This window comes from Rhamphochromis longiceps, linkage group LG20, assembly GCF_057381845.1.
Source record: "Rhamphochromis longiceps isolate RC_006_pf linkage group LG20, R_longiceps_female_GT1.1, whole genome shotgun sequence".
In the NCBI taxonomy this organism is placed as follows: Eukaryota; Metazoa; Chordata; class Actinopteri; order Cichliformes; family Cichlidae; genus Rhamphochromis; species Rhamphochromis longiceps.
The window spans coordinates 21887049-23035588 of NC_140576.1; the positions used below are offsets into that span (position 1 = coordinate 21887049).

The window sequence follows — 1148540 nt, forward strand, 5'->3', positions numbered from 1 at the left end:
TGTATTTTTTCTGCATCAGAATTAACAGAACCGTTGATTTGATTTTACAGCGGGGACTGAGAAACCCTCCTAAACTCTCCTAAACCAGGGTCACTCCATATATTAGACCTCCACCTGCACTTCCAAGTCCTGCCGAGGGATGACGCTAGAATCAAAAAGACAAAAATCATAATTGGGGGGTCTCCAGCTCTGCCTGTGTCACATGGAAGCACAGTAGCTGAGTCGAGGGGATGCGAGCAGAGATGGAGGGGGCTTGAGGAACTGTGGAGGAAAAACCTGGCCCTTGGAGATAATAGTGGAGATACAGCCGCGGCAGCAGAAAGGCAGGTTAACACTTCCCAGCCTCCCTTCTGGCTGGGGAGCAGAGGAGCACGGACAGGGCGCACGAGGGGGTCAGCGGGCGCTCGAAGGATGCCACATGCAATATGGTGCATTCCTGTTTTGTGAAGCCCAGGAAAGCCAAGTTATCGCCTTTGATTGATTATGCTCGCGGGGAGCGGCCGGTCCGAGGGGAAGCAGACACTGAAGGAAGCGACCGGGGTTGACGCTGCGCCTCCCAAAATCTCTGAGCTGAGTGAGTACAGGGATGCTATAGCGCAATGCTCTGTGCCCGTGGCTGTGTGACAGGCTGGAGGGAGGAGGGAGAGAGTGAACGGAGGGGGTCATTGATATGTGACTATACATTCAGCTCGATAAGCTGCACACGTACTCAACATCCTTAATTCATCCAGGGTCTGTAGCCTGTGCAGCTTTTCTTGTTTTTCTTTGTGCCCGACCTGCCGTTTCTTCATTTCCCCTGGTCATACATTTAACACAGAGACACGTGTGCACCCACCTCAGCGTTACTGCGCTGTCTTGCGTGATTTAAACCCCGAAATTAAGGGATTCATCAGAGAACTTAGTAGTGATTTGACGAGAGAGGGGCACAGGAAACCTCCGATCACGCGTTTTTCTCTGACTGTAAAGCGTAAAAGATCATTAACGTTAGACCTGCCCTTAACATTTGCAGCCCCCCCCCGTCTCCCTCCCTTCTAGCACTCATAAATTGGGGAGCAGGGGGTTGGGGTGGTTGTGGTGGTGGGGACAGGCTTTGTCGTGTAAGTTACCACCTGACCTCAGGGACACAACATCCTTTACCATCCTCACTTTGATCTGGAATTAATCGGAAACGCTTTGATGATTAGAGGAGAAGAAAAGGGAGGGAAAAATGAGCTACAGGCTTAATGAAACCACGATAAAAGCACACTGCATCAGCCTGACATTTTTCATTTTCTATAACCGCCTATAGCATCTACCTGCACGGGCATCTTTTCCTTTCTTTTTTTTTTTAACCCCCTCCTCCACCTCTCCTCCCACCCTAAATAATCCCCGTTCACACCCTGCATGGTTTTCGGTCTCAGGCGGCTTCATTTGAGTCGTGGTCTGTAACCTGTTGTCACCAGCATCACTGCAGTTTGCCAGAGCCGGAGGCGCGGCGAGCCGGGCAGCCAGCAGCCGAACCGTAACCCAGTGTGTGATTGATGCCTGCTGAGTGGGTGCCATCATGAGCCACATACATACAACCTCCCCTGAGACACGCACGCACGCAAGCCCTTCGTGGAGGGCTATCATTGAGTGTGAACACACCATTTCTCCAGCATCTCACTTCGGATAGGATGGCAATCATATGATCTCAAGAAATTATATTTATTCTGATTTGATTTAGATAGGAAAGTGTCACATGGTGTCAGAGGCAGGGGTAGCCACGGATAAAGACGGAGCCTCTTCCACACGGGCTTCAGCGTTCTTCCTCACAGGGGCATGGTTAGTCGTTGTTGCAAGCAAACATTTGACCTAATTCACATTCTCACACAATAGCAGACTCCTCTCCCTCCCTCTCTCACACACACACACACACTGCTGTTATTTGTGTCACACAGAGGGTGAGGTTTTTTGTTTTTTTTTTGCTCCACATGAACTCCCAGGTGGTTTATCAAAACCTGAGCAGATTGGTGGAGAGGCCACTGTTGGCTGGCTGGGCTTGTTTGAAAGGAGCTCCAGGATTATTAATAATGAACAAACATGTGAATGCAGTGCATGTGCATGTGTGACACCGGAGCGGAAAGGCTGATTATGTTTCCAAGATGGTTTGTGTTTTTTAAAAGGAAGGAAACCTTCCTCAAAGCGGGCAGAGCAGTGGAGCCGCCGAGGGAAAAGCACACAATTTAAACTGTAAGATTAAAAATATAATTTATTATGTTTAAATAGTTAAAAATATAAAATGAATTAAAACAACCTTGGCCAAGGGAAGACACAATAAAAATCAATAACACACAACATTAAAAGTCCAGTGGAATCCACCACGGCCTAAAAGTCACAGAAAACTAAGAGGTCCAGCGTAGTATTAAAAGAGGGAAACCCAGCGGAGTCCTTGCCTTCCTCCCCGCATTCCACGTCCTGGTGCACTGAAGAAAGGGAGGGAGCGGCAGTCACTATTCCTTTGGCAGTTTACTTTATAAAAAGGATAAGTCAAAGACTTACCCGGGTGGGCAGAGCTCTCAACTCCGCCCGCCGCTTCCTTAAACTGGAATCGGTACCGCTGTCTCACTGCTTCTGTTCTCCCGCAGTGCACAAGCTGGCTCTTGTCGTTATTGCCACTTGACTGCCGCTACGCGTCCCTAGTCACTGGTAATCTCTTTTCCTCCCCAGTCGCTGGTCATCTCTCGCTCTCCAGTCGCTGGTCATCTGCTTCATCTGATCATCTCTACTCTCTGATCGTCTCTCGCTCTCCCCTCTGATCGTCTGTGTCTTTCCTCTGTCTGTCTCGCATTCTTCGTGTTGCATCCTCCGTTGAACACCGGCTCCAACCCTTTTATGTGTCATTGAGCACTCTGTAAATTACCTTTCCTTTCCTCTTCAGGTGTGTCCAATTAGTCAAAACGGGGAAAAGGGCGGAGTCTCTCCAGGACAATTTGACGATAACTAAAACATGCAAACTAAATAAAACACTGCACAAAATATAACCAATACATGCAATATAAAAAATAATAAGTACACTTCACATTAAAATACAGCACAGCAAAACAACATCCGTCCTTCCCTGGATGACACATGTTCCTAGAAAATTAAAGGCCTACTAGTATGACTTGCTTCTAGCGTTAAATGTATTCCTGAAGATGCATTTCTGTGGGTTTTACACCATAATTCTGTATTTTATCCCCATGGGCTTGTTTTATGCCACACATAGAGAAAATGAGCATGTTATTTTTTGAAATCATGTACATGTTAAAAAAAAGGGTGAAATTTTATGGTTACAGAGTATGAGTCCACATCAGTCCTGTAAACCATCCCTCTTCTTCTGCAGCCATTCCAATCAGGTCCAAGTCAACAGGTGACCTGCAGCTATCGACCGCTTTTCTGATTCACGCTGTGGTCCGTAAAACATCGGAGATCAGTGCAAAATCTCCTGTTTTCTCAAATATTTTTGCGTCATCTGATAAACACTCTAAATTTTTGCCAACCAGTTTATCATAAGGTGGAAATTACAGGAATGCAATAAAAACACAGCAAAATATTTCACTATTTTTATTAAAACATGCCATCAGTTTGACTCACCAGAGTCACCGCTTCATGACTCCTCATAGTGGTGCTTATCAAATGAATGAAGGTGAAGCTGAAGTCAGCTTGTGGTGAAAAGAAGAAACTGTTTTAGATATACTGTTACATAATGAGGTCAGTGCATTTCTAATCCCTGTGAGATGAAAGTTCAAACGGTTCTACACACTGTTTCAAACAGTTTTTTTCTACTCTTGACTCTGGATGATGTCACTGAGAGCAGATATTCCTGATAGGGTAATCACAGGCACAGATCTGGCTGTGAGAACAGAAGCTCCATCCACATGCTGTTTAAACTTTCTGCATATGAGGGGCAGCCAATCAGAAGACAGTTACCTGAAAGAGGGAGCTAAAACAGCTTGTTTCAGATACATGATGAGTTGAGCCCCAGAGGAAGAGAAACAGGGTTTGTTTTGAAAGGGGAACCATGCAAAGTTTGCCAATTAGACTCCAAGAATAAAAATATGGAAATGAAAATGAGCATAATGAGTCAGCTTTAAGTAATATGTGGAGTTTAGCTTTTTTTTAAGCAAAAAATACAATATTTTCTTCTTTATTTACACAGTAATTGTAATGCATCACAGATGAATAGCTTGCATGTGTTGTAGAATTGCTGTATTGTGATGCCATCATTATTGTGGTGAATGTATGATATTGCATTGTAGTAATATCGCACTGTCACTTTTACTCTTTCCTTAGACCAAACATAACAAATCCTCTCTGTGAAAATTCAACTCTTAGTCAGTCATCAAATCAGTTTTCTGTGAGTCAGTTAACTGAATAATCGCTGCATTCCCACAGTCAATGCGTTATGACCATGTGATCAATTCATGTTTTAAAAATATTTTGAACAAAACAGGCTATTTATTGACATCAACGAAACGGTGTCAGATATTTTTAACTGTTTTTTGTCTTTATCGACTGACTGCTGCGGCGCTTGCAGCCTTTTCTCCCCTGATGCGTGCAGAGATGAAGATATACAAAATATGAAGACAAAACTGGATCCAAAACCTTACGCTCTAGCCTTGGGAGCTTTTAACCACATCAATAGCGTTTTGTTACTCCCAAAAGTCAAAATCGCGCTCCCATGTGATATTTTGAATCATCAAAGAACCACATTTGTCAAAACCAATACTGATCAATGATGTTCCAGTTTCCTGGTCACATACGGTCTCATCTCATTTGTGATAAACAGTCAGGGCAACACCTGGCAAATCCACACCTGCAGGTATTGAAGGATAGAGCCCGTGGTTTGTAATGAGCACACTAAGCATCACAGACAGGAGGGAGGGTGGGCTTTGTGTAGCATAAAGGCAGCCAGTGGATGGCCATTTCTTGCTCTGAGCACTACGTTCAATTGGTTGGCTCATACGAAGCAGCTCTAGGGCCAGAGATTACACTGCAGTGCTGAGGCGTCACTCTGGCTCAACACCGCAGGCGAAGGCAAGGGGATAGAGAGAAAGAAGAATGGCCAGAGAGGTGTGGACACACTCACTGACACAGAGGAGCAAGAGGGAAGGAAGGAAGGCTGGGAAACCTTGTTAGGAAATGTGACAGCCTCTTTTCATCATCTGCTTTCAGTGTTTTCAAAAACACCTGCCACAAGACTCCCACACATGTCTTCCTCCCTCCTCTCTCTCCTTTCTATTCCTCCACACCTACATCTTTTCCCTTTCTTTTCTCTAATTATCTTCTCCCGCTCCATATCCACTCCTCTGCTCTGTTGTCAAATCTGCACACATATAATTACTCTATGAATTAACTGGTCATTGCCTCCTACACTGTAAAAAAAAACGTGCTGTTTTTACAGGAAAACCCTGGCAGCTGGGGTTACCAGGGACTTCCTGTAAAAACGCTTTACAGATGCAACTTGTAAATTGATTTACAGTGAATGAATCTCAGATTAAAACTGTTAAATCTACAGGAAAAAGAAGTTAATTTCACACATAGATGTGATATATAAATACACTATTTCCTGTATCTTTTACAAGTAATAAATGCTTTTTGTGGATCCATAAACTGCAAAATTAACAGGGAAATATCGTACAAAGAACTAATTTAAAATGGTAGAACTACAGTGAAACTGTGCATATTAAATGGAGCTGCTCTGTAAATTATACATAAAATCTATGCTGAATATTATATGTTTTAATGTAAAATTTTAACCATAACCCAGCAAATTTCTTACTGCTACGCCTACACCCAAACATGCAAAAATACACATGAGAAAACACAAGAGAGGAAAATATCACTTTTGGGAAATTTATTTTGCAGCCACATTAGCAAAATGACAGCAAATGGATCCATTTTTCCAACTAACACAATATGCAAGGCACACAGCAACTACACAATTCAATCAAAATATAGGCTATAAAAGCTGTGGAACATTCCTGCAAAGCAAGAACCATGTTCATGAAACAAGCATTTGTTAGACCCTCCACCAGAAAAAGTTAAATAACCTGTTAAGACTTTAAAACAAAAAACACATATTGTGCCAAAAATGATCATAATCACCGTGCAACGCAACACGCACCCTGCTGTCACCACAACCATGGCCCTGGTCAGAAAACATCAGCAAAACCACGTGGTGAAACAAACCTACACATGTGGTCTAGAAACACTGCAGTAGCAGCATGTTGTTTTTTTTCTTTTCTTATGTAAATAAAGAACATTCCTACAAAGAAAGAACATCTTCATGAATTGGCTTCATGCATTCGACCAGTAAAAGGTTCCAGTACACATTGTGGAACAAAATTAACAAAGTAAAACTAACAGTCCACAGAGAGTCAAGATTTAGGCTTAGCGCCACTCGTGGTCGGCGAGATCCTAAATCAGGGTGAGGACTCGAGGGTTCACACTGAGACGACGCTTTGAGTTTTTGTTCTCTACTTTGGTTCCTTTTTCTGGGTTTATGGAGAAGAAACACCTGTAAAATAACAATCATATAAAAGTTTATTAAGCATTTTTATAATTGATCAGTTAAAATACACATACAAAGTAAGTAAAAATTAAGTATATACACATATATATACAGTCATGGCCATGACCACGTTCAAGACAAAGTATAACCAAAATGCTGTGGGGAAGTGAACAATGCATGGTCAAAAGTATTGGCACCCTTCACGAGTGTCTTCTGCAGTGATATGTCACACTTTAGCATTGTTAAAATCCAAAGCAAAGGTTATAGGTAGTCAGACGTCAGTTGACGCTTGGTCTAGCCCTGAGTCTCGGCCAGGCTTGGACCCAGATTCAGACTGTTAATGTATTTTAAAAAACCAAACAAACAAAAAAAACAACAACAAAAAACAGAAAAAACAACTGAAACCGGCTCCAAAGCCGACCGAGACTCAGAGCCAGACCTGGACTCGAACCACATCAAAGCCAGACTCCAGATCCCAGAGTCTCAGTTATGAGAAATAACAAAGCCATATTTGTTCACCTCTGAAGAAACTCTAAAGTGGAAGCCAGCTCAGATGGATAATGGATGTTGAAATTGTAGTAGCTCCCGAACATGAGGCACAGTGCAGAAATGAAGGAGGATATGTTTGTGCTGACGAGGTGCCGATCAACACTCAGCATGTATCTTCTTGAGGAATAGCAGGACTGTCCTGTGAAGAAATTATTTAACAGGTTATATCAATAAACACGGCAGTCACATGACATTCTATAAAAAATGCACTTAAAAAAAAAAGAGAGAGAGAGAGCTATGAAACAGACTTACCACACATGATAATAGTGGGTGTCAGAGGCACTTGCTCCAGTTGTACCTCATCTGCCAGACATGTATCTTCAACACAGAGAAGCATGGACTCCTCCTTCTCTTCAAAGTAGCTGAGTAGCTGTTTAAGGTAAAAGAGACACATGTTTCTGAGATAAGAATGACTATCCTTCTCTGGCATATCACTGGCTGAACTAGCAGATGCCATGGTTTCATGTGTGTTTTCTGAATATTCTGTACTGTCATTTGGGGGCTGAGGACGAGATTCCTTGTACATGTCATCAATACCATCTGGGGAACAAGCTTTATGCTTCCTACACATGTGAGAAGTAAATGATGACTTTTTTGTAAACATATGCTTACAACCACTTACTGGACATGACACAGACCTGCCCCCTGCAATATGATCATTTAAGTGAGACACTAGCTCTTTCACTGTTTGAAAATGGCGGGCACATAATGAAACTGCACATTTTAAATCTGCAACAAGAGCTTTAGGAGTAGCTTGAAGTGCAGGTGCATTGTGCACACGATAAAAATGCCCCTTGAAAGCAGAGTACGTGGTGAATGTTTGGCTGCAATTGGCGCCAACACATTTAAAAATACAACAAGGCTCATTCTTATGCACTCTGCAATGTAGTACATAGCCTCTTAATGTGACCAATACCTTTTTACAAAAGACGCAGATGATCATTTTTAGTATTTCTAAAGTTTGCCTGTGCTTTTCAGCTGAACTAGCATGCTAGCGCTAGGTTATGAGCCTTGGTCTAAATATCAACTGGTGCTTTTATCTCGAAAAAACGTCGCCAAGATATTGAACTTACCGTGCAGACTTTCTGACGAACAAACACAGATCCTCAAAAAACACTTGAAATCGTATGTTTGTAATTTGTCCTAACAACGTAGTTGCTGAAAGTTCGATGTTTTCTTCTCCCGTCTTCTCTCTCCTGCTGGCTCGTTAGCTATAGTCGTGAACTAGGCGCTCTTCTCCTCCCGCCCTCACGTCATTATCCAATCAGAGACGAGCTTCAGATGCACATTCAAAATTAGGCGCGCTCAGTGCAACTGTGAGTGGCCTGAAGTAGCTTACAGCTCTGTGGAGATGAGGCACCATAGAGATCCTATGGGAGGCACTGTAAGTTTGTTTAGCCTTTAATAATGAGACATTGCTGACCTAACCCAAAAAAGTATTCTAGTCTAAGTATCACATTGCAATTAAAAGAAACATAAAGAATACAAGCATTATGACAGAAGCATTACTTAGTCGTTAAATAATAATTTCTTATTGGTTACCCTACAATAGGCTGCAAATGATTTAAGAAAAAAACATGATGTAAACAATTTTAATTGTATATTTTTATATAGCCTATAAATGGAGAGGCAACCTCTCAGGTTCACAATGACATCTTCTGTGAAAACATTTTTATTAGTCCAATCCATGACTTTGCATCATTTCATGAATCATGTTAAAAGTAGGCCCAGTACATCCATGCAGTTGTAAAGTGACTTACATATACGTCATGTGTTTTTAAGAAAAACTGACTAAAACTGTGATTTTTACAGTATTTGCATGTCAAATTAACATGATTGTTTGGTTATGAGTATTACGGTGTTTCACTGTTTTTATTCACAGTATTTGTAGTTTTAACCAATAAATTTGATTATAATCACACATTCATGTTGTAAATATAACAGGAACATTCTGTTTAAAGGTTTACAATAATTCACTGTGATCGAAACAGGAAAGTTGTGTTTTGGGGTTTACTATACATTTCTGTAGGGGTTTTACATGGTTTTTATGTCAATTTCACTGCCCTTTTTTACAGTGTAGGTGACTATGGTTCTTTAAATCCAACATGATGTTTCAGACTACTTGCTCTGGAAGTTGTTCAGCTAAGGCGTAGCACCGGTAGATGATTAAGAGGCATTAAAAGCAGGTCACAGCCAGAATAGTTTTGTCAGATGTGCTGTGAAACCAGATTCCTGAGACACACTCAGAGAATTTAAAAATTGCATTTTACCCACTGTGGGAAAATGTGACATGGATCTTACTAATAACAATCACTGAAGAAAACAAAGCTCGTTAGTGTAGCGCTCTGGTTAGATCACACTGAACTTGCAATAGAAAAATTAACCAGAGCGCATAAAAACCGATCAACACGACCGTGTAGGAAGTTTTGTGCAAATTAGATTTGATGGTGGGAACAGTTGAGTTCATCTCTGGATTTCTACTGGAACAAATGCAAACTAGCAAAAGTCTGCAAAACTCCTACAATACCATAGAGACATTCAAAAATGCCATATGTTTGTACTTTATGTGATTAACTGAGTTAAACAATATGTTCTGAGCAACCGATTGGAGGAAAGACTAAGAAAGCAGGAACTAAAATAAATGTTAAAAGCCCCTTTCTGACATTATGTCTGCCTTTAAAACTTGGGTCACTTTTATTTAAATGTTCTTCATAGCTTCAAATGTACATTCCCCCAACATGGAGACACATGCTCATGCTTTGTTAAGGGCTGTGGGAGAGATGAAGGTACATCAGATAACATGAAATGTGAGAGATTAGACTTGTTTTCTTGTTAACTTGGGATAAATGTTAGCATGAGCCACGGGAATCAATAATAGTCATTGTAATCAAATATTGTGGGTTTACTGCAGCGACCATTGATATAAAAGCGAGAAGAATCCCACCATTCTCTGAGTTGTGCAAAGTTTCTCAGGCAACTTTAGAAACATTTGACTGTTTTTTGTTTTAAACTCAACACTTCACGCAGCTTTTTTTCATGTGGCTAATACTCAGTCAACATTTCCTTCACAGTACAACTCCACTGGAGAACAACAAAGACTTTTATTGTGAAGAGGCCACAGCAGAGTTTTTTTTAATTGAAAATAAATATCTGATAGAGACAGCCATCAAATTTGGTAAGATTTTCATAATATTCCCAAAGTATACATTTTACTGGTGATTCCCTCAATTTTTTATTCATTATTGAGTAAAACAGATCAATATTGGCTGAAACCTGGTTTATGTTTAAAGTTTTTAGTTTCCACTTATTACAGTATATAGCCGCACTCAATGGATGTATTGCCATAAAATTTGGTAGTGGTAATTATAATTCCCGTAAGGCAAATTTTGTCTGGTGATTCTCCTGTAGGGCCATCAGAAGGTCAAAGTTTTCATCATCAAGTGAAATCTACCAACATTTAACAAAAGATTTGACAAACCATTTCAGGTTCTCATTTAGGGTTTTAAACAAAATCTTCATCCCCAGTCAGAATGAATTGGAATAACTGTTTGTTTATAGGGATCTATCCATCCGTGTTCTTTCATTTATCCAATTCAGGATCACAGGGAGCTGGAGCCTAGCCCAGGTGCCATGAGGCAAGAGGCACACCGTGGACAGGTTGCCAGTCAGAGAGACATGCAACCATTCACACTCACATTCACACCTTTGGGCAATTTAGTCTCACCAATTAACCTAGCCCCACTAGATGCAAATCTTTTGGCTGTGGGAGTAATCTGGAGTACCCAAGAAGACACAGGGAGAACATACAAACTCCGCACAGAAAGGCCTTAGCCAGATGGTGAATTCAAACACAGCACTTTCTTGCTGGGAGGCAAGAGCAACCTTCCCACAGGGAGACACAGGAGACCAAAATTCAGAACTTTTAACTGGTTATATACAGGTGTTTAGTTGGAGAGCGGAAACAAATCTATCAAGATAGGCAAATGCTCAAAAAAAGCATAAATTACAAATAAAACAAACAAAAACATTCATAAGTCGCCAAAACAGGGGACAGTAAGAAATGGCATGAAATCCTGAATGGTGATAACAAATTGGGCAATCAGTCAACTTGGAGGAGTTATGTAGGAGTTGTGGCATGAAAAGGCGGGTAAAGAAAGGAGTAACTGATGTTCATAACAAACATAGATTTCAAAACAAAACAGGAAGTGACTAAACAGTAACTCGACGTCATGAGAACTGTTATTATTAATTAGCTGCCTGCCTCCACTATCCTGGACTGAAGATGATGATGGTAGTCCTCCTTCTGTTCTGAGATCTGTCGTAAGCTGGACTGGCCTCTAAAAGCTGAACCTGTGGCAGGTGGATAACTGGTTCTGGTTCATGCACAGTGATCCTAACAAGGAACAAGGACTGTAGTCTAAGACTTGATGAGCTGGATGAGAGACTAATTAGTAATTTATTTGTTACCAGGTACTTGGTACATAAAATATTTGTGGACAGAATCACCAGAAATACAGTTCAAATCTATGACTGTCCCAAAGAAAAATGAACCCCAAACTGTATTCAACCAAATCACAAGGTGACAGTGAATGTGCACAGGTACAAGGAAGAATGAAGAAGAGTATAACAGCAATTCACACTTGATCTGAATCCTTATTTGGCCTCACACTCAGAATGCAGTGCGAGGGCTGAATTACCGGAGCCGCTTCAGGCTGATGTGTTTGTTTCTGAAAAGCCCAGTGGTAATGTGGTAGTTCCTCCTAAAAACAGCCCGAAGGTGTTCAAGGCTTTAGTTAACCTTCAGAGAGGATACATGTTGCTCACAAGACTCCAGACAAATTGGTAAAGTAATTCAGTCTGTGGTGATTAAATCTTGAATAGAAGGAAATTGTCTGCGTGGAATCCAAAACTAAATTACGTTGTTTAAAGAGGATGCCCATACGCAAACCTTACAAAGAGTCTGTCTAAAAGGACACAGTCCAATAGATTGTGTTGCTTAAAAAGAAATCTGTAGCTTTAAACTGAATAAACAGATAAGAATCAGATACATGCAACTTCAGTATGTTTCCTGCAGTCTGCAGCGTTTTTGCTGATAGACAAGTGACAAACACGCATTAACACACATGAAAAGATGTTGTCATAGTAGACAGATGGCATAATTTGACAGAGATTAGGCTTGTTTGTTTGGTCTTTTTGTTATAGCTCCGTGTTTTTTATTGTTTACTTGAAACATATTATGCTGCCAAATGTGAAAATTGTCTGCCAAGCACCAAGCAGCAGAGAGGAAGAGGGAGAGATGTGTGTGTCTGCTCGCTCCGCTTTCACACTTGTCTCCTTCGGTGTTTCAGGTCACTCTGCATGCTGGCATGTTCGGCTTTACTGTGACTCATTGTACCTCCTCAATATGGAAGTTTGTTCATGGCAGAACAAGCAAAACAGGGAAATTTACATTAACCATTTAAAACAACCTGAAAAATAGCACGGTGTCTCACAAAACTGCTCAGATTTTTTTTTTTTAGTTAGAACAGTGTATTCAGTGACAGGGGGGCCTATTATGTTTGTTTCAAACTTTATGTTTGCATTCTTGGACTTTTCTAGAGTAGTTTTGTATAATTCATGGTTCTAAAGAGTTTATCTTATTCTGGGTCTTCTTGCAGTCTGTCAGTTCATAGACTTTCTTAAAAAAAGGCTTCCTTCTCCTTCCTTTTATAACATCCTTCTAATTGGCTGGCCCTCACAATTTAAAGATTAAAACAGCAAGTGTGTGCACATTTAGTGCTAACAGCCATAAGTGTTTGGGCTGAGATGGCCATGTTAAGGATATCTGCTCTGTTTTTTTTCCATCATGCAGAGTCAAGAGCAGAAAACAAGTGTTTGAAATTGAGTGTTCAGAGAAGTGTGTAGCCTGAGATTTGCCGACTCAAGTACTGCAATCTTTTTGAAAATCTGGCTATACATCCTTTTTCTGCTGTGTATCCAAGTCTGGGTGACCAGAGCAGCAGTCTAAAGCTGAGATACCCAGACCTCCCTCTCCCCAGCTACCTGCTCCAGCTCTTCAAGAAGAGAACACTTATTCATTCCCAAGCCAGCCAAGACACATAATCTCTCCAACGTGACCTGGGTCTTCCCCGGGGTTTCCTCCCAGTTGGACAGTGGAGGCACCCAGTAGGCATCCCAATCAGATGATCGAACTACCTCAACTTTCTCCTTTGGTGCAGTAAAGGAGAGACTCTCTCTGCCAGAAGTCCTCCCACATTGCCAAATACTCTTCATCTTACCCTTTTGGCTGAGCCCCGATACCCTTTGATGGAAGCTCACTTTTGCCGCTCATATCCACCATCTTGTTCTTACAATCACTACTCACAGATCTTGGGCAATGACTGAAAGGTAGCAGCTGAAGGCAGGAGCTTGTTGTTCTGTTCCTTGGCTGCTCAAATTGGTTTAGGGACAACTTTGGTTGAGTTTTATATGTACTCACTGCTGAAAAGGGAAAAAAACGTAAAAAAAATTGTAGGTCCCGTTTAAATGTATTGTTGGATCGATGCGGTAATGTTTAGACATAGATGCTATGCTGCCGAGCAGGTATGCTGTTGATGTCTATGTAGGTGTGACACAAAGCTCGGTAATCCCTCAAACAAGGTAAAGCAGCAGCACATGCCTGAGGCGTAATGTCTGTTCACTTCAGTGCTTCATCCTGGATGGGAATTCACTCTCTCTTCAAACTGCTGCTCTCCTTCTGCACCGTGAATATAATATTTTGGCTCCGCTGCTTTGTTAACGTACTTAATGTTTCGTAAAGGTTAGATCACTTTGTAATTAAGCACCGCTCTGTGCCTTCTCCCTGCAGATCCCAGTGAGACCGTGGCACTTCCCGGCGTGCATGAGTGTAAGGGTGTGAGTGTGAGTGTGTGTGAGAGCAAGTGAGCGCCAGCGCTCCCACATGGCCTCCATGCAGGACGGGCTGAACTTCACGGCTCCTCCCTACGGCAAGGTCCTGCTGCTGGGTGCTATCGCTGCTGCCTCAGCCTTTGTAGTTACGATCCTTATTGTGGTGCTCTGCGTGGGCTGCCAGAGGTGAGCACTATGCACGCATGAATGACCGTACACACATGTTCAGAATCAGGATGTTCATTTTTAAGATCTGTATATTGGTTGCTCTTGGCCTTTTTGAATGATATTGGTATATTGGTGGATGAGTTTAGATTTATGGATGCCAGTTACTCATATTTGTCAGTTATCGCAGCTAAAGATTGTGTGATACGAGCAGAAAGACTTTAAAACAAGTCAGATATTGCTTTAGAAAGATTACTTTATTTTGCTAGAATCAAAGAAGAATTAAACAACAAAAACAAAATATAAAGACTAAAAACAAATTGGTATTGGCAGCATCTTTAGACCAAATTATGATTCCCTGCGAGTCACAATCAATGAATCCCTATTTCAAACCTTTTAAATAAGCTTCAGCAGAAGTGCCAGTAAAATAAAGTAGAAGCTCTATTCCACTGGCAAAATCCAAGCTGGAACTACTTTTACCTACTTGAGTGGTTTAATCCTGTGGTTTCAAGCATAAGTATTAGGCCCCCTGCAAAGGGTCAAAAGGCAGAAGTGAGGGTTCATAACACGATTAATAACAAAAAAAAAAGGTTTTAAACTTTGAATTTCTTCTAATCTTTATTTTTGATGCAAAACTGATTTGAAGAGGAAAAAAGCAAAAAGGTTGACATGCCCGGTTTAAAGTTTAACAACTTGCTGTTTAAAAAAATGCATATTAATCTGAAATCTGGTTAAATGTGGTCGAAGGGCTCTTGTAATCTAGTAGAGAACATCAAACCTGCACTACAGTGCTCGAGTGCTCAGTAATCCTCCACCACTGGTATGCACATGTGCAAATGTACTTTGAATGTCTCTCTCACATATGCACAGTCATAGGATGACTCAGCCGCACACAAACAAGGCTCACACACACACACAGTGTTGAATCGTGTATGACAGAGTGGTTGTGTTTGTCACAGGAAGGGGAAGACACACAATGTCCCCGGCGAGGGTGGAAAACACCGCCTCATGGACATGGTAGGTATCAGACAACATGCTCCTCAGTGTTTTGTTTGTATTGCAGCAGAGGTAGCTGAATAAACTCAATCCAGCAGGGCGCACTATCATTCAGAGGGCACCTCTTCAGTCTTAATTAGTGTTTAACTGGCCCCTGTGTTTGTCTGTTTGTGTGCGTTTGTGTTGTCAGGGTATACTCAGGCAGTCGAAGCTGCGGTCCATCAGTAAATCAGACACTGAGATGAACAAGATGAACTGCAATGGCAAAAGTGAGTGCATCTTTTACGTACTAATCCTGACCTGGGCTTTTTATATGGTACGCCGCTGGTGTCAGACGAAAACCTTGCATCGCCATGATATCAGCTCTTTAGGAGCCGACCAGCTGCATGACAAAGCACTTTTGATATTATGCAGGGGGGTTTGGAGGGAATTTTCAGAGGGATGGGGTATTTCATTTTTTCCTTAGACACATTAGAAGCTTGTAATTGTTTTGTTAATTTAAATCCGTGTCAGTCACCAAAGCTGGAGATACACTAGAGCGAGAACAAATTTGTGCATGAAATGGTAAAACAGAAAATAATTTGAAAAATGTAACAGCCAATTAACAGCATAACAAGTAGAAGTACTATAAATAAAATGTAACCACTATCTGTTCTGTTTTGGCTTGTTTAACTTTATAGTTATTATTTATACATTTATACAAATATCCAGTTTTGTAATCATGTATTGGAAAACTGCTGGACACAAGTCTGGGTCAACTCCAAAAGTCAGTCAGATTTTAAGAAATCTTCAAAAGCGAAACACTTGAAAGGACTTTAATGGATTTTTTTTTATACATATATTTATCTGTTTACTCATTTTGTCCTCATTTTCAGCCTCCAGGTCACAGTCTGACTCAAACAGTCATCTGAGACTGAAAATTCCCTCCCTCCTGAGACTTGTTTGTGATATTGTTTTGAGGTCATCACGATGACATCTCCAGATTTTTTCTTATTTCAATCTGAAATGTATTTGTGAAGCTATGATGTGAAAATGTCCAATTTTGCCCTATCTGGTAAAGAATCCTCCCAAACTTCCTGGATGAAGAGCTGGATCTGGATTGACTTCAAAAGTTAATCATCTCTGGTAAAATTTCATGCACATCCATCCGTAACCTTTAGAGTAATCCTGCTAACGAACCAACAAAGTAAAAATTAAAAGAAAAGAAAGAAAGGAAAAAAAAGAATTAAACCAATCACATAACTTCCTTGGCGGTGATAAAAAAAATTAATGTAAATATTGCAAATAAGTGCAACATTTTTTCTCCACATCCGTACTATCCGATCTGGCCCTAAATCCACAAATCTTCTTTTCTGAAAAGATTTGAGGACATATTTGCGGAGAAATTTACCCTGAAACAGAATTCACATTACATTTACAACTCAGCCTTATTCCACTAGACGGTTCAGTCTTGATTTATGAACGTGCATCTCTCTCTCGCTCTCAAAGACACAAATCACAGTGCCAAGATAAATCCTGGAGCTACATCGCTGACAGTCAACAGGGGAACTGTGTTTGTGGGCACTGTGACAGTAGCCTCAGAGAGTTTGAAGAAATATAAGCATATGTCCTGCTTCATACTTGTCCTGCTTCCACTGCAGTGGAATGAAGCCCATTTGGATGCATATTCTCAAACATCTATGTCAGTTCCCAGTTTACTGTCAGCTTCAGATTTCCTCTTACCAGTGAGAGATTTATTCATGTTCACAAATGTTTGCTGAACCTTCCGGTAAAAGAGGAGCATAGTTTGTGAGTTCTGCTCCCTAGGGGGGTATCAGCTGCACGGACGGTAGAACAGCAGGCTGTATGTGCCTTGCAGAGGCATCTAAAAAGAAAAGGCTAGCCAGCACGGACCTTCTGCTGCTGCCCAGCCGCCGGTCTAACTCTGACCTTCGTTCTCAAGGCAGGCAGCTTCCCCAGATCCCCTCTGGGACTGGAGAGGACGGCGAGCACACTTACTCTGAAGTGGGCCGGCGCTCCTCCACTTCACGTACTGATGATGCCCTCTACGCCATGGTAGGCAGGGCCGGGCAGACAGACACTCCGGCCCCTCCGGCCGTCCCTGCCAACACCCCGGCGCCCCCAGACCCAGACGGCGATGTGGAAGGAGGGCTCCCCGAACCTGAGGCCCAGGTCATGACACCCCCTCACCCTCCGGAGACGGCCGAGTACGCCTGCGTCAGGAAGCTGAGGAAAGCAGATAAGGCGCCTCAAAAGAGGGACAGCGGGACGGATATGGGAGAACCACCGGCACCGCCTCCAAGACATGCCCCGCCTTCACATCCAGCTCCTCCTCCACCACACCCTCACAGCACCAAGTTGCCCCGTAGAAACGTCGAGGCCTTCAATGTCCCGTCCTTCCCAAAGGTTGGTAGGGTTAAATGTTTTGCATGCTGAAAACCTAATCTTTATGATCTGATAGGAAGAGTTTGACATTTTAGATTTGAAGTTACCGTGTTTGGATCAGAAGTTGGAGTAATCAGCTGGTTAGTAAGATGCATTTGTAGACTGTATGAAGCCAAGTTGCAACAAACCTCAAAAAAAGATTGATGCAGCAGAAATGGGTAGCTATAACAAATAAGTCATAGAGAATAATTACAAGTATACTTTCCATGAAGGAGGAAATTTGCTAGATTGACCTAACCCATATTTTTTTGTAACTATGCTGTGTAAAAATGGGCATTTTAACATTAAACTCTAAGCTTATTGACTCACTTTTGAATTCGGCTTTAAATGACCAAAAGAGGAACTGCAGTTTTTTGGCATTTCTACGCTGAGATTGCCTTTATTTAGACTTTAGACTTTATTTCATTCCCATTAAACTTCCTCCAGAGGTAAAAGAGAAAATATACAACAAACAAAACATAGGGTTATATAATACATATCATCAATAATCATCGTTAACAAAAAAGAAAAAAGAAAACTGTCAACAAATCACCCACATCCAAATACAGATACAATTTCTTTACTAATTTTTGCAAGTTTAGGCAGTAAACTATCCTAAGTATTAAACAACTATTCCAAACCTTTGGTCTCAACCTAAAATACACAGGCAGATATTTTTGACTGCATTCAAATAATGACACTCATCTCCAAGTTTTTCCAAGCTACAAAGGTCACATAAATGTTTAATATGTTCAACTCCGTAAAATCTGCCCATATCTACTGGGAAACCACTAACATGCTAAATAACACCGACTAGAATGATCTAAACTACACAAATAACTTTCCAGTTGGAGCTCTCGCTTAAATATTCTCTAATTTCTACAAAGACTATTATTAAACATTTCAGAATTGTTTGTCTCACAATATCAGATATCCTCATCTCAATTACTGCTTTTATATACCTGTCGTTCACCACTCAGGTATGTTCCCATATATAAGAAAGGCTTGCTTTAACGCCAATCTTCACCACAACTTAAAAACACCTTTATTATATTGATTTTTCAAAAAACTAAACATGAGAAATGATCATAAATAATGATTAATAATAATTTGCTTTAATAAACCTTCAGTTGTTTTTAAAGTCAAACCGAACTCCACTTATGAGAAAATAAATCAGCTGAACAGTTTCAAAAAGCACATTGCTTCTTCCTGCAGGTCAGGATAAAAACCAAGCCATAAAGTTTAAGTAACTTTGTAGACTTCCATGATAAAAATGTGGTGAAGTATAGATCAACACCATTTCTAAAGCTTCGAGTGCCCCCAGGAGTACAGTGGATTCAATAATTTTGAGAAGGAGGAAGTTTTTGCCACTAAAATCAGCCAGAACGAATGGGATCAGCTGTCCAAATCCAGGTGTACAAAGCCTTCAGAGACTAACCTAAGACGATTCAATGCTCTAAAGGATGCCAGAGGGGCTTTAAAAAGCATTGAACTGAGGGTCAGAACACTTTTATAAATAAGCTTTCAATTTTTGATCTCAATAAGTTTGCAACAAAAATCCAAAGATCTATTTTCACTTTATAATTTTTCCCTTTCAAATGGAATCTACAACACAATAATAATGGATTGCATTTATACAGCGCTTTTCGAGACCCTCAAAGCGCTCTACAATTCCACTATTCATTCACTCTCACATTCACACACTGGTGGAGGCGAGCTACAGTTGTAGCCTCAGCTGCCCTGGGGCAGACTGACAGAAGCGAGGCTGCCATATCGCGCCATCGGCCCCTCTGGCCAACACCAGTTGGGTGGTAGGTGAAGTGTCTTGCCCAAGGACACAACGACCAAGACAGACAGAGCTGGGGATTAAATCGGCAACCTTCCGGTTACAAGATGAGCTTCCCAACCCCTAATAAGATGCGCAAACAGCTTTTGAGTACTTTCTGAGGTTATTACACATTCAAGTTTAGAAAAATAAAACTTTCTCAGGCACATTATAAAAATACTAACACCTGAACAGCTGGTGTTTGCACCTGGAACTAGAGAACTGATTTGAAAAAGAGCAATTTACAACAGAAGGAAAGAAATAGAAATAAAACCATTCTTTTTCTCCTGCTGTTCAGTTTTATCAGTTTTAAGTGGGAATTTATCAAATTAGATCAAACAAATTAATTAGTGAGCCCTGATAATAGGATATTGTTACTTGTGGACAGAGCTAAGCTTCAGATTTCCGTTAGAGACATGAAAGCAGCAGAAATCTTATCATCTAACTCTTAGCATGAAAATAAGCACGGGTTGTTTCCCCAGATGTTAAACTATTCTTTTAAAACTTGTCACAGGTGTGATTTATACTTGATGCTGACTCCACATGACTTTTAGACGTGGTTTTTATACAACACTCAAGTGATCATTTTAATGAAAAGAGGGAGAGATACTTTAAAAATTCAATTTAATCAAGATAATTCTTAAAAATAACTTCTCAGGTACAGTGTAGTAAAATTTGCGCCCTTCTGATTTCTTATTTTTTCATGTTTTATATTATATAAATATATATTAGACAAATTCTAATATTAGTCAAAGATAATCCAAGTAAATAAAAGAAGCAGTTTTTAAACGATGATTTCATTCTTTAAGGGAATAAAGTCATCCAAACCTATCTGACCCTGTGTGAAAAAGTAATTGCCTCCTAAACCAAATAGCTTGTGCCACACGGCAACGAGAACTGCAAGTTTTTTTAGGGGCATTCAGAGGTGGACTCAATGATGTGGTTTGGATCATTATCCTGCTGCATAGTCCAAGTGTGCTTGAACTTCTGGGCATGAACTGATAACCAGTGGTAATACACGAGCGGTAAAGGAACACAGACTTTCCAAAAAGTTCAGCTTTTGTCTCATCAATCCACAGAATATGTCCCCAATAGTCTTGTGGGTCATCAAGGTATTTTTGGCAAATGTGGGACGAGCATTTGTGTTCTTTTCACTCATCTGTGTTTATTTTTCTCCTTCGAACTCGCTCATGATGCCATTTTAGCCCAGTCTCTTTCTAATTGTTGAAACATGAACCCTGACCTTAACTGAAGCAAGCGGGGCCTGCCGCTCTTTAGATGTTGTTCTGGGTTCTTTTCCGACCTGGATGAATCATTGATGCGCTCTTGGTGTAATTTTGGTAGTCCAGCCACTTCTGGGAAGGTTTCATCACTGTTCCAAGTTTTCTCCATTTGTAGATAATGGCTCTCACTGTGGTTCACTGCGGTCTCAAAGCCTTAGAAATGGCTTTATAATGCTCTCCAGACTGATGGATGTCCATGACTTTGTGTCTCAGTAGTTCTTGATTTTCTTTAGACTGTGGCACGGTGTTGTTTTTCTAAATATTTTAAATCATTTTATCCAAAAGGATCTGTTTGAGTAATTTCTCGATTCAACAGGTCTGGCAATAATCAGGCCTTAGCGTGGCTCGTGAAATTATACTTAGCTTGCCAAAACATGCAGTTAATTACCTTTTCTCATATGATAGCATTGTCACATTTTGCAGCTGGGTGGCAAAACTTAGCAGCACTTTGCTGAGATGCACACAAGAAATGAGAGGACAAAGACTGACGGATATGCCTCTCTACAAATCATCACGATACTTAGGAAAACATGTAATATTTATCATTTAAGCAATAAATGCAAAGTGATTCCTAAATAAATAAAACCCAAAGTAATGTTGATGCCTGACAGCTACATATTTCTGTGCAATAAGCCACAGAAACACAGCATCACCTTAAGTGGTCGGTTTTATGAACTGAAGGAAGTTAAGGAGGATGTCTAGAGGGAGAGAAAAAATTATCTGCTGAGTTTTTAGTGTCTTGTGCAGATCAGCCTTGGATTTTTTTCCACTCCTTACACTGGAGCTTGGTGCAGTATCTCAGGTCATCCACTTTCTAAAACAAGCAGTTTTAGTCCCTCCTCCTTTAACCCCCTTTCTTCTGATTGGCTATTGCTCTAAACCAGAAGGTTAGGCCAAGATGTGGGTGGGGTTTCTGTGCTCACAGCCAAAGCTGTGTGCCTGAGATGTCCACATTAGTGATATCTAATCTCTGACACTGAACAGAGCCATGAGAAAAAAAATCAACTGTCTGAAACTGATCGCTTAGAGCAGTGTGAAGCCATGTATGAGCAACCGCTATTGTACATATAGACATGACAGAAGCCAAGTAAACGGATAACAAGTTTCCATAGAACATGGGGCCATCAGTTTCTGTTTGGACAGAAATGTCAGAAATGTCACTGTGATCATTATTTCATTCTGTTATTCTCTGTCAGCAGCAGTACGACGCATTAATATGCAGTTTGTGGTGCTGTGATCAGGATCTGCAGAGTATTTCTTTCACAGTTCCTGTTGATACTGCAGAGGATCTGCTCGGTTGTAATTGTGCCAGTGTTGCAGTTTCCAGAGCACTTGGCTACATCATGCATGGTGCTGTGATATGTTAGAATTTCTTTGAAGTCTAGGCGCTGAGCGGTGTTTATTTGTCGAAGAGTTTTTGGTGATAGTGGGGTATTTCTGCTCTCAGCAGTGTCACCTCCTCCATATGTTCGCAGCAGCAGGAGTGTAGGCAGACTGTCTGCTATTACTGTGGCTGTAAGGCTTTGTGCACCCCTCCAGGTAACAGTGGGAAACCATTTGCTGCCCCGCGTGAGGTCAGGGGGGTCACTCTATCTGCTGTGACCTGAGTTCAACAGCACGCACAGTTCACAGGCTTACATGTGTAAGCAGTTTGCTCACAGGCCTGTTCACTGCTGATTTTCCCGTGGATGACGCAAGGTGTTGAAATTGAGTCATCCAGAATATAAGCAGGCTCCACCTTCCAGGGAAAATCTATTCACCCCTGTATGAAATCCATCCAGTATGTTTTTATGTGCCGCAGGATTCTTAAGAGGGGTTAATTTGCCATGCATCCGCCCTGTTGCGTCTGTTTAGTAAAATCCGCTTTTTAAATTCATGAATGCTCATTTCTTTCAGTGCAGATTCACGCATGACCATGTGACCAGCTCTGCCCCAAATGTGATTTGTTGTTCTGTTGACAGGAAGTGATGTTTATGGGCAACGGAGAGCAGTACATCTGGAAGCCTCCAGAGGATGATGACATGCTCATGCTCCAAAATAAAGCCCTGGGCCCGCTGAGTGCTCACACAGTGGAGAATATACAGCCGTCTGCTGCTGCGGTAAGCTGGGGGTTTCTATTTTTTCCGTCTATGGATCATCCCATTTAGAGCTCCCCATTCCCTCTTAAATGAATGCTTAACAAGATGTTTCACGCACATTATTTAATTGATTTAATCATTTAAAAACTGGGTTTTCCTTAGAAGTTAGGGAGGATGATCTCCTCCTATATGGGTTACTAGGTCTGGCCTTGGAAAAAAAGAGTTGTCAAACCTCGCATTTAATGACCTATACTGAGGTTTCAAAACTCATCATTAAGGGTATAGGGGAGGTTGTCTTTATGGGGTAAAGAGGTAAAGGAGCCATGGCTTTCTTACCAAGGGTTACGAGAGACTACCTCATATCTGCAGGACCCAGGAGACACATAACTGAGCATAAATGACAGGAAGCAGCTTGCCTGGATCTGTGTGCATCCTGACTCCCCCAGTGTACAGATAAGAAACTTAATTGATTAGTCTGTTGGAAAATAAAACTGTGTATGCTGCTGTATGACCAGGACTACTTCTTGTCTGGGAGCAGTGATTTTTTAAAACCCAAAACTCTTACTTTTTTCTTTGGGTTTCTGTAAGGTTTAATAAATGATGTAAAAGAAAATTGGTGAGCTTTAGACGTACTAATTCCCTACCTGTAGTGGCTCTAGCATATGGGCTGTTTTTCCTTTATCCATTACTAAACATTGTCCTGTTGAAACACCCAATTCTGTCCAAGTTTCCACCATGTAGCTGTTAATTTGAGGTGATACTGGACCGGCAGTAAAATAACCCAAGAGCATGATGCTATCACCACCATGCTTGACAGCTGGTACAGTGTTCTTAGGTTTGAAAGCCTCACCTGAACTGCTCCAAACATACATCTTGTCACTGTGGCCAAACAGCTCCATCTTTGTCTGACTGTAAAATATTTCTCCAGAAGGCATTTGGTTTGGCCATGAGGGCAACTTCAAATTTCAGTGGAGCCTTAAGGTGTCAGATTTGTTGCAGTGGCTTTTTACTTGGTCAGCACCCTCTTAGTCCATGATGATGTAAAACTCATTTCACTGTGGACAGTGATGCTGGTGTTCCAGAAATTTCCACTTCATGGCAGGCTTGAGCCTTGATGGTTCCTGAATATCCTTACCAATTTTCTCTCATCTGAGAGTGACAGCTTGGCTCTTGAAGGTCTTGAAAAAGTGGTTACACATCTTAATAATGTGTATTTATCACAATATTTTGAAATGATGATGTTGGATTTCGCAGTTTTTTATAAGTGGCTCCAAGAGACCTTCTCAAGTTGTGAAAATCTACAGTTCTCCTTCTTGGAGCTTCACTGAATTCCTTGGACTTCCTCACTGTTCCAAATATTAATCCAACAAGTGCTCTCAAACAAATCCTGCTGGCAAAGAGTGCTGTAGTCACTCGTGATCACTAATGACAAGTTATTAGGCCTTGGCCCTATCAAGACAATGTAGAAGTGCTAACAAAGAATTTCAGTTATCAAAACTAAAAAACTAATGTGTTTGACAGGCTCTACCACTCAGAAAAGCACATTACTTATTGTGGGGCGATCATGGCTCAAGAGTTGGGAGTTCGCCTTGTAATCGGAAGGTTGCTGGTTCGAGCCCTCGGTCGTTGTGTCCTTGGGTGAGACACTTCACCTGTTGCCTACTGGTGGTGTGTGCGTGAATGGGTGGATGACTGGTTGTAAAACGCTTTGGGGTCCTTAGGGACTAGTAAAGCGCTATACAAATACAGACCATTTATCAGATGACTGCAGATTAAAAGCTTCCAAAGGTCAACAATATGTGTGAGAAGTACAAATGCAGGGACTCAAATTGGTAAAGGTGAAGTCTTGCAGAGATTATAAGGTTTTGGGTGCTTCTTGCTGGCTTTATTCTTCAGCTCTGGAGGTTTACGCAGCTTGCCTAACACAACTTTTAGCTATAGTGTGAATAAAATGGCAGGTTGAGTGGGTTATTTAAAGTCCTTTTTACAGAAGATAATCTCTGAACTTGTTTGATTGCAGGTGGCCGAGATGTACTCTAAGGTGTGTAAACCAGGAAAGAAGAAGAGAGCTGTGCCGGGGTCTCCCCCAGCCAACCCCGGCTTCCGGACCTTGGGTCGAGGTGACCGGGACCGAGACCGGGATGGGGGGTTTAGTGTAGTGGTCAAACCCCAGACGTGGGCACCTCAAGAGGGCAAAGCAGTTGGCGGGCCCCTTGACGACCACTGCTACGAGTCCATTGGGACAGAGGAGTGTGATCTGGCCTATGAGAACATGGAAGGCGGAGGCGCCTGGAAGCGAGAGAGACCCCCTAACATGTGTGCCACCCTGCGGCCAAGGAGGAAGAAAGCCCAGCAGCCCTTGCAGCAGCAGCAGCCCCCTCCACCGCCACCAACGCAGCAGACACCCAAGTTACAGCACCTGCCTGCCAAAGCCCTTCTGCTGCCGGGGGAGAACCTGTACGAGAGCATCGGCGACCTGAAGCAGGGCTCTGCCACCTCCAGCACCACCACCATCTTCACCTTCAACGATGGCATGGAGATGTACGTAACAGGGCTCTGAGGCAGCGGCTGCACTGTGACCCCCTATCCTTCCAACACAAGGAGCTGAGCTAATGCCACAAGGAGTGACGGCTGAGCCCCTGTCATGCTCACCCACACATACTGTTTACATTCAAGTCATAACGTCAAGCCTTTCACGGGCTCCAGAGGCCTTGAGGTAGTAAAGTTGCTCTGTTATGACCTGGGCTGAATAAAAAGTCCAATTTATTATCCTTATAAGGAATCCAAAGGTAGTGAAAAATAAATGAGCACAAAACCATTGCAGAGCAATCTGTAGGTAACAGTAGCACTTCTATTTTACTGATACATATGTGCAAAGCACAATAAAGTAAAAAGCCTAAATTCTTCCTCAATTCTAACGGGTAAAAAAAGTCGCATATAGTAGGACTCCTATTTGGGGGAAAAAGGCAAAGCATTGTGTGAAATATTTTGGTAGCACTCAGTCTGTTGTGAACAGACCTTCCCTGTAGTTGGTCAAGACGTGATTCAGGACGGAATTTAAAGGATATAAATGAACGAATTACTAATCAAAATACTTGAAAGCTCAGGGACCAAGAGAAACAATTATGAGAGTATTATAAATTAAATAAAAAATTTGCACATATTTTGCATTCCTCCTAAAAGCTTTGACTAATTTCGACCGTTTTCACATTTTAAAAAGCCGACCAGATTCTTCCCCTCCGTCATGTTGTTTCATTATACATGGACTGAACACTGTCTCCACTGCCGTCTGTAAATGAAGTGTTTTACTTTGTTGATCCTGTTTCTGCACTTTGCCTGCTACAAGTTGCATGCTAAAAAAAAAAAAACCATGAAAAAAAATTAAGCACTGTCATGTGGTACCTCTATATGAATGTTTTTTTTTTCTATTGTCGTTGGTTGTTTATTTTTTGTTAGAGTGTTGCTTTATTTCTCTGTAGAGCTCAAAGCCAGATAGATTAAGGATGTCTTTGGCTCAGTGGGACTCTGTGCAGCAGAGGGGAGGATTATTTTTCTCTCCTGTACCTGAAAGAGACACAGTACAGATGTAACAAGACTGAGGAGAACTGCTCGAGTCCTAAAGGTGGAGACAGTCCACTCAACCCCACCCCACACATACGCACACAGAAACACATACACACAATCCTCCCGTCTGTTCAGTCCTCACTCATATCTGTGGACTGTTCATCTACATAGTACCCTCCTCGTGGTCATACGAGTCTGCTTTGGTTTCATCATAGTGCAGTATGGAAAGCTCCACTAGAACTGATGTGTATTAGCAAAACGTCATGTCTCATCATCACCCCATCGACGAACTCTCTCTCTCTCTCTCTCTCTCTCTCCGTTATCAGTGTTAAAAATATTGCAGAAATGTGAAGCAAATGGTTGGCTAAGCAGCATCACCCCGAGGACACCGCACAGAAATTGCATACAAAGCCTGGACAGTAATGACAAATTCATTTGACCAAATATCCCCAGCAAACAATGTGATTATACTGTATGTTGATGCAATGTGTATGTACATGACAAAAGAGAAAGAATAATAAATATATCATCAGTGTCAAGAAATCTATCTTTTTCTATTATGTTCAGTTGTGTTTTTGGAATGACTTTATCTTGTGACACAAACTGCAAAAACAGCTGCAATGTAAATTTCAGTGTATTCTGTTTGTTGTTTTTTCGAAGCCGTGGAGCTACGGTGTGTTCTTGGAAAGCCCTGCTAAGTTAAATGTGGCAGCTAATGTTGTGTGTTTGCTATTCAGACTACAGGGTCTTGTACTCAAAAGCGTGTAATTAAGTGCTAAGTGCAAAAGATTGTAATGTTTTATATCAAGATTACTATTCATGAAATGTCAGTCAAGTTTATACTTTTGTAATAAAGTGGCACTTTAAAAAAAAAAAGCTTTATCTCATAGTCTCGGTTATTAAAACGGACAGAAAGCAGAATTTGCCAAGCACTGCTGATGATGATGGATTTCTCTAACAGTTGCCATCTTGTGATCTTAAAAGCTGCCTGTAGATTCAAGTATTTAGGCCTAGGAAGGAAAGAAGAAATATCTCTAGAAATGCATCCCAATAATTGTAATGGCCCTTTAGGGAAATGATTTATAAACACATAATGTTTTCCCACTGATTTAAATCTAAAGCTGTGCATTTTGTCCTTTGCTTCTTCTGTGCACAACCTTGCAGACCTCATTGAGGAGCATGTATGTGCATGTGTGTGAGTAGCATTCCCATCAGTGTGCATGTCTGTGCGCACGTGCACATGTGCCAGAGTAGCGGGGTCTGCGTCTGAGTGGCTGTGAAGTGTTGGGGAGGGAGGGGGAGGGAAAAAAAATAGGTCACCCCTTAAAACAAAAAGCTTGCAGTCAACAGCGCAACCGTCTGCTGAATTTTCATTGGTGGGCTTGTCTCCATGGTAACAGGTTAACCTTGAGGCAGTAGTCACATGGCTGAGCGAGTCTTCTGCTGTCTTGGAGAATACAGCGTGCGTCGTATGACATCCGTGATCACAGTGTCACCCACTCGGCGAAGAGCTATCACAGGAAGGAAAAAAGGAAAACAGCCCAAAACAAACGAGTAGGAGATTCTGTAGGTGTGAAGATGATACCACGTTCACAGCTTATGTGATGTGATAATCTCGCTGTGAGGAGCATGAATGACTGAATAAACATGAATGAATGAGGCCGTCAGACGCAGTCAAAGTGCATGATGGTGAAAAAACAGAGGATCAGAGAGAGACAGAGGAGAGATAACACTCAGCATAAGGTCACAAAGTGGCTGGGGAGTCCGTTTTTTCTCCAGAAGGATCAAGAGACGCGAACACGACAGGAAGGTGATCTTTTACTGCTCATTTTTAGCCCTGAAACATTATTATTTACATGTTCACAAGTGAGCATTAACACACCGCACCCAGCAACAGATCAGTCAGTTAAACTGAGAAGCACAAGGATGTTTCCAGCTGCTCACCTCAAACCTCTAAATTGTGATTCAGGTGAGTCCGTGTGCATTTCCTGTGCTGTAAAATTACACATTTCTCAAAGGTAATAAACACACTATAAATCATACTGGAAGAAGCTTAATGTGAGCTATACTGACCCCTTCAGGCCTTAAAGTGCATTGCAGAGAGGAGCAAGGCGGCCTGTGCATGAACCCTGAGAGGAGCTTTTAAAGTATTCAAGCATGAGCATGTGACCGTCCGTGACCCAGCACCTTACAGACACACAATGTCAAACTCCAGCAGTAACTTGGAGTGGTGGATGTGAGGGACGAAAACTGAATCTGTATCAAAATCTCATGTTTTTCATACCCTGAATCCAAGATTTATATGTTTTACATTTAAATCCTTATCTAATCCCTCCTCTTATGTGACTTTACTATAAATTAAAACAACAGCTCTGCTTCAGACATAAGTTTATCCCATTTCATACAGAAAAATCCTTCTAGAGCAGTGTGAAAGTGTGAAAGTTCACTGAACACTTTCTTGTTGCACCAGCTATTCATAAACTCAGACTTGTTTCCTTTGTAACTATGTATTTACAGTAAATTTTAATGCTTTAATTTGATTTATAAGACACAATAAACCCTACTGGATAAAAAGTGCTCACCTTTTTTACTTTTTGCTCTTTTTTATGTCGAGGACAAAAGAGAACTCTTTTCAGTTGAAAAACAGTAGTGATCTACAACAATGTTATTTCCAATATTTAATTGGTTTAATTGGCATTGGTTCAAATTCACTGCCCGACTGGAACCCTTCCTCTGCCTGCGTGGGGTCCCTCCAGCACCCACGGCTTCCTCTCACAATCCAAAGACTTGCATGTTAGGTTCTGCATTGGCTGTAGATGGTTGTCTGTGTCTCTTAGCCTGTGAAAGACTGGTGACTTGCCAGGGTGTATCCCACCTCTCACTCCATGACAACTGAAATAGGCCGCAGCCCCTCTATGATCCTATGAATTGGATATGTGGAAGAAAGGGGATCAAATGCTGTGTAAGTGTAATTACACTGTGTTTATGCCATTACTTTTATATGTTCCCAGTTCCTTTATCCATATTTCTCTCTTAATGCTGTTTTTACCTTCCATGTTTTACCTCTGTTTTGTTAATCCACCTGCCTGAACTGGAAAGCACTTTGGGTCCAAGCCAGTTGTTTTTAAATGTGCTATAAAAATACAAGTGACTCAACAACTACGTGCAAATGAACATATCCCCAATTTATAACAGGCTTCACCACACTAACTTTTATAGCCTGTAAATCCTATACATCACTGCTGCGTTCTATGTGAACCAAATACCCAGAATATAATATTAGCCTGAGCCGTTCAGATGAGTGCAAAAGAGTTAATTGGTTTTAGTTTGCTGCTATCAAGATATGGTTGAATTACATTATAACAGTAAAGGTCTAAAATTATGCTCACAAAATGGTCAAACTAATGACCAAACACGTGACCTATAATGGTGGTAGGGTTCATGCAATCAGACGTTTCACACTCAATCTAAATTGTGTGAAATGTCTTTCTTCTTAAAAACACACATTTCTCCAATGGAGCATAGTCAGAGCTACGTTTAGACACAACTGGTTTTATCGATAGAGATCAGTTCATCTGCGACTTCAAGAATCACACAAATACCTTCAAAATTGTCTGTTGTGCTGTTCACCCCCAAAAAGAAGCACCTCTAACTTTTCATCTAGCACCACCATGAGGATGAAATTTATGGGGTTTTTTTAAATGTGAAACTTCCAAACAATTATAAGATGAATTACATGTATTCATTAATGTCCATTAATGAAGAAAAATTAAATTATTTAACCACTTCTACAGCCACAGACAAGTTCACCAATCACCAGTTAACCTGACAAACGTGTCTTAGAACTGTGAAAGGAAACTGGAGGAAAGCCCACATGTCTGCAGGCTCTCAGTCATCCAGGTCATGGTAGTCTTAAGAGCTTCAAAAGAAGGCGACTGGACTTCAAGCTCGTAAGAGGAAAGCCACCACACGCACAGGGAGACAGCCTAGCAATCAGCAGAAATCGAGCCTAGAAACTTCTTACTGTTGGTGATCTCCTAATTTTTATTCAAATAATATCATATGTGAGCTTTTCTTTGGTCCAATCTGCTGTACTTTGGCTTGGTAATATGTAAAACTGAGACTGTGAACAAGGCAAACATTACCTGCTACTGTGGGCATGTTTCCATACTGATGCTGCCTCACGGTGCTGCTGTATTGAACTGGAACTCCCTATATGCATGACAGATTTACACATTACTACAGTCAAAACTACTGAAGACATTCACTATATTTTAATTGCCCAACTAAATTTAGTACATTACTCTTTGAACTTACTCCTTTACTCTTTGGCTCTTACTAAGTTCTGGATTTAATAACAGCTGGTGCAACCTGGACCCATTTAATAACGTTATTGGATTATTGTTTTACTGCACCTCAAAGGCAATGGCACTGCTTTACTGTTCAGTATTAAAATATTTAAGATGAGCAGAACAAAATATCCCTCATGCACAAACCTGGACTCAGACATCATCTTCAGAGGAGTAAAAAAAATAAAATTTTACAGTACACAAAAGTAAATATAACAATTTTTTTTTGCTAGTCTACACCTGAAGAGGAGGATGCACAACAGTTTTCAAGTAGTTTGTGTTTTCTTTCACAGAGTCTCACAAATGTTTGAGTCAGTGTGGCAGCTGCTCCTGGTCCTCTTCATCACTCCAGCTGTCGAAGCCATCAGTCCCAAAGTAACGGTCCCCAAAGTCCCCTAAAAAAACACACAGCAGTGCACTCAGAGCAGAGCAGACATCGCCCCCGAAGCCAGGCAAGAGAAATATGTAACGATAAGACACACTGAAAAACACAGTGTGAAGAGATAGTAAAGCTAAATAGCTGTCAGGCGGCGGCTGTGTGAAGGCAAGAGAGGACCCAAATGCACGGCTCTAGACACACGGGGATGAACTCAAAGGCCGGTCTTTATTAACAGGAACATAAGAAGTCATATAAAACTATACTGGGAGCAACTAAAAGCTGAGGCGCTGGGAAGACACGGAAAATGCACACAACCTAGAGGGACGACGCAACACAGAACAAAGGGACACTCTGACATAAATACACAGAAGGTAACGAGGGAAGTGGGAACACACGGGGAACACAGCTGAAGACAATTACTCATGGCCGAGCAGGGAGGACACGAAACTGATGATACTGACACCAAGATGTGGACCTTAAACACAACACAGTATACAGAGATGAGCACGGAGAGAGAGAGGCAGAGAGAGAGGCAGAGAAGAAGGATGAATACGAGGGGATGAGGAGAACACAGAACACATAGGATGGGAACACGGTACCAGAGCAAACACCACAATAAAAACATGGACACAGGGGGAATCCAAATACCAAACCAAACAATCCAATGGACATAAGAAACAAAATACAAAACTACAGAAAAACTAAGAACACTGGGTCAAAATGACCCAGGACCATGACAATAGCAGCAAAGGTTGAATGAAAGTTTAAACTGAATTTCTGCTTTTCATATAGATCTCTCTCTTTTTTCTTTTTTTTTTTACAAGCAATGGCTCAATAAGAGAAAGCTATTTTTCCACTGGTATTTTTCAAGGACGTTAAATTGATTTTATGTTCACTTTTCACTTTCTAATTAAACTCGACTCGCTTCCTACCTGCTTGAATCTAAACAACAACTGCTTGGACGGACATCAGTTTACACACACAACACTCAAACATTCAGGAGACTCTCGACTTCCACATATGTGCTCGGTTACAGTGATCAAATGAAGAATTTCTGGTAAAAAATCTGTGCTTCTACAGATATTCTGTTATCAGTTAGATGAATAATAAATCTTCCAACAATACACAAATGCTACAGAATAGCACCTCATTAAAGCATCTTGTTGTTTTAATTTTATGACCTTAACATCTAATTTATATCCACAAATGTTGAATTACACGTGATATATTATGACACCATCATGCTGCCTAGTAACCGCCTACCCACGGGCTTTAATGACCCATTTTGAGCATATAAAAACATCAACTACCCCTATTTTTTGTCTCAGTGTGATTAAAAATATCAGTTTGCATAAACACACAGACACAATACTCTATGTATATAAATACATATGAAGTTGCACTATTTGATTGAACCTTATTATGCAGCCCCAAGACTTGCTTCTTTCAAACTATACACATTTGACCCATAGTTCATAACGAGTCTAAATTGATAGGTAGAGATTTATGTTACATCTGCAGATTTGACTGAATGTTCACAACTACTAGCCTGCACAAGACTATCTGTTTTTTCCCCGGTAACTATAACATTTATAAACTTGTGCATTTCCCTGTTTGCATTTTCTTGCATGTGCTTTGACCTTAGAGGCCGCCATATGTTTTAATTCTTGTTCTTTCTCATTGAAAGAAAAAGTGCAGACCAAATTGTTCTTTAACTTCCCTTTTTTATTTAACAGCTAAACAATATCACCTCTGCAACTCTTTTGGACTCACTGCAGTCCTCGGCAAAGCTGAACCGAGACACTCCTGATTTTGGCTAAGCTGAATGGTGGGATCTCCAATATGTCCACATTCGGCACTGCTGTCCCTAACTGCATTTTCACACATGAACTTCAAATAGCATTGCTACGATCAGGCTGTGATCAGGTTTCCACAGCTATCTTTTCTGATGTGCATGCTTCAGGAAATAGTCAGCTTCAAACACACTGTCACTACTAGAAATACTCTGTGTGGATTAGGTGGGGTGCTGCCAGGATGGCGCAACTGGAGGCAGGACAAAGGATGACCACTCATTAGCAGCAAATGTACTAGACGATTAGCTACACCATTCACACATTGGTGCAATCTGATACCAAATGGATCCTGTACTAGGGAGCAGGCAGATTAAAGACCGGCTAAAATGCAATGTGAGTGCATCGGACATTTGTGTTAACACTTGTCCCTTTATCAGGTAAGTGTGAGAAAAGTTCAGGACTGCAATGCCTTTAAGCAAATGAGTTTTATGAGATTTCAGGTGTAATCTTATACTTCCTATACCTGCAAAAAATTTTGTGCCATCACGTCTAGTACACCTCAAAAAACAGCTGCAGTATTTTCACTTGTATTCTCTGTAGGACAAGTTACATAATCACATGTAAGTATTTCTGTTTGTAAAGCTACGAGTGGGCCATCTGATGTTCACGTTGCTCACTCACTCAGTAGTGACAGAAAGAGAGGTTTGCTTCAAATCTAACATGACACAATCATAATATTACAAACTGCTGGTACAAGAAATTAAATTTGTCAACTAGAGAAACAGATGCTTATTATCTTTTTGTCTGCTGCTTTTTATTTCCTGCACAAAGCTAAAATCATGAACCCAACACCTGCACGCTGAAGGCGGTGTGGTAAGCTAATGAAGATTTATGAACTTGCATTAAATTTTTATTTTTATACGTCAGCTATAATTCAAAAGTTTTCTCCTGCTGACTCCAAACTGTAAAAAAAAAATACTTCAGGTAAAATGTGTGCACAGGTAGGAACACAGGCCATCTGAATTTACAAGACAGTACGTGAAAGAATGAAAAGATGCATGGAAGTGCTTACCGATACCAGGAATTACATGTAAAAAATCATCCAGGCCCTTGTCCACAGCAGTGGTGATGATTTTGACCTTTGGGAAGGCATAGGCCACAGAGTGCACCCCGAGCTCTGCCATCAGCAGCGACACCAACATGATCTTATTCTCCTGCACCTCATGATCCTGCTCAGTCACACACATCACAGCAACAACAGTTAGTGGCTTCTTGATCACTTTAAGAAGCTCAGTAAGTGGAAAGGATACATTTGAGGTTTTCCTTGCAGGAATAATACAACTCAAACTGCACCAGAGAAAAAGAATAACATCTACTCAATGCCCACACAGATGGGTAATAAAACACATGTGACTGCCCAAGAGGAGAGGGTCCCTACTGCTGCCTTATTGCAGGGTAATGATGCTAATTTCCACCCACCAATAGGACTCGAACTGCCATCATGGCAGCAGCGCCGGTGGAGACTGTGCTGTCCATTAGGATGACATGATCTTCACTGATGTCTTTGGGCAGACGCAGGTAATGCAGCTGGTGAGGCCAGAGAGGAGGAGACCAGTTACCATGGTTACAAAAGCAGGAAGGGTAGTTACCACGGAGACACACATCATGTGGAAGGGAAAAAAAATAAAAAAACAATCAAAACATTTTCATCTTTTGTTTGATGTGATTTTTGAGACACACCCAGGAGCGCGTGAAGTCTGGAAAGCAAAGCACGCACATGGATTTGATGGTAAATGACTCATATTTTTCTACCTCTGGCTCGCCTGAGTCGAGGTTGGTCTGGATGAGGATCTTGCCGATGCGGACGTCCTTGCACACGGCCCTCAGGGCGGGCTCCATGGTCTCTCCTGCACGCAGGATCGACACACCGGTGATCTGAGGAGACGAGGCAGCAGAGCGAGCATGATGACAGAAACCCTGAGGTCATATTCGACTGGAAGCTAGCAAGACCTTGTAAAACAAGAACATCACTTACCCCTTTACCGTTGTAACTGCAGCCCTCGTAATCATGGCCCTGTGGGGTCTGAACTGAACACGGCTGCAAAGGCAGAAGAAGAAATGATGTTTTATTACACACCAAACACCCCACAAACAAACACACCGACATAAAAAAGTGGCACTAAAGAAAAAATACACAAATATAAACCTGATCTTTAACACAAACACTACATTTGCACAAGAGTTCTCAGATTTATTTATTTATTTATTTTTTGCTGTAATGAGTATCATAGTGACGTATTTAGTTTCTTTTTCAGTAGGTAATCCCTATGAATCAAAATCTCAAGCTTCACACACTCAGTGTAAGGCAGTTTTCTTTTTTTTTCGTCACTCTGTGTGATGGCAGTGAAAACAGAAATCCCTGACATGGTCATCTCATGCACACAGCTCTAACTAGCAAGAAGCTTTGGTCCGCCCAGAAGCCACGCCCACCTGATATAAAAGATTTTGTTCACAAGGGGCAGCCAAGAGAGAGTAGCTTTGAAGATTTAAGCTGCACCTAGGCTCTTCAATCCCCTAAAAAAAGTTTATTTTTAAAATGTGAATTATGCAAAGCTACTCCTCAGAAATCCAAATATAAAAACCTGGAGGTGCAAATGGGCATAATGGGGCCACTTCAAGTTCTATCATATTTCTGTGTTGCTTTCCTTGCCAAAAAAAAGAAAAAAGGAAAAAAAAAAGAAAATCCCCAGTGAAATTAATTGTTACTGTTTTATGTGACTGAGGAGAAGCTAATAATATCAGCTCATTATGCAGAAAGGTAAAGTCAGCAGATTTAGAATGTGAAGTATGAAACATGCCCTCTGGATAATATGACTAACATGCATGAGCTAACTGTGAAGGGGGCTCTAATGAGGTGCTTTACTCAGTAAGCCTAACAAGTTTTATTACAAGAGATCGCATCAAAAAGGGCAGCTTTTCATTCCTCAATTCAACATTAATAGTGTTCACTTAGCTTTAACACAAGTACATTTTCAGAGAAATACAGAGAAATAATTATATGTTCTGTTAAGTGGTTTTGGTTGTTAACCGCTAGGCAAACAGTAGAAGGTATGAGGATGAAAAAAGTGAAAACAGGGTTGTCTGCAGTTCAGTGAATCAAAGATGTAATAAAAAAAAAATCTTAAGAAAGAAAAATAATCGCAAAAAGCTTTACAGCTGTTTTGTCATGATAGAATATGAAGATGAAGTGGTTTTCATACACAGTATGTGGAACATAACGCTATAGTTACAGACAAAACTTCTTATTTGCATGACAGTGACAGGCATCACTGAAATTTGGGAGCCGACAGGGTTCACCATGGCTTACTTTACTTTTTTAATTGATACAGCCGACTTACGAAACATGAAATGTAAAATTCAGATTATGTTTTAATAACATACTTAGTTTGACTATTTAAAGGAACACATGTATTGCACTTTCATACATCCAGCAGGCACATTGCAACTTTGTTGTTGTTGCTGTGTTTGTGTCCATTGAGGGGTGCAAAAAACTGCAGTTCCTTTAGTGACCACTTGAGGCTGGGTGCAAAAACGAGTAAATCCCCATACACTCCCATTTTAAAATGTCCAACTTTACAGCTTTAAAAAAAGCTTTTTGGGCTCTACGGATAGTTTTGACTCTTCCAAAAACTCTGAGACAGGTGAGTTTTTTATAAGTCACCCACCAGGATGATTGAGTAAAAGATGTGGCTGCGCTGATTTACAGGCAGCCAAACGGTACCTGTCAGACTCATCACAACACTTCGCTTCACTGTGTGTGCCGTTGGTGACTTTTGGAGCATTTTGATTGATAACCTGACTAATGTTATGGCTTGCTGTGTAGTCAAGAACATCCCAGTAGTTTGTTATTCAGGTTTGGTGAGTGTATTTAGGATTAATTATCTGGTATGTTGTTTCTCAAGCCCTTTTATCCATGCAAGGTAACTTGTGGCTCTAAAAAAAAACCAACACGGTGGGGGCCAAAACGCTAATGTTAAAGCTTCAAAATGCAGTCAGCTTGAAACCAAAACTATGAATTAAAATATGAGAAACTCAAGAGATTTGGAGGGAATTAATTACTGTTTTTTTGTTTGTTTTGTTTGTTTTAATCACTATGAGCAACTCTTTTCATGCAAGGGTAATCATATTAATAAAAAGTAATGATTCTAGATATTCAAACCAAGATTACTCACCTGAGATGGTAGAAATGTTAGAGCATGCTCTATGAGAAGCCGCATTAACCTCTTTGAGTAGAAGATAAACTCGTCTCGGCTGGTTTCTTTGTTCCTGCGGCGGAGGGAATCAAAACGTTTTTAAATTTCAAATTATAGGACTGCAGGAAGGACATCATGATCACATGTCACTACCTGATGATGGTGTGCAGGCCCCTGACCTGCGGCGTACTCTCGAGGACACTGAGCGTCTGGGGCAACGGCTGCGTCTGCTGGGCAGAGGCCAGGAGTGCCCTGAGACAAAGCAGATCAGATCAAAAGGTTTAACTTTGTTAGTCCGACACACTATCAGAGAAAAGAGATTCTGAGGCGGCAGGGAGTTTTCAGAGAGGGCAGATGGGGCACAGTGTGGAAGCCATAGAGGACACAGTTTGAATATAAAATTTCCAATTACAATAAGCCGGCCAAAGTCACAGAAGTGAAAATATGTATCAGCATACCTGACACTGAGTTCACGCTGCATAAAGGGAGGACAGAGAGAGACGATAAATGAAAATAATAGTAGAGGAAAAAATAATGTTTCAGAAGATAAGGATGGTGATGCTGTTTTTCCTATTTAAAAAAAAAAACCTTTTAATATCCTGCCCTGACACTACTAATGCAGCAAAAGCACACTTGGATAGAAAAACCAAAATGAAACACTTTCAGTCCTGGATCGGCCTCCCCACAGCCGGGACCTCAACACTACCGAAGCAGTGTGGAATCATCTTGACACAGAACAAAACAAAAGGCTGCCAAAATCCAATGAAGAGTTTTGAACGTCCCTCAAGAAGCTTGGAAAACTATTCCTAAAGAAAAAGCTTCAGGAGTTCAGGCTGTGCTCAAGAATAAAGGTGGTCACACCAAATATTTTGCACGTGCATGCATTAGAACTGTACAAACTCTATTTCTGCCTTATATACTGTATGTTTGCATGTTTCAATAAATCACTGCAGCTCTTTCGCATTTAAACACAAAAAAGATGAGGGACGGCTCAAGACTTTGGCAGAGTCCTGTATGATTTTAGTTGGTTTCCTTCTGTCTTTGCATTTTGATAACTAAAATCGACATTCACATCTAGTCTTTGTTTTTCGTTTTAGTTACTGAGTACATTTCTTCCTAATTATTTTTTTAATTGAATAGATAATTTATTAAAACAGCAGGGCACTGAGGATTTTATCATATGTGACTCAAACACATATACTGCTTTTACTGGTTTCAGAATGAGCCACATTCGACTGATTCAGCATGTTCATCACAATAAAGGAACATGTCATCCACTACAACTGCAGGACTTTTCACTGGCTTTTGAACAACAGTAGAGGTCACATGGCTACACACATAACACTTGTAAAATCAACAAATCTCAGGTTTTGTGTTTTTAATTCAGTTTGCTGGCAATATTTTTCAAAGTTAAAGGGTTAAAAATGTGAAAGCTTGCTCGATGTATTTTCTTCTGATGCCACTTATCCCACAAAGAATTGGAAGTCTGCATGTTTCAGCCTTCAGACACATGGTGGCACCATGCTCTCAAGTATACGGAGCGATTTGGTGACTCACCTCCTCCAGCTGGCTGTGAACATGCTGGACAATCAGATCAATGGCCACCATATTCCCACCACCTTGGAGGGAACAAAAAGCCGAGAACAGCCAGTGTTAACAAATATGTCCAAACATTTTAGTTTAGGTGGTCTTTAGGAAAGACGAGGTCTGTCTGACTCACCTCTTGGTACAACAATATCTGCCAGCCTCATGGTGGGTTCGATGTACTGCTCAAAGGCTGGTTTCACAAACTTGTTGTATTGCTTGATTACGCCTTCAATGTCCCGTCCACGCACTGTGATGTCTCTGCGGAGCCGGCGGACGAGCCGAATGTCTGAGTCTGCGTCCACAAAGATTTTCATATCCAGGAGCTGCAGGTGCGAAGAGCCAACAGTTCAATAATGTTCATTTCAGCCAAGCAGCTGCACAAACAATTCCTGGTGATGATTAGTCTGCTTCACTCAAGAATTCTTCAAAAGAAAGGAAATAAAAGAATGCACTGTCTTACCTGAAGAAGCTCTTTGTCTGCAAAGGACATAATTCCTTCAAAAATGATCACACTGGCACCGTACACATTTTTCTGCAAGAAGAGGAGGGAAAGTCGAGTCTTTAAAGAAGAAAGCAGTCGTTTGAGCTTTTATAAGATTAAAGGTGCAGTGTGTCACTTTGACACATAGTTTTTAAAAATTTAAATTTCATTTAAGTTTAATACATTTTCAGCTTTGAATGCTGCCTCAACACTGGGGTTCTTTCTGGTCCATCTCATCTTTGGCATAATCAACACTGAGGTTCCTTTAAAGCAATAAAAACCAAACTCACCCAGTCTTTATGTCTCATGTGTGTGGTGAAATCATACACCGGGATCTTCACACTCTTGCCCTGCTTCAGTTTTCTCAGGGTGGAAACCAGCAGCTCAAAGTCAAATGCTCCCGGGTGGTCAAAGTTGTAGTCGTTCTTTGCGGCCAGAGCCTGCTCCTCGGGGGATAAAACCTGAAAGACACAAAATAAAGATGAATTTCAGAGGATCTTCCTCATTAACTTGATTAACTATTTAAAGATTTTAAATGAGGGTTTATTTTATCATTTAGATCAGCTTATTACCACAAATATGAACCATTAAACTCCTGGGCTGAAAATGCAGTTTTATTATAATGCTAACAACTGCACTTCTTCTAATGGCCAATGACTTCTTTAGGCTCTGCAAACAAGTCAGTCCTCATAGACTCCAAAGTTAAAATACGGAACTTGACAGAATTCAAATAATGTTTTAACTCTGGCACAAAACACAGCTTTGATGTTTTAAGTTAATGTACCCATTTGTGACAAGTGTAGTGAGGGTGAATTTTTCAAAAACTGACCCGTTTATCCTTTGCTAACGCCTAAAGTTAGGAACGTGGACCATCTGACTGAGACTTCATTTCAGCTCAGCCAGTCACTGAGATGGACGTCTCAATTGCATTGGTGCCTTCTTATTAATGCAATTATCTGACAAAAACTACAGATTGCTGTGTTGTTAATTGTAACAGCAGATTTTCTTCTGTGAAGTTGTGTTATTACTTTTAGATTATATTATTAATTAGCTGATACCTTTGTCTGTGAATGCAGAAGAGAGAAGTAAGACTTCAGCATACCTGATTTTGTCTTAATTTACTGATCCCACTAAACATTGGACGTCGGATAGACGTTCAGATCTATATTGGGTCCGTTGGTCAACAACTAGTTCTGGACAACTACACACAACCAAACTAGGTCTACAATTTGGACGTCCAACCATGACCCAGCTTGGACGTCAACATTTGAACTTTGGACTTCATCTGGACGTCTATGATAGGTGCAGGAAATTTATATGATTAATAAATGTAAAGGTAATAATAAAGGTGTAAACAAAAATCAACTGGTAGCCTATCCTCCTGACTACCAGCAATGCAAATTTGTCCTCTGTAGAGCACCTTTCTAAACCTGAATATCTCCCATGCACTGCATACTACAGAATTGCCTCCTTTTGGTATCTACAGAGGACATTTAGGGCTTTCCAATGATACCAAATGTGAAGGGGTGGAGCTTTGGGAACTTTAGTTTTTTCATTAAGGAACATGGCGGCCATCGCTGCAAGCACATTTTATGGGAAGAAGAAAAGTAAGTGCATAAAACTTCTTATTGAGCAATTTTTAGCTATAAATGTTGTTAACATATTTTAAATAAGTCTCTTAATAACACGTTAAAACATAGTATGCTTAATTCTAACTTCATTTTAGTATAGTATTGAAGTGTTTAAAAAATGTCCACAAGATGGTCTAAGAAAAACAAAAGGTTTGTCCATGTGCCAAGTCCACTGGCAATTGCTGAGTACACTACCAACATAGGTGACGTGGACCTTGTTGCCGAATGTTGAGTTTCTACAGGATGGTCTCTCACACTCAGAAATTGACAGTATGTGCAGTTCTCTACTTTTTGATCTGGCAATCACCAACTCATGGCTTCAGTATAGCAATGACTTGCAGTTTTGGGGGAAGAAACCACTACAGTTCCTTGAGTTCAAACTTCTCCTTGGTGAAGAGTTGAAGCAAATATTTGCCATCAAAGTTCATTTTTACATGTTTTGCCTTCCAATGTCCTCTGCAGTGGACATGTGATATCTAAAAAATGTAAACTTTTTTTTCCCCAAAAAATTATTTCAGTCTTCTAATTACCTTACAAACATTGGGGGATTTAAAAAAATTTTTTGATTGGACAACATTTTTTTTCCTGGTAGTCAGGAGGCTATAGAAAACATGTCCTCCACCCTCTGGACACACGGGACTAAAAAGCCTTAAGATGCAACGAAAAAAAAATGGCGTGTAAAATGTGTCTAAGTTTGACGTTGAAAAGTGGTCCACAATGACCACATCGGGACTACAAATAGACTGTACACGAAGGTCCTATGGACATCAACACTACATGTTCAGTAGATGTAGAAAAAAAAGACGTTGCCTGTCATTACAAAACAACTCCTTCAGTGGCCCAAAATTTGACATCCAAAATTGACACATAAAAGACGTCACTCTGATGTCACTTTGTATAGTGGGAAGATTTGATGATGTTGATGAGATGAGATAGCCTTTATTTGCCCACAACTGAGATGACAGACCTTGCCGACCGTGGCATAAAGACGGGAATATTATTTACTGGGCTCAAAAATCCAAATTTAATAATCAATGGCACTGATTTAATGCTGGATGGCAGGGGTGGTGGATTAGCTCAATTACCATTTGGAAAGTTAGTGGTAATTAACATTTTCTATGTATTTTATTTACGAAATAAACTAACTACAATTTTTCTTTTACTGATCTTTTAAACTCTACAAGACAACAAACATTTGCAGTTTCTAAAATGTTGGACTCTATCAACAAAAGATGAAATTATACTTTTGATACATCTTCTTGGCTAAACCACATTTTAAGATGTTAAACCTGATAACAGTTTATGTGATTTATTCAAAATGATTGGTTCGTGTCTCTGTGATGGTGATGAATATTTTTTTTATTATGTGGTTCTGAACACTGGGACAGAAAACATAAATATTAACATTTCTCTTTGTAATTTACTAACTTAAGATTTATTTATGTGACAAATTTAATTGAGATCAAGAGTTCCTTTGCAGCAGAGCAAATAGTTACACTCTTTCACTCAAAAAAACACCCACAATGCACAAAAATAATTGGAAACATGAGCAAGATTTAAAGTCTTATAGAGGACTGAACATCTCTGCTTATGAGTGTGCGGCTTACAAGAAAAAAGTTGGTCTGAGGAACTTGTTATGACTCTCTATCTGTAATGATTATGTTTTCCCAACTGATCTCAACTAAAGAAGTTGAGTCTATGAAAACAAACACAGATCACAGATCAGTGGGTGCTTTCTGGACTGTTGACTGTGTAACTCACAGCTGGTGAGAGCCGTAGCTGTCTGCAGTAATGAATAGCACGTGACGCTGTGGTAGAGCGCATCCAGTGGTTTATAGCATTAGCGACAGCATGAACCTACAGGATAGGTCCATAATCCTGTGTAGACAGTATGGTGGATCGTATAATGACTTGTTTTGGCTTGAGCATCAAATGGGAACTTTCTGTGTTTGAACAAGATGGAGGACAATCTACTGTCTAAACAAAATATGCAATGTTTCTGCACTGTATCAGTTACATGCCAGTTTAGAGCATGGATGGAAATTTTCAATTAATCTGACATCTTTTCTGAAGATTTAACAAACAGCCTAATATGTTGGTTTCCTGCTGGGACTCAAATTGATTACCTCTACCAAGAAAGTTATGCGATTGGCTCTGTTTGTTGTCAGGATTACACAAAAAGTTCTAAAACAAATTTACATGAAAATTTTATTAGTGGTGTAGCTTAGTTTCACCTAGAAATATGGATTCAGGGTTTTGTTAATGAGACTTCTTTACACATATTAAAATAAAAAGTGAGAGATATACTTTTGGATCCAGAAATTCAATTCACAAAGGCTGTGGAGGGAATCTTTAGTCTTGGTGGAAACCTCAAACTCTTTCTTGTTTAGTATACACTGGGTGATTTAAATGAAGTTTAATTGATGTTCTTACAGTGCATTTTGTTCCAGGTTCCGCCTAAACAGAAATATGTTACTCCATTGTTCTCTGTTCCTTTTCCCCTGCAGGTCTCTGTAGGTTCATTTTCACTGCTGCGGCACATGAATAGTCTGTCATTCGAAGGCTGTAATTTTAAGGCAAAACCACAACCTCTTATTAAATCAAGTGACAGCAGTACAGTGATTACTTCGAGTCTGTGATGGAAAAGCTCCTAAGATTACCGAAAGATTTTCTCTGCACATAGATCATTTCTTCCTTTAACAAGCCAACAGATAATCTGTAATAATTACCAAATCGATAAAGACAAAAAACACAAACAGGCATCACCTTGTAGAAAGAATCCATCGACAGTAGCACAACCCACGGCACATCCAGGGCCTCAATGATCTTATTGGCTACGGTGGTCTTCCCTGAGGCACTGCCCCCACACAGCCCTGCAGATCCACACAGCATTTCAAAGGCCCATTATTTGTGTTTTTCAGAGTGTGTCTAATGCTGTCTGCTGGTATGCATGTGTGATAGCACTAAAATGTTTATGGGTATAATATGAGAGAATAGGACATTAAGGACAGCTTCTGCAGCTCAAAGCCACGACTTGGCAGTCTGGAGGACCAACAACATCATCAGTGAGTGTCGTACCAATGACAAAGGCCTCTTTTGACTGAGCGCCGTGCTCGTCATACCAGGGCGGGCGGCCAGCGGTGTAGATGGTGCGTGTGCCTGTGCGGAGCAGAGGAGGCTCTGTTTTACTCAGCGAGGTAGCGCTCTTCCTGCGAGGGGCCCCAGCCGAGGGCAGGAGGCGGTCCAACGAGTCCTCCCCGCTCCCACTGCAAAAACAGCAAACAGCAGGGCAGGTCACAGCCTGAACAAACGATCCATGGAAGGAACAGGAAGGAAACTGTCACAGCTAGGCCTATGGAGTTATTATAGCAAATGATGTCGTCTGCATTCTCTGATTTCTAATGCAAATGTATATTTATTTTGAAAATACTTACTGGGCTTTTCTGCATGATGCAGCTAATTTACAGTCACACACAGTGCTAACACTAACATCACTAACACGTATTTTTTTGTGCTTATGGTCTTAAGAGTTAAAGGTTAGCTAAAACTTATGGCGTCTTCAATAGAGATAGATGGATTGAATTGATTTGGTCTGTATCTTTTGACTTATTTAAGCTAGCTTACTAAGTCTTAATGTAGTAAATAGAGGACATCTTGGGCTTTCCATGATATCTCATGTTTTTGGGTGGCCTCTCTTAGCTCCAAAGAGGAAGGAAATCACAAAAAAAGTTAAAGTTCCTCAGTTCTCAGGAGGATATTTTAACTAATTGTACAGAAGCAACTCAAATTTATGCTTGAATAGAAATGCAACTGGCCCATATACACATACATTGTACATTCATACCTACGCATTCATAGGAATACAAACAAACACAAATTAAATTATACATTTATACATATTAAAGTTAATTAGTTCTTTTCTTCCAATAATTCTGAATTTAGAAAGCATTAAATCTGTACCATAGCCAACCATCCTTAAACATCCTGTTTAAATATTTTACTAAAAATGTGGAGCTCATGGTCAAAAACAACAACAGAAAGACACAATTTCTAGAATGCCAACACCTGCTGTGCAAGCAGAAAAGAGTTTTGTCCCTTTACGCAAACACATTACTGTTTATGAGCTCTGCTGTTGATCACAGAGGATGTAAAATCTCATATCCACATCCAGTTTTTCTGTAATAGCAGTTTAAGGACATCTGCTGCACTTTTGACTGCATGACATTTTGGCACAACTTTAAAAAAAAATACAACTTTCATTACAATACAAATCAAGAACATTTAAAAATGTAACCCAGAACTTTTCTGTCTATCTGAGCACTCTAAGCACTTCATACAACATGCCTCATTCACCCGTTCTTTTGTATGTAAGTGCTTTCTATCTAACGTTCTCACACATTCATACTCAGGCTGATCAGAGAGGAACTTGGGGTTAGTATCTTGCCCAAGGACTGGAGGAGAGTGGATTCTCACATTGCAAGAAATCACAGCTTTTCTTTGTATACGGTTACAGTAAATGTGAAGTTTAGACTATTCCTCATATATAACAAGACATATTAAAGTGAGAGGGTCTTGTGGCTCTGGGGTGTTTTGCTGGTAGGTTTTTTAGGTTTGCTTTGACTAAAATTTCACTGTTGTGACTGCTCACCTTTATTCTTTGAGGAAAATCTCTATCCTGATGAGAAGGAGCTCTTTCAGTACTAAGATGATATAAATCATATGCTCTGAGATTTACAGGAACCACATTTAAACATAAGTGAGCGTTTCTGGGAGACTTTACACTGACAGTTTGTGCCACCATAATTAAGAAGAATGGCGTTTCATCCCTCCAGTGAAGTTCTGAGTCTTCAGGAATTACACATATGAATTACTGGAGCTTTTCTAGCATGGTGGTATGAGAACACTTTATTAACATAAAGAGATAGTGGTTTATAGTAATGTATACTTTATTGATCCCCGTGGGGAAATTCTTCTCTGCATCTAACCCATTCTCTCAGTGAAGCAGTGGGCAGCCATTGGGCACCCGGTGAGTAGTGTGTAGGGACGGTACCTTGCTCAGGGGTACCTCAGGGTAGCCAGATTCGAACCCCAACCTTCCAATAATGGGGCCAACACTCTACCTACTGAGCTATCCCTGTCCCTACATAGGATGGAAATTTGCTACTACTGTTGTGCATTTTACAAATACAGAAATAAACATGCTTCAAGAAAGTATACAGCCGATTAATCCACAGTGAATACTGTTCTGGCTCCACCTCAGCAAGCTGAGAGTTTGAAAAGCTAACGTCACTGTACGCTCAAGATAGTGAATGCCAAGTTGATCCATAGGCATTTGTGCACATAGATAAAAAAGTGTGCGTGAGGGTGACTGCAGCTTGTAGTATAAAGGCATTGTGAGAGCTCAGTAGGAGTGGAGCTGTATTATTGTTATCGTAACAATGCTATAAACACATGCTGTGATTCTTTCTCTTCACTATTTTAAGTTCTGATACTGTAGCCACAAAACAAAAGCTTTAAGTTACATTGTCATTTCTTTTACGGTTATGGTGCAGTACTGGCATAAAGAATATGAATACTGCTTTACCTATAGTGTAGTAGTAAGACTGTAAGGTAATTTATTAGGTACACGGCAGCTTAGATTACAGTGATTTAGATTAGGCTCACATCACCGTTAACTATGGAACATGGAAAAGTCAGCTTAGCTTTTGCGTCATGCTCTCTGGGGACTCTTTCTGGACTTATACACTCCCACAGGCAATAATTAGAAACTAAATCGGTACCCTGCTTGTTTTGGATGTGATGCACTACTACAGCGCATGCATACTAAATGGGACAAATCTTGAATGGAAGTGAAGACTAATGAGTGTTTTGCATATTCGAGGTCATTATAAATGTGCAGTAATGACACATTTCAAGCAACCCAAATAAACCCAGCTCTCACACCAAATCACTGCAAACTAATCCGGATACGGCACTCCCTCTGACCTGTCAACAACCCCTGGTTGCAGACTATTTATAGCACTCACACATGTATCCACAGTGTGTATGTGAGCTTTGTTGGGGGAAAACCAGCAGGGTGTCTGTGTTGAGAGAAAACAACAGCAGCAACACTGCAGTCAGCCACATCTTACCTGCGGTCAGACCTCAACGACCAGCAGCCGGAGATTCTGGCTCCTGTGCAGTCCAGCAGAGTCATATCTGCTTCGGACGACAACCTGTTACCCTCCAGCTCACCCGTCACTGTGGCAACCTCCCCAAAAACAACAGCAAGCGGCCCTCAGCACTGACCGAGGCCGTGAACGTGTTAAATACAGGTCTATTTCTAGTCTGTTTTCACTTTGTGCATTCACACGTCTGTGAAGCCTTAATCATCTGAAAAATCTGCTCTTCTCTCCGTGTCCTGCTTTCTCTCTCTCTGCGAGAGAGTGAGTGACAGCGTCTAAGAGGATCACTGTAACACTGACAGCAAAGAGCTGCTTGGCTGGTATTAATAGAGCCACCTCTAAATAAAAAGAAGCCATGATGGATGTCTTCTGTTGATCCTTCCTTTCAGTTCACCGACCTGATCAACAGAAACACTAGAAAACCAAGTGGGGCAAAATGATTTCTTATGATACACGTCATGTGAGAAAACAGCGAAAACTGTCAGTCTCAGCCCTTACAGAGGGAGTTCGGCTGACCAACAACCCAAAGGACAAAGACAGAAGACAGACAGAAAACTGAAAACTGTAAAAATCATTCGTTATCATTCGTTATCTTCAATATCGCTTCACCATTCTAATGCTTATGGTGTCTGACCACTGGGTTGAGTTTTGAGTTCTTTAATATTCGTCTTTACGATGAATCTTGTGACACTGAGTCTTTGTTGGCTGTTGTTATTTGATCGTTATTCTTGTTTTTTTTTTGCGTTTTAATTTTTATTCTGTCCATTATCATGTCACGTGTCCCGTCACAAAGCTCAAATCACCTCAAACTTGTTTCATGAACATGACCATGAGTTCACTGTACTCACAGTCACCAGATCTCAATCTAATAGGGCACCTCTGAGATGTGCTGGGACAGGAGATTTGCATCATGGATGTGCAGCTGACAAATCTGCAACAACTGTCTGGCGTGTAGTACTCTGATTACATTCATAACAGGCTAAAATAAGTTTAACGAGCGCCACCTCAAACTTCTCCAACAGAAAAAATGATTAAGGTATTACTTCCTTGCTAATGTTTGTAATAAAGCTTGAAATGCAGAGGTTTATTTATGATCACAGATTGAACTCGTGACTTCAGAGACTGTGACGCACGACTGTGTCAGCATGCAGCTCACCTATTTCTGAAGCGCATTTGATGCACCTTCATCCCCCATCGTGATGATACTGATCAGTTAATAACTAACTAACAGAGACAGGGTTTAACGGAATGGTGTGTAAACATCTGTTTATAGGGCGTGAAGGAAGGAGGAGGAGAGGAGAAGGGGCGTCAGTGTGGTTAGCGTTATACAGGACGAAGCTGCTGCGGACTATAAAAATGTGAATAAAATAAAATAAAATAAAACTGCATTAATTATTTCAGGATTCAAAAAAATTCAAACACAGGTAAAAATACTGATAGCATCGTGTACCTGTCCGAGCGGGACGTCATTATTTTTACCGCACTTCGCCTCCGCTGGGATCCTGAGACCTCGGAGCCGGTAGCGGCTGGTTAGAGCCATGGATAGTTTCTTCGTAGCTGTGCGGAGGGATTGTGGGTAATGTAGTATCTTACCCAGGCAAAGGAACTACACACCACTCAGCTCAACAGAGCCTAACGACTCACTTGCAAAAAAACGACTAAATTTTAATATTTGTATTTATTAATTTGTTTTTCTGACATTAAAAAACGTTTCAAAGAGAAGAATGAGAGGAAGAGACGGTAAGAGAGGAACAGTAAATTAATAATTAATCACAGGCGGCAATAAATTGATAAATGGATTGTCATGATGCTTTTTCATCACAGTTCATTGTCAGTCTGTAAAGATGATATCAGTTTATCGTGCAGACAGGGAATGAAAAGCTGCCAACTTCCAGTTAACAGCTTTATTCTGGAGACCACAGCTCGCTGGATGCACATATCCTACAGATCTGATTCACATTTCATGTTACGTGATTATATGTTCTCTGACTCCGGTGTTTCCATCATCCAGCTAGGATATTCTTCCAAAGGACCCTGCAAAACACAGAACGATGAACACTTTTCAGATATTTTTTTTACTTTTAATAGCAAGTTTTTTAAACTTTTTTTTTTTTACAGGTGCAATAATAAGCTTTCACCGCTCGATCTCACAGATAAGTATAGACAAAGATTTTGTGTTGGTCCCTGCTGGTTATTGGAACAATACATCACTGCTGCCACCATATTGTTCAGTGGGAGCTGGACCATGTAATCCGTACATATCCCAAACCCTCTGAATTTACAAGTGATTAAACTGTTCTGGTTAGCTATAAATGTCAGAACTGTACAAAAGGCTTATATTCTGTTGATAACTGTAATATTTCCACAACATAATTATAAAACACAATAATAACTCAATATTACAGCTCTCTGCAGATGCTTTTTCGACCAACAGGAATACTCCCATACTTGTCATGTCTTGAGTCTGTTATCTTCAGTGCTGTGGTTCATGAATGGCTTTTAACTTTATCTTTTGGGAATCTGCAGACAAAACAAGTCCATCTGAACAACACTGTGGAGGTCTGACGGTTTCTGTAGATACAAATCAGGAATATATGTCAGTTAGCTGTTACTGAGCTGTTAGTACCATGAAAAATACTTAACAGTCAGATAATTTAGGACAACTTAACACAGTAACACAAACTGTGACAAATACCATTTTGTGTCAGGATAGTCCATGCAAATTAAGTCAGTTTTAAAAACAGACTGCTTATTATGACTATTGCTTTTCTTTCACTAGAGCATAAAAGATCAGCACAAACATTTATGTTCAGTCTAAAGAGACACATGTCACAAGGCCTGATATAGCATGTGTCTAAGGGATATCATCAGAAGATACCAATTCATATCAAAATTCTCAAAATATGACAATAATTGTTTAATGTTTGTTTTTAAACCTTTCTTTTCTACAAGCTTCAGCAAGCAGAATCATGGTCTGAATGCACTGATGTGCCAAACATATTTGATTTGCCAAGAGGATCTATAAACTATCAACTCTGTATAGGCTCCTTTTGCTAGCCAATTTCTTTTTATTTAATTATTTTTATACATGTATGGTGTAATAATGCCTGAGCCGACAGCTGGAAGTAAAGAGAATACAAAAGAAAATAGAAAAGGGGACAAACAGGAGAAAAGATAAGATCACAGGTCAAAGCACAAAGAAAGCAAAAGGACACACTGTCGCTGAAAGAGAAGAAAAACAAAAAAACAGATACACAAACAAACACACACCCATCCACGTCAAGTTTGTTTTGTCCTTTTATTACATCTACCATAGACAGCATCTGTACCGAGGCTGCAGGTCTGGAAGTGACAGAGGCACCATAATTTTAAATACAAGGAACATTCAGTTTGTTTGTTTGCTCGCTTTTTTGTAACTATGTTATCTAATTGGGTATCAACAATCATATAACTAACACTGATATTAGTACTGACTACTACATTTCTACTATCATAACATCCCTAACGCGTCTATATCTACATTAGACGACAACCAGCCGTTGGCATAAAGTAGCTTAACATAAAGACAGGAATCACCTGAAAGCAGCTAGCAAAAGAAGCACCTACCAGCACTTCTAACACATAACACTGTTTAAATGTAACACCAACAATCTGCTGTTAATTAAAAGGGTGCTGTGAGTCAAACTCTTTCTTCAGGCATCCATCCATTCCACCTAAACCCCCACAAAAACAAATAACTGGGACTTTCTATACTTTAGCTTTTACTTCCTTTTTTTAAATGGCCAAAGACTGAAAAGGCACAGCCAGCCAAGAGTTTCTGATAAGTTGTTTAACTGATTGATTTTCATTTGTTCTGCCAATCATGTACAGCTAAGATGCAACCACTTCTACTGGGCTCTCATGTTTCTAATTAGGAGAGTTTTATGAGCTGTAAGCAGCGACTTTGTGCAGGCAGAGGAAACTAATGTCTGTTGTTTAGCTTTGGGACTTCAGCCTTACTGTCTTACTTTGCTGCCTAATACAAGCATGGTAGAAAATCCTCTCTGCTATCTCTCTTAGCTCTAGTTTGAACAGAATTTTGACTAAAAATGTCACTGCATGATTTAAAGACATCGAATCTTTTCCATTAATCTTAAAGCCAAGTTACGTCAAACTCCACTGTTGGCTTATAACAACTGCTAGCATTCAATTATTTTCAATGAGAAGTCGCAGTGCTTTTAGTGTAGTTCACAGACATGTGAACAAAAAATTGGTTTAAGAAACAAAGAAAACCACATCTTTTACTGAACCCGTGTGAAGGGCTGACCCATGCACTGCTTGCAGGCTCCATCTGGCCAGTCACCATGGGCCACCAGGTGCTCTACCCCGAGTACCCCACAGGGTGGGGCCCCCGTCACAGTGTTGCTTTGTATATTAAAACCACAGTAGTCTCATCTGAATAAAGTGAATGGGAATACATAGAAAACAGACCCGCTTATTGTGTAAGTGTTGTTTGTTTACATTGCTGTTCTCATATTTACATCACAGAGAGCCATAACACTTCCCTGACCCCAGACAGATGCAGGGCTGGTGGCGGTGGACACACAGCAGAATGCCTCCCATGTGAAAAGCCCCTTTGTTTTGGAACTACACCCGCCAACATTTTTCCAACGTTATTCAACCAAGAAGTGAAATGTATCCTTGGCACAGATACGCATAATTACAGCAGCAGGTTTTACAAGGACAGGAGAAAACAGAGTGGAGAAATCTCACACAAGCATAGAGAGCATGCAAGTTTTAACTTGCCTGCCTGCCTGCCTGGGTTTGAACCTGGACCCTCCTGCTGTGGGACGGCAGCACAAACTATGGAGCCATCGTCAATATTTTTTTTCCAGCTATCTTCATCATAAAACATGTAATTTTAGTGCTAAGCTAAACCACTGCTAGCTAAAGATTAATTTTTAATTGACAGGAATAGGAGTCAGAAATTTTAATGTGAAAAATGTCAAACTGTGTCTTCAAAGTCAAGGACTGGGAAGACTGAAAACACACACACTCTCACCTCTGCTGAGCAGCTGCAGGTTGCGTCCCTCCTCCTGCACCTGGAGCTGCAGCACTTGTTGCAGCAGCTCCTGTCGAAGTGTCTCCTGCACTAAACCCATGCGCTCCAGCTTCTCCCCATTCAGGCGCAGTAACGCTCGGCCTTTAAGGTGATGACAAAGTAATTTTTTACAATTAAACTGTAATTCATGAATTCACTAGTGGAACTGTTTTTCTACTATCTCAGACCTGTGATGGCGTGGTGGGAGAACGCTTCCACATAGGTCAGGTAGTTGTGTGGACAGTGTTTCTTCAGCCACTTGCACACATCTTGTTGAGACCAAAGAACAACAGGACGGATCAGGCTGGGCTGTGTTGGGCTTGTGTGATATATCCCATAATTGTCACTGGAGCGGTACTGTAGATAAGAAGGCAGACAGGAAAACATACAGATAAATGGAGAGGGTTAGTGATATAAGGGGACATTTAATGCTTTTTTCCCCCTTATGTCTGTCATATGTGTACCATTGGAGTAGAGGACATTCACATCAAACTTGGGTAAAGCTGCACATATTGAGGTCAGAGTATGTGCAAATTAATAATAATAATAATAATAATACTAATAATGGATTGCATTTATATAGCGCTTTTCAAGGAACCTAAAGCGCTCTACAATTCCACTATTCATTCACTCTCACATTCACACACTGGTGGAGGCAGCTACAGTTGTAGCCTCAGCTGCCCTGGGGCAGACTGACAGAAGCGAGGGTGCCATATCGCGCCATCGGCCCCTCTGGCCAACACCAGTAGGTGGCAGGTGAAGTGTCTTGCCCAAAGACACAACAACCAAGACAGACAGAGCTGGGGATCGAACCAGCAACCTTCCGGTTCACAACCCCCTGAGCCATGGTGAGTGAAACCAAAATCTCAGGTTTAAAATGGCACTAACTACACAACTTCAGAAAGTTTTTCTACTCTTGGATCCAAATGATGTCAAACAGAGTGCATATACCTAATATTGTTATTACCAGGACACACACTGGCTTTGAGCACAGAAAACCATCCACCACCTTTTAAAATCATGTGTTTCTGAGGGGCAGCCAATCAGAACAGGGGCAGGTAGCTGAAGTAGCTTAACAGAAGAAGAACACAGAGGCTACAGCAATGCTCAGTCTTAGATAAAAAAGGATTATTTTGAACTTTAAATCTTGAAATCTACAGGCACCAACCACAGAAGACGTAGCTGTAGCTCAGGCGGTAGAGCAGGTCATAGGTTAATTGGCAGGATGGTGGTTTGATCCCTGGCTGCTCCACTCTGCATGCCAAATATCCCTAGGAAAGATACTAACCCCAAGTTTTTCTCTGATGAATGTGTGTGATTGATAGACAGAAAGCACTCAAGCACAGAAAAAAAGTGTTTGCGTGGGTGAATCAGGCTCCTTGGTTTGCAGCCATCTCCCTTGTTGCTGTGTTTAAAAATGCCAGGTTGATTCTTGTGAAGGAGTTTAACCTGGTACGAGGTACTGCCACCAAATGCAAAACCCCCAAAATGGACTTGAATCAAGCTGAGCATGTGCTAGTGAAAAAGAGGCTTAAGGAGATTTTTCAAATAGAGAGATACTAAGATAAGTAAACAGACAGCATTTTTCAGAGGTGAGATCTGTTCAATGACTCAAAGTCCTTTGCACTATTACTACACCAATGTAAAGAGCTTGGAAATATAAGCAACTGAACTTCTTCAAGTCTCTTGAAGACATTTCTCCTCTTATCCGAGAAGCTTCCTCAGTTCAACTGAAAAGGTAAAATGTCTTCAAGAAACATAACAAAGTGCAGTTGCTTTTCTTTCCACGCTCCATAGTTGACAATGACCTGGATGCCTGAGAACCTACACAGATATACTACTACACTACTTCCACTTCTTTGGGTTCAGTATTTAGGTCTAAGACATGCCAACAGGAGGAGCCAGGGATTGAGTTAGTGAATCATCCTTCAATTAGCTGAAGGCCAGTTCTACCTCCCTTGTGCACACTAGAGACTTGTATCCCTTAATTTATCTTTTAAAAAAGAAAGTCTTAAACTTCACACTAACATGTTCCCGCAGGGGACATACTGTACTGATGTGCTTTGTGCTGAGATAGATAACCTACCACAGGCATATCTCTCATTAACTGCCAAAGATATTCAGTTATCGGTGGCATTTGACTGCTAGGAGATGTCTCCCATGAAAATATATCCAGAGGAACGGCACAAAATTCAGACTCCATTTAAAACCTGAATGAACCTTAAAGCTCTTTTAATCTTTTCGCCTGCTGTTGCCGCTGTGCATCCATACAACCCACATCTATCATGCGCTGTGTACAAATCTGCACACTGTCTTTTATTCGCTGTACATAACATGTGCACACAGCCAATTAAGTGAGCATCTGCTGGGAGGATTATAAGATGAATATTGAGTATCACATTTCATTTCACATGCCTTATATACATCAAAAGATGACAAGTTTGGGCCTCTACAGGGCTAGAACATGTTTCAGCCTCATTAAAGAACACAGGGGCGATCGTTGCCATATCGTTAGCTTCATAGCATAAGTGCCTAAGTCATTGACTTAGTCAAATGACTTAGGCAATTATGCTATGAAGCTAACGATATGTATAGGCAGTGTAGGCACATCTGTGTAGCTGTGAAGTTCCCTAGAAGAGTGGCGAACAAGCAGCAGCAACAGCAGCAGAAAAAGCACACAAAGACATGCATGTAGGCCAGTGTCATGTTGAGATTCAGCTCTTTTATCTTATAGATGTACAGGATGCAAAACTGGAGTTGTAATCAAGCTGCGCCTTTGATCAGCCAATCACTTTTTAAAAATGTAGCAAGTTCAGCAGTTCATTTGCAAGATAAAAAATATCACATCTGGCTGATGTGCAAGAGTCAGTGGAGCAAATGTTTTGCAGGAGGGTCTGCCTGATATGTCAGGATGCAGTGGTGTTAAAAACATTCTTATTCTCAAAATAGAACCAAAAATGGTGAGTTTGATATATTTTTTTAAGCATGTTCATCACTTCACCAACAATTTTTTGATCCATAGGATGTCAGTAATGATTCATTTCATTAAAATATAATATTAGTAATAATATGAATAATAGCAAGAAGAATGAAAGTATTCAACTCCTTTTTTTTCTTTTTAGCCATCAGAATTACTGTCTGAAGGCCAAGAAAGATGCCCAACGGATTTACTTTACCAAGTGGATCATCACGGCCTTGCCGTAGTGGTCCATTTGATTGACCTTTATTATTATTTATTTATTTATGTATTTTTATTTTCAGTTGTTACAGACGGGACAGTATTCCACTCCTGCATGAATCACAGACTCTGGAGATTTTCCATAACACAATGGTGATCTGCACTAAAAATCGAAGTAACTAAAAAAGAAGTAGTTTGCTTGCTTTTGGTTTTAACACCGGAGTGTAGTGCAATCATACAGATACTGAAAGTATATCAACAATATCCATCCATTCTCCTCCTTATCAGGAAGCCGGAGTACACATGCAAACACAGAGAAAACATGCAAACTACACTCGGCCAGATGGAGGATTTGAACTCAGGACCTTCAGTAGTGCTAACCACCACACCACCATGCCACCCTGCTTATTTTTAAGTCTCCTTTATTGTGATCAGCAATTAATTTGTGATGAAATATACAAATGCCTTTGACCTGTTCACAAAACTGATACATAATATTTATTTTTGAGGAGAATGAATGACATTGGGCTTCGAGCTGTGAGCTGAAACAAACAAAACATTAATGTTTTGCGAGACGTTTTTAATCAATAATCACTTTTGGGTTGTTTAATGTAATCTAATATATAATGTTACACAATTTTTAAAGACATAGAGGAGTTTTAACTGTGCACGATGTCCTGTGTGGTTTACTCGCACACAGGGCGACATTTACAGTCTTTCTGTCACGACATTGTAGTCCTCAGTGTGAGCCTCACCTGGTGAGAGTTTTCAGATTATGGTAATTATGGTTTTTAGCTGGAATATGCTCTTCACCAACAATAAATAAGAAGCCAGTTATTCTGTTTGTTTTTGTATTTGGCATAGCTGAACACTCAATAGAGGATTTGGGGTTTGGAGCCGAGTGCACTCAGTTTGTTTTCCCCCCCTGTGTAAATTTTGTTTAACACAAAGAACAATAATTTGTCTTGAAGTTTTCACACAATAAATCAAGCAGCTAATGATATTAAACTTTTATTTCTCCAAAAACATGCCATGCTGATCAAGAAAGTGACCTATTCTGCTTCACTTCAGAGTGTTTACTGCTTTCTGATTACAGTTTTGTCTCACTGGGAGGTTTACTGCCGAGTCTTTTTGTGAACGGGCATGTTGGACGTGATGTGCATCATTTTCACTGACATGCTGCAGATACTGTTGCTGTGGCAATGCAGTTAATGGGGATCTAAATAACAAAGAAAGACACATTCAGAGTTTGAATCAAGTATTTTTCTGGCTCTGACTGACTTCTAATGCACCATGAATACTTTTATGGTGAGCTTTTATCTTTAGACTTCCTTCTCACCCTCTGGATTTCCTTTCATCACTTCCATTTATGCAGCAAACAGTTTTTCCTAACTTCACACCCTACCGTTGTAAAAACCTGAGCCCTCATGTTTGGCTTGTATATGAATAAATGTGGTTGGAGTGATCGCACAAAGGATTTCTACTTATTGGTATTTTTTAAACATTGTTTGATTAGGAGTGAACATTTCCCTTAATTCATTAAAAATAAAATGAGTCAGATGTCCTTCAATATGCAAAACAATCCCCCCAAATCCCAAAAAGCTCCATTTCTAATTTGGCTGCAGGTTATGATTTTTCATTATTAATTGTTTTGTGAATAAAACGACTGTTTGCCCAGTAAAATGTCAGAATATGTGAAAATTGACCACAGTCATGTAAAGTAGGAGTTGTAAAACTTTTTGAGGCCAGAGATCCCTTAGAGGCAGAACAAGAACCATCGCAAAATCCTAGCAATGATTTAGTTGGATAAGGGTCACTTGAGGACTAATTTAAATACACTCACTGACCACTCTGTTAGGTATGCATCTTCAACTGCTCGTTAATGCAGATATCTAATCAGCCAATCACATGGCAGCAACTTGACCTCAACGACCTGCTGAAATTCCAACTTAAAGCATGACGTGGCTGTTGGTGCCAGACAGGCTGGTCTGAATATTTCAGGTCAGAGGAGAATGCCCAAACTGCTTCAGAGAACCAGTCGTTAAAACCAAGGTTTGCAGATGAGCATCTCTGAATGCACAACATCTTGAAAGCACATATGCTACAGCAGCAGAAGACCACACCAGGTACCACTCCTGTCAGCTAAGAACTGCAGCTGACAGGTTTAAATAGGTGAGTTTTGATACCTACGTATTGTTACTGACCATCCCCATCCCTTTACAATATACCCATCTTCCGATGGGTATAACGCACCATGTCACAAAGCTCAAATAATCTCAAATGCTTTCATGAGCATGAGTTCATTCTACTCAGATGACCTCCGCAGTCACCAGATCTCAATCCAATAGAGCACTTTTGGGATGTGGTGCAGCAGCAGATTCACATCATTGATGTACAGCTGACATATCTGCAGCAGCTGTGTGATGCTATCACGTCAATATGGACCAAAAGTTATGTATTTATATGTATAGCTATGTATATTTTCATATTATTTATATTCTAAATTGTGTTTTAAGCTCTGGTTTCTTATTGTTTAATTTTTAGTGTAGTGAAGCCTTTATTGCAGTAGTAGTTTAATATTTTAAAACCTCAAATATGGGCCTATTTCTCATGGGCAAAACTTAAGAAGTATATCTCAGTAAACACATGCACCAAAGCCTCTTCTCACTGGTTCTATTAATAAATCTAAACAGGTTGAGGAATACTAACTCTAAAGACCTTTTATTAAGGCATATTAAGCGCACGCATTGAGCGTTTAGAATCAGAAGTTAATATATAGTTTATATTCTCACTAAAAATTCTCACTAACCCACACACATAAATTATGAAGTCATTACCAAAAACATTCCAAATAATTTTCCTTTCAGCGGTTACTATATGTATTTTGCTGCTCTGAGTCCACAGCTGTGAAGTATAAAAACACTATAGAGACCATAATGAGTGTTTGGATGCCTGTGAGAGGTGGCAGAGATGCATACTGACAGAGTGAATACGAGAACAGCATGCCAAAACAAAAGTAAGTGGAAAAACTTAACAATGGAGGAAGTGAAAATACTGTAAACACATTACAATGCAGCACAGACACACAACACCGATTAAGTTCATGTGCGTCGAGACAAAAATAAACAGACCACTACTTTATGTGCATCCAAGAGGATTGAAGCAAAGACATAATGCATTGCATACAACTATGTTATCAGCCCAGCCCAGTTCTATGTTTGCAGCTTTAGCTTCAGCTTGTAACAGCCTTTTAAAGAGCCTTTCATGGGGTGAAGACAAAGGCATGGGCTCTCTGACTTGTAACCAAGAGCTTTAAATGAGGCCAGCTTACAGTATAAATGGATTGTCTCTGCTGCCCAAACTGGCTGTGTGAAGAGACAATGCTGTATCAGATAACAAAAAACTATTAATTTATACCGGAACAGAATGACTAGTGGAAGTAGATATGAGGACGTTTTCACGCGAGAAGATCTATAGAAATGGCTAACTGTTTATTATCCTGAAACAACAGGCACAGGCTGGATACTATCAGGCAGTTAGGATCAAAATAAATTCAACTTTTCTCTGCTCTCAGTCAACAAGCACAGTGGTGGTGCAGCATAGTGTGAGCATAGGAAGACCTGTGCTATTTAAAGCTAAAAGGCTGTTAGAGCTCACCAACCCGCTGGGGAGAGGGCAACTTTCATTCTCTACTAACAAAGTGTCCATTTACAACAATAGATGATGACCGGCTGCATTTGTCAGACTATGAGGTTTTTTTTATATTTCAGACTTTTCCGTGGAGAAATCTGAGAGGAGAGCTGCCAAACGGCAGCAGGGGTTTTTGCATGTGCTCATATATTGCTAATGCAACAAACACAGCAGTTTCTTGTATGAGCAGTGCAACTTTTTCATATCTGCATGCAAGAAGTCAGTGGAATGGAAAATAAAAAATAAAACCAGAAACACATAACACCACTAATTTCTTGATATCGCCATTGGTGCAGTTTACATAAATCACAGTAGTTATTTTTAGTGAAATACAACAGTGCTTAATAGCCATGGAAACTGAATGGCTATAAATGGTTATTATACTGACAAGTTATGTAGATGTGGATTACCCTCAATTTATTAAACATATTGATGCATTAGTAATTTGAAAAATCTCCCAGGCACAGGCACTGGCTCAGGTCCAGGAATTATGTCTTTTAGTAAATATCAAACAGTGTGTAGAATGTGCAGAAAACAACCAGCAGAGAGTACACACTCCAGCGTGTTCACTGCAAGGCGAGGACATGACGTTGTAAACAAGTTTAAGTATCTTGGACTCAAAATGAACTCTATTTAACCTTTAAAAGTCCTTCTACTAAGTAATCTAACATCATAAAATGCAACGTTAAAAGATTTTGCTACCTGGCCACTAACAGGTGGAACAACACTTTATTCAGTGCAAACATATTTCAAAAAAGCCACTAAAAGCTTTGATTTTCAAAAAAGTAATTTTCATTTCATCCTGGTAGCATCAAATAACAACAACAATATTTTGATCTTAGTGGATTTTTAAAAATGTATATGCTTAAAAACATAGGTGACTGTGAAGTAGCTCATGTCAGTAAAAAGAACTAAATATTTCCATTGCTTATTAATTGTAATAAAGCAGAATTCCTACTTTTAATCCACATTTCAAACAGCACATTGTGGCAAACCAGTTCTATAGTCGTTTTTAACTTTGGATGATGCAGGACTTGGATTATTCTTTTGACTTTGTGTGTCTTTGTGTGCTTTTGAATGCAAGCTACCCAGGGGATGCGGATCTAAATTAATCCAGCATAATTACTTAAATAAACGATCTTATATTTTCCTGCTAATGTTCATTAACATGCACTGTCTCTGTTACATAAACATATAAAGTAAGGCTTTCTGTCATGAATCGCTGTGCGGCAGGCAGGAGTTGGACCCAAAATGCAGGACTCACAGACTCGGGGAGGTGAACTCAAAACACAGCTTTATTTGCTGGTAGAACAAACATACAAACTAGACTAAACTGGGAAACCATAAACTAAGAACTCACAGGGAGACACAGGGAGATCCACACACAGCATGAGGGACGACGTCACGCCGAACAGAGGGAGACGCAGACAGAAATACACAGAGGGTTAATGAGGAAAGTGGGAACAAACGGGGAACACAGGTGACACTGATAATCGTAACGAGACAGGGCGGGGTGAACTGAACATGACATGTACGGGCGTGAGAGTCACAAAGTAAACAGGAAGTGCACAGAGGTTCAGACAGGAGGAGAGAGAGCACGGGGAAAACACAGACATAACGGGCTGGGGAAACATGAAACAACCACAAAGGGAGACGAGGGCTCATAAATACACAGAGGGGCACACAGGGGGGGGAGAGAGAGCACGGGGAGAACTTGGACATAATGGGCAGGGGAAACATGGAATAAAACATAAGGAGAGATGAGGGCTCACAGATACACAGAGGGGCACACAGGGGGTAAAAGCCATGAAGGGAAAACACTTAGGGAACAACACAACAGGGCAACTCAGAAAACATGGCCTAAATAAGGAACAAAATACAAACATACAAGAAAACTAAGAACACTGGGCCAACATGGCCCAGGACCATGACAGTACCCCCCCTCAAGGGCTGGCTCCCGACAGCTCAAACCCGAAAAAACAAAAACAGAAAACAACCCACCCAGGGCGGGAGGCGGGGGACCAGGACGGAGGGACCAGAACGGGAAACAAAAACAAACAACAGAAAACACAGGAGCACATGACTATAGTCCAAATAAGGTTCAGGGGGCCGACCCAGAGCCCACAGGCACAAGAGTTCACGGGCCACACGGTCGGGGGGCCGACCAGGCGGGTGGCACAGGCGACAGAGCCGGTCCGGAGGCCGGCCGTGCGGAAGGCAGCGGCGATGGCGAAGGGGGGGACGACGACGGAGCAGTTCAGGGGGCCGACCGCGCGGAAGGCAGCGGCGGCGGCGAAGGAGACGACGGAGCAGTTCAGGGGGCCGACCGCGCGGAAGGCAGCGGCGGCGGCGAAGGAGACGACGGGGCAGCGGCGGCCCTCCAGTCTCAGGCGTGCTGGCCATGGCCTGGTGGGCACAGGACCAGTCGAGGCAGGACCAGACGAGGCAGGACCAGACGAGGCAGGACCAGACGGTGGCGATGCGGGGGCCGGACCAGACGAGGTTGCAGAGGCTGAGGCTGGACCAGGCGGAGCTGCAGAGGCTGAGGCTGGACCAGGGGGAGCACAGGCTGAAGCCGAAGCTGGGCCAGGCGGAGCAGAAGCAGAAGCCAAAGCTGGACCAGAAGCAGAGGCTGAGACCGGACCAGGCGTAGCAGAAGCAGAGGCAGAGGCTGGCCCAGGCGTAGCAGAAGCACAGGCAGATGCAGCCGGACCAGGCGACGACGAGGCGGTCGCAGGTGGCGGCTGGACAGGCTCCTCGGACCCTCCAGCTGATGCGGCGTGAGGCTGAACGGGCCCCTCGGACCCTCCAGCGGAGACAGGAGGCTGAACGGGCCCCTCGGACCCTCCAGCGGAGACAGGAGGCTGAACGGGCCCCTCGGACCCTCCAGTTGACGAGGCGTGAGGCTGGACGGGCCCCTCGGACCCTCCAGCGGAGACAGGAGGCTGAACGGGCCCCTCGGACCCTCCAGCTGACGAGGCGCGAGGCTGGACGAGCCCCTCGGACCCTCCAGCGGAGACAGGAGGCTGGACGGGCCCCTCGGACCCTCCAGCGGAGACAGGAGGCTGAACGGGCCCCTCGGACCCTCCAGCTGACGAGGCGCGAGGCTGGACGGGCCCCTCGGACCCTCCAGCGGAGACAGGAGGCTGGACGGGCCCCTCGGACCCTCCAGCGGAGACAGGAGGCTGGACGGGCCCCTCGGACCCTCCAGCGGAGACAGGTGGCTGAACGGGCCCCTCGGACCCTCGGACCCTCCAGCGGAGACAGGAGGCTGGACGGGCCCCTCTGACCCTCCAGCGGAGACAGGAGGCTGAACGGGCCCCTCAGACCCTCCAGCGGAGACGGGCGGCTGAACGGGCCCCTCGGACCCTCCAGCGGAGACGGGCGGCTGAACGGGCCCCTCGGACCCTCCAGCGGAGATGAGGAGGTGCTGGCTGGGCTCACTGGAACCCCCAGCGGACGAGGTAGATGGCGACACGGGAGCCGCGGAGTGCTGGATGAGCTCATCCGAGCTTCCAGCAGGAGCCGATGTAGAGCCAGAGAGAATTGGGACCCCGGGCTCAACGTTAAGCTGGCTAGAAAACTGCACTGCTACGGGGAACTGGGCCAAAGGTTCAGGTGCGAGCTGAGCTGCTGGACACACGGGGACCTGAGCTGCTGGACACACGGGGACCTGAGCTGCTGGACACACGGGGACCTGAGCTGCTGGACACACGGGGACCTGAGCTGCTGGACACACGGGGACCTGAGCTGCTAACGGTGGAGAAGTAAATGACTGCACAGGGGACTGAACTGATGTCTGTAGTAACGGTGGTGGTGAGAGTGGAGTAGGTGGTGGAGTTAATGACTTCACAGGGGAATGAACTAGAGGTAGTGACGGTTGTGGTGCTGGTGGTTGAGTGGGTGACTGTGCTAAAGGAGGCTGCACTGGGGACACTGGAGACTGCACTGGGGAAAGCAGGGCTGCAGGAGGCTGCACTGGGGACACTGGAGACTGCACTGGGGACACTGGAGACTGCACTGGGGACACTGGAGACTGCACTGGGGACACTGGAGACTGCACTGGGGAAAGCAGAGCTGCAGGAGACTGCGCTAGAGACTGCAGTGATGGTTGTAGTGGAGGTGTGACGGGTGGAGGAGTGGCTGAAGTGGCTGCGGGTCGGGCGGCTAGTGGCTCAGCTACAGAGCATATTAACGGCAGGGCTATGGGTTGAATGTCTGACTGAGTAGCAGCCTGAATGGCTGGGTGTAGTGATGGTGGTGGTGGAAGGGAAACAGGTGGTAGTGTGGATGACGGAACTAAGGGCGACTGAGTGGCAGACCGAACTGATGACTGAAGCGATGGTAGAGGTGAAAATGGAGCGTGTGGTGGAGTTAATGGCTGTGCTAGCGGGGACACAGGAGACGCAGCTTGTAGCTGGGCAGCTAAGAGAGCTTCAGGAGGCTGGGCAGCTGATAAACTGTTCACATTACCGTCCGTAGCACAAAACACAGCCCCTGAACGAATAGTTCCACGGTTCGACACAAAAAAAGAGTCCTTACTCACCACAGCCGGCGATGTACAAGTCTGAATGTCCGGCTGTGGGGTGGCGCGCTGGCGGCGTGGTCGTCGTTTCTTTTTAGATGATGGCTCTGACGGGCCGAGCGGCTCCACATCCGGCCCTTCAGGCAGGTGGGCAGTAGCAGCTGGGGGATGAAGGTGGAGCTCATTTTGGATTAAATCCTGTTCGAGTGGGTGGAGTGCACTGAGTAGCCAGGGAAGACCAGAGATTAAACGCTGTAGTTTGGTTTCCACAGCACAGCGAAATTCCTTCCCCTCATGTTCGAGCCACAGATGCAGGAGTCTTTCCAAGGAGTAGATTATGTCCAGACGCAGTTCTTCTGGTGGGTTGAGTGCTGCTGGGTCCATATCTGGTGACGTCGTACTGTCATGAATCGCTGTGCGGAAGGCGGGAGTTGGACCCAAAATGCAGGACTCACAGACTCGAGGGAATGAACTCAAAACACAGCTTTACTTGCCGGTAGAACAAACATACAAACTAGACTAAACTGGGAAGCCACAAACTAAGAACTCACAGCGAGACACAGGGAGATCCACACACAGCATGAGGGACGACGTCACGCCGAACAGAGGGAGACGCAGACAGAAATACACAGAGGGTTAACGAGGAAAGTGGGAACACACGGGGAACACAGGTGACACTGATAATCGTAACGAGACAGGGCGGGGTGAACTGAACATGACATGTACGGGCGTGAGAGTCACAAAGTAAACAGGAAGTGCACAGAGGTTCAGACAGGAGGAGAGAGAGCACGGGGAAAACACAGACATAACGGGCTGGGGAAACATGAAACAACCACAAAGGGAGACGAGGGCTCATAAATACACAGGGCACACAGGGGGGGGAGAGAGAGCACGGGGAGAACTTGGACATAATGGGCAGGGGAAACATGGAATAAAACATAAGGAGAGACGAGGGCTCACAGATACACAGAGGGGCACACAGGGGGTAAAAGCCATGAAGGGAAAACACTTAGGGAACAACACAACAGGGCAACTCAGAAAACATGGCCTAAATAAGGAACAAAATACAAACATACAAGAAAACTAAGAACACTGGGCCAACATGGCCCAGGACCATGACACTTTCATATTGGTCTTCTCTGAGTCCTTGTGGATGTTACATGTTATTACAACACCTGTAAGTCATCCACGGTACGTTGAGGTGGTTATCTCCATGTAGTGAACTGTGTTACAAAAATCAATGCATTTGGAATGAGATACAGAGAGAAGTGTATATATCCACACACATTTATTTTGATGCCTTCAACACAGATCAGCAAAGCCACTGGGACAAATAGGATTGTAACATCATAGACATAGTGTATGGCCTACAAGAAGCTCTACATCTATGTCCAGATAGAGTCTGTTTATTTGGCTAAAGGTGCTTAAATGCTTGATTTTCTGACTGGCCCTCTTGTTTACATTTCACCACAGTCACATCTGTGACCATTAGTTTAAGCAGTCATGCCTGCAACCAGCTAATCATGCCCAGATAGGTGGCCGTGTTTTCAGATAGGCATATACAGTAGTTCACGTGAAAAACTTTAGTCGGAAACTTGTCATTATTTTTCTCTGCAGTATCAGAAAAACCTCTAAAATGAGTGAAAGAGTAAAGGTTTCAATGTCTGACCTGAGAAACTATCGGCACAGGACCTTTCTCCTTTTCTTTGATTAGGTTTGCATTCTTACATTTCTTGTTAATTTTTTTAGCAATTAAATTAATCTTTAACATATTAGAATTCCAAAGTAAATATATATGGTTTTCCTAACTCTGGATTTGTGGCAAACATCATCAAGCTTAATTAGGCAGAAAGAAACATATCACCCTGAGCTGCAAGAATAAAGAAAACCTAAGGGGATTATGACAACATGCACCAGGTGCGCTTTTCGACATGCTGAAGTCATGTAGGTGCTCAGTACCTGCAGGGCCTCGGTCCCCGGCTGCTGTAGCAGCTTCACTGTTCTGCCTCCCGCTGTTTTCTGTCCACGGCCGTCATGCCAGGTCAGGTTCCCACCTGTCCGTCGACTCAGCTGGTGCTTAAAGTCCTCAGGCAGAGCCCTGTACTCCACAGCTGGCCTGCAGAAACTGAAACTGGATGCAGCTGGAGAGATAAAGGGAGGGGGTATAATGATTAGACAGGCAGACCTGCTGACAGTGTAAAAACAGCATGGGACTACTTCCCTACTCCCTTGCTCTGCATGACTTGGAAACAAAAGGCAGGATTGAAACCATATGGATAACCTGCCATTCAGGAATGGTCTCCTTAGCAAATTTCTGCAAATCTGCTCTATTGACACAAACCAGGCTTGAGTTAGTTATCTGAGCCTTGATAAAATCGTAGATGAATCCTGGAAGTCAGCGTTCAGGTACCACAATTACTTTGTGAAAAGCTTGTAGAGTTGTGAGACATGCCACTTTCTCATCATTAGGATGAGGCCTGCAGGCAGATATCCAAACTGACTCAACAGCAGGTGGCTTCCCAACATCCAGTAATTAAAGAGTGTGCAACTACAGTAAACACGCTGTTACTGGCACAGATTCTGGCAGAAAGCCACGGGTCATTACACATTCATGTGCCAGATTGGAAGGATTTTCTTACCACGTTTGAAGCTCCGTGTGCAGCTTGTGTTTGCGTGTGCGCTAATGTGCATTTTCAATATCTTAAGTTGACTAAGAGAATTTGAAAAGAGGACAGAACGAGAGAGGCTGTCAGGGGGAAACGAGGTTTTGAGGAGATGAAAGAGTGCCTTCGTTTCTCCTGCTTTGTGCTTCTCTTTTCTGTCATTCACCATCTCCCACCGAGAGCGGAGCCATTCTGCGTCCTGCAATCATCAAGGCAAACCAGCACTATCAGGTTATTACGAATAAAACTTGGTGTGCGATTTTTGGTTTCTTTGAGGTTTTACTCGAGGCATGTACGAACCCTCCTTCAGAGTGTTACTCACCCAGGCTGCCACTGTAAACACAAATGTGCCCCTTTCATGGATGTAGTATGCATAATTAAGACTATTTGTCAGAGCCTTTTCCCTTCAAATGGAGAAAAAAAACCCTTCTCTTTAAAAAGTGCCAGTACTGGAAAGGAAACACTTTCATGATCAAAATCCTTACTAAACAAATTATGAAGTATCTGGCCTGCCTGCAATATCTTTAATCCTGTATTTTGGATGAATATAGTTAAATTAAAGCTCTTATTTGGGGTATTTAAAATTTTGACTTGGCACACATCTTTACCTATCAGAAATATGCACATCAGGACTTCAGAAGCTGGGAGTAAATTCAATTAAGAGCAAGCCAAGGCAGAAAAGTGACCACAGCAACAGATGATGGTGGCGATGCTGGATGCGCTGTCCATTTCAGCACCGTGTCACTGACCATCAGCGACCCCCTTCTGTTCCTTTCTTATGCATAATATTCTTATAATGTCTGAATGCATGTATATGACAGAGTCTGTTTTTAATAGATTTAATGTGGCAGCGTTTAGCTGCACTTTATTTCAGAGAGCTCTTTCCAGCTGAGGCCACTTACGTAACAGATAAACTGGTTTAGCAAGTAATTAGTTAAAGTAATGGAATCAGCGTGCTTTAGATTTCGGCGGAATGCGAGTCGGACTATTTAGAAAAGAGTTACTGATTATTATTATTAATAATATTGAAGTGTAACCTTCCTACCGTCTACAGCCATGATGTTTTCTCGGAGACAGCCTAGTGGAAGTCTCCCATCTTCTCCGGTGACCGACACACGGGCTGCGGGTCCAGCTCTTCCCCTCTGTGTGCGTTTCACTGAGGTCTGGCAGGAGCAGCGACGCTCCACATCCTCTGACCTGAGCTTCTGGGCTAAGTGGGGATTTAAAAAATAAACAAACAACCACGTCTTAAAACCAGCTCACGTCGTCCTCAGTGTCACTGGCTGCTGCTGTCTGTGAAGCCGAAGTTGCAGAAGAGTGGACAAGAATGTCCCCGAGCAGCTGGCTGACTGGTTCCGCGGGCTCAGGCGGGCGCGAGCATGTGCGCGCGCGTGCGTATTTGTGTGTGGTTTTCGTCCATGTCGTGAGAATCAGATGCGCGGCTTTTTCTCAAGAGCATGCATGAGCACAGCGAGCTCAAAGTGCAGCCCCGGGCCCTGTAATTAACGCAGCCAGTGGAGACTCTGAAAAACAGCCGGATGAAAAGGCTTCTCATAGCTGCAGCATCCACCATAAGGAATTCCCCTTTGCCTTTTCTTAAAGAAAGGGAGCTCTGTGCGCGCCCGTGGGCACTGCGCCCTCCCTGTGATGGACCCTCTATGTCGGGTCTGTGCAGAAGAGCTGCAGGACGGTGACTGTTCCTGCTCACACCTGCCCTTGCACTCACTTTATTGGCCACATTTGGCCGCAGAGTAAAAGAGAGACCTCCGTAGGAGCAAAAGAGCACAAAACTTTAAGCATCCAACATAACTCAAAATACAATCAAAGCCATGGAAAAGACTATCTGTCTTTCTTTCTTATTTCTCTCACTCAAAACAAAAGGAATACGAACAAGATTCAACAGTGTGGTCTGTACAGACATGACAGCATCACTCTTGTTACACCATCACCAGCCTGAAGACTGACAGAAGGCAGAGTTGCTCCTTGCTTTCATGCTGTTTACACCAGCCATTTGAATATCGAACAACAGAAAAAATACACCATAGAAAAAACCCAGATTACTGCTGCTCACTGGATATTTTTCTCTTTTTTAGATTAGTACCTGAGTGGGATGCTTGTGTTTGAAAATCTCAATACATCCTAATTTCTGAAATATTCAGACCAACCTGTTCGTCAGTAACAACATGCTTCATTCAAAATCACTTAAATGACCTTTCGTTTTCATTCTGATGCTCAGTATGAACTTCAGCAGGTCATATTGGCCTGAACACATTGAGTTACTGCCATGTGATTAGTTCATGATCATTCAGTCACAAAAAAGAGAGAGAGAAAAAAAAAGAAAGTTCAGGTGAGAGAGCCCACAGAAGAGGCGTCATTAACCACAATCAGAAACAGCAGGGTGGAGGTGGGTTGCAAAGTAGCAACCATAGGCCGTCTAAAGCACCTTAACCAGTGCATGCTGTGTGAGATTTGCAGATAGGATGTGTAGAAGTGTTCCAGCTTAGCCATCATCTCATATAGGCTGGCACTGAGATCAACCTATCAGCCAAAATTGCAGATGAACCTGCCTCTGTGACCTGCCCAAGAGAAAACAAAAAGCCGTACCAAAAGCACCTTTAAACATATTCGTGACCCTCCTGAATCCCTTCACAAAATGAATGCACACATGTTGATTTCTCTTTAATGTATGCACATGCTGAGGATAGATGATACAACAGCACAAAGGTTCACTTACTCTAAATTTAAGTGCACGAAAAATCTTTTATTTTGTATTTTTAACTCATCCCTCTTAATGTTAAAGACTGTAAAATATCACATTCTCATCAGGGTTTGGTTAATAATTGTGTTTAGCCTCCCTGTTGTTTGAGGATATGATGTTTGGGTTAGTTGTCAGAGTTTTAGTTTTCATCTTATCTTTTGTTTTAGTTTGCGTCTTTTATCAATGTTAATGGTATTAGTGTTTCCCTAAAGTGTCATGTCTGTGTTAATCTCTTTAGTTTTTCTTCCCAGTTTTACTTTGAAGGTTTGTTTTCTTTTATGTCCTGTGTCAGTTTTGTTTTTTTCCAGTTCTAATTGTTTTCACCTCCTTCACTTCTCTCCTGCTTCATTCAAGTATTTATAGTCCTTTGTCCTTTTATAGGTGTTGTGTTGTTTGTGTTGCCTTGCTGCCTTCTAGGTGAAATTCCCTGGTGTTTTTGGTCCCCATTGTTCTTTTTGCGTCTAGCTGTTTTGGATTTATGTTTTGGACTTTGACGTGCCCTTCAGTATTAAAAACTTGTTTTTTGTATAAACTCTGCCTTTTGCATCCTACACTTTGGGTCTTCTTCACCTCCACAATCACCACAGAGCCACCAAGCTGTGACACAATCAGTCCATCAATCAATCAATCAATCAATCAATCAATCAACCAACCAACCAATCAATCAATCAATCAATCAATCAATCATCCATCCATCCATCCATCCACCAATGCATCCATTTTATTTCATATTCTAACCTCAACTCAATGTATTGCAGTTCCAGACTGTGGTGTTTTCTCATAAAATATTTACATAACCCCCCAAAAGGAACTAAAAACATGAGGATAAAGTGAATCTTCTTATGCTCTGCCTTACTAGAGCTTCAGGAGATAGCTGAGGGATTGCCCCCGAAGGTCTCGACTAGAATTTCTTTTGGTTCTCATTTGTATATTTATAAATATTTCATGCTTTTATATCAGGCTGCTCTGGTTTTATAACGGTTTGGCTGAACTCTACAGAACATCAGGAAACAACCCACTCAAATCATGACACTGTACTCATTTGACAGCACAAACAAATACAAATGAGTGCTATCAACTTACAAAAGCACAGATTAAACTGAGTTTTTTTTTTTAAATCCTCTATCATAAAACATGATTGTCCTGCTGTTTCAGTGCTGTAGGTGTGTTAATGAAAGCAGATTAGAGAGATCAAGGTAGCACAGGGGTGTCCATGGTGCTTGATCAGTGAAATATATACCAGGTATTTATCACTGGATAATCTGCATAATTAATTAACTTTAAAAAGATCAGATAATATGGCATTTTTAACCTCAAAATGTTTCAAAAAGGAGAAAAAATGGGAAAATGTGACAGAAATAATAAAGAAAATCTAATCCTAGAATCTGCACACATAAAAACAAATCATTTGAGTAAGTAAAAAACTAAATAATGAAAGAAATATTGATTCCACAACAAAAAATGTGTCCTCATTAAAAAATCGAGAACAGAGACATATTTTTAGTCTGGTTTAAAAGGAGAATGTTGAGCAGATGTAAGTTTGTGGAGAATTCAGACAATCAAGGAGTGCTCCATGAGCTGGTTTTGAATTCTACAGCAAGCAGACAATTAAATGATGACCCAACTGATCTCTAGACTTATATTTTTAAAGTAAAAGATGCTGTAACACAGTCATTTCCTAACTTTGGGGATAAATAAAGTGCTTTGTCTTATTGTTGTTCTAAAGATTTGGATTCTGTACTTTTACTCCATGTGTCTTACACATTATCAAACACCATTTCAATTCAATTTTACTTATATTGCACCAAAATTTGAAAGCAGAGATCTCAAGTAATATTAATATATATATAATGACAAAAGTTGGATGGACACATAAAATATGCTACAATTCTTTCTACCTGAGATTAAATTCAAAGAATGTCTTTAAAATAAAAATAAAGTTTGACATTTTGGATTTTGAGAACAAAGTTTACTCTCTTTATAGAGAGAGTGATTTCACTGCCTCCATCTCACTCTATCACAATCCCTTACCATATCCTCTTTCATTACATCCATGAATCTTTTCTGTTCTTCTTCGTTGCCTCCTGCCTGACAGCTCCATATTCAGCATTCTTTGTCCAGTATATCCTCTATCCCTCCTCTGTGACTGTGTCTCCAAAATGCTAAATCTGAGCTGTCTGATGTACTCATCCTGGTCACTCCAAGTTGAAACCATAACATCTTAAACTGTGCCTCCTCCAGCTCTGCCTCCATCAACACCTCAAAGTGTCAAAATATTGTAGTGATGTTAATGAGTTAAGTCCTACATGGACAAAAACAAATTCTCAGTTAATGCTGTCAGTTTTTATAAGGTCATGTGATATTAATTAGGACTATTATCAGGAGACTTCTTATTCATGTTTGGTAGTTTAATCAGTATGTCTTTTTTTAATCCGTGGTTTTTATTTGACAGAGATTCTTAAAGAGCTCAAAGGTCTAATCCATTGAATGCATGTGTTGGTGCAGAGAGCTTTCATTTCCCAATTATAGCTTCCAAAAAACGGTAGCCGTGTAGAAGGCTTTCTTCTCTGATATGTAGTGAAGTAGGGGTATTAGACTGTAAAATCTGATAAGCTGGCTTTGCTTAAAACATTATGCAAACTCGTTGCCTGAGAAAATAAGTAACATCAGCTTAAAAGGGGTGATTTATAATAATGTGTTTACTTTGAGCATGCAGTATTGGAGAAGGATAAGTCATATAAAGTTTTTATGGTACAACAAAGCAATGAATCTCTTTAATATTATGTTAAATGCATTCTATACAACCTCAGTTTAGCATTTTTTTTATTAGACAGGAAAAAAGAAAGCTGGTCTTCTTCACATTTAAACACAAACCCTGAACATGAACATTGACTGCGAGTCACCGGTTGCTACTAATATAAAATGTTGTTGCACAAGAATTAAGGACTAAACAATGCATGACTGAAATAATGATCAACTCTATTAAAGATTTAAAGTCAAACATTAACAGCTGCATGTGCAGAAGTGTTCTAGACTGAGAAAATGCGCTTTAAACATGTATATTATGGCATTATTGTGACATCGTAGAGCGTCATATTAAAAAAATTAAAGTATGTTGTACAGCTCTCTACATTCTCTTTCAGATGCTTTATTACTCCATATGTTTCTTTTTTCAAGTTCAACTGTGACCTTGGGTGCTAACAATAAAGGTCTAGGTCAAATGTTTAACCAGCCTAGGTATTTATGCCTTTATGCCGAAGGTCTCTTTCTGTTAAATGGAAACTTTTTTCCTTCGCCCTTCATTGGGGTTCTGTCTATACTATTCCAGGGTCTTTCTATTATATTATAAAGCACCATAAAGTGCTTTGAAAAGCTGCACTGTAAAAGTAATTAAAGGGCACCAAGCAACCCAGCTAAAATGAATTTAACATTTTGAAACTCCCTTGCTTATTCAGTCAGTCAGTAAGTCTGACAGAGACACGTTGTGCTTTACTTGGTGAGTTTAACAGGTGCAGCCAGCACCCGTCACGTAGTTTCCACAGTTTCTGGTCTTTAAGCTAAGTTGCAATTTTTAATCATTGCCAAAATAAAATTTTAACAGTGTTTCTTTAAAGGCAGGTGTGTCAAACACAAGGCCCGGCTCCAGAATCGACTGATCAAGGTCTCTACACTGGGAATAAAATTTTTGTTTGGCAGCTTTTCCTATTGATGAAGAGCTCTCCCAATGCTAGTAATACTAGCAAAGTACTTAAGTGATAAATAAACAATTATATGACACAACATTTCCCATTTTTTCACCACCTACAATAAAAATGTCTATTTTCTTTTACAATGCGTAGTTCATATGTAGTTAAACTTTCTTAGAATGATGGATTGGAGAGCTTCTTTGGTATGGCACACTTAAGATCAAAGTGAGGTGTGTACTGTGCATGTGGCCCACAATGCAAAATGAGTTTAACATCTATTCTTTAAGGCATGGCAAAAGACATACAAGCATTTCACGTTGCATATCAAAACTGAGGATGGTTGCTTAAGGACCCAGAGGTCCCTTCAGTATATAGGGCCCTTTATTCCTAGCTACACAGTTGTTCACAGTGACAGCTGCTCACAGTGATAACACGCTCTCTCTGGGTTTATTAGAATCAAAAGATGCCAAGGATGTATGTAAGGAGGAGCCCCCTGCTGTTTTGTTTGCTGTTGCATCATGTGGTTGATGTTTATTTGAAATGATTGCACGCTAGATGACAACATCTGCCAGACATCCTCCCACTATCAACACAGTGTTCTTCAAATTCACTGCTGATGATCGCTGCCTGGCCTGATTTTTCAAAACCCCGGTCCAAAGGAATGGCATTGTAATTTATCTAGACTATAAAACCCAGCTGACTGGTTTGAGTTTAATTGGCAGGGTGTGGACATGAGTCGTTTCTGCAAAATCTTCTGAGGAAACAGACTGCAGCATCAGTGCTCCTTTTAAACTTTAAGCATTGGCACATTTGGCCTGGTTAGAGCTCTAAAAGATGAAAGGAACTGTTTGAATTAATAGTTTCCACAGGAGAGAACATCAAAGAGCCTCAAATATTAATAATAGACATTTGAGGCTTACACTCAGCAGCCCGGCTTTGTTTTAATGTTTGATTGAGGAATTAGATTTTTTGGTCAGTCCAAAAAAAAAAAAACCACCCAAAAAACCCCACTGGGCTCAGTTTGTTTAAATAAATATCAGACTGTAACAGTAAGAGATGCAGCCAGAGCCAAAGTTTCTTGTATTGTGATCATATTCCAAATTTTTTTTATCAGTTGATTGCGAAAACAGAAAATTAGAAGAAAAAGGGAGACACTGGAGTGAGGTGTAGTTAACACAAGGGGGCAGTCTTAGTTTGATAACGGTGAGACATTGTGCGTAGGTTGATTTTGTGAAACATGGGACAGGATTATATGAAATGTGCAATGTGAACAACACAACACACAGCAGAAATCCAACTGAGGCCACAAAATACTTAATTACCATCATTATTATTAAATTATTCACATTGTTTAGTCTACATCAAAATGGACTGATTCTACTGACTTTAGCTCCATGTTTTTATTCATGGACTCTACTAAAGCTACTCTGCGTGATCCACATTTAAAAATAGTTGGAAAATGAACCCTTTTTATCCCACTCATCTCTGGAACTGCTTCTCATTAAAACCTGTTTTCTTCTGATTGGCTGTCCTTCCCAAACACAAGGTCTGGACTTCTGGTAGGTGGGACTTCTGTGCTCACAGTCAGACCTGTATGTCTGAGATGATCATACTGTGGATATTCACACTCTTTGAGATTCAAAAGTAGACAAAAACGGTCTGAAATTGAGCATTTAGAGCAGTTTGATGGACTCACAGGGATCACTCACACATACACTGACCTCTTTAGTCAGTTTGCATGTTTTCCTCGTGTTTGCATGGGTTCTCCCCAGGCACTCAGGCTTCCTTCGACAGTTCAAAGACAGTTAGTTGGAAACAATAAATTGCCCATAGGTGTGGATGTCCGAGTGAATGTGAGCGTGAATGGTTGTCTCTGTCTCTGTGTTAGCCCTGCGACAGACTGGCGACCTGTCCAGGGTTGCCCTAAGACAGCTGGGATAGGCTCCAGCGCCCCCCACGACCCTGAAAAGGATAAGCAGAACCGAATGGTTGGATGGATGGATGTGTCACATTATATAGAATGAAAAAAATCATAATGGCTCCTGTTTAAAACTATCTAAAGCATTCAAATAAATTAAAAATAGCTGAAAATTGACTTATCAGCTGTTTGTCTTTGAAATATCATTAATCTGTAAAATCCAGCATGTTAATACAAAATAAATGACACTTTTTGCCCATCTTTCTTCTGCGTGTTGCTTTTCTAATCTGTTGAGAAGGATTGCAAAATAATACGGTTTTTTTTCAGTCAATCTGTTGAATAAATTTTCGATCAACAATCCAAATACATTCTTAACCTTAGCGAGACTGAAATCATCAGAAATTTGCTGATCAGTGGGTTAAATTTCTGTCAACAAGCTAACATCAGTTAACCCACTAATGCCTTTAGCTCTAGGGCTAAGAGACAATAATGGAAGAGATGGCATCTCTTCTGTTTGAATCAAATCAACGAAGAAATCTGCAGAGTGCTAAAGGATCCCCAAAGGCCGTCCAAACAGGCATTTAATTATCCAGCTGTCTATATGTGAGTCTGTAAATATAATGAAAATATACACCGTGGAAAGAATCCAGGAAATCTCAGGATTTTCTCTGTTGTTCAGATAGTGAAATGCTGAGTCAGGACTCCAGCTGAAACCTGTCTGTTTCTTTTTGCTGCATTAAAGTCTTATATAATTAACTAAAAGTTAACTTAAGAGTTTTGGACAATTCAGCACCTATTGCATGTTTCATGAGATTTTTAAGTTGAACTGTTGAGCTGTTTTGTAAAAATGGCTTTGGTGCAACCATTTAACCAGAGTGCTGCCAGTGCCTGAATGATTTGCCCCAACAACTATACTCTTTTTTGATACATACATAAACACAGGTTAATAATCACTCTCTGTGGTTTGTTATTAGTATGCAGGCTGCTGAAATGTCATCTTACGGTTTTTGATTGAGCGACAAAATACTTATGAATACAAACTCATGAATTAAACAAAGGAAAAGGGTACAGAATGCAATGTATTTAAAAAAAAACAGTCAGTATTGTAGAATGTTTTTCAGCAATGGTAAAAAAACAAAACAAAACTGTTCCACACACAAACAGAAAACGTAAGACTTTTTATCAGCAAGACAACAGAAAGCAGGAAGGATCACAGTGGAAAAAAAACGAGAGCTTTCTAAGCCAATTTGTGGCAAAACAGTTTTTGCATCCGTATGGAAATGTGTGTGTGTGTGTGTGTGTGTGTGTGTGTAGGTGTGTGTGTGTGTGTGTCTCCAGATGTGTACACAATGCTATGAGTCTGGCACCGACAAACACACTAAACCTCTTAACAAACCTGTGAAGTGCGCCGTGACCCCTGGCTCCACATGTGGCCACTAAATTAGGTTTGCTCAGGCCAACATTTGTCTTATTTATTGACTAAATCTTTTGAGAAGGTGAGAAGAAGGGCTCACAATCAATTCAGCATCCCAATTAAACAACTAAAACACTAAAACACTGACTTAAAAATATGCCAACATGGATTCACCAAAAGCCGACGGATTTGACATGAAGAGATTTAAGAAAGCACATAAAAGTGGACACACAAGCGCAGGAAACAAGCTCCAAGTTTGCAAGGCGCTGTTTGTTCTTTCACACAGCTGTGAATAAACAATAGTGGATTAAGACCACTCTAAGAAACAAAAAAAGGGCCACAAATAAAGAGGAAGCTGTAACATTTGCTACAGTTATCATGATGAATAAGTGCTGCACTGACTTTGTAGCTGTTGCTATATCATCATATAGCAGAAAGAAACAAACAGGCTGCTGAGGATTTGAAGCCAGACTCGACTCACAACACTAAGTTTACTTCACTGCAAAAAGAAACTATAAATAATATATAGATCTTTTATACACTTTGGATTGTGCTTCAACTCAATAGTGATTTAATTTGCAAATATTATATGAGTCAGCACTGTTGGGAAAGTGCTGCAAAAGCCCCACAGTCCTGCAACACAGACTTAGCTGAAAACTTAAGGCACACACAAAGAGATTTACAGGCCAGTTCAGAATTTGGACGGTTGGTGTTAAAATTAAATAAGCACAAAAAAACAAAGAAAGGAGAAACAACAATGCAGCTCCCCATATGCTGCAAAGTTATATGGTGCTCAGTTATTCACAGGCATGCAGGACTAACCCTGCGTCCACCAACAGCTCAAGTCTGACATAAGCATTATGACGGGCAGGTGAGTGGAGGCTAAAACACTTGTAACTGTGTGATGCCATTCAGGGAAACTTCAGGGTGGAGCTGAATAGAGAAGAAAGCTGCACTTGTTTTACAGGAGCAGAGCTCTGCAACATGTTTCACGTGATACAATGAGAGCTTGTTTACAAATCAAGAGGGTTAAAGTGCTGATGGATAATATTAAAGAACACACATGCTGCTGTGTATCTGTGCTGATCCGGTGTTTCCAGGTAAAAGAGGTGGGACCTGGTATAAACAGGAAACAGGAAATGGGTCTGCTTCTAAAACAAGTAAATCAAAAGATCTCGGCAAAGTAATGGATATAATGTGAGTTTTGTTCAAAATTAGGTCGAATGTCACATTTTTCAGAGCCTACGGTGCAATGGTAGCATGTACATATAGACATCAGCAGGAGGAAAATAAGAAACTCCAGATCAAATAAGTCTGTCAGTATACGCCAGGTGATCATTGTAAAATATTAAAATTAAAAATCATATTCTGCACTCATGTGCAACACATAGGACACGATGAGGTTATTAAGGAAGCAGGATTTTACTTTTGTACAACATATGGCCCCTGAGGGGCTGAAACATGAAGTGCCAAAAACCAAAGTTCCTCTAATGGGAGCTTGCGTCTGGCTCCAAAAGCGAGTCTGTCCCCATAGACACCCATGTTAAAATGCTCAGCTTTACAGCAGAAATAAACATGTTTACATCCTGGGAAAAAAAAACTTTGATTCTATAATTTCCCAAAACTGTGACAACTGGGAAAAAAAGATTTATTCACTATTATATTGCAATATTTTGTGTAGTGATACTGTATCGATACAGGGACAGGGATTTTATTAAATAAATTAAAATACTCATGATGGGAGATAACCACTCTGCAATCATCCGCAGTCTGACTTGGACTGACTGCAATCACTCAGAGAGCGTGCTATCTAATTTATAAATGCAGACATGTTGCCATCAGTCTGAATGAGTCTTCTTCCATGCATGCAGGTCATGGGAACTCAACTCAGCTGGCCGCCAGCTGATTTAATTCTGGTTAGGCTTCTAAGTGCAAATGTAACAGTTAACTGTGGACTTCCATTAAATGTGAATTCCTGTTTATGTAAACAGCAACATGTGAGTTTTACTGATTTATCAAATTTAATTAGTGTATTATCCGAAATAGATTGCATGTAATTGCCAACCTGACCCCATATGATCACAGACTGACTCTGTTTTATTAAAACATCTATGTTAGGGACGGTGTCAGCCTCCTCAACAATCTCATTTTGCAGCAAAAATCAAGTGTCTGAAGTGAGATAACTTTATCAAAGTTTAACTTTCAGGACATAATTTGCAGTTTAAAATGGTGATAAATCGTTACATTAAATGTTAAACAACTGGATAATTTCAGTTTTTCCACACACATCCATTCCTGATCTGGCTGTTCTAACTTTACAGTTACTATAATTTCAATCCAAGACTTGAAGAGTTTTACAAGTACCTGTAGATTCAGTCTTTACGAATCGCACTCAGCATCTCACACAATGTTAAAATCACAATTGTGTGTTGTCTGGTGATTCACACCTCTACCAAATATGTTTAAAAAAATGAACTTGACAAAGAAATTGATGACATCATTGTTGCTGCATCTTTTACATACAGTCTATGTGTAGAGTTAACTTTACCAACATTAAATAAGCAATTTAGCCTCCACTGAAGGGTTAAAGATGAATGACAGGGAGACTTCTGCTTCACAGTTTTCTTTGTTGATGCTTCCTTAAATCTTTTTTTGTATATACTTTTGTATAGTATATATATTAGACCCATAAAAGCTATTTAAATAAATCTATCTGCAAAGTTTATTTTCAAGAAATAAAAAATAAAAGCTGGGTCTGAGCCAGGAAACCAACCAATTTAAATGAATTCTAAAATTTTCTGCCCAGAACAGTGGTCAAATATTCAGCCAGAATTATGCCAGAAGCTTGTCAATGGCCTCCAAAAGTGTCTGGTTGAGATGCAACTTGCTAAGCAACATTTAACCAAATATAGAGCCTGTATGTACACTTTTAACTCCATGTGCATTATAAAAATATAAAATAAAATCAAACTTGGGAACCCAATTCTTGCTTTTTAAGTCATTAAAGATGTGTGCTGCACAGTTAATTCACTCTGAAAAACAAAATTCCCAGATCAAATAAATCATTAAAAGATTCATGCCCATGAAGAGTGTATGTATACTTTTGACCACAACTGTAACAAAAGTAGCACTCAAAGACGCATCATCTGCCAACAACACCACGGTTTTAAAAATAGATGAATCCTGAATCACGACCAGAACTTAATGAGGTCATGTTTTGCCCATGACTCATCTTTTCATTCATGTTATGAAAGTCATCCTGGTAGTTCTTGTATAATTTTGCCAACAAACAGCAGTAAAAACATAAGAAAAAGTTAAATTTTTTTCTTTGTAAATGAATGAGGTATGAAGCTAATACTGCAAAGTGGCAGAACTGAAATATGAGCCTAAAAAAATACTTAGTTTACCTCCAATGTTTGTACAATACTTTCCATGTTATATGGCTTTATGCAACTAAAATGTTGCTTCATATAACCAGAAAGTGGAAAGTGTCCTAGCTGTGGTGCAATGGAGCTCCCGGGCGTGTTTCTGTACCCAGGGCGGTGAACTTAAACTGGACAAGAGCCGTGTTGTGCATGAATGTGTGGAATTGTGGGGCTCAGCACTCAGTCATGGGTGTGTACTGTCAAAGCCTTTAACACAGGGCATTTGTTTCTGTTTGTTCCCCTTTCTGGAGGTTTGCTGTTAAATGAAGGCTCAGACCGTGTCAACGTGTATGTGTGAAGTCAGGGAGGCCAAGATGTGTCACCTCATATACTGTCAGGTCGTCACATAACCTCAACACTATCATCACAGCTCGGCTGTTCTAGTGAGAAAATGTGTGTGCCATCCCATTTGGGGCTCATAAAATATTGATAGCACATATTTAAGATTAATTTTTTATGTTAGCATCAAGCTAAAAGGTCAAACATTTCCTGGTTTCAGCCTCTGAATGTGAGAATTTTCTACTTCATTACTTCTACTTCATGTTACACTGTGTTATATATTATGACAAATTACTAGCTAACTGGATTTACTTGAATGTTTTCATATTATCTAACATTGCTGTATGCTGGATGCAAAGACTATATCTGATATATTCTTCACATAGCATTCACTGGTGTTGTCAGCTCATATCAGGCTATTGGCAAATAGGATGACATTTACTGATATCAGAAGCTGATTTTTTTATTTTTGTGTCACATCAATTTTACACTGGCTAAAAGAGCAAAGAAAATGAAAGAAAGGGCTATCTCTCTGGGGTGATGTAAACAAATAACTGGAAAAAAAATTGGATAAAAAATGGCAGCTATGAACACATGATATACAATCAAATTTTACATTTATTAAAAATCTATAAATCAAATCTATAGCAATAGTTACACATCAAATCAAATCCATTTGAAGACCTTCTAAACATTAATATTAGAATAAGCAGTAAGTCTGTCTCTTGACTGCTTCTTACTTACAGCAGTGAAGGCATGTTTTCTTATTTAGTTTTTATATTAAAACAAGGCTTTTACCCTGAACATGATGTTCTTGTTTTGTTTTTTCTATATATAATGTTTATGCATGTCTTTCTTACTTTATATTCTAAAGGGTGAATAAATAACCTTCCCATTTTGGGACAAAGCTGGGTACTATACTCGTTGGAGGTGATGCAGCGTTTCCTCTCTGGTTTGCCGTGATGTCACTAAAGGAAAAAAGCTACTGAGAGCTCAGCTGCTGTTCTGGTTGGTGAAAGCAGCTTCCAGAATTCTCATATATTAAAATTATATAGATGACAACCACAAAAGAGTCACAGGTGGGACATTAACCGGGGAGATGATGGGTTTTTCCCTCCTGTGTTGTCAATAGGGTGTTACTTTGAGGAGGCTGAGTGGGAGGAGATATGCAGATGGAGCCGGTGGAGCCTTTTTAGTGGCGTCTGTAGTCCCCCCCCCCCCAAACTCACAGTGGACTTTTGTCACGGGAGTCCACTACAACCACAGCCAGCATCAGCACTCACAGGGTGGCATTTTGCTGTATAACCTAGAAATTCAAGTCTTTTTACAAGCAAGTGGAGAATATTTGAATATTTGTGGCCTCTGCTGTCCCTTGATAAAGGAATACTTTTTTCTGTTTTCAGTTTGAAGAGTTTTTTCACTCAACTTTTCACTGGACACGTGAATGCTCAGGATGCTTTTCTCAGGCGTTTTGAGCCTTTTTGTCTTCATGGCCCTATTTTCATCACTTGTTGAAACCAAGATCTACAGACCATTTGAATTTCACCAGTATAAACCTGGGCTTGGTCAACACTACAGCCAAGGAAAACCCACCAGCAGGCACAAGTAAGTGCTGTTTCTCTCCATCTCTGTCATACACATCACCACGTCAGATAATTCAGTGACAAATCTTGTAATTTTTTAAAAATTGTATCTAAGCAAGTTTTTTTCTTTCCTCTTTGATTTCCACTCTGAAAGGAACCACTGTGCCTACGTCACTGAAAAGACAGTGCCCTTCACCATACAGGATGGAGCAGCACCGTATGTAAAAGCCGAGTACAACAAGTGTTCACTGGGCCGCAAATGCCCAGCTCTTTTGTGAGTAAACGCTACTCGTGTGATAGATTTTAATTCAGGTTGCTTCACAGTAAAAAACACTGAATTTATGTTTTTAACCCATTACTGCTGCTCCCTGCAGGTATCGCCTGATGTACAAGCCACTTTACAAGGTGGCACATAAAACCGTCACAGAGCTGGAGTGGCGTTGTTGCCCTGGGTACTCTGGTTATGGATGTATGGAGGGACATCCAGTTTATCAACACCCTATGAAAATGATGCCACCATTCAAGGGCCCACCAATGAGAGAGTCCCAGTTTAAGGGCCCCCCTAGCAAAGTCCCGATGTTCAAGGGCCCACATGTTAACACTGCTGTGAAAGCCAGCCCATGGAGTCATCCCAAAGGCCCTCCTACTGGCAGTTTTAACCCCTTCCCAATGCATCCCTTTGGGCCTTCAAGGTCCTCCTCCTACCCAGACTTCCCCTTCCAGCCTTATCCATCAGAATCAGAGCCAGCTCCAGAGCATGAAGAGCCACATTACACAGAGACCAACCATGAACATGAACATGAGAATAGCCAAGCACCTGAGGAATTTATACCTGAAGAAATCCCCTCTCCTCCCCCCTCTGGTGGTGAACAGCCTGTGGGAGAGACCACAGGTATGTCCCCATTTTTGAACTGTCCAATAAAGCTAACTGGGTTTTAAAAGTGATGTACCTGAATTTACTTTCTTTTTTTTTTAAGTAAAAGAACAACAAATTCTTAACAAGTTCTTAAAATGAACTAGATTCAAAATGCAGTCACATCAAAGCATAGTGTTTGGGATTTCTTTACTGTGTTTGTCCCCCTTTTAATAGCATCTCTTTATCTCTTCAGGCCATGCTCTTGACAGCGAGACGGAGGAGCGAATATATCATATGGAAGAGGATGTGCGGCGTCTAAATCAGGGTCTGGAGACTTTGAGGGTAACTGTGAATGGGCTAGAGGAAAGCCTGCGAACCTCACTCAGAGAGGATGCTAACAGGATGCTGTCAGCTCTGCTCTCTGCTCCCCCTGGTACTGGTCCTGGTCCTGTTCCTGTTCCCCCTCCAGATGTAGCCTCTCATCCATCCTCCTTTGGGTTTGTAGAAATTCCTGGGGGAGACCTTGACACAGGAGATCTAGATGGTAGACATGTTGTTCCAGACCTCGCAGAACTGAATGAAAGGGTTGAAGAGCTTAGAAATGAGGTGCAAGCCAAGACAGCTGAGATTCAGGAAGTCAAAGTGACAGTGATGAGGCATGATGAAGCACTGAAGAAGATTTCTAATAGAACAGGTATTAGAAATCTTTTGGTATCAAACTCCAATGGCAAGCTTGGAAGAGCTATGGAGAAACTGATGGATGCTAAATTAAGCACAGCCAGAACAGAAATTCTTGGCGGATTTGAGAAGCGTGTGGAGAGCGCAGAGGACCGATGCAAGGAGAAAGCTGGGGATGTGCACCGTCAGTGCCAGAAGCAGCAAAGTGAGCGGCAGGAGCAGATGGAGGATGCTCTACAGGAAAGCACCATCAACCTAAGAACAGAGCTGAGAAAGCTCCAAGCACAGATCAATGGTTGTAATGGTACTGAGAGCTGCTGTGGTAGGATGAGTGGACTTACAGAAAGGGTGCAGCTGCTGGAAAGGTCAATGGCAAGCCTCAACCAGTCCCAGGAGCATCTGAGAGTGGAGCTGGGTGGACACAAAGACCACATAGAAGGAATGCTGGAGGGGCGTCTGGCATATGTAGAGGCCAAGCTCAACCTGACTGGGGAGATCAAAAGTGAAGAATCTGGAAGGACAAGTGGTGTCCCAGACAGAGATGCGACTGGACATGCTTTGGAGGCCAAAATGGAGGTTAAGTTGAAGAATCTGGAGTGTCGTTTACTAACAGCTTTGGAGGAGCTGGGTAATGCAACTGCTCTGGAGGATCACATTGTTCCCACTCTGGAGACAGAGCTGGAGTCACTCCGAGGCAGACTGGAGGTGGATGTGGACAGAATGCAAAAGCACCTCAACAATTTGGAAATGCTCTGCACCACTTCATGTCCCTCACCTCAAACAGTTACCATCCAAGGAGACTCTGCTGTGCCAAGTGAAAACCTGGCTTTGGAGCAGAATGTGAAGGAGGTACTGGATATGCAAGGCGACCAGTTGAACACACTCAATGTTACACTGCAGAACATGCTAAAGCGTCTGACCCTCAGGGAGCAGCAGGAACAAGCAGAGCAAGATTCTTCCATCCAGGGTGAGCTAACAATCCTCAAATTCAATGTGCGCTCAGTTAACCACACCCTGAGAGGACTCCAGGATTCCCTGGGGACAGTGGTCCACCAGGTTGGTGAAGCCAACAGTTCTTGGCATCAAAGAGAGACTCGTCTGGCCCAGCAGATAAAGGGCGTGGTGCAGCTGGTTGGACATCAGGCTTCCATGCTTGGGGCAGGTGAGCGCAGACTGACCCGGCTTAAAGGTGAGCTGCAGGAGATGAAGAGACGGCTAGCTGAAGAGGTACGGGGGTGCCGAAGATCAGCTATGGTGGTCCAGAAGGAGGTAACTGAGGTTGGTGGGCGGGTTGCCAGCGTAGAGGACCAGTGTAAGGGCTTAAACTACTTGGCAGACGACCTGGAGAGAATCAGGGAGGAGCTGGAGAGACAGTCAAATGGTCTCCTACTGCAAGTCAGTGGGACTCTCTCTAGCCATGCACAGCAGCTGTCTGAGCTGAAAGGTGAACTGAAAAACTGCACCTCCAAGGCAGAGCCAACAGAGCAGAGTTTAGAGGCTGCAGAGACACGAGGGGATACCTTCGCTCTGAATTAGTTTACTTCATATGAACAATGAATTATAAAACGGCGAAGAGTAAATATTTTGCAGGCGTAAAGGGGTTCCACTAAGCCCATTATTATACAGTTTTTACAATGCAAAGGTTTCGAATGTGCACTGAAATAATGATGTTTTGTCAGCTTACAAAAGGAGAAAACCAAAAGGCAGCTAACTTCAACCGCACTCACAACTGAATCTTGAAATCTAATCATGGTGGTGCTAAGAATAATCAGAGCCTGAGTGATTGAGTGAGAGATAAACAACTGCACCTGTGTTACTCTAAAGCTTTTAAGAAATCATAAATGAACAGTCATTTAATAATGTTTACATGATGAAGTTTTTGTATTGTTTTTTCTTATATTTAGTGTAGATGTAATGTTTTTATATGGCTCTGGCTTTTGAGCATTAGTCTATATTCTTACTGCAGTCCTGCATGAAATGTTTAAAGTATGTAAAGTTTAATTTTTAAGTTTTTCAATACAGACAATTCAATAAAAAATGATTTGATCTTCCTGTTCTCTTTTCTATGTTAACTTAGCAGTCAAAGGACTTTTTACTACAAGTCAAATTCACTCATTCCTGCACACAATATAAACGTATATAGCACTTAAATATATATGCTTTTAAGCATTTTCTAACTATCACACCCACACACACACACGCAGATTCACTCAGGGGCAATGTTGTGTTTGGTATTTTACCCAGGGACACTTCAGCATAGAAACAAGAGGAACACTGGAGAAACCAAAAGTAAGCGTGAAAAACAAACAAATAGTTAATTAACTAAAATTAGAGCTAATTAGAACTTGATCAGTTTCAACAAACATGCACCAAGTACTTTTGTATTGTACTACTGTACAAATATAATCTATCCATCCATCAAAATACTTTATTTCATATCTAAGTCTAGCCCCATATAATGCAAATGTAACACTGTGGTGTGTGCTCCAAAATATTTACACAACTCCCTAAAAGGAACTAAAAATTAGGATGAATTGAATCTTATTATGATTTCCCTTGCTAGTGTTCCATCCATCCATCCTTCCATTCATTCTTTTCCAATTATACACTTCATAAGCATGTTTGGACTGTGGGAGAAAGCCTGATTACCCTGAGGCAAAGGGTGAACCCGCACAGTCCACACAGAAAGGTCCCAGTCTTCAAACTCGAAACCCTCCCTCCTGCTGCCACCGAAGGCAAGCTGTAACTCTGCTATAGTTCTGTAGTCATGTTTCACTCTGGAAGTGAAAAGTGTTGGTGCAGAGGAGTGAGGACACCACAAGAGGGCAATAGAGAAGCATTAATAGACTCAACTGAAAAGTGCAGGGAGCATTGAAGTATGAGTGTAAATGATGTCTCCCTTCCAAAAAATTAAGTTCGCAGGGACAGGCCGTGCTTGCCAGAGGAAAATTACAAATTTGCATTATAGCCAAGGTGATGGAGAAAGACAGCCAAAGAGCCCTTCAGTGCAGCAGAAGCAGCCTACATCTCATTCTCTCTCTAGGCTACAAATTTACCAGCCCAGTTTTCTGAGCGCAGTCCTCATTGGGCAGTTACAATGGGGCGAAAGGTGACCTTGCTAATAACCTTCCCCTGTTAGTTCCTGTTTCCCCATCGAACAAACAACCATTAAAATGACAGGTACGTGGGAGATGAACCCACTGCTGTGAGAAAACTTTTTAGCCCGAGACACGTGGTGAATAATAATGATGGAAAATGCCACGGAGGGAAGGAGGGCAGACGGAAGAGATAGACACCAAATTTATGTCTGCTGAGAAGATGAGCGATGGAGCAATCTCAAGACCAATATACACCTCGATAATAATGATGCAGGTCTGCACATGCATATTGAGGAAGTGAGGGGGAGAGATGTCCACGGCTTACAGAAGCAACTGCTGCATATAACTGCCCAAAAACCATAAAAAAAGTATTAAACTATTCTGTCTCTGCTAGACTACAAATCCCACATTATCTTTTCTTAGTTTGAGTGTACGTATTTTTATTATTCTTGCAGTGCCTCCACGTTCATACAAACCCAGACAACAACACATTAATCATGTTTGTTTCCAACTAGACACTTGGACAGAAAGGGCAGCCAGGACTCTGGCGAATTTGTCCCCTCTGACTCTCTTCACTGCTCACTCATGGATCCGATTCAGAATTACATTTCCTGCACAACTCACAAACAGCGCCTGGCCAAAGGAAGCTCCAAAATCACAAAAGGCAAAGCTTTGGCACAGACACAGAGGACAAAGGATACAGAGTAAAAAGGGGGGCACACTGGAGGAAAATGTGAATCATCTGATGAAATGTCCTCTGTAGAAGTTTAAGGTGAGAGGAGAGATTTTGTCCCCATTATAGTGATGGCCAGAGAACAGACAGGGTTGATTACAGCTGGCTCAGAAGCAAGGAAGCCCAGGAGAGGCTTACCTTAAATCAAGGTCTCAGGGCTACTTAGTAATAAGCTTCAGGATTTGGCATTCTCCAGGAAGCACTACTGGGTGTTTTGGGGTGTATAGCTGAAAAGTTATTGGTGAAAAGTTTTACTATCATAAAAATCAGGTTAAACAACAATAGATCCAAGTTGTTTGTACTTGGTTTCTGACCAGTTGCATACAATTAAAATAAAATTAACCATCATTAGTTTTGAAAATGCAAAATGAGGTCAAACTTTCTACCAGGAGGAATAACATATATATTGAGAGACAAACTTTAAATTACAAGAGTGGCAATGTGAAACGTTTGCAATGACACTAGAGAAACCTGCTCTCCCTAAGGAGTCCCACCTGACGCCAGTGACTCCCATTACAAATACCCTGCGTGATTCCAATTAAACAAATTGAATGACAACAGTAAAAGCCACTCAAGGAAAGTGAAGAAGGTTTATCATTCTGGAAAAAGAAAAAGAGGAAGTGAGGGGAAAAAAGCAGGACAGGGGTGAGCAGATAATAACATTTAAATCTAAATATAATTAAATATAAATAAAAAATAATCTATTAGTCTAGGCTTAACTATGGGGGAGAAATTGCATAACGTTATATCTTTTCCTTACTTGACATTTAACATTAATGAACTGGTAAAGCACCCTGGTGTGTCCAGCTCGATGTGATCGAGTCAAGTGCGACTCCAGGGGTCTACAGCAGTCAAGTTACTGAGTAACAATCAGACTGAAGAAATGTGGAAGCCCACCAGGATCAGTGAGTCGTTACATTAATAACACATCGTAAACAGTCATCTCTGTCTTGGGCATGGTTACCAAAATAAAAATGGTTTTTGGAATGGAATTTTTGCTTAGGCCCTCAACTGACTCACCAGTATCTCCATTGGGGACGACAACAAATTTTGAAATCAAAATGTGGGGACAATGTTTAAACTTTAAATTCTGGCTATAAAAAGTCAGTCAGAATAACTGTTTGATGTACTTTTTGAATTGACACATGGATTAAAATTGACACAGGAAAAGGATAGCAGAAGGTAAATGAATTCGTACCTGTGGAGTGCAGATCATTCCATAAACATGAAGATTTAATGAGGAAGAAGTGCATAAAGGTCTTCCACATATGAATTATAGATCGTGAGATTTAATAATTTATGGAATGTGCACCGGAGGTCAGGAGCATCAAGGTCGCACAAAACTAAACTCTATACATTTAAAGACCTCTTTTATTCAACACATGGTATTTTATGGTTCCCTGACATATATCCTTCAGTCCTGGATTTAATTTGGATATTATTTTTGTTCATGAAGTACTAAAATTGGTTTTAGCTTCATTACACCAATGTCACGTAAAATCAGTATTCAGTTTAATAATTACATTAATAAAAAAAAAATAGGGGGCAGAAATGTTCTTCAAAAAGTTACTTTTACTTTCTTACTTTGAGTACATTTCTGAGGTTGTACTTTTTCACTTTCACTTGAGTAAAAAAGTTGTTTCAGTACTTCAACTTATAAAGGAGTATTTTTAACACTAGTATCTGTACTTCTACCTAAGTACAGCCCTGATCATACATTAGAACTGTGATGCTCATATTAAACATTACCAAAGTTTCAACAAAAGTAAGTCAAAACTGCTCTAAATGCTCTACAAATCTGAAGAAAGTTGGCTTAAAGGTTGAGGAACTCAATGCATGAGCTGAAGGGTTGCAGCAAGGTTACAATATCTTAGAGTGGCATGAACTATGTCAGGATGTGATCTGTGGCTTAATCAAAGCTACAATACTTTAGTCCAAGATAAATATATAAAGCTGGAATTGAGGACAAGAGGTTCCTACCATCCTGCAGTGCAGTTGTTAGCACTGTTGGCTCATAGCAAGAAGGTCTTCAAATCTATTCCAATCCACTGGCCAGCTGGGGCTTTTCTGTGTGGAGTGCATGGTCTTCCTGTGTCTGCATGTTTTTTCTCTGAGTACTCCGGCTTCCTCCCACAGTCCAGAAATCCATGTTAGATTAATTGACATTTCTAAATTATCTGTAGGTGTGAATGTGAATGGTTGTCTGCTTCTGTGTTAGCAACAGATTGGTCATCTGCCCTTGGTGTACCCCACCTCTTGCCCTGTGATAGCTGAGATAAGCTCCAGCCCATCTGTGACCCTGAATTAAATGAGTGAAAGAAGATGGATGGATTTTATAAGTAGCAATTATATTTTTTTAATGATAAGAATCGGGCCTATCTATAACCATAATGGACCGAAAGGCATTTCACATTTTTTCAACAACATTTACCTTCCCGGTCAGTCATGTACAGTTTAATCTTCCTTGAGATCACAATGAACAGAACCATTTAAACAGGGATTTCCAATTTAAATGAGAATGTTGGTACTAAGATGATGTGTTTACTTCAGTCAGTATAGTATAGGCTCCTTAAGTGAGTGGAAAAACTGAATGAGAAGACCTTTGTATGTGCAACCCATCAATTTTCACATTTTTATTATATCAGATTTAGCTGATGTTTTTTCCTTCTGTAAAACACATTAAAATCAATCAGTCTCTTACAAATGGGGGCGGGGCTTGTATTTAGAGCTGCTGGACAATTAGGATTCACTATGTAGACACATTATGTGCCATTAGGCAAGCAACGATAACAGCTATCAAACATCAACGTTATTTTTGCGTTGCTTGTTATGCTCAGTTTGCACTTAGCGTTCATCTCCTGCATATTTATTGAGATCAATATGTTTCCTCTTCTTAAGAACCTCCATTACCATCAAAACAAAATTTTTTGCAAGGGTCATGATAAAAATCTAGAATCACTGATGTTTCTCTCACATCTATTATTGTATTTAATAATAGACTTATTTAACAGAAACTTAATGTCAAGTGAAATGTTTATTTTTAACAAACATGTAAAAACATAATGAAACAAAACTGATGAAAGTTTGTATTAGTTAAATGAATTGTGTCATTCATGCACCCACCTAAAGACTGAAGCATTTGTACCAACGGTAGCCCACCTATTCTGGTGAATGCTGTGCCTGCACACCCGTGATCTGTCTTTTATGCACAGTACCTCATTCCTAACTAAATGCTGTTTCCTCTCTTGAGATGCTCTGCCAAGACTTTGCAGTTACACTCATTTGTTTGTGGGTATTTCTGCATTTAGTTTTTATTTAATACTTGAAAACTCACTAACTTGGTCACTTATTACCATTTGATCTCTTTGCATTAAGAAACTCGAGTTTCTGTTGCAGTATACTTTGGGTCTTAATCCATTTGCACTGTGAAGCAGTGTCCACTCAGTTTTGCAGCATTTGGCTGAATCTGAGCAGAGACTACAGCTCTGTGCACTTCAGAGTCCTTCCTGCTATTTCTAGCAGAAGTCACATCATCAATAAACACCAGTGACCCGGTTCCACTGGCAGCCATACATGCCCATGCCATAACATTGCCTCCAGCGTGTTTGACAGATAATGTGACAGATAGCATGGTATGCTTCAGAACATGAGCTGTTTCTCTTCTTCTTCATACTTTTCTCTTTCCAGCTGATACAAGAACATCTTGAATTAATTGGTCAGAAGATTTTTTTAGAACCTTCTTGTTCTTAAGTGTAACCAGTGGTTTGTAGTTTGTTGTAAATTCACTTGATTGCAGACCTTAATAATGATACTCCTACCTTAACAAGACTATTCTTGACTTAGATGTTACAAAGGTTTTTTTTTTCTTAACAATAGAAACAATTCTGCAATCATTCCCTTTGTCATATGTGGTCTTTTTAGAGCTTTTAGTGTTGCTGAGCTGAGCAGAGCTGAGCAGTGCTTCTTCATCAACAGTATACCACGTTGTTGATTCGGCCACTACTGGTTTTGTCGTCTATCTGATAGTTTTGTTTTGTTTCTTCAGCCTAGTCATGGCCTCCACCACTTGCATCAACATCTCTTCACAGTAAATCATCATCATCATGCTGCAGTCTCAAAGTGACGCCTGAAAAGTGATAAACAAATAAACATTGCATGTTTACTTGTATTCTGGTATCGATTACAGACCGTTTCATCTTATCCTTTACTTCTTCCTGTCAGGTTGAAGTTATTTAACATGTCAGTGCTGTTTTGCAGCTCAAAATAAATGCCTCAGAGTGCATCAAATGTTCTCTTCTGACTCAGGCTGCTGTGACCAGGACAATGTGGTCTCAGCATTCTCTGTCTCGCTGTCCCTCAGGCAGGTAGAAATGACCCTAAAGCTGCAATTTAATCCTCAACACGAAAACAGACACATGATTGAAAATCAACTAAAGCACCAGCTTATGCTTATGGCATTGTTAGTAATAGAGTAGGATCCAACATGGCTATGAATGGGTATTAAACATACTTATTTGCTTTTTTGTTTTTATCTCTTTCCAAGGTCGTTGCTTTGGAACGAAAAGCAGTCCTCTAGTAGATATTGGGGAATCATCTGTTATGTAATTTATTCTTTCATTTCTTTTTTTCTGGCAATAAAATTAAATCATTTGATACTCTTATTATTTTCTCTTTTTCGAGAACATCTCAGTCTAGAATGAAGCATCCAATAATCAGACTGACAGCTATGTGAAAAGGAAGAAAAAGGGACTTTTTTTTATATGTAAAAGCTGTTTGCTTCCCTTCGTTCAAATTATTTATTGGTAAAAAGCAGACCAATTTCCTGCAGCACCAATTAATCACATTGTAGGGCTTTATCAGATAATTCTGTACCCTGAAGCTTTCTAATCCATGCTCTTAAAAGGGCTGCAGGTTGGCCTCTGCTCTCAGTCAACTGCCACTGCTAACAAGAGCTGGAAGATTTAAGCATCTTCCAGGAAGAGAAACGTATGAAAAACAAATGATTTGTAGCCACTTTTAAGCAATATTGTCAGAGTAGTAAATTGATATTTATTTCATGTGTCAGATTTACCGGTAATGTTGGTTACGTCTTTTCTGACTTTGGTGGGTAACTTTTACTTTTAAAAAACAAATGGAAATAAGAATTCCTTTGTTGATCGCTGTAGGAAAACTCATCCCCTGCATTAACCGATGCTAGACATTAGAAGGAGTAGGGCCTGGGGAGCAACTCCAGCTGTAAGGCAGTGCCTTGTTCAAGGGCACAGTGATGTGAGTATTTACTCAGCATGCTTTGATGCTGGAAGGAAACACAAGCACAAACATATCATGAAAATGCCACACATAACCACTGAGCCACCACACTGCTAAATATGTGATAAAATACAGTTGGAACTTGAGCCGCTCACCAAAGACAAAGTTCAATTTAACAGCTATCTTCTTATGTAATAAACAACAACCTTCCAAAAAAACGTTTCATTAAAAAAGTTTTTTTAAGTGAGTTAAGATGTCATATAAAAGGATATTTCTCTGACCTACATGGAAATAAATGGTGAAGTATCACTTTCCCACATCACAGCAATACATTTCATTTCAGCGGTCAAGGTCATTTTAATAGGCTTAATGTTGACTTTCCTGAAGCAATACCGATGTGTCTCCTTGGAGGATAAGTCAGAGTCAATCTAGGAACCCATCGGCTATCGTTTGCAGACTCAGCCTCAGGGAACAATCACCGATTTTTTTTTTTTTTTTTTAGCTGTCAGTGTAGGAAGTGGATGTCCCAGCCAAAACTTTCTGTTTTGGCTAAATCAAATAAAAAGCAAACTCATCATCAGAGAATATTGCATGTTTTGGAGACTGCAGTTTGACAAACAAAGTTCCTCATTTTCTCTTCATGTAAACTGTTTACTAGGAGTAAACAAAGTCGTCTCAAACATCACAGGTTAAAAGAACACGGAGTACAAACTGAGACCACGTAGGCTTTCCAGTACCAAAAATTTTGTTTCTTATCTATATTCCTAATCATACACAGAAATTTAGTAATTGAGATTAACTCTGTCCAAGAAAGGTCTGTCAATTTCAGTTATGGTCTGCTATGTGCGTCCAACCAACTATTTTCTTCCTATTATCCAAAGTCTGGTAATGCTGGCAGCAGTCGGGGAAGGATATTCCAGAACTCCTTTCCTCCAGCTTTTCCAGTTTTTCTTGAGGGATTCTGAGGGATTCCCAGACCTGATGCTTCCAACACCTTCTCAGCCTAGCCTGGAGTCTCCTCCCAACTGATAGTGTCCAATTAAACCTCCAAGGGGAGCTGCTCAGGACAAATCCTGATGAGACACCAAAACTACCTCCTTTTGATGCAAAGGAGCAGAAGTTCTACTTCTTGATGTCAGTGCTCCTCAATCTATCTCTAAAGGAGAGGCCAGCCACCTTACATTGGAAACTAATTTTAACTATTTGTAAAACAACCTCATTTTTTTGGCTCACTTTCTAGCTCAGATATATTTTTACATTCTGGTACAACACCTTACAGGCTGCAATGCAGGGTGGAGTAATCCACCATTTTTCAGCAGAGGACCATTGACTCAGACTCTCATTCCACACATTCGCCTGAGAACCCACTCAGAGCGTGCTGAAAGTCATGTTTTGATGGACCCAATCAAACCTCATCATCTGCAAAAAGCACAGATGTAATTCTGAGATTCCAAAAAAAAACAGTACCCATTTTGCTTTCCCAGTAGTACTATTCAGGAGGATTTAATGAGAATTTAATAGAATAAATTCTCAGTGTTCATGTTGTTCAGAAGAACAATTTCAGAATATATGTGAGAGACTCCAAAACTCTGTTAACAGTCCTGTGGAGCCTTTCAGTGGTTGAAGTATAATTCATTAAATTAAAGTGCTATTGCTACGTCCCTTATTGTTGACTGTTTTTTTAACCACTTTGGAACAGTAAAGAAATAAGTTGTGAACACAGTTCTGGCACATTACAGTAAACATGTTGGTGAATATTTATGGTGCATGTTGTGCTCTTTCCAGGCTAATATTAGTATCATTAATACAATGAAATAATTATAGTCAAGGTGTTTTTTCTCTCCATATTTTGTTAAATTAAATAAATTAAATTAAATTCAAAAATTGTATAAGGCAAAGTGTCTGTTGACTGCATATATAGGTTTGGGGTTTTATCTTTTTATTTGAGTATTATATTATTTTATCATGCTGATATTTCTCTTCTGATCTCAGCTTTGGACCACCTAACACATGAAAACATGATCTAGCATTGTTTAAAACTAAGTGACTTGACATTCGCGCTGTCTTCAGGTCCAGAAGGAAAGTGACTGTGCTCACTTTCAACATGATCTCTAATAATTTCCACTTGCTCTGATCACTTCCTGCCATGTCCAATATTACACTAAAGGGACATCATACTACTGCAGCCACTGGCTGTGACACTAAGTTCATCTAAACGTGTCTGAGCGAGCAGCCTGAGAAGGACCAGAACCCTGTGCTGAGGTATTAATATGACAGCCCAGCTCTTTACAGCTTTGACAGCCCTGCAGCCTCGGCACAGCTCAGCGAGTGAGCCCACGCTCCCTTAAGCAGCTTTCCATGACTGCCAGTCTGGGAGTGGTGCTGCTACAAGCAAACTGCATTGGTGGGTATGATAAAGTGGGATGACACAGCGCTTCAGGTGGAGTTCAGCTGCTCCCTACCAGGACTGGATTTACTGTGTGACCGAGGATGACACTTTATTTTCTAAAGTGGCTGTCACATTCATTTTAGACTTAAATTACAGAGAGCCACCTACAAAATTCATTTTTAGTCACAAATTACACATCAAATTCCAGATGCCAGTAGCACAGCAGCAGACATACATTGATCAGCACCATAAGCCATTGTTGCTACTTCCATTCTTTGCTTTGAACTGGGACCATGACATGAGACCATTATAAGCCAAAATGATGAAACTGTGGCGGACCACCAGGTGGCTCCACTCACACACAAGTTGAAGGGAAGTGTGGGGGTGGAGATTTTGGCGCTGACTTTATGTGAAGTTCTGTCAGTTAATAAAGTTGTTGGAGTGAGACACTGAGACCTCTCCTGTCGTTGTTACATACCTCCACAATTGGTGACCCCGACGTGATCATGCTAAGGCTCGACGACGAAGCCAGCTCTGGCCTGGAAGCATCGGCGGCCGCCGGACCTTCACCTCCTCCGATGGCTGCGTTTGCTGTGGCGCTTAAATTGCCGGATTTTTGGCTTCACGATCCTCCTTCATGGTTCATGCACGTAGAAGCTCAGTTTGCTCTTCGTGGAGTTTCAGCCGACGACACTAAATACCACCATGTGGTGGCCTCACTTGACCCGCTGTCAACCCGCCGTGTGATGACTCTCCTCCGGGATCCCCCAGCCCAGGGCAAGTACGCCGCCCTCAAGGGGCTGCTGCTGCGGCGTTACTCCCTCTCTGATGCTGAGCGGGCCGAGAAACTCCTTTCCATCGCGGGCCTGGGCGACGGCACCGCCCTCGAGCTCATGGAGAGCATGCTGTCCTTGCTGGGCGCGGAGGACGGAGGATTTCTCTTCACCCACCTCTTTCTTCGACAGCTGCCGGCTCCAGTGCGCGCTGGCCTTGCCAACTCCCCGCTATTGGCCACGAAGGATTACCGCTCCCTTGCGGAAGAGGCGGATCGCATCCTCCTGGCTACCAGGACTTTCGGCGTCCAGACGGTTATTCAGGACCCACCAGCGTTTTCCCCCTCCCCCTCACCGATGCTCCACGGGCCCTCCGACTCGTCCACTGTGGCCGGAATCGCTGCACGGCGGCACCGCGGAAAGGGGCTTTGTTTTTATCACCAGCGTTTTGGAGCGAAGGCACGGCGCTGCCTCCCGCCTTGCAGTTTCCAGACCCAGGGAAACGGGCATGTCAGCGCTCTGTAGCAGCCGCGACCGCTGGCAACGAGGAAAGGCTGCTTTTCTTAGAGGACTCACGCTCGGGGAGGCGTTTCCTGGTGGACTCCGGCTCACAGAAGAGCCTTCTTCCCCCGGCTGGCTCGGACAGGTTAGCTGAGGGTTGCGGGCCATTGCTAACAGCGGCTAATGGCTCTCCCATCAAAACCTTCGGTGAAAGGTTGGTGACTGTTTGCTTTCACGACCGTGACTTTCAGTGGAACTTTGTTGTTGCTGCTAGCTCTGTGCCTATAATAGGCGCTGATTTTCTTTGTGCTCACGGACTACTGGTTGATGTGGCTAACAGACGTTTAATTGATGCTGTGTCCTTTTCCTCATTACCCTGTTTGACTCGGGGTGCTCAGCCCGTGGTGCATGCTAACTCAGTAGATTCGGGTGACGTTTTTCAGTGTTTGCTTTCTGAGTTTCCCTCACTCACTGTCCCCACTTTTTCGAGCACGGTGACGAAGCATGGGGTAGAGCATTACATAACTACAGTAGGGCCCCCGGTGTTCGCGCGCGCGCGCCGCCTCGACCCCGCCAAACTGGCTGTCGCTAGGGAAGAATTTGCCACCATGGAGCGTCTGGGCATCGTGCAGCGTTCGAACAGTGCCTGGGCTTCTCCGTTACACATGGTGCCTAAATCTGATGGTCGGTGGCGACCTTGTGGGGATTTCCGCCGTCTTAATAATGTCACGGAGAACGATCGTTATCCCATTCCCCACATCCAAGATTTTTCCGCCCATCTTGCGGGGACCTCGGTTTTTTCTAAGATCGATTTGGTACGGGGATATCACCAGGTTCCCGTGCGCGCGGAGGATGTCCCCAAAACCGCCGTAATTACACCTTTCGGCCTTTTCGAGTTTCTGCGCATGCCGTTTGGCCTGAAAGGTGCCGCCCAAACCTTCCAGCGGTTGATGGACTCGGTCTTGCGCGGGCTGCCCTTTGTTTTTGTATATCTTGATGATATACTGGTGGCCAGCAGCTCGAAGGAGCAGCACATGTTCCATCTGCGTCAGGTTTTTCAGCGTTTGGCGGAGCATGGACTGATTATTAATCCGTCTAAATGCCAGTTTGGGTTGCCCGTTCTCGATTTCCTTGGGCACCGTGTTTCCGCCGAGGGCGCGGTTCCGTTGCCTGACAAAGTCCGAGCTGTTTCGGAATTTCCGCGTCCCACGACTGTTAAGGCACTGCAGGAATTTTTGGGGATGGTGAATTTTTACAACCGTTTTCTCCCCAGAGCGGCACATCTGCTGAAGCCCCTTTATGGGGCGTTAAAGGGTAAAAAAGCTAATGACCCCGTTGACTGGTTTCCGGACAGCATCCAAGCGTTTTCTGATGCTAAGTCAGCGTTAGCTAATGCTGCCCTTCTGGCCCACCCATCCCCCTCAGCGCCGATTGCGTTGACCACTGATGCGTCGGACATAGCCGTGGTTGCGGTGCTGGAACAGCGAATCTCGGGTGTCTGGCAACCGCTCGCCTTTTTCAGCCGTACGCTACGTGACAGCGAACGCAATTACAGCGTTTTTGACAGGGAGCTACTGGCGCTCCACCTGGCGTCTCGTCATTTCCGGTTTTTTCTCGAGGGTCGTCACTTTACCGCATACGTGGACCACAAACCCTTGACGTTTGCCATGTCCAAGGTTTCCGATCCATGGAGTGCACGCCAGCAGCGCCAGTTGGCAGCCATTTCTGAGTTTACCACGGACATTCGGCACGTGGCTGGTAAATCCAATCATGTGGCTGACTGTTTGTCCCGTGCGCTGGTTTCTCCCGTCTTTCTCGGCATAGACTACTCCGCTATGGCTGCCGATCAGAGCGGTGACCCTGACATCCTCGCGCTTAAATCCACCCAGACGGGCCTCATACTGGAGGACAGACCCGTGCAGGACGGTGGTCCCCTCCTCGTCTGTGACGTTTCCACCGGCCGCCCTCGCCCTGTGGTTCCCGCTTCCTGGCGTCGTCAAGTTTTTGACTCGGTACATGCTCTCTCTCATCCAGGGGTCCGGGCCTCTGTTAAACTGGTCAGCTCTAAATTTGTTTGGCCAGGCCTTCGCAAATCTGTTAAGGAATGGGCGTCGGCGTGCATTCCCTGCCAGCGTGCGAAGGTTCATAAACACACCAAGGCGCCCCTGGAGCCGTTCTTCATACCCGGCAAACGTTTCGATCATGTGCATGTCGATCTGGTGGGTCCCTTGCCGCAGTCACAAGGTTTTACGCACCTTTTGACTGTTGTTGACCGGACCACCAGGTGGCCGGAGGCGGTCCCCCTGGCGTCCACTACCGCAGCAGTGGTGGCCAAGGCGTTTTTGTCGACCTGGGTCTCGCGTTTCGGCCCACCCGCGGACATTACGTCAGACAGAGGCCCCCAGTTCATTTCCGAGCTTTGGTCGGCCATGGCTGATGGACTGGGGGCTAAAGTCCACCGCACAACCGCATACAACCCGCAGGCTAATGGGATGTGTGAACGGTTCCACCGGTCGCTGAAGGCTGCCTTTCGCGCCTCCTTAAAGGATGGCAATTGGGTTGACCGCCTCCCGTGGGTTTTGCTTGGGCTACGCTCTGCGGTTAAGGAGGATCTCGGCGCTTCCCCAGCTGAGCTAGTGTTTGGTCAGCCCCTCCGCGTGCCTGGAGAATTCTTGCCTGAAAATCCTCCTCCCTGCTTCGATCCATCGGTGCTCTCTCTCACCCCGCTTTTGCACTCGCTTCGGGTTCCTGGTCCGGTGCACCATTGCGTGCCTGACACCTTTGTTCCAAAGACTTTAGAGACTGCTAAGTTTGTTTTTGTCAGGCACGATGCCCACAGGACACCGCTGCGGCCGCTGTATGACGGCCCGTTCAGGGTTATTGAACCGGGCCAGAAACATTTTGTTTTGGATTTTGGGGGTCGAAGGGAGACTGTGTGTGTTGACAGACTTAAACCAGCACATGTTCTTCCGGACAGTGATGTAGTGCCGGCCCAGGCCCCTCGCCGTGGCCGACCTCCTGCGCTGGGGTTGACAGTCTCTGGTTTTCCCCCCAGGACTACCCCCGGACCACCAACGTTTGAGCCTCCTCCTGCCTTTCCTGCTCACCTTCACCAGCCTCGTTCACAGGATGGACCTTCCTCTGCCTGTTCTCTCCCTCCCAGGTTCAGTCGTGCGGGTCGTTTGCTTAGACCCAGGGTCCTGGACTGAATGGAGACCTGACTGTGTGTTCAAGGGGGGGTATGTGTGGCGGACCACCAGGTGGCTCCACTCACACACAAGTTGAAGGGAAGTGTGGGGGTGGAGATTTTGGCGCTGACTTTATGTGAAGTTCTGTCAGTTAATAAAGTTGTTGGAGTGAGACACTGAGACCTCTCCTGTTGTTGTTACATACCTCCACAAAACCGTGATTGAATTCAAAATCGAATGAAAATACATCAAAACACCATTGCCTTCATTCCTATAAATTTATAATCAATTGCTGCTTTTCTCTCCTGCTGGCTACCAACCTCAAGATTCATTAATTAAGCGATTTGATACCAGCAGCTCACAGCAGCATGTGAGTCAGCTGTGGAGACTGATTTGGGAAAACCCACCTTACACACTTGAATCGCATGCACGATTCATTCATGCAAAGTGAGAGGATAATCCAAAGTGTAGGGTATGTGGGGAAAAAGTAGTGGTAGTAAGAGTGGGCAGAGGAAATGGGGAGGGGAGCGGTACTTTGAGTCATCAGTGACACTCGGATCTTACCAGTATTATGCTGATCCGTCTCTCTCTCTCTCTCCCGTTATTCTCTCTCTGGCCTGCCGTCACTGTGGGCTTTTCGTTCTCCATCAGTTGAATGCCAACAATAATGATCAGCGCACATGCTGTAAGATGCAGCGAGCATGTGTCCACCTGGCCAGCTGCATGCAAGTGTATGTCACTGAAGGGGAGGAGGATACCTTAACCGGACTCTTCAGTGTGAGGCTGAAATAGAACCAGTGCTCCCCTCTCTCTATCCTTCCCCCCCACCTCTCTCTTTTTCCTCCACTCTCTGTCTCCTTCTCGGTGGCTGGCCAAGCTCCTCTCCTCTGTGTCCTGCTCTCCACCTGGCCTCCATGAGTTTAATTGAGGACAAGCCATTCGTCCCTGGAAGGTAAGCAGCGTAGCCGCGGGGTGTCAATTTTCAGAGCAATACAAAGAGATTAGACAATAACAGAAAAAAAGAGGGGGGGATCAACAATGATGTCGCATTTATGTGACTCCCGAAATTTTGCTTGGTTTTTTTTTTTAGTGTTTACTACCAGTGAACAGCGAGATAGGCGCTGACATAGATCAATATATATATACATATACATATATATATTTATGTTTTGTTTTATTCTTTTAGATCTGCTTTTTTTTCCTGTGAAAATGTCTGACTTGCAATTCTTCCTCTAACATGACAACATCTGGATATGTTAAAAGGTTATTTAGTGAAGGGCATTCATTTAAGGTTCAGATACTAAATCAAGGGAGCGAAAATGAATTGTGCAAGCTGTAATAATGATGAAGATGAAGGCTCAGACCTCACAGCGGACTCGTGGGACCTCCGGCAGGATTAGTGACGAGATCCTGATTATCCCACTCTGTAACAAACGAGTGCTTTTCTTTATCTGGTGGTCCAAGTTGAAGCCGTCACAACACTGACCATTTGCAAGACAGCCTGCCTTGATCCTGAGCCGCTTGCTGCACGTTGTTTATCTGGATGGGTTTGCCTGCATGCATGAACTGTTTCCTGTTGTTTTCGTTGTTGCTTGTGCAGACATATGTGATTGTGGCTCACTCAAAGCTCTCTTCGCAGAAAATCATTAAGTGTGAAGTCCTTCTGTTGGATACAACATAATTTAACAAAGTGACTGAGCTCCAACTGCAGATGAGAATCAAAGGCAAATAGGAAATGAAAACAGCTGTTTGAGGGCATGACACTGACCTAATCAAAAGTTTCTTTTTCTATACTAATCAGAGATTAATCACACAATAGTTTGTGTGATATAGACTGATGAAGATGGTGATGTGCACATAGCCACAGAGGTCCATCTGAATATTATAAAACAACTTAAAATTATAAAGCTATTTTATAGCATTGTATATTAAAAAATATTTATGCCAAGTTAATCCAATTAGGATGAGCGACACGTCACATGACCAAAAGTTTGTAATTGCCTGCTTGCATCAGACCATTTATGATTAATTGCCTCAGTTGCAATCAGCTAAATGGCAATCTGTCCTCTATGTTACCACAACTGCAGAAGGTCTATGCTACAATCAAATCATGCGCCATCTCCCTTTGCTTAATTTATTTACCCGTATAATTCTGCTGACAACTGATTCACAGTTACATTAATATGATGCAGTGCTTGACTTCTTAAACACATCATGTGAACGCAGATTGCATCATATGTTAATTCTCCAGGTTACATAAGATATGTCGTATGCCCAGCAATGTTTGAAGGAGTTGCCTCCAACCATGCTGTCATGCCGCTAAAACTTGCTGTAAATAGTGTACTGTGATGGCACTCGCTTGTCACTGTCAGTCACTCTCAGATGAGGTGGCAGTTCCACACAGCGACAGTGACAGTTGACTTTAATCTCACAAAGGTCTCACTAGGTTGTCGTGGCACGTACCACACAACACACTGGACATCATATTTGCTGCTTTGATTTTAAATACTGCTCAACTCAAAGGGCTTTACCACCGATTTCCAGCATCTAGTGTGGTAGAGTGCTGCTGGGTGAGGCTGTCGGTGGTATAATTATGTTGCCCTGAACTAGAACACAAGAGTTTGAGTTGTATGCACCATATCTTGCTTTCTTTTTTTTTTCCTTTTTTCTTTTTTTTGTTGACTGGTTAGGCACCAGTCAAACAGGCCTAAAGACTGGTCAGCGGTCCTTGACAACCACCAGTTGCTAGGGAAAAAATGTGTATTCGTCAACCAATTGGCAAGTGGTTGCTGGAGGCTATGGGCCATCTGTGAAACTAGCTGCTAGAGCCACCATCACAGAGGCCTAGACACCAGTAGGAGGCGCCCGGGCACCCACCAGTCAACAGGGAAAATATATCAATTCCTCGTCTGGTTGGTAAATGGTTGCTGGAGGCTGAAAGTGGTCACAAACAGACATTTGGTGCTGCACAAAAAAAAACCTCCTTGCAATTGCTTTGGTCACTAGTCAGTTGGTACAGTTGCCATAGTTTATATGGAAGATGCTGACTTGCCTGTAAACACTCGCCTAATGGTAGTGAAACTGTCTAGTGCTATGCTGTCTATTTGACTTCAGTGAAAATAAGCTGTGGATCACACATTTGTGATAAGTGTTTCACATCGCTGGGGAGGAATGTTGGCCCACTCTTCTTTCCAGAATTGTTTTAGTAATTCAGTCAAATTGAAGGCATGAAAAGAATTTCAATATGATTTAAGTTTTTTTGGTTGAATTGTTGTTGTGTTTCAGATCATTGTCCATAACCCAAGTCCTCTTTAGCTTTATGGTACAAACTGATAGCTGGATATTATCCTTCAGGATTTTCTGGTGGAGAGTAGAATTCATGGTTTTAGTGTATTAGTTTTACACCAGCTATCTGAAAATGTAACTTTTGTTTGTTCAGCCAACAGAATATTTGCCCAAAGTCTTGGGTAGACGAGCCTTTGGGTTCTTTTTGGTCAGCATTGTTTTTTCCCCCATGCCATTTTTGCCCAGTTTGTTTAGTACTGTTGTATCATGAACACTCCCCATAAAAGGAGACAAGGGAGGCCTGAAGTTCTTTAGATGTTTTTCGGGGTTCTTTTGTGACCTCCTGGATGAGTTGATGACGTGTGCTTGGAGTGATTTTGGTAGAACATCCACTCCTGGAAGGTTCACTAGTGTTCAACTTATCTCCATTTGTGGATAATGGTTCTCATCATAGTTCACTGGAGTCCAAAGGAATTAAAAGGATCTTTCACTGTAGACCGTGGTATGATGGGTTGCTTTTAGAGATCTTTTAATTCTATTCAATTCAATTCAAATTTAGCTATACAGTGCCAAACAGTTGCCTCAAGGCCCTTTTAGCCTACTTCACTTTGTCAGGCAGGTCCTATTTACATGAAGTATTGATTCAGCAGCTCTGCCAGGTAAAAAAAAAAAAAAAAAAGCTACATTTTTTATTTACTCTGGTTACATTTGTCTAGTGTTAAAATTAGTTTGATGTTCTGAAGCATCCTACTTTTAGAAATACTAAAAAAACAGAAAGGAAAAGGAAAGGGTCAAATACTTTTTTATGGCACTGTACACTTCTGTTTCACTCTAATAAGGATGATAATTTATAAACTAAACATAATGTTAAACCTGAAATTAGTGAGTGACACTATAAACCCCCCAGGAATTCATTTACAGAGGTCATTTCCCCATAGACGTCTATACAACCAGATATTTTTTCCCAATCAGAGGAGACGTGCCTGCTGGCTATTAGAGGGAATACAGGCTTAAGGCACTTCCACACTGGTTTCACTTTTCAGGTTATTTTTTTCAAGCATATTTGTAACACAAAAAGGCATAAATAAGTAAAAACTGCTCAATACTGCTTTGAAATGTACATATATAAACAGTGTAAATGCTCAAGGGACAGGGCTGGTAAATCAAGCCAAGCATGCAAAATTAAATGTGACACTTTGCATTCAGTTCACATTCGATCACAAACATTTTCTGATTCATAATGTCAATGCACATACACTGAGAGCCATTATAATGGAAAAGAGGGTAATTTACTTTAGATAAAAATACGAATCCTGTTGGTAACATTTTCTGAAGGAAAGAAAATGCTGGGTAACAGATTAACATTTAAACACAAATCAAAAATTGAGACTGGCTGGAAACCATGCAGATACACAACCATTGCCCTTGAGCATGTGGTCTCTTTGCTCTTTCACTCGCTGACATGCCTGTCAGCCTTTAAATGGCTGCTCATCTCTGCTGACTACAGACATTTAATGGTTATGAGTGACAGTTCTACTTTCAGTGGCACCGCAAATCTCACAGTTTGATAGCCTGCCTCAGGCAAACTTGTTGCAAACTTAATAGATAACTTGTCATGCTGACAACAGCAGTAAAACTGCAGAAAGATTATTTTAAATATCCTCTGCAAACCACATGATTCTACAGGGTCAGAGAAGGAAAGGATAGAGTGCACATGTGCTTGAAAAATAAAAAAGTAAGCAGGTGATATAAGGTACATTTCTCACGTCATCATCTGGAGGTCAAAGTCCTCGTGTCCCTGTATCAAAGGCGTCCAATTATTAGTTATTCAGGCAAGCTCAGAGACATGACAGTTGTGTCATAGCCCACTCAGCTTCAAAATACTCAATCTATCACAGCAGACCAATGACAGAGTTTATCTTTCCATAACAGCTCCCTTTTCATTTCCACACTCGCTATGCTGATCCGAGTATTTCATAAACTGCTGATCTGCTGGGATTTTTCCCACACAGCCATGTCTAGTGTTTACAGAGAAAACCTCCAGTACATGGCAGCCCTCTGGGTGAAAGCACCTCGTTGATGCTAGATGTCAGTGGATAATAACCAGACTGCCTTGAGCTGATACGAAGGCACCTCTGAATGCAAAACCTGTTAAACCTTGAAGCAGCAGAAAACTCGTCAGCAAATCTGCAACAACTATGTGACGCTATGATGTCAAAATGGGCCAAATGGGCCATGTCCACACTAATACATTTTCATTTGAAATTGCATCCTTTTCTCTCCATTTTTGTCACGGTCTGGAGGGCAGACCGTGGGGGATGTAGGAGAAAGGACCCAAAACGCAGACTTAATGGAATGAACAGTGGGTTTATTTACAGTGAGGTAATTGTACACCACACATTAAATCTCCAAAAGTGCTCCCTCGACTCCCGTGACGTGTCTTCTCCCAAGTGCTGGTATCCCGTGCTCTCTGCCCCTGTGCCTTCACACACCCCGTGTGTCTTGCAGTCCTGTGTTCCGCTGTCCTCCTGGGGAAAAACACAGACACAGCCGTTATGGCACCAACTCCGGCAGGCATACACTTTAACAACACTAGAAACACTGACATGGAGTCTAACTCAACGATCCTGCGCCGGAGGAAGCTCCATCGCTCTGTTAAGTAGCTCCCCCGACGATCCTGATCAGAAGCAGGTGTGTGGTAAGCTAGGCGTGACCAGCAGCTGGCAGGGCCACACCCATCAGGCCTGCAGGTGGCTGTCCTTCATCCTCCAGCCTCACACACACACGCACACACCAGCATGGAACACAAGAGCACAGTGCAGAAAACATACATCCAATACACTAATAACAATAAAGGTCCACACTGTTCACGAACCCCGAGTCCCCGGAACCGGGTCCGTGACAATTTTGGCCTTCCGTCCACACTGAGACGGCGTTTTCAGTCAAGGAAAACGCAGTGTTTTGAAAACGCTTTCTAAAGCGGATACATTTGAAAACGCCGTTTGGACAGCGAACCCGGAGCCTTTTCGAAAACGATGACACATTTTTTCTATGCTCCGCTGCTTTTATATATAATTAAGAATGGATGTCTCTAATATATCTCAGACACAGTTTAAAGAAGTTGTACCCACCTGAAAACGTATTTATGAAGGGCAACCCATCAGACAAAAGTTGGCATAAAGGGACAGGAGCTTAAATGTCTTTTAGCGTCAAACAGAGGAGCTACACATAAACCCAATATAACATAAATAAGGATCATATTTTGAAATTTGAACTGTGCAAAGCTGCTTTTGTTTTATTATGGAGCTAATACAAAAATAAGCATATTATGATCCAATTAAAAGGAAGATGCACGCTTTCTCAGTTACAGAGCCAATTTTAAAAAAAAAAGAAAAAGCTCAGTCAGTGCTTGGTGAGAGTGCTTGAGCTTAAAAACCAGCACACTTGAGAGAGAAGCATGTGCACATTCAGATCTGTGCAAAGGATGTTTATGATTAATATCAGCTTTAAATCTTCCAAAACCTGACAGTTTCCCCTCCCAAGAGATCTCATGAGATGAAAACATGTTTTGCACAGATCTGAGTGAACACACATTTTATCAGAACACATGCTCTCACAAACTGTATCTATCCCAGCAATAACAGGGCTGATCATTAATGTGGTAACAGTGTTGCTTTTAATCAATGCTGGAGATTAGATGCGGAAAGAAATACAAAGAATTGTTTCTTCAAGGTAATTAATTTGGGGAAGAAAAGGCTTTGGAATGATAGTAAACGTGTGCTACGCCAGTTCCATCACTGATTCCTAAAACACCTGAAGGGAAATTTACTTGATTGAGAATCCATTATTGTGCTGACACAAGAATGAAGTTCATGGAGTTGAGTGGTACTAAAATGGGTCACAGCTTTGTACTCCGCTGAGTCTCCTCCACTCAGACTGACTGGACATTTCGTCATTGACTGGCGTGCTGACTTGCATAGTAATGAAGCTTCATCCCTGTGATTGCCTAAGTCCTTGAACATCAATATTGCCTCTACATCATCTCTGGTAGCTATCCAACTCTTGCTCCGCATTTCGTCCCTGCACCATCCTTTCCTTCCCAATTTCCATTGTATTTTTCATTTTCTATCAAGCAAAGTGATGCACTGAATAGCAATCATTATCTTGGTTGCAAATAGCTGGGTAAGAAGAAGCCGACTGGCTAAAGAATATGAGAAGCATGAATGCCTCTGACAGTTTTCAAGTGATGGCGAGAAGACTCCATTAAGAATCTTCCAACAATGTGTTAGAAATCCTGGAGAGCCTGTCAACTCTGTTTCATGGCAGGGAAAAAAAGAATCACACTCTCACCTCGGCCCATTATGTATCTCTTCGATCACTTCGGTGTCTGGATTGCAATTGCATGTGTGCTTGGTGAATCATGCTTAGACTGCAATTTCACAAGCTTTTTATTCCCAGAAAATCTGAGCACATTTGGTCTTAATCATAATTGTTTTGTTCCCTCAACCGCTTGTACCCCTGTTGTAAATCCTAAAAATGGCACCGTGCTTTAATTTTTTCCATCTGTCAATGCTTTTTAGATATTTGTATTTAATATGAACAGTCCTCAGCTTTTGCAGAGGATTATTTTTCTTCAAAACGGCTTTTTTAATTTATTTCTACATCTGATCCTGTAGGCTGCAGATATTTCTTGCAATAACAGCAGTAGGACAGCTTGTAGTGCACTACAGACAGTGTGCAGTGTTTGAAATGCTTCAGAAACAAAACAGTTTGCATTGATTTGATTTTACATAGTGACTACATATACTTCCTTTTTGCATGTTTTCATTTTTTTAGGATCCTAAGTTGAGTATTGACTTTTGTAAATTCCTGGATTATTTTCAGCTTTATTGACCATGAATTAATTCGAGTGGTGACATTTCAGATGGGAAATGCTTCAGACACGTCTGCTGTGTTTACCTCCACCATCTCCAAGGAGCATGACATCTTCATGGGTTCAGTCTACAGCTTATTCTGTGAGTCCACACAACATTTTTTTTATGCTTTATCCATCTTTAGCACAACTCAATCTCCTTTTCTTTCACAGGTGTACTGTCCATCATAGGCAACTCCACACTGCTACTTGTTGCTTATCACAAGCGGTCAACCTTGAAACCAGCAGAGTTCTTCATCATCAATCTCTCCATCAGTGACCTTGGGATGACACTCACTTTACTTCCACTGGCCATACCATCGGCGTTTTCACACAGGTATCGTAAAAGCTCCTTCTATATTTTTATTTCATTTCAACTTCAAATTCATTTATCAGTAATCATTAAAAAATTTTCTCTATTCACTATAAATAGCTACATGTTATAGCAAAAAAATGGAGATTGATAAACATTTTGTGTAGTTGTGGGCCTTAACTATATTTTCAATCTAGCCCCATGTGGAAGGGCCTCCACATTTAGTGCCATTCCTAACAAACTGATGTGAATTCACCAATTTCCTTCTGCATCAGGACCAGACTGTGGAGGCCTTTTACAGTGAACTCGTTGTCACATTCAAGAAATCAGTTTGATTCGTTTTGTGACATGAAATAGAACCAAGATGGATCCATGCTTTCATATGTCACAGCAGAAACTGAGACTCATTAACATTTTTCCAATTTTCCTATTATCTAAATTTGGTAAACCAGTGTGAACTGCAGCCTCAGTTTCCTGTTGTCAGCAGACAGAATTGTCACCTCTTCTGCTGCTTTAGCCCTTCTACTTGAAGGTTCAATGTGCTGTGTTTTTAGAGATGCTCTTACCTTGGTTGTAACAAGTGGTTATTTGACATCATCATTCTCCTCAGACATCTGGCTTCACTCAAAGAACTGCTGCTCGCTGGATATTTTCTTTTCAGCTCGCGCTTGGTAAACCCTAGAGATGGTTGTGTGGGAAAATCCCAGTAGATCAGCAATTTATGAAATACTCAGACAAGTCTATTCAGCAATCCAGCTTTAATGAGCAGTTTAAACAGTTATACCAAATGAAATGCCCAGTGAGTATATGTTACAACATGTCTAACCTAAAAATCTATAAAAAAATGACTTTTAACAGATTTCCTGTTAAAGTTTGTGCAGTTCCTTTTTTTCTGTCACTCTGTCTAAATACCTACTTACATTTTCATCATTGACCTCAAACTCCAACTCTTGCTGGGAAAATCAACAGTGCAAAACTCTGAATGAAAACATCTTCAGTGGAGGACACTGCAGTTTCCAAGCCTGACGAAGACGTGTTACGTCACGAGCATTACCAGGTGTTTGCTTTCGGCTTTGTTTTTTGTTTTTGTCTTCACACTCACAGAGTTTTGCACTGTCAGTTTGCCCTGAGTTCAACAGCTACATCCCAAGAGAGGGCATCTGGCAAAACTGCGGTACATGTCATGAAAATGTCACCATTTCGGTAAACAAAAATAAATCTGTGGTCTCTGTCACTCACCACCATTCTTAGTTGCCAGATTTAGCTGCCTGTGAGTTGCTCTTCCCAGAAACTCATATTCAAATTAAGGGTCTCTGCTGTTACAAGGTGGAGGAGATCTAGTATGCATTTCATACGTGAAAAAGTGATCATAATCTGACTTGCAAAGAGCAATTCCAGCACTGCAGGAGAGCTTCAGTGCTCACAAAGAAACATTAAGGTGGAGCACATTTACGTGAGGTCTCTTGTCCTTGTTTTTTATTGACACAATATCCAGAGGTCCTTTGGTGCAATTAGCTTAGCAAACAGTCAGAAAATAGTCATCTATCAACCAAAAATATACTTTTTAAAAACAAAATAATGCGAACACTTTTGCAGACACAAGATACATGACGGCCTCCAGTAATAATAATGTACCTGATTTAAAATGTATTGTTCTAAATTAGCTTAACTGAACCTCTGGTTTTGAACAGGGGCTTATTGTTGTTAGAAGAGATTAATAATAACCAAGAAAGAATGAGAATGAGGAAAAGTGAGAACATTTTGGAAAGTGGTTTATTTCATCCTAAATGCCTGAATGCAACTGAAATGGATCATGTTCCAGCAGGTACTCTTAATACTGTATCAGATTGCAGAATAAATATAAACAAATTATATTGGAAATCTATGTTCGGGATGGAGAGGGCTTCCCAAAGCTTGTTATTATACTTCTATCCTCACACTCAATAAAAAGACCCTCCAAAGCTGTGACTGAAACTCTACAGTTACACTCAAACAGGGAGCAGTTTTCTGGGCCCTAGCCTCTATTACATTTTTTTTACTCATTGTCTGTGTGTACAGGTGGCTGTTTGGAGAAATCATCTGCCAGGTGTATGCTATGTGTGGAGTGCTGTTTGGTCTCTGCAGCTTGACAAACCTCACAGTGCTTTCCTTAGTGTGCTGCCTTAAAGTCTGTGTCCCCAACCACGGTGAGGGTGGAATAAATTGATAAGCATGATGTTGTCAAAGCTACAGAAAGTTTACCAGCAGCAGGAGTAAAACGAGCATAATAACTTCAAGGCACCTTTTTCTATTTCCTCTCTTATCAGGTAACAACTTCTCCTCGTCACATGCCCACCTCCTGGTGGCTGGAGTTTGGTGTTACGCGTCTGTGTTTGCTCTGGGGCCACTGGCACACTGGGGACATTACAGTCTTGAGCCTTATGGGACAGCGTGCTGCATTGACTGGCATGCACCCAACTATGAGCTTTCAGCTTTGTCTTATATTATCTGCCTTTTCTTCTTTTGCTATGTAGTCCCCTGCACTATCATCTTCCTCTCCTACACTTTCATTCTGCTGACCGTGCGGGGCTCACGTCAGGCCGTCCAGCAGCATGTGTCACCACAGGCCAAGAGCACCAATGCACACGCTCTCATTGTCAAGGTCAGAGGTTATGGCTGTGTCGCTTCAGCACCACTGACTATAGCTTTTATAGCTAACAGGATCTGAGTAGGATATGAAAACATAAATAATTAGAAGGTTATAAATTAAATTGATTACTTTCTTTATCTCTGTACAGTCTTCTGATGCATATGTAGACTTCTGAGTGGATAGATTCAAAACTAAAGTTATAATACTTAAGATATATGTTTTCATACAAATTTGCCACTAACATGAAACTAAATTCTGCATGTCATGTTTTTTGTTCAATGTTGTTTGAATATCTGCATGCATATGTGTGAATGCTCCTTCTCCACAGCTGTCTGTAGCAGTGTGCATAGGCTTCCTGGCTGCTTGGTCTCCATATGCTGTCGTGGCCATGTGGGCTGCTTTTGGGGATGCCACGCAAGTTCCTCCTGCTGCTTTTGCCCTTGCTGCAGTGTTTGCCAAGTCTTCTACCATCTACAACCCTATGGTCTACCTCCTGTGTAAGCCCAACTTTCGCGAGTGTTTATACAGAGACACTTCGATGTTACGACAGATGATCTACAGGGGCAGTCCGCAGTCCGAGCCGAAAGAACGATTCGGATCCACATCACAGCGCAACAAGGACATGAGCGTCTCCACGCGCTTTTCAAATGGACAGCAGGAGAGCTACGGGGCGTGTCTGCACTGCACTGACAATGCAGCTCTGTGTCATGTGACACCCCAAAGGACTGCCTGCATCCTGACTGGATCCACCTACACAGAGGTGACAGTCGGCCAACTCTCAGCCAAACCACAGGCCGAGTTCCTCTAGTGGAACAGCCTGATTCTTTCATAAAGCAAACAAAGGACGACACGTGATCAAAAAGACAAAGAGGTTACTGAACAATAAAGTCTCAATGAGACTTCACCACCTTTGCAAGGACCTTTCATGTCATCCTTTCTGAGTGACTCTTTCATTGTGAAATGAAAACATGATACAAAAACTTCTCGGAAGATTTGCCACAAAAAAGTATACTTGCAATGTCTTGACGTCTACTTCTGTGTCAGCTTGTTTCCTGTTTCATTTAAATGTGCAGTAATTTAACAGGATTCCAAGAGAGCAGAAAATGAGACAGCAGAACCCCCTCCAGCTTAAAGGTTAATTAGGAAAATGTGTACCTCAGTGTGCATCATGAGGATAAACTATGTTTAATATTCCACCAGCGCCAACTGAGTATATTATAAGGCAAGGCAAGGCAAGGCAAGGCAAGGCAAGTTTATTTGTATAGCACAATTCAACAACAAGGTGATTCAAAGTGCTTTACAGAGACATTAGAAACAAGAACAAATAAAAAGCATGATTTAAAATTGATTAAAACAAGCAAATAAACTAACTAACTAATTAACAAACAAACAAACAAACAAACAAACAAACAAAACAGTATATAAAATCAAAACAGATAAAATCAGAACAGTAGATAAAATCAGTAGTTAAATGTAAGTTTTGAAATTTAAGCTTAAAGTGTGGATTTGGTGCTTTATTCAAATGCAGCTGAGAACAGGTGAGTCTTCAACCTGGATTTAAATAAACTGAGTGTTTCAGCTGATCTGAGGCTTTCTGGGAGTTTGTTCCAGATATAAGAAGCATAAAAGCTGAATGCAGCTTCTCCGTGTCTGGTTCTGACTCTGGGAACTGATAAAAGACCGGATCCAGATGACCTGAGGGATCTGGAAGGTTCATACTGGGTCAGGAGGTCATTGATGTATTTTGGTCCTAAACCATTCAGAGCTTTATAGGCCAGCATCAGAACTTTAAAGTCTATCCTCTGACGGACAGGCAGCCAGTGTAAGGACCTCAGAGCTGGACTGATGTGGTCCACTTTTTTGGTCTTAGTGAGGACTCGAGCAGCAGAGTTCTGAATGAGCTGTAGTTGTCTGACTGATTTTTTAGGTAGACCTGTAAAGATGCTGTTACAGTAATCAAGCCTACTAAAGATGAATGCATGGACTAGTTTTTCCAGGTCCTGTTGAGACATCAGATCTTTTATCCTTGATATATTCTTGAGGTGATAGTAAGCTGACTTTGTTATTGTCTTAATGTGTTTTTCTAAGTTTAGGTCTGCATCCATCACTACACCCAAATTTCTCGCCTGGTTTGTGGTTTTTAGATGTATAGATTGAAGTTCTCTGGTGACCTGTAATCGTTTTTCTTTGGCGCCAAAGACTATTACCTCAGTTTTGTTTTTGTTTAGCTGGAGAAAATTGTGGCACAACCAGTCATTGATTTCCTCAATGCATTTACCAAGAGCCTGTACAGGGCCTCGGTCTCCTGGTGACATTGTGATATATATTTGTGTGTCATCTGCATAGCTGTGATAGTTTATTTTGTTGTTGTTTATAATCTGTGCCAGTGGGAGCATGTAGATGTTAAACAGAAGGGGTCCCAAGATGGAACAAACAAACACTTGTCTGCTCAGATGTGAAGTTACCTATTGATACAAAGTATTTCCTGTTTTCTAAGTATGTTTTGAACCAGTTTAGTACAGTTCCTGAAAGACCTGTCCAGTTCTCCAGTCGTTTGAGTAATATGTTGTGGTCAACTGTATCAAATGCTGCACTGAGATCCAGTAAAACTAGGACTGACATTTTTCCACTGTCTGTATTCAGACATATGTCATTAAACACTTTGGTCAGAGCAGTTTCAGTGCTGTGGTTCTGTCTAAAACCTGACTGGAAGGCATCGTAGCAATTATTCTGTTTTAAGAAGTAACTGAGCTGTTGAGAAACTGCTTTTTCAATGATCTTACTTAAAAACGGGAGATTTGAGATCGGCCTGTAGTTGTTCATTTGTGTCTTGTCAAGATTGTCCTTTTTCAGTATAGGTTTGATTACAGCAGTTTTTAGTGATTCTGGAAACACACCTGATAATAAAGAAAAGTTGACGATCTGTAACAGGTCTGACTCTAAAGTCTTTGAGACCTTTTTGAAAAAACTTGTTGGCAGGACATCTAAACAGCAGGAGGAGGAGTTCAGTTGACCTAAGATGTCCTCCAGGTCTTTGCTGTTAATAGGTTGAAACTGTTTCATGGTGTTTAAACAGTTTTTTGGTGGACACAGTACATATCCTGGATCTGCTGTTGATGTACCAATTGCTTGTCTAATTTTTTGGATTTTTTCAGTGAAGAATTTGGCAAAGTCATTGCAGGCCATGGTCGAATGAAGTTCAGCTGCCACTGACACAGGAGGGTTTGTTAGCCTGTCAACTGTAGAAAATAAGACCCAAGCATTATGGCTGTTTTTAGTGATGATGTCAGAGAAGTAGGACCTTCTTGCATTCCTCAGTTGTAAATTATAATTGTGAAGTTTCTCTTTATAAATGTCATAATGAACCTGGAGGTTTGTTTTTCTCCATCTGCGCTCAGCTTTCCTACACTCTCTTTTTTCTTTTTTCACCAGTGTGGAGTTTCTCCATGGAGACTTTTTCCTTCCAGAGATAACCTTCACCTTAATGGGAGCAATAGTGTCCATTACATTTAACATGTTAGCATTGAAGCTATTGACGAGCTCATTGACTGACCCTCTGGGCAGGTCAGGTGTTAATGGGAAGACCTGGTTAAAAATTGCACTACTGTGTTCAGTTATACACCGTTTTGTGATCACTGTTGTTGATATATTTGTGTGGGCTGAGATTTTACTTTCAAAGAAAACACAGTAATGATCAGACAGGCCCACATCAGACACAGTAACCTTTGAAATGCTCAGGCCTTTGGAGATCAGTAGGTCAAGAGTGTGTCCTCTATTATGTGTGGCCTCTGTTACATGCTGAGTCAGCCCAAAGTTGCCCAGAGTGTTACTCAGGTCTTTAGTCCCTTTGTCCTGAGGGTTGTCCACATGAATGTTAAAATCCCCAACAATAATTACACAGTCAAAATCAACACAGATCACAGACAGCAGTTCACTGAGGTCATTAAAAAAGTCTGTGCAGTATTTGGGAGGCCTGTAAACATTAAGAAACACAACTTTGGATGGGGCCTTCAGCTGTAAAGCCACATATTCAAAAGACTGAAAACTTCCAGGAGATAGCTGCTTACATTGAAATGATTCATTAAATAAGAACGTATTGCAGTCAAGGACTGTGAAAAAGATTGTTTAGGTTTCTTTACATTGAGGACCGTGATACTGTACGTAAAGGGGTATTCAACCTAAAATGATCAAGTATTCACCGCCTGTAGGAGTGAATGTCTGATCTAATGTTTTGTCCTTGTCAATAGTGGGATGTACTGTAACTGAGACATAAAATCAAACTGGCAGCTGCAGTTTTCTGAGATGAACAACACAACCAAATTTCCCCACTTCGTCCAGCCTGCAGGGTCTTTGAGAGGTTTAATGTTAGAGAGAGTGCTGTAAGCAGAAGATCACTTCAGTCAAGAGGCCTGTACTTGCAGGGCTCCAGTGCAGCATGTAACCTGCAGTCATTTTCTAAACAGAGACTGTAGAACAAAATAGTTCCACATTAATTTGTACATAAGTTTAGATTTTTATTTCATAAAAAGCACTGCATGTGACTCCCTTTGGTTTACAGAAACTCCCATTTCAGTTGTGGGGCCTCGCTTCTCTTCTTATTTGGATCTTAGCAAACCAATATTAAAGGGAACCCACGCTATTAAGAAAACTTAATAACCTGTCATTTCAAATCATTCTATTTAAACAATCGACTGATTAGGAATCAAGGAAAATCAGTTTCAGCAATATTTTACATCAGTACAAAGAGAAAGATTTCCAAAGTAGGCCATGGTTAAGACTGAAGGTCCTTGAGAATTATTTTGCTTTACAGAGATTTTGTCTTGCAGTTTATTTTCTGCTAAAAATATGCATTTACATCCATTAGTTAAAAAAGCAATTCCTTTACAGCAACGATGATGTCTTTTCATCCATGTCAATGCAAAAATACAAAGAACTATGTTAGATTTAATTTTAGTTTCTTTTATAATGTGGTCCTGTGCTGTGTGACATCATGTGTATGTATATATGTTTAAAAAGTATCATGTATGTATTTATTTCATTATAAAAAAAAGTTCTTGTTTAGTATTATTTACTAAAAACACAAAAACAAACGGATCATTGCATTGTTTTGGGGGCACAGAAAGTTGCATCATCTGACAGAAAGTGAGATTTCAGAAAGATTGAAATAATTTCAAATTATTCATAAAAACACTTTAAAACATGAGGGGAAATTGTAAACACAAATTTTACTGAAAACGATCGTAGAACAGAGATTATAATGGAATGTTTAAAATCAGCTCTTATTTTCTGTGAATGAGGCAATCTTAAATTTTTTTTTTCCGAGCACTTTAATTATCTGTGAGGAAGCTGCTTTGCTGGGTGTTCATTAACTTGGGAGCACAGCAGGTTCAAATTTACTGCCAATGCAATTTTCCATAAAGCAGTTTATTGACATTATAGGAGACACCTCTGTTTAAAATTCCACGGATGGTGTGCGTTGAGCATGAAATTTGCTCTCAGTTTTTAGAGAACTGCATTAGCGTTTTTGTGAAGAAGCTGGATTTGAAAAATGAAGCCAAATCATCCAAATGTCCTGCTTGTCCTGCAGTGGATATGGCATTTCTGGAAGGGAAAAAGGCATAAATAAATGAATAAATATTGGTCTGAATGAGGATAACCTTGGACAGCTTTGGTTTTAGGACTTGAGAAACAACCATCTTTGTGTGCCACACACAACATTTCAGGAGAAATCTTTCTGAGAAGGCTAATCAAAAATCAAAATTCACATTGATAGCAAAGCTGCAACTGTGAGGTTGCCTTTCCTATGACGATTACATGCATGTGCGTTTTAAAACATATAGGAAGCCCCATCTCTGTAATGAAAAGTAAAATCTATAGGGCATATGACCTAAAGTGATGTACTTGTATTTTTGCTAAACTGAGCTGAAATGAAAATCTTAACCGCAATCCCAACAGGGAGCACAAGAAAATATGCATGAAGGATCAACTTAGATGCAAAGTAATTTATTTTCCCCCAGTTTGAAAAAAAAAAAGTGCCTGTAGGATAAGCTTTCACTGGCAACCAATATAGGGAAGCAATGAGATACAGCCAGAGGAGGAATTAAAAGAAAAATAACTGATATGGCACATCGCATTAAGAGAAACTGGCAGTATAGTCCTACTTGGGTGCATACTGTAGCTGGGTGCATTTTTGAAACTGTGTATAAAAACAATTATTTACCTTTTTGATTACTGAGACTAATCATGTGAGATTCTTCATTCTGGTCCGTGCAGTCTGTTTGTAGAGCCAGATGGAAATTGATCGGTAAACATGATTGAGATTATTACTGAGTACACAGTTTTACCATTAAAGACTAAGTTTACCCAGCACAGCACTCAATTATGAAATAAAGCTTCAATTCAACAGCCACTTTAGAAATAATCGCTGCTTCTCTTATCTTCATGTGAATTTCCTCTTTTCAGTCCCAATCTCCATCACCAACTCTCTTATCCTCAGTTTGTCTGTTCCTCTTAAAAGCCCAGACTATGACTTCCCATACCAACTGTTCTTGTGCACTCAGACAACTCAAGACATCATTTTAGTGCAAAACACAATTTATTTTGGCGGGTTTAATTCTCTGCTAGTCGTCACTGCCTTGAAGGTCACTAGAAGAAGGATTTTTGCTCTTAAACATGGATATGTGAGAGAAAGGCAGGTCTATGAGAGACAAAGGAGAGAGATTAAAAACTCCTCTATGAGTTTAGGCTCTTTCATCTTACCTCTGGTCGAGGAAAACCACAGTCATACCTGGCAGAATCACCCTGATGTCAGGCTGTGACCTCCTGTGTAAATTAAAATGTATCTGGTTATCATAGTGCACTGAATCACATATTTTACTAACACTGAACTAATTTTTCAGTCAATTAGTTGATTAATCAGTCTATCAGCTAAGATTTCTGTTGGATCAATGAATTGCTTAATATGGAGCCTATTTTCTTTCTTGGCTCTATATGATGTTAGGGAGAGCAAATATCCATAACACGGTCATCCAGGAGAATATCTCTGACTATGACTGCAGCGGTTCCACCCAGCTGTTATTCACACTTCCTCTTTATGAGCAGCATCCAATCAGATAATAATTTAATTTGGAGGAGCTAAAATTGCTTCATGCAAAACAAGGATGAACTTTATAAGATAAATACTCATTATTTTGAACCGTAACACATGCACAGTGACTAAAGATTTGGTGCTGGAAATGAGCAGAAAAGGTCCATTTTATTTAATTAATTTATTTTTAAAAATTTTAAGTAGAATTTTAAATCAGTTAAAATCTTGGAAAATGAGGTCAAAATTTAGCACTCTATGATACACATACAAAGTATTTACGGTAACTCTCTAAGTAAATTAGTGTTTAAGATCCAGGACGTGATGTTAAAAAGCTGACATAAAATACGTTTATTAAACACAGTATGTTTTTATTAGAATAATGAAAAGAAATATAAAGAAAACAAATGACCTGAAAATGATTATTCAGCAGAAAAACCAGACATGAAAGTTAGTGTTAGGTGCAACACTACATCTCAGCAAGATTTAACATTACAACTAAGGTCTGCAATAGACTGTGAGTAATTACTGTGCACTTCTTGTAAGGTTTCACTATATTTAATCTTCAACAGAGGGTGAAAGTTACATTCTAACCCAAACTTTGACACCGTGGCTCTGCTTGGTTTTTCCCAGCATGCTGGTGCCCTCTAGTGCATACAAACAGAAAGACAGTGGAAAGACAATAAGCCTTCATTTAGTTATATGTAAACAGATATTGTAGAAAGGTGTATGATTATTATTATAAATTTTGGGGGGAAATAATACATTTTCACATATCAAAGGGGGGAAAAAACAAGGAAGAAAATAAAAAACTGAACCACAAAGAGCAGAGGAACAAATGTGCTGTCTATTGATTAATGGAATATACACACTTTCTGGCCACTTCATTAGATGCACATTGATAGTACCTGGTTGGACCTTATTTTGCCTTATTTCAAAACTGCCCTAATTCTTCATGGTATAGAAATGCTGGGAAGATTCCTCACCGATTTTGGTCCATATTGAGATGATAGCATCAGTTGCTGCAGGTTTGTCAGCTGCACATCCATGATGCTAATCTCCCCTTCCACCACATCCCAAAAGTGGATTGAAACTGGCATGTTATCCTGCTGGAAGCAGCCATCAGATGATCTGTACACTGTTCATAAAGTGATGGATATGGTCAGCAACAACACTCAGGAAGGCTGTGACATTTAAATGATGCTCAGCTGGTACACCATTAAACCACCACCACCAGTTTGAATCAAGTCTTTCAAGCTTTCATGTTGTTTACATCAAATTCTGCCCATTTTGTAGTGAAACTGATACTCATCATACATGGCAACACTTTTCCAGTCTTCTGTTGTCCAAATTTGGTCAACTTTTGCGAAGTGTAGTCTTCGTTTCCTGTTTTTAGTTGACAGGAGGGGCACCCAGTGTGGTCTTCTGCAGCCAATCCCATCTGTTTCAAAGTTTGACATGCTGTGGGTTCAGAGAAGCTCCCCGGTATACATTGGCTGTAATGAGCAGTTGTTTGACTTCAAAGTGGTTGTGCGGAACATGCCAATAGATCAGCAATTTTTAAAATGCTCAGCCCCCCATCTGGCTCCAACAGTCTAGTATCTTTCGTCCTCATTCTGATGCTCACTCTGAACTTTAGCAGGTTGTCTTCACTATGCTTACATGCCTAAATGCAGTGATTTACTGCCATGTGATTGGCTGACTAGATATTTGTGTTATCTGTGTTATATCTTTATCTCTGACCAACGCCCGGTCGAAGATAAACATATCAGGTCAATGCTGATGCTGATGGACATCTGAAACAGGCAGTTCATGCTTGAATTTGTTGAACAGAACAAGGGAACAGAAAACCTTAAGGACAAAGTGGCAAATAAAGACTAACACCTCCTTCAACCTCCTATATATTGGAATAACATTAAGCTGCATAATCTTTATTTTTCCAATACCCATAATTCCATAAAATTCATCTTTATGTATCCTGTAGCTATAAATAAGTGGTGGATAAAATTACTTTTAAACTTATTACTGCATTAACACATCCCAAGCAGATACTGGATGTCTGCAGACACTGTCCATTGCCTGGGGATGAGCTCCAACTGAAACAGGTGATCAAACCTTCATCCCGCATGTGTTTGAAGGAGAAACTGGGGAAAACATACACGATAACAGGTAGCACATGCAAACTCCACAGATAAGACCGCTGCCTGAGCATGAACTCTGCTGTGAGCACTAAAAACTGAGCCACAATGTTACTGTGGCAAAAGAGTCAGTACGTCAGTACGTTCCAAAACTGGTATTTAGGTTTACATTTTAAGATGTGCTTCTGCATACTGGCGCTTTTTGCAGAATGCAAGCCAGCATGTTTTTGAGGGTTTTTTTGTCTGTGTCAGCTACACATAATGCATGACTGTCAAAGTACAAAGTGCCGTTATGATGGAGTATATCCCAGTTGTACGCATTCTGCATGCAGCAATACATATTTTGTAAGAGCAGCTGTGGTATGCATTAAAGGGAAAAAATATTCAGTTTGGGATGCAGCCCAGAAAATTAAAAACACCTGTGTGTGTCTGTGCACTCCTAAATAAGATACAGTATGACAACCTTGTGCTGCACCCTCGTGCTTTTCCTTCACATGTCCACTGGTCATTAGGACCAAAAATATATTAAATCATTTTGAGGATTTAAACACAAGTAGAAGAAGTAGAAACACCAAACATCAGATTACCACATGAGAATCATTTATGATGGACTGCTTTAAGAATCCACACCTGATCATGTGTGAAATGAAACTTGTCAGACTTTACAGCAGTAATCGCAGTAATTTGTTACTTTTTCTTTCAATACAACATCTGTCAGTGAGAGAAATTATATAATCACATAGGTTTTTAAATGACTTTCCTTTTTTTACATGAATAAGTTAAGAGTCTGAGGACAAACCAGTTTGACTCACTGAATTTAAGCCCACTGGGGCATGAAGCCTCTGAAAAGCATTGCTTGTGAGCTGTTTTCTTTAAGACATAAAACATTAGCTAATGTGTAAAAAAAAAATTAAAAAAAATTGAATTGTTACATGATTCTGAGTGTGCTTTAGTTTTAAGAAACATCAGTTTAACAGAAACATAAAACAGTTATTTAGTGCTTTTCTTGCACAAATGGACAACCTAAAACTAAAAAGGAGTCATGCTGTCAAATGTGACAAACAGTAGGCCAATTATATCTTTTTTTATATCAATACAATTGCATTTTTTTACTTTGTGATTTTCTCCCATTAATATCTCTTTCTTCAGATCTAAATGTATAAGGTCTTCATCTTAAGCAGATGTCACTCAGATATGCACAAAATATGAAGTAGCTTATCTTAACTGCATCCATAAACTGTGCCCCCTCAATCATTAGCAAATAAATTAAGCATAGAATAGAATAGTTTAGATTTTAGTGTAGAAGTTGGAAGCAGTATAACATAGCATTACCTAAAGTCTAAGTAAAACCAGGGCCATCACTGCCTTCTGGTTGGCGCCTCAGGTCAATCTGGTCCCACACCTCCAGACTCACAAACAGCTTCTTCCCCTGGGCCATTCGGACTGTCAATAAACACTATCCCCCCACGCCCCACGCACACGCACCTCACCAATCTGAGCCAATGTTTGAGTAACCTTATCACTCAGGCCACTCACACACGGACTCTATTCAGACCAAGTCTTTTCTTTGCACTACCTCCAAGCACTCTGTGACTATTTTGTTCTCCAGTGTGTGACTTTCTATTATTTATATATATTCCCTTGTTTTGTATATATATCCCTCTTGATTGATTCCTGTTTGCTATTTATCCCTGCTGTCTACTATTTATATTTTATTCTGGCACAGTTGGTGTGCAGTACCCACAATTTTGTTGTACATGTACAGTGACAATAAAGGACTATTCTATTCTATTCTATGTAGATTAAAGCTCTCCTTGAGGAAAGTACTTACATATAACAAATTAAGAGTTGTTTCCATGCTGTTATCATACATTATCAAACATTATATTGTATATTAAATAGTACTCTCAACTGGGACTGGTGGAAAAGTTGAGAATTGGGAGTGGGCAGTTTTATGGAGTACTTGCATATATGTATGTCTTGGTAACTTTATTGTAGTGGTGATTGGGGCATAAGAGTACTTTAGGTACTTAACATATGGGATCTCCATGGAGTATGACGTTTGCAGATGACAATGTGAACTATGGTGAGAGTAGGGAGCAACTGGCAAACAGCCTGGAGGGAAGAAGAATAAATGTCAGTAGACATAAGACAAAATACATGTGTGCAAATGACAGGGAGAGATGTGTCAGAGTGAAGCTGCAAGGAGTAGAGGTAGTTAAGGTAGATTAGTTTACCTGGGAGAGAAGGATGTTAGGTTAGGGTGAGATGGATTCAGATGATCTGTGGCGACTATTAAAGGGAGCAGCGAAAAAGGAAAAAGAAAATAAGCCATATTTTCTGGATAGATGGATGGAATTCAAAATCCTGCTCCTCACATACAAGGTCTTAAATAATCAGGCCCCATCTTATCTTAATGACCTTGTAGTACCATATCACCCTATTAGAGCACTTCGCTCTCGCTCTGCAGGCCTACTTGTTGTTCCTAGAGTATTTAAAAGTAGAATGGGAGGCAGAGCCTTCAGATTTCAGGCCCCTCTTCTGTGGAACCAGCTTCCAGTTTGGATTCGGGAGACAGACACTATCTCTACTTTCAAGATTAGGCTTAAAACTTTCCTTTTTGCTAAAGCATATAGTTAGGGCTGGACCAGGTGACCCTGAATCCTCCCTTAGTTATGCTGCAATAGACGTAGGCTGCCGGGGGATTCCCATGATGCATTGAGTTTTTCCTTTCCAGTCACCTTTCTCACTCACTATGTATTAACAGACCTCTCTGCATTGAATCATATCTGTTATTAACCTCTGTCTCTCTTCCACAGCATGCCTTTTATCCTGTCTTCCTTCTCTCACCCCAACCGGTCGCAGCAGATGGCCGCCCCTCCCTGAGCCTGGTTCTGCCGGAGGTTTCTTCCTGTTAAAAGGGAGTTTTTCCTTCCCACTGTCGCCAAAGTGCTTGCTCATAGGGGGTCATATGATTGTTGGGTTTTTCTCTGTATCTATGAAGCGCCTTGAGGCGACTTTTGTTGTGATTTGACGCTATATAAATAAAATTGAAATTGAAATTGTGTTGCACTTTGCAAAAGTCCTTGAGCACTACTTAGACAGCTAGAGACCAGTATTGTTAGAGGAAGACTAACTTTAATGACAATGAACATAACTAATGGAAAGCACTCTTTTGCTGTTCTAATAAGTATTCTTATGAATAATTGATTAAAAATTATTTAAATATCTGAATTTCTTTTCAACTTAAGCTTGAATAGTGAAATGTGTGATTTCTTGTTTTTTTTAATACCACAGGTACTTTTATAATGTTAGTAGTTTTTAAAAAAAAAAAAAATATTTGTGGCCATTTATATCAACTGGCTGTTGTTGTTTGTTTTTTAATTGACGTAAATGGCGCCAGAATAACCCCTGGCGGTGTTATGCTGTTCAATGTCAAAAGGCGGCACTTTCAAAGTTAAGGTAGGCGGCTGTGTTTGTATCGGGCCTTTACTGCGCTTGTGTAAAATTAATTATTATAACCCCTTTATGCTTTTAGCGTCACTGATAACAGTAGAAGTTAAACTCACTTGAAAAAATTCTGATAGGCTTACAGCTTCGTAGCTAACTCTTAGCTAACTTCGTTAGAGGACATTGACAGTAGAAGTCAGGCTTAGTTAGCGGTCAAGGAAACACCTATTTTCTAAACTTAGCTAAATCAGCATGAGAAAATTCAGCCGAGACGTGAAACATAATTAAACAAACATTGATATTTCCCTCACAGGTGACAGCTAACTTACCAACACGATGTTCTACACACAACTCTTCACTTCTAAGCGCGGATCACTAGCCAAAATCTGGCTAGCAGCCCACTGGGAAAAGAAGCTAACAAAGGCCCATGTTTTTGAATGCAACCTGGAAACAACTATCAGAGAAATAATTTCACCAAAGGTAAACGTTTTCAAAGCGCATATCCATAACCACATATTATGGGATAACTTAAGCCAGTTATTATAGTTTTATGTTGACATTAGCTTTATGATTTTTCGTTGTGCTTGAGCAATGACAATAAAGGACCATTCTATTCTATTTGAACTGTTTTCATTTCCGTTTAGTTTCAGTCAGTTCCTAAAGTGGATTTGCTTGGTTCATTTCGGTTTTTATGTTATTTTTAGTTTGGGGTTTGTTTGTTTTTTTTGTTTTGTTTTTTGTCTTTTTAATTATTAGAGTATAGGAGGTATTTTCCCATGGGCAAGTAGATAGCACAATATGAACGTGAAACTTTACAGTGAAGGCAGCTGACACACAACACAATCAGACATCCCAGTCTTATTAAACAAATAGTTTTCTTAACAAATTTAACCACAGTGATAAAGACTATTGCTTTCCCTTTTCTGGGTTTATACAGAGCACAGGCAGGGTGGAGATGAGTGTCAGGTGTCTACTTTTTTAAGTTTAAATAAACACACTTTTTTTTAGTCTTTGAGTTAAATAATCATGATTTCATCCCTGAAATAACTAAAACGCTTTTTAATGGCTAGTTTTAGTTAATCTTTTATATTAACTATATAAAGAGTGAGTCTGAGACGTCAGTTTGTGTGTTCTTTGTAGGTGAGAATTGGTTTGCGGACATCTGGTCATCTGCTCCTTGGTGTGGTTCGAATCTACTCCAGAAAAGCAAAGTATCTCCTTGCAGACTGCAGCGATGCCCTGATTAAGATTAAAACAGCTTTTAGGCCAGGTAACCCCGCCTTGTTGAAGTTTGTGTGTGTGCGCGTGTGTGTCTGTGTGTGCGTTAAATAATTTAAATTCTTTCAGAATAACATTGTAAAATATTTTTAATCGGAGCAACTATTGTTGTACAGTTTATGTGACAGTTCCTCGTAAATAAATAAAGCTAAAACCTGAATTTTAGCAGAACCAAAACTTATTTCACAATCTGATCAGAATCAGAAAGACTTTATTTATCCCCAAGGGGCAATTAAGATACAACAGAGCAGCGTGATGTTGAAGATGAGGACAGGGCATAAACAGGCAATAGGAGTGAGATAATAAATACACAGAATATACAGTATATACACAGTTTTAAAATTAAAGTGACTAAAAGGTAAATAAATAACTGTAAGTGACTAAAAGTGAGTAAAGTGTTGGCAATATAAAAAGAGTGTAGAGTAGTTTATGTTTATGGGTGTGGGAAATGGTCTTACCGGCTGATAATAAGGAAAGGATGGTTTTCAGAAATTGATTAACTGCCATGTAAAAAAATTTTCATTCAGATTTTAATACGATTAATCCAGTCTAACAATCCTACAATTAATCCTGGGTTTATTAAAGTTACAGTGTATGGTACATAAGACTGTGTGTGTTTGTTTTGTTTGTTTTTGAACCAACCATGTAATCATTTATTTTATATTAGCCATTTATTTGTAATGCAGCAAAAAGCTTCAACAAAAATGGCACATTGCAATATTCATGAAAGGAGTATTTATGAAAACATGCTCTATGTGTTAGAATGCATTAGTTTCACTTATATGTATCTAAAGTGGTAACAGACCGTATCCCATTTATGACATAAGTGCTTAACCAACATATTTTAAGAAGGAACGTTTTCAACCCCAAGAACTTGAGCTGATTTGTGGTTTTCTCATGTACACGATCACAGCAAACAGTCTTTCATCAAACCTATGGTGTGAAAACTTAATTTACCTGCATGCTCTTTCTCTCATAATACACCAGGTCAGACAGATCTGCCGGTGGAGGGGCTTGAGGCCACAATAAAAGCGATTACCTTGGTCGAAGATTTCACTACCTTTGATCCCCAGCTTCCAGACCCCAGGCACTGTTTTCCTCACTTCTCCAACACGTCTAACCTGTCATTTATAGAATAGATTTTTATGACATGCTTGTCAATATAAAAGGATATGAATAAAAGGATTGCTCATATAAAATATATAAAAAAATATAAGGCTGATTGTGGACTTACCTATTTTCTAAGTTATAATTCTGTGTTGACTTCCTAAAGTAAGGCTGCCCTGCAATCATACATAATTTAATTACTTGTTATTTATTTAAACCTGATGAATAAGTATTCTGTTTGTGTCCACACACCAGTGACATAGATGTTGTGGACCACTTTTCACTGAACCAGTGTCGATTGGAGGAAATCACTCTGAAAGAGGACTTTGGAAATAACTTTCTAAACTTTGCAGACATTGGTAAGAGCTGAGTTGTTTTCTTGCTTAAGTTGAGTTGTCATTGTTTTTGTTTCTGTTGAGCCTGATTTCATTCTGTCATAGAATATTATTAATTTCTTCCCTTACTTGTCGTTGATTGTAGGAGATGAGCGCCAAAGTTATCATAATGTATTGATGGATGTGAGCTTCCAGAGCTTGGCTCAACATGGAGATGCATTCGGGGATGAGGACCGAGGATTTGACTTACTCGGTATTCCATCCATCCATTTTCTTCCACTTATCCGGGGCCGGGTCGCGGGGGCAGCAGCCCAAGCAGAGAAGCCCAGACCTCCCTCTCCCCAGCCACCTCCTCCAGCTTATCCGGGGGAACACCAAAGCGTTCCCAGGCCAGCCGAGAGATATAATTTCTCCAGGGTGTCCTGGATCTGCCCCGGGGCCTCCTCCCGGTGGGACATGCCCGGAAAACCTCGCCCAGGGGGCATCCTTGTCAGATGCCTGAACCACCTCAGCTGGCTCCTTTCGATGTGGAGCAGCAGCTGCTCTACTCTGAGCCCCTCCCGGATGGCTGAACTTCTCACCCTATCTCTAAGGGAGAGGCCAGCCACCCTTCGGAGAAAGCCCATTTCCGCCGCTTGTATTCGCAATCTCGTTCTTTCGGTCACTACCACTCGTGACCATAGGTGAGGTTAGGGACGTAGACCGACCGGTAAATTGAGAGCTTCACTTTTACACTCAGCTCTCTCTTCACCACAACAGACCGGTACAGCGTCCGCATCACTGCAGCCGCTGCACCAATCCGTCTGTCGATCTCCCGCTCCCTTCTCCCATCACTCGTGAACAAGACCCCGAGATACTTAAACTCCTCAGATTTGGAGGTGCTGATTACTCGGTAGTCTTACGTGAATTGATGAGGATCAGTTTACAGTCAGTTTTTAGCCAGAAGAACATTTAAAAACAGATCCCTCTCTGGGATACTGACTGACTCTAGTGTTACCTTTACTGTAAAGTTGTGATGCCAGAAAATATTCTTTCAAATATATCAGTATTCAGCAGGCCATTAAAAATTGGTGTTTTGTCACCAAATGCATACAGATCAAAAAAGGAGTATAAACCATTCTTGCAGTAGGTGATTGAGTAAAATGTCACAGGATATGCTATAAACTCAATCAAAGCTCTCCTTTTTCCAGTGGTGTTTGCAATCCTTGTCCTGGTTATAAACGGAAATGTTTGACCTGGATTGCTCACATCTGCTATTAGCTTTGGTGTTTGTGAGAGGAGACGGTCTGTCTGGGCCTTCAGGTCCTTGACAGGACTCATGTTCCTGTATTCTCTCAGGGATCCAACATCTGAACTGTAACACAAAGAATAAATAGCCTTTGAGACACGGCATGGCTCCTATCTGCTTTTTAGTTTTTAATAATGAATGGTTGTATGGTTGCAGATGGTCTCTTTTTTTGCTTTTTCACATATCAGAATTAAAATGGAACATATTAACTATATGTTTTATTTTTTCCTCCACTGACTTTGTAGATTTTCTGGCGCAGTCCAGTGATAATGCTGAGGCCACAGAATTCATCCAGGAGAATCCACAAAATGAAAACCTGCCGAGCTCGCCTTTATATGATCAGCAAGGTGATATTTCATTGTGACTGTATTTTACATTAGCTATTTAAATCACATTTTCAATTTAATTTAAACAGCTGCAAGTGATATGCGCTTGATTGTACAGCAGCGCAAGGGAATTGTGTTGTTCATTAAGAGAGTAAAGAGCTGTGTTTGCTCTGAACAGAGCCCATATGTTTGGCAGATGCTAACAGAACGGATTCCATGGAAGTAGAGACCCCGATGGCGAATCAGACCACCCTGCTCGCTAATGAGGAGGCCTTTGCTCTCGAACCTGTGCCCATCACTCGTAAGCACCAAGCATGCCAATCAAAAGCCACTCACATCAGAACAGCTGAAATGCCACTCTTTTTCTCACATAAACTCTTGTATGGTTAACTGTTTTTCTTCAGCAAACTCTGAGAGGAAGAAGGGGAAGAGGAAACGCAAGTTGGTGGTGGATCAGACTAAAGAGCTGAGCAACGAATGCATCAGAAAGCAGCTTTCTGACTTTTCAGATCTGGTCACTCCTTTGGACATGGCCCCGCCCACTGTGCAGCTAATGCAGTGGAAAGAGAGCGGAGGTGCAGATAAACTCTTTGCACAGCCGTGTTCCACTGTTTTATCGCTCCAGATAAAGGAGGTGAAACCCTGCTACATTCTCAACAATATTAATCCCACAATAATATCACCACTATTGTCTGTTTTTTCTGGGAGTCACATAAATGATTTTCGCCTTCAAAAACCTTTTCTGGTCCACTTCCAGACAGCTTCCAGCGCTGCTATTTAAGCTGAGCACTCTGCAATTTCACGACAAGCTTTAAACGTATTTACAGAGGAATCATTCATTTGTCTTTTAAACTAATGTAACTTTTGGTAATGATAGTGAATTCGATCGCTAAAACTAGTTTTCAGGTAAAGCCCGAAAGACCAAAAGCATCACGAGTGGGACCGGCAACATGCTTGTTGCTTTAGCTTGTGTTGGGTTTTCTGGTGATTGTCTTCATCTGAAAATCGCTGAGTTATCTGAGGGAGGGCATACGGTGGAAACGCTGTAATGATTACTGCAAATACACGGTTTGATCCAAACGCAAGAGACTTTTGGCTACACTGAAGCAATCATAACTTGTCACTTGCCAAATTTGCTTCCCTGTGAGTTGCTTCACTTGCACAAAATGTAGAATCAGTTAAAGGATTCTCATTTTGACACGCTGCAGGAGATCCAGCATTCATTGCTGATGTATATAGTGCGAGAGGACACAATGAGACTTCCACCAAGTGGTCTCAAAATAGCAGCCGTGCTCGAGGCGTTCTGGAGGTGCATGGGAAGATAATAGATAAGCCAGTTTAAATCAAGTAAAGGCTTTTTGATTTTACGAGGTGATTTTGATTAAACTTTGCATTTTGGCGCATAGACAAAGGTGAATCCCTGCTATTAATGTTATGTCACATTTTACATTTCCAGCTTTTTGCTAGGAGTTTTTTCCAAGTGAAGCGCCGTGGTGTACGTGAGGATGTTGAGGAGATGCGCCACGAAGAGCATAAAGGTATTTTATGTTTGTTTATTCATTTCTATGGTGTTGTTTCTGTTATTACAGTACATGTGTAATATAACAAAGTTAAAGCTGAGAGGCAGAAGGGTAAAAAGACAAAAGAATGGTGGAGAAAGTAGGAAAGATTATAATAAAATGATCTTTCCTCTGAGCTTGTTTCTGCCAGAGGCTTCTTCTTGTTGAAATTGAGTTTTTCCTTCCCACTGCTTTCAAGTGCTTGCTCATAGATTTCTTTTGTTGTTGTTGTTTCTGTATTATTGTAGGGTCTTTACCTTACAGTATAAAGCGCCTTGAGGTGACAGTTGTTGTGATTTGGTGCTATATTGTTTTTAATGTATGTGCTTTGTCCTGCTCCTTAGCTCAGAGGGAACGAAGTGCCCTCACTACAGAAGTCAGTGTCATGGATTTATCAGCTGATCCTGAAAAAACACACAACACTGAGCTGACTGAACACGATCACGTCAACGACAGCCAGCGTGAGAGCTACTCACAGCTCACACAAGTAAGTATTAACATGTTATGTAAAAAAAATATATATATATATTTATTATAGTTCCCCTGCTTTCACTGTTTTTCATTGTCCATAGCTCATAATCTGTGCTCTTTCTACCAGGATGAAAACAGGTCAGAGCTTACTCATCCATCACTTCCATCTGAAGACTCCATATTTGTCCACCCGCCTTACTTGGAGCACAGCACGCAGTCAACTTCCCTCCACACTCAGGTGCTTGCAGACACAAACAGTTACAAATAGAAGCAGGGCAGGAAACTGTCCTCTGCCAACCTCTGCTTCTCACCGACCTTAACTGTGGAATGAAAGTGAACTAATAATGGATGATTGTGTGTGAAAATAGCTAATACAGTAGATGAGCTCCAATCTATTAACACTTGACAGATGGCGGGTGTTCATTTCCCACCCTGCCTTGGCGATGTGCCCAGCATCACTGACTGAAATATGGTGCCTTTCTTACCTCCAGTCTATGCTGAATAGCCAGGACTTTGAGGAGAGGAGGATAACCAGGCGAGCACAGAAGCTTCTGAACGCTCTAAAAGTAAGACTCTAAAAATAAATGGTTGGACATTAGAATTAAAGTCGCACCAGCTACTCCATCTTGGATGTAACTGGAATTAAAATAGATGGGAAGAATGCATGTTCAGGACACAGGAGTGTTGTTTGTCCCATGGGGTCTACTTAATTTCAGTTTGGATGTTACATAAGCTGACTTAACATTAGTACTTGGTTCCTGAAAAACGCATGATCGAGACAAAATTCAGACCTGACTGTTATGGTATAGATATGATAACAACATCCTGATTACTCTGCAAACATTTCAGTGTTGAGTAAATGACAGCTAACAGTCTTGGCTTGACATCTGCGATCCTGCTACTGAGGGTCTAAATAGGGCACATCTGATTGTTCAAAATCAGTCACGTGGAGGTTTTGAGTGTGGCGTCCTCTTTGCGACCAATTTTATCTAGCGAGTGTGAGCAGCCTCCCACAACCACTCGAAACTATGTGAAGAAAACACATTTTTCCCTAGCAACCTTTGGTTGCCAGGAAATCACTAACCAGTTTCCAGGTTTAGGAAAGGGTTTGGGGGTTTTTTGAATACTGGTTCCAAGATGAAAGTTGTCCCAATGTCAATAACATAACCTCACCACCTTCTGGATATCATTGTTGGCCTTAGGGAGATGTTGTATTCAAGAATTGTTTAACGGTATCCTTTTACTAATTAGAATAAAACTGAACAAATCTTCTTGACCTAAAGGAGAGTAGCAAAGTCCAGAAAAAGCTTAGCATACCGGGGTCATCTCTGTTTCTCTTTCTGAAACTTATTTGAGTTGTTACTATCCAGAAATGTAACTTCACCATGCATTAAAAAGAGAAAATTAACATATACATAAATGTAAAGGGATTAAGTTTTGTTTATACTTACCAAAAAGAAAGGACCTGCTGGTCTGTTGGTTAGCACATCTGATCGCAGCCATTTAGTAACAAAATTAGTTGACAATCAAATTTTACTTAATAAGTTTATTTTAAATGTGGACACCCTGTACTGTGTTTTTCTGCACCATGCCCTACTTAACCCTGAATATCAGAAACTGTAGTCAGCGTGGACAGGAATTTAACAATGAGAGGGATGGGAGAGGATTAGGGGTGATGTACAGGAAATTAAACTCTTGTCTGTGTGTGTTTGTGTTTGCAGCAGAGCCAGTATGACAGCAAAGACCCCACGTTCAGCCTGCAGGGAATTTGTGAAGGAAGCAGTCGCTGGCAAGCTGCAACCACCTTCTTCTGTTTCCTCGTCCTGAAAAAACAAGAAGTCCTCCGCCTGTGTCAGACCGCTCCCTATGAGGACATCTCTGCCACACCTGGACCCAAATTCTACAATTAGTAAAAAGCAGAAGTCAGTCTTCTAACATGCCAGCTTGGGTTTGTAAATGACGCAGAATCACTGTGTCTGTTTAACTCTGATAAGATTATATTAAAGTTACTGAAATAAGCTTCTGGAATAAATAGTATAAACTGCATTAAATGAACACATATTACTCTGTTTATATGTTTGCTTGTTCTGGGTTTCAGTGAAGGAACACGTTTCCTAAAATGCTTGGCCAGACTGTTTTATCAGGTCTCTGATTTTACATATTCAATTCTCTATATGTTTTAGTCTGCTTTCTGCTTTTTCTGTCGTGTATATTTATTCCAGACACAAGATCTCAGAAGTTATTTCTGTGACCAGTTACACAAAAAAAATGTCACATAGCTCTTTGTTGTTTTATCTGAAATGTTGCTGTTCTTCATTCTTCAAAACTTTCTTTAACAAAGTATTTAACGTGACTCTTTAGCAGGTAGAAATATGTTGTTAAAGTTAATTATTTAAGTAGTGAAAATTTAGAAGTTTCTCTATTCGTGCTGTGTCTTGTATTGGCTGAAGCATTGTGGATTGCATTAAAGTAAATGCATATATCAAAGCACAGACTTGTATTTATTTCTGTTCTATGCAAACAAACTTTGCTTTATCTGTGAATTGGAGCATGATTTTCTTTCTGCAAGTCCGTCCATCAGCTGGGTTGTTGAACAGGGAGCTCAGCAGCCTGCTTGTCTTTATTAGAATAAAGGATTCACCTGTCAGAAAACGGAGACATGCGGGTACATCCTGCCGGATGAGGCTTTATGATTCCCTGCTGTCACTTTAAGAAGCAGCGATGCAGCAGACGCAGTCGCCTCATTAATCTGCGGGCTTCATGGCTGCAGGATGGACCCTCATCAGCACCACCAGCATCTTTTCTTCTTGCTGCCACCGGGGACCGTTAAGTCAGGCAGAAACCGAGGCTTTTCCGCGATGCACAGCTGCCACCTGCCCAAATGGTACCGCTTCACATGCAGGTTGTTGTCGGTCTTTTGTGTCTGCAGGGAACGTTTGTTTTGAGCTTCAGAGACATGGTGATATACCCTTGTTTAGTAACCGTATCATACGGTTACTCAACATGATCGTATGTAGGACACAGCTGGGGCGAAATGTGCTTGTCAGCGGTTTCGATTAGAAGCGTTGTCTTCGGTAGAAAGTACCTGCTGGGGTGTTGGGTGTCCTATTTAGGGACTCGCTTGCAGTCAGTTGGCCATGCGAAAGTGATGAGACTTCTTTAACTGCTTATCTAACAGCGTCTTATTTTAGGCGACAGATGTTGAAAATCATGTGATTCAATACCGTAATGATGACTCAAGGACAAAGCGCACCGTCCCCATCTCTCCTTGTGATATTTATCCGGAAACATTCCCGGCATCCCCCACCTCCTGGATCCTCTGCAGAGTGCCTAAATGCTGCTTTGAGTACAGTTTTATGCACCGGCTGTTTGATGCTGCTCGCCTACACAGTGAACACCGAAACTCACACTTACGTAAGATGATTGCGTATTTCTCGCCAGCTCTTAGCACTTGTTGCGCAGACGTAGGAGAGGGAGGTGAGATTTCCCGCCTCGTCGTCCTAGAAATTAAATATAGGGCACAATGAGACTCTTCCGGCTCGCTGGGTGCGCTTTTCATTAGCGGCAGTGTTACAGGTCTGTTGTGTCTGCAGCTGCCTGAATTGCTGGTACATTTTGAGCGTGGATCAGCAGGTTTCCTTAAGCTTTACGCAGAGCTGTGAGACTTCTGAAAACAGATGAGAACATTTTGTCCTCATCTTGGATTTTTTTTTGCTGGTTGGGCTGAACAGAAATGGGCTGTAGCTACCATTAGATCACCTTGATTATACAAGTGATTTATCTGCGAAAAAACAATATTTTTACCTATGGGATAATTAAATTCAGGGAATGTATATGTATTTAGATTCTTTTTCATTATCAACATGTATCAAACTGCTTAAATTAGTAAATACTTAGCCTGATTTACAATCACAGTTAGGGAAGATGCAGTTATGAAATATCTGATAATAATAAACCGAACAAGTCTAAATTCTGAAAAAGTCAATACGCAATATTTGCTTTCAATCCAATATACACTCACCGGCTACTTTGTTAGGTAACCTGTTCATCTACTCTTGAACTCCGATATCTCATCACCAAACCACAAGCCAGGATCTCGGTGCATTTAGGAATGTAGACATGGCCAAAACAACTTACTGAAGTTTAAACTGAGCATTAGAATGAGGAGGGAAGGCAGATTTAAGTGATTTTAAACTCAAGTTGTTGGTTTCTAAAACTGAGGATCTACTGGGATTTTCCCACATGATCATCTCTATGGTTTACAGAGAATTAATGAAAAAAGAGAAAATATCCAGTGAGCAGGAGATATCTGGGTGGATATTTCTTGTTGATCAGAGGAGAATCAGATCGGAGAAGAATGGCCAGACTGCTTCAAGCTGAGAGGAAGGCAACTGTAACTCAAATAACCACTCATTATATTATAATATATACAGAAGAGCAGCTCTGAAAACACAAAATGTTGAACCTTGAAGCAGACAGGTTAGGGCAGCGGAAGACCACAGCAAGTGCCACTCCTGTCAGCCTTTTTGCTTTCTACTCTTTTGTAAAGTGTCCTTGGGTATCTTGAAAATGCTATACACATCAAAGTTCTTCTTCTTATTATTATTATTATTAGCCAAGGAGAGGTAACTGAGGCTAGTATTCACACAAACTCACTAAAATCGGATATTAGCAGATTGAAATAATTCTGTCTCGTATTAATGGTTCATGCCGGTGTATGTGCAATGATGTGGGTGATATTTTCTTGGAACACTTACTGTTGCTAACTACATCCATCCCTTTATGACCACAGTGTATTGAGTTTCTGATGGCTACTTGCTGCAGGATAGCACGCCATGTGAAATAATCTCAAACTGGTTTCTTGAACATGGCAGTGAGTTCACTGTACTCAAGTGCCCTGCACATTCATCAGATCTCAGTCCAATAGAACGCCTTTTGGATGTTAGGGTGGAACAGTAGATTCTCATCAGGAATGTCCTGCTAACAAATCTGCAGCAGCTGCATCTCCGAGAAGTGTTTCCAGCACCTTACTGAAAGATGGAAGGAAAGCAAGGAATAAGTCAGTTCTGAGGGCAAAAGGTGGGCCAGCCCAGTATTTCAGTCAGTAGTCAGGTTGTTTTGAGTTTTAATACCACGGCTGACATTAACATTTTAAACCTGCTGTTGTGAAGAAGGGATTCAAACTGATTCAAACCTTCATGTTGGAGAAGACAGGAATGAAATATATTAAATTAAATATAGAGATTAACACAGTTGAAATTACAATAGTACAAACACATGCAGGAACCATCTCTGTTCCACTATTTAAGTATTTGTGAACAGTTGATAACCTCAGTGACTGTTGACTCTGCCAGCCACCAAAAGTGAGGCTTTGTCTCTGTTTTATAGCTTTTTATAGCAGTTAATGTGAAGTTTCATCATGTTTGCCTGCAGCTCTGCAGACAGGGAGGACACAACGTAGAGAGAGGCAGCTGCGCTGATTGTAGACTTACTGTGTCGCCTTTGTGTCAGCAGAGAAAGGAGGCTTTATCTGCTGCTGCCTAGACTATTTATTTTACAAGTGTTAGCGTTAGACTTTTGTCACTGCCTTCCAGCCTAGAGCCACATAATGGCCGCACACAAGACACAGTGTTTTAGAAGCAAAACACGCTCCTTGTCAGGTTTTGGGATTCAGTTTTCTTCATGCTGGTTTTACCTGTGATATGTTTGTGTCTGTAACGGTGATTACAGCGCAGCTCTGAGGGCTCCTAGTGTCCCTCTCTAGAGAGAGCCGTGGAGACGTTGGACATTCCTTTGCACATCGATGTCTCTAACTCCGAGTCGAAAGCCCTCCTCAGGTCAGCGCAGGTACTGTTTCTTCTCATTTTTCTCTCTTTTTTTTTTTCAGCCAAATGGCAAAAAATATTACGTATTGAGTGTAGCATTAGTTCAAGCTCAGCTGTCACCCCAGCAAATCAGCACCTACCAGCTCAGCAGCTATCTTTCTACACATCAAATTGGCTCATATAGGGCATGCTATTTAAGCTGCTTCAGCCTGCTTACAGTTGCTGCATATCTGCAAGCTGCTTTGCGACCCACTTCCACCCCAGCTCTTTCTTGAATGTGCGTCTCGACTCTTGTATCTGTTGCCATTGATGTTTGCTTTTTTAAATTTTCTCCAGTTATAAATTTTTGCACATCGAAATAAAAATCCTCTTACGATTATAGTTGTGCTGATTGAAATCTGATTTTTGTCATTATTAATAATAATATTATTAAGTAATAATTTGATCTCCCAACAAGGCGCTCGGTGGGAACTAGTGGCGGCAGCGGGCGATATTCCCACAGCGACACATCAAGTACTCACACCTACCCTGGTCGAGTTAGGCCACCAGAGGGCAGTCCTACAGCCCGGACTTATCCCAGTACCCCCAGGTAACATGCAACTTACACTCCTGTAGTCTAACAGTCGGAAAATAAGACACCAAAATGTTACTAAAATTACCCCAGATCTTTTTATACTCAGTCATCTTCTCATAAAACATTCAAGTTCAATGGACTGCACACGGAATTGCCCAAAGCCATGGATGTAACTGACTGTCTGAATGTGTTAGTCTTGTGTCGGACTGGCACGCTCTTACAGGGGATTTGCCAGCTGAGACTTCAGGACCCCTCGGCTTCTGCAATAACTGTTGAACTGAATTACCAGTGCTGACACAATGTCAGCAAAAACTGGCTGATATTAATCTAGAGTAAGGGTTTATTGGAAGGTTGTTGGATTGGTTTGTGTTTTATTTTATATCACCAGATTTCTGTTTAATGCTACTATACTTTACTACTCACTGTCAGTCAGCTATCAATTTATACTCATCATATGTGATTAAATCCAACCTTTTTCATTCACGTGTGATTCAGACGTCAGGTGAAGCACACAGCTTGCAGCGACAACCATGGGATCAGGCCCCCGACCCCAGAGCAGTACCTTACACCCCTTCAACAGAAGGAGGTGTGTATACGACACCTGCGAGCCAGACTGAGGGAAAATGTGGAAAGGCTACAGCACAGGTTAGTCTTTTTCTCTATACGCCTACTTTCCTTGTTGTGGTTGCAGTTGTTGTTGTATGAATGCTATTTCATTTTCTGCACTTCCCTAGTGCTTCCCTACACTGTGTCTGTGTATGAGTGACTCTGCAAAAATAACTGCTATTCAAAAATCTTTACTTCCTCATCAGGGACTGTGAAATAGATGAGTTAAGGGCACAGCTGTACAGGATGCAGGAAGACTGGATAGAAGAGGAATGCCACCGTGTCGAGGCCCAGTTAGCCCTAAAAGAGGCCCGCAAGGAGATCCAGCATCTCCAGGAGGTGGTTGAGTCGGTAAGGTCCAACCTGGGTGTACGGCAACAAGACTCCCATGACCACAAGCCATTCTCAGGGTTGCAGGGAGGTCGGCCAGGTGGGAAGTCTCGCTCCTGTGGATGTTCCCCAGCCAGCACTTTAACCCGCAGCGCCGCCCACTCCAGACTGAGCAGCGAGGCTCTGCAGCTGGAGCGCGGCTCAAGTGCTCCCGAGCCAAGCGGAGCATCGCAAACAGCAGGACAAACTCACCTGCTCCTGGAGGCGGCCCTGCTGTCAGAGCAGCTGCCGGCACAGAGCCACATCCGAGGCCCCCCAGCTGTGCCACGCTCTTCCACCTATGAAAGGTTGTGCAGCGGTGGGGCTGTGTTGCCAATCTCACACTCCTGCCACACTCTCAGTAGCAGCTGCAGGTGCAGTGGACACACCTACCTCCCCCACCATCACTTGTTTCTGCACTTACCTCAGGAGGAGGCCCCAGTTACAGCTGCTGCAGTCCCGGTTACGGCTGCTGCAGTCCCGGTTACGGCTGCTGCAGTCTCTGCTACTGAGTCTAACCCCATTCCTGTTCCTGCAGCAGAGAAGAAACCAGAGGTCCGCTCCCAGGCCTGCAGCCCCACCATGACCTGGCTTTGTGAAGAAAGCAGTGCAGAAGGCCCAAGTGTAATTTCTTTAGTCTCAGCAGACATAACCCCATCAGAACAACAACGATTTCCATCATCTTTACCTCCTCTATCCCTTCCTCAGTATATTTACAATGCAGAGCCATCAGAACCGGACAAACCAGCGGGACCTCAGACCTGCCAGCCCCACCCTATAGCTCCACTACCAGTTAAGCAGGAAGCTACAGTAGTGGAGATAGAAGAAGACAATAAGGATGAAAATGGAGGAGCTGGTGAAGAAGGTCATTCCGCTCAGCGGTGCCACTGGAGCCGGTACTTCCTAGTAGATCTCTTGGCTTTGGCAGTGCCGGTGGTTCCAACCATGGCATGGCTATGCCGAGGAGCACCACAGGAGGTCATGCCGGTGTACCACATCGGGTCCTTGCTGAGAGGTTGCTGTGCTGTGGCTCTCCATTCACTTCGACGTCAGGGTGCAGGCAGGGGCCGCAGACCCGCCAGCATGAACGGAACAACATCAATCTGAAACTTTCAGCCACGTTTGGCATTAAGAAAAGACTCCAAACCTCTCCAGGCACAACACTGACTTTACTTTATAACATTTCAGTCTCAACCTCGCATTGGATATCAAAACTTATAAGATTTTTAGAGTCTGTGATCATGCTTTGCCTTAGAGAACAAAAGATTAGTTGTACATCAAATACTTTCCTTACTGATATAGTCTGTATTTACTGCTACTGCCTGCACTTTAAGTGGTTTTCTCTTTATTGCGGTTTGCATGTAACCCACAGTTTGTTTGGACTCTTGCTTGCATTAAAAAGCCCCTTCAGTATGAGATGCCTTCAGAGCAACAATGTACACATTATGAAAATAAGAGAAATAGTGTGTGACTGAATGCTTCTCTAATTTCTTCATCACATTTTCTAAATTGTTCACAGAGAATGTGAGAGTCACAGTCATGAAATTCCTTTGGCATCACTGATGCCTCACCAAAGCAGAAAAGTACGTTAGAGTCAGCTCTTTTGTGACGTGTTCAGAAGCAGTTAATAAACAGAGCACACAGGGTGTGGGTGCAAAAGAGAGGAAAAGCATTCGTTTTTGTATCACAAACAAGGAAAAAAGGTTTTGGACTTTCTGAGAAGCAAAGATGTGAACTGACTCTAGTGAGAGTGAAACAGACAGATGGATGATTTTTTTAAATTCCTACAACATAAGGAAAACTGTATAGTAGGGGTGGGTTTTTATAATCGATTCATCGATTAAAATCGATTCTGGCTTGGATAACGTAAAATCGATTCATTAAAATCCTGAATCGATTTTTTAATATAAATTTATTTTGCCCGAAATGCCAGAATCTCTGGTGACATCTCACAAAATTTCAAGAACCACCAAACAGCTAAGACAGTAAATGAGAGCAGGTACACGGATTCTGCACAAAGACAAAACCCGCAGATCAGAATCAGTGAGATGTCGCCTTTCTCACGCTCGGGGCTGAAAGCCGACAGCTCGCTGATTCTGATCTGTCGGCGGTCCGCGCTTTGTGTTCACGCCCTTTATGCGCCGATTCTAAAGCTGTTAGTTTGATGTCTCTCCAAACAATATTGACCGAACCAGCAGCAAAAGAAGATCCAAACTACGCTTCACATAAACATCGTCATGAATTCACTCTGACTTTTCCTGTTTTGCTTCCACCGCGATGCACAGCTCTCTCTCTCTCTCTCTCCCTCCCTCTCTCTGTCTCTCTCTGTCTGTCTGTTTTCTGCATTATTCGCTTGCTTGTTACGCACAAGTCTACTGTTGTTTACAGCGCTGTCGGCCGCTGTTTTTTTCCCTTTTACTTACTTCCGAAAAGAAAACCTAATTTCTGCTGTTCAATACTGAACAAATTTAAACTTTTTAAAATTATTCAAAATGCAAAACGCTTAGCCGTGTCTCTAATAAAACCGCTGTAACTTCAGAGGTAATGTTCATATGTTGATTAATGGTTTTCTTTCGTTTTTGATGTACTGCAGAATATTTTTATAAAATCCCAGGCCAGGAAAATCACCTTCATGTTTTTCTGTGTTTTATCTTCAGCTACTTTGACACAAAGGCATCTGCTGTGATGCTCACACCTGTGATAAAGTCTTGCGTGTGTCAGCTTCCTTTTTATTGATACAAAAATATGTAAATGTACTGATCTGAATTATAATATTTCTGACTGTCAAAATTTCCCAGATTTAAATCGAATCGAATCGTGGATCGAATCGATTCGGGACCTTGTGAATCGGAATTGAATCGATTCTAGAAATCAGTGACGATACCCAGCCCTACTGTATAGACTCCATTTCAATCCTGCTGGGACACATGAATAAGGAAGAGCATCCGTGACCAAGGATAGAGAAGCAGAAATCTGCAGCTTAATACAAGGTTATTTTACATAATGGAGATAATGTAAAGGTCTAAATTGTGAAAAATACTTTTATAAGGACAACATTTATTACATTTTGGATCTTAAAGATAACTAGCGTAGTGTGTGTGCGCGTGTGTGTGAAAGAGAGAGAGTCTGATTTGCTCCATCCTTTAACGCACACTCAGATCATTTATCTACATTGTATCTTAAGGAGATAAAGAGGGAAAGTTGGAGATTTAGTCACCGGTGATCCACACAGATGAATGGCGTGAGTCGCGAGAGCACTTTAGTGAATTTGTAAAGAGATAACAGTTTGATACAGGTATATATTTTCTGATTTTACATGAAGAAAAAAAAAAAAGAAAAGATGTCTGCACAGCTGCTAGAAAGAATTAACATAATTATTTTTGGCATCAACTGTGGCTTCTTTCACTGTACTGCAGTCAAGCCTAATGCAGTGTATCAGTGTTTGAGCATTAATATTATAATGTATCTATTTCAAGTGGCCCTTTGATGTGACTCAATTGTAATCACAAACTATGACGTGCTGTAAATGTAGTTACCGATTTCAGCCTTATTATGCAAAAAGAACAAAGGTTTGGCTTTCAGGGATCCTTCCAGTGAGGTTTTTGAGAAGTTTAATCAGAGGTTCAGCGTGAGGAAGAAGCAGACGATTTTACTGTATAATAAAGTCTGTTGCAGCAGCGCACAATGTTGTCTTCAAATTTCACGCTATTCATTTTTGTTTGACTTTTGTTCCGAAGCAACAGTATTTCCTTTATGTATTTGTATTTGCTCAGTGTCACTTCAGTCATTAGAAACAGCCAAATATTGCAAAAAATACTGTTTCCTTTGTTCTTGGAAATAAAACATGCTTCTGTTTTCTATTTTCTTTTGTTAGTGAGACATAATAATGTGAATTATTAAGGCGAGACATTACAGGCAGAAACACTTTTTGCTCCATTGCATTATCTATGCAAATGAATGCATATTAGATAATACATCAGCTCATCTGCATATTTAAATATAAAATTTCGGGAAATGTGCAATGCCAAACCTTTTTTATGTCAATAATTATTAGGGGAACTTTCATAGTAACTTACCTCTTAAGGTTTTACAAGAACATTTTTACAATGTATATCTTTAAAGGTTGCTTTGATTTTTTTTCTCACATATTCTGAGCCTGATGCATTCACCTAACAGGTGAAAAAATCCCCAATCAGTCCTGGGAGGACACAGAAATCCCTTTGTAGTTGCAGCATTAAAGGGCACCCGGCATAAAAACTGCCAAACCAAACGTGGAGCTACCTGCTGTGGCGACCCCTTGTGAATAAGGGAACAGCCCAAAGTAGCTTCTGTATTCTGAGCCTAGAAATCTCCATTTAAGTAGCACTTACATTCTTTAAAATCCCCAGCTCGATTCTGTGTTATATTATTGAAGTTTCTAAAGATTTATAAATATATCAATCTGATTCCTGAAAACATGGTGAAAAGGTCATTTTTTCTGTCTGGAGAAACAAGAAAATATATCAAAAATATGCTGTGTAAAGAATCTTTTGATTAATTTGTCAATAAAATGAAACAAGAATATTCCAACAACCACAAAAACAATGGAAACAAAAAAAATTGATGCCACATTAGAAAGAGAATGAAACTAACTCAAAGTTTGGAATACAGAAAAAACAATAATTTTATTTTTTTAAGACCATTACAAAAACCAACAAACACAAATATAGCTCTGTAAAAAGCAGCCATCAAAAACTGAGAAAAAGTGAATATTTTAATAAAACTAAGACTTAGAAAGTATTACACTCAATATTCCTTACTTAAGATTAATTGGGGGAAATAACACGGTGGTATTTTATACCCTGTTCACCTGTAGAGTCTCACCTTATTCATGCATCAGTGCAAAGCCCCAGTAACAGGCCTAGAAGCCAGTTGACAAATTAAAGAATCCTGCAGCATCCATTGAAAAGCTGAATTTAACATTTTTATACCCTACGTGGTTGCATCAGAGAATGCACATTTTCCCTAACAACTGCTGGTTGCCAGGGTCACTGGGCCTGTTTGACTGTGGCTTAAAATGACAAAAAAAGGGCTATGAAGTGACACAGAATAACTCTGAGGAGAAATAAACATCATTTTACTTAAAAATCACTCTTTAATGTATTCGAATAAGCCATTCCTAGAGGAAAATTTTTCCCCTTTAGCTGCGGATATTAAAGCAAGCAGGTATATTTGGCTCATAAATTAAGACCATCTTCCAGGTCCTCTAACGCTCTTCAGGAAAACGTTTGATTTTTGATCCCCTGATTATGACATGCTCTGGGCATTTTTGTATTTTAGAGTACATAACAAAAGTAATTCATAAAAATATTGTGTCAAACAATTTATTCTTATTTTGAATCAAGACAATTCATTACCCGCAATCAATACGATTTTATTGTAAAGGCCACAAAGCCACAGGAATGAGACTCATTCAGTATTTATGACACTTAAAACATGGTCCTGGTGGCAGACGCATTTAGTCAGTCAAACAGCGGCAATAAAGTCAATTTGAAGTCAAAAAAAATAATATGACCATAAAAATACAAAGCAGTATATGACAAAATACATGTGATAAGATGGCCTATGACTTATTACTGTCTGGAATCTAAAGTATAATATAAGGGATAACATTTTAAAGCAAGTGACAAAACAGAACTTGTATATAAATGTAAAGGAGAGTGAAATAGTGTAACAACAGACATAGGTCCTATGCAGGAATCAAGAGCAGGAATCATCTGTTAACCTTTTTCCTCCATGTTCCCGAGATAGGAGTCAACCTGCAGTGAGGGGGAAGAGGAAAAAAAAAAGCTCAGAGCTGTGATTAAGGAGAGGAAGAGTGGATTACTGACACTAAAGCTTGTTATATCCATACTATTTAATCTCTGGACATAAGCAATAAAAGATAACTGTATAGTCACTGTAAGCATGTGGGGAGCGATAGTAATGTGTTTCCCTAATTGCGCCGGGTGTTACAAATCTAATCATGTTGAATATTCACATTATTAAACACGTCTCACCCTGAAAATCTGAGTGGAATTAAAGTTGAGTGCACAAGTTTCAGGCCTCCAGACCAATCAGCTCCACATCAAAGGTGAGAGTGGCATTTGGTGGGATGATCCCTGGGTGACCTTTGCTGCCGTAGGCGTAGTCTGGTGAGCAAATAAGCTTTGCCCGCTGACCCACACTCATCTGTGGAGAAGATGGAAATCAAACACTACTGCTGCAATCGAACTAAGTAATAGATTTATTTAAAGGCCTCTTAATAGTACAGGCTCTGTTTATCTTAAACTAATGCAGTTAAATGCAACGGCAATCCAATAAACTCGTCTTCATAATGTTAGTCTGTGGTGATGCTGAACTGCATTTTTCAAAGGCATTATTAGTAAGGATGGGCAAGCGCGCGGGAAGAAACAAAACTGAATTATGTAACCATGTGTGCCTGGAGTTAATTCTTTCAGATTTAACAGCAGCTGGGAGGATGTTGTGCTTTACTACTGCCAGAAGGTGGCAGTAACGAGCCGTTTTCCAACCACCATTGAAAAACAAAATTAGACAAAGAACACTTATGGGAGCGACATTTAAGACGCTGAGAGTAGATGGCGCACAAACAGGAGTAACCTGCAAATCCACAGATTAGCAAAGCTTTAAATAAGCCATGTTTAGCCCTTCTTTGAGTAAGGAAATGAAAACAAGGCTCAGCGTTAGCTTGGCCAGGGAAAGCTAGCATGTCACAATCATAAGAGAGCAGTTTAATGGTAGTGTGCAGTGATCATGTTTCCTCTTATTTTCTGTCAGATATGTACAGTTACAGCGGTGGATAATGTTTATTATGAGGTCAGCGCACAAACAAACAATGTGAGGCAAAAGCTCCGGCACAGTATAATCACAGTAGCATGTTTAAATAAATAAATAAATAATTTAATTAATTAAATTACAAAGATCTATTTCACTTCATGTTTCTGAGATGATTGCACCTCACATTATGAAAATCACTGCTTTAAAGTGAGAGGACATAAAACAGCTTGTTTCAGATGGAGGATGAAATGAGTGGCTGCACCAAGGGTCAGTATATGATAAACAAGGGTTATCTTGAATGGAGAATCTGCAGTAACAGAGTTAACAGAGATAATTTTTATATGATATAAAATTTGTCATATACCTATATCATTGCTATAGTAACACCATGCGTTTATGGGCATGTCTGGGAGTAGGCATGGGTACCGGTATCCGGTGCCATGATGGCACTGGTTGTGACATAAACGGTAGTAACCAGACCGAAAAGCAGTGCACATTTCGGTGCTTTATTTCGGTGCTTTTTTTTCCTGAGATGTCATACACTTTGAATTCTAGCCAATCATTTTACGTTTCCGAGGATAGTAGGCGGGTCCAGGTACGTACGTTCTTTTAGAGCAGAGCTACAGATTAAAAATGCCCAAGGCGAAGCGGTCAAAAGTCTGGCTGTACTTCACAGCAAACTATGCAAACTCAGCAGCCTGCAGCAAGTGCTTTAAGCTGATACTGTGATACTGTGAAAGGAGGTAACACCTCAAACCCGATGAAACACCTGGCGACGCATAGCGTTGTTTTTTTTTAAAGCCGAAAAATGCGCCGTATTTGATAGCTTGCTGCGAGACCTCACACCGAGCACATCTACTGCGGGTGGGTTGCCTGTTATCGGACCCGGAGTTAGCAACATCCCCCAAAAACCCGAAGAGTAGAGTCCTGGCCCCTAGCCCTGTCAGTGTAGCAGAAATGATGACGGATGATGATGGCAGCAGCAGCCGTTCTTCTCTGCGTCAGTAGCTTAATGTTGTTCGTGTGTAATTTACGTTGAGTAGGCTAACCACGTTATTACATTAATGCATGTAAGGTGAACTAGCAAACACCGTTGTAGTTACATGCAGCTGTCTTCTTGTTTGATGGCAGATACTCCCTTCACCCTGGCCAAAAAGGCTAAAATGACCAAAGAAAAAGTGGAAAACAGTTAAACATGAGAGGTTTTTGGACAAAGTTTGTGTTTTTTCCATTGTTTAAGCACTGCTTCCAGCCAAGAGTGATACCATATATGCCCTATAGCTGCAGAAAAGGCTAACATTGTTATCTTTTTTAAAAAAACAAACAAAAAAACAGCTGAACATGAGAGGTTTTTGGACCAATTTTGTGTTCTCCATTCTTTAAGCACCGGTTTGAGCACCGTTTAAGCACCGGCACCGTTTCAAAAGTATCGGTTTGGCACCGGTATCGGATAAAACCTAAACGATAAGCATCCCTATCTGGGAGCGACAGCCATGGGTCATCCTCCAATAACGATTTAGCACCTAAAAACTTTAATAACCTCCAACAGAACACAGTGTTTTACAAAATATGCAAGAAAACTATTCATGCTGCGGGTGAAAACAACAAACTTGTTTCACCACTTGTGGCAAAAACAGACAACCAAGTGCAACCAGGCTACAAAGAAGCAGATACTAACATCTCATGATGTGCAACCCAAATGTCCACAGATCACTTCAACAAGCATCGCTGGCTAGCCTCACACCACATGACTGGAAGCACAAGCAGTGGATAGAAATTACTGACATGGTTACGTGGTGGAAAACCAGGACTTTAAGCAGAAGGATAAAAAGCTTGACCAAAGACACAACATCCTGTGCAGCTTCAGAGCAGTTATGAGACTGAGTTAATTCAGTTATTGTTAAACTAAAATACTGAGCAGTTCTTTTATACTTTTACTTAAATTTTCTAGGGAAGAACAAGTGCCTAGGCTACTTTTGTGCTTGCATTTGATTTATGCTGTGTCACTGGACATAATGCTGCTGCTGCTGGCAACTTGTTTCAGTACATTCACACTTGAAATTAGGAAGTGTGCCATCAACGACAGTAACTTACTAGAGAAGAAACATAGAAAATTCACTTCATTTACTTTCACTTATAAAAACTGCTGCCTGCAAGCATCACTGAAACATTTTTCCAGCATCGCAGTTCTTGTTATTGCAATTTTTTGTGAAAAACTGTAATATAATTTTAAGGCTATATCACCCACCCCTTGTAATCCTATAATAGCTACTTTAGTAGAACCCATGAATAAAAATATAGAGACTAAATTGGGCATAATAGGTCTTTTGTTCACCCATCTGATCGTGCAAAATCCCCAAAAATCTTACATGGTTCAATAAAACACAAGTGGGAAACAACAGAACAAACATCACAGCATTATATCATTAAATATAAATCATTTCTAACAGTAATAATTGCAAAATTACACTGGGTTAATGGTGGCAAAGTATCATAACAGCGTGTTAACAGCTGGAACAGGCTCTGTGCCACTTAAAGCAACAGGAAAGGCAGATAGAGGATGAAGAAAAGAGAGCAGAGATGCTCCAGCATCACTTGAAACCACTAAAAGAGCTGTGAGTGCTATTTGGATGCATTTAGTTCTAATAAAAGAGGCTAAAAAAGGCCCACTTATGCAAAAATAATACCATCAATCTGGAGTAACACAAATTTATTTCCATACTCGTCACTACTGACAGATGTTACAGCTGAGATTGGGCTAAATACCTCCCAATATAAGCAACGCAGTTAAACGTAACTATAAAAGCATTTCATGCCCCCCAAGAGAGAAAGATCACAATCGTTACTTTTAGCCGTTGTAAGGAAAACATAGCTAGTTAAGTAATACCTGCATAAAGGTATTCATTGCGAAAATCTTGCTCACCTGGGCTACTCCTTCTTCCCATCCCCGAATCACCTCCTGGTGTCCGATCTTAAATTTGAACGGCTTGCCCCGGGACCTCGAAGAGTCAAACACTTTACCGTCTGCCAGTGTGCCTGGAGATGAAATAAGAGTCCGAAGGCTGGTTAGACGTGTCTGAATATCTAACTCGACACAGAGCTCGGCTTGTTGATAACTAATCCCACTTTTCTGCACCCTTCTCCAACATGAGCTAACTGTTTAGCCGTGATGCTAGCGTTAGCATAACGGGTTCCCGGATAGTTTACGTTAGGAGGCTTCAGCTCAACGAACTTAACTACTCTTCGTTCCCTCAATTAAAGACAATTCTGGCCGGTTTAAAAGACCGGGGGTATAATAAAAGTATGCGAGCATCAGAATAGCTGATGATAGCCCAACAGTCAAAATAGTCAGTCTGTTAACAGAAGCTAGCTACAATGCTAACCAGCAGAAGAAGCAATGGACACTCGGGTACTGTTAGATGAAACTAACTTGGCTCACAATTCACCCAATCAGACACCTTTCACCCAGGTAGGGGCTAGAGGAAACATTCAAAACGTTAAAGAGCATCCAAATCTCGGAGCTCCAGCCTCCGCACTCACCAACATAGTGCACCACGACGCGCTGCCCCTTCTTCGGAAAAGTCCGCCCTGGAAACAGGAAAACAGAGAGAAAAGTGGCAGAATAATGAAGCGAACACTCTCGGGATAAAAACAATATTAGGCTGTTTAACAAGTCACATAATTCTCACCGTCACCCGGAGTTATAGTCTGAATTTCTACTCCCATTTTCGCTCCGCTGTATCCTTCTTCTGGACCACCCTACAATGCGAGCGGAAGCTGGAGACATGGGCGGCCTCCTGACGAGCGAGTGGGCACGGATGGAGGAAAAATCCACCAATGAAGCAATATTATAACAATTTTATAAGAATATCCAACTTGGAAACAAGGCCCAAGTAAGCGTTTTACGTTTTACGATTGCGTGTGTACTAAGACGAGCATTTAAGTCAGATGATTGGTCATCATCCATATATATATATATATATATATATATATATATATATATATATATATATATATATATATATATATATATATATATATATATATATATATATATGTGTGTTGGGGGGGTTTTTTTGGGGGGGGGCTCTGCATGATTTAAGTTTTAAGGTCTTACCCCCGGGACATATCCCAATTAGGAAAGGTCTCATTTGAGATGACCATGCGGGATTTGGATTATTAAAAAATCAATCTAAAGTAGTATTAGGTTATCTTGGAGGGGTCATGTTACTTGAACACTTTTCAGTATAAATGTATAGGCTCGTGCAGAGATCAGATCTTGGAGGAAATGCGTTGCAAGAACTGACACAGTGAAAAATCAAATCACTTTTAAGAGTGGATTCTTTGCATTTCAGGCCCCTTCGTGCATTGTATTTTATAACAGCTAATCAAAACTCAGATGAAATTAATCAGACATATTGCAGTTGAAACTTGCATACCTCTACATTTTCTACAATAAGGGAACTGATACTGGCACTGGTATCAAAAACTCTTGTTAATATCCACCCATCTAAGTAACTGCTGTCACTTATTGCAACTCTGAACCTTTTTTTTCAGCTTTTACATCTATTTCACATCTATTTTATATCTATTGTGTTCCTACAAATTTGGAAACGATTATCATACACAGAGCAGCAAAGTCAAAAACAACTAGGTTCAGTATTGAAACTGTAAATCTGTGGTTGGGATAGGTGTTTACAGCCTGCATGACACTGTTTGTAATCTGGAACATTGTTAAAAACTTGAATGACTGTTTCATTTCCCATGTTCCGCACCCCACCTGACTTCTTTGTTGTTTCTTTATCGTGATGGGATGAGCTACAGAATGCCTGCACATATGCACCATGTTTCGCAACAAAGTGAACGCAACACTGTTACATGTTCAACACATGAACCTACTGACATTAGCACCGTAACATCCTGTTATTTCAGATGAGGATGGAAAATGAATTGATGTGACTTTTATTTGTGATGGCTGAGGATTTGCAGTATTGTTTTGTTTTTGTTTTTTACTATATGGAAGCAAAAGAACTGGTTCTCCAGGCTCTCCAGGCTCTCCAGGCTGCCATGTCACTCATTTTCAATCCAGTCCTGAGCATTTTTTGTTTGTTTGTTTTGTTTTGTTTTGTTAAGCCTATTAACACTGACCTATGAATCATATAAGCATAAAAATACACCTAAGTCAAGGGATGAAACAGTCTTTTGTCTACACATAACAGGCAACATTAAATTGTATATTTAGGGACTTTGTTACTAGCAATCTGTTGCAAAAACACATAATTACTAGTTATTTCCTCAGTTAAATGTATGAAAAATGCCAACGATAACACAGTTTGACAGGTATAAAATAATTTTTTTGCACCACTAAAGTGATTCCCAAAGCGTTATTAGCCAAAATCTTGGCATATCTGGACAACATGTACAGTGTCCTCAAAGTGGAGGATAAATAAAGAAGTGTCAGGTCTAAGAAACTATCCACAACAGATGAACAGTATCTGAAAGTCATGTTTCTAGAGAAAAACCTCCTCGCAACTGCTTTGATCACTAGCAGATTGCTGTGGTCAGCCACAGTTTGCATAGAACACTCTGGCTTGACTGCAAACACTCGTCAAATTTAATAAATGATGGCACAAATAAGTGATTATGGACATAATGTATTTATATGAAATTCAGGAACAGGAAATCTGCTGACCTTGGTCCAACTTAAAGAACAGACACTGACAACATGAGTATACTATCACAACTTTACAGATTTATATTATGACCTGTAGAAATTTTTTTATTTAGTTTTAAATTGTGAACTGTTGTCTATTACTGCACTGTTTTTTTTTATTGCGCTTCATAAAGTGTTGAAAACTGTGTATAAGACATAAAAAAGCTCTAACTCTCACCTTCTCTCTGCTCATCACAGCAGTGTCCTGCAGGATATTTCACATACATTACAGCTTAACACTATATATACTTTGAATTCAATTAACCAAGTGTCATGCTTCTTATATACATCACATCACAGTTGCTGAAAGAACTTCCTCTAAGGTTATACCTGTGCATCCTTGCACGTCCGCTGACCCTTTTCTATTCTCGTACTCTCTACTGAATATTTATTTTTGGAGATGAGAAATCTTTCATGATGCTTCACTGAGAATGACTTTTAGGTCACAGGCAGGAGGACAGAGGGGAGATGAAATGAGGTGGCACAAAGTAGAAAATTAAAGAAACCTATATATGACCTTTGCCTGTACTTTTCCTTTACGTAAGTTATGTGTAATCATTTTTAGCTCTATATAATATTTTAATATTTTTTGTGTTTACACTCACTCTTTCAAATAGATGCAAGTAAAACACAGCAGAAAATAAATAAAATCAAAGACTAGCGGTCCTTTTGCTCTATTTTCACCTATAAAGCAGGAGTAGGGCAGGCGGAGGTTTACCCTGGTGCAGGTGTGCCGCGGCGGTCAGTGGAAGAATCCGCGAGTTTCTCTGTGAATTTCCCATTACGTCTTTGCGCACTCGGTGCTTGCTTGGAAGTTTAGGGTTTTTTTCGCTGTAAAAAGAAGTTTTCTTCCCACGCACACCGGACGCTAATGTTTTTGACACTTTTTATGGAATCAAACTTAAAGTAAGGTCAGTACTTCCATGCTTTAAACGCTGCACGCTCATACTCTCTCCCGCACTCGATATAATATCCACTGTTGATCTGCAGACAGCTGTTGTCACAAACGTAGCACTTGCTTATGTCACTGTCATGAGACATTCTCGCAAAAAAAAATCACGGTTTTAGTAACGCTGTAACGCAGCGTTCCTACAGGAAAGTAACGGTAATCTAATTACCGTTTTTGCAATAGTAATCCCTTACTTTACTCGTTACTTGAAAAAAGTAATCGGATTACAGTAACGTGTTACTGCCCATCTCTGGTTAGGCGTGATGGCACCATAACACTAATGCCATAACCTGATTTGTGTGACACATTTCTGCTAAAGAACATCTGCTGCCTAACTGAGACTAACTATTGTCTCACAATAGTTGAAATGTGCAATTCCCTGGTATTCCTATTCCTATTTATCGCTATTATATACTCTGTGTTTATATGTGTCTCTGTATTTATATATGTGTATATGTGTATATATGGTATATTTCTATTTCTGCTTACATTCTTTTGCAGCTTCTGTTGGTGCTGTGCTACTGGAAACAGAATTTCCAGGAGGAACCGAACCGAGGGATTAATAAAGCTTTATCTAATCTAATCTAACCTAATGCTATTTGTCTATGCTAAATATAATGCTAAAACAGGTCAGATTGATACCCTAACATAAAGACATGACCTGTTAAAACAATTTTTCCACTCAGTGTGTGCAAAGAGTTTGCAGGGACTAAGCTTGTGTTCTGCAAAGATTTCTTGGCTGGGTCTTCTGTAACTCTCTATTAGTTTCTTAGCTATGCATTTTCTAGATTATGCCGATCCAATGATATGCTAAGATAAGTGAACCAACTCCCTGCTGAAGCATCAAATTACAAAGTACAGACATGAAGGCTGTATCATGTTTAAAACAGGCTAAAACAGTTGCTGTGGGATGTACTCCTCAAACCCATGACACCTTGGCTCTCACATGCGACCTGTTAGAGGCAGACTCGCAATGATTCTCAGGAACATTTATGCCCAGTTTGGCCCATCCTGAGCACTGGTGAGGGCTTTGTTCATGACATCGAGGACTTACAATTAACCGATCTGCTTTATGCCTGCTGCCATTTCCAAAAGATCTGTTGGAAACATTTGAACAAACAGACTTGACTGAATTTTTTTTCTCCTGACTGTAACAGTGTGGTAAGTTCTCAAATTTTAATGTGTTTGAGTCATAATGTGATGTTGATGTGACTCCAGCGTGGGCCTGCTGCAGGATTGTTGGCAGCTCTGTGTTTTCTCTTCGCTCTGAAGATGATGATGTAACTTCTGAGCTGGATAAAGAATAAAAAATACAAAATAAATAATAAATGTATTATCATTAATATCCATCTTTCATTTTAAAAGTGGTATGTTTAAGTCCTGCAAGGACTATTGTAAGGCTATCTGTTAAAGCATGTAGCAAATGATTCTATTCTGCTGCAGAGAATGATCTCCTTTGATTTACTTTTGCTCACTATGTTGAAGGTTTATGGAAAACTTTTTTGGAACAATGACATCTGGGCATACTCATGGAAAAAGAGCTGGAAGTAAATATGGAATAATGACTCCAGCAAGATGCCCATACACTTTAGAGGTGCTGTTGGGCACGCTTGGGTCAGATTACTTTGTGTTCCGTGGCTACTTTGTAACCAGTTAATGAACACAAGTTGCCTGACATTTTAATGAGCGATGTAATCCCTGGCGTTACAAAAACCATTTAAACAAATCTGATAAATAAAGATAATAATACCACACCTTATACTGCAGATGGGTGAACAAAATGTGTTCTTACAATGTAATCACATAATCTCCAACAATTTAACTAAAATCTCATTTCACATCTTTCTAAATGTAATCCCGTTCAACTGTTTGTTAACACAACTCAACTCACATGGCAGATTTCTGTTGTTATTCATTCTAGTATGTTGTTGGCCACCTTTTTTCACTATTTTGTAGCTCAAGTTTTAAGCTTTAATCCACAAACAAAACCAGACCTTCACTCTTATTCTTTTATGTTCAAAATCCATATTGATCCAAGTCTGTGTGACAATGCTATTTACATTCAAAGAGTTTATAAATTTGCTTACACATTCTTTGATATTGTAGATGCTGACATATTGAGCAGCTGAAGTGAATAACTGAGAATTTACAATCTGTCTTGATAGTTTACTGAACTCTTCATCCATATAATAATAGCAAGCATGATGACGCTGTTAAAAAGATCATTTGGGGGTCAGTTGTATGTTTATAAATTTTACATTTATTGTGCAAAAATATTTAGCTTTACTATTACTAAAGACTACTTAAAGAAATAATGAGAAAAGGTTCAGGCCATCTTGACAAAGGTGGTCATACCAAGCATAGTCTTTTGAGCTTGTTAGAGTTGTACAAATACCATATTGTACTTGCACACATTTCAATAATTCACTCTAGCTATTTCCAGTTCTCTAAGCAACATATAGAGAGTTCAACAATCCCTTGAATTAAATATTGAATTTGCCTGTCCTTCTGGCCAATCCATATGGGCAGAGTCTCAATGCTTTATATTAAAATGAACTCTCTTTAGTGATTTCACTCAACAAAGTCAGTTTATTGCGTTATACTTTTTAAAATTACAATTATCCTTTGAGATTTTATCTTTTTGTGTTTTTCATAAATCCCAAACTTTTTGTTTGTTTGAAGCTTAGCATATCAGTTTCCCTGTTTCTGGTCTTTGTGCTATTCTGAGCACAGCGACTCCCTCTGTACCATCTCGTGCTCAGAGAGTAACCTGTTAAAAATCTTCTCAAGAAACTCTTTGGAAAATAACTTAACTTATAACTTATTAACACCAAGACTTGACTTGATCTTAAATCTGTGAGTGTGAACTTGCTGTGAACATGCTATAACAGACAACTATGAACTCAGTATTTAAGGTTTTACCTCAACCTTAATGGCTAAAAGTCTATTTTTCTCTCTTTTCTTTTTGATATCTCTTTTGCAGCTAAATTATTTCACGTTTCTAACTTTTTGCTGGGATTTCATTTTTTACCTTTAATTTTTTTAATGTATTTGTTCATTATATTGTACATGAAGTGGCTGAAAATTATTTACATCTAAATATGTATATATGTAATGAGGTTGATCATGTGTCTGGCTAAACATTTATGATTTTATCAGCTATGTTGGGTATCTAAGTTGATTGTTCTACTTGTCAAATATACGTCAAAAATAATATTGCCTGATGAAGAAAAAAGGGATCTTTCCAAGTTAAACTGTGTGGGAGTCTGTTTGCAATGCTGGATCTGTTTGTCCTTCTCCTACGCATCTGTCTTACAAAATAGATGTGCGAAGAGTCTTTTTTTCCTGAGATTTCTGCCATGAAATCAGTTAAGATGTTGTGATACAATGAGCTGAAACTAAAGCTTCAAAGGTTCATCAAAATGAGCAACTGTGAACTGTATATAAAAGCCAATGAAGAAGTGCCTTAAGCATATGCAGTTGTATGGTGTGGTGTTGCTTGTTTCTTAAACAGTCACTCTTCACATCTGGTTTAAAAAACACCAAAAAAAACCCCACAAAACTAAACAGTGGTGGACTTCACAAACCAGCAGTTGATATCTCAGTGGTTTGGTCCATCTTGTATAACAAATTCCAGTATTGCAAACAACTTGAAACATCTCCAGTCATTTACTTGGGATGTTATTTAGAAGCATTAAAATTAATTTAATTAAATAATCTTTAATTTTAATGGTCATCACAACATAAACAATGTCATGGTCTTGGGTTTTGAACCCAGAGGTTTCAGTTTGTGAACTTTGAATGTTTGCATATTATTTTAATGTTCTATTTGGTTCTTAGTTTGTTCTTGTCCAAATTCTTGAGCCTTAGTTCCTTGTTTCAGCCGAGTTTTGCTATCAATATCCCTTTTAGGGTTTATTCTGTTTAGTCTTTGGTTATTTGTGTAGTTGCCCATTTGTGTCTCATTGTGTCAAGTTTGTCTCTGTTTAGTTACTTTGTGCTATGATTTCATAGTCATTTGACTTCGGTGTCGTGTTTTAGTTTAATTCTCTCATGTCTTGTTATTTTGATTTAGTTCAGCTGTGTCTTCCAGCTGTTTCCTCTCCTCCTCACCCCCTGTCTGTCTTCTTTGTCCCTTGTTACATTGACCTTCAGTGCTGTGTGTTATCCTGCTCTGTGTTCCTCGTGGTTTCTGTATATCTTGATCGTATTCCCTGGTTGGTGCTTTGTTATTTAGAATAGCCGACATTAAAGGCTCACTTTAGGATTGACCCCTGTGTACCCCGTGCATCTGGGTCTGCAATCTGCCTCCTACACAGCTAATCCTGACAAATGTCAAATCACTAGTCAAACGTGATTTTGCCCAACAATTACATTTTAGAAAGATTTTTGTCCTCTGAAAGTTATATTTCTACCGCCATCTTTGCTGTTGTAGGGTTCTCCCATGATTTCAGTTTTACTCCTCTCTGTGTGTCTTGTGCATAGTGCTTCTGTTTATAGGCAATCTATGTGAGCAACTCTTTTAATGCTGTTGTTTTCACTTCTTAATTTGATGCTTTTTCTAATGATATAAATCTCCATTGTAGCTGTTTCAAAGATGACATGTCTGAGCCTCTTACTGGATTTGTTCCCGGAGCTGCAAGCTTTGCCTCTCGTTAATTGGGTAGAAGTGAAAAAACACCATCCCTATCAGCAAAAGTGTGATGGGAACTGGCGAGAACAGTACGATCAGAGCAGTCGCCACTCTGTCACCATGGTTACAAGCACCTGCTTCATAGCCCACAAACCTGCAGACGAGGAGAGCACATAATGTGACAGACCAAGTGATGTACCCACGTAACAAAACACAAGAAGTGAGTGGACTGGAGTCTGACTCACTGTAATGTCATGGTTGAGAGTCCAGCAGACAGCCCTCCTGTCAGTTTACTGCAGAAGGCATAGCAGGAAAAAAACAGAGGCTCTAGGTCCTTACAGGACGGGTGTCTCACAGCAAAGTCATCCACCACGTCTGGGAGCATTGACCTGCAGCACACACACAACAAGTTGACATATCACATGTCAAAACCACATGTCAGTTTTAATGGAGAGTTCTGGCTGGTCAGCAAAGCACATCGTTTCTGGAATAGTCATCACTGGCCAGGGTTGAGTACAGACTATGAATGATTCATGTGCACCGCATTCATCTCTGACACTGATTAGATCTGACAGGGGGCCTTGGAAAGGACCTCAAACTTTGTGTTCAGGCTGGGAGCTGACTCACCAGGGTAGCAGGAATATGGTTGCCACACTGAATCCCATCAGAACGCACATACTCATGAAGACCAGCAGGTTACTGGGAACACAGGCAACTATAATCACTGCTGGGATGAAGAGCTGGGAGAGACAAAAACGAGGATTCAAGGTGTGGAACATTTCTCTTATCATCAAGTTTCAGAGGTCTTACCGACAATCCGATGAAAACGGTGGACTTTTTCCCAATTCTCAGAAGAATTATTTGCCACACAGGAACTGCTACAGAGGCAGAAACCTGTGGAAATGTTGACTGAATTTCTATTTTGAACTCAAATCATATCTAAACTGGCCAGAAAGCTACTGAACCATGCAGCAGAGCAGGGTGTGAAAGAGTCTGTTAAGTTAGCTGCACCTTACCAGTAAAACCAGCAGGAGGTGCTGGAACTGGGCTCCCAGCCCAGCAGCATGACTGCAAAACAGCGCAAAGTTACCCAAGGACATCTGAGATCAAAACAGATGGTAAGAAAAAAAAGGACAAATTGTTTCACATGTGACTTTGAAGTGAATAAAAACAGAATTAAGAAGGAGAAACCATATGCAGAAATGATTACAAGTTGAACCTGAAAGGCAAATGTACTAAACACAAAGCCCAGCACCAGCCTTTGGTAAGGAACGTGGCACGTGAGCATCTTCAGCGAGCTCAAATAGGAAGGTCGTACTTTATCTTCAGAGCAGCGAGAGGCTGGGAATATAACATATGAGAGAAAAGAGTGAAATATCAGACTCGTGATTTTACTCTGTTTGTGGAGTAAAATCTTTGGCTAATTTTACATTTTGATTAAGTCCTCAGCTACACCTGTCCATGCCATGCATATATCAAACTAAATCACTTTGACTCAGCATAATTATGTTTTCATTTAACAAAAAAATGTTCACTTCAGAGGTTCAAAGGTTTGTCTATACGTATAGTTTAAGCTTTGACAAGTTTATTATTCTGTTCACAAACGGTGCCGAAGCAAAAGAAAATGAAAACATTTTTTTTATCCTACTCGACAAATAAAGGTTTGAAATATTTGTTACCAGATCCTCATGATAACATGATCGCCTCTGCAAAGCTGTTCAACAAGAACAAAAAAACTTTTATTTATTGTGTTTGAACGCTGACTGTCTCTGAATGACTCACCCTGCTTCTCCTTCACCCCGAGGAACAAAATCAGGCTGCAGAGGAAAAACAAGGCACCCATGATCATAGCTGAGGTCAGGAAAGCCTTTTGCTGGGGGGCAAAATGCACACATGAAATCATAACTTTTAAACAAAGCATGTTATTCTGTCTACAAAGTCTAGAGGCTTAAAAACAGAAGTTTTTCCACTGTAAATAATTGTTTTATAGCATTATAAATAAACACAAAAAGCGCAATGGTGTTTCTACAGGGAGCACGTGAAATACACAAATCAGCTTGCGGCTGTAGATGTCGATCTCATTCACATAAAATCCAAAAAAAAAAAAGCAAACTACGTAAAGATATAGACTCACTGGCTTTTGTTAGGGACACCTGCTCAACGTCTTATTAATGCAAATAATCAGCTGGCATTTACATGGCAGAAGCTCAGTATATTAAGGAATGTAGACACGATCAAGACGCCCTGCTGAAGTTAAAACTGAGCATCAGAATTGAGAAGAACAATGAATTTAAGTGACTCAAATATGTTATGGTTATTAGTGCCAGACAGGCTTGTCTGAGTATTTCAGAAACTGATTTGGATTTTTCCACACAATCATCTATAGGTTTTTCTGAAGAATTATCCAAAAAGAGAAAATATTCAGTTAGCAGCAGTTCTCCAGGTGAAATGACCTTGTTGATGTCAGAGGACAGGGAAAATGGCCAGACTGTTTTCACCTAACAGGAAGGCAACGGTAATTTAAGAAACCACTTGTTTCAACCAATGCGTAATAGCATCTCTGAACACACAGCATGTCGAATCATGAAACAGAAGACTTACATTTAAATTTAATTTAATCAATTTTCCAAAAACTTACTCTAACCATTAATCAAGATGTCACTCTACATGTAATGGATTCAGTTATGAGGATTTGCAATGAAAGTGAGCACCCACAATGTGCCCATATATCTCCATAATATCAAATCAAATCACCAAATCACTTTTTATTGTCACATCACATGTGCAGGCACACTGGCACAGCACATGCGAGTGAAATTCTTGTGTGCGAGCCCCACAAGCAACAGAGATGTGCAAACACAACAACACAAACGAGCAAAATACAAGAATGGCCAACCTGAAACTAATAAATATATGTACAATATATAATAGTGTATGCATTTCTGGATGTGTATACATAATATGAGTAATGTGAGTTCACCTCAGACACACAGAAACCCCACAACAATGGTGTATACATCAAGCAAAGAGCAGTAAATTACAGGGTAACAAGATATCCCTGAAACTATGTGAGCACAAAAAGAAAAAAAGCTTCTGCTCTACTAATGAAATGTGAGTCCTATGAAAGGGTGAACAATTTTTATTTTACATTAAAGGGGACCTAATATGCTCATTTACAGCTATATATTTTATTCTATATATTTTATTTTATTCTTACTGAGCTAGACTGTATATACTGGATGGGTGTGGCCACCATGACACCATCAGCTGTTTTGCTAAGTCTCATTTTTGAAACCTCAAGCTGGGAGTTTCTTCTGTTGCTGATGCACATCTAACTGACACTGCGGGGTTTTTAGGTTAACGACTTATCAATGAAAAGTTCTGACATCCACACTGCTTCATGACTCTTTGGGACACTACCAAAAGCAATCATTTACAAAATTAGCATCACATTGTATTCGCTAAGCCTTAAAACCAGCAACTGAGATAGCTTTAAGGCTTTCCTAAGTAAATTCACCAGGAAAGAGTTTACTGATGTCACAGTTAAAGAATCCTTTGCCTTTTTTTTTTTTTTTTTTTTTTTTTTACAGTTTTATAAAATCAAACTTTTTATATCTGGCAAGCGGCACCTTATGACAGACTTGACATCAAATGGACAACTGTCAGCTTGCTGTCACAAGCTGACAGTTGTCCACCTTTTTTTGTAACCTGGTACGTTGTGCTGCTGCTGGATTGGAGACACGAGTGTACGATTATTTCAGTGTTTACTGGTATTTCAGTGATAATCAGTACAGAAGCTCAGAGAGTTGCAGGTAATAAAGAGGATGACGCAACAGTTTGAAAAGATGAGACATTGTGGAAAAAACTTTGCTTCCAGGTTAGCTTCTTCTCCTCCTATACCAACACCTATTGTTCAGGAATACCGTAGCACCGAGAATGCTGCGCCATAACGGCAATCGTGAGAGGAGGCTGTGTGATGATGACATAATCAGATTGGCTAGTTTGTAAAGATCGGTCAGCAAATGGGAGGGGCTTCCTCAGTGACATCACACAGAGCTAAAAGTAGAAAAAACTGGTGTAGATAAAACAGTTGGTGTCTAGATCAATCTGAAGCCTGAACGTGCTTTTATATATGCTTGGCCATGTTTAATATGAAAATCCAAATATAACAGGAAATAAAGAAGAGTGTATTTGCCCCCCCCCCCCCCCCGAGAGTAGCATACTGTCTGTTGAAAGGAAGCAGTCTGTGGTGAAGACGTGCTTTGAGGTGTTTCATGGTCCTGGCAGGCCTCCTGCTTCTCTGTATTGTACACAGCCACAACTTGTCCCTGAATTACTGATGCCAGCAGCATTGCCACCATCTCCACACTCATTCCTGGCCAAATAAGTAAAGAAACTCAAAACACTTTGCATTTAGTTTGGGGTCTGATGAGGTTTCTGAATGTAAATGAGTCAATATTCTTACTGTAGGCTGTGGCAGAGTCCCTGTCTCTCTGATCTCCTCCCAGAAACATATTCAGTGATAGGTAGGGGACGTTGTAGCACTGTTGACAGGAAGAAAAATGTGATGCCAAATGACACTTCACCATTGGTGTGAAACTCAGTAGCCATGGTGACATTGCTTGGAGCAAAAATAACAGTAGGATCAGAGTACTATGAATTTCAGTCACCAGAAAGATGACCAAAGAGCTAACAAGCGTTCTGAGCTAAAATTCAGAATTCTCTTTTATTTTTTTGCCTGCGTGTTATCCCACCTAATGTTTATCTTGCTTGAGCTGCTAAGCGCTAACAAGAGGACTCTAATTAGCTAGTCCAAATGTCTTTTCAAACTTTATGCCGTCCAACGTATCTGTGTGCGATTTAAAAAAGGGTATTGTATCTTGTCAGACTGTGCCATGTTGTCTGAGTCGGCCCAAATAAAAACAACAAAAAAAACAAAAAAATTATGTTTCATTTGACTAAATTCCTGTTACCCCGACACCTTCCTCCTCCTCTTTCTTGCCTCTTTTGCCTGCATATCTGGTGGGAGGGACTAAGATGTGAGAAGAGGAATCCAGGATGTGCAATATCAAAAATGAGAAGGGGGAAAGGCGTGGTATCATGACCTCACTAATCATACAGTCTATGCTATAGGTGTTGTTTGGTAACGAGTATATCGTGTTCTTTTTATGTAGGATCTTGATTTTCAAACAACAAGCTGAACTTTTACCTATGAAATGTGACAAATGAAAGTGATTGTGCCTGCGAACATCCAACAACTTACAGTCATGAGGGACTCGAATAGGCAAGCCGCTGTGAGGAACCACAACACGCTGACAGACATCGAGCCTCGTGGCACAAACCACAGAAGCAGATAGGACAAGATGCCAAATGGAGTGGAAATAACCATCCTGTGAGATAAAGATTGATGGCTAAGCACAGTGCTGCACCAGGAATCTAAATTCAAAGTGAAATGCGTGTTAAATGTGTGGCTCAACCAACCATGGAGTGAGTTTGCCAATGGGCGTCCAGTTACTGCGGCTCACAAGATATCCAACCAGAGGGTCAGTCACAGCATCCCAGGCCCGACTCACAAATAAAATCATGGAAACATAGAAGGCCTCCATCTGTGATATTTTACCCACTTAAAATTAGAAGCAGTATAGAACATTATATTGTGGAAAGTACTGAACTTTTACCTTTACAACATCCAGAAGGAAAATTTGCAAGGAAATACCAATAGCTACTGAAGTAATCAGATGTGGGACCCCACCCACAGCATAACACAGCTTGCAGGCCAGAGGAATACCACCTGAGTCCTGTGAAAACCAGAGAGAGGATGGAGGAAAATCCTGAATGTGGTTAGTTCAAATAGTTCATTTGGCTCATGTACAGTCTCTCCTTCACGGAGGGAGTGTCAAACAAAACTAAAATAAATTCAGAAATATCAGTTGTCTTATTTTCAGTTATTAATTAGATTATAATCCATGTAACGTAACAAAAGCACTATTTAACAAGGGTGCTAGTTTGTTACATTTTTGACTCATGCAAGGGTTCATTTTTTTTTATGAAAACAAGAATATTTTGAAGCACCTTGTGTAATTTTTTTGTGTTTTCTTGTATCCGTGTTTGTTTTATTTTTCTTCAATTTCTTAAAAATGTTGTTGAAAAAAATAAAAATAGAGTAGGAAACACAAAGTTTACTTTGACACCGGTGTTGAAAGTAATACAGTAGCTAGCTGCCACTGATTTCAAGTGAAAGCTTGTTTGAGAGGACAAAACTAACATATTTAATTGAGAACAAGCTTCTGCAGCAAACATTAAATCACAATATTCAAGGGAAAATTGTAATGCTATCACTATTACAGATAATTTAAAAAAAAAGAGAAAGAAATGAAGGGTTTGAATGTGAATGTAAACTCTACGAATAAAGAGAAATGGTCCTTACCCCCTGCTGATCTTTCCTGCACGAGTTCCTGCTTGTGTTTTGCTTGAATAAAATCCTTTTAAATGTCTGGAAGTGCTCTGAAAAACTTTTAAGGCAATTCATTGTTAACACTTGAGTATCACTGGACATGTAATGCTTTCCCTGCACACACAGGTGAATGCCACCCGTTTGAAACCAGATTCTGGTTCAACAACTCTTTTGTGTTTTGAAGAGGGGTATTCTTATTCAGTACAGCTGCTCAGACTTAACAATAAATGAGGTGGCTCAACAGTAAAGCATAAGAACTACCAGTGCTGCAGATCTGTTTGAAACAGCAAACTTGTGGAACACGTTTTAAAAATATTAAAATTAAAATGACAGAACTGTATTTCCACAGCTGCAGTGAGAGTTTCTCTGACTCTGGAAAAAGGCCACCGCTTTCACCACATTGTCAGTAACTGCAGTATACTTCTGTACTGATGTGCTGTATTGGAGTGAGGTAGTGTGGGTGGCTGTGACCTCTTGTGGAGCTTCAGTGAAATGCAGGTAAGATTGTAAATATGGGTATCAACGTAAAACCCATATTTACAATCTTAGTCAGGTCAGGTGGTTTATATCACTGGAAAAGAAATTTACCACAATAAGGCAAAATTTCAAACTAATTCTCATCATTTTTTATTTATTTTTTCATTAGTTTGAGTTAGTAAGCCAACATTTTGAGATATTAATCAGAAATTTTGAGATTATAACCCCCAAATTTGACTTGTCAAAATCTGTTTTACAATAGTGGAAACAAATGTCTATATTGGTCTGCACCAAATGTGGTTATTGTTATTGATTCCTCCACAGAGATGAGTCCTAACATTTGTCTCGGTTCAGTGGAAAATCAGCAAATATAATTTTTTCTTCTTCCAGTACTAGTCAGAGTTCTTCAGATCTTTCTTGTGAAAATTTGTTTTGGCAACTGAAAGAAACATTTTTTTTTTACCATCCATAAGTCAAAGTTTGGGGTTTTGATGTCACAATTTTGATTCACTAAACTTGGGAGAAAATAAGTAGAAATTGAGAAAACACCCTTAAATTATGAATTATGATGTCAAAATTTTAAATAACCTGAATTTTTTTTTTTTATTTATTCATGGCAGAAAAAAAGAGGTTTCAGTGGTGGAAACAAGCTTCAAGCCAAAACTTGCCGCAGAACAGACACAAATGTGAAATAATCTCAGGAAAGAAATCAATACCACTCATGTATTGGTGCAGAGTAATGACATTTTTGTAGAAGATAGTTTTTAATGCCTTTTGTTTATTCACACAACTGCGAATTCTACATATCAAAATACCTTTGGGTAGGAATTGCTTTGAAATCAGAGATGGAAGATTCAAACCTTTTAAACTGAAGGGCTTTTGCATCAGAGGAGTTTTCAGAGGTGGTGGACAACCATGCCAAAGGTCTGCTAAATGGTTGTCTGCCAAGGGAGGGCAATACTAGTGTTAGAAGCCAACTGTGCACCAATTGTTTGAAATCTCACTTTTTTCCATTAAATTATTGTTCATACATCACCTGCAGATGTGTATCTGCATTGCATTCTCTACATAACAGGGAGAACTAAACAACTTTCATGCAGCATTTTCTCTTTAATGGCAGCCATTTACAGCACAAAGTGATTTTTTTTAAATGAAAATGTCACATCTTTGCCAGACAGCCTGGCTGTGACACACAAAAGTAATACAGCATTGAAAAGTCAAAATAGCACAAGAAAAACCTTCAGAACAAAGATTGTGGCTCACATTTTCTAAGTATGGTGAAAAAGAAGAGATATAACAAACTCACTATACTTTCCCATTAATAAACACTCTTCAGTGTAATAACAGGTTAGTAATGGAGCTCCATCAGTCAATGTCTTATCCAAGTTAGTTCTTAAAAAATATTAAAGTTGGCATTTTTATTTTTAATACAAAGCTTATAAATGACTTGAACCAGCCTATAAATTGGTGCTCTTTGTCGAGTTGTCCTTTGCCTGCTTGATTCCATAGAGCCACTTGATCACTCGTGCATTTCTCTCAATGACAGAAACACCGTAGGGAACACGATTTGCAGCTTTGCCAGCCTCCTCCTCATCCTCCTCATCCTCGTCTTCTCTGCCAGAGGCCGCGCACTCGGACCCTGGAGCGCTCGCGCTGCGAAAACGAGCCATGGAAACAATGTCAGAGCTAGAACCAGTCAGCTCCTGCACATCTGCGGGGTCCAAGCCGCACAGGTTGAAGAAGCGCTCCAGCTCTGTCCCAGCTCGGGAGTACCTGTCGCTCATGTCCGACTTAGACCGGGTTAGAGAAGGGCGTTTCCTGGAGCTGGTGGAAGACAAACGGGTAATTGCTGGGGAAGGAGGAGGTATAACAGGGTAGCTTGGTGTAGGTGTGGCAGGAACTGGGGTCTCGGCTGGAGAAGTAGAAGAGGTATCAGGTTTTGACTGAGCAATAACAGGTTTCAGAGGAGAATGACCTGGTGTTGTTCTAGGGAGAAAGAGATGCAGGTTTGAAGCAGTTGGGCCGGGTCGAAACTGAGACTGTAGAGATATTGGCTGAAGGGGCTGTCGAATTAACTGAGGTCGTCTGCCTGCTGTCCTCACAGGGCTGGCCTGAGGCATGACATCCACTCTCCGTACCGTCGCTGCAGCTGGAGGCCCAGGAGAGCTCGTGCTCTCTACGTTGGCAGGGTCAGATGCTTTTAATCTTACTTTAGCTGCAACTAACCTATCAGGACGTGGAGGCGGACACGGCTTCTCCTTTTTCTGCTGTGCCCCTGCAGGAGTAGGACGGTGAAAATTGTGTACAGCTGCAGCACAGTAAGGAGGTTTACTGTCGTTTGGCTTTGCAGTTGCACCGGACCGTGGCGCTTCATTCACTCCACTGATGAGGTTACTCAGGTGCTCCATGTCCAGCTGTAATCCTTCCTGCTTTGTCTTTGCTGGGTCTGCGGTCTTTCTGGTGGGCCACAGGGCAGAGCTGGGGCTGCGTAGAGGCTTACGCACTTCAGGAGGCCTGACTGGCTGCTGCTTGGTAAGAGCTACCTGACTCTTGACATATTTAGCCTTGTCTGCCTCCAGCCTTTCCACAGCACTCTGCTTTGGTCTGCTCGCAGCTTTTTGGTACTTCTGGTAGAAATCTAGCCCCACTGGCCCCTTGGGTCGCAACCGTGGGGGTGTAGGAGCAACAGCAGTCTTTGTTGGTTGCCTCACGGAGTGTTGAAGCGTTTCCACAGGCATTTTGTGGCCAGGCAGTCGTACCTTGTCCACTTCCCGAGCCACCTTGGAATTCAATCTGTTTAGTCCTCACTGTTATCCTCTGTTTATGTGGCCGTATGGTTCTCTCATGATCACCTTAATGGCATATTTGAAGTGACTCAACCTCGGTAAGTCAGCTGATCTCTAGCTCCTTGACATTTGGACTTCCTGCGAAAAAACAGTGTCAGTCAAATTAGAAGAAAAGCAGCTTAACAAAATAAAAGACCAGTGAATAGAAAACATTTACCTTCAAACACAAGCAGAAACTTGTGTGGAGCTACAAAACTTCACAAAGACTCTACAACCACAAACCCTCCCACTTATTTCAAACTGCAGCCAATCGCTCTCCTGAAGCCCCATGCTTCTAACAAGTTCATTGGCTGCCATCTCAGAGAGATCCGAACAATTACTCGCAGTCATCCATCTCTCCGCAGACAAACACACAATAAAACCTCATTTTCAGTCAGTAGAAAGGCTGTGAAAAGAGTGATACAAGTGTGTGTGTGTGAGGGGTGATGGGGAGGTGGATCAGGACAGCTGTCAACAAGCTATTGTCTGAAGGGAATACAGAGCAGATCACACACACCAACAGCTGCTAGGGGAACAATGACTCTTCATCTTTAAATATAGCAGCCTGTTGCCAACTACAAGCTTCTGTGGAGTAATTAATGTTGGGGAAAAAAAGGAGCCTACTATTTTAAGTCCATAAATAGTGAAGGTCAGACTTCTTCTGTGCATACTTAAGATCCTGTAGGTGCATATGGACTATGCTGCTTGAACAGTCTGCATCCAACAGTCAAATTCTCTACATATTTGCCATTCCAGCCTAAGCCGGGCTAAACTCCTGCTGACATAGTTATGAAAGTTTTAGTAGAGCTCCAGGCTTAACTGTTTTTACGTCTCGTTCCCCCCAAAATGATCCTCAAATTATCTACAGTATCTCATTAAAACAACCGGCCGGCTTACAAACACAATGGGAATTGCAGGAGTTTAGTCAGACAAGCAGAATTAGATCCTCTAATTTGATGTTTCCGAGTCAAGTGCTGGCACGTTCGTCTGACAAAGGGAGTGAAGCAGGAAGCCAAGCACAGACACCCGGGAAGGGCAGGTAAACAAAATGGCTTACACACTAGTCTTGCCCTGCCAAACTCACACCCAGCCTTTCTGAAGGTACAAGTTAGTAAAGAAAGCTTTTCTTTCTATCAAGAGGAAACTCACCTTCACAGGTTGCCTTGAGTTCCTCAGTCTCACCTGGGTTTCTCCTTCGTGTGTTCGTGTATTTCAAATCACACAGGACAAACCTGTTTGACAACTCATGTGTGCTGCTCCTGAGGCCACCCCCTTCTTTTGATTTGTCCAATCAGTCTCTTACAAGGAAAAACACAGGCTTGCTTTTTTTGGTCATGTGACCCTATCATTGTCATCTGCTCTCAACAAAGTGATAAGCACCGTTTCCCAGAATCCAAGAGTGGAGCAAGGAAACTGCAAGCAAAGCACCAATACGTACTGAAACTGTTACAAAGGTTAAGTCGAAAGTTGCTTAAAAAAATAAATTAAAAAAGTAAGTATTTCTCACTAGTAGTTGAAAAACACAAAACATGTACTTTTCCAATCCCTCCATGATTCCTCTACATTATATCCAGACAGTTCCTGCTGTTCAAAGGTCGGTGCTGAGACTGTACACACATTTAGGCAAGCAAGTTAAACAAATTTACTCATATATGCAGCATACAGTCAGAGAAACACAAGGGTGTTACAGACTCTTGCTTTTGCCCCAAATAAAACCAGCAACAACAGTGACCTACACCAAGCATAGAAAAATAAATGACACTCCAATGACGAGTGAGTACAGACTTTAAGAACGTTTACAGATTTTGCAGCGTTTCATTTGAACTATACAAAAAAAAAAGATAAGCGACCTCCAAAAACTCACACAAATTACACTTTTGATTTTCAAAGTCTGAAACAACCACAGTTTGCTGAAGTCATTAAACGTCACCTCCAAACTACTGGGCTATTCAGTGTAAGTATAACTGTAGTATTTTACAGCCACATACAGATTGCACATAAGAGCACAGGAAAGTGGTTACAGTAAGTCAGACATAAAAATATATTCTTTTTACAAAATGTGCTGGAGCCAGTTTAACAGATATTTTTGCCTGGTCTGCAGTCTTTGTCCCATCTTAACTTTGCTCTTAAGTCAGTTGGATATAACTTAGATGCAGCCTCCAGGAGTGAGAGGGCTCAGGAGACAGACACCCTCTCTACATTTATAATTAAGGCTGAACTGGTTAATCCAGAACCATACATCAGGACTTCCCTCAGGGACTTTACATGAGCATTACCATTTCTTCTCCACTCCCCTCATGTTTATAAGCCATTGTCGCATGTCATTAACTTTTAACTGCGCTCTGTTTGTGTTTTCTATTGTTTTTTTGGTCTTCACCTCTCTACAACCCTCTTTTTCCTCTTCTCTTTCATCTCACACCTCAAACTGGTTGCACCACACAACTGCTCCACCCTGATCCTGGTTATGATTTCTTCCTCCTCGCTGTTGTCAAGTGCCTGCTCATATGGGAACCTTACTCTAATATTGTGGGTTCTTCAAAACAGAAAACACAGCGAGTTGATGGTTGCATCCTGAGCTTGACTTGTGTGTTGTATTTAAAGTAATCATCCTTTGTATCTTCCATTTTTTCCGGAAGAGAAAATGCTTTCTGCAGTTACCTGTGCAGTTTGAGATGGCCCCTCAGCTTTATACATCAGCCCGACTTTAATTTACACTGTATCATTTAGGCACATTTAAACAACAGTGAGAGCTTGTCTGTAAAACTGGCCCCAGGTTACATGTATTACTGTGTGTTATGGTAGTGTTTAAAAGTTCAGTTCAAACAAGTATGAGCAAACTTACAAAGGTGTGTAACAAATAATGACTCCACATTGCTCCATTCATCACTGCCTGCATGACTCATTCACCTCAAAATGAGGCGTCAACGGGAGGCAGTGACTTCTCTCAGGTTTATTTTGCTTCCCTTTGCTAAGTCAGGAACTTTGGCTGTGGTTCACCCTTGGATAAGTCTAAACATGTCATCTCGATCTGACATTACATCGCTGTCACAAAGCCGATAAACATCAGAATGATGATGGTCATTCGTTTTTCCTTTGCACCATAATCTAAAAAAATAACATGCTGTGTTTTTAACGTGGTTAGCTGTTTGTGGTTAGGAAATAGCACAGTTTTTATCTTTGTCCTTTGCACCCAGGCTGTGAGCTCTTCTCCGCCTTATGCTGCCCCTCAGGCCAAAGTCCCTCTGCCCCTCCTTCCCCTCCTCTCCGCCTACGTCTTTGCCCTCCTCGGGCGGCTGCTTTCGAAGTTGCGGGGGTAGAGGAATGGGCTGTCCCAGGAAGTAGCCCTCTTCCTCTGAGTCTGAGGATGAAGAGCAGGTAGAACAGCAGTCTTCGTGTTTGTATTGTCCCGGATGGAGAGTCAGAGAAGAGCCATCGGAGCCGCCTCGGCTGTCTCTGTCTTTCTCGCCTCTCCAGTCTAGGGAGTCCAACCTGGGCCTGTCGGATTGCGAGCGTCGAGATCGCCTCTCTGACCCCTGGTGTAGAGCAGGGTCTGAAGGGATGTGGGAACGACCCCAACCTCGCCTTAAATGGCGTTGCTGGTACGAGGATCCATCTGGAATAAAAAGAATGAGTAACTATGAGAAACACACACAAAAGAAAACTTCATTTGAATGAGTTAATATTCAAAGTGCCTGAAGACATACCCAGCAGATCCATGTGTGGGGGGACGCCTTTCTTCAGATGTAACCTGCTTCCGAAACCTCCCTCCCCCTCATCTTCATCCTCCTGGTTTTCCTCACCCTCTTGCAGCCCCTCCTTATTCTCATCTTCATCCTCATCCTCGTCCATAGAGTAGCTGCTGCTGATTGGCTCTCTGAAGCTGACTCTGGCTGTGTTGCTGCGAGTCAGCGGGGGTGGAGAGTCACAGGGTCTGTCCTCTGGTTGCTGGAGTTTTGGTGAAGGTAAATCCCGGGGCAACAAGTCACGAGACTTCACGGGCAGGGGAGGTGGGAGGACCGAGGGGTTGTCCAGAGGAAGAGGAGGCGAGTCAGGTGAAATGAGTTTGTTCACATGAGAGTTCTTTTGAGGAGGATTTGCTGAAGAGAGAAAAATAGAAGACATATTGTAGTTAAGAGACAATGAAAAAAGGGTTATAAGAAGCATATAATAGTCATGCCAGTATCAGTGGTTTCTGATACCTTGCATAACTTTATTTGTCTTTTCCACCCAAGTTCTACAGTCAATTTCAGTAGAGGTTCCTCTTGAATTAAGACCACTTAGTCCAGTACTTCCATTTAGCTCTCCTTCGGGCTGGGGACTACTGCCTGGAAGTTTGATAGCACAGTTCCCTGGAAGTAAACTGTAATGTGGAATGTCACTGGGCCAAGAAGGACCTAAGCCATTCCCTAAATGAATGTGTGGAAGAGGTGAGTACGAGCCTCTTTGACGAGGATGATGACTGGGTGAAGGAACTCCATTCTGAACTGGAGCCGTGCAGTGGACACCTGAGAGAAGCAGAGAAAATAAATGTGTTACAATAAGCACAAAAACATAATCCATGTGAACTCACTGCACAACAGCTCCACCGTTATTCACCTCTGGTTTCCACTGCAGTATGAATGCAGTCTTTTGCAGGAGCTATAATGGGGTTGATGCCCTCTAGTGGCTGCAGTGGAGAACCACACTGTAGCTTGTGGTGTTTCTCTGCTGTCCCATACTGTCTGTTATGGTGAGGCGATCTAGTCTGCAGAGCAGAGTCGCAGGAATCCGAGTTATTGGGGTCTTCTCCCAGAGAGCAGGACCTGGAACAGAAAATAAGGCCCCTGCGAGGGAGGAAGGGACGCCCCAGGAGAGGTAGCTGACAGCGGGCGCAGCAGAAACACGAGTCCACAGCGTGCCAGTGCTGACCGTCGTATGTCATTTGACCCTGGTCGATACCTGAGGAAATATTTGTGTGTCAGCTGTGGAATTTTAAAATCAATCTTTATTACCTCAGAACACATTTAAAAGCAATGCATAACACTTTATACTATTGGTCAGTAGTTACTTGTTAGAACTCTGACATTAGTGATGCGAGTGATGTGCCCTTAGAGAACAAATATGGTGTATTACAGGCTTCTTTGTAAGAATATACCATCATCAGAATATCTGCTTACGGGATACATGTAAAAGTTTGCTTAAAGTATCACGACGTGTCTTTGCTTCATCACAGCTAACACCTTTCTCACTCAGCACTACATCCTACATGAAAAAGACAAAGGGTCTCTTTAGCATACAGGAGATCACATTACAATGATGCAGAGCTGTTATTAAAATGATTCACAATTTAAAAAAGGCAGACATCATCTTCATGCTCTCAGGCAAGTATTGCAAACTAATCCAGATCCAGATTTTTAAAATTAATTCATGCATGCTGATTTTTTAATTTTCAGGCATGGTGGAGGTGTGCAGTCTCTAGCTGCTCTTCTTGATATATTAGTAAATTATTATAAGTCCTTTTGTAGGCTCTGATGATGAATAACAACATGCTAAAACTATGCAATATTATAAAAAAGTGACGTCAAAAAGATGGAATGATTAAAGACAAATAAACACTTACATTGCTGGTATATACAAATTAGGCTGGTAATGTGAAAACATGGCTTCACTATAAACTTAATTCATTAAACTTAGTTCAGTACCTATGTGTTCTCCACAGGTATCACAGTACTCTGCGTACAGCGACTCGTAGCAGGAGCAGCAGTACGGTCGACTCTCTCTCATGATGTAACGCTGGCCGCCCAGAGCAGCCTCACATTCAAAACAGCAGAAGTGCTTCATGTGCCAATATCTTCCTTCAGCCTCCGTACACTCATCTGCTAGAATAATCTAGGTTTAAAAGAAAGTGAGAGACAGAGAGGTAATTTCACAGGTACAGAAGTAAGTAAACTTTAGAAGACAGAAGAACTAGGTTAACAAAACAGAGTACAAAATATCCAATCAGTGCCGTTCTGTTTGTAGGCTTAGCCACTCCCTGGGTCTAACCGCCAGTTGTAGGTCAGTTGCGGTAGATCCATTTGTCAACTATCTCAACTAATCCCTTAAGTCACAGCGATGAGCTATTCAAAACCAGAAGACACCAACAGAAAATTCTACAAATAGCATGCACTGGTTCTGGGAAACGCTAAAATACAACAATAGCCAATCTGGGAATGGCTACATGAGAAAGGAAAGATATTTGAACTGGATATTCTGAAGTCATGCACACTTATGTCCCTTATTATTTAATGACAAATGAAGCAGACATAATATCTGAAGCTGATTCAAAGTCTTGAATTTGTACTTTAGCTTTTCACTATAAATTTACTTATGAGGCCCAAAGAGATGTCAATGCAAGTGAGGAAGGCCATCATAACGAGTGGCCAAATCAACAACCTGCTCCACCACAGAAGACAACTAAACTGCATAATGACTTATGAGAATTATTTCCATGGTTAAGAAAAACACCTGCATAACATCCAGCCAAGCAAATCAAGGACATGGGTACATCAAAGTCTACAATTAAGAGAAACCTTTATGAATGGAAATACAGAGTTTCCAAAACAATGGTAACCATCAAGAACAAGAAGGCCAGATTAGATGTTGCAAGAAAGCATTTAAAAAAAAAAGATTCTGGGGGAAAAAAAAATGGACACATGAAATCAAGTCACCTGATGCCAGCCCAACAGACCATGATTTTCAGTTATTAAATACAAAACTAAATTCAGAGACCCACAAATAAGCAGCAACTGAAGGCAGCAGCAGTAAAGGCCTGCCAGTGAATCTAAAAGCAGGAAACAGAATTTGGTATGTCCATTGATTCCCCTAAGGCAGTCATTTTTTACACTTTATCCAAGTATAGAAACAAATATTCATATTTAAAATTAAAATTAATGTTGAGCCTCTGAAAGTGGGGAGTATGTAAAAAATGTGTGCGATTCCAAAAAAAGTTAACATAAATTTCTTTGTTAAACCCCTTTAATTAAAGCTGAACGTCTGCACTTAAATCACATACTAACTGTTTTATTTACAATCCACTGTGGTGGTGTACAGATGAGAAAAAATACAAAAATTGTGTTCTGTCCAAAAAAATTAAGAACATAACTATATGTTTTTCTCTCCTACTGTAGTTTACTTCCACAAACCTGCAAAAAAACATCAACAAACTATTTTGTGTAACTTCCCAGTTGTACTAATAGCCTCCCAAGTGCATTTAGCAACTTGGCATTTTTTATTTGTGTTAGAGAACAATGCCACCTGTGACTAATTGACTAATGCCCTCACTATGAAAATTCAGTCACTGCTAACTCTAACTAACTCACTAATGTTTCACCCATTCACGTCATGTTTTATGACATTATGCTGACTTGCTGGCTCATTCTCATTCAGCTGCCTGGGGATGGACTCAAACTCCACCATCTTGGGCTGCAGCTGTTACTGTAGCTCTTGTTCTCCTCTATAGATTCGCTGCTAGCTAGCAGGCCACTCTAACCAGAAGTAGCAGCAGGTGGTGCACCGACACTGAGCTCACGCAGGCTTTGGACACGAACAAAGACTATCATCACCAACTTCTCTCCAGGATGATAGAGCTGGCGTGTGGCCGTGGAGAGGCAGTTATTGTTTGTTAAAGTAAGTCTACTCTTCCTTGTACACCTCATATATATAATTCTTTAATAACACAAGTGTGCACACTCCCCCTTTTGCATGCACTCATGTATACAAATAAAATACATTACTGTGGGAAACATTTAAAAACATTTAATACTGTTGTTGCTGAGATTTTATATTAAAACAAAAAAAAAAAAAGCAAGAGGATTTTGGGGAGACAATCACCTCATCGCAGGCCTGGCAGCGGGGCTTAAGCCTTTCAGCGTGGTGCCGACCGCAGTATATCTGTCCATCCTGGTAGAAGTAGATCAGATCGACCAGCAGTTCGCTGCAGGAGGCACACTGGAAACACTGAGGATGCCAACAGCTGCCGTGTCCTGCCCGACTCGCAAACACGGCTATATCACCCCCGCAGATCTGTCTGCCACACTGGAAAAATAGATGGGTGTGGGGTGGTGCAGAGGGAAGCAAGTTAGGTGGTATATCCTTTGACAAAATGGTAAATGCTCCAGGTTGCACAGCAATTTACTTCCACAGCCCTGTAATCATGTGGCCCCTGAGCTGTGCCTGTATCTACTTGCACCTACACTGACTTCATTCTTCATGACTTGGACGTGCTCTTTTTATGCTTTCATATGTGAGGTTTATAACTTTATGTCGGCCTCAACAGGAAAAAAAATCTCTACCTGCTGGCAGATTGCTCCAGTCATAGTTACTGGGAAAAGTCTTACAACACCCCGGCCCAGGTTTTCTCTTTTTCTCTGCTGACTGAACAGACACAGCTCCTTTTTCTCCTCCTCATCCAGAGAATTACAGTACTGGGGCTGAAAAAGACACAGAAACTCACATCAGCATTCAAACAACTAGACCTAAAGTATGTATGTATGAAGACTGTCATTAACAATTTATCTGTCAATTATTTTAATGACAGTAAAGTGTAAAACTCTCATCCCAAACCAAAAGATAGCAAGTAAGAGTCTGCGTTATCCATGTCCCCTGTATTTATTTTCAAGAAATATCTTTCTCTGTTAAAGCTGACATTCATGTGTTGCAGCTGTGAAACCTTTTCATTCTTTTCTTTAATATATTTGTTGTATAATTGAAGCAGAAAGGACCATTATTAAGGATTAACAGACTATTTTATTGTAAAACTGGCTTTAAAAATGACTATAGGAAGAGATTAAAATATAATTTATTTTTTCCAAAAGTTGTGAATTTCCTCTTTACCTACCAATCACCCAAAAAAGAAAAATTAAAAGAAAGAAGCTTAATAAAAAGAAATAAGGCTGGTTGTTGATTTTCTTTGTTGCTTTTTTAAACTAAAAAAGGCACATCACCCCTATATTCAAGTCTAAAGCATCCAAAGTCAGAGTCGCAGAGATGTTACCTCACTGTCGTGGGCTGGAAGCTGGTGCAGCAGCTGTTTGATTCGGTATCTCTCTCCTGGACTGTTCACATAAGGCACCCTGTCCTCTGGTAAGCAGCTAAAATATTGGTAAACCTGAATGACAAGACAATTATGCTCATATAGAGAATATAAACACCCACTTATCCAAATATAGAGCAATTTAATTTACAACCAGTCTATGCACGAACATGTCCAAGTAAATGAGCATCACGTAGGCCTGCACAGCATTAATTTATGTCTCGACTTCTCTTGTGCACCCTGATTGTTACCTGTTCAGGCTTGAGCCCAGGTGGAACCCATGCATACTCCTCGGAGGCGCAGCCTGAGTCGTCATCAGAGATGGAGTGTCTCTGGAAGTCAGATACTAGCTTTGTCATCATCTTTTCCAGCTGCCCTGGCACCGGGCGCACAGCATGCTCTTCTCGTACACACTTGCAGTGCACACAAATCTTCCTGTGGAGACAGAGGAGTTCCCGAGGCAAAACTGAACTAATGTCAAAAATCTTGGTAAACACAACTCCAAGTGTTCTCCTGGATCTTCGAGTGGCCAGGTGTAAAATACAAAGTTTTTAACCTGATTTCAGATGTATCCGTAAGATTTTTTTCACTGTGACCATTAAAACATATTAAACATTTATTTAAGCCAGACTTTTATTAGGATTAGGCCACATTAATGCAGACACTTCCACTGTGCATAACCATATTATTTATGAACACACGCTGCGTTGGAAACATTACGTCACAAACCGGCCCACACACTCTGCGAGACTCCCTGCCGTCACAAATTACTAATACAGCAGTTGTCACAATCTGATTAGGGGCTACGCAATCTACAGATCACTATCTCAGACCAGTTCATGCCCTCATTACACCAAGATCTTACAGGATCTGCATCAGCGCCAGCACATCCAGAGTATTTTTCTACCAAACAAGCAGGAAATCAGGTCATTGGCATAAGCTTAGCTGTCAATCCGGGGCAGTTAGGACTGGGAGGTGAAGACGGGAGCAATAATCTCCCTCAGCCTCGTATTACAACCTATCTTGTCCTCAGACTGTTACAATCAATCTGGTGGTGGGTGTGCCTGTGTGTGGGACCAGTAGAGTCAGAATAAAGTGCCCTGGGCTAACAGTGAGGCGTGGGTGTCACGTTTTTTGTTGTTGTTTTCTGGAGATTGAACAATATGTCCATAAGCAGCATGTATTGCATGTGTACATCTCTGTTGCGATTGCATAACAGTCTGCCAGCTGGCACTTGTGGCTCAAGTTCACAAGGCACAAAGCTGCTTTATATCAGCGCCCAACCCCCACACGACCAAAAAGCCCACACACACCATCACACAACTGCTTGTAAAATGCATGAGCACTCCACCTCTAATCAATTGCCTCATAAAAATCATCCAGGTGACAGCCAGTAATCACTGCATGTCTTTACCCAACACAAGGTAATTCTTGAATAGTTGACAAAACAGAGATGAGAAGTACTTCTATGGGATTCCAGTTCCTTTTCTCAGGCCCAGAACTGCACATTCAGTATATGCAGCTGTCTTGCATTGGCATGTTCTATGCACATGGCTGCCAAGCAGTTAGCACCAATATAAATAATTATAAACACAGCAAGAGAGCTTAAGCTAAGCTACAGTGGCACAAATCTGTTTCCCAGCTGTATTTATGTGGATTCCTATGCAAATAAAAGGTTAGGGGAATGAAGATGCTCAGCAGGTGACCTGGCACTATGGGACACAGATGGTAGATTCTCCACCCTCTCACCCCACCAGTACCACCAGCAGTCTGCGCACCACGAAAGCATTAGCAAGTGCTTTAATTACAAGCAGGTGCCAACTCTCACATGCAACCTACAGTTACCGAGACAAGAGCCAATTTGGAAGTATGTGGGGTATACAGGTATTACAGGAAAATCTCAAATTATGCCTCTCTGTGCAAATGCCTCTGCAGGTATTTTACCAAATTAGGGTCCCTGTTTGAACAGATGCACATGCCAAATTATTGACATATGCTACACTTTGATAAAACACGTTCCGTCTGATATTAGCCCTGTTTTGTCTTTTATTTACACACATTGTCACAGATCATTGAAATATCCATTTGTTTACATTTATAAACTAATTTAAAGGGTGATTTTTTTTTTAGCAAGATTTCTGTTCTGGTGGATGAAACTGTATGACTGAAATCAAGAACAGGCTACAGAAATGTGATAGTAGTGTCTAGTAGTGCCTTTCTTCTTTTATACAAAGATGGGGTACACGCACATGTTCCAAATGCCCTGTAAATATACAACCATAAATCTAAAGGCAGTAACCCCAGTATATGGTTATCTGCAGTTATCGTACAGAAACTCAGGAAGCTTTTCTAAAACATTCCCATTTTATGGCTCTTTTGCAAGTAGCTGTTTGATCATGACTTTAGAAACACACAAACAGAGGGCTATTTCAGCAGTGCCATTTACCAAGCTGTGCGGTGCTGAGCCTAGTCCTGTTCTATTACTTCATTCACAAGCCTCTGATGTAACACATCTGCGCTCTGTCCCCTCTGGATATGTGCAGCGCCACGTTGAGCACTGATGAGTCAAAAACTCTACCAAGAACGACCAAAAGAGACAACATCCAGTCAAAAAATACTTGCATGACATTTTTAGAGCAGGTTCTGCTGAGAGTTGCAATGGTCCCTGTCGGCTGCTATTTTGCAAATGGCAAAAAGCACTGAGGGTTTTTGATTGGGTTACATATCGTGAGTGGTGCCTTACTTAACAGAAGTCTGCCGCTTAAATAAATTTTAAGATTGATTCAATGATACCACTTAAACTGGTTAAAAATCCTGGTGATAAAAAAAAAAAAAAATGTAGTGCTGTGCCCAAACTTTTTAAATGCAAGAAAAATGCAGCATTAATCCAAGTGCAACTACTGCATGCAAACAAGAAACACACCACTCAACAGTTTGTAACAAAAGAAGCCAATGTGCAGTTTTTTAGTGGGTTTTTCTTACATGTGTAAGAAAAAGTTAGTTTGTTTTTATTAAGACATGGCAGATGACGCTTTCACACTCTGCCTCTAAGCTTGCTTTAGCCAACCAAATCACAATCACCGATACGTCCGGTAAAACTGATTCTGTTATTGTTAATGGTGTATCTTTTGTTTGTATTACTGGCTATAGCAACTGAATAATACTAAATGAACTTAATAGTCTGACTGAAAACATACAGATAAGAAGTGTGTGTTTTTCCACCGACAGAATGATTAAATGGAAAGATAAAAAAAACGAAACTAATGATTTACAATTTCTTCCCTTTGGTTACTGGGCTAGCCAGTAAAACTTTACCCTGCACTATCACTGATTTCTAAGTCTTTAAATAAAGCCGCCCTTCTATTATGTTACCATGTCCTCAAAAGGTAATGCGCGATATATAATAAGCCAGTTGTGTACAAGGAGGGATTGAGTAACAGCAGTATCAGTACATGACCTCATATTGCACACTATACAGATAATTTTACAAAGTGTACAAAACAACATAAAGTCAGACTAAGGAACAATAATCATCTAAAAGCATTTTCCTTCACATCTCCCAACTTAATTATTATTTGAGTTTCTTTTCTGTCTAATCCTAACAGTAAAATCTGGTTTCTCCATTACCTGTTGTAACCATGACAAATTAGTCCGGCTTGGCCTGTTGATGGAGTCCCATGCAGACTTGTTCTGTTCTTGCATCCAGTAGGTTCCTACTGCCTTGCCGTCTGTCTGTCAGTGAGAGCAGGATATTCTTTGGCAGGTCCTTTCCATCTGATAATTTCTCTGTCTGAGCAGCTCTTTTCAATGTCCCCCTATAGCCCCCACTCCCACGCTCCTCCGCCCCGATAGTAGGTGCAAACAAAAGGCTCTGAACGGAACCATACACTACACAAAATGCAAACACAGATCTCAAAGTACACACAAGCCCTGTGACTTTTAAATCTGCCCACAAAGATAAGCTAAAGTGTACATGCCATGAACGTTTCAATTAAGCCTCTCAATTTACTCACGCTGCCTTTGAAGATATGAAACATCAAGTGACAATCACGATGCATAAAGTCACTGCGTCTTTCCTCCCCTGACCAGACTGCTGTAACTGATTCATAACAGATGGACTATCTGTAGCTTGTATGCAGTTATTAATCATAAGCGGAGCAGATTTTGATCCTGTGAGCAATGCTGTGCTGTAGAGTGGAGTATTTATAATGTTATGTGATCAAGATGGCCATGCATGAGTACAAAGTGTCTCTAGTGATATATCAAACCGACAGCATGGCTCATGGTCTCTGTGAAGTCACGACACATCTCCGAAGTCATAGCGGCTCATCCGACTTTGGTGAAGATGAATGATGAATGATGAATGAATACCAGGAAAAACATGATTGCTCAAAAAGACGCAGCGTGATTACAATCTTTTAATAGAATGATCTGTTTTCTCTTTTTTTTCAGGATCAGCATCCGAGTCATCAGAGGTGCTTCAACAAACAGTAGATTATCCCTTTAGTCTACTGACAACAAATCAATCTGCAGCTATTTTTGACCTCACTGTTGCTTCTTAAATCTAAACACTTGGTGCTCATAATATAGTCCAGAGATTATGTTTTCATTTTGATGGTTACACAGACAAAGAAATGAAAACAAAAATTTACTTTACTACTGCTTTACCTGTTTCTTTTGCACTTTAATGGCAATATGATTGATCAGGAAGATAATCAGAAGACTAATCAATACTGACAAATTTGCCCCACTACAACTAACTTCAAGCAGCCTATCTAGCAAATTATAGTTAACTAAAATAAATAGAAAAAAAACATGTGTGGAAAAACACATTTTATTAAACTGAAAAACAATACCCCATCAGCCTTTTACGGCTGAGAGGTACGATTTGTCAACGTGTTTGTATTTTTGTATTATATTATTTTTTAGTAGTTAACAACAATCCAAAAAGTAACAACCATATCATAATAACAAACGTAAAGTAAAACTGAACATTTTTGAAGATAAAAACAATGAAATGAAATGAGGAAACCTACTGGAAACTAACTTAAAACAGTTGTAAACAAAAAGATAAAAACTGGTGAAAAAATAAATAATTCTAATCCAGACTGTGAGTGAACCTATAAATCAGCATATATTATTAAAACTGGTGAGGGGTCTAGTATAGCAGCCATATGATAACTCTTTAAAATGCTGCTGCTGGTGTGATAATCTATACCTGCAGCAGGGAACTGTGAACTCTCCACAGATCTGGTTCTAAGAAGCAGATGGGCCTCCTCCCATAACTCCCTGCCACTAATTAGTGACAGAGTAATTGCCGCATGGCCACCCAGACTAATAGCAATGGCGACTTTGAACACTTCTGAAGCGTGTTGGGGACCTGTGGGTCAAAAGTAACTCAATTCACTTGCTGCTGGGCAGCGGAAGCACCATCTGCCCCCACCTCAGTTTAAGCTGTGCCTGATAAAGCTCAGGATGAAGATGGATCACTTCCCTCTCACCGAGCATCAGCAGCTGAGCCTGTGGTCACTTGGAAGATCTTCTCCATCAGCAAAGGTGTGAGTTTAAATTGGTTATTTAGACAGATGCAATTAGTGCCAGACTCCGAGGTCTTAAAGTCTGACCCCTATAAATCTCAATCATTTAATCACTTTCATGTTTTCAGTCTTCTGGATCGCCTAAGAGACTTACAACGTCTAAACAAGACATTTATCCTTGTCAGCTCACCCAATGTCATTTCGGATCTGCCCATCAGCCAAACGAGTAATGAAAAAACGTAAACAATGAACTACAGCATTTTGTTAATGCTACACAGATTAAATGCACTGTAAACAGATCAACGTGCATGGTAGAGTGCGGCACACGTGTTTCAGATTCCGTGCTAACTTCTAAGCTTTTATCTTGACCCGAATAGAGAGAAAACTGAAAAAGGAAAAAGATAAAATTACAGGCTTTTGGCTTTATGAAGTACACATTCCTGCCTTTTGTTTTATTCTCTCATCACGAGGCCAGTTTGTCTCAACCATGTAGTACACATTAGGGGTTATAAATGCAGCCTTCATTATCAGGAATAAATCTTGTGTGTCAGTGTCAAACCCTGTGATCATCCTCAAGAGTTTCTGGGTCTGTAAGCACCAAACACAGCACAATGTAGTTGAATCACCTAGTTTCCTTCTAAGTGACTCATTCTTTAATCTTTAACCTCTGAAATAATGTGAACAACAAGCAGTAACCCTTAGCTTTGTAGTATTTGTCGAGCTGGAGCAGCCTCTGTTTTTATTCCATACATTAAAGCGTAATGAAACACAGAAGTCCCATCTGAAAAAGGAAAAGTGCACTGAAAAGCAGAAACTGGAGAGACAGAGGGGGGTTTGAAGTGGTTGAGAGGGTTGCTATCACAGCAGTAAGGCCTAATCTTATTAGCAAGATTGACAGGATTAGACTAACCAGAGACCCCACCAGCTGGATATACACTAAAGGACTAAAAGAGAGAGGACAAGGAAAGACGGGCTCAAAAGAAAGCACACAAAAACAGACCTGACAGAGGAGGTTGAATTGTTCATCAGGAGGGACTTTGGTAGTGTTTAACTCTGAACAAATAAGTAAAAGAGGTATACAGCAGTTTAAAAAGTACGAATAAGACAAATTAAACTCTCTGAACACAATGTGGACATGGTATGAAAACATTTATCCCCAATTTTTGGGTCAGCAAAAAAAGAAAAAAGATAAGAAAAATTTAACTCGCCATTTATCAATTTAAGTATTTTTTGCCCATTAAAAAACATTCAACTTAAGACTCATTCCACGAAATTATATAAAAAACAAATTAAGGTGCAATATAGGGCAGTGCAGGGCTTTGTATCTACCACTGCTGTGATATAATGAGCAGTCATGGTCATGTAGCTTTCCATTGCCCTTGAGGTCCACCCATCTGCAGTTCAGCCATAACGTTACACTTTTTCTGCTCATACATGCTTGGAACGATCTTGTCACTGAAGTGGATGTAATAGCAACGGGATATAATAGCGTGGCTCAAGCACGTTCATCATATGTTTAAGCCGCTTGTTTTGCACAAAGGAATACGGCCTCATGCCAGCAGCTATAAAAACCCCAATAGCTTTTGTAATAGCTTTAGCCCGGTGGGATCGGGCAGCAAAGGGCTGCTAAAATGCCGCAAACTCCTCTGCTCCTCCACTTGGACCACTAGCGCTGACCATGACTATCACTTGACAAACTGACCACATACTTTTTTTCCTTTTTAATGCATACATGTTTTTTGTTTGCAAAACAATTAAATAGCTAAGGGGTCGTGTTTCTATAAATCACGTTTCCAGCTAAAGTGGCATAAAAAAAAAAAAAACAGCCATAAAATCATTGCTTTTATACTTTGTTTTGCTTCTGAAGTCCAGCAGGGCAAAATGACTCTACGGTATGAAACAAACATTTCCTGCAAAGCTCACAGGCACCGCTGTCAGTGTTTAAGAGTCCTACAGTTCATACCTCCAGCCATGGACACGGAAGCCGGGGCACTGGTCTCCGCAGCGCATACAGGGTTGGCCTCTGTCTGGATCCTCTTCCTCCTGCTGAATAAAAACACAAATCACTTTAGCTCACGTAATTTCTGACTGGAACATGATTCAATTGTGCCTTTTGGCAAAAGACACAAAAGAATAAGGATATAGAGTGTTTGCTAGACATGAAGGAAAAGCATCAACGCCGGAGTGAGCTAACGAGTCCACCTAAGCCTCAAGCAGAATGTGCTTAAATTCAATCACTTCAGTCTTTAGTTTAGCATGTTTGTGGGGGGAGCGTGGGCTGTCATTACTCGTCTTAACCAGTTTATTAATACCCCCCATCCTATTATACCAAAACCTTACCGAATACTGCAAGCTTGGAGTGGCAGAGATAGACATAATATCCATGTGTTATGTCAGTGCAGATAAAGCAGCAAACAAAACGGCCAGGTATAAAAATGGTTTGGGCACTATGAATTAGGGGTGAGTTTCAAGACTGCTTTCTATATTAACGAGAAATCCCTAATATGGACAGTTTTGATTTTCAAAGTTTAGGTGAAAATGTTGATTTTGCTATGGCTGTGGCTGTCTATGTATCATGTCAGGTAAATGAGCCATAAACCAGACCTTTCAACCATGTTTGTAGAAGTTATTTCAGACTAATTAGCAGATACTGATGTCTGTGTTGCCCTTGAATAGCCTATGTTCTATTCTAGTTAACATTAGTTGATAGCTTAGCACGCCACCCTTTCACCAAAATATAGTCATTTCTGACTCAAAGAAACCAACATGGCAGCAGCCAAAGTGTTAATACTGAGGTTTTGAAATGTTTGGTCAAAGAAATCACTGGGCCACATCCTACTGGCTACATTTATACCATCTATGACTTACATGTTAATACTTCCAACTTAAAAGCAATAAAAAGCAGGTTTAGAGCCTGGTTAAAGAACTGTCTTGGGCTCTGTGGATTCAGCTTGCTAAATGAGCTTGCTTCCTTTACCCAACAACTGCATTCTACCCACTCGCCTAAATATGGTCACTATTCTCCAGCCCATCTATCTTTTATATACAGTCAGTGATGTGTACTTAACACTGTATTTGTACTAACACTGTACTTAAGGCACATAAACCTAACATCACTGATAGTTTGAGTAGATACTGTGTGCTCCGGTACGCCATGCCTGTACATAATAAAGTATTCTTATAGCTGTTTGTGTTTTTAATCAATGCAGCAGTGGGTGTTTAATTTTCTAGGTTACAAAATACACACACACACAATGGTAAGTGATACCCATAATTTGGCATAACGATCCCCTTACAAAACCTGTTTACTTGAGCTCAGCTCAGCCACACAGTTACATATTAAACTCAACAGTGAGTTCAAGCAAAGCTCTTTGTTTTGCAGAAATATATGGAGGAATACATGACAGGTAGTTAAATCCCAAATATTCCTCCTGCCAAATATGCTGACTGAGCATTGCTGAAGGCAACTCCGCAGCTTAGCACTAAATCAGCCGCTTCATATCTCAGTTCTATTGCTGCAGCTTTACTGCATACACAAAGCTCTTTTTAGAGATGGGAGGAAGGAAGCAGACACAGGATGAGAGCTGCACCCTTTCCCTCTCAGTATAGTTACTCTGTCTCTACCTTTTTTTCTCTAGTCCTTTAATATACACAACCTCTATCTTATTTGAGAAGAACTTACTGTTGACAGAGGGGAAAGCTTACAGTTCTTCCCAGGTTGGTAAACAAAAAGGAAGCTACTTAAGTGTTTTTCCCTCTGCTGAGATTCTAACTTTTTTTGGCCACAACTGGTTTGAAATTCTACATTAAAAAACAACAACAACACCACTGAGTTTAACAAGCGAAGTAATAAAATGCAGATATGTGATACAACACGGTACCTGTGCGTGCCTGTTCACCTGTCTTTATTTTTCAGGCCACACTAACCACATAATCATTGTTGTTCACGTTAAGCCTGTTTTCCCAAGCTGAGATATTTATGAGCCATCTCAGAAACTGCAGCACATTACTTTGACTAGTAATCAGGATACTTCGCTTATCTAACAGACATCTGAGGGCTGAAAGTATATTATTAGTGGAGTAAGAAACCACAGAGGCTTAAACTAAAAAAAAAGTTGCTTCAATTTTAAAAAATTTGATGGTTTGAGGAGTTATGTAGCTGTTTTTAGGGTTGATATATTGAGGTATTTTCACTAATGACAGCACAGAGCTTCGTGGGAACTAGTTAATCCAGAACTACTGTATGAGTTATAATTTGCATGCCTTTTTTAAAGCTTTGCCATTTAAAAAGAACACGATGACACACACTGGGATCAGTTTTACTCCACGCTGCCTTGCTAATTTGGCTTGGACTGCTGTTAGCAAAGCCAGGTATGAAAAGTGACAAGACGGGTTAAATGAAGCGTTCAGATGATTTCTGGGTGACTGAACCTTTCAGTTGTTATTTCCTTTGGAAGGAACGGCTGAGATGTCGCACTGACAAAGTGACAGACCGAGCCCTGGAGGCACACACTAAAAAAAAAGGTCTGTACATCTAACACAGCCCTACATATTGCATTTATTAAGGTTTCAGCGAATGAAAGTGAATAGCTGCAGGATAAAAATGCTTTTGGAAATTGTAGCTGACCTGATATGATTACACTTCAGGATACTACAGGGTGTTACTACTTTTCAATTCAAAGAGTTAAGAAATTAAATGACACTTTATATGTTTATGCTTTCGCTGTAATTTCTCTCCATTCAGACACCCTTTTGATATTTTAAGCAAAGCAGAAATTGATTAACAAAGTTTCTTGTGCCGGTGCACAAAAAAAAACTGCTTAGCTGGCCAATTTTAAGAAGTGACATCAACATCACAGAGGAAAAGAAAACAGATTTAAAAATGTTTTCTTGCTCCTTACTGGATTTCACTTTTCGTAAGAGAAACCAGTGAAACCGATGCTTGACGTTTGTTGCACTTGTCTGAAGGTGTAACACAAGTAATTTGACAAACATTATAGTCTCTCAGCCCCAATAACAACAGACATGGAGAGCCAACACTACAAAATTGGACAGAGATTTTGTACTCTAAGTCTACGTAACTTTCAAGAACAATGCAGATGTGAATGAAACCCATAGTCTGTTTACTGGGCAGCACTGGGTGACTGGTTGCAAAAACATGTGCAGTTGCATGAATGTGTATATAAAAGCGTGCCTCTCCAACTTTGATCTGTGACCTCAGTAAACACTTTTCCGATGACCTTATGTCTTAAATATTCAGTTTTAAGTCTTACTGAGAAATTGTGAAAAAAAAAAACAACGACAACAAAACGATTAACCAGAATATGCTTTAGGAAGGGTCTGACTTATGATTGAAGAGTTGCTATCCTATATTGTCGTGCCCAGTTTAATAACACTAAAAAAAATGGTTAAGTCGCTCAGCTCCATAACCTGCTAATGGATGATACCAAGGTGATTACATCCTCCAATCAGTTTATGGATTGTTTATATAAAGCCACAGAGTGTGAACATTTGTCTCTTTTTGTTTATAAACAAAATATTTGGGGGTTTTATTTTATCAAAAGTTTTGATAACCCGCCCCATCTCTTAGTTATGCTGCTATAGGTTGCTGGGAGACGTTCCATGAACCAATGAACATTTCTTCTTCTCTCTCTCAACTTTTCAAATTTTCATGTCATGAACGTTTGTCTTCTTTCTCCTATAGTTTATTTTTTGTCCTTGTCTCTCTACACACTCTTTCCTTTCTTCTATTTCAACTTACTCCCCAATCAGTTGTGGCAGAACGAGTCTCCAGGAGGGCACAGCAATCTGCCACAACTAATTGCAGATTGCTTGATTCAAACACTCACATGCTTTGTGAGTGTTTGACTCAAGACCCATTACACATGATTTAAACTTTATTGAGACTTGAGATGTTGACACGACTGTTTGTGAACTGCCTTCACAAAGTTCTGTAATACACACATTATACCATTTGGAACTTTCTTTTTTCATTCAAACAAATAAAAACAAAAACTTACGATTTTAACTAATACAAATTAGGTGATCATATCCACTCTGGAAACTAACTGAAACATATCAAAGTGGCCACCCTAGGCAGTGAAATTTATCAACTGATTTACTGGAACTATACAAAACAGATTAGAGGGTCAACATTAAAGCATAACTATTCACTCACTTAAGTGCAGACAGTAATGAAGAGCTAAGCATTGCCTCAATGGTGACGTAATAAAGAAAGAAGGATTAGGAATCCTGAGAAAAGCTTAAAATGACCTAAAAATGAGCCAAAAGAAGAACATGGAATCATATCTGTCAGTTCTATATTGTCTTATCAAGGCTACACAGACCTGAAGGTTTTGTGTGTGTTTTCTTTCAGGCTTCCACCACAGATAAAGTGTCAAGTTTGCATCCTGACAAAGAGGTTTTCCTTTTGTGTTGTGAGTGAAGGATGTGATGGGAGTGGTGATAGGAAGTTTCTTCTAAACCGAGTGTGGGTAAAGTAAATAATACATTCACAAGTCCGGGGGGGTGCGGATCATGTGTTCACACTTTGAGCGGCGTCAAGACTTTTCATATCAGGTCCTTTGTTTTCACTAAGTAGGTATAAAGTTTAATCACGTGGCATGTAACCAGGTAATGGACAAACTGAAAGACTGCCAGCTTTGTTATCTGGCATCAGCATGCAACAGCACTGGCTAACCAGGGGTTACATGCAATAATTTAAAGGAAAGGATAAATAATACATCTGAATGATATCATGTGGCCCATACTGAGGCTGAGTGAGGTAGTGGAAAAAAAATGGCTCCCCACATAAGAGAGAATGACTAAGTGTTGGTTTTGGACCTCAACGCTGAGGTGTTGGATGGATTAAGCATCAACAGGAAAGGTCACAGGTTGGGGGCCTTTGTGGTCTTAGCACGCTAAGTGGACGCTCCTCTCTTCAAACATTCTACATTTTCAGTGTCCAACATAACACCTTCCCACATTGGTCCCCTGGGACCTGCGGATCTGAGTTTTAATTGCATGAATATACTTATAGTTGTAAATGTGAGTGAGTGTGTAAGTCCTGCAGCACCATTGTCACTTTTCTGCTACGTTTACCGTATTTTCCGCACTATAAGGCACACTTAAAATCCTTTAATATTCTTTAAAAAAAAATCGACAATGCGCCTTATAATCCGGTGTGCCTTATATATGAATTCTGGTTGTGCTTGCCGACCTCGAACTGATTTTATGATGTACACGGGGCTCAAAATTCTGTCAAAAAATGTTCTAGTATGACTTTGGTAAGCTACGAAGCCACACCGCTTGATGGATTGTCTGAGCATTACGGCTACCGTAGTCAGGAGCCTCGTGGAGTAATCTGGGTCCAAAACTCCGTCCCCTTCAGGTCCCAAAGTCAAACGAACACCACAGCATCACTGAGAGGTAAAAACTGGCTAAATTATTTCATCTTCAATAAAATGATCAGTGTTGCTGCTTTACCAGGTGTAACAATTAAGTTTAACATCCAGGCATCCATGAAAACAGAATTTCTTTAATTTAACGGAGTTAGAAGTTAGCAGGAAGTTAGCTCGCTAGTTTCCACCTAGCGAGCTAACCACCTGGCTACCTGTGACAGTAACAAACCCCGCTTTCCTTTCCTCTTACATTTACTTTAATTATAAACTTTTAGCAAATCAAGGCATTGCTTCACAGGTACAACTATAATTGGTGAAAACACAGTCACTGGCCAGAACAGGCCACTGAAATTGCCCGACATACTATTTTACTTGGCCCAAGCTGGGTTATGTTGAACCCTGATTTTGCAGTCACAGTAGAAAAAGCACATGTGTTACTAATACCATGAATTAAGTGACTGCACCAAGACTCAAACCAAGGCAGCTAAAGGGATTTCTAGTTGTGACACTTCCCCTTTTCCCTCTGTTATGTTTCAATATTTTTTAGTAAAATGAAATTCAGCTATAGCCACATCTACATCTTTATTGCTAGAAAAAGTAGGCAAGTTCAGTACACATTATCTTATGACAGCAGCTTCTCAGATCCCAAATAATTGTAGCATAAGAAAGCATACAGTCAAATTTGTCAAGCTGTCATTTGGGAAGGAGTTGAGAGCACAATTAAATTGGTTATATCTTAGCAGATAAAATTGCAGATTCATTATATCAATAATAGGGAAAGTAAGAGATCGCCATCTTGAACGACAGAGTAGGGTTTTTTTCCTTTACATATTACATCTACTTGAGAGCCATATGGGAAATATTTGAATCTAATGAGGCTAATCTATCACTTCAGCACTTGAGTGCTTCAGTAAATATATTATTTGAGACACTGTGGCAAGGAAATCATGAGTTTCAAATCGCTGCTGAGGGCCTTGTTTACTTACTGTGTACACAGTCTCTATTCTCAAATCATGTACACTAATTAAATTTGTAATCCAGCCTAAATCAAAAGGCTTTTGTTCAAATATGTGTTCAAAGCTGCACTGTGGGAGAGCAAAGTCTACAGTCTATGACTTATTTATCACATTTCAATGTCGATTACACCACATTTACGCAGAAGATTTCTTGAAGAATATTTACAAGAAAAACAACAGAACATAAATTAAGATGTCTGTGTAGTGCTGTTAAATTACATGACAATTTATGACTAAAATGTATTTCAATTGCCAAGAAAAGGAAGACGTTTAATTTTCCATCAATTTTCTTAACCGCTTAACCAGCTCAATGTCGTAAAGGCTGCTAACCCAGCTGAAACAGGTTGGGAATGGGGTATGCCTCGATCCATCAGAGGGTTAAATCAACCAATTTAGAATTACCAGTTAACCCAGAGGAAACCCATGCCACTAAAGGGGGAATATGAATAACCATTTAACCACATTTAATTAAACTGCAGATCATTTCTAATCTCACATCCTGGCATGAATTACAAAGCCAGTTCATCCCTACTGAGCCTCACATAGGTCTAAAAATTGTTTAAGTTAGACGATAAGGATTTTTCATGGCTTAACAGGTCTTTGGGCCAGTGACTAACTGCATAACCATGACTGGTCTGCGTGTAGTTAAGAAAAGTCTTTGATACCTTATTTAACAGAAGTATGTCTTCTTCTGTTATTTGCAGTAATTTTGCAAACAAACTGTACTTTAGTAAGAGTAAACTGAACTCCTTTTTGAAAAATGGTTAAAAATAATTATATTGGGCTGGCTGGTTGTCCTTTAGTGGAAGACCAAAATCTCTTTGGTCACCAACACTGTTTCCTGTAGATGCAGGAAAAACCCCAAAGATATATACATAGGTGTTTAACACTGGTGCTGTAAGATGAGTTAAACCTCACTTTTCTAATGCTGGTGTAATGAGAGTGTTGCATTAAATATTCATGATATTCATTAATTCTTAAGGACTGTTATTACATGCACAGGTAGGAACAGGTGTGTGCTTTGTGTTACGATGGAGTATTTATACAAATTAACATGAAATACTATACTTTTTTTTATGTTAATTTCAATGTATAGGTTAGTTATAATAGTAGCTGGATCTACAGTCACTGAACTCACCTGGACGTTGACGTAGTCCAGGTGAGATGCGGAGCCAGATGTTCCGTGTCAAAACAGACGTAGGTGTTCTCTCGTCACTAAACTCCTGACTATTTAGGCTGCTTTATAAAGCAGCATTCCAACCACAACATAATTGAATACACAGCATGAAAGCTTGACAAAGGTAATAAACACGTCCAGGTAACAGCTACCCCATCCTAACCTGTACAGGTACAAAGATGACGCACAGTCACCCTTCTGACTACACCTGAGGCACTCGACATGATCCAAGAAACAAAGAATGTGGGACTCTGTGGCAGATAGATGATTCTATTTTTTGTTGTCCTATTTCGAGCGTAGGAAAAAAAATGTTGGAGGGAAACAAAAGCCAGGTGAAGGTGGGACGAAGTTCCGCTTGGGCTGCTTTCTGCGTTGGATTTCAATGTACTAAAAGTTCATTTCACGCCTGCTTTTACAATGAAAATGCTTCGGAAGCTTTAAATCACTCCAAACGCTACCTTGTGCTGAAAGATGATGATATTCAAAATGACCTTGAAAGTTATTAAGGTATAAATGTACGGGAAAAACAAAAAATAAAATAGGCACCTACCGAGCGGTTGGACCGTCGCTTTTTAGATCCGCGCAGGAACATGATGTTGGCTGGACGTTAAAAGCAGTTTTCCGGTGAAGAAGCAGAGCAAAGCAACGGCGAGCGACAAAAACTGTAAGTAACACGCTTGGTGTAAACTACATGCCGTTTCTTGCAGACTACCCCCGGATTCTTCTTTCCGTCTTTGCTAACTAACTAAGGAAGGAGTTTTGGCATTCGAACTGATAAACTAGCTTAAGTGTAAAATACAACCTCCGGCGGAGACTTCAAAATAAAAGAGGTACTGAAGTATATTCTTCTCGATTCTTGAGCAGAGTCAAAATTTAAGCAACGTTAACAAATAAACTTTAACTAAATATTCATTAACATTTTTACTTATTCAATTTATCACTTTGAAACCCATTGTTCAATCAAATTGATGCCGTGCCTTTTTTTATTTTGACTGTGTGGACACGGATCTGCCGCAACCTGTAACCTTGGTGAACCTCCAACTTTACCTGTCCTGCTCAACAGAGACTAGCCGACTGTCCCAAAGTTTTGGCCCGTACTTCACCTTGGCTACAAGGAAGTTGACATGGATATATGCAAAGTTTTGTAAAGTCTACCAAGACATTTTGTTTTATAAAATACGCACATTCAGAGCACAAGAGAAGTCAGCCACGTTGGCTTTAGCTTCAAATTAAATATTCCTAATGGGGCGACAAAATATGCACACAGATGGGGTTAGGGTGGGGGGTTAATATTACTCTCGAGTTCCAGTGGGAAATAGTTTGATAACATCCATCATGACCCCAAACAACGGATTATCATTGCACTGCAGGTCTTTAAAATAACACGGGTCATAAATGGTTATTGCAATTCGAAGGCAGCAGCATCAAAGCTCAAAACAAAGTAGGAAAGGATTTACATAAACACACTGTAATCTCAGAACGAAGAGTAGGGGCAGCATGTACAAACTGCAAAAATAATAATATTTAGGGGAGAGAGAAAAAAAAACTCAGACGAGATTACAGATCACAGATGTTTGCTGTACAAGGTCATTCAGATCCGGGCAGGAATTGTGTCAAATCATAGTAATTTCCGATCGTATCTGAATATTGCCCTGCTGATAAGGGGCACCAGCATAACTTTGTTGATATTAGATGGTTTTACACTTTCGTAGTGGCTTATAAGGAAAAACAGTTCACAATAGAAGAGTTGCAGACTGCTTCCATCTAGTGGCAGTGAAATATAAAACAGTTTAGAGTACAAATACACAGTATCTAAAATGTAGTTATGGTAAAAAGAAAGTGCATCCTCCTCCTCGTTCAAGATTTTACATTTCATGTCCTAATGAAAAGAATCTGGTCCTTTGTAGGTCTTAAAATTAAATGAATACAAGACAAGCAGCCCATCAATTTTGATGGGTTGATCTCTGATGACCTTTCCTTGATTGCCAACAGTTTGAAAAGAGTTATAAGACCATTTCAAAACAATTTGAAATATATCATTCCGAAGTGAAAACTATTATTTACAAGTGGAAAATATTCAAGACAATTGCCAATCTTTCCAGGAGTGGATGCCCAACTAATACATCTCAGACTCAGTTAGTCTCAGTTAAATGTTGAAGTTCATGACAGTGCAATTAGGAAAAAGATTTATAAATGTTGCTTGTTTGGAAGGGTTGCAGGGAGAAAGCCTCTTCTGTCAAAAAAAAAAAAAAAAAAAAAAAAAAAAAGAACATGACAGGATGACTTAGATTTGCAAAGTTGCAGCTGAACAAACCACATGACCTCTGGAAGTCCTTTCAACAGATGTGTCCAGAGTGGAGATGTTTGGCCATAACACACAGTGCCACAATATGCAAAAAGTAAGCACGGCACAAAATCATTTGGACACAAACACCTCATACCAATTGCGCTGTAGAAGTGTTGATTTGAGCTGGTCTAGATCAGCTTGTTGGCTACAAAACCTGGATACATTAGAGTCAATGACTTGACTATGAACTCTGCTGTATAAGTAATATCTAGAGTTAAATTTTAGGCCATCTGTCCAGCTAAGGCTTTGCTCAAATTAGGTCATGCTACAGAAAAATTGCTTGAAGTACACCAGCAAATCTACAAGAGAATAGAAAAGAATGAAGGTGTCGCAATGGCCCAGTAAAAGTCCTGACGTCAATCTGACTGAAATGCTGTGGTGGGACCTTAAGAGAGCCGCTCATCAACGAATACCTGCAAACCTCGATGAACTGAAGCAATAGTGTAAAGAAGGGCGGGACAGAATTCCTCCACAGCAACGAGGGAAACTCATAAAGTCATGCGGAAAATGATTACGTCAAGTTATTGCTAGTAAAGGTCATTCCATGACTGAATCATGGGAGCGTATTTAGTTTTTCTCAGGATTGCTTCTGTATATATCACGTCATCTTTTTGTTTATCTCGTGCTGTATTTACCCAATTTTTATAGACCTGACAAGGACCAGGTGTCCTGATATGCAATACCTTTGAACAGATAGTGTACTTTTTACCATGACTGTATACACTTGTAAATGAAGCACTTTAAGATAATTTAGCAGGACACATGAGTGTACAGAGCAAGCCAGAAAACTCATTTTCTTTGTGGTAAAATGGCTTTTATTTCCCTTTGAACTTTTAAATTACAGACTCTTGTAAAGCATATTAAGATGGAAAAAAACAAACAAAAAAAAAAACACCAAAGGGGTTGAGGAAACACTCGCAGTACATATCCTAATGTTAACATAGCATGTTCAAAAAATGGACTGTGCTACTGAGCAGTATACAGTCTACAGAAAAATATTGTAGCACCTTAAAACAATGTGTTACAAACGTAAGAAAAATGCATAACCTGAGCAGGAATCCAAGAGCTGTAGGCAAAACTTGAGGATGACGATGTAATTTTAAATAATAAGTGAGGTTGTTTAGTTAATGGGCTATCTATGGGTCCTAAATTCCAAAATTCTAGAAGAAAAACGACCAAAGACTGCTGATTAATAAAAATGAAATCAAATGTTTTAGTACTTAGAAACAAAAGATGAAACGGAAGAAGGTGAGGGAACTGGTTACTCTGAATGAGACTTTTAAGGCACTGTAAAACACACAGAACACTATTAAATAACAGAAAAGCAAAGGTGTAACCAGCTGAGAAAGTACAAAAAAAAGTCCCCCAAGAAGACATTTATAATATTAAACGATTCAAAAAGCACCACCTCTGTGTCAGTTGCTTCTGAAGCCCAAATAACACAGTTACTATTTACTACAGCAGTCCAACAGTGAACAGTAGACAAGTGTATTAGACAAGTTGCATGATGACGTCATCCAAAGTCCTCCTAGAAGCAAGTCTGGCCATTTGGCATCTTGATAAGACCATTGGGCACTTATATGGGGAGATATTTTAAAGGATTATGAAAATGAACTCTTATTTCAGTGATTAAGGGGACACCTGAAAAAAAAGAGTGCTTTATGAGTTTGCTGCCCCCAAAATAATATTTTAAAAAGCTTTTTATCACCCAGGAGGTTATACTTCACCAGCGTCTTTGCTGTTATGGAATTATCTCAGAAGCATCGGTTGAGGATTCTGTGAGTGCTAGGTCGCTCTTTCATAATCTCTCTGCATTAATCAAAGTGTTCCCTATTATTGGCAGCTTTCCCCTTTTAGTCTGGTTGGAATAAAAGTTTGAGAGGGGAATCCCTCATGGAGTAGACATACAGACAGATGCCAGCACCCCTTATTAAGGCTATGTCATCTTCTTTTCTGTTTCTTATCTGTTCAGGCCCTGCAGCAGCATTTATTAAACTGTGACTTGCTCATTTTACTGTCCATCCTCCTCTCTGACCCGCTCCTCTGTTAACCTTTGCCCAAATGACTGCTTTTGGTTCTTCTGTGTTCTTGACAGAAGTATTTCTGTGTGAGAACATTTAAACTCTGTCATCTGTTAAAAACAAAAACAGTCAAGACATTAGAGAAAATTGCACATATCAAATAAAGCCAAGAACGCGTTTTGAATGCATTAACAAAAACTGTTTTTCTCACCAGTTGGAGCTGCTGAGTGCTGTCTGTTACTTTTGACTTGGAGGAAGATTGTGTAGGTGTCGTATGCAAATATCAGCCCAGCGATCAAGCCAAACACCTAAGAAGCAAGAACTGACAATCAGAATCACAACTAACACAAATACAATCTAAATAAATTATCAGTATTTTGTTAAAGTTAAGTGCCAGAAGACTTTGTGCTCTTCACACTATTGGACACTTTGGTTCATGAAGAAGCCAATGTGGGGACAGGCCTGTGCCTGATATACAGCTGCAAAGCACATGTTTGGAGCTATACACGTGATTAATACAAAAGACTATGTGTAGACATAGCATACCACGAGGATGGTTGTGGTGGGGAAATGAGATGTGAAATTTATCTTTAACATACAGAAAATCTACTGTCATTAGGAGCATAACAAGCCCACTTAGTTCATTTTTTAAAAAGTAAACTGATAAATAGTAAACAAAATCTTTCAAAAACCGACAAAATAATATTTAATGTCCTCTGATTCAGTGTAAAAGGAAACAGAGATTGTGATGCAGTTACAGGCTCAGTCTTACCATTTTGTTCATGCATTATTTTTAGTTTTCCAGTAAGAAATTAACTGTATTAACACTTCCACATACTATAAGCTGCACTGCCCTTTCCATCTCATCAAAGTGTTTTCTGAGATCATCCATATAGCCTGATATCTCTGTAACCAAAAAGAATTGCCACCTGCTGGTCATTACAAAGAATGCAGGTTTGAGACACTTCTGCTTTGGCTTGCAAAGTTTTTAAAGGTTACAGGTGTATCCTGCTCAAAGGCAAAAACTAATGATAAAGCAACTTTAAAATGGGGTTGTTGGTTTTTTCTGCTTAAAAAAAAACAAACAACCTTTGTTACACCAGGCATTCAGTTTTCACATGTATAACTGGCAGCACCGAAATTAGTCAGTGGTAACAGCCATCAGTTGTCAAAATAAACAGAAATAAATATGAGCGGATGCAGTATGCAGCTAAGAACTCAGGCTGAGTCATTCTGGCTTAACGAACCGCGCCTGCGATACGAGCTCCATCCCCAGATCCTCCAATGAAATTGACCAGAGAGGTGATGATGTAGAGGACGGCACCAATCCCAGCACGGAACAGATCCTGCACAAAAGAGGGACGCAAAAGATGAAGTATTATGCAATTTAGCACAGAAATGTGTCATGTGCATGCAGTTATGTGTGTGCGGACTCACAGTCCAGACCCAGTTGATCACTAGGATCTGCTTGTCCAGGTCCATCATGAAGATGCCGAAGAAGATCATGGAGAAGATCATCTCACATATGCCCAACGCAGAGTAGCCTCCAGACACGGAAGAAGCATAGCAGATGATGACGATAAAACTGACAAGCTAAGATAGAGATGAGAGAAATTAGAAGATAAGACTTGATATGAGTGTAAATTTCACAGGAAACTAACACCCACACTGCGTAAATTCCTCTACCCTGTTAGAATTTCCAGGTATAAAAAAATCAGCTGCAATTTCTCTGAGATGCTGCACATTTTTGTAGCGTCACACAGCAACAGAAAATAATCTGTCTATAGAGCTGTCACGTCCAGCTGGACAGTAAATGACTCCAACAAAGCCATCATTATTCTGCTTACAGCAGCCACTTGACTACTTCCAAGTCAACATTCACATGACAACAGCTATTCATGCTAACAAATTATTTTCTAGACAAAATACTATTAGAGTGAGACAACTGAACCGAGCATAATGCACAGTGTCTGCCTATCAGAAGCTGCTTTCATCTTAGATTTACAGCCAGTGATTGTTTCATCATATTTTTCCATATAAGGGGGGAAAAAAAAGTCAGCGTGCATTCTTCTCGCTCCAATGAAACGCGGCCAGTGTGGAGAAACCATAAACTCAGGCAGCCTACAGCTCACTATCAGTCTGTTTTTCAATATCGCTATTGTTGCCGCTGTCAAACTGTGTGGGCAGATGCTTTCACACAAAGTTATATAACAGCCGTAAAGGAGAGCAAACTTCAAAGGTTCAAAAGTATAACAACTATATTTGCTAAAACACACTAACTGGCATTCATTTTATTTGATTTGTGACAACATTCAGGGAATCCTTTTCCTGCACAGTTGTCTTTAAACCTCACAGCAGGGTTTGTGCCACTTACACACGTGCCAAAAAACAAGACTGCATATATAGGAAAAGGGGAAATTACATTAAAACCCACTGAAAACATTAGATTTATGGTGCATAGGAATGAAAAATGATATTCCTTCTTTTAACTAATGAATTTACTAATTAATCACTACAGGTCTTAAACACGTAAGCATCCTAACACTAGAAAAAAAATATATATACTTACTTTTTTACCCTAAATCTTATATTAGGTATGATTCTTTTTTGACCCAGAGCCTTTTAAAGAAAGCACATCACATCATAATCTATGGTTACATTCATCATAGTCGTGTAATACTTACTAAATAAAAATCACACTCTTAACTCTGACATGCATCTAAAAAAGGCAGTTGCACTCAATGCAATGTTTTATTCTCAGACACAGACGACTCAGGAGACAGTGTCAAATCACAGCAGTCTATATGATACACGCATGATTTAACTGACTTGACACCAGCCCCTACATCTGTCACTACAGCCTCCCCTCCCCACACACGAACAGCCAGCCAGCAACTCTGATGCATCAGTAGTTCGTGTGTTCCTGAGACTGGCACAGGCTGCCTCTGTAGTGCAGTCAGGAGGCTGAGGCCAAGGCCCTACACAAAAGAAGCTCTATTCGGGCTCGAGGCGGCTGCTCTGAGAGCAGTGGCTACTGAGGAGGCCGTCGCACAGAGAAACACCCACTACACAAGAGTCCCTCTGAACAAGAAAGTCTCTGAGTTGTTGACACCTTTATGTTTTGCACACAGCAGTAGATCTGTTTGCACCAGGCAGCTTTAAAAGATCCCAGGCAGGATCTTTTCAAATCAGAAAAATAAGCTGCTCTCGTTGAATTGACTGGGAGGGAAACTGTTGTGAACGGCTGGCTATTTATAGTCAGCAGCAACATGAGGGCAAAGACGTAGTACACAGTGCAGAGCCATTCCAAACAGCAACAGTTGCTAGGGAAGTCAATGAATGTGTGCAAGAGCAAGAAGGGAAAGTCCTATTTCATCTCTCGTCTTACTTAAAATTACTCATTTGTACCCATTATACACGTTGCATTCCCCACCCACCCCCAAAAAACCTGAATCACTAAAAACGGATTTCCACTCTTCAATCACTGAACTAGTTCACATTCTTAATATTATAAACAAGGTCATTAATTAGCTCATCACAACTCATTGCCAAAGACTTAACTGTGCCATGTGAAACATGCGCTACATGGGTGTGACTGCGACCTGCTCTGCAAATACAAACATGTTCATGCATGGTCATGCTTCTTACAGGCAGAAAATAAAAATAGGTCTAAACCTAATTTGGTGATGCACTGAAACCTTGAGGCTAAAATACTGTGCGTGAAGTCAGGAAGTTTATTCCTTCACATTTTTGGTTTAACAACTGGCATGCTTCTGCATCCCTGCCTGCTGGGATGAGATACCCCCTTTTCCTATTAAAATGGAAACACCCATAATAAGCACTAATCACATTTGCCTTCCTGTTTGCTCCCACGGTCCTTCTCCCTACACTCCAAAGCATTTCAGATATCCACCATCAGATGACTTCCGTCTGAGTTTATCAGTCTCCAGTAAAGTAATGAGTAGGAGAGGAAACAAACTATGAAGGGTGTTCAGTGAAGCATAAAGCAAACCTATCCTTGAATGGCAGACCAGAGATGTGTGCGCTAAACATTTCATGCATTCTTTGTTCCCAGGGTAAAACTTCACACCAGCTTGGAATTTCCATTATCTGGCAAAGCGGATTTTTATTTTTTTTTTTTTTTTGGGGGGGGGGGGGGTTTACAGTGGGCAGACTACTGACCACCAGCATCTGAGGGGCTGCTTTATAATGAGCTTGTCGAGCTATGAGAGCAAGAAGTTTGATCGGCGGAAAAAAAGCGCATTCTCCGTTTTACTCAGTGGAACGCATTAATTCATTTTGTTTTGGATATTAATGCTGACCCGTTTTATTTGTTTTTCCTTTTGTCTTTGCAATTTACTATGTTCAGTTTATCCTTTATCGGGTGGATGAATGCTATTAAATATTTGGGATCTATGTTAACAGTGAACCTATTAGAGCAGAAACATACAGGAAATATCTGGCAATTTGTACAGTTTAATGTTTGGTTGTGTTAACACAAGTCATTTCCCTCGACTCATGTAGGGTGATCTGATAAAACTTCGACTCAAGAGCTTAATGTGAAGCTGACAAACACTTTAAAAGGTATTCATTCTCTGCCTGAAGGAAACATAAATCAACTACAAGTAAAAGTCCTATATTCCAAAGCTTCTGTAATCATATTACTCAATCCATACTGTTGTCCTTTTACTATGCATATGGAATTTATTATGAGTCTCCAAGTGGTGCTGATTGTTTTGCATTCTCATACATTGCGTTATATTTCACCAGCTGACTGGAATCTATAACAAAAATCTTAGTTTGTAAATTGCAACACAGAAAAAAAAAGCAGTGGAAGTGCAATGACATCAAGTACAGTACTTAAGTAAATTTACTTAGATACTGATCCACTGACAATACGGAACTTATGCAAAGTATTTAAACTTAAAGTGACTCATGTGTTAAGAGATCACACCGCTGTGAAATGCAAACAAAGGCGTTCATGTGAAAATAGTGGTCAAGGACAGTAAAGTACAACAGTATTCCCAGACAGGAAGTCATTTTAATTTGCCACTAAGACAGTTTATTATTAGGAGCTGGTGGTTGTTTGCATTTATACTTCTATTCCTGCCTTTGCGGGGTGCATGCAGTCCTGTTAACCAGAGCCAGATGTGCAAACCTATAATGTGGGATGGAAAATCCTTTTATGAGCCTTTATACTACCAATAATGTGATATACTTTGCATTTTGCTACTCTGGCTACAGACAATATCCAGCCTGTAAGCGAGCACGTGAGACGGTGGGCTGAGTTAACCTATGTGACCTTTAATGATCAGCATTTCAGCTCCTTGGTGCAAAAAGCAAAAACAGTGGAGCAGCAGTGACAGGTGGAATCCCTTCAACTCTGAGAAAGCACATACTTTTCATTCCTTATACAGACTAGAGTGAGAAATGTGAATAAGAAAATAGAAGAAAACCGAGCAAAGGGAAAATGACACATTAGTGATTAAAAAAATCAATAGATACAGAACACAAATCCACTTAGCCATCTATAAATTATTGATTAGTTACAAGTGAGCTTTACACGCAGCATATTAAAGCCATATCTGTGAGTCGTTAAACGTGGATCATCACAGCAGAGCGGCACACAAATATCACAGTGAGAACAAACTTACTATTTCTGCTGCCAGGATGAACCCTTTCTGGGTCTTCACGTAGCTTTTCAGCCTCTCCACGCAGCTGGGAGAGCCGGACGCACTTGTATCAGCCATTCTGTACTTTATCAAAGTTCACTAAACAGACAGTGTGTATTCGACCCCTAACTACGAGCAGATTAAACAAATGTTCTTCTTTCTTTCTTTAGTGGAGGAAAGTTTAGAGAGTGCTGCCCTGGTGCGGTTTATCGTTGCTCTTGCTTAAATTGGCGAGTCGTTATTTTCCCCTCAGGCGGATGAATCAACTTCTCCGAGCAGAGGTCTTGATGAAATGCGGTTATTGGACTCCAGCACGACCACAGAAGCTCTGCGGAAACTCTACAAGAGGGAGGGACTAGGAACCAGCGTAGGAGTTCACTGCCGGGCGTTGGCTCGCTACCGCTTTCCTCAAGGGGAGCTGTTTCTCTGCAATTACCCGAAGTTATTTTAATGTTTTGTTATGTCATTTTAGGTTGTTTACATTTGCTTTATACCGTGGCGCTACCGGGGATTATTTAACTGCAAATAATTGTTATGATTGTTATGCTGGTGCTTGTGCTTTATTATTTGCACAGAGCGCTAAAATCCCTAAAAACTATATGTAGGACGAAGAGAATGGGTTACTAGAGAGCAAAGAAACCATGCAAGTTACAAGTTTACTTACAAATATGTTGCTTTATTACATACTTTCCCCGTCTCCCTTAATAAGTGAAAACAAGAAGGCTGACAGGAAGCTAAACAAAAGACTAGAGCTTCAGTCCAACTTTGTTCTTTTCATTGTTTTCCTTGCATCATATTCGCTGACATATGCATAATTTGTGACTTTGAGCACACGCAGAGCAAAAAAAGAAAAAAAAAGTGCGACATGCCAGCTTGCACGTGAACAGGGGCGTTTCCAGGTTTTTTTCTATTGGGGTGGCAAATGGCATGGAGCGACGACGAGCACGAGGCGTGAGGAGTGCAGGGTATTTGATCAGAAATAAACCCAATGTAGAAAACGGGTGTGCAAAACATTTTCAGCCTTGTGTGGAGTCTTGATGCAGATGGTATTATGAGAAATGGGAAAACTTGTTTTGTGGTTAGTAGTAGGGGCGTGTTTTGGTTATTGATTTAAATCGATTCTAGCTTGGATAACGTGATATCAATTAAAATCCTGAATCGATTTTTTTTATATAAATTAATTTTGCCGGAAATGCCAGAATCTCAGGTTAAACCGCACACAATTTCAACAACCACCAAACAGCTAAAACAGTAAATGAGAGCAGGAACACGGATTCTGCACAAAGTGGCCTTTCTCACCTGACGGGGCTCAAAGCCGACAGCTCGCTGATTCTGATGTTTCGGCGGGTCCCTGCTTTGTGTTTACGTCTTTTTTGCGCTAGACAAACAATATGACTGAACCAGCAGCAAAAGAAGATCCAAACTACGCTTCACATAAACATCGTCAAATTCAAATTTTATTTGTCAAATTTGAATTTGACATCGTCATGAAATACCTCTGACTTTTGCTGTTTTGCCTCCACCACGATAAAATCACACTTCATGGACATCTCTCTCTCTCTTCAAGAAAAGTTCCCCGTCTAAAAATCTGTTCTCTTCATTATTCGCTTGCTTGTTGCGCACAAGTCTACGGTTTTTTTTACAGCGCTGTCGGCCGCTGTCTTTTCCTTTTACCTATACTTCCGAAAATAAAACCTAATTTCTGCTGAATTCTGAATTGTAACTTGAATAAATGCTTTTAAAAACTGAATTTGAATTAGTCTAATTTGAAATTCAATTTATTGGTTTGAAAATGATCATCACTAAATTGAATTTTATATTTTGACATTGAATTCCTTTGCTTTGAAACTGTATTTTATCCTTTAAAAATTTAGCTCTCGAATAATTTCAGGTTGTCTTTTTGTTTATCTCGTGAAAATGATTACGTCAAGTTATTGCTAGTAAAGGTCATTCCATGACTGAATCATGGGAGCGTATTTAGTTTTTCTCAGGATTGCTTCTGTATATATCACGTCATCTTTTTGTTTATCTCGTGCTGTATTTACCCAATTTTTATAGACCTGACAAGGACCAGGTGTCCTGATATGCAATACCTTTGAACAGATAGTGTACTTTTTACCATGACTGTATACACTTGTAAATGAAGCACTTTAAGATAATTTAGCAGGACACATGAGTGTACAGAGCAAGCCAGAAAACTGATCTTCTTTGTGGTAAAATGGCTTTTGTTTCCCTTTGAACTTTTAAATTACAGACTTTTGTAAAGCATATTAAAATGAAATTTTAAAAAAAGCAAAAACACCAAAGGGGTTGAGGAAACACTCGCAGTACATATCCTAATGTTAACATAGCATGTTCAAAAAATGGACTGTGCTACTGAGCAGTATAAAATGTCTACAGAAAAATATTGTACCACCTTAAAAATGTGTTATAAATGTAAGAAAAATGCATAACCGGAGCAAGAATCCAAGAGCTGTAGGCATGATGTAATTTTAAATAATAAAAGTGTGGTTGTTTAGTTAATGGGCTGTCTATGGGTCCTAAATTCCAAAACTCTCGAAGGAAAACGGCCAAAGATTGATTTCATTTTTATTAATCAGCAAATGTTTTAGTACTTAGAAACAAAAGATGAAACGGAAGAAGGTGAGGGAACTGGTTACTCTGAATGAGACTTTTAAGGCACTGTAAAACACACAGAACACTATTAACCCTCTCAGGCTCAAATTAAGTTTTTGTTGCTAATGCACAAAAGAATACCTGCAGTGGTACTTCTCAGTAAAAAATCCTCATAAAATATGTATGTGGGTTAATCAGGTTGTTAGCTTTTACTTGTTGCAAATCTGCAACGCCTGCCTTCAGAGGGTTAAATAACAGAAAAGCAAAGGTGTAACCAGCTGAGAAAGTACAAAAAAAGTCCCCCAAGAAGACATTTATAATATTAAACGATTCAAAAAGCACCACCTCTGTGTCAGTTGCTTCTGAAGCCCAAATAACACAGTTACTATTTACTACAGCAGTCCATTAACAGTAGACAGGTGTATTAGACAATTTGCATGATGACGTCATCCAAAGTCCTCCTAGAAGCAAGTCTGGCCATTTGGCATCTTGATAAGACCATTGGGCACTTATATGGGGAGATATTTTAAAGGATTATGAAAATGAACTCTTATTTCAGTGATTAAGGGGACACCTGGAAAAAAAAGAGTGCTTTATGAGTTTGCTGCCCCCAAAATAATGCTTTAAAAAGCTTTTTATCCCCCGGGAGGTTACACTTTACCAGCGTCTTTGCTGTTATGGAATTATCTCAGAAGCATCGGTTGAGGATTCTGTGAGTGCTAGGTCGCTCTTTCATAATCTTTCCCGTTTTACTCTGGTTGGAATAAAAGTTTGAGAGGGGAATCCCTCATGGAGTAGACATACAGACAGATGCCAGCACCCCTTATTAAGGCTATGTCATCTTCTTTTCTGGCTTCATTCTTTAAGATACATTTCATCTGTTCAGGCCATGCAGCAGCATTTATTAAACTGTGACTTGCTCATTTTACTGTCCATCCTCCTCTCTGACCCGCTCCTCTGTTAACCTTTGCCCAAATGACTGCTTTTGGTTCTTCTGTGTTCTTGACAGAAGTATTTCTGTGTGAGAACATTTAAACTCTGCCATCTGTTAAAAACAAAAACAGTCAAGATATTAGAGAAAATTGCACATATCAAATAAAACCAAGAACGCGTTTTGAATGCATTAACAAAAACTGTTTTTCTCACCAGTTGGAGCTGCTGAGTGCTGTCTGTTACTTTGGATTTGGAGGAAGATTGTGTAGGTGTCGTATGCAAATATCAGCCCAGCGAACAACCCTAACACCTAAGAAGCAAGAACTGACAATCAGAATCACAACTAACACAAATACAATCTAAATAAATTATCAGTATTTTGTTAAAGTTAAGTGCCAGAAGACTTTGTGCTCTTCACACTATTAGACACTTTGGTTCATGAAGAAGCCAATGTGGGGACAGACTTGTGCCTGATATACAGCTGCAAAGCACATGTTTGGGACTAAACACGTGATTAATACAAAAGACTACGTGTAGACATAGCATACCACGAGGATGGTTGTGGTGGGGAAATGAGATGTGAAATTTATCTTTAACATACAGAAAATCTGTCATTAGGAGCATGATCAACTTCTCTCACTCAAAGGGACTTGTCAAAATTGCTCATTGTTCATCTGAGGATTTGTGAATCTGCACTGAGTGTTTTCAGTGAGAGCAGCAGTATGTTCAGTCAGACCTCATGACCAAAGTAATACAGTGACAGTTGTCAGTACATCCAGTAGTATATGTCAAAAAACTACATTAACTCCCATCTTTTTAAAGGTTTATCAAATTCAGGGTCCCTGGTCCCGGCTGGGAAATCAGTCTGAAACTGATTTCCGGTCATCACCGTGTCCTGTTTTTGGCAACAATAAACTAACATTCAAACTAAATGACACATGGATTCAGTGTTATATCTGGGGTTTTTTTGTCTTAGAAATTTTTGAATGAGCTAAAGTAAGGTGATAAGTCACAGTCTACAGTTGTAGTCAAAAAGGAAGGAAGTATTGCAGTATGAACATTACTCAATGTTGAGTGCCTGCTTTTTCAGAAAGTCTGAGTGTTTCATATTGAACACAAAAAAGTGACAAAAACACCAGGCATTCAGTTTTCACATGTATAACTGGCAGCACCGAAATTAGTCAGTGGTAACAGCCATCAGTTGTCAAGATAAACAGAGAAATAAATATGAGCGGATTCAGTATGCAGCTAAGAACTCAGGCTGAGTCATTCTGGCTTAACTAACCGCGCCTGCCATACAAGCTCCATCCCTAGATCCTCCAATGAGATTGACCAGAGAGGTGATGATGTAGAAGGCGGCACCAACTGCAGCACGGAACAGATCCTGCACAAAGGGAAGCAAAAGATGAAGCATTATGCAATTTAGCACAGAAATGTGTCAGAGTGTGTGCATGTAGTTATGTGTGTGCGGACTCACACTCCAGACCCAGTTGATCCCTAAGAACTGCTTGTCCAGGTCCATCATGAAGACGCCGAAGAAGATCATGGAGAAGGTCATCTCACATATGGGCACCGTAGTGTAGCCTCCACACCAGGAAGAAGCATAGCAGATGATGACGATAAAACTGACAAGCTAAGATAGAGATGAGAGAAAAGAGGAGATAAGACTTGATATCAGTGTAAATTTCACAGGAAACTAACACCCACACTGCGTAAATTCCTCTACCCTGTTAGAATTTCCAGGTATAAAAATCAGCTGCAATTTCTCTGAGATAGGACTGCACATTTTTGTAGCGTCACACAGCAACAGAAAATAATCTGTCTATAGAGCTGTCACGTCCAGCTGGACAGTAAATGAATAAAATCATCCATCCATCCATCCATCCATCCATCGTCATCCGCTTTGTCCGGGGTCGGGTCGCGGGGGCAGCAGCCTAAGCAAAGAGGCCCAGACCTCCCTCTCCCCAGCCACCTCCTCCAGCTTGTCCGGGGGAATACCAAGGCGTTCCCAGGCCAGCCGAGAGATATAATCTCTCCAGCGTGTCCTGGGTCTGCCCCGGGGCCTCCTCCTGGTGGGACATGCCTGGAACACCTCACCCAGGAGGCGCCCAGGGGGCATCCTTGTCAGATGCCCGAACCACCTCAGCTGGCTCCTTTCGATGTGGAGCAGCAGCTGCTCTACTCTGAGCCCCTCCCGGATGGCCGAACTTCTCACCCTATCTCTAAGGGAGAGGCCAGCCACCCTTCGGAGGAAGCTCATTTCTGCCGCTTGTATCCGCGATCTCGTTCTTTCGGTCACTACCCACAGCTCGTGGCCATAGGTGAGGGTAGGGACGTAGATCGACCGGTAAATTGAGAGCTTCGCTTTTACACTCAGCTCCCTCTTCACCACGACGGACCGGTGCAACGTCCGCATTACTGCAGCTGCAGCCCCAATCCGTCTGTCGATCTCCGGCTCCCTTCTCCCATCACTCGCGAACAAGACCCCGAGATACTTGAACTCCTCCACTTGGGGCAGGAACTCATCCCCGACCCGGAGTGGGCACTCCACCCTTTTCCGGCTGAGAACCATGGCCTCAGATTTGGAGGTGCTGATCCTCATTCCCGCTGCTTCACACTTGGCTGCGAACCGTTCCAGTGCGAGCTGGAGGCCTTCACCCGATGAAGCCAACAGAACCACATCATCTGCAAAAATCAGAGATGAGATTCTGAGGCCACCAAAGCGAAAGCCCTCCGCCACTTGGCTGCGCCTAGAAATCCTGTCCATAAAAATTATGAACAGAACCGGAGACAAAGGGCAGCCCTGGCGAAGCCCATCACCCACCGGGAACGAGTCCGACTTATTGCCGGCAATGCGAACCAAGCTCTTGCAACGGTTGTATAGGGATCGAATGGCCCGTAGCAATGGGCCAGACACCCCATATTCCCGCAACACCTCCCACAGGACACCCCGAGGGACACGGTCGAATGCCTTCTCCAAGTCCACAAAACACATGTAGACTGGTTGGGCAAACTCCCATGCCCCCTCAAGTATCCTGGAGAGGATAAAGAGCTGGTCCAGTGTTCCGCGACCAGGACGAAAACCGCATTGTTCCTCCTGTATCCGAGGTTCGACTAACGGACGAACTCTCCTTTCCAGCACCCTGGCATAGACTTTCCCAGGGAGGCTGAGGAGTGTGATCCCCCTGTAATTGGAACACACCCTCCGGTCCCCTTTCTTAAAGATGGGGACCACCACCCCGGTCTGCCAGTCCACAGGTACTGCCCCTGATCTCCACGCAACATTGCAGAGGCGTGTCAACCAGGACAGCCCTACAACGTCCAGAGCCTTCAGGAACTCGGGGCGGACCTCATCAACACCAGGGGCTCTGCCACCAAGGAGTTGTTTAACTGCCTCAGTGACCTCGCCCCCGGAAATTGGCGGGTCATTCCCCTCATCCCCAGACTCTGCTTCCTCCTCGGAAGACGTGTCAGTGGGATTAAGGAGGTCCTTGAAGTATTCCTTCCACCGCCTGACAATTTTCTCAGTCGACGTCAGCAGCGCTCCGCCAGCACTATACACAGTGCAGGTAGAGCACCGCTTTCCCCTCCTGAGACGTCTGACGGTTTGCCAGAATCTCTTCGAGGCAGTCCGAAAGTCTTTTTCCATGGCCTCGCCGAACTCCTCCCACACCCGAGTTTTTGTTTCAGCCACTGCCCGAGCCGCATTCCGCTTGGCCTGTCGATACCTGTCGGCCGCCTCCGGAGTCCCACAGGCTAACCAAGCCCGATAGGACTCCTTCTTCAGCCTGGTGGCTCCCTTCACCTCTGGTGTCCACCATTTGGTTCGGGGATTACCACCACGGCAGGCACCCACCACCTTGCGGCCGCAGCTCAATGCAGCAGCTTCGGCAATGGAGACGCTGAACATGGTCCATTCGGACTCAATGTCTCCAGTCTCCCTCGGAATGCTGTTGAAGCTCTGCCGGAGGTGTGCGTTGAAGATCTCGCGGACTGGGGCCTCTGCTAGACGTTCCCAGCACACCCTCACTACGCGTTTAGGTGCACCAGGTCTGTCCAGCGTCCTCCCCCGCCACCTGATCCAACTCACCACCAGGTGGTGATCAGTTGACAGCTCAGCCCCTCTCTTTACCCGAGTGTCCAGAACATATGGTCGCAGGTCTGCTGATACGATTACAAAATCGATCATCGACCTACGGCCTAGAGCGTCCTGGTGCCACGTGCACTTATGGACACTCTTATGTTCGAACAGGGTGTTCGTTATGGCCAAGCTGTGGTTAGCACAGAAGTCCAATAACAGAGCACCGCTCGGGTTCAGATCAGGGAGGCCGTTCCTCCCAATCACGCCCCTTCCAGGTCTCGCTGTCGTTACCCACGTGAGCATTGAAGTCTCCCAGCAGGACAACAGAGTCTCCAGGTGGAGCACCCTCCAGCACCCCCCCCCCCCCCCCCCCAGGGACTCTAAGAAGGCTGGGTACTCTGAACTGCCACTCGGCGCATAAGCGCAGATGACAGTCAGGACCCGTTCCCCGACCCTAAGGCGCAGGGAACAAACCCTCTCGTCCACCGGGAAAAACCCCAACGTACCGGCAGCAAGCCGAGGGGATATTAGGATACCCACCCCAGCCCGCCGCCTCTCACCAGGGGCAACTCCAGACTGAGACAGAGTCCAGCCCCTCTCCAGGAGACTGGTTCCAGAGCCCAAGCCATGTGTAGAGGTGAGCCCGACTATATCTAGCCGGTACCTCTCAACCTCACGCACTAACTCAGGCTCCTTCCCCACCAGAGAGGTGACATTCCATGTCCCTATTGCCAGTCTTGGCAGCCGGGGGTCAGTCCGCCAGGGCCTCCGCTCCTGGCCGCCACCCGACACACAATGCACCCGACCCCTATGGCGCCTCCTGCGGGTGGTGGGCCTGCGGGAGGATGGGCCCATGTCTCCTCTTCGGGCTGTGCCCGGCCAGGCCCCATGGACTAAGGCCCGGCCACCAGACGCTCGCCCTCGGGCACCCTCCCCGGGCCTGGCTCCAGGGCAGGGCCCCGGTGACCCTATCCCGGGCAGGGTAAACTGTTCCCTCGGTGTCCTTTTCATAAGGGTCTTATGAATCAATTTATTTATATAGCACTTTTCACAGGATAAAAACCACAAAGTGCTTCATAGTAATATAAAAGAAATACATAAAATACATTATTAATAGGGCTGTTCGACATAACGATATATATCGGATGATGATATAAAAACGTCTATCGTTTCATTTTACGCTATCGTTTGTTTCGTGGTGTCGCAAAATAAACTGTTTACGACAATATTTTTTCATCGTTTTGATGGTCACTGTAGTGGCTATATTGATTTATTAAAGTTCTCTCTTTCTCATATTTAATATAACCACTACGGACGGACAGGCGCCTGTTTTTATGTGTTGTGGTTAGCAACAACGACGGTAACAGCATTGCGTGTCCGCTTGTTTATGTTCCACATAAACCTTTCACAATAAAGCTCAAGATCCTGTTGAGACTTTTCAAAATAAACAATCACGTGAAAGAGCAGATTGTTTACGGATGAGAATTAAAAAAGAGCCGACAGGTGCTAAAAAAATAAACCTTAGACTCAAACGTTAGAACAGGCTTTTCCCCGCAGCACGCTGTGTAATAAATACTCAAAGAAAACGGCAGCCTTTACAACTTATGTCTAAAAATGTATAGTTTCATGCATCGGTTAAAACACTCGACTCCAGCAACATGACGCGCAGCTGGAAACACTTCCCGCAAGACGAGCTGCCCGAGATTCACAGAATTTGCAGAAAATGTTACATTTTTGTGATTTATATAGTTATCGGACGATAGAATTCTTATATTGGGATATGAGATTTTGGTCATATCGCACAGCCCTAAATAATAATCAAACATACAGCAGAAATCTAAAAGCCAATCTAAATTGCCAATCCAGTTGGCACCTTTATTTTTCTGAGTGTATGCCATCATTATTCTGTTTACAGTAAATACTAAATACTGAATATTATTGTGCAGCACGTAAGATCGACAGCGCACAGTGTGCTTTGAGGTAGGAGCCAAAAAGGGTGTAGTTTGTGTGTGTGAGCACCCGTGTGTACACCTGTGAGCATGAGCGTGCTTGTATTTAAACAGGTTCCTCAAGTAATGATCTGCTAGAGGGCACACACAGATACTCCTCCCAGTCCCCCCACCCCAACAGGCAACAGAGAACGGGGGTGTGTGAAGACTCCAAACCTCCCTCCGCCCGCTCATATGTAGTGTTGATGCATGTGTGCACTAAGGTGCATTTAAAACTCAGGAGGGCATGGAGCTACCTGTCAGAGAGCAGCAGGTAAGCACATAGCCCCTCCTGATAGCCCTCAATGTCTAGGCCCATCCGGACCGGGGCCCAGTTCAGCAGCGCCACCCGGCCCCACAGAGCCCGGGACAGCCCACCCAACCCCACCACAGAGAAAACTGCACCCACCCTGTCATCCAATTCAATTCAATTTTATTTATATAGCGCCAAATCACAACAAAAGTCGCCTCAAGTAGATCCACTTATCTTCCAGACTACACAAGACAATAGACAAATATCTGGCAATTTGTACATGTTTGGTTGTTTTAACACAAGTCATTTCCCTCGAGTCATGTAGGGTGATGTGGTAAAACTTCGACTCAAGAGCTTAATGTGAAGCTGACAAACATTTTAAAAAGGTATTCATTCTCTGCCTGAAGGAAACATAAATCAACTACAAGTAAAAGTCCTATATTCCAAAGCTTCTGTAATCATATTACTCAATCCGTACTGTAGGGCTGCCACGATTTGTCGACTAGTCACGATTACGTCGACTATCAAAATCATCGACGACTGATTTACCGTATTTCCCGGACTACAAAGCGCACCTAAATATTAGCCGCACAAGCTAAAATCAGGGGAAAATCCTGTTTTGTACATACATTAGCCGCACCTGACCAAAAGCCGCAGGTGTTTCAATGTTGACTTATCATATGTAAGAGAATATGCACAAAGGGAATTGTCAGGAAAGAGATGGCTGTTTGGAGACATCACTTTTATTAATATTTTGAAAAACAAGTTATGGGTACATATTTGCACATGTAGTACATAACAATAACCTACAGCACACCAGAAAAATAGATTCGGACTACCTTTTAGGCTCAGGTGCAGTGACACAGCTTTAACAAGAAGAAAAGTCAGTCATTCACCACCATCTTTCTCTTCTTCCTACGCACTAAAACCACCAAAGTCCTCTTCTCCAGTGTCGGATACAAACAGGCTCATGATGGCTTCGTCATCCACTCTTCTTCTCTCCTTCGTTGTCACTTTCAAAACCAAAGAAATCCTCATTGTCAGTGTCAGAGTCGAACACCCTCAGAAGGGCCGTGGCGGTGTCCTCCTCTCCATCATGCAGCAGTCCAGCCCTTCAAAATCCGTTGGTGATCGTGGATGTTTTCACACTTTTCCACGCTGTCAGAATCCACCGGTGGAGTTGGGCATAACTTGCTTTTTGGGCATAACTTGCAAGTTTATCGCCGCTCATCATCCACGCCTCCCGCTGAATGCGTAGCGCTACTTTGAAGTTTGTTTTTCGCGCTACTTCGTACGGCACTACGTTGCCTGGCGGACGGACATGTGACTAACATACCACTCTTGAACCCCGATCCTTCCGCCAGGCAACGTAGTGCCGTACAACAGCGGAACACACAAAACAAATCGTCTTACGATATGACAAAAATCACGGACAATCCACAGAAAAGCCGCACCTGACTAAAAGCCGCAGGGTTCAAAGCTTGTGCAAAAAGTAGCGGCTTATAGCCCGACATTTACGGTAATAGTCGACGCGTCGTTTGAAGCTTTGTAAGATCACAAAAGACGCAGGAATAAGTGGCAGGATTTAAGAGTGTAATAACGGACTGAAACAGAAGATGGCAGCATTGCATGTACAAGGATGTCAGCTACCGCTAAACCCCGAAGAAGAAGAAGAAGAAGAAGAAGAAGAAGAAGGAGCAGCTGTGTCCCAGAATTCATAGCGCGGCCCAGCGCAGTTTCCAACAATGGCGGCAGCTAGTTAGTTTTAATGTTACTCTTATTATTCTTTCTGGGTCACAAAATAAACGTTTAACATATTTTCAGGCGAGAATGTAGCTGTGTAAACCTCAAATATCTGCTCAGTTTATCAGGACACCACATATTTTCAAAAGCGCTCCGACGTTTTCGGAGACATCTGTTACCCACTAGCTCGTTAGCGAGCCGGGGGCTAGGCTCACTAGCGCCGTGAGAACACCGGACTCCCCGCAAATCGTTTTCAAACCCACCGCCGTCTTTCGCTACTCAGGTTAAATATATATGATTTCACTTAGATAACTTAAAATGTTATTGTTTGGATTTTTTTTTTTTGTATTTTATTTGTTCCTGAGTAAATCAGTTTGTCTGAGATTAAAGTTATAGTTTTTACACAGCTGAATAAACGTCAAGCAGACAACTGATTATCAGAAGTGTGAGATGCTCCAGAATATACTCCAGTGTCCTGTTATATTTTAGATAGCAAGGAGTTTATTAAACTTCACCGAAACAATCTGCAAATTTCATTAAAATTTAATAAACTATCATCTTGTCTTTATTTTTAGTTAGCACAGACCTTAAACACTTAAAGCTGTAAGCTAATGATAGTTATGTAAGAGCAGATGCTGCTGGTGCAATAAGCTGTAGTTTTACGTCCAATGGATGATGATCTGATTAGTCGACTAATCGCAAAAATAATCGGTGACTAGTCGACTATCAAAATAATCGTTTGTGGCAGCCCTACCGTACTGTTGTCTTATTACTATGCATTAGGGCTGCCACGATTAGTCGAATAGTCACGATTATGTCGACTATCAAAATCGTCGACGACTGATTTAATAGTCGACGCGTCATTTGAAGCTTTGTAAGATCACAAAAGACGCAGGAATAAGTAGTAATATTTAAGAGTGTAAAATGGTAAATGGCCTGCATTTGTATAGTCCATAGGACCCCAAAGCGCTTTACACTACATTCAGTCATTCACCCATTCACACACACATTCACACACTGGCGATAGCAAGCTACATTGTAGCCACAGCTGCCCTGGGGCGCACTGACAGAGGCGAGGCTGCCGGACCGGGCCCTCTGACCACCACCAGTAGGCAAACATGGGGTTAGTATCTTGCCCAAGGATATTTGGCATGCAGCCAGGATGCAGCCTGGGATCGAACCACCAACCTTCTGATTAGTGGCTGACCTGCTCTGCCACTTGAGCTACAGCCACCCCCTGTAATAACAGACTGAAACAGAAGATGGCCGCACTCCATGTACAAGGATGCCAGCTGCCGTTAAACCCCGAAGAAGAGGTAGCTCTGTCCCAGAATTCATAGCGCAGCCCAGCTCAGTTTCCAATAATGGCGGCAGCTAGTTAGTTTTAATATTACTCTTATTACTCTTTCTGGGTCACAAAATAAACATTTAACATATTTTCAGGCGAGAATGTATCTGTGTAAACCTCAAATATCTGCTCAGTTTATCAAGACACCACATATTTTCAAAAGTGCTCCGACGTTTTCGGAGACGTCTGTTACCCACTAGCTCGATAGCTAGCCGGGAGCAAGGCTCACTAGAGCCCGTGAGAACACCGGACTCCCGGCAAATCGTTTTCAAACCCACCGCTGTCTTTTGCTACTCAGGTTAAACATGATATAGGAGTCACTTAGATAACTTAAAAATGTTATTGTTTGGATTTTTTTAGTATTTTATTTGTTCCTGAGTAAATCGGTTTGGCTGAGATTAAAGTTATAGTTTTTACACCGCTGAATAAACGTCAAGCAGACAACTGATTATCAGAAGTGTGAGATGCTTGAGAATATACTCCAGTGTCCTGTTATATTTTAGATAGCAATGAGTTTATTAAACTTCACCGAAACAATCTGCAAATTCCATTAAAATTTAATAAACTATCATCTTGTCTTTATTTTTAGTTAGCACATACCTTAAACACTTAAAGCTGTGATAGTTATATAAGAGCAGACGCATGCTAGTGCAATAAGCTGTACGTTTTACGTCCAATGGATGCATGATCTGATTAGTCGACTAATCGCAAAAATAATCGGTGACTAGTCGACTATCAAAATAATCGTTTGTGGCTACTATGCATATGGAATTTATTATGAGTCTCCAAGTGGTGCTGATTGTTTTGCATTCTCATACATTGCGTTATATTTCACCAGCTGACTAGATCTATAACAAAAATCTTAGTTTGTAAATTGCAACATATAGAAGAAAAGCAGTGGAGGTGCAATGACATCAAGTACAGTACTTAAGTAAATGTACTTAGATACTGATCCACTGACAATACAGAACTTATGCAAAGTATTTAAACTTAAAGTGACTCATGTGTTAAGAGATCACACCGCTGTGAAATGCAAACAAAGGCGTTCATGTGAAAATAGAGATTGAAGATGTGACGTCATTTCCGGGGTAAAACCAGTCGCATGACAGCCACGGGAAGGCGACGGGTAAAGAGATCGTTTTTTTATTGGATTACGTCGTGGAAGAGAAATTGTTCAAGCCATGTTTCTGAAATAACAAAGAGCCGACGAATGGCCTGGATTGCAGCCATTCGAAGACCAAATATAACTTTCCAGAACACTCCAGTTCACAAGTTAGTCTGCTCCAAGCATTTCCACCCAGTCTTCTGTTGTAGTTATTACGTTTATCATAACATAATTGTTGATGTAGGTTACAAATAAGTCTTATATTGATTTGAATTGAATTCGATGCGCTTTGCTGCTTTGTTCACTGTGGCTTTGTGGGCTAATGTTCGTTGTGTTTTGTAGGAAAACCAGCCTACAAAATGCAGGAATACGATCCAGACTGGGCACCCTCTATCAACCTGGGTCATACCGAGTTTAAAGCTGCTACCACAGTGCGATTTTATTGGTTAAGAGAGAAAGCGATATCAAAACAGCCACGAAAAGTCACGCATATATGTGCCCAAATGGTGAATAACTGTTTTCCAGTATGTTGTTTTGTAGTGCGTGGGTTTTTTTTGTTTGTTTTTTTGCATTGTTGAAGCAGCTAATAAAGCATGATGGAATACAATTTTGCTTCTTTCTTGTAAGATTCTATAATAGAATGAAACAATAATGCCAGTTATAAATAAAAACAAATTGAATGGATTACAAAACACTTATTTTATTTCTATTAGATGTAAAAATGTTGTGTAATACTACAACCTGAAATGACAAATAGATTATTTCCTGTACAGGCCAACGCAAAGGGAAAAAAATGTAACAACAGCTGTCAAATGGAATAGTCCAAATCACCAAAGTAAACTGGACCTGGGCTTGTTGCAGGGATCTGAAGTTACTAAACATTTTGTGAGTGTATGCACTCACACTTAGGACCATATAATAATAAATATGTGCGTGATGAAAGCTGGGCAGCACGCTAATGTCCTTACTCCACTCTGTATGCTCGTATGGGTCTAACCCTTTCACTCCTTTGATTTTTTCCTTGTACTTTTTTTACTTTTTGCCTTTTCGTTAAGTCTGTCTTCGTACAGACCTGCCGTGTTCTGCTGTTTTTGAGGCAAATAAAATTCAAGTAGGGATTAAAACCGCAGAATTAATGATTACCGGTGCTGGAAATGCTAGCGCTTGATGCAGTGTTTTGAATTTGTTGCCACTTGTACCCACAATGCAATGCCTGAAAGTCACGTGTTCTGTCAATCTCTATAGTGGTCAAGGACAGTAAAGTACAACAGTATTCCCAGACAGGAAGTCATTTTAATTTGCCACTACGACAGTTTATGTTTAGGAGCTGTAGGTTGTTTGCATTTATACTTCTATTCCTGCCTTTGCAGGGTGCATGCAGTCCTGTTAACCAGAGCCAGATGTGCAAACCTATAATGTGGGATGGAAAATCCTTTTATGAGCCTTTATACTACCAATAATGTGATATACGTTGCATTTTGCTACTCTGGCTACAGACAATATCCAGCCTATAAGTGAGCACATGAGAGAGTGGGCTGAGTTAACCTATGTGACCTTTAATAATCAGCATCTTAGCTCCTTGATGCCAAAAGCAAGAACAGTGGAGCAGCAGTGACAGGTGGAATCCCTTAACCTCTGATAAAGCACATACAGTGGAACCCCGACTTACGAATATCCCATTTAACGAAAAATTTAAGTTACGAAGGCGCTGAACAGCAATATTTCTGCCCGTGTTACAGCAAAATGCCTGTGTAACGAAATCCGCTGGCTCTGATTGGCTGAGCCTACAATGCCCACAATGCCTTACGAATCATGTGACAACCCCTTGACTTTCGTAATGGACTCTGTCACTACCCAATCCGTACCGGAAACCTGATCGGTACCCCGCATGCGCGAAGGTGTCTACTTCCGGTCGAAGTGTTTTACGATAGTTACAGGTCAGAGTATCTGTTAAGATGTTAAGAATAATAAGAATCTCTTAAAATGTTTCCAATAATGAAATCTTTCAATATAATATAGACAAAAACAAAAAATAAAAAGATAGTTACGGATTAGAACTCCCCGATCCTTACTGCGCATATGCAAAGTTGGACCGTACAAATCGGGTCTGCCCGATCCGTACCGCGCATGTGCAGATGTTTTCTTCTTCTTCTGTTCGTTTAATGGCAGTTTATTCCTCAGTGTACGAGGATACTGCCACCTGCTGACCGAGCGAATGAAGCCTATTGAAAACTGAATTAGCATCATTACAAAACGTGTTAAATTTGATTTAGTGATAGTCGAGTGTGTTTATGCTTGTCTGTGTGGAGAGGATTGATTGGAATAGTGATGATGATGTCCGCTATCACTGTCAATTGTCAGTAAACACTTCATCTGGCTGATGAATCTTCACATGACATATTACAAAGTCTGTATTATTAACTCTGTAATTAGGCACCATTGTTCTTATTTTACGGCGCTGTTGTTCAATCAGGGAACGCTCTCTGTTGAGGAGAAAAACATTTGTATACGGATTATCCATAGTTTAAATGTCCCGGTAGTCGAAAAGGAGGCAGAGCTGTTGAGAAATGCTAGGAGCTAATTGGGCGCTAACCGTATCATTCAAATATATTGAATGTCGCAATGTTGGCAAAGAGAGGAAGTGACATAAGATTTGCGCATGCGGGGTACCGATCGGGTTTCCGGTACGGATCGGGTAGTGACAGACTCTGTGCACGAGAAAATGCTAACTTCCTGGTTTGAGACTGGATGTATGGTTGTACATTTCCGGTGGCTTTACTTTGCGGTGAATCGCTAATGTGAAGATATACTCCAAAATCATGTCCAAAACACGGAAAGATCGCGTTAAGTTACAAAGAGCAGAAGGTGGGAAAACTCACCACTGTTGTGTCATAAAAAAAAAAAATCTAATGATCAATTTTGACGTTTAAAGCATTTAGATCAGTTGTTTACTGTGGAACGCCAGGACTGCCATAATGAATTAATTAAATACACCATTAAATAATTAATTAAATGTGGCAATAATTAATTAAAATTGGAATTAATTAATTAATTAAATAAATAGTTATGACACATGTAATTAATTAATTATTGACACATTTAATTAATTATTTATGTATTTCACATTTTAATTAATTATTGACACATTTAATTAATTAATTATTGACACATTTAATTAATTATTTATGTATTTCACATTTTAATTAATTATTGACACATTTAATTAATTATTGACACATTTAATTAATTATTGACACATTTAATTAATTATTTAATGATATATTTATTTATTTCATTTTGGCAGTCCTGGCGCCTGGCTCTCATCATGAAATAATTTTATCTGTCAGCCTCACCCATCAAACTCAGGGGGCGGGGCTAACGCTGATCGAGTCAAAACCATTGCTTTGGCCTGGTGGCCATTGTTTCTAGCACACAACAACCGGCATGTGGAAGCTAACAGAACTGAGCTTTGAAAAACCCTGTTTGTGTGTCACCAAATACCGTTTTAATATTTTTTTAGCCGAGAATGTAGTGGTTTAATCTTCATGTGTCTGGTCGGTTTGTCAAGATACAGCCTCTTTGCAAAAGTGCTTCGATGATTTCGGAGATGTCTGCCCAGTCTCACGGCAAAGCGTGGGATAGACCCGCTCGCTTCGCAAGCAATCCCACCGACAAAGCGCAGGCCCCGGTACACAGCTGTAGTAACCCCCGCTGACTTCTTTTACTGAGGTTATATTTATCGGTGTTTTATTTCCTGATGTTCTTATGTGTCCTACGTGTTTCAGTCGCCAATTCTGAATTATAACTAACATTAAAAACATGTTTAAGGAGGCGAGAGAGCAAATAAATCTGTTTAACATCTGATCTTTGGGTTTTTGTTCAGTAATCAGCGTGACCTGTGTATAAACGCATAAAAGAGATAACGTTGGTGTTTCCGTCATGTAGTAACTGCTGGCTTTAACTGTACAAAGGTTGTTCGACACTATGAAACACATACAGACTTCATGATGTTCGGCTAATATTTTTATTGTGAATAATCATGCTGACCTCGCTCTGTACACCACGCAGCGAGGTCAGCATATCCACGATATCCACGATATCCTCAGCTCCATGAGTTAACACAAAGTTTCCCAGCTGACTATCTAACTTCCAACTATTCCAATGACGTGAAAATATACAGCATAAAGAAAAGTGTAAGAGACTCGGCAGCAGATTAGAATAACAGTTATACATTTAATAAATCACCAAATGAATCCAAGAAACGAGCAAACCTGTTCCGACAATTTGAGTTTGTATTCCCTCAGCTGCAGACTCGCTGCTGTTTAAATGTTTGAAAAGGAAGATTAGATATAAACAAACGTCAAACATAGATTCAGTCTGCCTTCACATTTGATATGAGGCCAGCACGTATAGTGGCTGTGTCCTGTTTTAAGATCATACATGTAAAATTGTTGTCTGACCTCCGTCGATCCAGCCGCTCAGAGTCCGTGGTTACCATGGTTACTGCATAAGCAGCTATAATGTTAACAGCTGGCACTGAGGAAACCTACCGGCAGCATGGGTGTTTATGTTTGTCATTGCAAAAGAACTGTCTGAATGGTTAACTGAAGTTAACTTGGATAAATTATAGTTAAGGAGTATCACAGATAACGCCTACGTGAGCTGTGCGACTGTTCACCACTACACTGAAATCAGCAGGCTATTACTGAAATACACGTGCTATATCATAAACTATGATATAAATAGGGAGGTCCTATTAACATGTTTAGTTTTAAAGGACACCTTCCTGCCTTTAGTCTCCTTCATGAGCAGTATTAGTTTTCTTCTAACATCCAGAAGTCTGCACGATGTGTTTCATAGTTTGTAACAAGCCTTTGACAGGTAAACATAACATGACCGAAAAAGCAAAAAAAAAAAAAATGAGAGAGAGAGTGTTGACATAAGAAGAGAAAATGCTCTCAATTATGGAGACAGGCAAATGGTTCATTTATGTTTGATGTGTGTTTATTCCTCCCTAAATATCGTCGGTAAAAATGCGCAGGAAAATCTGACGTGCATGGCAAACCATGCACGTCAGATTTTCCTGCGCATTTTTATACGTCTGCCAACAGAGAGAGAAAAAAAATCACATTCTAACAGACAGCTGGTGCTTAGAATACAGTTGAATAACTATTAAAAAACAGATGATATTTAGATGATAGTTCAGTCTAACACATGTGCCAGTGAACCATTAAACGTCTGTGAAACTATGCAGTTATGAAACGTAACTTTAACTTCAGCCAAACCGATTTGCTCAGTTGTAAATAAAACAGCGAAGTAAACGTGACCCGACAGACAGAACCTGAGTGAATGAAGTCCAGCGTTTAACCACTGAGAGCTAAAACTCTGCTAAGCTGTGTGCCGGTGATTGGACATCAGCCGCTGATAAAGCTGTTCGCCTATAAAGTGCTCTGTAAGGAAACAAGCTCCAGCAGCTCTGCGCTCGGGGAAAACACTATATTTACTTATCTTGTGCATAAAAATGCGCTGACATTGCTTTATATCGAGCACCGGCTGCCCAGTTAAACTGTGACTATCACCAGGTAACGTAGGCGTGTTTCTTGAATTAGCAGCAGGTGTTAAACAGCTGACAGATGAGGAGGAGGATGCATGCAGGTAAACTGAGGGTCTGTTGAGCTGATCGCTGGTTTCGTGAGAAAAATGTCAGCTCGTTCTTTATGTTACAGAAGCACAGAGACACAAGACCAGGCGGAAAGAGACGATCGTTCGGTGAAAATGAGAATCTGCGAATGCAACATGTGGAACACGGAGAGTGGAATATGTAAACAAACCGGTTAACGTAACCCCCTCGGTGCACTCTGCATGCTAATTGTTAGCAGAGGTAGTGAAATCTCTAAAAACATCTGAGCACTTTTGCAAACATGTTCTATGTTGACAACCTGACCAGACATACGGCGCGACATTCGCCGCTAAAACACTGTTAAAAGTGTAGCTGGTGACAGAAAAACGGGGTATTTTAAAACTACACCACCACCATTGCTGCCTGTGATTTGATCTGCATTCTGGGATACCTGGCTGCCCCAAGTCTACACAAGCAATCGATTATCTAGGATCGACCTGTTTTGACTTACTTTGCACGGCAACCAATCAAATGTTAGAGAAGCTGCATGGGCAGCGTTAACCCCGCCCCCTGAGTTTGATGGGTGAGGCTGAAATTATTTCATGATGAGAGCCAGGCGCCAGGACTGCCAAAATGAAATAAATAAATATATCATTAAATAATTAATTAAATGTGTCAATAATTAATTAAATGTGTCAATAATTAATTAAAATGTGAAATACATAAATAATTAATTAAATGTGTCAATAATTAATTAATTAAATGTGTCAATAATTAATTAATTACATGTGTCATAACTATTTTTTTTAATTAATTAATTCCAATTTTAATTAATTATTGCCACATTTAATTAATTATTTAATGGTGTATTTAATTAATTCATTATGGCAGTCCTGGCGTTCCATAGTTTACATCACTCAACACAAGCAGAACTGCATTACAAAATCAGAAGACACATCGTCCACATTCAGAAGCACATCTCTGTATAGTAACAGTTCTTATGGTTTAAACAGGCAAATGTTCAGCATTCAAACTACAGGTATATAATAGTCAAAGCCAGATGTTTCCCGTTATGTTGATATCAGCTAGTCAAGTACACACCTACACAGCATGTCAACAAACCGTGGGAAAAAGCCACACAAAAAAAATGAATGATTGCTAGTAAGGGTTTCTATTGTGTGACTTACTTTCAAAATTACAGTGGTCCCTCGCTATAACGCGGTTCACCTTTCACCTTGCTGTTTCGCAAATTTTTTAGTGCAAGTTTGCATTTTTTTTTTTACATCACATTGTCCTGATCGGCTGCCGACGATCTACTCCGTGCCAGTACAGTACTGAATCGCTGCATCGATCGCTAGCAGTGTGACTCTAAAGTGCAGTAGGGGGGGCCGCTGTTTGCAAATACTGAGAAACATAGAATTTGAATCCTTTCTCTGTTTTGCTCTGAGGCGCAGGGAAAAATATCGACAGGTCAATGAACAGCATCTACATATATATTCCGTAAATGCCCGAGACAAATCGAGAAATCTAAATCGCCCCTTGATTCATCCATTTGGTCGACTTGTTTTGGAAAAGCCTCAGCAAGGAACGAATATCACACCGGAAACGAAGCGCCCTACAGGAGTTTCGCACCGGAAGTAGCATATGCTAAGTCGCACATGTCCTGTAGGGCGCTTCGTTTCCGCTCTGATATATATGGACAGACTAGAGTGAGAAATGTGAATAACAAAACAGAAGAAAACCGAGCAAAGGGAAAATGACACATTAGTGATTAAAAAATCAATAGATACAGAACATAAATCCACGTAACCATCTATAAATTATTGATTAGTTACAAGTGAGCTTTACACGCAGCATATTAAAGCCATATCTGTGAGTCGTTAAACGTGGATCATCACAGCAGAGCGGCACACAAATATCACAGTGAAAACAAACTTACTATTTCTGCTGCCAGGATGAACCCTTTCTGGGTATTCACGTAGCTTTTCAGCCTCTCCGCGCAGCTGGGAGAGCCGGACGCACTTGTATCAGCCATTCTGTACTTTATCAAAGTTCACTAAACAGACAGTGTGCTGCGTGTGTTCGACCCCTAACTACGAGCAGATTAAACAAATGTTCTTCTTTCTTTCTTTAGTGGAGGAAAGTTTAGAGAGTGCTGCCCTGGTGCGGTTTACCGTTACTCTTGCTTAAACTGGCAAGTCGCTATTTCCCCTCAGGCGGATGAATCACCTTGATGAAATGCGCTGATTGGCTTCCAGACAGCACGACCACAGAAGCTCTGCGGAAACATGAGAGAGGAACAAGGAACCGGCGTAGGAGTTCACTGCCGGGCTTTGGCTCGCTACTGCTTTCCTTAAGGGGAGCTGTTTCTCTGTAATTACCTGAAGTTATTTTAATGTTTTGTTATGTCATTTTAGGTTGTTTACATTTGCTTTATACCGTGACGCTGCCGGGGATTATTTAACTGCAAATAAACAACTGGATTGTTGTGCTGGTGCTTGTGCTTTATTAATATTTGCACAGATCCCTAAAATCCCTAAAAACTATATGTAGGACGAAGAGAATGGGTTGCTAGAGAGCAAAGAAACCATGCAAGTTACAAGTTTACTTATTTTGCTTTATTACATACTTTCCCCGTCTCCCTTAATAAGTGAAAACAAGAAGGCTGACAGGAAGCTAAACAAAAGACTAGAGCTTCAGTCCAACTTTTTTCTTTTCATTGTTTTCCTTGCATCATATTCGCTGACATATGCATAATTTGTGACTTTGAGCACACGCAGAGCAAAAAAAGAAAAAAAAGTGCGACATGCCAGCTTGCACGTGAACAGGGGCGTTTCCAGGTTTTTGGAGCAACGATGAGCACGAGGCATGAGGAGTGCAGGGTATTTGATCAGAAATAAACCCAATGTAGAAAACGGGTGTGCAAAACATTTTCAGCCGTGTGTGGAGTCTTGATGCTGTGGAAGCCCGTTTCCGCCACTAAAAAAAAAAGGATCCATAACTCAAAATTTCGAGTTATTTTCTCAAAATTCCGAGTTACTTTCTCGAAATTTCAACATATTAACTCGAAATTTCTATTTATTAACTCAAAATTTTGAGAAAAGTAACTCGAAATTTCGAGTTAGCGCTGCCAATCAGTAATCTACGTGAATGACGTCATTTCCTCGTTACCCGGAAGCTGAAGCCCTCAGCTACAAATGCTACAGCTAAGCAACCGGTATTACATCCAGTCGTGGATGCACACATTGCTGAGTGTTTTCAGCCTTGCTTCACAAATGATGAAATCCCTGTGTTATTAGCTGAATCACATGGTGTTACTATCAGCAAGCGCCAATTTGTTTGTTTGTTTTTTGGGTTTGCAGCCTTTTTTTTTTCTTTTTTTTTTAAACTTTATCACATTTTAGACATACAGTCAAGTAAAACAGGGATCACATAAAAGATGACATTGTGGTAGTACAATGAAGAACAGAAAGAGTGACAAGGACAGTGAGACAAAAGTGAGTACAAAAAATAAAATAAATTAAGGGGAACATAAATAAACAAAAGTTTGCAAGAGCCAAAATCAAGTTAGCAGTTTCAATCGGTTATAGATGTTAACAGTCTTGAGAGCCTTAGTGATTTTTGATGAGGAGATTGTCCTTATATATTGTGCAAGTTCCATTTTTAATACAAGAAGTTCAGGCTTTCTGCCGAGGACTTTGCTTTTGTGTATATGAAATTTTGCCAAAAATAAAACCAAATTTATAAAGAAGAAAGCATCATTGTCCTTGTCTTTAAAATTATAATAGCCAAAGATAACATCCTTATAGTATAGTCGAAGATTAGGGAGAACAAAGTCAGCAATAAACTTGTGGAAATCCTTCCAGAATTTACACGTAAATTTACATGACCAAAACAGATGAGAAACTGTTTCAGGTTGCTCTTGACAGAAAGTACAATTTACATTTATTTCAGCCATAAATTTGGACAAATATTGTTTGGTAGGGTAAAACCTATGAATCAACTTAAAGGAAATCTCTTTAATTTTGTTTGTCAAGAAAAACCTTTAAAGTCCAAACTTTTTTCCATTCAATATCTGTTACAAAATTGGCCCAATAAAATATGGCTGATGGAACAGAGACCATTGCATCCTGAAAGAGAGATCTTATTTTGGTATTTATAGACTTATGAGAGGAAAAGCAAACATTGCCAAGAGAAGAATGTAACACATCCGGGGGAGTGACCTGTAGTGGAGCACTGTGGGAGCATCTGTGTAACATGGACAGACCAGATGGGATGGCATCGAACACTATTGAGAATTCTTTAGGCGTTATCGGTACATTGTATCTCCTGAGGAACTCAGAGTAATTATAAAAGAGTCCATCTTCTCTATACTAACCAAGATTATTCCATTATTAAACCAGTTATTTTAAAAAAGAGTTTTATTTTTATAAATAATATTGCAGTTATTCCAAATAAAACAGTTTTGTGGAGAGAAATTGTGTTTGTAAATCAGGGCCCATGCCAAAAGAATTTGTTGATGAAAGTGAGAAAGTTTCAGTGGTATTTTTGGAATACTGTAATTGCAGAGCAGTAGGAAGTTAAGGCCGCCTAAATTAGAGAACACATGATGTGAGATAAAGTTCCAGATAGAAGTGGGATTTTTTAAATACTTTTTAATCCAGTTTATTTTAAAGGTGTTGTTAAGAGCACCGAAATCAATAAAATTTTTACCTCCTTTATCATATGAATTTAAAGCTACTGATTTACGCAAGTAGTGAGTTTTATTTTTCCATAAAAAATTATATAATAATTTGTTAATTGACTTACAGGTTGTATTATCAACATGTAGTGACTGGGCAGCATAGGTTAGACGGGAGATACCTTCAGCCTTCGATAGCAGAACTCTACCCTTCAATGACAGGTCTCGCTGTAGCCAATGATTAAAGATTTTTTGGGATTTATCTATAATAGGAATGAAGTTTGTGGAGCATCTGGATTGCTCATTTTTTATTATTTGAATTCCAAGGTATTTTACAGAGCTTCTTACAGGTATTCCATGAATTGAAGTTGCTAAACAACTTTTAACTGGTAAAAGTTCACATTTATGCAGGTTGAGTGAAAGTCCGGAGGCTTTAGAGAATGGCTGTATATTGTTAATGGCCACTGAAACTTGCGAGGCGTCTCTGAGGAAGAGAGCTGTATCGTCTGGCAGCTGACTTATGAGTATTTCTCTGTTAGCAATGACCAGGCCTTTTAAAGAACTGAGTTCAATGTGCGAATTAAGGAGTTGCACAGAAAGAAGGAATAAATATACGGATAGGGGGCAACCCTGCCTCACTCCACGCTTTAGAGAGAATCTTGGGGAAGTACCAGTGGCAAGCTTTATGGAGCTGTTACTATTGGAATACAGTGTCCGAACGGCATTACAGAAGGACTGACCAAACCCAAATTTATTTAAAGCAGTAAAAATAAACTCATGCTCTAAGGAGTTGAACGCCTTGTAGAAATCTAGCAAGCGCCAATTTGTTGGGATCCGTTTTTGAATGCGCGTTCCTCTGCGCCATATGCTTCCGGGTAACAAGAAAGCGACCTCATTCACGTATATTTTTGATTGGCAGAGCTAACTCGAAATTTTGAGAAAAGTAACTCGGAATTTTGAGTTATATTTCTCGAAATTTCGAGTTATGGATACTAGCTGTTTTGTTTTTATTTAGTGGCGGAAACGGGCTTCCATATGATGCAGATGGTATTATGAGAAATGGGAAAACTTGTTTTGTGGTTAGTGGAAAGTGGAAAGTAGTGATCCATTAGGAAATAAAGGAGCAACAAAAAGGAAGTATTTAAGTTGCACCTGGAGATGATTTTTATTACTGTGCAACATTATCAAAATATATAGTGTGTGGCATAAAGTACAATATTTGCATTCAGAGTATGTTGCACTATTAAAAAGCAACAAAATAGAGTAAAATTAAACACTTCAGTAAAACACTCCACTCCAAGTTACTTCCACCACTACAATACCTGTCCATGTTCTTATCCAGTGGGCAGTGGGAATTTAAGTCATTTGTTGAGGGGTGTCACTGTGGGTCGATCATACTCCCACCCCAAATCGAACTCTTTGGACATTACCTAGATGATTATACGTCCCCTTCTTTCTTTATGAATACACCAGATAAAGAAAAGAAGTGTCGAACTGTTTACTTTCAGTATTAATGTAGGATGTTGTCTCAAATTATGATATGGGGGCAAAAGGGATGAAAATGCTATTTTGGGCATTTCTTTTACTTATCTGAAAAGTTGCAAACAACGTTAGCTCTTAAAGGTAAAGAAAAGTTTTTGTCTGTTGAATTCCAGCACTGCTCACTTTTTCTGTCATCCTGAATATTTTGAAAAGTATACCTAAATTAGCTTTAATTTTCAAAGGTAACCATGACATAAAAAGCCCTCAAATGCTTAAAATGCTTGCTAGCTTTCTCACAGAAAGTTTATCTTCTGTACATTTCAGCTGGAATATAAAAATATGCTTTCCAGCACTCACAAACACTGTATAGCCTCTATACTTTCAACACCCTAAAATATTTCACAAGCTAATGATATCTTTGAAGACTGCATAAGGCATGAGTCATTTTAAACGGAAAGGAAGAAGTTTAACATTTTTTTTTGTTATGACCACAGGCAAGCTGATAAGATCTGTGCGCCAATGCAAGATGCTTTTATCTCTGTGTGTGCAGAGGTTACCGTAAACAAGGGGAGTGTTACTTTGAGTTTTAACGTGTAATTGTATTCCTTTATGCTTTTATCATGTAGTTAAAAAAATGCTGTGTTTTGTACAAAATTCAAAAGATTACCTGTAGTTTACACTTACATCATCGCCAAACAATAAAAGGAAATAATAAAAAAAATGAACTTAAAGATCAGTTTTCACTTCTGTCATTTGTACACTGCATTTTGTATTATACTCCTGGTATTCAGACTTCAGCCTTTCTAATTTGTGCAAGTTTCCAGGTTAGTATGACTGTGCTTAATGTAGGCCTATTTCAAGAAACATATGCCATCTATAGAGCCATCTACCTGAGCATGATTAGCATTTTAGAAGCCATATGAAACTGTACAGGCGTTAAAATAGATCAAGCTTTCTCTGTTTGTCCATCTTGAAACTTCAGAACATTTTCAGTGGCATGTCACTTTTTATGTTCTCATGTAAATTATATTAACAATTTGAAAGCACACAAACCACATATGAACAGAAAAACACCTTTTAACCTTCAACAGAATAATTTCAATTTTATTTCATTTCGTTTCACATGGATCCCATATAATAAGAATACAGCAGAATTCTGGAGCGTCTCGGTTATTTTGTTTTTTCTCTGACTTATCATTATCATAAATACTAATAGGAATACATCATACACAATAAACACAGCACTATCCAAAGGCTTAGAGAGTATCACAAGACATCATTCACCACTAACAACAGAGTATATTTCATTTCAGCATATTTATAAGAGCTACAGTGAAAGAGAAAGAAAGAGGGAAACAACCGAGGTGGGAGACTAGAGGAGGAGATAAAGCAAGGTGCTTCTACACTGCCTGAATCAAAGAACCCTGAATTTATATATTTATCTATGTATTTGTGTTCACTTTTTTTCAAAAAACAAAACAAAAAAACATCTGGATGAATACGAGGCTGTACAATGGACCAGTATACTGAAGATGAACAATTTATTGTGACAAAGCTGGTGGAAGCAAAACTACCAATCGAGACGCATCTCCTACCATTCGGCAAAGACGATCTAGAATGTCCAGTCGGAGGACTGGCAATCAAAAAGTGTGTTGATATCTGGAAATAAATAATTATTGCAACACTTACTTTGTGCTTTGAGTAGAATATAGCAGAGCTGCTGTTCAGTTTGTGTCGTGTGCAGTAACCTCTACGATGGATTGAACGTACCACGACATTTACTGTGTAGCCTAATGCTTTCCTGCAGCCGTGAGCCTCAGCCTCTGGAATATGTTTAAGGATGCTTTGAGATATAGGAAGTAGGATGCATGCAGTAAACTGGTTCGCCACCAGAAAGAGAAGAGCTTAAGAACGACTGAAGATGCAGACGGATTATTGACATATTGTTTAAAATGCTTCATAATATTACGTGGTTATTCCATGGCATGAGCGAGGTCTTTAAAATTTTATACACTTTATTCTCATTTCTCTACAGTTAATGTTAATGTATGTATGCCACTGATTACAGTGTGATAGAAACACCATTTAAAAAACTATATAACTCTGTCTTACAACTTTCAGGACCACATAAAAGGCGACTGAAAACAGGATGTGGTTCATTGACAAAATGAGTTTGATGCCCTTACATAAAACCAACGAATAAACACACACACGTTGCTAAGGCAGCTGCTCACTGCCACAATTGCCATTTTCTTCTCCCTATGCACTTTTTATTTTAGATGTCAGGATTTAAAATATTCAGAGCGTCACAAGAATTCATCCTCTCTTGACGGTGACATTTGATGGGAAAAATATATTTTAATGGACATAAAGTTGAAGCAACTCACTGTTACCACTGCTGTTCACATCTCACTACGTCTCACTTTCTTAGCTCATTTCATATATATGTGTGTATTTGCTTTCAATATTTACCATCACATCAACCCTAATTCTTAAATCTTGCCTATAATGCTGATCAAATACATTAGAAAAAAAGTCATAATGCGAACATAAAAAAATGCCCAGATTCTGAGATGAGAAAATAAGAAGATGATGTTGGTATTAATAGTTCATGGAAACTTAAGGGCAAAGGCTAAACTATGTGAGCTCCTAAACAGAACCAAAGTAAATGCAATTGAATAACTCTGTGCTCAACATTTGTTGTATAACAACTAATATGGAGTGCACAATTATTCAACTGTGTACATATAATCATATATATCAGTATGTTGATATTTACACAGCACAGACAAATACATTCTCCCAAGTTAAATGTTACTACAATGTGTTTTTTTTTTCTTTTTCCGTAAATGTCTTTTCCATTACAAGATTTCTCATAAATGTTCATCAACGAATGTTTTGGTATTTGTATTCAAGTTTTTCTCGTATAACCAAACAGACAATCCTCTGTTGTCTTCTACAGTAAATACATCACGAGAATAAACATCATGTTACAGCAAAGATCCATTTTCCCTCTTTTTTTTCCTTCCCACCCCGACCCACAGTGATGATCTCCTCCCCCAGCCCCACTGGTGTCTCCCCTCCAGGCCTCCCTCCCTCTGCCTGTCAACTCACAGATACACAAACAGACAAACAGAGGAGTGTGGAAATGAAAGTGGTGGTCGGTGGAGAGCCACACTCCAAAATCACAAGGTCAACCTGGGCAAAGGAGACAAGCAAAGACGAGAGGGAAAGAAAATGTTAAATAAACAGCAAACACATCATTGGATAAATTACACATACATACAACTAACTCAACAAATCATGGCTTTTTAAACGCTTACAATGATACTATTTATTCACAGTAACACCAAGAAATGACAGTATGATGTGATGTATATTTCACTATAGGATAAGGAGCTGGGCAATTACTCAAATTGAAATCATGTTTTTTTGCTTCTATGAATAAATAAACCAAGATCGTCTTTATGAACTCACTGTGCATCTTTCTATTTTGTAGTGATGCTGTGTGGCAGCCTTCCAGTTCAATTCCAGGAGGAGACACAAATCCCTTTGGGGTTGTGTCAAGAAGAGCATCTGGTATATATTGTTAGTGGGATTATAACAAAAAAAAACAATTTGGAACAACAGTAACAGTAACTCAGGCACAAAGTGGTAGGCCACATAAAATCACAAAGTGGGCTCAATGGCTGCTGAGGCGCATATTGTGAAGAGGTCGCTAACTTTCTGCAGAGCTACAGACCTCCAAACTTCATGTAACCATCAGAACAGTGTATAGAGAGCTTCATGGAATCAGTTTCCCTGGCTGAGCAGCTGCATCCAAGCCTTACATCACCGAGTGCAATGCAAAACATCGGATGTAGCCATGTAAAAAATGCTGCCACTAGAATCTAGAGCAGTGGAGACGTGTTGTCTGCGGTGACTTCTCACGCTTCTCTGTGGGGTAATCAAATGGACGCGTCTGGGTTTGGTGGTTGCCAGGAGAATGCTACTTGTCTGACTGCACAAGTGCACAAAGCAAGGTCCATAAAGACATGGATGATCGGGTTTGGTGTGAAAGAACTTGACTGGCCTGCACAGAGTCCTAATCTCGGCCTCATAAAACACCTTTGGGATGAATTAGAGCAGAGAATGCGAGCCAGGCCTTCTCATTCGACGTAGTGTCTGACATCACAAATGTATTTCTAGAAAAATGATCAAAACTTCCCATAAACACACTCCTAAACCTCGTGGAAAGCTTTCCCAGAAGAATTGAAGCTGTTATAGCTACACAGCGTGGGCCACCATCATAGTAAACCATATGGATTAAGAGTGGGAAGCCACTCAAGTTCATATGTGTGTGAATGCAGTAGCTGTTGTTTTTACGCCTCCACTTTCCTTTACCTTTGCCTCTCTGTAAAAGTCTAAATCCATCCTCTGCAAGGTTGTGGCACTTTTTTCTTTTTACTTCACATGTATCTGTTATTTAATTAATTTTTTTCAGCTGAATTATAATTAATTCAAATAAATTAGGGCAGAACGGTGGCACGGTGGTTAGCACTGTTGCCGCACAGCAAGAAGGTCCTGAGTTCAATTCCATCATTTCTGTGTGGAGGTTGCATGTATTCCCCCATGTTTAATCAATTAACCTATCCCCCACTAACAGTCCAAAGACATGCAGTTAGTGGGGATAGGTTAATTGATTAATCTAAATTGCCTATGGGAATGAATACATGTATGTGAGAGTGAATGTTCGTCTGTGTCTCTATGTGTTAGCCTGGCGACCTGTCCAGGGTGTACCCCGCCTCTCGCCCTATGACAGCTGGGATAGGCTCCAGCACCCCCCGTGGCCCTGAAAAGGATAAGTGGATGCGAATGGATGGATAAAAGAAATCAGCTGGCAGAGTAGTGTCCTGTGTTCTTCCTGTGCTTTTGTGGGTTCCCTCTGGGTACTCTGGCGTCTTAACATACACGAGGAATGCATAGATAGGTGAAAGGTAGTTAAGAAAATGAATGTGTGGTTAAAGGAAATTCACTTTCTGTGCTAAACTGGTGACATGTCCTGTGGACTCTACCTCTAATGTTATGAAGTAGTTAAGAAAATGAATGGATGGATATTGACTTAATGAAAAATATAGTATGATTGATATGAAACAATACTTTGCTCTTTTGATCTAAGTATAGCATTCGGTTTGCAAATCAAAGAGCCAGAAAATCTGTCTAAAATATATTGAGGTTACATCCTTTTTAACTGTGGAGTAACTTTCTCTATTTGCTGAAATTTGATTGGTCAATAGCAAAAGTGACATTCTTGTTTACCTGCTGAACTTGCTGCTCAAATTTAAGCAAATTATTTTGCGATTGTTTGAGTACATTGATGAGTATATTTTTGGGACTTTAAAACATTTTTGACCAAACAGGGAAAACAAATCATTGAAGAAGATGAGCCAAAGTGCAGGTTTTAAATCCAAGAATACAAGGCAATGGCTTCTGAGTACTCTAAACCACGTTTCTAAGTGCTCTGTGTGGCAGACATTTCACATCTTTTAATACTAAGTGCAGTTTTAGCTGTCAGTGTAGTCTACAGCCTTGGAGCAAAAAGCTCTCTCACCATAGTTATAAGACCTCTGGAGGGTAGTGGAACTCAAAGGCCAAAGAGAGCTGGTAAATGTATGTACTGTAGCTGGCTCAAAAGCTCCTTTGCAAGTCAGATGTTTGTACACAATTGGTCCTTATCGAATGACTAGATCTTTCTCCTGCAACCTTCACTACTGAACATTAACAATAATGCTGTTTCAGTAAATGTCGAAAGATACCGACTGAATCTGGCATACTCTTAATTATAAAGCCTTGACCTTCATCCTCCAGATTTTACCTTGGAGTCACAATAGGCCTGATCTCTTTGAAGCCTGTGAGAACATTAGTTGTGGATGTTTTTGTTTTCTCCTTTCAAAATGGAGTTGAGAGGGTAAGAATACTTCTGTTTGTGCTGTAGCTAACTAACTATTTAATTAACAATGAAAGTTCAAACTTTTCTTTTTATCACCTGCTGCATAAGATATCGAGCAGATGACGAAAATACAAAAAAGAGGACATCTTCAAACTTCACCTTTCTCAGGTTATTAGGCTATTACAAGTGGATACATTGTAAACAGATACATATAAACTGACTACAGACTTACTTGTTGTTTCTAGAGTATTTAAAAGTAAAATGGGAGACAGAGCCTTCAACTTTCAGGCCCCTCCTCTGTGGAACCAGCTTTCAGTTTGGATTCGGGAGATGGACACTGTCTCTATTTTTAAGATTAGGCTTAAAACTTTCCTTTGAGCTAAAGCATATAGTTAGGGCTGGATCAGGTGATCCTGAATCCTCCCTTAGTTATGCTGCAATAGGTGTAGCCTGCTGGGGGACTCCCATGATGCATGGAGTATTTCTTCCTTAGTCATTTTTCTCACTCTCTACATGTTTATACACCTTTCTGCATTGAATCATATGTGTTATTAATCTCTGTCTCTCCTCCACAGCATGTCTTTTGTCCTGTCTTACTTCTCTTGGCCCACCCGGTAGTGGCAGATGGCCGCCCCTCCCTGAGCCTGGTTCTGCCAGAGGTTTCTTCCTGTTAAAAGGGAGTTTTTTCTTCCAACTGTCGCCCATGAATTTGCTCATTATTGTAGGGTCTGTTGTTGTGATTTGGTGCTGCGTAAATAAAACTGAATTTAATTAAATTGTTTTATTTTACTTTAGTTATTAATAAGCCAGCATAACTTTTTATTTTAAGCACTTTTATGTTTTCCAAAAAATAAGTGTGATCTATAAAAGATGGATTTATGGATTTATTCACTGTGATGCCACCCATAGATTTGTAGATTCTTGTTTTGAAATCTTGCCTCAAGCAGCACCATCTTGCACCCCCCCCCCCCCCCCCCCCCCCCCTCCCAGAGAGACTGAGTACATTGGGCACTCACAGTAAGCCCACACCCTAAAGCACACCCTGATTTACTTTCTGTTTTACTCAAACTATGACAGTCATTTACAAAATAAACATTGTGTTGTAAGACTTGAAAACCATAAATATACCAGGATGTGTGTTTTTCTGAGGTCATAGATGAAGGAAGTGTTGGATCATTCTCTCATAACGTTTGTTTTGTAACCATTAGAGAAAATACAAGTTTAAGGTCGCTCTCTGAAGCAGTTGCATGCTGGATTTCAGAAAATCTTAACATTACTGATGAAATCTAATGCGCTCCAGGAAACTTCTCCATGTCATTTTCATAGTACTTGTCATTTTAGCCAAGAGGCAATGTGAAAAAAGACTCAAAAAGTGGACCATAGAAAGCATTTGTGCATTCAACCCTTTATTTGTGCTTAAAATATAATATCACATTGAATAATGGATATCTATGTCATTCTATGTCATCAGATTTTCTACTCATATTTGCACTCACCATTCTGCAGCTGTAGTGTTTCAGGACAGGCTCACATCTGATTAGAGTAAGAGGTAGGCTGCTGGTCATAGCCCTGGTTATAACCTCCATCCTCATTGTAGCCTCCCTGCTGGCCGTAATCGGGCTGGTAACCTCCCTGGGAGCCGGCATAGGGGTCCTGCTGTCCGTAGCCTTCCTGGGCATAGGAATCTGGGGCGGGCTGCTTCTCCTGTGATGGGACATACGTACCAGCAAAAGCGGCCTTCCAACCGGTCTCTTTGAAGACAAACCAGAGGTTTCCAATCCACAGGATAAGGTTGATGAAACCAAAAGCCTGTGGAGGAAAAAAGAGACAAACGTTTGTTCTTATCGTTATTCTAGTATCATCTCTTTACATTGTGTCGCTAACAGAAGCATTTTAAGCCTACCACAGAGGTGTTGAGGCCGGAGACCTTGGGGTCATGGATCTCACGGCACTTATTTTCTCGTTCTTCACAGGCTTGGATGAGAGTGATGACCCGCTCTGGATCAGTGGCTGTTTTCACATCTGAGAGGCCTTTAGCCCAAGCACAAGAAGATACCAGCCACATGAAGGCAAATACCGCCGTCACAACAAAATCCTGGAAATCAGCAACACAAGGTTATTGTTTTTTCCTATCATTAATTGAGAAGTATTACATTTAAGACAAGATGTACTTTTTATGTGCTTCAAGGTAACAAACTCACAATCTGGGCCCCTTTATTGTTTTCACGGTACTTCTCTAAGATGAAACAGTATACAGCGAGCGCTGCCATAGAGTAGAGGAAGGAAAAGACACCAATGGTGACGAAGAACTCGGCTGAAGAGGAGTAGTCCCCGACCAGGAACAGACGCTCCTTGTCTCCTCCCTTACAAGTGGGTGCATCAAAGTAAACCTGATGGAGCCTGGGGGCAGGAACACAAAAAAAGGGATAGACACAGATGAGAAGGTGTAAGAGCTGCAAAAATACAGCAGATGATTCTAAAGTTGTAAATCTGAAACATGCTGTAGCTGAATTTTAATTTATTCAAAACTGGGTGAATTGAATTCTCAGAGACTTTTATGCAACCAGAGGAGTCTTCTCCTGCTGGCCATTACACAGAAGGCAGATTTAAGGGACTTCCACATTAGGTTTATTTTTCAAAAGCAGAAACTGCATACTTTTCTTTATGTACAGTTTATTACTGCAACAAGCAGAATTTGTTCAGTTAGCTAGAGCTTCTAAAATAGTAAACTTCTCTGAGCTTCTTTGCTACAGAACAACAAGCATATCTAAAATAAAAATAAGTCTTTCGTGACAAAAATTGCCCCCCCAAAAGGACATATTTATTTATTTATGAATGCTGTTAAACTTAATCTAATGTAGAAGGCTGTCAAACTGTAAGTTCAATTAAATGTTAAAAGTTCAGTTATGTGATGATATAATCCATACCTGAATGGATATTCAAACTCTACTTCTACGCCTAGATCACTTTCCGAGCGGTTGCTGCACTCCACACTCATCTTGAACATGCCAGAGTAACTTCCACATGTCGAGAAAGCGAAGATTGCAAAGATCTGTGGGAGAAGGAGCAGGAATACGCCAAATTACTTGATTTGTATCCAGAAGGTAAGAGTTACACTAAAAAGGAACAAACATTGTTTGAATTCTGGCTTCCCCACAAAGTATAAAATACATATTAGAGGATAAAGTTGGACAACCATGTTTGTTTCTTTGAGAATGTGGACTTCTTTATGTTACATATGAGGAGCAGAATTTTTTGTGTTAGGAGTTTTCTTGTTGTTTATTTGTTTACTTGTTTGCATGATTACAATGAATGAATAAAAATAAATACATGCATGCCTTAATAAAATATGTACTGAATTTAAAACCCCATCCATGTGATCATTGACACATTCTAGACAACCATGACTATGCTTCCCAACCTTTGCAGTTTCAAGCAGACTTATCAAGATCAACCAATCAGAGCGAGGTGCTAATAAATTCCCACAGAGTGCAAATAAATACAGCATTATCAGCAGGTTACAGAGCACTGACTGCACCTGTTGCCCACGGTACATTTAAATTGGTTTTGTACTGTTGTTTATGTGTGTGCATGTGTGATTGTGCATTCGTTTACAGGGTGCCTCATTATTACTGTAGGTGCACTTAGCTCAGTCTTATTTTTCACCTCTTACCTGCAGTCACATAAACAGCACAGACAAATATGAGTGGAGATAAACTTGCAGCCTCTCGCTCTTCACACACACACAAACAGCAGATTAGACAAGTCGGACTATTTTTACCACACCCTCCCTACTCTGCAGACCAGATCCGATTGGATAGAATATCCAGCTATTAATCTGACGGAGGTGCTCCACCATCTGTTACCAAATACTCAGCTTCCAGCTACTGTACAGTCAGTCACAACACATGCATACATACACACACTGGCACACCCCCACACGTGAGTGCATATGCACACACACCAGCTCACGTCACTTCCTCTAGCCTCATAGTATGACCTACGTGCAGAAGGCATAAACACACTAAACTAATTACAGTAATCTTTCAGCTAATGTGAGTACGGAGGCTCGTTTGTTGGATTTGCACAGAGTGAGTGACTAAATTGAGCCCTATTGTTTTAATTTTGTTCTTCCCTGTTCCTTTAGGGCTGTGTTTAAGTTTAAAGTGTCCTCTGCCAAAGCCCAAAGGCTTATTAACAGGTTTTAATAATCGATGCAAATGACTGTAGATGTGAAAGAGGCGGCATTATGTGTGAAAGGAGAGACAAGAGCACTCGTAAGCAACACAGTCATCTCTCTTTCTCTCTCTCTATTAAATTTAAAGCAAAGAAAAAAAAACCATTTGCCATCTGCAGTGTAGCTCTGGTGCAAAAATCCAGTTGGAGCTTTGGAAATTGACCAGATCTAACCCAGAATGTTTGAGAGATCTAAATGCACCCTAAAAGTGAGAAAATCTGTCCATCCGTGTTATGTTCTTCATGGGCAAGCAATTAATCCTTAACACTGAGCAAATCACCATTTATATCAATAATAAATAGGGGTGTTATATTTGTTTAAACTCCAAACCAACAGCATAACAGAATCAAATGCTGAAGTAACTGTGCAATTAATCAATATCTACAACCTGGGCAGTAACTGCAGTGTAAGCACAATCCTTAACACAGCCTGCAGTGTTATGCTATAAATGTGTACCACCCATGCTGTTACTATTAACTGTTCATTATTTTCAAAACAATTAGAGGTTAAAATTTCTTGAGTGAGCTCAGTATGGAGACTATTTGGTGCCTCAGCTGTGTGTTGTTCTTACAGATCAAATGAAAACACACCTTTAAACATAAAATATGTAACGAGCCCGATTTTGATGTGGTGCAACATGATGATGTAGCTAAATATTAATACAGTATATTAACATATGCAAGAATTCATAGTTTGTTTGTTTTTTACAGAGTCCTTAAAAACAACAAAGCATAGCAGATTATTAAAGTCAGGAAGGTGCTCATACAGTACTCATGATAAGAGTCTTAGGTGCTTTTTATTTCTTTCTTGGCAACAGAGCAGAGACTAATATTTATTTAGGTAACAGCTTGATATTGATAGCACAATGAGATGTTTCCAGGTGGATCCTGAAAAATACTTTTTGAAGTATCAGCAATGGGTAATACCACTTTTTAAATGCTCTGCTTCCATACAGTCAGCATAAAGTGTTATGTGTTAGTTTATGCCTTAAATTCGCCTGTTGCTAATGTTGCTTTGATCACCAAGATCTTTCAAAACAGCCAGTGCAGACGTGCTGTCGGACAGTTTTTATGTAAATTTTGGCATGCCTGTTATCAGATCATCACTGGTTTTGCACGGACTGGATTTGAGAGTACGCTGATCAAAAGTGAATTGCTGGGTTATGGGCCTAATGTTTGAAACCCCTGTTGTAGTGCTATATGCTATATGTTTCTCACATGATGGCGAACAACTTATGAATTTTGATCTGATAACAGATCTTGATGATCAAAGCATCGTTACACACACAGGTGAAGGTAAGGCCAGAAAATCGCCTATGAGACAGCTAACAGTTGGGAGTGAAAAATACATATTCTCCAACTGGTTGGCGAGTGGTTCCCACAAATTGCTAGCAGTTGCTAGCTGAAATAAGTTATAAAGAGGTTTAATGGTGCTCCACCAGTTACTTGATCCTTAGCAGATTGCCACTGTTGCGTGTAGTGTGCAAAGGTTGTGCCTCATTACCGCAGCCAGCCTGCTGACCCTTCAAAAAGTCTACCTTAGTTTGAAGCCAAATGTTATCCATTTCTGGTTTATGTTGCCCTTCTAACAGTTTCACTACTGCTTGAAGAGTAGCTGGTGAGTGTTTGCAGACAAGTTGGTTAACTCCATGCAAACCCAGGCGACCACTGTAATCTGCAAGCAACCAAAGGAACTGCATAAATTACCATCAACCTCTTATTAAGTGTTAGTTGATGCCTTACGTTCTCCTGTGTATGTAGTGATGCTTACATAGATATACATACACAGGTGGAGGAATACACATTTTTAACAGGGGTGTCACTGACTGGTCTATAGGCCTGTGTGGCTGGGCTTTAGTAATCGATTTCACAGACATTGATGTTAACCAAACCACTCAGCAACTGGTTGGGGATTACACATTATTCTCTTACATTCTGTGGTTGCCAGATCATCACTGTCTCTAGGCCTATGACTATGGCCTTTTTCACGTGATCCTTCACTGTCCAGCCTATGTCACATGGTTAGTCTATTATGATTTTATTAAAGTTTAAAGTTAGGGATGTGGCTGCTTTGAGATACCTGGGCCTGTACTTGTCTGCCTCAGCTCGGTTAATTCCAGTTATTGAACTGGAGCTGCTGTTTATGCCTTATGGACACACATTAAACCCTTCCATATAACTGGTCTTCTTTCCACAATGACAGGAGTCGTCCCCTGCTGGCCATTAGAAATAATGCAGATTGCATTCCCATCAATATATATAAAGCAAAGTACCAGCACTGACGGAAAAGTCAGGGGATAGTCAGTTTCTTGTCTCCCAGGACTGTAAACTTTTTGTGGAAACATTCCTGTGATCATTTTAGAGCTTGGATAAAAATCTGTGGTCAGCAAATAGAATCTAAATGGAAGGCGCCTTTGGACAATTAAGCACTGCACTTTTATGGTGATAAATGAGTAGAGGGAGGCGTTGTGGAGAGGAAGGAGCGGGACAGCCAGACTGAGTAAAGAGATGGTGGCACACTGAGTGCTAGGTGCCATGGTAACACTGCTGGCAGCATCACACAGCGAGGAGGCAGAGGCTGGTTTCTACCCCTCCTGGTATGCTGAATGGTTGTCAGCAGAAGATATACAATTCTTCACACTCAGACACAAATGATCTGCTGTTCTCACACTCCCTGTCTGACTTAGTTTGCCTCCATCTCCGAAATTATTGATCCAGACATGGATAGAAGTAGCAATTGTAAATAACAGAGCATGTAGATGTTGTAGTTTTGGGACTATCCTAGTTCTAACGAAAGCAAAGGCATCTTTAACGTGTCAAAACTTGTCATTTAGTATGCAATCTATAAACTGACCCATATATGTGTAGAAAAAATACACACCAAAAGCAAAATAAACACAAGCTGTCTAAGCCTCCACCAGAGGCCCTGGAGTAATAACCACCAAGAGTGTCTGCACAGCAACCCCCCCCCCCCCCCCCCCCCCGCCCCGAGCTACAACAAAATCAACAGCCTTTATTACACATTAGAGACCATGCCAAAGTGAAAAAGGCTGTTACTTCATGTTCTCACAGCCTTTATAAGCCTACTGAGAATGAGTCAGAGCAGAAATCTGAATACAGATTAAATTCAACATCGCAGTGGCTTCATGTAGCAGCTGAGAACAGTTCCTGGGGTTCAGCTCTACATCAGCTGTATTCTGGAACTCAATGTCTTCTAACATCCATCAAATCTAGGCTGTGTCAGCACTATTCCCCAGAGACAGGGAGAGAGAGAGGATGGGGTGAGGTGGGCAAATCCACATTAGTCACACATACAGTATGCTGTTTTAATGTCACTCATGCAACAAGAATAGTGCTCACTTGCTTCTGCATGACCACAAATCCTCAACCCATATACAGGACTGTCCATTTCTAACTACTCTCATCTCTCCAGTTCAAAAATGGGAATACTGATATGTACACAGCTGGTAAACTGCTGCTATTTCATTGATGCATGAACTGTGCTCTATAAAAGCACAAAAAAATGTTTCGTTCGGCTATACAAATATACATCTTCCTGATTTCTGTTTCCAGCAAAACCTCCACTAGAATCTGGAAAAATACTTCTCATGGGTGGATCCTCTATCCCCTCTCCTAAAAAACACGGTGTTACTGGTTAGGCATGCCCATATTAATCCACAAAGAGGAGTAGATCCAGGAGCTCCTCCTCTAGCCCTGACGCTGAGGCACGCAGGCCCACTGACAGATTATTCATGGGCCTTGGCCTCCTGAGCGGGCTACTGATTGGTGGTTGGCTCGCACTGACCCAGGGAGGCAGTGATGAGGTGCTGGCACACTCACACAGCTCCAGGGAAGGACTTCAGAGTCATGCAGCACACTCACGGCTCTGACTATTCTCGAGCATATCTGCAGAGCCCATTACAATGTGGAACTCTTTCAGCACTGCTCTGGCACACGCGTTCTCATCTGGGTTGTTTTAGCTGTGCTCTCAGGCTGAGGAGCAGAGGACAGGCCAGGGATTACTGCACCCATCCAAGGAGGGGCACGCCCTGCACCCTCCCAAAAATGCATTCTGACATTTCATTATGTAGGAGGAATTGAAACATTAGAGCTACATAACCTTTGGGTCATTTGTGAGCTAAGTCCTATTTTTAGATGTGCTGTTGTGATATTTTTAATCATTAAATGTTCCCTAACATTAATTTATTGATTTTCTTCCTTTGCATTTTTTGTTGTTGTTGCAAGAATTGGTGTGGTAAGGATAATGGAAAGTGGTGTGTGTGTGTGTGTGTGTGTGTGTGTGTGTGTGTGTGTGTGTGTGTGTGTGTGTGTGTGTGTGTGAGAGAGAGAGAGAGAGAGAGAGAGAGAGAGAGAGTGAGTGTGTGTGTGCAATGCAATCTTCCACTTCTAATCAGTATATTGCAACATAATTCAGTGAATTGTGGCTAACAGTAGCAAGATTTACTACTTAAGGCAGGTAGTTACTGCCCTAAGTGATGATGAAAACAGCTCGACCTACAGAGATACATCAACTTAATAAAAATAATTAAAAACCATCAGTTACTACATTATAACTGTGGCAATAAATAATATTACTTGGTCATTTCAGCTGTAAAAGTGGCATCTGCAATCACTGCTAACTGATTGGTCAAGTTATTGACCAAAACAAAACAAACCCTAAATGAAACAAATATACAAGTGAAGTAAGTTTTCAGTTCAGGATATTCATAAATGCAATGATGAATAGGTGCTATGACTATCAGCAACCCAAGGTTTAATTATTGCTTCTAGATACCTTAATATATGTCAAAAGGAAAAGCATGCTTTTTTAAATGACTATAGTAATTATTGTATTATTATTATATTACAAACATGTCAATCTGATTATTATTGCAGAGAATATTTTAGTCACTTTCGAGATCGCAGTCTGCTACAATTATGACAGCAAACCAGATGCGGCCACGGTCAGTTAGTAGCATAACCATAAGTAGTGCCTCTGTTTCCGTCACTGAAATGCCCCCCAGCTGTGGACACAAAGGAAAACAGAAAGAAAGCGAAAAATGCAATGTAGCTGCACCACTCTCCACCCTGCAGCCTCTTCACTATGCTGCTGATGATGATGGAGGACAAACACTGTGAAAAACAACACATAACGAGAGAATGTCTGTGACTGTGTGAGCTAAAAACATTTCCAGTTAAGAGGGAAACTGTTGCCATGATGCAACATTTTCTGCCTAAAAGCTGACTTGAAGGGTTGAGCACCTGATGGAACTACAAAGAAAATCTAAAAAGATGTCTGGCTATTTGTGAGTACAACACAGTGTGTGAGGTGTCCCATATTCCACCAGCATAAACAAATAAAGGCAAATCCTTGCAATCCTCGGGTTTTCTCCCTGCATCGATGAATTAATGAATGAGTAGCTTGGTTGGAACAGGCTGCACATAAAAAATGGGTACTAAATTGCACTAGCATGAGGGCACATCCTCTGAGATGGATTTAACAAATTGTCATTATATTCCTCAGTGAATTGACACAGTGTTACTACAGAGTGATGTAATACAGCCTGCTGGTATCTCCCACTCAGGGCTGCTGGGGCAAGTATTACCATAACCATAAAGAAACATAAGACTCCACAGTTTCAATTTGGAGTCTCAATGCATTACTTAATCATGTGCAATTCAGTAATTAAGAGGCCTTAGGATAAGTTTTAGGAGAAATCATTTAAAAAAAAGTCAGACCTCCATGTAGGCCTTGGTTTTGTTGCAGTCTTCCACTCCTAATCAGTATATTGCCAAACAATTCACTGAATTATGGCTAACAGTAGCAAGAGGTACTCAGTAATGCAGATAGTTAATGCCTAAATGACCATGAAAACAGTTCAACTTACAGAGATGTATCAATTGAACTCCTTTTGGTGATTTCAGTCATTAAAGTGGCTTGGTTCATGTTTCAGGAACAATAATAAAAGAAAATACAATTAAAAAAACGTCTGACCTCTGAGTCTTTTCCCCAAGACTCGACATGCATAGCCATCATAATGTACCATGCAGCTTTATGGCCTCTGTGTGACAGAAGGTCACAAATATGGCATCAAGGGACATGCAGGCATTATGTATCACACAAAACCATAGAAAAGCTTCAGGATTTCTTCTTTTGTAATATGATTTTATTACAATTTGTATTAAAATATTCCCTCGTTGGTGCTGTATATCATGATCACTGCCACCAATAAATGTGTAACAACAGAAAACTTACCCATTGTAGAGCTTTTATAAATCCCAGAGGTTGTTTGATTATCGTGAACTGCCCTTGGGCCACCAGCTGTCAAGACAAAAACAGCAGAAAGAAGCACTTAATTTTAAAAACATCACGTTTTGGACTTTACTCTAGTTTTATGAACTCTGTGCCTCTCAGTCGAGCAGGCACGATGAGGCTGATTAAAAACACAAACCTCATTACTTCAGTCTCATTGCCCACAAGCCTGGCCTGCTCCTGGCACCTGCAGGTGTTTGTTATACTACGGCAACAATCTGGCAGTGAATACAGTGAGTCACCTGCCAGAGCTCACATCTTTGTGGACTTATGAGGTGATGTAGTGTAGTAATTTGTAGTATAGACTTCAAAGGCTGTGGTGTATCTGTATGTGTAAGAATGAGGCACAGAGCTGCTCCTGCAGCTTTACAATTACACAAAGCTGATTAGCGGTCTGCCGCTCGGCTCCCGTGCTGCACACTCCTCAGCAATTCTTTGACTTATTTATGAGGAAATCCCGTTTTTTAATTGACGATCGAGGCAAAAGAGGGGCTGGCGTGCAGGTGAATGCGACAAAGCAAAGAAGGCGGTGTGTCCCCGTGTGCATCAATAAATGGCCGCACCGGAATAAGCAGCAGTGATGATTTTCTCACAGGCTGCGGGGCCACTTTTATCCTCATTGTTTCTGCACAAAGCCAAACATCCATATTAAGCAGATGACGCAGGTACTGACAAAATTCCTGCTCAGAGGAGCCTGACAGCCTGATATCCGCTCGTCTCCCCGGGAAGACTTGATGGCTTTGACACAAACCATTCAGCAGTCTGAGAGATGAGCTGTTCGGGACCAGCGAAAGAGAGATGCAGGAGCCTGTGCTCCTCTTTGGCCTACTGCGGTTATACGAATACAGCGAGGGCCTTGGAAATTAATCAGGTTGTCGTTTGTTATCGTGGCAACAGCGGGCTAATTGAGACGTGGGCAAACTAAATCAATTAGGTGAATCCCCTGAGATAATAGGTATCATCGTCTCCTTCCGTAGCTAAATGTCATTGCTGCAGAAATCTCTGGACATCCTACTCATTTTTGGAAACTCAGCGGGCCACTTTAAAACACACACTGCAGCATCAGCTGTGGAGAAATCTCTCATTGGATTGGACCCTTTCGTGTCCCTATAAAACTGCATTTTAAAGATTAATTCCCAAATTCACATTTCGAGTCCAAGGACTCCAAAACGCATTCGATGTCTACATTTAGAATAAAATATCGCCATTAAAACGGGCGACAAAATGAAACGAGTATTAATAAATGAAACAATCGTTACCACACGAAACAATAATGAAATAGATGATTTCCCCATCAAAGCCTTACCTGGTTTACAACATCCATCTTGGCCGCTTACTCGCTGATAAGAGGATCAGAGGGGCGGGGGGAGGGAGGCGTCTCATCCGGAACAGCCCAGGGGAGGAAGACGCCCAGAAGGAAGAGCTGGAATGCGTCACGAGCTGGACGAGCGTCGTGACGTCAAAATAATTACGAGGATGTGGAGTAGCGACGAGCCGGCACTCTATCCAATCGCGTCGTTGCTTTTATTCCGAGGGAGCAGAAACTACCCCGGGGGTGATGATGGAGAGAGGAGCGCATGGAGACTGTTCACGCTTTAGTGGAAGGAGTGGTTTAGAGGAGAACATCAAAAGGTCAATGAAGGTTTGTGAACAGATGCTAGTCATTAACAGTCAGCACGATCACCTGACATTATCAAAACAGCTGTTTGCTTGTTTTTTAATGTATATTTTCCCTTTAGAAGTCCCCGTAGCCAAAACCTGCGAGGGAAGTTGGGGAAAGTTCACCGAGAGTTCTGGAAGATGAGGATGGAATCATAAATAGAGTGCTAGTGAGGCCAGGTGGGTTTGGCTCCTTGTTTTCACCAGAAATGTCTCTGAGCATTTTATTGCCAAACATCGGGAGCTGCAACTGTAGTTGCTGCTCCTGTATAATGATAATGACCTATCGTCGTTATGCAAAGTAACTGTGAAATAACCGAAATGAGATGCAAAATATTAAGATCAATATGACATCCAAAAAAGCCTTTAATCACAAAAGCAGACAAACAGTGCCTTCACAAAGTCACTGCAATTTTTGTGAAAAAAAGCAAACGTTTCCCTGTTGTCTAAAACTGTGCATTAAAATGCACACTGAAAAAGTAAACGTTAGGACATGTAGAGGGTTGGCGTGACAGAAGAAGAGGCTCGAGACAGGATGAGATGGAGATGAATGATCCGATTTGCGACCCCTAAAGGGAACAGATAGAGAAAGAGAAAGCTCAAAAGCAAAAGTCTGTAGGTGCTTATAATTCACACTTGTTTAAAAATATTTTTGGTCACATTCACATCAAACGGTGAAGTAAACAGCACACGGAAAATCCATTTTCACATCTTTATGTTTGAATGACTAGATGGGAAGAGGAAGTGTATGAAAGTGCTGCAAATGCAAATTCAAACCCCTTCTTTTTATTAAAAAAAATGTGATGTACTGCTGGCATGTCCAAGTTGTACTTACTTCCCACCATGTGACACCTGGGGTAGATTAAAGAGGGCCTTATTCTCTGACATATATAGTATAATACTATAACTGTGGATGCTATAACTGTGGATGCTCATATTAAAAATGTTAAGCATAGAAACGAGTAATCCCTGCTACATATCCTCCTTAGACAGCTTTCTTCTTTGTATGGTGTTAATGAGAGGAGATGTCATTAATCCAGTCATCTGGCCACCTGCACCACACTCTTGTTTATATCAGTAATACACACGATCATCACCTTCTCAGTGCTGTAGAGATAAAACTTGGCTTATGTTAGTACCATTTTAAAAGGCCACCAAAATAACATGGCCCGTTGCACCAGGCGTTCTTTGTAATTCTGGTCAGTGAATTTTTGTATTTTATTCTCCTCTTAATTTGCACTGACTTGCAGATATCTGTGTCTGTGCTTTGCACTTATATAATTTATGGATGCAGCTTTCTAATGAAGCTTGCATAACTCTCATCCGAATATGGTCACTGCTTACTCCAAAAACAGAACATAGCATTTACCAAAAGGCTAACATTCAGACTGCCAAAACCAGGGGTGAATATGATGGTGGCTGCATCCATCTTTAATGTACAATACAATCTATTGGATGACACTGACAACAGTTAAGGCATGTCTTGAAACACATTCTGAGCATATTTTTTCAATTCAAAGACAGCTTAAGTTTTTGTATGTGGGCCAGTACTACTGTATGTCATGGTCCTGGGTACTTTGACCCAGTGTTTTGAGTTTTCCTGTGTTTTTTTGCCATTTTTGTTTAAGCTCACTTCTTGTTTTAAAGGTTAATTCTATGTTGCATAGGGTGTTCTGTTAAGTTTTGTTTATTAGATCCCCCCGTTGTTTCTTTTCCCTCTGTCTCCCTCAGTGTATCTGTTTATTTAATTGTGAGTTCTTGTGTCCCCGTGTGTTCCCACATCCCTTATCTTTCTGTGTATTTATGCATCTCCCTCAGTTCCATGGCTGTGTTCCTCTCCCTGTGTTTCATGTTATCATTAGTATTTTCCCAGTATAGTTTTGTCTTGTTTACACTTTAAAGTTCTGATGCTGGTCTATAAAGCTCTGAATGGTTTAGGACCAAAATACATCAGTGACCTCCTGACCCAGTATGAACCTTCCAGATCCCTCAGGTCATCTGGATCCGTTTTTATTATCAGTTCCCAGAGTCAGAACCAGACACGGAGAAGCTGCATTCAGCTTTTATGCTCCTTATATCTGGAACAAACTCCCAGAAAGCCTCAGATCAGCTGAAACACTCAGTTTATTTAAATCCAGGTTGAAGACTCACCTATTCTCAGCTGTATTTGAATAAAGCACCAAATCCGCACTGTTTTACTTTTAAGCTTACATTTCAAAACTTAAAATTTTAACTACTGATTTTATCTATTGTTCCCTTTTTTTCTTTTTCTTTTTAAATCATGCTTTTTAATTGTTTCTGTTTTTTAATGTCTCTGTAAAGCACTTTGAATCACCTTGCTGTTGAATTGTGTTATATAAATAAACTTGCCTTGTTTTTGCATTCAGCAAATAAAGCTGGTTTTTGAGTCCTGTTTCCGAGATTTTGCGTTTGGGTCCTTCTCCTGCCTGCACACAGCCGTTTCATGACACATGTAGTCTGAGATCAAAGAGCTCTATTGAGATAATACGAGGTCTTCAAGATGTGATGGATCCTGATGATTCAAGATCTTATGTAGGAGGAGAAAATTTTTAAATTCAATTCTGGATTTAACAGAGCCAGTGAAAAGAATGTCATATGGGAGAATTATGATCAGTGTTAGTGCTGTTTAACAACTCTTCTGGAAATTTTGGAAATAAAAGCAAGGTTGGAAAGGGTGCTGGATCAAGTAAAACCTTTTAAAGTATTGTCCTATTGCAGAAACCTTAAAACTGAAACGGAAAATTTACCGTGAGAATTCGTCACGATGAAGGTATCATTCCCGCTGTGATTCAAAGCCTTTAATAAGGAATACTTAACCATCGTTACATGGAGAAACCTTTGGAATACAAGCGCGCTGATCCACACAGGTATGCACACGGGTGTTCACTGCTCGTAGACCCAAATTACACCTTTCTTGGCTGCTACTTCGAAGCACATCTGTCCTGCGTGCTGCACAACAACATTGAATATTTAGTATTTACTGCTGTTTACACTTAGCTAGATTAATGCGATGGTGTTGTGTTTAGTATGTTGCTTTGTTTGGCTGTGGCCCCCCCACACCCTCTAGCAGATTATTACATGAAGGAACCTTTTAAAAAAACAAAAAACAAGCGCGTCCATGCTCACAGGTGTACACACGGGTGATCACACCCACAAACTACACCCTTTTTGGCTCCTACCTCAAAGCACACTGTGTTCTGTTGATCTTATGTGCTGCACAATAATGTTTAACATTTAGTATTTACTGTCATATTCCCATATATCATTGTGATGTTGTTTATTCTATTACTCTTGTTCTCTTCTGCTTGCTTTCTTTTTTCTTTCTCAGCAGGTGATCCAGGTGATCGATATATGCATTTTTTTTCCTGCCCATTCTGTTGGTTTTTGTCTTTTGCCCTTCTCCCCCGTCCCTCTTCTCAGCTGTTTCTCTTTCCCTCTTTCTTTCTCCCCTTCTTTCCCCCAGTCAAGTCTGTCCCGTATTCATTAAGTGAAAATAAAATAAACAATAAAAGGTGAATCAAATGGACCATTACGGCAAGGCTGGGATGGTCAGTTTGGTAAAGTAAATCCGTTGGGCATCTTTCTTTGCCTTTAGACAACAATTCTGATGGCAAAAGAGCCAAAAGGGACAGGCAAAAAAACAAAAAACAAACAAAAAAAAAAAAGTATGTTGCTTTGTTTTTTGTTTTGTCTTTTTTTGCTTGTTTTCTATTCTTCTCTCAACAGGTGATCCAGGAGATTTTTATTTTTTTTCTCCCCCCCTTTCTCACTGTCCCTCTCCCCTTCTGTTTTTCCTTTCCTTCCTCCCTTTCCTATCTCTCACTCATGTCTGTCCCGTCTGTAACATCTGAAAATAAAATATAATAAATAATAAAAACAAAGATCGACCAAATGGACCAATACGGCAATGCCACGATGATCCATTTGGCAAAGTAAATCCATTGGGTATCCTTGTTGGTCTTCAGACAACAATTCTGATGGCTAAAGAACCAAATGGGACAGGCGAAAAAAAAAAAAGAAAAAAGAAAAAAGGAATACTTAACCAACCTTAACGCATCCTGTAGTTACATTGCTATAAGCCTTGGATACAAAAAAACCCCTCCCATGACATGCCAAGCTCCTGTCTTCTCCTTGCTTTCACTCTCTGTGTATTTCATAGACACTGTGACTCTCTGTGACATAGACTCTCTCAGGGTTTTGCTTTTTTCGTAATCCAATCTATATATTTTTATTTCCCGTCCCTTTCCAAATACTAGCAGCTAACCTGAATAAAACAGTAGCGCAGGCTCTGATCAAGAGCACAGACAGAAAAAGGAAATGTAAAACGGTAAAGCTGTACCTAAACAAACCAAAGTAAAAGCTTTCTACTTAACACAAAATGGATTTTACACAGATACTTGATGTGCTACTACAATAGCACCGAATAACAAGCATCCATGGCTCATAGCTTTGCATGTTTCTTTTCTTTAAAAGGGGAAGTGAAACCCAGATGTTACCCATCTGCCGGTCCATTAATGTCTGATTATATAATTCGCTGCTTTAATTTTGTTGTGGGTTTTCAGTATGTGCTTTTAAACAAATACAAAGAGCCTTTGAGACCGTGTGCAACGTTTGGAACGATATCCCATCTGCAAAACAAAAATTAACGAATGTTTGAGAAAACATTTTATTTTATTTGTGCACAGTGGATAGCCACGCAACCGTTCAGTCACAATGAATCCAAAACATAATTTGGACATTTCCGCCACAAGTTTGCATTGTGCATCTTAGAGGATATTCATTATATTTAAATATTTCTCTAAAGAAGCTAATGCTGTTGGAAACTCACAGTCTTACTCAGTTGTATCAAGAGTAAAGAAAAGTATTTGATCTACATGTGTAGATTTAAAACATTCTTATTTCAGAGTCTAGTTTCCCTGATTGTAGCTGAACACACGTGTATAAGGTGACCACAGTTCAAGTAGGGTACAAAACGAGAGCACAATGCAGAAAATGAACTTGCGTCCTGCTGACTCTTCTGCTGCAATCAAAATTTTTGTCACAAATTGACACGTACACTTAAAATCAAAGTGTGTTTTTGGCATTCACAAACAAAAGCACATCATACCCAACATGATAGAAATCTCATATGTGGGATGTTTCTTTTTGTTTTCAAAAGAGATTCAAACACACAAGATTTTCTTCTCCCTTTTTTTTTTTTTAAGAAAAAACAAACTTCACATCTCAGTTTCTCACACATTTCTCTTACAGTTCAGCTGATCTCAGTAAGAAATCACACAGTTCATTTCATCAGCCAGCTCTTCCTCAAATCGAGAAATCGACTGAGTGGCTCCACGCACTATCAAGTCAGCAGCTGCGCTCTCCATTTCATCCAGGCTCATGCGGCAAGCTTCAGCAATCTCCCGCTTAGCAAAGTTCACAAACTTCGGGTCCCTTGCATAGACACCGAGACCCTCAGAGATCAAGATCTGTGGTTGGTGACAGAAAGAGTATAGAAGCAATCATTTAAGACAGGTTCGTGCTGTCAGCTGCTCACGTCCAATCTAGAGTTGAGCAAATATTCAAATAAATGAGCAGGATTACATTTCAGGGAGGCGATAGTGCAAAGAGTTGCTTTAGTCATTCATCCTGTTCATGGTTAGATCTGTTCCTAAAAGGATTTTTAATATGATGGATAACAGTTTTGCCATCCTTTTTACTGGGCAAGAATATCCCCATGAGGTTTCAAAAGTTCCAATCAGTCAAAACAGGTGAATATCAGCCTTAAAGTCTCACTAAATCAAGTTCCAAAGGGTCACGGGAATTTAAAATACACCAAGTTCTACATAATAGTGGGTGTAGGAGGTTTCACCTTTACGAAAATCTCAAAAACTACTTACCGACTCCACCAGACTGTCCGCGCTGCCTTTGCTTATGAAGCCCTGGTTCACAGGGGGTGGCATTCTTACACTGGTGAACGTCCTGGTTTGACCGGGGTTCCAGCCGGGGCGCCTTCCTGCAGGAAGGCTGGCAGAACCGTCATTCCACAGCGGTTGACTGCTACCTGTGGCTTCATCCATCAAGATCATAGGAGTGTAGATGAGCTTGCCCTTGCGTGCCGATGGGGCAATTATTCCTGGAACAGGAGTGGCACCAGCTGCTGCCGTGTTCGCCCAGGAGGTGGACAACATGGAGGACACACTGCTGGGCCGGGACTCCAGGCTGTGCTGGTTCTGACAGAGGAGAGCAAAAGTAGAGCCAGTAAATCCAGATCAGAGAGGCTGCTCTCTTGTCATTTATTCATATCATTATGAGTTTAAGCTAGAAATGAGTAGGAAAACTAGCAGGCTGAGTGTGTATGCGTGTCACTGTTTTACCTGCAAACGTGATCTAGTTGGAGATGTGTGGCCTTGATAGATTCCTGGGATGGGGAGGTTATCTACGCTGCTCTGTGGTCTCAGACACTGGAAATTAAAGGCGGGTTTATGACCTGAAACAGAAAGCAGGAAGATATTAGAAAAATGACCTGAGTGCAAGACTAGCACCGTGTGTGGAGAGAGTTTGTATTAGCAGGCATCAGTTATAGTTCACATGCCCAATAAAACCCCTCAGAAAAGTTCAGTGTATAAAGTAAAATAAGAGTAATATTTGATAAATTCACTTGACAGATTATTTAAACACCAAAAACATTATCATTATATTTGAATTTTAAATTTCTTCTGATTGGCAACGTCCAAAAATATACAACCACCTCTGTCTATCAGTACTCTTGAAGAATGGAAGAGAAGGAGGAAAACCTTTTGGAATAGCAGGAAGTAACCTTCTCCTAACAAACTGGGCACCGCTGTTCTCATTGGTAGTGTAGCCGTTTCCAGTGTAATCGATGCTGCTGCCGTTTTCATGGCCGCCGCTCATTGTGCTTCCGTTCCCGTTGGCGGTCATGATGCCGTTTCCATTCTCACTGTATCTTGGATATCCATTCTCATTATATTCATTTGTGGTGTAGGGAGTGGGACTCGTGGCAGCACTCCCTCCATTCATGTTGATGTCAGTGTAATCATTGCTGACGAAGCCACTGGTACCATTAGAGTCATACGGTATTTCGCCAAGGCTGCTGCCTCTTTCCAGACTCTGGCCATTGTAGCCTGCATCAGTTGGTACTGGGGAAACAGCCTCTGGATACATATACCTGCACGACCAAAGAGTAAAAGTGCTAATTAGTGAGCTCTAGAGGTGCTGGTGGGTTGAATCCTCTACCCCAGTCTTGTTTCCAGTCTTAATGCTAGGCTGTTCAATCTTGTCTTCAGTTGTTTGGTTTTTTTAATCCATCTATTTCCCAAATTTTTTTTTTAATGAATAACCTAATAAACCTACATCTATCGCTTGACCTTCTTGATTATTCCTTACCGGTCTACTGATGCCAGACTTGCAGCATCTCCTTCACTCAAGTACACCTGCTCGGATACTTCCTCTGTAGCTTTGACTTCTTCAACTAAAATCTCAGGTGGAGGTGGAGGAGGAAGAGACGATTCACTGATGGAGTCCGCCCTGTTTGTTAAGAGTACAAGTAAGTTAGAAAACTCCTTGGTATAAAATAGAAGGAATACGTGTGAGTACCAATGTGAGAATTCACGTATGACGCAGTAACGTACCTCACTGGGAGGTGTTCTGACCTCACAGGCTGCTCTGTTACCACGCTGACACCTGCCAGCTCTGATCCCGGCCTCTGGTGTTCCTTCAAGCCCGTCACCTGCTCCGTGATCACACCTCCGTTGGAGATCTTGGGCTCTGGTTCCATGATCAAAGTCGTCTGCTCTACCAGCGTGTCCAGAGGCGGCATCGGTGTGCTGGAGGGAGTGGGGGTTGCTGACGTTTCAGGCCCACTCTCGAATATGTCATCGCCTCCACCTTCCTCGTCCTCCAGATCAGAAGCCATTGCCAGACGCATCTCTGGAGCCAGATCCTGCAGTGTCCGCAGCCCTTGCTAGAAACATATCCATAAACTGAAGTCAGCCTACATTCAAAAATGAGTTTAATGCAAAGTTAAGCACCTGAAGATGGATGAAAAGATTTTTTATTTTTATAATTATTAATTTTTTATTATAAAAAAGTATATTTGATCGTAAGTTGAACTTAACCTTTCAAATCTCAGTTTAAGACTCGCATGAAAAAGATGATTTTTAACTCGGAAAGCAAACATGGTTCAAGATGCAATTAAAATGTATGTGCATGAGTTTTTGTATTTTACATTTTTTCATTCTTTTACTTTGAGCATTTAGGTTATTTCCTTTTATTTTCTGTCAGTTGCCTGTTGGACTTCTGCCTCACTGAAATAAAGATTTGTTTTGTTTATTACTCCTCTTTTAGGTCAGCATTTGGGTCCACATTCACACACAGACATGACCGTATGATTTTATTTTGCATCGAGTCAATGACAAAGTTGTGTCAAACATGGGATCTTTGAGTTGGATAGTTTATGTTACCTGTAGAGAAGCTGCTTTGTCCTTCCTTTTGGATTTCCTCTCCCTTTCTTTTCTTTTCCGGAATTTTTTAAAGTAGTCTTGAATCAAGAAGCTGGCATAAACCTTTCCACAAGTCACCTCATCTCCTGAAAGAAGGTAATGTTACACAAACATTACTTTGGATTATAAGACTTATATGAATAAATGTACATATTTGGCATCATCAGGTACACAATATGAAAGAAAAGAGGCTTGATTTAATATTCAGTGTGTTTTAGGTTTTCTTTACTTTTCATTATGTTGGAAAGCAGTGCAATTTTGTGGTATACCTCTAGGGGGAGGAATGACTTCATCAATGAGTTTGGGTTTAGTGCGCTTCCAGAGCTTCTTGATAATCACCTTCAGCTCTTCATTCTGCTGGTCGATGGGACCTGAGTGGGACACAAACAACAGATCCTTTAATATAAACAGCACTATCATTAAAAGAGTGAGGTAATCTCATACACAAATAATGAGCTTCTGTGTTTTTGTTTATATGCAGCAGGTCAAACCTTCAGTCTTGATCTTCAGTGAGGTTCGCACGAGAGCAAACAGAGTAGCGTTGAAGGTGACTGTGCCATCAGGATGCAGGGGAACATTCATGGCAACCAGTCTCTGCAAAGACAAGTTGAGGCAGAAGGAGTCAGATGCGTGTCTTTAGTTTGTTCATGAAATCCGCAGGAGCAAATGTGTTTTTGCTCACTTTGCAAGCAACACGATGAGGACATAATTTTCCGAAACCAAGAGGCGGCTGAATCCTGCGCAGCATAGTGACGACATCGATGTGTTTTATACGACCGCTGTAGGAGAGAGATGGACGCAGAGCTGGTGAGACAGATGTAAGACAAAGTATGCAAGGACAGAAAAAATGCACAAGTTGTGGAGAATGATACTAAAAAGATTCTCACGTGGCCTCTGGATCATAGTCAGACCAAACTCTCTTAAACTCGTCCAGATGGTGAGTGCCGAGTACGGTCCAGTCTCTTGTCAGATATTCAAAGTTGTCCATGATGACAGCAATGAACAAGTTGATAATCTGAGAGAGAAAGATATGACTATAACAGCATGTGTTTTACATAAATAAATCTATTATTGAAAAAAGTTAGAATAGGGATCCAGAAAGTCCAGTATAATATAATCCGGTAGTATAGTGTAAAAATGATAAAAGAAAATTTAGGAAACATTTTAAGTAAATTTAGCAAATAAAAGTAGTGAGATTACATTTTGAATTATTGTTGCTTCTAAATTTTGTATAAAGTCACAACAGGCAAGTCAGGCCACTACAGTTCTGTGAACATATTAAAAAACCCAACAGCACACAGAGGTCCTGGGCCCGTATCCCTAAAGATTCTGAGAATCCTCTCAGAGAGCTCCTAACTTAACCTAAAAATTCCTTGCCAGGAGTTTTAGCTTAGAAGTGATTCCAGAACATTTTCAGTGAACTCTGAGCAAGGAATGGATGGAAAATCCTATCTTAGTGAGGAGGTGTGGTTGACCCCGTTGCTAGGTATGAGTCATCATTTCAAAAGCCGTGATTGGTTGATCCTACAAGTTTGATGGAAATGAGCTTTTGGTGATAATGAGCAAAGGATGTACCCTCAAATCAATAAACATATTATATACTCTAATCTTATGCTGACTGTAATTGTAAATAATATTTCACATTCAAGAAAATATCTGGAAAATGAATAGTAAGCTGTAGGGGTTATAGCCTAACATTAGAATCTAAAATATGTGAAAACTTAAACTCATTACACCCTGTTCAAATAATGATTTGTGTCTTATTTGCTCATATTAATATCCTAGCTGACATATTTTATACTTTCACTCCCATATGGACCCTGTTGAAAACAAGATGGCCTATCTCAAGGGGCTGTCCTTAATGAAGTAGAAATCACAACGTTACAAGTCCAGTGTGGTCTTAACGAGGGTAACACGGCTCAGCTTTTAGCAATGTCTGTGATTGCAGACCCAAGTCATCACTGCTGCATTGTTGCATTTTCCCGGTTGCCAAATACCTCAGGGTTGTGATTACTTTCGTCTCTGGTGTAATAGTGTTGTGGCGTCGAGTTGGTGAAGTAATTGCATCTCTAAGGAGATCCACCACAAACATGATTCCTGCACGATCCAATCTGTAGCGTCTCAATAATTCCCTGTCATCCAGTGTTTGCAGGACATCTCTCCTGCCTCTTCTGTTGGCCATTTTGTGCAGCTGCTTAGGGGAACTCCTAAGCCACTAAAAGTCCTCTTCCCTGCTCTTAGCAGATCTTGCCTTAGGAGCCCTTTTAAGCGTTAGGAATCTTGAGGAATAGCTTTTATATTAACTGGGATTGTCGTGTCACTTTTAGGGGAAATTCTAAGAAAACGTCATGACTCTGAGAATTTTCTTAGAATTTGGCCGCTAGGAGCCACTTTTTGCACAAAGATTCTTTAGGGATACGGGCCCTGATCTACATTAGCTGCCAGGAGGGTCTTTGTGGGTTTCTGCTAGAGGCCGAAAACCACATACGGATTGATTTTTGTCAGCTGTCCACAAAGGAAGAAAACATAAAGAAGGACAAATGAACAGGAAAAACTGTAACCCTGCTATAAATCAAACCGCCTAAACCAGGGGCAGGGGAACTCCAGGCCACAAGGGCCAGTGTCCTGCAGGTTTTAGATGTTTCCTTGATCCAACACAGCTGATTAATATGGCTAAATTACCTCCTCCACATGCCTTGACATTTTCCAGAGGCCTGGTAATGAAATAATCATTTGATTCAGGTGTGTTGACCCAGGGTGAGATCTAAAACCTGCAGGACACCAGCCTTCGAGGCCTGGGCCTGTATCCCTAAAGAATCTTTGTGCAAAAAGTGGCTCCTAGCGGCCAAATTCTAAGAAAATTCTCAGAGTCATGACGTTTTCTTAGAATTTCCCCTAAAAGTGACACGACAATCCCAGTTAATATAAAAGCTATTCCTCAAGATTCCTAGCGCTTAAAAGGGCTCCTAAGGCGAGATCTGCTAAGAGCAGGGAAGAGGACTTTTAGTGGCTTAGGAGTTCCCCTAAGCAGCTGCACAAAATGGCCAACAGAAGAGGCAGGAGAGATGTCCTGCAAACACTGGATGACAGGGAATTATTGAGACGCTACAGATTGGATCGTGCAGGAATCATGTTTGTGGTGGATCTCCTTAGAGATGCAATTACTTCACCAACTCGACGCCACAACACTATTACACCGGAGACGAAAGTAATCACAACCCTGAGGTATTTGGCATCCGGGAAAATGCAACAATGCAGCAGTGATGACTTGGGTCTGCAATCACAGACATTGCTAAAAGCTGAGCTGTGTTACCCTCGTTAAGACCACACTGGACTTGTAACGTTGTGATTTCTACTTCATTAAGGACAGCCCCTTGAGATAGGCCATCTTGTTTTCAACAGGGTCCATATGGGAGTGAAAGTACAAAATATGTCAGCTAGGATATTAATATGAGCAAATAAGACACAAATCATTATTTGAACAGGGTGTAATGAGTTTAAGTTTTCACATATTTTAGATTCTAATGTTAGGCTATAACCCCTACAGCTTACTATTCATTTTCCAGATATTTTCTTGAATGTGAAATATTATTTACAATTACAGTCAGCATAAGATTAGAGTGTATAATTATGTTTATTGATTTGAGGGTACATCCTTTGCTCATTATCACCAAAAGCTCATTTCCATCAAACTTGTAGGATCAACCAATCACGGCTTTTGAAATGATGTCTCATACCTAGCAACGGGGTCAACCACACCTCCTCACTAAGATAGGATTTTCCATCCATTCCTTGCTCAGAGTTCACTGAAAATGTTCTGGAATCACTTCTAAGCTAAAACTCCTGGCAAGGAATTTTTAGGTTAAGTTAGGAGCTCTCTGAGAGGATTCTCAGAATCTTTAGGGATACGGGCCCTGGAGTTGGACACCCCTGGCCTAAACTGAGAAAACTGTCCATGGAACAGTGGAAGAGATTAAAGGCCAACGTCTGTCATAGGTAAATATTATAAATCGCATGGATTACATTGGGTTCCATAGCAAGATTGAAATTGTCTATGTATTGGATGATTACTTTTGATATTGTAACATTTCAGTGAAAGTTCCTGGTGGACTAGGGTTATATTTTAGGTCAGGGGTAGGAAACTCTAGGCCTCAAGAGTCGGTGTCCTGCAGGTTTTAGATATCATCCTGGGTCAACACACCTGAATCAAATGATTAGTTCATTACCAGACCTCTGGAAAATGTCAAGGCATGTGGAGGAGGTAATTTAGCCATTTTAAATCAACTGTGTTGGATCAAGGACACATCTAAAACCTGCAGGACACTGGCTCTCGAGGCCTGGAGTTCCCTGCCCCTGTCTGAATCATATATGATACTGCTGATAATTCTAAGCAGGTAATCTGGAACAGATTATACTCTGCTGTATTTTCTGCGGTTTTTACCATTTCCACTGCAGGAACGCAGCAACTTGATAGAGTATGAGATCCTACGTGGACCCTCCTCTGCCTGCTCTCTAGGGCAAACGCCACCTTCTTTCGACACATTTAATGTTTTAAAATAGCACTATGGTCAAAGTACTGTTACCAAAATATTTGTGCCCTTTTAAATCGGGATTTTGTGGTTTGAGTGTGCTGCCTGGATTAATAAAATCCGTGGATGCGAGTTGTCTGATGAGCTGGGAATTGGAGAAGACAGGGTAAGCTTTTAAACCTGCTAGTATGCTGCAGCTGTAATACTATGCTGTCTGCTTTCATCTAACTTTGATTCCTCCTGACCTGATATTCTATAAAACACGAGTTAGAATTAATTATACCTACATTTCTTTTAGAGACAAGAGGTAGAGTGTTTAGTTATATCAAAAGAAAGGACATGTTTTACCACAAACAAGATGAACGAAGGGATTTTTAAAAAATGATCCCTAATTTTCGGTGGCTTTGCTTACCAGGTAAGCACATAGCATGAAGAAGCTGATGAAGTAAAGGTAGGCCAAGTTGCTACCGCAGGTGAACTCTTCACCAGGTTCAACGTCAGCTTCTGGGTCACAGCGTCTGCCAGGCAAAGCTGCCAACATGATCTCTTGCCACTGCTCTCCAGTGGCACACCTACAAGGAAAAACAGCAGCATTATCACTGTTCCTTTACACTGTTTTAGACCTTCTAGATGTTAGAAAAGATGCATGAAAGTTTCACACTAGAAGTACTTTTTGTTTGAGGAAAAAGTCATGTTAATGCAGCACAGTAACTTCTGATTCTAAGTAAGACTATAATAAAGAAATGTATTATCAGAAGAGAGAAGAAAGCCATGGACTGTAGATAAACGATGGACATAGCTTACATGCCATCACCAGTTGTTTCTTAGACTGTGCATTTTGAAGCTTCGGCATTTATGTTTTGTCTGCAAAAACAAAGATATAAAATACGGATGACTCAGCTTTCAGGTCTGAAAAGTAAAGTTGTCTTTGAAGTGCGTTAAATGTGCATTCTTGCTAATGAGCAGCAGGGAGCGATACCTCTGGTTGCACAAAGAAACTGCCCCGTATTAGTTAGAAAACAGGATGTTCATCATGTAAATTATGATCCTCATTAAAGTCAAAAAGAAAGATAAAGTAAGACACATTGTGTCACATTTTTATTTTTTATTTAAAGTGCTCCAGAAGGCACCTATACAACAAGCAGTGCTGAGAGGTTCAGTCCACCGATCCAGTGGTTACTGAAGGTGGTAAGCCTTAACACAAAACACTTTTTAAGAGGCCCCCTTAAGAGTCTTTATGAAGGAGGACATTAGTTTCATTGCCAAAAACAGTTTTCATTACAAGGCTGTAACTATTAACATTAATTTAATATCTCTGGTAGCCAGCCTCCAGTGGCCATTGGATGAAGTAAAGCTTCATTTTTCAACAATTCAGCTTTGTCCCTTTAATTTTGCCCCTTCCTGGGGGCTAAAAAGACTCACCTAAAAAGTACCAGAACAGCCATAAAGAAAGTCTGGAAGTTGCAGTTTCTGTTGATGTGTGTGTCCTCATCAACAGCCACCTTCCCAAACATCTACAAGAGAAAAAAAAAACCAGTCATTAAAACCAGAGACTTTTTATTATTATAGACTTATAAACTGGGATGCAGCCCGTATGATGTAATGGTAATGTTTTGTTTATCATCGGATACCTGTTTGATTAATTGCAATGAGTGGAACAGCCAAAATTTAAACCTACGTTCATAACAAAGACTCACCTGCATGCCGATCACAGCATAGATAAAGAAGATCATGGCAATGAGGAGGCCAACGTAAGGTAAAGCCTGAGCAGATAAAAGTCGAGAGCAAAGTTACATAAAAGTTGTCTACAGGTGTCACAAGAAATTGTTTAATCCTTTTGTTATTTCTGTGCTGCTACTGACCTGGAGGGACTTGACAAAAGTCCAGAGAAGAGTCCGAATGCCTTCTCCTTTACTGAGGAGTTTGACCAACCTCAAGACTCGGAAAAGACGGAAAAATGTGATGGACACTTTTCCACTTTCACCTTTCCCGGGACCCTAGAAAGAATAACGGCAGACAGAAATAGTTAAATATCTGAGACTGAAAAAGCAAATATGTCATCAGGAGTGTGAAACGTGGCTTAAATCAAAATTTTGCATTGTGGATCTGATTGAAAAGAATTTATTTTGCATTGTCACACAATGAAATATGAACCTTAGATGTCTAATATTTCTTAGTCTTGTTTGTTTGTTTTTTTTTTTTTATTGTTGTTATCGTTAACTCTTTCCCTGGGTCTTTTCCCGTTTGTTATGAATAAATCTTCTTTTTTTGGTAAAAAAAAAAAAAATAAAATAAAAAAAAAAGGAGTGTGAAACGTGTCCTGAAGGCCAGGACGGTTTATGTAAACGGTTAATTCTGGCCTGCTTGAAGCGCTTGTCAAGTGTAAAGACTGAAGATAAGAGCACCGTTTTTGGACTTTTCACAAGCCATTTGGATTGGAAATCCTTAAGGTGAATGTTCAAACTATTGATTTCCTCCAATCCAGAAGAGTTTCAAGGCTTTCTTCCTGACAAAGGCGTTACCCAAACCCTGAGATATCACAGAGAAATGCGGCCAAGGAGCACCACAGAAGTGTTTAAGTTATGAGTAGAAAAGCTGAGACATGTTGTTCAAGTTGCACTTATTTTTCTCAAGGTTATTAGCTTTTGTCCACCCAAAGTGTATTGCAGAAGAATTAAAGGGAGTACTTCAGAATTCAGCTCTTACCTCACCATGACCGCCTCCGCCCTGCATCGTTTTGCATGTGGTGAACAACAGGCAGGCGATACCATGCAGGAGAAAAGAAATTAAAGCACAAATGATTTCATTTTCAGAGTAATACATATTTCAAGCCATGTAGAATTTCTTCCTCAAAAAATTGTAGAAAGGTTTATTTTATTATTTTTCATCGTGTAGTTCTTAATCATTTGTTTAGTTTATTGTTCACAAAAGTGCAGCTGACAATCCTGATGGCAGTAGTAGTTTTCCTTCTCGCATCTGAATTATCTTCTGATTGTATTCCTACATAATAGCACCATAATAACCGACACCAAGCTGCTGAGATCCCTTTTAGCTCCTGCAGATAAATACCAGCAAATCTTCAGGATATTAAAAGGAAAGTTTCATCAAAATTGCACAGAAAATACTGGGACTGGCGTCACCCAGTGTGTTAACTGCTCACCTCGCCCGAATTGAGGTGAGCGATTGCTCACTGGATATTTTTTCTGTTTTAGATCATTCTCTGTAAACCTAGAGATGTTTGTGTGGGGAAATCCCAGTTCTCCACCAACAACCATGCCTTGTTCAAAGTCATTTAAATCACCTTTCTACCCCAATCTGATGCTCTTTCTGAATTTCAACAGGTTATCTTGACTATCTCGAAATGCCTAATTTGACTCACTTATTGCATGACTAATTGTTGGCGTGTGATTGGCTGATTAGATATTTGGGTAGATAAGGAAGGTAGCTGGTGATATTTTGTTGCTGTGTGAACAAACTTACGCTGAATTCAGAGACTGCAATGTCCAACACACTTCCCACGACGATAAGTGCATCAAATGAATTCCAAGGATCGATGAAATAGTGCTGCAGAGATTAAACAAGCAAAGTGAGAGTCATCGAGACAGCAGACAGTGAGTGGAGTTGTGCCAAATATCATTTTCTGATGAAAAAGAGTGAAACCTTACATGTGCCCGCAGAGCCATTAGCTTGATAATCATCTCTATAGTGAAAACCACAGTGAAGATCATGTTGAGGATGTCCATAATGGAGGTGAATAGTTTTGACTGCTCATAATGCTGAGAGGAAAAACAACACAAAAATTCACATCACAGCCCTGAATCAATATTTTAGTATTTTATCTGAGTGAAAACTGACTGACATTGTACCTGAACAGCCAGAGTAAGGGTGTTTCCCAGAATCAGTACAAACATGACGTACTCAAACTGGCTGGAGTTGATGATTTTCCAGAATTTGAGCTGGGATGGGTTTTTGGGAATGTAAATCTTAATTGGTTGAGCTTTCAATGCATAATACACGCACTGACGCTGTGAGGAGGGAGAGGATAGAAATGATTGCGTCTGAAAGAATGCTATTACACTGAAGTCAAAACTACAGTTTTTAATGATAACTAACCTGATTTTTATTGAGTTCGCAGTTTTTGAACTCAGCCTCTCCTTGCTCTCGAAATGTAATGATGACAAAACCCACAAATATGTTCATCATGAAGAAGGCGATGATGATGATGTAGATGATGAAAAAGATGGAGATTTCTACTCTGTAGTTGTAAACGGGGCCTCGATTTATGGCGTTGGCATCGACGGCCCGGTACAGAAGCCTTTAGGCAAAAATAAAATAAAAGAGACAAAGCAAGTGACACACAGGATTCCTGATACATTGAGTCATTTAATCATTGATATAAGATTCCTAAACTTATGTTATTATTTGGAAATTCCATTAAAAAAGCCATGAAAAGGTGATATAGTTTCATGTATGTATTTCCTCTCTGTGCCGTCACAAAAGAGCATGTCATTTCAGTAGCAATATCTTTACATAAGTAATAAAGAATAATCTCATAAGGCAGGCTGTAAAACAACGGTCCCAGTGATGTTGTAGCGTAGCCCTCAGACACACAAGAAACACAGTATTTCTGTTGTCTGCTTAAAATGGGGCAGTTCAAGCTTTGGCATAGCCACGCAATCATAAAATGTCAATTCAAATTCTATATTCATCATTATTTGTGTGATGTGTAAACAATTTATGAAACAAATAATTGCTTGGTGAATATTTGGATGGATATATTTAGAGAACAATGAAATCAGGTCTACAGTCACAATGACAAGTTTTTGGCAGCGACACAGTTTGTGTTTCATATACTTTCCTATTTTAACTTTGATTATTTTTTATTGTTGAGCACAGATGTTTGATGTGATTAAGATATGGACATTTTAATTTAATGATCTTTGAGCCTCTTACGTCTCATTTTTGCCTTGTGAAAAGTGCTATATCATGCTGGAAATTTAACAGATTGTCACCAAACTGCTTCTGGATCATTAAAAGCTGGTCTTTGAGTACATGTTAAGTATGGGCAGTGCTTAAAAAGCAGAGAGACAAACAGAACCCCAAAAACTATGATCAATTTTGAGCACTTTTAAGGCAGGACTGGATTTTGATTAGTCTAAATATTGAGTCTTTGCATGGCTTTAATTTATTGACCAATAAAAGTCTTGATGTCATGATGGTTCTTCACTGTTTCATGGAAACATGTCTTGGAGCAGCTGTGACCATATAATTCTCTCTGGGGTTAATAAAATATTCTTATTCCGATTCTAAAAATAATCTAAACAAAAAGTGAAGCAGCAAAGTGTATGAAACATAAACATTTGTGCCACTGATAAAACTTTAAGCCACGACTGTAGTGCTCTGAAGGCCGTTTTCACTTAATCTTCAGCTAAAAATAGTCCCTACAACTGCTCTGTTACTTCCTGTTTTAGCAATATTTTCCAAAATAAAGAAAATAACAAAATGGTAAGTTGTTCAATAAGCTTCTAAGAAATAAACTGAAGCTCCCAAGGAATGACACAGATAGTTTAGAGAGGTAATGGACTTAAAATGTAGAATTAATACTCACTGCGGCCAACCTTCAAATGTTGACACAGTGAATAAAGCCAACATTCCCATTAGCACATTATCAAAGTTGAAATCGCTGTTCTCCCAGATGCGTTCCCTGACCATGGGGTGATTCATATCTCCATCCTTATACACCACAAATGTGCCTCTAAAATTAGATGCATGCACATCTTTTAATAAACAGCGTGATAAGAAATTGTCAAGAGCTTTATGTCGTGTGAAAAAAAACCCACTGACTTGCACTCATCTGGAGTGTGTCTGGCTTCGTCAGTGCAGCTGTAGAATCTGCCCTATAACAGCAAACACAGAGAAGTTACACTGTTACAAACACTCACTCGACACACTCTATATATCTGCTGAGGGTGTTAAAATCTTATCATGCTGAAAGTGTGAACATGAACCTTGAAAAGCTGCACTCCAATACACGCAAACATGAACTGGAGGAGGGTTGTGACAATTAAGATGTTACCGATGGTGCGGATCGCCACAAACACGCACTGCACCACATTCTGTGAACATATAAACAGCAAAAACGATGTGACTAAAAGGCACCATGTTACACTTTTGTATGTACACTGAATAAATTGTACAGTACAAACAACAATATTGTCACAGTTGCTGCAGATTTGTCAGCTGCACATCCAAAGGTGCTCTGTTAGACTGAGAGCTGTTGACTGTGGAGGCCATTTGAGTTCAGTGAACTCATTGGCACGCTCAAGAAACCAGCTTGGCAATTCGAGCTTTGTGACATGGTGTGTTATCCTGCTCGAATTAGCCACTAGAAGACAGAAGACCACACTGTGGTCATAAAGGGATGGACATGATCAGAAACAAAATGCTGGTAGGCTGTGGCGTTTAAAGGATCCTCAGTTGCTACAAAGGGACCAAAAAGAAGATCCCCCACACCTATACATCACCACCAGCAGCCTGAACCGTTGACACAAGAGACAATGGATCTATGCTTTCATGTTGTTTACACCTAATTCTGACCCCACCACTCAAAAGTCACAATCTTACAATCTTCTGTTATCCATTTTCGATGAGTTTGTGTGAACTATAATCTCAGTTTCCTGTTCTTAGCTGGCAGGAGTGGTAGCTCTGCTGCTGTAGCCCATCTGCTTCAAGGCTTGATGTGCTGACATGATCTTCTGCATACCTTGTTTGTAACAAGTGGTTATTTGAATTTCCTGTTGTCTTCCTATTAGCTGGAAGCTGTCTGGCCATTCTCCTCTGACCTCTGACATCAACAAGACATTTTCAGCCAAAGAACTGCTACTCACTGGCCCCGTATTTTGGACCATCCTCACTGAACCCCAGAGATGAATCCCAGTCTATGAGCACCTTCTGAAATACTCAGACCAGCCTGTCTAACACCAACAATCATGTCATGTTCAAAGTAAATTCAATTTCCTTTCTTCTTCTGATGCTTAGTTGGAACTTTGGCAGTTTCTCTTCACCATGTCTACACTCCTAAATTAGTGTTTGCCATGTGAATGGCTGATTAGATATTTGTGTTAAGTGATCAGCGAGTTTACATGACACTGATTAAGTGTGACATGACATGAAAAGGAGGAGCTGAGGTGCAAGCGGCTTGCAGATGCAGCAGGCTGAACGGTGCACCCTTTATGAGATTTGCTAATTGGATACATAGAAGGGTATCAGCTGAGCCATCAGCCAATGTAGGTAGGCAGCTGTTATCAGCTTGGAGACCAAGCTTTACTTGGTGCGCTGTCTGAAATAATGCTTAAATGAATATAGGAATAAAACTAGATAGAATATAGCTGTTTACCTTTAATCCCTTGGCTCTGTTAATGGCTCGAAGAGGCCTGAGCACTCGAAGCACTCGGAGAATCTTCACCACAGAGATGGCACTTGAGCTGGAAGAAACAAGGAAAAGAGATTAGAAAAGAAAAGTTTGAGCTCATAAATTAAAAAAAGTTATCCTCAAATCTCTTCTCTTTGCTACAACTGCTCCTGATCTTTCTGCCAGAACCCAACAGAAGAACCACAGCTTGCGTTTCACGTGCATCTACTCACTGCAGAAAGAAGGACGTGAGTGACACACTGACAACCAGCAGGTCAAGAAGGTTGAAGGCATTTCTACAGAAGGAGCCAGTGTGCAGAAAAGCTCCATAAACAGTCATCTAAACATGAGTGAGAGGGTGAAGAAACAAAGTCAGAAACTCATTGCACTGCCATGTACTTCTGAGGTTTACTAGTGCATAATTTTCTATTAGATTTGGTTCTTTACAGCCACTGCAGCTGTTACCTTAAGTACGATCTCCACAGTGAAAACTGAAGTGAATACATAATCAGCATATCCCAGCACCTGAGGAAGACAGAAGCTAAATCAGTTCTCAGTCTAATGAAGATAATATTATGAGTCAGTAAACATGTAGGGAATATGACAGGAAAAGCGAGTGAAGCTTGGCCTTACAGTGTTCCTGAATGAGTGGGATTTAATGGGATCCTCAGCAGCCAGTGAAATACTACTGAGGATGATGAAGATGAGGATGAAGTTGGTGAAGTAGGGGTGATGGATGAGGTTGTGGCAGGCGACTCGTAAACTGAAGAATGGAAAATGGGAAGGAAATCACGTGCACTGCACTGGTATTAGATTGTATCCCTTCAATCATTTCTCGGGTTCATGATTATTTAAAATTACCAGTTTTTCTTTCCGAGAATGAAGAAGGAGCTTCCATCGGGTATTGGTACAATCTTTTCTTTGGGTCCGGAGAAATCGGGCTTCAGAGGAGCCACTCCTACAATAAAGACACACTTATAATCACTGTTGGTCAAGATAGTTAATATCTCTCTGTTGGGTGTAATGTCGATCAAACTCACCCTCCAGGCCTTCGATGACTCTCAGCTCCTCATTTTCCTGCCAGTCGTCATCTTCGTTCTGCTCCCGAGACAAAATATCAGCGGTTACTTCGCTTTCTATAAACATTCAATATAATATATAAAAAGATTTCAAAGTTCCTTGCCCCTGCATCTTCATCCTCTTTCTCTTCATCTTCATCCCACTCTTCTTCATCTTCCTTTTTCTCTCTGAATAAATAAATGTTCATACACTACTGTTATGCTTCAAATAACATTTTATATTGAATACACTGACGCGTAAATGCAGCAGAAATTAAAAGAACGTGTCGCCGTTTCCTTAAGCATATCGAACCAAGCTGCAACCTACACAGCTGACCTAAACTCGGTGTGGGAGGGACAAAAACTGGGATGGGGGATGGTATGTGATAATGATACAAAAATGCATTATGACCAAACATCTACACTTTGGTCATGTCTGTTTAAAGGGTATTGTTCCCAAAGTCATGGGATTTGCTCAGATGCAAATCTAAGCCATGCTGCCATGTTGTTTTTAGAGAGAAGAAGCTTTCTCACAGCTTTCTGTATGTATTAACGCAGATCTGAACGCTCCAGACCAGGGGTAGGGAGCTTTAGTCCTCGAGAGCCGGTGTCCTGCAGGTTTCAGATATCACCCTGGGTCACCACACCTGACTCAAATGATTAGTTCATTACCAGGCCTCTGGAGAACTCCAAAAAATGTTGAGGAGGTAATTTAGCCATTTAAATCAGCTGTGTTGGATCAAGGACACATCTAAACCCTGCAGGACACCGGCTCTTGAGGCCTGGAGTTCCCTGCCCCTGCTCCAGACCAAACTACTAAGCTTTTTTAAAGAGGTGATGAGATTCGCTGATGCTGAGTTTCTTGAATCAGTTCCATCTGATTAACTTGTTGCTACTTATCCTCTTAATTGCTATGGAAGGAGTAGGGAAGAGCTGTGAAATATTTGTGTATATAGTCCCAGAGAGGGACATAATGCTGAGTTCACAAATTTGGGTGACTGTAGCTACAGTGGGGCAAAAAAGTATTTAGTCAGCCACCGATTGTGCAAGTTCCCCCACTTAAAATGATGACAGAGGTCAGTAATTTGCACCAGAGGTACACTTCAACTGTGAGAGACAGAATGTGAAAAAAAAATCCATGAATCCACATGGTAGGATTTGTAAAGAATTTATTCGTAAATTAGGGTGGAAAATAAGTATTTGGTCACCTCAAACAAGGAAAATCTCTGGCTCTCACAGACCTGTAACGTCTTCTGTAAGAAGCTTTTCTGTCCCCCACTCGTTACCTGTATGAATGGCACCTGTTTGAACTCATCATCTGTATAAAAGACACCTGTCCACAGCCTCAAACAGTCAGACTCCAAACTCCGCCATGGCCAAGACCAAAGAGCTTTCGAAGGACACCAGGAAAAGTATTGTAGACCTGCACCAGACTGGGAAGAGTGAATCTACAATAGGCAAGCAGCTTGGTGTGAAAAAATCAACTGTGGGAGCAATCATCAGAAAATTGAAGACATACAAGACCACTGATAATCTCCCTCGATCTGGGGCTCCACGCAAGATCTCATCCCGTGGGGTCAAAATGATCATGAGAACGGTGAGCAAAGATCCCAGAACCACACGGGGGGACCTGGTGAATGACCTGCAGAGAGCTGGGGCCAAAGTAACAAAGGTCACCATCAGTAACACACTACAACGGCAGGGAATCAAATCCCGCAGTGCCAGACGTGTCCCGCTGCTGAAGCCAGTGCATGTCCAGGCCCGTCTGAAGTTTGCCAGAGAGCACATGGATGATACAGCAGAGGATTGGGAGAATGTCATGTGGTCAGATGAAACCAAAGTAGAACTTTTTGGTATAAACTCAACTCGTCGTGTTTGGAGGAAGAAGAATACTGAGTTGCATCCCAAGAACACCATACCTACTGTGAAGCATGGGGGTGGAAACATCATGCTATGGGGCTGTTTTTCTGCCAAGGGGACAGAACGACTGATCCGTGTTAAGGACAGAATGAATGGGGCCATGTATCGTGAGATTTTGAGCCAAAACCTCCTTCCATCAGTGAGAACTTTGAAGATGAAACGAGTCTGGGTCTTCCAACATGACAATGATCCAAAACAGGCTTAGGGCGTCGGGGGGTTCCCCGGAGGCATCTTCCTTGGGGGGCTCAACCCGGGGTAGCGGTCACGTCCGGTTGAGGGCTCTGTTGGCTCTCAGGTGACTGTTTCCTCGCGGCTGCGTGCAGCGGGGCTAGGGGAGGGTCTGTGCTGACGGACGTGGGTTACTGACCTGGCAACCTGGCTGCCCCTGGGTGGGTCCGGGATGGGCGTGAGGTTTTGGGGGCGCTCCGTCTCTGGGCTGGGGCCCGGGCCGGGCCTCGGGGGCTCGGGTCCTGGTTGGTGTGTTGCCGGGGTTGTGGGCGGGTGGGTGCATGGGGGCCCGGCCCTGGAGCAGGGTGCCGCCGGTGCATCGAGCCGCCTGGGGGGCTCTTCAACTGGTGGGGGGGATGGTCACATCTTGCAGGAGCTTTCTTCTCTCAGGAACTCTCTGCAGGAGGGGGAGATACAGGAGAGGTGGAGGAAGATCTCAGCCTGGGCGTTTACCGTCTTATGTAGTCTGGAAGATGTGTGGTTGGTGGGGTGGGTGCAGTTTTCTCTGTGGTGGGGTTGGGTGGACTGTCCAGGGCTCTGTGGAGCCGGGGGGCGCTACTGCACTGGGCCCCGGTCTGATGGGCCTGGGCCCCCCTTCCCTGGCGGGTCGCGGAGGGTGGGAGTGCCTACTGGGGTCAGCGGGGGAGCTGGCCCCAGGGAGGGGTTACCTGCCCCTCCCTTCCTTCCCTCCCCATCTCCAGCTGCCTCCCTCTTCCCGCTCCTCCACAACCACCCACACATGCAGGGCCTTGGAGTGGGGGTATGTCACCAGGGTGCAGAGGAGGCTACCCCCCCCCCCCCGTCCCCTTCTGGCTGCCTCTGCCTCAATTTTATCCCACAACTTAGACATTCACATTATTCACACTCTCATTACACATACATATAGGATCTTGGGGGTGGGCACAGTCACGGAGTCCAAATCACCATCAGGGTGTATACATCACCCCTGACGTCGTTGCCCACCTCTCAATTTTAAATACACTTAGTCATTGAGGGTTAGCAGGAGGGACTATGCGCTTACCTGCTGCTCCTTGGCAGGTAGCTCCATGCCCTCCTGGGTTTTAATTGCACCTTAGAACACATATGCATCAACACTACAATGAGCGGGTGGAGGGAGGTTTGGAGTCTTCTCCCACCCCCATTCTCTGCGGCCTGCTGGAGCGGGAGGGCTAGTAGGAGGAGTTGGCCGTCCGACTGCGGTCTGGGGTGTGGGGCCTCCCTGCTGCTGCGGAGTCGGGGTGGTCTGCCTCTCCCCACCGCAGGGAAAAGGGTAACACCACCTGGGTCTGGGTGCAATTCCCCCCTCCAGGGGCAAGGGTACCTAGACCCGGTTTGTAGAGTACGCTTGGGGAGTGTGATTGTGTGTACAGCGTCTCTTTATGTCTGTCTCCACGTTGGTTGAGTGTGGAGTGAGTGCATATGAGAGCATGAGGGTGGGAATGGATGTTTGTGTCTGTGTGTGCCTGTATGTCTGTGTCTATATGTCAGGTTGGGTATCAGACGCCACCTCTCTGGGGACACCTCAGGCCCTCCAAGGTTTGGAGGCCTATCTCCACCCACCACCACTTCCCCTGCCGGTGGCGGACTCCCTCAGGTGTCGGTGTGTTGGTGGTTCTTTGTGTCTGGGGGTGGGCGTCCGGGTGCACACCGGCTCACTCCTTGGCGGCCGCTTGTCGGGGCCTGGGGCCTGGGGCTCGCTCGGGCCCCTTTGGAGGTGGGGTGCCCCCGGCCTCTCGGCCTAGGGCTCGGTCACTCAGGCGCAGCTGGGGGCCGGCGGAGCTCACGGGCGCGTCACTGCAACTCCCCCTGACTTCTGCTCCGCGGCTGCTGGGCGAGCCCTCATCTGGGACTCTCCTCAGCTCTTACTGGGACAGTGGCGCGGCTGCCCCTCTGTTGGTCTTCCATGGTCTCTTGTGTTCTGGGGGCCTCTGGATGTCTGGAGTTTTGATCTCCTCCATACCCGCTTCACACCCTGGAGGACGGGGCTGTGGCCCCCCCCACACTCCCTAGCAGATCATTACATGGAGAAACCTTTGGAATGCAAGCATGCTGATCCACACAGGTATGCACACATGGGTATTCACAGACGCGGACTAAAGCTTTCTTGGCTGCTGCCTCAAAGCACACTGTGCGCTGTCTATCTTGCGTGCTGCACAATATCGTTTATTACTTAGTAAATACTGATATCTATGACTAGCTAGTTTATTGTGATGGTGCTTTGTTTTCTCTATTATTATGTTGCTCTTTGTTGTTTGCTGTCTCCTCTGTTTGTTTTTGTTTGTTTGTTTGTTTTTTTGTTTTTTTTCTCCATACAGGTGACCCAGGAGTTTTTTTTTTTTTTCTCTCTCTTCCCCCCCCTTCTCACCGTCTCTTCTCCCCTTTGGTTTTCTTTCTTTCTCTCCCCCTCTCTCTCTCATTCATTCCCCCTGTCCTATTTATTAAAAAAAAAAAAAAAAAATGACAAAGGATGAACTGAAGCTCTGCCATCACGTAATGTCGCATACTGCTGTTTCTGATGTCATTTAAGAAAAAAAAAAAAAAAAAAAAAAAAAAAAAGACAATGATCCAAAACACACCGCCCGGGCAACAAAGGAGTGGCTCCGTAAGAAGCATTTGAAAGTCCTGAAGTGGCCTAGCCAGTCTCCAGACCTCAACCCCATAGAAAATCTGTGGCGGGAGTTGAAAGTCCATGTTGCTCGGCGACAGCCCCAAAACATCACTGCTCTCGAGAAGATCTGCATGGAGGAATGGGCCAAAATACCAGCTACTGTGTGTGCAAACCTGGTAAAGACCTATAGTAAACGTTTGACCTCTGTTATTGCCAACAAAGGTTATGTTACAAAGTATTGAGTTGTATTTTTGTTATTGACCAAATACTTATTTTCCACCCTGATTTACGAATAAATTCTTTACAAATCCTACCATGTGGATTCATGGATTTTTTTTTTTTCACATTCTGTCTCTCACAGTTGAAGTGTACCTCTGGTGCAAATTACTGACCTCTGTCATCATTTTAAGTGGGGGAACTTGCACAATCGGTGGCTGACTAAATACTTTTTTGCCCCACTGTACATCCATCTGCAGTCTATATATCAAACTTACTCGACTTTTTTCTTCCCACCACCTCCTGCCAAGTTGTCCACAGCGATAGCCAAGAAGACATTAAGCAGGATGTCTGATCACAAAATTAAGGAATTGCTGTTTATTCCTTTTGAAATGAAAGACCAAATTTAATATTTAGACTGTTCTAGCTGATATCATTGCTGATAATCATTTGTTGAAAAGGATACAGTTACCACAGACAAAGAGGATGACAAAGTAAATGCACACCACCATGTTAGGGAATATTGGCCCTCCGTATGCCATAATGCCATCGTACATCACAGCGTTCCAGTCCTCTCCAGTGAGGATCTATAACAAAAGTCCATCCGAGATGAACAAGAAGGAATTCAACAGACAGAGGGAACGAGATCTAATCAATACCATAAAAAGAAATGCTAAGCAGTGAGCATAAGAGAGAGATGTTTGGAGATGTAAATCACCTGGAAACATGTGAGCAGCGCCTGAGGGAATGAGTCAAAGGTGCTTCTTTTCATCTGAGTCTCATCAAAGTTGAATTTGCCTCCAAACAACTGCATACCCAGCAGGGCGAAGATGATGAGGAAGAGGAAGAGCAGAAGCAGAAGGGAGCAGATAGCTTTCATAGAGTTGAGCAGTGAAGTGACCAGATCAGACAAGGCAGCCCAGTGCCTAAAAATGACAGGACATCATGACCACACATCAGGATGGGCAGATAGGGCATGGAAATTTGTAGTTCCCTTCTCACGTAAGGTTTAATCACTAATTACCGAGTCATCTTAAATATCCGGAGCAGTCGGATGCAGCGTAGCACCGATATGCCAATGGGCGGGATGACTTCGAATTCTACGAGGAGTGTCTCGAGAATACCGCCACACACAACAAAGCAATCAAAGCGATTGAACAGCGCCATAAAGTAGATCTGCAGACCAAAGGCGTACATCTTCATCAACATCTCCAGAGTGAAGAGCAGCAGCAGGATCTTATTGGCTCGCTCTGAGGGACAAAAAAAGTAACATTTGTTCTTATATCACTGACTCATTCAGAATCAAAGCATAGAGATGGTTGGGATCACAGGTTAGAATAAAAATGGGCGGGGCTATTTATTACCTTGCATTTCTGTGAGCCATTTCGGCTGCCCGTAATGCTCTGAAGCGCTGGCCACAGTGTTGAGAAACACCAACAGAAGCACCAACCAGTAGAAGTTAGTGGTCTTTACTGCAACGCGGCAGTTCTTCCTGAGAGTGTGATTCAGCTGGCACAGCTGGTCACTAAAGAAAGTGTAGAATGAACATCTTTACTGCACGCATACTAGACATGTACAGTCAAAAAATATTAATATGACATAGCACAATCCCACCACTGGCCTCAGTACTGAGTGATCCCACTCTGGTCTACAAGTTCTAACCACTTACAGAATATTTAGGAGGGAAGAAATTTCGCAAGCTGATTTGTTTCATTGGTGTCATCCTTCTATAGTTTGAGCGTGGGCTCAAATTCAGTGAGCTCTTTAAAATGATCAATTTTTCAGTAAGTTTGTAAAGGCACACTGCATCATTAGTTGATTGATTTTATACACCTGTCATAATGGGACTGAAAACGCCTTAATTCAAAGATTTATAGTTTTTGTAGACTGCACCCATAAATTAATTTATCTGGTTTGAGTTTTCTTTATTTCCAATTTGTGTTATTTTCACATCCTGTGTATAGTACTTTATGTTACCAGCTCTCATTTAGCCAAAATTTGTGTTTAGCATTTAGCGTGCAAGCAGGAAAACCGCTTGTGCCTGCCTGAGCTGTGATAAAATCATGATATCATATTTATTTTTCATAATTATTTTACCATTAACTTGAAAAGAAAGTCCTCTTTGTTTCAGGTGTGAAAAAATGCATCATTTATTTAAACCCACTGAGCCTAAAGTTATGCATAATTCAGTGAGAAATATATCTTCTTGTAGCGTAGTACGTCTTCTCTTATTCTTACCAGAAACTATTGGCCATCATCTTTGCCCTGTGAAAGAAATCAAACAAGAGAGGAACATTAATAAAATGACACCATCTCCTCCACAGAAAAAATGATTTAAAACAACGTTGACCTTTTTGTTTCCTTACATGAGAGACGCACAGAAGCCACTATCATCATCCAGGTATGCTATATCATCATCAGAGTCTGACTCTGCTGAATGCACACACACATACTGGCTGTTAGAGATTATCACGTAAAATGAAAAATAATAACAGCAACAAGCAGCAGCTATCATACCTCCTCCATCCTCACTGTGCTTATACCAGCCAAACTTCTTCATCATCTTTTTCTTTGCAATTGCAGCACCTTCAAAGACACATAGAGGCAGATTAGTATGTACAAATGTAAGGATTTGAGAGTTTATATTTGAATGTAAATGTTCTCCTAACTAACGTTTGTTTCCTTCTTCGTCCACATCCTCGGCCTCTATGAGCCAATCCATGTATCCTATCATGTCCTCCTCCATCTGCTTGCTCTCCTGCGCCTTCTGCAGCTCACCACGAGCGACGGCCTTCTCTCTTTCTTTAGAGAACTCTCTGTGCTCATAAATACAAGTACAAGCTTAATAACAACAGGAAAACCATTAGGGACATATGCGGTAGATTCGTTTTAAAGTATCGCCTTTGTTTCTCATTGCACAATTCACGCAAAGGAAGTTGAAACCTGCAGTGCAGGGACTACCCACCCGCTCAACACACCCAATACAAGGTTGATAATGAAAAATGATCCAAAGATGACCAGAGAAACAAAGTAAATCCATGGGATCTCATAGCCAATAGCATCATTCATCTGCACAGAGACAAAGGCATAAAGAATTGATAAGTATTGTCAATCAACAAAAGAAAACAAAAGAAAAAATGGAGCTTGAAAACTGTGATCTAGCAATATGTATGTGTACCCAGTAGAGTACATCTGTCCAACCCTCCATAGTGATGCACTGGAAAACTGTCAGCATGGCAAAGAAGATATTGTCAAAGTTTGTGATCCCTCCGTTGGGGCCCTCCCACTTGCCCCTGCACTCAGTCCCATTAGTGACACAGAAGCGGCCGTTCCCAGCAAACGCACAAGGTGTTGGATCATCCTCCACCATCAGACCTGGAACAGGAAACAGCAAGAGACCAAAAGGCTTTGAGTCTAGAAATAAATGACATATGGAAACTCCACAGAATGACACAGACCTGTGCTCATGAGGTAGCACGTCTTGTGCATCCTCCCAATGAAAAGCTCTAAGCCGATGATGGCGTAGATTATGATGACAAACATGACCAGCATACCAATGTGGAGCAGGGGCACCATGGCTTTCATGATGGAGTTCAACACAATTTGTAAACCTGACAAGACAAACACCAACGTTAACCACAAAAAGGCAGAAAAAGAGGAGGAAGTTTAAATAACAAAATTAAATTTGACCTTTTAAGATTAAAATGAATTTTTGCTTTGATGAAGAATTTGTATAGATGTGAACAATAAAACAAAAAAAGTTAAGAATACAATTAAAATATATCTAAAAAGAACAAAATGTTGAAAATAATAAATAATAATAATAATACTAAAAATAAATAATCTGCTTTGTCTTTTCCCCCCCTCAGTGCAAACCTTCACTTCATACTAATATCCCAACAAAACTAATTGTAGTTGACGCACTTGGCACTCCAGACACAAGTCGAAGTGGTCGTAACACTCTGAACGCTCGGAGAGCTTTGACATCCAGGCCTCCAGGTTTTCCTGCAGCATGATGGGCCTCACCGGGCTTGTGATCTGTCATTGCTTCTGCCATCACACTGAACAACCTGCAGAGTCAGAAAATAGCCGCTGCATTTGACTTTTCGTACTAACAATACAACATTCGTGGATGCAAAATGTGACTTTATAAAGTACACAAAATACCCAACAATGACGATAATGAAATCAAGCAAGTTCCATCCGCTGCGTATGTAGGCGCTCGGGTGCATGACTAAGCCGTAGGCAAGAATTTTAGTGAAGGTCTCAATGGTGAAGATGACGAGAAAGACGTACTCAACTTGTTCCTGAGAACAAAAGAAAAGGTAACACGGGGATGGTTAAGTAAAATTGGAAAGACCTTTTACAGACGGAATGTGAAAAAAATGGACGAAAACTAAAGAAAATGTCAAGTTATTGTTAGGGCTGACATTTAGAGGCTGTTATTTCTTTTTATCACACATTGCAACTGGTTTTTACTCCTGCCTAATGCGAAAAACAACCTGTGCAGTCATTAAGAGCTGATACTGTTGGCTTTCTAACCTCTTAACCCACTGTCTAACACACGCATAAGTCTGCCAACAGATCCCTTTTCTGTAACCTTCAGCTTAAAGCTTCTAATCAGTGTCACTGTCACTGGGACTTTACCTCATGCTGACACTATAATCCAGGAACGAAGTGCTTTAATCTAAGAAGATGGAGCTTGGAAAATCTGTAACCTCCCCCAAAATCTGATCCAAAAGTTATGATGATAACGGATATAGTTAAGTCTCCAATGAAGAATATCTTCAACTGTCCGCTCTGTGAAATCTAACAAAGAGATCTACTATCGTCTATCCTGCTGCGACTGTGTGTCCACTACACATTTGACTAAACGGGTCTGAGCTCAAACTCAAATACCGAATCAGCTGTTATCTGTCTGCAAACAATGTCAGGATTAGGTCAAACAAAGCAAAATTATTGCATGACTTATTTTATAAATGTATTAAGTTATTATTTAGTCATAGGAATCTTTCATGATTAATAGAACTTGCTTACAATGTGACAACAATATGACATTTTATTCACTGGAAAAAGAGATCAGAAAAAAAAACAGAGTGCTGGAAGGAAAGAAGAGGCAGATGGTTGGTGTTTAGGTAAGTCATGATCCCAGATAGATGTCACGCCAATGAGGTTGTGGCACAACTTTTTCCACGCTAACGCATCACCATCCACCAGAGCACCAGACATACTGACTGAACTAATAAAATGATGACTGATAATACATATCAGGCATGTGTGTCTCAGATAGATAATGGTCACGCTCACTGCACTACCACCAATATGGATGAATGAATGGAATCAGTCACTTATATTCGATCCAACAATGAAAATGATTCCAGGAAGGCAAAGGGAAATCTTCTTACTGAGAGTAAAGCTGTAGAAACCAGGAACAGAAAAGCATAAAAATTGTAAAAGAAGATCAGAAATGTCATCACATGACAATACAAAGTGTTAACCTTGTTATATTTCCAAGGCTCAAGCCTCCTTTCTGAAGTCTGATGAAGGCAGCTCTATATGATCAAAGCACCAGCGTCTCTTTGACGTTTATAGATAACAAGACTTCCTCCATGTAAGATCTTTCATCAAACATTTTTTCCTCTTCACACGTCCTCCAACGATATGATCTCTTCGTCTATTTGACTTTCTGACACCACTGCCAAGTATCCACAGATGTGTCTCAAAAATGAATAAATCTGTCATGTATCCTGCAAATTAAGAAGTAAAGGTGAGGCACTGTTAAAGATGTAAATTCACTTTCCTTCCTTCCCTTCTGTGTAGTGTTACAGACCTTCTCCTTTCTACACTAAGTTGGGTTTCCCTTTGCAGGAGTCAGGATGCCTGAAGTATAGTCCTCCACACAGAGGTTAAATAACGAGCTATGCATTGTCTACCATTCCTCTTGCATGCCTTGCCCCTGCTTAAATGTCTAAATAAATACTTTCTCTGCAGACTAAGTCTAAATTGTGCACTTGTTGGAGTCTTCATTTAATAGTAAGGTTTTAGACTTCTGCATGGCTACATCTCTTTAAAGGCTCTCACCAGTTGCCCACAAAACTAATATGTCCTCGGGGACCTGTTTTCCTGGCCACTAAAGTAAAAACCTAGCAACTCAACAAGTGTCAGCGTGTGGGAAATGCTGTGAACCAGAGTGGCTGGTGTCTGTGTTTGACGAGCAGGATTATTTGGTTAGGTAACAGGGTAGGCATTTGGACAAAAGCAGTTAGAGCTGGGCATACCGGCCCATAATAATGACCTTCAGGAGTAGAGACTTGGACCCTTTAGACAGCGAGCTGGTCCAGCCTCTTCATCACTGGCTTTTACCTTAATGTTTCTAGATTAGAGATGCCATCAAAACAACTAAATAAAAAAGTGTGCCAGTTTGTATCACATACAGAAGGTGTTCAGTAAGTTATTCACTATCAAGCTGTTTTATTCATATCCATCCATCCATCCATCCATCCATCCATCCATCCATCTTCATCCGCTTTATCCGAGGCCGGGTCACGGGGGCAGCAGCCTAAGCAAAGAGGCCCAGACCTCCCTCTCCCCAGCCACCTCCTCCAGCTTATCCAAGGCGTTCCCAGGCCAGCCGAGAGATATAATCTCTCCAGCGTGTCCTGGGTCTGCCCCGGGGCCTCCTCCCGGTGGGACATGCCTGGAACACCTCACCCAGGAGGCGCCCAGGGGGCATCCTTTTCAGATGCCCGAACCACCTCAACTGGCTCCTTTCGATGTGGAGCAGCAGCGGCTCTACTCTGAGCCCCTCCCGGATGTCCGAACTTCTCACCCTATCTCTAAGGGAGAGGCCAGCCACCCTTCGGAGGAAGCTCATTTCTGCCACTTGTATCCGCGATCATATCCATGTGTCCAAAAACATATCTTTGACCCACACTATCATCTGTGATCTGGCATATAATGTACAGGGTGGGCCATTTATATGGATACACCGTAATAACATGGGAATGGTTGGTGATATTAAAGTCCTGTTTGTGGCACATTAGTATATGTGAGGGGGCAAACTCCTCAAGATGGGTGGTGACCATGGTGGCCATTTAGAAGTCGGCCATCTTGGATACAACTTTTGTTTTTTCAATAGGAAGAGGGCCATGTGACACATCAAACTTATTGGTAATGTCACAAGAAAACCAATGGTGTGCTTGGTTTCAATGTAACTTTATTCTTTCATGAGTTATTTACAAGTTTCTGACCACTCATAAAATGTGTTCAATGTGCTGCCCATTGTGTTGGATTGTCAATGGAACCCTCTTCTCCTGCTCTTCACACACTGATAGCAACACCGCAGGAGAAATGCCAACACAGGCATCCAGTATCCAACCATTCCCATTTTATTACAGTGTATCCATATAAATGGCCCAACCTGTATATTTTTGGTGGCTTTGTTAAATTATTTTATATTTGTTCACTGAACACTTACTAGTTTGTGGTTGGTAGGGTTGGAATCATCATCTGGAAACGGCTTGGTGACACCCATGGCCACACAGTTGGCAAAAATGGCAAGAAGAATGAAAATGTCAAAGGGCTTGCAGACTCTAGTTAAGGCAAGAGCGGGCCTTGTGAATGTATCTCTCCAGGAAAAATAGATGAAACAAATGATTATTAATGAATGTGCATCATATGCAGGATTAAACATACACAAACCAAAACACAGTACATGTGCAGAGACAAACACAGCAACTCTCTCAGAGAAAAGGATATTTCCACTCCACCAGGGCCAGTGCAGCCATCCGGATGGGGTTGCTAAGGGTGAGGCAGCAAAGAGCTCGGGGGGCCCTGAGGGCAGACTTGTTTGCCTGCATCGCCTTCTTGGCGCCCCCTCCTCTTTTCCTGACCGAGCCAGTTGACCCGAGGGTGTCTGATTTGCCTGCATCGTCCCCAGGGAGGGCATCTGAAAATAAATAAGTCAATATATACATAAAGATTAAAAAGGCAGGGTGAAAATGCGCATTTTCACACACAGTGAATGTTAGCTCTGTTGGGCATGGGTTGAGTTGTTTTATTGTAAGTAAGGATATATACATGCAAGGTAATTGTTTCTTTTATTTTGGGGAATAGATTCAGTGTAAAAAAAAAAAAATTAAAAAAAAAAAAGCAAGTTAAACAATGTTTTGTCCAGTTCCAGTGTGCATTTGCACACAGTTTCAAGTCATGTTACTCTAGCATTGCTTATGTGAGCTCAGATTTTATTATCTAACACAATTAGGAAAGGATTTGACATGTGGCTGTGGCAACAGGGAGGTATTCTGTCCCGGAGGCCTCATATTATAAGACCAGATGTGACCTACTTCTTTAGTGGGAGCAGCGTGGCACTTAGCCCGGCCCTATCCCCAAGTAGACCCACGAACACCTGTTGACAAGGCACTGCACAGAGAATAAGCCTGAGGGTACTTTTATCATCCCATCCGTGAACAAACTAAACGAGCAGCCAAGACATAAACTGTCTGCCCTAGTAAGAAAACGTGAAAATATGAGACCAGCTGTGCATTTTCTGGTTATTATAAAAGCCCTTTTTTATTTTACTAGTTAGGTTTTGTTACTTTTCAGAAAAGCGTCATGACAAAAATGTTTATGCTCATCTTACGTTTGTCTGTTCCCACTCAGAATAGCTTTACAGTGCAATAAAACATAGCAAATGTTACGCGTGGAGGTATACTATACACATTCCTGAAAGGCTGACAGACCATACCTTTCTTTGCCGGGTCCATTTTCACAGGTTAACGCCACGAAATCACTGAAGAAAACGCACCATCAACTCCTCACAAAATCTGTGATGCGTAATGGATCACAGATTTGAATTTGGCCCCCAAAGAGAGAAGGGAAAAAATAAGGACCATCTGTAGCCTGTCATTTCATATCCACATGCAGAAAGCCGGTGCAGCTCAGAGGCTGCGGGCCATTCTGCTCACCGCCAGTTTGTAGCCCATAAATCCAATTAAAGCCGCTTTCTGGTCATTTCTTGCGGTGTGTAAATGAAGACTGCAATTAAGTTTATCTATGCGGGCACACAACGGTGAGGAGTATTAAAACAAACGCGTGCATATATTCGCGGCGGCCAGCCGTCAGGATTAAAGTAGCTGAGCCGTTTAAAAGGATGACAAGGGAAATCTTTCAAGGGGAAGGTGGAGGTGGAGAAACTCTCCGGCTCTGTGGGAGTTTGCTGCGATGTTTTAGTTTTGAGAGAGAATAATATTAAGAAAATAGTCCATCAAGATGAAGAAAGCATTTGCAAGTTGGGACCCCAATATTTCAGGACCTTGGAGAGAAACAGCCACTGTATGCAGTACCGAAAGGCCGGCGACGGGGGGCGCCAGTCAGCAGTAAATCACAAGACTGCAAAAATATTCATCACATTACCTGAAAAAGAAGTCACAAACAAACAATCGATCACATTTTTAAAGATCATCTGAAGCTTTATTATTTTTAGGAACATTGTTCACAGTACGTTTACTACAATAGATATTTGCTGACAGTTTGTAACCAGATCGATTTGATAGAATTTTTTGTGGATGGTGCTAATTTCAGGAAATGAGAGACTTTCAGGTTTTTAAAAAGTGCTTTGTTGCTTTATGCGGCAATTAAAGTGACAAATGGTGCACAGATAACAGACTAGACAAACACTTATAATCAACAAAAACTATTTTTAAAAAAAGGGTTTGCTGAGTTTCAACAAAAAAAAAACCCTCAAATGTCCTTTGAACTGACTTTAACACCTCACAGGTAAATAAATATTAACGTTAATATTCGAATAAATATCTTTCTAATGCAAACCTTTAAAGATGTGCAGTTTTCTTACTTTAACTTTCTGCCTTTCAGTCATTAAAATACATAATCGGCCCAAGTATAAAATCTTTGGAAGCATAAAGCAGTTTTTGGATAAAACTTATTTGGTTCCTTGAGCATTGTCCCCAACTCTCAGCAAGAATATAAATGAGCTGAAAATTATTTATTTTAATAGATACGTGTTGCTATAATAACTAATTTAATTTACTATGTGGTTTTGAGAACTACACATTGAACAAAATAACCATAAATATTGAAAACGTTGATTTTTCAGGTGGTGCAAACATGAGGAAATTATTATCATTTACTCATAAATAACTGAAACAGTAATTTGTCCCTGAGGTATCTATTAGCATCCAGTAGGGACCAGTATCTCCACCTCTTGGTCATCCTGGTAGATGCTGTTCATGTGCTGGCATTCCTGTTATGCTTTTGGTTGTCCACAGCTGGCTTCAGTCCTGAACCTTCTCTACTGAAACTGCCCCCTTTGCCCCTGATGTTGATGATCTCCATCCTTTGGTGGTAACTGACTAGGGTCGTCTGCAAAGGGAATTGCTGGAGAAATCAAGGAAGAAGACACAACAAAGTCAGTTTTTCATGCTTCACTGGCATGTAATCAATATATAACCCATGTTTCCCTCAGAAATATTTATATGAATATTACTACTGTCTAGGTCTGCTGTGCTTTCAGGCTTTTTGGTTTCGTAGCCTTTCCTCAGCTCATCACTGTCAAGGACCTGGATCTGAGCTACCTAGGGTCCCTGAGCAGTTATGGACTTGTTTTATATTATATGTGTTTTTGGTGTTGCTGTCCCTCGTTCTCCCTGCTTGCAGGTATACGTGTGTGTGTGTGGATGCAGGTGTATCTGGGAGCACCTGTTTACAGGCACCTTCAGGCCTAATGGGTGTGCCAGGTGGTTGGCCCCACCTGAAGACCTTCACACACCTGCAGCTGATCAAGCCTCGTCAGAGGAGCTGCTTAAGAGTGTGATGGAGCTCTATCCGACGCTGGATCATTGCGTGACTTCACATTAGTCTCTCGGCCAGTTAGTATGGTTAGTCCGCATTGTGTGTGTCTTACGGCTGCCTCTTTGCTATTTCCGCAGGAGAAGCGTGGAGACGAGAGGGAAGCGAGCACGGGGTGCTCAGACACTGAGGAGCGGAGACAAGGAACACTAGCACTGGGAAGAGGACATGTCACGGGAGTCAGGAACGCACTGAGGATTTATTGTTATTGTCCATTCACTGTAAATAAACGCACTGCTTGCATTCAGAGCTCCGCGCCTAGGTCCTCCTTTTCCTCACATCCCCACGGTTGGCCAGCATCAACCGTGACAATCTCATCCAAAATAAGACATGTCTCAGCAGGAAATCTAACTTGAGCTGTGCTGGAGGCAACCTGATGTTCATACATTTGTCTGGTTATTCATAGCAACACTAAGAAAAAAAACCAAACGATTTTAATAGTCTCACATCCTTCAAAATGTTTTATAAGTTGTTATATCATTAACATTGTGAGAAATTGTGTTGTTGGGAAAAACGAATCAAACAGGAAACACAAATTAAACTGCACAAGAACTTTGAGAGAGTGGACGATTTTCCTCAGGTTCTTTAAAACATTTTGATAGAAACAAAAAAATGCTACGAGTGTGATGAGGGTGAGTAAAAATGGGACCAGTGAGATGAAAAATGTTGCTCTATGCCGAAGTCCAGCCATAATTCTGTCAAACTGAGGAGTGGACACCAGTACAGGGGTATAAAACCACTCACACATTTAATCATGTGACATTTTGCTAAACTACTGATAAATCATTGGTTCTGCCCAGTTTAAATATCATTTCTGAAACATAATTATCTTCACTCACGGTTCTGAAACTGCTGCGCTGTGTATCTGGTTAGGAGAATCCCAAAACCCTCAATGAGAGCGAGCAAAATTCCCCCCATCATTGCAGAGCCCATCATTGTTAGAGGTCCACCTGGAGAAAAATGCAATATTCAGCGAGTCACGCTAATTATCCCAATGTAGAAACCCAATTCCAAAAAATTTTTGTTTACATTTTACACAGCATGCCAACTTTTTCAGAATTGGGGCTGTATTTACTGACACAGAGAGACACAGTGGTGTATTGTTTCTTTTGAGCTAATGAGCTCCTTACTGCGTGCTGCTAGGATGGCTCCAGTCAGCGCACCACTGGTTATAGAGTTCCAAGGATCCTCTTTCCCTCTCAGACGAACCAAACCACAGTCAATTGTGGAAAAGAGCCCTCCCCAAACAGCAAAGCTACCTGCAACATAAGAAGTAACCAGACTTCAGCTACTTTTATGAAGCTAACTGTACCTAAACAATTTAATCTACACAAAAAATGATACATTACTAACTAACTGCCATGTGTAACAAAAAACAGGAACTGCTCACCTCCAATCTGTGGAGCTCTAACTCTCACTGCTTTTGCACTCCCTTTCAGCCTGTGTCCAACACCCTGAAATATTAGAGCTCAGTTGAATTCTGCCTTTAACAACCTGACGAGCCAAAGAACAAACAAAAACCTGTGTTTTGAACTCACAGCAGGGGCATTTCGAAAGCCCTTGACCGCCTGGAACACCCCTCCTCCAATTGCACCCATTGTGAAAGCACCTCCACAGTCATCCACTATCCTCCAGGGGCTGCGTTAAGAGAGAAATGGATTTCTATGTGATAGGAAAACTGACAATGGAGATATATCTGACAACTAACATCCAGTTCATATACAAAATGCAGAAGTTATCAATCGCGGTCTGGATGAAGCCGAAGACAATATGGGCACAGTTCTGGCTGAGAAATGTATATTACCCTTGGATGAAGAACTAGTTCCTTAAAGCCACACAAATAACTAAATGCTCACCTCTGAGTTATGTTTGTGTTATAAAACATATCAAACATCATAAATGAATATGTCAAACAGTAGTGAAAGAACTAATGAGGTGTGGAGAAGGGAAGTGACAATTTAGTATTCTCCTGCCATAGCCCAGCTGCTTTGAGGGTTGATATGTTGTCCATTCAGAGATGCTATACTGCACACTTCAGTTGTAAGGAGTGGTTATTTGAGTTACTGCTGCCTTCAGTTCAAAGCAGTCTGCCACTCTCATCTGATCTCTGACATCAACAAGGCTTTTTCAACCATATGACTGTTGCTCACTGGATATTTTCTCTTTTTCACGCTGTTCTCTGTAAAACCCTAGAAATTATTTTGTGGGGAAAAGGCTGTAGTTAAACAGTTTCGGAAATATTGAAAAGATCGGCCATTCTGTCAAAAGCAATCATGTGATGTTCAAAATCAATAAAAATAAGCTGTTTGAACTTCTCCAGCCTGAACTTCAGCAATGCGTCATGACCATGTCCAGATGCCTAAATGCACTATGTTGTTGCCAAGTGACAGAATGTAGGTTTACATTAATCAGTAGGTGGACAGGTATGCCTAATGAAGTGGCTGATATCTGGATTCTTTATCCCGTTCCTTTGAACTATCATTAAAGTTTGACTTGTAGGGGATCAACCTTGGCTCGAGGTGTGTCTTAACTTGATAAATAAATAAATGAAGCTTCGTGTACTGCCTGTTTGGAACCATATTTTGAAATTAATCCACCCTGAACTATTTTTAATTTCTATCCTAACTCCAGTTGTCACTTAAAAACAGCGACATTTTCAGATAAAGGTGACTCTACCAGCTTATTGTGTGTGCAGAGGGCGCCTCCATATAACATCTTTATGTTTTTTATATGCCTTTAATAAGCAGGCCGCAACAACCGCAGAGCCTTTCTGCTCACTCTCACGTCAAAGCTGAGTATGAAATTTAAGAAAGTCAACACTTGACTCCAACTTAATTAGTTCTAAAATACAAACAAACGCTTAAAATCTAATCTTACCAGGGCTCTCGGGCATACTCCTCCATGTCTGTTTACGTCGTCTTCGTCGAGAAGACGTGATTACGTCATCATTAAGCGCGCCGTGTATGCTGTTTTGGAAAGAGGTATCGTTAGCTTGACGATAAAAAAAGGGCCACCTTTTTTTTTAAGAAAAGGTAAGAATTTAACTATTTCTTGTTGTTCAGTCTTTTGAAGTAAAGGGTAACGTTTGTGTTTGTGTGGTGTGGATGCTTTTTGGAGACGCATAGTTTTGTTTATTGCGTTAATCTTACATCTGCAGCCGCGGATGCACCGCAAGCGTGTTAGTTTCTTGTTAAAGGAAACAGTTCGTATTGTACATGGTACAAATAATCACAAAGAAAAAATATATAGGTATGTGTATATATGTAAATACATATATGCACATGCACATAAAATAAGGAGCTAGTAAAGTTTTACCTGGGATTCGCGTACGATGGCCATATAACCTAGGAAACTGATTTCTTTATTAGGATTATGGAGTTACTTTAATTTTTATGAGCAGATTACTTTAAATGATGACAGGACACATAACAGTTCAGGAGTTCAGTCATTCTCAGACCTGCCAGGATACATGCTTTAAACTACAATTCAGGAATATCATTGTGATATCGACATCAAAACAGCCAGCAGTAATTTATTGCAGGAAATACTTGTCTACAGATGTGACAAGTCTGCTGCAAAAATGTGGTTCTGGGCAGTGTTAAAGCTGCTTTTGATAGAATTATTACAGTAAAGGCTTAATCTCCGCTTATCAGAAAACAAGAAATGTCCCAGAAAAAAATGGACAAAACAAAATAATGATAATAAGAAGAAGAAGATGAAGAATAAAAAACAGGTAAATATGGGAACTGTTTCAAAACCAAGTGCTCAGTAAAGTGTGAAATGAATGGTGGACCAAAAATATTAAACATAATGATGATAAAAATATATAAAATATCCCATGAAAGTAATGAAACTGTTACAAAATGTGCTTATATTAAAGATCACTAAACTATATAATGGTGGTAATCATGTGCATTTTACTTTATGGCCACATGTGACTTAGTGGTTTGTGTGTAAATGATGAGTTTCTATATGTCCTAATTAATCAAAGGGTACATATTATTGAAAGTAAATGATATGTATTATATTATCTGATATAAGACTATTTTAATACTGTGTAATAATGTGTTATGAGCATTTGTTCTGCAACTGTTATTTTGGTACCCCAAGTGAATTTCAGCCATAATATGAACAGAGTTTCACATGGACTCCGTCTTTCAGGATGCCTTTACCTCCAGCACTGCTGGCCCGATTGGCCAAGAGAGGGATTGTTAAACCAACAGAGCAAGGTAGTGGAACAGATTTCATATTCGGGTCTCTACCCTTTGTGAATTTCTCCTTATGTTTTGTGCTTTTTTTTCCATGCCTTTTTAAAAACCTTTTCCCCTTCAATTAATCCAGGGGCAGATGAGGAGATTATTGCTGAAGATTATGATGACAACAATGTAGATTATGAAGCCACCAGAGTGGAGAATCTACCACCAAACTGGTACAAAGTGTTTGACTCTGCTTGGTATGTACACTTGATATACTATAATTTAATATAATAAGAATTTTATACTTTTAATTCAAAATGATTGTTATAAACTTCACAATCAGAATGCGCTTTTTACTTTTTCTTTCTTGTTTCTCATTTTATTCTTGAGAAGTCCTTGAACATTATAACTACTGTCATGGAGAGCTAAAGTGTATTTTTAAACTGTTAAGTAAGTTTTATTTAATTTTGTGGTTGCAATATTAATCGCTAATGTTTTCTATTCCTTAAACAGTGGTCTTCCTTATTACTGGAATGTCGAGACAGATATGGTTGCCTGGTTATCCCCAAATGACCCATCTGCAGTAATAACAAAACCTGCCAAGAAAATAAGAGGTATGCTTTTATTCAGCCTCTATAATGTAATGTTTTCAAGAAGCACTAGTGATCACAAATTTCAGTTCTGTTACAGTTGACGTGTGCTACTTTGAATGTACAACCTCAGAATACAGTTTGCTTTTGACAGATTTCAGCCATGGCTAATCTTGTGATCCTTGCCTTAACTTGTGTTTTTAGTAGAAGGAGGAGATGAAAAAGGCGAGAAGCAAGTTGAGAAACCAGACAGGGACAGAGAACGACACAGAGACCGGGATCGGGAAAGGGATCGAGATCGGGAAAGGGACAGGGAAAGGGACCGGGACAGAGAACGTGACGATGGGAGGGACAGAGACAGAAGAAAGCAGAGAAGAGATGAGGCAGCACCATACAGTCGAAGCAAAAAAGGTAATGTTTACATCTGATTCATTACATGTTTACACATCAGCAACTTTCACATGATTGAATATTGAACACTTAATATTTTTTACAGGTAGAAAAGATGATGAGATGGACCCCATGGATCCAAGTGCTTACTCTGATGCTCCAAGGTACAGTACAGATGGTCACCTCGATATAAGCTATATACAGGTCGTTCTCTGGTATTCTGATTTTGCCAGAATCATTGTGTTGCACTTGTTGAAAAATAGTTATGAGAGACAGACCAAATCAATTCCCATCATGCATTTTTATCTTAGACGTAAGAACTAAACCCTCACACAGCACAGGTACAATTTTTGAGTGTGTCCTCTCAAAATTCAAAATGGTAATCAGCATAGCTGATATCCCTGGTTTAGGGAGCTCACATAAATCTACATTTCATGCAAGGCACCACACCTCAACAAGAGGCAGATTTTATTCCAGTAGCATAATGTTCATAGTGAACTGGATTAGTTTTCCTCCCATTTTCAAAAAAGTTACTCTTAATATTTGACCAAATTTGACCAGCTTTTATCACAACTCACTTATTCCCTTGAGCATAAAATAAAGACTTGCAGAAAGGCCTCGTATCCTTATGAGCTCTGAGCCCTCAGAGCAGGAACGTGTGAACGCTGGGAAGGGGCCATACACTTTTTTTTAAACAGCATTTTGACTTGGCATGTCAGAGAAAGCACAGGTATAAAAACAACTTAAATGGCTCCATACTACTTCAGCACGCTAGTTTCATTATCCTTGTATGTGCAGTCAGTCTTATTGTAGCTGTAAATGCAACATACTGTAGTCGTCATTAACCAAATTTACCTCATTGCAGTTTTCCTGCCACCATGAGCCAAATTGTCTGCTGTGGAAATGTCTAAGATCTAAACCTGCAGGGTTTCTGTTTAAAATATTCCTAAGACCAAACTGAGATTGTCATTGCAATTTGATCAAGGTCGTTTTCTCAGGCTTGACAAAACCCCTTTTCAGACACAGAAGACATTGTAGTGCTGATTACAAATGCAGTGAACACAAACGTATTCATTTTTGCAGGGGGTCGTGGTCAAGTGGGCTGCCCAAACGTAATGAAGCAAAAACGGGTGCAGACACCACAGCAGCGGGGCCTCTCTTCCAGCAGCGTCCGTACCCGAGTCCAGGAGCTGTTCTTCGGGCTAACGCAGCAAACCAACTACCCAAGGAGTAAAAGCAGATACTACGAAGACAGCAACTTAAAACCCACAACTCTACAGTTGGTCTTCATTATGCTCACATGCTAAACATCATAGTTTGACAGGCTTTTCTTTTCATTGTGAAATGTGTACATGTCAGAAATGAAGGGCTGAACTTTTTGGACAGCTTCTCTATTCATACTCCTGCCGTGTAGAGCATTTGTAAATATGTTTTTATATGACCCAAAGGTTCACTTCTCGTTGTCACTAGACCCATCAGTGAACCTGATAATAAACTTAAGACTACTGTGAAAATTATCTGTTGCAGCTTTTTCTCAATTGTTGCATTGCCATATGTACAAGGGGAAAAAAAATCGACAAGTTTTTATTACAAAGTTGCAATCTTTTAAAATCCATAATACTTGAATAATAACTAAAAAAACAAAACAAAAAAAACAGCTGGGAAGAAGTCGATGGAAAAAGGACAGTGAATATTACAGTAAACATCAGAAATCAGTGGTCTGCTGCTGCCCCAACATAGTGACAAATGGTGTCATAGTCCAATGTGAAAACTTTATCCTCGTATCTGTAGAGCTGGACCATCGCTCTGCACTTGTTCTTGTCCCGCTGAAGAATACGGCCAACCTGAATCAGGTGGGAATATAGTGATCAGTATTAGCTAATCAGATTTAAACAAATTATCTATCTATAAATAAAAAGCAGAGAGGTTACTTTGCTCACCTTTCCCTTGTGCTCACCCAGTACCACCATTACAGAATCATATTCACTTTTTGGGACAATAGTTTCCAGCATGTCCTGCTTCACATCTGCCACAGGAAAAGAAAAAAAGAAACGCTACGTCATTCATTGAAGAATTTCTGCAGTAATACCAACTAGGCAGCACTCAGAGCCAGCAGATTCTGACATTTACAGTGGCTTGCAAAAGTATTCGGCCCCCTTGAACTTTTCCACATTTTGTCACATTACAGCCACAAACATGAATCAATTTTATTGGAATTCCACGTGAAAGACCAACACAAAGTGGTGAACACGTGAGAAGTGGAACGGAAATCATACATGATTCCAAACATTTTTTTACAAATAAATAACTGCAAAGTGGGGTGTGCGTAATTATTCAGCCCCCTGAGTCAATACTTTGTAGAACCACCTTTTGCTGCAATTACACCTGCCAGTCTTTTAGGGTTAGTCTCTACCAGCTTTGCACATCTACAGACTGAAATCCTTGCCCATTCTTCTTTGCAAAACAGCTCCAGCTCAGTCAGATTAGATGGACAGCGTTTGTGAACAGCAGTTTTCAGATCTTGCCACAGATTCTCGATTGGATTTAGATCTGGACTTTGACTGGGCCATTCTAACACATGGATACGTTTTGTTTTAAACCATTCCATTGTTGCCCTGGCTTTATGTTTAGGGTCGTTGTCCTGCTGGAAGGTGAACCTCCGCCCTAGTCTCAAGTATTTTGCAGACTCCAAGAGGTTTTCTTCCAAGATTGCCCTGTATTTGGCTCCATCCATCCTCCCATCAACTCTGACCAGCTTCCCTGTCCCTGCTGAAGAGAAGCACCCCCAGAGCATGATGCTGCCACCACCATATTTGACAGTGGGGATGGTGTGTTCAGAGTGATGTGCAGTGTTAAGTTTTCCGCCACACATAGCGTTTTGCATTTTGGCCAAAAAGTTCCATTTTGGTCTCATCTGACCAGAGCACCTTCTTCCACATGTTTGCCGTGTCCCCCACATGGCTTGGTGCAAACTGCAAACAGGACTTCTTGTGGTTTTTTTGTTAACAATGGCTTTCTTCTTGCCACTCTTCCATAAAGGCCAATTTTGTGCAGTGCACGACTAATAGTTGTCCTATGGACAGATTCCCCCACCTGAGCTGTAGATCTCTGCAGCTCGTCCAGAGTCACCATGGGCCTCTCGGCTGCATTTCTGATCAGTGCACTCCTTGTTCGGCCTGTGAGTTTAGGTGGACGGCCTTGTCTTGGTAGGTTTACAGTTGTGCCATACTCCTTCCATTTCTGAATGATCGCTTGAACAGTGCTCCGTGGGATGCTGACCTGTCTGGTGTGTTCTTTGGACTTCATGGTGTTGTTGCTCCCAATATTCTCTTAGACAACCTCTGAGGCCGTCACAGAGCAGCTGTATTTGTACTGACATTAGATTACACACAGGTGCACTCTATTTAGTCATTAGCACTCATCAGGCAATGTCTATGGGCAACTGACTGCACTCAGACCAAAGGGGTTGAATAATTACGCACACCCCACTTTGCAGTTATTTATTTGTAACAAATGTTTGGGATCATGTATGATTTCGGTTCCACTTCTCACGTGTACACCACTTTGTATTGGTCTTTCACGTGGAATTCCAATGAAGTTGGTTCATGTTTGTGGCTGTAATGTGACAAAATGTGGGAAATTTCAAGGGGGCCAAATACTTTTGCAAGCCACTGTATGTTTGCTAATAACCAATAAGGAAAAAGAATCAAATTAATCCCCAATCTGGGAAGTCTGGTTGCCAGATTTAAATCAGCAGACCGACCTCTCAGAACAATAACCAATGCTTCCACCATAGCCAGCAGATATCCGTGGTAAGAAGTCATGTTATTATTTTTGCAACAAATACATTTTAAAGAACAAATAAAATGTAAAAATATTATTCTAACTCAAGGTTATATTTTGGCAATAACAATAATCAGTAATCCCTCCCCTTGCTCTTCAACAGGACCATTTACCTGTAAGTAATCTGCAAACAGATTCTTGTCCTGCGCCTAAAGATTCTGAACACTTTTATGCTGACATGATTTTAAAGTGACTGATTTGACATGATAGCATTGTGTAAAGTTAGCTGTTAAAAAGCACAACTGCAGCCAGGACAATATGAAGTTCATTTTAAACAAAACACAGAAACAAAACTTATCATGACAGAAGAGATCTGAGTATAATCCTAACAGATTAAAACTGTACATATCTCTCAAATTAACTAACTGTAAACAGTATAGAAGACTGGTTATTCTGGAGATTCAGTCGTGCCAAAAGGGATAGTTCAACCATTTTTTAAAAATCCATATTTGCTTTGCATTGTTGAAAGTTAGCTGCGAGGACCTATACACCTTTATATTTAAATATGCAAAGGTGCAGACCTGGGAAACTTAACCTGAGGGAAAAGAAAATGAGCATTACAAGTTAATCTACTGGTCAACAATTATAACTTATTCATCATTATGTGCAAAGAAATGGAAAAAAAGAGATTTAACAAACCTTCAAAAACAAATAAAGCCATACATTTCCTTCAAATTCTAACAAAAAAAGTCACATCTGTCTATTCCTTAAACACCTCACAATAACAGTGATTAATTTTTTTCATGCAACTTATGAGCAGCTAAAAACACCTTAACTTGTTAGATGAATAAGGAATTCAACAGAGACAGTGACAGCACACATTTTACACATTTCCTGACAAGCTCCAATTAGGCAACAGAAAACACGAACGCCACAGACTGAGAAAAATAACACCGAGCAAGCCCGAGATCACACTAATAACTCACCGTCTAACAGTCTTCCCTCTTCAGTTCGGCACACACAGGTAGACGGCGTCAGGACATCCTCCACTTGCATCTGCACAAAAACGAGACTTATTTTAAGAGCTCTGACGGAAACTGAAGTTTGAAATTATCACAGCAACATTCTGTGGCTTTTCTGTGAATGCCGATACTTTGGTTTAAAACTAACTACAACTAATGTCTGACTCTCAAAAAAGTGAACACACTTGAAAAATAAAGTAGTTTCTGACATGCTACATGATGATAACAAAGCAGTGATTCGTCTATTTCAGCTGCTTAGGATTAAAAGTTTTCTATATAGAGTGTGAAACTAAAAAAGGCAATTAAAAAGGGCTTTCTAGTCCTTTATTTTCACATCTAATAAAGCCATCTCTAATGCAAACTGGCACACCGCTAACAAGTTAAAGGAAAATCCTGAGTCCCTAACCTAACAATGAGGGTATATCCAGCTTGTTTATGCTGTGAGGGCTATTTTTCTGTTCCTGTTGGGGTTACTGCACTTAATGCAAAGTTGTTCTGGGGGATTAACATTTCTATCGCAGTGGGAGTGGGCTCTTCCTGGATGATAATGGCCCCATCACTGGTAAACAAGTAGCCACACTTCGATGTGTCACCAAATCTTAAACCAACTACTCATGTCATATTAGTACTCTCTAAAACCATCATCAAAGCATCAAATGGGAGAATTTCTTTTCACAAGAATGATTTATGGCCTCGGTAGAATTTCAAAGACTTAGAGAGTCAGTGCAAAGTAGGCTTGAGCTGAACTGTAGGGTATTTAGAAATTCTGACAGCAGGATTTTCAATACTGTCCATCCATCCATCCATCCTCATCCGCTTTGTCCGGGGCCGGGTTGCGGGGGCAGCAGCCTAAGCAAAGAGGCCCAGACCTCCCTCTCCCCAGCCACCTCCTCCAGCTTATCCGGGGGAATACCAAGGCGTTCCCAGGCCAGCCGAGAGATATAATCTCTCCAGCGTGTCCTGGGTCTGCCCCGGGGCCTCCTCCCGGTGGGACATGCCTGGAACACCTCACCCAGGAGGCGCCCAGGGGGCATCCTTGTCAGATGCCCGAACCACCTCAGCTGGCTCCTTTCGATGTGGAGCAGCAGCTGCTCTACTCTGAGCCCCTCCCGGATGGCCGAACTTCTCACCCTATCTCTAAGGGAGAGGCCAGCCACCCTTCGGAGGAAGCTCATTTCTGCCGCTTGTATCCGCGATCTCGTTCTTTCGGTCACTACCCACAGCTCGTGGCCATAGGTGAGGGTAGGGACGTAGATCGACCGGTAAATTGAGAGCTTCGCTTTTACACTCAGCTCCCTCTTCACCACGACGGACCGGTGCAGCGTCCGCATTACTGCAGCTGCAGCCCCAATCCGTCTGTCGATCTCCGGCTCCCTTCTCCCATCACTCGCGAACAAGACCCCGAGATACTTGAACTCCTCCACTTGGGGCAGGAACTCATCCATTCAATACTGTCACAGAAAAAAAAACCCCAAAACTAGACCATCTATTTCTACAAAGCTATCTATCATGGCATGCTGCCCAGAAACCAGAAACACCACCAGAGGGCAGTCTCTACCAGCAGTGGCAACTGAGCTCAGTGAGCTGTGAACAATGACAACTTCAAGTAGTAAATGGAGCAAGTCCTGAAACTCCACCTTATTGATCAGTGGTTCTTAACCTTGTTGGAGGTACCGAACCCCACCAGCTTCATATGCGCATTCACTGAACCCCTCTTTAGTGAAAAATAAAATGTGATTTTTTTTTACTGGTGCACAAAATGAGCCATGCATGTCATGGCGGAGGCTCTGCCGAACCCCTGAGACTGAGTCACTGAACCCCTAGGGTTCGATCGAACCCAGGTTAAGAACCACTGTTATTGATGCAGGTGAGCAACCTAACAAAACAGAGACCACTTAGTTCGACAAAGTGTGTCGTATTGTCCCCAGCCCAGTTTTCTAGATTAAATTACTTCCCAACTAAGTTCACGTCACAAGATGGTGTTTGTTTTATTTTCCATCCATCCATTCTGTGCCGTTTATCCTTTTCAGGGTCGCGGGGGGGCTGGAGCCTATCCCAGCTGTCTTACGGCGAGAGGCAGGGTGCTGCCTGGACAGGTCGCCAGTCTGTCGCAAGGCTAACACAATGTTTTATTTTCCTCCTTTCTTATTTGTGAATTCCAATAACAGGGAGAATGGAGAAATCAGGAATGCAGTGCCACATAGACTGCAACAGTGAGACGTGCGGGCTGTAGTACATTCATGAAATGAATAATTATTTCAATAAATTTGTATTTCTGATGTTATTTAGGAATTGTTTAGTTCGTTATACCGTATAAGCCTGCTATTGTCAGAAAAGTTAAAAACCCCATCAAAATCTAATGAAGGCACAATAAAGCTGTGGTGGTATGTAATTCCCTATCAGCTTGCCCTTTCCTTTAATTTTTTTTATCTGCCTGTAGCTTCAACACATTAAAATCTGTTAATTCAAAGCTGTTAATAACTGACATAGAAAGGTGTAATAAAGCTGGAGTACCTTTGAATTGTAGTACCTGCCCCCTTTGAACGCTTTGTCTATAAAGCGAACTTTCAGGTCTCTCTGGAGCCAGGACGGGGGAGCTGGTGGTCGCCTTGCTTCTTTCACTGGAGGCTTATCTCTACGAAACAAACAGAAGATGAACACATGTAAGCAGAGAACATGCTGTTAAAATGATAAAGTAAAAAACCATCAGATAATTCACTTTAAAATGCTCATTATTAAAATATTACATCTCTTAGTGAAAATGTACCTGTCTTGACTTGATTCTCTGTGTTTCCTCTTCTTCTCGTCTTTTTCTCGATCTCTTTCTGAGGACTTGTGTTTTACTTTGTCGCCGTTACTACTCCTCTCGTTCTCCTCCCGCCTCTGACGCTCTCTCTCTTGATCCTTTCCCTTCTCTTTCTCCCTTTCCTTGTCTTTGTGGGCTTTACTGAGGCGACCTAATTGTTGGGGGAAAAGCAGTATTAGATGGCATTAAAAAAATGTTTTTTGCAAACACAGACAACAGTACTGAAAGAGTTATTCTTCATGGCCTTTTCATTCTAGGAAAAACACTGCTGGCTAACGTAAATACAGGCTGTGGCTAAATCTCTGTTCAGTGAAATGTCACTGAAAAGGATAAGTCTGATTCCCAGAACACTGCATAACAGCAGGATCCCTTAGATATTTAATTAAAAAATAAATCTGTATTATATGTACCTACAATAGCAATACAAGTCTTTTACAAAACAGAATTTTGGTATTTAATGAAATGTCACCATATTTTAAGTGAGATTTCTTCTAATTCGTTATGCAGGAAAAAAATAAAGGTCACTTTTTTAAAAGTCAGAGTTACTCACTGAGATCTTTGCTGTATTTCTCATATTCCTTGCGCTCCACCAGTTTAATGGCGTATTGGCTAATCGTCACAACCTTGCTGCCAATAGCCAACTTCACCATGACTCGAGCATTGTCTGGATCAACACCTTCTATCTACCTCAGGCAAAGAAAAACACATAGTCAGAAGTGGGTAGTACAAAACAAATGGCTAACTTCAGTTACATTTCTTTAACATTAGAACCTGGTGTATGTCTAAGTGTCTGCACGCCTGTACATGTATGCACCTGTGTGTGATAGCCAAGAACTTTATAACAAATAACTGAACAATATAAACAGCTGCCTCCCACAGTGAGTGGCCACTGGACAGACTCCAGCTCCACGCCTTGACTGCAGATGGGAACGATAGTCCTTGTTCTGCTCTGTGTACCGAAGCATGAACCAGTTCTCCATCTGCTGCTGGTTCTGGTTTGGTGGGGGCTTCTGCTCCAGCTTGCAGCAGATCGACAGAGCTGAACAAGGACTATATCACTACTCTAGTCCAAGATGGTGAAACTAGAGTCCTTTCAACCATGGCACACATGACTAACAAGTGAACCAGTTTTCAAACATCAAGCGCTCAACTCCACTCCAGCCCCTACACGCTGACACTGTCTGTGCATCTGTATTAGGGTGCACACTACATGACAAGCAGTTCCAAACTGACTAGCCTTTAATCGAAATGTGTTGCGCAGCCCTCCTCAGTGAGTCTGCAGAAATACCATCTTACTATAACCGCACAAAAATGAGTTACATGAGATCATTTCATAAATACAACCCATGATTTATACATGGTTTTGTGAAATGTCTCATAATTATTTATTTATTTTTCTTCATATGATAAAATACAAATATGGCGGTAATGAAAAAGAAGACAGAGTGTGGGATTTCAGAAAATGAAATAAAATAGGTACCTGTTATAACAGGTGAAGAAGATCTCAATAATCTGACAGCAGAATAAATTGCCAAAGATATTCGTTACAAGTCCCTGTCTCCGGTGCAGGAAGGTGAGGAAGACTCAAAGGTTGCTGTTGTATTTCTACTCTACCCCTAATTAGAATCTCTTACATTTGCTATGGAGTGAAAGGGCGTAGGGGGCGGACTTGTTAGCAGACTGAACTTGCAAAATAATTGTGAGAATCATACACTTGTATAGTTAAAATAAATAAATAAAAATACCCAAATGAGTCACTGAATATACTTGGCTAGCATGTCTAATACAGTCCTTGTGTGGGAAATGCTGACTTTGTTCCACACAGATTCTAGATCAACTCTACCTTGCCATAGAGATCTTTATGTGGCCCCGACTGTACCAGCACACAACCCCCGGGACCCATCACTAGCTCCTCCTCCTTTCCCCGCTCCTCGCCTGGCTTTGGGGGACGCTGATGTTTGCTGGGCTCCAGGTCCTTTACTGCCGAACGATCTGCTCCAAGACCCAATCCTTTCGGACGCAGCTGGTGCTCAATTGGCTTCACATCTCTATAGCAGTTAGGCAGGCACAGGAATAAATCAATAGACATGAATAGACATGTTCAGGTTGTAAAACAGGCTAAAGATTTAAATGCTTTACTTTTATGTAGGTGAAGAATAATGCACAGTTACTAGTTATTTTTAGTTTTATAGTCTGTGCCACTGTTGTAGGTTAATAAGAAAATCCACAGGAATTAATCAGTTATACAGCAATTATAACAGCTGCCAATTAATTGTTTGCCAGTTGACTTGCTGTTTCAGTATACATTTGAACACCACTGTGTTAAAACGTCAGTGTAGCAGAACTATCAATTTGTTACTTACTGTTTAAAGGTACGTCCAATGCCTTCCTCCTTCTTCCAACCCATCCCTTTAAGCATTGCAAGTCCATAAGCCTCAACAGGAACACGCTCATAATCTGCCTCTGTTGACTGACAAATAAATACTGCAAAATTATTTTGGAAATTAAAGCATATTACATTCAAAAATTCAGACATCACAGTCTGCATTAAAAATTCCCAACAGGCTAAACAAGGTGCTTATGTAATCTTTGACGTATAAAGCACAAAAAAAAAAAAGTTTGTTGCAGCTGACAGAGAGAAACAGCTTGTCATGCCGGTCTTACTCAGCCTTTTGGCCACAGGCTGTCAGACTCGGTCCCGGCTGACTCAGAGTCAACAGGCCGCAGCTACAGCAGCAGTAGCCCTGCTCATCTCTCTCCACTGAAGGTCTTCCTCTAAAGGGAGCTGGGAGCCCTCGCAGAGGATGCTGCATGAAAATGAGCTCAGGGGCACCGTGAGCAAATTTTCCCTGACTCTCGTGTTTTGCTAGTCACATCCACAGTGACAGAGCAGATATGGGATGACAGTGAGAAGACATGTGAGGCCTTTACATGAAAAGAAACAGAGAGAGACCCAATTGGTTGCCTTTATGTCTCTGGGAGACTGATGCTCGCCTGCTATCAAAGTCTTACTGTAATGACAAAGTGTGTGTCGCTGTGTATGTATGCAGGGGTGTCTCCCAGTCCAGAGTCAGCACTTTCCCACACTCAAATTTCAGTCTGAGTCAAAGCAGCCAGTCTACCAGACAGTTTGCACTGTCGGGCTTTTTTTATTTGCTCACTGCTTTCTAATAGATTCTATTGTAGATTATACACATTTGATACAGTCATAATAGTTTCCCTTTTTTTTTTAGCATTTCATTCAACATTTTTTTGTTTTAAATTCAGTTTATTTTAAAAATGTTTAAAAATCTTTATGTTTTTATTGGTTTCAGTGTTAGTTTTGCTTTACTTTTTTTTGTTTTTGTTGTTTTAAAACAATGCAGGGTTAACTGTAAGGGCAATATAATAGGTATTTGAATATGCCTATTATATCTCAACAGTGTTGAGATATAATAGGATGTGGATATAATAGGATATGGACTCATGTCCATACAGAAATCTAAGTGGGGACCAAAATTTCCACAGGTATGTTATCAGGACCAATTTGACTAATTTAAGACAATTTATGTATATAATTTTCAACATGCATGGGCTATATCCCAAAACAAACAACAGAATTCATTTTGTAAGTGCAATATTGTTCCAGTTAATTGTCATATTAGAGTCAAATTTTTAACTTTTGAGACAACTAAAGTTGTTTGTTTTTGTTTTGTTTTTTACACCTACTTTAAATTTAATACAAGAGTTATGTATCAGTTCCTTAAATTGTCATTTCTATGGTATCCTTTCATTTCAGACTTTTCCCTGAGCAAAGACTGAAATTCAACATCTAATAAGAAGCTGTCTTTTAGGATATATCATCAGGTTTTTCATGTTCAACCCCTTTAATGCTGTCACAATCAGGTATTAGTTCTTTGTAGTTCCAAATATACTGTGTGGCTACAGAACTGAATGTTCATTTTGATGGGTTTTTTTTTTAATTCCATACTGCATGTTATTTGTTTATGTATTTTTTTTATTTATTTGCATTAATTCCATTTTCACCATTTTTTCTAAATATAAAAATTTGTTTAAATATATTGCAAAAAAAGTGATTTCTAGAAAATTATCATCAAAACAAATAATTCTATTCCATATTTCTACACATTTACTTATTTCATCATTTATTTTCTTAACTGTCATAGGCTGAGAGGTGGGAAACATCCTGAACATAACCTCAACTAAGCTTACACACATCTTTGAAAAGTAGCTAAAATAACCAAGAACACAGAGAACATGCAAAGTCCATACAATCCCAGTTAATTGTCAGGTTCAGACCCAGGACCCCTTGGTGTGAGGAAACCATTGTGCTGCCCAAATCACTCTGGAATTTTCACGTTTCTTAGTCAGTACAGTTCAGCTGTAGTAGAAACAGCTGGATATGAATAAAAACAGGCATGTCTAAAAAAGTAGTTCATTGGACTTCATTCACCCTTTTCTCTGGCATCCTCTTCCGTCACACAAACCCTTATTCTTGTTCTCTAGTGTGTGCCTTTCTATTGTTTTTGTATATATTCCTCTTGATTGTATACATTTCTCTTGTTTGCCATTATTCCTGCTGTCTTGTATTTACATTTTATTCCAGCAGTTGGAGTGGCGCGCCCACAATTTCTTTGTACATATACCATGACAATAAAGGGCTATTCTATTCTATTCTATTCTTTACATCTCCTCCTTCAGTACATCCATGAACGTGGTCTTCCTCTTCACCTCCTGTATGGCAGCTCCTTAATTAAAATTCAGCCATCCCAACCTATTTTTAACTTTGTCTCCAAAGCGGTCAACCTGAGCTCTCCCTCTGATATACTAATTTCTAATCTTCTTCATTCTGGCCCCTTACAATGAAACGCTTAACATCTCCAGCTCTGCTTCCTGTCTTTTTGTCAGTACTAACATCTCCAAACCATACCTGATAGCAGGTCGCACTACCATCTTGTAAACTTCTACTCTTGCTGCTATGCTTCTGTCAGAAATGACCCCTGACACCCATCTCCACCATGTCTATACTTTCTCCCTCACCTCTCTTGTGCACTGTCCCTTGCTTTAGATGGTGACCCCAGGTAGTTAACTCCTTTACCTTTACTACCTCTACTTCTTACAGCATCACTGTTACACTTGTCCCCTCTCATTGACACACTTGTATTCGGTCTTGTTCACGCCTTTGTGACCTCTAGGCTGGATTACTGCAACTCCCTTTATTTCAGTCTTCATTCTGACCTTCTTCGTTGACTGCAAACTGTCCAAAATGCGGCGGCACGCCTTCTGACCGGAACTGGGAGGTTTGCCTCTGTTACCTCTGTTGTAGTTGACCTGCACTGGCTACCCATTAAATACCACATCCAATTTGAAATACTGCTGCTTACCTTTAAAATTATCAACAGCACAGCCCCGAGCTACCTTATTGAACTCCTTAGATCGTAAATTCCCGCTCGAGCACTAAGATCATCTACTCAGTTACTCCTCGTGCAGCCAAGATCTCGTCGAACCTTGCCTTTCCTGCTCGTTAATGCCTGTATCTGATCCCTAGGCTTACTCTATTTTACCTTTTATACGTGTGCTTTTAACATGTTTTACTTGATATACATTTTATGCTATTCCTGTGTATTAGTGACACTGACCTATTAGAGTACTTGGAACTTTGTTAAGGTCCTATAATATTTACTAATATTTAATATTTATAATATTTATGTCTTATTTTCTGTCTTTTATGTGAAGCACTTTGGTATACCGTTGGGTTTTAAATGTGCTCTATAAATAAAGTTGTATTGTATGTTGTACTGACTTTCATTCCTGCCTGACGTTACCCGTCATCCTGCCCATCACCATCACAAGCACACCTCACCACTATCTCACGGTTCTCATCCATGTCCTGCACCACCCTCACATAGACAAGACATAGTGCAGCTTCTTGACTACACTTCTAAACTTTGTATAAAAATAAAATTAATATTATACCCTTCAAGCAGTGTATATGGACAAGATAAGACTGAACTGCACAGCAAATAGAATAGAATTTATGTCCTTATGTTGCTCTCCATACTTACAGATTCAGGCCTCAGGTCCACCTTTACTTGGTCTCCATCCTCAAAGCCTTCTGGCACTTTGTTTTGCATTAACAGGGGGATGGAGAGGTTTATGTTTTCTGACTTAGGGCCATTTTGCCACAGATCAAGCTGCCTCCGCGAATCTATGAACGTAAAGAGAAGTTTTAGGCGATTTGTGTTATCTAATGGTACTCGCAGCCCTGCTTCCTACACATACACAAACCTTCAATGAGCTCCTTAACAGCTTGAGACTCCACAGAGTCATTGTCTTGGGCTGTGTTTTCTATTTTGCCTCCATTTTCTGAGTTCTGGCCCACTTGGTCCGGCTTGTGCCAGCGGTTCTTCTGGATCAGAGGGATGATGAGCTCCTTGGGTTTCTCACTTGGCTTTGAACTGCACCAAAATACAAAATTAGAGCGCTGTCAGGCGGGGCCGTTTCAAAATAACACTTTGCGTTGCTAACTGTGTCCATATAACAATTATACATAGTTATTCATTGTCAAAAAGCACAGTAATTACAATGACTAGCTAAGATGAGAAACGTAACCGGTAAATGACACCGAAACGTTATGTTAGCATTAGCAGAAAAAGCCGACCTTTGCAGCTCATTTCCATGAATTCCTGTCAGGTAATCTCTGTCATCTTTCTTGGCCTGAGCGTCGCTCGTCAACGGTTTAAATTTACTGGCTGTTTTGGTGAAACCAAACGACACGGCCGCTGGTTTTCTCTCTCCCTGCTGCTCCTCCGCAGACGCTATGGGCTTGGAGGAACCCGCATCTGCTCCGTGCGACGCCATTGTTGTTTGTGAAAAAGAAAAAAATGACGTACGCGGAAAGACTTGTGGTAGTTGTAGTTTATTTCCGGCACAAGAACGTTTTCTAGCCAGTTGAAGATTACTACATCTTCCGTCATGCGACATAATTAAAGGTACAGAGTAGTTTTGACGGCGATGCTGTCCCTGTTTTGTGATTTTCAAAATCCACAGGGAAGAGGGAACAAATTAGACAGGAAACAAATGTTCACAGTTCACGAATATAGTTCTCATATTTACAGATGAAAAATATATTATAATAACACGTGTCCCTGATAATGCTCAGTGCCGTGAAATTGTTTGCGTTTAATTAAAAAACAATAAGGACCGAGTAGTCATTCTAATTTGAAATATTGGGGGAATATTTAGGTAAATTTTAAGAACATATAATATTTCCAGTCGGTATTCTTGAAACTGTAAAGTTTATAAGACTATTTCTGCATTATTTTCATAATTTTACAAGCATTTGAAATCAGTTTTCATTCGTGTTTCGAAAAGCAGTAGCCAGCGGTGTATCCGGGCTCCCATACGTCCCAAAACATACTTGCAACATCCCTGAAGGACAACCTAGATTCTCACCTTCACTAACCTCACATTTATGGTTTTATTACGAAACCACGCTTGCCAGCGCTGGATTAAATAACCTGCAGCGCAATTGTGGCTTAGAAAGTCTCCTGTTTAAATCTTGCTTTCACGCCTTTAACTCGTAAGCGAAAAGTGATGCTGCTACTGCTGCTGCTGCTGCAGGTACAAAGAGACCTAACAGGGGCGGTACTTTTAACTCTTTTATTCCCTCCCCTCCGTGCTCCTTAACTTCTCAAGATAACCTTCTCACTTGCCATTTATGCTTTCACTGTTTCTATCGCTGCAAAAGTCCATTTTAGTTGCACCAGCTGCAGCCTATACCCGCACTTTCAACCGGACAGTAAAGCCTAATCTAATTTTGTCTTTCTCACTTACGCCCCGGGAGCACCGCGCCTGCAGTTCAATGACACCTCTACCCGGTCAAATCGATAGTACCGATGTTGGTCTTTTTGTTAGCTGCTGCAGTTGCATCGATCAAATAACTATGCATCCGTAAACAATTAACCTGGACCATCTCGCAAACAAGGAAGGGAGGATTTGAAGCGAGTAAGGCGGACATGGAGGTAAGTCTAGCCATTATTATTGACACTTATTGCACAAGTTAAACATTTGTAACCACGTCTTTCATCCATCCTCCACGCTGGTTTGCCCACAGCAGTGCAGCAGCTGTTACAAATTATGAGCGGCCGCTGTCACATTTGGCCGACAGTGTGTGTGTGTGTGTTATTTTCCCTCTCTCTCCTCTCCCCTCTCTCCCTCTCTCTCTCTCTCTCTAAGATCAGCACAGCTCTCAGAGCATCACTAGTGTCCAAATATATCCCGTCAGCCGCGCACATCGTATCTGACTTTGTCTGGGATACAGTGGCAGCATCTACACATCACTGCATTCCCACACCTTTTAAAAAAAAAAAATTATACACCGGACTGCTGCTGCTACTGTTACTGCCGTTGCTTTTTAACAAAGCAACTCATTTTAATTAAGTATACTGGCTTGTCATTTAACCTCAGTCGGGTCAATGTATATAGACGCGTTCAAACGGATCCTCTTTGAAAGGCTGAACTGCTTGAAGAGGATGTGTGTGTGTCAGCGGCAAGGCAGGTTAGTATTTCCCTAAATATGGGAAATCTGAGAATTTGTTGTGTGTAAGCCAAGTGTGTGTGAGGTGAGATGAGGGGGGAGGTAGAGGGTGGACTGAGAGGAGAGAGAGAGAGAGTGTGTGTATGCATGTAAACTAGTCAGCCTGCGTGTGTGTGAGAGAGAGAGTGTGAAGAATGTGGGTTTGTGATTAGGGTGGCAGATCTTTTGGATAACAATGTCAGTTTTAACAGATGTAGCAGCTGTTAATCACGTGCGCATGCTTGGTTGTGTGTGTATCTGTGTGTATCTGTGTGCACATGAACCCTTGAATGGCTTTCGAAAGTTTGTTGAGCCCCGTTTCATAAATCCATTCGCCCGTGTGTGTTTTTTCTCTCCACTTTTCAATCCCCTGCTCCAGAAATGGTCTTAATGAAATGCTCGATGCACCTGCACCCATTTTGCCCTCAGAAATAGACTGACTTGCAAAATGCACTCTATAGTTCACAGCCAGGTGTGTGCATGCATGTGAACAAGTGCCTGGCAGCTCTCTGTACATGCTTGCGTGTGTGAGTGTCTTTGTTGCAGTTCGTTTAGGGTGTGTCCTGGTTCGATAAAGGCATCTTGTATTAAATTGATGGATGTGTAACCCTGAGTTAATAGCGTGCATTGCCCTGGGTTTAGAAAGCAGTCAAGATTATGCTGTTAATATAAATCTTTAATTTGTTAGTAGAGCAACATACATGGTGTGTTAGGTAGTCCACACACTGAGAGCTCCTTCTGCTCTGGTACTCACACTGTTTGTTTTGCCTTAGCTTCACCTATGCATCCAGCACCTGTTTTGCACATAAATAAGGAGAGCCTTTTATTCTGCATTTGTCCCCCTTTTGTTTCCAGTTATCCAGCTCAAGTTTTAACCACCAGTAAGTGGAAATGCATGTCAACTCCCCTTTCACCGCTAATAAGAGGGGAGGATGAAGTGAGGTGCATTTCTCCTCTGTCGTAGTAATGCATGTCATCTGGGAGTTGGTGATTGTCTAATTATGTACCTCCTGTGTCCTTCGGCATCATGAATATTCATGCATCTGTTTTAAGGTGTGGTGAAAACAAAGTATGTGTGTGTGTGTTTCAAGGCAGTTTACCCTTGACAGGGCAGGGCTACGCAGGCACATTCTCCCATCTGTGGTCCAAACCTTTGCTCCCAGCCACTGCTTTTGAATTCTACAGTTGTAGCTTGCTCTATTCTTAGTTCTCGGCAGTTTGTGTGCAGTCTGATATGAAATTTCAACAACAACAAAAGCATGCCCATGCTGGAACTACCTCTCGTGGCCATACCTGCACACACACTGAAATTCAGTTTGGATCGGCGAAGCTGCCTTTAAGTGGTTTACTCTGACTTAGGTAGAAAATCAATAACTAATCAATGCTAGTGTGTGGAGTTACAATTTACACAGTTCCATATTTGAAATGTCAAGAAGGCAATGAATCCATGTATCCTTGAGTCAGATCTGAGTTGGACAACTGGGATCAATATCAGGTGGTGAGACTGGCAGCAGGAGCAAGCGCGAGGGTCACCTTCACCCATCCCTACTGAATCAGCAGTATCTCTCTTCCACACACACAACTGAAGGCACACACAGACACATATACTTGAGGGCCTGCTTAGGTTACCAAACTGCGACCTCACAAAAATGCTCATTATAGTGAACTGAACCTTCCCTCCCATTTCCTTTTGAATTATTCATTTTGTTATTATGATTTCAGCCATTCTTTCATAAGGTTACCGCACCCTTCTCTGTTTGGATTCTGTTTCCTTCCAGGCTTCCACTGATTCCCCCTTTTTTATTTTTTCCATCCGCTTTGAATTTTCCTAATTTCTTTCTGCTTTTCCCTTTTGGTCTCTCTTATCCATCATCACTGTTGAGGAGCTGATCTGCTGTGTTTAATTAAACTGCTCCGTCTTCCTGATGAGAGCTAATCTGGGATCGCAGCGAGGGGTGCACCACTTTTGCGTAAAAGGGGACCTGTTGTCACAGAGCTGGTCCTCAGAGGAGCCGAGAGTCTGCACAACATAAAGTGACCCACTAACATGCCTCCTGCCTTGACCTTGATCCCGTGACTCTAAATATACAGTTTGCCCAAGGCGAGCATCATTGAGCTGGTGTTATCCTTTCAGGTGTGTGTGTTTGTGTTTGTGTGTTTATCTGGGTGTTGCTCCAAAGCTCAACAATTTTTGGATCTCGCACTAAATCCCCTTTTGTCGTCAACACCCAAGCAGCTTAGTAATAGTTCAATAAAAACATGAACTCATTTTTGGATTTGTTGATGCCGTGCAGAGAATTTTTTTTTTCATTCCTTCTATTCTTATCAGCTATTCATTGTGCTAAGTTTATATTGATTGTGCAAGAGTGGAAAATGCTTTAGTGCATGTGTATGCCACTGTGCATGGCATTTTGAACCCACAAGCATTTAATCTTATATTTATAAATCTGCCACTGCTGTTTGTTTTATGTTGAGCACTCCCATGCCCTAGATTTGAGAGAGAGTGAGCATCAGGGAGGTTTAGTACACCCGGTGTTGCTTGTGCAGTTTGGTGTAAATGTTCGGAGCGAGAGGTCAGGGCATGGGTAAGCGATAAGGCGACAAAGTCGGAGCTGGGAGAATTTTCCTGTGCATTTTCCATCTGTCTGCCACTCCACCAGTCTCATGAATTTAAGGTCACTGGTTATTTAAGATGCTTTACTTGGCTGACCTCCAACACCTCCTGGGAGGATGCTGCAAGACTAAGAGCAGTGTGCCTCACCACTCTTTTCATTTAGAACATAAATGATTAGGTGAGTAATCAATAAGTCAATCAGGAGAAAGGTAATCAGAAACTATGCAGAGTAGGGTCACTCGGTCAAGGAAAACCTTGAACTCCTGACCCACAGTGAGAGGATCTGGCTCTGTTATGCAATGGGATGTATAATAATACTTGGATGGTTTGGGTTCACATGTACGTCTAGTGGAAGGGCCAGTACAAATCAATATATATCCGTAAAAAGGCACAAGGGGTCACTGAGGGACTTAATGATTATGAAAATGATGTGGATCAATCAATGCTATGGCCTTCGCTGTCACCAGATCTTAACCCGAGTGAACACCTGTGGAAAAATTTGAACTGATGTGTCCCTCCGTCACCACCATCAAAACACCAATGAGGAAATATTTTTTGGAAGAATGATTCACAAATACTTTCATTTACATCTCCTGAAGAATCAGTCGAGGGAGTTCTGAAGCTGTTCTGGTGCTGCTTGAAGGCCAAATACCTCATACCTCACACATTATATTGGGTTTTATTTGTCACCCTTTTGTATAGAGTAGTGATGCATAGCTACAAATGTTACACGTCTTCCTTTAACATGTCAGTGCTACTGTTTTGACTCCAGAATCCACCTGTAGCAAAGAGTCTTACTTCATTTGTTCTTTTCCTCACTCATCCACTCCTCACCTCCCTTACCTCACTTCCTGTCCTGGTTTCCTCACTACTGATTGGCTCCCGTGTTCCTTTGTTGCTCAACTGAATTCACCTGCTCACATTATATAAGGTCTGCACTCACTCTTTTCACTCCCATATGTGACGGCAGCTTAGGTGAGTTAATTTTGTTCTTCTTCTGAGTAGAATTATTTTTAAGTCTGTCATTTAGTGTAACCTTATTTTATCTCGTCAGAACGAATCAGTCAATGTGTCTCAATCACTCGTTTAGTTAAAATACTTTAGATATAAAGAAAAATAAATCTAAAACACATGGACAATCATGGCTGTGTTCTTTGCATTCTGATAACAGTTTCCTTTTAACCTGCTAATTAACTCTCTAACGTGTAGTCTCCAGGATGAGGAATGCTGGCAACGTTCCTCAGAGATTTTGGCTCTTATTGACATGATAGCATCACACAGTTGCCAGCTGCACATCCATGATTATACTGTAATCTCCCATTTCACCACATCCCAAAGGTGGTCTATTGGATTGAGATCTGGTGACTGTGGACGCCATTTGAGTAAAGGGGACTCATTGTCATGTTCAAGAAATAAGTTATAGATCATCTGAGATTTGTGACACGTGTCTTGTTATCCTACTGGACACAGCTGTCAGAAGGCACTTTCTCCATAAGGGATGAACATGTCCAGTATTAGTACTCAGGTGGGCTGTGGCATTTAAATGTTGCTCAACTGGTACTAAGGGCCCAGAGTGTGCCAAAAAATAATCTCCTACAATATTCTACAACCAAAATCCTGAAAAACTGATAGAAATCAGGATGCTTTTATGCTATTTATAACAAATCTTTACCCCATCATCTGAATGTCACACCATAAAGTGAGGCTGATCAGATCTGGCAACATTTGCCCAATCTTTTTTTGTACAATTTTCTGTGAGCCCATATGAACTGTAGTCTTAGTTTCCACCTCGTAGCTCGCAGGAGTTGCACCTGATGTGGTCTAATGCCCCTTTAGCCCATCTGCTTCACAGTTTGACGTGTGTTCAGCGATGTCTTCTGCATACCTTGGTTTTACTGAGTGGTTACTGTTGCCTATCAGCTTGAGGCAGTCTGGCCATTGTCCTCTAACCTCTGACATAAACAAGGCATTTTCACCCACAGAACTGCTGCTTACTGGATATTTCCTCTTTTTTAAAAATCCCAGAAATTGATGTGTGGAAAAAATCCCAGTAGAGCCGCAATTGCTGAAATACCTAGAACAGCCCCTCTGGCAACGACCACACCACTTTTAAGTCCTTTAAATCTTCCTCACTCTGATGCGCAGTTTGAACTTCATAACATTATTAGGTCTGCCTAAGTGCACTCAGTTGATGCCTTGTTATTAGCTAATTCATTCATTTGATACTACAAGTATACCTAATAAAGTGGCAGTGAGTGTATTATGAAGTGCTGAGCTTGGAGCTTTGATGTTGAACACTAACTAGAGCTGCCATCTGACTGAAATGTCTTTTGGTTTAGGCCTTTTAAAGACATCATGCTGGGCCTTTGTTGTTGTTTTTACATTTTACAGATTTAGAAGTTGATGCAATATTTGGAAAAATAAGCAGGAGATTAAATGATTATGAAAATAATTAATGTAACACTTCATGCAATTTAAAGTCATGAGAAATAAATTAGCAGGAAATCCTAACACTTATGAAACAAGGATCAAAAATTATTTGACTTTGTTCCTTTTTCATCTGTTTACCGTACCTTCTCTGGATGATCTAATCAGCAATAGTAAAAACACTGTTTCTGCTTCAGTGTCACGCAGTGTCATGAATGTCAGTGGACATTTATTATAGCCGTTTCAAAGGTTTGATGTGGAGCAATAGTGTTGTTGGTCAGTAATTATTTTGTAATGCACAGTCATGCTGACTGGCTTATGCAGCGTTGTATAAAAACAAACAAACCCTCTCTTATTGTTTTGTTGTTTTGTTCTGTTTATTCATTGCCAGCATTTGCAGAGAGACCAACAAATGGAGCGCTTAGGCATGCTGGTCACATTCTAGCTGACAAAACACAAAGTCAGTTCATCAATATCCACCAGAATTTACATTTAGGAAAGACAACTGTTCGTCGCCTTGCATTTCAGCGAGCATGCATGAAATACAAAATAAGCTTACATAAATTCAAAGAGCATCATAGCTGAGCTAATTGCCCAGGCTAATTTCATTACCGGAGGCTCCATTTAGAGCTGCAACAAAATGTGGACAGCAGAGCAAGCGTGACTCCACCAAGTCAAAGCAACCAAGAAGCTTTTATGAGCACATACTAGTTCTGCTGCTTCGTGAAGCAGCAGGACAACAATTAATGACGTGAAGATTTAAAATGAGATGATTAAACTGGGGAGAGCGGCGTTTGATTAGAGCAACAACTCAGAGGCAAAACGCTGATTGCGTTAAAAGTTTCTCATCTTTGGAAGAAGTTGAACAAACTCTGCTTTTGTCAAAGCTGATTATGTCAGAGAGTGATCTACAAGCTGAGAGACGGCTTTGATGGGGATGAGGGCCGGCATCTAGATAGACATCAGGAACATGTGGAGAATCACGAGAGCTGACAGTCGCTGCTTTCCCCATAAAGCTGGACCTCTATTATCGATACAGGCAGACTTTGAGAATAGGTGTTAAGGTGCCAAAACGAAGGTTAAATTCATTGCTAACAGCTGTATGGTCAATAAAACAGTTTTAAGTGCTGCTTTGAATGGAAGTCTGTGCACCTTGGCTTCGCCCTGCTGGATAAATCTGTCACGACAAGATGTTCTTGTTTTGCTGGCCTCACCAGAGACACTTTTTACCGAGCAATTCAATTATTCACCCGTCTTAACTGATGTGTTTTGCTTACACCTGGGGGGGGGGTTTCTTCTTGAAGGTCTTTCAAGACATCGTCCGGTCCAATGTCAAGTGCTATTCCCTCTTGTCCTTGCTTCGTTGCTTCAAGTTGACTTTGAATTATTGAGCTCCGTGGCAAAACTCATCTCTGTAACTTTAATAAATTAACACCCTCGAGATCCAACCTGAAATAACCGCTAAGTTAATTTGTCGTGTAATAAAAATATTCTGATCATGACTATGAACTGCCAGGGGTAAAATGGCCTTTTAGACTAATCACTGTAAAGGATTTTGTTACCTATAAATGCAGCTTTTTGCACTGCTGTTTCAGAAGGTGTTATTATATTGTGTTGAGGCTTAAAGTGCACTTTCACTTTCTTTTATTGGAAAAATAACTATTGTGGTTAATTAGCTAAGAACGACATGTTCTGTGGATAATGAGTGCTCATGTAGTTCAGGGCAAAAAGACATTTTCATACAGAAATCTGTGAGGCACAGCTGTTTGTGTTATACACTGACTCGTAGCCTGTAGCACATGCACTGTAGTTTCTGAATAAACAGATATGATGAGGAACAAAATGGGCACTAAGAATAGACTAAATCAAGGAGTTGTGTGTTTTGCCCCTGACAGATCACTGTGGGGGTTGAAATTACACTGAAAGGCAGAGGTTGCAAACTGTAGAGATCCTCACTGGTGCAGAGGAAGTCAGTGAAACAGGATATGTATTGGTCAGCTCTTTTCTGACCTAAAGGTCAGGAATCTCTATAGAGCATTCTTTTTATAGGCTTAGATATCTGTGACCCTGCATATTGTTCAGTCTATGTAATTCATGCTCTCAGAATGGCTTTACTTATAGCAGTGCTAGTGGGGCAATTACTTTGGTCCATATTAAGCTCATAACTGTGTAATGAATTGCTATTAAATTATGTACAGGCAATTACAGCCCCCAGTGGATGAATCCTACTGTCTTCCATGTCACTATTTAATGTGTTTCATAGTGGAAAGATACTATATTGACAAAAGCTTTGGACCACACCTCTTTATCTTTTAATTCAGGTATTTTTAGTTCCATTGTATAAAAATAAAATGTATAAAATCAAGTATAAATCAAAATCAAACACCTAGCCATACAGTCTGCCTTCACAAAAATTTGTCACTGATTATTTTAAAGAATGTCGCCGCTGCAACCAATTTGTGAAATTTCTTCCCTCATAGATAGTCAATGAGTTACTAAGTGGTGTTATTGCAAAGTCGAAGTGTGAGTCTTGAAGTTGCAGAGCTTTGACGTCATAGAATTCCAAACTTCTTCTGACATTAACATCAGCACAAAAACTGCGCACTGGGTGCTTCATAACATAGGTTTCTATGTTCAAGCAGCTCCAGTAGGTGTAACGTGAAGGTAACTTGGTTCATGTTTCCTTATAGTGTACCTCTTGATTGATTTGGCATTAAGTACACAGATTTATGTTTCCACAGGATCAGCTTCATTAGTCTTACAACTTTAGTGATACATGTCTGACATGCCTGTGCAGGTTCTCAGTCATCCAGCTCATGGTAGTCTAAGGAGCTTGGAAAGAAAACGGCTGGACTTCTTTAAGTTTCGTTCAAGCAACTTAATGAAGTCCAGTCACTCTCTTTCCAAGCTCCTTAGACTTTAGTGATTCACTTTTTTATTTGTCGACATCTTAAAACTAATATTTAATAATTTAATATTTCAATTAGTCCTGTGTTTATGGTTTGGGCCCAAATCCTTGCAAAACTGCTGGGATCCCTTTTACTGCTCTTTATTTGATAAGATGGTTGATAAGATCAAGAACAAGGTAGAAACTACAGCTGTTATCTCTCAGCATGTTGCCATGCTTATTGGGAACATGTGGCTGACTTTAGCTTAAAAGACAGTCACATTGCTTCTAGCATAGCTGCATATTTTTAGGTTTGCTTTGAATCAGCATGAGAGGATGATTAAGAGCTCATCATTTTCATCTCATAATCAGTTCAAGCAGTCACGTTTTGCGATTTTGATCAAAGGAAATTTCATATGACACAAAATCTAATTAGTATTTCAGAAAATTCATTCATGTTTTCATGCAATAGGCTAAAGGCAATATCACCTTTTGGGTTATGTTCTCCTTTTGAAGCCTATTTTGTAGCATTATGGCCATTGCCATCTTGGATTTTTGGAACCAAAAATAAATATATGTGAATCAGAAAGTGGAATACTAAGTTACTGGTTAATGCTTGGCAACTGCTATCTGTTAATTAATGCTAAACAGCATACATGTAAACTGCTAGAATTTAACACACTAAAACTGAAGAAACAGCTTCCTGGATGTTGCTGAGGTGGCACTGCAGACTATTTAAAACATGGACAAAGTTGCATTGATAACATCTATTGGTTTGTAAAGTCCTATTTTGCCAGCGCATGCTCATATAGTAGTCACTTGCCAATCAAATCCATCAAAATGAGCATCATAGCGTACTATGCCAAACTCATTAGGAAAGTGATTACTGGGCTGAGGGCAATTTTCCATAGGAGTCTATGCATGCAGACTTCTTTGTGCAACTAGTGGTCATCAGAGATAATCCAGGTTTAAAAGACTTCCACACTGATTTCACACAAGAAATCAGTCATTACAGTTGACATAAAGGTGGAAAATTAGCTATGGAGACTAAATGAAATTTCTGCTGTGTAGTTTGTTTTAACATGGAAGTCCATGTAGATTGGTTCTTTCTTCCTCTTTCAGTTTTTAAAAACGTGCCATTCAAGGAATTGCAATTCATGCCACTCCTGTATTTGCTTAATTTTCAGCTATGTGGAGTAACTGATTTATACAGATATGGTCCGATACAGGTAAGATCATCATATTCAAAATTATATTAAATGCAAACAAATGATTTCTTAGTAATCTATTAAATCTAACATGATAAGATCACTGCGTAGAGTCAGTAGCCCTTGCTCCTCCCCAGCCTTGATGACAATGTGTTTTTAATGAACATGGTAAGATGAGCGTGCAGGGCCAGTTTGTAGTGTCAACACCAACAGCAGGGAGAGAGAGAGAGTGTCAGAGTGTGTGTCTGCAGCAGGACGAGTCAGGCTTCAACAACCTGACAGGCTGTGGCTCATTAAACCCCCATCAGACGCAGGAGGTCAAGACAACAACTACATCTCAGGCAACACACGTTAAGCAGAAACACAATGCGACTGTGTAGTTCCAACAGAATACTGCTTTATACCTATGAGTGGTTTTATTTTAAGCTTTTTAATCTTTACTGTTGAGACGTTCCCAGAAATCTTTAGATAAATCATGAAAAGACCAACGGCTTATAGACTTATTATTCAGGGACGGTGCAGATGTTGTGTACAATATGATTAAATGGAAAAAGTTGCTTTTGTTTGTATTCTGGCCTCACGCCACCCTTAATGCACGCTGTATTGCTGTGTTTTCTGTGTGGGCGGATGGCTGGCTGACTTCGGAGAAGCAGGTCGACAGTGTAGCTGCAGAAGGTTTCACAGTGGGGTAGAGAGAGGGACTGGGGGCACTGTTTGGCAAGACTGAAGCGATAAGCATAATTTCAGGCTGAAATATGCCGGCGTAAACAACGCTACTTGTTTGATTGTGTTTAATTCAAGTGTGCTTGAACAACAGTGACAGGCTGTTGTTCTAGAAAGAAATGTGTGTTTTGGGGTTCAACTATTTCTCTAGTTTTGACTCATGTCGCCTGAGCTGAAGTCCTGCAAGGTCAAATAAGTGAGTCCTACGCCAACCCTCAGGCAGGGTGGCGCCTCTCGATCTCCATCTGACCTCTGCTTTTCCCTTTTTCTCTCCTCTCCTGTTACTCACTGAGTGCACTGCAAAAACACAAACAACCCATCTGTATTTCTGGGTTTCATGGTTCTGTTTTTTATAATTCAATCTTATAAAAACACACACACACACCAGGGACCTCCCTTCTTTAACTGAGCAGCAGCAGAGGATGGAAGAGGATCTCTGTCAGATCTGCAAGTCGATTTGCCAGTCAGCTGGAAAGGATTAGAAATATCCTGTCCTTCTCTCACTCTTTGAAGCAGACTTATTAGGTCTGTTGGGTCAGAGGACCCTAGGGCCTCCCTACTAGCTCCGGGTCTGGTGCTGTGCATGTTAACCCTGCCTAGCCAGGGGTCACCACAGCCTTTTAAGAGGATTGCATCTTGGTGAAGTGAAGTGTAATGGCTTATTTCCTGGCCACACTGGAAGGGGAAATCAGTAGTATCCATTTGGGATATTGTATTTAAGCAAAATTGACTTAGTGGAGGTGTTCCAAAGTAAGTAAGAAATATGCTTAATTGTGTTTGATGAGAAGATTGATATCACCATCATGTTGCTATGGTAATTATGAAGCCTGAGCCGGGGGGGTAGGTAGCTTAACTTAGCATAAAGACTGGAAACTGAGGGCAAAAGCCCGCCAAACGCTGCCCAAAGGAAATTAAATCTGCCTGCCTGACTTCTAAAGCTTTTAGTCCACACATTGTGTTTGTCTTTTTGATTGTGATATAGTGCCTTGTGTGGCTCCGTCTTACCGTGTGTTAAGGTGACAATGCTGCTCTGATAATGTCAGAGGAACATTGTCTGTTCTCTGGCAGTGCAGCTGTCACATCAGGGACGACTCAAACAAATCTTCACCGTGCCAGCTACATCCTCCTGCACCCTCCCACCCCACCCCAACACACAGCTGCTCTCCAGGAAATGTGTTTTAACAAAAAAGCAACAACCCAAAACTGTATTTCAGTACAGCTTTGGGTTGTTGTTTCTCTTCTTTACCGTAAGCAGCTGCCATTAGTGGACAAAACATCACCCTAGCAGAGCGTAGGAGAATCTATCCATGGGAAAATAAATGGCGTGGTTATTGATGATCTAGAAAACGTATGGATAAAGACAAGTATGTGAAAATGGATTCTCATACCTCCATCAAACTCACACTCGATTTTCCCATGTGACTGTGGCTGTGCACTCATGGCCGTGCTGCTTGTTTACACATAAATAAAACGTCAGCCAAGAGAACAGTGAGCATGAGGGAAAGTTTCTCTCAGTCTTTTGGCTGGACAGTCATTTGGCTGTTGTGTTGTTGTATGTTTGCATAAAACAGACACATTTTCCATGTTGTCTTGTTCTTGACTTTTAAGCTGCCATCCTAACCTGTGACGCTAGAATTATTCATGACTCTCTGATGTGAAACGCAGCAACTCCACAGGCAGTGGGCATCTGCAAACTGACAAAGGTTAAATAACATGAAGTCACAGGTTCTTTCTCTTCCTTGTTATGTAACCGACACTTTTTCCCCTCCTTTTTTTATTTCCTGACGCCTTCTGCTCGCTCTCTAAACACCCGTTTCCTTTTCTCAACAGTTCATTTGCCATGTCTAAGTCGGCGGTGAAGAAGCTGCACTGGCGTTCAAAGGTGCTAGACAGCTTTGTACCTCTACAAGGTTCGTCGGGTGAGCTGGGGATCGCCATCGGGGGAGGAGCAGATTATGGAGAGTTTCCCTTTGTCACGTCAGCCCCGGGTGGTGGCCTCACTGTGGGTGACATCATCCTAGAGATTGGGGGAACACCAGTTTTAGGGATGACATTAGGAGATGTCCGTGGTATCCTCAACTCTTGCCCCCATCCTATCCGCATCAAAACTGTGTCACCAGGTATGACTCAGCACCCAAAACAGCCAACACATTAGTCTGCAACTCATTTAAATAGATGAGCAAATTATGGGCACAAAGGCGATGAAATGTGTGAACACAGGTCTGCTTTGTTTCAGGTAAGGCCCTTCACATATCTTAATTCTTAATCTGAAATTCCCACACTCTTACTGTAGACAGTTTACAGTGACTTATCACTGTTTATCTTGCACGCCATTGCACTTGTTTCATCTGTCTACACCCAAACAATCTGCTACACTTGCTTCCAAGCTGTCATCCATGATATTCCTGCACAATAACAGCCTCCCTCCCCCGAGCTCTCACACTCCAAATCGTCGGTCTGTAGTGTTCTGCTCTGCTGATTTGTGCTTGTCAATTATGTCGGGAGGACTGGTTAACATGGGTAGGAGTTCAAAATGTTTGATGACGCATGACAAGAGTGTGGCAATCGAGTTGCCTGTCACTCGCAGTGGGGCCTTGATGTTTAGAACAGGGGGCTGGGGGAACGGATGTCTTTGTCGGCTGCGGACAGAACGATATGTCACCAAAGTGTCACCTGACTGCACCTCCCGATGGCCTTGCTCGCTAGATTGATGGCCGATTTGGCCACAGGGGCGTAAATGGGGACCTTTGCTCCTGGTCGCTCTGCTACCGGTAGATCCATTATCATTTCTGAAGTCTGCCTGGTCCTCTCTGTGCAGCTTGACTGCATGTGGTGTGGACATTGATAGATGATCTGATGCTTTGGGTTTCTGTACCACACCTCCTCTGCTACTCCTACTACTACAACTCCCTCTGCTCCTGCTTCGGAATACTGACATCAGGCTACAGTCCCGAGAGGAAGCAAGCATTAATGCTGCAGAGAGGAAAAAAAGAGCAGTGATGCCACACAAATCAAAAATACCCAAATTTAAAATTTCATTCTCTGGTTTTGATGACAGCAAAGCTCCAGAAAATCTTTTTTGCATTGCTGTTATTCCTGGCTTCAGACATATGCTTAAACATTGTCAGTTCATTCAGTTCAGATTTGAATTTTGCTCTTCAGCAGACTAGAAAATAGCAGCTGTTTCGTAACATCACGAACAAAGCCGCCATTTCTCCCAAAGGGCGGCAGGCTAGATTCATTTCCCTTTACAGACAGCAGCCATATGTGACCAGTCATATGTACATGCTGCCTCCACTAATAAAGTTATATCACTGATCCTTTTTTTTTAAATAGCCCTTTGTAAATTCTGCCTGCTCCTGGGCAGAACCACTGTAACAGCCAGCATGGATAGGGGGTGACAGGAGTGTGGATGGCTCGGCGACAGCCTTCAGGGGAGGCACTGACAGAATGGTCGTCTGTCAGAGTGACAAACAGGAGACACGCTCAGTCCATCCATAACAGCACGCGGCCTGCCATCAAAGGCCGTAAAGCACGCGAGACGATATTAAGAGATCAGAGAGGAAACAAAGCCCCGCTGTGTTGAGCGGCTCTGCCTCCTCTGGTGACAGCCTCTACCGTTGTGTCTGGAACAATTAACCTCAGTAGGCTGTTGTAGGTATATGCACGAGGAACTTGGACAGGCACGTTTAATTCTCAGGAGCTACTATGAAGTGATATAGAGACATCAGCAGGCTGTAAAGTACTGGTGTTAAATCCAGCTTGTCAGGAGTAAAAGTTAGCGCTTTAGATACATTTAAGCATGCATCATCCGACTGTTTATGCTTACTGAGCTGATTTATTTCCTTATCTCTCTCCTTCCTCATCTCTATGCCAAACTTGTTTTATGTGCCCTTCTCTCAGGCCCCACATTGTGTAAGGACCTCAGGTTGTATCTGAGTAAGTGCTTCACACCCGGATCAGTGGACAGCCAACTTCAGCAGGTCATCAGAGAGAACCTCTACCTCCGTGCTGTACCTTGTAAGTCCTCTCCTGGGTTTCACTTCTTATCTTTATATCCAGTATTCCTGTATTTATCTTGCCTTTGTATATCTTATCTTGTCTACTGCAGTTTCATCCTGATGCTACCATGTGGCATGCCCTAATAGCAAATGTATTGTCTCCAGGTGTAATTCAGTTCATTTCAATGAAATTGTACTGAATTGAATGAAAATACTGATTTATAAGGGCATGTCTCTTTTATTAGTTGGTAATATTTTGTTTTTACACCAGTCTCATTGCTCCTGCCATGTAAACACGATGGTGTTAATTAGCATTTGAGCCGGCAGAATTGTTTTGATCACTTTCTTGTGTCAGTGTATATTTGTATGGAGTTATTTTTTTATGAAATATTAAATGTTGGCATATGAGAAATACGTATATTTTAAATCAGCTTTTGGTAAAGCTGACTGAACTGTAACAGCCACCATTTGTATTGTCACAACACTGAGCCTTTTCCTGAGTGGTAGTCTCATATTTACAATCCACATCCATAAGCTGTTTGACCGTTTGTTTGGTGGGATATCTAATTCTATTCATGCTTAACAAGTTTTTTCTTTTGTCCTGGTGTTTGCATCATGTCCTGAAAATCAAGCCTGTGGTCTGCAAACGCCGTTTCATTTTGATGCCTATGACTAAAATCAAGCACAATGGCAGCCAAAGGCAGCTAGTTGTAGTGCATCTGTTGCTATCTTAATCCTCTGTAATATGACGTCACTGGAAACAGCCAGAGGATATAACAGCTGAGTAGAGTTTTATCAGAGAAGCTTTGTGTTTTGTTGTATTTTCCTGGCTTTCTTTAATAATATCTTTTGTTGTTGTTGTTGTTGTTGTTGTTGTTGCTGGGGGGCTTTTTTTCCCTTATTTTCTTCAGGTGGTAGTGTTAAATATACAACCCACCTCGTGTGTCAGTATTGTTAACCTTGTCGTGGCAGTGTGGAGTTTTGTTGCTAATCTCTCCTTTAGTCCATGAAGTAGGTCATGTGGGACAATCTGCCCCCGCACCACATGACGCACTCGCTGACAGAACAAGGAGCGGTTGAGAAGTGTGTAAAAGAGTTTAAACTGCATCTCTCAGTATACCGCATGCATATTGTCATTACAGTGTAATTGCAATTTTAGCCACACTCCCTCATTACGTAGCCATGCATCTACACAAGCAACTGCTCAGGGACTGAATCGACCAAATTAACATTAAGTCTTTCAGTTGTTTTGTAATGAGAATGGTATCAATAAGGGGGGGATCTTTACACAATAAATGGTTGTTAAATGATTTCACACGTTAGTTTGAGAAAACAGAGGATTCATATATGTATACCTATACATCCATATTGATTAGATATTGATTTATCACTTGAAACAGTGCAGAGGATCCAAACTTGGCAAACTACCTCCCATCCCTAGGTGCTTTATTTTAGTAAGAGTGACAATAAAGCAGACTCAGCCCCTGCAAGTGCAATCCCCTGACCTGCTGAAGATGACACCACAAAGATGCTGTTCATCTCATGCTTATAGCAGCACAAGCATCTCCGAACCGATCACATTTCAAATTTGATCACTTGTAGATATGTAGAAGCTGAATTTTCTTCCTTTTTGTTGTTTTTGTACAAGTAGGCAGCTGTGTTTAACAGGAACTTAAAGCTGAAGAGTTTTCATCAGTGGCTCATTGTGGCCCCCTTCAGGATCATGTGCGTGCTCCTACTGCTCCCTCCAACACCTCGTTGAATTCTCTAATACAATGAGTAATTAGCCTCAGTTCAGGTTTTAAAAACGTGTTTGCCATAGGGAAGCAAAGATGGTACGAGAAGACCTCAGTTTTGATTCGCTTTTTTATGTGTAGATAGTTCTTCCCTGGAAACTGTGCTCAGTACCAATGAGCTATTTCAGTCCTTAAACCCTTTTGATGAGACAATGTTCTCTGATATTCAAGCTGGCACTGATGTAAGAAATAACATTACAAAGGCTCAGTCAAGTGAATTGCAGAACTAAGTAAATGCAGGCTACTGTATCAATAATTCTGAGGTGGAATTAAATTAAAAGCAAATGTCTATCAGTGCCAAAGTGGAGGAGGGGACGGCTGCGGTCTAATAGCCCTGTGTGTGCAGAGAGGATGATCGCTGTGTAGCTTTGGAGAACATGTACATGCTCAATAAACAATCCTGCACCCTGTGTTCTGTTCTTTTATACAGATTGTTCTTTTTTGTCTTTTCATTCCCGTTATTTTGTTCTGTATTCAAGCTTTGCAGAATTTACATGACCCTCTTCAACTTTCCCATCCATAGTTCTATAATCGCATTTGCACATGTGCCCTTGGATGATTCAGAACCAATGTCACGGTATCAAGGCTGGCTGTTTCTCTTTCTCCTCCATAAAAGACTTTTATAATTGTCTTCTGAGTGAGTCGGAGATAAGAAACATCATCATTTAGTTATTCTAATATGCTTGCTCCAGCATGTCACCCAGACTCTCTGTGCCCTTTTCAACTGCAGGATTTATTGTTGGCTATTTGTGTGCAGTGATCTTGACAGACAGCTCTCTCTGGGTGTTGATACAGAGTTCTGTGTAATTACCTCTTCAATCCCTCCCTCGCCCCGTCCCCCGAGGATCAGAGCGCCGCTTATACGGGGACAGGCGGGAAAGAAGATGTCAATAATCCATCCTGTCTCCCCGCTGACATGTCATATATGTCTCTGAGGAGGGTGCATAGATAATGAATCTGTGACTCTCACCATATCAGCTGGAGTGATGCTGTGTGTCCTGAGGGGAGGAGAAGAATCATAGACATGTCAGATGCCATCATGAGATTTGCAATCAAATCTTTAATTAGTAAAAGAAACTGCTATTTTTTTTTTTTTTTTTTTAAAGAAAAGCATCTAAGAATAGGGTTTTTGTTTTTTTTTCTGTTGCCATTTTTGGAAACCGGAGGTGCAAGACCCACCCTGATCTGATACAGATAATGCATCACATCAGCCCTTCTCATCTACTTTAAACGTGGTCAACAGTTTCCTAATAAGCTGGGACTGGAGCGTCAGACATCACTGGAGAAAATGTCCATCTCAAGCCATCCTAGACAGTAAGCCACATACTGGAAAACTCAACATGTGGAAGTATAACACAAAAAAAGAGGTTAGCCCAACAGGCATGAAACCAAACCGATATAGAAATGCATAAGTGATTTGAGCATATACTGTTCATTAAAGGGGACCTATTGTGCCAATTTCCAACTCCATCTTGTAATTTTTGCACTACATGACAGTAGCTTTGCATGGCTCACAGTTAGAAATAATCCTTATATTTATCTTATACTTGCCTTTGCTCATCCTCAGTTAGAAACAAGCTGTTCTAGCTAGTCTGCTTGTAAACCAGCTTCTAGGAAAGATGGAAAAAGAAAAGATGTAGGGGAATGTAAAAAAAAAAAAAAAAAATCCAAATCACAGTGATGCTGATTCACACTGGACTAATATTATCTTGGAACCTCAGTGGCTGACAAAGTATAGTAGGTAATTTGTGGCTGAAATTTGACTTTTGACTCTGGGTAATTCTGGTCCTTTGTGATTGTGGCTTCAGAAGAGAAGATCAGTAACACAGATTTATCACGTCTGTGGGGCAGTTTAAAAATAAATCCTGTTTAAAAGTTTTTTTTGTTTTTTTTGTGGGCAAACCTCCTGATTTGTTTTTGTCTCTCTCCAGCTTAACCTGAGCTCACATCCTACCAAGCTAACTCTTAAGTTGACTTATGACTTACGCTGAGTTTAATAATAACTATAGCAGTGAGGTAGGTGATGTTTTCAGTACGAGCTACAATGACTGTCTGACTGTTGACTGTTTGCCAGTAGCCTTTATGCTACAGTTGACCTGTTCTGCATATTATTGTTTTTGTACTATATTACAGCAGCTTTGCATGCACAGTTAAAAAAAAAAATCAGTTTTCATGTGATACTGTGCTTTGGTTCAGCCTCTCATTTCATCCCTTGTCTTGATTAGCTCCCCTGCCTTTAAGCCCCCCTCCCTTTAAGGCAGGCTTTCTTCTGATTGGTTGCCCCTGGAAACAGAAGATGGATGGGTGGGGCTGATGTTTTAATGTCTGATGATCAAATTAAAATTATTAACCTTGAATATGTCTAAAGCCAAGTGCTTAGAGCGGTCTGAAACCCAGGATTTCTTATACATACTTGGAACTCATAATTTTTTAACATTTTCCATGTTTGGTATGAGAGCCTGCCAGTGTAACAGTAGTTATGTGACAGTAAATGATGAGGAGCATCATAGGTTACTTTTAGATACATTTTATGCTTCAGAAAGAGCAGGTCAGGCTGATGGAGATTCCTCATGCTCTCTAATGTGTGGTGCCTCTGTGACTACATGGGTGAATTGGCTGCAGAGTGTGTGAGGGCTCATTGTGGGGCTTTGTGTGCACTTGTGTGCATAAAGTCCTGTATGTGTCATTGTGGCTGCGAGAGCTGCTCCCAGGACAGCAGTGCATTAATCATGGGTTTTATAGGGTAGCTGGGTATGACTCCCTCCTGCTGGATCCACAGACATCATATGTGGTCCTCTAGGAGAAGGACAGAGATTTGTCCTTAGTTTGGCTTTGGGGGATTTTTTTGTTTGGGTTTTTCTTTTTTCTTTTTTGTCTTGGGAAATGAATTAATTGTTTCAAGGTCAGTATGGGTGCCACAGTGTTCAATTTGCAAATTAAAATTACACCACTGGATTTGCGAAAGATAATTTTGTGGTGTGTGGTGTGATATTTTTCACACCACATGTCTGTACTTGTGTTTAATTGGTTGGAGATTTGGCATTGGGGTTAAAATACAGCACGCACAGAGCGTTACCTGAGTGATCCCACAACGACACAGGATGCTTTTACTGCCATGGCTTGGACTCACCGTTCTCTTCCAGGCCAAGGTCAATGTGAATCAATTATGATGACAGACCATTGATCATCTGAGTGCTCCATCTTCACAATCGTGATAGAGCGGCTTTAAGACTTTCTCAGTGCCTCATTAATGTTTAATTCGGTTCTTATTGATCTGTTTATAATAAAGAGGCCTTGGTAAATGCCTTTTGTCATCATTGTGCTTTTCATGCCGAAGGGTAAATTTTGGTTTGTGGAGGCTTCACCTTGGGCTGCTTTTACAACAACATGGAAATCCTTTTATTAAAGAAAAAAACAAAACAAAAGAATAGCCGACTTGGTTATTTCTCTGCCAAGGAGAGAGCCAGCGTACAGGTTGTTTGTGTATTTGTTTCCTAACAAGAGAAATCCACCCTGCCAAATTTCACGAAACTTAGTGGTGAATTAGAAGCGGTGTTACATTTTGCTGCAGAGCTGCATCAGTGCAAATTTGCATTGATTTGCAATCAGCAAACGTCCGTCTGGTTGTAATTATCAATGCATGTTGTAGTTTCTCTCCATTTCTACTTTTTAGACAATTTTTGACACTGCTCTGAATTAACCAGTAAAATTAATCTTGTATAGAGCGATAGGGTTGTTTCATATTTCATCTATTTTGTCAAACTTATGTACTTATGTAATCCTAAGCTATTTATAACCTGCTGATTTGCAACTTTTTTTCAACACTGAACTCAGATTGATGACCCCTGATGAGAGGAAAGGGTCTTGATTAACTGATACATCATCCATGTCAGAACTGATGGTGTATTGAGCCCTGTGATGCTGATGTATGACATAATAATTTGGGTTTTTTCTTCTCTCCTAGGTACAACCAGACAGCCCAGAGAGGGGGAAATCTCAGGGGTAGACTACAACTTTGTCTCTATTGAGGAGTTTTTCTCTTTGGACGAATCAGGAGCGCTGCTCGAGAGTGGAAAGTTCAAAGGTAAACACTTCAGCTAACTGCCTGTGCATTCACAGACTGCAAGATGGTGTTTCATTATGCAGGGTACATTACATTCTGGTTAAAAAGTGAGAGATGAAAAGCTTTCTTTACAGCATCTCTGGATTCTGATCGGACAACCCAACATACATCAGACAATGAGAAATAACCCCTTGATGAACACAATTTACATATAGATATCGATATACATATATAAATAGCATAAATTGGTGTTTATATGTCAGAGGATTGCTGGTTAGATTATTATTCCTGAAAAGATAAAATTTCTACTTTTCACTTTTGAATGAACTTAAAAATTTAAAGCAAAGTCCAACCAGATTCAGCTCAGAAAGCAGCGGTGTGTTGTTATTGTTACCCTAGAGGTTTTGTCCTTTTTTTAGCCTTTTAAGGTTAGCCTTCTTAGACTGAGATTTCTATCAGCAATGGGGGACATTTAAAAGTTGATGTGTACAGTAAACCAACGCACATGGATCAGTATTTAACGTTTGACCGTCATTATCCACTGGAGCAAAAACTAGGTGTGATTAGGACACTTCAACACACAGCGAACACCATCCCCACAGAAAAAATGGCCAGAGAAGCAGAAGAACATCATATCAAGAAGGCCCTCTTGTAAGTGTGGTTATCCCAGGTGGACTTTTGTCAAAGCCCCAGGTGATCTAAGAGAGAAGATCAACTGCTGCCTAAGCGAAAACCCTTAGTGATGCTTTATGTGTCAGGAGCATCGGGACATGCTCTCTAAACACTGCATCTCTGTGGCTTTCAGACCCCAAAAAACACTGGGCCAAAAATTGGTCCACTCCAAGAGCCCGGTCCCCCAGCACAAAGAGAGTAATATAGTGTATGCTTGTTCCCTCCTGGAGAACACGGCGGGTCTGGGCCCAGCGCTGGAAAAATAGCTGCAGGGCAGGATGGCTGCTGTGTTTGCTTGGGATTACTCCTCACCCCCTACCCACCCCAGTTGCTTGTCACGTGCTTCATAATATTGTGCTGTGGACATTTATGTGCTTCTGTGCAGAGGAGTTTTTCTGTATTATCCTTTTGTGTTACACATTTCGATGTTTTTTTCCCCCTTGCTACCTAGCCTGACCTGTAGGTACACTGACGGCGATCATGGCTCAAGAGTTGGCAGTTCGTCTTGCAATCGGAAGGTTGCCGGTTCGAGCCCCGGCTCGGACAGTCTCGGTCGTTGTGTCCTTGGGCAAGATATTTCATCTACCGCCTACTGGTGTTGGCCAGAGGGGCCGATGGCGCAATATGGCAGCCTTGCTTCTGTCAGTCTGCCCCAGGGCAGCTGTGGCTACAACTGTAGCTTGCCTCCACCAGTGTGTGAATGTGAGAGTGAATGAATAGTGGAATTGTAAAGCGCTTTGAGGGTCTCGAAAAGCGCTATATAAATGCAATCTGTTATTATTATTATTATTACCTATCTTCTGATCATTGGTCAATGGTCATGACAATCTCCATATAAATGATCCAGAAACTGACCTCACAGCCCATTGTTTGCCAGTGATGCTAGTTTTAGTCATTGTGCAAATGTACTGTTTATAAGGTTGCTAAGACTGAAGAAGTCAACTGGATGAATGACGAAATGTTTCACCAACTGAAAACTTTACGTCCAGATTAACAGAATCAACTTTTTGGGACATGGTATACATTCACTGGCTGCTTTCTTGTATACACCTGTTCAACTGCTCATTGATGCAAATGTCTAATCAGCCAATTAGACTGCAGCAACACTTCCAGTGCATTTAGTCATGTAGACATAATCAAGATGACCTGCTGAATTTCAAACTGAGCATCAGAATGGGGGAGAAAGGGGATTTTTGTGACTTTGAACGTGGCATGGTTGTTGATGGCAGACACACCAGTCTGCTCAAAAGCTGCTGATCAGCTGGGATTTTCCCATATGTCCTTCTCTAGGGTTTACAGAGAGTGGTCTGAAAAACAGAAAATATCCAGTGAATGGCAGTTCTCTGGGGCAAAATGCCTCGATGAGGAGAAACAGTTTCAGCTGACTGCTGACTATTTCCATCCCTTTACAACTACAGTGTACTCATCTTCTGATGGCTACTTCCAGCTTGATAACACCATGTTACAAAGCTCCCATCATCTCAAACTGGTTTTTGGCCTCAACAGTCACCAGATCTCAGTCCAGTAGAGCAACTGTGGGATGTGGTGGAGTGGGATATCGTGGATGTGCAGCCAGTAAATCTGCAGGAACTGTGGGATACTATAATGCCAATATGGACCTAAATTGCTCCTTGAATCTATGATATGAAGAATTAAAGTGATTCCTGTACAGGGGTCTTTGCTCAGTCTTTTTGTAAGGGTGAATGACGAATACATGTACAGATTCACGCATGTTTCATCTGAGCCTTCGTCTGGAAATGGTCCCTCTCCTTTGGAAGACTTTCTGGTGTGGGTCCAGTGCCAAAAACCGTGCACCCCAGGAAGCCTAATCATTTTCAGACCTGTGTTGTTAACTTCCTGCCTGATGTAGACCCTGGAAAAGATCTTCCTCACCCACCTGGTGAGCACAATACTTGACCCTCTACAGTTTGCCTACTGTCCTGGGTGGTGAAGGTCATCACTGACTTTGTCATCTGGTGTGAATTCAACCACCTGCATATCAACACCAGTAAGATGGAGGAGATGGTAGTTGTGTTCCAGAGAAAACCAACTCCTGGGTGTTCACCTTAACAGTAAACTGGACTGGTCAGAAAACACTCATGCTCTACACAAGGACCAAAGTCGGCTCCATCTGCCCGGCAGGCTGAGTACTTTGGGGTGTGCAGGTCTTTACTGAGGACCTTTTATGACACAGTGATGGTCTCTGCAATCTTTTATGCAGTAGTCTGCCGGGGAGATGGCAGCATGGAAAGGGGCCGGAGCCAACTAAATAGACAGGTGAAGAGGGCCAGCTCTGTCCTGGCCAGTCCACTCGACTTTATAGAGGAGGTGGGTGAGTGGAGGATGCTATCCAAGCTAACGTCCATTATGGACAATACCTCATATCCCCTGAGCAGCTTGTTTAGCTGTTCCAGCCATGTTGTAGGACGGAGCACTCATCCCGACAGTAGTCAGGCTGGGCAAAACACACATACAATAGATACCTGCTAAAATATATGTGTAGGTATAATCACTCCCACTGCTCTTTGTGTGCAAATGAAAAAATCTCAAAGTGTATTTTACTGTATTTACCAACCACTTATAAATAGTACAAATTACTCTTGTATATATTTTTTACTTTTTTATTTTGTACAATATTTTTTCTTATTTATTTATTATTTATTTTTCTAAAATATCTCTAATTCACATTTTCTTGTAACATGTGAATTTCCCCAGTGTGGGGTTAATCAAGTCTATGTCTATGTCTAAAACCACAATTTTGTACCAGTGCAGGAGTCAAAGAAGGCAGACAGGCAGGTAGTGAAACAAAGGTAACTTTAATCAGACTAAAAGAAGAAGCATCAAAAGGTGCCGCACAAGTGAAAGCTGCATGAATCCAAAAAAGGAAACAACGTGACCAGAGATCAAGTAAAAGAGCCAAAAGTTAAACAGTTAACAGAAAAAAACACCATGAGACAACTTGTCATCTTTACATTTTACCTTCTGTCCATGTTGCACAACTGAGATTTTTCTTGTAAATTTATAGGTGCTCTGATTTGTTGCTTAAGTTCTGTTTTTTTGACATGAGCCTATTTCCATTCTTTATGCTTAGCTCAGCTAAATGTCTCCTGGCTCACATTAAGTGTGCATTTATCAAACCCATGTCATATCGGTCTTCACATTTACTTCTCAGCAAGAAAACACTGGAAGACTTTTGTCACCCTCTTCCCTTATTGTGCCTCTAACAGTGGCGATGTGTAAGGTAAATACAAGGAGGCTTCAAAGGCTAATTCTTGGTGCTTATTCATGAAAGCTGGTGATACTCAGCTTGTATCTTCCCCACAGACTCCTCCTTTTGTAAGGGTCAGAGTGCTGCCTCTGATTAAAAAGCCTCCATACATTAACATCCATAATTTATAAGAGTTTAATGGGCGCAATAAATGCCATCCTCACCTGCCTTGCATGTGACATTGACGGACATATTGCTACAGCAAAGCAGTCTGGAGTGTCGGCAGCGTTGTTCGTCCAATCGCCTGCAGAAAGCGCAGTAAACGGTGACGGCTGGTGACCTTGCTGCTGAGTTCACTAATCTAATGTTTCCCTCAGCCCATTTGGATCTCCACGAGCCGAATGGAGGGGTGGAGGTAATTTCATTTCTGCTTTAGGAGCTGGAGCAGATGGCTCATTCTAAGAATGTAGTTTATGATCTCAGGGGATACATAACAAAGGTGTGTACATGCATATGTCGTATGAGGTATATATGTGCATAATCGTGCAATTTATTTATCTCATGAATTCATATCATGTTTGAACTGTTCATATAGGCTTTGTGAAATTAATGATCTTCAAATTAATGCCAGTGGATTTGAATGGGCCCATAATGTACATTAATCCCAATATCTCAGTTTATTTCATTATAACATTTAACTTTTTCATTGCATCTCAATTGATTAAGAAAGGGTGTCTCTCTTCTGCTTTTCTCCGTCGCAGGGAATTACTACGGCACACCTCGGCCCGTTCACGTTAGTGCAGAGAGCCCCCCCATCACCTACCAGGAACACCGCAACCTGCTCAGAAACTTCCGCACACGCAGCAAATCGCTCAGCAACTTGGAAAAGGCTGCACCAGAAGGCATACACAACGAGGGAGACTCGGGCAAGTGTCGCTGAGCTAAACTATGGCCGGTGCTGGCAGAGCAATAAATGTTCGTCTGCATCTAAGTAATCATAAATGAAGCATTGAAGTTATCAGTTATATTGAGTTATTTATATAGCATATCAGCAGTGGGAAAATGTATCTTCTCAGAACTGCAAAGTATTCAGCAGCTTAATACTGCGTCGTCTCTCTATCAATAGCTCCAGTCTCCAATGCCCAAATTAATCAATCATTAGCATGATTAGTATGCTCTAAAATCTCAGTTGGGCTGTGGCCTCATCGATTGCTGGATCACCTCCAAGGGAAGGTCAAGCTGCCTTGGGTCAAGCAGGCAAAGAGGGAAGCAGACAAGTGTGCACACACAGAGGTGAGGGACGAAAACTAGCAAATCATGCGACAAGAAAGCAGCATTGTTCGACTCGAGTCATTGGGCTCCCCAAACATACGGTCATTGTAGGTTTTTGTGGCAGTTGTGACCAAAATACTATCTCGTTTAAAGAGAAGGCTTAAAAGGCTCATTAATCACCAGTGAGAGAAAAGACTAATGCAAAGAGCTTACTTTCAAAAACATATTTAAATAAAAGCATCATCAGCGAAATGCACTTAAAGTAGAAGCAGCTTGTTACTAATAATGCTTCGACTTGTGAGGTACTCCTTTTTTTTTTTGAGTCCTAGTGCAGATATCCTTTACCTGGGACTCAGTGTGGGTATTAGATCATAAAAATACAAGAATATTTATTCAGTTGTTATGAAGATGCCTCCAAATTTGTAGTGGTTAACACATTCGCTTGGAAAATAAAAGGGCACTGGTTCGAGTCCAGATGGGGACGCAAATTCTCTTTGGTTTTCTGCCAAATCAAAAACATCTGGAGCTACCTGCTGTGGCGACCCCTTGTGGCGAGAGAACATTTGGAAGTAGTTCTCATTCAGACCATGGGTGATTTTTCATATGGACCTACATTTACTGAGCCAACCTGGGAGGCACGAAGAGCCCGAACACTCAGAGGTTTCTGTGCTCTATTATATATTCCAGAGAGACTAGAATAGCTTCCAAAAAAGTCTAGGAATAATGAGAAATAAATGTAAATGACCATAAAGACACGCAGTGACCATAAGAGATGCAAAATAACCACAAGTTGAAGCAAAAATGTGCAAAAGCTTTGCAAGATACAGCGATCAAGACAGGAAATGATCACATATACAGATATTTTTGTGCTTTCATGATTAAAAGGAAATGACAAGGGCCTCCAGCCATACACCTTCAAATGATAACAAGCTACAAAGAGTAAAAAATATAAATTATAAACAATATTACCCTTTGAATTGTGGTGAATAAGCGTGAGTGAAATACAAATACTGCAAAATTATATACTTGAATAGACTGCAGGCACAAAGAAGTGAAGGCAACATGAAACTAGTACACAGGAGCTGAACAGAAGGTGAGTGTAAGATTAAATATTAGAGAAAGGGAGCACGGCAGCAGCGTAGGGGGTGGAGGTGGCAGGTAGGGTGGCTGAGTGTTAAGAAGGGTGAAGGCAGGGAGCCAGAATGGGACAGAAGATAAGAGAGAGGCAGGCAGTGTGGGAGGTGAGAAAATCAGGCAGACAGCTATCCAGAAACGTGCTCCAAGCAGTCAGGTATTGCAGCAGGCAGTCCGGACCGGTGCAGGATGCAGGCAGGTTGGAGTTTGAGAGAGCCGTCCAACACCCTGACCTCTGCTGAGTCATCTTTTGAAGTGACGATGCGTGGGTGGATGGGTCCAGCATCACTTGTCGCGTGCAGCAGGACTCCCAGTGTTAGGGCTGACGTCTCTTAAATCCATGCTGGAGCTCAGAACTGAAGGACAGCTACAAGGACAGCTAGGAAAGAAAATATGCTTATTTTTCATCTACTGCTAGTGTGGCATGCATAGTCACATATTCTTCCTCCTTAGAGAAAGGACAAAGACAGCTGAGATGCTGACCTCAGGTCTTTTTGCCTGACAGCCCCCAGTGGAAATGCCAGAATAAGGTCATTACAGCTTGCAGGAGAAACTTTTTACCTGCCACATCCGTTCAATAATATATCAGTGTTAAGTATTTCTTCTCTGTCATAAAAAAAAAAATCCTGCATGTGCACGTGACAATAAAAGTGATTCTGACTGTAATTACAGGAGGCTCTGCGGGTGTTAGCAGCAGCATCCCTCTTGGTCACCGGTCTCCCGGTCGCACACGAGCATCCAGTAGCGGAGGCGATGGTCACGTCATAGAAAACGGCATCATCAGCAGCAGGAGTGGTGCCAGAGTGAGAGGCGTGATGCCCGATCACTGGGAGCAGGCCTTCAGTGACCCAGGAGAGTCAGTTTACATAGAGTAAGTGTTGCCATAAATCTATTAAATGAATAGTCCAACATTTCAGGGAACAGGCTTATTCACGTTCTGAGATTTAACTTCTATTCACATGGGATTATTATTCAAAGGGGATCTTGTGATTTAGAAATTACCCGCCCCCCACGTCTGTATTTTGTGCAGCACGTTCGCACAGGATCAGTGAAGTCTGTGTTTTACTTGAATTTACTGACATCTGTGGTCAGCAGCTACAGGACTAAGATTAATAATAATAGGCTGCCACATAATAACAGCCAAGTCTGTTGAAAGACAGCAAAATGTTCATTACCGATTCCTGTCATTGCGGTTATCCATCTCATCATCATCCTTGTTCTTCTGCAAGAGGATATAAAATTTCTATCGGTCTTTATGCTGTATAGTGACACTAACCCTCCTTAATTTGTAACAGTCACAACTCTGACAGCAGAGATGCACAAGCAAGGTGTGGAGAACAGAAAAGTCTTTCCAAATAGGCAGAAGTTAAAGATAATTTCATACAAATAAAATATAAATAACACCACAGCACCTCTGGGATTCACCATAAAAAGGTTATCTGTGGTACAAATATTAACTTTTCAAATTATGGATCCTGTAGATTTGTATGAGATTTTGATCTCAGACTTCTTGAACAATTATTACAAATGACTAGAGGTCTTCAGATAATAAGTCCTGTGTGAATAAGGCTTTAGACAAGAAGATCAATAACACCATTCTATCTGCCAGCTTATTATGAAGCTAAAGCCAGGAAATACAGAACAACAGCAAGGCTGGCTTCTTTTTTTAAACCCCAGCAATAGCTGGGTTGCATGCACTTACCAGCTTAACATGGACGAACCCCACCCATCTACTCCTAATCCGAACCTAATCACTGACGTAGAAATATTTAATTAATTCAACATGTACGTTATTTTTATTAATGAGATTTACTGTCTGGCTGTATTTCCTTGCTGGTCTTCTCTATGATAATTCTTTTGATTCTTGGACTCTGTTACAGTGGCTTTTGCACAATTCCTAATTCAGATCAATCAAGTCATTCTCTATTCGATTATTGATTGGCTGCCCCTCGTAAAAAGATCTGAACAATAGGAGGTCAAGGCTTCCATATTCACAGCAAAAATGCTGCACCTGAGATAACAATAGAAGAGATATCTACTCTTATAAATAGACTAAAGTTTTTTAAAATAAATATATTATGCATATTTTTAATATATGCACATTAAAAATATGCATTTAAAAAAGTCAGAAACCTGAGTCTGTCTGTCTATCATTTTCATTTCATTCTAAAAAGTGAATATGTGATTTTCTCAATTTGCTCAATGCCTCCTTTTAGCACGCTGGAAAAAGATGGCAGAGAAAGTTGCATTGTTTGCAGAGGCAGGCGTTTCTACCCATACGGAAAAGAAATAGTAAAAACTTATATGTGATTACTCATGAAAGTGGCCACTTTCATGAGTAAATCATATAAGGCTTACATGATTTACTCATGAAAGTGGCCACTTTCGCATTACTTTCATACATTGTTTTAGTAAGTATCCAAAACATACAAGTTTCATTATATAATTTTTCAAGGGATCTTATATCTGTTTTCACTCTTGTATGCTTTTCATACAAGTTTCACACAAGACAGATACAAACTTTATAAGATTTATATATATCTTTTCCATATGGGTATTGTTCAACAAAAGTCTAATAAATTCCAGCACTGTCATATTGTATCCAATGCTGTTATGTTTCTAAAGAGGGTGGCTTTCATTTCTTTTCCAACTTTGTCTCTCCAAGACGCAACCCAAAGAGGACCAGCTGGCAGAGTCATCGAGCCTCAAGCAGGGAAAACCTCTACAAAAACGACTGTGAGCGTCTTTCGTTTGCATTCGTCTCTTTCTCTCTACGTTTCACTCGAATTCCGTGTAATTATTAAAACACTGGCAAGCGATTTAACTGTTGAACAGTCTAAATGAAGCTATATATTTGTCAAAAAGGGAAGAAACAGACACAGCCAGCTTGTTAGAGCCAAATGAGATGGAATGAGCTTTTAGCTGAACTGAGACGTGTAAGTGATTAAGGCCTAAAGCTCAGAGCTGCTGGCGAAGAGCCAGACTCGCTGCTGGGACTGGCAGGGTTGACACGTGTATGACATGTGACTGGCAACTTGATTTCATGATTTGGCCACATCATTTGTTGTTTAGAGGCGTAATCTAGTTGCAGATGGCTGTTTGTCATGATTGGAAACGCTCTGTTGCCACACTGTGACTTGACAAAGTGCAGTACACTTTTCTCACCAGCAGAAGGTGATATAATATTCATTATGATCAGAGGTACCTGATAGGATTTCTGCACAATCTGGTACAAACATTTACATGTTTACAGCTGGAAATGATTGCTGCTTCTGTCCCCACAATTAGGGCAGGATTGAATTAAGAACAAACATGAAAGGAAAGGCGCAGTCTGTAATAGCACAGATTTCTTGATGCAACAGTAAATAGTAAATAAAGACCTGGATTACTGTAGAGAGCTGGGTCGACCTAATGGATTATGTTTCCATTTTAAGGTGGTCGTCTGTAATGGATTCTGCTTTTAATGCAATCGTCCAACCATATGCTTTGGTTTGTGTAGCATTTTGTTAAAAGCCCATCTGCTGATTGGTTTGCAGTGTTACAGCTCTCTCTCTTTTGCCTTATTCGTAAGACCTGTCAGTTCTAAGCACTGAATTGTATGTAAACATGCAGGACGGTGTTCAGTCTCTTCTATGATTCCACCCTGTTGGCATATTTTTTAATTTCTTTCCTTAAGGACTATTATGACTTTTTCTTGGAGGTAAGCATCGTTATTAACCCATCCTCTCTTTTCCGCCTTTATCGCTAACTCGCAGGGTTCACGGACGAGCCTGGGGACCTCAGGGGTTTCCCTGTGCACACACACTTGATCAAAGGCCCCAGAGGGTTTGGTTTCAATATTGTGGGGGGAAGCAGGCCGAGAGAGTTTCTGCAGGTGTACAGTGTGACAGAAAGTGGACCCTCCACTCTTAAGACAGGTAAAAGATTATATGTATCATGGTCATGACTGCTACAGTTTTGCAGTTGGTAGTGTGTAAGTGTCTTTTTCTTATTTTTGTTCTTTCTGTCAGAATTTCTGTGGGTTTCACTATAAAATATTCCACAGAAAGTGAGTGATCAGTTCTTAATCTTCAGGGCTAGCACACTCTAATCTGGCCGTCATGTATAAACACCACTGCACATGCTGGTTGCAGACACACTCATGCAAATGCACTAGGCATGGTATTTGCACTCTAGAAAGCCGGGGCACAGGCTGTCTCTGCAGGGACTGATCTAGTTCATATCTGTTAATAGGCTGGTTTAGGAGGATTATGTGGTCGGATTAGTCTACACACATACAAAATACACAGTGTGTATTCCATTTACAAACGCTCCACACTTAAGCATATGAAACTAGTAAGAAGGGTTAACCCTTACATACTGCTCGGGTCAAATTTGACCCATTCTGACATTTTTCAGCTGCAAAAATAACCTAAATTTTGCTTAGTTAGACTGCAATATGAATATTTTTATACTGTTGTACGGGTGATAAAAATTTTTGTACACTGCGGTTGTTTGGTGTCACATTTAACCCATAACTACTGATAAAGATTTTTAGATTTAAAGATTTTTAGGTCCAGCAGTGTCGGTCAAATCAAGTAAAATGGTGGTTTGAGGGAATCGTGACAGACATGTCATGTCTGCGTGTATTTTTCACGGGACAGTGGTGACAGAGTTCATCAGCACACTGTCATGAGAACTGCCTGTGTTCACATGCATTCACCCAGCGTCCCGCAGGGACACAAAACCGCTGGTCCTTGCAGGGTCACGGGAGAATCTCAAAAGAGCGTAATAGTAAAACAGTGTAGATATGATCATATATGGTCCGCATAAGGAACAGAGGTCATACAGAGGTCAGAAGGTGCCTTGAGAGATGGTGCCTTGACACAGACACGGGATGTGAAACAGTGTGGTTGTAGTGGGATGAGCCGCACTGTTGCCTCACATCAAGATGGTTCATGGTTTAATTCTGTGCAGAGTTTGCATGTTTAATCCACTCCAGAGTACTTGCAGTGGGTTTTCTCCACACATTTTGAGTTAACTGGTGATTGAAGTGCATAGAAAACAGTTATTGTGTGACTTGTAGTTCAAAGGGCTTTGAGGAGTCAGTAAAACTAGAAAAGTGCCAAATAAATATGAGTACATTAGCTATGTGTGTTTGTGCTTTGCATCTGCAAGCACAAACACACACAATTTCAGAAAACAATGCAACAATCAACAAATTATAATCTGTTAGTTTTGAATTATTTGAGATTAAAACAGATCAAAAGAGTGCTTTGAATGCACAGACTAGTTGATAATAAGCAATTTTCTAATTAATATTGAATTAACATTTGGATGGTAGTTTGGTAGCTGGATTTTTCAAAAAATATAACAGAAGTGAGAACAGTTTAACAGAAAGAATCTGTTGTTAAGTTAAGAAATTTGTGATAATTATTTTTGTATCCCTGTCCTTTTGTTTGTGGTTTATTAGCGGACATCCTGGTGTACATCAATGACGTCTGTGTGTTGGGAATGTCTCACAAAGAGGTTGTAGAGATGCTCAAGGTGGTGTCTGTAGGCCACAGCGTGGATGTAGAAGTTAGAAGAGGGTATCCAATGCTCTACAACCCGGATGGTTATCCAAAGCACTCGAGGTTACTGGACAGTGTGGACCCCATCCTACCACCCACCACCACCCAACCTCAATCTCTTCACCAACTACCTCGCCTACCAGCACCCTCACCCCACACGCAGCACTTTAATGGGGTTCACGGTGATGGGAGGTACATGGAGCCTGGCGTGACTCTGGACACAAATGGAAATGCCATGTCTGTCACCTCCAGACACCTGCCCCCTTACAGACGCTCCAGTGTGAGCAATGCCGTCTCTTTGTCCCCTGTTCGCCCACCTCGCTCCCACAGAAGTTTAGCCAGGCTGCAGTTACTCGACCCAACAATGGCAAGCCAAAGTGACAGTGAAGTTGTTTCTGCGATTGGTTCACACAGGTAATAACTTAAATGCAAAAATAAATGCATACCTAGAGATATTAAATGATTAATTCTCTTTTAATTTGTGTAATTTGAGTATAATTTGATCTATCTATGAGCTCATTGGGGAAGTCCTTCCAGTTTTTCTTGTAGCCCCTTGGGAAATTTAACTGTCCACCGCTGTGTGGGCGTAGCTAGCTCAGCAAGTTCACCATCAGTCTGGAGTCAAGGTGCCAACCATAAATCAAATTTTCCCCTTTATGATTCATGGAGTACAGTTTTATGGGTTATCTTGACATATACGCCTACAGGCCACTTTATTAGATACACATGTTCAACTGGCCATTATCTGATCAGCAAATAAGCGCATTTAGGCATATAGACATGGCCAAGAATACCTGTTTAAACTGACACCGTGATTCAGAATGGAAAGGTGATTTAAGTGACTTTGAACATGGCATGGCTATTTATGCCAGACGGGCTTGTCTGAGTATTTCAGAAACTGCTAATCTACACACAACCATCGGTTGGGGTTACAGAGAATACTCTGAGAAAAAAAAAGAAAGGAAAATATCCGTTGTCCCAGTAGTTCTCTGGGAGAAAATGCCTTGTTGACTTGAGAGGAGAATGGCCACACTGCAACAGTAACTCAAATAACCAATTATTACAATCAAAGTATGCAGAAGAGCATCTCTGAACCCACAGTATGTCAAACCTTGAAATAGATGACAACCACATGGGGTTCCTACCAGCTAAAAACAGGATACTGAGGCTATAATTAGCCTCAGTGCAACAAAATTTTCAGTGATCAGTCAGGTAATCATCTTGCCAGTCGAAAAAAGGAAGCATTTTAGATCAAGCTTCACTGCGATTTGCGGAGTTGTTAATCTATCTGCCATGTTGTGATGAGCGAAAATTGGATTTCAGAGATGGACATTATTTCTAAAAACTAAATGGCAGATACTGCATCCCTACATGTTTTAGTATGATACTGTCTCTGAACACAGAGGCATTTAGTATTGATTTTAACTCTCCTTTCTCTTCTTCATCAGGGCATCAATGATCCGTAATCACAACAATAACTCACTCGCGACACCTCGTCATCCTTTACTTTATGGAACATCCAAGTCGTCTGAGAGTGACCTGTCCACCCTGTCGGGGTCCCGGCTACCCCTGCCTCAGTCCCCAGGAAGGCCCTCCTCTTCCCCCGGTGGTCCCCGCAGCACTCATCCCCACCTATTCAGACCACAGACCTCCCATCTCAGACCTCCAACCCCAGACAGCCCGCAACACCGTGGCTTTAATGGTTTCCAGGGCAACACCAGCCCCACTGCAAGTCCCAGCAGCATGTCCTCACCTGGGGCAATGAGTGTAGGCAGTGGACTTGGAGCTTTCAGTGGAGGGGAGCTGGTGCCAGTGGCCTTGGGCCAGACTGAAGGAGACAGAGGCCTGGGCTTCAGCATGACGGCTGGCGGTCCAGGAGGCACTATTGCTTTAGTAAATCGAGTTTGGGACAGGAAGCAGTGCAACTCCCTGCAGCCAGGGGACGCTGTTGTCAAAATCAACGGAGCTGACGTCCAGAGCCTTAGCTTTACACAGGTAAAGGAGAAAAAGTGGAAAGAAAACCAGGGAGATGAAACATAAACCGATGAAGATAATACAGTGCGTAAAAAGAGTGGTTTCCAACATTTTAGCTTATTTTTTCCTCACACCCCTTAAGTTTGAATCATCAGAAATGACTTTGCATGATTAAAAATTTTGAAACAATTTCAGAACTTAATACTTTTAATGTTTGTTCTCAGGTACAAACAATTATCCAGGAGCACGCCAAACGGGGAGAAGTCATCTTACTGGTTTACAGAGGAGGTAAATAATTCACAATCATTTGATATTCAGTGATTTTTTTTTAATAAGGTTGAGCTCTCCTGCAACCCTGACTTGCATAAGAACTAGAACCAAAAAACTGCTTTGCCAGCTTAGTAATGTGCATACATAATGTGCATGTTCGTTGCAGTAGAATAAAAGATGGGAACTTTTTAAAGTTCCACCTTTGCATCTGACCAACCAATTAAAATGTTTGTTGGTTTTGTGGAATTCAGATTGAGCAGCTGTTGTTCTGATGTTTACTTTGCAATCTGCTCTATCAGCGGTTCTCAGCCTCTCCCTCCTGACATTCCTCTGTAGCTCTGTCAGGTCTCAAGAACGTTCATTTTTACCACCTGGCATGTTCAAAAGTTTTACTTTAACTCACCATTTATGATTTATAGTTATAAGACAGTTGTCTTATAACTATAAATTCCACTTGTCCTGTTAATATCTGCTTTAACCATTTATGCATTCACTTTTTCCGTCCATTTTCACTGCTTACCCAAATTTTCTGTTCAGACCTGCAGGTAGACTCGGTTTTTTAGATTAGATCATTTCCCCACAATAGTTGTTTCATTCTTTTTCCAATACCCTACATACTGTTGAAATGAAATAACTCAATTGTACCAGTGGAATAGTTGGGAATAATTGCCTCTCTACTGGCAAATTAGCTGCCTATTTGCTAACAGACATGATGAACATGAATGACACGATCATTTGTCAGGAACAAGCTTATTTTGAAGTCATACTGACGAGGAAATTATTTGCTGATTAATGTGTAGATTTTCCTTTATTCCCTAAAATGCCTACTCAGCAGCGATACTACTCTGTAACATTTGCTGCATCACATTGAGCATAACGGTGGTGTTTCAGTGCACTTTGCTGGACAAACTATCCTCTAGGGCTATTAAAAAATTTTAAAAAGCCCCTTTTTTGTTATATGTGGTGTCTCCAGTAATTAATAAAATAAGAAGCTCTACTTTTTAGTGAATCGTTAACAAAATGTATTCTCTTTGTTTTTATTTGTTTCGGTTTTATTCTCTCACTCTCCTTATCAGGAGTCTATCATTCAGCTGTCTCCCCTGGAACTATCCGGAGACTCCCTCCACCTCTGCTCCGTCCCCCTCCTCCACCTGACAATTCCTCTGTGCTCCCAGAAGCACTGCAAGTGCCCCGGACCTCTGTCGGCACACCTCCCTCTCCAGCACGTTCCTCACTAATCCAGAGCACGAGTTTCTTGGAGTCCATTCCAGTAACCCTCACTATGGAGCCCAAAGACTGGATTAACACGGGCCTGGAGGATGAAGCTGCCGGCGTTCCAGTGCTGGAGAAGCAGAGCGGTGAACGAACTCGGCGGCATCGAGGGATTGAAGTGGAGCTGAGGAGAAAGCCAGGAGAAGGCTTTGGCTTTGTGATTGCCTCACAGGACGTGGAGAATGGGAAAGGTAAGATTCAACTTGTGACTTATCATGACACTTTCATCAGGTTAAATCTTTTAGAGATAGTAAAGCTTTTAACTTGTTTTGATGAGCGACACAGTATTTTTTTAAATCCAAAGAAACAGAATTGGATGGACATTATGCAACATTAGTTGAACTTTTCTGGCTGGGTAAAGCGATTTGGTGAGATGCCCACTAAAACGGGTCTAATTTGGACGCCCTTGTGGACAGGAAGACCATTAGGTAATTACAGATTAAAAAGTGGTCACCGTGGCCACATGCCACTGGATGAGTCATGATGCACAATGAACCTTTCTCTTTTAAAGGCTTCCAGGTTGGTTTTATTTGGGTTGTAAAGAAAACTGGTTTTGACCTCCTCTATTTTCAAGTGACTGCTTCATCATGAAGTGCACTTTTGGCTTGGAAGCAGGAAGTTGCTTACCATTTGTCAGGTGCACAGCTGTGCTTTAGATTCATTCACTCATTTGGGTTTTTTATTTTAAATGTTTAAATGTTTATCTAGGGTTCTGGGCTAGCAACTCATTATTCCCGTTGCAGGACCACCCTAAGGCATAGCCTAATTTATCCTTTCTTTCATACTATTTGACAAAATGAACTCAATATTTTTATTTTTTTATTTTGTGAGAGTTGAAACAAGTAATTGTATATAATCTTAAATGTTTCAATCTACTATCCCATCTCACACTGGACTCCTTGGACAGGTTGTTTCTTGCACTTTCTTGGACTGTGGGATGAATTTACCAGAGAAGGAATCACATTCCTTTTATTTATTGGAAAGTGCATGTCCTGTTTATTTATTTATTTTAATTGGAAACTATCTTGTATAGATTTGTAGGCATAAACCCCCTCAGCCAGTCAACAAAAATTTAAAAAATATAGACAACCATACAGCTAACTCACAAAAGCCTGTTGTACAGGCCTGAACATAACCACTGTGTGGTAACATAAACAGCAAGGAAGGTGAGAAGTGGACAGCATCAGCATACTAGTCAAGTTTCTTTTAAGTGTACTTTATTTCTGGCATCTCCATTCTACCATAAAACAACCATCCTGGTAGGCAAAAATCCCATTTGCTGTATATAGGACTTTACACACACCTGAACCTCATTAGTCTCTACCATTGAGAAAAAAATAGGTCAGACCGAACAATACGAGTCTAAACAAAGAACAGGAATAAGATTACGCATGAAACTGACAAACTCATTTACTCTGCTAAATGGTTTGAAAAGTAAAACACTGCATACAGTACAACTCAAAAGGCTACTTTAAAGAAAATAAACAATGCTATACAAATTAAAAAACCTTCACTTGGTTACACCCAGTGATCCAATCAATGACCTCGTGACCCTATATAAACAGGAAGTACTGGGGCGGCCCTTCCCACACACCTGGTTTAAATATAGGACCTGAATAAATGGACAAACATGGTAAGTATAACCAAAGCAACATAAAAAAAACATCATTTACCAGACATTTGCCTGTGAACAGGAGAAAATTCAAATGACCTGATGGTTAATAGTATTTGCTTTAAAAAACATGGATGCATGCATGGATGTGATGGATGTAACTACTGCTACCACAAACAAACCCGGGATAGTATGTTAAGCAAAGTTACACTAGCAATGTCTAAATTAAAGCATTATGGTTGACTGTAAAATAACAAGGAATAAATTATCAATGTGGTTAAGGGACAAGTGGTAAATGAGTTCATGCCTGACCACTTTGTCACAGGGAAATGTAATTTTAGAAAAGAAATGGTCGTGTAGTTTACATAATGTCATACAGCAAAGCAAGCGAGTGAAACAGGTTGCACAGAAAAATGTAATAATTTCATGTCCATTTTGAGGACAAACTATACTTTTACAAAACAGAGATTGCATTCTTGCAGATGAAATTGTTTAAGTTGTTAAGCTGGCATATCACAGCTAGAGCTGCATGGGCCAAAATTAATTGAGTCTAACCTGGTTTGCCAGCCACAGATTTTTTTCTACAGGCCTCGAGTTTGACACATGTGCTGTTAGCTGACCGTGCAAACCACCAGCATACAGTGCATTTTATATTGTTAATGGATCGTATCCTTTTATCCTCTAAAAAATACTGTAAGTTCAAACTGCTTGAACTGCTTTGCTAAAAGATCACAAAGTTTATGTGGCAGCCCCATCTTTCATTCATTTCCAAAAATGATTTAAGAATAGATTTTTTTTTTTTTTTTTTTTTTTACGTCTGCAATCTTTTGAATTGAATATTCAAGCTTGAATTAAGAAAAGTAGTCTCGTATCTTTGATCTTACGGGACAATGCTGCATCGTTTCAGTTCTGTCTGGGAAGTGAACACATCCTGCCCCTTATTAGCTTTTAGTGTATTGCTTATGAATAGCAGGTTAGCCGCAGCATCCCAGTGATGTATTACCCTCTCACCTTTACATGTCTTGCATTAGCTGCTCTGTTCCACTTTGATGCAGTTCAATTTGCTTTATGGCCCAAGCGAGCACACATTTGTGTTTTCATGGTGAGATTAAGGTTGTAGGTGCACCTGTCCCTGCAGTACAAAGTCTGTCCACTCTTGTAAGCCTCCATCTCCATCATGTCCTCATTCTCCCCTTCATTTCACCCTTGTCATGCCACTCCTGTCTCTCTTTTCCTCTTTTTTTTTTTTCTTAATAATTTTCTATTCCCATCTCTGGCTTTCTCTTCCTCTCTCACTCTCACTCATAAGCTCCTGCCCACTCTCCCCCTCTCTCTCACACCCCTTTTGCTCTGCAGTAAAAGCGTCCAGTCGGGTTTTTCAAAAGATTAAAACTCTCTCTCCGTCTCTCTGTATCTATCGCTCCGTACCTCCCGCTCTCTCCATCACTCTACAAATGCTACACTGAATGTTTCCCTCGCCGAGGAGCTACAGAAGCGACAGCAAACCTGTGTTTTCACTCCTGTCGACCGCTGCATGTGAATCTGCTTGACACAGATTTTTTTTTTCTTTTATCCTTTTGTTTGTTTTCCTGTGCATGCGAATCAGAGAGCCATGCTGGAGAGACTACAGTCTGCTTTGAGAACTGTGAAGGAGTCCAAACGTAATTATTTGCTCCACTTCTTCTTGTGTGTTTGGTGCAGTGTTTCACATTCAGCTTTGTAGGTGAGGTAGTAGTGTTAAATACTGCGTTCTGTTCTCTAAAGTTTGCTCAGCCAGATGTGTTGACGGTGTGAAAGTTCGAACCACATGCTCACACGTTCGAGGTGTCAGATGCTTGATCAAAAGGATGCTGCAAGAGATGCGTTGTATGGTTGATTTTGCAGTTATGATGATGCAGCCTTTGTGATTGAAGCAACAGCTGATGAAAGGAAATCTTGTTGTTATTTTAAGCCCAGTCAGGTGTAAAACGGCACAAGACATAATGAGCATTTGTGGGAAAAGGCGATTAGTCCCAGCTCTAATGGTAGTTCGATTGTAGCGGTGATGTTCAGCATTAACTAACTGGCAGAGACACTACCATGTGAGTGATCCTGCTGAAAGCCAGCACTCCTCTCTCCCCCCGGTGTACAACATGTAGTATACATCCGCAGGCTGCTGTAGCGATGTCCACGCTCGCCGCCTCATCTGGGGTCCAGAGAGGGTTTTTTACGGAAGAGGGGGGCTGCTCGACTCCTGAGCGGTAATCAGTGCAGCACGTCAGAGGTTGGCTGGCTGCTGGGCATACCGCAGTGGGATTACTGTGGACAGGAGAACATGGAGAGCCAGAGGAAAAGACACTACGATATAATGCAGTCCGTTCAGATGCATGTGTGTGTAGCTTGTGTGTCTGTTTGTGCATTTGTGGCTGAGTGCATCTGTCCTCATCTTTTTGCATGTGAGTCACTGTGTGTCTGTGTGTGTGTGTGAGATTCTTAACATGTGTCTGTGCATTTCTACAATGCTGCCGTGTGCGTGTGAGCATCGCTGTTGCATGTGTATTCATGTGTTTAGCCACTGTTGATGTATTATGCATGATAAGAAGACTATTTGCAAAGCTGCCTTGGCTTTGATTTGACCTGATTGCTGTTTCCGCCTGGGTCACCCAGATTAGGCCCAGATTGGACTCGTGTCTCTGGGCTCTGATTTATAGGCTGAACCTTGTAACTGAATCATGATTCCAATGTGACATGCTCCTCATCTCATACGACATACTCCTACCCCCAAGAATACAATTTTAATCTGTTAACGAAGCATTTCATTTTGCTCTTTAAATCACTCTAAACATGCTATTTCGGTACCAGAGGGACATGGGCAGAATTGAGCGTCATGTACCTCAGCTGAATAACAGTTTCAAAATGTTTATGCTGCCTGATGGGTTACATAAGGCCACTGGCAAGACTCTAGAAGGGCCAGCTGCCACTAAAGCTCCGCATTCCCTCAAAGTGGGGTCAGGGAAAGCCTAATAGGGAGTTTATTAAAACACAAAAAGAGAAATAAGAGATACAGCAGACAGAAACAGCTGTCCAGCTAAAAATATTTAAGCTTTTTAGTTGGTGCAGGAGATTAAAGGAAGCAAATTTATTGTTAGGCTGCTGAATATTTTTCTCATCAGCCTCAGATTCTGACCATTTTAGCTTAATTGCACGTGATCTCTTCATACAGACAATAAGACAAATGGAGTTCATTATACATGAAGCTAACGGTCCGGTCCTCGCCTTCCACAACACACTTGTGTATTATCTGTAACCTCAGTTTCACACTGTGTCTTATAGCTGATGAGGGTGAGAAGAGTCGTTTTCCCACATCGAGGAGAAAAATATTCGATGGTGCTTGCACGAAAAATAAAAGTACTGCTGTGTGTGTTATCTAAGCCGGTGGCATACTAATGCACACAAGCTACAGTTTGAGGGGGATCTTAGATGTGCTGAGCATAAGAATCACTGGTGCTGGGTAAACAGATATCTAAAGATCTAAAGTTTGTTGTTATGTGCGGTTTAACAGATTAGGGTTGGAAAAAAGTATTGCCGGAAAGATTGCGTTCCATGACAGTTTATTCTTGAGGGGGAAGATGCATTGTTGGACAGCTGAAAAACTGTTTGCGGCGTGTCAGTGGTTAGAGAGGTAGGTTGATAGATGGGAATATGAGGGAGAAGAGGAGAGTGTTTCAAGGAGATAGTGGGGAAAGGAGCGACTAGGTAGGCTCCTTTGAGGAAGTAATTCATAAAATAGCCTGTCAAGAATGATCCAAAGCTAAATTATAGCTTGTTTTAGGATTTCTGGCACATGCGCTGATGAGCTAAAGCTTCCTGTTTTTATAATTATCTACTTATGACTCCACTTATTACTCTCAGCCTTCAGTTAAGAGGAAACTTTTTAGGCCTGATGGAATCTCGTGTTCCAGCCTCATCTACTTTAATGCGCTAATAACTGTTTTATTCTGTCCTATTTCAGCTGCTTCTCTTCTGCCCCACCGGTTTGTGACGGTCCGTCGTGGCAGTCCTGCGGCAAAGAGCGGTCAGATCCGGCCCGGGGATCGTTTAGAGGCTGTAGAGGGACGCTCGGTGGTGACTCTGCCTCATCGGGAGCTCGCTCAGATACTTCGCCGGGCAGGAAATACTCTACGTCTTACCATTGTCCCGCGTTCCAGCACCTGTAGGCATTCACATAAGCATCCAAACATACACATATGCCACAGTGCAAAGCTTGGCTTTTATTTCACAATCAGACCTTAATCACTATCATTTGCAGACTCTGCAAACCTTCCAGAAACTGCTGACTATGACTCTGGTCACAGAAACCGAAAGGGACAGAGGTCACGTCCAAAGGTGAGGGAAGCACATTCAATCACGTGTACCTAACAGGCACTGAAATTCCTACATCGATTGTGGCTGTTATTAACTGCCAGTGTATAATATTAACCTAAACTTCTTTATCTGTGTGTCCCAGCGGGACTCCAGGTATTACAGTGTGGATCTGGATCGCGGCCCCTCAGGATTCGGCTTCAGCCTCCGAGGAGGAAGTGAGTACAACATGGGCCTCTACGTTCTGGGACTGATGGAGGGAGGGCCTGCATCACGGAGCCAAAAAATGCAGGTGAGTCTGTTTCCTATGTGCATTTCAGCTTGTTTACACAATATATAATGAATGCATTGAAGTTCTTTGAGTTTTGCTTTTATTTTTTTCAGCAAAATCTACAGAGTTGTGTAGTCGGGGTTGTGGTTTAATAATCCACGTCGAAACACTCTTCCCTGACCTCAAGGTCAAGGAAAAATGTGAAGGGGAATTCACATTTTTCATATTTTTCCTAAGTGAGAAATTAGTAAAAGACAACCATAGTGCTTAAAGAATCAGTTTTTACTTATAAAAGGCTGCTAAATTAGCCCAAACTGAACATTGTTGATTTGAGTCTCCTATGTTGAAAAAGAGCCACGTTTTTCCTCACCCTTCTCTGTGTCATGTCTGACGCACTACATGGCAAAAGCAGTGTAAACATGTGTATTTTTCTTCCTCTACTCCCCCACAGTTTTGTTGGAGTCTCTGTCCTCATACCGCACATAACGAAAATGGTCTCTGTGGTCTTCTCTGGCTACTAAACAATAAAACACCTTCTTGCATATTTCCATTGATGGCTATGGTATCTTTTTGAAACCTCTGAAAAACATCCAACAAAATGTTCAAATCTAGTCCCTTCCCTTCCTCCAAGGGTGGTGCCAGTTCAACTTTGCCATTCTCTCAAACACTGAGCAACAACAGGTATCTGTGCTCACAGTCATTTCTCTTTTCTTCACTGTCAAAAGCAATATGCTTCCTGAAAAGAATTACACAGATGTTTGCTAAATCCAATTTGGGGCTACACTGGGTGGCATCAAATACTGAAGAGCTAATAGAAGCCTTTCAGATGCTAAAATCCAACTTGAACTCCCAGCCCTGGGTCCAGAACCACAGAGGCTCAATTAGGCTCTGCTTTGAGCTATTCTCAAACTAGAGGAAGCTCTGCAATGCTTCAGCCAGGCTGATTCATGTCAGCATCATTAAGGAAAATTCTCACAGTGCAAAATGCAGAGGCTGGAAATGTTTCAAACAGATGTCAACCACAACTGAGCTCTCGCAAGAAAGTTGTGATTATTCCATCTGTGTAACATGTCTTTAAAGAGTTCAGACATCTCGAGGAGGGAAAGATGTTTAACAAGCAAAGCCTGTTCAAGAAGCAAAATCCTTCGCATTTCGTGTATCGTTTGCAGACCTCTCAAGTGAACATACTCTGATCGTCCCACACATCACAATGCCACACTGCTTGTGAGATTCTATTATGACAAAGTATCTCAGTAAGGAGGCAGCAGTCCAAGCAGCTGGATGCTGGGTTTTTGGCAGAAATGTCCTCTGTTATTCGCAAGTCTGTCATTTGTCGCAAGTTACGTGGGAGAAGACTAGAGGATGGCATCAATGTGTTTAAATCCTGGACAATTATTAATGTACATGTTCTCCGAGAGGTGGGAGTGCTGACAGCAAGCATTGGACAGTACTCGTTACCTAGATGTCAACCAGAGCTGTGCACATCGAGCTGATTGAATTAATCAGCTCAGCGGTCATCAAAACGCTGTCACGCAACGACCAACATTTTTGCAAAGTGAAGGTGAAGATTATAAAGAAAAGAACTTTCAGGTTATTTTTTTTATTTAATTGTAGGACAGAATTATCTGTTTTTCTTTCAGAAAGGATGATCCAGTGTATCCTGTGCTAGAAGATGAAATAAATTAAGCAACTTTGCTTTGCTAGTACAGCAGCCATTCCCAAGTAAACATTGCAAAGACTGTGGCCAATTTCCAGATCTGCAAACCTGTAATCAAACCTGTAATAACACAAGCCTGCGATGAAAGATTTTCTCACTCAGTCTTGTTGAGATTTATTCTCCATTGACAGTCAATTTTGTAAACTGTAATTCTGTACATTCGAAAATTGAAAAATGAAGGTTCTTTGTTTGTTTTTAAAATTTTGAGCTACTTATTGTGTTTCCATAGTGTAGTAACTCTCAGATTCGCCTAAAAATGTGAAAAGCTCTCCTGGTTCAAAAGCTCAGGGAGGCTTGTGGTGTAAAATCTGTAAAAGGTAAATATGTGGCAAAACTAAAGAGAGAAGAGAAGCAGCCAAAAGTACCTGCCTGCCTGCCACTCCTATTCATAACAGCCTCACAGATACTTCCAGCCCATATCACTCAGAACCAGTTAAACTATTATTCCTACTACATACTTCTAAATAGAAACCATATAAAACATGTGCGTGTAATCTTTTCTGTTAGCTAAAATGTGTTTGGATGATATTTCCTGAGAAGTCTGAAGGGGAAGCCTTGACATTAAAGTCTATATGACTAAAAGAGTTTGCATGTTCTCCCCATGTCTGGGTGGGTTCTCTCTGGATACTCTGGCTTCTTCCCGCAGTCCAAAGACATGCAGTGTGTACCCCACCTCTCATCCTATGGTAGGTGGGTTAGGCTCCATCCCCCCGGCGACTGTAATGAAGATAAGTGGAAAAGAATGGATGGATGACTTTTAAGTATTTATCAATGGAATTACGAAATTATTATATGAGAAACATTTAACATTAACATTTAATAGTTGCAAATAAAGGCTAAAAATTTCAGACTCTGGTGATTAAAATGATTGAGCTCCAGTTTGTAAAGCGGTGAAATGATGTGTGTGGCTACAGGTGAGCGATCAGCTTGTGGAGATAAACGGGAACAGTACAGCCGGGATGACCCACAGCCAGGCTGTCGAGCAGATCCGCAGAGGAGGCCACCGCATCCACCTGGTCCTCAAGAGAGGAAATGGCTATGTGCCTGATTATGGTAAGGCAGCTGGGAACATTTTAATTTTAAGAGTGGCAATACATGATAGCAAAAGAGAAATTTGAGAGTGAAACATGGGCAACCTCATAGCTTTTGCATGTTATATGTCTGCTATGGGTGTGTTTCCTGTTTTTCTATGGGACTGATTCTAACTAAAATGCTCTCTACTTTTTTAACATTTTCTCTTCTGGTGTTTCCCACCTTTTAACCCATCACATCTGTGTTTCATTTGACCTTGTTTGCTTTTAACACTCCCACACCACATTTCTCATTTGTCTGTGTTGGTTTTTCTTCCAAACACTGCTCTTCTTTCTGCTCCACTCCTTTGTTTCCTTTCCATGCCCTTTCTCTCTCTTTCTCTCAGTGGAGCTCTCCAGCTTGTCTCTATGCATGACCAACTCCAAGCTAGGCGAGCCTTGCTTCTATGTCATTGGACGGACAGAGAATACGCGGTTGGTAATGGTTCCTGTTAGTTCTCCCATTTTCTGTCTCTCTACATCTCTCTACCAAACCAGCATCGCTGTCTTCATTAAGTAAACGACAGTACTTGGACTTGATTAGCAATTAACATTGTAGCAGAGTACAACATTATGCTTTATGTCTCTCAAACCTATGCTGAAGCAGTAATTGGACAGCTTGTAATCTGTCCATACACTGAACAGTTAAACAAAGAAAATGACCTGATTGCATAACCATAGTGTGTTGTATTGCTAATGAAAGTTTCACTAAAATAGAAAAGCAGCTGTTATTACACAAGCTGACCTAAGGCACCTTTCTGGATTTCAGAAGTCTTTAATAACAGATTACATAATTCTCTTTACCATAGATGCTGTCATTCCTCTTTAACTGCCTGCTCAGTCTATATCTTTTGTCTCTGCCCACCACCCTAACCCTACACAATGTCTGTCCAGGCCATGAGCACCAAATCACCTCCTCCCCCCTCCTGCATCACCCCAAGAAGCAGGGTTTGGCTGCAGTAAACTCCACCGGACGGAGGGGGCGCAGTTCACAAGAGAAGAGGAGAAGCAGGTCAAGGGGAGGCGAGAGGGATAAAGGGACGGGAAGGAGAAGTAGAAGGAGAAGAAGACATGTCTCAGGTGAAGGACAACGCTTGCGTTTACAAAGCCCCATGTCTGATCAGACAGAGAGGTTGAGGAGAGCCAGGGACAGGAGGAGGAGAGAAAAAGCTTCTCAGAGTTTACCTAGAGATGCCCTAAGGAACTATGATGATAGTGACACGGAAACGAGGGCAGAGAGGGGAAGGAAAAGAGGAAAAGGCAGGAGCAGAGAGAGGAAAAGCAGGAGCGAAGAGAGGGAGAGGATGTTAGAGAGAGAAGAGTTTATGAATCGGGACAAGCTGATGAGGGTGGGAGAAAGGAGGAAGGAGGTGGTGGAAACGTTTGAAAGTGAGAGCGAAGACGGTGACAGGGAAGTCATTTTACCAATTCCAAGTCTTACCCAAAGGCTTCCCAGGCCCAAAGAAATCTGGGAGGAGGAGAGCGATGACGACTGGGGTATGGCAGCAGAGTACAGAGAACTGAGGAAAGAAGAGAAGCCAGAGACTGAGTGGGAGAGGTCCTGGGGTGATGACAGCAGAAAAAGTAAAGACACGGGGCTGAATCGGTGTGAAAAAGAGGACAATGATGAACAGAGCAGCAGTGTCAAGCGGCCTTTACGAAGCGTGGGTGTGATTGATCCGGAGTCACAGAGAAAGCCCTTCTCCTTCCTCGCTTCCACACTGTCCATAGATCAGTTGGGGGATGATGAGTCAGACTCTGAAGGCAGCCACTCTGACGGAAGTGTGTCCGCTGCCAGTATCTCAACTCTTTCTTTGGTCACAACACAGCCAGGTCCTTGGTTCATGCCCAGCCAGCAGAGACTGACTCAGGTCATGAAGGAGAACAGGCAGGCGGACAGGGTGTGGGGGAAGAAGAAATGATTTCTCTTGACTTTTAACAGGAAACTGAGCAACCATTGTAACAGATTCTGTCAGATTCACACTGTTAGACCTCTACTTGTTTTCTGCAGCTACCCCCACTACCAACTTTTTTTCCTCTGAGTCACTTTGATATTTAAAGTAGTATGAAGTCATATTCTTTGTGCCTTTTTACAGCTGGTCTCTGGCTGTTAATATTTTAACTTGTAAATGACACCAACAAAACAAGATTATCCCTCTCCCAACAGTGTCATTGTCTTTTTTTTCCCTCCCCTTCGGCACTGTTGCCCTACTTAAGTTGCACTTTCGTCTTTTCTCACCTACCAGTGATTCGCACTACATTAGCAGTGTCCTCTCTCAAAGGGACAGTTCACCCTAAAATCAATTTTGGTATTTATTTCCTCCGGTTTGTAGTGCTTTTTGTCCATCTAGATTATTTTAGTGATATCTATTTCTGGTTGGTCTTCTTTCAAATGTATATATAGAACTAAATGGCACTCGTGTTTTTGAAAAACTCAGCAGCAGGGTCTCTTTTGAGAAATCGATACCCAGCTACTAAGAAAGAAAATGTTGGTGTAAGCAGTTTTCATGTAGGAAATGTTTTCTTTCTACAGTGCTGCACTAACCAACCATATCACTGTGTAGAAGGAGCGAGCATCTACCTGTAACAAGAAGCTTGTCCATGTGACAGAGTGCAAATGTTAAATTGTATCCCCCTTCACTTGAGTTTTAGTGTTAGGTAGCTACATTTTTCTTTTGCATGGTAGATGTAGTTCAGTAGAAGAAAAGTAGTTTCAAATTCTTGAATAATCAGGCTTAAAAACCTCTTAGTATCATTTTATTCCAACAAAGCACTACGCTGTTAGATTGCAGGATTACTTGTGGTTCTTCTAAAAGTAGAATGGGAGGCACTTTTTCACTTCTTTCCACCATCACCAGCTGCTTGCTCATAGAGGATCACCAGATTTCTTTCTTAGTATTGTGAGCATCTCAGCTTACAGCGCCTTGAGGCATTTGTTGTTATGGATTCTGGAAACAGACACTGCTGCTGATTTATCAGCATAAATAGCACTGCAGGCCAGAGGAAAAACAATACATTTGATATTCAGTCAAGCTGTCCCTTTAAGTATCCCCTACTGTTTAAACACAACATAGAAATTCACTTATACCTCATGAAGATATTGAGCAATAATAATGCAATCAGTAATCCATATCCACTGCGCCGCATCTATCTGGCCTGAGAGGAGTCAGTGTTTGTACAGCATCCTCTTTGTGTTGCCTCAACTTGTAATCTTGTTCTATATTTGATTGTGATAATGCAAATCCCTTTTAAAAGCCAACGGTATATTCTGTAAATATCTGTAGACAACAGAAAGCACTGTAAATACTATACTAAATGGAACTGGATTTATATTGAAATATATATATATATTATAATATGTCTAAACATTTGAATATATGCAGTATATATCTAGATATTACAAACAACAGCTAACTATTCATATTATTTATTATTGTGTGATGACAAATAATGTGAGAACTAGCTTTTGTGAAGGCTAAAAATGTAAACAGACTAAGAACTATATTGTAGCCGTCCTATTTATACATGAATGTTTTGTATTATGCTGCTTGGGTGTGGATTAGAATGCTCTGTGTCGTACCCTACTTCAGAAGTCAGCAAAAGATGCCAAAATATGCATCAGGTGCGTGCATATTTCAAGTACTGTTAAATATTGTGTATGTGGGGTCAGTACAAAACCACTATCTAGATTCTAAAGAGTGCTGTGCCCATCGTGCCACGTACAGTTGCCTTGGTAACATAAACCACTTTATCCTAACCACTGATTTTTCTTACTGTGAAAACCTTTGCTCTGAGGTCTCTCATACTAAAAGTGTGTGGGCTGTTTAGTAATTTAAGTCATGCCAAAAAAAGGCCCCACAAAAATATATTTAAAAAAAAATAAATCTGCAGAATCTGAGCTCGGTGTTGCATCTGAGGTGACAAATTAGCACATCGTTTTCTTTTGCTCTCTTTCTTTTTTTAAAATATTCTGTTGAAGGGGAAAAAACAGAAGCCAAGTTGAATGGATACTGTGAGATGTTATTTTTCTATGAAATTATCTTTTTTGATATACTCAGGTTTTCTTGATAAGCCATTAGGAGGAAAAGCTACAGTCACTTCACGCCATTTTCGTAAACACACACAATGGATTAATGTTATTTAAATGTTAAAGCAATATTACGTTGGTTCTCTACGGTGGCATTTGGAGACACAGACTGTTACAGCTGTTATTTGTTAGCACTCCATAATCATTTAAAGGTTGATGCCATAAGTGACGTCATTCCTCAATTTGTACCCAGAGGAACAAAGCAGAGAAATAAAAAGCGTGGTGTTCCCTGTCTGTTTGCAGAAAGACATTACAGCAGCCAAACGAACATACTGTATTCTCCATCCAACGGCCATACAGTGTTGCTAGGTAGCCTATATATAAGACCTTTTTATATATATATATATATATATATATATATAAATGTTTGCCAATATTCTTTTTTTTTTTTTTCTTAATTTCCTAAGTATGGCTGAACTGTAAACACACTAATAAAAGTGCAAATAAACTGCTGAACCAATTTCCTCTGTGGTCATGATGGTGTTCCTTTCCTCGGTCCACATAATGGACAGCAGATGGCAGCAAAAACATAGACAGCAGTATATTTATGTGAAGTGGGATTTCACAAGATGAAGGTGTGTGTGTGAATGAGAGAAGGGGAAATGCAGCCTGATACTCAGATGCAATATGTGGGTGAGATGTCTGTTAATAAATCAGATGTAAGCTCTTTAACTAGTGGTGAATGAGAGCCACGAAGAGGCTGAAATCTCAGCATTTCCAGATCAATCATTCATCTAGCCTTGCTAGAGCATGCATTTTGCATACAGCCTCACTCCTCAGTGGAGTATTAACTGTACAGTGAGGCAACCTCACCTGTCCAAGCTGCTGTGCAGGGAGAGAAGCGGGTGAATTTACAGAGTCTTAGCGTAGATATGAGCACTTAAGCACTGACACTAAAAATAACAGCGCTCTGAGGCCTGTCTTTCTCTCGTGTTGTCCTAAGCCGCATCCTTCTGTTCAAATCAGCTCAGATGCAAAATGGAAAAAAGAAAAGAAAAAACGACAGTAATAACAGCGCTGCTTTCACTTCAGCTGCAGGAGATTGTCTTATAGAAGTGGATTAAATCACGACTTCAAATATAGCAATTTCAATGTTATAACAGGGAGTTATTTGACACGACAGGGGCAATGTTTCACCTGCAATGTGTTGCAGTGCACTGTATTGTTTTCGTACCTGAACACCACGGATTCAGGCGCTCGTCAGGGTTCCTGGAATGCGTAAAGCTACAAAGACAGAAAATGAGATTCTCGCAGTATTTTCAATATAAAATGTCTTCTTTGCGCTCCTTTGTTGAAAGCTGCATTCCTAAATTCACTATCTGACAAATGTAATAGGACCTGTGAGATCTGAGGAAAAAATTGAATGCCGTTTTCTTTGTGCTGCACAGTGTGGAGGTATGAATAAAGGTGTCACTTTTGGATGAAATGGGTCGTTAATATGCTGAAATATCCTGGTTTAGAGGTAATTAATTAGCTCTTAAGTTGCGCGCGTTTGTCTCAGAAGACTGTGAAATAATGACCAAGAATGACAGACGTATTATTTACCAGCTAGGCTAGTCATTCAGATTCCTGCAGAAAACTATTAACCGACCCAAAGAAAATGTCTTTCTCTGTCAACTGCAAAGAAAGAAAACCTTTTTGAAGGCATGTGCATAATAGAAATTTGAAAGCAGCGCTCAATCATTACAGTATAACATGGTGCTGGTCTGTGTGAAGGATGTCAGATTCTCATGTCACCCTCGTAAAATTGCTTTTTACAGTTTGATCGGAAACAAACACGGATGTCATTTTATAGGCCACCGGCAGTGCTCCTCCTCATTTTCCTCAACCAAAGGAGCAGATACTGGTCCTTCTGCTGCGTTGAAGTCCTTCTACGTCCAGCTCTCCTTATAGAATCAGAGAATTCCTGATTATCTCTTCCACAGTCTTGAGACTTAACTTAAGCTCTCCTAAGAGTGATAGCTGAAATCAGTCTTGTCCAGTAATTTAAAGTATTTTTTTGTATTTTTTTTCTGTATTTATTTATTTCTATATTTATTTTGTATGTATTTTGTGCAACTTTGTTTTGTCTCATTTATACCTAAAATATTGTCTTTGTTTTCTTAGAAGACACAATAAACAGTTTTAATGTGTTTTTGTGGATATTTTGTTGACTCCATTTACATATAGGAGATTTTCACATTCACAGTCAAATCCGTCAGGAGGGACGAAGAGAGAGGAATGTGCTGTGACCACCGCAAAATCTTTTCGTTTTTTGGGGGTTTGGCCTCAGCAGTGCACCTCTGGCACTTTCATTTCCATTACGGCAGGTGAAATGGACCCATAATATACTTCATAAGTGGACAGTTTGAAATCCATCAAGTTTAACTGACTGTGTGATGCGTTAATTTTTCTTTTATATTTTTTAAGCAAAAGATAAACTTTCAGTTTACACTGTTTGGTAGCTTAACCTTTAATATATTTTTAATCAGTGCTCATTAGTTGTGGAAGTTGTGGAAATATTTAGCCATTGCACCGACTGTGGCATTTGTTTGTAGTGATCTTGTATGAAAATCATCGCTCTGTAGCTTATACACTCAGGACACCTTAATTTATTAATTTGCGCCTTTTTTAATAATTCGTGTTTGTTTTTGCCCACAAATCAACTGACTTTCACCCCAAGTCAGTACTTTATTCTCGACAGTTCGTCCTTTATTTTGAAAACTTTGCCCGGAAGTTACTTCCTTATTTTTGCCTGCTTGTCTGTGATGCGCTCCAGAGGAAAAGGCGCACGCAACGCTGCGGTTCAGACGCTCAAGGAGCGAAATCCTCTCCGTTTCTGCGCCACCTCACAGGAGACTCAGCGCTACTCTCCTGCATGGATTACCGACCTGCTGCCACTGAGAGTCAGATAAGTAGGAAAGGACGCTCCCTGTTCTTTTCGACCAATTTCAGATTTTTTTTTACGCCAGCGGCAAAAACAAAAGTACAGTTTTAAGATTAGAAACAGTCATTAAGACTTTAGGACCTCAGAATCTTGCGGTTAGGTTTTAGCCTTTAAGAGGTGACAAGTTTTATCTTGAAGATCAGTATTTATGAGTGCATGACGAGGAGGTAAAGTGCATTTTTCTTGGATGAAAAGGCGAGACAGATACTGGGATCTAGTTTGATTTTTTGTTTTGTTTTGTTGTGTTTTTTGTTTTGTTTCGTTTTTTAATAACGGGATGTAGTTTTGGCGAACCAAAGAGGAGGATTCGGACTTCAAGAATGAACTTCATAAACCACCTCTACTCACTCTCTGTGCTTTAAAGACACATCAAATCATGGGTTGAAAGCGACGATGACAGACTGCGGGGATATTCAACGTGGGAAGGAGCAGATTTTTCTGTGTTAAATAATGATTGACAGCGCCTGATAATTAGTGGTAGATCAAAACTAGCGTATCCCCCCTCTCCCCCACCCCCTTTCCCCCTGTATATCGATGAAAACATAAAGTGTTTTTTTTTTTTTAATTAACCAAAAGCTGGTGCCAGAGCTTTTAAAGTTAACGAGCAGTGTATGTCACAGGTCAGTGGATAAATTCATATTCTACTTATTCTTTTTCTCTATCAATCATCGAAGCAAGTTCATTATCCAACTCTGAAAAGCTTAAATTACACCAGACTTATGTGTGTCACTCTCTCCGCCTGGAAGTCTGTTTTTAAACATTTTATTTAGTAAATTAACATTAATCATGACACCCCAAACTCTTTACCTGCTACGTGTCGATTTCAAAATGCCTGGGACTTCACGAACTCAGACACTCAACAGTGCCATGAACTTCTTTTTTAGCTTTAAATTCTCTTCTTGGCTTTGTGACGTTTTCAATGGCTACTAAGATGTTATAATGGTAAATTTTGCCCTCATGTTTGGGGATATGTAGTCGCTATGACATTCTCAATATCTTAATTTCTGTGAGTTCCTGTTTCTGAACATCTGAAGCCTATAGTTAATCTTCACCACAGCCTTTCTTGGTCCCTCCCTCCCCCCAACTCATCAGGGCTGGTGGGGAGGGTGGATCTCAGCCCCACGGGGTAGAACCTGTGGCTGGTGGTGGTCGTACCCTGAGAGGAAGGGCTCCCACCATGGATACCAGCCCAGAGAGCCCAAACCGGGCAGTGGAGTACCTCCTGGAGCTCAACAACATCATTGAGAGCCAGGCCAAGCTCCTGGAGACGCAGCGCAGGCGCATCGAGGAACTGGAGGGCCAGCTAGACCGGGTCAGCCAAGAGAACCAGGACCTGAGGCAGGAACGCAGCCCGCGTACCCCTGGAACGGACACCCCCGAGCAAAACTACAACCACAACCAGCCCCTGTCCCTGCCCATCCATCATGGCAGCGGTGCTGGTGGCAGCGGTGGCAGCGGGAATGGTAGCACCTCAACAACTCAGGTGATATCCGGATCAGCTACAACTCCAGCGCCCGGCAGGGAGAGGAGGACCCACACCAGGCTGACGCGAGGTCTCTCCTGCGGCTCCTCCACCACAGACCGGCTTGAACGCACTGACAGCACAGACACCAACACCAGTTCCACCTTGCGCCGAAAGTAAGTTCACCTCGAATACACGGGCCTCTTCTGCTGGCTTTATCTTCCGTCTGTAATGAATGTCAATAATCTTGTCCAAGTGGCTCTAAATTATAGTAATGACCACAGTCTGCATGATAGCTACGTGTGGCAGAACATTCATAGGCCAACATGATGACAGGCTGTACGAAGCATCAGATAATCCTCGCAGTAATGGGACTGAACCTAAGATGAAATGTGTTAATACACCACCATGAGGAAATATGCTAAGTGCTGGAGGATTATGAGTGGAGTGATAAGTGGTCAAGGTGTGTATTTCATCATGCTGTGTATGATTCTGCCTGCAGAGAGGATGATTTGTGCACTGATCTCCGTCTTAAATGTGAATCCTGTAGGAGTTGCATAGTAGTATGCTGAGGAAAACATGGGCCCAGACAGGAGAGTCTTATTTTTTCATAAAGATCTGAACTTTCTAGGCAAGAGAAGCATTTCTGGATGAAAATCTACCCACTGTTTGCTCAAAGTGTGTTTTTCTTTTCTTCCTCGCTCTGAACTGTCGGCTGCTTGGTCTCGAAGAGAGTTCCCCCCCCCCCAAACTCAAGGCTGACCTGAAGTTAGAGTGCTCCAAAACACAGCTTTGGCAAACAGCAAGTGCATCTGTCCTTGCTTTTACTTAACCACGCACACACCCGCACGCACACACATGCAGATAGAGTCAGCTTTTGTTCTGGAAGCATTAAGCTTTGTGAGTAGGCAGCAATTCATGTGAAAAAGCTCACTGTGAAATAAATTGTTGCAGTCTTGGTAACAGAAGCCGTTTGTTCTTGTGCATATGTATTTCTCAACACGCAATCATCTTAGCAGTTATTACTGGATTTCGCTCACTGTCTGAGTTGTTATGGTCCCAATCCTCTTATCAATGACTGACTCAGATTTGACTAAATCCCTTATCGATTAGAGTTGTCTCTGGTCCCTTCTCCTCATCCCTAGGGGCGACTTAGTCATTAGACAGAAGCACATATTAGTTATTTATGTGGGTGTTAAATGCAGTGATGAATTGCAAATGTAGATCTTGCTGATTCTCCCTTGTTAATTGCCTGTAGCCATTGTAGCTGACTTTGGATCCAGGATCAGACAAGCGTATCATATGAAGTGCCACATTTAATAAATAGTTACCCGCACAGCAGAGCCATATTGTGCTTGTCTGGCTGTGACTCAGTCTAGCCCAAAACTGGCCTATTAGCTTAGGTCAGCGACAATACGCTCTGCTCTGATAGTGGATCAGATACAAACATGAATTTCTCTATCGTCAGTGCTTGTGACACGCTAAATATGGCTCGGATCAGAGGGAGAGACAGAAGGAAGATGTGGGAGAGGAAGGGGGAGAGGAAAAGGGATGACAAGGGGGAGGAAAGTGACTGAGCGACCTTACTCAGCATGCCTCAGTCTAAAAGAGAAAAAGGTGGAACACACACACTGATTTGCCATCTGTCAACGGGAGTGTGTATAAGAGGGAGGGAGAGATGAAAAGGGGAGTCTGGGCAAGGGAAGGCAAGGCTCTGAGAGCTGCCTTTGTTTATGTCCAATTAGTTTTTGGTCCTCCAGCAGGAGCCCTCCTCTCTTCCCTGTGTCTCTGTGTGGGTCACATAACCCACAATTTTGATCTCAGACAAAGAAACTGAATAAACTAATCCCCCACCCGCCTCCACTTCTATTAGCCATGCGTGCAAGAATTGCATCAAAACAAAGTCCTCTCCTCTTCTTCCTCCTAGCGGCACATCATAAACAGCTGTCCCAAATGCAACCCTGTTTCATCCTTTTCCTGCTGTTAATGGCAGTGTGAACAATGTGAGTCTGAGGCCTTGGGGTGAAATGATGTTTGACGTGAAGTCCCTTCTCCAAGAAGGGTTGAGGGCACTGCCACAGCTCGCTGTGCGGCGGTTATTTTGGGAGACTTCTGCAAATGTATTTCGTATTACCCTCCGCATGTATGTGTATGCGAACAAGTGCATGTTTATACAGTACACGTGCTAGTGTAAGTGCACAAAAATGTGTGAAAGAGGGAGGAAGACAGACAATTAGTGTGACTGGAGTATAATTACCACTGGCCCAGAGGTGACAACTGCTGCTGTGCATGTGTGTGTCTCCTCGGTGTGTCTTTCCTGCGAGTGTGTATGCCCGCTTTGCAGGACATCACCTGGGATGTCCTTTATTATAAAGCTGATGCGACCCTGGTGCTGACAATAGAGCCTGTCATGTCGTGAAGATGTGGCAGTTCATTGTGTGGGTGAGAGATTGTGTCCTTGTTTATGTGCTACATGGATGTAAGTTTGCTCAAACAGCTCATAGGATGACAGGCAGGAGGTTTTGGTGACAACCCCAGTAGTGCTCATACTCAGAGCAGTTTTATTATGTAATGGCAAAAAAAAAAAAGAAAAGATCTGCGCTATCTTTCTTCTCTTCACTCCACTTTGACTGTCACACTGGGAGAATTCAGAAGCTCCAAAGAGCCCCGTGAAGGTGCTCGAGTCTCCGTTCGTCTCTTTATTCCATCATCCCTCCATCTATCTCCCCTCTCCACACATGCCATCGACGGCATGTTCACTACTCCCTCGGAAATTGACATTAATTCCTCTGAGAGAATATGGAGAACGATAATGGCCTTTCATTTCAGAAGGAGCTCAATTTTGCTAATTTTACGTAGCTCTACTACACATAAGCCATCCCCTTTTCACAACCCCCACTCCACCCCTTCTCTCACTCTTCGTTTCTAACTCTCTCTCTCTCACATACCCACGTACATACACTCACTCTCTCCCCCTCGCTGTTTCTGTTTCCCACTGCTGCAGATATGACTCAGAGAAGCAGCAGAAATTACTTTTGTGCTGTTCTCCTTCTCTTCCCCTCTGTGCTCATCTGCCTTTTTTCCCTTGCCTTTAACTGAAGCACAGTTATTGTTCCTGATTGAATTTTCATTCTTGAGGCTAAAATCAAGCTCATAATGTGTATTCATTTTAGCCTTTTGGCTTAAATTTTACATCCTATGATAACAAAGATAGCACAGATACAACTGGCCCCGGGCAAATGTGTGGGTAAGCTCGGCTGAGCCTGTACTGACCTTCTCGAAACATGCTGTGTGAAGTGATGGGAGGTAATCTATTCTCTCTGGATCTGGCATGACTTTCTAGAAAAATAATACAGTGAAGCTGCAGCTGTTTATGCTGTTTATCTCACAAGAACCCAATCGTAGACCTGTTAATATTTTTGGTTTCGGGACTGAATAATGTTGCCGGGAATTAAAATATCGTAATGGTGCTAATGATTACAGTGATGGAGTTTAGCTTGATGTAAATTTAAATGATGGATGTGTGTGTGTGTGCGTGTGTATGTGGGAGGCAACTGTATGTGGGTGGTGTTTGTTGCCTTCTACTTGCCATTTCTGAGTGCAGTGAGTGTTCATGGCTGCATACATGCACGCGAAGAAAAAGTCATAGTTTTGTTCATTTATATTTAGCTATGCATGAGTCTGGATTCATGAAAATGCATGTTTTGTTTTAAATATCACCAGACCAATTAGAAACACGCACCTGTGCTTCATCTCTGGTGTAGACTGACTGCTGAACCTGCCTCTTTCTGCATATATTCTATATAATTAAGATGAAACACACAGATTTAGCTTCTGTTTTTGTTATCGGGGTAGAGATTATATGGAAACGCTGATGGATTCACAGGTTTGATGAGGCAGTTATCTTCACATGTTATAGATAGGCAAAATGAAAATGATAAAATTATAGCTGTAATATGTTAAAGTTAATTGTCTCAAGTAGTATGTTGTTGTGCTTCTAGGCACAAACCCATGCCGCTTTCATTCAAACAACATCCCTTCCCAGTTTCATTCCTCTTATAGCTGCATGTATCATCAGACCCGACTTTCTTGAAATGGCGAGGAGACAAATAAGCAGCTGTGATATAAAGATTTCCACAGGAAGTGAAATGTGCATGCGAGTTGCTGTGGAAACTGTAAAGCTGTCCTCAAGACAGTTGCGATATTGCATTCCTATCCCTCCCTCCCTCCTGCTCCCCTCACCTGTATCTTGATCCTGACATACCCTCCTCCCTTTTCCGTCCTCGTGTGTTTGGAGCAGCCACCATTGCTTTGTTTACTGAGGGCAGCTGTGTGCAGATTGCATCTTAACAGCATCAAGTGTACTGTAAATTAGCGCAGAGATTATGGGTCTTGCTTGGTCATTAGTGAGGAGGACAGAGTGCTAAGCTGCTGTCCAGTCATCACTGGGGATCTAATTATGAACCCCTCGCTATAGTATCAAGAGTTTTGCTCATCATCACTCTTTCTATCATTTAAACTGGAGCTTGTTTCGCTAAGATTAATTAGACTGGAAGTTAGAAAGTTTTACAAAAATGAAGACTTAACTCATTTTAAGACAAAAAACAATTTGATCCTTACCTCCCATTTTTGCCATTGTAACAATAAGCAATGCCTCCATTTAACAGTAGCATTTAAAATAATAAAGGAGAGAAAAGAACGTGGCTCATAGTTTGCTAAGAATAAGAATAATAAACATTGAAAGCACTAGTTTATTATGAAGCCAGTGTCATACAGAGATTAGTCAACTTTGATTGGATTGATTGATTTTGATTTAGGACTTCAGCTGAATCCACTGGGAAAGAGATTGAATTATAAGGTCTTCCCATGTTTTCCGCCTGTTTCTCCCAGGGTCACTCAGTTGGACATTTTATTTATTTATTTATTTATTTATTTAACTTTATTTACTCATAATTCCCTGTGCCATGCTGCTACTTGAGGTAGTCAAGGTCTGAAGTGCTTTGTGCAGTGGAGGAATTCAGACATTTATCCTAAGTCGACCTATTTGATCTAATCTGTAGTCAAAATCGCCTCCAATCTGCGCGTACTGCCCCCGGACTCAGCATCTGACCAACAGAGGCATGATTCCCAAGTCTTTTCTCAGCCACGACTTTAAGCATTGTCTTCCCCCTCGTTCAGATGCAGATAAGGGGCACTTTTGAGGAGGGATGTTTGTCAAACACTCATGCACACGTTCTGCGGAGCCGAATAAGGGAGACTGGTTACCGTGGGAACGCTGTGAGCTCTTCTGTGAAGAACTCTGTGGGCGAGAGACACAGAATAGAGAGAGATACAGAGAAGTGAAGAGAGGGTAGGAGTGGGAGCAGGAGCAGGGCGAAAGACAGAAGCGGGATTGAATGACGACTTGATGGAGATGCGGGAGACATATTGAAGACAGATGAGTGCCGCCACACGTTTTCATCGCGCGGTGCATGTTGTTTCACTGGAAAGTTGGGATGCGGTTTCTTTGGATACTCTGGATAATAAGAATATCCCTTTCGGTGATCTGCTGTGATATCAGTTTCTTGAATTACTCCTTCTCCGTCTCCCACATCACATTCAAATGAAGCCTAATTTTTCTTCATTTGGATGAATCATATCCAGTTATAATCAAGAGCGTGCGCGCACACACACACAGACACAGACACCTGTGCACAAGTGCTCACACGTGCACTCAGACTCACAGGGTACAGCAGGTGCCTGGTATGTGTATTTGAATCATAACTGTAACTATGCCCCTCCTTGTCAGTGCTTTTGCTTGGCACTTAACGCCAGACGCCCACACAGGCAGTCCGCCCTGTTGCCAAGCAGCAGGAGACTCAAGCTCGCGGTGGAAAACCGGGGGGGGGGGGGGGGGGTTGGTTGTGGAAGAACTGGTGGAAGATGGTGGTGGTGGTGGGGATAAAAACACACTCTACTTGAAGCTACATCAAAAATCTCTGTTTGTCAGCAGGAGTGAGCCAGGTCAGGCTGGAGGTGGGATGACGCAGTACGCTCCCACACGCTTATTTCATAGACAATGGTGAAGAAAAAGAAGGAAAAAAAAAAGGTGAAAGCACAGTTTGAAGTGGCTCGCACCATTAAATCAGGCGAATGGATTTTCACATTAAAACTCTGGAAAGCCACACAGATGTAAATGGTAGTGCTCTCTGACCTGTGGGCTGCTTTGTAAGATGTGCGCTGTGGTATGTAAACCTGCCACAAAGATGAAGCTGAATGTCTTCCTGTGACTGCCGCATGTGAGCCTCGCTCCCACTCTGCTCACTCGTCTATACATAGACACTCACCTACACGCTGACACCCCCAAGCCCAGCACAGGTTTGAGGAAATATTGAATCCAGCACTATCACTCCACATCATGTCCCCCCCCCCCCCCCCCCCCCCCCACCCCCCATCTCCATCCTTTTTACCTTCATTCTTTCTCTCTTGATTATTTTCACCCTTGCCCTCCTCTGTATTCAACCTCTCCCACTCTCGCGTAGCTCTTTCTCCTCCCACTCTTCTTCCTACCTCGAGCCTCTGTCAACTCACAGCTTTAAATACACGCCACCTCATCCGTTCTCCCAACGTACCACTTTTTCTTCTAGCCTGTACTTCCTGTTCCTCTCTGTTTTTACTAATATCTTTTGACTTGTGTTGATTCATATCTTATTCTCCTCTCCCTATTGTCTTGCTATTGTGTGTGGGTCTGCTAATAATAGAACAAGAGATGTACATACTATGTGTGGGTAGTATGTGTGTTTTGTGTTTCTATGGAAGAAGGAGGAGGATGATTGTGTGTGTGTCTGTTTTTATGGCGCTCAGGGATTCAGGCGTAACTGCTCATGAAGCAGAAATCAGATTCTAGATTAGCCTGTCAACACTTGCCTCACTGGGGGGATACTCTTAACAGGAGGCATTAGTTACCGCTGGTAAAATACAAATCTTGGCAGTGTAAAACCACACAGTGTGTACAAGCATGGCTCAGACTTACGTAACAGCACCTCTGCTTCTCTCAACATCTCCATCTGAAGATGAACAGGTCAACGGGTTTATTTTTTCCGAATGTTTAATTTCTTTCAGACGTAACATCTTGTCAGAATGTTCAACAATAGAACATCTGTGCTTGTAAGTTACGCCTAAACTTTTCATTTTAATGCGCTGAAGTATAAGTTATAAAGACAGGAATGAAAAAGGTGGTCTTCTTTGATAATATGGTGCTAAAATAGCCACTGACAGTTTTTTGCTACCCTAATTGGAACTTTTTATTCATCTGCACTAAGCAAACGAGCGCTCCACCTACGTGATTGTATCTTTAAACGCTCTAATTTCGACCACTCTCGTAGTTCTTAAAGTGCTCTTAAAATTAAAGCAATGGGATGTGAATCGCTGCTTAGTGTGGTAGATCTGTGTCTTCTTTGACTGAGCCAGTATTAAAAAGGGCAGAGTCAGAGTGAAATCCTGTCAAACATCTATTAGGTTATATGTAAACGTTATGTCATCAGGAGGATTAAGGGATAAAACTGAGTATGCCTTTTGTCATTGTCAACTAAGCCCATGAAGTATTTGCAGAACCACAACCATGACTTCACCCCAAGTAGTTTCATTTTAAAGCTTTAGTTCCTTCACGTTTTGCATATAAATTGCATCACTTTGGATCAAGCTACCCAACAATAAGATCAGTCAATGGCTGCAACAGTGATATACAGTACTATGCAAAAGTTGTGAGCCGTTTTTGCACCAGCAAGATGATTTTCAAAGAAAAAAAATACAGTGAAGACTTGAAGGATCCATCTGGTCCTTCAGCTGATTCGTCTGCTATTTGCCAAAGCCTCATAAGAAATGCTGTCAGTGGAACCTGGCTGTCAGGAAGCCATTCTTAAAGAAGGAAAACGGGGAGAAAAGATTGAGGTATGTCAAAACACAAGGACTGGATTGAAAATTAGTGGCAACAGATCTTATGGAGTGACTAACCAAATTTGACCATTTTGATTAGAGTCATCAGTAAGTGTGTAAAACACATGAAGGCTCTGACATGATTTGCCAATGCATTTCAGGCAACAGTGATGGGTATGTTGTCAAAATTCATGGAATTATTGCAGAAAAGTATCATAAATGTGTTAGTACTGTTTAAGCTCTGTTTCTGCTTTATATACTATATATGAGATTTAGATACATTTTCTGAGGGTGGCATGGAAATCAGATGGGGTGGGAAAATCATATCCATTTCTTTACACATATGCAGGTGTTACATTCTGTAATATGTACTGTATATGGTAAAACACATCAAATGCTACAAGTATATACACAAATAATTAAACATTTGAGTTACATTTGATGTTATGTACTGTATAGCCTGTATAATAAATAATCATGCCGCCTAATAAGTATAAAATCCAGAATGCTACACAACATGAGGTGGATCAGTTAGAAAGTCTCAAGTTTCACACGCTCTCAATTATAGATCTGAGTTGCTACTGAAAATAAGAAATAAAGCGTTTCAACACTGTGGGCTGAACCATTTTTTAATGGTCAAACGCAGTATGTTCAGTTTTATAATTCATATTCAATGCTAATTGTAGCTATTGTCATATGCAAAATGGAAAGAGATTATTTTAGGGTAGCACAACCCATCCTGTTCCACATCAGTAGATCTGCCTCTTGCACATTTCACTAAATCACTGCACCTATTTCCCATTTTCCTAATGAAATATAAAGAATTGGGGGTAACTCAAAGTGTTTGCCCAGTACTTTACGCATCAATGAATTAGATATTATAATTCAATATGTATAGGAAAATTGGTCATTTTAGCCTGTTGCTAAGCAACGTGATGGTGTCATAATATATCATGCATAATTCAAGTTTTGTGGGTACAAATGAGATCTTATTGTTACGACATTAAAATGATAGGATGCTTTTATAAGGAGTTATAGGTACATACATTTTAAAAACGGGTCATTTTACCCATGGCTAAATGGTTGCTAGGCAACATGATGATGCCTTATTATCATGTACTGCTAAGAACCTTCAGGGGCCTGAGATGTACCTACGTGCCAAGTTCGGTTGCTCAAGTCCTGATCGTGTGGGCGGAGTTTGTGGACAAAGAAACAAACAGACAGACTGAGATTTTGTGTATTATAGTAAGATATGAAACATTTGCAATTATTTGCTAACGTGAGCTAAAAAGAATAGACAAAAATGAAATTGTTAAAAGTGGTTAGTAGTTGAAATGGTAATAAATTGCTGTAAATAGAGATAAAAAATGGAAAAATGAGAAGAAAGACATAAAGGAATGCTCGAGTCTGAGTCTGGCTTGCTAGCAGATACAGGGGAGGATCGTCATTTAATCTATTATACAATATTCACTCTTTTTTTAGTTCTGTTGTTTGTCTCTGTTAATTCCTGAGGAAAATATCTGGCTCATTAGCTGCTAAATATTCCACTGTTCCCCAAAAACCTAAAGCTCTATTAAGCTAAGGGGAGCTGCAGATTTGGGTTTATTACTGTTTTCATAGAAAGTCACAATAATGTATATTCAGTAAAAGATGCTTGGTAATTGTAACAGTGTAGTGGCATTTACTGCTACTCAAACAGCAGTAAATACCATATTTGCCGGGGACTATTTTCAGCCGTGGATTTGGTGTTCTAGTGAGTATTTACGGAAGCTGGAGGGTGTATGTGGGCTTGACTGAGAATAAACTACAGTGCCCATGTTCGTAGTAGTGACGGAGCATGTCACTCAGTGCAAGAGTGTGCCTCACTGTTATGTCTTCTAGTCCTTGTGTTCTCTGGCACAAAACATAAACCATGTCAGGCTTTGGCTGCACATGCTGTACTTAAAATGAAAAAGGGAGAAACCTTCAAGAATAGATGCTATGAAAAAGATTAAAATATGTCAATGATGTATGTATTAAAACTTCAAAAAGGGCAATATAAGATCACTCTTGGGTGCAGTGTAATTTTCTGTAACAGTGTAGTGAAAAGCTACACTGTACAGTATAAATAAACAGCTGAGACCAAAACAAAACCCATCCATCCATCCATCCATCTTCATCCGCTTTATCCGAGGCCGGGTCGCGGGGGCAGCAGCCTAAGCAAAGAGGCCCAGACCTCCCTCTCCCCAGCCACCTCCTCCAGCTTATCCGGGGGAACACCAAGGCGTTCCCAGGCCAGCCAAGAGATATAATCTCTCCAGCGTGTCCTGGGTCTGCCCCAGGGCCTCCTCCCGGTGGGACATGCCTGGAACACCTCACCCAGGAGGCGCCCAGGGGGCATCCTTGTCAGATGCCCGAACCAACTCAGCTGGCTCCTTTCGATGTGGAGCAGCAGCTGCTCTACTCTGAGCCCCTCCCGGATGGCCAAACTTCTCACCCTATCTCTAAGGGAGAGGCCAGCCACCCTTCGGAGGAAGCTCATTTCCGCCGCTTGTATCCGCGATCTCGTTCTTTCGGTCACTACCCACAGCTCGTGGCCATAGGTGAGGGTAGGGACGGACAAAACAAAACCCTGAAAATTTAAAAGTATAATTTAAAAAAGGGGATTTGAAAGACACTGTAGTTCACAAGGCAGGTATTTCCATAACCCTTGTGGTGAACAGTCAAGTGGAAACAGTCAGCAGGTTCCTATCTGAAAATCTCAGGGTGTAAATGGGTTAGTAGGGGGACAGCAATTAAATGGGTAGCCAGTGTTGGATAATTAAAAGTGGAGTATTGTGTTCTCTTGTGTTTTGTGGTAAGCCTTACAGCTCTGTGTTTCGCAGCTTATTAATCGATTTCTCTTTTTTTGACAGCAACATTACAATACTCCTGCTGTTTGACAATAGTCCAGCCTGTAAATAGAATGAAGTCTTTGTTGGTTTAGTCTTTTCATTGGATTTGTTGATAGTGGAAAAAATATTAAATACAGTCTATCTTTAACAAGAGATTGCTTCTCATTGTTTTTCCCTAAAATTCGGTTTGGCTGCCTCGTCCTTGCACCGCTCTCCATAAAACAAGCTGGGAAACTACAATGAATTGCAAAAGTATTGCATTATCTTATTTCCTCTTACTCTCTTTGCTGCATTCGTGCCTCCCTCTCTCTGTGCTTTTCCCCCCCCAGTGTTTCCATGCTAAAATGACAGGGACTGCATGTCCTTGACAGCAGCTGGCCCCAGCGAGAAACCAGCCATTTACATGCTAATCTCAACCACTGCTCCCTCTTCCACCGTTCACTCGCAGTCTGCAGATGGAACATCTCTGATTTCTGCCAGCGTAGAGAGGCTTTTGTGTTATATGTGCACTTTTGCATGCATTACAGAAAGTGGTTTCCCATTTTCATACAGGATGACCCACTGAAGAACTCGTATCGAGCTTTATATAATCCATTAGAGTGGTTGGAGTTTCACTAATAAAACATATTTAACAACTTTAGCGAAGGGACATTTTTCCCCATTTTACTTGTTTTTCTTAAATTGCTTTTGTTGCTCTTTAATACACTTGTAACTTATCTGTCAGAACTCAAAACTTGTGTAGTTGGTGGGGGCGTATGCCTTGATGATGTCAGTCATCTTACTGTTATTACACTTTGTTAGCTGTCGCACATCTGCATTACATTCCTCCTCTTAAATGTCCCATTCTTTGTACTACCATTGCTATGATTTGTCACTATCAATGTGCAGCTTCAATTGCTTCCTTTGCCTGTCGCTTTTTCTGCTTTGGTGCTGACTGTATGTGTCTGTCTTTCTCTGGTTTCTCCATCTCTGTATGTGTGTGTGTGTGTGTGTGTGTTTGTGCGTGCGTGTGTGTGTGTTGTCCATCTCTGGTCCTTCCTGTCAGTGTCCGGCCGCCATCTATCTCAGGGCAGCCCACCTCGGCTCCCTCCACTCCTACGGCAGTGAGCAGTGCTGCCACTCTGTTTCCCACCAGTCTGACTGTTCACAGCTTCGTCAGTCTTCATCAGTACTGCTGCCCTTCTACTGACCAAAGCTTACAGCAGGAGGACAGGTAAGGGCTGCCTTCATGGGGCCTAATTACAGTGAGTACAAGATAAATAAATAAAACCCCTTAAACCCCATTAGAAACATTGCGATGCCAAAACCTGGCAACCACCTGAAGATCTCTCCCTCACGCTGTGGCCAGTCCATTTGTCACCATCATTGTCTGCCAGTTACCTGCTTCTCTCAAGAGCCTGTGTTTCAGTCTCCTACCACTCCCAGGTGTGACTAATAGCTAGGCAATTCTACCAGCCTGAAAAACACACAGCTTCTTTTAAAGAGTGAGAGGAAGCACTCGTCCTCAGAAAGCTTTGGGACTGAGATGAACTGAATCACAAGTGAACCTGGTGAATTCTCCCCCTCTGTCCTCTCCTTATTTCATTTATCCTTTAACTGAGTCACAGACACATGTGCGCATGATGGTCCAACACTGCCATCTAGTGGTATTAGAAGGCCGTGGCTGCTTAAACTGTGTATAGAAAGCATATTTTTTAATAAAGATCCCTTCATGTCCCAGATTTAACTTAAAATTGCCACCCAGTCTCCGTCTGTTTGCTTTCTGCTTTTTCTGCTTTTGTGTCTCATACTGTTGTGTTTTTTTCACTCTCCGTCCTCCTCTTTCTCTTTCTCCCTGTCTGCTCTGTCTGCCTCCTGTCCTGTGTTTCTTCACGTGCTTTGGCTTGTCCCATGTTGCTTTCCAAGAGAGGAGGGTGAGGATGAGCGTGCCCATCAGTTCTGTTGTTCTGCCTCGGGCTGCAGTAGCCCCTCCTCTCGCTGAGCTGAGGTGTGACTGACCGCACGACGACTCGCTCGCACATTTACCTGTGAAAAGGATATCGCAGCTTATGCTGCCAGAAAACCGAGACCTCGCTGTGTACCAAAAATACTGAGTCTTGCTGCATCGGAGCAAGAAAAATAGAAATGCATGCCGTATTTGTTTTTATGTATGCTGTCACTGATTTAGCCAGGTATCATTTTTGTGTGCTAATTTAGACTTTATGGAATCTCGATGTTGTGTTCTCTCTGTATACTTTGCTGTTTTTTTTTTCTTTACTTGCAGCCATATCAGGCTGTCAGATCACATCACTAGCTCCTGCTCATTACTGTCACACTCATGTTTATCTTAGATCCACTAGCTGAGTCATGTCATTTTGGATGTGCACAGTAGTCACTATTTGTTATCTGTGCAAAGCGCTCTACACCTCTGTCTCCAGCGATTATGTATTGTCAGAGAAACTAGCATATGATGATATAAAAACATTGTTGTTTAGCCTGTTAATTTATTTGTTCCATCTGATAAATATCCACCTGTTTATTATCATTTTTATTCATGACTTCAAAGTCAAGTCTTGTTGATTTCATCTTCATCTTCAATAAAAGACTCCAAGCTCCCGAAGACAAGGATTTCTCTCCTGTATAAATGTCTGAAGATGACGCTTGTGCTTCTTTAATTGCTAATTGTGTTTGAGTCATGCACCAATGTTGCTCATACATATCTGCCACCTCATGTATCTACACCTTAAGCCCATTGTATTCGCAGGAAGTCATACTAGTAATTCTAGTTAAGCGTTATATTGACTCTGTGCTCTGCATTGGCCTTCCATGGTAACCTTTCACTGCAGAACACACAGGAAATGCATAGTTATCTATGACATGTTGTTATAGTTTGGTTAAAGTGTTATTTCCAACCAACTGGCTTTCTTGACTCAAATTGTATTTAATTTATTTTTAGCACATGTAGCTGTTTTTACAATCTCTATAAAAGTGTTGGGACAGTGTTTAAAATGTAAACAACAGCTATGCAATTTATACTTTGTAAATAGGTTAAAAAAATTATATTAAATGTTGAAACAGGTCTTTCTTTTGTTTTCTAAAAACCCAAGCCCATTTTGAATTTTATTCCAGCAGCACATTTCAAAAAATGCAGGACAGGATAAACAGGTTTCGAAGATGCTGACATCTTCATGACGTCTATACAGGAAAGGCTTTGCCTAACACATTTTGCATGTATATTAATAGCATCACAGTGAAAGATGAGTTCTAAAATGGGCTTGTTGCAGTTTAGACATGTTGAAAACATTTAGAGCATTCAGAAATGTAAAAACACGACAGAGGAAGAGTTGAACCACGGAGTGGCTGAAATGAAGAAAGAATGGGGACCCGTGTTGCTTTATTAAAAGAAATGGTGATGCATCACAGTGTGAAACATGCTGCTGCTCTTTCTGTCGTTGGCCTCAAATTCAAAAGCATGGATTTTTCAAAAAGCAATAAACATTTTTAGCAGTCTATTTGTTTACTGTGTACAATTTTCGTGATTTACAAGTCCTTGTATTCCATCACTATTTACTTTTATCCAGCGTCCCAACTTTTTCGGAAAAGGGTTCTTTTATAAAAGTATATTAAGGAGAATTATTATTTTGTAGTATCGTGCTATAGAAGATTACATTTTAAAATGTGTCATTGTTTGCCTCCCGCTCTATTTTTTACTAATATTGTGGCATATAACTCTCCATCCATCCATTTTCTTAACCACTTATCCAATTCGGGGTCACGACGTGGCTGGAGCCGGAGTTGGCTCCAGCTGGATTACACTGCGGACAGATAGACAGTTTTATCACTGGGCTAACACAAAGAGACAGGCATTCACATTCACACCCAATGCCAGTTTAATCAGTGATTAAACTAACATGCATGTCTTTTGTTATGTTGCCCATATTCATTTCAACACACAGCCCATGTGTCTTTCATTTTCACTTGCTTCTCATAGACTTGTAAAAACCTATAAAAATACAAAAGCACAAGATGAAACGGCACTCATTATGTTTTTTTTTTTTTTTAATTTATCCTCTTGTTCTTCAATAAATGAATGCACTTCTCTGTGTCTCTATTTCCTGTGTTTTGATGTGTTTTATTTGGTTGGTTTGCTCGTGTGGAGTACAAGTGATTGTGAGCGTGTGAGTGATCTGGCAGAGGAGGGTGGAGATGAAAAAGCTGGGCAGGGAGAGGGAAGTTCATAGCTGTCGAAGGATCGTCAAGAATGTAGCCTGTACTGCTCTGCGGGGTGAGCAGGAGCCATGTGTGTATGCAGAGAGAGAGCGAGAGAGGGTGTGTTTATTATTACGGTGTTCCGGTTAGTGTGGGACTTTCTCTGACAGTAGCAGCATGGTAAGAACTCAGCTTTTTCACTTTTCTTTTACGTGTAAAACTACCCCAAAAAGACTTTATTTTGGCATCTGTATGAGACAACTTGTAACACCGGTGTGTGCTTTTGGCGGCCTACAATGCAGTGGTGCAAATTCATGACACGGCTTGTACAGTGGATTAACTGCTGTGTGTACAGACGGTGATATTTAACCATCACAGACAGACGGCAGCGGGAACTGATAATAAATGGGGGTCTGTTTTCAGTAGATGCAATTTTATTGAAGGAAACTCAATTTGATAAACTGAAAAATGGAAAGGAAAGGATATAAATGGGCTCTGACGGGTAATTGTGTGACAGAGTGTAAATGCCAGTCAGCTGACAGATCACATACTTTTAGAAGTCTTGGTAATCTGCCACTGTTATGAGTGCTGCTCTTGAGGAACTGCAAAGAAAGCATATAACCATGTGCCAGATGGGGTCTGTTTGAAATAAATGACTTTAAGTAAATTAGTTAAAACACCCTTGCAAATGTTTGGCATGTTAGTTTGAATGCCTGGTAGCAGGAGTTGTCAGCACTTTGCGGCACTTTGAAGTGTGTTCACAAGATGCTAAATGCCAAATCAGCTGTACCCAACCTGAAAGTGAATCAGTAGAGCTTGACAGTAAAAGGAAGTTTCAAAAACAGATGTCAAGCTCAGAAAAACTGCAAGTGTAATAAGAGACGAGAAAACGAAGTCAGTTTCCAATAAAAGTTTACACTATCTTGTCACCCTGTCTCTTTATACAACACTTATCTCTTCATTCTTTTTTGCTTTAGTGCCAGAGATTATCTGATGAGTTAAGGTTTAAGAAATGCTGCCAATTCTGAGCCTTCCAAACAAGTTGTACAACATTTTCATCCAGTACCTCTTTATTGGGCTTTGAACTGGAGGCTTCAGGTAGTAGGAAGAAAGTGTAAAGTGTTCATGTGTGCGATGGGAAGCTCATGGGTTGAGATGGTGAAATGGCTGGAGAGTGTTGGCGGTGCAGGAATGCTCCGATTTGACCCATGAATGATTTTATTGTTTCCTTTCGGTTTGGCCATGAAAGAGAATACTGACTGCTCCGGCTGAGGATTCATTTCTGTGGTTTCTGATCTCTTTAAGTCCTGAAATTAATGGCAAATATTATCACATCACATCTCCAAAGTAATTAGCTTGGATCTTGTTGAAGGTCTGCGCTGCACTTTTTATCCTTCATTGTCCACGTTCAGCTTGGCAGGGTTATACTGGGTAATAAGCTCGGAGACAAATGGAAAAATTAACACAAAAACTCAGAGATGAAGAGATTAGAAAGGATATGAGATAACTGCGCTGAGTTTATGCTCAGGTGGAAATGAGTCAACGTTCAGATCGATGCAATTATTGGCATCTCATTGCAGACAGCGGAGAGGCTAATCCCTCAGCCTCCATGTCCCGCTGGGGGTTCGATAACACAGTCGGACCTACTGCTGTTCTCTCATAAGCGCATAGGCAAACACACATACACACACCGTCAGCACATCAATATTATATGATGAAGGGAAAAAAGTCAGGGGATTGCATGAAGTTGGCATTGTCCTTTACAGCGCATGCTCCCATACACTTTCTCTCATCTGCCCTGTTATCAATTTCACTTCTATAACCCACTTCTGTAATTTTTTTAAACACCATCAGCAATCTCTTTCCTGTTTATGACATTCCAGCCATCTGTCCCATCTCCAATTAAATGATAGGAGGTAGTAAAACCCTGGGCTGGTCTTTATGCGGAAGCCTCTAGAGAGAGCCTCTCTGTGTAACAGGAATACAGTGTTTCTTACATAAATAATGAGATTCAGATGCCAGCTGCGATATGGCCACACTCATGTTTTATACAACAAACTTTTTACTCAGATATCATGGTCTAGTCTCTTACCGCATATTACTGGCTGGCTCCTACTGCAGGGAACTCTAAATTAAACGCTTTCCCCCTGGGGAGGTCCCTGCACCAGCAGGCAGTAACTGTAAAACATAACCAGCTGTCATTTTTTTGTTTTTTGAAAGTTGCACATTCAGTAAAGAGGCTGCCTAAGTGTAGCATTTCTATAGGGCCTGCTGTGCTTCATTTCTGTTGCATAAACTTTGTTGAGGTTGCATTTCAGTTCAGTTTGAGAACAGGTTTGATAGCATCAGTGTCTGCTTTAGTGACATATTCTGAGGATTTTATTTAGGCTATTTGTGAAGTAAGAAAAAACCAATTACTGAAGGGTTTAAAACATTATTGTGATCTGATGAGGGCAAAAAGAAATTGCATTATGTATTTCAAAAGTCTCCCAAATATCGCTCGCATATTTGAGCCGAAGCTTGTGCAGTTTGGCTTTATCGTTTTGTAGCTGTTATTGACTGAATCTGAGAGAAATTTTTTTTTTTTTCAGGTGAAAATAAAAATAGCCAGAGTTTTAAGGGAGCATTGCATGCACAGTTGGACGTGGGTTGCACTGCACCTAGATAGGAGAATTTTTTAAAAATGTTTTCTTTAATATTTCACCAACCTGGATATTTTACAGTGTGACAAATGTTCTCCCCACGCTCAAAGAAAGAAACATAAATCTGTGATATTTGCACCCGTCTTATAGCATACAGTCTGTGCAAATGAATAACACAGTTATATGGTCACATAATCCATATAGTTGATCTCTTATTTGGTGGCAGTGGAGAAATTGTCACCTTTACATTTGGTTTGCATTTTTAGATTTTCCTTTTTAATGAGTTTAAAAGAGCTTAAAAGCTCAAATCTGGGGATCAGCTATGCCTTTTCAGAGACAGGTATATGGAACTGGACTTGTAGCTCTCTAATATTCCTTTTCAGTTCATATTTTAGGTACGCTGTTGAATGAAAGTAGCATTTGTTCCAAGTGACGTGCACGGCTGAAAATCATACAGTAGTCTACCTGTTGATGCTATGCAGAGGCACTTGTGTGCCCAGTTTCCTTAAAAGAAGCCAACTGAAGCCGCTTTGAATTAGACAGAATTTCATATTCCTACAGGTTATGCAAGACAATGTGTAAATAGCCAACATAAATATAGTAACGATTCATCCAAAGATTGATCTATCGAAAATAGCTAGTTTAGACCATACAGTAATTTCATGATTCACTCTTTACAAATATCTTACTTTTAGTGTTTTCGTAAAAAGGCAAGTATTACGTAGACCGTCATTCACAACCTGTGGAGCATCTTCAACACCCACCGAAATGGTGATAACAGTCAATACATTGTCATGGCAACCACGCTTCTCTTCCTAACAACCGCCTCACCGCCCACAAAGGTCCCACAGCAACCGTCACCAAGCAACCCCCTCCCGCTTCTCAGTTTCTCTATTTAAGGAGCAGAGGAGGAGGAATGATAAATGATTTTGCACAGAGAAAGAGGAGATATACGCAAAAACTTGTTGAAAATGAAAGCAAAGCATAGCTTGGTATTGTGATGAATGAGCACGGTGTAATTATAATATATTATTACACATTCACAATATAATATATGTGGATCCTGTCTTAACTGTGGTAATATGGGCTATCCTGTAGATGTCAGAATTGCTTCTTTAAAACTGTGTTTCAACATGACTCTTGTGTTATGCAACATATTAAAGCTTTTCTTAGAGTTGTTGTTAGACTCAACAATAAATTAGCTTGGTCATGTTTTGCTTGAAGGTACTGGATGTCCTTCTTAAAAACCCTGCCCTGTATTTTCCCCTTCTGGCGACAGCAACGACTCTAAGTCTGTCGAACTGCGGGGCTTGAATTTCAACAGTATCGCTTACAACATCAAAACCAAAACAAATTAAAATAGTTTCCTTGTTGCCCGTGAAGACTTTTCCTTGTCTTGTTTTTACCAACTAAACTCTAACAACAGGAAGTCTCTTTGATCCAATGGAACAGCTACAGCTCAGGGAGGGAGGGAGGAGGACACTGAATGACCCACTCAAACCTAAAATGGTCAAAAGAGTCATTTTTCAGTCATGTTTCTGTCATGTGAATTACTGTGTGATGCAGAGCTTAAACAATACTGAAGGTTAACACTATACAACCAGTCTTTTACTGCCAAAATCTGTTTCACTTGCTGACTCTAATGCTCCCACACATCCTTGACCCTTACTGCACACTCTGTGCCTTGTTGCGGGACAGGACACAACTTTCTGGAGGGGGTGCGGCTAACACAAGAAGGAAATGTAGGCAGGGACATGTGACAGCAGTTGTTCTCCCAAACACACACTGAGTGATTGACTCGGGTGGATTTTGTCTCATCAAATCTGGATAACAGGACACTGAAGGACTTCTGGGACTAACTGATATCTGAGAGGTTTTGTTGTTATTGCTATCCTGACTGGAAATAGGATTCAGTTGGATTACGATGGTACTCTTAACTGCTTGCATTTACAGCCGCATAATGGACTGAGTGAGTGAGTTTGGAAGGAATTGCGTGCGTTTAATTCCAGTATTTAAGCTGATGGTGCCTGTCGTACAGCTAGCGCTAACCTGGTTTTTCCTGTCAGTATGGTGCTGCTGGTATTTGGCACTTATTTGGTTACTGTTATGTTTGTCAAACAAGGAGAGTGCAAAAGTGCATACTAACCTTGGAAACGCTTGGTAGTACATTAACTACTCCTCTGGACTCTTAAGAAAGACGATACATGACAGAGACCTTTTATATCTGTTGGATTACCTATTTATTCTCCAGGCAAGCAATACTGTCAGGTCTCGGGACTGGCACTGCTTGAAAGTAACCAGAATATTGCTTTTCTATAAGTTCATCATGAGCTCCACTAAGAGATGGTTAGTTCTGCACCGCTCAAAAGTTTACACGTAAGTCCTTGTTAGTATGTTTTTAAGTCTATCCTACAGAATTTTTCATTCAGTCTCCATTTAAGACTTAACACACTTCAAAGTCTTTTTTTTTTGGAATATTTAGTGAAGCTGCTTGTGAGTCATTCTTATAGCTTCTACTCCTTTTTTCTTCTGCAGTGTGGAAGGGGAATCCCAGTGTCCAGAAACGGGCACCCACAAAGACACCTCGTTCAGCCAGGCGCCTTACCTTCGAGGCTCAGAGCGCTACAGTGACAGCAGCAGCAACGCGCCCTCCGGTTCCAGGGGCCCTTCATGCGTTACAGCTTCCAGCTCAGCCAGCTTGGCCTGGGCGTTGCGAACACGCCACCAACCTGCAAGTTTGGCTCTTCGCAAGCAAGAAGAAGAGGAGAACAAGAGATGCAAGGCTCTTTCGGACAGCTATGAACTATCAACAGATCTGCAGGATAAGAAGGTATCAGTCGCAAGAATATATTTGTAAATGTGTTCTTTGAAAGCAGTAAGCCGTAGGAAACATATTTTCACTGGAGCAGTATGGGTGCAAAGCATTCAGACTGTGATTTCGTCCTTTACCTTGTGTTTTTTTAACCTTCCCCTATTTCAGGTGGAGATGTTGGAGAGAAAATATGGTGGCTCCTTTGTAAGTCGCAGAGCAGCAAAGACCATTCAGACAGCCTTCAGACAGTATCGCATGAACAAAAATTTTGAGCGCCTCAGAAGCTCAGCTTCAGAGAGCCGCATGACGCGCCGCATCATCCTGTCCAACATGAGACTGCAGTATTCGTTTGATGACCGACAGCCTCAGCAGCAGGCCCAGACACAAACGAACTTCACCCACAGTGTGGCCGTGGGGCCTCCTCACTCTCCTGATCCAGGCCGCACAGGAGACTACACCCACTTAGAGGACTCCTTCTCCAAGCAGGTAAGAGTGTTGTTTCTTTCAGTAGTCATCGTCAAGTTCATTTAATGCTAAGTTTTATATAATATGAAGGTAGTCACAGAGACAGAAAGTAACAAAGAAACATTATAATGAACCAAACTTGACCAGCGTCCCCTGTATTGTCAAACTTAGACCTTACAAGCAAACTACTGATAAATCATTTCATGTTTAGACAATTTCCTCTTTTCTTTTAGATGTGTGAAAACTGTGCGATCATAACAGCTCACCCTCTGTTCCCTCTAGGTTAAATCCTTAGCTGACTCCATAGATGATGCCCTTACCTGCCGTGCAGGTCGCGATGACTCCCAGGAGGGCAGCAAGGAGGGTGGAGGGATTAGTGAAGACTTTGGGGAGTGTGTGTGGAGCAGCAGCAGCAACCCATCTTCCCAAAGAGGTTTGGGAGAAAGAGGCAGGGGTGCTGGAGGAGGACTCAGTATGCATGGTGACAGTACAGCTACTTCGTACAGTGATGTCACCCTTTATATGGACGATGGTATGCCATCCTCCCCTCTGTCCCTTGACCGGGCACCTAGCAGCACAGATACAGAGTACTGGGGTCCTGGTGGCGGTGTGGGAGGGCGAGAGGACAGTAGGGACACTGAGGGAGGCGGCAGCAGTAACAGTCGGCGAAGCACCCCATGTACAGAGTGTAGAGACTATCGTCTCAGAGGTGCACACCTGCCTCTCCTCACTATTGAGCCGCCCAGCGACAGCTCAGTGGACATGAGTGATCGTTCAGACCGAGGCTCTCTGAGCAGAACGCTGGTCTTTGAGCAGGAGCCAGGTGTGGGTGCAGGTTCCCCTCAGGGAACCCTCAAACACTCCCCCAACACAGGTACTCGAACCACCTCCACAGCAGCTGCGCAGGGCCAGACTCGAGCTCCTGGCAGACCCATACCCACACATATCCCGCACCAGGTGGCAGCCCACCACCACCATCACCACCACCCTATACACCACCATCAGTACCCTGACACACCTTCATCATCCTCGTCCCCACAGCAGCCTCCTACCACCCCTCTGTCGTCGTCCTCCTCTACAGCTCTGCCCCCTGGGGGCCTGGAGCAGCCGTGCTGCTCCGATGGAGACAATGATTCACTCAACTCCACGACCAACTCTAATGAGACAGTCAACTGCAGCTCAGGCTCCTCATCTCAGGACAGCCTGCGGGAGCCTCTGCCTCCTCTGGGCAAGCAGACATACCAGAGGGAGAGCCGCCATAGCTGGGACTCGCCCCCCTTCAACAGTGACGTGGTGCAGAGACGCCAGTACCGTATTGGTCTTAATCTGTTTAACAAGTAAGATGTACTAAGAAACACAACACAAGTAGCTGTTTTACTGAGAAAAATATATCGAATGTCGTAATACTGGAGCAAAAAGAAAAGTCCTTGGTGGGTTTTCTTCAACAGGAAACCAGAGAAGGGGATCCAGTACCTGATAGAAAGAGGTTTTGTGTCTGACACTCCTGTTGGCATTGCTCGCTTCATTCTGGAGAGAAAGGGTCTCAGCAGGCAGATGATTGGAGAATTTCTGGGAAACCGACAGAAACAATTCAACAAAGATGTTTTAGAGTGAGTATTTGAGACAGACGGCTGTAATATATTAAAACATGTCAGACACAGATGTCTGAATGATCCAAATCCATCTACATTTGTAACTTCAGAAAGTTTGCCCAAAAATATGTCTGTGTATACGCACACTCCATCTCACATATTTCATGCCAAGTCTAAATTGATGCAATCTTGAAGCAGCTTTAATCTCCTGCCCATATATAGGATTAATTTTTCTTAATATCCAAGTTGGAGGGTAGAGACGTGTCATCTGTAACTTCTGACGTGTGTGTTTCAGCTGTGTGGTGGATGAGATGGACTTCTCAGGCATGGACATCGATGATGCTCTGAGGAAGTTCCAGGCACAGATTAAAGTTCAAGGAGAAGCCCAAAAAGTAGAGCGGCTTATAGAGGCATTCAGGTTTGTTATAGATCACTAAAGGAATTCATTTCAGTCGCTTGGATGCTGCATCAAAATGAAAATAATCTTTTTGTTTTATTTTTTCACACAAAATTTGTTTCTGTCTTCAGTCAGAGATACTGTGTGTGTAATCCGACCCTGGTTCGACAGTTCCAGAATCCCGACACCATCTTCATCTTGGCCTTCGCCATAATCCTCCTCAACACAGATATGTACAGTCCCAATGTCAAACCTGAGAGGAAAATGAAACTAGAGGATTTCATCAAGAATTTGAGAGGTGCTGCTGGACAGAAAAGATCAAATTACCCTCTACATGAGCTCATCAAACACATATTGCAACTTTTAAAATATGGCTAAAGTTATACGTTTTCTGTGTGACAACTCTAAAATAGCTTTCTTTGGTTCCACTCAAGGTGTAGACAATGGCCAGGACATACCTAGAGACCTGCTGGTTGGGATCTACCAGAGAATACAGAAATGGGAGCTAAGGACCAATGATGACCACGTGTCCCAAGTGCAGGCAGTGGAAAGAGTCATTGTGGGCAAGAAGCCTGTGAGTTTATCCTGTAATACAAAGCTCTTTAATATATTGTTCTATTTAGCTAAAAGTTGTCATTTATTTGTGCTGTGTTTGTCTATGTAGGTGCTGTCCCTTCCCCATCGTAGACTGGTGTGTTGCTGCCAGCTCTATGAGGTGCCTGACCCTAACAGACCTCAGAGGACAGGAGTGCACCAGCGGGAGGTCTTTCTCTTTAATGACCTGCTCGTGGTAAGATTTACATTATCATTTTTTTTATCATGTGGCAGATAAGAGGTCAGTTTTTCCTAAAGTACCTGTTAAAAAAAAATCATTATACTATTTCTGTTGTGTACTAGGTGACAAAAATCTTCCAGAAGAAGAAAACCTCAGTGACTTATAGTTTCAGACAATCTTTCCCTTTGGTTGAAATGCAAGTGCACATGTTCCAGAACTCATGTAAGAAGCAATCTCTGTTTTGCACCTTCTAACTGTTCTTAAGTGCATTTTGTGATGACAAGAGTATTTATTTCTGCTCCCCCCCCCCCCATCTAGACTACCCTCATGGCATCCGTCTGACCTCAGCGGTCCTGGGTGGAGAGAGGAAGGTTCTTATTGTGTTTATGGCACCCAGTCAGCAAGACCGCACCCGCTTTGTTAGCGACCTCAGGGAGAGTATTGCTGAAGTGCAAGAAATGGAGAAATACAGAGTTGAATGTAAGTAGCCCCATCTGCTGGCCTTTCCTGTAAACCATAATGTTACTTTTTGGTCAGTCAAAATGTTTCGTTTTCTTCACATCCTTTCTGGTCATTCTTCTCTGTGCTAAACCTCAATTTTATTTCAAATCCCCCTGTGCCCTGTGTGTAAATGTGTAGCGGAACTGGAGAAACAGAAAGGTGTGATGCGGCCCAGCTTGCTAACTGGAGGTGTGGTTGGAGGAGGCGTAGGTGTGAAGAGCGATGTTGTGAATGGCACCTTGGGAAGAACAAGTTTTGATGACAATTGCTCAGTTGGTGAGGGTCTCAAACGCACAGCGCTCAGCTCTTCTCTCAGGGACCTATCGGATACAGGTGAGACATTGCCTTATCGGAGACAGGTTCAGCTTGATTACATTACTACCAGCTGGGATGAATTTGGTTGCATGATTTTGGTCTCTGTTTCTATTGCTACCGCCTGTTTCTCTTTCTTGCTGACAGTCAGACACAGCTTATGCAACTCTTGCCTTTTTTTGCAAAAAATATTCCAATCTTTCATGCTTTGCTAACCTGGTTCTTCCTGGTGGGGTACAGGGAAACGTGGTCGCAGGAACAGTGTTGGTTCTCTGGACAGTACAATGGAAGTAAGTCTTTATGTAAGACTAGAATTAGACCTATAACCTTCACTAGATTTGCATTTTCCCCCATTGGTTCTTTATCCTCCCGAGCAAGTACTGTATGTACATGGTGTGTGCGTGTACATGCATGTGTGTGTCCTGGACTGACACCTGTTGCATGACTATGTGCGTATATACTTACCCTAGCATGTTTTCCACCTCCAGATACAGTTATTTCCTGTGTGTGATAATAAGCGGGAACCGGGATGTATTGCAAGACTCTAGTGTTTATTCTAAAACTCGATGATACTTTATCTTCTAGGGCTCCATCATTAGCAGCCCACAGCCTCACCAGCGCTATCCACTGCCAGGTGTGCTTCCTGGTTGCTATGGAACAGAAGACTTCCGGCCTCATCGCCCCATCCTGAGCCCCGGGACGGGGGTGGGGGGTGGGCCGGGGCAGCAACATACCACTGCTGGGACAGGAGCTGGGGGAGTCTCCAGCAGTGCAGAGAGAGCAGGAGCGGGGAGCGGCCCTGGGGGGAGCAGCAACAACAACAGCGGTTCCTTCCTGGGTTCCCTATTCGGCAGCAAACGCGCCAAACCACCAGGGCCCCTTATTCCACCGGGGCCACCCTACCCCGCACCTGTCCCCCCACCGACTACGGGAGGGCCCCCTCCTCACTCCCCTTCATCTCTATGCCAATTGGAAGGGGGGGCTTCCAAGCTCCAGGCACTTCACGCACAGTACTGTCACGCGGGCACCGTGCAGCCGCCACCACCTTACTACCATCACCATCGCTACCATGTCCAAACTGTCCCTCCTCCTTTGCCAGGAGTGCCCCCTCATACTATACAGAGAGGCCCTCTACCCTGTCGTCCACCGCTTGGCCCACCGCACGCCCAGCACCCGCAGCTGGCCCATCTCTCCCAGCTCTCCCAGCATGGGCTTCCGGGTCGTTACGCCAACATGGTGGTGGGATGTCCCCCCCCCCTTTCTCCTCTCTCCCAACATTCCCAGAACCAACAGTTCGCCCTCTACCACGTGCAGCCCACACACTCTGTCAGAGGGGCCGGCGGCCCTGGTACCAAACCTCCACTAACCTTGTCATTCTCCCACCCCCACGCACACTCCCAAACCCACCCAGGACACGCGCACACACCACACCCAGTGAGCCACAGCACCCACCAAACACACTTCATATTCGGCACTCTGCCCCACAATCTACCATCCGCTACCGTCAATGCGCATCACGCAGCCTCCGCCGGCCCGTATCTGCCCCAGTACCCTCCTCTTTCTTCTATCCCCCCTCCCCCACCACACTCCCCTTTACCCCCCCCTTCGTCCCCCCTTACCCCTCTTACACCTCTCTCCCCTCACCCCCCCCAGCACCCCGGGCAGCCTCAGCAGGGGCCGCAGGTGACAGGGGCTGGAGCGACCGGTACAGGGGGCAGCTCCAAATCCAAGCCTATCAACCGGATAAGTACCGTAGTGTGAGCAGGATGTGGGGCTCCAGAGTTCAAAGGTCAGATGATAGATTGGAGGAGATGGGCAGAGCTAGGCCTAGAACCAAATCTGCCAGGACAGAAAGTAACAGCAGCAGCGCTACTGAGAAGAGGAAACGAAGTTTGCTCCGTCTCTGTTACTTTCACCTCCGTTTTCCACATATGTAGACGGAGACAGAAAGCACCATTAGAGTTAAACGGCACGGCCTGTGGACGCATCCTTGATCCTGAACCGGCACCACAGAAACACACACACGTGCAACATTACACAAAAACACACTCCACACATTTCCCACACACAATCAGAGAAGTCTATAGCCATATATTTAAGATGAAACTAAATCTATATCTAGCTATATTGCCTCAGTTTTAATTGTTTGGAGTCTAGTTGAGTCTGTATGAGACTATTTACATGTACAGTACAAAGATGTGATAATGCGGCACTGGGAAACTGGAGACCATAGGTATCCACCTGCTTACGTGGGCATGTAAATAAGGACTGAACCACCAAATGTATTCCAGCGGAGTTTGGCATTAAAAACTGCCCCTTGACTTTGCAATAATTTACTTGGCTTCATGATGTCTCTGTTCATTTTTGCAGGTTACGCTTTGCTGACAGGCATCTTTTTTTTTCTAAAAGAAGACCTCAGATATGTTGCTTTGTCTAAAACTTCTAAAACCAGTGCACAGTTTTCTGACAGTCTTTTGCTTATTGGTCTTTCACATGTCAACAGATGTCACCGGGCTTTCTAATGCAACATGGGGTATGGGAATCAATGAGACAAATAATAATATATTTTGAATGTTTATGAAGCTTCTTGCTGTTTTATAGATATTATAATATACCTGCCATGAGTATGATGAATATTGTCCAATAATTGTTTTGATCAGTGAGTAATTATATCAGCAGATGTTTGTACATGGTTTTAGAGAGTATATTCACATACAGATTCCCTCACTTTGCCATATCCAGTTGAGGGTATTCAGTTATGTGAAGTGTGAGTTCTTTTCATAGTACCATGGTTTTATTCAGTTCATCTTTTAACGATTAGTATTATTGACTGTTCAGGATAAAGAAGGAGGTTTAGTTTTTGTTCAAATCGATTTGAACATTTACAACATTCCTCTTTTTTTTCTGTTCTGTTTGCAAACAGGGGCACAACCTCTTGAATGGTGTGACTTGACAAAAACTTGAATCTACAGAATGAATCTCAGTTAGCGTTTCCTTTTTTTTTCTTTTCTTATGACTCTCCCAGTATTTTAAAAGGCTTAATTATGATCGTAAAAATTGGTGAATTTTTCATACAGGGTGCATATGCAGTGCCCCATATCACGGTCATCAAATTTATTCATTGTGTGTTTTTTTGTTTTGAAACAAGCACGCTTTTACATGAAGTTTTGTGGTTTTTGCACACGTGATGTCTTAAGTCAGAAATGGCCTTCTTCTAATCCTCCCTCTCCTGCTACTTTCAGAAATCTCTGCTACCGTTTTCTGATGCCTTGGCATCTTGCTGAGGGCTTCTTGTTAGAAACCATAACAAGAGTCAAGAATGTAAAATAGCCTACAGGTGCATACTGTATTTCCTGTTCTTTTTTTTTCTTCTCTGTGGGCCTCGTGTTAGTGTCATTCCTTTTGCTACTGCAGATTTTGAAGTAAAAATTGAGCACTGATGTAGATTACCTTCAGTGCCACTGATTACAAAGGAAAAACTGCGCGTATAATCGGATTCAGACGTGAATATTTGAGCAAGGGAAGTATAAAAATGCAGGTGATGTAAGCTACAGGAAGAATATGCCAAATTTCTGGATGATCTGAATCATCAAAAGTAGGTTTTAAGAAGTTTTGGAGAGAGTCAGGAGTATTAAATGAAGAATTTTATAAGTATGTGTTGGCTACTTTTTTCTTTATGGTGTCCTTTTTGACTCTATTTGCATGAATATATCTGCACTTATTGAATAGATTGTACTGTATAAACCTGAATGTACATATTATAATATACATAGGCTTCTTATCTTAACTATGGGATGAACTGCTCCCATTCTGTATTCAGGTGCGTGCATGTGAGTGCCACTAAGTATGTACATAAAAAACAGGGATATGAGATGTTGGCCAAAGGGAACATCAACTTCTTTTTCTTTTCTTATCATTTCAGACTAAGGGTGAGAGAATGAGTTAACATGACTTAAATTAAAGCCTAAAAAAAGTTTATATGTCAGTACACTTATGGATATTATTTTAAGCAAACAATTTTGTTTTTTTCTGTGTATGTACTATGTGTACTGAAAGAATAGAGAATTGAGATGTGAATATTTATTGCTTCTGATACATTAAAGTGTCCTTGCAGTGATGTGATGTGTGTTTGTGTGTATTTTGTACGTGCATTAAAACAGACCTCGCCTCTAAATATTCAACATAAGCAGCATTGTTGTTCCTAGATAAAGAGGAATATACGTAATAATGAAAGTCAAAGGGGAAAAGTTTACGTTCCACGTTTCAGTTCTCAAGTCAACCCAAATGCAGCTACAAAAACATGATGTAAAACAAGAAGTGAGTGCTATCACAAATCTGATAATAAAAGTCCATAATGCAACAAAATGTGAGGGGAGAAAAAACTCCACAGAAACAAAAACTAACAAAGAACATGGGAAACTCATGACAAACAACAGATGATCTGACAAAACAGAGCAAGGCAGAACTACCTGCACACAGGGGCCTGATTGGGGAAGTGGAAACAGCAGAAACAAAACATGACAGCCTCTCAGCATAAAATAGGAATTATGAAAATCAGACTAAATGCAAAGACAAGAAAGCTCACACAAACGAGATTCAAGGGGGAATTAAAGAGGTTAGAAACCAGAAAAGCTCCAAATCTGCAGTCACTGTGGGACGCTATCATCGTCTTTAATCTATGTGAGAAAAGAATTAAGGCAGTTCTTAAGACAAATTGTACTTAATAAACTGACCAATGAGGGTAAGTGCAATAACAGAGAATATCAATTAGAAATCAAAAATCATACCTAGGAGTAATACATTAAAAAAAAAAGAAAGACTTAAGAGAATAAGAAGAACAGTGAAACTGGCAAGACCAAAACTCTAAAGCAACACAAACACCCTGAGACCAAACCAGACCAAATGACAATAAGTGATTTTTACAGGTATATTAACAATGAATGATGTTACAGTCAGTTCAGATAGTTTTAATATATAAAAGTTTTGATGGCCATTTACTAAAACCATATAGAGCCTTCAAAAGAAAGTTTTCACGTGATTCATTCCATATAAATTAGGAGGGCATGTAGCATCCAGGTGGGTGGCACGGTGGTTAGCACTGTTGCTGCACAGCAAGAAGGTTCTGAGTTTAATTCCACCGTCAGGCTGGGGTCTTTCTGTGTGGAGTTTGCATGTTCTCCCCGTGTTTGTGTGGGTTCTCCCTGGGTACTCGGCTTCCTCCCACAGTCCAAAAACATGCAGTAGTGGGGATAGGTTAATTGATCAATCTAAATTGCCCATAGGTGTGAATCTGTGAGTGAATGTGAGTGTGAATGGTTGTCTTCTGTCTCTGTGTGTTAGCCCTGCGACAGACTGGTGACCTGTCCAGGGTGTACCCCGTCTCTCGTTATGACAGCTGGGATAGCGATAGTGACCCTGGAAAGAATAAGCGGAAGCGAATGGATGAATGTAGCATCCAGGTGCTGCTAATCAAAAGCACTTAATCAACTGATGATCAGAAAGTGTTGGCAATTTGTCGATCTGGGACATTCAGATGTATCTTAACACAATGCCAAGAAGGAAAAGCATCAGTAATGACCTTAGAGAAGCAATTGTTGCTACACATCAGTCTGGAAAAGGTTATAAGGTCATTCCATAATTCTTCAGTGAGAAAGATTATTCACAAGTGGAAAACATTCAAGACATTCTTCCCAGAAGTGGACATCCCAGCAAATTCCCTCCAAGGTCAGAAAATGGTCAGAGAATTTGGAAAAGAAACAAAGAAACAGGCCACAGTTAGCACATTACATGTTAATATTCATGACAGTACAACTACAAGAAAAAATAAAAGACTGGCTTGTTTAGAAAGGCTGACAGAAGAAAGCCTATTCTCTCTAAAATGAAGATTTACATTAAAGGTGCATTAAAACAAAATTTCTCTGAGTCACCATCTGAATGCCAAAGTATTTTAGACTCAAATGTGAGACCATCTGTCTGAAATCTGATTGTGAAAGAGGACAATCCCAAGCACACCAACAAATCTACAACAGAATCCCCGAGAAAGAAAAGAAACAAAAAGTTGCAATCAGTCCGGTCTAGACCTCAACCCAACCTAAAAATGGTGCAGCAGGACCTTAAGAGAGCTGTTTGTTTTCTGAGTCTTACAGAAAACAATTACTTGCAGATCTTCCCCATCCCTGATTTACAGGTACAGATAGATCTCCAGATCTACCTGTACCTGTAAATCTACCTGCTAAAGGTAGGCCTACAAGCTACTCAATCATAGGGTGTACTTTGTTTTTCATAGGACTACATAGAGCCTTATCTCACATGGCTGTGGCTCAGTAGGTAGCCTGAGTTGTCTACCACTCAGGTCGATGATTCAGTTGTTGAGTCCTGCCTAAATTCATCCTACAGAGTGTCTGTGTGTGTATATAAATGTAGTAAGTGTGTAAATGAAGGGATGTACGAGGCTTGTAGTATGAAAGCACTTGAGAGCTTAAAGTGCCAGGAAAGTGCTTTATAAGTACAGCCTATTTACCATAACTTTCTTTTTCACAACAAAAGGGTGTTGCCTGATGATAAACTTTCAGGAAGATCTGCACGGCAATAAATAACCAGGAACCAACCTGGTGAAAGTCTGATACTGTTATTGATTTGTTTGTTTATTTTTTTCATTATCAAGCTTGTCATTTTTCTGCTAACATTTAATGTTTCGTATTCCTTCCGAAATTCTGGAAGAGAACGGAAGAGCACTATCGTGCTGATCATTATCAGTGACTTGTTAATGTGCTGCGGAAGCGCAGGCGTCACAGATGTGAACTTTTTTTTCTTTTTTCCTCCCTTAAATACACAGTGGAACCTCACTTCTTCTGACCTACTTCTTCCCCAACTGGTCGCGCAGCAATTACATGCTTTGTGTTTTGCCTACGTGGGTACTACTTTCAGGGAGTAAACGTGAGAGACGTGAGAGATTTGAGGTTGTACTTCGGTCGTGAGAAAAAAGCTAAGATGGCGTCTCGTCAAGAAAGATAGGATGGCCTGAGGAGAGTAATGATGTTGATCGGAAAATGACTGATAACGACATAATTGACAAAGTTTGAGAACCTCGTTTAGTATTAAACGAACATCAGCAATCCATGTTTTGAGCCCGTATGCTTGACAGACCGGAGTATATGGAGCGCTGAAGCTAAAAAAAAACGGTCAACTTTGCTAGCAGCGGTAGCTAGCCAACTGGACCGAGCACAGCTGGCCATCGTTAGCTAAGCCACCAGTCATCACAACAACAGAGGAAGGAGAGCGGCCACAATCCCTATCATACCCCGGGACATCGAGGTGTCTTCGGGTCAGTCACGGGAATGCAGCGAGATGTTGTAGTGTAATCAGATCAACAGATAACTGCATATCAACTTGCATATATACGATTAATGTTCACTAGCTGCGTGTTGGCGTCGACTTCAGCGACATTATGTAGGTTAGCTGGTCTGCGGCTGTAGTATTGACTTAGTTTTTTCAGCCGCCCAGTTAGCTAACTAAGGCTAGTTACCTACCACTGTGGGTGGCGATGGGACGGAGCTGAGAAAAAAAGTGCAGGCCTCGGTGCTAGCGTTTAGCCACAAGCTGCGTTATCGCCTCTGATAGCCGGACAATAGACACAAATAGAGTTCCTAGGTGACAGAAGACGAGAAATGAATGACACATAGCTAACCCACTATAAATAACGGAACTGGAGGCATTTTCTGATAATTTATTTCTGTCGTTACGCTTCTGGTTGAAGGTAAGGTTCGTTTAAACGGCAGTTATGTTAAGTTTAGTTGGTAGAAGCTAACAGTTGTAACCTAATAGTTACATGTGTTATTTAATAGTGGTGTTTAGATGTTACTCTTTGGCTTCTGTAAAGAGGTTATTGTATTTGTCATATTTAGTAATCTAATCCAGCCCACTCATGAGTGGTGATAGCTGCAAGGCCTTCTGTATCTGAGGGTTCATGGCCTCCACGCCATTGTTTGGGATTAGATGGATGTGAAATATGTTACTGAAGTCCCAGCTTCAAGTTCCTTTTCTATTTTTATTTTAATAAAATAAATTTTTTTTTATTTTAATAAAATAAAAATAGAAACGTTGAAAAGCTAAGGCACTAGATTGACACTTTTTGCAGGCTGGTACAGATATTTAATGTACACATTGACAACAGTGCTTCTTGATCATTTTCATATAGAAATTACTCGTGTGTTTTATCAAATTTAATTATTCTTGTGTAGCCCAAATGATAAAGAAGAACTTAAAACCTTAGCCCCTTCCAACACTGGGCCTTTAGACCTACCAGACCATGGCATTTGTTTTGTTGTCTGATGATGGGGGAGGGGTTTTTAACAAGGAGCACTTCAAGGGTAAAAAACAAATCATAGTCCTGGGATTTCCCAGCATGATATATGTTATTATTAAGAAATGTGTAAACTGTTGTGAATACTAGAAACAGTGTTTTCAACATGATCATCACACATCTGTATATATGTAAACCTGAGAGCAGAATAAGGAAGTGATGATTTGGCAAGACTAAGCAAATAGGCTATTTGTGCACGTATGGGTCTTTTTTTCTGATGTGCAAGTACAATTTACATATCAAAGATTTAACCTGAAAGGGGGGAAGTTGACATTCCTGAATACCTTTGCAAAAATTGACGTCACCAGCCCGCCCACTTGTTCTTATTTTCTGTCAGTGAGAACATTTAATGAAGTATTCAACATGTATGTAAATATGATGATGACACTGAGTTATAGTTTTGTGAGTATTCTTGACTCTGGAGTGTCCTGTAGTATCTATAAAAGGTCATTAGGTCATGAATTGGGTCCGGGGGTATTCAAATTGCTGTGTGTACACTAACAGACTCATGTACATAAAATATTTTTCACATTCCGTATTATTGCTGCCATGCACATTACTAAGTGGGCTAGAGTTTATTAACTTGTATGAATTGACAATTTCCCTATTGTCAGGGCGATGGAAGGGGAAGAATTTGTGCCTCCTCCGGAGTGTCCAGTATTTGAGCCGTCATGGGAGGAGTTTCAGGATCCCCTAGGCTACATCGCCAAGATACGTCCGATTGCAGAGAAATCTGGGATCTGTAAAATTCGTCCTCCACCAGTAAATACTTGCTTATACTTGGTTTATGTTGTATTTATGTATTTAATTATTTTTCTTCAATTTTATTGTCGTTTTTAAATTCCATGACTCTGGAATTTAAAAACGACAATGTACAGTATTAATTAAAATGTCTATGTATGTTGGTCCTGAAGGAGGATTACACTTGCGTTTAGTTGTGTATATGTCCACTAAATCTAATTAGCTTTTTTCATTCATATTTAGGGCTTGGTCAAAAGTTATGCAAATAGGAGCTATTATAAGTGCTAGTCAAATTACCTGCAGTGGTGTTTTTTTTTTTTGTTTGTTTGTTTTTTAATCTGTATTATAATTTCTTCAGAATTGATAAGAGCAGATAGGCCTATTATTGTGGACAGCTTGAGCTTCACTTACTCTTAAGTGAAAGACCTTAACCATCCTTTCTGGTTAAAGCTGTGCCAAGTTCTTGAGCCCAAAAGCCATTAAACCCAAATAAGTCCAAAATAGGCTCAGTGTTCCCTTTCTCCCATGCTCTTTTATTCTTTTTCTTACCTCTCTGAATAGTCTGTTGCAAGATATAGCACAAGTTTGATTTAGCACATAGGCACACATGTTCTAATTGAATGTCTTTCCTACTAAATAGGACTGGCAGCCTCCATTTTCAGTGGAGCTGGATAGTTTTCACTTCACACCTCGTATTCAGAGGCTTAATGAATTAGAGGTGAGTCCCCCCCTCCCCTCCCCCTTTTTAAATTTCTTTATTTGTCAGTAATTTATTTGGGTGGAAAAGGCTATAGTAATTGTGGTGTTTTCCCCATACATCGGTTTTTAGGCGGAGACAAGAGTGAAGCTTAATTATTTGGACCGCATCGCCAGATTTTGGGAGATCCAGGGATCTTCTTTGAAAATTCCACATATTGAAAGGCGCATTCTTGATCTTTTCAGCCTGTCAAAGGTGAGTATAAATAAAAAAATTTTTTAACTCAAAATATATACTATATATATATATATATATATATATATATATATATATTTATTTATATTTTTTTTAAATTGTTCAGTTTGTAAAAAGTATGGGTAAAAATATATTTCTGCCAAAGATTGTGACGGATGAAGGAGGTTTTGAGATGGTCTGTAAGGAGCGGCGCTGGGCTCGCATTGCGCAGAGGCTTGGCTACCCTCCGGGCAAGAACATCGGTTCTCTGCTGCGCTCACACTATGAGAGGATTGTCTACCCCTATGAAATGTTCCAATCTGGTACCAGCTTGCAGGTAATGCTCTACATTCTGGTCTCTTGGTACATGGGGTGATCAGTTAATAGACAGCCTTCAAATTGAGTTTATCTGTGAATATTATTAATAATTTTTTTTTCTTTCCTTAAAAAAACCAAACACTTACCAGCACTGTAAGCCGAAGCACTATGATGGGGAAGATGTGGACAAAGAGTACAAGCCTCACTCCATTCCCCTACGACAGTCAGTGCAGCCACCCAAAATCAGCAGTTACGGACGCAGAGCAAACCGCTGCCAGCCTGATGTGAGTGAGACTATCAGTCCTTAATGCTCTTTGAGTATATTTGCATACCTCTGTGACCAATGACTCTGTTGATGTGTATTTTGGTTACATAAATGGCATTTGTTGAATCACATTTCCAAATAGGCTTGCTGCCTCAAAAAGAAACTGTCCACCACAGAAAAAGTTGTTTGTAAAGCAATGCAAAACTCGTGTTGGTTTGGTTAATCTAGTCTGTTTCAGCAGCAGTGTGGTTTTAATGTAGTCCAATTTAACCTGTGTGTGTGTGTGACCACCTGGTATTCATGTAGTTTTCAGGCAGCCTGATTGGGCTTATTTATAATTATAGAAGGGAAGAAAATGTGACTGTTGTGACTTAAAAAACTTCTTATGTAGAAAGTGTTGTGGTCAAAATAAACAGCAGTACAATCAGCACTGGTTACATTTACTGGAAAGATGCATAAAATTAGCAAGTGCAAACCTAAGAAACTTTTCTAGGAGGACTTAAATTATGCAACTAAATTAGATGTTTACTTTGATTTTTCTATCTTGCATTACAACATTTTAAATCTAAGTGTAACATAGTTATCTGCACATTTTTATTGTTCAATCTAGAAGTAACAGTGAATTCAGAAGCCTGTTCCGTCATGCTTAAATTTTAGTGTCATTTAACAGTTCACTTTCTACTTCTGTGATAATTTTGCATAGAAATAACAGTGCTTCCATCACTGCAGGCACACCATTTACACTGCAAGTGTTTGAAAATCTTATTGAGTGGACCATGCCGTCATGCTACTGTTTCCAAGTCCTTTATGTACCCATGTGAATCAGTTGTATCTGGAAAATGAGAGTGCACCCAGAGCGCATCATAGTTTGCTTATTCTCCATCCTGTCGCGCTGCTTTGCTTTCCTCTGCTGTCGCTCCTCTTTGCACTATTATGTTGTTCTCTGATCTGTTTCTTGCACTTTCTCCAGTCACTCAAGTAAATGCACAGTATATTTTTATTTATTTATCTTTAATAATTTTTACTAATCTGCAACCCAACTTTTGGACAAACCTACATTCACATCTGCTTCTACTTAGATGCAGCATGGCTGCCTGTAGATTTTAATTTTCTTTATTTTTTTATGTGCATTTTTATTTTGCACATTTAAGTTTGAGAACAAACAATTTCGAAAATTAATGTGTGCAGTTGTGACGAGTTAACTGACGGTGATTACTGCCTAAGAATGTCCTTTATATCCTATTCAATGCATGGTTTTCTTTCAGCTTTTATACAGCACTATACTGGGATTTGAACACGTCCAGTTTTGAGCACATGTTCAGACTTGGGCTGGGTAATTTGTCCCCAAAAATCATATATTAAATATTTATACTAAAAGTGATATATGCCTCACAATATTCTTCAGAAGCAACAGGGGGGATGTCAAAAGCATTTTTATCACCAGGTTGCTCAACAAAAAATGTAATAATATTAATTTCATGGGTCCTATTTAAAAGCAGTTTGTTTCTCTGCCACAGTTTACTACAATTTCCAGGAAACTCTGCACTTATTTTAGAGACCCAAAACAGTTTTCACTTAGAGTTCAGTGTGTGTGTGTGTGTGTGTGTGTGTGTGTGTGTGTGTCAGAGCTATAATTGATATTACCTTCAGTCGATATACAAAAGCAGGCAAGAACACCCAACTGAAGTCATTTGTGGCTATGGACGAGGTTGATGGCATCATGAATTTTAGCCATCTATAAGAAATCGATATCAGTGTAAGTGTCTTCACCACTTTACCTGCTGTCAGACAAATCTTTCTGACAAGAAAGGGAAGCTGTGACTCCACCAGACTTCACTGACAACAGCAATTTCAAAAAGGTCACACAGAGTAACCTGCTACTCTTTGTTTTATACTTTAAAAAAATCACTGCCTACCAGTCTGCACTGTATACTAAATGCAGACTGATAGTTTTGAAGTTGGTGACTGACTCTTAACATTGCTTATACAAGTCATCATACTTGGTTGACTTTTGCGACATGGACCTTAAGTCCAGGCGCTTCCTTCCAAGCCCCTTAGACTATGCTGAACTTGATGACTACAAACTGCATAGACATAAACCTTCAAATTTTCCCTCCATGTGGTAGGTGAACTTTGAGAATGAGCATGAGTTGGAGGGTTCACAAGCACAGCTTTATTTAAAAAAAAGTCTCTGTGTAAAATAATTGATATCGCGCTATGTCAATATAAACAATATTGTTTAATTCTGTATTTACAAATATCTCTATCTCTCTAGAAAAGCTAATCTAGAAAAACTTCATTTTTCTAGACTGCATTCCAAGTGTCGTGCAATAAAACAAACCTCAGCTAAAATGGCAATCCTCAGCAGCTCCTATTAGATCTAAAATTTTACATCCTACATAAGATGTGATCCTGGACTCATAATGTCCCACTGGGTTTTTTTTTTTTTCCTCTACAACTACTGGCTGTTCTCTCCAGGCTCTCTCCCTTCCTCTTTCATCTCCTGTTTTCCTCTTGTCTTAGTTTATTGTTGCTGTTATTGTCTCCCTTTGCAGGGTCCAGAGGATCTGGCCCCCCATCCTCTCACCACTGGCTCTCAACTCATCTCTGCGGTACTGCCTCTTGAGCATATGAGCTCCCTTTATGTCCCCACTCTTTTCCTAGACCACCATACCCCCTTTGAAGTTGTCTAAATGTTTGATTTTTTTTTGTTTTGTTTTTATAATTAACCACTAAAACATTTTCATTAACATGCAATCATCCCTTCTCAGTGTGGGGGTGCCAGCCCATAATATGGTCACAGAACTGTTGCCATAAAAAAACCTTCTCTTGTTAAATCTCCATATTGATTTACACTGAATGCAGAGAAACTTCCCTGACTTCTTTTCTTCTTATTTAAGCCCTTTGGTCTTTTTCTTAAAATTGCTCTAGGACTATGAGACCGTGTAGTCTCATCTTGGACGGAAGTGTTTTATAATGCTATCGATGTGTTTCTAGACATTATCTTATTTTAAAAATTCAAGGGGATTGGACTTTGAATACAAGAATGACACTGCTGTTGAGAACCATTCTTCCAAGGCCCTAACCAAATAGGTTCATTATAGACAATATTGACAAACAAATTTTTCTAGTCTCGTTTTTGGGCTGTTGTGCTCTCTAGTCTTCTCTATTTCACTCATGCTATTTCTGTGTGGTAGTAATTGGCTTGTGATGCTTTGTTGCTGGGATGTCTGTGTGCCTTTTCACTTGCGCTGTGTTGGCTTGCTCCCTCATTACAGCAGTTAACAGTGTGACTGCATGTGTTCTTTTTTTGAGTGCACTCACACTGAAGAACCAGCTAGGTTTAATTTAATAGGGTTTTACTTACCAAGCACTATATTTTGACAGCAGACAGCGAAATATTGGATTCTTAATGCACTCAAGCACTAAAATAAATAAGCGCCAATCTGAACATATTGTTGTCGTCTAGGTGGTTTTACCCATTTGAGATCAGGGGGCCTGTACTATGAAGCAAGTGAGGCATATCCAGTATGTCTGTTCTTTATTTGGCTTCACTTGCCCTATCTGCAGTCGCACTAAATCACACGAAGGTGTCTGTCAACTCAATAAGGCAACCCGGTGTTTTTCTGTCTAGTGTTTACAGCATATGTGATTACAAAGATTAACAGGTGCAGTGTTTAAAAAAAAAAAAAAAAAAAAAAAAAACTTAAAAAACAAACAAAAAAACAACAACAAAAAAACCAAAACAAAACAAAAAATCTAGAAATATATTTGCTCTAAAGGCTATTTCTTAATGCTCCTCATGAATCAGAATCAGAATCAGAATGGGTTTATTGCCAGATGTTGAGGTTTACAACATTAGGAAATTGCTGCGGTGCTTCAGTGCAGACAATAAGAATTAAAGTGCTATGTAGAAAGAAAGATATGTGCATGAGATATACATGAGATATATACATGAGAATAAGAATTATGAGTGCTACGTAGAAAGATATATACATGAGTGCAGGTGGTGATCAGTGCCAAACATGAAATGATGCAGTGACACAGCGTAGGGTCATGTGTTAGTGGCGGGGACAATCATGTGGTTATTGTTCATGTGTCCAACAGCAGAGGGGAAGAAACTGTTCTTGTGGCGAGAGGTTCTGGTGGGAAATGGACCGGAGCCTCCTGCCTGAGGGGAGCAGGTCAAACAGACTGTGTCCAGGGTGAGAAGGGTCAGCTGAGATCCGGGCTGCACGCCGCAGTGTCCTGGAGGTGTACAGGTCCTGCAGAGATGGGAGTCTGCAGCCAATCACCTTCTCAGCAGAGCGCACAACACGCTGCAGTCTCTGTTTGTCCCTGATAGTGGCTCCAGCGTACCACACGGTGATGGAGGAGGTGAGGATGGACTCGATGATTGCAGTGTAGAATTGCATCATCGTCCGTGTTGGCAGGTTGAATTTCTTCAGCTGCCTCAGGAAGTACATCCTCTGCTGGGCTTTCTTGATGACTGAGGTGATGGTGGGCTCCCACTTCAGGTCCTGGGTGATGGTGGTACCCAGGAAGCGGAATGAGTCCACAGAGGTGATGGGGGTGTCAGTCAGGATGATGGGGGGGAGTGGGGCTGTGTGCTTCCTGAAGTCCACAATAATCTCCACTGTCTTCTGGGCATTCAGCACCAGGTTGTTGTGGCTGCACCAAGACACCAGACGTTCAACCTCTCTCCTGTAGGCAGACTCGTCCCCGTCCGAGATGAGCCCAATGACGGTGGTGTCATCTGCGAACTTGATTAGCTTGACAGACTGGTGGGTGGAGGTGCAGCAGTTGGTGTACAGGGAGAAGAGCAGAGGAGAAAGAACACAGCCCTGAGGGGAGCCGGTGCTGATGGTCCGGGAGTCCGAGACATTCTTTCCCAGCCTCACGTGCTGCTTCCTGTCCGTCAGGAAGTCGGTGATCCACCGGCAGATGGGATCAGGCACATTCATCTGGGAAAGCTTGCCTCGGAGATGGTCTGGAAGGATGGTGTTGAAGGCAGAGCTGAAGTCCACAAACAGGATCCTGGCGTAGGTTCCTGGGGAGTCCAGATGCTGCAGGATGAAGTGTAGGGCCATGTTGATGGCGTCGTCTACAGACCTGTTGGCTCTATATGCAAACTGCAGGGGGTCCAGGAGGGGGGCCGTGAGGGTCTTGAGATGGGAGAGAACTAGGCGCTCAAATGACTTCATGACCACAGATGTCAGAGCCACGGGTCTGTAGTCATTTAGTCCAGTGATCCTAGGTTTCTTGGGGACAGGGATTATGGTAGAGGACTTGAAGCAGGCAGGCACATGACATGCCTGCAGTGAGGAGTTGAAGATGCCAGAAAACACTGGGGCCAGCTCGTTTGCACAGTGTCTGAGGGTGGCAGGAGACACACCGTCTGGGCCGGGAGCTTTCCGAGCATTCAGACTCCTAAACTGCTTCCTCACATCTGCTTCATGAATATGAAGAGTTGTGGTCGGAGGAGGTGGTGTGAAATCCTCTTTTGTGTGGGGTGAGGGGGCGGGTGTTGCAGGTGAACAGTTTGAAGGTGGTGATGGCTCTATGGAGGGGGGAGAGGTGGGGGAATGAGTGTCCAAAGTGCCTCTATTGTTGGGGTCGGGAGGAAGGAAAGACTTTAGATAATTCTTTAAATTATAGATGCTTTCACAACATGCACTATATTTGACAGAATTGATTAGTCACTAGCTGGTGGTGTTTGTTGATGTTCAACTCTTATTCCCAAACATGACCTGCTCTGTTAGAGGTAGCTTACCATGGCATTAGAAACGCACTATTGGGGAAATTATGTTTCAGCAGTGGTAGCGTGTGGGAAGTCCATTGGCAGCTTTGGACTGCTTGTCTACCTGCAGAGAGCATCTGTTGTTAGATGGGGCAGTAACAAAAATATGCGGTGCAACCGGTCCGAGGGCTACTCTTGCTTGTGTTCTGTTGTTGGTCTATGAGCCAGCCGTGGAGATGAGTAAAAGTTGTAACATACAAAGAGCTGAAGTGAAAAAGTATTAAAAAACAATGAAGTGCTCACTGTAGCCACTGTCTGTATTTTATTACTTGTGATTACTTTCTGATCTTATTCTTTTTGTCGCACTCCTCTCATTCCTGATGAGCCCTCAGTGTCACTCACTTCTCTGGCCCACTTCTCAATCTCAATCAGATTTCGACCAATACGCAAAGTTATCCACATTGAGCAGCATGTAGTTGGGATTTTGAAGGACTGCATGGGAGTACTTTTGTGCTGGTTGAAAATCCTTCTCTATAGTCAAATACTTCTGCAAACAGACACAACCGTGGTAGCGTAAATTAAGCATAAGCGGTGAATAAGCTCAAAGACTTTAGCTCCATAGTTGAACCTGAAGCCCAAACTTTGCTTTGTAGTACAGGCCTCAGATCAAAGAGTGATAGCTCCACAACCTCAAGCCCTTTTCATCTGCTTTGATATCTATTGCGTTCAGTCCACAGGGTTTGGCTGACTGAAAAAGGTGCTTGCATTGTGCACAAGGACAATATAGGTAATGTTTTAGGTGGCCAAAGCTACATTTGTCAGTTAAAGGGAGTACAACTGCACACAGGTGGCAAATATTTTGAATCCTTTTTGATTAAATTTCTAACTTTTTTTCCTTGTAATGTCTTGAATGTCTAAAGAAATTTTGAGTCTTTGGTATTGTTTATTTACAGTTTTTGTGCTGTGATTGGCAATAGTATTGGTATGATATGCAAACATGAACTGTCTTGTTGGAAGACAGGTTGTGGTTTGAATGTGGTTTACTGGATTCTTAGTGCACACCTGTGTGCAAAAAGTGGGGGTTGAGCAAGTTTTCACCAAATCCTTTCATGATTGGGACTGACTGAGGAAACCTCTTAAATGGATGTTATGCGAAGACGTTATGTTTGTTTGGAATGGCTGTTCTAAACAAGAAATGCTTTTGTGTCTTTCCTTTTAAAAACAATAATTCTATTTAATTGTGACATTACGGCCTGTTATGGTTTTGTCAGCGTTGCTGATCATGCATGTGTTTTGTGCAGACTGAAAATCTGATCACTGTCCTAAAATATTCACCCCCCCCCCCCCCCCCCCCCCCCATTAATATTATGTGCAGGTAGTATTTTGATTAAATTGGATTTCTCCATGTTCTAAACCTCCCAGATGCAATATAGTCCAGAATGTGGCTACACTAATTTGTAGTTTTCATGTTTTGCTGTAATGTGATGTCATTTTTCTGCAGTTTTTCTGAAGTTTAAATCATCCAATAGGAATGGAAAACTAAATAATATCTGTTTTTGGGATGTTTTAGTACAGCTTTAGATGCTAAAATGGCTTATCTTTGTTATATGAGCATGAAACTTTGTGTCTGAGATGCATTCCTGCCTTTGACATTGCTTTTCAAAATCCATTTACCCTTTTAAAAAATAATTGTGAATGGCAGCCCTAATCTACTCTGTATGTCTGCTATTGATTTATTTTTGTGTTCTCACCCGACTCGTAAAACCAATAATCAACCTGAGTTGACTAAATAGATGACATAACTTAAAATCCTTACCAGTGCCCTCCACTTAAATGAATGGTTGCATCTGCTGTTGTGTGTGATGGTGATGGGTCTTAACCTTTAAGCTTCACTGTGATGTAGGTTAACTTTTCCTTACTTTCTAACCTAGAATAATCCCTTCTTGTGATGCATTGCTACGCTCTCATGTTTTTAACTGTGTGTTCTGCTTGCTCTTTGTGCTTTGAGGAGTAGCTGCTGTCTGTTTCTTGCTTTCTGATTTGTAAAAGACTTCTTCTTTCCACAGCCTGAACCAACAGAGGAAGACATAGAGAAGAACCCAGAATTGAAGAAGTTACAGATTTATGGTGCAGGACCTAAGATGATGGGACTTGGACTGGTGGCAAGGGACAAGGGCATCAGAAAGAAAGGTATCATTACTATAACTTTATTAAACAGCTTTTTTAAATTTTTGTATTGAATTTTGGCTTTTATATCTTGGCACTAGTAATTCGAGGGGGGGGAATGGCGTGGCACCAGTCAATAATTGGACAGTTGAATAAATGGACATATTGTGAAGCTTGTTTTTTGTGTGCTATAATCATCCAGTCATCTCACACAATATAAATTTTACTTGTCTTGTGATAAATGACCACATCTGACTCTGAGCGATTCTTCCTCCTGTTTTTAGATGAGTTGCCTCAAACTGTTACTGTCAAGGACAACATGCCACCTCCTTTGAGTGACACCTCAATCAAATCAGAGCCCCTGGACCCTCAAGAGAGACAGAGTGATGGGAGCTCATCAGGCCCACAGCTTCCTCCTCCTAGTGTTACAGTAAAGATGGCAGTGAAGAAAGAAGAACCAGCGGAAGAGAATGGGAAAGGACATAAAGAGGAGGAAGATGATACACCTTGCACCAAAATGACAATGCGCCTTAGACGCAATCTCAACAATCCTCAGTGTGTAAGTAGAGTTAGTGATTACTCCATTGTGGCAGTTAAAATTGTGATAAATGTGATATCTAATTACATTATAGCATAAATGATTATTCAGCCCTGTAAACAAGGTAGATGGTATTCTTTAGAACTTTTGCGAGAATCACTGCTTTGGTTCCCAGGAACCTGTTTTGCAGATGTTCGGTTCAAAGTTGGCATCATTTGGCTCCAAGCCTTGTGATTAATGTTATTTTAATCACCGACTTTCAAAGGTGGATTCTTTTGTGTGTCGGATGTGTGGTCGGGGAGACGATGACGAGAAACTAATGCTATGTGACGGCTGTGATGACAACTACCACACTTACTGTCTACTACCCCCACTTGCCGATCCTCCCAAGGGCAACTGGCGATGCCCTAAGTGTGTGGCAGAAGTACGTAAGAATGTTTAAAAGCATGTGTTTGCCTTTTAATCTGCAAGACTCTTAGATGTTTTGATTTTCTTTATGTGTCATCTTGTTTTGTTTTTTGAATTAATGTTTTTAGGAGTGTAAAAAACCCACAGAAGCCTTTGGCTTTGAACAAGCGACACGGGAGTACACACTGCAGAGTTTTGGGGAAATGGCAGATACTTTCAAAGCAGATTACTTCAACATGCCTGTCCATGTGAGTGTATCATTTGCTTTTCATTATGAATCATGATTCCCCCTTCAGCGATTAAAATGGAGAGAGGCTAATCTCTAGCGTTTATATTTTTTGCCTGTATAGATGGTCCCCACTGAGCTCGTAGAGAGAGAATTCTGGCGATTAGTAAGTAGTATTGAGGAAGACGTGACTGTTGAATACGGAGCAGACATACACTCCAAAGAGTTTGGTAGTGGCTTCCCAATGAACAATGGCAAGAGGAAGCTCACAAAGGAAGAGGAGGTACGTGCATTGTTTTTCTTATTTTCTAAGCTCAGTTTTTCATTGGCAGTCTTTGTTTGAGTGATGATTGCAGTATCCGGCTTTAGATTAACTGTTGAAAATCTTGTCAACTGAAAAAGCCGGAAAGTAGTTAGTGTATCCACAAAACACCACTGTAGAATGGATTTTGGGTGAAACTAATCCCCACCTAATTCAGAGTTAAGATGATAAAGGTGGAAAAAAAAAATCACAAACATCCTTTAAAATGTTTCAAAAGTAAAACTGCAGCTACATCATAAAACGTTTTTGTGCTAAATGTACTACAACAGACGCTTAAATGAAAATTGCTGGTAACCTACAGTGAAGACACATCAAAGCTGCTGCTGCACATGCTGTGCGTTCCATGTAATTCTACAGTGTGACGTTTATTTACATTTTCGACTGATTTACTTTCTTTATAATAATTTTTGTCAAAGAAGTCAATTATAATTTGTCGCAGTTCAAGATTATTTAAGTAAATTACTTCTTTTGATTTTACCTTTGGTCCAAAGTACAACAAATGTTTTTAAATATAAATATTTATCAGTATTTAATTGACCAAATGTTTTAATTGAGAAGGAAATGCTGCAGTTTATTCCATTTGGAGAGACAGACACCAGTGTATCTTTGCCATTTTTGCTTTAAAATACTAAATGTTGCCAATCTCTAATCATTAAAGTTGTTCATAACCATGTTTTTTGTTTGTTTTTGCTTTCTTTTTGGTCAGGAATATGCCCGCTGTGGGTGGAACTTGAATGTGATGCCTGTGCTAGAGCAGTCACTCCTGTGCCATATTAATGGAGACATCTCTGGGATGAAGGTGCCATGGCTCTACGTGGGCATGGTGTTCTCAGCTTTCTGCTGGCACATTGAGGATCACTGGAGCTACTCCATCAACTACCTGCACTGGTACAGCATGCTCAATGCATTTGTTCAGGAAGCTTTTAAGTGCAGAGACAGTATGTCATTTGTACGTGTACTTTAGAGAAAGACTAACTTTGCACTCTCTCCCCTTCACTCCCCATGTATCTTCCATCTCTAGGGGTGAACCCAAGACTTGGTATGGGGTTCCCTCTATGGCAGCTGAGCGACTTGAGGAGGTTATGAAGAAGCTAACACCAGAGCTGTTTGAGTTCCAGCCTGACCTCCTGCATCAGCTGGTCACCATCATGAACCCAAATATTCTCATGGCTCATGGTGTCCCGGTCAGTGTCACATCAAATCACATACACCAGTGTTTCCTACACATGGAGTTTACTTTAGTAGGCCTCAGAGGCATTTAAATGCCCCCCACCCTGTCTGAAAAAACATCACCATCCACGATTAGACAATCAGTTTGTTTTTATTTTGAAAGTTCAGTCACTGCTAGACATCTCACACAGGCTGACTCAGACATGATCACAAATATTGAATGTGTATTTAAAAGACATTTTAAACTGAATTCAATGTTAAATGAGGCTAAAACAAGTGGTGGTTTGCATCATACAAAACATTGCGCACACCCAATGTCATATTATCAGTTTGCCAAGTGTGGGTAACGTTGACATTGTTAGCAGAAGCGGATTAACGTCCTCACACCCATGCAAAATGTGGTTATGTATTGCTCTGGTTGAATGGTTACAGCGGGCATACAGCTGCACATTTTCTACTTCAAAGTACAGACAAGCAGCAGTAGTTAGTGCAGCTGTTTTCCACCTTGCCTGTTTACAGCTTCCTGTCACACAGCAAAGATTCCCCTGACAATCTCTGTATGGGGGTGCTGTGGTGGGTGGCATCCTCACATCTCAGAATCAGCAGTACAAATGTTGTTGTGCATTAGTAACATATCAGTTGTTTAACATACTATTGTCATACCGTAGTCATTGATAATCTTCTGCTCTGTTAATTGGCTGGGCACTCTAACCACACTTTGTAGCTTGTTTATGTGCCACTGATCTCACACTGGCTACACTGGAGAAGCACTGATTGTACTGTCCAAGTATTTGTCAGCAACTTGCAGAGTAGGGCTGTTTGATATAACGATATATATCTGATGACGATATGAAAACGTCTATCGTTTCATATTACGCTATCGTTTGTTTCGGGGTGACGCAAAATAAACTGTTTACGGCAACAGACGCACAAGTGACTGTTTTTATGCGTTGTCGTTAGCAACAACAATGGTAAAACCATCGTGTGGCTCCGCCCTCCATCCATCCATCCATTCGCTTCCGCTTATCCTTTTCAGGGTCGCGGGGGGCGCTGGAGCCTATCCGCTTGTTTATTTTTCACATGAACCTTTCAAAATAAATCTGAAGATCCTGTTGAGATTTTTCAAAATAAGCTGAATCACATAAAATAGTATGCAGGGTGTTTACGGATGATAAGCTAAAAAGAGTCGTCAGGTGCTAAAAAATAAACTTAAGAACAGGCTTTTCCTCGCAGCACGCCATGTAATAAATACTCACAAAGGAAAATTGCGGCCATTTGAACTTGCATAACACTCGACTCCAGGTACATGACGCCCAGCTGAAAGCACTTCACACAAGTTGAGTTGACTGAGATTCACAGAATTTACTGAAAATGTAATTTTTGTGTAATATATATCGTTGTCGGACGATAAATGTCTTCTATTGGGATATCAGATTTTGGTCATATCGCACAGCCCTATTGCAGAGTAAAAACATGTAATTTTTGATTGTTAAATGTCTTTGTGGTGCACAAATAAACAATTGCTCATATATGCATATTATATACTGCCCAAGCATCCATCTGGGAAACAATGTACACACGTTAGAAAGATTTATGTTTTTAAATTGATTGCTGTGCTTCTGATTGGCAGGTTGTCCGTACCAATCAGTGTGCTGGGGAGTTTGTCATTACCTTCCCCAGAGCCTACCATAGTGGCTTCAATCAGGGATATAACTTTGCAGAAGCTGTCAATTTCTGCACTGCAGATTGGGTATGTGTGTTTACGCTGTCCCAACTTATCATTTCACATTGCTCCTTCAATATTGCACGATCAGTATCACTTTTCTCTGTCTCTTTCAGCTGCCTGCTGGTCGTTCCTGTATTGAGCACTACAGACGTCTTAGGAGATATTGTGTATTCTCCCATGAGGAGCTCACCTGTAAAATGGCTGCTAGCCCAGAGAAGCTAGACCTTAATCTGGCTGCAGCTACACATCGGGAAATGTTTATCATTGTTCAGGAGGAGCGGAAGCTCCGAAAGAGTCTGATGGAAAGGGTGAGACACAGAAGCAAACTTTATTTTACTCACATATAAGTAAATAATGCCTCAGTTGAATAATATTTATGTATTGATGATTATTTATTGTTCATTTAAGAATATGGGAAACTTCGTTTCTTGCAGGGCATTACCGAAGCAGAGCGTGAGGCTTTTGAGCTGCTGCCTGATGATGAGAGACAGTGTGATAAATGTAAGACCACATGCTTCCTTTCTGCCCTGGCCTGCTCAAACTGTCCCGAGCGCCTGGTCTGTCTCTATCACACTCAGGATCTGTGCAACTGCCCCACTGAAAAACTCTACCTCAGGTATTTGTCAGTTGTTGTTGTTGTTGTTTTTTGCTTGCACGTGTAAATACAATTGCCATAAAATAAATACAGTGGTATTTTTCTTTTCTAATACATCTACCATCTGTGTTATTTTCTGTTATCTCTTCACTCTGCAGGTACAGGTACACCCTGGATGAGTTATTAGCCATGTTACATCGATTAAAAGTTCGGTCGGAGTCCTTTGATTCTTGGGCCAACAGAGTAAAAGAGGCACTTGAACAGGAAGAAGGAAACAAAATAGGTGAGGAATCAGCATTAATTACATAAAGCCTTGAAATTTCAGTAAAACATAATCATTTCAAAAGACGATACTAACACCAAAGGCCTGTTGAACTGCAGAAATTGACTACTTGGAGATGCTGAAGATGGAAGCAGCAGAGAAAAAGTTTCCTGACAATGAGCTCCTCAGAAAACTCAACACTGTTCTTAAAGATATAGCACACTGCCAAGAGAAAAGTACAGAGCTCCTTAGCAATTCAACAACTAGGTAAGATAGAATCCAAGCTTAAGTTTTGCACAAAGCGTTAGGTTGTATGCACTGACATAGTTCTGTTTTTTTAGTGAAAACAGGATGACTCTGGACGAGCTGAAGTCCTTGGTTGAGACGATACAAAACCTGCCCTGTGTAATAAACCAGTTGGAGGGGGTCACGGTGAGAATTCAGAATTATTAAGAAGTTAACGTAACATTTCACACAAAACAAATAATCTTCTGGGGTTTTTTTTCTTTTTCATATTTATGTAATTTACAATTAAAACCTCATTCACAAAGGCTTCAGCCCTTGTGATTGTGAATAACTATCTGACAACCGCCATTCATAAGGGAAAAACCTGTATTCCCGGAACAGTTGCAAGTGGTTGCTAGCTAGCTGTCACTATGTGAAAGTGGTATACTACTCCCCAAGCAGTATTGAAACTTAAAGTGTGAGTCAAACTAGAAATTGATAATGATCGCTGTTAAAATAAAAGTTGCAAATTACTACTTGGAAAGTAAATGCCTAGTGTCTTCATGCAAACTACAGGCGACCTCTATTGACTAAAGCAGTTAGCAGTAACGACGTTTGGGCAGCACCCTCTTTGTGACCAGTTTGATCCAGCAACTTGCCAGTCTGGTGGGGAATACACATTTTTTTCTAGTTATCTGTGCTTTTTCAGGGGCTCACAGACTGGTTTTTGTAGCTGTGTGACTGAGATCTAAAGAAAAAAATCTTGTGATGAGTCTCTGTTTAAAAGTGTGAGTGATGTTAGCCTGACCTCGGTACTCTCTCATTCTTCAGACGGTTCTACGGGCAATGGAGGATTTCCAAAGCCGAGCTCAAGTATTGATCAATGACAAAGATTGGAGGAAGGACTCGCCACCCCCTGAGCAGTTGCAAACCTTGTTGGAGGAAGGGGCCAAGCTGCCTGTTTTGGTTCCAGAGTGTAATTTACTCCAGGGGCTAAAGGAACAGGGCCATTGGTTGGCCAAGGTGAGGTGCACCCTTGGGACAGAAGAAGGTGAGAGGCAGGAAGTGACGCTGGATGTGTTGAGGACCCTGATGGAAGCAGGCTGCAATGTGCCCCAAAGTGTGTCTGTGGAGACCGCCATGGCAGAGCTTCAGGAGCTACTCACGATTGCAGAACGTTGGGAAGAGAAGGCACAGATCTGCCTCGAACAAAGGTGAGACGGGCGAATCAGGCCAGAGAATTTACATTCCCTGCCATAGTGAGTGTTATTGTTTTACAAGTGTTTCTGTCTATTCTATCAATGAATTTTTTGGGTTCTGATCTTCCAGGCAAAAGCACCCTCTCTCCACCCTGGAGGCAATAGTAAATGAGGCCCAACTTATCCCAGTCACGTTGCCCAACATTTTGGCTCTACAGGGGTGCCTTACTCGAGCTCGGGCATGGGTAACAGATTTGGAGGAAATTCAGGTGAGGAAAAAAAATATCTATGTTCTTTTAGCTTACCTCCCACTTTAATGGTTTGACTTATACTTGAAATACCTGCAATTATTAAATAATGTTTGTGTTGTTGTAGAATGGGGAGCATTACCCATGTATGGATGATTTGGAGGGCCTGGTAGCTATTGGCAGAGACCTACCAGTCTTCATGGAAGAGCTGAGGCAGCTGGAACTCCAGGTGACCAGCGCACACTCGTGGAGGGACAAGGCCAGCAAGACTTTCCTGAAGAAGAGCAGTCAGCACAGTCTACTAGAGGTCATTTAGAGCTGTCCTATACTGTTTTGTTTTGTTTTTTTTTTTTGTTTTTTTTTTTGGCATTTATTGTTGAATCGATAAAATAGATGTCTGAATCCCAAAATTGAAAGCAGAATACTTACTAAACAAATAATTATCTGAATAAATTCTTGTGTGTTGAGGTTGTACTAGTTAATTTAATTTTGGTTTGTACAGCGCTGTGACCTCCATGAAATCATTAATTAAACTTGGCGTTCGCCCCCTGCAGGTATTATGTCCATGTGCAAAAAGGAGAGAGAGGCGGGATCAGGCAGGGCCGCCGGATGATCCTTTGGATGACTCTGATACCAACACTCTGGGACTCTCTGCTCAGGACTTGAGGGACCCTGCAGCTATTGTGAGTATTCAGAATATGATTTTGTTTTTTGTTTTTTTGTTTGTTTGTTTTTTGTTTTGTTTTTTTGTTTTTTTTTGGGGGGGGGGGGGGTGTTGTTTTTTTTTTTTTCAGTGTTTAAGTTCCATCATTATTAATGCTTTTTTATGCTAAACTGGTAAATCTATTTCCATGCCCTGTTTGTAGGTGATGGCTTTCAAAGAAGGGGAACACCAGGAAAAGGATGCGCTATTAAGGTTACAGAAGGTGAACATGCGTAAATCTGGACTTAGCATTGCAGGTTGTAAGGAGGACAAGGAGAATGGGAGCTGGGATGATCCCATGGAGACGGACACATGCGGTCTCTCCAAGAACTCTGTAAAAGAGAATGGTAACAGAAACCACACCCCTTCCCAGTCAGTCTGCGTGTGCTCTGGGCAGCCTCGTGCGCCTCAGTTACGCTGCCATCTCTGTAAGGACTGGTTTCATGGTGGCTGTGTTCCTTTCCCCTCCCTACTACCCTCTTCTGGACCACCAATAAACCCCCTTTGCTGGTGGGACTGGGACTCGCGCTTCTTGTGTCCTCGGTGCCAACGGTCACGGCGCCCGCGCCTAGAAACTATCCTGGCATTACTTGTAGCCCTGCAGAGGCTGCCCGTGCGTCTGCCTGAAGGTGAAGCACTGCAGTGTCTCACGGAGAGGGCCATCACTTGGCAGGGCCGAGCTAAGGAAGCACTGGAGACACCTGAGGTGCAGCAGGTACTTCACAGGCTGCAAGAACTCAAAGAAACTCTTCATCGTGAACCAGAAAAGGAGAAGAGCGTGGAGAAGGAGACAGAAGGGAGTTCGGTTATTGTTTTATCCGACTCGGAGGGAGGTGAAGGAGACGACGGTGTCATTGATTTAACCGAGGAGAATTCACCTAAAAAGAACACAAAGGAAAGCAATGGCACACAGGTAAATTCCTCATATCAACTTCTTGTGTATTTTTATATTAAACCAAATCTGAGCTGTCCAGTAGGGCAAAATCTTTAATATGTTTATGTGCCCGTTTGACAGGGTGGATGTGAAAATGGCATCAAAAAGAAGTCAAATGTTACAGGTGAGGTGGCATGTTAATTTTAATTTAACCAAAAGTCAAGTTGTGCACTGTACTGACTGTGTATCTGCCTTCCTTTCAGGTGTAGGGTCTCTGCTGGCCCTGCTGCCCTTGCTAAAAGGTCAGGTAGTGGAACTTTCCCCTGACACCAGGGTCCGGCTGGAGGAGCTGCAGCTAGAAGGAGATCTGCTGGAGGTTTCCCTAGATCAGATGCATACCATCCACAGAGTCCTGCTAGCTGCCTCTGATCCACCCAGAGAAACACTACACACACTCATACAGGTACTGGAAAATAAAGTGACTGTATAGTTCAATTTTAATCTTCCAAAACTCATTTGGTTTCGATGTGCAACTAGAACCAGGACCAAAGCACAAAAAGACTAACATCATGTATCTCTGGCCCCAAAGAATGTGTGGTGTTGGTCTTCTTTGTGCAATTCCTTATTTGAAATGCATTAAGAAAAGAGTCAAATCTTAGAGTTTGAAACCCTGTAAATTGTCAGGTGTTAAAGTTAATACAGTTTTACAGGCAAAGGTTCAGTTCTGGCTAATCCAAAATATTACATCACTGTATTTACTTGAACTTGTGCTTCCATGTACTTCAAGGGCTTTTGGGATAGACGGGAAAGGCAGGAACATTCAGTCCAGGTCTCTGCATTAGCCTTAATACATCTAGGTCAAATGCTTAACCCCAAATTGGTCGCACTCTAGATGCGACCACATTTTTCAGTGGTGCGACTATTAAAAAATAAATAAATAAAAAAATAAATAAATAAAAAAATTGGTCGTGTGTGACCAACTGTTCGGGTAACAAAAAAAATAAATAAATCTCTGCAACTCTCCGTGTGGTCAACAACAGACACACATTATGCCCCTATTGTGGACTAAACCAATCAGAGATAGTCAGGGGCGGGACCTCTCTGATTGGCCGTGGTCCAGTTGAAAGTGCAGGTGGAAGAGAGAGGTGAGTAGCTTGAATAAAGCGATATCAATTCATTAACGGATTCCACTCAAAGACGTAAACACAGAGCGGACCCGACACATCAGAATCAGCTTTGTCTTTCTCGGCTTTCTCACCCGACGGCCCGTAGACGGATACGCTGTCGGAGCTTAGCGATTCTGATGCGTCAGGTCCACTCTGTGTTTACGTCTTTTTTGCACTGATTCTGAGCTGCAGGTTTTGCCTCTCTCCAACCAAAATTCGCAGAGCCAGCAGCAAAAGAAGCAGCAAACTGCGCTTCACATTTGATCAATGTCGTCATAAATTCCCTCTGACTTTTGTGGTTTTGCTTCCACCACGATAAAAATTACACTTCATACACAGCTCTCTCTCTCTCTGTACTTCAGGAACAGTTTCCCGTCTCAAATCTGTTTTCTGCATTATTCATTCGCTTATTACCCACCAGTCTAACGTTGTTGTCTTTTTCTTTTTTCACTTAAATGACCTTGGACAAGAAAGCCTAATTTTTGCTGTTCAATACTGAAGAAATGTAAACTTCTTAAAATTATGCAAAATTGCAGAATATTGTAGAATATTTTTAAGGTTATCTGCTATAAAAAGCCAGACCAGGAAAATCTCCTTCATGTTTTTCTGTGTTTTATTCTCAGTTACTTTCACACAAAGGCATGTGCTGTGATGTTCACAATTCTGATGAAGTCTCACATGTATCAGTACTGATAAATGATCAGAATTATATTTCTGACTGTCTGAGGCTAAATTGAATTGAATCAGGACTTTGAGAACCGGAATCGAATGGATTATAGAAATCAGTGATGATACCCAGCCCTAGTGAGCAGCCTACACCCGACAGAAGTGGATGTAGCTGTGGGTAATGAGAAAAGATGAAAAGAACGATTGATAACTTTTTTGTTAAGTTAAGGCCTGATCCATCTGAAATTCATAGCCAGTGCTCTGACACAGTGCCATCAATCTTTGAATGCTGAAAAAGCACAGTGTATCCAGAAAACGCATTATATGCTGCAATAAATGCAGTGCCCAAGTGTCCCCTCTCCCCAGTGCCTTTCAGCAACAGACAGCAGCAAACAGATTGTCAGAGGAGGCCAAGATGATGATTAAGCTTAAAATTTTCTACAATATTGACAAAGCACGTTAAGCACAAGTTTGTTAGTTAATCATTTAGAAATGAATATTATCTGTATGGACTCCCCCCCCCCCCCCCCAAAAGAAAGTGCACATGTAAAACTGCAGTGATAAGCGATGCGGTTGAAAAATTTGAGTGCGCCTAACTTTTGTGCCGGTACGCCTACATTTTTAAAGTTAGGCGTACCGGTGCACCCGTGTCAAAAAGTTAGTCTAGAGCCCTGATGATTATTATTATTATTATTATTATTATTTATTTATTTATTTTTTTACATTTCTTTCATCATCTCTCAGATTGAGCTTGAAGAGCAGAGACGAGCAGGCCGTGGGCGAACCAAGGACTCCAAAAGGAAGAGGAAGAGCCACAGAGGGGGCAGTGGGGACGGAGGACAAAGGTCACTGGATGCCTCGGAGACAAAGAAAACCTGCCCCTTCAGACACACCCCCTCCCCTGTCCAGACCCATCCTGAGGTATCATATCCCCTTTCTAGATTTTTCTTTTTACCTTGAAATGCATAAAGTATCTTAGTGTTAACCTTTATTTATTTTTTTGATAGATTTTGTGATGCAGTCATCGTTGGAGCTTCGTTACAGTCAGTTAGCCTGAAAAACTGAAGGGACAGGGGCTTTCTGTGCCAGAAGACTGTATCAAGTTACAGAGAGATACAGGACCTCCCCTGTGCTCTGCTTTCCTTCTCACCCCTCATTTATGCATTCAGACACTAAGAGTGGTGACTCTTCTACACTCCAGTATCATCCATAACACCGCAGTATCTCATTTGTCCGGATTTTTTATTATTATTATTTTTTTCTTTTTTGTTGTTGTTGTTGTTCAGACTCTCAGTCTTACCCAAACTTTATTCTCCACCTTCCCTGGACGAATTCTTCCTGTGAACATAATAAGACTGTGCTTGACAGATGTGAGACTTGCCGTAATAGGAGTGTCTTTGGTCTAGAGTTGTCTCTGAGGTCTTTCAGTATGCTATGTTATCCCAACTGTGTTAAAAGCTAGTTTAAGCGAAGCCTGTCACGAGGACCGGCATTTGCAGTTTCTCTTCACTTGAGTCACTTGTTGAAGTTGGATAAGCTATGGGTTTATTTTAGACTGTTGTTTGGGCATGACTCCTGAAGCTGTGCTGCAGTAGAGGATTTTGACTACTGATCTGAGACAACGGCGCCATGGATACACTTTTTTTTTCTTTTCTTTTTTTTTTTTGTAGTTGTTTCAAATCTCGTGTTTGATGCTGTTTTGAGGGGACATGCATTCTAAATAAGTAAATTTTGGGAAGTGTTAAAAACAGGCATTAATGTTTTTGGTGCTACTTTCCCAAAATGTACCTCCACACCTCCTGGCTTCCTCCCTCTCTTCTTCCCTTCTATGCTCTATGCTTTTTTTTTTTTCCTCCCATCCTTTTGACTCCCGGTTTTATTCCTCCCTCTGTCATTCTCTCCCTCTTTGCAAGTTAAGGTTAACTTCACTGTAACTCACTTTATCCCAATATATTTTGTTTCCTTTTGTTCAGATGATTATTATTATATTATTATTATTATTATTATTATTATTGATATTGCAGACACACAGATGTCGTGAGTTTGTGTATAAACTTTTCATTTTACTGTTGCCTTTTGTTTCTTTTCACTCTTGTTAGAAAAATAAAAGGTTTAGAATTGTTTAGGAAACATGGACTGATTTTTCACCTTGTCCTTCTATAGTCATAAAAGCGCTATATATAGAGATGGTATTTTGTTTTTGGGAAAAGATTTACACATAAGTGCCGACCAACAACATTTTCAGTTCTATCTGGAGAGAATTAAGCCTGTTTATTATTATTATTATTATTATTATTATTATTATTATTATTATTATTTTGTAGCTGTAACATATAGATTTCCTATAAATGTAGTTAAACACACTGATTAAGTTATTATTATGGAAGAACTGCTGTAAGGATTCACATTCACTACATGTGTTTTTGTGCTTGTTCAGAAATGTCTGCGAATGAACAAATTATTAGGAGATTGAACCCAGCAGTCATGGGAAGAGAGGCAGGTAACAGAGGAGAAAGACAGATGCTCACATGCACATCTATTGCTAATTAACCATTAACACTAACTGGAGTATCTGGAGAGAGCCTGTGCAGATCTGGGTAGACCATGCAAGTGCCCCGTTTTCAGAAAGGACCCAGGTGGCTGGATTTGAACCTAGAATCTTCTTGCTGTGTGGCAGAGCTGACTACTGCACCACAGTCAGTATATAACACTGACTATTTCTAACTTTCCTTTTGTGAAAACCAATTTGAGTCGAAGACCTTCAGAATGAGCGATGGCTCTGATGGTTTTTCCACTCATACTGTGTTACAGCAGCAGGATAAAGAATAAAAATAGTACATATGCAGTACTGCCACCACTGCATAGTGAGTGCATTATAGTATGAGAAATTTAATATTCAAATTGAAACTTTTCTTTGAAGTGGATCTTCATTGTTATTGCCATTACTAATTGGATCTCCTGAAGGGAGCCCGTCCCCTCCCCTGGTCCTGTCTGATGTTTCTTACTCTTCAAAGTGAGTTTATTCATCCCACTATCACCAGGTGCTTGCTCATGGGAGGTTATGTGACGGGGTTTTTCTAATTCAGCAACAACAGTTTCCTCAAGCCACTTTATGTAAATGCCATAGAATCATCATGTAATATCATTAACCAAAGCACAAACTTGTTTGGTTGAACTGAATGTTATTGAATGTCTTCATATCATATTTGCTCCATATAAGTCTTGTTTCTTCCATAAGAAACAAAGCAAAAATCAAACCTTTAATGGCACCAAATAATTTTGAAATCTCACTCCTCTTCGTGCGTCCCTTTATTGGCTTCCAGTGAAATTTTGAATGCATTTTCAAATGTTATAAATTAACCTCCTAGGACCTGGCATCCACATATGTGGACATCACATTTTGCATTAATAAGACCAAAATACTCAATTTTGCTCTACAAGGGCCTGATATCCACTTACGAGGACATTATACCGTTACTGTTCTATCAAAATTTTAAACAAATATCCTCATATGTGGCTGAGTTTTCTTACAAACAAAAATTGTGTAGAAAACAAAAAAATCTATCGATCATCCGAATCAGCCCAAATATCAAAGGGAAATTAAAAATGCATGCCGTGGAAGACTTCGGGTCTTCCACGGCAAAATATAAAACTCTACTTGGCCACACTCCTGTGTGTAGCAGAGCAACTGAGACCTTATTATAGCTTATTCCTTCTCTCCGATCATCTGGTCCGGGTCTATTAACCATGCTTTTCAGGCTTTGTCACCTGAACTTTGGAGCAGGCTTCCTCACTTCATCATTAGTTCATTTAAACAACTGCTAAATACAAATTTTTATAGGTTAGCGTGTCATTATTCATTTACCCTTTATTTTTGCCTATAGTTCAAACATGTGAACTACATACTGCCATATATGTGTGGAAGGGTCCATACTTGAGATGAGTAATATAAGAAAAGGGTCCAGTTTTGAACTACTGAATTAAAACATGAACAGTATGCTGACTATGCTAAAACACATGAGAAAGTTTCGCCTTAATGCTCTAGTTCCATTAACACAATGCTTTGTATTATTATTATTATTATTATATTCATTTTAATTTATTTATTGGATGAAAGGTTGTTTAGATGAGGATAAGGATGGACAGACTTCTCAAATGATTAGTAAGATGATCACAGCATTTATTTAGAAAAGCTTTCACTGTAAAATGACAGACACTGGATTTCACAATATTGAACAGACGAGTACACCATGTTTTCTTTTTTCTATGCTAGGATTTTGAGCAAAGTCATAGAAAGACACATCCACAATTACATTATGTTAAAGGCCTTCAATTTTAAAGAACATGAAAAAAAGAACATTTCTGTCTTAATATCAAACATGCATATAAGCCAGATGAAAAATTAGCTTTAGTTTACATAAGTTAGGAAATTAGTCGTCCCATCCTTGGCTATGATTGCAATTCAAGTAGACCAAATTAACAGGAATTTTTTTCAACTTTATTTTGCATTGCAATAGCCTTGATCACAGTCAGCATTAAGATAAACTATACTGCATACTAACCAAAATGTATTGGTCTAGTTTTGCATGAAACGCTATCAAATGATTAATGTGCTTGTATGATACAGTGTTTCTTTTTGGAAAAACGGTAATTAGGCTGCTTTGTGCATCACCGTTTATTTTTTTCCTCTAGATTTTTATTTTTTTTTTGTATCATTGAAAAATGTGCTATATACAGTCAAGTCTGCCCGAAAGGAAGGCACCGCTCAGCTCCTCATGACCAAGAAGCATCTGTGATCAGCTGAAGATGTTGGCTTTCTTATGACAAAAACAAAGAGGCATTTGTACATGAACACTTCAAGAATGTAGGAAATTGTAACGACATAAACTGGCACAAAATGTTCTTTTGAAGGTGTGCTTAATGAGAAGTCCTCTGTGGACACTAAATGTTCAGTTTTATGGCACAGAAGTGACTTTAACTCATCTTATTTCACAGCTGCATGGCTCTTGGCTTCACTTTTGATTTTTCTGCATTCTTTCGATCATAAAATAGTTTCTAGTTGTTAAACAGCAGGTGGTTCAATCCCTGACAGCAGACATCGTTTTGTTTACTTAATTCTGTGTCTTTTAGGTCTATAGGTCTGCTACAGTGTATTTAAAATGCATTGCATTTGTGGTCTTCGAGTTCATTTCTTCAATGAATGATCATTTCGACAACATTTTTACTGCGTGTTTTTCTAGACACAGAATGTGACAGTTTTCCTTTTGGATTTTGAACTCAGGTGTAAGGTTTTGTAATCATTACAGTCATTTACCATCATGAATTTGTGTTGCTGCATCTCTGCAGATTAACATTTGTGCCATGGTTTACTGAAGCTGCTCATCCTGAAAGTAAAACACTTTGGCACTTTCTTATATTCCTAACTCTCTGCCCTCACTCTCTGATCATTTCTTTCCTCAGACTGTGGTGACAGACAGCAGGGGGTTATAGACTTTCTTCCCATCCGCAGACCTGGTTCCATGAGCCAGTAGCTCCTGTATAGTGATCCAATTGTCCAGGATTTTGCGACTCCGCTTCTTCATGCTCCTGCGGTGACACAACTCCAGGATTGAAGTTGGTTCTTGCTGTTGTTCGGTTCCCTGCTGTCCTCCTCCGCTGCTTCCCTGCTCCCTCTCACGCTCTCTCAGACAGTCGAGGCGGCTCTGCATCATGAACTCTCTGCGCCGCCGCTGCTCTCGGGCCTTCAGCAGCTGCTGCTTGCGTTCTTCTTTGCTCCAATAACGTCCCATTTTCATTTCGCTTACAGCGTCGTCGTCTGTTGTCATGCCGCTGCGCTCTTCTCTGATCTTCATGGCGCGTGCCTTCAGGAGGCGATCCCTCACAGGCCGCTTGGCCACGTAGCGCGTGCCATCGCTGCGAATCTTCACCTTCCACTCCATTCGAGGGGAGGCAGGCAGCAGTGGAGGAGACAGGGGTAAGGATGCAGCACCTGGGGCCTGGGTAACATCTTTGCATGTGCTACCCAAGCTCATTGGGCTTGCATCGCCTCCATTATCTATGATGCCCTCTTTGGGAGCATTTCTTAGTCCACCCAGCTGCTCAGAGGTGGAGGGGGACCTCAGCTGCATGCAGCTCAGGTAGCGTTGAGGCGGCTGTGTTTCAGTCTGACGGCGAGACAAATAAGGGCTGTTTTCTGCACTGCGTCCACCACCCCTGTCAGCCATTCCGTTAGCTTTGGGATTACGTCTCACTCCTCCATCTGAGCCCCTCCTGGTTCCCCCATCTCTGGACAGGGACCTAACCTTTGCACCAGGGCTGGAAGTCTTTGCTTCAGCCCCTCGCCTGTGAGCGTGGGGAGAATAGGGTTGGTTTAAGTTTTCTTGTATTCCGTCCCCTCTGGTTCCTCTCTCTCTCTGCCGAGTGGACGCTGGAGTCTGCATACCTGCTGAGTGAAGACACTCTCCTCCCTCCAGACTCTGTGTGGAATGTGAAGGGTACTGTTCATTGGCAAGAGGGGTACTCCTGCAACTTTCCCCTCCAGTGTTGTAGGCACTCGTGCTATCTTTGTCTGAGCGCTCCCTCTCGGGAAGCTCGTTGATATCTGAAAGAGCATGGTGACAGGATTCCTCGCTGACCAAAGTACCATTAATGTCCAAGCGTCCAGCTCCTGCTCCAGCCCCTACACTTGCCCCATTCTTTTCCTCTAGAGGCCAAGCCTTCAGGCATCGCTCCCTTAGCTGCTGCATTTTCTGTGCCCTCAGGATGTTGCGACACTTGAATTCCAAGTGGCGCAGTTCCTCTTCTAGGAGAGCCATCTCATGCTGTGTCAGACTTTCATTCCTGTTCACATCCAGTGAGACACCCCCTTCCTCTTGTGCTGGCCCCTGACCTCCCAGTAACGTTAGAGCATTACTGTTCTTTTCATAGTAACACTTGATTTCCAGCAGCTCTTTGTACCTCTCACACTCCTCCTCAGTCAGCCCAGGCATCATCATCCTCACAGGATCTGCCTTGTAGGGCCTTTCCAAACGTTCCCCCTGTTCCAAGCCGCCTCCATTAACAGATTCCAGACCTAAAAGGGAGTCCGTGCTAAACTGGAGGTCCTGGGAATGCAGCAAGGGTGGAGTTTCCCCTCGGCTGGAGAAAAATTTGCGCATGCTGCCTGGTGTGTTGGTTGCATTCGTATTGGAGGCACTAGTGTGGTCGTCTCCCAGAAGGTCATGCTCTGAAGACTCCTCATAGCGTGTGCTTTCATCTGTACGACCCACCCCACTGTCTAGCTCCTGGCTATTGCTCAGCACTGTCTGAAGCAAACTGGGGGAATCCCTGTTCAGTGAATGACTGTGGCTGGGTAGAACACCTGCAAAACCTCCAGGTCCTGCACCCAGAACAGAAGGGCTGTTCTTCACACTATGACAGCTGGCCAGGTGGACAGCATTGTCTAATGGCTCCAGCTCCAGCTCATCTGGATCCAGCTGGTTGTCATTCTAACAGGTAAAAGGTGTATCCAGCACCAGTTGATGATGGCAGTTGTTCGTTGTTGAAGAGACAAAAAACACAGGAAAATTATTCATTTGGAAGTTGGTCAAATCAAAGAATGGGTATCGTAAAAGTCAATGGTAAGTTTTTACATACAATATGAAATTCAGCAGGTATACGGTCATAATATGTTCATATTTCTTGATGGCAGTTAAAATCTGGGCAATGCCGTTCTGAATCACCTGGTGACTCGGTGACATGAGATCTGACTAAAGAGTATTCCACTAATCAAGTCAGGAAAAAAATGCAGCCTTGTGGAAATCATTAATGGACAAAAATGATATAATGACTGTATAATGGTTTTTACTTGAGCATCAACACAGACCTGTCAAAAATCCCTCCCAGGTTACAAGTAGACAGCTTTACATTTTTGAGACAGAACTGTGGAAATGTTTAGATCAATCACTAATAAATCAAATGTATCATTATTTAACTTCAGAGGGTTTTGAGACAAGCCAGCATTTAACGTTTAATATTAACTATGTCAACTGTATAGTTGAGGTGGGTGATGGTATGGTTATGAACGATCTGACTAAGACAAAGCATGTGTAAAGGAAAGGAATGTCACAATTAAAATGGCATCGATGTAATACAGTAAAAAACAAAGAAAGAAACCCGACTCATGTCTACAAAAGAAAAATAATTTCCGTTTCGGCTGAGACATGTTTTCAGTATTTAAATAACCCAAAAGTCTGATAATAACAGTCTGATCAATGATTTAAGTTTAAATACTGGCCTAAATAAAGCTTACATAACGTCCTGACCAGTTTAGTTTCAGTCCCTTGATCTTAGAAAGAATAACCTTTTGAGAATAGCAAGGGTGTCGATTTGTGTGTATTTTACACAGACAGTGTAAGGTGAGTTTAAAGCAGCTTAACAACATCAAAGGTAGTAGACTGTGAAGGAGGCAGTTGCTTATTTATACGGGTAACAGACACAGGAAAACAAGATCCGTGACTCCAGTTCAGACTTACTCTCCTTTTAATCTGGCCTCCAACCAAAGGTGTACTTCAGCGGCTAAACTTTACTGCCTTTATGAACTTGCTGTTGAATTATTAGCCTTAAAATAGTGTTTTAGAGTTGAAAATACATGAAAAAAAAAAAGAACCTTGAAAATTTGTGGAATTTTTGTGGAAATTTGGACCAATTTTTATCTTAGCAGTACTGATAAAAGCAGCTTTAATTTCGACTACAGTGGATGTCTGAACTGAGTCCTTTTGTGTCACTAGATGGAGCCAGTGGTCTGTAAGATTTTTACACTCAAAAATACATTTGATTTCCATTTACCAATATGTCTCTACAGAAAACAACAAACAAAAAATCTGAGAGGACTAGGTGCCAAAAAGAAAATAAAAGTGATTTGATGATATGTAAGTATCAGCATTAGTGGATGAGAGTGATCCAGTCTTTAGAAATTAATGAGAATTTAAATTCATAAAGAGGTGTTGTCTTTTCTAATCTGTTTAATTTGCAGACTTGATTGGCACCCCCTCAAAAGCTAATTAGTTATATTTCAAATACTTGGTCTCAAATTAGTAAACAATTCACTCCTCCTCCTCTTTGCCTAATTGGTTTGATTTGAATGTGAACTGCATGCAGACCGTGAGGCGAGCTATTGATTAGGTTCGTTTTCATTCTCATTCTTTGGCAAACCCCTTCAGTTCTCCTTCTTTCTCCCACAGGGCAACAGATCTCTTTAATCTCTGCTTGTGCATTTCCCTCTGATGATTCTCCCTCTCTCACTTGAATCCTAATGTGGGACAATGCCTTAGCAATATAAATCTTGTCAGCCTTTCACAGCCAGTGCTTGTGCTCTAAGACAAGGACGCATTTAAACAGAGGACAGGCTGTTTGTGTGTGTGTTTGGCTTAAACCATTTTAATGAGTGCCTTTTAAATCTGCACTAAAACTCAGACCGCATACAAATTTTTTGCTTTCTCACATATTTTGCCTGCCTCCATATGAAGCGCGTTCTTGTGAAGCTTTGCAATGAAAAATCCATTTGAGCGGGTCGACACGTGTTGTGGTTTTACAAGTAATTTGGCAGAGGTATGTTATTCAGGGCCGTCTGATGTGTGTTACAGTGCCCCCATATCTGCTGGAAGAGTGACCTTGAGTGAAACAAAGTGGTGCCACGTTAGCACTGCGAGTACAAGCACTATTTGTCTTTGTCTCTCCCTTCATGTTATCTGTGTTCTCATCGTGTTTTTGCACCCCTTTGCTTTTCTGCCTCCTGAAACACTAAAGCACAACGCCAAGTTATTCCTTTTGTTTTCTATCTCTTCTTTTATTTGTTCTTGTGTCTAAATTACCTTTCATTTTTGTAACTAAATGTTAATGTAATGTCTGTAGTATCACCTATATCCAAGCAAACAAATTTGCTGCTGCTCAAAAAGGGAGATAAAGGGAGAACAGTGCATTTTTCCGCTGGGTATTTTGACTGAATTTTGTAGCATTTTCCCCTAAAAACTGCATCTCCAATTTCCTCACCTCTATCTCGGGTCGTGCGAGAAGCAGGGATACATTAGTGCTGTCCTCTCTGGTGAGAATAGCTACCGCCTCCTCTCTGTTCTGGATGTCCACTCCATTTATCTGACAGTGAAAGGAGAGAATAATGTCAGATAATGTAAGAGCCTTAATACCAATGTTAGATTGAATTAAAGTGCACAGTTCAGGAAAATGGGTTTCTTTATTAAGCTACTGAAAAAACCTCTCTGTAGTTTAATAGCATAGGAAATAATATTCAAGAAGAATTCATCTTAAATGTGGCGCTATTAGCAAATTCTTTTGAAATGAGGCACACAGGATGTGGTCCAGGGGGTTATCTAAGACTTCAGATTTAGGCATTAATATTACATAAAGTAATGGCATAGAAAAGGAACCTTAGCTTAGAAAACCTCTACCTGTAGTATTCGATCCCCTTTGCGGATACGACCATCCATTGCAGCTATACTGTTGGGGTTCACCTAAAACGATAACGGCTGGAATTATGAACAAATGGGAACTACTTTTTTGAACTACTGATAAAGTTTTAACATTCATGATACTGTCTTCACCTCGCCTACATAGATCCCAAGGTCCTCCTCCTCATCAGTTCTGTAACACACTGTCAGACCCAGTTTATCCTGCTGTCGAGACTTGTGCAACTCCACCTCCTGATGTAGTTAGAAGAAAGTTAACGAATGTCAGACAGGAAGTGGGGATCAGCTTTCTGTACTAGAGTTTTGAGGTAGCTAATAGGCTCTCACCTCATATTCCAGCTCATCCTGCCTGTCCACTTCATGCTGGTTGATGTCGAAGTAGTCTGTGGGGTCATAGTATACAGGCTCTATAAAGCTGAGGATGAGAAAATTCATGAAATATTTGAGTAATTGGGGCAGCTACCGACTTCAAATGTGTGAACAGAATGGCATGGGATAGCACAGCAGGTGAGTTCTGGTCTGATGGTTGGACATGCTGCAGAATCCAATTAAACTGCTCCCACTCACAGTTCATTGAGTAGATATGGTTCCAGGAGTGGAGGCAGAGGAGGGGATGGTGGCGGGTCGGGTGGGGGTGGAGCTCCACAGGGATGCTGGCTGCTCTTGCCCAGAGTCAACATATGCTGGAAGCTGATGTCTGTTTGGGTGCAGCTGTCCACACAGTCGGCCATGCCCATGGTCACTGGCACTTGGCCTCCAGGAGCTCCTGCTAAGCCCGCCCGTCTGCGGGCCCCCCTCCTCAGTATGCTGGATAGCACAGGGTCCCGTATGTCCAGGGTGGGATCCCCCGACAGACGTGTCAACTCCTTCCCATTCACCTGAAAAAAAACAACAACAACAAACATCACAATTCAATAGTGGAAGAGCAAAATGAGAGGAGGAAGAGGAATAAAATAAAATAATTCCAGGAAGAAGAAATAAGCTGTAGATTTTCCACAGCTGCAAAAAATAAACAGCAAGCAGAAATGACCAGAGACGGAATTTTAGTAAAAACCAAACCATAAAGATGCTGATATGAATGACAAGAAGTGGAGGAGAGGAAGATAGCAACTCATATCAGCAGTTAGATTAAATGGGCAAGGTTAGTTCACAGACGGAAATGAAGGAGGGGAAACTACAGCTACAGATACCTAAAATAAAGCAAAACTGACACTAAGTTAGTGAACAGAAAACTCAAAACATACACTTGAGTGTCACAAAGCTAGTAGACTTCATACAGGGACATAGAAGCGTAAAAACAAGTTATATAAAAGGCTTCGACACATCACACCAAGCAACAGAGCAAAAAGCCGAATACTGAGACCTTCAATCGACCATCAGCGTCAAAAGAGCACAGCATGTTGCTTATGTGACCCTTCTGTGGAGAGAAAGAAAGCCATCAGGAAAATGGTGAAGTTAGAAAGTAATTACAACTGTGAATAGATGGAAAATGGAAAGGGGTCACTGAGAACTTTTTTTTTCTTATAATGGAGCGGACCAAAGGTAATGGCAGAGAAAAATCGCATATTAAGCTTCAACATTGACAAATATCAAATGGAGTTTCCACAGTACGTTAGTCATTCTGGTCTGCAAAACACTTTTATCTTTCGCCTGTGCAAAATAAAGGTGATTCCTCTCTGCATAAATCTTTCAATCTGGAAAACATAGTTTCATTTTCCTTCTTTTTACAGAAGAGTGGGAAATGAAACTGAAAACCTTCGTAACATAATTTTTTGCCAGCAAATTACACTTTCAGAATTTTGATCGGGAAAACATTTATATCTATGTTTCATAGGTATTTCAGATATTTTATTAAGCATACTTTTATGTTCTTAAACAGACCCAAATATACGCCACAGTATACTGCTCCTGCTTGTGTATGTTTTGATTCACTTGTGCTGTTTTAATATCCTTTGGCTTTTGAAACTTCTCCTTTCTGTCCATGTACTGTTCGAACAGCAAAGCGGAGAGAGGGCATTAAAAATGTAAGATTATTGAAAATACAACTGGAGAAAAAATGAAACAGTACAAGGATTTTGCCTTCAAGGTGACTTAAAGCAAAACAATCCTTATCATACCAAGCAGTGCTTTGCACAAACCTAAGGGAGAAAGATTCATTCAGTATTCAGGCTAAACTGGCTTGACTACCACCACAGAATGAAATGTTATGTATTTTATACATTCAGCTTTCCCACAACATGTGATTTCAGTACTCTTTTATTATAACAATAGCCCTAATTTCTTCAATATTTTAGTTGACGAACAACTAATTATAGGTAACATTATACTCAGTGGTTTATTTCTAATTTGCAATTATAGTACTGTGCAAAATTCTTGAGTCACTCCTCATTTCTTTGTTTGGTAGGAAAATTGAAATAGCTGCAGGATTTATTGGAAGATGCTTGTATTAAAATACAGTATATGAGGAAAAACATAATTTGCACAATTCTTTTTTTTTTTTTTTTTCTTCAAAATAATTTGCACAATTCTAATGAGACTGAAAGCCACCATTTAGTCTGACCACTTTTATTCTTCAACACAGACTTAACTCTCTTAAGCAATATTTCATGTATATCTGAGTAAATGTAAGTAGTCTTCAGCAATAGTTCTCCATGCTTCTTCAAAGAGATTCGTTGGATGGAATGCCGTAGTCGTACTCCTTCAGTAATTTTGAGATCCAAGGATAGTGTCCCATTGTGTTTTTCTATCTAAGTGTGCTTTTATTGGTTGGCATTGTGTTTGGGATCATTATCATGATGAAATGATCAATTTAACAAAAATAAACTACAAGAAACTCTGGATCTTTACAAGATAAATATAAATAAAGGTGGCATGGCTCTAGACGTTTGCATGGTATTGCATGCTAGCATGGAAGCTAACAATAGCTTTAAGCTAACTAGCTATTGAAAATTATGTATAAAATATATATTGTATATAAAAGATGGATATAGCTTCAGACTATACTACCGTGAAGTGCATTTCTGCAAGTACTTTAGCTTTACTGTATACTTCTAATATCTAGTAATCTTTTGAAAATGATTAAAAAAACAACAAGGGAGTGTGTCATGTTACCAATTACCAGAATGCTAGCAATTTATAATGAAAAACCATTTTCCCTGTGAGAAAAACTAAAAGACATAAGTGTATTTCAGTTCTGGCATATTATTACTAGTGCATTTGTGAAAACTAAAAACTACAGGCCCTTTGGTCCAGAAGCAGGACTGAATAATTGTTTTAGGTGTTTAGCTTCATTTTCAGTTTGTGGTCATGATTGCTATTTTTAAGTCTGAATACAGTGATTTTGGTTTTATATATTATGGCCTCAATTAGAGTCAAATGGGAGACTAAAGCTGGGTTTCTGATGAACCTATACTAATTAAGCTAAACAGCAAGCCTCCGCTGGCACTAATAGATTGCTGGTTTATCAGTCAGATCACCCCCTTGCTCATTATGTCGCATTTCAAGACACTCCAAGATGACAAACACAGGATGCTGTAACAGTGGATTTGTTCATCTTTTTTATGCAGTCCGTTAAGGATAAGGATCAGAATATTATCATTGCTTCAACAACTGGGGCCTCATAGAGCCAATGCGTCACACGTTTGTAAATTTCAATCTAAAATACCATTAATTTAAAGACATTTACATCACATGTAGATGAATTTAATTTTCTTGGTGTCATTCCGTATGAGAGACAGCAAAATGAAGATGTGTGCATACCAATGTTACTGAGCCAGACAGCCTTGGTATAATTTCATTCTTGTTGTACACAGTCACTGACCTTGGCTGTCTGCGACTCGCCACATCTTTACCACTCTGCTTCATGTGCCCACTCCCTCTTTCAAATCTTGTCCCCTTCCAGTAATTGCATGTCAAATCAATGTTCCCCTGTGCAGCCAAGCACAAAAACTTTCTTGCCGCACTGGGCTCCTGTTCCCCACACTTTTTTTCTTCCCCACATTGGTTCTCCCACATACTCCTACAGCAACTGCATCTCCATCCCTTGGGGTCTACCTTTCGTGTTTTTCCATAGCATCAAATTCCTTTCTGTTCTCTGCATCTAAAGCCATGTCCTCTCCTGCTTCTTCTCTCTCCAGTTTTCTCCAGGCTCTGCATTTATTTTGCCATGCTGCCTCAGCAGTTCTGTCTGCTCTGTCCCTTCCCTCGAGATAGCAATTCGCACTCCTCTATTTCCATCTATTTCTGCTGGTACACCTTCCTCTCACTAATGTTCCTCCATAAATCTTGCTGCCTTTCTTAATGAGGTTCTTCACTACAAATAAGACACTTCCTCCCTGCATGACCGACTAGTGATGAAGGAATTAACAATCTACAATTTGTGTGTTTTGTATTATGTTTGTTGCAACACTCAACTCATTATCTATTTTTCACTGTAGGACATTTCTATTGTTCCTGTGCTGTATGCCCTTCACGATCAGAGAGAGGCTATTAGAAGTCAGCTCCATGGTCATGAGTGACAGGTATGAATACTGATAGAAGGGGTAAAAGGGGGCTTTCTCATTTATTATCAATGAGAGGTGCTGAGATTGCTTTTAAGATGACTTCATGCGGGGTAAACGTTGTTGTGTGTTAGGCAGCTTTTCAGATCCGACTTGATGGACAATCCATTACACTCTTTCCAAATGCTGTACTCTATTTTCTCTGGGTTACTGGGTCATTATGTACATTTGCGGTTTAGAAGCTAAACTATGCATTCACAAAAAAATAAAATGTAAAAAACAAAAGCTGCTGTTGCTCACCCATCCCCAGGCTCCTTGTGTAGTTTATTTACATTTAAAATTATATTAAAATTCAGAAAAAACAGTCTCCGAGATTCACAGCAGGGGGCTGGCAGTGGTGGTATCTACGGTGGCTGTGAAGTGGAGGGTGGGGATGTTGTGGATAGAGATGAAAGAGAGGCTGAGTTCAAAGTGTAGACGGAGAAAGCAAAGCATACGAGACATAAGGAGCGGAAAGGAGGTGAAGAGAGGTGTAATGATGATGGAGAGATGTAGAAAACAAGCTTTCAAGAATTGGCCGGGTAAATGTAAACAGAGAGAGAGCCTGACACTGCGATCGAGACTTGCATGTAAACACACACACACAATGGAGCTTACGGGGAATTACTAAGTGGTTGATGCATAATTAGTTTTTATCCGAGAGCCCTTTAAAGAGCAAATTAATCCCATGTGCGGTACAACAGGCTGAGATGAAAAAGAAGGGGGAAGGCAATGACTCACTACACAATAATGCACATTATCTCACACATAGTCTTCATTGTAGGTTAAAAAACCCCTACACAAATAAGATCAATCTTAATCTAAAGTGCAGCCTTTAAGCTTTTCTTCTCAGCATCAACAAATGTTTTTCCAAGCTTGTGTTCATTTGCATTTCCATAGTGTTTATGCAGGAGCATGCATGAACGATACCTGCACCAACCACCCCCGACTTATTGAATTCTGACTTGTTTGGTAATTGATTTTTCTCATCCTCCCATGCTTTGAAAGCTGCACCAGTCACCTCAGAAAATCAATTAATCTGGAGACAGAGCTGACCTACTCCAGATATAACCCCGATTGTTTGATATCACCGAGCTAATTTAAGTAGACAAGCCTGGAGTGGTTGTCTTATTATAAAGTGATAACACTGAGAAGATATCGATTTGACAAAGTATTCACACATTGATCATCGCAAGGATAAGCAGAAGAGAATGGATGGATTCACAAATTGCTTTAAATGCTTAGGTAGATACATAGATTGGGCATAGACAAACACACCTTTGGCATTACAGACAGCTGACACTTGAGAAGGTAACAAACAGTCTGTCAGGCAGTCTATTTAACTCCTTTAAATTACCTGTTTGTCTTTTCCTTTTTGCTCCAGTTGATGCTTCAATTATTTCTAACACACTGTTAGGGTTACATAGAAACACAGTCATACTGATGCCAAGAAGGTTATGTGATCGTTCGGTTTATCTGTTAGTTTGCACAATTACTCATGAAAATCTTATCACAGCTGGGACCCAACTTAGAAGTGATTAACTTTTGGAAATGATCCATATCCGAATCTGGATTTGGATTGCCACTGTGAGATAGGCCAAATTGGACATTTTCCACACACCAGTTTCATGATTACTAATACAGAAAATGTGTAACTGTGATATTTAAAAGCTGAAATGCCATCTAATAAATAAATAACATGGAAATGATTCCAGTCATTCATCTATTATTCTGATATTATTCTAAATAACTGAGTGACTGTATGGGTATTGTTAAAGACTGTCTCCTGCAATTGTATTTTGTGTTTAATTGACCAGAAAACACCAGAATTTGACTGATATCATTATTTTCTTTTCTTTCGACATTGCCGTAACATCATTATCACGGTCACTGAACTGATACTGATATTGTCAATCATCGCAGTCCTCATTTCTTGTCATTTTTTCACAAATACATATCAAATTAAAATAAGAAAAATCGAGACACATCATTTTGATTATCTTAAGAAAAAATGACAGGCTTAGAGGGATCCAGTTATTCTTGTTGATCCAGGGACTAAACCCATTCGTGGGAAGGAGGGAACTGACAGTCTTGGCAGAAAAATGCACTCTCCATCTGCTCATTTTGATGTACTTGTCAATATCTTTAGCTCTTCCTGTGAACAGGATGTTGGTGTATAAACATATAACGAATGGCTATATGAGACAACTGAGTTTAAATTGTTTAGGTAGGATTTATAGAAGCAGCACTTCACCTTATATTTGACTACTTTATAATGTGCTGTAAACAATTTCTCGCCAGTTTTAAGATGTTAGATAGAATAAAATAGTATTTTAACCAATTCAATTAAAGTATTTATAGGAAAAGGTGTAAATAAAGAAAAATTATATAATCGGTGAATGATATCATAACTCCAATATGATAGCACTGCAGTACAGCATGCTGTTGAAATACTTCTGTAGTAAATCATGTTACAGTATACTGTCAGATGTGTCTTTATTCTGTCCACATGTGCCAGCATGCGGCTGCCTTTGTCATTCACACACACCGGGGTGCACCGGCTGGGTGTGATTGCCTCTGTGCACTTATCCAGCTTTATCAGCTGGTCATTGGTATGTATCGATTCTGATGTGTTTGCTTCTTGCCAGTGTCAGCATGTTTCTTCTTGTCACCGTGAATGAAAGCACATCAGGTCCGTTTAATGACGCGGGTTGCCATGGAAACAGCCTCCTGCTTTACAGTGACGGGAGAGGAAAAGAAGGGAGCGGCTGAAGGGCTCAGAGGGGAGGAATAGGTTTGCTGAGTGTGTGGATCAGGTACTCTGTAAAATGTATGTAAAATAAAATGCTGCTTAAAAAATGGTTGGTAATATTCATATCTGCCTGCAGCTCTGCGATTCATCAAGTGAACCGAAATATTTCTTCTTACTTGTGGCTGTAGGACGCAGTATTGATTAGAAACATGCCAATGGGTGTGTACCAACCACCAGTATGCAGCGTATGTGTAGCAGAGGCCCAATGTATAATGCATGAGTTTTATTCCTTTGGCAAGAGAAGCAAGTGTTTTGATATAGTCAGATTTAACAGGCTGGTTTTAGAGCGCGATGTAGCTGTAAGCTGTTTAACGCTGTATTTATTGTCTAAAGACAGACTCAGTTACTCAGTAGACTGCATCTAATTTGAAGGTATAATTATACATGTTAGTTAAGGAAAACAGCTCAAAGCCGCTTCCCTCTAAAGGGAAAATGAATAGCGTGGAAAGCCAGGAAATGTGGGGTGCAAGTGTAATTATGTTTCTCTTTTATGATTTTTTTTTAATGATTAAGTGCCGTGTACCTCAATTTTTTGCTTGGCGTGATCTTTGGATTATTCAGCCATCTGCACAGCAAGATTTGCTTTTTCAGTTATCGTTACCGTAAAATAACCTTGATTGAATTTTGTGTAGAGAAGCAGGTTTCTGATCACCTTCCTGTTGCTTTTTTTTGCTTCTTAAGTGTTTTACTTTTTTTTTTTTTTTTTTAGCAGTTTAGCACAAACCAGCTCGTGCTTCTTTTATGAGACTTCTAGTGTTCATAATATTCTGATTGCACTTGTAGCGATCAGCCTCTCTAAGCCAAGGGCTTTGGCTCCGCTTTGATACCCCATCTGCGTTCGCTCTCTTGTCTCATACTTGTTTTTCATGTTTAATAGACCACACTGTATGTAGTCTTGCTGTCTCACCACCTCAATACTTTTGGGTGCAGAGAAAGCATCTTTCTCTGCAACATGACAAGTCTTCTGCCTGCTCCAAATCATACACCCTATTTTCACGGCTGTCACTCTTCACTCCACTCCTCACCACACCCGTCTGGAAGGCACGTGCAGGTGTCTGATCAAGCTGAATGGACTCTGGGATGACAAACCTTGACAGATGCCTATGTCTGACACAACCCTCGAGTACAGTTGACTTCACAATCACCCGATTAATGAAATTATGTGTTTTCTACTTGCCACAATGCTGACCTGCATGCAGTCAGTGTCGTTATTGCTGACTCTTGTTAGGTAAGGTCACTGATTGTGGAATGATCCACCCATGCTCTGAATTTATGATCACATACCAAACTGTGCACGCTACCTCATCACCCCTCACCCTCCACCCTGGGGATTTGTGAAGTCACTCAAACCTCTATATTCGCCCCTGCTCCCTGAAGTGTTCAAATCAATTACTTTTGACATCTAAGGACAAGCAGCGGGGAGAAAAGACAGTCAGGCTTTCCCAGACGCTTTCATTCACATGCTTGGACTCCCTCTTTGACACATAACTATGCTTCTGTTTGGGCTCTCTTCCTGTTTTCCTCTCTCTTGGCATTGCCTTTGGCACCAGATGCAACTCAGTTAACTGGCTTACACCCCGACTTCAGCAGGCAATAGAGTTTCAGCTGAGGCTTCTGGTGCCACAGATACTACAAGTGTTGCACTCCATAGCTATGTGTGCCGAGCATTTTTCATGCTTAGTAAGCATGGGACCTCTTTTCGGTCACCGCATGCATCACGGCGTTGCGGAGCAGCAGCTTCTTTTAGGCACTGCACAGCCAGATGAGCTTACTCACATTCAGTCTGTGGTCCCAGTTGGCAGGTGGTGCTGAAGCTGTAACCGTGGCAACCCCTCTCTCTCACAACACTTTAGCCCAGTTTAACAACCCATCCATCCTCATGCCTCTGTGGCTCTGCACCACAAGGCTACTTTGTCTGTGCCAGCCTATCTCTCCATCTCATGCAGTGGTACCCTGTTCTCTCAGATCATATCATCGTAATCACTGTGAAGTACCATTATCATAATTATCAGTATTATTGTCACTAGATGACTATTCCAATACATCAATTAGCAGGCTTGTTCAAGAGGTACTAGGCTAATTTATACATGTATAAAAATCCATAAAACGGAGGAGAGAAGAAAAAGCAGGTTATGACTTTGAGTTTGCATCAGTCGGGCTGATTCACGTAATTAACTTTATTTATTGATGTTTATTTGCAACTAGTTTTATTCATTTCTTTATTTGTCAAGGACAAATAGCCTTTTATAGCACATACCATGACTTACAGTGTAACTTCACAACTGTTATCTTGTAATTTTCCTGCATTCAGCTTATCATTTCCAGCACTGAAAAAACTTACAAGTAGGTAAATGAGAAAAGGAGGGTAACAGTTGAAGGTTTTAAACAAATTCTATTTAGAAGTAATGAGTATAATCAGACAATTTTTAAAGAACGTGGGAAAACATATGAGGAAGATACAAATTATACTGCAGGAGGAAAAAAAACTATTTATTAAATACGAGCTGATTTTCATCTGCAGTACCTGGACAGGTAAACACACTTTTTTGGAAAGTTATTAAATAAAAATGCATAGATACAAATCTGTGTAGCTGTATTTTATAACAATTAATTTGAATATACTTACATAGCCTAAAAAGCCCGAATAGGCTCCTGATCTTTCCCCACTCAGAAACACAGAGACATTGTAAGATCTTAATATATTAGGTACACACACACCCTATATTCATTAATCACATTATGACCCGATCAATATAACCAATATAAATCAGGTTGGTGAAGGAAGAAATGGTGATGTGGTGCTAACGTTGTGTTTTGATTTACTAATTAGAGATATTTATTATCCTTTACATTTGCTTCAGTTTAAATAACTGTGGCCAACATGTCATTAACATCTTTCTATGCACATAATTTAGAGCTAATGTCATGAGCTGACTCTATGGATTTTATTTTTGTTGTTTTAATCAGCGTGGCTCATTTATGCAAAATTTATTTGGGATTCAAAACAGTTTTTTGTGTTGTTTTTTTGGGTGTGTAAATGGTTTAGTTAAATTGTTGGCAAGAAATGTTGAGCGTCTGCTGATTTCTGAGAAAGGTGGTTGTGACCTGTGCAGCAGCTTCACTGTAAGGAAAATAACAAGTTGGGAGAGAATAACAAAGAATACTTTGGGGACACACGCAAACACTTCCGCTTGAAGACTCACGAAGAAAGAAATTCAAGAAAGTCAAAGGACAAAGAGAGGAGAGGAGACAGACAGCTCACCTGGAACATGACCCTGTATTGTTCCTCAGGTTTTTGGACCACACACATGTTGCACCCCATCGTGGCTGTGCGGGTCCCACAACTGCCCCAGATGACCAACGCTCACACCAGGATTTTTTGTGCGGTCTTTGTCTATGGCAGTGGGAGAGCCCCACCCTCATTCGCAGGGTTGTCCTCAGAGTAACACACAACACATCCCTGGCTGGGAAGAACACAGTTTAATTGGCTGTGTCACTGTTCGCTTCTCTTCCGTGCTGTTTGCAGCTCAAGTGTTGTAATCCAGAGTAAATTTAAACGTGGAGATAGTTTCAGAGCAGCGAGCCCACGTGTTAGTTTCTGTTTCCATGGCAAGCAGAAATGTGTCTTGTTTAAGTTTGTGTGCTTGTTGTAGATCAGGAAGGATTTTTGGCTGGATCTGTGGAAAAGATGTGCTTCAAGAGTCCTGCTGGTTTGTGTGTCATTCAGTAGATCAGGCATAAAATGTTGTGCTTATCCAGTAACTTTTCAAAAACGATCACACGGAAAGCTTGCTGTAAATTGCTACAGTGGCTTTTTAGTTTGAAAAACTGCACTAAAAGATAAAGTTTTCCCAGAAGAACTCTCGCTGAACTCTCCCACGCTGTTCCTGAGTCTTTTTCACTCAAAGAACTAAACTTCCAAAAAGCACATTTTCAAAAATGCTCTTTGAGCCCGTTAGATGCAAACAATGCAGCTATCAAAGAATTTGCCTCAGTTTTGTTTTTTCCTTCTGCTATCATCGCTGCCACTTGGAGCTTCCCATCTACTACACTCTTTCTCTCTTTCCAGGACTGCTGAGTGTGGCTGCTGAGATAATTTAGCCTCCTCAGTGTCTTTTTAGAACCCTCTTTACCTATTCTGATCCTCCACTTAACGATCAATGCGTGTTTAAAGTAATTTCATAATTTAAATCTATTGAAATGCACAGAGTAGGGAGGTGGGGCAGGTTGGGTGGTGCCCGTTATGCCAGTAGCCTGGATCTCTAAGCCCTTGCTGTGCAGCTAAGATAAGCTGCATGCCACAGACAACAACCTAAAGACAAGCACACCTACAGACACATCAAGACAGGAAACAAGACACGATTCTTTCAACTACAAGCTTTACTGCACGGAGGGAGTGCCAATTTTCCTGTAACTATCAGCAAAACTGTCATTTTTCAGAAAGCTTCTCCAAACAATACAAACAAATAAAACATACAGAAACTGTAAAGTTTGCAGATTGTTACAGCAAATTGCAGCATTTATCTGATCTGTTGTCAGAAGTCATGACCAGTTATTAACCACTCATATTCAGCTAAACCATACTCAGGACTATACCTAACTGCTCATGGGTTGGACCCACTGATTGATTATAATTACTGACACCTCCTATCCAGTCTGTGTTGGGAAATCAATACAAAACTGATTCATTGATCAGCTGGATTTTGTGCTGGGTGGGTTGTTGTTGAGCTCAAGGTTCTTTATGACAAGTACCACCAATGTTCATCCTACATATCCAATTAATTCATTTAGAAAGGCACCTTATTTCTTAGGAATTTGCAGACATGCTCTGCACTGTTACTAATTCTGATGCTTTACTTTTAACTCTTCAAATAAAGCTGTTGTAAACTGTCTCACTGAATTTAAATATGAATTGAAATTCCCGTTTGCTTTAGGATTAGCCTCAGTCTGCCTCCTTCAAAGAAAACTAGAATTAGAATATGCCATATTCCTGTCTCCTCCTTTGCCCTTTAAGTGTCATCATATTACTCAGAGCATTATCATTAATCCTCCAGCAAGAGGTCATAGTTTGAAAGTCTTGTCTCAAAGTACCATCGCGCTGTCTGCTGCCAGTGACAAGGTGTTACAGCTGCTAATCTTTATTCAAGGTCTGCTACACCTGTATTCTTTCCAGAGGCTGTGTAATCCCAAACTCCACACACACACACACCAAGTGGCATCCTCACTCACACAAGCACAGAGGAAAGCTAAATACACTCAATGAACCGCATGATAACTTGGGAGAAACAACCTGATAGTCGAACTCTCGAGATCAGACGGCCAATCAACCTATAGTGAAGTGCTAGACAGGCTCAGCAGGCAAGCCAGTTCCAACTGTCACCCAGTCTTTCCACCTCCTGCTCAGCATCATCATCTACCTCTACCTGAGTGTCAGTCCTACATGATTGTTGCAGTTGAGTGTTTAGGATGTTTCCCAGCCTGCCATGCTTTCAGAATAAAATATGGCATGGCACGCTGTGACAAACGCAGCCTTTCTGTTAGAGTGGTGGGTGTAAAAATATATGTCCTGTGCTTGTGTCAAAGTTAGTCCATCTTCAGTGTGCTGCAGGAAATTCAAGAACATCAGTCAGTAAGTCCATTTTAATCCTTCTTTTGTCCACTGGTCTTTCCCTTTGAAACATCCACTGGAGGATATTTATTTGTAAGAAAAGAAATAAAAACCATGGCGAGTATTCCGGGTGGTTAGAGTGTTGTGCAGAGTGCAGCGCTAGTCTCAGGTCAGTGATACATCACCGTCAGCAGCCTCACAAGATGAGAGAAATCATTAAAGGCTGATTGGAGGATACTTCTTGGCGTCTCCCCCTGGGCAAGACGATAAATGCACCCCCCCACTGCAGTGGAGGGGGAGAAACAAAAGGCGGTTGTTCCCCAGCGGTGAAGGAGCTTACTGATCTGCACGTCGCACTACTACTAAAACTGCATCTTCTGGTTTTACACTGTATAATCTCTTTCTTCCTCTGTCTCTCCCCCACCCTCTTTCTCTCCATATCCAGGGCTGGGCCACTGCTCTCTTTTCCAGTCCCCCATAATTTTTACCCACACCTCATTTGCTACCCTCTCCCTCCTCCTTACACTCTCCTCTCCCCTGCCTCTCTTGGTCTGCTTGTCTGCAGGCAAGAGAGCAAGCACTAGAAAGTCTATGCGCTCTGTTTCGGCAGGACAGGACAAGATAACGAGCAACGCCACATAAAAGTGAATGAAATATCAAGATTTTCATGCACTGTACTACCAAGATGTGCAAGAAAAGTGTGGAATCGGTTCATTTAAGCAATTCAGTGTCAACCCTTGTTGAGATGTATCAGAAAGAAAAAGGATGATTGCACTTTTTCATTCCAATAAAAATGCCCAGAGCAGGTAGAGAGCTGATGACTGGCTGTGCATTTAGATGAGGTTCTGTGCTGCCACAAAGAAGGAGGGAAGCGAAACAGGGGGGTGGAAAAGAAGAAAAACAAGTGAATAACAGGTGTGACAGGATAAATCGAAAGATATGGAAGAAAGCCAAGATAGAAAATGCAAATGACTGTGTGGGAGATCACTGGTGAAGTGGAGAAGGGGTGGAAACAAGGGGTTTCTGCAGTAATCAAAATGACCTGCTGAGGGGAGGGTGAGGCGGAGGCATATGGAGATGTTTCATTTTAACTATCTGCACAGCCTGGGAGATATTTGTGGGTACAATTCCTTCTCCCTAGTTTTCCCTGTGGAGTTCTGTGCTCACACTCAGAACACCACTTATTTTCTATTTAGAAAGGCTTTAGTGGCACCTTTGCTGCAGCGCCAATGCCAAGTACCACAAGGCTGGAAAAGTGAGACGCTCCATGGGACAAGAATGACATGCTGCCATACTCAGATTAGCCTTTTAATTTTCTGCCTGCCACTTTTCTGTTTTTCCATCTTTATATGTGTGAATCCTCTCTAATACATCACACATAGACCCTTATTAACTGCCATTTAATTAAGACCACCCTTTTGTCAACATCTAGTCCTGTGCCACTTAGTTTGTTTTTATCTGCTGCTCTCTCTCTCCCTCTTTGTGTCTCTCTCACACACATTCAGCCTCCCCTTTGTGTGTGTTATTCGCTGTAAGCCAGTCTGAAACAGGATTTCATGGTGGCTGTGTCTGGTTCAACAGGCTTACATGTATTTTGCTGCATAGCCAGTAATACCGAATGCACCCCACACACTTAGCAGTACTCACAGGAAACACACACACACGCCGATCTCGTCGTCTTGTTATCTGTTGCGCTCATGTGCATCATTCAGCCCCAATCTGTCCGCTTTAGATCTTCATCTCAATACAAAATGTCAGAGTGTTATCTTATTATCCTCTGAAATATCAACTGTCCGTTCCACAAGGAAGAGAAAAGTAGAGAGCATCGCATTTAAACGGACAGATCTGGCTCGCATTATGATCTGTCTCCAGCTTAAATACCAGTGGTTGTCATTTCACATTACCCACCACTGCTTCTTTCATTCCCACCTGAACAAAGGGGACGTAGCCTGCAGGTCGCCGCCCTTCTCTATCTCCACTCAACTTCACCTTTGTCCTGACATTTTTTTAAAAAGGGCATTTTTAAATGGAAAAGCTTAAAAGCATTTAAATCCTTTTTGGTAGTCCTCTATGGGAGCTGCGTTGGCGTAATTTATCAGCATTTAGCATGTAATTCTTTTCCTTTTAAGTTGTCATTTCAATACATAAAAAACTTGGTGGTTCTTAAAGGTGCGGTGAGACAAGATAATGACAATTACTGGTTTAAAAGAAAGGAAAAAAATATACTGCTAAAAGTATTTTTAAATAATGAGTACCTTTGGAGAAATTTAAAAGAAAGGAGATGCAAATTATTTTCTAATGTGAAGTGCTTCACTTTTTTTCTTTTTTGTGTGTTTCTGGCACATTCCGCATTGCTAAAATGAACAAGAGAGATGAATTGGGAGCTTTTGTTTTGCAAAAATGTTAATGGCAAACACTCAGGAATAGCAAGGTAACAACAGCAGTGAATTTCAGACGCAGCAAAGAAGTTTTTTTAAGGGAGAACGAGACATAAAAGAGTAGAGAAAAGGGAATAATCGCAGGGAGATAAAAGAAGAGGGGAACAGAAATATGTAAAAATGAAAGAAAAAAGAGAAATTGCATTCCCACTGAGGCCTTCCTTTTCTTTATCGTGAGGCAAAAGGCAGCAGAGCAATGGAATACTGGCAGAATTTTAACCGTGTTCTCATTATTTATTTACTGCTCTGAGGAGCACAGCACCAGTACACAAGCTGCAAAAGAACCACAGTTTAAGGGTCTTTTGTTTGGGTTTTTGCACATATATATTATATACATATATATATATGTATACGTGTATGTGTGTGTGTGTGTGTGTGTGCACATGCATATGTGTTTATGACTCCGCTGTCACATCATAGGACTGTGATTGGTAGGTAGTAAAAAATGACCCTTGCAGCAGCTTCATTCACATTCCACAGAGGTTACTGAGTGTGAAAGCTATTTCACAGAGGAAGCAGTGAGGGCCAGGTGCCACAAAGAAGCACTGCGATGGCATGAGATGGGGGCTTAGATAGACTGTGAGGAGACAGAGAAATGAAAGAATGATGGAAAGGGAAAATGAAAGAAGAGGCTCTGTGTCTAATCTTATTTGAGTGAACGAAACTTTGGCCTTCAGAAACACAGAGAAAGCCATATATACCAGAAACTTTCAGCTCTGCATGTTGTGATTTGAGTTTTACGCTGGATGCCCTTCCTGATATGCAATCCTAAAGGGGATTTGTGTTTATGGCTGGAATCAAACCGGCCACTTTTCAATTGCCAAACAAATATGTTAGGACTGGAGGTGCACTGAGAAAACTATATTGAAAAGCAAAAGAAAACAACCCGCGCCGCCCCTCAAATTCAGGTACGTCAAGAAAATAAATATTATTCATCATATGCGTTTGCTTTTGTTTTTAGTTGTTGTGAATGATATTCTCAATCACAGACTGCATATTTTTTTAAATACTGGCAGCTGCCAATGCTACCCCTCAGACTCCCAGTAGATGGTATGAATTTAAAAATCCTAGGTGATTTTCAGAAAATTTGACCTCTGACCTTGAGGTCAAGGTCACTGATATTCAAACTTGAGCGAGATTTTTTGTTGCTGCACCTGTGGTATGAATTTGAAAATCCTAGGTGACTTCCTTCTTATATTAGTTATCCTATTCACAAGATTTTCAGAAGACTTGACCTCTGACCTTGACTCTGAGGTTGAGGTCACTGGGATTTGAACTCATCCAAGATTTTAACGAGCTACACCTAGGATACCACCTTTCTATGTTCATGTTTATGTCGATATCGGCTACACCTCAAGGCAGGGTTTCTCTCTAATGATGATCTCTGTTCGACCTTTAGACCTTGTTTACAATTTCATTTCTCCAAAGAGAGAAAGCTTTGATGTTTCTATGCAATTCATCATCTTCAGTGAAACTCTAGTGGATAATATAGTATTTGCGAATTTGGCTAGTGTTAAATTTGAAACTTCAAACTGACTAGAGATTTTCTGAATCCTTGTGCTGTCCTTGTGCTATTATTGACTCACTGGTCACCATTTTTCACAGTACCTTTTTAATTCAGTTCAATTTGCCCCAAGTTGCCCCAAGGCACTTTATATTGTAAAGTAAAGACCCTACAATAAAAGAGAGAAAACCCCAACAATCAAACAACTCCTTTTGAGCAAACATTTGATGACAGTGGGAAGGAAAAACTCCCTTTTAACAGGAAGAAACCTCCGGGAGAACCAGGCACAAAGAGGGGCGGCAATCTGCCGCAACCAGTTAAGGGTGAGAGAAGGAAGACGGGACAAAAAGGGATGTGTACCTTTCAGATTGTTACTCAAGAATTTGTTGCTGACATTCAGAAAGTCTCAGTATTCCAGTTTTCATAGTTATCAAGCATCAGAGTTGATGAGATATTTAACAGAGAGTGTCGCTTGAATTAAACAGTTATGATACTGCTGTTTAAGTTAGCCGTAAAAGCTGAGGAACACAGATTTAGAGCATGCCAATACTGGAATAAACTGCAAAACCGTGGTGCAGATGTACGCTATGGGGATTCTAATTCCAACAAAATATTTTTTCATGTCATCTTCAACTGATGAAATAAAAAGGTTGATCAAGTATTTTGTAATTGTTAATTAAAATCATAAGATATGAATGTGTGGCTTCACTGTTTAAATGTGACTGTTTAGAGGCAACAGCCACAGAGAAAATGTTAAACAAATAATATGAGTTTGTAAAATTAGTAAGTAATACCAGTTCTGAAAGCATGTGTATAGTCAACTCTCAGGTTTCACCATTGGTCGTGTGTGTGTAGTGCCAGCACCAACAAGCCTGGGTACGCCTCACGTCATCCCCTGGTATCTGTTTTTGTTGGCAGACTGGATGGACACTACCACCACTGACATCACCTATTAGGTTGTGAAGTCCAGTGTGAAACCTTGTGAAACCTTGTCTCTTTCGCTTTCTTGGTGTTTTGAAACATTTTGTTGTATTCAGAAAGATATGAAACTGCAACTAAAGAAGTTGATCTTTGCCAGCCTTTGGAAAGGAAGCAGGTTTAGAGCATGCTAGCTTTGCAAATATGATCTCAATTTAAATGAAACTTCTTGACAAAAATCAAGGTTAACAAATAATAAATGCAAAAAACTGGAAGTCTTTCAGTGAGGACTTAGCCTTAAGGCTAAAACATTTAAAACTGAGATTCAGCTAAAAAGAGAGATGTAGTAAAACCTAATAAAAATGATGTTTTTTTATGAAAGAGCAGAGGGGCGAGACGGAGACAAGCAGACACACTTGTTCAGCTTTATAAGGAATTAAATTATCTGCCTATCACAAGGGGCTGGCAATCATGTGGGGCATGTAAGTCCTCTTACACAAATGAATGGCTTTTTGTGGTAGTCAGGGTAACAGGGGCTTATTCCCTAATGTCAACCTTTTCTCAAATCCTCACTCATCGCTACTCCATACCCTCTATTCCCAATTCTCACAGGCTTTGCTATCATGTCACAACAGACTGATTAGGGATGGAGGAGAGGGCAGTAAAGTGGAAGGTAAGGCTGAAGGAAAGAGGAAAGGACTGCAACACTTTAATGTAAAGCTGAGAATACAGTGTATATAATCTGCTTCTGGATCACGTTCCTAAGGTGCAAAGTGCTGCTTGTTGCATGCAGTAACAGAGAGATGAAAGAAAGGAGAAACTGTGAGGGGGTTTGGAGCTGGAGGGAGTGGAGTGAGGGTGTAGGGAGCTTGAGAGTTAGTTTTGTAGAAGTGGAGAAAATAGCCACTAAAGTAGTAGGTGAAGAAACGAGTATTTGAGAGATTTAAGCGAGGAAAAGACAAGAAGAAGTGCAGTAGACATCGACTTGAATTTTCCAAAGAAAAAAGTGATTATCGCGGTCCAAAGGGAGGAAGGAAGGCTTACTCAGAATGGTCTAATTAATTTGAGCGCTAATACAAAGAACACAATATGAAGTCTCCAACTCTTCTCTCCGGATGACTGCTCATGCCAACCACTGTCTCAGCCAGTATTGCAGATAATTTCACATGCAACAGCAGGAGCAGGAATCTGGTATAACATAAGAACAACAGGGAGGAACTGTCGCAGCAGCCAGGTAAGAAATCAAATTAACAAACTGCCAGTGTGGCAATGAATTTCCTAAATTAATGTATTATCTCTTAAATTTTACACCCACTGCCGTCTGTGTGGCCGTTCCAACAGTGAGACTCTTCCCAGAGCATGTTTCTTATTATCATAATCTCTCAATTGACTCTTAGAATCAATAAAGAGCGAGCCATCCATCTAGAAGAGATGTATTTATATTTAATAATCAATATCAGCATCTGTCTTCTGCTTTGGCCAAAGGGGCATGAGTGCATGGGCACATGAACACCAAATTGATGAGAGGAAGATGTAGAAAAAGCCATTAATTTCACCTTCATCCCTCCACTTAGTCCCCCCACTCTTGGGGATCTCACCTAATACGATCCCCAGTGACAGCCCACCATCTAAGTGCTTGCCTTCATAGCCAGAAGATACCATTCTGTTCCAGCTCAGCGATCTTGCTGACATCTATGCTTCCGTTATTCCTGAGTTATTACCCATTTAAAATGTACTTAAAATTTCTCGTTAGGTGCAAGCGCTATATGTATAAACTGTGTTTTATGCCTAAAGATGTTTACAAACTGTGCTTCTGTTCCCCCCAGTATAAGCATGCAATAAACAAAGCGTATCCCACTCAGGTGTTTTAAGACATCTGCAAGCTGTGACTCTTCTCCTCCTCCCACATACTCCTACATATTTGCCCCGGGCCCAGCCAAATCAATATATCATTAGCCAGTCTCTCCACTCACCCCCTGTTTTCCCTCCAGAAAACCTTACCTTCCTCCCACTCCACTCTTACTCTGTCCTCCCCTCACATTTCACACTATTTCATGCTGTTTTTCTCCAAGTGCCTCGCCTTTCATTTTTATTCTTTTGGCCTCCAAACCCCACAATCTCTCTGCAGTTCTGCTTGAGTCCTATGTGTATTTCTCTGCTGATGTGAAGCAAACCGTGAAAGAGGGGTAAAAATGAGAGGGGTGGGGGGTTAAAGGTGCAATGGGTGGAAATTTTGAGCCACATCATGTAGCGATGGAGACGGTGGGCGTCGGCAGAGAGAAAGAGCAAAGCAGGGAAGAAATGGGGAGCACGAGGGGGAGGGGAGCTTGGCTGCTTGACTGTGCGGGTGAAATGAATGTGTAATTGAGTTGTTGTGGCTCAACCCTTGAACAACTGAGTGATGGAGGGAGCGGCAGCCACAAGATCCCCCGGAGAAGGTAGCTGAGCCCGTAGCTGCTGCATTGTCGGCTAAACACAGGGAGTCGTCAGTAGCAGTGTAAAGGTGCCAACAGCACCAGGTAGCAACATGTCCATCGCTCACTGCAAAGTGTCAAAAGCATGGCGTGTGGAATTTATGAGCGTGATTAAGTCAGGAAAGCATGAAGAAAGCATGAAAACTGGTCACTGGATTGATGCAAGGAACCACAAATTCAGCTTCCTCCTCTCTATTTGATGCCCTCTCCTCCATCTTTCCCCATGACAGACCACCCATTCCTATTTACATTTTTAAACATTCGCATCAATCTCCTCTTTATTTTGCCTTCCCCTTCCTCCTTCCAATCACTTAGAGCAAACCGAGCAGGGGTGAAGTAGAGGGTAATTAAAATGGGAGTGCTGTGCGTTGAAATGAAGCCAGTACAAAGACACACCTCAACCCTAAAACAGCAAGCCGTGGAGATGAAGACATGAATGGAATAGGAAGGACTGTGTGTGTCATCAGGAACTATGTTAACAATATATATATTCAGATGTTGTTTTAATCAAACATTTCTTTCATAGAGACTAGACTAGCCTTCTTTGATGACCCACGTACACACCTCTCCCTCGCACACACACACACAGACACACACGCACACAGAGATCAGGAGCAACGCTGCAGAGCTTTGATTGATGTGCTTAGTTCATTGAAACAGGTGAGATGGTGACAGCTCAGAAAAACAAGAGGGGAATCAGATCCTGGTTACTATACCACAGTTACTGCAGAGAGAGGTATTGGCAAGACCAGGGAGGGTGCAGATGGAGGAGTCACCTTGAGGGAAAGGCGGAGGGAAGTGACACAGTGGGAATGCCAATTTATTTATTTTCAGGTCACAAGCTTGTAGATATTGAAGAACACACCTGAGAAGCAATGGATTTGTATGCTCGGCCTGAATAATACAAAAAGGTTATAATATATGGCAACAACATGAGCAAATCCTGAAATCTCTCCAAGTGTTAGCTGTTGGTTCTTGTCTGTTTGTGGTACAAGCAGGTTCAGCAGTGACTAAACGCTGGCTTCAGTGGAACTCTGCTCCCCCCTCTCTCAGTGGAAGTTTGAGTGGAAGTGAAATAATATTGATTTAACTCTCAGGCGCAGCTTTATAGATTGATTGTCATACCAAGCAGCCTTTATCCACAATAGTACTGCCCTCAGGCAGCCTAGATTTTCCGTTTATCACAGCAACAGATTCAGGTTTGAAATCCACAGTGAAATGTTTTAGAATGACTCAGCCAGGACATTGGGGAGGATTGATTATAATGTTAGTTACACATCACTGAGTACGAAGTGAAATGGCGGAATATATTCAAATTATATTTAATAAATATATCGGGCATGGCTGCTGTTTTGGTGCTATTTTAAAATCTCCCCAAAACTGGGCAGGACACAAGTGTGCCACATTACACCACAGTGACATCTATTGGTGAAATGCTGATATTCACCCAGAGAGTGAGACGGGTGGCAGGAGCAAATCCTTTTATTCCAAAGTGCCATGGAGGTTCACTGATATCAGAAGACAATTTATTATCTGTAGCCCTGCCCTATTCCATAAACACACTTGTAAATCCACCAGTGAAAACAGTGCGACAGTTTTTCTTAGGTGAACTTCTTTTAGAGCATTACTGGCTTTTCAATACTGAGAGAAGCATAATCTTTTATCACAAAGCAAAGCAAAGAAACTAGCACGTTTACCACTTCATTTTTCTCCACTCACCACAGGACTGTTTCACAGATGACATTTAGGCGTTTCTTAGTAGAACAGGTGTTACCAATAGTAACATGGCACCATTCTATGTCCCAACAAGCATCATTAATTTAATTAGCACTCATTTAATTATGCTTTTCCTAATTTGTCATTTGATTTCATCATTTCATCTTCATATTCACATAAAGTATATGTATCTAAAAAGCAAATACACCTTATTGGTCACACTTTGCTAATACCAGGTTTGACCCATTTTACCTTTAAAACTACTTTAGTTATTCATAGTGCCACACATTCAATAAGATGCTGGAAACATTCTTCATAGATGGGTTTGTTGGGTGCACATCTGTGATGTGAATCTCCATTCTGTCACGTCCCCAAGGTGCTCTACTGGAATGAGCCCTTGTGACGGTGGAGGCCATTTGAGTACAGTGAAGTCACTGCCATGTTCAAGAAACCAGGTTGAGATTATTTGAGTTTTGTGATAATGGTGCTTTGTTCTGCTAAAAGCAGTCATCAGAAGATGGATACACTATGGTTATTGATTTGTAATTTCTTCATAATGTCTCCTGTAATTTCTTCTTTTAAAATCCGTTTCTGGGAAGCACTTTGTAACACTGGTTTTAAGTAGTGCCATACAAATAAACATTATTATTATTATTATTATTTATAACAGGATGGACATGGCCAGTAATGACGCTTCGGTAGGCTGTGGCATTTAAATGATGCTCAGTTAATACTAAATAGCTCAAAGTGTCAGAATTACAACACCCCCACCAGCCTGGACTGTTGATACAAGGCAGGATAGAGCCATGCTTTAATGTTTTTTATGATATATTTTGACGCCAAAATCAGAATTTTGCAGCAGACGTTGAGACTCATCAGCGCAGGCGACATTTTTCCAATGTTCTACTGTCCAGTTTTGATGACCTGGTACAAAATTATAGCCTCAGTTTCCTATTCTTGGCTGACAGGTGGCCAACTGCTGCTGTAGCCCATCTATTTTAAGGTTTAATGTGTTGTACGTTCAGAAATGCTCTTCTGCATATCTTGGATTTAACCAGTGGTTATCTGAGTTACTGTTGTCTTCCTATCAGCTTGAAATAGTCTGGCGCTTCTCCTCTGACCTCTGACAGTTACTCAGAGCGACTCATTTCACACCAATAATCATGCCACATTCAAATCACCTGTCTTCTTCTCTCTGATGCTCAGTTTGAACTTCAGCAGGGCGTCTTGACCATATCTACACGACTAAATGCACTGAGCTGCTACCATGTGATTAGATGATTAGATATTTCAATTAACAAGCAGTTGACCAGATGTACCTTATAAATAGTTCACCAATTAATTCCTTGTTTACGCTATTTTAGCAGATGAATACTCCGGAATATGTATACATTGGTGTTACCATTAGAAGAGAAAATACAAAGCCGGCTACCTTAAAATCTGCAGATGAAAATAGTGCCAGACGGCACTCTGTTCTGAGTAACAGTCAGGAAAACACTTGAGCCTACTTGTGTTTTCAGTAAGTGGCAACAATAAGGGGAAGTTGAAAAAAAAGAGACACATTTTTTTAAAACAAAACCAAGGACAAGTCAAATGAGTTTTAGGGGAGATTAATTTTGTTCTTCTGACTGATAATGGGAACGAAATAGCTGAATACAAATGTGTCCTTTGTTCATAGTTACGGGAGCGGAAAGTGGTCGGGAAAGTGCATTAGGCGTGGCACTGTCGGGGAAACGCTAGCCCTTAATTAAATAAATATGTTTTGAAGTGTCCTTGATTGTACGTTAGCGAAACCTTTGTTTAAAGGATCAAGGACCCTCTGCCTCTTCAGTGGTGAAAATTATGCATGTTTTGGGATGTGTATTCTAATGCAGATAACAATTTCAGGTTAAAACCTGTTAGACTGTTTGTCTCATGCCTGCTTTATACCTTCTAATACTACTGAGCACAAAGGATTATGTTTTTAAAAACTGGACAAAGCAGTGGTGTTCTTCTTACAGCTCAGCTGAATCTAAAATAACACTTAACCATTGAAATAGCAAAATGTATCGATTTTTTTAGTGTGAATTTTTTTGTTATTTAATAGAAATCATTGGTAGTTACCAATATTTTTTTCAGTGTAGATGTGGCCAGGTTAAAAACAAACAAACAAAGAAACCTTCTTTTGGTTTCTTCCTTTAGAGGTCACCAAAGGGAACCCTCTGCTTCCATCTCACCTTATCCCTAACATCCTCTGCATGGCCTCCTTCACTACATCCATGAATCTTTTCTGTGGTCTTACTCTTTTCTGTCCAATATATACACTGACGCTCCTCTCCACATGCCCAAGCCATCTCAGCCTCGCCTCTCTAACTTTGTCTCCAAACCTCTCAACCTGAGCTGTCCCTCTGATGTACTCATCTCCACACCTGTCCATTCTGGTCACTCCCAGTGAAAATCATAATGTTTTCCTCCTCCTAACCTTGTATTTTTATTAGAGTCCCAGTCTCCAAACCACACATTATAACAGGTCTCACTGCCATCTTCAATTTCACTCAAGATTAAAATAATAATATCAATAAAATAATAATATACCAATTTATTTATCCTACATTAGTAGAACATAATAAATAAGACTTAGTCACATATATACAAAATTATAGACGAATTGTTTTTATAGAAATTTTCTAGCAACCGAGTAAAGTCGCTTTTTTTCCAATTAAATTTCCGATTAAATTTATTTAATTTCGAGGAACCATTTCAGCTGACAGGCTAATCAGGCTCACAGATATGAGTGCGGACAGCAGGGGTCCCCAGTTCACTGCTTGCTCGCGGTGTACTCCCTGCCTCGGTAAAACTCTCCTTTTAGTCAGCAGTCTGCCAAAATCGATGCTGGATCAAAACATTAACATAAAACAGAAAAATGTAGGGATTGTTATTTGATGTTTACCTAACATTAACGTAAAACGAGCTGCCCGGCCACCGTAACATCCTCAACAGGGTTGCGCGCGCCTCTTTGCAGCGGAAGTTGACTTTAGTTGTTTCTGATAACTTCCGTAACCCGTGCTAACCACAAAACTCAAACAGTTTTAAAGCAAAAATGATAGTTTGCTGCGTGTCTGGTTGTGAAAAGCGGTATATCCGCAGCAAAAAATTGAAATTTTACAAAATACCGTCTCGGGGCCACCGGAGGCGTTTGTGGCTGCGAGCAATACAAGAAGCGAACGGCAGCACTGCGAGACTCACGGAAGATGATCGCGTTTGTGGCGCTCATTTCATATCAGGTAAGCTAAGATTGGAGCTATGCTAGCACTGTAGACATACTGTAAGAGAAACAAGCGGTTTGTTGATTAAAATTGTCGGATTTAGCACAAAGCTCCCTACATATTTTTATTTTTGTTTTTGTTTTATAGGAGAAGCATCTATGGAGCGTGATAAGCCGGACTTTGTGCCTTCTGTTTTTACCTGCACCAAAAAAAATCAAAGCCCCAAGAAAAAAGTGAGATGGTAAGACATGTAAAGTAGTGTTGGGTCAGGATAAAATCTGTGAGGATCAAAGTTGTTGGATAGCTTTGTGTTTCTCTAATAATATTTTTTTCAATTTTTTAAATTAACTTATTATGTTTTAAATTTAATTGTAATATACTTTTTTGTTACTTATTCTGGTCTGTATTGTCATTAGTTTAAAAAAACGCTTAAAAATTAATTAAGGTAAGGGTGTTTTCTGATAGTTTTGCAGCTTCATTGTTTTAAGTGTCCTCTTTAAAATTATATAAAATTAATTTAACTAGGTCCTTACATTTTGATGCTAAACATCTGATAACATGGCTTAATGAATATGGACTGGAGTGTAGCTAAGCTAAGGTCATATAACATGATGGATGCTTGAAGGTTCCAACAGCAGAGTTCACAAATTGCAAGTCGTGCAGGTAAAGGATTGATCTTATTTATAGCACCTCATCTATAGGACACATACTGCCCTTTAAAGCAGTCAAAATTATTCAAATATTTTTACAGATTTTAAAGCTTGAAATTAAAGTTAAGTGCAATATTCCCCAGGTATTACACCATGTACCAAATCCAAATAATTCATATCCAAAATTTGTGATGGTATTCTGTCCCGTTTTTGGTTTCTCAAAGGTTACTTATTTATTTTCAAAGTTTTAAGTAGGGATTTAAAGTTTGCACAATTTTTCTGAAGAACGGTATTTTTCCCAGCAAAATCTGTGGTGGTCATTTGAGAAGTCTTCATGTGATGAGTTTAGATGGACAGAACCTTTAGTGAATTATGTTAATCATGGTGAGGACATACTTTTAATTGTCATCATCAGTTTCAAGTGAATGCATACAATGTGATGTTCATTTTATAAATTATGGTCCTCAGATTGAGGCTTCCCAACAGGAGCACAATAACCTATGGGTGATGTCCCAATGGGCATGTCTATGTAGGCTGCATGCAACAAGGCCTAAATAAAGACTGTTTTGAACTCTAAATCATGCAAATCAGCTCTAGTCCAAGATTAAATGCACGGACTTGGAAATGACAATAGGTTCCTTTTAACCAGTGGAGCGACATTATAAAAGTAAAAGCTACTATAACAGATAAAACCCTACGAGAACCTGTTCATTCAATTAATAGAAGGTTGCAGATGTACATAAATGAAGCCTTTATGGCTCAATGTTACAGGTTTTTATAATGCCCATCACTATAAACATAACATTAACAACATATTGACCCGGTGTGTGATATTTAATGTGTGTGCTGTAGTCAGTGCTCTGCGCTGGGTTCATAGTTGTCACGTCTCTTTGTTTCTGAGCTCTGTGTGTTTGAACAGTGCGAGGACAGAGGGTTGTCTCAAAGCTTGTGGTACTTTAAACAGTACTGGTGTTTTCCGTTCCATTTTTCTTCTCTGACTGATCAAAAGCATTAAAAAACCCATATCATTTTCACTGAGTGGGCGAGAAGCACATTCAGGTCTACTCTGGCCTATAGCTATAGCCAGCCCAGGTCAGGGTTACAAAGGTCATCCCTTGGTATCAGTTTCCATAATAGAACAGGCACAGTAACTGGTAATGAATTAGAAAGGGTGATAAACATTCAGTAAATAAGCTGCATAGTTATCTCCCATCGTATGTGTTCTGTGTACATATTGGGTCACAGACTCTGAACTGTTGAAAATTTGTGCAGCTTTACAGTGTATGACAAAAACAAGGTGTTAATACTAACATTTTCTTTTACACTTTTACTGTAGATATGAGACCCACTTTTATAGATCACTTCATATGTTTGTTTGTGGGGTTTTTTGTGTTTTTTTTAAAGGATTTATGGTCGTAGAAAAAGGCATCGCCGGAAGGCAAGAGGCAGAAGAGAGGAAAATGCAGCTCCACTTCAAGCTGATTCTTCTGTGAATCCCGAGCCGTCTGTTTTGATGCGAACTGAAAGTGAACTTTCAGAAGAAATGCAGACGCCAGCAACCCCCTCAGTGCCAAAGGTAGCAGCCACAACTTGCTCTTTCTGTATATCTTTTCTACTTGGACATTATGCAAAATAGCTATGTTTTTGTTTGTTGTAAAGTAGTTGTTTTGTAAGACACGAGTTGCAAGATTGTCATAAGTATTTTTATTTTCTTCTAATGATAAATTCTTTACAATTCTTTAAATTGTTTTCCTCTGTTTGTGTATTTATGTTTTTCAGGAAGGAGAAACGGTGGCAAAAGTGTCTGAGACTGAAGCAGAAACCCAAATTATCCAGTCTCAAACAATGCTCGACTTAAATAAGACATCACCACCCTTCAAAGGACTACCAGACACCCTAAAACTAGATAAGAGAAGGCCAGTTGTGCTCCTGAAACCTTTAGTTGCATCAGAAGGTGGTTATCGGTGTGAACTGTGCAGTCAGACCTTCACTGATATACCACAGCTGGTAAAACACAAACGGCTGCACGAAGAACAAAGGTCCTTTGTCTGTGAAAATTGTGGAAAAAGCTTCATAACTCAGGCAGATTTCAGTGAGCACCATGCTGTGCACAGGGATGAGCCCCTCTTTCCGTGCAACATGTGTGATCGATCTTTCACCACGATTCACCAACTGAAGCGTCATAAACTGCTCCATGTTAAAGATGGCAGGAAGTGCCTCAGGTGTGGCACGCTGTTCTGTCAGCGTCACAACCACATTTTATTCCTTCCGCAGACAGAGTTTAAAACAGAGTCTGAGCCTGAGGACAGTTCCTCCAGGAGTGAGACAGAAAATGAACTGGAACCAAGCCAGATGACTGAAATACCTGGCAACACTCAGAGCTCAAGGACCGTTACACCTCCACTGTCTACTTCTGCTCCAACTGCTGCTCCTACACCCCCAAATCCTGGATTTCTATCCAAGCCCCCACCTTTGGCTTCATTCAATATATTACCAGAAATCCCCCCACCGGTGTTGCTGAGACCGTGTCCTGTGCCTCGTCGACTCTATCCAGAAGCGAGACACTCAGAAAACCCGGGTTCCTCATTTCACCATGACTTGTTCACCCGAAATACAGAACTTCCATCTTCACTGAAGATCTTTTCACCTCAGTACCTCACCTCAGCCTTCCTAGAGGTTAAAAGAAATTATGAATATATTTTAAGCAAGCCGAAAAAGTGTAGGGTTAAGAATCTGGTGAAGAAGGAACAAAGTGAGGCACCAATAATTTCACCAGAAGAACACACTAAGCCAGAAAAAAAGGAGAGAATAGCTTATGACCTGGAGATTATGCTCTGATCTCAATAATGGATTAGAATGACCTGTTTACTTACCTGACCTTTTTGCCTTACTTAAGATGTTCAACATTAGTGCTCCTATCCTATTAGTGTTTCTGTTCTTTGAGTTAAAAGGCATTTTAACAAAAGCAAGGCTGTGTTCAGTATTAAACCCGTAGTGTTTGGCTTATACTTGCACCACTTTTGCCTCTCTTAGCACACTGATATATTTGTAAGTACTGTGATGCTGTTATAATTTTTTTTTAGTTCTGTAGTTAAAATCTTTCACTTCTTAATCAGTGATGAGGTGCAATTGTTTTTTTTCGACTGCTGTTTGAACTGACCTGTGTTGTAAAACTGCACCAGGTGGGATTTGGGCTTCAGGCTATATTCTGTACTTGGCAATTTGTGCCGTAATAATCACTTTAGTCTGTGGAAAAATGCACCGTGTGCTACAAACGGCATCAATAATATGATCAATCATCTCTAATAACAATTGCCACACAATTTAGTTTTCACATCTGCCTCAGCTAACTGGAAACAGATAGTGGTTGCAGCTTTATATTACACACATAAACCAATCAGCCGTAACCTTGAAACCGTGAATAACCTTGATTGCACTATTACAATGCTGGCAAACCTTGAGCTCCCAGGAATTCGTGTGGGTGTTACTTTTACGTGCAGCACACGCCTACAAACGGAAAGGCTCGAGGAGCACGACAAAGAGTCCAAGGTGTTGACAGGGCCTCTAAACTCTCAGATCTCAATCCAGAAAAACGGCTGATCCACAGAGGCGGCTACAGCAGAAGACAGCGGTTGCTCCTGGCCACATGCCGAAGAGGACAAATCCAGAGGGTCCAGTATGCGTGCCCTGAGGGATTACAGTTATTTTGTCAGATATCAGGTGCTTTTTATGTTGCTGATCATATGCAGTGTATATGATCAACAACATATGTATGTATGATGTAGCTACAGTTACGTCAACCATTTGTTACATTTTGTGCATTTTTTTTTTTAGTTGTCCTCTTTGTTTTGTTTGTTTTTTAATCTGTATATGAGAAGTGGATCTGACTGTGAAACCAATGCTGTTTGTTTTCTAAAATAAATTATGTTTATGGTTAGAGTAAACAACTGCCAGCTTAAAAATGCCTCCATCAAGTGTTTGTCGAATTTTTAAAGTGAACGGTAAAATTCTTTGAGAGCAGAATTAACTACCAACACTCCTTCATTAACTACAATCAATTAAGTTTAGTTTAGAGACTGTTCATAAAAGATGTACATTGGTCACAGGGATGTCATCCATTGATTGCTAATCTCCTTTTTTTTTTTTAACTCATAAAGGCTCATTTTTCCTCACGATCATATTGGTTACATAAAACCCAATGTGGTCATCCCACATCACTTCTTAGCTGGCTTTTAGTCACTAGTGGATCTTCCACACTGCCGTTGTGTAGCAGAGCCGTTTAATGTATTCATGAACATCTCATATCAATTAACAGTATGTTTTGATCCCATGCTTGACTCCAAAAGTGCCCACGTTCCATCGCTCAGGGTTATGTCACCTGCTGTTTCTACAAGTTGCTGAATTTAATTAACGTTTTGTGGTCTCTTATATGGATTAAGGCACCTTCGGCTTCGCTTTTCTGACTTGTAAGCTATGATATTTGCACTGTTTGCACACAATATGGAGTTTTAATTTCCCATTTGTAAAAAACAACTTTGGACTGATTACGTTTTATTTTTGCTTGTTTGTTTTGTTCTCCTTCAGCTGACCTGTATGTATATGTACTCAAATGTAGAAATGGCAGAAAATATGGACAAATGGAAAGATTGAACTACCATGTACCCATTTCCCCCACACCAAGAAGCACCTAACCAGCTATATGTCCAAATGACACATTCTTGGAATAGCATTATCTGTTAAAATAGCTAAAGCTATTTCTCAGCTGGTGATTTGCAGCTGTCTACTGTGTGCCCATTAGATTTGCTCTCACGTGGACACAGGAACAAGAGAAAAAAAATAAGCTGTATGAAGTGAAATATGCTCTTTACATAATGTAATAAAATTAAATTGCTGTATTATATTTTTTTGACTTTTGTTCGTGCGTAGATTTCACAGAGTTGTAACAGTTTTGAAGGAAAGTTCAAGGTTGTCAGACCAAGTAGTCTCTGTCCTGATGGTGGCTCTAGAGGGATTGTTAAAATGACCCAAAAATGTCTGTCTAACTTTCTTGGACAGTCTTCCTGTCAGTGTGTCACACTGCATTAAAACCACCTGCTTGTTCTGTGAGCTGACTGCACAGAAAAACCCCCGCAGTACAGCAACAATAAGGTGTGTACTAGTTTTCATTGCTTGGAACTTTTCTTGCTATGCAGCTGAATTTTCCAAGGAGGATTTTTACTTTAACTGCTGCATGGATGTGAAGTAAATAAAAAAAAAAAAAGGACCCCATTGCTCTATAATCCAACCTGCCAACCACAGTAAAAGTCCTATTTGGCCATACAGATGTTTTCAGTTAACATTGCGGTTATAAAGCCTTTATGTTATCAACTTCTGGGTCATTAGGTTCAGCTGTATCGATCTGGTGAATGTTTTCGCACTGTCTGCAATTGAGCCGTGACAAATATTTTAATAATTAATCATAATGTGAAAATGCAGACTTGACTCGACTGTTCCGGAGAAAGCTGGCTCCAATGTATAGTGCCCTTGAGCATGAGACTGACAAAGTGTTACATTTTTTAAGATGAAAAACTACTACTTTATATTAAAAAAAAATGTTTATACATTGACAAGTAAACCAGTGAAAAAACAAGTAAAAATTATCTCTAGTAGTGCCTATTAGTATGTTATCTAATTTTCTATTTAATTGACTTCTTTTGTGTGTTTGTCCCCCCCTGTTTAGCTATTTTGTTTTTCATACCTTAATTTATAAGTTTTGTTTTATGTTTTTGCTGCTGGAGGAATTTATTATGTGCTCACTAACACTTATAACTACAAAGCAGCTTGCATTATTAGGAAGCAGAAAACCTATCAATCTTAATAAAAGTAAACAACAACAAAACATTTGATTGATTTATCATCTTTTGAAAGCACAATTTTCAAATTGCTTTGACAGGTAAAAGTAGAATACTTTAAATAAATTGCCAGGCGTTATGGCCACAAATCAAAGAGAATAAAATTAAAAGGAAGTTAAGGCCCAGGAAAATATCGCATAAAAGTGGATGCAGGGGACTTTTTAAATTATTATTTAAAAGCAAAATCCATTAATCCCCATTACATGAGGAAATACAACAGTCAAATGGCCTTTTTGTTGATCGTGTTCTTCTTTTAAACCCAGTATTATGGGTGACTAAATAGAAAGTGAAACAAATATTAAGCATAAACCTACGTTGAAATTATGGAAAAGGACACAGCATATGCGTAAATACGCATGAACACTGTTTGTTTTTAGCCTTTAAATCATCATCAGCTTTATATTTTAGGGTTGCACATCGGTGAGGGATCACTCAAACTAACCACTGTCTTTAAGTTTGCATTTATGAATTACTTTAGACGAAGAAAATGTAGGTTATGTTTAAAATATTTATTTCATGCACAATGGTAACATTAAATTAAAACTGACTTTCTGATTGAATTTGCATATTATCGATGAACTAAATGAATAAAAGATCACGTAGATTAAGGGTACATTGGATTTTTTTGCATACGTTCAGAGAGGGCATTCCTCCGCATCCACAACAGTCCCGTCTTCAGTCCATCTGTACGCTGTCCACGTCTCATTGGTTCGGATGCGCGGGGTTATGCAGGGCGACGATTCTGTTTGGACCTTCCTGCTGTCACATTAGGGTGACGAAAGCGAGGATTGGCTGAGATCCGTTCAGCAGCGGTTTAGATTGGCCGATGTGTCGTCGCGTGGCTTCATAGATGGCAGGTTAGTGGTGCTGATGCTGTGACAATGGGAGTCATCCAGATATGCATCATCTGGCCCGAGTGTGCCTGAAAGACAGCAGCAGGACCCAGGCTTGTTGTTATTTTAAAGGGACGGAAAAGTAGCAGCAGAGACACGAGGATCATCCTGCTGCTCTGAGAGGGTGAGTTTTACGCACGGAAAACAAACTGGCATGCTGGGGGCGGGGGGCCTCATAGCTGTTTTTGGTGTGAAGTGGGGGGGTAGCTCTGAAGTAGGTTGTTAGCAGGACCGCTCACTGCAAGGATCAGTAGCTCCTGCCGGATTTCTCGCATCCATTTACGATGCGTTTGCCTCTCCCTGGACGCACAGCGCTGAGCACGCTGAGGCACTGTTAATGCAGCGGCTGAAGGAAGGCAGCTGTGAGTCAACTCATCCCCTTGGCCGACTGCATTGCGGAGAGAGCATGTCTTGCAGAATAGCATATGTCAAATATTCTCCACATACCCGAGACCCAGGTCATGGTGTTATTGTGATGAAGTCTTCATATTGTTTTACATCCTGGGATGTATTTCATTGTATCCAGTCTGATGCAACTAAAAATATGTTAAATTACAAGAAGAGCTCTCATCATCTTTAGTGAAACTCTGAACAGCAGCTGTGCTGCATGTGCACTGATCTGTAGTGAATTGCGTTGCATGCTGGGATTTGAAGTTTAATGAAGAGTATTTAGCTATAAGTCACCACTGTTAACACAAATGTTATTTTTATTGCTGTAAAAATGCATTTTGGCTTCTCTTTGTTTTCTAAGTCTAGTGATGGGAGTGTTCAGCCGACAGAAGTTTTTCCAAGAGCTCGCTCATGGCTGCCTTCTGCCCACAGCTCAGCAGGGCCTGGAGCAGGTATGGCAGCTGCTGGTTATCTGCCTGCTATGTCGACTTATCTGGATGTTCGGTGAGTACAGAGCTTTTGCACCCCAGCCAGTGTTATCAGACCTTCACTTTAATCTCTAATCACATACATTATTCTTTATTTTTATCTGGCTATGTCAGGTCTTCCTTCTTTTGTGAAACACCTGGTCACAGTGGCAGGAGGTTTCTACACGCTCTACCTGTTCTTTGAGCTGCACATGATCTGGGTGGTCCTTCTCAGCCTTCTCTGCTACCTCTTCCTCTTCCTGTGTCGCCATTCTACCATCCGAGGCACCTTTCTCTCCATCACTGTGCTCATTTACCTGCTCCTGGGGTAAGAGAGTCCTCTTGTGTTACTTGACAGTTCAGTATTACACATTAGGTGTAATACTGAACCAAAGAGCTTCTTTAATAATTCATTTTCCCAATGGGGCCACATGAGAAGCTGGAAGTGTTGTGGGGGTTACATAAATAAGCTGAACTCAATCTAAACTGCTATAAGCAATGAAAATGTGAAACCGGCAAAGTGAAAAAAGCCCAAATTTTGTCAAATCACAAAGCTGGTCTTGACAGCTCCATCTCTGGATGTGTAAAGCTTGGTAAGGAAAAAAGTCCTTGTTGCTTTTGCAGCTTCGCTAGCAAAGCTTTAGATGTCCATTTTCAGTCTGCATCAGTCAACTTCTTGTATTTCTCTGTGTGTTTAGTCTCGTAATGATGATTCAAACTGTAATCCTCAAACACAACAATCTGCTCTCTGTAAACTAAGCACAGTTCTATAGATGACTCCAGTAAATAAAAGCTCAGAAGTCAATGTCTTCTTAAAAACTCTGCATTCTACATCAAGATTTCTTTTTTAACGTGAGCTGACATCTGTCAGGGCTAGCAAACACATCTGTCATAAACACTGGTTCCAACACGTTACAACGTGCTTTCACACTGGTTCATATGTACGCATGTAAAACATTTTTAAAAAGCACCTGAATTCAAAATAAAAGCAACAAAGTTTATTGTGATTTCCCCCAATATTTCTTTAAATGTATGATGTATACTTATTCACGCCTAAATCCTAATTTCCAATTGACTTTAAGCTTGTGAATTCGGGAATTTGGCCGATTTGGGAAAACTCAAGGAATGGTCTTTTCTTTTCATTACGACTACCTTTCCTTTTCATTTCATCAGGGAGCTACATATGATGGATACCACTAACTGGCACAAGATGAGAGGTAAGACAGCCATCATTTGTCTCTTAAATGTGATTGCTGTCTGTATACTTTAATATTCCCATTAGTAATGTCTAATTTTGGAATACAACAATCATTTAAATGCTGCTGCTGTCATCCAGGTTCTCAGATGGTGGTTGCAATGAAAGCCATTTCTTTGGCCTTTGATTTGGATAGAGGTGTTGTGACCAGTGTGCCCTCACCCATTGAGTTCATGGGTTATATCTACTTTGTGGGCACAGTCATCTTTGGTCCCTGGATCAGCTTCAACAGCTACAAAGAAGCTTTAGAAGGCCGTAAGCTGGTAGGTGCGATACTATATCTTTTAGATCTGAGTGAGGATTAATTAAAAAAAAAGTGAAAGAACAGCTGATGTTTCCTTCTTCTCCTTAGAGCCTTTCGTGGCTTTTAAAAGTGTCTGTTAGCTGGGTGAAGAGCCAGGTCTGCCTTGTTATTTCCAACTGTGTGGCACCCTACCTCTTCCCTTATTTCATACCCGTTTATGGAGACAAGCTGCTACGAAGGTGAGGAGAACACACACATTCATACTGTAAACAAATGCCTGTGTATTCTTGACTTGGTTTGTGGCTTGCTGTTCTGTTAAGATAATGTGTCTGTCACCTGCTTTGTTTACAGCAAAAAGAGGAGGAAGATCAGGTAATTAATTGCCCACCTCAGTGACTCTGAATAAACCAAACACTGTAGGCATGCATTCCTCATAATCACCATTTGTCCAAAACCTTTGCTTGCATGTATCTACCCACTTCATCCTCCTCCTCCTCTCTGTGCAGTTATATATGTACCAGGAGACCCCTCTCACCCTCTCATTTACCACAACACTTTCACCAGCTTGATGAAGCATAAATCATCACAAGGCAAGTCAATAAACCTTTTTTTGTCACTAACATTGCTCTCTTTATCCTAATGCTACTCAGGGCTACACCAGCTAAGTATGTTTTTTACTCATCTGTAGTAGCCACTCAGTAAAGTCGGACGTTATTTGAAGCTGGATTGTGATATTCATCTATTTCTTCCCATTTTGGTGTCCCTGCATTAGGTGGCTACTGGCGTATGAGAACACACTGTCTTTCCACTTTAGCAATTATTTTGTTGGCTATTTGAGTGAAACTACCACTACTCTGGCTGGGGCAGGCTTCACCGAGGAGAAAGACAACCTCAAATGGTTAGAACTGCAAGCGCACCTGCTAACCTTGAGTGTGTTTCTCTTTATTCACATTTATAACAGGCCACCGCCCATTTACCTTTTACTTTGCAGGGATATGACCGTATCCAAGCCGCTTAATATAGAGTTTCCTCGGTCAATGGTGGAGGTGGTAACATCGTGGAATCTGCCCATGTCTCGCTTTCTGCACACCTGTGAGTTCAAGACAGGCGGCAGCTGTTTTTGCTTTAGTTTGCCATTGTGAGTGTAATGATTATGGCTCATTTAAATAGAAATTCTTATACCAGCTCACAGATGTTTTTGCTCTAATTTCACAGATGTTTTTAAGAGTGTACTGAAATTTGGGACATTCTCTGCTATAATGGTGACATATACAGCCAGTGCCCTTTTGCATGTGAGTCCTATGCAGACTTTTCCTACAATTACTTTTTTAAATGCATTTTTTTTTGTATCAGTAACTGGATTATTTTGACTGAAGCTCTTTTACCTCACAGGGTTTGAGTTTTCATCTAGGTGCAGTCCTAATATCTTTGGGATTCATCACTTATGTTGAGCATGGTAAGCAGAGTTTTGTGGGGGGTTTTCTCTTTTCCACATTAGAACCTTTCCATTTGGAGAAGGTGCTTAGGTTTGCACTAATGGCTAATTGCACTCACTGTGAAACACTGTTTCTGTTTACTGCAGTGCTTGTAATTTTCCTCTTATGCTGGAAAAAACTCATCTATTTGTTTTGTTTTAATGCACTGGTCTTGTTTCGTGTTTTAGTGTTGCGGAAGAGGCTTGCAGCTATTTTTAATGCCTGTATACTGTCAAAGAAATGCCTGCCAAACTGCACTCACCAGAACAAAAAGGTAAAATGCAGCTCCCTCGTATATTTGTTCTTCTTCTTCAAACAAAAAACCTTTCAATTATCAACCGTTCAATTATTATTATTTTTATTAAAAAGAATTGAGTAAGTTGAGTAAATATGATCATTTCATATTTGAAACAGGGACAAGATTGATAGCCTTCATATAGATGCTCATTTTAAGGAAGGAGATTTTTTACAGTGGGACTGAGCAAAAGTTCTCCAGGCTTTCTGAAGGTCATTTTCTATTTTTCACTTATTTTCAGAACAGTTCACATTCCTGTGAAAATGCTTAATACTGACCTGTGAGTCATTCAAGGGTAAAAAAAAAAGACAGATTTTTAAGCATGACAGTGTTGCCACACACACTTCCAATGTAGTAAAAACAGAGAAGAGCTTTATAGAGTGGAACACTATCAGTCATGGATTGACCTTCCCAGAACCCTGGACCTCAACATTAATGAAGCTGTCTGGGGTCATTTAGACAGAAAACTGAACAAAAGGCAGCCATCCAGCCTGGAGTACACTTCCTGAAAACTGCAACAAAGCTTGCATAAGACTGTTTAGCTGTTTGAAGATTAAAGGTGGTCATACTAAATATTGACTTTCAATCTTAGCATGTTTCAATAAATCACCTTTTTGTTTCTAGCAAATTATGAAGAAATGAAGGGTGGCTTAAGACTTTTACTTAGCACCATATATATATATATATATATATATATATATATATATATATATATATATATATATATATATATATATATATATATATATATATATATATATATATATATATATATATATATATATATATATATATATATATATGTGTGTGTGTGTGTGTGTGTGTGTGTGTGTGTGTAGGCAGACCTACATATAAAACGCTCATGTAGACTTTTCTTTGTGTACAGGCTGACCTGTGCTCCAGCTGAGATGCATTGCTCTGTGTGGATTTAACAAGATTTATCATGTAGCAATAAAATGTTATATGATGCATCATGGTGGATTTCCAAACGCTACACAGTATGAAGTTAGTATAAAAAGTAGAATTCATTGAGTGAATATAATCAGTATAACCATCATAAATTAAAATTAATGTCAGCTGCTCTGGATTTAACCTGATTTTGACCAGAAAACCACAGCACACTCTGTACCAGTCCATGACAGTTCATTACAGTAATCTTCACCATAATACTACAAAATAATCACTTTATCCTGCTGTAAACCGCCTGGTATTTTTATGCAACCTTTGAATTATATACAGGAGTTATACTTCAAATTATTCAGTAAGAAATTTCTCATTTTGTGGGGGAAATAGCTTCCTTTCATGAAAAAGGAACACTTCATGTATAGATCCAGTATCTGATTAAAGACTAAAAATGAATTACAACATCACAGGTTAGCTCTAAATTTCCAGTTAATCAAATTTCTCTCGCTGAACAATCCTCACATATCTCCTGTTTTTATTTCCGTCTTTCACCATCTCTATGAGTGTTACACTTAAATATTCCCACTTGTGTTTGGGGATATTTGCTAACCTGTTTGGAAAGCTGCATTTGAATTTACCTCCCACTTACAAACATTCCCCCTTATTTATGTTCACCCCACTTCAGCAGGACAAGTTAGATGCTAAGATAGTGTGACCACAACTTTATTAACTTCTGCACAATTAACAGCTTACACGGCTAATAAGGGGGGGAAAGGGATGTGTTGAGGATGTCATTCATTTTCCTGCTGCTTAATAAATATCTCCATGCCATCAACTGGAAACAAAAACTCAAATGCATCACCTCAATGAAATTTTGCAAAACAAAAAAAAAGCATACAATGAGAATGAAGTGATGACATTTTTGATATTGAAAAGGACAAATGTCTGAGCAGACTTGCAACTAGATTTGTTGGCATTAGAGTTGCAAACAGCTGCAAAGACTGCTTTTCTTCCAGCTGTTTTATTTGTGAAAATTCTCATTGCACAGACATATATGTGACACTTGAGCAGGAGATGCTCTAAATGGACCTACTTTAGCTCCATACAGCACCAGCTATTTTTCCCTGTTTGTTTTCCCCTCAGAGGAATAAAATTATAACAATTTTATTCCTCATCATCTTACATTTTGATTTACTGTAGCCTTCTTTCATTTCTAACAGGATAACAGGATAAGTCATTATGGTGGAAGACACAAGATTATTTACTTAATGTATTACTAAAGAAGTGTGGACATCAGGTTTTATTGCCATCGCATCTGCTGCGGTTATATTAAAGCAGTCCCGAGGGACTGTCTTGTGCCTTAATTTGACACAATTTGAGAGTTTGCTGACAGGATGCCCAGCAAAAATCCCTTTTTAACACACAGCAGAGCACCGGGAAGGGGAACGTAATCATTTATGCCAAGGAAAAACAGCTTGCATAAACCATAGTACATAATTGGGACATTATTACATTGAAGCCCTGAAATCGTGCTTTTAAATCTTAAGTATTTTGCCATGTTATTAAGTGAAATTGGCTAAAAGAAGGCATTAGTTTTTAAGAGTGTAATAAACATTCTTTGATAATCTTCTTCAACAAATCTGTGTAAGGTTCTCAGGACCCTAATATGAAAATCTTGCAGAGGTTACAGATTTGGGGTAGTAATATTGAGTAAGGAACTTGTTTATTCTTACATTATACCTTCTTCCTCCACAGGGGTTATGGGTGTATATGATAAACATAGCATTCAGTGCTTTGGCAATACTGCACTTGACATACCTCGGCTCAGTGTTCAACTCCAGTGTGGACTTTATGGAGGAGGATGAGGTAAGACATGATAAGAGTATGCTAAGCCCCAGAGGAAAGCGCACATTTTGCAGGATAGAACCAGAGAAGAGATTGGAAAAAGAACATTTTAAAATACAGTAAAATGTGAAATCAAGTTAATGGTATTCAAAAGCTTTAGATATTATCGTTGTGTATATGACTAGTTAGGCCAAATGCACGAGTTGTTTTTGAGGAACCTTTACAAATTCAGGATATGTATAGAAGGCTAGCAGTGTGCTATTGACGTAGCATTGTGACATACTGAAGTCCCAGCATGTTTAGAAGATTAAAGGTGTCTATATTTATATGCCCTGCTATAAAAATGTGGAGCTCACTGTGACATATGAACGTGTGAATTGCTGCATAGGAATGTAACCTTAGTTGTGATATTTATTATCAACAGTTAAAGTAATTTATGGTTTTGCTGGATGAAAGGCCTTAGATGAAATTATTTTCAGTCAGTAATGACAAAAAAAAATCACATTTTGTAAAGATCTTTCAGGAAAAGGTTTAAATGATACTATACACTATACTACTACACATTACTGGACTCACTATGTACATCCCCTTACAGGATAATATCACCCATCATACCATTCAGAAGTGGTCAGAGCTGAGCTGGAACAGCCACTGGGTCACATTTGGATGCTGGATATTATACCGCCTTATTCTCTAATAATAAGAAATGAAGAAAGAGTGAAGGAAGTAATAATGAGAGATGGAAAACTGGTTCTGCACTTCTGCACTGTGACTTTATCCTGCATCAGACCGAAGAGAACAGAATCATCCTGTATACAACAACGAACCAACATTCAGTGTTCAGGTTGCACCACAAGTTGGCTGGGTAATCTATTATTCTAACCTGCTGGGGACTAGTTTTGATATCCATGAAATGATAGCTCGCTCCTCATTTCTTTTCTCTGCGTCGCTCCCTTTTTATCTGAGCCGCAGTTATCGAGCCCTCATGTTGTGACAGCGGTTACCGATGTCTCACTGTGAGTCACAATCAATACCTATCAGCATGGTGGATATTGGCCGCTTGTTTCTGTGGACACACAATAAAGCCCATTATCTAGGTTTCAGCGTCGACTGCGGCAGATGGCCTCAGTCGACGTTTCTCTTCCCTTTTTATGTTATAAAATCGTTTCAGTTTAAAGGGTAGGGGTGGCAGTCATCAATGTCTTCTTATAGTGAATAATTTCTATGAAATGACCTAAATCAATAGTGCAATTGTAGATCTCTCAGTATTTTACAGCTTCCTCCAACTGTCTGTGCGTAGTACTCAGCCCTTTCTAAAAAAAATAAAATAAAAAATGCTCAAAAGAATATGAAACAGCTGAGACTGTAATTTTCAGTGAATGTCACTCAAAAAGAAACGACGAGTACATTTGTGAAAATGTATCTCTGCAGTCCACACAGTCGGCATTCCTCTGTCAAAGCTGGTGTTCATCAACCATCATTAACATCGAAGGCTCCACTCTGCACTGGTGCTATGCAGAGCTTTGCAGGTGCACGCCTACTTGATATAGCTATCTCCTGCCACTTGGGGGTAGTATCAAGAACAACTGGAAATGTGGGTTACTTTTTGTGTTTGCTTTGCTGTTGGTCCTTTGCCTTTATCCACAGAGACTGTATATGAAAGACGGCCACCTCAGCCTCCTCTATTGATTTGTGAAGTCCCATTTTAAGCCTCTAATTTAGCTTAATGGCTGAAACCATCTTTTTGTTACTTTGTTTTTTACTCAGAGGGCACCGTATTTTCCTGAGGAGGTGTATTGCTACATTGTGAGCTAGTGCTAGCTTGGTTAGCAGTCTGCATTCATCAAATGCATTCAACAAAAATGCTATAAAATACAACCAATACTTTAGTAATTAGTGCTAAGTGCTTTTAAAATAAACGAATACAGTTTCACTCACTCACACCGCAAATCTTAATTTAGACAAGCTAACTTAGACAGCTAGCATCCTAATCAACACCCACCAGCGATAGAGGCCACAGCTGCTTATTTGTTGGACATTTTAATATTAAGCCAGTGGGGATTGTTTCATCATGGCCATTTGAAGTATCTGGCACCTTTTCCTCTTTATGTGAACGCTGCTGTGGTTGTTCACTTTTTGGTTCAACCAATCAGCATTCAGACTATTCACCGGTATAGGAGCAATGCACCTCTGACCTGTTGGAGGAGAGCATGCAAACATGTCTCCTTAGCACCTTCTTTTGGTTGTGTTTTCCTCATTCTGTCCTCTGGGTAAACACATAGAGCTACACCAGCAGCGGACAATAAATCAGCTTTGACCCAACCACATCAGACATTTTTTAATTGCCTCCTTTGATTGAGGAATTGCCGTTGGTCTTACGCAGAGACCTACTCTTGCCTATTTTCAGTTTATTGTAGTTAACAGCAGAGACAAAACTTTCCTATAGTTTAGTTAGGGTGTTAGCTTTGGTCTTTTCATGGAATTACTATAAGAAAAAAACTGAAAATGACGAGTCTCGTTCTTTAATAGAGCTTGTCTCTTGAGCATGTGTAAGACAATGAGGAATTAATTTTGAATGAAAAGAGCACAGATTATGGTTACAAGGCAGCAATTTTATTGTCAACAGTAATGATTTCCCTTTTAGTGAATTTTAGATAAAGACAAATATTCAGTAAGTCCATGAATTAAAGTTTGTGGTGGAGTTTCCTGGTGTTTGTATTTAGCTTTGTGTTAATTTGTTAATTTCATTTGAACTGAATTATTTCCTCTTGCTTAGAATAGGTTGTATTAGTATTTTTAAAACTCTGTTATTCCTCAGTGCAGAAAAAAAAAAGGTTTAGAATCAGGGTAATTTAAAATGTGATTACACGATATTAAATATTCAATCTTAACTACAGATTTTTAATACACGGCTGCTTTTAATGACACATTTATGTAATTAATGATGATCTGATAAAATAATACAAGTGTCCAGTCTGTCTTTCCTTAATCTAAACTGTCAAAGGAATTGCTTCTTGCCTAGCATGTCGTGTTAGATTAGAGCCTGAATGTTCGTCTCTGCCCAAGAACAAGTGCTCAGTCTTTGCAGACCTAACATCACTCAGTATTTTAAAACCTGTTCTGATATTTACTTTAGGTCAATGTTTTTTCCCTGTAAATGTGAAGGCACTGGTACACCTGTGATATTTTTATAAAATTTGTAATGAAACCTGGAATGTTGTCTTTGTTTGATTCAGTGTCGACATTTCAGAGATTTTGTTTTCTTTTTAAAAAAACAAATGCCATAAAAACATGGACTGCTGTAATAAATAACTGTTTATTTTAGTGATTTACAAAAATAATGTATCAACTGTTACAAAGTCAATCATGGCATTAGGGTGAGTTGAGAAGGACTGCATGATTTTTTTGATTTTATTTTTTGATCTTTAAGCAAAGATCTGGTCAAACCTGGAGTCTATTTCTGAGCATCCAATAAGCTAAAGAGGACAATGTCAGGAAGGTGACAGAAAAAGGTTGAACGACAGATGGTGATGGATGGAGATCAGGTTAAATTTTTTTTTTTTTGCCACTGCCAGGGGTGAGCATATGCTGTATTGCCAGGCCACACAACAGCACAGTCTGCAGGCTCTGGGGAAAAGAGCAAAATGGAGGGAAGGGGAGGTGCGCTCAGCCCTGTCTGCCCCGAGGACCCCCATGTTTACGACGGCAAGACCCAAGCAGTGTCTCCAAAGCCATCTTCACAAATGCCTGGAAGTTATTGCTTCTCTCCCTTCGGCTGTCCTGCGAGGGGGTAAAACACAGACAGATACCTTCACTGGGGACACAGCACTTCATTTCACCCCTATGTGCCACATGTAGGGGATTTCATATGCTGCTCCAATCTGTCAAAATCAAGTCTGCACAAAATAAATGTCTTTTCTAATTATTATTAATATTTTTCTTTAAATAATATAGTTAATATAAATGCTTACCTCCTTGCTTCTTGTTATCATCTCCTTTCTGATCACCTTTCTTCGGCTGCTCTTTAGGACTCTGAGGTTGCTGTGAAATTAAAGTAAAACGAATAAACTCAAGCAGCACAAAATGCAGATTGAGACAAGAGTTAGAATAATAATGACATTCCTACCTTGGTAGTTGACTTCTTGTCCGACTTATTACCTGAAAATGGCACAAATATTCAGATTAGTTTTAAACATTTGGCAGCAAGGCCAACTTTTCTGTAGCTTTTGCTGATTTTATTGGACATGGAGCTCTGGTATGCAAATAAATTAAAATATATTTTTGTATTATTAGGGTTTTTTTGTTGCATGCTACTAACCTTTTGTTCCTGGCATTTTGGCTATCCTCCAGAGTCGATGGTGGGGTTTTTTTGAGAATGCAGTGCTTAATGTGGTGTTCAGCTCGGTCATTTATTGCCCGTGCTTGTGAATGGCTCTGTCACTGGGGCCCCTTCGAGAAAGAGCACCATGAACAAGCAAAGAGCCCCGTCAGCTTAGCAGCACGCCCTACAGCTCTGCAGGTCTTTGCTGAGCCAGGCGAAACCTCGGAGCTGACCTTGTAATACTGCCATTGTGAACCCACTGGAACCATGTGTTCACCTATTGTGCATGGCAAGAAAGTATTTTCATCATATTACAGGCAAAGTGATCATGTTTTTTTTTTTTATTATTGTTGTTATTTTTCGGCTAAGTCATGGATCACACTTCCTCCCACATTGATAGAAGGTAACACTTTGTCCTTAGAAATTTAAATGTTTCTGCTACATATTGTTACACTGAATTGGCCTCCAGCCTTGTCAGCACTTTAGGAGTGGATGGTTTTGGCAGGGATCATTAAGTTATACTCAGATTTGCAATGCTTTGCATTTTCTGTGTGGACTAGTAAAATATTGCTGATATTAATCAATTGATTATTTTGCTTCTCAGCGGGTCAAAGTGATCACCATAATGCAACCAAACCATGCATAGTTTTTTCCTATAAGTAAACAAATATAAAGCCCTAATATTTTATTGATTTCTGAATAAAAAAAAACCTATAGCCGTGTACTTAATGAGTTAATGGACTGTTAGATCTTTTGCACCTCAGTCGATCCATGGTCGGTTAATTATTTTGAATGTAACGTTAAATGTAAACGCTGTGAATCATCATCCGGATTCAGCAGCTCCACATCAGTGACTGGGCTGGTTACAGTGTGTCACGTGATTTGACAGAAAAAGCAGCGATGGAGAAAAGCTAAGGAAGGTGAGCGATTTCTAGCCGTATTTTACTGAGTTTCTTTGCTCTGTGATCACCAGTCATGTCTTATACGCTGTATTAAATTGTTAGCTCCTAGACTGTGTGTCTAAGCTGAAAATTGAACGGGAAAGTGTTTTTTATGAGCAGTAGTCGCATATGATGTTGTGGCTAACTTGCTAAATGACAGGCTAGCGCTAGTTTAGCTCGTCTGCTTACATTGTTTCGAGAAAATAAAAGCGGAAACCGTTCAGCAGATTATGTCGGTTCTCCTTACGGATTGTTTTCTAGTGTCAAACTCGCATTGCATAACATTTCAGTAACACAACCATTCATTTGCCATTAGAATTTGAATCATTGCTACCTTTGACGCTGAGGATGTGATGGTGGGGGTAATATTTCAGTTTTATCAGCGCATCATTAATACTAGCTTGTCTTTTTTCGACCTCATACAGTTGGTACATGCTATTTTTTTTTCCGTTAAAGTTGCTAATAATGTGAATTTTGTGTTGTGTCTTGTGACAGGTATCTGCCCTGGTAGTGGCTTCCTTTTTACCCAGAGTGCTTGTGGAATGGCAGCAGTTTGGCAGCAGGTGTTGGCAGTGGACGCAAGGTGAGACTCAGTCAGGCAGCTGGCTTTAATAGTCCAAACTGATGACGAAGCCATTCAGACGTGTAATTGTATATGGATCATTTGTGAGTTATTGCCTGTGCTGTGTCATTTCTTTCCCCTTTTCCAGGTACAATGCTTACCGCACGCCTACCTTCCCACAGTTCCGAACTCAGTACATCCGCCGACGCAGCCAGCTGCTCAGAGAGAACGCCAAGTGTGGCTTTGAGCCAGGGCTGCGCAGGCAGTACCTGAAGCTGCGCAGTCAGCTGCTGGCCCTGCGCTACGGGCCCCTGTCTGAGCAGAGCAGCTTCAGGGCCAGCAGTGTGCGCAGCTCCCGCACCACACTGGACCGAATGGAGGTCAGACCCAAAGAAATAGAAAGGGCAGGAAAAGTAGAACAGGCGAGAGAGTAGGCGGGTGTGGTTGCACTAATTTGGGGGGAAAAGATTTTAAAATAACTTAAAGCTGGAAAGGAAGTTTAGGATATAAGAGCCATCTGGAAGGCTTAATGTGAGTTTTGATCAGTGAGCAACATAGCCAAGCAACACTTTGGTTGCCCGTTCATATTAAACTGAGCAGCTTGGTTGAAATTGCTGGCATTGCCCATGTAAGTGGGCAGTATCAGTAACTTGAAAATGCATGGTAATTTCAACAAGTTTTCAACATTTCGTGGTTGTTTTTGTTTCATGATTGTTTGAGGTCTTGAGTTCTTGCACTCACTCCTTTGAGGTTCTTTCTCTCTCTGCGGCCCCTTCTGCTCTCTGTCAGGACTTTGAGGAGGACCCCCGTGCCCAAGGGGCTCGTGGTCATCGCCGGTCTGTCAGTAGAGGCTCGTACCAGCTACAGGCCCAGATGAACAGAGCCGTCTACGATGAGAGGTACCCAGAAGAGTGCACTCAGAGACCAGCTCACATCCAGCATTTTGTCTCATTGCTTTAAGCAATTAAATTCATTTTTGATTTACTTCTGCTATGAGTAGATGCGTTAGTTTAGATTTACTGGCCGTAATTCTAGTTATGTGGCACTGAGTAATGACTGGATCTCTTATATTGAGTGGTCAGCTGTAGGCAAGGGTTGTGAGGTGTGTTTTATTGATTATGTGCTTACGTGACAGTTTTTATTTGTGACCTCAGGCCTCCGGGCAGTTTGGTGCCCACCTCAGTGGCAGAGGCCAGTCGTGCCATGGCAGGAGACACAACATTGAGTGAAAATTATGCTTTTGCTGGCATGCACCACATATTTGATCAACATGTCGACTCTGCTGGTAGGTAAATGGTTTTGAATTCATTATAATCAATGTGTATACACTGAAAATCTCCATGTATTCCACGCTTCTGTCCTCTTTTTGTTCTTTAAGTTCCACGTTTGCAGTTTGCCAATGATGACAAGCACCTCCTTGCTTGCTGCTCACTGGATGGCACTCTGTCCATTATGACACTCTCACCACCTCCTCCCAGTGTGAAGGTGACCCTAAAAGGTCATGGAGGTCCAGTTACAGACTTTGCCTGGTCTCTGAGCAATGACATCATTGTGTCGACATCGCTGGACGGGACACTCCGTATTTGGAATACAGAGGATGGCCGGTGCATCCGAGAGGTCAGAGACCCAGAATCCAGCGAGTTGCTCTGCTGCACCTTCCAACCCATGAATAATAACCTTACTGTGGTGAGTCCCATATTACATGTGATATAAAAAGATAATACCACAAAACAAAGAAAGTTGAACTGAAATAAAAGTTACTTTTGAAAATCACCTTGAATGAAAGACTAAAATGTGAAAGATGACTAAATAACCGAGGCTAATTGAGTACAGTGAACTCATTATCGTGTTCAAGAAGCCAGTTTGAGAGGATTTGAGTTTTTTAACATGGCGTGTTATCATCAGCTATCAGAAGACGGGTACACTGTTCATAAATGGATGGACATGGTCATCTACAATACTCAGGCTGTGGTGTTTAAACGAAGCTTAACCCTTTAGAACCTACCATAGAACCAAGTCCGCCAGAGCTTATTTTTATATTTTTACATGCTGTAGGGAGCAGTTCAAGTTGCTATACATCAATACAACCATTATAGCCCAAATTTTAATAATATCTATGCATTAAGTCCATAGTAACTACATAAATTGCAAATAAGTGCAATAAACTACAAAAAAAATTGAAAATCATTTTTTTACACATATTTCTAGTTAGAGAAATTTCTAGTTTCTAGTTATATACTGCAGGGAAAACGAAAAAATAAATATTATCATGCAAATTTGCAAAAAAAACAGCATGTGCATTATTATAAACTATTTCCAGCAGTACAATTTGAGTTTTAAGCATCCCAGAAACGATACAGAAAAGCATGAAGTCAAACATAAAAAACACCAGTGTAGGCTTATAAGGCCCTGAAGGTAAAAAAACTAAATTTTCACAAAATTGATGCCACTTCCGGTTTCGGGCAGGTATTGGCGGATGTGTGATAGTTCGCGCTGACGTCTATTCCCACGTAGGAAGTGTTATGAACAGCTGATTGGATCAGCAAAGCCTGTTTCTGGAATATTATATTGTTGTTGCTGCAAGTGCTTTTTATGCAATCTTTGCAAAGCTATATGTGGAAGGAAACCTAGGACAAACTGATGGCATAAGTTGTAAGTACAACTCCTCCGGTTTCAAATGCAAAAAAAATTATTGCGCTAGCTTACGTGGTTCCAGTTCATTTAAAAATAGTTACGCAAAATGGAGCATGCCTGCTCCGATTGGTTTTAAAGGGTTAATTGGTGCTAAGTGGATCCAGTGTGGTGCTTCCATAGTTTAGCCTTTCTGATGCTTGGTTTGAACTTTAGCAGGTTGTCTTGACCAAGTCTGTATGCCTAAATACATTGAACTGATGCCATGTGATTTGTCTTAGCAAACAGTTGAAAAAGTGTGCCTAATAAAGTGGTTGCTGAGCATATATCCTTGGTTGCAGAGGATATAATTGATGTATTTTATTTTGCATTATTTTTCTTTAATGTGTTTTGCTTGAAAGGATTAAAGGGATTAGTTGCTGAAAATATTACAATAAATGATGGCTTTCTTTGAAATTCCTAAAGGATCTTAAAGCAAGGTGGATGAATGACAGTCAATAATGTGTGAGTGTGTAGACTGGATGCATGTTCTCTTATTGGGTGATAAATATAACATTTAAAATTGAAATTCAAAATTTCAGGGGCTCGGACTTTAGTTGCAGGCTTCACATTGAATGTGCGTGCTAGTTTTTAGTTGTTGTTAAGATATGTTAAGACGAGACACTAGTTAAACCTGAACAATAACTGTGTAGTCCGTCACCAGATGTCTGCTTACACCTTTACTGTTTTCCGCATGCTTAAAGTCACACTTCAGTTATCCGACACTTTTGGTAAAGGCTGAAAGAAATTACCTTTCTGAGTAACCTCAAGGCACATTTACAGCTTTTATTTCCTTCAAACTTCATAGCGCGCTCTGAAATTAATTCATTGTCACATTTATTCCAGATGTTTCCCCTTTTGTGAGTAAAGTCTAAATTAAGCCTTTCATGCTGAGGCAATAACCTCCAAAGAGAACCCTTTTATCCCAGTCTCAATAACTAAATGAATACTTCCACTGTGCAGACATTGATTAAAATTTTAGAATGAAATGTCAGCCTTTGTGAAGTGGTAAATGTGACGGATAATTTGGATTTCACTTAGCTGTTTGATGACAAATACTTTAACGGATGTACAGAATGTAAGCTGAAAGACGTGTTGTCACAGCAGTGTCCATTTATGCCTCATTAAATATAACATGAGAAAGATAAATTTGGGTTTCGCAGGTTAAATTACAACAGAAAGAAATGGTGCACACTGTCAGTTTCTCCGTGTAGCGCTGTGGAATTATTAAAGGTCTTCATTCCCGGATCTGTGTTCCAGGTGGGAAACAGCAAGCACCACCTGCAGGTGGTGAACATCTCCACTGGGAAGAAGGTGAAGGGGGGCTCCAGTAAGCTGACAGGCCGCGTGCTGTCTCTCTCCTTTGATGCTCCAGGGAAGATCCTTTGGGCCGGTGATGACAGGGGGAGCATCTTCTCTTTCCTCTTTGACATGGCCACAGGTACACCTACCACATTTACATTTGGAAAAGGGCCACATTAGAAATTATAATGAGTTTTTCTCTGAAGAGTATGTCTGCTCTGGAGGGTCAGCAGCTGATCTGTTTCTGTCGGTCTTTGCTGGTTTTGTTCCTCCCGACCCAACCACAGGGAAGCTTACTAAAGCCAAGCGTCTGGTGGTGAGTGAAGGCAGCTCTATCTGCAGCATATCCGCTCGTTCCTGGATTAGCCGAGAGGCCAGAGACCCCTCGCTGCTGGTTAACGCCTGTGTCAATAAGCTTCTGCTGTACAGGTCAGTCTGCAAGATCAAGTCACTGTTAATTAATAAGCAGCTTTGTTTCCACTGTGCAGATTTTAAAGCTGTAACATGTTTACTTGTAATATCTGTTTGTGATTATGCTGTTACGCTGAATTTGACCAGTTATGACACCTTCACATTGGCAGGGTGGTAGACAACGAGGGAACACTACAGCTGAAGAGAAGCTTCCCCATCCAGCATGGATCCCAGCTCGTTCATAGCATCTTCTGCCCCCTCATGTCTTTCAGACAGGGGGCCTGTGTGGGTAAGAAGTCTCCCAGTGTTCCTGCTGTAATATTTGAATACAAAATTAGACCATAGTTTATATCCTGCTGCAGGCAATTCAGTGTAAAACACTGACCAAAATAGCATACCACTGCCTCTGGAATAAAACAACAAAAAAAAAAAGACAATTTTTGAGAGAGAGAGTACTTTTCCTATGAAGTAAATTGCTAACATGAGACCAGCACGGTTGCAGTGAACCTGTTATGCTTTTATTTATTTTCTTAATTTTCCTTAATTTTAGATTTATGGAAGTTTATAGCAAAAATGAGCCGAGTTTAAAATATGCATGTCCAACCTCTGAAAGCCAGAAGCTCAGGCTATTTCATGTCTTAAAATAGATACTTTCACACATTTATTTAGAAGGTGCTTGCCAGCATTTAAGAGTTCAGTAGAATTTACCCATAAAATATGTGACAACATGAAAGAACTATCTGTGTTTTTGCTGTTTTTCCTGTTTTCAAGAAAAGCATGCAAAACACAGATAGTTCTGTAAATAAATGAAAATGAGTTCTAGTGCTAATCCTCCAGGGAAGTTGGTTTGTCAAGTCATTTGAGATTAGAATCAAAGGTATAATCAGTATTCAAGGAATATTCCAATATTTCCCTTGTGATGATCAACTAATATTTCTGCTCATCCTCACTCAGGCTTCATACTGCTCTAAATGCTTGGTTTAGTCAGGAGAAGAGCTCAAATGGCCTCAGAAAGTGGATGAACTGAGATTATTTTAAACTGTGACTCATCTAAAGCTACTCTGGTCATGTAAAGTCCAAGGACAGAAATATGGAGCCTGTGTGTGGATCCCCTTTTATAAACTATAATGCTGCTCAACCTCAAAGTCTGTCCTTGCTAGATTTAATGGTTTATTTTCTATCTATCAATCATTTTTAAGACTTGTTTTTATTATTAGGTTTGTGTCTCCAGGCAAACTACTGTTAGTTAACCTAATGATTCTTATTGGCCTGTTATTCTTATTATTTGTTGTTGTATATAGAAAAAGAAGATGGAAAGTATAAAGAGACTCTTAAAGATATAAAAGAAATGTTTGAATAAGTTCAGTTAAAATCAGTTGTGTTTATATAGCACCAAATGAGAGAACAGAGAAAACATCAACCATCAGACAATTCCCTTTGAGCAAGCACTTGGTGACAGTGGGAAGGAAAAACTCCCTTTTAACAGGAAGGAACCTCCAGCAGAACAAGGCTCAGGGAGTATAATTTTATTTTCAGGTGGTCATGCAACATCTGTCTGTTTAAATCTGTCAGCAAGCTAAGTCATCAACATTTATGAATAAGCTCAACCTTCATTAAGCGCTCTCCTTCGTGTATAGCCTGTGTTACTTTCTCTTCATGCTGGAAGTGGAAAATAAACAAGCTGTGTGTCTCCGTCCTCTTGTCAGGCGCAGTGTGTGACCACCTGTGCATTTCTGATTTCGCCAAGTATGCATTAGAGTGTGCAGATAATTCTGTGTTGATTCTACTTTCTGCTGGAAAGAGAAAAAAATATATAATATACATCCTGTTGTTGTCACAGTAATTAGTGTGCACCTTGCCTAGAGACAATCCCAAATTAAATCTTCTCAAGCTGTCCTTGTAATGTCTCCACGCCATTTCTTTTTGTGTTTCTCCCTCTGCTGCAGTGACTGGCAGCGAGGATGGCTGCGTCTACTTCTTCGATGTCGAGCGCAACACCAAGGCGATAGTAAACAAGCTGCAGGGTCATGGGGGTCCAGTGTTGGATGTCAGCTTCAACTGCGACGAGAGTTTACTTGCATCTGCTGATTCCACCGGCATGGTCATCATCTGGAGGCGTGAGCAAAAGTGACTGATCCACTAATGAAAAAAACCATGTTAAAAATTAAAAAAAGCTTCCATCCACTGCATATAAAAAGCCTGCTGCTCCTTAACCGTCCAATAACAAGTCTTTAGATTTTCACTGGAATGTAACAGGCTGCGTCAAATGTTTAATGTAATGATACTCAAGTGCAATCAGAATGCCATGCTGTGTAGGTAGGGATGTCTTAGAAATTCATGGTGTGGGAGGTGGGCTGTGTGTGTCAGTGCTCCTACAGCTGCAGCTGAGAAATGGCTTTTTCTTTTTTTTTCTTTGGTTTGTAAAGAATGAACGAGCACTAATACCATGCATGTGTCATGGCTGACCTCAAGTTGGGTGGATACGACCTACTTCATGTGAAGAGAACACATAATTTTCCAAAAAAAACAAAACAAAAAACACTTTATATCACACTGACAGTCCCTCTGGCATAGATCTAGTTCACTATTTATGTAACTGTTATTCAATCAGTGTAATCAAGTGTAGTAAAATGGCCTTATTTGCTTTCAGTTGCTGTTTTGCATTTGAGACCATGTGCATGAAACTGAAATCCGGATCAGGCATATCAAATCATGACAAAAAAGATTAAAGGGTGTTTGTACTTAACCTGTATGTGTGTGCGTGTATACTCGGGTCAAGCTGGTTGCTGATTCATTTAATTTATTTCACAAATCCACAATAAACTATTGTAAATGTCAGTTGCCTTTGCTGCCTTTTTCATGGCATACATGGATCTCGGTATAATTGGAAACGGAAATGTGCATACCAGAGGTGCTCAGAGTAGTAAAGTGGTCAAACCTACAGTGTAGGAGAATATTAGTCATAGTGTGGGTCTTCAAGATCTACACTGGAACAGTCATTTCTGGTGTTCAGAGATGGTTTATTGTATATGGAGAGTAGGGCTGCCACGATTAGTCGACTAGTCACGATTACGTCGACTATCAAAATCGTCGACGACTGATTTAATAGTCGACGCGTCTTTTGAAGCTTTGTAAGATCCTGAAAAACGCAGGAATAAGTAGCAGGATTTAAGAGTGTAATAACGGACTGAAACAGAAGATGGCAGCACTGCATGTACAAGGATACCAGCTGCCGTTAAACCCCGAAGAAGAAGAAGCAGCGTCCCAGAATTCATAGCGCAGCCCAGCGCAGTTTTCAACAATGGTGGCAGCTAGTTAGTTTTAATATTGCTCTTATTATTCTTTCTGGGTCACAAAATAAACATTTAACATATTTTCAGGCGAGAATGTAGCTGTGTAAACCTCAAATATCTGCTCAGTTTATCAAGACACCGCATATTTTCAAAAGCGCTCCGACGTTTTCGGAGACGTCTGTTACCCACTAGCTCGATAGCTAGCCGGGGGCTAGGCTAACTAGAGCCGTGAGAACACCGGACTCCCGGCAAATCTTTTTCAAACCCACCGCCGTCTTTCGCTACTCAGGTTAAACATGATATATGAGTCACTTAGATAACTTAAAAATGTAATTGTTTGGCTTTTTTTAGTATTTCATTTGTTCCTGAGTAAATCGGTTTGGCTGAGATTAAAGTTATAGTTTTTACACAGCTGAATAAACGTCAAGCAGACAGCTGATCATCAGAAGTGTGAGATGCTCTAGAATTTACTCCGGTGTCCTGTTATATTTTAGATAGCAAGGAGTTTATTAAACTTCACCGAAACAATCTGCAAATTTCATTAAAATTTAATAAACTATCATCTTGTCTTTATTTTTAGTTAGCACATACCTTAAACAGTTAAAGCTGTAAGCTAATGATAGTTATATAAGAGCAGATGCTGCTGGTGCAATAAGCTGTACGTTTTACCTCCAATGGATGGTGATCTGATTAGTCGACTAATCGCAAAAATAATCAGTGACTAGTTGACTATCAAAATAACCGTTTGTGGCAGCCCTAATGGAGAGCGGTAAATTCTTCTCTGGGTATAAAGGTCATCCTACCAACATGGTCTTAAAGACTAAAATATAACATAGTTCATCAATCTGGTGGCAAAATGCACTGGATAGATTGCTATTCAGTAAAAAGGACTAGATGTTACAGTCCCTGATAATGCATGGGGACTGTAACATCTAGTCCTTTTTACTGAATAGCAATCTATCCAGTGATCTTGACTTTTCTGATCTTGGTTGATTTTGCATTCTGCCTTAATGCTGAGTGAAATCGATCCCAGCAGGTGGCTGTCCCTCCCTGAGGGACGGCTGGTTCTGCCAGAGGTTTCTTCCTGTTAAAAGGGATTTTTTTCCCTTCTCACTGTCGCCAAGTGCTTGCTCCAACGGTGTTCTTTTCATTGTTGGGGTTTTCTGTTTTCTTTGTATTATTGTGGGGACTGTACTTTACAATATGAAGTGCCTTGAGGCGACTGGTGTTGTGATTTGACACAAATAAAACTGGATATTGAATTGAAATATCTCAAAAATCTCTATACCTTAAATATTTTGTATCACTTGTGGATGACTTTCACTTTGGTGATTGCCCTCTTTCTTTTGCTAATCTAATAAGAAATGTAATCAGATTCTTGATAACCATGGTTCCATATTTATAAGCCAATCCATTACATACACCTGGGCAACTAATTGTTAATGCAAATCTCTAACCAGCCAATCACAGGGCAGTAACACTTAGACACAGTCAAGCTGACATGCTGAAGTTCAAAACGTGTAACAAAATGGGGAAGAAAGATGATTCAAGCGACTTTGGACGTAATGTGGTTTTTTGTCCCAGATGGGTTGGTCTGGGTATTTCAGAAACTGCTGATCTGCTGGGTTTTTCCCACACAGCCATCTTTTATAGACAATCATGTGAGAAAGAGAAAATATCCAGTGAATGGCAGTTCTCTGGGTGAAAAAACCTGCTTTGAGTTGATAAAGGCAACAGTAACTCAAATAACAACACGTTACAACTGAGGTATGTAGAAGAGCACTGCTGAACACACACTACTTCTAACCTTGAAGTAGATGGCCTAGATAGCAGAAGACCACCCTGGGTGGCACTCCTGTCAGCTCAGAATGGGAAACTGAGGCTACAATTTGCATAGCATTAACAAAATTGAGTAACAGAAGATTGCTAAAACATTGCCTGGTCTGATGAATCTCAATTGCTGTTGCAACTGGGCTCAGAACTGGGTGTAAACGGCATGAAAACATGGATCCACCCTGCCTTGTGTCAGTGGTTCAGGCTGCTGCAGGTGGTGGTCTGGTGTGGGGAATATTTTCTTGGCACACTTTGGGCCTCTTAGCAACAACTGAGCATTGTTTAAACAACACAGCGTGACAACACCGAGTTTTGCTGCTGTACTCATCTTCTGACGACTGCTTCCAGCAGCATAAAGCGCCATGTCACGAAGCTCAAACTGTCATAAACTGGTTTCACAGTCACCAGATCTCAATCCAATAGAGGACATCTGCCATGTAGTGGAACAGGAGATTCACACCATGGATGCACAGCTGACAAATCTACACTGTGATGCTATCATGTCAACGTGGACCAAAGTCTCTGAGGAAAGCTTCCAGCATCTCGTTGAATCTGTGCTACAAAGAATTAAGGCAGTTCTATAAGCAAACAAGTGGCCAGTGAGTGTATCTTGTTCCAGTTTGGCATCAAATTAAACACTAGAACTGCTGTCACTTTTTAATCTGATCACCATGTTAGCATGTTGATATTAGCAGTGAATTTGAAGCACTGCTGAGTACTGTTATTAGGGAAGTTCCTTTATGTAAGTTGTCACAAATTGCTCACATTATCAATATAGTGCTTTTGTCAATACTTCCTCTTTCTTTCTGATCCTTTAACTGATGTTATTCTTCTGAGCATCCTGTGAAACATTTATCACACTGATCTGTATCCCAAATACTTTTTTTTTAGTCACTCACTCACGACGGCTATATTTGGTGTGGGACATAATTATTTGATCCCCTGATGAATTTGTAAATTTGCTCACTTACAAAGAAATGAACTCCAGTTTTCATGGTAGCTTGATTTTGATTTTGATTTTTGGGGGGAGTCACAAGAAATCAACCAAAAATCCTCATTACGGAAAAAGTTCTAAACTGAATTTTTGGTTGATGTTCTGTTTCACTCCATTAAAATGAAACAACCATATAATTAGAGTCTGTTCATTTCTTTGTAAGTGAGCAAACTTACAAATTCAACACGAGATTAAATAATAATTTCCCCCTCTTTAGATGTACAACTTGAAGACTCATAATATTTAAGCTCCACTGAAAACAGTGTTTAGTGGAGTTAACTCGTCTTTTCTGAGGAAGTGTAGCAACACTTACAGGCCTTTGTTGGTTGTGTGAGGTCAGAGGACTGGTTAGAATGGCCTCACTGGCCATGGTGGTGTCACGCTTGTTGATTATTTTTGTGTGGCTAGTTTAACTAAACATTAGTTGCTTTTATTTTAATTTAGATAATGTTTCTAAAATTTAAATGGGTGAAAATATTATAGAATTTGCAGTAAAAAGAACTATTAGAAAAAATAATATTAAAATGACTGCACACCCCTGCATTGGAAATCACTGCGCTCACAAATTGTGACTGCAGTTTGCATTGCAGTCTCTACACAGTGCAGAGAAAAGAAAGAAATTACCAAGTGAAAAAGAGATTGAATTAAAGTAATTGAAAAGCACAGCGTTCAAAGGAACCTGTAGTTTCAAAATTTCCAGCACAGCACTTTCACACGATTACATTCTTCTCAAGGTTGGTAAGGAGTTTGCGACATGCAAGTTTGGATACACTGCAAGGAAGGAACGCCGGCTTTGTTTGAAGCAGCCATGATAGGTGCTGATCAAAAACAAACAAACAAAAAAAAAGAGAATTGTCTATGAGGTCAACACAAAACTTCACCCGCGTGACCACATGTTTTCTGATAGGACAGTGCAACAAGGCCTATGCAGCACTCTGCATCCTCAGAACGTACAGCGGGCGGGGGTGAGCTTTCACAAATGAGTAATACCGCCTATGTTGTTGTGAATCTTGGAGAGAAGTGGGAATAAAACTAAAAATAAGCGCTTAGATGAATCTTCAGCATCAGTTCTGGGGAGACAGAGAGGCACAGTTGGATGCAACCTGTTAAACCTGGACTATTTAGAGGGCGTTCACACAATTGATGCTGCTCACTATAGAACCATCCTTTTCATCAGCTTGAGCACAGCAATTAAGACAAAGGAAATTATCTCTCATTCAAATTTAAAATATAGGCTAATTGTTTATCAAGACATTACATAACCACACAGTGACTGGATTTCAATCATGTCCTAATTACAACAATGAAGTATTTTTCTTCCAAGCCATCCATTTTCTTTTAACGTGTCAGAAGCACTTCTGTTGCATAAGGCTTGCTGTACATGTGGAATCTGTATGAGCTGGGGGTTTTTTTACACTACATTGATGTTTCTTATCCTGCAGAGGAGTTAACCATAAAGTATATCCAAAATTATTTTCTATGATCGTATGTCTACTATTCGTTTAGGATCCTGATACTTGTAGAGATATTGATCCAAATATCTTAACATGAGCACTAATTCTGCCTATTTTAAAATATAAAATCTTTTGAGGGATTAGATACCCCTTAAAACCCTTTCTGCAGTTTGCACAAAAGATTCAACAGCTGCCACTTGAAAACGGTAGGTGAAAGAAAAAGCTACTTTTAATTTACATAATTTATACAGCGGCCGTTTTTTCAGTTTTCTGCTGTATTAATTGTTATCTCTTAGAATACACCATACAATCTAACCAATACAGAAATACTAATGATTATGAAATTACTGCAACCCATCATATCCAGAGGTTACTCCTGTGCATGACCATTAGTATAAAAGAAAATAACACAGTATTCCACTTTCAAATGGATCCATTTCATTCATTCAGTTGAGTACACTTTGAACCTTAAAGATTAGCTTCGTCTGGTATAAACAATAGTTTATTGTGACCTTATGAACATCCTAGAGTTGCATAACGTGACCTTTGGTTTTATTGCAGGAATGTTTCATTATATTCAAAAAGGCCAGTTAGGTTTTTCCTTATTTTCTGCATTTATGCACTGTTACAATAGAAGACGCTCATATTAGCGTCAAGGATAGGGGTAGCATATTTGCAAGTAATGTCTGTGATCCAAAAGCTCAGGCTTCAACTGATCTAAATGCTCTCTTTCTTACATTTCTGCTACCTTTGGCTCTCTGTGATGTCACCAAGATGATGAACCAAGTATAAGATAAATAGGGATTATTTCTAACACTAAATCATTCAAAGCTTCTCCAGAAGCGGCTTTGAATAAACATATGGAGGTGGAAATGAGCATTTAAGCTGCCTTTTTATGAAGCATCATCCACATCATCATTCACTGATGCACTTTATGGGCCTATCAGGTGTTTTCAGTCCCATTTTGAGTTACAAACCCTCTCTGGCATTAAAACTGTGCACCAGGAGCTTCATGGTTTTTGGTTTTCGTGGCTGAGAAGCTCCTGCAGGTGTGACGTGTAGGTGGGCTGGTACTTTTGTCCATATATTTTATGTTTTCAGTTCTTTTTTTTGTGTGACACCTGTCTCCACAGGTCTGAAATGCTACTGGAGAAGAAAATCACAAATTTTTTTGACTGTATAGTGATTGTTGATCAGTGCTCAGTGGAGGGGATGACTTTTTCATTTCATCCAGTGAAGTGTACAATGATAGACCGATGTGTCATAAATTCAGCTTTTTTGTATGTGTTCGAGAACAACAATGGACACAGGGTGCAATTTGTGCTGCACAAACTGTTAAGTGGCCTATTTTGTGTAAAGTGCTGTCCACTGGGCCCGTGTCGCAATCGAGACAGGTCATAAATCAGAATGCATCAAAAGTAGAGTCTTTATTGATGAGTGGGCAAAAGAACCAACTCAGTTAAACTGTACAGTTACAGAATATCATCTCGCGAGGGAATGCCAGACGTAAAAATTATGGACCTCTGTTCACTTTTCACTTTTTCTTTCCATAACAACATCTGTACAAGTTGTAATCCCCAGTTTTGAATCTATGAAATGCAGTGGAATGCATGCTTAGTACAGTATGCTGTGCAAGTGTCCACATTTAAAAAAAATTGACTGCACGTGTATATCTATGCCTAACATATCGTAGGTCAGACATTTGTGTCACATGAATTGTAATTTGGAGAGACAATTCATTGTATTCATTGCCAGTTTTCATACACCACACAGATTGGGGGTCGTATACAACCTGAAGATGTTTGGATTTTGAACATACTGTGATCCAGACACTCAAGTGCTGGCTTTAATGTTCGGGGGTGGGGGGGGATATAAGATGGCACGGTAACATTCAAGTTTCATTCAAATTAAGTGCCACTTCATTTTCTCTTTTTTTTTGTATTCTGGTGAGAGCAAAACAGCACTTTAAAACATTCCCAAGATCGTCATTTGCAAATAAATGTACACTTCCTAATGGTTTTTTTTTTTTTTTCCAAATAACGTAATATACATCATCATTCAAGTCATTAAATCCTGTGGCCTGTTTTCAATGTACAACTGTTGTTTTCTAATTATTCTGTCTCCCTTTTTTTCATTATCCATCTGTATTTCACAATTGCTTGCACATTAGCATTAAAAATCCAGCTTAAAAATCCATTTGAAGGATAAATTTCCATATGATGAGATTGCTCAATTTTCCATGATTTTGAGACCACAAGATGAGGCTGCTTTCATATTGACTCAGTGTTACTGGAACCTTTTCTATCATCATTATTTCTTTCTGTCTCCTTCCACTTCCCTCTGCATTTTTTTTTCTTTCTGCCTTTTTTTTTTTCTTTTTCACACACATACACACAAATGCTCTATAAAAACACACAAACAGGAATATAGATTCCTGTACGGTCTATACAATATGAAATCAAGTCATATTTCAAAATAGTGTCATCTGCTTAACATGTATTGTTTACAAATAAAGGAAAACAGGCAATTTTTTTTTTTTATGATACAAAGAAACCTGACACGCCCTAAATCAAGTCCAAAAAAATCAAGCATGTTAGGGGCTTCTGGGATCACAACAGCTATTTAAATGTATCCAAGGTTATTGAGTCCACTTGATATTCTGCAGTCTCTTTTTGAAATACATGAAAAGGCGTCCAGGGTGGTCTATCAATCCATTTAGACCCTTTGAGTTCCTTGATGTGTTTCAGAGTTAGTAACGCTCTGATCAACACTTTCTATTCACAGTCCACGGCACATTTCTTCAAGGATTTCAAGCCTCTCTGTGTCTGTTTTGTGCCTTATGTGACACAGAAACGCATTCTCAGCTGAAAGCTCTGGGGCGTGTCCCTCTGAAATAAGGCAACGTTATTTTAAAATGGCATCTGACACACTTAGCTGGAGCGGTGATTGTTGTGATCTTTCCAATTTATTAATTATATAGTCCGTCATCAGCGGTGCACACCCTTAAAGTGTTACCAGGGCGTTTCTACTGCCCTATCCAAACCTTTGCAACTCACACATTTTTTCACATATAAACATTCTTCAGATATCGGCACTGTGCCTGCATTTGTTAGCAAAATTTGGATTTTGTTGTGCAAAACAACAAAACAGACACTGACACTTAAGCAAGGTGCATTGCAACCCTTCTGCTCTCCAAATTCCCCCTTAAAACGTGAAACATCCCCCTCTTTAGGCTCATTTTTAATCTCACATGATGCAGTAGGCCTCATCCTGGGGCAGGTGTTGTTTAGTCCTCCAGTAAGTAGGCAGATGAGCTCTCAGCACTTTCCTCAGGTCCTCGTTCAGCAGGAGGCAGAAGATGGGGTTCACTCCGGCCTGGGCGAAGCTCATCCACACTGTGATGGAAAGGTACCTATGAGGGATGGTGCAGGACTTTACGAACACCCTCCAGAAGCACGCCACGATGTACGGTGCCCAGAGGACCAGAAAGAGCAGGGTGATGGTGTAGAACATCCTGCCCAGCCTCCTCTCTGATCGCACCTCCTCCATCCCGAGCAGCCGCCGGTGCTGATTGTGTAAATTTTGCCTGATGCCCAACAGAGTAGGTGGCATGGGACCACGACCGAACCCTGCGATCCAGTTAGCTGCAGCTTGACCTGTGGCCCCGGGACCGTGGAAGGTCCAGTTCTGGCTGATAGCGGGCACCAGCTGGACAGGTTTCATCTTGCGGTGCCTGTATTCAAACAGCAGCAGCTTGGCGTAGAAGCCATGAGTAGCCAGGACCACCACAGCCAGCATGAGCATGAAACCCAGGGTGTCGTTGGTCTTCAGGTAGCGGTGTTCAAAAATGCACTGATCCTCATCACGAATGAACTTATAAGTCCCCACGTCAAAGACGGGTGGGAACGCCATGGCGACTGCCAGAGTCCACACCATGCATATGATGGCGGCACAGGTCCAGATGGTCATGCGTTTGGCGTAAAATCGGTGGTGGGCAATGGCAAGGTAGCGAGTGACAGCCACACAAAACAGCATGAAGGCAGCGTGAAAGCAAAACAGCACAGCCATAAAAGCCACAACTTTACAACTCAAGGCACTGTAAGTCCAGGCCGAGCTGTTGTGGACGGAAACCAGCACAAAGGGGAAGCAGGCAGCAGAGCGAACTGCATCGGCCAGGCACAGGTCCAGAAGAAAGAAATAGGGAGCCTTGTGAAGCGTCCTGTCTCGCAGGACCAGCAGGGAGACCAAGAGGTTGCCTACAAGACTGACACAGATGATCAACCCCAAGAAGACCAGCTTAAAGTAGGCAGACACATCTGTGGCAGAGATTCCTCCATTGTTGTTGCTGCTGTCACTGCTGCTGCCGCCCCTTGCTAGTCCACTCTGAGAGGCCAGCACAGCCAGCAAACTGCCAGGGCCGTCGATGGCAAAGCTCTGGTTAGCCATTCTTTCCCCTTCCACAAGAGCCTGCCTGGTTTGGGCCCCTTTAAAAACAGTACAGATCCTCCTACAGCCGTCGTCTCCCACGGCTCTCTCGTCTTTACAAGGAGAGGCCGAAAGGATCTTTTCTACAAGACAGAATCATCTTTCCTCTTTGTCCACAACCTCGCCACCTGCGAACAGAGACACACACACATTTTGAGGAACGAAAAACAGCACGTCTGACCTGCTCGTTAGGTCGAACACGCTCGCCACTAAATTGAAGCAAAGCTTACATTTAAACACAGTGAATATAGAAGTGCTGTGTTGGGCAACACAGTGGAAATATCTGCCTTCCTGTTTCTCTAAGGCTGGGATCAGATCAGCAGCTCTACAGCATGCCAGCTCCTTGGCTCTCTCAGTAATTACCTTGCTCGTTGCTAAGATACAACAGCTCACATACTTTGTGCAAGTGTGGGTGTTTGAGTGAATGCATGGGGGTGTACGGTGGGGGGTGGGCTGGAGCAGACACAGTACAACCGACACTGGGCATGTCCAACAAACAGGGATGTTGTAAATGAGCAAAGAACATTTTCTGCTTTCTCTCTGCATGCGTGTATGCGTGACAGTCGGTTAAAGAGCAGAGGGTGTAATCAGTATCATTCAAAGCACATAACAAATATAATGGCAGAGCACGGAGCCATTTGGGTTTTTACCGAAGGCCTGTGTGTGTGTGTGTGTGTGTGTGTGTGTGTGTGTGTGTGTGTGTGTGTGTGTGTGTGTGTGTGTGTGTGTGTGTGAAATGTGTTATGTTACTCAACAGGGTGATAAAACCACTGTTGCCATCACCACGGGCAGACATCAGTGTTGAAGCAAGGAAACGTAAACCTTATTCTGGGAATGAAAAATCAAATATAAACCAAATCTGAGACCTGCAAACTCATTTGTGGGTAGAGGATGATAACAATACTCAGTCGTGCTGCTTGTATGGGTGGGCCTTGTCTATGTAGGCCATGACACCCAATACGATTTGCCATAACTGTAAGCTTGTTTTCTTTTCTTTATTCTTTTTTCAATCATAGCAGCTCTCTGCCACCTTGACAAATATCATTTCACCTCATTAAATGGCTGCCATGGCAGCTAGGCCTGAAACACAGGGTGGAGTGAAAAACACATGAACAGGTGTCAAAATCACCATCATTTTTTTTTTATTGTGTGTGTGTGGGTGTATGTGTGTGTGTGACTGAGAGAGAGAGAGCGATAAAGAGATGGAAAGAGAGGGGGAGAGAGATAATAACCTACCTTTCATCCCTTCATTTTTGCATCCTTTCTTTCCTCACGGTAAAAAAAAAAAAAAAAAAAAAAAAAAAAAAGGGATCCCAGTCGCTTTGCTTCAGTGTTCGTTAAATGGAGAGAAAAGCACATAATAAAGCTGCATGGTCTTGCTGTGTGATCTCAGGCTCAAACAACACCTGTTATGCATAAATCCATCGCGAGGAAAGCGAACTGAGCAACATTTAATAAACATAAGACGGGCAGAGGCTACCTAATAATCAACAGCTGATCAAAAAAAAAAAAATCCAGGATGAGGACTGATGTAAAGCCACATTTAAAAGATATGCATACAAAAAACACTCTCTCACACACACACAAAAAAAATCCACCGCCACCCTTTTACATTTTCATGGAGAAGAAGGTGCTCATTTGGTGTCTGAATATCATCCGAGAAAACAGATTTTATGTTGCATCACGTCGAGGATGGGTTTCCAGAAGCCTAGAAACACACGCGGTGGAAAAATAACATATCTTGCTCTGTTCATATATCCAAATGATGTCAGATTTTCAATGCTTATAATAACCCACCCACAAACGTTAGAGAGGAAAAAAAGATCGCGCATCCCCTAAATGAATCGTCTTGGCGTTTATATTGACTAGTGGCACCAGGACAATTAGTCCACACAGACAACAGCCGCGATACGTCTCTTTTCCCCATCTTTCGGCGTAAAAGGCGATGTATTTACCCTGAACTGTTATTATGCAGTCTTTGTTTTGCTGTCCAGCGAAGGTGGACTACATCTTAATGGTCCAAAATAAAAGCCTCCGTGGCAGAACAAATACATGATTTTTGGACAAATCCAGCGACGGCACAGAGGGCTTCACATCGCAGACGCTGCCGAAATCAAATGAAAAAAAAAATAGGAAAAACAAAAACAAAAACAGCACGGCTGGATTAGGCGAATTATTCCTGAATAATCCCAATTATGGCTGCTTGCAAGGAGGCAGCTCGCACATTCGCGGAAACCGTCGGTTTTATTCGGAGAGAGAGAGAGAGCGGGAGGGAGAGAGAGAGAGGGGGAGGGAGGCAGGGAGGGAAGGAGGGAGGGAGACAGAGGCGGACCTGTGCAGTACTGTGGGCCCAATAACTTGAAAGTGATGTTCTCTGAATGACGTGCCAGTTTTGTCCAGTATGGGTGCACTGAGGAGCTCCACCTGTCAACTAGCTACGTCTTACACTGGTGCTCCTGTCCTCGGTGACAAACTGGGTTGACTGGAACACATGGGCCTGACGGGGTCCAAGGAATTCTGGGGGCTCTGGAAGAATATTGGGCCTCCTTTTTGAAAGTGGAAAAACATCTCATTTAAAGTTCTGCAAGAACCTAAAAACATCACCAGAACGAGCACACACAATTGATTCGAGGTGCCTTATATTTTAAGGCAAAAATCCTACAATAATACAAAATAAACAGATGAAACTCCAGCAATCATATGACCCCCTTTGAGCAAGCACTTTGGCGACAGTGGGAAGGAAAAACTCCCTTTTAATAAGAAGAAACCTCCAGCAGAACGAGACTCAGGGAGGGACAGCCATCTGCCATCTGGGGTGAAAACAATGGACACCAGGGGCATAATTTCCAGGGGGGTTAGGGGGGTTATGATCCCCCCAATAATCAGACCCAATCAAAATAAGCCCCCCCCCCCCCCCACCCCCACCCCCCCATGAAATTATGAATTATTCTGCATAAATAGGCTGTTGATTTTCTTTACTCATTTCAGGTATTACCAGCAAAATAGTTTCATGTTTAATCATCTGGGAATTTACCCAGATTTATTTATTTATTTAGACAGAGATCTTGACCCCCCCCCAATGTTCAGCACAAAGTTACGCTGATGCTGGTAGGTGTACAATATGTGAATGAACAAGACTGTGTTATGTGACCCATGATGCTGCACAAGACTGTAAATATAATTTTGTGTTTGATAATTTCTTTTATCAAAGTGGGGGGAAAAGACTTTAGACTTTTTATTAAATAAATGCTGCAATCCTACTTAAGTAGGTTATAGCGTGCAAGCTTTTTAATCAAAATATATATATATTCTAAATACTGAGTAGGCTAAAGTAAGCATACTCACTATGATCACTATTATTGATCCATGTATGTGTGTACATATATTTCTCTTTAATGTTCCAGCTGTTGATTATTTTCAATACTTATATATTGCAGGGTAGGTTGATCTATAATAATGCAGTTAATCTGCAGAATAATTCTAAACTAAAGATTTAATACTTTACATTAAACCTACACCTTAGTAAAGTACTTGAGGAAATGAATTTAGTTACATTTCTACTGTTCCTATCCATGCGCTCATCCAGTGGTGATGTAAGATTAGCAGTAACTAGTACTATGTTTCAAGGCAAATTATATTTCAGCTCATCCACCCCATGCTCCCGCCCCTCACATATCTGTTAACTAATAATAATAATAATAGATTGGATTTATATAGCGCTTTTCAAGGCACCCAAAGCGCTTTACAATGCCACTATTCATTCACACACTGGTGGAGGCAAGCTATGGTTGTAGCCACAGCTGCCCTGGGGCAGACTGACAGAAACGAGGCTGCCATATCGCGCCATTGGCCCCTCTGGCCCACACCAGTAGGCAGCAGGGTAAAGTGTCTTGCCCAAGAACACAACGACCAGGGCAGAGAGCCTGGGATCGAACCGGCAACCTTCCGGTTACAGATACGCTTCCCAAACCCCTGAGCCACAGTCGCCCCTGTTTAGTAATTAAAGCCATTTTAATGCATTTTCCTCCATTTACAATGGACCAAAAGTAATTAGACAAATTATCATAATTTTAAATACAAGGACTGTTTTAATAATTGATGGAAAATAATTTCCAGTCAAGAACTGTCTGAAGTACAGAATCCATGAATATCACCTAATGCATCATATCCTCCTGGATCTGCCAGGCTTTTACTGCGGTTTCTGGTTGTTTGCGCTCCTAGTTTTATTTTTAGGAGCTGAAAATCATGCTCTATTGTATGGAAGCTTGAAATTGCCACTCATGAGTTAAAATTTTGGCTGTTATGTCAAAATTTTGAGTCAGGTATTGCAAAAGTTCAACTTACTAACTCAAATGTCTGAGAAAGGTTTTAAACTGAAGTTTCAGTCATAGCTGGTGCCACCCCATACCCCCTTCTGGATACACCTCTGTTTACGAAATATCTGCAGTTAAAAATATATGCTCAACTACGGCTGGGAAAAAACACGTTTCACCATTATTTATTTATTTTTTATTATTAACAAGAGTTCTCACTCTGGGATGCACAGTTTAACATGTTAGTTAGTTTTACTAATGTATATTCTGCTTTTTTGTTTCTACATCATTCATGGTAATGATGAGCTACTTAGGTTTAAGTTTTAAAAAAAGAGTTTTACATGTTACTGCATGAAATCTAATTATCTGTCTTTAGGACCTTGTTAGCATTACTGTTTGAATATAAATATACAAATAAATAATTTGATTATCATTAATACAACAATTTGAGTTTTTAGCCTCACAATGAGTGTCCCAGATTTTATTGTGAAATCAGCTGCCCTTTGAAAATGGTAACACGCTAACCAGCCAAACTATGTAAGCTGATTATACTAAATGTGAAATACATGTCAAATATTTTTGACATAAAACCTTTAATTTATATTACTTTATTTAGTTGTATTACAAAACAAACAAAATCAACAGGTTAAAACCATGTGAAATACCCCAGTGTTTAAAGAAAAGTGCATCAGCTAAAACAAAATAGGAATTAAATTATGAAGGCAAAGCTAGCTAATATTATAATGAGCTTTAATCTAACGCAGCATGTAGATGAATGTAATCAGAAGCTTCAGTTTGTCATTTCAAACATATAAACAGAACTAAATGTTCACCAGGCACAAACAGTGCTTAGTTGAACATTGACAGCAGCGCAATGCTGAGGTTAGATATTTAACATTAAACATTAAGGCCACCTGAAGGTCACAAAAGGCCTTCTGTTTCTTTCTGGCAATGGCAGATGCCATAAGATGCCATCATCTGTTACAGAATAAAGTTCTGGGTCTTTGAACACCAGTGTACAAGTAAACCAAAGCAGAATGAAAATGATAAATTAGAATTTTTGTATCCATTTAATGAGGCTTATTAACTTTCTTTGATATTAAACAGAGGTGACATGAAATACAGTTATTATAAGTGTTAGGATCATGGATCCTTTGGTTGAAAAGAAGCTCAAATGTTTTCACAACACTGATGCATGATATTAAAAAGCCTTCTGAAGGACAACAGTCAATAATAATGACAACTATATATTAGAGGCTCACAGCTTTAGGCGTACAGCCTAAAAATAAGTGCACAATACTGAACATCGAAGCATTTCTTTTCATTTGTTTTTATCCTCCATTTAATAAATGTTTTGAGGGGGTTTAACGAAATCTGTGGATCTGGGAAATGGAAACGTCTGAACAAAAAAAATTAAAAAAGGACTAAACGGGCAAATATGTGTGAAATGATAACTGTGATGGACCTGATAAAACCAATAAACATTCACAGGCCACGCTTGGAGGAGTACAATGACAAGTTAAAGGAGGGGTATTATGGAAAATCCGATTTGTCTTGTCTTGGAGGATTTCACTGTCACAGACAATATTTAAATAAAAGCTGGTACTCCTGCTGTTGCAATTGCTTCTCGTGATGAAATACCTCTGTTCAAACAAGCTGAGGGTGACGCCACACCCTGGGTGGAAAACGATGCCCTTCTATCTGCTGTTTCTTAATATTGCCACAGCGCTCGCAGATCTCCTTTTGAAATCACTGCTTAACATGGACTACCTGAAAAAAACAGTAATTATTCCAAAGGGTGGGTCTTATAAAATTCACACCAGTTATCCTGCTTGGGACAGCTTTCAGATTGCCTAAATTTTTAATGTTTGACCACCACACAAATTAGTCACTCCTGCTATTTTCCCTGCAAAAGTCTGCAAAATACAAATGTGCTTGGATGAATACGTCAGTTTTAAGGCTAATGCGTAATCTGCATATAATCCACAGAGTGCCTAACATCCAAGGATCAAAAGTTTAAAGTTATTAAAGCTTTATTTGGCCAAAAATGAAGATAAAATATTAAGACTAAGTCCTAAATATAAGAAGAGGTAGACCTGACGAGAGGTGCCGTCTTATCGTATAACATCCGAGGAGATTTCCAGAGAATTTTCAGCCTTCAAACACTGAGCTCATCTTACAGTGGCCAGTGTATACTATAAGCTGCCATGACTTCAGTGCAATGCCTGACCTTTGGCTTCTATCCGCAGCTCATGTTGCTGTCTATGTATTTCCACTTCAAGCAAAGCTGAACACGCTCGAGTTGTGGAGGCGCTGAAGGCTCTGATGTTATTTTAAAGGTGTGTCAGTGCCTTCAATGCGATCTGTTCTGCACCGCAGTGTCATTACTGTGCATAAAGCTGTCGTGTTGTTCGTGTTTGTTCTGCAGACTGCATGAAAAGAAAAACACAGATAAGCAAAGACACAAAGTGGTACAGGATATGAGACCATGTTTAATGGCAATACACTGCAAAAACTTTCACCACTCCAAACGTATCAATCAGTGCCTCCGTCTGTCTGTGAGATTGTCTATTATGTTACGAGCTGAGTGCTGCGCTACAACAAGAATAATATGCATTTACGAGCAAGAAGGAAGACCTGTGAAATGAAAAGTGCCACGGTGAGGTGAACAGTTTTCCACTTGTTTTGCTGTCGCTCAAGCGGCTACCATTTCCGTCTTGTTTTCACTAAGTATTAAGGCAAAAACACACACACATGACCATGTTTTTCTTTTGCATTTTGTAAACAAAATCCCATTTTTATAGTAAGTCTCTTATATTTACCACTAGGGTAATCTTTCTGTTGTTCTTTTGTTTCGTTTTTGAAGCGATAACGACTTGAAATTCACAAAAGTCAAAGTCCTTAAACAACAGGCTTTGCTACATTGACAACAGTGAAAGTGCATTGTGATAGTGACTAAATAAACTAGAACATAACACCACAGAGACTCTCCACATGACAAGAAAAGGTTAGTGATTAGTGATCACTTACAAAACAGCTCTAATACTACACTGTGCTTTAATACTAGGTTCACAATGTTGTACAAATGGGGTGATTATTATTATATCTATAGAAAACACAATGTGTACGAAAATATCGCCATAATTACTTTCTCCTTCTATTTGACTTTGCATAAAATAAGCATAACTTCAAGAGGACTTTGTGTGCATGTTGCTTAGCTTGATGGCTTATTTTAAAACCATGAAAAGGCACTTAGCTTGACAGAAGATTTGGGGCAAAATCACAAACGGCACAAAACGAAAATTAGTCCAATTAGGAAGAGGGCAGTGGGTTCCTGCAACACTATCGAGAGGGAGACAACTCCACTCAGAAATATGACAGATGGCAGAAGATTCCTGTTTCTGTTATGCTCAGACTGGGGCTCGGAAAACTCTGACGCTGTGCTTGGTTCATTCTCTAATGACGTATCGGGGGAAATATGTGCAGCTTCTTCCTTCTCTTCCAAGGCTGAGACAGACTGAGTTACGTTTTCACTCACCTCAGTGACACCTGTACTCACTGAGGTGTTCTCTGGAAGCTCGGGTGATGGTAGAGCTTCACCTTCTGCTTTCAGAGATGTCTGAGTCTCAGCCACGGGAGACAAAAGTGCAAGCGTACTGGCTTCATGATTTGCTGCAGACCTGCTGGAACTTTCTGATAATCCTTCAACAGGTTCGCTCATTCCCACAGCAACGTCTCGCTCAAAGCCCTGTGTCACACTGGGAGTACAGGCACGCTCAGCAGGCAGTTCAAGGCAAGGATGACTGGCTGGTTTTTCTCCAGCTCCATCCTCTCCTGTTGTTGTCTCTGTGGCAGGAAGACACATGCAAGATGCTTCTAAAGGGATTTCCTCTCTGCCAGTCTGGGAGATGTCTGATCTGGGTTTGGAGTCTCGTTGCAGAAAAGGATGTGAGGCAGGCGGCGGCGTAGAGGGACTACTGTCTACGCGCTCCTCAGACGTCTGGTTGCCTAATTCACAGTGGAGTCTGGGTAAAGGCTGTGACTTATTTGGCTGGACTGATTCGCTGGCACAGAGTACAAAGGATGAATTAGTTTGATGTGTGGTTTGGGAAGACATAGAAGGAAACTGTTCACCTGGGAATACAGTGTGAGCGGACAGCGTGCCATCGTCAGATGGAAGCTCTTGGTTGGGTGGGACAAAGGGACCAGACGGGTGAGCTGCGATCTGCTGAAGTAAAACAGCAAGACAACAGTGATAGCTAGGAGACAAAGGAGGAACATTTGTATTCCACATTAACATTGCACGCTGAGGGAAGAAAAGCATTATACTGCATACTAATGCTTTTCTGTGAAAAGGAACTCATGCTGAAGTTTTAGCTGTGAGGAAATGCAAACAATTCATGAGCAGTATGAAGAGGTGGACAGGAATCTTTTTTTAAAATTATGGGGGAAAAAATCTCCTTCCTTCAAATTTCCCTCCCAGGAGGGCAAAACAACGAATGTAGTTTAAATATTCCTTCCTTTAAGTGAACTCGACACGGCACAAGTGAATCCAAAGGAGAAGAAAATTGGATCGGTGCAATTTTCTTAATTATTTTCTCCTCAAGTTTTCCCACGTTTACACATACTGAAGTGAGGGTGGCTGTTTGAACAGCAGGGACTGGACCAAATGTAATGCCTAAAAATACTTATTTACATTTTAACAGGATTTTATTCAAAAAAGGAAAATAGCCATTAGCAAATAATGGAAAAGGAGTTTTCCCTGCTATGAGGCTGCCCTGACAAACATTCAAGGTCATATTGAGATGAAATCATTGCAATATAAAACCAAAAGACAGACAAGAAAAACAGCACCAAGAAGAACATATGCAAAAGCTGGACACATAAAATATGAAAACGGTAACAGCTGAGATAGGGCAGGTGGGTTTTAGTCAGCAGAAAGTAGCTAGATTCTTCTATTTCACAAAAATCATATAATTGTGTATAATGCAATATTTGTTCAGTTAATCCAAAAAATGGATTCTACTTTCCAAGAAGGTTTTTAATTTGACTTAAAAGAATTTTATTGTTGATTTTTTGTAAAATGTGCAGCTGAATCATTTAAGATCACTTTGTAGACCAACAATCTATGACTAAAAAGCTTCAGGGAAACCATCAATTCAAATAAAGGAGTGCTAATGAGATCAGTGTTTTAATGCCTTTGTGTAACTTTAATGTATTATACAAAAATTGGGGTATGAGTTTGTTGGGAATTATAAAGCCCAGATTCTCAAAACCTACGGAATGATACAAGGAATGATGGGAAATGATGTTCACCTTTATTTATTTGTGGGGTTTTTTTAATGTTCTGCTAAAAGGAAAAAGCATGCATGTGATCACTGAGGTGAAACGTGAGAATGAGCCAGGACAGCGTAACAGACACTTTTGTAGTATTGTGAGATATTAATATCAGATCACACGTTATCATGTTATTCTGTTAGGAGGTGGAGTGTGAGAATTTTTTTATCAGGGCTCTAGACTAACTTTTTGACATGGGCGCACCGGTACGCCTAACTTTAAAAATTTAGGCGTACCGGCACAAAAGTTAGGCGCACTCAAATTTTTCAACCGCATCGCTTAACACCGCAGTTTTACATGTGCACTTTCTTTGGGGGGGGAAGTCCATACAGACAATATTAATTTCTAAATTATTAACTAACAAACTTGTGCTTAAAGTGCTTTGTCAATATTGTAGAAAATGTTAAAAACTTAATCATCATCTTGGCCTCCTCTGACGACCTGTTTGCTGCTGTCTGCTGCTGAAAGGCCGTGGGGAGAGGGGACACTTGGGCAGTGCATTTACTGCAGCATATAATGTGTTTTCTGGATACACTGTGCTTTTTCAGCATTCAAATATTGATGGCACCGTGTCAGAGCACTGGCTATGAATTTCAGACAGATCAGGCCTTAACTTAACAAAAAAGTTATCAATAGTTCTTTTCATCTTTTCTTATTACCCACAGCTACAGTACATCCACTTCTCTCAGGCCTAGGCTGCTCACTAGGGCTGAGTATCATCACTGATTTCTATAATCCATTCAATTCCGGTTCTCAAAGTCCTGATTTGATTCAATTTAGCCTCAGACAGTCAGAAATATTATAATTCTGATCATTTATCAGTACTGATACACATGAGACTTCATCAGAATTGTGAAAATCACAACAGATGCCTTTGTGTGAAAGTAACTGAGAATAAAACACAGGAAAACATGAAGGAGATTTTCCTGGTCTGGCTTTTTATAGCAGATAACCTTAAAAATATTCTGCAATTTTGCATAATTTTAAGAAATTTAAATTTCTTCAGTATTGAACAGCAGAAATTAGGCTTTCTTGTCCGAGGTCATTTAAGTGAAAAAAGAAAAAGCGCTGTAAACAACGCTAGACTGGTGGGTAATAAGCGAATGAATAATGCAGAAAACAGATTTGAGACGGGAAACTGTTCCTGAAGTACAGAGAGAGAGAGAGAGAGCTGTGCAGGAAGTGTGATTTTTATCGTGGTGGAAGCAAAACAGCAAAAGTCAGAGGGAATTCATGACGACATTGATCAAATGTGAAGCGCAGTTTGCTGCTTCTTTTGCTGCAGGCTCGGTGAATTTTGGTTGGAGAGAGGCAAAACCTGCAGCTCAGAATCAGCGCAAAAAGACGTAAACACAGCGCGGACCCGAAGAATCGCTAAGCTCCGACAGCGTGTCCGTGTTCAGGCCGTCGGGTGAGAAAGCCGAGAAAGACGAAGCTGATTCTGATGTGTTGGGTCCGCTCCGTGTTTAGGTCTTTATGTGGAATCCGTTAATGAATTGATATCGCTTTATTCAAGCTACTCACCTCTCTCTTCCACCTGCACTTTCAACTGGACCACGGCCAATCAGAGAGGTCCCGCCCCTGACTATCTCTGATTGGTTTAGTCCACGATAGGGGCATAATGTGTGTCTGTTGTTGACCACACGGAGAGTTACAGAGATTTTTTTTTTGTTACCGGAACAGTTGGTCGCACCTGTGCGACCAAATATTTATTTTTAGTCGCACCACTGAAAAATTTGGTCGCATTTGCGACCAAATTGGTCGCACTCTAGAGCCCTGTTTATGTTATGCAGAACTAATTAAACTTTCCCTTCTAAAATACACAGTTATTATGGAAGCTGGTATATCGATTTCCACAGAAGCATTTTTGCTCCATTGCCATGTTTTCAGTCTTCATGCTAATTGTGCAGCAAGTCAGATGAATATATACCCACTGACCACTTTATTAGGTATACCTCCTTTTGCCTTTAGAACTACCCTAATTCTTCATGCCATATATTCAAAAAGGTGCTGGAAACATTCCTCGGAAATTTTCATCCATATTGACACGATAGCATCACAGATCCATTACATGAATCTTGCTGTTCCACCACATCCCAAAGGTGCTCTGCTGGACTGTTGACTATTACAGTACAGTGAACTCGTTGTTGTGTTCAAGAAACCAGTTGTGGCTGTGGTGTAGAAAAGATGCATAATTGGTGTCAAAGGACCCAAGACAATGTTCCCCACAACACTGCAGGACCATCACCACCAGCTGAGCTGATGATACAGGGCAGGATGCTTTCATGTTGTTTATGGCACATTTTGGCATAAACAACAACAGTAGACCTGACAACATTTGTCCAGGTTTCTCTCAGTTTCCTGTTTCTGTCATTGTTAGCTGACATATGCGGCACCTGGTGCGGTCTTCTGCTGCTGTAGACCATCTGCTTCAAGATTCAATGCACTGTCCATTCAGGTGTTTTGTGCATGCCTTGGTTGTAAAGAGTGGTTATTTGCATTATCACTGGATAGTTTCTCTTTTTCTGATCAATCTCTAAAATCCCTAGAAATGGTTATGTTGGAAAATCCATGAAAATCAGCAGTTCTCTGAAATACCATCAACAACCATGCTACATTCAGAGTGGCTCCCCCCTCCCCATTCTGATGCTTAAGCAGAACATCTTGACCATCTTGTGTACATGCCTAAGTTGTGTTGCTGCTATGTGATTAACTGATTAGATATTTGCAGAAAGTATACCTCATAAAGCGGGTTTTAATGATAAGATACTTGAAGATTTCATGAACATGTTTAAAAACTCCAAGCAATGAAATAAAACACATTTTTGTATCATCCATATTGGTTCCGTATTCAGACTTAAAGGCACAGGAGCACTACAATCTCAGAAGAATGACTTCCCACTGGGGGAAATCTTTTTTATTATTATTATCCCACATGAATGCGCAATATACACAATATGCTTTTCTTTATATTCCTGAATTTTCTTTATTTTATTTTATTTTTTAATCGCTTCCTTTGAAGATATCAGCATGGTTACAGTGGTTCAGTTTTCAGTGGTTCAGTTTTCCTTTTTTGTGCACCACTGTGTGCAATCTAGCACAAATATTAGCACCATTTCCACATAAAGAAAGCTAACAATACATCGCAGCACAACAGTGGACATCAGTACTGTTTCAAACAATGGAAGCATAGAAGATATTAGATGTGATCACATGTGGGTAAAAAAAATATTAGTGTCCTGAGTTACGTAAAAGTACAAGAGATGTGAATTCAAATTAAAGTGTGCACAAACTTGAACAGCATGCGTCATGAATGTGATGAGAAACTGAAAAAGAGACATACAGCAGTAAGAAGCGAGACGTTACCTAAGTTGTTGCTGAAGCTTCAATGAGCTGTGAACAACACAAATAACCAAGCCAATGGTGATAAGGTTCAAAAGTTGATCAAACATGTTTGTTATGTTTTATTAGATACATGGCTTGTCTAGAGGGATAAAGCACTTAGCCTGGTAACCTGTTAAATGTGAATTTGTCAAAAATTGCATGCAGATAAAGATCATTTTAACCAGTCCAACAAGTAATTTACTGAATGTGTGTCCTCTCTTGGCAGGTGAGCCAACATAGGAGCAAGTTCCAATCAAAACGGATTGTTTTAAACTTTTGAAGGATGAATCAGTACTCCTCCTGGTGGCTTACAATCCCCATTCTTTTACTTTACTCTTACCTCTACATCAATCTCCGGCTTTACAATGATGGGACACACAGGCGTAGGCCGCAGAAGTCCCGGACGAGCCTCAGAGGTCCCTGCTTCTTCTGTAATTGTAAACCAGATGAAGAAGTTATGAGAATGTGTTTAGTAAGTTATGTTAATCAAAAAATAAAATATGTATTTTTTTAGCCTGGGTAAATACCTCTGTGACTCTTGGGTAAGTCTACCTGGCGGTAGGAATATTTACCTAATAATGATATATGTTGCCACTGAGCTGGATTGTGGCAAATGTGACTTTTTCCTCTGCTCTCTAGTGCAATTTATATTATAGTGTGCCCACTTATATAATCAATAATCTAAGGGAATTAAATGAAACTCATCTTCAGAACGTTATGTGTGAAAATCACAATAGAAGGGTCTGTTTCTGAATCTTCCTCCCCTCACACCCAACCAGTCATAGCAGATGGCTGCCCCTCACCGAGCCTGGTTCATTCAGTTTCGTTCTGTTTAAAGGGGAGGTTTTCCTTCCCACTGCCGCCAAATATTTGCACATAGGGAGTCATCTGATTGTTGGTGCTTTCTCTGTATTATTGCGGGGCTTTAACCTTACAATAATAAGTGCCGTGAGGCAACTGTTGTTGGGATTTGGCACAATAAAAATAATAACTGAACTGAACTGAACAGTCTCATGCTTGTGACAGCATGGAAACATTGATGGTGTCCCAAGTGTTAACTAGCTGCACACTTCTATTGATTGGTGGATTTAGACTGTTGAAAGAAAATATTTCTGGCATGAAACTGCTCACAAAAGGTTTGTGGATTCAATTTCATTTTTTTGTAGCAGAAAGCATTTTCCCTTTAGTCCTATTTTATCTAAGAGAAGGTAAACATTTTATCAACCCATATCTCCAAATGTGGGCAATAACTGCCAAAGCAATCTATATAAATAAACAGTTCAAATCTGAGCTGGAGTGAACTTGTGATATCCCCACTATGAAACAGGATAGTCTTATATCCATTTTAACCCATTTTAATAGTCCTTGCGCCCTTCTGTACCTTCTTCCTTTTCCAGTTCATCCTCTGAATCATTGTTCATACTGAAAGAGATGAGAGAAATTTGGGTTATAAGAAATACATGAAGATGTGACAAAACCATTGAGTAGTGCACACTTTAGATGCAAATGTAAATGTGTTTATTATTGTATACACGCACAAAGCGACACTGCACAGAGGCTTTGTCTGCCAAGACACAAACAACGTAATTGTACATAGTAAAAATATGTAGTGTAAGAAGGAGTATGCAGTCATTTTTATTCTGACTGAAGCCTGAGTAGATTCCATATGGTGGGTCAGGACTTACTATTTTTGTGTTATTAATATTTAAAGATCATTTTGAAAAAAACAAAAAAAAACAAAAACAAAAAACAGTGTTATGAGCAAAAATAAGGAAAATATTTCCCTTTAATCTTTCCATTATCCCTTTTCAAGATTTGAGAAGTAACTCTGAGAGATTCATCTGGCCCAAGAAGACACCTCAGTCACGTGTCTAGTCCAAACCCCGATCTTAACCTAACAGAATAAATAGTGCTTGATCTTTTTGTGTGGGTAGGTGTTGTACATTAAAGACTTATGTAGATAAAGTAATAGAGCTGATTCTGTTAGCACTACTTAAGGGCCGATCTTCAGATATGACATTTTTTGACTCGGGTCAAGACGAAAGCTCGACTAATTCAGCCCCAAAACTCAAGTAAAACTCGAGCAAAACTCAGCAACTCGTAGTGCTCAAGGCAGATGACACTGAATCAAAAGGACATCACTACTCCACACAGGTGTTTAATATTTGATATCTGTTACTTCAAGTGGAAATGTTTTGGCTAAATGTAGTTAATTTCAATAGTATGTAATAAATTTGCATGTCTAGACTTGTTTTATCCCATAATAACCTTTCATCTTACTGGCTGCCTTGTTAATATGTTAAAAATCCAATTATCAGCTGACTTCAAAGCACTTAATCAACCTGTAGTGGCTGTTATGGTGGGAGATTGATACAGATTCTGCTCCCAAACCAACTTCTTTTCAATCAGTGACTCATCCATCCCTAACAACCCATCTGGTGCCTTCCTTCCTCCCTCCAAACAGCTGCAGTGGATACCTACATGACAACTACATCACTTTATATTCAGCTTACTGCTTTTACACGTCCTCACAAGCTTGGGCAACACAAGCTTGTGCTGCCCAAGCTTGAACATTGTGAGATTTATCACAAACTTTCATGTTGATATTACAGTAAATCAGGGGATTAGCTGAGTTTAATGGAGTAGCGAATGAAGCAAAAAGGGTCTGTGTGCCAGCCTTTAATTACAAAAAGGAGAGGAGCCAATCCGTTCCTTTGAAATGGTTTTGCTCCCCTGATGACTCCAATAGAAAAGGTCAGAGGTAAATTTTAGTGCAGGGAAACGCCACGGCTGAAAACGACACCTGCCCTTTTCCTATTCTGAATGCCTCAGACACCGCTGGGTGATTGATACACTGAGCAGGGAGTGTTCTTCCAAAAATCTCTTCCTGTACCTTGCTACAGGCTGTAATTGTAAAAGGTAAAACTAGTAATGGGAAAACTTTGTGAACTCATCTAGGTAGCTTTCCTGTTGTCCTTGTACTTTGATTATGCAACAGACCGAACCACTTTTCTTATGAACAGCCTGCTCTGTTTGAGTTCTTTCTGGGCTAGATGCACTCTCTGGGCAGAACCACTACATTGAGCTGAATACTCATTCCAGGCATAAACCTCTCAGTGAATTAGTAAGCAGGTATAGTTTTGTAGCTGTTGCACAGCCCCTACCTTTGTGGCATCCGTATCTCTTTTTATAATTACATAACTAATATAGAAATTATCCCTTTTTTTCAGTAAAACCTTTTTGGTCTATGAGCCTCCGCATTTCTCTTCTGATTAATAGGATGGACAGCTTTTGAGGACCTTAAACTGACTGAGGCTTGATGGTGACCTTATAATTCTGTGGATGTTTCGGATAAAAGGCATGGGAGGCAGAGACTGGGCAAAATATTACACAAATACCCTTCTAAGTCTTTGTCCTCTGGGGTGTCTAACTGACAAGTGTGACAGGAAATGTACCTGTAAGCTTTTGGAGGTTTCAGGATACTTTTTATTTCCTGTGTGTTGATGTTTGTATGAGCTGAATCATCTTCATAGGTCAGGAGCAGAGTCACCACATAGTTCATAGAGGAGTTATTAGCCCAGTAATCACCATCAGAGGTTTCATAGCGTACAACGAACTCAATGCGAGAGCCATGTGTGGTATAAGGTGGCGCAAAAGACAGCTTGAAGGAGAACTTGTCAGTTTCTCCATCGTGAGATCCCGGGACATACTCTGCTGGGTGATCAAAGTAAGTGGCCCAATTGTCCATTGTCGATCTGACATAAACTGCTTTGTGGAAGGAAATGTTCAGCACTCGTATTACCCCTGTGAAGGCGAGAGGATCGTTCTCAGCTGGAGACATCTGCTCAACCTCCACTTTATTGGTGCGCACAGCCTGCAGCAGAGCATTACCGGTGGGTGCATGAAACTCTGGGAGCACATGATAGATCGGCTCTAGCTCAGGCTTCCGATACTTTGCCTCCTCTTCGTCCCACTTTGCAATAGAGTCTTCATCGTCCGAATCAAAGGCAACAAATTCCTTCACATCCACCAAATCCCCACCTGTTGTGTCGGCAAATGACACTCTCTTCCCGGCGGACAGCGCCAAGTGGATCCGCATATACTCAGCGGTCTCATCGAAAATTGACGCACCTCGCTTTCTGGGCACCGGGGAGCATCTTGGGATGAAGCGGACGTCCTCGGTGTCATCATCATCATCGTCGTCATCATTCTGGTTATCTTCGGCGTCCATTGGTGACCTACTATCTGCGTCCTCGCCTGATTTGCCTGTTTTTATCGTTTTAAAAAGACCCTCTTGGCTTGGTATAGTCAAAAAAGACATTTTTTTTTAATTATTTTTACAGACGTAAAAACTCAAAGGAGCCGAAGACTACATATGGCGTCTCTAAAGAGCTACCAAACACTCATGATTTGCGCAGCTGTGGTCAGTGATGATCCAGCGCTGTCGCTGCGTAACGCACAGTGCCTCTTCAGTCAACGTGTGGCGTTAAATGTCACCCATGGAAACCTTGTCTTTACTGCCAGCCCTTGTGATAGTGTATCCCCTGGTTTTACATGACTTTATGCACGGCAGTTTGACTGCTGTCGTTGAAGCACCAGCCCCTAATTTTAGCACTGACCTACCGGGTTTCCATGCCCTAAATTTGTTGATAAGTTGGTATAATCCTGCGGCTCCCCCTTGTTCTATTTGGTTCGGCCTGGCTCTGCGCCTGCTGCTGGAAATAGCATATTAATGTCATAAATGCCAGCGTTGGAAAGACAGGCTGCATGCGTATTTATTGAAACATCTTTAGAGACAATCAGGTGGGAATTATTATTTCAAGATGGCGTCTCCAAATTCCCTCTCTCCAAGCCTGAATTCATCGAAGACTCAGTCTGTGATACATTATGTTCGTTAGAGTTTAGGCCATTTTAATTCCACCACACTGGGGAAAGTTTTGCCATTCAGTATGAACAGCTGTCAGTGTAATTTAATACCAGTCCAGTTGTAGCAGTGGTTGAGATGGTAAGAAAATCTAAAGTATAACCCATTGTGATAAAAATATGAAATTATGCAAAGATTATTGATTGGACTTCATAATACCGCCCGTATTTTATTGTACAGGCCGTGAAATACGGAGCCTAAGTAAGTAAGATTTGAGAGCTTGCCAAGAACAAAATTCTCAAAGTGCAAGGGTATCTAGGGGGGTGATATATTTACCTAGGAACACTTTGTAGTTGATACAATTCAGGTTTTCACAGGAAAAAAATTACACTGCCAATAATTTTAAGAAATGTATTATTTCCAGGTATTTTAGCAGAAAAACACTAATTTTCCAGCTTACACTCTAAAATCACTGCACTTTTTGTGGCTTAACTTGGTAATGCAAGGTATAAATTTCAATTATACCTTGTATTGGCGTGCATATAGCAGAAACAACAAACACCAGCACGCAATGCAGACTATGGCCTCTGTAATGATAAGACCGTATGGACCTGTGCCCTGTGATATTTGCCGGTGTAGCAAAGGGAGAACAGTCCTTATCACATTTTATATATAATACAAATGGAGAACTCAATAGTGGAGCATCCATGATGAACATTATGGCATGCTATATTTATAGTGTAAGATGGGAAACTTTGGGGGGGGGGGGGGGGGGGGGGGGGGGGGGTTCTGCTATAATACCTGGAAGCTGAGCATTACTTAATATTACTTTTAATTGCTTCTTCTCTGTAAAAACTTGAATTGTTACCTCCTTATTTTAATACATCTACTGCCAAGTATTGCTAGGTAATTGTAATTACATTGTAATTCAGATAAAATACATAGCAATCTCATTTAATTCTAGTGTAATCACACCGTTAGTTGTGGGCTGCATTATGAAATGCTACAAGATAATCTTATAATTCCGAATCTTTTTTTGCGGGGGGTTGCCCTGGCTGTAGATGACTCTTGCTTGGATTTGATTATCTTGGATCAGATGACCTCTGGTTTGTGATTCTTCTGTATAACCTTCAGCAACTTGACGAGGGGGAGAAGCTACGCAACCTATATACAGAATAGGCTATGATGCATGGCTATATGTGTGAAATCGTCTCTTGGAATAGGCCCAAGCTGCATCCGTTCTGCAATACTCAGTTAACCACCACACAAGCCACTGTGGGCACCGCAGATGATTTCATATGCAAACAAAGCCAAGTCCTTGCTTACATCTGGCGGGTTTTTTGTGGGCTAATATGCATATTTTCATTTTAACATAATTTGTTCAGCGTGGTGTAAAGTGTCTCTTTTTACTGCTGTCGTGTAAACACTTAAATATGTTTCCCAGTATTGTCGCAATGATTTTCGAGACCCTGCGCTTGCTGCGCAGTAAACCCGCGGCGGCTCCGCTACAGATTACCGTGTAAACACACCCTTGTATGTGATTGGTCGAGACATTTTAGCGCGACGTACCACAGCCAATCACAGGATTGTTTTTCTATCACGTCGGTGCACGGATAGTAAGCTAAAGGATAATGCAAAAGCAAACTATTATAAAGAAGGCGGATTGCGGCTTAACGGCGATATAGCGTGGCAGGGCTTGATTATCTGGAACGAGTGTTTCTTGTTAGGATTTTATTTGTGAGCATGTGGTACGGCCGTGACTGCGAGGACGCAAGAATTGGGTAAGCCGAGCTAACCAGCTTTAGCAGCAGCGTGCTAATTTTCAGCGTTCCGCAAGGCCGCAGAGAAATACGAGCACTGCTTCCTGTTGTTGCTTTATTGAGAATGTAGGCTGAGCTACGATCACAACGTCAACCCCAAAAGTGTTATCTCGGAAACGAGCGCAGTCGTGCAGTTATTTGCACTTCAGTTTATTTTATACGAGCTTGCGAGCTACCTAGCTTGTTAGCTAGCTAGCATGAGTGAAGTGATGGACTGCAAACAGTCCGCTGACTCTGCATCGAGGAAACGGTGTCCATCACCCGATAAGGATGAAGGCAGCCTGATTCCCAGCAAGTCCGCAAAACTTAGTGACCAGCCAGATGAAACGAGGGTTAGTTCTGAAAGTTGCAAAGACAGTGAAGCCGAGAGTAAAGAAGCAGCCGGGAGCGAAGGCCAGTCGAAAGATGGCAAAGAGGAACAAGCCGCTGTGAAAGCAGATCAGGGTTCAGAGGGCGCTGGTGGCACCAGTTCACAGCCTGTCAACAGCTCCAGCGCTGACAGCCACCACACCAGCAGTAGCACCGACAAGCCGCAGTCCTCGGATCAGCAGGAGTCGGCTCATGCAAAAGACAAAGCAGAGAAAACAGTAGAAACAGAGCGGCGTCCCACAGCTCCTCTGGACAAATCCGACTCAGCTGCCATAGCAGCTGCTGAAGCGCTGGCCAGTCTCACAGGGGGGGACGGAGAAGACAGCCAAGAGACTCCTTGTTCATCTGAAAAGGCCAAGCAGGTGAAACAAGGGAGTAAATTTAAACAGCGCGGGGGACACCAGTCCTCAAAAGTTGGCTCCAAAACACAAGCAGCGGCAGCAGATAGCTCCACATCTGTGCATAGCACTGACAGAGAGGATACAGATGATGTGCCTGAAGCAGATGAGGGCGATGAATCGGTATCTGGCTCTTCCTCCACACCGAGCTCCTCTTTCCCATCAGAGAATGAGGAAAACGATGATGGCGAATGTGCCATTGTGTCTGTAAAGATGGCTCCAGAGTTGAGGCAGTCGGTGGCTCTCCTGGCACAAGTACAGATGAGGCTGGAAGCCCTTGAGAAGAAAAGTGCCCGGCTTCACCAGAGGCTGGAGTTGAAGATTAGTCGTCAGCGGCGCCCGCATCTGGATCAGAGAAGTTCTATCACGAAAACGATCCCTGGGTTTTGGGTGACAGCTGTATCCTTAAAATATGAAAGTGTAACGCTCGACCGATTGCCATGCTGTGTTTGAGTATTTAAAGTGAATTTGTCATGTTGTTTTTTCGTAACTTCGATGTGCCAGCTGTTGAACCATCCTCATCTCTCAGCTCACATTGATGAGACCGATGAAGACGCTCTTAGTTACATGACTGATCTTGAGGTAGGACATTTTATTCTCACAATCTCAGCTGATGCATATTTGTAGAATGGAAGAAAACACGTTTTCCTACCTTTTTCCTCAGATTGAGTCTTTCAAGAATAACAAATTGGGCTACAGAATTCGCTTCCACTTCAGACGAAACCCTTACTTTCAGAACAACATCATCATGAAAGAGCTGCACCTCGGAATGGGAGGTAAAAAATAAACATGTGATTATAAAATCAAGTGATATTAGGTAAAGCATAGTGTAGCCTCAAAATTATATCAGTCTTTTGGAGAATACAGTAATACGATTTTTGACAGTGCACAAAAAAACACAAAACATTTTTTTAGTGGTTGCTGCTTGCAGGCTGCAGCATTTATTAGTGTGATCAAAATGAAGGGCATTTTTCATCCCACATAAGTCAAATGTTTTCTCCAAAAAAGCATAAAATAACTGCCACACTTTAGTTGGACAGCTACTACTTAACCATATGCACAGTATTGTCACATAATAAAATATAATTAAAACACATTTTCAACCTGGGATGTTGTATATTGGGTCGACCTTTTTAACCGACTGCTTAAAGCCCTCTTTTTACCACCGTGCAACTACATGAGTAATTTTGCATCCACCATTTGATTTTCCTATCACATAGGAACTTATGATAGGAAAGGGTTACTCCCTAGTTGCATTATGTGCAGCTAGGAAGTGCTCCTGCAGTGCTTACGTGAGGCATTTGTTTACTTTAGGTCACACATCACCAGCTCCTAGTATCTCCTCCTCATGTGCCTTAATAGCCTGTTTGTGTAGAACGGTGTGTTTTTGCGTCAACTGGTGGAACAAGTTTGTCGTTTCCACCTTTACTGGGATCAATTTTCTTGCATGTTTTGGAAAGCACTGTGCTTTGTCGGAGCTTGATATGGTAGCTCCCTTATTAGGTACAAAGTGGTTAATGGAGGCTAACATGCAGTTCTTGCTCTCAGATGTGTCTGGGCTTGAGTCATTGTAGTGTGTGCTAAGGAAAGTAAATGCATGCCATTGGTGTGTCAATAATATATTGATATGACATTTTAATATCATTTAAAAATTTACACTGGTATTGTGAAAAATGAGGTTCAGTACAGCCCTAGCATATAAGGATAATCTTAAAAAGTAGAGTTATCAATTTTGCTTTTTTCCCCCCCAATTCGGTCATATTTTGGAAGGGAAAATGACAACTAAATGGGAAATTTTCATTAACAGCTGCCTAGGGCTGTTCGATATAACGATATATATCGGATGATGATATAAAAACATCTATCGTTTCATTTTACGCTATCGTTTGTTTCGTGGTGTCGCAAAATAAACTGTTTACGGCAATATTTTTTTGATCGTTTTGATGGTCCCTGTAGTGGCTATATTAATTTCTTAAAGTTCTCTCTTTCTCTTATATTTAATATAACCACACTATGGACAGACAAGCGACTGTTTTTATGCATTGTCGTTAGCAACAACGACGGTAAAATCATCGCGTGTCTGCTTGTTTATTTTCCACATAAACCTTTCACGATAAAGCTCAAGATCCTGTTGAAACTTTTCAAAATAAACTGAATCGCATGAAAGAGTGTGCAGTATTTACGGATGAGAAGCAAAAAAGAGCCGCCAGGTGCTAAAAAAAAATACACCTTAGACTCAAACATTAGAACAGGCTTTTCCCCGCAGCACGCCGTGTAATAAATACTCACAAAGAAAACGGCGGCCGTGACAACTTATGTCTAAAAATGTATCGTTTCATGCATCTGTTAAAACACTCGACTCCAGGTACACGACGCCCAGCTGGAAACGCTTCCCGCAATTCGAGCTGCCCGAGATTCACAGAATTTACAGAAAATGTTACATTTTTGTGATTTATATCGTTATTGGGATGATAGAATTCTTATATCGGGATATGAGGTTTTGGTCATATCGCACAGCCCTACAGCTGCCTATAAAATATATGGGAATGAGAAGTTGCAAGTAAACCAAACAACTTGACAAATTTGTCAGTGTCACATTGTGAAGCATTATTATTATATTATTGTTTATTTATCCAGGTGAAAGTCTCATTGAGATTTAAATCTCATTTCCAGGAGCGACCTGGCCAAAAGGGCAGCAGTGATTCTGTACATTCAGGTTTTATGTTTTTAAATTGAAAGTTAATTTAAATCAGTGGTTTTCAAACTATAGGATACAGGTTCACTGCAGGTGAGCCAGGTGGAATAAACTAAATGAAACTAAGGTCAATGTTTGTTAATGTTTTTCTTCCTAACTTTGGGATAAGTAAAGTATTGTGTTTCTTATCTTTATGGTTTGCTGATGTTATTGCACCTTTAAGTAATACATTTCAGTTTGGGTTCCTTTTTACTGTTTGATTTAAAAAAAAAAAAAAAAGGAATGCGAGAGTGAACTTCAGCTTCTGGGGCACTCAAGATAAAGTGAGGACCACTGATTTAGGGGACTCATGTAAATAAAAGCCCAGTTACAATACGGCTGGTGAGTGGCGAAACTTGCTTTTAGAAGGGCACACACCGTATTCAGACAGCACAGTTGCATTATGAAATGGAGGATTGGCTGAGATTACTTTAACTGTTTTACTCTTTGTCGTCATGCACATGAATAGAAAGAATCATTTGTGATGTCAAGCAGGAAGCTTATATCCTCAGTATCATGTTCTAATCCTGGCTGCTCATGTTTTCAGGATCTCCCATGTCGTTCTCCAACCCCATTCTATGGCATCGTGGACACAACCTGACAGCCCACAGTGAACCCAGGAAGTCTTCACGTGGTGTTTATGAGACGTTTTTCAGTTGGTTCAGTGACCACAGCAGCCCAGGACAAGATGATGTAGCACAGGTACAAAAGAGTACACCCACATATTGGATTGTAGCGAAAATAAATCGATAAGTATAATTTTATTTATTTGTTTATAAGGACAACACATTGATCAACATTTGTGTGAGTATGGCAGCGTTAGTCAGCTGGCTAATTTTCAAGTGCAGTTCTTTGGCAAGATGTTTTTAAAAATGATTCAAATAATAGAATAAACACAATAATTGGACAGACAATTACACTCACTATTCAAGACAAGAGGAAAGAGCAAAAAATGTACTCCTAATATAATATAAAGACAAGCGGCAGCCACCACAAACATTTAATACAATAATACAACAGAAACAGTAAGCAGCAACAAATAATAGAAACAGTAACCTTGCCTGGTAAAGAATTTCAGGCAGGTTAGATCGAAACAGAAAAATAAAAACAGATTTACTAGAATTTACTGTGCAGATTTTAACATGTTTGTGTCTGATCAACCTGGATCAAGATCTGGAGACTTAGTAACGGTGTTGTAGGAGCTCCAGTTTCTGTTTTCACTTGGTAAAACATTTTCTATTTGAAGCTTTGATTAACAGGATCTCCTGGTTTTAAATGTGTGTTGCTGTATTCGAAAGCTTTCAGACCCACTAGGCTGCAACAGTTTCAGAGGTATTTTGTTAACCTATTATTAGATTTTGCTAGACAATCATTATTTGCAAGCATGGTGTGCCAGCTGTGTGCTGAAAGGGTCAGAGTTCAAATGCTTGAAGCAATTATGTCACATTTAGTTAACATGATTACAGTCAGACTTTGGAAAAATGGCGACTTTATTACCCTTTAAAAATAGAAGAAATTCCTCTTTCAGTTACCGTAATTGCATTTTTGAACTAGATAAATGTGAAGTGAACTGAAGCTTCCACAGTCTGGTTGAGAGTAAAGTTGGACTTTAAGGATGGAGCACAAGTAAAGAAAAGAGAGGGGTAAAATGAGAATGTGACACAGTTTAATCTTGATTTCCAAAATTGAGGTTGAAAATAAATGTTAAATAATTGCGCAGCCCCAATAAGGACACTTCCTTTTTTGTTTTGGTTTGTTTTTAACAGATATAAAAATCAGGGTGTCTATCAAGTGGACCACCACTGGGCAAATGTGTGCGTTCATTTATTTATTTATTTTTATACAAAAGCTTCAATGGTAAATTAACAGTTTAAAAAGACTATAAAGACATTTTAAAAATAAATAAAGAGCCAACCCATACGTTATAGCTAAATACTCTTTTACCTGTTTAGTTGATGAGGTCACTAAAGCCCCTTTTCCATTAATACCTACTCTGGTCGGCTTGCCACGGTTTTCAGGGTTTTCCATCAAGGGGTTCCAAGCAACCCAAGGTAATTTCAACAGACTGCATGCCACCGATTGGCTGGTAAGTGGCATCAATCAATGAGCTATGAGAGGGTCTCGTTCGCGAAAATCAAACCAACATTTTTAAAACCCCGAAAACAAGGAAATGGCTACAAAAACAACACGGTGGTCTCAGAGTCTGATGAAAAGCCTCAGACCGCTCGACGTCCACCTTGATTGTAGCGTTCATGTCGCATACTAATTACATCGCTGGAAGTTCAGCCACGTTGCTATGACAACGATCTCGCACATTGGGTGGTACTCAATTGTAACAGAAAACCCGTCGATCCAAGTAGGTACTAATGGAAAGGGGCCTTATGGGCACAGTGGGCCATCTACAAATCTGAAGCTCTGTGGTTTGATTCCCACCATGTCAAAGTGTCCTTGAGCAACCCCAAATTTAATCTGAAGCATCAATCAGCTTGTGAGTGTGACAGATTAAGCTTCTTTTGGCTGCTCCGTTATTCACATGGGGTCGCCACAGCGGATGGCGCCAGGATATTTGCCAGATTTTGAAGCCGGATGCCTTGTATCTCCTCTCGGTCTTAAACACCGGCTTTTTCACATGTTCTACAAATGTATAAGCCACTGTAAGTATGGAGCAGAAGCGGATCAATATATTGATCTGCCATTACTGGCGATTTGAGGGTTTTTAACTATTGAGAGATGAACGATTATTAATAAATGTTTTGCATGCCAAGCACAACTGGCAGCTGATCCGATCCAAGTGACGTGTTGTGAAAAAGTGCTTTCAGAGCTCAGTAAGAGTAGAAATCACTGTAAAAATACCAGTCGATTTACCATTTCTAAGTCCATATTTGTTCACTTATGGCTGGCTCAGGCTTTGCCCTTTGTTAGTGATGTGCTTCAGTGGGCTTTCACTGGTATAAGCTGTAAATTGGGAAATGAATGCCCTGTTGTTTTTCTCTCTCTCTCATCACCCGCTGTGTGTGCAGGGACGCATTGAGGCCCAAATGCTGCTCCCTCTTCAGTTAATAGTTAATGCGTTTTTTTTCTCTGCCTCAAAAGATTGAATTAATAGTTCCATATTAATTGAGCGCGACATTAAATTGCCCACCTGACCAAAGCCGCCAGGGTTACATTTTCTGATGGAAGCCCTATAATAGGAAAATTCTTAAACAATGCCATCAGGAAAACGTGTTTGTGTGTGTCTGTGGGGGTGCATTGTGTGTTTTCTATTCAAACATTTGCCTCTGGCAGGAATGCACATGGTGTGTGAAACTGAACATGTGCATCTCAACATATTGAAATGTACTGAAATGAAATTTGTGCTGTTCTTCAGATTCTTAAGGACGACCTGTACCGAGACCCTCTGAGATACTACCTCACTCCTCTCTGGGAACCGAGGGAGAACGGCAGGTAAAATAAACTTACAGATCCTACCAACTAACAGTCAGTGGGAGAAACACACATCGTAAGCCGTAAAATACAGAAGTATTCTCAGTAGCTGAGTGGGCTGCACATCAAAACAAAGAGCGTGTTTACTGTTAATGTGAAGGTTTATTTTTTTTAATTTTGCAGTAGTGGCACGGGGGCTAGAACGGCTGACAACGGCAACGGAGACGACTGTGTTGTGATCTCTGACTCGGATGATGAACCCGGTGAGGAGGCTGGTGAAGCTGAACAAGGCAACAGTAGGGATGAGGAAGAGGAGGAGGAGGAGGAAGGCGAAGAAGAGGAGGAAAGAGGGCAAAGTGCAGGTCAGTGCCAAGACGGGATGGATAAAACGGTTCAAATCCCGCATTATACAGAAGCTCATTCTCACTTCTAGCTTATTTTGAAAATGGATGTCTGCGTCCATTTAGTGTTGAGCTCGCTGGGCTGTGTTGTAGCTGAAATTTAAATGTATGAGTAATGCGGGTTAAACTGAATAGACAAGAAATATCTCCTCCTCAGATGAGAGCCCAGGGGAGGAGGAGGATGGTGGAGAGATTGTGATCGACGGTAAGACATCACTCTTAACAGCAGCGCTACAAATTCACCATTGTCACAAATAATCAGTGGGAGGCTGTTGAATCTGCGGGTGGCATTTCAGTCTGCGTATCCTTCATTCTTTGATTTATTTAAGCTGAATCAGAAAAGCAACGAAAACATCTTGTTTTATTTGAGTTTTTAAACCATGACTGAAAAAAATTTGTATTTACTTTGTTATAGTGTTATAATGAAAATAAGAGCGCAATTTCAACACAATTCAGTTTTTCTCAGTTTTTTTCCACTGTAACTTTCATCTCAAGGCACTTTATATTGTGATGTCAAGACTCTACAGTAATATGATGTGAGCAAGGACGGTGACAGTGGGGAGGATGAACTCCCTTTTAGTCTCCAGCAAAACCAGGCTCAGGAAGAGTGCAGGCATCCACAGATGGAGAAGATAGAAAAGAGGAGCATAGGGATATGATGAACAGCAGGTGGTACAAGAAACTACAGGACACATTATTGACTTGAGTAGTGGGTTACATGGGGAGTGGAGAATTTGGGAAGTCCCCCAACAGCCTGAGCCTATAGGAGAATAACTAAGGGAAAATTCAGGGTCCTCTGATCCAGCCGTAACTGTAAGTTTTATCAAACCGCAACAGTTTAAGCCTTATCTAGAAAGCAGGAAGGGTGTCTGTCTCCTAAACCCAAACTGGGAGCTGGATCCACAGGAAAGGGGCCTGAGAGCTGAAGGCTCTGTCTCCCATCCTACTTTTGGAAACCACAAGCGATGGGATAATAAGGCAATATAAGGTCTATTTCAGTGTTATAAAACATTCTTGAGCCATACCAGCTGTGATTTTCTTAAGTGCTTTCCCAATTTTAAAAGGCTCATTAATACATTTCTCATAGGATTTAATTAGAGCCATAATTACTACAGCAAAACTAAATCTTTTTCACTGCATGCTTACCTGCGGTTTTTTTTTTTTGTTTTTTTTTTTTAAGTAAAAATAAAAAAACATCACTATTTCTTTCCTTTCAATTTAGGTTTCAAAACAGAAAAGAAACAAAATAAGAAAATTCATTTTCCCCAAATCTATATTTAAAACCAAACACAAATAAATCAAAGAATGAACAATACATGGATTCAATTCATAATCTTTTTCCTCTTTCCTACTCTTTTAAATTATGGTATTTTTTTTATTTTTATTCACCTTTTTTATTTTAAAGTTTGCTTTGTGGGATAATTAAAGTGACCCATTGAAACGATAGACGTCTGATTTTTGTCCTGTAGGCTCCGATGACAGCGATCAGGAGGAAGAAGAGGAAGAGGGAGCATAAGAAGAAGAAGACGTGAGCTTGAAGGAGTCACCGCAGGGACCAGAGACCGAGAGGATGAAGAGAATGCTTGGTTTGTGAAGACTAACAGCAAACATTAAACCCTTCTTCCTGATGTTAGTCATTTTTATGCACAGAATATCCAGTTTTGTTTTGTTTTTTATAACAAATAAACACACAGAAGCATTTTAAATCAGGTTTAACTGTAACAACAAAGCCAAGGCAGCGCGTTTCCCCTCTGTTTTATACAGTTGGTACTGTGTCTTCTGATGTACTCTGATACACTTTTTGCAGTTGTTTTTTTTTTTTTTTTCTAAGCAGATTCTTGGGCATATTATGCCTCCTGGTTCTTCTACTGTTTTTCGATTTAAAGAGCATTGTACTACAACCTGTACGCGTGTAGGTGAGTTTTCTGATTGCCCCTATTTGGTGGCATAAAACTTTGCATTGCATATTCTTCAAATAACAGTGAAGCCTTCAGAGGCTTTATTAGCAATCTTGTCACATTTGGGCTTTTCTTTTGTTTGTTTGTTTTCTGGGCTTTTTAGGAATCGACATGTGACAAAGCAAATATGTCACAGTTTAAATTTGATATAGTTACAGTACATTTTAGATGCACTGAGTACTGAACCAAAATTTGTTCTCAGGGATGATCATGGCGGTAGTCGCGTTGAAAGAACCGTGCTGACTTTTCAGACATTTACACACTCTGGTTATTGTCGGTTGTGTATAAAGAAACGTGTACTCTACTGTAGTAAGTAGGAACAATTATTGTTTTAATAGACTACCTGTGTTTTGTTTCGGGTTTTTCTTTCTCCCCTACTCTACGTGTCCTGTCTTGCTACACACCAGCCTCCATCAGCAGTCTGTAAACCATCTCTGGTGTTTAAAATCATTGCGTAGTTTGACGTTTTTGTGGATTTTTGTAAAGCACTCCTTGAGTAAGAAGAGTTTTGATATTTGATTTTCTTTTAGATTTTAACTTAATTTGAAATTTACTTTCTAAATCATTGAAGGTTTAATCTAATGTAACGTGTTTAAGGTTTGTGTTATCTGCTTAAAATGATGGTATTTATTACTTTGTTTTTCTACAAATCCAAATTATGGCATGCCTGTGAGCACGAAATATAAGATGAAGTGATTATATTCCTTACAAGGCCGTGTGGGGGGGGAGTAATTTTCTGCGCACAGTGTTAGTAAATGTTAAATTCACAGCAACAGATGGGGTGCACTGTAACAAAGCTAGTATTTGTATTGCTTACTTTTCTTAGCAAGGAACCTGTAAATAATACTTCTGCGTTGTCTTTTGGATAAGGCAAAACATGTTTAATCCATGGATAAATTTATCAAATAATCTGGAGGGTTTTTCATAAACATGATCAGAAGGTTATATTTTGTGTGCTGTGTTTTATAGAACACTGTAGTTACAGATACCTACTTGTTTGTTGTTTTGGGTAATTTTTTTTCTTTTTTTGTTTTAAAGATAAATGTCAAGTTTTTGCTCAGACCTAATAAAATAGACAGTTGTTTCACTTTGTCTGTGTGGTTGACATATGCTAGATCCCCAGTCCCCAACACCTGGGCCACGGACCAGTACCGATGTGTGAGTCGTTTGGTACCGGGCCGCGAGAGTTGAGGCTCGGGTGTGACATGGATGGTTTTCAGGGGTTTTATTGGTTTTTATCGTTATTTTTCATTGTTTTTATCATTAACTCTGTTTCCCTGGGTCTTTTTCCGTGTGTTATGAATAAATCATCTTTTTTTTTTGGTACCGGTACCGGTTTTATTTTGTTGTATTTTCCTGCAACACCTTAAAGCAGGTGTCTCCAACTCCAGGCCTCGAGGGCCGATGTCCTGCAGGTTTTAGATTTGTCCTTGATCCAACACAGCTGATTCAAATGGCTAAATTACCTCCTCAATATGTCTTGTAGTTCTCCAGAGGCCTGGTAATGAACTAATCATTTGATTCAGGTGTGTTGACCCAGGGTGATATCTAAAATCTTCAGGACACCGGCCCTCGAGGCCTGGAGTTGGAGATCCCTGCCTTAAAGGAAAGTCTGTGAAAATATTGTCGGACATAAACCGGTCCGTGGCGCAAAAACGGTTGGGGACCGCTGTGCTAGAGAAAATTTTTGTTATCTATTGTGGAGTTTATGCCCAAATATACACTCACTGGCCACTTCTTTAGGTATACCTGGTTAGTACCCGGTTTTACCCCTGTTTGCATTAAAAGCTGGCTTAATTCTTCATGCACAGATTCAATAAGGTGCAGGAAAGATTTCCCAGAGGTTTTGATTTGTATCGACACGATAGCATCACACGGTTGCTGTGGATTTATCGGCTGCACATCGTGATCTGAATCTGCCGTTCCACCACATTCCATAGGTGCTCTTTATGGCTTCAGATCTGTCGACTCTGGAGGACGTTTGAGTACATTGAGCTCTTTATCGTGTTCAAGATCCCAGTTTGAGATCTTTTTACTTGGTGCGACTCATCAGAAGATGGGTACACTTTGGTCAAAATGGGATGGACTTTTTCAGCAAAAATATCCTGGTATGCTGTGGTGTTTACACAGTATTCGGTTGTTACTAAGGGGCTCAAAGTCTGGCAAGAAAACACCCCTCACATCATGACACTACCACCACTAGCCTGAGCCTCTGATATAAGGTGGGGTGAATGTTGTTTACTCCAAATTTTGACCCCACCGTCCAAATGTTGCAGCAGAAATTGAGGCTCATGAGACCAGGCAACATTTTCTAGTCTTCTATTCAGCAATTTATGGTGAACCTCTGTGTGAATTGTAGCACTTGTAGCACCCACTTCTCTGTTTCTGCTGACAGGAGTTGCACTTATCTCAAATTAGTTTAGCCATTCTTGTCTGACCAGTTTTTCACCAGTGGAAGATGCCACTCACTGGATCGTTTCTCTTTTTCAGACCATTCTTTGTAAACCCTAGAGATGGTTGTGTGGGAAACTCCCAGTTGATGTGCAATTTCAGATATCAGACCAGCCCATCTGCCACTAACAACTCACTTGAATCACTTAACCCTTGTGTGGTGTTCGTATTTTTGTTACTCAGCCAGTGTTCATGGGTCTGGTGGACCCGCTAGAGTTTTGGCTTTCCAAATTAACACTATCAAACAATTTTATGTTAAATTACTCAACAGATGTTTACTTCATCCCAATTACAAGACATATGAACAGCAAACATGGTTAATTTTTTCCCTTTACCTTTGTTAGATCACATTTATGAATTAATGTGCTTCTCGTTTTTCTTTTATATAAAATGTTATAAATAAATCAGTTATAATCAAGTGGAGTGAGTGGAAAGACACAACACATTTACACGTGAAAAAATAATTAATTGTTTGATTTTTCTTTTGAAGAAAAATGAACACGGGTCTCACAGACCCGAACACCATACAAGGGTTAAATCACCATTCTGATCCTCGTCTTGATCATATCTATATACCTAAATGTATTTAATTGCTGCTATGTGTTTGGCTTCTTAAATATTTTCTTACCCCTCACTTACCTGTTCCTCTTCACTGCCCCACTACGCAATAAAAAAAATCTTAAAAACATAAATATGTAATATTTACAACATCTAGTCACTGGATATCTCTCTTCCTCTTATTCACATCGAGCCTGGAACATCTGGGTTCAGATCCTCTGATGCATACAAATGCACTCAGTGACACACTTGCACCTGCTTTTAATTCTGACCATGTATAATGTGTTTCTTTGTGTTTGTGTGCCTGTATTGTTGTGCAAGTACACTTCTGAGAAAAAGATTTAAATTGCCCTCTTTGCATTTTGCCAAGAAAATGTGCAAATGTACATGCAAATACAGTACAAAAAGGAAAATTCTCCCAAAGCTCTTCCTTGGATGTTAGCTGGCTTGTCTTTTGTTTTCAGTCTGATTCCACACTATTTCGATACTGGCTCTAGGGAGGCCAATCCACGACTGAAGCCACTGACACTTTCCCAATAAGTACTTTTCTGTATTTATAATTCCATCAAGTTTGAAGAGATCCTCAACACTACTGGCTGAAATGCAGCCCCAAACCATGACGGAGCCTCCACCATGTTTACAGATTGATGGAGACATTCACTGTTGTTTCTCCCTCTTGATCTCTTCTGTACATAGTGAACCAAAAATATCTCATTTGGATTCATCATTGATTTGATCGCTTGTCCAGTTTCCTCAAGTGTTCAGCTAACAGCTCTTTGAGAAACACCTTGGTGGTGCAAAATACTATTAAAGAAAAACTGTGAGAGACCTTCAGAAATTGTGGTGTTATTGCTCAAGGCCAACTTAGAAATGACAAGCACGCCTGGCTGCTTAGAAACAAAGTGTAAAGAAATGATGAGTGGTCCAAAACTTTTGCACATTACTGAGGTTATTGTATATCAGTCTGCCTTTAAAAAAAGGTTCCAGATCTCAATAAGACTGTTTAGCTCTTCTTTCCATAAAGACAACATTTGATCACCTCTCCTGTACCTTTAAAGATGAGCTTTTACAACTCAGTATTCATTAATAAAAAAGTGGTTTTATAACCATTAGAATAGGTTCTGGGTTTTTCCAAGAGTAGTCCCAATAAACTGCATAGACAGGGATCACCCTCACTACCTTCTGATGCACACTCAGCCTCTTTGTTCTTTAAGTAGCATTAAAACAAGACAGAAATCACTCAGTTCATAGAAACAAGGCTTGCCCTCTAGTAAGTTTCCAAGGTGGAAAGAGTTAAACAAAGGATTTCATAATGATAATAAAATAGCCACAAGATGGCAGTGTGGTTAAGCCAATCTATTGTTAGAATAGCTGTCAATTTTTTTGTTTTTAATGAGTGAATCTAATATCTCATAAACAGCCAAATTTGACAGCAGCATTTAGGCTATTAGGTGTGTAGAAATGAGAAATGATTAAGTCTTCCCTCAGCTGTCTCACACGAACACGAACCGCTTCTAATAAGTTATAGATGTGTGACTTATTAAAGTGATCTCAGATATGTTTGGCTGCAGCACTTGCATCTTGACGGGAAGAATCAAAGAAGACCCGCTGAGATACAGCTGTTCTTTATTGTATTCCAACTTTGATTTGACATTTCAAATGTAGCACTGCAAATAGCCACGGGCAAGACATTTTTGGACAGGCCCAGACAAAGGACCAGCAGTGCTGTTGCAATGGTACACTTAAACCCCTGATTCCACTTTTAATGCACAGCTATAAATATTCCACTAGCGAAAACCTGTCCTGTTGTAGCAGCACCCGGGGTATGCGGTCTAGGATGGGCCTATACTATTAATACTGATGATGAAACACATTATGGCCACATGAAGTGATCCCATGTGAAACAGTGTTTGTCTCATCTTTGAAGTAGTTTTTTTTGGCCTATCTCAGAGCACCACATGTTTTCATGACTATGAATTAATAATGAGGTTGGTTCCTACAATATTGATTGTGACAAACTAAGTACAGATTGCTGGGAGGGTAAAACCATCCTCAGGCTGCTTTGTGGTCTGAGGGTAGTCTGTGAAGCCTTTGTTATGTGTGGGGTGGCAAAATCCTAAATGGATTCTCCGGCGTAAACTACACTACCCTGGGTTGAGCTCTTGTTGATACTGTACACAAATCATCTTGTCATGCTGCTTCATGTTCTTCGCTTTTTTTTTCAGTGCATCTTAAGAATCTCAGGCCGATTAACGGTGACAAAAAAAATGAAAGAACAACACACGGGAGCTAATTCCTCATCTGTGATTAAAGTGGGGGAGGTTATTTTTTCTCCTGCAATGTGTACAAAAAAGGGGCATGAGCTGCTCTCTGAGGCTCATCAATAGTGGATAATCTGACGGTGTGAGATAGGCCTCCTTGAATAACAACTACCTGTGTGTGAGTGTGTGTCTGCGAATGTAGGTCTTGTAGTGCTGTTTGCGAAGCTTGCGTTCGATGTGCACGCTTCGGGGTGCACGCACGCTTGCAGGAGCCGCGCGTCACATAAACACGCCTTCGGGTTTTTAACGCGAGCGGGATCCACTGCTCGTCAGATAATCAAGATGAAGCACAGCATTTCAGTAGTGCAGCAGAGAGAACAGCTAAAATGAGAAGAGAATGGAGTGAGTATGACTGAGGGAAATGGATGAGTGCAGTGATAAGCAGGGCTGCCCGGGCCCTGACAGATACACACAGCAGATGGATGACTCTTATCTGGGAGATCACAGAGTGCATACTCACGCCTAGGCCCAGTTACAGAGCCACGATCACACCAGACAGATGAATAGGCCTATCCCCAACCAATCACACTGCACGTACTGTAGACACACACACACAAGTGCACGCGCACACCTACACACACACACAACTTCTTGACAGAATGAACAGATTGCAGCTTCTGCGTTACCTTTTGTGTCTTTGACATTGAAATTCACCTGGAGTCTGGTGTCTCAAGGATATGTGCGAAGAGAGCAGGGAGCAAGGGTGTGGACGGAGATAAGAGAAATCAATTTAATTTCAATTCGAGCAGCAGACGCGAACGCGCGCGAGTTTGTGTCTCCGTGCCGACATGCACACACTGTATGCATGTGCGCCGGCATACAAATTTATCTGTCAAAGAAAGACCCGCATGCACTGTATTCTCACTTTGTTCAGCTTGCCACATTTTTCACTAATTCTCTTAGCGCAAACAATGTCTGTGGCACAGGTTAAGATAGAGCTCGAGTCATAAATACTCAAAACAAATAACATTTTGAACTGTTTTTCTCCCACTGGGACACTTAACCATTAACCAGCTATTACCAAAGACTTTTCAAAGAGTGCTGACAGGTCTACCTTTTAAGACACGGGGACTGTGCTTGCACTCATCTGCTTACATCCTCACTATCCTCTTTTGAAATACAGCTACCCTCCCTGCCAACCACACACGCACGCACGCACGCACATACCCCTTGTTATTTGGAAAGAGCTCTTCTTCAGCAGCTGTTGAATCTCCCAGCTGCGTTTTATTACAAGGGAAAGTGCCAGTCTTGTCTTCAAGGCAGATGGCGGGCTGGCTGGCCCTGTAGACACGTGGCATGTTGGACGACTGCAGACGGTGCTCCATCTCAAAGAAGCCGAAGCTACATTATGTTTGTAGAGTGTTTGCACTAAAAGTCTGCACTCACCTCATTCCCAATCCGCTGTGTGGTGAGCAGGCTGTGTCTGGAATGTGCGCCACGTATGCACCCTTCATGTCAAAGATGTTTTCCAAAGTTGTTCTCCTTTGATAATCACTGGTGTGTGAAGTTCGTGAGTGTCGCACAGCACCTGCTCTCTTTTCATCCATTGTGATGTTTACATTTTTTCGGACCTGTAAGATAATAATTGCAAGGCTTGTTAATCTGCGTGGAAAGCTTTGTCACTGAACACAGGGCAAACAATTCTTGTGAATGTCTTATAGTCTTATTTTCTCTACCCTATAATTTCTTCTTAAGGTGATTTCATGTAATGGTGATGCCCTGGACATGCCCCAGAGCCGCTGGCATGTTCAGACACTCTTCAGTTCATCAATACACTGCATGAAAACCCATCAGGGGGTTAAAATAATAGGTTGTCTTTCCTTGCGGGGACAATACCCTGGCTCTGGAAATGATTGATGGGTCTGAGGTCCCAGGATTCACCAGGAGTTTTTGGTTGGCCTACAGGGATCAATGTCTACCTCACATTTCACATTACCTATCCATTAGGGAAGAAGAGCCACTTGAGGGGGGGCTTTTTGTGGACCAGAAAACCAGCCAATGTTGTTTCCTAATCCTACAGTCTGTCTCCAACAAAATCATCCATCATGCTGGAGTTAACAGGGATAGACTCACGTACACAGAGCAAAAATACCAACCGCAACACTCAGTGAGGGGCTGTTGCTATGACTTTAGCAAGTTGAGGCAGCAGTGTATGAATGCTGGGGAGATAAGAACACAGGATGATGCAGTGAAAGATACTGTACAAATGACGTTAATGAGTGCTTGTGAAGGGTGGAGCTGGTCAGTTTATTGGTGTCCATGGCCAAAGTTGAGAGCACATGGAAACTTGAACCCGGCACACAGTCATGAGTCATTTCCGCAACTGGAAACAGAAGGATGCCTCCAGTGGGGCAGGAAACAAAGGCGCTCTCCTGGATACATTTTGACACACTTTGCCGCCTGTAGATCACATGTGGCTGATACCCAGCTTCTGATAAGGTCAGTGATTTCACATACTCTGCTGGTGTGATGAGGAATCAAACCAGAAAACGTGCATTAAAGATAGATTTAAGCGTTGAAGATTAGAGTGTTCTGAGGCTTTGCCAAGAACTGCCCCCACCATGTGACCTTTTACACACTGGCACACCACATCACCTCATGGGTTTATTTTATTTTACTGTCTTACAGGGCTGTTGCTCAGAATACACTCACTGTCTGCTTTTGTGTCTTTAGTGCGCCACATTGCATCAGCACTCTCCACAAAGCCGGCAATGATGAGAGGCGCCCTAAAAGCTGTTTTAATTTCAAGCTCAAGGCTCCGTTAAAAGGATGGATGTCCTTTACATTCAGTCCTCCCCCCCTTTCTGGTTGCTTTGTCACTGTTGTCATGAGCGCTGGAGCCAGCCAGAGAGGAATCCCTGGAATCTTTTTTGGCTGACCTGGCTCTGAAAAGTAATGGTGACATTGTCCTAGTAGCAGACCCGACTCCTAGATGCTTAATAGTAAATTTCAGTCCCTGCATCATGTGTAAGAATAGTCTGTGGCCCTTCTGGTGCCTCAAAGAAACTAAAAATGAAAAAGAAAAAAACATTCAACAGTGACTGTATGCCCTTCACAGTTTCCATAAAATACGCAATAATTTAAGCATTCTAAAATAATTAGACTGATATAGATTAGTTGCAGTTTACAGCAGAGTGGAGCAGTGAGTTTAACTCAGCAGCAGTGATAGGGTTAACATACCCATATGGTGTACCAAGAGGTTTGGTCCAATGCTGCTGTGGGCCAACAGGAGAGCGAAGGCTGGGTGGGGAAAGAACAGAAGGGAGAGGACAGCGGGGCATACACTCTCCCAACACCTGCACCTGGTCACTTGAATCTCACTCAGTCACCTCCAAACTCACTTTTACGGATCAGCGGACCAACATCTCGATCACATCACGGTGATGGTTGTTGCCATCCAGGTTTAAACTTTTTTCTCTCTCTCTCTCTTTTTTTTTTTTTTTTTTTTTGGAAAGAGTGGAAAAGGCGTTAAAGGATTAGTTGTTTCCCCCTCCTCCTTCTCCTCCTCCTTTTTTAAAAAAATATGTTGAGTGAATGCCTTTGGTCAATGGCGACCGATTAGCCTTCGGTTTTTCCTCAGAAGAGGAATTAGCAAACCTATCGGATTGTTTTATGCCTGCGCAGAGCTGCTGACAGAGATTTTCCAGCTCAGCTCCGAGGCGCAAAACGCGAGGAGTGCAGCGGTAACATCCCGCAAGTTTGGGATCTGAAAGCCCGGTATCAAAGGTAGGACATTTAACTTCTCTCTGGTTTAACTTTTAACTCAGGTTTGGTTACTCTGTAGCGTGGTCTGGATGGCAGATGACTGGAGTGCACGCATTTGTAGCCCACGGCTCCTATTTCTGGATGTTGAGTTCACAGGTAAGCGCGCACTCCTCCCGAAAAAAGAACAAGGTTATAGAAATCCTGTAATTATTATTATTTTTCTTTAAATGGAAACCATATAATAACACAGCAGAACTTTAATCTCTACTGCTGATCCCACCCAAGCACAGAAAACCAGCAGGAGTGCCGCCACTTGTACAAATACCACGAAAATCAGGCCATCTCGAACATGTAGTCCCTCGGGCTCAATATAATGGTTTAGTAACACCCACTAATTGCATTTGTAACGATATTTTTAAGGCATTTCAAGTAGACTCACCCTTTAATTATTTTTTCCATCTTCATCTAAATATTGGTAGGTTAAATGTAGCCTTCAGAGTCAGCAGGTCATAGCCATTATGTATTCAAATTAGGGTCAAATATGTTTTCTAATTATTTGTCAGTATCAGTTTATTATTAATATTTTGTATATCATGTTTTTATTTATAAAGTCATAATGTTAATGTTACATGGGCTGACTACAAAAAAAAATCTCACACCATTGTATTTTCATTGGTCTCTACCTCATTTCAAATATCTCACGGTGCATGACGGGTTATTAGCAAGTAATATACGAGGTTTGATAAAAGCGAATAGGAATCAAGCTCCCATGGTGCGTAAATATAGCAATTGTGTGAATATGCCAAGAAGACTGTGAGGTATTCCCAGCAGCTTCTGTTTTAAATTTCTAAATTCTTACCATGTCAGTCATTTCAGTTTCATCAGCTTTTTTATGGCTGCATATTTTTTTGTATTATGTGTGTCAGATAAATGAGTGGCTTATTGTGAAAAAAAAAACAACAAAACCTTTTGTGAAATCCCACCCCATTTTTGACCATGAATAACTCATTTCCAGGCTTGTACCATGTGCACTGGAGGCCTCGGCTACACATATGTCATAAGGAGGGGGTGAAAAAGCCCGAGGGATAGCTTATAGCCCGAGCAAGGCACACCTTCAGGGAGACAATTTAATGGATGTTATGGACTCAGCTTTTAGTATTCATAATTTATATGGGATCCTCTCAAAGCAAAGTGCAGATGCATAATAAATGTCTGAGTTAAGGTCTAACAGTTAGGCTACGTTTCAACACCCCTAAACTGTCAGAAATTGTTTCGGCCAGGACTACCTGTGTCTTTGAACTGTCATATATTTCATTTCTCAGCTCCTGAAAGTACACTGACATGCTTTGTTGAAAAGACTGAGGGAAAACCAGAGGGACTCATTGATGGGCATCTTCATCATCTTTTTGATACAGTTTTCTAAAAGAAACATGGGCAAAATTTATGCAAAACAAACTGTAATGTGTACAAGATGAAGACCACAAGGCATTAGTCTTCTTTTTCCAACTGACTGTATACTTACAAGTATTATTATACAGTCTTGACACATAACTCACTACGCTTACACTTTAAATAAATAATAGGCCTGTCATATTTTCCAGCGCAGGTGCGAAGATTTGGACGTTGTTCTCTCCTGCCAAACGAGACGTCTTGCCTTGGAAGGCTGCAGGCCAAACTTCTGATCAGAGAGATCAGAGAAAGTGAGAGAGACTAGCTTGCCTGTCCTCCCTTCTTTCTTTTTATGTCTCCCATTTCTCATGGGGCACTCTATAATAATAGTTCATTCGTCTTTCTTCTTTTCGTCCAGATTTAGATCTCTGTGGGCTACCTGCGTGACTGTTACCATGACAGCATCTGGAGCCCAGCTCCTCCTTTTGGCCCTCTGTGTTTGCAGAAGCTTGGGCGTGCAGCAGTCTGCTCCTCGGGTTCGCCTCTCCTTTAAAGGTGAGTTCGTTCAGATTAACTAGAACTCTTCTGTCAGCGGGGATTATCGTAATAGTTTATTGTACTTTTTTGGTTTCTCCCGCAAAGCCACTCGCTTGCGCAAAAACTCACCCATACACCCACGCGCGCATCCGAACTAGTGGTTCTATTTCCTTTTCATGCATATGTAAAGAACGTATTTCCTGCCACACGTCAAACTGTGCAACGCTGAAAACAAAAGGTGGATATTACGTGTGGATACTGGTAGTGCCCTTCAACAATTTGTCCCCACACCCTGAAATCCACACGCACTACAGTGTGGCCTGTCAGTTCTTTGTTTTTTGACGTCTGACGGTCTGACACAAGAAGGAAACAGCTGAAATTTGATCATGACCTTTTTGAAAGCCAGAGTAGATTTGAGATGGGGCAGATAGTGTTTTCTTTGAAGCTTTTTTTCGCAGGTGTTTGGGATTTTCCCGTGTTGTCTGTTCCCTGTCGTCATTAACTATAATAGCAGAGATTCGTGTTACAAATATGTGGAAGACACCTTTGATCCAAACAATGTCGGATGATTACAGGTATTTTCTGCATCCCTATCATGTTGTCACTTAAACTCGCAGAAAGACACACAAACACACACATGCGGGCATCACACCTGAACTTCGTGTAAGTGAGAATTAGAGGTGTGAGTGAGATTTATAACGTTCCCGAGCGCTTTCATGTGGAGTTGAGTCAGAACCTTCTGTTTGCAGGTCAGGTCTAGGCAGTGCTGACATGCTTGCTTCATTACGTTCTTCTAGTGCAGCGATTTAATGGGAAACATTTATGATTTGGTACAATTTCAAGAAAAGCCACCTGAGGCAGATTAGAGGTGAACTAATCACGGGATCTGTGCTTTATAGCCAGTGCTGTTTTGAATTCAGCTGATTTTGTAACACCAAAGACACGCTGTTGACAGCTCTTGCATACGGAGACACTTTCCATTTGGGGCTCGAGAAAGTAATTGCTGTGCATTTTTGCGTGACTTTTAACGCTAATCCCCTTTTGGTAAACAGCTTATACATACCAGTGAGTTTTTGCAGCAGTTTGAACAAAGTAGAAGTCTGACCAGTTGCGCAAGCTCGGTCTTGAACTTGATCGTGTTCCTCTCAGAAAAAGGAATTCACATCTGTCAGGAGCTGTCCTTGACAATTTCACTTTCAGGAGGATGTTTGTAGGAGCTGAAAGGTGAACGCTAGATTGTTCGTAAGAGTACGTTCGCAGACTTAAGTCACCCTTCCCCCTAATACCAAACAAAAAAAGGAAAAGAAAAAAGTTGGATTTACTCTGCAATTCTTTTCTGCGACTCCAAGGATTTATTGTTCATTGTTTGTGACAGCGAGTCTCTTTGTTCCCTTGAGGCGCCTGTGGAGGAGGTTTTTGAGGAGGCTGGAGGACATGTGACTCTTCTGAACGAATGAGCCGGGCTGAGTGACACTCTGGGGGTACAGGAGGCCTGGAGAGGAAAGGAACACTACACTGACTTCCCTGCTGCTGGGAAGTTGTATCAGTCATAAGCGCCGAAATGGGAATAACTGTAAATCGGTTGAATTAGTGTTGCTAGAGAGCAGAATCGGCAGTGTAACTGAAGCCATGTTTTAGAATCTTATGCCCTCGCAGTGCTGTCAGCAGTTAGCTAATACTCGAGAGACGTCTGGGACTACAGTAAATGGCAGCAGTCATTAGTGCCTTAGTGACAATATGTTGTCAAGCTGTAACACGAGAGCTCATAGTGGCCCAGCTGTGGCTTCATACTTGAATTGTGTGTCCTTCCCAGTGTTTCCCTGTCAGTGTCAGAATGTTGTCAGGGGGTAAGTGTTTGCTGAATGTTTACCAGATGATGGCAGTACATTGTTTGCTATTTTTGGAGAATGGAGACATGTATAGGGGTGTGGTGTTTCTACATTTAGCCTGTTCAGTGAATCCACTATGACCCAGTGATGTGGCGCTTGTCCAGAAGCTTGTTATCCTGTGTTCACCTCTTGGGAACAGAACCAGACCTCATCCCACCTCTGAGACTCCATCCCATGTTGCCTGGAGATCCGATTGCATAGCTTATTTTTGTTGCACCTTGACTGCATCCTGTTAACACGGGCCTCAAAAGGAAAATGGAAGGTGCTTTGATGTAAATAGAGATTGTGCTTCCTCTTGATTCCCTGTAAGCCCACTTCTAAGGGTCTCTGTGAACATTTGTCAATATATAATCCTGCTGTCTTTACCATGAGTGTGCCATGTCACAGTGTGCACATATGGTGGTCAGAATTTTGCACATGACACAGATGTATGAGCGAGTCTTACTTTGTATGTGTTTAAACTAGTTGTTAGATGAAAGAATGGAAACTTTCAGAAGTAAAGTCCTCCACAGTAGAGTCCATTTGTCTTGCAGCAGATGAAAATAGCCTAATCGGGGTTTTCAGGAGAACAAAAAAGGGGGAAACATTTTTCACTGCATGTCTTAACAGGTTACGCTCTGCTGAACACAAATCTGATCTTAAGAATTAGCCGTGAGTTCCACTGACCGTGTTTCCTAAGGGACTCGCTTTTTCGTCTAACTCCACAGGGCACGCGGTGCCTTAAACTCAATCAGACAGCCAGGACGCATAAAATATTAAGATCTTAAAAGCGAAAATGTTTCCTAAAATGCTCTAAGTTGAGTTATATTTAATCTGTGACACACATTTTCCTGCACACAAGTGAGAAGTATGCTGTTTAAGGGACCATAAGTTCATCCAAGTCTGTAATGAAACATGGTAAAAGCATAAAAGGAATAATATGACTGGATTTTCTCCACATGACGCTGGTTTTTCCGAGTGGCGAAGTTGTAATTATTTTTTAACAAACTGGCAACACTTTCCAAACAGAACTGATGGACACAAGAGCGGCACGACCCTTCAGCTTCACCTTCAATACCAGCGATTACCGTGTACTTCTGATGGATCAGGACCAGGGACGTCTGTACTTGGGCAGCCGGGAGTACCTGGTGGCTCTGGACATGCACAATGTTAACAAGGAGCCACTCATAGTGTGTATAAATTCCTTTCTTCCTAAATCCGCTCTGCCATTTGGTATGTGGTATTTAGTCTCAGAGTGCATTGATCCTTAATAATTCACTGTTTGGGGCTATTTGTGCTTTTGGAACAACAGATCCACTGGCCAGCATCTGCTAAGAGAAAGGGAGAATGTCAGATGACAGGAAAGGGAAAACAGGTAGCGTCAAGTATTTACATCCTGTTCTTTCAAAAAAGTTGGAGGCTCCTGCTTTCAAGATACAGTGTTTGGATTCCATTTGTCTTACTCTCCTTTGTCAGGGTGAATGTGCCAACTTTGTGCGGTTGATAGAGCCGTGGAACCGCACCCACCTCTACACTTGTGGAACAGGAGCGTACCAACCCATCTGCACATTCATCAACAGAGGCTGGAGGGCAGAGGTGAACAAGACGATTACCGTTCCCTTAGAGGCATTTACAGCAAAACCCCTCCAGCTTTGTCCTCGCTAAATATTTCACAGCTACCACCCGGGGCGCTGATTTGTTTATGATTTCCCATGCTCCCTTGTGATGTCTTAGCGGTCTATTTTCATGCATACTGACTATCTAATCTGCCTCTGCAGGACTACCTGTTTAGGCTGGTCCCTGGGTATGTGGATTCGGGGAAGGGAAAATGTTCCTATGATCCCAAACAGGAGAATGTTGCAGTTTTGATCAGTAAGACATGACTGATTTATAGCCAGAAAAAAACCCACTAAATTCCTTCTCAAACTCCTTAAGCTACTGTTTTACCACCCTGTTTTTTTACTGTCCCACCTGTGCAGATGGTAATCTATATGCAGGGGTACATATCGACTTCATGAGTACAGATGCTGCTGTGTTTAGGACCATGGGAGGAAGAACGGCAATCAGGACAGAGCAGTATGACTCCAGATGGCTCAACGGTGAGTAAGTGTGGGTCTGAGTAGGTAAATATTACTGATTACAGGTTATTGTTCCGTTCATTTTTTTGACAACCACTTGCCTCAATCCTCTCTCTGCTTATCTGTTTTTATCCTCCAGAGCCTGTGTTTATTCGAATCCAGCAGATCCCTGACAGTGCAGAAAAGAATGACGACAAACTGTACTTCTTTTTCCGAGAGAAGAGTCTAGACTCCAGCGGCGGGGCGAGTCCCACTGTTTTAGCCAGGGTGGGAAGAGTGTGTCTGGTGAGCCAAAGCACACTGCGCAAGTTGTGAAACTATAAGCAGCTCACCTTTTTAATATAAAATGCATTGACCTAATTTCTTTCCTGTCTAGAATGACGAAGGAGGACAGAAGTCCCTGGTGAACCGCTGGACGACGTTCCTGAAGGCTCGTCTTATCTGTTCGGTGATAGGAGAAGACGGAGTGGAGACACGATTTGACGAACTACGTAAAGTCATAATAAAATAAGCACTGTGTTTAAACTGGTTGCATTATAACTTGCCTATAGCGTTATTGATTTGCATGTCATTCTTTTAATAGGGGATGTGTTTATACAGCCAACGCAGGATGAACGAAACCCTATGGTGTACGTTCTCTTCACTACAGCAGGGTGAGACATATTTGGAGACTCGCCCAATGAATTCACTTCTCATTCAATCTCATTAACTCAGTTTTTATTTTCACACATTTTTGTGGACATAACTTAATTTCATGGGTAGGGTGCAAGCTGTCTCCTACCTCTACTTATTACCTTAATTGTCTGTTTGTGCTCAAGCTCTGTGTTCAAGGGATCAGCAGTCTGTGTTTACTCGATGGCTGATATCCGCAACGTATTCAACGGACCGTTTGCCCACAAACATGGCCATAATTATCAATGGACAGAGTACACTGGCAAGATTCCCTACCCAAGGCCTGGAACGGTAGGTTTCTGTCACGTAATGTCCAAAATGACACAATGGAATAAAACCCAGATGCTGAAATTTAAATCAAAAGGAAGTCACCAGATGATGCACACGAAATCTCCCCTCCTTTTTTTTTCCACCCAGTGTCCGGGAGGAACCTTCACTCCTGGTATCCGATCCTCAAAGAACTTTTCAGATGAGGCTGTGAATTTCATCAGAGCCCATCCCCTCATGTTTCATTCAGTTTACCCTATCCATCGCCGCCCCCTGGTGGTGAGAACTGGTGTGGACTATAGGTACACTGCCCTGGTGGTGGATCAGGTGGATGCTGTTGATGGGCGCTATGAAGTGCTCTTCCTGGGGACAGGTGAGACAACTTCAGGGATGATTGCACATGCTCGGTTGAAGTTGATTTCTTTCTTTTTTTTCATGCAAATGTTGTTTTTGATCATAATTCATTCATACTTCTAGATCGAGGCACTGTGCAAAAGGTAATAGTTTTGCCTAAGGACCCAACAAGCATGGAGGAGTTGACACTAGAGGAAGTGGAGGTTTTTCGGGTATGTCTAAATGTGTGGTCCTAAAAAGTACACAGTGCAGTGTGTTCTAAGAAAAGGGGTCATTTATTTTTACATTTTTCTTTTTTTAATACGTTTTTAGACCAGAGCACCAGTCAAGACTATGAAAATATCATCTAAAAGAGTAAGACAAATCTAACCTGGTCATATACATTTCTTTGCATGTATTAAAACAAATGCCCCACAGACACTTGCTGAGTTTTTTGTTTGTTTTTTTTGCTTGTGTTGCCACAGCAACAGCTGTACGTGTCATCAGACGCAGGGCTGACCCAAGTGTCGCTTCACCGCTGCGGGGTGTACGGCAGGGCCTGCTCTGACTGCTGTCTGGCTCGGGACCCCTACTGTGCCTGGGATGGAGAGAGTTGCTCTGCTTTCACGCCATCAACCAAAAGGTTAGGGACGTCTCACAAACCTCTATACTATAAAGTAAGGATGTGACAATATAACGTCAAATTTCAATGAATTTGAATTTGAATTCTGTCTCAGGAGAAGCAGAAGACAGGACGTTAAACACGGCGACCCGCTGAGGCAGTGCAGAGGCTTTAACGCCAAAGGTGTGGCAATTTTATGTGTTTTTAAAATGATGTAAACTTCAAAATTTAGCATTTTTTTTAACTTAATTTTTTTTTACCATTTAAATGTCCAGTTGAGAAACGTCTGAGAGAGACAGTGCAGTTTGGAGTAGAGGGCAGCAGCACCTTCTTGGAGTGTCAGCCTCGTTCTCCCCAGGCCACAGTAAAGTGGCTCTTCCAGAGAGAAGGAAAGAGGAAAGTGGTGAGGAAGAGCAATCTTTTTTCTTTTTCCTTTTTTTTTTAAAGATGCAAAAGGAATCACTTCACTTTTTGGTAACTATCTTTATTGCTTTTATTGCTGAGAGTTTATTTTTTTCCAGTAAGTATCGAGGTTTGTGATCACTGGCAACAAAGAAAAAAAGTCCCTTCTTCCAGCTTAGAAATAGCCACACAATGCTGTAAGCAACAGCAGACCCTGTGTATATAAAGCAAAATAATTTTACATATTAAAATAAGAACACGTGCATTTTGCTACCTTTTATATAAGAGGCTGTTTCTGTGTTTCCACAGGACAATTATTTGCCCTATTATTTAAAATTATTATTTAAACTTGTTCCCTTTCTTTGACTTATCTGCTGTTTCACCCTTTTTCCTTCAGCTCAACCGTGCCGGAGGGGTTGTTAAGACCAACCACGGCATCCTTCTGAAGTCTCTCAACCAAACAGACGCTGGGCTCTACCACTGCCTCGCCACTGAAAACAACTTTAAACACACGGTGACCCGCATTGCGCTGCGCATCCTTGACCGAGACATCGTTTTAGCTCTCACCGCTCAAGACGAGGACGAAGAGCCAAAAACCCATCAGACACGGCCATACTCGCAGTCCTCCCTCGCCTCTACACCATTCCCGCCTGAGATTAGACTGATCAACCAGTACTGTCAGTCCTACTGGGAACAAATCAGTCCCAAACAGCAGCAGCAGCATAAGCGCACCAGCCGCAGGCACACAGAAAGCCAGGACCAAGGGCTCGGCTAGGAGACGGGACCAACACTGTCCGGCACTGGCCTGTATAGACTTTATGGTGGACTTTCATTTGACACATCTTTGGGTGTCACTTCTATTCATTAGGCAGGCGATGCTGTCTTTCTGTCCTTAACGTGTATTGGTGGTTTTGCAAACGCCAGCCCAGTAAATACATATGAAATATATTTTACACTACTGATGACCACATTCTAAGTTGTAGCATACATTTCTATTCTCCAAAACACAGCTGTATTACCAATGTGGTTAAAAAAAATGAATGAATAACAGACTGCACATTGGGGTTGATCACATATTTCACACACACTTTGGTGTTGATTTGGACAAAGAATGACTGTGATGTAAAGTATATGTAAGATATAGCTAACGGGCTCCAACACGCAAAAACACAAGTATGTTCTCTTTTAAGTATCTTGAAACAGAAATGTAATATATTGATTGTGAATATAATATATAAGGTCGTGATGCAGTCATTGGATTGCTCTTGCATAACGATGACAAGAATGCATATTTTGCATGCGTACTGTTGTTGTTTGTTGCAAGTTGTACATTTAACTGTTCTGTTTTCTGGTGTGTTACGATGTTTGTAAGGTGTATTGTTTTATGTTAAGCTAATTCCATTGGATTTTGTCATACAATGACTCCCTTACTGTCCTGTGCATTAGTGACCTACAGTATGTGAGTATTGAGGCTATGTATAGCGTACAGTGTTCTTCCAGTCATGCACTTTGTAGGTGGTGGTATTTGAGGGAACTGGGGATTTTTGCACAGATGTTTGAGAATATGATACAGGAACCTACTTTTTTTTTATGTATAGTATGTTATAAAAATGGGAACGAAACTGGCTCAGATTTAGTATTGTTGGTGTTCTGTCATAAGCTGTAGTCACAGGTTGGTTTTTGGGTTTGTGTCTTTTTTAAATGGCTCTTTAAGCATATTTTCCACTCGGAGCCGCTTTTCACCTCTGCTATGTGTTGTGATGCTGATGAATCCTACACTGGAAGTGTTAGAAAAAAATATAAGCATTTCAGAATTCTCATCAATTTGTTCCTTTCAATCTTTCATATTGAAATATTTCTTTCATTTTATTTCATTTTTTTTACGAATCCCCTACAAACAGTACTTTATCACATATCCAAGCTATACTCCAGTTTGCAGTTAACAAATCTGTAACAGATCATCGCATGTAACAGTTCATGGGGTTAAAACAAACATCAGAACTCAAGCAAGTGGAAAATTCACAAAAAACAAGAACAGCTAGATCAGTCATCCCATTCATCGTCATCATCATCGTCATCCCCACCGTCATCTTCACTTTCATCTGAAAGACAGAACAAATATAAAGTGTTTGTAGCTCTGATGGTTTAACTCATGCATGCATACACTCACGCACCACTTTATTAGGTACACCTAGCTCGCACTGGTTTGGACCCCCTTTTTCCTTCAGAACTGCTTTAGTTTTTCAGCAAGTTACTGGAAAGATTTCACAGAGATTTTGATCCATATTTGCATGATAGCATCATACAGTTCCTGCAGATTTGTCAGCTTCACATCCATGACGCAAATCTCCTGTTCCACCACATTACAAAGGTGAGCTATTGGAATGAGATCAGAGCTTGGGAAGTGACGCCTAGTGTGGTCTTCTGCTGCTGCAGCTCATCTTCTTCAAGATTGGAGTTTGGATGTGTTCAGAGATGCTCCTACCTTGATTGCAGCTAGTGAGTATTTCTGTTACTGCTGCCTTCCTAACAGCTCAAAGCAGTCTGGCCATTCTCCTCTAACTTTAACGAGACATGTTTGCCCCAGAGGTTTGCTCCTGCTACCCAGCAGTTCATCCAAATAACTTCCTGATATTTTGTACGTGAACCAGAGATGATTGTGCAGGAAAACATCAGTATATCAGCGGTTTATGCAACACTCTGACCAGCCCATTCGGCACCAACACCAAAACATGTCATATCCGCTTACTTAAATCACCTTTCTTCATTATCCTGATGCTCAGTTTGAGCTTCAGTAGGTGGTCTTGCCTACATGCCTAAATGTACTGATTTAGTGCTATGAGATTGGATGATTAGATATTTGCATTAATAAGCAGCTGAACAGGTGTACCTAATAAAGAGACCAGAGTGTACATAAAAAGATGTTACTGGTAGTGTAATATTTACCAGAGGAATGGATGACTTTGCTTCTCTTCTGCATGACCATCATGAGAGCACCGACAATGCCTTCACCTGACTCTGCTGATGCAGGTGGAGCTGGATTAGGGTCGTCTGTTACCTGTAATACACAACACCACAGGAGGACAAAATGTAAACGTCAGTACGCTCTACAAATATCTCGGCATGTTGCAGCATGAAAATCAAGACGTTTGACTTATGTAACAGATGTTCTTGAGAAAGCCGAGTTTCTTTACATTTCTCAGTTTTTTCCCGAGTCGGATCTGATCCAGCAAAGCTCCTCTGCTGTCTCCTCCACCAATGGAAGCGGAAGTAGGTCGTGGTGCACCGCCAGATATGGGAGGAGGAGGAGGGAAATCTGAAGAAACTGAAGTTTGGGGAGGTGGCGGTGGTGGTGGTGGAGGAGGAGGAGGTGGGCCCCCTCCCCCTCCTCCTCCTCCTCCTCCTCCTCCTCCTCCTCCACCACCACCAACCCCTCTGCTGGGTGTAGACGGGACAGGAGGAGGTGGAAAACCTGCGGAGCGCTGGCTTGGTGGTGGAGGAGGAGGAGCGCCGTGGGAAGACATGGGAGGTGGGGCATGAGGAGACCTTGAAGATGGAGGAGGTGGAGCATGTGATGGCGGGGGTGGCGGAGGGCCGCTTCGGCTTGATGGAGGAGGGGGTGGTAAAGATCCACGAGAAGGAGGTGGCTGGGGAGGCGGGCCTGCTCGCTGTGAATGACCTGGAATGGGAGGCAGGGGGCCAGAACGGCCTCGCTGGGGTGGAGGGGTTGGAGCAGAGGGGCTAGAGCCTGGTAGCGGAGGGAGGGGCCCCTGTCTGCCAGGTGGAGGAGGTGGAGGTCCTGTAGCTATACAATTGAGTGGAAGAAGGTATAAACATATATTACAACTCATCCACGGTTTAACAACGAGATCAGCCTGTTTGGAACAGTGAGATAGTTAACTGAGTCAAAAACGAGGCAGTGAGAGTCTAACCTGATCTGTTCACCTCCCTTTTGACTGCCTCCATCCCTCCTGACTGTTCAATTACATTATAGATGAGCTGAGAGGTTCTTTCATCCCTCATTTCAGCTTCACTAATGCCAGCTTGAGACAGCAGCCGCATCAGGTCAGGGTCCAGGTTGTTAGGGTCCCACCCCACATGACTTACATGCCTGACGGAAGGAAAGAAGAAGGAAACAGTTTATTGAAGTTAAATTTAAACAACAAAATATGAACATTGCTCTAAAACCTCTGATAAAACTTCATTTTCAGCGAGTCATACACTTACTTAAATCCACTAGGTGCTCCTATGTCTGCTTTGGAGAGCTTGGGGCCTTTTTTCTGCTTCTTCTTCTTGTCCTTCTTTCCTTTGCCTGTCGCAGCAGAGGCAGCAGCAGGTGTAGGCACCGAGCGATAGCGTGAAGACTGGATATCTGGGTTTTGAATGTCCACTGTGGCCATGTGAAAAGAAGGAGGGCCACTAGGTCCTGTTTTTGGAAGACGTCCAGATTAGCACACTGGTTAATATGTTCCTAGTATGTTTCATTTTATGTATCAATAGTAAAAGTACACAGCAAAGACAGCAGTTGCACACCTTTTTCAGGTGGGAGTGGAGGCAGGGAACTTCTGTCTGCAGTGAAAGAAAACAGAAAATTATATGTAGCACTACAGTTTGCCACGTTTACACAGCATACTGTTTTGAAGTTTTTGCCATCTTACCACTAGTGTGCGGGGGGCGCTGTTTCTTATCTGTGAGAGAGGTGAGAGAAACCATTTTGCATAAACCCCACACACAGCCGTTGAAACAAATGAACGACTTGTTGTTTCATATATAACCACGTATCAGCCTGGAAGCGATTTTTTTCTAAGAGTACTAGAATAGGGTACTTGATAAAAAAAAAAAAAAAAAACTTCCTCATTTAGTGTAATTTTAATGTTTGTTTGTTTTTCCCCCACAGTGCTTTCTCAAACATATATATTAATCTCAAACCATCTATACACAAATAAATTGTGAGTAAGTGGTAACCATAATATTTCAAATGTATTCTTTGCTTTCCCATTCTAAAATGAGACATCAAAGCAGTGAAAGGCTGTGGCCTCACTGACCTTGACGGGTGTTTCTTTGGTTGATTTTTTCCTGAACAGCAGTTTGGAATATGTCTGCTTCCTGCAGATCACAGAAGTTCAGTCCGACCTGGCAGTCCTACAGTGTATAACAAACGCACACAGAATCAAGATTGATGATTTTTGACCCATAGTGATGATTACACCAGAAGTAATTGCACCACATCACATCATAATTACAGCTTTAAGATGAGCTAAAACAAGGGGTGTGCTTACATCAGCAGGAAAGGTATGAAAGAATGGCTTTGGGGCTGAGTACACAATTTGGTTGTAGAGCTCCTGCTCCCAAACCACACTCCCGACCTGTAAAAAGAGTGAATTAATATGTCGGTCTTGTGAGATTAGAAACTTAATCTAAGCTATCTAATACGGGACCCATTATGTAGGGGGTTACCTTTAAATCAAACATCCGTATGAAATAGGAGCGCTGAGGGTTGTCTTTGACGAAACAGGCCACCCCAGTGTGCTGCAAGCTCCACATGGATGAACTGTTAGGTAGAGCCATGAACAGCTGTGCGACTGCGGTGGCCATGGACTGAACACATAGACAAGACAGACAATGAAAAGAGCTCAGAGCTGATAGGAAACTTGAGAGCTCTTTATTACATTTCATATGTAAATTTGCAGCTTTGCAGTGAGAATAAACTTCCTCATCTGCTTTCATTTGTTCAGATAAGGCTTAAAGTTTGTGATGCTCCTAGTTTTTCAATGCAGCCTTCTACGTAATTAAAATGTGTAGCTTGTGCACATCTAGTGTTTTGTTATTATGGCGGGGTCACAACTGTAAACGCTATTGTTTACCTCAGAGGCCAAAAGCAAGAACTGAACAAGGCCAAAGCTGAGCATAGTGACTAATTCTGACAGCAGAGGAAGAATTGGTTCAGCCACCATTTCCTGTTACAGCTACCTACTTTTTGATGACCTAATGTCAGCAAATAATGCTTGAATTCACAAAAACTATCAATAGATTTCAAAAATATAGAGTAAAATAAGACAGGCCTTCAAATGGACCAAAAATAAAGCGACTAAAAGCATTAAGAAAATAATCTGCCAAAAGAGAGTTGAGAAAATGATGGTACAACAATGCTGTGTTAAAAGTATAACAGTCCCCAACCCATTGTTAAACTGTGCATCAATTAGAATGATGTGTACTCCAGTGTACGCCGCCTTCTTTTAAGGTAAACGCTTTTAACGAAAAGGATACAAGTCAAGACAGATAAAGCAGAGCGACATTCTTTCAGTTGGTAATCCCCTCCCGGGTCAGCTAAGAACTTACAGCACACCTTCTGCCCAGCAGCTCCTCCAGCTTGTCATTCTCCTGTGGGCTCAGCAGAAAGCTTTGAGTGCTCTCTGTTTTAGTTTTAGATCCACGACTCATAGTCCTGTGATAAAACCGGTTATCCTAAACTACTGTATGCACGGCATTTGAACAAGCGCCCTTGCAACAGAATACTCTCTATAGTTAGCTCTACAATCAAGGAAGTTTCTCTTCTCCCTTCTTTGCACACATCAACTCAAAGCCGGAAATGAACGACCACATTTTTTCTTCTCTCGCTCAGACCCAGAGCACAAACGTGTTACTTCCATTTTCAGAAGGAGGAAGTGCAATGTTATATCTCTCCTCCTCAAGTAACGTTCTTTTAGATACGCTGAGTTTATGCGACCTCTTATACACATTTTTAAAAAAAGAGACGATTATGTACAAATAAAACACATTTTATTGACAGTTAACAACATTCAAATTAATTTAAAAATGTACAGGATGAATTACAATGTTAACAGGTCTCTTAGTCACATTTTAAAAACAAAAAAAGGACTTCACTAATTCTTGCTTAAAGAGGACCCACTGTGCTTCGTATTTTGAGTATTTCAGTCTATTAGAACAGCTTTGCATGCTTCATTTGAAATAATGCTTAGTGGACTTTACTGCAAGCCCTCAGATGGTCCAGAGCACCCAAAGTCCTTTCAACAGACTTCTTTCTGACCAACTGTCCTTTGCAAACAGAGGTTTTGAACAGCAGATGGTTCAAACAGCAAATAAAGATCTTATGCAGCAGCAGCAGCTAAAAACTGTCACAAATAAGGAAATGAGCATTTAGAGCAGTCTGAAGTCTGAGCTTTCTGCTCTCAGGATTACTTGGACTTGCTAACCTCAGTACTTCAAACTTGTTTAAGATGAGCACACCCCTTGTAAGAGTTATGTATATGACTGAGATAAAAACAGTGAAAGCATAACAGGTCCACTTTGAAGCCATTATTGAACACAATGAAAAGTTTCTGGTACTGATTAAACATACGCAGCATTTATAACACTGGATGAATTCATGTACAACTTTAACTGGTCTTTGCCAAGCATGTTAAAAAAAAGAAAGAAAAAGAAACACTTTCACAATGTGACATAAATAGATTCTTTGGTTTTCAATTATGGATGTTCAGGCTCACATAAAAACTTTGTTTCGGTTTTCACAAACCTCTCACACATGACTGTCTGTTTGACCTTCATGAACAGCAGCAAAAAACAAAAAAAGAAATCCCATAAATTGCACCGTATTTTGCCAGGTCACTGGGAAACTTCACGATGACCATAATTGTGACAGTAATTTTTTTTTAAATGGATGAAATATCACATTAAACGCATTGATTAGAATCCATGTTAAATTCACTGAAAACATTTTTGATCATAAGCAGTTGTTTGTGTGGAACTGCAGACTAACCCTCGAAGGCCATAATTAGCTGAAACGGTAAAGTTTGGGGAAATGGCAGATTTGTCAGTCATAAAAGTAAAAGTAAACCATAGCTGACAAATGTCTCAGGCAAAGAAAATATTGCCTTACAAAACTAATACATGTAAGTTCTGTAAAATCTGACATGGTAGGGAAGTAGATTTGTGAAATGTAGACATTGACTGAGCAATTCCAAGGAACTGTCCACATCCAAAAACGGAATTTCCACTTTTTTTCCTCATTCAAAGCATTTGCTGCAAATCTATATATGACCCCAAACAAAATCCTTAGTTTGAGCTGTGACAGGACTGATCGAGGCAGAACACTTTGCTTTGTATTTTCATACATTTGTGTTCTCTCCTCCGGTACAGGACATATCGCCTGCTCCATCACATGTAAAAACACTTTCCTGTTTTTTTTGATGTAGGCGAAGGCTCTTCACGTTATCCTTCATCTTGTGTAGTCAAACTTTCTAGTTTGGCTTTGGATGAGAAGATGGGGCTAATTTAATGAAAAAGAGGGCTTTGGTTGACGTTCTGTGTGCAGTACCTCTGTTCAGTTATAGCAGCTAGTGCCCACCTACACTTTGACTCTCTCCAGTCACCCAGTCAATGATAATAAATGACAAACTCATGACCATGAAGACAAATCCCAATGCAGCGAAGCATATGGCCTGCAGTAATAAAGGATAAGAAAACAACATGTGTATTAAGAACAGATAAAAGCTAATATATGGAGATTAACATGACCAAGAACAGTTAATACCATCTTTGATAGAGGAAGGATATACCTGAATCTTAGATCTTGACCGCAGGGGTTCCTGGTCTTCAGGAACAATTCGGATATAGAAAATTGCGGGTAGGATGAAAATGAGGCTGGGGGCAGATGTGGCTCCTGTAGATGATAGCACAGAATAAATAAGTGAGTTTATTTATTACACAGCAAAATCTCCAGTGTTAAATTAACACTAGAGAGTGTCTATATGGGTCCACACCTCTGAGTGTTAAATACAACACTGTTTTAAATTAACACTTTTGACAGTGTTATATGTTTAAAAGTAACCTAGTCAGTTTTGAAGATTAACAAAGACTAACACTCAGCAGTGCTGATTTTCTAACACTGGAATATTTCTAACATTTTGAGTTATTTTCCAGTGTTAGAAAATCAGCACTGCTCAGTGTTAGACTTTGTTAATCTTCAAAACTGACTAGGTTACTTTTAAACATATAACACTGTCAAAAGTGTTAATTTAACACTCAACAGTGTTGTATTTAACACTCAGAGGTGTGGACCCATATAGACACTCTCCAGTGTTAATTTAACACTGGAGATTTTGCTGTGTAGAAATAATTCATAGCATGATTTACAGATGATCTAGTCAGTATAATAAAAATATTTTACTAAACCTTTTTATACTCAACCATAAAACACATTTTTGTTCATAAAACAGCCAAGAATAAAAGGAAAATGACATCTGTTACAGTTATATGAAAAAGTCAGTTTGAATGTAGACTATGAAGTCCTGTAAAAAAAAAAATTATACTCTATGTACACTATGTTGTTTAATTTCACTGAGGTTAGTAGGCATTTATTTATGCATCCATATTTTAGATGGGTTGAGGTCTGCATTTTGACTGGGCCATTTTAGTTATTTCGGCTGTAGATTTCCTGGTGTGTTTGGAATCACTGTCGTGTTGCATGAGCCAATTTGGGCCAAGCCTTATTTGTCAGACAGATGGCCTCATATTTGATTCCAGAATTCTCTGGCATACAGAGAAGTTCATGGTTGGCCCAAATCATCACCCCTCCACCACCATGCTTGATAGTTGGTATGAGGTATTTGTGCTAATATGCTGTGTTTTTTTTTTGTTTTTCAAATACGGCACTGTGCATTATGGCCAGATAGCTCCATTTTAATCTCATCCATCCAAAGGACATTGTTCCAGGAGTCATTTGTTCCGACGCATGTCATGTTGTTATGTTCTTTAGAAAGAAGAAGCTTTCTTCTCGCAATTCTTCCAAATGATCAATATATACATATTTTTTCTATTTGTACTATCATGAACTTAGAGATTTATGATTTTAACCGAAGCTTGTAAAAAAAATCCCATATAGAGTCAAGAATAGCCCCAATTTCGGAACTGAGCAGCTGCATTTTTGCTGTGTAAACATACCAATAATGCCAAAGATGTCACGGATGGAGGGCACCAGGATAACAAGAAGATTGACCACGACCAGGAGACAAAAGGCAATGCCAATGTGTCTAACCCAGTGGAAAGGCTTGTCAGCGAAGAAGATCTGAAGCACGGCCTTGCGGATCTGCAGACAGTAAGAAAATGAAGAATAAGATCAGATGACAAATATTAAGACTGATAATCTTTTAAACCTGATTTAGGTTCATTGCTTTAAGTAGTATTAAATGAACAGCTATTAAGAAGCTGTTGGGTAAAGTCAACTTTATCCAAATCTTTTAATGGGTGTTTTCTCACATTTGCTAAAAAAAATAGTTTATTATGTTGAAAATCGAGACCTTAACATAGTTTAAAGTTTCAGGTTAAAGAGGGACATTCAGAAGTATTTTTCTACCTCTTTAACAAATAGTTAAAGGGTGGGTGAAATATGCTCAGCTGGATACTACTTTCATATTTGTATATTTAGTATTAAGCTAGCTTAACCTTTAAACTAGAACCAGCTAGCATGTTTTTGTGAAAAAACTTGGCATTACCTTTAGAGCTCACAACAAAAGCAGGCTCGTTGGTCACAGTAGTTCCCTGTTTAAACCACAACTTATCATTTTTGCAGTATGGTTTTTACGTAGTTAAGAAATAATAATACAACGTGTTAACTAGCAAGCTGTAGCTGTACAGTAGCTGATCCTGGTCACAATCCTTAAGCAAAGGCTTCAAAGATGTCACCCTCCCTTCATTTAGCTCGCTACTATGTCAGTCTCTATAATTTAACTCTAAAGGGCTTAGACTGCGCATTCTTAAAATTCCTACTAAAATGTTTTATTCCATTAAAAAATTGTCTGTCAAACAGTCAACTATTAATACTTCTTAAATTAGTTAAAGAAGGTTAAGTTAAAAAAAAGTCCTTATAGTCAATACACTCCTGAAAGTGAAAGAGTTGTTTTGGGTTTCATCGTTCTACTGTGGCACAGCACTGAAAGAGTCAAACTTTTTCAGTACATTAATTATTTTCATTTGGCAGAGCCAGTTATGTGATGCAGAGTCCACATTAGCAGTTATTGATTTGTGATGTTAGGATTTTATGGCTGAGATAGGAACACTGTTAGGAAGCATTACAGAAGTTGGGACTATAGACTGCTTAATGCTATGTGTCCTTGTGTTTACTATGAACTTGCAGCATAATTCTAACCTGTGTGAACCTGGGTAAAAATTGTCCAAAAATATTAAAGTTTTCTCAGGCCTATCTAACAGATAAGTTTAAAAATGAAATTCTTCAAAATAACTGTTGCCTTGGAGTGCCACTGGGCTCAATACTGGGCCCAGTATATTCAGGTCAGTATAATTTACTCACACAAGGAATCATGAATCACTTCTGCCTCACTCACATGATGCCAGTTATAACTGTTACATAGACAACAGACTTGAAAACCGATTTAATAAATAGCTACAGTATCTTTAGGTTCGTTCAGATGTCAAGGGTGATTATGTTTGTTGTTTGTTTTTACTTAGCCAATGGTCTGTATATTTCTTTAACAATTAACTAATGTAGAAAATAGTCAATTACCAGACTAATTGCTACCCTTCTGTTAGTTTTATTCAATTTTTTAAAATCTATATTACTGCATTTTTCTTTGTATAATACACAAAAACTCAAAAACTATCTCTCTGTGTGTGCATGTGCATATGTCTGTGTTTTTTTGGTCACCACCTAATCTGACACGATCAAGAGCTGAACAGCCAAACCTGACTTACAGGTAAAACTTATCATGTTACCTAGCAACTACCTAGCCACATATATAGATAGTATAAAATACGGATGTAGCTTCTAGGATAAAAAAAAGAAGCATATTTTGCAGAAGTGCATTAAGCCAATTTCTGATCTGAATGCCACCAGATGGCGATATATGTGGCTGCAAAAGACTTAGTCCTATAGTAGTCTATGGGAAAACTTCTATCTTGACCTGTGTAAAAACTTCCTGGTTCACTTTTTGGGCTCAGTCACTCATTATGGTCATATTGAATTTAAAAAAAAGTAAATCTTATTCAGACAGGGTTTCAAAATGGAGGATTATCTATTTATCTGTGAAGTTGTACAATCATTGGCTAAAAATTTGTCAATCATGCCATTACACATTTTTATATGTGGACCCACAGTCACACCCACTTTAATGTCCCTATAGCATCATATGAAAGCATATGGAAAGAATATGGAAAGTTAAGCCTTTTGCTCTCATAGTACATGTGCCCTTAAACAACATCTTGTATAAACATTCTTCTTCTCTTTTATGCAATTATTATCTTAAACTAATATCACTGATGTCTTACCGGGAAGAGAACCACAGGAACAGTCAGAGTTACAGCTACAAGCACAGCCAGGCGTACACAGAGGATCAAGACATCCAGTGGGTCCACGCGAATATAGGTGTGTAACAGCTCTGACTCCACAGCGCCTAGACACAGAGAAGCAGACAGCCTTTTATATACAGTATCTTGCGTGGTTTCCTTCTTTCACAATACTGTAAGTTAAATCTCACAACACTTCAAAGCAGAATAACAAAGTGACCATTCACTTGTATAGCCATGAAAGGTCACATCTTACCATAAAAAGTGAGGTAACCAAAAAGAGCTGTCAGCAGATACATGACAAACATGGCCAGGATGGAGATGTTAGCAACATTCTGCATGCGTTTCTTGGTGGCACTAGAGTAAAGCAAAACCGATAAATTACAATAATTTGTCTTGAAAACTTACAGTGTGAAGCAATAAAAAAATAAAAAATAAAAACTTACTTTCGGAGCTCAGTGTAGATTGGTAGCACTTCTGGGTGGCAGACAAAGGCAAAAGCCAAAATTGGGATGGTGTATGCCGTCTACAGCCAAAACACAGCAAAGGTCAGTAACACAGTTATGGTTGCTATATTCTTAACGCTGCTGTTGACATAACACACCTTAGTTTCGTTGACTTAATACACTCCGGTGCAAAAAATATAACGTGCTGTGCAAATCATTAAATAAAAATACACATGACACAGCAGGAAACTAGGCACAGGCACCGTGAAAATGTTTGTTCACTAACCTGTGGGTTCATGGTAAATAGCTTGGAATCACAGAAGCCATCTGCTGTAGAATCAACACTGTAATGCTCAGCAGCAGTTTTGTTATGATGATCATCTGCCAGTGGACATGGGATGTTGAATTTCTTGTATATCACCTGGGGAGACATGCTCATAGCTTAATCAAAGATAAATATTTAACAGAAGCGCGGTGGGTTATATTGTATGTATCTTTAATGTCTCACCGAAATGAGAAAAAACACCATACAGGAGAGCGAGAAACCGCTGGTATAGCCAAGGTAACCTGGATCGCAATAACAGCACAATGTTAACGTTATTCATGGTCTTAGACAGTAGAGAGAGAAAAGGAGGCAATAATGTCACTTTAATTTAATTAATGCAGGATATGAAAACAAGGCAGAACAAAGGATAGTGTAAACATGATGCAAGTAGGGGAAGATGAGTAGTAATACTAATAATTGCAAAAAAAGAAAAAGAAAATGTGCAACAGAATGAAAAACATACCAAGGTGTTTCATGAGTGCTAGAGGAAAGATGATGAGAACACTAACTATGATGATCAAGTAGTTTCCATTCAAGAACCACTCTCTAAGAGACAGCCAAAAGAACAGATGTCAAAAAAAAAATTAGTGTGTTCCTAAACAAAAATGAAACTGATTTATGTGACTCTAAGTTAGAAAATTGCTTTCACACTCACCCCGTGTTCTCCTGTTTACCGAAGAAAGCTTGAATAACCAGTGGGAGCTCAGACTTTACGATGAAGAGATAGCTTGACATAGCTGAAAAGAAACCAAAACAAACGTATTTTGCGTTCATATTTATATTTACCGGTATATATAGTTTTATGACCGGCGTCAGAGGTAAAGGAAATGGAAGGAAAATTTACGACATTACCTCCAATGTTATGTACTGTTATGATGACAGCAGCCAGCATTTTCCCTGGATGGCCAAAAGCCCGATTTCCAAGCTGCTCATAAGCCCGGATGCCTGAAAACACATAAACTCTGTGTATGCGTTCAAGCTATCAACATACAAATTGCTCTGTGGCTACATGCTTGGTAATTCTCTGCCTTACCCACAACTCCAGCACTTTTTAGCAGAAGATGAATTGAATATGCGGACAGAAGAGCAATGCAGACCAACAGGATTCTGAAACACATAAGACATTTACATTCTTTTAAAAAAAACATATTCACAAAACTATTCTGTTACTCTGAAGTTCTTGTGATTGTTGTCATTTTGTTTTTTAGTTGTTGTTTTTTCCCACTCACACAAGAGAGTTTGGCTTTGAGAGACTGACTCTCCAGTCAGCCGTTACCTCCCTTCCCCCTGCCACATAGCACAGGTCTGATCCAACCAGGCGTGTCTTGGATCTGATCAGTGGGGTCTATATTTAACCACTCAAGTCTGATTTAGAGAAGCCGCATGTGCATGAGCTCTAATGTACAATCTGACAGATCACAGTTTGCACATTAGAAGTTGTATGTAGCTGTTGATGTACACCGATAGGTCACGGACAGAAACATCAGTTATCCCCTTGCCATCACACAAACCTGCCCAAACACAAATAAACACAAAGAACAAGATGATACACACTGGTGAGGCTCTACTTCTGGCCTTATAAGGACCCTCTATTAAATATATCCCATCTGTATCTACTATTGCAAACTGTGACCTTACAGTGAAAGACAAACACAGTTTAAATAGAAAACAAAGAAACCATTCTCTAGAGAAAAGGAACAAAAATGATCTTTAAAATAAGAGAAAAGCAAAGACCGTTAGCTTCTAAGAAAAACTATTAACTCTCAGTCCTAAACAAAACGACTTCAGTTTGCAGAAACCTTAGCTGTGTCAGTCTATAGTTTATATGCCCAAATGCTCACATGATAAACAGCCCTGCTGTAGCCTCTAGGAGAGCACACATTCTACTTTACCCAGTTACTAAATATAAATCACAAGAAGCTGAAATCAATCTGCTGTAATTCAGTTTGCAAAAAAAAAAAGACACAATTTCAGCACATCAGTGTGAGCAAATACATTCTCCTATATGAGTGGAAACATACACACACACACACACACACACACACACACACACACACACACACGCACACACACGCACACACACGCACGCACGCGCGCGCGCGCATGCATAGTGACAAAGGGCACAAAGTTCAGCGAAAACTGGGGTTTTCTGTTTGGCTTGGAGACTCACATAAAAAGCAAGATCCCTGTGTTGGACATTGCATAAGCCAGTCCCAGGATCCCACTGCCCATTATGGCATTACTGAGGTTAAAGATGGACATGCCAAACGAAGTCTTTCCCTCGAACTGCAGCAAGAGGACAACAGAGGATGCCATTTGAGTTCACAGACAGAAATTACATAGTATTTACTGTATTTCAGTTTACTAAAACAAAGAAGCACTCACATCTGTAAAGTGGGTTTCTTTCTTTGCACCAGGTTTATGTGGGAGAAACTCCTCCTGCTCGGCCAAGGCATCGATTGGGTCAAACCTGCAACCAAAGATTAAAAGTGAGCTAAAACTAGGAAGTAGAATGAGCTTAAAAAGCTGTAAAACACTCACATTTGGTAGACGAAATTTAGAACGTCCCTGAGTTTAATTTTGACCCGATTGGTGTGATAAGATACACCCAATCAGTCCCTAAGTCTTACCCATCGTCTTTGCTGTGTCCGTTCATCTTCTGAAGCTCCATTTTGGTTGGGTTGGTTGATGTAATTGCTGAAATAAAAAAAGAGCAGTTTTCAGACTTTTAAATAGACATATTCACATAAAAAGTATTTGCCTAAATTTGGAAATATTCATGCTAGCAGAGGGTATGATGACAACTCTAGTTGTTTTTACTCTGCATACATAACATTCCAACATGGTCCATGCACCAGGCTTCTCAACTTTCCATTATTTATGAAAAAACAAAAATGTGCAGGTTGACCTCGTCGTGTGCTTTTGTACATTGCGCCTTATACATTTTCTATGATATATGTTGAAGTTGTTAGATTTAATTCTGGCTTCCTAAAGCAGACTTTGTTGGTGTTGTTTAATTGTATGGTCGTTTTCTGGAGGGAAGATATGGTTCCTTAAAAAAACCCCCAAAAAACCCCAAAAATAACTGAGAATGAAGGAGTTGCTTGGGAATGTACTTTTAAAGAGAAACGACTAGATTGTTGTTCTTGCAAAGGACAAGAAAAACTTAACAAAAATCCTTGTAAACTCTTAATTTGAAGTTCTCCTTCCTACATAATATATATAGATAAAGATAAATAAATGACAGCTAAGTTGATTCACAAAATAAAATTCCCGGGAATCTGGCGGTTTCACGTAGGGCGCCATTCAATTTTATCCTTGTGTGTAATTAAAGGCTTTAAATAACAAATGTTGTTGTAGGACTTATGTTGCTCTAATCTGCCATGAGCCACACAAAGCTGGCATGGAGACACTGCACTGGAAATTAGCGTAGGTCTGTGCTCCTGCCACAGGGTCATGAGATACTTCTCCTCTCTTTCAGCCAAACTGCCCTCAGGGTTTTCACATCTGACCCCTAAGGTCAGTCTTGCGCTACATTTTGCCATTCCTTAAGAGTTTCACACAAAACTGGAATTTCACATGTCCTACGCTCTGCACTGAAAAGGCCTGTAAACGTGTAATAAACCATACACCTCTGAGCTTGATAGCAGTGGGCAACTGAGATAAACAAAGGACTGCTGTGTAAATGGCGCTTTTTAGTCTAAATACAGAGTAGCTCTTTCCCTGCTCATTGGCCTCAAGTCAGCTTTGGTTTGAGCAACTTTCTTTAGCCACATACCCACTAACTTTCCCATGGCCCATAGCCAACACACACAACCAACAAACCAACGACTAAATGTCAGGGACAGGCTTTCAAATGGTGGGGGAAACCAGCTGTTCAATTTCTGGTATCTTCCCTTAACAAAAATTTGTCTAAATTAGTTCATGACTTACCACAAAAATACATTTTTAACTCAAAATTTAAAGACTTTTTTTTTTAAGTTGCAACAAGCCTTGTTGCAAAAGAGTGTGTGAAACCCAGCGCACCAGCTGCTTGTTCAACATTTTAGTTTTCACTGGCCCTCAGAGCAGCTTTTCCACAGAGTGGGGAAAAAGCTTATAACAAGAAAAAAATACTTCTGAGTTTTTTGTCCTAATTTTTATTTTACACCCAAGCTTCTCCTCTGCAGGGAGTTCATCTTTTAGTAATTACTAAATATGTTTAACTGATACATGAACCCATCTATGGACAACCTTTATGATGAGAAAAATCAAAACATATCAGGTTAAACATGATCATACATATATATTACTGTATCTTAGTATCCAGCAGTGCTACCACATGGCTTTTGTCTGATGCAAGACCAGCTCACTATTGACAGTTAGCCCTTCCCTTCTGTACAAGGAACTCACTTAAAGGACACGCATTTGTGCTCCAACTCACCCTTGCGATTCCCACAGAAAGCTAGGTTTCTTTTCTGAATATTAACAGAATAAATCCTTGTGTAGATTCATTCAATTTTCAGACTTCTAGTGGTTCTATGTAGCTTTGTTCTTAGGAGTCTCACCAAATCTTCTTGATAGTAAGGAGAGGAGAGAGTGAGAGAGATTAGTCAGGCTGGGAGGGAGAGCTGCAGGAAATGGGAACACCCATACTTAACCCTTTGTTAAACCAGCAACACAGGTACTGCTGACGTTGGAGAGGCTTTGTAGGGATCCTCTCACCAGGTGGTTGCAGTGGAAAGGTGTGAACAATAGTGGGTATAGCAAGGCAATAAATCACATGTGAATTTCACAGAAAGTCAGTACTTCAAACCTTCCACTAATCCCACATACTCATTATTCAGAAGGGCTTCTGGTCTTTAAACAAAAGCTCAGCCGTGTTATTGCAGAGTATGCAAGCAGAAAGGTGGGTGTCATCTCTGATGGGTTTTATTATAGCTTTAATAGATATTCACTAACAGTTTTCCTCCCCTCTGGAAGTCATGCAGATTGTAATTAGCTTAGGAGATAAGTGCTTATTTAAGACTGATCACATGTGGCGGTGCTTAAGAGTGGATTTGTTGTGTGTGCGCTTGATTGAAAACAAACCCTGAGACCTGAATTCAAGCGTTACCGGAAAAGAGCACGTCATTAAAACATGACACATTTACAGATCTTTCAAAGGTTCTCACACACTTCAAACACCTCAGAACGGCGAATATTTTCATTTTGATCAATAACAGAAGACATCCCTGTCATTTATACATGTATGCAGTGATCAGCAAATTTACTGGATCACCACCAAATGGAAGGTTCATAAGAAAGCTAACCTAAACTAAAACGTAAAGACAAATGTGTTTCTGTAATGTGTTAATCCACCTGTATGCACAAGCTCTAAGATCTAAATCATATATTTAATGCTAAAATTCCATTATTGCTGTTATTAGTGAATTTTCAAGCTGAAAAGTAGTATGCTTTTTTTTGTTGATTTTTATTTTTTATTTTAGTAAAAATGCCAAACTGCAGTTATTTATTCACATTCCCGAAGAGATAAAATTATGTGGTTTAATATTGCTTGCTTGGTTGATTAAGTTCAGACTTTTCAGAGAAGTCCAATGTGCCGGCTCAAATTTGGGTATAAAAATGTGAATTCAGTTTGTTATATTCTTGATAAATAGCACTATAACTTCTTAGTTTTAAGGAGATTTTTGAGAGATTTCTAAAAAATGTTTTTATGACAGGCGGTCTAATACATTTGTTAAGCACTCTATGTCACCTAAATGAAGTAATGTAAACATATTTTGAATGTGGTCTAGGTGTTAGAAATGTCATCTCCTAAGAACTGTTTCAGTTGGTTGATAAGATTCAATGTAACTGGCATATAAGCTTTACACAAAGAAACACCCACATTTCTTTATCTCACCATGACACACACATGTTGGAACATATCTGTTATATAAGTTCATATCTTCTGATGATGCACACTGCTTTGTTTTAACATCTCTGAATGACTTGTTTTTTGCATATTAAGAAAGCTGGATAAAACAGACAAGGTCACTACTTTTTAGAGTAAAGAGCGGGTTAGAAGATCAGAACAGTAAACGAAAGCAATGAATTTGCGTACAAATACAGTGAGTGTTATCTTTGTAGTGAACAGAGCAACTACTATATTTGATGTAGAAAATGCTCCGTGAGGTGACATTCTGTGCTGGTAAAATCATGCCCTGACCATTTAACTTTGTTTCTTGGGACAAAAAGTCAAGCAAGCATCTGCAGCCGAGATGATCTCTCATTTCATCTAGTCATTTAAATTTCCTCTGTGCTGTGACAACGACCAACATGTGCGCAGATGACAATAGAGATACAACCTATAAGGGTTAAAGCAGAAATGTGCAAATGTTATTTGTTTTCTTGTTTCTGTAATGAATACTAATAGTCACCAGTAGCTATAACAGCAATTTGCTAGACATCTTTTGCCGTCTTGGAATGGGAAGTCGTGCAGCTCACGTCTCCAGTCTTTGTACTCACCTAATTACAGTTAGAAGGAAGATGAATGTATTCTGTCCAGAAAAAAGTAACAGGATAAAAGTTCAAACTTCCTTGGTTCAAGTCCAAAAGCAGCTTTTCACAAGGTCATGAGCTCCTCTTTGGCTCTAAGAGCAGAGGGGGGAAAAAATGGGGGAAGGAGCAACATTGCAAATGCGCGCGTAAAGAAATTTCCTCTTCTCAGGAGCCAAGGCACTCCCACACTGATCAGGGTATGTGCTGTTACTTTATGGAGCATTTGGACATTGATACTTTCTGTTCTACTTCTTTTTTTTTTTTTAAACCTAGAAGTAATATTTCTACTGTGAACCCTAAAACTGATTGGTAAAAATACATCTGATACCAATTTAAACACTCCACTTCCTGGCCTGCATAACAGTTGTTGTAATACGGTCATGCAGCTGGTAGTGTGAATAACACGTGCTTCTGTGGAAAGTTACATTTCATTTCAGCAATGCATCTACTCACTACTGTTGCCATCTAGTGGGTAAAAACATATTTTTTAATGTTAGGAGAGTCAAGAGTCAGGGGAAAGTAAAGAGATCTGGAGAACATGCAAACTTCACACAGAAGAAATTTGAATCCAGGACCTTCTTGCTGTGAGGTAACAGTGCTAACCACCAACCTAAGTGCACAAAAAAATTATAACTAACATCTTAAAAACGCATACATATTATGTGACACAGAAACTAAAATGGTGTTTATACACAGGCCTGTCGGACTACGACTTTCATCTTTCATTAATTAATACAAAAAGGTAAAAGGTCCTTTAGCCCAAAGGTAATGTGCTCTAATAGTTTGTTTGGTGCAACAAACTGTAAAAAACAAAAAAACAAAACAAAAAGCAGTAGCAGAACTATTTTTGTAATAATATATAAAGAAGGAAAGTTAATAATCCTGAAATTGTTGAAGCTGAAGCTTAAAAAAAAGCAACAAACCCAGCAATGAGAAGCCATAAGCCAGAGTCAGCACACCCATCGTGCCAGTCCCAAGCCTGGATAAGTGGGAAGGGCTGCGTCAGGAAGGGCATCCAGCGTAAGAGTTTTGCCATACCCAAGATGTGGATCATCAATAAGACTTCCACAACATTACCATAACAGTGCTGTTGACCAGCGGGTGCCAATGGCCAAAGATAGAAGAGTGTGGGGGAAGGAGTGTTCAGAGATAGCAAGAGAGACATAGGACTGTGGTGTTAGAAGAGCTTGTTAGGAATAGGGTGAGATGGAGGCAAAAGACCCAGCCTAAAAGGAAGAAAACATCTAATTACCCCAAATGTTTCACTAACCAAGTGAATGTGAATAAGCAGAACCTTTAATCAACAAATCTAATCTGCTCACTTATTTCAGCGTTTAGAACAAATGGAACCAAATTCAAAGTAATATAAAACTACTGTGTTTTATTATTTTGATATGAAAAAGAAAAATACAACAACTACAACATACAACTATGACAAATGTTAAAACAATTGTTGCTGAAACTGATGGACCTTAATGTAAACATGTCACTTTGCTTTGTCAACCCATGCAAAGAAATTGCATCGAGCCTCAGGGTTGGACGCATGTCCCTGAGGACGTGCACACACAAAAAACTGTTTGCCCATGTTTGGCCCCTCCTTTTTTACAGTACGAAGAACACATGGTTCTTCGTGGACCTTACAGCACGGTGGGGCAGGTGGTCCACGAAGCACCGACTTCCAAAACACTGACGATGTCCCTTTCTTTGCATCTGACTGCGTAACAGTGGGCTGAGGGATTGAATGTTCTGTGTTCATATGTTGGTCAGTATCAGCTGTGGAGCACTGCTGTGATGAACCGTCAGAGATAAGCTCAGGACCTTCAGATTTGGTGTCTGCGACAGAGAACACTTCTTCAGTTATGGGTGGTTTGGCAGCTTCATCCAGATTTAGTGGTTTTTCACACTGGTTAACGTTTTTGGTTTTAAAAAAGGCAAGGAGGTTGCCCTTAGGCTTTGAAGAAGCATTTACCGTCTTAGTCTTTTTTCCCTTTGGGGCAACCAAGTCAGATGTCAATGAACGTTTTTTAACAGAGATGTTTGCAGCTCCAGAAGGATTTAAATTTTCTCTCCTTTCCTCCTCTTCTTGAGAACCAGGCAAAGTATTTTTCTGCTCAGATTGGGCTGATTTTTGGTCCACCTTAACGAGGAAGCGTGAGAGTTTCTGCTGTTTACCTGCAAACTCTGGCAGGTAGCGAGTACAGAAGGGGGGAGGCTTTGGGCTAGAAATGAGTGAACAGCTCAGCTGCCCCCAGACAGGGCAGTGGTCTGAACCCTCCACCTCTGGCATGATGTCGGCTCCCACGAACTGCTCCTTGGCAAGCTGGCAGTCAGCAAATATGTAGTCAATGCGTGTTCCATAGTTGGTCTGCCGAGCTCCAGTGAGAGTAGACCAGCATGTAAAGGCGTTGATGCGAGTTGGGTGGAAAAAGCGAAAGGTATCCACAAATTTCCCACCGTGGAGTGGATCTGTTTCTTCGCATTCTTTGTCATGTTCCTCCTCATCGCTCCCTTCTTCCTGTTTGTCACTGTACAAAAAGCCATTCAGCCATTTCCTCCCAGGGTTTTCGCCAAAATCATCCTAAATAATGAAAGTTTCATTATTATGGATAATAATGTAGGAACATCTGTCATTTTATGTAATATTATTTCAATCCTCTACATTAAGGTCACTTGTTGATCATTGCTTTCTTGCTGAGACAGATTCCACTCCTGTGTCTGTTCATTAAATAGGAAGCTGTAGGTAGAAGTCATTTTTCATGTAGCATATAAGGTTTGGGGGAGGGGTTTCCCCACTTCCTGTTTTTGTGTAATTTAATACATTAATGAAAATGTAAACCCCATGAAATAATAGCAACAGAACCACCTTTGGCAGCAGTAACTTGAAATAATCCTTTCATGTATGGCTTTATTAGTCTCTCACATTGCTGTAGAGGAATTTTGGCCCACTCATATTTACAGTATTGCTTTAATTCATTGAGGTTTGTGCGGATTCATTCATGCAGAGCTGTGTTAAAAATCACACCACAGCAATTAAATTAGGTTGAGATCTGGACTTTGGGCCACTGAAATGGCTCAATTTTCTTTCTTTTTCAGCCATTATGTTGTAAATTTGTTGCTATGCTTGGGATCACAGCCCTGTTACATGCCCCAATTTCTGCCAAGCTTTCGCTGTCAGATGTGTGGCCTTGCATTTGACTCTGGCATACACTGGTATAGAGGGGAGTTCATGGCAACTCAATGACAGGTGCACAGATTCTATGGCTGCTAAAAAGCCCAAATCATCACCCCTCCACCACCACACTGATGACAGCTGGCGTGAGGTGTTTTTGCTGATATGCTGTATTTGGTTTTCTCCACATATGGTGCTGAAGGACACGTTTCAGAAGCCTTATACTTTGTTCAGAACTATTACATAAACCCATGTTATGCTGTTAAGTTGTTTTTTTTAGAGAGAGAATAGGATTTCTCTTGTAAACTCTTCCAAAAAAGACACACTTGTTCAGTCTTCTTCTAATTCTATTGTCAAGAATTTTAACAACCCAACTAAAGCCTGTAGAGTGTCGCTCATGGGTTTTTACAAATTCTTTGAGCTTTACAAGCGATTGAATTTACTGGAATGGCCATTCCTGGGAAACCTGAGCCATTGTGTAAACACCTGAAGGCCCCAGACGAAACAATTTTCCACAATATGTGCTTTGATAGAGCAGGACGAACCTTCTGATTAATCATTGTTCAAGAAGCTGGCTGCTATTCCCCCTCTTAAATCCTATGGAAGCAGTAAGGCTGTTCTTAGTTTTTCACAGGATTCTAGATATTTAAAAAGTCTATATACTACTATATACATGTATGTAGAGTGTGCGGTGTCGCTCATATATACATATACACATATTATATGTGTGTGTATGTATATATATATATATATATATATATATATATATATATATATATATATATATATACATACACACACATATTATATGTGTGTGTATGTATATATATATATATATATACACATACACACACATATAATATGTGTGTGTATGTATATATATATATATATATATATATATATATATATATATATATATATACATACACACACATATTATATGTGTGTGTATATATATATATATATATATATATATATATATATATATATATATATATATATATATATATATATATATACACACACACACACACATATAATATGTGTGTATATATATATATATATACACACACACATATAATATGTGTGTATATATATATATACACACACACACACACACACACACAATATGTATGTATATACATACATACATATATGTATATACATACACACACACACACACATATATATACACACACACACACACACATATATATATATACATACACACACACACACACACACACACACACACATATATATATATACACACACACACACACATATATACATATATATATATATATATATATAATGGATTGGATTTATATAGCGCTTTTTAAGGCACCCAAAGCGCTTTACAATTCCACTATTCATTCACTCTCACATTCACACACTGGTGGAGGCAGCTACAGTTGTAGCCACAGCTGCCCTGGGGCAGACTGACAGAAGCGAGGCTGCCATATCGCGCCATCATATCGCGACCAGTAGGCGGGAGGGTAAAGTGTCTTGCCCAAGGACACAACGACCAGGACAGAGAGCCCGGGATTGAACCGGCGACCTTCCGGTTACAGATGCGCCCTCTGAGCCCCGGTCGCCCCGCCGAAAATATACATATTATATGTGTATATATATATATATATATATATATATATATATATACACATATACACACACACATACATATATACACACACATATCTATACACACACACACACACACACACACACACATACATACATATACACACGCACATATATATACATACATATACACACGCACATATATATACACATACACATATATGTTATATTGGTATTTTACTTACAATTTCACTAGGGTCACAGTGATCTATTGGTCTATGAGATGTATTTATGTCTCCTAAAACAATCACATGGCTGGAAAACAGAACATAAAAAAGCTTAACTCATTATCTATATACATTTGTAGAATTTAAAGAACAATTTTAAATAATTTCTCAAATGTGTGATAAATAAAATATTTCTCATCATCATCATTGCTGTCCAAGAATTGAGATTTTATCAGAATATATATAAATGTTATTAAATTAAAGCTATGTAACCATGAACACAGAAGCAGCTATTTTCTAATATACTGTTTTATTTATACTAACTTACAATTCAATAAAATTGTAAACACCAGATAGTGTTTAGCCTCATTTTACATACAGCAAAACATGTGGCCCACTGCCAAAACTCAAAGACGTAATGATTTACTGGAAGAGCTGCGTTGTTCAAAATTAGCACAGTGCCTTAGAAAAACATCTGTGGCGAAACCAGGATACACCTGCATCTCTTGTAACGACAATGTTTTGCTCAGCCAGTGAAACATTATGAATTTCTCACCTTCCATCTTTCAGCACAGCTTCAGCTCGACTCTGAAGTAAGTTGTAGAACTGTAGTTTGAACCGCTTTCGCTCTGGCTTTTCTGGGTCAGCCCTCGGACAGTATACGTTAATAACAGTAAGGGTTTTCTCTTTATCCTGACATCTGTTGGGATAAAATAAAACTCAGTCAATAAAAGGCAAGCACAAAGTGGGATTCCCCCACTAACTGAGAAGAATTGAGAATTTTGAGGAGAGAAACATAAAAATTGCTGATTATTTGTTTTCAAGTGCCACATGTAAACAGATAAATATGCCATGCAGCACACTTAAAACAGGAGCCTTAACATATGATATTTCCTCTCACTTTATTTTGTGTTGTGTGATTACAGCACGGCCTTCATTGTCCAACAGCTGCAACTCCTCACTTGAAAACTCAGTATGGTCACCATAGCATCCAACAGCATCTTTGTGGTTGACCAGCAGACCTGTGAGGCCCTCCTCAGCAGCAAATGGAGTGGCCCTGTCCTTACAGTAGGTGGCAACACCTGTGCACAGCGGCAATGTGAGGTGAATTGGGTGTAATGCAGTTTTACGAGGAAATTTTTCAGTAAAGTATAAATGTGGCATTATATTTTAGAAGACTGCACTTTCTTGAATGTTGGCACTTAATATAACTGGATGATAATACACGAAAAAAAACAAACACTTTCAAGGCTCACAGACGCAAAATGAACTGTTATATAACTTTGTATTGAACCTGAGTAGCCACTGCGCCCTCGGCTGTAGCTGAAATAGGAGTTGTATCCGTCAACAATAGCAATCCTTTCATCTAGCAAGTCTCCTGTGGAGGAGAAAGTAGGGGTTAACGTTTTTATTTTCATACAGTTTCATTCTAACTGTGGCGCCTTGCACGATGACAGCTCCCGCGTTTTCAAACCAGCTATTGCTAATCACTTACGCGTCACTTTTGTCTCCTGAATACAAATAACATCTGCGTCCAGGGAATCAAGAGCCTTTTTTATGCCGCCTCTGAAGGCCCTAATGCCGTTTATGTTCCAAGTAACGACCTTCATTTTGTAGCACTGCAACTGGCTGGAGCGGACACACCGCTCCAAACAGCCACAATAATGTGCACATCCGGAAGAAAAGCGGAAGGCAAGAACGGTACGACCGGAAGTGTTTTCACTCACTGATTTTTCTTTTTTTAATTAATTAATTAATTTACATTTTTTTTAATTTCAGGGTTTAATGTTTAACTCACACGCCCTGTTAGAAACAACTGGCCCAAACTAGCCATATAATAAAAAATAAGGTTCTTAGTGAGGTTGTATTGCCTCGTTGCTAAGCTAGAGGGGGTCCTCGTGCCTTGGCGGTTTCGGCGCGCGTTTGACACCCGACCTCGGGAGGAGAAACGGGTGGAGGAACTGGTGGGAGGAAGGGAAACTGCTGCTGCCGCCGCTGTTGGTATCCTTGGCTGTTGTTTCGTAATTAGCAACCGTTGCTTTTAAGAGAGACAGCTCCATTTGGACGTGCAAGGCTAACGTTTGCGAGCAGCCACCGAGTGCCATCTTTGGGATAAAGCCATAGGGTGAGTATGTAGGTAGGCTAATGATGGCTGTCCGGCTAATTAGCTTGCCTGATAGGATCCGGCTCTTGTTACAACAGTGTTCAAGCCCCGTTAGTTAGTTAATCGGTTAGACTGTTGGCGTCCGTTCGGTTAAGGCTATGTAGGAAGGTGAAATTGCAAAGCTAAGAAGCTATCTAGCTAGCGAAAGTCCGTTTCGCTATCTGCATCAGCGTTAGATTAAACCTGGTGCTGCTAGCTGTCTCTAGTTGTGTCATATTTCCACGTTACTCCACTGTGGTCTTTGACTACTGTCAATATGTGTTTTATCTGATTAATAGCCTCTTGCTTTTAAACATAGCGAATATTCTCAATTGCAAGCTCTTAGTGCATGTTCACGGAGAACCGGTTTCTTGGCGTAGAGGAAGCAGATGCTTGTTTCATGACTAACTCGCAGCTACATCCTTTGGCACGGGACGACCAGCGGCTGGTGTTTCCATCTTCGGTCAGACAAGAGGACACGAGGAAATCGTGGGAATCTGCCCCACCCAGGCCGGTCGAAGTAAACATATGTTGTTTCCGCGCCTTGGTCGTGTAGCAGCTGTTTCAAGTGTTTAGCAGTAATTTGCGTAGTGTGAAAGATGAAGACTGGTCGATGCTACTCTTATAGCATCAGCATCCTCTTGCATTTAAGTTTAAGCCTGTTTTTGTTAATTATGGGGATGTGAGGAAACCTCAGTAATCAATTTGTTTGTTTTAGGTCTAAATCATTTCTTAGACGGTGAAAAACGGTTTCTTGATTTATGTTTTTGCATATTTGTCAGACTTATATGTTTCAGATCAAACACATTTTAGTATTAGACCCCCCCCCCCCCCCCCCCCAAAAAAAAAAAAAAAAAAAAATCTGAGCAAATGTAAAGTGGAGTTCTTAAATGATGATTTAGCTTATTAAGGACCAGTAGCTATGAAAAGCTATCCAAACCTATCTGTCCCTGTGTGAAAAAGTAATTGCCCCCTAAACCTAATAACTGGTTGTGCCACACTTAGCAGCAAGAACTGCAATCAGGCATTTGCAGTAACTGGCAATGAGTCTTTCACATCATTGTGGAGGGATTTTGGGTCATTCTTCTTTGCAGAAATCGTTTAATTCAGCTACAATGAGTAATTTTCAAGCATGAGTGGCCTGTTTAAAGTTATGCCAAAACATCTTAATCAGATTTAAGACTGGACTTTGGCCACTCAAAAACCTTCCCATACTTAAGTGGACTATTATGAACTAATGGTCAGATATTGTCCTTCAGAATTTTATGGTAGTAAGCAGAATTCATGGTTCGATCAAATTGAAAATGAACCATTGTGTTCTTTTTAGTCAGTGATGGGTTTTTTTTTTTTATCCTGGAACCCTCCTGTGGATGCCAGTTTTGCCCAGCCTCTTTCTTATTGTTGAAAACTGCCCCCCCCCCCCTCCAGACCTGCTGTTCTTCAGATGTTGTTCTTGATGCACTCTTGGAGTAATTTTGGTAGGATGACCACTCCTGGGGGAAGGTTCACCAGATCTCTTTTCCTAATTCACTTTGTCAGACATGTTCTGTTCAAGTGATTATTTTATGTATTATTATTTTAATAATAATACATATGATTTACCAAAAGGGGCATTTTATTTTTATTGTGTTATCTTTCTTAGTATTAGAAACTGATGATCTGAAACATCACGTGTGACAATCATGCAAAAAAATAAAATAAAAATCAGAAAGCACTCTAGCTGATAATGCAGCCCTTTCAGCACTAGATCTTAATTTAATCTCTTAGATTTTTCTCCTGGTCTTTAAAGCTTTAGTAAAACTTTTATCCCATTAAACTAATCCCAAAGTTAAACCTTACAGTTTACTCCATTAGTGTCACACTACAATTTATGCAAAAACCTCTATCTCCAAGTATTTTATGTAACCATGTTCTTTGTCTTTTGCCGTAGTGGTGTGGCGTAATGAAAGCAGAGGAGTGAAGGAGGCAATTGTCTCAGTAAAACATTTGCAGACAAGCAGGAGACTAAGTAAGGATGCTGGAGGCGGGTGCAGACCCAGCAGGTGCAATGGCCGAGGGAGAAGAGGAAGCGGAGATGGGGAGCAGGGATTTGAAGGCTGAAGTGATGCGGCTGACTCTCGAGCTTCAAGAGGCCACAGAGGAAAAGCTACAGGCAGCCCGCTACGGTCTGGTGGTGCTGGAGGAAAGTGCTGCCCTCAAGATGAAACACACACAGCTGGAAGAAGAGCATGAATCTCTCAAACTGGAGCTACAACAGCTCAAAGAGGTAGGAGCACCTAAGGCATATGTTATTTTTTTAGATTGTTTATTTATATATTTGGGGTGGCTGTAGGTCAGGATGTAGAGCAGGTCACGTACTAATTGGAAGGTTGGTGGTTCGATCCTCATCTTCTCTAGTCTGCATGCCAAATATCCTTGGGCAAGATACTAACTCCAACTCGCTCTCTGATGCATTCATCAGAGTATGAATCTGTGTGAACGTTAGATAGAAAGCACTTACATAGGGAAAGCATAGAAAAAAGTGCTTGTGTGATTGGGAAAAGCACTAAAAAAACACCAGTCCATTTACCATATTTACCTTGTAAGCTTGTGAGGTCATCATTCCACTGGTTTCCAGGTAGTTTTCCTATATCACATACTTGCTGTGTGATCTTTTGTTTATATAATAAAATGTGCGCAATGAAATGCATTTCCCGTTGTAAGCTTTCACAGTAATGGTCTAATAAACAGAACTCTTGTATTTTGCAGGGTATTAAAATCATGAAACAATGGACACCATACAAAAATTGTATTTTATAATTATCAGGTTTAACGGGTTTACATTATTGGTAGGCATAATTTAAATGCCATCAACACCATAATTGCTGCTATTATATATAAGCACAATCTCTCTAAGTTTATTCATTTTATAGTTCATAGTTGAGGAGTTGCCTTGCGGTCTTGCAGTCCTATAAAGATACCATGGTTGAGGGGTTTTTTTGTTTTGTTTTTTTTACACGTGCCAGTGGACTATGTCATGAATTTGCCTGTTCATTCCGTCATTGTCTTTTTGTAGCTCTCACTTTCTGATAAAACAATAACAGCTCTGTTACAGTTGTGACCTAATATTATACTTTGAATGTCTTGTCTTGTGATCATGTTGAGTCAGGTTTGCCTCACATGTCATTTGATGTTGGCAGGAGAAGAGTGTTAACTGATTATGACGTTTTTGCATCCAGTTAGTCAGCATGTTGCTATTAACATATGTTAATTTGGATGTCTAAATTTAGCTGATTTTGATTCGTTATGTTAAAGCATTAAGGATTTAATATGGTCAGAGCAGGATATTCAAGATAAAAGATCAGGCCAATACAGCAAAGCTCTGATTATGTTTAAACCATGCCTTTCATAGATACATTGAAATAATGCATAGGCTTTTCATATTATAAACAATGCACTTTCCACCATTGTGGGGGGGGGGGGGTTAAGTAAATAACCATTGTATAGTAACACTGACTTGACCATATTTACTAGATCGTTTGAATCTCAATTTTAAAGGTACAAAAACTGTATTAGACTCCGTTTTCATATTGCCACTGAATTTCTGCTAAAATAACTGATTAATGCAGTGTTGTTTCCATGCAGAAAACTGAAGAATAATTAGCACATTAAGAATGTTTTAACAAGTGTTTCCTAATGTAAATTTTGTCACAAATACTTATAGACCCACAAAGGTATTTGGTATTACTGGAACAGGTTTTTAAATACTGATTTATGTAAGAAATTAATCCTATAAAACTAAGTCCGGTCATGTGGGCAGATTTCTGATTTTGCAGTTATTCCATCTGCCTGTTCAAATTAAAAGGGGAGAAATTAAAAAAAAAAAAATCCTTCTTACGGGTAGTTACTGATATTAATCAATTTATCTGTAAGAATAACAGTAAAAGTGGTCAGCTGGGATGCTTTATAATGCCATATAAATTTAAGTGCTGTACTGTTTCTGATTTCAGCTATTTTTAAAATCAGTGTAAACCTCCTTTTTTATTTTTGGCTATTTACCCATTTAGGTTTTGGCAGGGTTGAGCTCCTGTGCTGGTCATTATGTAACCATATTATTAGTGATCATTTAGGCATGTTTAGTAGCTTGTTTGTTTCATTAAAACCCTTATGTGATCTTTCTTTCATTAGCACTTATTGGTGCATAGTGTGTGTCAAGGTCTGTGGTTGTGGCACGCTGTGAAAAAATGCATGTTATTGCTAGATAACTGTAATCTATTAGGGTCATAGTATAAGGCAAGACAAACAGAACTGCAAAAATGATGTGGAAATTGCTGTTAAGGTCCAAGGTTACAGAACCATATCAGCTATTTCCTCATTGCAGTCAGGTCTCAGGTGATTAATGTCCACTGAAAACTGACAGAGAAGTGCAATTTCCTCTCCTTTGTTTACATTGTTTACATTTCTTATCTTTATAATGATATGGGTCAAATGTTATTGTTTCCCCCCTTATGTGTAACACAATAGTGTGTCAAATAGTGTTTTAGAGCTGTCCTTATCAGTTTTTGTTTGTGTTAAGGCATTTGCAGATTCTGTGAGCAGCCAGAAACGTGCAGCTGCTGATGGAGAGTGCCGGGAGGAGAGCCTGCTACAGGAGACTGCCAGTAAAGAGGCTGCCATGGCAACGCGCATAGAGGAAGTTCAGACAGAGCTGAAGCAAGCACGCCTTGCTCTGGGCAATGCCCACGCAGAGATTGATAGACTTGGGGGGCTCTCCACCCAGCTGAAGAAGGTATGGTGTACTCATTCAGTACTCCCTCTTCTCGTGATAAATGCAAATAAAAATTAAATCCCTTTGGAGAAAATATTAGTTCTCTACCCTAGAATTAACAGTATATGATATGTAATTGACAGTTAAGCATGTTAAGCTGTGCTTTGTACTGATTTTACTGTGGATTTTCTTCCACAGGAGTGTGAGTGTCTTGAGGCAGAGAAAGGCCACCTGAGGGATGAAATAAAGGAATATAAAGTGCGTGAGCTGCGCCAGTTGCAAGACAATGGGGAGCTAGAGGAAGAGAACATATCTCTGCAAAAGCAGGTGTCTGTGCTCAAGGAAAACCAGGTCAGTTGTCACCTTCCTTCACACAATCATTTTTGTATAACATTATATTTATTGATTTTATTATTGAAAGAATATGAAATAAATCGATAAACAACCCCCATCTCCACTCTATATGTCCTGAGTCCCATCTGCTGCATAAATTTGAAACATTTTTTTAAAAAATTGGCAAGGGGCAGGAAGGGGCTGACGAGGAGACATGGATGTGTGAAACAGTAGTGTTCAGAATTTCTAGGGCCAGAGAGCATGGTGACACAGAAAAGCAGGTTACCTTTGTTACAGAGTTTCTGAATTACCTGAAGTAGACTAGTGTGGTGGGGTAACTGCGAGGGTTTTAGCTAAACCTGATAATGCCCAAAGCCAGAGCTCGCTTGCTCTGCCCATCTCTCTCCTCTATCAATAACCCTAATCTCCAACCGTATGGAGAAATGAAGAGAAATAATTCAGTAAGGTTTTGTTCCTCCACCTTCACACATGAGGAGGAAGGTAAACAAATACACTATACCACACAACATGTTTGTTGTCAAAACTTCAAAGGACGGTAACAAAAAAGCTGCTGGTGAACAGACTGGACAGTCTAGTTGCCGGGTGAATAGTGTTGTTCTTTTCACCAAATGAAGCAGCTCCCACAGCAGAGGACATGCTATTCATCTCATAACTACCTGTGTTTTTCATTAGACAGTATATTCCCATAAAACCTGCTTCCACTGAAAGCCGAATACCAAAGCCAGTTTAACATTTGTAATGCAGTGTGATTGAAAGTGTGTAATTATAGCTGTGTGTTGCACCATGGCAACCATGTTTCAGTGTAACTATTTCATGTTTCTCAAGATATTTCGGGATGTTGTGTTTTTTATTTATTTTTTCACATTCTAGAGGACATTATGTGCTCTGAGAATTTAGATATTTTTGTTTTAATAATTTTATGTGAGAATATTTTGTAAATATAAGCACAGCTTTGGAAAATGCTCCATAGACACTGTACTTATATGTAAATTTTTCATGTTGGTTGTTGTATTAAGCAGTTATTCCAAGTCTGCTTGATGTGCATACACATCTCTGTCAGTACTAGATTTGGGAAAAATGTATGTGACCTGTGAGTTGACTTTGAAAGAAAATATTTTGTCATCTGTATCTCTCTGTCTGGAATATAATTTTTAAATGAAACCACATTCATTTTCATTTGAGGGACACACTGGAAAATGAGAATCACATGAAGGGACAGATGGACATGTTTTGAGTCCAAAATGTATGTCTCATTTGGCCTTTTCACACATAATGTGGTCCACATAAAAGCTAGCCAATTATTAGTCTTACTATTGTAGTAAGCTACCATATAGCCAAATAAGTACCTTTTTTAACAGCCTGAACTTGAGAACTAGTGTTAGCTTGGCTTTTAATAATTCATTTTAATTCAAACATTAGTGCAATGCTGCAAATTATGTTTTTTCTCAAGAGACATAAAATGTCTCTTGAGAAAGATACACTGGCCTTTCTTTACACTTGGTAAAAGCATAAGCTGTCCAGTTTCTTGCTTTGGTTGAAATTGTCTGCCCTCAGTATAAACTTTTCTTTTTTTTTTCTTCTTTCATTTTGTTGCATTCTGTGTTAGCAAGCTTTTAACCTGCAGAGACCACAGCTACAGCCTGGCAGACCAGAATTTCTCAATAACCTAAAATGATATCCATGCCAGACTAAAAATTGTCCATGACTGTACAGATTTGGCCCTTTGATGTTAACACATGTACCCTAACTGATCTTTAGCCTGTCAATCACAGAAGGACAATTTCAATGTTATATTATAGCTATTTATAAGAAACATGCATTATTTTATGTGTACTTTATGTCAGAATCAGAAAGAATCAGAATCAGAAAGGGTTTTATTGCCAAATGTTGAGCGGGTTTACAACATTAGGTAATTGCTGTGGTGCTTCAGTGCAAACATACTGTTATAAATACTGTTATAAATTAAGCTTAAGTTAAGCTTCTAAAAGCTACTGTGTTTCTAGCAAGAGCCCAGCAAACATTGTTATTAGAATTCCTAAATGGATACATTTTTATCCACTTTATTTTGACTGTTCATTTATGAATCAGAATCAGAATCAGAAAGGGGTTTATTGCCAAATGTTGAGCAGGTTTACAACATTAGGAAATTGCTGCGGTGCTTCAGTGCAAACATAGTGTCATAAATAGCACTTAAATAGACATGAAAAAAAATAAAAGTAGGGATAAGAATTAAAAGTGCTACATAGAAAGATATGTGCATGAGCTATACATGAGATATATACATGAGAATAAGAATTAAGAGTGCTACGTTGAAAGATATATACATGAGTGCAGGTGGTGATCAGTGCCAAACATGGAATGATGCAGTGAACACAGCGTAGGGTCATGTGTTAGTAGCGGGAACAGTCATATGGTTATTGTTCATGTGTCCAACAGCAGAGGGGAAGAAACTATGCTATAGCAATAATAAAATTATTGGTTTGGGTGACTATGAAGTCAGACAGTGTAGTTTTCATTTGCCTACTGAAGCTGTCTGGTTGTGAGTGTAACTTTGCTAAATGCAGTGATAAGTGTATTTGCATGTTAGGGATACAATTTCCATTCATACTAAATGAGCTGAATAAAGTAACAAAGAAAGTCTTCTTGTCCTGCTTCTAATCTTATTTCAGGTTGAGTTTGAATCAATTAAGCTGGAGCTGACCCAGAAGAACGAGGAGCAGGAGGAGCTGCGAGGACAGCTGGAGGAAGCTGGAAGACTGAGGGAGATTGCAGAGAGGCAGCTGGATGAGGCCCTTGAAGCACTGAAGGAGGAAAGGGAGCAGAAAAACAGTCTGCGGCGGGAGCTCTCTGCCTTGACCCTTAACCCCTTTGATTCTGTGGGGAACCTGGAGCTCCACTTGGAGCAGCTGGATGACAGCCAGGAAGAGGGCCAGGGTGGAGAGGGTGAAGGGGAGGATGGGGATGAGAATCAGGACAGCGGTTTTAATAACGGTCCTGGATCTTCTTCCAGTTCTGCTAACCCTCCTCACTTGGGTGGCTCCAAAAGTAACGGCCTCATCCATCGCTACTCCACCCCACGCCACAGTGATGTACTTCGTGCTCCTGCTTCTGGACTGGTCGCAGACCTGCTGAGTGAGCTACACTTTTCAGACAGTCAGAAACTAAAGCAGCAGCTCCTACAGGTGAGCAACAGAAAAACACTTACCTTTTTTTCAAATGCTTCTTTGTGGTATCCCACTGAGGACAAATGATTAAAAGGAACTTAAAAAAAAGTAACTTCAATCCTACATGTTATTAAGAGAATGAAGTCATTTTATGGATTGTGTACAGAGGTAACGAGAATTTGCAAACGTTTGGGTATGGAAGTATCATTAGTTTAGTGTGGTAATTCTATAGCCATCACAGTCAGTTTCAAGTATCACTAAAAGTAGAATTAGGGTTTAGGGTATCATTGTTTCTCAGATGCTTGGGTGCCCATTAATAGTCTTAACAGAGTTAAGAAAAATAACACACAATAATTTGATAATTACTTAAGCATTTACCCTATGTTGCTTTCTTATGACCTTTTATATATGAATTTAAAAGCCTTTAAAAGGTTTAGACAGTTTATTTACTGTAGATATGTAAAATAGAAAGCTGTTATCTGGCTTGGCTAAGTAAGGAGGATATACAATTTAGTCTGTGCGCTAAGCTGTTAGCAGGGCTCTCTGCCACTTCCTGCTCTAGACCACATCCGTTTTGTGATGGAGGAGGAGCATTAATATATATTGTGTATTCCATCAAGCACTTTCTCCAGCTCCCACCTGATAAAGCTTCATAAACCAAAGGGTACTTCAGGAAATGAAGAATGTCTTGAGCTGTCATTGCTCTCTATGTAATGTAAATATATTATTCATGGTGCACTTAAATCAAGAGGCTGGGTTTGAAAGTTCCTACTGAACAGATGTCGCTATTTGACATTAAAAATTTATAATGAGTAAAGGTGGTGGGGGAGAAATGTGTGTCACAGACATTTATAACCTCCCTTTTTGTTTTGAAATTAATCAACATTCAGTATTGTTCTTGTTCTGTGAACTGATGTTAATAATTACAGACTTCTCATGTTATGTTTGTGTGTACATCCAGGCAGAGCGAGAGAAGTCCAGCTTGACTAGCAAGGTGGAGGAACTGCAGATGCAGCTGGTAATGTCCAGACAGGCACTCAGTCAGCAAGAAGACAAGGTTGGCTCTCTCACCCAGCAGCTGGAAGCTGTGCAGAGTAGTCGACAACAAAGCCAAGAGGTGGATGACAAAGGAGATAATGAGACAGAAAAAGATGGTGGCAATGCTGTATTTGACTATGAGGTAGACACCAAGAGCAAGGAGGTGCTGGAAGCGCGTATGCGCGCGGCTAGCGAAGAGCTTCTAAAGCTGCGAGATGAACTGTCTCAGGCAGGAACACGTTATAACACCCTGGAGCAGAGATACAAGCAAGAGAAGGAGCGTTGGAGGGCTGAGGCCCAGGAGCTGGCTGACAAAATCCGTCAGTGTATCAAGTCCAGCAAGCAAGATCAAGAGCGCATCAGTGAGCTGGAGAAGGAGATTGGAGCAACACGGAAAGTGGCAAGTGATTCTGAAGGGCACTTAAGTGTTGCTCAGGAAGAGCTGCTGGCCTTCTCTGAGGAGCTGTCCAACCTGTATCACCACATCTGTGTATGCAACAACCTTACTCCCAAACGGGTCACCCTGGACTATTATCGTGATGGTGCCAGGTCAGGAGGCAGCGCCAGAAGATCACACCTCTATTCCCAGCACAGCGTCCAAAAGAAGACTCGAGCCAATGACATGTTCATTTCGAAAGCTGCAGCGTTGCAGTTTATGGGAGAAGTTGACAGTGCTGTAACCAGTGGAGACTCTCCTACCTGCCCTGGATCCCCCACCCTAGATTTCAGGGACCCTTCCAATGTTCGCAACTTAGTAGCAGTCATCCGTTGCCAGATAAAACATCTTCGGGTAAGACAAAAAGTGTAGTTCTTGTGACATTTATTAATGTAGTACTCCAACACTACTTAGTTCTTTGTGAACTAAAACTTGTAACCAGTGCAAATTCTCAAACTTTTTTGCTGTAACCCTAATGCAAACTTTTATTCTGGGTAAAATCCTTAACTCCTTTACAAATGTTTCACTGAACCTAATAATCTGCTCAGCCTGTTAACAGAGTTCAGCTGGTCCCATGTCTGCACAAATCCAGTGCCTGGCATGGGCTACAGTGACACGTGTGGGCGTGAATGTAGCGGCTTATCAGGGGTCAGAGTAGAACTGTAACCTCCATTACACCGAAAGAAAAGACAGGGTGGTAACAAGTTCATTAACTAGAGAAGTGCATATTCTCAAACAAAAAATAAATCCTCTTTTACATGTTTGAAGATTTATTCCTGCCACTTCAGTGTTATTGTTAAGAAATGTGATCATTTCGTGATAAAGATTTTTTATTATTTATTTTTTTTTAAATCAAAATGTTGTTCCCGTTATATAAGAAATGTTATTTGCCAGACTAACTGTGCTAACCCTTATAAATATCTGTCTCTGTTCTCTCAGGTGGCAGTGGACCTTTGTCGTCAGAGGGGTACAGTGCCCTACTCAGGGCTAAGCAGCAGTGGAGAGGCAGAGCGGGACAATGAAAACCTCTTGGAGGAAGTGTTAAAACTCAAGTCTCTTCTGAGTACCAAGAGAGAACAGATTGCTACCCTCAGGACTGTTCTCAAGGCTAACAAACAGGTAGGTCACAGTAAGCAAGTATCTGTGTTGTAATGTTTGTCTTTATCTTCAGTGAAGGGAAGTATAGTGTTACTTCAGAAGGAGCTGAAGTTGTGAGTGTATCGGCTGTTTGGCACCAGCCCTTTGCTACAGTCTTTACAATTACTGCCCCATTCATATATATGTAGATGGTGTTATGTCACCAGTCATGTTTATTCTCATGTACAGCATTGACATAACTTCCACACTTACCACTGTTACTCTGACAAACCTGTTTTTACAAACACCATGCCAAATATTGAAAAACTTTGTCTTTAAATCTACACAAATGCCATTTGTATAAGCATTTTCTTTCTGTTTTTTTGCCTTCATCTCATCCTCCCTGTGTATGTCAGGTTGTTGATACATGTTAAAAGAAATAATTTAAATAATTTATTTGTTTAACAGAAGAAAAACTCATTTAGCAGGATTGTCACCACTGACAGTTATACTAACCTCACCTGTAAAGCACCTTGATATACACCGTAGCTCATTCACTGTCCGAAACAAGTCGTATGTCCCATTTATGAATAAGTAATGGCCCCTATCAGTTAGTACCTATTCGGGTTGATTGTCACGGCTTGATGCAGTTTTTAGGGTTTTCCATTAGGTCATAGTAAGTGTTTCCAGGGACTTTTTTTTACTATCTACTTGGCTGGGGTTCCAAGCGATCAGAGTCATTTCTAAAATGTGACGTCAACAGACTGCATGCCACCAATTTGTTAGTCAGTGGCATCACAGGACATTGGCTATGTTGGTATAATGACCCCACACATATTAGGTGGTACTCGATTGTAATGAAAACAAATCAAGCCAAGTTGAGCCGATCCAAGTAAGTACTAAAGGAAAAAGGGCTTAAAGGTCTCTTGGAATGTGCCTTGTTTAGAATTGAGGCCAACTAATGTCATTTGATCTTTAATTCTTTTGTGTCTAAGGTCAGTGTTTGTAGTTTTGCTGCTTTATATTAAAATCAAGCTTTCCTATACTTTCCCACTTTCACTCATAGAAGGCAGGCTTCATTGTTTTTGTTTTGTTATATGAACATAATTTTGAGAATAGCTACCTTGGTTTACACAGATTGTCTGAAAATTAACCTTGCTAATATTTAACCATTAGTCTGTGTTAGATATAAGTTATAAGATAAAAGAGTTGTCATCTCTTGTTAGGGGTAATTTATGGTACAACTAGTTATGTGTCTGAGAGTTGCTTTCGCCACAAGCAAGAGAAGTGTGAGAGGACAAAAAATTTGTGATCAACAAATTCAGCTCAAGAATCAGAGACAGTGACTGCAGTGGACACATTTTTTTGTTTTTGTTTGTTTTTTTAACACTTTGTTTTGCTTCAACTCTTTATATTTTATAAATTCACTTAGTTGTTTCTGACACTGCCCCCTGGTGACAGTAAAGAGTTACGACATGTAGGGCTTGGTCTGCACAGCTGTCCTAATGCTGTGTTCTGTTTATCTCAGAAGTCAGTCGTCAAAGCTGGGGATGACGTAACTCCTTAGTCAAGTGTGTTCCAGTAATACTCGGTGTTTCTCATTGCTTTGCTGAATTTGTTTTGCTTCTTAGCAAGATCGAGTCATTCATACATCACTAACTTTTTTTTTTCTTTGCGCTGTGCTGTGTCAGAGCTATGCATATGGCTTCATTAGCAAGTCATGAATACACAGCAGTGACAGAACAAATTGCAAGTTATACAATTTTACCTTTTAACTTTACATTTATTGCTGTCATCTTGGATTGTTCAGTCAAGCTTGGTGGGGATGCTCAGACTTTGAAAAATTGTGACTGGGAACTCAGGAATTCAGATTTCTGACTTCAACTGGAAATTCTGGAATGCAATTATACGTTATGTGTAGGATCACCATAGAAGTATGTTGGAGCCCTTAATAGGCCTCTAGTCAACCAATGAAAATCTTGAGTGAAATTTTATCTGCTTTTCAACAAATCCTTAGATTAACTAAAACTGGCCACAGTCCACAGAGTGCATTCTGCTTAGCCTTATTATAATAAGCAGGGATTGGTACCGGAGACTGGCAGTAAATCCCAATAACCGTACCAGACACACCATCACTTAAGTATCAGTAAGCAGCCAGACAAGCATTGCTGCTATCATTGATTATGCAAAATAAATTCATTCTAACACACCATTTTCTTATTATGACAAAGCTGCTGGTTTTGTGTTTACTGTCACCAGCAACTTCAAAGTTGCTGGTGACAGTAAACATGACAGTAAACATGACACTTAAAGTAAAAGTTTGCTGTGAAAAGATTTCAGTGTTGAGTTGATTGCTGAGCTTTGATGTGCAAGCTGCTTTTTGCAAAGTTCATGCGCACTATTTTTATCCTCGTTTATAATAACACACAGCCGCAGTAACTATTGCTTTTACTTTTGTCTGTTACTTTGGTGCCAACTCCAAGTAAATTTAAAGCAAACATAACATTAAAAAATGTTTGACATAGCACTTCCTGTTAGGTTGAGTAAGTAAAAAAGTTGGGAAAACAATTGCTATTCACAGATACAGCCAACAATAATAAAATAATCCTGTAACTATATTGATGTTGTGCATTTCCCCATATAAAAGTACTTCAGGAAATTGTCTGCTCACTGAGAATTAGGTCAAGTGAGAGAGCATGTTGCTGAAAGCACTGACCAGTCCAACTGGAGACGCCAAACGTGCTTGTTATATAACTCACTTTGCAGGAGTATTATCCATCCATAATCTCACATAAGCAGTATGGGTGACCTGTCTCATCAATGTCTTGTCTAGACAGTCCCCTGGACCCACATGATTGTGCACCTTGAGTACATCAGCCTCTCCTCTGATGTGACATAGCACAAAGGGAAGAGGGAAAGAGAGTTCAACCTCTCCTCTGATGTGCTATGTTCAGCATTGCATGACCTGTTTCTGTCATTACCTGAACAGTCAGTCCTGTATACACATACGCACACTTAAGGTAATCTGTTTGATGGGCCAGTGGTCACTGACAATAGTTTTCCTTCTCAAGTCTGTTGACGTTAGCTGTCCACTGGTGCCTCTGATGTAATCAAACCATTTACACATGAGATTGTTACACTGATATTTGTATTTGGAGAACGGATAAGTAAAAAGCAATCCCATTAGTGGGGCAAACGTGATTTAGAACAAACTATTTGCTTAAGATACAGCGTGTTTAAACTATAGAGTCATATTGTTGATTTTGTGCCTTCTTCATAATAGTGATTTTTCTTTTCATTGATCTTTAAAACTCTGACCGAGATTGCTGTTTAACAGGAAATTTTGTAGTCACATAAGACAGGAACAGTTGAGCTGTCACTGAAGCTACTCAAATCTAAGGAATTTGACCCTAAATTCTTGGCCGGCATTTATTATCGCATGCAAGTGTCTCCAGAGTATTCCTAGTTTTGAAAGAAGTGCATAATTTTAAATAATGTGTTTTCATACCAGCAACAGATCATAATGTGTTTTTAAAACCCCATTTTGATACTAAATAATATTTTTGTTATTGCAGACTGCAGAGTTGGCCTTATCCAATTTGAAAACAAAGTATGAGACGGAGAAGAGTATGGTGTCAGAGACCATGATGAAGCTCCGAAATGAGCTCAAAGCCCTGAAGGAGGACGCTGCCACCTTCTCTTCTCTTCGAGTCATGTTCGCCAGCCGGTAAGCTTTCATTTCATGTGATTTGAAGCAAAACATATTACTGACTCAGGGAGGACAAATATAACACAATCATATATTTAATAAAGTTAGAAGAAACAAACATTTAAAAAACTGCTTTAAAATGTCTTAAAACTGGATTGTATTTGGCTCTGTACTAGTAGTTTTAAGGCTTATTAGTTGTGCTCTTGCTAAGGTACAGCTTTTGCTTTCACTCGTGTAATGAGCTTACCATGCTTATTACACCTATGGGCAATCCACTAGTTCACGTGAAGATTACAAACCACATGCTTTGCCCTGTGCTGATGGGTGATCAAGCAAGGTCACCTTTAAGAAAGACTTTTAACGTTTGTAGGACATGGGTTTGACTATAAACACCACCATGCTATCAAGGGGAAGATGTTAAGAGTTAAACATACAGATCATAACACTTGACTCACTAACCTCTTCTTTGCGGTGTTTTTATTTGGGATTTGTATGAGTGCACTAATGATTATTTTTCTGTTTTTGGTGATTGTGTTATGTGTTGCCAAAGTGCCCTGAGAAGGTTCTTGGCCATGTATTAGACCGTCTAGGCCCTTTCCAGACAGTTGTTATCCCTAAGAAGGATTGAAGAAGAGCCAGTAATGAAGGGCTGCTACTGTCTGTTCCAATAGGATAGAGATTACAGCTTTATAAAAAGATATTTGCTTAGAATCAGGTTCAGTGGAGCCATCATGTGGATAGCTAGTATGAGTGCATCTCTACAATATATGAAAATAAGGGTGTATTACCGTACTCATTTTAAACATATTTTTACTTACATTTTCCAGTTAGCATCGTTCCCGGTTGCCAGTGAATGAATGAATTGAAGCTTTTCCAACATTATTTATCTCAGTTTGATATCAATGTTAATTTATTTATTTTAACTACAAAAAAATAATCCGTGGGAAAAAAGTTTTGCTTTTGTAACTTGTGATAGCTTGTGATATTTTTAATGATTTGTTAGCCTGTAAAATTAACCAATAATAACAATAATCTTCAGTTGCAATCCCTGCTGGTGTTTGATGTTTGCATTTAACACACTATAAGTCGTGTGAAGTAGGACTGCTCAATTAATCGAATTTTAATCACGATTACGATCTGGGCTTTCAACGATCATTAAAAATGACTGAGCCGATTATTAGCCCCTCCCTCATTTATCCGCGACACCTTAAAGGCCGGTCCGTGAAAATATTGTCGGGCATAAACCGTCCGTGGCGCAAAAAAGGTTGGAGACCGCTGATTAAGAGGACCCGAGGGAAGCTCGGAAAGCTAAGCAGAAGTTATTTGGAGAGTGACTGCCGTTGGTTGAAAAGAGAGTTTAAAAAAAAAAAAAAAACTTCAGTGGTGTTGCACACTATTTTATATTATTTTTTAAAAGTCATTGTTAACCCTTTAAAGCCGGTCAGAGCAGCACGCTCCGTTTTGCGTAACTATTTTTAAATCCCTGTAGAACCTGAACCATGTAAGCTAGCGCAATAATTTGTTTTGCATATGAAACCGGAGGAGTTGTACTTACATCTGATGCCATCAGCTTGTCCTCGGTCACGGTTTCGTTCCACATATAGCTTTGCAAAAATTGCATAAAAAGCGCTTGCAGGAACAAAAACATAATATTCCAGAAACACGCTTCGCCGTTCCTATCAGCTGTTCGTAACACTTCCCACAGTGAAATGATGCACCTGCTGTTTTCTTTGCAAATTTGCATCATAGGATTGTTTTTTGTTTTTCCTGCAGTATATAAAAATTGCTGTATCTCCAAAATAAAACTATGAAGACACTCAAAATAAATTTCCTGTGGTGGGAAACTATTTTTTGCAACTTTATTGTATTTAAAGTTTTGAGGGATAAACCTCTTAAATTTCTCCAAGTAGAAATATATGTAAACAAAACAAAAGCAATTTTCAATTTTTTTTGTAGTTTATTGCACTTTTTTGCAATTTATGTAATTACTATGGACTTAATGCATACATATTATTAAAATATGGGCTATAACAGTTGTATTGATGTATAGCAACTTGAAATGCTCCCACAAATGGCACTACAGCATGTAAAAAAAATAATATAAGCTCTGGTGGACTTGGTTCTATAGTAGGTCTTAAAGGGTTAAATAAATATCGTCAAATAATCGTGATCTCAATTTCAGTGAAAATAATCGTGATTATCATTTTTGCCATAATCGAGCAGCCCTAGTGTGAAGCATGTATTTCTATGCCTCTGTCTTTATTTCTTGCTGCATGTTGCATCTCTCAGGTGTGATCAGTATGTGACCCAGCTGGATGAGATGCAGAGGCAGCTAGCTGCTGCTGAGGATGAGAAGAAGACACTGAATTCTCTTCTGCGTATGGCCATCCAGCAGAAGCTGGCTCTTACTCAACGTTTGGAGGACCTGGAGGCCCCTATGTCTCCACACAGCTTAAACAGCAGCCCCCGTCGCTCTCGGGCCAAAGAGCTTGCTATCAAGTCAGGCCGTGCCCCTCGGAGCCCCAGAAGCAGTCCCGCCCGGCCTCCATTGAGGAGCAGTCCACGGTCTAGCCCCGTTCCTGCTACTCACCACCTGCGATCTCTAACTAGAAGCCTCCACACAAGCCCTGTAAGAACCCCTCTTTCTCTTTATCCTGACAACTCCAGCCAAACCAGCAGCCGCTCACGCGGAAGCAAGGGTCTCCAAAGAGATGCCACTTTTATTAGAAGTCATAGTGTCAGTGATGTTTGTAACACAGAGTTGAATCGTGGTTTTTCCCTGACCTATAAAGGCTCCACCAGTTCTGTGAACAGTGATTTAAGCTCTAAAATGTATCCTGTAAGTGAATCAAAAAAGGGAGCATCAGTCCGGAGAGCTTCTGTCCCTTTACGTCAGGACACTTTCATCACAACTCGCGTTGTACCTGCCTCTTCTGCCAGACTGAAGTCTTCTTTGTTTTCTTCTTCTATAGATAAACTAACCTCTTCTAAAACGGTGTGTGTGTATGCTAACACCAGTGAAGCATGGGGTGAAAGCCAACAAAATCATGCTCTAAACCCTAAATCAGATGTTTCTGTGAGGAGAAAGCAGTCAGGTCGCAGGTCTAATTCTGTACAAGCAGCAGCAGCATGCCATAACACGTATCTGTCAGACTCTGCACAGTTCAATTCAAGTCCGTCAAGGGCCCAGGCAGTCACATCACACTCTGTTAACAATTCAGCAAGTAGAACCAGGATGACCGGAATCTGTAGAGAGTCTAGACAAAGATCATTTACATCTACAAGTAGAAACACAGAGGAGTTGTACACTAATGCCAGTAAGAGCTCTGGTAATAAAGCTACATCTTCTAGGGCTCGGAGCTCACACTCTAAATCATCAAGGAGACAATAAAAAAATAAACGTAAATTAGCCAGCAGATCTAAGCTATCGAACTGGTTTACACACTATATTGACAAAAGTATTGGACCCACACTGAATTCAGGTGTTTTCAGTCCCATTGCCACAGGAGTGTAAATTCCAGCCCAACCATGCAGTCTGCCTTTTCAAACATTTGAGAAACTGTGATGAGTTGCTACTGTTGGAACAAGTGAGTTCATGGAATTTCCTTTCTCCTAAATATTCCACAATTAGCTGTAAGTGGTATTTTTGCAAAGTGGAAGTTTTTAGGAACCAAAGCAACTCAGTCACAAAGTGGTTGACCACGTAAATGTGGTGTCACTGAGTGCTGAGCAGCACAGCATACAAAAGTCACCAATGCTCTGTTGACTCAGTAACTGACGAGCTCCAAACCTCTTCTGGCATTAACCTCAGCAAAATAACTGTGTACTGGGATCATCATGCCAATGGTTTCCATTACTGAGCAGCTCCTGTAAGTCCAGTGTGTGCAGAGCCCAGTTCTTTTGTCCATATAGTGTTTCTCTATAACAAGTTTTAAATAAGAGACTAATAAACTATCATTGATATCAATGAAATGGTAAATGGCCTGTATTTATATAGCGCTTTACTAGTCCCTAAGGACCCCAAAGCGCTTTACATATCCAGTCATCCACCCATTCACACACACATTCACACACTGGTGATGGCAAGCTACATTGTAGCCACAGCCACCCTGGGGCGCACTGACAGTGCTAGTAATGAACTAGAGGGCACTGAAAGAACACATGCTTCAACGTTAGCAGTTTTTAAAAAGGCTTTTCCAAAATTGAAAGCGTACTTACAGTGCCAAGACTTCATCTTCATATTTCCTAACATGTGAATTGTTATGCTGTTTGCATAACAGACCAAACAAACAACTTTGATCAAATACCTTCTCAGTGCTTGCTTTTATCTTGAACAGTCTTGTTTTTGCACAGCTTTAGTTTAGGGTTAGTGTTTAGTTTGGTTAAGATTTTTGCTTATTTTAACTGATCACCCCTAAATTGCTAACCTTTTGTGCTCTATGTTGTATTGATCTGTTTATCCTTATAATTTACCCTTACCATTTTCCACTAAACTTTTTAAAGTTCTTAAGTCAGACTAAATATTTTTTTCCTTTTTGTCTCTGTCTCACCTTGTCTTTGTAGCGCTGAAACACTCCTCCCATTACTCCAAAACCCTTCTTCTCCATAAGGACCTGTCTTCATGTTGACTCCTTGGCTCCCTCCTCCTTCCCTGACCTGAGACATCCTGTCCATCCCAGATATGATGCTACATTCCCCACTCTACCTACCAGAACCATGGACAGGAAAAAAAAGTATTTAAAAAAAAAAAAACAAAAAAAAAAAAACTCTCATCCCACCCTTTTGGTCTTCTCTGCTTGGAGTGGAGAAGCCTGCATGCAGCCCGAAGAAGGATGAAGAGACAAATGTGCTGCTCATTTCTTTGTGAAGTCATTACCTGTGTTGTCCAAAGTGGTTCCAACTTCCATCTGGTCCTGTTCAAGGCTTTGTGTTGTACTGAACCATTGGCAGTATTTATTTCAGAGACTCTCCTTGTACAATATTTACTGTCCTCAGACTTTGATTCAAGGCTATGATCTGTTCTCTGAAGGCTCTATGTCTTACATTCTTGCCTTTAGTCTGGCTTGATGTATCAGGCCCATCTGGCGTCTTTAGTGTTGGTAAACCATTAGATGATCTGTGGTAGCTCTCCCAGGTAGTTTTTTATAGAACACTGCAGCCTTACCTTAAAAGTAGAGCTTATTGTTGTCTTGAGATTCTTCCTTTTACTGGTGGTGCAGTTACATGCTCTTTCTATTACGCCATTTCTGGTTCTTAGATTTCAGGCACACCCTTTAAAGAGAGGTCAGTAAACATGACATTTCATATGGAAAATATCAGCCATACATTCATCACCTCAGTTCAGACACTGAGTGGTGAGATGCATGATTTGGGAAATCTGTAATGTGCATCTTCGCAAACTATGCAGACCAAGTCAGGACAGTGCCTGTATACAATCTACTGTTTAAGGCTTTGGGCTTTGAAACCTAGCCTCATTTTCCGTTACCAATGGCTGGCTGCAGCTATTTTACAACAGATATTTGCATCTCTTAATATAAGAAGATTTTGGAAGTCACTGTCTTACATCATTAGAACAAAGTGGCCTGGTTTCCCCTAAACCTTTTAGTAAAATCCTCCATTGTCATTTCTCTTCATTACTGTGACAACATTTTCCATTCGATATCTGCTTTCTCTTTGCTCCTTTGAACAGCTAATCAACAATATTCGTGTTTTGTATTTCATAGCATAATGTCATCATGCTTTTTGTGCCACCAAAATAAATGAATAGTAATAACCTAGTATCATCCACAGCAAGCAGGCTGCTTCTCTACAGCATGTGTTGTTTTCAGTTTGAAATGCTAATACCAGGTATTGCTGGGGTTGCTGCTTATAGAAAGTAGAAATAAATACTGATACCCGAAGCATTACATTGAAGTTTGCATCTATTTGCACATTATGGCTTAGAATCAAGAATAAATAAATCTGAAAAAGCTGCTTCATTTAAAGTGTGTGGGAACTCAGACATGACACTGCTTTGCTAAAGGTTTGCAATGAAGAATAGCATGTAAATGTACATGTGTCACTTGATACCTCTAAAGGGACTGCTTAAAGAGCAGTATGATATATGGACTTTGACTTGAAGACAGCATTGCACAGGTTGACATTGGCACTGTAACCTCACCTTTTTTTTTCACTGAAGGCAACTTACAATGTATTAAACTGACTTAACACGACCAATCGTGGTCCTTTCAATTGCATTTGGGAAAAGCTGTTTGAAAACGGAGAAATTAATACTAGAAAATGTTGACACTTACTAAAACTCAACTTTCCTCTTTACTAGAAGAAGCCGCATCCTGCTGATGAGGTTTTATTTTTGGTTAGCTGGTGTTTTGTTTTGGTTTTTTGTGCCTTGATTTTGGTCTTGTCTGCTGTTTCAGAAAGTCACATTTTCTAAATAGAGGCTAAAGTTCAACACTGTAGTTGTATTTTTTTTTTTAATGTTTTAATTATTTTAAATAAACTCACTGAGCAGTGTTAGTACTGAAAAAAGTGATATCTCATTTTGGTAAAATATTTTCACTTTTTAGCTGGCATGCCTTGTATTTATTAATCATGTTACGTCATTAAGGATTAAGTAATAACTTAAATGAATCAAAATTAGCTGATTGATATTTTAGACAACTGTTACAACTACTGAACTTTCTTTTAATATTCTGAATACATTTGGACCTAATGTATCAAAGATTGTAGACTGCCGGGTTAGCTCCTCCATTTATTTATTGAAGTTATGTCCACACACTCTGGCTAAAAAGTGAAAATACTTTAACATAATGTCATTTTCACACTGAAGGTTGTACATTGATTTAAGTCACTCTGTGCAGATGTGTGTATAATTTAATTGCCACTCTTGTATAATATTTTAACTGTATTTATGTGGTCTGCATTCTGTGTAAATTGTTGACAAGCACACACTCCACATAACACATTTGAGGTCCTCAACTTTTTGTGTATGCAAAGTTGACCTTTCATTGACCTTCTATCCACTTTTGTCATGAAGAATAAAAACAAGCCAACACCGTATAGTGCTCGTGGTTTTGAGTGAGTGACTTTGGTATTTTTCTTATACTGCACTTATGGGGAAAAGGAGTCTGTGCAGTCCTGTGAAAAACGAAGTACACCCCACAATTCAATAGTTTGTAGTTGAATTGTGAATTGACACTACCATGTCATGGTATGAGATGTTTGTGCTGATATGTGATGCTGGGCATTGTGGCCAGATGTCTCCATTTTGGTGTCCATCTACAGTAGATTGCTCCAAAAGTCTTGTTTTTTTCAGATGTAACTTTACAAACCTAACCCATACTGCTTTGTTCTAATTAGAGAGAAGATGCATTCTTTTGGCAGTCCTTCCAAACAAGTCATACCTGTTCAGTCTTTCCCTAATTAAGCTGTCATGCAGTAAGTCATTGCTAACACTCTGTAGGGTCAAAGCTGTCGCTCTTGGGGTTTTTTTGCAGTTTCTCTGAGAAGTGCACAGTCTGATGATCTGTGTAATGCTCAGTCCTGCAAACTGCCATAACTTCTGCTTTTATAGAGATGGTCACACTTGTTGGTGATTAATTGTGTGTATCTCATTAACAGTGCCTTGCAGCTGTTTTCAATTCTTTCTTTTAATTCAAGTCTTTCAATTCCTATGGAAACAGGAGCATGCCCCACATAGCTTTTCACAGGACTTTCCATAGTCTTGTAAAAGTGTTCTTTTTCACATGCCTGCATGCACGTATATCCTGTCAGTTTATTACATTGTAAATACAGCAGGATACTGGTTTGTGGTTAATTTTTGTGGTTTTGTAGGTGGTATTCCCAGTAAGTTCTCATTTGAAAATCTAAGCCTAGACAGCTGAATAATGCAGCATGCTGCGCAATAAAGTTTGGTCATAGAGTCACAAAGCTCTTCTGGCTAGTTTGACTAGAAAGGAGGGGGTGGTGGGATTGGTCTGGACATGATTCTTTTGTGCAGATTTTTTCTGCAGCTTGTTCAGAAACTCCACAGTACAAACACACCAACTTCATGAAAACACAAACTAATAAAAATAGCAAGATATTAGAGTGAAAGCCATCTTCAAGAAAAGAGCAATTAAAAAAACACAATAGTACATAAATTATATTAAAACTAAAGCAAAGAATTAAAATGTACACATTTAACTTAATATATCTCACCCACAGCTATTGTAGCTATTTTTCTATAGGTTTGATTATCTAGTGGTTTGCACGGTTTCCTCACAGAGAGAAAGCCGTGAGTTTCAATCCATCGGCAAGCTTTGCATATATGAGGTACCTTCATGTGTGGAGTTTGCGTGTTCTCCGTGTACCTGCACCTGGAGAGAGCCCATCCCTTCAGGTACTCAGGATTTCTCCACAGACATGAGGACATGCATGTTAGATTAATTGGTGATTCTTCAGTAGGTGTAAATGATTGCCTTTCTGTGTTAGCCCTGCGACAGACTGGTGATTTGTTCACTCTGTGCCTACCCTTCCTCTCACCCTGTGAGATCTACGATAGGCTCCAGCGCCCCTTAGACTGTAAAGTAGATAAGTAAGTGTGGGGGGGGATCATAATATATAGGGTAAGATTTAAGAGGTTCTGAAGAGAAATTACAGCACAAATATATTTGTCATATTGACAAATTTGACCAAACTGAAAAAGACAAAACCTAAACACATTTTCCATTTATGCTTCCATTATATTTTGATTAGTTTTGTAAGTATACAATGTTGTTTCTTCTCCTCAAGTTAGTTTTAGTTAACTATATGTATCTTGGACTCGAATAACCTGTAGTCCTGTAGTTACGTAAGTCAGATTTAAATCTAGAACTCATCAGAACTAATTAGAAACAACAGACAATTAAGTTTCCTAATCTCTTACAGATGATTTCCTCAAGGATGGAGATGCATATTTGGCAGCAGACTTTCCAGTATTTTCAGCTGGAGTGTGTATTCAAGGCCCACCCACAGAACAAGTTTCCAGAACTCTGTGTGAGAAGTTAGGACAAATAAAGAGGCTGTTTATATAGAAAATCTATACAGGAAAGCAGGCAGCGCATGTGTTCTGAGAGAGAAATAAGACAAATAAATATAGAGATTAAATGATAAACAGGGTCCAGGATGTCAGTACTTAAGCTCACACACAGAGGTTATGTAATAGAGGAATGAGAGAACGCAAATTTAATCCTGTCACTTTCTGCACTTGCTTAATCCAAGTGCTTCCCAAGATTTCTCTTGTTGTCAAAATGGCTTTTGCTTCTCTTCATTTTTGTGGCCCTTTTTTGAAATTCCTCTGGTTTTGGAACAACAGTGTCTTTAAACTACACATGAACTGTTTTTTGGGTTGCGTTCTGGTTTTTGTGGTGTTCAGTTACCATTTTGCATTAAAGTAAAAAGTAATGAGCACAGTAAATCAGCTTATGTGTGAACAGTGTGCCGTTTTTATCTGGATGGAATGCAGAAGTCTTTAGAAAGTGTATGTTAAGGTGGGAGTGGAAAACAGCAATCCTTCCTGTTTGCCTCGGGGTCCTGGGCGCTCACAGGTCAAGCAGCGGTGGCAGATTGCAGCCTATCACCTTCTCAACACAGCCAAGGATATGCAGGTCTCCAGTTACACCCTGATCCAGATGTCAGGGTGTAGTCTTGTGATCTTTGTTTTTTGGGGATTGGGGTTGATAGTAGAGGCCTTGCGCTGGTGAGGTATTGCACATGACTCTACACCGTAGTGTTCAGGTCAACATAAGCTGGAGGCAGAGACTGCTTGTCTCTTTATGGTATTTACAGGGGTTCTAACCTTTTGAACTGGCTCTTGTCACTCATAAGAATGAAGAAAGTCTTTATTGTGATAGGGGAGGAAGGGCCTCTGAGTTGCGCAGATTAACGGCAGCCGGGCTTGAGAGAATGGTGGGTGTCACAGAGGGTGGTGCCAAGACTGCCTTTTTGGTTTTTCAAACTAATAACAGAACACATTAAGGTCATTTGGCAAGTTGTCAGTGTACTTGAGGTCTTTATGTTTGAAGTTGATGACAGAAGCTGTCATCTACATTCACTAAACCTCTCTCGCTATCTCGCTAAACCTGTAATTTTCCTTAAGGCTCCTCACCAACCTTTTTTCTTTTTTCTTTTCCGGCTTAGCTCTGAACCATCTGCATCAGCTCTGCATCACTGTTTAACTCACGTTTGTGCCTTTTGGTCTACAGCACTCTTTACAGAAGCTACAGCAGGCCTCTGTATACTTGTCCAAGAGTGACTCATCATAGTCCAAGCACAAGAGGGGCCTCCCCCTCTTTTTTTTTTTCCTTTTTTGTGCTCCACTAAAAGTCTCTGTGAACTCTAGAACAGAACAGAAGGAAATATTCACATGTATCCATGTTTATCCTATTGCTTCAGTTGCAAGTTTCTTTAAAATGTAAGACTTTGGAAAAAATTAGTTATAATGCTCTGGTTTTGAAGAGAAAGTTTGCATTTTAAAAATCAAATATGCATTTTGTTTTTGCAGTTGACTGTCCGGGGGAAACTTCAAGAAAACATATAAATGCCGCATTTATCCAACACTATGTATTGCAATTTTTTTGTGTTTGTTTTACTAAAGTTTCTCACATTTTCTTCCCTCGAAGAGCATAAATGAGGCATTTGCACATGCAATTGACGCATATCCCCGCACACCACGAAACTAAAATACACCAAATACTCATAGAGCTGCACGCTTGTGCGGAAAAACGTTGTCCTGCAGGGTTTTTACTTAGTTGTTTTTTTGTAAAAATTTCCGCCAAGACAACAAAACCTCGTTTAGTTTAAAATGCACACTGTCCAAAAACAATACCCAGCTCTCAGGGCGGATGTGGCAGAACACCCATTTACCTCATATATGCAAAGCACAAACGAAAGAACAAGATGTGACTGCAACTTAAAGAAAACACACATAAGTCACGCTGACGACATGTTTTCTCATGTGAATTTGATCACAGATACAGAGAGTTCCGCGCTTCTGATTGGCTGCAGGAATCGGAGTACCTCCCCTTTAAATGGAGGGCCTCTCGCCCCGGGGCGTGGCCACAGTGAAAACGAGGGTATATGTTTATCTGTTTGCTAGCTTCAGCTTCCAGTGGCAAGCTGGCAGAGGTTTTTAGGAATGGTAATTATAACGCGTCGTAAAAATGTCTTTTAAAACAGTGGGCACATTAACACGTACATTATGGGCAAGAGGAAACAAGACCCCTCCTCTGGCCAGATCCCCCAGAGTGAACAGACTTTGTACCACATGCAGGATCTCTGGAGGAAAAAAGCAGGGCCGCGACGGGACAAAAGAGGAAAGTTGCGGCTCAGATTCGGACAGACCAACTGGCAACGCTCCGTCACCCAGCGATCCACTTCACAGATGCACGGCTGGGGACAAGAAGCGAGCCAAGGAGCCGCTGGGTGCTCCTGGTGTCTGTGGTGTGAGGAGACGCTCTTTCACGTCCACCGCAGCTCCAATGGATCAGATCTCGTACCTGTGGACTCGCTACAATGACATGAAACGGCTGGTTCACGGTAAGCAGAGGGCCCCCCCAGCCCACCACCCCTCCTTTTATTTGTCCTAACTTGGGCCCCCCATATCGCGGTTATCCCGCACGTCACCGTGGCAGCCGCTATGGTTCTCTGTTGACGCCGAAGACATTTTGTTCTTTTAGGGATTTCGTTCATCCTCTTTCCAATTTAGCCACAGATGGCACATTAATGCCATGTGTAACACGCATGCAGGAGAAAGTTTTGCACAGCAACCTGTTTAAGATGCATTTGTGCTCACGCGTCAGTTCCTCTGTTTGGCAAGATTTGTTCTTGAAAACAACTCAAGCGGCTGTTGGTGAACGCTGCACGTACACTGTGCGTTTGTGTGTCCTTCTGAAACATGTGTTTGCGCTAAGCATCCCGCTATCCAGCCAAATGTGCACTCACCATTATTTAGGGTTAGGGCCGGTTAACCACAATTCTTAGCTTGATTGTATGTCATCGGATGCATTCTGTAAATGATCTATGTCCTATTTATATTAGCGGTTTTGGCATGCAGGAGGCACAAGTGGGCGTTTAAACAGGTCCCTGCAAATGAGGCATGGAAAAATACTTTATGGAAAAAAAAGAAAGAAACAGAGAAAACGAACTTGGGGATTTAGGGTCGGTACAAGTTGTTGTGATGTTATCAAATGCACTGACATGCACGTTAGCTCCATATTATTGCTTTTTGGTTTTTGTTTATTTAGTTCACGTGGGCCAGCCCTGCTTTGCATGTGCAGAACATAATAATAATAATCAGAATAACTGTCAGTCTGCAGCAAACCTGGAAGCTGTGCATTTGAAGGGAGAGTACATGAGCAAAATAAAGTATTAAAAGTAAAGGAACTCTTATGCAGCCTTGTTATAGCGATGTAAACAGCAATGTAATGCTGCGTGTGGGCACAGTTTGGTTTATTTAAAGTACTTTTCTATATTTCTCGAGTGTTTATTCTATAAATATGCGTCACGATTTAACTGCAAATGTTATCTTGATTTACAAAGTAAGTATAGCTGCCAAATAATTGTAGTGTAATAACAAAACACAGCATCTCCCTCTGAAGTGTTCTGGAGTAGAAACATGAAGTAGTGTAAAATGAAAACACTCAAAAGTGTTTAAGACCAGGAGCCTTTTTATATACATGTGTGTGTATATATAAGTTTTTTCTAACATACTCTGTTTAAACCACATTTTTTGTTCTCCACATGGTGGGTTTTAATTAAAGCTGGTCACGCATTCTCAATTGGAAATGCAATTTGTCAGATGCAGTCTTTTGAAATGTGACTCGGCATAGAAAGAAAGGTATTTTGTCTGCTCCCAGCAGCAGCCCTCATTGAACTCTGTCACTACAGAGGGGCCATGCCCCACTTTTAGGTCATGTGTGACTCAGTCCTGTGCTCCTGCTGCAGCCAGCGCTGGAGTCCGTCTCTGCAACAAAATGTAAACTGTGTGTTTAATCTGTGCGCATGTGTTAGCTGTGTGACCGTACTCGAGATAGTGTGCAGATAATATGGGAATATTTTCAAAGGCGCAGTGAATGCTGTGCTGCCCGTTATGTTTTCCAGGTTAAGTTGGCAGAAGGTATAATTGTACAAAATGTGCTTTTGGGACGGCCTGAGCTCAGTCAAGTAAAGGGCTAGTCTTAGAAATGCACGTTGCACAACCTCGTGAGCTTGCCAGCTAAACTGGACCGAAAACAGCAGTTACTTCTTTCTCCTCTGCAGAAGCGCACAATCATCAAGTTTCATTACAGAAAGGGTCGTTTACACATTCCCTTTAAATTAAAACATGAGTCAGCTGTAATGAGCCGTCATATCGCGCTCTTAAATCTTGCTTATTCATTGTTGTTTGGTTAATTTGATCTGTGATTCTCAAATTTAAATGAGTCTTTCCCCGTTTGTCTTTCCTGCACCAGACCTGATCCCGCCGGGTGCGTGCAACCTCCTCAACTCCTCCACCATTTACGCGAACAACGAGGTCGACTTGGCTGAAGTGGACATTTTTGGCTTCGATTATGACTACACTCTGGCGCAGTATTCCAATGCGCTCAACGCAATGATCTACAACAAAGCCAGAGAATTCCTAATTGAACACTTCAAGGTGTGCTTTGCATCAGTTGTGTCAAACGTGTTTGCTTTGAAACTGATTTTTAAACACAGGCTTATTTAACCTGCTGGTTGTCCTGTTTGACAGTACCCCGAGGGCATTCGCAAGTACGACTACCTTTCTAACTTTGCTGTTCGGGGCCTTCACTATGACATCCAGAAGGTAAAATCTTTTAAACTACACTTTAACCATTGCAGGAGCACAATTGTGCATTTTCTCTGTGCAGCTCATGAAGTGAAACTCAGTTATTTTTGCTCCTCTGTAGGGTCTTTTAATGAAGATAGACGCCTTCCATTACATTGAGCCGGGGACAGTGTACCGGTAAGAAATGAAAGATGGTTTAAGTGAATTGCGGGATAGTGTTATTAGACCCCAGTACATTCATTTGTGTTTGATGTTCCCAGGGGTCTGAGCCCAGTGCCAGATGAGGAGGTCCTTCAGCTCTTTGGTGGGACCTATCATGTCCCCCTGCAGCAGGACAGTGGCTTCTATGGAAAGGTAAAAATTTCTTCTTCTTCTTTTTTTTTTTTTTAATTTTAATTTGCAGAAGAAACCTAAAAAAATGTAAAATGAAGCCAAATCAGGACATGTTTTTTTTTTTTTTTTTTGGTGACTTTCTGTTCAAAGTTGATGCTTATTTTTGATCCTTATCATGTCAAACTAATCCGAAATAGCTAGGAGAATTTAAAAAGCACTCAAAACAACAGCTTGGGTTTCAGGAGATTAAGGAAGATATATTGATTTTAAAGTTAAAACACTCCAACTAGACACTCCCTATTAATCACATTAGTTCAGTAGTCCAATAACTTTAAATCAGAGTTTAGTGGAGAACTGTTTTACATTTACCACAGTTCTTGCACTTTGCCTCCAGATTTGTTTTTGTACATTTACTCTCTGTGGAACATGGGTTTGTTTCGGCACAGACGTGAAAGCCTAAGTACTGCCGGATCAGCAAAATATTACAGTTTTATTTGGACCTCCTCAAACAAGGAATTTGGGATTTAATCTGTTGCTGTACACAGATTTACCAAATGTTGGGGTTTTGTACGGCTTTAGCATTACATAAGAACCAAATGGTGAATTTTGTAATCTCATTTCTTCCTTTGTTGTCATGAATCGGTTGGAAGGCAATGTTCCAGTCCCAAAAGAGCTGATTATGAGAACTCTGTGTCTGCACTTTGTTTTGTTTTTTTAGTTCTGTACTCGTTAAGGCAGGGAAATTAGAAAGCTCTGCTGGGTCTGGGAGTCACCAAGCTTTAAACTGACATGTTTGCCCATTAGGAGCAATTTGGGCTCTGAATGTTTTGAATCAGACTCGAATCATTTTCGCCCGATTGAACCTTTTAAGTGGTCTCCTGCAGCAGGAACGGTGCCTCTTTCCATCTGTAACAATCCTGTCCAAAGTAGGTCTCTAATCTCATTTGGTGCAGCTGGACTCTCTTAAGGTACCAGCTTGTTACTAAGTTAGTTGGTCCTACACAGGACTTTTAAACCCATATTTGTTTCAATATAGAATGATATCCAGTGTTTAAACTGATAAAATGTACCATTTTAAGAAATAAAAATTGTCTCCTTTTGAATTTAATAGCAGCACCACATCTCAAAAAGCTGAAAAACTAGAGGAGGAACAGCTAGAGGAGTGTTTTGCAGTTAATTAGGTTAACTTTCAACAGGTCGGTAACAATTTCATCTACAGTGCATGACAACCAAAGATTCAAAGAATATGGATACGTCTTTGTGCATGAGGGACGAGGCTAAAAATCAATATTGGATGCCCATGATGTTCAGCCTCAGGCGGCACTGCATTAAAAACAGGCATGATTCTACAATTGGAAATCAGTGCATGGACTCGTGAACACTTCCAGAAATCATTGTCGGTTAACAAAGTTCACTGTACCATCCACAAATGCAGGTTAAAGCTTTGTCATGCAAAGAAAAGAAGCCATATGTGAACATGATCCAGAATCATTGCTGTCCTTTCCGGGCCAAACTGTTCTGGGGTCAGATGAATCAAAATTTTGAATTCTTGCATTATTCAGCAAGATGTATACTGCATCAATTTACCAGCATGGCTTTGTAGTAGAAGACTCTGGGAGCTGAACTGGCCTACCTGCAGTCCAGACTTTTTACCATCTGAAAACATTTGACTTACCATCATAAGAAAAATAAAACACCACAGACCCAGGACTTTATATCAGATATTTATATTTATATCTATATCAGACAAGAATGAAACAGCAAAAATCCAGCAACTGGTCTTGTCAGTTCCCAGATGTTACGCAGAAGTAAACACAGCCCTGTCTTGACATTTTTGAGACGTTTGGTGTCATCAAATTCAAAATGAACTAAATCTTTTGCTTTCTTTTAATGGCAATTTTTGGCTATGTTTTCTGCGTTCTCCTGTGAATGAAATGTGCGTTTATGAGATTTATAGATTGACTGAAATGAGTAGATGTTTGTCGCTTAGGGACAGTGTCAAAAATGTGGGACAACCAGTAACATGGGCTGTACTCATTTGTTATGTTAATCGTACAATAGCTTAGGACAGACGTCATAATGAGGAAGAACTCTGCAATGAAGTGAAACAGAGCATTAAACAGTGCAAATTGTCCTGTACAGACATTGTGTTCTTCTTATGCATACTTTTTTTTTGTGTGTGTGTCTTCCTCTTTTTGAGAGACTCTGCTGTTCTTCCCTTTCCTGTGTAAGCCAGCCTCTCAACAATCAGTATTCTCTCTGCATTGTCATTGCTGGTGGGTTTCTTGCTGCTAGCTGTGTGACTCTGCTGCATTGCCAAACTCTTGCGCAAATGGACACAAACACAGGACGATAAATTTAGCATCATTGGGTAGTGCTCGTATTGAAAACTGCTCTTAATTTAGTTTTTAAGTTGTTCAAAACACAGTAAAAGGCACATGAAATGTTTGTTAGCTTTGTTTTAAACAAAATAAAGTTAAAATGTCATCTTGTGAGAATCAAACATTAACTTGCATTCCCCCCCCCCCCCCCCCCCCCCCCACAGGGACCAAAGGTGAAGCAGTTCATGGATATCTTCTCCATTCCTGAGATGACTCTCTTGGCTGTAGCAAATGACTTCTTCATCACAAACGACATCGAGTATGATCCCGTTCACCTCTTCAAAGACGTCTCTGTGAGTTATGATATGTTTTAATGTCCGTTTCAAAGTCTGGCCTCACTCTGTAGCTCATACCAAGGGAGCATAGGGAGATTGGATTTTTGACTATATCTGTGTTGCGTGCTTCATCGGCTGCACGCTCAGGAATTTGCTGAGCTCCGGAAACGTTTGCAATGGACTCTCTCTGGTAGAGCGAAGAACAATAACAGCTTTTCCTCTTGGTTCTGGGGTGGAAGGTTTTCAATTATACAGCACGCCCACTACTTCATCATAATTTCTCCTCTGAAAATAAGCAAACTGACAGGTCATTAATCATTTCCAAATAATTGGGGTCTTTCTTCCCAAGTGACTGTAATTCAAACTTATCTCATAGTAGGGATCAAAGAAATGTTCTGAACATATTGTGAAAAACATTCATTGGCGTTTAATCCACAGGAAGCAGTCGGCATGGTTCACCTCAAAGGATACATGTACAAATGGATTATGGAAGATCTCGGTAAGACTTCCTTTCACGTCTTTCGGTTTTGTCTGCGCCCTGCTACAAAAACACCAGCAGTTCAATTAATTTTTGTTTTTCTTCGCTTTACAGATAAATTCATTCTCAGAGGGGACGAGACGGATGCTGTTTTGCATCGATTGGCCAGCAACGGAAAGAAACTTTTCCTCATAACCAACAGTCCCTTCAGCTTTGTGTAAGTGTGAGCGACTTGATGGAGTCCACGTCTGCAGTAGTGCACTCTGTCCTAATGCAAAGATAAACACCTCGGAGCTCTGTTACATTTATGCTTCTTGTCTGTGTGCAGCGATAGAGGAATGACGCACATGGTGGGGAAAAACTGGAGAGACTTTTTTGATGTGGTCATCGTGCAGGCAGACAAACCTCACTTCTTCACCGACTGTATCAAGTGAGTAACTCCTTGTAGTCTTTCAGTGTGGCGAATGTGCGCCGGCATCCTTCTCATGAGATGAGGCGCAGTCATTTCAGTGCTCCTGTTTAACAATCTCCAAAACTGTTGCTCTTACAGACCTTTCAGGCGCTTGGATGGTAACGGTGACCTTCGGTGGGAAAAAATCAAGAGTTTGGACAAAGGACAGATTTACAAACAGGTCTGTAATGAAAAAAATGTTCATTGGCCTTTGTGGCATTTGATTTATTTAACTGCTGTGGTTTTTACACATTGAAAAGTCTGCATGTTTTTACTTGTTGTGTTCTGAGTGTCTAATGAGTGTATGTGGTTGATTTTATTGTTTCAGGGAAACCTATTTGACTTCCTCAGACTGACAGGGTGGCGAGGATCAAAAGTTCTGTACTTTGGAGATCATCTTTATAGCGACTTGGCTGTGAGTATCCGAGCACGGTGATCTCATCATGATGAATTGCCGAGTCAGTGTTCTGCATGGTGACTAACCTTTTGTGGTATAGGGATCAGCAGGAATTTTCCTGTGTGGCTTCATTTGACGTCCTTGGTGTGCGATTTAGCAAAGTGAGATTTTTTTATTTATTTTTTTTAGCTTTGATGGTTCACATCATTTGAAAGATACACAAGTACAGAGTATGTGCAGAGATGCGCACGGTGCCAGATGCCATCTGTCTCCACGTATTGCACGACTCTGAAAGTCCTGAGAGCATTTGGGTGGGGTCAGAGCAGACTGTGGAGTGAAAATCTGAAACACTAGATGGCAGTATGAGCGCCACAATTTTTCGTCAGAAATTGAGGACTGTTTTGTGTTACTGTGCAAAGTAAAGGCACACTGTATAAACATATTAACAGCGAATATGTCTGTAATCATGTATCTAATAAATAAGAGAGTAAAACATGGCAACATTTGTTGGATCTTCCAAACAGAAGACAGTCAAAGTGATTAAAAGAGAGTTATTGTGCTCATTTCCAGCTCCACACATTTATTCTGCCTGTTCATAGTTTACAACAATGCTTATTTATAATATTTATAATATTTATAATATCTGGGGCTCTTGTTCCCTTTTCCATTTAAAATGAGCAATTTTAGCTTCTTTCTTTTGGCCAGTTGTCTTTTTGATAGGCAGCCTCTCACAAACAGCAGGTTTTACCAGTGGGTGGGTGGCGCTGCCATGCTCAGGGCACTTTAAAACGCTGTTGTTGTTTCAGTTATAAAGTCCTTTAATTATGTTGGTGTTGGCTCACAGTTGTTGAGCATCCCGCTAAATATCAAATGTTTTTCTAAGGGGAAGAAAAAAAAAGAATAAATTGCTGCATATTTTCTCAATACGCTTTTGTCTTTTGTTGCAGGACCTCATGTTGAGACATGGCTGGCGCACAGCAGCCATCGTACCTGAACTGGAGCAGGAAACCAAAGTGGTGAGCACAGACCGGTATGGAATGAACCTCACCTGGATGCAGGCTTTAACTGGCTTGATGGAGCTCCTGCAGGTGAGAGTTAATCCTTGAGCTGTTGGGACATTATATTCTGCTTGCACTCACGCATGGCAAACACTCACATACCTGAAATGATAACACATGATAACATGTTGACAGAACACAATGTTAAAAGAAAAAAAACCAAACTGTTCAGATTCCAGCGTGAGAGTCCACGTGCTTACAATCCTGTTAACGTGTTATTGGATTCTTTGTATGAGCTTAAACGAGACAAAAAAACTGCAGTTAAGACAACTTTTGAACTTTAGTTGTTGTTTGTCCCTACTGTTGAACTCAGACTCAACTTATCTAAGGGACAAAATTTATTGTTTCTTCTCCATATTTATGTTTTTGAAGAGCTAAATTTATTCATATTGTTCTTTAATGTCCTAGACACACAGAGATCCCGTGTCTAAACAAGTTTTTCTGGAATGGCAGAAGGAAAGAGAGGAACTCAGGTGAGTCTTATCATCTTAATCACGGTCTTAATCTTTAAAAGCACCTCCCAGTGTTCCCAGTGATGTTGTTTAACAAGTCTGCACAGTACAAACACTGGCTCAAATGGAAAATTTCAGTTTTTGCTGTACTATATATCTCAGTTAACGCATCCAAGTATATTAGTTCTACCTACCTTAAATGTGAACAGATATGATAATAACATTTGATATGACAGCGCTTGAGCTAGAGTTACTTTTTTGAGGAGTTTTCACTTCTCCTTGCTTCTACCACTTCTTGTTATTTCACAACTTTGACATATTCATACATGTACAATGTCATAACTTTTATCACACTTTTTTTTACATGCTAGGGTGATGACGAAGAACCTGTTCAACCCTCAGTTTGGCAGCATCTTCAGAACGTGTCACAACCCCACCTACTTCTCCAGACGCCTGTGTCGCTTCTCAGACCTCTACATGACGTCACTGAGCTGTCTTTTGAATTATGACCTCTCGTACACTTTCTACCCCCGCCGCACCCCTCTGCAGCATGAAGCTCCTCTGTGGATGGACCAGCTGTGCACAGGCTGCATGAAAACCCCTTTCCTAGAGGAGATGTCTCACATCCGATGAGAGCCAGAATCTCATAAGTGACTGATAAGATTTTATGTTTTTTAAAGCCTGGCAAACACTTAGCCTGAGGATGTCTTACCTAGCAGGGTTTCCTTTTAATCTAAGGAGAGGCTGCACAGCTCACTCCGAAGGGCACAGTTCTTTTGTTCAAAATAGTGAGCACTTTCCCCATAAATCCCCTGGAGGGTGCCATGTATGTAGCTCATGTCCAGAGAGCATTTAAATACCTTGCGTTAAAAGATCAACAGACACTGTGGTTTCTTCCTGTAGCTAACTGTGGAAGTCTTTCAATACAATGCTACGCCGCACAATTTAAACAAATAAAGAACTACAAGTTTTATTGATGGTGTTATTTTATTAAGCTCTTTGTATTCTCTGCCAGTGGGTTTCGAGCTTTGTTTCGGACACAAAGGGGCAAATCAGAAGTTCAAAGCACTCCTGTATTTATCTCTACACAAAGCACTCTGTCATGTGACTTGTTCTTCACTCTTTTGTCATACAAAACACTTTTGACAGCACATTTACCATGTGTGGACTTAAAAGCTCCTTGTTGCATTCACTTTGTCAGATACTTTCCTATAATCCAACAAATGCTCCTGCTGTGTCCGATGCAGGTTCAGCACTCTTTACTGTTTTATTAAGGTTGGGTTGCCCGGTGGTGGTTGGCTCTATATGAAAGTAACAGTTCTTTCTCTATTAAGCTCGTCATTGCGCCTTTGATGTATCATGCTCGCATAAATTCCACTCTATTGCAACTGCATGAATTTACTTTTTTTAATAGGTAGACATGGAAAATGAACTACTGATTTTGAACTTTTTGTGCAATTTGTATATTGTAATAATAATGCATAGCTATTAAAAAGAGATGACTCGCTGAAGTTCAAACCAAGCATCAGAAGAAGGAAGAAAAACGATTTAAGTGACTGTTGAATGATTGTTGGTGCCAGAAAAGAAAAGTTTGATTATTTTAGAAACTGTTACTAGGAATTTCCCACACAACCATGTCCAGGGTTTGCAGAGAACGATAGAGGAAAATATCCAGTGAGCGGCAGGTCTCTGACAGAGGAAGGCTTTTTGATGTCAGACGTCAGAGAAGAAATCCTAAACTGCGTCGAACGAAAGGTAACAGTAACTCAGATAACAACTTACTCCACTCAAAGTATACAGAGAAGCATTTCTGAACACTTAAAGTATCCAGCCTTGAAGAAAATAGGCTATAGCTGCTCACCAAAATTGGACAATAGAAGAAATAGAATATTTAGATGCTAGGATCAGAATTTGGTATAAAAAAAAACACAAACATGAAACTTGGCTCAATCCTCCCTTGTAAAAGTTCAAGCTGGTGCTAGTGGTGTGGGGGATTATTATTTTTATTTTTTTGCACATTTTTTGGGCCCTGAGTGTCATTTGAATTACACAGCCTACCTGAGTGCAGCTGCTGAGCATGTCCACCCCTTTATGAATGAAAAAACATTGAAGTTGGTTGTGCTGGCACGGAAAACATTCAATGTAGTGTGCCCATTTAAACACAGAAGGCAGTTCCAAAGATTATAATTTGGTAGATTTAACAAATAGATGGATTCTTTCTATTGATTCAAACAAGAATGAAACAGAAAATGACAACTAAGAAGTGCTATCACTGCTACTGAAGTGATTCAGTAAATGAGGAACATTTATGCCACAAATGCATTCAGTTTTTTTTTAATTAACAGTACGGTGATCCAGTGTAACACAACCATGCATTCAAGTGAGAAACTATCTCTTTACATTGCACGGTAATCACTTAAAAGGTTCAGCAGTCTCCTTAACTTACAGGCTCTTTCTTCTCAGCCTTGTGGTAACGAGGTAAGAGGTCTACCAGGCGAAAGAGGTGGAGTTATATAGACTTCGGGGTGTGTCCTACAGACCGACAAGGAGCAGGATACATGCTGTATGCTGGTGTCATGAAGGTGGAAAGGGTTTAGATGTGATTTTAACGATGACAAAGTGTACCCATTCTTTGATGGCTGTTTCCAGCAGGACAAACACACTATGCCACAAAACTCAATCAACTAAAATCGGGTTAAGTTGTTCGATGTGCTCAAATGACCGGATCTCAATCCAACAAAGGACACTTGGCATGTGGTGAAACTCTGGAAGAGATTCAGTGTGCACCAAAATCTCTGAGGAGTGAATTAAGGCAGTACCTACAAGGTGTACTTGTAGGTAAAGTGTGCCGTGAGTGTATTTTCTCCTACAAATTTTCTTGCACCAAATAGCCCATTGGTCGTTTGGTTGCTAGGCAGCGCACCATCCATTCATCTTCAGTGTAGTCCGCATCACACATTCATTCACTTCCAGCCGTCTGCCAGAAGACAACAGCAAAGGTACTGTGCTCTGATATACTACTCCCCACGTTTCTGTCGTTAGCGTGTGGCCGAGGTGCAGGACACTTATAGCCGATATCAAACAGCCGGGCTAGTATAGCGGTCCTTGTTCAAGTTTTGTCACGCTGTCCCGTCCTGGAATCAGCTGTGTAACTGCCGACACTTAGCGTGGATCTGCATTGTACGTTTGTGTGAGTAATACATGTTCTGTATTTACAGCATAAAACTAATTTTAAGAGACTCAAAACACTGTGTGCAACACGAATAAGTAAAATGTAAAATTGTAATAACAAAATGTGGAATACACAAGCAGGGGTTCAGCGTTTATGTGATCATCCGTCCTAGCAGGAGTCAGGCTTTGATTTTGTTAGTATGAGAGAATTTTATGTGTTATTATCACTTTCTTCTGGGTTGTTGCTGCTGTATCTTCAGTTACGATGCATTTTTAAGCACCTTTTCTGTTCTTTTCTGTTTATAGATCTTTGAGGCATTTGATGGAAAATGACATTTTCTCTTGATCCATTTAACTTCTTTTTTCCTGTCGGAGAAGTCCTGAGTGTGTGTTGTCTGACCCTCCAGCATGAGTAATGGACTACATCTTCTTGCACATCACCACCTCATTTGGCTGACTGCTTGTTGGAGGCTGCATATTAAATTCAGTGTTCAGTCTCTTTGGGTGTTTTGTGTGTGTGGATTGAACACACTTTTTGCTGTGTGTGTTGGCGCTTGGCATATTTGTGAATCGTGAGTGCTAGACTACAAGGCATGATGGTTTACTCCTTTGTGTACCCTTTTTGGAAGACTGCAATAGTGTCACTTTCGCTTCACGAAGCACCGCATGTGACCTACTTTAGAGTGTGTAAAATTAAACTAAGAATAAGTGACAATTCATAGCTTTAAGGGATGGATTGATAATGGCTTTGATCTCTAAACTTTGTGGACTGCATGGAAGACCAGTAAAGACTGGAACCACCTGGTTTACTGACAGAAACACATAAATACATCATAAAGACAAGTGACATGCTGCAGCTATAAATGCTGCATTGCACTGAATACCTCATGTGATCTGTGTTTCTGCGGGGCTGACTGGTGTTTTAGTCTATTTCATGGCTCTGTGCCTTCAGTGAATAATTCTGCATCTGAGCAGAGGAATTTTCTCTGTATTTTTGTTGGCGCTCACCTCTTCTACTTGGGATGTGTTTGGAGTGATGCAATATAGTTTCAATGGGAGTAATCCATTTTGGAGAATTATCGCATGCTAATAAATAGATGTGGTTTAACAGGTAGAAAAGCCTCTGTATAACAATATTTAAAATTAAATGGGTGCACAGATTTCAGATCAGATCAGCTTCACCTGCTCTGTCCTTGCATCCCTTCATCCTTCAGTGCCTCCATCACGCATTTTTCTAGCTACACCAGTCATTCCATTTGCAGCACCATCTTTTCATCCTTTTTTCTTTTATCTTTCTATGCAACATCTTCTCACCTGCAACTCTTTCCATTCACTTCCATGTTCACACCTACCTTGCATTGAATCTTTTTCTTTGCTCTCAGCTGAGTGCCTCTCTGTCTGTCACTACAGTGGCCATGGGAAGCTGTGCACTCAAGTAGTGTGCTCTGGCAGCCAGTCCCACCGTGCAGCAGCCTTTTCTATTATTAAATGTAACAGGACCTTTACTTTCACAGCTTAAGATCTCACTGTAGAAAGATTTCCCAGCAAGTAAATCAACAGATGATGTTCCAGCAAGTAAATCAACAGAAAAAGAAACCCTGAAGCCCCACAGAGAAAACAGACTTACTTGCTTTCCTGTATTTTCATTCTCATTCAGCACATGCATAATAAAACCGCAATATATTTGTTAATTCACGAGGTCTGCACGATATAAAAGAATGGAACTACATTTAGATTTACTGGTTTCTCTTTCAAAAGAAAAAGAAAAAAAAGAAAATGGGATGATGAGCAAAGGGAGGAGACCTCAAGGTAACAACCTAATTGGGCCTGGCAGCGTCCCGGGGTGGGGAAGTTTGAAATCACTGTTGTGTAATCTTTAATCAAATCTTGCATTGCAAGCAGAGAGTCTGTGAGGTTAAATCACAGTTGGAACAAATTGTTTTGTAGCTATTTTGTCTTAAGTGGAACATTTAATTAATATCTTTTCCCCCCCATTTTCTTATCACTGATAATGCATTTTTTAATAACTGCATGTACCACTGTGACATCTTTAGTTATAATCAAAGAAATTGGGGGGACACAAGTCATTCTGGGTCTCTTCTTGTGTCACTATTGCAAAAAATGTTTTTGACAAAGTGTACATTTTATTTCATTTTAGTGAAAATGAAGGGACATCACTTACGCTTTCTCCATCTATGGAACATTGCCAAAAATAAAAACAACTTCCATTTCAGTGACATAAAACAGATTATATTCATGCTTATCTATTCTCACCTTGACTGCTGTGTTTTGTAAAGCGTTATCTCAGCTTTACTGATCATAAAAGGCTACAGCGAGGCTGTAAAGCATGAGAACGCGTCTCTTTTTATGCCTCTTTATTACGTATCTGTTTTGTAAGTGACTGTTTTGAAAGTTTAATTGAAACTGTACTTGTCGGTCTATAATTATCTGTCTGATCCATTACTGTGTCAACAGAGCTCTTTTTATCTGTCCCTATATTCAGACTTGCTAAATGTCTGACTCATAGTAACCTTATAAACTTAAAGTCATTGGCTTTTTTCTTCTTTATTGTTCCTTCAGTCAGTTTCCACACAGGTTTTGCTAGATTATATGTGTATTATTTATATGCTGGTTCATGTGAGGCCACTGGCTGCTCCTGAGACATTCTTTCATCATACATGTAAGAAGCCCCGTTGGCACCGTGTCAGACATATACACATGCAGCTCTGTGAAGTTGCTCTCTGTGACAGCACATTTTTTCTCTCTCCTGTGCTCTTGCCCTTTTAATGTTTGATGTCCAGTATATTATCGAACCCTTTTGTAAATCACAGCCCCGCCCGTGATGTATGAAATACAAGCCTTTTGTCGTTAACATTTCTGAGGGGATGAGAAGATGCATTAGAGGGCGTGCTGTTTCATTCTGAGAACATGGGGGAGGGATAGTTAATGTGATGAAAAAGCAGAAAAGGCATTCTGAATGTTCGGGGTTTTTTTTTTCATAGATTTTCCACCTTTCTTCATTAAAAGTCACTGTGTTGTGCTTTGAAATCAGATATCCTAATTATAAACCTGTCCTAGTGCTGTTGCAACCACAACCAAAGAATATTTAAATCTTCATGCTGATGCATAAAAGCCTTTCTTTTTTTAAAGAGGCTGGATGGATAATTTCCCTGCCTGCTGAATTATTCATCTGCAGACTGTATTTATGTGCATTCTCCACTCAGAGGAAGATGTCAGTTGGACCAGTGCAAACAGCTTATTAGACTGAAAGTATAGTCTCTCTTTGAAGGGATTTAAATGAGTCACTGTTGCCCTGCATCTATATTTATTCATCACAAGTTGCCTTTGCACTGTTTCTAATTCAGCATTTTCATTACCTGCCAAAGTGCATGGCCATAATCACAGAGTTTTACTTGAATTAGTTTACTCTGTGCTGTTCTGAACAGTCACACTCTTTGAAGTCAGCCTCATTAACATTCAGAGGAGCGTCCGTCATCACTTTGAGTCTGTGGCTCAGTGGCTTAGGCCTTCTTTTCTTTTTAAAGTCTTTTGGGAAAATCCTTATTGTCCTTCCCCTGCGTGATGGAGGTGACTAGAGAAATAGTAATCTTGTAAAGAACGAGTTCTGACAGGTTATTTTCAAAGTGCCTAACCTCGCTACTGCACAGATCCAGTCCAACAACAAGAAGCTAAACCTTTAAATAAAGGTCTTTAATCATGTGCCATATGTCATCTGTAAAGTCATTGAGATAAAATGAATTACTGCAGAATTTTATAGAATTGATGCATTTTAAATGGTGCAGAATGCAGTAAAAAGCAGGCACACTGTATTCCAGTATTGCTGCAGTGCAGGGTACATATGATATCTATTGATTCATCCTGCTAGCTCTGATTAGCTTCAGTAAATAATGTAACTGCATTTACTGTGGATGATGAAACTGTGTAACCCGATTATCTTTGTGCTGGAATTTAACATGTGCGACTAACAGTAAGTCTTTTATCGGGTACAAAACAGTTAAATGCTAACAACTCTACCATCACAAGGGCTTCGATATTATAAGTTAAGGCATTCAATTCTATAATTTATTCTGTATCTCACTCATTATCTGTAACAAACTGGTATCCTTCTTTAGAAATTATGAATGTTGATATGTCTGCATGAAACGGTAATTCTCACTGAAGCATGAAGCCAGCATAAATAATGAATAGTATGTACTGTTCCTCGCTTTGATCGTGTAATATTGTTTCTGCACCAGCGAGCTGCTATGAAGACTCCACACACCAGATTGTATCTGGGGAGCACATTTCCTGACTCATCAACACATCTGCCCTCTGTGACACCACAGTGTAAGGTTTTCTAGGTGACACATGCAGAAGTTCACCTCTATTTTTGGAGACACCTGCTGTTTCACTGCAGAAGCTCTGACCCTCCACCCAGTTCCTTTAGGCTTTTATTGAGCTCTTAACAAAAATAGACGCTAAACCCGAGGATCTGATTTGGTTTGATTTTGACTATCTGGTGTATTAGAGAACAGATGAAAATTTTCAAGTGGGTCAACTACCTAGATTCAAATTATTTGAAGTATTCTTTGGAAGGGCCTTAAATAGACTTAAAAATAATTATTATTTTAAAAAAATCTCCAAGGCAATCTCTTTTTAAATAACAATTAAGATGTCTTTATTCACATTTAACCCAAAAAACTCTGATGGATCTTTGTATGCAAGTCCTTAATCAGGGAAATTTCTCTCAAGACCCATTAGTGCAGTTACTTGAAGTGTCTTTTTTACAGATTGCACACGATTTTGCAGTCTTCCCCTTATCGCTAAGAATGCCTCAAATTTGTTTGACCTAAAAATTGCAACAAAATCATGCAGAGAAGGAGAAAGGTTCAATGATTAAAATAGGTAGGTTTGATGACATTAATGCACGCTACGTGCCAGCTATCACAACAGCTTAAAGTCTGTGACAGAATTTTAACCCATGCAGACCAAAGGAGAACATGCATCCTCCACACAGAAAGGCTGCAGCCAAATGGTGGCATCAAACCCTTTATTTTGCTTTTTTTCATAGAAAAGTTTATGAATAAAACTTCCATTTATCAAAAATGTTTTATGAGAAAATTACTTAGTAATAACTGATTAAAATCAGACATTTTCTGTTAAAATAAATTCAAATTTGTCTTTTTGGATGAAAAATTTTGATTTGAATATGTATTCCAATAAATACTTGATTTATTGTGCGGCATATCTCATATTAATGTGAACCTTTCCGGTTTCCAGCAGAGGGCACTGTGACTTTGCTTTCTCTTAAGCACCACTTAGAAATGAATATATGCTCATGTAGACACTTGAAGTCACCCCAGTGTAGAGGTACTCTGTGTCTTATCCAACTTTTTTATTGAGCCTTTCATTGCCACCTTATCTGAATACAAACAGCTAATATTACACTGGTCAATTTCGCAATAGTTTCCGGTGGAAATGTGAGGCATCAAATTTACTCCCAGCGTGAGAGAAACAGGATTAAAATTTACCCTTTAGCTTTTTGACATTTATCTACCGACTGTGGGATTTAAAGCCGACTGGAGCTGGGCCGAGTCTATCTCTGCTGTGGCGAGTCATGTATTGATCACCTGGCATGAAGGCAAAGTCCTTCTCAGTCGCAAGGAACCATCCATCACAGAGCTGCCGCAGACACAGTGGAGAGATAGCACGGCCCTGAATATGTACCAATTTAAGTGAAATAAATCTTTCTCGGCAAAAATAATAATAAAAAAAAAGATCAATGAGCAACATGTCCCTGGGGCTGTTGTGCTCTTCCTCTATAAGATTATAATTGTCTAAAGAAGACACATTGCCATGATTTATTGATCTCATGATATTAGCTATTGGTAATCCCTTTTAAAATTTGAGATAATACCATTTCGTGGGATAAAGTCGCATAATGACTCCTGTTACCAAAGATAATGGTCAGTCTCCTGCTAATGAAATTAATAGAAGTGGAACCAGACCAAAGAGCTGCACATAAAGGGTGGAACATATGGGGCCCATTCACTTTAAGCACACTACAACAGCACCTCTTTTCTTTAGCCCCTTCCACCATAATATCCTGGCCCCCAAACAGCAAGGCTATGAAAGGCCACAGTGTGCGCGTGAGGCTGTTTGCAGCCGCTCCCAGAGGCCCGAGGGGCACGTGACCTCAGTGGGAGGAGGATGGGTCAGTGGGCTCGCTCTATTCCTTCCAGTCAGACGGTCTGCAATCATTACTGTAACTTCTTGTTATTTTTGAATGCGTGCTAGAGGAGGCCAAGTATGTCCAGATATTGAACACAGGATGTGAAACTGATCTTTAGAAAGTGAAGAAGAAGTGAGATGGAGAGCTGAATTAAAAGTGAAACATAATATTAAACACTACTTAAAGTTTCTTGAAATTATGACAAAGTGAATTGGAGTCATAAACCTTCTTCTGTCTTCTGGCCAGTGCGACTTGAGAGCCGTGCACTCTTAGACTCATTAAGTGAAGCAAATAAACTGTAGTAAAAATGAAACACTCAGATATAAAGCACCTCTTATTCTTCAAAGAAATTTCAATTCAATTCAATTTTATTTATATAGCGCCAAATCACAACAAAAGTCGCCTCAAGGCGCAAAAGCTGCCCTTTAAATATTCACTTCCTTCAAATATTTGTATGGTACCCCATTTCCTCCTCAAACTCACCCTCTCCAGAGATCCACGTATATGTGTGCTCTTTGTAAAGCCAAGTAACGGAAAAATATTTACAATGTATACAGCCGCCATAGGCAGTTTGTTCATCCCAGTGAAGTATAAATATTGTGGAATGATTAACCTCGTTCTTTCAGGGGCTGTTTGCTCTTTAGCATCTACTGGTTAGTCCTTCTCACCCAAAACATTAATAATTTTATCAACCTTGAATCAATTAAAAAAAAGATAATTTAAAAGTAAGTATGCCTTGTAGATTGTGAGACATTTCAATTCCATAAAAGGTCATTCGAATAAACAGTTTGCTTTCTTGTTTTTTATTTGAACAAAATTTTTGTTGAGCCAGCAGTGATATGCTTCGCCTTAAACCACATGCTAGTATGTAATAGATTAGATTAGTAATGTTTATTCGGCTTTAAACAAACCCATACATTAAAGGAAATCAAATAAAAAATGATGACCCACTGAACCAAAGCCTTTGCATGTGTTGCTTGTTTAATCAGCATCTGCTTCTCTTCAGACGGGCTCAGCATTTATTCGGGAGCAAATTTCCTGACACATAAAACACATAAAAATGAATGAGCGATCTTTACCTCTGTTCTGTCCACTCCTCACCCCCTCTTATACCACACACCAACTTGACATCAACATCTGCCCTACTGCTGCAACCCTTTCAACCGCCCAGACTGAAAATAAATTATTGAGATTATGGGGCTGAATGACTGCAAGAGGGAGCATGCAACCTACATTTTCACCTGCAGTACTAGTAACATTCATCATTGTCATTTATTAAAATAACAAGGACTCTGATTTGAACAAGGTAATAATGGATATTTAGATTTTTCAGCCCTAAATGAGAAAATCTACACCTTTGGGACACCAAGGGTCCTTTGCAAGCTGTTTTTGCTGACGGTGCTGTGTCTGTAGTTTCTCTAAGTGCGACGACAAAGCTATCGGGAAAGGATCTCCTTGTTTTTTTTCTGTTCTCCCAAGAGTTTTCCTGCCTGTCTTCCTGCCCCTCCACTTCCTTTAAGACAAAAGAGGAGCCAGTGCTTCTCAGAGCTCTGGGCCTTGTTCCTGAGGTGATGTGATTAAAGGCTTCTGTCTGGGCTGCATTCATTCAAATGCATCACACACACCACAGCTGCTGTACTTAATTGAATTGTCAGGGCAGGAGACTGAAGGTAGCAACAAGACTGACAGGCTAAATCAATAGAGTGGTACTTAAATAGACTTGGGCTGTGGCGGTACTATTATAAAGATGTTTGTTTGTAATTGAACTAATGATTTGATTGTAGATGTTTATGTTTCACGTGATATAAAGATTTTCAGGATGTAAAACACATTCATCAGTCCTTTAGCTCACTACTCATTGATGCAATATTGTGCTGCTCTCATGTTCTGTATTTGCAGATTTTTACTGTATTTTTCTTATTTTTGTTTGGGTTTGTTTTACTTTATTACATTTTAAAATGGGCTTTATTGTTTTATCAGCTACTGTAACAGATTTGCCTTTTTAACATCTGTCCATGATCTGTTAATTGATCACAGAGCAGTTTCCTTGTTCTGTGATCAATGATGTTCCAAGACTTTGCTGTTTGGCAGGTAATGTCATATTATCCTTTGGGTGAGCATTACACAAAACACAAGTTTTAACCTGACAAAAGCTGAGGTGGGTGTGTATATGTGAGTGTGTGTCACTGGGCTGGTTAAAGGCAGCAGTGTTTCTGTTGTTGGCCTAATGTTGCCATGAAACAAAATAATATATAAAAACATATAAAGAAGCATAAGTTAAGCTTAAAATTTTTTTTTACCTGCTTATCTGATAGCCATGCACTTATTTCAGCCACGTTAAATAAGATTCCAACACATTAGGAGCAAAAACGCTCCCTTCTGTAGGTAACAGCTGAAGAATGGCCACACAGTGTCTTGGTGGTTAACACTGTGGGCTCACTCAGAGGACCTTACTGTGGAACTTTTTCCAAACCACTTCTTACGGGTGGAGTTCGCATCTTCGCCGGTGTCTGCGAGGGTTCTCTATGGTTTCCCTCTCTTCCCCCTGTGGTCCAAAGAGATGCAGTTAGTGGGATTAGGTTAACTGGTGATTCTAAATAGCCCATAGGTGTGAATGTCAGTGCGGAAGGTTGTCTATCGCTCTGTGTTATCCCATGTCTTTGAAAAACATATTATTCAATTCAATTCAGTTTTACTTACACAGAATCAAATCATAACAACAGTTGCCTGTAAGGTAAACACTCTACAATAATATGAGGTTAACAAGGTTAATCGTGCCTTATTTTGAGCCAAGAGCCACAAAAAACGATATCATTCATTTTCAGAGTTTCATTTCCTGATAAATACAGTTAAAAAAAGAGAGAGAAAAGAAATGCATATCACTTCACTTTAAGATAAGCAAGATTACGTATCAGTCATAGTGCCACTCTGAAGCTGAATACCTTGTTGTGTGGGGCTATTGGAAAGCACTCAAAATGTGTTAATAAGCAGCTTTTTGCTCTCTGGTCACCCACTCAGTGTCCAGAGATGCACCTACACCAACAGAGCTTTGATGTTTTGTCTGCACTTCACAGTTAGCTATAGTTGATATCACTAGAGCAAATCAGCGCAACGATAAATTGTTGGTGTTATGGTTTTCTGGTTTTCTGGAGGAAACCCTGGCATGATTGTAGCCACACAAAACAATTAATATCAGCCTCAAGGTGGCACTAGAGATGAAGTGTCGGGATCAACCAGGTTTAAGTAGCCTTAATTGTGCCAACTGCCGTCCAGCTGTTTTGGAGATTTTTCAGAGACCAACCACCTTAGAGACCCAGAGGGTTTACCGTGAGTGAGACTCTGTGTCTGACTGTCAAAAAAATCAATTACAGCAACAATCAATATTATTCAATCAAGTCTTTATCAGCCAAAGATCTATTCAGTAAGATAAAGTTAGATTGTCTCGCACATGGCCAAGAGACAAGGTGAAGCCTACTACCAACAAAGTCAGCCAAGGACTGCGGTACATTGTTTTTTAGGTGATTGCTGTTGCAGAGGAAAGTGGTGATGTAATTTTGGAGAGATGATGCAATTGTCTAACAGCTTCATTGCGCTTGTTTAGTGCACCCGTTGATTCATTACGTGCTTCTCTGGTCAGTTACTGGGAGTGCATTGCAGTTAATGTAATGAAGACATCATTGGTCCTTTGGGAGATTAAAGTCTGGTTTGGTAGATTTGACTTAGTTTCCATTTTACACCGTTTCATTTCAAATCAGCTGTTGCCAGCTAAAAACACTGCTTTTCCCATAAACACAGCTACATATGTCCCGCCTAACAGAAATCATGAAAACATCTGTTGTGCTCATCAGGCATAATACAAATGCTTTGGAAGTGAATCTATGTCAGATAGCTGGGTGACTCTTGTGACTGCAATCCTTCTTTATTCAGTAATCCATGACAGCATTGTTGTCACTCCTGCCAGTTTATCAGATGCAGCAGCCTGCCAAAGGAGAGTCTACAGACAGTCTCCTTTTGTGTCCAGCCTTTCACGTCATTTGATTGACTCACTTAATAGTAAAGCAGGAGAACTGTGTGTTTCATTAACCCTCATTTTGCGTGCATACCGCAGGTGATGGGTGTGCAAGAGATGAGATGAAGTAACAGATAAGAAACCTGTTTAGAGTTTTCACGCAGGTGTGACAAGACTCTTAGAATAGGACATCTGTGAAAAATGATGAATTATCTTTCGATGTACTTGCTTGACCAGCTCTTTTTCCAGTGACATAAGAGGTGGGAGAACAACTGTTGCTTGACTTGTTTCACAATGCCAAGAGCACCTCTGCCTTGCTGACATCATATACAGTATTATTCCCAGGTTTACGTGTGGACTCACTGCTGTCAGAGCTGTGTGCTTATAACTACACAAATTTTAAGTAAAAATAGACATGAAGTGTCTTGTCTATGTTCTTGATGCTAAAGAGAAGGAATACAGATACAGACAGTAAGTCAGCAAAACTGCGTCTCTTCCCCTGGTTCCCAGAGGTGACTGGCATGGTCAGCAGCCCTCCCTCTAGCCCCCTCCCACTCGTCCTCCCGCATCCTCTTGCCGTTTCTACCCTGCTTGCGAAGGAGGAGTGCGAGTGAGCAAGGAAGAGGCAGGGCACATCAGCTGTGGGAGTGGAACTCAGACGGCAGGCAAAGAATACAAACACACACATTGACATGCACACGCACACATATGCTCAGTCAGCGTAAGTGACACAAGTGCTGGCTCCATTCAGCACTGAGTAGACTGACTCACAGCTATCCATTAGCCAGCATGCCGCATAGAAAGAGGAGTTTCACTTTTGGAGCCTATGGGGGGTAAGAATGAAAATCCTATTGATTCCTAGATCACTCATTCATCTTCACAGAGATGGATATCAAGTGTGAATGTATGTGTGCTTGTGTGTCTGTTTCTAGCACCTGCTTTGATGACTCTGCACATTCTGTGTCTGTATTGGTGCTTGCACGTCTGTGCTGCTGGTGCTCTGGAATCATGTCATTTAAAAAAAGCAAACAAAAAACAGCTTTTGTCATAAATGTCCTGCTTATTAGTTTGATATCTTTCTATTCCATCCGATACTAATGCTGTTGTTGTTTCGTGGTCATTTGTTAAGGTATTAGGGTAACTGTTCACAGTAATGGCGAGGTAAAATCAGGTGACAAAAGCTATAAGGTGACAAAATCAATATGTTAAGATTCAAGTTACTAATTCTATCTATTCCTGTGAATCCATGCTGTTGTAATTGTGCACTATGTTTTTTTCTGTATGAGACTGATTTATTGTCATGTTCGCCTTTGATGTGATATTTTATTGTTTGTCTATGAGGAAAGAAATATGTGCAGTACACTTGAGTGTTTGTCACTGGGCACTTATGTCCGCAGTGTATTTATTTGGCCCACTTGAGCTTTTACAGGACACTGGGCATTAGAGTCAGCCAAGAATGTTTTTAATGGTCAAAGAGCAGGTGCCCCAGTGCAACTGGATGCCTGACAGTGAAAGCGTTGTGTGTGTGTGCATGTGTGTTTTTTGTGTGTGTTTTGAGTATCTTCAAGAAAGTAGAAAACTAGCTGGGACAGTTGCTGCTAGGCTGAGCAATGTATCAATTTTAGCGAGTGGCTGCAATGACAACATCAGCATGTTTGGCTGTTGGCCATTCAGAGGAGGTATGTTTTCAGGGCCTTATCTCGGCCTCCAGGAGCCCCAAGGACTGCAGTCTCCAGGTGTCCTATACTTTGTAGCTTAGCACTGCTTTTTGCTGAATTTGAATGTTCAGTGAGTTGCAAGCTGTGATTTTCCTCTAAGTGAGCTGTTACTAGTGGAAGGGTCAAACGTGTTGATCCACACACCCATATCATATTACCAGTTGTAAATATTTAAACTAGCTGTAGTTTTGTTTTTTTTCTTCAATTTTGTCATGGTCGGCTGTGTGGCTGGCAGGCAGGAGTGGTGGACCCAAAATGCAGGATTCTCAGGACACGAGGTTTAGACAGAAAATGCAGCTTTATTGCTGGAGCAGAACATCAAGATAAAATAAAACTCACAAAAGCAAACAAAACTCTGAACAGAGATGCAGGAGGACTGGAAATCCTAAACACGCAGCAAGTGAGGGTGAACAGACGTTAACGATGCGACACCGAGTAGGGGAAGACACAGACACTAAATACAAGAGGTGAACGGAGCAAAGAGGAAACAGCTGGGAGACACGGCTGACGTTGATTACACTGACGAGACAGGGAGAGCACAAAGCTGAACGCACTGACAAAGGACACAGACCTACAAAATAAGACAGGAAGCACACGCCAGACAGAGACAGACTCGTAAACAGGCATAATGACGTCATGGACAAACAGAGGGACATACGGGCAGAGAAGACCAAGCACAGGCAACCTAAACCAAACATAAGGGCAAGATAACAAAACCTAAACCAGACATAATCATCATCGTCATCAACATCATCATCAGATAACTAAAGAATCAGAATATAATTGTAATCAAAACAGTATCACCAGAGAATAACCAATCCATAATGCAAAAATAAACCAAAACATAAGAAACTCAAAATGCTGGGTTGACCCGACCCAGGACCGTGACAAATTTCAGCTACATGATATGATGTGGGGAGGTTAGCCCGATTTGCAGTGTATTTGTCAAACCAACAAGTTAGTTTCGTTTAAATTTTCACACAAATTTTAATTTTAATGTTAGAAAACACTCCTCATAAAACAGAAATCTCATGTTTTTGCGTTTATGCATCACGGTCTGCTACTGCTGCTGTTTAGAGCTGTTCTTACCAACTGTCAAGTATCACTAGTGTGTTCAGTAATGAGCACATTAAGATTTGACACATCCCAGTGAGAAGGTAATGGGGTAGAAAAGCAGCACAGAAGTGAAGATTATGCCTTATTCTAAGTCTTTTCACTCTCTGTTTTTCATTTTCAAAAGAGAGACCTAATGTAATATAACAAAACCTCATATAGGAGTAAATTCGCAAATTCTAGTCTATATATTTCATTAAGTGTTAAAGCATAATTGTAGCCCTGCCCACTCCATTAGAGGACATCTAACTGTTCCCTAATTGGTGCATCTCTTGTTATTTTCAGTTAATAGCTAGTGTAGTTAGTTTTTGAGGGAGCGCACAGCTGGTCAGATAAACCTATAAAGATGTGAAATGTGTCTATATATCATTCTACATGTGTACAAAATAAAACATTACAAAGTCAAACCGTTTACACTAACCTTTTGCTGTAAGGAGTTCTGGTTCTTAACAAGTAGGCTGATATGTTTGCACTCGTTTTCCCCAGTTTGTCACACTCATAGAGTGGAGCATGGATTGAAGGCAGTGAGAAATGTAGACCTGCTCTTGGTATAAAGCGAAGCGTGTGCTTTTTCTGGTTAGCGTTGTCTTTGAATGCACTGGCATTTCAATAGGTCAGGGTGATTGCTAACATTAGGGAGTAATATGTAAGACACTCTCATGCCTGCATCCCGTCGACATTCACTTAGGTGAACATGATCCCTCAGTTTTCAGCAGATTATTCTTTCTTTGACACAGCATGCTCATAATTTTAGAAAGAAAATGGCGGGGCCACTTAATTTAGGTGTGATTATTTACCTTCGGTAGGTTATGGAACCCACTTTCTTTCTCTAAATTTCTTTTACTGAATACAGAAATTACCAGACTTTCATATGCTTTAATGTGACCTTTAATGTGAGTTTTTGGAAGTATTCCTTAGTACTGTTACACACAGGACATATGTTATATGTTACATATACATATGTTTCTGTGTGTATCTCACAGAGATAAACACAGAGCCGTGACTTGTTAAATGAACTGAATGCTCTACCAATAAACCCATTGACAGCTTTAGGCAGCCTAAACAATGATGCTGTATGTGGAAGTGTCCCATTGAAAGACTGGAAGAATACTTCTCAATCCTGTTCAAAAACAGCTGAATGGAAAGACAGGCACTGTTTTGTAATCTGAGCAGGCCTCAGTTGCAGTACATATTCTCTGGTCAGCTGATTTGAAACTGCCATTTCTTCAATTAAACAAGCCCACATACCCTTTGGAAAAAATGTTGTTTCACAGTGTGAGATAAAATACTTCACAATAACTGTCATGGTCCTGGGTCGTTGACCCAGCGTTTTGTGATTATTTCCCTCTGTTCTAGTTATTCTGTGTCCTCCCCCCTTGTGTCCGGTTCGGGTTCTAGATTTCCTGTTTTGTTCTGAAAGTCTGTGTCTGTTGTCATTGTGTTCAGCTTGTGTCCTCCAGTCATCATGTGTATTCAGATCAGCTGTTCTTCCCTCCTGTGTGCGATTACCCGATTACCTTGTGTGTGTGTGTGTATATATAGTGGGTGTCGGTCTGTGTTCGTTGTCGGCTCGTCTGTGTTTCTTGGTATCCTGGTCCTTGGTCTGCGGCTCTCTGCTCCGCTCTGTAAGATTTCAGGTTTGCTCTTTAGTTTCTCCCAGTTTAGGTTTGTCATTACTCATGCTTCATTGCCTGTTTTTGCCACTGCCACCGTGTAAATAAACTTCACTCGTATCATCAGTTTGCTGCATTTTGGGTCCTCCTTTTCCTCCACTCCACACGGCTCACTCCGCCAGCCGTGACAGTACGAGCCGACCAAACATGGACCCAGCGGCATCCGCACCTCCCGAGGAGCTTCGGGAGGAACTAATTGACTCTGTTTCCAGGTTGGTTAACCTATGGCTCGAGCATGAGGGGGAAGAGTGTCTCCGCGCTGTAGAAGCCAGGCTACAGCAGCTCATCTCTGCTCACTCCTGGCTGCTGGACTCTCTTCACCCGCTTGCACAGGACTTCATACTCAACGAACTGCACCTTCACCCACCAGCCGCTACCGCTTCCCAACTCAGCCCGGCCCGCCGGAGGTTTTGCCCGGCCCGCCGGAGGTTTTGCCCGGCCCGCCGGAGGTTTTGCCCGGCCCGCCGGAGGTTTTGCCCGGCCCGCCGGAGGTTTTGCCCGGCCCGCCGGAGGTTTTGCCCGGGAGGAAGCGACGATCGCGCCGTCGGCGCATCACCCCACAGCCGAAGACTAGGACTTTGGAACTGCCAGCTGTGGTGAGTGAAGAGGACCCTTTTTCTGTTTTGGACTGTGTGTCTGTTTATTCCGGGGCTGTGTTTTTTGAGTCGGCTGCCCTGCCGGTAGCTCAGTTAGCTGCCCAGCAGCCACTAGCTCAGTTAGCCACTCAACCGTCACCCCCATTACAGTCACAGCCAGACCTATTAGACACTTGGTTACAATCCATAGCTCAGTCAATAGCTCAGTTGACAAGAGACTCATCTGCCTTATTATCACCTATTCAGCCATCGTTGTCACCAACTCCTCCTGCACAACAAGTTAAGTCCATCCAACCCGGAAAGAACTATTTTTCACCTGTTCATGTCAAGCACAGAGACACACCACATAATATTGTAATCAGTCCTCAAAAGCTGGCCAGCCCAGAGACTGTGACACACTCCAGGGCCTCCCCAGAGGCTGGGTCCCAGCCCCCGGCCGACTCTGGACCCCTGGAGATTAAGAAGCCAGCTGAGGACTGTATCCGGCTGTCGCTGCCCGAGCTGGGTCAATGCTCTGTGCAGCTGCAGTCTGCCTTGTGTTTGCCAGAGGCCCGTGCGCCTGCTGGTTCTGACCCGTGCCTGCCAGAGGCCCGTGCGCCTGCTGGTTCTGACCCGTGCCTGCCAGAGGCCCGTGCGCCTGCTGGTTCTGAACTGTGCCTGCCAGAGGCCCGTGCGCCTGCTGGTTCTGAATTGTGCCTGCCAGAGGCCCGTGCGCCTGCTGGTTCTGAACTGTGCCTGCCAGAGGCCCGTGCGCCTGCTGGTTCTGAACTGTGCCTGCCAGAGGCCCGTGCGCCTGCTGGTTCTGACCTGTGTGTTCCAGGGGCCCCGGTGCCCACTGGTCCAGAGACTGTTTTCGCTGGGGGGCCCGAGGAGCCCGTCCAGCCTCCTGCCTCGTCAGCTGCAGCTTCATCCACGCCACGGGCAGCAGCAGCTTCTTCCACGCCTGCAGCGCTACAGTCTCCGGCTTCCACGCCGTCGCCTGCTGCAGCCTCATCATCCTCGCCAGCTGCAGCCTCCGAGCCTTCATCCTCGCCCGGCCGCAGCATCGTCATCTGCCTCGCCTGGCCCGGCCGCAGCATCGTCATCTGCCTCGCCTGGCCCGGCCTCCGCTTCGGTCTCGTCTGGTGCTGCGACGGCCACGCCACCTTCGGGTCCCGAACTGCCGCCTCGACATCGGCGGTCATCTACCAGGCCGCTGGTGGAGCGTCATCGTCAATATGGACGACCTCCTAGACGCCGCCGCTGCCTTCCGCGCGGTCGGCCTCCAGACTTGTGTCATCGTCGCCGCCGCTGCCGTCCGCACGGTTGGCCGCCTGAACGGTTTCCCCGTCGCCGCCGCTGCCGTGTGCACGGTCGGCCCCCTGAACTGCCTCCACTCCGCCACCGCTGCCTTCCGCTCGGTCGGCTTATGGATCTACGTCGCCGACGTGGCCGGCCTCAGAAGATGAACTGTCCTGGACTTCTGAGTTGTCAGCCTCCGGGCCGGCCTCCTGAACTGTGTTTTGTTCTCGTGCTCCAGCATGTGTGTTTTTGTTTTGGACAATTCTCTCGGTTCGCTGGAGCTTGTGTTGGTCCCTCCGTCCTGGGCCCCCGCCGCCCGCCCTGGGTTGGTCGTCTGTTTTTGTTTTGGGCTGTCTGGAGCCAGCCCTTGGAGGGGGGGGGGGTACTGTCATGGTCCTGGGTCGTTGACCCAGCGTTTTGTGATTATTTCCCTCTGTTCTAGTTATTCTGTGTCCTCCCCCCTTGTGTCCGGTTCGGGTTCTAGATTTCCTGTTTTGTTCTGAAAGTCTGTGTCTGTTGTCATTGTGTTCAGCTTGTGTCCTCCAGTCATCATGTGTATTCAGATCAGCTGTTCTTCCCTCCTGTGTGCGATTACCCGATTACCGTGTGTGTATATAGTGGGTGTCGGTCTGTGTTCGTTGTCGGCTCGTCTGTGTTTCTTGGTATCCTGGTCCTTGGTCTGCGTCTCTCTGCTCCGCTCTCCGTTTTGTAAGATTTCAGGTTTGCTCTTTAGTTTCTCCCAGTTTAGGTTTGTCATTACTCATGCTTCATTGCCTGTTTTTGCCACTGCCACCGTGTAAATAAACTTCACTCGTATCATCAGTTTGCTGCATTTTGGGTCCTCCTTTTCCTCCACTCCGCCAGCCGTGACAATAACAGCATGATTAGCAATCAGTTCTGGTTCAGCAGATGAAGCTAGAGCTGGCATCATCAAAGAATCTACCATAACCTTCAAGCATATTGTTATTGAAGTGGTCTGAGAGGGAAGTAGACAGCTGCACCTCATCTGGGGTCAGTTTTTAGTTCTTAGAAGATCTAGTCTGTGAGTGAAAACGTTGAGCAGTCATGTCTTTTCTAAAAATAACAGGTAAACAGTGTAAAGTATAATAATGCAGATGTGTCGGCTGATCATGTGCTGATCTCCCCGCTCATCTTGTGTTCTCTTCCTGTTTCAGCTTTAACATAAAAAGGGTTTATTTTAATGAAAGTAGCTGTTTTTCATACTTTGTGCTTCTTAAAAGAAAGAAACAGCGGCTTTTATCTCTGATTTTTGATGATCAATTGTCTAAAGCATGTTATTTCAATTTTAACCGTGAACAATGAGAAGACAGTGTAGAGGAGCTGATTTTGTTTGATGAAAAAAGATGATTACACTGCAAGATAGAGATACTTGAGAGCAGGAGGCCATTCAAGTACCGAAAGGGCAGTGGCAAAACAAATAGGAGCTGCAAGGCAACCAGAGGGCTCTTCAGTGCCTGTGTTCTCATATCACCTTGCATATTTACTCTGACATTCTCATTCACATCCACAATGACGAGCCATCTGCGGAGAACAAGTGGGAGGGAAGAGACTGACAGAAGCAGTGTTAATTAACTAATGTTCACAACGTTACCATCAAACTTCAACTTATTAAAAGACCAAGTTCAAACAGGTATGCTGCTGCATCTTAGCCCACTGAAGGTTCTTATCTATATCAGATATTATGACATCCTTATGTTGCCTAACAACCAGCTGCAAATGGGCTAAAATGACCCATGTGTACCGTTGATGCACCATTTTCATTTCATGAAAATGACATCTGATTCATATCCTTAAAACTTGGATTATATGTCATATATTATGACACCATTATGTTGCCTGACAACCACCTCGGAACATAATTAATTTTTATAAGCTTAAAAAAAAGAACCTGTAACATCAGGCATGTACTGGTCGATTAAAGAAACAGCTGGAAAGGATCTAATTTTTCTGTTAATCGTGTTAAATCTGAACCTAAAGGTTATCTGAAGTACATACAGGGCTACAAGGGCTCTGATTGTTGTGATTTTTGGCATAGATAATTATGCGCTCTTTATGTAATCAGTACAGCTACTCCAACATGATGTAACTAAAATATAACTGAGAGAAACACAGAACACCACACTACAACTATGTGAAATTAAAGATAACTGAACAAGTCTGCTATACTTGACTGGTAAATAAAAGGCTTGTCATGTGTTTTGTTTGTGTGGTAGATGTGCTAAATATTTCGCTACCAATGTGTCTGTTTTCACATACACTGTATCTAACTGTACTGTAGCTAAATGGGGACATTCAGCCACTTTGTGCTGATTAACGTGGGCTGAATGAGCCCATTGACATGAGCTCATTCAGCCCACGCGGGGCTGAGATACAGTACAGTGTCTAGATCTGGTCACGTTCATCATTGTTTGACAGTGTTTCCCATCACTACCCTAGCTGTTATTTCTGCTTAAGGCCTTGTGCATCTCACTGAGTATATTTTTGAGTCCACTTCATACTTCCACTTCAGTTGGATATAAGAATACTGTATGTCCTTGTGTAGGTTTTAAGGGCAGAAAGACCTTATTCAGAATAAAGTGAATCGGCTCACATTCTGCATTCATCCAGTCATCCACGTTTCTTTAGTTTTGGTGGATAAATAGGGGCATTTTGCTTAAGTGGAACACACTTTGCTACAGACTGAAATCTCTCCAAAACTTTTTGATGGATTTTCCCAAAGTTTTGAAAAGACATTCATGTTATTTATGAAGCCTTTGGTAAGCCCCCAGCTTTTTATTTTTTATCTTGGCAACAAAGGAATGAAATGAAATTTGCTACACCTTCAGGATGAATAGTATTTATGTTAACATCAGCTGATGGCAGTTAACCTCAATACCAGCCCTAATCAGCCAATTGCTCAGCTGACACCCTTCCAACTGGTAAATCTCATATAGAGTGCGCTATTTAAGTTGCTTTAGAGTCCTTCCAGTCGCTGCACTTTAATAGTAACTCTCCAGCTGCTCTCCCTGCTTCAGGCCCCTCATGTCTGCAGATGGCTGTGTAGCCAGGTGTAATCTCCTCTCTGAAATAATGTTAATCGAATATAGCCTTAGTTATATTCGCTGACTTTATCTAAAAGGGCATTTGAAAAGTGAAGCTAGTGCAGAAGTGCTGTAAACATGTATTCTTCCCAGTGGCCTGAAGAGGCTGATTTTTCTAGATACAAATGAAATCTGCTTATGTAAAAGTCTATGTGATAATAAAACCTTGCTAAGCTCTGTCCTCATGAGTTTCAATTGCAAGATTCATTTAATACAGCTACATCACTATGGTCCCTGTCAGAATCACAATGAACCAAATAGCAAGACTTTCTTTTAAAAAGCAAGTTTTGGGTTGTTTTTTTTGCTACCACATGAGCAAACAGTAGTCCTGGGTTACTTAGTCACACCCACACCTGACTAATCACTTTGGGTTTCAAAGTATCAAGAGTGCAACTGTCAAACAGCAGCACATTAATCACAGTGGATATCAACTATTTAGTACAGTCTGTGGTTATGCTCAGTATTTACTGCAACTAATCAAATGTTACCCTGCAATCACGTTAGCAAGGTGTCGTCTTTATTCAACAGATAATAGGTTAAGATGGTTAAGATTTGTGACCTTTTCACTTCTGTTTTAATTGGAGAATATTAAGCGAATACTGTCAAGGACTTCAGTTATTCCCAACTCCTGCAGGGTGAACTGGGCGTAACACTGCCCATGACTCCATTAGAATTTACTGCAGCCATAGGGAATTAGAATAATTTCTGTGTAAGCTGGAATCACTGGGATCATGTTTTTTAGCATTAGTTGAAACAACATCTGTTCCTACAAATGACTCTTGTTTAAAATGTGCGTTTGAAGGTACTGACTAACAGCACTGGCCTTATTCTTTATCATTATGCGTTCATTCCCTTAGAACATTAATCCCAGGGCTATTTTCCAGTTTCTTTTCTATCAGTATGTTGTTGTTGTTGTTTTTCTGCTGGTGACAACTACTGTTAGGATGTTTGTGCTTGACCCCTATCTTGATTATGTTAAATTTACAGTGCATCTCATATTTAAGATACAGAATTAAAATGGGAAGAACATGCTAATGCAGCAGATTTGTAGCTGAACAACAAACTTCTTTGCTTTAAGCTGGATTTCCTCCAGTCTAACTCCTGAGCCTTGTCTGCTGACCTACTTGCCACCAGCAGTGTTGCTGACTTTTCTATACATACATACACCACTGGCTTAAGTTAATTCTTTGTAAAGAAGTGAAGGAAATGTTTAAAAGTTTAGCCAGAGATGAGAAGAAATTGCAAGCTGTAGTTAAACTCAGATTAAGTTGAATTAACCAATTGTTGAGTGTGACAGCCGCTGACATAGTGATGACCTCGGGTTTCTGAGACCCGCCTTGAGACTCCTTCATCCCTCCTTGATGTTTGTTTCCATGGTAACCCATTTGTGTGTATGATACCTAGCTGAAAGCATACAGGAAACATTAAAAATATATATTTGCTTGTATCTGGCTCTGACCTGAGCTTTAATTCCTGTCTGTGCTGTGATGGGCTGTGAAATTCACTAGTTAATCTCTCTCTCTTTTTTTTTTTTTTTTAGAAAATCAAATCAAAACAAGGCTATCCACAGTCTTTTCACAGTGAGATTTGAATGTGCAAAATATGACTCATGATACAAAAATGCATTAGCGCAGCCATATTTATTATAGTCCACTTTTGTCCTCTCTAACGGTGACAGAATATTTTTTGTTTTGCTGTTACGGCTGGGATTTTTTTCACCACTGACTGTTGTCTTGCCCGGTACATCTTTACTTTATTTTATTTACACACAGTCTTGTACAGTTAATAGAAATGTGATTTTCAATAGTGTTATACCTTATGCATAACAAATAATAGCATTTCGAATTGCTATGAGTGTAATAATGTTAGTATGTTCAGTCAGTTGGAGACTTATGAAGATCAGATTCAGTTTTCCTTGTTTCCTGTCTAAACCCTAACAGCTCAGAGTCTTTGGTGTAAAGCAAAATCCCTACAGAATCTATCCCATCATATTCTTTCCAGCACAGTACAGCAAAAACATGTTAATTTCATAATCAGTTGGTTTGACGTGTCTGTCATTCCTCTGTCCCGGTTCGTCTGTAGGAGGTCTAAGCTGCTGGGTGCCATGTTTTGTGGTCGAGCTAAGGTGAAGTTTGATTTTCAAATGTTCTGTATTTGTTTTGGACTCTCTGGTTCGGAACCTTTTTCCAATAATCTCGACACACCCTGGTTGATTTCATTTTATGGGAATTCCATGAAACCTGAGAACCTGGGTGAGCAACACAGGATGAGGTTGAGGAAAATGTTATTCTTATTCTAAAACAACTTTAGCCGCTTCACAAGAGCACAGCCGATGGCTCATGAGCCCTATTCTTCTCTCCTAAGAACCAGTATGAATTCCATTTAAGATGGAGCGCTGATTTATCTACAGACACGTGTCTGTTAGGCTCGGTGAAATCAACACTGGTGGTAGATTTGAGATAAAACGGCACCACAAATTCCATCTGGGTGCCATTATCCGTCACTTGAAGGCCTGGGGCTGAAAATGATGAGTGATCTTCTGCACTGAGGGGAATCAGGCGAGAACCTACTGTAACAACACAAGTCTGTTGATTCGTGACTCCACAGTGCAATGAACAAACAAACCCCCCCAGGGCTTGTTTCCTCTCAGTAAGGCAGTTTTCTAAGAAGGAGGAAGCTTTAGGCTTTCATTTAGTTTTTGAGAACTTCTCATAAACAAAAGAAGAAGTAAGATTTTTCTTTTTAAACCCTTGGTCCTTAAGTTACCTCATTGGGGATTTTTTGGTAATCAATGAAATGAAGAGATCTTTTTATATGAATGGAAACTGGACTTCCTTCCCCAGAATGATTTCTGAGCTCTATGCTTGTGATTTTTGGCCTATGACTCTTAGTATGACATGTTTAATCAGTCTTTTCCCTTTTTACAAGACTTAAATATCTCAAACTGATGGATTGTCATAAATTTACTGTTAGTGCAACATGTCTATATGCTGCTGAATGGTTATGATACTGTACTGAGCCATTCATTTTTTCCTAAATATGAAGAATAAAACTAGTAATATGTATGCACTTATCTAGTAATATGACAGTTTAACTAATATAGCGCATGTAATGAGTTTGACTTTACAGTGCCACCATCTGGTCAAAATGTGTATATTTCTAATGCTATTCAACAATATCTGCTACAGCTCTAATATTCTCCTCACCTTCAGCTGAAGTTTGTAGTTAGTGTTAAATGCTAAGTGGCAACCTGAAGCATTACACATTATCAGAGCGAACATGGTCAAAATGCTAAAAATGCCCATCTACAGCTTCACAAGGGTAGCTACTGTGGCATGGTCGTTTTCTGTGTGCTTTTCTGTTTTTCAGAGAGCAAGAGTCACTTTCCAGAAATGCTCGCTCCTCCGGGTGTTGCTGTGCCATGCACACTAATCATCTCCACGGAAGGATGAGTAAGAGTTCTAAACCATGGTGGCCTTATTGGCAGATACAGAGTGAGAGCAGGCAGAGACCCAGCTTGGGGTTTCGGGATGTCTCCTTTCTATGTCATGAGAGACACAGTCAGAAAGGAGGGGGAAATCAATCGCATTATTGGCTCATTTGTATTTAATTTACACCGTCAGGTGGTGTATCATCTTTAGCACTGCTCAGGAAAGCATGTAAGATAACATATTATATAAAAAAGGTATTCTTTCTTACTCTTTTCTAACCACACAAGAGGAATATCTGCAGCTTACTCACCAGAACCAAATATTCACCTTTTAGACACTTAAACGCTGCAGCCCGAGAAAAGCTGTAGTTTTTTGTTTGTGATGTTTTCAGAGTAGAAGTAATTGGTCTTTTTTGTGTGTGTCTTGTGATTTAAATCTTGCCACATGGCCTTGATTATCATGATGAATATCTTTCTGTCTGATGAGCAGAGCAAGCCCAGTTTGTTATTAATTGCACGTTAGGATTAACCTTCTGCTGCACGCACAGTGCCATCTTTTGGCAAAAACGGGTTTCTACATTCTCATCCCCGGAGTTCCCAACCCTGCGTCATCTGGTTATTGTTTCCAGTGATTACTCCTGCTTAAATCTGTTTATCCAGAGTATGTAAGGACAGATGATAGTTTATTTTGGAGTGACAATGTGCACTGAGCCTGAAAGTGTCGACTTAAACTGAAACATGATTCACTTTGTCTCAGAAAACACCAGACTAGTAATCATTCCTTCATTCTGGGAAATGATGCTTTAACAGATGGCAGGAGTTATTTCAGGGTAACCCATCTTGATGCATAATCAACCTCTTTCACTTCATTGAACTTTTTTTTTAAGTGCACTTTAAATTAATCTGAGTAAACTTGCAGGAAGGCAAATGAATGGAAACTACATGTACCTGTTACTAGGTGTTATATTCCTCTTTGTTTTTAGACTTAATTATTAAGTCTAAAAACATTTATAATTTATAATTATTTGATATAAAGTTAAAAAATATATCAAATGTACTTGTTTTTAGGAAATGCCGACATAAGCACATTAAATTAAACATATTTATTTGGGACTGTAACAGCTGCTGTTTGTTTTTGTTTTTCAGAGTGGACAAGACATTCTCCAAGGCCAGAAGCTTATGGTACGTGTTCCTTCTGTAATAAATGACATTCCTTTTGTTTCAATAAGCAAACACAGCCAATTAAAGTTAGAAATCTTAAAGCTTTCTTCTGTTGATGATCAATGTCATTGACTCACACCAGCTTTGTAATTTTTAAATGTGCGAATCAATGCAGTGAGTAGAGTTAAGTAAGATGAATGAGCCTGTAAAAGTTAGAGCAGATGGACAGCAGCGGGGAAACAGATACCCAGTCCGCCCTGCCATCTCTGCAGTGCTGGCAAGGTTGGAGTGCTGCTGCGAATGGCACATGGAGAGAGGCAGGGATCTGAGCATGCACACCTCCTGCCACTGCAGATACACGACACCATTTCTGAAAGCTTTTAGGTGTGGTGGCATGAGTGTCTGGCCCTCGTCCCCCTCTGTCTGAATGCAGCACATTAAACAGTGCTCCACCATAGTATCATCCTGCCTTCCCTCTGGAATACAAATGCAGGAGGATATCTTTTACCAGCCAGGCCTGCATTACTCAGCAGTGGCTGAGCTTGTTTGCACAGGCTGTCGTCCGGCCATCAGCTGCTGCTGCCTGAGACAGAATGATTGCACCTCTTTGTAAAGAAGAAGAGTAAACTCCGGACCAAAATAAAGATGAAGAGGAGGATCTAAAACAGCACTGGAGATAAAAGACTTCTGGGCGTGAAGAGGAGGGAAGGAGGGGGAAGCAACTGACTGGATGAGGTGACGCTGCAAATAGAAAATGTGGGGCCTGCATTAGAAAGCCAAGATACGATAATACAAGTTCATCAGTCATACTCGTTTTTTGGCAATCTTCTTCAAATCAGGGAATAATTCAGCACTGCTTGAAAAATTTGGTGCAGTGTTTAAAGCTACTTTACATTAAGATCGCTGGTTATACCCAGCGGGGCAGATCATCTTTTATCAGCAACATTGGCGTTGCCTGGATAAAGCAACTGTGAAAGTGCCATCTGACAATCTTTTTTTTGAAATCAACAAGCACTGACAGTTCATGCATCCAACTGTATGTTGGACATGGCTGGAAATCTGAACTGTAAACTGTAAAAAAAAAAAACTGGCAGCAAAACTTTAACAGAACTCAGCAAAATGCCGTGCTCACCTTTCCGAATCGGAAGGCCAAGAAAACTCTGGTGAGTTTCTGATTGACTTGACTTTAGATAATGCTGATAAGAACTGCATGATTCCCCAGCCGATTGGGGAAACAGATTTTAATATACATACACAGGATTATCTTTATTATCCTTCTGTTGTATTCATACTGTTTACAATATAGATCCAATGATTAGGTAGAATATTCTGTAATTCATGACAGGAGAGCTGACCTGATGCATTTAATATCACTAAGTCTTAAGATGAAATCTTTCCACACTTGCTGCTGATTAAATCTTAAATGAGCATCTTTCATCTGGTCATTGTGGGTCATACACAATAAGCTCATGATCCTCAAACCCAGTTTCCACACTCTGCGGGGGAGGCTTGTAATTGGTGATAATCCTGCCTTGCTAAGCTCCCTCGATGGGACGCAATGGGAGAGAAGGGTTAGTGTGGATAATGGCTATACTGAGATGTTGTATAAGAGTATCTCTCCTCTCTCGACTGAGCACATGTGAACATACATCCAAGTAAAAAGTGCACTCTGCTCTCCTATCCCTGGAGCAGCATGGATTATTGTAGCAGGCTGTGGGTTGTATAACTCGCTGCCCATTCTTTAAAACAAACCACAGATCCCACTCTCTCATCCATGCTTCAGCTCACCTGACCTTCATGCTGGACAGGTCTGCACTTTTGAACCACCCTTAGGTGCCACTTTTACTAGCAAGAAAAAAAAATCAAGCTAGAGAGCACTGGTCTTTGCTTGAAACGTGGAAAGAAACAAAATGAGTCTTTTATTCTTGCCCATTAAACAAGCTTTGTTTCTTGCAAAAACAGTCTTTAAATGCATCTCTTAGATTGATAAGCTTTTCACACTCATCAGCTATAGGGCAAAGCTTTATCTGCATTCTCTATAAATCTGAATTTAACATGAACATGAAAGGGATAAAATTACATTTACATATTTTTGCTCCGGCTTGCAGTGCCGTTTATTCATATAGATTGTTTCAGTGTGAGAGCTATTAGCCATAAAGATGTCTGTCTTCTCTGAATATAGTAAAACTAAATGGCATTTTCCATCCCTCCCTTATATTGCACCAAGAGAACAAAATACAGAATAAAAAAACAACAACAATAACAACTCAGCAGCCATGTCTTATGACCTAGTTCCTAAAAAAAAAAAAATCTATAAACCTTGTTGTAAGCAGTTCCATGTAGGAACTACTATTTTCTCTATCCTGTACTACAATTGCGAGCTGTATCAGTGTGCAAATGTACATGTGATGGGAGGCTCATGGTAGTCATTGGGTGAGGGGATGTAAACAGTCTCCAATAAATTATAATGTAGTTCAGGAGACATAAAGTAGTGCCTACATGAGACTACTTGCAACAAGGTTTCAAGATGATTTTGAGTTTTTTATAAAATAAAACATTTTATAAAAAGGGGCAACTTAATCTAAAACAGTCTAGATCAATAAATAGCATGAATTAAAGATAGGAAAAATGTATATATTTGATTTCAAGCTGCCCTCTTGAAATGTATAAGATGATTTTTTTCAGTATGTGAAACATGATATGCAACTTGCAGAAGTATGATTCTCGAGCTTGAGGATTTTTATATAATAATTTAATGCTCTGTATTTTTTGACCTGTTTGTTGAAGTTACTTTGTAAGCAAACTATATTAGACTTAAATTATCATTTCAATATGAGTATTTCATATGCATATTTAACAAAACGATGGAGCCTTGTTGTGTGTTTGTTGTCTTTTGGTTCCCTTATTGTTAGCCCTCTGGTGGCCAAAGTTAGTAGTGCATAGTTTTAGCACTTAATGAGCCCGTAAGTCAGGTAAACAAGTGTACTTGATGGGCATCTGTGGATGTTTTCCGCCACGGTGATCAAATCTGCTTTTTACTGTTTTATTCATTTCTTCCTTTCTGCTGAATAACCGTGCTATATATTTCCAATTGTTTGATGTGAGTTCCTATTCTATTTTTATGATGCTTTCTAAATCCTAGGCCTATTTCATCCCTGCTGTCTTTTTGGGGGAGGTTAGCTTGTAAACAGTTAAGAGGTGTCATTGTAAACACTCCTCTGTTTGTGTACACTGATTTCCCAAGAGATGTCGCTCCTCATCATCGTCTGACTGTCTCCTTTGCACATGCGCTCACCGCTGCATTGTGAAAACTGTCTCGGTGTCAGCTTGCTTGTGCACGCTCATCCATGTATGTCAAGCCGAGTCGTCTGGAAAAGCAGACATACTGGGAGAGCAAACTGTCAAGGCCGATCAGACCTGACTGTTTCTCTGTGTGTCTCCTTCTGTCTGACCTAATATAGCACCAAAGTGACAACCTCACCCCTGTTTCGAACCACCTCAATCCAATCCAATTCTTAAAATGTCATCCACCATCCAGGCCCAGCAGAAGATGTCTTATAAAAACATAAAGCTCAGAACGCAGCCGGCTGCTGAAGGTTGAGACGAGTCCCAGGCAACTTTGACTTGACATTTCCCATTTTGCTTTATCTGATTCGTTGAGATTTTCAGTACTTAGTTATTCCTCCAGCGATTTTAAAGTTCACTTATTTGCTTGCAAGTTGCTTTGCTGCAGTCACACTGCATAAGATAGGAGTTTAGGTATGAAAATGGCAGGAAAGGTTTTAAAGATGTGGGGCCTGTTTATTGACAGATGTCATGCAGAAATGATGAGCTAAGCCAGTGGGAGGAGGAGGCTGACTCAAGGCTTTTCTATTCTCTTCCTTCCTTCTTTCTTTTCTTTCCCAGGCCTAACAACTCTTGCATGATCGGAAGTTTTGCGAACAAATTCCTGATTGATAGGATATTTGTACACAGATAAAACCGTATGAAGTTAGGTGTCATGGACTACACTAGTAAGTCCAATATGTCAAGCACAAAAGAGCATAAAAGGACACTAGAGTGACCTTCTGTTGTAGAAAAGGCACATCTGCCTGATTGTGATTTCCCAGAGGGCTTGTTTCTAAGGAAATCTGCACAGTGACATTGTTAGAGATAAGGAAGCTGAAAATCAGGACTCATTGGTAGAGAGAACATCCTTTATTCAATACCAACTGCTATACCTGGCCTTTTATTGCCAACTGAATAGGGCTAGCTATGAGGGAAAGTGTAGACTCAAGAGAAAGAGCCTCCTCGTGCATCAGATTCCACAGACATCTTAACAGATTAATTTCGTCTGTAGCTTTTGATTTAACAAAGGCTTTGAACCTTTTGAAGTTTTCAGCATATATATATATATATATATATATATATATATATATATATATATATATATATATATATATATATATATATATATATAATTTTTTTTTTTTTTTTTTACCACCATTTGTGTTCTAGTTTCTTATTAGGAACTGCTGATTAGGATTTCCTTATCTGCCTTTCTGTATAAAAGGTCTTTTAGAGGAACAGTTCCCTGGGGAATGGAAAGCTTCTCAGACTTATCTGCTTTTTAAATTTTGCCCAGTATTTGCTTGGCACCAGAAACCGGTTCGCAAAACAGATTAGGGAAATTCATATGTTTATTTTTGTTACTTCCTTCTGGCACACAGATTAAGACACAAAGCTGACTCATAAGATCGTTTGAATTATGTTACATATTTTTTTAACATAACCTCCAGCAAAATAACATATTTTTTTCCAAGCAAGTCAGAAAGTCAGATCTTTTCATCTGGAAAAATTGCCTCTGAGTGAGAAATGACTTTACACCAGAGATAATCATCCTGCCATTTGTTTGAGTAGTTCAAATCAGTTTAAGGGGGTAGGGGAGGGTGTCCTTGGGAACACAGCCATTTCCAAGGACTGTTTGTGTTGTAATTCCTTGTGTCTCTGGCTGTTGGAGGACTTGTGTGTGCATTTGAGCAGGTCAAGTTACTTCTGTGCTGTACTACTCTTCTTTATCATCAGTGTTATATTGATATATGAGAAACAATATATCACGGCAGAATGTGGTTGTTGGGTCTGTGTCATACATTTATATGGATATAAATTTACAAAGACGTATGGTGCAGTTGATAAATGACTTGTGCTGTGAGATTGTAAACTGTGTGCACAAATTAAATGAGATCAAACCTCTGGCTTTAACTATTGTCATCACAAAAAGACACGTTGTATATTATCTGCTGTGTACCAAGCAGCAGTTCAGCAAACTTGTGAAGATACAGGAATATATAATCAAAATGAACTGAGCTTATGTTTCCCTCAAGCTTTTTGCAAATACCAAAAATATAGTCCTTTAACAAGACAACTTATAATTGCATAAGGATAAAATTGCAGAGCTGCGTAAGGACTTAAGGACCACGTACAGGATTATGCCTCAGGAACAGAGTGTAACTCCTGTGTTTTCTCTTCGCTTATTTTTGTGTTCATTTGTGACCTTTAACTTTTAGGTTTTGACTTTTATATCTTTAGTTTTATTTCAGTCTGAGTACCCCCAAACTACTTCGTTATATCCCAGAAACAGTTGTGGTTTGGGTTACAGTAGAGCTTTTTACAACATTAACCACATTAGAAGATTCTCCTTCATTTTCTGGGTTAACAGGATGACTCGTCCACACAGTTAATGACACATGAGACAATTTGACTAGAAATGTTTTTGTCAACCATCACAAACAAATGTAATTCATGAGAAAATCTGTTTGTCTTGAAATACATTTAGAATAGGACGGTTTTTTTTTTTACATGCTCAGTATTTTTTATAACACAGTATGCTCTGTGTTGGTTCAAAGATACTATAATATCTGAATCCAACATTAATATAGCAGCAAGCAGCTATTTGCTCATTAGATACTTAATGGAGCATCTTTCACAGAAAATGATGTCACACTGTTCTGGTTTTTTTGCTGTTTTACGTTTTTATGGCCGACTCATCCATATGTGCATGTTAGTGGATCTGAGTTAATGTGAGTACCTGGAAATGTGTTGGCATTCATCAAATTTATAAAGATACTAAGGTTGACCTCTTACAGCACATTTGGAAAGTAAAACAGCAAAGCTTAGTGTGAGAGTTTCTGCTGTTGTTTTGTTATTCTCTGCTCTCTGTTCCATCCTAGGGATGTATTATGAAACCAGATTATTGGCTTAGAGGGCTATGTTGAGCTTAAAGTCAGAGTTTCCTGTGTCACGAAAGTAGCTTTCCTTTTATCTGACTATATCGCTGCGGTAACTTATGCTGAACATGTGTTTAAATCTAAAAACAGCTGGAAAACCTTTTAGCAGATTCTTTCATTTACAGCATGTTTTAATTGCAACATATATTATCTCCTGGGGCAATATATTTTATATAAACATCATCATAGGAGTTTGCATGTATTAATTTAATGAAGCAGAAAATGGATAGCTATCATTATTCCTAATTCTAATCTGCTGCTAATTCTCTTTTACACTGCTAGAGTTGCAGAACACAACACACCAAAATCACCTGTTCAAGCAACAAAATGCCCAAAACTTCACTTTGACAACAAACTAAAGCAATTTCTACATGTCCTTAGGCTCAAACATTAGGCTATGGTACAGTAACATGTAATGTTTCAGAGCTCTAATGTGCATCTAGACCTTAGAAATAAACAGCAGCACAGAGAGCCAAACTTGGCAATAAAGCTGTTAACTTGAATTAGAATGTTTATTTTACCACTCTGTGCAATAAGGTGCAAGATTAACAATTTTCTGCAGCATTAATCTTATCATCATCATCTGATAATGTCTGATTGGAGCAGGCTGCGCTCACGGGGATCGTTTCATGTGGAAGAGTCACACGACCTTCCAAAGGGCCCGTGGTTTTTGTGAGCCTGAAGCAGAAAGCCCGGCTTAACAGACAAAGTCGTTAGCTACCGTTCTGCTAACCACGTTCTCCAACTGTTGTTATAAGTTTTGTTGAGCAAGCTAACACAGAGAAAGCCTGGCTGAGCTGAACTTTGTTTGTAGTATACCCCTCTAGTGTGGAAGTTAAGGCAAGGTTGAAGTTAAGAAGTGCAGTGAAAATACTTCTCAACAAGCATGATTTATGATGTCAATAATAATAATCTAAAAGGAAACAACCTAATACTTGACAAAAAAACAAACAAAAAAACACCTCCCTACTTCATTTGTCACTCAAAAAACAAAAAAAGAAAAACAGCTATTAGCCCTTGCCCTTTTTTGTGAGTTGCAAATGAAGTAAGGAGGTGTGGCTCACGCTGGCCGAAGACGGGAGTGCTCTAATGAAACATCCAGCTCTGAATGTTGTATACGTACATCACCTTTAAGAAAGACTATGTTATTATTATAATTAGGTCATATTTACTGTTTACTCTGCATCTAACTGGGACACTTAAGCACAAAGAGTTTCATGTCAGGGGAGAATAACAACTTGAATAAGCTTACATCTCATAGCAGCTTTATTCCCCCACCCTCTAATATAACCTCATTACCCACTTAAAATGCTGTATAATTATTGAACCACATCACAATCATAGTCACAGTAGGGTTCTGTAGAGGTATACTGCAGAGATATCATTATAGCGATGGAAAGTTTCCTCAAAGTTGAGTTGCACTTGGCACTCCTACTTTGCCTTGCAAACAAATTATGTGCTTGATTAAACAGCCAATTTGTTTAAGAGTGATGGGAGGCAGGGTTTAACATATCCAAAAACAGCACGAGAACACATCCGACATTGTGCCGCAGGAACTCTGATGAAGGATTTCTGATAGACTTTGATTCTCAGCTTTTGGATTTAATATTATATCACAACAACTGATTCTTACAAGACGCCACATGGGAGACTAGGACTATTGTGGAGGTGCGCACCATTATAATATATTTCTTTGCAGCCCTCCATAACAGTCCCAGTTTCTCATGTGGCCACTTGGGAAAATTCATTGCCCGCTTCTGTTTTACCAGTTAACACAGCTGATGGAGTAAAACATTTGACATAATTCACCACTGAACACACTGAACTGTATTATATATTTAATATTAATATCTATGTAGACAGTCTGTTGGAGATATGCCTTCAGTTATTCGTTCAGTGCTGTACTTCTTACAGCTCAGTGCTGTTTACAGTCCCTGCCCGCCCTCCTGTTCTACCCCCCTGAGGTCGACCACCACTAATTAAATCGCAACCTGTGGGAGACATACTTGTTATGCATAAATAACAATTAATTCAAATTTCCGAAGAGCAGCCATCTTGCCTGCTGGAGACCTCAGACGTGTAACTGATGTGAAATGCTTCTGTGATTAAACCTTTAGCTAGCCTTTTAGGTCACTAGCAGGTCACACGTTGCCTCCCACACACGTCATACAGATTACATTCTTAGCTGCTTGCAGGGCATACTTTGCTAAGCATGGTGATGCACATTTAAATTATAAGAAGTTTAATATTTTGTTGTATAAATAGAAATATTAATAGAATAATGAAACCTGCATCAGGAATAATGAACATCCTGTGGGATTTACAGGATTCACTTAGCTCTGGGATTATTTGATTTTATGTCTCAAAGGATTTTGGATTATTATCAAACTCTTCTTGGTTGACAAATAGCTCAAAGTGAGATTGGAAGAGAGAGGGCGTGGAAGATGAGGACATTTTTTAGCGCAGCAGCAATTCTCAGAGGATATGATATGGGGGTAGGAGAGCAGTGACCACAGGCCATTTCAGCGGCTAATGGGATGGGAATCTATTGCAGTTTGGGTCACTTACAGGGTATTTACTGATACTGCTGAGGATGCTGAAGCAGAAAAGATGCAGTCAATTTAAAACAACTATCACTGTCCACAGCAGATTTTTTTTTTTTTTTTTTTAAAAAAAGCTCTTTGTGGCTATAAATTTTTTCCAGTTCTACTATTTTCTTTGTCAGTATTTGGTGTTCAATTATGTCTCAAGCTGTCATTGTAAATGCATATGCCCTTCATCTGATTGAAATCTGATCGAATAATCTGTGTTAACTTCATGGTAATCAGATTTTAAGCGGGGCATTTAAGCAGTATCTGCTCTTATCGGATAATTCGCAACAAAGCTGTCACATTCCACATTTTCATTTTTTTTTTACCTACACCCCAGGTCACTGGGACCTTTAAAAAAAAAAGAACCAGATTTTCTTCACTTAAGCGTTAAGAAGAGAAAGAGATATTAGTGTCACAGTTCGAAAGAGCATCTCAGCAGATTATTGGTAATCTGGACATTTTTCAAAGTTTGTATTAATGATATAATAGACTTCGCTCTTTTCTCTTTTTTTAACCCAAGAAGCTTTTCGAGTTGAGAGGATTATTTGTTTTTATCACAATACACAGCTCTTAATGGTTCACAGTATGATGAATGTGCTGTAATCCTTTATTATCTCTTCATGTCTGACACACACACACACACACGCACACACCGTTTGGTAGTTCAGGTTTACACTTTGAAAAGCTAAGTAATGGAACAATAGATTGACACTCCTCTGTATTAAAGTATTATTTAGCAGGGATTTATCTGTCTATTGGTGACATTAGTCGGAGGTCTGCTGGGAACTGTGGATGTCAGCTAAGTGATGGAAACGCACATGTATCTGGGGATTAAATGAGACTCATTACAGTAATTAAAAACCTTTCCACACATGTTTTCTCATCCTGCACAATGAGTGTTGGGGGAGGCTACGATGTCTGCTCATCTCTGGGTGCTTAATGTTGAACATAATCACCTTGTTCAAGTCCTATGATAATGAACATGAATGTGCATGTGGGTGGGTTTTTTTTTTCATGTGTAGCTTACGTTGGTTGCCACAGCAACAGCCCGAGCAGGCTTGTGAGGCAGTGTGGGGATAGAAGACAACCCCCTTTACCCTAACAATCTATGCTTTCTCTTTTTGACTGCAGACTTGGGTAGTTCTCAGTTGAATGGGAGGGGGGGGTCTCCTTCTTTGGAAGGGGGATAAGGGAGATTGTAAGTGGTATTGGTTGGGGGGTTGGTGGGTGTTAGTGTCGAGTGTAGGTTTTGGAGTATCGGGTTGTGTGTGAGAGCTGCAGAGCGGACAAAGAGGGTGGAGATGGAGGAAGTGGCAACTAAAGCGTGCACGTGTGTGTGTGACTGGGTGGGAGGAGGGAGAGTGAGGGAGGAGAATCGGAGAGGATGCTCACTGGGAGTGTGCGATAGTCTAAAGAGCTGAGCGTGAGGCCAGCAGGTGAACGACTGATGAGAATCAGCGAGTGATCGGGCTGGAGCTGGAGAATTAAGAATAATAAGAGCGAGAGAGCGAGAGAGTGAGAAAAGTACGAGGGAGAGAGAAGCTTAACTCTGGAAGGAGCGTGGACGGTGAGTTATCCGTCCGAGTGCCGGTCACTGGCTTGACTTCCCGGGGAGCGCCAAGTGTACAGCTGCCACACCACTGTGTGAGTAAGTTTCCTGCTCTGCTCCATGCAGGACATCAGTTTGCTCAGATGACACACAGGGACTTCTTCACACGGCTGATTTTTGTGCTGCATTGCCAACCAGCTGGGGTGTGTTATGTAATTTGTTGTGGTGTTGGGATAAGGCTGTGGCTTTATGCTGCAAACTGATCCGCAGGACGGCTTACATGGTAGTCCTACATAGAACCGAGCAGGTGTCCGCGAGCAGCAGCATGTTATTTGTGCTGCCCCACATGCTTATGATGAAGGACAAGTTCGTGCTGGACATTTGTTGGACTTTATCCTCATGCATGTTATTGTGATACTTTTCTGGAGTGGTGTATGCATATTATAAATTCCCAGTACACTGTCTTTTGTAGAATAATAAGGTGTGCACAATATGACTCCTATAGGGAGACATATGCTTCTAGTATTACCTAGATTTTTTTTTTGGGACTATACATTTTGCTTAAACCATTCATTCATTTTGTATAATTAAATATGTGTGTGTGTGTGTGTGTGTGTGTGTGTGTGTGTGTGTGTGTGTGTGTGTGTGTGTGTGTGTGTGTGTGTGTGTGTGTGTGTCCTGACGATCTATTGAGCATTAGTTCTAATTAAGAGTTCAGGACAGCTGATGCCTTTTCCTATATTGTTCTCCCTTGGGAGAGCTCTTCGTGTGAGCCTGTTGAGAAAGAGCTTAGAAATATTCCAGTTTCATTTGCTGTAGGACTTTTCTTGATTGAAGACTCACTTGTTGTGTAATAGCAGGGCGGCAGCAGGGTGTACTAATGATTCATGCTCTGTTTTCTTCACCTAAATTTGAATGTGAGTGCTCTCAGGGCATGTGAAACCCGATTTCCATCTCAGCCAGTGTCCCTCTTGAGCAGCTCCGACCTCAGCATCCGACCATCCACTGCAGCTCCATACATTCACTCAGATAACTGAATACTTTGTCAGCACAGTCAGCCACATTATCTCTTTGAGAAATGACAATTTTTTTAAAGAGTGTTCCATTTTGTCCCCTGGAGTTGTTGAGGGCGTAGAGTAATACTTCTCTGCTTGCGGAGTGTCGTGCCTTTCGGCTGCTGGGGTACGCCGCACCCTGAACATATTTCATCGTAGCTGCCGTATCCTACTTTAATAATCGCCGGCAGACATACACATAATTCATGATATTATCGCTGATTCGTGATCAGTTCAGATTTTCTTCTGTGATGATTAATCGCTGTACGCATATGAAAGAGACTGAAATAAATTGCAGAAATTAAAAGGCTGCTGTGGAAACTGACCAGTTGTCGGTGTCAATACAGCACCATATTCATCAGAGGTATTGATCAGTCATCATGCTGAGAGAAAGCTGTTCTGGTAGAGATATTGAGTTTAGAACAAAAGATGTGTCACATTAGTATTGTTCAGTGTGTCGTTCTTCTGGATTAGAGATGCTTTTGTTTTGATAAATGTGAAAGTATTGGTCTTGTTCCCTGAGACCCCTGAGGTGTCTGTGAGGTAGATTGTGTGATAAAAGAAAAGGTGAAATCTTTTGGAAGTTATTGTTTCTTATACCATAAACAGCAAAGAAATCATGGGGTTTGTGTCAGATGTAACTTAGCTATAAAATTTGATACTGTTCAACAGATTTCAACCGCGATGACTATGACGCTGCAGATCAAACAAACCAGTTGGAAAACAGGATTTTGAAATTTAATATCAATTAAAAACTGATGTATTATTACTTTCTGATGTAAATTAGACCTTATTTTGTTGTCAGGTTGGAATGTGCTTCACTTAAAGAGCGATGTAACAGTAACCTAATTTCAAAAAGGTGACTTTACACCACTACAAGTACCTCGTACACTCCATACGACTTTTTTTTCTTGCCTAAAGAGATCAACAACATTTCCTGAGGCATTACCTTTTGTTGTCCTCTTGCTTGATCTCAAACTGGGTGACCTTTTCTGACCGAATGTTCTCTTCCATCTGTCTGATTTTAGGAAACAAGATGGGAGTGACCCCCGAATTTCTGCAACTCTAGAGCCCCAGCTGCTCCAGCCTAAGCTCCCATTCACCACCTCACCATTTCAAAAGGTAGGACTGGGGAAATTGAGTTTGCACTTTGACCGCTGACCTATATTAAAGACCTCTGTGTGACCCCCTCATTCTTTGATCTTTTTAACGTGTCTCAGCTGATCTTGTCTCCACACTTGCTTTTGTCTGGATGCACTTGCTCAGTGTTCTTGTGATGTGTTAGACCCAGTTTCATGGCGTGTTACTTTGATTTCTATCCTTGCTTTCTTTTGTGTAACTTGTGGTATTAAAGCACACAGAGCTCTGTGTCTGGATGATTATGTTTGACTGATTCAATTAATAGAAATCTATTTTTAGAAGGAAATTGTCAGCCGGATGCTGACCATTTTTAAATTGAAGCCTAACAAGCCTGATTCCATCAGAGCAAACAAATCAAAGCCTGAATGAGTCATTTTTAAATCAAAACACTAGCTTCTTCATGCCCATCATCATCCATGAGGTGTAACCTAATTGGAATGTCAATTATGCATGATAACACTGAGTGGGGCTCAATTATTACACAGTTGTTTTATGCTTTCCTGAGCCTTGCTTATTTTCCTCTGGGTTTTCATAAGGCTAAGCTTCAGTGTGAAGATTTGTGCTCTTCCATTTCTTTAATGCCTGCGGTTTATTAGCTGTCATGTCATTTTCAGATTCATCACATTCAGCTTGCCTCCTGTTCACTAAAGCATTTTTTTGCCTTTATGAATCAGCTATACTAGAACTGATATTCTTTCTTTCAGCAAAAATGGTTTGAGGAAATACTAAATTGCTGTTATTGAAGGTGTAGGAAAAAGGGCCAAAAGTGAAAATGAAATAGGAGGAAATAATTTCAATAAATCTGTTTAGACTGTCACGTCCGTAGCAAATCTATTTTGCTGTCAGAATCTTTATGCTTACCTTTAGCACTTCTGTGATTGATGTGAAAACCTGGCAGAGATATTTTGGGATCTTAGAAACTGAATAGCTCCTAGCTCCTCGGTGATTAAACGACAGGAACAGTGTCACTCGTGTCGGATTGCTTTCAAAAGATCCCTCGCACTTTGGAACGGGCTTACAGTTTTCACAATCTGCCTTCATCTGGGGAAAGCAGGGAGAGTAGGAAGAGAAAGGGATTAAGAATTCAGGAATTCAGAGATTGGATTGCTGAAACCATCATTCCTGATCCTTGCAGCATGCACCATCTGTAGGTAAAACAGACTTACCAGTTAGTCGAACATTTTGTTTGACACTTACACATTTAAGGATAGCAACTCCCTTTTTGCACATTTTAATTGAGGAGAAAGTAGAAAAAGGGAAAGCATGGAAAGAGTTTTAGGGACAGCGTGGTAATGTGGTGTGCTGTAGTACAACAAGGGCTCAGTGGAGCAAGACTCCGAGGAGTGTATCACTTTAATTAGAGCCCTGCGAAAAGCAGGTCAATCTGCAATTAACCCCATCAGCTCTTATGGCCATTGCCTGATTCAAACTGAACTGTCCTATTAATAATCTTGCAGATTTCTTAGAGATGTAATGCAAAACTCTAAAAGTGATAGTTTTCAAATTTTGGTGGCAGAAACGGCCGAGATAAAAAAAACAACTAAAAAAAACAACTAACTGAAACATCCTACTCACCAGAACCGTAGTGCTTAAAGAAATAAGTGTATTAGTATACCAAAACCAAGAGTTGAAATAATCATGAACTGTTGTCCACTGCTCTTGGAAAGGGTTGCATGAGTAATTATGGGTGAGCTTTCTAATGAAAACATGTTTATGTCATTTACAACCTTTTTTTACTGATTTGTTACACCAGTCAGGGTGACTTTTTACAGAGCTCTGTAAATTTGAGATGTCAGGAAATATCTTTAATGGCCCTGGAATGAAAATGCAGAACAAAGAACCAGACTTCATGTGAATTTCACATTCACGTGTATCCATCTGATCCACTTCATGGAGCTGGTTGAAGTTTTAATGAGCTCTGCGAGGATGTACGGCGTTGCAGCTGATAAGTCAAGAGGAGCAAGAGGAAGCCTCTTTAATTTGTCTCTTGTCATAATGGCGATCCTATTAGCTCTCATAATGAAAGGTCTGAGCTCTACACCTGAACTGTGTGTGCTAGCTTGGCTCCCTGGGGATCCCCTCATCGCCTTCTCTTTGTCAATTTCTGCAAAAATGAGATGTCTTGTTTTTCATCAAAAGATTGTTCCTTTTTATTACTTTCATTCTACCATTGGTTTGCATAGTTTTCTAACATCTACTTTATGCTATATCCTGATTCTAGTGTAATAGGTGATCTGTAAACAGGACATAGTTGCAGCTGTTGTCTGTGACCGTAGAACGGTTGGACTCCACCTCTTGCCACCTGTCAGCCTAAGCCAGGATACAGATAGTAGTAAAGACAGAGGTGGTTGGTATAAAATTTGGAGTTCTTCCTGCAATGCTTTTGAGAGATAGAGAGCGACAAAGAGGGATCAGCAGAAGGCTAGACACCTCCAGCTTCAGTCAGAGGATTACTTCTCAGCTTTAAGCAATAGCAGGTTTGCCTGCAACCTGAGACATAAACTTGCAGATAATCTTGTATGCTCAGAGCACACACTGGGAGAGTCTGTGGATCTTGTCACCAACTTTGTCTGATCCAACACTTTGTCAGTGATGCTTGCAAACAGCGGCGATGCAGCTAGGATTTTGCCATTTCAGAAAGGCACAGCAGTCATGGAGCGTTTAATCCAAATCTGCTGAAGTCAGTGACACTGGGACATCTTTGAAGCTGCAGGACTTTTTGTCAAGGAGAATTAAAAATGGCTAAAAATATTGACAAACACAACTATGCTCCAATGGTGACAAAGACACACTGGAAGAAACCCAGCAATGTAAGTAGCTTTATTTTAGGAACATGCTGCATACAAAACATCAACAAATGACAGACAAAGTGGAGAGGACGCCTTTAAGTTAAGGCACAGACAGTCACTCCAAACTAATGACATATATATCTATATATATCTATATATATATATATATATATATATATATATATATATATATATATAGAGAGAGAGAGAGAGAGAGAGAGAGAGAGAGAGAGATTTATAGCACACTTGTTTTTGTTCAAGCCCAAAGATAATATCTAGCAAAGCAGTTCTCATAATCCATCTTATGTGTATAGATTTATGAGTCTTATAACACTTACTTCTCATACTATTTATTGAAAGTAACACAATTCATATTCAAGTTATACTTATTGTTATGTTCCGTGAGTATAATGCGAAAGCTCCCACTTTTATGAATAAATCATAGTAAATTTATAAGTCTTATTAGACATAATATTTGCATTTGTTTTCCATATGGGAATCTCTGGCTAAACCCAGAGCTATTTACTTTCAGGGTTTGTGGCGGACTATTGTTTGCACATGGTGGAGGACTTTACTCACAGTCACACTGAAAGCCAAGACACGATTGCTCTGTACACAAAGTGTTTGACTTTGTCAGGCTTTACTGGCTGAACTTTTCAGCCTTTTACTTAATTACTGAAAACCAATATGTCCACGGACAATTGTTTTTCATCATTTTTTGCAATATTTATTGTCATTATGCTCACATGACATATGTGATTTGGAATGTGATGTCCAGACAAACTGTGGTTCGTTCTAAAGAAAGGGGTCGATTTTTCATTTTCCTGTCGGTCACACGTGACGGTGAGATGTGACAAGATCATGTTCTGCAATAAGGTAACATGTTTATTAAAATAAATATGAGCTTAGACGTTGGCTGTTTTAAAAGTGGTGGGAACATCTGGCTAAGAATGTGTAATTTACCAGCTTTACGACATCTGCTCTACTGTAGGCTTTCCTAAATGTAAACTTTACCGCTTCTTTTAAGGTCAGTTTGTCCTCATGCTTTTAACAGCTCAAACACATTCCTAACCATGTCAGGTTTGTATCAAATAACACCTAATTAGTTAATTTTAAGGCATTTCTGGCATCTTTCAGAAGACTTCTACAGAAAATGTTGCATTATTATACTTTTTGAGGGGTTTTCAGAGACCTTAACTGTAGACGTAAAATGTTGACTATATAGACCTCTTGCCCTCTAAAAGTTTTAAAAAGTCTATTTGGAATTTTGTTTTGCAAGATGTTGGGTTATTAACAGTTGTAAAGAGTGAATAGAGCTCTCTGAAACATAAAGAGCATCACTGACACAAATGCACATACCGGGATTTTTTTCATGTCTAATAAGCAGTGCATAGAATGTTGCACACACATTATCTTGAATTAATGTAATCCCATCATGCAGTATTGCAAATATAGCAGTGAGATCTGACACCCTAACAATAACCATGTAAAGGCGGTGTTCCAGAGATGTTTTTTTCTGTCACTGGATGGAGTGTGATGATTTTAAAGTGTTGAACTCAGCGAACCTTCACTAACGCCTGTCAAAGGCAAACTAACCTCTGCACTCAAGACAAAGAAGCCTAAACATTGAATCTTATTCTCCTCTCTCCAGACCCCAGATTTATTTGAAATGATTGAAAAGATGCAGGTAAGATGATAAAAGATCGCATCTCTGTATTTTGTCTTGGCTCTCTAAGCTGTGCTCAATAAGCAACTAACCAGCCAGTGTCTCTTCCTAATTCTGCAACACTTTGGCTCTCCTTTGCTGCAGTACTCATAATCTCTCTGAACATGAGAGGGATTTTGAGTATTTTCAGAGGAGTGTTGTCAATGTGTTTGTCTCGGTGTCTTTGTTAACGTTCTGGTTGAAACTTTAGCTTGCCGAACTGTAAGCTCATTATCTCACCTCAGAATCTATTTCCTGGTTTCTGACGACTCTGGAAGGATGTTTTCTGTATTCATGCTTTCCCAATGACAAGACATGTGTTTTATAATAGAACATCTGTGCATTATTTTTTTAAATGCACATTTATCTTCTTTTTAAAAAATATGAATTGCAGTCACAATGGTGCTTCACTATTCACTACACTATTCTTTCATGTTTGGCAGTAATTCTTCTTTTGCATGGGACGTGACGCAGGATTGTCTATTTCCACTGGCAATGTATTGATGGACAGTGTATTGATGACTGCATCGTCTTCCATGATGGTCGGCGCCATCATCTAGCCTTGATTTAGTAACGCTGCATCTCTTTTTCTGCATCGATCCTCCTCACTCTCTTTTCACGTAGACACACCCCATGTGCAGTTGTACGACTGTCACTTATAAATCTTTTTAACCCCAAGACTCTTATTCACACTTTTCTGCAGTGTGTTTAATAAAGTTCTCTGTCACTTCCAGACTCACGTCTGTAACGTCTTTCACTCTCCTCACTCTGAGGACCATAATGGATCTCTTTCTGTATTTTTCCATCTGTCCCTTTTTTGACTTTGCTTTGTTGCCTGCTGCACATCTCTGGGGAAAACTGAGCTGTTACATAATGAGTTTGATCTTTTTTTTTTGCCTTTTGTTTATGTCACAGTTTGTGTTCATAGATTGGTTTTGTGCTTGACTTTAGGTATTTGTGGACTTCCATGCCACTTTGTGTGACCCTCCTGTCCTTTTGTAACCTGCTTCTCTTACAGGGGAACAGGATGGATGAGCAGAGGTGCACCTTTCCTCCGCCTCTTAAGGTATAACTCTTCATGTAGCAACACAAATTATTCATTCTCACTGTCCACGGCTGCTCCACCTTATCTTACTCTGACAGACATGGCAATTATTTCAGCATTCAGTATTACAACGTGTTCTTCATAATGCACTGAAACGCCCATGTTCCATACAGGAACAAGCAAGTGGGATGCTAAGCTCTGTAGACTAAAGTTCTGAAAGGGGCTTTTGAACACATAATTATAAAGTGATGAAGCATTTTATATCACCAGTGTGCCAAATAGTCTTACTTTCATTAAGGTGTGCATTGCTGGCTGATTTCTGTGTCATTGCTAAACAGATTTTCATTGCATAACTGTTATGCAATTACTCTGAAACAGTGTCCTTTGGGAATGTAAAGTCGTTATTATTTTGTTGTTATTGTCCTTCTTCGATGAGGAAACAAAGCATTTTTCTTTTTTTTTCCAGACTGAGGAGGATTACATACCGTACCCAAGTGTCCATGAGGTACGAAGCTGTGTTGCAGTATTATTGTTACTATTATTATTTTATTCCAATAAAAGCATAGAAATATTGAAAGCAGTTGACTCAGTGTTGTAGACATCCAAAGTCTCAATAAAATGTTCATTTAAGCCTCAAAAGACTAGCTGTGATCAGAAATTTTACGAGCATTCTTATTAAACTAGTAAATACTCAGGCTAATCGAATCTCATTTTAATTTAATTTTTTAAAATTTTTTAATTTTTTCTCAAGTCAAATTTTTAGTTCATTGTCTATCTCTGAGAAGTAACCTTGTGTTTCATTGCTATTTTTTATTGAAACAGGTGCTGGGGAGAAAGAGCCCCTTTCCTCTTATCCTCCTGCCACAGTTTGGGGGCTACTGGATTGAAGGGACCAACCATGAGCTGAGCCAGGCTGGAGACACGGAGCCTCTACAGCCTCTGTCCCCGAACACTCGGACCAAGCTGGAATGTAACACCCTGGCTACGCTCTTCAGGAAACATTTCCTGGGCAAGGTTCGCTACTCTGCACATGACAGAAACACATGGAGCTGCTGACAAGTAAACTGTAGTTTGCATATTAAGTTAAATCAGCTTTGCATTTGCTGATTTGCAGTCCTGGCTAAGGGCTCCCCTTGTATTGCCTCTTCTGCAGCTCTATTTTAAACCTACTTAACTGAGTAAGTTACCATATTTAGCATAGTTTTTAACCATATCATCTGTGACATTTCGATGTCCCTGATAGATTATATTTAGCTGGATGCATTTTAAATATCTCCCCCATTGCTCCCCCATTATATTTGTCAAATTCTCTTCTATTTCATGGTTAAAATTACAGTTAATGAGAATATTAATAACTGTACTAAGTTAGTTAAATTACTACAATTTTTTCAGAGATTTGTTTTCTTCCACAGTGATATTGCCAAAGTCATATTCACGTCATGTTCTCATTATAACAGCTTCCTTCCTCTTCAAATGAGTCTCATTGCTGTCATGAAATATTTTGCATTACTTCTTCTTCATTACAGTAATGGGACAAATAGGAAATAAGCAAATCTCTGCATAATAAAGTACAAACAGTAAGCCTGCCTCACAATTAGGCACCTCACACACTGTGGCTAATGAAGATGCATTACACTTTGCAAGTGTTCTTGCAAACACATAATACCAGTAAACAAAATTGGTTGCATGTAGCAGAGGACGAGTAAACAAAGGAACTCAGACAGGAAATGAATGAACTGGAGCACATTTACCCGTGTTGTGCACATGTGTGCCTCTTTATGACAGATACTAATGGTGGTACTAATGTATGCTGTGCCCTCAGGAACACTTTAATTACTATTCAGTGGACAGTGTCCTTGGACATCTGGTGTTCTCCCTAAAATACGAGGTGATCGGTGACCAGGAACATCTGCGTCTAATGCTCAGGTAACACTTAATTTTCATGCAGGGTTCAGTACAATGTTGCCCAATTGTCTGAGAAAATCAACAATTTAAGTCTGCCTGGTTACTTCATAATCTGAAGTAATTAATGTGTAAGATTTTGCCTCTTTTGTGAACAACAAGCTCTAGCTACAGAGTAATTTTTTACCCCCTAAATTGCCCAGCATTGACCGGACACACACATCCGCCTGGGGTGTTATCATAAGAGTCGTAAAGCCAGCAAGAGTGTCAACAGCTCTGTCATTTCCACAGAAGAGTAACAGATGGACTATTTTGGCCAGTTAGTGGGTGGGGATGGTGAAAGGGAGAGAAGGCAAAGAGAGGCAAGGGCGGGGAACTTTGATCATGGTCCATACCGGATCATCTCTGCACCAACTGATAGATTCTGAGAAACGCTGCTTCGTGTTATATGGCTATAAAACCCACACTAATTACTTTATGGCTTCATCAGGACCAAGCTGAAAACCTACCACGATGTGATCCCCATTTCCTGTCTGACAGAGTTTCCAAATGTGGTCCAAATGGCCAAGGTAAGAAGCCATTTTTATATTTTTTTTGTCTAAAGATAAGCTGCTGTGACACTTCCAGCACATTCTGACATTATTTCCCACGGCTTTTTTAAATTCAAGCTTGTCTGTGAAGAGGTCAACGTGGACCGCTTTTATCCTGTCCTTTATCCCAAAGTAAGTTCTGGATCACAGATTTTCAGGGTTTTCTTTCTAGGCCCAGAAGTATGAGCTTTCAGCATCTGGTTAGATTTTTTTCACAGCTGCTTTAAGCAATATCCTACAGTTGAAGGGGAAATGATGGAATTTCATATTTAATAATATACTGCAAGCCTCATATTACCTTCAGTCAAACTTTTCAGTACATCTTTGAATGGGATTGAGGTTTTTATCAACCTTTGCACTGAAGCATGTTAGCAAAAGAAAAATGAGAGAGAGAAAAGAAAAGGAAAAAAACATCTTGTATACACAGGAGAAATAAATCATATATACAGATAAATATAATTAGATATAGCCATATACATCTTCTTTAACGTTATATCTGTGATTTTTGCAGGCTTCAAGACTTATTGTTACTTTCGATGAACATGTGATAAGCAACAATTTTAAGTTTGGAGTCATCTATCAAAAGTTTGGACAGGTAAGCAATAAAGCCTGGATGTGATCAGGTGCAAAAGCAGTGTTGTAGAAGTACTTGCATCCATTTTTAAGGAAGCTTATTATACTTGGTCCTCTGTGGTCTTAATTATGGCTTTCACTTAAGCCCAGTCATTGTGGCTGCCTTCAGCACACCCTCTCATTTTCTGAGGCAATCACAGCCCTCTTGTTTACTATGTGGGGTGGCAAAAGAGGTGTTGAGTGCTTTTCTACCTTTAAATCGAGACATCACTGTGTAGAAATCTTTTCTTTTGATTTTGCAAATACTACAGAAATTGAAATGTATTGTTAAACATGTTAAATGATCTAATTGGCCTTCTCACAAAGATAGAAAAGACCCTCTTACATTCAGGAGGGATGTTCAGGCATGATCAAATAGGCTCACTGCACAGAGAAAGCAAATCATAAATAGTGAAATGAGCCGTGGGACCTTGTCCCAGGTATTGTTAGCATCCCTTTGTTTTAAAGGAGGCATTTTTATTCAGATCATCGCTCTAGTTACTGACAATTGATAATCAGCAGTCCATCACAATCATAATGTTTCCTAAAGCCTTATTTCAAATGTTCTACCTACTTTTGTAATTAATTGGAACAACCTCTGCTATCTCAAATGCAAATGCACCGTGTCTGAACAAAAGTGCAAAACACACACTGGATACACGTTGTCTCGCTTCTAGTTACTGACCCCAGTGATCTGTTCCAGAAAAAAATAACACTTGCAACATACAGCTCTCACTGTGCCACTGCTGACTATTTAGCAAAAACAATTTTACCTTACCATAATTAGTTTTCCCTTTTCTTCTCAGATATCGTCACTGTCATTAGGAACCTATCTGCAAACTATGCAGTACTCATACAAACTGTTCTCATCGTTCTGCAAAAAGCTCGCTCGCTTATTTATTTTTAAAATTAATTTTATTTGTTACAGACTTCAGAGGAAGAGCTGTTTGGCAACAACGAAGAGAGCCATGCCTTTGTAGAATTCCTGGAGTTTCTCGGAGAGAAAATTGAGCTGCATAACTTTAAAGGGTAAAGTCCTCACAGTGGTTTGAAAGCATTCGATATCCCCCATCTAATATTTCATAACATAATGCCACTACAATTTACATCAGACTAGCTTCATGAAAGGTGGTGACGCTGCTGCAGTGATGGTGGAGAATATCCTCCTAGACATGGTTCTGTGTGCTTGCAGTTTCCGCGGAGGGTTAGATGTGACTCACGGGCAGACTGGCACAGAATCTGTCTACTGCAACTACCGCAACAAAGAGGTCATGTTTCATGTGTCCACAAAGCTGCCTTACACAGAGGGGGACACCCAGCAGGTACTGTAATGCAATACCAGACTAACACACCTTTTATGATTCAAAGGATGGTTAGGCAGGTTCCCTCTGGGCATCACAGAACCATATTTTGCATATGTGCATCCCTGTTGTGCAAAAAGCCTGCAGTATAAAATTACAAAAAGAACCCAAAACAACAACTCCCTGGTATTTGAGATATATTACTTCAGCAAATGCTTTGGTGTCTGCGTCTGTGAGCAGCACTCATTCCTCAAGATGATTTAAAGCTGAGATGTAGCACTGCATTGCTCACGCAGCAACTTTTTTTCTCTTTTATCTCACACATTCACACAAAAACTGAGGATCGCAAGATGAAAAATGCTATCATTTACTATCAAACCATCCACAAACAGAGATAAGACCAATGCCTGTATGTTCAGCCTCTCCTGCAGCAGTGAGTGCTACATATGGGCTACTTTGAGCAAACTGTTTCTGTGGAGGTTGTCATCGAGGAAACAGCACCCCCTGGTGGTGTTTCATAGACTTAGTAGTGTAAAGATTCAGACTTTGCCTTTATTTGGTGCTAGAAATTAAAGACATTTGTGTAGTCTTTTCTTTTTTAACGCAAATGCTGTGTAATTGTCATCCCACTTAATCCTTTTAGATGTTTTCAGTTGGAAATATTCCTGGTTAGCTAGCTTTGTGTTATCAGTAATATGATACTAACAGTAATCAGTAGAAAAACCAGTTGTTTTTCCAGGGAGGGAGTTCCAGGGAGCATTAACTTTGTTCATACATTTCATCTAATGCTTGGCATTTGTCTCCTTTCATTATGTCAATTGTTACATGAGAAAATAATCATTCACACCCTTTTATATAAAATATGTATATATATTTATGTATAAAACTAAGTTGCTGTTGGGCTGTTATGTTGCAGTTGCAGAGAAAAAGGCACATAGGAAATGACATTGTCGCCATCGTTTTCCAAGAAGAAAATACTCCCTTTGTACCAGACATGATCGCCTCCAACTTTCTCCACGCTTACATTGTAGTCCAAGTGGTCAACCCCTGCTCCGACAATGTTCTCTACAAGGTAACCCGCTTCCTCTCATTTATGACGTTTTCTCCTGAAAGCATTTATTGCACTTCATCTTTATCTTCCTTTCTAGGTGTCAGTTACAGCACGGGATGATGTACCTTTCTTTGGCCCCGCCCTCCCAAACCCTGCCATCTTTAAAAAAGTAAGAAGATGAAGATCTTTGACCTCACTGATCATCTTTTAGTTTCCGAGAAGATGCCTTACCTCACTAATCCTTTTTTGCAGGGCCCCGAATTCCATGAATTCCTTTTTACTAAGCTAATCAATGCAGAATATGCCTGCTACAAAGCTGAGAAATTTGCCAAATTGGAGGTAAGTTTCTAAGAAAGACTTAAAACATTTTACGTCTTTTGACAGCCTTAAAAATTTTATTTACTTCCCTCTGCCTCATTTCTGTGTGTGTGTGTGTGTGTGTGTGTGTGTGTGTGTGTGTGTGTGTGTGTGTGTGTGTGTGTGTGTGTGTGTGTGTGTGTGTGTGTGTGTGTGTGTGTGTGTGCGCGCGCGCGCGACAGGAGAGAACACGATCGGCCTTGTTGGAGACTCTTTATGAGGAGCTCCACTTAAACAGCCAGGCCATAATGGGTGTTGGAGGAGAGGACGATAAGCTGGAAAATGGGAATGCTGGAGGAGGAGGCTTCTTTGAGTCTTTTAAGGTAACTGGAAAAGCAGAAGCAGAGGCTGGAGCTTCAGGTCGACAGCTTCACTGGAACTCTCAGAAAGAAAAAGTTGAAGCTAGTTTGCATATTCAAAGTCTTGTTTTAGAAACTAGGGTTTTATGTTTTACTTGCACAAGCAAAACAAAAGGAGCTTTCTTATTTACATCATTTAAATTCAAGCTCAGCAGCTTAGCTTAGCAAAAACACTGATAAAAGAGAGAAGCTCCACCTGCCTCAGAGGCAAACAGTGTTCTCAGACAACTCAGTCGTTTTATTCCATACAAAACCAGCGATTTCTGCCCTTGGATAATGTATTAATTAGTAAGTTTTAGAGGTGCCAGTATGCTCTTTGTTTCTAGCCTTTATGCTGATCTGAGATAACCCACTGCTAGCTGTGACTTTATACTGCAGACAGATTTGAGACTGATTTTCTGATCTAACTCCCAACAGGAATCAGTATATTTCTCAAAAATGTCAAACTTTTAGTATTAAATTACATTTTAATATTAGCCTGTAAAGTGGCATCTCTAATTAGTATTCATTGTTACCTGTTGAGAGATGTTTTTTTTATGTGAACATGAGCGCGACTTCTCTCTGGCAGTATTTCTCTTCTGTTCTTGTCTATATGCAGACTGAGCTGTAGAAGGTTTTTCTTAATCTGTATCTGAATGAAGAGAAGCACTGCTGCTCTGTCCTCCTGGAACATACCGCTCTCTGCTTCCCAGCTTTTCTTCTTCATGCTTTATAGTTGTTTTGTGATTCGCCACGTTTCAGTGCCACCGCTCACGTATCTATATGGTCCTATCATCTTCATGTGTCATAATTTGGGGAATGTGGATGGAACGGATAATTTCCTTTCATCATCAGCCTCTCCACATTATTTCATGCTCGTAAAAAGGTGCACTGGGCTTTAAACTTCTTCTGGCTCTGATTAGACTCAGTGTGGTCAGACATCTTTGAGCCACTTGGCCCTTCTACTTCCCACTCTCTTCTCTTATCACCTACCTAAATAAAAATGACTCATCTGAACCTCCTTCAGGCACTAAAGCATACTAGTGTTCTCTGTCGCTTTCTTGTCTGTTAGAATTAGAATCTGGCCAGTGCTCTCTGCCTGTAGTGGTCAGTGTTCAGGGACAGCCCCCAGGCTCCTCTTGGCCTGTTCAGTGATACCGAGGGGTCAGAGAGGTCAGCACCATCTGAATGTATCTCCTCCTCCTCGTCTCTCTGTAGAGGGTGATGCGCAGCAGAAGCCAGTCTATGGATGCCATGGGTCTTACTTTCAAGAAGCCGCACACAGTCTCCACTAGCCTGAGCGGCAACTTTAACCACAACCCCGCAGAGAGCCCTAAATTCCCAGGGATAGTAAGTACAGTCCCACTCCTCCAGTACCTACGGCGAGGTGAGCCTCGCTGCTTCTGCCTCCCCCTCTGCAGATCTAACAGAGTTCATACCCCCTTCTCTTTCACTTGCCTGCAGCACTAACTTCTCACAGCGAGAGAGCGACTGCACACTTGGACACGGGAAGCAATTATGCCTGAGTCTTAAACTTGACTGTCACTTTGCAAAGGTTGCACATTGTCTACCACTACCAAAACGGATTGACTTAACAGTCATGAAAGTGGATATGTTTAGGACACAAGCTGAATGGGTTAAAGCATTTTTTTCTAATTGTGTTCACGTGATTTAAATGCCCATGCATCTGCATTGTTAATGAGCGATCACTTCATTTCTAACATGGGTTGGAGTTGTCTTTGTGTGATAGTGTGTATAATGTGTGGGTATGCTTACATTTTTTCTTTTAATAATCACGCAATGATTTTAAATTCATTTTTTGGGGAAATTGATATTTATGTCATCAAGAGGAAAAGTTGTAAATCTTTTCAGGTGTTTTTCAGTTTAAATAATTTATTCAGAAATACTGCTGTAACTAAACTTGTGCACATATATGCTGCATATATAAGACAGACACAGCCACCATGAGGTTGGTGCCCCTTTTTCTTAAAGCCTTGAGTTGTTTTTTTTTTTTAAAACTGGATTTCATGAGCATGGACTAACTCCCATTATGAAACTGGGGGGCACTCAGTAGCTTGGCAATTATAAGATAAGCCCAATCTGAAAGGCCCACCCTGCTCTATATTTTTCCCAGAGAACCATGGGAGCTATAATTTGCAAAATAAACATAAATTTGTATTCAATAACACCTGAAAGCGATGATTAAAAACCTAACACACAGATCAAAAACTAACTCAGAACATGCTTAGTGGGTACATGGAGGGAGTCGAGGATTGTTTTCTTGTACACTTTGATGAAAGTGAACTTCTTTTTGTAATCAAAAAGCCTTGAAAACTAGGTTTAGCTTTTGTATACAGTCTGTGTTTGGACACTTATTTTTCTTTTTTTTTCACAGTTGAAAGTAAAATATGACTGTTACCTTAGTTACAGTTACAAGTTTTCCATCAGTAGTGACTACATATGGTGGCCTGTCTGTTATATGTAGGGTATATGTTGAGAGATACTGTGTATCTTATATAAACTGATTAAGTTAATTCTCTCTGTGTTAGACATATTAGACTTTTATATAATATCTTTCATCAGTGAGTATGACTGATGAGCTTACTGTTTGTTCATAAGCCAGTCTTGATTTGATTCCTAATGTATAACATGCTGTGTGCCCTCCTCCGCTGAATTTACCTTCCTTTTCCTTTTTCAGACATACAGCTCACATAACTCTCTCCCATTCAGCTGCCTGTGTCGCACCCATGGAACCAAAATATCTCCCCCTGTATTCTCCAGCTAACACGCCTTTCGTAGTTTGTTTGGACAACATGACTTACTGCATGATATCTCATATGTATTTGTATATATCTCATGTTTTCTCTCCCCTCCTCCCCCTTTTTCCCACCTCTCCTTGTTTTTTCATATGTCATCACCACTCTCTCTTCTGTCTCTTCTCTCTTTTTCTGTCTCTTTCTTTCTCACTGTTTTTATCAGTCATTGCTTGTCCCAGGCAAAAGTCCGAGTAAATATGGACGCCGAGGCAGTGCCATAGGGATAGGAACAGTAGAAGAGGTTCATGTCTAATTCTAACTACTCTCCAACTACTTGCTTTCCGTCTTTGTTTCCTTTTCTTGTTTGCATGGCTCCTTTGCATCATAGCCAAACATGTTTCTCTGCACATTTCAGCTCCCTAATGTGTATATCAGAAACTGTGTGCTACAGACAGGATATATTATTTAAAAGGCATCATCATTTTAGTCTGTGAACATAGTCCTGCCCATTTTCCAGTGAATTAGTTGCTTTAGCAAGTCCAATCTTTTATATTTTCTAGACTAATATATGTGTGAACTGTTAAGAGTATTTGCTTCTACTCTTATTCTCTTCTCTGCTTTACTGCAGTATGTGCACACCTGCTACAGTTTTACTCTATAGTTTCATTCCAGTGTGCTTAATTCTGTATTTGTTAAAAAATAATGAATATTTATAATTTAATAAGCCCCTTACAGAGAAATTGTGAAAAACGCCCCCTGCACCCCCACTGCTCTTTGAAGCCACATTAAATAAAAGCCTCTTTTTTTTAAAGTTCTCATTTCGAGAGCATTAAAAGGGAGATTGAACGAACAAAGCAGATGCTGAGAAAGCATATTTAGTGTTAGGCTCTGGAGCTTTTAAACCCATCTTTCATCTCCCGCCTTAGTGTGCTCTGTTCTGGCTGAAAGACTGCCACCAGGGCTTGTCATTAAGCTGCTAAAAGCATATTTTAACATTTTTTTCATCATACTGACAGCTCGGAGGGAGCAGTGTTACTCTTCAGCCTGGTAATTCAGGATGATATGTTTTTGAAATTTTGCCAAACTGTTCTCTATGATACAGTACACGACAAATGAATGGTTCAGTGGTCAAAGTAACCATTAGCTCTCCTCAGTCATAAATACCTAAAGTGATAAGCTCTTGAAACGAACCTAGTTTATTATACAAGGTATTGGAAATATTTTGGCATTGTCCCTGAACGGTTTTCCTCTTTCCCTGTCAGTCTCTGATAATCCCAGGGAAAAGCCCAACCAGGAAAAAGTCTGGCCCTTTCAGCTCCCGGCGAAGCAGTGCCATCGGCATTGAAAACATTCAAGAAGTCCAGGAGAAGAGGTGGGAGAAGATTCCTGTGATCATTTACATAGCATATACCTGTAGACCATCGTCTACATAAAATAACTTTTTTTTCCTATTTTTCACACTATTTTTTTAACTTGTAGCAGTAGAGATAACTCCCCAAACACTCAGAAGACACCTGACAGTGGCCACGCCTCTCAAGATCCCAAATCTGACAATTCATCCAATCAGAGCTCTCCTGAGGTGCTCACAACTACCAAGAACAGGTATATATAATAAACAGGCTCCTACCATATCCCCTGGACACTCACTGAAAATTTTAAATAGCATGTTTTGCCATTCCTGTATTTGTGTAACTGCTGGGTAATCCTCCCTTAGGTTAACATGTAGTATCACTATACATAAGATAAAATCAGGTTGGAGTTGTTAACCCAGGGTGTAGTTCTTATCTTGTTGGCAGGGCCGCATCCATCCCTGAGGCCCACGACCTTTCCCGCTCGTCCTCCAATGCCAGCAGCTTTGCTAGTGTGGTGGAGGAGAATGAGACAGAGGCAACAGAGGAATACGACACAGGCATGGTAAGCAGTGTATCCTGTATATGTACTACATGTAGAAACACAAATTATAAATTGTATTTAAGCTATCACATTTTTGTTTTTTCACTATAATCTACATAATCTGGTTTTCTTGGTCACCTTGCCATATTCTCCAGGAGAGTCTGTCATCTGCTGGAACACCACATAAGCGAGACTCCTTCCCCTACAACACTTGGCTGGAGGACAACAACAGTAACACTACTACCACCAGTCGTGGGAGCTCCCCAGGTGAGAGAGACAGCTTTGTGAACAAGGTCCAGCGTATTAAAAGTTTAAAGGGAAGGGTTAAAGTGAAGAAAGCCCATGGTTAAGCAATGCACAATTAATGCATTCAATTCATGACTTATTGTAATAAGAAGCTAATAAATAATCATGTAGCTTTGTGATTGTAATGAGGATGTTAACATATAATAAAAAATAATATTTTTTACAAGTGTAATATATAATGAGAAATTGATATGCAACTATCTTTTCAGAATATTAATTAGCAAGTATAGTCTTTTATCTAACCTCTTTAACGTGTAATAAAGTTGACTTTCTATTTCTTCTGCAAAACAAGTAAAAGCTTTCTTTTTTTTCCAAAACATAAATGATTCATATTGTATCATTTAATATTTATATAACTGTCTATATCAGGTATGAGTCTTTTCACACATTGCTAACCTATCCTTCAGGGCCTGGTAAACCTGATCGAGCAAAGGGGATGAAACTGGAACGATCACACAATCAGCAGTCCTCATCAGTGAGTAATCAGCCAGCTCTATACTAAGATCTTGTGCTTTCATTTGTGTTCATTGCACTTTTTTCTTTTAATTTGCAGTCACAACAAATGTATGCTCTTCTGTAAGACTGACCAGTTCCTATAGACCAATACAGTCTCTGCTTTACTGTTCTGCAGTGCTGCACTAATTTCTGTGACTTGTTACTGATACCGTTCTTTTTATTTTCACTGCTCCGTGTGCAGAACTGTTAGCTCAACTCACCTGGTAGTGTCCTGGATCTCCATCTTCAGGTTGGAATTCCTCTCTGCACACTTATGGCTTTAATCCACAGGTTTACTATTTACAGATGGTTCCGAAACACAGTATCCACATGCACTAAACCAAAATGCTGCTTGTGAGCATTTGTTATACAACAGTCTTCTGTCTTAGTTTTATACATAATCCTCGTCAACAGTACTGAGGAATAAACAAAAAGAAAGCAAATCTGTGTTTTGGCAAAACTGGATTTATTTTTAAATATCACTAATTATATGAATACTATACATTCTTACACTTGTATTAAAGTTTTGACCAGAATTTTCTTCTCTTCCAAAAGCATTCCCATAAGTCACAATCCTTCTGGGAGATGAGACAAGTGCAGGCATTCGCCATGACCAGTGATGAGAAGGAAAATGAGAAAGAAGATGAAAAAAAGAGAAAAAGCCTGGCCAGTCCGCTGCTCGGTGAGGCCAGAGTTCAGCATATCTAGAGAAACCTGGAGGACACTGGAGTGGATGATGCACAGAGGGGCTCAGCTTTTGCACAGTGTTCTTTCCTTCCACTCTGTTCTTTGCCTCTTTTTTTATAACCTGACCTTTGTTCCAAAATGCACAAATATAATTGTTTTATTTGTATGAGATATTACCTTGTCTGAGTTGTCTCGTTAAAGCCGAGGTGTGCTGGTTATACACGGTAAAGACAGTGCCATTGTGCTCTCTGTTGAGACTGAGTGAAGGACTGTTGATGCAACAAGTGAACTGCCTGGATGGTTTTACCAAATCAACCACGATATTGGCTTAATGAAGATTTCCAGTGTACGTGTTATACAAAATATTTGGCATCAGATTTGAGTATTTTGTCACAAAATATCCAATGTGATAAAAAGTTCTAACATTGCTGTTAATGTGATTATTTTCTGGGTAAAATACAAGTGTAACTGCAGCAAATAACTGTGTTCTTTGCTCCAGGGCCCACTCTTACCTACCAAACTTAACATCATAGTTTGTGGTAAAGATAGCATTGTATTGTAAATACCTTGAAATGGCCTTATAATTTAAACAATTTCCCTGGCCCTCAGTTTTTTTTACCTCACTTTTTTTCACTCACGTGTTCTGCAGCCAATAACGGGAAAGCAGTATTAGATTAAATGTGAAACTAATACATTTAGAATAATTTTAAGCACACTAGTTTAAAAATTTGTGGCATAAATCTTTAAAATCTGCTAATGTATAAACATACTGTACCAATCAATGAGTGATTTAACTGATTTGTCCGTCTTAAATGTTGATATGGAGATAGCTCTCAACATTATGCTGTTTTTTTTTCTCTCTCTAATGTACTTTTTTATTTATTGATTTGGTTCCTTTTAAAGTAGTATTTATGCTGTACCTCTATGGTGACTACAAAGACTACAAACAGCCAGTCATATGCTTGTACTGTCTGTGTTGTTTTGGTGTGAACTATATTGTTGTCATCTGTAAAGCTCTATTTCAGGGGTTGGGATTTCATTGAGTGCAGTAAATTTGCAATGCAGATATATAATGAAACAGTGAACCTTTATTTGCTTTTAAAGCAAGACAAAAACGCTAAATACCACTACTGATTTTGTAAATAGATGTTAAGTTTGAGGACTGTATGTGTAATGTATAGGCAGATAATTCAAAATAGGATTGACCAATTACTGCCAAGTTAATTTTTTTGCATTTTTTATTTTGTTTTTCCATAACCTCAAATTTGAAATATTTTGAGAGGATTTTATAAATTAAGATAATTTCAGAGACTGTTCTGTTAAAGGGAAATCTCACAGTACATCCAGCTGATCATTTCAGTTGCCTTATGTTGCACACTGATGGTGTAAGCATAGCTAGTGAAGCAAACAAGTTATGGGCAGCAGGATTTACAGTGAAATGAATGTTTTGTCTTTGATGTTATTTTTGGTTTTTGTAAATAAATACCCTGAGAACTTTACCATCTATTGCATATTTCTTTCCTTGTGTTGCATTACAACATTTAGTGAAAGCTACTTAGCTGTAGCATCTTTCCATCCTTTTCTTCTCACACAAATACTATTTGTCTCAATGCCTGATAGTAGAAATCATATGGAGAAATGCCTTCATACTGTAGGTGTTCCATTTCCCACACACTTAATGAAAGCTGAGCGAGAAACCCCCATGAATAAATGATTCGATGTGGCTGCCCACAAGCTTTCAAAACTAGAGCGATCTAAAAGTGGAGAATTCCCTGGTTATGCAACTGTGCCACATGGAGGAAAGACACATATTCAGATTTAATGAGTTAAAGGGAAATAAAACTGAGCCATAACCGAAACTAGTTTTCGAATTTTTCCCAACAATTGCAAGCCACATAAGTGCCAGCCACAGGCGTTTTAGAAATGTACAGACTTGCAAGAGAAATAGGAAAATCCAAGTTTTGAACATGCTCAATGTTTCAATTTTATATACTGATAATTGCCTGAAGATTCATCACATTAGTAGTAGCATAAAATACTAATTAGTTAATTTTAAAAAAAACAACAACACGCTAATAAGTAAGTGTAGCACCCTCTAGGATTGAAGTACGCACGATGTAGTATAGAACAGGGTTTTTTCTGGTCTTGGCAACCCGTGAGAACTGCTCACGGATAAAACAATAAAACAAAACATCACATCAAAATGCGCTCTTGTACGTAGTGTCAATTTTTGATTGATTGAATCTTTATTTTGAACATGTTGAAAAAGTACAACAAAATAGAATTAAAAGAGACAAATGAACAAAGCAAAACAAAAGGAAAACGAGCAACCACAACTCCAAATAACGTTCTTGTTCAAAAAGGAGCAGAAAGAAGTATAAGCTTATTTAATCCCACCCCTTTTCCACTATCTAGTATCAATAGACTACAGAAATACCTCCTTGCAATTACATTATATGTCATGTGTATTTTTTTTTTATATTTTTTTTTTATATTTTTTTTAATATTAAAGTTATTTATTGCTTTATATATAATTTGTGCTGTGAGAAAATGAACCAGATCTGTGAATTTTAGAATTTTTGATTTTAAGAATAGTGGATTTGTATGATCTCTGTAACCAGTTTTATGGATTATCCTTATGGCCCTTTTTTGTAATATAAAGATTGATGATAGCGAACATTTGTAAGTATTGCCCCAAACCTCTGCACAGTAATTCAAATACGGTGCAATCAGGGAACAATAGAGAATGTGGAGTGATTTGTGGTCCAGAATGTGTTTTACTTTACTCAAGATTGAGACACTTCTTGAAATTTTGTTATTTTTATAAGATTTATATGAGACTTCCAGTTTAATTTATCATCTATAATCACACCAAGAAACTTATGTTCAAGTACTCTTTCAATTTCCACACCATCTAAATGAATCTGCACTTGTGCATTTCTAAGGGAATTCCCAAATAAGATAATTTTAGTTTTACTTAGATTTAGCAATAGTTTGTTCCTGTTAAACCATTTTTTAATTTTGCACATTTCTGAAGTAATTGTATCCAGCAGCTCCTTTAGATTCCCCCCAGAACAAAAAATATTTGTGTCATCTGCAAATAATACTAATTTTAATATATCAGATGCCTTACAAATATCATTTATATAGATAATAAATAATTTTGGACCCAGTACAGAGCCTTGTGGAACACCACAAGCAATGTCCAAGCATGATGAGGAATGGACACCCAGCTTCACAAATTGTTTCCTGTCACTTAAATAATTTTTCACCCATTGCAGTACAACCCCCCTGATCCCATACCGTTCCAGTTTATTAATTAATATGTCATGATTGATTGTGTCGAATGCTTTCTTGAGATCCAGAAATACTCCAGCTGCATACTGTTTCAATCAATCAAAAATCCTTAATTACAGAAAATAAAACATTTAAAATACACAAACCTTGTGAGCTGACATCCAGGAGGTGCTAAATAGTCCTTTATGGCCTTATTGCCTTATCTTCCACCTTCTTTGTCAATTATTTCCACTCTTTAAACTATATTTTCTCCATGTGTGGAGCTAACTGTGAGCTGCAGCATGCAGACACCATGTGCGCTAGCAAAAGAAAAGTGGCTGGGTGGAGACCTGAGCGATGCACTGGATTTGTCAGCCTACCACACCATATGTATAAGAATTTGAGCCCTTCTTGAACTAATCTTAAAAATAAATAAATACATATTAATATTAATACTACTCGTACCACTAATACTACTAATAAAATTATAAAAGCGATGAAACACTGTGGAGCATGACAATGCAAAGTGATAAAGAAATCCAGACCAACAGACATTTCTATCCCTACTGAAAGAAACATTCACTCTGAATGTTAGAGAAAAACTCTTCAAATATAAAGACCTTGAAATAGAAATTAAGAAAATGCCCGACAAGAAAATTACAAAAGTACCAGTGATGTTAAATTCTCTTTGTTTGGTCAGGGATGGTATGAAAAAATTACACCAACAAAATCCCTGGTAATATCAGGATAAAAGACCTCCAGCTCCTCCTCTACTTTATCCATCGAGTGAACTATTGTGCTCTCATGGTCCTGGCTTTTAAGGGATAGATTTGTAATACTACTGCTACTACTACCACTACTACTACTGATAATAATAATAATAATAATAATAATAATAATAATAATAATAATAATAATAATAATAATAATAATAATAATAATAATAATAAGAAGAAGAAGAAGAAGAAGAAGAAGAAGAAGAAGAATGGGCATTTTGTTTCAAAACAAAGCCTTAAGGAATAAAAATCTACTCGGCGGAACCTTTCTCAGCACGGAGAAAGCGGAAGCGACTTAAATGTGTGTCGCACGGAGCGGAAGTAGTTAGTTGAAGTCACATTGAAGACGGAACCTCGGGTCATAGTAATACTAGGTAACCCAACTCTTTCTTTAATTAAACGAAGTTGTTATAAACATGCCACCAAGTAGTTAAAGGCAGAAAAATTCTATCCTTAGCTTTTAATATTTGAGCGTTTTGGCGGCTTTCTCGTCCAAAGTGGAGCTGCTGGTTAACGCGCCTGTTTAGCCATGATGAGCCAGTTGGCAATTACATAATTCTTTAATTTCCTTCGGTCTCTGTTATTTCATTTATTTATTTATTTACTTACTATCTTACCGTTTGGACTTTTTATTTTCATTTTTAAATCACCCGCTGTTGGGCGCCTGATTATCCGCTGATTTAAACCTGGAGGGAGGTTAGCATCCACTATTTCTGGGTTTTGATAACAGTCATTATATAAGCCTTTCACAGTGTCCCAGCACTTAGGGTAACTCTTAAAGTAGAAATGGCTAAAGGCAGTTTTCACGCAGCTTTACTAGCCAAAACATTAATTACTGGAAACATAATTTGCTACAGTGGAAACCAGTGAGACCTACAGGTTAAGAACCTGAGAACAGCCAGTTCCCAGCTCAAGGGTCAAAATGTTTCACATTTTTGCAGTGAAATCCAATTCAAATTTTAACATCCGGTAACATATATTAAAAAGGTATTATTAATCTTTTTTTTTCTGCATTATTTTATGCATGTGACGGCAAATAGTTATTTTACTGTATTTATGTGTGAGTGTAATGCCAGAGGAAAAGTAAATTTGTTTTGTTAGTTCCATGTATGAACTTAATAGATAAAGTGATTCTGAAGTGCTTTTACCTAATATTTCTATGGTTGGAGAATTAAAACAAATGTTTGTTGTTGTTGTTGTTTTTATCTCTGGAACAAGTCACAAAATTAGTAAACAAGAAAAGGGCCAGAAAATAGTTGGCATTACTCTCAGCATTCTTTCATAAACATGTCTTAAATTAGCATAAATCAGCTACTCTGCATCTAGAATAACATAATATTCATCTGCAGCAATTTGAACAATATTTTCTATGAAATGTGATATATTAGACAGCTTGGTTGGACAAGACAGTTTACATAAAGTTAAATGTTGGGTTTTTTTTGTGGGGCTCTCAGGTGCCTCTATCAGTCTTCATCAGCAGCGAGTTTTGCTGAAAACTCTGGAACCTAAAATCTCGGTCAGATGAACGTAGACTTCATTCAGCAACCCGCAATCTTTGCAGATGGCAAGAAACCGCCAAAAGGCTGAAATTACAAATTTTCACTAGGTGGCTGGCACATGGATAAGTGACCAGTAGTTGCACTGTTACCAGGGGGTCACAGTCTAGTCTCTAGGCATGTGTGACTGGTGCTTTAGTGAACCCTGTTTTATAGACTAAATAGTAGGGCAGGGCGATATGGTCAAAAATATATATCACGATATATATTTGAAAATTTGTGATAACAATATAACTGACGATATAATTTCTGCAAGACAAAATACAACTCCACAACTTTACTAGTTTTTAACTCTCAGTGATGCCGCAGTGTTCGTTTGATTTTGGGACCTGAAAGGTGTCGGAGTTTTGGACCCAGTTTTGGATCACTCCGCAAGGCTCCTGACTACGGCAGCCGTAATGCTCCGGCAATCCATCAAGCGGTGGGCTTACCAAAGCCACACTAAAACATTTTTTGATAGATTTCTGTGCACCACATAAAATCGGTTCGAGGTCAGTAAGCACAACCAGAATTCATACATAAGGCACACTGTTGATTTTTGATAAAATTAAAGGATTTTAAGTGCGCCTTATAGTGTGTAAAATACGTCATACAGAAGAAAAGAATATATCGCGATATATATCGTTACCCCGCATGCTTCATATACCGTGATATGGATTTTAGGCCATATCGTCCAGCCCTAGTCTGAAGTTACTGTTACATTACTAGTTTGATTGCTGTGACAGAGCAGAGTAAGACCATACTTTGTCTTTTTTTATTGCCACAGGACCAGGGACCAGTGAGCTCATTCCTGATGACCTTGTTTGGATAACCACTGACAATGTTTGCCTCAAAGATCATCCCTCGTCTCAGCCTATTACACAAAGCAACTTGTGAGTAAGAACAAATAGCCAAATATCTGTCTGCCTACATTCAATACTATGTTTTCTATTTCATTAAAATCTGACTTTTTTTCTTCCCCTTAATGACAAGGTGCACTTCAAGCTCATGGAGAAACTTTGAATGGATGTCTACAACCAGCTGCTTCTGCTTACTGCCCTTCACGTCATCAAAAACTGAGAAACTACTCAACAGCGGCAGACAACAGGTCCCCTCCGCGATGGGTCCAGCTTGAGCCGGATCTGGACGAGGCTCTCATACCACGTAAACTGTCAGTAAGTCCCCTGGAGAGCTGGCTCTCACTACGCTACTCCCTCCCTCCGCTGCTGGAGTCCACTCAGCCACAGGAGGATGTAGAGCTGCTGGAGGAGAAGGTGCTGCCGCCTATCTCCGTCCCCGTTTTGGAAGACGGGGAGGGTACAGTAACACCACTCAGATGTAAGAATGTTCTAGAGATACGGCGGCGGAAGATGAACCGGCATAAATACAAGAAGCTGCAAAAACGGACTAAGTTCTTGAGAAAGAGGGTGCTGGAGGGCCGAGGAAAGAAGAAGCAGGTGGGACTTTTCTTTCACATCTATCAGACCATTTCTTTTTTTTCCCACTATGATGTCTTGAGGTTTGATAAAAAATGCAATCATTGTTTTATTCCTTCCAATTCATCATTGTGTGTCTGATTTGCACTAGTTACAGTTTTCCAAAGCTAGATGAATATAAAACAGCCAGCTTTGTGTCTTTATTATATACAGAAACGCTTTGAGGAGGATCTGAAGAAGATTTGGATGCGAGCGGGACTGAAGAAGGCTCCAGAGGGATGGAGCACACCTAGGATCTTCATTAAACAGCATGGAAACAGAAGGAACTGAAAAATTCTGATTAAAGTCTGCGTCCCAACGTTTACCCTGGATGACTCTCCACACATCACACTGTTCTAACAATCAACCTGCCGTGTGTGCTTTTCACTTTAATTAAAGCATATTTGAGTGATGAGCTAAATAATGGTGTAGATAGTCTAATAAAGAACTCCCTCTGTGAAGCTCAAGGTGTGATGTGTCTGAATTTCTATTTTTGTTTTTTTCACCTCCAGGCTGACTTTCAGTGTCAGCTACTTCAGCAATTGTTCTTTTTCTTGTTGTACTGTAGATGGCAGTATTGTGCAAATAATGCTAACTGAAGTTTATGCTGCAAATAACTCACAAAGGAAGAAAGTGGTGTGGAAGTTTCCAACATGAAAAAACTCTTCATGTGGGACACGTAGAACAAAATAAAATGCCAACGTAACCACATACATTGTAGCTATCACTTAATATTTAATTTAAAAGCTGCAAATCATCTGTTTCATTATAAGATGATTTTCTAGCAGCTGTCAGTCGCACTAAAATTTTGGGATTATTGTAAAGTGTTTGGTTTAACGGAGATTTGTGTTTTTGGGTGCAGTTATCCGAAATGCAGTTAAGATACCAGTGTTCTATAACAAAATGCAATTGTGCAATTTAGTGCGGATATTTGTGAAGTGTTTAGCACTATTGCAGTGTTGGATTTCATTGGCTAGCGGAGGGTGGGACTTGTGTAGACTCAGTCTGCATGAACACAAAGTCCTGCTGCTGCTGGGTGAACTTCAGGCGCTCCTTTATCAGTTCTTGCAAGAACCTCCTCTGACGGGCTTTTAACATCTGACAATTTTGATAAATAGTTCCTCCTCGACATGGCTCTCCTTCAGAGTAAGTGAAGTCCTCTTAAGTCGTCTCACTTTTAAAAGAAAAAAAAAAGACGCTTGCTAAATTTTTCTTTGTGCCATAATTGCATCCAGGTCAGTCGGTAACAAAAGCAGACTCCTTTGCCAGGTTTGCTTTGCCTCAGCTAAATACTTTTCTGATCCTTTTCATTATTCTTCGCTCACAGAGTCTCTGTAAGCTATTATATGTAACTGTAAATATCTTGCATCTGTATTTTTCACTGCTTTTTGGGTTTTGTTTTTGCTGTACACGCATTTTTCCAAACTCAGTTAACCGATGCAAGATTAATGTAATGTGTTTTCATGCTTTGTATTGATAACCAATGATCTTCATCATTTTAACCTTTTTTATGTTATTTTTACATTTAAAGCCCCTTGTAGGTATGAACATCTAATCTCAAACTACGGCCCTGTACACTTTCTAACTTTTTTTGTTCAAAGTGATCTATTCAATAAAATAGATCAAATGCAATCAGATTGGGCCCGGCATGTTGATACAGTAGACAGGCCATAGTTTGTGACTCTGGGATTTTTTATGGCTTCAACCCAATGTGTTTCCAGTTAACTGCGGTCTGAGTGGAGGAGTCAGCACAATCCAGCAGCCAGTCATTATATGTGTCAGTAATGAGTGTTTCACCACGAGTGGGTCTTTTGGAGTCCAGACGGCGTGGAGGAGAGGGAGCAGGAGGGGGATCCAACCATCATAAACACAGTTTATGATGGTTGGATTCAACTTAATGAACGGCCACAAAGCAACAGGGCATGGAAAAGATTCGAAGTGCTGTTTTGACTCAAACAAGTTTGTAAACATGTAGCTACTCAGAAAATGACAAGGTCACGATAAGGTAGCATATTTATGCTCTGGAAAATCCTCGCAGGCAATCCCCTGAAATTTTGAGCTCAATTTGTCCTCCATAAGGTTAGAGAAGATGCCCACACACTGAGATGTTGCTGATGTTGCTTTGGCAGCTATGACATTTGGGCGCCATCAGATCATCTGAACATGATAAATGACCTCAAAATTACAGACGTCACCTAATTATTCCACGTGAAGATGAAACTCATGTAAATCTGCAGAAAGCAATCCATACACAAATAATCCAGCATGTTTGCAGTGGTTTAGAATGTAATTAGTGAACGTAATCAGTGCTAACACGCTGTTTCCACAGGACGGTCAATAAGCCCTCCAGGCCTCTGAATGTATCTTTGTATGTTTAGCTGAGTCTGCAGCTGCACAGATTTGTCTGATTTATTTTCAACCTGTGACGGGGCTGTGAGCAAACTTCACACTTGAACAACATCGGTGAATCACAGACTTTATGCTGAGTAAACTCATTCTTTATGTTTAAATCATACTTAAAACGTTTTGCTATTTTACCTTCAGGTTGAGATTTTAATGAGCAGTGATTTTGCACTCTATTTGGCAAATGTCTGTTATTATCACTAGTAATTCAATAGCCCCTTGTTAAGTCTTACTGTTAAAACAGCCTCATGAGTCAACAGCCTGTGTGTGTCTGATGACAGACAATTAAAGGGGCTGAGACGCTTTGTTTTTACCATCTGCAGGAAAGTTTTTGCCCTACTGTAGAAAAGCCAGGAAAGTTTTCCAGGATGAGGTCTCCTCTCTGATGCCAGTGTGTGTGCTGAAGTCATTTTGTCCAGCTTGAAGTGTTATTTAGTTTACTGCATCGAAGAACAGTAGCAGAGGTATTCTCATAGTCTAATGGTGAAGATAGCCAACATAGCTAAAACTGCTAAACCAGTTACTGACTTGTGTTGTATGTCAAACCCTGCATTTAACCATGCATACAAAAAAACAATACAATGCAATAATTGTTGCAAGTTTCCACTCATTATTTGCTCCTCTGGATAACATTCAGTAAATCTAAATACTTTACACAGTTTAAAAATGACCAGAGCCAGTTCATACCAGTGTTATCTCACTAACACTGGCTCCCAGTATATTTAAAGTGTTATTCGTCACATTTTGAAAGTGCTTCGTGGTGTAATTTCTTGAGATATTTCTGACCTCTTAGTATAAGCATACCTTAAAATCCCCAGGCTGAGGTCTTGTAACTCTTCCAGAGGCCCAGTTTAAGACAAGAGGGGGCAGAGCTTCTACAGTTAGTGCCTCCGGCCTCTGAAATGACCTGCACAGAGGAAGTCAGTCATCTCATCTTAAAATGGAACCTAATGTTCTCTTACTTTTATCTTTTTTATCACTGTGATTTTAAAAGCTGACGAGCTCGTGACGATTTATTGATTTGCCACCGTACTTGCATGAAACATTTCAAAGCTTGAAAGAAGATTCACTGCATTACTGAAATAAATCTTGTCTCTATAGTTTATAATAACAAGTACCGGTATGGTGAAAACAAACAGGTGTTTGGTCTGGTTCCGAGACTTTTGACACTTGGGAGTTTGACTGGAGTGCGCCGAATAACAGCCTGGTGCTTCATCCCCTCAGGATCACGGCCTTGCGACAAGCCAGCAGCAGCCGAGATGAATGGGGGCTCTGTATGCTTTGGCTGCATACATCTCTGCCCGCCTTTCAGTAAACAGACGGGAAATAGCACTGTGGGAAAAATGCATTAGAAATAGCAAATGTGCTGTCGGAAAATCCCTAGAGTGAGCAAACACAAACAGCGAAATGTATTTCCAGAGTGTGTTGTTGACATCTGGTGTGTTTGTCTACTTTTGTCTTCCTTTGCTGAACTTCTGTTTTAAAGCGTTACCTTTTCACCGCGTGCTTGTTTCTTCAGCTTCACTCTATCTCTTTTAAATTGTCCTCTCACTGAACCCACATCTGCTCAGACTCTGAAAGTTTTCAGTGTTGGGTCAGTACGAGATCAAAGCTAAACTCTCCAGGCACTTCAACCAATTTGTGGGTGGAAGCGCTTGAAGTGTTTCTCAAGAATTAATCAGTGGAAATATGTGGAGACAAATCTACGGTATATAACGCAGCATCAGCAGGCTGTGTGAATTAAAATCATCAGTAGGATAAAACTCTAATCATCCTGGATTTTGTTTTTTTCAGTTCTTGCTGTGCTCTTCCTGCCGGGAGGTAAGAGACTTTTTTTTTTTAGGCACAGCATATTATTTTGGATTATTTATATTTACATCTTTGCTGCACTGAATTTGTGACTACATGTGTTTATATTCTGTGTCAGCTTGGGGACAGAGCAGCAGCAGCAGGCTTGGTGTAGTGGTGGAGGCGAAGAACATCACTCTTCCCGCGGGATCTAAGGCCATCCTGCCCTGTCACAGCCCCCGCATGGTGTGGATCCGGGACAGACTGAAGGACCGTCAGAGGGTAGTGCACTGGGACTTGGTCCGCAGCAGCCCGGAAAATTCTGTGGAACGAGTCTTGGACATGTCACCTGGGGCCAACCAGAGGGTCTACAACGCCTTCAACAAGGGCCGCGTTTTCATCCCAGACTCTGCATTCAGTGATGGCAACTTCTCCCTTACTATCAACAGTGAGACTTTTCATTCTTTTTTGCAGTAGCACTATGAACGTTGTTCCATCCATCCATCCATCCATCCATCCATCCATCTTCATCCGCTTTATCCGGGGCCGGGTCGCGGGGGCAGCAGCCTAAGCAAAGAGGCCCAGACCTCCCTCTCCCCAGCCACGTCCTCCAGCTTATCCGGGGGAATACCAAGGCGTTCCCAGGCCAGCCGAGAGATATAATCTCTCCAGCGTGTCCTGGGTCTGCCCCGGGGCCTCCTCCCGTTGGGACATGCCTGGAACACCTCACCCAGGAGGCGCCCAGGGGGCATCCTTGTCAGATGCCCGAACCACCTCAGCTGGCTCCTTTCGATGTGGAGCAGCAGCTGCTCTACTCTGAGCCCCTCCCGGATGGCCAAACTTCTCACCCTATCTCTAAGGGAGAGGCCAGCCACCCTTCGGAGGAAGCTCATTTCTGCCGCTTGTATCCGCGATCTCGTTCTTTCGGTCACTACCCACAGCTCGTGGCCATAGGTGAGGGTAGGGACGTAGATCGACCGGTAAATTGAGAGCTTCGCTTTTACACTCAGCTCCCTCTTCACCACGACGGACCGGTGCAGCGTCTGCATTACTGCAGCCGCAGCCCCAATCCGTCTGTCGATCTCCGGCTCCCTTCTCCCATCACTCGCGAACAAGACCCCGAGATACTTGAACTCCTCCACTTGGGGCAGGAACTCATCCCCGACCCGGAGTGGGCACTCCACCCTTTTCCGGCTGAGAACCATGGCCTCAGATTTGGAGGTGCTGATCCTCATTCCCGCTGCTTCACACTCGGCTGCGAACCGTTCCAGTGCAAGCTGGAGGCCCTCACCCGATGAAGCCAACAGAACCACATCATCTGCAAAAATCAGAGATGAGATTCTGAGGCCACCAAAGCGAAAGCCTCCGCCACTTGGCTGCGCCTAGAAATCCTGTCCATAAAAATTATGAACAGAACCGGAGACAAAGGGCAGCCTGGCGGAGCCCATCACCCACCGGGAACGAGTCCGACTTATTGCCGGCAATGCGAACCAAGCTCTTGCAACGGTTGTATAGGGATCGAATGGCCCGTAGCAATGGGCCAGACACCCCATACTCCCGCAACACCTCCCACAGGACACCCCGAGGGACACGGTCGAATGCCTTCTCCAAGTCCACAAAACACATGTAGACTGGTTGGGCAAACTCCCATGCACCCTCAAGTATCCTGGAGAGGATAAAGAGCTGGTCCAGTGTTCCGCGACCAGGACGAAAACCGCATTGTTCCTCCTGTATCCGAGGTTCGACTAGCGGACGAACTCTCCTTTCCAGCACCCTGGCATAGACTTTCCCAGGGAGGCTGAGGAGTGTGATCCCCCTGTAGTTGGAACACACCCTCCGGTCCCCTTTCTTAAAGATGGGGACCACCACCCCGGTCTGCCAGTCCACAGGTACTGCCCCTGATCTCCACGCAACATTGCAGAGGCGTGTCAACCAGGACAGCCCTACAACGTCCAGAGCCTTCAGGAACTCGGGGCGGACCTCATCAACACCAGGGGCTCTGCCACCAAGGAGTTGTTTAACTGCCTCAGTGACCTCGCCCCCGGAAATTGGCGGGTCGTTCCCCTCATCCCCAGACTCTGCTTCCTCCTCGGAAGACGTGTCAGTGGGATTAAGGAGGTCCTCGAAGTATTCCTTCCACCGCCTGACAATTTTCTCAGTCGACGTCAGTAGCGCTCCGCCAGCACTATACACAGTGCAGGTAGAGCACCGCTTTCCCCTCCTGAGACGCCTGACGGTTTGCTAGAATCTCTTCGAGGCAGTCCGAAAGTCTTTTTCCATGGCCTCTCCGAACTCCTCCCACACCCGAGTTTTTGCTTCAGCCACTGCCCGAGCCGCATTCCGCTTGGCCTGTCGATACCTGTTGGCTGCCTCCGGAGTCCCACAGGCTAACCAAGCCCGATAGGACTCCTTCTTCAGCCTGGTGGCTCCCTTCACCCCTGGTGTCCACCATTTGGTTCGGGGATTACCACCACGGCAGGCACAAACCACCTTGCGGCCGCAGCTCAATGCAGCAGTTTCGGCAATGGAGACGCTGAACATGGTCCATTTGGACTCAATGTCCCCAGTCTCCCTCGGAATGCTGTTGAAGCTCTGCCGGAGGTGTGCGTTGAAGATCTCGCGGACTGGGGCCTCTGCTAGACGTTCCCAGCACACCCTCACTACGCGTTTAGGTGCACCAGGTCTGTCCAGCGTCCTCCCCCGCCACCTGATCCAACTCACCACCAGGTGGTGATCAGTTGACAGCTCAGCCCCTCTCTTTACCCGAGTGTCCAGAACATATGGTCGCAGGTCTGCTGATACGATTACAAAATCGATCATCGACCTACGGCCTAGAGATTTTAAGTGACTCAATTTGACTCTCAGACACAATTGTGTTTGTTTATGTAATTACTGTAAAAAAAAACAACTATTGTTTATATTCACATTCACATTAACCTGTGTTCGAACAGGGTGTTCGTTATGGCCAAACTGTGATTAGCACAGAAGTCCAATAACAAAGCACCGCTCGGGTTCAGATCAGGGAGGCCGTTCCTCCCAATCACGCCCCTCCAGGTCTCGCTGTTGTTACCCACGTGAGCATTGAAGTCTCCCAGCAGGACAACAGAGTCTCCAGGTGGAGCACCCTCCAGCACCCCCCCCCCAGGGATTCTAAGAAGGCTGGGTACTCTGAACTGCCACTCGGCGCATAAGCGCAGATGACAGTCAGGACCCGTTCCCCGACCCTAAGGCGCAGGGAACAAACCCTCTCGTCCACCGGGAAAAACCCCAACGTACCGGCAGCAAGCCGAGGGGATATTAGAATACCCACCCCAGCCCGCCGCCTCTCACCAGGGGCAACTCCAGACTGAGACAGAGTCCAGCCCCTCTCCAGGAGACTGGTTCCAGAGCCCAAGCCATGTGTAGAGGTGAGCCCGACTATATCTAGCCGGTACCTCTCAACCTCAAGCACTAACTCAGGCTCCTTCCCCACCAGAGAGGTGACATTCCATGTCCCTATTGCCAGTCTTGGCAACCGGGGGTCAGTCCGCCAGGGCCTCCGCTCCTGGCCGCCACCCAGCACACAATGCACCCGACCCCTATGGCGCCTCCTGCGGGTGGTGGGCCTGCGGGAGGATGGGCCCATGTCTCCTCTTCGGGCTGTGCCCGGCCAGGCCCCATGAACTAAGGCCCGGCCACCAGACGCTCGCCCTCGGGCACCCTCCCCGGGCCTGGCTCCAGGGCGGGGCCCCGGTAACCCTATCCCGGGCAGGGTAAACTGTTCCCTCGGTGTCCTTTTCATAAGGGTCTTGTTGTTCGTGCTGAGTTATAATTTTAATATAATTAAGTTAATTTTATTTTAATAATATTTATTTATTTTCAGATGTGGCAGCAACCGACAAAGGAGTTTATACTTGTAATTTACACCATCACTACTGTCAGATTCACCAGTCTATGCAAATCCATGTTGATGTCACTAAGTCAGGTGAGGCTATCTGATCTAAAATACTATATTTGTTTCTTGAATTGTGATGTATAATTACATTTAATTACATTTAATTGTGTATTTAATTACACCTAAAAATGTATTACACCTGAATGTGTTTCCAGCTCGTAAAGAGAAGCGGTACTTGGATGGAGAGAAGACTGTGTTTGTGGTCCTGTTGGGCAGCTCAGTGGTATTGCCTTGTGTGAACCGGCGCCCCCTGTGGCGAGAGGGTCTTCAGGAGGACCAGCAGCAGGTGGCCCACTGGGACTTCCAGCCTCCTGGAGTGCGTCCTGATAAGGCCGACCGACTGGTGGACCTGTACGCCTCCGGAGAGCGTAGGGATTACGGACCTCTCTTTGCCCAGAGCAAGATGAGTGTGGCAGAGGATGCTTTTACACTAGGAGACTTCTCACTGTTCATCTCCGACCTGAGGCCCGCTGATAAAGGCCTTTACTCCTGCCACCTGCACCATCACTACTGTGGTCTCCATGAGAGGCGCATCTTCAGACTAACTGTGGGACCTCCACTCATGCCTGATTCCACTCCAGCACCCAGAATTTTCCAGAATGATGAACCAGATCCAAGTAAGTAACAAAAATCCTTAGAAATTTGTTTTCCCACAACATAGTCATGGTAAATGGTTTTTCCTCTATGTTTTTTTTGGCTGAACTGTGCACAGAGAAATAAGACCGCTCCTGGGTTTTTTTGTTATATTTATAGGCATAGTTGGTCAGTTAAATCAGTTCTTCCTCCTGCCAACTTTCTCCTCAGTCCTCCCTGTTTTTGTGTTTGAGCTGAAGAGGGAGGAGCCAAGGAATGCAGGAGCTAGTTGAGAAAGAAAGAAAGAAATTCTTTCATATACTTGTTTATTTGGTTTTGCAGATTGGATAGAATAGAGATATCTATTTGCATCTTTTGCTTAAAAAGCTGTCTACAGTTTTTAATCGACTGTAATGGAAGTGCTCTCATTTTCCTCACAAACTGCTTCATTTAGAGCTTTTTTTTATTTGTTTATCTAGACATATTTTAGCTAGACTGAGCAGAGGAATGGGTTTCAGCATCCAGTACTTTTTGGAGTGGATGGTCACATCCTGTGTTTTTGGTTTTTTGTTCCTCATTTTTCCAGAAGTCTAAACCAGGCATCTAGACCTGTTATACTGCTTCTCCACTTTTGTTTTGTTTTTTTTCCAGTCTCTCCTTCGTTTCTCTGGTAGAGGCATATTTATCAGCAGTTACAGGAAGTCTGGCCCATCTGTTCAACATCTGGGCCAGCTGCGACATGAAAGAGCAAAGTAAGGGGAGGGTATGAAAGTACGTGTTAGACTATAGATTCTCCTCCCCTTTAAAGAAATGACAGCCAATTTAAAATTTATGCTAGAAAGAAATGCATGTGTGATGCATTTTTTCCTGCCCACTTAGCTCTTATCTGCACCTCGCTGAGCTTGTTAGACAAAAAAAACAACTATTTCTATTCACCCACATTACATTACAAGCATCATGGGAACTTTTCACAGCTTTTCACTTTGTTGTCGTAGTTATTGATGACATGAAACAAAAATAAAAAGAAGTTATTCCTTGTAATCATGAGGGAAGCATTTTGTGAGCTGTCACCAGTTCAAGAGAGATATCAGCCTCTGAAAAGAAGATGATTCCTTTTATTTCATTGACTTGCAAATGATGTGTATCCCACCATTTGAAAAAAAAAAAAGCCATTAAAGCATACACACTTGATCTGTTAAGAAAATGGTAATAGACCACTGCTACAGCATGGCTGGAGATCTCCTCTCAGCAGTTGTGCTGTAGAGACAATGACCTTGGGTATGTCTTTGCATTTTCATGCATATTAGGCACATTATGCAATGACAGCTTTATTTGCCATCAGTGTATACATAGACCCCCTTAGAGGATGTTGGTAATTAAGTTAGAATAAATATTTTTTCTGTTGACTGGCTGGTTTTTAATGCATAACAACAGATACACCATTGCATGTTTTCCTCATTAGTTCTTTGTTAGTTTAGACTGTTCTTTTGAGCTGCTAATGAAAGACTAGAGATTAAACAATTTTAGTATTTTCTGTGATTAAACTGCTTTTTAATTTATGACCAATTACTGGTGTATATTAGCAACACATCTATAAGCGTACTTTTTGCAGAAGTAGTCGTGATATAACACATTATGGTTTGAAATAATGATTAAAGAAAATATAAACAGTTCTCTATTTGTTATGTTTTTGAAATTATGTGTAACTATGTAGATGTATAAATGTGGTGCATTGGGACAGTTCAGGTCACTGTGAAACCCTTTGCTGCCTGCCATGTTTAGAGCGGCCTGCCAGATGGTAGACTTCACTGCTAAACTCTGCTGAAGGTGTCACAGATTTATTTTCCATACATGCTCAAACCAGGCTTCTGTGTTTGTTAGAAGAGCACTTTTAAAATGAAAAAGTAATTCAGACATGCAGACAGACCACATTACAGACTTTGTCTCCCTTCCCTCACACTTCTCCACTTTACTGGTCAGCCTGTGTTTTTCTGGGGAGAAAAAAATAACAGCTGCATGACATCAGGTCTGGAAGTCATTACTGCCAAACAGCATCTTGACATTTAACTCTCTGCTCTCTCTGCTCCAGTGTTTTGCTTTTGGGAACAAATGAAAAAGAGCCTATGGAGGAATGAAAACCTCTACTTGTGTGGAACTACATTTCATTTTGATCCTTGTTTATTGCCATTAGTTTAATCCAATGCAGCAATACAATAAATCTCATTTAAAATATGAGCATGAAATCCCCAGGATACATTGCATTGTTTGGTTTTAGGGTTTATTGAGTTCACTCAATATTTAGCATGTGTAATATTCAGTAATTCTTGGAGAGTTAATTAGGTTATTGAAGAAGGAATTTTATTTTATTCCTGTTCTTTTCTCAGGCGAAGGGGTCGAGCCTCCACGTGTGGTTAATGTCTTTATCCCCGAGCATCGAAGTTATTTCATGCAACATTTGGGCTACTTCCTGGCAACATTCTTACTGCTGGGGTTTATCGTCATTGCTCTTATTATGCTGACTCGACGGCGCAAAAAGAGAGGTATTTTTTATTACAACATTCCTGCTTGGTTGTTACTTGTATATTGCAACCTGATTGTGTTTCTTAGCATCATAAAAAGCATATTTATCAGAGTTACATTTTGTTATTATTGTGTGCGCTTGAGTTTTTTTTTCTGTTTTTTACAGGGCTGGAGTATGAGCTGGGTCGATCCCAACGGTAATGCATTATCATGTGGTTAATGTTATGCTGCTTTAACTTTACATTAAATCTAACATTAACTTCTTCACAGGGGAACCGCAATCACTGGAGGTGAAGTAGCTTTAGACTGCACAGAGCTGAATTGCTGTAACCAAGAGCCTTTGAATTCAGGTGCAGTAAACTTCACCCAAACGCATTAAATACGCACACTTCGCTTTCCATCGACAGCTCATTTTCTGTGTGTCTACTTTAATCGACAGAGTACAAAAACAACATAATGAAAGAGCGCGATATGGCTAAAGACTGCAATAAGGGTGAGCAGAAACTGTGTATTTCAGTGAGTAAACACAACAATTAGCATCTTTTCAGCAGATTTTGGTGTTACGATTTCCCTTTCTCACCTCCTCATGCAGAATTTGATGGGAAGATGTGGAAGTGAATGTGATATTTCTGAGACGCCGCTGGCAGGTCCAGGGCAAACACGGGAAGAAATACAGGACCATGGAGAAAAAGGAGAAAATCAGGAAACCCAGGAGAGGACAGGAGGAATGCTCCCTCTGCTGTAACCCTAGCACACAAAGCTTTTTCAGTAAAGGATATCATCTTTCTTTTTTTTTCTTTTTTCTTTTTTTTACCCGATTTCAAAATTAATACACACACACACACACACACACACACACACACACACACACACACACACACACACACACACACACACACACACACACACACACACACACACACACACACACACATATATATATATGTGTGTATATGTATAGATATTTTTTTCCTTCTCACCAGCTGTTATAACCATATGGTTAAACTTATATTTGATCCTTCCTCTTTGCATTCAGTGTTTTGTTTATATTAAATACAAAGCATTTTCTTATATAATGTTTTTAAAATATGTTTTTTAACTAAATGCATGCTCTTTATTGAGGTACCGGTATGTTTTATTATGTACTGCACATGCTTATGGAGCTACAAGCTTACGGCTCTTTTTAATTGTTGAAATCTGGATATTTCCTTTTCTTTTTTTGCATAAATTCTGCTGTAGTGTAAAGCACATAAATCATAATGTTTCATAATTCAATTTACTGTATGTTGTAGACATTTTCAAATGTTGTTTGGAAACGAGTATGACTTTATTCTAGCTACACAAAAACAGATCTCAACAGTGGTGACAAAGGGACTACCCTGTTTTGTGGATTTTTCTTACAGAAAGGCAGATTAAAATTCTCCTCCCCATAAGTTACCCAAACTGACATTGTGTACAGTTACCTGGTTCACTGAAAATTTATCAGGTGAAAAGTAATGTTGTTACTTTTATGACAATGGACTATAGGCTCAGTCTGTGCAAACTCAGGAAAATTCTCGAACCATTCTTGTTTGCATCAAACAACAATAATGTACCCTGGTTTGTAAAACACTGAATTTTCGTGAATGAATCTTCTGGTTAGTGATACAGGAATCTGTTATCAACTGTGTAGCTGTACTTCTGTGAGGAAAAAGAGTGTCTACTATATCAGTAATGCTAAATTGTAAAATGTAGATTAGCCTTTTTTTTAAACTATTTCTTGCATTTCTCTCTGGCTCACCTGCACACTTTAATGTTCCTCTCCTCTAATAAAGATTTCTTCTGCTCACAACAGCAAACACTACATTTGCTTCAAGTGGCTTCCTTAGTTTCCCAAGAAACCACACGTGAGCCAATTAGTCAATTTATCTTAGACCTTAAATTTTGACATGTCTAACCTAGAAATGTATGCACCCAAACTATGCACGTTACAAGTTCTGCTAACTTGAAAGACTCCTGTACTCTCCTTTTCTCTCACAATTGTTAGTTTTTCAGTAGGTGTGCATCCACCCCTTATCATTCCACATCTGTTCTTGTGAAATCAAAGTTAACAAGAGCTAATCAAAATATTGGGTATTTGTCTTGGTATATGAGATGGGGACCACAAGTGGGACACCTGGTCATTCTAGAGTCCAAAGACATTAGCCCACTTAATCTGGTGAACGGATGACCAAGAAACTTGTGATGAATAAGTAAAAGAAAAATCTGCATGAGTATGTTATTTCTACAATATACTAATAAGACAATTTTGGCCTCATATATTTTGGGCTTCCCTTTATTTTCATAAGAATAAAAATAACTGATGAATAAATATCGGATGAAAGCTTGAATTTAAGTGACGCTGCTTTACGCAATAAGAACTGCAGTATAAAGTCAATTATAATAACAGGAAAGCAGTATCCATGCTTCATTGGGCCGCTGCACATCCTCCTTTGTTCTATGTCATGACTGTAGGCTACTGTGGAGGAAGCTGTGTGAGTGTGTTGTATAAGGTGGCCTGCGCACACCCCAGATACACCGCTAGATGACAGCACTGTCTAACCAATTAGCTTGTGAAAAATAGCAATATTCCCAACTCCATATCGCAAGGATGTGGACTGTCCCTTCCTGTTTTAGTGCCGAGAGAGCCACCGTACCGACTCACACTGGAGCAGGAATACAGGCACTCATAACGCGATTATGCCTGGATTTTCGCTGTGTTTGTCAAAGGCACGGAGTTGTATTTTCCGTCGCGGGCTATACAGGGTTATATATTAGGGAACGCTGCTATGTTATTCTCCGGGTAGCTGGTAACATAGCAGGCCTGTTTATTGCGCTGCCAACCCTTTTTGCTTTCCCATGATTGTCCTCCCCTTTTCACACTCTCATGGCGGAGACTAAAATAATTTATCACATTGACGAGGAGGAGACTCCTTATCTGGTCAAACTGTCTGTTCCTCCGGAGAAAGTCACATTAGCGGATTTTAAAAATGTCCTCAACAATCGGCCGGTCAACAGCTACAAATTCTTCTTCAAATCCATGGACCAGGATTTTGGGTAAGTGGCTACTGTCGGCGATCATTATTATTATTAGCCTGTTCCTGTGGCTCATTTGCTATTTGCTGCGGTGTGTATTTACACCTTTTATTACAGCTATCATTATAGGCAACATCAAACGATCCCGACTGCCAGATTGCTACATGTGCGCAAAACTATATAGAACCGTGTCTGTTTCCATGTCTGCTCTTGGCACCTGCTCATTATTACAGGCTACCCTGTGCTCAGCGGAGGAGACACTTGAGGGTTTGAAGTTGTACCAGATCTGTCCAGAGCCCTAATGACGCAGACCTGCGTGCATTACACAGAGCCAGACCACTGCTTCTCATATTAACCTCAATATATTAACCATGTGGAATATGACTGTCAGAGCAATGCTGGCGAGGTCTCAATATTCAACTTCTCAGATTTCGTAATGGTCTATTTCCCAGTACTTGGTTATAATTTTAGCAGGGTTCGAAATAACCATTAAAAATATTTATTTATTAATGAATTATATGGTTGTATTTGTTTACTAACACATATTGTGCACTGCAGGTGGATCCCAAGGCAATTTGGGAACCACATGGCAGTGATGGTGACTGTGCATCATCTTATCACCTTTCTGAATAATTCTTCTAACAGCATTCAGTCCTTAAAGTAGTTGTCTCGCTAAATTTTCTGATCAGCATTGTAATATATTGTGTTATTACAGAGCTCCTAAGGAAAACATCAAAGTTAAATAATGCGTGCTGGTGGTGCAGTTGTCTGCCATCTAGTTATATCCTACAATTCACTGGCTTTTATCATTTAATGTTATTATGAGAGAGACATGGGTAATTTAATTTACTAATGGTAATTATGATGTAGATTGTCTGTAGAAGCAAAATAGGGGGTGTTGATGGGGACAGCATGCTGGGTAAAATAACGGTGTACGCAAAAGATTTAAATGTGAATATTTTGTTATTTATCCTACCCTAAAAATGTAGTTACCTTCACTTCCTTCACTGAATGTCAGAACAGAAATATTTCCTCCATGTTTTAGTCTTGTCTTTCTTTTTTTTTTTCTGCCCCTCTTTTTGTCAACCCATCCTGGTTTTCAGGCGTTACACGAGGTCTACAAAGCTCTCCAGTTCTCTCGGTCAGCAAGATCAACTTGTGTCAGGCCTCTGCTGAGGATGACATATTTGTGTCAGTGACTGTTCTCATTCCAATCTGAGGAGTCATACACGGGCCTATGTACATTTGTATCTAGCAGCGTAATCGCAAAAATGATTTGAGGAAATGCAGAGGCAGGCAGTGTCTACAGAGCCGAACGTCATGCATTTCCACTGCAGCCTGACCTTGTGAGGGAAACTGGCTCTTCCTGGTTGCAGGCTAGTCTTGGTGCGCCGCTTTGTCCCCAGGCCTGGCTTCCTGCCTGTCTTGCGCTGCAGGCCAGGCTGCTCACTGGGCCTCAGGTGATCGACAAGCAGATTATGGAAACAAACAAAGCGTGTTTGCTCTCTCCACATAGAGACATGACTCCAAGTTGCTAAACTCACAGCCTCGTAGATTCTTTTCCTGCATATGCATTACAAAGCATAAAGCACACAGTCATATTACACTGTGAACTGGACAGGGTCGAGTTCCATGTAGATATTACAAAGGCATTTCTACAAGCATTCCTGCCTTTGAGTTACGCTTGGATATTCAGGCTCTGTGAGTCCAGTGCCGTATGGTACTGGCACAGTATGGAAGCAAACTCAGTCAAAGGCACAGAGGAAAGCAGCGCTTTGTGGTAGCCGTGCTGGCTGCACTGCATACACACAGACAGTATGGCTGCTGGAGAATTAGCAAGGGAGGAATAAGACTGCTGAGCAGAGAGGGAAAACATCAAATCCCTTGCAGTTATAGACAGTGTTTGAAATGTAAATGAGCAGTCAGTGCAAGGTTCTCTGTAGTAGACCCCCTGGTGCGCAGGGGAGAAAACTGCCATTTTCTTATGGGATTGCTGAACTACATTTGTGTTGGCCATATCAGCTCTTTAAGGAATGGCCACACAAATTTGATAAACGGTTTGCGCCCCGGCCGCTTCGGCTTACCGCGGTGAACGTGCCGTTTCAGGTCCCTTTGGAATTGCATGGAAAACGTGTAACTAGGGGATGTGGCATTTCCATCCACAGAACAGAGCACAGCAAATTAAGCAATGAACATTTCGTGTACACATTTCATACTTCAGTTGTTTTGTTTGTTTGTTTTTTTTGTCAGTAATATTCATTCGCTCATCCATATTCATAAGACAGGAAGCTAATTGGCTGGGTTGTTTTGAAGCAACCCACTTGGTTTTTTTGGAGACTTCAAGGTGATGATATGGCGTTTTGTCATTGCCACTGGTGGTGAGTGGGTTTGAAACCTCACTATAATGCAAGTCACAGAGGCGCTCTGGAGCTGAGGAAGCAGCCAAGCTGAAGGTCTGAAAGAAACAGTCTTGTTTGTGCCTCAGAAAATAGGGGGCTGGTAAGGGGATCTTTCTCCTGCTGTAGTTAGAGGACAAAAATCTGCAGCTTTTTGCACAAACGCACTCCCGTCACTCCTTGCTTGCTTTTATCATTTACAGATTGTGACAGATTTGAAGGTGATACCAGAATCTGATGTCATAGCATCAACTGCAATGATAACAATCACATACTGAACTGAAACGTATGAACTTTGTGATTTTAAGCGTCACGCGCCATTGACAGTACACTTGCTATTATTACCAGCTTTACACATGGTTAAACTTGAATTGAGGTGTTTACTGAGTGAGACCCGGAGGCATATTGAAGTCAGTCTGTTCACAAACTTGTTTGACTACAAATATTTTGCTTCCCTGTTTAAAGTGTCATTAGCATGAGCCCACCAAAGTCATTGGATGGCTGGTCTGAGGTGGCTGGATTCTCCCACCTCTGGTTTCTGTTCTAGGCTGCAAGTTAACCTAGCCCTCCTCTGTCTTTCAAAGCATAAACAAACACATCTAATCTTTCCCAGCTACACAAATATCACCAGCGGCGGAATATTCCACGATCACCGGGGTAAATCTAGTCATTATCCTGTGAAATCTGTTAAGACCTATTTAAGCTGTCAGCCCTAAGAAGTCAGATCTTTGACAGCAGCCCACACCAGACACATTGCTTTCTAAACAGGGTTTACGGTGTGTGTGTGTGTTTGTGCGTACATTTGTGCGTCTGTGCTTAGGGTTCAGAAGTGAAACTAAAGCAGGTCCTGATATCAGATGGAAGATGTTAAAGTCATCAGCTGTTATCATTGGAATTGCGTCTCAGCTCATATCTTACAACACAAAGCGAAAGTATTTTGCACGCCAAAAAGCATAAACTACACTTGCACAGGTCAAATGTGTGAATGGAAATCCTTATTTTTGTCAAACTTTAGGAAGAAGCAATCATTCCTATTTTATTTATACAGGCCACTCCCACATCCTCACAAGTCACTGTACAGCTGGTCATGCAGCTTGAGAGAGAGGATGCAAACACTTCCTACCTAACGAGTGGCCGGCAGACTCGGCCCTCACCTCCCTCCCTTTTCCTCCCTGAGGTGGAACATGCCACAGCAGCAGACTCTGTGGTCGTCAGTTCCAGCCACAAGGCTACGTTATCTCTGTCCACCACTCCCAGCAATGCAGCTCCCACAGCGGCAGTGCACACAAAAACACAACTAGCTTGGCTAATCATTTCAGTTGCAGGGACGTTCTGGCAAAACAGGACGAGAAAAAAAAGCTGTAAAGTCGCTGTCAGAGACACCACTGCATAAAATCGTCTTTGGATTTCCTGCTGCTCTCAAGTCATGCCTCTCCCTTTTTCATGTTCAAAGCCAAGAAGCTTACGTGAGATCTCCACAGACTCAGAAATGCTTAGTTGCTGCCTTTCCAGGAAAATCCTTCTCAAAAAACAATCAACATACAACACATAAAGTCATCCAGGGAGTTACAGTGGAATCTGGTAAATATATTAGGATGTTAGAGCCCCGTGACTTGTGTCAGAGTGTGTTTTGCCAGATCGTCTCCTGCCCCTCAGCAAGCTCCAGGCCTGATCTGTGTGACACAAGCTGAGCAGGTGTGGTGACGGCTTGCTGCTGAACTGTTTCCCAGAGGGTCAAAGGGTAACTGGGAGGTATTTTTGTTGGGAATTTACAGCCAAACTGAAGGAGGCGCTCGCACAGGATCACCCTATTAATACACGCTTGACGCCTCGTTGTCGCAGTTATGAGGCATTTCCTACTCTATCTATCTATCTATCTATCTATCTATCTATCTATCTATCTATCTATCTATCTATCTATCTATCTATCTATCTATCTATCTATCTATCTATCTATAGTTCTCTCCCTTGTAGGCAGAGCTGTTGTTACATTGTTGTGCTCAGGGTAAGTGGTCTGATAGCCATGATATTTATAAATCAAGGATAGAAACTGAATGCAGCACCACCGCTACTCTATGAGCTTGCTTCATGCTACAAAGGGTGCAAAGCTGATCGAAAACAATGTTGAAAACGTGGCTTTCAGTGCGTGAATGTCACTCAGCGTGGGGCAACATTGCAGGTCGACCCATGCTGTGTTGTTGAGCCAACTCTGTGTCCGACCACTGGTTAGTGAGCCTGACTGTATCTGTCTGCCTGCTCCCTAGGGTCGTCAAAGAAGAAATCTCTGATGACAACGCCAAGCTGCCATGCTTCAACGGGAGAGTAGTGTCCTGGGTAAGTGAGATGGATGGCTCATCCGTGTTGCCCCTGTTCACCTGGCTGTGTAGTCTCAGCTCTATGCAAAGATATGTGGAGCACGTACATATTAAAATGCAACGCCTCCACATAAGTTATCAAACACTCTTCACCTTAAGCTATTGTTCATCTGTGCTATAAAGGTGTGAGTGAATCCATTAGATATTAAACCAGGCCCTGGTAACAAAAGAGCTGGTTTAGGTTGACCATTAAAATGACCATTTACTTCAGGGGGGGTCAAACATACACCCATGAAATCCATTCAGTGGTGCAGTCAAGCTGGGTGTCTTTGCAAAGTGTAAAAATTGCATAGAAGTTATTAATAATTATAGTTTTACAATGAAATCTCAGCATTGTGAATAGAGCTGATGATGCTACTGGAGTGGAAATTTGTTATTATTTTAGCTCATTTGTAGATCACAAGCTGTTTGAATGATAAAAGCGTTGTTTAGTTTAGCTTTGGTGCCTTTGTAGATGCATGGCGATCAATATGTTGTCATTCACATGTAATGATAGTAACAGTAACTAAATGTGAAAGAATATGAGACATATTGTTGGAATTGCTTTGGTTTTTCTGAAGTTATTCATCTCTTTTGTACATGGATGGTAATTTACAGTTACTTGTACTTCTTTATGAACTATATGAGTTTGATAGCCCTAATCTGCTGCAATCCTTTGGCCACATACACTGTGTATTTCTAGTGTTTTTAATTACTGAAGACAAACAGCACCGTGAACCCATGTCTACAGAGACAATAGGCTATGCCAAATTAAATCAGTCTATCTTTATTAGAGAAGGATTTACACCTTAATCAGTCATATATATATATATAGGACAAAGAACGTCTGTCTCTAAATATTGATCCAAAAGTAGCAGCAAAGATTTATAAATTAGTTTGAAGGTCTGTAATTTAATTTGCTCAGTGTCTTTTTGTTTTTTTTAACAATGTCTTGTATAGATCGTACTTTATTGATCCCTATGGGGAAACTCATTATTTTTCTTTCCGCTTGGGGAGGTCAGAGGTCAGAGAGAGCCACATGGTGGTGTTTGTGTACTTGTTAGCGACTGTCTTGCTCAATAACACTTAATTGTTGTCGATACTCTCTCACAATAGCCTCCACTTGTGATTAAGTGTGGTCACAGTTAGTCAACTGTTATATAACAGTTAGTCCTAATATGTACATGTTTCCTCATGATTGCGCCACATTTTATTTAAGTCCAGCTCCCGTTTTCACAAATATGTGTTGCTATTCAAAGAGCTCTCAGCAGACTGATTTGATGATTTTACACTTTATTATGTTTTCTTTCTTTCTCGTTTATCATTTTAATGTTAAACTTTGCAGGTGAAGTGACTGATGTATTCGTTTTAGAAAGAAAATCACAATTTGTGGTGTCGCTGCACAGCATTTCCTCTGCAGTCATTATTTCTTCCTTGTTAAAAAATTCTTGTGATTAAAACACCTGCACACCGTAGGTTAGCCACACATGCTAACTGGACTTATTATTCTAATAGTTATTCAGACAATAAATCAATTAAAAATATATTAGATTCCACTAACTAGACTACATATACGGTGAGGTTGATGTAGACTTATTTTTCTTGCATGTTTAAACATTTCAAAAGGAAGGAAAATTTCTGTGCTATTAAACTTTGTATAAAATGAAAAGATAAACATTTGCTCGTGGGGCAATGTCAGATCAATCGTAATGCATTAATAATTAAGAATACTGCCTATGATGCTGGGGGAGCTGCAGAACCTAAGATGGAACATGGCTGAAATCATTTTACACTCATATTCGAACAATTTTTAAAGCTACAGTTTTGGGACGTTATTATGTAAATTGCCGAAGAAGTTTGTGCTTTTGATTATTTTATTGGTGATTTTAATGGAATTTAAAGACATACCCAGGGAGGGTCCTTGCAAACCAGATTGGGCTAGATTGAAATACTCTGTAATTTATCTGATGTGCTTTTTGGAATATGTGCCGTATTTGGGCCGTCAGAGATTCTGGCTGTAATATGAAGATTAACCTGGTCCACATATTTATGTCAGTGTGATTAGCAAGTCCAGTGTTTCCAAAATTAGTTACGTTCATTAAGTTAATTTCAATCATATATATTTAATCTCTGTAATATTCTGGATATTTATAATTGAGCTGTTTGTATATTAGAGTTTTTTCTTATATTTTGTGACTTTGTAATATATTGTATTATTTAATTTAGTTAAATCTGTTACTGTTGTTCTTAAAGCAACTGTAACCACATCATTTCCTTTGGAATTATTCTGATTCTGATTCTGATTAAGGCCTTAGATAAAATAATCCAGTGTGTACATTTTAAAGTATTTGGGAAAAAATATATCAGGAATTCTCTTCAAGGTCTACCATAAAAAACTCTCAAAGCCAGAAGGAAAATAATGTAATAAATGCATCCACCATATATGTCCTATACTAGCATCTTTACACTGGCTGCCAGTCGGTTTTTAAATTGATTTTAAGATTTTATTATTTATTTTTAAGGCACTGCATGGGTTAGCGCCTTCGTACCTTTCTGATCTTTTAAAGTTATACACTCCTTCAAGCTCACTGAGGTCTGCGGACCAGAAGCTCCTAGCTGTCCTGAGGTCCAGATTAAAGCATAGCAGAGATCAGGCGTTTCCTGTGGCTGCTCCTAAACTCTGGAACAAACTGCCCAGTCACAGCAGGACCCCCCCCCCCCCCCCCCCCCCCCCCCCCAACATTAGACATTTAAAAACCTGTTTGAAAACCTGAAGTTTAAAACATTTTATTCTCTGGCTTCTCTTTCTTCTCATTTTATTTTTCCTTTGTTCAATTCTGTCAGCTTGTCCTATGTTTTTATGTCATTGATTTTTCTTTAGAATTACAGCATTTTGGTCACCAGCCGCTGTTTTAAATAGAAACAAATTTCTATAAAACTGGAGATCCAAGGACCAGAGAGAAATCTGCTCCTTCTTAGGATGTTTCGAGAAGAAAGCCAGCAAGTCAGTACACGGCAGGCACAGAAGGTGATGGAAATTGCAGTAACACTTATATCCGTTGTAATGGAGAAAAGAAAAGTATCCCACTCTTTATTTGAGAATCGAGTGGCACCATAGCGCCTGTGAACCCCCAGGCTTGCATTAGAATAATCACAGCCCACAGAGTTGTTGGGCTTTCCTCGCCTGTCTGCTTTAACTTTCATTATTCTGGCTCAGATGAAAGGATGGGTCATTGTACATCATCCTTTGTACCGACACTCAGCTGAGTAAAAGAACAGAAGTCTTTTAAGTTTCTAAGTAGCTTGCAGTGTTTCTCAAGTTGTATAAGCATAGCCAGAAGTCATCAGTAGGCCTTTTTGCCACATCTCAATTTCACAGCCTCCCCTGAGTGGACTCGCGCTTAAGAGACGTCTGTCTCTGAGTTTATCTTTGAGTTTGCGTGGTTACAGAGTTTCTTTCTTCTAGTTCTGTGTCCACACTATGCAGCCTATAGAATACAATAAAATATGCACGGTATAACGTGTGCTTGTCTTTGACCTGAATATGTCTAATCTGTAATGAATAATTTTGTTTCCTCCAACCTGTCTTTTTCAGTTGGTCCTGGCAGAGAGTGCACACTCTGATGGAGGATCTCAATGCACGGAGAGCCATCCAGAACTTCCCCCACCCCTCGAGAGAACAGGGGGCATCGGGGACTCACGGCCCCCGTCCTTCCAGTGAGTAGGATGATTGCCGCTCGTCATGTATGCACAATTACACACACTCGTGTAGGCAGATGTATTCAAGCACGCAGCCCTGCGTACCGGTTGACCTTTTCATTTCACAGCACGCTATATGTGCTAATCAGAACGTGGAACGTGCCACAGAGTGATTTATCGTCACAGGCTCACATGGGGAGTGTAGACGGTCGCTCCGCCGCTGTGTGAATATAGTATGTGCTAACACTACAGTGTGGGAATATGCATAGGCGTGAGTATTTTTCCCACTTGGGTATATATTCCCGCCCACACAGCCATGGAGTAAGGCGTTACTCCGCTCGTCTATGTAAACACGATGCGCATGCTGCTTGGGCGGCTGATTCTTGAAATAGCCTTGACAGCATAAACCTCTTCAGGCAAATACTGGCACTCAAGTGAGGCTCATTGTATTCAGTCACTAAGAGCATTCATCCATACTCTTAAAAAAAAAAGCACATGTGGCCTGAATCATATTATTGCTTAAGCACTCAAAAATTGAGATTTTCTCAACGTTATGGCTACCTGAGTCCAGACTTTGCCTTAAAACCAGCAGATTTAAAAAATATAACTGTAATCACTAAGGAGAAGTCCCTTCCTAAATATAGCCAAAAGGGCTGGGGGCAGTGGAGGCCAAGAGTCATTGCCATTACAGCACTAGAGCAATATAGCTGAGGCTCTATATTGAGAACATGCAATCTGTCATGTCTCAGTGTATCTCTTTATCTACTGTTTGACATCTCAGCTCTCTTTTGCCCTCTATGGGCTGCTCACTCCTGTTTGGCTGTCATCTGGCCTGATGATGTTATTGTTCCCAGCCAGCTTTGACTACCGCCACCTTGTGGAAAAAACAGCAAACTGTCTGCCGGCCCCTTTACCCGCCCCCTCCGTGCCTCGCTCTCTCTTTCTCTTTCGCTCTTTGAGTCAGACAGCCAGGCCTTTTTACAGCATGGTGAATTCCCTATCGCGAACCTCCCCTCTTTCTGAAATGAATCCAGCCTTCCCCCCTGTACCGCTGTCTGCAAATAGCTAGAATATTATTACCACATCATTTTCTCTTTGTGCTTTATTCATGCATCTCGTGTTTGTCGGCGTGAATGGCTCTATTTGATGAACACACACAGAATAGGTGTTTTGGTCTGAGAATGGACACACTGATGTGCTTCTGCTCGGTAATCCGGATTAGCAGACATTAAAAGCACCCATCTCCATTTCCCAATGGGAGGGGGGGGGCTATTGGCAACAGGGAGAGGGGGTGGTAGGTGTGGGGATTGAAAGGGGGTGGCATTTGTTCACAGCTGGAGCCTAGCGCCTCGGATAATCTCCCACCAGAATAGCAGATCCGTCGGCTGGCTGGTGAGCGCCCTTTGACAGGTTTTGACAGGGCTAACAGCGAGGCAGTGGCCACCGCATCGATCATCACATAGCTTTCTAATCAGTTCCACTAGAAATGCACCTGAAGTGTGCATCTTCACTGATTTTTGCATACATGCACTGACCTGTGCTGGTGAAGCCGGGCCCAGGTGCACCCATTAGTACTCTGTAGCACGCGCATGTAAGCATGCTCAATTGAGCGCTTCATCCCGCTGAGTGAACACGGCAGACACGGCATCCTGTCTGCTCCTGAGATTTTCATTTGCATTGGTCAGCCACACGTAGGCACTGAGGTGTGCGAGAACATTGTTTTCAAACGAGGAATGATGTTTGCTCACAGGTTTGGTTTTTTATGCCTCTTTTTTCTGTTTATACACTTTGATTTTGACTGTTTGTGCGCGTGCACTGACATTTACGCAGGTGTGATTATTTAGGTATTCAGGTGTCAGATACATGTTGCATACGTGCCTAAGTGCGTGTGACTGACTGACAGGGTTGAGTAGAGTTCTCATCGGGTTCAGGTTTCCTAGGAGCCCGGTGGCAGTGTGAGTCCCTTAACCCTCGTGCCTGAGGCCACGGCGTCTCCAGCCCTCTGACAGAATAACAATCTGCCCGCCAGCTCTTCCAGAGCCCCCAGACTCCTTCCAGACCTCAAGTACACACAGGCCGGCTTATTGCTCAGCCCACACCTGATCTACCACTTCTCACTTTTTATGCGATCTGTCATTCTCTTCTCTGTCTCTCTCCCAATCATGCTCCAGGCACCATCTGGGCTTTCAATAGGTCTCATTAATGCCAGTATTGTCCAGAATGGCTCCCTCTCAGGGTATCTGGTCATTAATGACACTTAGTGAAAAACACATCACATACCACCGAACAATGAAATTGCTATTTTGGCCAGAGGGACTGAATTTGAAACAGAGTCATGATATGAGTTGCATATTCCCCTAAGGTTGGATGGCAGGCATACAGATACTATAACAGACAGAAGTATACTGTAGCTAGGGATTATGTTCGGGAGTGTTGGTCTCAGGCTGGCTAGAGAATTCATTTGAAACACTTTCTGCGAGGCAGACTGAGATACTCTGTGTTTTGTACATCATTATGAAGCTGACTGAAGTTTTCCGATGCGTGTATTCCAGTGCCAATGCAGTGAGCAGTCGTGACGGCCTGGACACAGAGACTGGTACAGAGTCTCTCCTAAGCCACCGCAGAGAGCGAGAGAGAGAGCGCGCACGGAGGAGAGCTCGAGAAACTGAGCGTAAGTATTATCAGCCAGGAACAGATGGATCCCAAAAACGCAATTATCTTGTCATTTCCAACTTATTACTTTTCAGTACCTCTTCATTTAACTCTCATACTCCGCACAAGTCAATCACCAAAAAATGTGGACGGGAAGTAGACATGTATGAAAAAAGGTCCCTGGGGCTCAAGTGGTACATGTTCAACTGCAGCTATGTTAAAGCAAAAAGTTCACTGTATGTCAGCGTTTTTGGAATAGTTGGCCAGTAGTTGTCTTTCTTTTCTGTTTCTTCTGTGGCTCTCAGGTCTGAATTATAACAGGAGTCTGTTGCAGTCACTGTTGAAATAAAAAATGCCTCCATTCCATCTGGAAAAGAAATTGATTGGATCTTGACTTTAAAAGCTCCTGAGAACTGTTATCAAGTGCAAATGCATTTGCTTTATTGTGCTGACATTTGACTACAGCAATTTCTATTACAAGCTCTTCGGTAGGAGAGGCGCAGCACTTTCCTGCTCCTTCGCAAGAACTCCTATTTGCAGGCTCAGTGTTTTCAGTAAGGGAGGCTGTCTGTGCTATCCACAACAGAGAACAGGAAGGTTTTGCAGTGGTTACCCATATAAGCACATTGGCGATCAGTAGAGGTACCCGCTTTCATCCGGTTTCTGTCCCACACAGGTATTTTTGACAAAATTAGTTGGTTTTTTGGCACCAAGTAATAAACAATCGCAGTCTGCCATTGTTTTCACTGACAGCAAAAATCACTGTGCTCTTCTCTCTCGCTTTCTTTCTCTCGCTCCCCCCTTCCCCTTTGTCCTCTCTTCACAGCAAGCCTGGCTCTTTGCATCCTGCGCTCCAGGCTCATTAACTAAATACTCATTAATTTATGTGGTGCAATTAGCATCACTGATTACGTTGGGGTTGTATGGAGGGCTGTAGATGGGGAACAGATTTATCTTAGCAGACTATCTGCACATGAGCATAGCCAGTGATTTCATCGTGATCACGCTGGTGCACTCCATGATGATGCTTTTGACTTGGCACAGACATATTGCTGCTGCCGCTGCTGCTAACAGCCAACTGAACATCTGTTGTTTTTTGCATGTGAGAAGGATCACAAACTCAATGAAATATACATTGTTATCCACCCCGTTGTCTGTGTTTACTGACTTCAATCCAATCTAGAAGCACATATACTTTCCCGGAGAAACTCCAAGAGGAACTGGTTCATAAATTTGTGTAACAAAGTCCAATTAAGTGTAATTCAGCTTTAATTTCACCGAGTGACACAGCGAGGCGTAAAGACAGATACCTCCTCCCACCTCTGTGCCTCACTGCCTGCAGCATCATCATCAGCAGCAGCAGGAATTCCCCTGTCACCTTATACACATGCGAGCGTTCCTCGCTGTTTTACAAAGATCGGTTAAAATGTTCAGACTTGTCAAACTATTCTCTCTCTCTCGTCTTTCTCAGTTTTCTTTCCTGCGCTGTAGCATTCAAGGATGAATAATGGAGCAGTTAAAAAATTTAAGAGGGAGAACAGGTGCAAGACTACCTCATGGAGTTATGGGATATGATCTGTTTTAAGGCTGCCAGGTGTTCTGTATCTTAACCAGTTGTATTAGAGGACGACTGTGGCCAACAAAGGGGGGGGGGAGCGTTCCCGTGGCATTAAATGTTATGCTGTACAGAGCCGTCAGGATTTCAAGGCTGAGGTCAGAGAAGACACAGTTAAGCCTGAGCACTTATGTTTGTATTAAAGTATTACACAAAGCCTGCAAAACAGCTGGTGAACATAAACTACTCTCTGTTATGAAAAAGTGTCTTCAGCTCATTTTCCTGTTCTTGTTGTATTAGGGCTGCAAAGCTTTTGTGATTTCAATCACTCGACAGTGCTTTCACCTGAGGAAGGGAGGGGAGAAGACAGCTTATCGTATAAAATCACATATTATTTTCTCTCTGCTTTGGAGGATACCATTGTCTGATTGGTCAGAGGCAGATTAACAGTCATTCAACAGTTGCGTGCATGAGAGTCAGGGAGGAGGTAATACTTTCTCCTCACTCTCAGCTCACTTTCTCTGTTCATTGGAAGAAGGCGTGCTGTCAGCTGCGGTGAGAGGGATTCGCTGTGTTATTTCCCGGGATGGTGTTGGGCTTTGGAATATTTTCTATTGTTTTTTGTGGTTAATTTAACGCTGGTGTTATTTTTCTGTTTTTCCAGAGTTATGGATAGTTGGTTAAAATAGGGAGGCTCTTGTTTTTTGAAGCAAGGTGACATTTTTATTTAATAGGTGTAAGCTTTTATAGGCTGGTTCTGTTTATGAGCGATTCTCATCAAAAGGCAGCTCGATTGATTATAGAATTATTTAGACTGCATGTTTCTCTCTTTAAAGATCAGAGTTCACACAAAACAGTCAATTGCTGGAAGTGTCACAGCTTTCGGAAAGGTCACGATAATGCCGTGTTCAAAGTTTCGCATATTCATTCAAAACGTGACTTTGCTGTTGAGTCATAGCACTCGCTTCTTGTTTTACTACACGTCACTCTTGATAGTTTGTCGTTTTGTGTATTCCCTATTTCTGGCACTTCCTCTATTGTAGATAAGCTGTGAAGTGTGTCAACAGCCAGCTGGTGGGCATAGACTGACTGGGGCTCAGGCTTTTTAGAGAGCAGCTAGCACAGACGGAGCAGAGCACAAAGACGCAGATTTTTCAGGCTGGCTTGGTGAACCTGCACACTTGCTTTTTGTTTGTTTGTTTGTTTGTTTGTTTTCTCTGGCGCCAGTCAGCAGAGTGCGAGAGGAAATATGTTTGAGTGAGTCTTAACACTGGATGTCAGGTCCCTCTGCTGATTGAGTGTTTATGTGCAGTAGCTCGTCTTTCAAATGAGCACCCTGTGGGCGGAGCTAGCGATGGGAACTACTACATTGCTGGAATGTTTTGCTTGCTCTCGGCGAGTACGTTGGCTACCACGCCCTCTTCGCCTTGTGAGACCTTTTCAGCCAATCCGCTGTTACCCTGAGACTGCGCCACCTCACTGCCAATGTACGTATGGAGACAGACCTGGTAGTTTTCCTCTGATGGGAGGGCACTACTTTTTCTTGGTTTTCTGCAAAGTCTACAAATCCGTGTACTGTATTAAAAAAATGCGTTTATTTTTCATTTTTATTGCTACATTTTTTTTAATTCATGTTATTCCACCTGCAGGAGGGTCTAATTGAAGATATATTTCAGTTCAATGTCCACATCTTCCTGAGATCACAGTTTAATGCTTGTTGCAGATGATTTTTGTTTTGTATTCCAGCCACTCTCATTAACTCCTTCCTTCCTCGCCTTCTGGTTGCTCTCTTATTCTCACTTCACCCTGCAATGATGACCCCCCCCCCCCCCCCCCCCCCTCTCCATCTGACTTACTGCTGCTGTGCACTTTTTCTCTACAGTCCCTCGCATCAATGGTCACTCCAAATCAGAGCGCACTGCAAGGGACTCGGCCATGGGTTACGACAGTGCCTCAGTAATGAGCAGTGAGCTGGAGTCCAGCTCATTTGTCGACAGTGAAGAAGATGAGGATGCTAGCAGGTAAGTTCTTCTCCAGTTTTGCCATTGAAACACTTAACTTGGTCGCTTTGTCTTCTTTCTGATGTGATTTGTTGTTTTTCTTTTCATAAAAGCTGCAAAAACAGTGAAGAATTTGCAACAATAAATCAGACTTAACCACTTAAACTACAATCAGATATAGTGCGTGTGTTAGAAATTCATTTAAATAGGAATAGCAAGGCTAACAATTTATTATTTTGTTGAAACTGTATGTGTGTACATAGACCTTCACAGAGTTTTAAGGAAAATTCCCAATGAATATACTAAATAGCTTAAATTGCTCACTCTGGCCTTATTCATATACCCTATTTAATATTCCATCTTTTCCTTGATTTCACTTTCTTCTTCAGGCTCAGTAGTTCCACAGAACAGAGTTCGTCTTCACAGCTGATGCGCAGACACAAACGGCGCAGACGGAGGCACAAAGTGGCAAAGATCGACCGGGTATGCACCTCTTAAAACACATCAGTGCCCCTGCTGAAAGTGACATTGACACTGAGTGCTTGAAACACATGAATAAATTGTTTGAAATGGGCTTTTTGCCACTTTTATTCACAATATGCTCACTGTAACCTCTTCTTCCTTTACCAGTCATCGTCTTTCAGCAGTATCACAGACTCCACGATGAGCCTAAACATTATCACCGTCACACTAAACATGGGTAAACCTGTTGCATCCATGCCTATTTTTTAACGTCATAGAATTTAATGTAGAATTCATATCAATACCAAAGCGAGTCTTTGTAACTGTATTCATCCCCTGCTTTAATCTCAACAGAAAAATACAACTTCCTTGGTATCAGTATTGTCGGTCAGAGTAATGACCGGGGGGACGGCGGTATTTACATCGGCTCTATCATGAAGGGAGGAGCTGTAGCTGCTGATGGCAGAATAGAACCTGGAGACATGCTACTACAGGTACGCTTCCATAACGAGATATTTGAACTGGTAATAATTGTGCCTCGAATTTGCTGTTGCAGTGACAACATCTCTCTGAGGTTTTGCTGCATGTTAATAATGACGGTTGTATTTAGTTCCCTTGTTAAACTCTTATGTAAAACTTGGAATCCTGCCTCTCTTTTCCTTCCCCATCCTTTGTTCTGTTTGCGATGGACGCTTCCAATTTGTTGTGGCCCCGATACAAACAGTATAGGTTGTTTTATGATTGTGGGGGTTTATTCCATCAAAAGGACCTTAGGATTTGCAGCCATGTGAACCCCTAAAAGAACAGCAGAGATTAATACGTGCACAGTATAAATGCATAAACGCATCGAAGTTCTCTTCAGAACTTCAAAATAATATTTTAGTTAGTAAAACATGGTCGAGAAATGTAAAGAAATTACATTGTTGGTTTTGTCTGTCAATCAGGTGAATGACGTCAACTTTGAGAACATGAGCAATGATGACGCTGTGAGGATCCTGAGAGAGATTGTTTCCAAAACTGGGTAAGGACTCTTTCTTGAAAGATTATTGAAATCAGATGAAATTTAATTAATATCAGAACCAATGTGCTGGTGAGTCATGGGGCTGTATAGAAAATCAAAGGATCTAAATAAATAGGAAAAGCTAGTTGATAATGCTGCTTGACCGTTGGACACTGTTGCAACTTTTCCTGGAAGTTGACCTTTCGTCTTTCTTAGTCAGTGTCGACTGCTCATCAGTAGAATGAGTAGCTGACATTAAAGGATTTATAGGAAATGAAAGCCATCGACGGCTTTCACATTTGACAAGTTTGATTATGTTACGTAAAGTTATTCGCAGTAGAATGACAATGCGCAGTAGATTATTCAGCTTTGGTGTTTTTAAAAAAGGGAACAAGTACAGCATATTTCTGTGTATGATTTTTCTAAGAGTAACATTTATTTTCTATGTATATCCAGTCCCATTAGTCTTACTGTTGCCAAATGTTGGGACCCATCTCCCCGAAGCTACTTCACCATTCCTCGTGGTAAGACAGACAGTGTGGTGTAATATTTGGAGCAACGCAAATGATGACCTGATAATGTTTAAACCATACCGTGTTCACTTTGTCCTATTTATAAAAAGTTTCTCGTTTTGTTTTATTTTCTCAGCTGAGCCAGTGAGACCCATTGATCCTGCAGCCTGGATTTCACACACCACAGCCCTAACTGCACCTTACCCTCACTATGGTAAAGGTTACCTGCTGCTTTGTTCCAGTATAAAAGGTCACTTCTCAGTAACTGAACTATAAATAATGAGGTCACAATGATCAAAATTGTTTCTCTTTTTCCATCTCAGAGTTTGATGACTTGCCTCTGTCTGTAAGTAAAACAGATATGGCAACTATTGTCAAAGTGATGCAGTTGCCTGATTCTGGCCTAGAGATTCGAGACAGGATGTGGTTGAAGATCACCATTGCAAATGCTGTTATAGGTGAGAAAATCTACCCAATGCAGAAATTTATATAGAAACAGTGGCTGTATTACTGTAAACAATGCTGGTTACTTGGAAATGTGCAGACATGCATTGCATGCATAGTGATCGAAACCTCTGTGCTGAGTGTGGGCAATAAAAATAACTCAGTAAGGCTTTTTTCTTTAAAAAAGGGAAATAAAGAAATCAGTAGGTTTCCTAGAGAGCACAATATTAAATTACAAGACTGAAATCAATTCAAATGCATGGTATCTAAAAATATAATTTTTTAGGTAGTTTACTCTTTCTAAACACAACAAACAACATCATATAAGTATTTTTTTTCCAAGTCATGTAGACTCTGTTTTTTCTGAAAAGCATTAGCATCGTAGTTCTAGCATTAGCTCCACTAACTTCATTCAAAGGTTTTGCAGCATTGTGCTGCTTGCCCTAACTATTGCAGTTGTGGTTGATGTGTGGTTGCTGCATATAAGTGGTATTTTTAGCATCTGTTCCACGCATCAGGGAACTGAACTTCATGTCCACGTGTGCATTCTTTGCCATGCTAGGTGCTGATGTAGTGGACTGGCTGTACTCCAGAGTGGAAGGATTCAAGGATAGGCGCGATGCGAGGAAGTACGCGAGCAGTCTGTTGAAGCACGGTTACTTGAGACACACTGTCAATAAGATCACCTTCTCTGAACAGTGCTACTATACCTTTGGGGACCTCTGCCAAAGTACATCCACTTTTCACACCTACATTAATTAAGCAGCTCACACATTTATGGCATTTTCTTTTTAAATAGAAGGATTATACTAACTCTGTCCCTCTCTGCTGCTTTTTTTCCCTCTCTCCTCAAGACATGGCCTCACTCAATTTGAATGAAGGATCCAGTGGTGGAGGTTCTGAGCAGGACACTTTGGCACCACTACCTCCCACTAGCAACCCCTGGCCTCTGGGCGGGCAGCCATTCCCCTACCCTCCTTTCCCCACTGCACCCCCGAGCTTTCCGCCAGGATACTCAGACCCATGCCACAGTTTCCACAGTGGGAGCGCAGGCAGCCAACACAGTGAGGGTAAGCAATAAGGAGGGGCAAGACGAGTTTTCCATCAGCCTATCGTTGATTAATATAATATATTCGCTCAACATGCAACACGACATTAATGAAGTCTTTCTGGCATATTAACGAATGTCTGGCTCATGCTAATGTTAGCTTTACTGGCTCTCTGGGCAGGAAGTGGACATTGGATTGCATTATTCAATACAATATAAATATCTGTGTTCTAAAATGCGTCCTGTATTGTCAAGGTCAATCATGAGCATCTTGAGTCATGCAGCGGACAGCTCTGCAGTACTGGGTGTGTACACAAAACAGATCTGATCAACCATGTGATTATCAATCACCAGCTTGAAATGATCAACACTAAGTCCATGTGTCTCCATTAGTTCTTGAATGATCTTTTGTTTTGATTTTTGAATCAAAATGTGATGGTGCTGCATGGTTTTTGTTGTCTGCGCTGGGGCGGTACGTATAAGTAGCTGGCAGGGGTAATGTTGCTGTATATTTTTTACTACGTAGCCCAGACAAAAGATGTGAAACTATATATTACCATCTCTCTGTCTTATTTTCATTGTTTTGAGTGGCTCATCCATATTTTAATTTCGCCCAGTTGCCATTCTTTCGGTTAGTTTTGGTTTCGTTTATCAGCAAATTTTGGGAAGACAAGTGACAAATAAATGTCATGGTTTTCTTTCTTTGGGAGCGTTCAGAAAAGAGCAAGCATTCATGGTAATGAGTGCATGTGTGAAATCTTGGGGACAGTTTCTGCATATTTGCATATAAAGGATCAGTAACAGCCACCGGCGTTACGTTGGTTTGGAGCTAACGGGGGAAAGTGCACTAGGACACGACAGGTAGTAGAGGAACGACTGGGCTGGGAGGTGTGTGTAATTCTGTTGTTCCCTCTGTTTCTGCTGGGCAACGGTAGACTGAAGGAGGAGGTAGTCCCCGGACACTGGGGGAACCGGTAAGCCTGCTAACCCCCTCTCCTCCTCTGCTGCTCTCTCTATTTTACCATTCAATCTTATTCTGCCACTCCTCTCTTTCTCTTGTGCTCAACGTTCTCCACGTCTCATACTGTAGCTTTAAGGTTTTTGTTGGGTTTTTTGTTTTTTCTCTCTCTGCCCGTCCCATAATTTTTCTTTGGTCCATGTGTATCCTGTCTGTGACTCTCCTGACGTCCGATTCTCCCTCTCTGTGCCTCTAGGCATGCATTCGTACTGTGCTGGGAGGTGCATGATGCAGGATGAGCACTCTGAGGCTTGTGCTATCATTCTTGCTGATAGGGGGCAATCATGCACCACTTTACCCAGTGCTGTTGGGCTCACTGTGGAAGGGGAGGCGTGGAATGTTTGATTTTGCAACAGTGTGATACACCTCCATTAGTCTGATGCCAGCAGTGTTTATTAACAGCATTGAGAGTTGTGACACGTATTATTACTGAGAAATTGACAACACGACAAATACGTCATTCTGCGTTGTTCATCAAGTGCTTTGTGGTAATCTTTCTGATGCAGGTGTGTCATCTTTATATTTATGATCTTTGACTGTTTCAGTGTTTGTATGAATATAAGAAAAAGCCTTAATATCAGTTGCTGCATCAGAATTTGGGGCAGAAATCACTGAGATAATCATGTTTGCCCTTGACTGACTTTTGCTAGACTGCATAACAAAAAATGTGGTCACACCTTAAACAAAGTGCAGTAATGTATTTATTAACATTGACACATTTTACTGTGTTTCAAACACGAGCACCTTTTCATGTTATGCTTAATTCTGGTGGAGTTCAAGAAGTCTTTATTAAGCTGATGTTTAATGTGTGACCTTTTGTCTTTGTTTATCGGTAGCCGGTCGTGAATCATCAGTAGCTGATGACTTGCAGCTGCTCACTGTGTATTTGTGGGTGTTTATATTCTATTGAAGTCTTAACCTGTTAATCTCTGTTTCCTTTTTTTTTTTTTTTTTTTTTTTTTTTCCCCCCCCCCCCAATCAACAGGAAGCCGAAGCAGTGGATCCAACCCCAGCGCAGGCAAAGGTAGACGTTCATCCCCACAGGAAAAGGGTCAAAGGTCAACATGCAGTGAATCAGAGCCAGGAATCCGCGGAGGGCGGCGTGGTGACAGATCTGCCAGTCAAATGAGCCATCACAGCCACGCCATCTCTAGCCAAAGTCACGCAAGGTCAAGTCTCAGCCACAGTCATTCACACAGGAGCCACCCTGTCACACAGAACAACCACCCCCCGTTCACCTACAGCCACGCCGCCTTTACTCAGCCAGCTCCAGGCTCCTGTGCCCAGAGCGAGCGAAGCCATGCCTCCTCCTACGGCCCCCCAGGCTTGCCTCCCCCTTATTGTCTGGCCCGTCTGGCCCCCAAGACCTCATTCAACAGTAGCACGCCTCCTGGAGCCCCACCTGGGAGAGAGTTAGCAGCCGTTCCTCCTGAGCTCACCGCCAGTCGCCAGTCCTTCCAGCATGCTATGGGCAATCCCTGTGAGTTCTTTGTTGACATCATGTGACAGAACAGTGCCTTTTTAACTCAGTGAGCACAAAACAGCTCTCCCTGATCCCTTTCAACCCTGTTCTCCTTTTTCCTCTCAGTCTTTTGACCATCTCTAAACTTCAGAATGTAGACACTGACTGGCCCTCTCCACAGCCCCCTGCTGTCTGTCCCTCTGATGTCCAAGCAAAGGAATACAGGCAGCAAGAGCACAACAGGAGTAGTCCTCTCGCACACAAGCAGGGGTCCTCTGGCTGAAAACCCTCTTTTGTATTGACGTGACGTGTACAGTTTGTGAAACGTGAGTGGTATTCAGTGTACTGATTTCTGTAAAGATGCCATGCAGACATTTTTGGGAGTGTGTACTCTACCTAGGATATTTTCTGTTCTGCGCCTTTAAGCTGGCTGGGCCTGGATCTCAATCCCCCAGACCCAGGCCAATAACTATGGCCTACGAATCTTTTTCTGGACATAAAACTCGGACTGGAACACCTAACTCATATTTGTGTATAATGCTACAGTTTAGCACATTACTCTGGCCCCACTCCCCTTATGTCAAGGCGCTGCCACTGGCGTATTTAAGCTCTTACCTGCCAACTACTAATAACGCTAACCTTGATCAGTTCACAATCCGAGGATTTCCATAAGGGAGACCCTGTAGCCAGCCTTTAGTTCGACTAGGCTGCATATTGCATGACTGTCTCACCTGCTTTAAAGAAAACGTATTCATTCATTTTGTTTAAAGTATTACCGTTATTGGGGGAGGAGGTTACCTCTTTCCTATGTTCTAAAGGAAGAATCCATACACTGGAACATTTTCGTGATGTTATTTATGTGATCCTTTTGCATTGATGGTGTCATACTTTGTCTACTACGAATGACTGACCGACAATCAGGCATCACTCTTTATGAAACGGTGGCCATTTCTCAATGTCCTAGGTGTGCTTTGTCGAATGTATCATTATTTCTGTCAGTGATTAAACCCTGACACCCATAACACTTAGTTTAAACATGTTTAAAGATCAGCAGGATTGCAAACTTTGGACACTTACAACAGCAAACTGTGAAAGCAAACTCAAAGGTTGATTAGATAAAGTAGTTTGACAAAAGCATCAGGTTTGTCTCCTTCAGTTGTGGACTTTGTTGAAAAGTCAGTGTGATAAAAGCCAAAGCCTCACATTGTTTGGTGGACATGGCTCTTCATACTGTTGAAGCTGTCACTTCTAGTTGTTGTGTTCAGAGTGACTTCAAGGGGAATCCTGGCTTTCAGATGGTGATCTCCTTGCAAAACAATGGCAAATCCCTGTTGTATCTACCTAAAATATAGTTACAAGAGGGAAATAACACACACACTAGTTTTATGAGCACTTTCCCATTTTGTCCTTCCCTCCCTTTAGTATGAAGCACTGTTTGCAATCAAAGCTTTCTCTTTAATTTTCTCTAAAAAAAGAAGAATAAATTGTAAATAGAAATTTATTATATATATGAATAAAAATATATATGTTCAAAACACTGTCTTCATTTTTCACCTCACCTGGAGACTGAGTGAAATGCCACTAGGTGGAGACATTGTTTTGTGTATATTATTGTACAAACTATACATTTGACTGATAAAATGATAAAAATGCGATTTGAAAATGTGCTTAAGGTGCCGTTGCCTGTTTTAATTCGAAAGCAGTATCATGCATTTCAAATGTATGACACAATCTCGTGGGTGGTTGGTGTTCATGACCGGCCTGTGGTCAACAAAACAGTCGCCTGAAGAATAGACAACCATTTACAATTATAGCCGAGATGGGTTAATATGTTGCAACAAAGTTTTAATGTTGGTTTTGACACTTGACAGTTAACACCCCTGAGTGGAGTTTCCAGTACACCAATTACGTGTACTTTCCCAGTGGGCTGGTGTTACTTGTAAAACGGCTATACAACAACAAGCCGACTGTATAGTACAGACCCCCATCTACTTGACCCACAACCACAGCCGCGGTTGCTGAGTGACGTCACACACCTACATCTATGGTGGGTGTGTAATAAAAATGCTCGTCAGGAAGGAAGTGCTGTGTAGGCAGAATAAGTTACTCTACTAGAACAGCAGCCCCCAGAAGAGCGCAATGACCTGTAATCGCCTTCGTGCTGTTTGAAATACAGGCCAACGGGTAAAGTGAAAACGTGTAGTCCCACATTAACAAAGCCTTCTGTCATGACAGTTCCAGGTTGACTGACTCTGAAGCTTATGTCAGCCTACATGCAAATATGAGCGCACACTCATTTACCAGCAGATTGTGTTGCTAAACTCCTTACCGAACAGCCCTGAAGTATTTCCCGAGCCGCTATGTAAATTTGGGACGGGGTTTTACTGTGCTTCATTGCTGAATTTTTTTAAAGAGGAGGTTGAGGAGTAAATGTGGGAAGGGTTTCTTAGGGTGCGTTGGCAGATGAGGTACATACGCAGTCTCACACCACGCGCGCACTTTGACGTGACGACGCTATCGGTCGAGTGTGATGCATTAGAAAGTCAAAGGCCTCGTCTGCGAATGTCACGAAGTATCATATGATAGTGAGATGTTACAATCATGACTCAGCAGACAAACGTTATGTGCGTGTATTTATTTGGTTCGTTTTTCCCCCTTCGCACTTAAATTGTTAGTTTGAATTTAAGCATGAAGATGAGCTAGAAGATCCCCAGATATGTAATCACCTGACACCTCATCATTTGTCAGCAAATTCCCAGTGTTTTCCCAAACTCACACCACTTACTGTAAGGAAACGGTTCCTTTTTCAAAGGAAGTAAGTCCTGCTGAGTTTGGGAATCGCTATACACAATTGAACAAAGGCACCTGAAAACAAAGGTCACTTTTAAAAGCACCACTTTCATTTTAGAAGAAATATTCTTACAACACTTTTAATTTCATTTTCTACCTGAATATTTGCCACGTGTGTTGTCTAATACAAGTGTTAGCCACCAGACACATAATGATCTTCTGAAGAGTCCGTGAGGGGGGGAATTTCGAGACATTTTCAATGCCCTTTAAATAAACTTGTGATTCTGGGCATGATGTCTTGTCCTATGACTCATCTGTTAAATAACAATGACGCGTTCTCTGTTGTGAATAAAATCGTATTTTAACAATTGTTTACTTAAATTAAAAAAAAGTTTTATGCTGTACATTTTCTTTAATTTCACCTCAATTTTGCATTTCTTCAGTGTATATTGTATGTATACTATGATGCCATGACTCCCACGAGGAAGACAATGGTATTGGCATCCTTAAGCTTTGTTTATAAAACCGTATAGACAAAATAAAGTCCAGGAGATTAAGTAAAAATAAAAAAATAAAAAAAATCCCCCTTTATGACTGTTTCCCCGTTAGAGACAAAACAGAAAAGTTACGATGAAGATAAAATCCCTTTTATTTCTATTGTAGCGTGATAACAAAGCCTTTCCACGACAGGTAGTTAAGTCTAATGCTTTATTGGGAGACAATATATTGCGTAAATGCACTCAAATAGAAGCAAAAGCTTCTAGAAAGTAAAGCTGCTATTTGAATTAACTTCACATTTGCAGGTGGAGAACTTGACTGTGCTGTTGTAAACAGGAAATCTAGTTTAGCCCTAGTTCAGACAGTTCTATGAAGAACAGAACAGATTTGAACGGTCGTTCAAGTTTGAAGGCATGCATAACACGACATTATCACGGCTTTATTTGGTTACTGGTAGAGGAAAAGAAACGAATATTGTAATCTGACTGAGCAAAGTTTCGCTTTTCTTTTTCCTACAGCCAGCGACAACTTTATATCTTGGTATCTCTTTGTGTATTTTGAATGAATTCATTTATTTTTAATAAATACATAATACATTGTAGTTGTATAAAAATGACTAAGACAAAAAACTGTCTATGCATGTAGATGAATTGTACCATGCTGAGTCACACCGTTGTGACACGCCCCCCCGTCCCCCGCGACAACACTTTTTATAAGCGCTCAGCTGGCAAGAGGGTTAAAAACCTTTCTGACTGCTGAAGTCGCAACTATACAGTCTGCTTAATATGAGTGCAGAGCGCAGAACGATGCTCACACAGATTTAGGTAAAGAGAAAAGCCGAATTAGTGCCGCGTGGAAGAGATACCTGGAATAATTCTTCGATTGGATTAAATCAACTCTCTCCTGGAGTGGCTGTATCATCTTCAAGGCTGGGAAGCTGAAGTATGGCTGCAATCGCCTGGCTGATCGTTCTCTTTTTGGGAATCCGCATCCAGTGCAGTGTTGTGGAGATGGGCTGCAAGGAATGGGCGCTAGAGGGGAACGATGTTTGCTGTAACAGCTGTCACCCAGGTAATAAAGAAAAAAAAAGATCCAGAATCTCATAAAAGTTTGCAGATAGACTCTACATTTATTAGTTTTTTTTTACAGATGTGCAGCTTTTTTGTTTGTTTGTTTTTAACGGCGCTCTTTTGAATTAAACTACATTTACAGTTTAGCCTACTGTATATTCACGAGTGAGATAAAAGAAGTCTTTTCTTCCACATTATTAAACCCAGCTATTATCTTTGGATGTTGAAAAAAAAAGTTGAGATTGTTTTCCAACCTTTGAGGAGTTCCTCTGCGGTGGCCACATGCAACCAAAGATAGTTTCAGTGGTTTTTCACCTAATCCACAACAAAGGCAAGGATGATGCAGCTGATATATCCAATCATTGGGAAATGTCACTGACAGAATTTGTCAGTTTCATTCCTGTACATCCAGTGTAAGAGCAGTAAATATAGTTATTAGAGTTCAAAGTTTTCTAGAAACCCCAATCTTATAACTTATGAACCTTAAAAAGGAAATCTTTTGTCATTTATTAAGATGCATTATAGCTTTGATGGAGCCAGTGTCACTGAAATTTATGTGTATTTTACTCCCTTGCTTATTTTTGCAGGAAATCACCTAGTCGAGGAGTGTGGTCAAACCCCAAAAGAACTTTGTAAACCCTGTGAGCCCGGGACCTATACAGTGCACCTTAAAGAATACAGCTGTAACCCTTGTACACAGTGTGTAGGTATGTTGGTGCATTAATTAAGTCACCATATAAGAGCATTTCATCAGCAGTGTATTAAATTCTGGGCTAATATAGATTTCTGTAGTACTACAAGAGCTTTTAATCTTTTTGTATGTTTAGGTGCTCAGGTCCTTCTACAAGCCTGCACTGCCACAACTGATACCAAGTGTGGCTGTAGAGAAGGACTTACTTGTGGTGATGAACGTTGTTCCTACTGTGTGAAGACGTGTGAAAAAGGCTTCGAACCTACAGTTAATCGTAAGTAAAAGTACAAATAATAAGCTTTTAACTTTAGCCCAGACACTACACATGTTGGCTTAAATGGCAAATCAACACACTGACTGTCTCCACAGGTGACTGCAGAAAATGTCCAAATGGAACATATAACGACAAAGTTCACCAGAAGTGCAAACCCTGGAGTACCAAGTAAGATAATACCCTTTACTAAACACCACCATGTTTTACAGTAATAAAACACTTGATAAATCCCAGAAAAGTCACAGGGAATCTTTTGTCACGCTTGTTTCTCCCAGGTGCTCCAATCCAAATGAGCAGATTGTGGTCAAAGGAGATGCATTAAATGACATTAAGTGTGTTCCAGTTATACCTAAGGCAACACGTGGCCAAGAAGTTAAACCTGACTCTGGTAAGTCATGATTTTTTTTCCTCTTATCATACTGCTTCAGTTCTGATCTAAAGTTGACTATAACAGTGCTGTTTTGAAACAGATGCTCAAGACCCGATATGGCCACTGTTTGTTATCATTGGCATACTTGTCTTGTTCCCCGTCACCATCATCATTATCATGATCGTAGCTGTGAAAAACCTCCAGAAAAGAAAGAAGACAAAAAAGAGAATTCATGAAAAAATCATTGTAAATCCTACAGGTAATTTCTCTTGCATTTCATGATTAGGTAATATATCACCTGAATCATAGTGATTAACTATTTTAATTGCTTACTTTTTCCCTCTTTTTCTCCTTCAGATGATCCCAGGACATTAATTGCAATAGAGTGCAGTTTCCATGAGGCTCAGCAGGAACAGGGCAGCACTTGCAGCTCAGAGTCACTGGACTCTAAGGACTCTTCAGAGCAGCTGATTGCATGAATGGAATGCCCTGGGCTAGAAAGCCGCATGGAAGTAGCTTTTTCCTTTAAGGAAACAGGATTTTACAGCTAAAATGGGATTCTTCGTTCTTCATACTGAGCCACTTTTTGTTTTTTTAAATGTCTTTGTTATACCAAGTTGCTTAGGCCAGCTGTCTTTATTTTAGAACAGCATAAGCTACTGTGTAAAAAGGCCTAAGAGGACAAAACAAACTGTAACATCATGCTCAGTTTTAACAACTGGATACAGTTTCAGTGATCCTTCAATAACACAGTCTGTTGAAACAAGAGGAAGGGGAATTCTGAGAGGGGAAAGAAGAAAGTGGACTTAACAATAGGTTATTCACCATGTAAATTCTAACAGCAGGCTGGTTTTTTGCCATCTTGAAATGTGAACACAGTCATGAAATAACAATCAACAAAAGCTAGCCTTTTTGCCATTACGTTTTTAAACTGCATTCAAAGTTCAGTCTACTTGCCCCAGTACACTGTAAAACAGCTGTAGTCAGTAAGAGTATGATAGACAGTCATTAATCTGTTATTTGCGCGCCTGAGTGGTAAAACTGCCAAGTATTTCTCAGTTTGAAAATACGACGTGGGTGAGTGTGCAAGTGGGTGTAACAGACTGATTTTAGTCATATTACTTTCTGAGCCTTTATATTACCTCCCAGTAGTATGGTTTTACATATGCTCAAAGCCTCAACATAACATAGCAACCTACCTGCTGTTTATGGCAGTTTTGTTGTTTTAATTGTTTTATCTGTTGGTCATTTACAGTTTGTCTTTTTTTTTATTTATAATTATTATTTGTTAAATTGTGAAAATAGGTAGCTAGACTCATTATTGCATATAGCCTCTTCCACTCCACTGAACTTTACCAGGAACTATATGGACTTTCCAACTGTTGCTTAACTGGTCAAAAAAAGCCCAGTGAAGGGACTTCCCTATTTTAAGTAGATAAAGCTACGATTCAAGATGAAGCACTAGGGAGACCTATTAGTAAAATACTGAGTGTACAGAATGGTTCACAAATGAAAGGTAAAAATCGTTCAGCTGTGACAATCACTGAGCATGTTAAGGCACGCTGTATGACTAAGTGTTTATCAGATCAAGTATGCGTTCAACAGGTCAGAATAAAAACAAAAATGAAATGCTCTAAAGCTTAGTAACACAATTGCGAAAATCTTTCAGTATTCCTCACGAGTGCCACATGGGAAATCCACCAATTATCGCTGTAACTCTTGAATGTCTTGGGAAATCCTGTGAACAAATATGCTTGACTAATGTAAATGACATGCAAGCTAAACCCAGGGGCCAAGCGGAAACCCCCAGAGAGAGTAGAGTGCGTTACTTTTAGTTTCTTCTAGAACAGCAGAGTGGGCAGCAAGATTAGACCAAACGTTTTTTTGTTTTGTTTTTTAATTCTATTGCTCCCCTGGTCTGTAAAAGGCAAGTGTTTCTTCATGGAACATTTGAGAAATATACTGTGTGGGCTTTGCCTGAAAACGTTTACCCACGCCTATAGTAATAGAGCAGCATATGAGTCACCTCTCCAGCAAAGCAAAATCAGTTAAAGACTTCAAAGTTCACAGGTGGCGCAGTGAAAAAGTGTTAACATTACAGTACAGTCATACAGTGACATTTTAATACGACTGCAGCACTTTATTATACCTGCTGAATATTACCTGATGAATGTCATGTACTTTTGGTTTGAATGTATAATTTTGTCTCACGGTGGTTTCCTATAAAATGTCTTCAGCTGTCTAAAGTACTGTATAAAACTGATTATATGTATTTTTACACTGTACTTACATCTCATTTTTGAACAAGCAATAAAGATTGTATTTATTATGTACAGAATAGTTGCAGTCATGGTGTCGTATTTCAGTTGTGTAAAGAAAAGAGTTTAAATGTGGCAGCAAGAACAACATACACAAAACAAAAAGAGAGACCAATAAATAGTAATACATGCATCAAAATTATTTCCAGTCACTTCTGTTAGATTCCTGTTTGGCATTAGGAATAGTGTTAAAGTGACCTGGTAAAACATGCAAGTGTTTTAGTTCAAAGTCTGTCTTTGGTGTTGGATTTCAGAGATTGCGAAATGTAGTTGTAAGCTCCAAAAGGTAATAGTAGCAGCTAAGCTTCATGTAGCTATAGCATAGAGCTATAGTTTTATTTATTCCATGAGCTGTCGGCAAGAGTATAATGAACTTCCTCGTTCGAGTGGGAAATAATTACATTTAATTTTGACTTCTTTCACTACCACTATGTTAATGTGATCCAGTTTTACAACTTCTGGGATTTCCATCTATAAAAAGTAAACAACGTTAGTTTGATTGTCGTTGGATAACAGCAAACATGACAAGAACTGCTTTGAAACAAGATTACTTTGTCACTATTTCTTTGTAAAGATTAACGTTCACATGCTTCTGGAGATTCCCCCAAGAAATAGAGTGGAGGAAATAATTATTTGATGCCCTGCTGAATTTGTACATTTACTCACTTAAGAGGAAATTACCAGTCTCTAATTTTTATGGTAGCTTCATTTTAATGGAGAGCGACAGAATCTCAACCAAAAATACAGAGGATCGGTTGATCCTCTACAACCAATCCAGAATTCTGGCTCCCACAGATTGCCTATATCCCTGCACATACAGGCAATTACAATCCGTCAATCAATTACAGACACTGGCAATCTGATGTGTATAAAACGAACCTGTCCACAGAATCAATTTCAAAGTTTTCACCACCATGGACAAGACCAAAGAGCTGTCAGAGGAAGTTACTGACCAGACTGTAGACCTAACACAAGGCTGGAATGGACAACAAGACTATCAGCAAGAAGCTTAGTGAGAAGGTAAAAACAGTTGTGCGACTATTCAGAAGTGGAATAAAATGACATGGGAGAAAGCGCTACGGTCAGATGAAGCCAAAATCAAATTCTTTGGCATCAACTTGACCAACTGTGTTTGGAGGTAAAGAAACTGAGTGTGATCCAAAGAACACCATACTTACAACAAGTATGGAGGTGTAAATATTATGCTTTGGGGCTGTTTTCCTGCTAAAAGTACAGACAACTTGACTGCAATAACAGGGAAATGGACAGGGCCAAGTACTGTGAAGGTTTTGGATGAGAACCTCTTTCCCTCAGCTAGAACACTGAAGAGGGATTGTGAATGGATCTACCAATTTGACAAGCACTCAAAACATATCGCCAAGGCAACAAAGGGGTGGTTAAAGAAGAAGCATATCGTTAGCTTCATAGCATAAGTGCCTAAGTCATTGACTTAGTCAAATGACTTAGGCAATTATGCTATGAAGCTAACGATATTAAGGTCATGGAGTGGCCTAACAAGTCTCCAGACCTCAATCCAATCTGTGGAGGGAACTGAAGCTTCAAGTTGCAAAGCATTTTATAACTTTTATATAATGTGTTTTTTCTGGATTTTTGTTAATGTTTTGTTTCACTCCATTAAAATAAAATTACCATAAAATAAAAACTGTTCATATCTTCATAAGTGAGCAAACTTACAAATTCACCATGGGTTCAAATAATTATTTTTCCCACATTATACCTAGTTTAGACATAATTTCTTTAGGGATTATTAAAGTATTCTGATTTAGACAATGGGATGAAGTTATATACTAGGTGGCAGAACATAGAAGTCTACTTGGATGGTTTAGTGTATTTGTAATGTAAATAAAGTGTAGGCACAACTTGGGGAGGACTGAGAGATCCAGCTGACAGTATACTGGTTAACTACATATAAAATACAATACAATAACAAACCCAACATTTCCCTTTAGCATTTATAAAAGCCATGATTTTAAAATGTTGTCTTTACTTACTTAATCGAGAATCTAAAAAGTCTCCTTATTCCACTGCTCTAAAAAAAGTGCTAGTAGGGGCAGCTGAGTGAATGCTATTCGTGTCGGTTTTAACCCTAAAATAATAAGCAATGAGAACTCTAGCTGAACTGATTAAGTGTTTTAAAAGAAACGGTGTATGGCCTACAGCAGAACACAGTGTTGGAGATCACTGTTGCTTGCAGTTCTCCTTCTTCTCTTTGGATTTACTTCGTCCTGATTTGTCTGTTTGACGCTTTGTTGGCGGAATAAATGTAGGCTCCTCAAGCATTTCATTTAGACCTGACTGTGGCACAGGAAGGGGCTGAGTAGCTGGACCTACAATGGAGGAAAAGGAACTGTCAAGTTATTGTTTCAACAGTTTCAACAGTGGTTTTATTTCAGTTCAGTTCAAATACCCATTTGTCCCATTTGGAGGCTCATTGTGCCTTGCCTCCTCGCCTGGAAGGTTGGATCCAATTCCTCTGCAATGTTTCTAATCTGCTGGGCTGATCTATAAATGTAGCAGCTATAAGTCACCATATTTTTGAAATATCAGACATACAGCATTAATTAAGAGATTTAACTTGTTAATTACGGTGTAGTGGTGGTGGGACTTGGCGGAAGGTTCTCTGGAGAGCAGTCCTCAGTCGGGGAAGGAAAGCCCTCTGAGTCAAGTCTCTCTCGTTGGACCTGAAATGAACAAAGAGGTTTCTCAGCTTGTTTAAAACCTCTGCTGGCAGAAGCACCCAATAAAGACCTTTCACACATATGCATAACAGGTCTGTGTATATGTTTGTCTTTGTCTTGAATTCCTAACCACATGTTCAAACAAACCTGTCTCTCTCTTGCAGCTCGTCTGTCATGATGATTTATCATCGCCCTATGCTCACGCCAAGACTCAGGTCCTTCCAGCTCACGAGATCTACGCTTTGATTTAATTTCTTGTTTCTGCATGAATCGTGCAATTTCCTACACAAAAAAAGGCATGATCTTACTAATCAGTTGGATGTTAAATAAACGGATACTGATGACATGTCAGTTTATCATTCCACCTCATCCTGTGCCACTTGTGCTACTCTGAAGTCCCCGTCTGGATAAGGACAACGTTGAGATGGCTGAGAGTTCTGTGAGGAAACAGAAAGTAAATGTTCAGATCAACAAACCAAACTTCTGTTTTTCTGCTAACCTTCTAAACTACAGTGTTTCATGTTAAATTCTTGGATCAGTTACCCTCCCAAACAGCTTTTCCTCTTCCTCCTGTAGCTTGAGGGCCAGTTCTTCATCTTCTAAAACCTGCTGCAGCTCCCCCAGGCTCAGATTAGTTTCACTCAGCTCTGGTTGAAGTGGTGCTCCTAAAGATGAAGTTTGACAGTGTCAAATTCACAGAAAATTGAGCAACTGTGATGATGATGAGCACATGATTTGTTAAAAAAAACAAAAAAAACCCATCACCCATTAATCATTCAAGTTTACCGAAAGAGTCGGGGAAAGGTTATTTACAATGACATTTGAAATGACAGCACAAGGTGAAAAGATGCAAAATGAAAGCAACTCCCTGGAATTAATTATCTTACAACCCTCAAGATGAAAAGAAAAAAAAAAAAGAATTAGAAGAAGGAAAAGTAGAGAATTAAAGTACAAAGCAAAGACTATTTTAGACCACTGATTTTGTAGATATGAAACAGGGAAACGTCCCACTTCAGTAAGGAATCAAGACACCACTAAAGCCCAAGTCCAGATAAGGGGATGATTAAGGGAAGATGAGAGGAGCAGATGTACACAGAGAGGGACAGCACCATGCTGGAAGCTTTCCCTCTGCAGATTAGAGTTGGCTGCAGGTCTAAGTGTTACCTGCTGCTGTGCGCCTTGACCTATCCCTGGTTGAAGCCCTGCTGCTGGTGCTGAGACTTTGGCTACGTCCTGGGGCTCTTCGGCGGGGTACATTTATTCTCCTCTCCACGTCTTGCTCCTCCTCTGAGCTTAAGCTTTCTTCTGCGGTCCTGTGTAAATGCCTCCGCTCGCTTGCTGCCCTCCTGACTCTATAATTATTTACATTCCTCTCTCCCCTCTCATCATTGTTACTCCACCTTCTACTGCCTTGTCTTTCTCTTTTAGAAAGGTCTGAGTCCCTTCTCCTAATCTCATAAATCTCTCCATTATCATGATGCCTGTCTCGGTCTTCTCTGTGATCTCTCCCACTGTTCTCTCGGTATGACAATCTCTTCCTCTCCCTAATATCTCCATGGAAACTGTGCCTCGTGGAAGCAGCTCTGTGGAAGGCTCTCTGATGTGGTTGGGAGTCGCCGCAGGAGACCTCACTCCCATGAAACACCTGGCTGTCTCTGCTTTGAGGCCTTATTTGCAGTGGCGCCCCATTGCCACCAAGCTTCACAGGCACACCCCTCTCTTTGAGGACACGGGCCAGCATCTTCCACACTTGGCTGCTTTCACTCTGCTCCCTGCGAGAGCTCCTCTTATCATCTCGAAAACGGACGTGTTTGTCAGGGCTGTCCTTGTAGCTCCAGGTCTTTGCAAAGTCTCTGTTGCTGTGTGTATCCCTGTCATGCAGCCGAACAGATTCACTCTGACTGCGTCGCTTTTCTCTAAACTCGACTAACTGAGAGCCTGGATCCTGACCTCTGATATCATACTCATCTCTGTACTTCCTCTCTTTATCCTGATTCCTAGGCCTCCCTTCATTCAGATCACCATTTTCATAAAAGTCCTCGTCCCACTCTTCTCTCTCCTCCCTGAACTCGTCTGAAAATGTTCTACGAGAGTAAACTCTTCTGCAATTTCTCTCTTGTGGCTGATGTAAAGATGCCCGCTGTCGAGCAGGTGCAGTGTTGAATCTTTCATTCAGCCTCTGGGACCAAACAGAGAGCTGTTCAGAGAAAACTGTGTCCGAGTCATCTGAATTTTCACACAAAGGCTCTCTCAATTCACTCCTAATTTGCCTAATGGAATTGGGGTGTCCTTGATTTGACCATGAAGTTGTATTTTTCTGAGCTGCTAACCCCCTTGGGGAGTTAGTCTGAGGCCCAGTTATGTCTGAGTGAGAAGTAGATGATCGCCACCTGGTGGTGGTGCTAGGGTACTGCTCTTCCCCCTGGCAAACGCTGTTGTGTGTGTGCTGTTGTAGGGATAGCAGTGCAGGGTCACTCGTGCTGCCTTTGGCAATGCCAAACATGCAAACAAAAAAGGGTGGGTGGGTGAGTCTGTTAGTGATTATTATTAATGATGAGGTAACACAGCAATACAATCTACAATTAGTATAAATGGATGAAATATAACTGACATATTTCCATGCATTTACATACAAGAATGAGCCCTGCAAATGCTGTAAATGTAATTCCATGCGTTAAAGACAATATCAAAACAAACATGAGAGCAAGTAAGAAAAAAAAAACCATGAAGATATTCATGAACAAATGAGCAACTTTTTTGTTCATGGCCTTGTAGTATCTGTGATCATTACTACAGCTGCAGTAATGATCACAAGCAGAGCCAAGAATGTTTAGTAAGAAGCTAAATAATGCCAGGTTGTGTCCTATAGTATAACAAAGCCTTCTGCAAACCACTAAAAATATCCAAAAACCCCAAAACATTTTATTTAAACAATGTGAAAATTTCTAAACAACCTTCATAACTATATACAATAAAGCTTTACCTTCACTATGGCTCCCTGACCCTCTACTTCGTCTCCTGATACTCTCCTCTTCCTCTTCTTGCAACCGTTTGGCAATTTCCTGTGGAAACAAGGCCAGTGTGTACACAAATATGACTTTCAGCAGATAAAATGATCTCTTCCATCAAATAAGCACTTAATCAAATATATTTTTCTATTTTCCAGTTTAGTTTTCAACAAGATTCACCAACAACATGTAAGGCATTTCTATAAAATAATGTGAAGAATGACAGAATCTTTTAGTGTATGACATAGTAAAAAAAAAAAAAAAAAAAAAAACCAAGAGCAAATAAAAGACTAAATTATAAAACAAAAAACTGAGCTTCCCCGATTAAAAGAATGACACAATAAATGGTCGGGTTACACTGATGTGGAACTATGAGTCGACATAACTGCAAGAATGAGGCTCCACATACATTGTACCCTTTTCCACCAACAGAGGGCAATATAACATAGATAAAATCAACAGCTGCAATTTGACAATGAAGGAAAATCTTATCCATGAATTAATATATCCCATATGGATGATTTTGCTTTTGTTCATAATGTAGCAGAGAGCTGTCTTGGGCTCCAGATATTCCTTCGTCGGTTTAAACCTCACACCACTCTTTAAACTCGCGTAGCTCCTTTAGATTTGCTCTCATTGGTGAGGTAACAACCAAAATGGACCAAAACCTTAGACCACATTTTTACATGAAGACAGGAATCTTACTAGATTGGACATGCAGAGTTATGTTGGGGGATCTGATACTGCTGTGAGGTGATGTGACATCTTAATAGCGGTCATTTAACTAATTCTGTTCTGGGTGGCCAGAGACACCACAGGATTTAGAACTCTGACTGAATAGAACCTGTAAGAAAAAATTAAGAAAAAGTAAACTTTTACAGCAGAAGCAGATCAATGCCACTGCTCCACTTGAAGTAACACAGGGGATTGTCTGGTCTTACCAGAGCAGCTGTGTGTCTCTACGGTCCAGCTTCAATGTATCTGAGTGCTACTTTTTTGTGCTACCAATAAATCATCAAAATTCAACCAGTGAATTCTATGAGATTTCCCTCTGTGGGCAGCATTTACAACATAAATCATAAGCAAAAGCAAGCACAGCTGCTTTTGCCTTGCAATCAGGACATTTGTGTGAGCCACTTTGCCAGCATCAGCAGACAATCAGCAGCTTGCCATGGCAGGTTAGGCGTGCAGTGCCACAGGGATCTGGCATTTAAAAGTGCACAGCCTGATGCCTTCTGTTCCTTAATTAAAGACACGATCTACAGGGAGGCAAATATTTAATCAACACCTCTGATCTCCCTGTCATTATGGAAAGCAAGCTAACGTGTGCGCTAATAGTCCATCATTTGATCCCCACGTCAACACTCATAAAAAGAAAATACTGCAGAGCCAAAAAAGTAAACTAGGGTTTACATTTAATGTAAAGTGTAAACCACAGAGTTCAAACCCAACCCCTTTACTAATGATCAAGGAATTTTATAGCCCTCTATGACCTCACACCCTCCAAACAAGGAGCTTTTGTACACAGCCTTCTCCAAAAAGGAAACTGCCATGTAGAGAAAATATTTTGCTGTAGTAGCCATGTGAAACAGACAACCAGGCCAGCTGGAGAGTTTTCATGGCTGAGTCGATGACTTTTTCCAGCACAATAGACTTCTCGTTTCTCAGTGACACCATTCATGTTATTCAAAGAATCAGATGAATTTCTTTTTGGTAAAGCAAGTTATACAAAATGCATCAAGACAGCATCATTGAGGAGGGCAGGATTTGCCTTGTGTGTGAACATTCAAACACCGTGGGAGTGGTGATTGATGAGAACCATCTGGTTGGACAACCATGTTTTGGCTGCAAGATGAATTGTTTTTGTATTTACAGCTCTGTAGAGGTTCACTTCCATACCATAAACAGGAGATAGATACATGTAAAAACAGCTATCCAAGCATTATATTTATATTGCAAACTTGGATTTGTAACCAGATGGTCATGCTCATGTTTGTTTATATTAAAACTAGATGTACAGCACTGTGTAAGCATCTTGAGCCACGGCTGATTTCTTTTATAGCTTGTGTCTAAGGAGACAAACTTCACACGAGCAATTTCAGAGGAATGTTTTTTGTTTGTTAAGCCATTTAACATTTACTTGTAAATCACTGAAGCATAAAAAAGAGACCAAAGTGAAGGGAGGAATAAAGAGCTTATTTTAATTTGAATCTTTAGGCACTTTGTTACTAGCAGCCTGTCACAAAAGCACATCAACTGTTGCCATTTTGTTAGCATGATAAAAAAATGTCAAAGATAACAAAGTTTGATAGCATAAAATAATATTTTTGTACTGATTACCAAGGGCACGGAGTATCTTGGGATGGTGTGCAAAGTGTCCTTAAAAAAACACACTGAGAAAACGAAAGTGGAGACAAGAGAAGTTACACATCTGCTACTTTGATCTGAAAAGCTGAAAGACATGTCTTCAAGAAATAGGGGAAAAAAAATCCAGCAAAAACCTGACACATGACTTTGATGCATGGCCCTTCAGTTGATCCGTGTAGTGTTCACTGAGGCCACCTAGAAATGGTCTCAGTGGAAGCGTGGCTGTCAAAAAGCCATTCATAAAGAAAGGGAAAAGGCTTAAGAATGCCAAATTACACAAGAACTAGACTAAAATAAAATGAGTGGCAGGAAGTCCTATGGAGAGATAAACCAAATCTTAATATTTTGGTTCTACAGGAGATCAGGACAGAAGGATAACAGTGAGTGTCTACAGTGTCTAAAACACAGTGGATGCGCTGTCATGGTTAGAGTTTTGATGTAATTATGAATGCAGAAAATTACTGTTCGTTTTTGATCCAGCATGCAACACCATCTGGAAAGCATCTGAATGGGAATAGCTTTATTTATTTTTTAAAATCATGACACTGATGCCAATCACAGTGCATAAAAGCATAGCTAGATTGAAAAACAGATAATAGCGTCTCAGAACCCAGATCTCAACATTATTAAAACATTGTGGCAGAAAACGGAACAAGAGGAAGCCAACATCCAAAGAAGGGCTTTAAATGTCCTTCAATGGAGAACTATTCCTGAAGACTACTTACAGAAATTACAAGAAAGCTCGCCTAAGAGAGTTAAGGATGTGTTGAAGAAAAGGTGGTCATACCAAAAACTGACTTTTAAGCTTCTTAAAACTGCACAAAATCTGTTTTTGCCTTATACACTGCATTTCAAAAATATGCTTAAATTGCAGCATCTATTTCCCAGGAAAATGTAAAGAAATGAGGGTCGAGCCTTTTGCATAATACCGTATTTTATGAACAGATACACCTTGTACATCTTTGAGGCTATACTCAGGTCAAATAGTGATTCATCTAAATGATAATGTCATCATGCTATCGAGTTCACATCGACACGTCATAAAATGCATAATTTGTTAAACCAATAAGCACTAAAAGCAAAGTGCAGCTATGGATAATAGACATGGCACTAATTTTGCAAATATCAGTTGATAAACTAAGGAACTGAACTTGATCATAGTATTAGTTAGTTGTTAATTTCATGGCAACGCTAACGAAATGATCAGGAGATGGCTGATGTCATAGGTTTCTTTTTCCCAAGATCATAAATGTAAGTACAAAGTTTCATAGCAATACATTTCTGTTGAAATATTTTCAGTCAGAAGTAATATTCCTATACATAGAGCTAATGGGGCTAAAACATTCAAGCCATCATTCTGTAATAGAGTTTATTAGAATCTAAATGATTTATTTAGAGATTAAAATATTAAACAACAAAATTGAGAATACGACAGTGTGCAAGTTTTGCATGACTAAATGCGCACATATGAATGCATTCTGGATAAAGCGCTTGCTGGTCCATGTCTGGAGCTAAGCACCGGTGAAACTGCTTGAGCCATCATCGCTTGAACGACTGTGCTAAACAGCTGACCGTGCTTTTAAAGCCCTCTTTTGGAGCGATGGATGCACCCGAGGCCCAGAGCAGCACTTTGCTGCCAGTGGGATTCATTATTTACTCAGTTAGTCCTAAGTGTGAGCAGAATGAGCCATATGATACTCCCTGTAATAGGCGCATAATTAAATGATATATAAATACATCCTAAGTGCCATAAATGCCTATGAGTCCCTGTGCTGTGTGTGAATTCACTGACTTTAAAAGGGGAATGCCAGTGGTATTAATTTACCTTTTACCATCACTAAATCCTATAAAAAAAAAATGATTTTTCCTTACTTTTCACCTGATTTTTTTCACATTGTTTTGTAAGTTTGTATGCATATCATACAAAAAAAGTTAAAAAAATATATATTTGTGCTATCCCTTTTAACAAAAGAAAGAAATGCTCATACTTCCAAGGACAGACGGGAAACGAGTATCTCTCCAAGTATTAGTTTGTGCTGAAGGTAAACTTGTTCATACAGTATCCTGTTCTGCTCTGGTTACTGCCAGCAACTTGATGCCCATGGAAAAGGATTTGTTCCTCTTTCAGGAACAAATCCCTCACAATATTTTACTTTGCAAAGTTTGCTGTCAAGGTTTTTTATCTTATTATCAGGGGAACCGTTCAGTTCGGAGTTAATACCATGGAGCTTTTAAATTAAAAATGACAAAAATGAGTGGCTGGTAGAGGAAAACTAATTTTCTACTTTGCACATCTTTCATTCAAGGATCACGTCTATATCTTCTAGAATAGTCTATAGTGGTTTGAACTTGACTTGACTTTAAAACTATAGATTTGCACAAGAAAGAGATACACATTAAGAAATACATTTAAAATACAAATGCATGCTCATGCTACTGTATTGTTTGACCTGTGTGCGCTGTGACATTAAAATGATGATATTATAAGGTGTTTAAGGTGAATAAATGCAAAAAAGGGTAATTTTAGCCTACTGCTGATTGATTACTAGGCAACATGGAGACACGAGAGATCATGTATAATTCAGCTTTTATGTATATGAATGAGATATAATTATTTTGAAACTGAAATAACAGAAAACAGGTAAAAAAACAGGTTCTTTTAGAACATTAGCAGGTCGCTGCCAGGTAATATATTATGATGACATCAGGATAAATATAACTGAAAATTTGTGGATATAAATCAGATACTACTGTCATGAAAACTATCATAAAAATGATAAAATACTTTCATAAAGTGTTATAGGGACAGTAATGCTGAAAACAGATTATTTTATCCCGTTGCTAGTTACAACATCACAATATCTGATATAGATAAGAACCTTCATGGGCCTAAGATGTACCTGTGTGCCAAGTTTGGATGCTCTCCTGATCATCTAGGGAGGTGTTGGCGGTCACACACACATAAAAAATGAACATGCAGAAAGACAGAGAGAGATTTTGTATATTATAGTAAGATGAGCTTACCAGCCATGTAGTATTATAACACTAGTACACTTTCCATCAAAGTCAACTGAGCTAAAGATAAGATTTTTTTAAAATCAAATATGTTCAAAGTTACCAAACCTAACAAGTTTCTCCCTATTTGGTTACATGCATGACAGCTCATGGTTAAGCTCCCCAGTTAACCTAGGCTATAGCGAGCATGGGTGCTAAGGTAAATAACCCATTTAAGGTTATGATAAAGTTCCAATATTTGGGTAAACCCTTTGAGATGTATGCATCATCTCATTTCAAAGGGGTCCAACCAGACTCTTCTTATCTCCATAAAGGTAGATTTATTTTTTTGAATGTTGGGTACTGTAAAAGAAGATTAAATACACATTGCTTTTTAAAAAAAAATATTTATGCACAGGTTGGTAATAAAATATGCTATGTAAGCAAAGAGATGTGAGTAAAAGCTCACCTCATCATCCAGCTCCCTCCTCTGAGCCTCCTCAGCACATCTCTGGAGTTCTTCCTGAATCACACGGGCGTACTCAAAGTCCTGCTCCTCTCTACAAAGCAGTCGCAGAAGAAAATTACTTCTCATATTTGTGATTTATGGATACAATAATCAACATAACATGCAGCAAAGTAAAAGAAGACATAAATTTGTGCAATAAATTTCCATGCAGTCGCGTAAGGGTTGCATGTAGCACAGTGTGGTTATTGCAGGAGTGTGCTTTGAGGAGTCACCTACAGTTGTCTGGAGGCCTGTCTCTGAAGGGCACTCTGCTGGGCCTGCTGCTCCTCCTCTTCATCCTGCAGCTTCTTGGCTACACGGATGTCATTCTGCACAAGCTGGTTCTTCTGAATGTTGGTGGTATAGTATTGCTCGACTGTAAGTGCAAGGCAGAGAAAAGGGGAGATAGTAAGGCAACGTGCAATGCAAGTATCAAAAGGGACCGTATTTGATCTATTACATATGAATTAATATTTACTATATTGCATTTGAACTTTAAATCTGTTTTCATTTTAAATCATTATGAATGTTTTGATTATCTGAAACATGGTTTGCAGCATGCCAGCTCTTCAGTGATGACACTTTCGAGGAATCTTAAAAATACATACCAAATTGTATGGCTTTTTTTTTTTTTACAAAGATGTACAGAGACACCACAGCAGCAACCAAAAAGGCTTTCATGGAAATACATATGTATATGTTATGTAGTACATATACATCTGTGCGAGAGTTGACACTTATTGAAAAGTGTTCATAAAATTGTGGTTGCGTAATTAAAATACTCGAGGGAGCTGTTGTTTTGGATTGCATTATTTGGCACACCAGTGCAATTCTAAAGTCCTTGGCAAGTCTGCAGCATAACACTGCGGTTGTGAATACTTCAGGAAAAGATGAACCCAACATACAGTGGTGGTTCACTGAGACAGAATGGAGTGCAGCTCACATAATAGAAGTTAGTAGACGCTTGCACAGTATGCAGCTGTCAAATAGCTGCTTAACTTTGTACTTACTCTCCTGCTCTTGCAGGTTGTGTGCCAGCGCTCCATCCTCCAGCACAGCAAAACACTGGCACACTGAAACAATAGACAACAGCAACATTTACAAACAGTTACAAAGTGCTCACAAATGAATGAAGGGGTGGGATACAAGTGTTTAATAAAGTGAGGAGTTCTCAGAGGCTGACGATTACTAAAACAACAGAAAACCGACAGCAGTCAGGAATGGATGTCAATGGCTCCATCGAAAAACAAAAGCTAAGCCTTTGGATGAACTGTGCTGCTTTTGGTCCAACAGTCTGTCCAAAGGGAAACAATAGGATACAAGTGCTGTGTGTTATGATGGATGTTTACACGACACAGACAAAAGCAGAGGAGTGTCCCTTTAAACTGGAAAAAGCAACCGTCCACCACTCTGGCATCACTGTTAAATACATGAAAGGATCTTATAAAATGTTTATAGCAGGGTAGCTGCATTTCAGAGAAAGATTCAAGTGCCCAAAATTAGCAGTCACAGACTTTTAGAGCAAAATAGCAGCTCCACCGTCCTGAGCGATGCTCATGTGCTACACGTGTGTGAGCAGCTTTTAACAGTAACAGCAGTACAACACACAAAGTCATTCGCTCATTGTTAAAAGGATGCTAAGAGATGCCGAGATGCATGCTTTTCTTTCACTTATGTGCTCACTATGCCTACCAAATGAATATGCAAAGTTTAAGAGCAGCTGACTGCAAACCTTTAAGTTATTGCAGATGGTACAAATGTACAGTGTGTCGAATGAAAGCTGTAAGGCTGACATAAATCCAAAGGCTTTAACTACAAGCTTGCTGTATTCCAACTCTGTCTGGTACTCCATATCAAGCCACAAGTCTTTCATATCCTGTGATCCAATAGTCTGGCCACCTGCTGCTAGATATGTCATTAGTGAACTCTCACCAGAGAATGCTGCAAAGACTAGCACTTTAACATAGACTTAAGAACATAAGAATTATACAATTGTTATTCTAATCTAAACTATAAACATATTAAGTGCTTACAGTAGTCCTTAATGAGGCACAGTAGCTTCTTATCGGTGTTTAAAGATCTCGCAAACAAACTCAAACGTTACTCAGGAGAAAATGAACACAGACAGCAGCATTGTGGCTTAGATGTTTCTCCAACTCTTCCATTTCTCCACTCACACAGCTTACAGTGACCCCGCCAAAACCGCTTACCGGTAGCTACCTAATAGATTTTCATCAGGGAACCCAGAGAGTTGCTTTTTCGTACAATGGAGGCTTCTAAATAGCAAAAGAACGACAGAGGACAGTGTCTAAGAGGAGATTTAGCTCACTGCTGAAAACCTTTCATGCTGAGCCAGAGACTGGGCCAATTAAAAACACCTGTCCTTCTGCTAATCCATCCACTGAGCCCAACACAGCGGGCTGTGTAACGGTTGTGGAGACAATGGCTCCACAAATGTTGCACACATGCTTTCAGTTGTTTAAGATAACCTGATTAGCTTGTGAAAGCTTAAAATTTATATGCAGGCTATAACACATTTTACATTGATATTGTTGGGGTTTTTTTTTTTATTATTCTTTTAGCCTTTTTTAGGATATATAGACAGATAATATTTCTAAACTTTCAGGAAAACCTAGTAGTGATATATACTGCTTGGACAATTGGGTACACCAGCATGAGCTTACATACTATCAAAGCTACTCAATTTCTGATGCTTGTAAGTTTTTAGACTGAGAGACACTTCTAATGCGCTTCCTTCTAGCCCTGGTAAAGTCTGTACCCAGGCAGCTGTGACCATAAGTTGAATAAGTGGATGGACAGATGTCCAGGAAAATGTTACCTTTAACCACAGCCTCAAAATAAACACATAACTGTCAACAAAAAATTATTCATATGAGCGGATATAAAAAAAGAAAGAAAAGAATTTGTGCCAGGGCTGTTGTGTTAAATTGCACTGGATTGTTCAGGGGTCAGGTTGCCACTTGCTTGAGGATGCTTAATGGAGAGCAGCGTGTTATTATTAAAGGTGTATAGACAAATGAAGTACACATTTACCCAAAAAAAAAAAAAGGTTTTAAATAAAAGGCAGACAGATCTCTGAAATGTACTTACTATCTGGAGATGTATTAGATGGTAATACTGATGACGACAACAAGTTGGTGGCGTCGACATTCATTCTAATAGGGATATATTAGGATTACAGGACAGCAGGTGAATACAAATATAACATCAGGTGTTTGATCCATTCCAAGCTTGAAGAATGTTTCAAGACATTCATTCATATCTAACTCATACCTATCTAAATATGCATTCCTCTCGCATTTTGTTGAACTTTATCTTGACCACTAACGCCTAATCCTATAATGCTTATAACAATTTTCTTCATTTATACAAAACACAATTGTATCCAACGTTTTATAGACAATCAAAGGCTCTTCCTTGTTTGAAAATAGGACAGTAAAAAAAAACAACAAAAAAAAAAACAACCTGCTAAGAAGAAGTCTCTGAGGAGTAGGTTTCAATCTAGAGAGGCTCAACTGTCACAGGCCATGAAAATCACCCAGACAGCACAAAGCCCCAAAGGAAGCCTCTTTACAACACGAACGACCCTACAAGCCTACACTGAGAATTTTACCAAAACAGACATGCATTACCACTTACACCTGTCGCTGAGCTTAAGAGACTATCCGCTAAATGGATCTCTAACCTGCCCTTATGGGTCCAGTCTGCCGGTGAGGAGGGTTTAAGTCGAAGGATTGATTTTATCCGACGGTACAAAATGACAAGTCCAAACAATTTACTCTTCGAATCCAACGAAGAAAGAAGAGCAAAGCGGAAAATGAGGGGAAAATGAAAGAAATGACAGTCTTCTCTGGCATGAGCATGGATGTGCATGTGGGTGTGTCTGCATTGTGGGCGAACTTGTTTTTCCACAGCACTGCTATAGGGGTTGGAAACAGAGACTTCACAATTGTTACTTCTAAACAGGTTTTGTGAAACAAGGTGTGAGACACTCAGAGCCACCAATCCCCCCCAAAAAACATATGCTCAGTGTGACTGCAGGCAATCCAACTGTAAGCTTCTTAATGAAGGTCCTTAATAGGGTTGTGTCTGTTTTCTAAGAGGATAGTGAATCAAAGATCCAGCAGGGGAAAAAAATTAATGCTACATTTGGAAAAAACAAGGATAAGATCCACTGAGAGTGAGAAAGAGTACAAAGCAAAAACATAATGTAAAAAAAGCAAAAAAATAAACAAAAAAAAGCCTGAGTCAGCATCACTGTATAGCACAGAGCTCCCCACTAGTTTGACTTTTGTAATATCCAATTTTTAAGCAAGAACCTACCACGGCTATGACCTTAAAGCCTAGACAGTCGTATGGAAAAGTCTGTTTTCCATACATTTAAATGCATTTTTTTCAACTGCAACCTTCACTCATAATACAGAAACACATAGGTGAATGTATTTTTATTAGCGCACTAACAGCCGATCTTCCAAAACAAAATTATGCAGATCATGTCTATGATCCAGCGCGCAGGAACAGCCGCTCAAACACTGACAGAGATATTTCACTTTCATCTTCACAGCTACTTGGATAGCAGCAGTTGCAAATGCCTGCCAAACAAAGAAACCGGCTAAAGGAGAAATGACAAGGGTTCTATTTTCAGCCAAAATCCCCCACTGACCGCCCACATGCTCTCTCCTCTCGCTCCCTTCCTCTCTGGACTGTTCTGCTCTCCTCCTCACTGCTTTTTCTGCACAAGATTCCACCACGAAGTGCCTGGCCATCCCACAGATCTTTGTGTTGTGCTATAAACGCAGCATACTGGGCCAAATAACTCCTGAACTAGACCAGTTTGTCAGGGAGAACAAAGAGAGGTGAGGGTATTGGGACTCTGGGTCAGTTGGTGAGAGTGAAATTAGGAATAAGGGGGAGGTGGGGGGGGGAATTCCTCTGGGAGCTGCATTCCCTCAGCACATCAGGCTATATCAGGAGCAGGAGAGGAGGGAAAAAACAGGAACTGATAAGGGGTGCAGTGGAAACAAAGAAAGCTGACTTTGCCGGGGCTCTTAAATGGTGAGGAAAGTGAAGGTGGAAAGGGACAAGGGAAACTTTGGCTCTTAGGAAAAAGGAAGCATATGCATGCACAAAAGAACACAAAGTAAACCATCGCAGAACTAAAAAGAGAAAATGTCTCTCTGGTAAAAAAGATAATGGATAAAGAAAAAAAAAATCAGTGACCAGACAGATGATTTACATACTGCAATTGCCTCATTGACAAGTTTATAGGTGCATTGTTCTTGACAATGACAATAAATAAATAAATACTAAATACTATTACTGGCTTTGTTTGTGCACTGGCCCCTGCTCAATAAAGCATAAAAATGCTAAGCTGCACAGTGTGCCCTTTGTGTGTGGAAACAAGAGTGGAGTGCTGAATTATCTCCCTTGATAAAAAGACTCGCAGACCTACTTCTATCCCATTCATTAGCTTGGACATGCCAAAGAATGAGTCTTCACTGAGGCGACAGCTTACAAGTTCCTAACCTGTGAATGTTTCCACACTTACATGCAAGCAGATAAAAATCAATTTAGCGTCATTTTCTTCAGAGTCATTTTAAGCTATAGATTGAAAATTATTCAGCACAATACATTTAAAATGTTTTAAACAAATATGAATTTATTGTCTAGCATATTCAGTATAGTTAGAGAAGCTAAAAAAAACAAGCACATAATTGTGAGTATTTTGCAGAGCACCTTCATCTGAGCTGAATTCCCATTTCTTTCCCATTGATTCACATATCCCGGCTATCTCATTCTTTGCTCTTATCTGCATCCAGCATGCCAGTTCTGTCACTCATGAGATCAATCTCTGTAAAGCAATGCAACATGGCCCTTTGTACACAACAACTTTGTACTCCAGCCTTATTTTACCTGGCTTTAGTCTTTCCTGTGTGGTTGCTCTCCCAAACTCTATACGGGAAACCAGCTTAATAAACCTAAAGCTGGCTGAACATGTGCATGGACCCTCATCAAGTTTTTTCCAGGCTCAGCCTTTTGGGGGGTTGACTGCGCACATAAAAATGACTGGTTCAAATAAAGCTTGGACAAAGAGGTTTTGTTACCTTTTATAATGCTTGCATTTGCTTGTTATTTCTGGCCGTGCAATAATTAAAAATGGTTTTGTTTTTAAGATTGGGCAAACTAACCCCTACTTAGAAAATGCTGGTTAAAAATATTTTTGTCCTGGTGATTTTCCTTTGGTGAAAGGCCAGACCAACCTGTTGCAGGGAAAAACCCTGCTCATACTTCAGTTGTTTGAACAGCGTTAATGATGCGCACGTTTCCTTTGTTAGATAGTGATTCATAAAAGACGATCAGTTCTTTTTAGATGCTTAGTACATTTGAACAATTATTAAACTTGATTGAAATATCATCAGATCACTGTGTGTTTATTTTTTTCTCGTGACTTCATACAAAGCAATTCAATTTGACTGCAATAAATAGACTAGAGTTTTTTAGATTTCCTAACAGACAATTCGGTACCAGCTTTATTCCTGTTACCATGCAGCACAGCACTTAAATCTGCACTGTCTGCTGCATCAGCCACAACACACAACAAGACACTTCTTATCCGATGTAGATACAGAGCACTGATTTAAGTTAGTCATAACACAAAAATGAGAGGATACAAAGTGGTCGCTCTCATTCTCTCTCAAACAGAAGGGTAGACAAGTCTGCTCTTAGCTAGAGTGTCAATAAAAACTCTTACGGGCTCCATGTCTGTAGCTCAGTAAGTGCCCATGATCTCTAACCTGCATGTATAGAGGCTAAACACGCACACACACAAAGCTTTTCTCCAGACATACAAAGAACCACTTTTCTCTTGAACTTTCTATAGCTGCTAAAGTTGGGTCTGTGTGGGAGTGTATAAGCCTACCTTCTTGGACACGTGGAAGGTTGGATTGGTCAATCTCCAGCTCTGCCATCACTGTCCTCCCTGTGCCCTTAAAGCCTCATGATGATACAGAAGACTCTGGCAACAGAAAGAAATTGGTTCTTAATTAACATACAGCAAAATTAAGAAGCAATGAGTTTCCACGCCAGACAACCATAGTGAACTCGAACCTCAAATAAAACATTTGGTAATAAACATACTGAACAGATATTAACCCACTAATATTCGCCCACAGAGCTGATTACTCACTAACTAGCTGAGATCAATGGCTACCAGGAGCAACGCTACTGTTGCCATTAACTAAAGGTTAGAATGTAATGTAAACATAATTTGAAGGCCACTTGCAGAACAAAGTAAAATAACAGCAGCCCTACCTGTTCCCAGCACGCAGCCGCCCACGCACACACTGCAGTGTTGTGTTTGTACACAGCCTATTCAACAAGTACCAAACATGACAGCGAAGTGTCAACTTTGGAGTCGCTCGCACTTCTCCCTCCCTCTCTCCTTTCCTGTTTCTCTGTCTGTCCTACAAACTATGCAAAATGTCACGAGCACACTTGACCGTTTCTAACGCCTCTACTTTGGGTGTGAATTTTAAGCGAAAGCGGAGGTACTTGTTCATCACAGAAACAAAGACCCGTAGACTCGTGATGGTAAGCCAGGGCGGACAAACTTAGCCCACAGTCTGTCGCTCCGGCTGCTGCTTCTTCGCAGCTCCTGTTCGGCAACAGTGTGGGCGGTTAAAAGATGCTGCCTTTACGTGCAAACCGAAACTCGGGCTCTCGTCTATCACGAGCCACGGTATCTTAATAAAAATTCAAATGTATTGCCAAATGTTTTACCAGCTCTTTCATTCCAGGAAAAGCCCGTTTTCTTCGGTGGCAGAGGCAGAGGCAGGATAAAAGGTCGGTATAGAAAATAATAATAATAATAATACTGTAAGGAAAGAAGAGCTCAATTCAGGCCAAAGGTGATTATGAATTCAGATGGGACACGTGGTAGCAGGACACTGAAGTTGGTGACACCCATCTTGTATACTATTAAAGCTCCAGTAATGCTGTCCAGGCCTAAGCATACATAGTTGTTCAGCGAGTGAATATGTATTTTTCAACAGTCCTTGAAGGCATCTCAAATGTTCCAATTGCTCACATTTTCCAGAGCGGCATAGGCTATACTTTACTATGTATTCTTTTTATTGCTGTAGTTTGAATATAGTAGGCTGTGTTTATTGGTTTCATTGCAAAGCATGGAGATGGGAAAGGACGGAAAGACATTTGAGAGAGGGAGCTGAGGAAGGAATCTATCTGTCGAATTCAAAGCTGATAATTAATTTCACTCAACATCTGCTTCAAGAAAAAAAAAACTAGATTTGTGCAGAAATAATAGGCAGAACTAACATTTCCTGCAGTGTACAGATAATAAGCCAGACTGACAGTTTTAAGACTGATAATATTGGAGAGAGACAGCTCTGACTAAGAATACGATTCCCCCCTTAGAAATACATTTAAACCCAATTTACTGGTAATGTGTAAAATGACAACTATTAAACGTAACGTTTCTAAACGTAACGATGCCCTCTGCTGGCTGCGTTTGTGCCGCTGAAATATTGGCAAGTTAGAAAGAAATCTCTGGTCTCGTAGTTGAAAAGGATGGCAATGTTTGGATTGTTATAACTTGTTGATGTGAGGCGTAGTTTTAAGATGCATGATTTTCAGGAGGTTTAGACAGTCCGATGTTTTCAGGGATAAAGGTTGGTAAATAAGGGCATATTAACCAAAAAACAAACAAGCATGGGAATCAGATCAAGAAGAAGAAGAATTCAACTTGAGAGTATCAAAGAAATAAACAGATGGAGAGAAAGAGATTGGGCTGGAGGGGGTCTCATTCAATTCAACTAGCACATGGCGTTTCCACCTGGTGGTGACCACATTTTTAGCAGGTGTTAAGCCAGCGAAAAGCATCTTTCTAGACTTTGTGTGGTGCATGAAAAGTAGTCACCCGAGGCTATTCCCATACCATGAAATAAAAGGCGTCACTTGTGTCTACGAGCCTCTTTCTCTGTATGCATCGCCAAGACTATGAATGGCCTTGTTATACCACACCTAACAATGTCCAAATATGAAATTCCTTCTTTGTGTTTTCCTGCTCAGTATTTTATTATGGAGCTGAGATGGAGAGATGGAACTTTCAGTTGTGTCTGTCAGGCTGAAGGACATTACGTCTGACACTGTGGTCAGCAGCACAGGAGCACCACAGGGAACTGTGCTGTCCCCTCTTCTCTTCACCCTGTACACCTCTGACTTCTGCTACAACTCTGAATTATGCCACATTCAGAAGTTTGCAGATGACACAGCCATCATGGGGTGTATCTGGGATGATCAGGAAGAGGAGTACAGAAGTCTGGTGAGGAACTTTGTCGCATGGAGTCACACAAACCACCTGCAACTCAACACCTCAAAGACTAAGGAACTGATTGTGGACTTCGGGAGGTCCAGAGAAGGTCCACTGCCGGTTCAGATAGAGGTGGAGGAGGTGGAGGTGGTCAACAAGTACAAGTACCTCGGGCTGTGGGTGGACAATAAACTGGACTGGTCATGCAACACAGAGCACCTGTATAAAAAAGCCCAAAGCCGACTGTACTTCCTCAGGAGGCTGAGGTCTTTTAACATCTGCAGGAAGCTCCTGAGGATGTTTTACCAGTCAGTGGTTGCTGGAGTACTTTTCTATGCTGTGGTGTGCTGGGGGAGCAGCACAGCAAAGAAGGACTCATGCAGGCTGGAGAAACTGATCAGGAAGGCTAGCTCTGTGGTCGGCATGAAGCTGGACACTCTGGTGACAGTGGCAGAGAAAAGGACACTAAAAAAACTGCTGGACATTATGGACAATGCTGGGCATCCTCTGCACACGGCCATTAACAACCAGAAGAGTCTGTTCAGTGACAGGTTGCTTCTCCCCAAGACAAGAACTAACAGACTTAAAAACTCCTTTGTCCCACACGCCATCAGACTGTTTAACTCCTCTCTGGAGGGGGGGGGGGGGGACAGGTGGACAAAGGAGGGGGGAACAACTAAGCTGTAGTGCCTCTTCACCTCACTGTGCAATAGCTTTTGTGCAATACTTTTGTTAATAGTCAATGGTGCAATAGACCTAAATACTTGAAATGTGCAATTCACTTGTATTTTTTATTTTTATTCCTATTTATTCTATTTATCCCCTTCATATATTTTATTTATATATGTCTCTGTATTTATATATGTGTGTGTGTGTGTGTGTATATATATATAATATTCTGTAACTGTAACTTCTGTCGGTGCTGTGCTTTTGGAAACCGAATTTCCCAGAGGAACCCACCCGAGGGATTAATAAAGTTTTATCTTATCTTATCTCTTATCTTATCTTAAAGGTTCTCAGTCATCCAGGTCATCGTAGTCTAAGGAGCTTGGAAAGAAAAGCGTCTGGACTTCTTTAACCTCCTAGGACCTGGTGTGTAGACATCACATTTTGGGTTGTCTAGAGCACAATACAAAATTTTGCCCAATCAGCCCAAATAACAAAGAGAAATTAAAAATGCATGCCATGAAAGAGTTTGAGTCTTTTTTCCCAGATTTTAAGCCGCATGGGAGGGTTGTCGACCCCCTGTTGATCCTCTACCTAATCACGAGAGCCAAGGTGTGAAAACGGGTGTGGGTCACAATCAGCCAAGGTTTCGGGTGAACCCACAGAGAAACCAGCCCAACCCTATCATGTGATTTACTGAGAAATTTCAGTTGTCTAATTCAGCCAGATAAAATCTTATACATGCTTCAAATAAACTTTAGTACAATCTCAATTTCCAAAAGTTGTGATGCTGTGTAAAATGTGAATAAACCAAACATCACTTTTGCACATCTTATAAATTCATATTTTATTCACACCAGAACATAAAAATGTGTAAACAGACACATTTTACTGATTTATGAAAATTTTATAGCTCATTTTGCAATTGATGGCCACAACATGTCTGAAAAAAGTTGGAAGAAGGCTAAAAAAAAGGCTGAAAAGGTCAGTGGTATTAAAAAGAAGCAACTGGACAAACATTCTGAACTGGAAACAGGTCAGTAACATGAATAGACATAAAAAGAGCATCTTAAAGAGGGAGAGTATCTGGGAAGTAAAGATGGGCAGAAGTTCACCAATCTGCGAAAAACAAAAACTGCATCTAAAAATTGTGGAAAACTTTGAGAGTAATGTTCCTCAATGTAAAGTTGGAAAGATTTTGAATATCTCACCATCTACAGTACATAATATCATTCAAAGATTTCGTGAATATGGCGATCAGGCGACACTGCATTAAAAATGCTATTATAAAATGCAATTAAAAATGTTTTCCCAAAAACACCGATGCCTGGAGGAAATTCTTGATTAAATTGTCAAAAGGACTGCATAGAGTAGGAAAAACATCAAGTTTGGGGGAGCCATAGTCTATTATAGATGCTGAAATAACTTGGAATTGGCACACTGGCCTCGACTAATTCAGAATATAAATTTTAATTGCATTTCATGATATATAGCAACACCTAATGGAGTGTCTGGCATGCAAAGCATAAAATAAAATGTCACTGTTGCTTCATTGGCTCTCATTATCAGGGACTGAACGCTGATGTCATACATCTAATAAATATACAAATTACACAGAGAGGTGCAAAATATGACTTTGTAAATAACTCCCCCCTCCCATCACCCATCTCATACTCAATAGCCAAGCCTCTGAGCAGTGATGCTTGGTGTACTCATAAAGTTTCGTTTTACTGCATGACTAAGACGTGAAAGCACAGATATAAAAGCTTAAAACCGCCAGGCTTCTAAATAAAATGCATCAATCAGTCTGATTCAGTGGTCCATGGAAGCATTTTCTTGTTGTCTTAAAATGTCAGACGGCTTATAGACAACATGGCCCTCAACATTTTAACAAGTCCACTCCACCTCTCTAAATAATTACAGATTTATTAGGGGTTTGCTGGGCTTTGTTTGCAGAGATACAGCCAGAGGATTCAAATGGTCCAAGAGTTTAATGAACTAGTAGTATAAAAATATTAGTCATTTGTCTGCCCTGTTTCTCCATCTGCTCCCTCGTGGGATTACACTGACGTGACATCTTAAACACCTGCCTCGATACCTTTTACAAAGTCAGTAAAAAAACATTCAATCAACCTTAAGAGCAGGTAAAATATGACTATGCCCTTGAAGAATGGGCCAACTCACATCTTTTTTTTATTGAGACTATAAGTCACCTGTTGATTTATCACAAGAGTGCGAATCTGGATGATGTTGTCGTCCGTAGCAGCAAGAAAAGGTCTGTGTCTGCTGTGCATCATGCAGGAAGTGGGTGGGAAGGGGTTAGGCTACAGCTTCAACTATATAACACCGTTAGGATCAGCAGAGCACGTAGATTTCTCCTTTTCACCCTCTGTGCAAATCAGAGCCACTTCCATCAGCACTGATGAAGTGTAACCATCTTCTCTCCTGGGCCTTTGTGCTTGTGGCCTCAAGCCCACTGCTGGCCCACCCCATTACAGAATCTGCTGAGATGCCGTATCCAGGACCTGGTGAGTGGAAAGTAATATCTTTATTATAGCTGTTATACAAAGTAATTCCCTGTGTCAGTCCCTTGATTAGCATTTTTAGTAATAAAACATAATTTGCAACGATTAATGGCAAGCTAGTCATGTCCTGGGGCCTTGAAGTAATTACTTTAGAGCTGCAGTGTTGAACAATGATTGCTCTGCCAAAGTTCACATGCCAAAGTTCTGCCATCAGAGAGGAGATTGAGTTTTTGTTCAATTATTTCGAATGCTTTATTGTGATTACCAGTGAGAATTAGATTACAAAATGTTCACAGCACGAATCCGTACCTCTCAATGGTGTTCCTACCAACTGTGTGGGCTTGTTTGGTTCTCCTCAGTATCAGCGGAGGACCGAGGAATCAGCAGTCTGGATGACCTGCCTCTCTCTGAGCAGGACGGTACAGGCCCTAGATATTCCACTCTAATATCTGATGAGATCAACAGAGATGGTAAGAAACGTGCATTGACCAAACGTGACTTTACATGACTTAATTTTGCAGAAAAGAGTGTGCTTTAGATGTGGATTCATACACAGTTACATAGTAATATGCTTACTAGAGCACTACTTACTTTTAAAGCTCATTTGCACATTTTGAGCTTCATATACTTCATATGCTGTGTTCTGCTAGAGTAGCTTTGCATTAGTTACAGTTTAAAAATCTTACACTTGGTACAGCCCCTTCATTTATCTACTGCCTGAAAACCCCCCAACTTTAACTCCTCTTCCTCATTTAGGCCCACTTTCTTCTGAGTCGCTGCCCCTTTCAAACAGAGACGAGTGCCTGAGATAACCAAATGAACATATCTATGTACTTTTATGAGATCCCCTTTTTTCACATCATGCAGATCTAAGAGCAGAAAAAATAGTCTGACAATGAGCACACAGGGCCTAAACTTACATAGCACATACAAACCATGGCCGTGTCTAACGTTAGCAACCATCATCATAAGAGTAGAAAAAGTACAGTACATCTGTTTTAAATGAACTCTACTGACATTCCCAGAAACACAGCTAAGCTATCAGCATATGTTTACCATGTTTCCTTTTCTCTCAGGTGTCAGAACAACAGGTCTGCTTCCTAGGGGGCTCAAAAGAGAGGTAGGTTTTCAGTGAATGCTATTCCTAAAACATCAAAGTAATGTGAGCAACACCCTGTGACTAATTCACTAAATCGCTTTATCTTGTCTTTCAGGTCCTGTTGGAGAAACAAAGTCTCCTAAATCCTTTCAGCCATGCGCTGGGCATCCGGAAACAGTTCAGGAAGAGAGGAGGGAATTCAGAGTGTTTCTGGAAGTACTGTGTCTAAAACAGTGACTGAAAACAGGCACGAGGCAGGGCTTGCACTGAAAGAAAAAAAAAATCAAACATCTTACACTCACACTGGCACATGCAGCCAAAATAAATAAGAAATACCTCACATGCATAAAGCGCATGTGCAGTCGCACACCCTCACACGCGCATACAGACATACACAAAATGCCCCATCTGTGATTGAAACATATTGCTAAGAGGCTTTAAGATGATTTATTAGGGTTTAGTTAGAACTGTGAAATCCACATATAAAGTCATTGGTTGTCCAATGTATGGCTAAATTTCTTTTAGACGTGAAAGTCAAAGATTATATAGCACTGTTCGTTGAACAGAAATAAAAAAATATTGTAAATAAATCATGTATTTGTCTTTTCTTGGTAAAAGGTGAACCCACTATGCCTTCCGTAAATTAAGAAAAAGGAAACAAAAAGACTTTGCAAAGTTGGTTCTCGAGTTTTCTTCATTTTTTCCTTTTTTTATTATTTTACAGCAGAAAGAATATAAAGCATTCAGAAAACATCTTCCATATTTTAAGGGCAATTCAAAACGTTTTGCATGGCTTCAGCAGCTGAAATCTTTTTTTTTTTTTTTTTTAACATATCCATCGAGTCAGTGACGCTTGTACATGCACAATTACAAAAATAAAACTTACAAACAAGAGAAGGGGAGAAAAAGGAGGAAAGCAAAACACATTAGGAGAACCAAGAGGACATGAAACTTTTAAAGATAGGGGTTGGGAGCGGAGAAAAATTGTCACATAACAGGGAAAGACAGAGAGAAAGACAGCTATAGAGGAGAGGAAAATAGATCTAACACTAGTTCACATGCAAAGTGTCGAGGACCCATGGCTTTCTATCAAAGCAGGGCCTTTTTTTTTTCTTCTCAGTTTGGAATTGATGAAAACGTGCAGTTCGGTAAAGGGTGCCATATAATTGCTGTCCATAAACTACTGAATGCTTGTCTTGCAATACTGGCATTTGCATAAGAGTAAGTCGACTACATGTGTCCAATCATTTTAAACTTTGCTAGGTCTATAAGGTCTCCACAAAATAGTTCTTTATTGCTCTGTGTCAACAAGTGGAATATACTGTAAATCTGTTTGTGTTCTGTTGTCCTGATGTGCCTACCTTTCTCTGGTTGGGGTGCTTCGGAAAAAGAAGAGGAGGAAAGGCAGATTCTCAGGTCAATTCACAGAACATCTCGAAATTAGTAATACTGTCAGCTAACCTGCCGTCCCATTCACAAATGGCAGTAAAAACAAGATTTAAGCTTTTCATACAGCTACACTCTTAATCATAAATACCCTCTACACTGTCACCTAAATGAATTATAAAGGCCTAAAGAAGTGGCCAAAGTTACACAATAATATGACAGCTTTCTACGAAAAAGCGTCAAATCATTTATCTTAAAGACATATACATAAACAACCATCATTTCAGGGCTCTAGTACTGTGTGTACTGAGGTTATTTTGAGGAAACTGTTCATACACTACAGCAAGCCGTGTTAAAGATTTCACTCTTGCACTGTTGAACCTGTTTGTCTGCTAGAAGGGGTTTTGAATTTCAGCTTCTCTTGCTGTGAATCACATGTCCTGCTCTGTTTCCTCCTCCCCGTTTTGGCACCCTGAGTAAAATACAGAAGGGAGGTGAACCAGTCCCTCAGTCTGGGTAAAAATAAATAAATAATAACAATGCTGCCTTCACCACTCAATGTACAAGTGAAATTGACACCTGACATGTCAGCATGTGTGCTGTGCGGTGTCTTGTGCGTGTGTTTGTGTGTACCGTGTGTCACTTAGTTGCTATATATACTGTCACAATGTCTCTACCCTTGTCCTTTTGTCTTATTTGAAGTTGGGAATCTACTGATTAAAAAGGATTTTAAAAAACAAAAACAAAACAAAAAGTTAGAGCTTGTCTAAAAACAATCCCGTCCTCATGCTTTGCCATGAAATCATCAGTAGCTACTGAGTATTGATCACTGGCTCAATTAGTAGGTTTGCCCTTCAGTCACATGCCCTCTGTCTTTCTGAGTTCTGTGACACCTCAAACCAATGTTCATTGCTTTACAGAACAGTAAGTCCTTTAACAAGTCTATCTGACTACCGATTCTAGGAAAATAAGCATGCTTTAGGTGCACTTCTGTCACCCAGTTAACTATTTTACCCATGCAAGCATAATAAATCCTTCTCCTTTTTGCCGCAACATTGCATTGGCTACGCATTCTAACCACAGACTAGAGGATGAATGCAAGGCAACAAACTCCAGTAGTGGCATTTCTAAATGTGGTTTTTAACAAGCTGTTCCAACAAAAAATGGAAAAGAAGACAAAAACAAAGAAAGAAAAAAGCTAGCATGTTGACAAGCTTGAGTGCTGTATTATAAGTGTTGTGTGCAGGCATATAATTGTGGCTTTGGTGAGTGGAATGGTATAACAGTGGCGATCGTGTGTATTTATGTGGAAGATAGAACACTGTCTGTGGGTGACCGCGTTCTCTCACATCAACCTCAGATACAATGCAAGTATTCTGAAACTGGATTACTGTTTTTAGGATATGAATATAGGCACTTCCTACATAAACACTCTGGAAATTACGTTTACATATCAGGTGACTGGAAAAACAACAGCAAAAAACAAACAATTAAAAAAACAGTGACTCAAGTAAATAAATTGGAAAAATACACATTTGGCTTAATTATAATTTAACAAACATGACAACAGTTCACTAAACAAAACTCAAGTTTTCCAGTGGCACTTGGCTGAATAATCACGTATCAATACTTGGATACAGGATAGACTTTATGGTGGTAATATATAATAGGGATTAAACAGCAGCCAACAGGCACCTCTGAACCAGCAGCTTTACTGTTGTTATCTCTCAAATTGTTCCTCCATCCCAATTACATTTTCTCTGCTATACTGTCATTTTATAAATAACCCGATGCACAAAATGCATCTTATCTTTCATAATTACAAATGGCACTAGTGCACTGGTTTGCACTTTAGTTTCTGCAGTTGTTTGGACTCTGTAGTGAGGACAGTGACTACTTTCAGTGCCATCCTTCTGTTTAGAATCATTTTAGCACCTTTGACTGCTGGCACAGTTCATTTTGCAAACTTGTTTTCAGCTGCTTGGCAAAGAAATGTGGTCATGGACATAATGCTACATGTGGTTTTTAACTAAACGCGTTTTTCTGACATGGAATACAACATATACATTTAGACTCTGGCAGCCTTGATCCAGTGCTTTTAACCGAAACACCGTACAGAGAAACACCCGTCACTACTCGACTACGAGGAACAACTCTGAATTCTCCAAGTGTCGGTCGATGCAGCAAATTGTAAATTAAAGTTTGCATGTTTACTCCCATCTTTTTCAGGGACAGAGTAACAATGTGAATTGTTTTATATGTCCACCACGGGCAAGGCTGCCATTTACAATCTTAAAGATCAGATAATACCTCAGCAATGAGAAATCAGCACATTCCATTTGCAATGACAACAAAAAAAGTAACTCAACTTTGTTACGGTGTGTTCGGTGATTGATAAATGCTCTATTTATCTGTAGAAATGGTGCACGCGTGACAGACTTAAATGCTTTCAGCACGAATAGGACTTTCTTTGCAAACTGTGTACCTTAACGTTTTTGCGATCCTCTGCCAGTTTTGATGTGATGATCTTCAGTGCTAGTGTGTATTTCACTGGATGATTATCTGTTCTGCAAAAATTAACTTAATTTTCTTCTTAAGCTATATAGCATTCACATACCTTGGCACCATTGGCAAAAGGTTCTTGGTAGCCCAAAAGAAAGAAATGAAAATAAAATAAAATAAACACAACCATACTTGTTTTAAGATAATTTTGAAGACTTCTCCTAACACTAAATACAGTATTTTTTATTTTTTCATATTGCAATAATATCATGCTTTAGCAAAATGTTCTTCTCAAGAACAATCAAAATAAAATAAAATACTCTAATAGTGAAATAGTTTTAATTTTACAGAGCATAGCCACTACTGCTTTTGTTGTTTTTTTCCCTTTTGACTCTGTTCATACTTTTCATGCACATAGCTCATTTTTATCCCAGGTATTTACACTATATACAAACAATACAACCATACTTCTTAGGCATTCAAACGAAACTATACAAATATTCTGTTTTTGTCTCTTACCTGTTTTTGACCCATTTTAATGAATAAAATAATATATTTCTAAAATACAATCCCCCTTGGGTACATGTTTTTTTTTTAAATCCCTACGTACTTTCAGCCTTCTTTATATACAGAAATCGCTCAATTGTCAAAAATATGGATTTGTCAAACCCCTATTTTGGGACAAGCTTAGGGACCCCTCAAAGAATCTCTAAGACGTCAAGGCAATGTATGTGATCTTCCCCTCAAAAACCTTCACAGGCTCTGAAGTTCACTTCAAAAAAACAGTAATAACCTGCATGACCATAACCATTACAACACAAAATAAGCCAGGTTTTTTTCCACTTTGTAGGTTTCGAAGAAGCAATCAAACCAACAAGGCAAACCAAAATGAAATACAAAGAAATCAGACAATACAGGGATAGCTTCATCAATGAAATGTTGGAATTCATAGAGAAGAGTACAGATATGTGGACCAATAGAGTGGAAACAAAACCAAAACCAGAGGATAGGCTGAAAGACTAGACCAAAGCACACAAGCAAAGACTTTTCTTGCCAAGAAGTCATGCATTTTTTTCTTGGTAGGATTTAACAACATATAGCCTGAAGATACAGATCACCAATACATTGGACATGATGGAAGAAATACATTGGACAGTGTGGAACAATTCAAGTAATAAAGTGACAATATATATATGATAAAGCATAGTTGTTTTTTTTTAAAGAAATCTTAAAACAAATATTTGATCCCCCATCTGCTTCAGTATGGTAAGCCCCCAACTACATTCATTTGTAGCTCCACCTGTGTGGGTAGACTGGTGGGGTAGAGCACAGTGGGACAGGAGGAATTGTTGGGCTAAGCTGAATATTAATCTACAGCAGTGGATAGAAGTGGGCGTGTGGGTTATTAATATATTTGGTAAAAAAAATCCCTTCTTCAAATGAATTGTTTGGTCACTTAAAAAATTATGAAATACAATTAGAGCTCAGAGTATTTCGGCATGGTCTCTCTGTCCTCTGAGATCTTCTGCAGCAGCCACAGTTTACACCTCTTGTCCCGCGTTTGCTTCCTTCACTGTCCAAATCCTCTTCATATTCAAAAAAAGACAAAGCAATCCATGAAAAAGTGCAAAAAATGCCAAGAAGCTAATGTTCTGCACCCCCACCCCTACCCTTTTAGTTTATAATCCTGTAGAAGTTGCCACTCTCCAACCAAAATCAAGTCAGTGGAAAGAATAGATATGTGAAAAAAATGCTGTTGTATATGTAATCGCAGTTGAACCAGTAACACTGCAGTAGTAGTAATAATTGCAGTGCTTGCATTGGTGGTGTTTCTTTTTTTCCCTCTCTCTCAGTTTCTCTTGTAAAATGTCTCGGGTACAAACAAAAAAGAAAAGAGGAGTCAGGAGAGTGATGTCACATCGCAAGGGAGCTCTTCTGAGGGGTCTCATGTTCCCTGGCCCTTTTCAATTCTTTCACCCTGGAACACAGAAAAAAACAAAGTGTCCATGAATGCAACAGCCATGATTTGAGTTTACTAAGTCACATACACATAAAAATATCAAACCAGCCCAGTAGTAGGAAGTACAGCCCATCTGTGAAAGGAAATGCTGGTCAGAATGCTTTCACTTTGTAATGAACAAAAGGAACTGTTATAGCATAATTACAGAGTCATTACTAGTAAAAACAAAATATTTAGAAGTGGGATTAAATGTGACAAAATAAATACAGATACATAAACAGTATTATCACAATATTGTTAATAATAATTACAGTTTTTCTCAGCTAATCTACCAGTATGTGGTATTCTGACAGATAGAATTATTGCTCAGTATCATTATGCCTAAAATCCATGCATTATTACACTAGATTTTATGAACAATAGCAGATTAAACAAAGTTAAACTTTCCACAAAGGACTGATTCATTATCAGTCAAGTAGTGCCTGTTACAACAATTAGCTTTACCGTAAAGGCTAACTTTATGGTAAACAACCACCACTTTGTAATGGATTTAGACTAGCTCTGAGAAGACCAATACTACAACATGTATGTATTGAAGAGAAGCAGACTGTGATGCTGCATGATTAGATGCAGTGGTGGATCTTGTCATGCTGAGCTGGTATACTGCCTGGAGGTATGGATCCATTAAAGCTTTGTGTTGTTGTCCTGGTGTTAGAAATAAACTATTTTATATTATATGTGTGGGGGTTTTTTGTTTTCTGTAACGGCTTCAAACCTATATCACAGTACAGAGGACACACTTGCAATAACAGGTGGTAACATTAACAATCTAATCTGCTCTAAAAGCATGGTAACCTAGTTTTGAACAACATACAACTAATCCAAAAAAGAGTAAACACATGTAATCTTAATGTCTCAGAATCAGAGGTTAAGTTATGCATACAATATTTGCACCATTTCCCCATTTAGGTGAATCTTTTAGTACACTATTGGCTTATTTATTGGTTTGTCTTGATGATTCAGTGGGCATAACACAGCTTCACACAGTTTTAGTAAACAGAAGTTAGAGAGGGGTTAAATCCCCTCGCGGTCTGTCGAGTGGCTAGAAACATTGCACACAGTCAGCCAGCCAGACAGACAGCTACTTGAGAAACACCAGGCCCATAGCATGCCTAAAGGTATAAAAGCAAGGCCCATAGTTGTCACCACTTGTCATGCAGCAGAATAAAAGATGGTTGAGAAAAAGCCTCCTGTTCTCTCAAACTGCATAACCACAAAAAGCTGAAAAGAAAAAAAACATAAACAAAAAGTAATTTCCAAGGAGAGAAAGACAGAGATAAAGAGAGTCAAAGTAGTATCTGTTAAGTGTTTCTGTGATTTTGTCATTCATAAGCAAGTTGTTAGTTTGATATGTTCTGCTCTAAATCTGAGCTTCTCAGTCCACCTGTGGCTCCAGTCGGCAGCCTTCATGCAAGCAGGCATCAAGCAATAGTGATGGATAATGAGGAAGGGTGGGTAAGGTGGTGGGAGAGAAAGAGCAAAAGAGAAAATGGGCGAGGAAAGGAGGGAGAGAATGCGAATGCTGAGACCTCAGGAGGAGATAATTGTATTATTAAAGAGTGAGACATAACAGGAAGTAAGAGAGAAAGAGGCATACGGAATAAACAGCGAGAAGGAGAGAAAGCGAGAGAGAGAGAGAGAGAGAGAGAGAAAGAGAGGCACGAACTGAGTTGCTGAGGCTGCACTCACCCGCTTGAACAGTCTATGGTCCATCAAGGGGCTTGGCATAAACAGCAAAACAATACCAGACAGCTATTAGCACACAGTAGGTACTGTGAAGGAGGGGGCGAGAACGGGTGGGGGCCAGGTATAGTGAGGGGAAGGGAGGTGGAGCTTAGGTGTTGGGGACATTTCTAACTACCCATTTATTTTCCACAAAAATAAAATCATTACACAGAGTTAAAAAAATAATCTAGAGATGGATGAAAACATGGCAGCAATTTCTACAATGACTAACTGATCATCTCAATGAGATATTAATCTTTTAGGCCAACCGCTGCAGTAAATCTGACAGTGAACTCTATCTAGCCTATGTATAAATGAGTATGTTATCGTGTGTTTGAGACAGTGACAGAGCCTACCTGTGGCGACAACGTCGTAGGAACCTCATAATCTTCCTGGCAGCCTGATCCTGCCTCTTTGTGAGCAGACTACTTCTATGAAACACCAGACAGACAACAGCGTCTCACTGTCCGGAAAAGCATCTTTTGCAGAGCCATAGTTTAACTTTTATCTTTCACTGAAACTCTAAAAGGTGCCCATTTAAAACACACTACAATTAATAAACTGAAAATGACTATGAGTCACCTCCAAAGTGCTTAGACTTCTCTCATTAAAAGGGTATTTTCACAAAGTCAAGTCCAATAAATCAAGAACATCATTTTGTATAATGTAGTTTAACAAAGCGGTCGCTTCATTAATATAATGTCTCAGCTTCAGAATGAATAGATTCGAGTGATTCAGTTAATTCAGTACGTGGATGAACGTCTACCTTAGTTTGTGCTGCACCAGAGCAGCAGCAGCCCCGCGGTGGTGTGGCTTCAGCCTGCCAAACTCCTTGTAGCTGCGGTAGTATTGCTGAATGAGCACGGCAGCCCTCTTGCTCTGCTGGAACTTCTTCTGTTCGTGGTAGCTGCGGAATTTACTCTGGATAAGGATGGCGGCCTGCGTCATCTTCTTATAAAGTGCATACTGCCGACATGAACAAAGCAATACGTTACTGCTGACGAACAGTGCTATGGCTTCACACTGTGGAAGAACACAACCAACAAGTGTGGCGATTACATCAGCTGATGGCAATGAGAACATTTTACCTTCAAGGCTATCCATGTTAGCTTGTAGATGGGAAAAGGGAAAGATAATGAATGAAGTACTGAGACGTAAACGCTGATGTAGATTTGGCTATGTTTTGAAAACTTCAGACATTACGCACTATGGTGCCTACCTGTTTGTACTTCTTGTAACAACGTTGTATAACAGCAGCAGCTACCTCTTGTTGCTCTCTGAGCGGCCGCCCCTGTTGGAGAGTAAAGTGGTATAGGTCAGAAGTTTAAACAGAGCCCATTTTTGCCACAGAGGATATTAGTGGCTCTGTGTCCCTGAGGTCTCCTGGTGACATGGTTCACTAGCATGTGAATGCCACCCTGGAATAAATCCACGCCTGGTGGACCAGACCCACGTGAAAATTGGGGAGGTTTTCGAGAAAGAGAGAGAGAGAGGGAGACAGAGAGACAAAGGTCCACCTCTGCATCAGCTGGCAGATGGGCACAACAGACGACTGTGAACGACAGTGAACAGTTTGTCATACGAAAACTTATTAAAAGTAGCTATGGGGAGGGTAAGGAGTTGAGGAATGGGATCGGGCAAGGGGAAAAGGACTGGTGTTTCGATAGCTAGTTTAAAACAGGCAGTAGCAGGCTCCATACGTCTAACTTAGAGAGAGAGACAGAGACAAAGAGGAAGTAGGAGAGCATTAGCGTAATTGTGTCTAAGTGCAGCAGGGACACAAGGGACAGTGCAGTCGTTCTTCTAAGCAAGGCCATGCTCTGCTCAAGCCACACCTTTCCCATGCTGAAACCACAGGGACATATTTGTATATTTTTCTGTATATGTTGTAATGCGTATATTAGCAGAAGAACAGAGAATGACACAAAGATAGATATTAACCATGATTAGAAACAGTACATCTCAAGAAAAAAAAATACATGAAATCAACCACATCAAAAATCTTGCCCTTTACTACAACAAAGTACCATATGGAGTCAAACAAAAACAAAGTGAACTCTTCAACATCTGGCCTGAAACCAAAAACAGTTTCATCTATTTCACACCAGTCCACAGCTTATGGCACCAGAGCACCGGGGCCTGTACCTTGTACTTGCGGAAGGCAGTTTGGACTAGGCGGGCCGCCTCATATAGCTCTCTCTGCTCTGGATCCGACAGAGTCAGCTGGGCCAGGTCTCGCTCCACTTTGCTGTTGGAGGCATTGATGAACTCACTCCAGTCAGCTGGGGAAGGAAGTGTTGACCTTTCCAGGGGGCCCTCTCTCAACGGAGACCCTCCGGGGCTCAAACTGGGGTTAGATGATGGGGTCAGGGGTTCATTATACAGAGATCTGAGGAAGGATAATGACACATATCTTCTCTTCAATTCTATATATTCTACAGTTTACATTAAGTCTAAAAGAAAGGAAAATATTTACCATTTTTACACTGCGTTACAGCTTGCAGCTTTATAAAGCAATTTGACAACTAACAATATAACTCCTTGCAAACTCACAGCCAGTACACAAACATCTGACACTGCACCTTTCAAATCAGACAGTGCCTCTCTTTAGCTTGACATCCCATTCCTTTACACTTTCGGTTAATCCTTTATAGTATTATGTTTAAAGCTAGTACATTAAACTTAAACTTAAAGTTATTCTAAAAGCCATATATGTACAAATGTGTTCTCTTGAGCTGTCTATCTATTAAAGCACATTAAATCAGGTACCTTTAGACAAAGCACAGAAAAAAAGAGAAAATATTCAAACAGGTGGGAGGGCATACTAGATATGCAATATACTGGATACTGCATATCCAGTTGGCTATATTTATATCTATTCCTTGCACCACGGTGAATCTTACCGTAGATGTATGATGCTTGGCAGCTGTTCTACGTCTCCCAGGTAGTTGGCCAGCCAGTTCATGGTGTTGCTGACCCCTGATGTGTCTAAGGGCACAGAGTCTGCAGCGGTGAAGTTCTCCCTTTTGATTCTCTCTGGCGTTGCTTCAATTATGTGCTCAGCCAGAGTCATCATATTTACCTGTTTTATTAAGAAAAAAAAAAGAAAACCCGTGAGGAGTCAGTGTATTTTTTACTATATATACAGTTTGAGAGACTACCTATTATGTTTTACTATGGTGTAGTCATGCAAATTTAATTGTTTGGTGCTGCGACAATAATGCGGATTCGAGAGGGGAAACAGAAAGGAGAGAGGGATAAAAATGATGACAGTGATATTTCTGGAGGGTAAAAATAACACTTCATTTGTAAGAGGAGTAGTTAGACTGAATCCCTGGAACAATTCCTTGGCTATTGAAGTGGATCAATAAAGAGAGTTTATTATGCAGTGACGGGCATCGACAGAATGCCAGGCCTGGTGTATTCTGCCTGCTGAATGCAGGAGGCCAGAAAAAAAAACTTACAAAAAGAAAATGGTGGTTGTTAGTGGTAGGTTATAATGCTGCAAAGCTTTCTTTAATGATGATTGTGTAGCTGTATTGTATGTCACCCTATCAAAGTGGTGCCACACCCTGACACGTGGTTTTACGCAAGTTTGCAAATGTTCTTTTTACTTTTATTTGAAATTTTATTTTAAAATGTTTTCTGAATTCATAAGATCTGCTGGAACTGAAACTTTTCTGCCAAATGTTACTTACTAAATGTGATGTGCCTTGTATTTGATATTGTATCAGATGGTACATCATTTCTGCTGTAGAATCTTTAGCAGCACCATCAATTGGCTCATACCAATTGACTGGTAATACTTGCCATGCTCTACACAATCAGCTGACCACATTGAATGGTTTTTTTTTTAATTATTACTCTCACCTGCAGGTCATCCATCTGTGTGAGGCAGTCCTGGTTCTCTAGATCCTCCCGATATGATAGCAGCTCTGAATCAGCCATTTCACTTTCTGACATCACTAGCATCCCTAACTGTTCCCGCTGCCGTAACCGATTGGCCAGTTTCTCCTTCCCCAAGCTGCTGCCTCCACTGACACCCAGCGCCTTCCTTCCCAAGTTGCTGCTGCTGGAGAAACTCTCTCTGGAGGTCCATCTTGTTGTCCCTGTGCTGCCTCCAGTAGACAGTCCTTTGTCTGAGCTCAGGACTTCTGAGGACAGGCTCTTAGTGCTCGAGGATAGCTTGTGCAGCTGTTGCTGCTCCAGGCTCAAAGGAACAGACATGGCCTTGTCAGGCCGAGTTTGAAACAGTTCTGGGTTGGGTTTATGTTTTTTAGCTAGTGGGAGGTCTCTTTGGCCCTCGCTGCTGTAGTAGTTGGAGGGTTCTGACCTTGGTCTTCTCAAGTCTGCAAAAAAAAGAAAAGAAAAACACACAACACGTAACAATTAGCTGCAGAGCACACTAATAAACATTTTGTTTGTTATAAGCTGTTTTCACACATGCACTGCAGCTCGCTGGTAAAAAGTCAGTGTGATGCTGTGGCATGAATAAGGCACGGCGGGACCACAGAGCGACGTTCAGAGCCAACTTTATTTGATTCACACCACACCACACCACCACCAACCCCTGAGTCCCCGTGTTTTAACACGGCGGGCGTGATTGCGGATGCCGTGCAGGTGCGTCCGCACGGCCCCGCAGACCACGCCCCACCACATACCCCCATCGCCCGATTGAGGCCGGGGAGCAATCTGGCCGAACCTACCCCCCCCGCGAACTGGGGCGAGACTCGGCCCCTACACATCGGCGCCCCAGCCCCTGACCAAGCGACGGGGAAGCGTCCGTTCTGGTGGCCGCCCGCGCATCCAGCGGCAACGGCGAAGCTGGTCCGGAGGTCGGCCGCGTAGCAAGCGGACACGGCCCCACAGGCATGGCCGTGCGCTCCTGCACACAGGCGGCTGGGCAGACGTCAGGCGCGCAGAATCGACTGGTGGCAGCGAGGCTGGACTAGCCAGCCCGCCGATCCCCGGCCTAGCGGGGCTGTCCCGCTCCTCTGCCTCCAACTCCGGCTGCACAGGCTGCCCTGGAGCAGGGACCTCCGTCTCCCCGCACAGCTGCTCCGCCACCGCCTCCGCCACTCCCGTTTGGAGCGGCTCCCCGCACTGCGCCTCCGCCCCCAGCAGGCACAGCCCCTCGCCCACCTCTGGGTGGAGTGACTCCTCTGCCTCCGGCAGGTGTAGACCCTCGCCCGCCTCGTCCTCGGCCTCCGATTGGAGCGGCTCCTCCACCGCTCCCAGCAGGAGCAGCCCTTCACCCGGCTGCTCCTCCTCCTCCGGCAGGCTCGGACCCCCGCGTGGCTCGTCCACCACCTCCGGCTGCCGAGGTGACCCACACGGCTCCTCCACCGCTCCACTGTCCTCGGGACACACTTGTGGGGGTGGCGCCCAGGCCCAGAGCAGCGCTGCCAGCTCTGCCATCTTCCCCAGGTGGCGTTCGCTCTCCTTCCGCAGCTCTTCCTGTTGGCGACGCACCTCCGCCGCCTGCTTCCGCTGGGTGGCCGCTATTTCGGCCACCCTCTCGGCCAGCTCTTTCCTTTCCTGGCTCTGGTAGGTACCCGCCATGCCGCCTCCTGGGTTTCGGCACCAATGTGGCATGAATAAGGCACGGCGGGACCACAGAGCGACGTTCAGAGCCAACTTTATTTGATTCACACCACACCACACCACCACCAACCCCTGAGTCCCCGTGTTTTAACACGGCGGGCGTGATTGCGGATGCCGTGCAGGTGCGTCCGCACGGCCCCGCAGACCACGCCCCACCACAGATGCTAAGTGAAGAGTAAGTGGGCAACATATTTTCTGACTCCTGCACACTCTATCCAGGAATCACTACGAACTAAATCAAGCAAAGTATGTCCGACAGCGAGAACGTATCTCAAGCAGACTGTTTCCTGTTCTCAGCTACATTGAGACGGGGCAACTTTGGACAATGCTCTGATCTGATTAATGTGTGAAAATGGCAACAGAATATCAGAAAATAAAGCATCTCACAGTCAGTGACTTTTCTTCCATTCTGCTAACCTGGATTGAGGCTGGTAGTGCTGGGTGTGGTTGTTGTGGTAGCAGGACATCCTTTCTTGCCACTTGGTGCTACTACACTGGTGTTTGCCCAGCTGACCATCCAGCTGTCTGTGGTGGGGGCATCAGGGGCTGGGGAAAAAGACATGCGAGTTGTAGGTGGTAGAGGGGCTGGCGGTTGCTGCTCTTCCCTCTGTAACTGCTCCAGACACTCTGCCAATTTGGTATGGCCACGTGAGCGGGCGATTGACAGGGGTAAGCGGCCCAGAGAATCTGGGATAGCTAGGGCACGTCTGTCCCATTTGTACAGTACCACCGCTGCCTCCAGGTGACCCAGCGCACAGGCCCACATCTAGATAAAATACAGATGGACACAAAAAAGCAGAAAAAGCAAAAATGAGCTAATCTGTACCACAAGCCAGGGTTATCTTCATTTTTGTTTGCATTGTCTTATGTTAAATTCAGTTCCCTTACCAGAGGTGTGCACGAGAAGTGATCCACATTGAGAGGGTCCACTTCTAACTCCAAATCAATGCTATCAGCATGCTTTGTACTGGTTGGTAAAAAAGGAAACAATTAGCATCTCACTTCTGTTTTAATGTGCACATCAATTACAGAACAAAGCGCCATTGCCCAGTACTAGAGAATTATGTTCTTACCGCCACTTGATGAGTGTCTGGATGAGGGTGGCGTAGCCCTGGCCTGCAGCCAGATGAAGAAGTGTCATGCCTCTGAAGGTCTTGGAGTGGATTAAATGCTTGGACTTGGCCCAGCAAGCTCTGCTCATCATCTTCTCGCAGACCACCACAACACGGCTCTCAAAGGAGCTGCTGGCTTGCGTTTGGCCAGATACACACTCAAAGACACAAAACAGCAGATCGTTATTGGTTGCTGCATATACTGTTTGTACGGTTGCTGTCCATGGTGACAAGCACAGTGACTGTCATTCAGCACAACACAAGGGGTATGATGTGGCTCTTTACCTGTGACTGGTTATTGTTGCCTCCACCGCCAGCTCCTCCACCACCTCCTCCACCACCTCCTCCTCCTCCCCCTCCCCCTCCTCCCCCGGTTCCTCCCCCAGCTCCACCACTCCCTGCACCGCTCGTTTGCTGGTGGCTGGCCATCTCTGCCATCCTCCTCTCCATCTGCTCCAAGCGCTCCAGGATAGACATTCTGAACTGGTTATCTGGGCAAAGAGAAAGACACAGAAAAACACATTGGCATACAATGAGGATCTGGTGTGAGAAAAAGAAAAAGATGTCTTGTGTTTGCTCGTACAAGCACAAACAACCCTGTATCCTGATAAGACAAACGATCGCACAGTATGCACCACAGCTGCACCAGTATGTTACTCTGAGGAGCACTAGAACTGTCGCAGTGACTTGGGGCTAATCATCGTCAGGCATACAATCAACCATTTAAAAACGAATGCACTAATGCCTACTTTTGAGGTGCTGTAAAGCTGAGGGAAAGGTAATTACTTTCAGCTATAATGCAAGACCTTAGGATCATTATTTATCACTCCGGAATGTAAGTGAAAACAAGTGCATCCATCATTCACTTCATCAAAACAATTGGCTTTACTAAAATAATCTGTAAAGCCTATCAATCACTCCTTAATGGCTTCCATCACTAAACTCCCGCTGCCATCTTTCTCACATCACTCAAACACCACTCCAGCAAACTAAAACAGGTTGAAAGATTGGCCAGAGAGCAGGGCCATTTTAAATTTGAACCACTCTTCCTCAGAGGGATTCAGACAAGGGGTGTACAGCTGGCATTCAACAGCTGATTAAGTATAGCCCATTATGGCCCTGAAGTCCCAGCCTTCCCCTCTACCATCAGCTTGTATGGCAGGAGAACTAAGAAAATGACAGTATAGAATCAATCACAACTTGCACCCATGCACAGAGTCCTTTAAAAGACAAATATCCCATAAATCTGAATGGACAGAGGTGCTTTAGACTTGAGAATGTTTACAGGCTTTTTTAGAGACTGTTTCTGATACAGGCTGGTTGTTATGGCGTGGTTGTCCTGTGCATATTTTCAGGCTTGCAACAAGATACTTTCTATGTCAGAAACACACTGTATAATTCAAGAGCTAAGACAGGAAAGGACAGAGCGAATGACTTATAAGGACTATTTAAACTGAAGCAAACCCAAAAGATAAAACAGAGCGTAATTGGAAAGTTAAGTTGACTGTAATATTGTCAGGTTGGTTTTGATCACTGCAAAAAATGCATCTCAGTAGTTATTAATAAAAAGCCAACCCACTGGAATTGGAACCTGGTGCCATATGTTACTTCAAGATTAAAAGACACACTCGTTGCTAAAACTCACTAACTCACATGCCAACTAACAGCAAGTGCTTGTACACACATACATGCACACGCGCACACACACACACTAACATAGCATGTTGGGTACAGACAGTGGATTGGGATGTGCACAGAGAGCCCACTGCAGCAGGGAGTATAGAAGACTGCATTAGCATTCCCCATTTAGCCACTATGAGGCCGTTTCTGTGGCAACCTGCTGCCGACTGGTAACTAGGCGACAGGAACATGGCTGTGTGTATATGGTCTGCCTGTGTGCTATTGGCTTATTGATGAAGGGGAGGATAAGGACTCAGAACACCGGCAAAAAAAATGGGGAGAGAGGCGAACAATGAAAAAATTGTTTGCCTCTTTTTCTTGTATACTTGGCCTACTCTCAGTGTTGATGCCGTAGGTAAGGACCTAATGACTCTAAGTGGGAAGCCTTCACAGCACGACCTGATGACATTTGCGTTTTACGGTATCTTGGCAGTCATGGCTCAAGGCTCCACTGAAAGCTAATGTCACAGTGGGACCTCCTATAAGCCACTGTAAAAGAGGTCAAGTAACTCCTATCGCTGAACAGAAACGAATGTCACTAGATGGTAAATGGCTGCTCGCAGTAACATTATACTGCACTGAGAATAATGAACTGAAAGGACAACAATAAGGTCTTCGTTTTTTCCTCTGTGTGCTGCAGACTACCTAAGTGAACAGTGACCAGAACAGTCATATCAAACAGGAGTTTTAACAGAGCTTATTTTTAGGGTCTATGCTTACCTATTCTCTATGTAAACTGGAGATCCATGTCAACCTATTCACATGGGGGCTTGTTGAGCCTAGTAAGGTTAATAGTTACAAGCCTGTTCAGGACTCTGGAGTGGCTGTGTCAGAAGGGGGAGTCAGAGGTTGAGATAAGTCACAGCACCATAACCTTCCTTGGTAAGGGGGCTGCTCTGCCTTTTGCTACTGTCTGACATGTTAGGAGAGACATGGATAGATGGAGAGGGAGGGGGTTAGTTAGCAGTGGGCTGACATGTCTTTGTTCAGACCCAGTGCTGCAGTGTGCTGCAGTGCAGATGATGTCATCTCCACCTGCTGCCTGCTGCTCCAAATGCGATGCACGTCCACTGCAGAGGGAGGATGGGGGTAGACACGAGTGGGAGGGGAGAAGGAGGAGACAGGGAAGGTGAGCAGCCAAACAGCAGTTTAACAACACGGTGACGTTGTTAACGGCCTCCCTCTCGCTGGTTTACTCCCTTGTGACGGTGTGTGGCAGCAGACGTGGTCACTCTCACATATTTAGGGCAGACTGTGACGTGCTATTTTATAATATAACTGGGTACAAAAACCAGGCAGACAACCTTTTTAATTAGAGAACTTGAATGAATGGTGTTTAGTCTATTGAAGTGTAAACTTAAAGCTATAAAGACAAGAACTCCAGGTTAAGTTTCTGTGAGTGAATCAGATTTTCTCTCTTTTGACGTATTAGAAATTGGTACTGTAATCCCCTGCTGGAATTGGACCCTGGCTAACCTCTCCTTTCCAAACTGGAGATAAAAATGACAAAACTACAGAGACCTCTTCACTTTTCTGAATACATTTTTATGCTCTGTTTCACACTTCTATGCATCTAAACTCATTTCTGGTGTTGGTTATCCTGTGCCATATTAAGTGTTATTCAATAAGAGTTATTTTAATGACTCTAGCTAACACAGTTAGAGTGAACCTTTTCTTTTTTCTCCCTTTACAGTCCGTTACATAACACAACAGAGTGCTTTTCGAAATTATAGTGAATTTGCTGCCAAGTGATGATCTGACTTGTCTCCTGTTAGAACTAAGAGGAAAACCTATCACCTTTGGGATGAATGCCTGAAGAGGATGGGAAAATCTAAAGACACTAAATGTCTTTAGATGTGATCGTTTCCTTACTTGTTAAGCAATGAGAATGGTGAACAGCAGGTCAACTTTGGGACCGGTACTCACTCAATACATTTCTAGACTTCAGACTTTGACTGTGGCTGTCTTGTTCCACAAGGACAGTTTCAAGTATCTTTTATTCATAAAAGGCACTGCAAGAGTAGTGTAGTATACTTTCTCCATGTTAAAATTGATCTTTGCAGAGTCTACAGTGTCCCTTTGTGTGTTATGAAAGTTGTGTGTCAATGTGGCTCTACTGTGACTTTGCATTAGCTTCTCTCAAAGGACACATCTTTGGAGACAAGCAAAGAGCAGCAGACCTGTAAAATCTGCACTGGGTTTGAATCCACACAACATCAAAGTCCTGCCTAATTCAATCTATTTCATCTTTGGGACATGGCAGAGCTCCTCAAGAGATAGTTTGATATACACGGGCATGTGGGAAGGAAGGACAGGGCTGCTTATGGAGGCACACTGGAGCACAACGAAAGTGAGAACAGGCTTGAGGGAGGAATAAAACAGCTGGGGGAGATTACAGTAAGGACAGGACAAGGGTGAAGGGAGATGAGAGGGCAGGGAAGGGTGACAAGTGAAAAGCAGCTTGTCAGAGATATCGAGGGTGAGGGCAAGACTATTAATAGAGCTTTAGTGTCTTGGAGGCACCGTAATGTTTGTGCTCACACTAAAACAACCTTTATTTCACCCTTGGAACCGAAAATACACAGTTCAAGAAAAATGTGCCTATTGAGATAATACTACAGGGTTTACAGGGTTATTCATTTAGTGAGCTTTGGACAAACTGCAGGAGGAGACCTTTAATTTTCACTTTTTAACTCAGGGTTCTGTTCATGCCGCTCAGTTTAAATGCTGGACCTCATTATCCCTCTGCAGCCAGTCAGATTCTCACATGTAACCCAGTGGAAAGACCAGAGGCTAGCCTCCCCCAAGGTCTCTGTGTGAACTGATTGACAGGAGCTAGTATTTGTGCCCATGCAAAGCAAGGGAGCCAGGCCATCTGGCAACAGCCCTCACAGCTGGAACACATGGGTATGCATTGATCAAAGACAGACTTTACTTTGACTTAGTGTATTGACCGGTTTCGGATTTGTTCTATATTTTTGCCTTGCTTTAAACTGCTGTTAGAAGAGTGATAACATACAGTTTAAATGTGCAAAGCATAAGACTTAAAGCAACAGAAACAAGCTTGCTTTTAAGATTATGTTACTTTAGCACTAGGATTTGAGAATCCATCCATCTGCTATAATCCTCAGCCTGTAAAAGGCCATGGGGCAGAGTGAGAGACAGAGCATACCCTGGCCAATTCATGAATCAGTCACAAGGCTAATGTACAAAAACAACAAATGAGCTTTCAGAGTGATCTAACGTTTAAATGTTCTTAATATGTAAGTGTTTACTGCTATGAAAAGCTGAATCAACTGACTGAAACCTCTCAGATGGGTAAGATATACTTTTGAATTTCCTTTAAGTAAACAAATGTTCCTCTTGGATACATCAGTTGCAGAAAACTGTTGAATTTCTTCACAGACAAGCCGATAAGCTCTAATGTCACACTTTTAATTTCAAGACTAAATACCAAAGTGAAGGTAACCAGAAGTCTACATCACTGGCATACCTGTACATAAAAGTACATAAAACTCTACTTTTTTATGTACTTTAGTACATAAAAAACTACAAGTAGTAACAGCTGACAACAATGGCATTATTTTCAATTATTATCCCCTGGCAATTCTGTGTCTTAAAACAAAAACTAATTTTTCAGGTCACAGTGCTTCAACACAGCTCTCAGGATTCTGGCATTCATCCAGATATATAGACAGGTCAATACGAGTACAGTCTGGACAAAGAATAGATACTTTGTGCCACAATGGAGGTAAAATGCCAAGAGTGCACACCCCTTGAAATTTACTGTCACCTGCTATCCCACTAATAGAGTGATAGAGTATTGGTTTTATGTCTCGGAAAGCAGGATAGTTTGATTTTTTTTTTCAACATGTTCAGTTGATACACTAACAAGTACATTTCATTAGGTTCCTATTTGCATAAACAACTACATACTGTTTGACACATCCGCTGCAGGCAGAAACGCAAATGAGAGATGAGTGGGGGAAATAATTTCAAAGATAAATCAATCTGCTATGAAACACCAAAGCCCAAGGGACAAGACTTCTCCAAAGCTTTCCATTAATAGTAAGACAACAGAGTTTGGCTGAATGCACTCAACAGAGACTCTCAGCCTGTTCTGCACTTTCCCTGAATCCTTATCCAACACTGTAGTTGAAGTCATAGTTAAGTCTTCTGTCAGCTGTTACAACTGTTGACAGACAGCAGAGTGAGCAGACTTAAATTCATGTGATCCTTAATGATTTATAAATAAAGCTGACAGAGAGCCAAACCAATCAATTTTAACGTGGAATTTAAAACACAACTAGATAAAAACACAAATAAATAATTAACAGATCACTGCTAATGTTTCATCCATTAATAACATAAAGCAGCCTACAGGAAAATACAATGTACAGATTCAAAATACAACTAGACTTTACTGAACACGATGGCAATCACAAGAAACTACACATGGAAAGCTTCACAGAGGTAGACCTCATTGCATAACTGTTATTCTGGATTGCATCAGACTAGATAGGCGTTACTGTTTTATCATCTCCCCACTATATCTCAGGCATAGACTAACTAAATTTAGTGTCAGTGCTTTAAGAAAAAGCATTCTAGCAATTATATTGTTATAGAAAAGTCAATAACAGTCAATGACAGTGAAAGTGTCTTAATTGAGGTCATTCCCAGTTATTTGTGCAACTTGAACTGAAGCACATGAACATCCGGGAATTATGTTCTCTGGTAAAATGACTGTTTCTAGTTAAACATTCTTATCTGTTTAAAATGGCTTGTCCTTGCTGATCTCTCACCTCCAGGTGTAAGCATTCCCACACCACTCCTGTTACTAGAACTGCTAATGCTATTCTTCTTTTCGTTAATACTACAGGTACACCTGCTGTACAAGGGCTGCAGTAAAATGTTTAGCATTAAAATTGCTGCAATTTTGCTGTTTACAGGGCAAAATATTAGGAATTAAACAACATTTGCTACTTTAATATCACTGTTTATATTTACTCATAGTTCCACACTTTATAATAATAAGACAGACTGATGATAAAAGGAACCAAACTCCTGACAAAGTAACTAATAATTAAATTACCACTCCTGCTACAGCCTCATAGCTTCAGCTTCCCCACTAACACTGGTATACTTAACACATGGATTAGTGCATTTATACTAAGATTCAGTCTGTCCTTACTGCTGCCAACCAGAAACCACCAAAAACTAGAGTGCCCTCAAAAATGCATTAGTTTCCCTACTAAAAAAAAGCAGTTATTCAGCATGATTTTCAGAACACATTTATTCAAGAAAATCAATGTTTGTGTTAAAGCAACAGTGAATATGAGTTTTCTAAAACTGTAAACAACATAACATTGTTTTGTTATGAAGAAAAAAATTGTAGTGGGAAATAAAATTTCTGGAATATATTAACACTATATGCATATGCACAAGGTCTTGTGTAAAACATGAAAAAGCACTTTGGTGACTCATCCTAAGACTTTGCAACTTTTTTCTTGTATCTGTCACTGCTTTTTAAAATTGGATAAAGTTTGGGCACTGCACACTGTGCTATGCATTGAAAACAGGAACTTCACAGAGGAGCAACAGGTCGATAAATGTACCCCATGCCTGGAATTCTCTCAGTTTAAATAGTCTGGAGAGCTCTAAGCTACAGCAAAGTTGGAAGACTAAATGAAGTCGCTGTCCACCTAAACTGTGGTGCTGAATGATAGACTAGGCTGCTGTAGTAAGGTATGTTCATGTGTCCATGGCGTTGATATTGTCTTTGAATGCAATTCAAATTGTGAAACATCAGAATAATGATTTTCACCAGCTACACACTGGCCCCGGTAACCTCAGCAGAACTCACACATGCAACAACCCCATTAATGCGCTAGACTAAAGCAACTACACCGTGTTTAACAGCCTAACTCACGAAACAGTGCTTGTACCAGTTTAAAACACAATGATCCCACAGTTCAGACATAACTGACTAAAACTGACAGGAAAGAGTGCAAACTGAAAGCCCATGTATGCTTAAAGCATCAGGGCTTGGAAAACAGTCGCTGCTACTACTTAACTTCCCTTGTTCCTCAAAATGTGAGCAAAAGCAAATGCTGTTACTGTCTCTGAAGGTGTCTGGAGTTGTCTAACACGTCCAAGCACAAGTCGTGAGTCAGGAGTTGGCTACTATTAGCGTCAACTCTCCAGTGCCCTGCAATGAGGCACAATTGCATGAAACACCTGGAAGCATGTGGCCAAAAGAGGCAGTTTCTGTAAAACTCTGTTACAGCACACACACCGATGACCACAGTGACATTCAATAACTCTGCATGCGGGGTGTTCAAAGAAACGTGGAACTTCTTCGGGCAAACACAAGAAACGTACAGAATATAAAAAAGCAGCCCAAACACATCACAACCACAACACAGCACAGCACTACAGCCAAAGGTTGAGCTTAACACTTCTAACCTTCTATTTTATTTTCCATTGGTAAAGTCCACCTCAAAGCCAAAAAATACAGCCCCTTTGTCTTTTTAGGAAATGCAGGTATCATTCACTGGCATCCTGACCCAAAGAAGTCCAACCAAAGCTGCATTTCACTCAAACTGCAGTTTTGCCCCGACAGTCTGGCAGTCAGGCTACTGCATGGTGTAACACGGAGGAATAAAAAAATAATAATAAAAAAAATATTCACAAATCCTTGGTGTAGACTGAATCTCAATCTCAACAGTGCACTCGTCAACAATAGAACAAAGTGAGGGAAGAGAGCGACGTGGGGAGAGAAAGGGGGGAGAGAGAGAGAGACCACTCACTACTCTTCTTCCTCTAATAGCCCCCTCCTCCTCCTCTACACTTGTTTCACCTCAAACACATGCACACTTTCCTAGTGTTTCTAGTAGCCTTTGCTATCCCAGCCTGCAGTAAAATGACAAATACCACAGCGAGGAAACGTTGTACGCACGTGCCGCCGGTAAACAGACGCCCTAATTCCCGCTTGTCGCCTCTTGCGCGCGCCGCGATCCTGCGCATAAAATCTTGCTCCTCTTATTATTATTATTATTACTGTTATTATTATATTTCCCAATAATAATAACAATAATTAAAATAATAATAATAATAATGAGATTTAAGCAGATATAGACGAGTCCGCGCAATACTCCAAATCCGGTCGGGTTTCGCCTTCTCCCAACCCTAACTGCCGTCTCAAACTACAGTTTACCATGTTTACCCAAACACGCCCACTTCTCCGTTCCTGCATTGTGTGTACACGATCTGCCGTTTGTCTTGCCGGTGTAGTCGGGCTCAGAGTCAGTACTGTCAATACGCTCCCTTAAACACTAACAGTCACTAGGTGCTGCTATGCGGGGCTGTAATTTTGTCTGTGCCTAGCGAACCTCTTCCGGCTCGGTTCGTGGGGTCTGAGCTCAGGGACTTTAGTGGGGCGACGACGAGAGTTCTGCATCTCCGACAGCTTTTCTGTCCTGCCCATGGCTCCGTACCTGCAGTGCTGCAGAGAAAAGCGCGCCCCTTCCCCCACTCTGCATTATGACAAATCAAGGCAGGCAGGCAGCTGTGCCATTAGCACATCATAGCACAGTTAGTCTTCCACGGGAGAACAAACTCAACGCTGTACAGCACACCGCTGCGTATTCAGACAAAATGCTGCACGTATGGCACGTATGCTAATGGCAGCAGCCTATAGCAGTTCTAGTTAATCAGGCGACTCACCCCCAAGCTGCACAATGAAAAATAAATCTTACCACATTAACGTTTGGAAAGTGGGTAATAAAGCGTGTCTAGTTATTACTGTTTCGCGTATATGCGCAGCGCTTCTTGTTTACTCTGTTGCGCTTCACGACACCGGACAAGTGATGAGCGCACATAATTAAACGCTGCCCTACTTCTGAAATAAGTTGCTAAAAGTGTGATGGATTTTTTTAATGTGATTGTAGAGGAGAACGATGTTAGACAAATGTAAAACATTTCTTAAAAATCTTCACGTTAACCCTCGTGGATGTTAAAGTGCACTTTGCGTCAAAGTCGCTGTCCACACAGACCCCGCAGCTCTTTGTCACACAGGCTTTCGCCAAAAGCATCGACTCAGTCTTGAACACTAATTCATAGCACAACATTTTCTTGGAGTAACCAACAGCGAATGGCACAAACAATCCTTTCCTTTTCTGTCCCCGCTCCCTGCCACAGTGAGATACGCACAGAAACGGTCATATATGATTTGGACACATGGAACAACGACCACTAAGGTGTACTGTACATGCTGCATGACACAAATGCTTTGTTCTGCATGAGCTTAATCGCTCTACTAATTTCTAAAAGGAATGATCGATCATGCAAGGAAGCTAAAAAGATGACATCCAACCAAAAACTGAAAATTCCAGTGCACCCAGTGCTCATTTCTTTGTCCTCTTTAAAAATCGACTACAGACAACCACTAAATAAAGACAAGAAAGGGGTTAATTTAAGTAAGGTAATAGGGTGGGCTGTGTTTTCTCTGAGACAGTCAGCTCCTCCTTAACTGGTTCTGTGAATGGGCCAGTGAGGCAGTAGGGTATGAATGGCGGAGGGATTCACTGGTTCTGCCATCTATGGGAGCTGCCAGCTCACTCCCACTCCCTCAAGGGCCGTCTGCATTGCAGCTGTCCTGTGAGCCTGTGCTTCACCATGCCCTACTTTATCCTGTCAATGCTCAACCACTGCAGCAATACGTCTCCCAGCAGACACATGCACAAACAAACATAAATGACTCACATACTCATTACAATCTGGTAAATACTCTTACTGTACAGCAGGTCTTCTGACTCACAGACTGGACTGGACTTTAAACAGAATGAAAATTTGTCATCCCTGCAGCAGTTTTAGTTACACGGTGCTCAAAAGTCCTGTTTGCTGCAAGGAGCTCACACATAGCATTCACAATTGACCATCTTTTGCAAACGCTTATAAAAACAAACCCAAATTTATTACTGAATTCACATTGTTTTTAAGTCTGTGTAGGTTATCAGTCATCCAGGTCATGTAGTCTAAGGAGCTTGAAAAGAAGGCATCTGGACTTTAAGTACATTGCTGTTAAGGTTTAAACAAATAGCCTCATTAGTGGCCAAATTTAATATAGACAAGATGAGACAATGTAGACAGTATTTTGTCACCCAGCTGACCTTAAAATAAAATGTGCCCTGACACATCTGTTGTGGTGTTTAATTTGCATATCAGATAGGCAGACTACAAAGTCAAAGTGGAAATGTTGAACTCCAGTTTTCTTAGCATGACAGACACAGTAAAATCAAAATGGTACTGAGCAGTATGAAAGCACAATCAAAAAGGCTATTAAAAAAACTTTATATATCAATGAATATATAAACATTATGCCAATTACAACAGTAGAGACTTATAATTCATCTTAGTTAAATTTGTATAGCAAAGGCAAACAAACAAACAATAAAATAATCCCTAATCACTCAGGAACTGTAGCTGAGCTACTAAAATATCAAATTACCATACAACTTTATTGCCAGTAAAGTTACGTTTTCAAAACCAGGAACAGTAAGATTCTAAAGATTATGCAATAGCTGAAATAATGATTAAAAGCAGCCAATACGGAGATTTTTGGTGACATTTACCTTCAAAGATCAAATAACCTGCATGTTATTCTCAAGAACAAGCTCTAAAAACACTGTTAATCACACCCTGATTTGATTCCAAGGGGAATATTGATCCAGCATGATACATGTGAAAATAAAACGTTTAAGAACAACCAAAAATATGTCACTTAAAATGCCAATAGCTCTGTGAAAATACCGTATATAACAGTTATGAGTATCTGGATTCAATTTGTGTGAAATCACAATGAATTTCCTGCACAGTTGTTTGGCTCCAGTGAGTTAAAGAAAATAAATGTGTAGGTAGTAAAGAAATTGTTAAAAGCCAAGAAAAAGAAATTATTTGAGCTGCTTGATGAACCATTAATCAAAACTGACAAAATTCTTAAAGTCATAGTGGACGGTGCTCAAATAGAATAAGTAAAAATGGGGAGGGATTATGTAACAAAATGATAGAGTGAAGAAAACAGAAAGCAAAATGTGAAAAGCAACAGATGCAGTCATCATAAACGAGCCAAGGACAATACAAGAGGAAACGTACCATCCAAAGAAAGCCAGTCGTGCTGAGATGATGGCAGTGAAGGAAGTGCGCGGGCCTTATACTCAAACACCACTGAATTAGAGATGATCTGGTTACTGACAGCCACCTGTAGCGTCACCAGACCTGTATCATGAGCTGGAGAGGGTGAAAGGAATGAGACATCCGGGCATATAAAATACACACAGGTGTCACGGTTATGTGACAGATTTGCTTATGAGTTCAACTTTCCATGGGTTTCTTCTCTCAGTGTAAACGAAAATAACACTTAGGGATCATCTTACAATGCAACTGTTGTCATACAGTAAATATCAAAATGAAAGAGAAAACAGCAGAGGTAAACAGTGGCTCACTTAGCATTGTTGAGTTCACTACAAAATTGTAAAATGAATCTCAGTAAAATGAAAAAGTGATATTTTATTCATAAATTAGCCAAAAAGTAAAAAAAAAACACAGACCATTTGTTTTGTTTGTTTTTGGCTCATGAATCATATGATGATACTGCCCCTTCACCAAAGAAATATTATATATATTATATGTATATATGTAAGCTTTCTCCTGTCTTACCTGGGCAGTAACAACGCAGCACCCCTGGCTGGATAAGAGAAGCTGGAACTGAGATCTGGTCAAACAAACAGCTGTAATTTGAGGTGGCCTCTTGCCATGGCCCAGTGATCAGCACCTTAACTCCACCCTGAAAAAACAAGACAAATGGATAAACTCATAACACATTCAAAGTCGGCATTCCTGATTACTGAATATCATATATATTGTTATTCTGCCACCTAGAGTGGAAAGATGAGAATGACACCAAGGTAAAGCAAACACAATCCTAACACTAATCTCTGCTGCCACCATGTGGAAAGCTGTCATTTCGCCCTCCCACACCAATTTTCTTAAAAATACATATTAAAAACCCCACACTGAGTTTAAGTATGTTGCTGCCCTCCAGAGGCTGAAGTAGACCATTGCTGCTGACAGAAATAACTAAAGATTAACAGCACAGAGTCATTGGATAATCATGACCTCATGATTTGTGCAAATAAGAAAAGTAAATATTAGTGTGCATATCTTTGGTCAATTCATGAGGATGGATGCAGCTATTTTTGTTTAATCTATATTTAATTTTTTTTTAACTTACTATTTTAGAAGACAATGTTAGAGGCTAATTTCATGAAAGCTGCATGAAATTAAGTGGGTATTGGTATGTGTATACCCATAATCATGCGATTATGCGATTATGGGTATAAACTTACTTTTACTTACTAGTTTTCAGTACTTTCTGATATATATTTGGAATTTAAGCAGTACAAATGCTTAGTCCTCAACACTAATGCTAATCATACCACTCTGTCTTGCGTGACTGTAATTACTAGGTGATAATGGAAAGCGCTTTCCTATTACCATATTGCCTACTCAATAAAAAAAACATATTAAAACATATTTAATCAATCGATTATCATCAGTTATAACATTACTTTTTGCAATCATCCAATCCTTTCTTCATTCACTTCCCTTGGTTTTAGAGATGTGATGTGGCTCTATAAACCTTGATATTTCCTTCTTTAGTAAAAAACAAACAAACAAACAAAAAGCTGACATAATGTCTTAATTCTAATTATGTCAGTTTTATAACAGAAAAACACAGTTGTGGTCAAAGTTTACATACGCTCATCACGGGCATCACGGTAAGTTGAAAATAAAATCAAGAATTGTGTGCATAGGTTTGACTTTATTTTGGATTTTCTCCAATCGACACAGGGTCAGTGGTATACATGCAGGTTTAAATATATACATAAAACTACACTAGTATTTGGTGAAATGTCTCTTGGCAAGTTGCACCCCGACCAGACACTTTTGGTAGTCGTCAAAAAGCTTCTGGCAAGACTATGGCTGCATATTTGACCACTTTTCCTGGCAGAACTGGTAGAGTTCATTTAACCTCCTAAGACCCGAACTCTTTCATGGCATGCATTTTTATTTTTTCTTTGCTATTTGGGTTGATTGGGACCTAAAGAATATAAAAACGAAGAATTACCTGATTTTTTTTTTTTTTTTTAGCTAATTTTTGTTTTTGAGAAAAATGAGATCCACATATGAGGACATTTGTTCCAAATTTTGATAGAACAGTGGCAGTATAATGTCCTCGTAAGTGGATATCAGGCCCTTGTAGAGAAAAATTAAGTATTTTGGTCTAGACGTCCCAAAATGTGATGTCCACATATGTGGACGCCAGGTCCTAGGAGGTTAAATTGGCTGATTTCCCTAAAAGCACAGACTTAGCTTGCTTTATTCATTCCAAAACCAGTTCTGATGTGTGTTTGGGATCATTGTCCTGTTTCAATCATGTAGCTGTTCAGTTGAGGTGAAGTTGAAGAATTTGGAAGTTGTCTTCCTTCTTGATTATTTTAACGTACCATAGCAAAACAGCCCCAGACTCCTTACACCATACTTAACATTCTGTATAGCGTTCTTATGTATGAAAGCCTCAGTTCTACTCCTCTACCACACCTCTTGTCGCTGTAGGATGCATTGTGATTGCACCCTCTAAATCCACAGTCATGATAAACTTGCTTCACTGTGGACAGTCACACTGACACATGAGCCTTGTTGGTTCCTAGGTTATTCCTGAACATCCCAACAAATTCTAACTTGTGCATAAGTACAATTGTTTAAACTGAAATCTGCAGTTGTTTAGAAATAGGCCATTAAGTATGCTTAAAACCTGGGTCTGTGCAAGGAAACCAACTAATTCAAATGAACTCTACAAATTCCTCCAAGAAAAGTGGTTAAATATCCAGCCAGAATTATGCTTTTTCATGGCAACCAAAAGCATCTGGTGTAAGTACTACTAACTAAGGGACATTTAATTAAATATTAGTGGGTATGTATGTATACCTTTGAAGCTATATGCATATTTTTGACACTTTGTGTTTTAAAACTGCACCAATTCAACCAATTCTTGTTTTTTAAAGTAATTAAGGATGTATGCTGTACAGTCATTCCACCCTGTAAAACTGTTCAAAGAAATAATTAAAAGCTTAAAATTACCATGGCCTTCATGCTCATAATTAATGTATCTAAACTTTTGACCACATCTGTATCGAGTAATTATTTAAATTTAGCCATTTCCAGTCATGTCTGAAACAGCAATAAATCTATGTATTTATAGAGATATCTATCATTCCTTGTTTGCGGATCAGAAAAACTTTAATGTACATTTTCTGATTTTCATATTTCATTTTCATTTTCTTGTGGTAAAATCTACTATTGGGATAGAAATAGGGGATACATTAAAGATGCACGTGAAAGCTGTTATGTGCAATTTATTTATAAAATGTATAAATAAAACAAAGTATTACATAAATTTAATATGATGAAACTGGTTGTCATTCTTTAGTTATATTAACTCCTTTATTAATTCTGCATAGAAAATTCCATTTAGTTTCAGACACACAGAGCTTAGCTTGTACTATATAATACTGTTTTTTATTATGGGTCACAGAAAAGGTCAGAGTATGTTTTGCTGTTGTTTTTTTGAATATGTTGGAGCAATAACACATCAGTCAATTATTAATTTACATACCTAACATTGTATTTTTTAATTTTCTAAATTTTTTGTATAAAAAAACAACACCTCAGACAGCACTTTAGATGAGTGGGCTACTCTAAAAAATGTTAGAGTGTTCTTGTGCAGAAGTGACTATTACAAATATGACTATTGTGAGTCCTTCTAATCTCTTTCAACAATTAGGCTGGTATATAAATGACCAAAAAGAAAAAAACTCACCTCAGGGTAGGACCACTCAGGCGAGTAGTCAGTGACCATGAAAAGACGGCCTGTAGCCTGAAGCATCCCCAGAGCACCCTGGGCTACAGCTGCAGAAACCACCTCTGCTACATTCATGTAGGACAATGAGCCGGTCTCTCCTGTGCCTCCTCCTGCACTGGCCCCTCCACTTAAAGACTGGGGGCTGCAGCAGGGTTGGAGGCAGAGCTCTGAGGGGCTGTAACCAGAGCCCCTGGCTCCTCCATCTTCCTGGCCCTGCTGTGGGGGCCCACCAGCTGTGGTCTGGTTATCTGAGTTGTGAGATGTGACAAGCTGGTGAGCATATAAGGTCCCTCCAGCTGACATGGCTGTTCCACTACCATCCACAGAGATGAAGTCATTAATCAGGTCAGAAAACTGGTTTCCAAAAGAGATGTCAAAGTGATCCAGACTTATCTCCATGCCTGTCCCTCCAGCTCCTCCGTTACTGGCTGCTCCACCCAGACCCTGGTGGGTTCCTACAGCATTGTAGAGTCCCTGCACCATGCCCGTGCCTTGGAGAAGAGGCTGCAGCTGCTGTTGCTGTTGGGGGTGGTTGTTGCTATCACTGGCGTTGTTTCCATTATGAATTGCTACCCCTTCACCCGCACCTCCTGTCCCTCCATCGCCGCCATCTGAAGCCTGCTGCAGGTAACGTTCTGTTCCTCCTCTCTCTCCATTTCCTGCCCCACATCCCTGGATGTGATCACCAGCTTTGAGCAGATTTTCAGCTCCATTCTCGGTGGCTCCAGTCTGACCTGAATTCACATTCCCAGGTTGCTCTAGACCAACCACCTCCTCGTGCTCAGTGCCCAGCCCAGGAAAGGCCCCCTGGTATTGTAGCAGCTGGAGAGAGCCAGCCTGGCCAGGCCCTTCTGTGGGTGAGCCTCCATTGCAGTTGGTTCTGTGCTGGGTCTGATGGGTCTGATGGTGGTGATGAAGGTGGCCATTACTGCCAGGTGAGTCTGTTTTTACAACTTGTAACCCCATATAAGCTCCAGAGTCATGGGAGTTGTGCTCCATCAAATGTGTTTTCTGGCCCATGCTGGGCCTCCCCTGCTGAGTCTGGCTGGTCTGAGATGCATCCTGGAGGAAGAAGCTGGGGGAACGATTCTGATGTTGCATGTGAGGACTGGACATGGCTTGACCATAGCTCACTGTGGTAGTGCTGGACGTATAGTCTTGCTTGGCATCGATGGCACTGAAATCCATTTGCTCCAAGGTAGTGCTGGGACTCAAACCACCTCCAGATGGAAGCAGGGAGCCTGTGGCTGTCAGACTGAGGCTGCCCTGACCTGAACCAGCACCAGATGACACAGATACGCCACTCCCACAGTTCACTACTGCCCCCACCTGGTAGCCACTCTCCTTGGCCAGCTGCTGCTCAAATGATGTATCTTCTGTTTTGATGTTCTTTATGAGAGCTGAGTTGAAAGTGTAGGTATTATCTGGCATGGTGGGGGAGCGTTGTAGACTGCCATTGGTGCTAGCACTGCCACCAGAGGAAGACGAGGTGGAGGAGGAGTTTCCCTCTGTCTTCATTGCGCTGCCTCCATAGGTCTGGCCTTGTTTGGGGTTGTTCAGGAAGCAGTCAGGATCAAAGTTCATATTAGTTTCTGGGATCTTGATGGTTCCCGAGTCCAGACTGCTGGAGAGCACCAGTTCCTCAGACACCCCAGCTGTAGACAACATGGAAAGACTGTCTCCTGCAGTGGTAGTCCCAGGTTCTCCTACACCTCCACTGGGGAAAGCAAATTTGTGACGATCAGAGGTCACAGACAGCACCAGGCCCTGTGAAGTGGCATCTGCACCCATGAGGTGAGTATTTGGACCCCCAGTAGGAGACATGCTGTAGACAGGGTCTCCAGGGACCTCAGACATAAAGACACTCTGAGACAGGCCAGACATGACAGAGGCCACATGACTCATCCCTGTCACCACAGGGCTATCAGCCATGTCCGGATCGCTGTTGAGGCCGCTGCTGATGGAGACAGGTGAGTTCTGAGTGGTGTCAGGGACCTCAACCTGGTTTGTAGATGACACCTCTGTGCTGTTCTGGTGTAGCAGGACAGGCTTGTGGACTTTTCCATTGCGTTTCTCCCTGGTGCTACCCCCTCCAGTCCCTCCCCCAGAGCTTTTTCCTCCACCATGGGCACTGTGCTCTGTTTTCCCCTCAGACACATCGTTGTTCTGTACCTCTGAGTGGGCACTGCTGTATCCCCCTGAGCGGGGGTCCACTTTTGGGGAGATAATGCGGTGTTTGGCACTGTTGCATTTGTGGTGCACACTGCTTCCTGCACCTATACAAGGGCAAACAGAGCAAAAGAGGTTTGGGATTTAGCTGTGTGAGGGAGTAAAACAGGCAAATTTATTCTATTGATTTCCAAGTGCTTAAAAATTAGGCAAATCTACTATTCAATGAACTGAGGCAAAGATGGATTATTAGTTTGTTTTTGTATTTATAATTTTGTGCAACATAATCTTCTTCATGTGATAAATCCTCTCATAGGCATAAGGCGATGTAAGTGTATGGGACGCTCTGCACGCCTTGTTATCTTAAAAATAACAATGGAAGTGGGGGTTACTTAGAGTAATTTGTTCTCTAAATTAGAAAACCTTCACTCTCTACATTCTTTTTCTGATTAAAAAAGTCAGTGAAATAACACAGCTGAAAATATGCTATTGAGATTAGCATAAAATTTGAAAAGCGCAAGGCTATTTCAGATATGCCCCTGACACAGATATTAGGAACTTTAAAAGATAATAGGGCCCTACATTTGATTTCACTATTAAATCACCAACCCATAAAAGAACAACCTTCTCTGATTTACAACATACTAAACATTATCTTTATGTCCTCTCGCTGAATTTTTGAGTTCTCTCTTTTATAGAATAAACTCCTTCCCACCCACTAGCCCTTACCCAGGGTGCCCGTGCAGAGGCAGTTGTGAGTCCGGGGAGGTGGCTTAGTTTGGTGGCTGTCCAGAATCTGTTGCACTAGCTGCTCCACTGAGAAGCCAGAGCTGCTGTTCCCATTGCTGCAAGTCCACTTGATGCCATGAACTGCCGGGAGAGAGGAGGAGACAGAGATGTCAGCCAGCCCAACAGACCACCAGCCACGCCAACCCCCCGCCCCACCCACTGCCCTCCCTGTCTACCTACTAGAACACCTCATGCTGGTCACCTCTCCCAAAAAAAGTTTCCACATAAAAACAGTTAGTATTTCTGGTTTTCCCTAAAGATAAAACAATCCACCGACTCAGACAGACTAGTTTCAATAAAGAATCTAAATGGCAGTACCTTTGATTATTTGTTCAGTCTCTATCATTTCTTCCCTATTAGACTGAAACAGCTCTAAATTTCCCCCCTTACCCTAAACCCCCTGTTTCCTTTCTTAGTGCAGCATTGATCGGTTGCTTTCCCCTCGTATCACTTCAACATAATGTCAAGCCTTTTGTATTGGACTGCTTGTTTTTGTTGTGCTTCTTTTTCTCCTATATGTCGGTGCCCGCTGCTACTCCATGGCGTCTCCTCTGTGAGTGCTGATGAAGGTGACAGCAAGCTCAATCTTTCCACTCGCCACCCTTACCCTGACCTATGACTCTGTTCTGACGGGAAAAGCTTCTGGGAAAGAACATCACCAATCTGCTGCTGCCGGATCGGCTGCTGCACCAAGGGAAAAAGGGAGGTTTTCTCCTGTAAGGCTCCACTCGCTTGCCTCAGTCACACCTCACTAGCACCTCCTAATACTTTTCATCGCTCCACTTGTCAAGCAGCCACCACTTCTGATGAGACAGATAGTGGTTTCAGTGGCTGTAAGGTGGTAGGAGACATCACTGAGTGCTGCAGAGCTCAGGCTCTCAACTGGGGAAAAAGGTAATATTTCAGAAGTGAGGCATATTTAGACTATCAAACAAAATCAAGCCAGCTTTAATTCAAGTTCTCTACACTCTAGTACCTCCTTTGGTTAAATATGCAAGTGAGATACATAAAGAGAATGAGGTTCAGAGCATGTATGAAAAAAGCTGAGGATTTGCTTAGTGCATGTCTGTTTGCACTTGAGATAAAAGGAGATGAAAACAGCGTAAGAGGGTGAGGGTAATGGAGATTAAAGACAGAGCTAGTTAAATTGAAGTGAAAAAAGCTGGGAAACATGATTGCATGACTGTGATAAGGATCAAACTTGAAAGCTCTACATTCCTTTGGTAGATTACAGGCTGGTCACCAGCAGATGTCAGCAGAGCTGTAGTGATCAAGCTAAGATCATACGCTCCACAGAAAACTAACTGTGGCAGGTTATAGAAACATGAATAGGATTCAGTTTGATGTATAATAAAGTCAGATTTATTCAGCCATTAATCTACTGTGGGTGAGCTAAAAAAAAAGAGAGAAAAAAGGAAAAAAAGCAGATAACAAATGTGAGGGGCAAGTTTCAGCTAACGTTATTACAATTATTGCACAAATTGTGTTTGGAGGTTAAACCACTTTAACCTCTTGACTTTGTATTATGTAAATATACAAAATAGTACTAATGAAATGATGCTAATAAAGATAACAAGGCAAAATGGTGTCGTGAATTTCCGTCCATAGCAAAGCAACATGGAAGCTTCAGGACAGATGAATGTCTGTGCTGATGATCAAACTCAGAGAGGGTGACAGAGCAAGAGTGAGAGCGTAATGCAACAACTTACATCCACCATGCAGCGCCATGCCTATCCTATTTGTCCAAACAATCTTGTTTCCCCTCTGCCCTGATCCCTCATGCCAGATTGCCACAGCCCTGTTCATCTAGACGGGTGTCACCCCTGAAGGCTCTGAGTTGTTGACGTACAGTTACCACCGTGTCTGCCTGTCTGCTCTTCTCACTGAGGGTTATATTATAAAGCAGACATGACAGGAGCACTGCCACTAGGTTTAATCCCAGTGGAAGCAACAGCCCAGGCACCAAACGGCGACCTATTCATATGATCATTCTGATGATTGGATCCTGTCATGAGCAGCATCATACAGGCCTAATGACAAAAGCAGTTGATGCTGGGCATCTCCCACTCGGTTGTCTCTGCACCACTGGACATTATATGGGACAGCAGAGTACAACAGTTTATATGATGGCCAGTGCTGTCTGTCTTGCCTTGGTCTGTTCTACTCTGGCCCTGTCTAGCCTGGAGACAAGCCTTCTGTCTGTCTGAGTGTTTGTTAAAACTGCTCATGCGCTATCTGTCAGCAGGCTTGGGGCATAGCTGCAGAGTGCTGCGTGTTTATTGCATTAGACCAAAAGAGTGAATCAAGCTGGCTGCCTTGTCTATGGAACTGTAGCGTGACTATGTAGCGATGCCCCTCTCTTACCCCCACCCTCAGCCCCCCCCCCCCTATCTTCTTGCTACTTCTCTTTCTCATCAAACACCGCGGGGTGTTAAGGATGACGAGGTCAGACAAGGCCATGTTTCACAGGGCTTATATTTGAACTACTGTGTGTGAGCATTCGTGCATGTGAAAGGTTTTGTGACTGAGAGCAAGAATGTGTGTGTGTGTTTTGTTGTGGAGAGACAGAATAAGCTCAACTGATCCATGAAATCCACATTTTTCCTTTGTTGTTGTTTTTTTGTATCATTAGACATGTCAAATGGTTTGTGCAGTGAAATTTTGTGAAAAGCACAACAAAAAGGGAAGAGCAAGACAAAGGGGGGCAATTATTTTGGAAAAATTGGCATTGATCTGGAAAAAATAACGATTTGATTTAAAACTAAGATTGTGCTGACAAAATTCAGCTTGTGAAATTGGAACCATCATCAGTTTCTAAGAAAGAAAATAAGAACAATTTCCAAACATAAGCCAGACATGAAAACACTGAAATGTGTACTGTGGAAATTTTGCGCTTTGCATTTGATGCTCAAACTCTAAAGTTTAAATTTAGATTTTGTACATTCCTGATAAAGTGAGAAAATAAAATTGTTCAGCTGGTTACCCATGCATTTTGTCCCGATAGTTTCACTATACAACCTAAATGGCACATATAAGTTCTGCTACGTTCTGTTATATACGAAGGGGGAGTCTTAAAACTACACACACATTTGAACCCAACATCTTGAAACAAACACAACAAAATAGAAAAATGACTATATTTGGGGAGCTAATTTATGATATAAATAAAGCATGATTCACAGAGGCCAACTTCATCACAAGTTTTAGCTTCTGCTCCCTGTGTTGAGATTAAGGTTGCTATCTCACATGGCCACTAGATGGCAATGTTGCTCTATCATTGAGTTCATGTTGACATGTCTTGTGCTCCAGGAGAAAGAGAGAAGGATGGAGAGGAGAAGAAAGACAGAAAGCAGAGACAGAAAGAAGGAGAGGGATTTTTTTTTTTGCTCTTTATGTAGCCCCTCGTGTAGCCTGGCAGCTAGAAGGCATCTCACACTCACTCTCTTTGTCCCAACAACTCCCAAAGTTAATGACTTTACGCATTACTGCAAATGGTGCTTGATTTTTACATTAAGCCACAGATGTAATGAATACAGTAGGCTGTTGTTGCTCAGCGACTGTCCTGAGGTAAGGCTTTATGTTAAAATGACCTAAAACTAATGCTGTGATGAGGGTAACAATACAGCCTAGACCCCAGTGATGATGGCCTGGACTGCCTATTCAGTATGCAGCCAGCACGTGTGTGTGTGTGTGTGTGTGTGCTTGTAAAGCTGCTGACACCTTCCTCTTTACCTAGCCACATCACCAATAATTGGCCATTGGAATATCAGTCACAGCTCTGCTGGCCCCTGCCAGATACGCCCGAATTAGAGTGTGGTTGTTAAAGGTATCTTAACAGCTCTCTGAAAAATTTTCAATGCCCCCACAAGGTCCCCTTTTGGCTATTATCATCAGCAGACAAACCCTGACTTTTTTTTTTTTCCAAAACATTGCCTCGATCTTTGAGCAGGTCGAGAGACTCATAAAAACACATAATGCAACTCACAGAGCATTAGTAAAGCTGATTAACAACAGAGATCAATCCACTGAGGGGGAAGAGAGACAGAAAGAGCCAGATAAGGGGTGAAGGGGGATTTCTGGTGAGTCAGACATTCTTGCTCCCACGCACTAAAATGAATCAATAACCAGCTTGCTGCCCTCCTCTGCTTTGACTTCCTTCATGGACCAGAGGGGAGATGTACTCTCTCAGTCTGGCCGGAGTGGTGCCAGAGGTCTAGGGGAAGAGCTGAACTTTGACCTCCAAGTAAGAGACAGCTCCAGGAAGAGCACAAGCACTCATTTAAAATTGCAGGAATACTAGCCAAAGATGTTCTCTGACTGAGGTGCTGAGGGCACTTAGTGTACCAGCTATAAGATAATAGGACTGGAACATAAATAATCAGGCAAAAACAGGTGCCAGTAGTCTTTCCATGCATGCACATGCAGGTGTGCATAGAGACTATTAAGGCCTAATTTGCTGTTACAGCCTCTGCTCATATTAAAGGCTATGAATAAAAGCTAATGCATGCATAGCCCAAAACAGTATTACTCAAGTTCTCACACATGGACTACTGTTGTTCATTTTGAGATTAATGGACACAAAAAGCTGCCCAATGAGGCTGCTCTTCTGCATGACATGATTAAAAAGCTATTTCCTTGTTTGTAAAGAAGTCATTTTAAATTTTAAAAGTGTGCGTGTTTCCGTCAAACAAGCTGCCCTGCTTCAAAATTCCTCAACTCACACATGGGTTTGAGCTGGCCGATCAGTTCCTCCTTGGTCCACTTGGCCCACTCTTTCTTGTCTGTATTGATGGAACACAGAATAGGTCCACATGGTTTCCCACAATCCTCGATCGCTGGAACATTCAAATAGTGGACGAGCACAATATCAGGGTTCTGTGGGGAAATCAGAGGGAGCAGGATGGTTACACAAATGCAAGAAATAAAAGCTTGATTTGCAAAGATGAAGACTAGAAACAAGTCAATTTATCTGCAAGGACAGTTAGAAGATTTGTTGAAGTGAGATATTCAGTCCTTCTAAAAAAGTGAGTATTCTTTTGAAATAAGTGGTAAAAAAAAAAAAATTCAGCTCAAGCATTGTATTGAGTCAAATAAACTCAAAACCAGCTTGTCAATTTTTCTTACACTCTTTATTTAATTCTTAATTTTAGTGAAAAATTCTCAAAACCAAAGCTACCAAACAAGATAATAATACACAATCTCACATTCACAACTTCAGCAGTTTTACAAAGAGCTTCTCATTCAATCTTCTTATTCACACACACACACATATACACACATACATACAACATGTGTATATATATATATATATATATATATATATTTTTTTTTTTTTTTTCTGTACATGAGAGGGAATTGGGCCTGTCTCATAAATGACAGATATTCAGCATAGTGCAGGAAAAAATTGAGACTTTGGGGATTGATAGTACACATCATGCAGTAAACTGTAACAAGTGCTAAACAAGTCCTCGATAATCACCAGTGGTGAGACAGCACCTGTCTTTGGACTTTCAAAGCAAATAGGCTGGTCCCTGTCTTCATCAGACTAATCTCACACAGACAGCATGTTAACAATTTCAAAATCAGTTTGTGTTTTGCCAACAAATAGACCCGATTATGCAATTGCACTTAAAAACAGAAATGAATAATGATAGTTGATAAGGTTCGATAGGGTAGAGTGTTAATAATGATTATTAAAATGAGTTGTTACTGCTTTGAAAAAACAAATGTTGATAAAACACACATATTTGTAATAATTTCACTTAACAAATCCAGTGTGATTACTGGGCAGTCTTGAAACAAGTTAGCACAGCTAATAACAGTCTTGACGGACACAAGAGGGCTTCAAACATCCACATGCTGTGTGATGTGCATGCAACGCAACCAGCTTCTATAATTACCTTTATAGTGTACAATTTGTTAAGATAAAAAAAGACCCATATTTACATAATCTTCTGAACATTCTTACACATTTTTCTGTTCTTACATAATATATTATTCTCAAAATAGATCAATTAGACATACAATCACAAGGCTTGGTTAGATTAGGATTTTTTTGCAGTGCATAGTGGATAATCTGTTCCATGGTTTCTTAAGGATATAATGGAGTGATAGTGACACATGCAGTACTCGTAGCTACTGTGTCTCAGATGAGAGGGCTTTTATGTGGAACAAGCCAGCTGGTTGGTGAGAAGTAAATGTTGCTGAATTAGAAACCCTGCATGGTATCCCTCACACAGACAACAAAGCCCAAGAACAGAAGAGGAAATGCACAATCCAAAACATAGCCAGGCAGCAGAACAAATCTGGGATCAGAAATCTGCAATAATCTCACTCATTATGAGACTGTATCTCTGCATCTCCAAATGTGTGATTGGATGCGTATACTAGTGCGTGTGTTCATTAATGTGTGTATTTGTACGTGCATATGTGTGTTAATTACAATGTGTGCTTGTGTAACACACGTATGGCATTTTGTCAAGTCCTCCCACATGGTGAGATGATGCCCTCAATTAACTCTGCCTGTATTTACCAAGTCAAAACTCAATAATTTTCCGCCTGCAAATTGTTACTGGGTTACCTCTGCAAATTCTCTAAATTGACAGCTTATGAATAATAGGTAGCGTTTAAAGGAATGTTGTGCAGGTGTGAATAACATCCATTCACTTCTGTATTCATAAAAAGCTTTGATTACCCAGCTCTCACAAGGAATGTTCTTATTTCAGTCTTTATCATTTCTGTTTCACTGTCAACATCTGATTGCCACTAAAACCAACAAAGACAAACAAGGTAAAATATCCCCATACTGACACATACACCTGACCCATACACAGCTAAATGTGCAAACACACATATGGGTACAACCACAGGAAGAGATGCTCTCATTACATGGTCTCTGGGTATGCTTGTTAATCTTTTCTGAATGTTTGGCCTTGGAGTGTTCCTGTTGGTTGAAAGAAACAGAAGGAGATTTATTTGTCTTTTACAGAAGTAAATCACACAAAATCACACTTACATGTGTGCATGCAATTGCAGCTAAATAAGATGCAAGAATGGACAAACCGACTGAGACCTTGATCGAGAAAAATGCTGTGACAACACGTGCGTGACTGCAGTTTGAGGCTTCATCAGTACTAAGTGGCAAATAAATCAAGGTGCTGCTACTGTAGGTCTGTGCTCCCTCTCACTGTGAACCATTAATCTGTGACTATGCCCCCCTCCATCCCCAACCACAATCTCTTCCACCGCCTCCCACTCTGATTTTCCTTTTACATCAGGCAGGGGTGTGGTTGGAGGGACACACAGATACACAGAACCAGTTACTTCTGTGAAAACGTCCCAACATGCGAACAACTACCATCGCTGATGTGTTTGGGCACTCACGGTTCAGCAGTACATAATGCAATCTATGGAAGACAGATGACCTTCCCTCACCACTAGCAGCAGAAGCTGGATCTAGACATTGCTTTGTGTTATCGTACTGCTTTCCTTGTCCCCTGTCATTGGCATGGACACTAGGTGATGACTGCTGCCCTGTTTGGATGGAGATGGCACAGGCGGTGTGCAATGCCCCCAGATGGCATCACCAGCTGTGTCAATAGCCAAGAGATGCCCTCAATCTTTACTTGGAATGAAAGCGCAGAATGTAGACAGCTTCATTCAATCATGAACGTACATAAATGTATGTGGCTCTATGGGCACAGTCGGGAGTGAATGTGCACAGAAATAGAGCACATGTAGAAGTGTGCGCAAACACACAAGCGCACACGAAAACAGACTGAGCAAGGACAAACTAATTAGCATAGTGTAACAGACACACATGTACTCACAAGACACATAAGGCTTAGTTGAACACAATCATACACGTGGATACGCACAATCTCCTTCCTCCAACGCCCACACTCCCAGCTGTTTCCTACCTTTTCACACATAGCTACACAAATATGCACACACACGTATAACACGATCAACACAAAGGAAGAGACCATGAGGTAGTCTTATAGCTCATCCAAATATAAGTAATCTTTATGTTCGCGTTTTACTATTAGGAATTTGCTACCTATTGTAAACCAAGAAGAGAGCCAGAGGCATATAACGTCTGGAACTTTCACTCTTTTTTCAGTCTTGTTTTACTTCTTTCTCTCCTCTTACTTTAGAACATATTTAACAGTTCTCTCTCAACTCAGGCCTACCTCCACTCAAAGAGGAAAACAACACAATGAAAGTGTAAAGCGTCACATAAATCTATCAGGATGGTAATTTAATTTAATTTCCTGCTGGCTGCTTTCTTTTTCCACAGTGTAATATCAGTGAGTTGGTTTTCCAAGTGTAGGGGGAAAAGGCTGAGGGTGACTTTTTGCCTGGATAGTCTTTTTCAGAGAAAATGAGATCTCATTAACTTATTGATTAATTGTGTAATGTAGTCTTTGGTTGTTTTTTTCCTCTTATTTCTCATGCAAGTCTCAAGGCAGAGCTCCAGCCTCTGCTCTGCAGCGGTGGGGAAGACTAGAACAGAGTTACAGGAACCTGTGGTGTGCATTTGCATGTGCAAACATTTTAGGCATTTTAGACAACACCGCCATGGATGAACTGGATTCATTGTAAACAACTAGAGACAGGCAACTAGAAAACAGATTCCTACATCAGATGTATTGACCTCACAGAGTTCTGTCCTGAAGATCATTAAATTAGTCTGGGATTATATAAGGGAAGACAGAAAAAGTAAAACAGACTAAAAAGGGGCTGCTCGGGTCAGGTTAGGTCGGAGGATTGATTACATGTGCACGCAGCACACTTTCATGCACACTCTGAATGGAAGCACGGAGAACTGGCCAGTAAAGAGACAGACGGGCAGTAAAAACTTAATGGGTTTTTTGACAGTTCCACCCATGCAGTGGCTCACTGGGATTTGTCCTTGTATGCCCGTTGACCAATACGCAACTGTGTATTTGTATATTATTATATTCTTACATGAGCCGGACATTGCTTGTCAGCATCTGTGCCAATCACTCATATGTATTAATCCATGAATTTATCATGTATGCATAAAATATAACATGTGTAGCTAGTATTTTGATGATGCTGTGTTGTGTTAATGTTTACTGCGCCTCCCTAGAACAGATGGATAGATGTTGAGCTAATTACTAGAGGAGTCTTGGGGAGTCAGCCATGGGGGCGGAAGGCCTGCTGTGTGGGTGGTGGAGCTCCTTCCTGCCCCTCCTTTCACCGATCTCTCTCAAAAACACAGTGAAAAACACCAACATACAACGGAATGAATGCACATATAAAATAATACAGTCACGCACACACAGACAATTACAGTCTAATATACAACGCACGAGACAAGCATGAAAAAGGTGTAGTGCCAACACTCACGCGCACACACATGCATATGCAAGACATCACCATCGCAACCAAAGGATAAAGGTGCTGTTGTAGCCAGGCAACAGGTTTCTCTGGCACCCACGCACTTAGAGGCACCCAGTGCTCCTACGATCTCTCAGTGAATGCCTACCTCCTCCTGAAGTCATACACCCTGCTCTACTCCAAAAGACAAGGAGGGAGAGAAAGGGAGAGAGATTCGCTGATGGAGCTGAAGACGGAGTTAGATGTTGGTGGAGACAGATACAATGACCTTCTACTTTGTGCTGAATGTATAATAGTGAATGTGCGTGTATAACTGCACAGAGATATAACGAACTGAGACTCGAGCACAAATTACATCTGTTGGTAAAATCTGGTGTGAGTGGTCAAGTGATGTGTCGGCTGTCTCGTTAAGTCTCTGTGACCTTGCCACAAGTGTGCCGCTCTCTTGGAGTTCTTCCATGTAGCTGCTCCTCCAACAGTCCACCATAGCTCATTAAGAGACAAAAAAGGCAAGGGAAAGAGAGAATTTGAGACAGAGATACATGGAAAGACAGAGGAAGAGAGAAAGAAGAATGAGGGTAACAGCTCTTATATTGTCATTCAGGCAGCTCTGCTCCATGATTGTACTCCACCATAGTAGGCCTCGCTTTCACAACTCGTGCACAGGAGCGATAAGAACACCATTAACATGAAAGAATCTTAATTGAGAGGGGATGCTTCATGGAACAAGGATGAGCCAGGGAGTGAAGGAGGGAAACCTTGTTCCACTCTGATAAAATAACCGACACTGAAAAAGTGGGGGGATTCAAAGTCTGTCATACTGAAGGAAAGTGCAGAGCAGACAGGAAATTAGGTATGGGAAAAGCCCCTCTTTCCACTTTCAGGGAAATAAGCAAAACACTAAAAAAAACTGAGGCAGTTCAGTGTGGAAGAATTGAACCAGCAGGCTATAGGATATCCATTTCAATACAAAATATCAAGAAAGCAGAAGAAGTCAATTGTTTTGTCACAAACATTCAGCATCAAGGCATAAATACAGCAGGGATGGGTGAGGATGTCTCTGCCTTTGTATCGGAGTCTGCCTACATTAGATTATAAATAGCATTTGAATGAGCGTCTAGAGGCAGATTTCTGTATGTTAGTTGGTGTATGTACATCAGTATGCGTGCAGAATGAGTGCAATGAGCTGTGAGTCTGAATTGAGTGCACTGACTGCATATTCATGCTGTCTGTATGTGCAGTGCATATTAGAATTTGTTGTTTGCATCGTTGCATTTGCCTGTGCGGTTTCATGTGAATATGGAACACCTGTGCACCGGATGTATGTCTTGCATGTCATGTGCTCACAGTCTGCAGAATAAGTACGAGGGGTGATTAAGGCTCTCTTCACTTGGCTATGCGGGGGCAGCTGCCCTGGCAGTGGCATGGTGATGGATAGCATCGGGTGCCAGTCATTAGGCAGCCTCCTGGCCTCTGGCACTGAGGTTGCACTCTTAAACACTGCCCTCCCCCGCCCATCCCCAAACACCACCGCTCATTTCAAGGTCAACTGCCTCTGTGGTGATATAAGTTCACCTTCACAAGTCACAAGACTTCTTCCTTTTGTTTGGAACCTTTATCGTTCCCTGCCAAAGGGTGTGTTTTGGAATGCGGGGGTGGCTGGCTGGTGCCTTGCCTCATGCCGGCACACAGAAGCACAGACATACGCACGCAGTTCATCAGCACACACGCAAACTCACACTCACAAACACACACTGAGGTAAACAAAACCCTATGTCAAACCCTCCCAAATAGGTAGCAAACAGCCCGAAGCTCCTGTCGAGGTAGCAGAGCAAACCCCTATCTGAACCTGCTTCTCTCTGGGTTATCTATGACAACCTCTTTGTTTAAATGTTCCCAGTTTAGAATACAGACACTCTAATTGGGGTGTCTAGAGTCAAAGCACAACTTAACTGCTACAGTTCACCTTCTACTGCATCTAGCTCTCCATCAATTACAGCACTGCCTGAGTGCCAAGCTAAAATGATGCCTGGGGTGAGTATCAATCCAGGGTAAGAGTCAGTTTACAGGGGGCTTTCTTAATGTGAACTGCATCAAATGCCTGTGTCCAAGGTATGCGAGAGGAATGGCAGAGCAGGGGGCACAGCAGGAGATCCTGATTTAGGGAAGATTCATACTCCACCTCTTTACTTCCACTACCTAGTGTACTGGCTGGGAGATATGAAAGGCAGAACTTGGAACTTTTGAGGACCAGGAAGAGGCCAGGATGTTTGAGTGTGTTTCAGAGGAAGCCAGGGGCTGAAGCCTGTGATGTTTAATTCAGTAGCACATAATCACTCCGATGGAGTTGAGAGCGGGGCTTTAAATAACTCAGCTTAGAGGGGCAGAATGGCTTCACTCTGGGTGGGGGAATGCAAGTTTGTGTGTATGCGTGTGCGCGTATGTGCACTTGTGTGTGTAATTGTGGAGATATGTGAGTGCATTTTGCAATTCTACACGTCTGCGAGAATCCAAGAGAGTGCTCCACTATTTTTGTGTGTGGCTCCTCCCCGCTTTGAAATATTTTATTTGTGCAATGCACCACAGTAAAAGGTGGAGTGTGTTTGTTGCCTTGCCAAGTATCTGCATGCATTACAATAAAAGTGCAAAAGGCCAGTATTCAGAGCCTGAATATGGAGCAGCATTCTGGATGCCAAGCAGGCAGTAAGTCAGGCAGTAAGCCAGGCAGTGAGGCATCGAAGCTCCTTTAGCTGCCACAACACAACTCACAGTTTACAGCCCACTTATTCTTCCTAAGGCCCTTACAGAACACACTACCCTCTCCATTAGCTGCGGTGGTCCCAAGTGAGAGTCAATGCTACACAGGGGCAAGCTGGGAAAGGGCCAACCGGAGCCCAACTGACTGCCATAATGGCCTTAGCAGAGCCCATGGCAGTTATCCTAAAATTCAGTGGCCAAGCAGGTGACACCAAGTAACATGGGAGTAAAAGCAGGGAGAGAAAGTTAGTGAGCCCTCTCAGACATAGTGGGGCTTTAACCATGTGTTCTCTCTCTTTATGGTTCTTTTCTTTTGTTTCCACCTCACAATAACCTCACAACCCCTGGCTTTCTCTGAGTCTTTTTCATCACCTCGCTCTCTTATTTTCATCTCTTCCTCTTAGGGCATACTGCAATTCATTTGCAGGAAGAAACATTGCTAATGCCATCTCTCTTTACTCCCTCTCTTTGGCTCTTGCTCTCTTTCATATCAGTGCTGAGTCTGATTTGTTTGTGCGCGTGTGTTGTCTTTCTCTCTGTGCCAGTCGACAAGGCGTACTATTTATGTGCCTCTGCCCATGTCTGTGAGCGAATCAGGACTTCACAGGAGCAGCCAGGGGAGTGAGATGTGCTGGTGCATTTCTAAACAGGGAGTCACAGGGAGGACTGATGTGTGCCCAGCTGCAAGACGGTCCAACCTGGCCACTATCTTCCTTCGCAATAGCTCGCTGAAGAACAATAGATAACGCCACTGGTCAGCATCAGAAACAACTGCTGGGGTTGTATCACAGAACTGACCCAGTCAGGCACAAAGTGTTGTGAACATGAATGCACACATATGTAGATATGTACTTACACCACAAAGCATCAGGAGCCTTTCACACATTGACAACAGTAGCCACAGGACTGCTGAGCCTGTGTCCTCTGTCAAACAGGGTGAGGGGTTCATTGTTATTACTGGGCTGGATAGTGGAGCAGTCCCTGAGCTCAGCTTGGCAAGACCTCTCTCTGGAGATATACGCAGAAACCTCTGCACATGCACATGAGCAAACACACACACACACACACACACAAAACATACAAATGGGTAATCAAATGTCTACCAATGGGGGAAAAAAAAATGCTCAAATGGTTTCCTAGCAACCAATGGTGTGTACTGGGTCCACATGAAAAATGAAAAATAAAGACAGTGTGTGAATGGGTACTTGTGTGTGTGTGTGAGACAGAATGAAAAAATAAGGTTCAGATTAACAGTGCACATTAGAAAGATATAGAGGTGTTTTTGGACTGAAGTACAGAGATGAGACATTGTGCATTGAATAAGAAAAGGTAATGAAAAGAACAAAAAAGGGGGAAAAAAAAAAGCTGCATCAGGGACCTGCCACTCTAATCGACAAACAGCATTTCCCCAGTATCTCAACAGGGGCAGTGTTGACTGCGAGTTGATCCAAGGAACAAGTCTGCAGACAGTTAAGGTCATGGTAGTGTGATGTCGAATCACAGTTCAAAAAGATTGCATCATGGGAATAAATCAGTAGTTTACAGACTGTTACAAATATGTAACACTGCAGGGAAGGGGATTATGCACAAACCAAAGCAATGCCTTCAGGAAATGGCCTAAAATGCAGTGCGCCATGTTTAAATGTAAAACACAGGGGGTTGTGCTGTACCAAAGTCACACAATCAGGTGAGAGTAGTGGTTTATAAAATTGCTACAGAGCACTGCACAGAGAAACAGATGAATCTCGTTTTCCAACCACTGCTGAACAACATTGTAACCAAAACACAAGTCCCTTTTAAAAATGATTAAACAACAACAACAACAACAACAACAACAACAACAAAAAACCAGAGTTACATTTTATTTGTTTATCTATGTGCTAGCATATGAAATGTGAGGCGCAAAGCAGCGTGTAATAGTGTGTGTGTGTTTCCACAAGATACTACTCTGCGTGTGATTGTGTACGTGCATGTGTCGTATGTCTGTCTGTAAAATTGTGCGTGTGAGCTAGAGAAAGGCATACTATCTCCATCCAGCAGCTGCCACAAAGAGGCTTCAAAAAACAAGTGCAGGGCCGTGACAGAGACAGAGCGACCGCAACCTTCTGGTGGTGTAATAGGAAATTAATTGAGACCATCAATATGGTATTAATCATTAAAGAACAGGTGCTGAGGTGGCACTTTGCTGACTGCTCTGCTGTTGGCAGCACTCACATACACACTTAAAAGTAAAAGTTTGATCTGCTGTTTTGCAAAAAATGTAGGTGGGAACAAAAAGAGAGGTAGAGAGAAAAAGAAAATGAGGGAAAGAAAGTCCCATTAAAACACAAGAAGAGAGAGTGGGACCAGAATGCCCCAGAGCGTCAAACAGTGCTATTCTGTCAAATCCCGCTGGTGTCACAGAGATATGCACAAGGTGTCCTTTGGTGTTGGTGGTGGTCCAAGGTATTGGACGGCAACAGATAGTGCTTCTCTTTTGAACGGTTACAAAGTCCACATTAGGAGGCTGGAGGGCTGGTGGTGGAGTAAGTTGAAATGTTGTTTGCCAGAGAGACCATGTTTGGGTTTTGGGAGTTCACTTATCCTTACTGGTTTGGTTTAGATGCCAAAAAATATTCAATTAGTTTTAGGAATAGACAATGTTTTGGGTTCAAATATGCTCAATTATAGTATCAACCCTGCAAATGAAAGAATTACTTCACCAAAATCTTTTGTTTTGCTTTGACAACAAAACGAATATTGTAGGATCAAATCAGTAGCACACCCACAAAGAGTAGAAAACCAGCTCCTGGAAGCACATAACACGTCACATCTCTTTCAGCGCAGGACCAGATGTGACCCTGGATTCACCAAAGATAATCAGATGTGAAAACTGGATGGGGTCCCCATCTTCAAGGTGCACCACCATCTCACACCTTCGTGTCCAACTTCTAGTTCATCTACTGAGCCAGCTGGGTCCCTTCAAGCAATCACTAGCTTGGATCCCCCCAAAAATCCAGATTTATAACATGAAAGAGAATGGACATGCCATTTGTCAGTAACCTATATTTGGACAGCTTCAAAATACTTCAACCCAATTTGTCTCATGAAAAACAAATGCACCTGATGAGTGACAGAAACAACACTGCACATAATCATTTGTATAATATCGCAGGGCTAATTCTATTAGTCTGTGTTTCAAGTAACACACTGTGTTTTGTGTGATTTTGATCTTCTGACTCTTAGAAATGCATAAAATAACATAACATAACATAACAAATGTAGGGTTTATAAAGTAGCAAAAAGCACTGTAAAAAATTAAAAAATGTCAGGTAAATATTCATTAATTCCCTTGGAGGCCATGTTTCTTATAGCAGCTAATTCATCATAAGATAAAGCACAGTGAGGACTCGAGGGCAGTGTTAATCAGCCGGAGGTGAGCCAAATTGCAGAAACTACAATAAGCTGTTAAGCACACCACGTCTTCAAATTGTTCAAGGTGTGTCACTGCGATGAATGCTTCTTCTTATGAATAATACATCACACACGTATACATAAATATATCTGGAACAAACTTTGTATATGTGTCTATGTGATGAGATGCGCACAAAACATGAGCGTATATCTGTGTTTGGGGGGGTTGTACTTAGCGGCAAAGTTCAATAGTCTTTAGGGATCGCATAAAGTCTTCCAAAGGCACCTTACCCCAAACCCTCACCACTCCATGTTTGTCAGTGTCAAGGTTGAGCCTATCAAATGTTTATGATTCAAGAGCTGTAGATAAGACAAAGATTGATCTGGATCGAAAGGCAAATAAGATTGCCAAAGCCCAGAGTCAGCTGAAAAGCCGGCAGAGGGAGCAGAGGGGGAGGAAAAAAGAGAGACTTAAAGGAGAAAATGCATTAACACAGGTCTAGCCCTGGGAGAGCACGGAGTATCGAATACTTCCTGTACACATTCTGAATACTTGGGGAGAATATGGATCCCCCATCATGAGCAGCTGACTGATGCTGTATCCGTGAATGCACATGTGTCTGTGTTTGATCTATGGCACACGTGGCACAAAGTTTTAGAGTGCTGATGTGATCCTTGTGATGTGACTAGCACTGTGCAGACAACTGGGAGAATAGGACACCCTGTCTCTTTTCACCACAGTGGCAATAACATATCAGGTTTAATTTACCATCTCTAACAGTGGAAAAAAAAAGGGAAACGATGTCATCAAATAGAATGTTTTTCAAAGGCCAGTGTTATGTATGGATATGTGTATTTGTGTGTGCATGTGGGACAGATAGGGGGATAAGACCCTTTGATGAATTTCCCACTGGCCCTGGCCAGCTTGCAGAAGCGGAACAGAGCAGAGGCCACCAGAGAGTTGGGGTCTGAGCCCCGGGGCCTGTTTTTTCCCACCCTTTCTCAGCCTGCCTTCCCCTTACCTCCTCTGATCAATACTGGGTCCTAATCACTGAGGACAGTATGGCAGTCCTCTCTTTCTCTCATCTCCTCTCTGAGTTTTTCTTCTCATTCTTTTTCAACCTTTGCCTCTATTTCTAGCATAAATTATGCGCACTTGCTTTTTCTCTGTGAGTTTGTATCAAGGATGAACGCGTCCAGATGTGTCCCCACTTTTCCTATATTAGGAACACATATTCTGACAGTGTTTCTATGCATATTTGCAAAAGCGAGCCAGTTTGAATCTCTGTAAATATGTGAATAGGCTTATACGAGACTGTTAAAATGTGTGAATGTGTCTGTGTACAACAAGATAAGAGAATATCCTTGAAAAAGCAGCACCAACATAAACCCCAGTGAATTCTATGAGTAGCATGCATAAACTTGAATAATAACACATCCCCTCATTTAGGTGGCTTTATCCCAGTTATCTAATTGCTCATGTCTTTTTTCTTTAATAAACTAATGAATGGAGCTGGGTTAAGGCCTGGAAATACATAGCCAGCAATAAGAAGCACTGCTTTAAACCCCAAACTGCATCAGAACAGCTGAATAATTTGTAGGAGAAATAATTACGGGGCAGAAGAGCAGGCATCAATCCTGGAACACCGACAGTGCCCTCGCTGGAAACTACTTCACCCATAAGCCAAGGCTCCATTAGGTATTGTCTAGGGCCCACAGGCTAATTTGTTTGCATCAATAATACATTCAAAGGATTTATCTAACTTGCAAATGAGCGTTCATTTACTGGTCCAAGAGGCAAGGAGGAGAGCAGGAAGCAAAAGTGAAGGTGTAAAGGCTGAAGCAGCTGGTTGCGGGTATCTGGGACACAGTTAAGTCTGCTATGCAGCAGGATGGTGGTCCATATCTAGCAGGTAGTTGGCAGAATTCAGATATGGTTGCCTCTGACATGCTTGGCTAACAGCCAGTGTTTATGTAGGGCAGAGATGGGCCAAGGTGTGAGTGACCAACCATTGGAAAGGCATTAAAAATGAACCAGAGAGTCCCATTACAGGCACAACATATTAGCTTCTCCACCAAATATTCTCTGATCCCATGCCAGATGAAAAGATGACAAAGAGGAGTGTGTAAGTCTGTGTCTCTGTTAGAAGAAAGGGCTGTGGTATTAGTCAGACATGGTGGGGTACTGGGATCCCCAGTGCCCTTTGATCTCTGTTCTGTGCTGTCTCCCACAGGTGATACCAAGACACTCAAAGCCAAAAGTGGAGGTGGGGTTTAACAGAAGTGAGCTATAGAGAGAGAGGGGGAAAACAGAAGAGACGAGAGAGACAGATAAGTATGGGAGAGGAGGAAGGAAGCTGGCCATGAACATATGCTGCCTCCCCGTGCCAAGCCCCACTGGCTCAGGCAACCCACGCATACGCTGCACTGCTGCTGCTGTTACCACTCCAGCCCTCTCCAACACCAACACCATGGCACTACTTAGTCAAACAAAGCTGGAGAGATGAATCTGGAAAGAGACCGGGTCTCCCCAGTCTCAGCTCTGCCAGGGTAGGGCTGCTTGGCTTGGATAACACAGGCTGATTATAGACACACACACATACATATACAGAATAACGGCTTTCAGCTGTTTGGCTAGTCACCCCCAAAATTTGTGACTCTTCTTGTGTGGGCCACCATATAACACTATGATAAACTGTGAAACAGGACACAGATTTTGTAATTTTCTAATGGGCTTAATTTTTTTCCACTCTGAAGAAAGATTGGTGGAATCTGCAAAATATAAATTCTTCATGCAAAAAATTAAAAAGAAGAATATAAAAAATATATTTGATTCAGGACTACTGTAGTAAAGGGTCTTAAACCTTTTGTTGATAGAACATAAAAATATTAGTACCCAATTATGCCAATTCACAACAATAGTCAAACAATAGTCATCTTAATGCACTTGTACCTATATTATTAGTTAAAAGCCAGACAGAATTACAGAGAAACTATCCACTAGCAGTCACAGGAGGATGTATAGTATGAACAGTGTATGTATAGTACTCATAACAAGCACTATAGTCTTATACTTAGATACTTCTAACTATACAATTTATCAGACATGAGAACAAAAACTGTCCTTTAGTAAAAGACAGCTAAAAAGACTGAATGGGAGGAATGTTTTCTGTACTGGCTGTCTAGCATTTCTCATATGGTTTGAAAAACAGTGTATGTGACCCGCGTATGTGAGACAAAGACAAGAGCACTGTGGTTACTGGAACTTTTATGCTTGACGTACTTTACACCTAAAGGTATCATTAACACTAGCAGTCTAAAGGCTCAATTCGGTTTTCATTGCTTAAAGATTTTTTTTTATGCGCCAGATTAAAATTCACAGAAAGGTCACACACTGTTATTTTTATAAAATACCTGATAGGATTTTTAAGTTGAATCATTTATCTATGAAATATTTTGCGAGACGAGCCACTGCCATTACTTAAAACGCTGCAGTGCGGCCGGGGAGAGGTGGGGGGTTCCACAGAAAAATTTCAAATAATGTCTAAACGTGTTTTTGATTTTTGGTTTTACCGTGTTGTTGAAGGAATGGAGGATGAGGATGGGAGATTCAAAGCAAAGACAAAAATGCAGAAGATCAACCACACAGATGTACCCTGCTTGCTAAAACCCATGTGCACGCACACCAGCATCCTTCTAGACCCATAAATCCAAACAAACCCACACATGTAATAGACCCATACAAGACACCAGACACACAAACACCCTCAGACGTTGAGCTATATAATAACAAATGCTTGTATAACAGAGAAATCAAATTCAGGGTTCATCTTGCAATCTGAGCCTCACAAACTCAATTCCCCTCTGCTGTCTAGCCACTTCACGTTCCACGCCTTTTCTGTGTGAACGAATGGGGTCAGTATCGCCACATAAACATCATCCTCTGCTCTCTTCCCCCCCCCCCCCCCTTCTCAGTGAATGGATGCTGAGCACTGGTGCATATCTACGCAGGGATGGCAAGGGCACCGAGGAGAGAAAATCAATACTATATCTCAGCACTAAGCACAATCCCAACCAAAAGCAGCTGGAGTTTGCAGGTTGCTCCATAAACTGGACGGCTTCATCTGGCCGGCCACTGTGTCGGTGGATTGCTACTGTAATGCACTATAGCACAATGGCCTAGGCCAGAGTCTGCCAGACGCAGAGGTACACACACTCGCAGACAGAAAAACGCACATACACAGAGACAAACAGCACGCTCCTAGGGAATAGCAACAGCAATGAGAAAAACTCTCATGAGGCAGGAACAGGGTTGACAAACACACTCTCCTCTCTCACAACCAAGGAAAAGCACCTCAGGACCATTTAGCCCACCCTTACTAGGTGTGTGTACATTCACACACTTACACAGCTGCACATAAGCACATAAACAGTCACACAGACGTACTATACGTACACACGTTCAGAGGCATATACAGAGACGGCCCTTAAAATACTCGCTCCAAAAATAGCACACTGGAAACCGGACTGAGGCTATTATTATTGCACACACGTCCTGCCCGGTCCCACCAAGGAAAGGGAAGAGACTAATGATTTTCCTGGTGCAAGCAATTAAAAAACTATTTGTCACCTGCCAGGTTGCATATGACGTTAGGGGCCTTGGCAGAGGACCACAGAGTAACTCCACATATACACACTGCACACAGACAAAATGGGTTGCACCATAGCAAGCCGTCTAAAGGCAGAAATGGTGCATAAGAAATAGGTGAAGCAGCTAGAGGGCCACTGAAATAAGGGAAGCAAGAGGGAAGAAACAGTACTTTGGATAGAGGCATAGAGTTTTGTAAACGGCTGATTTATCCGGACAGGTTAATACCAGGCCAAACAGAGCCTCAGACAGCACACTGCCGTCAGGAAGTCATGTAATATTTAGAATCGAGCCAGTGAAAGTCATTCTGCTCCTGGCTAAAATAGAAATGTATATTTCCCCTTCTAACCTACACAACCTCACCCCCCCTAATAACATGACAACAGAAAAAGTCGTTGTCATCCATCTATATCCCTACTCTGCCTGTCTTCCTTCTCTAAAAATGCAGGTTTATATACATTTTCATGTCAAATGACTTGGTTTAAGGAATTTGAACACTAAAATTACATTGTGGTACATTCCTATGCTGATCAAGTATTATGCAGTTTACATACTATCTGCTCAAACCCATATGTGAAACTTAGATAACATAAAGTGTTTAATTTATTTTATTTGGGTATCACTGACATATATGATTCCAGTATAAAACTTGCAATGGTGGAGGATATGCTCATAGGGTGAAAAAGGCTGATAAAGAGCTTCACCAAATGATGCAAGGACATTCACCTGAAGCTCTGTATCAGCAAAATAATGAACTTGTGGTGCAGGGACAGAAGGCCAGCTGTCCTGGTTGTCTTCCAGAGAGTGAAAGTGAAGAAAGTGGACTTATTCCTAAAAGACAAGTCACTAAACACGGAAACCCTTTTCATAGCCTGTGATTTCTAAGGGATGTCATAGTCTCATGATCCCGAGCTGCGATGTTCTCCTGTTTTAAGCAGAGAATTATGATGTCTTTGTGAAGAAGTCAAAGTTAGAGCTCAAGAATGCATGCACTATCTAGACATTGATATTTGTGTTACCAAAAATAGGACCGATATGAAATCACAGTGACACTGACCTAAGTTTTGATCACCACTATCAGATCTAGATCTAGTGAACGTTTTAGCATTCTTTAAGGCATCCCTGATATATAACGTTCACAAGAACAGAATCAACACACGTTATGTGTGGACTGCCTGAAGGACAAACAACCACAAAGATCACGATAAAGTAATATCATGGAAGTTGTATGATGGTTTGGATGCCACATAATGGATACACAGTCTGACTTAAACCAGGAAGCCAAGATTTGACTATGGGTTGTGTGGGAAAAAAACACCTTTATGTATTGGAAGGGACTAGTACATGCAATATGCCTCCTTTGCACTATGCAGCCCTCTCCAGATTCAGCTTGAAGCATACACTTGGCTGAAGTAATTTATGAGGCAGCTCGTTAACGTTAGGTGATTTGCACTGCTCGTTTGCTCCCGCTCATCTCTACCAAATGATATCATCTTCTACCTCTAATCTCCTAACTCTAATCCCCATTCTCAAAGCACCGCCACCCCTCCCACCTCTTGTTTCTTGCGCCTCTCTTTCCCTTCCGCAATTTGCTTTCGTCGTCCTCTTCTTCCCTCCTCCTCCTCTCATTCTCTGTGTCTTCTCAGGTTTGCGTGGGTGTGTTTTGAGATGGGAGAGCAGACAGGGATAGGAGCAGAGCCGTTCCATTGAAGGGTGTGTGTGTGCGTGTGTGTTCAATATGACATCTACTCAGATCAAAAAAGACTAAAAGAAGTCTGGTTTGACTCTGAAGGCTTATATGCCCTTGTAGTTACTTCTGCACTGCCCCCTACTGAGAGGGAGAGAGTGGAGGCCAAAAAAGAGATTTTTCTCAAAACATGCAGAGGGGCAATAGCTCAGCAATCCTGGGGAGACGCAGTGGCAGACAAAAATAAAGACACAAAAATAAAGAGGGGACGGGGAAAGATGGCAGGAGTGAAAAGAAGAAGAGGAATATTTATTGGAAGCAACAGATACTGTATGGCAATGCTCATGACAGAGTTTGTTACTGACAATTAGGAAAAGAAATTGCATTGTTTTTAATTCATTATAAAACATGGTTGAGGCTCTCAGGACTTCAGTGTTCACTTTAGCTAGTAAATTGATTCGACCACACTGACCTAATACTTTGTCTTATATCCTTTCCACAAACAGTCCTTAGTCTCTTCATCCCTAACCCACAGAGAAATCAACCTGTCTCAGAATAGATACAGCTAACACTCTCACAGAAACTGATTTTTACAATGAAAATTGCCAATTATAGAAATTGCAATCAGAGCTGTTGGTTTGTACATTGATGAGTGGTAGCTGGTTAAAGGGGAATTGAGATCAATATCTGACTGAATGCAGAATGAATGACTCTGGCCCTACCAGAGCTTTTACGCTGACTTCTCTTGCTACTCTTTGTTTGTAACATTCACTTTCCCTGTCTTCCCCCCTTACCTCTCTCCTTTCTTTCCCTGGCTCATCTTTCCCACTATGACACGTCCAAGTGATCGTGTCGGGATGTCAGCCCTCATCCACGGCTAATTGGGGCTCAGAGGAGTAATCAGGGCAGGACAAATCAGACAGTTCTGGTCATTAGCTGTGACCAGTGTTCTCTGGGAAGCTGGGAGATGCGTGCACACTTCTGCCATCACGCCTGAGCCTGCAAAGTGACAAAGGCAGACGCATGGCTTGACATGAGATAGGCCCAGCACAGATTTATTGTGAATCCACTGATGTTCTGTGCTTTCTCACACGCACAGGCAGAAAGTAAACACAAATAAGACTGCCTGGTGACACAATTCCCAGAGATTTCTTATTATCTAATATGGTAGAGGCAGCAAATGGTTGCTGAAGAGAATGTTCATTACAGAGGAACAGAAGATATTATCAAATCAGGAGCAGGGTTTGTTGCACTCGCTAACTCAGACTCAGATATTTGCTTTCGGCTCTGGTTGCAGGACTTTGTAGTTGTTTTAGCTCACACTGGACAGTGAACAGAGCAGAATAACGTAAAATACTGGTGTCAATATCAATCTTGAAGTCTCGAAATGTAAACATGTCGATGGGTACTTTACCCGAAATCGGGTGCATGACTCTTGAGCAAGATGAATGTCAATTCGCCTTACTGGCGGAGCCTTAACCTTTCAGGATAACTGAATTATTTAAGCACCACATACCTGTTGTGGGCCTCTGTTTCTCTGTGTGGATTCAGAATGGTTAGGAGGCTGCATGAGTCTATGGTCACGCACGCCTCTTTGGCTGCAGAGTGAAAATGGCAAGACAAATGCAGCGGGGGATTTGTGATAATTGGCGGTGCTGGTGGGCTAGGCGACGGGCCTAGAGAAAAGGTCGCAGGCACTGAGGAACAGATCAGTCTGCCAGGAGGAAAGGAGGTGCCCGGTGCCTCTAGGGTTTAGCTCAACTTCTCCCTTTCATCATATGGAGAGATTGTGCTCCAGTAGGGGCCATTAATTAAGCACCAGTATAACCTTCAATTTGTTTAGAGGTCAGAAGCCCCAGTGTTACTGTTCTGGGCAGAGACAAACTTCGAACTATTTTCTCACTGAGTAGAAACAGGGAGCAGCAGATGTGCTCAGAGGTCAAGAAGCAGAGTTGATAGCAGGGGGAGAAACTTATTTGAATGTTTATGAGTATTGTAAAAAGAGAAGGTTAGCGTCAAAAGAACTGTGTCTGTGTGACTGCACATCGGGAGGAGGAGAAGTGAGGAAAATGAGGGGAGCCACAGGGACATGGCTCACACCCTGACATGCTCGTGAAGCAGCTGTTCTCCTCATGGCTGCGAGAGTAGGGGCCTGCCAGCAGCAGCATCCTGCCGAGAGCACCATGGTTTCCCACCATAGTGCAGTAACAGAGTAGCAAAGTCTGTTGCACAGAGACACACACACACACACACACACACACACACATACCTAGAAAGACAAGCATGTGCAGACACTGATGTGCGCTCCCATAGCACATTCTGCCACCTGTTCTCCTGCCAGTCCGGCGTTGAGGTTTGGAATTGAACAGTAATGTCAGGTGTTGCAGTCAAATTCATATGCTATAAATCTGAGCTAATACTCTGTAGAGGTGCATTTCCATTTGATACAAACAACAGACTGCATAGCTAAAGGCAATTATATTTTTACTGCCTCCATTTGCTCTGAGGTTGTAGACAGCCAGTCAAAGCCTCACCAGGTTTTTCTGACTCTCTACCCTCTGAGTGAAATCAACAGAACGATGCCCAGGCTCATCCATGATTTATCTCAGTGAAATATTCATTATGTAGCTTTGCGTAGTCTGGACGTATCTGATGTGAATCTGGACCTGACAGCTCTGCTCCGTCATCACACATCACCTGAGCCACTACGAATCCGGCACCTGTCTCCCAGTGCTCAACGCAGAGGCAACTAAACTGATCCGAATGAATAGAAGACTCTGGTAGATATAAAGAATCCATCTGTCTGCCTTTAGCCTGCAGGCATGTCCACTCTGGAGCTACTGTATCCTGCTTACACACCAACCGACGGATCAGCACAGCAAAGGAGCTGCTCAACATTTCCCATTCAGTTAACTAGGTTGGGAAAAGGCCTCTGTCTTCACTGCTGCTGAGTATGAGGCATGAGGCCTGATGAGTAGGTGTTGGCCCGTGAACATGATGTGCTGACAGAACTGGCCCAGATGTATCGATCTGAAGAGATTGGCGAGCTTGTTATAGGAAGTGAATACCTTGGGAGTTCAAAAGCACCGGGTGGTTTTGATACATCAACAGAGCAAAAAGGGGGGAAAAAAGTGTAAAAAAAAAAAAAAAAGAAAGAAAGAAAGGGGGGGGGGGGCTCTGATGTGTTGAACAGTTAGAAAAGATTAAAAGAAGAAGAGGGTAGGATTCAGCACCATGGACAGCACCACAGAGCCTACATCGCTAAGAGTTCTCTTTAATCACAAAGTTATCACTCTGCCTGTCCAATTAGGTAACCTTTGAATTATTACATAAATTAAAATACCTGAAATACTTTCTAATAGTGCTGGAATGATCACAGGGACAACAGTGACAACTCATTTTCCTACATAACACTAATTCAAGTGGTTCCAAAGTCATTATACTCTGAAGGACTAATGTAATAAGAAAAATGTAACTGCAGTGAATGATGATATTAATAATGTATTCATGTGAGACAGAGACTAGAGCAGAGTGGCCTAAGCTGAGGAAGGTAAGAGAGAGAAAGTGATAGCTGTGAAGAAACAAGGTCGTCAGCATTCCCTCCTGCCTTACTAGTCATTTCATTATCTCATTCCTCTCTCCTCCTCTTTAAAGTAGGAAAAGCGGGAGAGGCTATTGACCCCTCTCTGTGTTCGTGGCAGGCAGCGGGACAAATGAAGTTTCCCCTCAGACCCCCTCCGTATTAATATCATAATTATCCCCACCTCTGTGCCCCCGCCGGCCAGCACAAACTCCACTGTCTGATTTGATGGAGAGGCACAAGCAGGGAATTACATTCGATTAGCACTAAACAAGAGAAGGGGACACGGAGCAATAGAATCAATCAGTGCCACCAGGACAGGCAAGATCCTTTGTGTTACTGAGTGTGTGTATGTGTGTGCCATGACACGTTGTACCTAGAAAGACTCTGTGTAAGGTGTATCTAATTATCTAATTATGCACACTTTTGGGAAAAACTAACAGCATTTAAAGAGTGGCCAGACATTCCCAGGATATTTATGGAGAATTGTGCGCCTATTTTTTGTTAGCAATGTTGAAAACACACCACAGTATCACACAGAGCCCAGTTTTAATATTATTTCTTTTTTTTTAACAAATCCACTGAAATGGGAACTTTTTTCGGAGTAAAAACCCACACAGTCCGCTCTGAGCAGCTATCTGTCTCAGCAGCAATTTGGATTCATTGTTTGCAACCCCAGATAACTGTGGTGGTACTTTCCTTCAGTCTCAGCCATTTGCGGGGATGGGCCAGACATTCTTAAGTGGTCTAATGCCATAGAGAGGTGGAGGTAGTGTGGCAGGAATGAGCAGATTGAGAGTGAGAGGTGAAAAGAACAAATGAAAATGAATGGAATGAGAGAAGACCCCCCTCGCAGGTCTTTATTCCTGTCCCCTGTCTCATTACCCAGGCTTTGACTCAATAAAGAGTGGATAAAGAGTGGATAAAGAGGCACACACCCACTGGTTAACCCCCTCCACCCCCTACCTAAAACACCTTTCACTAACCTCACTCCATCTGTCATTCTCATTTCTCGCCTTCTGGATTTCTTGCACTGTTACACACATATCCAAAAATACTGACACACTGTCCTCTTTCGCTCTATACTACTATAGGTTTTTTCTTCCTTAAAATCTTTAAATGCATCTTTTTCTCCAACTCGCCCTGCAGTGTGTTTTTTTTCAGCTCAACTTTTTAAAAGTTGTGTCCATCTCACTCTCTCATTCACAGTCTGTTTCTACCCTCTCTGTCCTCTGTGTTCCCTCCCTGTCGGTGGTGTGTAATAGGAGTTATTTTCATCCCTGTCTCTCCGTGACTGTGGCTGCTGGATGGCTGAATATTTACATTTTTCACTCACTGGTGACCTTTCCCTGTTGCCGCTCTGGGAGCTCCAGTCTCCTTGCTGCTCTGCTGTTGACAGACTACTGCCTGCAAATCTCATGTGGACACAGCAAATGGTACACAGGGAGTCAGGGACAGAGAGTTCAGAGACTAGAGGAAGGTGGAAAAAGAGAGAAAGAGAATACGAAAGAGACTGTAACCAGGCTGACTGTCAGTTGTCTGAATGAAAGTGGCAAGAAAAGACAGAGGTGCTGAAGGTCTATCTGCATCTGCAGAGATATGGCCTGAAGTGTAATCCTTTACCTCTGGTATCACTGTATCACTGTGACTGTGGTTTCTTGTCAGCCCAGATGGTCTGCAATAAACTGCCTGAAAAGAGATGTAAATCTGGGGTTCCAGAAATGCTTAGTGCCAAAGAAAATGCACGTTTGTAAATAAATGCTTTTTATCCGGCAGCAGAAGGTGCTTATTCCTTTGAACAAGTGGATGTGTTAGCTGCACACACACAGCTCGAGCCGTGGGTGTAACAAGAACTGCTGAGCAGTGTAAGAGATGGGGGCCAAGGATTCACTAACCAGTTGTTCTTAACTGATGCTCTACAGTTAAAGGAAAGAAAGGCAGAGTCAGTGAACTTCTCAAAATTTCATGAGTGATTATGTGCGTCTATCTTGTAGCTGGCAGAAAGCGAGGTTTAAAATGAAGGTTGCAGTTTTGAAAAGCGAGTGACCCAGTTTGACCTCAGCTCTGTGTTATTCACTTTCAGTTCGGTGTGTACATGTTTCTGAAAGTCTGCATGTGTCCTTGTGTTGTGTATGTGTCAAGCGCAACTTTCCCCTGACTTTCCCTGGAAATGTGGCTATTTTTCATCCTCGAGTCATGCTCCTCTAGCTCTGAAATTGACTTCGGCTAGAGAGGATAGAAAAAAAGAGCATGTTCACATTCTAGGCCTGTCTGAAAACAATGCCATTATACCCATATGTAAGTTAAGGGTGTTGTCATCACTGAAAAATTCTTCCTCTCTAAACTGGCCCCACAGAGATTCCTTACTACTGCATTGCCATGTCGGTGATGGAAGATGAAATCCACAGTTCTCCTTCGGTGCTAATATTCATTCTGAAATTCAGCTGAACAAAATCTGAAGATTCAGCAGTCTGAATTAGTCAAATCAAGTGGTGTCTTCCAAAGTTATACAGTCTTCAGTATGAAATCCCCTCTTACTATCCCTCCACTACACAAGGGAAACAGTAGAACCACACAAAGGTGATTTAAGACCAAAAACAATGTAGGTTTGGATGATTTGATTCTGTTGTTTTGATATTAAAGTATTTTTGCATAGAACAAGGACTGTGGGTTTTGTCCCCAATCACTTAAACTAAAATAGCCAAAGGGGGATCTCAGCCATTACACAAATGAAAAAAGCATACCAACAGCCAGTAACTACTCGCATATGCATATGGAAATATAATAAATTCATAAGTGACCGTTGGCGTCTATCCCAGCAGAGTGTGGGCGAGAGGTGGGGTCCATCATGAGGCCATCCCCTAAATATGCTAATATTATTTCATTGTGTAGCTCATCACATGCAGAATAGCCACTCTAAATGTCAAATTCTGCTGAGTACACAGGAGCAAGTCATTAGTATGAGTATTGTAAAACATACTGTATTTATAGTGCTTGAGCACAACAGAGTTACAACAATTTGTGAACACTGTTGGGGCTGCCGTGGAAGTGGAAGAGGAATAAGGATGTGTGAGAGTGTAGCCAAGACAAGAAAACACAATATAGGAAGGTGAAATACACATACACACAGCACTTCTTCTGATCCACTGCAAGGCACCGCATTTGGTGGGAGGTGAATGAGATGGGCATGACAGGACGTCTACTCTTCCCATAATTATTTTACTTTTTTATTAGTTTTTGGGTATCGATAATCTATAGCAGCGCTGCATGTTTACTGCACCGGTCTGTCTTGTGTGGCTGTTGTGGGAAAAGAAAACTGTTTTTCTTCACATTATATGCAAATGTAAGTGCTCTCTTGGTTCACAAAGTAGAATGTAAAACCTAATAGACTGGTGCAGTAGGCTTTCAATGTCAGTGACATTATAAGATGAGCAAAAAAATTCCAGTCATTCTAATGAGATAGCTAAACATTTTGACCACGCTGTTTTTGCACAATTGAAAAAAAGAAGCTCTCGTTTTGCTGGCAACGACTTATTCATTGACACAATAACTTCATCTTGACGCTTTGAGTTAAACATCTTGGGTGAGTTACAGCTTTTTGTGAAATAACTACAGTGGTTTGCTGCATTTTTGAGCTGTTTTTGATGTTCAGTGTGCAGAACTTTAATCAATGTTTCACGAAATGTAGCAAAACATTTGAAAAAAAGCTGTAAGAGAAAATATTTGAAGATTTCTTGAAGATTTCCTTAAGAGGTGCTGCTCATACCACCGTGCAATGGATGAGGTAGTAGAGGCCAGAGCAGTTCAATAAAGTTGCTTAATGTTCATTTTGTCTCGTGAGGGACAGTGCAGGGTAAAATAAACTGTTATCGTGAGAGAACAGAGAGGGTTATTGCGTGCGATATGAAAGACTTCCAGTATGTGGTTGTCACCGCAAGTAATCCGATGAACACCAGATTATTTAGGCTGAAGTCAACCAAAGTGGGTTTGCTTGCTCAAATCCCAATAGGAAGGTGGAGTCATGTTTTTATCTTCTAGAGTAATTATTTCCATCTGTCACACACACTGCCAACATAAAGCAATAGAAAAACAAACAGTTTTTGTGTGAACGCTTTTATTTACTGTGGGAACGCTCAAATTATTTTAAGCGTTCCCAGAGTATTTAAGCAATTTTTCAGCCTAGTTTTTCCTCTTTTGTCTTTTGCCCCCACTGGTCTGCTCTCCTGTTTTACTATCAGTCATTTTATGTGGGAGGGGAGGGATGGTTGTAAGGTTTGTGGGAGGAAGGGATATTGGCTCGATGGCACGTGATGATGTTTTCTCAGTCTAGTCAGTACACACATTTAATTTTAAACTGAGGCACATTAGCCAAAGTATATTTATCCCACAGATGTTTTTTTCTTCTTGTACACAGAGATGGATTGATCGATAGACAGACAGACAAACAGACACAGTCTCCACAACCTCCTTTCCTCTGTGTGTATGCTTTATGCTCCCTTAAAACAGTGTGTGTGTGTGTGTGTTGGTGTGTGAATGGCTGTATCAGACACCTTCCAACAATAATAGCTGCCATGCTAAACGAGAATGATGAGACGTATTGGGTAGGTGATCAAAGGACTACTATTTACAACCACTCTCAGCCTGCAGACTTGACGACCCACAATAAGCACACTATACTGTACAGGGAACCTCTTCCATCATGCTTTTACTGCCCATCACTGCAGCTGTTAGACAGGGGAGATGGCAAAGCTTTTAGCTGACTGAGATACCGGCCGTGCTGGACGGCGTGTATGGGCAATGCCATCAGAAAACTGAATGACTGGGAAAGATAAGGAAAATGGAAGCTGGGAAGAGAAAAGAGAAGGCCGAGAGGGGGTAGTGGAGGGATAGGTTGATGTGTCCCTGCTGGCTGTCACGAGAAAATGCTCCGGTTAAATAGAAAGTGATATCACGCAACTCATTCAAGTTCTTGTGAATTGGCAGTTAGAGTCTTCAGTAAACTGAAGCGTGGTGAACTGTAAAAGAGGCAAAGGGGAGTTCTTACCTGGAGAAGCCAGTAGCACCTACGGTGGAAGGTGGGGATGATGGAGGAGTGGACGTAGCAGCCATATAGACACTGGACAGAAGTGAGATAGCAGAGAAAGACAGAAAAGGGAGACAAAAAGAGCACATTACACAACAGTAAAGTCCAGGAAATAGACCGACATCTCAGCTAACCATGGCAGCTGTGACCTTTGAAACCCTGACCTCTTCTCTCCGTATGATAACTCCCACAAGGACCTGCTGGCAGATGGCCAAGCTATTGTTCTTGAAAACAAAGACAGTGAGCTGATGGGAGAAACTGGATGGGTTAACCAGCATTTCATCACTGTCCCTACATAACCATATGACTTCTCCCCCGGTTCCCTCTCCCTCTTTTCCACTTATATCCTGTCCTCCTTGGAAAGTACCTTTGACAGAATGATTCAGGTGTTTCTTACTTCAACCCCCCCATCACCCCGTGGGGCAACCCTGCACATAACTAAAGCACAGTGTTATTAATATCCTTATCGTAAACAGATAATACTGTGCCTGGGGGCTCGTTACAGTGAAAAGAGCTAGGCGGGGCTGATAACGCATCCTGATATCTGGCGGAGGGGCCAGGAGACATTTTTCACCAGCCGGCAGCAGAGGCAAACGCAACGAAGCACCACGCACTGAGGAACAGCAGCAAGGCAGCACTTAACCTCCTTCCATCCCCACTCCTTCCCAATCCTTCTCTGGGAGACTCATGGCCGTGGCTCCCAGGTGACCTAAAGGGATGGCAGGGCTTTTGCTTGTTTACAGCAGCAACAAAAAAGTCTACAAAACTCCTTCCTTCCATAACCCTCACCAGCTAGGACAAAGGCTGTGATTTTGTGTGATACAATATTTAGAAAAGGCAAGGGTAAAATGGATTGTTCTTTAGACATGAAGCCTGGTTCCCAGAGGAATAAGGCAGAGGAGAAGGCTGAGAGGGCTGAGCTTCATCCAAGTCCTCTTTGGTATAAATGTCTGATGAGAAATTAGGAGAGCTACCAGCTGTGGTGATACATACACTGTTAGTCAAAGTGCACATGCACATATGCACATGTTCACAGGAAGGTACAGCATCATCATTCAACACTTGTTGAGTAAGTAAAGGGAGGTTTCCTGGGGAGCTGTGAATGGGCAGAAAGAGGACTACATTATTTAATGATAAATAGGCACCTTGAAGTGTGCTATGTGTTTGTCTTCTTTAACCTGGTTAACTATGCATGGCCTACAGAAGAAGTTTGCCTGTATATATAGAAAGTAGCTTGCCAACATCAAACTGCCTTGTTAATTACAGCTAGCACTGTACAGCAACACAGACTGGGCAAATGGATAAAAAAAGGCACATTACACAGTTAAAACACAAATACATCACACACAAGTACAAACTCATGTGTGAGGCTGCGTATATCCAGAATGTTCACCCATAGGAGTCTTATGACCAATTAACAAGAGTCAAATTAGCCTTGACTGTTTCACCAGGTGTTCCATTGTTCCATTCACATCTTTTGTGAACTCATTTCAATACTACTGAACTCTGCATGTGAGAGTTTGAGAGGGTGAATGCATGCAGACTGCCTCCTGTTCTTATTTTTTGCTGTACTCTCATCCATTACAGCTGTCTGAAAAAGGATGTATGCCTCCTCCCACTCCCATAGCTCTGCCATCCATTACTTTACGCTGGCAATGGGCAGACACTTCCTCCCACACCCACAGTGAACTGAACATCACATTACTACAGTCGACTACAACAGCTATCGTCTCGCACATTTCTCCTGTGCAGTTTCGTGAGCATTTATGTCACAAACTCTACTTTGGACCCTTTTCAAGAGATTAGTGATGCAACAAAGGACACTGGTCTATATGGCATTAAACTGTTTATGCATTTCACTACAGTCATGTGTTGAAAGTTCTGTGAAAGGTGCTTACAAACAGAAATGCCAAATTTCTGTCTGTGTAACGCTTGACTTTAAATTTCAGTGCCAGCACTGATATGACTTTGCACTTTCACAGCACACAGAAAATTGCAAACTTCTGGATGTCGCTCAAAAAACCCCAAAACTTGCTGTCTTGTTCATTCTGATTACAGAGCGTTTATTAATATATCATGGTTAATACTGCTATAGCCTAAAGCGCTTGGCCCACTGAGAGTGTGGTGTGGCAGTGTACAGTTGGATGGTATAACGGTATGGCATGCTCCTCTGGATTGACAGGTGGGCCGGTGCAACAGGCCTCTGTGACTAGGGCGACTGGGGAGTGAATAAATTAGCCCCCAGGCTGCTTTCCTTTCCCTCTGTTTACTCCATTTCTCAACCACACAAAGCAGCGTGCCAGACAAACAAGCAGCTTAAAGCATAACACAACTGTTGCACCTGTCATTGCCGATATACACAAGGCATCAAACACATTTTCCCACACACACACATCCATAAGCCTGCGAACCCTTACTCTACTGTAACATAAACACCAATTCACTCTTACAAACACACACATTTGCACACACACACAAACTCACAAAATTAGACATTGAGTTCTCAAGCACAAAACGACACCCACTCAGAATCATACATTTTCACACACCACAGGCTTTGACACTCATGCACACAGCTTTATGCATACTTACAGAAGAAATCACAACAGACCCCGATACAAAGGCATACCAAGAAAATGTTGAGAGCACGAGCACGCCCATACACACAAAGCTCATCATACTTGAGCGCTTATCAGTAATTCAAGACGCCTATCAGTTACTGGTGTTTCTGCTGCTTTCTGCATGCTGAGTGTCTGGGTGACAAAGTGATGGCAGCAGAACCATTATTTGCTGTCTTTGAGCTGTGACAGATGACAGCACATCGCAGGGCAAGCAATTAAACCATAATTATAGACACATACACACATGTCCTCGCATAAAAAGTAAAGTTTCCCAATGTGTAATTTTGAAGAGCGTTTGCACACTGATACAAAAACATCGAACCCCCCCCCCCCACATAATTGCATACGTGCTCACAAACACGGCCACGCAAATGTGGATCTATTATTAGTGTGGCGTCGTGTGCGAATATGAGGCACAGCGGAAGAATGACACAGAGCAGTTTATAGAAGAATTCACAAGTAGTGTGTCCATAATGTATTCATGTGCTGTCACTGCGGACAGCAAGAAAAAAAGAGTTACAGCAACGTGTGTCCTCCAAAGTCAGACACTGATGCAGCAAATTCATTTGGTGTTGTCACTCAAGCAAGCGGCCAAGGCAATGAAATGCTGGCATGACCCAATGAGAGGGTATTATAGGACTGAACCCCTCCCCAAACACCCGTCGACCCCCTCGCCCCCTAAAACCCCTCCCAATTGGGGTGTCATCTGAAGTAGGGCAGGACCGCAGTTCACACGGGGCAATCAGGCCAGACAGTTTGTCTTAAATAAAGCCTTCAGATATAAAAGCAGAGCCACCACTGGCTACCTGTCTTGCCTCTGGAGGCCACCACTGCCCCTGGCCTGCCTGTTGCCCTGGCGACACCTCACTTACATTCATCCATCATGTCTGACAGGTGTCAAGCGCAGCAAGAGAGGAGCTAGTAAAATGCAAAGTCTGTGAAGGCAATACGGCAAGCAGACATGCAGCTATAAAGAGACTGAGAGAGAGGGGAAACTCTCTCATTAGACCATAATGATGTGTGAAGACAGTCCTAATCAGAGCGTGGCACCTTATTTATGTTGGCAATTTGCTGTTTTCCTGCCGTGATGCAAACGTGTTACTGTCAGAAGCTGCCACACATTTGTCTTTCTGTGGGATTGTTAGTCCCACTGTGAAGAGCGCACATGCATACACATTCACTTAGTGGCACACAGGAATGTGCACGTACATGGATAACTTGCCTGGCATTTTCGTAAAATAATACCCTGTTGTTTATGATTTCTTCCCTCCATCCAGCTCCCTTTTATCACGTCAGGCCAACTCTTTCAAGTAGAATTGTTCTATCTTTTTATGTAAGACTCATGTATCCTCTAATATTTCCTTCTCACCATTTGTTCGCACATACTCTATCATTGCTCCGGATGAGCATAACCTACTGTTGGATTTTGTGTAATTTTTTTTAGGCCTGGCTGTATTGAATGACTTGCTTTGCACTATTAAACAGTTGTTGACATGGATATCCACCTAGTGAAGCCACTTCTGGCTCACTGCTTCATTAGCGGGAATGTATCATTTTGTGTGTGTGTACTTCTGTTTGTGTGCATGTTTGCATATGTCTGTTCATATGGATGCCTGGGGCAGGTGATTCAGCCTGGGGCACAACAGCATAAATAGAGCTCACACTGCAGCCAATCAGGCAGTACTATACAACCCCATCCATGGAGGGAACACAAAATCCATACTCAATAGAGATTCATGGACCATGCAAAATTCAAACTACCCTGGCCATTGACAGCAATCATGATGACTATTGATCAACCAACGATTTCTGGCTCTATACAGATGTGATTAGATGACTTAGGGCTGAAAAGTGCCACTTCCAGTTTGGAGGATGAGCTCATTTTCGACTGATACCGTAATGCTCTGCATTTCACCTGCTTTCTTTACAGTCAGCCTCCCCGCTCTGCTCTCTCCCAATCGTTCAGTGGGAATCAAATTATCTATAGTGTCTGGTAAGGTGGCACTATGCCCAGAATGCCCATAATACACAGTAGATGCCTGTAAAGAAATGAGAGAGGGAAAATGCAGAGCTCTGGTATGGCACTGGCACTATGGCAGTGGTTTTTTATCCCTGCTATGTTTTCTTTATTAGGTTTTTCTTCTTTATACGCCTTTAAATAAGCCACAACTTGTAAAGATGTAACGGTATAATTCTTCAGTGCATCTGAAGACCTTAGCAACGGCTGATGAGACATTATACATAATAAATCAAAAGAGGCTTAGATTTATCTCTCCAGTCTTCTCCACTAGACCAGCTGCTGCTTCTAAATCAGTCAAAACTGAGCGAGCTACAAAATGAATTGGCAGACTGCGCCTGAGCTGAGGAGAAAAATGGAAAACAAACCTAAATTCCTCAACAAAGCAAAACAAATGATGCTCTGGAAAAATGTTATGGAAATGACTGTCTCTAAAAATAGCATACTCATTGTAAAATAAACACAAACAGTTGATAAACAGGCCCCGAAGAGGAGAATTAATTAGCCACGCTGGACGTGTAAACACAGCTATACATCAAGTTCAAGAGAAAAACAATAACAGGACTGAGGCAGTTAGAGAGAAACCCCTGACCACTTGCAACACTGAATACCTTTACTCTGTCTAGCTTCATTCCTGAGGCTGAGGAAAACTAGAAATTCAAGACCAAACCGAGGAAAGACATTTTCCGGAGAAAAACCTTGGCAGTGAAGTTGGAATACAAGAATTACATATCGAGTTGGGGGAGAAATAATAGTAGGATCAGAGACGGGAAGAAGAATACAGAGGTAAAAAGACAGACGAGAGGATATAGGATTTATAGATACGTTTCCGCACATGCGAGAGGAAGCTCACGCTCATGCCCATGCACGTCTGTCTCCCTGACTGAAGACACTGTGTCTGTTGATGCTAATGCTAGCCAGCTGGGCTCACAGCCAAAGGTATTAAGTGGAATCGAATTCCACCAAACTAGCTTTAATCAGCAGGTTTTTAAGGTTAGAATTACTTTCCCTCTCCTCCAGCCTGCTGGCCAAGGTTAAAGCAGAGACAGGCAGGGGCTGGGCTCAGCTAATGGGATGGAGGGGTGGCATGGGCCCTACGGCATGCCACCACATTCCAACACACAAAGACACAAGTATATCAAGTTACACCTGCACTGCCCGTACAGGAGGCAAAATACAGTTTTTCCCAGTTGCGTTCTACGTACAGTTATAAAGAAAATGCAGCTTGTGTTAGTGGAACACATTCAGACCAGCCTTAAAAATGCAGCCAAAGGAAATATTTCTTATAGAATCATCAAGGGAAATTCTTTATAACAGAGGTAGCTAAGTAAATAAAATCTACAGTAAAAGACTCACATTCATGCTTGTGTTTAAATAGGTAGTTGTTGGTTTTGCCTTTTAGATGGTAAGTGCCTTGACATATCAATATAAAGAGAAAGGGGGGATGTAGTAAATGCCCATGACTTAACTCTTTAGGTCTGCACTTACTGTGGCATTTCAGTTGACACGGTCATGCTGCAGATGGAGGAACATACATATAAACACATCAAATAAACAAACCCTGATCAGTTTTGTTACTGTAGCTATATATTTTCTGATTGCAGCACTGGATAAAGGCCAATTTACTTAAAGTAAGCCAAACAGAAATGCTGAAAACCTTTTCACAAAAAGAGGTGAAATGACTGGACAAGTGGATATACTGGGCAGTTTTTTGTTTTTTTTTTACATTTCACAAAGAGCCAACTGACGTCTTGCCTTGACCTCAGCCTACGACAGCAGTCAAGTCATTGATGGCTGTCAACAAAAGAAAGCTCTATAAACCTTGCAGCTCTTCTGTCAGATTCTCAAAAGTCAAACTGTGTTTCTATAGTAGCCACAATATAAGAAGAAGCCTACATATGCAAGGGTAACAAACTTTCTCTGTCCACTTTTCTCTCCACGGTTTTTTTTTTCATATCTTTTCGCTCCCTTAGGCTGACTTTTCTCCAGAAAGAGGCCTTACTTTGGAGATCTATTACATATTAAATTATAACTGTACCTCAAGTAATGTCTTTCTTTTTGAAGTGCTAATGGTCTGTCCTCAAAATCTCTGTTTGAACCCAGAACATCTTAACAAAGCAAAATAGCTTTAGTTAGAAGTCTGCGTGAGGTTAGCAAATTATACAAACGTGGGGGATGGCAGGTTACAAATGGATACTAAGTATATGTGTAAAAGGTGAAAAGGTAAATGGAAACTGGTCATTATCTCAAGACACCACTTTCTTATCACTCTAACCTTTGAGCTGACCTCGAGATTGCCGGTGTTGAATAGAAATGAAAAAACGTCACAAAGCAAAAAGACTAATGAGGAACTGTTTGCATTACATGCCTGGCCCTTTCAATGATGACAGACACTTCATTCCATTAAAACTGGAGTAATGCATACAGCAGCCAGGTTATCAAGCCACAGCTTAAAGACACGAGGTTGGAGGTCACGTTTTAGCTGTCATTTTTAGTGGGTAGGAAACAGCTGAGTCTAAGAAGGCTTTCCCGTACCCTGTCTCTCAATTGCGCTTAGTCAAACACAAATGCATGTGCTGGAGACTGGCCAAAGAGATATTAAGCCAGAACATGAATATATATTCACATATACTTTGAGGGAAAAGCTGAAGAAGATTACAGGTAAAGATTTAGCTGCAGCAAGCATACAAGCAAAACAGATCTCAAATTCAACAATGTCCTTAAAAGCTGACATGTCCTTATTTAAATAACAAATTAATGGCAGAATCACAGTATGAGACTGATGCCTCTTATTAAGCATAGATGGCATTGTTTGAATCTCTGTGACCGTCTATTAACCTTCGCTTATGTTAGCTGAGGTAAGGATAAAAGTACCACAGCATAGAAAAGGGGACTGTGTCCTCTGCATTAATAAGAGCAAACATCCAACCCACTGTTTGCCCCTAAATGCACACACAATGGAGACCTGCTGAAGATGACATCACAGACCTCTGATTCCCTGCTGTGGGTTATGCCAGCCAGACATGCTGCCTGATTGTAAGAGAGAGCCCAGATTTGTAATGCTGCACACTTCTGTTAGGGCTGATTAGCAGAGGCTCACGCCTTCTCCCCCTGCTGTGATCTATAGGCACTCAAAATTTCTAATATCTCCGGTGTGAGCAAGGAAGAGCTGAGACAGACTGTAAATCACGAGTCCTACTGACTGAAGGAGAAAAAAGGGGATAGATGAATGGAGAGAAAGACAGAGAGCGTGAGTGACAGAGAAAAATATTCAGCGTGTATGAAAACATGAAGGGGGTAGAGAGGAATGGAGAAAATTATTAAGGGAATGAGGTGAGAGGAGAGGGACTAGTGCACATGTAGGGGAGAGAGGAGCACAGATCAAGGAGGCATGAGAGAGTTAGGGAGGAGAGAAGAAAGGAGAGAAGAGGAGATATGATTACCAAGGAAACAGCAAGAAAAAAATCTTTTTGCCGGGGAGAAAGAGACAGAGTGTGTGGAGTAGACAAAGAGGAGAAAGAGCATGGGGGGAAGAAAGGGAGTGGGAGGACAGAGAGAGACACCGAGAGAGAGACAGAGAGAGGAGAGGATAGAATGAATGCTAACAGGGAGCCCAAACCCAGTACTGAGGCTTTATCCTTCACAGGCGGAGGAGCAACAATCGCAAACACATTTTCTCTCGCCCTGGCCCTAAGAGAGATAAAAAAGCAATTTGTATTCTATTCCTATTCAGCGTCGCTTGGCCTGTTTCTCTGCCTGCATATTTGTAAACACAGCTTTGTCAGAGCAGCTTAATCTTCCCAACACAAACACAGACTACAGGAAGGAGGGGCGAGAAAGGGTGAGTAGGGATGGGGGGGGGGGGGGGGGGGGGGGGGTCGGGTCGGGTAAATTACGAGAAGGAAGGAAAGTTGGGGGGTAAGAGGGTGAGGATGGAAGGAGAGGTTTGTGGAGCAGCACAGGGTCGCAGGAGGGCATCAAGAATCAGAACTCGTTTCTGTCTCTGATACCACAGGATGTCCTCGTGTCAAACTCTGGAAGTCCCACTGTGTCACATACAAACACACACATATATGTACACACACCGCTGGCTGAACTGCTCACCCCTTGTCATCATCTCTACTGGCCTAAAGTCCAGCAGGCTGGACAAATGACAGAGGCAAAAGAACAAGCAAATCAGTCGACATCAAACGACGCTGGTGTAACAGATGGAACGGACGGGCCCGTGTGCTTCCTTAACTGTCACCAGACTCCTATTTAGTGCTTAAGCTGCACATTTTGCCTGACATGGAGCATACAGGCATGCACCTCCAGCTTTCAGGGAGACAAAAGGTTCTGCAAGGGCCAAGCCACAGCTGTTTCTCACGTGGAAAGAGGAACATGCCAATGCAACCAATTATATATTAAAGCGCAGAGACTGAGATGGGGTTAGCTAGAGGGAGGAAGTGAGGGGACTTGGAAGTGGCGATCGTCTGTGTGCACACTGGTTTGAAATTAGGCAGAGTGACACCTGCCAATATGCACTGCATTAAAGCGCACTAGGCTCACCAGGGTTTTTTGTTGTTTTTTTTGGCCTTCCATATCACTCAGTAGGTCTCTTTCATTCTCCCTCATTTTGTTCCACCATACTTTGACAAGTTTTTATTATGGCCCACAGTGCCCAATTAAAGATTGATAGCTGCCCCCTCCATTCCCTACACTCTGGGTAAGATGGTGGTCTACTTCAGAGCATAGAAACCACCTTCATCAGCTTCTGTGTGCTTCTTTTACAACTATAGTCTCTTCACCCCTCTTTAGTCCCTGCAGAAGGCAGCACACCTAATTTGGACAGCCAGACTCAACAGCAGGATTAAAAGGATCGAGAACAAAGACAGTAATGACATCGATCATTGAGGTGCTATAAAACCAGCAGCAATCTTGTTCTGACTGTATAGGCTGCCTCCTATGTTATATCCGCTGCGTTAGATCCCCTGGAATTGTAATAATAAACCAACAAACTGAATTTAAAATGATAATAATAACACTTGACATGAAGTTGTTTCTCTGCTAATGCAAATACCCTTGAGTTTGGCACTTTCAGGTTTAAATAAAGGTCAACAGCATCATACTGAAAACAAAAGTATATTATAGAGCCATCAGCTAAAAGATAACCATACTGACATTGTGAGGCACATTTAACACTGACAAAACATTCCATTTATTTTGTGTAATAGTAATCGGTGAGTAATTGATCTAATAGGCAATTTTTTTTACTTTGCCAGTGATCATAAATGTGACTGTGTGTGTGTTGGGAGAGCTCAGATTCAGAGAAATGAGGACTGCAACAACAGACAGATAGACAGGCAAAGAAAGACAGGGAGAGCTGCAGATTCACAGAGGCAGATGGAAGGGCCTGCGAGCCCAGCCCTGTGATGAAGACAGTGGGGAATGCAATGGAAGGGGTCCATATTATGTGTGGCTGGTGAGTGGGGGAGCTGGTTGGTTAAGGGGGTGAGGTAAGGCAGACAAGAGAGAGTGCGTAAGAGAATGAGAGCGAAGGAAAAAATCAGCCAGTGAGCCAAAATGAGGGAAAGGAAAGCAAATGAAAAGTGACATTTTAATTCAGAGGGCTTCTTCTGCCTGAGTTATTATGAGATGTTTGTAAGCTGGCTTGTTCATGCATCTCCCCTGGCCTTGTGCCTGGCTCCTTCTCAGTGAGGAGACCTGTGGCGCTAACCTGTCCTTATCAGAGCTGCACAGCAGGGGACAGCACTCTGCCACCATCTCTCCTTTGATCCTCCCACTTCTAGCATGGCTCCCTGACTTCCTCCCCCTTTTCCTCCCTCCTTTATTCACTCCTCCACCATTGCTCATATGCAAAATGTCTTTCTGCGGAGCGAAGGCCCTTTGATATGGCCAAAGGCATCCGTATTCCCTCCGCTTTTAATTATCTGAAATTCTAATCTGGACATCAATGGTTAACTTTGGCTTCATGCAAACTCTTGGAAACACTCTGGACAAAACTAAAAAGTGAAGAAATCTGAAATAGTGGCAGGGCCAGAATGAGAGTCCCACTGTAACAATTATGTTGAGAAAAAAATATGACTGAGACTGAAATGATTTGACATTCTGGCTGGGTGAAGCTTAGTGTCTGAAGATAGAAGCCTGACCAGGGTATGTGATTTCAATTGTAGGAGAAGAAAGGCCATGAGGGCTGTATTGGGCTGGGGCAGCAGCTAGGGAGCAGACAGATAAAAGAGACAGACAGATAAAGGAGGCAGACAAATAGAGGAAGGGAATTATAGGTACACTCAGATGGGCTAAAACGTACCTGAAATACCAGACAGGTACAACCTGGCAGCCAAAACAGACAAGGATGGAGGAGGGGGTCTGAATGTAGCAAATTCAATCAGGTAGAGAGATGTGTGCACACATATACAAATACAAGTACAACCAGCCAGACAAGAACATGGATAGATGCATTGTATGAATACAAAAAGGGGGTGTGATGTGAAATGTAACAGTAAAACAGAAAGGGAAAAGGACCCTGAGCAAAGTCAAAGTGAAAACGAGAGAGAGAGAGAGACAGAGACAGACACGGGGATGGTGGTGGGGGTGGTGGTGGTGGTAAGTTGGAGTGCCGACAGGTCTCCAGAGGTTGTAATATATAGCAGCGTTTCAATCTCTCAACAGCAACTACAGCCCTCCTTTTTCATATCCTTCCACAGTCTGAGGACGGAGAGACACTTCTGTCCTTCTGAGCCAAATCGGCATTGAGGATGATATAATGTGGACATTTTTTGACATTATATCCTAAAATCTGGACGGTTATTTGTGGCAGGATGTGTTCTCCGTTCCCATTCTATCCTGAAATCTCAAGGTTACTAATACTAAAGGATGGATATAAAATGCCAACGTCAAACACGTTTCTATGTTTGTCTTGTACTGTTTCCCCTCTCCCTGAAAGGTTCGAGACCAATGGTTGATTTATCTGCTGCATGCACCATTAATCCTGCAACCATGCATGCCTCTGCTGAATAATTGATCTTTGTGCTACTGTAACTAAATCCGTCAAAACAATGACATCCCACCTCCTTCTCTTTAACTCTCTCCTTCCTATTGCTTGGTAGCAGAGGTGGGGATGGAAAGGGTCAGGGCTAGATGGATCCATGTTGCATCACAGTAAAGAGTGGGAGGCTGTTGTTCAACCTCCAGAGGGAGTTTCCCTCCTCTGTTATTATGTAAGTATCCAGAGAGGAAGCCCGGCCACTTGCCCAAATACACAAACAAAAAATATAGAGATGTTGTTGACAGGGTAGTTTGACAATGCCACCACCTCCACTAGAGTCCTGGCAGCCAAGTGAGTCAGGGCTGAGCGCAGCAATGACCTCCTAAGGTGATCGGCTCTCAACTCTCTGTCTAGACCTCAACAAACAGCTGCTCGGTCTGGAGCAGAAGGGAAACAATGACCCTTAATTTATGTCCACACCCTCCCTTCTTCCTCCCTCTGCCTGTCTCTTTGACTTGTTTTTGCATACTGCATTTAAAGTAATAAGTACAGTATCTCCTTGAATGCCACAGTGCTATAAATCAGAGGAAAATAGACCTGTCATCTTAGTAAACAATGCATGGGACCAGTTATCATTAAAAGCAAAAGAGTTCTAGAGGATGACTGGCCATGCATACGGATGAGGGTGGGACCAATCTACCAATCTCCTTGGCTCACCCTAAGTTTCTAGGCTGTCCTGTGAGTACACATACACATATGCACATGCTTACAGACACGCACATGAACAAATAGAAGAAGGGCAGAGGTGGGACCAAGTCATTGTTTTGCAAGTCTCAAGTAAGTCTCAAGTCTTTATCCTCAAGTCTCAAGTCAAGTCTCAAGTAATGTCAGGCAAGTCAGAGTCGAGTCTCAAGTCACTGGTGTAAAAGTCCGAGTCAAGTCACAAGTCTGAAACTTTGAATTTCAAGTCCTTTCGAGTCTTTAAAAAAAAAAAAAAAAACGAAAAAATAATGTTGCAGTTATATGCTAAATGTAAATATTAGACCATGTAATTTTAAAATCTGTGTTTTTCTCAACACATGACAAAATAGTGAACTTAGAAAATATACACAAATTGTGAAATTGCACCTCTTTAAAATGCAGCTCAATTAAACCTAGCTCCAAGAATAATTTTCACCGACAGTTCTGAGATAAGCTGCATGTTATTCTTGGATGCGGTTGTAGGACCGGCTTTAAAATCGCATGACAAAAATATCATACACATTAAAAAAAAAAACTGTATCACCAACATAGCCTGGACAACATTTGCTAGTTAGATGAAGTCAGCTATCTCATCGTAGCATATTTATATGCATATTAATAATCATACGGTTCTTGGAGTGAGTGCACACACTCATGAAGTTTAGTAACTTCCGGTCACTGCAACAAGCCCAGGTACAGTTTACCGACAGATGGGTGCAGGACCTTGAAACGCACCGTGTCGAACGAAAGACCATCGTACGTATCATAAGTTTACCAGTCTCACAAATCGTCGTCATAAATATACATTCGTTAACCGTTTATTAATAGGACCTTTGAGCTCAATGGTAATTAATTAGTAGTGGAAATAATTTCTGGTAGCATCACAGAAATGTAGCAGTGACAACAATATTGTATGCTGTAATCGTACTGGGCAATTAGTGATACAAAAAACCTGTTTTATCCTGTGAATAAAAGCATATGTTTTTGTCAATGTACCATAATAACAGAAGCGAAACGCAATATTGTGTCAGGACAATTCACTATTTATGCACAATAAATAAAGGAGCATAGCGCCACAATTTCTGTTCAGCGCCAGACTTGCTTGTAACCTATATCACCAATTATGTTAACTACAACAGCAGACTGACCTGTGTGTAAATGCTTGGAGCAGACTAACCTGTGAGCTGGAGTGTTCTGGGACGTTATATTTGATCTTTGAATGGCTGCAATCCAGGCCATCCGTCGCATCTTTGTTACTTCGGAAACATGGCTTGAACAATTTCTCTTCAACGACGTAATCCGATAACAACCGATCTCTTTACCCGTCGGCTTCCCGTGGCTGTCATGCGACCGGCTATTGCAGTTAATAATACAACGGCTTCTTGACATTTTTGTGTTTCTTTTTATCGCTGTGTGACTGATTTTAATTGAAAGCCTGCGTGCGCTAGTACCGCTTGCCACGAGTTCCCAGAATCCTTTGCGGTTCTACCCGTGAATGACGTCACATTTTCAATCTCTATATAATATGCATGTTAAATTTTATATTTGGGGTAAAATATCAAGTCTTTTCAAGTAAACCGGTTCAAGTCCAATTCAAGTCCCAAGTCATTGGTGTAAAAGTCCAAGTCAAGTCACAAGTCTTACAACATTTTTTCAAGTCAAGTCTAAAGTCATAAAATTCGAGTCCAAGTCATGTGACTCGAGTCCACACCTCTGAAGAAGGGCATACAAAAACTGCTTTAGTTTCTTATTTTGAGATGTCTAATGTCATCTTTCTCAGCGAAAGAAGGCTATTATTTCAGAACAATTTGGAAAAGGTTTCGGGACACAACAGAATATAGATTTGTGTTTACTGATTACCATATGTCAAAAAGGTTATTGAGGGAAAATAGCAAAAGGGCTGTTGCTGCACAATTTGAAAGAGAGGAGATTTTCCTTTTCAAAAACAAAAAGACTATTGTGTCTTTGTCTTAAAGTAAAACATAATGTACAGTTATGCTGCAGAATTGGATCCCAAAGGCACCGAAAGATGTTGATTTCCTCAGGCTTCCCAAATAACAGTTTGATTATGATATTTACGCTGTATAATGACTTCTTATGACAAATAGCGTACGATCACAGAGTCATTCAATCATAACATGTTGGTCGAAGTGACATTACTAAGATTTAGGTCAGTGCTTGGAAAATGAGCTCCGGATTCGATTGCAGAGACGACATTGTTCAATGTCACAACAGTGCCATGAAAATTTAGGATCATTTGTTATGTAGTGCCATCAATGTTTATGACAGCCAATCCATCGTCAAGTAAGCTGTATGTCAACCTTTATGTCAGCTTTATGACACATGGATCGCATAAAATGTCATGGAATGCCATGTCTATGTTTCTAGACACCCGAGCCCACGCGATGGATACAATTCTCAAAGAGAAAATCACAAGCTTTAACACATGTTTGCAGAGCAGAGTTGATACCCTTCATGTTAATCAGGCACCAGCGTTTCTGTACCCCTGTGTAAGGTGGGCAGGAGAATGGCTCCCGGCAGCAATTTGTATGCAAAGCTGCATATCCTCCTTCCATAGCTGAGGCCCCTCAGGTGTAACTGAGTGGAGGTTCCTGGTGGCACTCTGCCCTCTCCTGCCTAAATGAGATTGGATTGGAGTCTCCCTCATCTCTGTGTGCACACATTCCCTTGCTCTTCCAAAAGGAAGCCCAGTCACAGACATTGTGGCGAGATACAGTGATCAGTAAGATACCCACAAAGAGGAATACTAAAAAACAGAGAATCTAGAATCAAGAGATTTGCACTAAAATTTACCCACCTGCTGATTTTACGAGCCTGAATGAATACAGGAGCCAGTGTTACAGATGAAGATTCATCTGGTTTCTTATGGCAGTGACCGTCTCCTTCTAGATGTATAAGTTACTCTAAAGACGGCACTGTTTGAAAGCCGTTGTTACACCGCATTAGCTCATTGAAAACATGGTGTATCCCTAAGTGATACTTGATGAGAATGAAGATGGCTATATATCTGTGTATACTGTACCTACAAACAGGCCTCCAGCAGTAGTTGTGCTTTACAGTAATAGACTTTGGTGAGTAAAGTGCTGCGCCTGCACTTTTAAAGTGGATAGAATTGCAGTGCTACAGAGTTCATAAAGGGGAATATGGGAGAAAAAAGGGAAAAAAATATGTGCAAAGTGGAATCTCTGTCTCAAGCCTTTTTTAAGCCTAACAGAGGTTGTTATCTGTCACATACACACCACAGACACACACAGACTTAATTAAAGTTCCTTTTCCATCTGATGTTCATGGTTGGGCTGTGTTGTCTGTCTCTGTCTTGTGATAAATTCATTCTGCCTGGCAGATATGAGCCAGTTGATCTGTGTATGTCAGCCTCTGTCTGCAGCTGGCATCCTTCAGATACACTTAGTGACAGAGGGGTCCAGAATGTCCTCTGTGGGATGCATGCAGGACTGTCACATTCCAATAGCTCCTCCCAACATAAACACCCCTCCTCTTTATGAAGGAGCCCCAGTGCTCCTGCCCTGTCTCATTATGTGGGCGAGATGTTTGGGGGTCTCTCTGTGCCATCCTGTCGTACTGTCAGCTAGCATAATGCCTCTCAGTGGGCGCCTAGCTACTGCAGCACACAGTTTGTTTCTGTTTGTGTGCCTTTCAGTATGTGTGTCAGCATGGTCTTCTAATCCAAAGAATTCATTTCTCTACTGCTGAATTCTCCTCACATAGCTCAAAAAACAAGGGACAGACAGGGGTGGTCATTACAATGTAGAGGGTGTCCGCACTAATGCACGACTCAAATGTCACTCAATTTTCAACTGATGGGTATAAATACAATACCTAGATTTGTATATGTGTCTTTCCAATTTGTTCCCATTGCAGAGGGTAAAATTTAATTTAGTAGGGATATTTACACAACCAGATGACAATGGGGCATTGGGGAGTGCTAGTGAGAGTTGCCATCCAGCCTGCAGATTAATAAAAGCCTGCGCAAAGATCTGCGGGATGACAAACAGTGAGAACCAGACAGAACAAAACAAAAGCAAAACAATCAGCTTCTTGAAAAGGCTTAAATGACATTTAATATATTTACTGGCAAACATAAACATAAATTGACACTGGGAGGCTGAGAGGAGTGAATACAATATCTCTGATTGCTATTACTGGCATAAGCAATGACAGCGTGCACTAGATTGGAGTGGTATATTGAATTTCATGTTCTTTGAAATGGAGTCTGAAATGTGAGATTTGTCTTTTGCCTCTGAATCGCTCGCCCACCCCCCCCCACCCCCCACCCTCATTCTCTCTCATTTGGAGACTGGCACATTCAGTTAACTAATGTGCAGTATATGGCAGCGCTACACTATTACCCCATTCTCCCAACTGCCTGTCGAAGGGATAGAACATCGGGTGTGATTTGGGGATGCTTTCTTCTTTTTTCTGTTTCACATCAGAAACATACCTGCTGGGAAGATTTTCTCTCTATAAATTTCCCCTATCTGCTGCTGAAATGCTATTCATCTCATTACGGTGATTGGGATCCTCATTACATTAGAAAGTGTGCACAAGCATGTGTGCGCATGTGTGTTTTCATGCATGTAAATAAAGACAAGAGATAATGAGCGTAGAGAAAGGGAGCAAGAGAGAGCGAGAGAAAAGGAGAGTGGCGAAGAGAATGAGGGAGGGAGGAGTGTGTTAATGAGTGTGAGATGTGCTGAGGTCGCTGTGTTTGTTCTGTAATAGTGTGTTGCCGCAGAGCACTGCCACCTCAGGTGGGTGATTAGCAGTAATTATATAATTACACAAAATGTGATAATAAACAGCACAGAGGGAATCAGCTCCATCATCTACTTTGCTACACCTCATATATATATATATATATATATATACACACATATACTAATTTTTTCATGTAAAAACAAGTAAATATAAAATCTGTTCTTGCTTGGTGACAAATCCACATCTTTTATTAACGCAAACTTTTGCACTAACACAGCAAGGTAGAGGCAAACCTATTCACACCCAGATAATTCCAACCTGATACAAAAAGTAATGGAACACTCACACTTGTCCTCCACTCACACCTGTGAGTAAAAACCGATTTGCTCCCTGACACACAGTAACGGCCAATAAAACAAGTGCTGACTCGTTCCCAAAGGCAGCCGAGGGGAGCGGAGGGACAAATGAACACAAACTGGGAGTAAAAAGCTGTTCCCAGGAGGATTTTGCCTTTTCTGTAGTCCTCATGCTCCTTCCTGCTTGAGTGAGAAACACTATCTGAAAGGGCACACCATTGTCCACCTCATCTTTGGGCTCCTCAATACCACTGGGGTGGTGAGGAGTGTTGATTGGATAGTAGAGGCCTTATCTTTAGCTCCACTAAGAGTAAAAGCATAATGTACGTGCACGTGCATGAATGCATGTGACCTTGAGCAGAAATACGTGGTTTAACATGTGGCCAATGGCCAAAGAGCCCAACACACAAGAATTATGACACTCACAGTGAGGGTACAGGTGGAAAACAACTGGAAAAAATGGGGGAGGAGTAAAGAGGATGTAGGGAGAAGAGGGCATGTCAGGATCTCAAGGAATGATGGAGGATGGGGAGTGAGAGAACAGCATGGGGTGGAGGCAAGGGATAATTACTGCTAATAAAGCCTAATGGAATTCAGGCCTCACGTCAGGTGCAAGATGATCTGATTACTGCTGGGCGGCTGAGGGAAATTGGGAACTGATCCGTTAATCCCACCGTCCCCTTTTTGTATTTCATTTGATGGGAAGTATGTGTGTGTCCACAATTTTGAAAAAGTATGCAAAGTTAGTTTAACCATGCTCAGCAAGCACAGTAATTTAAATATTTCACATCTATAGTTTCCGTGCCTATATTTCAATACGGGACATTGCAAATCATATTAGATTCCATATTAGATTTCATCTTATTATACTGGCATGTGTGTGCTGCTGACTTTTCGGAAGAGTGAATCACAAGGTGTGTTTTATGACTCACTGTGGCCTAGTGTTTTTAATTCAGAGCGTAGGCTATTATAACCCGTATTTGAGTTTGTGCATGTAAGTCCAAATGCTGGTTGAACTTTTCAACTGCCTCTCCTTCTCCAAGCCTCCTGCTGATGGCTGCTGACCTTGGCTGAATATCACAGTCTGGCAGCACAAAGGTCACTGAAAAATGCCACCTTTTCACAATAATAGTGTGGTCCAGAGTATATGTTGCATGTCCACTAGAGTCTGAGCGACAAAGATAGAAAGAAATAGAAAAAAAAATTCTATGTTTGAGTAATACTATATGAGGTGTGATATAACTGTGTCTTATATGCAATTCATTAGGAGCCTGTGTTGGCATCCCAGGAATTTTATGAGTTAGGAGATGCAGTATGATTGTTTTGAGGCACACATATTCATATCTAAATCATGTGTAGCACCATTGACTCTACAAGTAGGCAGATGTGAGGAGAGCTTCTCATATCACATACACTGGTAACAATCTCATTCTCATCTGCAGGAGACCATCTACAGTCTGCCTCAACTTCTGTGATGTTTCCTGTTCCCGTCTGGCTTCAGCTTGGCTGCTGCAGTGAAACTGTTTCAGTATAGTGAGCTCAGAAAGAAGCAGGCGTCATTAGCCTGGGTGGAGATGCCTTTCTTAGCCTTTCTCTATCTCTCCATAGCACCTGCTCTGTCTCCAGATGAGATCAGGAAGGTGGGGCAGTGGAGGGCAAAGGAAGGGTGCAGCACAGGCATGCTTGAAGCGGGAAGAGAGGCAGATGGGGGTGCAGACGAGAGATGGGAAGGAAGAAGGCTGTGCACAGAAGATATCAGCCCATGCCTTTAACCAGACTCGAGGCACTCGTTATCAAGGTTTGATTTCTTGCTATGCTGCTCCAGATACTTTGCTCATTGTAATGGCTGTTGGGTGTGAACATGGACGTGGCAGCTGCAAGTCAAAAGGATTAGCCATTTAAAGAAGGAAAGACGTTTATTTTCAAGTGCTGGGCTTTTAGCATTTTTATCAAAATGAACATCCAAGGCAACAGGAAAATAGTACTCCCCGAGGGAAACTATTCTGCGCATTAAAAAAAAAGATATCTGCAGCATGAGCAAATGGAAATAAAAAGTGACTTGATGGCCTTCCCAATATGAAAAGCTATGATCAGTAAATCTCAACATTTTAACAGGACTGACAAAACTAGGGGAAAAAACACCATCAAGTCCTTTTCTTTAACCAGATCTGGTCACCGTTCAGCATTTACAAAACTAATAACGTTTCAGCAGGAAGATAAAAGACCAACACGATGCTTACTGTACATAATAGCATAGTGACCTTGTGTTTTATGGAAGAAAACCTTCACATCAGATAGCAAAGGTGAGAATGATCTTAACTCTGCTTTTTTCTTAATTTTACTCTGAGTGAAAAAGACAACGGTGACCTGTTGCATGATCTAAAGTTTAAGCTGGGTGATAATATAATTTAGCACTACGACATTATTGCTTGTAGAAAAATTTGCTGAATTGGAACGGAAACTGAGAGGCGTTTCACAGTCTCTTACTGGCAACACCTTAAGTCCCTATACAGCTGGTCAAGGTCTGTTTGCCTGTGCTATCTAAGTCCTTTATATAGGTTCACAAAGTTTGTAAAAAGGTTTTTATTGCAGGCCAATCTAAGGCCTTGTTGTGTTTTTACAGAGCATCATCTCTGCTTGTTGTGTGAGGGTGGGATAACATATTGGATGTTTATTAGACCTGGAGTCAATGCCCGGGCCAGAGCGCTGCTATAAAACTGCCCTCTATAGCTGGCCAGTAGAGGCAGCGAACTGCTTTGCTAGCCTGTTCAGGCCAGATGCCACTGGGCTGCTAGGAGCACTTCTGTCCCCTAATGACCATTACCACCAGGTTGTTCTGGAAAGGTGTAGGAGTCATGCACACAGAGGGGGTGTCTGTGTTGTTTACTGTAATATGTGAGCTCTACCAGTATATACAGATAGCAATGAATGATTATACCATATAGTACATAAACATCTGTGCATGCCATGCATTAGCAAGGACACAGAAGTATATTGGCTGTTTGCCAGCTCCAAATTCAGAAGCAACTGACTACAACAAATACAGTGCTTGGCAGGGTAGGCAGTGCATAATTGTGGGATTTTCTCCCCTGTCTATTTTGGACTTCTTTAATTTTTAAATGGGAAGTAGAGCACTGACCAGAAGCACTTTAGAGACCTCGGCAGCTGCGTGAGAGAGGAGACTAGCTGAAACACTCACAGACACAATCATGCACACATGTCACGTCAAGACCTGGGGAGTCAGGTGAAATGCTGGGTGCTTAGGACCTGATGGACGCAGCTAGTCCCTTTCTCATCGATCTCTTCCTCAGACCATTTAGCACCTCTGTTACTCAGGGGTCTGTAGCCACAGATGTGTCTGTGTGGTCCTACAGCACCAGTTTCACCCTGCCATGTTTAGTGGGAGGATCATGAAAGACAAAATATTAGTCTGCATTTGGGCAGTGTCTAAAGGCACTTTCAGGGAATCGTGGCAATGTTATGGAGCCAAAGGGAACCAGCCCCATCTTTATTGCTCTTTAATCAGAGCATTGCAGGCTGGGTAAAGATCAATGATCTTTGAGTGTTAGCATTGACTGGGGCCTACAGCTCCCAATCAAGGGGCCCTCTCCCACCTAATGTTACATTTAATGAGCCAATTAGTCCACAATGGCATGGCCAGCATCTTAAACTGTTGTTTACTCTGCATTCATTATTAATATCTCATAGTTAGGTATGAATAAAATTAAAAGGAGCAGTGAGACCATTAGCTCCCCATGGTGGATGCTTATTAAGATAGGCTGCTTTGTTATCTGAGCAAGGGGTGGGGTGGTAATTGTTCGTGGTGGGCAGGATATGCTGGTTCAGTAACAAGAGTGGTGTGATTTATACAACCTTGGAGATGTTGTTGCATGCGTGTATGAGAGATGGAGTGGTGTAGTTTGCTCCAATGCCTGTGAGAGAACAGTCTGCATTCAGTGGTGTCAGATGCTGCTTTAGCTGCCTCATAAACACTCTGTTCTTGCCCTCCACTCCTCACACGCTCTTCATCTTCTTTTATCCCTGCCTCCCACTTTCTCCGATACCTCTGGGTGGGGGCATGCAGATTAGCTTTATCTCCCCTTTCTGTCATTCTGTTCCACCGGTATACTGGTTTATTTTCCTATTAATTTGACAATTTATGTTCATGCAGAGTGGGAGTGAAACACTATATGGTCATGCTAGGATGTTTTGGATACCTGTTGCTATAAAAGTGAGAACTAATAATCATTCAGAACCACTGGAGGTGAGTCAAAATCAAGCACGTCTGAAAATGACTGAGCATTGTTGTTTTGGAAAAGGCAGATGTGAGTACACGGGGACCAAGATCAAAGCTTGCTGGAGGTTTTCGCTTGTTTGGCTGTTCCTCATGACAAAGACAGAGTGAGAGTGTGTATATGGAGGCTGGAGCAGAAAAAAATAAATCAAAAAATCAATAAAACATTAAAATCGCTTCAGTCAACAGAGCAAGACGCAGCTGCATCCAGCAGCTCTTTTCCCTAGAAAGAATCTCCTTCTTCTGTTGATGGGACTGACTCCAAAGATTCAGCAGGCAAAAAAGCTCCTTTCAGAGGAAAGTCTATGCAATTTATTTGGTGGTGGACAATATTTAATATGGACAGAATATTAACGGCTTTTGGATAGGATATAAAGGTTACTTGCCTGAGGGCATGGTACTTATGAGCAATCAGTGTAATTTTTTTTAGAAATCATAAAATGAAATTATCAGCTAACCAATTTAGAACGCCTCTTGCTGTTCCCAAGGAAAATGACTTGACGGAACAGGTTAAAAGTGATAGTCATTGCATTTATATGGAAAAAACAAAGCAAAAACTTCTACCGGTCGTATTACAAAGACTGACAAATTGCAACATTTGTCTTAAAGTCTTCTTCAACCATTTCCCATTTCCCCATTCTCCTGTTCATCTATAGGCTCCAGTCAGAGCAACAGGGTAAGCCTTTTTGGTTCTACTGCTCCTTACCACTGAAGCAGTGCATAATAACTCATAGCCAACATTGTGCTGGAACACGGCAGCAATTGCTTTCAAGCTCCCACTTAAAATAGTCCTGGTGACAAGCCTGCTGCTTTAAATAAGCGCCTCAGCCTGTCTGGAGAGGCTCCTTAATCCCAGTGGTGAGAGACACTCCAACAGGAAAACACTGGGGTGAAAAAACACTCCTGCACCAGAGAGAGTGGAACAATTTACAGCAGGTAACTGTGGGAAGCAGGATTCACCGGCAGGGCGAGATAGAGGGAGAGGCAAAAAGAGCATGTGGGGGGTATCGAGAAGTGGAAAGGGAATTTACATGGATGGGAAATGAGACAGCTTACCTACAAATACCTCAGTGCCTGCACCCACAACCTCTTAAAATACATCCTTTAGGGGCTCCAGAGCACAAATTCTAATTCTAAAAATGAAGCTGGTGAAAATAAAAAGGGCTGAAGCGAGCAGCACAGAGCTCAGAAGATAGCATCAAGGCCCAAATGTCTTTGCTTTCAATCACTGTTCAGTTTCTTTTTCTGGACACTACTCGTGCACTCTGGCCTCTGTGTCTGTGCCAGGCTGTGCTGTGAGCCTCGCTCAGTTCCAGCTGGGTGACGTAATCTTGGACGAGACAGAAGTACAAGGGAGCTATGACGTCACCCAGGACCTCATAGAACCTCTCTTTCATCTCTAGATTACACACGCAAGCTCTCGTCTGAGAGCAGTGTGTCCATTACGCAAAGGGTAGATTTTGGCTTGTCCTCCTCACTATTTTTTCTTTTCCTCTCTTTCATTGCTTCCTTGTCCCACCCTCTAATTCTTTTCCACTCCCAGCTTTCGTCCGATTTCTCCCCCACTTTTCTCTGCCACCCTATCACTTCCTCCTCCCTCCTTCCCCTCCTCGCACTGCCACCCTCACTCCCTCTATACCTGAGGCTCTTGTTCTTTTATAGCAAATTGAACCTTTCACTCTGAAAGAAATAATTACTCTCTGGAGAGAAAGGGGACTGCCGTGGAATGCTGATATGACACACAATGTCACCTTGCCACTCAGGAGCTGCCTGCACACCCAGCTCCGAGAGAAGGGGGAGAATGGGAGGGAGAAAAAGAGCGGGTCAGGGTGCGGGAAGGGTGAGATGGGTTATAGAATAAAAGTAATAGAAAAGTAATAGAAAGAGAAAAGAAAAAGCTTGGGAGAAGGAAAGTAAGAGTGAGAGGAAACTGCGCTTGCATTGGTAAAAGAAAACAGGAGATGGAGGGAGTGAAAACACAAAAAGGACAGGCAAGGTATAGCAGGTAATAAGCTACGGAATGAGGGAGGGAGTGGCCGAAAAAAATATAATAGAGATGGAAATGAGAGCCCGACAGTGCTATGTGGAACTGTGCAGGAAAAGTAAGGGAAGAGGACAAGAGAGGATATGTGATAAGAAGGAGATAAGGTTAGGAACAAAAGTGGGAGAGAGAGTAAGGTGGTCTTTTAGGGTCAGAATAAGAGAGTGGGAGTGAGCAATAAAGAGGGAGATAGACAGGGTGTGTCAGCAAAGCCCTTACTGGGGTCACACCATGGATGGATCCATCTTCACTCACTGGCATTTGTGAGCTCGGGAGCAGTAGTAGCGAGAGCTGTGAGCCGGATCACTGCCATTTCCACTTATTACCCATCATGCCTTTCAGCAGAGTGGTCAAGCGGTCATGCTCTGGCCCCTGGGAAGTTAAAGAGCCCTCTGTGGGCTGAAGGGTAGAGGTGACAGAGCAGGAGGATGGGTAGACAGGATAGTGGGAAAAATAAAGGTTTTTGGAACCTGTAATACTGTCACAGAAACAAGTCGGGGTTACATGGTGGAGATTTAGGCTATGAAACCTTAGTGCTCAATTCAGATTTACTGCTTTTTTTTGTTTTTTACTTTGTTTTTGTTTTTTTGTCTGGTCATACTATTCCCATATGGCCCATATCAGATTCCAGGGTGTACAGATCACCGTCAACACAGTGCAGGTGAACAATAATTTTGCACATGTCGAGGAGCGTGTCAGGCTACATTTCACTGTGTGTTATACTTGTATAACTATGCATGTGACAAATAAAGAACCTTGAACCTAATACCATCATATGTATTCTGCTGTTGTACAGAAGTAAATACTGAAGCCACTGAAGTCAACATTAAGAGATTCATTGATTACAATTTCATGCTGACTTCTGTAGCGGGCACCCCATCTCCCTACGAACGAACCCAGGAGAAAGAGCTTGAACTGTTTTGATAACAGCAGAGGTTAATCTAGAATGATGCAGAAGTCAAATGAATTCTAGTTCCACTGTTTACACTAAGGTTGCATTACATAGAAACAGACCTGTATTTAAATAATGAAAAACACATTTTCCTCTATTTATTCATAGATCCAGTTCTTCTCAAAATCAATGTTGGTTTTCTCTTTGCTGCTTCATTTGTTGTATGCGCATAACTTTAGAATTTCATTCATTCTTCCTTTACAAAATTCACTCTGAATTAGGCCTCTCATCCAAACAAACTTGCCGCTGTAGGTTGGTTTGAATAAAGTTCATTTATAAATGCAAGCTGTAGAAATGAATTTATTCATGCATTGTCAATAAAATACATAGCTTTGACAGCCTTCTCCTTTAGCTTTCCTTGGCTTTAGGTTTTTTCTTCGCCTTGTGTATTGACCATGTGGGCCAGATTCATAAAACTGTGAGTATGCACAAAGACTGAATTGTGTATACACATTCTTTATATCAGATCTATAACGCTAAAGCCTGATATGCACTACCATTTTAATCCATGAATTGATATCTACATTCCCTAATTCACCATTTGCATATAAAATCTGTGTCTGCACCACAAGTTATTAGACATGGCAATTAAGGCAACATCAAAAACAAAGAGCAAATGGAAGTGAGACACTAACTGGGGAGGTGGAGCAACATTTTTTGATGGTCTGAAATTCTGGAATCATGAACAGAAGAAAAACTAGTGAAGGAAACTCTGCAAGTTCAAAAGACCCCGGCAGAGGTAAGAAAAAAAAAAGAAAAAGAAAAGACAAGAAAAAAAAAGCGATATTTTGAAAATACAAAGAAAGGCAAAAAAGCTCATCAGTTCAAATGAGGAAAGCAGACCATTTTCCATGGCTGTAGCTATTCATAGCACCCAACAAATTTAGTGCACACTAGATTGTGTATGTGTGTAAGTTGAAAACAAAAGCAAAAGAATGACTGTTTATACTTCAGACTGTGAGTGTGAGAAAGTGAAGTGATTACGCATTTCAAATAGTATAATTTCACAGAAATTAATTAGTCGCATTCCATTAACTACATTATATGTTTAGCTTACATATAAGGTATATATATCTGTATATATATTGAAAAAGTTGTATAGCTTCTATAAGTCTGTAGGGAGCTTTAAGTGTGATAAAAAAAAAAATCCTAATGACTAGACTGCATTTTCCAGTTTTCAAATAAACCATGACCAGATTAAAACTTGAAAAATGAAATGGTTGAACCAATATTCTCTTGAATATACTGCAGTATTAAACCTAAAACTAAATGAAAACCAAGTGCTACAGTAAAACTGGTTCCTAACATGGGCTGTATTTTACTTTTAAATGACACAGCACTCTAAGATCACATTTTCTGCATTTGATTTAGAGGCTGTATGTGGGTATCAAGGTACTGAAGCTTTGTTCACATAGCTGATGATGAAAACGGGGTGGGGGGATTTGCCTGGCACTGTAGGTTTGCTACATATGAATCGATTTTAGGTGAAAGAAGGAAAGAATTTTGTCGAGAACTGTGCAAAAGATTTATCCTGAAGCTTGACAACAAATGCAATCACATAGGCACAGTCATAAAGAATTATTTTCATTGATAAGAAGAAGAAGAAATTCTGCATAAGAAGCAAACGAGATAATGACAGCTGAAATCCACAGAAGAACTGGGGCAGGTTATGCTGGAACATTTATTTGATTTGAGTTTAATTTGGTTTGAATAAAGTTCATTTATAAATGCAAGCTGCGCATTATTTTTCCACCTCTAACTTTTGTTATGTGAATGCATACTGTATATACCTTCCACTTTGTGAAAGGAAAGCTATCTTTATATCTGCTCAGGTGCCTTGTGAATAATAGGCAACTATTACTCAAGGTCACAACTCATTTGTCAAGCTGGGAGTTAAAGAAATGGCTCACTGCACTAAGGCTAACATTCACTTTTATTCTGCTGATAAAATCCACATCAGCTTTATGAGTACACGCAGTTAAAAAATGGAGAATAACAGATACTGGTAAGACAGAGGTGTGTGGTGTGGGGAGTGGTGGACAGCACAGCATGGAAGAAAATAATTTGCAGGGAACAGAGAAAGGAAGATAAACAGGAGCTACACCTGGACCAAATTGGAAAAAAATCCATCAGCTTATTGCCTAGTTATGTTATAACAGAATGCCAAAGGTGGCATGAAGGAGTGGCTCTGAGGATAAATCATGTTCCCTCTGCTTCTATGACAGCTTTAGTCATAGTGATGTCCACAAAGGGCTGTGGCGATCAAACAGGAGCTGTGATGACTTCATCCAAATGTCACACACACACACAATACGACAAACACCCGTGTCTCTCTGGGTAGGCATTATTTGATCTTGGGAGACAGACTCATGACAGGCTGTAACATGACAACTTGTCTCATGTCCAAGACAGTGAATGACAAGATGCAGTTTGCAAACTATCTATAAAAAAATATAACACAGAATAGTAACAGATACAGAGGACACTGCAGCCATGTCATGCCTTACAGCTATATTATTAATCATAGGGGTTTGCAGTTTACTGTCATACAACTGTAAACTATTACTGTGCTCTGCAACTGTGTGCTTGCAGCCCCACAACCCCTGGTCTTAGGTTATTAAATCCTATAGCCCCCAGCATGCATCTCCAGCTAAGATGCTTCCAACCCTGGCCAAAGACTTTTATCTTCCTCCCCAGCACAGGCATGGCACCTCAGTGATGCTTTCAATTTTCTGCTCTGTGCTTCTGTGTTTTATGAGCCTGTGCAAAGGTTCCAGACTGACTGGCTGGGCTGACCTGGACTCCCTGCCCGTTGGTGCGTGTGTTGTGGTTAGGGTGACATCAAGGCCACTGGCCAACCAGGGACAGGGTCCCGTGGCATCTTCAGCCAACCACAAAACACCCTGACCCCCCATTCGCTGATACACAGTAAGGCATCATGTTTACACACGCTGGCAGCACATGCAGCGCTCTTGCATACAAAGACTAATCATAACACACTGTACCAGGCTGAGGTGACTGTTGCTTTTGTCCAAGATATTACTGCTTTTTATGAGATCCATCCTTTGCTCCGTACAAAAACTAGATTTTCACTGGCACAATCACAGAGTCTTAGCTGGTCTTTATTTTTGTTCCAGTTCCTACAAAAATGGGTTATGCAAATCTGAAAGGGAAATGAAATTCACTTCTAAATCAGGCTCAAAACTGGTAATTACCTGTACAGACAGATGGATGGAATAAGTAAACCGTGGCTACTGTACAGTCAGAAAATGTAGGCTCCTGGAGTAGCCCAGGTCTACTTTATTCTAAACTTCTAACAATAAAGGACAGATAAAACAGCTTTTGTGGTTTTTTGGGCTTAATCTTGGATAGATATTTATAACCAAATGGCTATTCTTTGCAACACTGACATATAATTGAGGTATTATTTAGTTGTATATTTCTCATGGGAACTAATGAGACCTTATTCAATGCCATTACTGTGAGTTATACAATTTTGTCATTGCCTCTGTAGTTTTTTCCACCCTAAATTATCTATATCAATGAATGTCATGTGGACTAGAAATGTTAATGAGGATATTGTAGACCAAATAAAAAACGAATCTTTCCTCACGTAAACATCCATCATCCAAAAATCCCACAATCACCCATCTTCCCCAGATGGAGCCTTGGTTGATGCTTCTTGGCACCTCATGGATACTATTCAAATCATTACATAGACCAAAAGACTGTAAAATAAGAATAAATTGGTCTAAATACAAGTATAGCCGCAACGTATGTTAGACAAGGAGGTTTTAAAGCCTTTAAAAGTAAATAACTGGGGTTTTGTGTCTCACAAAGCAGCTGTTTTCCAGGACCTCAAAACACCACCTTCCTTGGTGTGTGATTTAGTTCTGGTCCTTGTCATGCATTTGTACCTGGTCAGAGGAGGCAGGGTTTAGGGCCTGTCAAATCCCTCTCAATTCCAGGGTTTCTCACACTATTAAATATAAATCCCATGTGATGTGTGAGACAAGGATGGAAGAACTTACCTCTCCTGAAGAGGTTTGAATAGTGAGCAGAGGGTTTTCCTGTGCAGGGGAACATGGTGTGATGCATTACATTTCGCTACCCAGCACCCATAGCCCACCGCTTAGCTGATCTTTGAAAGATATTGCTTATAAAAGAGATGACTCCAGGCGACGGCCAAGTTCTGTAGTTTTATTACACCTTGGGGCTACAGCGGCCTGTCTTTGGAGAGATAAGGTTGTACCCTTTTCATTTTGTATCCTCCGGCCGATATTTTAAGCTGGCTTGTTAAGGGCAGGCGAGCTGAGCGCTGGAACAGAGTTTGATGCATGGCTTTACAACAGGAGCCGGGCCCATAACGCTCAAAGGCCGATCATTACTGACCTTAATAGCCCAGTCTGCATCTGGGCTTGATTGATCGTGCCTAGCAGGTTGTGAAATGCACCATCTGGAAGGAAGGAAGGTGAGATGGGCAAGCAGAGACGAGGGAGAAGGCAGGCAACACCAGCCGAGCACGGAAGAAGGGAGGAGGAGAAGGGGAGGAAAAAAAACCCCCACAAACCCAGACGATCTTGTACAGAAATTGATGGCCATAGTGGGATGCTGTAGAAGCTTAACTGCACTAAGAGGCCCACCAAGCACCATAAACACTGTCCCTGACATAAACAACAACGCTTAGCCAGACTAGGTGTATACAATATTCATCTGAGGAGCTGCTGCTTGGTAACTGTTGTTTACTTGCTCTCTGTGCTTGGATAAAATCAGCACTGCTTAGGTAAGACAGCGGGATGGTACAGTAAGTGCAATATGAGTAATGTGAATAAGCAGGATTTTGAATGCATTTGTGTGTGTGTCCATGAAGGGTGTATAAGAAACAGACGGTGGTTAGGTCCACAGAGCATCCTACAACGGTGCTTTACAGCATAAAGTCTGCATAATGCATGATCCTCAACTACTACAATGGTGCAGATTATCATAAAGCTCTCTATATTCTGCTGTGTAGCTGAAGCCAAAACATCATTAGGTCACCACTTTTTGTCAGTCCACTATGTAACAACAAGCTCTGAATACCACAAGATTAACAGTACTATATCACTCAAAAGTATCTACTATTCAAATTTAAATCAGAAACAGCTTAGTAAGCAGTATCTAATGTATTCCATACAAAGTTCATGCATAGTAACTGTACTCAAACTATTCCTGCACAACAAAATTTCTCTCTTATAAATATTTAAGTTGCCAGAACAATGACAAGAAGCCCTTTTGTGTTGGCTGAAGCTCCCAAGAGCCCATCAAGCCTGGGTTCTCTATTACCATCCTCTCCTCTTCATCAGTCAGTAACGGTAGCTACAATAAGGTGAAGTTATGTGTGTCTGGCACAGAAAAAGGACTCTGACAGACTCCTTTTTGCACTTCATTAGACCAATTATTTGCCTTGCTGAGTCATTTGACCCAGCCCAGTCATGTGAGTTATGATAAATGCAGATCGGGTTACACAGCACTGTGATTTTTAATATCAGTATGTATTTCTGCACTTGGCAGACACCAGCACTTAGCATAGCATGTAACACGCTATAATTTGGCTGTATAAAACTGTTTAACAGCAAATTAATGTGTGCTATAATCAGCACTACCAAATGTCTTTGGGGCCAACTTTACGCGAGGGAAGATGAAACATCTGGTATTAGAAAAGAGAACAGGGGATATAAAAGAGGAAGGTACGGTTTTTATGGTGCTTAAGATACATGTATACCTTTACACGTATTTTGTTGCTTCTGTGCTTGTATGTGTGAGAGAAAGACGTCAAGGCCAATGCGCACACGCGCAAGTTGTGCAACGGATATGGGAGGAGAGTTTGTGTGAGCGCGCTTGTGCGTGCTTGAATGAGCATGTGTGTGAGAAAGGGGAAAAGGATGACAGAGGGCCAGGTGGAACGGAGACTTCTGTCGCTGACTCAACACCTTTCTCATTTTATTACCAAATCATCCATGACAAACAGCTCTGGCGTTTGGCAAAGGTGAGGCAGGCAGGATAAGAGCTGGGATGAGAGCAGAGGAGGTCATCTCAATACCGCAAACATTGCATTGGTAATGTAACATGTCTGTGTCACTTCAAATGCCACCTTTACATGATGCAGCCATCCATGTGTCATCTTTAGATATGCGGGGGTGACAGTGATGGCCCTTACTTCATATAAACTCCCACCATCAAGACACAAAAGGCTGGCGACGGAGAAATCTTATCACCTGAGTGACTACGAAAGGAAAAAGCTTGGTGACAAGACAATCAATAGAGCCTATAAAATATGAAGCGAGTGTTCTTTGTAAACATTCGCGAACAAGCCAACCGTAATAATGAAAAACTCTTTTGACACGCGCTAAAAAGCAGGAGCTTTTATTTAACGATGATAACAACCTATCTGTTACTATTTACAAACACCTCTTCCAACAACATATTAAACTGAGGATATCATATTTAGTTATATCTGCTTGTAAATTGCCTGTGACCCTTCTTTGGGACTGTGTTAGACTGAGCAGATGTTGTGTGGACAGCTTAGAGCTGGGGAGTACGGTTCGACGGCAGGCCTGCCATTCTTTGATGTCAAAGCCTTTTGTGGCTACGTGAGCAGGAGCAGATTAGCCTGATTGACGGCTATAAGATGCTAAGGATGGAGCTCGAAGCACAGCAAGCCAGGGCGTTGGAGTGGAATGGAGTTCATTCGTGAGTTACGAGTCTGTTTCAGTGAAGTAGTAAAAGATGAATAAATCCTCCCAACAGCCTGTGAAAAAAAAAAATACAACTGCGGGCTTGTGATAGAGACTCACACAAGACAACAGGCAGAAGACTGAGACACTGGCATCTGACACACATACAGTATGCCAGGACATCTAACCACAAATCAGCACCAGATATAGTATACAAGATAAGATAGATATAGTAAACAACAAAACAATACACATCAAACTGCTATGCCACTTCAGCTTTTTTTTTTTTCTCCGCAGACTTTTATATTTTACCCACAGCACTGAAAACAGGCAAAGAGTAGCCCTTGACAACTGCCACCCTCCACTTTGTCAAGTTTATGTTTCAAGGAGATAGTCCCTACTTAAGAGGCCAAGGGAGCTCGTGTAAAGTCCTGGATAAACAAGGAGCAGGCTGATATAAATACCAACACAGCTAAGAGCTCCTCTCTGCCTCACAAGGACTCAGACCTGCAAGGACAAATGACCGTCCCTGTTGCTGTCCCTGAGTCCCCGCGCTAAAAGAGGCCAGGTTAAGGTTGAGAGGACCTCGGCCCACCAGCTACCAATGAGCTGCATTTACAAAGTCAAACTTCTCCTCTCATGAGAAATCTAACCAAGAATGTGTTTCTAGCTTGAGATAACCTACTTTACAATGTAGCATCATTCAGGTTTTTTAACATCTAGGGGCTTTTTTAGACAGAAGAAGTGAAATGGTTCAAAAAAAAAAAAGGGGGGGGGGGGGTGATTGTGGGGCACGATATTTGGAATTAATTAAAACGAGTGAGTTTTCAGGTGTCAGTGAAGGATGTTTCTCGTCTTGCTGTTTATTTTCAAACTTAGTGATGCAGAAGCTCCCAACAGAGACCAAGTGTTAGGGATTAACATGTCATCACAGAAGGGGGAACACAGACATTTTGACAGTTACACTCGTGAGCCGAGGCTTCATCTAACACCTGCCTCACACCTCCTGTCCAGAAGCGCACCTGTTCTGACACAGTATGAGGCTCAAAGCCATTCCTGGAGCAATGTTTACACCTGTTCAAACTTCAGAGCAACACACTGTGATGGGGAGAAATATGAGGGTCGAGGATAAGGAAAATCAGAGTATGAGGAAGATGAAAAAAACAAGCAATTAATAGAAATTTCCTGTGGAGAAACTGGGGCGGAGTAATGGCAACGCCTGAGCATGCTCAGCAGCGCTGTGGTGTCGCGGTAACATTGATGCATGGTGTGACCTTACTTGTAATGCCAGCCTTAATCTACGCAAGTGGAATAAATGAAGTGGGGCCGCTGCGGACGTGTCACCCAGACTTATAAAGACAAATCCACCGCCGCTCTGAGCTGTGTACATGTATTCATAAAACTCAGGGAGACGTCTCGATAGAGTGGAGTGCCCAGTATTGCCGGCTGGCTGGCAACGAACACCCAGCTCATGTTGTCACGGCTGCGTGGAGCTGTCTATCATTACGTGTAGCACACATGGAGGGCAGGGGAGATGTGAAGGTGAAAAATAGACAACATAGTCCGTTAAAGAAAATTGATGAAGAAAGTGAAAGGCTAAATATGATGAAGCATTTGCATCTGTATTAAGCTATCACAATACTGACAACATCCAAAAGACGGTTAGAATGATTTCATTACAAACTTATTTAAAAGAAATCAAACGCACAAATGAAATTTGTTTAAAAGCTTACAAAGTCTGCAAGCCTACAAAGTACCAATAAGGAGGTGGAATCAAAGCTTCTATTTCGAGATGATTTTTGATGACAATACCTGAACCCAGCACTCATTTGAGATAAACTGCTTTATTGCAAATCTCTGTGTGCTGACACTAACACAGCTTGTCATAGCCACTCATTACAGTTCAACCATGGATGACCTCGCAAACAGTCTTTTCAGTTGGATGGCTGGCTGTCAGGTTAGCAGTCAATTCATACTTGGCTGACTTTATTGGCATCTGGTTCAAGTAAAGAGCCGCCATTGATCACCCTGCGTTTAGTCAGTTTGCTTTGGAGCTGTGGGATTGACAACAGGCCTACCTTGATAGATGCTGCACTGACAGTCGACATATGGATGCTGAGCACCGACACGTGAGAGGCACTGGGATAGAGGCGTGTCTAGCATCTCAACAATCTATGTCCAAAATGCCCCACTCCTACTCTCCCCTTGCCCCCTGTCCAGTTCTCACTCTGACATGGCGGTGATTAATGCCACTGGCCAAGATGATAATAATAATGATCATAATTAATCAAGGGCTCTTCCGCACCTCTAGGAGCCAACGGTGACCTGGAAAAGACACCCAGACCTCCTTTCCCCCATTTTTCCTCTCTCTCTCTCTCCCTCTCTCTTTCTCTCCCCTCACCTCCTCCCTTCTTCCTTGTCTCACTGACAGGCCTAAACCTCGGCCCAGCAGAAAGAGCCATGCATTATCCTGCCATCACCACTTCTATTTATATCACACCGTCCATCACTATCACTTACTCTCCTCCACCCGCCTTTATTCCACCCGCTTCTCCAAAGTGGAGTTTTCTTGAAGCTGCCCCATATTTCCTGGTGGAATAACGCTACCTATGCAAATGGCTGGGAGTCAAAGAAGCAGCTTATTTGACAGTGAGAAACCAACATCATAATTTTTTAGACATCGACAGGAGCGACGTCCAAAACAAAAGCCACCACCTCCTGCTGCCTGAGGCCAGGGAGTCTCCCTCTCTCCCCACTCTAGGTTGTGCGTGAAGGTTTGGCAATCTGTGTTTGTGTGTGTGTGAGAGAGAAAACATTTAAGAGAGAAGTGTGTCTGTCACAGATTTCTAGAAAATATGCAGCGGCAGAATGATATTTTAAATTCCTTGGCGGCTACCAGGTAACAGTAGCCTGGAGCAATGGAAAAGTTTTTTTGTCTCACCTTCTCTTTATTTCCCCTGGTGAGGAGGATACAAAGCTCCTTTGCTCGGCTGAGCTGTACGTGCCAGGCATGTGTTGAAAATACCCCCCTCCTCCCTAAACTACTCAAATGCATATCACATACAACCTGTCTTATTTTTTTATTTTACTATCTCTTAATAAACATTGTCCAAAGGTACTGAGGACTTCCGTGTAGGGGGTCTTGTTGCATATCCCATCTATATCCCATCTATATCATATATAAACCCACACTTATGATTTCTTTTCCTGCATTTTTTTCTCTGTTTCTAAATTTCTGCATATTTATTGTCTCCAGATTTTCTTCACTTTGTGTTCTGACACATAGCTTATCTCAGCCTGTATTTAGGGCTTTGCTGAATCTCAGTGAAATCATGACACTTACCAAATCCCCCCTGTACCTCTGTGCCAGGCTCAGCCGCCCACAGTGGATCCCGCTATAGAAACAACTACACATGACATCATCAGAGCAAGACCCACTCATGGCAGGAACAAAAGAAGACCCACATTTACCCCTATACCAACCAGGTGGCCTACATTTCCAAATTGCATAAGACACAGGATCCTCTCTTATTCGTCTGCTGCTTCTCATGCACAGCAAAATGTCTCACAGGCAGGTGTGCCAAATTGAGGTCTTAAAACAAACAGATGAATACATGGTACATTGCCTGTTATGATCATTACCGTCATCACTGACGCTCGTCCCAACCACTAAATACATATGTACTAAAAATTCACAATAGATTTAAATTCTACCTGAGCCAGAAGTGCACTTTGCTGATTTACACTGCTGTTCATCTCTGTATAAGCACCATAATGCTTTATGATCTGATTCCAATTTCATGTTGACACCATGAAATAAAACTGTTAGATCACACCAATAGTAAAATACAAGTCATATTTGCTGCATGGAGCAGGAGTCAGTCCAGTCCGGGAACAGAAAGGAGAAATATGGCGACAGTTGTGAAAACCAAAGAAACAACACCGAATACAGTTATAACAAAGACAGCCAAAGTCTTATTAGCTGTCAATCAATGTTCTGTCACCAAGAGGTGCTAGTACAGACCTATTTTTTTTGTTATTTGATAACAGCATGGGATACTGTCCTCAGTCCAGGAATGCATTGAATCCATTTTGGTCAGCGTTTAGGAGGTCAGCAACCCTGCAGAGACTCTGACCATAAAGCAATGATGACAGGATTGATGTATGGACAAAAAATAAGACAGAAAAGGAAGCTTGAAAAGGGGGAAGAGAGTGGAAAATGTCTCTGGAGTCAGAGGAACCAATAAGGCAGCCACTGCTGGAAGCACTGCAGTCATCTTCAGTCGCTGGGCTGAAGTGAAGAGCCCAGAGGTACTGACTGTTCAACGACTCCGCCAAGTACGCGTCTAAGAAAGTCTAAAATAAAGGCTTCTTATTGCAAAAAAATACAGTGTGTCTCCAATGAACACAAAGATGCTGTTGATAACCTTGCTGAACATCATCTCACTCCAGGAGGCTGAAGGCAGGGAAGAAATATCGACAGAAATGTTTTTAGATTATATTCTCATGACTAAATCAATACACAGATGAACCGTCTCTTCAGAGCGGAGTTAGGATGGAGTCATTGTGAAGGTCAAGCAGTTAGCCCATTAAAGAGGCAGCTAGGCGCGCAATTTGGCAGCACATCTCCACCTCCTCCTGCATGGCATGGAGGTAACAACCTTGAGGAGTTGATTAGCGGTAGAGACGGCTCCCACGACACAGGAGAGCCCCACCTCATAAAATCCTGGGCTCGGTAGCAGAACAAAGGAGCCTGGGAGAGGGGAACTGGAGGGAATTCAATACAGAAGAACTGCCTGCCTGCCTGCCTCATCTTTTACAGGACGAATTAAAACCACAGCGGAACAAGTCATAAAACAGGAAATAATGAATTCAATTATACTTTTTAGTGTTTAGCGGCTGCTGGTGAGATGTGCTGAGTGGGCAACGCGAGGCACGCACACAGCAGCGGGCACAGGCTGATGACTATGTTGGTGGCGCTGAGCTTTCGCTGAGGGCTGCGTGTGTGTGCTGACTGCATGTCTGCATGCCCCTAGGAGCAGTTTAGACCTCGACAGGGCCTTCATTAGCAAATGAATGACTCTTAATTGGCCTGGCAAATACACAGGATGCTTGTTGATTATAGGGTGTTTTTTCAGCCTGCGATTGTGCTTCGACACAGATGCACAAATACGCAAAGTCTATAAACAGCAAGATACAACCAAACTAGAACAGAGGCACGCGCTAGCGGGCAGCACTGACAATAACTGTCATGTCATCAAAATGACAGACAATTCATGGCTTTGCTGCGCCTGGTTCAAAAGCAGGACTTCAACTGCCAACAAAAGATTCTGACAAAGAATTCTGGGACATATTCTCTTTATTCAGCCTATCTATACTTCTCTCTACCTCCCACCACCTATTTTTCACGCTTTTTCAATCCGTTCTAGTTTGTCCCCTGGCATTACTAACACCTCAGCGGGAGGGAGAATCACAGACAAGAGTCCTGGTGTCCTAGATTCAGCACCACTGGCAGGAGCGAAGCACATACTGGCCTGTCCTACAAGCTGCCATATAGGGATCAGAAATCAGCTACACATAGCAGCCCAGTTTAAAAACAATACCGAGAGCCCACAGGACCCTCAGCTACTGTTCACACACACACTCTTACAGATGATGATAAAGCGACTGGAATGTGTTATATTTTGGATTGTGTGTGTTATATCAGTAATGCCATCAGCACACTCTTTTATCTGTGTGTAACAGTGTGTTTCTGTGGGATAACAGATAGTACAAAGGTATAAAATAAAAACACAGAGTAGAAAAATAAACATATTGATTTATGACTAAATATTTGTGGAACCAGGAGTAAATAAGAGTCAGAATCAGGTGGGAGAAAAAGCGTTGGAAGAAAAAGAGAGCAGTACTGAGAGAAGGACAAGAAGGAAGGGGGGGTGGGGAGCACAAATGACTATCTCAGGAAAGTCAGTGTCCCCTCTTTGCCCCAGCCCCTGGTGCCACTCACCCACTGCCAGACTGCCAATTAAAGCCCTGATTAAAACCGACAAAGTGTCTCCAAATGAAGAAAGAGCTGTTGGAGGTCTTAACTGCTGAAGCCTGTCAATTACACTGCCAGAGGAAAGTGGTGAGGGAAGAGCAAAAGGGTATGGCAATGACACACAAAACAGGGAGCACAGATGAATATAAGCTCTTTCATTCAGTGCTCCATGACTCCCCATGCTCCTCCAGAAAAATGGATAGAAGGAATTTTAGTTGGAGAATAAAAGAGGTTGACTTATAGGGTTTTATTTTGTTCTTTTTCCTCCTCGAGCCGTGAATTTTTCTCTTTGACTCTGAGTTTTGATCTGGTAAGAAAAAAAAGCAAAAAACAAACAAACAGAAGAACAAATGCTTAGTGCTCTGTGGTGAAAATGTGTCATACGTTGGACTCAAAAGATATGGGAGACACCACAGACCAATAATACGCTGTCCTTTTTGCTGCATGTTGCCATTGTAACTCATAGACACCCAACAGTGATAGGCTCAACAGCAGAGCCCTCAATCCCAGATAAACCACCCACAGTGTACATCAGCTGCTAAAATATGGTGGTATTCGTGAGGTCATAAATCTTGTTTTAGCAGGACGGGAAGAGAAAAGAAGCCCTAGCCTCCCCTGCATCGTTACAGCCGCATCCCTGTGCCCCATTCCACCTCCATTTAAGCTAAATGTCAACTTTTCAGCTCTTTTTTCTTTCCTACCGTTGCCATTTGTTTTAACACAGGGAATGGAAAGTACGAAAATAAGTCAACAGGAAGAAAACTACAAAGAGCCGGTTGTCAGCGGGTTTCAGAGCTGAGTAGATGGCCGAATGTTCTATAGTTTACAGAGAAGAAAGTATCCAGTGGAGAGATAAAATGGATTCCCGATCTGTCTGAATCTCTAACCCAGAAGCCAATGACATGAGTAATGAGGGTTGCTATTTGTTATAACAAAGTTCTGCACCTGAAAGAATAATTTCACATCCAGCGAGAACTATAATAACCTAATACTTCATAAAAGTTTTTTATTATTTAGACATTAATCATCATTAAGAACCTTAATGATATTCTTTCAGTTTAATTAAATTAGATTTTTTTTTTTTTTTTTTTACTCTCTGATGCCAAGTGAACGTACTGCAAGATGCTCTGGAAAGGCGCTCAATCATCTACAGCCAGATGGCTGTGGATTAGGAAATAGTTGGTGTGCAAATTCACGTGGGTTGAATGGAAACAGGGAAGCAAATAGGGTTTATTACTGTCACTGTCAGACTTTCTATAAAAGGAATAGCAAAGACTCATCTAATAGAGCATTGATATGTCCTCTTCACCAATATGGTTCGTCTGAAGGTTGCACAACAACCCAAACGCTACCAAATCTACATAAAAATAAACATCTAAGCATCTGATTAATTTATTCATGGTGTTTGCTGTTTTGTCTTGTAGTCACCTTTAAATGGTTGGTCTGGTCCGAGAGGGAAAGCCAGAACAAACGGATCAGAAAACGCCTGCATGCCTCATAAAACAGATTGCCATTCAACAACCATTTCCCTTTAGCACGGGTAAAAAAAAAAATACGGAGGACAACAACAGGCTGAGGCAAAGAAGCCAAAGCACTGGCTATGGCTATCTGATAATGTAATGCCCACAAAATCCCAGCGCTCATTCTTTCTTGCTTATTTCACACTCTCCTGTATTCTATCTCACTTTTTGTCTTACTCTTTTTAGCCGATGAGAGAAGAAGAGAACGTGTAAAAAAAATAGTGTAATTTTTAAGCTAATACACAATAGAAAATGAATGAAAAAGACATAAAGAAATTAAGGAGAGGCTTAGACAATTTTTTTGTAAAGTAAATAAGAGGTATTAGAAAGAATAACTATTTTTTAAGACAAACCAGTGGCCTTAAGGGGCACATATTAAACACTGTGTGAGGCCTCACCCCTTACTACTCTACTGACTTATTCAGAGGGGAGGCAGCCACTGTTAATATTTCATGGGGCAATCAACAAAATAAGGAGGTGTAAGCTCACGGGAGACCCCTAAGCCCCTGTCACGTTCCCCCTTGCTCTGGCAGTCAGGTCTCAAATGTGTCCTATTGCATAAATATAGTGTGTTGCATTGTGTGTTTGTGTTGTACGTGTATTAGCATGTGTGAATGTGACTCTCTCTTTTTTTCTTTTACAATGTAGGCTTCATGCACTGAAGAAAACAGCTGGGTTGTCAAAACACCTATTCAGTGGATTATTGATGATAGCAATGTGATCTACCATTTCACTGCTAAATAACTTATAACATAACTGAGTAAAAATCTAACCTATTAAGAGCACCACAGTATCTTTAATTAAAAGATGTTTTCCTTAATCATGTTTGGCAAAAAACACAAGCATTTCTACAAACGCAATATTTATATGTTTAAAGCCTCGATCCCACAGACCTGTCCTTTCAGTCCTTTTTCCACTGCACCAAAACAAGAGAACTGATTTTTTTTCCCTCAGAGCTAGTTAGCATTAATTGGCAATTACAACGTGCTGTGTCAGACATCCCCAAATGGCTTCTTTTTAAAAAATAAATAAAAAATTCCATCCTTCATTGGCATACCAAGGTGTCTGGATGAGTTAAGCAAAATAATAATACAATTTTAAAAAAAGAAAAAAAAAGCAGCACAGTGGCTCAAAGACTACAAAAGACACAATGAATCCAGTGCTCTGGTGTTGGCTATAAGAGGTACTTTGCTGACTGCATCCCCTCTGTGCCAGAGCAAGAGGACAGTCCTTTGTGTTGCAGAAGTCTTGGGCCACTGAATTCCCTGTTTCAGCGATTCTTTACTGAGGACAGATCCCGAGAGGTGCTGCTCCTCCCTGGGCTCCCCCACTGTGAATGACATCCACCTTCTGTTCTCATGGAGAGGGGCAAAAATGGGCCACAATCTGACCCATTTCAATGACTTGAACCCAACTTTAGCTAAAGGCCTGAAGTGATGATAACCACGAAAGTGTGAACACAAGATGGTCTAAAAAGGAGTCACATAAAGAAAGTTATTGCCACCAAAAAATTAAAATAAAATAAAAACAACCATAGAGTTATTGTGTTCTCCTACTATGTCTGGTTTATTTTCTTTTTATATCTCTTGTGTAAAAGGGCCATTCACTTAATAATTTCTTTCCTTATCAGTCACTCATCACAATGTTCCTCAACTGGGAAAGGAAAAAGATTTGCAAAACAAGAACAGAATAAAGCACTTAGACTGGTTTACTAGCCTGAGGTAGAATATGGCAACTGGAAAAAGTTACTGTACAGATTTGTCCCTCTGAAACTGTTACTGTTAGTGGATGGAAATGTTTTCATAACCTATCAAATTCATCAGGGGACCGTTTTATGGGGTCATAAAACAAAATGTGATAAATACAGTGCTTCAGGTCAAGGAGTATTTAAGCACTTATACCCACTGTGGCCAGGGACCGGGCTAGACCTTCTTATAGCAGAACAATTATTCTTCAAAAGAGTGATCTCAAGTCTTGTTTACCCAGGGTTATAACACCTAGAATACAGGTCGAAATTCAAGGTAGTACTCTAGCATAGTGATTGTCCAAACCTTCACAGAAGACAAGAACAATAAACTATTTATAAAAGATTGTTGGTCAGGTCTTGATGAATGTGTATCAATGCCTTAGATGTCCACTGGAGTGAGAAAGCATATAGAATTAGCCTTAGATGATGGAGCAGATGCAGGCATCAGGTAAAAGAAGGGGGAATAGAGTGTGAGAGACTCCATGCAGCAAATGAATGCACAAGCCGTAGAACACCTTGACAGGCAGATATCTTGCTGCGCACGAGATCTACCTCAGGGGACATCTGGCTAATTTCCTGTGAAAACAGCAGACTACCGAGGCAGGAAGCAGTGGTGGAAGTATAAAAGAGAACAGGGAGAAGGTAAATTATTTTCCAATCTTAGAAAAGTTTTCCTAGAGTTTGTCCTGTTGGCAGTATGCGCAACCCTGTTTCCCCCCATTGGGATGATGTAAAAAATGCAAATTTAAAAAAAAGAAAAAAAGAAAACAATAATTTAGAAATCGCTTTAACATTTAATAGAAAATAGCACAAATGTTGAAACTGAATAATATTTTCAATTTTAATTTAAAAATACTTGCGAGGACAGAGGCGGGTTGACCAGTGTAACGTATCATTTCTTTTAAAAAGAAAAAGCATTTGGGAACTGAGGAGACCAATTACTGCAGTTCTCAAAGTGAAATGTTTTTTTGCAGTTCTTGGTTGATATAGGGTTTGAACTGTACAAAGGTTTGGGGCTTCTTTCGGTATATATCTTAGCTCATAATGTACCAAATGTTTTCTACTCCTGGCAGGTCTGGGCTGGAGGCAGCAAAGCACCCAGATTACTTCTGAGCCATGCTGTTGAAATATGTGTAAAATATGATTCTGCACTGTTTTGATAAAAAAAAAACCCACCACCAACAAACCCCAAACACCTCAATAGCAGCATATGTTGCTCCAAAATTGGTGCAAGTCATTCAGCATTAATAATGCCTTAACAAATGTGTAGCTAAGCATTAGTGCTGTACCATACCCATGAACGGAACAATAAATGTTTAAAAATCCATGTATATTATTATCGATCCTACTGCACTTTATGTACATATGAAAAAGTATGTAAAGTAACTGTAGAGTAGAGTAACTGTACATACCTTTATCTATTTCAGACAAGTTTAGTACATATAATTAAAAAAAAGAACAGAAGAATGTAGTATTTTGGCTTTTTTGTACACAATTTTTCTTATATATCTCTTTTATTTTTTTCGTAATATATCTTTAAGTTACCATCATTCAGCTGTTCAGCTGTAATAAGTGAATTTCCCCATTGTGGAATTGAATAAATAGAGACCGAGATTGATTTTCAACCTTGCCCCTTGTATACAGAGATTTCTGTAGATTCTCTAAATCTTTAATGGTAATAAGTACAATAGATGATGAGCTCCAAAGGTTCTTTGGAATTTCAAATCAAGAAACTTAAATTTTTAAACAGCTTGATCATGTAGTCTTCTACAGAGCTGTGAACCCCCACCCATTTTTACTTCTTTTCATACATGATGTATAATCAATATATGCAATATAGACCTAATTATTTATGAGATTTTCAAGTTTTTATTCTTTCCTAAACCTTTCCAGCCTTCTGTTTCTTCTTCTAAAAATCTTTCTTGCTTGAAATTCAAAATGAAGACATGTTGACTAGTTGGATTAGTTTCAGGGGACACGCAGAGATACAACAATCCAATATGTGAATCGGATATTGGTGACAATGAGCTGATCCGCGGTCCGATCAGTTCCATTCTGCTTTATGTTGTTCTGTGTTTACTTCAACACGGAACAGCAGCAGCTAGCAACAGAGCTAATGTACCATGGAGGAAGCTAACAGCAAAGGGTCAGCAGTTTGAAGGTATTTCACGCCAACTACACCAACAGCTTCCATTTGTGAGTTTGCAAAAGCTTTTTACTTAACTGCAGACCATGGTCAAAGCGAGCTGACTGAACAAATCTGACAATTACCTACATGGATGCTGGTTCAGTGTAACATTTGGGAAGCTTTTATTATACTTACGGTAACATAATATATTGTTGTCAACTCGATCAACAGCATTTTACCTCAGCTGTCTCTTTTCTGCTCTACACGATTGTGTGTGAAGAGGAAAAAGGAGAAAGCAGCTGTAAATGTAAAGTGTAAATGCAAGCAGTGTGCAGCAGCCTAATAATTCTGACTTTGAACTGGAATGAGACCACTGCAAATAAATCAAGCTTTACTTTTTCACCGTAATCCTGGGCCTCTTTTCATTTAATATGTTGCTAATAAATACCAAAGTAAATTAATTTCTTGAATCTATTTATTTTTGCAAAGTTAGGCAAGTCTCTTAAGTTGAGCCTGATCTTTCCTCTCACATAAAAGAATAATTCTCCATCTTTTCATCATACTGACTAATTCAGCGTACAAATTTAACACTGGTACCAGTTCGGTCCTCAGGTATCGCATTGGGTCATAAATAGGAATAGCTTGATTGATCCATCCCTAGGGATGGTTGAATATGGAAAGTGGTGTGGGATGAAGGTGGGGTTGTGTCTGTGATGGAGAACCCTTCCTGTCTGTAGAATAGAGGTGATGGTACATGATTATTCAGCATGGCTCCTCATCAGCATCCTGTTTTGGGTGCCTTGGTCCCATTATACCTGGTCTCTCTGCAGCCCCAGACCCAGCGTCAAATACTCTCAAACGCACTCGATATAAATACATTAACACTTACTTACAGTCTATCTCTCTGACTCACTCTCATACACACACATACTGCTCAGTTTTCATTGCAAATGGCACCAGGGAGAGCCACGCATTGAATGGCAAATGATAAATTCTGTTCTATATTCTCTGTAAGGGAAATATGGTGCCCCATCCTCATGACACATTTGATATACAGCCATTGCAAATTAGCCACAAGGCTGCAAATGTGGAATGAATTGATATTCCAATCATCTGCATGATATAACAGCACACAGAACAACGGCAAAGTCATCTGCGTTGCCTTGATTAGTGAAGTACACACGCAGGAGAATACAATTGTCTGTCTAAACTAGAGGCATACTCGTTTCCCAGCAAAGGCCCGCGTCTAATAGAGGCAGCCTCCAATAAATTTGTACAAATATTCCAACAGAAGCAGGAAGGCCGTTCTAACAGTGGAATGCGTTGATAAACAACTGTTGTGTCTATTAGCAGATGCTACTGTCACGCATTTGTATGTCAACAACAACAAACAGAGACAGGAGAGATGTGAATGAAGGAAGGAAAGAAAGTAAAGAAAAGAAAGGAGGAAATGAACGAAAAACAAAGAAAGAAACAAAGCAAGAAAGAAAGAGAGAAAAGGGGAATTGAACACAAAAGAGGTGAAAGAGTGAAAACTGGAGCTGTTCTCAGAAAGGTCAGGCTGATTGTCTCTGCCCAAATATGCTGGCCTTTTCAAAATTAACTTGGCAAAGGCGATATTTTCCACAAAGCCGGCATCATGAATCAAAGAAGCGTCTATAGTTCATCTCTGAAAGCAAAGCAACTTGCCTCCCTGTGAGCTCCACTCTCTGTACTGATACTCCACCCTCCCGCATGGAGCTGACATCTTCAGTAATTATGTAATTAACACTATGGCAGGGCCGATTTTAGAAAAAGTACATTATAATTGCATCCAGTCATTCATTAGTTAGGCCAAACATTTGATACACTGCGCGCAGGTGCGGCAGGGGGCCAAAGGCTACTTGTTTTTTGGATCGCTATTGCAGTGTCAATGACTTGATTGGTTTCTGCTTGATATCGCTGACAGGACAGGTTTTTGTAATTTACCAATAATTACCCTCACTCCCTGATACAATAAAAAAAAGTCACTGGTCTCTGCTAAGATAAACCAATCGAGTGTGCTCCCTCTGCTCCCTGCCTCACGGTCTGCTTGTCTGGTGTGAATAATGCCCACCAGGCAGTGTTCAACTAAAACAAATATAACAAATCAAGAAAAAACAAAAGCAGATGCCACATTTTTTGTCTTCCCGTAGCACTTGTAATCCTGTATTAAACCATGCTAAAGCAGTAATTAACTGAGTGATAAAAGCATGTTAGAAAAAGCGGCGAAACACGTACTGTTCAGCATGATGTATTACATTAGTCAAAGCAGCAGTATGTCTCTGTTAACTGCGTTTATTGGGGTTTTTTAAGCAACAGTGGGAGCCTGTAATACACCAATAGACTTCTGACTGCAGCAAATGCGTTGTTAGGTTTAGAGTTTAACAGGTAAAACTGCCAAAGCGGGGGACATTTCTACAAGGCTTGGAAATCCTTGTAGAAATCACAAGGGTGCAACATAATTCAAAGGGAATTTGTCCTGGTCTGAATCCTGTAATGGAATACTTTTCCTGTGATTAGTGGATGGATATTATCAAACTATTATGATGTTACAGTCTGGTTAGGCAGACAGACAATTTGGTCCCCGTAACACCAAATCTGTCCCTGTCCCTGTGATGATTTCTTCAATTAAGCCTTCCTGCAGAGGAGGCCAAATGCTTAACTAGGCAGAATTGGAGCTGCCACTAGCTAGAGGTAGCAATGGGCTCCACTTCAACAGCTCATTCATCAGCCCCAGCGCTACCACTGGGCCACCTGTTCTGACACTATGCAAGGATGGAGTCATTTGCATTCTGCTCCGACAGTCCTGCTTCCCTCTCCTCACTTTCTCTCCTTTTTCTCCGCCTATACAACTTTTAAAGTTCCTCAGTGGCAGCTCTGGCAGATAATTGAATACCAGGGTTTGATTTAGTTTGAAATCAATTTGGGAAGGGGCTTTTCATTCATTATGCTCCTTGGCTTAGGTAGTGCGTCTAAAATCCCTCAAACTTTGGCATGGGCTCGAACATCGTCAATTCAAAGTGAAATTAAGCTGCCCTGAGTTGGATTGACAGGCAGGTAGTACATGATAGGATAGGGATAGTCTGTTGTCTCAGGAATGGACAGACTCTCCTCTCCTCCCCTCTCCTGGGAGACTTTCTCCTCTGTGCTCTTTGTCACCACCAGGTGCTGCTGTGAAATAAGGAGAGAGGCGTCGACGTGAGGCAGCCATGCACATAGCTTAACATTTTAGCCAGCTCCCTGCAGACACATATGGCAGGTGTGTGGGTGGATGTGTGTATGCGTTTACGTATAACATTCTGCTTCTATGAGCACACATGCGTGCCTGTCCATATTTTTGGTTTAGATATAAGAGTTCATGTCTTCTCTTTTTTAGTTTCCATATTTATGTAATTTTCATGCTTGCAAAGTGTCTGTTTGATTGTGTTCCTGACAACACACCCTGCACAGTTGTTACACGGTTAAAGACATTTTGTTCTTTAGGCTCGCTGTTTCAGCACATTGGGATTGAAAATAATATGACGATTCTATTTAATTTGAGTAAGTTGTATCAATACAGAAAGAAATATGGTCCCTTTTAGTGCATTTAGGGTGACACAAATGGTTTGGGCAGAAACATACAGAGCCAAAGCAAATCCCAATTCATAATTTTTTGAGGAGTATACTTCAAGCACATGCTTTCTATCTTCCCTGGTGATCCTCTCCCAGCTCTTCATTGCAGCCACTTTCAGCTTGATTTTGGCCTTCAACAAGTCAAACACAGCTCAGTTAGATTTGCCAGTCAAATAGCACCTTTTCACCCTTAAAGGCTCTCTGGTTGCTCTGGCTGTAAGCTTTGGATCGTTGTCCAAATGATGTATGATGAAATGCCAACCAACGATTCTGATGCATTTGACTGAATCTGAAGACACAGAATGTAAGCATTCATCCTCTGCCATCAGTGAAATCATAAATAAATGCCAGTCTGCTAGTTTCACTGGCAGCCATGCCCAAGCAATAACAGAACCTCCACCATGTTTAACAGATGAGGTAGTATATTTCGGTTCATGAGCTTGTACTTTTTTCTGCCCACTTTCTTCATCATTTTGATAGAGGTTACTTTTTCTTTCATCACTCTTTAGAAATTTACTCCAGAACTTGTCTGAAACGCAACCTGACCTTCTTGTTTTTGAATTTTACCCAATATTTAATAAATCCTCTGAGGTTATGATCCTCTCTTGACCGTCAAAAAGGAAACATGGAAGTGTACATCACTATTCACGTATTCTGCATTCTTCAAATTATTCTATTCAAGACTCATGATCCAGTCTACCAGCCACTGTGCAACTGCTTTTAAGTGTACTCAAGTGTGGATTTTGTCATACCAATTACCTTTGATATAACTTTATATAGATTTTTTGCTTTATTCAGCTCTATTATTCTCACTTGAATACACAGCTCTTTACTCTTCATATTGACTGACCTCCAACAGTCTCAGTAGAATTACTGAACTTCTCTAATTTCAGTGTATTTTGACCTCTTTTGTGCATAAATAAACGTTATACAGCTGTCCAAAAAAGCACGTAGTTACAATGCTGTAAAAAGTGCTACACTAGCCACACAGTTATTCTTATATTGACTTTAATCTACCTAAAGAAAAAGCTCACTCTTGGCACTTAAATGTAGCATCAATTACTTTCTTTCAAACTGAACTTATTGAAGTGCAAAAAAATTGTAATTTGTCAAACGCACACAGACCGGAGTGTACATCTGTGTGAAAGTGTCCACCTGACAACTAGGCTGATACACTGACCACAATCAGTGATAAATCAATACAATGCATTAAACAATATGTTAGACTCCATAATGGAACATAATAGTCCCTGTATTTGAAAACAGCTTGATGCAATTGTGAAGAAATATGGAAATGTTTAAGCAGAGCACATTCACTAAGCACTTTGTGGGGTGTTAGAGGACTCTAACACAGGCTGGAGAGTTGAATAGCAGTTTTCAATAAAGAAAATGGATAACATTGCCGAGTGCACAACTGCAAGAGTGCCTTAACTGAGAGAGATGAATAAATGGACACTTGACATCACAGCCACTGCTGGGGACATCAGTAGCAGATATCACTGTATGTTTTCTCTGCTTTAAAAGCAATTTCTTCCTTTGGAGCCAACTTGTCTGACTTGGGGCTGTGTTAAATTGTTAAACCCCCCAGATATGGTAATCTGACCTTGAGAGAGTGTGTTTGCTGGGTGTCAGACCCTCTAATTCATCAGAGACAGGCCATTAGCTAGCTATCCAGCCACACAAACACACAATGGAACAGGAAGGAAAGTTCTCAGGGAAACAGCAGCAGCCCCGTTCCTGAGATATCATTAGTTACTGCCTTTCAAAACTGCTGAATTGGGACACTTACCTGACTTGCCCCATTTTTTGCACCATAAGAGCCAAGATGTTGATGAATGGATGTATGAAACTGTCACTACCAGGAAATAGAGAAAATAGGGTTAAGGACATATCCTAGCCAAAGTCTTTAACATGAGGGACTAATGCAGAAACACAGAAGACAGCAGCACTTACTCATTTAGGTAAAAGAATTGCACACTAATTTAATACTCCGGGCCTGCGGCATCGAAGCACGACTACATTTAGGGTCCCTTTTTGAAGGATTAGTGAATGAAGGACAGGATATGTAAAACTGAGCATTTTCAAACTTATTCAAAGATGGCGAAGGGTTGCCACATGAGGTCAGTGGTTGCGAACAGCCTCATATATCTAGATGCCAAGGGAGATGGAATAGTAATTACTCCTGCGCATCTGTGTGCAGAGACACAGCCTCTGTCTTGTAAGCGGCAATGATTGACAGCCTCAATAAGAGACTCGCACCGCGCCCCGTGCCCTCCGCCTACATGCCCCTGTGACAACTGGTCAAACCCATCGTCTGGTGCCCCCAAGGCGGGGCACGGGTGACACCCCCCTCTGATAATCCTGCCCATCACATCCATCATGCCACCCTGCTCACCCCATGAGAGGGCACAACCGAGGGAATCTAATCAGGCAGTCTAATTGAGGAGCAGCGCTAGCCAATAACAGGCCTAGGAGGCTGGCTCTGCCTGGGCAGGCTCAGGGGACGTCAATAACACTCAGCGGGTGTCGATTCATCAAACCTCCTTAATGTCATTAGCCCTGAGAGGCTCGCTTAACCCCCACCCCTCCACCCCCGAATCTTATTCTCTTATGCCTCAAACTTTCTCTCTCACTTTCTGTTGCCTCTTCTCCTCCACGTGCCTATAAATCTATCCATCTCCCACTCACGTTACTGCCTTCCTCACCCATCTTTCGATAGGTAATTATATGTTTTCCATTGATAGCAACTTCAGCCTTGACTGAGAAAATGTTATATCTATATTTCTATGTTTGGGAAATTAGCACTGTCTGCTTTTTGGACTAAGCTCCACTCCTTTTTTTTTTTCAGTCCTCCTCCTGTCCCCCTCTGCCCCAATATGTTCTTCCCCTTTCTCTCCAACAACATGTGGCGCATATTCCAGCTGTTTATTAAACAATGCCAGAGCTTCCTAGGAGCAGGTGATGCAGTCAATTACTCCACAATTACCTGGGTAATTATGCAAAGGAGGAGAGAGAAGAGCAGTAGCACAGGGATGAAGAGGACCTTGGCAGAGGTGGATCGACTGCGTTGGCAGTGTTTGGGACCCAGAATGGCAAGCGATTGAGACCTTGAAGTGACAGTGCCAGTGAGAGTGCAGCTATAAAGGACGATGTGCCCCCTCACCTGCCAAAAACATACACTCACGCGTACATAAACAACCACAGACAGAGTTTGAAACACTCAGCCTGCCGTACTACTCTGACACCCGGATGCCACTGTGTATGTGGCTTTTCTGAGTGCTCAAGCCCGCTTTTTGTTTTGGACAATAACTATACAGTGTTTCTGTGCTTTTCACTCCACTGTTTCCTCTGCTCCCATGACAATTAGATGTCTTATACCTGAGAGGCAACAAAGAAAGGAGGGCAAGAGACGGGAAAAGGCAGGAGAACAATGTCGAGGATGTTAAGGATCGAGTGAAAAAATAAAGGAAAGAAGAGCAAAGGTGGAATAAGAGCAGACAAGGAAATCTATGATTCTTTGAAATCTATGTTAAACCTGAATAAATAACCAAGCCTGCTTGGTTTCTTGTTTTTTGCTTTGAGCCTACTTCTCTGTGTATATAAAGACCAGTCATATTTGGCAACATGCACATTTCCTTTTTCTCAAACTCTACTCACAGCCACTAACAACCACTGCTGCTCTGCAATCATCCATGTGGACTATTTTACACATTGACACCAGAGCTCATGTCAAGCAGGCCTGACAAGCATGTCTTGGGGTAAATTGAACCATACAGTGGCTATTCTGAAACAAAAAAGAGTCAGATGGAAGAAGAGCGCTTGGCATATTTCCTGTCATGGGAGCTTTATGCACTTGGATTGAAGATATTTTCACTGGCAGGGTGAATACTAAATTGCTTAGTGTCAGCTCATCACTTAAGGAGGATTGTTGGTGGGTATAATACTTCCCTGCACATGGCTTCTCCAAATAGTCTCAAGCCAGCCAACCCCACTTAACTTTCTCCAAGTGTGCTGACGTGATGCTGTGGCCGGAGTCCTGTCTGTGGACACTAAGCTTTCAGTTATGGCTCCCCAAACTCATCACTTTGGCTCAGATTTTCTCTGTGTTGCAGATTAATTTATAAATCCAACATCAAGAGGGAGGTTGACTGACCAGCCAAAGTAGACATGGCCACGTTTTACAAAGAGACAGTTGAAGAAAAAGTGGCAGAAAAATGTCTAGTTTTACAGCAAATAAGAAAGAGTGAGCGAATGAGTGAGTGACTATTCTGTCCAACCCTTTCCCCCCAAAAAATGTTTGATAAATAAAAGTAACACATCTGTCCTTGGCTAAGTTATACTTATGTTTTTTTTTTTTGTCCTTTTTTGTCCACCTGTCTGTCTGCGTCTGAAAGGGCAGAATTAGATAGTCACATGACCATTCTGTGTTAGTGAAGATGGGCATGGGGGAATTGCCTCACAGCTCCGTATCTTAAATCTGTGGGATTAAGCTCCATTAAACACGGAGCGCTGCCACAGCTTTATCTCTGGATTTCACTCTGAGACAGAGCAGAGAGTATGAGGAGGAGGGAGTTGGGAGGGAGAGAAATAGCGATGAAACGTCCTTCACCTTTATCGACCAAATTATATAAAAAAGGAGGGATGAGAAAAATTGCTTGCCTGTTCCACAATGGTGGAGAATGGGACTTGGCCATCGTACACTCATGTGCTAGAACGCTTAAACATCCAGACAGCCACTCCAACACTGGCCACTACCCTTTGGCACAGAGACATACATTAGAAAAAGGCATTTCCCCAAGCTATACTGGTCATTTGATGAGAAATGACCACTGCTGACTCTTGTCCTCTAGTACTAAGTCAAAAAACCCCACCTCTTCAGATGATAAGACTTAAGGTAACAATTAAAAGGCTGATAATAATCATTTAAATAGTCAAGATGTGGTATATTTTTTTAGTGAATCAAGTCTCCTTATGCTTTTGTACAACCTGTGTTCATATATGGTTGTTTTTTTTTTTGCTATACTAGAATATCAGCGCACTGGCTGTGTCTCTACTTTTTTGCCACACAGAAAATGAATCCTTGCCTTGCTCAATACATTAACTGTATAGTTTGAGATAATAAAAAAAAGGAAAGGTGAGCAAGCTGGGAGTCGGGGTGGTCCAGTGATGAACACCTCCTGTGTCAACCCTTCATCCTCTTGCTCTCTCTCTTGCTCTTCTCTCTCCTCTGGGCTGTTATTGATCTGATCTCCTCCTCTCTCAACTGGAGCCATGATTCATGTTGTTCCGACTGGCCCTCACTCACCACACACAGACACAGCTCAGTCATGCCCTTCACTATCTATCTGTCCATCTGTCTCTGCCTGCTCTCCCTCTTTCTGCCCTCAGGCAAGTCAACCTGCTATTCATATAGGGCCACCATGACCCGGTATGGCCTGGGTGTAATTATTATTGCTTCTCATTATTTGTGTTTTTATCTTTATTAGCTCTCTGTATGAAGCTTGTCATCTTCCAGTATGAATCTCTTTGTATTTCTTCTTAACAGATGATTGGAATCAATGTTGAAAGCTGCCTCTTTTGAAGTTCTTTCTTCCCATCAAGCTTTACATGCACTTCATGGTGCAGGAAGAGGAGTTTTCATAGCTCTGCATTGCTGTGCTTTATGATATTGATTAGGTTAAATGTCATTTCTTGTCCTAGCAGGGATTCAAAGAAAAGTTTTTGCCATTTTTTTGTGTCCTATATGCAATTTAAAAATATATAAAAATATATTCAGATATCATTTCTCAAAGTGTTCAAGGCCGTTCCAATTCAGAATGTTCATTTTCTGATGAAAAAAGCAAAATAAAAAGCAAAAAAAAAAACCTAGAGATACAGCGGGAGAGAGAGAAGGGACAGAGGGAGAGAGAGACAGAGATGTGCAAAGGCCTTGCAGCAGCAGAAGCACATAAAAGCCTAGCTTCAGCCAAGGCTCCTGCTCCAATGTGTAGAAATTAATTGAGTGAAAAAAATCTGCTGTTTAAGGTTGAAGTGGGTTATGGGAGGCAGTGTAACAATTGTTTTCTGTTTGCCAGGGGCTATATATCGTTCATTCCGGCTTTCTCTCTCCTCCCCGCTCAACACTGGCCTCTCCCCCTCCACCCTCCTTCCTCCCTTACCATCCATCCACCTTCTAAGCCTCTCTTGCTCCCTCCTCTCTTTTTCATCAGTCTTTTATTTTCCACAGTCTACAGTCTTTTTGATTCATTTTTATCTCTCCCATTTTCATCTATCATACAGGAGATTTTTTTTGCTGTCTTTAAACGTTTTCTAGCAATAACAGGCACCATTTATGAAATGAGGGTTTTACCGAATTTGCTTATGTGTGTGTGTGCAGTGTGGAAATTCCCTCACATTTATGGAACATATATATATATACATATTGTAAGACAAATTTAACGCCCTAATAATAAAGCTATACATGTACGTAAATGCAATGAATTCTGTAGGTGAATCGCTCTACATGCATGCGTCTTTATTCGGTAGTGACAGGAACAGGGGAGTTCTGCACACTGTGCAGAACAAGCTTAGCACCCCTTGGGCTTAAACAAATGACTCATTTTCTCTTCACATTAAAATGTGCAATAAATTTCTCAGAAGTCTGCTGCTAATCCAAAAAACTATCAAAACAGCAACAAAAAGCTAAACAAGAGACATCCTTAAAATCAACACGAAACAAAGACGGAGCGGAGACAAAGATGCACGCGCTGCATGGCATGATGAAGCTAACATCTAATCAGATCACTGTTAAAAAAACAACAACAGCATTGGTACGCTGATGTGTCAGCATACAGAAAAAGAGAGGAATGCACAGAGCAACACACACAAACAGAAAAGATAATAGAAAGCAGAGAAAAAGATGGATAACACAAATGAACAAAACGCTAATGAAGAGACTTTTATCTGCTATTATAGTTCCTCCGTTGCCCAAAGCAAAGGGTTAAACCTGTTTCCTGTGTTAAACTACTATTTAAGCACTCTTTCATGTAAAATATCAAACCTTTCAATATCACTCTGAGGGAAGCACAGTTGCTCACACTGTATATTTCTATACAAACACTTAAGTATTCTCTTTGAACTTTGCAGTTCCACTCATTATACCTCCTTTGAAGAGTGAATGTTGGAGCATTGGTACATTTTGATTTTGAAGTTATTAAATGCAACACAGCAGCAAATTACATTTAAACCTCTGTTTTGCTGGTTAATAATACATAGGCCATGTGCAGAAGCCAGCAGAATAAATAGCCAAGCAACAAGAAAGATAAAGGAAGCCAGCAAGTGAGATGCTTGAGTTTAGCAAATTCATCTCAGTTTAACTGTTAACATTTCAATATTTTTTGCAGATTAAGCACAAACTGTGATGCTGTACTTGCTTTTTGAGTTAAGAGAAGATAAACTCACTGGATGACTCTTCCTTAACACCTTTGCTGGCCCCCCGTAGTGTCCTAAACACTAACTCCAGTGTTGCAAACCCTATCTGAGAGAAATTAAAATAGCCACGTTGAGGAAAGCAGACACGGTTCTGCCAAGGCCATAGGGGATCGGAGGAAAACTGCTGTTCTTGACATAGGGGCTGGTTTTCACTGTAATAATGGCTTCATAACAACAGAGACCTAAGTGGCTTTTTCAAAAGAGAGAAGCAGATGGAGCAAAAAAGTTACACACACACAGAAAGTTAAAGGAACATGATGAAGACAGAGGGGTAAAAATGGAAACTTGTGGCTTAGGTAAAGGCATACCCTTAGCATCGGCATTACAAATGCTAAATTAAGTCATACAGTTTGGCAATAAAAAGTTAAACACCTAGTTACAGCAGATAGAGCTCAAGTTAATTATTCTGTTAACAAAAATTTAGCATTTCTGCAGCAATCATGTGACCAGCAAGACTTTGACACTGACACAAGCATACAACAAAATTGGAATAGTTATTATTAGCAGCAAATCGTGTACAGTTACAGTGGGGTCATGCAGTGCTGTGGTGCACAGTCTACAAAAGATGCCATCACTCTTAACTTCACTCTTAATCTATCAACTGCAGCCTCCTCTGGTCTTAACATAACTGGTCTCAGCATAAAACAGTTTACTGGGAGCTTCATGGCATGGATAACCATGGCTGAGCACTAGGTGTAATTTTTCAGTGGCCCACTGCTTTCATCCATATATTGTAGCTTTAGAGTGTGACCCCACTCTTGTAATTAAGCATACTGGTTTATGTTGTTTAAAATACTCTATTTATCCTTAAATTTGTGGTATGGTCTGTAAAGGTGGCCCAGTATATATTCATGGTTTATTTAGGATTTTATTTATTTATGAATTTGTCTTGTATTGCCCATTTAAATGTTATTTATTTATTTTTATTTTTTAATCGAATGAACTTAGCCAAATGTTTCCCTGTCAAAGTTGGTTCCCCAAACAGTTTGTGTGCTCTGGTGCCTATCCTCCATATCCTGAAGAAAGTAAAGTACACATTATAGTTCATTTAATAGGTTTTCAAGATAATAAAACTACTCTTTAAACATAAATAAGGCGATCGTTGAGTCCCTGCCTCTACACAAAAATGTTACAAAAGTGTATAAACTAGGCAAAAGCTGGTACCGCCTGCTTTTCTTTTTCTCCCACCTATGATTTAAGCAAATCATTGCCAGGAATGATCTGAGGCCCTGACTAGAGTTGACCTTTAAAGCATAACACAACTCACTATAAGATTTAGTATTTTCTCTTGAGTGTGTGTCTTTGAAGAGCATTCTAGTCTGAGCCGCTGAAAAGGTAGAAAACAGAAATGTTGCCTGTTAACATTCAGCTCTGCTACTATTAAGCATTCTCTTTTCTGTTCAAAATCTTGTTGTTGTTTTTTTCATTTTGCTGTGTCATATTGCTTTAGGTCATCTTTATACATGTTATTCTTTCCAAATTGTTTTTACCACAGGAGAATGAAAGAATTGAAGCTGCCAGATAGTTCTTCCTTTCCATGAGACCTCGGAGGGCTTTGAGGAACTACTGTGGGTAGCCAAATTCAGTCTAATAAGAGACAATGTCCTTAAGTTCAACAACAAATTAAAATATGTCTGTGTCTGGTTTTGTGAGGGGAGTTCCTCCCTCCTCAACACAACACAGAAAAAGACCCCTGTGGAGATGCCTCAGCATGACTACACCACAACATTTTGCAACAGTTGTAAATTAAATTAAGGAAGGTATTGATAATATACAGCTTTATATTACACTCTTTATATCATCACTCCATACAACAACCTTTCTAATGTTGAGCCAACCCAAAATAGGCTGATGGACCGAAATGGTCCAATAGTCCAATGATAGCTGGGTCAGCATGAAATACAGAGCTTAATGTTTCCAGAGTGATTTGGAAACTGTTTGATAAAAGGGACAAAAACTAATTACGGTGAGCTTGAAGGAAAATCATGAGTAAAGTGCAGGTTCCTAAGGCTTAAGGGTAACACGTTCTTGTCAGAAGGCTTTGATTCAGTCGCTGATAACAGCATAACAAACACAGTTGAGCCCTTATGGAGAAGAGAGAGGATAATTAAATGTGCCAGAAAAACAACAACAAAATAGTTTTCTATTTTAGATTTTAGGTCTAGCACTCTAATGTCCATGGCAACATTTAAGGACCTTAATAATTTATTTGTATTGATTGATTTTGACTTTGTTCATTAATATGCCATGAAGCTTTTTTTATATTCTCTCTTCATAAGCTTAGGTTTACCCTATACCTGAGCCTGAAATGAGAAGACCGGTAACTTAACTGCTTTCACATGCCCATGTAGCCGCTCAGTTTTACTATATGTGAGAGCCTAAGGTTATAACCATGGAAACAGTTCTTTAAAATATTGCTCATAGATTGCCTTTAACTCCTCCACAATCAGGTAATTCAAAAGGGAAGAGCTAGTGTGCTCTCAGGCAAGTGAGAAAAAAAAAGAGTGAATAACAAAGTCGACTCCAGGAGAAGAGCGAATACGATGGGAAAAGTAATCAATTTAGTGCCTTTACAGAGCAGGCAACTGACTGTTGTCTCGCAGACAGCCTGTAAGTTAGAATAAAAATGTAAAATACAAACTTTTTTGCTTTGGGCATTGCTTGTATCAGTAATGTGATCTTAATTTCACAGTTGACTTGGAGCAGGGACAGGAGGGAAAGCACGCATTGTGTCACCTCCTCACAGAAAAAGGGGTTTTGTTTAGTGCCCTCTCACATCTGGCCTCACAATCTGGTGATATCAGCTACTGCATCTGTAAATCAGTGTTACTACTGCTACTAAAACGCATACAGTCACCCACAGCAACCCTATTTCACAGATATGCAGCCAGTTTCACTATAACTTACCAACTCTACCCACTCATTTGGCCATGAAATAGTGAAATGTTAGTTTTAACCAGCTGGGCAAAAAATGAACAGACAGACTGGATTTTAAAAGTTGGATTCGGGGGAATATTACAGTCCTACAAATTTAAATATATGTTTGATTTGCTACAAACGGAAGGGCAAGAATACTTGCAAGCAGGAGTTAAATACTGAAGGTCATGTGATTTTGAAAGCCAATGCAGTGTAGCATCCAGTGCTCATCCAGTAGCATCCACTCCATTACAACATTAGCAACTAATGTTTTGACATTTGTCTTCATTATTATCAATGAACAGAGGCGATTGAGCCACCAGCATGCTCCATTACCTTCCTTCATTGCACAGTTGCACAGTTGAAATCACACATTAGGGTGGATCCAACATAAAATGACAAGTTACGGGACCTAAGGACTACCAGCTGATTATTTAGGTGGTGGAGGATGAGAGAGTTAGATGAAGGCATGGTGGGGTGGAAGAGATGCAGGCAAGGGATTTTGGGAATTGGTAGAGAACTGTACCAGCATTAAAGTGTAAGGAGCACGGGGGCACAGAGCAGCACAGCACACCTTAAGAAGAGAAGCTCATTTCAATCGGTATAATTAGCCTGTGGTAATGAAATAAGTCAGAGGCACTGCCACCTTCACTTAAGAGAAAATCGATCTGTATTTGAGGGAGTTTATTAAAGCTTAGGAATAATGGGAAGATAGGATAGAAGGGGTGGAGGAGTGGAGGTGATGGAGGCTGAGCGCACATTAACAGCTAATCAGAACGAAAAGGTGGTAGCATTGGGGTAGAAGCTTGACAAGAAGCAGAACAGAGATCAGCTGGAGTTTCCCAAAATAAAAGCGTTTAAGGTCTGTTCTATCTCACAGGGGGAAGCCATAGGACGTGAGAGCTATGAACATGTGAGACATACATGCTGAATATAAAGATGAGATATTTTTTTCTTTTTTAAACATAGTTTATCAAGGCCTGTTGCAAAAGAGGATTCGGACTGATAGATAGTCACTGGAAGTGCTTGAAAGGGTCTTTTTGGATGTTGGGTGAATAACTTGAGCTTGGTAAGCACCGGGTGTGGTGAGATAATCACTGATGGACATTTCTCCTCAGGTTCCCCAAATGCATGCTGGTTGATGTGGGTGCTGCTTGCTCATTTATCCAGCCGTCTGGCCAACTCACCTGGAGTGATGGGGGAGACGTCAGGAAGGCAGGCTGCTATTTCACGGCCTGTTAAGCGCTAATGCCGCAACATGCCCTGCGCTCCAATTTTAGGGAACAGGGAGCATTACCGCCCAACTCAAGGTTCTGTCCGTCTGGACTGTGGACTTGGACAGTAGTGAGGGGATGGGATTAGCAAGAAGAAAAAGAGGTGGGAGTAGAGGAGAATGATGAGATGTCTTGTGAATGAATTAAAAGACAGAAATAAAACAAACAGAGAAAAGCTCACAAAATAGTAAAAAGCAGAAACAAGTGGAATCTTTTTCCACAGGCTGCTGAGCAAGCACTGTGGAGTAGACAGGACAGCAGCACACTGACATCCACTTCTGCCATGCTAGGCTGCTTCTCGCAGGCCCCAGAAGGCCCCTCGCTCCCAGGCTTACAGCCTTTCCCTTGCCAGAGCTCCTGAACATCACTAGCCTGACCCACCCACAACATTTGTCCTCAGTGTGCACTAAACTTGGCCCATGTAATAACCACAGAACCTCCATTAAGCACTGCATGGCTAGAGAATCAGAGCATCTACAGCACAGTGTGAACGGTGTAAAGAATCTCCTGTAAAACAAGTGAGAATGTGCTCAAATTATGCCAATTCTTTGTGTTCTGGCTTGTGAATGTGTAATATGAATTATGCATAAAAACATCATTCTCTTCTGTTCTGAAGTACTGGGAAGAAATTGCTAGCTCTTTATCCCATCCTACATTCACTGAACGGAGGGCAAAAGTCAAGTCATTTATGTCAAGCATGTGCTTACAGTAAACGTCACATCCATCATAGTGTAGTTACAGCAGTGATGGATCACCTTTCTCATCTGCCATTCTTGAGGTGTGAGGTGTTTAAAGGACATGACCCAGGTCTTTCAAGGCTGCAAGAGGTGGCGTGCACATGGAGAAAGACACAGCAGAGTCCAAGCAACATAAGTCAGCACAGATGAAACCCGCACTGTATTTCTATATACACAATATGAAATAGCAGTTATGGGCCAATTTCTACAAGCTCTCATGTGGCCTTGCAGTCCTAAGTCATTTTCTTCCTCTGCTTTCCCTCTGCACCTAGCTCACGTTCATAGTATTCGCCACCTCTGCTGCTAATACAGCAATTAGCTCTAGTAAATTAGACATGTTACAAGGCATAGGGCCTTGCAGACAAAATCACAAGAAGGTGAGTTACACACTTTCCAAGTAACTGACAAGTGTGCCAACAAGAGCCATCGGCCATGGCATGTGACTCATAATGATTTCAGTTCAGTATGTTCTTTATCTCATATTGTTGAATATTCAGCAACTGTACTATAATTTTTCAGCCCATGACAGTCTTTTTGGACTGATGGACACAAGCTAAATAGTGTCTGCTAAAGAATTTCCCTTCTCTGATGCATGATGCATTTCTGGTAATTGCCCAAGTGCTTGTTAGGGCTACATGCTTGTGGACTATCAAAGCTCAGTGGCAGGCTCGTGATTTGCTGGAACTAAACAGTAGGATTAAAAAAAAGATACAGGTACAGTTAGGTGAATGAGTAGAAGAATACAACAAAAAACACTGGGCTCAGTGACAAAGGCCTAGAGACTGGTCAGTGATATCCTGGCAAAATCCCATCACCATAGAGAAGAATGTGTAACCCAGACCAGTTGATGAGTGGTTTCTGGAGGTTGCCGGCTGTCACTTGTAGAAATCAATCACAAAGACGGTGCTACCAGATTGTCATGGTCATTGGTAGTTTCCAAGGAAGACGCTGATTTGTTTGCAAATATCAGTTAACCAATGACTGCAATAGTGAAACTTGGAAATGAGCATTTCAAACTAGAAACAGGGAACATTCAGCTTCCAAATAAAAGTTGTGCCTTACTGCAGAAACCAACAGGTTTTTAAAAGGCAGAACTTGGACGGGGAATGGTCTGTGTTTTTGATTTGTGATTAAGCCGTCACAGTTTTACTACCATTAAACAAGTGGTTGGCACGTACTTGCAGACAAGTCAGCATCTTCCATTCAAACTATGGGTGACCACAGCAATCTGCTAGCGGCCAAAGCGATCAAAAGGGGGTTTTCGGTGCAGTACCGTACACTTTTTTGCGCCCATTTTCTCCTAACAATTGCCAGTAACCTCTCACAGCCACTCACCAACTGACCAACTGATCAGATACTTACTTTTTCTCCCAGTGACTGATAGTTATTATGTGATTGCCAAATACTCACTATGCTTGACATCTCTGTCAGTGTTTAGCCATCACTGTGTATTATTTGGATAATGACAGAAATGTTACTGCTGAATCCAACATGCCATAAACGTTTTCATTGTTCTTGGTCTTAAAACCAAGTTATATGTATTCTATGTTAAGCAGTTGAGAAGCAGTTGTTAACTGTGTACTCTATTAGAAAGCCTGCTGACTTTACCTCTTGCCATATATGTTTGACTAATTCTGCCTGCAATGAATTTAATAAAGAAGAACTGTTTTAACTTTTGGGATTTTTTTTTGTTTTTTTGTAGTTCAGAATTGTAGTGAGTTGAGCTGTGACAGTGATATTCCAATTGAGGAAGTTATTCCAAAGAAAAAACAGCTGCTTTTCTGAAGCACTGAGCAGGATAGATGCTGGAAAATAGAAAATATAATACAGTATTCTGAGGAGGCACTGCCTCAGTGGATGCTGATATGGGTACAGATGATATAGCAGACATCAGGAAAGAGTAAGACATAAGCTCACTTTCAACTAATATCAATTGTTGCTTTGCAGTAAATATTCTGCTTTAGATATAAAGTAGGTTTGTTTATATTTAAAGTCTCGAACTATGATTTACTTATAAGAGTGGTCATGTTTACACTTTTCTCATGCACCATTCCTCAGTTTTCTTAACTACTATTTGAGCTTAGTATCATTTGCACCTAGTAATCATTGAGAAAGAGATGGGACTTAAACCCTAGACCTGTCAAAGGTGCATCACGGCGTACCACATACAGAGCGACAAATCTTCACTTTTACATTCACACCTACAGCCAATTTACAATCACCAGTTAACCTGCATGTCTTTGGACTGTAAGGAATTGTGCCACACAGGCATGATGAAAGGTGTTCTATGAGTTTGGGATTCTACAGTCAACTTAGTTTTTATATCCAGTGGAAGTGCACACACTTTGCCTTCCTATCACCATATAACTCTGACAGATGTCACTTGGCTGCTGTGCATTTTTTTCCCCCTAAGAAACGAAACCACAAAGGGACGAAGGATTTCTGAGTTCCTCTCTGTACTGGTTTATATATGCAGTGGCTACTGATAAAGTCAGAGCTCAGACACAAAATAGTGCCTAAACATAGCCTGAACTCACACATTAATTGAAAAAGAGTAATACAGGTTTAGCTTACTAAACCTTCTTTACAGCCAAAACTGCCGCAAACTGGAATCATATTTAATGCTTCAAAAGGACTGATGTGTGTAGTCTCAATGGGTTATCAGACCACTGTAGGACCAGAGATGACACTGAGCTGGCTAAGCGAGGGAAGAGGCCATTTTCTTGGAGTGACAAATATCTAGAGGAGTAGAAACACAGAGTAGAGCCCCTGTTGGGAGAATGCCCGAGCTTTGTCTTTGTCACACAGTGTGACACAGATGCACAGCACCACTCCCTGAGGTGTGCGGTTAGGTGTATGTATGTGTAAATTGTGTGCTTGGGTTTGTGTGTGCATGAGAGCACATTCACATAAGAAAGCTCAGAATCTCCCACCCTTATCATTGATCTCAACTCCTGTACTTTTAGCATTACTGCTTGTGGTCAATGTGAGAAAGAGACCAGAACTAAAACTTGAGCAATAATCAAATGCTGAGGAACTTTCTTTGAGTCTTTGGATGAGTCTTGCCATGACTCATTAACATGACTGCTAATAGATCAGCCAGGGTAGCAACACTGTCACCAACTTAAGTCTACTGAGAGGCTAGGTGAGCCAAGCACTGACGCAAGTGGGCTTTTATGGCAGCAGCTGGTATGGGTAGTGACTTGGAGTGAGGTGAGGGAACACTAGTTTCACAGTACTGCTTTGAGCCAGCAAGATTAATGTAGGCTCTCTGGAGCAAAGGCAACATCCAGAGCTTTAATAAGGTACAAACAATCGGTTCCACTCGACTGGCTTCCCAGGGAAAACTATTGTTGTGCTGCATTGTTTCTTGGTGAAGTTCCTTGGAGACACAAGCCGGCTGCAGCATGTGGCTGTCTCCATTACAGCCAAGGGAGAGCTCACTGTAGACCTCTGTTTGTCTGTGTCAGGATGAAGGCTGGCTCTCGCCCACCCCACACCCACCCCCGTAGCCACCCCCGTGCCCACCCCTATCCCACCTCTCTTCCCATTTACTCCCTCTAAATCCAAACTCTTGTCAGCCCACTCACCTCAACTCCCTGCACTTTCAACTTCATGTGATCCTCCCGTGTGGTCTTCCCATCTTTCCTCTTCTTCCAGCAGTAGCCATCCTTTCTGTACTTCACCTTCTTCCTATTGTACAGTATCATCGACCCATTCTGCGGCCTGGACCCGTCGAGACAGGAGAGACAGAGGAAGAGCAAAAGAGAGAAAGATAAGATAAGATGAGAAGAATTTTTAGGCAAAGCTACAGCACAGCTCAGGGACTCATTTTAGAGATGTACAAAGAAGCCTGACATGAGTCTACGCCAGGCAGAAAATGCACCAGTGACTTAGATGACAAGACTTCTTTATGGTGTTTTTCAGCATTGGTATGCACAGTTTGACAATGAACAAAGCACCCTTCAGCATACATTTTTTCCAATGAGAAGTGTGTGTGCTGTGAGGAGTTAAAGTGACACTCCTTCTCTCAGAGTAAATTATATGAAGGCCAGTTTGTAAGGAAAGCAGCATGGGGGGTGAGTGGGTTTCTTCCTTATCTCTCATTCATCCAACTTAAATGAGTTGTGGTGTTGGAAGTCCCTAGGGGAAAGAGATCTTCCTTCACACTCCATTCATAATTCATTCTCCCTCCACCAGACCACAGCCTGTAGGCTCATAATGATATAATGTACTATATGATGATAATCTGCCTTTCCATTTCGATTTGTAACAGAGGCATTTGCCGCTCAGTGTTAAACATTAACAGAAAGTGTAGCATAAAACATTTATGACTTTCTCAACAATTAGGAAGCAGTTAGACATGGTTATGTATTAGTATTTATGTGTATTGTGCAGTGGTTACGAATCATCAGTATGAATCCATACATAGTGCTCACTCTCCACAGATTCCCACACACTTGTCCATACCTCCACAGTGCAGTGGTGGGTTTCCATCACTGGACATGGCTTTGACTCAAATTCATTTCCTGGCAACGTCCCCTCACCCTAAACTTATCCCAACCTTGAACCAAGTCTTCCAGGAGTCCAGTCGAAATTATAATGATTAGTGGTATGGGGACTTGCATTTTATCCCCAGAAGCAGAGACAGTCCCCACAAAGTGAATGTAAATGTGGTTAGGTCCCCACAACATAAGTAATACAAGTATAAACACATCACACACAGCTGCTATGATTTGGAGCTCTCCCAAATGAGAACAGGTTTGCATCGGTGTTTGTTGCCTCACAGTGAATGAGTGGGAAAGCCGCCTGCCCAGGCTGCTGAGGAGGCAGTGTAACTGAAGGGGGCTTAACCATCCAGTCAGCTGGTGAACCTTGTTAGTGTTTTGCTCATTGCTCCACACATAAAACACACACAACACACACAGGCACAGATATGTAAAACTAGAAACACAAAAAAGAGGAAAAACTCTCATCAAAGCGAAGGGGGGGAAAAGTCGGGTTGATTTGTGGCTTCTGTAGCAATAACCAAAATAAGAAAAACCAATGGTTGTTTTGCATTGTTTTGTTGTTTATTGTTAAATTTTTTTCCACAAGATTTATTTATAAAGCTGCATGCATCATTTTGCAGGGCTGCCTTTAGGGGCCAGGGCGTGTGTTTATCTTGGTATCACTCATCAATCATTTTTCCTTGCTGGATCTCAGGGGCCAGTAAAGAGGGAGGAGAAGAGGGGAACTGGGGTCCCTGCAGTCCCCCCTCTGTGGCCCCTGACAGCACCTTCTAATGAGAGACGCCACTCACACACTGATGTGCTCACTCCTTCCTGATCTCCCTTCCTCCCTTTCCTCCTCCCTTTCCCTCGCTGAAGCCTGCTCTTCTCGCCGTCAGTCAACTCAAGCTGTTCACCAGGGAATGTCTTTGTCTCCTCCCTCGCTCCCTGCTCACTCTCTCCCTCTTGTTTCATCTGTCTCAGGATCCCTCACCTACACCCTCCCACACCTCCTTCTCTCCTATTGTCTTCTCCTTACTCACTCCCCTGTCTTGTTCGGTACTTTGCATGCTTTGCAGAAATCAACTATTAAACAGACGTGTTTATTGGTCAGCTTGAGAAGTGGAACTCCTCGATGGCTGTATGCAATATACACAAAGTATAAATTGTTTTGTAGTTTACAGCATCCATAACGTCACCCATCGTTGAGATGCGATCATAAATGGCACTCTGGAGCTAAGAACTTTGCAGATTGCTGTAATCTCATCATGTACTCCTGCAGATCTGCATACCAAATATCACTTGAAGGACACTCATCTGAGATGCCATTCCTGTTTTTGGTAGCAATCAAACAAGGAATGGCCCTCTAAAAGTTTGATGCTATTATTCGCTTCAATATCATTCTGGGTTTTGTCCTTCAAAAGATACAAGGAGTGTGTGCTTCTTAAAATGTAGCTCTGCGTGAGACAAAAAGATGGGCGCGGATGAGATAAGGCAGAAAATCAAATGACACAGGGCTATCTGATCTCCTCCAGAGCACTGGAAATTGGGGTGAGGCTTCGGTGTCAGAGGCTCCACGCCGTATTTATCGGCTCCACGCCGTATTTATCGGCTCGGCGCAAAAACTTATTCGCTCAGCTATTTTTGAGGGACTGTTAGGTAGATGCTATTTTCAATTCAAGGCACTTAGGGCCCAGAAGAGAGAGGCTAGGCACCCATTCTGGGGTAGGTCTTAGGCAAAAACTAGTCTAAAATGCATGCTTTGGCATAATGTGTCTCCTTTCCCTCCTGCTGTCTCCCACTCTCTCTCTCTCCCCCTCATCTTTTACTACTGTATACTTAGGCGCTTCAATTAATCTTATCAGAATTACACATATTTATACATGAGGGGAAAAAGCTAACTGCTCCGTTATCAAAGAAGCGTGACAGGAGGCCCTCTGTCTCAGATGCCTAAATGTGGCAGATTAATATGGAAATACAGGCTTCTAAAAAAGTGCACACAAGCTCCACAGCTGCCTCTCTCTTCTTTGGAGTTTGCAGCGATAATAAGCTTCACCCTCAGGGTGGTGTTAGGCCTTGTCCAGTCCTTTAGGAATCACTCATTTACCCAGGTAATGGCATTCACTCAATCAGATCTGTTGATTTGAAAAAGTCAGGGGAGGGTGGAGGTTTTATGAGGCTGGTGACGTGATCAGCATGGGTAACAAAGCCAAAGCAGGGAAACCTGGGCCCAAAGGCAGGTAAGGAAGAAAAAAAACTGCTCACATTCTCAGCTTTACTGTCTAAAGGCCTTTCGGCACAAACAGAAACAGAAAGGGAAAAGCTACATGCACACAAAAAGCGAAATCTGAGTGAGAACAAGAGATTCTTCTGTTCTCCACAGCTCTGGTGAATCGCCTTGGATTAAAATGAAAAAAGACACAACATGTAGGCCATACATTATTCATAATACATGGTATAAGTTATTACTTTTTTACTGGACTTAAAACTACTCAATTGTAGCAGGTGTGCTCAAGTGTAAGACAAGAATACTAAATTGGTAGTCCAGGTTATAATAGTAAAGGTTATGCTTCTTTCTGAATGTATTTTTGTCAAAAGGCTTACAAGAATGAAATATCTCAGTCTTGGTGAACTGGCGTAGCCCACTCCGCCACATTCCCTGTGATGCTCTAGGTTTGATTAATACCATGCTGCAATACATGCTGTTTTTCTCCCTAGCAAGCTCGACTGACATTGGAGAGGAGAGAAGAGCTGGGCTGGAGAGGCTTTGAAGATCGGAGGGTGAGCTGGTTGGGGCCTGAAGTGGCTCAGGAGGGAGGCGACACCTGCTGTTCTCAATTACCCATCGGAGCCTTCAGCCATCATAGCCTTTACCCCACTGTGTCAACAACCACACTTCTACCTACTACTCATCTAAACACATCCACATATACACACCTGTATTTTGTGTTACACAAAAACCAATCCTATTAAGAATAAATATGAGGGATAAATATGCCCCTGGGCACTCGAACAGAAGCACAACACACAGTAACCCCATTGCTCCATATGGGGATAACATTATTAACACGAAGAGTGACAGACCATCAATAACACACTGATGCTTGTCATTACAGTTTCTGTCAATCACAGTTAAAACATAAATCAAGTGTTCATACGCATGCGATTGGGAGCACATGCGCACACTTGGAGCTGTCCAAACTTTGCAGCGTTTTTTCGCATGTAATGTAATTACATGGCAAGCAATGGTGCTCTATTAGACAGCACATGATCTTTGAGCTAGATGTGTGAACAGAAAGGTGCTGGCGTCAGGAGCCCCTATCTGGACGCATCACGTGCAATTGATGACTCGCAGATAAGCTGCTCCTTTCAGACCTGCCAACGAATGCATCAGGAAGTGGGGCGTACACTAAAACTACTTTAAATGTAAATCTGCCATGGCCTCATGATTGAGATTCATTGTCTGTACTGCTCTGAAACCCTCCAACTCCCCCGCTAGTGTGCGTATGTCGAGATGCCGCAGGTCGCGTTCCTCTTTGACTGCCAATGAGGCCTTAGCACCTGGTCACTGTAATGCCTTACTGCTGTAGTCCTGAGCGGCTCAGGACTCCAGCCCTCAACCATTCTGATAATTAAGACAATGAGGGCTGTGTGGTGGGTTAGTCAGCTGGAACAAGTCATGCATCTTTTTAATCATATCTCATGATCTATTATTTTTCCTAGGGTGTTATTTTCTCACCTCTGCAGACTTTTTGAAACACATTTGAATTTTATTCTAAATATTTTTAATAAAAAAACTAATTTAAGAGTATAAAACAATGGCTGACACGAATTAGACTGAAGTAAATGATGGAAGTTAAGTTTTCCAAACATGGCGTCAGATACTGATCTCCAAGGCTGTACAGATGGAGCTCAATGTTTATTTACCCAGTGTTCAGCTAAATACAACAGTAATAATGAGAGGGTAGCTAGGCCCCTGGAGTTGTAATTCAGGATAGGGAGACAGATCGTGTGCCTCCCCTCTTCCTCTCTATCTATACTGCTGGTGATTGCCACAGAACTCAAGCTCCGGCCCACTGCCTTCCAGCACAAAACAGATGTTTCCCCCACACTTATCTCAATGAAAAAATCACAGACAATTTACAAAGAATATAAATTACTGTTGTAGCTGCACATCAGTGTCTCTGTCCCTATAAGACCTTGTAAAGAGGATAAGGGTGAATTGCTGTGGGAGGGTGGGTGAATTGTTGGAGGACAACATAAAGCGGATGGAAGCAGTAGGGGAGGAGGGTGGCGTGGCTCTTATCTGGTCCACAGCAGCCCGGCGGAATGAGAGGGTGGCTGGTGATTGGCGGTGATGCTTTACTGATAGCACTAAGCTGGTTTCATGCACATTTCAGGGAGGCTGCCATCACTGCTCAGAGTTAAAGCTCTCAGCTGCTGCCAGTGGATGAGGTTTGGATGTTATTTACAAATAGCCATGTCATACACTGGTTACACCTCTCCATTCTCTGTGTCAACACATACACACATAGCATTAGCGACTAATGTGCAGCTTTGATGTACAGCTTAGGTGACACGGAATCTGAATTTCAGTGCTTGTAAGGTTTTGGCTGTGAAGACATTTTTTATTCACTTGAAATGCACACTGTCACTGCATGTTTGTGTGTACCTGTGAGAGAGAGAGTGCATATAATGTGTTTAACTGGGTTGGACTGTTGATGATTTTCAAATGCATGCTCAAAAGGCTTCCACATCATGTTTGTGGCGAATGCTATTTCCAGTCTTTAGTCAGTACTGTATGCATATGCTTACTTGGAAAAAAGCGACTACGGAGACGATGATTCATACCTCACATGCTTTCCGCTAATCTTCACAAATCATCCATGGTGTGTCTCAGTACGTTGTAAATGAAGGTGCCATCAGAATGAAGTTTCTCTACATCCCAGCTCCTGCTGACAACTACATGCTGTGTGCATCGTGCAAGTGTAAACTTAAGTCCTGTAGCACTGCCTTATTATGACACTTTGTAAAGAGGATGCTTTTGTACTTTCAATAATGCATGGCCAGCAGGGAATTGTGTACAGCCTTATTTTATGTCATGGGGTAAAGTTGCTGTTTTAGCAGCTTATGTTCTCCCCTGGTAGGAAAATACTAATGCAATTAAATCTAAGTCGAACTAGACTGCAGCAAGAAAAGGTCAGGTTTTTATTATTAGTAACAATAATCTTCCTTTCTATTATATGAGAAGCAGGGGGGATTCAGACACCAACTTAATGATGTGGTCATGTATTTTTAAGAGCCCAATTTAGGGGGAAAGATCAAAGATTTTTATTTCTCCATGTCAATCTCCTAAAGCCACATTCAACAAGCAATATAAACTTCTGCGATTGTCCTAAACAGAAAAATATAAACGACAACATGAAAGGGAAAAAAAGAAGAAGCAAAAGGTAGAGATTCAAACCCAGAACAAACTGTAAAACATTGAGAGCTTAAGTCTGTGCGTATTGGCAGCAGTTTTATGAAGATATATTAAGTTATTCGTTTTGATTGTGAGTATAAAACACCTGTGAAATAGATATTGTATTCATATTTTTTCAGATAATATGGGCATCACAAGAAGACCTTGAAATTAGGGTTACTGTATGTCTCTCTAGAGGCCTCTACAGATACAGGATGGGCTGAGAGCAGGCTCTCTTCTACATCTTGCCTAATGCCAGACCAGGCTAATGGATCACCTGGACGTGAGGGCCTTGTCTCTCCTCCAGAGCAGTCAGTGCCACTGAACTTCCCCTATTGATCCCTCAGTGACGGAGCACAGCTAAGGCCAGTTATTGAACCACTTATGATTAATTCACAAATCCTGCCTTGTCCACAAAAAAGGTAAAAGAACAAAGTACAAGCAGTAAGCGCGACTGGAAAAAAAAGAAGGATAAAGCGCCAGGGAGGTCAAAAAACTCAACTTTTTAAAGTGAGACAGAACTACAGACTTAGAAGTGCTGCTTTACAAGCTGACCAAGCTATAAAGCACATCTCAGAGTCCCTTCTGTCACAAAAAACGTCAGCACAGTGCTATGGTGGGGGCTGGAGGTGGTTGAAAAGAGGGAATGATAAAAAAAAGGAGTGTGTAAAGGAAGAGAGACAGGCAGGAAAGCTGAGTAGGAAAAGAAGAAGCTATTCTTCCTTTCCCTTCCATTCCTTGGTCCTATTTTAGTCATGAGGATAGACCGATGAGGGTGAGAGGTTGAAATTGAGCTGTAACTCTATCTGGGTGCTGGAGCGAATCAGAAAGTCTATCCCACCTTTCACCTGGGAATCACAGCTCTCTCTCTGCCCTGTCTGGTCACCATACCAACCAGAGCCAGGCATCATGGGTTTAATTGGAGCCCTGGGCTCAACGGCGGCTCAGGCACAGATAGAGTGAGGGGGAGAAGGACAGACATCAGCCATGGTCAAGTGATGGTGGCCATGCAGATCAAATCGAATTTCAGGCATTGCTTGCATTGCAGGGCTCACGTTCTCAAGGTAACACTAAACATATTGAATGGAACTGTTGTGCTTTTTAACTAAGCAGGGAGAGCTGTTGTCCACAAAAAGATTAAAAACATAAAGATAAGCTACTTACTTTTAAAAAAAGCAAACGTCTGTGATTAAATTCTTTGAGCCATAACATAAAGAACTGTGGTAAGAGTGTACTGCATGTCAACCTGAATGAAAATTCCAACATGATTTCTCCTCACAACAGCCAAACTGAAAGATAATACATGCTGGTTGCTCTTGTTTAGTTGTTGGCAATTACAAGTAATGTTCACTGATTTTTTTTCCCATAAATGTAACAAATGCTCTGCAATCACCTAATGTATTGATCATCAAACTGAGCTTTGACTAGCCTTTGCACAGCTGCAGGAGAGCAGTGTGTGGGACAATCAGTATGATCCAACTTTGTACAAAACAGATCAAAGCTGCTTAGCTGGCCATGAGATCAAACTGCAGTTGCATTGGGAAGCCTCCAACTGTGAATGTGTGCAACTGTGTGTAGCATAAAAAAAGAGCATTTGTGCTCAGTGATTGTACTGCACCTTGGTTGGTTAAACAAAGTAAGAGAAAAAAAAATAGACATAAGTAGGACAATTGGTAGCCGATTCTGCTTTTTGACAAAGAAAAAAAAATAGTTTGAGATGCCTATAATCCTTAGCATCTAGATTCCTACTGATACTAAGGATGCTACGCTGTTAAAATATCTATCACGAACAACAAACCAGCACTGTAAACAGGTCTGCTGTAGTTGGACTGCTGTCCAGGCATGGCCTAATACGCAGACAATCCTCATGGAAATGCATAACTAAACACTAATGATTGTGAAGCGTAGAAATCCACACTGGATTTCAGAGTGTGTCAACATTCATTTTGCAGACTATGAAAATGTGCAAGTAGAGGATCCGGCTTAAACAGATTGACCATATTCTTCTCTCAAAGTCAAAACAAAGAGATATACTTGAATACAAATTGAATAGACATTATAATATTCTAATAAATATATTCTCCAGAGCACCGTGTTTTTTAGCAGGTTCTCCCGTGTCAAAAATGCTCTGGTTGGTTAAATACAACTAAACTAAAAATCTATGTATGAAAAACACTTTAGTTAACTGAAATAAAAATGAAAAATAAACTTCTGAAAAAAGCCCTAATGAACTAATATTTTGCACTATTCTTTACCAATGACAGTAAAAAAATGCAAAATTGCCACTTGAATAACAATGAAAAAACTCTTTAAACTAACAGAAACTAAACTGAAGCTAAATATTTTTTTAAACAATAAGAACTGAAACAAGCAAATACACTCTGGATACTAACTCAAACTAAACTGAATAGGAAACTAAAATGTAACACTAAGGAAAAACTAATAATGAAAATGCAGAACAGAATTATCTATGGGTTGGTGAAAATTTATACATGACTAGAAAACCTGAAGCCACGTATCTGTGTACTTGGTTAGTCTATATGCTTTCCATGTACCCTTCCCACACCTATCATCATAGATGACAAGCCAAAACATAAAATGAGGAGGAGATTGAAGAAGTTGTGGGGAACATAGATGTCTGGGATCCTCTGCTTTGCCGCTGCAACCCTGATTGAACTAAGCGGCTTAAGGAGATGGATAAATGAACCCTGGCGTTTTGATTCTTATTCTTGTCTACTGCCACTGTTATCCTGTGGACTCTTTGCAATTTTATTTCTGACATGTTCTGTTGATGTTATTCAAAGACCAAATAATCAGTTTTTCCAGTAACTGAATGGAGGCAAACAGAAGAAACATGTTGGGTACTATATGATTTCATGGGTGAGAGTGTTAGTCACGTGGTCCCACGAGCCCCAACGCTCTCTCACACTCTATTTCCCTGGGTGTGTTTATATATGATGACCCTTCATCTTGGCCCCTAACACATGTCTGAGATCACTCAGATACATCAGCTGGGGTGAGGACCTCACACATAATCACATAAATACAAACACACACACAGCATGACTGAGCAAAGCACGAGAAAAGTCAACTTAGCTTCTCCTGGTAATACACACCAACACTGACAGTTATTACCCAGACAATGAAGATGATAGACTGTGCGTGTCCTGCTATGTTTACCTTTGGCCGCTCAACTTTAAGTTGAAGCCATCGATGTGCACATGTACACACACATCTGAATACACTCATAAAGTAGTCAACAAGGCACACCTCTAATCATGGCCACCTCTGCCTTCTCATTTTCCATGTTCAGTGGCTCATGGAGCACCCACACACTAAATCACATCAACAGTATCTCCTCCATAAATTTTCCAGTCCAAAACATAATCTTTTTCCTTTCTTCCCATCTTTTTCTCATTTATGTAAAAAAAAATAAAAAATCAGCTACACAATGCACACACACAGATTTACAGACAGACAGAAATACACTCGAGCACAGCTGCCCTAGTAGTACAAGAGCGCAATAAATACCCCACAGGTTGGGGTCAACTAACTATAGATAAAATTAGCATCTAACCATACCTTCCAGAGAAGGAAGAGGCGTAACTCTCCTATTCCAAAACCATAAAATGTTTATCCTTAGTCTGTCACCGAGCATGACTTTCACACACTTTTTTGAAACAGCATTTCCAAACCACAGAAATACACAGGCTTGTCACACCGGCCTAGCTGATTGACTATTTCCCACATATTTGACACACCAGTGAGTCTGCTCATCAGTCACCTCAGCAAGTAGGCAGCAAGTTAGGGTGGGGAGTCCAGGCAACAGCCCAGAATGACTAGAGTTTGTTTCTGGCTGCGTGCCGCATATAATGCAAGGCAACAGGGAGACACACTCCTGAATTAAATATGTTTTACTAATTGATGTGATACGTACATTTAGTGGTATACACAACTTTACAACTCACTAGTTACTCGTATTTCTTGTAAATGGCATATTTAGCATTGGTTCATTTTAACAAATGATGTGTAGGGGGAAAGAAGGCTAAGGAAGATGCACTACTGTCGCCCTGAGACTACTCTGGATGTTTAAAGAATTTTTATACAAACTCAACTATGGCAGGCATCCCTATTTCTGATTTGAGTCTTGGGTCGGGTCCATACACTCCCTCGTGTTTGCATGTAACACGCTTGGATATAGCCCAGACTAATCTCAGCTGGAAACCTTGATGCAGAGAACAGACGCTGAGAAGAAATATTATTATAGATTTCTGGGCAACACTTGACACTACAGCTTGGTAATAGAACTGAAATACTATAGCGATAGACTGATAATAAAGAGGTAATAGTTCGGTTAACCCATGGAATTACCAAAGTAATAATAAGAAAGCAATGTTAGTATAAAATACTAATATTAACAGAAAGCAACAGCTAGCATTACGCAGCTCTGATTTATGGTTATTACACAGAAAGTAAAAAGAATGAGAAACAAGTAACAAAATAACAAAAACTTACATCACTAAACAAATACAGCAGTATTACTTTTTAACAAAAAGCAGATGTTTGGAATATAAAGAAAGCCACTTTATATCATATATGATATGATATGATATGATATGACTGATGATTTTGATATGATTTTTATGTGTTTTTGAAGGTTGTGGCATGATATATCAAAACATTCAAATCTCAATTTTTAACTAATTTGCTTTTACCAGAGAAAATTTCTGTTTTGTTTTGTTGACTGGGGTTAGATTATGGGATTATAGTATATTGTTGGGAGAATGCCAAATGCTAAAGGGGAAATATTTTTGATGAAACTCAGTTATCATTAATTGAAGAAACACATGACTGATAACTGTTCTGTTTTAAGTTTATTTTATGACATAGATTGGATCATGAGTGGGGAAAACTGAGCATTTTTAAGTTTTGTATAGTATCTTGACACATGAAATGTATCAAGATAAAGGGGGGTTTAGGGTTTATTAATTTAATTGTTTAATAATTTAGGATCATTTTAGGACCTTTTGGGTTTTTGATCATTTGGATATGGTAAAACTGAAACTGAAAAAAATAAGAAACCGGAAACCTAAACTGGGTAAGCTAATAACACAAACCAGAAACGAGGATGCAGGGAGGTCCGGGGAAATACACCCAGAGAACATAGGGAGATTACACACAGGTGGGAAACACAGGTGACACTGATAAACATAACGAGACAGGGCAGGAGTGAACACAATATTACGCATACTGACGAGAGACTGTCAAAGTAAAACAGGAAGTACACAGAGGTTCAGACAGGAGGAGAGAGAGCACGGGGAGAACACAGACATAACAGGCTGGGGGAAACATGGAATAAACACAAAGAGAGACGAGAGCTCATAAATACACAGAGGGGCACAAGGGGGTAAGAGTCACAAAGGGAAAAAACACTTAGGGAACACCACAACAGGACACCTCAGAAAACCTGGCCTAAATAAGGAGCGAAAATACAAGGAACCAAGAATACTGGGCCAACATGGCCCAGGACCATGACAGAACTGAATCCTGTTTAGAAGATACAATGCCGGTTTTTCAAAGCTGTGAATAAGTCTTAGAGGGAAAATTAGTGAGGGTTGAAGGGGTAGAACAGCTTTGATTTCTTTTTGATTTCTAGAAGTAGTGGTTATAATGTAGGCTTACACATACAGATATTACATAGGAGGTATTTTTAGGATAAAGGGGAGAGCTTGTAAATAGAAATGATTTTTATACATATTGCATTTTTGAGATGAGTTATTGAAGTTATTGAAGGAGTGCACACGCTTACAGACACAGAGTTAAGAAACACACATGACAGTATTGATTCCAGGCAAAAGGCCTCAAATTCATTTAGCTTTTAACTGAACTTAAAGAAGGACCAAAGAAGAAGGAAAGCATATATTTTGGTGAAGTCTGATAAACTAGAATTAGAAGGTATTGTTACATTAAAGGGAGCAAATGAAATAAAAAGGCTATACCAAAAACGGGTTATAACATAGGAAATGTGAGGTTAAAATGAAGTTAACACATAGGAGTTGTTTCAAGGCAGCATTTAGCTATGATGAAATGTATACAGGAGTAATTGCTTATATGCTTAAACTTAATTGATTAGAATGGTTGTTTTCTTTTGGATCTTTTGGAGTAGAGGAACTTGCAGCAGCGACAATTTGTGCACGGGATGTTGATGATCAGATAAGGGAAAAATAGAGCGAGCAACCGGACGTGAAAGCAGGGCTTGAAGAGTTTTAAAGGGATGAGGAACGTTGAAGAATATACATAAATACAAGTCAATAAGTTAAGAGCATAATTAGGATCATGCTTTTGATTAAAGAGTCCCAAAAAGGATAAGTTAGGGAGATGCAAGAAAAGGTGTTTTGTTTCCTTTGCAGAAGATCTCAGCGACCACAGGAGGGGCGAGGATCCTGGAGATCTCGAGGCCTGCTAAACCACCAGAGAGGGTCTGAGCGAGGACACAATGTATTGCGACCTCTGGTGTTCCAGAGGTCGAGAGAGGGAGTGTGGAGCAGGGAAATTATTTTACTGCTATTGTTAAATAATTGTCATCATTACCATTGCATTAATAATATAATCTGGAGTTTATATTGCATTCAGGGGTTAAACAGTGTCTCTTTCAGAAAGACTGAGTTGCAGGCTGACAGGAAGTTGTATGCAGAAGTGAAAGCAGGAAGTTATTTTGAGCAGCAGGCTAAGACGAGGCTTTAACAATGTAACAGATAGCTTTAAGAAGGCTTTAAGGTTTTATGCATACAGGTATTAAATTAACTTTGTATTCCAGGTGCAGTTATAACTATTTTATACATATTGCATATCTGTGCTTATTTGAGTTGATGTTCAGGTTCTTTAAAGGTCTTAAGCTTCATCTAGTGAGAGTGTCTAGATGATCCATGCTGAGGGAAAACTAGAACATAGAAGGAATTGCAATACATGCTTACAAAACACTTATATATCAGATCATTTTATATTAAGGTTTTAGTAGAGGTTCTTGGTTAAAACATTTATTTAGTAGAAGACATACACATAGTCTCAGTGAGCTTCTGGTCTGGTAAAAGGTCAGAAGTGCAACAGGTGAATTGAGAAAGAGCATTTGAGGACAAGACACAGACAGTAGGTGAAGAGGTGACACAAAGAGCATGTGAGGTCGTGACACACACACATAGAGTTAAATTTATTTAGAGGAGAGATTACTCATGTCTGGTTGTAACTGCAAAAGTGTCTCGGTAAAAGAGGAACCGTTCCTTGTTGTCTCGGCAAGAAAGAGGAACAAGATAAGAACGGAAAGTACCACGCCATGAAAATAGAAGATGATTTTCTAGGTGAAAAGTCATGATGATGTTGATCTGATCTATGTATAAAATGTACCGGTGACGCATGAAGGGGCGTCAGTAAACAAACCCTGATGCTATAAAATATCTGTTCATGCTTTGATTAAGTCGAGGACTACTGGCTGTCTGCGTACAGAGTGTCTTCCCACACGTGTGTTCATTAAAATCATTGTTGGACCAAGATCCTCTGGACCAAGAGTAGTTTGTACTCTCCTTCCTCAATTTTGAACCTTAACACTAGCATCATTTTTATAGGTAGTAGTTGTTTCAAAAATACTGCTATACTTGCATGCTTCAACACTTTGTTTAAATGTTTTTTGACATGATTAGATGTTCAGTCTTTATTTCTGGCCCCTTACCACCCTGTTAGATCAGTTTCTTTCTATATTAGCCAGGTATACCCTTTTGCTAATTCCTGGTTACTTTATTATTTACAGGGTATTAATCATTTTCTTTAAAACTCTGTTATCAAACTGTCACTACTCAGTAATCATGATATGACCAAGCTGTAAAGTGCTACTGATTGCAGAAACACAAACACTGTCTACTACTTGTGCTGGAGTGCTACTGTCCTGCTCTTTGAGGACAATGAGACACTGATCTTGCCATCGTTGGCATTGTGATAAACTACTTCTGGAAGCAATCCTGAGAATTTACATCATCCCTTGACATTTAGCCTCACACTCCAAACACTATCGGTGTGCGGCGTCTTGTCTGTACGGATTGTGGGAGCGACCCTGCGTGTATGTGTGTGTGTGTGCGTGTGGACTATCTTTCTCTGACATTTAGCCTTGCTGTCCACATGGTTCTCTGCAGGAAGCAGCAACGTGGGAATGCCAATCTTGAATCGTGCAACTTTTTTTTTTCCGCGTGTTTGTGTGTATTTATATCTGTGTGTCTGTTTGTGTGCAACTGTGTCAGAATTGGAATACACAGTTATTAAGGGGAAGGCCTGCCACTCATGTGTCTCCAGAGGATGAGGAGACTAGACACCACAGAGAAGAGGAGGGAAAGGGAAAAGGCAGGCTTAGAGGAGAAACAGAGAGAAGCCCAGCTAATGAAGGAGAGTAAGGGAATGGTTAAAGTGTCAAGGCACCCATTGTATTGCAGGGCAGGAGCAGTAAAGACAAGCTAGTGGCCTCCGCAACTTTAAGATTGCCATTAAACTCTTGCCTTACTCGTGTTTATGGTTGGCTTTGTGTGTCAGAGGAGAAGGGGATTGTAAAGCGGGGCTTTGTCCGTCTGCCATCGATTTATTTCCTTCGTTAGGGTGATGACACTGCCTGCTTATGATGTCCTAGCACAGACTGTAATTACAGAGCACTTCTGTCTTTATTGATGTCACTGTGTTAGTTTAATTACGCTATATTGGGTTTTAGAGTTGCGGCAAGAGCAAAGCTATGATGTAGGGCAAAAATCATCAATGGAACATCCTCTTTTGAAGGCGTCGAGTGCAAAGAGTTGGGAGATAATTATTTCATAGAAAGACATTTAAAATAGACCCTGTGCATCTCAACATCTACAAAGGCAAAGAGAAGGTAATCTAAAATTTAATGACTATTTCGTCTGTGTTATGACCAAAGTCAGAGGGAGGAGGCTGTGAATGTGATGAGGGCCTTAATGGAAATGAAACACCTGGGTTCAACCTTGAGAGCGACTGTTTACACTCCCAGTCCCCAGGTGCTGGGGTTGACTGAGAGGAGCAGAGAACCATTGGCGTGTCTGTGTGAGCACAAGTGTGTGTGTGTGTGTGTGTGTGTGTGTGTGTGTGTGTGTGTGTGTGTGTGTATAGAGTGTATATGAAGGGATGGGACCCATGGGGAAGCAGTGCCATGTCAAGGTGACCCTTGAGTGGAAGAGGAGGAGGGAGAGGCCACCTGCTTGCTGGCGGTGGCAAAATAAGGGTGACAACCATCCACCTGTCTGAGAACACTCTCATTCCAGACCCCATCTGCCCACCCCCTTTGGGATATCTCCTCCCCAGGGGAACCTGTGACCCTCACTGTCGTCCAGTTCACCAGGCCTTCTGTCCACTGTCAGGAGCCAGCTAAAATTGCCACTGCTCACCTCCGACCGGAGGCCATTCAGGGGCACTGTAATACAGTACAATACATTGGGGGCTCTGGCGCAGCCACCAGTTGTTTTATTCTACTTCTACTTTTTTGGTTTCAAAGTGATCCAGGTCCCCCGGCCTTATGTGTGAGACTGTGCTATAAGTCTTCTGGCTTGGCTAAGTCATCACACGTAGCCAACAGGAAAGACCTTTATTTGCCCACTTTTCCTCCTCTACCATCTTCTTCAAACTGAAAACTCATCATAGTGTTCTGTAGCACAGATAATCACTGGCCAACAACAAAGCACTTTGGCAACTCAAACAATGGTCACATATAGCACACTGTCCATTTATCACCTCTCTCTCTCCCTCCCACTGTGCATACAGCTACCCATGTTTCTTCGCATAGTACTGTGGAACACACACAGAATTACATTCTTTCTACATGGCAATCCACCCTGTGGATATCGCTCTTTATTCAAGGACGTCTGTCTGACTGCAGTCAGGGGGCATTCCTGTCTCCCCTGGCTACAGACCTGTGGTGTGGACCTCGGGCTGTATTTGCGTTTTCTCTTTAGGTTTTATCCACATACCTGAGTGGGGTCTAGGTGGAAAAGACCCACCAGACTTCTGACATGTCTTCTGATCTCTCTCAGTCCTCCAGGGCTGACAGACCTACTGTACTCGCCCTCTCTGCAGAGGGATATCTACTACAACGGAGACTGAGAAAGATACAGAAAGTACAGAAATTGATTGTGAAAGAACAAAAAGGGAAAAGATTTAAAAAGTGAAGGGTGTGAGGAGGGCAGATGATACTTAAGTTAAACTGAAACATTAGCTCTTTGTTCTTGACAAAAAGTCTCTGCAAGATAAGAATATGCTCACTGTAAAGCAAATGCAGAGAAGGTTGCAAGTAGGTTTGTAATTAAGGCAAGTTGGAGCTTAAAACAGCATCTAGGAGCTGGATTTCTCTCATCTCATCTGCAGACCTCGCTGCACGTTCTGCATGATTACCTGTTGACTCATAGCGTATTGATGTTACCTTGGCTGCTTTGTTGGAAATAGACACAATGATATCTCTACCATGGCACATGTCACAATAAGAAGCTGATTAAGTGCTCTGCTGCTTCTCTAGAGTTTTCTCTTGCAAAGGTTTCCTCAGTGGGAAAAAACTGAGAAAGACATGAGAGGCTGTCTAAAGTCCTCCAAGAGAAGACTTATTATAATGATATAATAATAATTATGATGGTAATAATTTCTAAACCTCTAACTGTCATGACAAGAGTTTCTCCACTTTGTTTAGTATAAAGACTGTTTTACAAAAACCTGATCCTGAAGCTTACTACACTTTAAAACACTCACCAAACTGGTCTTAAGCTTGGTGTCTATACTAAAGTCTTAGTCATGTGGTAAAAATCCATTTATCTTTTCTAACGGGTAAAAAAATAATAGCATCCAGTCGTTGCAGCTACTCCTTTTATGTGAGGTGTCTCACACACTGATGGTCACATTTTTGGGGATTCCTAAAATTATTGTTATAAAGAGTCGAAAACAGAATAGTGAGCCAAAATACACAAACAGGATTCCTGCTTTGCATTTGGGCCCAACTGTTGTTTCAAACTAAAGCAGCAGCACATATATAATCTCTAATAAATGCCATTATTGTGTTGAGTTTATGTAGTAGCTCAATTCTTCTATTACCATATGTCTGCAGATCTGCAATAGTGATTAAAAAAGGTAAACTACTCATAAATCTTTGCTTATCACAGAAAGCTAAATTGCGTCTTGCTACAATTGCATTAGTGTATGCTTTGGCTAAAGGCAAGAGACAGTGATAGATAGTAACAGGGTTTACTACAGGAAGACTGTGAGGTGCAGACAGGGGAAGGGACACTGGGAGACAGAAAACGGTAGAATGTGTAAATCCAGAGTAGTTTAGGATGAACTAAAAATGGTTACGGGAGAGAAATGGGAGTGTGAACAAGAAAAAAGAAGGTAAGGGGTGGTGAGAGGAGGAGGGCGATGACGAGGAGAGAGAAGGTTGGTCTCATTACTATTAGACCTTCTCTCTCCCTCCAGGCTCAGGTGACCCTGGTTCTCGAGCCCTCTGCCTTGCACACCACTAATCATTTGGTTTTAATCACCGGGATATTCTCCCCCTTTGCCCCTCCCCCACTTCCCCTCCCTTCCCTCCATGCCCTACTGTGCGCCCTAGCTTTTGCCAAGGTCCAGCTAATTTTATTCTAATTGGCCATAGCCTGGGCTGGGACCAATCTGCCTGATTGTCCTTATCCATCCGTCCATCCTGTCTCTGTTCCACTCCTTGTCCTCTCTGTTCTTTTTCATTCTGTCTCTCTCTCTCTCTCTCTCTTTGCTGCCTTCAAAACTTCACGCCTGTTTCTTCAGCTCGTCACTACCTCCTCTCTCTGCCTCATCTCTCTTTCACCTCTAATTCTTCTTTTTACCCATATGCTGCCGCGGCAGCTCCCTCCCACTGTCTTTAATGCCATTCATTGACATCGCACTTGTGCGAATGTTTTCCAATTTCTGTTCTCCCTCTCCTGTTGACCTTACATTCCACCAGACAAAACAAATAGCCTTGATGTTGTCTGCCAACAAAAAGCTTCATGCGACTGCCTTGATCCACACACAATGGCATGAAAGAGAAATGTGAAGCTGTTCAATTAGGGTAAACCTGATGGCTGAAGCCTGACTTTCTCCCTATTTTTATGAGCGAGTAAGAGGACAGAGACAGTGCGTCAGATGACACTGGAAAAAATGAAAGTGCTGTGCGAACAACAAAGGGTGATGAGACGCCCGCTGGCCAGAAAGCACAGAGAATTAAAATGAAACAGATATCCCAGTGATATAGCTGTCTTCCTCATAGGCTTGTGTGAGCATAGTACACATTGTTAGATTCCAGCAAAGAACAAATGTCTTTTACTTTGCTATGTTAAGCAGAAGGGCAGTTTTTTGTTGTTGTTTTTTAACCAAAATGTGACTAATTTAAAATCTCAAACTCAAAATATTCTAAAAAGTTTTTATAGTTGCTAGCCTATTGTCAAGTTGACAAAATGTTACTGTACTGGTCATCGAGGCTAACCTTACCAGTCACACTGCAAGCAAAAAATAAGAAAAGCAGATGGAAATCCTACATTACAATCACACGCTACAAATCCCCTACTTTTCTTTTCTCCTCTGGATCAACAGCTCCAATAAATTTTCATTACACCTGTGTGAAGCGCTTCAAATAGAGCCACAGAAGCAGAAACTAATTACTTTCTAATTTATTGACTAATGGCCACAGCCCTGGGAGACAGCTGCAATTGTTCTAACAGTCCTGCTGCTCCGACTGCACTCAGGTCCACTTTAGATTCATAACCAAAATAATTTATCATTACAAGCACATTAAATTGAACCGTATAGACCATAACAGTGGTAATTTATATCATTTTGTTGTTAGGGATGCTTTTCTCTCTCCTGTCTTGAAAGCATGCAATCTAGGGGATAGGATTTGTCTCCAGGCAGTCGTTGTATGTGGCAGGTTCACTTTGTTCTTCAAAGAACTCTTTGTTTTGCACCTCATTCACCATTTGTTGGACCTTAGGGTAGAAGGGAGACGAAAAAAAGAAAGTGTGGCTTTTTCTTTTTTTTAATTTAAAAAAGTGAGAAGAAGACATCTGTGTTACACATAACAAACACGAGAGTCAAGACTGAGACAGATTATGGTCATCGCTGCTCGTTACATGGCGTGTGTATTACATGACAAGCACACAAACGGTCTCTGAGTCTGGGGTACATTTTTTTGCCATGATTTAGATTCCAGCATTTCTCAGCTAGTTTTTCATCTAGACAAAATCTATGCTATTAATTAATGAATCTTTAGCGATTGTCCCATAATGCATTTCTTTCTTGATGGGAACAGTGCCTTCCAGGATGTCAATGTCCCTATCAACAAGACACAAATGGTCACCCAGTGGTTTAAACAGCGTGATAACAACATTAGCCATGTGTCAAGGCTTTCTTAATTACTACAGAGGATGCCATTTGTGCATTGATTGGATATTTGAAGCAAAGTATTAGATAGCATTTTCCGTTAGTGTCATTAAGATGGAAAGCCCATATGATCATGCAAATACATTATATAAGCACTGATTAGCATTGACCTTGCCCCCTAACAGGGGAATTGCTGGAAATAATGCCAGCAGAAGCATCCGCAAATTAAGAACAGGCTACCAAATTCAGTAACAGAAATAAATCTGGTCTTATTCAATCATCATAGCACACCAAGACAGCGTAACACAATTTAGCATTAATTCATGCCTATAACTATCTTTTGTTTGACTATTTTATTTAAAAGAACAAATATTCTGATGGTCTGAGACTTCAGATTAAAGCAGTTCACTGGATCTGTCTGAGGAATTTCAGCCTCTCAGCAACAACAACCAATAAACCAATAAACCATGCTGATAGTACAATTTTTTCTATTGTGTTGTGATACGAGAAGCTAGAAGTCGACCTCCTGAGGGAGGGTCTGAACAGTAGCAGTTTGTCTCTGCGGTAGGAAAGCTCCATTCACACTTCCCACTGCATGAACATGCCAGCCACTTGCATTTACACTTCTGCTTTTCCGTTTTTCAACCTTTAAAAAGCAAACAGAACAGCAAAGTTGCTCAAACTGTAAAATTCAACTGTAGTTGGCCATCTGTAACAACAACGACAGGTGACCTTTCTCCTGCAGTTTCACCTGCAGTTATTTAAGCTTTTTGTGTTCATGCAGTGCATGCCTGTGTTAGAACCTGTTAGTTGACTGGAAAGTTTATGAAATAGGTCTTAATGCCATTTGGTCTGGTTAGAAATCTCCATTCAGTTCTTCAGTAAAAAGAGCAATCCGTAGAGGCAGTTTACACAAGTCCAAGTGTCCATAGCAACACTAGTAGTAAATCACAAATGATAATAAAGAAAACAAATATCTCTGCTACTCTGGAATATTTGTTGTATCTTTTCTTTTAATTGGCTCACCAATTAAATCTATAACCATATACACACATCATTTGAAGAACACACATGGGCTCCAAAATACCATTTACTCTGCCTCTCTCTGTTCTCCTCTTTAGCCATTCAAGCTTTCACAGCCTGATCAATAGAATTCAGCAGGCCACAAACACAGAGAAGAGGGTGTGTGTGGAGGGGGTCCACTGGGAGAGACAATAAGGACACTGAGAATAAAACTGAGACCAGAGACACACAAACATAGACACACGCACACTCAAACACACACACGTATACACAATCTGTCCTATATTCCCAACCCCGGCATTTACGTCAGCATCCTGTTTAAGACACTGGCCACTTAATGGAGCATAGCCAAGGCAGTATGTGTATTTGTCCGTGCCTCTGTGTGTGTGTGTGTGTGTGTGTGTGTGTGTGTGTGTGTGTGTGTGTGTGTGTGTGTGTGTGTGTGTGTGTGTGTGTGTGCCACTTCGACGTAAGTACGTGTATGTGTAAATAATGTTGGGCAGAGAGAGTTTACCTGCTACAACAGAGGCAAAGGAAGGACACACTACTACAGTGGAACACACACAAAGTCAAGCACAATAGCCATTAAATCAAAAGCAATCTCTTTGCTCCTGGCAATTTATACTGAGAGTTCTCACACATGCATGAACATGAACATACACATACAGAAAACTGATGAATACCACTATCAAATACACTGTGAGACTATTAGGTTACTTCAAAAGTGTGGAAAAAAAATGTGGGAGGAAATGAATGACATTCCAACAGTACATCCTCTCCAAACCTGAACAAAATGTGTCAGCAGTGGGAGTATAAAATCTCTGAATGAGAGTTTTTTGGCATAGGAGATATGGAGAGAAATCAATTTTAGGGCCAAGTATGGTGCCAAGGACGTCCAGAAGGGCATAGCTCTGTTGATCTGTTCATATCAATTTGCTCCTTCCTGCAGACAGAGAATGCCACAGTGTGCAGCGCTGCATCTTTAAGGAATATCGCCATGATAACGGTGCCATAAAACACATCATTTTACAGTCAAACCATCTCTGTCTCAAATGCACTTGGAGCGGAAGCCATTTTCAAGCAACATAAAGTTTAACATGGCGCTACATCTGCCGAGCCGCTAGCTTCCACAGTACATGGGACTGAGCAATTTAATTAGGGGACATTGTGTAGCGCTGCAATGAGCTCCACCCTCTCTATCTGGACCTAATACCTCCTAAACTTGTGGTCATCTCTAAAAGAGCAGGGTGCATGCTAAACTGCATTATCCAGTATGCAGTCAGACACCAGTCACACCATTGTGACACAAAATCCTTGCCTGAATGCCTTTATACAGATGAGCAGTTTGTTTGTATCAGGCACCAAGTTTCCATTTCTAAATAGCACGAGTAGGACAGATTTATGTCTACTTGTGGTTGCTAATGATCTATTATAACACAACACTGTTGCTGAATGCAAAGTATACTCATATTGAGATATTTGTGACCATCCAGTCGTCTTGGCTGTGTGGAATATGGCATTTCATTTAACTTAAACTGAAATTTTCTACATGAATACGTATCGGAAATAAACCTATTCAAAGGCTAGAGCAATTCTACGTAAAACCATACCGAAACATTTTGGAAAATAAAGTAGAGATTTAGATGAGTTGCTTTGATAGTTATTAGTCAACTGAGAAGTGGCTTTACCCCTGCAGAGATAACTTTTTGAATAATGTCTCCCTTGAAAAGTCTTAAAGAAAGTGTCCCTTAAAGTTTGCCTGATTTCTAATGGATCCTTCCTCCACTGAGCGTTTCAACTGCCTGCGTGAGAAGCAACCAGACCACTAATGCACCCTAACTCAAGATATATAGATTACAGATTCCCATGCCTAAAGTTTGATTTTTACCTTGACCATCTGAAAGCAGGATCCCAATATAAATTTAATGGCTCGGTGGTGATGGAGGGCTGGGAATGGTGAGGGACATAAAGCCTTACTAAAAGCCAAATGACATATATGCAACCTAGAAAGTAAACATGCTGCATGTCAAGGATAGTGCAAACACTATAATGTGTAAAATAAGTTGTGAAAACCATAGCTTCCGCATCATTTGTTACCCAAGAGGTGAGGGGCACAATATAGGTTCCCTAATGGCAGTTCAGATAAACATGTGAGGTGTTTGGCTGTGGGTAAGAGGGGATTGGCCAGATGGAGACACAAAGGCAAAAGTTCAATTAAAATGTTGAGCGAATCAATTTGTTTGCCTTAATTACTTTGTTAATCTGTTGAAGCATCTACTTAAAAAAAAAATCCTGTGTCACATTTTCTGCTGTGATAATGGAGCTGCTGAGAGGGAGGGGCAGTTGCTTGGGTTGAGTGCTTTTTAAATGGCTCACCCTCTGGTTCTAAACACATCGCTCAGTATGTCTTCTCGCCCATCCCTGAGTCTCTTTTGGTGGGGTGTGTTGGTAATGAGGGCCTCCTGTAGTGTTGCGCTCCACTCCTCTGTTGGTGCAGAAAAGCGCACCCCCGCCATGTCCTGACATTCTGACAGATAGGAGCCGTGGAAAGCATATGGCCAACGTGGCAATGCCTCCAACGTCCTCCAAACTGTCGTAGGGCTCAGGCATAATGAGTGGTAGAGATGAGACCAAGTCCTACACATAGGAAACGTTAGTCATCGAATTCTTTTCCTCATTTACCAAGGATCAACTAGACAACTTGGTTCATATAAGCGTCGAGAGATCCCATAAATTCGTGACTTCATCATGACAGAGCCAGATTGGAACTCTTCAAGACCCAGAGAATATCTAGGCTGACTGCCAGACGTTTGTTTTATAAAACAATGCGAGATCTTGCAGATACATTTAAATGTACACACTATAAATTCAGCAGAAAGAAATGTTCAGCTGGTTCAGCCGTTGGGCTGCTTTCTACATGGATCACAACATAGAGTCAAATGGCAGATCGGGGTGGAAACAGAGAGAGACGTCTCTGACTGAAGCACAAGTGAGTGATGGTGTGTTGGGCCAGGAAGTGGCTGCTCTCCCTGTCAACTGTCAGTGCTGTTAATGTCCAGAAGCTGAGGTCCACGGTGACTAGACCTGATTTTAGATAAGGCACCCATCCAGCCATGCCCTCGACATGGCCTCCCTCTGGCCCAGACTACTCTGCCATTCTCCTCTCCTCCCTCTGTCTAGCCTCTTATCCCAGACCGTCTAGACACCTCCCAGCATGCAATCCCTCACCCCAGCCAACCCCGGCCGTTCTTAGCTCTTCTGCTTTCTCCCCTCTCAACACTGTGTCACAAAACTGGCTGCTTGAGTGCTGTGAAGGGCTACTGAAAAGGACAGAACAATGCCAGGCAGTTGTCTCTCTTACTTTTTTTCAAGCCACTCCCTGCAAGGCTTAGAAAGCACTTCTCGGCATTGCATTTCAGTCCTTCTATGAGAGCAACTGATATTATAACAATCTAAGATAAAGTTTATCATAGTCTCAAGTGTTGACTATACACGTAGTTTGAACAATTATAACAAGGCAGTCAGCCCCAAGCATTCCGTGATGTAGACACACCTCTGAAAAACAAAAGTAACAAGTGAAAATGCTTCATCCACTTTTGTGTTTGCAGAAAGAATGTGAATGTGAACAACGAGAAAGCTAAGAGGCAATTACCGATGGCTTCGAGTACAGACTGATCTACTGGTAGCGGTAAAACTACCCGAGAGGCTGTGCTCTGTAGCTACAACTGTCAGAGAAGCCACAGGGTGTGTGTAAAGGACGAAGACCTTTGCACCCTCATTGTCCAACAGGTGGCGTATACATACCACGCATTAATAATAGCCCTAATGAAAAGCCCTTTAACCCTAATGCGCTGTAGCAGAATGCATGGGGTTGCAATGTATCAGCTTTCCTTTTCACAAAGCCAGAGCCTCATACCCATGACTGATCTCTATTAAATTACATGGATTAAATCACAGATCCTTAATTAGGCCCCAATAAAAGTGTCATGCGGCTTTTGAAACCTCTGAGCATGCTATGATTGGATAAAAATGTGAAAACATACTAAATGAAACTGGTTTACCACTGAGTGTGCGCCCCATGACTCTTGAGTGGAGCAGCAAAGCAGGGGGAAATAAAGTGTGGAGAAATAAGTAAGAGAGAGAGAGAAGGGAGACGCAGATGCAGAGAAAGAGCAAGAGGGGAGTCTCAGGGCGAGTCACACCTCTTTGCCTCAGAAAAGCTCTTAAATTCCATGTGTGACCTAGGGGAGAGAGCTCTAAAGAGTTAGCCTAAGATGCTGTGATACAGAATCTGACTGTTGCACAGCAATGAGCTAATACTGTCGGCCACAAGCAACACTGACAAGTTCCACGTGCATGGCATACAGCTTCTAGAGATAGGAAAATCATTGCATGCAAGCATGAAATTTATTACGTGTGCATACAAAGTATAAACCTGCATAGGCTCCCTTCTAAACACTTCAGAAAACACATCAGGGACTCGATTCTCTTTAAAAATTGTAGCGTAATGTTTCCCTGCTCCTCTGGACCCTTGCATTGCCTAGTGTCAGGATGGCCAGAAGCTTTTAAGTGCTTTAAACCCATAATAACCCTAATGCTTTGTCTCCCCCTGTGAGCTTTGTGTTTGTTCGTAGGAAAATGAAATGCGATCGAAATAGAAGCAAAGATGGGGATGTTCAGACATTTTGGAGGTTGCTGGGGATTTGCCGTCTGTAAAGGCATTAAAAAGGGAACAGAGAATAGACAGACTCCAAGGATGTGTTATGTGGTGACAGGGAAAGTCTGAGAAAGGCTGGGATAAAACTGTGAACACATACAGGAGCACAGCACACAGTGGGCTTCTTATTTTGCCCTCTTCTCCTCTTGCACATTGGCTTGTTATGTTGTTTGTGATGTTTCTATTTTTGAGAACATGGGATTGAAAAAGATCCAGATCCACTGCCACAATGCATCGCAGGGAATAGTAAGCGCACACACAAACAAAAAACAGCCCCCAACCACCTTCCTACTTGCCACTAATCCTCTCATTGCCAAATTGTGGGTGCAGTCACCCCTTATTCACTTCTTGAGGGACAGAGGGGGAAAACACAGCTATGGCTCTAGCTGTGAACAGACCACCCGATCTTCCCTTCAAAATGAGTCTTCTGCCAGAAGACACCAGAACAGTAGGTGGTACTCTCTCACCATTACATTTCGCTTTTATCTCACTTCCCCTTTGCCTCTCCATCCTCCTTTCGTTTCAACTTTTTCTCACTCTTCTTCTTATACTGTAAACCGCCTAAGGTGATTATGGATTGCGATGGTGGTGGGTGGGGAAGGCGAATCCCTGTCTTTGTTTCCTTAAAATAGGTTTATTATTACTCAATACAGTTGAGAACCTCTGTGAGATTAACATTGTGGTTAGAGCTTGTAGGTTGCATCAATCGCAGCGTGTCGGCATATCAGCACAAGAAATCAAACACATTCACTGGGGACACATAAAACTGAGTAATAAACTCATATTGAATATCTTTTAATCAAATACACCATCATTCAGCTGAACAGAACTCGATGCCACGGGCCTCTGAAGAAGATGCTAGAAATGAGCCAGTGACTGGTGGCTGGCTGTGTTTTGTCTGAACAGTGTTGCTCTGTTTGGAGGTCTGCATTGGAGCAGAGCCATGCCAACCATTACAGCATCACTCTATTTTCCTGTCTGGTTTTCTACCTGTCTGTCTTCAGTGTGTCTATATGTCTGTCTCTCATACTCTCTCTTTCAGGCACAAAACCAAGGTGCACATTAGGTGCTGGTGCTGCACATTTGATGCTTGGCTGTCACTGTATCATTGTCTGGTGACATAAAGCGCAGTAAAGCACTGAGCAGTGATGAAATGGAGGTGTTTTAAACCTGCGCTTGCTGGCACATTTCTTGCCTTTCAACCAATGTCATCTGGAGACTGTTATCATCCCACTGTGAAAGTAGCCAATCCACACCCAAAATACTGAAGAGAGAAAGGAAACGAGAAAGAGCTTCTTCCACATCAGTACTTGCTCCATTATTCCGCTGGAGGCTTGATTAGACAGAGGGGATAATTTACGAGCCACTTCATTGCCAATTCAACGGGCACATCACCTGTAAATAATTGAAACCCTTCATGTCCGTTCCGACATAATCATATCGCTATCATGCTAATGTATCCAGCAGTGCTTTCCTTTGGGTCAGGCGTGGGACTGCTTTAAATCTTGGCTGACCTGTCTCCATAACTCTCCAGAGCGCAGCACTAACCTCTAGGAAACAGAAAAAATGACGATGATTGACTACACCAAGGAACGATGAAAAATTAAAAATACAGCAAACAAATACCTGACTTCTCAGCAAGCCAGCCGTGGATTGCAGGTGGAGGGCGGGAATTTTGCACTGGCTTGTTAATTATTTTTGCTTATGATGTGCATAAGAAAGATTCATCATCTTCTCATTTATTTATCTCTCTCTGAGTTCTATCAGTCAAGCTGCAGTTTAAAAAGACGGCAAGATTTGAAAGGTTGTAGAAATTATGATAAGATGAGGGAGACAAGACAAATCAAACCCTTTGCTTTTTATTGTAGGGAATTGTATCATAGTGGGAATTGTCTCTATCAAACACTCCTAATTATATGACTGTTTAACTGAATTGATGGCTATTTTTCTTACTTCATTTTAAAAATGTCATGAATATTAATTAATCCAATCTGAAATGGTTCTCACCTTTCCTTCTGCCCACTCCTCTCAAATGTGCATGACAAGAAGATTTGAATAATTTATCAATTGACTTATATTCGAATTGATTAATTCACTAATGCAAAATTAATACATGGTTATCCAGTACATTCCATCCCCGACACTCTGTCTCGTCTTTTATGAAGTAGTTAAAGAAGTAAGGGTCTTGCCTTGAATAAAGTACTGACTGACGAAGCGGGCAGGAATGTCCACCTACTACAAATGTAATGATGTTTCATTAGAATCAACAGTGTCTCAGTCAGACTAAGACAGGTAAGAACAACCTGAGTATTTCATGGTGAGTGAGGCATGTGCACCGGGGAACAGCTTTCTGCATGGTTAGGTAACAACTGACATCAAATAAATAAATGAAGGAATAAAAATCAATAGTCAAGCAAAAAAGGGATGAAAGCAGACTGTGGAGGTCAGCCTGGTCGGTGAAGGTCAAAGTTTAAGTAAATAAAGGAGCTATGAACCTGAATGCGCTGTGTATTAGTGGCCTTGATGTGTAAGGCACACAGCAAGTCAGGTTACTGCTCTTTCGTGGTTGCAAAAAGAGGAGAAGGTGCAAAGAGTCAGTCCTGCCATTTGACGTTTTTACACATTTTAATGGTGCCAAAAGGCAACTCATCATCTGCTGTACTTCCTGTACTGCAAAGCTCAGTTGGGGTGAAGAAATGGGACAGAATGTGTGCCAGTGTGTGTGCGCGCGTGTGTTTATGCACACTCATGTCGTGCCTGTTCTTTGCTGGTGATTCACCATGCTCTCTGGCAACGGCCCAGGACCTATTTTCTCCTTCTCTTTACATAACAGCGAAAAGTATCATCGAAGCAGTGTGTCCTGTCCTTTCTTTTCCTCCTCCTCCACCTCCTCCTCTTCACAGTCCTCTGCCACTTCCTTTCCCCATCCTCCACCTTCCTGTATGTGTGGGAGCTTTTAAGACATGACTGCGTTCTGCTCGGTGGTGCTACTACTGTACACCAATAGGATCATAAAGTGACAAGTCATGAACAGACTTTCACAGACCGCACCCAAAGCAGAGAGTGGCAGACCAGATTCTAGGGAATGGCATAGAGAGGTGCGTGGGATGGAAAGCTGTTTAAAATACCCCCAAGGGTTTTCGAAAGGCCCAGGATCTGCTCTCCGCTACACCATATGCCTACAGGACAGCACCCAACTGGGCACCAGGGTATGATGGGCTGAAAATAGGGACTTGCAGTCACAATCCTCACCGTACTGGCCAACACACGGCGATTCGGCACCAACGCTGCAGTGTGACAACGTGAAAGCAAAAAGTACAAAAGAAGGTGGAGAGCAAAGGGGGGTTCAAAGGAGAGTATGAAGGCAGAAAAGGGAGAGGAGCTGAAGGGAGTTTGCTTTATGGGGAGGGATGAGGGTGAAGAAGACTATGTGTGTATGTGTTGTGAGTTACAGGGTCTGTGTAGGAGAGATGTGTATGCAGGGTTTAGTCACTGGACTTCTCAGTGACTCAGGTGTGAATAATGTTGGGTCTTCTTTGTGTGTATGTGAGCGAGAGAGAGAGACCCAGGGGGAGAGAGAGCACAGCAAAGTGCTGGGTCGGTGTAGGGCTGGACATCTATGTGTCTGGGTGGCTGAGGGCGAGCTCAGCTGTGTCTATGGCCTGCTCCACGACAGCCAGCCTGCACGCTGCTCACCGGTGCAGAAGCGCTAATTGAATTAAGTCTTTATTATCAGGCTGCAGAGGCAGCACTTCTCCCCATCTCGGCCCGCTTGGCTGACACTTTCTCCTTGAACACCTGCTTGACATCAACTTCCTCCTCTATTTATTTATCCCTTCTCTCCTGTGGCCAGCTACTGGCTGCACTCCTTCCTCCTCTCCACCTCTTTCTCATATTGGCATAACAAACAAGGCTAGGCATGCTTATTTTTCATACTGCTTTTGTCTAGCTGTACTACACAATAATCCTCAACTTGTATAGACTAACTTGGAGCCCTCTACCACAGTCCTAAACTTTAATGTACTAATCTTTAATGTCTATTACCATACAGAAAGTGGCACATAATAAAAAGGATTAATTTCAAAGACAGATCATGCCCTTCCTGGCCTTCAGCAGCAGCAGCCCTGTTGCATGTAGGGGGAATAAAGGCAATAAAACTAGATGATGTTCTATGTTCTTTTGAATGGTCTCTAGTGAGCAAGCTGGCCAGGGTAATAAACAGCAGCTGGGATGCAAACTAACATATATCTAGTCCCCTGTCCATTTCCACTAGCCTCGGGCTCAGGCTGCTTCCCTGGGTTTGGCTTGGGCATTACTTTAAAGGACAGACAACAAGAGGCGCTATTAAGTTGGCTTGGAGTCTGAGGCCCTGGCACTTGGCACAACACTAGCTGTAATCTATTGACCGTTTGCATTCTCCCTCCCATGCCCCAAAACCACAGGACTTTTCTCTATCTGTCAGTTGATTCCATTGCTCACCTCCCTCCATCTCTATCTGCTGTTTACCCACTCTATTTTTCTCTTTTTTTCTCTCTCTCGTCCAATGTCAGCTTAATCCCCCTCCATTCCATCTTTCCCCTGCTCTTTCGTCTGTTTGCGTATGCCCCCCCACCTCTTTCTCCTCACCACATCCATCACTATTCCTCCCATCTCCATCTCGTCTGTTCGCTTCTCTTATCGACATGTTTCCATTTTCTAAACTGCTCTCGCTCAATCATATTCACTCTTCCTTCAATGACCATTTTTCATTTTCTCACTTTCATTCACTCTTACGTTATGCTATCAAGGTTCACCTGACTCCTGTCCTCCCAGCTTTCCCAGGTGGGCCTTATTTCACCCAGTCTGCAAGGCCTGTCCTTGTCAGTGCTGTTGACTGGGTGGAAGCAGTGGGGTACAATGACCCAGTGTGTTGTCCCGACACAATGGGACAACCAAGTGTCACTATGCAAACAGCTCGGTTTTTCCCATGATGATTTGGGATGAAAATAACATAAGAGAAGCGGAAAATGCAGATAAAAAGAAGAGGGTGGTCCCACTACAGTGGCTCGCTAAACATTTTCTCCAGTTACATGTCATGCGGGCTTTTTTTAATAGCCCCAGCTTGATTTAGGACGATATCGCAGTCTTAGAGTCTTAATTTCAGTGTTAGCTAATGAAATACCCCCTCATCTTCTATGCCTTTGTTTCTTTATGTATCTCTCTTTGAGCTGTCTCCTCACCCTCTTCCTTTCTCTTTCTCTCTCTCTTGCTCCTGCTGCTCCTGTCCTTTTCCACTCTCCTCTGAAACTCTGCCAGCCAACGAGTGCCACAAAGCATTAGGACCAAACACTATCAGACGCCCTTCTCAGGCACATCCTACACATCTCCCCCCAACACTTATACACACGCACACAGTCACTGAAGGTCCAGCACTTCCTCACACCATTTGCCAAACTTGATGACAGAAACACAGCTTACACATAGGGCTATGGAGGTTTTATTCACAATGACAGACTCACCCAGATACCAAGTCTCTTCCAAAATTGACACACACATGGTATACAGGACTAGCGTGGTTTTTATTCAAAACACACACAGTTTCAGCTGTAATTATGTACACATGGTAGCTCCATATACTCATAAACACCTGCATAATTGCACAGTCATGAACTCTCAACTTTACGTGTATGCACATATCGTGTGCATACACATGAGTAAATTCACGCATAAGCATTAAACACAATCCCCTCTATCTATGTCTTTCCCACTGTCACAGACAGAAATTCACATTAATAGGCACCCTACACAATAGCAAACACCATACACAATCGCAAACAAACAGTCATTAGCAGATCTCAGGCTGCCTCTCAGTTCTTCTCTACTCTGTTGTTGGTGTACCCGCGCCTCTGGGGTGGCGCCACTACTGTAGGTTTTAATAAAAGCATTGTCTTTGGAAGCTGTCTAAAGGGACTTGGTTTCATTTTGGAGTGCTGCTGCTGCTGTTTCTGTTGCTGTGGATGTGGGAGGAGAGAGGGCTATTGCGCTGGGACGTGGGGGCGGCTAGGTTCAGTGTCAATGCAGGGCCCTCCAAGGACTGGTGCTTATTGTTTGATAGTTTCAATATACAATGTGTGGGTGCGTGTGTGTGCATTCGTGTATGTGTGTGTGCGTGAGTAAGAGAGAAGGAGTGTGTTCTGTGGTCATGTAAGCACATGTGTAAATGTATGCGCTCCAAACTAGTGCAAAAGTCAAAGCAAATAGCTGACACAACCCACCACTTCAACTTTCTAACAGCTACAGCTAGTCTACTGTATCGCTGCATACAGTAGACTAGCAGGTGTAAAAGCGGGGTCTCTGTGCTGTGTTTTGCAACGGATTGCTTTTAACCGGTTCAATAAAACAAACAGTGAAGACAAGAAGCACTAATGTGCAACTGCTTCAACATGAAACCATGTGATGTTCAGGGGACGCTCACGATAACGAGCTCTCTCTGTACTACACACAGGTGTCCATTAGCTCTTTGGGCTGACCAATCTGTGACACCATCTAGTCAATAGTTACTCCATCTGTCAGCATTCAAACACCTCTAAACAGCCCCTTAAGGAGATATTTGTGTCATTTATGATGGATAATGAATGCCTGTTCTCAACAGGAGCGCAATGTTATGCCCATGATGAGGTCACATCAAATGTTATTGTCTAGATTTGGAACCGCAATTCTTTTCCCTTCCTTCTGTTTCTACCTTTCTCCCACAGGCACCTTCAGATCCCATCAACTGAAGCAGTATGGTCACATCTTTAAAAAGCCAAAAGGAAAGAATGAGTATGGCTCTCCGGAAGGATGCAGTAGAGGAAAATCCTAATTGTCCCTTTAAGTGTGTTCCCTCCTGTGGAGTGAAGGTGCGGGGTAACGGCCATCTTAAATCACAGCCTTGCCGTGGCCTTCATTATAGCCATAATGCCAGGCTCTCCCTTTAATGGAAATGGAAGCCAGCGAGGCTGTGGGTGTAAATTAAAGTGTAAGGCCCGAGTAGGGAAAGATTTCCCCAGCTCTGACAGGTGCGGCCTGAATTAGCTGTAGTGCTGTTCAAGCAGTCAGTGGGAGAACACTGGTATTGATTTTAAGCACTGTTGCACTTCCTATCTGAAAGGGAATGTGTATTACTAGAGCTAAGAACATCAATCACTCAGCATTCCACCACTCTCCCCTGGCATGCTTCAGATTTTGAAACGATAAACAAACAGAAACAGACCCAAGCAAAAGATAACACTGGCTGTACTGTTACTGTATGCGCATCAGCATGAACCCAGAGATACGTCTATGCATGTATGAAACAGGTCCACTTCGTTTTATCTTCCTCGTGTTGACAGGATGCCATCTCTATTCAAGGCATGTACAGCATCGCGTGACACCTTGGTCAAACAGCTGGTGTCAGCTCCTTGAGCTCTGACTGTGGCCCACTCCCATCTTTATGACCTGCATGTGTCAGAGCTGTTGCATGCATGCGGTGCAGCCATGTAGCGCTGTGCTTCTCTGTGTATGACCCTGCTGCTCATCTTTGCCTCCCATCATGCCCCACTAACCTGGAGTAAAAGCCCTGGCTGGGGGAGAATTAGCCTACTTAGCCTATTCCCCACAGGGGTCAACCCACACACAGGCATGCACACGGTGCACCCACAATCAGATGCATATACACCCGCCGAAACGCACCTGAAGATTTGTGATGACAAATGATAAGGCATCACTTAAGCACAGGTGTTCCAAGCATGACCTTTCACCCGTGACCTTGAACAGAAAATTTTCATGTAGAGCCTAGCCATCAATCAGCTACCATCAATCACACATATACGCCTCATCCTTTGACTCTCGCCAACCTTTCCTGGCCCCGACATCCATCACTACACCCTACTCTTCCACTGACATCTGGAAAAATACAAACACTTCACAAGCTTTCTCGCTGACTCTCCTGTTGGCAAACACACATACAGAGTAAACACACACATCTTGTGCTGAAAAGACAGGTACTCTAAAACATGAGATGTGTTATTGTGTTGTCAGGTGATCTGTAGATGTACACTAGGAACTGCTCCCTGATGACATATCTGAGATATCAGCACCTGTGCTACGAGATGACATGGGGCTGAAATCCCTGAGCACACTAAGACCACTGCATCACATACAGCAAGTGGTGACAGACTGTGGCCATCACTATACTGAGGACCATTTGTATAGAAAGTCACTGGATCACAAGTCTCTCACATCTCACACAAGAGTCATTTTTAGCCTGTCTTGTGCACTATGATGCCAGTACTGTGACATTTGTAGCTCTCCAGGACCCCAAAACGTGGCCTTTTTTTGATTACGATCCCTTTTTTATTCCTTAAGGTCACTTAAGGTACTAGAGCAAGATAAAAGAATGCGTATACATTGAAGAGGAAATAAAGGTGACTGTAAAGCCAACTACACAGGTCACACGAAAGAAAAAAGTGTGATTTTGAATTCATTTTGGTAAATTAGACAGAAGTGGCTTGGGAAGAAGGAAGGATTCTTGATTTTAAAAAAAGGGTGTGCCTGATGCTCTTTTGGCCTAGAATTAAACCGGAGAACATATTTTAATTGGTAGTGTTTTAATGCAGGACTATTATCAATGTCCCTCCGAGGCAGTGGATGAGAGGAGGGTATGCGAGCAATCGGTTCTGTGCCAGTAAGCCCAGAGTCCACTTACGCACGGATGAGGTTTGCTAATAATGCCAACACAGCAATTCAAACTCAAAGAAAAAAAGAAGATAAAGAAAGATTTAACATTGATTAGCTTATTCTAAATGCATGAACATGTAAACTTAAGCAAAAGGGATCATGTTTAAATAGGCTGTATATGCTGGAGCTAAGAAAAGATTTTGTGGTCTTACAGTGCGACACTTCTGTTTGATAGTCCAACAGAGGCCAAAGATGCCAACTCTAAAGCTGTATAATACGAAAAAGATTATCCAAATACACTCAAACTGAAATGTATCTAATGCTGTTAAATGTAAAAGGTTGCTATCACAGCTGCATATATTAATAGTCATTATACCATGTATGTTAAATAATGGCATCACAGCCAGTGCTGCCACAGACACATTCTCTGACATTAAACTGCTTTTGCTGAAATTTGCTGAAAAACTGAGGAGGACATGCAAATTGGCACTATATGTATCTGCATATATTAATAAAATAAATTAGGTCCCATGCTGGAAAAACGATTCTATTTCAAATATAGCACTAGCTCTTGGCATTTTGTTCAACATGGGGGTGTAACATCTGACCTAGACAGTGGAGTGGCGAATGTGCAGACAGATAGAGGCACATTAACATAACATTCACAGCAGATGCTGCAGCAGTGCATGTTGTGTTAATTGGAGTGCTAAAAGGCAGTTATTAGTCATTATTAATATTCTATAATTTATCTGCAAACTGTAAACTTTTCTGAACAGCCATCAGCACCCTGTAATATTAAACATCCTACAGTAAACTTGAAGGTAATTTTGAGCCGCGCATAAGGGAAATTGCCTTGGAAAGAAAAAAAAAGGAAAAAACAAAAATGTAAATTTTGACTCACAGAGTGTAATACTTGCAGGACTATAAATCTTAAAAACCCTATGTTTTAAAGAGGGCAGTGAGTGTAATGGTCTTACCTTGTTTTAGGGGATGTCGTTAGCCATTCTTCATGCTTTTCAAATGTTATCAAGTAAGCTGCGATCTCCTGTGAAAAAGAGACGAGAGGAGAAGGAAGTGAGTGAGGCTTAGATATGTCATCTTTAATCACTGTTCTCTTGTGTTTGTTATACATCGGTGAGACTGCTTCATTGATATTCAGACAGTTTAACCAGCAGTGCAAACACAGGAAAGACGGAAACCGGGGCAGTGCTGGGGAGTTCAGCCAGGTAAATGCAGACTGCTAAAAGTAAAATGAAAGACAGAAGTGGAATGCAACTGAGGTCAGATCATCTTCTGAGACTATCTTTGTTACAAAAGCTTTGATCAGGTTCTCCTCAGAGGACATCAAGGTGCTTTCTGAAAGATTGACGTCTCTGTGTTTGAGAGTGAGCAGCTTTTAACATTTTTGGTCCGATCCTCCCCCAAATCCCTTTGATCTGCCCTTGACACTTCTCTATGGATCAATCCACTCTTTAACCTTTGAATGATAATTACACGCCAGTCTCACAATATTGACATGTGTGTGTATTGCTTCTTCAGAAAAGGCAGTAGATCCTTTGGAGTCAGTTGTGTACAGAGATGCTATAGACACCATGCTTTTTTAAAAAAAAGCCCAAACTGCCACTGGCATAAATAGAGATACTTCAAACACTTTCATGTTTCCCATGCTTGCCCTGCCTACTGCATCAGTCTGAGTGTAAGGGAGAACACACTGGACCATACCCGGCCATTTTCTCACCAAACTAATGGGCAGAAATAAAAAGCACTTTGGATGCTGGTAGACAACCTAATGATTACCAGCGACAGCCAGTAATTCACTCTTCAGCAAGAACATTTGTCAGACTAGAGAGAGCTAGACACAAGGACAGAGCTGCTGCCATCTTCCACAAAAACACTGTCTTTTCAGTTTATAAGGATGCGTGTCTCACCTCATGTTGGAGTGTCAACAAACCTTTAAGAGTAAATGTGTTTCTAAGATATTGTCTTCTTTGGTTTGTGAGGATAGGGTTTGAAAATAGCTTCCTTTGGGACTAAATGCTGTTACTTCACCTGCCCACACGGGGCAATAATGTCAACAAAAGCAGCAGCTGTTTCAAAAGTGCAAACTGGAAAAATATGACACATCCAGTGTGTGGCAGCATAAAGCAAGCACATAAACCAGGACCATTTCTTCATTTCTTCCATCATTTTCTCTTCAAATTCATAAAAATTCTAAAATATGCACCACTGCAAGAAGGCACCAACTGGGCCTTCAAGGCCGTGTCACAAGTGTGACCTGGCACAGACACTGGCGATAGCCCATGGGGATGCTGCAGGGTGTGTGGTGTGAGGGGTTTCCAGGCTGTCAGGGTTACCAACAAAAAAGCGATGGTAGCATGACTGGCAGTGTTGCCTCCAGGTGCACACTGGGAGATAATGCCCTGTTGATTAAGTTCTTGTTCTCCTGCCATAATGACCGGAGGCACAGAAGCCATGACAAGATGGCATCTTGACTTAATAAAATAACAGAAAGGAGATGAGGCTTTTCTAAAGGAGCTCAGGCAACTTTTGCTATGCAACAGAAAAATAAAACAGCATTGAAAGTATAAGAGCAGACAGTAACAACCTTGTTGATTTAATGAGCAAATAATCTTGTTATATAGACACCAAAACACATAGAGAATGTGTGCTGAGCCAACAACAACAATTACAATATTCAAAGAAAAAACACAAACTAACCAGGTATCAAAAGGCATTACTGTTCTGCATCCATTAAACTGGACTAACGTGCCTGTGATGTTATTTTGTGTTCATTCTGGGAGTTATAAACGGCAACAAGAAGCTCCTTCAGTGACCTTTGTGCCTGTTAGCACGAAGCCCTTTCCATCATTCTTGCCTTTAAAATCCAACCACAGCTCCAGTCTCAGTCGCAGAGGATGAAATAGAGGGCCACATGGTCCCATATTTAGAAAAATTTAAACAAACAAGAAAGAAAGAAAGAAAGAAGCATGGCCCTTCCTCTGGCTCTTTCTCACCCCTCCCTCTCTGAACAGATGCCAGGGATTATTCCAACCCCCCGACCAGCCATAAAGGTGCAATAATCTTATGGTGAGGAAACAAACAAAAACAGACGTGCAGCCATTAAACAGCTGCAAGGAGACAAAGTTTGCATGGGCGGCATAATGAGAGGCTAGCATGCGTTCAGGTTGAGCAAACACACTTGCGGGTTAGTGCAAGAGGGGTGGAGGGGGAAATGGGCAAGCGCTGTGCTGAGCACTGATGGTGTATCAAAGTCAAACCAGCAGCTGTCAATTGGCTCTGGACTCTATCTGCTGACCTTACTGCCTCTGGCCTACGCTCTCTCACTAGGGAAATATTCAGAGGAGGCTCTCTGTACACACAGCTCCATCCACACTCTCCCGCTTAGGTCAGAATCCACCTCGTGCAAGGTTGTTTGTACTTGCATGAGGTTTATGCCTCACCCTCCCTACTGACATGATCTTTGCTGTCATTTTACCTCCTGGTGTCGTTAAAATATACTGTACTGTACTCCTGTATTCGCCATATCCTGAATTAAGGCAACCTTTTTTTCTAAAAAAAATGCCAATCAGCAAAAGCTAAGAACTGGAGAGTGAGCAGGAGCAAAACCACCTCTAATTGACACTGTACTTGCAAAAAAGAGGGTCTTTCATTTTCAAGGGGAAAGAACAACCCGGAGCTGTTTGTTGTAACCCAGCCATCTCATTTGTTTCTTTTGTCTCTGTAAAAGCTGCGACACACTGTTAGCGGAGGGGGCTGCCCCAGAACATGACCGAGCAGTCTAACAGTTTCAGGGCTGATGGAGATGGAGAGGAGGGTGTTTATGTGTGCGTGTGTTTCTGTCTACCCTGTTACAGTCACAAGGCCTGATTACTGGTTACCTGTCTGTGCCTGACACGTTATTAACATGCTCCTCAAGCGGTGTCACTCCTGTACTCATCAGTGTGTCTCCCCTTTATTTCTCTCTTCTTATAGCATCCACCCACCCTCTCCTACCTCACCCCCTGTCCTTTTTTTTCTTTCCCATTACCGTTGAGGTGAAAAGGAAAGCCACCATGAGAAAATTTTCATTTTGAGATGACTGGCTTTTACTGTCTTGCTTTTCAAATGATATTTTTCACTCTAGAGGTATAACATTTTCTCCAGAGAGAATCATCTTTTGAAATGTCTACCTATTTGAAATTGGAGATGACACTAACATATTCATCCCATTTCACTTCTTTGGCCCAAGAAAGGGGAGCGGGAGCAGTAAACTCTCAGAAAAAAAGTATTCACTATTTGGCTCATCCCTTATTTGAATATGATGTTAAAATTAGATGCAGTGATAATCTTATGGGAACTGTTTGTAGAGCTGATTAGATGGATTTCACCCTTGCCCTTTCTTATTTCCACAAAAGTCAGACAAAGATGACCCCTGTGTTTGATGGAGATATTCAGAGAGGATTCCCTATTCTGGAAGAACTCGTTGCCAGATTGTTTTTGCTGTATCCTCTGATTTCCTGCATTGCCACCAACTTTGATTTATGGAAAGAAAAGAGAGGTGTTGAGAGGACCAGCGCTTCAACATTTGGATGACAGGCCTGATTACTTGAAACAACTGTCGCTGTTCCATTAGAAGGGGAGATAGGAGTCTTTTGGCATTATCTCAGGACAGATCAGACACCTGTCTCTAAACACCATTCATAATGCTTCGCTCTTGTTTCCGCATCCACAGAGCATTTGTGCCGAGAGAAAAATTGAGGGCTGGGAACAATACAAAGCTGGGAGGACAAAACTCTAAGTGCATTTTATTCTGTGCAACTCCTGCATTAAAATACCTTTAGTTACATCATTGTCTGAGAATTGAGTCTTAGTTTTTAAAACCCACAATTTACTAGGCATTATGTAAAAACAGAGTAATGACTTATTTTTCTTTTGGGTGAGCTCTGTTATTTAAAACCAGACTTCATCACCCCAAAAATAGGATTCAACAATTACAGCATATGTTTATCCATTATTCCAGTTACATTGGTTCTCTACTGACACTAATGAAAATGCACTTAATGAATAGCTGTATTAGAAAAACTAACTTAAGCAACAGTATTGATTGCAGTAAAAGCCCGAGCCAATGAAATGAATATGTGAGAGCAAGAGGATGTGAAAGAATAGACGGAGAAAAGTCTGGTTAGAGAGCAGAGCACAGCGCCTCCAGCCTGCCTTATGGTGAAGTCTGGGGAATGCATCCTCAAAGCTTTGACCTTGCCCTACACTTGAAAGCAGGAAGTGAATGAAAGGGGGGGCCATGGGAGGGATATGGTTAGAGGAGCCCTCCCTGATGACCTGGGTTTTACTGTGGAGTGCCAGGTCATCTGATATTTCCTCCAGGGCAGCCCAGGAAACCAACCTGTCCAGGTACAAATGCACTGGCTGGTGTTTGGGGAGGGTGGAAGGAGTTTGCCAAAGTACCAGCTATCACAAGTTTAGACCCAAAAAAATGAAAATAAATTTAAAAAATGCAATTAGTTACAGACAGACAGAGATGAGCACTAGATAACAGAAAAGAGAAAGCGGCTAGTAGAGTTACTGAAAATGTAGATAGTAGAAACTGACTAAAAAGGACAGAGTAAAAAGTTTGAAGTTTAAATGCATTAAAGGTATATCGGTGATTTAATAAGTGTGATTTGGTTCAATTCTGCAAGCAAACATACCTTAGCTGAATCATTTTGAGTTTGTTTTTTTAAATTTATAATTCATGAATTCTTAATGCACTGACAATAACGTATTACACGCTGTATCCATGTAATCTCATACAGCCACATTTCTCTTTTAAGAGAGGAAAAGTGGTAAGGTAGAGTGAATCCATCTGAGCCAACTTTAACCTCCAGCTGCCTTTAAGATTTTCTGAGCATGTCTCATAATAGGATGCAGTTGATCTGCTATCAAGACAAATGGTCAGTACGAGAGAGCGAGATGAGAGAGTTCAGAAAGCAAAAACAACAATAGGGTATGACGCTGTTGACAGCTGCACTTGGCATCTGTTGAAGAGGGGTGAGGCTGTCCTATGAGTACTGTGTTAGGTTTAAAAAATCCCCTCTCCAGCATACTGCTCATTAGAACCTGCATGGGGCTTCCCTTCTGAAAGGGAAGGGTGGAAGTCACACTGTGTCCACTCTGTTAATCCACTGTGACGAGCAAATTAGTTGTTCTGCAGTGGCTGTACCCACAACCTCAAACTATCCTGAAACTTTGGCAACTGATGTAACGGACTGATTTAAGGCAAAAGGTGCATGACCTTGGCACAACACATTTCTGTGAGGAATAGCTGCTTAGCACACATGAACACCTTTACCACAAAAGGGCTTGCAATGTGTTTAAAACACACCTCAGGCGATTTTGTTCTGTTTGTCCATCTAGCTTGCTATGTACCATCTCAGCTCCTGAAGCGCAGCCATACAGGAGGTGGAAAGAGCGAGACAAGCTGTCCACTGGCCTACATTATACATAGTTCTGGAATCAATTTGACATTGATCCTGGATAGCTTAGATGTTTTCCAGTAGTTGGTCAATGCCTCTCTTCACATTTCTGCTCGGCATGCTGGTCATAACTGTTCTGAAATAGGAGGCATTCTCCTGGGGAGACTCACTCCTCAACGCCTCCCTGCTCCCACAATCAATGTTACCTACAGCAGCTGCTCTGCCAGCACTCTCTTTTTTGTTTACTATATCACTTTTGTACACTATATTGTAGTTATGCACAAGAACAAGACTGAGCATAAGTGACAACAGCGGAGAAAGACGAGTCTTTCCTCAGGGGAAATGTGTGTGTGTGTGTATGTAAGGTGATGAGGTGGCTTAATGTTTCCCTTTTCCTTTAATATGTCAGTATCTGTATATTGCAAAGACCGAACAGGTGTTTGCAATCAAGGCTGATCGGTACCACAAAGGTTTTCAGAAGTAAGGAGTAATTTTGCAAAAGGCAATTACAGTAAACACAGAACCAGCAACACTTAACCAGAATTCAAAGAAAGCAAAGAAAAAAGCTATACTACCTAAATATAAATATACTAACTAGCTCAGTTCACTACGTTATTTGAGGCACTATGAAAGACTTTGACAAGACAAAAAATAAGGATTCTTTAATATTACTACATTTTAGTCACGTGCTATCCCTAAAAGTCCCAATTTTAATCGTTTAATGCACCTCCAACCAAGGTAGGTAGAGAACCTTTATTTAACCTGCATCTATTAGACAAGCTGTTCAAGATCAATAAGAAGGAAGTAAAAGTCGTAACAAGGTATTGCCAGTCGAACCAGAGGAGGCTCAGCCCTATAAGTCTCCCTCAGTGGCTTCACTCCAAGTCTTCTGATGCCCGCAAGTCAGTTGCCACCTGGGCCTCTCATTGTTTACCTCTGCAGCTGACTGTTATTAGAGCTGAAGGGAATGAACCCATAAAAAACTTTTAATTTAACAGATATATTATGATTTTAAAGTTGATGAGTGATTGTGATAAATGATCTTTATATCAACCCAAACAATTATGATTATATTCATTCCACAGTCAAGCAGCTATTCTCAATACTGTGCATCCGAGCAGCTATAAGATGAAGGGAAAGTGTAACAGAAAGAAGAAGACCAGGACCAAGAAGGAGCTGGCAGAAGGCAGGATTGTTTTGGCTTTGGTGCTAGAGCTGCTGTCTTAGATGTTCATTGAGAGGATGTAATTATTTGGCCTTGAAGGACTACAATGGTCAGCCACCGCCTCCCACAGGAGGCTACATCACCACAAAAGACAAATGAAGGAGGAAAGCAGAGACACTGGTGTACAGCTAAGCACAAGACAAACCTAGAAGAGTAAAAAAAAATAGCTGGCATGGGAATGGATTTGCAGCATGTGGTGTCTGACAAAAAGTGAACTGGACATAAAGTTGACTGAGATGAAATACATCCATCTTTGCCAGCCACAATTTGTGTGCGTTGTGACCCAGTGGCTGTTGCTATGGATGTGTGTGCCTGCTGATGTAAAGCCCATATGGGACCACCTACTGCTGTACCCTTGAGAGATGTGTCTTGTGTAATAATTCTATTATACCTCTTTCTTCTTTTATCTATTGCTCCCCCTCTTTCCCTGCAGGCTCTAACTTCTGGCAAGACTCTAAGATATGTTTGAGGCTTGGTGGAAATGTGGAGCGCTACCTTGGTAAACAGGGCAAAAACGCAGATGCATTGTGGTGGTTTGCTTCAGGGCGCGGCGGGAAGTGGCCAGGTTCACTTCCTGACACCCCATGGCTGTCTGACCTCTGGCGTCCGCGCTGCATGTCCTCTTCATCAGCTATGCAGCAGGATGTCTGTTCCCTCCCGCTGACAGCCCAACCAAGGAGAACGGAGAGTGGCGTAGTCTCCGTGATGCTGACCTTACCCCAGCCCCACTGCAGAGACTCCAGGCTGTTACCCCATTCTGTTGGCGAACTTTTATCCTCCTCCTCAAAACCCAACTTCTTGCCAACAAAAGTAAAAAAAAAACAAAAAAACTGCAGGAGCAGTCAAACTTACTAGACAAGAGGGTTCTCTCTGTGTCTTCTCTCTTTCTTATTCTTGTTCCCCCCCATTTGACAGATGCTCCAGCTTTGGCAGACAGCAGATATTGGAAGTGCCGTGTGAGCCAACAGCCAGCAGGTCTGTGTGATTTCTAATATAATTTCACGATTTGATCGCGAGCAGACATAAATGTTACATTTGTTGCATTTCTATGCTTTGGGAGAGAAAGATATTCTAGTGAAAATCCACCAAGAGGGCATTAAATGTCATCTAAATATAATTGAGGTGTGAGTTCTCCCGGTGGAAACATTGTAAGAATCTGAGCATTATATCCTTAAATATCATAAATTATTCCCCCCCCACCCCCCCCCCCCTCCCCTACAAAAGTCAAGAAGCAATGGAATCATGCATAAAAGAAGTGAGAGAGGAATCTAGAAGGTTCCCATTTACTTCATATCAATCAAACGATGTCAGCTTTCATTTTAGGGTAACTGTAGGACCAGAAAGACGAGCAGAAAGCGGCTGAGAGATTCTCACGTCTTCCTCAAAGGCACAAATGAGCAGAATTCTGTCTCATGTGATCCTGAGAGCCTATTTATTTCAGCTCCAAAATCAATTAATGCCCACATTATCCTCTGAATTCTACTATTCAGTGCAGCCAAATGACTGGTGCACCCTTGCATGAAACCAATTTTAACTTTCAATCCTTGATGCCTCCCAGAACCACCTACAGGTCTTCCTCCAGAACTGCAGTTTTCCTTTGGCAGCATCTTCCATGTTTGCCTTTGAGCGTGTGGTGCACATTTGTTTAAAGTAGCCGTTTGCTGTGCTGAGAAGCTTTGTTAAAAGTAAAAATCTTTGTTCAACTACATAGTGAAATGGACTGAATGCAGAACGTTCTGATACGAGGACAACATGTGACAATAAAGTCAAGCTTGCTCACGATGTTACAAGCAGGAAGAGAAGAGGTGAAGGACAAGAAGGAGAAAGAGATGGAGGAGAGAATGAAGCAAAAGATGTTGTAAAAGGGCAAAATGTGATGTGTTTAATCTGACTGCTGTGAATGCTTTGAAAAGAAAAAGACTACAAGACTGAGCCCAATTGTCACGTCCGTCCACGGAAAGTGACATGTTCTGCTTTTGAGACAATGAGAAAAGACACGAAGACAAGACAGTTTGGAAATTTTACCATGGCGAACGGTCAGATCTCCAGCTCAGGCCAATTAGCCAGAAGAAACTCCCCCCACCCAACTACTAATCAGCATGGAAGGATCACCCTTTGTCTGTCAGACCCATGCCTTTATCTTCTTTTGCTACTTGGTGTACACCGTCGGCACGGCACGCAAGCACATACACACATTTAATTCTTTCACGAAGCAGTTACATTCCTGCAACTTCCTTTTCTGTTCTTGTCATCTCTCTGTTCGCTTCTCAGCACGCACACATCCAGGCGAAAAAAACACGTATAAGAACACCGAATGCAAAGGCAAGTGCACATATAGCACCAGTCAAATCCTCACGTGAACTGCTATCATTTTATCTCCTCTCAGCTCCTGACATCTCACTGACAATGATGTGATTGTTAGTTCTAGAGGAGGGCTCCCTTTAATTGAAGTGGGTGCGAGTGCGCGCGCGTGTGTGTAGCTATCTGTCCAAAGCATCGCCTGGCCATAGCCGGTATTGTTTGGCCTATCAGACAAGCTGTCAAGTGTTCTTCCCCTCTCTCTCCCCCACTCTCTCTCTCCTGGCTCTCTGCCGCTTTGTGTTCACGTTACAATAACGGGAATGTAGGACTGTGAAGGTCACAGATGCCTGAAGTCAAACCAGCTTGCTGGCATGAATGTTTCGTCTCCTAACAGCAGACTCCAGCGCCAGACATGTATGTAACACTATCCATCCACATGAGACACAGCCAGAGACTACTCAACACCAGTAATAATCATGTTCAAGGTGATTTTACCCAAAGTGAAGCTATCAAATGCTGAAGTGGGTCTGTGCAGTTGTATAGATTTTCACTTGTAGATGTTTTCACCAAGCAAACTTTTCCTCAACTTTTTCGCCTCTATCTGCATACTCCCATCTGCCTCGTGTGCATTATCAGTCTCACATCTCTCCCCTCTAAAAGTTCAGCCCGTTGAGAAGGGAGGCACAGAATGCTCTTTGTGAAGGCTGCCTTCGCAGACGGTAGGGAATCGATCAACCAGCCGCTCCAATGGCCTGCTCCTTTGTGAGCCCAGTCTGGCTCTGTGCAGCTCTCCTCTGTTTATCTCCCTCATGTCTCTTGCTGGCTACATGCTCTTAATTAAACATGCCGCTTGGCTATTAATTGTCAACCAGATTCAATTTGTTCCCTGGGCACACTGTGAATGGGCCTCTCCTCACAGAACAAAGGTGTCCGAACAGCCATGTCAGAGTCACACAAAGGGCCGAAAGCATCACTTCTATCTCAAACAGTGTGCAGGCAGCTACTGAATGAGGTGTTATCCAGGCAGGTTTCCAAGCAGATGTTCATGAGAGGTTCTGAGAAAACTGTCATGTACGTCGCTGCACTTTTTAAAAAATCTATGGCATCAAGTTAGAAACTAGGTATTCTTTCAGAATTTTGGTACCACGCCTAAACTTACATTACTGTCATAATGTGTGTATCTGAAAAAGTACCTATTCATTAAATACTCTAAATCTGCCTCGTTTTTAAATCTTGTTAGGTAGTTTTTTTCTCTTGCATGGGAATTCTTTGACAAATTGTGGAAACAAATAAATAAATAACCCAATGACTGCTGAGATGAATCTGGGAGTAAGCAGCTGCCAAGGCATAATATAATTCATGGCCATGCATCAATGTTACTGGAGACTGCTCCAGCACCCAGCCAGAACCCACAGAGCCAAGTGCCAACACATCCATCCCCTTGCAATTCCCTCATCCGTCCCACCTCTCAGTCACTCCAACCATCACCCCAATCAATGTTCTCTTCCCAAAAGCCTAAAGCTTTGGGCCACAGCTGGTGCCAAGAAGGCCTGGCTGGGGCTATTGTGTCACTGCCTAAACCCCTCAACAATACAACGATAAACCTGCCCCTCTCGCATACAGAGCAGATGCCAAGCCAAAGGCTGTTCATACACTCTCACACAGAAACCTATATACTATTGTGTAGAAAGCCTTTTGCAAACACTTTGTTGTTGTGGAATTTTTAATGACTAAGGCAAAGGTATATATACAGCATACACAGAGAGGAGATCTTTTCCCCAGTGAGCTTCTGTGCTCGCCTTTTCCGCAATCCCAATATTTTGCTGCTGGTGGACTCACTGAGCAGTTGAGGAATTACTTATTTAAAAGATAAGGTTTCCTCTGTTGTCAGCAAAAACCGCATCTTGTCCATAACAGGAGAAAACCAATGCAGTGTGAAATCAAAGGTCACCCAGAGACAAATAGCACTAACAGGCAAGAGCAGGGGTGACAAACGCTCCCTCTCTGCGCTCTCCAAATTAATTAAGAGTGGAGATTTAACATGGCATCTCCAACACAAAGGAGAACAAGCAGTCTTGTTGTTGTTTAAGCCCGACTTTTAAGAGAACAAACACAATTTCCCCTTTTCTCTGTTGTAATCAAAGCGTGTTTACTCATGTCTCTCAAATGGCCGTTTCATCAAATGCTTTATGTCGCAGCTTTGAGAAGTCATCGATCCTAGCCTAGACCCTAAGATGCCTCCGTTGAGTTTGCGTCAGCCTCACAAGTCAGCCTGCCTTCAGCCCAAGATCCTTGGGGCACACATTAAATGCTTTACCCCAGGCAGCATGCTAATCCACAGCATTCGCAGGTGTCTCTGTCTGGCCGTGACCACAAGATAAGCACAAGCCTGGAGGAGACAGCAGAGAGCAATAGACACAAAGTGCACGTGTGAGTGTGCCTTTGCATCCAGTCCACAGTCAGTCACCCAGTTGAGGAGATGGGCTGAAAACAGCAGGTCTGAGACCAAGCTTGGATAATGACACCTCATCGGGGAACAGCTAGCGAGAAAACATCTGCATCCCCTTATCTCGGCAATGGCTGTACAGTCGAAATGACACGCCGATCATTTACTGGATTACCCTACAGTAAGCTGCTTCCTGATGTTCTTTCACAGATCAGTGTAGTGGAAATGTTTATACAGAGCGAGCTGGGACAGGAACGTTTTCTCAGTGTCTTAGATAAGCATGAGAAGCCAGCCTCCTGGCCTCAGGCATGGATCGCAGTGCTCTCACCTAGCATTGATCCCAATGTTCAGTCAAGCAATTGTGGACCAGAAATTTTAATAAGCTGGAGTTTAATTAGTCCCAAAAAGGTAAAGCTAATAACATTTTGTATGGTATCACTACTCTATCAATTAACCCTCTGTTTAAGTAATTATACATTACTTTAGAAAGTCTCTAAACAGAGTCAGGGAATTCAGGAAGAAATTTCCAGAAATACTGAATGTTGGGCTAATTCATTTTACAAGTAAAGAGTTGACTCCAAACAGAAACCCTGTGAGAAATAAAAGTTTGGTTAATTAGATTTACTATAAATGGCAGTTACTACCCACGACATAATATCCTCGAAATATACTGCATTTAGAAATGCTTCATTTATATTGCATTAAACAACGAGGGGTCTATGTCCTTGATGTTAGTGAAATATGGAATGGGGAGCTCGTAGCACAACTTAGAATGCACCAATCGCATGTAAGGTCATGTTCAGCTGTAGCTTTTGGCCTTTTAATGGTCATTTATTGTTCATCAAGTGCATGTGTGTGTACATGCTTACCGGTTTCTATGCGAGTTTTATGTGTTCTCTCCCCCCAACGGGGGGCAGCACCACCCTGGCCTCACTGCCTCCATCCACTCATCCATCCCACGTCTTGTCTAATTAAACATCGTTAACATTCATCCCAAGGTCTTATGCAGATGAGCACAGAGGGAATGTGGTGCACTGCGCATTACGAAAACAACTTGGGGGTGGCAGAGAGGTGAGCTCAGGGATGAGATGGGGTTGTAACCGAATAGAGATGTGCCTGGATATCTCCGATCTGACCTCATTCATCAATTAATTACCACCATCAGCAGGAGGTGATGTGGAACCACAGCTGAAATCATTGCACCGTGGCATCTTCACCACGAGTCTGTTGACTGTGTTTGTGTGGAAATGTGGGTATGAAAGACAGGAGCCCATTAAGCCTAAATCCAGGTATGTTAAAGTGTGTCATTGTGTATGTGTACCTACGGTATGACCAGAAAGCAGACAGATAGACAAACTGACAGGCATCCAGCCAAGCACTGCCAACGGTGTCTCCTCAACAGAGCTGTGATCACAGCTCAGTCCTGTCATGTGGCTGTCACTCTATCACTCACAGTCACACACACACACGCACAACGCCATCACAACATACCACGCTGCAGCCGTGCTAACGCCTACTGTATGGACAGATCTTAAAAGACAGTCTTTGTTCCTTTATACTGTCACTTGTATGGCATGTTAGCTTTAAAATTTAGAAAAGCAGACTGTTACCCTTCTGCACATATGCAATGTAGTAGATTAGAACCAGTCAGGTAAGCTGATGTGCCGAAAAGCCAAGTAAACATAAGACGAAACTTTGTTTTGGAATAACTGAAAGTAATAGAGGATTATGACAGTTGTTTTTCTTTGGAGGCTATTTTATCACAAACTGTGAAAATAACAGCAAACATTTTGGCTTTTAAAGCAAAATAAAAGACAGATTGGTAGCGTTAGCTATACAGCACACGAATTTCGCAAAGATCTCAACTGAGGTATATGTAAGTAGTTGCATTTGTCAAAGACAAAGACAGGATTTGTGCATTACCTTGGGCATGAATGGCGACTTACAGTGTTTTATCCAGCAGACTTAAATGGGTTTAAGAGGCTGTGGTGGTTGATATAGTCTGAGAGTGCCTGCTGGGGCAGTGGGACGGATGTGGCAGCAAGACTATGAGTTATGCACGTTGCACTTGGCCGTATGTTTTAGTGGCCAACCCTGTAGTCGGGCATGCGCAGCAGCACTTCCTAAGATCCTGTTTGTAACTGTCAATGGAACAAAAACCCAAAGGAGCAGCCTGCTTAAACTTACTCACCTTCACTGTCGGCCTCAGATTCATCTCTGGGCACAGCATGCATATTACATGCACTTAAACACACACTAAGACAAGTGCACTTCTAAAAATATATGTCTGTACTTGTGCACAGATACTTGTCACGCAAGCTCATGCATAGCACAGGGTCAGCACACCACATGTGGGCCTTTTCAAAAATAAATATTCTTTCTCAAAGGACCAGTGTCAAATGCATGCATGGAAAAGCACGAAAAGTATTCTGCCCTGCATAAATATCAGATGCACAACAGCCAAGGTCTGTCCAAATCCTCTCCCTATCGGCATCCACTTGAATCACCTTCAAGGATCAACAACTTTCATTTGGTGCTTTGCGTGTCTCTTCCATAAACATGCTATCCTACTTGAGCTCCACTCACTCTAAGTGATGAGCAAACTGAGGGATTAAACACTGCCATAGTTAAAAGTAAAACCAGGGGGCGCTGTGTAGACAGTCAAGCGCTGGCAGTGAGGGTGAGCAGGCGGGCTCAGGAAACGATGATGAAGTGCAGCATTAGTGCGGTGATTAACTCCTTTTCTCGCTCTTCCTCCTCTCGTTCAGTCCCATTTCCTCCCATTGCGGGACGGGAGGGGAGCCTCTGATCAGTGTGTGTGAGATTCCCTTGACACACCGTCCATCTGTGTGTATGAGCTGGCAAGCCAGCAGGCCTTCTTCACCAACATGCTGCTGAGATCCCATCTCAGTGCCTCTCCATTACAAACCTTTCCTCTCAAGCTCTTCAAACAGCACTGAAACTTTGATGAGATAGCGTCCCATTTAAACATGACACGATGTAAACATGTACAGAACATAAAAGTATAAAAACAAGAACATGGATCGATGTACTATATAAACCAATTCAAATAAATTTTACATGGGTCTGAAAACAACATTACCATCCTTGAATCATACATTACACACTCCTTTCTTTGTTCTGTGGTTTACAATGTGCAACTTGTGAAAGAGTTATGGAATATTTGTACAGGCGAGTGCAAGTTTGACGTTTCCCTTAAAAAAAACATGGTGCTTCACTGTGCAGTGTCAAAACTCACGAATCCAATCATCAGTTGAAGGTATTTCGGATTTTATACTCCTTTGTAGCGGTAGCCAGCTTTCTACCATCAGCACATAGAATCTGAAATACTTCCTCTAACTTGAGAGGGGAAGTTACATGAAGGCAGGGCTCTCAAACAGAAGGTCTAGGTCTGGGATAGAAACCTTAAATTCCTGTTGTAAAACATGACCTCCTACTTTTAAAAAAAGTCTGAATATATGACAAGGATTTGACTTGGAAAATATTCAGAGTTTTGAGGATAATCACCGACATGAGAAGGTTTTTTAAAATTATTTTAACGTTTAATTTTACAAAATATTTTCTGAAAAATCTGAGAATCAGGGGATGTGACTAGTCCATCTTGTATTTATTGTTTTCATCACATCACATCTTTAAATGAATGGCCAGTCAGCTTTTTCCAGTGCTCACAAGTTATTTCTAGTTGTGGCAGTGGTTATTTTTACTTGTATTGTTCACAGCTAAAGTGAATGCAAACACATATCTGTAAACCCTGCAAGACAAATGCAGCGCAAAACTGTACTGACTGTTCCTTCTCCAGAGCATTTCACACATTTCCACCATACACTGTACAGAAAAGACTGATGTAGTCAGCTTGACATCCCCCATTGGTTTGTTCTGAAGCCCTGAATCTTAGGACTGTGTGTTTGTATTAGGCTTTGAACTTCATTATTTCTGATGTAAAACTAGTCATTTTAACATGGGAGTCTACAGGGAATGACTCCTTTGGATCCAGGCTTAAGTTGTCACTTAACAAATTTTGGTTTTTTTAGGACTACCACACTGGCTTCATTTTAAAGGAAAATATCACTGCAAATTGTTACACAACAGTGAGCAGCAAAAGTTTTGTGGCAAATTTAATGGCCTTGTTAATGAAAAAACAACAATTTCGACTTCATCTTTCCTACATGTATATATTGCGTGATTTTTGGCCATAGAATATAAACAATGATTAATATATAAAGACCAAATAATATTGGAATCACAATTTCAGTATATGACTACTGGACTGTCCTAAGTCTATTAACAAATGCATGAAATGACACAGTGATCAAAACCCACAGACAAATGCAAAGATGGAGATAAAGTATGCAAAATAAATATTTGAGATTTCAACAAAGGAGAAAATCTAGTTGTGGCAGCAGACGTCTTGTTTGTTTGAACGCATCCTTCAGCTGTTATTATGACCGCTCCAGTGGGACCCAGCACTGAAACACATAGCGGTGGAATTGAAGCCATGTGTTCTAGCCAGTGATTTATAAGGTTTTGTCATTGTGCAATGTATATCAAACTTGATATTGTAGACAAGTTTATTAGATCCAGTGTGGGTTGCAATAAACTTATGATTGCTAAAATCTTACAGTCCTGTAGGTGCCTTAAGGGGATCTGTAGCAGGAATGCTATTTTTAGTGATTGGAATATTATACGTAGGGCTGTATGTGGATCACAACTGCCCAGAACTTCCAGCTTTTCTTTTCTTTTCTTTTCTTTTCTTGAAAGATGATCTAAGTATTCCCAGCCTCAAACAGATGGAAAATTGACAGGCCTGTGTCTGTTCTTTGGAGTGTCCAGTGTTGGCCAGCCGGCCTATTGGAACAGCGTTTTGCCCTCCAGGGTCTCTGAGCAGTCACATGTCACAGAAAACTATGAATAGCCCTTTCCAAGGAGTGATCAGAGGGCCAGGTGGCGGTGGCAAATGACCTGCACTCAATGGTGCAGTAATAGTTTCACCTCTTCACCACAGAGGCTATTCTGTGATCACAAAGCCCCCACTCATATCAGCTTGCATCACCAGTCGGCAAGCAGGGAAATCCTGCTTTCTTCCTCCTTGCAGGTGCACAGAAAAAATCGTGACTATTGGAAAACCAGCAAGGTGAAACACACCTGGAACATGAGTTACATAAATCCAGTTCCTGATATTAAAGGTCTTGATGGCAACTATGTAGCAGTGCACAATCCCTTCTTTTTTAATGCTACTGTATACTACTTGTACTAGGTGTAACATTTTCTTATACTGGAAACAATTTTTTGTATGCATTACTCATAGTTGGTACAATTTGTGGCATCCCTCTTGCATTTTCAGCCCACTCCACAGGTACTGGGAGTGCCTTTGAACAGAGGTCAAAATTTCACTCAGGCACAGTGTTCTGGGAAGCGAATGAGAGTATTGAACAGTTCTTGCACTCAAAGGCTCTTGCCTTTCATATGCAGATTGAAAATGATACCCTGTGAACAGCAAACAATTTGCACATTTTTGTTAATCATTCACTCAACAATTTGGCACAAATCTTTGCCAAAACAAACTCGCTCCTTGTTTTTTCAACAAAGAATAAAAGTTTGCATCAATTCAAGACTGCTGCTCCTGCAAAAAATGATAAAACCCACGAAAAGAGGCCGTCTTTCACACAAAGTGGCAATCAATGTTAATCAAAACAGTATTTACAATGTTTGGAAGATTTTCCAGTGTTTCCACGTGTTATAACAACTGTTAAGTGCCTTTCAGTAAAGGTGATTCTTACATCACTTTGTATATCTCCTGTTGTCTCTATTTCTCTTCGGTGCCCTTATAAATTATCAACAATTGCATGCCAAGGCTTCTCTTTTTTCCAGGAGTAGAAATTACAGCTGTCTCCTCTTCTCTCTCTCATCCTGGCATCGCTCATCTATTATTCAGTTTTTAATTTGGCTATTTGAGGTTTGTTCCCTCGTTTGGCGACAAGTAAGCCTCTGCTAAACAGGCACCTTATCCATTACACTAAATCTAGCACACAGCAGACAGCATTCTGGAATTGACCATTAGAGGGGTTATTGATATAACCACCATTCCCCCTCATCATTATCCCTCTAATTTATCCGTAATTGTATAGCAGCTTTTTGGAGTTGTTCTCACCTTGAATGCAAAGAGAAAGCATCTTCACTTTGTGAAACATATCCCATGTTTGAGTGGTTTATACAAAAAAAACAACAACCCCAAAACACACACACACACACAAAATATCCATTAAATTATGGAGAGGCAGCATTCACTCTAGGCAAAGCCGGGTCTCGATTGTGGCCATTTTGTTCAAGAGCTTTTGTATTTGTGACAAAAGTTTCCAAATTGCAGTCGGCTTTTAGCAAGGGTACCATCACACTTCTGGTCGTCGTTACAGAGAGATAGGCCTCTCTGACTGATCTTCAGACTCCTATAATCATATGCAATTGTGGTAAAGTGAAAAGAAAGGCACGGCTCTTTACTGGGATCTATGGCTCATTGTATCTTGTGTGTCACACGAGCCAAGGATCAATAGCACTCAATAGTCTATTAATAGGCAAGTCTTGGCTCTGTTCAGCGTGTAGCACCAGCCTGTCCACTAGACCAGGCCATGAAAAGAGGAGGGTGCAATAGAAACCAATCCTTGCTCTTCTGTTAACAGTGAAAGCCTCTTAATCATCTCAGTTTCCCATTGACTTACTGCTTCTCTCTCTCTTACCAAAGGTCCATCTTAGGGGGATAGTTAACCGACCCCCACATCCCTTCCTTGCCACAAGGAAAATGACTCTATCTATTAAGGAGTTTGGAAGTGAGGTCAAGGAGGTTTTCATCAATTAAAATGCAACACTTTTGTTTGGATAATTCTCTCTCCATATATTTAGGTAGATATATGCATATGCTTGTGTAGGACACTAGACTATTATGGCATCTTAAACTGACTTGCAATTACAATTAACACTGAAGATTTTTCTTTACAATAACCCTTTTCCCACATTGAGATCTGATGATAATAAGCTGCCCTCTAACAGAAGTGATTACTGAAAAGCACTTGGACAAGTACGAGAACCTCTTCATTTTAAGTATAAGTGATCCGCCTAATAGACCGTAGTAGTTATCGGATAGAGACACCAAAATCAGACTCCAAGTCGCTCACTCATGCAGGCAATCAAAGGACACCTGAGTAATATAAAACAAATATTGATATTGATCTGCAGTCTTTAATTTCCTCCCACCTCTAATAATGCTGAAAACCAAATAGAGCTTCGGGCCTTCCATTGTTTACTATCTCGCACAGATTGTGGCATCAATTCTGGTCGAGGAAGATTTATTGATGAATTCCCTTGTGTTTGTTTAAGCCTGTTGTTTTGTCGAGAGTCATGATTAAATGCTGCACTTATAGTTTAAAGAAGCGTTTGTTATTTCCATCATTTACTTGACAGAAAGTAATGAATACACTGTATCGTGGCCCACATCTTTTGACTTTATGATTACTTTTGTACACCATGCTTGATAAGAAGAACATAAGGGAAGAAGTCATTTGGTAGGATTTAGTTTGATATTCTTCCTTACTCTGGTTCTTCCCCCACCTTGGGCACAGCCAGTAGGGAATGTAACTAGGAAAGGGAGGTGGTCAGCATCACATGATCTCCCCTTGGTAGTTGAGTACCGCCTCCCTTTTGGGAGATGGGGGCTGTCACATTCGTCTTTGTCATGGCGCGGCATGCCACCCATTCATCAGTTCTGCCAGCAATGGCATCCCTTTCCTCTGTGTGCCCGGAGACTGGGCACGTCTGGGCCTGACTGCATCCCAGATACACACAGAGAGCAACACACAGACACTCTGATGGATTCATTTATTAGGCCTTTCATTACCCAAGGGGGCAATGGTGAATCGCAATGCACTGAATGCCACAGCATTGCACAGCTATGCTGTTGTTGCCCTCTAGGCCTACTGCTATCATGGACAGACTTTCAGAGGACAGAATAATGTTCCAGAAAGTGTCTTTTTTGACACCGGAAGCCATTTTGGATTATCAAAGTAATTAAGTTATTTTACATATAGGAAAAAAGTACATTTGTTCTCGATATCTGCACTGCAACAAACCTTGATAAATATCATCCTACCCTCGTTCTTGCTAAAGCCAGAATGTGACTACTTTTATTTTTTGAACTACAAGTTAAGCAGGTGCACACTCCTTTTGTTTTACTGAGTGGCTAAATCTGCAATGTTCCTATGGCTTTATGAAGCTTGTTTTAAAAAGCCAACTCTGAATCAGTTCTTCTGTACGTGACAGCCTGCAGATTCCAGAGCAATCGGGGAGAAACCAACCACCAAGTAGATGTGTGAGGATAGAGTTCAATACTGCCTGCAAAACTTAGTATTATTGATTGCACAGGATGGTAAATTCAATATAGTCTAAAGAAGTTAGAATTGTGGATCTACAAGCCAAGCAATTCAATAGTGTTCATCTCATGCAATGGTGAGGATCTGGGCACTGTCTGATTCAATCCCAGAAGCTGTGGAGAAGCCTAGCAGGGATGGAAGCGCCAACAAATGCAATACGCTGCAGCTTCAGAGAGGATCTTAGGAGTCAACAAATTTAATAGAGCCACTTTATCCCCTCATATGTTCGTGCAACTAGATTTAGAGTGTGGAGGTTCCCCTGTGAAGCTCCCAGGAGCTGGGGGGTTTATTCTAAATAAACTGTTGTCTTTACTGCATCTTTCTCCAAGTCCAAGCCAAGCCCTGGTTTAATTACAACAAATCCACTGCATTTGTTCACCAAATGCCAGCAATAAGGAATGCTTAAAAAAACTGCTCAAAGCAACTGCTGTCAACAATAATGGCAGAGCGGACACATCTCTGCCTTCCTGTAAAATATTTTATGTTTCACTCTGGGTGTAAACATTAAAATCCTTGTCTCTGATTCTACTCAGAGGGAGAAGAGGCAGATGGGAAAAACTGTCACAATGATAAAGAGGTTTTCATCTGATGAGAGAGATGCTCATTTAAAAACCGCAGTTGAAATTTAAAATCATCTAATCCTGCGAGACCATGTACGGCTCAGGCACAGGCACAATAGCGACAAGCCTCTCATCTCACCCCGGACATTTACAATCAAGGCCAAATTAAGTGTGGCATAAATTAGCCACAGATAACATAAACTAGCGCACAGGGGATGGAGGAAGGATATGATGTACACCACTCAAGAGGATGTGATACATTTCTTTTCAATTAAGAGTTTGAACAATGTCAAATCCTAGCTTTAAAATTGCCGGTAATAAAAGAACTCATTTGAATTTTTGCTCCATTCTCTCACGATATTAGGATGAGGAATGACTCTTTTAAAACGAGGAGAAGAAACAGAACAAGATAAGCATTTCTAATTGCCGCCATGTTTGTTTCCTAATATGTGACCCATGACACTAAAATTATGCAGTTTGAAAATAAACAACAACAAAAAAAAGATTCTAGAGAGGCATTAAAGTGTTCTAGGAGGGTGCCTAGACGTGCTAGGAATGCTCAAATACAAATTTAGCTGTGAGGCACCCTGAATAACACAGGCACTGGTTGTAATCCCAACACTATGCTGCACTGTCAAGCAGCTAATAAAAATAGGCTGCTGGCAGATCAAGTCTGTGATTCAAATACATTCAAAGCCTTTCTTAACTGAACTGCAAAAATCCCATTCTAGCTCATTTTCAGACTTTTTTTTTCCCCTTTTCTTTTTCACTCTCCCTTCCTGCTTTCTTATTGTTCTCTATGTCTCTCTCTCCTCTCTCACGCCATCTCCCCGTCTCCCCTCTCGCAGTATCATTGCTAAATCTATTTGGAGCCGCCGCTGGGAGCAATTGAGCAGAAATGGGTTTGTGCACATCTTGAAAACTGTGTCTGTCATAAAAACACAAAGGTTCAGCACAAAGAACCGGTTAAATATCCATGCATCTGGCCACTAGTAGCCTGCAGGTGTCCTCAGCTAGGGCAACTGTTGACTTGGAACAACATCAGCAGCATACTCACTGTATTGTAAGTTTGCCTTAGAAATGTGTATACAACAAAAATCAATTCTCTGTCTGCCTGGGACTCGTAGGTGTGCTACACAGGCTATTACACAACTTGACCATAAAGAACACAAGTTCGGATGACCAGCATGTACAAATAAACTGCTATCACAATAACAATACCTCAGAACCAACTGCAGTACAGCTGTGCCTAGAGAGACATCACACTCGCCGTTTGACGAATCAAGTCGCGGGGATGGCGCCATGCGACAGTGCCACTTCCATTTGTCGGAGTGAGATAATATGTCTTCAACTAAAGCCTTCTGAACCTCAAAGAGCACGTTCATCTCCATGACTTTGAATTCATTACCCATCAATGATAAGTCTCCTTTTCACACACGGAGCTCTATTTGTCAGTGTCACCACACAAAGGAGAGGGCCAACTTATTCATGCCAAACATGCCTCCAGTTTCAACTTTTGGTCGCCCCTTTGAGCACTGTTTTTTAATTAAAAGAGGTTCCCTTTCTTCTCTCTTTTTTTCCTTAGCACGAATGTCTCTTTGATACCACTTTCCTCAGCTTGAAGTAGTCACGATAACATATCTTTCAATTAGAGTTTTATTGTGACTACCATCTGGTTGCCATTCAACCCTTCTTTCCTCCTCAAGCCACAGTGTACCTGCAATGAGGAAAAGTGACACATGGGTCTGCATAGAAACAGCTCTGATTTTCACCCATCACACACTGGCAGGAGAGGGAGACCAATGGCTTTTATCTGCAAGCTGAGGGAACACGCACCGCCTGGAGAGAAGCTGCGTGGTGGCGGTGCATGGCGGAGGGGGGCCGCTGATGAGTGGAACGCAATGTGAGGCGACGGTGCTGACCCAACTCCCTTCATCCCATACCTCGGCTGCTGCTCTCTTCACATTGACAGGCGGGTAGATTGAGGGCTAAGATTAGCAGCCACTTTCTCACAGAAGGCCAGCGAGATACAGTATTGAGAATGAATGGCCACATCATGTTGTCAATGTTGTAACCTTGGCAACAGACAGGGTACTATTTTAGTCCCCCCACTGGCCACCGGGATGGCTGGTAAGACGACGAGCTGAATCTTCACCGCTAATGGTCAGGATTACACACAGACACATGCATTCACAAGCAGACACACACAGGCACGCGCATGCATATACAAGACAGGCTTACATGCAGTAACTAAGAATCACGTTACACATCTTATCAGGCCTCTGATACGAATATCTGCATGCATTTACATTTTGGGCACCTCAGCAAATCTAGCTAGACACAAGGAAAATGATAGACAATGGCAATTCAGTCCTGAGCACGCAAGTGAAATCCATTCATGAACATCTCATTCACATAATTGCAGTCTAGTCTCATGTCTACACATGCAGCAGCTTCTGTATCAGTTGCTTTCAGCCATGGTAACAAGCCCATTAATGGCCATGTCTATTCCTAAGCAACCAAACTGAAACATTAAGACATAACAAATCCAATAAACACAAACAACACAATTCTTGAAATGGCTGTCAATCTGCTGTTCATGTTACTGTTAACTTATTAAAATGATCCATTTAATTTGAGTTCTCCACTTTGAACATGGATGGGATGCGAAATAACGATTAGGTTTTTATAGGTTTACAGCTATGAGGTACTTGACATAATTGTACAGAGTCTTTAAAGTCCCATAAGGTAGAATCTTTAGTTATTGTGCAATTCAGTTCAGTTCAAAAACTGTTGCCTCAAGGCTCTCTGTAAGGTCTTTAAGCTAAAGAGAGGGAAAACCCCAACGATCAAGCACTTGGTGACAGTGAGAAGGAAAAACTCCCATTTAGCAAGAAGTCCCAGCCACCTGCTTCAACTGGTTGGGGAGCGTGGGGAGGAAAGCAATGATTTATCGTATGTAAAAAAGTTTCCTCCCTGTGAGAACAAGTTATAAACGCAAGATTAAAAAATAAAATTACTTCATGGGACTTCAGTGGCCCCTTATTTTTTAGATGTCAAACTAACTTGCTCTCAAATTATTTCCTGTAACCTAAACACAGTGAGGGTCTGAAGGCTCTTCTCATCAGGGGCAAACTAACACAATCACCTGTCTGAAATCATTTGTTTGTGTTGTATGAAATAATTCCTCATTTGCTTTTATCCCCTGTGATTATTTTGCAACCAGAGTGAAGCCAAAGCGCTGTATTAAAATCTAATCTTCAAACATAAACCTGGCTTCTACTGATCAGCCGTGGGCTATTCATCACTGCCATTACCTCACCACGCATTTTTATCCCTTCCTCCTCTACTGCTGCTGGCCAAATCTCCTCCCTCTTTCTCCATCTGACTGACCTCACCTCTCCCTCCATCCCGAGTCCCTCTCTTGATTTACAGCCTCCTGTTCAGCCCATTCCTCGTTCTTTTCCTTGCCCCTTTCCTTGGTTCATTCATTATTTCCTTCCACCCAGTCTCACTTTTTTTTCCATCTCCATCCGAGAATGCATTCATCCAGTTCTCGTCTTTTTTCCATTAACTCTTTGCCATTATAATTCTACTGAATACAGTGTTACAGCCTTGGAGATTCTCATTTATAGTCTTTGGAAGGCTGACGCACCAGAACAGATTATTTGTAGGTAAAGGGGTCATAGGAAATACATTTCCACTGGATATATGATTTACACATAATCAAAAGCACTTAGTTGCAGTTCATTAGGCACACCTGTCCCTAAGTATATCATACTTTTGGAAGGTCTTTATGTTTAGCTTTGTGTTTTAGTATAGGAATATGTAGACTGCAAAAATCCAGGGTGTATATAATTTTTAAGCTTCAGTTTGTGTGTGTATTATGTTACAGGGTAGTAGTGACACTTTTCAGAGCTGTATAACCACCCATAACAGTATATCTTTACACCAAGTTTTGGCAACACAAAACCATGCCCATATTGCTTTTAAATACACTTAGTAACTGCTGCTTTAAACCTACAGTTGTACACTGAGACAGTTTGGTCTTTATAAGAATACCTTTTTTGCTGCTTTCATGTACTTTGTTCTTCTAATTTTGCCTGGTCGTTGCGCATACCCCCAGTAGGGGGTCCCACTTTTTGCCTTTTTGAAAAATTAAAAATAGCATCACTCCAGGGCACTTTAGCCGCAAGTGTTTTTCCTTTACTTTCTGTCGGCAACTGGAAATGCTCAGAAACTGGCTGACTGCTGAATCTGGAGGATTAGGGAGACGGCTCTTTGATCAGGGCTGGGTGAGCTCTGGGATCTCTTCTTCTCTCTTTCTCTCCCTTATTGCTCTGTTTCCATCCTATCCTTCTCGTTCCTTTTCTATCAGTTCTACCCCTCCTTCTATTTTCTCTTTTCCTCCGCCCACATTGGATGTAAGCTGCGGGTGCTTTGGCCATGCCTGCTGGCACCCCAGAGCTCCCAGACAGGAGGTGGCAGTGTTACACAGTCGAGACAAATGGGTGTACTGAGGATGGCATCACAGGAGAGTAAGCACTTGTGAGAGGGAAGCAGGGGATAAGGACAGCATATGAACTACACGCTTCTGTACAGATGACATGGGGAATAAGTAATCCCTGGCCCCTTCTGGTCTGACTCAGCAGTCATTTCTCTGTCTCCCCCACTGGAGATAAGTTTAATGGAATTGCAGCATTAGAAGTACTGCATAGCCACAGCTGGGTAAAACTTGCAATACACCTCTTTCTGTTATGAGACACAGACTTGTTTGGTTTTTCCTCCCTATCGTGGGGCATGTGTTGTAGGCAGCTGCCCTTCTTCACATACACTATAGCAAAGTGTGGGAGGGGTTCTGAGGTAAGCAGAGGTGGCTGCTGGGACAAGATGTGGGCAGAAATTCCTTTATCAAACTGGCTTTTGATTTATCTAGTGGATGAGGAGAGGGGATTACTATCCAATGCTATGTAATCGCACAGAGCTGAGGAGTCATGAGCAGTTACACAGACAGCAGCACATCTGTGTGTCGATGAAATATTCAGGAGTAAGACAGCTCTCCAGAGGAGAGCAAGCTGCAACTCCTCCACACCTCCTCTACCAACGTTAATGATTTATCAATAACTCTACCCTCCTGCAGACTGCCTAGGATGTTGGGCGCACCTCATTAAAAACACCTGCCCAACATGGGGAGGGACCTGACATCAAAAATAGATCTATACAAAATATGGGAGAGTACAGGAGTGGGCAGGTCTTGCCCAAGCAACAGCTTTACCACCGGAGATAGAGAGGTTTAGCAGCCCCCAGCACCTGACCGCCCACTACCCCAATCCAACCACGAATACAGCCTAAAGTGATGTAGGAGTTGCATCCACTACACATAGTACATTTCCAGAGCTTCCATCTGTACAGCATACTACATACGCTTCTTTGAGGCTTTGAGTCAGAAATGGCCAGAGAGATAGCAAACCTTGAAAAGGCAAAGAAGAGCTTACATATACCCACATCTAATAACTGCACCAAACCTCTGTAAAAGTTGTGTTTTACCAAGAAAAGGTGTTATTTAAATAAACCATTTTGGCACCTGCTTGTAGAAATATTTAGTTTAGCAGTTTTCTTCCCAGAAAATGAGTAATCATTTGCTCAACTGGACCACGGCACAGTGATTACACCAATATCGCAGGTAATGGTCCAAAGGTCTTTCCAGTGTCTGTTGCAAAGCTAAGCCGTAACTGTACACTAAAAATAACTCCCTTACGATTTAGAGGAACATCCATTTTGAAAAGGGGATCGCTGTAGGGGCAGAACAGTGTCCAAGGGAGGTGATGGAAAAGAGGAGATGGGTGGTTTACTGTGAGTGTGAATGTTGTAACTATAAAAGCAGTGGGTTGATTCATAGGGAGAACAAAGGGAGGGCCAGGCACAAAAAGTTCATAACCATAGAGGAAGCCTATTAACCTTGGTTGGTACTTTAAATGTCATTATTTTTAGCTGACACAACAAAAAGGCCTGCGAGAGCTGTTCTCTTAGCGATGCGCCATGTAAATCACTTTCGCAAAAAGGAAATTACTTCCCGGGGCCCAATGTTATTAATCTAAATTCTCTGGTAAGTCAAATTGTTGCACATAATAAATATGGAGCAGCTCGTGATGCTTATCTGCTGTGACACCCCATTCTCGCCAAAACATTTTTTTCCTCATTTTCTCTTTATTCATGTCTCGATGGCGTTCTTGAAAGAGACAGCTCTACTAAACAGCACTAACACTGGAGGAGTAGGACGGGTGGGGAGGGGACAGGGCTGGGAAGACACTCTGTCTCTCGCTCATAGTCATCTTCCTATCCTTTGCTTATATGATGCCTGTCTTGGCTGGCTTCTCTCTCTTGCATGTCTTCATCTATTCCCTGTCTCGGACTGTCTGGCTTGATGGCACACACGCGCACACACAAACACACACACACACACAAACATTTGAGCTCCTCTACCCTCTAGTTGGCAGCTGCAGATCTGGTTGCCAATATAGAGCGGACCAGATAACTCACTACGCTGTCATATTAGAATAAGCAGCCTTGACAGAGGGATCATTTGCATGCACCCCATCACCAAATACCGAGTCGTCTCCTGTTTTGCACAGAGGCCATACTGTCTGCCGTAGACAGTCAGACACAGAGAAAGGCTGAGTAAAGTCGGGGAAAAGGTGAGCGAGAGGTAGAAAGAAGAAAAGCCAGACATGGAGAGAACAGAAAATCTGAACACATGCATACAAATACTGGACACTGCTGGAAAATACAAAAAATTGTCTTTACAAAATAGTGTAACTGCCCCTTGTGATATTGTCTTTACATGGTAAAACTGTTGCTTTTCCACGGTGATTCACATAGCTCTGGGACTGGCAGGATTAAGAGTAGGGGTCCTCTGGGCTGACTCAATTATGTCTATGTGTGCGTACATACATGAGAGTGTGTGTGCACAAGTGTATCCTGATTATGCAGGTATAATTGTGGAGAGGTGGAGAAACCAGAGCCTCAAGGTCAGGGTGGTGTGGCTCATCAGCTCTAGCCTCTATCACTTTAATTAACTCCTCCGAAGGGCTTAGGAAAAGGCTCTTGTTAAAAATTCACCACAATGGAGCCGGCAACCATTGTACAAGAGGGAAGGGCAACATGCAGGTTTCTAAAAATAACTCAGCACATGACTACTAAGATGGGCCATTATGTAATTTCACTAGCTAGGAAACTAGACCAACTAAAGTCCGTGATAACTTTTGTAAAGTAAGACGATGAAAAACAGCAGAAAATGCTGCTCTTTGAACTGTGCTCAATTCCTGTAGTTCTAAATCAAACAAATAGGGGACAGGGCTGTGCCAGATTCATACATTGCCCAACAATGTGTAGAGGTCTATAGTAGTGTGATAGTAGTGCTACCTCAGCATAGCTCTCACAGGGCCCTCATTCTGCAGAGAGGGATGGAGGAACAGGAGAGGTGATATGAAAAGCATCTCTGCATACAACCATGTTTAAATGTCTACAACATATGTTACATGGAGCTATAGCAGAAATTGTGTTTGTTGTGTGTTGTGGACAGACAATAAAATTCTAAAAAATCCTGTACTTAAGCTTAAGTGTAATTAAGTTAGTCCAGTCTTAAGAATAAAGTTCATTATTATGGCAAATGGGCAATCTAATGGAGAGTAGCAAAGATGTCAGGAAACGACCAAAACTGTGCTTCCGTCATGGGACACTTTTCGCAACGAGACATGTTGCAGAGGGTGGTTAAGGACAGATCTGTATCATGCTGTTTGTGGATCAATTTGAGAACTTTAATTAGCCAGGGGGTAAGGGCATGCAGTGCAGCAGGCCCAGGTAAAGCTCATCAGAGAGTGGGTTTACAGGTGCCTTCGGCCCTAATCTCTCCGCCCATCTTGCTGAAATTAAAGCGGCAAATGGGAAATTGATTTCTAGCCCCCCTGTCCATGGCAATATCTCCTTTTGTCTTAAGGACATAAGGTAGGTTTGCACTTGCCTAAGCTGTTCTTTAAAACGTTCATTATTGAAACGATGGGCTGCGCTGGCAGAGGGCCAGGGCAACCACGAAGAGGATGAAGTGTAGAAGAGCCCTCTAAGCTGCTGGCTTTTTCATAGCAACAGGTTGTTCATACAACGATCCTCAATACAAGCTGAGTGGAGACAACAGCTTTGACCTTTTTGCTCAACCTCCAACCCGAGCTGCTGCTGACATGGCATCTACGGCAAGATTGAGGAGATTAAACCACTCTTAGAGAGCTGGGCTCAACTCTTCAAAGAGAAACTCTCAATATTATCCAGATGATCAACTTAAATCAAATATGTTAGATCTAAGCTAATGGAAAAGGCCCCACAGGCTTTCCAAGTTGAAGAAGCACAAAGCGCTGCAACTCCAATCTATGGAAAAAGCAGAACGACTACAGAAAACAGGAGTGATTCAGCAGAATCTTTGAAACGATGGGCTGGCAAAGCCGTGGCTACTGATATCACATAGAATCAAATGGAGTCTAATTCATTTCCCTCCCTGCATGTCACTTTCCTCAGATCGCAGTTTCTGTTGTGCCGTGTTGATGTTTTCCACTTTATGGCAGGATGCTATTTGTCATTCTAATGAACTTCTCTGTGGGAAAAAAAATCCCAGGGAACATTTCTCAAGATGTCAGGGAGCAGAGAATGTAAAGTGTGCAACACAGTTAATTCAAGTGGGCCTGCCCTGCAGGCAAGAGGCCTGCCTGTGTATCAGTTCATAACAGGGACAATTCATGCCAAATTAAGGGAGTAAGAGAATATACAGGAATAAGTCCAGAATGTTGTGAAGTCCCTGCTTCCCTCATTTGGGAAAATCTGACAGACATCACTGACAGGGCAACCTGTCAGTGAGGAACAATGCCGGTTTATCTGAAGCTCCTACCATAGAAATAATGGCCTGTGTACCTTTATGTTTTATGTAGCATGGGACAATATCATGATCCTGCACCCCAATTATTCAAAAGCTAAGAAAACCCAAAGTGCCCACGGCTAATGTTGCTGTGAGAGCATTACAGAGTCTGGTCTACACTGTATAGAGGAAGAAGGAACTAGCTGGGCTGTTGTGCGCACGTGATAAATCTGCTGGTACGCCAGGGCTCTTTTCTCATTTGTTAGGCAGCCATGTGTGAAAATGTTAATGAAGGCCCATATAATCTAGGAAATTCTCACCATTAGAATTTCCTTCACGTAGCCAGGCTTTCTGCTTACACACTGACTATTGTGCGCATCAATCCTTCCACTGTCGTACTAATAATAGACCTAATTGCCTCAGTCAGCCCACTAGCTTTCTCTGCCCCTCTATGCATCTCAAAAAGGAGTAGAGAACTGTCTTATGACAAGCTCATGCCATAGAACATGGAGTAAATCAGGATATATATAACTACCAGACATAAATACCAGTGGCACTCTGCATGGTGTCCATCATCTACCTAGACTCCATCAACTTATCTCATAAAATATTAAGCATCCAGATGCCAAAATATTTGCCAGGGCTCAGCCAGACCGTGCAGCGCTTTTTTCTCTCTCTCTTTCTCATCCATTATAAATAGAATGGAATAAAACTAGGCCTCGTGACATGTTGTCTCCTCCGACCTCAAAGACCTACCCTATTTGCAGTGGTTTGTTTTGTTGGGGAGAAGCCCTTGTGAGATCTAAACAATATTTTGCTTGAGAATATTTAGCTATTATTGAATTTTACCCTGTCCTTGTACGTATATTGTGAAAAAAAATATGTAGATCTTCTTTGAATTTCCTGCTTGAATTAGCATTCAATGAATCTGAGTGCCTTTTTTCCTTCTTCGCTCAGAGAGGCAGAATTGCGTAATTACTCTAAAAGGAAAGGCAGAGGTGGAGGTTTGGCAGTCTTAATCTCTCAGAGTAGAGCCTCTTTAAGGGAGTGGTGACTGCAGGGCCAAAACATCCATAAACCTGCAGGCAACAGCTATCGCATCAGAGCATGTTGGTCCTGCACTACAGCACTACAGAAAACACGGGCAAAAACAATAAATCTACCCAGGATTTCCAAAGTCAGGGTCAGAATTGAAAGCAAAAAACTCGACAGTTCATTTTAAAACCATCTGCAGGAGATTAACATTTAGAAGATGGCCTACAATCTAACAGCCTTGAGGGGAAGGTGCATTTTTGAAAAAAAAAGAAATAAAAAAAGAAATAAAAAGCTAAGGTCACTTCATTTGTAACCATGAATAGCTGATATAGCAAAAATAAATACCAATTACAATATAATAAACCAGAACTCTGTTAAATTGATCCTGTGTTTTGTGTCTCTTGTATCCTATGAAAAGACAATATTTAGATACATTAACTAAGAATCACATGTTAAGATTTGCTATTAAATCTGCATTACAGCCAATAAATCCGTTTTTCACAGTACAGTTAGAGTTTCCTCTCATTCTGCATCACTGGCTCCAAGTTAAAACTTTTTAAGAGGTTTGAAATTATTTTATGAGTGATAATTATAATGTTCTCATAGACCACATACAATATATAAAAAGTGAACTGATTTTTTATATTGTATTGTATTTGTGGTATTGTATGAAATTCTGCAAAATTAAGCACTACTCAAAAGCCATACTATGTTTATGAATGTACCTACATTCTTAAGTCATTCACAAAGTTTGTGGGGGGGCTGGAGCCTGTTTCAGCTGTCATTTGGGGCTCGGTACACCCTGATCAGGTTGCCAGTCTGTCACAGTATAAACAGAGAGAGCGAGAGAGGCAACCATTCATGCTCACATTCACACATCCATATTTAGAATCACCAATTAACCAAACGTGGATGTCTCGGGATTGTGGAAGGAAACCTGCACTGGCTCAAACAGAAAAGTGATTGATTTCAATATGATTAAGAATAATATATGTTAACAATAACTAGGATATTTTTAATAAAATCATTCACCCTGAAAATGGTCTTCATATTTTGGACATATACTTTTACAACCGACCACAAAAGCAGCACATTGAAGGCAGCAAAAACACAACCAATAAGTTTTAGCCCTTACTTTATCTGTTTCAATAGTCACCCTTTTTTAGATTGATCTATTTTACTCGAGTTATCACTAAAGGCATACATTTGATTTTGATTTTTAAATGTATCCTGTTCAAAAACTCAGAGGCATTAAAAATCGTCTTTTCAATCATTTCAGTCGTTGATCTGTTGCTGCGTACAAATCGAATGACCTGTGGTATTTAAAGAAGCAAACATTTTGGTTTACAGACTTGAAGAAAGTACTTGTGGGATTTAAATGGTGTCTTTTAACAAAAAAATGTTGGATTTCATCTAGTTCAGCATCAAACAGCGTGCAGGACCTTTTCTTATCTTTTGATCCCCAGCCAAACACAACAGTCGCATCCAAATTGCTTTGCTGCTTTGAATGTTTGGAACATTTGCCTATGCACACCCACCCCCCCCACACACACATGCACACACACACTTCCTGAATACCCTCTAGGCTCATTTTGAATTTTTATAAAGGAGACTCCCACTGCAGCCACAGATAGATGAGCAGGTGTGCTAACCCCGGGGTCCGGAAGCCTTCCAATTAAGACACATAGAACCAAAAACATTCCTCCACACTGACCTCGCCAGCAAACATTCACTTCAACGAAAACACACTCGCTGCCTGCTTCTATGAGCTGTCCCTCCTGCTGCTCCACCCAGCATAGTTTTAAATCTATTTACATGAGCTGTGTAATAAACCCAATTTCATCTGGGTCCAGCTGTTCAGTAAAAAAAAAAAAAGAAAAAGAAGAAGAGGGAAAAAAGTATTTGTTTGGTTCTTTTAGAAAATGAGTATCTATATTGTATCTTTTTATGGCTGTGTATTTGCATGTGATTTGTGTTTATACATATGCACGTGTACTTCAAATCTTTCTCCCCTTCAAAGACTGCCTGGATCAGAGGCAGTTATGCTTATTGTGCCAACTTAAAAATAGAGGTAAGAGCGGAGTTCCTGCTGAGCTACAATACCATTTGCTGCTTTATTGGTACTGTGCCGAGTTCATGCCTCACTGAACACCTCCCAAGCATCCAAAATTATTACCTATCACATTATTTAGTCATTTGTAACTGAAAACATACAGTCATAACTATTCAACTAATTAAGATTGCCAACCTTGTAAAAAAAAGGTGTATATAAAAAAAAGAAGGATCCACCATGACTGACTCAATTGTGAAGATTGAGAGGATATTTGAAGAACAATGTAAAAGGGAAGTGAATTGTACTCTTATTTTTGCAGGTTGACCATTAATGTCAACCTTATCAAAGTCATTTGTCTCAGGATTTGTTGAACATCTCCAAAATGCTCTTTTGTCTGTGCTTGAGTGACACTGTTTTCTGAAAGGTTAATTGCTTCTTGTAGTAATAAAAGGCCAGATTCAAGACTGTGATTGACATAAATAGAGGTGCTCTCCCTCTACTTCGAGGTTTTCCACTATGTCCATACTTGGTGCTGGGTCAGTTTCAGACAATTGTGATTTATTATTAATGACATTCAGTGCACTTCCTGTGACATTCCTTTTATTGGGTCTTGTGCCTTTATGTGGCCCATCTAAGAGAGATGCTTGTCCGCCCATGGCCAGCTTTATAACCGAAGAGGAAATAAATTTTCCAATGTCACAGCCACAGTCAACAACGACTTATTTGATGCTAAAAATCAAATGATTCATTCCGCAATTGTGTATGAGAATTTACTTTTAGGCAACAACAATACAAACAGCAGTGTAATACATCTTCTGCTTCTCCACGCGAAGATTACTCTGTATCTGTGCAGCATTGGACTTCACACACTGGGACGCAAAGTTGACATAGCCATTTGCTAACATAGTCTGTTGTGTAGCAAATGCAGAGGATAGATTGGGCGGATGAAAGTTTAAAACGGGAACAAAAAAGCAGCACGAGAAGGATTCGGGAAAAACTTCACCAGCAGCTGAGGCGAATTGGTGATGCCTCATTTGTATTCACTCCTCAGTCCACGAATTCTCCACAAGGAGCTTTGGGGTTGAAAGATTTTAAAAGTTTAGGAGAATTGCCCACAATACATACTGCTGCAAAAAGACGTGTACGGGAAGTGTACAGGGAAGCTGAAACTCCAATGGCTCAGCAGGTTTTTTTGTACACACACTTGGAAGTGTGTGCCAGGCCTGAAGGTCAACGTGCCTCCTCATCAGCCCTTTTGTGTGGTCCACACAACGCACAAAGCAGCTGGAGGTTGGAGGCCCGGGGTGCAGGGCAGCCCGTCATTGACCACCACTCCCTGCCTAATTACCTCCCTGCCCTGGCCCTGTGTTCACCCAGCCCTCTCCAGTAAGTAAGGCTGGGCTGCTGAGATGGCTGGGAGCCTAGCCTCATTAGATCCTACAGAGTCCTTCTGACTTCAGCAACATGCACATACTACTAGACACCATCATACACTAATGGGTTAGCAAGAAGGCTGAGACAGATCATAAAACATGTGAAAATAGATCACAGAAGCACAAATCTTAGGGTTCACCTAACACACATTAGTCTTTTAACACCCTTACTTACGACGGGTAAACAATATGGAAATGCACGTTTTTCTTCTTACCAAGGTGTTATGGTAGTGACTCATCCACTCCACATCTAGGTGGTTAGTCCTTTAATGGGTCTACTAAGGACTCATGCGCACGCTCATATGCACACACCACCACTATCCCCCCTCCCGTAATAAGCTTTGATTCCCTCCCATGTCAGCAGAGTTTCCCTATCAGCGTCTTTCCCGCCGCGACTGAGATGGAAAAAGCTACTTTACTTAGGGGTCTTATTTGTTTGCCTGTTTGTTTCTCTCTGTTCGCTTTCATCTTTATCTTTTATGACTGCCCCCTTCTCCCTTCCAAACTCCCCAGAGAGACAGGCGTGGGGTGGGGAGAGGTTGGGGAGGGACAAGTGTGGGGAAAAGACAGAGGGGGGCTCTTTTGAAGGAGAACGAGGAGAATTGAAAATGGCCGGTGTTATGAAGGAGGCAAGATGAAGAAAGTCAATCTGCCTGTGAGGGTAGAGGAGTGGGTGAACGAGGGAGAAGGAAGTGGAATGAAAAGAGGGGGAGAGCGAGCGACAGAGAGAGAGAAATTCTGTTTGAGCCTCTTTGTCTATGAAAGAGGGAAATTAAGAGTAACAGCATGAAGAACCGTGTGAAGTATAACTTTGATAGAATAATCCTTACCCAGGGAACCATCCTCACTATGCTCAGGCTGCCAGGCTGTTGGTGCAGGCAGAGGCCACAGGGAGGTGCTGTGACAGAGGGGGCTTTGACAATAAAGCTCCTCTCACCAGCAGCACTGCTCATCAAGCAGTGTGCCGCTCCAGAGCACAAGCTGTTTTCTCACAGAGATAGAACTGTGACGATACAAGCAGGACCTATAAAAACTTTTTGCTCACGTAACAAGAATGGATGGCAGTAGAAGTTTCAAACAGGCCTTGTTTTATCACATTTTTTTTGACATTCCTGCCTAAGGCTACTAGGATCCAACCATCCTAATGCAGATTTGTAATTAAGATTCCCTTTCTCTCATCAAGCTTCTTTGTTTTTCCATTCACAGTTCTCACAAGGTCTCTTGTTTGCCAATCCTCCAGACTGTGATTGTCATAATTGCATTGCACAAATGGAATCAAAAGAGATGAGTCAAGTGTGAAAAAAAAAAAGAAAAAGAAGAGGGGGGACTACACTGCATAAATCTTTTGATGTAAACTTAATGAGGAACTATCTGCTCCTCACATTTGCACCTTCATTTTTTCCCCTGTTCAGGCACTGATGAGTGTCATTTATTTATTTGCTGGTTAATTTCTTTAGCGGCTATACTCTGGGGCGCACACGTTATAATAAAGAATGAGGTGATTTGTTTTCTCTCTTTCATCGGTGTGCTGCTTATGCCGTCCCTGATGGTTTGGACCATACAGCGACTGTAAGATGGAAGTCAGTATATTAATCAAGACGTTGGCAAAGTAAAGCATCCTAGATACTGCCAAATCCCACTGGTCTGCGTCACGACCTATCCCAAAATTCACTTCGGGGTCACTCTACTGTAAGATAATACAGAGTGCAGCCTCCTCCCTATCTATATGATCCATGACAGCTCAGGCTGTTTCCAGAGGACAGTCACTGACACATACACTTAGTTCCCGAATCATATCCTTGACTTTGACCTTCATCCAACTACTGCGCAGTAGCTTTGAGCATTACTGGTTAGGCCTTGCCTACAAAATGAGTTGTTAAAACTGCCCCTCAACGTGTCCTTTGGGCAGTCGTAGCCCCCTTTTGAACTCAGATGAGGTCACTCTGTGTGTGCTAGAGAAAGCCGAAAGTCCTGCAATCACTGCTGTGTTGTAAAAGCTCAAATAAAAAATTAATGCAAACTGTTGTTACTTAGCTATTCTCTGTTCTTTGTTATCACTGTTTTCCTCTCTTCCTCAGTTGTTCTCTGGACGTATCTTCCTTTATTATTCTCTGCTCTTGTCTTTTTTGGCTGTGATCCTTTTCACTCTTTTCAAATGGCGCTTTTTTGGTTTTCCTCACTCGCTCTCAAGCGCTTTCTTGCTCAGGGCTTTCTGAGAGGGCCATTCCCTCCTGACGTTTACAAATGAAATGAATGAAAACCATTGGTACATGACTCCTCTACAGGGAGACGCTCCATTATACCTTGGTTGACTCAAACAGAAGCCTCCCCTCGATTGGCTAAAAGCAGGGATACCAGCCTGAAAAGGGTTATCCTAGACAGCAGAGGATGCAGGGAAGTGGAATAATGGCAGGCTTACAGAGAGAGCCTTGCCCAATGTTTTTTAGCTGTTTGAAAATTGATTTATTCTTACCGATCCAACAAACCCCATGTATTCTCAACCAATGGATGAAGGATGAAAGGTATCATTCGTCAGAAACCCACTGGTCCACTCAAGAGAACAGAAGCTGTTTGTGAACGTGGATAAAAATCCCGCATGTACACGCCACAGTTATGTGTCATCTTTTCGCTTCAGAACTGCAGCTACAACACTGAAAAATTGGGCAAACTTTTTGGGGCAAGAAACATGATTTTGCTTTTTTATCCCCCTCAATATTCTTTAAATTGGATTTCAGTCCCCAGCCCCCCAGCCCCCTCCCTCATAATAGACTCCTTTATTAACCTGTGAAATGTTGCGAGAGCATAGCATAACAGAGTTCCTTTAAAAAGAATGTGCTCAACTTTTTCAGTGTTTTGAAAAAGGAAAAACATCTCTATTTTTTAATCCTGTATCCCAGAATGGTTGTTATTTTTTCCTCTCCCCTGAGGAGGAGTTAACAACCTTGAAGCTTTGTAAACATCAATGGTACGTGGAATAAAAAAGTAAATTATCAAAGTGATATTTCCCATGAAAACAAACATCTGCTATGATAAGTTATCATCATCTTGTATCTCTTGATCAATTCATACAGCAGTTTTCTTCTTTGTGACTACACCCGTTTTCCTCTATTTTATTACGCTGCTATCTTGACAGGCACTGATGTTTATCAAATTCTGGCAATTGTTTTGATGTTACTCATGATTTTCAGCGATTTAAATGACATGACAAAGGGAGGAAGCGTTAACAATCTTGTATTGTTAATATTAGTGGCGAGACCAGCGAAACCAAATTGGTGGGAAATAAAACAAGATGCCTTTGTGTTAGCGAAATCTCAGCAGATGCCAATCAAGCAATCTGAAAGACAGCTCTGTGTCCTGGGAGGGATGTAATGGAGTTCAATGTGAAGGCAAGGACGCCTTCCTCTGTAGACGACAAAGCAGTAATACACAGAGCAACGCGCTGAAATAAAACACAATCAATTCAAACAACAACACCACTGTGCTGGGACCCTCCCCCGCCATCCAGGGGCTTCCAATGTTTCAGAATGAAACCGAAAGCTGGCCCTCCTGCCTCCCGTCGCCTCCTTTCCTCCCCGACTCTCCCTGTTCACATCCAGCCTCACTTCCTCCCATCATAAATCTGGATAAATCCACAAACCACTGTCTGGCATGCTCCATCTGTCTCCCTCACTCATGTACTGCTAGAGAAAACCTCTCTGCATCCCTGCCTGCCAGCAGGCTGTCCTCCAGGCACACTTAAAAAAGAATGAAACAGACGAAAAAAAACGGGCTGCCGAATGTACACTGCGAAGACACGATGGCGACCCACCTCGACATTATATCACTGCTATTACTCATCTCCGTAAAACAAACTTTGAGACGCAATTACCATAATCTAAATCTCCTTTACTCACGATGCAATGTGATATTGATATTCAGACTGAATTTATTCAAATATTATGTCAAGATTGGATATCTTAAATCAACACATAGGTCATTTATTTAAGATCATTGAAGATCCTTGCTTTTATACCCTGATTTTCTTAAAATATGCTCCCCTTTAGTGTTCCACTAAAACAAGGAAAACTGTTTGAAATCCTTACTGTAGTGCTCATTTTGGTAAGTGTTTATAGGTCCGTATGTTAATGCAGACACAAAACTTTACAAGGGTGTATTTGAAATTTTGGTGCTATCTGAACCTTGTGGTGCTGAGCAATGATGTAAAAAAAAGGAATTAATGTAGTAATGACTGCTTAATACTCATGGGTTGTAAAGTTATTATGTTGATGGGCATTGTAGCTGGTCTGATCCCATTACAAGACAGGTCATTTCTGTAGCTTTCTGTCCTCCTATATTGTTTTCTTGAATTAAAAACAAGGAAAACTAAATTGTTTGACCATGGGCAATTTCAGACTCCCAGCTGGTTACACATTGACGCTTGGCCAGGCATCACTTCCTGTCATAAAATCATGGTTTTTAGTTAAAATAGAGCCTTACACAGCCTTAAGAAAAGATAAAAGGCAAAATGTCCCCATCTGCAACAAGATTGTGAGACTATTCCTTGGCATATTACTTTTGCCTATGGTGTCACGGCATCTATTCAAGACGCTAAGGGACTTCTAATGACTATATGCAGGAAAGTCATTAGGAACGGTTACCTAGCGTGCTACAATGTGATGTCCACAGGTCTTGACCGGGTGTCAGTCTGTGGCGACTTGGGCGTAAAAATGAGTTGGCAAAATGTCAATTCACAATTTTTGAGTGAAACGGTGACAGTGAAATCAAGCCTTAAATTTTATGGACAGTGTCAAAGGCAAGCAGCAGGCAACTGCAGATGAGTGGAGTCACACTACAACAGGCCTTTGATATCCAACAAGAGGGAACACAGGAGGAGGGCACTCTGCATCAATGGTGGCATACTAAAGAATACATGCAAGCTTACACACACACACACACACACACACACACACACATAAAAACAGCTCCAACAGACCACAGCCCAGCAGTCCAGACTGGGCTCATTACATCCCACGCACCCCTTCCCACCACTACCGCCAGGGTCCTGACCACACAGTGGGTCAACGCCCAGCCACAGGGGTCCATGTGTTAGCATTCAGCAGAGTGAGAAACAACAACACCAGTGGGCTCATATCATCATCCACCTCACAGCTCCCAGGGCCTGACATCTCCTCGCGGTGCTATTGTTTCGCCTGAACGCTGCTCTCTTGCCCTTTTCTCTCCACTACAGCGCTCAGGAAAGGGCTGCACAGTCAGTAGGTGGGGGCTTGTTTAGACAGCAGGGGACCCCATCGGCACTCCGGCACTCAGTGCCAAACATCAAATATGATTGGTCAAGGGATGTAAACGGGAGTTTGACAGGAAAATAATCTGACCATTACATGTGCTCGCCGTATTTTATAATCTTTGTATAACACAACATATATCAAAGTAGGGGAGAAAAAAAGTTGTTTTTTTTTACCTGGTGACGACAGTGACAGCCCAAGAGGATCCAAAGACATAAAAAAGAGAGAAAACCATTAGTTTGCGAGATTTATGTGTTCTTGAGGAGGCATTAAGCCCCATGCATGAATAAGATTATACACAAGACATAAATTGACTATTTCCAAAGGGATTTAAAAAAGAAGAATGGAGAATGCTTATGAAACTTCGTTCTTTGAAGCAACTCTATTGTTTTGTGGTTTTCCTTTTTTAGCTGTTGCTTGTGTAGCTGTTTGATGTGGAGATGAGTGAGACAGAGTTCCCCTGCACAACAGACTTTTGCAACTTGCCATTTGTTGCAAAATTAGATCAGGAGAGAACAACAGGTGACGGATTTCAGGAATTCAACTTCAGTTGTAGTTTTACATGTTTTTATATTCTTTACGTAAATTATCTTATAGCATTGCCCATCATCACTGTGCTGACCTTGGTTTTACCTGCCTAAGGATTGGAAACCACAGTGAGGCAGGCTGGATCAAGACACCCACTTTACTGTATGAGACTGCTGACACATATTGATATATGCATGCACTTCCCACAACTACACTCTTATAGTGTATAAATCAGAAGGGCAGCCCAGCACTTCTTGAGCTAGGGACTGAAAAACTATGCAACATAAAATTATATTTAATCCAAAATAAAATAATTTTAGAAAGTGCCAAACATTCCTAAAATGTCTCCTTATAATAGCGATGTATGTGGCTGCTAAACATGTTCCGCAAATATGCTTCACTCGGTCTGTGGGTGATGGTCGGTGGAAGGTTCTGGTCCCTTTCTAACACTGGTCTGGTTATGATAATCACCAAGAAAGCCCCCGATGAGCTGCCGTTCCAACTGACTTTAGTCATCGGCATTAAGAAAAAAAAAAGTTCCTATAAAGTATATTTCATGGCATCGCTTGTTTTATTCATACCGTGCTCCTGCCAGAATACCGCTTATCCTCGAGACCCTCTGCAGTTAGTTGCAATCTATGACAACGTTCGCATTACAGCAGTTGAGATTTTTACATTCTGTGTGAAATGGGTCTGCAGACGGAACACCACCTGTCATCAACACAAACATCCTGCTATCAACAAAAACAAACTAAACTGTGTCACACCATTAATGTAGGCTACTGATGCAAAACAACTTGTCTCACAATGATCATGTTTGTACTCTGCGCTGGTATTGCTTTCTTTGGTTCGTCCTTTTTCTTATTTGTGTGAGATGGAAACAATTTATTTCTTCTTTACATATAATAGAAAGAGTGATGATGAAACTAGCAAGGGCATTTGGTTTTCTTGTTCTCGCAAGACAGGAGACCCATTGAATTTCATGAATAAATGAATGAATTAAAATTCATCTAATCATACTTCAGGAATCTCCCCCACCCAACCACAACCATCCTTTACACATAGCCTCACTGCTAGACTGCCGAGGAACCTCCGTCAGTAGTTCCACTTGCAAACAAACACATTTAATCTTGGAGTACACAAAGGGGAAGAGGGGTGGGTGTGTGGGGCTTCGCTATGGCAACGGCACGTATCACCTTTTGCAATATGTCTCTTTGTGCATGCTTCTTCATTAGAATTCATGGATCATCAATGAAAACAATTTTTTGTCACTCATTTGGCACCATGTGAATGATTGTTTCCAAACCAATATGAGGGAGATGAAAATATAGACCCTCCATATTTAGACTAAATAGATTTTTGTTCTGCTTGTGACACCAGCGACTGTACTATATCTGACCAGTGAATGATTGAAGTGTAGTTTTCTCATAGTTCCACACTGCTTTGCTTTAGGTTAAATTAACTGATAAATGAATGCGTTATACACTGTACAGCATACATCTTATGCTTCATGGGGAACGAGGCCCAAGCCAGGCAACTTATAACTTATAAATGTTGGAGCAGAGATTTATTCAAAATATATTAAAAAAAATAACATTTAAGCAAAGAAGGCCAAGCTGAACATTTGTAAACTTATTCCTTCTTGACAGCGCAACAGGAGCAAGCTGTTTCAAAATGAGTCTGGAGACCACAACATGCTCTAATTGATATGACCTTTAATTGCTCATTCAGTGCAGGAAAGAAGAGGAAGACATCAAGCCAGTCCACTGTGGCTCAGGCTAAAGAGGCGCCGCGTAGATTGGCCGACACTCCCAGGCCCCGTGGACATAATTAAACCTGAATAACAAACACTTACACAAGTGTTCTACTCTCCTGAACAGGATTCTGAAAACATCTAGGACACCAGCTCAGATCTGTTAGTTGGTCCCTCAATCAGTGTTCATGTGTTGACATATTTTACTTGTGGCAAAAAAAACCCAAAAAACGGTTAGTTAATAATATGCAGAGCTGGGGTTTGGAATCATGTAAAATAGAGTGTGAAAACTAAAGATTTTGGAATTTAACAAATCATGATTATTTACAATACTTTCTTTCTTTACTAAAGTAACAATAAGTATCACAAACACACTAAAAGAACAAAAAGAGAGTGAACCTCTAATAAATATCCTTTCCTCCAAATTTAATGGATGAAAAAGCCAAGGTAGCACGTGAATCCACCCACAGGCACATTCCCAAATTGTCAGCAGATGCCTAATTTTTAAACAGGACTTCTGAACTGTGCACTTTAACACATTAAAAAAGCAATTCTGCATCTTGTGCAATAGTTATCCACAGGGAGCAGGAAACTGTTCACAGAGCATGTTTTATGTAGAAAGCACAAACTGAACAACAACTGGACCTTTGCATGGAATTAGAGTTCATTAATTATTTTACACAGAAGTCCAGAAGCCTCTCCGTTGAGTGAGTGCTCAGCTTCAAGTGAGCCGTGAGTTCAAGACGTCCATCGGGGCCGTGGCAGCAGTCTGTTTGACTACTATGTATTCAGAAAAGCAAATGGCATGGTCACCAGATGATCCCCCTGGTGGGGGCTTGCTGCTGGCCTTTTGCAGACCTCCATCATCTCCACCTGCAGTCTGTCTACATCCCAGAGCGCTCCCATTAGAACAGCTATGAATGCAGGTGCTGGGCGTCTAGACAAGGGGCTCATTAGCTTTCCTGTGGCTCACCAGCTAGTGATTGCAGAGGCCTAAGCTGCCTTGCCTGGAGGGAGGGGACAGGTCCTGATTGAGAGCGTGCTTTATTACAGGGGCTTAGGTGGGGGCTTCAGGATTAACACATAAGTCTTCCACCTTCATGGGTGCGAAGAGCACTTGTAGTGCTCTGTGCAGCTGAAGGGGGAGTGCAGCCCAGGGAGTGAAACAGCTTTTCTCACTTTGCATTGATAGACTGACCAGAGGCTTAACTCACACGTCCTGGAGGTCTGGATGGATTTATGTTACTTACAGCAGTCAACCTAAATCTCTAAAGGGCACCGAGAAGTTTTTTAAATGTTAATTCAAGTTAATTAGTTTTAATAAGTTTGGCTTCACCATGCGAGCCTGGGTGTTTATGTGTGTATAACATTTTCAGACTACGGGAAAAGACCTCACAGTGCCCTGTAATTGTTTCAGCACTGTTTTTTCAACCAGTGAAACGAGTGGCAGCCTGTGCCCTTTCCTCACACAGGTCCCTTTCAAATGGGCAGACCTCAAGCCAACCTGCCCTTCAAAGTGATGCCTGCGTATGAGCAACATTTGAGCACCACTGCTCCAGTCTTATACCTTAAAAAGTCGTTTCTGTCTAAATCTGGCCATCAATTCTTATCTTGAAGATCTGACATATTAAATCTGCATGTGCAAGATCCACATCATGTTTTCCAATGTTTCTATTTTTCAAAATAGCAGCCCTAAAACAATTGATTTGAAATGCCAAATTTGAGTCATTTGCATGCCTCTAGATTCAGTAAATATACATGTATTTCTAATCTAACTTTCAGATAGCTTTCAGGCCTAATGTTTATAGTCAACAAAAGCGCGCACCTCTCTATATATTACCACAGCCACTTTCCTCAGATGATTAAGCGATAAGAAAGAAAGTCAAAACAATAGTGGAACAAACAACTTTTCTCTGCTCAGCCTTTTGCATAATTATGATGCCTGAGGGCCAACTGATTCACTGAAATCTGTTCTCTGTAGGGGGAGGGAAACCTAAAATAGCAGCCTCTGATTGTCACACAATTGGCTTAGACTGCACTGTGCAGCTGTGCACTGAGCCTGTCTGTCTGTCATTTAACTGATTGCTGCATGGCTGCCAACCTATCAGGTGCATCATCACTGAAATGTGGACTGATAAGCACACCACAAAATTTATCTCCAACTCCTTCCAGAAACATGGGGTCAAAAACTGTGTGTATATAGAGCACAGTGTGCTTGTGCATTAAACAGTTCCTCAAAATATATTCCATTTTTGATTACCATAATGCCACAATGGCAGAGTTCAAAGCTTGAATTTTACAGCTGCAGATATGAGCAGAGACAACCCCCAACCCATTCTTCTATTAGGAGACAGGAATAAAAGAAGAAGGAGCGATAGGAGAACAGACAGTGAATTGCAGGGCAGTCCTGGTTAATTACAGGGATACAAGTGTGATAAAACACCCATCCACCTCTGCGGGCTATTACTTCCTGCCAATACCTTCTTCATTGTTTCAGAGCTCATAAGAATATGCAGATACATAACTACTGGATGCAACAACCCGATGCAAAATGCCTATACTATACTACAAATGTTATCGAAGGTTAATCCCCAATATGGTGCCAGATTGGTCCGTGGAAGTTAACAAGGACTGAACACCCACCTCAGTTTTCATTCAAAAGCTTTGTCATCAGTATGAGAATTCAGCATGCATAATGAATGAAAAAGAAATTAATTTGCACATTTTTTCCCCCCCATTATTCTATCATCACGTCAGTTGTGGCAATTTTTCAACTCTGAAAAAGAATATTGATTACCACCTTGAAAATAATTGCCCAATCAGTATTTCAGGTAGTAGGTAGCGTGCAAATACGATTGCAAAATGCAGTGAACAGCTAAGAGTCTTCAGTCAATCTTAGGCTCACACACTTTGTATCAACTCTTTGTTATTTTTGAGCAGTGCTTGTGTTACATGGCAGTATCTCAAAATGTTAATTAGTCTTGTCTGTGTATCTGATTACTGACATGCCTAAAGTGAGGGTGATAAAAGTGCAGTGTGGTTTATCTGTGCTCCTCTATTGAAAATAAGTTACAGATAAAACTGGTATCATGAGGTTCATGGATGATGAATCATGTCCACAGTATTTTCTCTCTCTTCCGAAGTCAATAGGCCTGTAACGTGAGCACAGCACAGGGCTGTCCCTAGGCAGGCAGACCGAGCCCGCTAATGAAAACAGAGGAAGGGAAGGGAGACAAAAAAGGAGGGGAAAAAAAGAGTTCTGTGTCTGAACAAACACAGGAGGAATATCGTCAAGGTCACTTTCAGAGAAAAAAAAGAGAAAGAGAGAAAGTGAAGGGGATAGAGGAACACTAAAGAGATGGGTGAAGTGATGATGAGGCCAGAAATTTGGGCTCGAAGAGGAAATAAAAACAGAAAACTTTTCCACCCTTTGTTTTGCTGCACACTAAAACACTGAGGCAAACAACATAGAATTATGATATAATAGTTCCTAAATAATTCTTTTATTTTCACAGTTCACTTATCTTTTTAAGTGCAGAGGATTACATGGGCTTTACAATAATAAAACAAAGCAGCTAGAGAATAATAAGCAGAGAATAAAGTAGGCCGGCACTATTTCCTACTGGGCAAACACACAAATGGGCTTTGTTTCATTTTTATGGCCATTCTAACATTACTTTATCAATAACAAATCAGACATTTTTGATAGCTCAGCATTCAAAGTAATAGGCAACAGAGCAATCCACGGAGCATGCAAAAAGTGTGGAAGTAAAATGGGCTCTCGCCGCACAGCCGTGTAACGGGAAAAGAAATAGGATGAGGCCTGTCACGAGGACGTCAGAAACTGGACTGTTCCAGAAATGCCCAAGTGTGGCCATACACTCAGGCGTGACGTTACAGCAAACCTATTATCTACTATTCTGTCACTTTAGCTTTTCCACAACAAACTTGGGACCACATTCAATTTCAACACCAGAGATGTCTGCTTCTCCGATCATCACACTAGCACTCTCTTTCTCACCCTAGCTGAGTGGGTGTGTCCCCTCAGGGAGAAGACGGTGGTTTTTACAGCACTTCACCCAATCTTAAAAAAAGACACTTCATCAACACTCAGTACATCCAGAGTTGTTGTTTTTTTTTTCAATATTAAAGGCATCAGTGCTGCCACTAATCAAAACCTAGCAGGCAAACAGAAATGCAGTGTTTGCAGAGTATGTCAAAAGAGATAGCTCGCCAAATGGAAACTTTTCAGGAGGGATACATTCATTCAGGTCTCAGGGATTTGTGGGTGGGTTTGTGTGTGGGTATGAAATGTTTGGGAGGTAGTGATAGTGCATTCAAGATAACAATTCAGTGTTATCATTAAAATTCCATCAGAGATATGGCACAGGGATGGAGGCAAAAGAAATGCCCGAGATCTAAGAACTGAAGGCCTTACATCACAGATGGAAGTGCTGCTAGCTCGAGACCCTGCTTTTGATCTTTTCATTTACCTGGATAAGACCTGCTTGAAAAACACACTAAAGAAAACCCAAACCTGTCAGGCATAGAAAGCAAACTTTTATGTGATGGCTGTCTGTCTGTGCCTAGCCAGACCCCCGAACCCCCCCACTATCTGCCACTCAGTGAATCAAAGACAGACTACTGTGAGAATCTTGGAGTTTCTAGGATGGTTTTGCACCCATAAAATATCTCTCTTTACAAGCACAAGGACATACTGAAAAGAACTCTCCAACCATAAGAAAATATAAACACTACTCCTTCTAACTCTCCCTCATCATGTCATTTAATACAAGGATCAGGAAGGGCTGGGATGGCAATCTCAAGTCAATCTGTGACAGTTGAAAGCCAAGAGCCTTTCAGTCTCTGTCTCACTGCTCCTTTGTTTCCAGGAGTTGTTGTTTCTCACCTCTTTTGTTTCGGTAGCTCAACATTTCACTCGATCAGGCTTTTGTCAAGAGGGACCTGTGTGTTCGGTATTAAACCCGCAGAGGAGAATTAAGGAAAGGATGTTACAAAGATGAAACTGGAGTACTCCTGGGCTTCTTACTCTTGTCAATCAATAGGCAGGATAACAGCGGCCAGCATCAGGAGGCAAATGAGGACATACGAATAAACACAGACGAAACTTACACATGCATGCTGCCATATGGCTAAGGTTGACTTGGAAAATATATGCTTGGCTGGTTGGGAATATATCACATGATTATGCTAGACTGTGCAGTGCATTTATGCATGAACAGATCAATGCTTTTTTTGCTTGCATGCCTAATGCACAGACAAGCCTTATTTAAAATGAACATTATAGCTGCATCTGTATTGATAGCTTCGGTTTCTGAGGTACCCACTTTAGGTAATGCAGGTGTCCCTCCAGACTATGCTCGGTCATACCCTGACTCAATAAAAATCTGTTTCTGGGTTTCTCCACTGGTGTGGCCAATTAGTGTGAAATTTGGTGACAGAACCGTGGAGGAGCTAGGACAGTCCTCGTGTAATTATTGATCTAAGTTTACTTGCCTGCTTGGCTACATGTGGGGAGGAGAGGACACGGTACAGGATTGTTCTCATACAGCGCCTAATTAATAGTGACATAATCTGATACTATAGCTTAAAGTTGTTGAGGATTTCTGATCCCACCGCTGCTGTGTGGACTTAGAGTACAGCTCGTTGCACGGCAATTGCAAAGCTTTGGCTTGGTGTCACAATTAGAGTGGAAACCGGCATTATTATATCCACTGTTATAATCTCTGCCAGACCCTATTTACCCCTGCTCTAGTTCGGTTTCTTTATTTTGACGTTGTGCCAATCTGTGTAGAATGCAGACACTAATCCCTGTGACTGCAGGTTTTTAATAGGGTCTCATGAAAGGCCATGCATTTGCAAGACATGTGCAATAATTATAGCGACAAAACAATAAATATGGAGAGGGATAGCTAATAAAATAATATGCACAGTTAAACATCAGTGTCATATTCTAGCGAGCATGTAGCTGTTCAGCTGGAGTAAACATTGTACAAGCTTTTGAAAACACAATGTATTTTCTAGAGGGAGCTCTCCCCTTTTCACAGGCAGGCCTCTCTATGCTTCACACATTCTGTTGATCTGAATGACAAACCACTTCTTGATTTGATTATTTTGCAGGCCAGAGGAGGACACAGGTGGAACAGCAAAGCAAAGTCATTTGTAGAGCAGCTTGAAAGAACTTCATCTCTTATTAGACCCTGTGGGTCAGACAAAGAAACACTGTGGGAAAAGTTCAGTTCAGTTCAGTTCAGTTCATTTTTATTTCAAACATTTCAAACATGTGCCTTCACAATCATTACAAAATATCATTCCATTATTTGTTTGAAAAGGAGTAGGCTGAAGTATTTACTTATTTGTCCCTACCCCCTCAAGTTTTACACGATGCATGCTGAAATAGCATCTGACTTCTGTTCATGATTCTGTGCCGCATCTCTGAAGAAATGCTAACCAGCATCTTTTCTTTTTTCAACCTCTCTCTGGGATTACTTTTAACCAGTCACTCTCTGAAGGCTCCTCTGCAGTGCTTCAGCCAGAAAGACACATAATATTTATCAGAAGAAAAGAGAGGCTGCACAGAAAAAAGGGAGAGACAATTTAAGTGGTGTGTTTGATAAAGCAGTGTTTTTGAAGCACAGCCCGTTTAGCTTCAACAGGACAAGAGGAAATAAGGATGGGAAAGTGTGTCTCGCGAAGGTGCTCCACATCAATACACACCACAGATACCTGGATGCCTCCCAAACAGAGGAGAGACTCTAAAACTGCCCCTCCTCCCTTTAAACTTGCACTCTTTGATCTTCTCCCTCTTGAATGTAAAGACTGTTACTGCCTGCACCACAGAGAGTTCAAGCACCCCACAACCTGCACCACACTCACCCACCTCAATATCCACACTATGAGCTTCCTCACTCTTAGAAAACTTTAGAAGAAGGGCAGAGGAACTTTTTTTCCTCAGCACCAGTCATCTTTAGTTATGCTGCAAGACGGAAGGTGGCTGGGCTGTTGCGAGCTTGTAAATTACTAGGTCAGTGGTTTGATAGCACCATTTACCACCAAATTATCACATTTTCTGCCTGTTTATCTGTTTCCATTTGTCTGCACTGGTATTAGTTGGTTTTTTTTTTGTCTTGGTCTATCAAAGGAAAAAGCAGCACAGTTTGCTCTTTACGTGATTTCTTTGGCTTCGGCCAATTAACAGGGCTGCGGCAGCATCAGTTGAGGCCTAATGAGACCCAGGGTACCAAGTGAGATTCAGCAACACCCTCTATTAACAGATTCAATCTCCTTCTTTTTTCCACAATTGTTATACCTATTTTAAACCTCTCCTCCTGATTTTCCCCTTCCCCCCACTTTGCTCCAATTACTACACAAGAACTCGAAATTGCAGAAGGGTTTGTGGCTTCTTTTATTCAGAGAGATGTTAGACACCTGTGAAATTTCTTTCCCGTGATACCTACATTTGGAGGATTTGTCACGAGTGTGACTTGAAGCATGTTTGATGTCTACAGGAGTCTTATTTATGCATACCGCTGTTCAATTTGAACTAAATCATTGTGGTGTTATTTTGGTGGTGTAAACAAAACAGAAAAATAAATACAGATGTGATGGAAAACTATTCAATATGCTAGTTAATGTAACAGCTCTTCAATTTGATTTCAATTAGTAAGACAATTAAAAACTCAAGTTTTTTCTAAAATTGTTGTTGCTGTTGTACTAAAGCATTCACTGGTCTTTCAACAATCAATAATTGCATTGTGTCTACACATGCAAAATATTTAAACTGCCAGGTCTTTCATGAAGTCTGGGAAACTTTTGACTACAAAGAAAACCAAGAAAACGCGAGAAATTAACTGTCTGGCTTTTGTTGCAAATGTGTTGCAATGCAGGGCTCAGTAGGAATGTTTTCTTGCTATACAGCAGCATGTCTTACGTTTCAAACTATTTCAACACTCAATAACAAGCTTGCAATTTTCTGTGCAGCAAAACGTTGATGCACATGCTGATATTCTAATATTTTCCAGCTATTACTTAACAATTTGTTACCCTTGGACACTGTGATGGATTTTCCTTCTTGCAGATTTGCAGGCAGTTTAATAAAGGCCTTTGGCTTGTCTTTCATGGATAGTTTGGTTGCATTAAATGTTCAGCAGCAGAAAAGACAATCCTTGGCAGAGCTGCGTCGTCTAACCACCAATATAAAGTAGACACAGTGGAGTGGTTTTCACCATTCTCAGCCAACTGGAGGTGGGCGACAGTTAGGGCTCTCCTGTCCCGTGAGAACAGAAACTGTTAACACAGCAATGGCTCCAGCATTGCTGAGTGGCACTAACAGGGGGAGGGGCTGTGTATTGAGAGGACTCACCTCTCTCTACCCTCCAGCTTCCCTCATCGAGCAAAAAAGCTTTCTCTTGTCTCTTGGTCTGGTGTAATGTGCGTCAGGATCTCTGGAATTCAATTACTGATCCTTTTTAGCCGTGCCTGTAATCTTCCTGTTCCAGTCATATGCTCTGGGTGCCAGCCAGTGTCACACACTTTACCCAAAATTATTTCTTTTATGACCAGCCAGTGAGAGAATAAACTGGATACAGTTATAGCACAGATCTCGATCCATTCAGCCCACCATTTGCCTAAACCTAATTACGTTACATTTGGGGGGAATGTCACTATAAACTGTGAGGGTATAACAGTGTACTCTCTAATGAGTGTTCAATTAAACAGAGAGCACCCACAAGGCAAACCAGGCCCAATAAAGCCAACTGTATGCTTTCCAATTGACACAGTTTCTTCTTAAAGTCTCTCTGAAGTCTTGAATTAACAATCCATGTTTCCAGCAAAGACTCCACAAAAAAACACGTCTCCATCCTGCCCTGTGGGGTGTGAAAAGTTTCCAGATAGAGCAGCGGTCATTTATTGCAACACAAATCCATAGATTTCATCACATATTTATAATCTTCTGTCTTTTGTTTTTCCATGAAAACATCTACGCATCCTGACTTTTGAAGTATGTAAAAGGTGCTGCTAACAGCTCCATATCAACAGTACAGACTTTGTATTGGTATCAATTCACTCTTTTCATTCTTAGCAAGAAAACTAGCAACTCAACTCAACCAGCACATTTCATACAATGTCTAACTTAATTAAAAAAGGCCATGTGTAGGTTTTCCTGACATGTAACCTCTGGGTGCTGTGAAAAATGACTATGAAAAATGATTACTGTTGTCTCTCATAGTCTGTCATTCTTAAAAAGCCAGAAAAAGGATTTCAGGCACAATTTCGTGTACTTCTAAGTTGCACAGAGAAGGTTACGAGAGATTAAAATTCCAGCGATGTCTAAGGCGGGAAGAACAGTGTTATTGTCAGATCAACCTGATGAAGGCCACAGGTGTGGTGTGATGATAAAGTTGGTCTCTATTCAACTACTGGAGTTTATATACATATATTTTATAACAACAGACAAAAATCTTGACTGCGTCTGTCAGTTTTCTTTTTAAATCGTGTCCATTATTACATAGTTTTTTACCATAGTCAAACAACTGCATCTGCTAAAATCTAACCAAATCTTAACCATAGGAGAGGGAGTTGTGAAACACTGGGCAATGACAAGCATCAAATAAACATTTCATGCCGATCCTTTGGAAGGCAATGACAAATGGCATATTTATCATTTTATCATTAAGGTCTGAGGAACTCCTGCTGAGCTGAACAGAACTGTTGCTTCGTACAAAGCTGGGAGGATCGAGTGAGGACGAGGGGGTGTCGGTGGGCATTGTCATCACCTCTGACAAACATGCGGTTGTGTTTAATTATCAAGTGTTTACTCTGCTGCCCCACACGTCAATCTCATGGACCCCTAAAAATCTGACACACACCGCGGACCCCACGCTATTAACTAGAGTCAACAGAGCGCCGATCTGTGCCTGGTGTTCCTGTCTTGTGATAGGGGAGGAGCTGTACCCCCACCCCTTCGCTCCACCTGCCTCTCCAGTCTGCCGGAGTTAATTTATCTGGGTGATAAGCAGGTGGACGTGGGGAGGAGAGGCCCTCAGACTGAGCTACACTGTCAGACCTGGCAGACTGAGTGACAATGCTAATAGGCCGGTCCCATTAACCTCGCCGCACGCCTCACCTTTATCTACCACACAAAAGACTGTTTGTTTGCTTGTTGGATGATAATATTTACCTGATGATTTGGCGGCCCCAGACATGACAAATATATTTGTGCATTTTGAGAAGGCACGGTGATTCATGTAAAACGGGGTGCTGCTGAAAGGAGACAATGCTCTCTGCAGCTTCACTCTGTGATAAGGGGTAATATTCTTAGCCCTAATCTCAAACTTTAAAATGAAAGAATATTCCGGTTTCCCCTTTCTTACTTTTAAATGAACAATGTCCTTGTCGCCCATTAGTCTGCCATGTTCTTGCTGTACCATTATACAATACAGTTCAGCTTCATAAAACACCATGTATCTGCATGTTGCATTACTGCATTTAGCCAGTTCATTCTTATCTTGAGGCCACGGTCTCGTAATCAAAAAGTTTGGTGGTTGTCTATGGGCGAATCCCGTGGCGAGTTCAGTGCTCCTGCGCCAGGCACAAGACTGAGAGATATTGCTTTAATTGGAGAGTTACTGATCCTGCAAGGCATTTGGGTGCCAGACGCTAGCATCAATGCCTCTTGCTGTATTCTGCTGCGCAATCACAAAAATGATATTGGGGGGACAGCAGGTGATCCATAAAAGCTGTGTTTTAAAGCCTTGTTAATTATTCCTTCTGAAGTCTAATGAACAATGGGGATAAAACATTGTGCAGGGCAAATCTATTTGTGGAAGAGGAGGAGCCAATTCTCTTTCAGATACAGTCTTCAGAGCCTTTAGCCCATCTCATCTGTCAACACGAGTCTATCATTATTAGGCTCACACGTACAAGCTTTGTGCTTTGATCAAGACCCCGAATAGAGCTGGCACAATATTTAACAGTCATGTACACTTACACAGCTATGATGTTTGGGTGGAAATATACGCTCAAAATGGTGTCTTCCATGCATAATGAAGCAGATGCCGAAGATTATATAGTTTGGCACAGAATTTGAATATGCATAGATTATCTCCTATTTGATTTAGCAGCTGTCTGGGTGTAGATGTGTACAGTATATCACTTACGAATGCTGGGACCTCCGCATTCCTGAATTTCGTTTCAATGTAGTTTATCACATTTCCCTGTGTGGAACATCGTATTCTGTCTTGGGCTGGAGAGGGCTTAATACACGGCAGGCCTGCCAGCTCTTTCGCTCGGTAAGAGATATGAGAAGAAGGAGATTAGCTCAGCTACCCATCCATGACCTTGATATTACGATGAAGACGGATAAGAGCTTTCTTCCTCCACCTGCCCAAAGCCTGCGAGGCTGTTTAAACAGCAGGCCAGGCTCTCATCATCAATTCAAAACAAATGTCTTCTACTGGGGTTCAATTTTTCAGCCATTCTATTCAGTATCCTAAGTCAATTAATGATGTCATACGCTAGCGGAATAAAACAAATGCATGCCATATACTGGAGCCTCAAGACAGATGATTATGGAAAGCTGAGGAGCATAGGATAGTGGCTGAACAGAAGTACGTCTTTTTGATTAAAACTCAACTTTCACATAGCTTAACTTTCTTTAAAAGCTTTACATATTAGCGGAAAAATACAAATGTTCCTCTGTTTACTAAGAGGTTTGACCGTTTACACTCTCTGTGAAAAACAAGTTAATTCCTTGCTAATAATGTGACAAGCTTACTTGAGTATGCTTTACAGAAAACACATTATCTGAACCTAAAAAGACCTTTAAGCAACTGTTTGAAATAATGAGCGGGGCAGAAGTGATCGGAGTTTCATCCTCACCTAACAAAGAGATTAAAAAGACATGTGGAGCTCAAGCACCACACAATCGCTGACTGTACTAAAAGAGTTTGGTTAAGCAGAGACAAACTTTATCTTTCCTTCTTAAACTAAGATGTTGTATCTGTATTGTGTGTTCCTACAGTTAAGATTTACGCTAATTTATACAAGCAGAAGAACATCTTCCAAATAAAATGATTACACACAACAAACAGTAGCAACATTCTTTTATGATTTCTGAAGAAAAGAAACGCACACACCAAGATATCACATTTTACAAATTATTTTTCTGTGCAGATTTGTGTCTAGTCTTTCTGTTATTGATTTTGTAATTTTCACAAACTCTTATTTGCAGCTCACTTTCAAGTTCTGATATTTTTAAGGCAGTGTAGCGCTCATGGCATATTTAAGATCAAGCCAGGGGACTGTGAGGGCCTTTTAAAAAGGTTTAGCTTTTTAAAAGCAGTTCATGGTGGATTTTAAGGCATGCTTTTAAGGATCGCTGACCTCTTGTAAAAGCTCTTTTCAGTTTCAGTTTCTTGCCTGACCGCACGCCTTTTCATCCGGTATTTTACATGTCTTCTGTCGTGTTTCCTGTGCCGCTGGCAGCAACATAACCCCAATAGTTGACAAGGTGTTGCTGCTACTTTTCTCCTCCAAATATACCTCTGGTGATTGTGGCCAGAGAGCTCAATCTTGACTTCATCTGTTCACAGCAATTTACTTCTGTGATGAGGTGATGATTCTTCTATGTCGACCAGGGCTGTGCAATGGTTTTTCTCAGAGGACCGTGCTGTCTAAATTATTTGAAGGGCCAAACTGAACTGAAACACAATGCATATAGCACTGAATCACATCAATTTTGGCAGAAGTAACAGGTAAGAGCGGATTCTTGAGCGACCTTCCACATTTTATCTTGATTTCCACAACAACTTCTATTTTTAATGACATTTCAAACACTAGAATTGCACACTGGATATGCTTTGATATTTCTTTTGATATTTCCTTATTCTTTGTAGGCAGTTAGGTCCTTTTTTAAATCCTCACTCAGTTGAGAGTCAAAGAATATATCAAAGTTTGGCATTTCATCACATGACAGGTTCTAATGACAATTCTCGCCCTTTTCCACTCTGAAAGAATCAATTAAAGCCCAGCAAGTGAATGTGGATTCGTTACTTTAAATTTATGAATTAAATGTATCATTGAGTAAAACGATTGATATATGTTTGATTTTTTTTTAATTCTTTTCACGTTTTCCAAACTTTTCTATACAACACTGTGTCTCAATACATGTATACCATATTATATGACACTATAACTCACTATTGTACTCAACAGTCATTCTGCCTGGATTATGTGTTTACAGAGTCCTACAAAAAATACCTAAAACTGTTCATAGACACTTACAGGTAGTTTTTCATGGAAGAAGTGCTGAGAGGACAAACCTTTCTTTTACTAGAATGCACTGAGAGTATTAAAGAGATGGCATTAGGACATAATGAGTTAGAAATGTCTCTCTTACATCAAGCTAAGAAGCTGATGGGATTTTCATGCTAGACTGAATCTCAAATCCATTCGGTAGACAGCAAATGCTCAGGACATATTTCCTTGTAACTAATGTAGTAGTTAGTTAACAGAAGAAGAAGAAGATTTTAAAATGAAATAAATGCTACAGTTTTCCCCCAGTTTCACTAGAATTTTACAAAGATACAAACATTAGTATCCCAAGGAAAAAAAACTATTAAGTTATTCTTTAGAAATAATATTCACACATTGCTCCCTGAATATATTTTATCATATTGGGGGGTTTTCATGTGCATGTTTGTTTTTTTAAAATATATATCCTAACAAATAGTTATAATGACAATTTTAACAATTAGCCCTTATCTTTGAGCCTCTGTGTTTGCATAGCATATACAGCCAGTGAGTTAATTTGAGTTCAAAGGAGAGGGAATTTCTAGATATAAATAAGGGCTCTTCTCACAAGTAGTATGTGAAATAGTAAGAGAGAAGAATGCACTTTGTCCCTTGCAAGACCTGCTTATTTAAGTCTCTGGATTTGGTTAATAAAGCTGAAAATGCCCTTTGACCATTAAGTGAACTGATCTTATTTTCAGAGAAACAGTAGTGCTTTGCATGGTATGCAGGCTCAAATACTTTAGGGGCTAAAAAGAAAAGAAATGTAGGAAGAGAAATGGGAAAGATGAGAGAGCGTGGAGGAAAAGGGGAAACGAGAGAGAGCTTGCAAAGCAGAAACAGAGGAGAGGTGTAGATGGAAAGCAGGATGTGATGGAGATGGTGGTGTGCCAAAGTTATCCACTGATCCATGCCGAAACAGATGCATTTGATCACAGCAAATCTCGGGCTTAGAGCATAAATACATAATAAACAAAAATTAATGGAGGCGAGCGCCATGCATGTGTTTCATCGGCCTGTGAGTTACCACTACAGTGACTGGAGCAGGGCAGAGGCATCCATATGGATGCTGCTTAGAGAGCAAACTTGTTAACATATCTCCTTCACTATGCCTAGCAAAGCGTTACATAGATGGAATACATATCAGCCACATTTAAAAACAACAATACCTACGTAGGAGGGATTAAAATAAGCAACAAAATATGATAAAGCAAAAATCTTCCAGCCAAGCATAATGTTTATGCAAAATGGGATCAATATCTTTAGCCAAATGTTATGTAGTGCAAATCACTCATTTTAATGTGTTGTAGGGCTACATACGCTATGCAGTAAGATCTCAATAAGAGGGGTATGGAGGAAAATATTTAAAGTTACTGTGCAATACAAACATTCTGATCATTTGACAATCAGATTGAATCCCGTGGCTGTCAAAGACAGTGTATTATTCAGTAACAGCTGCTCACGACTAATTCTGAAACTGTTCTGAGTAGAGTGGGGAAGAAGCAATGAGGAGGACTCGGAGCATACATTTGCTTTCTAAGGCTTGCAATTAGAACAACCATTTCCCCCCCAATAGTGTACCAGAAAACATGAAGAAGTCAAGGATGATGAATTAGTCTAATGATTTCACAGTAGTATTGCTTAGGCACAGAGCTGGAGGAAATTGCTGTTCCCATGTGAAGGGCCTAAAATTATCCCTTAAGATACGGCTGAACTTTGGCCACTGCATTCTCTGTTGCCATCATTATTCAGCGATCCCTCCTGTTTGTGTTGGTATCATCTGGATTCTCATTGCCTGCTACGGCAATTGTGAAAACGTTCTCTAGCTCTCTTGCTCACCTTCTCTCGTTTGCCCTCTCCTGTCTGTGTGATCTCAGGCTATAACAAGCACACAAAGCCCAGTGGGATCCTAATGCTCAGTACCACCCTCCAACTCACCCCCTCATCTGCCTCTCTTTTCCCTCTGTCTGTTATATGACTGCCCCATCTGAGTCAATGAGGGGCATGACAGAGTACGTATATGCTGTATAGGGAGTCTCAGATGTCCAGCCTTTACAATGGATGAGAAAGGGAAGGGGAAACATGATAGAAAACACAACACTCATACAGACACATAATGCCACGAGGCCTCAGGGGTGAAGGGCGCGGGAGTCAACCCAGCAGTTCAGTGGTGAACGCTAATTAGCGCACAGTTCTGACCTTGACAAGCCATCCTTTCTCCTCCGTCAAGAGGCAGTTGTTGCCACAATCCAACACAGGCTGAAAGAAAAGCCTCAGCTGAATGAGATCTATTGATGGCAGGGTGAGCAGTGAAGAGGGAAGGAGACAGGAATAAAAACATTGCCACAATGCTTGACATACTCCCTCAGCAACTTACTGTGACTTTGGCTTGTTGCACCCTTATTTGAATGCATTACACAACTCCAGAATACAAAAACACAAACCTCAATAAATAAGGCTTGTGTATTTCAGGATGTGCCCGTATGCGCTGATCTGGGCCTTCCAGCCCACTCTGCATGATTAACAAAAGTAGCAAAGTTTTGATTGAATAAATTAAAAACTTCACTGGCTATCCACTTTTGAGACTGTGGGAGAGGGAGATGCACACTCGATACATCTGTGTTTGCAGAATCTCCAGTGGCCCCGGTAATTTAATTTTCACAAAAATTCCTTATTTACACCAAAACAAAAGAAATTAGATAAAGCAGAGGGAAGCAGCTGGAATGAAATGTTGCTGTCACAAAAAGATTTGATGCAAAGCCCCTTGAAGTTAATACATTAGAAAGTTTCTTTCATTCCCCTCATGCACAGTCAGCAAAACAGAAAATACTTAAAACTATAGGCACTATCGGGCTACTAGCTCAACATTTACCATCCTAAATCCAAACTTGCAGACTTCAGTAAACAACACCTGAGGGTCAGAGAAGACTTCAGACCAAATGGCTAGTTAATACACCTGTAGCAATGGGACTGAAAACACCTGAATTCAACGATTAAGAGGTGTGGCCCAATACGGTAGTCCATAGATGTATTTAAAATACATTTTTATTTATTTATTTAAATATTTATTTAAAAAGCTGAAGGAACATATAGGACCTTCTAACTGAAACGATATAGAACCGTCCTAAAATGTTTTAGGCATATTTAGCATTTAGCCAACTAAAGAAAGCTACTTTCGGCAGGGTTGCCACAGCGGGTACCTCCACATTTGATTTGGCAGAGTTTTACTCCAGATGCCCTTTCTGATGCAAAACTCCAAAACGAATTTGTATCCTTGGCTGGAATCAAACCAGCAACATTTCACTTGGCAAACTAATGTGCAAATCAGTACACTACATAGCCTTTAGGCGTGTTTAGCTAACTAAAAGACAAAAGATAAGTGTAACAAAATACTGAACTGTGGTGTCTTTTATTTTAAAACTCTCCAATAACTGTCCAATAAAAGCCCAACAATCATTTGGGTAGATGACACTGGATTTTCCAATAACGCATTCAAATATATATTCAGTAAAATCACAAACAAGGCAAGAAGTTGTTTTAGCCCTGCTATCGACTGGCAACCAGGGTGCACCCGTCTCTTGCCCAATGACAGCTGTCTCTTCAAGACGCAGTTTCATCTCTATGTTGCACTGTTGTCGCTGCCAATATTAACAGTACAGCATAATAAAGTTCTACAGTCCTCACAGCAAACTACAGATAAAATAGCGCCACTAGCAGTATAGTTCAGCAGCCTTCCTAAATACAGTATATACAAGATTGTCAGTCATTAATCTGTTTGCCATTTCCCGGATGCATTCATGCATTTATAACTTTTTCATAAGGCATTTCATGTATAATGGAAGCCAGAGAAAATGGGGAAGAATGTAAATTAAGAGTCAAGCTTGTTAGAAGGCCAGTTGGACTGTTTACATGCTTGACTTGTCCTGGGTCGACCCTAGTTAACAATTCATGGTGGAAATTTCTGTATCTTTCAGCTAGTACTTGGCACAAAATGCATCTGGAGCCAATAGGTGTCCGGCCTGTCTCCGTGCACTCACTCAACCCCCTTTTAAGCTGTCTGTTCCTTGTATCCTCTTCATCTCCGCCTCCTCCTTCTGTGTCTGCCTTGTACTGGAGACCTGAAGGTCAAGGTTATAGTGCCACAGATATGGAACACTGAGTTTTCAAGCCAAAGCTGCCCCTAATCATTAGAACAAGTCAAGTGGCCTCAACAAGGAAGGATGAACGTGTATGCAATTTGAATCTTGCACTATTACATCAGCAGAAAATATTACGCAGCTGTGTCTTAGTACAGCCATTAAATGTATCTCTTCCTAAGCTTCTCGAGCACAAAACTTTGTGAGGTTAAATACTGCATGACAGATCACTTTACAAAACAAGGTAAAGTCTATTATCTATTATATTAACCAATGCCTTTGGCAGTTAATGGATGTCTGTTCAGAGTACAAGCGCATTGTATGGCGTGTGTTGTGTGAGTAGGAAGCCATAAGGGAACTGAGCTATGTCCGTGTGCTCAGCAGAGTACATAGGAACTGACAGGGACATCAAAGAGCGACAACAAAGCCCTGAAGTAGTTTGCGTGTGTGTGTCTGTTGGTGTGTAGGTGTTGGGGGTCACTTTCCAGTCACAGGGTTAATGACTAGCGGGATGGGGGAGGCCATCTATAGCATGACATTTCCCTGTCAGCACGGCAGAGTCTGGGAACGGGGTGTTCAGTCCAACGGATAATGGGTATGAACACAGGAGTAAAATTTATCATGCATATTAAACCACAAGACTGGCCTCAGAATATACAGTGTATAAAATGATGCACAGGACGTGGTGGGAAAACAAAAAGAGGGGAAGAAACCATAAAGAGAGGAAAACCTGGGTCCAAGCCAGCCCTCCCCCAGCTGGGAGATAAAGATGACTGATATCTGCTCCACTTCCAGCCCAATCTCTTTAATGCTAAAAGGAGCTGAGGATAGGAGCTAAGAGAAAGGGGAGGGAATTGGGCACAAGGAACAGCAACTCTTTTACCCTCAACCAAGTTTAGCTCAGTTGAATTGCAGACACCGCACTCTCTTCATCACTTTACCCCGCTTCGCCTTCCTGTCTCCTCCTGTATCTTTGACTAACACACTCTTGTTTATGGTAGCAGACAAACACCAACATCAGGTCCCTGGGCAGATGTGCTTCCCAGTGTTTCGCACAGAAAACGGATTGTTCAAATGCTGAATAATTACCATGATAATCATCTCCATCCCACAAGGGTCTGAAAATGCATACCTGACATCTGACATTTGGTACCCATGGCTCTTCTCCCAATCTGCATAATCACATTCCTACCTAATTTCCATGCATATGTTTGGAAAAAAATGAGGCTGAATATTTTGCATTGTGGTGTGGGTTAGATAGGTATAGGTACCAATGTATACACAATAGTGCTGAAAGAATTATTATAGTAATCAATTGGTCGATATACAGATTAGCAACAGCGAACATCTTACTAACCTTTAATGTTAAAATACACATTTTAAAGCTTTCTACAGCAGTGGGTGAAAAATGCCTAACATTTTCTGGGTGCAGCTTCTCTTAAACAAGGAATTTCTTTTCTTATCGTTACATACAGAACAGCTTTAGGTTATGAACATTTGATAGGATGTTGAAGTCTGAGATAGGTATTATTTTTTGTCTTAAATGACATTTCTTAAAGTAAAACAGTGATTAGCAAAACTTTTAATTAATTCCTCCCTTCAGTAGTTGTTCTTGCCTCCATTCCCTGAAAACTGGACTTATTTTTCATCCCGAGAGATGAAAAATGTAACATTATATTGACATTTTAAAAAAGAAAGAGAGAAAGGTTATTACCAAGGCACTGGTGGCAGCACTAGAACACTTTATTCTATCACATGCATCACGTTCGTTTAAGTCAATTTAACATTCTTTGGTCAGCCATACCTCCCTGGAGACACTCTATGCCCTCCAGTTTGGGAAATGGGTTAAAAGTGGACTAAATGTTTAATTGATTCATCAAAAAATAATAAGTCTAAAAAAAAAAGACATGAATAAAAAATAATTAGTTATATCCTTAAGCATACTTTTTTCGCTCTGAACCATACACCACCAGTATCAAAGGCTGTGCTAAGACCTTTTGGGTATTGTACAGTACTCATCACCTTTGATGTACAAAAGCTGTAAATATGACCCATGACGGAGCATAAAGGCTCTCAGTAATTATCATATACTTTACTTGAATAGTACATGAAAAAAAATATTATTTTTAAAATACTTTCATGTACTAAGATTAGGTACAGCAATAGACAACAATACTGCATCTCCCTTATATTGGACTTTCTCAAAAGACATTTCAATACTATGGATCATTTCCAGGCCACTGCTGTACAAATGCATTTGCCCATGAGCATTAGTGCATGGCAGGTTTTTCATTGTTTTGTCATTCAAATGAAGCGTTGACTATATTCTCACACTTTGTGGGTGTTCACATCCTTTTTGGATGAACACTGTTAGACTCTTAGCTTTATTTACAAAAATCTACCAAACATAGGACGACACAACATGGGAGTCAAGGCAGTTGTATTGTGTCATTAATTATAGGTCCTCTATGACCTGGCAAATTGACACATCTTTGCTGAAAACGCAACAGGTTTAAAGCTGGAGTAAGGGAATTTTCCACGTACAATTAACATCTATTAAATTCAAGCACTTGCCAACCAAGTTCACAAAATGGTAATTATGCCTATCAGCACCAGCTAAATATCTCTATTTTGCATTTTCAAAATGTGACTGAGGTAACATTGCCATTGTTTGCCAGAGTTGAAGTGGGAGAAACCGTAACAACAAAGATGAAATAAGCAGCGGCGAATAGGAGTGAGAGATAAATATGTTTGTAAGATTTAGTCAGATCCTCTAAATGCCAGAGGATCGACTACAAGTTTAACTGCTATATATTTAATTATAAAAGAGAATAATATCACAAATAAAGCAGCTGTCAGGTCACAGATGGAAATGCGATATTTATGGCTGATTTAAGTATTTTTTAGAGGAACATAAGAGGAACCTCCTTATTAGTCTATAATAGTTTTTCCTCATAATCACATTAAAAGACTAGTTCAAATTGTCTTTTTGGGCATATCTTTTTAAAAAAGAAACATTTCATCTTAGAAACAGAGTTTACATATAAACACTTGTACAGTATATTTGATAGCATTAATAAATAAACAGATAAGTGCTTGTAACAACTACCCCTAAATGTAACACACCTTCAAATCCAAAACTTTTAAATCAGTTCAAACAATGACTGTAAACCCTTTGAGAAGTCACAGGTGAAACCTGGTTCATTTAAACCCAGCTCCTGTCTTCTTGAACAATCTGGTGCTATAATAGCAAGTTCTAAAGGATTCTTTAAAGCCACCCCCTCCTCCCAAAAAATGTGGATATGGATAAAAAGGGAAAGAATTTCAAATATGCAATGATTTTAAACAAATCATGCCACTGAAAGGAAAAGTACCTATTACTGTTACTGGACATGATGCACCATCAAATTCATCCAGAAAAAATAAGTCTAAACACCCCAAGCTGTTGCAACGTTTGGTGTCAAAGTGCATTTATCTATAATCAGAAAGAGATTTGACAAATTTGACCTGCAAGGGAGGACTGCTAGGAAAAAAGTTTGGGTTTTTTGGTCCAAAAAGAACATTAGAACAAAAACACAGTTTGACAGTGAACACAAAGGCAAAGATCAGGGCTTTTGGAATAATGTGCTCTGGCCAGATAAATCAAAACTAGAGTTATTTGACCACAGTAACAGTGGACATGTTTAGAAACGAGCAAAGAAAGCCTTTTAGGAGAAGAACCTCACAGCAGCTGTGAAGCCCCGTAATAGGAATGTTATGGTCTGGGGCTGCTTCTCTGCCTCAGGGACCGAGCAGCTTGCAGTCATTGATTCTACTATGAATCAGCATCATATCAAAGTGTGCTTGAAGATAATATTAGGCCATCTGTCTAAAATTTGAAGCTGATATGAAAGTGGATCTTTCAACGGATCATGATCACATTCATACTTGCAAATTCACCAAGGAATGACTCAAAAAGGAGAAGGGGGGGGGGGGGGGGGGGAAATGGCCTTGTCAAAGCCCAGTTTTGAATCTCATTTCAAATCTCTGCCCCTTTTTTTGCAGGAATTTGAAAAAAGTAATGCATGCAAAATCTCAAACATTGTGTATTTGAAGGAATTTTGAAAGAAAGAAGGGTCAAAAATTTAAAATCTTCATGTCAAAGATTAATGGATGATATTCAAAATGCAAACCAGAAGTTGTTTTTTCTTACATAAAAAAAGCCTTTCCATTTTCTACATTTATTTATGATCTATACTAATAATCAAAATGTTGGTGTAATTCTTTATTGATTTACTTTTTCTCCCAATAGCTAGTTTCAGTAGCTGTAGGATTTGACCAATAGGACCTGCACCTACAATAGATGCCTCAGTCACATAATCCTGGACCCTATACGGGGGTTTGGGCCTAGATTGCTTCTTCAGATATGGCCTAAGGTGTAGCCACCAGGCAGACTCCCTCGAGCCCCTCCCTAGGCCTGGCTCCAGGGCAGGGCTCGCCAAACCGACCCCCTGTTCTTTTTTTCCATCACTCTGTGTCTGGTCCCTCACCAAGAACCAATTTGTCTCGGGAGACTCTACCAGGATCAAATTGACCATAGCTCCTGAAATCACAGGGAGAAGCAAAGTTCTCCACAAACCATAAGGTGGCAATTCATAGAGGAGTGTTAATTCACGGAGAAAACTGAAAAAGGAGTTTGGCCATTCGGGAGGGTCTCTGAGTACAGCCACTAAAAGGAGCCAATTGAGGTGGCTTGGGCATCTAATTAGGATGCCTCTTGGACGCCTCCTAGGTGAGGTATTTCGGACATGTCACACTGGGAAGAGGTCCTGAGGCAGAGGCAGGACAGGCTGGAGAGGTTATATCTCTTGGCTGACTTGGGAATGCCTCGTTGTCCCCCGGCGGAGCTGGTGACTGGGGAGAGCGAGTTCTGGACATCTCTCCAGAGAATGCTGCCCCCATGACTCAGACCAATATAAGCAATAGAAGATGACTGGATAGAGGGATGAAGTCACTGTTTCTTTTAAAACCCATTGTGCAAACAGGAAAAAAGCAGCTGGAAAAAAACTTCACACAGAAAGTGACAATTAGGTAGCGGCATTAACGTGTATACAGTACAGGTTCAAAAACTTTACTTACTTATCTTTTCATCATAAGCCAAGTTAACAAAAGTAAAAATGAACCACCTTAGAAATCATTCTGTGTGAGTTTTTAATGATATTATAATGGAAATAATAATAATAAATACTAATATAATTCACAAATAACCAGTTATTAAAAAGAGATTATTCTTCTGTGTTTAGCTCCGATTTTTTAATGCACTGAAACAGCTTGCAAGGGATTCGCTACACACTGTATACCAATTATAGTCCATATGCTCCTGAAATGCATACTAAGCTTTTTCTTTTCACACATTTCAGACATTTATAAGATATTAGGAGATAACAAGTTGGAAATGGTGAGAAGTGATTAGGCAGAGCACTTGACAGATATGGAAAACGCTGTTAGTCCCTGTTTAGCACTTGTACAGTATGCCTCGGTCTGAAGGTAGAGCAAGCAGGGCCCTCCCCCATCTCAGCACAACACATGGCCCACTCAAATAGTCACAGCTCTGCAGAGCAGCTTGGCTTCAGCATGAGCTCCAATCCCTCTCACTCTGAATCATGCTGTGATGGGACAGCAGTCCAGCCTCTCATATTTCCTCAAAAGCACAGTCACTGATACAAAGCTTGACTGGCAGCCAGATCCATCTCTGCAGCTTTTTGTTGCCTCCACCTGAGAGAAAAGCCCTTAAACTGTGATGGCCACTCATTCCCCTGACAGTGTATTGTGAGTTTTATTACAGAGTGGCTCTAGTATAGTGTCGCCCCACAGAGGATCATCTCATGTGGTCTACCATGGGGTGTCTGTGTTTCATGTGTTACACACTGCAGGCCCAACAATGCAGGCCCTCCCCATGCCTCCCCTTCTCTTTGTTTCTCATTATTGCGCTAAATGGAATTAAGAGCTTTTCTACTGGGATCCTTTTTTCTGCATTCGCCCTTTTGAACAACCTGAGGGGGATTTTAACATGCTATTACCCTCTGACACAGTGCTGGTATTAGAAGTAGGAGAGTTGTGAGGTATTTAGCTGGGGCTACAGACAGTGAAATGGAAGGCAGGAAAAGGACTGCGCTCTCCTGCGAGAAGAGATGGAGAGGGCGCCTGGGGGCAGCAGAGGTGGAAGGCCCCAGTCTGGGCCCTGTCCACTGCAACCTGCCAGACACAGTCTGAATTCCATTTATTCCTGGTGACCTTAAATAAAATGCTGGCTACCCCTGTGGGCCCCATGTGAGGCCAAAACCAAATGGGCTGTGTTCTCCACTCTTTCTACCCCACTGCTAGAGAAAATGAGCTTTATCTGTGGGGGAACTCGGGGCCATGTGACTAAATGCCCCCTTCGCTGCATGAGTTTCCCCACAAACCCAATTCCGCAGTTAATCTGCAAAGCTGTCGCCTTTTAATTACTGGCTTTTGGTATTGAAGTGTTCCAATGTGTTAACCGTTTTTTGATTTATTTTTGCAAACTTATATAATATCAGTAGGGCAGCTTGCGTGTTTGCCATTTGAGATATCACGAAAATGTACATATACGCTCATTACACACACGCTCCCCAAGGTGACTTAGGGGCTGTCTGACAAATGTGTCACTTAATTACTGCAAAGAAACTGATAAAAGAAATATGTAATCCTAGTTAATTAAGTTAGGCTGTTAAACCAGTGGGCGGTGACAAGTATTAGAGAGGTGAGAAACCGTTAGATGAAATTCAGTGTGTGTCCTTCCAGCCTGTCGAGGGATCGCAGCGCACAATAAAATCCATCACAGATTCATATCAAGCTTTGATATTTAAGAACTGGTATGTGTAATGTATAAGTTAATAAATCATGCAATTCAAGACAGAGCCAGTGGCCTGGAAGTGACAATTTCATACCATGTTTGTATTTTCATGCATTGAAATCAAGCATAATCCCAGTTGTATCACACTCCGCTACCTGCCACCTTCACAGCCTTCAACAATAGCTATAATACATTGCTTTGGAAAGCTTGCCGGTGGCAACAATGTAAAGATATTTATGTATTTCACCTTTCATTCACTTGATTGATTTATTTGTTTGTTTCTTGTTTCTGTGTTCTTTACGATACATATCTCTACTATCCCCACACTATTTCCCCACCTTTTCCCCCCCCCAGGCGTTGGCACCATATGCTATTTTAAATTTCTAGCTCTAACAACGCTGCCTACCCATCAACAGCACGTTTTTTGCCACATGAACCCATGCTGGTGGTTTTTAAGTGCCCACTACACATCCACGCAGAGCCAAAGTCTGCATGAGCAACTCTAATTAAAGTGGAGTTAATCACAAATAGCTGGATAGGGCCACAATTGAGGCATATGTTAAGAATGAATTACTAATTAGAGCGGCAAGCAGCGAGACAAGTCCCAGACTGCTTGAGAAGTCTCGGCACGTTACTAATATATGAAAAGGTATAAACAAACAGCAATCTGGTTGTTTAGCTCCTCCATCCCACTTACAAGGATCCAATTATGGCAGATCCCTGGAGCCGCCAGTACAATCAGGCAAGAGTGAGTTGGTGTTATGATTAACTGTGAAGGCCACATACTCTCTATGGCTACTCCAGCCAGCCAGCAGGCCTCCTCTGACAGGGGCCGTTATGTGGCTCAGTGAGCCCCAGGTCTCCACTCCCAGAACAGGCAACTGGAGAGCCCAACACAACAGAACACAACAAAAAACACAGCACAATCCTCAGATACTGCATTCAGGCTGTGTTGTAATACGTACAATCTAATTCACTGGATGGCTTGCTTTTATAGAGCACCCCACAGGGTGTGGTATAACACACAATTAACATTAGAAATTCCTTGAACAATGCTTATCGCACTGATGTGTTGAGGGAACACACCTGTTCCTCAGAACAACCAGAAAACAGACCCTTACAGTTGGCAAGTCTTCTTCTCCAGTAGAAGGACAAAATGTAGCCACAGCTTCCCATAAGCTCACAATCAGAATATTACAGAAGGCTCTAATCTTCCTCGACAGCATTTTGTTTGATCAGCTGGTAGTTTCGACTTGAACCCCTTACCTGGGAACACAAAAGTTGAAGTAGCTTCTGTCAGCAGAATAGCTGTAGAAATGGAATTATTCTATATCAAACCCTCTCCTGTGCAGCCCACATCCATACATCCAACTGTGCTTTTCGCCACACTTTCGGCAGGAATATCAGTGTGCAGTTGAGAGGTAAGCTGGGCAATGGATGAAATGCGCTTTTTTGCCATTTATCATTCAGTGCTGGAGGTCGTGTACAGTTAGCCATCTGGATCACAGGGGCCTGTTAAACATTTTCCCCCATACAAGACTGTAAGGAGCAGCTGAGAGAGAGATAGGCGAGCGTGTGGTGTTTCTGCGCAACTAGAGCTCTGTCACACGAATGAATACAATAACAAAATTCATATTCTTTCTACGTGATGAGCAAAGCGTTAAAATAAAACCTGTGTATTGTGGTTTGATATTCGATAATTTTTAAGATACTCAAACAGTTGTTTGCTCCCCCCCCTTCTCCCCACAGGCAGTATGTAGTAACCTATTGTAAACTCAAAAGTAGAGGGGGTAACACTTGGATTATCACCAGTCATCCGGCATTAACGAGAAAGACACCTACAGACACGCCACTGGAGGTGAACAGCATGATGCAGTCAGTCCTGCACACACACACAGATGTACACACACATGCACTAACAGGGAACTCTGCAGGTGGGAAACAACATGATCCAGTCTTAGCTTTAACCTGTGTGGTGCTGCCTAAGATACTCGCAACAACACAGCCCACCTCCATTATCTTTGTTTCCTTTACTCTGAGCCAAGAGTCCCCAGTGTTAAAAAAGGCCTCCCACCCTACTTCAATTAGAGACGCTGATTGGTACCAGTCCTTATTTCAGCAGGAAGCTACTCAACCTTCAGCTCAGTCCAGCTTTACACTCCGTGAACCAATCTAGATCTTCCTCTTGCCCTACTTCTTGTTTGGTCTCAAGTATAATAGGTCTGTTATGAGAGTGTCTGTGTATTGTATTTGTGTTTGTTTTAAAGTACACTACGTTAGTACAGCAGCACCAACAACCCCCCTCCAAATGATTAATATGTGGGCCTACTGTGGAGGTGTAGGGTGAGGGGGGGAGGTCGAGACTGGAGATTTTTCTGTGGTTTAATTAGTGCATTCCTGGCAAATACTCCTGCCATAATTACGGCCTTGGTTCTTTCTGACCTTTCCAGTATTTTCTGCATGTTTGGCTTTTATCAGATCATGTTTTATTCAGGATCTTTGTTGTGTGCATTTTGTCCAGACACTGTCTCTGCTCGTATACAAACGGAAAAAAAGAATAGAAAAAGGAACAACACTTTAGGGATGGCCAAATGGTACTTCTATTCTTTATCATTTTCCTTTGATTCATTCTTTTTTTCCTCTCCACTTTCAGAAATTACAATGTCCCACCATAAAGCAATGGGGCCAGTGTGGCACTGGCTGAGAGGCTTGTCTCGAATTCAGGCCTCCATATTTATAAACGTGTCATTCTGTTTGCTTTCATGAAATTCAATTTTGCACAGATGAGAAAATAAACATTCACACAACATATGAATACCTTTCCTTGACCCCATCGGCTTCTCCGTGGAAATAAAAGAAACTGTAATTTTTCCTTTGATATGTTCTTTTTCACACCAGGGAGGAGATGAGAGACAAAGTGGTTAAAATGTATGGTTCCCATAACACACGACAGGAAAAAAGCAGGAAAACATCAAGCTTTAGAGTAAGGGAAAAAGCACAATGCTGTCTCAACAACAGATTTAGGTCCAACTAACAACAAACTAACAAAACAACTTAAGATGGAAATGTGGAATCCATACCCTTCACGCTCTGTACCTGCACTGCCACCATACTACACTGTATCGGTAGGGAAAAGTCATAAGATGACTGTCTATATAATGTATGCATATAGGAGCGGGCGCGCACACACACACACACATATATAAAAACACCACATATATATAAGAGCACAGGCAGCACTGGGGGATATGGACTGCCAGGGCCCCTGTGGGGAAGCGATGGCTTCCTGTTTGCAAGCCTTTTTTTAGTGAAAATGCTTAAAACGGGCCAAACGAGAGCAGTGCTTATCCAGCAAAATTGCTGCTAGATGGAGCAGAAAGTGCACAAATTTTCTATGACACCCCAGTAATGAGGTTTTATATTGACCCAGGCGTTGAGTGGAAGGGCTCTCTGCTCCTCTTCTCCTAAACCCAGTCAGCTCTCCTCAACCTCTATTTGGGGCCCCTGTAGGATACAAAAATCAGCATGGGCTCAGAGGTACAACACACAACTACACACGTGGCACGCGTTCCTTAAACTGTGAGGAAACTAAAAGATTTTTTTTGGCACAGAATAAACTTTTTTCTTTTTCATACCATCACAACTGCTTGAGCGCTAACATCAATTTTAGAGACTTTAGAGGGAACAAATATTCACATCATATCACCTCTGCCGTTTCGTGTTCATTCTGCTTTGCTTTGCTTTGAATATTATTTATTTTATCCAGTAGAAATGTAAAAGCTCAATAAAATGCCGTTTTTATTATTGTAAAGATGCAATTCATGGACACTGAGTTTGTTCATATTTTCATTCCATCCATCCATTTTCCTCCACTTCTGCAAGTCAGGGTGGGGTTGGGTGGGTGGGTGTGGAGCATATTGCAACTGTCATAGGACAAGAGGAGGGATAAACCCTGGACAGGTCGCCTGTCTGTCGCAAGGCAGGCTCAAACAGTGTGCATCAATTAATTAGAAAAGAAGATTAATTGCTCACTGTTTTGTTAATTGATTGTTAGTTGTTTTGTTTGGATATAAATGCCAATCCTTCCGGCTGCTGCAGCCTGTGCAGTGTGCGCCGCGGTCACGTTTCTCGATTTAAATCATTTGAAACCAAAGTGTTTCTGTTGACTTTACCAGACAATTATCAGTTTAATCCAAATTGTCAATTCTCTGATTTTCTTTTGTTGAATTAATAAAAATAAATGTTACATGCAGCCCAGAGTCAATGTTTTAAAGTCTCCTGAGCACACCATCTAATAGAACATACAAAACCTACTGTGCCACTAAACAAAGCACTTGTACACAAAATTATCATCCACTATAGTAACAGTAACTCATTTGCAACAGTTAAAATTTTCCTGTAAACTGATGAAAAGAAGTTATTTTTGGTTCTTTTACATTCATGTTTGTATTTTGAAGTAGAGAGCCGGTGCCTCCAGAGAAAGCCTGCTTCTCTTCAGAGAAGCCAGTCTAGACGTTCCTCCCCGCCCATTAAACTGTCTGCTGGTTTTAATGAAGGTGAGAAAAGTTGATGTGATTAGCCATTACTGAAGCCCGCGCCGACCGCACCTGCTGAAAATACCCCTCTACAACCTGCTAATATGTTTCGTATTAATGGATTATTTCAGCTTAATCCTCTTTTTCTTTTCCATTGCACCAGAATTGCGCCCATGCTTATGGTAATCAAAATTTGTACAAGGCTTGTGGCCACCCCTGAGAAATTACAGGAATACGATTTAATTTTTATAACAGAGAATAAAACATAACATTTTATTTGGGTAGGAGTAAAATATTTTAAAACATTTTTTGCTGCAGTTTTATTTCGTGTAAATTAACTGACTGCAGTTGCTAGCATTTATATAAGACTGTACAAACAAAAAGTGCAGCTGCTTTGATAACTGCGCATGCTTTCCGTTTGATCAAACTCTCCCTGAAGACATCCCCCTCCCAGAATCCTAAGTGCCCGAGGCAGGGGTCCATGATGCATGGCTCTATATCCTGGAGCTTGAGCAAGTAAAGGTCAGCACTGGATGTTTGTGAAAATCAGGAGGGGTGCCTGTCTCTGAACAGTTATTGTATCATACAGTAGTGAATGTGTACCATCTTGCACCGGGGGTTAACACTGATTTTCAAAACAGAAAGAAAACAAGACTAGAACCAACATCAACCTATCTATGCTACCTAAGATAAAAGTAAGGTAAAGTAAACACACAGCTCAACATAGGCCTCTCATTACTACTGTTTCCTATGTCCATCAGGACAGCATCCAGCAAGCTATTTTAAGCAATGCATCACCAGTGAGTTTTGCACCGTCTGCAATCCTCTGATGAATTATAAATGTATACGTGGATGGGAATAATTTTAGTACATCATAATTATTACACTGCTTTTAAAGAAGAGGATTGCTTCTAAGAATGATCGTAAAACTTTCATAGTTGACTTATAAGGGGTATCGCATTCACAAACCTTTAACCAGTGCAACTTAGCCCATTTAGCTGTGTTTTCTCTATAATCTGTCTGAGGTGCCAAGATTCAGCCTGTGCTTTCTGACAAACATAAGCCTCAAAGGCCACTCACAATGCATTAAGAATGTTTTCTTTTTGACAGACATCAAAATGTGACCTTTAAATGATTCTTGTTATCAGGGAAGCTGAACAAGAAAATCAATAGGATGCAGCTGGAGAGGAGGGATTAATGCAGGGCAAATTGATCATTCCATTTCATTTTCATCCTGATTTGATGTGCGAGCCATACACACCTAATCTGACCACAAACTGCTTTTAACACTTCAGAGGAGAATCCTTTGAGCAGAAAAAAAAAATACAACAAGCTCAACAAGCTTCTCAGTTACAAAAACGATAGGGTAGGAGTGTGAGCCTTTACTGACAGTTAACCTTAATAATAAAGAGGCTGCATTTCCCTTCCCTTTCATCACTTCTCTGTGCTTTTTATAGTGTGCCTCAGTGCTGTTTCCTCCATCCACCACAGGGAATACACAATGGCGGAGCTCATTGTCTATTTCACACAGTTTGGGTCCATCAAACTGCAAAAACAAATACATTAATCATCAGAACACATTGATAGATCATTAATTATTGTACCTCACTGTTGATGTCACACGTTGAATCCTTTCACAGATAATCAGAGCACTTTAGTGGAACTTCATTAAACAAACTGTTCATTTACAAAGCCAAGTCTGGACGTGCAGGCACAGAGTTGAAGTGATAAAAGACAATATTTTCTTTTAAAGAGTCTTTCAGTAAACATTAAAAGGAATATCTGCCCTAGAAGAATTGCACTATTTCCCACTTCCCGCACACAGCTGAGATTGGGAGCGTGTTACCGCTGAAATGCCAGCGCTCAACAGATAACTGCGATAACAAAGATAGCAAATCTGGGAAATGAAAAATGGCACTTCTCTTCTACAAGGAGATACATCAGTGTTTATTAAATCAATGCCAGACAGAGGAATCTGAAGGTAAAATAATGAACCACTTATAAATGATCTTTGCTTCGCTGGGCCTTACCTGATCAGGGTGTTCAGGGACCACCAATGCGAGGCATATTAGAAGAGGGTCTATTAATCCTCGTGCTCCTCATAGCTGACTATAAAATGGGTGAGTCCTCTGTGACTTACTAGGCACATCCTTTTTAATTTTTCAACATAAAAAAAGCCTGCCACACAACTTTCATTGATTGGGTGTGAAAGTTTGGTTTGTCTGTGTATTTCTGCTTTAAGAGAGTGGATATTTCATTATGGTGCTCTGGGACACACATTACGCAGTTCTGCTACCTTTCCAACAGCATCCATGGCAACTAGAGAGCCTGCTCTCCCTGCAGAAATGTGCTTTTAATTGAGTGACATCTAATCAGGCAGTGAAATACAGCAGTAGAGTTAACAAAACAGGTCAACGAGGGACAAGGACTACCAGCTGCAATCGACGTCACAGCGCAACACTCGGTTTTGGTGTTGACTAACATGTAGTCCGGTTTTGATGATCAAAATTACAGGGTTGGAGGTATTCTTCGCAAGATCCTTGGGTGAATGTGTGATTGGATATGATGAGCCCTTCTTAGGACTACACGAGCTTGGGGAGGAGGAATGCCTTTGATGTAGTGAAATTACTGGAGCTAAGAGGTCTCACATGCTATGCCTTAACACATATTAAACAGGCTCTAAAGGATGAATTTTTCACCGTCATCTGTATTTTACTTTTCTTCATCGTGTTGCATGGTGAGCAAGGCTTTGCCGTCTCTTATTTCCTTCCTCAAACATTACTTGTGTTTTTAACTGCAATAGCATTTCCTCCTCATTATCAGATGTTGAATCAGTGCACAGGGGGACACCATCAGCTCCCCTCAACCTAAAATCATCTGTGGTGACGGCACTCTGTAGTGACATACATAGATGGAGGGGGTAAAAGCACAGTCTCAGTAAATTGTCTGCCTGCGCTTTGGGGAATCATTGGAATTCATGATCTTTTCTCAGTATGCTAACAATAATCTTCCACTAGCTCTGTCTCGCACATCACTAGGCATAGCAAACACTTGTCTTCACTGAGTCTCAGGCAGCATCAGCTTCTCCTCACCATGCAAATTTCAGAGCTGTGCCCCTCCTTTGTATTACAACTATGTCCTCAACCTTTTCCAGTCACTACCCTTCATGCAGCTGGATGATAAAAACCAGCCCGCACGAATGGCTTGAAACACACCTTAATTGTCATAGAGGATTGTGCTTTGATAAACCTTTGAGTTGTAAACAACTTTCAAATGGACTTTTTATGGCTTTCGATTGCAATAAGATACATTCTAAAGCTCTCAAAATGTATCTCCTAAACAAATGCCCCGCTACGCGAGCGAGTGTGCCCTTACTACAAAAAAAAGTACAGCTTGCTTTTGTTAAGCAGGATATAACAAATGTTTCTGCAGTAAAAATGTGCTGGATAAATAAAATGCAACCCAAGTGAAATTTGTCTGTGTTTATATATTCCACTATGTGCAGGAGTGCAAAGAAAGCTCTTAATTGGAAGCACGTTAGATGGATGCTCCTAGAGTTGGAGGTTCAAATTTTAGCTCACACTTACTGGTAACAATACTGAATTTGATCAGCTCACAGCCTTGTACTTTAAAGAGCGTTTGCTCTTTAAATGCTGGTTTCTTCCTTTTGACCGGCCAACTACTTTTAATAATGAAAGGGAGACAATTTTAGCATATGGTCTACATATTGATGTCATATGTTTTGTGTTTTCCTGTTTTATGTTTTATGTATCGTATGCTTGAGACTCTGTGCATTTTGAGACAAATTTCCCTTTGGGCACAGTAAAGTTAAAGCTTGAAAGTGAAAGTAGCAAACAGTAAAAACATTAGGACAGCAGATGGCTCCGATATAGAAAATCTGCACCACACCACTAAAAGAGGTGTGGCAATTAAAAAATATAACCACACAACAAAGTCCATAAATTAACTGCTGACATTTGAAGAGTTTATTGTTATTTCAGAGATCCTCACAATTTAGATGACTAAGGTATAAATGTATGGGAAATGTGAAAAACATTGGCAGATACCTGTTTCAGCTGAAACACTGGTGCAATCATACAGTATCTTGTCATTTCTTCATTAGCATCAGGACAATAATCTGGTGACTAGTTTGTGATTGCAATCAAATTTTAAAATGTTTCTAAGGCAGTGCGTCTTATCATACTTGCTGTATTATTATAGAACCACTCCGTTTGCCTCACCTCCAGCGCGAAGCTTTGATGGTGTCAAGTGGGAGACGACAACCAATTAAAAGAAAATCAGTCAAACAACTTGGGGTCAGATCTCAAGATGCTCCCAATCAGTCATAATTTCCTGTTGTTATGCTGTGTTTGACTGCTCCTGATTGGAGTCTGATAAATCAGTGTGCACGCTGGTCAGTACGACATATATGCAACTGTCTCAACCCAGAGTACTACATCAAAACTCTCTACTATCTGTCTTTCCTGTGGGTAAGATGGGCGGCTCATAGAGCATGACCATGTTTCCTTAACCAAACAAGAGCAAAGGTAAAAAGACATGCAGCACCTTTAATAATACTTGTAGCACTCTGCTTGTTTTCAGAATGCAAAGGCTGGGAGATGATAGGAATGGCATGTGTGGGGTCTAGCAGGACAAGGCAGTAGTCCTGATAGTATTTCTGTGCACGTCCCCCTCTGTTAGTCATTACTGTGTGCAGACGAGGGGTGATGTTTACTCTGCTGAGACAAGCAAGTCTACTGCTCTGGGTTGCAACCTTGTGACTCTCTTCTCCCTCCTGCTGCCAGCTCTCCTTACGTCTAGGCCAGGCCCTGCCACACCATCAGCCCACTGGCCTATCGCTGTCGCTGAATGCTTGCCGTCTACCAGCACTAAGTTTTTGGATTTCGTCTGGCAAAAAACAACGATGCAATTCCGTGCATATTGTCTGACTGGTGGGTGTTCGGTTGATATTTCAGGAAATAATAGCATAATGCACACAAGGGATGTGATACTGCAATACGCTGCTGTGCCGTATTTCCTCCTTTTTGTCTTTAGTTTCCTTGCGTTGTCACTTTCAAACATTGCCTCCACCCACACACATATGAGAAAAAGAGGAGGGAAGAGAGAGATACTGACAGAGACTTACTGCGGTACACAATGTGTGTAATAGGGAGTTGTAATCCTTGGTAATAGATTAAAGAAATCAATGAAAACATGGTTGGATGGTTCATCATATAAAGATGATGAAATGAAATGACAGAATATAAGAAAGAAATTAAAGATATTAGCAAACACAACTGACAATTTATTTGTCCCACACTAATGGCTCAAGGACAGTGGAAATAACAAACTACAGAGAGAGACAAGTGTGAAATAAATGGGACACAAATAAATCAGGCTAACGGAACAGTTATAATTTTACAAATTGAAACAATTATAACAGTTAACCAGATGGAAGCAAAATAAGGCAAGTAGAAGCAAGTTGAACAAAACAAGTCCGTGAGAAATAATGGCAATGTTCATGATACATAATGGCAAAAGGTTAAAATCAATCATAATGCACCAAAAAAAAAGTGAAATGATTACCAAGCTTATGCAGGAGGTCAGGGGTCAGAGGTCAAGTTCAATTTAAACACGGAAACCATTATGGCGTCTGCATGGATGTCTCTGGAAGAAATAAACAAGGAGTTGAAGTAAGTACACTTCACTGTAAGTGCTGTTTAAGCCCTACATCTATTTGACAATATGTAGCACTCAAATATTAATGTGACACAATGCTGTAGTAAGCACTGATTCACAGCAATGTACAAACCAGAAGTGCTCAGTTTCCTTAAGCGGTGGAGGGCAATTTCAGAGTTTAGTGAATCGCAGACACACTTATTCCAGCCCTTTAAAACAATTGAAGGCATCTTTTTATCATCCTATAACCGTGTCAAGACCGTAAATTAAAGGTTTGCTTGTTTCAAAACCTCTCAGCAAAATTAGGTAGACTAAGCAAAGCGCCAGTGCACCGCCAGCATCACTCATGCTCTATGTTTCATGCTTTCACGGCTGCCCCATCTCCTACGGTAACACACAAAGCAAATTCTACCACAGTGTAGACACTAGTAAGACAAAGAGTGTGTTTGATTTTTTGCTCAACCCAAAAAACCCCCAAAAAAAACAGAGAAAGATTTCTATACCGGCTTAGAAAACAGTCTGTGAGGCTCCCGCACACTGAAGACAACAAAGGCATTACTCTTTGCCAAATAAAGAAAAACTACACAAATGGCTGTGCAGTGGAAGCAGAGACTATTCATCTATTTAAGTCTGCACATTTTGTTATGCATAAAATGGTTCACATTTATTTATTTGATATTGTTTGTGTGAAGTGGATAGAAAATAGACCAAATAAAACTTATTCTTTCAAATATTATTCAAATATGCGACTCTGGGGTTTTTCAACATGTTGTGCTTGAACAAAATCTTCAGTCTCTAAAAGTATTTCTACACTTTTCCTCTCTCGATGCTGTTTACGTGATCCCCGCACTACCATGGGGTCAGCAGCAGAGCATTTTAACATGTAGCCTTTGTAATTCATTAGAGGAAACAAAAACAATGCAGATCCTGACATTGCGAAAGAAAGATATTGTCCACGCACAGAAAAATGCCAGCAACAAAAACTGCCAATTTTAGACTGGAGTCCAATACAACACCCACTAAAACATCATCTCATCTTTACTGCAACTGGCCGATGACTCATTTTCTTAATTAAAACTTAATCTCAAATAACAAAATCTAAAGGAGCATTCAAGGGAACAGATGTCACCCTTAGTAGGCAAAAAGGCACAATATAAATGGTTCTACAAAAGAGAAACATGTTTCCAGGTCCTCAACCGAGCCAGAGCATGAAAACCAAACAACATTAGATGTAAGACAACACTCCGTACACATTAAGCCCCGAGGCAGCGTATCAGCACTGAAACAAGAACGAAAATACCTTTCAAAACAAAACTAGGTTTTATTAGTGTCTAGCACTTCAGGAAGACCATGCACAAACTCACAAATAAATGTCTTTTGAGATCTTTCGGCAGTGCAATGAAATACAGGAAAGAAAGCCCAAGGGCTGGGGAGACACTTCGGAAGCGTTTGCATCTGTGTGTGATTAGTTCCACTACCTAAGATAAAGCATGCAGAGCAAATGTAACCTCATCATAATCTGTGTGTCAGGAAGGCAGGGGAACACTCAACCAGAAAACAACAATAACTGCTGTACAGTGTAGTCTACCACTGTGACAATGCCTAGTGTAAACCGTAGTCCTGCAAGTGTTCTCAGCCCATAAGTAATTGTCTGATCATTGTGGAACAGAAAACAGCACAGGTTTGAGCAGACAGGAGATCCCACAGGTATTAGCTGCTAATTGCCGTCAACCAAACAACCAGCAGTTTCTGGAGAAAAGAATCTATACTAATTCTTCCTATCCTACCCTGCAGAATACACACTGGAATTTCTTGGGTGCACAAGATAAATGCTTATACCATAATTACAACTAATTGTGCAAATAATTGCAAAGTTCTTTTGCCACGTATACCCACAATAAAACAAAAGCAATCTATGTTGCTCTTGGCTGTGAAATTGAAACAGTCCCATTTCCAAAGTCCCTGCCATCTAGTCGTTCATTATCTAGTATTTGTATCTGCTCTGTGGTGAAAGCCAGATTTTGCAAAAGTGAGGAAAAGGGAGATGGAAGGAAGCTGATGACAGGGATTCATGGATACTCTGAATGCAGACATGCTGTTCCAGCGCCTCGCCTCCCCCAGCAAAACATTTGAAAAGCTTCAAAGCCCAAAGCTTTATGCTTTAGAACACATCTTTTGATTATATCCAAGTCTCTTCTTTTTAAAAGATGAAAAAAAAGAAACAAACAAAACATCACCTGTAAATCGAGATAGCCTTTTGCAAAAGGTTTTTGCACCTAATCCCTTTCATTTCAGGTCAGTAAAATATTAGTGCTTTCTCACTGCTCTGATGGTCAAATCACATTTCAAAGATTCTGTGTGCCTCTCCAGCAGAGGGAAGGCGAGAGAGAGATACAGGGCAGTAGGGAGCTCAGGCAATCCCCCATCTATTACAGACGAACCAATCATCAAAGACAAATTACAGTACACTTCACTGGGATATGCTAATTCCAAATTAGATGCAAGTCATCAAAAGATCAGCGTTGCAATATTTTGCATCTACAAATTGAAAATGTCTGCTTTCAGAACAGGTTTTAATACCAATATAGAAAGAAAAGAAAAACACGAGTCCCATCCAAGCCCACGGCATGCATATACATTAAAACCCAACACAAACAAAAAGATTTATTTGGCATTTTTGCATAGATGAATTTTTAGTAAAAGACCTGCCCTTGGTAATTGGTAATGAAAAATAAAAGGGTGACTTATTTTTTTATCCCTCTATTTTTCATTAGTTGATGTGAAAATTTACATCTGTGAGTAAAAACTCGCATGTTATGAGTCCAGCCTTTTGTTTTATTGTTCACAACACATTCTGCTTTCATTTTGTAGTCAGTTCTTGTGTTACTCTGCCAAGTGGGCAGTAATTTTGTTAACTGTTTTTCCAATGTCTATATGTAAATGTTCATCCACTCGCTTGGTGATCTTTGCTTGGTTTAGGATGTTGTCAGCGTGCTATTTATATAAATAAAATAGTCAATAATTAACATTAACACTGCATCATTAGCAGAACAATTGTTTACATGTCACACAATGTATAGTCTTACAGAAATAAGTAGAGAGAGATGTTTTCTTCCTATAAAGAACAAAAAAAGGCTGATGAAGACAGAATCATATTTAGCAAGAAGAAAAAGAATATCTCATTTAAAACTAATTGCTTGTGATAATACACAATATTTTGTGATAATACATCACAGGGGGAACAATGCATCATGATGATTATAAAAATGTATTCAGCATCTGCTTCAATTTTACTTTTTCTTATGAGGAATCCAAAAACGTTCTATTTCTAAATACATCTGAAAGCAATAAAATGTTTAGGTTTGTTTAGGTTGCAGGATGTTAAGATAAATTTGATATTTAATAGCACTATAGTATAGGTTTTTAGATTGTATGACAACAAAATACAATTATTTTTGAAGCTCCCTCCAATGATCAGTGCGTGCACATTGTCTTACATCATTGTTCTGCAAAGGTTTCCATCTTGATTTGAGGAGGAAGACTGCCAAAATGCAGTTAGTTTAAACAATAGAAACACAGACAGACAATTACCTAGTCCTGAGGGAGTCACAGACTAAAGAGCTGGTCAATATTTCTGTGCAACATATGCATCAAAATGGCTGGGTCAGCTCCAGTCTCTTGCTGCTCATTCCGTTCTCTCCCTCTAAGTGCCTCTTCTCCCAATCAGTGTCCAAGGGGAGTACAATTGCCACATCACTGAAGTGAATGTGTTGATGAATTTACCCTTTATGTTTGACACCTGATATGTAAAAGCACGGCTTATGTTCAGAAGCAATGAGCGGTGCTTTGACAATGTCAATATTTCTCTCCAACATGCAGAGTAGGCATATAGACTAATGACAGACCAAGTATATCAGCAAATGAGTGCACAACAGGGGCAGAGGACTGGGGGAATTAATAGCTCCAGCAACAAATGACCTGACAGGACAACTGCAAACACACAGACAGACAAAGAGGCTGGAAAACACACACACACACACACACACACAAATGCCACGATACACTCACATACGTATATTCTGTCATACTCAACCACAGGGTAATGTTTCTTTTTAATATGAAAATGGCTGTAGGAAGACAGTATACCCATAGAGGACTGTGTGCATGTCACTGGTGGAAATATGTGCGAGATAATAACATTTTTGAATACCCATGTTTCTGTGTTTCAAAGGCTCCTCCATTAACAGTATCTTGTTGTGGAATATAACCAAACTCCTTAGTGACTTTCACCCAAGGCAGCCTACTTTATTTAAGGCAGCTGTGGCCAGGTAAACAGATTTTTATTCCTTCAGTTCTTCAATAGAAAAATCCCTTACTTACACCTTATTTGATGCCCCCCCCGACACCCTCCACCCCTAAGTTCTCATACTCCTACTCCCCCATCCCTAAGCATAAGGCTTATCATGAAAGCACAACAAGTATATATTGTCAAGAATTTTACTTTTAGGTAGTCCTGATTGAAAGAGGCTGACTTTTATTCTCTCAAGTACACCCTTCCTCTTTTCCCTCTGCCATGGTACACAAGGGTACCATTATGGTGGCTGTGGACTTCATCCATTCATCATCCTTCTCACCTATGAAGCCAAACACACATATATCAACCACAGCTGCCCTCCCACTTCCCTAAATCACGCTTTGTTCTGCTGTGTGTAAAGAAAACTGCCTCAGCTTTTGACATCAACACCTACTATACCAAAGGAGTAGGGTGTAGGTGGAGAGACTCAGTGTTTTGCATTGCACAACTGAAATTTAAAAGCATTTACAGTGCAATATGTTTACAAATTCAATATCTTAAATAATTAAAGTGATACTCTTCTCATTTTTTAAATTTGTAATATTTAGTGTTTGTGCAAAGGATGACACAAAATACTGGATTTTCAGCATTTTTTTTTAAAACTCCGCTGAGATAAAGTCTCATTTGGAAAAGAAGCAATTCCAATTCAATCCAGGAGTTTAATGACTGTGTTCAGTGTAGATATTATCATAAGTGAGTCTATCTAAACAGTTTGCAGCTGGTTGAAGCTGTTGTGTCCTCTGCAGCTTTTTCACAGGGTTTCATCCTTAAGCATTTTCTTGCTTTGACAGTTTGTAGGTGATATCAGATTTCATTATAATACATGCAAAGATATAAACAAAATGAGTATCCCTGTGATTTAAGAAATCTACCACATGAATCTCTTAATGCTAACTGCCAACTAAGGAGAGACAGTCCATGAAAAAAAGATCCCAGTGATTGCCAAGGTTTAGTCCAGAAATGTTATTATAAGGGGATGCACGCCACCCACCTATAATGTCTCTTCTGTAAGTACATTAGGATAACTGCTGGATAACTGTTTAGTGAACTGCAGTGAAAACAGCAACCAAAAAATACATTCAAATAATTCAAATATTTGGACTCTAGTTTCCAATTCATCGTCAGTACCTCAAAAAACTGAAACTGCAATGCCTCCATTAAAGCTGACAGCATAGACATGTTCAACTCATCTAAACCTTCAACAATATTTATTCAAGTGTACAAGGCTACTGTGGATTTTCCTTAGCTGGACACCTTGTCCTAGTAGATGGAGCATGACTGGTTTGCATACTGTATGTAGAAGAGTTAATTGTAGTAGGATTATTTGCCATTTATTCATTACACAAGCAATTTCTCTTGCATTATTCATCTTCCAACAGGATCCGAGGCATGTTTTAATCATGCTGAATGCAGATTGACAGTGCTGTGTCACTACTTTGGAATGAAAAGCCAGCAGAAAACTACCCCATCTTTGTTCAGCGTTGCAAATGTTAAAACTTGAACAGATTAAAAAACTGCTCATGTGCAAATATCACTGGCATTTTAATGAAAGGAAGATGTTTACATGTTTTTTTTCTTTTATATAAAGGGATTGCAAAATGCCAACAAAAATTGCTTCTGAGGCATGTTAAATTGCCGTATATCTAGCTGTGATATGTTCATGCAACACAGTAGGGGAGCTCTGTCCTTTTAATCTCTAATCCTTTCCTCTTGAGGGAGGAGAAGAGGGCGTGGATCAGAGAGCAGAGAGAAGGTATCTTCGCCCAGACACAGACCCATGCCATGGCATTCTTCCTGTCCTGTACTGAAGCTGTCACTATTGGTGTCTGGGGCCATGAGGCAGGCAATTTTAGCGTTGTGGTGTGAATCGATACCCAATCACATCACGTTTGCAGGCAGCACATCAACCTGAAGAGTCCGTAGCTCAATTTACAGCATATTGTTTTTGGCCCTGGGAGCAAACCGCCACTAGGAGCAATAGAAGCATCATGGCAGAGCAAGACAAGGCCTTGTCATGGCCATAACGGCCTTATCTCTGGTCACAGAAGTACTCATATTAAACAGTAGTGCCAAGAAGGGCTCAGAAACACACAGAGCACATAATGCATCCGCTATTTATATTCAGCTGTGGAATCCGAGATGGTGGCCTTAATGCAGGAATTCTTGTTTAAACACAACCCAGTTAAAGTGCAACCTAGCTATCTATCTATCTACCAGGGGGCCAGTGCTAAATTCTGTGAGCACTGTATATACCTAATATTTGTGTTTCCTAGCCATTTCAAGGAAAATATTTTACACTGAATAATGCAATATGCACCATAAATTGGAAAAAGTCAAACCCGAAATGAGATATCAAAAACAAAACAAACACTGGCCCATATGGAATTACGTATGTGTACGAGGCAACGTCTGAATGGCAACGTGTCACTGAGGTGAAACGTCAGTGCAGGTGGGATTTGAACAATCACACTCTGGGAGGGTGTGACAGACTCCTCACTCAGAATAAAAACATAATGTTTGTTTGTCTGTAACTTGCATCTTGTTAAGCTAACAAGTGGTTTCCATACACACCTGCAATCATTACCGTCACACAGCAGGGTTGCTTCAGTGGAACACGTAGCCATGCTGTGAGCACAGAGTGCTGGATGGATAAGAGTAGAGCGCTACAACGTATCCTCTTGAAAAACAAAAAGTAAATGAAGACAGACTAAGGAAAAAATGTATCTACATGAATAACTTTATCACAAATAAAGAATATATATATATATGCATATTAAGTATAACCAATGCATGCTTAATATGTTAACATGTTTACTCTAAAACTTTTTGGACTCAGGGAATACAATGACTAAAACAAGGGAATAAAGCCCAAAATTAAAACATTAAAAATGAAAGTGTCAAATAAAGTCACTTCTGTAAAAGTCACATTCTGTTAAAACCTGTTCTTTTACGGTAGAGCAGGCTTTAAGGTAACTTTCATCACTGGAGGTACTTGAGTGGCTTACTTGGAGGTGATCCACTCTTCTTATGTGTTCAATCACTAATCTGATCAGGAAGGCATAACAGGAAACAGGCCTATTAAAGGTAAAAATGAAAGACATATCACTACTGTCTGATTGATGCGGCCATTCCCCAGGGAGAATAAGCCTCTACTTCACTTTCAACAACTGTGCCTGACACAATACGCTGTACCTGAGATGGTTGTTATGGCTACGTAATTCTCTTAAAATGAGGCTTTTATTTAGTGCAAAACCAACTGAAGCAAGTCAAGGGCAAAACTGCAAAAGCAGTTACCTGCACTGCTCTGACAAATATCAGCTTTATCCATGTTCTCCCGCCTATCTTTTTTTTTTTTTTAAATACAGCTATGATGAGAGCACATTACTGTTTGGCTTGAGATTCTTTCTTTTTAGCTTGAAATTGTTATTAAGAGGAAATGGGTGTATAAAATTAAGCAAATCAGGGTAAAGAGTACAACTCAAAATTTCAAGGTGACATCTTAAATTTTTGCTCTTGTTGATATCACATGCAGAAAATCCATCTATACATTAAAAAAATAGCGCAAGAAAATATTGGGCATTTTTGCTTACTAAACTCAAATGTACTTTTATCCCAGTTACAGGTAGATTGTCTTATTTTCTTAACTGCATGGTGAATGATCAATTCCCTTTGCAGCGTTGTCACAGTGCTGCGCCTTACACCCAATTATGGCCTGGAGAGGATGCAGATGGCAACATGCCTCCCTCAATAATATTCATGAAGTATTGCCAACAACAAAGAAAGAGGGAATTTCACACTTTAAACTTTACTCTGTTTATCTCCCCGAGATTGCAACACTTAGTAAGATAGCAGAAGTCACTACTGCAGCATAAAAATCGAGAATACACCTATAAATGCTTCAAACTGTTAGAGATTAAGTAATTGCTGTTCTAGCTTTGGTTACAAATACTTAATGACTTTTAATTTTACCAAACACCTTTACTGCACTCTTCCCACAGTGACACATACCTTCAACTGACTAAGGCACTCATTACAATAAACACAAGCTGTTAAACTGACGTCAAATTGAAAAAGAAAAAACAACAACTAACTAAACTCTGCAAATTTGCTTAAACAAAGCTTAACTGCAACTATTAGAAAATCAGATTTGGGATTTTTTGCAGTGTATCTTATTAATATATTTATTAGTTCATTATTTATTTATTAACAATTCTCACTTTTTTTCATGTCTTTCAAGTCTAAATTGTATGGCATCCACATTTTAAATTGACAGCAGTTTACTTTTTAGTAAACTGCTGTCATACATCTTGGTTTGTACATCTTCCAGAGATTACCTTAGGTCTGGGAAGAACCGATCAGGGGCTGAATACTGACATTTCCATTTACAGATAGCAAAGGCTAATACCTTTACACCGATTAGAAGCTGTCAGCTCTCTGTTTGAACTGCAATCAATATAGTGTGTACACTAGTGCACGGTGTACATGATCGTCAGGGGCAAACTATAAGATAATGCATCTAGTATTTCGAGATTTCTCAGAAATACCCATACTCATGTCGTCATATCGTTGACACTTTATGTAAAAACTGCTGGTTGTGACACACCGGCTACTTCAGGGTGCCACGAGCGAAGATGTGAAAGTGCAACAAAGTCATTAGGAAGCAGCACGGATGGCTGTGGCGTAAATCATAAGAGAGAGTTTTGTTTTTGCACTTTCTTTAACCTCATATTCACTCACAGGTTACTTTTGTTGTCATAAGGTGTTTTGTTTAGCACCAATGCCAGCAGCCATTTGACAGCCATGGTTTTGGTAATAAAAAATAAAGCCCACTCACTATATTAGCCCTGTACATTAAAAAGCTAAATATGATGGCAAGGGGTTTTTCCTAAGCATCCACATGTAGGAATTGGGATTGAAGCAAAGCTCTAACATACCTCGTACACCACCACAGACCTTCCTTGCACAGACATCACAGTGTTCATATAGACATATAAATGTGAATTTTCATCATATCCTCACGCAGAGCATATTAATCAGCTGTGCATCCCCTGCCAACCAGACCTCATCCATATTCCTGCAGGCTTATTGCAAAGGGAGCGGCTGGTGATAAAGCAGGATCGATATGCAGAGCTGGTAAAAACACAGCAAGTACAACAGCATGGCACAAAGGCAAAGACTAGAGAGGACAAGGGAATGAAAGATACTTGGTAAGAGGAGTTTAAAAAAAATCCTTCACAGCATATTAATAAGAGGTGAAAACACGACTGTTGTAGTTAAATAAGGCATGAAATATACATAAAATTCACTGTAGGCTGAGATACGATACAGATAATATTCTATTCATGGGATAGACGGTTTGCTCAACTTCTTTACCAGCTGTTTTAGAGTTACAAATATTCATTTTCGAGGTGCTATGAAGGTACGAAGGCAAAGATTCACCACTTTAAATGCCAGAAGGCGTATTGAAAAATACAGCAATATTTCTGTATATTTCTGTTTTATATCAACACAGAGCAAAAACCGTTATGCAGTTCATAGGTGCAAAGGCTTTTTGACTGCAACCGCCTAGCAATACTATAACTTGGGACACAGTGCCTTTAAACCTTTCTGACAGGTAAACCGGGAAGGCATCAAAGATTTTCTCTCTTTGGCATATCTCAAAACTGCCACAGAGAATTGAGTGACAACTTTATTTCTCATCTGTTACATAAATCAAGGAAATACTGTGAAAGTCAGCTCTACAAACTAAGAAATTCCCTGTGCTTTCTAAGCTTCGAAAGGATTTCTTAACAAAGTTTCACACAGGAGCGAAAGAAAAAGTAATTTCTTTGACAGGCAGACATTATGTGATAGAGGAGACTTTTCACTGCATTAAAGAATGGGGCTCCAAACAACAAAGAGATAGTAGCTGTTTAAAAGGCCAATTTTCCAGTCCCCATTGTCATTGTCACACTCTTAACTCCAAAGGCAGACATGCACTCTGGCATCAAAGGCCATTGATTTTCTAATCAAGAGCAAATGATGATTAAGGCATATCTGCCCCCTTATCTTTCCGTTTAAAATCCTCCTTTCTGGATTCAATTTGACTTTGGCTGTTTTGCTGCTGAGGGGAATCAGGACAGTCAAAGACAAAGACACCTTGTAGAGACAAGGTAGTGTCATGAATGATTAGGGCTCGTGTAACAGAAATAATCACCCATCCTCCCTCTCTTTGGGTCAGTGAAGGCTCGAATTGTTAACGTGTCTTTTTTATCAGAACACATGGATTCGTGGAAACTTTTCATTTCATCTTAAGATTCAGTTTTACTGCAACTGATGGCAAACAAGTCGTACCAGTAGCCACATTTCTGCCTGAAGCAGCTTTAGAAAAATGTAAACATGGAGGAAATACAGTTCACCCACTAGTGCTGTAAGGACTCCCACCCCAATACGCCCTTAAATTCCCAAATAGGGTAGCAATAAACAATGTTAAAAAGGTTGGGAATGAATCCCCCATCTCTTTTACCTTGATAACATTAAGAAGTAATACCACAAAGCAGAGCTGACTCCCCCTTAGGGTCCAAATGCTCATTTCTTAGCGGACTTCAATTATCCCAACTTTCTCCCCTGGTCGGTCTTTCTATGTATATGTTTAGCCTTTGTGATACACCTGCCTGAGGATGAGGGATTAGCTTCCAACCCTCTCTCCATGCTGGGTTTGGACTTCAGGTTTAACCGTCCTTCAAGACCAGCCTGGAGCACAGCTTAACAATGATGCCCAAACCCTTCATCGCTGCTGCAGTCTTTCTTTCACTCACCCTCTATTTCCTCATTCCAACTATGACCATAAACGTTTCACTGGAGGGGGAAAGAATCAAAGACAGATGGACATCATCCATCCTTGACCTTCAGGCAATGCCAGCTGAACATGCAAGAAAATATGTTGCGTTGTTAAAAGTAGAGTTGTACTGATGGTCAAATAAACAGAGGGACAGACGGAAAGTACAGGCAGACCAACAAAAACACATTATGAAGCACGCAGGTACCAATATCTTTGATAAATAGGCGTCATTGTGTTACAGCTGTGGATGCTAATTACTCTGGTTTAATGAGTTCTTCCAGCAGGTACAGTTCTTCTACACAGCAAAATAATAAGAAACAAGGACACATGTTCAAATTCTCCATCCCCAGCTAACAAAATTAGTTTTCATAATACGTGTGCATCACTGCCAAACAAGGCTTCCTCATTTTGACATGAGTTTCATCCATTGTGGGTTTTCTTCTCAGGAATACGCACCAGACATTGTTAAAGGGTTTGTCCCTCAAGCCTCTAATTGTCACTATACCTGAAGCAATTTGGGAGCATGGAGATGAGGGAATTGTGGGACATCTTTGGCTGCTCAGCAAGAGCTGACTTGTGAGAAAGAGAAGTTAACAGGCCGCTGTTGGGTGCACAATGTCCTTCTGCAGACAGATGGGACAACAGAGGGAATGGTTTTGTTCCTTTAGTATTTCCCTTTCTTATGGAACATATGTTCATCTCTTAACAGAGCATCTATTTGAACACTGGGACCGGTAACTTATGACAAGACAAAGGAAGTGCACTGCATGTCGACTTAAAGTTTGTGTATTTATTTTATATGAGAAGTTCAGCAGTCGTGTAAATACACTAGTGACTTGTCAACCATCGACTCATGAATTTTGCATTTTGTTAAACAAGTTGAGCTTGAATTTAACTCAAAAAATATTCTAGAACTTGTCAGACTGCTAAATCTTTTTTAGGTGGAGAGAGGCAGACTTGTGGCGCTCTGTCATTTCCATCATCAGATTGCTGAACTATTACCAGTCCCCCATGATTACCTCCACCTTTCCTTATCACTGAACACAACGTACTGATGTAACCTGCTATTCGGTGAGCTAGATTTGTGTTTTCTTATGGAGAGGTTTCTGTAGATTTTAACCTTAATCCTATCAGCTAATGTGAAGGCACTGATCCGCGCCTGTCTTGAAGGTTATCTGTGCATGTTTCACACCCACAGGCATTCATTATTTACATAGCAGCTCCCCAGAGGCACCAGCCACCACAGGAGGTGTAGATGGAAAATCTACCTCCCAATCTGCCAGCGACACATCCATATCTATACTGCATGCCTCACTGACTTAGGAGGATGTAGTGTCAGGATTATCATCCGTTCCCTGGAAACTTCTTCATCACTGGCACCAGCAGCTGTGGCAGTGGCGTCAGGCAGGTGTGTTTGCCTTTTAAATCAGGGGTTCCCCAACACTAGAGCCACGAGAGACCCATTTTTTGGAAAACAACTTAGAAACAAATCAGAACGTAATGAGGCTAACAAACAGGACTGATTAAGAGCAGTGCTGAGGATAGTTCCCCATATGTACCATGAAAATGAAAAGGAGAAGAAGCAGCTACTTTCAGCTGCTCCCTTATTCACAAGGGGTCACTAAAGCAGTGTCTCCTTCTGGAATCAAACCAGGGAATTTTTGCTTGTTAAGTCAATATGTAAACACCAACACTGTGGAGCCACCGTACACCACAAATGACACATGATTAAAATCTGGCAACAAGCTGAATTAGGATTCTGGTCCATTAGGAGCAAAGAAGAAAGTAATGTGGTGTGTTAAAATACCACAAAGCCCAAAGAGAGAGAAGGCTGAGTGAGTGTGTGTGGGACAACAAAATGTCAGTAGTGGTGGTTTCTTTATACATTATTTATATTAACCCAAGCCATAATCTTTTCCTAAAATTAACCAAGTCACTTTTATGCTGAAATCTAACCAAACCTTAACCACAATAATAAAAAAAAGAAAGATCAATTCTGATTTGTGCTTCGTAACAGTTGTGTAAGACACACATGCAATGCCCTGTCAATAGTGGCATCAGTAGAGAAAAGTGGCATTCTGGAGGGAACAGACAAAGAAGACATTTTGTCATTTAATTTGCAAGACTGAAAAATGAGCAGCTTGGCTTAAAGCTATAATTCAAGTAAAATAACAAAAAAGAGCAGTCTGCGTGTGCTCTAAATCGAATTAGAATTTGTGGACGTGTTGGGCATCAAATAAGACATTTTTGGCAGTGTTTGGAAAGCAGTGTATGTTAAGAGCACATGTACGGTGAATGTCTAAATCAGTCGTTCATCTGGCAACGACACAAGCGGTTGGGAGCCGCAGTTTCACAGCTTTGTCCCATAACCCCACGGATAATTAATTCTAATGACAATTTTATTTTATTTTTATCTCCGACACCCATCACAATGAACATCATTGCACAAACCTACTCATACGAATGTGCTATTGAGCGTGACACTGACCTTTCAAGACCCTGCGGACCTCTGAAGACGTGTTTGAAAAACACCCCGAACACTCACGCCAGCCCTTTCGTGAGCGGGGCTGATTTGATATTAGCCTGACAGGGGTATTTATAGAGCAGCACAGAGCCTCACTCTCGTTTCTACACCATGAGCCCATTCCAGCCCAGACACTATTGGCAGTCCTGCTCACTCACTGGAAAAGCCATCATGTCAGCACACTGGCAGAAGATAGCATGTCGAGCTAACAGGTTTGGAAGAAGAAGCCCAATGCAGTTCATTATGCAGTGACAATATACATTCCTTCTTTGATGCCTTATTGCACACCACCAAGACTATCTGTCTGAAAATGTCACTGTTTTTTGTTTTGTTTTGTTTTCTTCTCAATCTAATACAGACATTAGCTTTCGCCACAGTGTCATATCTAAAGCTTACATCAGCATAGCTGGAATTATTGGCTTATACATAGTGATGCAATCTTGAGAAACACTGAAAGAAGTAGTGCGTAAATTACTATGTATATGCATATATTTTGTTTGGGCCTCCTTTCATTTTAAATAAAGATATTTCACAAATGAATGTACAACTGTATGAGTTGCCCACACATTACAATGGAGTTGGACTTTTCTAAGTGGTTGTGTGTGTCTTTAAACTAGCATACAGATCAAATGTACAGTCATGTGAAAAGGAAAGTTTTCACAGGACTCCGTGCAATGCTGTAAAACACTAAGTACACCCCATGATTCAATAGATTGTAGAATTACTTTTAGCAGCAATAACTTGAAGTAACTGTTTCCGTTTGACTTTATCAGTCTCTCACATCATTGCAGCAGAATTTTGGCCATCTATTCTTTACAACCCCGTTTCAGTTCATTGAGGTTTGTAGGTATTTGTTTATGCACGGCTCTCTTAAGGTCCCACGCAGCATGCCAATCACAGCATGAGTTCTGGGCTTTGACAGGGCCATTGAAACCCCTTGATTCTTTTCTTTTTCAGTCATTATGTTGCACATTTGCTGGGGTGCTTGGGATAATTTTCTTGTGCCCTGGTCCAGTGGTTGCAAAGCAAACTCAAATCATCACCTCTCCACCACCGTGACATTTGGTATGAGGTGTTTTTGCATTTTCACCAAACGTAGTGCTGACCAAACATCTCTATTTTGGTCCTGTCTGTCTTAAGGACGTTGGTCTAGAATTTTTATGTTTTTTAGATGCGGCTTTGCAAGCTAAGCCACACTGTCCAGTTCTTTTTTCTTTTTGCAATCCTTCCAAACAAGCCACACTTTTTTCAGTCCTTTTCTAATTGTACTGTCATGAACTTTAACATTTAACATGCCCACTGAGGGCTGTAGAGTCTGAGATGCAGTTCACTGCGTCTCTGAACGTTGCATTGTCTGACTTTGGTATGAATTTCCACAAAAGAGTCCTGTGAAAATTATGTTTTCCTAACAGTATTGCTCGCATCACTGTATGACAAAAATCAAATACTCAAATTCAAATATTTTATTCTTTTAAACCTTGATAAAAACCAACATAAAGTGAGCACCATGTACCATTAGATCTTCTCTTTTGTCTTTGATTCTAGTATTTAATTTAATTGATATTTGATTAACTTCTTTAAGATTTTGTTGAGCAGAAATCTCCCACAGGTGCTCAAATTGGTTTAACAATGTCCATGGCTACAACACACACTGTTATCCTGGAAGAGACCGCTCCCATCAGAAAAGAAAGTTTTCATTATAGGATAAACATGCTGGAAGTACTTTGTATTGATTTGAAGAGACCCTTCCCTCTAAGGGAACATGGATACCCAAACAATGACAGCAAAACATTCCCCACAAAGCAAAGCCCCAGTATCTAATTACTCTATCTCAGTGTGACCATTGACCATTTGACTGTTTCTCCTTTTCGTGTTTCCAGCAACATTTAAACAGATTTTTTTTTCTGGGGGGGGGGGGGGGGGGGATTCTATTCCTTATTTAATAATCCAACAATCTCAAAAAGAGGAGGATGGAAAGAAATCTGGGTCCACCTGAACACCCTCAACCATCACTAATACAGCCACATTCAAACCAGTGCAGTACGCTTACTCTACCAAGCACTGGTTGAAATAAGTCTTCGTGTCTCTGGACTTGGCCATTAGGATCGGCACATCTGCAGCAGGGCAAATGAAATAAATCAAACAAATAAGTTAAGAACACCCCCAAGCAGATGTTTACATAAACATTATGTACAAATGCATTATGTATTGCCTAGTGCCCTCACTACTCTAACAGAATTCTTCATTAGGTTTCCAGGTGTTCCTTTATAGTACACTGAAATTCACTGCTTTGATCAGCCTATCAGAACAATTCCCTCTTTCATCTTGGGAAATATGATTTGGTTAAAGGCAGGTTTTGGATCAAGGTTCAACATGTCCCTTTCTCTTGTTTAGTATTCATGCTGAGTATGGTAGTCTGGGGTTGCTTTACTAAAAGTCATCGGCAACATCAATTTCTTATTAATACAGAGTGCAAATATTCAAGGGGAGGGAGTGGAGCATGAGCAAAGCAGAAAAGTGGGGATTTTGGGAAAAGAAGCAAAGAAATAACACTGAAAAATATGAATATGAATTTTCTCTTCTCCTCTAACGACTCAGAATTCAAAGCTTTGTTTTATTGTTTTTTTAAGAACGCGATGCCCTTGTACGTCTAATGATAATTCAGAAAGATTTGACAAATAAATGCCTGCATCACCAGCTTTACTAATTTTAACAAAAACTATTCAATATTTCTAAAAAATTGCCAAGCACTAAAAGAGAACATGAGGGTGTATTCAAGAAAAAAGAGATTTGGGGTGTTTTCCTGCCTTGAGCGGTAGTTTATGCTCTAAAAGAAAGCAGGTTTACTCTGCTAAGCTGTTATGTTGATTCAAGGATGTATGACCTGAGGGCCTGATGTGACAGTTAAAAACTGTGTAAACACGACATTATTGTACAGTGTAGAAAATTAATAAAAGACATACTGCCATGGGTCAGGTTTCGTTTGTCTTCGAGTAGACTGGAATATCTTGTGTTTTTCAAAGGAAAGAAGTTTGAGATAAAATGGCTAATCAGAAGAAGATGAAAGGTTACATTCTGGGCACAAAGTAGTTTGACTTTTCCAAACACTAGCGTAGGTGTTTTATTAGCGGTAGTGTCCGTGAGGTGAGCTAGTGGAATCACAAACATGCCCAGGTGCTGACCTTGCAGTTTGAACTTTTCAATAAAACAGGTCCTGCCTGTGAATGCTGTTTTTGTATTTTCTGTGTAGCAAGAAGATATGAAAAGTTGGACTGCAGTTTCTCTGCTTGATAGGATTAATAAAGTTCCATTCCTCCATTTATTTACTTTATGTGGAAAACATCAATCTAACTTGGCAGGCCAAACTTGTTCTAGGCGCCACTAAGTACAGTCTAAGCTCAAAGGCTAAATTATTTAGCCAGCAAGTCTGGTTGATAAATGTTGGTGGTGTAGGTCAATACATTACAGGGATGTGTGGACCATCCCTTTGGTAGGATTTATTATGCATTGGGGGAGATAAAGGCCATTGATTGTTTCCAACAAGGTCACAGTAAGGTCTCTTTCTCCACTGAAAGGGGTCTATCTCAACTTTAGGCCACCATATGCTGATGCCACGCAATAAGGTTAATCAAATCTGTAGGAAGAAACTATGAAACGTCTTACGTCTACCAAGGATACAGAGCGATAATGGGCTGTATTTGTATGAAGGGATATCTAACTTTTACATTATTCATGGGGCTGTGGAAAATGCAATGGCGGTGCTAATATAATATTGACCTAACCCCAACACTACATGAATGGCAATAGAGGCACAGTTTAACACACACAGATGGATGCACACAAACCCACACACAAACACATTGTGGGATGTCTTACTGGAACATATCTCATCCTCTAATGATCAATTACACATACTATACACGATACTTGGAAACTCAATACAGTAGATTGTCTTTTTAAAGGTCGCCAGAGACACAGAGACACCATCAGACATCAGAGTCATGTGATAACACTGTTTTTGGTTGATAAATACTCGGGATTACTTTTGGGTGTTTTTGTTGTATTTTGCGGGCAAAGAAGAATAAATGTGAAAAAACTGTGGTTGAAGGAATTCATGGTTTATCAACCCGCATTTAATGAAGATGTGTATGCAGCTGACTTTATAGTAAAGTACAATCATCTCTCAAAGATAAGCTGCAAAGCAGCAAAGTGCAGACTTAAGACACAATCAGATTTGCATTTGAAGATTCGTTTTTCATCTGACAGAATCTGAGATATGTATAAAGCACTTGAAATTTCACAAGAAAACAAATATAAACATAAATCACTCCTCAGTCAAGCAGAAGAGAAAAAAAAATTCTCTCCCAGATTCAAGAAAATCACTTTGTGGGAAAAATACATCTCACAAAAATACTGCTAGTAAATAAAATTTAAAAAAGTAAAATATATGTTTTTCAAAACTCAGACAATGGAATTCCTCCAAGACTGAGAAGCTACATCATTCTGCCATTACATATAATTATATACTACGTACAAGACAGGACTGCTCAGACATATATTAGCTCACTGTAGCATTCTGAATTTGCAATTAACATTTTTTCAGTGTGCCATGCACAATTGGATACACATAATATGACCCAAGAGTCACTGCATGAAATACAGTTGCCAGCATGCCCTATTGAGAAAGTGCACATGTCATACGGGAAGCACAGCCCAACGGAAGCGTCCATGCCTCCAGTCCAGGGGAGATTTCTAAGCATTTTCATTGTTACATACCATCAAAGCACTTTCTCTCCTTTCTAGTTATAGTATATAAACATGACTTTGAAAAATACCCTGCAGTGGGAGAACAGTAGAGCCACTGTGGGTCTATGTTGCCTCATCAACAGAGATTTCAAAAGGCAGTGCAGAATTTCAATGGTGCCTCAAGGTTCTGCTAAAGGACAGGCTAGGGGAGTGGAAGCAAGGGTAGGGGAGGGGGACAGTTTATTATGGACTCTAGCTATACACTGTGTTGACACCTCAACCTTTTAGGCTCAAGCTGGAAAGCAAACGCTGCTGTCTTTCACCAAAACAATCAACACTAACCAGTATGGTAGAGTCAAACAACGACCCTGTATACATCATCCTAAAAAAGCTACAACTAGTCTGACCTCGATATCTAAATATTAAGCCAAGACATTCAGTGTTGTAAAATGAAAAGATGAAAAAGACAGCTCCCACTTCTGTCACTGGTCAAAGTACGTAAAAGCCACAGCTAAGCAAGAATAAGAGTGCTGTGTTAGCCACATTGGCTATCTGTAAGGTACATTCATTCAAGTAAGTTTCAGGTTCAGTGCTTTATAAGTTCTGACATATGAGGGATTAAATATGCTGCGTAGCTTCAAGTACAGCACTGGAAATATTTTAGGTAAAAATCATTATTTATACAGGTTTTTAATTAAGACTTTTACATTAAATGGAAGGTGTATCTGATCAGTTTAAAGTTGTTCCCCTTCCGCTCTTTGTAGCACCAGTAGCAGCGGAAACCATATACTGCAACGTTTCACCACAGAGCCTGTGACAGAGAAGCTCACAATCAACTCCTCTGCTGCAATTCCATAAGCTTTCTCTGACAGATATATTTTTCAAATACAGCTCATTCACAGAATATAGAACAATGCAGGAGAATTGAATTCAATCAAAAGAAAGATAATAAAATAAAATAAACACCTCACTTTGCTGTCACTCATCACTTCAGTGTACACTTTCCTCAAAGTTTAGATTAATTCATTCTTCACTGGAAAACTGCTTTATATGTATATATACACACACACACACACACACACACACACACACACACACACACACACACACACACACACACACACACACACACACACACACACACACACACACACACACAGAGCAAGCACACAAAGTTGATTCTTTCACTTGTGTCCTACGTATGACTTTACAAAATGGACCATTGGAAAAAAAGAGAATAAATGATCTATCACAAAAACCCACTGAGAGTTTCCTTATTCTGCAACTTTATTTGTGCTAAAAAGGTTTCTGAGAACTTGCTCAGTCCTGGATCTGGGACCTGTGGGACAGATCATTATGTCCTTGTCAGCTTTATTTTTCAAATTCAGACAGTTTTATTGATGTGTAAACATCTCAAAGAGAAAAGGGACTTCACATACTGCCCAGAGGAACAAAAGGGCTCAAGGACTTCCAACGAAAAACGTCTGAATCCTACTGGACCAGGATTCTACGAGGTGCCTGAATGGGCAGCTTTGATAAGAAAAAAACAATGAACTTATAGGGAATAACCTTTACTATTGTGAGTCACTGAAATACAAATATATAATCCAAAAGGTCAGGGTGACCTGTGTAGGAATAATGATACAAAGTAAGATATATTTCAACAGTAGCAGTGAAAATAAAGTAGAGCCTTATACTCCCAAGACTCAGAAAACAGTTATTTATTGTATTTTCAGGTCTGCAGACATGCTTGATGACTATTTGTATTAAATTTGTTTATTTTTTATTTCACTTTAGTATAAGAGAATTGTGCCATAAAATATCAATATGTTGTTCAGTCCAGTATATTCATTTAAAATAGGATAAATGTGATTTGACAGCACTCTCATTTTAAGATCTGAGACTGGACTCATAAACATTTGCAAAGTTAGTCAACATGGCCTTTGGATGAAATAGCCAGATTTTAGACAGGAGCAAATAGCAGCTGTCTATTCACAGTCATGTCAGCCTGCCAAATGCTCAGATTTCTTGTCTGTTAATTCTATAAATGCCTCACATGCAATAGGAGATCTAAAAATAAAAATTTAGATAGACAATGTCTAGTGCCATTAAACAGGTTTCTTCAGAACTGCAAGCATCAGCGTAACACCCCTTCTGTTTAAGCAAAAAATAATAATTATTAAGACATATAATGATTTATACATGCTTACATTTTAAAGTCGTCCCTGCTGCTTACAAACAAAGTTAATGATAGCCCTAGTTCTAGTTCTCCTTTGACAATGAGCAAGGGTTTAATCAGATGAAGGACTATTGTAGTAGGGTATAGAGGCATAGTCATGCCTGGAGCTGTCCATCAGATAGAAAGGGCATGATGGGCTTGGATCCAAACCGGCCCACAGAGAATCCCATCCTGCTGTTGTTGCTGGCTCCTTATTCTCAAGGACCTTTAGAGATCAAAGACCAACACACAACAAGAGAGACAGCAAGAGAGAGACAGAGATAGAAAGAGATGGACCAAAAAGTGAGCAGGGTAAGCCGGAAGGATGCCATGAATCGGAAGAACCCATGTGGCCTTCTACTGATTACCCAAACGCCCGGCCTCCTACTGAGTCCAAAGAACAATCAAAGGGATTTCCTGGAGAACGTCTGTGAAACATACACTCTGAGTCAGGGCAGCCTCCTCGTTCCGGTGCCAGATGAAGTATCTTCCGACCTCAGTTCCATCTGAACATGTTACATTTTGTTGTGTGGAAATGATGTGCTCCTTTGATACTCTAAAAAAAGATCCTCTTTCCTCTGAGGAATAGCTGAAGTAGCCTCTCTCTCTGCGTTCACTCTCTCAACGAAAATAAAAAGATACATGGTGTGCTTCTGCCGGCCAGCACTGTTGTTTAACCTTGGTGAAATACAAAATGGGACAAGCAATAGAGCTGAACAAATACTGCGCTACATGAAGCGTTACGAAACAACTTAGAACATCTAAAAATGGACAACAAAAATATAACTGAAAGGGCAAGCCTTCCAAATGCGAGCTCAACTAAACCTCAGCCCAGCAAAGGCACAATTTTACTGGAGATTTCCACAAGGAGTTAGTGTTTGTTCAGACGAATGTGCTCCATCAGAGAGATTCTGGTGAGCTTAAAATGTATAAACAGTGCTGTCACAATAAAAGATGTATAAAATACCAAGAATATTATAAAACTGAAATAAATATAGTATCTAGATAAGTTTAGTAATTAGCTATATTAATTATATAATTAAGCCTTGAAAAACTTTTGCAGAACTGGTGAGAGGTCATCTCAAGAACTTGCTCATGAATTTATGGAGTTGTATAGCAAACACACTCAGAAAGTCTGGTTCAGTTCAATAATAATATTATGCATAACTACCATTAATTTGAATAATATTTGATTTGAATTGTTTTTGCAGACGATGTTTCAGTAGATTGATGCTCTATCAAAGCATGACTGAGTTATAAAACAACGTCTGGTTAAGTCTGCATTTTAACAATTGGCTCCTATAGTTTGTGATAAAATGAGGTGTCTGAACTAGGAAAATGGGAAATAGGTGTGAAAATTTATTAAAACATGTAAATATAAAAGGAAGTAAGTGAGGCAAAAATAGTGGTTGTACATTTCTAACTAACTTGAAAGTCAGTACTTGATAGGACCACCTTTAATCTTTAACAGAGCCTGAACTCTGTGAGGCAAGTTTTATTCTCTTCAAGTAGTCTTAAGGAATAGTTCTCCAGGCTTCTTGAAGAATATTGAAAGCTCTTCTTTGGATGTTGACTGCCTTTTGTTCCATTCTCTGTCAAGATGATCTCACACTGCTGTTGGGGGGAGGCAAAGCCATGACTGATATATTCCACTGTGTGCTTTTCTACCCTGGTACGGTTTCAAGAGTGTGTTTGGGACCATTGTCATGCTGAAAAATTAAGCTGTTGCCAATCAGATGGTATTGTATTATGGTTCGAAATCTGACTTTTCTGCACTCCCAATCCCATCAATTCTCACAAGATTACACTGCTGTTGGAAGTACAGACACAAACCATGACAGAGCCTCCACCATGTTTTACAGACGGCTATAGACACTCACTGTCGGACCTCTCTCCTAGCCTCTTCAGTACACCTGGCAACAATATGATATGACCTTCTACCACTGATTTTAAGGCCAGTTCTTGTGTAATTTGACACCTCAGCCTTTTCTCCTAGTTTCCCTTCCTTAAGAAAGGCTTCTTGACAGAAACCCTTCCACTGAGACCATTTCTGACGAGCGAACAGTATATCAACTGAAGTGTAAGCTTTCTCAGTTTTTTTTTTAAGAATACAGTATACACTATGCCAAGACATGTCAAGTTTTCAGCTAATAGCTCTTTGGGAATCACCTTATTGGGGCAAAAATACTATTTTATGCCTGCCAAACTGTGCTTGCATGGGCTTTTTTTTAATTCAACAAATTCAGCTTGCCTGTGTAGACACAACACTGGCTCATTCCTTTAGTATGGTGCCATTTTTATGCTTGAATAATTCATACGTCAGTGTTAAGTGTTAATTTTTTTTAAAGGATTCTTCTGGAAATGGTTAGGTTTGAGGACTGGACTGAAAATGAAACAAATGAATGGATGAAAAAGCAGCCAATGTCCAAAGAAAACAACTTCAAAAGATTGCTCAAGACTACTTGAAAAATTACAACAAAGTGCTGCTTCTTGGAAGAAATACAAAGAAATGAGTGATGATTTAAGACTTTTGCACAGAACTATACATCAAATGTTAAAAGCTCTAGAAAAACTAGGTTGTGTGGTGTCAAAACAGAAAGTATTCTAAGTGTGGCCTAGTTTAAATAAAGCAAACTTTACTTGAATGATCATCCGCACTTGTACTTACAGTATGCACAGTTAGAACATATGGTAGATCTAGCAATCCACACGGGGAGCACAATGTGTGTTTGATACAGAGTAGATTTACACATCTCAGCAAACTTAAATGTGTGATGTCAGTGTTTACATACACATGCTAGAATTATAGGTGCCACTTTAATCACAGTAAGAGCCTCTTTTGGAGCAAAGCTGCTTCTTTCTGCTCTGGCAGCACTATGTGTAAAGAGATGTTTGACTAATCAGGTTGCTTGTAAGTACAGAAAAAAATACGACTTGAAAAGAGACAGTAGGGGAGTGAAAATCATCTATTATTCTGAAATGAATGTGAAAACATATGCATGTCTCTCATTAGTTTTTATGAGAGCATGAATTCGTGGAGAAGCTTCTACTTGAATAACCAGTCAGCCAGTCTGGGTAAGTACAGTTTTCAGTTGTATCTTATTTAAATGTACCACCACTGCCACCTTATTGTCATGGTTAGGTACGAGGACTGGACTAAAAATGAAACAAATGAATGAATGAAAAAGCGGCCAAAGTCCAGAAAAAAAGAGTTGTTTGGCCTATTGTTCAGTTGCTCATATTGTTATTGTCTTATAGTCTGAGGCTGAAGTAGAAAACCTTATTCTCTATAACCTGCGATACAAAAAAGATCAAACCGTGTCTTGGTCTTGTTTTCTTAGACTCTAATGTCAGCATGTATTGTACTTAATTGTTCAGGCGGTGGTCCCAAAGCATCAAGTACACACACTGAACAATATTGCACTGGTCATGAACAATACTTTATCTGAAGCACTATGCATTATTCAAAACACAGTCATTTCATAGCGTACACTAGCAGCAGCAGCCTTCTTGTATGCAGCAATCTCCTGACACACTTCTCAAAGGATGTTAAACCACATTTTTTGTATTCCACAGAGTACCAATGGTAAGAGTAAAGCTGGCATTAATTTTGTTTGCCGTCTCCTTCCATACATCTTATTTATCTACTCTTGTCAATGTGTTACCAAATGTCCCTTTCATTACTTGTTTTCTCTGATGTACTCGCTTTGTGAGCAGCAGCGTTTTCTTCAAGCTCCACTTGAGTCTAGGTTTTCTTTTTGTTTCCATTTTGGCCAAATCCCTGTTATTTCTCCCCAATTTAAATAGCAAGCAGCTGCTTGTTATTGATTTCATATCAGTTAATTGGTGCTGGAGATATTTGAAATCAGGGAAATTATGTTGTTTTCATACAATATCTTTTTTCTGAATATATATCTGAGAAATGTAACGAAACATTGTTCCTTTAATTGGTTACAGCTTCTAAATTCTAAAGAAAAGACAAGATACTTGCCTACAGTCTATGTAAATAAAACTTTTTAGACTCCACTGAATCACCTTCCCAATCATTCACAGTATGGGCAACCTCCTTATCTGCTGATGAGCATAGACATGTTCAATAACCCTGCGGCCACGGTGGAAAAATGTATTATTCAGTTATGCTTATTATTCAGATTCAGTAACAAAAACATACACTCAAAAAGTTCCAAGAATAAATGTTTAGATTACAGAAAATATCATGATATTGAATATAATAATACAATGCAATTCCAGTCATGGCTGCCAGGTAGGTAGGTGAACATCTACTGTATATAGAACAATATAACAGTTTATTGAAGCATAGATGTGCACATCAAATGCAGAACTCATTTTCCTTTATCTAGTAAATAAAGTTAAACTCCATTACAAAACGGTTCTGCACAGAAAAATCCTGACCAAGCAATTCGGAGAGAAAGGTAGAAATCTTTCTGTCTATGCCTGAATAGCTTTGCAGCTCAGTGAACACATGAGGGAAAAGGGAAAGAGACAGAAGATAAGAGTAAAGGAGGGAAACCAGAGGAAGAGAGAAATGGAAAGAAATCGAAGACACAAGCTGGGTTCAATTTAGAGGCTTCCCACAGGAGGTGGAGTGACCTGTATCTGCTACAATAGAGGTCATGCAATTTTGAGCAGATACCCCTGTCTTCAGAGGATACTGAGGACCCCTGCCTTGATGTGCACATCCAGAGGAAAAAGCAAAGGGTTCCTGTAGCATACAGGACCCCCTGGATGACCTGACTGGTGGGTTCCTATTACAACAGCCTCACTACATCGTGGCCTCGCAATTGACACTTCACAGTACGCTACAACACTAGCAATCAGTAAAGCTATCAAGCTCACAGGAAGTTACTATGAAGTCAGCCATCCAAAGAAACTCCACCAGTTCCTTATCTTCCTGTCGTCTACTTTCGCAAGCCAAATGTGATGAAAAAAGCACAGCAAAATATATTATTTAGTAAACTGTAATTGAGTGGAAACTACAGCAGATGAAAGTATAGGATCATTCCACGCCACACACAGACATAAATTATCCTGGGTGTTCCCATTAAAAACCCTTTGAAAAGAAAAGTGAAAAGTTGACACACTGCAGCACAGTGGCTAAATAAATGTGCTCCCCGAGCAGCCGGAATAAACTGCAGAGGCATTTTGCCATCTAAACCTCAACTGAGTAGTTCAATGACGAGCTGATATAAATAAAACCTGAACCTTACTTTAAAAAGATTCTCACCTAGACACGCTGACATGTTATCGGTACCTCTCACTGGGAAAAAAAAACAAAACATAACATTGGATCTAACCCAGAAAGTAGAATCAAAGATAAGAAAGGCAACAACAAACAAACAGATAGATGGAAAAGCATGACCTTTAATTTTCACTGATTGCCCCAGAGAAGCTAATGAACATTTCTGTAAACATTTGCAATTGGTGGGAGTCATTTTAATTACTCTCCACAGAGAAAGCCTTGCATGGCAAGGAGCTCAAATAAAAATAAACATTTAATCAAGCGTAACCTTGTGTTCTATTAGGTGAGCGGCCATAGAAAACACTGACGGCCGAGGTCAGGTCTGTGTAATGGTTGAAATGTATCAGAACCAGGAATGAAGAATGAAATAACTCTTAACCAGATCACTCTAATACAAATAAGTCTATTTCATAACAGAAAGCTTTCATTCACACAGCGTTCAAAGAGGCTGGGATATTCTGAAAGGGATGCTCAAGCCTTTTAACATGTTTTTTTAAGTTCAAATCTGAGGCTTGTAGTAAAATCTCAATTTATTTTGTTTTGTTTGGCTGAGCTAGTATTGAAAACAGTAGTTATAACTTCAGGTCTGTCTGCTTAATATGTCTACAAAATAATGTTAAACACATGGTGTTTTTCCCTGTAGTGTTTTTGTTAAATCAAGCATCTCATATCATCTAAAATAAAGAGTGCCTTCACTAATGTCAGGAGAAACTGATCTATTCTTACAAAACGTTAAATCATTCTTATTAAAAACGCAGGGAAATCAAGCAAACAATGTTTTCAGCTGTCATCTAGTAACTACACTAATAACAGAACAAGTCGCTTCAAGAGCTGTTTGATTCAGCTCAGCACCATACATTTCCTTTGTAATAAATAATCTGCACAGCACTTTGCTGCTTAGTTTAAAGTTTTTATTGACCAGCTGGACTTGCATCACCTACGGGTGCGATTAGATGGGGACAGCACTTACCACCTGCGCTAACCAATTTCCTGGAGGAAACCCTGCTGCATGCTGGAACACAGCACAGTCAGAGAAGAAGGTGGCCCAAAGGACTTACATTAATAAAAATGCATGAGCAACATTCATTTTTTTTTGACCATTTGTTGATGTGAGTGTGGTAAGACTGAACAATAAATGCACGCAAAAACTGCAAAAAGTTGACACGCCTGCACATAGCACAGCAAGTGAAGCCAAAACTTTTGTTTTGGTCATGAACCTGACACCAGCCCACACAAACTAAACTTCCTGAAATTAATTTCGTTTTAGGGCATAACGTTGGAGTGAGAAAGCCACAAAGCTGGGTGGTTGTGGTATTTATTTCCAACCGACTAGGGAAACAAGCATGAAATTATGGAGGGTTTTAAAAGCTAAAATGACCCTTTCGCTGGAAAAGATAACAATAATGCATCTGTGAGATTTAGAGCTATCGCTGTGCTATCCTTTCATATTTTAAATGAAAATATTTTTAAAAAGCACTGAAAAAGAATCATTACAGTTCTCAAAGAACAAATGAATTCATAAAGAATGATTCATTTCCCCTCTGTAATTGTATTCAAGCAAGGGCATTGTTGTGTAAAATCAAAACAGCAGGTTCCAAGATACCACAGTGGCAGGGAGTGGGTTAACAGAAATTATGTTTTAGTCGGAGATAAGGAGTGAGTGATTACACCACACTGCATCCAATTGTGCTTGTCATTATTGTACCTATCTTATAGTGTTACTGACAGTGTATCTGATATCGCAGTTAATTTCATTTATTGTGGTTTGTGATCACTGTTTCCCTGCTTGCTACGCCCGCTGCCCGGTGAGTCCACTAAGTGTTTCTACTGGTTCTCCTGCTCTGTCCTGAGCGGTGGCATATTGCATGTAGGCACCACGCTGCGTTGCTGCTGGCAGCGGCGTGAGGCAGAGAGGATTATTCCTGACGACAGGGGCATTAAATGTGTAGCAGGCCGGTGGAGGCCTGAGCTGATGCTCTCTTGTCTGTTTTGGTTCAGCACCAGTTCAGAAGCAGTCCCCTCTAAGCTGAAAGGAAGCTCATAGTACTCAGAGCGTTGTGCCGTTCATTAAAGGCTAAGGGTGTCACACCAGCTTAGGCCCAGTGTCCTCCCTCAACCAAGTCTTCATGCCGTACTCCTCTGCCTCGTCTTTTCAACGTGGAGTGACAAGGAATATAGTCACTCTCTCTACAATTGTCAAATTTATTCTGTTTATCAATGCTTCATAATGTCACACTTGAACTACTTATTAAAAGTCAGAATCTCTCCAAGGAGGCTAACACTGAGAGATCTAATCCAACGTGTTTTGGTGTAGAAAATATTACTCACTCTTGTCTTTAAGACTCCAATAGCACATCATAAATGTTGCCATTTAGACCAAAAAGTCCAACAGTATAGCAGAAAAGTCAATCCTAAATAAAATCAGCTCCTTTCTTTTACTGGTAGCTCCCCAATGGACACTTGCTTTGAATCCTATAATGATATACAGCCTGATTCAGAAGTCTAAAGTGAACCTAAAAAAAACCCCAAAAAGTCCATCTGGGAAATAGCCCTGGTAAAATAGCAATTCTCCAACACAACTCAAGTACTGAAACCTCCATGCCGGCATAACCAAACATCAGGCTCACTCTGTTTGATCTTGAAAAGGATATAAGCCTAAAGCCCTTCCTGTGGAAGATGTCCTTCTTTAAAAAGATTCTAATCTCAACAGAAATGTCTAGCAAAATAGGGGTCATTGTGCCAGAGCAGCAAACCAGACAATAGCAGCTGGCTGTAGACCTGAGATGAATTCTATGAAGATTCGCTCCTCTGTCTAACCCGAGAGCCTCAAAAAGCAGTTGCTCAAATAAAGTAAGTATAGACTCACTGGGAGTCTTTCTGTTTTCTTTTGCAACTTGCTCACTATAAAGTGTGCTAAGATCTTGAATCATTTTTGACAGATGAGAAATCACAGAAATGTCACTGATTATTGCAACACAAGAAAGTGTTACTTCAATCACAACCTCCTTTTCCATTTCTTTCAGTAAAAACATGTTTTTCTCTTGAGCAGCCAGGTACTTCTTTCCCATTGATAATTTAAAGGCTGATAGCATATCTGTACCTTGCACGCTACTCGTGATTTACTGACAAGGGTACCATTCAACCTTCTAAACTTCCATCCTCTGCCTTGAATTTTGATTCGATTGGTTTATCTAATTTTCCAGTAAATGCTTGAAATGAATTCCTGCACACCTTCTTCTCATGAAAATACACAAGGGAATCATGAGAATGATAGAAATGAATAGTTCTACATTAGCTTCACTTCACCTCACTGGCAACACCACAGCCCCGACTCATTCTCTTTTCAGATTAAAGTTTTCAACCAGCAAGTTGTATCCTCATTCACTTTCACAAAAAAAAAAAAAAGAGATGTGTGAAGTGAGCTTCTGAAACAGAGTGAAACAGAACAATCCTAGACTTAAACAACAGCAAAACATATGACTCTAATGAGATGTGGGCTGCAAGAAGGATAAGCAACCAATTTCTTTATAAAAATTCCTTTTTATGTTAGGTGCAACTTATAAGTAGTTATTAAGACATGTTAGGAATGGAAATAAATCAAAATCAGAGGTTCACCAGATGTTTGGATGTGCATAAATAAGAGACACGATTAATGTACTGCAAAATGCTAAATAAATTATGTTATGCAAATTACAGCTGATGTGATTTAATAGCAAATTACATGATTTATATCAAATTAATGTTCTGTGTTGTTATAAAAGCAGAACAAAAAATCCACATTTCTTTAATCTCATTATTTAGACAGTGGACAAAACAATCCAAAGTTGTCCATGTAATTCTATGATAAAACAACAAAAACCCTAAAAATCTGGAAACAGATGAATCTTTGCACACATTTTATTAGCTTACATAAAAATCTCTAATCGTTTGTTTGCAAACTCAAAACAATCAGGAGCTGAACAACTGAAATTGGCACACAGGTGCAGCTAAGTTCCCTGCAGGTTCTTATCTATATCAGATATTATAACATCACCATGTTGTCAAAGAACCAAACATCAATGGGTCAAAATGACCTATTTGTAGCATTTACACCTAAAGCACCTACAGCATTATATCATATCCCATATCATGGGAACACCCATAGTTTCACAATAATAACATTTAAATTATACCACAAAACTTGATTTAAGCATTATATATATTATATTATAATTATAATATATACTCATAAACACCTAACAACAGACTAAAATCCCAAAACTAGGATGTTTATTTATTAGTGCATTTAAATGAATTTAAATATCTTGTTTTGTCCATTTTCAACTATCTAAACTTATCCATGTAATTATAGCATAAAACAAGAACCCTAAAAGTCAAGGAACAAGAAGGTTTTTTGCTTAAAAATGACATACACATCCAAGTTATCCATCCATGTTAAACTACAGCTATAGTGGGCTATAGCTATAACCCACTATAGCTGTAGTTTTCCCACAAGAGGCCAAACTTTCCAGCCTAAAGAGCGCTATGAAAGAAAAATAACTGTGGGGTACGTTGCACAATAATGGCTCAAATGAACATTAGAAGCCAAGCTACCAAACTGCTCATATTCCTTAAACATAAAATGTGGGAAATTAGTGCATTAAGCATGCTGAGCCGGTGCCAAAAATATGCACAGAATTGATGAGGTGTCACTTTCACTAAGAGTCACACAATTGCACCGACAAGAGCCTCTCTGATCCCTCCCTTCCTGCCTGTCTGCCACCAGTGAGGCCCAAACACTCTGATTTGCATGGTCTGCACAATAAAGAAATGTCCTTGATTTAAGGAAAGGTTGCCTTGCTCTTTTCAGCCCTGGAAAACACTATTGGCATGCATACCATAACACCAAGAGAACCATCTTTTTTTGCTAATTTCTTTTCCCCCCCCCACAATTTTCTATCATCCTGCCAAGAATCCACGGAGGAATATGCAGGCCAGTAACACAACATGGTCCTTTTTCTCTCAAATATGTCTGTTATGATTTAATTTGGTAATAAATGACAAGACATGCTAACAATTGTGGCCAACAGCGTTCATGAGCAAATGCTTAGACTTACACTTTGAGATCAATTTCAAAGCCATGTTAATTAATTTAGAATGCTTACAGCACAATGCAGGTCAAACAGGGCAAACAAGTTACAACACCAGCCAATTAGAAACACACACACATTGTACGTTTTTTATAACTACAGCTGGGCTATTGAGAAAGATATGATAGAGAACTTAATGAAGACTGGAAGAGAGGTGTAAGAAAAGTCACGAGTATGGAAGTGATGAGTACAAGGATAGATGCTTTGGTCTTACTGTATTAATCAGCGCCGTAAGATATCTTAATACCCTCATAAGTGTTTTCTGAAAAGACTGACTACACAAAGTCACTGTGAAATAATATTTAATTGTATGTTACTGACAGATTGTCTTTTTGAATATCCTTTTTCTAAGAAACGGGCCTGTCTGGTACCTTATCATCTGGTTGTTTTTCAGTCAATTAACTTTCATCATTGCAGATGACTGTATTTATGTGGTCACAATTTGTTAATCAAGAGCATGGATGGTTGATTTTTGCATATTGGTTTTAAGATTTGTCATGGAGTGTATTTAAATCTAATTGCTACCAGTTATTCTCTGTAAAGAAAAAAGTTTTTCATGTATCAATAGTGAAAATGAAAGCGATAAATTCATCAACGTATCCCCTGAGAAAGAAAGCAGGCTGACAAATGAAGCAACACGAGTCCCTGCTAGGGACTTGTGTAGACGTTGGTCTGCGCTCTAAAATACTGCCATAGAGCAAATCAATTACGCTGTGGATAATGGATCATAAAGATTGCTGAAAATTACATTTATTATTGTTTTCAACATTTTAGCATGCTTTATTTTTTTAATTTGGGATGTGTCTACATGGGTCTGGATCTGGAAAAAAAGTCTTGTGGTAAACACTGATTACTTTCCAGAGAGACTTCAAATTCCTGTATAAATGATATTTTTTTTAATGTCTAGCACCATAAATAAATGATGACCAAAAACTGTCTGATCTCTTGGTAAAGGATAAGGAAAACAAAGGCCATCTCTAACATCTTAAAAAGCAAAACATTTATATGGGAAAAAAGTACAATGTGGTATGTCATCCTTACCTAATGTGATGCAAACATGAAACACTTTCATTCTGCCAGTGCAAAACACTATTTACGTGTTCGCTGCTTGCTGAACTCGCTGGGTGAAGTTTTGTGAATAAAACTTACAAGTGACATTAACAAACAGGGTTTTCATGCACGACGAGCGCTGCCAAATCTCTAGTAAACACAAATTACAGGCTCGGAGACATGTTTCAGTTTAAAAGTGAGGTTAAATAAAAAGAAAATCCACTGCACAACGTGCTGCAACAGAAACCAGTGAATTATCTTTGTTGGCAATAGTACATCTAAAAAAATATCACAGGAAACTGTGTGTCAATATAAGATGAAGATGGACTTTAAATTTCAAATATAGTTATTAATGCAAATACAAATTCTTGCAAAGTAATGATACATGCTGAAACAGGTGTAATGTGAAGTGGGAGCACAAGAGCTAGAAATAAACCCTAATAGGTACATTTAAAAATCACACTTTCACTGTCTTCATATGTCATATTTAAGCATGTAACGTATACCAGCATTGTTCAGTGTATTTTGGTGTAAAAGTGAACATCACAGGTAGCAGTTGTTATTTCAGAGAGATTTCATATGATTTATATGTCTGAAAAGGGCCCGAGAGAACAGTGTCTTATGTACGGCTATCTTTGAAGAGAGATGGATTTAGTGGAAAGAGGTATGATTAGCAATGCTGTCCGTACCTCATTAGTGTTCCACCGGTGTCTCTCCTTTGGCAGCGACGTGCATTTTGGTAGACATTCAAGCAGCTTCTTGGGCAGGTATATTTTCAAATGTCCATGTTCATCTACAAAAAGAGCATGATAAAAAAGAATATTTAGCACAAGCTCGCCTACCTTATTGACTTGCTCATATCCCTCTTTATCAGTCTGCAAGTCTCTCAGCAGCAAAACGCTGACAGTAAAACAACTATCCCCAACTGAATTAGGAAATTAATCTAAGGATAGAGTATTGAATACATTTTATTTTGTGGTCGACTAAATTATTTTACTGTGAAATGCATTCTATCGGGGGAGCTCACCAGAAATTTTTCAGTGTCAACTTGTAAAGGCTGTATCTATTCATTATTTAAACACAATAAACACCCTTGAGTGATTTCATAGTGTATGGGGATTTGGGAATCTGTGTGTTGCACAAATAATGTGGTATATTACTCAGGGAAATAATTACAATTACCAGGCCCAATGCTTACATCATAATGTATGTTGTTCAATTTACTTTTCACAATCAGTTCACAAGAATTAGGAAACAGTAGACCCTTTTGCATGGATGCATTCAAATGTTCATTTCATTCCATCGCTGTTTTCTTGCTTAAATATGCAGATAACTTAAGCGTGGACAAATTATATTTGCTTAGGGAGCGAAAAAAACAAAACAGATTAAATTAACAATATCATAAAGAAATCTAATATAAACAGCTATATGTTAGAAATTGTAAATTACATAAAAAATAAGAATATTCTAAGCACGGATATTACAAGTGATAACAAGTTTAAACAAAAACAGGAGAAATTGTCAGTGTATCCATTTGTATCAGTAACAATAATATACAATTAGATGGAACAAAATCGGAACAGTCTATGTGGGAAAAGGGAACAGTTCATTTGTGTGGATGGGGATTTGTATAAGGCTGAGAGAATAGTCTACAATCAAGAAAGGGCAAAATAAGAAGTGTCTAGTATCTGTAGCTGCCAGTAAAGTTTGCATTATTCCTGTCCTCTATTCATATAGACTTTAAGCTTCTTCTCTCTTTTTTTCTAATGGATTTAAAGTCTGTTACACTGTAAATCTTGGATGTTGAGCTGTTTAATCCAGGTAATGTCCCAGCATGTGCAAATAAATCTGTTATTCAGTGCTTATGAGTTCAAATTAAATGTAAATACATTCACTAAATGTAATGCAAAATACAGCATTTATCCGTAATGCAATATAGTCTGAAAATATAGAAGAACAAGAAGCAAACATCACAGACTGAGCTGCATTCTTTCACATTTATATAACTGTAGGTTAGGCGTAATGGGCAAGTAAAGGGGGAGACCGGAAAAAAAAGCCTGAATATGAGTGCTGACTATGGATCCCTGGGGTAGCTGATATCAGACAAATAGAGAAAAAGTTCAACCAAAGCAAAACACCACTATAAAGCCAATACAAATAATCCAGTAGTGCACTTCATTATGAGACTATACCAAAAGTGTCTGCAGCCTGCTTGCTGTATATCTCTGCAAGAGTGCAGTGCAACTGCCCAGAAACATCCAAAGAGAAAATTCAACTCAGCTGATCCATAGAGATGGATCCCAAGAATACCATAATCCATAAGGTGGAACGTCATCACTCCCAAAGGAATGCAAGCATATCTGTGGTATCCGCTATATCCGTCTGTACCTATTATTTTACATGTAGCCTCATGTAGACCCTGTTTTATGTGAGCTTCACAGGTATCTGTAATGATTTTTTTCACCCAATTAAGAATCGCACACAGCATCTGCTCCTAGGTACCACCAGAGTAGTTTCACTGTCAAAACTAGATAACATGCTGCAAGTGAATGATCAGAGGCAGAGACAAAAGATGAAAAGAAGCTGTTTTATGTGGATACTCGTTCTCGGAGCAACAACTTCAAATGTGAGCAAGAAACAGATTAAAAAAAAACACATTAAATCCACACTCTGATACCTCACAGGTCAGTAGAAAGTCTTAACCATCGCCCTTCCTAAAAGATTTGCTGTTTAAAGCTCACATCCGTACATACGAAGAGTCCGTCTCTCCTCAGATTATTCGGGAGTTAATGCTCCCCTCTGGCACACCCTCGTATGACACCATCAACACCAGGCTCAAGTATGTCGAGGATTTCCTCACCGAGAGAGTTGTGATAGAAATCTACTGTAAGAGGATATGTCTGCTCAACCTGCCAGCAGGCTGAAATATTTTGGATGAGAACAGCATTGAGGACCTTGACAGATGTAATAAAATCTCCCACTTGGTTTTAATCATTTCATAACCTTAAAATCACACCGGTCATTGCACAACGTGTTTTCGAGCAAAGCACCTTTGGTTCTACAACTTTGCCAGAGACCACTGAATTATGCAAAAAGCATCTCGGCTCAGTATGCACACATGAAAAGGGTGACACAACTGCAACATAACTGCTTTCTACTTTGAAAATGCCAGTCTTGTATTTGTCAGCTAACAACCCCCCAAGCGTCAAAGCAACCTATGTAAACCCTGCAAGACTAACAAGGTGTTAACTGGATCTCTCCTAATCCCTTAACCTTACAAGGATGCCTCTGAAATCAGGTTACCACCAAACTGGAGAATGATTAGATTACTAATGTGCTACATGTAAACATTCTGAATGTTAAAAGCATTTCGCCATTTTTATTTTGGTGTTAACAAATCTTAATTTTATACTGAAAAAAGTATACTTTCAATCCTCTGTATTTAATTTTAAATCAATATATCATACATGCAGTGCATTTAGAACAGTTTCCCTGGGACAATGCATTTGAATGAGACACACTCTGTGGGCTTTAACTGCTGACTTTCACTATTTTTCAGTCAGCGTAATGTTTCTGACTGGCCGATTCAGTCAGCTGACCTCAATCCAAGTGAGCATGTGTTACACTTGCTGAAGACCAGACTGAAGGCAAAATGTCCCCAAAACAAGCAAGAAATTAGTATGGCTGCAATACAGACCTGGCAGAGCATCTCCAGGGAATTTGCCAAGTATCTGTTTATGTCTACAGATCGTGGATTTCAGTTATTCATTGACAGCAAAGGATTTGCAACTAAACCTTTAACAGTAGTACTAACTGATCTATGAGAAAAGATATAGGTTAAGCTTTATTAACTTTAATACTAAATCTTCATAATGTCCAAATTAAGCCAGACAGAAAACACAAAGAAATTCTGCTGCTTTTATTTAATATTTGACATTAACATCATTCATTCAGTGGACCGGCGATAATGTTTTTTTTCCTTCCATTTTAATATAAACTGGAGAGAAACTAGGCATTTACTATGGAGGCTATTATTAACACCAGGTACAAAAACGCCAGAGACCTTACAGTACCAAAACATCAGATTATATATAGGGCTATTGTCTCTGGGTTTTGAATGACTGCATTTCTTTGACGAACAGGTTAACTACTGTCATGTTTCAAACAGCGTTCTGTGCTTTTTGCTGTTAAATAAACCATGTTTTTTTAGATGTGGCACTTCCTCAGATGCTCAGTTTTGGCCTTCTCTAATCTGGGAGTCCTTGTCTAACTTGAATGGGGTCTTTTAAAAAACATTTCTTACAAGGCTCTTAAACACACAAAAGTGAACTCTTCATTACTGAGGTTTCCTTTTACAGCACTCTAATAACTCTAAACTCTTTTTGTTCTGTCACCTGCTATTTATCAGAACTTACAATATTTCAGCTACAGTATGTCTTTCTTCCACCGGGCATTTTCACTGATGCAAAGGAGAAACTGTGAGCGTTCCTACAAAGTATTGTTTACTAATTAAAAATCTGTCCATTGCGGAATGTGGAATGGATATCTTGTATATATCCTGTAGTTTGTGTGTGATACAAAAACAGCCCTGAGGGGGCCTAGCAGGTTTAGAGAATATAGACAAGCTCTTCTTAATCAAATTGCCTGATTTGATCAGTGGATAAACAGGAACTTACCCACTAAAATTTGGCTTTGAGAATGTAAATGTAGCTCTTTTTTCTTAACCAGAAGTTGATCAAAGTCTATAAACAACTCTACTCCTTTGCTTTTCCCATGGAACCCCTGTAAGGTTTAATATTTATTTTGGAGTTTAAACAGCAGCCTTAATGACTGCCTGTACATTAGCCAAGAGAAGGATCTACAGAAAACTACTATTTGGTTGTAAAACACTAAAGTGCAAGACAGGCTGATACCAGAGCTTGTTACACGAGAGGATGTGCTGAGCTGAGCTGGCACACTGGAGCCAATTACATTCTAGGTCTTGATGAGTGAGCTCACATACAAAAGGCTAAACGGGGAGAGGAATGCTTTTCAATATAGAGACTAGAGGTCTGCAGCTTTCATGTTGCCACCACAGGCCATGTATGAGCTGAACAGTGGCAGTCTGTGCATGCTGCTGTATAATTTACATCACCCTTTGACGAATGGGTATAAAGATATATATATTTCTCTGTGATGATGTTTGGATTATCGCTGATCCTGGCTGCTAAGCAAACACTTGGGCCAAATTTAAGGGTATCTGTCATGCTAGCTTGCTCCAGCCCCACCCTAGAGATGAGAGCGAGGGTCATGAGACTGGAAAGGCTGACAAAAACAAATCTTTAATCAATATCTGAGCCCTGAACGCAAAACCCTCTCTCTTCCGTCTCTGTCTCAGAGCGCACTGGGAGTGACAGTTTTTCTTTTTAATCTGTGCCCACATTGTGGAGAAATAGCAAGCTAATGTTTTGGCTATAGATCATTCAACAAATCGCTGCTGGTGGTGCATACCCAAAGTAACTTTGAATGCAAACATTTTCCACAACAGTTCAGTGGCTAATATGGCTTATGGATGTGAAGAGGAGTCTAACTGTTCTTTTGTAGTTATACCTAGAACACATGGGAGGTGAATCAGAGAAGAACAAACAGTCCTGTGGATAAATATTTGGCCCTCGTCTCTGTGCAGTAAGAAGTGCTCTGAAACTGAATTAGGTCTATGGCAGTGTCTGTTATCATTATGTTGTTTGACAGCCATCCACTGGGCTGGACCAAAAATTGAAAAAAGACTTTAGCTTAGAAATTAGTGTGGTTAGGCAAATGAGATAAGTTCAGACACATTTCATCAACTGAGGTGACAAAATGTCAAGCGAACAGAGGCAAAAATGTGCTTTTTTATCCACTACAAAGCGCTGTATTCAAAAAACAAATTAGTAGTGCTGTACTGAAAACAAAAAACAACATATGCAAAGAGGTTTTGCCTTGATGCAGACTTCCACATGAAAATTGCAATGATGGTCACATCTTGATCACTTAAACATCCTTGAAGAAATACGTGCATTTATTATGACTTTTTATTAAGTAAAGGGACATTTCTCAAGACTTCCTGAACACCATTTAATGTGTGGTGCTTTCATTTGTTGCATCTTTTGAAACTAGCAGTGATGTTTTTTTCCTAAAGCAGCTAATTTTCCAACTGCTTCTAAAGGAATATAAAAAAATTAACTGCAATATGTTTCAGTTTGTAGGTAAGATATCCATGGGCTATGAAAACATAAAAGCACAGGCCTGCTAAAATAGACAGGAAGGAAGAAAAGTATAAGATATATATGCTTTCTATCTGTAGCATGCAGACAAATACTAGAGCACACATGCAGTTAATGCATGCACAGACAGTAAGAAAATTCATGAAATGCGTAGAGAAATGTATAATGTGTTGTATGTCTCATGCAGTAGATATAATGACCAGACATACAGAAGGTGACAGAGTGGACCTACAGCTCACACCATCGGTAGAAACGGGGAACATGTTAGCTTGATGAAAATCCAGACAAAGTGTGTTCAAATGTGAAGCAGAGATGAACTTATGCAGCCAGGGGGAAATGGTCAACTGATAACACGCTGGAAACTAAAACCAATTAATCTAGTTGTGAGATGTGAAAAAAATGAAGAGGAAAGAGAAAAAGTGGGCTTAACCTGCATGAGTCTATGGCCAATGCATTTACTGTAACAGGATATTGGTTTCAGTAGCCTAAAGATGTGTACACATTTCTGTGATCCATCTAATCCCCCAAATCCTTGCACAAACTATTTTTGGTCAAACGCTGTGATTTCCACATTCATTTAACAATTCTGACAGCTAAAATGGCTTGTTTCTAAAAAAAATTAATCGACTGCTGATCTTTAATTAACTTGATACAGCTTTAAATATATCACACAACAACAAAAACGATTTTCTCAAGTTTCTCTTTTATTTCCACACAGAAAATCTAAATTCACTAATTAAACTGATTTGAAATCTCTAATCTTAATGGGCTTGAAATGTTTCCAAATATTACAAAAACACTATTTAATTCATGCAGACCTTTAATCTATATCACTGATTAGGCTGTACCTAAAAGAAAAAGTGGTTGCTCTTGTCCAGTAGTGAACCAAACACTTGATTAGACGAGAGTCTATAGCCAAGCACTTGTGGGAGATCCTGAGCTGAGCTTTAAAACAACACAGGACAATTTAAGTAGTGTCAAATTTCCCTGGCAATAACGACAATAATGCCTATCGTCCAGGGGCTGGTCTCCCCACAGCCTGATGGCTCTTGATGGGAACACAGAGAGGAGTATGTAGACGCAGACTTAAAATAGCTATGTTTTAGTGTAGGACGGGGAAACCAATTATCTTTATCATTTGGCCCATAGCCTGTTCGATAACACTCTTACATCTAGTGAAATTACAAACTGCCCACGAGCAAAAAAAGTGAACTGGTGAACTTCGCTATAGCACAGCTATGGTACTATAAACCTAAAGCAAAGAGACCATTATACGGCGTCTAGTGAAAGAATCAAGGATGGTTGTTTGACCGGGAATGCACACAACAGCTGTTGTAAAAAATGCTAAAGGTTTTTTTTCCCCGCTGGGAAAGGGAGAAAGCATCTGCATGCCAGCGAGAGATCTGAATAGGACTGAATCTCACTGGGAACATTTTCTTATGCCGTTGTGCTACAAGATGCAACATGTGCAGTATTGCAGCTTTCACTATTTACATTTACACTGTTTACATTACCTCAATGGCCATATGCTGGACACACTTTGTCTCTGTGTAGTTAATAGTATACTATAATGTAGCATAATAAGCAAAGACTGTCAAAAAGTCAAACAGCTCAAAAAAAAGCCTGCGCCTATTACTGAAAGTTCAACAAACATGTACACATGGTTAACTGCCTGCAACAAACTGAAAATGACTCTTTATGTGTTCTCAGCCCTCACCACGCTCACCCATCCATAAAAATCCCATCTCAAGGAGAGCAGAGGTGAGGTCTCTCTCTCACTCTCACTCCCTCTCTCTTGCTCTTGTTCTCTTTCTGTTTTTTCCCTCTAGCTTACACATGCACACAAACAAAACCCTTCTTTCTGTATCATAACTACTCCCACAATTACTCAGACGATTACTCAGATCAATGGTTTACCTGCTTGTTTGAGCTCTTGTATTCTGCTACAGAGTGTCCTGGTAGGCAGAAAACCCTCCAGGCTGAACACATTAAACGGGGTGTCTGACATGGGAACAGGATACTGTAATACCATGCAATAACATGAGGGAAAACAGCAACACTGGCAAAACGTATTGTCAGTCACAGTTGTCACACATGAAAGGGTAACGCAAAAGTCTATCAAAAATGTTCCCGTTACAGTCTGCATCACTGTTTCATAGATCTGCACTGGCACTCCCTTGGCATTAAATCTTTCAAAACATTCTCTGTTAAAAATACCAAAAAGATCTGGTGCAGCAAAGCTCTTCCAGTGACACATATCGAGTGAAGAGTCTAACAAGGGGTTGGGGGTGATTTCAGACTTACTATTTAGAAATGACAATACATGAGCACACTTAATTACCCAGTCTCTAGCCTAGATCAACAGAGTCTCCCAGCAGTGAAGAGACTGGTGTATTCATTAACAATGAAGGCACTCCTTTTTGCAGAGGAACAATCTGCTTTAGAGGGGACCGTTTTTTTCAATGGAAAAAGACAGAAGCTAAAATTCAGGCAATGTTCTCTAAAGAGGAATGAAGGGAAAATCACCACAAATAAAGTCAACACTTTGGCCTATATTTCTGATTGACTTGTTTTGGTCATGACAGAAAATAGCGCTTGTGCACAGACTTGTAAGCGCACTGAACCAATCCCTACAGAAGCTGGCTTTTACAAGTCATAAAAACCTCCTCTATGATGTCTGATCTAGAGTTCTGATCGAGTGCAAATGAAATGAGAGGGAGACAGAGACGAATATTAACCCATAAAGGAAAAATATATAGGATGCTATTTCTTTTATATTTGGTCATACACTATTTATTTTTCCAGCATTTTTACAACATACCGTTAACCTGACTTAATACCCCTCCATCAAATACAAGTTTAAGAAAAGCAAAGACAAAGCAAGTCCTGGGTCATAATGGATCAAAGCGTAAGCTTTCTCTCTGAGGGTCTGCTCAGGTCCTGATCCCCTGGCCTCAACCTGAAATCACTCTTAGTTAACGACAACACTTCAACTATTGACAGCGTGATCCTGTAAAGCAGACACTTCAATCAACAGAACAGCCGGAGGTGGTGTTGTGTTGGAGAAGAATAAAAGAGGGAGGGGGCATGGGGACGGATGAAATCAAGAAGTAAATAAATGAATTGATGGATGAATAATAGATTGGCCAGCTAGTGGCCTCTTGCAGCAGCAATGCAGTATTAATAACTGACTCTTACTGTTCGTCTCTGTGTCATCACTGATATTCTTAGGTGGACCATGGCCAGCATAACACACTGCTGATCTGTACATTCGATCCGGATTACGAACTTTCTTCAGTCCTTCAGGAGGCAAAGAGAAAAGTAGAGAAAATCGAGGAAAAGAAGCATTCTCCCAGCCTGTGATACCTAAGCAAACTCCCCCATGCAAGCAACATCAACAGAAACTACACACAGTTTTTTGAAATGCATTTAAAACACACAAGAGCTGTTGGGAAAAATGTGATGGGAATAATAATAACACCAACAATAATCAGGGTAATAATACATATTGAATTTGTCTATTGGTTGTTTAAAACAGTGAAGCTTTCCATCAACTCAATCTTTTTCTCTCTACAAGGAAAATGCCCCTTGATATAGGTTAGTATAGCTCTGGCCTGTTTTGATATGGGTCAGTAACACTTCTTATTGTGTCATTGGTGAGCTGGAAGAATCAATACAATCAACCAGTGGAGACCCTGCAAAGCTGTCGGTAAAGGTCTATTACATGCAGACGTCTCAGCAACCACAGACTGGACGTGGGTCCCACCCATCCATACTTCACTGATTCAATTAAAAGCCTGGGAAAAAATGTAGCTATATCCTGATTCCACACAAAACTGGCAGAGCAAGTCGTCTGGCATCACGAGGAGGTTAAATTCATCCTTCTTTACAAAACAGCAGAGAAATATTTATGCCATTGCTGCACAAGCACTTTTGTAAGTTAATGGCTGACTGCGTGTTTACTTGATGTTTTCCTGCTGCTTCACCCTGAACTTTGAGTGAAATGATAAATGATAATGAGAACTTTTCAAACTGTGCCTGCGTTAAAAAAATGAGAAAAAGCCCTTCCTACACGGGCAGAAACCGCAGGCCTTATTTACTACATTTCAAAAAGCAACCTTTATTGACTGTTTGGATTAGTCTTGGGTTTATGCAGGTTAACACACCTGTATGAACTTTAAGTGTGAGTAAACACTCCCTTCATCATTGGATTTGCAATTACCTGATTTTATATTAATCAAAGTGTGCTACATGATTCTGGTAGGCTGGGAAAAATACCATAAGATTTCAATTCAGAGGTTAATATCATGATTGCATTTTCACATGGTGTTTTCTTTTCTTTACAAACCTCCTTGTTTTATTTCTCACATTTGGCTGTAGTACTGAAATATCTATATGGAATTTCTGCTCTAGCGGATTCATAAGACCACTGGCTGTAGTTTTATCCAGACCAGTGTCAGTGTGAGACATATCAAGCATGTCCTTTCAGTGCCCTCCAGGCTTTGTACTTAAAGTAACGGACACACAGAGCTTTTTATGAGTGTGAAGGGGGAAAAAAAATAACCCCAAGGGGATAGACGATCAGTTAGGCTGGAGAGAAATACCCCAGGATGTAAACATTACACCACGACGTGAGGCTGGGTCATGGCCCCTGGGTTTAACACAAGATGTAACCCTCAGTTGTTATGGGCCATCATAAGACCTGCCAAACAGCTAAGAGCGATCGGCGCTGCCCGCATACCACAAGGACAAAAGGTTAAGGAAACACTGTTGAGCTCTCTTAGTGGCAGCCAGACATTCAGGAACACGTCATGTAAAAACTGTAAAAGCTGTGTTCGTTTAAACGTTTTACATTCCTGCTGAAAAGCCAAAAAGACTTGGTTCAAGTGGAATGATTCACGACAGCTTTATGTAAAAGCTTTAACGGCCAGGTATGCATGAGAGTATATAGCGTTTACATGAAGGTATGAAGCACTCTCTGTCTCTTTATGCCCCCCTTCCTCCTCCTTTTTCCACTGACCGGCCTCATAGGAACTCTGAAAATAACTTGACCGGCTCAGCAATGGGACTTTCAAGTCAAGGTTTGCAGTGAGAGCTCCTCGTGTTGGGGGAGACATCGCGATTATCAGCTACAGTCTATTTGCTAAGTTCAGCTATGTAGATGAATTCATTAGGACTATACACCATAGTGAAGTCATTACTATCACAAAACCAGATGTCTTCATTTTTTTTGTCATAGCCGCAGACTGATCCCTCATGTAAGTGCGCTTCTGTAGCTCAATACCACCCCCTGGTGGGACTCGCTTTAGTGGTTGGCACACTGACATCCAAACAACTAAAATCCCAGCGTTTTATCATCTCTCCTCACATGGACCGAGACAATTTGAAACATTACAATAATTCTACATCAAAAAGAATTTGTGTTTGAGGTTACTGACACCAAAGACTGACAGATGCCTGTTTAATTTTAAACCCTGCAAAAAAAACATAAAGAACAGCTCAGAAACAGCTGGACCATTTTTTTTAAAATTAAAAAATGTTGTCTTTCTCAATTCAAGCAGCCAGTTTAAAAAAGAAAAGAAAAAGAAAAACCTAGAAAGACTCTTTTCTGCACCCTAAAGCTCTATATAAATCAGCAAATATATATAAAAAACAAGAACATATGATTTGAATTATCTACCACTGTATTCTGTTCAATAAAAAAGTTAGATAATTATCAATAAATCAATTAAAGTAACAATAGCAAAAACGTATGAATACACACAAACTATAACATGTAAATAATCAGGCGTTTAATTCTAAGATCATTGTTGAAAATATATATTTTAACATATACACATTTCATCTGTATCAAAAACACTGAGATTGTAAATAAGTAACTGGCTCCAGCCAGCTTCAAATACCATTATCAGTGAATAGGCGCCAGGAAAACCGGTCCGTTTAAAAATCATGGATCACATCTTTATTTTCATGCAGGCGTTGTTTAATTACTCACCCAAAAAATCCATGGGCCTGTCTGAATGAGATCAAATCTCTTATGCATATGGGTTGCAATAAAATATTCCACTAAGAAGGAAAATAATTAAGTCTAGTGCATTTCATTTCAAGTTAGCAAGCCGTGTGAAGTCAGCTGAGGAGGGGAGGGAAGTCTTCGTTTTGTCCTATCTGTAAAGTAGTGTAATGGGCAGGCAGGCTGCTGGAAATCCTACTCTCCATCCTCCCTGCTTCCTCCGGTGTGATGGCATTTCAAGTGCGATAGGGCATTGCGAGCGGAGTAGGCATCACAACGCTTTGATGCCCGTGTTTCGGACCAAATATAGGCCAAGTAGTATTAATTGGCATTTGGAAAACGGAGGCTAATATTCGCTCGTTTAAAAACAATACATCACTTCTGGCTCATAAACACTATCCGCTGAAAGCCGAAGAAATTTCTCGCGCTTCAAGAGGTGGGGGACTAAACGACCCTCTCCAAGAGGAGAAAGAAAGAAAGAGAGATAAAAAACAAGACTTACAGGCTACATTTTAAATCAGACATGTCTTAATAATTAGCCTATTGTAATGCCGTCAAAACAAGCTGCAAAAAGCGGCTTGAAAACAGAGCCGTATTGACATATAAACTAACACAACCAAGCCGCTTTTAAAGCTGGGTAATAAGGGAAGAAGTTGGTCGATGCCAATGACATGTTGTCATTAACTTAGCCTTGTTGTTAACAACTTGAATTGCTCGTCATTTGACAAGGAACCCGAGCACAATAAACGGTAAACACGGCACTTTTGCCACGCTATTCGTCCCAGTGGCGTGCTTTTAAATGTGGGCTACGATGGGAATAGTAGCTTGGCTAGAATGCAAGCTAATATTAGCTGGCTAGGTGATGTCTCCACGTTTTAGCAGCCTATTCGGAGGAAAATAGCGGAGCCGCTTTCTACCGAAAATTTCTCCGCTCGGCTTCACGCGTGTGTCATTTCCGCACGGAGTTGCAGCTCTTCCAAAACCCACACCGCGGTCATACTAGTAAATTAATCCCATTATATTTCTCTTACCTTCCGGCTTGTTTTCGGCAGCCATTTCCCCTTCACGCGCAACATCCTCCTCCTCCTCACGACCGTGGGTACCACGCGCGTGCACGGCGAGGACAGCACGAGGAGGGACCGGAGGAGCAAGCGGCGAGTCGGTCCGACCGAGGCGAACTTATCATTGGCTGTGAGGCGGTGACTGACAGAGAGGCTCCGGGATGAAAAACAACACATCTCACCTCACCTTGGCACCACCAGCCGTATTTTGTTAGGGTTTTTTTAAAATATAAATATTTTTATTTAATATATTTTTACAGCTCAGAGGCAATGCTGGTCTTTAAAAGACAGTATTATAAAAAGGGAAAGAAAACTTTAATGTCTGGCAGGTTGCTTTCATAATTTTCCTTCTTTATTTATTTATTTATTTTTTTAGAAACTGATTAGACTGTGAATATTAAATGCTTCCCTTTTGAGCCACCCCACCCAAGTTGTTTTACACTGTCATTTCCGAGTGACGCAAAACCAATTATTAGAAGAAATTAAGTGTCTAATGTTCTTCATTAATTGTTTTTTAATCAAAGTCTGCTTATCTAATCTGATACTGGAGACACGAGCTGGTTCGTACAACTAATAACTGGAGGTTCAGCCTCAGAAAAGAAAAAAGAGAGAGAATTTTCCATAATCATCCATCATGGAGCACTTTGTTTTAAGTTTCATTTTCCCGTATTTAAGACACCGAGTTTGAGTTGAAGACAAATGTGCAGCCCTGTAAAGAAACAAATGATAAAGCATTTGAGACATATTGGACAGTTCTCTGCGCAGACTGTCAATCATGTGTCCGTTTACATTGGGGAGCCTGCAGACTACTTTTTCCCCTGTAGGCCTGTCTAAATGATTTCACCACAATACTGAAAACCGCATTGATTTCCAGGAGATGTGGATACCACCTCTTGTGTCACCATGAGGGAGGCTGCCGGCGGTGGAGTCCATGTAAACAGCTGTTTCTGGTCCAGAGTTAACTTTTAACTCTACCCGCTACATGCCACGGAGGATTTTCTTGTAACTGCTATCATTATGGCGCAATCACACATACTTGACAATATACGTTAAATGGCTAGAGGCAATCTAATTACAGATCACTGTGCTTAATCGCTTCAACTGCGGCACTCCACTCAAGGACAGCCTTTAACAGGCTGCTGGCCGTCAGCGTTGAAATGCAGTGTATAGTTTGAGGTGGTGCTGAAAGAACAGCTCCTCTGCTGCCTGCTGCTGCGCCTCGTGCAGTCAACGGCTTGTTGTTATTGCGAGGAGAGTAATTAATGAAAGACCTAATGTGATTTTCTTCACCCCCTGCCTTAATTGCTTCTATAGCTGAATGTGATGCAGGCAATATCCCTTTAGAATTAAGGCATACACGTTCCCTCTAAAATGAGCAATATTCATTTTCTCTCACATAAAAAAGAATATTCGGTGTATATACATAATATTTCTCCCCTGCACGTTATTTAGCCATTATATAGTATCATTTGCAAAACTGAAATAAAATAAATCAGGTTGAATGAACACTAAAGTAACTTTAAAGTAAATTCGCGGATGGCTGCAGTGCAAAAACAACAACAACAAAACAAAAGCAAAAAAAAAGCCGGGTTACTTCATAATTCTTTCCTACGCATTATTCCTCATAAGCACATCAACTGCAATTAATGAATTCAAACTTAAATATGCACAGGACCGCGTCGCAATGTGTCAGCATTTAGGAAACGGCCGCGGAGTTGTCGCTCATCCCAACACCAGGGGGCGACAGAGCGCGAAGAGGAGACTTGGAGCGACATAAGTGGCACAAAGAAGAGATGACCGGGTGTGAACATGGCGTCTCCCTTAGACGATGATGAGCTCGCCAGTGATGATTATTATTCCCTGCTAAATGTCAGAAGAGAGGTACAATATGCAGCTGGGATCTGAATGATTGCGTGTGCGGATTCAGCATCGGTCGTCCTATAAACTTTATACTGCTGTTATTAAAGCGTTGCTCCCAAACATAGATGAAACATTAGCTAGGCAGCTAACTAGTGACCCTCGACATTGGTTAACTCTTCGGTTGTTTCAGTGAGCACAGAAGGGTCGTGGGTGACAGCTTTGGCAGCGTAATATGTTGCTTGTGCAGGACAGAGAATCGGTGTGTTTATGTGGCAATCTAAGAGCTGATGTTTCCGGACTGGCAATTGTTTTATTTTCAATTTCACATGTATGTCATGTACTTTGGAGAGTGCTAAGTAGCTAATGTAACTTCGGAGCTGCAGCATGCAACACGCAGTGCTGATTATAGTATAGATGGACTTTTTAAGTCTGCAGGAATCGGACGTTTTTGGTCGTGATTATTTACTTGTAGCAGCAAAAAGCATCGTGTTTATCTGAAAATTCGTTATGCAAAAGAAAACCATTTGCTGGCAGGCTAAAGTGTATAAGTATACTGAACTATAAATGTTATTATAATTTCCACATTCTTAAGCAAGGAAGGTAAAAACTGATTCCGAATCGGTTATAAAAATATCACTCCGAGTGATTTTAAAACATAAAATATGCTGGGGTAATGGTAGGCTAGATTACATTTTTAAAAACAATTTTTAATCCGCGTTATGTTATGTTGTAACTATGCTGTGCTCTCTTTTTTTCCCTTCAGGCTACGCAGGAGGAGCTGAAGGCGGCATACAGACGATTATGCATGCTCTATCACCCAGACAAACACCGGGATCCTGAACTAAAGAGACAAGCAGAGCACCTTTTTAACCTTGTACACGAAGCTTATGAAGGTAAGAAGAGTATTGATCCCATTTCCTTTTGATTCCTTTCTCAACCCTGTGTTGAACTGCTGATGCTCTTGAGTATGTTTTGACGTAGAGAAAGCATACTGATGGTTTATATTTTGAATCTCTTTCTAGTGCTCAGTGACCCTCAGGCACGTGCCATCTATGATATCTATGGCAAGCGAGGACTTGATGTTGAAGGATGGGAGGTGAGTCTCTCAGTGACTTGTGACTTGTTTAGACGTCTTCAGTGCCTATGACATATCCTATGTTGAGTGGCTGAGGTCGCTGCCAGCATTTATTGTTCTGTGTGATCCATTGATTGATTGAGTGCCTTGTGGTCATATTTTACATCCAGTGCCAGCAACGATAGACTTTTTTCTCCCTTGGGTCCACAATGTCTGGTGTCTTCAAACATATTTATCCCTCAAGTTTTGTACAATCAGTTAAAATAGTTTCTGCAGTCTCATTCCAGGAAATTGCTGACATTTGAGATTCCTAATAATCTGATACTGTGATTATTATTCCTTATATTGAGGCAATGATTGTTATCCTCTCACTTATAAATAAATAAATTGCAGTGAAAAAGTAGCTAGAAATGAATAGAAAGAATCAATGATAATCACTAGTTATGGGCTGTGTTGACGTGGCATGTAATTACGGGGAGGGAGGTGCATGTCAGGTTATGATGGTCTTTACATCGTAGGGTTTCAGAGGGGTTTGCGGTTACAATGTACCTACACGGTTGATTTCCCACTGAAGCATACATCACATCCATAATTAGAAAGAATGGTCGTTGTGTTGAACTATTGTTTGCTATTAAGTAATATACACTGACACACCTATAACTTCCTTTTCACGTGCGAAAAACTTCAATACCAGCTCTGTAGCGTTCTGAATTTCGACAATACCGATTACAAGAGTCAACTTATTCATTCTTAAAATACTGTATATTGAATTCATGATAAATATGACATGCATTGCTAGTCAAAACCAAGCGTAGAGTAAATTTTGTAATTAAATTTTCAGAACTCTGTGGTGTTGTGGTTTGTCTGTGTCTTTCATAGAAAAGATGCATGGTCCAAAACACAAACTCAGTCTTCAGGGGTTCACAAGCTAGTGTAATTCCAGTGCCAGTCTTATCTGTTCCAAATCAAATATGTGGATCCGTCTGCAGTGGTAACCCCATGGGAAATAAGGGAGCAGTCAAAAGTACCTTGTAACTTCTGACCATATTCATTGCAAGTTGGCAAAACAATATTCAGAAATTCAAAAAGAAAAAGCCTCCTGTCTTTGTTAGTGTTCAAATATCTCTTAGCTGGATATCGACATCTTGAGAAAGCTGATGGAAACATCAAGAGGCACGCATTAAAAAATAACATCCTTAAAAAATGTAGCGTTGGTGCCTTTGTGTGAAACTGTTCTACCTTTGCCTTCATCTAATAATGCTGGACTGTACAAAGTATGATGCAGAAAGAACAAATATTTACAGAGGAAGAATATATGGGAGAGTGATTTATATATTTATTTTTATTTATTTATGTTTCCAAGTGTAAACCTGTATCTGCAACCAGTCAGTTCTGCTCGGTTTACATTCAAATAACATATCTTCTGCCTGCAGGTGGTGGAAAGGAAAAGAACCCCTGCAGAGATTCGAGAAGAGTATGAGCGTCTTCAGAAAGAGCGAGAGGAGAGAAGACTTCAGCAAAGGACCAACCCAAAGGTATGTTTGAGGGAAGATAAGAAACCTCGCATTGAAGTGAATAAAACCCAGGAATGGTGTGCATTTTTTATGAATTTTCAATAAACACTGTATCGATTCGTGATAATTTCACAGGGAACGATTAGTGTGGGTATTGACGCCACAGACCTTTTTGACCGGTATGAAGAGGACTATGAAGATATGGTTGGAGGTGGAGTCCCACATGTGGAAATCAACAAAATGCACATATCACAATCTATAGAGGTAACTGGTTGCCCCAGGATTCTTGCTCTTCTATATATTGGATTAAGAGATGCCAATGAGTCTGTGATGGCTTTTGGGAAAGATGTTTGACTTGATGCTAATAACAGGACTCACAGTTTTATGTATTCTACTGCAGGCTCCTCTCACTACAAAAGACACAGCCATTCTGTCTGGGTCCTTGTCAACCCACAATGGAAACGGAGGCGGCTCTATTAACCTGGCTTTGAGAAGAGTCACATCAGCTAAGGGGTGGGGAGAGGTATGCTGTGTTTTCAGTGGGCATTGCAACCTCCCTAGTACTGTAAATTGCTGGGATTTGTCACAAAACAGGCGTGTGTGGGTTTTTAATAACACGCTATGACATTTTAAGATGTGAGACGTTTTTGCTGTCTGTGTTTAAACAGGTAGAGTTGGGAGCCGGAGACACTCACGGACCTTTCCTCGGAATGAAGATATTCCGCAACTTGACGCCTCGATTGTATGCTTAGAAGTGCTAGAGAAAAACAAGTCAATCCTCGATATTTTTGCAACAACGTGAACAATTTCACCGATTTCTTTATTTTGCGTGTTTTCTCAGCTTTGTGACTGCTCAGTGCGGGCTCCAGTTTTCATCTCGAGGCGTGCGTCCTGGGTTCACCACGGTGCTGGCCCGTCACCTAGACAAGAACACTATGGGGTACCTGCAGTGGCGCTGGGGGATCCAGTCTTCTATGAACACCAGCATAGTGAGGGACACTAAGAGCAGCCATTTCACCTTCGCAATGCAGGTCAGGAGCCAGGAGTGATATTTAACTGAAAATCACAGCCGGTTATCACAGTATCACCAAGATTAACGCTCACATTTTATCTCTGCAGCTTGGCATTCCTCACACTTTTATGATGATGAGCTACCAGTACAAGTTTCAGGATGAAGACCAGACGAAGATTAAGGGCTCAGTAAAGTATGTTGTTAACGAGCAATATGTGTTCATAATGGAACCCCTGTTGTAGGTCATATTAACGTTGCTTTTCTGGTGTAAAACTCTAGAGTGATTAATGTTTCTATTAAATGAAGTTTGGGTGGGATAATTGTTGTGCAGGGAACTGGCCTGTTAAAGTAAATGATGGGTAGAGTGGTTGTAACTTTGCGCTTTTGGTGCAGATCAGGGTTTTTTGGGACTGTGGTAGAATACGGTGCCGAGAGGAAGATCAGTCGACACAGTGTCCTGGGGGCCACAGTCAGCGTGGGAGTGCCCCAAGGTGTCTCCCTCAAGATTAAGTAAGTGTAACTCGTTGTTCCAATTTCCCATTCATTGGAGTTTCCCAAGTTTCCCTCAATTTCTTGTTGCCATTTCTCCTTTTTTTCACAAATTGGGAGTGTGTATCTGCACATGTTAACACAGGATTCAATACAATATGATGTTAGGTGTTCCTGGGGTATGATTTAAAAGCAAGTGTATGTACAGCTTACATTTTATTTTTAGACACAGACAGACTTAAGGAGAGCATATCACATAAATTAATCATCTGAGAAACAGCGCACAGCTCACTCTCCCACTTGACCTGGAGTTCTGCAGTGTTTTCACTTTGCTGTGTTTTCAACCTCAGGCATATGACTATAGATAGAAATATTAAAACCAACTCTGTATCCACAGACTTAACAGAGCCAGCCAGACGTATTTCTTCCCTATTCACCTGACTGACCAACTCCTGCCTAGTGCTGTATTTTACGCCACAGTGGGACCACTGGTATTCTACCTCGCCATGCAGCAGCTTATTATTCGGCCATATGTGCGGGCCCAGAAGGAACAGTAAGAAACTTTCTTTACCTTAGTTGTTTCACGCAAGCGGTGTTATTGGAAGTAGCGCCACATGTATTATTATGGGCAGATTTTATGAGCTCATTTTATTTCTCCATTTATCTTTGAACTCAACAGAGATTTGGAGAAGCAAAGGGAGAGCTCGGCCTCTGATATAGCCAAAAAGAAACAGGAGGCAGAAGCTGCTGTGAGTATTTTACAAGCTGCGGTGCCAATCCTGCGTTGTTGTCAACGTTAGATAAGGGATGCAGGTGTTGTGTCTGTCAAGCAGTATTATTCTTGCCAGTAGAGAGAGATGGGATTAGATAAAATGCAGAGCATTAGTCAAATTCATTAGTTTAATCCACACAATGTAAAACCTCATTATTTGTGTCTCTTTTCATATCTAAAGGTCTTGCTCATGCAGGAGTCAGTGCGCAGGATTATTGAAGCTGAGGAGGCTCGGATGGGTAAGATTAATAATATTTGAAGAAAGCGGTATCCTGAAAATAATGTTATTTTTAGCCGATTGTTAAGAAAAAATATAATTATTTTGGATTCAGAGCTGTTTTTTACATTTTGAGCGAAATCTATTGATGTCGGCTTGAGTTTTGCTCAGTACAAAGTGTAAATTCTCACATATTGCAGCGTTTGGCTACATAAAAAGAAAAAAATCCTTTATTAGCAAAAGAAAAAAAATCTCTGTTTTCACTTGTTGATAATTCCTACCACACACTTAAAAAAACATAGAAAACACTGTAATCATCTTCTTCAGAGGTTCACTAAAACCGACTTTCCTTTGAGTATCAGGTAACTTGCATTGTTCACACCAATTTCTTTTTAAATTAAGCTAAAACAGTTAATAAAGAACTATAGTTTTTAGTGGATTTTTGTGACCCTGCTACTTTCTTTTTCGCTGGTGATAATTAGTCTTCTTTGTTAGTTTGTCTTTGATAAGCAGAGGAACAAAAAGCTTTGAGCAGACAGCACAATTTTCACCTTTGGGAGTTTGACGAGCGATAATTGCCTTATGACACCTGTCACAGTTGAGATTGTTTGATTTTTAGTATCATCGGCGGTCCTTTAGACTTCAGGCCTATAAAGTAACAGTTAATAACAGTGTGTGTGTGCGTGTAGTGACAGGCATGCAGCTGCTCTTTTCTATTTAATTGACCGCACTCATAAATGGTTACAGTGTTGTTTATGCAGCCTGTGATTAAAATGAATTATGGTGTTTTTATGTCTTTTTATTGCACACTTGCAAAATTACTTTTACAAATGACTAAAAAAAAGTTCACTGGTCTCTTCACAGACTCTTTAGCTGCAACTGCTGGCACATAACGTTCAAACTGTGAAAATAGAGATTTGTGTTTAATAGTCAACCTTGGTTTTCTGAACTCTTAATACTAAACGGGTGTTTTATTGATGTTTTATTGCAGAAGAAAGGTTTTAATGTTGATGCTGCTTACTTAAACAGGTCTCATTATCCTCAACGCTTGGTACGGCAAGTTCGTCACAGACAACAGCAGAAAACACGAGAGGGCAAAGGTCATTGATGTGACCGTGCCACTGCAGTGTCTGGTGAAAGACTCAAAACTCATCCTCACTGAGGCTACCAAGGTAATAAGTCAAGACTTTCAAACTCAAAATGTAACACTTGAAAAGTCAGTTTTACAAGTATAGTGTTTATTCCAATAATTTTTTAAGAATTAAGTGTTTTCCTGCAGAAAAATAGAGTAGCCTCACAAGTTGACATCCACGGCTCGCTACGTTAGTCTCTTGGCAGTGCTGCATGACTTTGTGTTCCCTTTCCAGTCAGGACTCCCTGGCTTCTACGACCCCTGTGTGGGGGAGGAGAAGAGCCTGAAGGTGCTCTATCAATTCCGCGGGGTCATGCATCAAGTCCTGTCAGGAGACACGGAGTCACTCAGGATACCAAAGCAATGTAAGTCCTTTGGACAGTATGCTTATGCACTCACTGGCCACTTTTTTAGGTACACCTCTTCAGTCATTTTTAAATGCAAATTATCTTAACAGTCAGTCACATATCAGGAATTCATCTCATTCGGACATGTAGACACGGTCACGATGACCTGCTGAGGAGAATGGGAGGGAGAAAGGTGGCATATTTATTTGTGCCAAATTGACTGAACTGAGTGTTTCCGAAACTGCTGATCCATTGGGATTTTCCCACACAGCCATCTCTGGTGTTTAAAAAAAGATAAGTGAGAGTGAGTTCTCTAGGTGAAAATGGCATGTTGACGTGAATAGTCAGGCTGATTCAAGCTGATAGGAAGGCAGTGGCAACTTAAATTGAGCACTGCTTACAAGCAAGGTATGGAGAAGAGCATCTCTGAATGCACAGCTCTTTGAAACTTGAAGCAGCAGCAAAAGACCACACTGGGTGTCACTCCTATCCACTAAGAACAGGGAACTGAGGCTGCAATTCAGACCAGCCCAAAATTGGACAAAGGAAGACTGGAAAACCTTTGCCTGGTCTAAAGAGTTTTAGGATGTTTTCAAACCTATAGTTTGTTTACTCTGGTCCAAATCTGTTGCTGAGTTTATAAACTTGTAGGTATTTCCTGTAATATGTAAATGTAATGCCATCAGTATGCACCAAAATCTTTGAGCAGCGTTTCCAGACTTTATTGAATCTATGCAACAAAGAATCGAGGCAGCTCAGAAGGCAAAATAGGGTCCAGCCCAGTACTGGCAAGATGTACCAAACGAAGTGGCCGGAAGTGAGTACAGTACCAGCATTTCCACAATTTCTATAGAGTTAACATACTTGCAGATTCATACTTTTGTTTTCTGTCTTACTCGTCCTAGTTTTAGATGTTTTAGACTGCAGGGTAAATTTACATCAAATCTAAAAGTCTTTTTGATATGTTAAACATGAGATTTTTATTTGTTTGTTTATTTATTTGAAAATGTCTGTTAAGATATACCGTGCTAGGCTATCTGCCATCTCGGCGTGCCCGATCTGACTTTGTGGATGTTATTTCTACTTTACAGCTCACAGGATTGATGCAGACACATAGGAGCACTCTCCCGCTGACCAAAAAGACTCACCTCTTGACTGTTTAACAGAAGATGGATAAAACTCTGTTTTAGATACGACATGGATTCAAGTCTCTGTTACGCAGAAATTGTGAATTTACTTTTTTGTGTTTATATTCATTTAAATATGCAGAGAGGAATAAAATCATCACAGACTGGATTAATCTGTGTCTATGGACTGGGTCGCGGCCTGCTTAGAATTCTGATGTGACACCAAAATCAATGGCTACCATCTTAATTCCCCGGTGTCCTCGGCTCTTTGGTATCCATTTATTTTTGGTATTGGGTGTAATTTATAACAGAGTTCTCTGTACTGTATTGTACAAAAACTGCAGTGCCTGTGTGACTGAAGACATGAATGCACCTATGTTTAAATGCCATATGATTAAAATCTATCTCTCATGTTGTTGAACTATTATTGCCCCTTTATTTAAAAACACAAAAAGAACCAAAACACCTTTTTTTGTCATGCTTTTGGTATGAACTGTCTTTACTTTGTTGTAGCCAAGAAAATAGTCAACTTGCTTTCTTTTTAGCGTTCTTTTGTTTTTATCAGAAATAGAAGAATCGCGTTCTTTTGGCCCTGACTCACAAGTGCGGGTATTTCAGCATGTTTGATTTGCCAGATATTCATAGTGGATGCCCCTCCTGCCACAACCCCGAAGGCATTTGTATGTCGCTCCATGAACAAACGCAGTTCTTTCACTTTCTGGATGAATGTAAAAGATACTGGAACCCTGAGTCACAGCATTATCTCTGCCTGCTCGGGATGACTAACGAGCTCTGGGATGAAATTTACTGGAAACCACGTCAGTTGACTAATTGAAATCTAGGCGTCTGTTTCACTTCAGTTTCCCTTTACTTAAGACTCTTTCGGCAGAGGACCGAGCATTTTAATGGACTGGACTGGTTGTCGAAGACGTGAGGAGCACTATGGATGAAAGCAGCAGCTCCGACCCGGACCAAAGTCCGCCTAAGAAGTCTTCAGCAGCTGCAACAGCGTCAGCCTCATCTTTCAATGCAGATGTAAGAGTCCCTAAAAGTTACTTGGAAATATAGAACCGATCAGGTTAACAGAAACAAAAACCGCGTTAATTGCATTTTTAGTCACCTTATCCTCCTCGCGCAAAATTGACCGCAGTCGCAAAATCTCCAATACACCGGAAATCGATCATGGCAGTTTATCCACAAATACACAAAATCTGACATCAACCTGCCTCGTTTGGATATTAAATTCCTGTAGGAAAGTAAAACTTCTCATCAAACCGCAATGAAGGCGAAAAGACGATCCTCATAAGGAGGGACAGACAAAACATAGCAATGCAGTAGATACAGAAGAACTACGATCGTGCATAATTGTAACATTTTTATTTTTCTTTGTTTCAGAACTTACAACTTAGAATATTTCTGCTGTTTCGCACATTTTGATACAAAAAGTCCATATTTGTCCACAAGTAATAACATTTTTCCCTCATCAGTTATTTATGTCAAACCGAAGGGGCTGCCTCATGCCGAAGCTTGCTTCTTAAAAAAGTTAGGTCGAAATTTCGAATGATCTTAAAATTTGTTATTTTTCATTTACAGAAAACAAACGTTTTTTTTTTCTGTAGTGATGTAAACGCATTGTTATAGTGACCCACTACTGAGGTTAGAGTGAAGAATAAAAATATGCACCTTAATTACTTCTATTGTGTTTTCACCAGCACTTACTTTTAGGCCCCAGTCACAGTCAGCTGCTGGCTGGACGAGTAATGCAACCACGCCTAGTGGTTTTACATTCAGTTGAATGTAAATGCCAAACATTTTGCCCAAGACACCACTCTTTAAAAAGGAAAATATGCACTTAATAAAAACAAAAACAACTTCTTAGTTGGAAATAAATGCTTTTCCTGTATTTTGGCTGGGAAAGTAATGCCTCAAACCCCCCAATGACCCCAGAAAGTTTGTTTCTAACTAAATATAAACATTGCTAGGATAATATTTTATACAGGCGAACATTGGTACAATTATGATATATCTCACCCCCACTTTGCTGGGTGGAGTAATAGATATAGTGCACCAAGATTCGTATGATTCATGTTTTTAAGGAGTCTAAAATGTGTCAGACTGTTGTCGCTTCGACTTCTCTTTGCAATATCAGATTTCAGTTCTGATAGCAGTCACACCCAACGTGGTTTGTAAATAGTAGTAATCTGCACTACTGTAGTCTTTTTGTGTTGTAATTCCGTATTATTAGGCTGTTCAAAAAGCTCCATGAAAGACCTCCATTGAATCCAAAATTGTACAACAGCAATACTTACTGGGACCAGGCCTCATTATAATATATCATCCCAGTGGAGGTCTTTCTATTCTAGGTTTGCTTTTGGTTCCTAGTTTCCAAAAGCAAATTGTGAGTCAGAGCATTCAGCTATCAAGCTTCTCTCCCTTGTAAGCAGCTCCCAGTTTCGATTTGATTTACAGACATCTCCTCAAATTAGGTTTAAAAATGTCCTTTTTAATAAAACCCAGTTAGGGCAGAATCCAGTGACCTTGAAACATTCTTAGTTGTTTTGTTATAAACTCTGGCTGCTGGGAACGGCACATGATGCACTTAACATTTCAGTCCTTATGCATTTACTAGTGTACATCACTGACTTCTTTCTAACAGTTTATATTTTGTCCTTGTCTCCGTGTGCTCTCTTTATCTTTCTGTTTTTGTTCTCTTTTTTTAAGGTCCTGGAGGAGATCTTCCTAAATGTCCCTGCCTGTCAGGTGGTTTGTGTTTGTCAATTAGTATGCCATCAGTGGAAGGAAGTGATTGACAGCGAATCTTTGTGGAGAAAAAGGTGCAGAAGAGAAGGGTATCCCATCTGTAGTTTTTCAAAAAAAAAAACAGGACTGGAAGTTGTTTTATTTCTTGTCCAAACAGAAAAGAAATCTCCTCAAGAATCCAAATGGAGAAGGTAAGTAACCATAAAATGAACTTTACTTAACATAGTAGTATGATTCATTTTCACATAAATCCAAAACATTTAAAACACCATTACTATTACTATTATTTATTTATTTGTTTATTTTCTAGAAGGACTGAATGGCTGGGAGATCTTGAGAAATGGTGGCGATCAGTGGGTTGCTTAGGAGACCACATCCAGATGAAGCAGTCAAAACAAATGTTGCAACCTCTTTTGAGTGAGTATTTAACCCTAACGGATATACAAATGTAACTGATCCTCTAAACCCATAGACGTAGAGATGAAAATGAAAATTTCATCTCTGCGTGATTTTATGCAATGCAGACATGTGAAATGTTGGATAATAACCCAGAATGTTGAATCTGTTCAGCTGGACGTTGCGCTTTTCAGTGGGAGAGAAGTCACTTGAATGAGTGATTTCTCTTCCAGTGAAGTGAAATCCTGGAATTTCCTTACCTGGATATTTGAGCATGCATCAAGACTTGTATAATACAACATTTTAATTATTATTAATTGTTATTATTTTTTTTTATCATTCATTATTTACTTTTCTAGCATTAAAAATTATATTTAAAAAATATTCCAAGTTGTTTGAAAGCTGGAAAAAGAAATACCTTAAAACTTTCTTACAGTATATATGAAATAAGCTGCGTAAATTATTTGATAGAAACGATTTGATGAATAGTGTCTATTTGCTGTTCGAAATTGTTCATTTAAAAAAGGGGGAAAATCCCCGGATGACCCATAGCGGAAGTCTCCGTCAAGAAGGCTTAGAAGAGTGTTAGCTAGGTATGTTTTCCGGAGTATCCCCGGTGTTTTACGGTATTAACATAATCAGTCTGTGTTCTTCAGTTACTGCGTGCTAGAGAGTGCAATCACAGTGGGAGTGACTGTTGTGGACGAACTACCTTTGTAGCATTTTAGAGCATAACCCCGCCTATGAAGGGCGACTCGAATGTCTCGAGGTAAATACCACCGCAACTGACAGGAAGGGCAACGTAACATGAGAGTACAAACCATGTATTCCCGTAAGTGATTACTTTGACTGTAGAAATTAAACGAGTCACTTGTCGTTGGTTAAATTTAGTCTTGTAACATTATGACTTCTAATCTATAAAACAGTTGGACCTTATCTCTAGCTGCACTTCCGCGTTGTCGGCTACAAGTGGGTCAGCACCAACGACGTTAGAAAAGACTTGTTTTTAGAGAAGACAGCGAGGGGGGTATAGTAACATCAGGCTACTTTACAGCCCTTGGTTCGTCGCAGGGCATGAAGAGGAAAACGAAAGTCATGGGTGCAAGTCACAGCTATGGTACTGCGAGTTCAAAGTCTGGCACAAGCTACGTTGTAGCACAGCAGGCAACCTCGTCCTCGGCTCAAGAGGTGAGTGCCTTACTGGACTTTTAAACACAAGGTAACTGCTGAATGAGCTTTGTCTATGCATGTGCTGTTTGTTGTCCATCAGCCAGCAACGGAAAAGAGCAAAGTGATAAAGTTCAGTTCAGGTTTATATAGTGTCAGTTTACAACAAATAGTTGCCTCATTGCGCTTTATATTGTCAGGTAAAGACGCAGCAGTATTGGAGAAGGAAACAAGGGTACTCAACAGACCAATCACAGGGTTTTGGGGTTGCCCCCTAGAGACGTGAACGCCAGGTTACAGAGTTTCAAATGGGTTTGCAATTCCTTTTCTATAATTCCTGCTGAACCATAAATCTGCATTAAGGAGAAAGAATGCAAAATATAATGAAATATTGGTGAAACTGGCCCATCCAGTGAGTCAGATGGGATCCTTTGATGTCTTTTATTTTATCTTTTATATTCCCTGAACAATCGCAGGTTTTAAGCTAAAATGGTTTTGGAATCTTGTGGGTAAAGAGGTGCAAAGGTTTTGCGTCTATTGGCACAAATGTAAAACTTTTGCAGAGAGGATTATGCATCACACTGATGTGATCATCATCACATAATGACTGACTCAGAAACATCTTCAGATTTGGAGAATGGAAAAAGTCACTTGGATGAGTGATGAAATGATTGTTCCCAATAAAAAAACAATACATCCAGATGAAGAGAATTAACTAGGATGTTGTTAGCTGGATGGTTGAACTTGCATCATAACAAATAAAGGGAGATTTGTGTCACTTAAACAAGCAACATGGCCAACTTGACATTTTTTACCATCTGGGGAACCTTTTCTGATGCTTAAGTCATCAGTAGCTGCCTGTCATCAGAAGAAAAAGAAAACAATCATAGCACAACAGAACATTTCTTTTTTTTTTTTTCTTTTTTTTTTTTATAATTCCAGTCTAGCAACAATCCTTATGTAGAAAGAAAAATACATTCAGAGGCAGGGTTTTGTCTGCAAGACATACACATCTTTGGTTTCTAGGTTTTGTGATTAAAACAGTTTAAATAGTTACTATTTCAGTGCAATACAAAGGAACCTCATTTAGAAGGAATCCAAATGTGCTTTATAGCCACCCTGTGAATGAAAGTTCATGAATGAAGTGCTTGAAAAGTTAATTTTTTAAAAGCTTTTGTTTTGTTCTTTTTCTTTTTTTTGTGTTGTCTGTGGAAATCAATAATATTGTAAAATGCTGATGTAGTTCAAATGGTGAGATTATGTAAACAGCTGGGACTATTGATCCAGGTGCAGTGATGGAAAACTAAACTAATTTTTCAAAGCTCCACCTTATCAATGCTTTTTTTGTTTTTTTTTTTGTTTTTGTTTAGTTCTTCCCTGTTCCTCTGGAGATCCTGGAGGAAATCTTCCTATGTGTTCCGGCCGACCAGGTGGTTCATGTTTGTCGGTTGGTGTGCTCACAGTGGAAAGAAGTGGCTGACAGTGAATCTTTATGGAGAGTAAGATGTAGAAGAGAAGGATACAACCTCTGTGATTCTTCCAAAACACCTGAAGACTGGAGGTTATTTTACTTCTTATGCAAGAAAAGAAGAAATCTCCTCAAGAATACAAGAGGAGAAGGTCAGAATCCTTGAAGCTCAACAACTGATTTGAAAAACCTTTTTTGTTTAAAATAAGATGCAAACTTTTTCTGTGTTTCTTTCTTTCCTAGAAAACATGGCAGGTTGGACAATAAAGAATGGTGGTGATGGGTGGAACCTAGAGGACGTTATGGTGCCACATCCAAATGAAGTAGTCAAGAAAAACTTTGTGACCTCTTATGGGTGAGTATTTACCAGTGGTCCTCCAAAAAATAAATGACCATTATTTTTATATGCTTAGTTCAAATGATGTACAGTGTTCCCTCGTTTATCGCAGTTTATACGCTCTAAAGATAATCTGCGATGGGTGAAATCTACAAAGTAGTGAACTGTATATTTTACAATTGTTATAGATGTTTTAAGGCTGTAAAACACCTCACTACACACTTTATACACTTTTCTCAGACAGGCATCAACATTTTCACACGTTTCTCTCTCGTTTAAACACTCTCAAAGTTCAAACCTTCGTAGAAAAATAAGTCCAGTATTGTAGAATAAAACCAAAACCCTGTTTTCAGGGCCAGAACATGAGAATAGAGCAGCTGCGAGAGAATGCAACATTAATGAATCAATGGTACGGAAGTAGAGGAAGCAAGAAGAATGAGTTGAGTAAAGTTTGACTTATCTGACTGTTTGGTTTCAATTAATGCGTTTTATAATCCTTTGACGTCGACACTGTTGTGTTTTGTGTTTGTTGTCTTCTGCTAGCAAAGATTTATGTAAATTTGACAAGCTGAACACATTCTGTACTGTATAGGAGACACGCCACGAGATTGATTGATTGAAAATGGTCTACAGCCAGTAAAAAAAAAAGAAAAGAAGAAGGATAAAAAGAAAAAAAACATGTAAAATTGCACCAAAAAAACTCTGCGAAACAGCGAGGCTGCGAAAAGTGAACTGCGATATAGCGAGGGACCACTGTACTAGTATTAAATGTTAAACTGTTTTAAAATCATGTCTGTTTTTGCAGAATGTGCACAAAGGAGCAGCTAATTGATTTGGAGAAGGAAGGCTACAGCACAGCCTTTATGGATAACCTCCAACCACACATCAAAATATCTGATTGGTGAGATGAATACACATGACATACTAACAGTTTGTTAGTTAGTTCCTTAGTTAGTTGCAAAAAGCATTTAATTACACTTTTTAAAAGCATTTAAAATGTACATTAGGGTTGTTAAAATCATACTTTGATATTAATCAATACAAAAAATATTCATTTGCAACAGCATTGATACCAACAGAGCCATCTGGGCCTTCTCTAGCTGACACACAACTTTAAACAGGACCAATGCAGACAGTCAGGCACATAGCTCCTCCTCTCGCTGATAGATGAAATAGTAAATCCTCATAACACTGAACAAAACTTTTCAAGAATTTCGAGAGGTTAGTAAAGCTCCCGTTATTATAAATGCATACGTTAACACTAACCATTTCTCTATTAGCAATTAACTGATAGCTATATTTGCCATCTGTTATTATTAACCTAGCTGCTAGCGGACTGTAGTTAGATTAAAGATGAAAAATGACTGCAGGCTGAATGTGTCGCGGATGGAAAATTGAGATGTGACAGTGCGGATTACGGACACATGGAGAACCGGGCAGGTTGCTGTCTGTGCAGAGGAGCGGGGAAACTGTAGTTGAACTGATCACAGAGTGTGGAGAACTAATCTGAGCAAAAAGAGTGAAACCTGGAGCAGAGCAGCCGAATCATACAAGTGTGGGCTTGAAGAGCAGCACTGAGGATGTAAAGAACTGCAGACAGAAGCGGAGCTGTGTGAACATTGAATGAGAGAGAGACTGCAGGCAGATGTGGACAAGATAATAAGCACTTCTACTTTTGCAATAGTAGAAAAGTTCATTTTTAAATTTTCAATATAGGTTTTCTATACAATAATTAAATTATTTAGATGTTAAGTATTGTCATGTTTGTTGTGGCCTTTGGTTTATTAATACATTCTTAAATATTTCTCGATCTGTAATGAAATTATCTAAATCGTTTGTAAAACAATATCTCTAAACTTGCTTTGCTAAATTACATTTTTTGGGACATGACTTCTTTGCAAATAGTTCTGTTGTTGTGGCATGGGGTCAGAATTTTCCTGTTGATATAGAAAATGGTGTTGAGATAAAGTTTGAAAACCCTACTTTGTGCAAAAAATTTGCACTTAACAAAAACCTTTAGGTCATGCCCAAAATAAAAGGTTTTTTAGTTTTTGAAACCGTGGAACTAAACAAAACTTACTGATGACATATAGGAATATATCCCTTTTAAGGCTTGAATAATAAGAGAGAAAAACGTAGCTTGATATGATTGGTGATCCCTAATCTTTGCACAAATACATCCTCGTTACAGGTATGCACCACGATGGGATTGTGGATGTGAATATTCAATCCTTGTGCAGTTGCTGGATGCAAAGCAGAAGGTTATCCAGTCCTATGCTCCTGATACTGTTTTCTTTGATCAGTGGAATGATCAGGAGTGGAATCGGGTATGTACAAAGTGAAATTTAATAAAGTTTAGTAACAGTGCAGAACCCACCAGCATATTTGGTTTACTGATATTTATTTTTCAGATGATCCATGTATTCCGGGACTATGGACCAGGAGTGAGATACATTCATTTTAGGCATGGTGGCAAGGACACACAGTTCTGGGCTGGATGGTATGGAATACGTGTCACAGACAGCAGCGTTGAAATATGTCCAGCAGTGAACACGTAGCTTGTTGGAATTTGTCCAGTTCTTCCATCCTGCATTTGCCTGCAATTGCACATTATCTTCTTACATCTCACTGACCATCTATTCATGTTTCCAGAGCTATAATCTCTGTATGTGCACAAGTTTTTCAGTGAAAAGCTATTTTCTTTAATGTTTCACACAGAACACCTTAAATAACACCTTAAACTTGCTTTCTGTGATTGTCATTGTGATGTCAATACTGAAGATTACAGAGTATTGTTTAATTTGACAGGCTAAGTACTATTTCATGTACAAATACATCTAAAAGTTTACCCAAATTCAAAATAAAATGATCACTACCTTGTAGCTGGATTTCAGATTTTCATGAGCCCATCCATCCATTCTCTTCCACTTCCTCTCTACTTTTCAGGTTTGGTTCCTCTCAACTTTTCATGAGCCAATATTTATCAACATTAAAACAAAAAATGTTTGGAAAATTTTACTTTGTGTAATGATTTGTAAGATGCATTTGTATAATTTGATTAAATTAAACATTTTGTGTTCTCCTGTAATTTTTTTTCTTTCTTTTATTTTATCTGGAAAATTTCGGGTATTTGTGAGAACAGCTACTGCTTCAGACATAAGAACCCCTCCAGTTTCATTGAACAAATAATATGCAAGTATGATTTATATTTGCATTCTGTTGTTGATGTAGGATGAATGAGTATTCAGTGATTTATTGTGCACCTTGACTTGTTTGTCCGGAAGCCAGCATGTGACTTAATCCATATTTGCCTTACACATACTTGCCTTTACTTTCCATTTTGTAGTATGTGAGAACTGGATGATATAATGTAAGCTTAAATGTTAACACATGCTTAAGAGGGAAACTTGAAAGCCATATACTATATAGCACTATGTGAAATTTGAAAACAAAAATTAAAGTGTATTGTTGTGCTTTACGGTTACTTTGTTCTTATATTTTTTATTTCCTGGTCTTGACACCATATAGAGACCAAGTGTCCTGCTTTATTAATGTGTGTGTGTGTACATTATGTAGCATGAAAACCATTTTTTCCCCCACAGAATGTGCATAAAGTCACAGCTGATTGACTTGGAGAAGGAAGGTTACAGTCCATCTGTTATGGATCATGCCCAACCAGATATCAAAATATCTGATTGGTGAGAATAAACATGGGGTCTTTAACAGACTGCTTATTAATAACTAATCGTATTAAAGAAAAGTAGATGTAAGCAAAATGATTGACTGTGGAGAACATTTGAATACAGTCCGCGAGGAATGTTTCCAGTCCCTTGTTGAATTTATGCCATGAAAAATTGAGGCATTTCTGAGTGGCCAGTGAGTGTAACTGTTCACAAGTAAGGCCATGTTCCATATAAAATGGGAAATGTCATTGGATAAAAATGAAAAGCACATGAAAATAACACTAATGTAAAAAAAAAAAAATTACAAAAAAAATCTATTTCTCAACCTAAGTACTATGTAATTATCAGTTTTTGTGTCATTAGAGGTTTTTGAGGTTTAAATATTAAACATATGGCTCACCAGGCACAGTTTGTACTCATAAAGTTCAGTCTAAGATGAAATGATTATTGATACATGTTTGTGTATCCAATCCAATGATTTTTTTTCATTGGATTGTGTTATTGATTTAGGATTCTTTCACGTTTCGACTGTGGCGGCAGTTATGATATCCGGGTAGAGTTGCTAGATCAAAAGAAGCAGCTTATTGAGATCTTTTCACTTGAGACTATTTACTGTGGCACAGGACGTGAAGAATGGAAACAGGTATGACAACAAAACGCTTGCATGAAAACCCAAGGACAACTTTTGTCTGACTGATTATTTGTTTTTCAGATTACCCATGTGTTTCATAAATATGGACCAGGAGTAGGATACATTCGATTTACACGTAGAGGGAGGGATTTAAGGTGGTGGAAAGGACATTTTGGAATTCACATTACTGGCAGCTCTGAGTTATTTCCAACACTGGACACATAGACTACAAATGTAGTCGGTGGGATTCATTTAACATGTGCTTACTAACTTTCTCTGAAATTATACTAATCATGTTTAACTTATTTAACCTGCTTTTAATTTAGATGTTTTTGCATCTTAAACCAACAAAATGGATAAAACCGTTTTTTGACTGTTTTATATTGACAGTTAGCATCATATTTTGACAGTTTGCCTACAATTGCGCATTATCTTCTTACATCTTACTTATCATCCATTCATGTTTCTGGAGCTATGACTAATATATGTGCACAAGGTTTGGAATAGGAAGTTTTGTATATGTGTGTGTATATCATCCTGAGACGTTATGGTGCAATGAGAAGCATGACTTAATGTAGATCTGAAAAGCTATTACCTGTATACCCTGGTTTGAGAAAGTGTTTGCCCCTTCCTGATTGAGCATGAACCACCTTTTTAAGGTTATGCCACAATCGGATTGAAATCAATACTTTTACTAGGCCCCTCCAAAGTGTTCATTTTGTTGTTGTTTTAAGCCATTCTGAGGTGAACTTGCTGGTGTATTTTGGATCGTTGTCCTGCTGCAGAACCCAAGTGTGCTTTAGGTTGAGGTCATGAATGGATGGCAGGAGATTCTGTTTCAGGATGTTTTGGGAAATAGATGTTTTGGTAAATTCATTGTTCCATTTACCACACAAAGCCTTCCAGGTCCTGAGGCAGCTAAACAGCCCCAGACCATTAAACTACCACCACTGTATTTTCTTGTTGTTTTTCCGTTGTGATTTCTTGTTGTTTCTTTATGGAAATGCTGTATTACCTTTATGCCAGATGTAATGGGACACCTGAAATTTTCAGGCATTTATAAAAACATCTACTAATTCAGACACAAGCACCTGAGTTTTACTGAACCAGGAGCCAGTTACTTCCACCGAGTGATTGGTTTGCTTTAGACTGTCTACACAGTTATTGGGGACAAAACCTGTCCTTTTGGCTATATGAGGTTTCTGTCAAATAATGTGCAAATATGATTTCTATACGATATGTTTGTATTCCGTTACAGATATGAGATGACTGACTATCCAGTGATTTAACCCTTTCACGTATAGTGGTCGCTGCAGCTATTCAAAGGCTGTTTTCTTGTATTTGTGTCAGTGTTGTTTCTATACTTGCACATAAACCACTACATTGGACACTGATGTGTCACTCCATACCCTGCCACCCACTGGCTGTTTAATGTTGCTATACCTGTATGACATGTTTCGTTGTAATTATTGTTATTTCACACATGAATTATGACAACCTCAATCAGGATTTTTTTCTTAAGTATTTTATTCATCTTTTCATGCCTAAAGATGAATAAAAATACTTGTGAAAAAATGATGATTGAGGTTGTCATAATTCATGTGTGAAAGGGTTCATGTGTACCTTGACTTACTTGTCTGGCAGTGTGACTTTGTTTACATTATTGCTACAGCCCTAAACCAAACCTATGCATTTGCCTTAAAGATACCTGCCTTTTGTTCTTTCCATTTTGTAGTGTGAGAACTGGAAATGATAATGTGAGCTTAAATGTTAACACATTAAACCATATACTGTATTCATGAAAGTGTATTGTTGTGCTTTACAGTTACTTTGTACCATGTCTTTTATTCCCCCACCAGTGCACATGCATAAATCTAAACAGGCTTGTAGAAAACATTTGAAACATTCTTCATGTAATGTAGCCACAGTGACTACAAACTCCACAATGGGGGATCTCTAACATCACCATATTTTTGTGCTGAGGTTGGTTAAATACCAAAGAGCTATTGCAATTCCTGAAAAAAAAAAATACAGCTTTGCTCTCAGGCTTTTTGAACGTTGTGTCTGACCTTTCCTTCATATACTTTAAAACTTGGGTGAGAACATATTTGTAGTTGCATGAAGGCGTCAGTGGCTGATCTCATTATTTGAGGCAATAATGCCTCAATAATGAGATTATCCTGGGTTTATCTGAATTCTATTGTAATACTTTAGAAGTGTTATTTGGCTCACCAACGATAGAACTATGTTTGCATTGACCTGTTGTTCCTTATTGATAATAAACATTTGTAACAAAAAATGACTGAATAATCAGTTTTGATGTCTTTGGTAGTTCAAACGTATGTATGTGTAACTATAGGCAGGTTCTCAAGTTTGAACCATCTAATAACATGACAAAATGAAATATTGAAAGTAGGATTTAATAATCATAATACTGCTTTATTGTGAACCTTTATTACAAACAAAAATACAGTCCCAACTTTGTGAAATTGAATAAAAAATAAGAGAGAAATATATTCTGGTTAATGTGATTTCAGCTAAGGTTCTTTCAGTCTTTCATTAGTGACATACAAATTTTCAGTCAATAAGTTACGAGTTACTTTCACTATATTTACAAATTAAATTCAAGCCCACAATCTAGGAAGGGATAGTCAAAGGCAATAATTATCAGTTAAGTAATTTAATAACTTCTACAGGATCTCAACCTGTTAATGGTGCTGCAGTTTACAATATAGGTCACTGGCCAAACATTAGGAGTAGTTACACTTCCACAAAGTTTAACTTTACCATCTGTTGATGATCACTGAGGACATACATCGTCTCCTTGATGCTTGTCAGAAAAAGCAAATGACTTGGATATAGTTGTACTCAAACTCATAGTAACAGTGAAATAGATTTTCCACTTTTATCAGACCGACGATAAAAACATACCCAGAAGTTCCATATTTCTTTAGGTTTCTTACATTTACCTTAAGACTATGTTGAGAAGATTAAGTGGAGCTTTCCCTAAACAAGCATTTTATGACAGCAGGCTTTACAGTATGTTGCAACTACAGACACCTAAGTAGTAAATCAATGCAAATTTATAACTTTAAGGGAATTTATTAAAGCTCTATTTTATAGGACTCTTGAAACAGGAGCTCTATAAAAATATCTTTGCATAATCACTTCTTTTGCAAGGAAACCTCTGCAAAGATAACGTGGCCAAACCAAAACATTACTTCCAAGTGTTCCTTAGAATTTTCTTAAGTGTCAGCATTCAGTGTTCACATTGTGTACAAAATTTCAATGGCATCAAATTATGACAAAGTGTATCAGTCTTACACAAAGTATGTTTTAAGGTTAAGTATGTGAGAAGGCTAATATTTAAAAATATCTCAACTTATAGTGGAATGTGCTTGTGCAGAAAACCTCTTCAGTACTGTTAACCTAGATTTGGAAACTGGTGTGAAGACTGCTGCGAAACTTAGAGCAGAACACATTTACGTCTTTTCTTAGGTTCAGGTGGCTCCAGGGCAGCCAGTATTGCCTCATCAAACACATTCTTTAATCCTTTCTGTGGAAACAAAACATTAATATTCAAAACAGAGCCATTTTCTGGAAATATGCGAGCGCAAAAGAAAGCTGAGTAAAAATGGAGCATGGCAATCAAAATTTTCATTTATTGAAATAACATTATACAAGTCTCCCCTCGTGATCAAGTTGTCTTAAAGACAAAAGCCTGTGAAAATTTTGATGCTGCAGTAGAAAAAAAAAAAAGATATTACTGTCAAAGACAGTAGCACTGATGCTTAAATAGGGTACAACGGATGAGCTCAATGCTAATGTAAGGGAATGTTTGCTTAACAAAAAAAAAAACAACAACAACAAAAAACCCCAACAAAAACAAAAACAACCCACCACCCCTCAAAGACATGTCAGGTTACACAGACTCGTCCGCAAGGTGAAGAACTAAAGATTGGCACCATCGTCAATAGGCAGCATGGACAATTATTGAGATTAGTTGAAAAGAAAGCACACATGAAACAAAGGAAAAAGGTTAATGGGTACAGAGGTTTAAAGTTTGAAAGAGCATGGGGCTTATTTTAGTAACAGACATTTGTTTACAATGAATGAGCAGCATACGATCGAGAGGCAAAGCAAGATTCAAGAAGACATCAGAACAAGCAGCATTTTCTCTTTCTCTGAGTTTCGGGGGGCTCTAAAGCAGCTAGGATAGCCTCATCAAATACGTTCTTCAATCCCCGCTACAGCAAGAGGAAAAGGAGGAAGAAAGACAGGTACACAGTGTTAGATGGGAGTTTTTAGGTAAGTGGTGTTAGCAAAACATAAGCACTTCTACCCATGTTAAGAGATTGCATTCAGAAACATGCTTGTTACAGCAGTTTTTAGTGTATTGTGTAATGAGAGATCTTACCTGTGTTAGAGCAGAGCACTCAACATATTTGACTGCCTTAAGGTCACGAGCCAGCTTTTCTGCTGTCTCAGGAGTGATTGGCTTTTGTTTGTTCTTGGCTAACTTCTCCACTGTAGACGGGTCATCACGCAAGTCAATCTGAGTGCCTACCAACAGGAAAGGGGTCTTGGGACAGTGGTGAGTTATCTCAGGAACCCACTGGTGGGGAAAAAACAAAACAAACTCATCAAAAACAGGGATCTACAGATTATTTTACATGACTGCCAGAAAATGCACTGCATTTTCATAAACTTTTCTATTATTGGAGGACCACAGAGAAAAAGAAACCCACAAACTAACCAGATATTTCTACAATTCCTAAAATTAAAATAGGCACTTTCAATTTCTCCATTATTTTTACAAGGGGTCGTCACATTTTAATTTGGTCCAAAATTGACTTAGCATAGATTTTACACCTGCTGTTAAAGTCCCATTTATCCAGGCTTAGAACCAGCGGTAAGAGTACAGTAGTTTTAGACCCCCTAAGGCCAGGTTTTGTGTCTTCAGTAGAGAATGTGTTAACCAAACCATGTTATCTTAATTTTCACATAACATGTATGGCTGAATTACATACTACAACAGATTGTAAAAGATAAAAAAAATAAATAAAATACAGTCTTGAAATCACAGCACAACATTGTAACCTAGTTCACTGACAGAAAAAAAAAAAATGAAAGAGAACACGTGGAACACACAGAGAGAAAAAACAAACAAACAAAACATGCATACATTAGGTATATATTTGCATATTTCACATTTCATTAAAATTAGTGCGTGTGACTGAGCTGCATGTGTATGAACGTGTTGTGAGGCTCTATTCAGTCCAAATTGATATTTTTACAGGATAGAGCGATAGGGGGGGAAAAGCTACAATAATAAAACTAGAACCATCACTACTATTGCTAAACTATGCTCGTCATAACCTTGGACACCACGGATGGCTCAGGATGATCCTCATTAGAAGTAGCCATGGTGGCACAGAAAGGGTCAATAATGGCCAGGGTCAAGCAGTGTTTCTGCTCTGTGTGCAATAAATCTTTCTTTTATCTCTAAAGTTATTGCATATTGTTTACAATTCTACTTATCTAGACCAGTTAAAGTTGTTTTGGGCGGCCCTCACATCCTATAGTGGGAGGCCACTACATGAGGGTTAGAGGTATTGGTCTAGTGGGATGTTGGTGAATCCATATCAGTGACTTGGCATTTCTCCCCACAAAACCTGTTCCAAAGTGATCAAAGTATAAATTATCCAGCAACTGAGAAAAGAAAGAAAGAGAGAAAGAAAGAAATGGGAGGGAGCAGCAAGAGTTGTCTGGTTCTTGAAACAAACAAACAAAAAAAAAAAATCCCCCCCAACCTCTTTTATTAGGACCATTATCTGTGGTAACATGATCTGCTTGTTGTCTTTGTCTTCATTATCAGTATTTCACGTTCTTTACTATTTTGACCATTTTGGAATTTCTCAGGTTACGGGGTTTCAATAACCCAAAAAATTCTGTATTTAGAATAAAATCATATACCTTTTCTTTCACATTCTCAAACGAGGAAGGTGAAACAACTGAGAAACACACTAAGAAGACATCAGTCTGCGGGTAGCTTAGAGGTCGTAACCGGTCATAATCCTCCTGACCTAAGGAGAGACCACACACATACACATAAATAATTTACCAAGAGACAGACTAAATAAAACTAACACATTTAACTAAAAGTGGAACTAAAATGAATTGTACCTGCAGTGTCAAATAAGCCAAGGGTGTATGGTTCACCCCCAATCATTACAGTTACTGCATAGTTGTCAAACACCTGCGATAGAATAAGTTACATGTCAGAATATTTTGAACCACGATGCACATTGAAGTGAAAACATTTATTTTTTGTTTGTGAAAACTTACTGTTGGTACATATTCTGAGGGGAATTTATTGGTGGTGTATGAAATCAACAGACAGGTTTTTCCCACTGCTCCATCACCCACCACCACACACTTGATAGTCTGCATCTCTGTGCTTTCTGAAGCTGCTGGCAATCACGTTTATCACGTTACCTGCAAGGAGGAGGTGACAACTGACGAAGGTTAGGCCAATATTCAATATTTTAGACACCTAGAGACAATATTAAGCTATTAAAATGTTCTGTCGTATCCACTGCGAATAACTTCTTAATGAGACGATGGAACCCAAGTAGAACAGCGGAGTTTTCTAGAATTAAACAGCTAAGAGTCACACCCAGCTATCAACAACATTGTCTGAAGGCTAACGTTAGCTAATGACTTGCTTACTCATTTAAATTACCTTCCCACGTTTAGTGTATGTAAACATTTTTTTAGATTAGTCACAAAATGTGGCGATAACTACTTAAATAATTACTGGCAACTGAATCATGTTTGCGCATCATTTAGCAAACTCTGCTAACGCAATGCTAACTTGTTAGCTAGTTTAGCAGCCGGATAACGTAAGGGTGTAAACAAACGCTCCATTAGTTTCTATGAGGTCAATATAGAAAAGCGTAGTTCACAAACAAAATCGGACGACTGCACAACTTCCCAATATGCCAGTTACATGTTTTAGCTACGTACCCGTGTCCCTCTTGTGTCACTGCTAGCTAACGTAAGCAGTCTGTTTCGCCGGGCGTTGGCACCAGCGAGCAAAAACTTGGTACAGCCAGTATGCGAGTAGCGACTTCCACTACGACTTTCAAGCGAGACGGAATAATACCGGACAACAGTTTCAAAGTAAAAAATTTACATGTTGCTACAAAACCCATTCATTGTAAAAGCTAGTTCTCTAAACCTGAAAGTACATTTTTTTATTCTAAGGCGTTTTCTTTGTATATAGGTTTAATATGATGCACGAACTCTTTTGCATGACGCTTCAAACGTTCCTTTCTGTGCTTTTAGACTGAAAGGTGACTTCCTCTCACGTTGTTATAAGATACGTAGTATCTTGAGACGAGGTTAAGCGCGAGGTTCATGCTGCAGAAGTTATGATGTCATCTTCTTAAATTCCTCTCACCTTGTATCCCCTCCCGGTGGTATTGTAAACTTAACACAGTATCCGAATGACTTCATAAAATTTACATGTGATTGTGATATGCGTATGAATAAGAAGATTATTATATTTATTTAGCATCGATTTTGCTACGAAAATTGGAAATCAGAGCAGTGATTAATTGAAATGTCTTGAAACATACATGAAAATACAGAAATAATGGCAAAACAGAGGTTTTGCAACACCAGTGAGCTTGAAAATCAATATTTGATATATCCACCTTTATTATTCAACACAGCATCAACTCTTTAAGGCAAGCAGTTTCTTTAACCAGCCTTCATGAGGCTAGGCTTGTTGAAGGACATATAAAGCTCTTCTTCGGATTCTTTGGATATTGGCTGCCTTTTGTTGGCTGTTGCCAATCAGATGCTTTGGTGCCCAGTTCTTGTGCAGTTCGTTAGACCTCAGCCTTTTTTTTTTGAGTTTCCCCTCCACAAGAATGACTTCTTGACACAAACCCTTCCACTGAGAACATTTCGGATGAGGCTGAAAGTCCAGATGCATTACTCAGGTCCTGTACCAAGTTTTTGCAATGTTTTTTTTCTTCTTTTTTCTCATTTTGTAAGAAAAATAATCTCAGATACTGTTCATCTGCTGTTGTTTTTTTGTTTGTTTTTAAGACACAGTTAACAAATTTGCCAAGTTACAATTTTATGCCTTTTAAAACGAATCATCTTAAAGCAAAGATATTTGAATAAATTACCTACTTACCAGGCTACTGGTAAGTAAGTAATTTATTTTAGTTACTAGTAACTAAGTATCTAGCAATGCAACCTAAAATTGGTTCTTTGCTATGTTGTCTGTTATGTGCAGAGGTGGGAAAAGTACAGATGCTAGTGTTAACAGTACTCCAGTATGAGTTGAACTGCTGATTCTGTCACTTAAAAGATGTTACCGCCTTTATGCTCGCCTGTCTTATGGTGAGGTACTGCAGCTACAGTTTATGGGATGTTGTGCCAAAAAATAAATGAATAAAAACACCATCCCCCTTCAACCCCGGACTATGGCACACACAGACTTTTGTATCGTTCATCTCTTTTTATGCCGCATCTCCTGGTGACTAACATGCAAACATAATTGCCTTTCACATGTTATTGTTTAGACTCAAATCAGTTTGAAGTTTGAAGGCTTGCAGTGTTTTAAAATAACAACTCCTCTCAAATGCGTTAAACTAAAAGTAACGAGTCTGTTTTGAAAATGTTAAGAGAACAAAGTACAGATATTTGTTTAAAATGTAGGGAATAAAAGTAAAAAGTTGTTAGTAAAATCAATACTCAAGTAATGTACAGATACTTGAAAATTCTACTTAAGTGCAATAACAAAGTATTTGTACTTTGTTGCTTCACACCTCTGGTTATGTGTAGACCCAACACTGGTTCAGCCCTTGAGTTCAAAGCCTTTTTTATTCTTGAATGAGCCATATGTCAGTGTTTAAGTGGCTTATCAAACAAAAAAAGATTCCTCTGAAAATAAGTGAAAAAAACAGCTAATTTCTGAATTGGAACTTTGAAAGACTCTTGGAAAGCCTGACCTTTGCTATTGGTTAAGACTTTAAGCAATAGCATGGAATAAAAAAAAAGAGGAGAAAATGGGTCCTTGGAAACTGAATAAAATGAAACAAGGGGTGGCTGAAAACTGTTGTATTAAACCAGTAATTCTCAATCTATGGTATGCGTACCACTGGTGGTACGTGGGCTCCCTCTAGTGGTACGCAAGAAGTCTCTCCCAAAATTGTAAGATTAAATAATATACCATGTTCTGATTGAGGGATTTCTGAAAAATTAAAATGTACAGTTCTGCTATCACTTCTGACATAAATTAAGACAGAAAACGAAACAGTTTTTTACGGTTACTGAAGTTGGGCTAGCTGTTATATAATGATGTGCTACGTGGTGGCTCACTATACAGCTGTGGTTAGCATAATATAAACAGAGTGAAGCTGGAGGATGAATGCTAACTTTTTTCCACTTGATAAAGTTAACGCGATGGTTCCCGATGGTTAGGGACAAATGTAATCACATGGCAGGATGCTGTAAACGGACCAAACTTCAGTCAGAGAAAAACTGAGATAATCAAACTACAATATGAGGTTAGTCATTAATATATTGCTGCATGGGCTGGGCAGTAGTCAGTTAGTTACATCGTAAGGTTTTAAAAACTGAGCTTTAATTGAATAGTGGTGATAAAAACTGAGAGAGGCCGACAGTGATTGCTAACTTTTTAGGGGCTTGTTCAGAATAAATGGAACAAGATACAAAGCATTAAAACATGTTAAAAACAGGAAGCGGGGTTTGTCAACTCATCACTTAAAGACGGGATATCCCACCTGCTGTGAATGTTTTAATGCAGTACAGTTGTTATTATTATCACTTGTCACATCCTGTTTATGACAATAACATTCATATAAGAAATAAAATTGTCTCATGTAAACAGTATATGGTGTTAAATAGGCCTATACTGCTGTACTATAATGTGGGTCATAAGGGTGGTACTTTAAGAGCCATATATTTTATAAGGTGGTACTCATTGTGAAAGTTTGAGAACCACTGCATTAAACAATGTATTTCTTGTCTCAAAACTGTACTCACATTCCCACATGCACACTGAAATAGCTATTGGGTCTGGGTTATACAACCTAGAAGACTAAAATGAAATGTTTCACCTAAACCTTATAGTCCGTTTTTACATATGAAGGGAATGGTGTTTTTTCTTCTCTCATGACAGAAATTATTTTACACAAACAGCTGGAAGAGCACAGGTGTGAATAATGATATTAGTCAGACAGCTTTAGTGCTATGGTGCTGATATTTTGAATACTGACTTACTTGTACATTGACATAGCTACTGGAACGTGTGACAAATACCTGATATCTGCAGTTAAAAAGGTTTCAGAGATGTTGTTGTCCACCCCCACCTGCACGAGGGACACAATATCAAAGGCAACACATATTGCAGCACAGCGAGAGAATAAATGATTCAATGCCTCTGAGATAAAGTGAACATTATATTTTTCTATAAAATAAGATTAAATGCAGGGTTATTGAATTAGATTGTATAGGGGTGTAATGGCAATGAACACCAGTCATAGATGTTCAACGTCTTACAGCCATTACTACCAGGGTAATCAAATCTGCTTGACAATGATCACTAATCATCACTGCTTCTCTTTGTGTGCATAATATGGGAAAATTTTGAGGAATTTCAGTGTAATCCACTTTTGATTATCACTTTAACAAGTTTACATAAATTAACTTGGATAGTAACTCATTTCAGCTCCAGGTAACCTGTTAGACTATTATGTATTACTGAGGGCAAGAAGCAAAAGTCAAGCAAGCGTGAAACTATATTATTGCAATCCTCAAATAACTTTAGAGAGATCCTAATGATCCAACCTACTTATTGTGAGTGTTTTGACTTTTAGAAGGAGCTCCTCACAATAGTTCACCCTGTGTTTGAATATGAAGAAAATTTTATTCCACATGGTTTTCAGATCTCTGGAATGCAATATTGACAGAAATCTTAGATATCAGAGATTCATCGCAAAGAGAATAACAATCATCGTGCCCGCCCATATGAGATCTGCAAATAAATTAAGTGAAAGCCAAGGGCCCTCTAGGATTTGAGGCTGTTAATTTTAAGCTGATAGGATATTCAATAGTTGAGCCTAAAGTTATCTTAGGCACTGACATTAAAATGAATGACATTTAAATCATTTAAATACTTAGAAAAAACAAAAGAGTCTGAAAGCCTCTTTTTCATTTGGTTTATTTTCAGCTCAGGTCACACATTGAATGAACATCCACTGGAAGAATAGTTTTAGTAGGATTTTGTTAATACCAATTTACCCATGTTTCCTTTTGAAAATGATGACAGTGTAAGACTTAATCTATTAATGTATAGGTTCTGAGGGTAAAATGGTTGTCATAGTCATATTTTCCTTGCAGTCTTTATTCTCCATTCAGCGATATGTGTTGATGCCAAAGAACACAGCATCAAAATAAAGAGAATCCAACGTAGAGTCACCCACGAACTAGATTTAAAATAAATAAATAAATAAATAAATTATACGTACTACTATCTGTTACTATTTTTGTACTGGACAGATGATTATTCTAATGTTTACTACTACATATAAAGAGTTGATGGTGATATAGTAAACAGTTTAATAGCCTTAGACTCTTCTCACCTTTTTTCATCTTGAATTGGAGTAATTTGTGTGCTGGTGGTTGGGGTTGTCACTGTGGATAAGAAGACTTTGCATTAAAAGTCAGTAAATGATATTCTTGATATTAATACTGACTTTCCCCTTATAATCGCATTAGAAAGCAGTTCAGAGCGTTATCAGGTGTTTTCAACAGATGTTGAGAACAAGAAATAATCTGATATCTAATAATAACATAATATCTTATAAGCTAATGGAAATAATGAGAAATAACAATTAAATTTGAAAGTGGAAAAATTCAAATATCAGAAATGACCATTTTTACAATATAGCTTTTGTTAAAGTTTAATCATCTTTTATATACAATATATTTTCTGCTCCATACTACCTACTAGATGACAAGCAGTGTAATTTAAAAGGTGTTCTCAGACTCATATGCTAATAGTTAGAAGGTCAAATCAAAGGTACAACTTGTGGTTGGGTTATATTTCGCTGTGGTGGAGCAACATTAAAAAATCCCCACCACAATTATGATCAGTCTTTGATTAAGATGTTGATAAATTGTCAGTGTCTCAGATGAATATAGATGGTCACCTAGATTTGAAAATTATAAGAATCTTACTCAGAAACGTACTTGGTCGTTCAGATGACAAACAACATGATTGTGAGGCAAACAATGTGTTGTTTAACTAGTTTAGCCAAAAGGTTCAGACAACACTCGAGCTGGCCTTTCTAGAGTAGTAATAGATTACATTTACAACTTTAAAGTTTGGTGATTATTCTGTGTAATCAAAGAAAGAAACTACTGAATCAGCAATAGCACATCTGATGATAAAGTATCTGAAGCTGAAGTTTACCTGCTTGGGAGACGAGGAGGCTGACACCAGTAAAGATATTTCTTCCAGGAGTCGCGATGACACACCAGTACTTATCTTCGTCACTTTGTCTGATAGATGTCATAGTCACACTGAACACTCCCACTTCCTTATCATCAGCAATGAAGGTTCTGTTGGTAGAACGGTTCTTTGGTGTCTTTACCACTATCCTGCAAAACTCATATATCTTTCCTCTGCACCAGTACTTTGTGTTTTCTTTGTACAGAAGGTCATACTGACAAGGCACCTTTACAGACCCTCTGTTTGTTGCTTTTACCACCTCTGGAGCTGAAAGCAGAAGTGATTCTGCTGCATGCTGTATTATCCACAACAACAAACAGAAAGCTGGACCTGCAAAATCCCAAACCATTTAACATCACATGTTAATCAGATAAGTGTGCAATTGAAGAAAAAAATGGCAAGGCAAGTACTTTTGATAGATTACCATTAAATAGGCAGACAAATGTTCCAGAGGTCCTCATGGTCGTTATGAAAAGTTAAAGGGTAAGAAAACACCAGCTAGGCAACTTCTCCTTTGGTCTTGCGCAGTAATGTCATACTGTGTCATACTCTCCCATTGCTCAAAATACCACAGCCAAATGACAGGAAATTCTTGACATCACGATAAACAAAGACACAGGACTAGGCAACAACAGGCAACAACGCAAAAGAAAGAATGTTTGAATGAAGGGCAAGTTTTCATCTGTATTAGTCCCTTAAATGGAAGTGTCACTGAAGAAAAAGTCAAAGTTGATTAAAGTAATCACCTTCATCCTATAATACATTTTTTATCCTGCTGGAAGATGCTTTTTAGTGTGTCCATACCAAATATGTATGAGAGTTTTAGCAATGTGAGTGTCTAAGTTGTAGAATAAAACTGAGGTACAGGGGGGCAGGAGGGGACAAAGGAGGAATGCCTCCCCTGACCCTCAGTGATGCACCTGTACCTAAAGACCTTGCATGTGTGATGGTGGGATGGTGTGGGAGGAGGGATTCAATTGAGGATGGGGAGGAAAGGTTGTTAATCCCATATTGTATAATTAATCTGTCAAATGGAATAAAGTCTGTTCCTTCAAATATATGTTTCAAGTATTTAATTCCTTTACAACTCCAATCTGTGAAGTTAATCATATTATTGTTCTGTTGTATGTCAGGGTTGTTCCAAATGGGTGTAGGTTTGGATGTGATTAATGAAGAGCCAGTCATTTTTAGAAACGCCCACCATACTGTCAGAGAGGAGCTGATATTGATACTTTTAAAGCATATATGTCGTTTGATGTTTGAACTAATGAATTGTAGGTCAGAAATCTCTATAATATTGCATAGTGCCTGTCTACGTGTAGCTAGGGCTCATCTGACAGGGCATGTTTTAACCATCCTGAGATGACTTGTAGCCTGTTGGCTAAGAAGTACTGTTTAAGTTAGGCAGATCTAGTCCTCCTTCATCCTTGGTCTTTGTAGAGTTTTTAAGCTGATGCGTGGGGGTTTATCTTTCCAAAGGAATTTAAAAATAGAAGATTCCAGAGATCCAAATCAGTCTGGTGGTGGCTTACTCAGGATCATTGAGAATGAATAAGTGATTCTTTGCAAGACCATCTGTTGGGGGAAAACTCTGTAAAAGACCCAGGAGAAATAAAGACACAATGAGACAAGATCACTTTTTATGCTTTAACGTGCACACGGGTAAGCTGTTCAGAACAACTCACAACGTGTACAGAGGCTGGGCACTTTTTATAGGAAAGACAGTGAGAACAGGATAAGAAAATACAAAACAAATAAAATAAACAACTCCACATGTGGCGCTAGTCTCGTCAGCAGAGAGCTGGGAGAAGGCTGTGAGAGATAAAATAATCTAAAACAATATGTCCCAAAACAGTATGTCTTTGCTGAGAAAGTCTAAAAGATAATTCTAAACTAATCTAACCATAGACAAAAGGGCATGCTTGCACATTTAAAAGAAGGTAAAGAAACATAGAATCATTTTTCCTGTAACATTCCCTCCTGTTTTAACTTATTTTAAATGTATACAACAATTGTCTGTGAAGGTTATTTATTAAGTATCTTAAACAATTTTTTAATTTTCAAAATGTCAGCATAGCAGAAATGGAAGTCATTTGGTCTAAAGAATAAAACAAAATAAAATAATAAAAAGAACAAAGAAAATCATAGTAAATGAAAATCATAGTAAATGAAATAACAAGTGGAATAAACAAGAAAAAATAATAAAACTAAACTACAAAAAATAAAGGATAAAAACCTTATATTTTAAAACAAAAACTACAAAAAATAAAAGGATGAAAACTAAAATGAAAACTTTGTATTTAAAAATGATGAAAACCTAATATTTAAAATGAAAACTTTATATTTAAAAATGATGAAAACCTAATATGTAAAATGAAAACTTCAAAAAATACAAGGATGAAAACCTTATATTTAAAATGAAAACTTCAAAAAATAAAATGATGAAAACCTTATATTGTACCTGCATAAACTACTAATGTGTTAATCAGTGCATGATCACTTGAAAAAGGCAGAAGTCATTTTTAATCACCACGTCATTCATTAGCAGTTATTACAAGTTCTCCTCTAACAGAATTGCAACAGGATGCTGGTCTTCTTGAGGCACGGCAACATAAGCAGTCATTGTAGTTGTTATCATCTTTGAAATCATTACTCTTAGACATGGCGGTGTAGCTGCTCCAGATGTGTGGTCAGTGACATATTTTTGCAGAATGGACAAATTCTGCAAAGCTTCATAAATGTCTCCTCCAGCTTTGTATCCATCAGGGATAAAAGTGCAATATGTCTCCCCGATCAGCTTGCAAACTCCTCCTTGTGATGCTGTTAGCAGGTCTAGTGTCAGTGTGTTCTTCAACACCATCGTTCTGATGGCCTTCTGTTCTCCTGCTAAGGCCGTTCCCAGGGCCTTAGTTAAGTTGATGTGTCGTAGCAGAGCATATCGGTTGATTTCCACGTGATCCCGCACCTCGGCAACTCCAATGCCGGGGATCAAGCTCTGTAAGAATTTCACTCCTCCTCAGATGCGAAACTCTGGTTCCTTTACTGCTTGGTGCCGTCCGTGCACATCCTGTCTGGTAATGAGTCTTTGTTTGTAGTATCATTCGGTAGCTGTAGTTGGAGCGACAGTTGAGGCTCATCAGTGTTGCGTTACTGGCACAGGTTTCGTTGAGTGAACAGTCAATACACTTCCTCTCGTTCCTCGGTGGGCAGAAAGTGTATTTGCATAGCAGTCAGTTTTATTATTCAAGTGAGCTGTAGTGTTCATAAACTGCCACCAGAAATTAGTGGCATAGCCATGGGGAAACTTGGTGTACTTTCCTTTGTCATACAGTGTCTGCCTTTTCTTCATATAGCGTGACTTATTGTCCCTCACGGAAGCAAAGATGAGGAGCCCGGCCATGGTCAGGGCCACTGCAGTTATTAAGAGCCACCACCTCATGACGACGGGACACACCCTCCTGTCGCGAGTAGACCCCCCGGCCAGGAAAGCTGACCCCTCCACCGGGCGAGATCACAACAAGTGGGCAAGCCTGCCGTCAGCTGTGTTTAGATGGCTTCACTGACTCGCCTGCAGTGACTCTGATGGATCCAGGATGGTCGTTCCGCAATTTTGCAAGCGGTCGGTGTAGTGAGGAGGACTTGGTATGGCCCCTCCCACCTGGGTGTGCTCCAGTTTTTCCTTTGGAGCACCTTGATCAGAACCCAGTCACCGGGCTTTAGTCTGCAAGACACTGGAGAAACATCATCAGGTTGTTGATTATGTACAATGATCTCTTTGTTTTCTAACAGCTTAGACATCCATTCTGCTAATGTGTTTTCTCTGATTGCTTTGTCTATTGGTTGACTGGTGATGGGCAGTGGGAACGGCCTGCCATGAATGATTTCAAATGGAGTTAGTTTATGGGAGCCTTGCGTTAAGCGCATCCACATTTTCACTAAACCCAAACATTCAGGCCACGGCCTTCCTGTTTCTGCCATGCATTTCCTGAGCCTTTGTTTTATAGTGCCGTTAGTTCTCTCTACAAGGCCTGCGCTCTGAGGGTGATAAGCACAGTGGTGTTTTATGCTGAAACCGAGTGCTTCAGAGACCTTAGTGATGACATCATTTACAAAATGAGTGCCGTTGTCTGATCGTATCAAAGCTGGAATGCCATATGTGGGTATGAAGTGATTGCACAGGCATTTTGCTACTGAAATTGCATCTGCCTTTTTCACTGGATAGATTTCCGGCCACTTTGAGAACACATCTATAACCACTAGGGCGTATTTCGACCCTTGACATTCGCTTAGCTCAATAAAATCCATATGAATTGTGTGGAAAGGGTGAGGCGGAGTTGGAAAACGGCCTCTTTTTGGTCGCAGGTTACCCTGAGCATTATATTTTTGACACGTCATGCACGTTCTGACAAATTGTTTTGCTGAAGTTTCAAAATTTACAGTGTAGAAATGAGAGTTGACAATACAGGTCATTCCCCCCGATGACAAATGTGTACAGCCATGAGTCACTAATGCCGCCATCTTGTGGAGCGATTTTGGCAACACTGGCTTGCCATAACACATCATTAAATCGTTTGTCAGAACTGCACCGTGTTTTAGCCATTTTGCCTGCTCTGCTGTGCTCGCTGCTTTTTGTTCACTTTGCAACACATCCAGTGGAATCTGATGTGTGTTTACTGCCATCAATGTCATGTTTGTCTTTTGTGCCGCCTGTTTTGCTGCTCTGTCAGCAAAATTGTTGCCTGTAGTAATAAAAGAGCCATCAGTTTTGTGTGCTGCACATTTACACAATGTGAGTTGTTGTGGTAAATTTATTACAGTCAGCAGGCGTTGTAAGAGGCTGGCATGCTGGACTGGTTTACCGGTTGATGTAATCATTCCTCTGTTTTGCCAAAGCTTTGCAAAATGATGCACAGCAGAGAAAACATACTGGCTGTCTGTATAAACGTTTATTTGTTTATCTTTGTGTATTTCACATGCACGAATAACAGCTATCAGCTCAGCGCTCTGTGCAGAATATGAAGAAGAAAGTGGTTTTGCTTCTATTATTCTACTGTCTGTGGTTACTGCGTAACCTACACAATTTCGGCCTGTGCTGTAAGGTCAAATGCTGTTCTCCTAGCTTCCACACTTGCTGATCATAAGGTGGATCTGGGCCTGGAGTTTGTTTAAATCTCAGAATGTTGTGATACTCGGTCGGTTTCTGGAAAGTGGATGTGGCGGGTGTCATTTAGCATGCACTCAGGTTTAATACCAGAAAAGAATGGCATGACTGCTATCTTAAGTTTTGTCAGAGCGTCTCTACCTAGCAAATTTACTGGACACGACGGGTCATATATGCATTTAATAAAGCACCTGTGGCCACTTGCTGTGTGTACTAGTTCTAAAAGGGCAGTTAATTGTTGTACAGTTGTGTGGCCTGAAGCTGACTTTACAACTAATTTGTCCTCTACTCCTACAATCTCGTGGGAAGTGACCTTCCTCTCCACGGTTGTAGCAGGCGTTGTCTCTATGTTATCTGCTGTTTCTGCATGGCTGTCTGCAGCCTTGGTGTTTGTGACTTTGCTCGCCTCTCTGTTCCTGATAGCCACCTGCGGATTAGTGTTTTAGTCTATTGTCAACAGTCAGCCTTATTTTGAAGTTACAGAAAGCTTCTTCTTTTTTGTTTGTCTTGGTTTGGGAGAATAGATGCAACTCTACATTTTCACTTAAGGCAGTTTTGAATAATTTCTAGTTTTTCAAACAATTCATGGATCTCACACATTTCAAACTTTCAAGTTAGGGTTGTTTCCCATTTATACAAATATATATATATTTAACTTTGCATTCCTCACAGCTCATAGCTCACAGCTCTAAACCTAGGCATTTTTCAATCAAATGCCTAATCACTATGTGTCATTGTGACTCTCAAGTATTGTCACAAGTTTGTTTAAATTCGTTTCCAAAACCAACAAAATAATCAAACAAAAACAAAAAACATAAACGTGTCAGGACACAAAAGAAAAAGAAAAAAATGCTGCCATCCGAACAAGGCAGAAGTCTGCATATGTTGGCTTGTAATAGCATGCAGCTTGTAACATGGTAGACTAATGTGCCTGTGTTAATTCAGCTCCATATTATTGTGTGAAGTTCCACTGGGTTGGGAGTGGTTTTGTGTGTGTCACATTTTTGGTGAGCCAATGGCTGGAATGGGGTTGGACTAATTAGAGGCAGGTGTACTTGATTGCACTGATACACTGGTCTACTTATAGCCCACACTACAAACACTGCTGTTTCGTTTTGTCTCTCTGTGCAGGTATGTAATGTGATGTAATCAGATATGTTTGGGATGGATGGGTTTTTCTATATGCTTACAGGGTGGTGGGTCTCCAAGGACAACTTCTAACCCTGTTAAAGGCAACATGTGGAGTGCAACTTGGCTGTGTGGCATAGCTGGCTCTGGCCTTGGGACTGTGTGTTTTTATACAATTCTTAAGTGGGACACTGGACTGTTTTATCTTTTATCTCTTGATATATTTTTCGTCAATAAATTATCTTTTAGAATTTTATTGACTGACATCTTTTTGCCCATGACTGAAACGGTTGGTCAGACCTAGAGTCTTTCTTTGGGCAGAATAGCAGCTTCTGCTCTAAAAGAAACAAATAAATAAAAAGAAAAGAAAATGTGGAACATGCTCATCAGCTTAGCAGTGTCTACATATTTAATTCAGCTTCTCAATCCTGTAGTTTTAGCTGTTGTCTACAGGGTTTTGCTTATTGGTTGTTATTATAGGTGTGCTCTATATCTCAGCAATGTGTCATTCTAGAATGATAAGTTTCAAGCTGGTCAAGTGCCTCTATGCACTTCATTAGTTTAGTTATTCTCTGTATTGTCTTCATCTCACATGTCATTACACTGAGTTTCAGCAAACCTTAAGCTTGATGCAGACTACTGCTTAACAATTATCCACCTTACATCATAACCGATTAAGGTGCCTCTTCATATTAATATTATGTCATTGTTAATATTATCCTCTTTGTCTTATATAACAGCAATAGCATATTATAATATTTTATTAGTGTGTACCATTATACTACTACTGAGCCAATTTGTTAGTTAGGATCATCTTATTCAGCAAACAGATAATTTAGAATTCATCCAATCTGCGGTCACATTTGTTCTCGCTGTTGCATGGCGGACCAGGCAGTTCTATTATAATATATTATTTATATTTTATTTTGTATCCATCAAGGGCTTCAGGTGATCTGCAGTTATCACCATTTTCCCAAGGTGGAGACAGTTACCTTTTCACACACTGTCCTTGGCTGAACAGTGACACAGTCTAAATATACCTTAATTATTTTATTAAAATATTTTCGTGTGAATTATTTGCTTTATATTCATTTTATACATTGTGGGCATGGTCATCATGCCAACTGTGTTTCAATGTTAATATCACTTTACAGGTTGTTATCCTTGCTATTATTAATTTCAAATACTCTAAAGATAATTTCTACTGTAATTTTCCCTTTGTTAATCTTTATTTCGTACTTTTTATATTTATATCTACTCAGTGGGGTCTGTTTTCAACCCTTTTAAACTACTTCAAACTACTTTGATCTCTAGTTTTCACTTAATAAGGGATTATTATGTTCTTCCTGATATGGGTGTTGCTGCAGATGCGGCTGCAGGAATGAGTGATGGTTTACTAAAAGGATTGTGGACACTGCACAGTGTCTCGTCTTCTGGTTTTACTAAACTGGCAGTTGGATTCTGTTCTCCTGACTGTTTATATTTTGTTTTCTTAAATCTCTCAGTTTACAGACACTGTTTTTGTCCGGCGTCTGGACTTTTCTTTTCTCACCACTGCTCGTCAGCAGGAGTGAGTTTTAATTTCACTTGCTTGATTACCCATCTTATTTATGTATTTACTTATTTTTGTTTAAGTAATATATACACAATACAGCTGCTATCACCTTCGCTGGTATTAGAGACGAGAGTGGTTGCTCACACGCCCTTCTACTTTCGGACTATTTCCAAAAGCGGTGTGAACTTTACGAGACGGAACTCGACCGTTCTCTCAACTCACCAGCACGTCAGTGAATAGCAGTAAAAGAAAAACACAGTAGGAGCAGCTCAGTCTCTTATTGGACCGTGAAAATTCAGCTTGCTCCATTAATTAAAACAATACACACATTCACATTCACACTTATTCGCGCGATCGGAACCCTTATCATAAGGGGAGCTGCCAGTCTTTCTGTAGACGAGCTACTTATTCCCTTGACCCAGCTGGGGGAGCTACCCAGAGCTCCAAACCTAACCCACAAGCGTGGGGAGCTTCCAGTCGACGAGCTCCAAGCTACCAGCCGACGAGCTACTTTAAACCTAACCCACAGAGGTGGGGAGCTTCCAGTCGACGAGCTCCAATGCTACCAGTCGACGAGCTACTTTCGCTATTTTAAATTCCCTGAATTCAAAACTCCCTGAATTTAAAATTTCCTGAATTTAAAATACGCTTTTACGCAAAATTGTGTCAGTGTGTCTGTATCTACCTGGTCAGTGTCGCCGGGTCTGGTCCACCTCGATCGGGCCCCACCACCGTGGGTCGCTTTCTAGAACGTTGGCCAAGACTCGAATTTAACGCCCTTGGTCTTTGACCACACACCTAGTGTGTGGGCTGTCGACAGACGAACAACGTGGACTGGTCACGGAGATGGGACACGATGGAGGCGCTCCGGCTCCGAAGGACCAAGAAATGTTGGGGGAAAACTCTGTAAAAGACCCAGGAGAAATAAAGACACAATGAGACAAGATCACTTTTTATGCTTTAACGTGCACACGGGTAAGCTGTTCAGAACAACTCACAACGTGTACAGAGGCTGGGCACTTTTTATAGGAAAGACAGTGAGAACAGGATAAGAAAATACAAAACAAATAAAATAAACAACTCCACATGTGGCGCTAGTCTCGTCAGCAGAGAGCTGGGAGAAGGCTGTGAGAGATAAAATAATCTAAAACAATATGTCCCAAAACAGTATGTCTTTGCTGAGAAAGTCTAAAAGATAATTCTAAACTAATCTAACCATAGACAAAAGGGCATGCTTGCACATTTAAAAGAAGGTAAAGAAACATAGAATCATTTTTCCTGTAACACCATCATTTTCATTGAAGCAACCCTTCCCATGAGTGATATGGGTACCGATTTCCATCTAGCCAGATCATTTTATGCCCTTAATCACTATTTCCTCCTGATTTGCTGCTCCTAGTGGTTCGATTTAAAAACTGCAAACAGTGAAGGGGAGAGTGGGCGTCCCTGCCTTGTGCCTTTCTGGTGACAGAAGCTGGAGGATGTTTGGTCATTTGTCCTGACACATGCTGTTGGAGAATTATATAATACTTTTAACGAGTTTAGGAAAGACTTTCCAAAACCAAATTTTTGGAAGCTGTAAATAACAATTTCCAGTGTTTTTGCTACGTGAATGGTCTATGAAATTAAGTAAGTTGGGTCTTTGTACTAAGAATTGTGTGTGTGTGTGTGTGTGTGTGTGTGTGTGTGTGTGTGTGTGTGTGTGTGTGTGTGTGTGTGTGTGTGTTTAATGAATAATTTCATTGAATTCTAGTTTTGTTTGTCATATTTTCTTCAATATTTCCTGTTCCTGGAAGGACACATAGGCTTCTTCTAAAGATTTGATGATTTCGTATAATTTCTGAATATGTTTGTTTTCTCTTTTTATGTGATGAGAATTAAATCATTTTACCTCTCATCACAGCTTTCCCTGCTTCCCAGAGAACAGATGCTGATGTTCCAGGCAGGTCACTACAGTCTAAATATAAAGCCCACTCTTTTTTAAAATATTTAATAAAATCTTCATCTTTAAGCAATGATGTATTAAATCTCCAGCTTTTACTTGCCGGAATAATCTTCTTATGTATTAGAATTAAAGATACAGGAATATGATCACTGACAGCTATCGGGTGTATCTCAGTGTCTGAAGTGTCATTCAACAGTGAGCTGCTGACTTGGAAATAATCCAGACAAGAGTAGGAGTCATGGACATATGAGGAGAAAATATATTCCTTACGGCTGGGGTGAAGGGAACGCCATGTGTCGCAAAGTCCGGAATGCCTCATGTACTGTTTAGCTATATTTGTGAACAGCCAGTTGTGCTGAGTTCCTGTAGTATTGAGCCTGTCCATTTCTTCATTTAGTCCAAAGTTGAGGTGGCCCCCAAGAACAAGTGAGCAATCTAGGTGTTCAATAAAATAGCGTGGAAGAATGAGGGGTCATCAACATTTGGGCCATATATACTTACAATACATAACTTTTTGTTAAGAATAGATAATTTAATTAGGAATCTTAGCTAGGTTAGGTAGGAATCTTAGGTAGATCGAGAAGGTAGATTAAGAATATACCTTCTCGATCTTCTTCATCTGGCTGCTCCCTTTAGGAGTGGCCACAGCAGATGATCTGCGGTTCGAGCCCTGTCTTGGACAGTCTCGGTCGTTGTGTCGTTGGGAGAGACACTTCACCCGTTGCCTACTGGTGGTGGTCAGAGCGTCAGTATCTGGCAGCCTCACCTCTGTCAGTGCGCCTCAGGGCAGCTGTAGCTACAATGTAGCTTGCCATCACCAGTGTGTGAATGGGTGGATGACTGAACGTGTAAAGCACTTTGGGGTCCTTAGGGACTAGTAAAGTACTATACAAATACAGGCCATTTACCATTTACCATCTCACTCCATCTCACCATCTCAATTTTCAGTTCAATTTAATGTTATGTCTAAAGTGCCAAATCACAACAAGAGTTGCCTTGAAATGCTTTATATTAGCATTGTAGGGTAGAGACCCTACAATAATACAAACATAATACAATAATACGAATCCCCAGTAATTTCCTGTGTCACACCACCAACCCTCTGCATGTCCTCCTTCACTACATCCATGAATACAGTGTCATCTGCAAACATTATAGTCCACAAACTCCTCTCTAACCTCATCTGTTAATCTGGCAACCTCACAAACATGAATGGGCTTCCTGATGGTTTCCTAATGTAATCGCACCACCGCTTTAAACCCATCTGTCACTCTGACCACACATCCTAATACTGTCCTCATATAGTTGTCTCAATATCCTAATGTCATGCAGTACCATAGTTCCTCTTATAGCACCCTTATTTCTAGAGACTTACACATTGATTCACTGCTTTACTCTATGCCTTTAAGGGCTCTCTATCTATCATGCACACACTCACACTTTTAGGATCAAACCAACAACCATCAGGTTGGTAGCTGGAAGGCTCTAACTACTGAGTCACAGCTGCTGTAGGACATGGCAAGTAAATAAGAAAACATGGCAACAGAATGTAACAGTGAGAAAAGCCTTCATTTTGCAATGTATGAGGAAGAGATTTTTGTTTGACAGTCAAGTAAAGAAAGATTTTGTCACTGCTGTGTACTCTCCTGCCAGTAAGTAGTTGTATAGTCTTCGGTTGCTGTAGTTGTTTGTTTAGTATCCTTGTCCTGCTGAATGATGAACTGCTGTCCAATATGCTTTATGTGTTTGGCTGAATCTGAGCACACAGACTGCTCTCATATAATTCTGCATTCATCCTGTTGCTTCTGTCAGCAGTGAGATCATCAATAAATGCCAGTGGGGGCCAGCTACATTGGCAGCCATATGGCCAAACCCTAACAGAAACTCGACCGTGTTTGACAGATAACAGAGTATGCTTTGGGCCATGAGGTATTTTGTGGTTTTTTTTTTTACCCTCTCCATTGTCCTGATCATTTTCAATTCAATTCAATTTAGTTTTATTTATACTGCAATGCACTGTATATTCTAAGGTAGACAATAAAATAGTACAACAGAGAAAAACCCAGCAATCATATGACCCCTATTGAGCAAGTAGGAAGGAAAAACTCCAGCAGAACCAGGCTCAGGGAGGGGCGGTCATCTGCTGTGACCGTTGGGGTGAGGGGAGGAAGACAGGACAAGACTAGACTAGATTAATAATAACTAATGATTAAATGAAGAGAGCTGTATAACACATTATAACTGGAAAAGGTGGCTGAAGAAAATACTCAGTGCATCATGGGAATCTCCGAGTCTACACCTATTGCAGCGTAACTAAGGGAGGATTCAGGGTCATGTGATCCAGCCCTACCTATATGCTTTAGCAAAAAGGAAAGTTTTAAGGTTAATCATAGAAGTAGGGATGGTGTCTGTCTCCTGAATTCAAATTGGGAATCTAGTAAGCATTTTGGATCAAATGAAGGCTTTTCAGGGAGTTTTTAGGACATCCCGATAATAACAAATTACAGTAGTCCAGCCTTGAAGTAATAAATGCATGAACTAATTATTGGCGTCACTCCGAGACAGGATGTTACTCATTGTAGAAATATTGCACAAATGGAACAAAGAAGTCCTACATATGTCTTTAACATGTGCACTGAAGGAAATATCCTCTTCAAAAATGACTCCAAGATTCATCACACTGTTCTGGGATAAATATTTCTAAGATTTTTATGGCCAAGTACAATAACCTCAGTTTTATCAGAATTTTTGTCTCTTAAAAGTGGTTAAAAGTTGTTTTTTTTCCTTCACCATCAAAACGTATTTCAGTTGTCCAATATTTTGTGCTCCATGGTTTACCAGCTTATTTACCATTTTCCAATGTTTTGTGGGGGGTTTATGTGTGTTTTTTTTGTTTTGTTTTTTTAGAACACACTCAGCTGGTTCTTTTGGCCAAACAGCTCACCTTGATAGATTAATGCTTTCCTCATTATTGTCTCCAGCATTTTTAAAATTTACTGAGCTTCTTTTATATGAAGTAACAGCTTAGTAACCAAATGTTCTTCTACTTGTACTTGTTTCAAAAAGAAATACTTAAAGATACACCAACTCAAAAGCCTTCTACTAAAAGAAAAAGAAATCAATTTATCTAGATGCTTACAGTGTGAACTGTTTTCAGAGTGCTGGAAACAATTCAATTGTTTGTGAGATTCGGTTTTCTGGGACTTTATACTTTAGGGGAACAAAAGAGAAGAACTGTGCCCTCTGCATATAAACTCGGTCGTTCTGTTGATTTAAAATAAAAGTGCTGTGTATAATTTCTGTTACTTTATTTCCATATGTAAGTTAAATGACCTGGCATAAGCCATGCAAAGCAATGGACAGAGCACAAGAGGGTTGAACAAGAGAGTGCAGGCAGGGTGGAGTGGGTGGAAACGAATATTAAGGGTGATTTGTAATAGAAGGATAGCAGCAAGTACAAACAGGGAAGTTTAAAAGATGTCAGTGAGATCTGATACGATTTATCCGACGATTTGGAGATGCTGGCACTAACAAAAAGACAGGAGGCTGAGTCAGAGGTGGCAGAGATGAAAATGCTAAGTTTTTTGTTGGGAGTGACCAGATCTATCCATCCATCTGTCTTGCTCTTAATGATTTTTATGTTCATGTAAAGCATCAGAAATCTGCCTTTTATTCGTTGTCATCTCTTTGGAATGACTGTCTAACATTTCATCCTTTTTCTGAGAAATTCAGAAGGGGTACTTTAAGCTGATTTATTCCAACAGTAGGTGGCACTAAATATCAGCCTGCCACACCACGTAATTTACAGTCTGATTTCCTAATCCAGTTGTTTTCTTCGTCTCTAACAACAGTCTGCTGCATAGCCTCATCAGACTTTCTCAAATCTTTAAAATTATTTTGAAGATATGAATAGCTGTGGGACAAACAAAGTTCTCCCATTGCTTCACATATATTGCATTTGTATGGTTTTCCTCAGGCTTTTATTCCTCTAATTTGATTCTTTGCCATTTTGTACCATTATGCATTCTAATGGCTCAGTAATGATGGAATGGATGCCAGTATTATAATAAAAAATCACACTTAGTTTCCTTTTATGGGTTTCAATATTTTATGTACCCATTACATTTGTACTGTAGAACTTTAGTGGACTTGATAGTTTGATTATTCATGTTGAAGGGAAGATTATTTTAATATTTTGATTTGTTATTATGTATTTTACGTGTAGCAAATAACAAATTGCCTTTCAATAGTATCTAAAGGTATGAAAAATTAACAGAGCTATTTTTTCAGTTTAGAGCTTTGCTCACACAAACAAACTTCTTCAGAGCCCCGATCTCAACATAAGACAAATGGGACAACATGCTAAAAACTGATATATCACATTGTATATTATGCCTCATAATAAAAAACCAAACTGTTAATACAAAACTTTTTGTGAGGAAACTTTAATGATGCTAATTTGTGTTAACACTTAGATAGTCAGCCTACAAAAAACAGAACTATCCCATTGCATGCATGTGCCTGTGACTAAATTAGCAATGTGGTTGCAACACCCATGTGCACATCTGTTTCTGAAAACCCTTAGCTACATAAATTTCATGTATAACACATAGAGAATCATTTCTACCAGATACAAAGAAACTCATTTCAGGTTTGTGAATATTTAAGATATTTGAGTTATATTTTTGTGAAGAAATGTATAATGTATGTGTATAATATATGACAAATTGGTCTTTGACTTATACCCCAAGGTAAGAATTGGGGTATACTAAATTAACTCTTCTGAATTGACAAAATGCCCTTAGTGACAGCTTAAACTGGATTGTTTTTCACTTGTAACCAAAAAATCAGTACGGTATATAAATGAAACATCCTACTCTCAGCCTGCTTGACATTTATTTGACCTTTGGCTTTTTGCAGCCACATCAGCAAATTGTTTTGGAAATTCAAGTGGGACTACTTCTGCTTTGAGGCTCTTGTTTCAGCCAAGGTGCTTTCCACTGACAGCAGCTCTTTAAAAATGATATAAACAGTTAAAGATATAGAGGGTTATTATAATAGAAGCTGAAATGACTAGATAAGGTCTCCATTTACCCTGGGAATGCACTGGATTGAATGCAAATCATTCTTTATGACATATCATGACCCTTCTTTAGGCGTGATTAGAGTTGTCAAACATATTTATCATCACATATCTGCAACCTAAATAGGTTTTCAAAGGCAATTTTGTCTGTTGTTTGTGTGAGTTGACTCTTAATGTCCTATGTCACTGCTCAACAGTAACATAAAATTTACAGCATGACACAAAGGCATATTTCATATCATTAATCCCTGCACTTTAGCAAAATCATAAACATCCATCTTTCATCTTGTTTTGGTCTGTCTCTTGGCATTGGTTTGTCATTTATTCCACACTATAGAAATTTAAAAAGTAAAAAGCTCTTAGATGAGAGTATTAAATGTAGTTTTGCATTCTAAACAAACAGGTTTGACAAATTTATCAATGGTCTTTTGAGGTTTTTGTATAATATTTTATATCAGCTCGCTATTTGCTGCTGAACTACTTTTGTAATTGTGTTTTCCTTGAATAGAAGAGTCCTTCACACAAGGACTAAGCATACCTGTAGAGACTATGCCTGGAATCCTGATAAGCAGTCACATGTTTTTGTTAAATCTTCTGCAAATAACCCCATTTCATAGATGTAGCATTTTGTAATGTTTTGTTAAATTAGGTGTCTATAAAAGTGAGTCAGCCTGTTGACCTCCTAGTAGGAGATATTCATTTGCAAAGTACTGGCTGGGAATTGTGGTTGTATGTAAAAGTATCTTGTTGTTTCAGTCCAGTAGGTGCTCCTGGTAATTATTAAGATTCACATATGTGTTTCATCTCCCTAGTTAAGTAGTTTTCCAAGATAACCATCCAGTCGTTAACTTAGGTGGACACCCACTTAAGCCTGAACTTATCTTCTATATGTCTTTGCTATTATTTTTTGGGGGTAGTTTAAAAAACATGGTGCTTTAAAGTCAGATCAATGGCCAGAAGAATGAAGGAGTACATAAAATAATTTGTTTGGAATTTTTTTAAATATGGTATTTCATTTAAGGAACAATATTTTACACAGTTAGGTGTATGGGAGTGGTTTAGTTGTCACTGCAGTGCAAAGTATTGGATTCACTGGCAGAACTCGGCAAGCAAGTCTTTTCTCTCTGAATAAGATTTTGGCTAGGATAAGAAAATGCACAAATAGCTGATACTAATTGGCAGCTCTCTTTAGCCTGCCTGCCACTTGCTTTGACGTCCACCTCCACCCCAGCATGAGTTCTGCCAACCATCAGACCATCATTAATTCAATTATTTAATTCCTGAGGAAGTATGCGTTTGACATTGACTGAGACTAGCCAGCATTCAGACAATGCCCTCCTGAGGACTCCTGACGTTTTCCTGGAGTTATTATAACATTATTTATTTATCTGTTTATTTGGAGTGTCTAGTCTTCTACTCCACTTGTACTTTTAGTGTCAGTAAGCTTTAAATAATTCTGTACCTGATAGCAATGTGACAAAATGCCACAATAAAACCCCACGGGGTGTCCAGCTCACCACCTGAACATATTAAAAATCATGATATCTGAAGTTCAGCACTAAATATTTGATATCTGCTGACATTCAGAGGAAGAGATGAAACCTGACTTTCAGAATGAGACCAAGCAGTGCAACAAGGCTTGTCTTCTTATGTCTGCTGCTGTGTTGGCTGGAAAGGAGACCATTGATTCTGCTTATCATATTGACAAGCGTGGCCAGTATGCATTTGAAGCATTATAGTGCATTGCAGTTGAATGAAATGGCTCTAAAAATGAACTCCTGGACCCTGAAACAATTAACCTAAACCTGTTGCCATTGTAAGGTTTTGTTTTTCACCACTAAGGCCCTGGATATTAATATTATGACATATGAATTTTATGGTTTGTGAGTACAGTAACTTCAAATGCTCCTAGGATAAGAGTGGCTATTTAGCTGTGGTGAGTATTCGAATATCTTCATTGAAATTGGGTGTTTTGTACAGCGCACGCACGCACGCACAGTTTCTGTAGGTTTACATCTGTAAGATATAGTTGCAGTTATATATACAAAAGCACATGCACGGCCTCAGAATAAGTTGGTTGTTTAAAGGAAGACACACTCCTGATTAAATAACTGATGACATTTCATGCTGTCACTGATGCCCTGCTTTGTGACAGCACGAATCTGTGAGTCTTTGACAGATGAAGTAACTGAAGTATGGAGTCAGCCTCGGGATTTGCCATATGACTACAAAGGAAAACCACAGCATATCCATGGGCTATGACATCATCAAGAATCAAATCAAATCAAATCAAATCACTTTTTATTGTCACATCACATGTGCAGGCACACTGGCACAGCACATGCGAGTGAAATTCTTGTGTGCGAGCCCCACAAGCAACAGAGATGTGCAAACACAACAACACAAACGAGCAAAATACAAGAATGGCCAACCTGAAACTAATAAATATATGTACAATATATAATAGTGTATGCATTTCTGGATGTGTATACTAAATATTTTCCTACGTGTGTGTGTGTGTGTGTGTGTGTGTGTGTGTGTGTGTGTGTGTGTATACACATTTTTACAAATTAAATAGTAAAAAAATAAAATAAAATAATAATAATAATAATAATAATAAAATATATAAAATATACAGAGTTGAATATGTGCAAAACAAGTGGCATTTATATACAGTGTGGAGTGCATAATGTTGAAGTTCCAGTAGTGAAGCTGAGGTGTCTATGACGTGTTCAGCAGTCTGATGGCCTGATGGAAAAAGCTGTCTCTCAGTCTGCTGGTACGGGACCGGATGCTGCAGAACCTCCTTCCTGATGGAAGCAGTCTGAACAGTTTATGGCTGGGGTGACTGGAGTCCTTGATGATCCTCCCCGCTTTCCTCAGGCACCGCTTCCTGTAGATGTCTTGGAGGGAGGGAAGCTCACCTCCAATTATCCATTCAGAGCACCGCACTACTCGCTGGAGAGCTTTGCAGTTGTAGGCGGTGCTGTTGCCATACCAGGTGGTGATGCATCCAGTGAGGATGCTCTCAATGGCACAGCGATAGAAGGTCCTGAGGATGCGGGGGCTCATGCCGAATCTTTTCAGTCTCCTGAGAAAGAAGAGGCGCTGCTGCGCCTTCTTCACTGTTTTGTTTGTGTGTACTGACCACGTAAGATCCTCAGCCAGGTGTACTCCAAGGAACCGGAAGCTGCTCACTCTCTCCACAGCAGCGCCGTTGATGGTGATGGGGGTGTGTACTTCTCTGCACCTCCGGAAGTCCACTATCAACTCCTTTGTCTTTGCGACGTTGAGGGTGAGATGGTTGTCTTGACACCAGTGGGTCAGGGCGCTGACCTCCTCCCTGTAAGCCGTCTCATCACCGTTGGTGATAAGACCCACCACTGTAGTGTCGTCCGCAAACTTCACAATGATGTTGGAGCTGTTAGTGGCTGTGCAGTCGTAGGTGTAGAGTGAGTACAGGAGAGGGCTCAGTACACACCCCTGTGGAGCACCAGTGTTCAGTGTGATGGGGGATGAGGTGATGCTGCCCAGTCTGACCACCTGGCGTCTGTCAGACAGGAAGCTAAGGATCCAGCTGCAGAGGGAGCTGCTCAGTCCTAGATCCTGCAGTTTCCTGTCCAGCTTCGAGGGAACGATGGTATTGAATGCTGAGCTGTAATCTACAAACAGCATCCTCACATACGTGTCTCTCTTCTCCAGGTGTGACAGGGCAGTGTGTAGTGTCAGGGCTATGGCATCATCAGTGGACCTGTTGTGGCGGTATGCAAACTGTAGAGGGTCCAGTGAGTCGGGTAGTGCAGAGCAGATGAAGTCCCTGACCAGCTTCTCGAAGCATTTGCTTACGATGGGGGTCAGGGCTACAGGTCGCCAGTCGTTCAATGAGGAGATGGTGGAGGATTTGGGTACAGGGACGATGGTGGCCATTTTGAAGCAGGCTGGGACTACAGACAGAGAGAGGGAAAGGTTGAAGATGTGCGTGAACACTCCAGCCAGCTGAGCCGCGCATGACCTGAGGACGCGGCCGGGAATCCCGTCCGGACCAGTAGCTTTGCGTGCGTTCACCTTCCTGAAGCACTTCCGCACATCCTCCTCAGACACAGTGTGCGCACTGACGTCATCCGCGGTGCGCACACTGTCCGGTCTCATGGTGTTCGCTGCGTCGAATCTAGCGTAGAATACGTTTAGATCCTCACACAGAGAGGCCGTGGTCTGCGGTGTGCTGGTTTTCCCTCTAAAGTCTGTGATCGTGTTTAGTCCCTGCCACATACTTCCAGATCAAGGGTACAGACACACAGAGAATACTTATTTTTCATTTGTCAGGGCAGTTTTTGGCTGTGATGAGTTACTGAACTAAGTTAAAATGGTCTAATCTCCATAACCTATATGTATTCAGTACATTCATATATTAAGTGTGAAGCATTTATCTTTGCCATATAGGAGGAAAGGTGAAAAGAACATTTATTTTTTTCTCTTGCCTGTCCCGTTTGGTTCTTTCACCATCAAAATTGTTGTCTGAAGGCCAAGAAAGATGCCCAACAGATTCACTTTACCAAGTGGATCATCACGGCCTTGCTGTATTGGTCCATTTGATTGACCTTTGTTAATATTATTTATTTATTGTATTTTGTTTTATTTTATTTTAAGTTATTACAGATGGGACAAACATGACTGGGGGATAGTAAGATAAGATAAGATAAGATAAGATAAGATAAGACTTTATTGATCCCACAACGGGGAAATTTTTGCGTAGTAAAGGGAGAAAGAAAGAGAGGGAGGGAAAGAAAAACAGAGCAGAAGATGAACAGTGAGAGACGGCACTTAAAAAAAATAAGAAAAGAAATCACCTGGATCACCTGTTGAGAGAAAAAAAAAGAGAAAACAACCAAAAAGAGAGCAACACAATACACACAACATCACTGCAATAACCTAAATAAATGTAAGTAAGAGTAAATACTACATTTCGAATGTTGTTGTGCAGCACCCAAGACCAACAGCGCACAATGTGCTTTGAGGCAGCAGCCAAGAAAGGTGCAGTTTGTGTCTGTGACACCTGTGTGCATAGCTGTGTGGACAGGCGTGCTTGTATTTAAAAGGTTTCTGCATGTTACGATATGCTAGAGGTTGTGGAGAGCCACAGCGCCGTCCCCCAGGGCATGAAGCAGGCATGGATAAGATCTAGAGGCCCTCAGAGCGCGAGAGCCCAAGGAGGACCAACGGAGGACCACCTCTCCTATATCTTTCCCCCACCTGCAGGGTGAACTCCTGGAGAGTAGAGAACTCCTGCAAGGATGTAATAACCTCCCTGCCAGTTGAAGAGGCCCCCAGTTCGCCCGATGCACCAGAGGCCCCCCGCGCCAGGGCTGAGCCCCCGTGCACGCACCTGCCCACAACCTTGGTGACACAACAACCAGGACCCAAGCCCCAAAGACCCAGCCAAAGCCCTAGACCGGAGGCAGAGCACCCCCAGAACCCCAAAGGCCCCATGCCCGCCAAAGACCCACCTAGGGGCAGCCACACTACCAGGCCATTAACCTATGTCCGCCAGCACAGACCCTCCCCCAGCCCTGCTGCATGCAGCCACCAGAAAAACACCATCCAAGAGCCACCAGTGCCCCTAACCAGGTCGTGACCACAGCCCCCGGGTTAAGCCAGGGAATTGTCCCTAGGGGATCCCCAGACGCCCTAAGGCCGTCCCTACTCCCCACATCAACCACAATAGCAAAGGCGGGATGAAACTACAACCCCCCACCCCTACTAGGGGATGGAGCTGATCAAAGGAGCCCAGAGGTACTGATCTAATGTGGTGGCAGAGGCTATATCAAGACTCATGTGATCTATTAGATGGTCTCTATATTGGTCAGACTTAATATTATTTTTATTTTTCAAGTTCATTTCCAGTTAATTTTCTTAGCAATGCATACCGCAGTGAAAACCATGCAGGCTGTATTCATTTCTGTAGTGACATCATCCAAGTTGTCCAACAAGCACACTAGAGGGGAGGTTGGAATGTTACATTTCAGACACTTTAGTAAGTCTTCCCATATCCCGTGTAGTTGTAGTTGTCCAGTGTATTGCCTTGACAGTGTGGGCAGTTGCTGGTAGACGTAAAGCCCATCTTGAACATCCGTTGACCTGTATAGTGCAATCTATGTAGTATTTTGTTTTGTATTAATTGTAGACTGGACTTCTAATCAATTTAAAGGTTTTTAAGCATATTTGAAACAGGAAGTTTTGGTCTAAGCTGACTCATAAATCTGATTCCCATTTTGCAATAGGAAGGGCCATTTTGCAATAGGGTCATTTTGCAATAGGAAGGAAGAACAAATGTTTTTGATTAGCTGTATTTCATTTCACATTTTCCAGATAAAGTTTTTAATCATGATAATGATGCTGTCTATATCGCTCCCTGCTGGTCACCTGAAGGTTGACTTGCTGACAAAGAGCAAGTTTGGAGATGCCATAGTATGAACTACTTTTATGGATGACTACAAACCCCATAACTCAATTTTAATAGCTATGGAAAGTACGCAACAATTAATCTCCTCAAAAACAGCCCAAATGTGGAAGAAAATATATTACGGAATCCATTTAGGAACTTGTGTTGATCTGTGCAGGGTGTACTTTGCTCTATTAAAGTGTAAGCTGGGTTTGGTTTTCCTCGCTCTCTCACCCTACAAATCCAGAGGCATAAGCAGAACTATCCGAACAATAACTATTTATTTGTGAAGTTTTCCAGCCTGTTGACCCCAGTCGAGTCCCCTTCACTAATAACCAGAATGAACACAGCTAATGGAGCCAGTGGTGGAAGCTCTTCTGATGTTGATCATGTATTGTAAATGCAATATAAAACAGAATAAAACACAATTTGATGAATGCAGGTTGTAATTTATAAAAACAATCTAAGAGACCAGACTGTCATCTAAAACAGTACTGCTTTGCAAAAACACACAAAAAAAGATACACTTGCACACACACTGTTTGATGACCTTTTTGTACTGCAATACTCAGTCTCTACCAGTCGGCGGTTAAATACACATCAGTTCGGGCTCTCTTGAATATTCTCTTCGTTGTCTATCTGTTCTGTTTTGACTTCCCCGTTCTGCTCTGTTGCTGGCTCCTCCACCATGGCTGACTTTTTTGAGGTTCCTGTTTGGATGGCAGGGGGGTTGGAGAGGGGGTTGATGAGCAAAGAAAAACAAACAAACAAACTTTCAGCACACCCACAATTATTTATTTCAAAGGAGTGTCTGAGGATTCTGGCTGATGCTGTACCTGTGAGGTAATTTCTGTGCATTCGATGGAACAGCAGGAGACCAATAAAGAGGATAAAACCAATGCAGGCAATTATCATTCCACACAGCAGGAAGCTGTAGCTGCCTTCAGTCTGAATAATCTGCAGATGAGACAGCAAAATTTAACTCCTGAACATGAATCTTAAATCTCGACTGGGCTTGTTTTTTTTCTTCGCAATTAAAAGCCCATTTTTCAACTTCTGCACATTCTCTCTTTAATAATGAAGATAGTCATCACACTTACTGAGCCAACAAGAACTTGCATTACCATCTCTCCCATCCCTGCACTTGTCACAAGGACAGAGGTTGCGCAACCTGTAAAAAAATGCATGCATAGTTTATTACTTCACCTCTTGCACTCATTCTACTGCTGAGTTATTCTTAATGCGCAGATAACACTTCATCTTACCTTGGTAGTCAAGGATGTCTTCAGTGTAGGCAAGCATACAAGGGAATATGCTGCTCAGAAAGAGGCCACATAGACACGTCCCGACAAACAGAAAGATGCTGCTGGTGTAGAAAATGAGCAGCAACAACACAGTAACAATAGCTCCTGCCTGTAAAAGACAAATAAAAAAACAAAGAAGAGGGTATATGCTCCATTTAGCATTTATATATCACCAAGTGATATATATCACCTCTAAATGTTTTATTGGCCTTACCAGGTTGAATATGAGTAGTTTCACAGGCTGGAAACGATATGAGAGTGGTATGGACAGCAAACGTCCAGCAGTGATAGCTGCCCAAAAGATACTGGCCAGGTAACCAGCCGTCTTATGAGGCAAGGACATCGGTGGTGCCACAGCGTAGGTGTACACAAAGCCGGCATATGCACCCTGCAATGAAAATCGACGTTCTTTCATGTGCTCTACTTTCTGGGATTTATGTGGAGCAATTTTTGTAAGCACACATAAAACTATGTGTAAAATATTAGGTGAAATGAACACCATGTCATTTATCTGCACTCCTCACTCACCACAATACCATCAGTCATAAAAAGCACCATCCCACCAAGAATATGAATCATAAAGAAGGATAAAGGCAGCCCGCGCAGGTTATCATTCTGACAGCAGCTAAAGATACTCCCATGACCTGTAACTGGGCAAAAAGTCACAAAATGACAGATTGGTGTACACGAAGTGCAATTCATTCCTTTGTTTTTTATCCAAACTGGTTGGAAAATCATAAAAATTGTGTATTTTTCCATTTTAAAATAGTCCCGGTGCAAAAATCTCTCCGTCTATATCCTTACCCCCAGCTTCATGTTCATTCTGTTCCACAGCTGGGCCCTCGGCCCCCTGCTGGCTCTCCATTGCTAGTTCATCCTTGTCCAAAAGACGTGGCGTGCCATTGGGGCAACATGGGATCAGCTGCTCTCGATACATCAGATATAGGACTGCAATGGGCACAGGCAGCTGAAAGTAAACAAATATTCAACTTTTTTTTTCTTATTTCAAGAAACAATAATCATACAATAACAAACAAACAAACAAAACCCTGCTCCTCTCATTCAATGTACATCTGTTCAGCTTCTTACATTAATAAGTGCCATGATCCAGAAAGCATAGTGCACACTGGACTCCTCTTTCTCTACCCCATGGGACAGGTTGCTCAGAGGTATGCTGTGCTCTACGATTGGACTGTTTCTCAGCATGCTTCTGAAATGATGTATGACCTCAGTCTCATTCCCTGTGTGATTCCCACAGCCTGTCTCTGAGAGGAAAGGATCTGCAATCAGTGGGCTCACTAGGGCACCGAACCCAATGAAAAAATGAAGAGCCTGCAAAAAAGTAGAAAGGCCAAGGACATTACTTACTGCAGTTTTTGAAGAACACAGTATATTACTAGCACCTAACTTCACAGTGCACTCCTATTGAGAATCTTTTGCAAATATTCTCATCGTTTTGTCTCTATATAATATCTCGATAATACTTGACAGACAAAGCAAACACATCTGAATCGGCTCATTGAATTTCAGTATTTTGATCATGTCGGTACTTTTTCACCTGTAGGAAAACGGCAGAGTCCTTCTGATATATGGTCACCAGTTGGATGTTAGCAATAGTGTCAATCAGACCCATTGCCAAACCAGAGACAGCCATGGCAATGGCCAAAACAAGGACATTATTGCACAGAGGGATGATGGCAAATATTACAGAGATGACAAGAGCAGAAAAAAATAAGGCCGCAAGAGCGGTCAACAACCTTTAAAAAAGAAAAGAGAGAACGAGAGGTCATTTATGCAGGCCTTCAAGACTTTAATATGACAGCACAGACTCTAGTTGCGAGATTGTGATACTTACGTTCTCTTGAAAATACCACCAACAGAGCTGCCAATCAATAAGCAGAACTGTTGGGCAAAAAACACCCAGGTGATCTGACTAAGTGTTGAGTTTGTTTGACATTGCAAGTCTAAAATCGTAGGTCCAAGAAAAGCAATGCAGAGTCCAAAGCTGAAGAAAACACTCCAGTAAGTGAGTGTGTGATGGGCATTCCTTTTGAACAGAGTTACAATCCGCTCATCCAGAAACATCTTGGGCTCAATAAAAATTGATGTAGCTCAGTGACACTTTCAAGAAGATATTTTTTTTCCTTTTAGAACCAACTTTTGCATACACGTTATGGGAAAGCAGCTTCACAGAGTTTCCGTGGATACTTGCTGCAACATAATGAGTTTCTTGATCCCTTTTAAAGCTTTAAGCCCTAACCACTTTGTATTGCTTAACAGGAAAGGATGTCCTCTCGAGTTAATGGATGAAGTGGAGATTCTTCCGACAAAAATATCCCCACTTGAATTGTGTCAATGATTAGCATTGAAAACCGGTTTGTGAGGTAAAATACTACAAGCTAGTAGTATCGAATCATACAGTGGAAAATGTGTCACTCAGGAAGCAATTATACATGTGTGTCTCATTGACAAGTTATCTTTTCTTTGACACCTGGAAAACTCAGACACATTACAAAAGAAGTTTGTGTAATAAAAACATCACAATATGATATAAAATGTTAACAAAACAAAAATTGTGTTTCGGCCAACTGTCATTTTTGCCCACTGCAAATAGGCCTATAGTATTTGTTGGTTATAAAATCTCTGTATCTATAATTAATAAGACAATGTCACTCTCTATCCATTCAGGCTTCTAAATTGTATTGTAAATCTTTAAGAAACATAATTTTTGTTTAGAATTGAGTAAAAAAAAAAAGTCAATATATATAGTCTATAGCAATATTATATAAATATGCCTATAACTATTAGTTCACTGGCACACTTTGTCTAGTCTGATGGATTTTTTCAGACATTCATTGTCACAGGATGCTGAAGCTTACTTACTTTTTCTTTCATTCCAGTATGAAATATTTTCACTGTTAATTTAATCATTGCCCCTTTTTTGTGCAGCACTTTTAACATATTAGCAGTAGTGCTGGTCCAGTATAAAGTTCAGGATGGCAAGTGGGGATAGTTAATGTGTGAAAAGCAAACTGCAGTCTTTACCTTGGCCTCCACTTCAAGAACTAATGTCAACCTGGAGAGAAACTAGCAGACAAATTGCACTTTAAGGCTCCAACATGATTTCGATTTTTGGGAGAGTTTTTTGGGATTTAAAAAACCCCCCAATCTGAATTCAGTAATGAAGTGCGATGAGTCAGCTGTTGAAGTACTTAACCTTGAGGTGTATGAATAAAATAAAGGACTTAATACATTTGGATAAGCGAAAGAAAATGAATGGAGGGATGAATGGAGTTAATAGCTAATCCCTATAATGATTGCATAAAAGAAGCAAATCTCCACTGGTTGTGACCAAATATGGGCTTCTGGCAAGGTTGTAAAATGTGGAGGCAAATTTAACACTGGTTTTTCATTAAAACTGACTCTGTTCAACTTTAATCGTGGGTTTTATAACAGGCACTGGTGCAGTAAAAGATACTAGGAGTTTTACTGAACTATATATTCACATACTGGCAACTTTTTTTTTTTTTTTGTTTTGTTTATTTGTAGTACTTTTTAGTCCACTTTTATTCAATCAGTAATCAGCACATCATCTGGTATATCATTTGAATGTTTATTTTCATCTATAGTGACTGCATTTCCCCATAAACACAAAACTGTGATGCATGCATTATTCAGATGTCTTCTTCTTCTTCTTCAAAAAAAATCTTGATTCTTTTTTTTTTGTGTTTGTTGTCTTTGCACCTCTTATACAGAACATTCACAAACAGTCACATTTTCCTGTAGCTGTACCTTTCTGCACAGTGTTGTATTTAAGATTCACAGTTAACCCCTGTAAGATGTGTAACTGATTTGTCTTCGACATGGAGATGAAGGTCAGTTACTTTAGAAATACGTGCAGGCATTCATTAACATCCATTTCCTCTTCTGGAGATACAGCAGCTTCTTTTGGTAATTGTCAACTAACATTATCTTAGAGGCATGTCAGGGAGTGTTAAAAATAAACAGCAGTTTCTGGTTACTGAAGCAGGACATCTACTTTTGAATTAAATTATTATTTACCCTGGTTAGTTTAGGAAGAGATACTTCATCTGCCTTTATATTGCCTTAAAAATGTATACTTGTGTAGCCGGTTCACATGCACGTTCTCTTAGTTTAAAATTGCTTTTAATACATTTTTTTTAACCACAAAAATATATATTTTTATGAGCTTTTAAACTGCAACCTAATCCCATCTAATTAACATTAGACTGCCAAACATAAGATCTCTCCCACTTCACTGAAAGTCTCTTGTGAGTGTATTTTGACTGCAGCCTTCAAGTTTTCACATTGCCTGTGGCAAAAAAGGTCTCAGATCTTCTAATTAAAAATCTCAGACAAGTACTAGAAGAAATGCCAACATTTAAAAAAGATGTAAAGTTCATTACTATTTGCAAAGGAATCAGCAGTGCAGAATGGCTCATTTCAATCGTATATTGTTTTATTTTTTTTGTATTGCATTGCATGTAGGGTCAATAAAAAAAATCATCTGCTTTATGCCAGGTTTTAAAATTACTTAAATTACTTGTTTAATATTAATTTAACAACATGTAGAAGCAGTGTGTGAAACACTAAGTACACCCCATGAATGGCTTGTACATCCATTTTTAACAGCAATAACTTGAAGCAAGTGCCTTCTGTATGACTTTCAGTCCCTTGTATTATTGGGGAAGGATTTTGGCCCAGTCTTCTTTACAGTGTTGCTTCCGTTCATTGAGGTTTGCTGGGATTCGTTTATGCACAGCCTTTCAAGCCGCTTGCGGTCTGGACATTGACCGGCTCATTGCAACACCTTGATTTTTTTTTTCTTTTTCAGCCATTCTGTTGCAGATTTGTACTTGGATTCTTTGTCCTGTTGCATGACCCAATTAGGGCCAACTTTTCCTCTTGGAAAGATGGCCTCACATTTGACAGTAGAATACTTTGGTGTTTAGAGGACTTCATTTTCAAATCTGACTGCAAGTTACCCAGGTCTTGTGGCTGCAAAATAAGCTGAAATCATCACCCTTCCATTACTGAAGCTTGACAGCTGGTATGAGGCATTTGTGCAGATATGCTGTGTTTTATGCTGTTGCACTGTGCATTATGACCAGATATCTCAACTTTGGTCGTGTCTGTCCATGCCAACTCAAGCCTGTATCCTAAGATAACCCTTGGGTTTTTGCAATTTCTTTGAGCATTGCAGATCCTGATGTGAAGACTGTCAATTGTCTTGAATGTTTCCCACTTGTAAATAATCATTCTCACAGTAGAGTTACAGACTTTAAATTGTTTGAAAATCACCTTATAATCTTTCCTAGATAGATGGGCAGCAATAATAGTTCTTTTAAGATCATTGCTGATATCTTTCCTCTTTGGCATTGTGTTATCACCCATTTGAATGCACCAAATGAACAAAATGCCAAAACATGATCAGTTATTTAAGTGCATTTGATTACCATCACCCATCTGCTACTTCTCCTCTTTATTCCTTTGGAAGCAGTAAGGGTGTACACTACTTCCAAATTTAGGATTCGTTTTGTTTAATAAAAAGTGACACGTGGTGTTAGCTTGTCTTAAAATGAAGTAAATACAACCTAATTACCAGATGAATCGAAAGAGGGTCTACTTTCATTTTCACGTGACTCTATATAAAAATTTCAGAAATGACACAGGAACATTTTCAGCAGAAAATAGATGAAAGATAAAAATCTAAAGTAGAATCCACCATTGTTTGGTTTAATTTCACTTGCTGAAACCCTCTTAAACAGATGGTTTAAATGCTGCAAAGTGAAACTCAAACATTCCAGTGAAAGAACAAAGTCACTCAAGAACAGCAGGCTTCTCTTCAACCTTTCAACACTAGATGGTGTAAAAGCATTGCCTTCATCCCATTCAAGGTAAACTCCGTTTGGTTTGCCTCTGAAAAAAATTTAAACACTCAATTGACTCTTTAGAATGAAAAAAATATGTTGATGAACCAAATTCAGAGATAACTAAATGTATAAAATGATACCTTTTAAGTGGTTGTCCTCTCTATTCTCCCCCTTACTTGTAAAGGAATGCAGAGAACAGAGAGTGTTCAGAAAGCACTATATATTTATGAAGTCCATTTACTGTTTTACTGTCTACCTTTCCAGAACAGCATTTTTTTTTAGTTGAGTACATAGTTTGTGTGTGAATGTGTGTGTGAATGGGTGGATGACTGGATATGTAAAGCGCTTTGGGGTCCTTAGGGACTAGTAAAGCGCTATATAAATACAGGCCATTTACCATTTACCATAGTTGCTGATGGCTGCTATATAAAGGTCCAAAATAGCATTATCTTGCTCTTCTCTCTCATCTCCATAAGCTGACATTTATCCAATCTTCAATCAGAGGCCAGAGACAGTGCCAGGAAAGTGTGACAGGAATCATGAGATGAATGCTAGTTTTCCTTCTTCTCTGCTCACTCTCACCTCTAGTGTTTGCTTCTTTATACTATATACCATTCATTTAGGATCCAAAAAGCCTGCTCAGCAAAGGACCAAATGTTTTGTAATAGAAGAGAAACCCCTTTTAATTCTATGCTACTCTCAAATACATCTTCAAAATTCCAAACACATTAAAAATAATCACGTAAAATTATTACTTTAATGAGCATGATAAGAAAGAAGCCACAATGACATAGTATACAATTATCGACTCAGGCAGTCATACATAAATCATGCATTAACACAGCTAAAGTGATAAGCTAAAGTAGCCATGACACAGGCTCCTTCTGAGGCAATAAGAAATACATCGGTCACCTATCCACATTTCTCCCACAGTCCCTGTAGCCCTGGATGGAAATGCCCTGCAGTGCACCCCCTCACATCTCCTCAGGCTCAAAATAGAGGCAGGGAAATGTGGTATGCAAACAGAAATGAGTGCAGGCCAAAACAGTGCCATTCTCTGAAGCTCTGTGTTTTCAACCTAGCATTTGGTGATGCAGTTAAGATCTTGCCCCCTTGTGAACGTCCTTTGTGCTTGAATATACCAATCTAGTGTAATTATAATTATTTACAGGACTTTAAATGATGCTTTAATAAATTAGGTTATTTGAAAGTGATTATAGGGTTTACACTAACTAACACTTTACATTACAGAGAGGTGCACTACGAAGAGGGCTATACTAAGGAAGAAAGGAAGTTCAACATAGCCAAGTTTTCTTCGTGTTAGCTGGAATGACAAAACCTAAAAACCCCAGTCACTGATAACTGGTATCACAACAATGTTAATCACCAGTCTCTGTTACCACAGGCTTCCCTGCTTCAGGATCTTTGTACACTCATGAAAAAGGGGTGTTTCATGCATTGTATGACTCTTCTTCTTCACACATTTGAGCGCTGCCTGCTCCAATCAGTTATTATCAAATGATGGTGACAAAATGCTCATAAAAAACCTAAATGCAAAAGTATTGCAAATGAGACAATAGATTGATGCACCAGAAATCAATGTCAAAAAGGATTCAAGGATTCAAGGAAGCTTTACTGTCATTCTCACTGCATGTTTACATGAGGCCAGGTTGTTTTCCATAAAAACAACAGAATGACAAGTAATAAAATAGCACCAAATAGCAATAAAATAATACAAATGAGTAATAAATAATACAGATAAGTAATAGAGTAACACAAATGAGTGAAGTGCAACAACCCGAGTAACAACCTGAGTAACAGTATGGAGTAAATATAGAAGTGTGGGTATAAATATTTTAGCAGCAAAGTATCAGTAGTGATTAAGGTGCTACAGTAGCAGTTTCTTGTCCATTATGTAACACTGTAACGCTAATGATATATTTGTTATTTACTTATTTTAAAAGGGACAAAATAGTTTAACATACCAATATGGAGGCTGAAATTAATGTGCAGCATATGGAATTTATAGCTGTTGCTAATTTTCAACCCCTGTTGGGCTTTCACATTCACAATACACAAAGAAAATTCCAACACTCAATAGCATAGAACCATAATTACAAAATCTACAAAGAATTCAGTGTAAAATATAGTATAAAGAACTATAATTCCCCCAGCAGAGAACGTATACAGCACTTAAACTAGAACTTTCAGTTGATCTTAGACTGAAACTCTGAACATAATTGGCTTCAAACAAAGTCGTGTTCATTATGACTCACCACAGTGATTTAATCAAGTAAAGTGAGAACAACTTTTGTGACACAGACAACTGTCTTGAACTCTGACATAGCATTTCCACAGCCTTCAAGTCATCTCAGGTGTAGCTCAATTAACATCTAAACAGCTGTACAGGATGGTGTTCCCTGTGGAAGAAAATTCCAATATTTGCCAGTGTAAAAAAAGTAACTATGTTGAGTCAAACGACTGTCGTGATCAAACATGACTTGTGAACTATTAAACAAAATAATGATCTCTCTCTATAACATTAGAAAATACATTTTGAAAAGCTAGATTAGTCTGAATTTAGGGGTAGATATTTACACATCATTGCAGTTCTGTGTATTTTCTATCCCACCCTGCATAACATCCCTTTTGGGATCTTGACAGTAACTATTATGGCAACATTAATGGCAACAATAACTGGCTATTGTCCAATGAGGGGCAACAGTTTTGGTGATTTGGTGCCATATAAATAAAATTTCATTGAACTGAATTGAATTAAAATGGATAATCATATCCTGTAAAAAACAAACAAACAAACAAACAAACAAACAAACAAACAAACAAACAAACATTTCTTTTTAGTTGCTTCTTGTGTATATTGCAGAAGAAATTAATGAAATATATCCTCAGTAAACATTTAGCAGGTATACTAATTAAAAGAGTTTTCTAATTATGATAACAAAGAAACAGAAAAAAACTTCAAACAAAACATTTTGTGTTGCACAAGTAGTATATACATATTAGTAAAAAGAAGAAAGCAAGAGAAATAAGGCCTGGCCTTGTGGGAGTTTTGTTTTAATGTAGCTCCAGAGTTTATCATGAATCTTTAAAAAAGGCTTTTCTTGTGTTCTAATGAGTATAAATCGTCTTTGAGGATGTCACTCGGGTTTGTAAAGAACTGGACTGAGTAATACCCTTTTCCTCTAATAGTTGAGGCTTTAATAATATGTCAATTGATGTTTAAGTTCAGTGGACCATTGATGATTATCCAAAGACTTCAGTCAGGATTCCACACCAAGGACAGCTCAAAGCACAGCTGCTGATCCCACATCTGGAGCTTGTGTAGTTCAGATCAGTAGAGCAGCGCTGCTTCTGTTGATAGCTGTTTAATAGCTAATTATGCCACTTCTTGCTCTAGTATGACATCTGTTTTTGACAGATAATTCAAAAACATTTGAAAAATACATTTCTAATTCAAGTTCACTTTTAAACATTTATTTTTAGGTTTTTCTCTGTTTTGATTTTTTTTTCATCTAATGCTTTAATTTTGGCATTAAAATCACTCACCCATCCATTTTCTTCCACTTATCCAATTCAGGGTCATGGGAGAGCTGGAGGCCATCCCAGCTGCCATAGGGCAAGAGGCAGGGTATACCCAGGACAGTTTGTCTGTCGCAGGGCTAACACAGAGAGACAGACAGCCATTTAGAGATAGGACCAATTTAGAATCAGAAATGAGCTAAACCCTACTAACTGCATGTCTATGAACTCTGGGGAGCCCCACACAGTCATGGAGAGAACATGCAAACTCCTTACAGAAAGGCTTTGGCAGATGGTGAATTTAAATCCATGGAACTTCTTGCTGTAAAGCACCATGCTGCCCCACATTAAAACCTCTTAGAGTAATTTTACGATCTTTGATGGGCTCTAATTTGCAATAGTACATTTAATCTTTAGATATATTACTCATCAGATGCCACTGACGCTCAGCTCATGAGAAAAATGCCTATTACATTTTTAAAAGGCTGTTCACAAATATTTCAGCAATAAACAGTAAAGATACACTATTCAAATACTAATGTTGTTAAGCTAATATCAGGGAACTTCTGGTCATAGCATCAAATCATGTGATTGTCATACCTTTTTTGAGGACTAACTAGTCCCTGCAGCGCCACTTAACAGTAAATCCACTTAACACTGTTCCATAGCTTCCTCCTGTCTTATGGTTTTGCATTTCCCTGTGAATAATTGTAATCTAGCGACAGCAGCTGAGTAAAGAGTGCAATTAAAAGCAGCATAACAAAGGATTAGTTTCACAGTGAAGTGCTCTAGACTAGATTCCTTATACTGAGCTAACACACAGAAAGAAAATCAAGCACTGTGCCCATTTTCATGGATGAAATAATTTGTCAGTATATCAGCGCAGATAATAATTTGAATGCTGCGATAGAGTGTATGATCTCAGCAGAGTCAATGAAAGGCAAGGGATGAATTCAAAACCACACAAAGGATAACAGATTTCTTCACTGAGGACTGAACCCAGCTGTATTCCCCCTGAAGATTTTTCTGTCAGCCAGAGGAGAGAACAACTCATGCATACATACAGCTGTCTGGTAATATATGTTTGTACACATGTCCAAGGACAGAAAACAATAGAGATTTATTCTTTTCTATCATAAGATATCTCTTGCTTTTCCCTTCTTCTCCCTGTCCTCCTATCCCACCCCCCGCGCCTCTCCCGACACAGTTGTAGAGAGCAGAGCAATGATGCGTGTCTTAGTGAAACCTGGTGAATAGTAATGAACCAAGCCTGTGTGTCTATTTGAGGGGAAGCGAGAGAAAGACACCGAGAGGGAGCGAAGGGTTTGTGGGTAAGGAGGAAGAGGGGTGGGGGGTGTAGACTGAGTGAAAACAGAGCTTTTCTTGCGGCACTGATGCAGCACAAGCAGCAGTGGTGACTGACAAGCGATACAGTTGCATTAATCCTTTACGCTGTTTACATGATCGCCTTCGCTTCTGTGCCACATGGCTCATAAAGCCATTCTAACCACACTAATGTGACGTCACTCAATTAAAACCTTCGGCAAACTGCATCTTTTCACAGGGTGTGTTTCATTATACAGTAGCCCATTCTCCTTATCCAACCCCCCCCCCCCCCCCTCCTCCCCCTGTCGATGTGGGGCGGGGGGGGGGGGGGGGGGGGGGGATTAGTAGAGGAAATGGATGAAGGGGGAGAAAGCTGTGATTGAGTGTGGCTCAGAGAGGGGCAACAGCACCTGCTGTCTTCAGCTCAGATTCACGAGGCAAAACAGCAGTCTCCCTCTACTAGTGATAGACTATAAGGAAGACAAAGGAGGGAGAAAAGAGGCCCAAACAAAGCTTGACAAACTCTAAAGACACCAGGCTCTTCAGAGCAGCACTGGCTTAAAGCCTTAAAATTTTAAACCCAGACCGTCAACGCTGTACGTGGAGAACGACAAAAGACAAAGTTTGTGTCATCAGTGGGAGAAGACACGGGCATTGTGAATAAGAAAAAATGTAATCTTCTGTATGCCACCTAGGAATAAATGAGTGGAATATTCAGCAAACTGGCTGCAAAGATCAACTGGAGTGCCAAGACTGAAAGGAAGGGAACAAACACAATAGACAGCCCCCCTACCTCAGCCCCTCTTTTATCCTTTTCCATCCAGGACCCATGGGCACTCTGCCAACTACGAATCTTAAGAACTCATTCAAAGAAAGCCAAAGAAAGGGACTTGTTTAAAATCAGGACCCATTCTCTTTTGGTCTCTTGTTTTTCCTTACATTTCCCACATGAGGACAGATTTTGGATTGCTGTTTTTAACGTATTTGAGGAGTGGTGGGAAGGGGGTGGCGGTGGGAGGCAGGGGGTGGTTTGGGGGGTGAATTGCCATTCATGTAACGTTTCATCACATTCGTGTTTTGAGAGTATTGTGAGCGAACGATCTCCCTCCTGAGCGCCCCCCCCTCTCTCTCTCTCCCAGTTTTCATTCTGCTTTTACTCCCTCTGTCTCCCCACTTTAGCTCCTGCTCACATAGTAACTCCTCCCCCCCACTACCCATTGTCTCTCCATACAGTATTAGGCTGACGGGATGCCATACTTGGTCCAGCGAGGGACGCAGGAGAGGGAGAAGGAGGTAAGAGTCAGATTTATAGCGCAGGAATGCATCGGGCACTATGAATGCAGGTCACCATCACTTTAAGAAGTGTGCCGGCCAAAATAGACGTTTGTTTTCATCAAGGCTGACAGTGAGGAAAAGAAGCAGCTTCAGTAATGTTCCAGCGCTTTCATATGTTGTATGCAGTACTTCAGCATGTTTTGGCTGTCTTGTCTGTCAGTGAAATGCATGTGTTTTTGGTTAATTACAATTAAGTATAGGATAACATACCTCCACAGCTTTTATAAAGAGTAAAAATCAGTGTCCAGATGTCAATTCGTTCAATATGAATCATTTGCTGTGCTTTTGTATCTTTGCACCTGTATATTTTGGAGAAAGTTTGCTTACTGCCCATACCTCTCTGCTACAAAACAGGGAAATGCATTAAAAATGATAAAATATAGCCATAATCAAGAGCCTTTAAAAACATCTGGACAATGATGATTGCCTGAATTGGCTCCCAGCTGAGAAGGACCACGTACGATGTTTAGGGATTAAAGCTAATCCTGCCTGTGGCTGAGATTCACCTTCCCGTCTGGACAGAGACTGACACAGGGGCTTTACTAATTTATGCTGAGACATGCACGAGCACAGGCTCCCTGAAGCTCGGTGCCAATGGTCTTTTTTTGAACCTGGAAATGGCTGATTGAGTAAACACTTTCCTCCAATAAGTAGCTAATGCTCTCTGTCAGAGGTCATGTGAATATCCAGCATATGCAATACCAGCGAGATATTGATCTAAGTGTGCAAACAGTCAGATGATTGGAACCTCAAGAAATCCTGCTGGGCTTGTGCTTCATTTTGTTATCTCTGTGGAATAAAGTTGCCTTGTATGGAAGTTTGGCCTTACGAACACATAAAAAGCAAAGTCAAACGCAGAAAAATCATGAGACACAATGTCTTATAAAGTATTTTATGCTCTTGCTAGTACTGTAAAACATAAAACAGGTGCATAAAAGGGCAACTAAAAGTGGTTGTCTCAGTACCGGACAGTTGCAGCCTAGTACAGGAAGCTTTGTGTGCTTGTCTAGAGGAAAAAAAAGAGGAGGCTGTCTCAATGGGGCTTTTGCTGTTTGAGTTGGAGACAGCAAAAGCACAAGGAAAACTGACTGACAAATACCTGGCCTCTCTGTGCCTCAAATACCTCAGCGTTACACTTGATACAATGTCAACAAATGCCTCCTCTGTCCTCCATAGTGGCCCTTTTTCTTTCTGTCCACAAGATTTTTTCATGTTTTTATAAAGGCTACTATAATCTGAGAAGACATCTGGGTGAGCAGATTTGGCCTGCATAGCTTGAGTACTCAGTCTCCACTCACTGAGGGGTTGAAAATGGCCCAGAACACTTCCAATAGTTAGCAGTGCTTAAAATTGGGGTGAACAGTCTTGTCTGTCGGTTCAGTATACAGAAATTCTGGAACTTGTTTAGGATTCAAGAGTCATGGCTGTATGAACGAATATCAAAAGAAATATAACAAATGAATGAAGCTCAGCCTATCAGTATCATGGCTTTTATTTTAGACAAAATGGATGCAAATGTTGTCTTTATTTTTGTGAAAAATAATCTCTGCCATTTTTAAAAATTGCAGAGCTTTGTGCCCAGTGCTGGGGAAATGATCTCATTTGTGCTTAATGAAGTCAGGCAAGGGTTGCTAGAGAATATAGTTTATGTAATGTGTTTTGAATTCAGAAACAAAATCCTTTTGATTAACACTGCACCTTTTCTCTATAGACATTGATTTAAAACAGCATTTTTAATCAAAGATTATTCTCCAAACCCCCTCAGGAACTGAAGACCTTGCAGAATACTGCTGTAAGATTCAAACATCAGCAAGGGGTCAATTTATTTGAGTCTGTGCTGTGAAAAATACAATTTCTACTGTCCAATGACTCACAAGACAGTCTCATTTTACTCCCCTGGGCCTCAGAAGAATACTTCCACTTTCTTTAGTTAATTATTCATGCGGATGTGAGTTTTAAATCCTGAATGCTGTCTGAAACCTACCCTTGTTTTTCCTCTCTTTTTGTTTTCGAGCTCTGGACCTTAAATACATGAGTTCTCTCAATGCATCCGAGTCACTGTTTGTGTATTACTGCCTTCCAAATCAATCCACACATGCGTCTTATGGCTTTCTATTCCTATGTGAGTTCTTTCTAACATGTCATGTAGGGTTTAAAGCCATTGGATACACAGTGGACTTTCAACTGAGGAACTCTATTTGAAGATTTTTGGGTTTGGGGTTTTTTTTTTGGAAAAAAAAAAAAATTGTCAGGTGTCTTTATTGTGATTTCCTTTCATATATACAACCCCCCCCCCAACAAACCCCCCCAAATCAAACCGGAAAACCAAATACAGTTCAAACTAGTTAGGGAATGATAAATTACAAATAAAGTATTCCCAGCATGCGGGATGATTTATGTTACTTTGGGTTTGTAGCATTTTATTTAGACCAGCTATTTGTTGCCTCTGAAATCTTTTGTAATTACATCAACAAAGCTGTAGCCTAGAGCATCGAGATCACAAAGCTCTTTTCAATCAAACTTTTGGAGTTGGGGGGCACATATAGTCAGTTTGAGTTGCAGCTTACATAAGATATTTTCCTAGGGATGTTTTTTGGGAAATGACTGACTAGATTTCATAAAATGTGCGACTTAGCAGATGGTTAAGGAAATGAAACAAATCTTTTATTGCTGCTGCCAGCCTTTCCAAAACATCCACAAAGAGCTTTGTTTTCCAGTGGGAGGTTTATTGTCATAGTCACGACTCTTTGCATACAGAGATGTGTTTAATTCAGTAATGTGGAATGTTCTGCACCAGCTGCCCGTTTAAAGTGGACTCTGTGATCTTTGTAAGCCTATTCGCCTCAGCATAGACTCTTTTTTTGCATTTCTTTTAATTTTTGGAGGAAACACCCTGTTTTTTGAAATGATGAAAGAGGAGATGTACTAGATCTTGCTTCAGGGACACGTAGTAACATAGGTTTAACAGCGATTGGTCAAGACTTGGAAGTGCATTCATGAATGCAGCAACAACAACTGGCATTTAAAAATGAAAAAGAAAATACACAGTGAAGGAAACGAAAAATATTTTGACTCATACCAACTGCTGACTGACTATAAAGTCACTTTAGCATGCCTGCTGTTGATGTGAATGCATAAAAAAACAAAACAAAAGTCTTTAAAAAGGGGTGTAGTTCACAAGGCAGCCCTTCAGTGGGTATTTACCCTCAGGGAGTCCCCAGAGCCCTTTGAGCCAAAAGGACCTTTTGCCTCCAGCTCTTCCAACCAAGTACCGTCTTCTAATGATTTAGTTCCTGAGCTTGCATTTGGGTTTATGTTATGTCACTTTAAAAAAAAGAAGAAATATTTCCTTTCCAGGTTTCCTTAGTTCTTTGTTTTCTATTGTTTTCTAGTGACCAGTGAAATAATAACAGTGGTGGTCATTGGGTAATTAATAAATAAAAACAAATTGGATTAAAAGTAAAGCAAAAAGTAGCATAAAATGACATTTGTGAATGTTGAATGTTTTTAGTGGCTTTGGCTCGATTTAGTTCTAGGGTCGATTGTTTTAATATTATCACTTTAAAATAAATAAATAAATTAGAGGAGCTGGCAATGATCAGTGACAAAACTCATGTCACGAGTAGATGGTTTGCACTTTAGCTAACTGAACAATCACAGCATGTTTATCAAGTGCTTCACATGTGAATTGCTGTGGTTTGCCTGCTGTCTCGTTTTAACTAGATTTTTCAAAAGGATTCAAAAAGCATTTGACCACAATAACTCCCTGATGAATATCTCGTGACTTTGATATATCCATAATTGGCCTTCTTGAATCTTATCTGAAGACTTTGTGTACATTAAAAAAAATCTTTGGCTTTGATATTTAAAAACCACAAAATTAAGTGACTTCTGAAGACAAACAGAGATGATTGCTATAGCAACATTTCACCAGTTTTAACACAATGGCCTTTACGGTTTCCTCTGAGTCAGTCACAAAAGCAACTGGCCAAGTGCAGCACTGCGAATTGACATAAAACAGCATACAGGTTCATAACTTTAACTGAACTGATCTAAAATGGTGCAAATTATTGGCAATAAGCAACAATTCAACAGTTATTTTCTGTAATGTTTGCATTCACAGATCAATATAGTGAAGTTATGCAGTTACATGTGTTTGAGCTAACATGACGCTTGTGTTGTTCAGGTGATCGGTTTTGCTTTATCCGTGGACACTTTAACGGGCATGACATTGCATTCTGGTCACGATGTATCTTGTTGCTCTGACACTCAGTTTATTTCAAGTCAGACTTTAAGACATACCAGCTTATTAGCCAAACAGCATGTCACTATATGCAACAATATCAAATAGGACAATGTAATTTCTGAGTATATAAATTCCTTAATACATTTCACCAGCCAATTTATTACGTATACCTGCTCAACTCCTGGTTTAAATAAATATCTAATCAGCTAATCACATATAACCAATTCAATGCATTTAGGCATGTAGACATGGTCAAGTAAACCCACTGAAGATCAAACTGAGCATCAGAAGGGGGAAGAAAGGTGATTTACAGTAAGAGACTTTGAACATGTCATAGTTGTTGGTGCCAGATGGCTTTCACTATTTCAGCTGCTGAGCTGCTGGCATTTTCCCAAACAACCATCACCTGGGTTTACAGAGAATGTTCTGAAAAAATGAAAATATCCACAGTGCTGCAGTCCTCTTTAAAAAAGAAAAAAGAAAAGAAAAGAAAAGAAAAAAGGATTTTTGAGAATGGCCAGAATCTTTGAACTTTGATCGGCGGGGCAATCGTGGCTCAAGAGTTGGGAGTTCGCCTTGTAATCGCAAGGTTGCCTCGGTCGTTGTGTCCTTGGGCAACACACTTCACCCGTTGCCTACTGGTGATGGTCAGAGGGCCCGGTGGCGCCAGTGTCCGGCAGCCTCACCTCTGTCAGTGCGCCCCAGGGCGGCTGTGGCTACAATGTCGCTTGCCATCACCAGTGTGTGAATGTGTGTATGAATGGGTGGATGACTGGATGTGTAAAGCGCTTTGGGGTCCTTAGGGACTAGTAAAACGCTATACAAATACAGGCCATTTACCATCTAACGGGAAAGCAACAGTAACTCAAATATTCACTTGTTACTGCAAAGGTAAGCAGAAGAGTGCGTCTAAATGCACAACACATCAAACCTTGAGGCAGATGAGTTACAGCAACTCAAGACCACCTGTCAGTTAAGAAGAGGAAACTAAGGCTACAGCTTGCATGGGGTCAATAAAATATGTAATAGAAGTTAGGAAGAATATTGCCTGGTTTGATGAGTCTCCATTTCTTCTGCAACATCTAGATGATAGGGTCAGAAACAACATGAAAACATGGATCCAACCTACTTTGTATCAATGGTTCAGGCTAGTGGTGCCATAATGGTGTGGAGGATTTTCTTGGCACTTTGGGCCCCTAGCATCTTGTTGAATCTAAGAATTTGGGCAATTTGAAGGCAAAAGCAGGTCCTACCCAGTATCTGCAAGGTGCACCAAATGAAGTGGCCGATGAGTGTATTTACACATCCTATGCATCTAAAGAAGAAGAGGAATATTTAAGAACTCCATTCCAATAGAGATGCTGTTTAAAATTGATTGCACCTGAAACAAATGAATTAAATTCATTTGCAACGATCTCTCTTATTACTCAGCAGGTTAGTAATCTATAGTGGTTTGTTGAAAGCAAGACAAGGAATCCTGGACACAGAGACTAATCCTATCTGAGAGCTCAGTTTGAGTTTCAGCTTTTGACCAGCTTAGCTGAATTTAGAACCAGTTCAGCTAAATCAGAAGTTACAGGAGCTTAAAACACAGTCGTATGCTAAACAAGACCTGATTGTTATGTCAGAAGTCAGCACAGAGTGAGCTGAACTACACCTAAACAGCAGCTAAACATTAAAATTTGTGGTAGGGAATAGATATGCCAATATGCTGACAAGCCTGCAGAATAATCACCATAGTGATAATACTTTTATCTTCAGCGCTGGGAGGATATGTTGATGTTTTCATCTTGTTGTTGTACCCCAACAATATGGAAATACATCAAATATGAATTAATCAGTGAAGTGAACTCTATTATTGAGATTAGCACCCTTGACAATGAGCTCATGCCTTGATGCAACAGTGATAATGAATTTATCTTTGCTGGTAAATTGCATTATGTGGAAAAATCCTCAAGGTTATGACAACATTGCAAATAGCGCAAGTGTATATATATATATATATATATATATATATATATATATATATATATATATATATTATTACTGTTAAACTGCTGGAAACAGGTCTGATCATGCAAATATGATGCAGCCGTTATATATTGTCAGATTGTACAATATGGGAGATGGTTAATTGTAAATGTCACAAAAGTAACTAAAAACAAGTGAAAACAATGTCTGCTGACATATTAGATTCCCTGCTTAACAGATAATCACCTGAACCAGTGTTTTTCCTTTTGTTCTTCATCTGCTCACAGGTGTCAGAAAATAAGAACTCACCAATTCAACGGCCTGAATGCATCACTCGTGTCAAAATGCTGCTGCAGCAGCATATATCACAGTGCCAGCAGCAACCAAAGTGTGGGTCACACCTGGAAGTCAAAGGTATGTGATTATTTTACTGAAACTGCTGTATACATCTTTAAATTCATAATGAGAATCAGTCTTTTCTCACTGAAAAAAAAATTAACTGATCATAAACCTCTAAATGTCAATGGCTGTATCCATCACAATAGGGGACTTAAAATATACAAATTAAAAACGCTTGTGCTTTTCCTTTTTAATGGCAGTATGTCTCCACCAGCTCTAATTTTAATAAATAGACTTCCATTTAGATGGAAATATTTTTGGGAATGAATAGTTTTAGCTTTAAAGTAAAATTACAATAAAAATCTTTTTCTTTCTGACTAATATTCTAGCTCAAAGTTGTACTGCAAAGTCTGGACTGCATTTTCAGTTTTCTACTTAGTTTAACAAACAGACATTACATGCAGCTGAAACATAAATTCACAACGAGCTTGGATACTGGTCTCCTGTATGTAACGCGGAGTTTCTTGCTGCCAATCAAGTCTTGGACTGCAGCTGTTCTCAATCTAGTCTGATTACAGCAGAAGGCTTTCTTCGCAGTTCCACCGAGGGCACCGAACAGTATTGTTTTCTCACATTTTGCTGTTGTTTTCTTGTGAAATGCCGTTTGTGGAGGAGCCCGCCCATCTCTCTAAATCTCGTCTAAAGTCGGATTTAGTCGCTCATAACGTCGCGCTGCCACCTGCAGCGAGCAAAAGGGCAGTGTATGTGGAGCTGCACCTCAAACACATTGATCAGAAAAACGCGGCGGATTTCTCCAGCGACGAGGAGGACCGTGCAGGAGATGTGAGTCCATATTTTGTGGCTACATGGTTTTTCTACTGTAGACTTTTTCGAAGTAGAGACGAACTTAATGAGTGACAATGACAAAGTATTCGCTCTGTGCAACGGCTCTTTAGTATCGGCTGTCACAACTGATGTCCATACATTAAATTGGTATCAATAATGCCAGACGTTGCCAATGCTAATTCTTTCACACCGCAGCAGCACAAGTTCAGCAGCTGTGTGCTTTGGAGGTGTGGAGCTCTGGACCATTGCTTCCGAACAGCCCTCTTGCTGTTGCACACTTGAGGACTTCAAGCACTTAAACCACCTGCTGTACAGTTGGTATATGTTACATGAGATGTTTCTGTAATGGAGGCTACCATTACAGGCGTGTGCGCACCTGTCACGCTCATCTAGCTCTGTTATGAAGGGGAACGCTGGCGCTTGTCATGTTTTGGGTAAACTATCAAAACTAAGCACAACATTGTGTCAGTTTCACTTTTAGAAACTGCAAGATAAGGTGAACAGGCGTTTAAACTGAGAAATGGTAATAAATATGTGACGTTTCCTTGGTCTCCCCCTGAATGTGAATTATGAGTTGCAACCTAAGTTTATACATTTTTTTTCTCTCGTTTTTTTTTTTTTTTTTTTTTTTTTTTCTTATTTGGTATTTTATATTATGTATCAGATTTTTTTTAAAATTTATTTATATATTATATTAATTTTTCAGTTGGTTTGGTGGGGTACAACAAAGTAACTTTATTTGGCTTTAGTGTGAATAAAATTTAAAATCTTTATAGCTTTTTAATTTTTTTTTTTTACTTCTATCTTTTTTTCTATCATATCTAAACATGAATGCAAATGACTTATGACATGATTAGAAGACTGAACGGATCCATAAATGACAGCCTCCAGCTGTTTTTATTTCTATCTTCACACCTGGATCTTCCTGGCATTTAACTCACAGCTGTTATCACTTTAAATCGAGCAAATCTTGTCTTTGTTAGGACAAGAAAGATCCAGAGGATGCAGAGATGCCTGTTCCAAGTTGTCTGACTGATGAGGACCTCAAGGCCACATTACGCAAACATGGTGTTAAACCTGGGCCTATAACTGGTGAGGGTTATGAAAAGATTTTTAAGCACCTTTTTTAATTTTTTTTTTTCCCCATTGAAAGAAAGTCTTTATACATAACATTCAGATGGTTTTTAGATCTATATAGACCTAGACCTTAAGAGGAAATTGGTTTCATGCTGTGTTTCAATGCCAGCCTCCACTAGGGTCTTGTATGAAAGAAAACTCCATAAACTGCTACAGTCTGACAGATGTGAAAGGTTGAATGAAGCAGACAAAGCCATACTGTACTCTGACTCTGAAGAGGAGGAAAAGCAGCAGGAGAAAGATGAAGACTTGGGTATGACAAGAAATGTTTGGGGGTTTATTTGAATAAGATCTTGCTTTATTCGTATCACAACGTTGTATTTTTCTCTGGCTTGTACAGGTTCAGAAAAACAACCTGACCCTTCAGACCAAACCCAACAAGAGAGCAGCCAGGTGAGGAATTATTTTAGAGACTTTGGTTCTTTTAGATGAAAGTCACTTTTTTTTTTTTTTTTTAAAAACGTTCTCTTTTTAACAATCTGGAAGTAAGTTGGCCTTATTGCCATCTGCTGGGTATCATACTGCCACTCAACAGTTCTATCACAGCACAAAACTTCCCTCTAGTGCCACCTAATGGTTACTCATTGCAGTTTTAATACTGGATTCAGATTTTTGCCAAAGCATTTGAATTGTAACTTTTGATGTTATTTTCTTTAACTTTTCAGAATCACATTTTTTACCCACAGTGCTTTTTACCCTCATCAAGGCTGGTAATTACTGCAGATATTTCATATCATTTCAAGAACATTCTGTCAAACTGAATTGTTAAGTGATAACAAAGTTGTTCTCCCCCCCCTTTCATGGGCTTGGCTTTTTAAGCGCCCTTGTCCTCCTAGGAACACAAGATGTAGTTCCAACTGGAATTCACGGAATGCGTTAAAGTCTTCAGAGCGGAGTCAATCTCAGTGCTCACAGATTATTAGCACATCCGCTGCAGATCACCACACACGATTAGGATCAACGGTAGGCTGGTCTTAGTAGGCGCCCTATGAATTTTAAATTCTCTGCATTCCTTAGTCTTTTTTTTTTTTGTTTTTTTTGCTTTGTGAACCTCTCAACATACCATAGTTCGATAGTTTTTATTTACCATTCATATGGAGATGCATCATGTTTTATTGCTTTTAACATGATACCTTGCAGGTTCTACCTAGATCAAAGTCCACTGATGACTCATCACTTTCTTCTCAATACTTCAGCATCACTCAAATGGTTGAGGAGGAAAGTTGATCCACATTTAAAGCTCCATATTCAGTCTTTATTTTTGTTATACATAATCTCTGCTGGAGTTGTTGCTCAGTTTACATTCTTGCTGTAAATAGATGGAGAATTCGAGCTCACGGTCTGTCACAGACAATGCGTGCGAGTTCAATGGGACCAGTGTGCAGGAAAACTGGGCACAGTCAGACGGGGTCAGAGCTTATGGTGTTCAGTCACACTTTACACACAAACTTTGGTGCCGGCTGAATTGTTTCAGAGGTTTTTTTTTTTGTTTTTTTTTTTTCACATTAATGGAGAATGGTGTCATATACATCTTACTGGCTCTTAAGATTTGGATTTTGATCCATATCACTTGATGGGATGCACATGCACTTACTACACAAGCACTATATGTTTGATGGGGTGTTGATTGAACTTTCTTTGATGTCATTTTTATTTTAAATCAATCTATAAAATTCAATCGGCACATTAACTTTAACAATTGCTTAAATGTTTTACCAAACTCTGGTATATGATTTGCAGTTACTAATGTCATGCATCGTCAATATTCTGGTTAGTCTTTCCTTTCCCAACCCACTGTTTTTAATTTAAAAAAAACAAAACAAACATCCCAGTACATCAAACTTGGGAGCAGAACCTTTGTTTTCATTACGGTCACCATCTTTCAATTCTACTTGAAATGCAGGGCTCCTGTCTTTACTGTTTCTGGTTTCATTTGTGTGATTTCACTCATTTTTACCGTCTTTTCTAGCCTCCCCAGGAACCTGTGAAAGATGCTTTCAAGGACATCCTTCCAGACAGTAAGACCACTCCGACAGGGATCTAGTAAGTACCACACAAACCCTGTTGAAACTCTTACTTGCTGCATAAGAGATAAAATAAAAAGATTTAAAAAAAAATAAATAAAAAATGTTTGGCAGATGAACATCTTTCACATGGTGAAAGTGCTCTGACTCAATTATAAGGATGTGTATTCCATTGTTTTTCAGCGTCACTCGACGGAGACCCATCAAGGGTGCCGCACAGAGACCTGTCCAGTATTCCTACCCTGACAGTCCTGTGAGTCCCATGACCCAGCAGAGACGGGAGGTGGAGCGCTATCTTGTACCCATTCACATACAGATTTTAGTTTTCATAATTGTAGCATGTGTCCTGTACCTTATTTATGTTAATGTTGAGGACAGTCTAAGCTATTGGTCATACGGTGAGGACAGGCTTCTGGTTCAGGCAGAGTCACAGGACGCAGATGTTGACTATGCACAGGATTAACATTGCTTTAATTTAGTGTTACTTTCACACAGACAGATTTTTGTTTCCCCTTTTGTGGAAGCGAACTACAAAATCCAGTTTTATACTTGTTTTTTTTTTTTTTTCTTTTCTTTTTGTTTTGTTTTTTCTATAATATTGTCACTGTTCTTGTTATTATAGAAGTGATGCCGAAACGAACTAATTTTAAAAATTGTCTATTTTCTTAACCCTAATTGTAATATTGCCTTTTCACAGAACTTGTCACGGTACTTGCATGCCTTTTTTTTTTTTCTCTCTTTTTTAAATGTTTGATATGTACTTCAATAAAATTTCTATGCGCCTTTTCATACTGCAAAACAAGCCTTTATTGCACACAAGCTTTGTATATTCTTTCTCCGAATGGTGCTTTAACTAAAACTGAAATAAGCTCTTAAAACTGCTCTCTACATAATGTAGGCGTGACTGTCTGTGTCTGGCAGCGGGTGGCTCTAATGCAAATTCAGCCTACAGTCACAGTCGACGAGTTCCGGGGTAAACACAACAGCTGTTACAATGACTGAGTCGGGTTCAAAGTTAAGAATATTTAAGTTTTTAAAGATAATTATTAGCAGCTTGCTTATTACAGTCCTGCTGTTATTTACAATAGCGGCTATCAGGACTCTTTCACTGGACGTTAACGCCGGACTTCAACTCGCACACTGGGAAAAGACGAATAACAAATCGCTCGTCATTGACCACCATCAGAGAGAGGAGCTCCTAGCAAATTTTAAAGGTATTCGGAGTCGTGTTGTAGTGGATGTAGATGGAGGCAGAGACACTTCTGTTTGGTAACAATTTGTCTCCATTTGTCCAGAGGCAATCCGCATCCCCACCGTGTCATTCTCAAATACAGAAAGCAACACCACTGCGCTGCATGAATTTGACAGATTCCTCCGAAAAGGTAAACCTGCCAGTAAAACGTGCTTAGTTTTTGTATTTTAAATACGTAACGGCGGTACATGTATTCCATTACTCCCCAACACTGTTTATATATAATATGCTCAACTGGAACTAGCTGATGGCTGTCGACGCTTGCACGCATGATTTGATCGGTCAGTTGTAGCAAACTCTAAACGTTAATGTAGTTTTTGTATGTCAAACTTGTATAACGCTAATAAATGGATAAAGACGCAGTTAGTGTTTGCTGTGCAGATGTACTTTGTTCCGTACACCTTATTCAGAATTGACCTTTCGACGTTTTGCCGAGCCCAGGTATGTCGAAACCTACATTGAGATGCACGTGGTTCAAAACATCAAGTCACATGACCTGAGGTTTTGGTGCGTTTTACCTGCTTACTCTAGTCTTTATTGGAAGTGTAGAACAAATCTGATGACAGGTAAACTTCCAGAAAGGTTAACAATAATAATCATCATTAAGCAGCAAGTTACACAGCAGTTCATGGCACTTTTTTGGCAGCTGGTTAGTGAAACCCACAGCAACCACAATGTAACCCTCAATTCCACTGTAAAATACTTAATTGATGCCTTTGTCAGTGACACACAATTCACTGTTTTATCTAATATTTTACTATTTATTTGGAACAGTATCTTTCAGTGCGTTGATACACAATATTGCCAAAAGTATTTGCTTGTTTGCCTTCACACTAATAGTAACTGAGTTACATCCCATTCTTGGCCATAGAGTTTAATATTATGCTGGCCTACCCTTTGTAACTAAAAAAAACACAGGTGCACTAAAATTAGTCAAATTAGTCAACATGTTAGCAGTTGCACCATCAACAGTTGTACTAGCAACAACTAGTATAATGTCCTTGCAGTCACAAGAGGCTGCTGTTGCTAGCACAGCCATGGAAAAGTGCAGCAAGAGACAGAGCAGTCCCAACAAAAGAGTGGCCCTTTTCCTGATGTACTCATGGATTGTTTGTTGTTGTTTCATCCTGGATAGTTGTTCTGACACTCAGTGGTCCAAGGCGTCCTTCTTTCCATTAGTGTAGACCTGAATTCAATGATTTGGACAGTTGATTTCTGACTTTGCCAATATAGTGTATTTTGGTAAAATGATGCCTATGTATACCTGCTGCAGGTGTGCCATGAGAACAGATTCTTCCAATTCAAGAAAAGAAGCTGACTCTGCTTAAAAACAATTGAAAACAAATAAAAGTCCTTATGTTTAACAAATGCAGAAATTGCTACTTGATCTTCACTTGTTCATTTTCATTCACAATAAGGATAATACATGCATTACATTACATTCACCCTTCTTTCCAAACATCCCCGACAAAGTGGGAGACATTTAACTGCGGTTATAAGAATAAACATAGCAGCCATTTCTCAGTATGTTTTATTTTATAAATTGGATTGTTACTAAGCAACTGAAAAAGCCTCATGTATGTTAACAGGGGGAAAATTATATTTGCTGAAACACTTCATTGCAATCACAGCTTGTTGTCTTTAACTGTCTCAGAGTTTTCTTTGCTTTGGTGTATGGGGACTTCTCAAAAACATTTATTGTTTGTACAGTGAGAGAAATAATTATTTGATCCCCTGCTGAAAATGTGAGCTTGCTCACTTAAAAAAAAAAAGAACAGTCTCCAGTTTGTATGGAAGTTTAATTTTAAGTAAGTGAGACAGAAGTTGATCACCAGTTTTACACACATTTCAGGAGGGATTTTGGCCCACTTCTCTTTGCAGAAATTCTCTAAAACTTTTAGTTTTCTTGACTCTGACTTGGCAACTTGAAGTTTCAGCTCCCTCCACTGACTTTCTAAAGGGTTGACATCTGGAGACTGGCTATGGCACTCCATAAGCTTAATGTGCTTCTTTATTTAACCATTTACCTCTTTTGTTGCCTTGCAGTATGTTTTAGGTCATGCTGGAAAACCTATCCATGACCCATCTTCAGTGTTGTGGGTTAGGGGAGGAGGTTCTTATCCCAGATTTTATGCTACATGGCCCTGTCCATTAGCCACTCTATGTGGTAAAGTTGTCCGGTATCCTTAGCAGAAAAAACAGACCCAAAGCATAATATTTCCACTTCCATGCTTGTCTATGGAGATGGTGTTCTTTGGGTTCTTTGGTTTCATCTGACAATAGAACTTTCTTCAAATCCTCTGAATCATTTAGATGTTCGCTGGTGAATTAAGGACGGGCCTGCACATGTGCCTTCTGGAGCAGAGGGATCTTGCAGAGCTGCAATTAATTAAAGCGATAGATGATGAATTTAAGAAAAGAATTGCTCTTTCAGCTTGTTTTTTTTTGTCAGCCTTCCCTACAGTTTTCTCTTCTAGCTTGGTTCATCATGAATTGGTGGCAAACTACAGCCACTTGTTTTGGGTGAAAGGATCACAGCCTGAACTGGTGCCATACATGCTGCTGGCCCACATTGATGTAGTACCTGCTTCAGAGTCCGATGGTTGGGAAGCGCCACCATTTTCTGCAAAGGAGATCGATGGCTTCATCTACGGCAGAGGAACCATAGATGACAAAAACTCTGTAATGGTGTGAAAACATATTACTTTTGAGTGAGCTTACTTTTAAACAGACTTGAGGTATATTTGGCTAAACAGCTGATTTATTTCTTCTAGGGAATACTTCAGGCGCTGGAGTACTTGCTGTTAAAGGGCTATGCTCCACGCAGGGGATTTTACATCGGTCTTGGTCATGATGAAGAAGTATGTTAACAGTTTCACTATGACATTACAAACTTAAGTGGGATTGGAAATATCACATTTTAATGGCTGTGCTCTTCAAAATCTCTTTTTTAAGATCAATGGTCTCAATGGAGCGATGAACATAGTGCGTATTCTGAAGCAACGTGGTGTCCAGCTGTTGTTTGTCATGGATGAGGGCCTGACTATATCTGATGGAATCATTCCTGGTCTTGAAGGACCTGCTGCTCTGTAAGAACCTATCTAAACATGTGTTGTGCACTTGTGTTGATCACATCTTATGTTTATGTGTATGATTTATGATTTGCAGAATCGGGTTAAGTGAAAAAGGCCAGGCCGTTATAAAGCTTAGTGTGTCTGTGGCCCCTGGTCACTCCTCGATGCCTCCCAGGGAAACTAGCATTGGGATCTTAGCCACAGCAGTCAAAAGGTGAGAGGAACATTGTTTTTTAAACTATAATGAGTTCTGTTTAGCTTCTCTGTTCATATGTTTCACTGCCTTCCATAATTTTACTACCCCATGTTTAAAAAGCTAGTATAAAAGATTTAACTGTGATCCTGTTTCCTCAGACTAGAGGACAACCCAATGCCGAGGTTATTTGGTTATGGTCCTGAAGGTGACACCTTTGAGCATCTGGCCCACAAGGTAGGGTAATCTAAATACTTCTTTACTAGTAGTATACTCATGTACTCATTCTTTACCAACTACTAATTCTTTGCCTTCAGTTCAGTTTACCACTAAAGTTCATAATGTCGAATTTGTGGCTCTTCTCTCCGCTCCTTAGCAGGTAATAACTGCTAAATATCATTTAAATATAAATTCAAATGTCATGTTTTCTTGTGATTGGTTCCAGTGAAATAGACCAGTTTTTATGTTTCAGGATACTTGAAAGAAAACCAGTATCTAATGCATTTGTAAGGACTACCACAGCAGTCACCTTTTTTAATGCAGGAGTAAAGGTGCAGTGATTATTTTAAATTGAATGTAATTCACAAGAAGTAAGATTTTAAGCCTGTTACTTTTCTTTGTAAAAATTCAATATCTCCCTCCCTCTGCAGATAAATGTTATTCCTTCCCTTGCTGAAGCTTATGTAAATCTACGAATTCACTCAGCGCAGTCGGTACAAGAGGTAGAGTCCTTTTTGAGAATGAATGCCTTACTATGTACACTTTGACATGAATATGAGATGTGTGCTGTCTTTTTTAGGTACTGGACATCATCAAGGATACGGTGGGCGACCAGCGAGTGAAGGTAGAACTTGTTGATGGATTTGACCCTCTACCCATCAGCGGTGCTGATGACAAGGCCTTTGGCTTCCAAATTATTAAGAAAACGGTGCTGGACTTGTTTCCAACAGTTACAGTTGCTCCAGGTAGGGTTCATACAGATTTGTAGACATTTTTATGAATTAGCTGGAAGCATTTTAAAGCATCTTTCGGGACATTATAAGTAATTTAATATCATATTTAAATGTGCAGGTATCTGTATTGGAAACACAGACAGTCGACACTTCGTCGACCTGACCAAAAATATTTATCGGTTTTCCCCGGCTTGGTTTAAGCCAGGTGACCCTGAGAGGTGAGAATTCAGCAGTTTTTAATACTGTCAAAATATATTTTCACCAAAAATGTCTGCAGACCTCAATTTAAAATTGAATAAATACAGTAAGAAGAATTAATAATGGATTGGATTTATATAGCGCTTTTCAAGGCACCCAAAGCGCTTTACAATACCATTATTCATTCACTGGTGGAGGCAAGCTACAGTTGTAGCCACAGCTGCCCTGGGGCAGACTGACAGAAGCGAGGCTGCCATATCGCGCCATCGGCCCCTCTGGCCAACACCAGTAGGCAAGTAGGGTAAAGTGTCTTGCCCAGGGACACAACGACCAGGACAGAGAGCCCAGGGATCGAACCGGCGACCTTCCGGTTACAGATGCGATTCTCACACAAAAGTGAATTCCACGTGCAGTGATTATTTCTCAACTCTAGAAACAGATCATGCAGCATGAATAGAAGAGGGGAATATATAAAATACTTTCTTGTTCCAAGTACCATGAATCCTTTTTTTCCTTTGTTTCTCAGATTCCATGGCATCAATGAAAGGATTTCCACTAAGAACTACGAGGAGATGATTGTTTTTTACTTCAATTTGATCCAGAACTGTGACATTAGGAAGCTCCCTGAGCCCCACAGCTCTGTCCATGAACTCTAAGCAATTGACAACATTGGTGATAAGATAAACACATGAATAGCATACAAAATGCATTGATATTGCACTAAATAACTTTTGCATTATAGAATCAGAAACTACAATTTTGCTCATTTCAAAGTGGGATGTACTTTTATCTTTTATGTGGACTACTGACTCTTTTCAGTGATATGTGAGTAGATAGAGCACTGACCTTTCTGCAGTAAAATCACTGTGAATTGGCTATCTAGAATTTTGCATTCAAGATTAAGTTTTGGTGCTCTATGCAGACTGATGTACTATTTTTTTCTGAACTCTATGGTGGTATGATATGATACAATTAACCAATTATTATATATGTCTTATTGTGGGACACTGATAGTAGTGCCGTCATAAAGATACATCTCATGGCTTTTTGATTTGGACCGCTCATAATGAATAGTATTAATGACAGCACTACCTACAGGGATGCTTAATTTAAATAAAATACTGGATTTAATGTTCAAAGAATGCTGTTTTACTGGCTGACTCATTAAAATGATTCCAGATTTGTAAATGTGATTGAATCTGTGCACAATTTTATTTTTAATTACCCATCAGCCATAACAAAGGAGGATCGAGTGTTGTCATCAGCCTGAATGTTGTGCCACCTAGGATTTTCAAAATGATTCCATACTTGCATGTACTAAAAATCTCAGATGAGTCTGAATCACAGTTACTTTGACCTAACAGAATTTTCCCATAATTATTTCTGATGAAACACAAAATGAAATTCATTTTTACACTTATGCTATATACAGTACATATGAGGAATTTTACAACAGGTTTAGAATAAGTAACATTTCTGAAAATGTGACAGTTTTATCCAGGTAACAATCTTCCATCTGTAATAAAAATAGCTTTAATGTAGAGTAAAGAAGACAAGAAAAGAGTTATTAATTAAAGCAAATGACACACAAGTGGTTTTGCACAAATTTGCATATTACCTTTCACAGATGGAACGTAGTGACCTTAAAAATTAAAATGCATTAACACAGCAGCCAAAACATGAAATCTTAAAATAAAATCTTAAGATGCTTAAAGTGAAGGTCATTAGTAATTGCAGATTTTTACTTGCAGATTTCAAAGCGGATGTGATGGTTATTCCCTCAAGGCCCAATGTGTCCTATTTGATACATGAGTTTTTACATTTTTAATAAAAAAAAGATGTTGCAAATTAAAACTCTTATATGCAAATTACATTTATTTAATTACTTTGAAAACATTTGTCAGACTGCTCAATCGACACTTCAATTAAAAAAAAAAAGATTCTGAATTTTTCATTTTGAAAATTTTATTTTTATTTAATTTATATTTTAAGTTGTAAAAAATAAGTAATGAGCTTTTTCTAAAACCAGTCATATAACAAATGTCAAAGTCATTTTGGTCATCAAAACTAAGTGCTTTTCAACTTTTCATTCAAAAGCTTTGATTTTGTTTTATTGATGAGCCAACAGAATGTACTCTGTTGTAGTTTTTCTTATTCTGTTCAACTAAAATATTTGTTCTGACTTAAAAGTCAACCCAAAGTGAAACCCAAAGTCACTCCTTTGTGTTTCACATATCTTATTAAAATTTCATTCATTTTTACAAAGGTATACACGTTTCCAGCAACCAAAACCAATTACTTTTTAATATTTTCTACACAGAAACGGTGGGTCTTGCTTCATAGTGAGCATCCTCAAATGAATAATCTAATTATAATAATTATAATTAATAATATTTTATTTCATATGTTGCCAAACCTGGATTAGGTCACACAAGGGTTAGACTCCGAAGGCCAAACCTCAAAACAATAAAATTCAGATGAAGGACATGAATTTGTGCTTAAATGATCAAAACAAATGTCCAAATGTGGCATAACATTATACTGACCCATAAAAACAAGCTGAAACCCCGTCTGACTGACTGATTCCGTCACTAGCAAATTTCATTTGTGTCTCCTTTTATACAGCCTTTTTTCCTAAATACAGTGCTGTCCAAAAGTTTTAGGCAGGTGAGAAAAAAAATGCTGTAAACAAAGAATGCTTTCACAAATATAAATGATTGTTTATTGGCCCCAAATGTATTCTGCAGCAGGACAACAACCCCAAATATACAGCCAAAGTCATTAAGAACTATCTTCAGCATGAAGAAGAGCAAGAAGTACTGGATGTGATGGTTTGGCCCCCACAGAGCCCTGATCTCAACATCATCAATGTGTCTGGGATTACATGAAGAGACAGAAGGATGTGAGGAAACCTATATCCGCAGAAGATCTGTGGTTAGTTCTCGAAGCTGTTTGGAACAACCTACCAGCTGAGTTCCTTTAAAAACTGTGTGCATGTGTACCTAGAAGAATTGATGCTGCTTTGAAGGCAAAGGGGGGTCAATCCAAATCTTGATTTGATTTAGATTTCTCTTTTGTTCATTCACTGCATTTTGTTGATTGATGAAAATAAATGATTAACACTTCCATTTTTGAAAGCATTCTTTGTTTACAACATTTTTTCTCTCACCTGCCTTAAACTGTTGCACAGAACTGTACTTTGTGATGGAAAATGATGTATTACAAAGATGTTTCTGGATGTTATAAATGTGCACATTCTTTTTAGAATCAGATCCGTTATAATTGTAATGCCAGTTGGATTAGATGTTGCGTAATGTTCATAAATAATGTAAGTAAATACAATGTGGAGATCACAAGAATGAATTTAAACTGCAAGTATAAATTCTACACTATCAGTGTTACAGAAGGAAATGCAAAGACAGTATTTTTCCATAAAGCCAGGGATTGTTTGTAAATCCAAATATAGAAGAGTCTCTACGGCCTGTCACAGCAGTTACAACAGTCTTGAAAGACTAAAGTAGCTGGGCAGTTTTGGATCCATGCGATGCCATTGGCACAGGTACAAAAAGAACCTGGAGCGTCAGGTTTGGCATATAGCCCACCAACCAAGGTTGAACGTCTGGTGTCCTGGTGCAGCCACAACAACCTGGTGCTGAATGCCCAGAAGACAGTGGAGATTATTGTGGACTTCAGGAAGCACACAGCCCCACTCCCCCCCATCATCCTGACTGACACCCCCATCACCTCTGTGGACTCATTCCGCTTCCTGGGTACCACCATCACCCAGGACCTGAAGTGGGAGCCCACCATCACCTCCATCATTAAGAAAGCCCAGCAGAGGATGTACTTCCTGAGGCAGCTGAAGAAATTCAACCTGCCAACACGGACGATGATGCAATTCTACACTGCAATCATCGAGTCCATCCTCACCTCCTCCATCACCGTGTGGTACGCTGGAGCCACTATCAGGGACAAACAGAGACTGCAGCGTATTGTGCGCTCTGCTGAGAAGGTGATTGGCTGCAGACTCCCATCTCTGCAGGACCTGTACACCTCCAGGACACTGGGGCGTGCAGCTCGGATCTCAGCTGACCCTTCTCACCCTGGACACAGTCTGTTTGACCTGCTCCCCTCAGGCAGGAGGCTCCGGTCCATTCGCACCAGAACCTCTCGCCACAAGAACAGTTTCTTCCCCTCTGCTGTTGGACACATGAACAATAACCGTATGACTGTACCCGCCACTAACACATGACCCTACGCTGTGTTCACTGCATCATTCCATGTTTGGCACTGATCACCACCTGCACTCATGTATATATCTATCTACTTAGCACTTTTAATTCTTATTCTTATTTTTATTTTCATGTCTATTTAAGCGTAATTTATGACAGTATGTTTGCACTGAAGCACCGCAGCAATTTCCTAATGTTGTAAACCTGCTCAACATTTGGCAATAAAACCCTTTCTGATTCTGATTCTGATTCAACTTCTGTAGCACAGAAGTTGTCAGTAATTGTAGTAGTGATTGATGGTCTGGGATGAGGCAAAATGTGATCCTTATTTGTTGATGTCTCCTGATTCAGGTTTGTGTGAGCAGTTGGAAGTGGAGGAAGATCTGTAGAAACAATAATATTACTAATAATAATAGTAATAATCATTATTATTAGTTAAACAGAATGTGGTTTTCTATGTGATTATTTTGCCATTGTGGTCTTGTCACTATAGAAGTGATGCTGGACTAATTTTAAAATTGTCCATTTTCTTAAACCTAATTGTAATATTGCCTTTTCAAAGAATTTGTCACGTACTTACATGCATTTTTTTAAATGTTAAAAATGTATTTTTTTTTTTTTTTGCCTGTCCCGTTTGGCTCTTTTGCCATCAGAATTGTTGTCTAAAGGCAAAGAAAGATGCCCAACGGATTTACTTTACCAAATTGACCATCCCAGCCTTGCCGTAATGGTCCATTTGACTCACCTTTTATTGTTTATTTTATTTTCACTTGCTGAATACGGGACAGACTTGACTGGGGGAAAGAAGGGGAGAAAGAAAGAGGGAAAGAGAAACAGCTGAGAAGAGGGACGGGGGAGAAGGGCAAAAGACAAAAACCAACAGAACGGGCAGAGAAAAAAAAATGCATATATCGATCACCTGGATCACCTGCTGAGAAAGAAAAAAGAAAACAAGCAGAAGAGAACAAGAGTAATAGAATAAACAACATCACAATGATATATGGGAATATGACAGTAAATACTAAATATTAAACATTATTGTGCAGCACATAAGATCAACAGAACACAGTGTGCTTTGAGGTAGGAGCCAAAAAGGGTGTAGTTTGTGGGTGTGATCACCCGTGTGTACACCTGTGAGCATGGACGCGTTTGTTTTTTTGTTTTTTAAAAGGTTCCTTCATGTAATGATCTGCTAGAGGGTGTAGGGGGGCCACAGCCCCGTCCTCCAGGGCATGAAGCAGATATGGAGGAGATCAAAACTCCAGACATCCAGAGGCCCCCAGAACACAAGAGACCAAGGAAGACCAACAGAGGGGCAGCCGCGCCACTGTCCCAGAAAGAGCTGAGGAGAGTCCCAGATGAGGGCTCACTCAGCAGCCGCGGAGCAGAAGCCAGGGGGGGTTGCCCGTGAGCTCCGCCGGCAGCCAGCCGTGCCTGAGTGACCGAGCCCCAGGCCGAGAGGCCGGGAGCACCCCACCTCCGAAGGGGCCCGAGCGAGCCCCAGGCTCCAGGCCCCGATAAGCGGCCGCCAAGGAGTGAGCCGGTGTGTACCTGGACGCCCATCCCCGGACACAAAGAACCACCAACGCACCGATGTCTGAGGGAGTCCGCCACTGGCAGGGGAAGTGGTGGTAGGGGGAGATAGGCCTCCATACCTTGGAGGGCCTAAGATGTCCCCAGAGAGGTGGCGCCTGACACCCAACCTGACATATAGACACAGAAATACAGGCACACACAGATACAAACATCCATTCCCACCCTCATGCTCTCATATACACTTACTCCACACTCAACCAACGTGGAGACAGACATAAAGAGACGCTGTACACACGATCACACTCCCCAAGCGTACTCTAAGCCCCGGGTCTAGGTACCCTTGCCCCTGGAGGGGGGGAACTGCACCCAGACCCAGGTGGTGTTACCCTTTTCCCTGCGGTGGGGGGAGGCAGACCGCCCCGACTCCGCAGCAGCAGGGAGGCCCCACACTCCAGACCGCAGTCGGACAGCCAACTCCTCCTCCTAGCCCCCCCCCCCCCGCTCCAGCAGGTCGCAGAGAAAAATGTATTTCAATAAAGTGTTTGCTTTGTATTTTGGCAATTATTTTACTACTAAAAACCTGCACGTCGTGAGGGAGATTGAACACAAGCTTTGTATATTCTTTCTCCACCCGAATGGTGATGGTGATTTAACTAAAACTGAAATAAGCTCTTAAAAAACTGCTCTCTACATAATGTAGGCGTGACTGTCCTTGTCTGCCTGCAGGTGGCTCTAATGCAAATTCAGCCTGCAGTCACAGTCGACGAGTTCTGCTGTAAACACAACAACCATTACAATGACTGAGTCGGGTTCAAAGTTAAGAATATTTAAGTTTTTAAAGATAATTATTAGCAGCTTGCTTATTACAGTCCTGCTGTTATTTACAATAGCGGCTATCAGGACTCTTTCACTGGACGTTAACGCCGGACTTCAACTCGCACACTGGGAAAAGACGAATAACAAATCGCTCGTCATTGACCACCATCAGAGAGAGGAGCTCCTAGCAAATTTTAAAGGTATTCGGAGTCGTGTTGTAGTGGATGTAGATGGAGGCAGAGACACTTCTGTTTGGTAACAATTTGTCTCCATTTGTCCAGAGGCAATCCGCATCCCCACCGTGTCATTCTCAAATACAGAAAGCAACACCACTGCGCTGCATGAATTTGACAGATTCCTTCGAAAAGGTAAACCTGCCAGTAAAACGTGCTTAAAGTAACTTTCTTTTATATATAATGTGCTCAACGTGGAACTAGCTGATGGCTGTAACTCTAAACGTTAATGTAGTTTTTGTATGTCAAACTTGTATAGCGCTAATAAATGGATAAAGTTAATGTTTGCTGTGCAGATGTACTTTGTTCCGTACACCTTATTCAGAATTAACCTTTCCACGTCTTGCTGAGCCAAGGTATGTCGAAACGCTACACCGAGATGCACGTGGTTCAAAACCCTCAAGTCACATGACCCATGACCCTTTGTCGACCAAGAGCACCTGGCTGCAGCCACTGTGGAGCTAACAGTCTAAAAAAAACTCTAAAATTAAGGAATTATTCACTAATGCTTTCCCCCCATATAGATCAAATCCAAATTCCATTTCACAACCGTTCTCCTGCGATCAAAAGAAAGAAATCAGAGCAAATTACCTAAAACTTCCCATTCCTCCAAAAGCTAAGGAGGTCCATTATGAAATACTCTCAGGCGTTTACCGTTCCAAAGAATTTCTCAGACATCGTTTTCCTATTGATAATAAGTCTTGTTCTTTCTGTAATGGGAATATTGATTCGACAGAACTTTTATTTTACGAATGTATATACTGTAAAGCCCCGTGGGACGATGTACACTACTGGCTTTTCCCAAAGATTCCAAACTTACTTGAATTTTCTAAAAATGATATTATTTTTGAATCTCAAAGAAAAGAAAATAAACTTGAAAATGTCTTAAATGTGATAATTATTATGGGTTCATTCATAAATGTCGATTTCTGAAAACTAAGCCATTCTTTTTCACTTTTCACGAAGAACTCTGCCTCTTCTTCTCATCTGCAAAGTTTATGGACAAAAAACAAGCTGTGGATCTGCGACAATAGCGGACATCATTTTCAAACCCCCCCCTGTGGTCTTTCGCTACTCAAGTTAAACATGATACAAGTCAATTAGATCATTTAAAAATTTTATTGTTTTTTTTTTTTCAGTGTTTCATTTGTTCCTGAGCAAATCAGTTTGGCTCAGATTAAGCTTTATAACTGGACTGTTTTATTTAATACTGAAGTCTTACTTGTAGAGCTGTCAGTGTACTTTAAATTTCACCTGTTATACTGCCTGATGTAAAATATTCTGTTCTTATTTTAAACAGCTGACTCTGAGTTAAATATAACATTAAAAATATTTAAATTCAAGAGGAAACATTTTCACTGAGAGCAAAAACAACATGTTAATGCGTGGAGATCCTGACGGCTGCTCCAAATGATCCGATTATATTTTAAATATTTGTTCAATTCTCTTCCAAACCCCAGCTGTCTATTGTAAGGGCCAGTGTCTATTAAAATAAATATAAAAGTGTTCTAACATCTTACCTCTTTCTTATTATTCAGGCATACATGTATACTATTTTTATTAATAGAGAGATTAAGCTTGTGTTTTCATACATGCAGTAATTGTGCTTAACTGCATGAAGCTCTTTAGACATTATGGAACAGATCATACATAAAAGCGAATTTTGCCAGAGTGCTTAAGATACTTTTTGAAAATTATCTTTAAAAAACAAAAAAAGAGAGAAGATCAAAAACATAATGTGTAATTTCCATTGTAAATATTAATCACAGTTAAATTAAGAGGGGATGGCAGTAAAAACTCCGGAACGGTGATGTCATCAAGTATGCTGCTGTTCCAATAGACTATGTGCACCTTAGCATATGCTACTTCCGGTGAGGAAACTCCTGTAGGGCACTTCGTTTCCGGTGTGATATTCGCATCTTATTTATGTTCGGGTTTTCCAAAAAAAGCCAAGCGGCGATTTACATTTCTCAAGGTGTCTTGGGCATTTACTGAATATATCTGTAGATGATGTTCATCGACTTATTATATTTTTCCCTCGCGCCTCAGAGCAAAAGAGAGAAGGGATTGAAATTTCTCAGTATTTGTATATAGAATTCCCTCATTTATCGTGGGTGTTGTTCTAAAAATAACCAGCGATAGGTGAAATCTGCGAAGTAGCCAGCTTTATATTTTACAATTTTTTTAAAATGTAAGGCTGTAAAACCCATCACTACACACTTTATACACTTTTCTCAGAAAGGCATGAACAGTTTCACACTTTTCTCTCTTGTTTAAACTCTCAAAGCTCAAACCTTCGTAAAAAAAAAAAAAAAAGTGATCGGGATGCAGAACACAATGTGCTTTAAAAAAAAAAAAGCATGCAAAATTGCACTAAAAGAATCCGCGAAACAGCGACGCTGCAAAAGGTGAACCGCGTTATAGCGAGGGACCACTGTAATTGTAAGTAATAAGTCACAACATACTCTTCGTAAATACTAATATATACAGACCCTTACCTGCAATCAATCATGTATTTTTTTTATATCCTGTGGCTTTTTTTCACGGTTTGTTGACATCCTGTGTAGGTGTGTACTGATATCGACATAACGGGGAAACATCTGGCTTTGACTATTGTTCACCTGTAGTTTGAATGCTGGACATTTGCCTGTTTAAATCATAAGAACTGTCACTATAGAGAGATGTGCTTCTGAATGTGGACAATGTGTCTTCTGCATGCAGTAATGTAGTTCTGCTTGGGTTGAGTGATGTAAACAAACAATCGATCTACGCTTTTCAAACATCAAAATTGATCATTTGATTTTTTTTATGACACAGCAATGGTGAGTGTTACCACCCTCTGCTCTTTGTAACTTAATGTAATCTTTCCGTTTTCGTATTTTGGACATGATTTTTGAGTTCACCTTTGCAGTAGCAATTGACTGCCAAATAAAGCTACCGGAAATGTACAACCCTACATCCGGTCTTAAAACAGGAAGTTAGCATTTTCTTGTGCGCAGGGTCTATTGTAAAATGATCGTGCTGCGTTCTTGCATTTTTGGGAAGTTCGGACTCCCGTGTGCGCCTAAGAAGTCTGGACTCACGTACTTTAGAATTGAGAAACGTCCTTTGTTTTTGTGTTGTGTCCCGTATTGCAATATGTTGGACGTGTTTCTACCTAGTGTGGAAGTCATGGGTTTCAGGTCACTGTTGAGGTCATGTGTTTCCAGTTACTGCAGAGCTCCACAGTGGCTGCAGTGAGACCCTTTGCTTTGTCAATATAAGACAGGCTACAGGCTATCTTGAAGGGCTGCAGTCCCTCAACAATATTCCACCTTGTAGAACATAATTAAATGTGGAAGAAGCGTTGATACAGATGGGCAAACAAAAATAAATAAAAATGTGGGACTGAAAAGCTAAGTGAGAAAAAGAAAAAGAACTTGAAAACAGATGCAGCAAAATGTGTCAACAGTAATACTAGTGTGGGGTGGCTGTAGCTCAGGTGGCAGAGCAGGTCAGCCACTAATCAGAAGGTTGGTGGTTCGATCCCAGGCTGCATGCCAGATATCCTTGGGCAAGATACTAACCCCATGTTTGCCTACTGGTGGTGGTCAGAGGGCCCGGTGGCGCCAGTGTCCGGCAGCCTCGCCTCTGTCAGTGCGCCCCAGGGCACTGATAGAGCTTTACAGCACTGATAGAGCTTTACAGTACACTTTAGGGACTTACTTACTTAGTCCTTAGGGACTTGTTGCTTTTATACAAATGATTTTTTTTACAAATGCAGGCCATTTACCATAGCAGCAGCCAATCTAAAGTCCTTGCAGTCACAAGAGGCGGCTATTGCTAGAACAAGCCAAGAAAAGGGCAGCAAGAGTGGACCTCTTCCTGATGTACTCATGGATTGTTGTTGTTTCATCCTGGATAGTTGTTCTGACACACATTTGTCCGTGGCATCCTTCCTTCCACTTAGCTTAGCCTGAGGTTGCTGAACTTTGGGTGAAACCCTCCATGGCAAGGAACTTCCTTGTCTTGATGTCAGTAGCTTCTATTTCCTCCTTTGGCCAGCTGATTATCTCAGAATGGTATCTCACAATTGGCAGGACGTGTATAATAATGTATAGGGCTGATACTTTATTTATTTTTCTTCCCAGTCCAGGCCTGCCCAAAGGTGTTCTATTTGGTTGGAAGAAGGTCTTCCATCTTGGACTTGCTCATCCATGACTTTATGGGTCTTGCTTTGTGCACTGGTGTGCAGTCATGTTGAAACAGGAAAGGGCCATCTCCCTGTTGGGAGCACAAGTGTTCCTTTCACTTAAACTAGGGGACCGAGCCCAACTCCTGAAAATGCTCCAAACCATAATACCCCCTCCACCAAACTTTACTCTTGGTTTGTGTCAGTCAGACAAGGCAAGGCAAGGCAAATTTATTTGTATAGCACAATTCAACAACAAGGTGATTCAAAGTGCTTTACAGAGACATTAGAAACAAAAACAAATAAAAAGCATGATTTAAAATTGATTAAAACAAGCAAACAAACAAACTAACTAAACACACACATTTCACACCTGTTCGCGCGATCTGAACCCTTATCGTAAGGGGAGCTACCAGTCCTTCTGTGGACGAGCTACTTTCTATTTTAAATTCCCTGAATTTAAAATACTCTCTAGACCCAGTCTAGACCCAGCTGGGGAGCTACCCAGAGCTCTAAACCCACTTAACAAACAAACAAACAAACAAACAAACAAACAAACAAACAAACAAAACAGTATATAAAATCAAAACAGATAAAATCAGAACAGTAGATAAAATCAGTTTTGAAATTTAAGCTTAACAAACAAACAAAACAGTATATAAAATCAAAACAGATAAAATCAGAAATAGATAAGATCAGTAGTTAAATGTAAGTTTTGAAATTTAAGCTTAAAAGTGTGGATTTGGTGCTTTATTCAAATGCAGCTGAGAACAGGTGAGTCTTCAACCTGGATTTAAATAAACTGAGTGTTTCAGCTGATCTGAGGCTTTCTGGGAGTTTGTTCCAGATATAAGGAGCATAAAAGCTGAATGCAGCTTCTCCATGTCTGGTTCTGACTCTGGGAACTGATAAAAGACCGGATCCAGATGACCTGAGGGATCTGGAAGGTTCATACTGGGTCAGGAGGTCACTGATGTATTTTGGTCCTAAACCATTCAGAGCTTTATAGGCCAGCATCAGAACTTTAAAGTCTATCCTCTGACGGACAGGCAGCCAGTGTAAAGATCTCAGAGCTGGACTGATGTGGTCCACTTTTTTGGTCTTAGTGAGGACTCGAGCAGCAGAGTTCTGAATGAGCTGTAGTTGTCTGACTGATTTTTTCAGGTAGACCTGTAAAGATGCTGTTACAGTAATCAAGCCTACTAAAGATGAATGCATGGACTAGTTTTTCCAGGTCCTGTTGAGACATCAGATCTTTTATCCTTGATATATTCTTGAGGTGATAGTAAGCTGATTTTGTTATTGTCTTAATGTGTTTTTCTAAGTTTAGGTCTGCATCCATCACTACACCCAAATTTCTCGCCTGGTTTGTGGTTTTTAGATGTATAGATTGAAGTTCTCTGGTGACCTGTAATCGTTTTTCTTTGGCGCCAAAGACTATTACCTCAGTTTTGTTTTTGTTTAGCTGGAGAAAATTGTGGCACAACCAGTCATTGATTTCCTCAATGCATTTACCAAGAGCCTGTACAGGGCCTCGGTCTCCTGGTGACATTGTGATATATATTTGTGTGTCATCTGCATAGCTGTGGTAGTTTATTTTGTTGTTCTTTATAATCTGGGTGAATAATCTGAGACAAGTACCATTCTCCTGGCAACTGTCAAAGCCAGATTCCGACACATCAAATTCCCCAGGGAGGATATGAAAAGTGGCAGGTTAGTCTTCTTAGACTGTGAAATTTCCATCAGTAATGGGGAACATCTAAAAGCTGATGTGTACCGGAAACCTACACATATGGATCAGTATTTAATGTTTGACTCTCATCATCCACTGGAGCACAAACTGGGTGTCATCAGAACGCTACAACACAGAGCGAACACCATCCCCACAGATTCAGCAGCCAGGGAAGCAGAACAACATCACATCAAGAAGGCTCTGAGTAACCGTGGTTATCCCAGCTTGACTTTTGTCAAAGTTGGGAAGGCGCCTAAAGAAAGCACCAGCTGATCCAGGAGAGAAGGGCAAGCGCTGCCTAAACGAAAACCTGTAGTGATCCCGTACGTGTAAGGAGTACAGTTGAGACACATTTTTTCTAAACACCACGTCTCTGTGGCTTTAAACCCCAAAACACGCTGTGCCAAAAATTGGTCCACCCCAAGGATCGGGTCCCCCGACACAAACAGAGTAACATAGTGTACGCTGCCAGGAGTATTGCCAGCATTTATACATCAGGGAAACCAAACAACCTCTGGTGAAGCGGATGGCACAACACAGAAGAGCCACCTCTTCAGGCCAGGACTCTGCAGTCTATTTACACCTACTGGCCAGTGGACACTCTTTCAATGATGAGGATGTACACATCCTAGACAGGGAGGAACGCTGGTTTGAGTGCGGAGTCAAGGAAGCCATTTATGTGAAAAGGGAAAGACCATCTCTGAATCGCGGAGGGGGCTTAAGAGTACACCTTTCACCATCTTACAATGCTGTGACTGCAGCCATTCCCCAACTCTTTGTGAATGGTATTCATGGCCATTGATCAGTGGTCTTTGATCAGTGGTTGTTGATCAATGGTCATGAGAATTTGCATAATTATGATGAAGGTGACCTCCCAGCCGATTGTTCCTTCCGTGGGCTGGTTTCAGTCATTATGCAAATGTACAGTTTATAAGATTGGGGGAAACCTGCAGTCATCCATGTGACTTCTTCAGTGTCAGCTGAGTGACGAAACATTTCTCCCAATGAAAACGCTACGTCCAGATGAACAGACTCAACTTTTGGAGGCTCAGCGTCTGCTGTTCACATGACTGTGGAATATTTAGTAGCAAGGACATTTCACGACTGAGCTTGCACTGGAATTCACTGAGGTCTTGAGATCAACTCATTCTTTCACAAATCTTTGTAGAAGAAATCTGCATGTCTAGGTGCTTGATTGATTCCATAGCCACAGGTGCATAAAACCTGTGGCCATGGAATTGATTGGAAGACCTGAATTTAATGATTTGGATGGTTGATTTTTTTTACTTTTGGCAATATAGTGTATTTTGATGCCAAGTCATGTAAGGAAAAGAAGCTGACTCTGCCCCAAAACAATTAAAAAACTAATATTTTCAAATAAAAGTCCTTACTTATAAGAATTGCAGATGTTGCTGCTTGGTCTTCACTTGTTTAAGTGGAAAAATCCCAGATTTTTCTGTGTGGGAAAATGCTAGTAAATCACAAGTTTCTGAAATACGCAGACCAACCCATCGGAAACCAATAACAAATCTGGGTTCAAAGTCACATTTATTTCCCCCATTTTAATGCTCACTTTGAACTTTAGGAGGCCATCTTGACCATGTCTAGATACCTGAATGCACTGACTCGGTTGCATGTGATTAGCTGATTAGATATTTGTTTTAATGACTAGCTAAACAGGTGCACCTAGTAAAGTAACCAGTGATTGCATTTGTAAAGCATTTGCTGCAATTTTCATAGCCTCCTCTATCAGTTGTTTTATCTCACTTGTGAAATGAAACTTTCTATAGTTCAATTTTAGCAGATGACAGCTTGCGACAGTTTCTAAAATGTGCAATAGTGATTTTATTTACCATAGATCACCACTTGCTTGAAGCTGGAACAAGTAGATGCTTTTTGTAGTTGAATTTTTACTATAAATAAATCAATAAGTCATAATCATGAAAAAGTTATCATAAATAAGTCATGAAAGATAGGATGAATTTAAGATAACAATTGCTCTTTCAGCTTGTTTTTAAGTTTTTTGTTTTTGTCAGCCTTCCCTACAGTTTTCTCTTCTAGCTTGGTTCATCATGAATTGGTGGCAAACTACAGCCACTTGTTTTGGGTGAAAGGATCACAGCCTGAACTGGTGCCATACATGCTGCTGGCCCACATTGATGTAGTACCTGCTTCAGAGTCAGATGGTTGGGAAGCGCCACCATTTTCTGCAAAGGAGATCGATGGCTTCATCTACGGCAGAGGAACCATAGATGACAAAAACAATCTAATGGTGTGAAAACATTACTTTTGTGTGAGCTTACTTTTAAACAGACTTGAGGTATATTTGGCTAAACAGCTGATTTATTTCTTCTAGGGAATACTTCAGGCGCTGGAGTACTTGCTGTTAAAGGGCTATGCTCCACGCAGGGGATTTTACATCGGTCTTGGTCATGATGAAGAAGTATGTTAACAGTTTCACTATGACATTACAAACTTAAGTGGGATTGGAAATATCACATTTTAATGGCTGTGCTCTTCAAAATCTCTTTTTTTAAGATCAGTGGTCTCAATGGAGCGATGAACATAGTGCGTATTCTGAAGCAACGTGGTGTCCAGCTGTTGTTTGTCATGGATGAGTGCCTGACTATACTTGATGGAATCATTCCTGCTATTGAAGGACCTGCTGCTCTGTAAGAACCTGCCTGAACATGTGTTGTGCACTTGTGTTGATCACATCTTATGTGTATGTGTACGATTTATGATTTGCAGAATCGGGTTAAGTGAAAAAGGCCAGGCCGTTATAAAGCTTAGTGTGTCTGTGGCCCCTGGTCACTCCTCGATGCCTCCCAGGGAAACTAGCATTGGGATCTTAGCCACAGCAGTCAAAAGGTGAGAGGAACATTGTTTTTTAAACTATAATGAGTTCTGTTTAGCTTCTCTGTTCATATGTTTCACTGCCTTCCATAATTTTACTACCCCATGTTTAAAAAGCTAGTATAAAAGATTTAACTGTGATCCTGTTTCCTCAGACTAGAGGACAACCCAATGCCGAGGTTATTTGGTTATGGTCCTGAAGGTGACACCTTTGAGCATCTGGCCCACAAGGTAGGGTAATCTAAATACTTCTTTACTAGTAGTATACTCATGTACTCATTCTTTACCAACTACTAATTCTTTGCCTTCAGTTCAGTTTACCACTAAAGTTCATAATGTCGAATTTGTGGCTCTTCTCTCCGCTCCTTAGCAGGTAATAACTGCTAAATATCATTTAAATATAAATTCAAATGTCATGTTTTCTTGTGATTGGTTCCAGTGAAATAGACCAGTTTTTATGTTTCAGGATACTTGAAAGAAAACCAGTATCTAATGCATTTGTAAGGACTACCACAGCAGTCACCTTTTTTAATGCAGGAGTAAAGGTGCAGTGATTATTTTAAATTGAATGTAATTCACAAGAAGTAAGATTTTAAGCCTGTTACTTTTCTTTGTAAAAATTCAATATCTCCCTCCCTCTGCAGATAAATGTTATTCCTTCCCTTGCTGAAGCTTATGTAAATCTACGAATTCACTCAGCGCAGTCGGTACAAGAGGTAGAGTCCTTTTTGAGAATGAATGCCTTACTATGTACACTTTGACATGAATATGAGATGTGTGCTGTCTTTTTTAGGTACTGGACATCATCAAGGATACGGTGGGCGACCAGCGAGTGAAGGTAGAACTTGTTGATGGATTTGACCCTCTACCCATCAGCGGTGCTGATGACAAGGCCTTTGGCTTCCAAATTATTAAGAAAACGGTGCTGGACTTGTTTCCAACAGTTACAGTTGCTCCAGGTAGGGTTCATACAGATTTGTATGGAAGCATTTTAAAGCATCTTTCAGGACATTATAAGTAATTTAATATCATATTTAAATGTGCAGCTATCTGTATTGGAAACACAGACAGTCGACACTTCGTCGACCTGACCAAAAATATTTATCGGTTTTCCCCGGCTTGGTTTAAGCCAGGTGACTTTGAGAGGTGAGAATTCAGCAGCTTTTAATACTGTCAAAATATATTTTCACCAAAAATGTCTGCAGACCTCAATTTAAAATTGAACAAATACAGTAAGAAGAATTCCACGTGCAGTGATTATTTCTCAACTCTAGAAACAGATCATGCAGCATGAATAGAAGAGGGGAATATATAAAATACTTTCTTGTTCCAAGTACCATGAATCCTTTTTTTCCTTTGTTTCTCAGATTCCATGGCATCAATGAAAGGATTTCCACTAAGAACTACGAGGAGATGATTGTTTTTTACTTCAATTTGATCCAGAACTGTGACATTAGGAAGCTCCCTGAGCCCCACAGCTCTGTCCATGAACTCTAAGCAATTGACAACATTGGTGATAAGATAAACACATGAATAGCATACAAAATGCATTGATATTGCACTAAATAACTTTTGCATTATAGAATCAGAAACTACAATTTTGCTAATTTCAAAGTGGGATGTACTTTTATCTGTTATGTGGACTACTGACTCTTTTCAGTGATATGTGAGTAGATAGAGCACTGACCTTTCTGCAGTAAAATCACTGTGAATTGGCTATCTAGAATTTTGCATTCAAGATTAAGTTTTGGTGCTCTATGCAGACTGATGTACTATTTTTTTCTGAACTCTATGGTGGTATGATATGATTCAATTAACCAATTATTATATATGTCTTATTGTGGGACACTGATAGTAGTGCAGTCATAAAGATACATGTTTTTTTGATTAGGACCGCTCATAATGAATGGTACAAATGACAGCACTACCTACAGGGATGCTTAACTTGAATCAAACACTGGACTACATGTTCAAAGAATGCTGTTTTACTGGCTGACTCATTAAAATGATTCCAGATTTGTAAATGTGATTGAATCTGTTCACAATTTTAGATAGGCTTTCTTAACACAACAGTATGAGCAATTTGACAGTTTTTAATAACCGCTCAGGTATTAAAAGGCTGATCGGGTGTTGTCAACCCAAGCCTTGTGTCACCTAGGATTTTCAGCAGCAACTTCACCTACTTCCAAGGTGCATGAAGAGGACAAGGAACTAACAACGTAGGAACTCCAGCAACACTTAAAAGTAAAGTGGAACAACTTTATTAACTGACCAACGTTCATCCTCAGATGAATAATGTAATGTAATTATAATCATATTTTATTTCATACGTTGCAAAACCTGGACTGGTTCACATAAGGATTAGACTCTGAAAGCCAAACCTCAAAAGAAAAAAATTCAGATGAAGATCATGCATTTATGTTTAAAATGATCAAAACTGACCAAATGTGACATGACATTATAGTGACCCAAATGGTAATAAAAACAAGCTGAAAACCAAAACTCAGAACAAATAGTCCAGAGTCTCTACGGCCTGTCACAGCACTTACAACTGTCTCGAAAGACTAAATTAGCTGGGCAGTTTTGGATCCACGTGATGCCATTGGCACAGCTGTAAAAAGAACCTGGAGCGTCAGGTTTGGCATAGAGCCCACCAATTTTTGTAGCACAGAAGTTGTCAGTGGTTGTAGTAGTGATTGATGGTCTGGGATGAGGCAAAATGTGATCCTTATTTGTTGATGTCTCCTGATTCAGGTTTGTGTGAGCAGTTGGAAGTGGAGGAAGATCTGTAGAAACAATAGCTATAAAGTTATACTACTACTACTACTACTAACAACAATAATAATAATAATACTTATTATTATCATCATAAATTATTATTATTACTTATCAGTAAGTGAAATTAAATTAAAGAAGTTAACTTTTAGTTAATATAATATAAAAAAATATCCTACATAAAACCACGGCTATATTAGGGTGCGCAAATTAATAGTCAGTTAATAAATTAAACATTTGCTAGTGTGCATGTTAGTAGCATACAAGCTCTTTATTAGTCAAAGTTGTTAATAATGCCAACAATAAAATTCTTCGCAAAACCTTTTTTTTTTAACAATTAGGCCAATAATTTTCCTAAATTACGAAATTTTCCTAAAACATTTGTAATTACTGCTTGCTAATTAGTAAGCAAGGTGTTGTACATGGATGTAGGGGCCTATAGTCAATACTCTTTGATAGCCCTAATAACTGCAGTTGTTTCTTATGAACTGCAAATGTTAATAATGTTCAGATAACCTCCTATTAAATGATGGTCTCTTAAAATGTGCTTCCATTTGCTCCTTGTTCTAAAGTGAGGTGTAAGTCACCAGAAATTTGACACTTGGCACACATGGGCTCCGTACGAGTTCTTCCTCTTTACACTTCCCTGTTGCAATTTATATGTCCTTTTCTCAGGTGTTTCAATAAACCTTAATCAAATTTGGAGTTATACACACATTTTATTTGAATATTTTTTAATGGACAACTTAAGACATTTTAAAATGGTATTAAAATATTTTTACATGTTTTTTCCTTATCTTTATTTTTATTTTTTAAATGTTTAGAACAGATCTCCTCCTTAAACTTTCTGTTTATTTCAGCTGACCAGCTTTCGGTTTGCAAAAGGCCAGAAAGCTATTCAACAGTGTCTCTCTGTTTCATATTATATAGATCCTGTCTGGGTTAATAAGTGTCAGTGTAATAGTAGCTTTCGAGCATTTGCTGTGAGTGAAAATTCAAATCCCGAGTTCAAAGATTTAACCAGTATTCATCTGGATACATTGAACACTTGTTTTGTGTTTTATTTAATAAAAATAGATCATCCTCAAGTGCTTTTATGACAAATTGACCAGTCTTTTATTGCTAAAGAGCAAATAATGTTAGGATTGTCACTGATGTGCTGAAGCCTTCTTACGTATTTCATTTAACAAACATTAGGAAGCTATGATAGAATACAGATATCCCAAATAAGGCATTAACAGCCTTTATATTGACTAATTGGAAAATATGCATACTAATAAGTAACTGGCTAGCTGTCCAAAAGTTGATTCTGTTCATCTGGACGTAGCGTTTTGTGGGAGAAACGTTTCGTCACTCATCCAAGTGACTTCTTCAGTTTCAGCAGACTGCAGGTTTCCCCAAATCCAAAACTGGCTAGCTCAAAACAAACATAAAATGCTAATGTAGGAATTTTATTACCTGGAAACAAAAGAGAGCGAAGAGAACCGATGAGGGGGTATTGTCCCTGTCCACAGAACTGTCCATTAAAGTCATCTAGATCCAGAGCCCAGACAAAGGCTCCTCCAAAAGTGTTGTTTTTTAGGTAACGGACCTGAAGCAGTAACAATCGAAACAACTTAATAACAGTATGCACATTTTAATGTGATATGTTGTTTTAGTACTAATGTTATCTGGCAAAGAAAAACTGAGCAACATCCAGATGCACATGTCTACCTTAGTCATAAAACTTTCTTTATTGTCATATCCAACCCACTCGTTTTGTTTGGTGGCATATGGGACTTTCTGGTCCTCAATCAAGTGGACACTGGCCCCTTGAAGAAAGGTGCAAATCTGAAAACAGATAAAAAATGCATTCTGTGTGGTAACTTGACATATTAACATTGATCTGCTACTAAGACATAGAAACTGACTTAAAATGAACATATTAATATGAGAGTGGGGATTTCTTTTTACCTCATAATAAGACCAAATGCCGGGCTCCCTTGTAAATGTGCCAGCAGCAGCAGGGCTGCTGGCAGGGGCTCCAACTTGACTGGATTGAGTAGAAAGACGAAACGTGCGTCCGTATGTAGCAAAGCCCATATTTAACTTTTGTACAGGTGTTCCCTTTTCTGCCCAGTACCTCATAGCAAAATCCTAAAATGTAAACATATGTAAGTTATATTGTCATTAATACTAGTATTATCAGGTTCAGTGACTCATTGACTTTATAAATAATTTGTGATTTAAATTCTCAAGTGTTAGAATTAGAGAAGGGTGTAAAAATGGTGACAATCAATGTCAATCCATCGACAGTTGGTTGAGAACTGTGTGGAAAAGTGGAGCGTGGCTGGGAGCAATTGCAGTCTAAAACAAAGCACTCAGAGAGCACAACTGTCCCTGAAGGGCAAGGGCTATACTAAAAGTTTGGTGTTTTATGTTTCACTGGTATTGTTATCCCCAATAATGATATCTGCATTGTTTTCATAGTCATTTCTGCACTATATTAATATTTTTGTGTCATTGTGAAGTCATATAATGTTATATCAAAAAATTTTCTAAAGAGCTCAGAAAAAGAAAGCGCTTATGTTCCCCTTTGACAAATATATTGCTTCAAAATTTGGAGATGATTTGATCGAAATGAAAGCTTTTTCCTAATACATACTAAAAGGGTGTATTTTTCATCTTTATTCATATGATTGGATCAGAATTAGCTGAAATCTTTGTGATTTACATGCAAATCTACATGCTTGAGATTTGAACATTTTTAACATATTTTCAGTCATTGTGTAATTTTGAGAAATATTATAGTGTCATAGTGATGTTGTAGTGTCTTGTGCAGCTCTCTCCATACCCTTTTATATGATATATAACTCAATATGGTTGTTTGAATTTATTTCATAAAGGTCAAAGGTTTGGCCAACCTAGGTACACATGCTCCCCAAGACCTAGTATATTGTTGTGAAGTCTGAACATGACCCATAAAAAAATTGTGTATGTAAAGTTTTTACTAGTTTTCACATTGACCTGATTTTCATGAAAATTAAATGACCTTAGATCAGCTTGTTGGTATCTATCATTTCATAAAATTTGAAACACTAGACCGCTAACAAACAGACAAAGAAACAAACGGAATGGATTACATAATCCCTCTTTTTCAGGGAGAAAAATGAACCCATCTACTCACAGTATTTAAGTAAACGTGGTCCCCAATATCTTGGGATCCTTTGTATAAGGGGCTGTTATGTCCTGTGACACTCTCCCAGGTACCATGAAAGTCATATGTCATCACATTAATAAAATCGACATACCTGATAAAGTGCATGAGAGGTCAAGGTCAGCAAAACAGGTTTTGCAGGGCATGCAATGTGATATTACTAATAAGCTTACTTTGACATCTCTGAGACTTCATAACCGGCATCAATGGTTCCTTTACCAGCAGACACAGCAGCAGAAATCATTAACCTGGGCTGTCCTGTTGATGTTCCCTCTGCCTCAAAGGCCTGTAGTAGCTCCTATAAACCACAGAAAAGAAAGGTAACTTCGTGGTTCATGCCAATCATCAGTAACTCCAAATCTGACCTTGCATAACACTGTGAATCTCTGCTTGTCTTCCAGAGGGCTTCCTCTTGCTGCAGGGTATTCCCAGTCTAGGTCTAGTCCATCAAAACCAAATTTTCTCAGTAGTTTGATAGAAGATTGTATAAATGTATTTCTTTTGGCTTGCGTTGACACCATAGTAGTGAACCTATGAAACCGATTGGCAAAAGAAAGGCACAATTAAAAAGATCTGTATAAAGAGAAAATTTATGATTCATTATTGTTTTATGCTTAGTGTCACACTTTTGCGTTCCGAAGTTCCAGCCTCCAACTGCCAGCAGGGTTTTAAGATTTGGATTCCTGTGGGAATGTAAAGATACAGCAGCAAAGATTATTTTTTCTCAACATTTTGTAAGTGATATGAGGAGAAAATAGACTAACCTTTGTTTGAGTCCATTAAAGGATCTATAGAGTTCCTCATCATTCCATTCTATGGTCACTAATTCATTTGCCTCATTAATACCAGAAAAGGCATAGATTAGGTGCGTACAAAGGTTTGGATCAATATTTGAAGGCATAAACCTCCCATTGCCAGGTCTGTATTGGGACCAGTTTGTGAAGTAACACACAAGTCTGGAGGATGAGACTGAATATGAAAGAACATTTTTCAATCTCTTTAAAACATTATATGACTGTCCAATATAAAAGGGTTGGTACAATTTATGAACTCACCCAGACTGCCAAAGGCGAGACAGAGACCTTAACAGTTGCATTTTTTTGTTACATACAAATAGTTAAATATAAAATTTGCATTTGCAAAATCTGTATTTCAATTTCCCTTACCTGAGATCACAATTAGGATGCGCATGATAGCTGAGGTCAGACTGGTAATGTAATAAAACAGTGCAGTAAAGAAAAAAAAAAAAGCAGAATCTATGATAATCATTAACTCAAAGTAAACCAAATGTCCTAAATTTAAGGACATTCTGGTATTGCTTCATAAGTCAAATAGTAACTGATTCATGAACTCACTCACACACACACACACACACACACACACACACACACACACACACACACACACACACACACACACACACACACACACACACACACACATTGTTTTGAAAGCCTCCACAACGTTTGCAGAAAACCTAAGATTGCTCATCACATAGCTTGCAAACACCTGGACCTGAAAGTTAAAATTACGCGGATATACAAAAAACAGCTGTCTTACTATTTTACATATGTTCCCCGCCTGTCTGCTTGTCTGTGAACTACTCCTACACCGTTAGGAGCTGAGGAACCAAAACCGTCACATGGGTACATCTTAGGCCACTGAAGGATCTTACCTGATATTATGACGTCATCGTGTTTCCTAGCAGCCCCCTACCAAGCAGCAGTTTAGTAGTTATACACCTATAAAAGAAACTTAGCATCTTAATTTCATTACAGTAAAATCAAATTATATGCACAAATGTTGAATATTATAATGAATATATTATGGTCTGATCATGTTGTCTGGCAGCTTCCCAGTGACAGACTGAAATGACAGTAAAGCAGGACCTGAACATTGCAGAAGACCCACAAAATGTAATTTCTATAATTTGCCTATGCTTTATTAGATATCCTAACAGGGTCAAGCAACAATATTTAGCAAAAGGAAAGGGTTTTCATTCTACTGCAGCACCACGATGGTAACAGTGGTGCAGCACCACAACAGTCAAAAGTTTACTGACGCTTTTGCACCAACATTTGTTTTACTAAAATTCAACCTTGCAAAAAAAAAACCTCAAAGCCATTTTTAATGTTAGCAATTGTTAAATATTATATTGAGCTGTGCATTGAAAAAGCTCGAGTACCAATGATGTGGAATTGCAGCGAGTATTATACTGACACATAATTTATTTTGGTGTTTCCTCAAAACAAAACCTAATTTTCAGCTTGGTCAGATGGCTGGAAAGTGCATGTGCTTACTTGTTGGCTCAATTTATGTCAGCTGTTTGTTTGTAAAGCTCTGACTCACTCTTTCTTTCTACCGTGCTGCAGCAGCCACTCTTCTCCTTTATTAATTCAACTATTCAAATAATGGTTTAACCTTTCACCGTGGTGTTGAGACCTTTATTGTGTTTGAGCCAGCCGTTACAATGCTGGCACAGGGACAGCCACAGCAGGTTTCGAGGAAAAGAAAATGCCAGATAAATGCCAGACAAACAGAAAAAAAGGAAACATGGCCAGATTTGTATTTGTTGTACAATCTTTTAGTTACCTTCATGTAAAGTTTAACCAAACCTGCTCCAGTTTCAAGTACATTAACTGGGTGTACAATTTTCAATCCAGAGACCAAAAATTCAATATTGTTCATCTAATTCTAACCTTTAAAGAAAAAAATCTGCAGCTAGCTGCAAATCTTGGCAAACCCATCCTAGCTTTAAAATGGACCTATATGTAGTTCAGGCTATAGTAGCTGCATTACATAATGTGTATTGCAGAGTACTGGGTACATTTGCTTAATGGTTAATACAGTTTTTAGAATTTATGGCTTTATTGACTGTCCAGGCAGTGTGGTTCCCATAAAAAATAAAAAGAATAAAAAACCATTTTTGCTAGATCAAGACAACTTTTATTCAGTGTCAATTAGGTACAGCATTTGCATGCATCACTGTAAACAAGATAATTTGGACATGTCTGGATGTAGACATGTCCATGGACACACTGATAAAAGGTGTGGGGATCCTCATCATTTACATACAGGCCATCTGGCTTTTCAGCGCAGAATCCACTTCCAGAAACAGGACTTGAGGTTGTTTTGGCAGTAGTAGCAGTAGTGGTAGTAGTAGCCGTAGTAGTGGTAGTAGCTGTTGGGCCAGGAGGGATCGTAGAGACGAGTGGTGGATGTGTGGTTACCGGTGGAGGTGGTGGAGAATCTAGTAAATACAGTAAGTACATATATATATATATATATATATACAGTGGGGCAAAAAAGTATTTAGTCAGCCACCGATTGTGCAAGTTCCCCCACCTAAAATGATGACAGAGGTCAGTAATTTGCACCAGAGGTACACTTCAACTGTGAGAGACAGAATGTGAAAAAAAAATCCATGAATCCACATGGTAGGATTTGTAAAGAATTTATTCGTAAATCAGGGTGGAAAATAAGTATTTGGTCAATAACAAAAATACAACTCAATACTTTGTAACATAACCTTTGTTGGCAATAACAGAGGTCAAACGTTTACTATAGGTCTTTACCAGGTTTGCACACACAGTAGCTGGTATTTTGGCCCATTCCTCCATGCAGATCTTCTCGAGAGCAGTGATGTTTTGGGGCTGTTGCCGAGCAACACGGACTTTCAACTCCCGCCACAGATTTTCTATGGGGTTGAGGTCTGGAGACTGGCTAGGCCACTTCAGGACTTTCAAATGCTTCTTACGGAGCCACTCCTTTGTTGCCCGGGCGGTGTGTTTTGGATCATTGTCATGTTGGAAGACCCAGCCTCGTTTCATCTTCAAAGTTCTCACTGATGGAAGGAGGTTTTGGCTCAAAATCTCACGATACATGGCCCCATTCATTCTGTCCTTAACACGGATCAGTCGTTCTGTCCCCTTGGCAGAAAAACAGCCCCATAGCATGATGTTTCCACCCCCATGCTTCACAGTAGGTATGGTGTTCTTGGGATGCAACTCAGTATTCTTCTTCCTCCAAACACGACGAGTTGAGTTTATACCAAAAAGTTCTACTTTGGTTTCATCTGACCACATGACATTCTCCCAATCCTCTGCTGTATCATCCATGTGCTCTCTGGCAAACTTCAGACGGGCCTGGACATGCACTGGCTTCAGCAGCGGAACACGTCTGGCACTGCGGGATTTGATTCCCTGCCGTTGTAGTGTGTTACTGATGGTGACCTTTGTTACTTTGGTCCCAGCTCTCTGCAGGTCATTCACCAGGTCCCCCCGTGTGGTTCTGGGATCTTTGCTCACCGTTCTCATGATCATTTTGACCCCACGGGATGAGATCTTGCGTGGAGCCCCAGATCGAGGGAGATTATCAGTGATCTTGCATGTCTTCCATTTTCTGATGATTGCTCCCACAGTTGATTTTTTCACACCAAGCTGCTTGCCTATTGTAGATTCACTCTTCCCAGTCTGGTGCAGGTCTACAATACTTTTCCTGGTGTCCTTCGAAAGCTCTTTGGTCTTGGCCATGGCGGAGTTTGGAGTCTGACTGTTTGAGGCTGTGGACAGGTGTCTTTTATACAGATGATGAGTTCAAACAGGTGCCATTCATACAGGTAACGAGTGGGGGACAGAAAAGCTTCTTACAGAAGACGTTACAGGTCTGTGAGAGCCAGAGATTTTCCTTGTTTGAGGTGACCAAATACTTATTTTCCACCCTGATTTACGAATAAATTCTTTACAAATCCTACCATGTGGATTCATGGATTTTTTTTTCACATTCTGTCTCTCACAGTTGAAGTGTACCTCTGGTGCAAATTACTGACCTCTGTCATCATTTTAAGTGGGGGAACTTGCACAATCGGTGGCTGACTAAATACTTTTTTGCCCCACTGTGTGTGTATGTATATATATATATATATATATATATATATATATATATATATAGAGGAGGGAGACGAGGAACCATCATGGAAGGACAGGCCCCTGCACGGTATGTACCACCGGCAGATAGAGGAGGTGGCTGATATCCAGAAATCCTACCAGTGGCTGGACAAAGCTGGACTGAAAGACAGCACAGAGGCACTAATCATGGCAGCACAAGAACAAGCTCTGAGTACAAGATCCATAGAGGCTGGGGTCTATCACACCAGGCAAGACCCCAGGTGCAGGCTGTGTAAAGATGCCCCAGAGACAATCCAGCACATAACAGCAGGGTGCAAGATGCTAGCAGGCAAGGCATACATGGAACGCCATAACCAAGTGGCCGGCATAGTGTACAGGAACATCTGTGCCGAGTATAACCTGGAAGTCCCGAGGTCAAAATGGGAGATGCCCCCAAGGGTGGTGGAGAATGACCGAGCTAAGATCCTGTGGGACTTCCAGATACAGACGGACAAAATGGTGGTGGCTAACCAACCGGACATAGTGGTGGTAGACAAACAGAAGAAGACGGCCGTAGTGATCGATGTAGCGGTTCCGAATGACAGCAATATCAGGAAGAAGGAACACGAGAAGCTGGAGAAATACCAAGGGCTCAGAGAAGAGCTGGAGAGGATGTGGAGGGTGAAGGTAACGGTGGTCCCCGTGGTAATCGGAGCACTAGGTGCGGTGACTCCCAAGCTAGGCGAGTGGCTCCAGCAGATCCCGGGAATAACATCGGAGATCTCTGTCCAGAAGAGCGCAGTCCTGGGAACAGCTAAGATACTGCGCAGGACCCTCAAGCTCCCAGGCCTCTGGTAGAGGACCCGAGCTTGAAGGATAAACCGCCCGCAGGGGCGTGCTGGGTGTTTTATATATATATATATATATATATATATATATATATATATATATATATATATATATATATATATATAAGTTTAGGAAATTTTGGAGAAAAAAACCTTTTCTTAACTAGAGATGATGACACTGATGAATATTAAAATGTCCATGTTTATACTTTATACTTTTTTCAGTTTACCTGAATTCAAAAGAGTGCGCAGATAACTAATGAGAGGATAATGTCCCTGTCCACAGAACTGTCCAGCAAAGTCATCGAGATCCAGAGACCAGACAAATGCTCCTCCAAATCTGTTGTCTTTCACATACTGTGCCTGTGAAATATAAACTGTGAGTTGCAATTTAAAACTACCACATTTCCACCAGTGCACAATCCAAAAGTAACCAAATGTAACCAAACTTTACCTGATGTCTGTACTACTTTAAGAGCAGTAAGATATAGCTGCCAGTTAATAAGAACATTAGGATTTGTTTTGTATTATCACCTTAAACATAAATTGGCATTGGTACCTTGATTTCAAAGCTCTGCCTGTTATCAAAGCCAACCCACTCATTGCCCTTAATGGCATAGGGCACCTTTTGCTCATCAATCCACTTTATGCTGCCTGTTTGGATGAATGTGCAAATCTGTAGAGAAGAAAATAATACTTCAACACCCTTCACACAGTTTGCGATTTATGGAAAACATTGTGGTGTAATAAATCTGAACATAAGCTGCTTTATATTAGCTGACCTCGTAGTAAGACCAAAACCCAGCTTCACGGGTGTAAGGCCCAGCACTCGCTGGTCCTGTGGCTGCAGCTCCAAGACCATTAGCAGCTGTTGATGTGGTGAATGTGCGTCCATATGTGGGGAAACCGACTAAGAGCTTTTCCATAGGAGCTCCCTGGTCCCTCCAATATTTCATAGAAAAATCCTTTGAGAGAAAAAAATAGTATTGAAGGAAACTGTTTCCAGGGCCTACTCCGTGGATCGGCTTCCTCCGAGGCGTGGACGTCTATCAGCAGAGAATGTACCTTCACCTATCAGCAGAGAATGTCCCTTAGTCTGTAACACAGTCAAATATATTCTCAAGTAATATTCAAGCATGCCATTCAGCGTGTTAGTACGAGCAGCTCGGGAGCAGCTTGGGAGAACAAGAAAACAGAGACTGCTTTAGATTGTCTTCCCAAAGTGACTCAACTTTATTCACAAGTACAACAGTTTATATAGAGGGTAAAATTCATGAGACAGCAGATTTATCAGTTTAAACCAGTACAGACCAAGATAAGGGAGCGTCTTCCTGCCCTTGGGTGAAGAAGCATCCTTTGTGTAGTGTATCAGTTCAGCTACAATTGTGATTATCTCAGCGACATATTTTCAAGGCACAAAACGAAGAGTTCTTTCATTAGTGAAATCTGAAACAAACCATTTGGCCTTCAACAGGCGTCTAAAAGATTAAGAAACTAATGTAGCTGAGGGAGTGATCTCTGTGGTATTTCAACCTTGTACCAGCCTGTGATTCTCACACATCAATTCTTGGGTCAAAGAGAAAAATAACTAAAACAAAGGGGCCTTATTGAATGACAGAGTTTTCCTGCATAATGTCACTATAAAACAATATCCAGTAAATGCTCCCATGGTACTAAAATACCTAACAAGTATATTATATAATATTATTATAATGATATTTTATAGTGATATATATATATATATATATATATATATATATATATATATATATATATATATATGAATGTTGATGAAAGTTTCACTCACCACATTGTAATATATGTTATCACCCTGATCGACGGAGCTGCGGTACAGAGGGCTGTTATGACCAGTGAATGGGTCCCAAGCTCCGTGGTAGTCATAGGTCATGACATTTATAAAGTCTAGAAACCTGTAAAACATCACCATTAAATACAATGTAACAAAATAATATCAATAATAATAATAAGTTAAATAAGTTAAGAACTTGAACATATTTAAAGTAAAAATCCTTAAAAATGCCCATGTATTCAAACTGTAACTTTAATACTTTTTATCAGCATGTATCATTCAAGAAAAATCATTCAGTGTATTCACATTATGTAACTATCTCTCTACATCATTTTTTCATGTTATTACTGTGGTTTGCTGTCTAAGCCTTTCACATTAAGCAATGTGTGTATAGTAAATAAAACCACAGGTAGCTCTTCTGATCAAATATTTGCTGTCCCTGTAAATCTGGGACCATCAGTGTTTTAGTATGAATTAACACTTGCATTTATTTAAGTAATCTCCAGTGCTGCAAAATGAAAAGTGGGATGAAATCTTTAGGATTGGAACTTTAGTGACTTCCTATCAAATAAACTCACTTTGACACATCGGCAATCTCGTAGCCGTTGTCAATGTTCCCCTTCCCACCGGCCACTGCAGCTGTGAGCAAGAGCCGTGGTTGTTTGGTCTCAGTAGCTTCTTTTTCAAAGGCAGCAAGTAATTCCTAGACGCAAGAATACAGTAGACAAGGATGATATTGTGCATTCATTTTAATAAGAAAGCATATTTTATATGTAAAATACATATAAAAGGAACGATAACATACTAAAATATAATGTGCATAGTATTAACAAGTATACATTGATTTCCAGACTAACCTGTAAGAGCACTGTGTATCTCTTCTTGTCCTCTGGTGGGCTTCCCCGTGCTCCAGGATACTCCCAGTCCAGGTCAAGTCCATCAAAGCCGTGCAGCCTCAAGAATCTGATGCAAGACTGGATGAATGTCTGGCGACTGGCAGGAGTTGAAGCCATGATGGTAAACCTATTGAGATGGAAAGTTTATAGATATATTGAGGTGATGAGGAATTTGTTGTTGTTATGTGAAATAATGTAATTCTACAGCTTTGTGATGCTGTTGTCATGTAGACTAACTGTGCAGTGCCAAAGTTCCAGCCACCAACAGCCAACAGAGTCTTCAGCTGCGGGTTTCTGTGATGGAGATGTAGAAAAACAGGTAGATTTATAATTAAGCCATGTGACTTGACAAGAATGCTACATTTTGCAAGTCCTCATTCCTCATGTCATGTAAAATCATCCAACTCTTTTTATTTGTTTACCAATTTTTTTATTCATTTAACATAACTCCTATGAAAATTTTGCATTAGAAACCCTTTACTTCAAAAATTGTGTAAGGAGTGATGATCAGTGATAGTCCTTTAATAATTCTTTGTGGTTCGAGGTGGCAGAAGTTGTCTTTAACCTGGGTTGTTTTTGGTCAGCAGGGAATGACTCTTCTGTTTGTATAAACAGGTTGAATTTTGTATAGGTCTGAAAAAAACCACAGTACTGCTAACTGGATTTTGTATCTCAGTACTGAGTCAATTTGAACCCCTTAAAACAGGTTATGTGAGGATACAGTGTCCTATTTTGTTTTAGTCAGATTCACTCCTTTCTTGTTATGTCTCATTTAATAAAAGCAAAATGCTGACTACCAAAAGCTCAACTTGAGTTTGTTTCCACAAATCATTCACATGTGACATGTCTTTTATATATGAACACAGTTTAAAATTTATCCAATTTGATGCAAAACGAATGAAGCACAAGAATGCTACATTTGAGAAATGGTGTGTGTTTCATAAAAAAAGCTTCTTATCCTGGTATAAATACAAATATATAACAGAAACTAATATAAGTTTCTATAAGAACACTTAATACGTATAAAGATTTTTAGGATATCAGAATCATGATAAGAATGCAATAAAAACAGTGGCACACTCGTGGAACATTATCAGAATCAGAATCAGAAAGACTTTATTTATCCCCAAGGGGCAATTTTACATAATAATTTTACATAATATTTACATAATATTCATCAGTGTCATCATCTCTAGTTAAGAAAAGGTTTTTTTCTCCAAAATTTCCTAAACTTATATATATATATATATATATATATATATATATATATATATATATATATATATATATATATATATATATATATATATATATATATATATATATATATATATATATATATATATATAAATGATAGGTTCTGTGTTCATTTAAAGACCACTGTCTTGTTAAATCTGTTTTATTTTGAGATTTTTGCATGTAACTCTTTCCTCTTTCCTCTTTATTTTGGCTGCACTAGTAAAATTAAAACAAATCTGTCAATAATTAAGTGCTTAGGGTTAAAAATTATTTGAATACCACTTCACCGTTCATGCCAGAACAGCTGCTGAACCTTGCACACTTTTGTTATTAATGATTGAGAACAAAGCCACGGTTAAAGTAATATTTCAACCACGCACCTGTTCTTGAGGGCATTGAAGGATCTGTAAAGAACATCATCATTCCACTCGTACATTGTTATCTCATTTGAGGGGCTGATTACAGAGAAGGCGTAGATCAGGTGTGTGCACAGGTTGGGGTCTACATTTTCAGGAATGTATCTCCCAGCACCCGGTCTGTATTGGGACCAGTTGGTGAAGTAGCATGCCAGTTTGGTTGAAGACACTTTTGCAAAGAGGAGAATTTTTTTTTCTCATTTTAAGTCATGTAATTCAGAAACACGTGTCAGTAATACATATAGATGATCAATACATACCAACTTGAAGACAAATCAAAAGGGACAAACCTGGAAAAACAAATATATTAGTTATTATTTTGCAGAATTTTACACTTTTGAATCAATTAGTAACTGAAATAATGATGATTTATTTACCAGCCAAGATTGTTACTTGAGCCATGTTGAATCAGTTGATCCTTTTTCTATCTGCAACATGTGATCTGCAACACCAACAAATAGTTATTTACGATAATTATTCAAAATTTCATGAATCACTGTAAGACTGATTTTGACAGAATCAAACTAACTCTGCGTTCTACAGCTAATTCTTCTGTGAACTGCTGCTACGCATATTAAAGTCACGAAAACCTTCTTGCGCTGATGATGAACTTTTCACAGGTAGTTTGACACAAATATTCTAGGGAGTCCTTTTTATAGTTCCGATAGGGCAGGGACAAAGGCTGTGTGCCAACAAAATGTAATAAATGCATCAGTCATAAGATGACTGCTTATAGCTTTTATTACCTGATAAATCTGACTCCAAATTTCTTCAACCTGCTACAGTGAAATCACCTCAGATCATTTCCTGCTGATAAGAGGACCTGATAACATTGTGAGCCGATGCATCGTATTTTACAGAACATCATGATCATACTGGTTTCCATAGAAATGTCTTGATAAACAGCTAACAACAAACTTCAAAGTGGTCTTTCGTTTAGTTACACACTGTTGCTTCGTGTTATGCCTCAAATAAATTAGCGCTGCAGCTTTGTATCACTTTTGTAAACAATGAGATTATTAATGATGAGATTATTTTATGAAGTAATTGATCAAATAATTGATGGTTTATTTAATAATTTGGATCATTTGGTCGATAAAAAATAGTTTGTTGGTGTTTATTTGCAATTACAAATAATCAGTCCGAAACCCAAAGATGATCATTTTTCTGTAATTTTTATATGATAAACACGTAATCACCTTTATAAATGAGATGTAATTGATAAAATAATTGATAATAGAGGTTTAATTAATGATTTGGATCATTGTTGTAGTTGTTCAGTTGTTGTTCAGTTGTTGGCATTTATCAGTCCCAAGCTTAAAGATGAACATTTTCAGAAGGATAAGAACAACAAGAAAGACAGTTTCAGGATATTATTAGATGTTTTTCCTCTCACAGAAAAACAAAAGAAAAACAAAAAAACAGCTTATTATTTTTCTTTAATCTCAACATATATTTTTCTAAATAAAAAACTTAAAGTAAATTGATAAGCTCAGTGAATGTTATTATATGATACATGATTAAAAATCTCCAAAGGATTAATTTTTATCTAGTTTTGGAACCTTCTGATCCAAATCTAACATCTTTGATAATTTGAAGTTCATTTAACATTGTTTTTCTTTCAGCTCTCTCATAGTCTTGAACCCTTTAACATTACCAGCTAACCCCTAGGTATGCTTGATTGGAGGGGCATGACAAAGATAACTCAGAGCTATAGCAGATAAACCAGAAAGATTTTAGATAACATATCGTTTTGTCTTTAAGTTAATCCCCAATGGTGTAATGATGGATTACAGTGAACCTGCCACATCGTAGTGAATTGTCCAAGGTTCAGGGGAATTAAAGTGTTTTTATCTTTTTAGTGCAATTTGTAATTAACAGTCTCTTTCAATTCGATTTTTTGTAATTTTAACACCATCATTGAGCCTTAAAACGACCTCAAGTGAACAAGAACACATGATATAATATATGAAGTCAATATTTATTTAACAAAAATCAAGCCAAAATGCAGAAGCAGTGTATGAAAGATTAATTAGATTCTATATTCACCTTTAGGAGCAATAACATATTAATGTTTTTCTGTATGACTTTCAGTCATGCAGCCTCTCACATCATTGTAGTGGAATTTTAACCCACTCTTTTTTTTAGTGTTGCTTAATTTCAGTTCACTTTCCTGTTTGTCATAGCATTTGGATTAAGCTGGAGGCTGGACTTTGGACCATTGCAACACGTTCATTCTGTTGTTTTTCAGTCATTCTGTTGTAAATTTCATGGTGTGCTTGAGGTCATTGCCCTGTTGCATGACCCAATTTTGACAAAGTTTAAGCTGACTGGGAAGACCACCAACTGTCATGAATGTTTTCCACTTGTGAAACATCCTTGTGGACAATTAGAATGATAGATTACACTATGAGATAAGTATATATATATATATATATATATATATATATATATATATATATATATATATATATATATATATATATATATATATATATATATATATATATATATACTTATCTCATGTGACTGTAACATCTGGACATGTGTGCGTTACTCATGTTCTTTCCACTCTGCAATAACATGACTGAACATTATTTTGTGGTCATGTGTTACAGTGGTTAACCCTAAATTGATGTTAAAAGCTAACTCTAAGAATGATAATAAAAGAAAGTTTTGGGTATCCCTTTAAAATTCCAAGATACAGAAGCTGGTTTCAATATTTAGTCATATGAAACATCCTAGAAATACTTTCACTTTATTTAAAATCAGATATAACAGTCTTAATACAGAGGTGGCATTAGTAGTCAAAAAAACAAACAAAAAAACCTGCTGTTACATAAATATTAATCATTTTTACTGTGAGTGAAATTAGGAGACCGGTTCATGTGTGACCTCTGATTTTATAGTTGATTTATGGCTCACAATTGATTCCTCAAATGGTTTGACATCTTGTTTCATACAGAATCAGATTTGAAACTGACAAATGAATTGTTAGTCCATGGAGAGATTTTATTTTCCTTTATTTGTAGTTCCCTTTTTGTGGCACAGTTGCGGACACGATAACCTCCATGTCTGTATGGGTTATCTCTGGGTAGTCTGGCTTCCTCCCATAGTCCTAAGACAGGCATGAGGTTAGGATATTTTATTATCTAAATTGCCCATAGGTATGAATGTGACTAGTTGTCTGTCCTGCATTTTAGCCTTGTGACAGATTGGGCACCTGTTCAGAGTATAGCCCACCTGTCACCCTAGGACAGCTGGAATAGGCTTTAGCCCCCTTGGCGACTGTGAATTGGATAAGCAGAAAAAAATTGAATTGATAGATGGTTCCCCTTCAGGTGAAAGTAGGATACTTCCCTTCTATGAAACTGCAAGTATTCAAAAATAATAGATTTCTTGAAATTAGCAGGAAAAAAAAAATGATAGAACCAATCTAGATCAGTCCTTGTAACCCATTTTTATCAACATGATAAACTGTTCCACTTCCATCTCCTGTGATCCGCAGCAAGTGTCTCTTTCCTAATAGGATAACTGAACAATGTATATTTGTATTTTACAAAAGAGATAAAAGCTTTGTTTAAAAAGAAAATCACATCTCTATAGAAAAATTATTCCAACTTTTCTACATTTTATTCCATAAATGCCTGAAAGTTGTGCTGTCTGCAAGGATAGGGAGGGCTTAAACAGCACTTTACTCTCAAGCTGTGTCCTGCTGACAAATAAAAGTTCCTCCAGGTTCTAAATTGAAGGTGGAGGATGCAGGGATAGTGAAACCACATGACAAATAGCTCTGTGTATTTCAGAAGCACAGTCTGACATCTGAGTGTTAAGCCAGGGAGTAGATGGTATTTATTGGTGAGTGCAGCTCCAGACTTCCACCAAAGTCCAACTCCCTGACGTCTCTCCTGGTTCCTGTGTACTGGCCAATGAATGAGCCATCTTCATTGAATGGTATCTCGCCCCCTTCTCCATATTCCACCAGACTGTCATCGCTGTCTGATCGCTTCATCATTGCCTCAATAGATGGCTGACCTCTTTGAAGCCCTCGTTCCTCTTCTCTACAAAAAACAATGAAGGAATGAATGATTAAAAAATAAATAAAAACTCAAGATATTATGGAAAAGATAAAAAAATAAAATGATTCAATCTTATTATAAAGTAGTTGTAAAGAATTTGCAGTACTAAATGATCATACCTGCGAGGGTAGGGGAGAGTGGACACACGTGCTATTCTAAAATATGAAAAGAATTCAGTGTGTCAGAGGACTGACTACATATTGCAAGTACAAATACAGTTTTTGCATCTTTCCAGGATCGCACAGGTATAATATCAAAGTGTCAATATTTGTTTTTTTTCATACCTTTCAAGGGATCTTTGAAAAAGAAAAGGATTGAGGTTTTGGAGGGGAAGGGTTTAGATAGAAAAGGCAGAGTAAAAAAAAGAAAAACACAGATTAATGTAATTATGATCAAAGAGTTATTATAAATCAAATGAAAATAAGATTTGAACCTGTGCATTGTGATGCTAAAATCTAATCAAAATTAAAGATACCCAATGGAGTTGTAAATCAACATTAAAGTTATAAAGAAATAATGGTATATAAGTATTTAGTTCCCTGCTGTTCCACTGATCACATACATGCAGAAGGAGGGTGCAATGTGCTAGCAAAATAAAATGTTAAGTGTAACGTGTTTATGATGAAGGACACGGGAACAGCAGTTCCACTGGGCAGCTTTAATTTATGAAACCAAGAGAAAAATGCACAGGAGCAAATGGATAATAGGTAAACAAATAGGCTGTTTTTATCTAATTTTTCAGGGTTTCAAAGTTTTAATTTTAGTTATAGTTTTCAACAGTGATAGTGTGGTGCAGTGTTACAGTATAACAATAACAAACATAATACACATCTTCCTTGTCGAGTATTATTACTGTGCAATTACAAAATAAATTACATGACTTAAGAAACATTGCAAACATTGAATACTTTGTAAAGCAGTTTGGTAAGATAATATTATTTACTGATTTGAGGTGTTGTTAAATCACAACTTCCCTCAGGGAGAAGCAGTAAAAGTTTTTGTTAGTGTCTGAATTTAAAAATTCATTCATTTTCCAGAGAAGGTAAAACTTACCGATAATCAAATGATCCCTCCTGATCTTTGTCATCCACCGGCTCCAGTGAAATGTCCTTTTTATCCCGTACTGAAATAGTACCAATGAGCTTTATTAACACCATGGAGCCTGAATATGACTATAACTAACAATTTTTTTGATAGTTTGTATTTCTTTTTAAAAAATAAATTAATTGTTTGTTTTATACTGTATTAAAATTTGGTAAAACATCCCAAATGACAACACCCAAGATGTTTTAAAATTCTATTCAACCAACACTACAAAATGTAAGGCCTTAAAATTTTTCTACAGCTACAGTTAGGCATCACCACCCTACCTGGGTATTTTCCTCCTCTGCTCCGCTTGATGAAACAGACGATGAGAAGGATTAGCACGATGAGAGCCACAGCGCACATTATCCCAATGAACCAGCCCTGAGTGGTGATATCCACCTGATCCTGAGCATAAACTGAGACATGCAAGGGCACACATCATTAAGTAAACCAACGTGAACATAGTCATTTAGTGTTTATTTTATTTGTCTGAGTAGGTGGCTCTAAAGTGTTGTGATTTACACATTTGCTGGGCATGTGCTGAGCTACTTGCTGTGACCCCTTGTGACAATGGAGCAGCTTTAAGCAGTTTTAGCTGAAGAAAGGACTTAATTACTCTCTGTAGTGTAGTGGGGTGATTCCTCTGTATGCCATTCGCCTATCCCTAGGCGAGTTCGTGCTGCCACAGAAAATCTGTATCGAGTGTATCGGTCATATCGGCGGATTGAGAAGCTTGTCACATTAGGAGGAAGCTCTTCAACTCGCAGCTCCTCTCCCCTGGTGGCGTTCACTGTGGAGAGAGTGGGCATTTCCTTTTATAGGGAGAACTGTTGATACTGGTGCTGAGCTATTAACTACCTCCCCTACTCAGAGAGTGACTATGCAAGTGTTCATAAGAACGTGCTTTAGTCATATTCTGATCTTTGAGTGCTTATTTAAGAGCACTGTTGAGTTACATAGATGAGGACCTTTGCCAGCTTTACTAGAATAATCAGATTCCTGTTCTTTCAGAGTGTTTTCAGCTCATACCTGTCTGGTACTTGAGGGAATACCCAGTAATTATGCCATTGGGCTCTGCTGGCAGGCCCCAGTCAACATAAATACTGTCCAGATGTCGCTGTTGGATCCTGAAGGATCTAGGAGCAGATGGTACTACAGGAGAGAACACAGCAGCAGATGATAAACATACCAGGGGGAGGAAAAACACATTAATTTGTGAATTGCTTGTGATTGATAGAGGCTAATCTCTAAAATTATTGTTTTGTTGACAAAGTGGTAACACTTTTACCTCCTTCAGGTGTTGAGAAATGTATGTTATTACTTTGCGGCCCTTCGTATCGACTGTTTGCCACAACTATGTACATTTTGTAGTTGCTGTAGGGAATAAGCTCATCAAGGACCCCAGAGGGGTCTGGGCCATTGATAGGAAATTCTTTGGACTTCATCCCTCTGTCAACCCAATGCCACCTCAGCTGGCTGCTGTCCCTCCAGTAGTAGACCTGAGAGACGAGAGACAACACACATTTTAGATCTTCTGCTCTCCAAACAAGCAATCGAGTATTCACGTTACATAGCAACATGAAACTCAGTAATCTTTCTACTGTATGATTTTATCAACCTAAGCTTGATTTCCTCTTAAGATGGCAAAAGCAGATAAAACAATGACAGACCAATTAAGCCAGAGTTTCTTTTACATGAGGGTAAAGGGTTTTTTTTCCTTGAAATTAGCCGAAAAGATAGATAAGTTCATACATAAAAAATTATATTATTATTCAGAATTTCAGTAATATCTAATGTATAGTGTAACTGATTAATTACTGGATGGTCAGGCCCACTATTTAATATATAATGTGGTTGCTGCAAGCTGCTCTCCCGGTGTACTGATAATACAGTGAAAAATGAAATTTTAGAAATCAAATGATAAAGCAACAGCTCAAAATGTAATTTAACTGAATGGCAATTATGGAAAATGCAGAATGGGTTAACTGGGTTAGCTTAAAAACTGTTTTGCATTTGATTCTTTTAGATGTATAGTATATAACTTTTCACACAGAGCACACTCTGAGACTTCTTTCTCAGCTGGTATTAATGTTTTAGACACCATTATATCAAATGAAACCTGGCATATTTTAGTCTTTTGATTGCGTTCATCACCAGCTGCATTTCATTAAATTAAAATGATTAAATGCCCTTAGTTTTGAATGTCAATAAATAAAAATGTAGTGCAAATTTACTGTCCATTATCAAATGCTGAATTCACCTTGTATTCTTTCAGTTCTCCCATAATTGTGTCACTTGTCACTGGATCCCAGTGTAGAGTCACCTGAGTGCTCTCGATGTCGGACACTCTCAGGTTCAGGGGTGCTGTTGTTGGGCCTTGGGGAAAACAGAGATGGCACTGAATTTCGTCTTTGCTATCAGTGAGCATAAAACATGTAATGACAAAAACCGTTTTCCTCCGAAATTATTCATGATTCCCTGCTTTTGTCTCACCAGGAATACTTGGATGTAAACTGACCTCATTATTTGAGATTCTGCCCATGTTAATACTGAACACCCACCATTATTGTAAATTGAATATCAGCTGACAGCCAGTCTGACAAAAAACTAAATGCAAAAAATTAATCAGGGGAACAGTCTGGCTTTAGATGGTGCTTTATACCAAATTAAAGAAAGTCTATCTATAGAACAGTTTGTAATCTCTAATGTAGTGAAGCAGAGAATCTACCGAAGTACAATGAAGTTCACCAACATGTATTGATTTCCTTCCAAAATTCCTACTCCTTACTATGTTATGATAAAAGAAATGTAGGTACGTACGGCCTTCACCAGAATAACCAATGACAACAGAAGACTCTGGTCCCAGCCCAAAGTCATTCACTGCCTGGACTTTGATCTCATAAGGAGTAAAGGTATCCGCATCATAGATGTAATATTTTAGCCACTTAGTGGTTGCATTCTTCCACTCCTCTCGAGAATCTCTCCTTCTCCACCAGACCAGATACTTTAGATGGGGTCCATTCCACTCTCTGTAGGTTAGAGGCTAAAAGCATGTTTTTATAAAATTAGAAAGCTTTATTGTGCGAAGATATGTGAAGATATTAGTGATAAATAAAAGGATTATGTAAATTCTGATTACCTCCCAGCTGATTTCCATGTTATTTCTCCATGTACCAACGCCTTTTAAATTCTTTGGGATTATATCTGGAGCTGTGCAAAAAAAATGAACACAATTTTGAAAAACTGTTTGTGATTCAGAGAGATACATTTACTACAGTTGAAACATAAGCTAGCTAGCTAATGGAACCTAGCTTAGCATAAAGATCAGAAGTTGGGAGTTGGGAGGTGCCTGGTTTTGCAACACATCTAAAAGCTTATTTCTGGGACTTTTAGTGATTAACTTATTACTTGTCATTTATTTACTCAAAAGGAAAAATAACTGCAAAAGTAACAAATCTTTTTTATCACTCGAGAACAAGACCCTGAGATACATAAACTCCTCCACTTGGGGCAGGAACTCGTCCCTGACCCGGAGTGGGCACTCCACCCTTTTCCGGCTGAGGACCATGGCCTCAGATTTGGAGGTGCTGCGAACCGTTCCAAGGCAAGCTGGAGGCCATCACCCGATGAAGCCAACAGAACCACATCATCTGCAAAAAGCAGAGAGGAGATCCTGAGGCCACCCAAGTGAAAGCCTTCCGCCACTTTGCTACACCTAGAAAATCTGTCGATAAAAATTATGAACAGAATTGGTGACAAATGGCAGGCCTGGCGAACCCTTCACCCACTAGGAATGAGTCTGAATATTGCCGGCTATGCGGACCAAGCTCTTGCAATGGTTGTATAAGGATTGAATGGCCCGTAGCAATGGGCCAGACACCCCATACTCCTGGAGCAAGCCCGTGGGACACGGTTGAATGCCTTCTCCAAGTCCACAAAACACATGTAGACTGGTTGAGTCCCACAGGCTAACCAAGCCCGATAGGACTCCTTCTTCAGCTTGGTGGCTCCCCTCACCTCTGGGGTCCACCGTTTGGTTCGGGGATTACCACCACAACAGGCACCAAGTACCTTGACGCCGTGGATCAGTGCAGCGGCTTCGGCAATGGAGGTGCTGAACATGGTCCATTCGGACTCAATGTCCTCAGTCTCCGTCGGAATGCTGTTGAAGCTCTGCCGGAGGTGTGAATTGAAGATCTCGTGGACTGGGGACTCTGCTAGACGTTCCCAGCACACCCTCACTGTATGTTTAGGCACGCCAGGTCTGTCCAGCGTCCTCCCTCGCCACCTGATCCAACTCACCACCAGGTGGTGATCAGTTGACAGCTCAGCCCCTCCCTTTACCCGAGTGTCCAAAACACATGTCCTCAGGTCTGGCGATACGATTACAAAATCGATCATCGACCTGTGGCCTAGAGTGTCCTGGTGCCACGTGCACTGATGGACACTCTTATGTTCGAACATGGTGTTCATTATGGCCAAACTGTGGTTTGCATAGAAGTCCAATAACAAAACACCGCTCGGGTTCAGATCCAGGAGGCTGTTCCTCCCAATCACGCCCTTCCAAGTCTCACTGTCATTGCCCACGTGAGCATTGAAGTCTCCCAGTAGGACAACGGAGTCCCCAGGAGGAGCACCCTCCAGTGCCACACCCAGGGACTCCAAGAAGGCTGGGTACTCTGAACTGCTGCTCGGCGCATAAGTGCCGACGGCGGTCAAGACCCATTCCTTGACCCGAAGGCGAAGGGAACGAACCCTCTCATCCACTGGGGAGAAACCCCAATATACCAAGCCCAAGGGATACCACGATACCCACCACCGCCCGCCGCCTCTCACCAGGGGCAACTCCAGACTGAGACAGAGTCCAGCCCCTCTCCAGGAGGCTGGTTCCAGAGCCCAGACCATGCGTTGAGGTGAGGTCACACACTATCTCAGGCTCCTTCCCCACCAGAGAGGTGACATTCCATGTCCCAATTGCCAGTCTTGGTAGCCAGGACCTCCACTCCTGGCTCCTGCCCGGCTCACATTGCACCCGACTCCTACGGTGGCTCCTGCGGGTGGTGGGCCTGCAGGAAGATGGGCCCATGTCCCTATTTTGGGCTGTGCCTGGCCGGGCCTTAGTCCATGGGGCCCGGCCAGGCCAGATGCTTGCCCTCGGGCACCCTCCCCGGGCCTGGCTAAAGGGCGGGGCCCCTGTGACCCTATCCCGGGCAGGGTGAACTGTTCCCTCGATGGTCTTTTCATAGGGATCTTCTGAATTGCTTTTTGTCTGGTCCCTCACCCAGGACCAATTTGCCATGGGAGACCCTACTAGGGGGCAAAAGCCCCCAGACAACATAGCCCCTGGGATCCCTGGGACACAAACCCCTCCACCACGATAAGGTAGCGATTTGTGGAGTAATGATTCAAATCTGTAAAACATGGTGGAGACTCTGTCATGGTTTGGTCCTGCATTTCAGTCAGCAGTGTTGGAGATCTTGTCATGATTGATGGAATTATGATAGCATAAATGTAATGACAGATGAGCTACCGTATAATCTGGAAAGCATTTGATTGGCAATGGCTTCATTATTCAGCAACGCCAATGATCTCAAACACACAACCAGTGCACTAAAAGCATACCTGGATAGTAAAACACACAATGGAACACTTCAACCATGGATTGGCCTCCCCAGAGCCTGGAAAGCTACATTATTGAAGCTTGTAGGGATCTTCTTGACAGAAAAATAAAAAACTGCAAATATCCAAAAAGAGAACTATTCTAGAAGATTTCCTATAGAAATTACATTAAAGCTTGCCTAAGAGAGTTCAGGCTTTGTTAAATAATAAAGGTGGTCATACCAAATACTAACTTTGAAGCTCATTAGACTTATAAAAACTTTGTTTTTGCCTCATATACTGTATTTCCACACATTTACAATTTTCCTAGCAAAATATAAAGAAATAAGAGGTACTTCAAAACTTTTGCACAACATTGTCATATATCCCAGTCTTTACTCTGAGTATTTATTGTCCCAAACAAAAACATATGACACCCACGTGCACCGCTGGTCTGAAAACGCTTAGATGGACGACTAGGGCGACTAGCTCCAATTTCGTTAATAGCGATGACTCTGAACTCATAGTACGTAAAAGGTATGAGATGCAAAATGACAGAGTTGAGGTTCCCTGGGTACGTTGAAAGATTTCTCCACTTTCCAGGCAACCAATCATCGTCGTCATACTGCACTAAGAACTCTGCGAGAGAACAAAGAATGCAAAAACAACCAAAATGCTAGTCAATACAGCAAAAGAGTCCTCAAAAATGGTAATAATGTTTAAAAAAGTGTTTACTTTTGTAATTTTTTGAGTTTTCTTTACCTGTTATGGGGCTGTGGTTGCTATCTCCAGGAACCCAGCTCAGTCTTACAGTACGTTCATATGGATCAGATAACTCCAAGTTAGTGGGAGGATTTGGACGGTCTATAAATAAATTAAATACAGAAATAATTAAAAAGACATTTCAGCATGTCATATGGTTGATAAAATATCTTTGGTTTCAGTGTTTCATACCCATCACCATTAGGTGTGCTGAGGCAGATTTCTGTTCAAGCTCACTCTTGATGACACATGTATAATTTCCCTCATCGCCTGTGTTTACATTAGTAATCACTAGATTTGATTCATCCATTGAGATTCTGAGAAATTGAATAAAATTGGTGAGACCTAGAAGCTCATTTGATTACACTGAAACTAATAATATGAACTTAGTTGCACAAACGGGCCTCATATATGTACTCATATATGCATAAATGTACTTTAATTAACAGTAAATAATACACAATAATCCTACCTCCAACCAAGAGTGAGATGCTTTTTGTTTTTCAGCCAAGTGGTTGTGATAGGAGTCGTGACATCTGCTGTTACACCACACTCCAGGCGGACATCACTTGCACGCATGACTTTCATACTCTGTGGTCTTGTGACAATTAATATGGGTTCTGCAAACAAAATAAATACAATAATGTACAATGAAAAAAAAATTATGTCAAATTTTATTGCCAATTCAATTATTTTTTATTTTAATGACTCTTCACCTTTGACCTCTACTCTGACTTGATCCTCATCTCTCCCTGCAATGTTGCTGACTACACACACGTAAGTTCCTTGGTCTTCTATCTTGATATGTTTAATCTCCAGAGTCCCATTGCTGTGGGTTTTAAAACGATTTCCTTCAAGATTTCCTTGCCCATATTTGGACCTGTGTAAGAAGAAGCATGGACATATGTTAAGACACACACTTACTGTGAGTGGATTTATAAATCATAACAGTGTCACACGCCATCTTACCATCTCAACTCAGGCACTGGAGAACCAAAGTACTGGCAATCTAAAAAGGTACGACTACCCTCAGTCACTTTGATGAATTCATTTCTTGCCCCAAGGATTCGTGGCGTTGCATCTATGGGAAAAGGGAGCAACTGCAGCATCATCAGTGATTATTTGACTTCAATATGCACCCAGTATACTCTCCCATGATATAAAAAAAAGCAAATTTGGCCTAAACAATGCATCATGGCAAGGACACGAGCGGTAGAAAAACGTGTTATTTCTACCTCAGATAGGGAATGACCGGTCCAAAATGTGATTATTTAATTAAACCCTCATCTGTAAGAACTGAACTACATAATTTGTTAAGTATTTTGCCATTGTTGATAGATGTGCATGGTTGATTTTATTACTCTTTATTATCCTAAGCCTATACTGAACTGCAAATCTTTAAACCTGATACACATAAAAACTCAATGTTACGTCAAAACAATCGGCAGCGAAATTAAAGGATTATTATTTAAATGTAATATTTACTATATAAAATATGGAACTGTGACTGCCTATTGTGCTTAATAAATTGACCTATTACATTTTCAAATGTAGTTTTGAGTAAAGAAAGTTAAAAAAAAATGCTAACAAACAGTTTCACTCTCCTAAAGAGTAACTTTTCAAATGAGTAATTATAAATCGGTGTAAAGCAGGGGTCTCAAACTTAAATGAGCTGTGGGCCACTGCTGGCACTGTCATCTCATTGGAGGGCCACTTTAGTGTTCAAGTAGCACAGAAAAAAAACAAGAAAACACCCATAAATATTTGCAAAAATCTAGCATTTTGTTTGTTTTTTAAAATATTGTATAACGAGACAAAATTGCAAACGTGAACTCATTTTTTTTTCTCACTCTTAACCAAATGAAGCCTTTTATTGAACTATCAAATTAACACACTGGTACTGGTCTTTCTGGCCAGATATGTAGCAGCACTTCTGCTATAATTTTGTTCATATTTAACAAAATAAAAATGCAGACATAAGTGTACACATTCGTTTTCTTTAAAAATAACTCTGTTTTAATTAATGTTATGAATGACAGTGGCTGGTAACTTACGTAGCACATTAATAAATGCATTGGCCAGTAAGTAGCCGTACTGATTTGAAGCATTGCATTGGTAGACAGCAGTGTTTTCAGTTGTTACACTGCGGAAGATTAGCGTTTCTCCTGAAACCTGTCTGTTAGGCAGTGGTGTAGCAGCTGAAAAAAACCCCACCAAAAAGGAAAAATAAAAGTTAGGCACAATATTTTTTTATTCATTTTTATGCCTTTTAGACAAGATCTCCTAAAACATACTTTCAATCGGTTCTCCGTTAATGAACCAGCTGATTGTGGGACGAGGAGCCCCATCAGCGCGACACACCAACCGTCCATTTTCCTCTGGTGCCAAAATCAGGTTGGTGGGTTTTTCCAACCAGAAAGGAGTCGCTGTCAAACAGAAAATATGTTATTAGTTTGGATTATAATGATCAGTCCAAACATAAAATACTCTATGTTTCTGAAGAACTCACCTTTGACCCTGACAGTTATTGTGTGCTCAGCGTAGCCTAACCTATTTTTAGCAGTGCAGGTGTATTCACCTGCATCTTCAAAAGATGCTTTTGGGATTTGAATCATTTTGTTGAAGTTCTTCACTTTCATGCGAGATGCCACTTGCAAGTCCTCTCCATCCTTGGCCCAGGTAATGTGAGGAGTTGGCCTTAATAATCACAAACAAGGCTTTACACAGGATAACTTTCATGAATTCAAGGTGAAAATACTTACACTAAACACAAAATAAACTGTTGTATAATCATTTGTAGCATAAACTTGAAATTAGAAATTTTTTTGTGTGTGTGATCCTTATTGAAGACTCACATTCCTGCAGCAATGCACTCCAGGAGCAGCTCCTCCCCCTGCAGGATCAATATTGAGCTTGATGAGCCTGTAGGAGACAGCCAGGTGGGAGCAGCCTCAACCACTGCATGAGCTTTGGAGAAAAATAACCAGAAAATCCCCGTCAAATACCTCAAACATTGAGTCATCACACTCCTCATCCAAAACAGCAAGTATAAAAGATTAATAATTAACATTTCAGCCTTGTGGCACACGGGCACCTACTCAACCAGTGAGCTAAACTAGCTCCAAAAGGAATAGGATTTTAATTTGTCATGTGCTGGTAGTGATTATATTTAGTGGCATCTTCCTGTGTTTCAAACAACATATGCTAACATCCCAACTTGTTATTTGATTAATTTTTGTCTACTGCATTTATTAATGTGCTGTGCCTGTACTCTATGTTTGGTCAACGTCTGAAATGTACCTGTGCTATTTGCATGTTATGTGTAAAGGGCTGGGTGGGTGCCTATAAAGTGGCTTCAAACAGTGACAAATGGTAGAAAGGTGATCTGGAATAAGAGCAAAATGACAAGACACGGGGCAAAATAGTATTGTGGGAGACCTCACCCCCTCCATGGGCTGTATTACTAACAGACAGAAGAAGTGGCTGACATCATACCAGGCAGTCTAAAGGACAGCACAGAGACTCTGCCTAAGCACCAGATCCATACAGGATCCAGTTTGCAGATAGTGCAAAAATGCTATGTCCAGCACATAGTAGCAGGCTGTACGATGCAAACTTGGACAGCATACAGTATCATGTGATCATGATTATGTAGTTGAATATCTCCAGTCCTGATGGGAGACACCTCTAAAGATGGTTAAGAAAAACAGGGGTAAGGTTCTACAGAAGTTCAGCTTCCAGACAGTTTCTGGCAAACCAGTCTGAAATACTAGTGGTTGACTAGAACCCAAAGATAGCAGCTCTGATAGATAAACTAATACCAGCCAACAGCCACATTAAAGGATTAGCACAATGGAACTAAGAAGTACCAAGAGCTGAGATATTAAAAGGAGCAGATGTGGAGGATAAAGTCCAGAAGGGTCCCAGTAGTAGACCCATGTAATAGGACTATTAGGTGCTGTGAAAGGGAAACTGGAAGAGTGGTTCCAGCTGATTTCAGGATTAGATATTGTGCAGAACCTCCAAACTGAAAAGCCTTGAGGATGTAGGACATTTAGAAATAATTATGAACACAGTTATACTCACTCGTAAGCACCTTCACAACTACAGGCATCTTCTGCTGGATGACATTTTTGTACGGGAATCGGGCATTACAGCAGTAATCAGCAACAGAGTCATTGAACAACACATTAGAGAAATATAGATCTCCATTGACTCCCATGGAAACCCTGCGGTCCTGCCGCACAGGCTGCATGGTGGGGAAAGCTGTCTGAATGGGCCAGTTGAAAGGTCTCGCATATGAACCTGAAATGAAGGACAGAGTTAAAAATTCCTTATTCACATTGCTTTAGAAGTGTAATGCCAATGGTGGCCCTGAAAAGTAAAATGCACCGCAACCCAAGGAAATGCCATCAAATGGACAAATGCATCAAAAGTGCACAAAATACAACAGAAGTAGAAAAAAAGTCACGGTGGAAGCCTCAATACAACACAACAGATGTAGAAAAACACCACAAAAGCTCATAAAACAATAGAAGTTATTTAGGTGAGACAGTAGCCTGATGGTGTCATGGTACTGAGACCCAGTGGTGTGTGTATTTTAGTTTTATTTCGTGGATTATTGTATTTTTCCCTGTCTCCCGTTTTATTCTGAAAGAGTCTGCGGTGTTTTTGTGACTGTGTTTAGCTTCATGTCCCTGTGAGTCATTATGCTTAATTTCAGTCAGCTGTTTCCCCATGTGTTCTCACTTCCCCTGATCAGCTCCTGTGTATTTAAGTCTTCTGTTTTCTGTGTTTCATTGTCAGGTTGTCTGTTATTCTCTCCACAGTTTTCATAGTCTGTCATATTGTTCACAGTTTTTTCATAGTGTTCTTAGTTTTTTTTTCTAATAGTTTCTTGTTTGCTGCTGTTTTTTCAGCCAAAATAAAGGCTCGTTTTGTGTTAGAACCTGCAATTCCTCTGTCAGCTTCTGCTTTTGGGTCCTGTTTCTAAAACACCGGCACACCCCACCGTGACAGATGGAACTGGTTACAAATAATAGCAAGCATGTATTTACAGTATTATATGAATCATGCGATTAGAACACACAAAACTTTGCATCTTCATTTCCCTCACAACATAGATCAATCCTGCAGTTCTTCTCAGTGCATATCAGTGCAATCTGAAGCTGTTACATCATGCTATTATCTCCCTCTATTCTATTTTCATTATGTTTTATTCCACTTTTGTTGTGTTTTAAGTGCTTTTGTAGCATTATTCTTTTTGCTGATGTTTTCTTAGGTTGCAGTGCATTTGACCTCTTAGGGCCAACATAGATACCACATGATCAAAATCTTCCTGTTTTTGCTCATTTGACCCTAGACTTGATCTAGCATTTCATTTGGTATCAGACACTTACAACTGGACATCCAGTATGTTTCAGGTTTAAGTGGGCCAGGTGGAGGGTCACAGGACAGGACAAGTGGTAAGCCAGCACTCACCACCACAGGCTCCACAATCTCTCTTGGCCACACAGGGGGTCCTGCACAAATAGAATCAAACTCCTCTCAGCTGCAAAGTTTGCTTGACACTGCTCATTAAATTCTGGCTGATGCTGGATGTTTTGGCCCCATGCCAATTACTGGTATACTTGCTAATATTTAATATACATATTGTTGTTTTGGGTCTTGGATCTTCTGGTTTTCTGTGTTTCTAGTTGTATTTTAAGTTTAAATTTAATTTAATAAATGGAAAAGACCATAGCAAATTATTCTTTAAACAATGAAAGCCTTTTGGGATGGAAACAGTTTGTTGTCATTTATTTATACATCCCAGATATTTTTAACCAATACACTGAAGTCATTGTATATCTTTTTCACTGCTAGATTCAGACAAACTTACTGTATAATTGTAGTATGATCTTGTGGGAGTATGCAGATCCATACTGGTTGGAGGCAATGCATTGATACTCTGCCTCATACTTTTCTGGATTGTTCCGGGCATAGATATCCAGAGTCCCTGAGCGCCTGCGCATTGACACCTGAGAGTCACGTGCCACATTGAAATACTTCCCATTACGCCTCCATGAGAAACTTCATAAATGAGCAAATGAAAAAAGGCCGGGAAAAAAAAATCAGTGGTTTGCCAATCTAAGTTTAAAAAAAAAATCAGTTCAGTGGATTATTTAGGTCTTACATAGGATGAGGGTTTCCTTTGGCTTCACACTCTATTACCATGGTCCCTTTGGGGTCAACAATGTGCTCTTTCATTGACTGCTTTATGATAGTAGGGGGTTGTCTGACTGCAGGCAGAGAAATAAAGTCAGTTTAAGAAGTAATGTGAAAAAAACAATTCATAGACATAAATTTACAACTAGCCAATGGTCTTAAGATATTCGCTTACCTTCGAGAGGGACGTTCAAAGCCCCAACACTCTGCCATAAAAGTAGCAGCAGCGCTGGTTTGACCAGTGTCCCCATCTTTATATTTCATTTAGTCCAGAATTGATTGTGGTCACCTATTTCTCTACTCCTAGTTTGAACGAAAAGTAACACAAGACATCTAGAAGACATTACATCTTGAACAAATTATAAAGTGAAGAAAACATTTTACTCATAGTTCACAATCTAAACTGTACCTAAGCAAATATACTTTCAAATTTTCCTGTGACAAATGATAGCCGTATATTGTAGTTATTATGAGTGGCGCTTGAGGTGCAGTTATGAGATTTTTTAAAAAGTATGGAAATAAGACAAACATAATTTTTGCTACACAGTTTTGTATTTTTCTTGTTTGCGTGAAATACTGCATAATCTGACAGTCAGATATTACATATCTGAAACATGTGACAATTGAGTCTAAGCATAATAGGGTGGGAATAACTGGTTTACTATAAAACAATGTAGTATTAAAACTCTATTAGCATTAAACTGTTTTCTTTTTAAGGAAAAATCTTGTAGATGTAGTAAGTAAAATATTTCCCATTGAAAACCTAAAAGAAGTGACATAAAATTGCAGTATACGTGATGTGTATTTGTACTTAGAAACACTTGTTTAGAAGCTGCTGCTGTGTTAGATTTACTAACAGAATATTTTCACAACTGCGAGCAAACTACACAAACAACACAATCTGTGGTTATTAAGCTGTCTACAAGTGACTGCCTCCCACATATGTAAATGAATCCTCCGAATGCCTGACAAGAATAAATTGTGGTTAAGTTCATGTTGAAGGTCGAATACAATTAATCTGTCAGTGTGAACAAAAACCAATTCATTCGATGCCTATATTTAAAACTGTTTGCTATTAATATGTAATGAACTGTGGAATGTGTCAGGACTTCGAAACAAAAAAGTTATGCGAACCTACCTCACTTGTGCCAAATCAGGGTTTTCTCCTCCCCATCTCTGTTACTTTCACACAGCAACAATAATCCAATGACTTCAGGAAATTATTCTTGTTCTTGCAGTGTAGAAATTAATACTCCAGCCCTTCAAATATCAGGTCAAGAACCCTAGAGGAGTTCATACACATCAGTAATTGAGTTTCTGTCCGTCACTGCCACTTACACTCTGCCCACCCATCTCATGAATAATGAATGAGCACCACACAACACCTCCACCTCACCCACTTCACTGCTCTGACCAGGCTGTCATAATGCTGAACACTTCATCAACGTGGTCACAAAACTAATTTTGCACAATAAATAAATTGAAGTTCAAAGAATAACTTTTAAAAAATGACTACGGTATATCAAGAGAGGCTTGTCACATGGTTGAGCATATTTTGGCAGCACCTGTATTTTCTTCAGCTGAAAAATGTTTGCTTGATCCGGTGTGAGCAAAATCTGTTTAGTAAAAATGAGGCTGGACCACATGAAAGCAGAGAACAACCCAGATTCTGTACAGTTTGCATTCTTGCTGGTTATGATGACATCAAAATGTGGGCTTTATTGTTGAATGCAGAGAACTGGGAAGCAGAGCATGAAAGCAATATCTGTTTCCAGTGTATGAATACTGCATCTGGCACATCTCGTATCACATGACATCCTGACAAAGGCAATTGAAACAAGACTAATGTTTTGTTTTTGTTTTTTTGTTTTTCAAAATACCAATTATGATTTGATTGACTTTTTGTGAAAGAGAGTTTTCTACACTCAGTCATTCACACTCATTGGAAAGCAGGAAAAGGTCATTACCATTCATCTGAGAAAATCCTACGGGGTAGGCGGAGAGCAGTTTTCTTTTCTAGAAGGTGCCAAAGATGCAGGAGAAGCTGTATTTGTGTTAGACAAAAGCCATCTCACGGCTGTTGACAGTGTCCTGACCTGTGTAGGCTTTCAGGCATTCACATGCTGCATGTACAGACCAGCACCGACTGGATAGAACAATAGCTCGGTGTTGAGGTGGGGTAATATGAGGTGGCACTGCAACCTAAGGATTAAAATAAAAGTATAGTCAAAATTTGTAATTCCAAATCTTTAAAACTAAATATTATGATTAAGTAGTGCTTTATCATGGTAATAGATTTCTTTTCTTTCTTTTTTTTACTGAATAAAAAGAATTCAGAGAAGAGAGAATATCAGTGCATCTACAATGGAAACCATTACAATCCTCCATTAACATCAGAAACACATCTTGACTTGGCTCACATAGGACACAAAAGCACAAGGGGTGTGTTAAGCCCTTTGGCTCTCAGAATAAGCATTTTCCCCCCATAGATTGGACTGAAGCAGGCCTGACAGTGAGCCGTGATCAGTGCCATGCACCAGATTGCATGGCACTGAGGCAGACGAGGCCAGCTCGGTGACGACAAAAAGGTCTCTATGCTCGTAGGTCCCCTTTGGCACGAGTGCCCAGGGCTCGGGTAAGAGCAGATGGCATGTGAGAGGGAGTGTTCAACCACACAAGATGCTTGTTCAGAGTCAGAGCACCTATCGTTTGCGCTTTGACGTCACTGCATCAGAGAGAGCAGAAGAATAGGATGGAAAGAAACTTCTGTTGAGCAGGACACAGTGCGAAATTACATCATCACCACTGTGCAGCCAAAACAATACTGCCTCACTGAGCTGAATACTCATTTTATAGTTTGATGAGCGCAAACTGTAACAACATTTCTCCCCCAAAAATGTCCATGTGGAAAAAATGCATACACTTTATTACGAAGAAGTGCTCAGTTGAATGAAATACAATATAATATCTGTATTTTTTTATATTTGTATGACTACACATGTTACCATATTTTAAATACATGAGATCTAAATGTTTAACATCTTATGCACACATATTTTAATATTTAAAAGGTATCAGCTACTGTACCTTAGCTGTCATTTTGCACTGAATACAAAGTACATGGGGGTATGCATAGATGTTATAAATTTTACTAATTAAACTACAAATGTCACTTTCATGGGAAGAAGTCAGTGGCCATCTACAAAATCTCTGTGTGTCAATTAATCTAGAAAATTGTGGCACATTTCCATAGATATTTCAAAAGATGGACCTGATAGTGGTGTTAGAGGAAAAGCCAAAGGATTACATGAGTCATATGGATTTGTTCCTGGGACATCATGCATGAACACCGAATCCACCTCATGTTATAACATCACCGCTCCAAAAATGATGCTAATGCATATCAGTTCTCTAAATGTCAGGCGCAGGAACTGCACAACATAGTGCTCACTCTCACATAAATCTGCTGATGCATTTGTCGACCAGCCCCACATCTCAGTTCACACTATGACATCATTAAGACTTCCTTGAAAGACAGATGCAAGGAATAACACACTCATTGGCCCAACAAGACACTTGATGCTAATCTAAAGTTTTCTAATGTTCTTTATAACACCACATATACTGTAGTCCTAATTACAGTTGGTAAATGTGTAGTGTCCTACCTTTAAGTCTTTTTTGGTCTTTGGTTGCTTCTTCCACTTCGTGTTCAGCTGAAAGCAGATCCCTACCTTTTCCCGATCTTCTGTCACAGCAACATGTCCACACTGTGCCTTACCTCTCCAGCAACATCTGAGTATAGTACAATTCTTTTATTCCATTATGTTAAAAAAGGTGACAGAGCCTGGCAAGGGAGTCTGATTCGGATGGCTGTCCTTAGCCTGGGTCACACGCTTGGCGAACAGGCCCTGAGAGCTTGTTATAATAAATCCATTGTGAAATCCACACATAAATATAACGTCATCTTCATTGTGATGGGTGGGAAGTTAAAACAGAACTGCTATATCATGCACCAGATTAGGTTTTGGGGGCATCCAGCCAGCATCTATTAAAAATAATTTAAAGCTTTGTAAGAGGTGATATTTTTTCTTTTGTCTGTGCTGATTCTGATTTTGAGATAGATGGTAGATGGGGGGTGGGTCATTGACCTTGTATCTTCACACTGGCTGGCACGAATACACACTCTCTCTTAGACAAAGCGTTTCTGTCTGAAACAAAGTCAGCTTTTTGTGGACACGGGGGCACGGCTTCCAGGCACATGGGGGGGATTTAACCCGTTGTAGTCAAGTGATTGGAGGACTTCTTTTTCACTTATAAACTTTTAAAGACTGCAGTAATCTGAAAAATAAAACCCTGAAGAGTGGCATTTAATATGTTTAATGAAACATAGACTCTTAAATAAATATTCTTTGATTTTCAAAGACAGAAAGACCTATAGTGAATTATATTTATACATTAGGCATTTTTTAAAAAGTGCATCAAAGTGCTTGTGAGTATTTGTTCTGTCTAGGTCATAAAGTCAAAAGAAAATATATCAAAAGATCAGACAAAAACACACAAAACCTCTGCACATTTGAACTGCTTAGCAAAGCTCAGATGATGAGCTTTTGGTTGCCTCACATAAACTCAAAATCATGACATATACCACAAGCCAAAAAACGAAATTTTGTCAAACAGCGTTTATATCATGGATGTTGCCTTTAAAGTGTTTCTGTTATGTGTGCTTCTATGCATATGATATACATCTCTTTGTAGACATCTTTTACCTCACCTACTCACATCAATCTCTGTTTCATCTCCCAGGCCCTCTCACTGAACCAGTCCTTAGTTCTCCCAATAACTGAGCGTTCTGCTGAAAGCACTAAACAAAGTCTGGCCAGTTTTGGCTGGTTTCTCTCCAGATAGTTCTGTGTGTCTCTCTGCAGCTGGTCCAAGGCCTGCGGCCGGTTCTCGTCAAGCGACACATCAGAGCTCAGCATGGGGTTGAAGCGGAAGTAGACATCTGGGGCCAGCAGGTCATCTAAAAGGGTGTGAACCCCTTCAGTGTCAGTGGCACTGCAGATCAGATTGCTGATTTTGGCCCTCAGGCTCGTGGAGGTAGCAGGTCCCTTCTTAGCACTGTCATAGCGACCTGTGCCCAGGGACAGCACACATTGGAAGTCCTGGTTTGGCCACAGCAAATGGCTTTCATGGACAGCCACGGCACAGGGATTGTTCAGGGTGATTCCACCATCCTAATAAGACACAAATTAATCTATAAAGCCGAGAAATTAGCATTTTGTTCAAATCAAACCTGCACAAAAAAGCTTAAGAAAAAAAGCCTGAATGATTAGAACTCCTTTAAAGTAAAACAAATACAATATCAACAGAGGTTCTTATATTTTTGATTTAAGAATTGTAGAAAAGTATTAAGGTGTGAGTGATAGGAAAGGGAGCGACTGGCATTTTTCTTTTTTCCTGAACGGAATGCGATATGTTGAATTGGGTTTTTGTATGGAATTTGTATCCAACCAAAGACTGTATATAAAGGATGACCATAGTGTGTTGACATCACTGAAAAGCTCCTACAATGATGCTTTTATACTGTTTAACACTTGTTTGGAGCTTTTTTGCACATAAGGTCTTGTAAACCAACTCCATTAATGCTATTTCACTTACGTTCTTACACTGAAGATTGGGGCAGGCACACACATCACTGCAATGATGTGTGTGCCTGCATCATTGCAGTGATGATGCAGGCAGTGATGATGCAGGCACACACATCTATTATGTGTGTGCCTGCATCATCACTGCAATTCACCAATTTTTGTGTTCACTTCATTGACTGTCATTAGAAAAAAGATTAATGGCTAACAATTGCCACTAGTTATTGGGGCGTTTTATTTATTAATGTTTTTTTTTTCTTAAAGCAAAAAGTAAGGTTAACCTTCACCCCCTTCATAGTCCTTCAGTTAATCACATGTTTATTTCGCCTATTCACGTTTGAGACAAAACAAGGACATGTCAACATTGGAAACTGTCAACAAACAACCTGGTGAATGTCATTTTCTAAGGTAAACTCCTGGAAGTATCCTGGGGCGGCTGACGATGCCCTCACTGCCTGCCACATCTGGTAGCCTGAGCCTCCTGCGTAACGGCTGAGAGAACCTGGTTTGTGGTTATAGTTGCGGAAGACAAAAGCCTTAGGGCTGGTACCCCAGTTTACCACTGTGCTGACTGCAGAAACCTGAGCAGACACCAACAAAACCAATTGTTAAAGCTGTGCAAGCTCCAGTTTTTAAGCTGGAATCAAAACATGGAATCTCACCACAGCGGGGTGCTCCAATACAGCAGCTTGGAAGTCCTTTTATTGGTGTTCTGTGAAAGTGCAATATTCTTACCTTGGGACTGAAGAAATCTCTGGCTGTTTTAATAAGTACTCTATCACCTAGCTTCTCTCTAATGAGAATGAAAACAAGCAGTGTCTTATTAACTTGTTAAAAATTTACTCCTTTGAAGGACTGAAGCACATTTAATGTGTCTCTTATGTGCAAACCGGAGTATCGTCTCCCAGGTCTCAGTGTTATAGTAAGAATGGCTCCAGCCCATCTTCACAGTACCAACCAGCGGGTTTTGCCGGAATACTTCAGAACCAAAACGACGATACATGTCAGCACACTCTTCTATAGAAAAACGGGCCAAACCCAACATGAAGGCTAGGACAGCACCTTCAACAAACAGATGCGGAGACATGCATTTTAAATAGAGTTGTAGATTCAGACAGGCATGCATTAAAATGTTAGTCTCAGTTTACTATATGTCACCTGTGCTCACTCCACAGATGTAGTCAAACAGCTGGTGAATCTTTTTGCCTGTTTGATCCTCCAACAGCTTTAATATCTGAAGAGGCACAACACCTCTGAAAAATGCAAAGAAAAAGGAAAACATAAACCCCCAGAAATATGAACACATTAGCATAGTCATACACAGAACCAGTGGATACCATCAGGCACAGCTTAACCTTTATATACTGTTTGGCTCAAATTAAACCCATTTTGACATTTAACAGCAGTAAAAACACAATAAATGTATTTGATTGATTTTTCCTGGAGTGACCCAAAATACAAAAGAAACGCAAATGAAAAATATTTGTAGTTTGTACAGGTGCTTCAAATCTTTCTGCACAGAGGCTGTACCAGGTCAGATTTCACCTATATGTATTCAGATGGATTTTAGCCTAACCGACATGGATCAAATCAAAGAAAAGGGTGGTTTTGAATGATAGAGTTCAAGGAGGTACTTTACCACTTCACATACAAGTAATACCTGTGATCCACAGTCCAAAGATATACATGCTAGGTTAACTGGTAATTCTGAATTGACCATGAATGTTAGCTAGTTATGGTGCTTAATGTGTACTAAACAAAATGCTTCATGAATGTGTAGTTAAAGTTGTTTTGAGTGCTTAATGATCTATTTTTTCTTACATTTACCTCGTTCCACCACCATCAATTGAGAGGACTCTTATGCCACGGCCTTTGACTGGATCCGCATATCCGATAAGAGCCAAAGTTTCTCTTAATGCAGCCTGAAGTTCCTGGTTATGTTCATAGTTCTTCCGTTGTCTCAGCATTGAAACTGCAATTTTCTCCTGGAAACAAAATCATGTTTTAAATTTAATGAGGTTAAAACAACTGTTAAATATAAGTATTTGTGTTTAATTCTCAACAGACCTTCCAGATTAAGGCTTTGCATGAGGGGTAGTGGATAAGGTGTTCATTGAGTGCTTCTACGCAGTCAGTCAGATCTTCTGGAGTAGAAGCCAGTCTCAGGCTATCAGCGAACACACATGTCATTTCATCTGCTTGTTTCCTATTCAAGACAAGCTGACAAACAAGCAGAATCGCATCAAAGTTCATTTTTATGTATTTTAGCCTCTTACTAATGAGAGCAGATTTTTATCTTACTTAGTTCATCGGGGCATTAACTGGGAATTAATGAAAATGTTACTTTAACTCACCTTTTTATTTAATACTGCCTGCGGGGCAGAGATGACAGTTTTGGAGTTGCTTTTTCGATAAACACCCAGCAGTTCTGGAATGGTACTTGTGGGGTTGCAGAGGTAATCCATAAAAGATACACTCTTCAGTCTCTTGGGGGACTTCTGGGATTCAGTGTCCTCATTCACTCCACTTTGACCCTTGAAATACTGATTGATGTGTTGGGATGTTTGGAAATAGTTCTCACTGATTTTAGTTGTATTACAGCTGCTGTGGAAACTGCCTGCAGCTCCTGGGGTGATAGATTCTTCTTGCTTCAGTTGTAAACTGGCACTGTGAGTTTGTGAGGTGGATTGTGTTAAAAGGTGTTTCTTGTAAGTCCAATCCTTCTCTATGAGAGGTTGTTCTTTCGTATTCTGAGCTTCATCTGTTACTTTGGCACCAAAGTATTTATTAATGTGCCTTGCAAAGTGAAGGTATCCTTCCTCCCAGGTACTGGAGTTACTGTCGGGTTCCAGTGCTGCCTTTACTTGAGACTGTTTACCTCTGATTTGTATTTTTCGTCTCTTCTCCCTTCTGTTTGTCTCTTTGGAAGGAGGCTCCAAATTCTCCTGCTTTTGAACTTTTGCCAAACCCTGAGAGAAAACTGTGTTAATGTGATGAGCAACATAATTGTAACCCTCACCAAATCTTGTCGTGAGAGAGCTGATGTGAAATAACTGCAGTCCAGATGTTTCTTGAGTTGAATGACTTGTTACAGAGTCCCACTGTTTGTCCTTACATTTCAAGGTCTGTGTTGTGTCTTTGCTTTCAGGTATATTTTCCTCTGTGGCTGCTTGCTGACTTTGACTAATCCTCTGTGACCTGCAAGCATACTCTGGAGTAGACATGACAACACTGGCATTTTCAGACAGACTTAAAACTTCTTTTCTTTTGAAATAAATGTTAATGTGTCTGGACAATTGATTAAATGATTGACCAAGACACCCTCCAACCGAACTTAAAAGAGAATTGTTCTGAGCCTCGTCAAAAATCCCAACTGGAGCTTTGGCTTTGAAGACATCCTTATTAGAAGATGAATAAAAACGCAGAGCCTGAGGATGTCTCGCCTTTTCTGTAAGGTCTCTAAGGAGGCTATAAAAGGTAGAGGTTGTATCACTGTGCTTTACTTTTTTAAAAGTGGCTTTTGTTGCAAACCTGGAAGGTTGAGGAGGTGACAGCTGTAAATATCTATGTAGGTCAAGGCAGAGTGGTGCTTTAGTCAGACCATGGTCCTTTCTGAGAAGGTTCATTGTGTATTTATATTTGCTGTACAATTTCAATGTCCTGTTCACACAACATGAACACAATTTTGTGCTCAGGTAACGACCCATGTTGTCTTGATGAGCGGCACTCAGTCAAAGCCTAAATATCACTCAGCACTGAGTCAGCTTGCAGTGGCATATTCAGCAGGAATCTGGAAAAGTCAACAAAACATTTGAACAACAACTAAGTCAGCGCTACACAATAATGACGCTCTGTGGCTGCAGGAGTGTGTTAAACAAAATGCTTACATGACACATGATATTGACATGTTGAGCTTTAGTAGTCATACATGATCAGAAACTTTGCTAATTATAACAAAAAGAAGTGCAGCTCATGATAGTTTCGTCATTTTTACTTGTAAATCTAATTATGGGAAAGTTATGAGTCAAAGATGAAATATTAATACTAGGGATATTACATAAAATTATAAAATTATTGCATTCATGTTTCCAAAGCTTGTCTGCGCTGATGACATGCACATAAACAACTATAAACAACTCTGACTGATCAAACTACAGGCATCATGTTTTACAATAGCCTGGTGCCTTTCTTTCCTTATGCTGTCTCCACAAGAATGTAACATGAAACCTCCAGAAAAAAGCGTGGCCTATAAATAACTCTCTATGGTGTATCTGTACTTCCATATTTCCATTTTGACAACACACACACACGGCTTTGCCTGTAGTTAATCTCTTATCCTTATCAATAATGGTGGAATGGTTAATACCATGTAAAATGAAGTGCATGCACTAAGGTGGCTATACAAACTAAAAGGCAGACAGCTCGGGTATGCAATAATCAAACATCGACATAGGTTAAAGTCTTCCACTTAAGCAAGGAGAGGTCACGAATGACAGAAAATGTAACCTTGACAGAATATGTGTTGAAAGCGTACACACTAAAGATTTACCTGAAACATAACACCAAGTTTTCCTGTCTTCACAATTCCTCTTCGTGCAGATGCCTGCTCTCTAAAATCCAGAACAGCAGTTTTGACAGACTGTCAGAGTCGCTTTTTTTTTCTGCTGTGTTTTGACACTTGATTCAATCCTTCCTACACGCAGGACTTTAATCTCATTTGCTGGGCTGGGGGTGTGTATGGGGGGTGCGAACTGGCTCGGCCAGTGTTCAATAAGACACACAGGCTTAAGGTCATGTGTTGTCACTGCTGACAAGCACAAGTCTAAAATTAGGGATGGGGTGACAGCTTAAGGTCTCAGTGAACTCATGTTGGGTGCTTTAAACATCACCACACATCACACACACCAAACAGACAGAGCTGTGACTCATCACCGCAAACAGCACTCCAATTCTTAGAAGCTGTGCCCAAGCTGGAAGGTACATGTGATGCAAACAACTGGAAGTCTGCAGTTGTAAATGGATATTATGAAGTGTGCTCATGTTTTAAATTAGAGCCTGGATGTATGATTTAAATGGGCCAATGTTATTCAGCAAAAACAATTAAATATGTGCTTATGTGACCTTGTGTCATGTTCCTTCTTTGCAGCTGTGCCCAAGGAGGCAGAAGCAAGTCCCCTACCTAGAGCGTTCGATCCCTGGCGTGTATGTTCGGAGTATCGTCTCCCAGGTCTGTAAGTGTCCGTGTAAGTATCCTTGGGCAAAATACTGAACCCCAAATTTCCCCCCAGTGGAGCACGAGTGTGTTTGTGAATTTTATGCAAATTGCTTAGGCATGTTTGAATGGGTGAATGAAGCTTGTAGCAAGAAAACACTTCGAATGCTCAAATTGATTAAGTAAGAAGAAAAAAGTGCCATACAAGTAAATTCCATTTGACATTTACGCTGTAACCAACAGTGTTTTATAAACACTTTTGTCCTATTGCAGGATCTCATGTAATCTTTCACCAGCACATGCCGTTCTACATAGCTGTTTATTTTTGGTGAAACATAAGAGGAGGGGCTCACGTGTTTCTCTCCAGCACACAGACACTGACGTTACTTTCAAAACAATAGTCATAAAAAAGACATAAATAATCAGAGAGCTTCAGTAGTTTTGATTTTTTTTGTTAAACAAATCCACTAAATTTGACATTTCTGCTCGTATTTGTTCTTCTGGCTATGATCTGATCAGTTTGCTACAATTCAGCACAATTTCTAAAGAACGATTTCACTCTGAATAACGGCGCTGAAAATTATCGGGAAGAGCAAATATAAGGTGGGCTTTCCAGATTACAATTGGCTGAGGAAAAAGCTACCTGGGGACTATTCAGGTCGTAAGTCCCTGTAAAAAGGATTTTATGCGAGTTAATCCAGTCCAAAAGCATAAAGAAATATTTTCCTATGGAAAAAAAAAAAAAAAAAAAATGACTGAGCTCATTTTGCTGAGGGTGGAGAATCTGACGCGGGAAGCTCCACTATTAGCAAATATATGGTGTGACTGCATGTGAATGTGTGACTGGATGAAGGTGTGGATGAATAAATGCGGACAAACAATTTGTTTTTACCAGAGAAAATTTCTGTTTTGTTTTGTTGACTGGGGTTAGATTATGGGATTATAGTATATTGTTGGGAGAATGCCAAATGCTAAAGGGGAAATATTTTTTGATGTAACTCAGTTACCATTAATTGAAGAAACACATGACTGATAACTGTTCTGTTTTAAGTTTATTTTTATGACATAGATTGGATCATGAGTGGGGAAACTGAGCATTTTTAAGTTTTGTATAGTATCTTGACACATGAAATGTATCAAGATAAAGGGGGGTTTAGGGTTTAATAATTTAATTGTTTAATAATTTAGGATCATTTCGGGACCTTTTGGGGTTTTTGATCATTTGGATATGGTAAAACTGAAACTGTTATTTTTAAGTTAAGGTTAAAGGATTAAAAGTGAACTTGTCACGGTTTGCGAGGCAAGCCGTGTGGAGTTGTAGAAAAGGACCCAAAAGGCGGCAGCTCTGGTGCAGGTGAATATTTATTTACAACGGTGGGCACAAAACAGCACTGGTGGAAAAACAAGAAACCGGAAACCTAAACTGGGTAAGCTAATAACACAAACCAGAAACGAGGATGCAGGGAGGTCCGGGGAAATACACAAGGGACGCAGGGAGACCGAGGGGAAACAAGACAGACGAACCAGCAACTACCATAACAGAAGACACAACTTAAATACACCCAGAGAACACAGGGAGATTACACACAGGTGGGGAACACAGGGGATACTGATAAACATAACGAGACAGGGCAGGAGTGAACACAAAATTACGCATACTGACGAGAGACTGTCAAAGTAAAACAGGAAGTACACAGAGGTTCAGACAGGAGGAGAGAGAGCACGGGGAGAACACAGACATAACAGGCTGGGGGAAACATGGAATAAACACAAAGAGAGACGAGAGCTCATAAATACACAGAGGGGCACAAGGGGGTAAGAGTCACAAAGGGAAAAAACACTTAGGGAACACCACAACAGGACACCTCAGAAAACCTGGCCTAAATAAGGAGCGAAAATACAAGGAACCAAGAATACTGGGCCAACATGGCCCAGGACCATGACAGAACTGAATCCTGTTTAGAAGATACAATGCCGGTTTTTCAAAGCTGTGAATAATTCTTAGAGGGAAAATTAGTGAGGGTTGAAGGGGTAGAACAGCTTTGAGTTCTTTTTGATTTCTAGAAGTAGTGGTTATAATGTAGGCTTACACATACAGATATTACATAGGAGGTATTTTTAGGATAAAGGGGGAGCTTATAAATAGAAATGATTTTTATATATATTGCATTTTGTGCTTTTAAAGGAGTTGTGGCTCAAATTTGTCTCTGGAGGGTCACGAGCCTTTGGCTAGCGCTATGATTAGCCAATCTACTGTGAGGATAATATGAGTTCATGAAGGATTGCACACGCTTACAGACACAGAGTTAAGAAACACACATGACAGTATTGATTCCAGGCAAAAGGCCTTAAATTCATTTAGCTTTTAACTGAACTTAAAGAAGGACCAAAGAGGAAGGAAAGCATATATTTTGGTTAAGTCTGATAAATTAGAATTAGAAGGTATTGTTACATTAAAGGAGCAAAATGAAATAAAAAGGCTATACCAAAAACAGGTGATAACATAGGAAATGTGAGGTTAAAATGAAGTTAGTGTTAACACACAGGAGTTGTTTCAAGGCAGCATTTAGCTATGATGAAATGTATACAGGAGTAATTGCTTATATGCTTAAACTTAATTGATTAGAATGGGTGTTTTCTTTTGGATCTTTTAGAGTAGAGGAACTTGCAGCAGCGACAATTTGTGCACAGGATGTTGATGATCAGATAAGGGAAAAATAGAGCGAGCAACCGGACGTGAAAGCAGGGCTTAAAGAGTTTTAAAGGGATGAGTAACGTTGAAGAATATATATACATATAAGTCAATAAGTTAAGAAGATAATTAGGATCAGGCTTTTGATTAAAGAGTCCCAGATAGGATAAGTTAGGGAGGTGCAGGAAAAGGTGTTTTGTTTCCTTTGCAGAAGATCTCGGCGACCACAGGAGGGGCGAGGATCCTGGAGATCTCGAGGTCCGAGACCACCAGAGAGGGTCTGAGTGAGGACACAATGTATTGCGACCTCTGGTGT

The 1148540-nt window shown here is 40.7% G+C and overlaps 56 protein-coding genes and 1 long non-coding RNA gene across 104 annotated transcripts; 28 read left to right on the forward strand and 29 right to left on the reverse strand.

Annotated features, from left to right (window-relative positions):
- Window positions 1-209: 209 nt before the first annotated feature.
- On the forward strand, window positions 210-27139 carry LOC146645272 (uncharacterized). 2 transcript variants are annotated; one of them, XM_085393731.1, is made up of 7 exons: window positions 210-574; window positions 13911-14137; window positions 15076-15133; window positions 15303-15381; window positions 17055-17518; window positions 22606-22743; window positions 24743-27139. In XM_085393731.1, the coding sequence occupies exons 2-7, from the start codon at window positions 14004-14006 to the stop codon at window positions 25280-25282; spliced, it is 1413 nt and encodes a 470-aa protein (XP_085249857.1). In that variant the 5' UTR covers window positions 210-574; window positions 13911-14003; the 3' UTR covers window positions 25283-27139. The 2 variants fall into 2 exon arrangements, with proteins under 2 accessions (XP_085249857.1, XP_085249858.1); XM_085393732.1 differs by having other exon boundaries at window positions 17172-17518.
- On the reverse strand, window positions 5762-8109 carry LOC146645273 (uncharacterized). Its single transcript, XM_085394348.1, has 3 exons — window positions 7316-8109; window positions 7034-7202; window positions 5762-6520 (listed from the first exon to the last, which is right to left on the reverse strand). Exons 1-3 carry the CDS (start codon window positions 8004-8006, stop codon window positions 6421-6423), a joined length of 960 nt encoding a protein of 319 aa, XP_085250474.1. The 5' UTR covers window positions 8007-8109; the 3' UTR covers window positions 5762-6420.
- Window positions 27140-27862: 723 nt separating the features above from the next.
- Window positions 27863-48463, reverse strand: uckl1a (uridine-cytidine kinase 1-like 1a). Its single transcript, XM_085394394.1, is given in 16 exon segments — window positions 27863-31030; window positions 33880-34036; window positions 34287-34394; window positions 34620-34742; window positions 34843-34905; window positions 37040-37133; window positions 37214-37312; window positions 37519-37535; window positions 38618-38679; window positions 38781-38970; window positions 39108-39179; window positions 39419-39589; window positions 43526-43632; window positions 43838-44025; window positions 48374-48399; window positions 48401-48463. Coding segments are annotated over 16 exon segments (1623 nt in total). The 3' UTR covers window positions 27863-30947.
- Window positions 48464-48586: 123 nt separating this feature from the next.
- samd10a (sterile alpha motif domain containing 10a) lies at window positions 48587-67493 on the reverse strand. Of its 2 annotated transcripts, XM_085394636.1 has the most exons (6): window positions 67105-67452; window positions 65356-65537; window positions 52192-52360; window positions 51965-52105; window positions 49372-49494; window positions 48587-48957 (listed from the first exon to the last, which is right to left on the reverse strand). In XM_085394636.1, the coding sequence occupies exons 1-5, from the start codon at window positions 67115-67117 to the stop codon at window positions 49397-49399; spliced, it is 603 nt and encodes a 200-aa protein (XP_085250762.1). In that variant the 5' UTR covers window positions 67118-67452; the 3' UTR covers window positions 48587-48957; window positions 49372-49396. The 2 variants fall into 2 exon arrangements, with proteins under 2 accessions (XP_085250762.1, XP_085250764.1); XM_085394638.1 differs by lacking the exons at window positions 48587-48957; window positions 49372-49494 and adding an exon at window positions 49515-51801 and having other exon boundaries at window positions 67105-67493.
- Window positions 67494-80775: 13282 nt separating this feature from the next.
- Window positions 80776-84707, forward strand: emilin3a (elastin microfibril interfacer 3a). The gene is made up of 4 exons (XM_085394563.1): window positions 80776-81144; window positions 81277-81396; window positions 81497-82014; window positions 82232-84707. The coding sequence occupies exons 1-4, from the start codon at window positions 80984-80986 to the stop codon at window positions 84190-84192; spliced, it is 2760 nt and encodes a 919-aa protein (XP_085250689.1). The 5' UTR covers window positions 80776-80983; the 3' UTR covers window positions 84193-84707.
- A 22090-nt stretch (window positions 84708-106797) lies between these two features.
- Window positions 106798-112313, forward strand: opn7d (opsin 7, group member d). The gene is made up of 5 exons (XM_085394857.1): window positions 106798-106888; window positions 106960-107122; window positions 109157-109284; window positions 109405-109739; window positions 110056-112313. Exons 1-5 carry the CDS (start codon window positions 106798-106800, stop codon window positions 110533-110535), a joined length of 1197 nt encoding a protein of 398 aa, XP_085250983.1. The 3' UTR covers window positions 110536-112313.
- A 10386-nt stretch (window positions 112314-122699) lies between these two features.
- Window positions 122700-131021, forward strand: rad21l1 (RAD21 cohesin complex component like 1). Its single transcript, XM_085394492.1, has 13 exons — window positions 122700-122879; window positions 123540-123669; window positions 124665-124764; window positions 125040-125143; window positions 125265-125372; window positions 126653-126754; window positions 126912-127034; window positions 127138-127367; window positions 128190-128271; window positions 128637-128779; window positions 128891-129001; window positions 129255-129329; window positions 130485-131021. The coding sequence occupies exons 1-13, from the start codon at window positions 122736-122738 to the stop codon at window positions 130671-130673; spliced, it is 1641 nt and encodes a 546-aa protein (XP_085250618.1). The 5' UTR covers window positions 122700-122735; the 3' UTR covers window positions 130674-131021.
- Window positions 131022-131337: 316 nt separating this feature from the next.
- On the forward strand, window positions 131338-137767 carry snpha (syntaphilin a). Of its 2 annotated transcripts, none has more exons than XM_085394490.1 (4): window positions 131338-131665; window positions 135046-135177; window positions 135658-135807; window positions 135975-137767. In XM_085394490.1, the coding sequence occupies exons 1-4, from the start codon at window positions 131535-131537 to the stop codon at window positions 137242-137244; spliced, it is 1683 nt and encodes a 560-aa protein (XP_085250616.1). In that variant the 5' UTR covers window positions 131338-131534; the 3' UTR covers window positions 137245-137767. The 2 variants fall into 2 exon arrangements, with proteins under 2 accessions (XP_085250616.1, XP_085250617.1); XM_085394491.1 differs by lacking the exon at window positions 131338-131665 and adding an exon at window positions 134495-134610.
- Window positions 137768-140775: 3008 nt separating this feature from the next.
- On the reverse strand, window positions 140776-146752 carry fkbp1aa (FKBP prolyl isomerase 1Aa). The gene is made up of 5 exons (XM_085394137.1): window positions 146643-146752; window positions 146494-146541; window positions 145877-145989; window positions 142176-142347; window positions 140776-141935 (listed from the first exon to the last, which is right to left on the reverse strand). The coding sequence occupies exons 1-4, from the start codon at window positions 146677-146679 to the stop codon at window positions 142216-142218; spliced, it is 330 nt and encodes a 109-aa protein (XP_085250263.1). The 5' UTR covers window positions 146680-146752; the 3' UTR covers window positions 140776-141935; window positions 142176-142215.
- A 7478-nt stretch (window positions 146753-154230) lies between these two features.
- Window positions 154231-160777, reverse strand: mfsd2al2 (major facilitator superfamily domain containing 2a-like 2). Its single transcript, XM_085394332.1, has 13 exons — window positions 160676-160777; window positions 159927-160046; window positions 159730-159854; window positions 159512-159638; window positions 158714-158792; window positions 158472-158623; window positions 156031-156121; window positions 155468-155589; window positions 155265-155348; window positions 155059-155142; window positions 154876-154988; window positions 154494-154637; window positions 154231-154402 (listed from the first exon to the last, which is right to left on the reverse strand). The coding sequence occupies exons 1-13, from the start codon at window positions 160775-160777 to the stop codon at window positions 154231-154233; spliced, it is 1515 nt and encodes a 504-aa protein (XP_085250458.1).
- A 1147-nt stretch (window positions 160778-161924) lies between these two features.
- fam110a (family with sequence similarity 110 member A) lies at window positions 161925-163918 on the reverse strand. Its single transcript, XM_085393193.1, has one exon. It carries the CDS (start codon window positions 163915-163917, stop codon window positions 162637-162639), a length of 1281 nt encoding a protein of 426 aa, XP_085249319.1. The 5' UTR covers window position 163918; the 3' UTR covers window positions 161925-162636.
- A 1525-nt stretch (window positions 163919-165443) lies between these two features.
- On the reverse strand, window positions 165444-188951 carry prickle3 (prickle homolog 3). 2 transcript variants are annotated; one of them, XM_085393192.1, is made up of 11 exons: window positions 188737-188951; window positions 180557-180636; window positions 173308-173491; window positions 173018-173131; window positions 172317-172454; window positions 171856-172059; window positions 169686-169872; window positions 168601-168942; window positions 168204-168509; window positions 167709-168101; window positions 165444-167617 (listed from the first exon to the last, which is right to left on the reverse strand). In XM_085393192.1, the coding sequence occupies exons 1-11, from the start codon at window positions 188776-188778 to the stop codon at window positions 167157-167159; spliced, it is 2451 nt and encodes an 816-aa protein (XP_085249318.1). In that variant the 5' UTR covers window positions 188779-188951; the 3' UTR covers window positions 165444-167156. The 2 variants fall into 2 exon arrangements, with proteins under 2 accessions (XP_085249318.1, XP_085249317.1); XM_085393191.1 differs by having other exon boundaries at window positions 180557-180639.
- Window positions 188952-191661: 2710 nt separating this feature from the next.
- Window positions 191662-198512, reverse strand: plp2b (proteolipid protein 2b). Its single transcript, XM_085394015.1, has 5 exons — window positions 198209-198512; window positions 193992-194147; window positions 193802-193900; window positions 192766-192862; window positions 191662-192664 (listed from the first exon to the last, which is right to left on the reverse strand). Exons 1-5 carry the CDS (start codon window positions 198302-198304, stop codon window positions 192651-192653), a joined length of 462 nt encoding a protein of 153 aa, XP_085250141.1. The 5' UTR covers window positions 198305-198512; the 3' UTR covers window positions 191662-192650.
- A 162-nt stretch (window positions 198513-198674) lies between these two features.
- Window positions 198675-220167, reverse strand: LOC146645285 (proteolipid protein 2-like). The gene is made up of 5 exons (XM_085394016.1): window positions 219853-220167; window positions 203253-203408; window positions 203061-203159; window positions 201989-202085; window positions 198675-201887 (listed from the first exon to the last, which is right to left on the reverse strand). The coding sequence occupies exons 1-5, from the start codon at window positions 219946-219948 to the stop codon at window positions 201874-201876; spliced, it is 462 nt and encodes a 153-aa protein (XP_085250142.1). The 5' UTR covers window positions 219949-220167; the 3' UTR covers window positions 198675-201873.
- Window positions 220168-225164: 4997 nt separating this feature from the next.
- sypb (synaptophysin b) lies at window positions 225165-241918 on the reverse strand. The gene is made up of 7 exons (XM_085394421.1): window positions 241861-241918; window positions 240498-240563; window positions 232933-233057; window positions 232207-232405; window positions 231909-232100; window positions 231502-231814; window positions 225165-227274 (listed from the first exon to the last, which is right to left on the reverse strand). The coding sequence occupies exons 1-6, from the start codon at window positions 241876-241878 to the stop codon at window positions 231533-231535; spliced, it is 882 nt and encodes a 293-aa protein (XP_085250547.1). The 5' UTR covers window positions 241879-241918; the 3' UTR covers window positions 225165-227274; window positions 231502-231532.
- Window positions 241919-246919: 5001 nt separating this feature from the next.
- On the reverse strand, window positions 246920-276305 carry cacna1fa (calcium channel, voltage-dependent, L type, alpha 1F subunit a). The gene is made up of 45 exons (XM_085394043.1): window positions 276183-276305; window positions 272873-273012; window positions 272630-272775; window positions 272164-272316; window positions 271884-272080; window positions 271671-271774; window positions 271379-271521; window positions 271223-271291; window positions 271072-271135; window positions 270944-270970; window positions 270070-270230; window positions 269730-269955; window positions 269424-269631; window positions 269172-269292; window positions 268984-269056; window positions 263859-263922; window positions 263716-263773; window positions 263537-263633; window positions 263309-263438; window positions 263141-263200; window positions 262909-263015; window positions 262661-262748; window positions 261273-261380; window positions 261109-261161; window positions 260873-261019; window positions 259378-259579; window positions 259131-259289; window positions 258930-259040; window positions 258745-258828; window positions 257971-257991; window positions 257127-257261; window positions 256962-257027; window positions 256687-256778; window positions 255677-255836; window positions 251623-251750; window positions 251418-251514; window positions 251227-251329; window positions 251005-251106; window positions 250697-250821; window positions 249866-250197; window positions 249621-249761; window positions 249011-249402; window positions 248591-248703; window positions 248114-248446; window positions 246920-247702 (listed from the first exon to the last, which is right to left on the reverse strand). Exons 1-45 carry the CDS (start codon window positions 276237-276239, stop codon window positions 247496-247498), a joined length of 5904 nt encoding a protein of 1967 aa, XP_085250169.1. The 5' UTR covers window positions 276240-276305; the 3' UTR covers window positions 246920-247495.
- A 1830-nt stretch (window positions 276306-278135) lies between these two features.
- timm17b (translocase of inner mitochondrial membrane 17 homolog B (yeast)) lies at window positions 278136-282494 on the reverse strand. Its single transcript, XM_085394047.1, has 6 exons — window positions 282449-282494; window positions 281110-281209; window positions 280962-281025; window positions 280702-280830; window positions 280411-280521; window positions 278136-279100 (listed from the first exon to the last, which is right to left on the reverse strand). Exons 1-6 carry the CDS (start codon window positions 282472-282474, stop codon window positions 279015-279017), a joined length of 516 nt encoding a protein of 171 aa, XP_085250173.1. The 5' UTR covers window positions 282475-282494; the 3' UTR covers window positions 278136-279014.
- A 61-nt stretch (window positions 282495-282555) lies between these two features.
- On the forward strand, window positions 282556-286264 carry pqbp1 (polyglutamine binding protein 1). 2 transcript variants are annotated; one of them, XM_085394046.1, is made up of 7 exons: window positions 282556-282603; window positions 283733-283800; window positions 283913-284024; window positions 284281-284381; window positions 284565-284768; window positions 284854-284911; window positions 285831-286264. In XM_085394046.1, the coding sequence occupies exons 2-7, from the start codon at window positions 283734-283736 to the stop codon at window positions 285979-285981; spliced, it is 693 nt and encodes a 230-aa protein (XP_085250172.1). In that variant the 5' UTR covers window positions 282556-282603; window position 283733; the 3' UTR covers window positions 285982-286264. The 2 variants fall into 2 exon arrangements, with proteins under 2 accessions (XP_085250172.1, XP_085250171.1); XM_085394045.1 differs by having other exon boundaries at window positions 282580-282603; window positions 284562-284768.
- On the reverse strand, window positions 286123-299236 carry gpkow (G patch domain and KOW motifs). The gene is made up of 11 exons (XM_085394044.1): window positions 299020-299236; window positions 298647-298816; window positions 298424-298566; window positions 294722-294828; window positions 294202-294406; window positions 292909-293041; window positions 292320-292509; window positions 292067-292187; window positions 289517-289586; window positions 286688-286773; window positions 286123-286591 (listed from the first exon to the last, which is right to left on the reverse strand). Exons 1-11 carry the CDS (start codon window positions 299217-299219, stop codon window positions 286460-286462), a joined length of 1557 nt encoding a protein of 518 aa, XP_085250170.1. The 5' UTR covers window positions 299220-299236; the 3' UTR covers window positions 286123-286459.
- Window positions 299237-299872: 636 nt separating this feature from the next.
- Window positions 299873-349426, forward strand: magixb (MAGI family member, X-linked b). 2 transcript variants are annotated; one of them, XM_085394468.1, is made up of 17 exons: window positions 299873-300382; window positions 312626-312915; window positions 314699-314815; window positions 320557-320676; window positions 325297-325461; window positions 327614-327812; window positions 329607-329677; window positions 330697-330858; window positions 332394-332907; window positions 333942-334488; window positions 334692-334755; window positions 335814-336200; window positions 341613-341813; window positions 341910-341986; window positions 342108-342254; window positions 344865-345003; window positions 345915-349426. In XM_085394468.1, exons 2-17 carry the CDS (start codon window positions 312636-312638, stop codon window positions 346940-346942), a joined length of 4218 nt encoding a protein of 1405 aa, XP_085250594.1. In that variant the 5' UTR covers window positions 299873-300382; window positions 312626-312635; the 3' UTR covers window positions 346943-349426. The 2 variants fall into 2 exon arrangements, with proteins under 2 accessions (XP_085250594.1, XP_085250593.1); XM_085394467.1 differs by lacking the exon at window positions 299873-300382 and adding an exon at window positions 300668-300918.
- A 2473-nt stretch (window positions 349427-351899) lies between these two features.
- iqsec2b (IQ motif and Sec7 domain ArfGEF 2b) lies at window positions 351900-382072 on the forward strand. Of its 2 annotated transcripts, none has more exons than XM_085393507.1 (14): window positions 351900-353671; window positions 373648-373942; window positions 374093-374410; window positions 374672-375726; window positions 375838-375999; window positions 376277-376399; window positions 376510-376676; window positions 376813-376952; window positions 377043-377168; window positions 377276-377375; window positions 377472-377633; window positions 377793-377987; window positions 378207-378256; window positions 378566-382072. In XM_085393507.1, the coding sequence occupies exons 1-14, from the start codon at window positions 353211-353213 to the stop codon at window positions 379901-379903; spliced, it is 4692 nt and encodes a 1563-aa protein (XP_085249633.1). In that variant the 5' UTR covers window positions 351900-353210; the 3' UTR covers window positions 379904-382072. The 2 variants fall into 2 exon arrangements, with proteins under 2 accessions (XP_085249633.1, XP_085249632.1); XM_085393506.1 differs by having other exon boundaries at window positions 378552-379854.
- A 2679-nt stretch (window positions 382073-384751) lies between these two features.
- kdm5c (lysine demethylase 5C) lies at window positions 384752-408922 on the forward strand. 3 transcript variants are annotated; one of them, XM_085392788.1, is made up of 29 exons: window positions 384752-385722; window positions 386943-387090; window positions 387710-387787; window positions 387899-388021; window positions 388167-388337; window positions 388468-388602; window positions 391139-391195; window positions 396390-396513; window positions 396774-397048; window positions 397293-397451; window positions 397564-397683; window positions 397786-397944; window positions 398690-398871; window positions 399005-399167; window positions 400784-400903; window positions 400993-401187; window positions 401314-401495; window positions 401633-401757; window positions 401856-402003; window positions 402078-402168; window positions 402793-403175; window positions 403291-403429; window positions 403536-403715; window positions 403963-404091; window positions 404275-405024; window positions 405127-405169; window positions 405249-405448; window positions 407562-407738; window positions 407825-408922. In XM_085392788.1, exons 2-29 carry the CDS (start codon window positions 386947-386949, stop codon window positions 407831-407833), a joined length of 4761 nt encoding a protein of 1586 aa, XP_085248914.1. In that variant the 5' UTR covers window positions 384752-385722; window positions 386943-386946; the 3' UTR covers window positions 407834-408922. The 3 variants fall into 3 exon arrangements, with proteins under 3 accessions (XP_085248914.1, XP_085248913.1, XP_085248915.1); XM_085392787.1 differs by having other exon boundaries at window positions 384752-385290; XM_085392789.1 differs by lacking the exon at window positions 391139-391195 and having other exon boundaries at window positions 384752-385290.
- A 2075-nt stretch (window positions 408923-410997) lies between these two features.
- LOC146645294 (PDZ domain-containing protein 4-like) lies at window positions 410998-430536 on the reverse strand. 2 transcript variants are annotated; one of them, XM_085394564.1, is made up of 8 exons: window positions 427890-430536; window positions 418641-418694; window positions 417845-418155; window positions 417605-417692; window positions 417413-417511; window positions 417260-417322; window positions 416847-416948; window positions 410998-414304 (listed from the first exon to the last, which is right to left on the reverse strand). In XM_085394564.1, the coding sequence occupies exons 1-8, from the start codon at window positions 427947-427949 to the stop codon at window positions 412274-412276; spliced, it is 2808 nt and encodes a 935-aa protein (XP_085250690.1). In that variant the 5' UTR covers window positions 427950-430536; the 3' UTR covers window positions 410998-412273. The 2 variants fall into 2 exon arrangements, with proteins under 2 accessions (XP_085250690.1, XP_085250691.1); XM_085394565.1 differs by lacking the exon at window positions 418641-418694.
- Window positions 430537-442276: 11740 nt separating this feature from the next.
- Window positions 442277-448078, forward strand: LOC146645295 (uncharacterized). Its single transcript, XM_085394598.1, has 4 exons — window positions 442277-442548; window positions 442678-442771; window positions 444585-444756; window positions 444960-448078. The coding sequence occupies exons 1-4, from the start codon at window positions 442365-442367 to the stop codon at window positions 446016-446018; spliced, it is 1509 nt and encodes a 502-aa protein (XP_085250724.1). The 5' UTR covers window positions 442277-442364; the 3' UTR covers window positions 446019-448078.
- Window positions 448079-449952: 1874 nt separating this feature from the next.
- On the forward strand, window positions 449953-460074 carry LOC146645296 (protein-serine O-palmitoleoyltransferase porcupine-like). The gene is made up of 15 exons (XM_085393571.1): window positions 449953-450088; window positions 450716-450858; window positions 450957-451149; window positions 451995-452038; window positions 452158-452339; window positions 452429-452559; window positions 452672-452692; window positions 452971-452985; window positions 453093-453218; window positions 453312-453412; window positions 453536-453612; window positions 453713-453776; window positions 453984-454069; window positions 456749-456859; window positions 457434-460074. Exons 2-15 carry the CDS (start codon window positions 450723-450725, stop codon window positions 457533-457535), a joined length of 1389 nt encoding a protein of 462 aa, XP_085249697.1. The 5' UTR covers window positions 449953-450088; window positions 450716-450722; the 3' UTR covers window positions 457536-460074.
- Window positions 460075-460137: 63 nt separating this feature from the next.
- On the reverse strand, window positions 460138-461707 carry LOC146645297 (uncharacterized). Its single transcript, XR_014909024.1, has 4 exons — window positions 461157-461707; window positions 460965-460996; window positions 460810-460879; window positions 460138-460618 (listed from the first exon to the last, which is right to left on the reverse strand). It is a non-coding gene; the product is annotated as an uncharacterized LOC146645297 (long non-coding RNA).
- A 302-nt stretch (window positions 461708-462009) lies between these two features.
- Window positions 462010-469791, forward strand: wdr13 (WD repeat domain 13). The gene is made up of 10 exons (XM_085394256.1): window positions 462010-462079; window positions 462596-462683; window positions 462811-463042; window positions 463452-463561; window positions 463817-463947; window positions 464041-464348; window positions 466593-466773; window positions 466922-467063; window positions 467216-467334; window positions 468992-469791. Exons 2-10 carry the CDS (start codon window positions 462643-462645, stop codon window positions 469174-469176), a joined length of 1449 nt encoding a protein of 482 aa, XP_085250382.1. The 5' UTR covers window positions 462010-462079; window positions 462596-462642; the 3' UTR covers window positions 469177-469791.
- Window positions 469792-476038: 6247 nt separating this feature from the next.
- LOC146645299 (putative G protein-coupled receptor 173) lies at window positions 476039-481328 on the reverse strand. Of its 2 annotated transcripts, none has more exons than XM_085394592.1 (2): window positions 480341-481328; window positions 476039-479232 (listed from the first exon to the last, which is right to left on the reverse strand). In XM_085394592.1, exon 2 carries the CDS (start codon window positions 479063-479065, stop codon window positions 477866-477868), a length of 1200 nt encoding a protein of 399 aa, XP_085250718.1. In that variant the 5' UTR covers window positions 479066-479232; window positions 480341-481328; the 3' UTR covers window positions 476039-477865. The 2 variants fall into 2 exon arrangements, with proteins under 2 accessions (XP_085250718.1, XP_085250719.1); XM_085394593.1 differs by lacking the exon at window positions 480341-481328 and adding an exon at window positions 479335-479611.
- A 4334-nt stretch (window positions 481329-485662) lies between these two features.
- Window positions 485663-496749, reverse strand: LOC146645300 (uncharacterized). 3 transcript variants are annotated; one of them, XM_085394112.1, is made up of 5 exons: window positions 495594-496749; window positions 493520-493560; window positions 492479-492567; window positions 487552-487645; window positions 485663-487425 (listed from the first exon to the last, which is right to left on the reverse strand). In XM_085394112.1, the coding sequence occupies exons 1-5, from the start codon at window positions 496457-496459 to the stop codon at window positions 486698-486700; spliced, it is 1818 nt and encodes a 605-aa protein (XP_085250238.1). In that variant the 5' UTR covers window positions 496460-496749; the 3' UTR covers window positions 485663-486697. The 3 variants fall into 3 exon arrangements, with proteins under 3 accessions (XP_085250238.1, XP_085250237.1, XP_085250236.1); XM_085394111.1 differs by having other exon boundaries at window positions 485665-487642; window positions 495594-496748; XM_085394110.1 differs by having other exon boundaries at window positions 485666-487645; window positions 495594-496748.
- Window positions 496750-498568: 1819 nt separating this feature from the next.
- Window positions 498569-507977, forward strand: tspy (testis specific protein Y-linked). 2 transcript variants are annotated; one of them, XM_085393691.1, is made up of 8 exons: window positions 498569-499988; window positions 500094-500171; window positions 500254-500365; window positions 502871-503025; window positions 505691-505767; window positions 505930-506108; window positions 506305-506352; window positions 507617-507977. In XM_085393691.1, exons 1-8 carry the CDS (start codon window positions 499020-499022, stop codon window positions 507661-507663), a joined length of 1665 nt encoding a protein of 554 aa, XP_085249817.1. In that variant the 5' UTR covers window positions 498569-499019; the 3' UTR covers window positions 507664-507977. The 2 variants fall into 2 exon arrangements, with proteins under 2 accessions (XP_085249817.1, XP_085249818.1); XM_085393692.1 differs by lacking the exon at window positions 506305-506352.
- An 8701-nt stretch (window positions 507978-516678) lies between these two features.
- LOC146645302 (semaphorin-3F-like) lies at window positions 516679-527067 on the forward strand. 4 transcript variants are annotated; one of them, XM_085392943.1, is made up of 19 exons: window positions 516679-517161; window positions 518747-518840; window positions 518948-519084; window positions 521964-522124; window positions 522247-522309; window positions 522411-522530; window positions 522713-522806; window positions 522914-523033; window positions 523152-523297; window positions 523389-523503; window positions 523596-523665; window positions 523831-523975; window positions 524102-524324; window positions 524429-524517; window positions 524618-524659; window positions 524770-524927; window positions 525022-525089; window positions 525182-525309; window positions 525706-527067. In XM_085392943.1, the coding sequence occupies exons 3-19, from the start codon at window positions 518985-518987 to the stop codon at window positions 526081-526083; spliced, it is 2220 nt and encodes a 739-aa protein (XP_085249069.1). In that variant the 5' UTR covers window positions 516679-517161; window positions 518747-518840; window positions 518948-518984; the 3' UTR covers window positions 526084-527067. The 4 variants fall into 4 exon arrangements, with proteins under 4 accessions (XP_085249069.1, XP_085249071.1, XP_085249070.1 ...); XM_085392945.1 differs by having other exon boundaries at window positions 517028-517161; window positions 518742-518840; XM_085392944.1 differs by having other exon boundaries at window positions 517159-517296; window positions 518742-518840.
- A 124-nt stretch (window positions 527068-527191) lies between these two features.
- LOC146645303 (actin nucleation-promoting factor WAS-like) lies at window positions 527192-531872 on the reverse strand. Its single transcript, XM_085392946.1, has 11 exons — window positions 531648-531872; window positions 530766-530906; window positions 530588-530674; window positions 530354-530450; window positions 529967-529996; window positions 529842-529877; window positions 529536-529734; window positions 529241-529419; window positions 528503-529113; window positions 528255-528366; window positions 527192-527410 (listed from the first exon to the last, which is right to left on the reverse strand). The coding sequence occupies exons 1-11, from the start codon at window positions 531747-531749 to the stop codon at window positions 527352-527354; spliced, it is 1653 nt and encodes a 550-aa protein (XP_085249072.1). The 5' UTR covers window positions 531750-531872; the 3' UTR covers window positions 527192-527351.
- Window positions 531873-532255: 383 nt separating this feature from the next.
- Window positions 532256-550495, reverse strand: LOC146645304 (sodium-coupled neutral amino acid transporter 3-like). 2 transcript variants are annotated; one of them, XM_085394502.1, is made up of 17 exons: window positions 550456-550495; window positions 549918-549987; window positions 541028-541094; window positions 540783-540867; window positions 540568-540683; window positions 539431-539504; window positions 539250-539342; window positions 539053-539134; window positions 538861-538943; window positions 538581-538639; window positions 538359-538493; window positions 538073-538152; window positions 537883-537983; window positions 537609-537733; window positions 535269-535413; window positions 533885-533988; window positions 532256-533767 (listed from the first exon to the last, which is right to left on the reverse strand). In XM_085394502.1, exons 3-17 carry the CDS (start codon window positions 541066-541068, stop codon window positions 533663-533665), a joined length of 1428 nt encoding a protein of 475 aa, XP_085250628.1. In that variant the 5' UTR covers window positions 541069-541094; window positions 549918-549987; window positions 550456-550495; the 3' UTR covers window positions 532256-533662. The 2 variants fall into 2 exon arrangements, with proteins under 2 accessions (XP_085250628.1, XP_085250626.1); XM_085394500.1 differs by lacking the exons at window positions 549918-549987; window positions 550456-550495 and adding an exon at window positions 542821-542973.
- apex2 (APEX nuclease (apurinic/apyrimidinic endonuclease) 2) lies at window positions 546281-551587 on the reverse strand. The gene is made up of 6 exons (XM_085394499.1): window positions 551395-551587; window positions 551194-551277; window positions 550801-550981; window positions 550456-550599; window positions 549918-549987; window positions 546281-547497 (listed from the first exon to the last, which is right to left on the reverse strand). The coding sequence occupies exons 1-6, from the start codon at window positions 551507-551509 to the stop codon at window positions 546406-546408; spliced, it is 1686 nt and encodes a 561-aa protein (XP_085250625.1). The 5' UTR covers window positions 551510-551587; the 3' UTR covers window positions 546281-546405.
- Window positions 551588-551788: 201 nt separating this feature from the next.
- LOC146645306 (protein bicaudal D homolog 2) lies at window positions 551789-573620 on the forward strand. Its single transcript, XM_085394498.1, has 10 exons — window positions 551789-552024; window positions 553973-554308; window positions 556598-556810; window positions 556988-557140; window positions 559813-560325; window positions 561269-562135; window positions 562721-562900; window positions 566434-566585; window positions 568857-569196; window positions 571131-573620. Exons 2-10 carry the CDS (start codon window positions 554057-554059, stop codon window positions 571134-571136), a joined length of 2676 nt encoding a protein of 891 aa, XP_085250624.1. The 5' UTR covers window positions 551789-552024; window positions 553973-554056; the 3' UTR covers window positions 571137-573620.
- A 4031-nt stretch (window positions 573621-577651) lies between these two features.
- On the forward strand, window positions 577652-587169 carry nt5dc2 (5'-nucleotidase domain containing 2). The gene is made up of 14 exons (XM_085393887.1): window positions 577652-578123; window positions 580037-580221; window positions 580315-580389; window positions 580493-580548; window positions 580632-580725; window positions 583250-583378; window positions 583799-583859; window positions 583953-584055; window positions 584167-584268; window positions 584389-584470; window positions 584618-584704; window positions 585634-585774; window positions 586153-586217; window positions 586568-587169. Exons 1-14 carry the CDS (start codon window positions 577748-577750, stop codon window positions 586827-586829), a joined length of 1818 nt encoding a protein of 605 aa, XP_085250013.1. The 5' UTR covers window positions 577652-577747; the 3' UTR covers window positions 586830-587169.
- Window positions 587170-589058: 1889 nt separating this feature from the next.
- Window positions 589059-645598, forward strand: LOC146645308 (rap1 GTPase-activating protein 1-like). 15 transcript variants are annotated; one of them, XM_085392882.1, is made up of 26 exons: window positions 589059-589195; window positions 613667-613702; window positions 626171-626264; window positions 630723-630758; window positions 631795-631842; window positions 632288-632326; window positions 632644-632835; window positions 633644-633747; window positions 634214-634292; window positions 634392-634445; window positions 634825-634908; window positions 635854-635954; window positions 636118-636247; window positions 637143-637298; window positions 637375-637446; window positions 637530-637616; window positions 637817-637957; window positions 639191-639322; window positions 640952-641029; window positions 641991-642100; window positions 642208-642330; window positions 642507-642642; window positions 642777-642888; window positions 643335-643402; window positions 643625-643672; window positions 643978-645598. In XM_085392882.1, the coding sequence occupies exons 4-25, from the start codon at window positions 630741-630743 to the stop codon at window positions 643631-643633; spliced, it is 2073 nt and encodes a 690-aa protein (XP_085249008.1). In that variant the 5' UTR covers window positions 589059-589195; window positions 613667-613702; window positions 626171-626264; window positions 630723-630740; the 3' UTR covers window positions 643634-643672; window positions 643978-645598. The 15 variants fall into 15 exon arrangements, with proteins under 15 accessions (XP_085249008.1, XP_085248991.1, XP_085248995.1 ...); XM_085392865.1 differs by lacking the exon at window positions 589059-589195 and adding an exon at window positions 600303-600441; XM_085392875.1 differs by lacking the exon at window positions 589059-589195 and adding an exon at window positions 604595-604708.
- Window positions 645599-648405: 2807 nt separating this feature from the next.
- On the forward strand, window positions 648406-651638 carry aurkaip1 (aurora kinase A interacting protein 1). The gene is made up of 4 exons (XM_085393851.1): window positions 648406-648535; window positions 650484-650589; window positions 650690-651153; window positions 651346-651638. Exons 2-4 carry the CDS (start codon window positions 650538-650540, stop codon window positions 651460-651462), a joined length of 633 nt encoding a protein of 210 aa, XP_085249977.1. The 5' UTR covers window positions 648406-648535; window positions 650484-650537; the 3' UTR covers window positions 651463-651638.
- Window positions 651639-651771: 133 nt separating this feature from the next.
- Window positions 651772-663334, forward strand: LOC146645310 (matrix remodeling-associated protein 8-like). Its single transcript, XM_085393850.1, has 10 exons — window positions 651772-652317; window positions 655369-655395; window positions 655502-655810; window positions 659225-659326; window positions 659452-659913; window positions 662254-662409; window positions 662556-662586; window positions 662660-662739; window positions 662829-662882; window positions 662982-663334. Exons 1-10 carry the CDS (start codon window positions 652302-652304, stop codon window positions 663005-663007), a joined length of 1263 nt encoding a protein of 420 aa, XP_085249976.1. The 5' UTR covers window positions 651772-652301; the 3' UTR covers window positions 663008-663334.
- A 1687-nt stretch (window positions 663335-665021) lies between these two features.
- LOC146645311 (segment polarity protein dishevelled homolog DVL-1-like) lies at window positions 665022-689852 on the forward strand. Of its 3 annotated transcripts, XM_085394911.1 has the most exons (16): window positions 665022-665464; window positions 670104-670173; window positions 673789-673910; window positions 676445-676563; window positions 679982-680120; window positions 680489-680582; window positions 680730-680799; window positions 680916-681055; window positions 681506-681582; window positions 682018-682085; window positions 682210-682287; window positions 682397-682531; window positions 683080-683247; window positions 683372-683587; window positions 685569-686063; window positions 686172-689852. In XM_085394911.1, the coding sequence occupies exons 1-16, from the start codon at window positions 665295-665297 to the stop codon at window positions 686177-686179; spliced, it is 2169 nt and encodes a 722-aa protein (XP_085251037.1). In that variant the 5' UTR covers window positions 665022-665294; the 3' UTR covers window positions 686180-689852. The 3 variants fall into 3 exon arrangements, with proteins under 3 accessions (XP_085251037.1, XP_085251036.1, XP_085251038.1); XM_085394910.1 differs by having other exon boundaries at window positions 685569-689852; XM_085394912.1 differs by lacking the exons at window positions 665022-665464; window positions 670104-670173; window positions 673789-673910; window positions 676445-676563 and adding an exon at window positions 676580-679586 and having other exon boundaries at window positions 685569-689852.
- A 138-nt stretch (window positions 689853-689990) lies between these two features.
- tnfrsf9a (tumor necrosis factor receptor superfamily, member 9a) lies at window positions 689991-694041 on the forward strand. Its single transcript, XM_085394913.1, has 7 exons — window positions 689991-690404; window positions 690991-691110; window positions 691231-691368; window positions 691464-691536; window positions 691644-691756; window positions 691839-691997; window positions 692096-694041. Exons 1-7 carry the CDS (start codon window positions 690278-690280, stop codon window positions 692215-692217), a joined length of 852 nt encoding a protein of 283 aa, XP_085251039.1. The 5' UTR covers window positions 689991-690277; the 3' UTR covers window positions 692218-694041.
- A 1482-nt stretch (window positions 694042-695523) lies between these two features.
- On the reverse strand, window positions 695524-713319 carry ccdc187 (coiled-coil domain containing 187). 7 transcript variants are annotated; one of them, XM_085394905.1, is made up of 14 exons: window positions 712965-713319; window positions 712573-712668; window positions 708744-708808; window positions 706643-706705; window positions 705870-706008; window positions 705594-705684; window positions 699739-699817; window positions 697920-699239; window positions 697299-697420; window positions 697121-697192; window positions 696903-697037; window positions 696664-696758; window positions 696485-696579; window positions 695524-696404 (listed from the first exon to the last, which is right to left on the reverse strand). In XM_085394905.1, exons 3-14 carry the CDS (start codon window positions 708805-708807, stop codon window positions 696256-696258), a joined length of 2424 nt encoding a protein of 807 aa, XP_085251031.1. In that variant the 5' UTR covers window position 708808; window positions 712573-712668; window positions 712965-713319; the 3' UTR covers window positions 695524-696255. The 7 variants fall into 7 exon arrangements, with proteins under 7 accessions (XP_085251031.1, XP_085251029.1, XP_085251032.1 ...); XM_085394903.1 differs by lacking the exons at window positions 712573-712668; window positions 712965-713319 and adding exons at window positions 705031-705063; window positions 709339-710185; XM_085394906.1 differs by lacking the exons at window positions 712573-712668; window positions 712965-713319 and adding an exon at window positions 710317-710498.
- A 4726-nt stretch (window positions 713320-718045) lies between these two features.
- LOC146645314 (urotensin-2-like) lies at window positions 718046-719718 on the forward strand. Its single transcript, XM_085394486.1, has 4 exons — window positions 718046-718175; window positions 718532-718642; window positions 719249-719292; window positions 719387-719718. The coding sequence occupies exons 1-4, from the start codon at window positions 718070-718072 to the stop codon at window positions 719498-719500; spliced, it is 375 nt and encodes a 124-aa protein (XP_085250612.1). The 5' UTR covers window positions 718046-718069; the 3' UTR covers window positions 719501-719718.
- Window positions 719719-720045: 327 nt separating this feature from the next.
- On the reverse strand, window positions 720046-881905 carry camta1a (calmodulin binding transcription activator 1a). The gene is made up of 22 exons (XM_085394333.1): window positions 881810-881905; window positions 880433-880500; window positions 845266-845401; window positions 782715-782786; window positions 756961-757114; window positions 752180-752320; window positions 749240-751557; window positions 746017-746143; window positions 745453-745587; window positions 733906-734111; window positions 733582-733778; window positions 733397-733475; window positions 732926-733274; window positions 730775-731253; window positions 729808-729986; window positions 729050-729293; window positions 728124-728195; window positions 727993-728013; window positions 727671-727870; window positions 727261-727335; window positions 726869-726899; window positions 720046-725137 (listed from the first exon to the last, which is right to left on the reverse strand). The coding sequence occupies exons 1-22, from the start codon at window positions 881903-881905 to the stop codon at window positions 725105-725107; spliced, it is 5412 nt and encodes a 1803-aa protein (XP_085250459.1). The 3' UTR covers window positions 720046-725104.
- A 121656-nt stretch (window positions 881906-1003561) lies between these two features.
- On the forward strand, window positions 1003562-1011768 carry dnajc11a (DnaJ (Hsp40) homolog, subfamily C, member 11a). 2 transcript variants are annotated; one of them, XM_085394464.1, is made up of 16 exons: window positions 1003562-1003693; window positions 1004436-1004565; window positions 1004695-1004768; window positions 1006181-1006282; window positions 1006397-1006525; window positions 1006662-1006784; window positions 1006930-1007003; window positions 1007103-1007292; window positions 1007381-1007466; window positions 1007667-1007783; window positions 1008160-1008315; window positions 1008442-1008511; window positions 1008716-1008773; window positions 1009781-1009923; window positions 1010119-1010248; window positions 1011322-1011768. In XM_085394464.1, the coding sequence occupies exons 1-16, from the start codon at window positions 1003622-1003624 to the stop codon at window positions 1011345-1011347; spliced, it is 1680 nt and encodes a 559-aa protein (XP_085250590.1). In that variant the 5' UTR covers window positions 1003562-1003621; the 3' UTR covers window positions 1011348-1011768. The 2 variants fall into 2 exon arrangements, with proteins under 2 accessions (XP_085250590.1, XP_085250589.1); XM_085394463.1 differs by lacking the exon at window positions 1011322-1011768 and adding an exon at window positions 1010940-1011308.
- A 333-nt stretch (window positions 1011769-1012101) lies between these two features.
- LOC146645317 (F-box only protein 6-like) lies at window positions 1012102-1014500 on the forward strand. Its single transcript, XM_085395052.1, has 4 exons — window positions 1012102-1012392; window positions 1014079-1014191; window positions 1014275-1014308; window positions 1014428-1014500. Exons 1-4 carry the CDS (start codon window positions 1012300-1012302, stop codon window positions 1014434-1014436), a joined length of 249 nt encoding a protein of 82 aa, XP_085251178.1. The 5' UTR covers window positions 1012102-1012299; the 3' UTR covers window positions 1014437-1014500.
- Window positions 1014501-1015047: 547 nt separating this feature from the next.
- On the forward strand, window positions 1015048-1020975 carry LOC146645318 (F-box only protein 6-like). Its single transcript, XM_085395049.1, has 7 exons — window positions 1015048-1015345; window positions 1015440-1015701; window positions 1017051-1017300; window positions 1017392-1017503; window positions 1018291-1018386; window positions 1019677-1019812; window positions 1019897-1020975. Exons 2-7 carry the CDS (start codon window positions 1015588-1015590, stop codon window positions 1020041-1020043), a joined length of 855 nt encoding a protein of 284 aa, XP_085251175.1. The 5' UTR covers window positions 1015048-1015345; window positions 1015440-1015587; the 3' UTR covers window positions 1020044-1020975.
- A 3242-nt stretch (window positions 1020976-1024217) lies between these two features.
- LOC146645319 (cell division control protein 42 homolog) lies at window positions 1024218-1029084 on the reverse strand. Of its 2 annotated transcripts, none has more exons than XM_085395050.1 (6): window positions 1028829-1029069; window positions 1028148-1028297; window positions 1027986-1028058; window positions 1027776-1027885; window positions 1026217-1026414; window positions 1024218-1025355 (listed from the first exon to the last, which is right to left on the reverse strand). In XM_085395050.1, exons 2-6 carry the CDS (start codon window positions 1028250-1028252, stop codon window positions 1025266-1025268), a joined length of 576 nt encoding a protein of 191 aa, XP_085251176.1. In that variant the 5' UTR covers window positions 1028253-1028297; window positions 1028829-1029069; the 3' UTR covers window positions 1024218-1025265. The 2 variants fall into 2 exon arrangements, with proteins under 2 accessions (XP_085251176.1, XP_085251177.1); XM_085395051.1 differs by lacking the exon at window positions 1024218-1025355 and adding an exon at window positions 1025634-1026046 and having other exon boundaries at window positions 1028829-1029084.
- A 3758-nt stretch (window positions 1029085-1032842) lies between these two features.
- On the reverse strand, window positions 1032843-1034715 carry LOC146645320 (CMRF35-like molecule 3). Its single transcript, XM_085394926.1, has 3 exons — window positions 1034320-1034715; window positions 1033487-1033538; window positions 1032843-1033330 (listed from the first exon to the last, which is right to left on the reverse strand). The coding sequence occupies exons 1-3, from the start codon at window positions 1034705-1034707 to the stop codon at window positions 1033228-1033230; spliced, it is 543 nt and encodes a 180-aa protein (XP_085251052.1). The 5' UTR covers window positions 1034708-1034715; the 3' UTR covers window positions 1032843-1033227.
- A 21407-nt stretch (window positions 1034716-1056122) lies between these two features.
- slc60a1b (solute carrier family 60 member 1b) lies at window positions 1056123-1059167 on the reverse strand. The gene is made up of 10 exons (XM_085394055.1): window positions 1058829-1059167; window positions 1058532-1058730; window positions 1058063-1058305; window positions 1057778-1057940; window positions 1057502-1057623; window positions 1057188-1057361; window positions 1056935-1057082; window positions 1056770-1056840; window positions 1056506-1056626; window positions 1056123-1056379 (listed from the first exon to the last, which is right to left on the reverse strand). Exons 1-10 carry the CDS (start codon window positions 1059056-1059058, stop codon window positions 1056270-1056272), a joined length of 1581 nt encoding a protein of 526 aa, XP_085250181.1. The 5' UTR covers window positions 1059059-1059167; the 3' UTR covers window positions 1056123-1056269.
- Window positions 1059168-1076281: 17114 nt separating this feature from the next.
- On the forward strand, window positions 1076282-1080456 carry lemd1 (LEM domain containing 1). Of its 4 annotated transcripts, XM_085394005.1 has the most exons (10): window positions 1076282-1076467; window positions 1077454-1077562; window positions 1077717-1077860; window positions 1077948-1078000; window positions 1078273-1078317; window positions 1078427-1078570; window positions 1078748-1078823; window positions 1078925-1079016; window positions 1079577-1079650; window positions 1079815-1080456. In XM_085394005.1, exons 1-10 carry the CDS (start codon window positions 1076282-1076284, stop codon window positions 1080092-1080094), a joined length of 1203 nt encoding a protein of 400 aa, XP_085250131.1. In that variant the 3' UTR covers window positions 1080095-1080456. The 4 variants fall into 4 exon arrangements, with proteins under 4 accessions (XP_085250131.1, XP_085250128.1, XP_085250129.1 ...); XM_085394002.1 differs by lacking the exons at window positions 1078748-1078823; window positions 1078925-1079016; XM_085394003.1 differs by lacking the exons at window positions 1078748-1078823; window positions 1078925-1079016 and having other exon boundaries at window positions 1078294-1078317.
- A 109-nt stretch (window positions 1080457-1080565) lies between these two features.
- Window positions 1080566-1086494, forward strand: LOC146645323 (N-fatty-acyl-amino acid synthase/hydrolase PM20D1.2-like). 2 transcript variants are annotated; one of them, XM_085394000.1, is made up of 13 exons: window positions 1080568-1080845; window positions 1080927-1081013; window positions 1083336-1083571; window positions 1083658-1083744; window positions 1083839-1083972; window positions 1084052-1084171; window positions 1084312-1084387; window positions 1084468-1084529; window positions 1084623-1084701; window positions 1084801-1084872; window positions 1084950-1085115; window positions 1085222-1085321; window positions 1085828-1086494. In XM_085394000.1, the coding sequence occupies exons 1-13, from the start codon at window positions 1080626-1080628 to the stop codon at window positions 1085955-1085957; spliced, it is 1569 nt and encodes a 522-aa protein (XP_085250126.1). In that variant the 5' UTR covers window positions 1080568-1080625; the 3' UTR covers window positions 1085958-1086494. The 2 variants fall into 2 exon arrangements, with proteins under 2 accessions (XP_085250127.1, XP_085250126.1); XM_085394001.1 differs by lacking the exon at window positions 1080927-1081013 and having other exon boundaries at window positions 1080566-1080845.
- Window positions 1086495-1091835: 5341 nt separating this feature from the next.
- On the forward strand, window positions 1091836-1102847 carry LOC146645324 (N-fatty-acyl-amino acid synthase/hydrolase PM20D1.2-like). Of its 2 annotated transcripts, XM_085392990.1 has the most exons (13): window positions 1091838-1092085; window positions 1092167-1092253; window positions 1100058-1100293; window positions 1100378-1100464; window positions 1100560-1100693; window positions 1100773-1100892; window positions 1101033-1101108; window positions 1101189-1101250; window positions 1101344-1101422; window positions 1101522-1101593; window positions 1101671-1101836; window positions 1101924-1102023; window positions 1102245-1102847. In XM_085392990.1, the coding sequence occupies exons 1-13, from the start codon at window positions 1091866-1091868 to the stop codon at window positions 1102372-1102374; spliced, it is 1569 nt and encodes a 522-aa protein (XP_085249116.1). In that variant the 5' UTR covers window positions 1091838-1091865; the 3' UTR covers window positions 1102375-1102847. The 2 variants fall into 2 exon arrangements, with proteins under 2 accessions (XP_085249118.1, XP_085249116.1); XM_085392992.1 differs by lacking the exon at window positions 1092167-1092253 and having other exon boundaries at window positions 1091836-1092085.
- Window positions 1102848-1103006: 159 nt separating this feature from the next.
- LOC146645325 (chitotriosidase-1-like) lies at window positions 1103007-1108067 on the reverse strand. Its single transcript, XM_085392993.1, has 11 exons — window positions 1108015-1108067; window positions 1107904-1107930; window positions 1107613-1107817; window positions 1107475-1107531; window positions 1107214-1107379; window positions 1107022-1107146; window positions 1106819-1106942; window positions 1105606-1105788; window positions 1105366-1105482; window positions 1105111-1105243; window positions 1103007-1103663 (listed from the first exon to the last, which is right to left on the reverse strand). The coding sequence occupies exons 1-11, from the start codon at window positions 1108037-1108039 to the stop codon at window positions 1103404-1103406; spliced, it is 1422 nt and encodes a 473-aa protein (XP_085249119.1). The 5' UTR covers window positions 1108040-1108067; the 3' UTR covers window positions 1103007-1103403.
- Window positions 1108068-1109808: 1741 nt separating this feature from the next.
- Window positions 1109809-1117345, reverse strand: LOC146645326 (acidic mammalian chitinase-like). Its single transcript, XM_085393261.1, has 11 exons — window positions 1117321-1117345; window positions 1117204-1117233; window positions 1116908-1117112; window positions 1115526-1115582; window positions 1115250-1115415; window positions 1114971-1115095; window positions 1114390-1114513; window positions 1113365-1113547; window positions 1113142-1113258; window positions 1112813-1112945; window positions 1109809-1110098 (listed from the first exon to the last, which is right to left on the reverse strand). The coding sequence occupies exons 1-11, from the start codon at window positions 1117343-1117345 to the stop codon at window positions 1109809-1109811; spliced, it is 1455 nt and encodes a 484-aa protein (XP_085249387.1).
- Window positions 1117346-1119777: 2432 nt separating this feature from the next.
- nfascb (neurofascin homolog (chicken) b) lies at window positions 1119778-1136842 on the reverse strand. Its single transcript, XM_085393263.1, has 28 exons — window positions 1136643-1136842; window positions 1135814-1135958; window positions 1134851-1134978; window positions 1134644-1134749; window positions 1134350-1134540; window positions 1133868-1133990; window positions 1132555-1132773; window positions 1131324-1131435; window positions 1130978-1131165; window positions 1130763-1130894; window positions 1130523-1130666; window positions 1129438-1129549; window positions 1129185-1129348; window positions 1128941-1129088; window positions 1128661-1128785; window positions 1128469-1128570; window positions 1128148-1128345; window positions 1125248-1125318; window positions 1124929-1125151; window positions 1124369-1124484; window positions 1123397-1123607; window positions 1123138-1123260; window positions 1122725-1122898; window positions 1122393-1122524; window positions 1122076-1122145; window positions 1121307-1121318; window positions 1121142-1121177; window positions 1119778-1121004 (listed from the first exon to the last, which is right to left on the reverse strand). The coding sequence occupies exons 3-28, from the start codon at window positions 1134924-1134926 to the stop codon at window positions 1120773-1120775; spliced, it is 3540 nt and encodes a 1179-aa protein (XP_085249389.1). The 5' UTR covers window positions 1134927-1134978; window positions 1135814-1135958; window positions 1136643-1136842; the 3' UTR covers window positions 1119778-1120772.
- A 2177-nt stretch (window positions 1136843-1139019) lies between these two features.
- Window positions 1139020-1145055, reverse strand: LOC146645328 (calcium-independent phospholipase A2-gamma-like). Its single transcript, XM_085394300.1, has 9 exons — window positions 1144870-1145055; window positions 1142675-1144110; window positions 1142388-1142540; window positions 1142148-1142305; window positions 1141479-1141573; window positions 1141211-1141382; window positions 1141056-1141113; window positions 1140707-1140901; window positions 1139020-1139909 (listed from the first exon to the last, which is right to left on the reverse strand). The coding sequence occupies exons 2-9, from the start codon at window positions 1144025-1144027 to the stop codon at window positions 1139451-1139453; spliced, it is 2643 nt and encodes an 880-aa protein (XP_085250426.1). The 5' UTR covers window positions 1144028-1144110; window positions 1144870-1145055; the 3' UTR covers window positions 1139020-1139450.
- Window positions 1145056-1148540: the final 3485 nt, after the last annotated feature.

What these genes read in the sequence shown, in the direction of transcription:
- LOC146645303 (XM_085392946.1), bottom strand. Translation starts at nt 531,749, where the DNA reads ATGAGTCGTGGATCTAAAACTAAAACAGAGAGCACTCAAAGCTTTCTG. An exon ending in TCGGGAAAAAACTGAGAAAT is followed by an intron (nt 528,367 to 528,502) that starts GTAAAGAAACTC and finishes TGTGTATTACAG; the next exon opens with GTAACAGACGACCCTAATCC. An exon ending in CAAAGTCATCCATTCCTCTG is followed by an intron (nt 527,411 to 528,254) that starts GTAAATATTACA and finishes TCTGTCTTTCAG; the next exon opens with ATGAAAGTGAAGATGACGGT.
- LOC146645319 (XM_085395050.1), bottom strand. Translation starts at nt 1,028,252, where the DNA reads ATGCAGACTATCAAGTGTGTGGTGGTGGGTGATGGAGCAGTGGGAAAA. An exon ending in CCTCAGAATATGTACCAACA is followed by an intron (nt 1,028,059 to 1,028,147) that starts GTAAGTTTTCAC and finishes ATTCTATCGCAG; the next exon opens with GTGTTTGACAACTATGCAGT. An exon ending in TGGCTTATTTGACACTGCAG is followed by an intron (nt 1,027,886 to 1,027,985) that starts GTACAATTCATT and finishes GTCTCTCCTTAG; the next exon opens with GTCAGGAGGATTATGACCGG.
- slc60a1b (XM_085394055.1), bottom strand. Translation starts at nt 1,059,058, where the DNA reads ATGTTTCTGGATGAGCGGATTGTAACTCTGTTCAAAAGGAATGCCCAT. An exon ending in GGATCATGGCACTTATTAAT is followed by an intron (nt 1,057,941 to 1,058,062) that starts GTAAGAAGCTGA and finishes GTTTACTTTCAG; the next exon opens with CTGCCTGTGCCCATTGCAGT. An exon ending in GCACAGAAATTACCTCACAG is followed by an intron (nt 1,056,380 to 1,056,505) that starts GTACAGCATCAG and finishes CCATCCAAACAG; the next exon opens with GAACCTCAAAAAAGTCAGCC.
- aurkaip1 (XM_085393851.1), top strand. Translation starts at nt 650,538, where the DNA reads ATGTTTGCCTCAAAGATCATCCCTCGTCTCAGCCTATTACACAAAGCA. An exon ending in CCTATTACACAAAGCAACTT is followed by an intron (nt 650,590 to 650,689) that starts GTGAGTAAGAAC and finishes CTTAATGACAAG; the next exon opens with GTGCACTTCAAGCTCATGGA. An exon ending in GCCGAGGAAAGAAGAAGCAG is followed by an intron (nt 651,154 to 651,345) that starts GTGGGACTTTTC and finishes TATTATATACAG; the next exon opens with AAACGCTTTGAGGAGGATCT.
- LOC146645300 (XM_085394110.1), bottom strand. Translation starts at nt 496,459, where the DNA reads ATGTCTTTTTTGACTATACCAAGCCAAGAGGGTCTTTTTAAAACGATA. An exon ending in TGAACTGGAAAAGGAAGAAG is followed by an intron (nt 492,568 to 493,519) that starts GTACAGAAGGGC and finishes TTACAATTACAG; the next exon opens with AAGAAGCAGGGACCTCTGAG. An exon ending in AGCCGGAGATTGATGTAGAG is followed by an intron (nt 487,646 to 492,478) that starts GTAAGAGTAAAG and finishes GTTTTACTTCAG; the next exon opens with CAGATCGCAGCTCACCCGTC.
- LOC146645295 (XM_085394598.1), top strand. Translation starts at nt 442,365, where the DNA reads ATGATAGTTTGCTGCGTGTCTGGTTGTGAAAAGCGGTATATCCGCAGC. An exon ending in TGGCGCTCATTTCATATCAG is followed by an intron (nt 442,549 to 442,677) that starts GTAAGCTAAGAT and finishes TTTGTTTTATAG; the next exon opens with GAGAAGCATCTATGGAGCGT. An exon ending in CAACCCCCTCAGTGCCAAAG is followed by an intron (nt 444,757 to 444,959) that starts GTAGCAGCCACA and finishes TATGTTTTTCAG; the next exon opens with GAAGGAGAAACGGTGGCAAA.
- wdr13 (XM_085394256.1), top strand. Translation starts at nt 462,643, where the DNA reads ATGGCAGCAGTTTGGCAGCAGGTGTTGGCAGTGGACGCAAG. An exon ending in AATAAGCTTCTGCTGTACAG is followed by an intron (nt 467,064 to 467,215) that starts GTCAGTCTGCAA and finishes TCACATTGGCAG; the next exon opens with GGTGGTAGACAACGAGGGAA. An exon ending in CAGACAGGGGGCCTGTGTGG is followed by an intron (nt 467,335 to 468,991) that starts GTAAGAAGTCTC and finishes CCTCTGCTGCAG; the next exon opens with TGACTGGCAGCGAGGATGGC.
- LOC146645304 (XM_085394502.1), bottom strand. Translation starts at nt 541,068, where the DNA reads ATGGAGCTTCAGAAGATGAACGGACACAGCAAAGACGATGG. An exon ending in AACAGTACATAACATTGGAG is followed by an intron (nt 539,135 to 539,249) that starts GTAATGTCGTAA and finishes GTTTCTTTTCAG; the next exon opens with CTATGTCAAGCTATCTCTTC. An exon ending in AGCACTCATGAAACACCTTG is followed by an intron (nt 538,640 to 538,860) that starts GTATGTTTTTCA and finishes ATTGCGATCCAG; the next exon opens with GTTACCTTGGCTATACCAGC.
- pqbp1 (XM_085394045.1), top strand. Translation starts at nt 283,734, where the DNA reads ATGCCTTTACCTCCAGCACTGCTGGCCCGATTGGCCAAGAGAGGGATT. An exon ending in ACCTGCCAAGAAAATAAGAG is followed by an intron (nt 284,382 to 284,561) that starts GTATGCTTTTAT and finishes TTGTGTTTTTAG; the next exon opens with TAGAAGGAGGAGATGAAAAA. An exon ending in ATACAGTCGAAGCAAAAAAG is followed by an intron (nt 284,769 to 284,853) that starts GTAATGTTTACA and finishes TATTTTTTACAG; the next exon opens with GTAGAAAAGATGATGAGATG.
- LOC146645320 (XM_085394926.1), bottom strand. Translation starts at nt 1,034,707, where the DNA reads ATGGTTTGGGATTTTGCAGGTCCAGCTTTCTGTTTGTTGTTGTGGATA. An exon ending in CCTCCTCGTCTCCCAAGCAG is followed by an intron (nt 1,033,539 to 1,034,319) that starts GTAAACTTCAGC and finishes TCTTATCCACAG; the next exon opens with TGACAACCCCAACCACCAGC. An exon ending in CCAATTCAAGATGAAAAAAG is followed by an intron (nt 1,033,331 to 1,033,486) that starts GTGAGAAGAGTC and finishes TTTTAAATCTAG; the next exon opens with TTCGTGGGTGACTCTACGTT.
- dnajc11a (XM_085394463.1), top strand. Translation starts at nt 1,003,622, where the DNA reads ATGGCGTCTCCCTTAGACGATGATGAGCTCGCCAGTGATGATTATTAT. An exon ending in TTGATGTTGAAGGATGGGAG is followed by an intron (nt 1,004,769 to 1,006,180) that starts GTGAGTCTCTCA and finishes TTCTGCCTGCAG; the next exon opens with GTGGTGGAAAGGAAAAGAAC. An exon ending in ACTCAGGATACCAAAGCAAT is followed by an intron (nt 1,010,249 to 1,010,939) that starts GTAAGTCCTTTG and finishes ATCTTTGAGCAG; the next exon opens with CGTTTCCAGACTTTATTGAA.
- fam110a (XM_085393193.1), bottom strand. Translation starts at nt 163,917, where the DNA reads ATGCCTGTGGAAACGCTTCAACACTCCGTGAGGCAACCAACAAAGACT.
- prickle3 (XM_085393191.1), bottom strand. Translation starts at nt 188,778, where the DNA reads ATGTTCCTGCGCGGATCTAAAAAGCGACGGTCCAACCGCTCG. An exon ending in AGCGACGGTCCAACCGCTCG is followed by an intron (nt 180,640 to 188,736) that starts GTAGGTGCCTAT and finishes GTTTTTATTCAG; the next exon opens with CAGGAGGAAGAGGATCCAGA. An exon ending in GCTGCCAGGCCTGCGATGAG is followed by an intron (nt 169,873 to 171,855) that starts GTGATTGTCTCC and finishes TTTTAAACCTAG; the next exon opens with ATTATTCTAGCAGATGAGTG.
- tspy (XM_085393691.1), top strand. Translation starts at nt 499,020, where the DNA reads ATGAGTGAAGTGATGGACTGCAAACAGTCCGCTGACTCTGCATCGAGG. An exon ending in GCTGCACCTCGGAATGGGAG is followed by an intron (nt 500,366 to 502,870) that starts GTAAAAAATAAA and finishes TCATGTTTTCAG; the next exon opens with GATCTCCCATGTCGTTCTCC. An exon ending in GAACCGAGGGAGAACGGCAG is followed by an intron (nt 505,768 to 505,929) that starts GTAAAATAAACT and finishes TTAATTTTGCAG; the next exon opens with TAGTGGCACGGGGGCTAGAA.
- LOC146645306 (XM_085394498.1), top strand. Translation starts at nt 554,057, where the DNA reads ATGCTGGAGGCGGGTGCAGACCCAGCAGGTGCAATGGCCGAGGGAGAA. An exon ending in AGCTACAACAGCTCAAAGAG is followed by an intron (nt 554,309 to 556,597) that starts GTAGGAGCACCT and finishes GTTTGTGTTAAG; the next exon opens with GCATTTGCAGATTCTGTGAG. An exon ending in TAAAGCAGCAGCTCCTACAG is followed by an intron (nt 560,326 to 561,268) that starts GTGAGCAACAGA and finishes GTGTACATCCAG; the next exon opens with GCAGAGCGAGAGAAGTCCAG.
- LOC146645311 (XM_085394910.1), top strand. Translation starts at nt 665,295, where the DNA reads ATGGCGGAGACTAAAATAATTTATCACATTGACGAGGAGGAGACTCCT. An exon ending in AAGTGGCAAAGATCGACCGG is followed by an intron (nt 680,583 to 680,729) that starts GTATGCACCTCT and finishes TTCCTTTACCAG; the next exon opens with TCATCGTCTTTCAGCAGTAT. An exon ending in CTTTGGGGACCTCTGCCAAA is followed by an intron (nt 683,248 to 683,371) that starts GTACATCCACTT and finishes TCTCTCCTCAAG; the next exon opens with ACATGGCCTCACTCAATTTG.
- LOC146645318 (XM_085395049.1), top strand. Translation starts at nt 1,015,588, where the DNA reads ATGAAGAGGAAAACGAAAGTCATGGGTGCAAGTCACAGCTATGGTACT. An exon ending in CAAGAATACAAGAGGAGAAG is followed by an intron (nt 1,017,301 to 1,017,391) that starts GTCAGAATCCTT and finishes TTTCTTTCCTAG; the next exon opens with AAAACATGGCAGGTTGGACA. An exon ending in ATGATCAGGAGTGGAATCGG is followed by an intron (nt 1,019,813 to 1,019,896) that starts GTATGTACAAAG and finishes TTTATTTTTCAG; the next exon opens with ATGATCCATGTATTCCGGGA.
- LOC146645308 (XM_085392865.1), top strand. Translation starts at nt 600,398, where the DNA reads ATGCCGCATAGAAAGAGGAGTTTCACTTTTGGAGCCTATGGGGG. An exon ending in CCGACAATGTTCTCTACAAG is followed by an intron (nt 637,299 to 637,374) that starts GTAACCCGCTTC and finishes CTTCCTTTCTAG; the next exon opens with GTGTCAGTTACAGCACGGGA. An exon ending in ACCCTGCCATCTTTAAAAAA is followed by an intron (nt 637,447 to 637,529) that starts GTAAGAAGATGA and finishes CCTTTTTTGCAG; the next exon opens with GGCCCCGAATTCCATGAATT.
- plp2b (XM_085394015.1), bottom strand. Translation starts at nt 198,304, where the DNA reads ATGGCTGATACAAGTGCGTCCGGCTCTCCCAGCTGCGTGGAGAGGCTG. An exon ending in TGATCAACTGGGTCTGGACT is followed by an intron (nt 193,901 to 193,991) that starts GTGAGTCCGCAC and finishes TCTTTTGTGCAG; the next exon opens with GATCTGTTCCGTGCTGGGAT. An exon ending in GAGCTCGTATCGCAGGCGCG is followed by an intron (nt 192,863 to 193,801) that starts GTTCGTTAAGCC and finishes CTTGCTTCTTAG; the next exon opens with GTGTTTGGCTTGATCGCTGG.
- rad21l1 (XM_085394492.1), top strand. Translation starts at nt 122,736, where the DNA reads ATGTTCTACACACAACTCTTCACTTCTAAGCGCGGATCACTAGCCAAA. An exon ending in TATCGCTCCAGATAAAGGAG is followed by an intron (nt 127,368 to 128,189) that starts GTGAAACCCTGC and finishes TTACATTTCCAG; the next exon opens with CTTTTTGCTAGGAGTTTTTT. An exon ending in GCGCCACGAAGAGCATAAAG is followed by an intron (nt 128,272 to 128,636) that starts GTATTTTATGTT and finishes CCTGCTCCTTAG; the next exon opens with CTCAGAGGGAACGAAGTGCC.
- mfsd2al2 (XM_085394332.1), bottom strand. Translation starts at nt 160,777, where the DNA reads ATGAATTGCCTTAAAAGTTTTTCAGAGCACTTCCAGACATTTAAAAGG. An exon ending in GCAGGAAAGATCAGCAGGGG is followed by an intron (nt 160,047 to 160,675) that starts GTAAGGACCATT and finishes TGGTTTTCACAG; the next exon opens with GACTCAGGTGGTATTCCTCT. An exon ending in CTCTCAACCATGACATTACA is followed by an intron (nt 154,403 to 154,493) that starts GTGAGTCAGACT and finishes CCTCGTCTGCAG; the next exon opens with GTTTGTGGGCTATGAAGCAG.
- LOC146645285 (XM_085394016.1), bottom strand. Translation starts at nt 219,948, where the DNA reads ATGGCTGATACAAGTGCGTCCGGCTCTCCCAGCTGCGCGGAGAGGCTG. An exon ending in TCATCCTGGCAGCAGAAATA is followed by an intron (nt 203,409 to 219,852) that starts GTAAGTTTGTTT and finishes TCTCTATCTTAG; the next exon opens with CTTGTCAGTTTTATCGTCAT. An exon ending in GGATCAACTGGGTCTGGAGT is followed by an intron (nt 203,160 to 203,252) that starts GTGAGTCCGCAC and finishes CCCTTTGTGCAG; the next exon opens with GATCTGTTCCGTGCTGCAGT.
- LOC146645294 (XM_085394564.1), bottom strand. Translation starts at nt 427,949, where the DNA reads ATGGGGTGCAACATGTGTGTGGTCCAAAAACCTGAGGAACAATACAGG. An exon ending in ACGCTGATGGTCGATTGAAG is followed by an intron (nt 418,156 to 418,640) that starts GTCTCAGTATTC and finishes GTTTTTTTTCAG; the next exon opens with GTGAATGGGAAGGAGTTGAC. An exon ending in TTGGGATCTATGTAGGCGAG is followed by an intron (nt 417,323 to 417,412) that starts GTGAAGACAGTA and finishes TTATCGTTTTAG; the next exon opens with GTGAACCCCAACAGTATAGC.
- ccdc187 (XM_085394903.1), bottom strand. Translation starts at nt 709,526, where the DNA reads ATGCACATCCATGCTCATGCCAGAGAAGACTGTCATTTCTTTCATTTT. An exon ending in GACTGGACCCATAAGGGCAG is followed by an intron (nt 708,809 to 709,338) that starts GTTAGAGATCCA and finishes TATCCCTATTAG; the next exon opens with AATGAATGTCGACGCCACCA. An exon ending in GTCAAGGCGCACAGCAGCAG is followed by an intron (nt 697,421 to 697,919) that starts GTAACACTTAGA and finishes CTTCATCTTTAG; the next exon opens with GAGCACCACTTCAACCAGAG.
- LOC146645302 (XM_085392942.1), top strand. Translation starts at nt 517,230, where the DNA reads ATGGCAGATGACTGGAGTGCACGCATTTGTAGCCCACGGCTCCTATTT. An exon ending in TCTGGATGTTGAGTTCACAG is followed by an intron (nt 517,297 to 518,746) that starts GTAAGCGCGCAC and finishes TTTCCAGCGCAG; the next exon opens with GTGCGAAGATTTGGACGTTG. An exon ending in GAATGTTGCAGTTTTGATCA is followed by an intron (nt 522,807 to 522,913) that starts GTAAGACATGAC and finishes CCACCTGTGCAG; the next exon opens with ATGGTAATCTATATGCAGGG.
- LOC146645314 (XM_085394486.1), top strand. Translation starts at nt 718,070, where the DNA reads ATGAAGTGTAACCATCTTCTCTCCTGGGCCTTTGTGCTTGTGGCCTCA. An exon ending in GATGCCGTATCCAGGACCTG is followed by an intron (nt 718,176 to 718,531) that starts GTGAGTGGAAAG and finishes GGTTCTCCTCAG; the next exon opens with TATCAGCGGAGGACCGAGGA. An exon ending in CTAGGGGGCTCAAAAGAGAG is followed by an intron (nt 719,293 to 719,386) that starts GTAGGTTTTCAG and finishes CTTGTCTTTCAG; the next exon opens with GTCCTGTTGGAGAAACAAAG.
- magixb (XM_085394467.1), top strand. Translation starts at nt 300,836, where the DNA reads ATGTATATAGACGCGTTCAAACGGATCCTCTTTGAAAGGCTGAACTGC. An exon ending in CATCAAAACTGTGTCACCAG is followed by an intron (nt 312,916 to 314,698) that starts GTATGACTCAGC and finishes CCCTTCTCTCAG; the next exon opens with GCCCCACATTGTGTAAGGAC. An exon ending in CTACCTCCGTGCTGTACCTT is followed by an intron (nt 314,816 to 320,556) that starts GTAAGTCCTCTC and finishes CTTCTCTCCTAG; the next exon opens with GTACAACCAGACAGCCCAGA.
- gpkow (XM_085394044.1), bottom strand. Translation starts at nt 299,219, where the DNA reads ATGGCGTCGCACGGAGCAGATGCGGGTTCCTCCAAGCCCATAGCGTCT. An exon ending in AGAGAATCAAGTCAAGACAG is followed by an intron (nt 292,188 to 292,319) that starts GTACATTTTCAC and finishes TTTGTTTCGTAG; the next exon opens with AGATAAGCCTCCAGTGAAAG. An exon ending in AGAGGGAAGACTGTTAGACG is followed by an intron (nt 286,774 to 289,516) that starts GTGAGTTATTAG and finishes TTCCTGTGGCAG; the next exon opens with ATGTGAAGCAGGACATGCTG.
- sypb (XM_085394421.1), bottom strand. An exon ending in ACAATAAAGGGGCCCAGATT is followed by an intron (nt 232,101 to 232,206) that starts GTGAGTTTGTTA and finishes GCTGATTTCCAG; the next exon opens with GATTTTGTTGTGACGGCGGT. An exon ending in CCGGCCTCAACACCTCTGTG is followed by an intron (nt 231,815 to 231,908) that starts GTAGGCTTAAAA and finishes TTTCCTCCACAG; the next exon opens with GCTTTTGGTTTCATCAACCT.
- apex2 (XM_085394499.1), bottom strand. Translation starts at nt 551,509, where the DNA reads ATGAAGGTCGTTACTTGGAACATAAACGGCATTAGGGCCTTCAGAGGC. An exon ending in TCAGGAGACAAAAGTGACGC is followed by an intron (nt 551,278 to 551,394) that starts GTAAGTGATTAG and finishes TCTCCTCCACAG; the next exon opens with GAGACTTGCTAGATGAAAGG. An exon ending in ATCACACAACACAAAATAAA is followed by an intron (nt 550,600 to 550,800) that starts GTGAGAGGAAAT and finishes TTATCCCAACAG; the next exon opens with ATGTCAGGATAAAGAGAAAA.
- LOC146645326 (XM_085393261.1), bottom strand. Translation starts at nt 1,117,345, where the DNA reads ATGGCTCAAGTAACAATCTTGGCTG. An exon ending in GGCAGAGCTTTGAAATCAAG is followed by an intron (nt 1,112,946 to 1,113,141) that starts GTACCAATGCCA and finishes TATATTTCACAG; the next exon opens with GCACAGTATGTGAAAGACAA. An exon ending in GCGCACTCTTTTGAATTCAG is followed by an intron (nt 1,110,099 to 1,112,812) that starts GTAAACTGAAAA and finishes TGTATTTACTAG; the next exon opens with ATTCTCCACCACCTCCACCG.
- cacna1fa (XM_085394043.1), bottom strand. Translation starts at nt 276,239, where the DNA reads ATGGGTGTCACCAAGCCGTTTCCAGATGATGATTCCAACCCTACCAAC. An exon ending in GGACGAAGAAGGAAACAAAC is followed by an intron (nt 271,292 to 271,378) that starts GTTAGTTAGGAG and finishes GTGTCTTTGAAG; the next exon opens with GTGCTGCAATTGCAAAGAAA. An exon ending in AGTCATCGAAGGCCTGGAGG is followed by an intron (nt 263,634 to 263,715) that starts GTGAGTTTGATC and finishes TCTTTATTGTAG; the next exon opens with GAGTGGCTCCTCTGAAGCCC.
- nt5dc2 (XM_085393887.1), top strand. Translation starts at nt 577,748, where the DNA reads ATGTCTTTTAAAACAGTGGGCACATTAACACGTACATTATGGGCAAGA. An exon ending in ATCTTTATAGCGACTTGGCT is followed by an intron (nt 584,705 to 585,633) that starts GTGAGTATCCGA and finishes CTTTTGTTGCAG; the next exon opens with GACCTCATGTTGAGACATGG. An exon ending in AAGGAAAGAGAGGAACTCAG is followed by an intron (nt 586,218 to 586,567) that starts GTGAGTCTTATC and finishes TTTACATGCTAG; the next exon opens with GGTGATGACGAAGAACCTGT.
- samd10a (XM_085394638.1), bottom strand. An exon ending in CTCCCACCACGCCATCACAG is followed by an intron (nt 52,106 to 52,191) that starts GTCTGAGATAGT and finishes ATCACCTTAAAG; the next exon opens with GCCGAGCGTTACTGCGCCTG. An exon ending in CCTGCAGCTGCTCAGCAGAG is followed by an intron (nt 51,802 to 51,964) that starts GTGAGAGTGTGT and finishes TTTATGATGAAG; the next exon opens with ATAGCTGGAAAAAAAATATT.
- LOC146645299 (XM_085394592.1), bottom strand. Translation starts at nt 479,065, where the DNA reads ATGGCTAACCAGAGCTTTGCCATCGACGGCCCTGGCAGTTTGCTGGCT.
- iqsec2b (XM_085393507.1), top strand. Translation starts at nt 353,211, where the DNA reads ATGGATACCAGCCCAGAGAGCCCAAACCGGGCAGTGGAGTACCTCCTG. An exon ending in AGGACTCCTTCTCCAAGCAG is followed by an intron (nt 374,411 to 374,671) that starts GTAAGAGTGTTG and finishes TGTTCCCTCTAG; the next exon opens with GTTAAATCCTTAGCTGACTC. An exon ending in GCACATGTTCCAGAACTCAT is followed by an intron (nt 377,376 to 377,471) that starts GTAAGAAGCAAT and finishes CCCCCCATCTAG; the next exon opens with ACTACCCTCATGGCATCCGT.
- LOC146645324 (XM_085392990.1), top strand. Translation starts at nt 1,091,866, where the DNA reads ATGACTGAGTCGGGTTCAAAGTTAAGAATATTTAAGTTTTTAAAGATA. An exon ending in GCTCCTAGCAAATTTTAAAG is followed by an intron (nt 1,092,086 to 1,092,166) that starts GTATTCGGAGTC and finishes CCATTTGTCCAG; the next exon opens with AGGCAATCCGCATCCCCACC. An exon ending in GTCTTGGTCATGATGAAGAA is followed by an intron (nt 1,100,465 to 1,100,559) that starts GTATGTTAACAG and finishes TCTTTTTTTAAG; the next exon opens with ATCAGTGGTCTCAATGGAGC.
- opn7d (XM_085394857.1), top strand. Translation starts at nt 106,798, where the DNA reads ATGGGAAATGCTTCAGACACGTCTGCTGTGTTTACCTCCACCATCTCC. An exon ending in TTCAGTCTACAGCTTATTCT is followed by an intron (nt 106,889 to 106,959) that starts GTGAGTCCACAC and finishes TTTCTTTCACAG; the next exon opens with GTGTACTGTCCATCATAGGC. An exon ending in CACACGCTCTCATTGTCAAG is followed by an intron (nt 109,740 to 110,055) that starts GTCAGAGGTTAT and finishes CCTTCTCCACAG; the next exon opens with CTGTCTGTAGCAGTGTGCAT.
- emilin3a (XM_085394563.1), top strand. Translation starts at nt 80,984, where the DNA reads ATGCTCAGGATGCTTTTCTCAGGCGTTTTGAGCCTTTTTGTCTTCATG. An exon ending in CGCAAATGCCCAGCTCTTTT is followed by an intron (nt 81,397 to 81,496) that starts GTGAGTAAACGC and finishes TGCTCCCTGCAG; the next exon opens with GTATCGCCTGATGTACAAGC. An exon ending in GCCTGTGGGAGAGACCACAG is followed by an intron (nt 82,015 to 82,231) that starts GTATGTCCCCAT and finishes TTATCTCTTCAG; the next exon opens with GCCATGCTCTTGACAGCGAG.
- LOC146645272 (XM_085393731.1), top strand. Translation starts at nt 14,004, where the DNA reads ATGGCCTCCATGCAGGACGGGCTGAACTTCACGGCTCCTCCCTACGGC. An exon ending in GATGAACTGCAATGGCAAAA is followed by an intron (nt 15,382 to 17,054) that starts GTGAGTGCATCT and finishes TTCGTTCTCAAG; the next exon opens with GCAGGCAGCTTCCCCAGATC. An exon ending in TACAGCCGTCTGCTGCTGCG is followed by an intron (nt 22,744 to 24,742) that starts GTAAGCTGGGGG and finishes GTTTGATTGCAG; the next exon opens with GTGGCCGAGATGTACTCTAA.
- LOC146645325 (XM_085392993.1), bottom strand. Translation starts at nt 1,108,039, where the DNA reads ATGCGCATCCTAATTGTGATCTCAG. An exon ending in GATTCACAGTGTTATGCAAG is followed by an intron (nt 1,107,147 to 1,107,213) that starts GTCAGATTTGGA and finishes TGTGGTTTATAG; the next exon opens with GAGCTACTACAGGCCTTTGA. An exon ending in TCGCTCTCTTTTGTTTCCAG is followed by an intron (nt 1,103,664 to 1,105,110) that starts GTAATAAAATTC and finishes TTGTTTCTACAG; the next exon opens with ATCTTCCTCCACTTCCAACT.
- timm17b (XM_085394047.1), bottom strand. Translation starts at nt 282,474, where the DNA reads ATGGAGGAGTATGCCCGAGAGCCCTG. An exon ending in TAGAGCTCCACAGATTGGAG is followed by an intron (nt 280,831 to 280,961) that starts GTGAGCAGTTCC and finishes CTTATGTTGCAG; the next exon opens with GTAGCTTTGCTGTTTGGGGA. An exon ending in AGCCATCCTAGCAGCACGCA is followed by an intron (nt 280,522 to 280,701) that starts GTAAGGAGCTCA and finishes ATTTTTCTCCAG; the next exon opens with GTGGACCTCTAACAATGATG.
- LOC146645310 (XM_085393850.1), top strand. An exon ending in GAATGATGAACCAGATCCAA is followed by an intron (nt 659,914 to 662,253) that starts GTAAGTAACAAA and finishes TTCTTTTCTCAG; the next exon opens with GCGAAGGGGTCGAGCCTCCA. An exon ending in CCAAGAGCCTTTGAATTCAG is followed by an intron (nt 662,740 to 662,828) that starts GTGCAGTAAACT and finishes TTTAATCGACAG; the next exon opens with AGTACAAAAACAACATAATG.
- tnfrsf9a (XM_085394913.1), top strand. Translation starts at nt 690,278, where the DNA reads ATGGCTGCAATCGCCTGGCTGATCGTTCTCTTTTTGGGAATCCGCATC. An exon ending in CTTCGAACCTACAGTTAATC is followed by an intron (nt 691,369 to 691,463) that starts GTAAGTAAAAGT and finishes CTGTCTCCACAG; the next exon opens with GTGACTGCAGAAAATGTCCA. An exon ending in AATCATTGTAAATCCTACAG is followed by an intron (nt 691,998 to 692,095) that starts GTAATTTCTCTT and finishes TTTCTCCTTCAG; the next exon opens with ATGATCCCAGGACATTAATT.
- LOC146645296 (XM_085393571.1), top strand. Translation starts at nt 450,723, where the DNA reads ATGGGAGTGTTCAGCCGACAGAAGTTTTTCCAAGAGCTCGCTCATGGC. An exon ending in CTCATTTACCTGCTCCTGGG is followed by an intron (nt 451,150 to 451,994) that starts GTAAGAGAGTCC and finishes TCATTTCATCAG; the next exon opens with GGAGCTACATATGATGGATA. An exon ending in CTTTAGAAGGCCGTAAGCTG is followed by an intron (nt 452,340 to 452,428) that starts GTAGGTGCGATA and finishes TCTTCTCCTTAG; the next exon opens with AGCCTTTCGTGGCTTTTAAA.
- kdm5c (XM_085392788.1), top strand. Translation starts at nt 386,947, where the DNA reads ATGGAAGGGGAAGAATTTGTGCCTCCTCCGGAGTGTCCAGTATTTGAG. An exon ending in GTAAAATTCGTCCTCCACCA is followed by an intron (nt 387,091 to 387,709) that starts GTAAATACTTGC and finishes CCTACTAAATAG; the next exon opens with GACTGGCAGCCTCCATTTTC. An exon ending in ACCAGTTGGAGGGGGTCACG is followed by an intron (nt 402,169 to 402,792) that starts GTGAGAATTCAG and finishes CTCATTCTTCAG; the next exon opens with ACGGTTCTACGGGCAATGGA.
- nfascb (XM_085393263.1), bottom strand. Translation starts at nt 1,134,926, where the DNA reads ATGGGGACACTGGTCAAACCAGCGCTGCTGCTACTTTTATGGCAGAGT. An exon ending in TTTGAACGTCCCTCTCGAAG is followed by an intron (nt 1,134,750 to 1,134,850) that starts GTAAGCGAATAT and finishes CTCTGCCTGCAG; the next exon opens with TCAGACAACCCCCTACTATC. An exon ending in CAGAGGAGGAAAATACCCAG is followed by an intron (nt 1,122,146 to 1,122,392) that starts GTAGGGTGGTGA and finishes GTACTATTTCAG; the next exon opens with TACGGGATAAAAAGGACATT.
- LOC146645317 (XM_085395052.1), top strand. Translation starts at nt 1,012,300, where the DNA reads ATGGATGAAAGCAGCAGCTCCGACCCGGACCAAAGTCCGCCTAAGAAG. An exon ending in CCTCATCTTTCAATGCAGAT is followed by an intron (nt 1,012,393 to 1,014,078) that starts GTAAGAGTCCCT and finishes TCTTTTTTTAAG; the next exon opens with GTCCTGGAGGAGATCTTCCT. An exon ending in GAATCTTTGTGGAGAAAAAG is followed by an intron (nt 1,014,192 to 1,014,274) that starts GTGCAGAAGAGA and finishes TTGTCCAAACAG; the next exon opens with AAAAGAAATCTCCTCAAGAA.
- LOC146645273 (XM_085394348.1), bottom strand. Translation starts at nt 8,006, where the DNA reads ATGATCATCTGCGTCTTTTGTAAAAAGGTATTGGTCACATTAAGAGGC. An exon ending in ACCCACTATTATCATGTGTG is followed by an intron (nt 7,203 to 7,315) that starts GTAAGTCTGTTT and finishes ATTTCTTCACAG; the next exon opens with GACAGTCCTGCTATTCCTCA. An exon ending in ACTTTAGAGTTTCTTCAGAG is followed by an intron (nt 6,521 to 7,033) that starts GTGAACAAATAT and finishes GTTATTTTACAG; the next exon opens with GTGTTTCTTCTCCATAAACC.
- LOC146645323 (XM_085394000.1), top strand. Translation starts at nt 1,080,626, where the DNA reads ATGACTGAGTCGGGTTCAAAGTTAAGAATATTTAAGTTTTTAAAGATA. An exon ending in CTTGAAGGACCTGCTGCTCT is followed by an intron (nt 1,083,973 to 1,084,051) that starts GTAAGAACCTAT and finishes TATGATTTGCAG; the next exon opens with AATCGGGTTAAGTGAAAAAG. An exon ending in TTGAGCATCTGGCCCACAAG is followed by an intron (nt 1,084,388 to 1,084,467) that starts GTAGGGTAATCT and finishes CTTTGCCTTCAG; the next exon opens with TTCAGTTTACCACTAAAGTT.
- fkbp1aa (XM_085394137.1), bottom strand. Translation starts at nt 146,679, where the DNA reads ATGGGAGTAGAAATTCAGACTATAACTCCGGGTGACG. An exon ending in GACTATAACTCCGGGTGACG is followed by an intron (nt 146,542 to 146,642) that starts GTGAGAATTATG and finishes TCCTGTTTCCAG; the next exon opens with GGCGGACTTTTCCGAAGAAG. An exon ending in GGGAAGAAGGAGTAGCCCAG is followed by an intron (nt 142,348 to 145,876) that starts GTGAGCAAGATT and finishes TCTTCTCCACAG; the next exon opens with ATGAGTGTGGGTCAGCGGGC.
- snpha (XM_085394490.1), top strand. Translation starts at nt 131,535, where the DNA reads ATGGACCCTCATCAGCACCACCAGCATCTTTTCTTCTTGCTGCCACCG. An exon ending in TGGTACCGCTTCACATGCAG is followed by an intron (nt 131,666 to 135,045) that starts GTTGTTGTCGGT and finishes TCTCCCAACAAG; the next exon opens with GCGCTCGGTGGGAACTAGTG. An exon ending in GTGGAAAGGCTACAGCACAG is followed by an intron (nt 135,808 to 135,974) that starts GTTAGTCTTTTT and finishes CTTCCTCATCAG; the next exon opens with GGACTGTGAAATAGATGAGT.
- LOC146645328 (XM_085394300.1), bottom strand. Translation starts at nt 1,144,027, where the DNA reads ATGGGTCGTTACCTGAGCACAAAATTGTGTTCATGTTGTGTGAACAGG. An exon ending in GCAAAGCCTTAATCTGGAAG is followed by an intron (nt 1,142,306 to 1,142,387) that starts GTCTGTTGAGAA and finishes TTTTGTTTCCAG; the next exon opens with GAGAAAATTGCAGTTTCAAT. An exon ending in CATCTGTGGAGTGAGCACAG is followed by an intron (nt 1,141,383 to 1,141,478) that starts GTGACATATAGT and finishes TGTTTGTTGAAG; the next exon opens with GTGCTGTCCTAGCCTTCATG.
- lemd1 (XM_085394005.1), top strand. Translation starts at nt 1,076,282, where the DNA reads ATGCCGTTTGTGGAGGAGCCCGCCCATCTCTCTAAATCTCGTCTAAAG. An exon ending in TAAACCTGGGCCTATAACTG is followed by an intron (nt 1,077,563 to 1,077,716) that starts GTGAGGGTTATG and finishes TTTCAATGCCAG; the next exon opens with CCTCCACTAGGGTCTTGTAT. An exon ending in CCCAACAAGAGAGCAGCCAG is followed by an intron (nt 1,078,001 to 1,078,272) that starts GTGAGGAATTAT and finishes TTAACTTTTCAG; the next exon opens with AATCACATTTTTTACCCACA.
- camta1a (XM_085394333.1), bottom strand. Translation starts at nt 881,905, where the DNA reads ATGGCAGGAGAACAAGAACTTAATCAACAGGGCATTATCTCCCAGTGT. An exon ending in TGAAAGTGCAGGGAGTTGAG is followed by an intron (nt 782,787 to 845,265) that starts GTGAGTGGGCTG and finishes ACTTCTGTCCAG; the next exon opens with TGTCTATATGGCTGCTACGT. An exon ending in CTGAGTGGTCCTACCCTGAG is followed by an intron (nt 746,144 to 749,239) that starts GTGAGTTTTTTT and finishes TTGTTTTTTCAG; the next exon opens with GGTGGAGTTAAGGTGCTGAT.